General features: G+C 33.5%; 13 protein-coding genes, 3 long non-coding RNA genes, 2 other non-coding genes and 1 pseudogene across 30 annotated transcripts; 11 read left to right on the top strand and 8 right to left on the bottom strand.

Annotated features, from left to right (window-relative positions):
- Nucleotides 1-17,590: 17,590 nt before the first annotated feature.
- Nucleotides 17,591-31,183, bottom strand: LOC147079342 (ubiquitin-conjugating enzyme E2 J2). The gene is made up of 5 exons (XM_085940223.1): nucleotides 31,020-31,183; nucleotides 29,791-29,955; nucleotides 25,787-25,950; nucleotides 25,628-25,698; nucleotides 17,591-19,402 (listed from the first exon to the last, which is right to left on the bottom strand). Exons 2-5 carry the CDS (start codon nucleotides 29,907-29,909, stop codon nucleotides 19,046-19,048), a joined length of 711 nt encoding a protein of 236 aa, XP_085796349.1. The 5' UTR covers nucleotides 29,910-29,955; nucleotides 31,020-31,183; the 3' UTR covers nucleotides 17,591-19,045.
- An 8,621-nt stretch (nucleotides 31,184-39,804) lies between these two features.
- AsnS (asparagine synthetase) lies at nucleotides 39,805-68,168 on the top strand. The gene is made up of 12 exons (XM_085940219.1): nucleotides 39,805-39,934; nucleotides 42,976-43,118; nucleotides 43,857-43,982; nucleotides 46,597-46,837; nucleotides 50,394-50,567; nucleotides 50,801-50,973; nucleotides 52,624-52,801; nucleotides 53,630-53,774; nucleotides 60,814-60,876; nucleotides 61,882-62,055; nucleotides 62,947-63,090; nucleotides 67,898-68,168. Exons 2-12 carry the CDS (start codon nucleotides 42,999-43,001, stop codon nucleotides 68,022-68,024), a joined length of 1,665 nt encoding a protein of 554 aa, XP_085796345.1. The 5' UTR covers nucleotides 39,805-39,934; nucleotides 42,976-42,998; the 3' UTR covers nucleotides 68,025-68,168.
- On the bottom strand, nucleotides 66,347-93,964 carry LOC147079340 (uncharacterized). Its single transcript, XM_085940207.1, has 14 exons — nucleotides 93,748-93,964; nucleotides 91,663-91,797; nucleotides 90,522-90,627; nucleotides 89,792-89,911; nucleotides 88,223-88,423; nucleotides 86,917-87,053; nucleotides 82,048-82,279; nucleotides 80,194-80,320; nucleotides 79,125-79,270; nucleotides 74,899-74,976; nucleotides 73,377-73,535; nucleotides 69,696-69,805; nucleotides 68,251-68,437; nucleotides 66,347-66,912 (listed from the first exon to the last, which is right to left on the bottom strand). Exons 1-14 carry the CDS (start codon nucleotides 93,883-93,885, stop codon nucleotides 66,908-66,910), a joined length of 1,881 nt encoding a protein of 626 aa, XP_085796333.1. The 5' UTR covers nucleotides 93,886-93,964; the 3' UTR covers nucleotides 66,347-66,907.
- Nucleotides 93,965-94,966: 1,002 nt separating this feature from the next.
- Nucleotides 94,967-97,610, top strand: LOC147079339 (uncharacterized). The gene is made up of 3 exons (XM_085941739.1): nucleotides 94,967-95,432; nucleotides 96,318-96,412; nucleotides 97,297-97,610. The coding sequence occupies exons 1-3, from the start codon at nucleotides 95,048-95,050 to the stop codon at nucleotides 97,372-97,374; spliced, it is 558 nt and encodes a 185-aa protein (XP_085797865.1). The 5' UTR covers nucleotides 94,967-95,047; the 3' UTR covers nucleotides 97,375-97,610.
- Nucleotides 97,611-104,270: 6,660 nt separating this feature from the next.
- LOC147079338 (uncharacterized) lies at nucleotides 104,271-122,389 on the top strand. 2 transcript variants are annotated; one of them, XR_015069250.1, is made up of 4 exons: nucleotides 104,271-104,566; nucleotides 105,408-105,592; nucleotides 118,257-118,478; nucleotides 120,766-122,389. It is a non-coding gene; the product is annotated as an uncharacterized LOC147079338 (long non-coding RNA). The 2 variants fall into 2 exon arrangements; XR_015069251.1 differs by lacking the exons at nucleotides 118,257-118,478; nucleotides 120,766-122,389 and adding an exon at nucleotides 113,484-113,761.
- A 57,752-nt stretch (nucleotides 122,390-180,141) lies between these two features.
- On the bottom strand, nucleotides 180,142-189,826 carry LOC147079337 (uncharacterized). Its single transcript, XR_015069247.1, has 3 exons — nucleotides 189,558-189,826; nucleotides 186,357-186,481; nucleotides 180,142-180,746 (listed from the first exon to the last, which is right to left on the bottom strand). It is a non-coding gene; the product is annotated as an uncharacterized LOC147079337 (long non-coding RNA).
- Nucleotides 189,827-191,527: 1,701 nt separating this feature from the next.
- On the bottom strand, nucleotides 191,528-192,139 carry LOC147079336 (uncharacterized). Its single transcript, XM_085956760.1, has one exon. It carries the CDS (start codon nucleotides 192,137-192,139, stop codon nucleotides 191,528-191,530), a length of 612 nt encoding a protein of 203 aa, XP_085812886.1.
- A 4,677-nt stretch (nucleotides 192,140-196,816) lies between these two features.
- On the top strand, nucleotides 196,817-209,334 carry LOC147079335 (uncharacterized). Of its 5 annotated transcripts, none has more exons than XM_085940090.1 (8): nucleotides 196,817-197,022; nucleotides 199,030-199,175; nucleotides 201,112-201,229; nucleotides 204,474-204,635; nucleotides 205,370-205,603; nucleotides 206,044-206,175; nucleotides 207,715-207,887; nucleotides 209,135-209,334. In XM_085940090.1, exons 2-8 carry the CDS (start codon nucleotides 199,033-199,035, stop codon nucleotides 209,223-209,225), a joined length of 1,053 nt encoding a protein of 350 aa, XP_085796216.1. In that variant the 5' UTR covers nucleotides 196,817-197,022; nucleotides 199,030-199,032; the 3' UTR covers nucleotides 209,226-209,334. The 5 variants fall into 5 exon arrangements, with proteins under 5 accessions (XP_085796216.1, XP_085796221.1, XP_085796227.1 ...); XM_085940095.1 differs by having other exon boundaries at nucleotides 196,848-197,026; XM_085940101.1 differs by lacking the exon at nucleotides 196,817-197,022 and adding an exon at nucleotides 197,854-197,993.
- A 10,822-nt stretch (nucleotides 209,335-220,156) lies between these two features.
- On the bottom strand, nucleotides 220,157-234,910 carry LOC147079334 (uncharacterized protein CG1161-like). The gene is made up of 5 exons (XM_085940083.1): nucleotides 234,673-234,910; nucleotides 232,930-233,057; nucleotides 230,624-230,738; nucleotides 222,692-222,817; nucleotides 220,157-221,241 (listed from the first exon to the last, which is right to left on the bottom strand). Exons 1-5 carry the CDS (start codon nucleotides 234,736-234,738, stop codon nucleotides 221,089-221,091), a joined length of 588 nt encoding a protein of 195 aa, XP_085796209.1. The 5' UTR covers nucleotides 234,739-234,910; the 3' UTR covers nucleotides 220,157-221,088.
- Nucleotides 234,911-237,549: 2,639 nt separating this feature from the next.
- Nucleotides 237,550-293,664, top strand: LOC147079333 (eukaryotic initiation factor 4A-III-like; annotated as a pseudogene). Its single transcript, XR_015069236.1, has 5 exons — nucleotides 237,550-237,709; nucleotides 237,883-238,218; nucleotides 241,074-241,296; nucleotides 242,729-242,929; nucleotides 293,162-293,664. The product of XR_015069236.1 is annotated as a eukaryotic initiation factor 4A-III-like (transcript).
- A 1,590-nt stretch (nucleotides 293,665-295,254) lies between these two features.
- Nucleotides 295,255-297,016, top strand: LOC147079332 (uncharacterized). The gene is made up of 2 exons (XR_015069235.1): nucleotides 295,255-295,490; nucleotides 296,327-297,016. It is a non-coding gene; the product is annotated as an uncharacterized LOC147079332 (long non-coding RNA).
- An 89,688-nt stretch (nucleotides 297,017-386,704) lies between these two features.
- LOC147079331 (DENN domain-containing protein 1B-like) lies at nucleotides 386,705-401,830 on the top strand. 3 transcript variants are annotated; one of them, XM_085940929.1, is made up of 10 exons: nucleotides 386,705-390,071; nucleotides 391,075-391,531; nucleotides 392,042-392,299; nucleotides 392,593-392,692; nucleotides 393,049-393,161; nucleotides 393,402-393,509; nucleotides 393,622-393,774; nucleotides 393,997-394,109; nucleotides 397,642-397,835; nucleotides 398,759-401,830. In XM_085940929.1, exons 6-9 carry the CDS (start codon nucleotides 393,489-393,491, stop codon nucleotides 397,721-397,723), a joined length of 369 nt encoding a protein of 122 aa, XP_085797055.1. In that variant the 5' UTR covers nucleotides 386,705-390,071; nucleotides 391,075-391,531; nucleotides 392,042-392,299; nucleotides 392,593-392,692; nucleotides 393,049-393,161; nucleotides 393,402-393,488; the 3' UTR covers nucleotides 397,724-397,835; nucleotides 398,759-401,830. The 3 variants fall into 3 exon arrangements, with proteins under 3 accessions (XP_085797055.1, XP_085817042.1, XP_085796428.1); XM_085960916.1 differs by lacking the exons at nucleotides 393,622-393,774; nucleotides 393,997-394,109; nucleotides 397,642-397,835; nucleotides 398,759-401,830 and having other exon boundaries at nucleotides 393,402-393,428; XM_085940302.1 differs by lacking the exons at nucleotides 386,705-390,071; nucleotides 393,622-393,774; nucleotides 393,997-394,109; nucleotides 397,642-397,835; nucleotides 398,759-401,830 and having other exon boundaries at nucleotides 390,896-391,531; nucleotides 393,402-393,428.
- Nucleotides 401,831-409,445: 7,615 nt separating this feature from the next.
- On the top strand, nucleotides 409,446-1,018,369 carry LOC147079327 (coiled-coil domain-containing protein AGAP005037). 5 transcript variants are annotated; one of them, XM_085940028.1, is made up of 24 exons: nucleotides 409,446-409,850; nucleotides 424,737-428,813; nucleotides 567,197-567,235; nucleotides 654,715-654,842; nucleotides 703,936-704,107; nucleotides 708,993-709,191; nucleotides 723,138-723,288; nucleotides 725,891-725,959; nucleotides 965,927-966,068; nucleotides 967,836-967,967; nucleotides 972,591-972,726; nucleotides 976,744-976,842; nucleotides 979,355-979,524; nucleotides 981,424-981,471; nucleotides 986,312-986,371; nucleotides 989,247-989,336; nucleotides 993,873-993,935; nucleotides 996,042-996,205; nucleotides 997,292-997,417; nucleotides 999,626-999,738; nucleotides 999,815-999,974; nucleotides 1,001,643-1,001,743; nucleotides 1,001,871-1,001,988; nucleotides 1,016,744-1,018,369. In XM_085940028.1, exons 2-24 carry the CDS (start codon nucleotides 425,294-425,296, stop codon nucleotides 1,017,539-1,017,541), a joined length of 6,798 nt encoding a protein of 2,265 aa, XP_085796154.1. In that variant the 5' UTR covers nucleotides 409,446-409,850; nucleotides 424,737-425,293; the 3' UTR covers nucleotides 1,017,542-1,018,369. The 5 variants fall into 5 exon arrangements, with proteins under 5 accessions (XP_085796154.1, XP_085796169.1, XP_085796162.1 ...); XM_085940043.1 differs by lacking the exon at nucleotides 1,016,744-1,018,369 and adding an exon at nucleotides 1,014,062-1,014,464 and having other exon boundaries at nucleotides 708,993-709,203; nucleotides 999,833-999,974; XM_085940036.1 differs by lacking the exon at nucleotides 1,016,744-1,018,369 and adding an exon at nucleotides 1,014,062-1,014,462 and having other exon boundaries at nucleotides 708,993-709,203.
- On the bottom strand, nucleotides 692,722-692,819 carry TRNAY-GUA (transfer RNA tyrosine (anticodon GUA)). Its single transcript has 2 exons — nucleotides 692,783-692,819; nucleotides 692,722-692,757 (listed from the first exon to the last, which is right to left on the bottom strand). It is a non-coding gene; the product is annotated as a tRNA-Tyr (tRNA).
- On the bottom strand, nucleotides 732,728-837,690 carry LOC147079329 (uncharacterized). Its single transcript, XM_085940061.1, has 9 exons — nucleotides 837,520-837,690; nucleotides 799,715-800,002; nucleotides 795,339-795,598; nucleotides 792,087-792,207; nucleotides 788,826-788,919; nucleotides 783,632-783,731; nucleotides 742,972-743,679; nucleotides 742,516-742,685; nucleotides 732,728-734,347 (listed from the first exon to the last, which is right to left on the bottom strand). Exons 2-9 carry the CDS (start codon nucleotides 799,888-799,890, stop codon nucleotides 734,174-734,176), a joined length of 1,803 nt encoding a protein of 600 aa, XP_085796187.1. The 5' UTR covers nucleotides 799,891-800,002; nucleotides 837,520-837,690; the 3' UTR covers nucleotides 732,728-734,173.
- LOC147079328 (uncharacterized) lies at nucleotides 948,630-962,133 on the bottom strand. The gene is made up of 7 exons (XM_085948402.1): nucleotides 962,110-962,133; nucleotides 959,152-959,257; nucleotides 957,491-957,699; nucleotides 955,356-955,425; nucleotides 950,150-950,968; nucleotides 949,783-949,990; nucleotides 948,630-949,194 (listed from the first exon to the last, which is right to left on the bottom strand). The coding sequence occupies exons 1-7, from the start codon at nucleotides 962,131-962,133 to the stop codon at nucleotides 948,630-948,632; spliced, it is 2,001 nt and encodes a 666-aa protein (XP_085804528.1).
- A 16,915-nt stretch (nucleotides 1,018,370-1,035,284) lies between the features above and the next one.
- Nucleotides 1,035,285-1,036,610, top strand: LOC147079326 (uncharacterized). Its single transcript, XM_085955749.1, has one exon. It carries the CDS (start codon nucleotides 1,035,285-1,035,287, stop codon nucleotides 1,036,608-1,036,610), a length of 1,326 nt encoding a protein of 441 aa, XP_085811875.1.
- A 43,574-nt stretch (nucleotides 1,036,611-1,080,184) lies between these two features.
- On the top strand, nucleotides 1,080,185-1,080,709 carry LOC147079325 (uncharacterized). Its single transcript, XM_085955560.1, has one exon. It carries the CDS (start codon nucleotides 1,080,185-1,080,187, stop codon nucleotides 1,080,707-1,080,709), a length of 525 nt encoding a protein of 174 aa, XP_085811686.1.
- A 14,521-nt stretch (nucleotides 1,080,710-1,095,230) lies between these two features.
- TRNAG-GCC (transfer RNA glycine (anticodon GCC)) lies at nucleotides 1,095,231-1,095,307 on the top strand. The gene has a single exon. It is a non-coding gene; the product is annotated as a tRNA-Gly (tRNA).
- The last annotated feature ends 58,126 nt before the right edge of the window (nucleotides 1,095,308-1,153,433 follow it).

Raw genomic sequence — 1,153,433 nt, 5'->3', positions numbered from 1 at the left:
AATTAATGTTAACATTATATAGTGACATATTTACGACAAAAAATATATATTTTATAATCTTTATGATCCCAAATTTGACAAGAATTGGGCATGTTGTTATTCAAAAAAATGGGCACGATTAACACATTTGAAGATAATTCTAATTCATTCATTCCGACCATGTCCGATCCTAATAGGATCATATGGGCCTCCACAGAGTGGAGGTTTGTATTAACAGATTTTGTTTTTACGAGAAATGGATGTCAGCCACTTGCTCAACCTATTAGGTTCTTGATAAAATGGCCGTTAGTCGAAGAACGATGACACTATTATAAACTGATGAAATTATATTACCAGGAACACATAAATAACTGAAAGTGCTTATCCTTCAGGGTGTGGTAGTAACAAGGTTTACTTATTTTCGAGTGTGCATAAATATGGGATAAATTAATTGAAACATGCGTTAACGGCCCACATGCTCGTCGTAGGTCAAAATTGAGTTTCTATTGTATTTTCAAACCATGATCCTGGACACTCCTTAAACGTTGAAGATAATCTATTTATATAATTTTGAAGCCATATTATCCTTTATAGTTATTTTAAACATTTGATGACTGCATAAAGTATTTTTGTTACATAAAATAGTATTATTTTAAACCTCTCGCTCTAATGTTTTAGAATATAGTCATATTTCGGTACATAACTGTGCAGTGGTGTTAAGATTTTTTACATTTATTAATTTTTAAACGCATTTATAAAACCATTAGTATTATTTATGACGAGATAATTTTTGTAAAATATTCACGATAAAAAATTATATTGATAATCTCTGTGATCCCAAATTTGACAAGAATTAGGCATTTTATTATTCAAAAAATCGGCAAGATTAACACATTTGAAGATGATTCTAAAGATACTTATTATAAGCTATGTCTTTGACCATTCAAGTGTGATAAACATCTTATGAATAATGATTGCTTTATAATAATTGAGTACCTTGGTATCAAAGTGGGACAAACGCCACCTCCCACTAAATTCATGTTTTAATTGATTATGGTAGTGCAAGTGATGCTCTTTTCAAAAAATCCACCAAAAGTATCAAAAACGGTAGTTTTCATAGCGATTTTTGAGTTTCAAGTTGGTATGTTATATGAAAAACAGACACTTTTCACACATGTTTATGAGTCTCCTGTAAAATTTTGTAAATGGCTTATGTCCTACTTTGATACCAAGGTACTCAATTATTGACCTAAGAATAAGGTAGTATTTTTTTGAAATACGCCATTTCTATTGGAATTTCCCAGTTGTTAAGCTACAACATACGGCCGTAGCCATAAATTGAAATACTGCATGAATTGAATACTGCAATTGTTTTATGAGTGCCTAATACATTTTCCATTGTATGTATTATTATTATAAGAATGACGTGAATATTCGAAAAGTGGATTGATTGCATCATGATACTTTTGTATTTCACAAACCATCTACCTTACGTCCTTCTATAATACCCATAATACCAGGTACCCTAAATAAATGATGTATTTTGTGATTTTGTCTGCACGCAAAAAAAACATTGTTATAATAATATACTGTTATCTCATATTATCTTATTAAGAAAACAGAAGAGAACAATAAATCTAAAGGTGCTTTCTTTAATAAAAACTTTTATTTTTTATTATTAGACACATGGGTTGTCAAGAAATGCATTGTTGGAAAAAAATATACCTAGCTCGATGCATTTCTAAGAACAAAATTTTAACTTGACTAATTGTGGCACCCATTTGTATCGACATATTATGTAGGAACAATAATCAGGGATTTTCAACCAGTAAAATCATTTTGAATAGAAAGATAATTATTTTATTACGTTTTCAAAATATTTTGAACCGGAACGCCATGTGAAATATTCTGATGAGGCTCGAGAATTTTACGAGATATCTTACTACCTTCTAGGATTCCACAAGATGGAACGGTATTCTCAAGGAATTCACGAACCGGAACGACGCTCCAGGACGTTCTGTTCCATTCCGAGCGCTGGTCATCAGCACTGGTTAAAGCAGGGGGGGGGCAAACTTTTTGAATGGAGGGCCAAATTCAAGAATTCAAATTGAGCGGCGGGCCGCAAGTAAAATACCATTTTTAGATATACACTATTTATTATCACGAAAAATAAACATTACACAAAAATTAATGAGAAGAATGAAACTGTTGTACATTTTTTAACATTTTCTTAAATTCAGGTGTTGATTATGTAGTTGTTATTCTCACAACTGCTTGTAAATGGGTATCGGAGATATTTGATTGTAAAGAATTTTTTTTGAAGTTCGTGATCGAAAATGTTTGTTCACATATAGGTTGATCCAAAAATAACGAACATTTTTCTTGCATAATCTTTAAGTTGGTCGAATTTGTCTGAATTGAGGGCATTGTAAAATTTGGAGATTTCTTCACGACGATGTAAGTCTCGTAAATCAATGTCACACTGCAGATCAATAATCTCAAGTTGTAGCTCTGTCGGTGCACTATCAATATCTATTGAAAATGGGTCGCGTACTATTGCTAAACTTGTCTCAATTTTTCGGAAGTCATCAAATCGTCATTCAGAGCTTTAATAATTTTACCATATTCTTCAAATTTATATTCTGGTATATTCAGCAACTTCAAAGTTGGAAAGTGGCGACGTCACTCGAAAAGGCGCCAAGCCGGTCAGACAGACTTCTCCGGAATGGCCAATTGTGCCACCAACAACCGCCGCAAGGCCCGGCGTGTTCTTTTTTCCTACACAAGAAGGAATGGAATGGAGTCTCCGGCCACTAAAGAAGTCGTCAAGAAAGCCATCGTGCCCGCGGAACTAAAAGTCCAAATAACGGCCTTGAGAATGGTACGTGGAGGTGGGGTAATCATTCACCCCAGAACCGAGGAAGAGGCCAAACGACTGGCTGCCGCTCCCGGTCTAAAGGGGGCCGGTCTCCGGGCTGAAATCGCAGAAAAAAGGCTCCCGCGGATTATTGTATTCAACGTGCCGGTCAAGACGACGGAGGACGACCTTAAGGAAGCCATTAAGGCCAACACTCAATAGGTCACGGGTCTCCCCTCGGAGGCATACCGCCATGTTAAACTGAGCCACAGGGCAGGCCCCAGAATCGGGAAATGTCACATGTTGATATCGGTCCCGGCAAAGGTGAGGGAAGCGCTCATCAATGACGGGCGCATATATATGGGATGGGAATCCTTCCCAACCAAAGACTTTTATGGCGTCGTCAAGTGCACAAGGTGTCACTTATACGGCCACATGGCAAAGAATTGTTCGGCGAGAAGCGCCACATGCGGCCATTGTACCGAGGAAGGACACGATAGGGCTGAATGCCCTAATATTAAGGCCCCCGGAAAGTGCCCGGCCTGCGCCAGGCACAAGAAGCCGCACCAACATGCAGCGATCGACCCTGATTGCCCAGCGTGCAAGTACGCAATGGCACAGGAGCGGAACCGAACGGATTATTCGATTCAATGATTCGGTTTGGTCACTTAAATGCGGACAAAGGGAAGGCTATAACGGCGGAGTTGATCACGACGGTTGGGGAAATGGACATCGATTTGGTCCTGGTGCAGGAGCCTTACTCCTACGGCCCCAACCTGGGTTTCAGTGGGGGTCGGGTAATGCACCACGGCCTGGGGTCCATGGCCTGCATCTTCGTTGCGAATCCTACCCTAGTGGTGCTACACCTTGCCCACTTGTCGAGCGAACTCTTTGCCGTAGTGGAGGTCTCCGGCCGATCGGGGAACTCCATTGTGGTGGTCTCTTCCTATTTTAAATTCAGCGTAAACATCCTGAAATGCGTCGAGCAACTCGGTAAAATTCTGGTTGCATGCCGCGGCAAACAGATTATAGTGGGAGCGGACCTCAACGTTCAATCATGGCTGTGGGCCCCCCGGGGGCCGCGGTCTGGCCGGGACAATCCGGCGCCCCTCGAGGAACTCGTGGCAACTCACGACCTGACTGTGCTGAATAACTCTAATGGTCCAGCCACATTCTCTACCAACAATGGGGAATCTCACATTGATGTCACTTTGATATCCACTGGTTCTGCCGGACGCGTCGTGAACTGGACTGTCCTCTTTTAAGAGGACAGCGCAGCGCGCTCCTGTCCATTACCAAGGCCTACCGTACGACATCAACCGACGCGCTCCCGGTCCTGGCCGGTATTCTCCCACTTGACCTGCACATTCAGGTCAGCGGCGCTTCAGTGTTGCTCCTCAAAGGTGAGGAGGCCGACGTTGGTGATTTTCATCTCGTCCCCCCCCCTCGACGAGCCGGCGAGGGATTAGCACTACTGAAGCGCAAAATTAGACTCATGTCGCTAGATGCGGCCATTAAGACCTGGCAGCGAAAGTGGGACGAATCCACCAAGGGCCGGCACACATACAGCTTTTTTCCAGACATTCAGTGGCGAATGGAGATAACCAAGTATTTGACTCCAGACCATTACACCAGTCAATTTGTGACTGGTCATGGTGGTTTCGCTGGCAGGCTCTTTGAGCTTGGACTTGTAAGCCATCCGACATGTCCATGCGGATGGGAGGTACAGGATGCCAATCACATCCTATGGGAGTGTCTGAGTATGTGCTCCGAACGGGAGGAAATGCTCAGGTCGGTCCAACCAGCTGTTGGACCCATCGGCCCGTCCGACCTGGTTGCTACTAAGGCCAACTATCTTGCATTCAAAAAATTTGCGGCGTCTTACTACGGGCGTGAAGATCTCTTCACATAAATTTTGCTGCCTGTATGATTAGCTTCGTTCTTTGTTATATTAAAATAGTAGCTTCTTTTTCTTTAAAGTAAATTCCATGTGCTTTTTCTCTCCCTGGCACTTTGCATTAGAGTAAACTCAGTAAACTCAGTCAGAGCTCACTTTGAGCGTAGCAACCTAAGTCTTGGGCATCTTCTCCCAGGACACTCCCAGGCCAATTTTTAGATGCTTCACATCACCAATTGATGGGTCCCGTGATACTCTCGATTAAGACCGAGGGTGGTACGGGGCGGGTTTTGGTGGAGGGAATTTAACTTCAATGTCCATTTGGAAGCGTCAGCAAGCGACCACCGTCTGATCACGTTCGCCTACAGGACCGAGAAGGGCCACGCGTCTCTCGCTCCACTTGTGAGCGAGTCACTGCCGAGGCGTTTCAGGACCAAGGGAACCGACTGGGTACGTTTTGACCGCGAGTTTGCTGAGGGTCTGGACAGGATGGCCTCGCGCCCTCCGCCAAAGGACATGCACGCTGCGGCTGAGGACCTCACGAATCCCATGATTGAAAAAGCGGAGGGCACTATCGGAAGGACGACCCCGAGACCGCCGTACCTCGCACCCTGGTGGAAATCGTGACTGACAAGACTGAGAGACGCGATGAGGAGGGCCAGAAGGGCCTTACAAGCAGCGCGAAGATCGCTGGAGAAGCCGCACGCGGACCATCCGCTTGCGGTCACCTACAGGACCACTAGACTCAAGTTCAAAAAGGCAATCAGTAAGGCTAAGAAGGTGCACTGGAGAGAGTTCGTCACTGATATGGGTGGCAATGATCCGTGGGGCCCCCCCTTCCGCGTGATGAAGCTGGGCTCACGGCCCGGAAAAGTCATGTCGGCGGTACGGCGCCCCGACGGATCATTCACCAATAGCTCTGAAGAGTCCGCCACAGTCCTGTTGGATGCTCTTATCCCGCAGGACAACGAGTCGCTCGACATTGACAACGACCGATTTCAGCAGCTTCGCGTCTATGCGCTGCCCCCTTAAACACTCCGCGATCCGCAGCCACTACCATGTCCGAACTAGGGATCCTGTTTGCCAGCCTCCCGATTGGCAAAGCCCCGGGGCTTGACTGCATAGATAACGCGTTAGCGAGAAGGGCGTGGTCTCTTGCCTCACACGAGATCACGCAACTCTACAAAGAATGCATGAGTAGTGGCATATTCCCCGACTGCTGGATAAAGGGTCATCTCACGGTGATCCCCAAAGCCGGCAGTCGCTCTCCTTGTGACCCGAAAGCGTATAGACCGATTACGCTCCTTCCCGTCTTCGGGAAGATATTGGAAAGATTGATAAACAGCAGGATTGAGTCCCACCTGTCGGAAAACTGTCCAATCTCGCAAAGACAATTTGGGTTTAGACCCGGAAAGTCCACCGAGGATGCGATCGCTTTGTGATCGATTCTGTGGAGAGCTCTGGCAAGGACCTCGTTGCCGGGATTTTTCTCGACATCGCGGGCGCGTTTGATACTGCGTGGTGGCCCTTGGTTCTGGCAAAGCTTAGGCTGAAACAGATCCCCGACGACCTCTTTGCATTAGTTCAAAGCTACATCAGCAATAGGGAGATAACCTACGACTCCGGCCCTAGCCTGATTCATAGGAGGACCACCATGGGGTGTCCCCAGGGCTCCGTCCTGGGACCCCTTCTGTGGAACATACTGTTTGACGACGTTCTGTCCCTGCCACTGCCTCCGGGCTGCACGCTCGTTGCGTACGCCGACGACTTGCTCCTGCTTGTTGGGGCGACGAGCCGTCCAGCACTTGAGGGTGCAGCCACGGACGCCTTGGGCAGAATCCTTAATTGGGGGTTGCTGAACAAGCTGACCTTTGCCCCGAGCAAGACGGAAGCTGTCCTCCTCCGGGGTAGTTCTCGGGTCAACATAACTCGACGGCCGCCCACGGTTCGTTTTGGCCAGACCTCAGTGCGTTTCTCCGAAAGGGTTACGTATCTGGGAGTAATTCTTGATGACAAGCTGTCTTTCGTTCACCACGCCAAGACGGCCGTCTCTAAGGCCAATTCGGCCTATCAGAGAATGGCCCGAATGGCGGGAAGCAATTGGGGACTTAAGCCTAGAGCCCTTAAGGTTGCATACGGCGCAATTTTCATGGGAATTGCCGGTTACGCCTCCAGCATTTGGCATTTCCGAGTAAACTCCTTAACTCTCGTGAGACGCGCACTACTAAGCGGGCAGCGACTTGCGCTGATCTCGCTTACCAAAGCCTACCGCACAACTTCTACTGACGCGCTTGCCGTACTCGCGGGGGTGCTACCCCTCGATCTGCACGTCCAAATCAGAGGATCGATCACCCTCCTCTTGAGGGGGATCAGCACAATACTCGCCGGTGTCCATCTGACACCACCGCAGAGATCCGAGGACGTTCCTTACAGGAAGACTGTAAGTGACATTGTGTACAAGACCGCATTTGCGGCATGGCAGGCGAGGTGGACCGCCTCCCCCAAGGGGCAGGCACCAAACTAGAAGACTCCAACCTTCGCACTGGATTAGCCAGTTCCTCACCGGCCATGGCAACTTCGCCGCCAGACTCCACGAGTTTGGCTTGATAGTAGATGGGCCGGGTTGTACCTGCGGGCATGACCACCAAGATGTTGAACACATCATCTGGGATTGCCCGCTTATAGAATTCGAACGAGCGGAGCTGTTTGCCAGGGTCCGTCCTCACACGGGCCCAATTGGTCATGGAGATCTGGTAGCAACCGAGGCCAACTTTGCGGCATTTGAGAAATTAGATAGAAATTAGATAGTCCCGACTCATTTCAATTCGTGACACTCAGTATGCGGGTACACAAAGCACTTAACGTCAGCGGACAGCAGAGCCAGTCCAAAAACAAACATTTTCTTTCTTAACTTTCTTCTTTAAGCACTACGGTGCATGGTTGCAGCATCAGTCCCGTGCGGCTCCATCTCGGGACGGAATGAGCACTTAAAATCACTTCTTTCAGACACGTTTAAAGCGTCATAGAAAGCGGCTGTGCATATCCACGGTTGTGCATATATGACGGGTGGTGGCGGGCACTTTAACGTATGTTCTTACAAAAACTCCAACCTATTGGATTGTCGGATCGATTTTTGAAGTTATTCGGGAGTTATTTTAGGAACATTCAACAATGCGTATCGTACGGCCTATATCAGTAACGAATATTTAAAACATTTTCTGATGTTCCTCAGGGCTCAAATTTGGGGCCGTTGCTGTTCACGATTTTTATAAATGACATAGCATTGGTAATAAAAAATGCTATATTTTTGTTGTTCGCTGATGACTTGAAACTCTTTTTAAAAGTTGTCACCTTGGACGATTGTCGTCCGCTCCAGCTAAATATAGGTATTATGTTAGATTGGGGCAGGCGTAACAAACTAGAATTCAATATTGATAAATGCAATCTTTTGTCGTTTACCAGAGCCTCAAAAGTGTTGTTTTAACAATACTCGATGCATGCCAGACTTCTGTCACGAATATCATCTGTAAGGGACCTAGGCATTACGTTTGAGAGTAAACTGACATTTATTAGCCATATAGTTACCATTTGTAACAAGGCATTCAAGATGTTGAGCTTCGTCATGCGTACTTCCAGGGTCTTTTCGAATGTTACGGTATTAAAACTTATATTTAATTCTTTAGTTCGAAGCAGGCTGCTTGAGAGTGGGTCTATTGTCACCGCATCAGTTGAAGTATGGCCTTATGGTCGAGAGGGTTCAGAAGAAATTCTTGAGACACCTTTACTTGAGGTTGTATGGATACTATCCATGGCTTTATCCAACTGACTTTCTCTTAGGTATGCTTACATAATTACTGCAGTCTGCAATTTAGAAGAGATTTTTATTTAGCTACGTATTTTTTTCGACTTATGCGAGGTATAAATGAGAACTCTGCCATTCTGGGCAGTGTTGACCTGTGTGTTCCTGATAACTATCTTAGAAATAGAGAGTATCAGTTGTTTATTCTCCCATGGTGCAGAACCAACCTGCCACTGGTAATGCCAATTGGGATGGCGATAACTATGTTCAACCAAATTGCTTCGGGTGTTGGTATATTCCACTTGCGTGAGGGTGAGTTTAGGTGGACGCTATTTTATAAATTCTTAAAATAGGGTCCACTTAGCTCATTTGGTGTGCTCCCATGCTTTATAATTTATATTTTTATATATATATACATATTTTTTATAATATTGTACCTTTTACTTTACTTTTCATACTGTTTTTGTGATACTACATATATTTATTTCTTCTTTACACTGTTTCTTTGTTTTTAAATGTCATGTTGTGAACATCTTAAACTTATAATTTGTAATGTCCACAATATGTAAAAAAAAAAATGAAATATGGTTACCATTGGAGAGGTCAAAAGATTTTTAAGACCCCTTTACTTGTGACTTTATGAATACTATCCGTGGCGCAATCCGACTTCCTATTACATTGTTATGCTTACATACTATAGTTTAAACTTTAAATCATAAAATAAACATAAATTTTAATATTTTTCAAGATCCCTTTTCATGTAACCCGTACGCTGTTCCCGTAAATATGGAGTTTGAATTGATAGATTTGCAAGAGAACGTGGAAGCAAAAGCATTTTATCGTGATAAGAATTTAATTGAATTCTACAAAGAACTTTCACTTGAGATATTTCCAAATATAGTTAAACATGCTCATCAAATGGCTTCTTTATTTGGAAGTACCTACCTATATTAGTGAAAACACATTTTCTACAATGAACATTTTAATAAATCAAATTTAAGATCAAGATTAACAGACAACCATATCGCAGTTTTGTGTATTCACACCACAAAATTTGAGCCTAGATTGCAGGATTTAGTATCAAACCAACAATTATTGCATAAATCACATGGTGAAAAAATAAAAATATTATTTTTGATGTTATACTTTTGGCGCGTTTGGGAAAACAGATCAGAGTGTACTTTTCGCGTGTGACCGGCTGCGATGTACCTCATAATTTTTATAATTTATATTGCAGTCATTTTCGCAGTGATAATTCATTGAAATCCACAGACAACAGAACACTTTAAAACAGCTTTTCTGCAGCAACATCTCCATAATTTTGTATTTATTTAGATAGGTCTGCAGAGCTTTAACAGGTCTCATCTCATTATTGTTACGTTTCCTGCCCCACCCCTATAGAATTTTTTCACACCATACCATACTGTCACTTGATGATATGTCCTGAACGTATGCCATCATGCAGCCTCTCTTGTTGGGGCAGAGTTGCAAGATTATTTTTTTTATTTATGTGAACACCATACAGTGTCAAGAAATCTTTTTGTTCGGCAATGTTCTCTATATCGGCATACCTGACTTTAAATAATTTATAAACCTGTACTTACCTCGATTTCAACAAAATTGGACTTGAAACACTGGCTTTGAGATACAGATTTCATTCTTATACCTATGAATGTTATTTTGATGGTATTGATATTTTAGTAATATGTTTATTTAGTACATCTATAATATAATATTAAAAATATAATTAGTATTAGTAATAGTATATAAAGTTTATTTAAGTTTAAATACTAGATGATAATACGAAATTTGGTATCTATCTGTTTCACAAATTTACATGAGAAAAATTAGTGAAAAATAATTATCCACAAAATGTAGATATGTCCTGCCCTATCAACATGGTATTATACCAAAATAAAACAACAGAGTAAATTTTGTATCAAATACCTAATTTATTTTTTTAACAACAATAATATATTTATTATTAATTACAGAAACTAAATAGAATCTAATTACATTCAATTTGTAGAAAAATAACATCAAAAGGCAATAAATTGTACAGTTCCTTGAATGTAGGAACATTGGTGATGTGAGCACAAACAGAAATGCTCTGTGTATAATCAATATAGTTAACGTTATACCGTTTTGACAAACTCTTTCATATCAATGGGAGCTTTGAGGGTAACTCTACTGCAGATAGATATCAGCAACAAAGGGTATGCTCCATGTATAATAAATGAATCATTTATTTGTATAAAAGAAACAATAAGTATAATATACATATTATGAATTAAGTTATTTATATATTAGAAATATATATATATATATAACTTAATACTATTGAAAAATTATATAATACTTCCACTGTATTAATCCAACACAAGAAAAAACTTTATCAGAATCTACAAAACAAGCACACTTTTTCAAAATGGATCAACAATTATTTATTTCATGGATCTGTTTTATCAATGTTGTAATAGATAGCTACCAAGTGAAATAAAATAATCACAATTCACGTGTACATAAATCACAGTGAACAATTTAAATCAAATTGAAAAATAAACAAAAAATCAAATCAAACTATTAGACTTAAAGGAAAGAACCATACAATCAATTATTCACTTTAGATAATATTTTATGAATCAAGATAATATTATACAATAAGACAGCGCTCGGCAAACTATAGCCCACAGGCATAACGATTTTGGATAGTTTTTAATTGACTGAAAGAAAATGACCAAAAGAAATGAATTATCTTTTCATGACATTGTGGTAAAATATATTAAAATTTCAGTCTTCATGAATTTCTATATTAGATTCAACATGTCCAACAAGAAAATTGGATAACAGTTCATTTTAAATATTGCATTAAAATGGTCAACACCGGAGTATTTAGGCAATGAATCAATAGTGTTTATTATGAAACACCAATTTCCAGAAGAAATATTTTAGCAACATTTTTTTATCTCGTCAAGAAATTGGCATTCATTTTTAAATCTTTTAATTTTAATTTTGAAGACACCTTTGAGGAAAACATTCTCATAGTTTACACATGAAAATATTTAGTATCCGGTCCTTCACAAAAAAAATTGCCGAGCCCTGAGACAAGACATGCTTTGCTTTTCCTAAGTTAGAATGAATATAAAAATGTACATTACAATAAAATTTAACTAGCAGTAACGAAACATTTTTCACAAATTCAAAATTTTTAATTAATTATCGGGTAATCAAAATTTTAAACTTGGTAACATTACGTCACTATAGGATTGGTTTGTCGAAATCGAACTTTTAATGCAGAATGATTTTTTGTATCTAAATGGACCAGAACCATCCATTTCTTTAAATTACATTGTAATGAATACAGCATTCATATGCTGTAAAAACAACAATTTAAATACCTCCATGTATTTAAGTATAGGCTAATGAAATTTGTATTTCGTCTCCTGAACATTTGTCATTTGGTCTATTCGACAAACCAATCCTACAGCGACGATTAGTCACGCCATGACGCGTATTACGTCAGTGACGTGATGTCACTATTCAATGGACTCTATTTAGGTTTATGCCTGCAAATTTGCATTAATTAGCTTGAATGTAGTTTGCTGTTCTATGCATATGCAGGTTATTATTATTATTTAATACATATGTAGTAATCTCTACAAAAATAATATACAATCTTGCATTAAAATGTATATAATACTTTTATTGTAAACAATCCATTACTTTTTCGGTAATATGTACATACTATATTGCTTTACCAGGTTAATAAACTAAATAAATTAAATGTACAATAAAATTTGGTACTAACAATATCTTATAGGTACTTAGATTGGTTTTTAATAAAATACCTACCTAAGTGAAATGAGATTTATGGGACAAAGAAAGTTGAAACAATAAATTATATACATACAGACATTTTTTGTAACCTAAGTTAAGTACCATGGTTTCGAAAACCATCCATATAAAATTATACACAAGGGATTTAGACTAAAGCTTCAAATACACTCTATGACGATCGGTTGGCGTCCTGTGTTACAGAGTGTAAATACAATGTCATAGACTGTCATATATATGTCAAACGATCTATGACAGCCTTCAATGTCACAATTTTTCGGCTAAGTGTGAACACCTCGATAATTTTGTGTGACACTCGTTCCTTATCTGTGATGTCTATGCCAAACGTGTTGTCATATATTATTGGTTATAGGTCATAGATCGCGCGGGAAGTGTTTTTTCTGTCTTCTATTTCGAACGTCATCCTAACAGTAGACACAGGTACACGGTAATAATTGTTATATAAACAGTAATGAAATGGATAAAACTGATAAATGAGTTCGCAAAATCGTGGTAGAATGGACAGATGACGCTTTTATTAATTTAATTAGAATCTTGGAAACTAGTCCACTATTGTGGGATTGCACACAATCCGACTATGAAAACAGAGTTAAAATAAATGCTGCTTGGGTTGAAATAGTTCAGGATTTGGAACGCAATGTTATTGCCAATAGCTCACCGGCCGTTATTTTTCGCATATGGGTTTTTATAAGGGGCTCAACCTTTAATAATCACCCATCGAAATCTTCACACGACAAGTGTAGGTACGAAATTTATATACCTACATGATAACTTGATTCTTGTTTTTTTATTAAATTATGGTACCTAGCATCCATGGGTTTCTTACATTCGCCGGCATTATAATACGATGTGGACAAGAACAAAATAGTTAATAAGTATAGGTAGGTAGTTTCAAATCTCACTACCTACAATTTAGCAAGCCAACGTATTTCGATTTTCATTTGACAGATTGACGTTCGCGAATACTCATATACTAATATATTTTTCGAAGACGTACCCTACCAACCATAATGTCTGTCAAACGTCATATTGGTAGTACTTATCAGTGGCAAATATGTGACACAATAGATTTTACGGCATCGTGTGTAAACGGACTGGTATATACGGGTGTCATAGATTCTATGCCCACGCCTCTGTCATAGATTTTTTTTGACATATTTTCGCTTATATGTAAACGGAATGGCATAGATATGATCATAGACACTAAAATGCTCTTGGCACATATGTGCCCAATCGTCATACAGTCTATTTTCACCATAAGTCTGCTATTAGTAAATAATTATGAAAGAGACACTATGGAGTTTTGCTGACCAAAAATTCCCTCTGTTTATTTCAGTGAATATTATCAACATGTAGTATAAAAAAATATTCTTTTGGTATAAAGCTATTATATATTATATTATCTAATTATCTAGTAGGCAGTTAATGGTTGATGCAAGTAATTATACTGTAAATATAAAGTAAATGCCAAATTCATGAAGTATAAAGGTATAAATATCCTTATCACCACATTATTTACAGGTGCAGAAGCACAGGCACACGAAACTTTTAAAATTACCACATAATATATCAAAAGTTAAGTTTTCAGTGATAGCTAAATTCATGAAAACTGTTAATTGCTAGAAATTATATGTATTCAAAATAAAAATTGGGCTTGAGCATATTTTTTTATACATCAGTTCAACTGGAAAAAGGGATTAACAACTGCTTGAAATATTTAATCCGTAGACATACATATAGATAACCTGAGAGTTCAAAAAATGATCGACATAACCCCGATTTATTTGTATACATAATGAGGATTAAAACCAAATCTCAGAAAAGAGATTGGTTATTGTTTTAATTAACTAGACATAATTATTGAAAGAAATAACAAATACTATTTAAATAACTGTGTAATTTTTTATTTATATAGTAACTTCATCTAAGGCAAAAGTGGTCTTGTGATTGAATGAATAATGTTACTATGTATATATCGCTATATCAATGCTACAGTAGGACATTCTGCAAAAATCGTGTTTTGAGTTAAGAATGCCATTTCAAGCAAAAAAACAAATTTTGTATCTTTAAATCATCGGATTCGTCGTAATTTTTTGCTTGAAAAGGCATTCATTACTCAAAACACGATTTTTGCAGAATGTCCTACTGTAGCATTGATGTAGCGATATAGGTTTCTTTAATTGTGTTTAATTGTGAAAATGCATTGTATTAATAATTTAAATAAAACATAATTTTTTGTACTTCTTTTCTTCTATTTTCAACGAAACTGGTACAATTTTTAATATAAAAAAGTGGATTCAGTACAAAAAAATGTGTTTCATTAAAATTATTAATATAGGTATATAATATAGGTATCGAAATAAATAAATACTGACATAATTAAATAGTGTTTGTCATTTCTATCAACAAAGAAGCAGTTGACAAACTCTAAAGCTTAAACCATAAGAAATTATAACACAAAACAAAAAATAATACTATTTTACAAAACAATAATTGAATAATGTATGTAACGGAATGCAACAAGAAATATAATATTATATATATATATAAATTATTATATCTTAATTTTATTCAATTATATATGTTACACTGAATGTGTGAAATTGCATATTACATGAAATGCAAGCCCATTGCCTTATTCAGGAATTAGGCAAATTATCTGCCGAGTGCGTGAATTCAGCAGGGTATGGAATTCTTAAACTGTGATGACAGTAGAAAAAGTAAATTTAATACGGATGGTTTTATTAGTTATAATTGGACATAATATAATATTATTATTATTAGGTTAGGTTTTGTAATTCTGAATTTAACTGAATGTCCATTTTGAGGTTAACTAACAACTGCCAACAAACTATCAAATCATACTATCACAAACGAACAATCGACCATTGCCTGATACCCAAGCACGAATCAAATCGCGAAAATACCTTTTAATGAAATTCTTCCGTTATCATTATTGTAGTTCTAGATTTTTTTTGGGCATAGTAAATGGATATGAACGTCACTGTAGTTATTGATTGGTATATTTTTATATAATCAATGACATTTAACACATTTGGTTAGTTTGATTAGTTGCAAAAAACACCAGCGGAGCACCACTATTTTGCCCTATGCATGAACTAGGCAGAAAAATTACTGCCGAATTAACGCACTCGGCAGATATTTTGCCTAATTCATGAATAAGGCAACGGGTTTGAATTTTTCATGAAATAGGCAAAATTTTGCCGATATGTTATACGCAATTTCGCACATTCGGCGTAACATATACATATATAGTTACAGAATCCACAATATAAACTAATAAATAAATTCATTTTCAATTTTATAACAGGTATTAAAATAAGCCAGTTGAATTGTAATAAATTGGTAGGGAGAGAAATATTTTTACAATATAAGATTTAGGCCTTAGGGCGAATGTCATCAAAAGATTTTCGAATATAACATACAATTAAATATTGCATTATTTTATAACATGAAGTGTGATAATAATATTTATCATTGGTGTTAGATATTTTAATAAAAATTATTTCAGAACACGAGAAAGGCACCTTTCAATAGTCATATGATTTTCTTTGTACAATGGTATGCATGAGTATACATTATAAAAAACATGGATGTGTAAATAATCCGTTATTTTATTACATATTAGAAAATTGAGTTCATGAAGTGAAAATTTTCACCTGCATTTATTCTATGGCAAAAATTTTATCTATGATATTCAATTTATAACTATTATATTAATTAATAGTATTCAAAAATATTTCTCACCCTATTACATATCTGTATATTAAATTATCCACTGTCTAGAAGTCTAATTCAGACAACATACGGTACAGTCAATATAGGTAACTTAGCCCATCGGTCTAAGATTAGCCCACTACAATAAAAAAGTTTTTGAATTATGCTATTTTAATATTACGGTCATACCATTGCCATATGTAGGTATATTTTTTAGCCCTCTGAATGTAAAAATATGAAATATAAGTTATCATATTTGTTTTATTGTGGAATTTATCACCTATCAGTTTGGATGTCTGTATTTCTTCCGTGTTCAATTTAGAATATCATCAATTTTTAATTGGAATAAAAGGTAAGTGACATAATAATTATATTGTTTGTGATGTTTCCTATGTAATAAACAATTGTCGGTACATGTCGGTTATGTGGAATACAGTGGCAAACACATTTTGAAAATAGCCGATATACTGGATTATTTGTTAACCTAACCAAACCTAACCTAAACTAACCCAAACTAACAAATAATCCAGTATATAGGGTATTTTCAAAATATATTTGCCGCTGTATTCCACATAACCGACTAGAACCCAATTGTCTTTAAAGATTATCAAGTTTGTGGATTATTTAAGTCATTTTTAGTCAGCTCATTCAAATAAGTACAAATACTGGGTAACTATAGCCCAGGCCAAACGTACCCAGAATATACTGAAATTCTGTCATAAAACTCTTTATTGCTTGAGAACCTACGTCTATGATTTATTATCGTTATTTACAGTATAATAATAAGACATATTGATATATGGACTTGATAAGATTTTAATAATACTTGCTCAAACATTTTATTCTTTGTTACAGATAAATCGATAAGATGTGGCGTAAGTCGCTGAAACCTAATCCAGGAACTAGCTAGTATGGATGTGAATCCCGATATACGGAAGAAACACTCAAGGAACCTCTTCATAAAATATCTTCAGGTGCAATGAGTTAACGAGAAGCAGAAAAAGAATATAATGTGCCCAGGAAGTACATTAAAAAATAAGCTAAAAGGTGTTCAAAAGAAAACCATTGAGAAGCCAACAGTATTTACTACGGAAGAAGAAGCCACGTTTGTTGAACATATCGCACCGTGAAAACCATGACATGTGCAAAAGACAAATTTTGGAGATATTAGGGTTCGAAGTCTTCGATTTGTTAGGACAAATAGAGTTTCTAAAAAGAAAACCATAATATTCAGTTTATATCTACATTATACGGCATGTTCTTTCAGTTACTTCACTTTTACATTATCAAGATCACGACTTTTGCCATTGTTTTGCATTTAATCTCAAAATTGAAAAATTTGCAGATGCCTTGGTTTTACACTCAGGGTGTGATATTATAGATTTGAGTGATTTGGGACTACCTCTATAAAAATGGGCCGATTTAAAAAAAAAAAATTGTATTTTTCCCTATTTCCTTTATATGTATGATGTAAAATATTGAGTATTTTTTTCAGTCGTTTTTTTTTTCATTATTTGTATCAAGCATGTAAGTATTTAATTTTTTAATAAAAAATCAAAATTTCAACCTGTATATTATTATAAAACACATTATAAAAGCATATTATGAAAAACTTTGGTCAGCTGTATTTTCAATTTGTATTGTTAAATCACAAAACAAATACTTTGTAAATTTTTTTCCTCCCAGTTATGTAAAAAATACAAAGTTGCAACGATCTTAAAATCTCTGCAAAAATAGTAATTATTGTGAATATTTGTAAAATGGGATACAAACTTTGGCCCACATTATTTTATCCAAATTTATATATTAAGCATAACAATAATTCCACAAACTTTTTCTGAAATGCATCTTAGGATACTGATACACCTTTATATAAAATAATACCACGCATAATTGTAACAATGATTTATAAAAATACAAAAATCTGAACTGGGCCAAAGATACCATGTTGACTGTACTCAATGACATTAATATGGACGAAGCATCTGGAAAAAAAATGACATTCACTTTTTTGTCGGGTCTGCCGAATGGCATAATCTGTTCTAACGCCATTACAATAAAGGTGATATTGCCATAAATTCCCGATGCTTTTTGTCGGGTCTGCCGAATGGCATAATTCATATCTTAATATCAATATCGTTCGCTCAAATTAACATTGACACTAGAAACACTGTTCTAACGCCATTACAATAAAGGTGATATTGCTATAAATTCCCGATGCGTGATATCGCATAATGGAAATTGCAAAATTTTGTCACATGACGTCTACCTATACATGCGCGAATTTACTTGCTAGCTACTGTACTGAGTGTGTTGTCCATTAATAATGTCATTGACTGTACTCCATAGAGAGATAATTCATTTACAGTGAAGAAAACAATCTAAAATAAGTTACAAACTTCAGCTCAGATATTTAAATGTTTTAGCATTCCATAATCATAAATTGAAAAAGATAATAAAGTGAATTCACTTCATTGATAATTGAACCACTGTCTGGAAAAATACACAATTCAAAATTCTAAATTATCAAACAATATTAGTTGGAACATAGGATTGCTTATAGAAATATTGTATTTAAAAACTGACATTATCAACCCTATCGCAATCAAAGCAGAAAGCAATAATTACAATTTTTTCATTTTACTGTATATAACTTACATACCTATCATAAAAAACATTACAAAATATTGATTCGGATTGATAACATTTTTCAACATACAAAAGATTATTATAATTATAGATAAGTCCAAGGTGGTTTAAATCTACGATGAAGTATTTATTGCTGTTGGTATTGGTGTTATTTAGTTAGGGCTACACTGGGTTTACTTTAATTCTGGGTTTTAAACAATCCTTCATGCCAAAAAACATAGCTGTTGAATTGTGCATATTTTCTAGACAAACCATCTTATATTGAATTTCACTATTCTATTGAAATTGATTTAATGACATATTTCACTATATATGCAAAAATAATGAAACCTATAATAACAAAAAGGTTGGTTAAAGCGCTGTGGAAAGTAGATTGTTCTTGGTTTTGTAACAGAGGATTCATTAATGGATTGTTCTCCAGAGCTGAATTATTACCGGATTGATTGGAATGTTCTGCTTTCAATGCTTCCATTCTATGTCTCCGCTCATCCTCAGCTTCCTTGACTAGATCAGGAAATAATTCACAGAACATTTTGTGTTTCAAATTTGTCTCCAGAGACTGTGAAGCGAGCTGCCTCTTTGTGCAATCTGATGACTCGATAGACCCCATCGTCGGTGTTTTTTCAAGCTGGAATTCATTATTGAAATCAATCATGATTAACGTATAACAACAAAATCACAAATAATTATTTTTAAGTCTACATTTCCTTCCTACATCTAGTTGTACTCTTGAAAATTTATAATATAATGTTATAAAATAATAACAAAATGTATATTGTCCATATAATTCAATTATATCCACGATAGTTGAGCGGCTAATGCATCGTCCTATAATATATTATAATTATAGGTTTGAATCCTAGGTCTGGCAAATACGCATGTTCTAGACTCTGTTCAAGACTTCTTTTATCACATACATAATTAATATTATTTATAATGTTGTAATAGATCAAGTTCATAATTAATAATTCAGCGCTTTGCAGCAAATTAAAGCAAAATCCACTAAATGATATTGAATTCAAATTGAACATAATTCATTTAATTATTCTACAACAGACATGTCATGACTGTGATTTTATAGCAGTGTATCTAGTGTAAAGGACAGACGTGGGTGGTCAGGGCGTATGTCAGTAGCGAAGGGTGGAGGTAGGCTATTAAGATCCGCTATAAATAGTGCACATTAAACTTTGTTAATAATACGTATTTGTTTAGTAAGAATACAATTTGCTGATGGTGCTGGTTAGTTTTTAAAAATCAATTAAACACTGCCTAAACCAAACCATAGTAGTTTTGGTATGTTGTGGGCGATATGACAAAATTGTGCACACTTTTTCATTCATACTTGTTTGTTTTCGTTGGATTAAGAATACATATTACACATATTGTTGGTTCATTTTTTTAATTCATTAAACCCTGCTTAATCCAAACTATAATAGATAAAAAATATTATTCTATCTATAAAATATCCGATGTAATGTATGATTTAAATGCATAAGTTTAGATATTTTATAAATAGATGAGTATTTTTTGACCATTATCTATTATGGTTTGGGTTAGGCAGTGTTTAATTGATTTTAAAAAACTAACCAACACCGTGTGTAAATTATAGTATTATTTCAATGAAAACAAATATGTATGAATGACAAAGTTTAATGTGCACTATTTACGGTGGATCTTAACAACCTACCTCCACCCTTCCACCACTGGCGTATATCTATATGTATGAAAAAGGGAGATGTGCAGTTCTGCAGATCGCCACTAAGATGTCTGCAGCCATGATATAATGGTATGTCTATAGCAACTAAATTATCTTATTAGAAATGTTTGTCACATATTAAAAGAAAGTACCTACAATATTCATAATATTTCTTACTTTTAATTTGTTTACAAAGTTAGTGTAAAGTTTTGGTTATATGAATTTGCATGCGCAATTGCATTTTGTAATCGACTTTTGTCAATTCGTTATATTTGAAATATTGACTGTGTTCATTTATTTGATTACAAAAATCACATGCACATTAAAATTAAAAATTACAATTAATTAATTTTGACTTTATTGACTTTATTATATATTAAAAAATATATTATAAATATAAATTTGTTGTAAAAAAGGATATACATAGTAAATAAATCAAATACATAAACAAGACAGGTCAAATAAAATTGCTGGTGAATAAAATAATATGGTAAAATAAAATAGATATTACAATTAAACAAAATAATGTATAATAATTATCAGCTAATTCAACAATAGACAAATTATTGAGTACTCAATAGCTGCCCATACACGGCGAATTTGAACTGCAGGTTGAGCGTGAAGGTCAACACGTAATGGCGTACATACAGATGTATATTGTAGATAAATCTGATGTGCCCATAGACAAACAGTATCAGCCCGCGATTCGACTGCCATGCTCACTCCCGTGGTTTTGTAAAACTGATTTTCGACATACTAAAAGTTATATTAATACTTTCGACCGAAGGTACTTGATGGAATTTGAATTTAAATTCTAATGGATTCAAGCTCTGTACTATTCCATTTAAGTCGTTTCTCGCGACCCGGGTTTCGCCTTTCGGCATCTTCAGGCGTCATGTACACTCACCAAAGGCAAACACACACTGACAAAGAACACTCTTAACTCTACCTTATATAGTAAATCAATACAATAGAGTACGTAAAAACTCCATAACCTACCTATCTAGTCAGAGGTTATAAAAAAAAAAAAAAAAAAAATACAACAAAAAAATTATCAATAGTTGAAGTGTCAGTAAAAAACCTAATTAGTAAAAACACTATCTTATTAATAACAATACACTGGATAGCATATTATTATAATAAATCGTCAAACCAAATAATAGGTCATTATTCTTTTTAAACAATAAAAATACTACACTCAAGAGGTGTAAATCATCAATTCTAAGAAAAATAATTTATGGAGTTAACTAATGAGATATTAGTCTTTAATAATACTTTTATAACATTTTTTTTTTTTTTAAATATACATATATAAACTCCCTTAATTATAAATATATTTATTCATTATTGTTTCAGGGATTTTTATGATGGTTTGCCGATTTTTTATTTTCGACTTTTTGTGTTATGTGACTGCTCATTTAAAAATACCTATTCAATGATATAACGAGTAACGCTTATAACGAACAAATTCAGTCGATCCCATCTTCCTCGTAATAACCAAGTTCGACTGTATGTATATATTCATTTACTGTCAACAGTCACAAGATTTAAGAACATAGTATTCATTATTAAATATACATAATTTGAACACCTCAGAAACATACTTATTAAAAAAATATGTATGTTCTGGGTGTCCTAAATTATAATAAAAATATTCCTGATAAAAATATACAATTTTACTGCACACTCCGAAGTCATTGAAGAAAGCGTTCTGTGGAAAATGGAGTCCAAATATTTATGAAAGTGAATCTGAAAAAAGACTAATAATTAAGTATATTAATTTCGCATTGCAGATTCACTTGCAGCAAACTTCACACTATTATCGCACAAATCTATCGACAATCGCAAGCATTTCAACACACAATTATAAATTCACTCAAACGATAAATTCCATAAATAATTCAATGTGCATATATTGTAAAGAAAAACAATGAAATGTCAATTTGCTATGAATGGATAGTATTGTTTTATTAATTCCTACATTGACCCATTTCAAAATCGAAACTTAGTTTTTCTTGGACCGAATGATGCAAATGTAACTATCATCATCATCATCCTGAATCTATCCACTGCTGGATGAAGACCTCTTCAAGCTGCTTCCACTTCTCTCGGTCCTGTGCGTTGCATTGCCACGTACTTCCACAGAACTTTATCATTTCCTCGATCCAGCGTCCTCTAGGTCTACCTTGCGGACGTTTTGTACCTCTTGAATACCACTGGATGACTAAATTCATCCAACGATTGTCTCTTCTTCTAGCAATGTGTCCAGCCCATCTCCATTTGAGGCTTTTAATGAACTCTATCACATCACAAACCGTTGTCTGCTTCTTTATCCACTAATTCCTCTTTTTTTAAAGAGGTTTTAAAAGGGGGGCATTTCGTTGATTTTATAGTTTGCTCACAATGCATATAACAAAATGCAATGTTTTATAGATAATTAACACATAATTATATATAAAGCAAATATGTAATGGATTTTAAATTTTTTCGAACCGTGCCTACAAGTGTAAAAGAAGGAGAAAGATCACTTAAAGTTGGCTCTGAAAAGGATTAAAAACTTTCTAAGATCAACAGTGTGTTGTCAATAGTGACTAAATAAACTACGAGTCGTGAGTATATAAACTTTATCTAAATAAACGATATTAATTACGTTCCATGAACAAAAACTAGCATTTAACATTTTCTTCGACATAATTTTGTATTTTTAAGGGGTGTTCAAAATACAGGTTGCCTTTAGAATATAGCCCTGGCCATATGTACATAATACCGATATTTCAACAGCTGTCAATGTGTCAATGTGTCAATGCACAGAATATTATTTTTTCAATCCTACTTTGCACTCAAATATTGTAATAATAGAAATTCTTGAGTCCCTCTTTACAAATTCTTGTACGCATACGCTATAATTTTGAATAAAATTCAGTGGTAAATAGTATTCTATCGATCGATAATACGAGGGTGGGTCAATAAGTCCTTAGAAAAGCCGACAGGTGGCGCGACTAGTACTGTAAGCGGTTTGTTTTCATGCAGCGGCACTACCGATTCAGTATGCTGCGAAGTTTCAATCAGATTGGTCGGGTTGTTGTGTGTTTCTCGTACATTTAAAAAAAAATTTGCTTGTTTACAAAAATGGAGAAAATTGAGTTTAGAGCTGTTATTAAACATTTTAATATAAAAGGGTTAACAGCAAAGGAAATAAAAAATGAGTTGGATTTAGTTCACGGCACATCTGCTCCTTCACTTGCAACTATTTATAACTGGTTAAATGAATTTAAACGTGGTCGTACATCAACAAAGGATGAACCACACTCAGGACGTCCTGTAGAGGTGACTATACCAGAAATGATCAATAAAATCCACGATATGGTGTTAAGTGACCGAAGATTAAGGTTGAGTGAGATAATTGAGGTTACAGGGATCTCAAAAGGTAGCGTCATTTCTATTTTACATGACAAATTGGGCATGAAAAAAATTTCTGCAAGATGGGTGCCGCCTTTGCTCACAGTCGACAATAAACGCAATAGGGTGGTGGCCTCTAAAGCCCTGTTGTCGCTCATGCAACGCAATCCGGATGAATTTTTTTGTCGCTTTGTGACTGTAGATGAAACATGGATACACCACTATACTCCCGAGACGAAAGAACAGTCAAAGCAGTGGATTGCGAAAGGCGAACCATGTCCAAAGAAGGCGAAAACCGTAAAAACAGCTGGTAAGGTTATGGCTACTGTATTTTGGGATGCACGTGGAATTATTTTCGTTGACTATTTGGAAAAAGGAAAAACAATAACAGGGGATTATTATGCATCTTTATTCGACCAGCTAAAAAACAAAATTGAAGAAAAACGGCCTCATTTAAACAGGAAAAAAATCCTCTTTCATCAGGACAATGCCCGTGTTCACACATGTTTACGATCAATGGCTAAAATTGAAGAATTGAAGTTCGAATTGGTCGACCACCCACCGTATTTGCCAGATTTAGCCCCCAGTGACTTTTTCCTTTTCACAAACTTAAAAAAATGGCTAAGTGGACAACGTTTTTTTTCAAATGAAGAAGTCATCGATCGGACAAATGCTTATTTTGAGGACCTTCCGAAAACTTATTTTTCTGACGGTTTAAAAAAAATTGAGAAACGTCTAACCAAGTGTATTGAGCTCCAAGGAGATTATGTTGAGAAATAAAAAAAAATACAAAAATAAAAACTGTTTTAATGCTTTTTTCTAAGGAATTATTGACCCACCCTCGTATCTCATTCATTAGTGTTGTGTTTTACGTCATTCAAATCAGTAAAATGCAAATACCATTCGCTTTGATCAGTTTTAGTAGCACAACAATGTATCACATTCATATCGACACCTCAATTTCACTGTTTTTTAGATAGTTATACGTTTCTATGTTTCCTTCTCTACAAAATGATAAAACTAGGTAAGTCAAAAGCTAATGGGAAATGTATTAAGTTTGTCTTTGAAAATACTAGATAAATTTAAAACCATAAATGCATTAAATAAATAAAATAATATTTCTACAATTTTTTTTCATACAATTGAACATTGTTTAATTATTCCCAATTAGACAATCACAATTTTCCATTTTTATTTTAAATAATAATTTTAGCCTAGGGTTTATTTTAATCAAGTATAGTTTAAATTTAATTTTCCCAACAATGACCAAATCAGAGTTGTAGTATTAAGGTGGCAATATGGAATCACAGTCGTTTAAAACTATAAAGTCAATTGAAAGCAATATGAAGACACAGTGGAACCTCAATTTCATGTGCCTGAAATTCACGTTTACCCGCTATTGGCAGTTCCGTTTTATTTAATACATTTAATTCCCGGATTTACATTTGTATTTCTCGGAATTTACATCTGAAATGCATAATCAAATTATTGTAACACATTTAATTACGTACATATTATGTAAACAAGGCAAACATTGAAATTTTAAGTTGCAGACGCATAAGCGAATTTCTTTTTATAAATGCGCCTGCCGTGTTCAAGGCCATGATTATAACGCGGTTGATCTAGGTGCTGACGCATACGCATATTCCTTTTTCATAAACACGGCAGAGACACGGCAAGACGAAAAATCGAGGTTTCACTTTATTTGCAGCAGTCGAATAAGAAATAATATATTATTAAAAGCTTATAATATCATACCATAAAACTCAACAGTCCTGTAAGAATAGTAGAAACCGACCAAGCAGGATTCCATGTGTCTGGGTGAAAATCTATAAATAACAGAAAATCGTTTCAATTTCAATTTGTATGCGAGATAAAAATAGATGATCAGATTTAAATAGAAAAAAGTGTACATACCTGATATACTGAGACAAAGGCGGGTATTAGTTCTAAATCGACCATTGGGCGTTATCATGTAAATAGCAGGCGGTCTAAAGGGAAAATCTCGTGGAAACACTAGCTTTCCATGATAATAACCTGCTTCATATACACTATTTTCTGGCCCACGGACAACATAATGCCTAAAAACGAAGACAGAGCTTGATAAGAAAAGGTACACACAAAATTTTTAAAATCTTCAATCGTTAGCCGGTTCTATCCCTTCAACGATTTTTCTCGCTCTATGAGACCGTGATTGACAGGCTGCACATTAGTGTTGCACTCTTTTTCTATGCTGATTATAGTATAAAGCCGTAAAATTATAGTATTTCCAAAAAATATATTGTACAGGAACATTTTTCGTCTTGAATCCTTTGAAATTATAGTATTTTTGTATATTTGGCGTAAAATTATAGTATTTTACATTTCTCGCGGAATTAAAATTATAGTATTGTACTATTATAGTACGGTTGGCATTACTGCTGCACATACAAATTTCGCGAGTTATCTCATCCGACTTTAAACTCAAATTACTAGCCACTGCGATTGATTTTCATAATCTAAAAAATTAAACACACAGTGACATCTGTTTGAATAAATTATGAAATACCAAGCCACGAATTATCGATATTACGGCGATTTTAGTAAGAGCTTCGCTCTACATTCAACGTATCATTAAAATTCAGCAACCTGTCAGACACCGCCATAGTAATACCGTGAGGCATTAAATTGATTTAGCCCTAAAACTCAAAATAATATTTTATTTGTCAACGCAACGAAAGCCAACAAACCCAACATCAAAAATAAAAATTGAAAACATGCGTATCTAACCGAATAATTCGATGGGTGATTAACACAAAAAGTCGATTTTTCAGGAGAGGAAAACAAACTTTTTTTGTTGTTTCAAGAGGTTTTTTTAACAAAACTAAGAATGATAGATAGATGAAATTTTCAACATCTTAAAGAATAATCATTTCTTTTCTAAATCAATTGAAAAAGAAATGTAATTTTGATGATGTATATTATAAAAAATACTGTTTTAAAAAACGTCGATCGACTTACGTTTTTGTGTTACCAATAAATTTTCAAATTATCTTTGCAGTTTGTTATTTACCTAAAACAAAAACGTATCTACAAATTGGTAAGTTTGACTGGAAAAAATAAGTTTTTTTCAAGATTAGACTTTTTAGCAAAACTAGTATGGATAATAGTTTTTTTTATGCATCGGAATGATTTCTTTCTTTTTCAAAACAGTGAAAAGTTTTTAGAGATTCATCATACCTGATGTTCATTATTTATAAAAAAAATGGGATATCATCATATGTTTTTGAGTTATCAAATATTGTCTTTTTATTGTTATGTAGTATTTCTTGAGAAAAAACAATGTAAAATGACAAAATGAAAAAGAAACAGTTTGACAGTTGAAAAACTGTGTGTTTGCAAACTGTCAGAAAAAAATCCATAAACACAAAAATGTATGAGCTGATACGTTTTTGTGTTAATTATTTTCGATTAAATTATGAGACACGTTTTAGATTATTTCCTTAGTCATAGTATATACAGAGATACGTTATTGTGTTACAGATAGAACCGATTATAGTGACCAATTCTGCATAACCAACTAAAAAATGCATTTCTTGTATATAGGTTTTTGTGTTAATCACACATCGACTTAGAATCAGTTGCATGTCAACATACATCATAATATAATCAGCTTAATTAAAAAACACAAAGTGACCCTTTGAGTGATGGAAAGGTGGACGCTAAATATATGAATAAAACATTGCATACAAAATTCCACAAAGTAATGCGCTATGCTTTATGACAATAGACTGGCCATATCATCACAATATATGATCGCTGGGAAGAGAAGCCGTGGACTAGAAATAAAATGGGGCTGAACACTCAGCAGCTTGGTAAATTGGTAAACAAGGAAAACAGAGCAAAGTGAGGGGAAATATTGAAGGTTTATATGCAACAAAAGATGAAAATGTACAATAAAAAATAAATGAATACGTGTTTTAATTTAAGGCTCTAAGTACCAAAAAGTAGTATTGCTTGTGGTTACAAAATACTGAGTCATTGCAGTAAAATTGCATGAAGCAGGCCTTTTGAAAAATGTGTTTTCACAGTGTGAAGCAATCTCGGCAGCTTCCATAATTATTATAGGAATTAAGAACTCGCAAGTGTCAACACACCGTCGTCAGCCATTTTATATTGAATGCCGTTGACCACTGCAGTGGTACTTACACCATTATAAATAAAACATGCCAACGGACTTACAACGTCGCCAGATTTAAATATTTTGCTGAATTTTTTTGACTTGCTTGAGGCACTTAGACCATAGTTGACGTTATTGGCGTTGGTATGTAAAACATTTTTCTATAAAAATGTCAGTTTTTATTATTTTTGTCTTAGCGCCTTAATTAATACACGTATTCAAATATGGGTACACACGTAACTGCATGCTTGACAATGATGCATGATCAATCTTTTTTTACAAGCATGCTATTGTACTATTATTTTGCGCAGGCATTTTCATTATACAAGCGGCTTAAATGTTGATTGAATTTTAATCTGCATGCTTGTACAAGCTATGATTGATGACTGCTCATGTGTACCCAAGTATATGCAACCAAACATCATTCTAGTTCTGCGGTGCCACATGCGTGAGTTTTAGACCGTCCCCGTGGACGTTTAGTGCCCCTTGGATAATTGTAAAACCAATCATGATTATCCTTAGTCATTCAGTGGGTAAATGCTAAATTTTCAGGGTTCGAGGGGTATAAGTTAGAAAGTCTTGATAAAATTTTAATTTGCAATATTCGATCAATTACAATTAAAATATTTGCAAAGTATATTATTTAATAATAAATTGATAATTAAAAACTAAAACACATTCTATTTAGCATACATGCATATTTTGTTGTTGGTCTAATGATATTGCAACTGATTTTGATCGAAATGCATGCGTGAAAAGAGTTGGATTTAATATTTGATGATCTACAGCAGTGATCGCCAAACGGTAGCTCGCGTTGGATATTTTATCATATTTATAAATTTGCGTTTTATTATTGGACCCCGAAATGAAATATTTCTCGAACCGACTCATAGATGATAGAAATAGACCCACAGATGTCCATCTTGATAATTGTATTTGGAAGGGAGTGACAAGGAGCTCACCGAGAATTGAAAAAATTTGTGGCGGAAAGTGAATGTCATTCTTTTCACTAATTATTTTTACTTTTACTCACATTTCAAGATATTTTTCAATTATTGTTTTGTTTATAGGTATATATACCTAATTAAAGTACGCATTTTATGTTTTATTGGAAGTCCGATGTCCTAATTAAATTACTTAATATAAAAATATTATGTATGGTTCGAAAAAGGACGATGATAAAAAATTATAAAGAAGGAATTTGTATAAGTAGCACATTAAACAATTTCAATTTCTGAAAGTAGCTCACATCATTATTGAGTTTAGAGGCCACTGATCTACAGCAAGGTATAAAAGAAGCAAACAAACTTTTTACGTGAATCGCTTGTTAGGCATTCGCTCAAGCCAATCCATATTATGCCATAATCCTCAATAAATTATAATACATCTATAAATTGTCACAACTTTTTAATTAAAGGTGTGATAAGTGACATATGAAATAAGTTTTTTAGTTTGTTAGTGTATTCTAAATTCACTCAGTAAGTTAGTATGAGAAAAGATTTTTCTTTTCATTAACTAGTCCTAACATCATTATGCCATATTTTTTTCTTTCAAAAGCAGCCAAAGCGAGCACATTGTCGTCATCCGAGCTCGACATAGTCCAAGCATAAACTGGCGCTGTTCATTGTGCACAATACTTGTGTTGTGTGTTGGTACTCGGAACTCTGTGTGTTTGTACAAAAAGATGGATCATGCATACTTATCAAGCATGGAGTTACATGTCAAAGTGTAGCCACCTTAAGATTAATATAATAATCAATACCATTCTAAAATATTCGAAGGAACCGGTTCTGCAATTACGTAGGGCACTGGATCTCCTTTAAGTCTTAGATAATCCAGTTTTAGCCTGCTTGTCGCACTCGATAATCTGTTGTTTAGCATTTTGATTTTCCTAATATGTCCTTCTAAGCCGAATATAAATTCCAATCTACAACAAACAATAATAATCGGATACATGGAATTGTGCAGACAATCAATCTGGAAACAAAACGGCAGTTTCTATTTTAGAAATATGTTGGCAACTCGTTAAAAATGTCATATTTGACTTATCATCATTTATTTTTATGAAACTGAAAACTGTCGTTTTTGTTTTCAGGACCATCAATTTAAATACCAATAAAATGCCACACAAATGTTATAATAAGCAATACTCTTACTAGATGCTACCTGCACTAAGTACTTAAGAGACGGATAAAATTGAATATTTTCTTATGTCGCAATTTCATTAAGGTAAAATTCAAATTAATACACTAAACGTTTTAAGATAGGTAAGTATATTGAGACATTTCCTTTCTTATTGATACACCTTTATATTGCCAGTTAATTTGCATTATATTTATATTATTATTTCATAAAAGTATTGCCTATAACGCCAATGCCGATTTTATTGTGAATCATAAAATATCAATGGTTATACTTTATTGAACAAACATTCTGAGTTTAAATGACAAATCGAATTAAGTGTATATTTTATTATTCAAATTAAAAAAATTCAGAGTTTCTATGTTACGCTAGATACACATATATATAGAGAAATTATAATAGCAATGCAATTATACTTGAGGTGTAGTTACAGATGACACTCATTAGCAACTATAATATAAATTTTAATCAAATCCGACGAATTTCAGCCAGATAGAAAACATGACATAGATACAAGACGTATTGCCATAGAAGAAGCTATACTCAAAACAGTAGCTCAGGTCATGAAAGACCTTCATCCTCATATAAATTGAAATTGATGATGACATGATTGTTAAATAATAACATCGGCTTTAACGTTGTAAATATGTCTGGTATAAACGCAAATATCCTAATATATGAAGACATTTCTATTGTCAGATAAACCTTTATAAATTACCTTCAAAAAAATAAACCGCTGTAATACCCACTGACAGTTCATATAATAATTAATTTCACAAACAGGAAAACCATGAGTCAAGTGTAAAAACGATATGAAGGCTTTATAAAAAATTATAATGTGATACATACCATTTAAAACTATACGGCAGCGTATAAAACTTTTATTATAATATGCAAACTAGTCTTCGACCGCAATGTCCGTGGGCAACAATGTCCACAATATAAAATAAAGACATCAAAATCCAAATCATACATCAAATGACACGACCTCGGCCATAGACAATAATATATGTAAATCTAGACATAGATAATAATGTAGCCGTTATCATCAACTCATAGAGAAAGACAATACGAGGAATGACTATAAACTAAATTAATTAAAATTGTGTCATATTATTAAAAAAAGATATCAACTTGGGTATTTTTAAAATACCTAATCAATTTTATTGTAAAAAATATCAACTTAAATCAATTCCATTATTTTCATAAAAATGTAGTTGAAATGCATTCTGGAGTTCCAGTTTTGGGCAGTTTATCGAGCACTGCCGGCGCTCCATTGGCACGCAAGCCAGTCGATTTAGTCTTCGGACTTTTTTTTCAGGTGGAGCATCTCAGATATGCGGACTTTTTAATCCGCAGACCAGGCTCGTCGGATTTCATTTTTACACAATGAGTTGCCAGATTTCGTCCGTCGATCACTATGCGTATTCAATTTGACATTAATCTGTAATTGTTTTAAACATTTTCATTAATTATTTTTGTTAATTCACACATTATATTATGCATTATTGCATTTATGAAATTCATAAAAGAAAACCTAAAACTTGTGTTGTTTTCACTGCTATATTATTTAATGCACGTCTACATATAAATAACACAAGATTATAGGATTATCGGAAGACATTACGATAATCGGTACTGTTCGGTTAAAGCGGATACAGCGGAAAACGAATTTTCAAAATAGCCGATAAACTGGATTATTTGTTAGGTTAACCTAACCAAACCTAACCTAACCTAACCTAACCCAACCTAACCTAACCTAAACTAACCCAAACTAACAAATAATCCAGTTTATCGGCTATTTTCAAAATGCGTTTTCCGCTGTATCCGCTTTAACCAAACAGTACCCGATAATCGCAACTTTTGACAGCTCGACTTATTTATTCGTTCGTTGATCAGTAGCAGAGCATAGACAAATCGGACGGTCTTCGGACTTTTGGCTCGCCAATGGAGCGCTGGCAAAAAATAGAAACCAATGGGGACTGGAGGTTCTAATCAGGGCTGGCGCGTCCATATAAGCGAAATAGGCAACTAACTAGGGCGCAAAACATAAGGAGGCGCATAATGGAGAATTAAAATTAATTTCCACATTTTAATAATTTTAAATAACTAATACGTTTTATTTTATTTTGATGTTTTATCTGTTCGTTGTAATTATGTATCATAAGTAGTGATCGGATTTGGAATCTAGTGGCATTCCATGGCCAGTTTCAGGTATACAAACGATACAGTCAGGGCTCGAAATGGACCGGAACGCACCGGAGCGCCGTTCCTCGTCGTAAAATCGGCAACATTGTCGTTCCATCTTGTGGAAAAAATAATTTTACCGTTTGCGCTAGAATGGCCCATATTACAAGAAATAAACACATTTATTGTTATAAAACACACATACAATTATATAACTTTGTTAATATTTTAAGAAAATTAACGAGCGCTCCCGTTCGTAAAAATTTCCATTTCAAGTGGTGGATACAGCCAGATACAAACGAGACAAATCCCGGGGTTTTGTCACACAGCTGTGTATTGTTTAGCCTAATTACCTAAAAACGTTTATAAGGCGGTTCTGGACCTGGAATCCAGTTTCTCGCCACGACATTCGGAAAACATTCCGAACACTAATCAAAATTTATATTTTTTATCGACTGTTTTTGTTAAAACAACTTACGACATTTCCAGTCTAAGCTAATCCAAGATACAAAGAGGCCGTATACGTTTTATCTCAGCAATTTATCATGCTTAAATCAATACATTGTACAACGACCATAAAATATACAAAAACGATTTTGCAATATTACCTATGTCGCTCGATGTCTTGGTATACCTAATTTATACCTAATAATAAATTAAATGTATAGAATTTTCCTAAATCACTTAAAATTTCCCCCTCAGACAAAATAATACGGTAGATTACAAAGACATTGGACGGTGCCGTAGATTCAGTGACGTCCCTAGACAAAATGCCGCCCCTAGGCAGCGCCAAAATTCCGCCCCATTTTTATGCAGTGTTTTTTACCATACTTTCATGACTCCAATATCTAAAAAAATCTGTTGTATGTATACCTACAATACTAAAAAATAATACCACTAAACCATACAAAATTAAATGTAGGTATAAAAAGCGCATAAATATAATATAACTAAGTTAGATACTTACACAAATCACCAGAGTCTGAGCTCCTTAAAAGATACACCTGACAACTCTTAAACCTTTTATGTTAATTAATACATTTTGTTGCCAACCACTGAGCTGTTTTTTTTAGTGGAAAGATATTTTCGTTTAGGTGCCTATTTCTATATATTATACCAAATGATTCTCCACGATTTGCCGCCCTTCGAGTGACTGCCGCCACCAAGCGACGCTCAATCTGCCTACCCCCAGGGGACGTCACTGCGTAGATTACAATTTATTATTGTAGGTCAGTAGGTGGGTCGGTAGGTACCTACTACATATTATATTATTCTTTTTTTTTAAACATAAAAGATAAATCCAATAAAACGTGGTTAACTATTGGGGGGAAAAAATTACCATACCTAGGTACTATGAAAAATACATAGTTACGTACGTACATATTCTTCAATCAAAAATTGTTTAGCAAGTACCAACGTCATTGTTGTTTGATTTAATAAAGCGAGATTTTTTTTCTTGTAGTGGGTACTTATTCCACTCGGTTTCGTCCGCCTCAGAGGGACATTTCCAACTACAGAAGAGAACTTCAACCTGGCTTGCCTGTTCTTCAAGCCGACCTGATTCCGGCGTCCTGGAAGGCCACTAAATACAATCTACAGAGTGTATACGGCGGAGCTACGGGATGCTGGTTTGACCTGGAATGAAGCATGAAGACTGGCGAGCGACAGGGATTCTTGGAGGCGCCGCGTGGTGTCCATATGCTCCAGTTAAGGGGCGGATATGGTAAAAGAAGAAAGAAGAAGAAGACGTTTTTAAAAACAGTATTTATCAAACAAAATCAAAAGCGACAGAAATAATATAACACTTGGTATATAAATTATCCGTCCAATAATACCTTCCCAATAACAAATTAATTTAATAATTTAAACAGTCGCTACTTTTTATTACATTGAATTTATGGGTTATTTTATCATTAAAATATAGTTCAAAAGTTCTTTTGAAAAATGTAAAGAGATTATATTTTAATAATTCGCAGTGTTAATGATGTTATTTAGGTAGGTACTTATAAATATTTTTGAAAGATCGAATTTTGTGACAAACATGTTTGAAACTTGAATTATTTTATAATATTTTACTAAGAACTCTATCTTTCATGATATCTCAATAAAATTGAATGCATCATTTTGTGACCCTGTTTGTAGATTCTCAAGTTTGTAAATGTTATAATTTTATTATAACGTTGTAAGCTTTCGTTCCCACAATTTGTTCAGCAATAAAAAAAATATTACCTCAGGTCCTCATATTTCGTTAAATAAAGTTACGACTTTAATCGAAAGTAGTTTGATTGTTTTTTCAGCAATAAAATTATATCGATAAAGATACGAATGGATAACTAGTTGACTGTGAAACATTTGAAACGTTGGGTGCTACGTCAACTGGGATGGTCTCCGCATGGTCCTCACATGCTGAAGCGGGCCCCCAGGCCAGGTTTAGCGCCTCCCCCGTCTAATCCTAGATTTAAAGGCAGTGTGACATTTAACAGTAGCGTTTTCCAAGTGGTGTTCGAGAAAAATTAAGGGTATTTGGTGTATTTTTTTTAATACATCCACTTGAATTAAGTATGGAGTTGTCGAGTATTATACTCTGTAGGTCTATAATAGACCTACAGACTTATCTGGAGAATGAGATGGTGGAGTCGAAAACTACCCAATCACGACTCGTAACTGGCAAAATCTGATATTCGAATGACGTTTTTCAATATGGTGTCCTATGGTAGTTTGTAGTTCCATTTTTAGCCATTCTCCAGATAAGTTTGTAGGTCTGTACCTATCGACACACAATAGTCAAAAATTGCGTCACACCACTCAAGCACAACCACATATTTTAAAATGTTCATACTCTTCAAGTAAAACAGCACCACGGGCGACTTTTTCAACTTTTAAAGTAAATTTATGACGTGTCACTTATCTGGTCGACCCGCCACAGCCCCCTGGCTATAATGAGAATGAGAAAACTTAATCGATGTACCTACGGGTTGTCTGGAAATTTGGGGGGCCTGGGCTATAGCCATTTAGCCATATAGTATCTAATGTGATGGCCCTGCATGCCAGTTAATTTTCAATTTGAATTAATGTATTAATAAAAAAAAAACTAAGTCCTAAAACTAAGAGTCCTAAGAGTCCTACTGCATGTTACCTCTTTGGATGTCTATTTAGCAAAATTGACATTAAAATCATCGGTATTTTATCAAGATCCAAAATTCCACCTAATAATTTGTAATGTAACGCGGTGGAACGGCGTTCCGGCACCTTTTTTCATTGTATGTTTAACGTTTCAAAATAAATTAGACGAAACATTATGAAAAGACATAGGTATCTGAAAAACTAATCGCAATTGATAATATATGCATTGTATTCTATTACCATTTCTTCAAGTGAATGTGAACGCGAATTTTCGCAAATGAATCTAATTATTACCCCAATAAGAGCTTCGTTGAAGACGAAAACAGTTTCGGGACTTTTGTTCATCAAACGTTGAAACATGTCGTTGGACCACCTTTGACACTTTTTGATCCTTCAAAATACGTTGATCGGTGGTTATTCAGTGGAAGACATTCGGCCATAAACTTTACCACTAAGAGAAGGAATCAAGACGATTTCCCAGACGAAAATTGGACTGAGCTTTGGAAATCACCATGGCCTCCACAAAGGGGGGACTGATAGGGCTCTAGCCTGGAGAATTGACCAGATAATTGAGATATACGCACATCACAAATTTGCTGTAATCGTACAAAAATCGCCTGCGGCGATAATTTCCTTCAGGCGTATTAACATTTAAAAATATGTTGTGTAATTGCATTTTTTGGTTTGTGTTCGTTGATACACACCATTAATTTTACCTCGACCACCATTTGAAAAACGCTACTATAGAGTGTCACACTGCGTTTAACCTTAGTGATAGGTAGGGGCCCCGCCAAAGATCCTGAACTGGGGGCCCGCTTCAGGATGTGGGGGCCATGGAAATCACTACCTATATAGTTTTATTCAAATATATGATGTTCTTAGAATTTTATTTTTAACAATTGTTAGAAATTCTATAACTTTTGATTGGTTGGAAATAAAGTAGCAAACGTGTATACCTACCAGTGTATTGAAGGAAATTTAATTTTTTACAACTTCGTCTCAGTCAATTTTTCTGAGAAACGATTGTGAGAGGCACTAGAAGCAATGTTCGACAAAAAGAGTGAGGTAAAAATGATTTTTTTTTTCGAAAAATATCGATTTTTAATAACGTATATCTCGGAAACCGTTAGGAATTCAACAAATATGTATAGAAACAATTTTATAGGAAATTTAATAAGCTTTCATTTTTAACTAAAATATTTTTTTCTACATGCACCGTTTAGATATAAGATAGATATAAGCGAAAATGGGACCTTTCGACCCCCCGCCCGCCTTTAGCTCACCTCCCAGGGGCGGACTACTCCTAATAAAGTCCTGAAGTCAAAAATTGTGACGTAATCCATGCACTCTACACCCATCTTTTGAGCACTCATTGACTGGACTAATAATTATATTAATTGTAGAATCGGTGATAATGAGAAGTAACACAATAGATAAGTACCTACCTAGGTAGTTTTATTAGTACCTACATATTACTTAAACACATAATATTATTGTGTTTTATTTCAATTACTTACTTAAGGGCCCGCTGAAGAGCCCGCCGTTCAAATATAATTCAGTATAAAAAGGACCTCGGCGTCGTAACTACGTCAATTTAAATCGATCTTTTCGCAAAAATCACTAATCATCGGAGATTTTATTTCAAGAAATATTATTATTATTACTGATAATTTCTGCCGCGCGGAGAATTATTATTATTGTATGAACACCTGCGAGATGAAGCCGATCAGAAAACAGGGCTGTCAAAATAATATTAAGCATTCATATTTTTAAATGTTAATTCCATCATGGTTTTTAATCAAACCTGTGCAAGTACGTACTGATAACTTGGGTGGATTTTGTAGCAAACATACTATTGATATATATACGGGTATATTATTATTATAACCCAATTCAAATTGAACATAGGTTGATACTCAAATACTATTGTAGTATGTTTATGATTTCGAGAAAATAATACGATGGTATAATTAATCCATATCAATTATTTGAAAACATTACATTCGCACTTTGCACAAAATTACAAACACATTCGAAGTTTGCCGCACACGTACAGACCACGTGATATTTGTTTACGCAAAATCGTCGCTTTTCAAAATGGCGAATTTGATTACCAGATTTTACTGCGATGAATCAGTATGTTCCTTTTTGTCTTTTTTTATTCGTAGGTTTGTTTACTATGTACACCGAGAAATTTCCATTTATAAACTCGGAAACGATTTTTACAGAAGAGTTTTGGAATATAATGCAACCAAAACTGGAAAAAATTCTATCATGGGTGTTGACTTCCTGAATTAGCTAACCCCAGGATGCCACTACGTGAACCACAGTGGATATTAAGCCATTTCCACACTGGCAACAAGTTGCTGGCAACCTCATTAAATTTTACGATACTTACCATAATTGCTTAAGAAATTTTACAATAATTATCGTAAAATCTAACGAGGTTGCCAGCAAATTAACTTGTTGCCAGTGTGGACCCGGCATTAGATGCACAAAACTTAAATAATATATATTATAAATAAAAATTTAAAATTATAAATATATATTATGATTTATGTCTTCGACAGCCCTGATGAAATAAATGTGAAATATGAGTCGGATCAGTCACAGAGCAAATTTATTAACACAAACAACTTTGACACGACCTTTTTATATTAACTAGTAGACCAGATATTATGGACCACATGTTAAAAAATCATATTTTCAATTCTCAAGGCCAATTCTGTAGAACGTCCTCTTAATCAAAAAAGCTCTCTTGTGTTTTTCAATAAAGTGTTGAAGTAAAGAAAGAAAGTGAAATTTAAAAAAAATAACTGACTTTTTACTCTCTATTCTTTCATCATTTTCGGTCATCCAAACAATCTATACGTACGATTTATAAATAATTTTAGCAACCCAATACGATAAAATGAATAAAAATTTTGCATGCGCAAACAGAACTGGATAGGTCGGTTACGATCTATAGTTACGATAGTTTTGCTGTTTCATGACGAATATTTTTTGTACTATTACATCAGCAAAATCGGATGCACTGTAACGCAGGGTTGCCACCTATACGATATATTCCGATGCGCACAAATAGATTGGTAATATTGGTACTGACTATATACGATACTTTTATAAAGAGGTTTTGTTAGCCATTCGCTCATCCCATTGCGTACAAATACGCATGAAAGCGTGCGAATTTGTTCCAACCGAGAGATTTGAATTCAAGACTGTCCACTTGTTCACTGCGGATGTTTTGATTTATAATGAAAATAAGATTATTTATTATGATTAATACCTAATAAATGTCAGTTCGTGTTAATTAAATACACTCGGAAACATGTTTACTTTTAGAAAGAGATCAAAACTCTGATTAATAATAATTATGTGGTGTTAGTATTTTTCAATGTGCCGTTATATTTGAATTAAGTAGGTATACGTAATTAATTTATCTTTGGAGCAAAAATATTTGTTTTGTACGTATCATTCTATAATATGCATTGTTTAATTAAAATACTTGTAAATATCTGCACACGTGGCTTTGAGAAGTGGCATTTTACTAAGCTTCAAATATCTCGGCTTTTGGGGTTCCGCCGAATCTTAGGGGTACATTGATACCACCACGTTGCAAACACTCGAGTTCGTGAGCAAGCACAGCAGCCCGTGATCGGTGATTGAGGCAATCACGAAGAGACGCTTCATGTGGCGAGGACATGAACGCCGTTGGTTTATTTCTATACACTTTACCATATAATATTACAAAAGTATATAATTATTTATCGTTGTTTTTATTTTTAAATTAACAACTGCCACTATGACGTTTAATAGTTTGTTTACGTAATGAATTGCAAATGGCCGACAATAATAAATTCAATTCTAAACTATAATATTATACTGTATAATCGTCACGATTGCAGTATCATTCTGTGGCGTAATGGTTGTGCGTTCGGCTGATAACCGAACAATCGTTGGTTCGAATCCAATCGAGTGTGTTTTTTTGTGTGAAAAAATAAATTATGTGTTACATGTCACACGCTAAAAATACACTCTGATCTGATTTTCCAAACGCGCCTAAAGAAGTATAACTTCAAAAATGACACTGTTCTAAAATTTATATAGAGCTGCAGGCTACAATAAAATCTAAGATTTGGAATAGATTAATAACATGTAATACTATTTTGACAGAAGCTGTAAAACTTTTGGTGGAAAAAAACCTTTTTTTGAAATGAAATGAACGATACCGAAGTACGATGTTTTATTGATTTTAAGGTGTGCGATTGTGTTATTTAGTTTCACAGCCCTGGCCAATGAGCTTTTCATTATATCCATTATGTTTCATTCGAAATTCTGTGTTCCGCGGTGGTGGTTGTGTGTGGGAATTTTATCCTGAGTCGCGTTTGACGTTTCGTAACTATCATCTTTCTGAAACACATCAGCGGTTATCAAACATTCACCTGCAGAAACCGGTAAATATACCTACTTGCTATTGATAAGTAAGAAATGATTCCTAGCCTAACCATTACTTTGTATTAGATTGTTTCATGGCACACGTGGTGTTTTACTAGAGATTTTCCAGGGTTTAATAAAATTATTTCATATCATATTATTATACGTCATAATATGGTTGTAAATCTTAATACATATACCTAGGTATATTATAATATCTAATGTGTAATGAATCACTACTTATAGAAAATACGTCAACTAATTTTATTGAAGGATATGTTTTATTTCTGCTGAATTAATAATCAGGGATAATACTAATATGATCCTGTTTTTATGAAAGAATGGATATTTTACAAAATGATAATAAAACATTGTAGGTAGGTAACTATTTATCAAAAAACAACCTGCGAAATTTAATATACCTAGGTACTTAAAATTATCATTTTCTAAATCATAATTCTAATAAGTAAACAGTGACGTCCCGTGGGGGTAGGCAGATTGAGCGTCGCTTGGGGGCGGCAGTTACCCAAAGGGCGGCAAATCGAGGAGAATCATTAAGTATACATAGAAAGCTACCTAAACTTAGTAATAGCGGAAATATCTTTCCATTAAAAAATTCAGCTCACTGGTTGGAAAAAAAATATTAATTAGGTAGATACTACAAAAGTTTTAACAGGGGTTTATTTTTTGTCGGGTTTACGATGTCTAGTTTACTTCCGTTGTTCTTGGTGAACAGCAATGACACGTGCATATCTAATTTTAAATTTATCCAAATATGTTTGCCAGTCACTCGCGAGGTTTAGAAGTTGTCAGGTGCATTTTTAAATGTACCTTTCTGAAACCGTAGACTCGCAGTATTGTCTATTGAAGCAGAGATGGCATTTAAATTAGATTTAGTGGTATACATATATCTTGTCAGTAATGTATCCATACAACACATTTCTTAGATATTGGAGTCACGAAAGGATAATAAAAAGTACTGTATAAAAAAATGTGGCGGCATTTTGGCACTGCCTAGGGGCGACATTTTGTCTAGGGACGTCACTGTAAGTAAATACTTAATAAATGAATATTATTTTATTTATGATATGACGAATACACACGGCGCTGCAAATTAACGCAGACGGCGGTGCGGCAACGCAAGTATTACTCGATTCCAAATGTATCCAATTGCAATCAAGCAAGAACCACCACAACTCGCGCCAATTTGCTGAAAATCGAAACCGTGCGTCTTAGCCCTAAATAATTCATTATTTGTAGATTTGAAATCCGTAAATTCTATATTGTCGGTAACAACGGAAAATGGTCCCGCGAATTTTACTAAGTATCTGCATCATTTAGGTAGGTACCTATTCCTTCAAGTTTCAAATTTTCTACTAAAATAGTAAGTATAATATTATCTCTTTAATAAAAAAAAAAAAAAAATAATATTATCTCTATATTATTATTTATTCTTATTAAATTATTGGTATTTTAGTTTTACTCTTTTACTAATAAATGGCATCAACACTTTAATGTCTTTAATGATCGTAATGTTATCTCTAATATCGACACAGGTAGATAGGTAGGTATTTGCTATTTCTTTACCTTACTTAAATACCTATATTATTTTAAAATCACCATAATTATCAGCAGTGTAAAAGTGAATGCACTATTTAAAAATACAAATGTGGTTTCGCAAGCGATTTTTCGATTGAAACTCACCAGTAATAATTATATAGATATTATTTAGATAGGTATGTGTACCAAGGTGTGTAGGTAGGTAGGTACCCATTCTTTATTAATAATGACACAAAAAATCTGTACCTGAGAGCAGTGGCGCACTCAGGATTTAATATTGGGGGGGGGGGCCCAAGGAGAATATAAATTAGTCCCATAGGCTCTTTTTCTTCTTCATATAATTATTTTTACATATATTCACAATTAATACACGGCGGTATATTTTTACAGTTTCTCCTAGTTTTTTTTTTTAAAATTGGAGGCATAGTGGCGGTAACCGTTGAGCGTGCGAGATATTTGGCGGGCCCCCTACCTACAACATATTGCACAATTATATAATTTAAAATGTTTGTGGCCATGAAGTATAATAACGGCTTTTTTTACTATTAAAGATAATTTATGATGTGTATTTATCTCACTTATCTTGTCAACCCGACACGCTGGGCCCCCCACAGCTCGGGCCCCCAGGCTAGAGCACTGTCAGCCCTCCCCAGCCATGACCTAAACCACTCCGGAATACGGGTGAACACTGAGAATTTTTTGACAGTTCCATTAGGGATTGGGTTTCTAAGAAAACCCGACATTAGTGTTTCGAAATTTTTGTGTTAGAAATTAAAATCTAAGAAATTTTTCTAAAAAAGGTGCTGGAGAATAATTACAAATCATTTTTTTGCCGTGTTTTCATGTTTGGGGGGTGCCAGGGCCCCTTGGCCCGGTACAGATTTTTTCTTCTGTATCCAGTACATTTTTTTTCTTGTTTGTCCAAGATTTGTATTGGACGATTGAAGATTTTTAACTAACTTCCCGACTAGCTAGACATTTGAAACTTTTAGAATATATCAAAACACGACGACAATGCATTCTTTTAATACTTTTGGCCATCTTTAAGTAGAATTGAATTCATTTTTAGTTAATTCTGTTTTGTATGAAAAGTTATTTCGATACCATTATTGGTTGCTAGGGGGTCCTAGCAACTAAATTATTATAAATAATATATACATGCGTTACTATGGAAATCAATATGAAATGACATTTCATTATTCAATATTTCTATCAAATACAATTTTTTTTGATCATTTAAGCTAGTCAAGTCAAGTTTATATGATTCAACAGAAAATTTAAAAACATTGTATGTATATAAAAAGTTTTTTTTATCTTGTAATTATTAATTAATTAATTAATTAATTTAAATTTATCTTTCATTTTTAATTCTTTTATTTTTAAAGTTAATAAATACCTTGACAGTCATATTTATTCTCCTTCCCAATAATTCCAAACTACACACCAGGGCCAACAGTCACTTGTCTTGCCAATGAATTTATTCAACAATATTTTGTTTCAGATTCCTACTGCCATCTATTGACAATGTGTGGAATTTGGGCGTTATTTGGTGCAAGTTCTGGTGATGAGTACACGCTGAGCTTTAAAAAGATTAAGCACAGAGGACCCGATGCCTGGCGGATTGAATATGATAACCGATTAACGGTAAATAATAATAATAATATCTTCATTTTCTCTTTTTTTTATATAGGTACATATTATGTATTTTGAAAAATCTATTCATTGACTGTAATTTTATCCTCTACTCTACTTTATCCTTTGATAATGATGACTTCAGTATAAGTTATCATCATATGATTTACGACATTATCTAAACAACTTCTTTCAGAACATTCATTGACTGGCCTCTTTCCTTCTTAGTTCTCTACAAGGACTACGGTATGTGTTGAACCTGGCCTGACTCGTTTGGGTTCAGCAGCTGTATAGATGTGGAGAGTTTTGATTCTTAATATAAGCTGCATAACTACTTTTCATCATGAGTCCATATTATATCCTTCGCAGTTCAACTGTTTTCACAATTAGTGTTCATGATTTGTTCTCATGAGTCATTATTTTCGTTGCTAGACTTAATTATCCACAGAAGTGAATGCTATCTACTTCTTTTACTCAGCATTTTCTTTTATGATATTTGAACCCAGATAGGTGAATCAGTTGTCAACCTGTAAATTTTAATTTCTTAGATTGGTACTTTGATCATACTTACCATTATACATCAAGGAAGAAAGTAGGAAGAACACACCGTGAAAACTTAAAAATATATTACGATGAAAGTCTCAAACATTATATTGTTAAACTCTCTTGTCATTTATTTCTAAATCATTAGGTTCTATTAAATTAATATTTCAATGGGTACTTTATAATATATATTTTTTAATATTATAGAACAGTCTAGTGGGATTCCATAGATTGGCGATTATCGATTGTTTATATGGGATGCAGCCTATGAAAATCCATAGATTTCCGAAGATGATGGTCATTTGCAATGGTGAAATTTATAACCACAAAAGAGTGAGTATTTTTCTAACATTTTTTTACTAGATACTTTTCTTGGAGCATTTTTATTTATACATAATCACTGGTTTTTTAGACTGGTGTCAGAATATTGATATGTCTAATGGGTAAAACAATGTAACTTGAAATCATTTGGAGTATAAAACCAAGAAATAAACAGTCATTAAAAAAGCATTTACAATAATTATAATCTATCTAACCAGTTTAATATAAAAAAATATTAAAATCACATCAATGAACTAAAATGATTAAAATAAATCAACAGGAAATGATATAGTTATCACCTAGCTAACTTTATAAGCCGGTGATAGGTTGAGATTATAAAATTTCCAAGTTGTTGCATGACATAATATTGTTGCATGTGAATAACATTTTTGTAGTAAAATTATTACTCTATCAAGAATATCTACGTAACAGATATCTGTAATGAGATTTTCTAATAATAAAAATAAATGGTTATCAGCATACTTCTTCCGGTATCATAAAATATGGTCACAGCTTAAATTTGATAGTTGCATTTATTCTACTCTGCTACCTACATCATTATTGTTGTATAATCTTGGAGATTGTTGCTTCAGGGCTACTTATTTGTTATTTGTAATACAGAAAAACCAATTAAAATTAATGAACAAAACATAATAATATGTACATAGTTTATTTCCACAACTCGTTCAAATAGCTATTAATACTGTGGTTTCATTTTATTTTATTTGTTGTGTATTCAATAATTTAACGCAACCAATTCAAAATAGTACTATTATTGTGCAATTTTATATTCTTTGCTATCAGAACAGTGATGGCAAACCTATGGCATGCAAATGTTTTATGTTGAAAAGAAAAAAAATAGATATAGTAATTTAAAAATATTTTCTACAAAAAAAAATTTAGAAATAAGTAAATATATTATATTATTATATAATATTAAAATTAATGATGACATTGCCATGCATATTTTCTTCGGTTTTTAATAATATTTACCGATCGATGCGCAAACGGAAACGACGAAATTCGTACATAAATGACATAAAAAATAGTAGGCAGATACTCTTCAAGAATAAGCATTGCATTTAATTTAAATTGTGTAGGTCGGTTCTTAGGTTTTATGTATCACACATAATATTATCGCACTGACCTCAACAGGCGGCGGGGGAAGCCGCGCCGCAAACCTCTGATTTTGACCGATTTACAATCATTTTATAATGCTTGAGACCGCTGTGGCGAGAGAATGTCACATCTGATCAGAACAATTCTGTATTCAATTTGTGTACAAAGAACCCAACTAAGCAATACAGTAATTCTCAAGAAATCAATTATATTTTTTGAACTTTTTAAAATAGAATTCTAACAATTTTTTTTCATTCTTTCCCTGAGTCTCAAAACTGCTCGGCATATCAGACGGTCAAAAAATATTTTTTAGGAAATTTGGCACGCGTACGTAAAAAGGTCAGCCAACCCTGTATTAGAACATCATTTTTCTTGCAACTATGCAACTTGATTCACGTGATAACCTGCAGGTCATGGAAGTAAGTGACCAGTGTATTTTCATATTTTGTCAAGATTTGTTTTTATGTAATGCAAGAAATATTCAATAGGCTCGTAGCAACATGTTTCAATCATCATCTTATTGATAGTTCGTTGTTTTGCGAAGGTCATAGCTGATAAAACTTTTATGATTGTTCCAATGGTTGCCTGATTATTACTTTTCATACCATGATGTTGCCGAGTGAAATTACGAATCTATAAATAATCCCATATCTGCTCCTATACGATGCATATCGCGATTATGGAAACCTTACCTAATAGTAATTTTATCTTCTTCTTTTGGCGCCTTCTTGCAGTACACCTGCCTATAGTAGGCCAGTCGTATCAGATCCTTAATGCCTTGGACATTAGGCCACTTACGGGGGGTTACATAGCCTAGAGAATCTCCTTCTGCTGCTCTCTATCTTCCCCTGCTAGAGTTGTAGTAAATCATTCTTTTCTTTACAGAAAATATAACTGAAATATGCAACTTTTCTATGCTTGATAGAAGTTATACATTCTCTCGTCTTCGGGTTGTCTTGATTGGTAATGTGATCATCCCTGGATATCTTCATACTACACCAATACATCCATATCTCGAAAGCCTCCGGTCTTCTTACCGTCCATGTTTTGACAACGTAGACCAATACACGGTTATGATGTAGCACCCGATCGCCCATCAAAATGCTTCTTACCATCTCAATTGTGATCCTTAATCTCATGGTCTGCGCTCTAGTCTTCATATTTATATTATGTATTTTTATGATTTCTATTATGATGTTAACTGTCAATATATGCTGGAAATGTTTTGTATCATTAATTTAAATAAAACGCAATTTACTAATTCCAAATTAATAATAGAATAAGATATAAAACTGTACCGGTTTCGCCCGTCTCCGAGAGACATTATCAACCATTGTAATGTGAGGTTCTCTGCAAATGAACCTGCAATATGAAGTCATTTGTAGCTAACTTAATCAGTCAACCACCAGAGGTTCTTTTTTGCTTCAAATTCATACATTTAGGCTCTATCTCTATAGAAGGATTTTTGTCAACATCTTTGGTTTAATCGATGACATGTTTTTTTTAGCTACAACGTCAATATGATTTTGAATATGAGACCAAATGTGATGTTGAATGCATTCTTCATCTATACAACAAGTTTGGTATTGACGGTGCTGTCAAATCATTAGATGGAGTGTTCGCGTTCTGTTTGATTGACATGGAAAAGGGTCGCGTCTTTTTGGCGAGGGATCCATACGGAGTACGTCCACTTTTCAGATTTTACAGCGATGCAAATGAAGTCTTGGCTCTGTGTTCAGAAGCAAAAGGTAACTACAAAAAAAATTGTTTATGTATTTAAATGATTTTAATAGATAGTATTTACTTTAATTAACAGCATCCAGGACTGCGTGTCGACGTGCGTGTCGGACGAGTGATTTTTGCAGACATTACATTCCCTCATTCCAATATTTTTGTTCTCGATGATACCAATATATTTTTTTAATCGTGTTAACTCGTCGCTGTAGGATTGGTTTGTCGAATAGACCAAATGTTCAGGAGACGAAAAACAAATTTCATTATCCTATATTTAAATACATGGAGGTATTTAAATTGTTGTTTTTACAGCATATGAATGCTGTATTCATTACAAAGAAATTTAAAGAAAAGGATGGTTCTGATCCATTTAGATACAAAAAATCATTCTGTATTAAAAGGTCGATTTCGACAAAAACGGATATTCGACAAACCAATCCTATAGCGATGAACAATCGGTGGAAATGCATTGTATTAATAATTTTAATAAAAATGCATTTATTTGTACTGAATCCACTTATTAAATAATTGTACCGGCTTCATCCGCCTCACAGGGACATTTTCAACTGATATAAAATAAAACAGACATTAATTTATAATAACCGAATTCAAAAAAGAGACAAAAACATTCACAAATACATTAGGTAACCTATCCAACAATATTAGGCACCACGCTAGTCATCAATGACAGTAATATGGACCAAGCATCTGGAAAAAAAAATGACACTCACTTTTTTGTCGGGTCTGCCGAATGGTTCGGTTCGAACGGGTTCGCTCAAATGAACATTGACGACACTAGAAACACTTTTCTAACGCCATTACAATAAAGGTCATATTGCTATAAATTCCCGATGCGTGATATCGCATAATGGAAATTGCGTGACGTCTACCTATAAATGTGCAAATGTCGCTATGCGCAAATTTACTTGCTAGCTACTGTATTGAGTGCGTTATTCATTAATAATGTCATTGCATGACCCCCACATCCTGAAGCGGCCCCCAAGGCTTGGTTTTTTTTTGGACCCCCTACCTTTAGCCAAGGTTATAGGCAGTGTGACGCCCTATAGTATCGTTTTCCAAATGGCGTTCACTGTAAAATTAACGGTATTTAGTGTATTTTTAATATTTACATCCACTTGAATTATGTAGTTAATCAAGTAATGACACAATTAAAAATTACATCGCACATCATTTATTTAAGAATATTATAACATAACCATTGGAAAATAGCACGCAGGCGACTTTTTTTACTATTAGAGCAAATTTGTGATGTGTGTTTATCTCACTTATTTAGTCGACTCGCCACGCTGGGCCCCCCATGAGCCAGGATCCCCAGGCTAAAGCCCTGACAGCCCCCCCCCCCCCTTGTGTGGGCCATGATGGTAGTAGATTATGGATCATGAAAAAATCTTTGATTAATAAAGGACATACATTGTTTTAAAGCTAATCCTGAAAACCTGGGATTAGGGCTCGTCCGTGATTAATAACTAGGGAGCGGATTTGTATGCAACAAAAAACATGATTATATGCATGCACGTATGCACTTAAAATCAATAAAATATGCACTAAAACCGAAGAAATATGCAGTTCAAAATTGTCATTTTTTATGGGAAAAAATTGTAAATACCCACTTTACCCAATATTACTGACGAAAAATTGAATAACTAGTTAATAATTGTTCAATATAATACGATATCAGAACAAAAAAACACGAACAATCAATTACAATTTCCAAAATAGTTTTTTCACAAGTACAAATAATTGAATAATAAATGCAATGTATACTAAACATAACTTAAAAAATAAAAACGACACACTCAACTATTCCTAAACACTCTTATTTTTTTGCCCGAAAAAAAAAATTACAATATTTTTTATTATTATGCTCTGGCGTCAAATTTTTCGGCATAGATCTGTCTGTATTTTGTTTATATGCGGAAAACGACCTCTCAAAACGTCCACACAGGTGATTGGGCAAACTTTAAATAATAGTCCCCGAGTTGACTTCACCTTTTCTGATAAATTCACAGCTCGGAGATGGCATTAAAAATGCATCTAAACTATCTACCTTCCTAACTTAGTTATATTTCGATAAAATAATTAAAAAAAACTAAAATTATAAATTAAAAATCTATAAAATATGCATTTATTTATGAAATATGCACTAATGCCTCAAATATGCTCTAACGTCTCAAATATGCATTTATATGCACAATAAAATTTTATTTTTGGATTCTGTATCTTTCAAAACAGATTTCTGTGCAACTCTCATAGCTGTGCATACACCCTAACAAAACATGCACTAGCGTATAAATCCGGGCCCTATTAATGACGTCACACAATTTTCAGTATTTTTCGGATTCCCTTCTACCATTGTCACACTTCATCGCAAAATCTTTTACCTCCCTGTCGAAACTACATCACATTTTTAAACGCTCCATCTCCATTCATTAAAAACACATTCATCACATTTTATCATACAATTAGGGCGTATTATCGTACAGTCGAACTCAGTTATTACGATCTCGGACCTAGCGAGATCTCGGATGTAATGAGGAAACATTCGTTGACATTTGGTTTATGATTTTCTCCATACATTTATTCACTGTTATAACGAGAAACTTATCGGATATACGGAGCTAAAATATTGTTAATGTGTCGATCGTTTAAAAAACATTTCGATCCCAAGCAATAATATCCGATCGGACAAGATGCCGCCGGGGACGGATTACGTTTATGATACTAGTTAAGTGTCTAATTGTTGTTTTCGCCGATAATAATGAAAAAGTCTCCACGCACATGGTTGAAGAATCCAAGGTTTGGGAAGTCCGTAGGTACCTACAAGCGTTCATTACAATAAACAACTTTTTTTGTAGTTTATGAAGGCCATGCTTGTTTCGGGGATTTTTACGATGGTTTTCAGATTTTTATTTTCGACTTTTTTTGTTATGTGATCGCTCATTTGAAAATACTTATTCTCTGATATAATGAGTACCGCTTATAACGAGCAAATTCAGTCGTCGCATCTTCCTCGTAATAACCAATTTCGACTGTATATGGATAGCCACTTATAGCATATTGAACTGAAGGGGTTATTGCAAGACAATGATATACCACAGAAACATAGTTTGGAGATATGAGCAATTTAATGTTCTTGTTCGTTGTGCATATATTCTTGATCACTATCCTCATTTAAAATGTTCGATATATCGCACAAATAATTATTTTGTTTGGAGCAAGAAGGCATGGATGACTGACCGGTGTCCATTTTGACTGGTATATCATAATATCATGTTATAACAAGCATTTTAGAGCAAATCTGAATTTGCAAGAACTACACATATCATAATGATATATTATATCATATAATATGATATATTATATCATATTGAGACATCTGTGAAATTTTTTTCATCATTTTTTTAATCAACAAATTCATAATTATATGTCATATCATCGTCTTGCGATAACGGCTTCAACTGTGTATTTTGGGATCAATATTCTAGGATTGCAAACCCTACTACAGAATTACTTTATTTGATAAATCGAATATTCGCACTTCTTTTATAGGTATAACGAGTTTTTGTTCAACTATGAATGAACATTCAAAACTGACACCATTTACCCCAGGGACTTGGGAAGAGTATTCTCTTAAAAATGGTGGACATGCCAAATTTTGTGAAATGAAACAATATTTCCAACCAGGATGTCCTTATTCATTTTTACCTGCCGTGCCACCAAGCCGTGAGTATTAATTATTTCCTGAATGATTAATTTAATATCTTTACAAAATATTTATTTCGAGACATTGTTATATTATCGATAGTGATCTGACAATAGTATCTATCTGACATATAGTCAATTTTTCCGAGGGTTCAAAAAACTGTTTTTGTCAGTACCAGTATTATTTACAACATAATTCTATACTTCAATAAATAGAATATGAAAACAATAATTATTGTAAATATTTTTTGTAGAACTTGTTGACACCCGACAGAGCATAGCAACTCTATTTACGGAGGCATGCAGGAAGCGTCTCATGGCTGATCGTAGGATTGGATGTTTATTATCAGGAGGATTGGATTCTTCTCTTGTTGCTGCACTCGTAACAAAACTGGCAAAAGAAATAAACTTGCCTTATCAAATTGAGGTAATAATTGTATTCATAGATTTTTTTTCATACTATTTTATGGTAATTTTATTTACAACAACAATAGTTTACAACATGACTTATTTTATAGATTATACTTATTCAATTGCAATGTGTTCGATAATCGAAATCCTTACGAATGGTCTCCTATCCTTCACATAGTCCAATTGAAGGTAACAGTAACAAGACTGGGTGTTCAGAAAATCTCAGAGTCACAAAACGGAAAGAACTCAGGAGAGTACAGTTTAGTTTAGTTAAATTGAATCTGAAATTGTTAGTGACGTTTATCCATGTGTGTAGTAGGTACATAACACTGTTAGATGGAGTGGATATGTTAGGGCTGATTATGATGATATAGACATAGTGGCAAGATCAGAACCAGCCTTAAAAGAGGCATTTATCGCACTGGAAAGAGCCGCCATAGAAATGGGACTCCAGGTCAATCAAGAAAAAACAAAATACATGCCTGCAAGTGAGGCTCCTTCAAGCTCACCACTCACGATTGACACGTATCAGTTCGAAAGGTTCAACGAGTTCATACATCTGGGATAACGCATTACCCCTCAAAACGACATCAGCCAAGAAGTTAGCAGAAGGATTACTCTAATACTCTGGCAAACAAATCTTACTACGGTTTACAGAGACACTTCAGATCAAATAAAACTAAGATAAAATTATACAAAACCCTCATCAGACCCATATTAACCTATGGGTCGGAATGCTGGGCGTTATCAAAAAAAGATGAGAGGAAGCTAGATATCTTTGAAAGAGAGATATTAAGAAGAGTCTTCGGAGCTGTATGTGAGGAGGACGGCACGTGGCGAGGAAGGTACAACCATGAACTATATGCGTTGTATGAAGATCCCCCTGTAGTCTCACACGTGAAAATGGGGCGACTTCGTTGAGCAGGCCATGTCTCAAGGATGGAAGACACCCAACCACCAAAGAGGCTTCTCTTCAACAGACGAGAAGGGAAAAGGAGGGTCGGGAGACCTAGACTGCGGTGGCTGGACTGTATAGAAAGAGACATAGCATCCCTGAGACTGAGGCGGTGGAGGGAGCTTGCGGCTGACAGAGGGGAGTGGAGACGTTTCCTGGAGGCGGCCAAGACCCACATTGGGTTGTAGTGCCGATGATGATTGAGTACATGTATTCCTTATGATAGTCAAAACCACATGTATCTAACACTTTTAATAATACATAATATTAGTGCCTGGGGGATGATGAAGTGAATCGATTTTTATAAATGAAATTAAACAAAAGACATTTTATTGCCAGTGAATAGCCAATGCCATAGAAGAAGAGTTAGTCAAACAACACAACCAGAGTCTGTCTTCTATAGGCTGGCGTGCCGGTTCCCCCCCCCCCTGCTTCAGCATCCATCTCGTTCCCTCCAATTGAAAACTTGCAACAGTTGAACACATGGCACAATGCTTTCCGTGTGACGTGTACAACAGTTTATATAATACAAACCTATCATGTGTCTTCCGTATTTTATTCAACAATCTTATAAATTCTAATAAATTATTTTTATTCAATTCAATTAGATCAAATTAATTGCCAATATCATCATTGTTATTTGAATTTTCTTATATATATTTTATTATTATCTAAGTGATGTACATGATGCTTTTTATGAATTATTTTTAGACATTTGCCATTGGTATGGAAGGCTCGCCAGACTTGTTGGCGGCACGCAAAGTAGCTGACTTCATAAAATCGAAGCATCATGAGATTGTCTTTGGTGATAATGATGTCGCACAGCACCTTGATAATGTCATTTATCATTTGGAGAGTTTTGATATCACAACTGTGCGAGCAAGTGTTGGTGAGGCATATTCTGATAATTATTTCAATCATTACCAATTATACTCTCTCCAATGATGTCTTAGAAATTTCTATTGGATTGCAGCTTGTTGGCACCATTCCAATATACTTTTAAATTGTGTTTACTTCTACAACGCAATAAAGACTAGGATATTTATTGTAAAGCTCAATTTTATCAAGGACAATGAGCATAAATGACAATAAAATAGAACAGTGATTCCCAACCTATTCCGCAGAACCTTGGGATGCTGCGAGGATTTACAAAAGTTTTGTAAAAAAAGTATAACTAGAGACGTGCCCAGGGCTCGAAATGGAACATACAATTAGATAACTATGATAATATTTTCATAAAATAATTGAGCACTCCGGTTCGTAAAATTCTTCATTTCGAGCGCTGGATGTGCCCACAATTTACAGCAAACTAATATCACTTGCGGGTAGGTAGGCATGTTGTTTAAAGGCGTTATATTAGAGTGGGTATGCGAACAAAACAATTTTTTAATAAATTTCATGGAAATGACAAAATTTTCTCCTGTGCTGCTAGTAGTCTGTTTCGAGAACTACAATACTGGCATAGATCGGAGCGCCACGACGGCGGCCATGACACTTCAACATATCATTTTCGCACTGTATTTATATCAGCATTTCAATAATTTTATGTGAATGTTTCGCAGATAACAATAGAGAAAAATTCAAATATGGTAAACAAGTTATGTATTTACATCAAACTTTACAACAAAACTAGTATTTTGGTTATATTTTAAAACGTTAGTTACATCACTATTAAATTTGTTATGATTATCAATTATTAATATTTCTGTTTTTTCAGGTATGTATTTATTAGCGAAATACATTCAAGAGAATACTGAGACCACAGTAATATTTAGTGGAGAAGGGGCTGATGAACTTGCTCAAGGATATATTTATTTCCGTGACGCTCCTGATAGTGACAGTGCGCATGATGAGAGTGTGAGGTAAGATTTATAATATACCATTGTTACACCCCCGTATGGTCCCCATTTGGGGACGTCTTTGTGTATCTGGAGAGGCCCGAATCGGTATCGAATCCAACAAATAGTAACGGCTGATTGCGAAAATAGTTAAATAATGTTTAATATCTGTCTAATAAATATCTGACCGGCAACATTGTCAAAAAAAAATACGAATGGCAACGCCGCATTTTTGCACGGCTCGCAAGTGTGACCGTTTGTTTTGGCGGCAGAAGCTTCTTTGACAGCACGCAGAAAACACTGTTCGCTCGCGCTACGCATCTACGTCATCCGAAAAATAAATTATATAAAATGTAGTAATCTAGTATATATTAACACCAAATAAACTCGTCGTTTCCGAAACAATTCCGGTGTGTTAATTGTCCACCTCCAAATCCTAAAATGCAGACGAAAAACCAGATACTAAAAATAAAAGTGACAGTTTGAAATTCACATTCAAAATGGAGGGAAGTGATACCATAGAACAGATTACTAATTAATAGAATTTAGATAGGCTATACCCCAATACACTATATTTTGTAGCAGAGTTTTGAATGTGTGAGTGTCCTACAAAAATGAACCACACATAGACGCCAATATTGATTAATGACTCATATTTCCATGGATGTAAAATGATTTTCACAGGTGATAAGTGAATATATTGTTGTTGGGATAATGGATCGTTTAGAGGATGTTAAATTATGAACATGGTTTTCTTCATATGATTAACTTTATTATTATCATCATGAATAATAATATACAGAGTAAAAGATTACATTGATTTTGCGACCGTTACAATAGACCTTCGATTATACACTGATGTCACGCCGGACACTCAAGTGAACATTTAACTGTAATTAGTATTAATTAGTATTTAGCATTGACTGACAGCCAGTGCCGTAGTTAAACATATTTATAATATTCTTATATTATTACTTATAATATTTAGTTATGTTATTATATTAGACGGCTATATATATCAACACGCCTCTTAGCCGTTTAATTACTTTTGTACTTGTACATTAGATTAACTTCAGTCTTTGACGATTTTCCAGGAAGCTCGTTTTATCCAATGCTTTGGTAAAGATGTCCGCTATATTATTTTTTGAATCAACTTTTACTATGTCAATCGTCTTGTTTTGGTAATGTTCGTTTACATAATGAAATTGAATTTCAATGTGTTTGGAGTTTTTTGTAAAATTTCCAAACTTTGCAATAGCGACCGCTCCGCTATTGTCCTCGTGAATTTTGATTGGTGTATTTATTTTTAAATCAAAACTTTCGTTACATATATTTCTCACAAATAAAATTTCTGTGACTGCTTCTGACAGTGCTATATATTCCGCGAAAGTGGAGCATTTTGTAACCACATTTTGTTTTTTTGACTTCCAAAAAATTAAATTTCCGTTTAGTCGAATTGCGTAACCGCTCGTCGATTTTCTGTCTATATTGTCGCCCGCATAGTCCGAGTCGACGTAACAATCTATTTTATCGTTCTTTTCGTTTTTGCCATATCTTAATTTTAGATCTTTGGTCTTTAATAAGTATTTTAGAATTCGCATCGCATACTTGTAATGGGTTTTGTCGTAGCAGTTTTGAAAACGGCTTAAGTAATTAACGCTGTACGCGATATCAGGTCTAGTGCCTGAGCTTATGTATAAAAGTTCGCCGATCAAGTTTCTGTATTTTATTGATTCATCTGTTTCGCTCGCTTGATCGATTTTTAGGTTTGTCTCCATTGGAGTTTCGTATAGTTTAGAATTTTCTAACTGATATTTAGAGGCTAATGATTCGATATATTTTGTCTGGCTTAGCTTCATGTTGTTTTGATCTTTATTGTAATCTATATCGATGCCTATATAACTTTTAACCTCATTAAGGTCTTTCATCGTAAATCTTTTCATTAAACTTTTCTTAATTAAGTCAATTTTTAATTTGTCTTTCCCACAGATCAACAGATCGTCTACGAATACCAGGAGATATATTGATTCCTTATTTTCGGTTTTTACATAAAGACAATTATCGTATTCGCTTCTCTTGAAATCTAATTTTTTTACATATTCATCGAATGTTTCGTACCACGCAAGTGGACTTTCTCGCAAACCATATAACGCTTTCTCTAGTTTGCAGACTTTATTTTTTTCTTTTTGATAGCCTTTTGGCTGGTAAATATAAACTTCGCTTTTAACTGGTCCATTGAGAAATGCGGTCTCAACGTCCATCTGGTCAATGAAGAGATTATTCGTTGTGCAATAACTCACAAGAATTTTAAAAGTTAACATTTTTCCCACCGGGGAATAAACGTTTTCCAAGTGTTCACTTTGTTGAAAGCCGCGTACTACTAGACGCGCTTTATATGTATCATCGCTCTTTCTTTTAAATATCCATTTAACATCGATTATTTTCTTATCAGTCGGCTTATCGACTAGACACCATGTTTTGTTTTTATTTAGACAGTTAATTTCTGAATCCATCGCCGCTCGCCAATGGTCAGAGTCTTTTGAGGTTAAAGCTTCCTCATATGTACTTGGCGCATTTGCGTTTATGTAATTAACGTATATACAGTGAGCTATAGGATTTCCGTAACGCTCAACTGTCTTTTTTTCGCGTGCGGATACTCGTCTAGTTTTAACTTTGACCGATTCGCTCGCCTGTTCATTTTCAACAAATACTTCATTATCATTATCATTTTCACGCTCATTTTCACTTTCGCTTAATTCGATCTCCGAGCCCTGCTCATTTAGATCAATGTTTACACGGTTTTGTGATTCGTTACTTCCGTCGAAAGTGTTTTCATTAGTCTGATTTTCTAGGCATATTAGTCTTGTACCTTTTTCGATAACCTGCACATGTCTTGCCTCGATCACCTTATTTTTAACCAAAACTCGGTACCCGAAATGTGTATATCCTACGAGTACTCCGATTTGTGACTTATCGTCCCATTTTTTTCTGTTTATTTCCGGAATTCGGACAAAAACTCTTGAGCCATAAATTTTTAAATGTTTGGCTTTCGGCTTAACCCCGAAAAATATTTCATAAGGCGTTTTATTCTCGCACGTATTTGCGATAGTTCGATTTTTTAAATAGGCAACTGTATTTATTGCCTCGGGCCAATAAATTTTACTTATGCGCGCCTCTTTAATTAAACATCTTGCTATGTCCATTGCTGATCTGTTATAACGTTCAGCGACTCCATTGAGTTCGTGTACGTTTGTCGGACATGGTAAAATTTCGATTCCCTTTTTGTTTGCAAATTCGTATATTTCTCGATTTAAATATTCGGTCCCCTTATCGCATTGCAATCTTTTTATTGATTTCCCGAATTGATTCTCTACAAAGTTAATGTGATTTTTGAGACACTCGGCCGTTTCTGATTTATTTTTTATACAATAAATTTTTGCACATTTGCTGTAATCGTCTATGACAGTCAAAAAGTATTTTTCACCTTTATAGCCCACAATATTGTGCGGACCGTTTAGATCGGTGTGTATTATTTCGTTTATTGCTGTTGTTTTCGCGCGATGATTTTCAAAAGGTAAATTTGCCATTTTACTTTCAATACATGTCGCGCATTTCATTTCTTGTTTTTCAAGATGGTCTGGTAGTCCATCAAGTAACTTATCTTTTACTATTTTTTCTAGATATCTAAAGTTTACATGGCCTAACGCTCGATGCCACTTTTCCTTTTTTGTTAATCTCGTTGCATTTGTGAAGGCTTCATTTGGATAATCATTGTATGTACTGATCTTGCTTGAATCTTCAGGAATTTTTACAAAGCTATTCATGTAGTATAAATCATTTATTTTATTAGCCACTGCTATAAGGTTTCTGGTTTTATTATTAAAGATTTTGGCGTTTGAATCGCGCGCTACTATCGTGCAATTTTGTGTTATTTTTGAAAAACTTAACAGATTTTGCTTTAAACCTTCTACAAAATAGACGTTTTTTAGTTCTACTAGCTCAACATTATTATGGTTTTTAAAGTAACTTACAATATTTCCCACTTTTGTTGCTCGCAACTTTTTGCCGTCGGGTAGGTTTACGTCGATTGGCTCTTTAAGCTCAACGCAACTTGAATAGAACTTATCGCTTTTCACTAGGTGATCTGTGCACCCGCTATCGAGTAGCCACTTTATTTCACTCTCACTTGTTTCTTCACTGTTTACATTGAGTTTATGATGATTAACTTGAAGAGCCCACGTGTTCAAGTTTAGTTGTTGTTGCTGCTGCTGGATGCCTCTGCCTCGGCTGCCGCCTCGCTGGTATCTTGTGCCTCTGCCTCTCTGATATCCAAATTTCTCGTTATTGTTTTTGTTCGTCGGCTGTTGTGGTGTATTGCCGCTGTTTCTGGTGCTGGGCCCATATCCCTGCTGTAGATTGTCGGTTTGATTTGCGAACCAACACTGTTGCTGCTTGTGTCCTTGCTTATTGCATATATAGCACAGGGCTTTTGTTTTTGTTTTTGTATTGAATGTGCTTACATTCGTCTTTTGTGGATTTTCCGTGTTTGTTAGGCTTTTTTCCTTGATTTTCGATTTGACATATTCCATTGTTTGTTTTTCCGCCGGAACTATGTCAATGAAATCACCTATCGCACTATAGCTTAACGGTAGTGCCTTTATTAAATTTCTTATCTGCTCTTCTTGTTGAAGAGTACCACCTGCATTTACATATTCATTGCAGGTTTTCTGGAAGTCTAAGAAGAAATCATCGACAGTTGCATAGTTTTTCATTTTAATTTCCTCGATTTTTGACCTGCAGATTATCTGCATCGGCGTTGATTTCGTTGAGTGTATTTCATCTAGTTTTTTCAGCATTGTCAATGTCGTGTCGCAGTTCTTGATAAATTCTAATTGGCTATCTGAAACTGCACTAATTAGAATGGTTTTGGCTTTTAAATCTAGTTTTTTCCATTCCGCATATTTTTCTGTTGTTTCCATTGTTCGGATTGCTGGCGCTTGACACTCGTTGTATTCTAGAATGTTCAGCAATCTGTATTTCCAGCTATTGTAATTCCTTCCTTCGAAGATTGGTATATTTACCTCTGTGATCTTCGTTAGATTTGCCATTTTCGTAATAATAATTTTATTTATTATTTATTTATTTTTCTTTTTTATTGAATTATTTTGCAGCCTTACGCCGCCACTGCGTTTCACTTAACCAAGCGGTCTGTTTTCTGATCCGCTGTGATCGCACTTTTATTATTGTCACCGGGAACCCGCGGTACAATTTACGGAGCACTGGTTTTACGTTTTTAAACCACGTTGCACTAGTTTTATATTTAAACCGCGTTCTGCTACCATGTTGGGATAATGGATCGTTTAGAGGATGTTAAATTATGAACATGGTTTTCTTCATATGATTAACTTTATTATTATCATCATGAATAATAATATACAGAGTAAAAGATTACATTGATTTTGCGACCGTTACAATAGACCTTCGATTATACACTGATGTCACGCCGGACACTCAAGTGAACATTTAACTGTAATTAGTATTAATTAGTATTTAGCATTGACTGACAGCCAGTGCCGTAGTTAAACATATTTATAATATTCTTATATTATTACTTATAATATTTAGTTATGTTATTATATTAGACGGCTATATATATCAACAATTGTGTTTAGAATACGTCCCCTGTTAGCAGTGTAATTTTTTTTGATGTATCATTTTATCTTTAATTGGCTTTACAATCTAATGTGGATCTGGACCTCCTCACGAAATTGTCTTTCAAGATGTTTGTTTTATGAGAAATGTATGTTAGCCACTTGTCTTGTCAACCTATTTGGTCCATGCTTTGCAACCAAACACACATTGAAAAACAATATTTAAACCCGAATAGATGACCCGGGATTTAAACTCGAGACCCACCACTTTGTAAGCAGACATGTTACTGCTCGGCTATCACAGATACTTGTATCGTGTTCATGTATTACATAATTTTTATAATTTCTCATTTATTTGGAATATGATTAGATTTACAGCATTTTTTTAAGATATAAAAATTCACCATATTTTACATCTAATTCTTTTTGTAATAATCAAAATGTATACCATTTGTGTCATAAAGTAAATGATTAATTGTTTTCAATTATTAGCAACTCATACAAAATTTATCATAACCAAATTTTTATACTGATTATTCAATTAGAACAGTGTAATATGTATATTATTATGTAATATGAGTCGCTTAGTCGCCAAACCTGCTCTGGGCGATTTTTCAATAAAATTATATTTGAATGTACACCCGATCCTCTTTTTGCACGGGAGAAATATATTCATTCAGTGTCGCTACTTGACAATAAACATGGCCGTTTACTGCTGTTTTTTGCTGGTGAAACATCACTCTCATCGCTGGAAATATTTAATGACGCTGACGCCGAAGCACACGGCGCATCTCTCGTATTGAACCCGAAGGGACTGACTAGTGACGCCACGCCTTGGCGGCATACGGTGACAACATATGAATGCACCAGTGGCGTGCGGTCCATTGCAATGCAATTTTTTATTAATATGTACATACCTACATACATATTTTTATTCTTTTTAGTTTTTTTAAACTGTGTTAAAGCAAAAAAATCAGTGAAAATAAAAAACTTTTTTTAAACCGTGTTATTTCGAAACTGTGCAAAAAAAAGCCGTTCAAAAATACGATCGGGTGTACGTATGTGCTATATCGATAGGTCTACCAACCTATCAAGGTGCGAGTTTTAAATTCCGCCCTGTTTCGTCAAAAAATTTAAATGAATATTGACTTGAGTCGCCAAACCAGCTCTAAGATATATAACATGGTTAATAACTCCGCTCTACATAGCTGACCAATCAGATGTCGCAATTCAAACCATGATTTTTAGCACACGTTTAAATCGCTATACAAACATCACCACTAATAGCATCTACATTATCGTAAAAGCACAAAACACATTTTTCGTGATTTACTGATATCTCAAAAAAACCTCTGGAGCGGGTTTAGTGACTCAGTGACTCATATGGATCATTTTTTTATTATTGCTTTCAGATTGCTGTCTGACATTTATTTATATGATGGTCTCCGAGCTGACAGAACAACAAGCGCATTTAGGTAATACAGGAACAAAATAAACTTTAATGAATAGTTCACATTCGTTATTATTTCAATGTTTTTTTTTATATTCAATACTGAGTATCCATAAGGTTTTAAGTAGGTATGTTATGTCCTTTATTATGGAAAAATATAATTTTTAAAAATCTGAGAAACATACATATTAGAAAAAATTCTAGTAAAAACAGTTGGACCCACGTCTTTCAGTTTCTAGGTGAGTGCTTTCACCTGTAAAACCTTTCAAATTATCTCTTATAACCATGTTTAAACTGAGATGCTTCAAATTCCACCAATTAGTAGGCAATCTGTTTTGTGCCCAATCATGGTAATGACATTACTAACTTAATTGTAAGACATCCTAATTTATTATTGACGTAAAAATTATATATTTTTATTCCCACTCGGTCGCACTTTTTTTCTAGATTTTTTCAAAATTATGTTTTGTCTCAATGTATGATAATACTATAATAGCTAACACAATTACTTATATTAACGACACATTGATTGCATAGTTACTAACAGGCTATAATCTGTATGTAGACATCATTGTATGTGAATATTCAATCAACATTTGGGTATCTATCAGTTTAATTGACTTTATTAAAATGCTCCAAATCAAGAGATGAAAGAGGAAAGAGAAAACAGTTATACCTGGTGACTGGTTTTCCTTTCATTTCATGAAAGTTAGAGCATAAGTGCAGTTCAGTCATTTGAATATTATACCAGACAACTAATCCTTTTATCGACTATTAACCTTTTTACTGCCGGTAGGTGAATGTATGGCGGTACCTTGCACGCCGCGAATTTTATTGCAAAAATAAATTTACGTTTCAAGTGGTAAAAAAGAATTCTGTTTCAATTCTGAGTATGTGAAGATATTCCCAATATATGTTGTGTGTTCAACATATCTGTATGTTAAAATAATTGATTTACGTTGGTAAAATCCCATTTAAAGCGGGACGTCATTGGCAGCCATCCGGTTAAAATACAATATTATTTTTTCAGTTTGGAATTGAGATGTCCTTTCCTCGATATACAGTTTACCAACTATTACCTGAACTTACCCAAAGACATCCGGCAGCCCCACAACGGCTTGGAGAAATATTTGTTGAGAAGTGCATTTGAAGGACAAGATTTACTCCCTGACTGCATTTTGTGGAGGCACAAGGAAGCTTTCAGGTTTGAAATCAATTTTTATGTTAATAAAAAAAAAACACCTATTTAATGATTCGCACAATGTGGGGGGTGGTGACCTATCATATTCTTTTTGAGGAATGGTTGCTTAGTCCCTTATTTGAGAAATGGAAATAGAATACATTGTAAACATCCATTTCCTGAATATGGGTACAAACTTTAATTAAAAAACATGACGTATGTAGTTCACAGGATTCACTCCGGTTTCGTACTATGTGCAGCAGTCGTCTTTTTTAATGCTTATGTTTACATAGCAATATCTCGGATGTAATGAGGAAACATTCGTTGACATTTTGGTTTATGATTTTCTCCATACATTTATTCACTGTTATAACGAGCAACTTATCGGATATACTGAGCTAAAATACTGTTAATGTGTCGATCGTTTAAAAACATTTCGACCCTAAGCAATAAAATCCGATCGGACAGGATGCCGTCGGTGTCGGATTAAGTTTATGACACTAGTAAAGTGTCTAAGTACCTACCTAATGGGTGTTTCGCTGACAATAATAAAAAAGTATCCACGCATATGGTTGAAAAATCCAAGGTTTGTAAAGTGCGTAGGTACCTACCAGCGTTCATTGCAATAAACAACTTCTTTTGCAGTTTATGAATGCCATGATTGTTTCAGGGATTTTTAGGATGGTTTTGAGATTTATTATTTTTGACTTTTTGTGTAATGTGACCGCTCATTTAAAAATATTTATTCTCTGATATAACGAGTAACGCTTATAATGAGAAAATTCAGTCGGTCCCATCTTCCTCATAATAACCAAGTTCGATTGTAATTGTATTTTTTAATAGTTACATTAACAGCGTAGCAGAAAAAAATTTAAATTTGTAAATAAATTTTTCTTTAATTTATTTTATTTTTAGTGATGGAGTCGCATCCAGGAAAAGATCTCTATTCACTGTCATTCAGGATATTATTGATGCAAGAGTAACAGATGATGAATTCACTCAAGAAAGTAAAAGCTATAAACAATGTGTTCCAAAAACCAAGGAGGCTTATTACTACAGGTTTGTTGAAAATATATTTAGTTCACTGTTCTACATCATATCAATCTTTCTCCAAATATAGCGGTATCCATCTAATTCTTCGGTGATCATTTTGATATCAGGACAATTCTCTCAGTTTAACTGCCGTCCGTCGTGCTCTTCACGTAACTGACATCTTTCATACACATTGTTGTATATTATTTAACTTATGTAACCGTACACTGAGAGAATTGTATATAACTTTCACTGAGTAAATTGTCCCACTTCCAATGATGCTACATCCCAAAACGACCTTTGGCCTCCTCCATTCCCTTAGGTTGCCAGTTGTCCTCGGCTTGACCTACATTCTGAGTAGCTCCAACGTGTCTCAACTCACTCCATTGAGACATTGGAACCACCACGGTTCCAATGTGCAGTGAGGATTATTTTTGGAGTCTATGTGCTTGGCATTTGGTGGAAACGTCCTGCCTAGAGAGCCTATTTGCATTGTACGTGTACAGATTTTCATCATGTCTTATTCTTCAGACTTCCTCTCCTTCCGTGGGTTCAAAAATGTTCCTCAGGAATCAAATATTTCAAAGGAATCTAATTTTCCAGCTGTTATCACAAAAACTATCCATGCATCACTCATGATTACTGTTTGATATATGATATTGTGATTTATATTTTATTGAGCTCTACATTATCTTTAATGATGTTGGATCCCAAATAGGTAAAGCTATCCACTGTTTCGAAATTGTATGAGTTGAAGAAAACTGATTGGATCAGTGTCCTCATACCGCTATCAATATTTTGGTTGTTGACTACATAAACGCTCACAGATTTGGTAGCCCTTTCCATTTAATCAAAAATCTCACTAAGGGAATTGTCCTCCATTAGATAATATCCATAACATAAACTTAGCAGTATGTACTGCTTTCACATTAAACTCTGTCTGAATTTGATCAAAATGTTCTTATCAAAATAAAAATACGCAATTCGGGTAAGAATAAATTTTATTCTAAATGCATTAAAACACATTTTTTATAGTACATAAGAATATATCAAACCTCCCCTAGAATGTCTAAATCCTTTTTAGCATGATTTTATAGCAACAACAAATTTTTGTACACATACCTTAAAATTGTTTACAGAACAACCGAAACTTTATACATACAACAATATTAATTATAATGTTATTATGGGAGGTTTAATTTACAATCATTCAAAACAAAAACACATTTATTGAGTAATATTCAAAATACAGTACACTCTCAGTAATCCGCCACCCCGAAAACCAGACAAGTGTCCGATTAGTGAAAACGGCGGATTATAGTGCATACATACAAAATAATATGGTAAAAATTAAGACAGGTACATATTTCGTAAAAATAGTTTTTATTGAGAAATTAGTTCTAACAACTATGTAATGGTTTTCTTTATAATCAAAATCAAGTAAGTATTTATTAAATTATACATATTATTGCTTTAGTTAAGTTTATTCCTACATGTATTAAACCATAGGCGGCCAACCAATATTGTACATTTTAGCAATGTCAGTAAATGAAGCACCGCCATCTATCTTTCATAAAATTGTCATGTCATGTTTATGTTTTCAAGAAGACTACATTTTGTTAACTTATTTATACAAAGAACGTGGCAGAAGAAAAGAATAGAAACACATGTGTCAGTTGCTAGGATACACAGCGAACTAACTGAAAGAAAACGATAATATTATTGACTTAAATTATTAAATTTAGTGGTCAACAGAACTGGGCTAGACGGCGGACAGCTCATAAGAGTCGTGGCGGACTACTGAATTTGACATACGCATACCGGCGGATTATAGAGCTTGATTTTGTGCTTTCAACCAGTAAAAATAACGGCGGATTGTAGTAGTTGTCGGATAAGCGAGCGACAGATTACTGAGAGTGTAATGTATACAAAAAATTATCGATAACCATTTTTGACAGTTCTTTTTATTATTCTACATATTATTATATAGTACAAACAATATACAAATATATAAATCCATTTCATTAATAACCTGTTCATAGATACTTTAAAATTTGACAAGTAAAATAGCGAAATTATTGCACTGATGGAAAATAATAATGTTTAAAATAAGTAAATAAATCGTAAACCTCGCTTATAAAATATATGAATCCCATTTTGGTCAAAAATTTGAATTTTATTGAATAATTTTAGAATATCTATCTACCTCTGTGTACGATTCTTGCATCAATAACACATCTACTCATTTCTAAAATCAATTCAAAAAAATATTCTAAATTACGTTTATACAACAAGTAAATTGCATCATTGTCGTTTTGTACAGTTAGTAATTGTATGTTTAAATTTTGAAATAATTGAAATGAAAATTAGACAGTTTATATTGTCACCTAAAAAAATTTTGGATTCATAAGTTTTACAAGCTGATAGAACGATAACAATGTAATGTTTATATGGAGCACGGTAGCTTTCCATTTCATAAGTCAATTTTTTAACTACACAGTCATCAGGTAGTTACCAGACTCCGTGTGCATCAAAAGATAACCTATTCAATTCATTTAGCCAACTTATAAACGAGTACATAAAATATATTATATTATGTGTAGCTTTTTATTAGATTTTCTTACAAAACAAATGAACAATTCCATGAAACAAAATTATGTACACTTAACTCTTACTTAACGGACACTCATCACAAACACGGAATTTGACTATAGTGGAATTGAAGAATTATTCTCTTGGGCAGCGAGATATACATTTCGATATAATTATTATATTTCGATCTACTGTCAACTTTTCAGGAACATTAGGTGCATAAATAGTATATAAGTACATGGCAGGTAAGGATTGCAATACTGGTATTTCAAAACCGGTATCTCAGTATTTTTCAATACCGAAATACCGGTTTTAAAAATCAGACAATACCGATATATTCGGTATTGAACGTGGAAAAAAAATGTATTTAAAAAGGACTGTGCATTTTTTGTCGAATTACGCAATGTCTAGTTTACTTCCGTTGCCATTAGACGTGTAAGTATAAAAAGTACAATAAACTAATAAATTATCAGTGAGGCACATACACATCTAAGATCACTTCATAATATAAATTTATTGAAAGATCATTCCAAGAAGAAAGTGCCAATCATTCAACTACAAAGTATTTGTAAACATCAAGATCTCTAGCATATCTTACCTTTACCTATTTTTAAAGGTTTAGATATTATAATATGTTCGTATTTAGATATTTTTTCTATGAAATATTAATATTTTAATATCTATATTTATTGGTAGATACTTTTTTTTTATATATCTCACGAACTGGTATTTTCATTTGGTATTGCAATCCCTAATGGCAGGTAACGAAAATTCATGTAAAATATGCAAGCAAAACAATTATCACTGTAGAAGAAAGGTTTCATTAAACATAAACAATTAATAAAATATACATAACTTATTAAGATTTCACTATGTACATGCACAATTCAACAAAAAAAAAGAAATTACACATCTGAAATACATTTCCAGAATACTTCAAATAATACATTCAAACCAATACACCATAGTTGAATGAATATTTTGTCTTCTTCTTTATCCATGTTCTTGGATGAAGCATATTATGGATATCACGCGGCGCCTCCTAGAATCCTTATCACACGAATCTGGAATCTGATCGGCTTGACGAAAAAGCGGGTCAGGTTGATTCTTGAGACATCTAGAGCATGTGGGCAAGCCAGGTTCGACGTCACATTAGATGTAACGAAAGGCTGCATAGTCTGTTCTTTTATTCTTTAGTTTATGACAGTTATACCACTGCGCACTCAGTATCCATCGCAAGTATCACAGTCTATTAAACTGAGAAAAAAATCATTATTAAACCCACATATTTTCACCAATCAGGCTGTTGGATTCAAAGTTGGTAACCTCCGTATTCTACCTCTTTGAAATAATCACAACAAAACTGTCTGAACACATTTAGGACTGCAAATAGACTATTTTCTTTTTGCATATTAGTACACAAAGAAATAAAATGTCCTTAACGTCATTCAAATTTAAAAAAAAATCATGTTAAGTCAAAATGTAAAACATAGCAGCTGATGAACATAAACAACTTTGCAATCATCTGTTCAATTCTATTTAACTGACAAACATAGCCGGATTTGATATTTTATGGAAACATACAAAGGAAAAGAACTTACAGAATCAGAATCAAAAAAAAAATGCAGGCTACCGACTTTGAAATTAGTAGCCTCTTACTAATTTTATTAAACCTAAAGGGTGTTACTGGCAATTTGTAATTTTACGGGAGAACAATTATTTGTAGACGGGTTTTATATTTTTCGGTTTTGGGTATAATTTTAATTTGAAATTACAATACAATGTATAATACACACTAACATTAAATATGACCAGTTTACACTTGTCAAATAATACCGTCATTTACTACATATGTGTCGCTGAGTTTCAAAACCCGCTATAACACTTTTTCATTATGTTGAGAAAATCAATAAAAACTTTTTGAACTAAAAAGGTTTTTGAATGTTTCAGTAGTGTTATAGCGGGATTTGATAGACACATTGATTTTCTTTCATAAATGACAGTTAATCGTAGCGGCTTTTGAAAGAGGCGATAAAATTTTCATGTCGAGATTTTAATAACGAATCCAACGATATATAAATATCTTAATTATTTCAAAAAAGTGTTATAGCGGGTTTTGAAATTTAGTGACACATATATTGAATCGAGTATTCACCAGTTTTTGAAAATAGCCAGCTCATATTATTACGTATTCGATAAAAATTATTTGATTTTATGTTTCTGTCCGTTTTCTTTTTTTTAGGAAAGTCTTCAATAAATCATTTTCTGGACTCGATCACTTCATACCATACTTTTGGATGCCAAAATGGATAGAAGTTTCTGACCCTTCGGCTAGGTACATCAAGCACTACGCCGCTACAGAGGAATAGGAAGTAATAAGCAGCAACTCTTAAATAATAATTATTTTTAGAAAAAAAAATTAACTGAAGTATAGTGCTTCTAATGAATTTGTTAACTTATTACATTCCTTTATATAAATAAGTAAAATATAATTAGGGATTATATTATATTATGCAGGATTATTAAAAAAATATTATTAAGGGTAATTTATTAAATAAATTGATCATAATCAAATGAAGCGTCATAATTTTTTACCCCAGTCAATGGTGGAGGTTCGAGCGGCCACTTCTTCATTCTCAGCCCTAATGACCATCGTCCTAGTGGTCTGATTCTTGCCACTGTGCACCGAGTGATGTATAGCAAGAGCTGATTTTTGGGTGAAGGCCTTTCCACATGTGTCACAAATGTATGGCTTCTCTCCTGTATGGGACCTCATATGCACCTAGAGAATAAAATAAACATTTTTAAAAAGAATGGTTGCTTACTATTGCTATACCCATTGGAGACAATTGGCGTCAATTTTATGCCATTTGTTCTTGGTCAAAATGTTTTATTTTCTTACCTTTAGATATTTCTTAAAACCCTAGGTACATATTTAAAAAGATATGTTTAAATTGAAATATTTCAATACCTACAACATAAGTATTAAAAAAATTATAAAATTAAACATAATAATATAAAAGTTGTAACAGTTTTAATAAGCTCTTGTTAAATTTACTACAAAATTGAATTTAGCTGTCGTTGACAAAAACATGCCAGACGGGGTACGAAAACAAGCTATTTGGCAGGAAACATACTAGATTTAGTGAAAATAAAATTTCAATAGGTACCTTTTTTGTCTATCGAAAAAAAGTGCTCATTATACAAGTGAAAATCACACCAGAATCTCTGATAATCGTCAATCCGATGCCACATGCCTAAGCACACATTAAATTATAATATCTGATACCATTATATCACTATAACGCCAAGAATGCTCCTATTGTTTCATTGTAATGTTTTATTTCTCAAGTACCGACCTACCTTCATTAAATATCTGATAAAATAAATAAACTAAATATGTATCTAGCTAATAAACTATATAAAATAGCTATATATATTCTATATAAAATATTCAGCACATTTAAAGCTGTTGAATCGCCATAAGCTAGATGCATTTTTTACAAGCTAGACACCTATCTAAAAATGCTAGATCTGGCAAGAAAAACCCTAAGTTGGCAACGCTGGTTGGTGCACATTTTTTTCTCCTTTTCTGTATGTGTCCGATGGGTTAATAAGATGGAAATGTGAAAGCTAGCCACCATGGACCAACACTATGAAACCGGATTCACTTTATTACGTAACTATTGAAAATAACATATTCTTTAACACATGTTAAAGTTTATCCCATATTTCTCCACTGATATACTTAAATCTTGTTATTGTGTTTCCTTGTATTTACTCTGGGTCCATTGGGATGAGACAATGTTTCCAACATCCATGTTATGGATACAAATACATTAAGAAGTTAATTGAAAAGAACATCCTAAAATCTCGACCAAAGACAACCATTTTTAAATTGATCACTCTACCAACCAGTCACTTCAGCCGGCGAACGCAGATCAGCTTACAAAACGGCTGGGATTCATTGATCCAAATATTTTCCATGCAACAAATTAGTTAAGACAAGACTTAAAAATAAGAAAGGGAAAGTTAATTACCTTTAAACTACTACTCCCGGCAAACCTCTTATTACAGAATGAACAGGCATGCGGTTTCACACCAGTATGAGATCGCATATGTCCTGATAGTTGGCCGGAGCTGGCAAACCCTGTTATACATACAATACACATTATTTAAAACAAAAGTAGAAATTACTATATTCGCTCCCAAGCAAAATATATGGGACTCCAGTGTTGGTTGTTAACTATTCACATATTGAAAAACAACACAAATTTTCCAGCCACTGGATCAAAGCTGCAATCCATGGCTTCAGAGACTGCCAGTTATAGTGTGAAATCTTTACAGTGATAGGCGGGGCGGCTTGGAGAACTAGATCCCCTCCTCTCGCGTTTCAGTACTTACAATACTTCGAAATCTAAAACCATAGACAAGATACAACACGAGCGCCGCCGCCACGTTAAAGATTTCGCAGTCTAGGCCACGATATGCGACGACAAATTATAATGATAAGAAGATTAATATCATCATACTTGATAATTTAATTCTGGAGCAGAATGTATTTCAAAACTTCACAAAGATCAATAATTTGATTGAGTGGATATTAAAATCGTACAGGGTATTTTGGTTTATAACATTTTTTGAAATACATTATGTCTACTGGATAGCCGTTGACAGATTTTCAAAACAAATAAATGTAGTGTCACTGTCATTTTGCGTGTGGAGTGGGCAAGCTAAATTTTATTAACCACATTTTTCTCTATTTTCAAACAGCAACTCCCACACCACATTTGCTCCAATAGGAACCAGTAATGGGTGGTTATTATATTAACCAATAAAACATGTCGAACTAGAGACTAGTTGGTCTAATTTGACATTTGAAAATGAACTTGTAATTATAATATATATATTAATTAATTCGTGGGTCGGGATGTGTAGTCAGGTAAGTCACAAAACAGCAAAAATGAGATATGAATGCCACTATACCAAAAAAAAAAAAATCTTTCGTTCTGTGTAGTCAGATAAGTCGTACGTCTCACCATTAGCGAGATGCATTTTCAGTCTAAACATATTTTTTATTTTACGGGGTGTGTACACAGTTAAGTCACATGAGTAGTCAGATAAGTCAACGTTTTGTGTGACTTACCTTACTACTCATGGTTGGCTTATCTTCAAACGTCATACCTACTCAATGTTGATCTTGGTGAATCTAACGAATTTTTTAAGATATTTTGAAAAAAAAAATAACAACAGAACGTTAGTAAAATAGTCATATTTTAATAAATTATGACTTATATAAATAAGTATGTGTATTATTAGTAAATTATAAAAAATATACCAAATTTATCGAATTTGATTTATTTAAATCTAAAAACACGTAAAAAATATCCAAATAAATAATCTTGCTTCTAGGTTCAACCACATACTCCAATAACTTGTATGTTGACGATTCATATGGTAGCATAAAAGATCCTGATTTTAATATTCAAGAATTATTAGTCTAATTTACCGACATTGAAGAACCACACCCTTCATGCTTAAATAATGCTTCCACGATTACACATCACAACGTTGTTTTAAGCTATGACCCTCGTTCTCGATTCAGAAGAAATAATAATTACCAAAAACGTAACTTAAAGGATGATACAAAAGCCTCCAGAAATGATAAAGAAGTTGCACGAATTACTGGCGAAAGTTACAATGTACCTATAATGAAAGTTATGAATATGGAAAAAAGTCGTATCAGACAAAGCGAACCAGGAAAACAACATTTTCGCCAAGTAACAGTTCAATATTACTTGACTGTTGTACTGTTACGGAAACCAATATGTAAAGGTTGTACATTAAAAACATTAAGTGAAAGTCACAATTTTTTTGAACATGTTTTGAAAAAAAAAGTGCGACTGCTTCTGGTATACTCATTCAAGAAGATGCAAGAGGAAAAATATCCCTAAAAACAAAGATAGCGAACAAGATAGGCAAATAGCAAAGACACATATGTGACTGTCAGAAAATACTTACCGCCACATTTGACAATAACTGTGATGTATTCTCAATATTTGAAGAGTATTAGCTGTAATCCCATCAATATTCGTTTATACGCAGAAATATTCCATGGCATGAACTTAACATTCAAACGGCCAAATGAGGATACTTGCCAAAAATGCGATAAACTTATATACATATATACAAATTAAGAATTCCCCGGATGATGAAGAAAGAAATAAAAATCGTGAGGAATTGAAAGATCATCATATCATGACGAAGCTGACTTTGCATATTCAGCTAAGAGTTGTGATAAAGAGTACTTGCAAGATTCCTCTTGCCAAATTGTAACATTTGACATGCAGCAATGTATGCCCACACCAGTTGTTGAAAGTTCCCTGGCTTTTTACAAACGACATTTTGACAGTGCATGATTGTGATAATAACCAGGGATATTGCTTTGTATGCCATGAGGCTCTTGCTAATAGAGAAGTTAACGATATCGCTGCATGTCTGTTCAAATACTTAACCAAGGGGATACATGATAATATTAAGCATGTGATCATGTATTCTGATAGATGTGCAGGTCAAAACAAAAATAGCCACGTAGCTGTAATGTGCATGATAGCAGTGAAACATTCTGAGACTCGAAACAAAATTGATTAAAAAATTTTAGTCCCTGGCCACACACATATGGAGTGCGATAGTGACCATCGCATAATTGAGAAGAAAAAAGGACATTTGGTGGACCGATCGAACATCCTCATGATTGGGCCAAATCAATATGCGAGACTGCAAAGAAAAATCCTTTTCAAGTCACTGAAATAACTCGTGCAGATTGTTTTAACTACTCGTATCGTATAGACACATATGGGAATAAGTTTGTTTGGAGAGATGTTAAGTGGCTTTAATTCAACAAACATGAACCGGGAATAGTGAAATTTAAAAGAACTCTCGACGAGACGACTGCATTTTAACAAATTTCATATATAAGACGAGACACGACGAAAGATTTGATAGACTTACTTCCATACATTTCACCTTATTATAGAGAATTTTATGAGTCACTTGAGACAGTCAGGGATATTTAACCTGATACAATTGAAGAAATCCGTACTGAAGTTTAATGATAACGATGAACCTTTATAATATTCAGGTTTGTGTGCCTTTTCACTACTTAAATAACATTAAAGTAAAAATAAGTTATAAAAATTCTAATTTTAAATTTATATAATATTTTGTTCAATAAACAAATAAGATTTATGTATAAAATGTGTGTTTTATTGCTAATATTAGTCGGATTTACATGAAAAAATAATAATAATACTTTGTGCGTAGTAAGGTAAGTCAATCATTTTTTGTGCAAATCCAGATAAGTGAATTCCCTTTTTTCTAAACCAATTAAATTTTAATGAAACAAAATAGTTTGAATACTTCTAGGACATATAATTGAAGGCCAATTACATGTACTTTGATTTGTTACTCATAAAAAAACATAACTATAATTAGGGGAATGTGGGGAATTTTTTGAACTTTGTTTTTGCTATATCTCAAAATGACAATTTGTGACTTATCTGACTTCACATCCCGACCCACGAATTAGAACATGCAGAAAATATTGGTGTATACTTGAATTGTTTTCAATTGAACATTGAATTTGTTGAGACGATGTTTAAGGAAAGATGTAATATGTAGATATGTCTGTAAAAAATGTCACTTGATGAAAAATATTTAACCTTTTTCACACACATTGCATATGTGTGGTTTTTCTCCGGTGTGCGTTCTCTGGTGCACAACCAATGTTTCCTGTCGACTGAAGAGTTTTCCACATGTGTTACAATGGAATGGTTTTTCACCCGTATGTGTGCGGTGGTGGATGGTCAATGTGTTCGCACCTTAAATGTAGACAGAAATTATTAATAATTTTTATATCAAACAGTTGTATTAATGTGCAATCAACATAAAATAAATGTGTCTCAATCATTATCAATGTCTCAAACACAACTATATGGGATAAATGTTGTCAGTAACCCATACAATCCAAAAAAAATTGACTTAGATCAGTGGCGAGAGGTGGAGGTAGGCTGTTAAGATTCGACATAATATGTAGTCCACACTAAACATTGTTAGTCATACTTATTTGTTTTCATTAAACTAAGAAAACAATTTGCAAATGGTGCTTGTTAGTTTTTAAAATTCAATTAAACCCTGCCTTGACTAAACCATAATAGTTAAGACATGCTACGGGCAAACTGACAAAAATAGTGCACACTGTTTCAGTCATACTTATTTGATTTCGTTGAATAAAGAATACGTATTACAGTGTTGGTTATTTTTTTTTTTAATTCATTAAGTCCTGCTTATACCAATCCATAATCGATGTTTGGCTAATGGCATCATTTTAGATATTTTAGAGATAAATGAATATTTTTTGACTATTATCTACTATGGCTTGAATTAGGCAGTGTGCACTATTTATGTCGGATCTTCACAGCCTACGTCCACCATTCGCCACTGCTCTAGATAGAAGTCTTATATGTACTCTGTACATATTAAGAATTTTGAAGGCAGATCAATTTTCGTATAGAACTTGTATTTGTAACAACTTCATTATTTTCTTCTTTTGGCAGCCCAAAAACAGAATAGCGACTCGCGTTTTGGTTTGAAGTCGGTTGCGGCTACAAATGGGTTTGTTAGGGTCAAAGAAACGTATCTGATTTTTCTCTACTTTACAGAGGAGACCCAAACAAAACTAAATTTACATTCCACTGATATTAACAAGTTTTCAGAGGATATGTATTGAATTATCTTTTATCTATTGAATTTTTTTTGTCACTTAACGTTATTAAAAATTCCCAAAAATTGAGATACCTACGTTTCTTTGACCCTAATATCCCGTTTACACATGCATGGATTAACTGCTGACAGTAAACATGTAAACACGTATTATCGTGCAAATTGTAAGATTGCATGCATGGATTAAAAAAGTTTAGAAGGGTGAGGTTAACCGATCTTCACGCGAATTATCGCGATAGTTTAAAATACAAACTATTGGTTCAAGTTAATCCATGCACGTGTACAAGCGCTATAATGCTAGAAACACATTACTATCATGTCACATGTATAAATAGTATTTTACATGATTATTCATAACTGCTTTCAACTGCCAACATAAAATTACTGAAGGAGTACATATTATCTTTCCACGGGTATTCATAGCTAAATTATTTACAGTAAACTGAAAAACAAAGAACCAACCTGCAAAACCTTTTCCACATATATTACAGGAGTAAGGCTTTTCACCCGTGTGTGTTCTCATATGAATTGTAACATAACCTGAAAAATTAAGAAGAATTATATTTAATAAAAATTATGTTTACTTTACAAGAATAATCGTGCGGAGTCCGATATTTCCCTTGTGGTCTATTAAACCTCATCTACATAATATGAATCAAACTTAGTATTGTAATAAAGCTGCAAATGGAAGAATAATTCAATTTTACCTACAAATAAATTCATGTCTTGTTATGTAACTAAATTTGGTAGAGGTATAAATCAGATCTTAGCTATCCACCAAGATGCGGCAGGATTTCTGCCATGGATCAGAACACATAATTTAATATGATCCATTTCACCAACAGAATTAAGAAGAACAATAAAACATTATCATCAGCGATTCTCATTGTATTATTATATTAAGTAAAATAGACTACAGTGAAACCTCGATTCTACGGTTTTCAAGGCACCCTAAGAAAAAACGATAAATGCGGGATATATAAAAAATAAAAAACTCGTTTTTCTCCTGGATTTTTTAGACGTTTTGAATTATTTTCAGTTTCTCAGCTAGAGTTCTAGTTTTCTTCATGGGGGGCATTTTAGTTGTGACTTATAAAAATTCGTGATACGAGATGCGAGGCAAGCCTGAGCGGCAACCGACCTGTCTGAACCTGACTGAAAGGTCTGTAGTATGTATCATAAACAATTCTACGAAAGCGAAATGAAAAATATTCAACAAAAACGGTCAATCGGGATAAAATTTGTGACAGGACCATAATTTATAGACGATAGATCGGGGAAAACGATAAATAAATCGGGGAACGGTTAATGGGGGATTATTTAACATTGTTCTTATGAGTGTTTGGCGGGACTTTCAAAAATGAACGATCCGTGTGGGAAAACGATTTATGCGAGAACGGTAGATCGGGGTTCCACTGTACATAATTTATTTTGCTGACCTGTGTTTTTCATAAAATTATTTAATTTCAATATCTTTATCACACAATAAACATTCAACATCAAAACAAATAATTTTTATTTTAACTATTGATAACTATATTATTAGCAAAGTTGTAAAAGTAATAAATAATCGCTTTTATGATAAAATATAATGTAAACAAGTTGGTGGTTGGTTACAGATTCATTTTTTCGTTATCGAGAATTGTACTGCTGCCAATAAAATATTCTTTGATAATAATATTTTTAAATACTGCAACATGAGATAAAAATAATCAGTACTTAATTATGTCGCTACTTACAAAACTGCATAACATGCAGTTTATCAGATAGACATTAAATGTTATTGACCCATTCAATTCATTTAATTCAATTCATTTATTTTTTTAACATATTGTGGACATTACAAATTATAAGTTTAAGACGTTCACAACATGACATTTAGAAACAAAGATATATAAATATAACAGTATTACATAAAAAAAAGAGATATATCAGTAGATGAATTAGATAGGTACAAGGAAGTACACCGGATGAGTTAAGCAGACCCTATTTTAAGAATTTAAACAACATCCACCTAAACTCATTCTCACGTAGGTGGAATATATCAACACCCGAAGCAATTTCGTTGAACATAGTTATCACTCTCCCAATTGGCATTACCAGTGGCAGGTTGGTTCTGCACCTTGGGAGAATAAACAACTGGTGGTCTCTATTTCTAAGATAGTTATCAGGGACACACAGGTCAACACTGCCCAGAATGGCAGAGTTCTCATTTATACCTTGTATAAGTCGAAAAAAATATGTAGCTAAATAAAGATTTCTTCTAAATTGCAGACTGCAGTATGTAAGCATGCCTAAGAGAAAGTCAGTTGGATAAAGCCACGGATAGTATCCATACAACCTCAAGTAAAGGAGTCTCAAGAATTTCTTCTGTACCCTCTCCACCATAAGGCCATACTTCAACTGGTGCGGTGCCCAAACAATAGACCCACTCTCAAGTCTGCTTCGAACTAAAGAATTAAATAAAAGTTTTAACACCGTAACATCTGAAAAGACCCGGGAAGTACGCATGACGAAGCCCAACATTTTAAGCGCTTTGTTACAAATGGTAACTATATGGCTAATAAATGTCAGTTTACTCTAAAACGTAATGCCAAGATCCCTTACAGATGATATTCGTGACAGAACTCTGCCATGCATCGAGTATTGGAAAAACAACACTTTTGAGGCTCTGGTAAACGATAAAAGATTGAATTTATCAATATTGAATTCTAGTTTGTTACGCCTGCCCCAATTTAATACATTATCTATATCAAGTTGGAGCTGACGACAATCGTCCAAGGTGACAACTTCCAAAAAGAGTTTTAAGTCATCAGCGAACAACAAAAACATAGCATTTTTTATTACCAATGCTATGTCATTTATAAAAATCGTGAACAGCAACGGCCCTAAGTTTGAGCCCTGGGGGACACCAGAAAATGTGTAAAAGGTCTGTGACTGATAAAGGCCGTATGATACGTATTGTTGACGGTTCCTAAAATAACTCCCGAATAGTTTCAAAAATCGATCCGACAATCCAATAAGTTGGAGTTTTTCCATCAGGATGTCATGATCGACCTTGTCAAATGCTTTCGAGAAGTCATTGTAAGAACAGTCAACCTGGTGGCCTCTATCCAGTGCCGATGACACATAATCAGTAAATACCATCAGGTTAGTTTCCGTTGATCGGCCTGCTCTAAATCCATGCTGTTCATTTATTATAAATGACTCAATTTTTGGAGAAATCATGTTGTGCATGATCATCTCAAGAACTTTTGCTGGTGCAGAGAGAACAGCTACCGGCCTGTAATTCTCCACTGAGCCACATAGCCGACCAAGCACGAGGATTTCACGTGCGGCATTTTTTTGTCTTTTGTACCAAGCACGAGAAATTCACGCGCCTGAGAAGGCACGTTTTCGTTAATTTTTTGGGACGTCCATAGGCATCTATCGAAAAAATAATGAATTAAGGCGAAGCCTTTACTGAGCCGTTTTTAAAGAGGCACCTAGCGGAAAAATACGAAGCTTGCAATTTGAGATTTTTTTTTAATAATTTACAATTTCAACTGTATTAATTACTAAATATGTATCTGAAAACATTAAAAAGAAAAATATTTTTTATTTTAAGTCAAAGATAAACGTACAATTGTAAAAAATGTAATAAAATGTGAATTTGTTGAATCGGACCGTACCCTATTATTATATATATTTTATGGTCATATTTATTATTAAAATTTAGTTTATTAAGTTTTCTAAGCATCACCTAAGAGATTTTTGTCTAATTCATAGTTTTAATATTTTTTATATCTATTTAAAAAAACATAGATTTTTATAAAAAATATAAATGTGTATAACTTGAAATCCTTTTTAGTTATTAGTCGCCAATGGGTTAAGAAATTAATATATTATGATCTCTTATATTATTATTCTTGTATGTATATCGTATATATCGAGGGTATACCGACAGAAAGCATTAACTCATTAAAACAAGTTCTGAGATAATCGCAAAAAGGACTTTAATTTTTTTTTCAAAGCGTTCTCCCACGTAGATTTTTTTATGATTTAAAAACATTTTTTCTACATTATAAAGACTAACCTTTATGGCAAACACAATATACGACATGTTACAAGTCCTGTATTTTGTATACGCAGAACGCATTAGGTCATTATCATGCTTTCTATCAGAATAAAAAAATAGCAATATGATTTAATAATGTTTCTATTTTCTCACCATTATATCCTATGCCTTTGTGCGTTTTACCAGGACGTAGAGTGTAAAATTGTATACATTTTGGCAATTAAAACAGAAAAACAGCAAAAACTGAGTTAATGCGTTCTGTCAGTATACCCTCAATATATTGTATATATATCTTGGATAACACACCAATTTCTTATCTTAATGCCATTTTGTTGATTTTTAATCGTTTTCACTTTGATTTGTGCGCTCCCGAATTGTCTAATAATTGATCTGGACACCTTACAACTATTCGATGATTTCACGGATACGTGACATTTAAATTTGACATTTCCTTACATCCCTCGCTTTATGCTGTTTATCCATTAATTACGTGTTAATTCCAGGAACATAATTTTTATAAAGGTAAACTTTATAAATATTTGGCTATTTTTCTAAAATTTCTATGCTTTGTTTCAGCCGTTTTCAAGAACAACAATACATAAACAAATAATTGAAAAATAATATTACTTACCTCTTTGTGAGAATCCTTTACCACAAACTGAACAAATATGTGGTTTTTCTCCCGTATGAACGCGAATGTGTTTTTCCAAATTGCATTTCTGAGTAAAACCTTTACTACAAATATTACAGATGTACGGTTTCTCTCCTGTGTGGGATCTGCAACAGACAATATAATCAAATCAGCAAAAAAAATACACGCAACGCTGTAAACCAGTGATTCCCTACATTTTTTATTTGGTTGAACCTGTGAAACATTTTGCAAAACTTAAGGAAGCCCTATCTAGCCGACACGTATTATTAAGGTCTAGAAAGGTATTACAAATTAGATATCTACAGCAGTAGACAGTGTCATTCTGAGGTATTAAGTGCCGCCCTTAAGCAGACTCAAAATGCCTTAAAATCTCTTAATATCATTAGTCTTAAATCATAGTGTATCAACACACGCAGGTGAAAATTTTTATATACCTACAAGTTTTCTTAACATACCAATTTGTCCAAAATTATTAGACAGGCCAATAAATACACAATGAGCACTATATTTACTGAACCAAAAGTGATCCTCATCAATGGCATTAAAATCGAGCGGGACAACAATAACGTCTATCTCAGACAACGAATGTCAATTGACGGTACTATGTATAACGAGATTGCTCGCAGAACCAAACTGGCATGGAAAATTATTTCATCAGGGATTTTTCCCCACAGTGATAACACTGATAATATTTTTTACATGACATACAGCGACATCTTGCAGCGTAATACAGTGCCTGGCATGTAAGTGGTGACGTTCATTACTGACAACTGGAATCCTCAAATTGTAGTTGTGTTCCTCGCTGCTAAGTATAACTCTCGGTACTTTAATGATATCTACAATGTGATATCTAACCAAACTGAGGTTTTAAATTGTTTCATTGTTTCAGAATAGATCATGTTAAATCTACTCTGTTGCCATATTGGTTTCAAGTTGTACTTTTTTCGCTAGGTTTTGTGAATCCTTACATAACTTCTAACACAGCTCTGAACCTCAAGGTTCCGCTGAATTACAATTGGGATCACTGCTGTAAGAAAATTATAATTACCTCATATGGATGCGAAGAGATCTAGCTTCTACATACTGCTTGGCACAATATTTACAGCACAGGAGCTTTCTCCCAGTATGATATTTAAAATGCTTGGCCAAAGATGTCGCCCATTTGAATCCTCTTCCTGAAAATAAAACTATTATTTCACTTGTTCCATATTGCAGTACACAGTCTCCGCCATTAAGAGTAAAAAAAACCATGATCATCATGACAATGCGTCGATCGCAGGATGAATATTGGTTAATCGCACAATAGGTCCATAGAAATTGAATCGTGAAACTGTAAAAAGTGTGTAGGTACACTCAGTTGTAATATAAGATGATTTCATTGATATTTTGAAGGGGAACCTTTAACTATTCCTATCTTTATTTCCTTACGGGGCGTTTTACGTGGGCGAAGTCGTGCGAAGCGTTGAGCAGCACGCTGAACTCAGACGTATAACCATGTGTGAAAATGTTCGTAAACAGTCTTTTTTTGGTTGTACGTTTATACGTTTGAGTTGCGCGCGCTGCTCATCGCTTCGCCGACGTCGCTCACGAAGATGAGCTGTTAACTAGATTATATGAAATCATATCTCATTATATGAGTTCCGACACATTGAATTTAGGCGTAGTTTCCTCTTTCCGTCGCACAGTTGGTCATTGGACGGTAGAAGAATAGATCAACCAACTTGAAAAGATGCAGTGAAATTCAATTTTCAGTTCAACTTATTTGTGTGAATTAAAATTTTTCTAAAATTGACAAAGAGTAAGCAACGTTCAATGTGACAAATGAACACCTTCAGGGTTTTCTAGAACTCAACCTATCCTATCACTGGCCCAATATTGAATGGATGGTAAATGAAATGCAGACCCTAATGCCCAACGCCACATTAACGACAGAGGTAAGCATGTATTTTCAAATATATATTTATTTGTAACGAACTTTTCAGGTTATGCGGAAGCAACTATTAGTTGTTCAATACATTTATTTTAGTTGGAGGATAAAAATGGGAGAGTAATGGAACACTGCCAGTTTTGTTACAACATAATAGATCATAGCCTACTTAAAGTTGGATATGCGTGTTATAAATCAATCAATATTGTGTGAAATTACACATAGACTTAGGGATTGCAATACCGGTATTTCAAAACCCAAAATACCGGAATTTTCGGTATTAAGAAAGCACACTCGTTTACGTTTTTGAAAATGAATTATAAGTTATATGCTGCAAAAATGCAAATATATTGAGTGAATCCAACAAGGTGAAAAAATAATAAAACAAATTTCATCAAATATATTTTACAAATTTAAAATAATATTATTTCAAAATAGAAAACATCCGTGACAAAAATGTTCAATTATTCTATAATTATTAATGACTATACAAGCTTTGAATTTAAGAAGCTTTTCCTGCAGCTGGACTTATTTGCACTTGATGAACTTTTAATGGCTTTAGTTAAAATTATCAATATATTAAAATTATTTGTAAAAAATCGCTAGTTCTACAATTATGATCAATAAATATTTTTAAATGTCAACATAATAAATGTAGGTACGTAGGTTTTTGCTATAAAATAATATTTTAAAAAGATTTTAATAGCTATATTTATTGATAAGCACCTACTTCTGTTTTTTTTTTTAATGTTTGAGAAATACCGGTATTCAATAAGAAATACCGAAAAACCGTTATTGACATTTTCATTCGGTATTGCAATCCCTACATAGATTGTGCACTATTTTTTTTAGTAATATATGGTATTTTAAAAATAGGCACCTCATATTACATTTACTTTGTTGTGAAGCTTTTGTTTCATATTTTATTAGAATGATACCAAAAAAAAATAATTACTGATTAAAATGTAAACTTACCACACACACTGCAGAGGTGTGGTTTCCCCTGAACATTGCGAAGTTCCCCTGTGTGGCGCTTCTTGTGTTTGTTAAGATTAGAACTCTCGGCAAACGATTTGTTACAGATGTCACACGTGTGTGGCTTATTCTCCAAGTGAGTTTTCAAATGTCTCTTTAAAGCCCGTGCTTCCGGGAATGATTTGCCGCAAGTCCCGCAAATATTCTCAAAAGGATGCACCGTCATATGCAACTGAAAAAGATCAAAATGAAAACAAACACACATCCTATAGAAATTGTTATTATTTTGAAGATATACCTACATTGATAAAACTATTACCAAAACACTGACTCATCATCAGACATGGCAACTTAAAGCTTTACACTAGTGCAGGAGTCGGCAAACTCTTGGAACAAAGGAGCCAAATATGAATGGCACAATGGTTAAAATAAATTTGAGAGCCATACGTATATTTTTATAAATATGATTTATTTAAATCAATTAATTACATTTTATAATTGTTTATTTATTAAGTGAAGAAGATTTCCCGAATAAAACTAGCGAACGTTTGTTTTTATTGTTGAAATTATAATTATATTTTTTACAGAATATGAATTACACACAATTTTCACGCATTCCTTAAAACAAATTTAATTTGTCAACTTTTGCAATGGGCAAATTTAAAACAACAATCATACCTTTTTGCATCAACCATCACGGAGGAAAAAATAGACTCACGATAATGTCATTATATAATATAATAAGTGTACAAATCAATGACAAAAAATAAAAATAGTGAACTTTCCAAAGTTTTTGTAAAAATTGGGAATTGGGAATTTGGCAAAGAGCCACATGCCCATACCCAAAGAGCCGCATACGGCTCGCGAGCCGCAGTTTGCCGACCCCTGCACTAGTGAAATGATCTGTAATTCACTGTGACCAAAATATACGGCCATAAAATGCTGAGACAAATATTCATAGGAATACATACTTTCTTTTTTGATTGCAAGCGTATAGTTTTATATGTCGTGTTTTTGTAATTTTACTATTGTAGTCAAAATCAAATATGACAAAATTTTGATGCCAATTGACGCCTAGCATTTTTGCTTCGCAACAAGTCACCGTCAAATATGGTAGGTGTCTTCTGAATGGTAATTTTTACTCCAGAAGACTTACATAGCCATAAAATATATTGCAATAGTTTAGGTATTATTTTGAAGTGAATCAAAAAATGAAATGCCATAGATGAATGAAACAACATAGTAGGTAAAAAACAAACAATTCTCGATTTTAAAGGGTTATCCAAGTTCAGGCACGAATTTGTGTTTTAAATAAAACATATCAATTGATAATTTGGTCTTTACAATTACACATGGAACACAATATCATTCAAATCACCCCTCCAGGCCATTTTCTTCAATTCACAATCCACTTATGCCAATTTTCGATTACTTTTTCACACATTTCATGCTCTATTTTGACCATAACACAATGAATGTTGTCCTTAACTGCATTAAGAGTTTGCGGATTGTTAGCATAGATACTTATGACCAGACCCAAAAGACGCCAGTGTTTTGGGACCTTTATGAAATGTGGCCCCATCCTATTGGAACCAGATATTTTCAAAATCGAAATCTTCCAATTATGGTTGCAAAATCATTGCAAAGTCATTGACCGCAATGGTCGCTATTTCGTTATTTTCGAAGAAGTGACGCCTCCAGCCCAAGAACTGCACCAAACAGTAACATTCGCATTATGTAATGGCCACTTTTTGAATCACTTTTGAGGTTTTCCTCGCCCCAAATATGGCAGTTCTACTTATTAACGAATCTATTGAGGTGGAAATGTGACTCATCACCGAAAATGATTATCCTTGAAAAATCATCATCGGTTGCCTGCTCTTCCATGATCCAATAGTTGTATCTGCGACACTGACTGTGGCTTGTCATTGTTGTGGTATTGGCTTTAGTTATTGCTTGAGCTAGATCTTATATAGATGTAGGTAAAAGTCTTCATGCAAAATTCACCATAAAAAGCCGTATGAGTTGCTGCGATCTTCTTAGAATCAACATTCCTGACTCTTCAGCCAAACTTTCGTGTACAGCAGAAATGTTTTCGCGGTAACGGGCTAGGTGAACATGTATGGGTGTCAGGCGATTCGAATCAGCTTGCGAATACAGCCTTTGGTCGGGCAATGATTTCTACCAAATTCTGACCTTAATTTTCGCAGTACAACTGTGGAAGATTTGCCATTTTCGTAGTATAATTGTATGATTTTTATACGTTGTGCAGTGGAGAAATGATACATTGTGTTAAATGGTAGACATACAACTGACGAAATATCAAAAAATACACGCGCAATATTTGACAGATAACAAACGACAGGACTAAAATTCGTACCATGAGTTGGATAACCCTATATTTATTTGATATTCACACAAAATTAAGAAAAACAAAAAATAAATACGTATTATTTTATAACGCTTGCAAACTATAATACTAGTCAATATTAAAATAGATATGCGAGCTAGTAACATAGTACTAAAATTTACATATACATAATAAGATCATGATAAAACCACAAAACATCTATAAACAAAGTAACCAAAAAAAGTTTCAAAAAATATTAGTTATGTAATCGCACAATATTAAGATCATAAACGCAATGTGGTTAATCAGCGCGCAAATATTTTCTATGAGACCAAATAACTACATGACTTTCGATAACTTACAACTTCAGAATTCTTAACCTATGGGTTGTGACCCAAAACTGGGTCTATTAACATATTGAGTGGGTCAATCAACTTAAAATAATAAATAGCAAGCCATCGACTTTGATTCTGGACAGACAATTTTTAATGTTGCTAGAACAGATACAAAACTTTTGGCAGAAAGAGCTACAAAAAAGCTCATTAGGTACTTGGGTTGTGTTAGTAAAACCTGTCTTATAATAGTAAAAGTATTATTTGGCTACATGGAATTTTGGGGATTGCAAGGATTATAATAAATTCTACTAATATCAGTAGTTATATGTACGCATAAAAAGCAAGATTGTTAAAAAAAGATACTGAATGTAATATTTAAAACAATGACGCACAACCTTCATGATCAGATGGCCGATTTATTTGTTTTTTTTTTGTTCGCAGGCCACGCAGGACACAAGTACCACAAACAATAGACAATTTATTTTATTCTGAGCATACTCCACTTATAACATTACATACAAATTTACAAGATGGAACTCAGTGTCAGTGCTAAGAAGCAAGAAATAATGTTAATTTTTAAAGCACATTCATCAGTATGTGCGCCGTGCACTACAGCGTATAATATCAATGATATCTATGTTATATTAAGGTGACGCATCAGTGAAATGGCAAATAATTTTCAACTGTAGGCGCGACGAAATTTTGGACTCGCTCGCATTCAGTGAGATAACGTCGAGCTAGAGACATGTCACTTTGCTTCGTGATGGCGACGGGCCAATTAATTCAAAAAACGTTACCCATTTACTTTAAAAAGAAAACATGTCAATGAATATATTATTATTGTTACTAATAGAACAATAAACAGAACATAAAATGGACGTATGTTGGATTTATATGACAAATAATATTTCGTTTGACAGGCGTCATTTGCACCCGCGACCCGCAATCCGCGCATCGCCTAGCAACAATTTTTTTAGACCGTGCCTCAACTGATGTACGGCCTTAAGTACAAGTTCGTTGTGCTAATTTCAAAATTTTAAATTATTGGATGAAATCATTTCAGCATGTTTCATTGATAACCTGTTCTAGGTAGAATATTATGTTAAGCCGATACCTCTTCCTACCAGTCACCTAGCGGAAAAATATGAAGCTTGCAATTGAAGACATTTTTTTGATAATTTACAATTACTTTTTTAAGTCAAAGATAAACTCACAATTTTAAAAAAATGTTATAAAATGTGATGGATCCCATTTTATTATTACAATTAGTCAAAAATCTCTTAGATAAAACATAGACAACTTAATAAACTAAGTTTTAATAATAAATATGACCATAAAATGATATGTAATAATAATATGGAATCCTTTCACAAATTCACATTTTATACAATTTTTTTACAATAATATACAATAATTATTGTACATTTATCATTGACTTAAAATAAAAAATATTTGTTACTGTTCGGTTATCAGGAATACAGCGGAAAACACATTTTTAAAATACCCGATATACAGGATTATTTGTTAGTTTGGGTTAGTTTAAGTTAGGTTAGGTTGGGTTAGGTTAGGTTAGGTTAGGTTAGTTTTGGTTAGGTTAACCTAACACACAATCCAGTTTATCGGCTATTTTCAAAATGTGTTTTCCGCTGTATTCCTGATAACCGAACAGTACCAAATATTTTTCTTTTAAATGTTTTCAGATACCTAAACATTTATTAATTAATACAGTTTAAATTGTAAATTATCAAAAAAATGTCTCAAATTGCAAGCTTCGTATTTTTCCGCTATGTGCCTCTGGTAGGTAAAGTCTTTGCCTTAAGAGTTTTTTGCACATATTTCATATGGTTGGTGAGCTGCAATAAATGACATAACGGACCACGATTGTGTACCACTGATTTAAAGTAATGAAAATATTTATAATAACATTAATTAGATTAGAACAGAAAATATCCTAAGAAAGAAAAACAACATGCAGATTCATAAATAATAATGACAAATTTAATTATTCTTCTGTAATAGGATTTTGGTGTAGCAATTGAGAAGAGTAAAAAATTACGCCTAGGATTTAAATATTTTTTTTATGCTGTGATTTACAAACACATGTTGAGATAATAAAATGAAAATATAACAGGATTTTTTTGTAAAAAATATTTCAGAAAACAGACAAAAAAGGATTGTTCTTACCTTAAGGTCAACCTTCATGTTAAATGATTCGTTACATTTTGTACATTTGTATTTTCCACCCATATCGGTTGTATATATAGGAAGTGTTATTTCTTTTAGGTGGTCATTTGCAATAAGATCGGAATCATCCTTCAAATCTGCAAAATAAATAATTGCCAATCATAATTGTAACTGTCAATACCTAAAAAATAAGAATAACTCATATAATATTTACTACTTATTACTTTTAAAACCATTAAAATAGAGTTCTACCAAGTTTTATTAATAGAGACAAACGTAAAAAAAATCGGCGTGTGTACTTATGTACGCGCGTTAGAAGTTACACTTCTTTGGCGTAATAAAACAAAATAAGCCGTTACCTGAGTCTATTAATAATACAGTGGATTAGGTTGATGAAAACGTACGTGATTCATCTGTGTCTCATATATAGCACATGATAATTGTAATTTAATTATTGTATTGGACCAAAACTCATCTTTGCCATACAGTGGTTATAATCGATTCAGAAGTGCCCAATATGAATTAATAAAAATAAACTTTTAATATATTTTTTGAATTATTTACCAACTCAACATTTACATAATTTATTTATTTATTGATATATAATTTTACTCATAAATAATACTTACATAAATATAGCCTCAAATCTTGATACACAATCTTTACAATGAAAAATAAATATACCTACAATCCAGTATAAATAAAGTTTTATGAATATAAATTAACAGTGTAGAATGTTAGTCTCCAGAAATTTGTTTATAAACATATATTATATTTATCATGACACAATAATGGTTATGTTCAAACACGTGCTGTTTACTTGGTTGTATTGAACGACTAACTAAATAACACTATGCGCATGCGCATGAACCCTTGAGACCGAAATGAATATAATCATAATAAATTATGTGTTGCATTGGCGCACGCAACTTCCTTCACACGCCAAATGTGTTACATCAGTGCGCGCAACTTCGTCACACACCAAAAATACACTTTGATCTGTTTTCCCAAACGCACCAAAAGAAGTATAACTTCAAAACCGTTTTATTAACAGCAACAGGTTTGTGGCTCAACGTGGTAAACAGAAACTGTGTCAACAACAGTTAATTATGATGTTATTTTAACCCATTCAACATCAGGAAAATTTTATTTTTCATTGGTTTTATTCAATAGAATAGTAATCATACGTTATAATGAGAAAAATAGGATTCTCCATGAAATATTTGACTTTCTATGTATTCGATTTGGTACCAGTGTTTTTCTTTCCTAATTATGTAGAAGAGTTAGTTATTTGTAAATTAATTACCGTGTCTGGGAACAAGGTGTGCTGTACCATCTGGGCATATTTCAATCATGTGTGATGGGGCGCTGGACTTGAGAGCGAGGACTGTGTGATTGCCATAATGTAAAACCTCATCAGGCTTGACTGTCACCACAACACTCTCTCTTTTAATATCTTCTCTGAGTTCACCATCAAAGGAGTGTTCATCACAATCAGAGTATGTGACTAAAAAATATCGAAACAATATTATTATGATAAAAACAGGGCACATCAGCTGTATGAATATGAAATATTGTACACATTTAACCTTTTTACTGCAGGTAGGTGTATATATGGCGGTACCTTCTACGCCGCGAATTTTATTGCAAAAATTAAAAATTAAAATCAATTTACGTTTCAAGTTTGTATCAATTCTGAGTATGTGACGATATTCCCAATATATGTCGTTGTATGTTCAACATATTTGTATGTTTAAAATAATTGATTTACATTAGTAAAATCCCGTTTAAAGCGGGACGTCCAAATACGTCATTTTTTATAAGCGGCGTTCCATTCATGGAAAAGTTCGCGTCTTAAGACGTCATTGGCAGCCATCCCGTTAAAAATAAAATCTATTCCGTAATCAGAAGCATTACTTAGTCATAATTAACAATACTATAATATATGGTACAAGGTTTACATAGCAATAACACCCACAATAGCCGCGCGGCTTAAGCATTGGACTATTGCGTCGTGGGTCCCAGGTTCGCATCATGGGTCTGACAACTACACATATTGTTTTTCAATTTGTGTATGAGTCAAGAGTATGGACCTAATAGGTTGAGCAAGTAGCTGACATCCATTTCTCGTAAAAACAAAATCTGTCAATACAAACCTCCAATCTGTGGAGGCCCATATGATCCTATTAGGATCGGACATGGTCGGAATGAATGAATAACTGAATGATGAAAGTAATTTCACTTTGCCATGACAACAACATCAAACATTAAGTGGTGTTTTATTTGGTCTTAAAGTCTTCGTAAGGTCCTATGACACGATACTGTACGCCGTCAGAGTGCGAGTGTCAACAGGTGGCATTTGGTTTTAACCGAGTATAGTCCCAGACAATTCACATCAAGTTGACCGTGATCTCCTGTGGTGTGCACGCTTAGGTATTTAAAGCTGTCGACGCTCTCGATGTTTTTCCCGTCACGAATCATGGAGAAATGTGGATCGGGACATGTGTACTTTCACAAAAAGGTTTTCTTTGTGTTCTTCTGTTAATTGTCTCTTGAATGTTCATGGGGGAGTTATTGAATAGAACAGTGTCATTGTCGTATCCAGGTCACACAGTTACATTGCAGAGGTGATAGCTATGCCTCCATCAGATGGTATTGACTATCCTTTCATAGAACGGTTGTGATCCTGAACCAGTCTGTGACAGTATCCTCAATTCTGACATAGCATTTCCTATTCCTATGCAGAGATTTAATTATGGTAGACAATCTTGGGGTATAAGGGTAGCTATGCATAAACATTACCATCAATCACAGCTGAAATAATTTTTAGTAAATTATCATTTTTATTTTAATGTAAAGTTACAAAAATTATTACCAAAGTGAGTGCTTTCCAGAACATCTAATTCACTCTCTTCTTTTATCTCGCCACCAGTAACATCTAACGTCAGCTCGGCTGATATATCCATTTCTTCAAAATTGTCGATATCTATTATATCTGTAACATGTTAATGAGTAAGAAGATTATGCATGCAAAAGGAAAACACGTTTACATGGAACACAACTGGCACTTACTTTAATACATAATTGATTTCTCAGCTATAAATGGTAAAAATGATATTGCTATAACATGAAACCGACAAGAAGTCTTCAACTTAGTATTCATATTTTAATTTTGTTGGTACATGGAAGAACAAATACATTATGTATAAACCTCTTATCGGCTTTTTGAATAAATTCATGTTATAAATCCATATATACATATATTTGCAACAGTGGTTTGGTAGAGCTCCTGTCTCTAAAGCTGTAAGTTGCGGTTCGTTTCCACAACTGGCAATTGTTTCAATTGTGGCAATCAACATGTAATTTTTTTCAATGGGTGTTTGCTCCAGTGCTAGGACTCAATCGGTTGGGGTAATAGCTAATACCCATTTCCTTCAAACCTGTCAGGACCCATTCAAGCATATATTTGGACCGGTCGTCAAGAATATTGTAAATATAGTTATAATTATTTATAACATCTGTAATAATTGTAAATTTATTTCCAAATATCGAGTCCAACGAGACATAGGGAGTTTTAACGGTTAAATGAACAAATAGACAGTAACCTTGGCTGTGGACATCTGCAACTGTGGTTATCAGAGAGCACTCAGCAAGTTCGCTCTCTTTAAGCTCCATTGATTTAGTTGCCTTTTGGTGATCTGCTAACAGGCTCTGAAATGAAGAAACGTTTGTATTACTTAAATATGAACATCATGCTATTTCTGGCTATTATGAACTGTTTTTTGAATTTTTTTTACAGATTCAAGTATTTTTTTATCACTTGTAAGTGGCTAATAATCCAAATATTTCCCATCAGAATCAAATTCAAGATGTTTCATGGATATTACTATGTACTCTGATTTTAAATATTATAGTATGTCCGATAAACTTATTATACTACAGGGTCTCAATATTATAATCTCAATTTAGACAATAAGTCTAAAGCTAGCCTGTCTATGACAGGGGTTTAAAAACTTTTTCTGTAAAGGACCAAAAAAAACTTTTTAAAAATTAATAATATCGACCAAGACAGACTCATATTATATTCATTGTCAGTAGCAATTTGTATAATCGTTAAAAGTTCATTTTGAAAATTCGTTTCACTTAAAGGCAATTAAAATTCTATGTATATACGAACAGAACGCAGCTAGTTTATATGCAGTTGGATGTGTTGAAAAACTACAAATACATTCTTTTACACACTGAGCATCAGTTGAAAATGTCTTTTCACGAAAGTAGGTGCTATCAAATATAGATCTTTTTCTCCCAGCATAAGATCTTAGTTGACCACAGTCATCGCTCGGAAGACATTTATAGAATTTAGTTTGATTCATCTCTTGAAATTCACCTTTTGACATGCTATTATACTGTAGATAAATCACTTCTAATTGAAGAATGAGTGGAAGCTTCTCAATTATACAGAAAAATGGATGTTGAAATATTGAAATGTCTTCTGCACTTGCATCAAAATCAGACAATAGTCTCAGCTTAGAAAATATGACCGCTGCCAATTTGCATGGGAATGGAAATTCAATTTCTTCTTTTACTTTACGCATTTTGAAATTTAGCAAAATTCTAAAATGTGAAATCGAATTCTTAGCTTCCGGTATGAAAAGAGGTAGAGAGCCGTAGTTTGCTGACCCCAATGTCTGGGTCATAATCCTGCTTTGTGCATTGCACAGTATAGTCAGTCAAATCAAATCATACCTGAAACTCGTGACTAACAAATGCTTTCAAAGTAGATGCGCTCTTTTCACACAGTTGTTTGAATGTGTACGCCCTGCTGACCTGCAGGACACATTGAACGCACATTAAGTGCGGAAATCCATCACCTTCCTTCACCTGCAATGCAAAAGAAACAAACAATAAGACATTGGTTAATTATTGGAATAAGACAAATATATGGTTGACTTAAAAGTATCGAGCTTCTAGCATCCAAACCAGATTAACCGAAACCGGTCAATTGCGCATTTCTAAAATAACTAAAAACCAGGTAATTTCACACAGTTAACCGTCCAAATTCTTAGTAGGAATATGGTACACAAAACAAAAATGTCTAAAAAGAATATCTTCAATTTACTTTGCAACGTGATAATTGACAAAAATTTAAATATTACCTACTTAAATTATTTTTAACTAATCTAAATAACTGATCTGTCTTTTCTATGATTATTATGCTTACGACTGGCCTGGCCTGATGGGTAATTTTTCAAGAATCAAATAATAAAAGTCCTTTTTGTTATGCAGATGTAGAATGTCGGCAAATCCCAACTACACCATAGCCGGCTCGCACATCACAACTCGCCTCGTGTGCCTGACAGCCATAAATCAAAACTTCCGAGACCGGCCGGGCAGTGTTGCATGACACAACCTCGCACATCTATCTAACGACAGTCATGCGTAGCCTTCGAAACGTATTGATATTTCAATGCGGTGATCGGCAAGCTGGTATAGGAATGACCAATTCGTAGGTGTTTCTTTGTAACTTCGACCCTCCGACTAGGAACCCGAGAAAAATGCAACATGTCGATTGCAACAGCCAAATGTTTTTTTCAGACGAAACAGTTGCATTCGATCAATCTGCGGAGCTCCATTTGGCAACATGTGATTTGTTGTTTCGTTAAATAACGATGACGTCACATCGACGTATTCGACACGTTTTTAGGCAAGATGAGTTCTGATAGGCAAGCCGGCTAATAGCCACGTGTATTTACTTATTACAATGAGCTTATATTTTGCCTTTGGAAAGATAGGTAAGTTATTCTTAACTGAATTTGAATGAAATAAAATTGAAAGTTGGTTAAGAGTAGTTAATACTAGTAAAATAGTAAGCAGTTATTTTGTTTTATGACCAGTAAAAATAATTTTAATCAATTTAATATTATATACATGTTATATTCTTTTTAGGGACTAGGGATTCGAACACGGAACTCACAACATTATGAACCGTCGTGGGCGTTATTTAATACACATATTATATAACATAATATTTGTATTTCCTTTACGTGTTTTATAGTTTTACTATTTTATTTATGATCAATGGAATGAAATAATGCTATTTGACTAAAAAATTCACATTTCCGGAAAATTCAAAGCATCCACAGAAACGGTTAATACTCTCCCTCCGAATTTCAATGAATTAATATTATAATATGACAACTGAATGAATTTTTTACATTTTCATGATTCAATTCCAAATGATTCATGCAACTCGATGCAATCGATGCGTTAGGCATCCCTGCTACAAGTAAACAGGTGAATACCATTTGAAAAAGTGTAGATATTTCCAACTATAGTTTTCCCATATCCAACAACCTTTTTAGGGTAATTTTAAAATACCCCATATTGTCATTTTGGTTTTTGGTCTCAAAAGACCAAGATCACAAAAACGATATGGAGTACCTAAGTACTGTAAAATTACCTTTTTTAACATACAAACTTAATAAAAAGAATTGTTCAAAGTAGTAAACAAAAAAAACAATTTCTTCAACATCTTTGAGGTGAGATAATGTGTGAAAAGTGAGGAATCTATGAAAGTTAGTTGCGATTCCGTATTCATACATTTCGCTATCGACAAACATGGAATTATTTAGCGGTGCATACTCTCAAATAAATATATAATTTACGGAGTGAATCGACACTAGCAGGTAAACATAGGTTTGTCTCATTTGCTTAACTAAGTATCTATTCATCAAGTCGTTAAAATTATTCTCAACACTATCTCCCATAGATATATTAAGTACTTAATATATTTCTGAATATTGGAGAACTTATAATTTTTAAAAACTTTACATGTATAGATGTAAACGACATCAACATCTCATCCAAGCAGGCCCCAAAGAGTTCACGCATATCTCCCTTACGTCCTAAACAAGCCCGACATACTTTGTCAATTTCCAATGGACACGACAAGTACTTTGACATATCCATTTCGATTAAGCTGGAAATGATTTTCTTATTTATACAAACAATAAAATTAAACCACAAACGTCATAAAAAGATTGAACGATAAATCTGACTGCTCAGTGCAGTGTTGCCAAGTCGAAATTCGAAATTTCAGTAGAATGTGGAAAAAAATGTCCATGTAAATTCCACAAAATATCAGTAGATTTCTGTTTCTCAATTTAGAAGAGAAATATTTTGCCACGGGCCGCAGGTTACCAATTTTTCATAGTCATTTCATTTTTTTTGGGAGAAAAATTTCGCCATATGCCGCAAGTTACCAATTTTCCAAAGACGGCTCGTTTTTTTCCCGAATTGTGGGAATTTTGGAAGGAAGAAATATCAGTATATTTCATAAAATATCAGTAGATTCAGTATATTGCCAAAAATATCAAAAAATATCAGTGGGTCTACTAAAATTTCAGTAGACATGGTAACACTGGATCAGTAATCGATTAAAACTACAATAGACCTACAAACTTATCTAGAGAATGAGATGGGGGAGCCACTGTCGAAAACTACCCAATCAGGACTCCTAACTAGAAAAATCTGACATTTGAATGATGTTTTTCAATATGGCATCCTATGGTAGTTCGTAGTTCTATTTTTCACCATTCTCCAAATAAGTTTGTAGGTCTGTAAAAGCTGTTTTTTTTTAATTCGTGTAAGTAGGTTTTACATAGACGAATACCTTTATTTGTGAAATATGTCGGTAAATATCGGAAAAGTCATATTTTGCAGTCAATTTTTTTAAAAACTAAATTACCTACGTACTTAATTTATTCGGTTACTTAATTCATGTTATGTAAAATAAAACAGTAAGTAGAAGTTCGTATCATTGAACCTGAACTGAACGAATCAAATGGCACCGTTGGATTTATTTGATTTGGAACCGTTTGGTAAAATGTCCACGGAAACGCTTTTCTGACAACTAATTAGTGTTGCCAGTACTTAAAATTAATTCATAATATTATATTAGTCTCTAAAACAGAAAAATATTTGAAACGTCAACTTGTTATGAAATTCTAATGCCGGCGCTCCATTGGCACGCAAGTCAGACGATTTACAGTCTTCGGACTTTTTTTTCGCGTGGAGCACCCCAGGTCTGCGGACTTTTTAATCCGCAGACCAGGCTCGTTGGATTTCAAACATGTTTGATATTTTACTCGCCGAGCCGCTGAAATTCGTACGTTCACCACGCTTTACCGTCACATTATTATCTATGCCGACGGACGACAGCGCCATCATTATTTTACTGTCATTCAAAGTGTTCGGACATCTCACATCGATAACGACAATGGTAGATCTACGAGTGCATTCGAAAAGTTTCTTGGAAGATTTTATTAGTTGTTTTAAAGACAACCCATCATTGTGGAAGACGACCAGCCCACTATACAAGAATCGTGATGCCAAGTCCTTGGCGTATGCGGAACTTTTGGAGATTTTAATCAAGGTGGAGCCGCAGGCAAGGGTCGACGATGTTAAAAAGAAAATACAGACATTGAGGTCGGGTTACAGAAACGACCAAATGGAAGGTACGTAGGAATGCTTTAAAGCTATTTATTATACACGTGCAGATTATGAAATTGTCGTACCTAGCTCTGAAAGTGACATCGCATTAGATTAGCTACTATTAAGCAATTAAAACATACAGCTATGAATCATTTCTAGTCACAATAAAATTTCTTATTCTTTGCCGAGGTAGGTAATAAATAATAATAATATATAGGTACGAGGGAATGCTTTAAAGCTATTTATTATACACGTGCAGACTATGACATTGTCGTATCTCTGAAAGTGACATCGCATTAGATTAGCTACTATTAAGCAATTAAAACATACAGCTATGAATCATTTCTAGTCGCAATAAAATTATTTATTCTTTGCTGAGGTAGGTAAGAAATAATAATATATAGGTACGATCATGGCGGTGGAAGCGCGGCTTATTGAGTCGTGGTCGGGTCCCAGGTTCAAATCCTGGGTCTGACAAGTACACATTGAATTTCAATTTGTGTATGAGTCAGAGTATGGACCTAATATGTTGAGCAAGTGGCTGACATCCATTTCTCGTAAAAACAAAATCTGTCAATACAAACCTCCACTCCGTGGAGGTCCATATTATGATCGGACATGGTCGAAAGAAGAAGAAAAGGAATGATCATAAAATCAAAAATCGCTCGAGTTAGGTTCCTTCAGAGACAATCAATAAATCGTCAATCATCAATCAAAATTAATGGTACAGTTTGGTTATGAGGAATACAGCGGAAAACACATTTTGAAAATACCCGATATACTGGATTACACCAATTATACCAATATCAATATTAACCGTATGAAGGAATGGGTACTTAGGGGAGAGATAATAAAAAACAAGTTTGAGTATTATGTTGTATTTTAACAATTTACATTTTGTTTTACAGAATCGAGCTCAATATCCAGCATGGTGGACGATTTGGAAAACATGTCTCCTGATGAGAGTTACTCCAACTCGTTAAACAACGAAGATTGTATTGAGGTAAAACATTTTAACTAAATTGTTACATTGGTTTAATTTATCTATTGCTTATCATACTTTCTTGCCATGTGACAGCCCCGGTAGTATTAAAATATTTTTCGAAATCTCCTCGCGCTTTCTTAGCATTGGCAGTCGAGTTCCGATTAGTCGTTGCTTCCAAAGGCGCTAAGGTGTCCTGTGACCTCAGTCCGAGCTCTATTAAACCTGTCTCAGGATTTTTCCTATCAAGGTCATGAGAAGGAGTATAAGTATGTGTTGATTTGCGTTAAAGAAAGTTGTGCAGCACACAGCAAGTTAATACAACTGTATTGATATTTTCAATTTTCATGTTTATTGGAGCTTGAAAAATGCGGAATCTAGCAGCTAAAATGCCAAAAACATTTTCTATAATTCGCCTGGCTCTGCATGTCCGATAATTATATATTCTTTTACTGTGATTTAATTGCCTTTGTGAATACGGCTTTATGAAATCGTTACGTAATGCAAAGGCTTCATCGCCAATATAAACAAATGGCAGTGCATCAGAATTAGCAGTAGGTTTTTTTGGTGCAGGTATTTTTAATCTGCCTTCGTCTAAACGTTTGAAAAAATCAGATTTTCTCAGTACGCCTCCATCAGAAATACGTCCATTTGTTCCAACATCAACGTAAATAAATTCATAATTAGCATTTGCAATCGCCATCAAAACAATGCTGTGGAAATGTTTGTAATTATAAAAGTGGGAGCCGGCGCCTGCAGGTGGCACGATTGCAATGTGTTTCCCATCAACTGCGCCCAGGCAATTTGGAAATTGCCATTTACTATTAAATTCTTCTGCAATCGTCTCCATTTCTTCGTGCGTATCAGGGAACTGCAACAAAAAATAATCAACATTTTATTTACAGATAGAATATTCGCCTTCAACATCCACGTTGTCGACTACTCCAAGGTCGAATCTCAATAGACAAACTAAGCAAGACTGAAGATGAATTTGATGTTTTTGGCAAAATGATGGCCATGAAACTACGATCGATGTCACAGGGACAAAGATTGCTGGCCGAGAAGCTGATGCATGAAGTTGCCTTTATGGGACAAAGTGACAAAATAATGCCAGCAACTACTGTTCATACTCAACCAGTTTATCGTATATTAAGCAAAAATGTACAAAAGCCGGTGTAATAAATTAATGTTTTTTGTATGAATAAATATCTTGTAAAAATATTTGTTTTTTTGTTTGTTTTTATGCCTATAAACCTTAGCTTAAGCGATACAACAAATGGTAAGTATTTGAGCTATGTTAGCAAACCTATATTATTATGTGGCCTCATTTAGAAATCAAATTCCATGCTTGCTTTTCGAAGAATATGACTAGTATTACAATACATTCAACAGGAATAATTAAGCAGCTTGCTTACAGCCTATATGGAGAGTCCTGGCTAGGTACAGCATTCTAATGGTCTATTGAATATTTAGCATGTCAACGATGGCCTTATTTGTGACTATATATATACCTATCTCAAATGCATCTTGTCTGGCATTCTTATGATGTTGCCGTCTATGATTTATATAGGTAAAACAATCCACTAAACGTTCACTTTATAAGACCAACCAATGTCTACTTGTTAATGATATATTTGTAAATTTGCCCAACTTTATTAGATGACGTATAATATAATACACACCTTGAAATATTCTCCTTTCAAAACGTCAATGATGACTTGGCAAGTTTCGGGAATTATCTTGCCCAGAGTTTGTCTTCCAATCGCAGTTCTATAATGCAAGTCAGTGAATGTTCCGCCGGCAGCCAAAAATCGCAGGGTTGCACATAATCTATCATGAGGAGAAATAGCTTCCCTCATCATAGTATTTTTTTTTTTAATAAATGGGGAGACCAAATTATACAGTTCTGTGTATACATCCTCCGACATTCGCAAATAATTGCGGAAATCGCTCGGTTGCAAACGCAATTCTCGTATTAAATTTGTGTGGGATAATGTCGTTCGTTTCCTTATCCAATGTTTCACCCAGTATTTGTGTACCCTTTGCTTCGTTATTACATTATCTGCCACCCAATAACCCAAAAAACATAAAACGTCGGTATCATTTAACGCCATCACGATTTAACTGTCAGATATACGTATATTATCTATGCTGTCAAAGTCGACTGTTTTACTCGTCAAATTAATTATATACTCGTTTCGTTGAACGTCTGTTGGCCAGTAGCAGAACGTAGAAAAATCTGAAGACTTATTGTCGTCGGACTTTTGGCTCGCCAATGGAGCGCTGGCATAACCTCCTATCGTGGTCTACAATAATACAAATTTAACAAACTGTCGTATTCAATCATTTTAAATATACAAAATATAAAGAATGCTTCATAAATAGGTAGCCATTTAGTTAATTTATAAGATTTATAGGTATGACGAGTTTTTAAAAATTACTTTTGATTAGAGCTTTTCATAATTGACCACTATTGTTCATGTCGACAGTATGATATTGTGACTTAGACGACAATCGAACTCGTTAGGTAATATAAAGATCATTCCGGGTTGATTTAACACAGTTTGTAGCTTAGAATCTCCGTTACAAAATATAAATAAAATGAAAATAAATTCTTTGTCTGACATAATAATTATAGTAATGATATTAAATCGAACTTGCATAGAAAATAGTGCTGGATTTTGAGATAACAAGACCAAAAGCGGCGTCTTGTTCGCGTATGGTTACTTATGAATAATAGGTATTGATTATTAATCTATAATACATAATATAATTCAAGTGCACTCCTATGGTGTAAATATCTAATATATTAATATGAACACCTCACTATATATAAATGCCGAATAATGCTTATCAACACTTTGACAGATTGCCATTAGTCTATGGATCGTCCGAATTGGTTTGACGTTTCATGTCAAACCATTTCTGATGGTCCGAGAACGGTTTGATTTTCAATGATACACTGAACCAAACGTCAAATTTCAAACCATTTCCGGTCAACTACAATTTGTATGTATATTGTCTATGGTTTAATTTGATTTGTTTCGTTCATGTTGAAAGAAACGAACCTTAGATAAGTACCCACCTACTTATTACATGAAACTATAAATATTGTCAGTGCAAATAATTTATTTATAACATAAGTACATATTATATTTTTATTATTGTATATCGGTAGGCAAAGGAGTCCAATCTCTTTGGTACCTAGGTAATGTATTATTAAATTTGTAAAAAAAATGATAAATTGTAAAGAGATTGGACTCCTCCCTTCAATCTCTTTGATAAATAAACTTTGCAACCCACTAGTTTTTAACGAAAAACTGGAATTTCATTCTGATATTACGTATTGATTTCCATCAGTGACGTTCTGTGGGAGTAGGCAGGTCATACGTTACATACGGGTGACAAGAAGGGGCGGCGAATGAAAATATTACCTACATCTTTTGAGAGTGATGCCGATGTTCTATAAACCAGACGACGCAGTCATTTTCAATAGATATGTACCTACTAGTCTTCAATCTCTTTGGTACCTACTTAGTATTTATCGATATATTAGTTTAAAAAAATAATCGAAGCATAATAAATTCTGATAATATTATTATCATTGTTAGCTAATGTACCTACCTACCTAGTATGTTTAAGGTTACAAACAATTTTTCACAGCGTTTGTTAGTTCCACATACTCCATGTAGGTACCTACCTAAAATGACCGCTGTTTGTAGGTTCCATGGAAATGCTTTTTCTTCTTAATAGATGGATAAATAAATTAAATTCAGAATTTCAGTCCTATGCCACATTTCTTTTACCACGGGAAAAAACTCGGCTACAAATCGCAGTCCTCAGTTCCCAATGAATACGACAAAATATTCATCAGAATCACCACCGCCTTGCGCTAAAAAGAATTTTCCAGAGTTTTTGCAAGGCGGTTTCATTGGCTCAGGCCGAATTCAAATTAGCAATACCCGACGCGGGTAGAAGAATAGTTTTCAATAAGGCATATTCTCTCAGCCGGCACAATTTTCATTTGACTAGCATCAAGTAGAGTAGGTAGTTTGCATGCCAAAGTCCTTAAAATTGAAAATATGATTTATTAACATGTGGTCCGGAATTGTTGCTCTACTGGTAATATTCAAAGGTCGCCGACAATGATTTGGTCTAAAGTAAATAATGATCTCTTAATTAAATTTAAATCATAACACTGTCAAAGTGTATAAAATATGGGGTGACCAAAAAATGATATCTTCTAATATACGTAAATTTTACTAAATTCAATTTGTTAATCAGCTATTTGGTGGGAAATATTGCAACCAATATGATGGATAGCCACGATATAAACTTAATAATTATATATTAAACCTGAAATCGTCCGAGAGCTAAACATACGAAGGATGTTGAAATACATATCCACCTACATTTTTATTTCATGTGCTATCCAAAAAATATTATTAATGAATAGTATTTATTTTGAATGTGTAAGACCTATTACATAATTATTTAAAAAAAAAATAGGTACATATTGTTAATTCTGATGCATATTTTTAAAAAAAGTGGAATATAGTGATGTCTGTTTATTATAAAAAGAAAGTGACTTTTTATTAAAAGAAGTGAAAATATATTTAATTATATTTTCATTTCTTTTAAAATGGAATTCTACCAAGTAAATGCTAACTCAATTAATGACTTTTTATTACTTACCCGATTAGTTTAATTAATTTAGTCTGACACTTTTACAAACAAGTAATGCAATTTTACTTTTAGTTGGTAGGTACAATAATTATTGTATTTTGTTGGTAAGTAAAGCCAATGCAAGAAATAATTTATACTTATAAAAAATGATTAATAACGTGGAGTCACCCACAGATTATTTTTTTATTCAAAGCTAGCGGATCGCTGAGAACAAGACAAAGGTACCGACAGTATTGAAGCACCCAGGGCTGTCGAAGACGTCTTACTTGCTTTTATGATAAACTAGCTGACCCGGCGAACTTCGTACCGCCTCTGAATCAAGAAATCTTGTGTTAACTTATTAGCTGAATTTAATTAAGTTTTTATGAATACTCAAAATTAATTAAGTTCAATAAATGTGCAAAAATCAAATAAAAATGAAAAGTATTTTAATTACATTGAAATGAATGTAATTCATGTGGCAGCAAGGTATTTGCTTTATTGAAGCGAATATATATGATTCGCGTAGCATTGTTGCACTACTTTCTGTTAAACTATTTGGTGGATGGGTTGCACTCGGGTCGATTCCCTTCATTGAAGTAACTTGTGCTATACGACATTTTTCGTTTTGTTGTCAAGTGCGAGAACGAACAAAGTGGATGGTGATCATGCTACGTACAATTGACCGTGAGAGAAACATTCATTTTCTAGATTCAGGCCACAAACACTCAAGGATTGGCCTTGTGATTTGTTGATCGTGGTTAGCAATGATGTTCGGGAACACTTTGTTGATGAGGTCGTCTTTCGTTGAGACGAAATTGCAAAAATTCAACGGAAACGAAATCAATCCGCTCGATTCATCGACAGGAACACGGCCGTTACCGATAGTCAGCAATTGCTTGGAGAAATCTTCAGCAGATGGATCGTTTAGCAATGCAACTCGCATGTTTGTCGTCAGCTGAAGTGTCTTCACATAGCACCACAGAGTGGATGATTTGAGGCAAGCATTTATTTCATCAGCAGCGGTCGATCTTGGAATGACTGGTAGTGTTTGGCGAAAATCACCAGATAGTAGAATCATTGCGCCTCCAAAACTTCTTGAGTCATTGCGCAGATCTTTCATAGTTCGATTGAGTGCTTTCAATGCGCGTTTGTGCGCCATTGTGCATTCATCCCAGGTGATGATTTTACTTGCTAACAAAACTTTGGCTATTGCTGAGTATTTCGCAATGTTGCATGTCGGTTTTTCAGTCGGCAATTTCAACGTTGAATGAGGCGTTCGGCATCCTTCTAACAACGTGGCCGCTATCCCAAAAGAAGCAACTGCTACAGCATTTTCGGATCTCGCACGAACAGTAGCCAAAATTAATGACATGAGGAATGTCTTCCCAGTTCCATCGGGCGCGTCGAGGAAAAATAAGCCACCATTTCCATCATCAATTGCCTTCATTAACGTATCGTACATTTCCTTCTGTTGAGGGTTCAACAGTGGTACATTCGTTAGAACTGATTGGTTCAATACATCTCGATCATATTCACGATCACGTTCCAATTCTCGATTGAAAGCGTCGTTCATTCCACGATGTGGCGTTGGCATTCCTAACTTGACTAAAAAACTGCCGCACATGAGGTAACACATGTATTCGATCAACAGCAAAGCCTGGTCATGTATCTCCTCATTCACCTCGAGATCGGGATTCCCTGAACTGACACAAATTCGATGTAAAATGTCTTTTGACATGTCATCCTTTTACTTGTTCCACAGTTCAGGTGTATTCGATGGGAAGCATGTCGAAATAATGATATCAAATAATGTGCGTATCTGACTTGGAGATGCAGAAACAATTGCTTCAGCGATTGTCATATCCCAATGAGTATCGTTTTCAAGCAAATTGAGCTGTTGACATGAAGCACGAAATGTCGGGCACACTACACTATTGACAGCATATTGACAGTTAGACATTTCGACTATCATTCTTTCTCTTGTTTGTTTGTTTCTTCTTTATTGTTTCTGTCATGTATCAGAGATGGCGTTGTATACGGATTAAATTTTTTTGTGATTTTCTTTTATTTTCGAATGCGCGAGGTTTTCATTGTTCAAATTCATCGATGTCAGTCAAAAGCCTTTCTATACAAAATGTATGAGAAAATAAATTTTCTTCATAATTTATTTTTTCCGTGATTTATCCAATGTTTTAATAGTTATTCTGCTATTCGGGGCGGAGACAAATCGAACAAATCAAAGATTATAAAAATCGGTCCAGTCGTTCTTGAGTTATAAATGGTGTAACTAACCCGACTTTGTTTTATATATATATATATATATATATTATATAGATTGTTTTTAATTGTGTGCAATTTGGCGGAAAAATATAATATATTATACAGTTGCTTACCATTCGGTTATCCAATGAGCTGGGATCTGTTTACTCTTCTGCCGACATCCTACAGTTGCATCCCACTGGATAGAGACAGGTGGAGGGAGCTGTTGGAGGAGGCCAGGACCCACACCGGGTTGTCACGCCCCTGATGATGATGACCTATGTTATGCCGGCGCTCCATTGGTACGCAAGTCAGACGATTAGTCTTCGGACCAAACCTTTTTTTCGCGTGGAGCACCCTAGATCTGCGGACTTTTTAGGCCTACCACGCATGGACGATTAGACCTACCGCGCATGAACGATTTACTATCGTACGGTCAACAATCGAAGAGTTGTAACCATCGTATTGCAATGCAACCCCGCGCATGGACGGTCGAGTGAACGGCCGAGTTTAAAATCTGTGTTCAGACACAACATTTTACACCGATTCGAACAGGCTGGGGCCCCATTGGCAATGTTTTTAAATGAGAGCCCGCGCATGACACGTCTAGCCGGCCGAGAGTGCACTCACACAAGCATGCACAAGTGACGCGGTCGTATGGAGCGCACGCATACATCGAACCGTTACGAGATCCACATTTGACAATTCATCGATGCGTACCATTTGGTTTTGCATGCGCGTACCAGTCCCATTTTTACAGTTTCTTTCTCTGAAAGTATTTCAGTATTCAAGTTCTTCATTGATAAATTAATATTCAAACCAAAATATAGGGCTCAATTTTTCTGGGTCTTTTGACAATGAATACAATTTTTGCGTTTATTATTGTCTATTGTTTGTTCATTATCTCTGAATCCTGTTTCCTGTTTTGGACGCTACCATAACGACCATAACCATAGACAAAGACAAATGCACTGACGCCAATCGCTATTGCCTAGTGCCGGCAAGGGCAAACCATAATAATGTCTCTCTTGGAAGTAGATGAAAGCCGGCACAGGCATTTATAGTTAATTCGCCTTGTTTAAAATAAAGTGCATCCATTTTTCTTCTATTTAATCTGCATTCATTGGTGGATTGTAGTGCGGTGGTCGGAATAAGACAGATGTCTCATTGTTCCTGCCCCTACATCGACTGTGTCGACTTTACATCTTCCCTACGTCGACTGTGTTTTCTGCTGAAAGCTGCTGGAGGGTAAGCTATATTTATATTCACACTTTCGCGTGTTTTATGGGAAAATAGTATATTTTTACTAAGAATACATTCGATGCATTGATGATGCAACAATGTCGTAGAAGAGCTGGTAATAGTCGTAGAGGAATGGGTAGCCATTTTTCGACTGTTGACCGCTCGCATCGGCCACGTTGTATCAAATAGAATAATCATGTCGATCCAGTTCGTTCAGTCGCCGTTTCAGATTTGGTCAGTTCAGTTTTGAAATTACAGACAACCCATCCTCCACGTCTCCATTCTAGTTTCAGTTGCCTGCGCATCTGTTCTATACACAAAACTGCTTTCGGCTCGCTACGGCAGCTATCTAGGGTAGGAAAGTATCACAGTATTATTAGCACTTATTGTAACAATTACACTAAGTTAGTCATCTAAATAGACAGAGGTGCTGTTTAGACATAGCACTTATTGTAATTGTTACAATAAGTGCTAATACTTTGATACTTTCTTACCCTAGATAGTTGTAGCGGTCGAAAGCAGTCTTGTGTATAGAATAGATGCGGTGCTTCAGTTTTTGCATTTACCCAAAAACGGAGACTGAAGGGACAACTAAACTGATCATTATAAAGGACATTAATAAAACTTCAGTTCGCTTTCTTTATGCTAAGGAGGTACATGAGTCCGACATTAATTTTATTTTACATTCATTTATTTTCATCTAGATTGATTTGGGCGAAAGGTTATCAGCTTTTGAAACGCGCGTGTGTAGCACGATTTACTACGACGAGTACCGTATGTCACGGGCCCAAGAGGTTAATGAAATTTTATCATGAATGTCTGTTTTACAGTTATTATTTTTTCGCAGAAAGCCGCAGCGCAGGTCTCAATGGAGGTGCACAAGTTAGAAAAAAACCCAAGGACTCATGCCCATCTTCATCAGCCCCAGTACGGGCAAGTTTCTCTTTTACTCCACCAACACGTTCGGCGCTCGCGGTGATAGCTACTATGAATGTCTTCTCAAAGGTTGCAGACCGGAAAGACACTTGACTAGTATGTATTATGTTTTCTCATTGTTTTTTTCTCTGTATATAAATATGTGTAACATGTTTGCTTGTGTATGTATATTAGCTGCTGTCATTGCGAAATTACAAAATATGTGTCATTCATGGATTGATATTTGATAATTTTCATGTTCTTCAAGAAAGTATAACCTCCAATCCAGTACATTAAGGTGACCCATTAGTGAAACGGCAAATAATTTTCAACTGTAGGCACGACGAAATTTTGAACTCGCTCGCATTCAGTGAGAGAACGTCGAGCTAGAAACACGTCACTTTGCTTCGTAATGGCGACCGGCCAATTAATTCTTAAATCGTGTAAAGATGACTAAAAACGTTACCCATTTACTTTAAAAAGAAAACATGTCAATGAATATATTATTATTGTTACTAATAGAACAATAAACAGAACATAAAATGGACGTATGTTGGATTTATATGACAAATAATATTTCGTTTGACAGGCGTCATTTGCACCCGCGACCTGCAATCCGCGCATTGCCTAGCAACGATCTTTTTAGACCGTGCCTCAACTGATGTACGGCCTTAACATAAATATTTACATATTGTTTATGTTACATGAGATAAACTTAGCAGAGCTGTGCGTGACTTATTGTTGATTGTAGAAAGGATTTAAACCTTATGTTTGTTTACTCTCATTGGCATGATTCAAATAATTATCTAACAAAAGTTGAAAACTGACGCCCATAATGTTGTGGGCCCCTTCGCAGATGGACCCTCTCCCTGATATGTGGTAGCTACATAAATATATTTTTGCAGTTTTATTATCTTAGTTTAACAATGCAGTTTATTGCATCTAATTAAACATCTTGTATGCCTAATATCCATTTTCTGATAAAGACATCCCCAAGCTGATTCTTTTCCTTAGTCCATGTATTGGTTTATTTTTTGTTTATATTGGTAATTTTCCTCTCGGGCCCCGTGAAGCGATAGCGTTGCTATATTCAATAATCGGCGTATGCTGACTAAATTCTTTTATATGTACAGTAGATCCTTGGTAATTCGAAATCCAAGGGACCATGAAAATTTGATTTCGAATTAGCAAAATTCTCTATAAATCGAAATTTTCGAAAAAAGGTGCGAAAACCCCAAATATCTCGAATGCAATTTTGGTAGTTGAAATAATAGTGGTGTTTAGTATTTTTAGTATTGAAATTCATTGTGTTTATTTATGCAAATGATATATATTTAAATGAATTATAAAACATTTCTAATAAAATGATAACTTGTTTGTGTATTTTACATTGATAGTCATATTGTGGTTAAGTTACACATCAAATATAATAAAAAGACTAACCCCATATAAGCTTCTGTTTGCACAGAAGAAATTCTGATTAAAAAACACAGTAAAAAATAATCACGAGAGAAAAATATATACTTACATTACATTACCACAAGAAATTTTACTTTCAGTACTTTTGACATTGCAAATCAAAACAAAGTCGCCATCAATTTACCGTTTTAACATTACATATTGTGTATGTATTGTCAGTCGTGTTAATAATTTTAATGGAACAAACAATATAAACTATAAAAAAAAGATAAAAACATAATTAGTTGATACAGTTTGTTATCCAAAAGATTCATTGAAAGTAGGTAATTGAAAAACCCACAATAATTTTGTATGAGCACATTGTTCAACATGACAATATAATTACATAGGTACATTATAAAACACTAATTAAAATCTCTTTTTATGATTTATTTCACTTTCGCTTATCAAATGTCTTAACAAATTGGTCGTAACTATTTAATATATGTTGCGGCATACCTGACATGTGCCTCCGTATAATGTCAAGAGTGTTAAATAATTCAACTTTCAACGGCAAAGGAGGCGGTTCATCGTTATCACCTTCCGTAATTGCGTCATCGACTACGTCTTCACGCTCTATCGCAACTGCCGCGGTCCCCGCGTCATGCACAGCAGATGTCACCAATCTGTCGTCGCACTAAACGAAATCACAGAAATTAGCAGGGTTTAACAACACATTTTCTGGTATCGATTCCTCTACTTCCGGCATTGGATCGAGCGGGTGGCACGATATTCCGGATTTCTTGAAACAAATTGAAATTGTCTCTCTGGTGACTGAATGCCAGGCGATCGATATTGCCTGACATGCGTCCAAAACTGTCCACTTAAGAAAGAGCCTTATATGTTTTTTTTTTTTAACTACATCGGCCATTGTCACTACTATAAAATAATAAAGTCTGAGTTAATAACACTAAATTAATATCGTAAATAAGCAAAATACGAGAAAAACACAGCCACAAAAATGCCAGTCCGAAACACTATCGATAAACAAAAGTCGTAAATAACCAAAATACAAGAAAAACAGTCACAAAATGCCAGTCCGAGAAAAAAATGTCTGTACACATAAAAACAACGAGACTAACTACCGATTCGTCCACAGCTGGCGGGAATATAATATATGAATTTCAAAATATTTTAAGTAAACAAAAATAAATTTTGATTTAAATGAATAATAATTGCTCGTGCGGACCAAAATTCATTTCGTATTACGAAATAACGAATATTTTAATTTATAACGGACTTTTTGTATGATAAAACAATTAAGTGGGTAAAAAATGGGAAAATATTCATTTTAGAATGAATTTTGATTTAACGACCTTCAAATTACCGAGGTTCTACTGTATTACAACACAATCAAATTATCATTAAAAATATGAAATAATATGTCTCTAGAATTATGAATTATTTATTATTAATTGCTACTATTTGACAGAATATATTTTTCCATTGAATATCTTCCATTTTTGGCATGTTTTTTTATTTATTTTCATTACCTTTTTGTTTAACGCGTGTTATATGAAGGCAGTATGATGGATGTTTGTGAATATTGTTTAAGTATAGGAACTATTCTACGATAGTTCGTAGTGACAGGAAAGTTCACATAAACATGTCATGTGTGAATAAAGAGACAATATAGCAGTTTTGTGTTTAACTATTTGATTGCGCGCACAATATACTTTAGTTGCTAGTACATATTTGGCCATATGCGATTAGCTGTGCGGGTCATTTTTTGAAATTTTGCGTTTGCCTGTAATATTGCTTCTTACCATTTCAGCGCCATGATTATTTGGTTGCTGTCGAAGGGATTCAAGAATTGCTTGTCAGGCATACCTTACCGAATATATTTGCTATTTGTAGGAGAACTAGTCTCAAGTGGAAAATCACAAAAAGTAAATGGAATTCTACTCTCTACTCTGTTTTAGTCTTTTATAATGAAAAATATCAGTACCTCGCTGGCAAACGGATACAATTGCCACATTCCCAATTGTTCATGAGAGCCTAAAAACAATTTATATTTTAGATGAATGTATAACTTCTAAGAGAATGTCAGAAATCACTAATTTAATACCGAACCTATGCCTTTTTTTAAGGTATAAACTGTTTAAATATTAGTTGTCATTTAAATAATGCTTTCGTCTATTATGCAGAGATTTTCATTAGGCAACATCGAGTCTGAACAAATTTTTGCAGTGGTCAAGAAGTGTTCTAATTCTATCAAGTCTATCTCTGTATGGGGTCACTAACAATGAATTAAGCATCTGCAAAATCAGCTCATAACAATCTCTGACCACCGTTGGACAAATTTTTTTTTATTCAGTAATGGGTCATTGCTCCAATGTTCTTCAAAGACAGCGATTTCTAGTCATGAATTTTTTTGATCGTGTGATCCTAGGAAGATCATTTTTGTTTTTACAAGAAATGGGTGTTGGCCACTTGCTCAACCTTTTAAATCCATACTCTGACTCCAAACACACACTGAAAAACAGTACATAATATATGTGTATTTGCCAGACTCACGACATTGTACGCTGACGCGTTAGCCGCTCACCCACCACGCAATAGTGTAGTAGTACAGCAAAAAAAAACATGTTCATTACATTTCTATTCATTTTAAAAGTGTGAAGAACCTCATTTCTATTTAATTCTCATTCAAATTTACTCTAGGTTTCTTCTTCCGTCATGTTCACGTGACAGATTTAATTTTCATATTGTTCTTGATCCTAGTTCTTCAGTTTGTATATACAGTACTCTCTCAGTAATCCGCCACCCTAAAAACCAGACAGGTGTCCAATTAGCGAAAACGGCGGATTATAGTGCATAGATACAAAATATGGTAAGAATTAAAACAGGTAATTTGTAAAAAATAGTTTTTTTGAGAAATTTATACAAGCAAATTACGGTTTTATTTATAATCAAAATCAAGTATTTATTTAATTTTATATATTTATAAACTAAAATAAACTAATACCTATATTTATAAAGTTTATTAACACTATACGGTCCGCGAATTTTCGCGACGTACCTACACCAATATCCGGTATTTTTAAATGAAAATCAACAAATTTCGATCGCGAAGTTAAAAATGATATAACTTTTGAACCTATTGATATATTTCAATAAAATTTTCAGAAAATACTTAAAATATATCAATGCATCAAATTGTGTCATTTATTCAACACTTGTCAACCTCTGGCCCGCGTTCCATAAAGGTAAAGTATATAATTTGTAAATTTTCGTAAATTGTTTATTATATGTTATTAGATTAGTTCAATTTGTTAAATATAATGTAAAGGAAACAGCCTATTGATATAAAGCAATCACAATATATTAGTTTTTAATTAAAAAATGTAATAAAATATTCAAATACAAAATGTTTTACACCGCTATAGAATACGTATCAATTCATTTTTAGCGCTAGCTACTCATATCTCTGATTATCAAATATAATAAAATAACAAAGACTTCACACAAACTGTGAAGTGTTTAAAAATAAATGCACATTCATTCCCAAAAGAACACTAATCTGATTTATTGGTTTTATGGGTTTTATGGCTGAGGTAGTGCAGTGGCGTGCATATTTTCGAGTAAATTCAATTAAATAAAATGCACGCATATACATTCCCACCGCTTATTACAATTTGGTATTTTTGTAAGAATCGAGACAATCCAATAACAGTGGAGAGGCGTGCGTAAAAAAATCATATAACAAAATCTATGAGCAATAAATTGTAAAACAAACATCTACTTATATTCCACAAAAATATTTGAATGAACACTCAATCGTATGGATAATACCTTTAGATAAACTGGCTAGGCACGAAATAATTATTGGCACATAATAATATAGTGTACGAGTAGATTTAAAACAAATCAAACACTAAAGCTGAAATTATTTGAAATAGTTTATAAAACTATGAATGTAAAATGAACTAACAACTAATACACTTTTTTAAATGATAAGAAAAGCAATTACCAATATGTAGATGTAGAGGTACTTTGCACTCTTTGGACATGTAAATAGGTTCTTTTCGAAGTTTATGTGAGGAACACACTTCACACTTTCTTCTTAAACGTTTATCAGTTGCGGAAATATTTGATTGTGACTGAAAATTGCGGAGATATTTGATGTAATTTTATACTGCCTATACTTTGTAATGAAGTAGGTGAACTGATTTTATGGGTTGAATCTGTATCAGAAGATATAGAAGGTGCATGCGTTTCCGCAACATCAATTGATTCAGATGTCTGTATATCCTCGATCCAAACTTTATGTTCAACAAAAAATCGTGAAATTTCATTTTTCATTATTAGTGAATTGTAAATATCGCAATATTTGAAAAACCGCTTACGTGGCATAGTTTTCGAAAATATGGGAGTCTCTATAAGTGGATTTGTCGACCAATAAGATGGAGTCGCTTTTCTGACAATTCCCATTATTATCACCAACCCGAACCACTTTTTTAACTCCGACATGGTTATGTCCACTCATTTTTTAGATTTAGCTTCCAAATGTTACTCCTGGTAATCCTTCAAATAGCTTGTTCTCTCTCGGCGGAGATCCTCAGAATCACTCGCGAAATATTTTGTACGTGGGCGTGTTCTCAGAGGAGCAGATGAGTCTGTTTCAATATCACTAAAATCTCCGATATCTTCACAGTCACTGGGAATATCTGACATACAATCCGCATAGTTTTCGTCTAAAAACGATTGGTCCTCCATTTTAAAAAGTGTTTTTGGAGATAAAACTAATAAAAAATATATATCCTAGCTAAAATATACTTAGATTAATTATTTTTTCAATGAAATTAGTGCAACAAATATAAATAATAATAGCTATTATTTATGCAGTTACACAAGCAATAATCTCCCGAAAAAAGCGAACGAAAATAACAACGCGATACAAGTTCACATTTATAACTGTTCTCATTTTCAAGACAAAATTTCTATCATGGATGATGAAGCATGGTGGACGTTTCATGGGTAGTAAACCATTAAAGACAAAATATCAAATAGCACGCAATTTCATAGATAAAAATCGCGTTCATTTTAAAAAAAAGAATGCAGGTTCATAAATGGTTGACTACCACTGAAAAGGGTCGACAATAAAATTTCGAAGTTGAAGTGACGACACTGGAATATAACATTGAGTGTTTATTACCTTTTTTGTTTATGTCTGGTGATTCACTCGCCTAGAAACGGGCTTGTAACTAATTAAAAAAATGGTATAGGTACAAAAAAATACTGAATGGTATTACGTCCGCCATCTCTGTAAAAACCGCGCAATATTTTTTTTTCATCGTGCTTTTACTTCTTGCACATGTCATTCAACCATCTGACGATAGATCTTGCAACCAAATATTAAATTTCATATTTATTTTTCACAGTAAAGATATGCCTATGTGAGGACGCCACGTAGGCGTCACCGGATCGTAACGTTCGGCTTGCAAAGGACGCCAATGTGGCGTTACCGGACCGTAAAGTGTTAATTAATTGAACAGTACATCACTTGAAACAACCAGTTGTTCAGTGAGGCAGATATTCTTGAATGGCAGGATTCCTGGCTTTCCCTATAACCAAAAGCTTCAGTTTGTGTGTCCCGGTTGCATTGGAGCACGGCATAATTGTGATGCGGTCCTTGGATACTTTTCTCCCTGGTGCATTACTTTTTTCGCGATGAACGTACTTTTTACGAAGGAGAAATTTCCAAAATAAATTCGTTTCATCTGCGTTGGTATACTTTTACGCGGCGAACTACTGAATTTGACAATCGAATACCGGCGAATTATAAAGCTTGATTTTGTGCTTTCAACTAGTAAAAATAGCGGCGGATTATAGTAGTTTTCGGATAATCGAGTGGCGGATTACTGAGAGTGTACTGTATGTGGTAGTGTAAAGTGGTAGATTAATATACCACCAGCATTAACGTCTATATTTCCTATAATATTGTTTTAATAATGGAGTTTATATCATAAGTGCATTCGCGATAACGTACACTGGTATATCAGTCTACCATTCAGTGTGAAGTTGGCCCTTGTTTTGAAATAACCGACAAATACGCCGGTGGTAAGTGTATGTACCACCGATCGATAACACACTGACTTTGGAAGTTTGGGTACATGTGTCAATTTGAATCGGTTGCCAATTTGTGTTGCGATTGTTTAAACAATGGAAAGTAAGTATATATCAAATTTGTAATATTCTTTTATCATTTACACAAAAATAATTGAACATTTTTCAAAATATAAGTGGTAAAACAAGACTGTTAGTGATCGACAGCTAAAAAAAAATCCTTAACCTCAAATTGCGCACACATGTTTGAAGCTGTAAATCTAAGCTTATATTTCACTTAATTACTTTGGGAATTGTTGCTAAATTACATGTATATAGTATCTAAGTATCTTTAGGTTTTCATCAGAACATTTGCATCGGCGTGTTATTAGCTATTTTAGAAAAAATAATACATGATTTTTTTGATTATTTCATTTTGCTAAGAACATTTTTTGTGCTGCAATAGTTCCTTACATGATTTTTATTTATTATTTTACCCTAGAAACGTCTTACTCCGTAAAGGATTTAAAAGAAATAGATGAAGAGGGGTGGCTGAAGCTACTGGAAATGGCGGAAGACCAGGCTGGACGTTCTTATTGGTGATGACTACTAGCCGCCGATATGGATATTGCAGCACAAAAAAGAAGCTCATATTAATGCCAATTATGTCAAGTTATGTCAAAAATGTTAGGGCCCATTCCACGCATCTGGTGGGAGAAAAAAAGATAATTGAATGATTAATTTAATTGTCTTTAATTTAATGTAATAAAACATGTATGTAAAAACAAAATAAATAATATAAGAATCACAAATAGGATGTTTATTATTTATAAAATTTAGAAACTATATTCATAAATAATAAATAAACTTTTGTAAACATAAATAAACTTTTTGTAAACAAGTTTGTAAAATAAATTATATTTTATAAATTTAATATGTGAATACGAAATAATTGTAACTTTTTATAAAATATTTTATGAAATAAAAATATTTACCGAACATTTACGTGTATATTCCTCGAATTAAGTGTGAACATTTCGAAACTTTTTGAAAGTTTCATTGAGATTATATAATAATCAAATAAATAGTTACGGACATCTTTATAAGTTTTATTTGTCGGAACAATGATAAATTATACGATTAAAATAACTGTGAACATTGAACCTGAATAAGTTTGGTGTCGCACTACCGAGAGTTTTATTTATGGATAATTAAAAGTTGTGGTGCCACAATAGAGAACCAACTCCCAGTTCGTTCCTGGTATCCTTATTGACAGCCCGGTTCATATTCTGAGCTAGTCGCGAGCCGGGTTACGTATAACAACATAATTATTTAAATAAAAAAAAAGCATATGGTAGATATATATACCACTGAATATGCATTTTCCTGATATGGCCTCTGACAGTATACATACCATGAAATTATTTTTTTTTTTTTTTTTTTTTTTTTTCAGAAAAAGTATACCTACATTCGAAAATTTACAAATGCAATATGTTTATAATCTTAACTACAAAAAAAGTGTCCTATAAAGGGTTAAACTGCGAAGTCCTGCGTGTCCCTAGGTGGCAGCTTTTTGTCGGGCACCACTGAGAAGGCTGTGTAGGCTCATCTCTCGCCCACCTCACTATTTTTTCCAAACACTCACTCACACAGCTCCAAAATCTCCTCGGATGACCAAAGGATGCTCTTTCTAGATTTTATCCGTGATTGTACCAGCGTATGTCCATTCGTGGTTTAACATAATAACACCGAGTTTCAAAATCGTGCACAATTGATACAAAGGATCCCACGGTACATAGTTTAGATGTAGCCACTGGCGTCACACGAGTAGAGGTGGAAGCCTCACCCACGTCATTGTCGACATCTATATCTCAATATCTTCCTGTTCTGTCCGCGCTGTTTCTCTTTTGATCAGTTTACATGCGGTATACAAGATTACTACGGTTTCTTGGACTCGCTTATCGGATTCCACAGCATGTTGATGGCAAAGTTTGTACAAAAAATAAACACTAAATATTTCCTACCTACACAATGATTCACACGAACGATATTAGTTCTCAAAAAATAGATCATAAATATCTTCGGTGGAGGAGGAGATTTTTGTTTTTACGAAAAATTTATGTTAGCCACTTACTCAGTCATTATTGTTATTATATCACAATTTTATTTAGTTAAATTAACCATGGACTACGTACACGAAATATAAAGCTGGATTCACATTATTACATGCGTAAGCGACTCTAATTTAACAGTCTATACAGGACTCCAAGCATTCGAGTAGTAAATCGCATCTCGAGTGGTGTGTCTAGATTCTGTCAGATTTTTATAGATAGAATTTGTCTGCCATCGCCCCTCTAGATTTCCTAGACTCCCTAATTTTCTTTGAGCTTTCTACTGCCCCCCTGAAAGCCTCCAGCGCTCACATGGGGTCGTTATCGCCCACGTTGAGAAAGACTGATCTAAATCAACACCTTCGATGCCTCCGGATATGGCTTTTAGACTAATCTCTTTGATGATATTTTGAATATCATTTTCATAATTGCAGTGAACTTCAACAATTTCACTGAACAAACTTTTCTAAACACCCTTCATTCACGACTGGGTGACTTCATTCCACGCGTCGTCGATGTTTCCGATAGCTTTCATAATATTAAATTGTTTCCACCAAACCCGCATGGCATCTCTATCACCTCCCATCAGTTTCTTCAATGAAAAAAGAGAAGAAGAATTATACGATCCCTGGATGCTTTAAATCCAGAAGCAGTCTTCTCTATGGAAATAAACGTACATGTTGGCATTCGTTTCCAATAGAGTCCCGTCTCATCAATATTAAAAAAAATAGATTTGGTGGATAATTCCCCTTTCCACAATTTCCAGTTTGAAAAAAAGATCTCGATATAACAAATCTGCGCTAGCCGGGGTCGCGATGAACGGGGGTACCTGTACTGTATCATGGTTCCAAAGTCAGCCATCAAGTACTTGGAAATCAATTGGATGATCCACTAAGAATGACTTGTGCTTATTTCCACATCTTCAAAATTAAAGTCTTTAACAACGGCTGATATCCTGTAATCTGAAGACTCAGGGGTTGTATAATGGTATTTTCGTTTCTCCGATAAGAGATATTCCCGCTTGTTGATATGCACATTCCCAATTTTTTAACGTCAATGTCAACACTCAATTTTTAAGTTGGGTAATGGTAGTATGCACGGTATCAATACAATATTATGCTGATAGCATTCTAGGAAGAAGCTCCCATGATTGATTGTTTATGATGTGCTCAAATACTAATTTGGGTGATTTTATTACTACATACTTTAGTTGAGTCCAAATGAGAAGCCTTATTCCTCTCATGGTAACTAGTTCATAGTATCTGATCAACCCAACTAAAAATCAGACATAATTGTGTGTGTAGCTTATCCTTTTCAACCGACACATGACATGATTCCTAGATGTGTAATACCTAACATAACTTATAGCATCTATTTAGTAGATGTGTGTCTTGCTGTGGTTGATTTAAAAACTTATTCATAGACTGCAATATGGTAATATCTGGTTGAATTTATTATATATTTTATGGAGTTGCGTCCTGCTTCGAAGGGGTCATGACACTTGCATCCTTTGTAATGAGACTATTTTCTTTATTATAGGAATTTGAACATTAAAATTTTTATCAATAATAAAAAATGGTTTCACCATAACTATTCTATCAATAAGTATTCATTTTTATATGAAAATTGAGTTTCATCCTTCTGCTTCCGAGGTACAGATATATATTTGCATAGTGTTAATGTAGCTTTTCACTCATTGAATTAAAATTTGGCTGATTTACAAACAACTATCAAATAGCACTTGAGTAGAAATGGTTTTCACTGGTAGATTATTACCGATCTAGTCTTTACCTACCAGAGGCACCTAGCTCGATTTGATATAAATAAAAAGGATTTCAAGTTATACACATTTATATTTTTGTAAAAATCAATGTTTTTTAAAATAAATAAACAATATTAAAACTATGAATTTGAATATAGAAAACTTAAACTAAATTTTAATAATTTAATTAAGTTGGGACCCTTTACAAACTCACATTCTATAAAAAAATAAATATTGTTCAAATATTATCTAATTGTTCAATGTATTATCTGGTTCAAAGCATTTTTCTGTCATATGTGTATATTCATAAACTATCAAATCAAGCTTCATTTTGTTGGTTACATAAAGTAAAACCTCGTTAATAAGTCGACAGGATCAAAAATAAATTTTTATTTTCATTGTTTTGTTTCTGATCATTCATGTGCCTACCAATTTTTTTGATGAAATTCTTTCAAATTACAATCATTGCTAAGTACCATGTGTCATTAATTCATTATGTGTAACTACACCAAAAGAAGAATGTACAAATTATGTATTGTAAGTAGGTTATTTTCAAATCAATGCGAGACAAATTGTCATATACTCTGTCCTGTCAAGTGAAGAATTCGCCGTAATTCGAAATTTTCACAAAAATAATGTCCCTTAAACATTATTTTCATATAAAACCATACCTTTAATTCGAATTTCGTAATTTGAAATGATTACAAGAGTCCTGGCATATAAAAATATTCAGTAAATTGTAATAAAGTACACTATTTCATGAGCCAGTCATTGAAAATTGTGACAGACTTTTCAAAAAACATCGTAAATTTCTTATTTTACGAAGGTAATAAAAATAATCCTGACATTTTATGACCCATTAACACACACGGAACCTAAAATTTGGTAGGCACATAAACAATATCGATGAAAATAAAAAAAAAAATTAATTTTAATATTTTTCCCCCATTATTCGTAATTCGATTTTTTTTTCAATTTTCGGTCCCGTGGAATTCGTATTAACGAGGTTTTACTGTTGAATTTATTGAATTTGAAAATAAACGTGTAGTATGTATTCTTAATTCAACAAAAACAAATATCAGTATGAATGAAAAAGTATGCACTATTTTGTTGAATCGCTCATAACAGTCAGGGTTTTATTGATTTTTAAAAACTAACTAAGACCCTTTGTAAATTGTAGTCTTAGTACAATAAAAATAATTACGAATGACTGACAAAGTTTAATGTGCACTATTCATGTCGGATCATACCTCCACCCTTCGCCACTGCCGCACATGCTTGTTCGGGTACACGTAAAATTATTAGTAATGATACTTTGGGGCACTTGTAGAATTTCAAATGAATTTTGGCATGATATGATTCATATAAATCATGATGTAATAATTTATGAATATTGTTACAGGCCTTTGAAAAATATACGCGAGTCCAGAATGGCTACACATCTATCGGCAGTGTGAAGAATGTTGACAACACTCGTCCAACAGATATGATGAAATCTTTCTTCTTGGGCGAGACATTGAAGTATTTTCACCTACTGTTTAGTGACAACCGCTACACTCTCGACCTTACCAAATATGTTGTGAACTCAGAGGCTCATCCTTTTCCTATTCGGGAAGTATAACCGGTAAGTTAACCAACTATTATGATCCTTTTAATACCTTTTGTAGTATTATTTTGGTTACAGATTACACATTTGAGGCGCCCAGTATCAAAGTGGGCCAAAGGTACCTTGATGTTTTTACAGGAAGGGCGAAAAATTGTGGTTATACTTTTGACGATGTATAATATTGAAGTATTATATTTTTCTTAATACAGTATTCTCTCAGTAATCCGCCACCTCAAAAACCTGACAAGTGTCCAATTAGTGAAAACGGTGGAGTATAGTGCATAAATACAAAATATTGTGTTATCTCATAATTTATGCAACATGGTGAATGTTTTGACGGTTGAATTATTTTCCTCTGCCCATTTAATGGTTACGCGTCAGTTCTAGCTAGTGCATCTTCTGATTTGACTGTATGAGCTGCGTTGACAATTATTGCATTCATCCTCAGAATCTAAGCCTTTTACTTCAAACTCCTGCGGATATGCCATTGCCACCTGATGACTTGTGGGTTTTTAGTCTCTTTATCCCCTTTTATGTCACTTCACTAAAAAGTATTTCAGGTTCTTGCTCATAGATACGTACGTCAACCATCTCATCATCCTCTTCTGTATCTCTGTATAGGGCTTCACAATATGTTTTCCACCTTGCAGTAACCCTATCCAACTCCATAAGCAGTGTGCCGTCCTCGTCCTCGATGGCCCAGTTCATTTCTTGAAATCTCCTGTGATTTCTTTCACTTTTTGGAAAAGATCGCGAGTTTCTACTCTTGACAGCATGGGTTTCGATGTCTTCACATTTATTTCTGAGGAAAAGATTCTTGTCCCGCCGACAGTCGCTGAACAACTCCGTTTTGTTCAGAGTACCTTGCATGTTTTATAGTTGAATTAAGTCCCTTATTCCTAAGATCGGCTCTTGTTTGTATGTTCTTGTCCCATGTTTCATCAGATATTCAGATCTTGCGACGTTTCGGATGTTCCTTACTATTATTGAATTTCTGGACTTCTTCCATCGCACATAAGGCGGCTTCCTTCAACTTGTTCCGTGTTGTTTCCTTTCATTAAATTTATTACTTTGCAAGAAAATAAGTATTTTACTATTATTTATTTCGATTTATATGGATAAAAATGGCCTTTGGGACCAAATTCCATTTTGAATTACGAAATAACGAATATTTCGATTTATAACAAACTTTTTGTATGAAAAATGATACTTGGGGGTTAAAATTGACGAAAAATTCGAAAAACGGCGAAATTCGATTTATCGTTTTTCAAATTATCGAGGTTCTACTGTATTACCAACTTTGGCGTTCATATCGCCTTGGACAATGGTGATCTCTCTTATGGGTATTTCTTGGATTGTGCTTCTTAGCTCCTTGAAAAATTCTTCTCTTTATTCGTCTGTTGATGCGGCTGTAGGCGCATATACTTGTATAATGATCAGCAAACATGGCTGGGCGTTGAGCTTTATTGTTATTATCCTGTCACTGATCGAATTGTATCCAATGACACTATCTCGGAGAGTTTGTGGTACAATAAAAGCAACTCCGTTTCAACTTTCGTTTTGTAATGAACAATATACCATGTTGCCAGGTTCGGTTTCAAAGTGTCTGGATCCTTTCCAATGTGTTTAGTTTAAACCCATTATATTTACGCTGTATCTCTTTTTCGATGATTGCGGGCTTTCCGGGGTGTTAATGTGTACCTATTTTTTTGGGATTTTCGTGACCGATTTACCAGTATCCGATTTCCCACACGTTGCCTGATAAATCACACGCGTGTGCCCAGTAACCAATTTCACACCACGCGGCCCGGACCTTGTGTAGCACCGGGTGTCAGCCGGATCATCTGACGTACTGTTACGATTTTGATGTTGCATTTCATGTGGTTTTCGTGATATTTTAATGTGGTGGTTTCCCGTTGCCTTCCACATCGCAATATTGAAGCTCTTCATAATGTATTCATTATCGCCTTCAAGTGTCAGATCTAAGGCTGTTCCAATCCCCTTGATCACCACCCTTGGTCAGTACTGAAGAAATTGCTGCCTTCCTCCAGTGGACCCCTCTTAGTCTGGCTCCTCATCATAGACCTGTTTGGCTTAGGAGACCCTTCCGATAGTTAGACTACCGCCAGCATAGCCCTACAAATCCTCGGAATGCCCAAGCTTCCTCACCACGACAAGGTGGAGATCCATTCGAGGAGGCTTTGTATCTAGTATTAGGCTGTGTATCTAAAAATCTGTTTTTGCACAGCAGTCTTGAGTCCAGACATGATAAAATTCAATAAAATGTAATTTCTTCTTGTTTCAGACTGTACCGCCATAAGGATGACTGACTTTTGCGGTGCTGATATGCTGAAAGACCAAAGTTTGTAGAAATTAACAGGTTTTATCATTATACTGATTCTTCTTAAATCTCAAATGGCCATTGTAAAGTGTTTTTCTAATATAGTAAAACTCCGTTAATATGAACATGATTAATTCAAAATACGTCGTAAATCATAAGTTTTCTTTGTATGTATGTGTTGCAACACAAGAACTCAGTAGTAAGATTTTTCTGTATGACTTATTATTGTAATATCTGTGATTAATCTGAAATCAAAACGAATATGGTCAAGCTTACGAAAACAACCTCACTAGGTTTGCTAGAGTGAAACAGGTGACGTGACCGGCCCTGCGCAATTTAATAAAACTTTCCACAAGCGCTGCGTCGGATACCTGTGGCTTGCACATGGCACATCAAAAAAAACAATAATCGTGTAAAAAATGCTATTAGAAATTAAAAAGGATACTGATATGGTAATGATCTAATTTCAAAATAAAAAATAATATAGGTATTATAAGTTATGTAAAACTTTTCAACAGTCAACAGTTTAAGATAGTTTAACTTGTCACAGTAATTAAAACTTGGGTAAGGGCACACACCAACTTGCCTATGTTTATATTTCACTGTCAATTGAAAATTGAATGTGATGGGGTGACTCACTAAAAACGACAATGGCCCAATGACTATAATATATTTTATCAAAGAAAAATTGTCAAATTTCTTTTGCAATATAATGTACATTTTGTAATTTGATTTTTTTCATATTTCGGTTGGATCGATTTCGAATTAACAGGGTTTTACTGTATTTAATAATTGTTCATATGTAAATAAAGTAAGTTTAAGTTGATGAAAAGGATCAGAATATTTTTGTATTGATCATCCATTAAGTATTATACTTATAATAGTCCTCAAATATTCATCGCCATTTTTATTGTATATACCACTAAACATGTATTAAATCTGTAGTGGGCTTCTATGCGCCATCAATATGAATCAATTACCCATCTTCCTTTTTGTGCTCGCTTTGTTTTCTTGTATAAATTGATGACATCCGATACAGAATCCGTTTCCATTCATAAAAAAAATACAGCAAAACATTGTGGGGCCCAAGTTAGGACCCCCGACATCGTGAATGTGTTTAGGCGTCGATAGAAACGACCTGTTCTGTCCATTTACGGGACTAGAACGATGGTTTTATGACATTGTTTGGAAATATTTGCTAAACTTCAATTTTATTAACCCGGCCGCCGCGTAAGTTTCAATACAAAAGAAGTCCTGTCTGCGGTACGTTTTTTCAAAATCTTTTTATTCGCTGTATTATATCTGACATTTATTGCCTTCAAACACATAAAGATTGCTGTGACACATATAAAATAGGAATTAATTGCCGAATGCACACAAAAATACACTAACAAATTTCTTACCCGAATCATTCGTCAGCCATGATTGCGTTAATTTCGGTACAAATCAATAAACCACACACTTGAATTTTTAAACATATGCCCCTTTTGGGTGAGGAATTCACATTAATTATTTTTACATATTATAATTGACACATTTAATATTTAAATCTCAAGTTTTAACACGATTTTTTACAAAACTGAACATTAAAAAAACACAAAAACAGTTTTAAAAATATTTTGCCGAGTATAGCATATAGCATGGGTTGAAACATAATCCTACATCACAAGCTACGCAAACATAACGGGAAAGTGTTTGTTTTTCTTCGAATTGCCACATACATGACATCGGCGTCTAGGCTTATCTGTATTTCTAGTCGACGGAAGTAGCTCGAGCAAGTGTTGTGTCGCGGTTTTCGGCAATAGTCTAATTGAACTATCGCTTGTTGACGGTCTAGGTTGGGGTGTATTTGAATTGAAGGGTTCACTTTAAATAATTGTTTAATCACGGTAAGCTGAAACTCACCCAATGTTTGTTTACGTCCTGTTATAAATTTATATAAATAAAATGAATTTAATAAATATAAATCTATCAAATGGAACGCCACTTCCTTGTACCATTTGATAGACTTACGCATGCATGACAAACTACTAAGCATCATGTCGGCTTTGTGAACTATGCCCATATTTTTATTATAATCAATGACACACTTGGGTTTTTGAATGAGCTCACCAGTCCTAAAGTTCATTTTTCCTGTTGGCCCAAAAGATTTGTCATGAAGAGTGGTCAGCATGTCAACGTCTCTCCTGTCATGCCATTTGAGAGCCAAAGGGGACTGTTGCACTTAGCCTCAATCTCTCCCTTTTTCAATTTTTTTACAATCCAGCATCTCTTTTCGGTTTTTCCTTACCATTCCACATGCATTGGTCATATTGGCATGGTGATATTTAAAAATAAGCGGCCTACAGGTATCTATAGGTGAAACAAGTTTCGTAATTATCGCAAAAGTCCTTCTGGTACTTTTGACATAGATTGAATAAATATCTTCTGATTCATTTATCAGGATTACAATAATGAAAAATGAAAAATTGCCCGTTTAAAACGGTGCGTATTACTAATACGCATGACAGAATCAACTGTTGGGGCGTATCATAGTAAAAGGAATGAGTCAAAATCCAATCTCGTCTTTTCTTTTATACCCGTATCTTCCGCACCGGTTCTACTCCGCCAGGGGGCAGGCACGATTCAAATTTATACAATTACATTTATGAGGCACTATAAACTCGAGATAAAGTTTTAGATCTAAGTAAGATTCCTACGACAAGTATTGGTTTATAAGGTTTGAAATTTACATGTTTAGAGTAACTTTTTACAATTTGAAAATGATCTGTAGGGCGTAATTGATAGATCTGAGAATTATTTTTTCTTTGTAAATTAACAAAATAATAATGTCCTCGGACTTACATTATTAGAATTTCGATTCTTGAAATTCCTTTATCTACTTTTTACAAAAGTAGGTACTAAACTCGTACATACTTTGTTATAATTAATAACATTAATTTACTATTTAAATTTAGTGCTAGCGCAGCTAGTACTTACAATGTTCAATCATTAGATTTTAATTACGACGTTATCCGATATCATATTTTATTTATTTAAAATATTTTACAATGTTCAGCGGCAAATACATCGCAACGAAATTTCAAATTCTTTCACGTAAACAAAACTCTATTTTATGTAATTCAAAAATAGAATAGTTATGAATTGACATTTGTTTACAACATTTAGTCGTCATCACATAAGTCGTTTACATATTATTGTTTATTTTTAACCTTATTTCTAGACATTTTAATTACTCACATTTTTCTTACAAGACCGTTTGGTCTGCCTGAAAGAAATCATCCATAGTTCACTCTGAGTGGCTGTAAGTCGCTCAGACTGTACTACGGGACTTATTACATGTTCACTATAGCTTCGTTTAGAGGTAGGCCGCGCAGTTTCATACAAAATCGACATTTATGATCGGACTAAAATAGTTGTGACGTCACAAAATCGTCGCAAGAAATGCCGGCTGAAGGCGTGCATTTCGTGGCCATGTCACTGTCTCAGGCAAGAATGAAGGTTCGAATGACATGGCCTATTCTATTGTTATAAATATCAGGTAGGTGAAGACTTTGAAGCTATTTGTAATATTGTCAACACAAAAAATAAAATAAAAAACGTAGTGTGGATTTGCATCCTTCTGCTTCTAAAGATATTTTGTTAAATGTGGATTTGTATCTTATTTACCTAGCCAAAATAAAACAAATTATAAGTTAAAAAAAATTTATAGGTATAAATATAACAAAGCAAAACACATTTTTTTTTAAAATTTTATTATGTATTCATCATCATCACCAGCCCTGAATCTATTCACTGCTGGATGAAGGCCTCGCTAATCTCCAAGTTGATTCCACTTCCGTTGGGTTTGGGTGGCTGTCCATCGACGCAAATAATTCCGTAGCCAGTTTTTTAATATGCTCTTCTAGAGTATCTACTTCGAGGTCTCTGTGCAGGGTTGTGCCTCGGACAAAGCTCGGGGCGCCTGTGATTGTTCTTAAGATTATGTTTTGTACTATTTGAAGTCTCTGAGTGAGCTTCGGGCTATACATCATTATCGGTCTAATTATTGCTGAATATAAGAGGAGTTTGCCTCTCATTGAGACTTTGCTGCGGCTTCTCAGCATTGGGCCTAATCTGGCTTTGACTATTCTAGCTTCTCTATTTTTTGCGTTGATGTGTTTGTAGAAGGAGAGAGTTTTGTCTAAATGTAGTCCTAGGTATTTAACTGATTTTGATCGTGGGATTATCTTCCTATGCATGACGAGGTTGTCTCTGCCTTTGCAGAGTCTATCGTGTATATGGCAGAATATGATTGCTGCGCTTTTATCGGTATTTATTTTGATGCGCTACATGTCACACCATTTAGCTATTTCGTTGGCGACTAGCTGAACTAGTTTCGTGGCTTGGTCGTGTTTGATCGATCTAGCTAATATCGCGGTATCGTCTGCGTACTGTGCGACTATGCAGGATATTGCGGAATTGATTGTTGGGATGGGTATGTCTCTGGTATATAGATTGTAAAGTATGGGCGCTAATACAGATCCTTGAGGGACTCCTGCTTTGGTGAACCTAATGGAGGATTTGGTTCCATGGTATTTTACCGAAAACTGTCTTCTGGTTAGGAAAGAGTTAAGGATCTTGATCATCGGTAGATCTAATTCTGCTCTGGAGAGTTTGACGATTAATCCCTCGATCCACACCTTGTCGAAGGCCTTCGCTATGTCTAGGAACAGGTTGAATTTGTGATGATTAAGTGCATCTTTAATGTACTCTGGTACGTAACAGCTGGTGGATCGTGGAGTAGCCTTTTCTAAAACCATGCTGTTCGTCTGGTATGAGTTTTTTCTCATCTGTGATGATTTGCAATCTTGATTTTATAGCTCTCTCTAGTATTTTACTCATCGTTGGGAGTAAGCTAATTGGCCTGTGGTTCTGTGGGAGTTTTAAGTTCTTGCCAGGTTTTGGCATGAGAATAATGTCAGCAGTTTTCCATGAGTCAGGGAAGTACTGCTGTTCTAAGCAGGCGTTGAGTATATTTGTTGGATATTCGACGCCAGTGTCTGGGAGCTTTTTTAGGGTAAGGTTACTTATTTCGTCGTTGCCAGGAGCTTTGCGGTTTTTAAGTCGCTTAATTAGGAGTTTGGTTTCGTCTGTAGAGACGGCTACCATTGGTGGTGGCGGTGGAGGATTAGGTGTGGCATTTACTATGGCTCTGGCTTCTCTAGTGATTGAGTTTATGTGTTTTTTAGCGTGTCGAGTGTCTGGATCTGTTACTGGGTTTGGAGTGAATTGATGTTCGATGCTGTCCTCAAATAGTTTGCATTTGTCTTGGGTAGTAAAGACTGGGCCCCTTGGACCAGTTAATGGCGTTATAGAACATTTTTTGCTCCTCAGGATTTTAGTTAGGGACCAGTAAGGGTGGCTGCCCTTCACTAGGTCTTGAAGTTTGTTAACCCAAGTTTCCTCGGAAAAGTTTCTGATCTCTTTTCTGACTCTTCCTCAGCTCTTTGGCCTTAGCGATGATAGCAGGATCGCCCGTATCCTGACCGAGTTTTCCAGTTCTATTCCTCTCCGTTATGAGAAGCCTAATCGGTTTTGGAAAGTGGAGTCTGTGCTTTTTGAGGGTAAGGTTACTTATCTCGTCGTTGCCAGGAGCTTTGCGGTTTTTAAGTCGCTTAATTAGGAGTTCGGTTTCGTCTGTAGAGACGGCTACCATTGGTGGTGGCGGTGGAGGATTAGGTGTGGCATTTACTATGGCTCTGGCTTCTCTAGTGATTGAGTTTATGTGTTTTTTAGCGTGACGAGTGTCTGGATCTGTTACTGGGTTTGGAGTGAATTGATGTTCGATGCTGTCCTCAAATAGTTTGCATTTATCTTGGGTAGTAAAGACTGGGCCCCTTGGACCAGTTAATGGCGTTATAGGACATTTTTTGCTCCTCAGGATTTTAGTTAGGGACCAGTAAGGGTGGCTGCCCTTCACTAGGTCTTGAAGTTTGTTAACCCAAGTTTCCTCGGAAAAGTTTCTGATCTCTTTTCTGACTCTTCCTCAGCTCTTTGGCCTTAGCGATGATAGCAGGATCGCCCGTATCCTGACCGAGTTTTCCAGTTCTATTCCTCTCCGTTATGAGGAGCCTAATCGGTTTTGGAAAGTGGAGTCTGTGTTTGAGGTCGGGGCTGATGGGAGTTGATGCTGCTTTAAGTGCCTCCTGTATAGTAGTCGTTATCGTATAGTATCTGGATCTCCCAAGTACAGTAGTATGGGTTTTTGGTTTGAGTTAAGCTCGTCTACTGCTCGGATTATCAGTATGCAACTAGTGTTCCTGAGGATAACGAAGTCCAGGACATGTAACGAGCGCCATAATGTGCGCAGTGTGGTCTCTGAAGGAGCCACTATGACGGATTGAGTGTCTTGGGTGAACTCGAAGATTTTATTGCCTCTGAAGTCGGTGCTTGGACAGTTCCATAGCCGGTGCTTGGCATTAAAGTCTCCTGCTATTATTGAAATGGGAAAAAGTGGATCTAAGAGGTCGTGGAAGTCTTGGAGAGTGGGAGTTTTGTTAGGAGGGCTGTAAATGTATGTGAATTGAATGAGACCATAGTTTTTGGTGTTCACCAGAACCGTGGTTTCTTCAATGTTTGGAGTGAAGGTCGGAGTAGATACTGATGGTCGGTGTGAGGGGCGGTCGTCAATCGTTGACTTGATTATGACAGCCGTGCCATCTCCCTTATCTGTTAATCTATCTGTCCTGTAAATGAGGTAGTTCGGGAAGTTGATGGTGTGGTGTGGTTTAAGCCACGTCTCGTTGACTAAAAGGATGTAGCAGAATCTTCGGAAACAATATTCTTTTCAACCGGTATCAGTGAATCTACACTTTTCTCACTTGACACTGCTGAAGAAATTGCATTGTCGATTTCTGTACGGTTATGTACTTTACAAAATATTAGACTTAACTGCTAGGTACATTTCTGTGGCGTTATGGCAGAAGTTGATATGTCCGTTTTACCTTAGTTTACAGAAGAGGAAATATAAAATTTGATAGGCTATTAAAAATCAGAATTAAAAGATATTCTTTTAATTCTTTCACTAATTGGTGCCTCACACATCTGGCAAGTAACTAAACAATTGCACTTTAGTATAGTTTACATGGTTAAGCTGTTGTTATGTGGTTATCTTAGCAACAGGAGTGGTAGGTGTATCAATCAAAGGCTTTTGAAGATTATTAAGAACTTATATTTTATTCGTCACTAAAGTGCACAATTATAAAGTATGAAATACAGGAATACAGACTCAGAGATCAGATGGTGTTTCAATTAAATATCAAGAATGAATGTCACTAATAAGAGGGGTTACTCTCTTTATATAATAATTACACTTGTGAGTATCAGTGATGCGGTTGAACACGTATTTGTTAGATATCACAAGTGTTAGGTTAAGGGATTACATTAGGGTTGATCAATACAATACAATATCGAAATCGATTTATTGATTTCGATGGGGTGGAAATAATACAATAAAATGCCCTAAAAGTAATATGTTGGTTTTCACATGAATTCAATTAGTGTAATGAAACATGCAATAAAATTAGAAATAAAATTAGATTCGCTTACTATTAAATGGTTAATAGTACTATAGAATGTTAGACATACAATACATCGAATAAAGTAGCTTTGATTATAAATAAAAATGGGGTGGCAAACTTGGCAATAAATGTTCAATACAATAGGGTGTTTACCCTCATTAGCCCACATGATAGTCACTACATGACATCTCACCCCTAAGATTTAAGAATAATTATTATAGATAATTTTCTCAATTATTAGCAAGTGTTGACAATCTCGCGCTCCTTCTCAGTGGGGCAGCGCTTTCGGCTTCTTGAGTTAAAGACATTTCAACATTTTCAGTTTGATTATTTCGGTTAACATTTCCCGAACACATATTAAATACATTTGCTAAATCTGCATCGGATCTATTAGCTCTTGACATTCTTAACCTAAGGAAAAAATACATTCTTATACATTTATAAAGTATGTAAATTACAACCGAGGTACTTATAATATAAATAAGATATTGATAAAATGTTATATGCCTTTTCATTTGTGGCTTTTCAAGCAATTCATCAATATTTTTGGTAAAAGAAGTAATCTTATGAGATATTATATTTATATCTTCTAAACCAGTATTTGAAAAATGAATGTTTTCCAACAATGGAATATGAATGCTGTCATTGAGTTTTTCTTCGTTGCAACAATTATCATTAATAATATCAATTTTTGGAATAATTGCGGTAAAATTACTTTTTTGTTCGATGCTTGACGTAAATATTGCATTCGAAGAATAACCCTTACAATTTGACAATAACTTCAAAATACCTGTTCCAATTAAATTTTCATCATAAATCTTACCATTACAATTTAAAGTTGACATATCCTTATTATGAAGAACATATATCCATTCTGACGGTGATTGTAATTTATGCCATATGTTTAGTGCCTTGAGTGTTTTTTGGGTGTTACATATTGAAGGTATTACATTGGTATTTGACAATAATTCTGTTTCACACGTCGGTTTAGAATGTGTCGAATAAATAATATGTTTTTGTTCACACAATCTCGATTTATCGCTTAATATTTTACAATTGCCTAAGTCCGGAAGACTGCAATACTCAAGTTTTGATTCAGAGATAGCTAAATATTTTATATTTGGGTGAATCGATAAATATGCATCATTATTTTTTATTGGTAATGGAATAACGTGAAACAATCTGAATATAGTATTACTAATTAAAGGAATAGAAATAATATAAATTAGTCTAGAGTTACTATATAGAGTCTTAATGTCTACAATAGAAAACAACTCGTGAGCGTTTTTTATATCTACGGTGACAGGATAAGAGGTCGATGTCGGAAGTTTAGAAATTGTTTCTTTCAATGCTTCTATAAACTGAGTAGGCGTAATAACTGAAGGGTGCAATATATTTTGTTTCGCAAATAAAATACAATCAATAACTGTGTTTAATTCCATCTCTAATTGAGAAACATAATAAAACAAAGAAGAAATGTGTTCTAAAACGGCTTCAACTAGAGTGATAGTGTTTACTCGATCTCCTAATTTTGAAGAATACGAATTAAACGATGCAATATTTTTATTAAATGCATCTTCAATTATCTTAATGTGTGTAATGGAATGATTAAAATTGCCTATCGTAGTTTTCAGGATTTGAGTTTGATCTCTAACTACATTAAGAATATTTTTATCGTCAGATACTACTTTATCTATTAATTTTTCATAATACTCTCCATCGCTTTGATCCAGAGTTCCAAATAATGTTTTTGAAATTGCTCCAATAGCATTTATCAATCCTCTTTTCTGTCTAGACTTAACTTGATTTTGGTCACTATGACCCACTAAATTATACAAAGATTTTTCTAACGCCTTTAGGTTGGGTAATTTTGCTTCAATATTTTTTATATTTTGATTACATATATGAGTTTCCATTTTCTTAGTTGTTAAGTAGCAAACGTAAGAAGTCTTTTTGTAAATATTGTCTACCATTTTAATTTCTGCACTAAGTGTTGATATGTCATAATATGTCACAAGTTTCCATGAAGAATCATAAAATTTGAGAAATCCTAAATTATCGAAATATATACCTGGTGACGTAGAAATCGTTTCAATTTCGTAGTCGGCATGCTGACTGCACGCAGACGCTATCAATCTGAAATAGCATGTTTTAACCTATTAGTATGCACTCTTATTAACTTATTTTTTATCTTAATACTAACATTCACAGGAGAATGTACTTGCATAACTTCATAAGGTCCTTGGTAATTAGGGCTTAATTTTTTAGACTTAGTAATACTGTTATTGTACAAATATACTGAGTCTCCTTTATTAAATTTAATAACTTTTGCCTTCTTATCATAATATTTTTTAGATATATGCTTTTGATTAATCAAATTATTCCTAGCAATTTCGTGTGATCTAGTTAATCGAAGCTTGAGATTATCGAGAAAAGAATCATAAGTGTATTTAAATTCTGTATGCTTTAATGCTGTTGGTAATTCAGGTTTTTGTCCAAATACTAATTCATGCGGTGAAAATTTTGTAGATGTGTGTGGGGTTGAATTATATGAAAAAATAGCAAATGGGACCCATTCATCCCAATTATTTAGCTTATCTGAAATAAAATGTTTTAAATAATCAGCTAAGCAAGCGTGAAATTTTTCAATTCCGCCATTAGACTGTGGTCGATATGCTGTTGTTTGGATCTGCTTAATTTTAAATAGTTTTGCTACATTCTTTAGTAAATTTGATGTGAAATCTTTTCCTTGATCGGTAAGTATACTAGTTGGAATACCAAAGTTACATATAAATTTTTCTGTCAATTGTTTTGCAATAGTTTCTGCTTCATGATTAGGTATAGGGTATGCTTGTGAAAATTTAGTAAGATCGTCTTGTAAGGTAAGTATATACCTGTTTCCATTTTCTGACATATTAAGTGGACCTACTATATCCAAAGCTATACGTTGGAAAGCTGTGGTACTTGTCGTAGTTATTTCTAACGGTTGACGTGTTAATTGACGGTTAACTTTATTTTTCTGACATGATTCACATTGACGTACATACTGTTTAATATCTCTATGCATATTAGACCATCTATATTTAAGTTTGATACGATTAATTGTCCTATGGAGCCCTGAATGTCCGCCTGTTGGCAGATCATGATTTTCTCTTAAAATCTGAGGTATTTGATCAATACTCGGATTAATAATAATATTATGACAAATAAATACCTTTATGTTGGTATTATAAAATACGTATTCGATTATTTCTTTAACCTTATTCCAATTCAAATTATCATAACCACTCCCTATTCGTGGTAATGATACCTCAGTATGTGAGTTTTTTAATAACTCATTTCGTAAATTTCTTAAACCTAGAAATATCTCGTGATAACTGGTTTTTTCCCAATAGTTTTGCTTAACTATAACATGATATATAGTTATATTATCTTTATGTGGGGATGTTAAAACATCTCCTACTTTAGAATCAGACGCTATAATTTCGTCATAATTATCAATTAATTCCTTTACTTCAAACGCTATTTTCTGTGACATTTCTTTGTCATTTGAAATACAATGTGCCAAATGATTATTTTGACTAAATATAGATTTATCAATCTCATTAATATTAGAATTATCTAACTTATTTTTCATATAATAATTTTCCATAAAATCTTTATATGTGTCTTTTGACGAGTGAACTTGTAAAATATTGTTTTCTAATTGTATACGTGACTGTGCATCTGCATTCGAGTTTATCTTACCTGGTTTATAAACAATTTCATAATCAAATTCTTCTAATTTTAAACGCCATCTAACAAGACGCGATCCTGGATCTTTAACATTAAATAGCCATGTTAACGGTTTATGATCTGTAACGATTTTAAATTTCTTACCAAACAACAAAGTGTCGAACGCTCCAGACGATTCCTAAAAGTTCCTTTTCGATTGTAGAATAGTTCATTTCTGCTTTATTTAATGTACGACTACTATAAGAAATTGGAAGATCAGATGGACCTTGCGATAAAATTGCTCCAATTGCATAATTACTAGCATCTGTTAGAGTAAATTGTTTTGTAAAGTCTGGAAATTGTAATATGGGATCTGATGTGAGCTTTTCTTTAAGAGTTTTAAATGCATAGTCTTGTTTGTCCGTCCAGACAAACTTAACATCTTTTTTTAAAAGCGAAGTTAACGGTCTTGCAATGTCACTGAAATTTTCAATAAATTTACGATAATAACCGGTGAGACCTAAAAATGATTTTATTTCCCTTTAATTTTTCGGTTGTGGATACTCTTTAACCGCTCTAACTGTATCGGGATTGGTTTTCAATCCTTCACTGGAAATAATATGTCCTAGATAAACTACCTCACGTCTCATAAATTCGCACTTATCTGGTTGAAGTTTCAAATTAAACTTATCTAACCTTTTAAAAATCTCATTTAATTTTTCAGTGTGCGTTTCAATATTATCTGCATATACAACGATGTCGTCCATATATACAAAAGCACTTAGTCCTTGTAAACCTGACAAGACATTATTCATATAACGCTGGAATTTCACAGGTCCTGTATGCAAACCAAATGGAAGTCTATTATATTGAAAATGACCAAAAGGCGTAGAAAATGCCGTCTTATGTGCATCTTCTTTTTTCATTGGGATTTGGTGAAATCCGGATGCGAGATCTAGAGTAGTAAAATACTTTGAGTGACCTAATTGGTCTAAAATATCGGCGATAAGGGGCAGTGGATACGAGTCACCTGCCGTAATACTATTAAGTTTTCTATAGTCTATAACTATACGCCATTTTTTATTACCGGATGAATCCGATTTTTTCGCTACTATCCATAATGGAGAGCTCCAACTCGAAGTAGATGGACTTATTATTTTGTCCTCTAACATTTTATCAATTTGTTTAGAAACCTCAGCCTTATGTATTTCAGGATACCTATACGATTTGGTAAAGATTGGAGGATGGTCACCAGTATTTATTTCATGTTGTACTGACCTCGCGAAAGTCAGTGCATCATTTTCTAATAAGAATATATGATTAAATTTATAACACAATTCTAATACAGATTTGGCCTCCTCCTTATTAAGATGATCCGTCCTAAGGATCTCTTTTAATTTATCATTTCTGGAAATATCTACTGACGTACGAATATTCCTATGACAATTTTCTATTCTAAATATAGAACGTTTATTTATTGGCTCGAGATTAAGAGATAAATGTTTTACTTTTACTACTTTTTCTGTAGTATTTAAAATGCTTGCAAAAGCTTTCGAACTAGAGTTGACTGACGTCATACATCTAGATATATAAACACCGTCTAATATTTTTACGTCCGGAACGAATCCTTCCTTAATTTCAGGATTTAAAACAGTAAATTCGACGAATGTTTCTGACCTAGGTTGAAGCATAAAAATATATCCATTATTTGTATTAGAAGATCCGTCTCCTCTAACATAAAATGGGATGCTTAATTCTTGAAATGATAAACATTTAGTTTTATAACTAATTTCGGCTTCAACCTCGTTAAGGAAATCTTCACCTAAGATTCCATCTAAAGGGACATTATGTTCTTTTGGTAGAACATGCATTTTATGAATGTAATTGAAATTGTTAAATTTAAGATTTATAAAACAATAACCTAATGTTGTTAATGATGTATCGCAAGTATTAATTCCTTTTAAATTAATTTGCTCTTCGTTATATATTGGTACATTAGAACATAAACAATCACAATTAATTAATGACACGTCTGCTCCGGAATCAATTAATAATTTTAACGAATTGTTTTTCGATTCTATTGCAGATATATTTATATAAGCACTGGTTAACTGAGTATCTAATATTCTGCCATTGCTAGATTTATTTTCCGGGACACGGCAGTTGTTCCGGAATTCACTCCGTTTAAAGAATCTTTAGAAACATGATTATTCCTGTTAACCTGAGGCCTATTATCCCACTGTCGATAACGATAATCATTAACTACATGACCTGCTCGCTTACAATATTCACAAAATTTATTATTGTAATTCTATTTCCAAAAGTTCGCGTTGTGCTTGAACTTTGCATAGTTTTAGTTTTAAGGAAAAACTGTCGCGTATCAAGCTTAGGTTGTTTGAATTTGTATTCAGTTTCCTTGTAAACTATTTTGGACAAATCATAGGATCCACATTTAATATTGATATCTTGATCTTTCAATTTTTCGTCTTTGAATAATTCATACATTTTTTTCATATTTAAATGACTGGCTAAATATGTTTTAGCTGTGTGTTGACGTGAATAGTGACTCACATATTTCAGAAACTTCTGAATAAACTCTTTCATACATTGTCTTTCCGGTAACATTTTATTGAAAGGTTCGTGTTTTCCAAGGTTGTCACCATCAGGTATAATATTACCTGAACCTTTAACCTTCTTGAGTGCTATATCTATTTTGCCACGAGAGATTCCATAAATGCATTGATACATTTTTTTACACACAACAATTCGACTACAACGCCTGAACAAAATATGTAGTCATAATATTATGGGAATGCTCTCCGCCATTTACAGATCTTCCTTTTCTTTCTTCTTTCTTGTTGGCAATTGTTATTCCCACTGCTGATGATCTGATTTTGTTCATTACTTGTTTTCCTATAAAAACTGTCAAATATCTGATTTTGATCACGAGAAGAACACAACATGTGACATTTTTTTCTGCAACATTCATCTATTGGTTTGAATGTTTTAACAGTGACCATATTCCCTTTCCGGTTTACATACTGCTTCTCTCGGCACTTTAATTCTTGTTGCTCCTTACTTTTAATCGTTATGTTTTAACTTCTTTACAGTGTTTTCACACAAAAGAAAGCAATATTAAAGTATTGACAGTGACAACAGTTCCGTTGACAACTGTGCAATGTTCACACTGATTCAAACTTTTCACAAAAAGTGCGAGTTGTCAGAAGTTGATAAGTATACATATTGAGTGTTGCTACCACATAGTATGAATAATGATGCTGTACTTGTGTGATGCCAAACAACGATATGTAATATAAGTACACATAGCGTAAATAACATGAATCAATGAAATAGCTCGGTCCAATCCGATCGTTAACTATTGAAATTCCTGCTCTCGCAACGTATCAGCATCCATGATCAAGATTTCTTCAAAACGACTGGCCAGTGGTTTCAACTGTTTTCTGAGGTGACACGATCGACACGCAAGCAATTTTGGCAAATGGACATTTTCTGTATAAGGAAATTACATGTTTAAATTTAACAAATAAAAATGCACGTTTGTTAAAAAGTATGTATCTTTACGATTAAACAATAAATTGCCGGAATATTCTTGTTTTATGGTATAAATAATGCAAACCCCGTTTGGAGGTAGCGGAGTTTGATTGTTATCACAGGATTTGGCGGAGTTAGTAAGTAATCACTGTTGGATTTGGTATCGTTCGATGGTAACAAATTAATATTTCTTTCAGCATGATACAGGGTTACCAGCAATAGTTATGCAAATGCAAGTTTTAGTTTTAAATATGTTTATTGAATAAAATTGATTACATAATAAATAATGACATAAAATAATAAAAACTATAGAGTAGAGCTATAGTTACAGGGGTTCTCAACTGGAAAACAAGGAAATTGTTAGGTACCGCCTTTCTGAAAATGTATAGAAAATAACAGTTTATTTGAAAAAAACGGGTTTTCACAAAAGTAAAAAACAATATTAGGTATACTAATTAGATTCCTTATCATCATTTTTCATTGCGCACACGAATGTGTCCGCTGCCGCACTTGCGCGCGCGATCAATCGCGAGAAATCTCTATAGACAATACTAGCATATAGGTAGAATATTTTGTAGGTATCTAATATTAATTTTTAGGTGCATATTATTTCAAAATCGTACATTAAAAAAAATGCAATATTAAGTAGGTACTTAGTAGGTAATTTTCAAACAGATAGTTAGGTACATTAATTATACGCCATTCTACTTTAAACGTTAAGTCACTTGATGTTTACAAATATTTACAGGTATATTGTTTAAAATTTTTATCTGCATAGGTTCCACAAATAGGTATTTGTCTAAAGTAAAAATTTGCATATATATATATTCATTCATTACGTAATTAATTCGATATGCCATCACCAATAATAATAAATACCTAGGTACCTGCATATTACGTTTTGTAGGTATTGGTTTAAATTTTAAATGCATAGCAAAAACAATTTGAAAAAAGATACCTACCATTAAAAATACTGTTTGACTGTGTCACAACTGTTACACATTGAAATGATCAACAAAACATAATAAAAATGTCAAGAAAGCAGGCAGTTGCAATAAACAATTGGTTTCTTTATCACCAACCAATTATTAACAATCAATATTGCTGTCAACTTGACCCTACAGAAGCAGCAGAATATTCCCACCTAAACTTGTATTGTTTACAAAAAAAGCTTACAAAAAAACGTAATACAATCACATAAAATAAAAAAAACCACAGCATTTTAACAATATAACATAAGTAAAAAAAATCACACAAAATAATTGTGGCATGTGCTAAAATTAGGACCTCTTAAAATTAACAACATCGTTACTTAAATATTTGATGGGACAAACATTTATTTAGAATCAGCGATAAATTCTTATAGGAATTATTATTTGTTATAAGTTATAAAAGTATTCAAATTTGAAATACTTTTTTTATGGCAAATGAGCGTCACGAGCATTAGATACTTCCACAGAAGTGTTTGCATGTTATTTTATTATGTCCTTTGTAATTTACAATTTATTTTTGTAAAATTAAAAGCTATGTACATAAATATAATTTACATGATAAAACCAAAAACACCAGGTACCTACATAATAATTGACTGGAAAATAATCATATGCTAGGAACAAAATACATTATAAGAGGTTACTAATAAACAAAAATTACACAAAATCATAACATTCTTCCAAACCTTCACATACATCACTATCCACTATAGAGTTGCTCAAAATTGCATCGGTCTATAATTCAATGTCTTTGAAAAACCGAAGCAACTTAAGATTTCTCCATTCTACTCCATAGTGTTTTGAAAGGAGATTATAAACATCCTTTATTTTCTCCGGTTTGACTTTCAAACCGACAGGTTTATTCTTAGGTCGGATGTCTAAGACACTTCTTCCTTTTTTCGTAACTATTTTTTTGTCGTCTAATTCTCACCTTAAAGTTTCTTCTCCTTGAATGGTGATTGCAGTTTTGCCACGAAATAGAAAAAATCTTTTAGTCGGATTGAACTTGAAGTGCCAGGAAGAAGGTAATTTCATATTTTCAGCTGCTGAAAATCTCCAATCGTAAACTGGTACATCTTTGGATAAACTATGTACAGTTCCGTGTCTTTTTAAAATTATCACATACTCATCTGGTGTATTAACAACTTCTATCTTTCGAAGCTCTTTCTCGATTTTTGCGAAAACACGATCCGGAGGAAGAAACGAATGACCCACCACTGGAAAGATTATTTCTACTTTTTTAACATATTATGCCGGTGCATGTGAAAATAACCACTTACTACACATGGTCATTACACAGCCATCAGCAAATAATTTTATGGTGTCAACTTTGGTGGGTATTTTTTCATGCACCAGCCTGTGAAACAGCACTAGCAATCTCATTAGAACCTTTTGGTCTTTCTGACTCATTCCAATAATAAAAATGCACGTTTTCCAATTTTGATTTGGAGTTTCCTACAACAATTCCGAAATTATAAAAATTTATTTGTCTACTAAAGTAGGCTGATTAGTCAGGAAATTTAGGTAGCATCATATTTTTTTGACAGTCAAAGGATAGTAATAATACATTTTGTTTGTCATCTCTCAATGATTCATAAAATGCATCTGATTTTAAACGGTGTATTCTTTGCTGCGTTATTAAACTTGTTTTTCTGTTATATTTTCTACTGTCTTTATCTTTTCTTTAAACTCCGTGCACCTTGAACAAACGTCCGTTCTGGAGCTGCCAAATCCAATTTTGTATTTGGAATTGAGTTCTTTTCGGAAAAAAAGCTTCTTTTGCTCTGCTCCCAGTGGTGCATTGTAAATTATATAACCGCTACTTTTTTTTAATATTTAGCTCTGCCGACAAGTAAAGCCTACGTGAAGATTTAGCTCTGCAGTAATGCGGTTCTGCACCTTTGAAGGATTCAATAAATTTTTGAATCGACTTGCGCTTTTCCGCATTCGCACGAGATCGATGATCACCTCCACGATTTTCGACAGCATGGGCACCATTTTTTCAAAAAAAGATCTCTCCAAAACACCACTGACACGGGTCTTTTTTGATACTAAGGATTGATAAGAACTCCTGCTTGCAGACTTGCACTCGCTCACCTGTCTCTTCTCTTGTTGCAAAATATTTCACAGACATTTTTTTTGCTTCACGGCTGGCATCTGTCTGACGATGACAGATACATTTTATTGATGTACAACGTTTTAGAATAAAATTGTCCTGATTTATTTTATTCTTCATCTCGTAAAAAACTGTATGCATGCGCATTAAGTCTTCCATGAAGAGGGTGCCACACTTAAATGTTTTTGTATTATGTCTGCAAGACGGCATCGTTGGTGGTCCAGGAGGTGCATATCTAAAAAATAAACGGTAATCGTGAATTATTATTATGTAGGGTATTTGAAGATGAATAGTGGGTAAATAACATTTTTCACTGGCTTGTGGATTTGCTAAAAGTAATATTTATATTTAAAAAAAAAAATGAAAAGTTGACCTAATAATTATAAGTAGGTACACACTCAAGAAACTCAAGATATGTGTAAATATCTTTTGGGGAAACGCATTGGAGAAAAAGATATATTATTATGTAATATATTAATATTGTTTTCTGCCAGTGAGATGAATGATGATTGATGGAACAAAATTATTAATTTGTTTGTTTATGTCACTTCTTCTGACACACTTCTGTTGCATTTGCATAGAATTTTTCTCGGGGGCCAAAAATGACCAATACAATGTTAACCCATCACTAATCTTTCGATAATTACTTATAATTCATTTTACAAAGAGATGCTGCATTCTTGAAAACTGCCAGTATATATTGGCACACTGTGTATAGATCTGTATTTGAATAATCACGATAGTATAAATTAATAATTTAACACTAAACAATATTTCAACACAATTTGTTAAACACCCAGTAGTTCTGAAAATTAAAGGGAAATATTAAGAACTTCATTTACCTTTCTTTGCGCTGGTTGCTGAATATGCTTCCTTCCTTTGTTTGGAGAACTTTTATGCACATTTTTCAATAATTCCGACATTATAACTTGGTAAAAACACGGACGAAATGGACACGATATTCACTGCTTGAGAGCTAGACCGCCATCTTCCATTACCGCGCAATGCAGAGCGCTCATTGGCTGATGAAGGATTTGGCGGATATGGGAACGATTTGCCATCTGGAGATGGCGGATATAGGAAATAACTGAAACTTTCGAGTCGTTTTTCCTAGGGATATAACGTATTTAGGAACAAAATAAATACACAGGCCGCACTTATTCTTATTCATAGACACGAAACAACTAAAACATGACTTTTTCGTGATTTTGGATTTAGCGGGTATTGGAAATAGATGCCTCATTTCACCTACATTATTCAAAACTGTTAGTTACCGGTTTTGATCCATTTGGCAAATCAGTATTAATTGTCATATCAGTAATTTCGGGAACATTGCATCAATTATTTGTGCCGAAGAATTAATTATCTTTGGCATTTGCGTCTTCAGAGCATTCATGAAGAGATAATTTCCGATTTGGTGATTTCTTTAATCAGAGCAACAATCTCCGCAGACTCTTCGGAAACAATATTCTTTTCAACCGGAATCGGTGAATCCATAATTACTTGATTAATCTTATACACTAAACCTTTTGGTACTTAACTTTTACTTAATAACACCATTTGATCAACTTGTAAAACCATCCACAGTTCACTCTGAGTAGCTGTAAACTAATCAGATCGAACTATGGGACTCATTACATATTTCTTTTAGCTACGTCCTGAGGTAGACGTTCACATTTCAGTGTAGGAATTGACGTCAAAGATCAGACCAAAATAGTTGTGACGTCAAAATATCATTACTAAAATTCTGACTTTCGGACGTCTTGGCGTGTTCGATAAAAGACAACTTATCGTCAAGAATTACGGCAAGATACTTAATTCTCTCCGAGTAACGTACCGTGGTTAGGACCCATACGAATTGTGGGTGGTGCCCTTCTGCGAATATTAGCCCTCGAGCTTCCTTTCAGGGAGCTTCAGTTTTACTAGGAGCGAATGCCAGCTTATTGAGTTATTCTACCCAACGCTTCCATAGCTATCCGCTCGAGCCCTCCCCTGTTCGATGCACCCACAAGAAGGAGGGCATCATCAGCGTAGGCCACAATCGTGCATCCAGGCGGCAGTGGCAGTGGCAGTAACAGAATGTCGTCAAACAGGATGTTCTACAATCGGCTCTCTCTTACCATCCATGGTATACTTGTTTATAATGTACCCTGAGGTGTAGATGGTATTGTAGAATATATCTGAGAATCGGAGAAATCTACTTCGGAAACATTGCATCAATTGTTGAGATAATTTCCGATTTGGTTATTATTTCTTTAATCGGAGCAACATTCTCTGCAGAGTCTTCGAAAACAATATTCTTTTCAACCGGAATCGGTGAATCTACACTTTTCTCACTTGACACTTGCATGATTTTTGGGTGCTGTTTTCTGGGATGGGAATGTCCCTAGTGTACAGATTATATAGTGTGGGAGCTAGGACGGAGCCTTGCGGGACTCCAGCTTTGGTAGTCCATATGGTGGAGCTAGTGCCGTGGTATTTTACAGAGAACTGCCTTTTTGTGAGGAAGGAGAAGGAGTTGAGAATTTTAATCATCGGGAGTTCGATTTCTGCTCTGGAGAGTTTGACTATGAGTCCTTTGATCCAGACTTTGTCAAAGGCTTTGGCTATATCTAGGAACAGTCCTATGGCCAAAGAGATTGGACTCCTCCCACAGAGGTAGCACACAAATGTCAGTGTGTACTCATTTTGTGAGATAATGTTTTATTTCTCTGAAATTAGGTACACTTTGCTACAAATGGGCCATCTCGGACATAAAATCACCCCACTGAGTATTTTTTTTTATCAACACAAGCTTACAACCAATTTATGATAAACGTATTTTCATTATAAAAAGTTCCCGCAATAAAAACTTTATTAGGATTCAGGGTAAGAAAGAATAATGCAAATGGAAGTAAGTATTTTATTTTTAATAACACAAAAAACACAATATTTTGAAAAGTTAAACATAAAATTTACTGATTTAATCAGTTAATAGCAAATGGTTAAATATTGGAATAAGAAATATGGTCTTGTTTTTACATATTGTTCTATATGAAATAACATAGCATTATTGTTTAGATAAAACGGTTAAATAAAAAACACAAATAATTACAGACAAAAAAAAAAGTTTATTATATTACCTACATATTTACACATGTGTATATTGAAAATATTTTATGAAATAAAAATATAACATGGGTTCGTTTTTAACATATTGTGTATAAAATTACTTGTTTATATAAACCTATTAGACACAAAACACAGGTAGTGAGATATCCCGGGTTCCGGTCTAGCTCAGATTGATTCGAACTCAGGATTCACAAAAATTAATTAAACAGATTAGGGTTAAATGAAAAGTCATTGTCTTTATTTTTTTTGGTTATAAGCACGTGGCTTTATATTTTCAGTAATTTTTCTTTGCTACACACTTATATGCTAATAATTAAAACAATAGTTTATTTTTTTTTGCGCGGAGTACACAAATTTAACTTCCCGACAGTCTGTCTTTGTCAGTTGCCCCTTGGACGCTCACTGACGGCTACAGATTGCGACGGGGTTCACAACACTAGTTAAGCTCAAAATCTCTATCGGAAGCGCGATGGGGCTCTCTTTATTTTATCACGCGACACACAATGCTTTTACAATGGATGGTGTTGCCATTTTAATATTATTGCGTGTTTAGAATTTAGATTTTACTATTAAAAACGATTCTACTGAATTTAAATTACATTCACCCATCGCGCTGTACAATGTATGTTACATTATTTAAACATTAATTTAAAACTTCTAGAATATATTGACGGGTTATCAAGGAGCTTGGTTGTATGTTTTGTTAAGCCGACGATTTTTGAGATTAGGTAACATGTTTCAGCCTTTTCTGAAGTTACAGTGTAGGCACTAGCAATAGGCTAATGTGAGAGTGTATCAGTAGGTATGTTGAAAATTTGATTATATAGTTAATTACAATATTTTATCTATTTAACATAATATTATTATCAGAGAAGCCAAGCCCTCCATATATAATATGAATTCATACAAAAAATCGATTATTTAAAACGAAAATGTTTTTATTTGAAATATAATGTATGAAAGTCAGCGTTGAGAAAATAATATTTTGAAAAACTATTGATTCCTAAGTATAATTAATCTATTAAAATATTGTCTAATACGGTTGATTGGTTGCTCTGCATTTTTCTCTACATGATGATATCTTATTTCTAAATATTTTTTTGAAACTAGTTTCATTAAATTTGTGACGTGGTTTGTTAATGGCGAAGTATCATACATGTGATTATCTAATTCTCTAAAAATACAGTTGCTATTAACAAAAAAGTTTATTATTTAAACATTCTAAATTAAATTTTGGATGCATACGAATGCCTCCGCTTTGATGCAGGGCTTTATCATTTCCCTCCATTTTGAATGAGTGTAAACAAACTGTCACTTTTATTTTGTTGTATGGTTTTTCGTCTGGATTCGGAAACGGAAAGGTATATTTACGTTAATATATTCTAAACGGTTACATTTTTATACAAAATCTTTTCGATTTAATTTTGACGGATAGCGAGGTTAACACTGCTTACAGCGTTGCTGTCAAAAACCCTTCTTTCGCTAAAACCAACAGTCACTTGAGAGCCGTACAAAATGCGGCGTTGCCATTCGTATTTTTTTTAACCCTATTCAGACAATGTTGCCGGCAGATATTTAACATTATTTAATTATTTTCGCAATCAGCCGTTACTATTTGTTGGATTTGATACCGATTCGGGCCTCTCCAGATACACAGAGACATCCCCAAATGGGGTCCATACGGGGGTGCCACAGCTTCTCTAAAGATTTTTTCACTGCATGTACAAATGGAAATTACATCCATTGAGGGGTACACTAAGCCACCTCTATCTTTCGCAACGATCAACGACTCCATGAGATCCTCCCTGATACCTGTGATCGCTGACAAGACACTTTTCACACTTTACCATTTTCCGCAAATGCCTGACAACGAATCCGGCAATATATGTTACGACTTCGTCGACATAGTTGCTTATATAAATTGAATCAAGAATATCGTCAAAATCAATATCTCCGGAACTGGAATTTATGTCCCCATCATCGCATATTCTAGCCCTAGATGATGAAGAGTTGATTATGGTGATGGGGTTGCTAGAGCAATTTAGAATTGTTATGTGATATAAAGGAATGCAATTACCGGTGAAAGAAGCCTTGAGTTCGGCATTAATCAATATTTTTTTATATGCTGATCTAAATTGACGAACTGTTGGGTTGTTGTTATACCCACCTTGCGCACGTATTTGTCCAAAAAATATTTTGTGATCCTGCGAATACTTATACATAGTTAAATAAGTTAAATTAGAAAGTTGTGAAGTTATTGTATTACGATATAAAAATTCTAAACTTTTTATACAATCCTATCCTATATATATATATATATCCTAAGAAATTTTTCCACTTCCCGGAACAATTATTATTACTTCTGGAATTAAATATATCAAAAAGTTTATTCATATGTCTAATGAATTTTACTGTCAGTTCACAATTAGCAAACTCTGGCAGCTCTAGTTGATAAGCACAGAATTCTATAGCATCAGCTACAGAATCGCTGAACAACTGAACAGCCAATCGAACTTTCATTTTTTGTTTAGTGTATTCTATGTGCGTTTTTTTTTAAATTTATTTGCTAGATGAAGCCCCTCACTGCTTTGTAAAATTTGTAAATTAACAATTAAATCCCATTTAAGGGGGGACATGCTCGTCGAAGGTCAAAATTGAGTTTTTATTGTATTTTCAAACCATGATCCTGGACACTCCTTAAACGTTGTAGATGATCTATTTATATAATTTTGAAGCCTTATTATCCTTTATAGTTATTTTAAACATTTGATGACTGCATGAAGTATTTTTGTTACATAAAATAGTATTCTTTTAAACCTCTCGCTCTAATGTTTTAGAATATAGTCATATTTCGGTACATAACTGTGCAGTGGTGTTAAGATTTTTTACGTTTATTAATTTTTAAATGCATTTATAAAACCATAAGCATAATTTATTACGAGATAATTTTTGTAAAATTTTCACGATAAAAAATTATATTGATAATCTCTGTGATCCCAAATTTGACAAGAATTAGGCATTTTATTATTCAAAAAATCGGCAAGATTAACACATTTGAAGATGATTCTAAAGATATTTATTATAAACTATGTCTTTGATCATTTAAGTGTGATAAACATCTTATGAATAATGATTGCTTTATAATAATTATTGACCTAAGAATAAGGTAGTGTTTTTTTGAAATACGCCATTTCTTTTGTCATTCCCCAGTGGTTAAGCTACAACATACGGCCGTAGCCATAAATTGACAAACTATAATTGAAATAGGGAGTAAAATGATTTTGACGCGCGTGTTTGAACATGTACCGTTTAAAAAAAAATTAAAAAAAAATCGGTTAGGTACATGTTCAAACACGCGCGTTAACATAATTTTACTCCCTACTTTAATTATAGTTTGTCATTTTATGGCTACGGCCGTATGTTGTAGCTTAACTACTAGGGAATGACAAAAGAAATGGCGTATTTCAAAAAAACACTACCTTATTCTTAGGTCAATAACTATTATAAAACAATCATTATTCATAAGATTTTTATCACACTTGAATGGTCAAAGACACAGCTTATAATAAATATCTTTAGAATCATCTTCAAATGTGTTGATCTTGCCGATTTTTTGACTAATAAAATGCCTAATTCTTGTCAAATTTGGGATCACAGAGATTATCAATATAATTTTTTATCGTGAATATTTTACAAAAAATATCTCGTAATAAATTATGCTAATGGTTTTATAAATGCATTTAAAAATTAATAAATGTAAAAAATCTTAACACCACTGCACAGTTATGTACCGAAATATGACTATATTCTAAAACATTAGAGCGAGAGGTTTAAAAGAATACTATTTTATGTAACAAAAATACGTCATGCAGTCATCAAATGCTTAAAATAACTATAAAGGATAATAACGCTTCAAAATTATATAAATAGATTATCTACAACGTTTAAGGAGTGTCCAGGATCATGGTTTGAAAATACAATAAAAACTCAATTTTGACCTTCGACGAGCATGTCCCCCCTTAATAAGTCCCCCATTTGAATTTATTATAAGTTTTCTATCCCCCAAAGCATTTCGAATAAGTTCAATCATGTGACAAGGATCTAAAATAACAACTATTTTTTGATTATCAAAAACAAAATATGGTACAAAATTTTCTTCATCGAAACAACAACCCAACTGTTTCGCCATTGTAATATTAGCAGGTGCACCATCAAACGTTAAAGATATTACATGTACATTGCATTCCTTTAAAATTTGAAGGCATTATCTTACTAAAACTCCCTTCTGTTCCCCGGAAATCCCATCGATTGGAAGTTTTCATGACTCGTTGACACAAACAACCATAAAAGTTAGTATCTCACGTGCAAGGGGTAAACTGAAATTTGTATTTGGAATTGTTTTTATTGTAAAAAGGATGATGCCATGAAAAAAAATACAATAGTTATAACTTCTAAACCTACCCAGTCACAAAACATATATGAATCGGGTTATATTACACAACAATGAAACTAAATAGATAAAACAATGTTTCGTGCCACTGGTGCAGTAGTATGTTCCCAAATTAACTTAAAATTTCAGGCATCAAAAGAAAAACGCGTTGTTAGCATTTCTGGCCATTATCAAAAACAACGATATATCGTTGAGTAGCATTCTAAGGGTTAAATACTACCAATCCATTATTAATAAACCCATTTTCACTCCCAGCATGTATTATGCATAATCGAGGACCAGTGGATTCCGGTTTCAAAACTCATCTGATATCATCACTATGCCAACATTTATTCATAACATAGGATGCGTGCACGTATGTTTTATCTACATAGAACACAGGACGATTATCACTAAGTCGATTATTTCGCATAGTGTTGAGATATCCACCTCTCCACGCAACTGTGTCGTGTCTCTCTATGATAATATTTCTTCTAGAAAGGCTTTTTTAAATTTAAACCCTAGCTTATGTAACCATCGCCATAAAAATTCTTTGTTTCCTTGAAAGTCCATGCACTCTCTTAAAGAGACCAGTAAGTTTTGCAGCGTCGGAACTTGTTTTCGGACAGTATAAAACTCCTGCACTTTTTGACGTATGGTACATAAGTCCATACTGTCCAAAGCAATCTTATTTTTTCCGCGGCGTTTTCCAGGCGTTACAATTTTGAAGAGGAGGCACTCGCTGTAGTCATTTCTTTCTTGATTCTAGAAACTGTCCTTGGGGATATTCCTGTAAATTAATGATACACTCCATATAAGTATCTACATAATTTTAAGCATTTTTGTAAATTTTACATCTCCGTAATAATTGATTTCATGACAATAATGTTTATTCTTGAAAATATTCTTGCCAATTTATTATTACACTGCCAGTGTACTTAAATGATCAATTATACGTCTAAAAATATTATTAAAATAGATTACGATACACACAACTACGTTAAAGTTCCCACCACCACCCGTCATATTATATGCACAGCCGGCCGCTTTCTATGACGCTTTAACTATATATATATATAAACATATTTCCCAGTATTTCTAGTAGTCTGAAATATTTCTAGTATTACAACACTGAATTTTGACATACCTGACAATGACCGCAACCCGTGATATGGTATTGTATAGGCTCGCCTTTTAAATGCGACTCTTTTTCTTCACAATAAATCAAAAGTTGACTAATAATAATTCGAACATAACTTCGTATTGTTTTAGACATCTTTTGATTATAAAAAGCTTCAAATTACGTAAATTGATAGATGCGTCCAATATGATTGTCAAAAATGTAATGAATAATTTGGGGGCGTTCCTTATTTGAAACCGGAAGTTCGATTGTAGTTCACAGTTTTGCCACGTAGCCAAGATGAATTTGCCGGATAATAGCACTAACAGTTTTTACTTTGAAAAACACATTGTATATTTTGGGTTCAAAATAATATTATGCATAGGGCCCTGGATTTTTCGCAATAAACAACCATTTGACGTTTGATGTAAAAAATGTGAATTGTTATTGTAAAAGATCTTTTAGGAAAAACTATCAATGTATAAATAATTAATAATATGCATATTGTTCCGAAATGCTGTTACTCATTTGTATTCTTCCATTAATAAACACTTTTTTACCGAATAATAACGTATAATAATACAACACTTATTTGTCAATAAACGTAAAGAAAAATGTAATATTATTATTATAAATACCTGTGAAAAGATACGCCGGCATTTCTCCTCGGTTTGCATCCTATTGCACTGCAAGAGACCATGGTTTTTTTACTTTAAACGTCGACGAAAATATCTTATTTTCGAGATAGAGAGAATAACAATATTATATCCACCATGTTGTTTTACGACACGAACTTGAAGTAGCAGCTCCAGAATACCAACTGTCTTTCTCCGATTCGTATTTTTTAGTACATAAATGATGGCGTGTTCCCTCTCCAGTCTTCAATCTCTTTGCCTATGGCGAATTTGTGTTGGTTGTAAGTTTCTGCTGTGTATTCAGTGGTGCAGAGTAATTGATGGTTCGTGGAGTGTCCTAGTCTAAATCCGTGTTGCTCATCTGGTATGAGTTTTTTTTTCGTGGATCATGATGTTGAGTCTGGAGCTTATGGCTCTTTCAAGTATTTTGCTCATTGTGGGGAGCAAGCTAATTGGTCTATGGTTTTGTGGAATTTTTAGGTTTTTTCCTGGTTTTAGCAGGAGTATTATATCTGCAATTTTCCAGGAATCTGGAAAGTAGTGTTGCTCGAGACAGGCATTGATAATGTGTGTTAGTGCTTCTACGCTTTTGTCTGGGAGCTTTTTAAGGGTGAGATTGCTAATCCCATCACTGAGAGTTCATTGAAATGCTGCCTGATCTATTATTACAACTTTAAGGGGCTGTGAAAGGGTCTAGTAGGCGAGCTAATTCTTAGAATTTGTAAGTAAGCTGTCTCAGGCAAGAATGAAGGGTCAAATGACATGGCCTATTTTATTGTTATAAATATCAGGTAGGCGAAGACTTTGAAGCTATTTGTAATATTGTCTTGTTTTGAAAATTTATTTGGTATGTGGGTAATATTATAATATTATCTATGTTGTTCCCAAAGCCCAAGTTTCATTGGAATGCGGAAATAAGATCATACATGTTATTAATTAGTTGATCTTTCCCTTGTAGACGGGTATTAATAACATTTAGATGGCTAACGTCGATCGCAAAATCTCTCGAGTCACAATATGGCGATACGCACACAATGGAAGCGACCATACGTCCGACGGTGTTGCGTGCTTGCCAGTGCCACAGGCTGGCGGTCGCACGACGCATCCCGCATTCACGCTCACGGCTATTCACGCAAGATCGGCGTGCGCGCTAAAATCAAATCTTCAGAATCGACTCTCAGGAGCTTTTGAGAAAAGCTTAGAATTTCACCATTTTTCATCAGTAATTCAAGAACATGTTGATAAAATTTGTCTATATTATACAAAATATCATCCATTTTTAGGTTATAATATCGATCAAATATCGATTATTTCAGAGTTCCACCTGAAAAAAGTAAAATTTCACTATTAAACTTCATTTCAGGCAAGAATCATTTCGGTACTAGTCGAAGAATGAAAACCAAACCTAACCGCGTTAAGTTAGGCCGCGCGTTGGCCACCCATGGTTTACACGTAATGTCGGTCCCTTCAATCCAGGCTTGGCTTGGGTCAGCCACTGAACTCCTAGTGAACTCGAGAGGAAGCCCGACAGGTTTCGCGGTGTATGAAGTAAGTCTGGATTATATTGACGCGACGTGAATTTTATTATATTGCGCGATGAAGATTATTTGGCTATTCACGCAAGATCGGCGTGCGCGCTAAAATCAAATCTTCAGAATCGACTCTCAGGAGCTTTTGAGAAAAGCTTAGAATTTCACCATTTTTCATCAGTAATTCAAGAACATGTTGATAAAATTTGTCTTCTTCTTCTTCTTTCACCCTGTCACGTCCCAACATTGGGGCATAGGGCAAGCACAAGTTGGCGCCACTTCCCTCGGTCCATCGCCAACTCCTGTGCCTCCCGCCATGTCAGACCTGCAGCACGTAGGTCGCTTTTGTAGCATCGCTGCAGGGTGAGGGAGGGCCGGCCACGGCGACGGAACCCTTGAGGCTGTGCCACAAGGGTACGAAGTGCCGCACTCTTTGGCGGCATCCGGAATACATGTCCCAGCCACGTGAATCGTCTCTTCGTGATAACTTCAATCACCGAAGGCTGTTGTGTCTGCTCACGAACTCGGATATTTGTAACGCGGTCGTACCAATGTACCCCTAAGATTCTGCGGAGACATCGATTCTCAAAGCTCAAAAGCCGTGACTCTTGAAGCTTGGTAAGATGCCATGTCTCACAGCCATACAGGAGCACAGGTAGCACGCACGCGTTAAACAAACGACATTTGGTCCTCACAGAATTCTGTGAAAATTTGTCTATATTATGGAAAATATCATCCATTTTTAGGTTATAATATCGATCAAATATCGATTATTTCAGAGTTCCACCTGAAAAAAGTAAAATTTCACTATTAAACTTCATTTCAGGCAAGAATCATTTCGGTACTAGTCGAAGAATGAAAACCAAACCTAACCGCGTTAAGTTAGGCCGCGCGTTGGCCACCCATGGTTTACACGTAATGTCGGTCCCTTCAATCCAGGCTTGGCTTGGGTCAGCCACTGAACTCCTAGTGAACTCGAGAGGAAGCCCGACAGGTTTCGCGGTGTATGAAGTAAGTCTGGATTATATTGACGCGACGTGAATTTTATTATATTGCGCGATGAAGATTATTTGGCTATTCACGCAAGATCGGCGTGCGCGCTAAAATCAAATCTTCAGAATCGACTCTCAGGAGCTTTTGAGAAAAGCTTAGAATTTCACCATTTTTCATCAGTAATTCAAGAACATGTTCATAAAATTTGTCTATATTATAGAAAATATCATCCATTTTTAGGTTATAATATCGATCAAATATCGATTATTTCCGAGTTCCACCTGAAAAAAGTAAAATTTCACTATTAAACTTCATTTCAGGCAAGAATCATTTCGGTACTAGTCGAAGAATGAAAACCAAACCTAACCGCGTTAAGTTAGGCCGCGCGTTGGCCACCCATGGTTTACACGTAATGTCGGTCCCTTCAATCCAGGCTTGGCTTGGGTCAGCCACTGAACTCCTAGTGAACTCGAGAGGAAGCCCGACAGGTTTCGCGGTGTATGAAGTAAGTCTGGATTATATTGACGCGACGTGAATTTTATTATATTGCGCGATGAAGATTATTTGGCTATTCACGCAAGATCGGCGTGCGCGCTAAAATCAAATCTTCAGAATCGACTCTCAGGAGCTTTTGAGAAAAGCTTAGAATTTCACCATTTTTCATCAGTAATTCAAGAACATGTTGATAAAATTTGTCTTCTTCTTCTTCTTTCACCCTGTCACGTCCCAACATTGGGGCATAGGGCAAGCACAAGTTGGCGCCACTTCCCTCGGTCCATCGCCAACTCCTGTGCCTCCCGCCATGTCAGACCTGCAGCACGTAGGTCGCTTTTGTAGCATCGCTGCAGGGTGAGGGAGGGCCGGCCACGGCGACGGAACCCTTGAGGCTGTGCCACAAGGGTACGAAGTGCCGCACTCTTTGGCGGCATCCGGAATACATGTCCCAGCCACGTGAATCGTCTCTTCGTGATAACTTCAATCACCGAAGGCTGTTGTGTCTGCTCACGAACTCGGATATTTGTAACGCGGTCGTACCAATGTACCCCTAAGATTCTGCGGAGACATCGATTCTCAAAGCTCAAAAGCCGTGACTCTTGAAGCTTGGTAAGATGCCATGTCTCACAGCCATACAGGAGCACAGGTAGCACGCACGCGTTAAACAAACGACATTTGGTCCTCACAGAATTCTGTGAAAATTTGTCTATATTATGGAAAATATCATCCATTTTTAGGTTATAATATCGATCAAATATCGATTATTTCAGAGTTCCACCTGAAAAAAGTAAAATTTCACTATTAAACTTCATTTCAGGCAAGAATCATTTCGGTACTAGTCGAAGAATGAAAACCAAACCTAACCGCGTTAAGTTAGGCCGCGCGTTGGCCACCCATGGTTTACACGTAATGTCGGTCCCTTCAATCCAGGCTTGGCTTGGGTCAGCCACTGAACTCCTAGTGAACTCGAGAGGAAGCCCGACAGGTTTCGCGGTGTATGAAGTAAGTCTGGATTATATTGACGCGACGTGAATTTTATTATATTGCGCGATGAAGATTATTTGGCTATTCACGCAAGATCGGCGTGCGCGCTAAAATCAAATCTTCAGAATCGACTCTCAGGAGCTTTTGAGAAAAGCTTAGAATTTCACCATTTTTCATCAGTAATTCAAGAACATGTTCATAAAATTTGTCTATATTATAGAAAATATCATCCATTTTTAGGTTATAATATCGATCAAATATCGATTATTTCCGAGTTCCACCTGAAAAAAGTAAAATTTCACTATTAAACTTCATTTCAGGCAAGAATCATTTCGGTACTAGTCGAAGAATGAAAACCAAACCTAACCGCGTTAAGTTAGGCCGCGCGTTGGCCACCCATGGTTTACACGTAATGTCGGTCCCTTCAATCCAGGCTTGGCTTGGGTCAGCCACTGAACTCCTAGTGAACTCGAGAGGAAGCCCGACAGGTTTCGCGGTTTGCGAGGTGTATGAAGTAAGTCTGGATTATATTGACGCGACGTGAATTTTATTATATTGCGCGATGAAGATTATTTGGCTATTCACGAAAGATCGGCGTGCGCGCTAAAATCAAATCTTCAGAATCGACTCTCAGGAGCTTTTGAGAAAAGCTTAGAATTTCACCATTTTTCATCAGTAATTCAAGAACATGTTGATAAAATTTGTCTATATTATACAAAATATCATCCATTTTTAGGTTATAATATCGATCAAATATCGATTATTTCAGAGTTCCACCTGAAAAAAGTAAAATTTCACTATTAAACTTCATTTCAGGCAAGAATCATTTCGGTACTAGTCGAAGAATGAAAACCAAACCTAACCGCGTTAAGTTAGGCCGCGCGTTGGCCACCCATGGTTTACACGTAATGTCGGTCCCTTCAATCCAGGCTTGGCTTGGGTCAGCCACTGAACTCCTAGTGAACTCGAGAGGAAGCCCGACAGGTTTCGCGGTGTATGAAGTAAGTCTGGATTATATTGACGCGACGTGAATTTTATTATATTGCGCGATGAAGATTATTTGGCTATTCACGCAAGATCGGCGTGCGCGCTAAAATCAAATCTTCAGAATCGACTCTCAGGAGCTTTTGAGAAAAGCTTAGAATTTCACCATTTTTCATCAGTAATTCAAGAACATGTTCATAAAATTTGTCTATATTATAGAAAATATCATCCATTTTTAGGTTATAATATCGATCAAATATCGATTATTTCCGAGTTCCACCTGAAAAAAGTAAAATTTCACTATTAAACTTCATTTCAGGCAAGAATCATTTCGGTACTAGTCGAAGAATGAAAACCAAACCTAACCGCGTTAAGTTAGGCCGCGCGTTGGCCACCCATGGTTTACACGTAATGTCGGTCCCTTCAATCCAGGCTTGGCTTGGGTCAGCCACTGAACTCCTAGTGAACTCGAGAGGAAGCCCGACAGGTTTCGCGGTGTATGAAGTAAGTCTGGATTATATTGACGCGACGTGAATTTTATTATATTGCGCGATGAAGATTATTTGGCTATTCACGCAAGATCGGCGTGCGCGCTAAAATCAAATCTTCAGAATCGACTCTCAGGAGCTTTTGAGAAAAGCTTAGAATTTCACCATTTTTCATCAGTAATTCAAGAACATGTTGATAAAATTTGTCTTCTTCTTCTTCTTTCACCCTGTCACGTCCCAACATTGGGGCATAGGGCAAGCACAAGTTGGCGCCACTTCCCTCGGTCCATCGCCAACTCCTGTGCCTCCCGCCATGTCAGACCTGCAGCACGTAGGTCGCTTTTGTAGCATCGCTGCAGGGTGAGGGAGGGCCGGCCACGGCGACGGAACCCTTGAGGCTGTGCCACAAGGGTACGAAGTGCCGCACTCTTTGGCGGCATCCGGAATACATGTCCCAGCCACGTGAATCGTCTCTTCGTGATAACTTCAATCACCGAAGGCTGTTGTGTCTGCTCACGAACTCGGATATTTGTAACGCGGTCGTACCAATGTACCCCTAAGATTCTGCGGAGACATCGATTCTCAAAGCTCAAAAGCCGTGACTCTTGAAGCTTGGTAAGATGCCATGTCTCACAGCCATACAGGAGCACAGGTAGCACGCACGCGTTAAACAAACGACATTTGGTCCTCACAGAATTCTGTGAAAATTTGTCTATATTATGGAAAATATCATCCATTTTTAGGTTATAATATCGATCAAATATCGATTATTTCAGAGTTCCACCTGAAAAAAGTAAAATTTCACTATTAAACTTCATTTCAGGCAAGAATCATTTCGGTACTAGTCGAAGAATGAAAACTAAACCTAACCGCGTTACGTTAGGCTTGGCTTGGGTCAGCCACTGAACTCCTAGTGAACTCGAGAGGAAGCCCGACAGGTTTCGCGGTTTGCGCGGTGTATGAATTTAATCTGGATTATATTGACGCAACGTGAATTTTATTATATTGCGCGATGATTATTTATTATTTGAGCGCGGCTGATTTTATTTTAAATTAACGATTTGATTTAAATTTTGACGAAACGATACCTTACGAATACGATCCTAGGCCGTAGACTTTCAGTTGGATATTTTGAAAAAATCTTTCCAGCCTACGGTTTTTGGGGTCTGAGCGTGAGCAAGATCTGAGGTAGGTATGAAAGAAAGCGATCGGGAGTATTGCGAAAGGCGTGCGAGCGGGTCGAGTGCCAGAGAGCAAGTATTTTGTTTGAGGTTCTCCCTTGGAGTACCTTTAGCTTAATACATTTCGCTTCCAACTTCAAAGGGTAAAGTTAATTTTATTTTATTATAGGCTTTGACTATTCTAACTTCTTTATTTTTTGCATTGATATGTTTGTAGAAGGAGAAAGTTTTATCTAAATGTAGTCGTAGGTATTTAATTGATTTTGACCATGGGATTATCTTCCTATGCATGACGAGGTTGTCTGCGTTTGCAGAGTCTATCGTGTCTATGGCAGAATATGATTGCTGCGCTTTTATCGGTATTTATTTTGATGCGCCGCTTGTCGCACCATTTAGCTATTTCGTTGGCGGCTAGCTGAACTAGTTTCGCGGCTTGCTTGTGTTTGATCGATCTAGCTAATATCGCGGTATTGTGCGACTATGCAGGATATTGCGGAATTGTTTGATGTGATGGGTATGTCTCTGGTATATAGATTGTAAAGTATGGGCGCTAATACAGATCCTTGAGGGACTCCTGCTTTGGTGAACCTAATGGAGGATTTGGTTCCATGGTATTTTACCGAAAACTGTATTCTGGTTAGGAAAGAGTTAAGGATCCCTCGATCCACACCTTGTCGAAGGCCTTCGCTATGTTCAGGAACAGTCCTATAGTGAATTTGAGATGATTGAGTGCATCTTTAATGTACTCTGTGGTATGTAACAGCTGGTGGATCGTGAAGTGGCCTTTTCTAAAACTGTGCTGTTCTTCTGGTATGAGTTTTTTCTCATCTATGATGATTTGGAATCTTGATTTTATAGCTCTCTCTAGTATTTTACTCATTGTGGGGAGTAAGCTAATTGGCCTGTGGTTCTGTGGGAGTTTTAAGTTCTTGCCAGGTTTTGTCAAGAGAATAATGTCAGCAGTTTTCCATGAATCAGGGAAGTACTGCTGTTGTAAGCAGGCGTTAAGTATTTGTTAGATATTCGACGCCAGTGTCTGGGAGCTTTTTGAGGGTAAGGTTACTTATCTCGTCGTTGCCAGGAGCTTTGCGGTTTTTAAGTCGCTTAATTAGGAGTTCGGTTTCGTCTGTAGAGACGGCTACCATTGGTGGTGGCGGTGGAGGATTAGGTGTGGCATTTACTATGGCTCTGGCTTCTCTAGTGATTGAGTTTATGTGTCTTTTAGCGTGTCGAGTGTCTGGGTCTGTTACTGGGTTTGGAGTGAATTGATGTTCGATGCTGTCCTCAAATAGTTTGCATTTGTCTTGGGTAGTAAAGACTGGGCCCCTTGGACCAGTTAATGGCGTTATAGGACATTTTTTGCTCCTCAGGATTTTAGTTAGGACCAGTAAGGGTGGCTGCCCTTCACTAGGTCTTGAAGTTTGTTAACCCAAGTTTCCTCGGAAAAGTTTCTGATCTCTTTTCTGACTCTCTTCTACAGCTCTTTGGCCTTAGCGATGACAGCAGGATCGCCCGTATCCTGACCGAGTTTTCTAGTTCTATTCCTCTCCGTTATGAGGAGGCTAATCGGTTTTGGAAGGTCGAGTCTGTGTTTGAGGTCGGGGCTGATGGGAGTTGAGGCCGCTTTAAGTGCCTCCTGTATAGTAGTCGTTAGATCTGCTATTGCGGAGTCTATTTCTAATTCGTCGGTGAGAAGTGTGCGAGGTGTGAGATGTTCCTCCATATTTGTGCCGAAGTCTTCCCATGATACTTTGTATCTGGTAGAGTCTGGCAGTGTAACGAAAGGGTCTACTGGATCTCCCAAATACAGTAGTATGGGTTTGTGGTTTGAGTTAAACTCGTCTACTGCTCGGATTATCGGTATGTAACTAGTGTTCCTGAGGGTAACGAAGTCCAGGACTCAAGTTATTGTTTATTCAGAACACAAGTACACATTAACAATGTTTTCTCAATTATTTTGATAGTCACAAACCACAAAAAGTTAGGACCGCTTTCAGTGAACCCCTGGTTTAATTATGGTTCATTTCTAACTATATGTCGTTGGATAAAATTTATTACCAATCTCGATAATAGTTCACAATTAAATTTGGGTTCTCCCTTGGAGTACCTCTAGCTTAATATACTTCGCTTCCAACTTCAAAAGTTAAAGTTAATTTTATTTAAAATAAACTTCGTTAATATTGTCAATTAAACTTAGGGTCCCACTTGGAGTGCCTCTGGTTTAGTATATTTCGCTTCCAACTTCAAAGGGTAAAGTTAATTTTATTTAAAATAAACTTCGTTAATTTTGGCGATTAAATTTAGGGCTCCACGTTGGGTGCCAATTTGAGATATCCCGGGTCCTGTGGCTAGCTCGGGATGTTGGTAAAACTAAATTGGTATCTGTTTCATGGTAGGGTTAAATGAAACTCGTTTTATTATGTTCGGTTTATATTTTTAGATTCCACGTGTTAGTTACATTTCCAATGTTTTATGCACTAATTTTAGTTTCGTTATTAATAATTATTATCGTTCACAATTATGACCTTTCACTCCGTATCCCATTTTTCACTTCCATGCTCGATTTTTATTTGTTTTACTCTCCAAGTCGTGAGGGCCAGTGTTCACCGTTTTAAAATGGCGACCCTCTACTCTCTTCTTTCTCTCGACAGTGTTGCCATCCTTCCCTCACATACTCCTTATTATTAAATTCCTTTGGCTTTCGTCTCTTTTATTCGGCAAATCACACTCTTCTCTGACATACTATTATTATAATTAGATACATACAATTCTCACGAGCTAAGTACATGTTAAACATTTTGACAGTTAATCAAGGACCCATTGTTTACTAGGAGGTCAGGTGACATGGTTATACCTAATAATTAATTTAATCTATCGTGAGAGGCCCAGTAATCATGGCTATGACAGTACCTATACACATTGCTTAAGGTAACGATTAATATTAAATTCAAGGTAATATCTAACTAATTTGGCAAGTAGAATGTTTGGATTTTCATTATAATATATTAATAAATACCCGTCTTGTAAGCCTAGCATTTATTACGACACAGAAGTGATAGCAGTGTGACAGCTAGTTGTCATGGACCAAGGTTGGGGAGCGGGGCAATATTTATTATTTTATTACCCAACTCAAGAACACGAACCCAGTGTGCCAAGAATTCAGTGGTCCATCATTATTTTTTTTAGTAAATTCCCACTGCATATTTATACTCAGGTGTTTCCAAAATTGATGTATGTTCAATATAAAGAATGTTACAATTAAATAAATCTGTTGATCAAACGCTTTGTCAACCCCTGAGAATTTAACTTATTCATTAAATATGTGATTGTAAATTAGGTCTCGCTTCCAAATATTTCATTATTTACTATTCGATGAAAAAATATTGTTTGAAAGTGTAAGTGTACGGACTAAGTGGACAGTGTTCGGCTGGGCGTGAGCGGTGTGCGCAACACAAACGTATAACCGTGTGTGAAAATGTTCTTGGCCAATATCTTTTTTTGGTTATACGTTTGAGTTGCTCATGAGTTTGAGTTGCTGAACGCTGTCCACTCAGGCCGTATTCTAAGAGTGAAATTATATATGGTTTTTGCTATGACAATAATAACATTTTATACACCATGATACAAAACAATTAGTGTTATCGACTGACAATTCCTATGTAAAAGGTCAGAACTGCGTTTTTGGCTATTTTGACTAGTTGCCTTTTATTAAATAAAGACAAAAAACAGATATATCACAAAAAAAATCAATCAATATTTTATAGGCTTAAATAAAAAAATTATGATTCCAGCATTTAAATTTACATTATGGTGTCATTAAAATTTATTGAAATCGTATTACTGAAAAGTTATCATTTTGCAGTTCCGACCTTATATGTAGGGGGTGTCAATATAATATGTATTCGAATCCTGTTTCAAGCAATGAAAACTGCTCCAAACTAATTTATTAATTACGAGTGTATTATGACCACTCTGCATCTCAATTGATAATTTGGAACATCTCACAATAAAATTGAATACTATCCTTGATCGGGACTTCATAGGACTTCATCCTGTGTTTAAGTGTAGTGTCCTGTGTAGTGTTTGAGCATACGGCAAGTGCACTTACCTCCGTCCGTTTCCACATCACGCGTCTCCCGCTATGTGAGACCTGCAGCGTGTGCGTATATTGATTTTGTAGCACCGCTGCAGGTTGAGGGAGGGGTCGGCGACGGAACCCTTGAGGGACTGACCGAAAATGGAGTATCTACACTCTACAGTCATTGTAATTAAGGCTCTGTGCTTTACCGTTTTAAGGTATCGGTGTATTCATTACATTAATCATGCTGAAACTTACTAATAATACACAACTAGAATGTTGTGAGATGTTCCAAATAATTGTACATGTTCTATAAAGAATACAATAATCTGTCTTGTATAAATATGTTTAGTTTTATTAAATAATGATTCATTGAAAGTGTCGAAATTATCTCTTGTTATAATTTTGTTTGTCTAATAAAAATACATTAAAAGCTGTTTGAAATATTAATTCTTGTTTTATTTTTGATGTGTTAATAATTGATTATAAGATAAATCTGATGTATTATTTCACCACCGTAACGAGAAAATGGCCCTTTTCACATTACACGGCGACGGTTAAAAACCGAAACGGCGGCGAATGGCAGCCGTACATTGCCACTGTAAGCACTGTGGCCGTACGGTCACCGATGACTCAGTGGTGTACGTGACCTAATGCACGCTTTCATATTCGACGGCTTTAAATCGAACGGTCAGTCCATTCATTATAACTAAACAACACCACAAACGGAGCTTGTGACGGAAAAAACCGTGCATAAACCGTATAGTGAGAAAAGACCGTTCGATTTTTTGCCGTACTTGTTCATATAATGTGAAAGGAGGGTGAGATGTACCTTTTCGTTGCTATGTTTTTTAAAATCCCAATAAGAAATGCTACGATTTATAGTAGATATATAAGTGTTATATGATTAAAAAAAATATGGTATTATTGTTAAACACCTTAGATCAGCGATTTCCAAACTGTAGGCGCGAAAAGTTTAACACAATTAATGTAGCCACAAGTTTGCAGTTTGCAAATACATAGTTTATAAAACGGCCGCTAGTTATAAACTACACAAAAAAATACTCTTATAAAAGGTTGTTTGCAAACCTATCTGAAAATATGTAGACTAATTTTATAATACCTCACTTCTATACTATTGTGAAGCGCGCTGGCTATCTCGTGAAAAAATGAAATAAAAGGGTCAAATCATAATCTTGATATTTAAGGCAAATTTGTTTAGGAATGATAATTTTGTTGTTAAACTTATTGTTAACCACTAATGCATTCACTGATTTAAAAAGACAGTGAAGGCATTCATAAAAAATTGCACCTTTGGAAATTAAATTTACAAAAAAAATATGTTCGCCATGTCTCCACTTTTAAATAATTTCTACGCCAGATACCTAAATAAAGCAAACAAAAATTTATTTCCTGAGTTCTTGGTTAGTTTTCTAATGCACTTTTCAGATTATTTTATTAATAGTAAAAAAAGGTGCTGCTTTGTTTCAGGGCTATTAAACATTTTTTTGTATTTAAGTACATTGTTGACTATTTAAAAAGGTGTGTATTATTTAATGAAATAAAGGGGGAGGAGGCGCCAAGATTAGATTAAGTAATGTTATTCCCCGTACCGTAATAAATAATAATAGTTTACCCCCAAATCCATTAAGTTTGCGTCGAGACACTTAAAAATAACAATAAAAACCTTGTGCAATCATGTAAACTCGAATAAATATCTCTATACAAAATACTCACCGCTACGCAAATCCACTATTTTGTCTAAAGCTAATCGGCCGGGACTACTGCGCAGATACTCGTAAATCAGTCACTTATTTTAACCTTTGCCATTAGAAAACACATTAATTATTCAATACCGTGACACTTTAAAATAAATCTTAAAACTTAACTGCATTTAAAAAATAAAGGATAAAAGGAATTTAAAAATGTTTTGAATTATGGTAAATTTTATGACATGGATGTAAACATAACGCGACTTGGCACGTTGAACACATAAACGGGATAATTTGTATAGCTTTTTTGCCTTTTTTGAATTGCCACGGACATGGCATTTTTGGGTCTGGCTCTGGCAAATGGTCTGTAGCGGATTTTGCGGAGACAGCAAAAAATGTGTATAGTTCCGGCACTGATGTATCGGTCCAGTTATGTGACCGTGATTTCGGTCCCAGGGCAGTGTAGTGTAATTATGTGTAAAAAATTGTTTGTGTCACTATCTCCAACATTATATTATTATTAAGAAAATGTTCAAAAAAAATGGCATTCAGAAGAAGTTTCACTGAGGCCGTTTGATGTTACGCTGGATTGAAAGTTATCAAATTCATGAACTATTGGAATATGTGACCTGGTTCTCCAAGAACGTAAAAATGCAATTGGCTCGTCTGAGTCCGTATCCGAGTCATGATCACTTTTGATTTTGTTCAATTCCTCTTCAGACATATCATAGTCATGAGTCCAATTCTTCATTCATGATTTCCCCCGGACCTATATTCACTTCCGCCATTGTAAAGTTTTTCCACAAATATTATTTATAAATTATAACCAAAAAACGCATAAACAGTTTTAAAAAGTTTTTATACGAACAATAAACGCAAGTCAAACACAAACAATTAAACGCACACACTATAGTCAGTTTTTAATTTCACAATTTACAATCGTACATAATGATCGTAATACATGTAAAATCGAACAAAAGAAAATTTTTCCCACAGAACCTACCGATAAACGCTAGACTCAGGCGCGAATAATTAAACGCACACACAATAGTAATTTTTTATTTCATAGTTCAAAATCGTAATAGTTATTATAAGTTTCACTCGAAAAACAGTGTATCAAAACTTGAATCATAGAGATCGAAAAATAAACACTATCGACCAAGGCCTGAACAAAAACGATGCATAAGTGCGAGTAAGAAAGTATTCCGCACCCTATAATATCTGTGACACGCGCTAGAGTAAGATAAAAGGTTTACAGATGTGTGAGATGGTTTGCTGTGGTGTCGCCGCCAAATATTAGTTTGTTGCATAGCTAAGCGTCGATAACCTGCGAGTGCGTGTTGCTAAAATTGATATTTTTTGTGTTGAACATTAAGTCAGTGGTAAATATTTTTAGTTAATTAAGTGGAAAAGATGGTTCTGTGTGTTGTATTGTGGTAACCACTGATAAGCAAGAAGATGGTGTTACGTTTCATAGGTAAGTATACATGTTCGTGATAATTTATTTGTATATTATTATATATATTAATATCAATGACCTAGTGTTTCTTTAAAATAACTTAAATTATGGATATCTTTACCTAATGGTTGCATTTTGACCGCTTAAAAATACTATATAACGTAAAAAAAATAGAAAATTATATTTTAATTCTGAGCGTCTAGTGCGAGCACTAGCGAAATGGTCTATGGTCTCAAACATTTGTGTACGAATGCGTTCGCTCGCCCACAAACCAAACGCACGGCACGCAGCTTCATCTAGCAATGCAATGGGTGGCGTCTAGATGTATCTATAGTCTAAGCTTTTTAGAACTTTAAACAAATTATTTTTGACAAACCTATCGAGATGGCGGTACCAACACGATTCAGAGCATTTTTCAATATAAAAATCAATACTATGCGCGAAGTATTTCTTACTTTACTGACATTTCAATTTTCGATATCAGGTGGTGCGACATCCGCCCAGTATCAAAGCTTATGTTTAAAACAACATCCGCGGCGATCGGGTTGTAAGAAACGACGCCTCGTAAGTGACTTGTTAAAAATACGTTTTTTGCATTATTGAATATATTGATAGTATCGGCATCTAGCGACGAAAGCTGAAAATTCTTAAAAATATATTTAGCTACTAAAAACGTTCGAAACTTTATCGTTACGTTATCTGCTATAAAACTAATAATAACTTGTAAATGGATCATTTTGCTTGCCGCCAGCCACCTGTCAGATGCATGTAAGTGATCCTCATACTACATACATATATTCACTATAGATTAGTGGCTCTCATGTGCGGCCACTAGTGCTTTACAAAATATTTATTAAATTGTCGATTTTTCCTGCATTTCATTAAAAAAAAATATCAAAGCCAGTTGACAGATTGATGTAAACTTCTAAGCAGCCATGCGGCTCGCATTGGAAAAAAGGGGTATTGAGGAATTTCCATTTGCATTATTTTTAAATAGATATATACTGAAATGTTCAAATGTCTTTTATTAAATGGACTTGTCTATAAATAAATTGATCCATTTTTTTAGTAAATAAAATCTAGCATTAATTTTTTCAATCATAACAAAAGTGAAAGTTGGTGCGGCCACCAGACATTTCCATAGAACTGTCAATGTCAATTGTGCGGCCACAGTTAAATTTCACGTGAGAACCACTACTATAGAACTGTGTTCCGCAACCGGTGTACCATGAGACAATGCTAGGTGTGCCGCGGTACATTGGTTCCAAAAAAACACAAATAATTTTGTATATTATACAATACTTAGGTACTTAATAGCCAAATTTGAGTACATGGCTGATAATAATATATTTGACCACCTGCATGAACTTACTAAAACAATGCAAGGTCAGAATGAAAATATATTGACGTCCTCAATTAGAAGGAGTTAAGACAAGGATCTCTACAAATGTACCTAAGGACCTACCAGAGTACCAGACCACCATTGAAAACAAACAATTAATTTTGGATCTGTCTCAAAAACATTTAACTTTGCTTCAAAAGAAATTTCTTCATTACTTTCATACAGTCAATACGACTGGATTCGAAACCCTTTTGCAACCAATGCCGAAAATTCTATAGAAGCACTTTCCCTATAAATTCCAAAGGAATTTGTTGAATTGAGAAACAACGGGATGTTAAAACTGAACTTCGCTGATGTTCCATTAGCTAGTTTCCGGATGTTGGTTAATAAAGAATATCCTCGTATTTTCGACAAGATTATCGCAGTTCAGATCCCATTTTCTATGACATATCTAGGTGAGCAAAGTTTTTCAACTCAAGTTATAATTAAAAATAATAAACTTTCTTGCTTGAATGGTCTTTATCAAATAAAACAACATAAAATAATGTAATTCTGGTGCATGGTCCCCACAAGGTTCTGCAGGGCTCAGGGGGGGGCGGCGTGGCAGGTCAACCAGATAAGTGAGATAAACACAGATTACAAATAAGTTTAGTAAAAAAAGTAGCCAGTGGCGCTATTTTACTTCACTGTGACATTCGATTGTGGGATACAATTATTTATTATTATTGTGCAATACTCGACAAATAATTATTCTTAACCTGACAACTAAGCATAATTCAAGTGGATGTATTAACAAATACAAAAAATCGCTAAACATACAATCAATATCATTAATTTTACTTCGAACACCATAAGAAAAACGCTATTTTAAAGTATCACACTGTCTTTAACCTTAGCGATAGGTAGGGGGAGCGCCGACGATTCTGGCCTGGGGTCCCCCTTCAGAATGTGGGGTTAATGTTTGGGTGTATAAATTGTTTCACGTCTGGTGTGCCGTGGAATTCTGGGAAGACCTTTAGTGTGCCGTGGGTGAGAAAAAGTTGCGGAGCACTGCTATAGATGACAAAAACACTGATTTGTAATATCAAACACTAAAGGCCGGTTCAGATTAGTCGAGTAGTTTAGTCAAGTGGCGAGTGGCGAGTGATTTAGTTACCACTAAATGATTTAGTAACGAACTAATGTTCGAACACAGCACATAAGTGAGTGACGTGTCAAAATGAAAAGAGCACAACGTAACGAATCAAAAATAAATAATTAACGATTTTTTTTATTCAACGAATAATTTAATTAAACATGGTTGATAATATAACATATTATTCAATTTTAAGACATATTATTTATTGGCAGATAAAACCAGACAAAGAGAATTTATTTTAAGATGCATGCAACCAATTACGTCTAGAACATAAACATGAAGGTACATCAGGAAGGAAGGCTAATCACACGTATTTCTTCGATGTTTGTGGTGAAAATATTCGAGTTTGCTTTTTTATTTGCAACTTTTGTTTGCAACAGTTTTTCTTGGCCAATTTAGATATCAGCAGTAACACTATAAGTACATACTGCACTAAAGAAGGCAAAATATGGTTTTCTCGAAACTGATATGAGAGGTACGGCTCCGAGCTACAAAAAGACAAGTAACAATCTCAATAATGATGTTGAAGACCATAAAAGAAGTTTTTAAAGAATTGAGTTTCACTATTGCCGTGCAGGAACCGAACGGGAATACACGGACGGAACTATTAAATATCACTATGATGTATAATAATTTATATAAAGAAAAATGTTTGAAATGGATGAAGTATGTTAATCAACATCTGTAGTATATTTAATATGAAATTTAATATTTCGTTCTTTAAACCGAAAAAGGATCTCTGTTCATTCTGTGTAACCTATGAAAAGAACAGTTCTGATGATGATAAATTAAAAAGGAAGGAAGAGTACGAAACACATGTAAGAAGAATGTCCAACTTGCTCAGAAAAAGAAAAAGCTAAAAAGATAGCTCTTGAAAGGAGCGATATTGATAAGTTAAAAAAAATAATAAAAAGCTACCGAAATGACAGGTAATTTTTTTTCTTTAAACAACTAAAGACAAATGTAAATGGCAGCAGGCAAAAGCAAACCAGGTTAATAAGGAAGAACCTTGTATGATTAAGTACAAAACATCATACTCAGCTGCGTGTCAATTCCAGATAACAAAGTGAAGGACCTTCTCTCCTTATGTAAAAGTAGGGCTATTCCTGAGAAACATCACAATTTTTTTCAAACCTTAAAAAGTTGTAGCCAGATAGTCATAGATGAAAATAATGACGGTGTTTTAATTTAGTTTTCACTAAATGTATTCCTAAATATTACTTTCAATAAAGATTTTTTGTAAAAAAACAATTTGTTTTATCATACAGTGTAGGTATACCTCGTAAAAAACTGTAATATTGTGGATTTCCATATTATGCTCCGCCTTGGAGTGGAAATGGTGATTTACTTTACACCTACTATCTTGTTCTACTAGTAATTGGTCATTTGGATAGTATTATTTAACTACTGTTGTTGTAATGTACTGAGATAATTTGACCTATATGCAATGACATTAATATGGACAAAGCATCTGGAAAAAAATGACACTCACTTTTTTGTCGGGTCTGCCGAATGGTTCGGTTCGAACGGGTTCGCTCAAATGAACATTGACACTAGAAAGACTGTTCTAACGCCATTACAATAAAGGTGATATTGCTATTAATTCTCGATGGATGATCTCGACGTCTACCTATACATGTGCGAATGTAGCTATGCATGAATTTGCTTGCTTGCTACTGTATTGAGTGCGTTGTCCATTAATAATGTCATTGCCTATATATAACTGAGAAATAATCTTGAGATTTAATGTAACAGTGAGATATCTTGATTTTTCTGTAAAAAAACAGGGGAAGTTGTTTTTACATGCAAAACTCTTTTATCTTTTCTCTCTTTTATACTCTATCATAATCTGCGAAAAAACCTAAATAAAACTATAGTCAACTACATACCATTTTAAAAGTATGAAATAAAGTTCACTTATCTCGAAACTAGTATTTTTTATTTATCTCATTGTTGCATTATGGTAGCGACATGTGTATTTTTAGAATTTTTTATTAATATTTGCAGTATTTTCTCTTTCATTGACGTTATAATGTTTAAACTTCTCATCTCATTAGATATACGTAAAATTCATTGAGGCGTCTTATCATCAAACACAGCAATGTCATATTTCCAGGAAACAGAAATGATGGGAAGTGCATCACTTTCTGGGTATGTGATTAGGCCGCCAAAATGCGATATAGAGGTCGCCAGCATAGGGCCGACGACCGGGGTCGTGTCAGTACCTATTTTGTTAAACAAAAACAATAATAAATAATGTAGTTTTGTGTTTAGTATATAGCATTATGCATGCAAAAAATGTTGGCAATTTAATAAAAATATCTTATTTCTTCATTTATAGGTATAATTACTGAAAAGTATTTTAAAATGATGTATTAGTATGTATACAACATTTTAAAATTATTTTTTTAAGAAATTATATGTTTAAGAAAGATATAAAACATTCCCCTCATACATAAAAATTTAAAGATCTAAAACTCTGAATTCACTGCTTGTTTCACTGTAACAATTTTGCATTTATTTTGTTTAGTTGCATAGTTTAATTTTGTTTATGACATATTATTATATAGATTAGTAATTATTTTCGCAATTATAAAGTTTGATAATGTCTATTTTTCATGGCACCAACAATTTTCCTATAGTTTATAAAATATTAATAAATTTGTAAATTTAATATAGTATAACTAACAGCCAAAGTCTTGTAAGTAATACTGTAACATTTCAAAAATCAATTAATACAATGTACTGGTGTAGGAGGGTGGATTGTTGAACATCGAATGGCTTGTATTGTATCCGAAATCCTTAATTTTCGACCTAATTAGAGGACAGCCCTTACTGACCTGTTAAGGGGGCTGCTTTCATTTGTTCATTGTTTTTGAGATAGCTTGTATGTTCCAGTTATAATAACAATAAACTATTATTATTAGCACTTTATAGAACTCATAGATGATACTTTGATGTTTATTTTTAATTTATATCTCATGTAACTTTTCCAATAAATTTTTTGGATTTTGTCGAAAATGCTCTCTATAATACGTATAATTATTTAGTCTTTCGCCATCACAAAAATAATCGGAAAAATATATAAATATAATCATAATAAAAAATAATCAAGAACATAAATAAAACCACGTTTTGTTGTAATTAGTGAAATTATAGTGTCAAGTACCTATCTACTCATTATGTCACAATTTTTTTAAATGTAAAGAATAGAGCACTGTTTAATTGATTCATCCTGACAGGTTTCAAAATTTAAAAAAAATACTGTTTTACAAATTGCGAGGATCAAACTGAGAGAATTTTAGGCTAAAATCCGAAAACCCCTTTGACTGTATTTGGAAAAGATAATAAAAATGATCATTGAATGGCTCCATCTATAAGGTACCGAGGTACTTATTTAGGAAACAAGTAATTAATATTGTTTGTTTGTTTTCATCATGCTTGGAAGATTACATAAGACTATGAAAAAAAACAAGTGAATCGCTTTAACCTAATCAATTACACTGTTATAAAAATTAACTCTGTGAAATAAAATATTGTTTAATTTTTTAGCTCAAGATAAAGCCAACATTGTTTTTCAATAGTAATATTGAAAACATCTAGTATATAGATAATAAATGTTAACAAAAATGTCTATATCAAAGTTTCAACTTTATTTAAAACTTTGTCAATTTAATTGTTTTTTTTTCTGTAAATATTTTTCATAATTTCATGTAGACAATGGTGGGCTAGCGAGCTCTTCCGGCTATAGTGAGGCTAGAGTTATGCTGATGTAAATTAATTTTAATTTAACCATTAAAATAAGAGACATCTCAGCTTACGACACAAATATATTTCATGATTCTGATATATGCTATTAATTGCTTTCGATTGAAAACTAGAACTTTCACAAAAAAAAAAAAATGTCTATACATTATTATAACTCATTTCCAGTTGAAACATGTTTTTTAAAGCTTGTCTTTTTCATTTATAATTATCGCTTTTGTTTTAAACGCATATCAGCATTATTTCTCTGCTGAGTGAAGCGTTCTGATTTTTCAATACATATTACTAATTAATACGTATATCTCATGGAAAGTATGGCAACATTTCAGCATTTGTTTTTCTAAGAGAGTCTTTTTATTATTGAAATTGTATTGTCTTCCTATAACTAAGCACTAAGCCTCTAATTCCATACTAACTAAATTAAGAAACAGATAATTTTTTTTCTCCAATTCAAATAGATGTCTAACTGTAACATGATAATTTCATATGTTTCTCGAAGACTTCTTGGATAAATACTGCAGAACATTACATGTCTTATGCTAAACTTAAAAGAATTTTGATTTTACATTTATATCTTTCACCTCATTGTCATACATAATTGACACAAAATATACCTTTTCAATATAATTATACTTACGCATTTTTTTTTATCCTCGTCCAATCCAAAACTGTAGTTCTAATTAAATCATTTTTGAATAAAGAATAAATTTAGGATCTGGCTGCTTCCCATTACCTTTTCCTCTCCCCTCTCTGAACGCAAGGTTCGTCCACTACCTGAGCCTCAAGGATGCTGTATCTATTTCTACATAGTCCAACCACTACAGCTTAGGTCAACCGATACACTATTTTTCTTTTTGATTCGTAAGCATAAGCAGAAGAGCTCGCACTCACTACAACAGCCAGCTACTGCAACACGTCGCAAATGCTGGTGGATGGATATAATCACACGGAGTCCTTATGGTGTGTATATTATCTGGGTATGAAGAGAAAGGAAGCAGGTTAAAGCTGTGGAACTAATAAGGTGAGGTATGTTATGTGTGTGGCCGCATGGCAGTCAGGGGCATGAAGCAAAAAATATTCTTCTTGAAGTCATAAAACTAGTATAATTTGGTTTTTGATCACTAAAATACTCCTTTGGATTTCATGCTATGAAAGTCAATCCACCTGAGACATAGCTGTAACCTCCATGGTGAAGCTATGCAACCTGGAATACACCAACAACACTGTGCTTTTCGACAACACAATCGAGGGCATTCAAGGGACGATCAACAGGCTGCATAACAATTCGTTTCACGTCAATTTGAAAATTAATCAAAGAAAACCAACATTTTGTATAACAGCACCTGTTCTGATCCAGACGGGCAAACCATTGAGTATCAGCAGATTTAAATTCTTGGGAGTGTACATCGCGGGAGATAACACTTCGGAATGTCTGGGACTCATGACTATACATACTAAGTTAAAACTAAATATCGAGTTCTAATGGATTCAAGTTCTGTACTATTCCATTTAAGTCGTTTTTTGCGACCCGGGATTCGCCTTTCGGCATCTTCAGGCGTCGTGTACACTCACCAAAGGCAAACACACACTGACAACGAACACCCTTAACTCTACCTTATAAAATAAATCAATACAATAAAGTAGGTAAAAACTCCATTACCTACCTATTTAGTCAGAAATTACAACAAAAAAATACAATAAACATAAATGTTTTTTGTTTATAGTTTATTGTATTTTTTGTTGTAATTTCTGACTAAATAGGTAAATTACCTACTTTATTGTATTGATTTATTATATAAGTTAGAGTTAAGAGAATTTTAATTCTGCCTGCCTGTTCTTTAACCCAACCGGATACAAGCGTTTTGAACATGGTGGAGATACAGAATAATGGAAATAGCTGAAAAGATGCAAGAAGACTGGAGATCGAAAGAGATTCCAGAAGGCATCGAAATTATGGTCAAAAAAGAAGGAAAATGTATGTTCTATGTACTATTACAAAATAAATACAGCATTATATCATTACTTTATATGGACTCTTAAAGTAAATTAAATGAACTGGCTTCAAGCATTTAAAATGTGGATTGTAGAAAAATGCTTTGAGAATTCTGGACTAATTACTACCAACTTAGAATTATTAAGTATAACGAAAGTATATAAAGAATGGCTCACCAACATCGAGTGGCATAAAAATGCATGTATCGGGTACATATTGCATGATAACAAACACAAACGAAGAATTGCTAAATGTAATATTACCCGGGGTGAAGGAAGAAAGAAATCTTTGTGGCTACAAAATTTCTAAATTAGACTGGTGTCGAGGACATGTTTCAAAAACCCCAAGGCTGAGATAGGATTTCAAAGGTGATCACCAACATCAGCAAGATCAGACAAGGCACTTAAAGAAGAAGTACAATTACATAATATAATCTAGAGCAGTGATCGCCAAATGTCGCTCGTGGCAGAATTTTCAGTAGCTCGCATAGAATATTTTATCATATTAATAAATTTGACTTTCAAATTTTATTATTGGACTCTGAAATGAAATATTTCTCGAACCAAGTGTCAATGAAATGCTTAACAAGTTGCCATTGTAATATGAATTTCTTGGCATTACGATTTGTGCGTACAGACAAAGTAAATTAGAGAGCAGTCAGCGATGTATTACGATGGGAACTGCACCATACACTTTGGCTCAAGAGTGTTATCTCAATTGTAGAATCTGTATGGCCTTTCGTCCCAACAGAAAAGTATCCAATTTTAGTTCGAATTGCGCTCAAAATGAAGGCATTGTTTTGTTCTACCTACTTATGTGAATCAACGTTTTCCACTATGAAGGTGGTTAAAAGTAAATATAGAAACATAGTCACAGATGTCCATCTTGATAATTGTATTTAGGAGTGACAAGGAGCTCACCGAGAATTGAAAAATATTGTGGAGGAAAGTGAATTCCATTCTTTTCACTAATTATTTTTACTTTTACTCACACGTATTTCAAGATATTTTTCAATTATTATTTTGTTTATAACTAAATAATTAAAGTATGTATTTTATATTTTATTGGAAGTCCGATGTCCTAATTTATTTTAAGTAATATCATAGTATTATGACTATTATGTATGGTAAGATAAAGGACGATGATAAAAAATTATAAAGGAATATGTATTAGTAGCTCACCAGATAATTTCAATTTCTGAAAGTAGCTCATATCCTTATTGAGTTTGGAGACCACTGATCTAGAGTCACCACCTTTTGTTAATAAATTGAATTTTTACAAAACGTTTTTTAATTTATTAAATTATTTTCTTTCAGGTTTGTCTCTTAGTCGTCTTAGGCCCTCCTCCCACGGCGCAACTGAAATCTGGTGGAACTGGTTGGTGATGGTACTCATAAACTGACCAATGTGATGATTCGCACACGGCGCTACTGAAACCACTTGAAATAATAATCACATAACCTCAAACTCTCAAACTGGACCATTAGCTGTTTTGTACAAAAACCAACAACACGCACGCTGCCGCGTTTACTTGAATAAAATTAGGTTATTTCAATTTTGCTTGTCTTGTACTTTTGACGTCTTGGGTTGTAAATGGTTTTTATAGCATGACACTTGTTCGCAGTGCTACCAATTTTGGTAAGAAAATATGATTTTTCACCGAATCTAATGATGTTGGTACCACTGTTTTACGGTGACTGGAAACTTGAGAGACCGCGCGACTAGCATGTCGCATCTCTTCGCGACCGTTTTGAAGCCGAGAGATTCCAGTCTCGCCGTCAGCAAGCCGCCATTGAAATACATTAGCTAGATACTGGCTGGAATTTTAGTTTCAGTTCCGACGGACATAAGTTGGGCCGTGGGAGGATGGCCTTACGCTGACCATCTCAATCAATAAATCTGATGCAGGTTATCACATCAAAGTATTCAACGGATCCATTGCTGATTTAGATACGATATAGATTAGTGATGAACCCAAAAATAGTATTGCATAGGCAGAAAATAATTTACTTCCCATCACTTCAGTTTTTTCCTCTCGTCCACTCGAATTGTCAAATTTAGTTAGTTATAAAAGGAACTCATCTATAGACATAGATACAGGAGGACCTCGACTTTCGCACATAATTGGTTCCTGAAAAGGTGTGCGAATGTTGAATGTTCGAAAGTAGAGGGAAGTAAAAAAAAATGAAATTGTGTGTATTTTGAAATATGTATGTATCAAGTAAATATAAGATGTTTAAGAGACATGTTTAAGTGAGGTTTGCGGGTGTTTCCCTTAAAAAGTTATTAAGAGTTAACTGTTTGCCACTCTTCTTTTTCTTATTTTAAATAAAATATTTTAAATGGTAAATTATTACCTTTACAATATTGCTTAACTGCTGGCACGAAATGTAAAGTGAACCAATCTTTTAATATTAACGCAGTAAACCCAGGCTTTTTTATTTGATTACTGGAAGCAAATTTTTATCCTTCCCTTTCAATGCTCTGAGATTTTCTGGTTGGTAAATTAACATTGGCATCAATTTTAAATCACCAGCCAAGTTTCCACCAAGAAGCAATGTCAATCGGTTTTTAGAAGGTTTATGCCCAGGGGCAACCGATTCTTTCTTAGATAAGAACGTACGACTAGGCATTTTTTCCAAAATAAACCTGTGTCATCTACATTAAATATTTGGCTAGAGGAATATTCTCCATCTTCAATAATTTTGGATAATGAGGAAATAAATTCTTTTGCAGCATCTTTATCCGCATCAGCCGATTCTCCAATGAATTTAATATAAACCAACCGTTACTTGCTTGAAAAATCGTGTTAGAATCTTTTTTTAATCTAGCCTTCCAATCTCTGTGCAAACTAAGAGCCTTTGTTTGAATAATTGAAATATTCAGAGGGACATCTTTTTGATGTTGGTCGTCGATCCATGATGACAAATATTTTTCCATTTCATCCATAACTATACCGTGTCTTTTGGAAACAACCTTTAAAGATATATTTCCACAATTTTGAACGTATTCCTTAATTTTATTTTTAGTTTTCAAAATTGAACATATCGTAATAGACCTGTTTGTATCATACAAACGTCAGATTGAAACAAAAGATTCACCGCAATCAGAACGTCGTGTGAAGTTTATAAGTCCTTGATTTCTCTTTGTTCGTATCAACACTACAGTTTTTCTGTTTCTCACTCTTGTTTATAAATCTTTAGGGTGAAATATTTCAAATGAATCAAATTAGCAGAACGCACAACACGACAAGCCTGCACGTGCTCCTGCGCAAGACAAAACCTATTCTAGCTAGCTCACAAGCAAAGTGACGGGTGCGAGCAGGATGCAAGTGATGCAAGAAATGCACTTGATTGTGAGTGAGCGAGAGGGGGATATCTTTACCCCACAGAGCGATGTTTTAAAAAAAACGATTTTTTTAAATGTGCGAAATAGCGAATTGTGCGAAAGTCGAACGTTCGAAAGTCGAGGTCCGCCTGTACTCTTCTCCCATAGAATAAATAATTATGTAACGTTGAATTTTTGTTAAATTAATAGATGTAAGTAATGACTATATCTTTGAAAAACTACATCACAGCTAACTTTTATGATAATGGCAACATTTTTTTGACTGATAATGACGACATTTCTCAAAGCTTCGTGAACTGATGTTCAAACCAGAATTTTCCTTCTATAAATTTAAGCGCATTTTATAAAAATTAAAAACGTTTTATTTAAATGTTTTTTTATTGAAAGTATCTGACTTATTATAAGTTTTTATTACAATTATTAATTTTACAAGATATCTATATCAAATTAATCAATGTGATCTGAGAACCAGAAAAACCTTAAAAACTTATATTAGTTATATATGTACTACAATATAATATTATAGATTGTATGAAGTTAAAATTGTACTTCTTCTCCAGTTTAGTGTCGTGGTTTTGTAAAGTTTTTACAAGAAATAAGAGATTTTTACAATATTTTCCATGAATCTAATGACTGGTTGGGAAAACCATATAGATACATTAATAAATGTTCATACTATGGACTGTTGAAATAAAATTGAAATTTCAAATTGATGTATTATACAGTACACTCTCAGTAATCCGCCGCTCGATTATCCGACAACTACTATAATCCGCCGTTATTTTTATTGGTTAAAAGCACAAAGTCAAGTTCCATAATTCGCCGATATTCGATTGTCAAATTCAGTAGTCCGCTGCGTACAAGTATACAACGCAGATGAGACGGATTTGTTTTGGAAACTTCTCCTTGGTAAAACATACGTTCATCGCGAAGAAAGTAATGTACCAAGGAGGAAAGTGCCCGAGGACCGCATCACAATTTTATGCCGTGCTCCAATGCAACCGGGACATACAAACTGAAGCTTTTGGTCATAGGGAAAGCCAGGAATCGTAAGCCATTCAAGAATATCTGCCTCACTGAACAACTGGTTGTGTCAGGTGATTTACTGCTTAATATTTAGTTATGTACTAAACTTAGTTTAAAGTATAATTTAGTAAATACTTGATTTTTAATTTGCTAGTACAAATTTCTCAAAAAAACTATTTTTACGAAATATGTACCTGTTTTAATTTTACCATATTTTGTATGTATGCATTATAATCCGCCGCTTTCACTAATTGGACACTTGTCTGGTTTTTGGGGTGGCGGATTACTGAGTGAGTACTGTATAATTCTTTACTTTACTGACTCTACATCAATTTTTAACCTCTTAAATGCCGGGAGGTATTAACATGGCAGTACCCGGAGGGCCCCGAATTTATATGAAAAAATAAAACTCAGGGTACTCAGGGGCCATTTCCTTGTTTTAAACCATGTAGTTTTTCGATAATATTATCTTTATAATAATATCCAACTTAGAATAATATGTTGGATGGTCAACGGCTGGTCGGCCCCAAGTGGACACATTGACGCCGGTAGATGTGTTCATAGCAAAAGTTGTGCAGCGTAAGCTGTAGCTAACAGCAGGGGGCGAAGGGCGAGTGACCGGCGCCATATAACTGGCCTTCTGGTTAAGGGAAGGAAATCCCGGACAGAAAAAACCGGTCGAGCCGACCCTTAGGGCCCTCATGGCTCAGGCCTCGGGAACGCTGGGCTAATCACCTTGCCTCCTTAAACGAAACAGATTAACACAACACCTTCACAGCAGCCTCATTGCATGGAAATGGACAATGAAACAGGTAGAGTAACCCTCTCTAACAACTCGAGTATGCGCACTGGGACATATAATGTTTGCACCCTACGTACCCCCGGAAAGGACCTGCACGCCACACGCATCATGCACACCTACGGTGTGGACATCCTGGGGCTGAGCGAAGTGCGCTGGAAAGGAGCCGGGAGAAAGTTGATTGAGGGTTACTCTATTGTCTACTCAGGTCAGGAACAATATCAACGCCAGGGACTGGCAGTATTGATGTCAAAGAGAGCGGCCCGTTGCCTCGTGAAATGGGAACCAATCTCGGAGAAAGTGATACGCATGGTAGCTCCTAGACCGTCTTTCAGTGCTACATCCCCACTGAGGATGCTGACGCGCAGATAAAGGATGCCTTTTACGATTCTCTCCATGTGGCAGTCTCCGCCATCCCCCGAAGAGACTGCGTGATTGTAATGGGGGATTATAATGCGAGAGTAGGAGCAGACCCGGTGCTCGGCCCCACGGTCATGGGACGACACGGCCTCGGTGACCCCAACAATAATGGTGAGCGGCTCGTAGAATTCGCCACTCTGAACGAGCTCGCCATCGGAGGCACTGTTTTTCCTCACAAAGACATTCACAAATATATGTGGACATCTCCTGATGGACGCATTAGGACGCAAATTGACCACTTCTTGTACAGCTTGAAGCACCGAAAGGAACTTCTTGACGTGCGTACTTACAGAGGTACTGATATCCATAGCGATCATGAGTTACTCATTGGAAACATCCGAGTAAAACTCAGTCGCCAGGTGAGGCCTCCAAAGCGCGAACGAATTGACGTTGAGGAGCTCCGACGCCGCAGAATTTGTATTGACTTCGAAACTGCTATACGAAATAGTGTAGATTGCATCTACAAGCGGCACAAATCTGAATTCAACCTCATTGAGGCGGACTGGAGCCTCATAAAGAGTGCGATTGTGTCGTCGGCCCGTACCGTTCTTGGTACCAGAAGGAGTGAGCAGCCAAAGTGGATGTCTGACGAAACGTGGGTTGAAATTGGAAAACGAGCTAGGCTGAAAGCCCTGAAAGACGAGGAGACAGACCCCGACCAAACCGAGGACCGCCGGACTGACTACCAGACCCAAGACAGGGTAGTCATACGATCCGTGCGGTTGGACAAGCGCAATTTTATGATCCGGCAGAGGAGGCAGCAAGCAGAAATGATACCAGGAAACTCTTCCGAATCACCCGTGAAGTCTGTGGCAGGCGACCACTGACCCCCGAAGCCGAATGCGTCAAAAAGATTTGGAAGAATCATTTCTGCGGAGTGCTGAACCGCCCACCCCATTTAGATCCCTTTGACATATCTGCGGAAGCTTTACTTTTGGACATTCCCCGAGTGACCGACATTTCCGATTGCCCACCCACGCACACCGAGATAAAATCGGCTGTGAAAAGGCTCAAGAACAGAAAGGAATCGGGGGGAGACGGGATTCATCCTGAATTCCTCAAGTACAGCCTGAGCGCAATCCTGCACCCTATGTTTCATCTGATGACAAAGGTGTGAGAAGAAGAGCGCTGTCCAAGGAACGGGGTGAACAGTGAAATCATCACACTTCATAAAAAAGGTGACCCTCTAAGCTGCAACAATTACCAAGGCATTACGCTACTCAGTGTTCCAGGAAAGATTTTGGCAAACATCCTCTTGATGAGAATAAGGGACCCAATAATGCACGTCCTCTGGAAAAACCAAGCCGGGTTTCTACCTGGTCGAGCGTGTGCAGACCAAATCCACAACCTTCGATGTCTTCTCCAGCAGAGCCATGAGCTGAACAGTCTGATGGCTTACTGCTTTGTGGATTATGAGAAAGCTTTCGACAGTCAGCACCGCCCCTCCCTCTGGATGATACTGGGAGCATACGGGATCCCTCCCAAGAACATTGCCATAATCAAAAGCCTGCACGAGAATAGCAAATGCTGTGTCAGAATTGGAGACACTGTCACGGAATGGTTCGGGGTCACGACCGGAGTCAGACAGGGTTGTGTCCTTGCACCGTTTCTCTTCATTATTCTCTTTGACTTCATACTATGGAAGTCAATATCACCCGACCTCGAGGCATACCTGTTACCCCCACGGTGAAGCTATGCGACCTGGAATACGGTGACGCTGTCCTATTCGACAACTCAATCGAGGGCACTCAAGAGACAATAGACAGGTTGCATAACAACTCCTCTTGCGTTGATTTTCAAATCAACTCGAAGAAAACCAACGTCTTATGTAATAGCACCTGTCCTGATCCAGATTTCCCTCTGATTGGCGACGGACAAAACATCGAGTGCGTCGACAGCTTCAAGTATCTGGGGGTACACATCACGAGAGATGGCATTTTGCAGAAAGAGCTCGCTATCCGAATGGGAATGGCTGGAGGAGCAACATTCAACTCGATGCGGAATGTCTGGGACTCACGATTGTACTCGGTCAAAACCAAATGCCGCCTATTTGACGCTTGCACTCTGACGGTGCTGCTTTACGGTAGCGAATCATGGCACCTTACGAAGGCTCAGAGCAACCGTATACTGAGCTTCGAAAAGAGATGTTTGCGACGAATACTGGGTGTGTGGTATGACTTTAGGAGCAACGAGGAGATAAGAGAACGCACCAAGCAGCCTCTCATCACGCTGAAAGTGAAGAGGCGACGTTGGACCTGGCTCGGCCATGTGCTACGGATGCCAGAAGAGAACTTCAACCTGGCTTGCCTGTTCTTCAAGCCGACCGGATTCCGGCGTCCTGGAAGGCTGCTAAAACAATCTACAGAGTGTATACGGCGGCAGTACGGGATGGCGATTTAACCTGGAACAAAGCAAGAAGACTGGCGAAGGACAGGGATTCTTGGAGGCGCCGCGTGGTGTCCATATGCTCCAGTTAAGGGGCGGATATGGCCAAAGAAAAAGAAGAAGAATAATATTACATTTATATAATATGAATAATTCTTTAACAATATTGTTCTATTATAATCGCCATTTAAGCGCCCTCTTTTTTGACAATGTTTGGACAGCTTCAAGTACCTGGGGGTACACATCACGGGAGATGGCATTTTGCAGAAAGAGCTCGCTATCCGAATGGGAATGGCTGGAGCAACATTCAACTCGACGCGGAATGTCTGGGACTCACGATTGTACTCGGTCAAAACCAAATGCCGCCTATTCGACGCTTGCATTCTGACGGTGCCGCTTTACGGTAGCGAATCATGGTACCTTACGAAGGCTCAGAGCAACCGTATACTGAGCTTCAAAAAGAGATGTTTGCGACGAATACTGGGTGTGTGGTATGACTTTAGGAGCAACGAGGAGATAAGAGAACGCACCAAGCAGCCTCTCATCACGCTGAAAGTGAAGAGGCGACGTTGGACCTGACTCGGCCATGTGCTACGGATGCCAGAAGAGAACTTCAACCTGGCTTGCCTGTTCTTCAAGCCGACCGGATTCCGGCGTCCTGGAAGGCTGCTAAAATAATCTACAGAGTGTATACGGCGGCAGTACGGGATGGCGATTTAACCTGGAACAAAGCAAGAAGACTGGCGAAGGACAGGGATTCTTGGAGGCGCCGCGTGGTGTCCATATGCTCCAGTTAAGGGGCGGATATGGCCAAAGAAGAAGAAGAAGAATAATATTACATTTATATAATATGAATAATTCTTTAACAATATTGTTCTATTATAATAGCCATGTAAGCGCCCTCTTTTTTGACAATGTTTGGACAGCTTCAAGTACCTGGGGGTACACATCACGGGAGATGGCATTTTGCAGAAAGAGCTCGCTATCCGAATGGGAATGGCTGGAGCAACATTCAACTCGACGCGGAATGTCTGGGACTCACGATTGTACTCGGTCAAAACCAAATGCCGCCTATTCGACGCTTGCATTCTGACGGTGCCGCTTTACGGTAGCGAATCATGGTACCTTACGAAGGCTCAGAGCAACCGTATACTGAGCTTCGAAAAGAGATGTTTGCGACGAATACTGGGTGTGTGGTATGACTTTAGGAGCAACGAGGAGATAAGAGAACGCACCAAGCAGCCTCTCATCACGCTGAAAGTGAAGAGGCGACGTTGGACCTGGCTCGGCCATGTGCTACGGATGCCAGAAGAGAACTTCAACCTGGCTTGCCTGTTCTTCAAGCCGACCGGATTCCGGCGTCCTGGAAGGCTGCTAAAATAATCTACAGAGTGTATACGGCGGCAGTACGGGATGGCGATTTAACCTGGAACAAAGCAAGAAGACTGGCGAAGGACAGGGATTCTTGGAGGCGCCGCGTGGTGTCCATATGCTCCAGTTAAGGGGCGGATATGGCCAAAGAAGAAGAAGAAGAATAATATTACATTTATATAATATGAATAATTCTTTAACAATATTGTTCTATTATAATAGCCATGTAAGCGCCCTCTTTTTTGACAATGTTTGGACAGCTTCAAGTACCCGGTTGTTCGGTTACCGTAACAATCAGGGCTTGAAATGGACCGGAGCGCCGTTCCTGTTCAAGAAATCGGTAAAATTATCGCTCAGACTAGTTAGATAATTTGACCGTCTGAGCCTAGATAGGCCATATAATAAAAAAATCTAACACAATTATCTTTATAAAATACACATAACGTTTGATAACTATGTAAATATCACCAGAAAACTGTCGAGCGCTCCGGTTCGTAAACTTATCCATTTGGAGCGCTGGTACAATGTATACTATTCGCAACAGACAAAGACATAATATGACATATTTTTAAATCAGGTTTACAGAGACACAATAGTATTAGTAATTACAGATAATTTTATATTAACAGTTTTTATGAATCAAATCATCTCACAGTAACAAAAAAAGACAGCGCAAAATGTATATAAACAGAAATAGCAAAAAAAAATACCATAATTAATACGTGATAAGACTTCTTTTCTTATAAATTTTTTGACAGAATTCCACATTAACCATTACAATGATCACTCACGCAAATGCAACTTTTACCAACACGACAATATGAAATTGAATGTTTTATTATCTTTAAAGGCTTTGTATTATTTTATTATACAGACAGTTAAAACACAATAATCAATCAAATTACTGAAATGCGATAACAAATCGTAATATTGCATAAACCAAACCATAATAATTGACTAATCCACATTCATCTTAAACGATGATCATAACATAATAAATCAACAAAGATATTATTAGGAATAAACTTTTGATCATTCCCACCTGAGCTATAATTATTCATCATCTTCATCTTCATCTTGAAAAGAGAGCACCGGCTTTGCTTTTGGTACTTTTACTGCTTTTTTACTTGTTTTTTGTTCTACTGCCTCATCAGCATCAGGCACAATCTTCGTATGAGGCTTGAAAATAACGCGTTGACTCAGATCAGCATGCTTCTTTTTCTTCTATAATAAAAAAAAGTTTTATCAATCCACTAATTAAATCAACTTAAATAATGACTCCTGACTGATGATGAGACTTGATGATGATTTTTTTTTATGGTTAAGTAATGTATTTTTGTGTGTTCTCTGATGAAAAGATTTTTAATATAAACTTTTTTTTTATTTTTATTTTAAGCTTTTAAATATCAAAGCACCATATTACTATGTAAGTTGGCTATAAGCAGTGGCGGCTCGTGGATATTATATTTGGGGGTGCTACGGTTAATTAAAAATAAATGTTTATTTGAATTATATTTTACTATTAACCCAATGCTTACGGGCCGCACAAAATTATATTTTTGCTAATTGCTTTTCAAATGCAAATTAACACGTTAATTAAAAGAGCCCATAAACATTGGGTTAACATCAAAATTATTTAAATTAAACAGTATATGTGTTTTTATTTCATTATTAAATTGATTCGTCTTTTTTCCTTGAAAGAAGGTCTATCACCTTTCAGTTGCTTTCGACATCTGTCGCTACTCGCGCTGCGCATCGCGACTAGCTCAGCGCCGCTGTACCCGACAACGTTCGCAACATGAAAATACTGCCAAAGCGACAATACCAGACTAAGCCCTGAGCGGCGAGCCCCGCTCCCTGCCTTCGCCTATTCGAACATATTCTATCGAAAATGGTACTGCATAAAATCATGATGCATCACTTCCATCACGGTGTATGAAAATTATTATTGGATGTATCGGTGCGCGGGTGAGTTTAACACGCTGAAATAATATTGATATTTTCATATTATAATATACATAAATTTATGTATATTATAATATTACATTTTTCTCAATTTGCTTGGGGTGCTACAGTTTCGAAGTGCATATGGACGAGCCACCACTAGCAATAAATAAAAATAAATTCAATTACTATACATTATGTTATATTCTTAAATCTTATGAATTGATCATTGAATAAAAAAAATTGTTTGGTTATAAATTACCATGGTTAAATTAATGGTACAGGTTGTGATCGAGAAATCTCATCTCGAGAATTTTTATGTAGAATATATGGTACTGTAGAAAAATGGCATATTTGGAATAACCTGGAGCTCTACAACCTCTTCCAACTAGAATGTATCTCCAAATTCGTTAAGCTTAGCAGATTCCAATGGGCGGGCCATGTAACAAGAATGGATAGTACTCAACTGCTCTGTGGAATTCTGGATACCAGACCGGATGGTCGGTTGTCGATTGGCAGGTCCAGACTACGGTGGGTGGAGGATGGAGATGCTAGAGTGGCCGTTACAGACACCTGGAGGAGACTGGCCCAGGATAGGGGGAGATGGAAGAAGTTCTCAAGGGAGGTTAGGACCAATGTTCCCTCTAATTTTCTATGTGCGCAAAAGACATTGGCTGTGCAACTTTAAAAGGAAATTAAAATTTTTGTGCACCACATAACAGTATTTAGACCTACTAAATGAAACGGCTAATTTTTAATAATGACAATAATTAACAACACTATAATATCAATTAATTTATTCATTGAAATAGTAAATTCTATTTAATGTAATACAATATAATATATAGAATACCAGTTCTCATTCTCAGTTTTCTCTGCGATCTTCAAACGTTTCCGTTCATTAACCTGATAGCTGCCCATAACGTAACGTTTACGTCATGCACGGCGGCGATTCAGGCGCCATACCGTGCGATATACGTCGAGCCGTTCTACGCGCTTGTATGAGTCAAATATTTATTTATTTAATTTTAAAACGTGTAACTACATTTCTGATCAGACCTTGCAAGCAAAAAACATTTGTACGGCGCATACATCGCGAGAATAAGGGAATTTCCCGAGAGGCCAAATCAGGGTTAGCTCAAAATTCCCCTGTACACTGGGATATCTTGTACAATAGGCAGTGATTCGATAGTGATGCGTCAGTTGTCGCCGGAATATCATTTAGTCGGGATGCTAATTCGGAATGCTTTCTTATTCAGATTTGCATTATAATTGGAATGTTTTCAATGTTTTTACATTGAAATTTAATTTCTATTGAGTGACCAAGTGTTTTTATTTATATTTCATATACAATTTGCGTATAAAAAAGTGTTATATTTACGAGTTTTATTTTAGATTTTACCTATTAAACTTGAATGAAAAGAAAGATTTTCGATGTTTTTAGATAGAAATTGACAAAGGACTAAGTGTTGTGACTATTTTTTATTTGTATTTCGGATTCGATTTGCGTATACAAAGTGTTTTATTTACGAGTTTAGTTTTACAAATTTTATTATTCAAAATGGATGAGATCGACGAAGTTGGTGAAATCGATAACCTTATTGAAACAGTTGAATCTGAAGACGATGGAAGTTATGATTCGGATGTCGAACTTGAGGAAACTTTGGAAGTCGATGAAAGTGAAATTATCACACCGGAATCCACTGAAAGACCGACATTTGAGTGGAAATCGGATATGTTTGAGCCACGCGCATTTTCCTTCGATGCTAACGTTTCGGGATGCAAAGCTGATAATTTGACTTCGGATGCACTCGAAATGGACTATTTCAAATGTTTCATCGATATTTCTTTTGTTGAAATGTTAGTCCGAGAGACCAACAGACAATTTGTTTTGCCACAAAAAATATCACAGTTTTGAGTGATCGTCTACGGCGATGGGTAGACTGCACAATTGATGATATGTAGACATTTTTGGGGCTGTGTATGCTAATGTCAAGGAATTCACGGAATAAAATATCTGAACACCGGTCTATCCACAGATTGTTATTTTCACCATGTTATTCCGAAACCATGTCCAGGAATCGTTTCGAACTGATGCATCGAATGTTGCATTTTTGTGAGGTTGCAGGTTCCCAGAGATCGACTATATAAAATTAGACAGGTCCTGAAGGAACTGAAAATTTCTTTCAAGCAGTACATGTGTCCATATCAGAACATATGTATTGATGAGAGTCTTCTCCTTTTCAAAGGCAGACTTTTATTCCGCCAATTCATCAGGACGAAGGCTAGTGGTTTCGAAATAAAATTTTTTGTAATGGCTGATTGCAAAACTGGTTTTGTCTTAGATGTAATCATTTATACCGGAAAACAAACTGAAATTGAGAAAAATAATTACATCGGTATATCGGGCAACGTGGTGGTAACGATGCTTGGACCATACTTGGAACTAGGGCATACATTGTACATTGACAACTGGTACAGCAGCCCAACGTTATTCAAGTATCTTTATGATCACCGGACGAATGCCTGTGGAACCGTAAGGAGAAACAGAATTGGGATGCCCAAATTTACTAAGAAATTGAAAAAAGGGGAAACCGATACATTCCATACTGACGAAATTATGGCTTTGGCGTGGAAGGATAAAAAGGATGTTACAATGTTGTCCACAATTCACAACAATACTTTCAAACCTACTGGAAAAGTAGACTATAAGACTAAAATTCCGATTTCCAAGCCGGAATGCATTGTTGATTACAATAAAAACATGGGTGCTGTGGATCGTAGTGATATGATAATTTCTTCTGTAAATTCGACAAGAAAAACTGTCAAATGGTACAAAAAACTTTTTTTCCATTTGATAGATTTATCTCTGCTGAATCCAACAAAAAACTGGAAAAAAACAACCGCTGGGTGAATTTCAATTGAAAGTCATCGGACAACTGATCGAAAAACATAAGTTAGAACCAAAAACTCTTTTGAAGCGAAAAGCACCCTTACCCTCTAGGCTAACAGAAAGACATTTTTTGGGTAAAATACCACCTACTAACAATAAAATTAATGCGGCAAGAAGATGTTATGTATGTGCCAATACAAAAAATCAGAAAAGACGGAAAGAAACTAGGTATTTGTGCAAGCAGTGCGACATTGCTCTGTGTTTTGAACCGTGCTTCGAAATTTTCCATACACAAGAAAGTTTTTAGTGATTTTAATGTGTTTAGTATACTTCTTAGTGCTATAAGTATTTATGGTGACATTTTACAAAACTACTATAAAATTTATTTTTCAAAATACTTATATTAAAAAAAAAAAAAAAATCAACTAATTCTTGTAAGTGCAGTGTTGTGACAACCCTACCATACCTGAAAATTTTCAGACATTTTCACGAAATTGTGTATGAAAAACTTTTTCGCCGAACTTCAATTGAGGTCTCATATATGTAAATGCATTATATTAAACTTTTCACTATTCTTTTAATTTTTTTATAATATAATTAATTCCTGGCCCCTGGGGAGTATACCTAGTACTTTCAGCTGGGCTGTTAAAAGGTTAATAGTTTTCTTTTTCTATTTTTCAGTGGGGCTCTCAAGAAACATGTTCTCCAATTCTCCCCTAAAATTTGGATTTTTACTCCTAAATTTTATAATACTTTCAGTATGAGACCTAAGCGGAAATAAAAAGGCGCACACAAATTGCAAAAAGTGCGATGACACGCCTTACCACTATATGGAAGGATCGGGGAATTTCGATTGCCACAAAAATGATGCTTGTGCAAACATTAGTGTTCTCGATATTCGTATCGAGTCGAGTCGTGGACCCTGAAGGCAAGAGAACGGAAGGCAATTGATGCTTTTGAGATGTGGTGTTGGCGCCGAATGCTTCGCATTTCTTGGACGGAGCACATGACGAACCAGTCAATCATCCAGGGACTGAAGATAAAGGAACGGCTCTCGACGATATGTCTGAGAAGAATTCTGCAGTTTTTTGGACATATTGTCAGGCGCGGACCGGACAACCTGGAGAGACTGGTAGTTTTGGGTAGCCTCCAGGGAAGGCGAAGCAGAGGAAGAGCGTCTGCGCGATGGAGCGACCAAGTGAAAGAGCTGACTGGGGGCACCATCCATTCTGCCCTGAGAGAAGCGGAAGATCGAGAAGGATGGAAAGTCTTGGTCGCTCAAAGGATGGCGAAATTTAAATGTGGTCACGATCCTCAGCCATGAGTGCACGACCAAGAAGAGAGAAGAGATGAGACCTACTAGACAGATGGCGTTTCAAGAAATCAAGTTCATCCCAAAACTTGTCAGTTGAATACTCTCCGGTGGTGTTTGCATCTCGGCAGTACTAACAAACCAGTCCGTTATCTTCATAATTTGCTCAAAGGATGATATTAAAAGTATTTATTTTTATGAATCGTCAAACATATGACATTGCATAAGAAAATAACAATCTTTAGATACATTATTGTTGATGCAAACTCGTTTCTTTCAAATCTGCCATTGAATTCATCAATTGAAACGTCAGTAGGCGTAATTTCACTACTTAGCCGGTGTTGCCATTCATTTACGGGTAGCCAGTGTTGCCAGTATAACTCAGTGTTACGGTGGTGTAACTTTTGTGCGCTCTGTTGTAATGTATGTGCGCGCGCTCGGCAAGTCGTGTGCACGCGCACAGCTTAGAGGGAACACTGGTTAGGACCTGTCCTGGGTTGTTGGGCTACTTACAATGATTATGAGAGGTTACTGTTATCCAATTTCGCCACAAATACATGTGAGCCCTCATCTCAATCTCATTAATGTAAGTGTAGAAAACACTTTGTTTCTATGTTACCTTCCACATAATATATCCTGCCTCCATGAGTTAATGAATAAATTGAAAAAAACCTTGAAAACAAACCTTTGAGAATCCTTTTCTTTTCTGCTTCGACCTCCGTTTCCGTCAAATCTCCTGGAGATAAAACAACAACTTGAGGGATTTCGCTCCGCAAGAAGACCCTCAGGACCAGCGATTAACTCTTGACGCTGTAACCAAAAAAGAAACCACTGTAGTTGTAGTATATTGTAGTATGTCAATGTTTATGGAAGCCAAAATATCTGAACAGTGACTAAACCCATGCATCAAGAGCATACATAAGTGAAAGGAAAATAATTTTCAACAATAGATAGGATGAGATTTTGCATTCTTCGCCAATCCCCGAGCGTCATTCGAGAAGAGAGCACGTTGATTTTTTTGTGATGGTGTCGTAAAAATATATTCTCATATCGTGGAAAGATGACTAAAAAACCTTATGCCTGTACTCGAAAAAGAAAAAATGTCAATGAATATTATTATTATTATTACTAATACAACAATAAACATTACACTAAATGGATGCATGTTTTTATGTCAAATTATGTTCCGTTCGGCACGCGTCATTAGCACAATCTACGCGTCGCATAGTTACGATCTTTTTAGACCATGCCTCAGCCTTAACACAATATGCCCAACAGTGACATGTCATCATATATTGCAAATAAGAGTTTAAATTTCAGATACCTCCATGAAACAAAAAATGTACATCACAATCCACAAGTCGGCATTGTCATGGCAAATGGATTTCGATACAGTGTTAATGTATTATATTTTTTAATTTCTTCCAAGAAATGTCTTTGATAAAAACACAATTTGATTAATATGGTAAATAAATTGAAAACACAAATGTCAAATAATAAAAACCTCTATATAATTATTATAATTAGTAGATGTGCACATTGAAAATGGATGCCAATTATTATTATTTTTATATAAAATGCTGTAAATTTTGATTTGTAGCAACGTATCTCCCGGTCAAGTCGCCTCGATAGATTTCTCAGAGTAACGAATAGTGAATAATTTGGGAAAGATTGTGTCGCCTTGTTCGACACCCATACAGTAAATCTGCAAAACAGCTTATGAAGCTTTATACTGGCTGTTGCATCACTGTAAAATATGTTATTCAGGATGTTTATACAGCGCCTAAAAATTACTTGGTTGTACAAGGCGTCTATAATTGAGGATTTTTTGAAAAAACATTTGATTCTTCAAATGTTGTGCTACTTCAACAGTTTAATCACCATTAACAGCAATTACCTTAGTTACCAGCGTTTTGCAGACAACATTATTGTCTTTATGAACCACCAAGAAATCTTCAGAAAAGGATGCAGGAGCTTGCAAATGAAAGCCGCAAAGCAGGTTTAAAGATAAATGTCTCGAAGACAAAAGTAATGATAAACTACTTTGCTGAACATCAATGGCTCTCTAATCGAGCAGGTTACCTACGTAAAAGGTCGGACTGCATTTTTGGCTATTTTGACTTGATTGCCTTTTATTAAATATTATTTTAAAGACAATAAAACAATGATATAAAAAAAAAAACAAAAATTCAATCAATATTTTATAGACATAACTAAAAAATACGATTTTAACGTCTTAATTAACATTGTGGTGTCATTCAAATTTATTAAAATCGTACTACTGTAAAGTTGCCATTTTGCAGTTCCAAATTTAAACATAGGAGATGTCGATTTGTCAATTGATGATGGTATGTATGACAAGATTGCTCGCACGGTGTGCATTTGGGCGCCAGAGTAATATCTTCAAAAGTGACCTCCCATTGTGTCTTAAGCATTAAGTGTTCAACCAATGTGTGCTACCAGTGGTCAAGTATGCGTGTGAAATATGGACTCCTAATGTAAGAGAAATCCAAAATTACGAGTAACAGTGTGGCATGAAAATGAGCATATTAGGCATAAAGCGGAAAAAAGATCGCAAAAGAAACAGATAATGAAAAAGACAAGAGTACATGATGCGATAGAAGTCAATGAATAGATGAAATGGTAATGGACTGGACATCTGCCGTCATACAATGGCACCCAAGAGCCAATAAACACCCTGAAATCCGCTGGATAGACGAACTCATGAAGTTCAGTGGATGTATGTGACAGCGAAGAACTAGGGACCGAGAAGAATGTTTGGGGAAGCCTCCATCCAACAGTGGATCGACCCCGGCTGTTGATGAATAAAGTATACAACTATTTTCAAATTTTGTTCTTTTGCCTTTTTTCATTTGCCCTCACAATATAGTTATTTTGAACCGAATTTAACCTAAAAATGGATTCTTGGGTGTTATAACCAATGTTCCCTGTAAGGTGTGCGCGTGTGCGTGCACACACCTAGCAAAATGTGTCCGCACACGTCATGTTTTCATCCCCCGCAGTCTTCACACCAAAATATTGTAAAAGAAAGTTTCCTTTGCCAGCTCGAATACACGAAACCATCACATGCACAATTCTTCGACTCATTTCTCGGAAGGCGAAGGTCGTTGAGCGGGATCAGTATATCCGTCCCGTTCTATCACATGCCAAAGTATACGAAAAGATACGTATTTTAGTGTTTATAAATGACCACCCAATTATGTTGTATACACCTCGAGAGGAGAGATGTGAAAAACATATTATCATTAAATAGCAGCGATATAAATTTAACCGCGATTTAACTGTTTAGTATTTTATCAAAGAATACTTTTCTTCTTTATTTCCTATTTTTTTTTTACTTCAAAAATTATCATTGTTAGTGTTAGAACAAAAATAATAAATACCGTTAAAATATACGTTTTAATGAAAAATTGTACCTGTGTTTGTGGGGGGGGGGGGGTAAATTTACCGCACCGGATCACTACGCCACTGCTCAGATTCGTTGATGATCCGCACACACAATAGAAAAATTAGAGGGAACATTGGTTATAACTGACGGACATGTGCCCTTTGTAGATTGGGGTAAGAAATAAATAAATAACAATTAATAATCCTCAATAATGTCAACGTATGCTGTTGAACTTGACTCGAAATGGTGCACTGGATAGATCAAGAGAGATAAAACTTTCTGTCTCATTTTCGGAATGGCCAGCATTCAGCATTTTTAAAAATCGCAAAAAATGCATTTGAAGCGGCTATTCGAAAGCTTATGTCTAGAACAGTGGCATAATCCTTGGAAATGCCTCGTGGCTGCCATTTAATCATGTCAGTGTAAATATGGGATAAAAAGTATGTCATACTAAACTTATATCAAGCTATTCCATACCTTAGTTTCAAGAGAATCTCCTTCCTTGTATCCAATCTCTGCTTTAGTCGCTTCAAAAAGTTTGGCTCTTCAGGTTTAATGTAATCGATATTTCTTTTCGGCGGCATTGTGGTTTAGAGTTCTGTATACAATCATATAAACAACTACTTGACAACAGAGAATGTCTTAGCTATATTTATTTTGAATACAAAAATTCTAAATTCCTTACAATACATAATGCAAGCGGATATTATTATTATCACGTTCTCTGTTTACAGAAGTCAGATGTCAGAAAGTGTACAAATCATAGATAAGTCCAAATCTCGGCGGATTCTCGGCCAGAGTTGCCAACCTCTTGAAATAAAATATAGTAAATGATTGAGTATTACCAATAAATTATGTAAAATTCAGTTTCAAGAAAAGCGCAGCATAACTACCCTTCCACCATATTGTATGTGAAAAATTACAAATTTCATCTATTGTAGGTTATTCATGTTTTCAATTAATTTTTGGCAATTCCACTTAAATTGCCAATGTGTTCATTTTAATAAAATTAAGCTCGTATTTCAACACCAGAGTAGGTACTAACTTTACCACAGAGTTTTACGGAAATTTACTACTTTATTTATTATTACTGTCAGTACCTATGGAATACATGTTTATTCTTTTCAGATAAACCGACGATGTACATCATGTCATCAATATTTATTAAAATATTCGCGTGCCTACCTCCCTCATGATTCTATTGGTCAAGTAGAACAAGTATGCAAGCGATGGAAAGAAGTCGTTCTAAGTCGCAGAACTTCTGATCAGATGCTGATCAAGTACCTATGGCGGTAAATGTATGGCCGACATGCCGAGAGTTAATAACGACCACTTTAAATTCATCACATTCGTTCAATTCACATGTACGAATGCCAAATATGTCAAACACATTTTACTCAAATGCCCTCAAATTAATAATGTCTCTCTGATGGATTGTGGAGAATTCTGCAGTATTGAAACATATTGAGTCTCTTCGCGGTATGAAACAGTGTTGTCTATTACATAGACCTATTTTGAGAAAGTGGGATTTTGCTATTTTGCATTGAAAATCGGTCAACATCAACTATTACATAGTACCTACGTACTTTAAAGTGCAATGTCGGTTTGAGTGACCGGAAATTTGATAAGCTCCTTTTGTGTCAAAACCTCACCCACATAAGTCAATCAGTATCCCAAGAAAATATGATATTAATTATAATATACCTAATCTATACTTTAATAATAAATTGTTGTATATTAGGTTCGTAGAAATCATACCACTTAGCATTACATGGGTGACACACTTAAATATGTATATCTTGTTGTCGAAACAAAACAATATAACAAAAACGTTACATTACTTACACGTAAGAAACTATTGACATATTTTATATATATATAAAGTAAGTATAGCAATATTAGCAATCAGACCACTCAGCATTAAATGTGTGAGACACTTTAATTAAACAAAAAAATAAACAAACAGACATGGCTGAAAAAAAATTATCACTTGAATAGGCAATCGACATGAATTTATTATTCTACCGATCGAAATATTATTTGTTATTACAGTCGTAAGAAAATATAATACTATGAAAAATGATTATTCGGCTAATACACCGTAATGGTATAATGTGCTGTGATATGATATAATAATACACCGTCTCTAATTTCGCCAATCGACTTGCTGGTCTAGCTAAGTTGTTTACTGGAAATGGATTCGCTGGGAATATATTACCGCAGAGTAAGTTATTTGATCACTTATTATTCTACAGCTACATACGACCTTTCCAGAAATTACGAAATTTCGATACTATATAATATAATTGAGTGGTTTTTTTTTGTTGCAAAAAATGGATATAAAAACGGAATTTAATTACGTGTTAACCTAAACGATTTACTAATGTATAAACGATATTATATCTATGTTCCGTAGCACTGTGGAATATGCACTTTTGGTATGCTTTTCAGTAGCCTAGACGGTCAGGAAAGTGTACACGTCTGCCTATACGTGTGACGTGATCATGCTGTCTGATGTCTTCTGGTGCTAGATCGTTCAATGTTGGTTTCTCCTTTGATGAGTTGTCGTCCTCTTCTGCCATTATGTATGCGGGTTTAAGGCGGTCTACAGTGACTGTGATGTCCTTGCCTCGAACGCGAATGGCGTAGGTTCGAGTATTCCTGCTGATTACTTCGTGTGGGCCAGTGTATGGCGACTGCAAAGGTTTTTTGACAGTGTCATCTCGGAGTAGCACATGCGTGGTCTTATCCAAATCTTTGAACATAAATGAGTGTTTCCTGCCGTGGTGCGTTGTTTTGGCGGGTTGCAACTCATAAAAATGTTGTCGGAGATATTTGACAAAGTTGGCTGGTTCACAGTCGTTGGGTTGCTTTGAACCTAAGAATTCGCCTGGTAACCATAGAGGTTTGCCATAGACCAGCTCGGCTGAGGTAGTTTTGAGATCTTCTCGCCAAGCTGCCCTGCTTCCCATCAAAACTGTGGGCAGTGTCTCTATCCAACGCGTGTTTTGATGGCATTTGGTGGCTGCTTTCATTTGACGATGTAATCTCTCGACCATGCCATTTGCTGCGGGATGGTACGCGGTGGTGTGAATGTGAGTTGTACCTCCCAGACGATTTAGTTGTCTGAACAGCTGTGACTCAAACTGTCTTCCTTGGTCCGTGGCGATTCGTACTGTAGTTCCAAACCGCGTGATCTATCCGGAGTAAAATGCTCGTGCCACTGTCTCTGCTTTTTGGTCTTTCAACGGGAAGGCTTCTGGCCATCTAGTAAAGCGGTCTACACATGTTAAACAGTATCGATGTCCCTCCGACGGTGGTAGGATGACAATTTCGATGTGGACGTGCTCAAATCTAGTTGACGGTGGCACAAACGTGCCTAATGGTGCTTTGACCTGGAGTGTAACTTTATTTTTCTGTCATTGAATGCAACTGCGAGCCCATCGCTTGCAGTCCTTTTCGATATAAGGCCACACAAAACGCTGTGTTGCGAGTTTCGTGGTTGTGGTAATGCCAGGATGTGAAAGTCGGTGTATTGCATTGAATGCAGCTTCACGAAACGGCTTGGTGCTGAAAGGTCTTGCATATGCAGTAGACACGTCGCAAAAAATAGCTACGTTAGTTTCCGGAATCTGCACCTGTTTCAGTTGTAAGGCGGATCCGTAGGAATATCTTTAGCTCTTCATTTTTTTGTTGATCAGCTGCCAAGCTTGCGTAATCGAGTAGATTTTCGGCTATCGCTTCTACTCTGGAAAGAGCGTCGTAACGACGTTGTCCTTGCCAGGGATGTGGCGGATGTCGGTTGAAAATTGTCCGATGAAGTCTAAATGCCGAAACTGTCGTAGAGTACATTTCTCGGCTTTCTGCCTGAAAGCAAAAGCGATGGGCTTGTGGTCCGTGTATATGACGAATGATCGGGCTTCTACCATGTGTTGGAAATACTTGACTGCCATGTAGATCGCTAGAAGTTCACGGTCGTAAGCTCTATATTTCTGCTCGGCTGGGCTGAGTTTCTTGGAGAAAAACGCGAGTGGTTCCCACTGATCGTTGACCAATTAGTGGAGTGCTGCGCCAACAGCGGTGTCTGAGGCGTCACTGATGATAGCTAGAGGTGCGTCATTTTTCGGATAAGCTAGCAGTGTTGCATCAGCCAAACTTTTCTTGCATGCTTCAAATGCTCTGTTAGTCACGAGAGTCCATGGAATAGGCTGCCTGCCTTTTACCTTATCCTGGAGAAGTGTGTGCAGAGGTGCTTGAGTACCTGCAGCATTGGGTATGAACCTTCTATAGAAGTTCAAAATACCCAAAAACCGGCGTAGGCCCTTGACATTCTCTGGGCGGCTGTACTCCCGAATGGCTTCCACCTTCTCGGGTAGTGGACAGATTCCATCCGCAGATACTATATATCCGAGGAACTTGACCGTTGAGGTACCAAAGTCACATTTCCTTGAGTTTACCACAACTCCGTACTCCTGCAAACGTGTAAAGAGCGTTTGCAGGTCTTGGAGGTGTTCCTCTTCTGAGCTTGAAGCGATCAAGATGTCGTCAATGTAGGCATAGCAGAAGTCCATGCCTTATAGTACTTCGTTGATGAATCTTTGAAAAGTTTGCGCCGCGTTACGGAGACCAAATGACATATATGGGAACTCGAAGAGGCCAAAGGGTGTCGTAATGGCATTCTTCGGTATGTCTTCTTCGGCAACTGGGATTTGATTGTATGCTCGGACCAGGTCGATGGTGGAAAATACCTTCCTCCCGTGGAGAGCTTGGGCAAAATCTTGGATGTGACGTACCGGATACCGATCTGGTATGGTTTTGGCGTTCAGACTTCGGTAGTCACCACATGGACGCCATTGTTCATTCGATTTGGCTACCAGGTGTAACGGTGATGCCCAACTGCTACCTGATGGTCGAGCGATTCCAAGTCTCATCATATTCTGAAACTCCCTCTTCGCAATCTGTAATTTATCTGGGGCGAGTCGCCTTGGGCGAGCAGCCACTAGTGGTCCCGGTGTTGTGTCGATATGGTGTTTCGATGTGTGATGCGGCGTTTTGACTGTGCCATCAGGACGTGTGAGGTCTGGAAACTGTTGCAACAGGTCGTGATACGCAGACCTGCTTGAAACAGTTTTGATCGACAGAACCTCTCCCGTACTGCGGTTTCCGGAAGTGGTGAGATGAGTGGTTTGGTCCAACAGACGTCTATTCTTGGCGTCGACTAACAATCCAAAATGGATTAAGAAGTCAATTCCAATGATGGGCTTACTAACATCGGCAATGACGAACCTCCATGTTAAGTCTCGTCGTAGGCCCAAGTTTAATGTCAGCGGAAGGTTTCCATATGTAGCAATTACTGTTCCGTTCGCCGCTGACAGTTCGTATGTCGTTTTCTTTAGACGTCCTGGAATCTTAGAACGTGGGTACACACAGAGATCGGCCCCTGTGTCGACTAGAAACTGTGTTTTCATGTTGTGGTCGGTGACAAATAAGCGGCTTGACATCGGGCTGTATTCGCTGGCCGCTATCAGTGATTGCCCGGAGCGTTTCCCTCTTGATGGCTGCAGGGTTGTCTGCACTTCTGTGCAGCTGCTCCGAACCTATGATGGTACCAGCATTTGCCTTGGGTATCTTCTCTGTTGCGACTGGATGAACTTGTACGGCTTTGTGAGCGGTTATTGAATCGCCGGCCGTGGTTTTTTACCCGTGGGCGTGAGTCACGGCTATGGATGCAGGCGATTTCATCTCGGATCCTTGTCATTTGCTCCTGAAATGACAATGTGAGTTTCCGCATCCTGGTCTCAATCAGTGCTTCCATGGCTGTTGTACCTATTGATGAAGTCAAGTCTATCAACTAATAATCACTATCGCTACAACTGCCGTCAGAAACAAAGCCATTAAAATAAGAAGTTAGGTTCCTAAATAACCTCAGGATCATTTACAACATATACAGAAACTTCTTTTGAAAACAATTCTCTTATCATGGCTTCATTGCTTAGTAACGGACCGGATGCGAATATCAACTTCTTAATATGAGGACACTAATTGTCTTTTGTGCAATAACATACACAACTTCCATGTCAACATTCTTAATTTCTACTAATTGAATATTCACTAATTAGTTGTCCATGTTTGAAAATAATTCCATTAAGTTTTCTAAGGTAAATAATATGTTATTTCGACTGGTTATATATTCGACTGGTTGTCTTATATCCAGACCAGAATTGTCTCTAGAAACAACACAAAATATTAGGTATATATTATTTTATTTTAGGTGTGTCATTAGATACTATTATCATGATAATTAAATGTAGTAATTAACTGCTCAGCAGTGAATGTGTTCTTCATATCACTATGGAGGGAAAACAGTATAATGTCTAAGTCTCAGTTTAATTGAGATTGTTTAGTATGCATGTATGTTTATGTAGGAGTGGCTGTCAGTTACCGTCAATTATTGGTCAGGCGCTATTGTCACTCAACCACTACCGATCATGATTGATCACATATTGACACATGTGATCAATCAGTGGTGAAGGGTGGAGGTAGGCTTTTAAGATTCGACATAAATAGTGCACACTAAACTTTGTCAGTCATACTCATTTGTTGTCATTGAACCAAGAATACAAATAATTGCAGGTGTTGTATAGATTTTAAGATACAATTAAACCCTGCTTAAACCAAACTGTTCTATCGTGTTGATTATCTGCGAGTCTGACGTGTAGCTAACTTAGGCATGTATTCTAATTGTCCTTTTTTTGGCCTCACGTTCATAAGTTCAGAACCAATCTATATATAAGAAGGATTGTTTTAAATATCTTTGAACTGAACCGAGTAGAGAAGGTCGGGGGTGTTTTTGCATGCAGGTATTTGACATAAAATAAAAACGGAAGGAACCGAAAATGTTTTTGGCCGCATTTTGCAACACACATTACGCATGAATGGATCTGAGTTTATGCGTCACCATTCTTACCAGATAGAAGATAAAAAGTTTTTTTTTAATAATATACTTACAATATCTAAAGCCCTTATTTTCACTAGGGGCACATTTATAATCACATTTTTTATCGAGCATGTTGACTTGGAAGTATGCTCGTCGTTGCGTCCACACAGTCAAGCAACTCGACACAAGACGCTGTGAGGCCACCGTCGCACCGCCACGACTTCGACCACGAGTGAGAGTGAAGCCACACTAGCCTTGCCAGTGCGTCCTCACTCCCACACTCAAATTACATCGCGCAAGAATTACGGACTTCTTCGGATAGCGCAATTTGTTTGATATCGAAAAAAAACCATCGAACCAGATGGCACACACGTTGAGACATGTTTGAATCAGCGTAAAACCATCGAGCAAGAACGTGCGTGTGTACTTACTATTAGGACTTCACTGATAATGTGTGAATTTCGCTGGAAAAGCTCAAGTTTGCACTCGTCTAACAAAAATGTTTCAGTTTGTGCCGAGCTGGACGAGAGATACAACAAACTATCGATTCTTATTGAAAGCAATAACAAACATAGCTAGGTACCTAAATCATTATAATATATTTGCATCTACCTGTTTCATTAAGTAAAATAGCGAAAATAGGAAGACGTAGATTTGAACAGACAAGGCGTACTATATTTTTTCCCCAAATACTATAATTTTGGAGGCTCTGTTATCCCACTTTGAAAAGATGGCAGCACTGCTATGATATTAGTCCATAGACTAATTCATAGACTAATATACTTTTATAGATCCGCCCATAGACTATGGATCTGAGTGGTTCATTGGTTGTCTTTTATTTTATAACACGTCACATCTGACAGATGACGGACTTATTAGTTTTTAGTTTGCAATATTATCTACATTATAATAAATGTAATATAATATTATTATATTGCACGTTAACTTCAATGTGATGATAATTCAAAGTTTCTAAACTTGGGAAAAATACACATAAAATTTTAAGTAGGTAGAGTACCTAGAGAATATATTTTGTACTTCTTGTCGCCCGTCCTTATAATATAATGATCGTCTTCTTTCCTTTCACTATCATTGCATTTATAAGATTTGATATTTGCAACTACATTACATTGGTGTTTTTGGGTCTTTTTACTGGTTCTCCGCCGTCGCGAGCTGCCATCAGCTGTCAGTGAGCGCAGTGCTGCCAACCGAACTATAATTATAGTACATTTTGGTTCGCGTACTATTAAAAAAGTATAGTACGTCAAAAATACAACAATTTTGAATAATGGTATTAATTGAATTCGCCGGTTTGGTTAGGGGTCATAATGTAATAACGTGAAGCGAGGGACGTAGTAAGTATAATCGGTACAGTTCGGTTATGAGGAATACAGCGGCAAACACATTTTGAAAATAGCTGATATACTAGATTATTTGTTAGTTTAACCTAACCAAACCTAACCTAACCTAAACTAACCCAAACTAACAAATAATCCAGTATATCGGGTATTTTCAAAATGTGTTTTCCGCTGTATTCCTCATAACCGAACTGTACCGTATAATCTATATAATATAAGTATAAGATATCAGTGTGCGATATTAGTCTATGGTCGTAGTCTTACGTTGTATACTCTAAAAAACTAACGGGACAGTTAATGACAGTGGCCGGCGTTAGCATTTTTCGGTCGTAAGAGGTGTTTAAATAAAGCAGGGCATTGGATTTTCTCGAATTCTCCATTATGTTTATGTGACAAACAAAAAAACTTACATTTTCAACACGTCCTATAATTTTTGCCGAAATATTATAATGTCATAGACCGCGTACTATAATTCGATGACAAAAAGATAGCTGAATTCCAAAATGGCGACTGACAGATAAAGACGGCGGAGGACCAGTCACAACCACCAAAACTGCTTGGCACGTCAGACAGTTAAAAAATAATATTTGGGAAATTTTGACACGCGTACGTAAAAAGGTTCTCCATCCCTGTTCTAAATGATCGAAACCCATAAATATTCATTAATTATCGCCATAACGGCGTTTTAGCTTAGTACCTTCGATATTGTGTATACCTAGGTACTTACTTACTTTTAGTCTTAGTTATATACAGTCGAACTTGGTTACTACGAGGAAGATGGGACCATTCCGCAGGTATAATTCCGAAATTTTGCACTTCATCATTCACTTTGGCTTGGGTGTGACGTCACTATTCTCGCACAGCCGTGCCTATACACATATATGAAAGTTGCATGTTGCACTCAGTTTTGATTTATGACTATATTCCAGTCGAGACGATTTTCAATGTGCGACTGGGCTTACTACAATCGCTGTAATACTGATAAATTGTGGCTTAGTATTTCATAATTATTCAAACAGATGTCGCTGTGTGTTTAATTTTTGAAAATAGCTAGTAATTTGAGTCAGACGAGATAACTCGCGAAATTTGTATATGAGTCCTGTCGATCACGGCCTCATGGAGTGAAAAAACTCGCTGAAGACAGGTGTTAACTGGCACAATGTCTGTTTTGTCGCATTCCTGATCTACTTACAATACTCAATACTTAATTTTTTGTTTCTTTGTTTTCAGTTAATTTATTATGTTTCTTTTAATATAATGAGAATTACGATTTTCTTTTATGATATCGAATAATGAAATATAAAAAGGGAATTATTTCTAAAAGTTTAACGACAATGCTGAAGTATTTTATTGCATTTATATTTAGAAATCTAGGAATCTATCAGTGAAGGATTGATAGCATAAATAATAAAAATACTTTTTCTGACAAAACATTATATGAGGAAGTTTTAACTGTTAATATACTAATAGATTCAGAAGAATATCATAAAATACCGTACATGTTATCAATGAGAACAAAAATATGACAAAAACTGCATTTTTTATACACTTTACAAGATTATAATATTATCTCAAAACTATGTTTTTACCATCAGTGACTTGCCTGAATGATCATATTATGTAATTAATGTACACCTATCTATATTTTCCGTAGAAAATGTTGCATTTACCGGCCACCTTTGTGGAAGGATTCCACCAAAAAGAAGACATTATTCGGATGAAGTATAACCCATTGGGCAATACGGGGTTAGAAGTGTCTGCCCTGTCCCTTGGTGGAGGTGCTTTTAGTCCGTTGTACGAGTAAGTTGCCATATATGATCATTGATTATCAGCCTGAATCAATCCACTGCTAAATGATGTCCTCTCTAAGTTGATCCCAATCCTCTCAATCCTATGCGTCACGTTGCCACCAGTGATTCACCACAATTCTAGTATGGTTGTTTACCCAAAATGAATACATAATAATTTTCCAAAGTATCACTGTCATTATAAAAATAATGATCATATAATTAAATTATATTAAATTGTACAGGTCTGTTTATTATTTGATAACTAGTTTAGTTGTTACATCATCATCATGACTATAAAGACGTTCCACTACCACTTTGATTCGATTATTTCCAAAGCCAATTTGATGTTGGGTTTTATTTTAAGGCTATGGAAGGATTTCAAAAAACCTTCTACCAAAATTCTTCTTTATAACCCTATGGTACAATCGCAACTCGAATACTGCAGTTCAGTATGGAACCCTCACTACATTATTCATGCCAACAGATTAAAACGAGTGCAAAAATGTTTTTTAAATCATCTAACTTTCAGCAATTACCTTCATATTAACTTATTCAATTATTCTTCCCAAATGGAACATTTCAAAATCCAATTTTTAGAAACGCGCCGTACTATGTCTGACCTTATTTTTATCTTCAAATTAATTAATAACCATTCAGATTCCTCACAATTAGTCTAACATTAAATTTAATGTACCCAGTCAATGTCCATCCTCACATTTTCTCACTATTCATTCATACATATATAACCAATCTAGGTTACAATTGTCAGGTGGCTCGACTCTGCAGAACCTTGAATCTTCACAGTGATCGAGTGGATCTGTTTTGTTCTTTGACCCTTTCAAAATAAGTTGGTCCAAAAACTACGACTAATTGTATCTGGATGACTACTTTTTTATTGTATTTATTTTATACTACTAACGTATTTTCTTTTTTTAACTATATTCAATAACTCTCCAATTATATTCCTTTAATCTTTTTCTTTTGACCATGTCCGATCCCAAAGAGATCATATTATGGGCCTCCACAGGGTAGAGGTTTGTATTAACAGATTTATGATTTTACGAGATATAGATGTTAGTCACTTGCTGAACCTATTAGGTCCATACTCTGACTCAAACACAAATTGAACAACAATATGTGTACTTGCCAGACCCAGGATTTGAACTTTGGACCCACGACATTATAGGCCGACGTGGGCTGTACCTAATATTTGATCTAATTTAATTTGATTTTTTATGCTTTTTGTATCTGCCTGTTATTGAACCATTATATATTAATCTATTCTATATTAAAAATAGCCACCCATAGACCAACCTGTCGAATTTAATATAATTTATATTATCATTTTGTAAAATGGAATTCAACCAACTAAATGCTAATTGATAATACTATCTTGTAAAATTTTCTATTAAATAGTCAGTTCCATGATTTACGTTCAAATTTTTTGTCAATTAAAGTTATTCTCTACTTTTATCCTGTAACATTACGGTGTTCTATCGGAGGGATGAACGTATGTGTTGTTCTTACCCCCGATGTTATTATTATCTGTTCTGAAGGTTGCGGATGTGTGCGTGATATGAAGTGTTTCGCGACGTGACGAATAACATACAGAGATTGTATTATCATGGTTTTATATTGTAGAATAAAATTAGTATAAACACGGCACAGAGTAAATGACTGTCACATTTACATTGGTCAATTTAAGTAGATTGAATTTTGAATTTAGAAGGATACGCGGACGAACGGGACGTATGGACTACATTGTAGCTAGGCCGGAAGACAACTGTTTGATTTCCGTTGCGTTGTTATCTATGGTATATGATCATAGACAACAATTTGACTGCTGTAGAGTTATACGAAACCTCTACAGTTCACCATATTTTTTGAATAAATGATTATAAATGGTTAAATTTTATTTAAATTATTATAAATTAAATTTATTTTAGTGGCTTAAAAGAAGCGGAGGCAATTGAAACTATCATTGAAGCAATAAGACTGGGAATCAATTACATAGACACTGCTCCATGGTATGGTCAAGGGATGTCAGAAACCATTCTCGGAAAGGTAAAAAAATGATAAATGAATTTAACTATAAGGTTACAATATATCATAAAGCTGCCAGCTAAATACACATTAAAATTTACAAGGCTGTTTTAAACATTTATATTGGAACCAGCTATTTACCCAGAATATACAGCATACATGGGACTGTCTCTAACTGATGCGCAGCTCTTATAGTATCGAGGCATCGGTCGTGTGTTCTGTCCAAGACATCCTCAGTAGTCATCACGAACACCGCATCCCTAAAACGTCATATATTTAATTTTTCTTGGCTCGTAATGTTCAGGACTGAACCCCATACAAAATAAAAACACCAAGGACTACACAAACTAGGTATATCTCTTTGTTTCTTAAGATATTGCATCCGTGTCCGAAAGGTCGAAGCGGATTGGATTATTGTCGCACAACGCTTTATTTCTTTCTCACACCCATCCGAATAACCTATAATCGAGCCCAGGACCGTCTCATGCATTATATTAAGTTTTGTAACACATTGTTCTGTTGAAACAGACCTACTCTATCTACAATCATAAGCTTTGTTTTAGTAGTATTTATAGATAGCAAATATTGCTCTCTACCTCTAATTTTCTAATAGCTTTGCCATTTCATCCACAGCTGCCGCTCTCTAGTGTTTTTCTCATAATATAAAAAATATAAATATAAAATATCTTCCTCAGTCCTCTGGATACAAAAGAGTACCCAAAGCAGCGACCGCATTACCTCTTTCGCTTTCTATGCTTATCAGTGGCGAAGGCTACATACTAAGCGATTATTTAAAGCCTACCTCCAAGAAAACTATATCTTCAAGTATTTATTTCAAATTTAAATACATTAATATAATGTGGAATATTTTAAAATATTGAGTCATCTATGGTCAGAATTTGAATTTAGCGACTGTTTCTTAGTCAAGTTTAGAATCAAACAAAAAATTACACGCGAGTAGCGACATCTGTTTTTGTTCTTTGAATGACGATTATTAACATCATAATCGAAAATTGTTTTCTATGCTTATGATGACTCATCTCTTCAGGCAAGTCTACAAATTATGTCTCATTTGGTAAGCGCTCGAGACACCGCATATAACTCGTTATGCAAATTTTATTGTCTATGCCTGCCGCTTTAAGCAAATAATAAATAGATAAGATGATTTAAAAAAATAATGTCTATTGGGTTCAATCAGATATAATTATTAATTGTTTTTAAAAATAACAAATAATTGTATCTCGTGATTATTATTTAGATTAGTTCAGTCATAGACAAACATAATTTATATCATTTTAATTCAGTCAGATTGTTGTTCCGAACACGGTGGTAGAGTTTTATTTTGTTAGACAAAATTCAGTGATTTATTGTGTTCTGAATGTGAATAGATTATCTTATTTTGTACTCTAAGTCATTTGTCAGTGCTTTAAATATATAAGTATTTATTAAATGTCTAGTTTTCCGATTGATTTTGAAGTAAGACAGACCAAATTTTAAGAATATCATTCTCGAGTTTGACGTTTGTTAAAAAATCATATATTATCAAAGCTGGAAGGTCAAGGGTTCATTTAGATTTGCACACAGCAAAAAAACTTGTATTAGATATTATCACAACAATTTATATGACAAATATTCGTTTTTAACTGGCAGTTGTAAAATGATTCAATGTGTTGTTGTCATTTTAGTGTGCACCTATTCATCAGTAGTAATATCGTAAGTATTATCTTCTTATCTCCCGTAAGTATGCTCTTCTTCTCTGATCTCCACAGCCTACCTCTTTCCAAAAGTCACCCTTCGCCACTGATGCTTATTCACAAGTACTCAGCTGATTGGTACTCACCATTTTTGAAGTTTTACTTCTTTTGGTGCGTTTGGGAAATCAGATCAGAGTGTATTTTTGACGTGTGACATGTAACACATAATTTATTTTTTCACACGAAAAAAAACGCACTTAATTGGATTCGAGCCACCGATTGTTCGGTTATCAGCCGAACGCACTACCTTTACGTCATGGTATGGTACTGAAGTCGTGACGATTATACAGTATAATATTATAGTTTAGAATTGTTCCGTTGCCTAGGCAGCGAATTTATAATTGTCGGCCATTTGCAATTCCTTACGTAAACAAACGATTAAACGTCAGAGTGACAGTTGGTACTTGAAAAATAAAAACAACGAGAAACCATTAAGTATATAATTTAGTAATATAAGTTAACCTGTATAGAAATAAACCAACGGCGTTCCAATAAGCGGTCCTTTTTCTTGAGTGTGTAATTTAACAAGATAATTAAGAGCTAGTCGAAGAATCTAGTTTATCACAAGTTTTGTTTTTGTTTTGTTACGCCAAAAAAGTATAACTTCTAATGCGCGTATATAAGTACTCACACCGATTTTTTAATTTAGTTGGCCAACTCTTATCATTTTGTGTACCAGGATATTTTTTTCAAATTGATTTTCACAATTTTTTGGTCAGTTTTGACACAGAAACTGTCTATTTTACGTGATGAGGATTCAGCTGCCATTGTAGTTTTGTGTCCAGTTGTCTCATTATGATGCTTGACATCGCCCATTCCTCCGTGACGCACCGAAATGTATAATTTGCAAACTGTGCAAAATACTTCTTCATTTTAACTTTCCTCTTTAATAAACAATCACTCCTTAGTATAGTCATAATTCTAATTATTAATTTCAAACATTCGATAATTCGAAAATCTTACCTTGATCTAACTGACTGGTGAACAAGCAACGCACGCATTATACTCACATTTCTCATCCTTACTCTCTTCTCCCACACGCTCTATTACCCTCACTATGCGATTTGCCGTGTTTTGACTAAATATCCGAACATTTTCTGGGTCGTCGGGACACCACTGTCAATAACAATGGTGTGTCCCTGAATGACAACCCTAGTTTAAGATGTCTTTTGTAAACTGCTAATAAACTCCTATAGCACCTACCTAAATACTTTTTATTTTTATAACATTTTTTTACTTGCCTACTGTATTAAAATAAAACACAATGTAAAGTACTTATTCTAGATATTGCTGACAACGCGACTGGCGTGTTCACATTAGATGGCCATTATATACTATTAGCATGATAATTAAAAGTGGTAATTAATTACTAATTAACTGGTCAGCAGTGAATGAGTTTTAAAGATAAGCATCACACACTGTAGAGAATAAGGAGTCTTTATTTAAAGTTATGTTATTTCAATGTCTTGTATTTCTTTCCATTCTTATCTCCGAACTACATTTTATTTTAGGCACTCAAAAACGTCCCAAGACAAGCGTATTATATCGCAACAAAAGTTGGCCGCTATGAATTAGAATATGACAAGATGTTTAACTTTTCATCGAACAAGATCATATCTGGTCTGGATAACAGTTTGAAAGCCTTGGGTCTTGATTATGTGGATATAATTCAGGTAAAAATAATATAACTATATATGTCATCATTTTAACAAATAATTGTATAATTTGCTTAAGGAAAGATGTACTATGTAGGCCTGTACTTACACTTCAGAATTATAATTAATTGATAATTCACATCCCCTTGCCACCTTCAGCGGCCCAGCCCCTCAAGAGATTCGTCACATACACAAGGGGTAATCTCCACTCTGCTTAGCAGCGAACATGGTAATTTATTTTAAGTCTTTTCTTTAACCATGGCCGCCCCTTAGTTGAAGCTTATGGACACCACATGGCGCCTTCAAGAATCCTTGTCGCTCGCCAGCCTTCTTGCATCATTCCAGCTCATGCCAGCAACACTCCGTGGATAGTATTTAGCGCCAATCAAGGACGCAGAATCCTGTTGACTTGAAGATCAGTCAAGCCAGGTTGAAATTCTCTTCAGGCATCTGCAGCACGTGGCCGACTCAAAATATCTAACTTCTGTATAATCATTTTGGTAGAAATCTATTGTAACCGTTTTTAAATCGTGAACTTTATTTTTAATACATAGATGACTGTTAGTTTATCATTATAAAAAATGTGGCTACTCAAAATTAGATGGCAATGGCAGCACAAAAATAATAGCGGGTGGTTTCTCAGTGAAACCACTAAGCAACACAGGGTTAAGTAAATTGGTGGAGAAAAGTGTCAACGTGTCACAATGTGGTCAAATTATAAATCTTTTATATTAACATTTTTTTTATTTAAGGTACACGATGTAGAATTTTCACCAAGTCAAACATTGATTTTGAATGAAACTCTACCAACTCTACTCGATATGAAAAACAAAGGAAAAGCAAAGTTTATTGGGATTACAGGATACCCTTTACATACTTTACAACATATTATACAAAACTCAACTGTTAAAATAGATACAATTCTTACATATTGCCGAAACACACTGATAGACTCTGAACTTGATAACTATATGGAATTTTTTCAGGTAAGCCAGTGTAATGTGTAAATCATTTGTATTGAATAGAAAACTATGTGACAAATATTATAAATCCAATACATAGTTGATAGGTTGGCAAAACAAAAAGTTTAGTAACTTCAACTTAACGACAATTTTTTGATTTTCTCTCTCTCACTTACGTGTAACGGATTTTGTACTTCTGATGTTTACGGATACCAAAATATACACCACTCACCTTCAATGGCCAAGTGATAACGTACCCACTTGATAAATTGTGAGTTTGAATCCCGGGTCTGGCAAATTCACGTGTTGTTATTTCCAATGTGTGTTTGAACTCAGGGTATTGAACTAATAGGTTGAGTAAATGGCTAACATCCATTTCTCGTTTAAAAAACTTCTTGAGGTGTTCCAGATCCTGACATCGACACAACAATCTGTCAAACATATAAAATAATCGTATGTTTCAGGCTGAAGGTGTAGGAATCATTTCTGCTGCAAGTCATTCAATGGGACTCTTAACTAATAATAGACCACAGTCATGGCATCCGGCGTCTAATGAAATAAAGCAAACATGTTCAAAAGCAGTTCAGTATTGTCAGGTTAGTTCATACTCGTAAAAATAATCGCTTATTATATTTGCAGGTTGCTTTCTGTTACTTGCTTATTTGTAGATGCCTTAACATGTAAGTTCTTTACGTTTATTATATTATAATGGATATGATGATTTATCCTAGCCTTTTACAGGTTCTTGACTCCTTCAAATAACTCAAGTCACTTGTTCCTATCCATAATAGCTACTTTCTAATTTGTACCCCAAATATGTATGTGGCAAATTCCTCCATCCTGTCAGTGAATTTTTGGCCTATTGGATGGCTTGACATTACTCTCTTTGCCAGTTCGTACTGTGCACATATGCTAGTCTCCTAATTTTAATTGATTGATTGAGCTGCTATTTCCATACTGTCCATAGATCTCAGCACAACAGTGTGACTGCACCATCCCTTCAATCACGCCACAGATTAATGTACGCGGAACACACGCAAACTCCCCGCTAAATATCACCTTGTCCAAACTGCCCTAGAAATTTTCACCTAAGTGGATACTTCCTGTGAACTATGGTTGCGACTAGTCTTCATAATGGGCGATAAACCGTATGGAAACGTGTCATTTTCTCAGCTTTGTGAATGTATTTCAAAAGATAACAATATCTTAAAAGAGATTGTTTGGACAAATTATTTTTTTTACTAAATGTCTTTTTTGAGTTTTTCTAGGATGGTCCCATTCCCGTCTGAGATTTTTATATAAAAATGAGATTCCTAAGTCCATGTGAGCCTAAAGTCATGCGATTTTTTACGATTGATACTAGAATTGAGTGTCAAAGAAGGAGTGCTATTGTGAAGATTGCATAGATATTTAAGGAAAGATATAAGGTTAAACTGGCACCATAGATCATTCAAATCTATGGTTGACTGTTCAACGGTCACTCCAGGAATCTATTCCAAGCTCTCTCTCTCCGCAACCCTCTGACATTGTCCGCCATTCTCCTCCAGGGGTAGTCTAAGGGCCGAGTGCCTATTGGAGCTCTTTTGTATAACCATCATATAGATATGCCATCCTTGATCCCATTTAACCGGTCTAAGTATTATTAAGAGAACACTTGAATAGCCTTTTCTAGTTTCTCCGTTTCATTCCAAGCTTCATAACCATACAGAACTATTAGTTTCACAGTCACATTGCATAAATATCCAGAATTTCATCTTCGTGAAGATTCTTCAGTGCAAAGGATGCTGCGTTTCCACTCTTCAATCTATTGACGAGTTTGAATTTCATCTTATTCTTTTCGAAGAAATTGGTTCCCAAATATTAAACAACAGTACTTTCGAATTGCCCACCAAAATGTTTTGGGGGTGTCTATTTTTTCGCGACAGTCATAAATACTTGGTCATCTTAATTTTTACGTTTAGGTTTATTCATTTCACTGCATCTTCAAGTTATAGATAATTACCTATGTGAAATTAGACATAAAATATATTACGTTCAAGTATTTTTAGTTAGATTTTGACTGTATGTGGAAGTAGACACCTCACTTAATCTCTCTAAAAATAATGGAAATATGATAACTGAATTTAAATTTACAGGATAAAGAAATTGATATAGCAAGGCTCGCTTTATGGTATTCACTGGGAAAGACTAATATAGCGACACACTTGGTGGGTGTGAATTGTCGGACATTACTTCGATCAAATATGTCCGTTGTTCTGGATGGGTTAACTGTTAATGAAGAAAATTGTTTAAAGCAGATAGTTGATAAGTATGCATGAATTTTATATATTTTTAACTTTTACTAAGTGTATTATTTATTTATGGGAGCTTCAAATGACATAGATAACAAACAATTCTATTGACCTTTGACTATTGATAAAGTTGCGCTATCTCTCCTAACGTGACATTGAATTTCTATGAGATCCCGTGAATTCAAAATATTCATAATAAATTACGAAATCGAAAATAAGTAAGAGACCTCGAAAGAAGAGAAATGGATCCTGAACAAAAAAGTGTTTCGGATGTATGAGGTCTACAAGTTAGAGCAACGATGTACTAGGCTAAATCAGGTGGAAGTGAAGGGGTAAATGTCCAATGTCGATTTATCACACAGACAAAATGGTCCCATGGGTCATCCAAACCTGTCAGTGCCTCATGCCTCTATAAAATATTACTGGATATCCAATATTTCTGTGATGTGTCAATAGAAACATTGATGTACAAAAAATGCCAGATCTAATTTCTTTTATATGGATTTCAACTATGTATTCGACACCTACATTTATAGTCCGAACTGCAAAGTTGTAATGTTTCAGTGGTACGATTTTAATAAATTTTGTTTTAATGACTCCATAACGTTAATTTAAATGCTGGAATTGTGTTTTACAACGTTTTTATTAGCTCGTATTCTTATTTGTCCGGTGGTTGTTTATACAGTACAAATCTTGCAATCGATTTTTAACTAACTTCCCGACTAGCTAGACATTTGAAACTTTTAGAATATATCAGAATACGATGCCAATGCATTCTTTTAATACTTTTAGCCATCTTTAAGTAGAATTGAATTCATTTTCAGTTAATTCTGTTTTGTATGAAAAGTTATTTCGGAAAAAAATCCATAATCCAATCCACTATTATTGGTGGTTAAGTGGGTGGTCCTAGCAACTAAATTATTAATATATACGTGCGTTACTATGGAAATCAAAATGACATTTCAGTATTCTATGTTTGTTTGTTTTTTATTTACTTCATATCAAGTACAAGTTTGAGCATATTGAGCATAATAATTCAACAAACAAAATTTAAAAACGTTGTATATAAAAAGTTCTTTTTATCTTATAATTATTTAGTTATGCCTATAAAATATTGATTGAATTTTTGTTTTTTCCCCCAATATAATTGTTTTATTATCTTTAAAATTATTTAATAAAAGGCAATTAAGTCGATTATAATCGAGTTGATACTTTTAAAATAAAATTACAATAACTTTACTTTTAATGAGTGTTTTTTTTTCAGATTCTTCTCATCTTTAACAATACGAAATTGGGAAGGGATTGAAGTAAAAAGATACTGGGATTATTTTGAACAGACAGATAAAAAAATGTGAACTCAAAAATATAAAATATGTACATAAGCTAAATGTTCCTATATAACTAAATTTATTTGTGCCATATTTTTATAATATATTCGTAAATAAAAATGAAAATAACAAGTGACATGATTGATGTTTTATTTTCATTTCATGCTCATGCTTAAGGGGCGCTCTACAGAATTGGCCTTGAGAATTGATAATATGATTTTTTTATATGTGGTCCGTAATAGCTGGTCTAATAGTAATAAAAAATGTCAATAAACTCGCTCGAAGTGAAGCGAGTACGGGGTGATCCAAAAATTGTACCTTCTAATATACTTAAATGTTACTAAATTCAATATGTTATTCAGCTGTTTGGTGGGAAGTATTGCAACCAATATGATGGATATGGTTTTCAATGATGTGGTAGCCACGATATAAACTTAATAATATGTTAATAACTTTTTAACCTGAAATTGTCTGAGAACTAATACTACATTTTTATTTCATGTTCTATCCAAAAAAACATTATTAATGAATAGTATTTATTTTTAATGTGTAGGACCTACATATTAAAAGTTATAGGTATTGTTTAATTCTAATGCATATATTTAAAAACGTAGAATATAGTGATGTCTGTTTATTATAAAAAGAAAGTGACTTTTGATTACTTACCCGATTGGTTTAAGTTTAGTCTGACACTTTTAGGAACTAGTAACGCAACTTTACTTTTATACTAGTGAAACAATAGGTAGGTAGTACCATTATTGTATGTAAAGCCAATGAATGAAATAATTTATATCATGAGTGCCTAAAAATAATTATGCAGCACCCACACACATTATTTTTTATTCACCAGTTACTCCATCACATCATATTCATTCACGTCAGGTCTGTCGAAGACGTAATTTATTATTATTTATACTTATGATAAATTATTTTTAAGTGTGTCATTTGGCGGACAACAAATGTAATATAGACAATTGCTTACCATTCGGTTATCCAATGAGCTGTATAATATTTGTTATTTATCTTCATTCATGTGATTTTTCCTTAAATATAATTTATATTAAATTTATCTACTTTACATTATCACTAAACTAATTTGATTTGTTTCATCGTTTTCACTTTTAACTGCACTAATCGCAATCAGCTGCTAATGACACTGATAGAACACTTTATATGAGAATATATTCCCATGCTCACACTGCACGTTACTGTTCAAACAGTTATCTTGATGTTTTGGCTTGGCTGGAGTTTTTTTTACGCTTATTTAAGTTTTGTGCGTCTAATATCCACTGTGGTTCATATAGTGGTATGGACAGTGGCGGCTCGTTCATATGCACTGCGGTACTGAAGCACCACCAAGCAAATTGAGCAAATGTAATATTATAATATCCATAAATTTATGTATATTATATGAAAATATCATCAATATTATTAAGCGGATCTACGGAATACTGGTATAACCTGGAACTACGCAAGAGGACTGGCTAGCGACTGGGATTATTGGAGGCGCCGTATGGTGTCCATATGCTCCAGCTAAAGCAGACATGGCCGAAGAAGCAGTCTTTGATGTCAAATGTTATAGTACAAAAAGTATGAACTTGAATGAAGCTCTCTTTCTATAGTCAAAATGTTGCTACGGTTGCTATTCTTGACTGTATTTATTTCAAGCTAATTGACTATCTCTTGTTTCGTTGCAAAATTATTGGACCTCACACTAATGTGATATGCTTATAGTGAGTACATGCAATGTAAATTCAATTCTCTTGAATGTTACACTACGCTCTTCGACCCATCTAAACCTATATTTTATTTATTTGCCTTAACTCATCGTCGCTATAGGATTGGTTTGTCGAATATCCGTTTTTGTCGGAATCGACCTTGTTATGCAGAATATTTTTTTGTCTCCAAATGGACCAGAAACATCCTTTTCTTGAAATTGCTTTGTAATGAAAACAGCATTCATATGCTGTAAAAACAACAATTTAAATACCTCCATGTATTTAAATATAGGATAATGTAATTTGTTTTTCATCTGAACATTTTACATTTGGTCTATTCGACAAACCAATCCTACAGCGACGTCATGTCATTATAAGAGTTCAGGAAGTGGGAGATTAAAATTTGTGGACTTCAAGGATCCGATGTGCAGCCTAAAACACTGGCAAACCGCATTCATGAAACACACAAAAGAAAAAACAGGAGTGTTGAAAGCAGAAAGATTGCGAGATACCATTCTGGAGCTAGGCTACCAAGTTAGCATTGATGTCCTATCCACGTTAATATTAAGATACATGAGGAAAAATGGAACATTATGCTTTGGTGATTTTGTATCTCTCCATGTTGCTTTTGATGAGTAAATATAAATTGTTATACAGTACACTTTCAGTAATACGCCGCTCGATTATCCGACAACTACTATAATCCACCGTTATTTTTACTAGTTGAATCAGGCTCTGTAATTCGCGGGTATTCAATTGTCAAATTCAGTAGCCGCCGTGTACAAGTATACAACGCAGACAGACGGGTTTATTTTGCAAACTTCTCCTTTGAACAACTGGTTGTATCAAGTGATTTACTGTTTAATATTTAGTTCATAAATATGTATAATTTAGTAAATACTTGATTTTGATTATAAATCAAACTAATTTGCTAGTACAAATTTCTCAAAAAAACTATTTTTACGAAATACCTGTTTTAATTTTTACCATATTTTGTATGTATGTCCGCCGTTTTCACTAATTGGACACTTGTCTGGTTTTTGGGGTTGCGGATTACTGAGAGAGTTAAAAACAAACAAATCACCTGGAATAGATAACCTACAGAGTGAATTAATAAAATGTGGGGGGGAAAGCCTGCTCAAACATTTGCATAGCCTAATCCACCAAGTACGGACTTCAGAAAAGATGCCAGAGGAGTGGAAGGATGGGCTGATTTTTCCCCTGCACAAGAAAGGAGACCAACTACAATGTAGCAACTACAGAGAGGTGACACTCGTTAACTCTGCATATAAACTGTTGTCGATTCTGATATTCCAGCGGCTGGAACCCATTGTAGAAGGAATACTCGGGCACCACCAAGGAGGCTTTCAACGAGGGAGATCATTTGTTACTCAAATATTCACTCTAAGGCAGATTTAACACATATCACCTGTTCATCGATTTTAAGGCAGCTTATGATAGCATTAATCGAAACCGGTTATACGAAGCAATGCGAGAATTTGAAATTCTGATGAAAATAATTAAATTTGTAGAGATGACAATGACACCAGTACAATGCTGGATGAAGCTTCAAGTAGAAATATCCGAGCCATTTAATTAACTGAATGGCCTCAGGCAAGGTGACGCTCTGGCATGCCTTATTTTTAATATCGTGCTAGAAAAGGCGATACGGGATCCAAGGATTGATGCCCGTGGCAGCGGCACGATATTTACTAACCCTGTGCAGCTGCTGGCGTATGCCGATGATATCGACATCATTGCCATATCAGAATTGGCGCTAAAAAAGACATTCACAGCACTAGAAGCCTCTGCCTAAATAATGGTCTTACAAATAAACGAGGCAAAAACTAAATACATACCTGTCTATGTCACACCACGAGAAGGCGCACCAAAGTTAGATATTGGTGCATACAAGTGTGATACGGTTGACAGTTTCATATACCTTGGATCACTTGTAACTCGACATAATGATATTACAAAAGAAATCAACAAGAGAATCATGTCTGAGAATAAATGCTACTTTGGCCTGTTGAGACATTTTAAGTCCCACATACTATCTCGCCGAACTAAAAGCACTCTATACAAGACACTTGTAAAGCCAGTGCTCACCTACGCATCGAAAACCTGGATATTAACTCTGAGAAATAAACGAGCCCTGAACATTTTTGAAAGAAAAATTCTCCGCCGTATATAAGGACCGATCAGGGACGGCACCAATTGGAGGAGAAGATATAATGCTGAGCTCTACGGGCTGTACGAAGATTACACCGCAGTTCAATCAATCAAGATGTGGAGACTGTGATGGCTAGGTCATGTGCACTGTATGAATGACAATGAACCGGCAAAGAGAGTGATGGCTAGCAACCCAATAGGGCGTAGAAGAAGAGGCAGGTCAAAGATTCGCTGGTTAGATGGAGCTGCCAGTGACTGCCGTATTCTGGGGGTACCGAATTGGAAAGCGGCCACGCAGGATAGGGACAGGTGGAGGGAGCTGTTGGAGGAGATCAAGACCCACACCGGGTTGTCACGCCCCTGACGATGATTATTGAGAGAGTACTGTTTATTGCGAATATGTATTGAAAAAAAATTATGTATGGTGAGCACACATGACAGAAGTAAAACTTTTTCTTTTGCTTTTCATTGTTGGACATGCCGTTGTCCACGTTGTCATCCAGTCTGTGTCATCTGTTATCGGTCACATTATCATTTACTTTTTCATTTTATTAATGTTTTTATTTCAGCCCTTTTTGAATCAAGAGATCCACAGCAAAACGGAATCATTAGGCTTAGTCTATCAGATGTAAGTATTTTTTTATATTACGGAAATGTTACTTAACCTCAAAATTACAGTACATAATATAATAGAATAAATACTTGTCTTCTAAAAGTGCAGAATCTCTGCAAACAGTCAGATGAATCACTTAATCTGCAGAGAAGACGAAGACGAGTTGAAAAGAACACACGGTATCTAGTAGGCCTACAAACAAAATGAATTAAGACTACTTTTCTCTTACATGTCATGCATTTTACTGATTACCAGGCGTGGTGCTTCGTTGTATAAAAGGCAAGCCGTAACCCTAATCATAGGACTTGAGTTCCTCAGTATGAAGAAGTATAAATATAAACTCAAATTATTTTAAAACAAACCTGTTCAAGAAAAATTTTCTTTGCAGATGGATAAATTTTATAATATATACTCGCAGAGCCAGCTGCCTCGCTAGACCTTGCAGGTCCCTTGGTCAAAAATTAAAATACCACGCATTAAAGTAGTACAAGCCATTTTTTTGTTGCAATTAAAACATGACATCATTATAGTAGGTTACCATTTTTTTATTATTTACTAACAATGTATCGATGCAAGGAATTTAATTTTTTCTGCAGTTACCAATTTAAGCCATGTGCTGGAATCGCTATCAAATGTTGCAATACATAGATTTCATATTATTCCTTATTAATCACTTTGTTGAAAAATTATATAATTTATGTTTTTTTTTTATAGTGGTTGAAGTCTGCTCTGATGTGCTGATGTTATGTGAAAAATGAAGACAAATCTTTACGCTAGAAAAAAAGAAAGTCAAAAGGTATACATTATGTCCACATGATTAATGTAGGTACTATTGATTGGCCAAAACTACTTTTTTACGCAAACAGTTACTATATACTATGCAGAATGCATTAAAAAACAATGCTTGAAATATATTTCACAAGAAAGTATTGTATATCATTAGGTAATAGCTTGTTTCATTTTGGATATTAAATTCATACTATTTTAGCAGCATTGAAATATAAATATTACTGTCATTTTATAATAAGTATTGTTAGCTGTAGATAGATATCGGCCAAATTTAAAGAAAATTCAGTGTCAAAAAATTACAATTGAAGCTGCCGGATAGTTCTATGATCTGATATATTAATATTTTGTAGTTGTGATCCTTATCGTCACAACTACAAAATAAAAGAGAAAAAGAAAGTCTCTAGCTAGGTAGGAGTAGAGTATAAAAGAACAGAGCATGAGACAAAGGCATGGGTTGCGTGCATCCTTTTCAAGCTGAACAATAATTACTTCCGTAACCTCGCAACTGACAACTGTAAAAATTAAATTAGAAATACAAAAAGGAATTGCACGGCTGAAGGCACGTGCAATCTATGATTAAAGATGTACTTACTAAAGTCCTGGGCGCCACACGGTCTTGATACCGTGAAAGATTATAATTATATAGCAGAGTGGAATAAAGGGGAAATAATAAATGAAAGAGCCAATTATGTACTTGACCGAACTATATTATAGCGAAAACAAGAATATTACATTAAAAGGTTATTAAGGAAATACTATAATAACGGCAAGCAGCTAAGTTTTAAAAGAAACATTGGAAGATAAGTGAATCAAATAATAATAGTTTTACAATACCAAACTTGGAACGACACAAAGGCCTCAAGCACTGCGGCTGCAATCGTGCTGCTTTAAGTGACGTCCATTATAAATGTTGGTAAAACCAAAGCAGAGCACGACTATCCTGGGTGACAGACAGAATCAAAAAGCAGCGTTGCTTCTTTCGCACCTCGCGACGTCCGTTGCGGCCGGAAATTCCAACAGCGACATCTCTGGAATCGCGAACGCTCCATGACTTGACCATAAATATTCGACGGGGTTGCCAGGTTAGTTATGTTCATTTTGAACATAACAGATCATATTGAGATTGCTAAGCTTAAACGGTATACGTGACAATTATTTGCACCTTTATAGGAGTGCAATTTGAAATCAGAATTTTATTGTATCTTTATTTATATTACCAAAAAATAGTTTTCACTTCGTCACGGCATAACTCTTTGACACACTTTTGGGACACCGAAGATGACATTCTAAATAATTTTCTTCCTAGTTCACATCCGGTCTTTGATTAGAGCATAGTATGGCGAAAATGTGGCGCCTCCAAGAATCGCAGTTGTTTCTATCTCCCTGGGTAATGCCAGCATTCTGTAGCTCTGCCGTATATGTGCTATGGATGGTATTTGGCCTTCCTTCAAGGACACCAGAACTTTAACCTTCCAGGACACCGGAATCTGATTGGCTTGAATTAAAGGCAAATAGCAAATCACTTCTTCACGTACAATGTGATGAGAGGCTGTATGGTCCACCCTCTTGAAGTACCGTTGCTGTGAACCTTCATAAGGTGCTATAACTTGCAACCGTAAAGCACCACTGTCAAAATGCAAACATAAAACTGATGGCATTTCCAAGTACAGCCATGTCTAACTCCATAAATAACTCATTTTTGCCAACAGGTCCTTGCCACTTGGGTTACCAACGGCAAGTATATTACGATTGAAAGTACTTATTGGAAACACTTGAGACCCTCAAGCATAAACTAACTTCTGTTGGTATATCTATTATAGCAGGCATGCAAGCATCAAGTAGGCTGTGACGCACTATCCAATATTAAAACTGGCAGTAATTTACCACTCCTATTGTCATTTGTCAACTTGAACAAACGTATTATATTTGGTTCTTCTTCTCAGTCATTTTCTCATGGCTGAGGATCGTGACCACTTTGAAATTCTGTCATTTTTAACGACCAAGATTTTCATAAACAGTTGAATTTCCCGGTCATCGAAAAATTGACAAGTTATGGTATTCTTTTGGGCAGTTGTTGCTCTCATTGTCAAACTATTCTAATACCCTGCAAAAGGCCTACCGCGCAACAGTAAGAGGAACTACGCCTCAGTTTAAATGGTGGAGATTCACATCTTCTCTTTCTCCCACTCCTGCGGCAGAATCGAGTGATACGAGGCAGCTACCTTGTGATTAATTTTAAAACAACTGCTGGTTAAGGAAGTAAAAATATGAATGATTAATGCCTCCCCTTCAAAAACTCAATGAAATCATATTATATTACATTTACATTATATTTACATTTTCGTGATTCAATTTCTATATACATAAGGTAAATGTACTGGTAGTTGACCTTTTTTCAATAAAATGCTCAAAATAAGAAACGTAGACGCGGGATTGCTCTAAATTGTAAAGTTCAGATAAGTGAAGCCATCTGTGGTCAGATTGAGGAACTAACACATCACCATATGTCATAGGAGCGTCATAGCAGCTATTTGAAAACAACACATCACGCCATAAGCTTTTTAATTTCTTACGTAAATTGTTAAGGATATCAGTGGATGTAAGCATATGGCAATTTAATGTTTTTGACTTCAAAATATCAAGTTAATGCATTACGGGCAGTCATAATATTGAAGTATCGAGATCATTTGTAATTTTTAAGTTATACTTACAAGGAAGCAAGTTTGTGGGGGGGTCAACTACTCAAACTTTTTTTAATACTTTTTCAGTAGTTGACCAGGGTGGTCAACTACTAGATAAATTAAATAAAATTATATCACTTAGTTTTGAACAATTTTTACATTCATAAGTATGGAACGATGATTATTTATTAATTAGAAGTGTCTAGGGTGGTTCTATCCAGTAGATGACCTAGGCATCAACTTTTTTTTTGTATTTTTTCACCGACGGGTTTGTGTATTTTTCCTTCGAAAAACAAAAATTTCTTGAATTATAGCCCTGAATATATAGCAACTGAATGAAGCAGGCCAACAATAGTCGACAACTTGTGAGAAATAGCATCGCGATTAAAAAAATGCAGGGCATCACAGAGGATTTACTTTGGTCATTATAACGTACCCATATAATTAATAATGTTAACGTTAGTTTTGGCGCAAATTGTTTATCAGCCTACCTCACCATACTTTTTTATATAACCTGCCTGCTTCACCATACTTTCATATAACCTGCCGCCCTTAGAGGAGCAGGGTCTTAGCCAAAAAAGGAATCAAGACAGTGTACCAGCAGGTAAATGCCGACGATAAAGAATGCATAACCACACCAACGACAGTCCTCTACAAGTACAAAAGAATTCCTCAAGAAATTTCCGAAAATGTGGACTTTGTCCATGGAGCCCTCAAGCTGTAACAGTACCAGGAGAATCTGAAAGTGTGTCTTCAATGGTTACATCAGAGGAACGCAAGCGGTATTTAGAGAGAGGACTGCAATTCCTGAGTAAAAACATAGATGAGGAAAATCTTGAATCATTCCGCAAAAACAACGAACCTGATCAAGATGACAAGTCACTGTTCGCACTGTGGCAAAAGTAAAAAATGAATTGGAAAATATCACTCCACCTGAGCCGGTCAGACTCATCGATGAGGCATTGCAAGAAGAGGAAACTGATGATATGATGTCTTTGGCCGCCTGGAATACTATGAATTATTATGATGTTTCATCTCCAATCGCTAGGGCACCTGTGGCTGGTCTAACGACTTGTGATGGTAATTCGTCTCCAATCGCCAGTGCACCTAAGGCTGGTATAAGGATTTGTAATGATACTTCGTCTCCAATCGCCAGTGAACCCGTGGCTGGTCCATCAAATGTTCGTAGTCCATTCAAGAGACATTTTTCTTCCCCGGTGAAGAGGAAGAAAAATTCAAGAAGAAAGCAAAAAGAGAAAAAAACCCCACCAGTGTTTCCGGTAAACCTTTCCAGAAGTATTTCCTAAACAAAAAGAGGAAGAAAGAAGAAATGGAATGGTTGAAAAAAGAACGAGCTGCAGAGAAGCAAAGAAAGAAAGAACTGAATGAGCAAGCAAAGGAAGAAAAAAAATGGGGAAATTGAAAGCAGTCAAGAAGAAAATGCGTTTTTCTTCTGAGTCTTCTAACCCAAGTGTTGACATTTCAGACTCAGCGGAGAGTGAATGGCATGAGTCTAGTGATGAAAGCTTTAAGCCTAAAACTCGATGGCTGCCCGTTATGAAAGTCATTAATGAACATTATATTATAATACTTCCCGGGGAAAATCGTCCATATTTCTAAAGTAAAAGCTACTATTTCATCGATGCAAAAGTGCGGGAGACTATGGAAATGGCCAGAGCCACCCGATGTACTTAGCTATGAATGGAAGGCGGTAGTATCCCACATAAATGACCTGACACAAGTAAGCAAAACTCGTAATGTTTATTTAGTTCCGGAATTGGACTTTATTTGGAATATCTAAGGATTTTTATGTTAAGTTTTATTTTGGTAAGTACTGAGCCTATGCGTTACTATGTAGTATGTATGTACTTAGTTGCTAAAATAAATATATTTTTGTATTTTTACTTTGAAGTAACTAATTTTGCACCTTTTGTTACCCGAACAAAGCTGATGATATTTTGCTGTCAAACAAAATCCTCTCCTATGTAACTTGTTACTGAACCGCCCATTGCTACCAAGTTGATTCAAGTAGCTATGGGCTAGAGTGGTCTGACAGGAAGCCCTGAAACAGCAACATGGTTTTGAAAAACCAAGTTTTTTTTTTGTAACAGACCCTTTCTTAATTTTTGTCTTGTCATATTAATTAAGACATTTGATCCATTATGAGTAGACTTGCTTTGCCAACATTCGGTCTAATGCTAAACGTTAATCGTCATTTTTGTTGATTTTTTTTCTTAAGTGGTCAACTACTGGCACGTTTACGTTACCTAGAGTGCGGTCAACCAAAATTCATCCCATAATTGATCAGTCAGTCGTGATCAACGTATTGGACATGCCTGATTTATAGTGACATTGGCTCTATGGAGAAGATATGTATAATCTCCTAACACAATAACATAATTTATATTGAACTTCACAGAATGGTCTTAGATCACGTGAATTTAACCCAGCCACATTTGGATAATTTGATATCACATGATATGATGTTCCAGCTGATCGCAACTTGTAAGGAGGATGCTCCACTATCTGAAGTTGATGTCACGATAGCCATTACTTTGAAGTCAATAAATAAACAAATACTAATTTTATGTAAAGTGTTCTGTTTATTGAGTTATTCCCATCGCAATGGTGATATCACAGCGTTGAAACGTATAGATAGAAGTTATCTCAATGTGATATCTGACTTCCATTGTTTGTCATGGGAGTGATATGTAATTTTAATGTAAATATAAATTGTGTTTCTAATTTTTGTATTTGAGAAAATAAGTAATCTCTATATATTTATATATTAATTTAGACATCTAAGATTATTAGATAATATATCATTATTTCTGCTCAAAATGTACAAAGAATATTTTAATTCAATTGATGTTAAAACTACATGTCTGTTTTTCTTTCTTGAAAATATATTTTTAAAATAAAAAAATATTATAAGTGGAACAGTATTTCGTGGTTTTATAAGGCGGTGGGTAAATGAAACAAATTTGAGAAAAATAAGAGATTATTTTTTTTTTTAAATTCTTACATGGCAACAGTAGCTCCTACATATTATTATTGTGTTGATTGATCAATTAAAAATCTTATTTTAACAGATTTAATCACTTTTAGGATTTTAAATAAATACATTTTTAAGTATGATACAAATAAGTTTAAACTTTTAGTTGTCCATTGAAATACAACAATTAATAATTTATTTAATACACAGCATTTAGAAGATAGAAACAAATAAATGTAAATTCTACAATTTCATATTTGAAACATTACCAAAACCAAAATTATATCAATATGCTATATTATATTATGTGGTTGGCAACACAGTGTTCAGTAATTTGGAATGTATAAATTTGCAATTGTAAAACAGCAACTCAGCCCAACTCGCCATGCTAATCCATGCCGTTGACAAAAATGATAATTCTGATTTCGAACAAAATCTATATGGGTTGAGTCTTTAATAATATTTTAGATTATTTCAAAAGTGTCGATGACAAAAATTGACAGATGTCAGTAGAAAAATAATGAAGCAAGTTGGTAAAACAATTTTTGTATTTTTGCTTAACAAATAACTTACTGTCACAGTTTACGCGCAAACGTATCACTGTCATCTCTAGATGACGCTCGCGTAGAAGAGGTTAAAAAATAAAATGATATGTGTGCACAATATTAATGTGTAAGTCCCTATCTAAAATTAAATACTGTTACTGTGATATTTTTCGGCAAGTAATATTACAGATTCAGCCAAGTACATTTCTTGGTGAGTTCCTAAACTGAACATTTGAGATATCCAACATGAAATTGAGAAAATATCATTAATTTGTTTCTTACCATTATATATATATAATATATATATATGCATAAATGTATGCATATGCTTAGGCCTAAGCAAATACGTACTTTTAATTAAATACATCAATTAAGATTTAATTCAGTATGGTGTGTCGGTCATAAATGTTACGCCTCTGTTCCCGGACTTGTCGTTTCCATTTATCCTGTTGGTGGCCAACTCTGTTGAGGACATTTCCTCTCACTCCCATCGGGTGTGCAGAGCCTCCTGGGCTGATGGAGCCGTCATCCTGAATGTGACAATTCACATATATTGATACAGGTTTGTAATTGATTAGTAGCCCATAATATTATCATCATTTCAGTCGCAAAATTAAATATCTGACAAAATAACTGTTTTAGCCTATCTCAGATCTTTACTTTATAATATTGATCAAAATGAAACTGTTAGCTCTAATTAAAAAGAATTGAATTAAAAGGTGTCTTCATCCACCTGCAACACAGGAATCGTAAGATTTTTTTATAATGGTAATAACAATATGCCAACTATACTTATTATACTTACTACTACTTAATTAGAATGGTGGTACCCAGTGGGCCACGAATTTCTATAAAACCTAAGAAACATCATTATTCAGAATATGATAAATAAAAAAGAATAAGTATCATAAAGCCTCGAGATCGGGTAAGAATGTCACCATGGTTACAAGAGTTGGCAGTATATTGTGTACAATATATTAAAATATTTAAAACAACTGACACGGGCTAGTGTAGTGAGTGTAAAGCACAGCGTGTATACACACTCATTTTCTATGGCCGGCCTTGCATGGACGGATTTGTAGAGCGCGTAAACGCGCTTGTGGCATGCATCCGATTAATGAGCAGTAGTGGCCATTTTTATGTCACGTTTGGGAAAACAGATCAGTGTATTTTTCGCGTGTGACGAAGTTGCGCGCGCCAATGCAACACATAATTTATTTTAGTGAAAGACTTTGATCTGCCATTTTTTATTGGACAAGTTCGCACCTACTACGACCTCTAACTGCCGCAGTACATCATAACGGCCAGTGGGTGGACATAACCACACGCAGTTAGCATAGTGTACAATGTCTGGGTATGAAGGAGGCGGGGTAAATCGGAAAAAATAAAGTGTGGTCACACTGTTTTAAAATGGGAATAGCGTGTGTCAGAACGTCAGGGGGTTAAGCCATTGCGACGTGTTGCAGAGGTTGGTCGTCGTAGTAGAGCCAGTACATGTATGACAGATGTAATAATTTTTCATTAACAGTTATAAATGATATTCCATAGTGATGGCGAACGAAACGGATCTTAAACTTCTAAAACTGTAATTCCTTCTTGTATGAAAAGGCCTGTATTTTGAAATCTATGATGTTTTTGTTTTATTATATTGCTGTAATAACTATATTTGTTAGATTAAAGACAATAGATATTTAAAATTCGATTAAAATCTATCGGGTTCACTGGTTATATAATTTTCAATTATGCGATCAATATTATTTGCTGATTTTTATCAAACATCGGCCGTATTTGGCATTGTGTAATTTTCACATTGGGTTACATAATATGCTGCCATGTCATATCAGTCAGGTCAGTTGGACACGTCAAGAGTCTGGAGATCTATATACACTCTGTCCAGCCACCGAACGTCATAGTCTTTTAACTCAATATCATGTCTCCAGATTTTTAGACATGAGATTATCTGTAATGTGAAATACTTACTTCTTCGTTGGTATGTTCCTGATAAGAAGCCTTAGGTCTTTTGTTTAGTAGAGGATCTAAGCATATTAGGAATCCCATATATACCACCAGCAACATTATCACCCAAATGACAATGATAACCACCACCTGAAAAAAAAAAGAGTATTTTAAATACATGTGCATATATTATAATTTGTATTCTTTTTCACCACTATAATTATTTATTAAACTAAATTAGAGGTTGTGATCGAGAAATCTTGCCTCGAGAATTCTCGAGAAATATTCAGAAAAAGCCAATCTCGAGAAAGTAATTTTCCAAAATTTCAAAAATTATTTCTTTAGAAATCATCAATGAGATTCTTTAGGCTTCACTAGGCAGCTACCCAAACGCCCAACCGGAATTAAAAAAAAAAACAATTGGATTTCTCATAAAAAAAGGCATCAAACGGAATTTCTTATAATTTGTTTTGGCCGGAAGAGCTAAAATAAAAAAGTCCTTGACTTCCATTTCTTTAACTTGTTGTTAAAAAATCTACATATCTCGAATTCCCAAGAAAACAAATATTATTGATTACGAGAATTGCAAAACTCGAGAAACCAGAAGCTCTAGGCGCAATCGCATTAGGTGTCCATGCACAGTGAGGTTGAGTAACAGGTTGAACCTGACAGTTAACACGTAATGGCGGCCATACAGTTATCTTTGTTAGATATATCTGCTGCGCCCATAGACAAACAACTTTCGACCGCCAGATGTCTGCCAGGCCCAAACTGCCGGCGACCCCCCACTCTCGTGTTTTTGTAAAATTGTTGGAATTTCGACTCGCCGAAAGTTTTCGGGTGACGTTATCTGGCTGTGTCGTAAAATAGTAGACACTGCGCGGTATGGCTGCGGCTGGTGTTGCTTGTTATAAAATACAAATTCATTTATTATTAATAATATAATACCTAATATGTCGCAAATATATTTTATTTATTTTTACGAGGGTAAAACAAAGTTATAATTATTTATGTAAACATAATATATTATACAATATAATATAAATGTTTACAATTTTAGAGAGCATTATAAATATTAAGCTATTGTGAAAATATCGACTAATAACTCGAGTATTCAAATTTTATTTATATTATGTAGTGAATATTAAAAAATAATTAATTTAAGACGTTCACAACATAAATTAATATACCTAATCGTGAATGACAATGTCAGTAAATCTAAATAAAATTTACGTATATTTTTAATAATATCATAGTAATTAATTATTAAATATAATTTTGTGGCATGTTTAAAAATTGTGTAGAAAAACAATAAATAAATAATACCGTATTCTAAAAATATGACCAAATAGTTAAATGCTGACTCATATGCCCATTTTATAAAGGGAATAATTTATTCAAAAGAAAAGAGTCTAGAATTCTAGATCATAATATATTCACACATAATTATTGTTTCGGTGATTCGATAAAATACGCAACATTAGTGGAATCATGGTTTATTTTACCAACATCACTAGTGTGTAGGTATTTTATGTCAATTTGTTTCTAATAAAAATTACTATAGTTATATTAGCTAAGTAAAATTATTTGTGTATCAATATCGTTCAAGTATAACTACTTAAAACCAATTTAAACACTACCCCTGTGTATTATCTCCACGAAACCTAACCTCCGCAGTTTCTGACACTTGACCTGCCATAGACAATAACTGTACGTATATCGACACGTCTGTTGACAGTTTGAAAGATTTAAATGGGGTAGTTTGAACTGATCTGTGGTGTGCCCACTAACGTACAGTTATTGTCTGTGCCAGGTCCAACCTGCTACTCAAACTCGCCGTGTATGGGCAGCTATTAGTGCAGTAATAGAAGTGAAATAATCACAAACACCCAGGTTTTGAGAAAGTCACATAAATATATTGTGACCTCACCGCGAAACGAACCTGGAGCACCCGGATGAAAGGCAAGCGGATTACGCCCCGGATTACTTACTGGTATACTGAGCTTCAAGAACAAATGCTTGCAGTAGATAGTAGGTGTGCAGTGCTATAATTTTAGGAGTAATAAGGAGATAAGAGAACCGACCATGCAGTCTCTTATCACGCTGATAGTGAAGGAGCAGCGTTGGACCTGACTCGTCTCAAACCATAAAGTAACTTCTACAGGTTTTTTTAAAAGGTTTGTCGATAGCTATTTCGGTTGTAACACCATTATCAAGACTATTCAGATAGGCCGTTTGCCTTTGCTTAAATACTATACGTGTATAGATAGAGACAGAATACATTTTCTTATTCGTTCCAGCAATATTATGAATTTTTACATTATTATTAATTGTAATATTATTAATACTTTGAAAACCCTAAGTGGGTGCCACAATGTTTGCATATATGTAATAAAGGTCTAAAATTAAATTTACTTGAACAGTTGGAAATTAATCGCGAATTATCCAAAAGTAATCACATAATTAATGAAAATTTGGTAATGCATTCGTCGCCACTATTAAATATAATCTAAACACACGATTAAGACAATTATACTAATAATATTTTAATTGATTAATAATGTCAATAAATAACCATCGAACACTGTAATTTTGATAAATTTTGAAAATTTCGATATCCATTTTAAAAAACCCACTTAGGGTTTTCAAAGTATTAATAATATTACAATTAATAATAATGTAAAAATTCATAATATTGCTGGAACGAATAAGAAAATGTATTCTGTCTCTATCTATACACATATAGTATTTAAGCAAAGGCAAACGGCCTATCTGAATAGTCTTGATAATGGTGTTACAACCGAAATAGCTATCGACAAACCTTTTAAAAAAACCTGTAGAATTTAATATTAATTATATTTTCATTTCTTGTAAAATGGAATTCTACCAAGTAAATGCTAACTCAATCAATAAAGTAACTTCTTTAACAATTCCATTTTATCTTTCAAAATATTTCTGACATTTCATGACAATGTCATATTTCCTATTGTTGCTCAATTTCTCTTTCGAAATTGTCTTTGTTACAGATTGAATGTTTATTGTTCTAATTTTACATGTTTAATGATTTTTTCTTTCTTGTCATAGGCGTGTGAAAAAAAATGTTGGTTGAATAAATGTTCAATTATGCAATTACAACTATTTTGTATTGATGTATTAAAAGTCAAAATTGGCCGTGTTTATTGGAGATCCATATCTATACCAATTAATTTTATAGATTCACGGTGAATGTAGGGATTGCAATACAGGTATTTCAAAACCGGTATTCCAGTATTTATCAATACCGAAATACCGGTTTTAAAAATCCAAAATACCGAAATTTTCTGTATTAAAAACCACACTCCTTTACGGTTTTGAAAATGAATTGAATGTTATTTCTACATTACTTTATACTGTATTGCCTATTAAATTTAGTGTATAAGTTATGTGCTGCTAAAATGCAAATATATTTACTGAACCCAACAAAGTTGAAATAGTAATAAAACAAAATCCATCAAATATACTCATTTACAAAATTGTCGTGATAAATTAACATAACATTATTTCGAAATAGAAAACATCCGTGACAAATGTCCAATTTTATTATTCTATAATAAAATTATTCATGACTCTACAAGCGTTCAATTGAAGAAGCTTTTCCTGCAAACGCACTTATTTGCACGTCTTACTGAACTAGTCTTTTTGAGGGTGTTAGTTAAAATTATCAATTTATTCAAATTATTTGTAAAAATCACCAATTCTACAATATCATCATCAATACAAATTTTAAATGTCAACATAAAAAAATAAAAATGTAGGTATGTTTTGCTATAAAATAATGTTTTTAAGATATTTTTATAGCTATATTTACTGATAAGTACTTTTTTATGTTTCAACGAATACCGGTATTCATTAAGAAATACCGAAAAACCGGTAATGATATTTTCATTCGGCATTGCAATCCCTAGGTGAATGTAATATCACTTTAGAAAGAAATCAATCACTATTCAATCAACTGATAACACACGATTAAAAACAACAATCTTTGTTCAAAATATCCTTGCTAAAAATTACTGAAGCAACAAATTACCAGTATGATAAAAGATAAAGAGATAATAGACCAAATAAGTACCACAAAATCACAGAGCACAAACGATCCACTAAAATCTTATTATATGCGAATACACAGAAAAAATAAAGTAAAGCTTTAAGGTAAGAAGGACTAATGATTATTTTCGCATGAACTTACTGATCATAGCGGATGCTATATTCTTTTCTTTCGACCATGTCCGATCCTAATAGGATCATATGGGTCTCCACAGAGTGGGGATTTGTATTAACAGATTTTATTTTTACGAGAAATGGATGTCAGCCACTTGCTCAACCTATTAGGTCCACACTCTGACTCATACACAAATTGAAATACAATATATGTACTTGCCAGACCCAGGATTCGAACCTGGGACCCTTGACACTATAGACCGGCACTTAAGCCACGCCTAATTCCACGCAATCAATTTATGTGTATACAACATACAAATATTATTTCCCTCAAGGGCATTGTTTATTTATATGACAACTAATTATGTCAGTGGCGAAGGGTGGATATAGGCCGTTAAGATCCGACATAAATAATGCACACTAAACTTTGTCAGTCAAACGTATTTGTTTTAACTAAGACTACAATGTGTAGATAGTGTTTGTTAGTTTTTAAAATCCAATTAAACCCTGCCTAATCCAAGATAAGAGTAAAAAAATATTTGTTTGTATGATGTATGAGGCATAATTTTAGATATTTTATAGACAGAAGAATATTTTTTACCCATTATGGTTTGATTAAGCAGGGCTTAATGAATTTTGAAAAACTAACCATCATCTGTAATATGAGGCGTGTCCATTTCCAAAACCCGCCAAATCCACAATCACGAAAAAGTCATGTTTTGATTGTTTCGTGTCGATGAATAAGAATCAGTGCGGCCTGTGTATTTATTTTGTTCCTAACTACGTTATATCCCTAGGAAAAACGACTCGAAAGTATCAAGTTATTTTTTATATCCGCCATCACCAAACGGGATTTCGTTCCTATAGCCGCCAAATCCTTCATCAGCCAATGAGCGCTCTGCGTTGCGCGGTAATGCAAGATGGCGATCTAGCTCTCAAACAGTGAATATCGTGTCCATTTCGTCGCGTGTATTTACCAAGTTATAATGTCAGAATTATTGAAAAATGTGCCAAAAAGTTCAGCAACAATACTTATGGAAAAAAGAAATACAATGCAATGAAAGGTAAATGAAGTTCTTAACAAATTGTGTTGAAATATTGTTTGGTGTTAAATTATTAATTTAAACTACCTATCATGATTATTCAAATACAGCTCTATATTATTATACAGTGTGCCAATATATAGATTTTTTATAGTATTTTTAATGTGTATTTTTGCTATGCATTTACAATACCAAAAATGGCCAGATTCTCGAACCAATACCTACAAAACGTAATATACAGTAACATAGGTATTTTTTTATTATTGGTAACGGCTTATCGAATTAATTACGCAATGTAAAGAATACACCTAAGTACGCAAATTTTTACTTTACACGCATACCTGTTCGTGGAACCTATGCAGAAAAAAAGTTTTAAACTACAAACCTATAAATATGTAAACATCAAGTGGCTTAAAGTTTAAAGTAGAATGATGTATAATTATTAATGTACCTATCTGTTTAAAAATTACCTACTAAGTACTTAATATTGTATTTTTTTTTAAATAATGTACGATGTTGAAATAATATGTACCTATAAATTAATATTACTAAATATTCTACCTGCATGCTAGTATTGTCTATACCAAAGATTTCGAATCCTGTGCCCGCTGGCGCAATGAAACATGATGATAAAGAATCTAATTAGGTATATTGTTTTATTAAAAACTAAATTTTTGTGAAAACCTTTTTTTCGAATTAACTGTTATTTTGTATACATTTTCAAAAAGGCAGTAACAATTTCCTTGTTTACGGTTGAGAACCCCTGGTCTATAGCTATTATTATTTTATGTCATTATAATTAAGTAATCAATTTTATTCAATAAAAATATTTAAAACTAAAACTTTGCACTAATTATTGCTGATAACTCTGCTGGTAACTGTAATTATGCTGAAAAAAATGTTGAGTTGTAACCATCGAATGACGCCAAATCCAACAGTGATTACTTACTAACTCCGCCAAATCATGTGATTACAATCAAACTTCGCCACCTCCAAACGGGTTTTTGCATTTTTTATACCGTAAAACAAAAATATTTCGGCAATTTATTGTTAAATCATAAAGATTCATACTTTTTAACATATGTGCATTTTTATTTTTTTAATTTAAGCATTTAATTTCCTTAACTAGAAAATGTCGATTTGCCAAAATTGCTTGCGTGTGGATTTGGCAGGTATTGGAAATATACGGCTCATATGTATTCTTAATTCAACGAAAACAAATAAGTATGACTAAAAAAGTGTGCACTATTTTTATCGGATCGACTATAAATAGTATACATAAACTATTATGGTTTGGTGGGTAAGGTTTAATTGAATTTAAAAAAACTAACTAGCACCATCTGCAAATTGTATTATTATATGTATATATTAATGAAAACAAATAAATCTGACTGGCAAAGTTTAGTATGCACTATTTATGTTGAATATTAACAGCCTACCTCTACCCCTCATCATTGCATTATGTGTGTACTGAAAGTGAAAGTGGAAACTGCTCCCTGGATTGCTTGCACCTGACCGATAATTTTTTATCAATCCCGATAGTAAATCAGTTTTCAAAAAAATCTTTAATAGTTGTCGTTGGGAATTCAGCAGTAGCAATCTTTTTAGGCACCTACCAAATAACCTTTAAAATAAATGCAATTTATCAAGCAATCGGATATTAAATTCGTACCGTTATTTCTCTATTTTTACATACTATTTTATTGAGTATTTCTGGGTATGCTTCGCATCCACAGTGTCTATGGACAGCACGCCACTGATAAGTAGGTAATATTAATAATAATTATTTTATTAGTGAGAATGATGGATTTTGAGGAAGAATTTTGCTAAAATGCACTTCAAAATTAGATAAACAAACATGTAACTCCACATCTACCATATGTAATCCTTCTCGTTTTTTTAAATTCGTTTTCTGAGCGCTGAGAAATGCTCATTCGCAGAGATATGATGAACCAAACGGCAACAGAGATTAAATAACTGTAGTAATCCAGGATATTGACTCCAAAAGAAATCCAAAATGCTCATAACTCTAGCACAGCAAATGTAGCTTTATGCACAGAATCATTTTTCATGACTATTAAATTTTCTTCCACTATTAATGTAATGGTGTGTACCTTGCGAAAGAATCTATGACCCACTTGTACATTTGATAATCAAGTGATGGAAAATACTAGAATGGTAAATAGGTTTTCCATCATCTTGTGCACTTCTGACAAAAACGACAGATTCATAGACTTCCTCTTTCGCGACACTTCTTTAGCACACAGTTGGCCAACACTGCAGTCTAGAATGAAAGGAAATTGTTTTAATTTTAATGATTACTATCCTCAGTAATGAGGCAAATGATATGAAGGGATTTCCAAAAACCGATAAGTCCATATTATTCTATGTGTAATTTCACACAATGTTGTAATCTATAACTTCTAAAACCAGCCAACAGCACACAAAGGAAATCTTTAAATACATAACGATTTATAAAAACTGATTATTTCAAATGGTACAAATTAACATAAATTGCTTACATTTATTTACTACGATATAGGTTTATCAACTAATAAAATGAGGATATTGTTCTAATTTGAATAAACAAAAAAATGTTCTTTTAAATAATATAATAATCATATAAAATCTAATCCGGGATTGCAAACCGTTATATGTACTTTTTTACTCATGCATGCATAAAGCCCAAAAAGAATAATAAATATTATGTAATTACCTTTATGATAGCAGTGTTTCTGTTTTCATATTTGCATTCACAGCGCGGACAAAACTCTTGCTCTTTTCCTTTGATTTCTTCACCAACTCTTGGCAGGATGACTCCATCGCAGTTGCTTTAATGCAAAATACAATATAAATTTTAAAACAAAATAGGATAAGTGATTCATAGGATCTGAGAGCACTATATTACCACTGACATATTATTAAGACTTATTGATAGAGAGAGCATAAATTTAGCCAGATTAAATTAATACAGTTCATATCAATATATATTCTGGAATAGAATATACATTTAGTGACAAATACTTACAATTTACACTACCCCACGTCTTTTCGTATCTTCTAGCGTTCTTATGTCGGTGATGACATTAAGGAGAGCAATTATAGAGTTGCAAATACAGTTATCTCCATATTTTGTATTACGGGGTATATATAAAACCAGCTGTCATATTAAAGATAGCCAATATATAAAACATTCGTTTCGATAAACATACTATTAGATAATAAGAAATTCAAATTACGAAATGACTTGAAACCGAAGATGCTGAAAAAACCTTTTTCTATACAGATCTAAAGAAGCCTAAATGTATAAAATAATGTGAAAAAAGGACCACCGGTCCACTGATTAAGTTAGTGTCATACCCATGATCATTGGGCCTCTCCCGATAGATAAAATTAATTATTAGGTATAACCATGTCACCTGACCTCCTAGTCAACAATGGGCGTACGTACGTCCATTATTCCTTGATTAACTGTCAAAATATTCAACTTGTACTTAGCACGTAAGAATTATTGTATTTAATTAATAATAAGGAGTATGTGAGGGGAGGATGGCAACACTGCTGGTCAGTCTATGGCCGCGAGCCAAAGGAGTGTACATCCGGCCCTCACGACTCGGAGAGTGACACAAATAAAATTGGAGAAAAATACCAATTTAGTTTTTAATTATTGTGAATCCCGGGTCCCACCAACATCCCGAGCTAGCCACGAGGTCCCGGGATATAACATTAGCTACAAGTGACTTCGCATTTCAGGTTAATTTGTAGAGAACTCCACATTACTGCTATATTTATTTGCCAATTTTCAGGGCATATGAAAAGATGATCCGTCACGATGAGTAGATAAGCAGCCAATAATACTACATGTCAGTATTATTTAGTTGAAAAACATTATAACAACTGCACTAGAGTAAGTAATCATCCAGCAGTTTTGGCTTCAATTCCCAGTGAGGTCACAATGTTATATTTATTTGAATTCTTAATCGGTCCGAGTGTTTGTGATTGTTTCACTTCTATTACTACTGTCCGTCAAGAAGATCTAGGCAATAACTGTGCGCTTAAAGTGCGGTTAAAAGTGGGAGGAGCTTGTTAGTTCACAGTTTTAACACGTGGACAACTCGTCGCTAACCGGAAGGTGCTTCAATCGGAGTACAGTTAAAAATGGGAGGAGCTAGTAAGTTCACAGTTTTAACACGTGGACAACTCGTCGCTAACCGGAAGGCGCTTCAATCGAAGTCCGGTTAAAAATGGGAGGAGCTTGTAAGCTAAAGTTTTAACACGTAGCCAAGAAGATCCTGTTGGACAGTACACTACTGTTTCACTAAACTACTTTCATTGTGCCTCATGGCCTGTTGAAGTGTTAAGAAGAATATACGGTACAAATCGGTTATCCTGTATACAGCGGCAAACACATTTTGAAAATAGCCGATATACTGCATTATTTGTTAGGTTAACCTAACCTAACCTAACTTAACCTAACCTAAACTAACTCAAACTAACAAATAATCCAGTATATCGGCTATTTTCAAAATGTGTTTGCCGCTGTATCCGAATATACCTATGTATTATAATATATGAGTTGCTTAGTCGCTAAATCCGCTCTAGCGGTTTTTTTGAGTTTCGAGTAAATTATGAAAAACTGTTATGTGCATTTATGAAGATTTTTAATGTAATTTAAATTATTATATTCCTACATACATAAGAAAAGTAATAGTAAAGTAGTACATAAGAAAAGGTAAAATAAAACCTTACATTCCATTTACGTGCCGTATTATTCCAAATAAAGGCATTTGAATTATCCCAAGAGTGGGTTTAGTCACTTGCTTCCCAACAGAACGGATTTGGCCACATACATTATTATTAACAAAGCAGGATTGAACGAACACGCAGTCAGACACTGACGATAACTCAGTAGCGGCCTATATTTGTGCAAATTATAAAGGAGGTCGCTTTCCCCCTCTCATCACATCTCTGTAACTTAATTTTAGCACTATATCTACAAATGATAGTAATTTTGCTATTTACCATTTGTTAGGCGGAACATTGGCAATGTAAAGTTTTCGGTCGGAGTGCGATCCTTGCGTATTGTTGAGAACCGCTGATGGACTGGGGCAAACACACTTGCAGCGCTCATCGTCATATGACTGCACTTTCTAATGGAAAAATAAACACAGTGAAAGTACACAGTGTTTCAAAAAAAATTACATTGCAAGATTACACAGTTATACTTATGTAAGTGTTTAAAATATGGTGCAAGTATCAAGTATCTCCACTTCCTCTTATTGTATCAAAACAAACCTCTCCAAAGTATTATCTACCAGTAAATCCAGTGTAGTCTGTATACATATTGTTTTTCAATTTGTGTATGAGTCAGAGTATGGACCTAATAGGTTGAGCAAGTACATTACATCACGCTGAGAGTGAGAGGCGATGTTGGACCTGGCTCGGCCATGTGCTGCGGATGTCAGAAGAGAATTTCAACCTGGCTTGCCTGTTTTTCAAGCTAACCGGATTCCAGCGTCCTGGAAGGCCGCTAAATACTATATATAGTGTATACGGCGGAGATACAGGATGCTGGTTTGACATGGAACAATGTAAGAACACTGGCGAGCAACAGGGATTCTTGGAGGCGCCTTGTGGTGTCCATATGCTCCAACTAAGGGGCGGATATGGCCGAAGGAGAAGATGAAGGTTGAGCAAGTGGCTGACATCCATTTCTCGCAAAAACAAAATCTGTTTGTCAAACCTTCACTCTGTGGAGGCCCATATGATCACATTAGGATTGGAGATGGTTGAAAAAAAAATTATTAATAAACACAATATTATGTAGTACTGGTTCCACTTGTTTTAATATTAGTCAGGATCAGTTTGGTCCACTTCAAAGAGACATTGTCGAGTCAAAAATTTTCCAAATTGCACACATGCTTTATAATTTTCACGTTGACATGATGTGACGACGACAATCAAATATAAATTGAAAAAATTGGTAGGTAGTATTAAAAATTAGTTAGATATAAAACCTGATCATTTTTGGTTGATGTATAAATGGCGAAGAATGTTGTGTTTAGCATCTCAATTTTTCTTAATCCTACAAATACTTATTTGTACCTACGAAAATGATAAATGAATATTGTTTCTACATTAGATGCTGTTTTGACGACTGTCACTTTGATAGATTGTGTTTAGTCAGAAGTGTCAGAAAAATGTAGTTGGACGTTTCGTATAAAACGATTTCTGATCGTCAGAAATGGTCAGAAGTCGTCAGATTCTTACTGGAACAGATAACGAAACGTCAAAACTCAAACTATTTCCGGTTTACTTACAGCACATGCGTAACTCGTCAGAAATCAGTTGTCAACCAGTCAGAAACATCTGTTCGAACATACTACCTATAGTGTGAATGATAAATGACTTATCCATGCTGGAGAAATCACAATGTAATTGATATTTATAAAAAAATTACATACATTTTATTTCACAAGAAATCATTAAAAAAAAGATTACATTTCAAAGGTTATACTTGCTATGTTCGGTTATTTATGTGGCTTGTATAGTAGATGAAGAGTATAAAGATATATTGAATAGGTAATATATTGAATAGGTAATATAACCTACTTGTTTTTGGGTTACAGTAGGTTGTTTGGTTTTTCGTCTGAAAAGACCTTGTATCACAAAAACGATATGTAGTAGGTACTAATAATTACCGTTGAATGTATATTATTGAGTTATAAACAACATCGGTATTCAAATAAACATGAAAAAACTTACGTCTGCATGGCTGACTCCCAGTACCGCAAAGGCAACCAAAACACAAAGTCCAAGCTTTAAAATCATCTCGATTGATTGATCTCGTAATTAATATATTCGTATGACGTATCGTTGTCTGTCAACTAGCGAGAAAAGGAAAAATTGAAAATATTACTAAATGACAAGACAAAATAAATAAATAAATCTATCAAAACAAAACGGGCTGTCAAAATGTAGGATATGCATAAATAACGAAAGTGTTGCCCAATCTATGGTGTTGCCATATTTTGGAACTGGAAGTACAAAGCCTCCAATAAATTTCGTCAAAAAATATAGGTAGTACGCAAGGCCTGAACAAAAACGATGCATGAGTGCGAGTGAGAAAGTATTCGGCACCCTTACAATATCTGCGACACGCGCTAGAGTAAGATAAAAGGTCTACTAGCTACAAGCCAGTTTCCAAAAGTATCGCCATCAAATCGGGGCGAAACGCTTAACATAGCGTCGATAACTTGCGAGCTCGTGTTGCTAAAATTGATATTTTTTGTGTTAAACATAAAGTCAGTGGTAAATATTTTTGGTTAATTAAGTAAAAAAGATGGTTCTGTGTGTTGTCTTAAAATGTGGTAGCCGTACTGATAAGCAAGAAGATAGTATTACGTTTCATAAGTAAGTTGATACATGTTTGTGATAATTTATTTGTATTTTATTATATATTTTAATATCAGTGACCTAGTGTTTCTTTAAAATAACTGGAATTATGGATATCTTTATCTAATGGTTGCATTTTGACCGCTTAAAAATACTATATAACGTAAAAAAATAGAAAATTATATTTTAATTTATTCTGAGCGTCTAGTGCGAGCACTTTGGGCGAGCACTAGCGAAATGGTCTATGTTCTCGAACATTTGTAGACGAATGCGTTCGCTCGCTCACAAATCAAACGCAAGGCACGCGGCTTCATTTAGCAATGCAACGGGTGGCGTCTAGAAGTATCTATAGTCTAAGGTAGTACGCGTTGAATGACCAATACTTTTCTGCATTTTCAAAAAATTACCTACTCGTAAAGTGATTAACGAGACCCTTTTTTAGACAAAATACAGATGTACAGACCTACCTACAAACAGACTTCTCTGAAGAATGGGATGGAGGAGCCACTGTCTAAAACTGCATAATCAAGACCCGTAACTGGACAAAATCTGACATTCGAATGAAATTTTCTAAATGGCGCCCTCGCCTAATGGTAGTTCGTAAAAGTACATAGGTACCTATTACCTACAAGTTTTTTAGTTCCATCTTTGGCTTTGGCCATTCTACAGATTATATTAAGGCTGAACGTACAGAATATTGAACTTTTACGACAAAAGTTAGAAAGCTCCCAACTTATTATACTATACACATTAAAATTGTTGAATCATCAGTATTTACATAATTAATGCATTTATATTTTTTTTATATGGGTGGGAATTAATAGCACAATGCAATAATCAAAATTCACAAAAATAAAATAACTTTAACATTTGGAAAGTAGTTTTCACATATATTAAATGATTTCACAAATAAATAGATGAAATCACATAAAATAGTTTGTTTCACAAAACAAAAATCATAAATCACTCATTGTAAATATAAATTCACTCAATTTTGACAACTGCACACATTTGTAAAATTGTTCATCACAAAGAAAAGGTAGAAATTCACAAATGTCAAACTAATAATTGTAGCAGCAATACAATTTATTAGAAGGCAATCGCAAAAATGATGCTTAGGTGTCAATATAATTAATGTTTAACGCAGTAATATAAATATGTGTAGGTATATTCGTGCTGCTATCGTTCATATATTATTTGATGTAAATCTACAACCAAATAACACCACCTAGGTAAATCTTTTTCGGTTCATCGATATAAATTATGGTAAATGTGGCGCAGATGCCGTCATGAGATTGTATAAGTATCATTTTTGAACTAAACCTAGCCTAACCTATTATAACGTAATCTAACCTAATATAACTTAACCTAACCTAACCCAACTTAACCTAACCTAACCCAACCTAACCTGACCTGACCTATCCTAACCTAACCTAACCTAACCTACCTACCCCAACCTAATATTAGGTACCTAATAATATAATCTTAGATTGTGATAATGAAGTATCAAAATCTATGAGCATTTCAAAATTTAAATTAACAATTATTGGATCGAAAAACCTATATGCAGACAGAAAAAGGTATTTATTATAATTGTCTACTGGAATAAACTGTTTTCGTAAAAAAAATCATAAAAGCTCATGACGGCATCTGCGGCACAATTACCTAAGTTTTAATTAACGTCACTTTCTAAATAGGTATTTATCAAAGAGATTTGGTATTTATAGTATTATTTGAATCTGAAAGTAGGTACCTAATACATATTTATGTTTTGCCAAAATATTGTTTAAAATCGTTAAACCTAATTTTCATAGTGTTTGTATTCTTTTACGATTAATTGGTTACAATAGTATATTGATACGTGAAGACTACTTTTTCCCTAGTGCAAATCGATCATTTGAGTGTTGTAGTTGATTTGTGAATATCATCCATTTCCGATGTGACGAACATCTTTTTAAATGTTGTCAGCGCTTTGTGAAAACAGTCTATTCAATTGTGCGAATATATATTCCCCTTTTTATATTATCATGAGATGGGGAAGCCACTGTCGAAAACTACCCAATCACGACTCGTAACTGGCAAAATCTGACATTCGAATGACGTTTTTCAATATGGCGTCCAATGGCATTTAGTAGTTCCATTTTTGGCCATTCTTCAGATAAGTTTGTAAGGCTGTATGTTTATGTTATCTATGGAGTATGGATTCAAGTGTTTAGAATAATTTGACATTCGCTCTGCAAATTTCAATTTAAAAATCATAACATGTCGGAGGTTTCGTTTAAGAGAACCTTGGTGACGGAGGATCTTTCAAATGTTGAATTCGACACCAGTGAAGATGTCGAAGTTATTCCAACTTTCGATTCCATGGGACTTCGCGAAGAATTATTACGCGGGATTTACGCTTACGGTGAATACAATTGGTTATTCCTTCATTAATTACTACTATTTATACTCAAAAAAATCATAATTCTGCAAAAATACACCCTGTCGATCGATTTTATTCGCTTAACTGTCATTTTGGCAGTGTTTACTTTTTAGGTTATAACATTCCTTGTGACATTTTATATGTTTATATTCCAGGATTTGAAAAGCCTTCCGCAATCCAGCAGCGTAGTATCCAGCCCATAGTGAAAGGCAGAGATGTAATTGCTCAAGCCCAATCAGGAACAGGCAGAACTGCAACATTTTCTATTTCTATTCTTCAGTCATTGGACACGACAGTTCGTGAAACCCAAGTCCTGTGCTTATCACCGACCAGGGAGTTGGCGACGCAGATTCAGAAGGTGATCCTGGCTCTTGGAGACTTTATGAATGTACAGTGCCATGCTTGCATCGGAGGCACAAACCTCGGAGAAGATATCAGATAACTTGATTACGGTCAGCATGTCGTCTCTGGTACTCCAGGGAGAGTATTTGGTTAGCAATCTGTTATTTTTAATTTCTTAACTTATCTATTAATGCAGTTACTTCTAGCCATGGGCCTTACAAAACCTTACAAAATTGTTTCCATACATATTAATATCATTTTTCACCCACGGCACACTAAAGGTCTTCCCAGAATTCCGCGGCAGACCACACGTAAAACAATTTATACACCAAAACATGGACCCCACATAATCATGGTAAAATTAATGGTATTGATTGTATGTTTGCAGCTAATACAGTCACTTGAATTATGGTTAGTTGTCGGGTTAGGATTAATATTCTTTGTCGAGTATTGACATAATAATCATAAATTGTAGCCTACATTCGCATGTTTTAAAATATTAATACCAGCGTAGTAAAATAGCTCCGTAGGTGACTTTTTTCCTGTTGGAGCAAATTTATAATTTGTGTTTATCTCACTTATCTGGTTGACCTGCCACGCCGCCCCCCCTGTACCAAAATTATGGCCATGCACCAAAATTACATTAATTCACTATTTTTATTTGATGAATAATTAAATATACAAACAACATAACACACGATGAAGAACTAAGTAAATGTACATATTTCCGTGTACTTATTTGTATTATCAATTTAATAACTAATCAATGTGATAACTGAGCTTGTTTCTATGAACGTTAAAGTTTTATATATTTTGACTTGATATTTATTTTGAAAGAGCAACACGAAGTTCTCGATCAAGACAGCTTATTATTTTTAATTATAACTTGAGTTGAAAAACTTTTCTCACCTAGGAATGTCGTAGAAAATGGGATCCGAACTGCGATAGCCTTGTCGGAAATCCGAGGATATTCTTTATTAACCGAAATCCAGAATATAGCCAATGGAACATCGGCGAAGTTCAGTTTTAGTGTCCCATCGTTTCTCAATTCAACCAATTCCTCACAAATTTATAGGGAAAGCGTTTCTATAATTTTTTTTGGCATTGGTTGCAAAAGGGTTTCGAATCCAGTCATATTGAATGTATGAAAGTAATGATTAAATTTCTTTTACAGCTAAGTCAAATGTTTTTGAGACGGATCCAAAATTAATAATTGTTTGTTTTAAATGGTGGTCTGATAGGTCCTTTGGTACATTTGTAGAGATCCTTGTCATAACTTCTTCTAATTTATCAGAGCATGTCAATATATTTTCATTCTGACCATGCTTTGTTTTATTAAGTTCATGCAGGTGCTTGTAAATGTGTTATTTCAAATCTTTGACTACAGAGTCATATCCAGATATGTCGTCAAAGGCCCCAATGAACGCATTGTTATAACAATAGGTTACTGTTCCAGGGGACCTCTTTTGGGTGAGGCGATGGTTTCAGTTAGATTATGAAAGAATTCAGTCAGCGTCCTCCTCTAAGATGGTAAGGACCTACTCCGCTCCGCGACAGTGGTCCGTATAAAAAGTTTCCGCACCAAATAATAAGTTAATTAGTAATAAGTTAAACTAAGTAAATTTTATGTAAAGTTAGTTTATAAAGGAATATTGTCTTCGCTAATAAATACTACGAACATAAGATTTAACTAAACATCTTCTTGAATTGTACAACTAACAGTGAAGCTAATTAAAAATTAATACCAGTCTTGTGTTTAATTTGATATTATACCTATCACCCGCACATATCACAAAATAAAAACAAGGGAATAGACATTTTAATCCTAAAATTAATACCAAGGAAAATTACTATCATCTACAACATTTACAAAATTTCAAAAATAAAATGCAAACAAATAAACAATTAATTTTAAATTTTGATATTACACCCATTAAACCACTGAGCTAATCTAATACTTTATTGGGGTGGTATTAATGTCGATTACGCCCACGGTGGCCGCGCGGCATAAGCGTTGGACTACAAAGCCGTGGGTCCCAGGTTCGAATCCTGGGTCTGGCAAGAACAAAAATTGTTTTTCAATTTGTGTGTGTCAGGGTATGGACCTAATAGGTTGAGCAAGTGGCTGACATCCATTTCTCGTAAAAAAAAAACAAAACTCTGTGGAGGCCCATATGATCCTATCAGGATCGGACATGGTCGAAAAAAGAAAAAAAAAATTAATGGCGATATAAAAATGTATGTTTTTTTGTCTGTACCGTATGCGTTCCTATACCATTCATCCGATTGCGATGAAACTTTGGTGAGTTGTTGTACGCACACCCGCGAAGGTTTTTGAATTAGTACAAACATCTTTTTCTTCTATTATATCTTCTTCTTTTCGTATGCGTTCCTATGAATACCATTCTTCCGATTGCAATGAAACTTTAGTGAGTTGTTGTGTGCACGCCCGCGAAGGTTTCTCAATTAGTACAACCATCTTCTCCTTCTTCTATTCTATCTTCTTCTATTCGTGTGCGTTCCTATATCATTCATCCGAAATGAAACTTTGGTGAGTTGTTGTGCGCACACCCGCGAAGGTTTCTGAATTAGTACAAACAAACTTCTTCTTCTATTCATATGCGTTCCTATACCATTCATCCGATTGCGATGAAACTTTTGTCAGTTGTTGTGCGCACACCCACGAAGTTTTTTAAATTAGTTCAACCATCTTCTTCTTATTCTATTCGTATGCGTTCCGATACCATTCATCCGATTGCGGATGAAACTTTGGTGAGTAGTTATGCGCACACCTGTAAAGGTTTCTGAATTAGTCCGACCATCTTCTTCTATTCGTATGCGTTCCTATACCATTCATCTGATTGCAATGAAACTTTTGTCAGTTGTCGTGCGCACACCTGCGAAGGTTTCTGAATTAGTGCAACTGAGTTCTTCAGGAATATTTATAGCCAGAATTCTGTAGCCATTACCGTTTGAGTAGTAAATAAATATCTTCCAATTTCAGATATGATTCGGCGGCGCGTGTTGCGTACGAGATCAATTAAAATGCTGGTCCTCGATGAGGCTGACGAGATGCTGAACAAAGGCTTCAAAGAACAGATCTACGATATTTACCGTTACCTTCCTCCCGCCACTCAGGTGGTGCTGATCTCTGCCACCCTTCCTCACGAAATACTCGAGATGACTTCCAAATTCATGACGGATCCCATCAGAATATTGGTCAAACGGTGAGAGACAGCGCTTTATTATGTAGACAGTTACCATATCACTTAAAACAGTAAATTTATTAATTATATCTTTGGTAATGTGGTGATATTGTAATATCAAAATCACATAAGAGAAATAATTATTTTTCAAATACATTAAATTTAATTGCATTCTCCAAACTCCTCCAATAAATTGTCCTGACTTGTCATGTTCAGTGTGTGAAAGAAGAGGAAATAATTGAATATCAAGACAAGAGTAGAAGACAGCCAAACCTAAATGTATGTTGCGAAGCTTAGAAACAGGACTTCGAACCGGAACTGATCCAAAAACCGTTCTTTTTGTCGGAATGAAAACCGGAACCGAACCGGAAAAAAATATGTTCTATATACATGTTCAAACACAAGCGTTAACATGATCTTATTCCCCACTTTACTTGTCATAGTATTTTAAAAATTATTTATTATTTATTAGTATTTTAAGCGACCGTGCGGTGCAGCACAACCATTGGTTTCGAAGTGTATTGTATGTAAATTATGGTAGAAAAGAAATTTTTAATACAATTAAAAACATTTAAAAATAATTACAAGATAATACGAACTTTTTATATACCACGTTTATAAATATTCTGTTGAATAATATAAACTTGACAATTCTATGTGTCAATAAAACTTTTTATTGTACTTGATAGAAATACTGAATAAATATAAAATACTGAAATGTCATTTTGACATTTCATATTGATTTCCATAGTAACGCACGTATATATTAATAATTTTGTTGCTAGGACCTTCTTAGCAACCAACAATAATAACTTTCCATACAAAACAGAATTAACTGAAAATGAATTCAATTCTGCTTAAAAATGGCTAAAAGTATTAAAAGAATGCGTTGTCGTCGTGTTCTGATATATTCTAAAAGTTTCAAATGTTAAAAATCTTCAATCGTCCAATACAAATCTTGGATAAACAAGAAAAATTTGTACTGGACAAACAAGAATACGAGCTAATTAAAATGTGGTAATTAATCACTAAGAGTTAAACCGAAAACGTTATTTTTTTAGGAACGAAAACCGGTTTAATAAAAAAATAACAGTTCGAAGCCCTGCTTAGAAATGAGGACACTCGGATGCATCTCAGGCAGAATCTTCAGAGATTGTATTAAAAGTGAATAGATCAGAGAAAATTTTGATGTTCAGAATGGGGAATAAAACAAAAGAAAACTGAAATGCACTCATCGATACGATAGGCAAAATCAGTCTCCTACATTGTGTTTCGTGGAAGACTCGGTAGCCATTGTCCTCTGATGGAATGATAACTGGGACTCAACTTTGTAAAAATCTGACACCAAAAAATTATAAAAAGTATATTATATAAGAGATCTTACTCATACAAGAGCTAGAATATAATAGTCGACTATGGTACGGAATGTAATTAAGTATCATTTTTATTTTAGTGATGAGTTGACACTGGAAGGCATCAAACAGTTTTTTGTGACTGTGGAACGCGAGGAATGGAAATTCGACACGCTGTGTGACCTGTACGATAAGCTCACCATCACGCAGGCTGTCATATTCTGCAACACCAAGCGCAAAGTGGACTGGCTTACGGAGAAGATGCGCGATAACATCATGAAGGAGTTCCGTTCAGCACAGAGGTTTGCTTGTTGTATTATTTATGTAGACGGTTATATGTTTAAACCTTCTTATCAAGTGACCTTTGGTAGGATGAAAATTAGCATACCAGTCTTTGATTGATTCCGACACAAAACCCATTTGGATTATATTCTTTTGTGACTAACGATTCAAAAGTGCAATAGAACACAAGCTATAAATAATTGCTAGTACAGTCTTATAATTTAACAGGTGAAATTGTCCCATGTTCTGTCCCATGCATTTTGAATAAACTGCCGTGGTTAAATAGCATTGCATCTGAAATTTTTCAAATTCTGTAATTAATGGCCACCATCACGTTACATACCTACTATAACTAGACAACATTGACAGTAGACTGACATTTAGTGGGCATATAGATACCATTTGTAAAAAGGCGCTAAAGATGTTGGGCTTTGTCTTGCGTACTTCCCGGGTCTTTTCGGATGTTACGGTACTAAAAATTCTATATAACTCCTTAGTTAGAAGCAGGCTTGAGAGTGGGTCTATCATTTGGGCCCCGCATCAGTTGAAGTACGACCTTATGGTGGAGAGAGTACAAAAGAAATTTTTGAGACTCCTTTACTTTCGGCTGTATAGATATTATCCGTGGCTCTATCCGACTGACTTTCTCTTAGGGATGCTACATAATGTAGCTTAAAATTTAAAAGGGATCTTTATTTAGCTACATATTTTTTCAGACTTATACGCGGCGTAAATGTGAACTCTGCCATTCTTGGTGGTGTTGGCTTGTGTGTCTCTGATAATTACCTTAGGAATCGAGGGCATCCGTTGTTTGTTCTCCTAGGGTGCAGAACTAACCTGCCAGTAGTAATGCCAATTGGGAGGGCAATAACCATGTTTAATGAAATCGCTTCGGATATTGATATATTCCACTTAAGTGAGGGTGAATTTAGGTGGACATTGTTTTATAAGTTTTTAAGATAGGGTCTATCAAAGTCCACTCTGTGTGCTTCCATCTACTTTTATTTTTGTTATTTTATCTTATTTCTTATTTTATTAATTGTAACACTTATTTTATGTCATGTCGTGAACGCTTTGAATTTATAATTTGTTATGTTCATTATATGTAAAATAAATAAATTTGATTTGATTTGAACATAAAATAATAATCATCGCTTTCATCTGACTCCGCACCAATGTGTGTTATCAAGTTTTCCATGTGTCCTAAATCACTTGCCCTACAAGAATCTTCGATTTTTATATCATGCTCACAGCATTTCTTTCCATTTATTTGGAGTGTAATTAAGGAATAACTGATCAAAAATTTTATGTTACATCATATCTATCAATTTTTTGACTTGGAGGTGTAGAAGTGTTTTATTGAGAGTATGCTATCTAATATCAACTTAATTGGAGATAGAAAGATTATTGCAATGGGAGATTTTAATCTAAACTCAGCGCGTAGTGGTAAAAGAGCCAGCGATGACCTTGAATTTATATGTTGTTTTTGGATTTTCTCAGCACAATGATGTCTCTAACTCTAGCAATGGACTTTTGGATAGGGTATTTAGCAATATCAACTTGTTGCTTTCACTATGCATGTCTCCTCTTGTACGCGAAGATGTGTATCATCCAACTTTAGTTTTTCTGCTCAGGTTTCGGTCGACTCGTCCGCTTCAGACTCCAATTCCCTCTTACAAAACCAACCAATTCGGCGGGTGGAGGTTTGAAGGCGGAAACTTCAAGCTGCTTTACTCATTGATGAGTGAAGTGGACTGGAGTGAGTTGCTCGAGATTTGTGATGTGAATGAGGCGGTACAATGTTTTTACAATATTGTGTATAATATTTTTGACCAATGTTTTTCGAGGAAGTCGCCATGTCGTGGTGGAAGGCGATACCCGAGGTGGTTTTCTCGGGAGATTATTTGGGACATTAAGGTCAAGCATAACTATCATACAGCATGGAAGGCTGGGCATGATCAGACTGACTATATCATGTTTAGCATCTATCGTTCGAAAGTGAGACAAGCTGTTCGACGGGCCTATCGAACATATTATATGGAAACAGTAGGAGATTCCATTCGCGAAAATCCTAAATTGTTTTGGAATTACGTAAAATCGTTAAGAAGAGATGGTGGGTTTACCGATAGGATGAGTTGGAAGGGCGAAGAGGTGACCGGACATGGAGTGGCAGAAGCATTTGCTGGTCATTTCAAGTCTGTCTACGCAAGTAGTATTCCAAATCTGGTTATTGCCTCAACGTCATGAAAACCGTCATGTGGTGCCCAATCCGTCGATATTTTTTCAATTAATGAGGGCGATGTACTTAAGTTTATTAAAAAACTAAAGAATACTCGCTCTTTGGGACCTGATTGTTCCTACATTTTTTTTAAAGGGTTGTATTGACTTCGTCAAAGGCCCGCTTTCGTATATATTTAATCTCGCAATGGAGACAGGTATCTTCCAGGAAACGTGGAAGATGTCGAAGGTTACTCCAATCCATAAGAGTGGTACAGAGTCATCAGTGGAGAATTACAGGCCGGTAGCTGTTCTCTCTGCACCAGCAAAATTTCTTGAGATGACCATGCACAACATGATTTCTCCAAAAATTGAGTCATTTATAATAAACGAACAGCATGGATTTAGAGCAGGCCGATCAACGGAAACTAATCTGATGGTATTTACCGATTATGTGTCATCGGCACTGGATAGAGGCCACCAGGTTGAGTGTTCTTACAATGACTTCTCGAAAGCATTTGACAAGGTCGATCATGACATCCTGATGGAAAAACTCCAACTTATTGGATTGTCGGATCGATTTTTGAAGCTATTCGGGAGTTATTTTAGGAACAGTCAACAATACGTATCTTACGGCCTTTATCAGTCACAGACTTTGTACACATTTTCTGGTGTGTCCCAGGGCTCAAACTTAGGGCCGTTGCTGTTCACAATTTTTATAAATGACATAGCATTGGTAATAAAAAATGCTATGTTTTTCTTGTTCGCTGATGACTTGAAACTCTTTTTGGAAGTTGTCACCTTGGACGATTGTCGTCAGCTCCAACTTGATATAGATAATATATTAAATTGGGGCAGGCTTAACAAACTAGAATTCAATATTGATAAATGCAATCTTTTATCATTTACCAGAGCCTCAAAAGTGTTGTTTTTCCAATACTCAATGCATGGCAGAGTTCTGTCACGAATATCATCTGTAAGGGATCTTGGCATTACGTTTGAGAGTAAACTGACATTTATTAGCCATATAGTTACCATTTGTAACAAAGCGCTTAAAATGTTGGGCTTCGTCATGCGTACTTAATAAACTAAATTATAATAATAAATATGACCATAAAATAAAATGTAATAATAAGATGTGACCCTGCAACGAATTCACATTTTATTACATTTTTATATAATTGTAAGATTATTTTTAAATAAAAAAAAAAATTTTAAATCTATTTACATAATGTTTTCAGATACATATTTATTAATTCTGAAATTGTAAATTATCAAAAAATAATCTCAAATTGCAAGCTTCATATTTTTCCGCTAGGTTCTCTGCTGGCATGCCTCTCCCCCTTAAAGGTGGACCAGCTTGTAACTCTTGCATCGGTTGAGAATTGATGCAACAGTAGTGCAGTCGAGTCAGGTCCAATTTTAGTGATGACTGATGAGGCTGCATGAGCTGCTTGGATGCGATGAAAGGGTGCACAGATCGCTTCTGAACTCCTGTTACTAAAAAAATGTAAACAAATAATAACTAACTCACTCTGAAATAAAATTAATTACATGTTACGACATACGAAATGCAAGTACTAAACAGTTGTATAGTAAAAACTATTTGTCAGTTTACATATTCTATTAGATTTTAAAAATGCATAAATTAATGATATTATAGCTGAATAATTAATATTATAATAATTATAATAAATGGCCACGATGGTCGAGCGCGGCTTACAGGTCGGCTTATAATGTCGTGGATCCCAGGTTCGAAACCTGTGTCTGGCAAATACATAATATATTGTTTTTCAATTTGTGTTTGGAGTCAGAGTATGGACCTAATAGGTGGTATTGAGGAAGTGGCTAACATCCATTTCTTATAAAAACAAAAATCTGTTGATGCAAACCTCTACTCTGCGGAGGCCCATATGATCTTCTTAGGATCGGACATGGTCTAATAATGGATAATAATAGCCCATCTTTACTTATCTTTATGTTTTTGAGATTCCCGCAGCATGCGGCTGAGCCAAGGTCAAGGTGTCCCTTCTCCGCATTCGATATGATGAAAGGCTGCACATTCCTCTTTCTTGACCCCCTTACTAAAAAAAATGTAAACAAATAATAACTTAGTCCGAAATAAAGATAATCGTCGTAAATACTAAGGAAGAAAAAAGTGACGCGTAGAAGTGATAAAATGTTTCGGAAGAACCTTGAAAATGTCTGAAAGTTTTCGTAATCTGCGAAATGCAAGTACCTACTAACAATAATGATTGTAGAATAAAAACTATTTGTCAGTATATAGGTACATATTATGCACCTCCAATCATATTATTTAGGTAGGTACAAATAAGGGTAACGTCCACAGGGTGGATTGCAGTCTCTAATGTGGGATTCATTTATTTAGCTATCAGAATCGGGTATATATTTAAATGTTTGAGTTAGTCAACTTTGGTAAAAGAATGCATTTGTAATGGACTACAAGGAATCGTCACGTCAGTAATTAAAGATGGTTTAGAATGGCTCTAAGTACAATCATCGGATGCACTACGCGGAATAAAATTTAATACAATTATTGTTTAAGTGTCAGCATCATCTTCTTGTCTATATATAGAAGTACTATCTGATAATAGGGAATAAAGTTTTGAGAATGACATACCACACATTTCTGCTTACTTCCGGATTAGTCTATTGGGAGAAAATGATTTCTGCATACTCCCGCCGTTGAAGGTACGTAGTTTGGTTAGCAGTTTAATTTTTCTATTCACGATTAAATGAATCGATTGCCACCATTCGTGATCTGCCTTTGGTGGGATTTGACAAGGCACCTTAACCTGTCACCCAACAGCAGCGAGACATCTTAAAATTGAAAAGAATGACAATAGGATTATCATAATATAGATAACATATAATTGGTAATTGGTTTGAAGTAAACGTTTCTATTTTGGTATGACATAACGAACAAAAAGAGAATGATTACATTATATATTGGCACGCATTAAATGACAGTTACGTATGACAACTTAGTGAAAGTTTTCGATTTAGTGTCATACATTTTATTTCAGTCAATTACAAAAATAACCTTCAATTGCACACATAAACCACGTAATTCTTGATTGATTCCTTAATATTAAAATAACTAGCGTATCATTATCATTGTTATATCATGGTCAAATTAATAAATATAAGATGTTTCGTATTATTTTGTAAGGATAGCATATCAGTCTAGAAGTTGATCGGTGTAATATTATTTTATTACAATAGTCAATATGCCAAACGTTTTGTCACATATAATAAATATTAACAAGCATAATAACAAAATACATACCAATATAATATTAATTCTGGACAGTCGAATACTTTAATAACACAGTTTAATTGTACTGATAATAATATGTCGATAAGAATGGCATTTGCTAAGACTTCATACAGATCAAAAAAATGTTTGTTTGAATGTTTCAAATTGAAATTCAGTTGAAAATGTCCCTTTGAGGCGGACGAAACCGGTCCAAATTTAATTATTAAAGTGGAATAAGTACTACAAAAAAATTTGCGTTTTATTAATTCAAACAACAATACAATGCAGTTCCACCATGAATTGACAGTTAACAAAATAAAAGAAATTAATATCATATCAACTCCCAGTTTAAGTGATTAACAACTATTTTCGAAATGTGAATAAGTAATGTGAATCATCTCAAATTGCAAGCTTCGTATTTTTCCGCTAGGTGTCTCTGGTCTCAACGTAAATAACACAACTTTATAATAATAAGGGTATTGTAAATTAGCGATTATAAATATATCGACAAGTGAAAAAAACTAGGTACTTATGAATGGTACCCAGTGACGTCTCTAGACAACATGCCGCCCCTAAGCAGCATCAAAATCCCGCCCCATTTTTTATGCAGTATTTTTTACCATACTGTCATGACTCCAATATCTAAAAAATGTGTTGTATGTATACACTACTAACAAAATAATACCACTAAAACATACAAAATTAAATTTAGATATAAAAAGCGCATAAATATAATATAAATAAGTTAAACACTTAAAAGATACACCAGCTGACAACTGTTAAACCCTTTATGTTAATAATTAATACATTTTGTTGCCAACCACTGAGCTGATTTTTTTAGTGGAAAGATATTTTTGTTATTGTTAAGTTTAGGTGCCTATGTTTATATATTATAACAAATCCAAATGATTCTCCACGATTTGCCGCCCCCAAGCGACGCTCAATCAGCCTACACCCACGGGTCGTCACTGATGGTACCTATAGTGAATGCTTCCGTGATAGAAAATAATAAAAAAATACTTACTAGATTCATTTCTTCACACATATTGTTTGGATCGAGATAACAATTAATATCTGAAAGAAAATTTAAAAAAAAACATGAGTTAAAATATCAAATATGTACCTAGTGCATAAATCATAAAATGCATGTTCAGTGTGGTTTTTACGATTTCGGGTCACAAGGAGGGCGACTGCCGGCTTTGGGGATCACCGTGAGATGACCCTTTTTCCAGCAGTCGGGGAATATGCCACTACTCATGCATTCTTTGTAGAGTTGCGTGATCTCGTGTGAGGCAAGAGACCACGCCCTTCTCGCTAGCGCGTTATCTATGCAGTCAAGCCCCGGGGCTTTGCCAATCGGGAGGCTGGCAAACAGGATCCCTAGTTCGGACATGGTAGTGGCTGCGGATCGCGGAGTGTTTAAGGGGAGCAGCGCATAGACGCGAAGCTGCTGAAAGCGGTCGTTGTCAATGTCGAGCGACTCGTTGTCCTGCGGGATAAGAGCATCCAACAGGACTGTGGCGGACTCTTCAGAGCTATTGGTGAACGATCCGTCGGGGCGCCGTACCGCCGACATGAGTTTTACGGGCCGTAAGCCCAGCTTCATCACGCGGAAGGGGGGGCCCCACGGATCATTGCCACCCATTTCAGTGACGAACTCTCTCCAGTGCACCTTCTTAGCCTTACTGATTGCCTTTTTGAACTTGAGTCTAGTGGTCCTGTAGGTGACCGCAAGCGGATGGTCCGCGTGCAGCGGCCCCTCCAGCGATCTTCGCGCTGCTTGTAAGGCCCTTCTGGCCCTCCTCATCGTGTCTCTCAGTCTTGTCAGTCTCGGCTTCCACCAGGGTGCGAGATTCGGCGGTCTCGGGGTCGTCCTTCCGATAGTGCCCTCCGCTTTTTCAATCATGAGATTCGTGAGGTCCTCAGCCGCAGCGTGCATGTCCTTTGGCGGAGGGCGCGAGGCCATCCTGTCCAGACCCTCAGCAAACTCGCGGTCAAAACGTACCCAGTCGGTTCCCTTGGTCCTGAAACGCCTCGGCAGTGACTCGCTCACAAGTGGAGCGAGAGACGCGTGGCCCCTCTCGGTCCTGTAGGCGAACGTGATCAGACGGTGGTCGCTTGCTGACGCTTCCAAATGGACAGTCCAGTTCACGACGCGTCCGGCAGAACCAGTGGATATCAAAGAGTTGCCACGAGTTCCTCGAGGGGCGCCGGATTGTCCCGGCCAGACCGCGGCCCCCGGGGGGCCCACAGCCATGATTGAACGTTGACGTCCTCTCCCACTATAATCTGTTTGCCGCGGCATGCAAACAGAATTTTACCGAGCTGCTCGACGCATTTCAGGATGTTTACGCTGAATTTAAAGTAAGAAGAGACCACCACAATGGAGTTCCCCGATCGGTCGGAGACCTCCGCTACGGCAAAGAGTTCGCTCGACAAGTGGGCAAGGTGTAGCACCACTAGGGTAGGATTCGCAACGAAGATGCAGGCCATGGACCCCAGGCCGTGGTGCATTACCCGACCCCCACTGAAACCCAGGTTGGGGCCGTAGGAGTAAGGCTCCTGCACCAGGACCAAATCGATGTCCATTTCCCGAACCGCCTTGATCAGCTCCGCCGTTATAGCCTTCCCTTTGCCCGCATTTAACTGACCGAACCGAATCATTGAATCGAATAATCCGTTCGGTTCCGCTCCTGTGCCATTGCGTACTTGCGCGCTGGGCAATCAGGGTCGATCGCTGCATGTTGGTGCGGCTTCTTGTGCCTGGCGCAGGCAGGGCACTTTCCGGGGGCCTTAATATTAGGGCATTCAGCCCTATCGTGTCCTTCCTCGGTGCAATGGCCGCATGTGGCGCTTCTCGCCGAACAATTCTTTGCCATGTGGCCGTATAAGTGACACCTTGTGCACTTGACGACGCCACAAAAGTCTTTGGTTGGGAAGGATTCCCATCCCATATATATGCGCCCGTCATTGATGAGCGCTTCCCTCACCTTTGCCGGGACCGATATCACCATATGACATTTCCCGATTCTGGGGCCTGCCCTGTGGCTCAGTTTAACATGGCGGTATGCCTCCGAGGGGAGACCCGTGACCTCTTGAGTGTTGGCCTTAATGGCTTCCTTAAGGTCGTCCTCCGTCGTCTTGACCGGCACGTTGAATACAATTATCCGCGGGAGCCTTTTTCCTGCGATTTCAGCCCGGAGACCGGCCTCCTTTAGACCGGGAGCGGCGGCCAGTCGTTTGGCCTCTTCCTCGGTTCTGGGGTGAATGATTACCCCACCTCCACGTACCATTCTCAAGCCCGTTATTTGGACTTTTAGTTCCGCGGGCACGATGGCTTTCTTGACGACTTCTTTAGTGGCCGGAGACTCCATTCCTTCTTGTGTAGGAAAAAAGAACACGCCGGGCCTTGCGGCGGTTGTTGGTGGCACAATTGGCCATTCCGGAGAAGTCTGTCTGACCGGCTTGGCGCCTTTTCGAGTGACGTCGCTCCAAGAATACTTGGTTCCTTCACTGACTGCGTCACCAGTGGCAGCGGCAACCGCGTTTATGTAGGAGGCACGATCTTCCAGTATGGCTTTGCTGGATTCAAGCTTGATTGCGAGAGACCAAGTCTCCGCGACGACTGCCTCCAGTTCCATTGTTATCACCTTAATTGTCGATGCGGGGATATTTCCGTCGCCGGAGAGTAATTCTTTCACTCTTTGGATTGCTTGAGCAACCTTAGTAGCCCCGTTTTGGGAGTCCGTCACATCCAAGCCGGCTATCCTATCCCCGGGGGGGGCAACGCTCTTTGGATTCTTGGCGTTTGGCCTCGGGGTTTCCTCGGAGTCCTGTGGTATTTCCTCAGCCAGGAAACATCTTTCCTTCCTGACCTTTTTGACCTTCTTGTTGGCCTTGGTGGCTGCCGCCTCTTCCCTCTCTTTTCTTTCTGTGGCCGCTTGGCGTTCGGATGCTTTGGATGTTCGGAGCTTCCGCTAGGATTTTTTCCGCTTTCAGATCCGCAGCCTTTCGAGCAAGGATTTTCGCCTTTGTGGCAGCCTCCGCCCTAGTTCTCACCGTTTCCTTTTCGGATTTGGTGGTGTCAAGCACTGCATCTGTGTCAGAGTCCTCGGAGGAGGGGTCGGATTGCGTATTGTACCAGTCCTCGGGAACTATTGGCTTATCCCCTCCCGGGGGCGGATCGACTGCAGGTTTTCCCATGCCGTTGCTTTTCTTGTGGAGTTGCTGTGGAGAAGCTTATTATATAATATATATATATATATATACGATTAGTGGCATAAGTAAATGAATAAAGTAAAAGAAAAAGTAAAAAAAAAAAAAAAATATTTTTTTTTCAAATTATTGAAAAAAATATTTAAAGAAAAAAAATGTTATTTAAAAAAAATATTATTAAAAATATTAAAAAACTATTTAAAAAATCCTTTTTTAGAATTATAAAAAATATTTCTAAAAAATATATATAAAATACATATTCTTTATTAAAGAAAACTATAAATGATAATATTCAATTCAATAAAATAATCTAAATTAAATTTAAACTTAAAATATATATGCAAGTAATATTATTAATAAAAAAGTCCCTCGAAGTTTTCGATTTCCTCCAGTAGTTTCGAGAAACTTCTAGAAGGATTTGCAGTTAAGTGTAATTGCTATGCGGACTTCGAAATTCGATTCTTCCAGATCATTCGAGAAAGTTCTGGAAATCGTTCAAATCAAAACATGAATAATTTGCACGTGTTCGGGGAATGGTACAATACAAATTATGGTTTATTGGAGGTAGAATCGGTTAGTCTGAACCGAATTTCTTCGGACAAACACCAAAACGTTGAGGGCGCATACGCCGGTATCCCACAAACAATTTATCACTATAGCCCAAAGGGGGCCTTCACAATGTCACAAATAGCACAAAAAAGACAAAAAAAAATGGTTTTCACTCGATTCACGAAGAACCTTGAGATTTTCCAAAAACTTTCCGACGACTTCGAATGCAAGGGGGCTCCCGTCGACGCCTGGGAGCAAAAACCGACTTTTCTGAAACACTTTCTCGCGACACTTTATCAAAAAACTAACATTCAAAAAGATTTTCCGATTTTACGGCTTTCCGGAGGAATCTCTCGGAAAATTTTGGTAACACCAGGTTGACATTCATGAGCCAAAACAGAGAAATCTTTTTTTTTTCAAAATCGGATGACTTTTCGATTTTTAAAGCACAAAAGACCCGGGAGCTACACGATGTACGTCTTACTCGAGAGTTTGTGGCAAAGCCAGTCTCTTACTAATAGAACAATAAACAGAACATAAAATGGACGTATGTTGGATTTATATGACAAATTATATTTCATTTGGTATGCGTCATTTGCACCCGCGACCCGCATTCCGCGCATCGCCTAGCCACGATCTTTTTAGACCGTGCCTCAACTGATGTACAGCCTTAATAACGAATGTATCTTTCCTTTCAAAAAAATCAGCTCACTGATTGTAAACAAAATGTATTAATTAAAATAAAAGGTTTAACAGGACTCTATTTTTTTGTCGGGTTCGCGATGTATAGTTTACTCCCGTTGCCCTTCGACGTATTTGGTGACCAGAAACGACACGAGCACGGATGATAAAAAATATTGTATAAAAAAATGAGGTGGCATTGTGACTTTGCTCAGCGGCGGCATTTTGTCTAGGATTCGTCACTGCCGGCAAACCCATTTTGTAGGTAGGTACATTTATATTATGGCATTGTTACAATCGCTTTCCGGAGTTTGATATTTTGTCAATCAATCTGGCTGTCTCAATCTATGGAGAGTCCCTCATTCAGTCCTTGTTAGTCCTTAAATAAAGGGTTAATAAACATCCCTGTAAAAATGTAGTTGTAATACGAACATTTTTATTAGTATCGAACGAATTGATTAATTGTAAAACAGAAATGGTAATCCACGTTTTTTCCCTTGAATATTTACCAGTATTATATTGGCTTTGTGGAATGGGAATTCAGCTAACACCTTGCCTAAGTACCCACATAGTATGTTTTCGCTTTTACATTGAATAAAAACAGGGTGCGTATTTAACTGGTAGGTATGATTTGAACCCAAGGCCCACCATTAATTGGCACTATCCACACTTTTGCAAGTTCAAAGATTTTTTTTTCTTTCTTAACTTTCTTCTTTAAGCACTACGGTGCATGGTTGCAGCATCAGTCCCGTGCGGCACCGTCTCGGGACGGAATGAGTACCTAAAATCACTTCTTTCAGACACGTTTAAAGCGTCATAGAAAGCGGCCGTGCATATCCACGGCTGTGCATATATGACGGGTGGTGGTGGGAACTTTAACAGTGCCGAATATATTTTAATATTAGTGACCAGTAACGAAATATTAGATAAGTAGGTGATCTTTTAAGCCTGTCAGTAAATTCATAAGTATGTATTATACTGCTTGTAATTAATGTGAAATCAGGACACAGAATAGAAAACAATATACGTAATACAGATATAAATAACAAATATCTTTAATGTGTATATAATATAATAATATCGAATAATACGACATATTAAATTGATTGTGAAGTCTGTCTGAAGTAATGTCATTGGTCTGAAGACATCGCATGGTCACCCTTCAAGAAAATTGCATCACGCCATGATAATGGAATTTTTGGCGTCTTGCCGTGGGTCAAAGTTGAGTCGAGACGCATGACACAAGCAGGTAGTTACAATTTTTTTTTTGAAAATCGCAAAGGACAAAAACATAATAATAATAATAATAATTCAAAAATCGAACACTGAAGACATCATTTTCAATATTTTTGCATGTTTGATGACGTCACAATTTTGCTATTTTGAATTCATTACATAGGTATTTAAGTACCTACATTAAAATATGGAATGAAAATTTGAATTTCGTGTTTTTAATAATAATTAATGATCTGTTTTTTAAATTAATTTTCATGTCGAATTTGTATTAGGCAGTTAGGTCAGTGTTGCCATCTTTTTCTATGCTGATTATAGTACCGACAATGGCAAAAAAAATATAGTATTTCTGAAAAAGATATAGGTACAGGAACATTTTTCGTCTAGAATCCTTTAAAATTATAGTATTTTGGTATATTTGCCGTAAAATTATAGTATTTTCCATTTTTTGCGGAATTAAAATTATAGTATTGTACTATAATTATAGTACGGTTGGCATCACTGAGTTAGGTACTTAATTTTACAACGTTTTGCTTAGCTCGTATTCTTACTTGTCCGGTGGTTCTTTGTCCGGTACAAATCTTGCAATCGATTTTAACTAACTTCCCGACTAGCTAGACATTTGAAACTTTTAGAATACCTAAATCAGAACACGATTCCAATGCATTTTTTAAATACTTTTAGCCATCTTTAAGTAAAATTGAATTCATTTTCAGTTAATTCTGTTTTGTATGAAAAGTTATTTCGACACCATTATTACCATTAGCAACTAAATTATTAATAGGTATATATATACCTACGTGCGTTACTATGGAAATCAATATGACATGTCAAAATGACATTTCAGTATTATTTCTATCAAGTATCGTTTGATCGTTTAAGCTAGTCAAGTCAAGATTATAATATGATTCAACAGAAAATTTGTAACGTTGTACGTATACCTATAAAAAGTTCTTTTTATCTTGTAATATTATGTAAGTACCTACCTCTATGTAGGTACACGTAGGAACGATCATTATTACCATGTTTTTATTACCTCGTATTCTTGTTTGTCCCGTACAGATTTTTTCTTGTTTGTCCAAGATTTTTAACTAACTTCCCAACTAGCTAGAGTCTAGAGCAGTGGTTCTTAACCTTGTTGGAGGTACTGACCCCCACCAGTTTACCATTTTTTACCAGTTACCATTTGTTGACACCAAAACGTTGAGAGCGTTGTTGTTCTGAAGAGTTGCTGTTGAACCTGACTCTGCTGAATTTCAATGATTTCATCGAGGTTTTCATCATTGACATTTCTGTTGTCTCAAAACTAAATGTGAACGGCTGTCACACCCATGCTGGATATGACTCTCTTGTAGGGAAGACTTTGCTAGCTCATCTAAGTGCGTGGCAATTGCTTGCTTCAACCCGAACCGCCGAACCCTGAGACTGACTCACCGAACGAATATATCAGAACACGACGACAATGCATTCTTTTAATACTTTTGGCCATCTTTAAGCAGAATTGAATTCATTTTCAGTTAGGTAGGTAATTCTGTTTTGTATGTTTCGGAAAAAAATCGTCAATAGTAATATTTACTACTCACTATTATAAACACAGATCACAAATTTGCTTTAATAGTAAAAAAAGTCGCGCTGTTTTGCTTCAATAATATTAATAATTTAAAAAATTTGGATGCGATTTACGATGCAATTTTTAACCGTGTGCCAATACTTGACAACTCCATAATTCTGATGGATATACCTAGGTACATATTAAAACTACAAAAAATCGTTAAAAATACACTTTAATTTTACCGCGTACGCCATTTGGAAAACGCTACTGCAGTGCATCACACTGCCTTTACCCTTAGCGATAGGTAGGGGGCCCGCCAAACATCCTAGCCTGGGGGCCCGCTTCAGGATATGGGGTCCATGCGTGCCTTACTATGGAAATCAATATGTTCGGAATGGTAATATATGTAAAATTATATTATATGAATAGTAATATAAGAATCGAGAGCATCAGCTGTTGTTTGTTCTCCCAGTGTGCAGAACTAACCTGCCATTAGTAATTGAAAATTCAATTTTTTTTTTTTTTACATAAAGTGAACAATATTACATATTATTAATTTAAGACGTTCACAACATGACATTTAGAAACAAAGAAATATTATTAAAACAGTATTACATAATAAAGAGATAGATCAGTACCTATTAAGTTATTAAACAGTTCAAAGGTGTAAATACAAAAAAGTACAAGGAAGTAGGTAGGTAAAAAAACAACGTCCACCTATAATCCTATACTCATATATAAGTTCATATTTACGCCGCGTATAAGTCGGAAAAAATATGTAGCTAAATAAAGATCCCTTCTAAATTTTAAGCTACAGTATGTAAGCATAGGTACCTAAGAGAAAGTAATGCCAATTGGGAGGGCAATAACTTTGTTTAATCAAATCGCTTTGGATATTGATATCCTATCCAGTGGCCCACCCAGTGGGGGGGCCAAGGGCCCCTGGCACCCCCCAAAATTATCAGAATGATTTTAAACATTGAAATTGAAAGCCGATAAACTTTACTTTTGGGCTTAGACAAATAAAAACACGGCAAAAAAAAGATTTGTAATTCTCCAGCACCCTTTTTAGAAAAATTTCTTAGATTTTAATTTCTAACACAAAAATTTCGAAACACTAATGTCAGGTTTTTTTTAGAAACCCAATCCCTAATGGAACTGTCAAAAAATTCTCGGTGTCCACCCGAATTCCGGAGTGGTATAGGTAATGGCTGGGGAGTGCTGACAGGGCTCTAGCCTGGGGTCCCGGGCTGTGGGGGGCCCGGCGTGTCGGGTTGACCAGATAAGTGAGATAAACACACATCATACATTAGCTTTAATAGTAAAAAAAGTCGCCTGCGGCGCTATTATCCTTTATGACCATGAATATTTTCAATTATATAATTGTGCAATATATTTTTTGATTATTATGTGTCGATACTCGGCAGCTCCATTATTAAAGTAAATATATTAAAAATCGCCAATAATTCACTGTATGAGTACCCTTAATTTGAACTAAAACACAATTTGAAAAACGTTAATGTAGTGTTTCACACTGCCTTTAATTTTCGCGGTAGGTAGGGGGCCCGCCAAATATCATATCCTGAGGGCCCGTTTCAGGATGTGGGGACCATGGTGTAGGTACACCGAGTGCAATAGACAAAAGGCCGATAAACGAGAAATTAGGCTGTGAAGAAGAAAAAGATCCTATGGGACTAATTTACATAATCCTCCTTGCCCCCCCCCCCAATATTAAATCCTGGGTGCGCCACTGATCCTATCTACCTACTTACTCCACTTACGTGAGGTGAATTTAGGTGGACGTTATTTAATGAGTTTGTAAGATAGGGTCTATCAACTTAGTTCACTCTGTGTGCTCCATATACTTTTATTTTATTATTGTATTATTTAGATACCTACTCACATTACCCTGTATTTTAATTTGAAGAATTGTTAACACTGAATGCCGTGTCTTGAACGCTTTGAATTTATAATTTGTTCATTAAGTATAGGTAGGTAGGTACCTACTTATCTAAAATAAATTTGATTTTGAATTCAGTGAAAACCAATAGGTATGACTGACAAAGTTTTTTCTTTCTTTCTTTCACCCTGTCACGACCCAGCATTGGGGCATAGGACAAGCACAAGTTCGCGCCACTTCCCTCAATCCATCGCCAACTCCTGCGCCTCCCGCCATTCTAGACCTGCAGCACGTAAATCGCTTTTGTAGCACCGCTACAGGGTGAGGGAGGGCTGGCCACGACGACGGAACCCTTGAGGCTGTGCCACAAGGGTACGAAGTGTCGCACTTTTTGGCGGCATCCAGAACACAATATGTCCAAGCCACGTATGTTTAGCTTGCAGCCCACCTCAACCCCTTTTAATTATTTGTATAGTTACTTACCTACCTATATTAGTATAAGTAGGTAAGTACTTAGTATATATTGTATAAAAACATCATTTTGTTTATACCTAGGTACCTACTTACTTATTAAAAAATAGCATACGAATTAGGTATAATACCTACTTAAGTATTCATTTTATAACATAGGTACCTAAGTACAAAACAATGCCCTACAATTATTTATTACCTACTGCATTAGCTACTAGTAGCTAACTTGCATTGTATTAAAATGTTCATTATTTTGAAAATTGAACAACGAACAGTGGGCGATGTCACGCCATGTTACTCATGGCTTAGCCGTCGCCGTCGACCACCCCGAGACGTGCTAAAAATAGATTTTCTCTAACAGTGTTAGTGTGCAGGCATCAAATTAGTAATAAATCACACCCGATAAGCAAACATCAAAACTTTCCTCGGCATGGATTTTCTGTTGTTTGCTCGCTGCAGTCGGCAGCAGTGTTGCCATGTCCACTGAAATTTCAGTAGATCTACTTTATTATAATATATACTACTTTTTAATTTTGGTCAGGAAAAGAAGAAATTATGATATTTGTTATGAATAAAAGTCACTTTTTACATGATTTTTTAAATGACACTTGTAAGATTATGTCAATATACACGCTTTCACCAAACAAAATAGTTAAATTTCATACATTTTTGTCATTCTACCGATATTTTTAAGAAAAAATCAAAAAATCTACTGAATTTTGTCGGCAGTCATGAAGCTAGCCAGGGGCGCAGTCTGAATGCTCTGCTGTCTTACCGATTATTATATTTACATACGCCATCAAAATAGTGAGCTAGAAAAAAATGCAGTAGGTACCTAGATTCCATAAAATATCAGTATATTTTGGAAAATGCAATATATTAGGTTTGATTTAAAAATATGGAGAGAACTCAGATTGTGCAGATAACGACTTTCATGCACTTCAGAATATGGTCGTACAATTCTTATGAAAAATAATAATAATACAACAATTCAGTAGACAGGAGCCCTTTGTAAACCTGATTGAAATTTTTAAATAATCCCTCTTATAATAATTGTTCAACTTCATTCAATTTTATTTGTTGGTTACACAGTGAACACACATCACCGCATAGATATTGTTATAATTATGTACTTATATAATAATAATTTATTATAAAAATGATGATGTCAGTGGGTAAAATGATACAATGTTTTCTTTGTCCATTTAGAAGTGTTACACATACAAAGGCGTTCGTTAATCATTTCAAATTTGTTATTAAAATAATCAGTTAACTTATACATAGGGAAAAATACAAATATCAGCATATTTTTTGAATATCGAAAAAAAAATTAAAATTCAGTACCTATATTGGCATAAAAATCAGTAGATCTACTGAAATTTCAGTAGACATGACAACACTGGCAATAGGTGCAACGTAATTTCGCACGCGTTGCCAGTCGGCGAGCTCAATTATTCAAAGATGACTAAAAAACGTTACGTATTTACTCGAAAAACTAAACATGTCAATGAATATATCACCCTCACCCTGCAGCGGTGCTACAAGAGCGACATTCGTGCTGCAGGTCTGACATGGCGGGAGGCGCAAGAGTTGGCGATGGACCGAGGGAAGTGGCGCCAACTTGTGCTTGCCCTATGCCCCAATGTTGGGACGTGACAGGGTGGAAGAAGAAGGAGATTACTTGAATAACAATAAACATTCTTAACATTAAATGGACGCATGTTGAATTTTTATGACAAATTATGTTATGTTCGTCACGCGTCGTTTGCACAAGCGTAGCGTAGTCACGATCGTTTTAGTTAGACCAGGGTTTCCCAAGCTATGTTCCGCCGAACCTGAATAGGTGTTCCGCGACCATTTGGAAAGGTTTTATACACCGCAACACATTTAAAGATCTTCTACTAAGTAGAAGTAAAATAAGTAAAACTAAAATAAGAATCTTCTTCATATTGAAAGGCGAGTGATGATCATCTCCACTGATGTTTACGACCTGAAATATCTAGGTCATGGCTCCCACAAGGGGGTGGGAGCAAACACAGGCCTCTAGCCTGGAGGCCTGGGCTTACGGTGTGCCCGGCGTGAGACTTCAACCAGCCAAGTGAGATAAACACACATCACAAACATGCACTAATAGTAAAAAAAATGTCGCCTGCGGCGCTGTTTCACTTCAAGCGTACAAACATTTAATAATATGTGATTTTGCCATACGATTTTTGATTATTGTCGATATTTGACATGTCCATAATTGTGCATATCAACATAAAAGTGGGTGTAAGTACTAAAAATACAAAAAATCGCTACAAATGCCCTTAATTTTACGTTGAACACCATTTGAAATATACAACTGTAGATCGTCACATTGCCTTTAATCTTTAACCTGAGCGATAAGTAGAGGGCCCGCCAAAGATCCTAGCATGGGGCCCGCTTCGGGATGTGGGGGCAATGATCTAGGTACAGGCGGAGGACCATCTTTTCTCACACCGTGCGCATGAAAAAGATGGGTTCTATTGTTTTTACCTGACCGGCTGACAAGTTTTGTCAGTTTAACGACAGCCAAAATTGGCAGATCGGTTAGCTGCGCTAATAAATAACATAAAAAAATAAACTAAGTGTTCCGTTCAAATTTCCGGGTTTGCAAAGTGTTCCATTGCAGAAAAAGATTGGGAAACCCTGAGTTAGACCATACCTCAGCTGAAGTATATCCTTAATACAAGTGCACCAATATACAAGCCGAGTAAATAGACTTCAATGATTAATAATATGCGATTGTAAATTCAACATAAACGAGTATAACATGCCCACGATGGCCGAGCGGCTTACGCGTTGGTTTATAATGTCGTAGGTCCCAGCTTTGAATCATGGGTCTGGCAAATACACATATTTACGTATTTGGAGTCAGAATATAGACCAGTGGTTTCCAAACTTCATGTTACTACGCCTCCCTTTAAAAAAATATAATCTTGGCGCTTCCCCCCATTTATTTCATTAAATAATACAGACACCTTTTTAAATAGCCAAAAATGTACTACTTAATAAAACAAAGAAAAAAACTTAATTTAGTATAAAAATAAACAAGATTTTACTTAGTAAGTAGGTACTTTTATTATATTCATTTTTAAATTAATTTGTTTTTCATGCGATGGATGTGCTTGTTTCTTAGTACAAAGTGCTCTGTTTCTACTAAACGGGGTCGATATTTGGATTTCATTGCAGCTAATCCCGTTTCGCATGAAAATATGATGTTACGAATCGTATAGCTATAGCAGTAGGTACTTACTTTACTTACCACTTGCATTGCTTTTCTTGACAAAGTATTATATTATTATTTCTTCACTTCGATTCAATCAAAATTGAACTAGTGTTTTTGTTTCAATGAATTTGCGCATGATAATTCTATCAACTTTTTCTTTTTCAATAGTAGTCAATCCAAATTCATCATCGTTCATTGACAAATGGATTCTATCATGGGCCCCACATTCTGAAGCGGGCCCCCAGGCCAAAATAATTGGTGGGACCACCTACCTATCGCTGAGGTTAAGGGCAGTGTGGTGCTCTAAAGTAGTGTTTCCTAAATTATACACAGGAGTTATCATTTAAGTACCTATAGCAATCATCATATAGGTATCACATCAAATTGCAATGCACTACTACATATTTAAAATATTTAATAGTCTTGAAACAAAGTAGCGCCGCAGAAAACATTTTTTAATGTTAAGTACTAACTATTTAACTAAGATTAAATTTGTGATGTCTGTTATGCCCGGGCCCCATGCTCTTTATAATCAGCTATGCATTTGCAAACTGCAAACCTGTGGCTGCATTTGTGTTAAACTTTTCGCGCCTCTCAGTTTGGAAATCGCTGGTAGAGACCATGGTCCCCCGACAGGGCTCTAGCCTGGGGGCCCGGCGTGGCGGGTCGACCAGTTAAGTTTCAACAGTACAAAAAACCTTTTATCAATTACTTTTACAGTTTATCAAATATTCATCCCAGACATAATTAAATTAGATAATGATAACCCATACAGGGTTATTCGATTTTATAACCTTATTACCTATTTTTGTATTGAATAGTAAAGAAATGACCTTTCTTCATCTTCAAAACCTTAAAATTTTGAGTTGTTTCCCGGTAGAACTAGGGTATCAAAATTTGCTCTAATAGTAACAAAAGTCACATGCGGCGCTAAAATATGCGGCTGTGCGATGCAATATGACGATTGATATAATTAAATGCTTATTCACGTAAGTATAGAATTTTATTTTATAAGTTTTTGTTTTAAGTGTGTTTCCTGACATACAAAATGACTATTTGTCTAATATGGCGAAGGGTTGCATGATACTTGGCAGTCATGGCCAGTAACGTCCCTAGACAAAATGCCGCCCCTAGGCAGCGCCAAAATGCCGCTCCATTTTTTATAAAGTATTTTTTATCATCCTTTCATGACTCCAATATCTAAGAAATATGTTGTATACAAACATTATTCACAAAATATAATACCACTAAATCTAATTTAAATGCCATCTATACTTCAATAGACACTAGACAGTATTGCGAGTCCACGGTTTCAGATACATTTAAAAATACGCCTGAAAACTTTCAAAACTCGTGAGTGACCGGCAAAAATATTTGGATAAATTAATTAATAAGTATGTGTGTGCCTACTATTACCAAATACTCAGTCTCGAATACCGCATCAGGCATTTAGCATCGATATTAAATGCTCCTGTAAAAGGTTGCACAGCCCTACCTTACAAACATTATCTTTCAAAACGACGATGTGAATCTCGGGTATCCACGGTCACAAAGGGAAGTACCTGCCTACTAACAGCCAAGGGCATCGACGGTCGCTCACTCCGCAGTGGAAAATACCGTAATTCGCTCGAGTTTTTTGTTAAGCAACTTCATCCCTTACCCCGCGAGGGGGAAGCGTCCCTTGGAAAAAATAGTTTTGCGGACAGTCCGGACCTACCTACCAAAGCGATAACATGAAATAAGTTTCACGGGCGGGCGCGAGGCGCGCCCCCCGCGCAATTAACGACGTCCCCGGCCCATTTTTAAATCAATCGTCAATAACCCGTAATCGTTGTAATACCAATCGGTGACTCGCGCAAAAACCCAACGAAAGTTAATCAATTCCCTAGTGAGTGAAAAAGTGAATCAGTGCTTAGTGCGCGGGATAATAATGATAAACCGACCCCTAATATAAAGACAGTGCGGTAACTAATTTAAGACCTCTTTAGATGTAAAATGATGTAATATTATCAATGTTTGCCTATGCCCTAGCGTAAATAAATGTAGTTCCACGTGGGACTGTCAAATCAAAGACGTGTTTTATCTTGAATTATGCTTCCTGATGTCCACACATGACCTGCAACCCGAAGTGATACCGGATCAGGACATCTACCCAGAAGACATGTGAGTTCTTCTTCTTTTCCCCCCGGTATCACTACTTATAAATCAAATACAATTCGCAAATCTGCACATATCATCATATCATATCAAGGACGTGACGTACAAGAACAACGGAAGTAAACTAGACATCTCGAACCCGACAAAAAAATACAATCCTGTTAAACCTTCTATGTCAATTAATACATTTTATTTCCAAGCAGTGAGCTGAATTTTTTAATGGAAAGATATTTCCGTTATTACTAAGTTTTGGTACCTATTTCTATATATACCGAATGATTCTCCTCGATTTGCCGCCCTTCAAGTAACTGCCGCCCCCAAGCAACACTCAATCTGCCTACCCCCACGGGACGTCACAGGTCATGGCCCCCACAAAGGGGGGCTGACAGGGCTCTAGCCTGGGGGCCCGGGCTCAGGAAGGGCCCGGTGTGGCGAGTCGACCAGATAAGTGATATAAACACACATCACAAATTCTCTCTAATAGTAAAAAAAAACTATTGTTCTTCAATATTGTTATTATTTTAAAGTATGCGGTTGTACGATTTAATTTTTAATTGTATATCGATACTCGACAACTCCATAATTCAAATAGATGTAAGTTGTACTAAAATATAAAAAAAAACAAACACTAAATATACACCGTAATTTTATCGCGTACATCATTTGGTACACCTACTGTATAATGTCACCTCCCTTTTCTTTAGCGATAGGTAGGGAGGCCGCCAAATATCCTAGCCTGGGGGGCCGTTTAGGATGTGGGGGCCATGATTTGGCTACCACATAAGAGGTCGCGATCAGTGCTTCATAATATGACTATTGAGTGCCGACAACAAATGTGTCTATTAGCGATAGCGCTCATAGAACGCGTCGAGCGGGCGAAGTCGGCGAATGCAGTGTTTATTCATAACCATAATCACACGTCTCTTCCCGCGCATTACCCTTCACCTATGTAATAAGCGGCCCAAGCAGCACAAAATAATTATTTTTACAGTGTCTCTCATAACAAAGCAATAAAAATATTATATTATTTCGGGGCTTGTCATTAATATTTACGACGACATTATTCAACCAGCGATAAACTGAACACGCAATAAAATTAAACAATGACTTCTCTGTAATTAAATAATTGCTTTTCGCCCGTCGATCGACGAGGCCTCAAGCAGCGTAATTTTGGTAGCCGTGTTCAATGAATGGACTAAGTAGGTAAGTCTTCAAAATCGACCAGTTTTCCCACCTCTAAGGCATAAAGCCCATTGACGCAGCGAGTGCGGCGCTCGCGCAAAATTTCTACAAGTGGCGCGTAAATCATCAAAAATACAACGTAATCAAATACACCAGCGCCCACTGGACTTAACGATGCCTTGCGCGCCGCCTGCCGCATGAGTCACCGTTTTTCGCTTCTCGGCGATACGATTTAATGAAAATACAAAGAAGTCCATTCATTGAACACGGCTACCAAAATTACGCTGCTTGAGGCGTCATCGATCGACGGGCCAAAAGCAATTATTTAATAACAGAGAACCCATTGTTTTATTTTATTCCGTGTCATTATATTTCGCTGGTTGAATAATGTCGTCGTAAATATTTATTACAAGCCCCGAAATAATATAATATTTTTATTGCTTTGTTATGAGAGACGCTGTAAAAATAATTGTTTTGTGCTGCTTGGGCCGCTTATTACATAGGTGAAGGGTAATGCGCGGCGAGAGACGTGTGATTATGCTTATGAATACGCTGACTTCGCCCGCTCGACGCGTTCTGTGGGCACCATCGCTTAGAGGTGAGTTGGAAATACTGTTACCAGTTTGTGTACTCAAGCTCGGATGAAACTACCCATACTCAATATGTATGGCCCAATAAACTTGTGATGACATCATCGCCAGTCGCTCGCCAGTAATTGATACAAACTTTAAACACTATAGACATTAAATGCGCGCGAACGATATGATATGATATAGATATAAAATTAACACTTGAATACAATAATAGTACCTATATTTTAATTAATTAGTCTATGCATTCGAATGTATGAACAATAAGGTCATAAATTTTGTGTCGCAGTAGGTACAGTGGTGAGATGACGCATAGGCTTGGCTCAAAACACGTTAAAAAATCACTGTTCATTTTTGTTAACAAGAATAATATATTATATCCCAACAGAAAAACAACTCGTAAATTTAAAATGTGTTTAAAATTTTATAATAAATAGGACATTTTCAAAAAGCCAAGCACAGTGTATTTTTAGCGATTCTATTGAGCCGATATTTCAAATACCTACTAATACGGAGTTTGTTTTAGTTCCAGTTGAGTACCCATGAGATTTGCATTGCTTGTCGCATACGCACGCCAAACGCTCTATAGCAGTGGTTTCCAAACTTTATGATACTACACCACCCCTTTAAAAAAATCTAATCTTGGCGCCTCCCCCCCTTTATTTCATTAAATAATACAGACACCTTTTTATAACCTAATACAAAAATGAAAAAAAAAAAAAATAAAGAAGGTTTTACTACTTATATTAAATTAATTTGTTTTTCATGCGATGTATGTGCTTGTTTATTAGCACAATCAATTTCAATCCAAATTCATCATCTTCATTGACAGATGGATTCTATCATGGACCCCACATCCTGAAGCGGCCCCCCAGTCCAGGATCTTTGGCGGACCCACCTACCTATCGCTGAGGTTAATGCTCTAATGTAGAGTTTCCTAAATTATACACGGGAGCTATCATTTAAGCAGGTACATCAACCATCACATAGGTATCACATCAAATTGCAACACACAACTACACATTTAAAATATTTAATAGCCTTGAAACGGCGACTTTTTTACTATTAATAAATAATGTGAAAAGTGCATTAGCTAAATAACCAAGAACTCAGTAAATAGATTTTTGTTTGCTTCAATATATTATTATCTGGCGCAGAAATCATTTAAAAGTAGAAACATGGCGAACTTATTTTTTATAATTTTGATTTCCAAAGCTCAAATTTTTATGAATGCCTTCACTTTGTCTTTTTAAATCAGTGAATGCATTAGTGGTCCTTGCATTGATTTATTCACTCATTTTTTTTTAATTTCAACCAAATAGGTTTAACAACAAAATTATCGTTCCTAAACAAATTTGCCTCAAATTTCAACATTATGATTTAACCCTTTTATTTCATTTTTTCACGAGATAGCCAGCGCGCTTCACAATTGTTTAGAAGTGAGGTTTTATAAAATTAGTCTCCATATTTTCAGACAGATTTGCAAACAACCTTTTATAGGACTGTTTTTGTATGTAGTCAATAACTAGCGGCCGTTTTTATGCAATTGCAAACTGCAAACATGTGGATACATTAATTGTGTTCAACTTTTCGCGCCTCCCTTTGCAACACTCTGCGCCTCCCAATTTGGAAATTGCTGCTCTATAGTATTCCAAATACTAGTAAATATTTTGGAAGAAGTTTCGAAACTAAGTATTTTTTTTATAAGTACTGGTAGTAAGTAGGTATACTTCTTAGTAAGTCTTCAAAATCGACCAGTTTTCCCACCTCTAAGTGTCTATCATAGTCAAATGCGCAAGGCTGTACCTTGTCATAGAGCCAAGAAACACGGCAATGGAGATAGCGTTGAGTCAACGTAGGTCTTACTTCACTCTTACTTGATTTTAAATGTATCCAATTAGAATCAAGCAAGACCATTCCAATGGAATAGTAGATACATTTAGAATCAAGTATCTACGTTGAAGTAGCGCACCGCCATCTTTAGATTAATAAAGCCTGAGCATAACTTTATGCACAAGCAACGAATGGTCCACCGCCATACTATTTATTGATAAAGTAGGTACTTGCAACCAGAGTTTGGTATTATATAATGACAATGACTGTATAGTATAAATAAGTTATTAGCTATTGTCGTTTAAAATCGACTGTCACATTGACAAACGTTCTCGTGTATTATGATAATATTATACACAGAAGAAGTTTACTTACGTTGATCATCACTTCCACTTATTAATAACACATAGGTAACCACACAATCAGATGAACTCTAAGGCGTAAAACCCACTTAACGCAGCGAGTGGGGCACTCGCGCAAAATTTCACAAGTGGCGCGTAAATCATTGAAAATACAACGTAATCAAATACGCCAGCGCACACTGGATTTGACGACGCATTGTGCCCGCCCGCCCCATGATTCACCGTTGTGTAGCTTCTCAGCGGCACGAATTAACGAAAATACAACGTAGTCCATTCATTGAACACAGCAAGCAAAATCACGCTTCTGGAAGCGTCGTCGATAGACGGGCGAGAAGGCATTATTTAATAACAGTGAACTCATTGTTTAGTAATTGCGTCTCCGATATTTCGCTGGTAGAATGATGTAATCGTAAATATTAATTACAAGCCCCGAGAAATTTAATAATATCTTTATTGCTTTGTTATGAGAGACGCCGATAATAATAATTATTTTGTGCTTCTTGTGCCCCTTATTACATAGGTGAAGGGTAATGCGCGGGTGGTACTTCGTAGAGAGCGCACCGAGCGCCGCTTTGGTGGGCTTTATGCCTAAGTCTCCAAGATAAGTTAAAATAATCTGAAAGAAATCTGAAACTAAGAATACTCTGATAAGTGAACACGACAGACTCGTCAGTATGAGCACTCTATAGACAATGAAAGTCAATGACAGGTCATCCATAGACAACGGGAGGGGCGAAAAGTAGGGCCAGTCGTGTAATGTATCGGCTTCCTTCTTCAGTGGGCAATGAGTAGCGCCGTCTGGGTTGGCATGTGTCTTGTCCCATACGAGGGGTTCCGAGTTTATCGACGTAATGTCTCCTACCCCGGGTATTTCTATGATATGTTTCGCTACTGTTATTGGCGTCCCGTGGCCTGTTGTAGAGCTATTTTTTGTATATGATAATAAGAAAAAGTGTGCAGATTTTTTGTTTAATAAATTTAAGTAATTTCATGTTACAAAGTAGACACACAGAATGAACGATTTGAATTCCTTAATATCAATTCGATGGACAACGGTTGAATGTAGTCGCACACATACCTTTATCCACACCTCACCTCAACAGTCTACCCTTAATTTCTATCTGACTACTTTAACTGCCTGTAATGAATTGTTACAAAGCATTTTTTTATCAACAAAAACACGTTTTCCGAACATTTACGTACCTACGTAAACATTGTTCATAATAATATAATATCTTAAAGGCTCATGCGCGCATCTGCGGCACAATTACCGTCATTTTTTCCTCATTACCACGTTTTTATTAGCTCGTATTCTTGTTTGTCCGGTACAGATTTTTTCTTGTGTATCCAGTATAATTTTTTTCTTGTTTATCCAAGATTTGTATTGGACTAACTTCCCGACTAGCTAGACATTTGAAACTTTTAGAATATATCAGAACACGACGACAATGGATTCTTTTAATACTTTTAGCCATTTTTAAGCAGAATTGAATTCATTTTCAGTTAATTCTATTTTGTATGTAAGTTATTATTGTCGGTTGCTAAGGGGATCCTAGCAACTTAATTATTTATATATACTTGCGTTACTATGGAATGGAAATCAATATGAAATGTCAAAATGACATTTCAGTATTCTATATTTATTCAGTATTTCTATCAAGTACAATAAAACGTTTTTATTAACACATATAATTGTCAAGTTTATATGATTCAACAGAAATTAAAAAACGTGGTAGGTACTTATATAAAAGTCATTTTTATCTTGTAATTATTTCCATATAATTTTAAGCTCAGTGTATACCTACTAGGTAAGTCTGTCTCTCACGTCATTGAATTTAACGATTTTTTACACGCTCTATCATAATTATTTACACATCATAGTTGTTTTTAATTTTAGATGAGATCGTGGAAAGATAAAACTAACACAATTCTAAATATTGTAGTTTTTAGTAAGTACTTACTTATTATTAATCAAATAAGTGACTTAAACAGTGATTGAATTATTTCATTGCAAGAACTCCTCCATATGAAAATCGTGACAATCACTGACATAGCGAAGTACCTATACAATAATATAACAATTAGACCAGTGGTCTCCAAAGATACATAAGGGTGTGAGCCAGTGGCGCACCCAGGGGGTGGGCCAAGGGGCCATGGCACCCCCCAAACATGAAAATTATCAGAATGATTTTAAAAATGGAAATTGAAAGCCAATAAACTATACCTTGGGATTAGAAAATAAAAACACGGCAAAAAATGATTTGTAATTCTTCAGCATCCTTTTTCGAAAAAAATCTTAAATTTTAATTTCTAACACAAAAATTTAGAAACACTAATGTCGGGTTTTTTTAGAAACCCAATCCCTAATGGAACTGTCAAAAAATTCTCGGTGTCCACCCGAATTCCGGAGTGGCGTAGGTCATAGCTAAGGAGGGCTGACAGGGCTCTAGTCTGGTGGCCTGGGCTGTGAAGAGCCCGGCGTGTCGGGTTGACCAGATAAGTGAGATAAACACACATAATAAATTAGCTTTAATTGTAAAAAAAGTTGCCTGCGGCGCTATTATACTTCATGCCCATGAATATTAAAAATTATATAATTGTGCAATATATTTTCTGATTATTATGTGTCGATACTTGACAGCTCCATTATTAAAGTAGATGTATTAAAAATCGCCAATAATTCACTATATAAGTACCCTTAATTTGAACTAAAACACAATTTGAAAAACGTTAATTAGTATTTCACACTGCCTTTAATCTTAGCTGTAGGTAGGGGGCTCGCCAAATATCCTGAGGCCCCGTTTTAGGATGTGGGGGCCATGGTGCAGGTATACCTAGTGCAATAGACAAAAGACCGATAAACGAGAAATTAGGCTGTGTTGAGTAGGTTTGTGTATAAGTTAAATGCACTAATACTTTTTTTTGTCCATTTTCAATTAATATTTTGGAACCTCAATATTAAAAAATCAAAAATCGATGATAAGAATTCGGCGAAAAGAACTACTACCCTCCTCTAGTCGGTGGTAGTGTAAGTCAAAAGAACATTTGTTCAGTGTAATTCGGCATAAATATTGTAGCTCTCTAGACCAAGCGGGTAGCACAGCCGATATTATTTGAGTAATGTTTTAGCATACTAGACGGAATGTCCAGCATCGTCGCTGAAGTCACTTCCAATCCGCCAGTCGCTGATGACACGTTCAATGGTTACCGCCACTATGTTTCGAATTTTATAAAAAACTAGGAGAAACTGTACAAATATACCGCCGTGTATTGTGAAAATATGTAAAAATAATTATATGATGAAGAAAAAGAGCCTATGGGACTAATTTACATTCTCATCCTTGGGCCCCCCCCAATATTAAATGCTGGGTGCGCCACTGCTCAGAACATGTTATAAAATTGCGTATCTTACATTCGTCTTTGTATAGCCTGTAAACAAATGATGTATTCTTCAATTCTGCATTTAAATATTTTCGTGTTGTGCTTGCTCTACAGTAGTGCGTACGAACTGCTGGCAATTTTTGTATAAACATTTCAATGTCTTGCAAAACCTCTAAAGATGTTTTGTTTTTTTGGAGTGTGTTTTTCACGACTATATCGTTTGGCTGTATGAAGTTCTGTTTTGTTTTGAATTGTGTAGAAAACCTTATTTTGGGATATATTAAGGCTATACTTGAGTTTGAGGCTGGGGCACTTTCTAAAACGATTGTGACGACGCGACGCGAAGATTGTGGAAACGACACGTGCAGTTCAAAACATAATTTATCATAAAAATTCAACACGCGTCCATTTAATGTTATGTGTATTGTTCTATTAGTAATAATAATATATTCATTGACATGTTTTCTTTTTCAAGTAAATGGGTAACGATTTTTAGTCATCTTAACACGATTTAAAAATTAATTCCCCCGACGCCATCACATTGACGTGTTCACAGCTCGACTATCGCTCTCTGATTGGCAACGAGTCCAAAATTTCGTCGCACCTATAGTCGAAAATTATTTTCCTTTTCACTGAAGTATGATACTCTTAAGAGTATTTAATAAAAATTCCTGGCAAACTTTTCGGGTAGCGTTATTAACAGGAACAAAATATTCTCTTTTTATACACCTTATACGTTTAATACACCTCCCCGATCACTTGACAAACCGCACGTGGCGAACAAACTTTCTGAATGAGCGAACAGGGGCCCGATTTCCTAACTATCGTCTCGTGTGGCACCAGACGACATGACGTAATTGTGACGTCAGCCAATACATGCCGCCCGCTCGAGCGTGTATTGGCTGACGTCACAATTACGTCATGTCGTCTTGTGCCACACGAGACGATAGTTAGGAAATCGGGCTGCAGGGCAAATGGTGTAACCAACATAGAATAGTGGCTTACATCAATTGTCTTATGAGAAAAAGTCTTTGCAGTGGGTTACACTATTCAGTTACATCAAGTGGCCGGGTCATAATTTTTATACCTAAAACCAATGTAAAATGATGTTTCCCTTCCAAAAAGTGGTAAATATTTTTTTTTAATTTACAACATTTGGCCGGGACCTGCTCTGTCGTCTTTAAAATGAGATCCAATCATTAACTCATTTTCGTATAATTTGAGGGTTACATCAATTGGGCAAAACACCGTCGATATATTTATTACATAATTCGATTGAATTTTAATTTACGGTAAGTATAATCTTAAACATGTGCGTTCGTTGAATTCTGTTTTATTTAAGTACATAGGTACTTATCTGAATCTGACAATAAAATTTTATTTTCTACGTTAGTCATTCAACACTTTTACTCGTATAACTACTAGAAACTTCTTCTGGTTAGAAGTCCAACTGAACCTGTTAAGTGTTTTTTATTTTTCTGTATAGGAATATTGAGATACAAGAAACTAAAATTAAACAGGATTGAACATGAGAAAATAAAGTAGGTAAAAAACAATAATTAATGATTGTTTCCAGTCAGCGTCGACGCAAACCGTTGACTCACTTGCTTGGAATGGCGTAAATTATATACCTACATAACAACGGAATGGAAATTTTATATTATTGCGTATGTATGTAAAAATGCCTAATCGTGGACTTCACACACAACAGCCAACTGCAGGCGCCATAATATGATCCTATTATGAATAGGATTGGACACTGTCACAGAATAAAATTTACTCTAAAATTTAAAATTTAATGTGGTTGGTGTAGTGTATTTTTCTGGTTATGATAGGTAGGTACCAAGGTACCAACTACGAAGAAATACTCGGTTCTTTGCTATTCACCTCAAATACTACAACTAGATAACTTGATTTTCACTGTTTTTTGAGATAGCTAATGAATAATATGATTCTACATTTCCTTCTCTACAAAATGATAAAACTAGGTAAGTACTTAAGTCGAAAGTTAATGGGAACTATATTAATTTTGTGTTTGAAAATATTAGATAACTTTAAAACCATAAACGCATTAAATAAATAAATTAATATTCTTATCTACAATATTTATTCATACAATTGAGCATTATTTAATTGTTTCCAATTAGCACACTTTTCTTTTTTTATTTTAAATAATAATTATAGCATAGATTTATTAATAAAGTTTAAATATCATTTTCCCAGCGACCAAAATCAGAGTTATCTAGTAGTAGTATTGCGTGTCCGGAAACTTGTACACATGCAGTTCGTCGTATCACACTTCACCGTTAGATGTTGTATCGGAAATATTACATGGCCATATATTAAAGACCGTCCAACCTCTGGGTCGTATAGAATTGAGATAAAATCATGTCTAAATAAAACACGGTTCATGTCGGTTTACACTTTACAGTTTACAGGAAGCCGGCAGCAAACAAATTTGGAAAGAGCCGATTTACTATACAGGATTATTTGTTAGGTTAAGTTCTGATAGATTTTCATTCTTGAATTCATTAATTTTGCCAATCAGCTATGAAAATGAACTAATAATGTTCATGAATTGAATCTAATAAAATAGGAGACTGTGTTATATACGGTCATCTCTTTCCGATAAGAAAGCACACGGCGAACTGTGCCACGGTGAAATGTTTTACGTACAATTTACATGTAACCGTATTATTGAGGTGACGATAGGTTTATTCATTTACCTATCTGTATGAAGGGTTTCTTCAATATATCTGGTAGGTACCTATTATTATTATTTATAAAAGTCATTAATAGCTAAAATATAAAATATTCAAATATTCATAGCTTTCATTTTATCTAATAGTATATCTCCACCCCTGGTGAACAACTAGGTAACCTGGTAACAGAACAGAGTTTATTATTTTATTTTTTGTGATGTGTGCAACATTCGTTATCGAATGCATAAACTTTTATTATGCTTCCGATTAAAAATCATTCATGGGTTTGCAGTTACAATAACTACTAACTCAATTCAACAACTACATGAGGGAACAAAAGATCATAATTATCTCGTAAATCAAAATAATGTAAACTAAGTAAGTATAATACATAAAATCATTTGAAATTTCAACTTTATATATTATAATTTATAATATATGATTTTTAAGTAACTTTATCACGTTGTTTTTATAATTTGTGTATGTTACATACTGGAACATTCTCTTGGCAATGAAATAAAATAACAGATACATAGGAGTGATTGCAAGTTATTTTTCTCTTTATGCATTAATTTTTCGCTGCACACGGACTCTACATACATACGCACACGTACGCGTATAATTGATATTATTGAAAACTATGGTGACCAATACTTATAGTTATTTGGGAATATATTAATTTCGATGGAGATTTTCTACTAAGTTTGTCAACTACTGTCTCGGATTGGCCAGGAACGTTCCGGATATGATGATCTTGTCCAGGATTCCGACACATACTAACACGGATTTTTAGAAAAAAACACCAATAAACGAAATAAAAATAAATTAAAGAAACTCTTTAATTTCCATTGAAAAAATCAATTCTCATCGTAGATGTAAACATTTAAACATCCCATAAAATATATTTTGGCCGGAATAGCTAAAAAAAAGCTCTTGACTCTCATCTTGACCGGAATTTTTTGAAAATGATATTATTTATAATTCTTTTTAATACTACAACAGGCTGTGCGGCCCAACGACAGTGTATTTGACTTCACCGAGTCGAACCTGGAACCCCCGGATGAAAGCCCATCGCCTTACTGGACTACGAAAGCAAGTCTATTTGCTAGTCCATACCAAGCCTACATCTGTGCATGAACAATAATTAATGAAGAGAGTTTAAGAACGTTTTATGTTGTTTTGAATTTCGTTGACAGATGGAAAATATGTGAAAAAAAGACTGCAAGCGTAGTCATGTTTAATGTTTTTTTTTTGTATTTCATCGGAAGTAGCGACCTTATGAAAACCTTATATCACGTAGTTTAATTTGAAAACAATGCCTGGAGGTATGAAGTGTGTTGATTGTCAAAATTGAAAGGGTTGTTGCAAGAGAATGATTATATTATGCTACATAATTATGAATTTGTTGATTTTGAATAAAACCAATTCCCAGGATACAAACTCAAGTTTTATTAGATGCTAAAAATTACACAAATGTCTCAACATGATCTATATTATAGTTCTTGCAGATTCAACCTTTTCTCTAAAAATGATTATAACATGATATGCAACACCAGTCAAAATGGACACCGGTCAGCCATCCACACCTTCTTGCTCCAAACAAAATAATTATCAATGCGATATATCAAATATTTTAAATGGGGATAGTGATTTTATTATTACCACGTCTTTATTTTACCACGTTTTTATTAGCTCGTATTCTTGTCTGTCCAGTACATTTTTTTTCTTGTTTGTCCAAGATTTGTATTGGACGATTGAAGATTTTTAACTAACTTCCCGACTAGCTAGACATTATTGAAACTTTTAGAATATACCAGAACACGACGACAATGCATTCTTTTAATACTTTTGGCCATCTTTAAGCAGAATTGAATTCATTTTCATTTTAATTCTGTTTTGTGTGGAAAGTTATTATTGTCAGTTGCTAAGGGGGTCCTAGCAACTAAATTATTAATATATACGTGCGTTACTATGGAAATCAAAATGAAATGTCAAAATGACATTTCAGTATTCTATATTTATTCAGTATTTCTATCAAGTACAAAAAAAAGTTTTTATTAATACATATAATTGTCAAATTTATATGATTCAACAGAAATTTTAAAAACGTGGTAGTATATAAAAAGTTATTTTTATCTTGTACTTAATTATTTCGTGTCACAAAAGTGATGTTGATAAAGAATATGTGAACAACAAATAAGAACATTGAATTTCTTATATCCCTAAACTACCTATGTTTCTGTTACATATCATTGTCTTGCAATATCATCTTTTATCATCAATTATCAAACAGAATACTGACTGTGCACGGACATTTTATGTTCGCAGGGGTGTTTAGAGAACATTTTTATGTAATTTGTTGATACGCATTTAATATATGTTGGCATAAAGATCATGAATATTCAGAAGAATCAAAACTTATCTTACAGACTTAAAATAAAACATGAAGAATAGGCAATCGAAAGCTAATATGTTGTTTGTAGTCCCAATAAGTATTAGCCTAAAACCCCTTTAAGTGTTAATCCCGCTCTGCATTTTCCATCTCTATATTTTCATATTATATAAAAGAATGGACGAAGAACGTCCCGTGGGGGTAGGTAGATAGTTAAGAGATAGATAATGAAGAAACGAATACAAATATTATAAATTTTAAGAGCAGTGGAGGATTTCTATGAAATGTTGTCGTTTCATACATATTAGTTTAAAAATATTCGAAGCATAAAATATCCTGACAATGTTGTCACCAGGGAACTCAGAAATAATGTGAACTGAAATACCTAACTGGTGTGGAGAAGCAGGCAACCGATTTCGAGTGTGGAAGAATATGTGACAAACTTAAAAAAAACACGACACGTGCGAAAAATACGCTTATATTTCGTTCTGATAACTGCTCTCGTTTTATACACTGATATTGGTTGAAACACACACTATTCACGTCTATATTGCGTGGTTCATTTTAGAAGAATACTCACACATTCAAAACCCTGCGTCAAAATGTAGTGTATTGGGATATAGCGTATCAGAATTCTATTTTTTAATCTGTTCTGTGATCGTCACTGCTGTTGTATTGTAATTTCCATTATAATACAAATAGTTATCCTGGTTTATCGCACAGGCGTAATTTTCACAAGGGTGCCTCTAAACCAGTCAGCGTCACAGATCTTTACGTACCTAAAACCACCAATAATTGAGAGCAGGTTATCTTTGGTTACCATTTGTAGCAAGGCGCTTAAGATGTTGGATTTCCTCATGCGTACTTCCCGGTCTTTTCGGATATTACGGTATTAAAACTTGTTTAATTGTTGTTTTTATTTAATAAAACGCAATTTTTTTGTAGTACTTATTCCACTTTTAATCAATAGATTAGGACCGGTTTCGTCCGCCTCAGTGGGACATTTTCAACTGAAGTGTCCCACTGAGGCGGACGAAACCGGTCCTAATCTATTGATTAAAAGTGGAATAAGTACTACAAAAAAAATCTTTTAATTAAATAAAAACACAGTACAATGCAGTTCCACCATGAATTGACAGTTAACTAAAAGAAACTTGTTTAATTCTTTAGTTCGAAGCATGCTTGAGAGTAGGTCTATTGTTTGGGCACCGCATCAGTTGAAGTATGGCCTTCTGGTTGAGAGGGTTCAGAAGAAATTCTTGAGACTAATTTACTTGAGGTGGTATGGATACTACCCGTGGCTTTATCCAACTGACTTTCTCTTAGGTATGCTTACATACTGAAGTCTGCAATTTAGAAGAAATCTTTATTTAGGTACGTATTTTTTTCGACTTATGATACGAAGTATAAATAAGAACTCTGCCATTCTGGGCAGTGTTGACCTGTGTTTCCCTCTTGTGATCATCAGTTGTTTATTCTCCCAAGGTGCAGAACCAAACTGCCACTTGTAATGCCAGTTGGGAGGGCGATAACTATGTTCAACCAAATTACTTTGGGTGTTGATATATTCCACTTGCGTGATGGTGAGTTTAGTTGGGCGCTGATTTATAAATACTTAAAATAGGGTATCCTTAGAAAACTCGGTGTACTTCTTTGAACTACTATAGATGTATAATTGTATTTTCACTGCGTTTGAATGTTTATATTATGTTCCCTTTTTATATTTCGCGTCTGTCGTGTTCACTTGTCGGAGTATTCTTAGTTTCAGAATATTTTAACGTATCTTTGAGACCTTGGAGTTCATCTGATTTAGTTGTTCTGTGTTATTAATAATTGGAAGTGACGATCAACGTAAGTAAACTTCTTCTGTGTATAATAATATCATAATACACTAGGACGTTAGTTTGTCAATGTGACAGTCGATTCTAAGCGACAATAACTACCTAATAACCTATATATATTCTTCAGTCATTATAGAATACGAAACTATGCGTGCAAGTTTTTTTTTATCATTTATTTATCAATAAATAGTATGGCAGTGGACCACTCGTGGCTTGTGCAAAAAGTTATGCTCAGGCTTTATTAATCGAAAGATGGCGATTGAACACCTCATGAAAAAAAATCAAAGTCCCTTCGCTGAAGACTGAAATTGAAAAAATCACAAAAAACCCTCTGTATTAAAACACAAAGGTCAATTTTCGCTTCTGATAAATATATACAATTTTAAAGGAGTTTTGTATTAAACTTTAATAAAAAAATATGTAAACTAAAAAAAAGAACTGGAACGCAATTTTCAAATTTTCCGCTGCGGTCCATTTCGAATTCTGGAGAAAAGTCTAATTATTTCAAGGGTTGTTTATTTGTCCATTTTCATTTCGCTTTGGTATGACTTAAGGAACTTAGATCATAACTCATACCGGAGTATTATTTCGAACTCATTAAATCCATATAATGTTTGAGACTTTCATCGTTGTTTTTTATCGTACTAGATTCTTGGGTTTCTACCGCGCGTACTTCTTCCTTCTTCCCTCGACGCTTCGGGTTCGTTGCAGAGGCCATTATCGAGAGAGATCAAGAAAGATCTTCAAGACAGATCATCTCTTGATAATGACCTCTCAAACGAGCCGGAGACGTCGAGAAAAGAAAGAATAAGTACACGCGGTGGAAACCATCATCATCATCAACCAGGATCATTAAAGCCATTGTGTTACAACAACTTTATTTTTTTTGATTACATGTAAATTGTTCCTACGTAAAACTTTGACCGTGGCACAGTTTGTTGCGTGCTTCCTTATCGGAAAGAGATGGCCGTATACTATACGGTCTCCAATTTTATTAGATTCAATATGAATATTAATTCAATTTTCATAGTTGATTTTGGCAAAATTCATGAATTCAAGAATGAAAACCTAACCTAACAAATAATCCAATATATCGGCTATTTTCAAAATTTGTTCGCTGCCGGCTTCCTGTAAACTGAAGTGTAAACCGACAAAAACCGTGTTTTATTTAGACATGAATTTTATGTCAGTACTATACGACCCAAAGGGCTTGGATGGTCATATATTTCCGATACAACATTTCACGGTGAAGTGTGTGTGATACGGCGAACTGCATACGTACAAGTTTCCGGATACGATATTTTGTATACCATAATATTCAATCAATATTAAGGAAATCAAGTACTTACTAACGCTAAAAGAAGTCCTAGTACACAAAATCATTTTATAATGGTCACCCTATTCAGCTGCGGCAACCTCCGGCAACTTATTTATTCCCTCTCCATAGACCGCCATGTTTGCAGTGGAAATAGGAAAAGGAAGCGTTCCCGAAAATATAGTTCTTCTCCGTGCTCTGAACGAGTCGGTCGTTTTGTAAACAAAAATTGTCTTTTCTTCCATAAAACATACCAGAAGCCTGCGTGCCTACATTTTTTTATATTGTGTACCGAACCACGAAAATCCTTCCTTCGGGATCGGATTTCGATAAATGTGCTGTGCCATCATTTGTATTTTGTGTGTTTTTAAATTAATGTACCTATTGATAATAATATGTAGGTATTGTTACATTGATTCCTGAATTGCCTCAGGAATACACAATTGTAGTTTAAACGTACGTAGGTACTAAGGCGAATAACTAATTCTGTTTGTGGTGAAGTCTATAAACTACGGTTGACGGTGGATTTTTCCGGATCCTGGGCCGAACCGGAGTAATCTGATTCGAATGTAGGTAAGTAGATTTTGTGATTTATATTAGGTACCTACCTACCTACTTTACTTTCATAGTGTTTCGATGTCTTGACTGCCTAGTAACTATTGATGCGATTGCAGTCTACCTATAATTATGTGTATTTTAACTGGGAATTTCTATGAACCATAAACGAATTTAAAATGTGACGGGCCTAATAATACGTAGGTAGGTACTAAAGCTTATTACTAATTCGCATTTTTACATATGACGGAATTGGTGCAGAATAGTACCTAATGGTTAGCACTAAGCTTGTACAAACTAGCTTCAAATTTTTGCCATGTTCTGGAAAACCTTGGTACCTATTTACTTTTAAATATATCAATTATTTATAATCGTGCGGACATATTCAATTTTATTGTCTTGGTTTGGTACTGCTTGTGTGAATTTTTCAAAGGCGGGAATTATACATAACATTCGAACAATCGAAATTCAACGATTGTGTTTGGTAGAAGCGTGCATATTGACATAATCTCACAAGTGTCTTTTAGAAAACCATGTAAAAAGTGACCTTTATCTATTTTATGCTCGGATATTATATACTTTATGTATTTGGATGCTAATTCCGCTTATTTTAATATAAAATACTTCAAAATATCTCATGAACTGAACTCTTGTCGGACTGTTTTTAAAATTCTTGTTTGTCTCATATTCCCGCTTTTTTATTTCATATACCTACCTGCCTATTTACTGTCTGGTTTTGTACAATTTTGACATTAAGTAGAAGGGGCCTTAATACATTATTTGAAATTATCTCATGAAGCATGGTGAAGTTTGTAAAATCAGCAATCAATATTGACATCGGTTCAGTCGCCATTTTGAGATGTTTTTATACAAAATGGATGCCATTTTGTAAAGTGTTGCCAACCATACTATAATTATAGTATTTGTACAATAATTTTGGTCCGCGTACTACGTACGATATAAAAAAAGGTACCTATAGTACGCCCAAAATACTATGATTTTGAATATCGGAAAAAATATGTAAAAAGTACTTACTAAAATTTCGATGTTTTCATTCGATAAATTGATGCAAAGTATGTACTATAATTTCGCAATATGAGAAGATTTGGAGAACTTGGAAAAAAAATGCTTGAAAAACGTAAAAAAATCTCTTGACTTGGGTTTAAATTTTCGGAGTTTCTCAAATTCTCCGTTATTTTTTTTTCTGGGAAACAAAAAACCTATACATTTTCAACAGATGACAACGCGTACTATATTTTTTCCCCAAATACTATAATTTTGGAGGCTCTGCTCAACTGTTTTGTTTGATCAAACATTTGTTGACTTGGAAGCATGCTCACATGATCGAGCGTCAGTGACATCCCGTGGGGGTAGGCAGATTCATCATCGCTAGGGGGCAGCAAATCGAGGAGAATCAATTGGAATATATAAAAATAGCTACCTTAACTCATTTAGTGCTGACAACACGACTGGCGCTTTTGAATTAGTTGACCATTAGATATAATTAACATGATATATAAATGTCGTAATTAATTAGTAATTATTTGGTCAGCAGTAAATGTGTTAAGGCCATGCATTAGTTGAGGCACGGTCTAAAAAGATCGTTGCTAGGCGATGCGCGGATTGCGGATCGCGGGTGCAAATGACGCCTGTCAAACGAAATATTATTTGTCATATAAATCCAACATACGTCCATTTTATGTTCTGTTTATCGTTCTATTAGTAACAATAATAATATATTCATTGACATGTTTTCTTTTTAAAGTAAATGGGTAACGTTTTTAGTCATCTTTACACGATTTTAGAATTAATTGACCCGTCGCCATCACGCAGCAAAGTGACGTCAGTCACGATGGCAGCGAGTCCAAAATTTCGTCGCGCCTACAGTTGAAAATTATTTGGCGTTTCACTGATGCGTCACCTTAACTTGGTAATAACAAAAATATCTTTTCATTGACAAATTCAGCTTACTGGTTTTTTTGGGTTCGCAATATCTAGTTTACTGTTGCCCTTCGACATCCTTGATGACCAGAAACGATACAGGCAGATTTGCGAATTATTAGTCTAATATTTTGTTAGCAAAGTATACATACAGCAAATATACTGTATAAAGAATGGGGCGGCAATTTGCAAAGCGTCTCGAGCCATGGAATTTCTGTTGAACATCGAGCATGAATTACGGCCCTTGAATCTTTTTCTCACCGCGCCGTTTGCTCAATATCGAACAAAAAAGCATCGATTGAGATGGTACACACGTTGTGACATGTTCGAATGAGCGTAAAGCCACCGAGCAAGGACTTACACTTAATCCAAATAGCCTTTTTATTCAGTTTAACTCAACCTTAAAAAAGGAAGCATCGACTGCATTCAATCACTGTATCAAATCAGACTATTAACACGTTATTAAACACAGGTTCTCAAACTTATTTCAACCACCGCCCACTAAAAATCTAGTGTATCTAGTATCCTTGATACCGGCCTTTCTCCGTCGAGGAGAATGGTGAAGGCCGTTTTACTAGCAGGCTAGAAGCGGGGTGGAATTGAGAGAAACGCACATTGAGGTTGTTACTGGCAGTTTATTATATCGCTATGGAGGGTAGTCATTGGCGGTGGGTTGGTCATGGCGATGGTAATGTCGGTTTGGCGGGCTGCAGACGCTGCGTCGCTGGCTGTTAGCTTGAGATCTTGTGGCTTGGGATGCTTGATGCTTGCTTGGCGCTGACGCGGTCTTGTTGGCTGGAGAATTGCAGATGTTGGCTGGGCTGCAGATGCTTGTTGCTCCGCGTCCGAGGCGAGAGAACAGATGCTGGCTGATCGACGTCTAATGCGATAGAGGATCGGGGCTTGCGGCTTGGCTGGAGAATCTGGAGATGCTTCTCGTTCGGCGTCCGATGTAAGAGAGAGCTTTTCGCGCCCATCCAACTGACAGATTCACGGCCTCCTGTTTTCGTGTCGGTCGCGAACCTCCCTGTTTTACCGACGGCGCTGTTTCGAGCGGCCGTTTTTGGTAGACCGCGTCTGTGTTTTGGCGGGAGCGTAGACGAATTCGAATTTCGGATTTTTGAGGCGGGCTCTAATCGGCCGAGGGTTGCAAGAACCGCGAAGAGTGGACGTACGCTGTGGTGTAATGGGAAAGTTGATGGTTCGGTCCGCCCTTTGAGGTGGTCTCCTGTGGGAGACTTCCATCTGGTATCACCTTGTTTCATATCTTAAAAACAGATATTGCAAATATAATTTTTAAACATCCATTATTATATGGATAGGATAGATCCGGGGTGTGACCACCGCCATCTTTAGATTAATAAAGCTTGAGCATAACTTTTTGCACAAGCAACGAGTGGTCCACTTTTCAGCTGTCAAAATCAGATCCCAGATTGCTTGACATATTTATTCGCCCTTTCTCGTTTCAAATTGAATTAAAGTATAAAAATTCTCAAATCAAATATATTAACTATCAGTGTTATTCATAAATAATATACATTCCTGTTATTCATCAGCTATCAAAGTGAGACTAGTCCTTTGCACATAAACTGGTGGTAATATCGATTTCCAAAAAATATGTAGCATTGATCTATGCATTACATTATTGTAGAAGGTGTGTTAATGCTAGTGTATTATTAATCATGTAACTTATCTATTCAAATCAAACCATTCCGTGTGAACATGACAGACACGTCAGTATGAGCACTCTATACAACAATGACAGGCAATGACAGTTCATACATAGACAACAATGGGAGGGGCTGAAAAAGTTGGACCAGTCATTGTGAATGTATCAGCTTTCTACTTGGGTCGGCAATGGTGTGACCCATATCCTATTTCTGAGATAAATGAATGTTTCAATGAGAGTAAATATAACTCATACTTTATCATATTTAAAAGTATTTTTATTAACATGAAAAGAAGGCTTTGAATTTAAAACTTATCTAATGTGAAGATTGAATCTGATACGTTTCGACAAGTTTGTTAATATCAGGCTCGAATTAACATTAAAACAGCCATAAGTCGCCACATTCAGTAACTTGCAGCCGATTTCTCTTTTTAGTTAGCAACATTGCTACAGCACTAAATCCATGTTCACACAAATACGACGATGGGAATGCTATCAGAAATCGTTGAACAACCGACCATAACCCAGGGTACAGAGAGATTCGCTTCTGCAGCCAAAATTCGTGGTAGCCATTCTTGAATTTAATATTTAATTCTTCGTTTGTTGTCAGTTCTATAAGTTCTTCTAACTGGGATGATCCTGCTGTGTTGACATTTGAAAAAGGATCCAACATCCAGTCTGGTATGTATCTCAAGTGGTGTCCTGTCTAGATTCCGTCGGATTTTTATAAATAGAATTTGTTTGGCGTCGCCCCTCTAGATTTCCTTAACGCCCCCTAATTTTCTTTGAGACTTCTACTGCTCCCCTAAGGCATCCAGCGTCCACATTGAGAAAGACTGATCTAAAACGTAAATTATTATATATATCATATAATATATATAGGTATATTATCTTCTAATAAAGCCAGTTTAAATGTAAATATGAGAATGATCCCGCCGTTCCATAACACTGTAAACAGTTATTAGTGCCAATAAATCCATGCACGTGTACAGGTGCTATTGAAACCAGCACATCTATTCTATACACAAGACTGCTATCGGCAGCTATCTAGGGTAGTTTTTTATGTTTGTATTAGGTATATCGAAGTATTGTAATTGTTAGAATAAGTTAGCCGTCTAAACCAGGGGTACCCAACCCAAATCGTTTTTTGGCAATTTTTTAATCGGCAGAACAACGTAAGCGACACTTTTTGGTAAATTACGTTTTAAATTTAATGGAGAACTGTTCAATATCACCTAGCGCATAAGTGACAAAAATATTAGAGCCCGATCTCAATCGCGTGACATTTTTTTAGGGCCTGTGCCTTTTAGCGTTTTAACTTGTATCGCATTATAAAGTAGAGCAAAACAACGTAACCGACGTTATTTGATAGTGTAAGCTACGGTACGGTTTATTCGGTGGTCCGTCTGGTAGTGAGTTGTGCGAAAACCGATTTGGGAGCAAAGCTCGCGCCGTCCAGTAAAACTGGCTGAGATAAAATAAACCTGGTAATAGAGTTTATTAAACAATAATTACCCGCCGTTCCATCTCACTACTGTCGGAATAATCTACGAAGAATAGTATCTTCCTGTAGATTTTTGAAATGTTAAAAATGTATAAGTATAAAATTTATACTGAAAATTTGGATTCTTTGAATGAATCCACTAATGTCGTGATTCGGAATGTTTTCAGAAACGTATTTAATAGACAGTAAGTTCAACTTGGGTTTTCATCTACCAAAAAAGATAATAGTGTTCTTTTTGCGAGAAAGTAACAAATATGTCTGGTGACGTGAGACTTCGGCTAATTGAAACGGATACTTACAAATGTCCCCTTACCGTAAAGGATAAATGCAAGGAGATGTTCTTTAATGATCTGGCCAAAAGTAAAAATCACAATGACATTTTGTGCGCAAGTTTTGACCTCGAGAAGGTGCTAAACACTCCCTAGTCGAAATACGCATACTATAATGAAAGTATCTACGAAAGTGGAACAAATAATGGATACTGCTTTTTATGGGGTGAAACTGATGGTAAACGTGGCAGTAATGAGATCTCAGCAATCATGCACAAATCTTTGGACAGGACTGACAAAGCGGGAAAAAACAAGGAATTATTATACTGTGATTGGTCAGAATAAGAACCGGGCAACACTGGGTATGCTATCTTATTTTATGAAAAATTCAACTTTCATTGAATTGATAGAAATAAATTTTCTATTACCAGTGGGTCTATTCTGTATTTATCGACCGCTAAAGTGATAAAGTGATAAATATTATCAAACTTAGGGTAGGTTTGTATTATAGAATTAGCACTTATTGTAACAATTACAATACGTTGATTATAATTGTTGCAATAAGTACTAACACTTTTATATAAACCTACCCTAAGTTTGATAATATCTATCACTTTAGCGGTCGCTAAGTATAGAATAGACCCACTGGTCGTACTACGATGCCGGTCGATTCCCTTCATGCGACAATTGAGTCATTTATATTCAGAGTAGTTTAGGCACTATCAGAATGACCCACCATCATTTCCAACGCTAGGTCATCATGTCATATGCAGAATTCCGTGACTGGAAATCTTTCGCTGCTACTTGCATTCCTTCAAAGTTCAAAATTAAATTTGGTGAATTACGAAAGGCATAATTTAAAAAACTTACCAAATATTGTACCTACTCTGGTGACAGTAGGACTAAACTGTTAGACCTAGAAAACGTCATCAGATCCCGATCAAGTGCTGTGATGCTTTAAGCGCAGCCACCCTTGCTGTATAGTGCTAAATCACCAATATCGGAGATCCAGTATAATGATCTTAAAAGTCTCTGTGTTAAATGTAATATCCCTCAGAGATGACGGATGAGTTTATGGAACTGCCACATGGATTATCAGTGGAAGATACTTTACCGGAATCCGATCAGGAAGATGTGAATGAGGATAATACAGCGATTACTGCTTAAAAAATGTGGGACAATAATTTTTTTGTAAAACTGAATAGTTGATTACAATTTTATTTTATCATAATTAGTAGGTCCCCATATTTAATTATGTATGAGTAGATACGTACCTATTTCATTTTGAAAAATAGCAATACCTGATAATATTAATAATATAAGCGAAACCTTAAAAATACCAATCATTTATTTTTATTTTACCTATAGGTATGTGATTAAGTATCTACAAGCAAAAATATTAATTTAAAAAGTCAAAGTATTTTTAATTTATTTAACAACGTCCCCTTTCGTAAAATAAATGGGTGCGTATGTTATTTATTTTAACTAGCTGAGCCAGCTGGCTCTCGCCAGTCTGTCTCGCTAGGTCTTGCAGACAGCTTTTCGTCATAGTGACTTGGTGTTGGATTTTAATATAATAATTGTAAAGTGTGTATAGACGGCGCCATAGTTTTCTCTTCGGGATGGATTTTCATTCACGCCAGACAGTTGAAAATTTAGCTGATTTGTCAGTTTTACGATCTGCATGTCGTCACAGCCAATACAAATTTGGAGTCATGTGCGTGTTCTATTCTGGAGTCTGGCCTTCTCAATATCGTCTGACACCATTTCAGGCTGCTAGGTTAAGCAGATCAGCTGGCAATCGCCGATTGCTACCGCTGTTATTTTAATTTTAATACAATATATGTGTAGGTATGTGCATTTAAATATGATAAATAATTATACATCTCAATCGTGATTATCATAAATAGCGATCCAGCGAATATTAATCTCTTACGGGTCCCATTTACATAATAGGAAAAGTTATCAGCATAAAAAATAAATTTAAACATTATTTTGTTTCATTGTCTATAAAAAATAAATGCTTGGAGTCATAGAATAATATTTTAAAAATTAACCTTAAACAATATAGTTTCCCGGTGCGGGACAATCATATCGACACAAATGTTGATAAATAATGAAGCAATACATATTATATCTGATAAGAATAGGAATTTATAAGACCTAAAGGTGTGGAATCAGCTTAAAGAGGCCTTCATCCAGCAGTGGATTGATACAGGTTGATGACGATAATGACGATATAAATAGGTAGGTATATAAAATCACAAATTTAAAAACATATTGCAGTTTATATGACCAAGAAGAGTAGAATTAGGTTGGGATAACCTTCATCCAGCAGTGGATTAATCTCGGTTGATGATGATAATGACGATATTATGAATGGGTAAATATAATATCAGCAATTATTTTGATAAATATAGCAATTCATATGACCGACAGAAATTCAAACAATTTAAGAGAGGCCTTCATCCACCGGTGGATTGATTCAGGCTCATAATGATAATGGAAATATAAATAGATATAATATAATATCACCGATTTTGATAAATACAGCAATTCAAATGACAGAAAGGAGTAGAATCAGGCATGGGAGGCCTTTATCCAGCAGTAGATGGGTTCAGGTCAATGATGATAAGGAAGATAGAAATAGGTATAATATAGTAGTAGAATCAGGTTGCGGAACCCTCCAGCAGTGGATTGATTCTGGTTGATGATGATGACGATATGAATATGCTGATAAATATAATATCACCGATTTTTATAGATACAGGGATTCATATGACAGAAAGGAGTAGAATCAAGCTAGGGAGGTCTTTATTAAGCAGTGGATTGGTTCAGGTCGATGATGATGATGATGACGATATGAATATGTAAATAAATATAATATCACCGAATTTGATAAATACAGAAATTCATATGACAAAAAGGAGTAGAATCAGGCTAGGGAGGTCTTTATTAAGCAGTGGATTAATCCTGGTTGATGATGATGATGATATGCTGATAAATATAATATCACCGATTTTTATAGATACAGGGATTCATATGACAGAACGGAGTAAAATCAGGCTATGGAGGTCTTTATTAAGCAGTGTATTGGTTCAGGTCGGTGTGATGATGATGATGACGATATGAATATGTAGATAAATATAATATAACCGATTTTGATACATACAGAAATTCATATGACAAAAAGGAGTAGAATCAGTCTATGGAGGTCTTTATTAAGCAGAGAATTGATCCTGGTTGATGATGATGATAACAATATGAATTTGTAGATAAATATAGTATCACTGATTTTGATAAATACAGCAATTCATATGACAGAAAGGAGTAGATTCGGGCTAGGGAGGCCATTATCCAGCAGTGGATTGGTTCAAATCGATGATGCTAAGATGGATAGAAATATGTATATCACAAATTCGTTAAAGCAATAGTAGTAGAATTAGGTTGCGGAACTCTTCATCCAGCAGTGGATTGATCCTGATTGATTATGATGATGATTATGATGACGATATGAATATGTAGATAAATAGCATTAGAAATTCAATACTGTCAAGAATACAATCAACGTAGAGAGGCCTTCATCTAGCAGTGGATTTATTGAGGCTCGTGATAATAATGGCATTATATATAGATAGGTAGATAATAATATAATATCACTGATTTTGATAAATATAACAATTCATGTGTAAGTAAGGAGTAGAATAAGGCTGAGGAGGCCTTCATCCAGCAATAGATAGGTCAAGATTGATGATGATAGGGACGATAAAAATAGGTAGATTTTATACAATATCACACATTTTGATGACTATAACAATTCGTATTAATTTCTTTTATTGTTTGCAATGGCAACTTTGTTAGTTTAATATGACTATCTGATCTATGGAAATTAGTAGCCTAGGTAATTATTCAATAAAAAAAGATTGAGTGAACAGCCACAAAGTATTTAAAAACAATCAAATTTGGAATATCACGTTATCTATGAAATGGCAGTCAGTGGCGTACCCCGCTGTCAAAAGATATTATACGTAGTAAATTGTACCAAAATTATGGTTTTTTCACCGGAAAAAAGTGCGCCAATGCCTACATTACGATATTTGAATAAAAATAATCAAATCTGTTTGTCAAATAAAGGATTAGAAGGTCTTAAGCGACGAAGACGTCATTCTGTGAAGCGTAAACAGTAAATATGGCGATTGCATACGGTGTGTAAGAAAATATCGGATATAAACCTCACGTACATGTAAAATCATGGAAAATTTCTGAAATGTGTTCAATTCAATCGGTAGATGAATCGGTAGCGCACATTTCGAAGTGAAGATGTAAAAATAACAATAAAATGTCGCTTAAATGAGCCGTTAGTGCATTTTCCAAAATCTCTTAGGATAATAATATATAGGAGATACTTAATTAGTAATGCCCTGTGATGATAATTAGCATGAAATTTATAAATAAAAACGACTACGCCAAATAGCGTAAGCGACATGCCTGGAAAAAATATTGTGTCATAGACATAAGCAAAACAGCGTTACCGCCACTATCTCGAAAACTAAAAGCACTAATGCAATTGTTTTATAATTTCCGTATAGGCAGTAACCAATTATTATTAACCACATTAACAGAATTCATTTTTGGAACTAATTACGGAAATAATTTTAAAAAAAACCTTCTCTAAAATTTATGAATTGTCGCTTACGTTGTTCTGCCGATTTTAGGTTCGATATGTGTATTCATAATTTTTATTTATTAATGAAAAGAACAGGAATGAACACATGAAAATAAATAATTTGTGTGATCTTTTATTTTTCTGAGGAACAAAAGTATGCTATCTGTATCTGGTTTTGATTTCAAATAAGAATGAAATTCTTTCCAGAACTTCTTAAAATCTACCTACTTTGGTAATTAACATTGCTTTAAGAACCGCGACTTGCAATTGTGTTTTTTGAATCATCCACAAGTTATTCATAAGAGAAATACCCTTTCTACCAGTGCACTAGTGCTGGGCAGACATACAATGTAGGATTAATAATTATACAAAAGTTCTTATGATTCAAATTATTGGTGGGAAAGTGTTTGAGCAATTCCACCCAACGACTTTCGGTTGAAACGTTCCCAGTGTTCCATTCTGTCACTTTTTGCGGTGTAATGCACCTAGTTAAAAATAAGTGAATTGTATCTTGGTTACAATAATTTTATTAATAAATCCTTTTTCAATGAAGACATCCATTGGTTAAATTCGCCCATTCAAATAATATGTCTAATTGTTTCCGTGGGTTGCTCTCTTTCTACTAACGGGACATTTCGGATTCCCGAAGCTGTGCTTGGGGACAACGGGATGGGCTACCTAAAAACGCGACGTATGGTCACTATGGTAGGTATATCATGAAATTTCAAGCAAGCAAAGACTGGTTTGACAAATTTAAACTGAGGCATTCTTTATAGGTATAGGTAATATAAAATTCCGAGTAAACTGCCAGTGCATATAAAGATGATGCAATTGAATTTATTTTTTCATAGTGTCTTTTCTCTACTTTTGTACATTCAACATTCTTTTCATATTTTCTGGAAACAAATTATGTACTATGTAGGACTGCTTGTATATTTTTTATTCAAAAATCATACAAATTGGTTTGAAGTATATTAATATGTTTGGTATGTAGGTACATGTTCTTTCACTCTTTTTCGAGAATGTTCTTATTTTATTTTGGACAAACAATGCTTTTGCTAAGACCATTCCAATGGGTATAAGTAAAAAAAACAGCAAACTTTAGTCTGAGACCTGCATCACATCTATAAATAGAGCATATTGTTTGGAATTCATTTCAATGATGTCATGCTATTGTATAAATGGAATTTGTTTCAATATACCTAAGTACCTATTGGGTTTTTAAAATAATTCTTGTACCTAAACTGTATTATATAAACTGGCATCACACAGATAGCATTGTGCCATCACCTTAAACTGTTGCTAGTTTTCAATGGGAGGGAACGAGATGGATGCTGAAGCAGGGGGGGGGGGGGGAGAACCGCACACCAGCTTATAGAAGACTGACTCTAAGAATTTCTTATCCAAATACCACAATCAAAATTATTCCACTGTTTTCAAATTCTAGAGTTTAGGATTAGGTACATGTAAATTGTATGCATTACATTTCGCCAGAGCACAGTTCACTGTGAGCTGTCTTACCAGAAAGTGATGGAATTGAGACATAAAAAAATTATGCATTCTTATGAGTATTGCACAGTTCCGATTTTATTAGATTCAATAAGAACATTAATTTATTATTGATTTGTAGGTAGGTAGCAAATATATTCTGATACACTGTCATTATTAGATATTTGATACTCAAGTACAACGATACTTATGAGCACCTACCAGAATTTTATATAAATTTATGATATTTATTGTACAGTACTCTCTCAGTAACCCGCCACCTCAAAAACCAGACAAGTGTCCAATTAGTGAAAGCAGCGGATTATAGTGCATACATACAAAATATGGTAAAAATTAAAACAGGTAGGTATTTCGTAAAAATAGTTTTTTTGAGAAATTTCTACTAGCAAATAACAGTTTTATTTATAATCAAAATCAAGTATTTACTAAGTTATACATATTTTTAAACTAAGTTTATTAACTAAATATTAAACAGTAAATCACTTGACACAACCAGTTGTTCAGTGACGCAGATATTCTTGAATGGCTTTGGATTCCTGGCTTTCCCTATGACCAAAAGCTTCATTTTGTTTGTCCAGTTTGCAATGGAGCACGGCATGAGCGTACATTTTACGAAGGAGAAGGTTCCAAAATAAACCCGTCTCATCTGCGTTGTATACTTGTACGTGGCGGACTACTGAATTTGACAATCGAATACCGGCGAATTATAGAGCTTGATTTTTGCTTTCAACTAGTAAAAATAACGGCGGATTATAGTAGTTGTCAGATAATCGAGCAGCGGATTACTGAGAGTTACTTATCTACGTATTTTCTTCTGTTTTTCCATTTTATTACAGTTTTGATCTTTACTATAGTCAGTCAGTTAGTCATCTATTTCCGATATAATATCTCACAGTGAATTGTCATACGGCCAACTGCATGCATGCAAATTTCCCAATGGTGTGTAAGTGTGTAGAAGCTAATTTAAAAGATGAAATCTTGTCAAATTTTTTATAAAACTTATCAAGTAATTTGGATTTGTTTCATTTTTTTTCAGTATCTGATGACGATGTCCTTCTGTTCTATTCAACATTCGCAAGCATATTTGAACGCGCGTGCGAGATCATCGATAGACCCAACGCAATCACTGTTTATTCACTAGAAGACGGCCTGCGTATCGCTGCCAAAATCAAGGGACACTCAGACCAAATCTACCGACTTGTTCCGAAGATAAACAACTGTCCGTGTCCCGCGTTTCAATACAAAGTGTTGACGTCTGTGCTCGCCTCGAGTATTTCGCGGGTAATTGGAAAGTGCGTGGAGCAGAGCGTTACGCAGATCCAGTACAGTACCATAACGAATTCTATATATGCAATTGATGATTTGCTTCAGAATTAAATAAAACACTGATAATAATAATAGACAATTAATTTATAAAACATCAAGATGGTATTTGATACGCAAGATGAATTTCTGGGAGGTCCTGAATACATTTTTACTGCGCTTCTCAACAATGTGAAGATGCTCTGCTCTGTTCTGAAGGCCATCAATTTTCAAGAGGTCAGTAAGTATTCAATATTATATTACAGTCGAACTTGGTTATTACGAGGAAGATGGGACTGACTGAATTTGCTCATTGTAAGCTTTACTCCTTATATCAGAGAATAGTTATTTTTAAATGAGGAGAAACACATATCACAAAAAGTAAAAAAAAGTCGAAAATAAAAAATCTGAAAACCATCGTAAAAATCCCCGAAACAAGCATAGCATTCATAAACTACAAAAGAAGTTTATTGTAACTACTGACTTCACAAACCTTGGATTTTTTTATATATTTCAACAATTTTGTCAGCAAAAACACCAATTAGGTAGGTAATTAGAGACTAATGTCATAAACGTAATGCGATCCCGGTGGCATCCTGTCAGGTCATATTTTATTGCTTAGGGTCAAAATGTTTTTAAACGATTGACACATTAACAGTTTGAAGAAAATTTTTCACGATATTTTAGCTCGGTATAAGCTGCGATAAGTTGCTCATTATAACAGTGAACCAAAATGTCAACATAGTTTCCTCATTACATCCGAGATCTCGCTATGTCCGAGATCGTAATAACCGAGTTCGACTGTATATTAAATGGGCAGTTTTCATGTGTGTATTTATCAGGATTCAAACATTAAACTGCTTTGTATGCAAGGATATAGGTTACTCAGGCATTTGAGCTACCTTGGAGTATATCCTATGGACCATGTATTAAATGTCATTATTATTTTCATAAAAACAAAGGTTGGACTAATTAATGGGTATAAATTATTGTTCCTTGTAGAAAAAGTTTTAATACAATTTCCAACCTGTGGAGGACCATTTGCTCCGCTTAGGATCTATCATGGCAATTTATTTTTACTGTCCTTTGAACAAAACTTATCAATAATTTTTTCGGGGGCCTCACATCCTGAAGCAGGCCGCCAGGCCAGGATCTTTGGCGGGCCCACCTACCTATCGCTGAGGTTAATGGCAGTGTGGTGCACTAATGTAGTGTTTCCTAAATTGTACACGGGAGTTATCATTTAAGTATATCATTTTTACTATTAATGAAATAGTGTGAAAAGTGCATTAGAAAACTAACCAAGAACTCGGTAAATAGATTTTTGTTTGCTTTAATATATCTGGCGCAGAAATCATTTGAAAGTGGTAACATGGTGAACTAATTTTTTCCAAAGCTCCCATTTTTTTTATGAATACCTTCACTTTGTCTTTTTAAATCAGTGAAAGCATTAGTGGTCCTTGCATTGATTTATATTTATAACAAATTTGCCTCAAATTTCAACAATACGATTTGACCCTTTTATTTCATTTTATCACGAGATAGCCAGCACGCTTCACAATAGTATTGAAGTGAGCTATTATAAAATTAGTCTCTATATTTTCAGACAGGTTTGCAAACAACTTTTTATAGGACTTTTTTATGTAGTTTATAACTAGCGACCATTTTATAAACTATGTATTTGCAAACTGCAAGCCTGTGGCTACATTAATTGTGTTAAACTTTTCGCGCCTCCCGTTGCTACCCTCCGTGCCACCCAGTTTGGAAATCGCTGGTTTATGCCATTAACACAACAATAATTATTTTTTTAATCCTCTACAGTGGGCCACGTTCTGTGTTTCGCAACAAGGCCTCAAGTTCACGGTCAAGCAGAGCAAGTGCGTGCAGGCCTCCGCGTACATTTCTGTGGCCAACTTCAGCCAGTACCGAGTGCCCGAGAAGTACAATGTGGACTTCAAAGTCAACCTGACAGTGATAACGGAATGTCTCAACATCTTCGGATCGTCCGAGGACTGCATTCGCAAGATGTACTACAAGGGCAACGGGGGAACTCTCTTCCTTTTGTAAGTCTTCTTCACCGATTCTTTGGCATATGATTTAACCAAGAAAGATTTCAATTTATATACATGTGTGAACATATCAAGATAGAAGTTTCAAACATTCGACATTATATGAAACAATATACTTAACTGAAAATAAGTTATCTTACATTGGTGCAATTAGTGAGGTTATACGGAAAGTATACAGTCCAAAATTTGGGCAAAAATGAATCATCATGTTTGGCGATATTTTTGATTGGACTCTATTATTTGAGGAAGCTGTAGTTTTGTGGAGAATAGAGAACACAGGGATGTATTCTAGGCACTAATATTTTCATGATTGACTGCTGGGTTACTGGAGTGCTCCCGTTGGATACCGGATCACGCACTCGTACACTTGATCGCTCTCGCGACGAGTCACCCTGCACTTCTTTCTGCTAATTGTTAATGAGTTTATCTTCTTCGTCGTGTCGGGTCTTCACTAGCTACAATGTGTCGTTCCAGAAGTTACCAAAGGCAACACCATTTTCCTCGGCTTGTAGGATCTCGTCGAAGTTGTAACTTACCGGACAAGCCTTGCATGAAAATAGGTGCATGGAGCACCTATTTCAAAAATTACTTATTTTATGATGGTAACAAAAATAATCCTGACATTTTATGACCCAATTCGGTAGGCACATCTATGGTCAGAAACAAAATTAATGAAAATCTTCAAATTTTAATATTTTTCCCCCATACATTTCGTAATTCGAATTTTTTTTTGATTTTCGGTCCAATGGAATTCGTATTAACGAGGTTTTACTGTATATATCTTAGTAAGTATCCTAGGTATAGTCTTTAAGCTTTTTGTTTACTTTCAGGTGGCTATGAAGTGTGACTCTCGAGGAGTGTTGCTGGTGCAGGAGATGATTGAAAAGGAAGGGCAGCATCAGATGTTCATCGAGTACCACATAATCCCATTCGTGCTGGACGACGATGGCGACAAAGAGGAAGCAGAAGCGGACTAATGCTTCTATTCATACAAGTTTGTGAAATAAATGTGGATTTAATGTCTGACTGACGATATTGTGTCACTGCTTCGGAATTACAAGGTTGTATGGTACCTACCCACATCATGTTGGTTCAAAAGGTTATGTTAGGTTCTTTAGGCGAAAGATTAGTAATATTGCTGATTAGAATACAATGCAATATTGCTGATTACAATGATACAAACTGATTGCATTCCTTACGGTTGTGTGCGTTGGACTGGCGCTTATTTAAGCAAACTATCTTGTTGATCGTTACGTCCAGCTTTCGAAGAAGTAGATTTGTCTAATGTTTCTTCTTCCTGTCTCCTGCTTTTATGATTATTAGTAAATTTACATCACACATTCTTGTTTGTCGCCTTGTCCACTTATTTCGTTTTTTTGTCCTCTACGGGCTATGCCCACCATCCATGCACCTCTCCATACCATGGTGTTTTATCCCAAGTGTCTGGACTTATTGTTGACTGAGAATCCATATTATTTTTAATGACTAGATCCTTTCATTTATGTTCATATGATAACGCCAAGAAAAATGGGAGGTCACTAATGAGAATTGGTTCATACAATCTTGTGATATATTCCTTGCAGTGAAACTAGTCTGAAGTTAATGAACACCTTGTGTGCCTAACATGTTTATAATATATGTTTTTGTCATATTTTCTTATGTTATCTATATATATATATATATTTATGTAAACCAGGGGTTGACAAATGTTTTAATAATTGTGTGTTAAGCTCTAATGAATAATCTGCGTTGTCGTATTTACAGGTTGTTTTACATTCAGAAAGACATACTTTTTTTAAGTAAGTCAAGCCAAGCCTACCGATTATGTACTATCAATCTCTGTTTTCATTATTATCCGAAAAATGAAGGCATCGCATTATCAACAAAAATCGATTCCTTGACATTATTTGTCGAATGAATATTGGAATACTGAACAATCGATAAGTTTTCCAGTAATCCTGTAATCTGGTGAGTTGAATTGTGCCAGTATGTAAAAGATATCATTATCAGTATGTAAAAGAAACCGTAATGTATAGAATTTAGTTTGTATGGCTGGCTGTCTAGGCCGAGCTAAATGCATTCTCGCAATGTAATCGGAAGGTGAGAAAATCGGCGGACTTAAAATAATGTTCTAAAGTTTTTTATTTTTTATTATTGGGGAAATTACAAGTTAAGGAAGTTGCCTCATTTACAACGGCAACATTAGTTAGAACAATAAGTCTCCTTAAACAATATATTCATTATTTGGTCAAGTCCAAGTCAAGTTGAATGCACAGCGTCTGCCTCTATCATTGTGTGCCATTTTTCTAGATACAACTGTTTTATCACTTTATTGTAGGATTTTGCGAAATCGCTCAATGCACTCCCAAGAACCTTGTTCCTATTTTGATAGTTACAACCATCCCATATCATTACAATTTCTTTGTATTCGTGGGACAATTTTCTTAAATAGTCAATAATTGTAAGATGTGAATTCATTGGCCGTTATATTACCATCTGCTTCATGCCAAGCATAAATAATTACATCTGCATCATTTAACTGATAGATGGTAAAGTTGTGAAGTTGAAGTTTTTGTTTGTAAAATGCGGATAACGCTAATATCTTTGGACATAGCAAAACACTTTGAAAATCCATGGTGATAACCATTCTTTTGCTGTTGGCACTTTCTTTGGCTTCACCCTTGGCAATACGAACTTCTTGCTTTTTATTTATGTGTAATTCATAATCTTCTTCGTTTACATTGCCGAGCTTGAATCCGAAATATAAATTACACTGGTCTTTTCTAGGCTTGTGGATTGAAATTTTTTCTCCATGTAGTATTTTACTAAAAACATTATGATTAACGGCATCAAGATTATTCTCCAAACACCACACTTTCTATTGGAAGAAGCTATACAATAGTGGCAGTACTAAAGGTATTAGATTGAGCCATTTCCTGACGTCCTTGATTTTATCTTGTCGATGTCCCTTGGTAAATGATACGTCATGTACACTGCTTGGAGTACTGTTTTCTATATAGTTATTTGGAAGACGTATTATATCATTATGTTTTGTCCATCGTTTATAAATATCTTCTTTTATGCCAAGTGTGTTAAGGAAAAAAATCCGACACTCTTTGTATTTTTCTCCTTTTTCGTTTGGAAGGTAATTGTCGTGCCCATCCTGTTTTTTTTTGCACAAAGATGACGTAACCCTTCGTTTTCTTATATTTCGAGTGCATACAAAACCTTGGACATACGACTTCTTCTCGGGCCATGATTTAATAGCCCAAAAGAATTTAAATATTTTTTTACGCTGTTCGTCAGAACGCAGTCTTCAATAGACTCAGTCTTGATGTCAATAATTAGCTGAGTATCTGTCGTCAATGTTATTTTTTGTCGGATTTTTATATTATAGATTTACTGAAATGTAAACTTTATATATTTATGATTGTGTTTGTAGATTTTGCAAATGTTAAAATTACAAAACGTACTTGCTTCTCCAATAAGCTCAGCGATATTATATATTGTTATTGCCTTCCTTGGGGCGTGTCCCTCGCGATAAAGGCGAATAAATAAAATATGTACGAATGTTGAATGTACTGATACCGGCCTTTTTCTGTCGAGGAGAATGGTGAAGGCCGTATCACTAGCCAGAAACGGGGTGGAATTGAGAGAAACGCACATTGTCGATGCTGGCAGGACGCGACCCGAGAACTACAAGGTTCTAAGTGTCGATTTTTGGCCAAACTAAAGTAATAATGAGGCAGTCTTCCAAGTCACATTATCTACATACTATATCAATATGAGGTCGATATTTCTTATATTTTTTCATTAAACCCCAATACTACCGAGTTCTATGTGCACTTTACAGAATATCTGTGGTACTACAGAGTTCTACTATAATCTAAAAAGATCCGTCGTTCTACAAAGTTCTATGTGCTTTGACATTTCGTGGTTGTGAATACATTTAAAGTTGTTAAAATGGTTTTAATTGCAATATCAAGAGTAAAATGTTGTTGTTTTAATTTTAAATTTATTATTAGGACTCCATGCCGTGTATTTAACTAGAAACCACGAGTATTTAAATAAACTACTATAACTTCGAGATACATAACCTCAAAAAAAACGTTTCGTGATATTTGATATCAACAGTAAATTGTGAACTCACTAATAGATGAATTATAATATTATGAAACGTAAGTAAGGTTAAATTATCGTTATTTTTTTTTAAATATTGAGAGTATTTTAAGGCTATTTCATTCATTGAGTTAATGTTTCAGGCTTAAAAGTCTTCCTGAAAGTGATATAAATATTTGAGATGTTTCAAATCTCAGTAGATGAGGTGAAAAAATGGTTATGTTGTATTCTAAAATCCCTATTCCTGAGAAATCCCACACTATAGAGATTTAGTATATTAATTATACAATATTATTATGATGTTATGATGGATCTGAAAGATATGCCTCTTGGTGGCTTGAAGTTTATTCTAAAACTGAGGCGAATAATTTAATAAAAGAATTTTTACACAACATTCACTCAGCCATTAGTAACAACAATCTTGTATACACAATTACAATAAATGTATCTGATGTGAAGACAACAAGCCAGTTGAAATTGAACAATAAACATTGGGCTTGTTGCATCAACAATAGTTTTGTATTTTTAAATTATATTTTCAACATAATTTTCATTTTAAAATGGTATTAAACAAAAATTACAAAAAAATATTTAAGTTTTTCCGAATTTCCCATTTTCCCAACAATTTCCATACATTTTCTCCGGAAAAAAATATTATATTAGATAACTTTCAAGAATTTTATTTATTTTAACATGAAAAGTGAAACTATGCGTCCTGAATTACCAGGATTTCCATACAAATTTCAGTTAGAACCTTGTAGTAAAGGCGATTTGTTTGAGTTTCAGGTGGACAATGTTCTAACTGAATTTATGATATATAAAATTAACCATTAAAAACTAGTTTTAACGTAGTTTTATTGATAGGTACAACATAGCAGTACCATAATTGATATATTCAATCAAAAAAAAAATTGAAAACATTCACAATTAACAAAATACAAGCGTTCAAAACTTCAACAGCCCATAACTTTTTTGCTGCAGTTGTTCACTTAGAACTCTGTAGTTCTCGGGTCGCGAGGAGTTTATTATATAACGTCATGCAGGGTATTGTCGTTGGCGGTGGGTTGTAGACGCAGTCTTTTTTTTTGTTGCTTGAGATACTTGTGGCTTGGCGTATGATGTCATGTTTGTTCGGCGAGGTGAATGGCTGGAATTTTATGTTTTTGACTTTTGACAATATGAGTTGATTTGAATAATACTTAGCCTTTCTTCCATGTGGTATCATTCTTATTCGCATATTCATATTTTTTTTCCATATTGGATGAAAAATGACAAATGCCGATCCTACGTTTTGAGTGAGCCTTTACACCTTACCGTAGCACGAGTATAGGCGCGTTTGTGGTCTATGCGATTTGGCTATCGTTTGTGCGCTACAGTCGGCCTGTAAGCATTTTTTTTGTAGATGGATTAGATGTTTCTTGGCATTTATGCTGCGATGTACGATGGAGATTATACGATGTAGATTATACGATGTATTACGATGATAATCCTTGTGCTAATCTAGTATATGTTTGTTATACTATTTTTCTGCCTCGATTTGCTATCTGGATATGCCTAGTTGATATTTTTGCCTGAGATTGATGGTTGGGTCGCATTCAGGCCTGGAGGAGGAGACAGGAGGTTTTACTGGAAGCAATTAAATACTTTATTAATCTACTCTACTTAATTACTATCAGTTTGACATTCAAAGCTGGATGACAATGGATTTTCTTTTATTTATTTATTTATTTAAGAATACAAAACATTGTGGACATAACAAATCTAAATTCAAGACGTACACAACATGAGATTTACATTATAAGTCAAACATTACCCTCACAAGAGAGAAGAGAATATAGAAAAAGAAATATATATATAATAACAATAATAATAACAAAAAAAAATATATAATCAAAACATACTTAAGTATAATTTAATACAGAAAAATATAATTTTTGAGAACGAAAAATATACAATTTTATACAGAAAAATACAGTTTCAAAAATAAAATGCAAAGTACATCATTGAAAATGTCTATGTCTTTAGGGAGCGCATTTACTAGTCTTGCACCCCTCGCTAATGGTGCCTGATAGGCTTGACGCGAGGAAACGGTTCCAATCCAGAATAAATCATGACTGCGACCACGTAGGTAATTGACAGGCGCATGGAAATTCAAATTCATTAGGACACCGGGATTGGAAACCATCCCTCGCGATAACAGGCAAAAGTGTTTCAACAGCAGAAGAGACCGACGAGATTCAAGAGAGTGAAAAGTAAGCATGCCTTGTAGAAAGGCAGTCGGAAAATAATCATCTGACGAATTATCGAAAGGAAAATAGTTAAATGTTTTAAAATAAAGACATCGAAGAAATTTCTTCTGGACGCGTTCTAAAATAAGCTTATAGGAAACCTCATAAGGACACCAGATAATCTTAATAATTTTGAATTTTCCATTTGGTTTCAATGTTGGGGTTGTTTGGGGTCAACTGTTTAAATCTCTAAAGTCACTCCTTTAGATGTTCCGTGAGGCCTAGCTACCACAGATGCTCCAACGGGTGCGTTAAATTTTCCTGACTTACACATGTCAATTTCCAACTGCTTGGATAGCTGTTCCATTTTTTTGCGAGAGATTAGACCTTCTCTTTACAATCAATTGAATCTCCCTGTCCTCCACGAAGACGTGGTAGAAGGCTGTAAGTGGTACATGATTTCAGTGATGCTTTGAATCATCATGAAAACTGGTGATGTCTATTACTATTGTCCACTTATTTCGTTTTTTTGTCCTCTACGGGCTATGCCCACCATCCATGCACCTCTCCATACCATGGTGTGTTATCCCAAGTGTCTGGACTTATTGTTGACTGAGAATCCATATTATTTTTAATGACTAGATCCTTTCATTTATGTTCATATGATAACGCCAAGAAAAATGGGAGGTCACTAATGAGAATTGGTTCATACAATCTTGTGATATATTCCTTGCAGTGAAACTAGTCTGAAGTTAATGAACACCTTGTGTGCCTAACATGTTTATAATATATGTTTTTGTCATATTTTCTTATGTTATCTATATATATAAAATAATGTTCTAAAGTTTTTTATTTTTTATTATTGGGGAAATTACAAGTTAAGGAAGTTGCCTCATTTACAACGGCAACATTAGTTAGAACAATAAGTCTCCTTAAACAATATATTCATTATTTGGTCAAGTCCAAGTCAAGTTGAATGCACAGCGTCTGCCTCTATCATTGTGTGCCATTTTTCTAGATACAACTGTTTTATCACTTTATTGTAGGATTTTGCGAAATCGCTCAATGCACTCCCAAGAACCTTGTTCCTATTTTGATAGTTACAACCATCCCATATCATTACAATTTCTTTGTATTCGTGGGACAATTTTCTTAAATAGTCAATAATTGTAAGATGTGAATTCATTGGCCGTTATATTACCATCTGCTTCATGCCAAGCATAAATAATTACATCTGCATCATTTAACTGATAGATGGTAAAGTTGTGAAGTTGAAGTTTTTGTTTGTAAAATGCGGATAACGCTAATATCTTTGGACATAGCAAAACACTTTGAAAATCCATGGTGATAACCATTCTTTTGCTGTTGGCACTTTGGCTTCACCCTTGGCAATACGAACTTCTTGCTTTTTATTTATGTGTAATTCATAATCTTCTTCGTTTACATTGCCGAGCTTGAATCCGAAATATAAATTACACTGGTCTTTTCTAGGCTTGTGGATTGAAATTTTTTCTCCATGTAGTATTTTACTAAAAACATTATGATTAACGGCATCAAGATTATTCTCCAAACACCACACTTTCTATTGGAAGAAGCTATACAATAGTGGCAGTACTAAAGGTATTAGATTGAGCCATTTCCTGACGTCCTTGATTTTATCTTGTCGATGTCCCTTGGTAAATGATACGTCATGTACACTGCTTGGAGTACTGTTTTCTATATAGTTATTTGGAAGACAGATATTATATATTGTTATTGCCTTCCTTGGGGCGTGTCCCTCGCGATAAAGGCGAATAAATAAAATATGTACGAATGTTGAATGTACTGATACCGGCCTTTTTCTGTCGAGGAGAATGGTGAAGGCCGTATCACTAGCCAGAAACGGGGTGGAATTGAGAGAAACGCACATTGTCGATGCTGGCAGGAGTTTATTATATAACGTCATGCAGGGTATTGTCGTTGGCGGTGGGTTGTAGACGCAGTCTTTTTTTTTGTTGCTGGAGATACTTGTGGCTTGGCGTATGATGTCATGTTTGTTCGGCGAGGTGAATGGCTGGAATTTTATGTTTTTGACTTTTGACAATATGAGTTGATTTGAATAATACTTAGCCTTTCTTCCATGTGGTATCATTCTTATTCGCATATTCATATTTTTTTTCCATATTGGATGAAAAATGACAAATGCCGATCCTACGTTTTGAGTGAGCCTTTACACCTTACCGTAGCACGAGTATAGGCGCGTTTGTGGTCTATGCGATTTGGCTATCGTTTGTGCGCTACAGTCGGCCTGTAAGCATTTTTTTTGTAGATGGATTAGATGTTTCTTGGCATTTATGCTGCGATGTACGATGGAGATTATACGATGTAGATTATACGATGTATTACGATGATAATCCTTGTGCTAATCTAGTATATGTTTGTTATACTATTTTTCTGCCTCGATTTGCTATCTGGATATGCCTAGTTGATATTTTTGCCTGAGATTGATGGTTGGGTCGCATTCAGGCCTGGAGGAGGAGACAGGAGGTTTTACTGGAAGCAATTAAATACTTTATTAATCTACTCTACTTAATTACTATCAGTTTGACATTCAAAGCTGGATGACAATGGATTTTCTTTTATTTATTTATTTATTTAAGAATACAAAACATTGTGGACATAACAAATCTAAATTCAAGACGTACACAACATGAGATTTACATTATAAGTCAAACATTACCCTCACAAGAGAGAAGAGAATATAGAAAAAGAAATATATATATAATAACAATAATAATAACAAAAAAAAATATATAATCAAAACATACTTAAGTATAATTTAATACAGAAAAATATAATTTTTGAGAACGAAAAATATACAATTTTATACAGAAAAATACAGTTTCAAAAATAAAATGCAAAGTACATCATTGAAAATGTCTATGTCTTTAGGGAGCGCATTTACTAGTCTTGCACCCCTCGCTAATGGTGCCTGATAGGCTTGACGCGAGGAAACGGTTCCAATCCAGAATAAATCATGACTGCGACCACGTAGGTAATTGACAGGCGCATGGAAATTCAAATTCATTAGGACACCGGGATTGGAAACCATCCCTCGCGATAACAGGCAAAAGTGTTTCAACAGCAGAAGAGACCGACGAGATTCAAGAGAGTGAAAAGTAAGCATGCCTTGTAGAAAGGCAGTCGGAAAATAATCATCTGACGAATTATCGAAAGGAAAATAGTTAAATGTTTTAAAATAAAGACATCGAAGAAATTTCTTCTGGACGCGTTCTAAAATAAGCTTATAGGAAACCTCATAAGGACACCAGATAATCTTAATAATTTTGAATTTTCCATTTGGTTTCAATGTTGGGGTTGTTTGGGGTCAACTGTTTAAATCTCTAAAGTCACTCCTTTAGATGTTCTGTGAGGCCTAGCTACCACAGATGCTCCAACGGGTGCGTTAAATTTTCCTGACTTACACATGTCAATTTCCAACTGCTTGGATAGCTGTTCCATTTTTTTGCGAGAGATTAGACCTTCTCTTTACAATCAATTGAATCTCCCTGTCCGTCCAATCTGGGTGGAATTGAGAGAAACGCACATTGTCGATGCTGGCAGGAGTTTATTATATAACGTCATGCAGGGTATTGTCGTTGGCGGTGGGTTGTAGACGCAGTCTTTTTTTTTGTTGCTGGAGATACTTGTGGCTTGGCGTATGATGTCATGTTTGTTCGGCGAGGTGAATGGCTGGAATTTTATGTTTTTGACTTTTGACAATATGAGTTGATTTGAATAATACTTAGCCTTTCTTCCATGTGGTATCATTCTTATTCGCATATTCATATTTTTTTTCCATATTGGATGAAAAATGACAAATGCCGATCCTACGTTTTGAGTGAGCCTTTACACCTTACCGTAGCACGAGTATAGGCGCGTTTGTGGTCTATGCGATTTGGCTATCGTTTGTGCGCTACAGTCGGCCTGTAAGCATTTTTTTTGTAGATGGATTAGATGTTTCTTGGCATTTATGCTGCGATGTACGATGGAGATTATACGATGTAGATTATACGATGTATTACGATGATAATCCTTGTGCTAATCTAGTATATGTTTGTTATACTATTTTTCTGCCTCGATTTGCTATCTGGATATGCCTAGTTGATATTTTTGCCTGAGATTGATGGTTGGGTCGCATTCAGGCCTGGAGGAGGAGACAGGAGGTTTTACTGGAAGCAATTAAATACTTTATTAATCTACTCTACTTAATTACTATCAGTTTGACATTCAAAGCTGGATGACAATGGATTTTCTTTTATTTATTTATTTATTTAAGAATACAAAACATTGTGGACATAACAAATCTAAATTCAAGACGTACACAACATGAGATTTACATTATAAGTCAAACATTACCCTCACAAGAGAGAAGAGAATATAGAAAAAGAAATATATATATAATAACAATAATAATAACAAAAAAAAATATATAATCAAAACATACTTAAGTATAATTTAATACAGAAAAATATAATTTTTGAGAACGAAAAATATACAATTTTATACAGAAAAATACAGTTTCAAAAATAAAATGCAAAGTACATCATTGAAAATGTCTATGTCTTTAGGGAGCGCATTTACTAGTCTTGCACCCCTCGCTAATGGTGCCTGATAGGCTTGACGCGAGGAAACGGTTCCAATCCAGAATAAATCATGACTGCGACCACGTAGGTAATTGACAGGCGCATGGAAATTCAAATTCATTAGGACACCGGGATTGGAAACCATCCCTCGCGATAACAGGCAAAAGTGTTTCAACAGCAGAAGAGACCGACGAGATTCAAGAGAGTGAAAAGTAAGCATGCCTTGTAGAAAGGCAGTCGGAAAATAATCATCTGACGAATTATCGAAAGGAAAATAGTTAAATGTTTTAAAATAAAGACATCGAAGAAATTTCTTCTGGACGCGTTCTAAAATAAGCTTATAGGAAACCTCATAAGGACACCAGATAATCTTAATAATTTTGAATTTTCCATTTGGTTTCAATGTTGGGGTTGTTTGGGGTCAACTGTTTAAATCTCTAAAGTCACTCCTTTAGATGTTCTGTGAGGCCTAGCTACCACAGATGCTCCAACGGGTGCGTTAAATTTTCCTGACTTACACATGTCAATTTCCAACTGCTTGGATAGCTGTTCCATTTTTTTGCGAGAGATTAGACCTTCTCTTTACAATCAATTGAATCTCCCTGTCCGTCCAATCTGGGTGGAATTGAGAGAAACGCACATTGTCGATGCTGGCAGGAGTTTATTATATAACGTCATGCAGGGTATTGTCGTTGGCGGTGGGTTGTAGACGCAGTCTTTTTTTTTGTTGCTGGAGATACTTGTGGCTTGGCGTATGATGTCATGTTTGTTCGGCGAGGTGAATGGCTGGAATTTTATGTTTTTGACTTTTGACAATATGAGTTGATTTGAATAATACTTAGCCTTTCTTCCATGTGGTATCATTCTTATTCGCATATTCATATTTTTTTTCCATATTGGATGAAAAATGACAAATGCCGATCCTACGTTTTGAGTGAGCCTTTACACCTTACCGTAGCACGAGTATAGGCGCGTTTGTGGTCTATGCGATTTGGCTATCGTTTGTGCGCTACAGTCGGCCTGTAAGCATTTTTTTTGTAGATGGATTAGATGTTTCTTGGCATTTATGCTGCGATGTACGATGGAGATTATACGATGTAGATTATACGATGTATTACGATGATAATCCTTGTGCTAATCTAGTATATGTTTGTTATACTATTTTTCTGCCTCGATTTGCTATCTGGATATGCCTAGTTGATATTTTTGCCTGAGATTGATGGTTGGGTCGCATTCAGGCCTGGAGGAGGAGACAGGAGGTTTTACTGGAAGCAATTAAATACTTTATTAATCTACTCTACTTAATTACTATCAGTTTGACATTCAAAGCTGGATGACAATGGATTTTCTTTTATTTATTTATTTATTTAAGAATACAAAACATTGTGGACATAACAAATCTAAATTCAAGACGTACACAACATGAGATTTACATTATAAGTCAAACATTACCCTCACAAGAGAGAAGAGAATATAGAAAAAGAAATATATATATAATAACAATAATAATAACAAAAAAAAATATATAATCAAAACATACTTAAGTATAATTTAATACAGAAAAATATAATTTTTGAGAACGAAAAATATACAATTTTATACAGAAAAATACAGTTTCAAAAATAAAATGCAAAGTACATCATTGAAAATGTCTATGTCTTTAGGGAGCGCATTTACTAGTCTTGCACCCCTCGCTAATGGTGCCTGATAGGCTTGACGCGAGGAAACGGTTCCAATCCAGAATAAATCATGACTGCGACCACGTAGGTAATTGACAGGCGCATGGAAATTCAAATTCATTAGGACACCGGGATTGGAAACCATCCCTCGCGATAACAGGCAAAAGTGTTTCAACAGCAGAAGAGACCGACGAGATTCAAGAGAGTGAAAAGTAAGCATGCCTTGTAGAAAGGCAGTCGGAAAATAATCATCTGACGAATTATCGAAAGGAAAATAGTTAAATGTTTTAAAATAAAGACATCGAAGAAATTTCTTCTGGACGCGTTCTAAAATAAGCTTATAGGAAACCTCATAAGGACACCAGATAATCTTAATAATTTTGAATTTTCCATTTGGTTTCAATGTTGGGGTTGTTTGGGGTCAACTGTTTAAATCTCTAAAGTCACTCCTTTAGATGTTCTGTGAGGCCTAGCTACCACAGATGCTCCAACGGGTGCGTTAAATTTTCCTGACTTACACATGTCAATTTCCAACTGCTTGGATAGCTGTTCCATTTTTTTGCGAGAGATTAGACCTTCTCTTTACAATCAATTGAATCTCCCTGTCCTCCACGAAGACGTGGTAGAAGGCTGTAAGTGGTACATGATTTCAGTGATGCTTTGAATCATCATGAAAACTGGTGATGTCTATTACTATTGTCCACTTATTTCGTTTTTTTGTCCTCTACGGGCTATGCCCACCATCCATGCACCTCTCCATACCATGGTGTGTTATCCCAAGTGTCTGGACTTATTGTTGACTGAGAATCCATATTATTTTTAATGACTAGATCCTTTCATTTATGTTCATATGATAACGCCAAGAAAAATGGGAGGTCACTAATGAGAATTGGTTCATACAATCTTGTGATATATTCCTTGCAGTGAAACTAGTCTGAAGTTAATGAACACCTTGTGTGCCTAACATGTTTATAATATATGTTTTTGTCATATTTTCTTATGTTATCTATATATATAAAATAATGTTCTAAAGTTTTTTATTTTTTATTATTGGGGAAATTACAAGTTAAGGAAGTTGCCTCATTTACAACGGCAACATTAGTTAGAACAATAAGTCTCCTTAAACAATATATTCATTATTTGGTCAAGTCCAAGTCAAGTTGAATGCACAGCGTCTGCCTCTATCATTGTGTGCCATTTTTCTAGATACAACTGTTTTATCACTTTATTGTAGGATTTTGCGAAATCGCTCAATGCACTCCCAAGAACCTTGTTCCTATTTTGATAGTTACAACCATCCCATATCATTACAATTTCTTTGTATTCGTGGGACAATTTTCTTAAATAGTCAATAATTGTAAGATGTGAATTCATTGGCCGTTATATTACCATCTGCTTCATGCCAAGCATAAATAATTACATCTGCATCATTTAACTGATAGATGGTAAAGTTGTGAAGTTGAAGTTTTTGTTTGTAAAATGCGGATAACGCTAATATCTTTGGACATAGCAAAACACTTTGAAAATCCATGGTGATAACCATTCTTTTGCTGTTGGCACTTTGGCTTCACCCTTGGCAATACGAACTTCTTGCTTTTTATTTATGTGTAATTCATAATCTTCTTCGTTTACATTGCCGAGCTTGAATCCGAAATATAAATTACACTGGTCTTTTCTAGGCTTGTGGATTGAAATTTTTTCTCCATGTAGTATTTTACTAAAAACATTATGATTAACGGCATCAAGATTATTCTCCAAACACCACACTTTCTATTGGAAGAAGCTATACAATAGTGGCAGTACTAAAGGTATTAGATTGAGCCATTTCCTGACGTCCTTGATTTTATCTTGTCGATGTCCCTTGGTAAATGATACGTCATGTACACTGCTTGGAGTACTGTTTTCTATATAGTTATTTGGAAGACAGATATTATATATTGTTATTGCCTTCCTTGGGGCGTGTCCCTCGCGATAAAGGCGAATAAATAAAATATGTACGAATGTTGAATGTACTGATACCGGCCTTTTTCTGTCGAGGAGAATGGTGAAGGCCGTATCACTAGCCAGAAACGGGGTGGAATTGAGAGAAACGCACATTGTCGATGCTGGCAGGAGTTTATTATATAACGTCATGCAGGGTATTGTCGTTGGCGGTGGGTTGTAGACGCAGTCTTTTTTTTTGTTGCTGGAGATACTTGTGGCTTGGCGTATGATGTCATGTTTGTTCGGCGAGGTGAATGGCTGGAATTTTATGTTTTTGACTTTTGACAATATGAGTTGATTTGAATAATACTTAGCCTTTCTTCCATGTGGTATCATTCTTATTCGCATATTCATATTTTTTTTCCATATTGGATGAAAAATGACAAATGCCGATCCTACGTTTTGAGTGAGCCTTTACACCTTACCGTAGCACGAGTATAGGCGCGTTTGTGGTCTATGCGATTTGGCTATCGTTTGTGCGCTACAGTCGGCCTGTAAGCATTTTTTTTGTAGATGGATTAGATGTTTCTTGGCATTTATGCTGCGATGTACGATGGAGATTATACGATGTAGATTATACGATGTATTACGATGATAATCCTTGTGCTAATCTAGTATATGTTTGTTATACTATTTTTCTGCCTCGATTTGCTATCTGGATATGCCTAGTTGATATTTTTGCCTGAGATTGATGGTTGGGTCGCATTCAGGCCTGGAGGAGGAGACAGGAGGTTTTACTGGAAGCAATTAAATACTTTATTAATCTACTCTACTTAATTACTATCAGTTTGACATTCAAAGCTGGATGACAATGGATTTTCTTTTATTTATTTATTTATTTAAGAATACAAAACATTGTGGACATAACAAATCTAAATTCAAGACGTACACAACATGAGATTTACATTATAAGTCAAACATTACCCTCACAAGAGAGAAGAGAATATAGAAAAAGAAATATATATATAATAACAATAATAATAACAAAAAAAAATATATAATCAAAACATACTTAAGTATAATTTAATACAGAAAAATATAATTTTTGAGAACGAAAAATATACAATTTTATACAGAAAAATACAGTTTCAAAAATAAAATGCAAAGTACATCATTGAAAATGTCTATGTCTTTAGGGAGCGCATTTACTAGTCTTGCACCCCTCGCTAATGGTGCCTGATAGGCTTGACGCGAGGAAACGGTTCCAATCCAGAATAAATCATGACTGCGACCACGTAGGTAATTGACAGGCGCATGGAAATTCAAATTCATTAGGACACCGGGATTGGAAACCATCCCTCGCGATAACAGGCAAAAGTGTTTCAACAGCAGAAGAGACCGACGAGATTCAAGAGAGTGAAAAGTAAGCATGCCTTGTAGAAAGGCAGTCGGAAAATAATCATCTGACGAATTATCGAAAGGAAAATAGTTAAATGTTTTAAAATAAAGACATCGAAGAAATTTCTTCTGGACGCGTTCTAAAATAAGCTTATAGGAAACCTCATAAGGACACCAGATAATCTTAATAATTTTGAATTTTCCATTTGGTTTCAATGTTGGGGTTGTTTGGGGTCAACTGTTTAAATCTCTAAAGTCACTCCTTTAGATGTTCTGTGAGGCCTAGCTACCACAGATGCTCCAACGGGTGCGTTAAATTTTCCTGACTTACACATGTCAATTTCCAACTGCTTGGATAGCTGTTCCATTTTTTTGCGAGAGATTAGACCTTCTCTTTACAATCAATTGAATCTCCCTGTCCGTCCAATCTGGGTGGAATTGAGAGAAACGCACATTGTCGATGCTGGCAGGAGTTTATTATATAACGTCATGCAGGGTATTGTCGTTGGCGGTGGGTTGTAGACGCAGTCTTTTTTTTTGTTGCTGGAGATACTTGTGGCTTGGCGTATGATGTCATGTTTGTTCGGCGAGGTGAATGGCTGGAATTTTATGTTTTTGACTTTTGACAATATGAGTTGATTTGAATAATACTTAGCCTTTCTTCCATGTGGTATCATTCTTATTCGCATATTCATATTTTTTTTCCATATTGGATGAAAAATGACAAATGCCGATCCTACGTTTTGAGTGAGCCTTTACACCTTACCGTAGCACGAGTATAGGCGCGTTTGTGGTCTATGCGATTTGGCTATCGTTTGTGCGCTACAGTCGGCCTGTAAGCATTTTTTTTGTAGATGGATTAGATGTTTCTTGGCATTTATGCTGCGATGTACGATGGAGATTATACGATGTAGATTATACGATGTATTACGATGATAATCCTTGTGCTAATCTAGTATATGTTTGTTATACTATTTTTCTGCCTCGATTTGCTATCTGGATATGCCTAGTTGATATTTTTGCCTGAGATTGATGGTTGGGTCGCATTCAGGCCTGGAGGAGGAGACAGGAGGTTTTACTGGAAGCAATTAAATACTTTATTAATCTACTCTACTTAATTACTATCAGTTTGACATTCAAAGCTGGATGACAATGGATTTTCTTTTATTTATTTATTTATTTAAGAATACAAAACATTGTGGACATAACAAATCTAAATTCAAGACGTACACAACATGAGATTTACATTATAAGTCAAACATTACCCTCACAAGAGAGAAGAGAATATAGAAAAAGAAATATATATATAATAACAATAATAATAACAAAAAAAAATATATAATCAAAACATACTTAAGTATAATTTAATACAGAAAAATATAATTTTTGAGAACGAAAAATATACAATTTTATACAGAAAAATACAGTTTCAAAAATAAAATGCAAAGTACATCATTGAAAATGTCTATGTCTTTAGGGAGCGCATTTACTAGTCTTGCACCCCTCGCTAATGGTGCCTGATAGGCTTGACGCGAGGAAACGGTTCCAATCCAGAATAAATCATGACTGCGACCACGTAGGTAATTGACAGGCGCATGGAAATTCAAATTCATTAGGACACCGGGATTGGAAACCATCCCTCGCGATAACAGGCAAAAGTGTTTCAACAGCAGAAGAGACCGACGAGATTCAAGAGAGTGAAAAGTAAGCATGCCTTGTAGAAAGGCAGTCGGAAAATAATCATCTGACGAATTATCGAAAGGAAAATAGTTAAATGTTTTAAAATAAAGACATCGAAGAAATTTCTTCTGGACGCGTTCTAAAATAAGCTTATAGGAAACCTCATAAGGACACCAGATAATCTTAATAATTTTGAATTTTCCATTTGGTTTCAATGTTGGGGTTGTTTGGGGTCAACTGTTTAAATCTCTAAAGTCACTCCTTTAGATGTTCTGTGAGGCCTAGCTACCACAGATGCTCCAACGGGTGCGTTAAATTTTCCTGACTTACACATGTCAATTTCCAACTGCTTGGATAGCTGTTCCATTTTTTTGCGAGAGATTAGACCTTCTCTTTACAATCAATTGAATCTCCCTGTCCGTCCAATCTGGGTGGAATTGAGAGAAACGCACATTGTCGATGCTGGCAGGAGTTTATTATATAACGTCATGCAGGGTATTGTCGTTGGCGGTGGGTTGTAGACGCAGTCTTTTTTTTTGTTGCTGGAGATACTTGTGGCTTGGCGTATGATGTCATGTTTGTTCGGCGAGGTGAATGGCTGGAATTTTATGTTTTTGACTTTTGACAATACGAGTTGATTTGAATAATACTTAGCCTTTCTTCCATGTGGTATCATTCTTATTCGCATATTCATATTTTTTTTCCATATTGGATGAAAAATGACAAATGCCGATCCTACGTTTTGAGTGAGCCTTTACACCTTACCGTAGCACGAGTATAGGCGCGTTTGTGGTCTATGCGATTTGGCTATCGTTTGTGCGCTACAGTCGGCCTGTAAGCATTTTTTTTGTAGATGGATTAGATGTTTCTTGGCATTTATGCTGCGATGTACGATGGAGATTATACGATGTAGATTATACGATGTATTACGATGATAATCCTTGTGCTAATCTAGTATATGTTTGTTATACTATTTTTCTGCCTCGATTTGCTATCTGGATATGCCTAGTTGATATTTTTGCCTGAGATTGATGGTTGGGTCGCATTCAGGCCTGGAGGAGGAGACAGGAGGTTTTACTGGAAGCAATTAAATACTTTATTAATCTACTCTACTTAATTACTATCAGTTTGACATTCAAAGCTGGATGACAATGGATTTTCTTTTATTTATTTATTTATTTAAGAATACAAAACATTGTGGACATAACAAATCTAAATTCAAGACGTACACAACATGAGATTTACATTATAAGTCAAACATTACCCTCACAAGAGAGAAGAGAATATAGAAAAAGAAATATATATATAATAACAATAATAATAACAAAAAAAAATATATAATCAAAACATACTTAAGTATAATTTAATACAGAAAAATATAATTTTTGAGAACGAAAAATATACAATTTTATACAGAAAAATACAGTTTCAAAAATAAAATGCAAAGTACATCATTGAAAATGTCTATGTCTTTAGGGAGCGCATTTACTAGTCTTGCACCCCTCGCTAATGGTGCCTGATAGGCTTGACGCGAGGAAACGGTTCCAATCCAGAATAATTCATGACTGCGACCACGTAGGTAATTGACAGGCGCATGGAAATTCAAATTCATTAGGACACCGGGATTGGAAACCATCCCTCGCGATAACAGGCAAAAGTGTTTCAACAGCAGAAGAGACCGACGAGATTCAAGAGAGTGAAAAGTAAGCATGCCTTGTAGAAAGGCAGTCGGAAAATAATCATCTGACGAATTATCGAAAGGAAAATAGTTAAATGTTTTAAAATAAAGACATCGAAGAAATTTCTTCTGGACGCGTTCTAAAATAAGCTTATAGGAAACCTCATAAGGACACCAGATAATCTTAATAATTTTGAATTTTCCATTTGGTTTCAATGTTGGGGTTGTTTGGGGTCAACTGTTTAAATCTCTAAAGTCACTCCTTTAGATGTTCTGTGAGGCCTAGCTACCACAGATGCTCCAACGGGTGCGTTAAATTTTCCTGACTTACACATGTCAATTTCCAACTGCTTGGATAGCTGTTCCATTTTTTTGCGAGAGATTAGACCTTCTCTTTACAATCAATTGAATCTCCCTGTCCGTCCAATCTGGGTGGAATTGAGAGAAACGCACATTGTCGATGCTGGCAGGAGTTTATTATATAACGTCATGCAGGGTATTGTCGTTGGCGGTGGGTTGTAGACGCAGTCTTTTTTTTTGTTGCTGGAGATACTTGTGGCTTGGCGTATGATGTCATGTTTGTTCGGCGAGGTGAATGGCTGGAATTTTATGTTTTTGACTTTTGACAATACGAGTTGATTTGAATAATACTTAGCCTTTCTTCCATGTGGTATCATTCTTATTCGCATATTCATATTTTTTTTCCATATTGGATGAAAAATGACAAATGCCGATCCTACGTTTTGAGTGAGCCTTTACACCTTACCGTAGCACGAGTATAGGCGCGTTTGTGGTCTATGCGATTTGGCTATCGTTTGTGCGCTACAGTCGGCCTGTAAGCATTTTTTTTGTAGATGGATTAGATGTTTCTTGGAATTTATGCTGCGATGTACGATGGAGATTATACGATGTAGATTATACGATGTATTACGATGATAATCCTTGTGCTAATCTAGTATATGTTTGTTATACTATTTTTCTGCCTCGATTTGCTATCTGGATATGCCTAGTTGATATTTTTGCCTGAGATTGATGGTTGGGTCGCATTCAGGCCTGGAGGAGGAGACAGGAGGTTTTACTGGAAGCAATTAAATACTTTATTAATCTACTCTACTTAATTACTATCAGTTTGACATTCAAAGCTGGATGACAATGGATTTTCTTTTATTTATTTATTTATTTAAGAATACAAAACATTGTGGACATAACAAATCTAAATTCAAGACGTACACAACATGAGATTTACATTATAAGTCAAACATTACCCTCACAAGAGAGAAGAGAATATAGAAAAAGAAATATATATATAATAACAATAATAATAACAAAAAAAAATATATAATCAAAACATACTTAAGTATAATTTAATACAGAAAAATATAATTTTTGAGAACGAAAAATATACAATTTTATACAGAAAAATACAGTTTCAAAAATAAAATGCAAAGTACATCATTGAAAATGTCTATGTCTTTAGGGAGCGCATTTACTAGTCTTGCACCCCTCGCTAATGGTGCCTGATAGGCTTGACGCGAGGAAACGGTTCCAATCCAGAATAATTCATGACTGCGACCACGTAGGTAATTGACAGGCGCATGGAAATTCAAATTCATTAGGACACCGGGATTGGAAACCATCCCTCGCGATAACAGGCAAAAGTGTTTCAACAGCAGAAGAGACCGACGAGATTCAAGAGAGTGAAAAGTAAGCATGCCTTGTAGAAAGGCAGTCGGAAAATAATCATCTGACGAATTATCGAAAGGAAAATAGTTAAATGTTTTAAAATAAAGACATCGAAGAAATTTCTTCTGGACGCGTTCTAAAATAAGCTTATAGGAAACCTCATAAGGACACCAGATAATCTTAATAATTTTGAATTTTCCATTTGGTTTCAATGTTGGGGTTGTTTGGGGTCAACTGTTTAAATCTCTAAAGTCACTCCTTTAGATGTTCTGTGAGGCCTAGCTACCACAGATGCTCCAACGGGTGCGTTAAATTTTCCTGACTTACACATGTCAATTTCCAACTGCTTGGATAGCTGTTCCATTTTTTTGCGAGAGATTAGACCTTCTCTTTACAATCAATTGAATCTCCCTGTCCTCCACGAAGACGTGGTAGAAGGCTGTAAGTGGTACATGATTTCAGTGATGCTTTGAATCATCATGAAAACTGGTGATGTCTATTACTATTGTCCACTTATTTCGTTTTTTTGTCCTCTACGGGCTATGCCCACCATCCATGCACCTCTCCATACCATGGTGTGTTATCCCAAGTGTCTGGACTTATTGTTGACTGAGAATCCATATTATTTTTAATGACTAGATCCTTTCATTTATGTTCATATGATAACGCCAAGAAAAATGGGAGGTCATTAATGAGAATTGGTTCATGCAATCTTGTGATATATTCCTTGCAGTGAAACTAGTCTGAAGTTAATGAACACCTTGTGTGCCTAACATGTTTATAATATATGTTTTTGTCATATTTTCTTATGTTATCTATATATATAAAATAATGTTCTAAAGTTTTTTATTTTTTATTATTGGGGAAATTACAAGTTAAGGAAGTTGCCTCATTTACAACGGCAACATTAGTTAGAACAATAAGTCTCCTTAAACAATATATTCATTATTTGGTCAAGTCCAAGTCAAGTTGAATGCACAGCGTCTGCCTCTATCATTGTGTGCCATTTTTCTAGATACAACTGTTTTATCACTTTATTGTAGGATTTTGCGAAATCGCTCAATGCACTCCCAAGAACCTTGTTCCTATTTTGATAGTTACAACCATCCCATATCATTACAATTTCTTTGTATTCGTGGGACAATTTTCTTAAATAGTCAATAATTGTAAGATGTGAATTCATTGGCCGTTATATTACCATCTGCTTCATGCCAAGCATAAATAATTACATCTGCATCATTTAACTGATAGATGGTAAAGTTGTGAAGTTGAAGTTTTTGTTTGTAAAATGCGGATAACGCTAATATCTTTGGACATAGCAAAACACTTTGAAAATCCATGGTGATAACCATTCTTTTGCTGTTGGCACTTTGGCTTCACCCTTGGCAATACGAACTTCTTGCTTTTTATTTATGTGTAATTCATAATCTTCTTCGTTTACATTGCCGAGCTTGAATCCGAAATATAAATTACACTGGTCTTTTCTAGGCTTGTGGATTGAAATTTTTTCTCCATGTAGTATTTTACTAAAAACATTATGATTAACGGCATCAAGATTATTCTCCAAACACCACACTTTCTATTGGAAGAAGCTATACAATAGTGGCAGTACTAAAGGTATTAGATTGAGCCATTTCCTGACGTCCTTGATTTTATCTTGTCGATGTCCCTTGGTAAATGATACGTCATGTACACTGCTTGGAGTACTGTTTTCTATATAGTTATTTGGAAGACAGATATTATATATTGTTATTGCCTTCCTTGGGGCGTGTCCCTCGCGATAAAGGCGAATAAATAAAATATGTACGAATGTTGAATGTACTGATACCGGCCTTTTTCTGTCGAGGAGAATGGTGAAGGCCGTATCACTAGCCAGAAACGGGGTGGAATTGAGAGAAACGCACATTGTCGATGCTGGCAGGAGTTTATTATATAACGTCATGCAGGGTATTGTCGTTGGCGGTGGGTTGTAGACGCAGTCTTTTTTTTTGTTGCTGGAGATACTTGTGGCTTGGCGTATGATGTCATGTTTGTTCGGCGAGGTGAATGGCTGGAATTTTATGTTTTTGACTTTTGACAATATGAGTTGATTTGAATAATACTTAGCCTTTCTTCCATGTGGTATCATTCTTATTCGCATATTCATATTTTTTTTCCATATTGGATGAAAAATGACAAATGCCGATCCTACGTTTTGAGTGAGCCTTTACACCTTACCGTAGCACGAGTATAGGCGCGTTTGTGGTCTATGCGATTTGGCTATCGTTTGTGCGCTACAGTCGGCCTGTAAGCATTTTTTTTGTAGATGGATTAGATGTTTCTTGGCATTTATGCTGCGATGTACGATGGAGATTATACGATGTAGATTATACGATGTATTACGATGATAATCCTTGTGCTAATCTAGTATATGTTTGTTATACTATTTTTCTGCCTCGATTTGCTATCTGGATATGCCTAGTTGATATTTTTGCCTGAGATTGATGGTTGGGTCGCATTCAGGCCTGGAGGAGGAGACAGGAGGTTTTACTGGAAGCAATTAAATACTTTATTAATCTACTCTACTTAATTACTATCAGTTTGACATTCAAAGCTGGATGACAATGGATTTTCTTTTATTTATTTATTTATTTAAGAATACAAAACATTGTGGACATAACAAATCTAAATTCAAGACGTACACAACATGAGATTTACATTATAAGTCAAACATTACCCTCACAAGAGAGAAGAGAATATAGAAAAAGAAATATATATATAATAACAATAATAATAACAAAAAAAAATATATAATCAAAACATACTTAAGTATAATTTAATACAGAAAAATATAATTTTTGAGAACGAAAAATATACAATTTTATACAGAAAAATACAGTTTCAAAAATAAAATGCAAAGTACATCATTGAAAATGTCTATGTCTTTAGGGAGCGCATTTACTAGTCTTGCACCCCTCGCTAATGGTGCCTGATAGGCTTGACGCGAGGAAACGGTTCCAATCCAGAATAATTCATGACTGCGACCACGTAGGTAATTGACAGGCGCATGGAAATTCAAATTCATTAGGACACCGGGATTGGAAACCATCCCTCGCGATAACAGGCAAAAGTGTTTCAACAGCAGAAGAGACCGACGAGATTCAAGAGAGTGAAAAGTAAGCATGCCTTGTAGAAAGGCAGTCGGAAAATAATCATCCGACGAATTATCGAAAGGAAAATAGTTAAATGTTTTAAAATAAAGACATCGAAGAAATTTCTTCTGGACGCGTTCTAAAATAAGCTTATAGGAAACCTCATAAGGACACCAGATAATCTTAATAATTTTGAATTTTCCATTTGGTTTCAATGTTGGGGTTGTTTGGGGTCAACTGTTTAAATCTCTAAAGTCACTCCTTTAGATGTTCTGTGAGGCCTAGCTACCACAGATGCTCCAACGGGTGCGTTAAATTTTCCTGACTTACACATGTCAATTTCCAACTGCTTGGATAGCTGTTCCATTTTTTTGCGAGAGATTAGACCTTCTCTTTACAATCAATTGAATCTCCCTGTCCGTCCAATCTGGGTGGAATTGAGAGAAACGCACATTGTCGATGCTGGCAGGAGTTTATTATATAACGTCATGCAGGGTATTGTCGTTGGCGGTGGGTTGTAGACGCAGTCTTTTTTTTTGTTGCTGGAGATACTTGTGGCTTGGCGTATGATGTCATGTTTGTTCGGCGAGGTGAATGGCTGGAATTTTATGTTTTTGACTTTTGACAATACGAGTTGATTTGAATAATACTTAGCCTTTCTTCCATGTGGTATCATTCTTATTCGCATATTCATATTTTTTTTCCATATTGGATGAAAAATGACAAATGCCGATCCTACGTTTTGAGTGAGCCTTTACACCTTACCGTAGCACGAGTATAGGCGCGTTTGTGGTCTATGCGATTTGGCTATCGTTTGTGCGCTACAGTCGGCCTGTAAGCATTTTTTTTGTAGATGGATTAGATGTTTCTTGGCATTTATGCTGCGATGTACGATGGAGATTATACGATGTAGATTATACGATGTATTACGATGATAATCCTTGTGCTAATCTAGTATATGTTTGTTATACTATTTTTCTGCCTCGATTTGCTATCTGGATATGCCTAGTTGATATTTTTGCCTGAGATTGATGGTTGGGTCGCATTCAGGCCTGGAGGAGGAGACAGGAGGTTTTACTGGAAGCAATTAAATACTTTATTAATCTACTCTACTTAATTACTATCAGTTTGACATTCAAAGCTGGATGACAATGGATTTTCTTTTATTTATTTATTTATTTAAGAATACAAAACATTGTGGACATAACAAATCTAAATTCAAGACGTACACAACATGAGATTTACATTATAAGTCAAACATTACCCTCACAAGAGAGAAGAGAATATAGAAAAAGAAATATATATATAATAACAATAATAATAACAAAAAAAAATATATAATCAAAACATACTTAAGTATAATTTAATACAGAAAAATATAATTTTTGAGAACGAAAAATATACAATTTTATACAGAAAAATACAGTTTCAAAAATAAAATGCAAAGTACATCATTGAAAATGTCTATGTCTTTAGGGAGCGCATTTACTAGTCTTGCACCCCTCGCTAATGGTGCCTGATAGGCTTGACGCGAGGAAACGGTTCCAATCCAGAATAATTCATGACTGCGACCACGTAGGTAATTGACAGGCGCATGGAAATTCAAATTCATTAGGACACCGGGATTGGAAACCATCCCTCGCGATAACAGGCAAAAGTGTTTCAACAGCAGAAGAGACCGACGAGATTCAAGAGAGTGAAAAGTAAGCATGCCTTGTAGAAAGGCAGTCGGAAAATAATCATCTGACGAATTATCGAAAGGAAAATAGTTAAATGTTTTAAAATAAAGACATCGAAGAAATTTCTTCTGGACGCGTTCTAAAATAAGCTTATAGGAAACCTCATAAGGACACCAGATAATCTTAATAATTTTGAATTTTCCATTTGGTTTCAATGTTGGGGTTGTTTGGGGTCAACTGTTTAAATCTCTAAAGTCACTCCTTTAGATGTTCTGTGAGGCCTAGCTACCACAGATGCTCCAACGGGTGCGTTAAATTTTCCTGACTTACACATGTCAATTTCCAACTGCTTGGATAGCTGTTCCATTTTTTTGCGAGAGATTAGACCTTCTCTTTACAATCAATTGAATCTCCCTGTCCTCCACGAAGACGTGGTAGAAGGCTGTAAGTGGTACATGATTTCAGTGATGCTTTGAATCATCATGAAAACTGGTGATGTCTATTACTATTGTCCACTTATTTCGTTTTTTTGTCCTCTACGGGCTATGCCCACCATCCATGCACCTCTCCATACCATGGTGTGTTATCCCAAGTGTCTGGACTTATTGTTGACTGAGAATCCATATTATTTTTAATGACTAGATCCTTTCATTTATGTTCATATGATAACGCCAAGAAAAATGGGAGGTCATTAATGAGAATTGGTTCATGCAATCTTGTGATATATTCCTTGCAGTGAAACTAGTCTGAAGTTAATGAACACCTTGTGTGCCTAACATGTTTATAATATATGTTTTTGTCATATTTTCTTATGTTATCTATATATATAAAATAATGTTCTAAAGTTTTTTATTTTTTATTATTGGGGAAATTACAAGTTAAGGAAGTTGCCTCATTTACAACGGCAACATTAGTTAGAACAATAAGTCTCCTTAAACAATATATTCATTATTTGGTCAAGTCCAAGTCAAGTTGAATGCACAGCGTCTGCCTCTATCATTGTGTGCCATTTTTCTAGATACAACTGTTTTATCACTTTATTGTAGGATTTTGCGAAATCGTTCAATGCACTCCCAAGAACCTTGTTCCTATTTTGATAGTTACAACCATCCCATATCATTACAATTTCTTTGTATTCGTGGGACAATTTTCTTAAATAGTCAATAATTGTAAGATGTGAATTCATTGGCCGTTATATTACCATCTGCTTCATGCCAAGCATAAATAATTACATCTGCATCATTTAACTGATAGATGGTAAAGTTGTGAAGTTGAAGTTTTTGTTTGTAAAATGCGGATAACGCTAATATCTTTGGACATAGCAAAACACTTTGAAAATCCATGGTGATAACCATTCTTTTGCTGTTGGCACTTTGGCTTCACCCTTGGCAATACGAACTTCTTGCTTTTTATTTATGTGTAATTCATAATCTTCTTCGTTTACATTGCCGAGCTTGAATCCGAAATATAAATTACACTGGTCTTTTCTAGGCTTGTGGATTGAAATTTTTTCTCCATGTAGTATTTTACTAAAAACATTATGATTAACGGCATCAAGATTATTCTCCAAACACCACACTTTCTATTGGAAGAAGCTATACAATAGTGGCAGTACTAAAGGTATTAGATTGAGCCATTTCCTGACGTCCTTGATTTTATCTTGTCGATGTCCCTTGGTAAATGATACGTCATGTACACTGCTTGGAGTACTGTTTTCTATATAGTTATTTGGAAGACAGATATTATATATTGTTATTGCCTTCCTTGGGGCGTGTCCCTCGCGATAAAGGCGAATAAATAAAATATGTACGAATGTTGAATGTACTGATACCGGCCTTTTTCTGTCGAGGAGAATGGTGAAGGCCGTATCACTAGCCAGAAACGGGGTGGAATTGAGAGAAACGCACATTGTCGATGCTGGCAGGAGTTTATTATATAACGTCATGCAGGGTATTGTCGTTGGCGGTGGGTTGTAGACGCAGTCTTTTTTTTTGTTGCTGGAGATACTTGTGGCTTGGCGTATGATGTCATGTTTGTTCGGCGAGGTGAATGGCTGGAATTTTATGTTTTTGACTTTTGACAATATGAGTTGATTTGAATAATACTTAGCCTTTCTTCCATGTGGTATCATTCTTATTCGCATATTCATATTTTTTTTCCATATTGGATGAAAAATGACAAATGCCGATCCTACGTTTTGAGTGAGCCTTTACACCTTACCGTAGCACGAGTATAGGCGCGTTTGTGGTCTATGCGATTTGGCTATCGTTTGTGCGCTACAGTCGGCCTGTAAGCATTTTTTTTGTAGATGGATTAGATGTTTCTTGGCATTTATGCTGCGATGTACGATGGAGATTATACGATGTAGATTATACGATGTATTACGATGATAATCCTTGTGCTAATCTAGTATATGTTTGTTATACTATTTTTCTGCCTCGATTTGCTATCTGGATATGCCTAGTTGATATTTTTGCCTGAGATTGATGGTTGGGTCGCATTCAGGCCTGGAGGAGGAGACAGGAGGTTTTACTGGAAGCAATTAAATACTTTATTAATCTACTCTACTTAATTACTATCAGTTTGACATTCAAAGCTGGATGACAATGGATTTTCTTTTATTTATTTATTTATTTAAGAATACAAAACATTGTGGACATAACAAATCTAAATTCAAGACGTACACAACATGAGATTTACATTATAAGTCAAACATTACCCTCACAAGAGAGAAGAGAATATAGAAAAAGAAATATATATATAATAACAATAATAATAACAAAAAAAAATATATAATCAAAACATACTTAAGTATAATTTAATACAGAAAAATATAATTTTTGAGAACGAAAAATATACAATTTTATACAGAAAAATACAGTTTCAAAAATAAAATGCAAAGTACATCATTGAAAATGTCTATGTCTTTAGGGAGCGCATTTACTAGTCTTGCACCCCTCGCTAATGGTGCCTGATAGGCTTGACGCGAGGAAACGGTTCCAATCCAGAATAATTCATGACTGCGACCACGTAGGTAATTGACAGGCGCATGGAAATTCAAATTCATTAGGACACCGGGATTGGAAACCATCCCTCGCGATAACAGGCAAAAGTGTTTCAACAGCAGAAGAGACCGACGAGATTCAAGAGAGTGAAAAGTAAGCATTGCCTTGTAGAAAGGCAGTCGGAAAATAATCATCCGACGAATTATCGAAAGGAAAATAGTTAAATGTTTTAAAATAAAGACATCGAAGAAATTTCTTCTGGACGCGTTCTAAAATAAGCTTATAGGAAACCTCATAAGGACACCAGATAATCTTAATAATTTTGAATTTTCCATTTGGTTTCAATGTTGGGGTTGTTTGGGGTCAACTGTTTAAATCTCTAAAGTCACTCCTTTAGATGTTCTGTGAGGCCTAGCTACCACAGATGCTCCAACGGGTGCGTTAAATTTTCCTGACTTACACATGTCAATTTCCAACTGCTTGGATAGCTGTTCCATTTTTTTGCGAGAGATTAGACCTTCTCTTTACAATCAATTGAATCTCCCTGTCCGTCCAATCTGGGTGGAATTGAGAGAAACGCACATTGTCGATGCTGGCAGGAGTTTATTATATAACGTCATGCAGGGTATTGTCGTTGGCGGTGGGTTGTAGACGCAGTCTTTTTTTTTGTTGCTGGAGATACTTGTGGCTTGGCGTATGATGTCATGTTTGTTCGGCGAGGTGAATGGCTGGAATTTTATGTTTTTGACTTTTGACAATACGAGTTGATTTGAATAATACTTAGCCTTTCTTCCATGTGGTATCATTCTTATTCGCATATTCATATTTTTTTTCCATATTGGATGAAAAATGACAAATGCCGATCCTACGTTTTGAGTGAGCCTTTACACCTTACCGTAGCACGAGTATAGGCGCGTTTGTGGTCTATGCGATTTGGCTATCGTTTGTGCGCTACAGTCGGCCTGTAAGCATTTTTTTTGTAGATGGATTAGATGTTTCTTGGCATTTATGCTGCGATGTACGATGGAGATTATACGATGTAGATTATACGATGTATTACGATGATAATCCTTGTGCTAATCTAGTATATGTTTGTTATACTATTTTTCTGCCTCGATTTGCTATCTGGATATGCCTAGTTGATATTTTTGCCTGAGATTGATGGTTGGGTCGCATTCAGGCCTGGAGGAGGAGACAGGAGGTTTTACTGGAAGCAATTAAATACTTTATTAATCTACTCTACTTAATTACTATCAGTTTGACATTCAAAGCTGGATGACAATGGATTTTCTTTTATTTATTTATTTATTTAAGAATACAAAACATTGTGGACATAACAAATCTAAATTCAAGACGTACACAACATGAGATTTACATTATAAGTCAAACATTACCCTCACAAGAGAGAAGAGAATATAGAAAAAGAAATATATATATAATAACAATAATAATAACAAAAAAAAATATATAATCAAAACATACTTAAGTATAATTTAATACAGAAAAATATAATTTTTGAGAACGAAAAATATACAATTTTATACAGAAAAATACAGTTTCAAAAATAAAATGCAAAGTACATCATTGAAAATGTCTATGTCTTTAGGGAGCGCATTTACTAGTCTTGCACCCCTCGCTAATGGTGCCTGATAGGCTTGACGCGAGGAAACGGTTCCAATCCAGAATAATTCATGACTGCGACCACGTAGGTAATTGACAGGCGCATGGAAATTCAAATTCATTAGGACACCGGGATTGGAAACCATCCCTCGCGATAACAGGCAAAAGTGTTTCAACAGCAGAAGAGACCGACGAGATTCAAGAGAGTGAAAAGTAAGCATTGCCTTGTAGAAAGGCAGTCGGAAAATAATCATCCGACGAATTATCGAAAGGAAAATAGTTAAATGTTTTAAAATAAAGACATCGAAGAAATTTCTTCTGGACGCGTTCTAAAATAAGCTTATAGGAAACCTCATAAGGACACCAGATAATCTTAATAATTTTGAATTTTCCATTTGGTTTCAATGTTGGGGTTGTTTGGGGTCAACTGTTTAAATCTCTAAAGTCACTCCTTTAGATGTTCTGTGAGGCCTAGCTACCACAGATGCTCCAACGGGTGCGTTAAATTTTCCTGACTTACACATGTCAATTTCCAACTGCTTGGATAGCTGTTCCATTTTTTTGCGAGAGATTAGACCTTCTCTTTACAATCAATTGAATCTCCCTGTCCGTCCAATCTGGGTGGAATTGAGAGAAACGCACATTGTCGATGCTGGCAGGAGTTTATTATATAACGTCATGCAGGGTATTGTCGTTGGCGGTGGGTTGTAGACGCAGTCTTTTTTTTTGTTGCTGGAGATACTTGTGGCTTGGCGTATGATGTCATGTTTGTTCGGCGAGGTGAATGGCTGGAATTTTATGTTTTTGACTTTTGACAATACGAGTTGATTTGAATAATACTTAGCCTTTCTTCCATGTGGTATCATTCTTATTCGCATATTCATATTTTTTTTCCATATTGGATGAAAAATGACAAATGCCGATCCTACGTTTTGAGTGAGCCTTTACACCTTACCGTAGCACGAGTATAGGCGCGTTTGTGGTCTATGCGATTTGGCTATCGTTTGTGCGCTACAGTCGGCCTGTAAGCATTTTTTTTGTAGATGGATTAGATGTTTCTTGGCATTTATGCTGCGATGTACGATGGAGATTATACGATGTAGATTATACGATGTATTACGATGATAATCCTTGTGCTAATCTAGTATATGTTTGTTATACTATTTTTCTGCCTCGATTTGCTATCTGGATATGCCTAGTTGATATTTTTGCCTGAGATTGATGGTTGGGTCGCATTCAGGCCTGGAGGAGGAGACAGGAGGTTTTACTGGAAGCAATTAAATACTTTATTAATCTACTCTACTTAATTACTATCAGTTTGACATTCAAAGCTGGATGACAATGGATTTTCTTTTATTTATTTATTTATTTAAGAATACAAAACATTGTGGACATAACAAATCTAAATTCAAGACGTACACAACATGAGATTTACATTATAAGTCAAACATTACCCTCACAAGAGAGAAGAGAATATAGAAAAAGAAATATATATATAATAACAATAATAATAACAAAAAAAAATATATAATCAAAACATACTTAAGTATAATTTAATACAGAAAAATATAATTTTTGAGAACGAAAAATATACAATTTTATACAGAAAAATACAGTTTCAAAAATAAAATGCAAAGTACATCATTGAAAATGTCTATGTCTTTAGGGAGCGCATTTACTAGTCTTGCACCCCTCGCTAATGGTGCCTGATAGGCTTGACGCGAGGAAACGGTTCCAATCCAGAATAATTCATGACTGCGACCACGTAGGTAATTGACAGGCGCATGGAAATTCAAATTCATTAGGACACCGGGATTGGAAACCATCCCTCGCGATAACAGGCAAAAGTGTTTCAACAGCAGAAGAGACCGACGAGATTCAAGAGAGTGAAAAGTAAGCATGCCTTGTAGAAAGGCAGTCGGAAAATAATCATCTGACGAATTATCGAAAGGAAAATAGTTAAATGTTTTAAAATAAAGACATCGAAGAAATTTCTTCTGGACGCGTTCTAAAATAAGCTTATAGGAAACCTCATAAGGACACCAGATAATCTTAATAATTTTGAATTTTCCATTTGGTTTCAATGTTGGGGTTGTTTGGGGTCAACTGTTTAAATCTCTAAAGTCACTCCTTTAGATGTTCTGTGAGGCCTAGCTACCACAGATGCTCCAACGGGTGCGTTAAATTTTCCTGACTTACACATGTCAATTTCCAACTGCTTGGATAGCTGTTCCATTTTTTTGCGAGAGATTAGACCTTCTCTTTACAATCAATTGAATCTCCCTGTCCTCCACGAAGACGTGGTAGAAGGCTGTAAGTGGTACATGATTTCAGTGATGCTTTGAATCATCATGAAAACTGGTGATGTCTATTACTATTGTCCACTTATTTCGTTTTTTTGTCCTCTACGGGCTATGCCCACCATCCATGCACCTCTCCATACCATGGTGTGTTATCCCAAGTGTCTGGACTTATTGTTGACTGAGAATCCATATTATTTTTAATGACTAGATCCTTTCATTTATGTTCATATGATAACGCCAAGAAAAATGGGAGGTCATTAATGAGAATTGGTTCATGCAATCTTGTGATATATTCCTTGCAGTGAAACTAGTCTGAAGTTAATGAACACCTTGTGTGCCTAACATGTTTATAATATATGTTTTTGTCATATTTTCTTATGTTATCTATATATATAAAATAATGTTCTAAAGTTTTTTATTTTTTATTATTGGGGAAATTACAAGTTAAGGAAGTTGCCTCATTTACAACGGCAACATTAGTTAGAACAATAAGTCTCCTTAAACAATATATTCATTATTTGGTCAAGTCCAAGTCAAGTTGAATGCACAGCGTCTGCCTCTATCATTGTGTGCCATTTTTCTAGATACAACTGTTTTATCACTTTATTGTAGGATTTTGCGAAATCGTTCAATGCACTCCCAAGAACCTTGTTCCTATTTTGATAGTTACAACCATCCCATATCATTACAATTTCTTTGTATTCGTGGGACAATTTTCTTAAATAGTCAATAATTGTAAGATGTGAATTCATTGGCCGTTATATTACCATCTGCTTCATGCCAAGCATAAATAATTACATCTGCATCATTTAACTGATAGATGGTAAAGTTGTGAAGTTGAAGTTTTTGTTTGTAAAATGCGGATAACGCTAATATCTTTGGACATAGCAAAACACTTTGAAAATCCATGGTGATAACCATTCTTTTGCTGTTGGCACTTTGGCTTCACCCTTGGCAATACGAACTTCTTGCTTTTTATTTATGTGTAATTCATAATCTTCTTCGTTTACATTGCCGAGCTTGAATCCGAAATATAAATTACACTGGTCTTTTCTAGGCTTGTGGATTGAAATTTTTTCTCCATGTAGTATTTTACTAAAAACATTATGATTAACGGCATCAAGATTATTCTCCAAACACCACACTTTCTATTGGAAGAAGCTATACAATAGTGGCAGTACTAAAGGTATTAGATTGAGCCATTTCCTGACGTCCTTGATTTTATCTTGTCGATGTCCCTTGGTAAATGATACGTCATGTACACTGCTTGGAGTACTGTTTTCTATATAGTTATTTGGAAGACAGATATTATATATTGTTATTGCCTTCCTTGGGGCGTGTCCCTCGCGATAAAGGCGAATAAATAAAATATGTACGAATGTTGAATGTACTGATACCGGCCTTTTTCTGTCGAGGAGAATGGTGAAGGCCGTATCACTAGCCAGAAACGGGGTGGAATTGAGAGAAACGCACATTGTCGATGCTGGCAGGAGTTTATTATATAACGTCATGCAGGGTATTGTCGTTGGCGGTGGGTTGTAGACGCAGTCTTTTTTTTTGTTGCTGGAGATACTTGTGGCTTGGCGTATGATGTCATGTTTGTTCGGCGAGGTGAATGGCTGGAATTTTATGTTTTTGACTTTTGACAATATGAGTTGATTTGAATAATACTTAGCCTTTCTTCCATGTGGTATCATTCTTATTCGCATATTCATATTTTTTTTCCATATTGGATGAAAAATGACAAATGCCGATCCTACGTTTTGAGTGAGCCTTTACACCTTACCGTAGCACGAGTATAGGCGCGTTTGTGGTCTATGCGATTTGGCTATCGTTTGTGCGCTACAGTCGGCCTGTAAGCATTTTTTTTGTAGATGGATTAGATGTTTCTTGGCATTTATGCTGCGATGTACGATGGAGATTATACGATGTAGATTATACGATGTATTACGATGATAATCCTTGTGCTAATCTAGTATATGTTTGTTATACTATTTTTCTGCCTCGATTTGCTATCTGGATATGCCTAGTTGATATTTTTGCCTGAGATTGATGGTTGGGTCGCATTCAGGCCTGGAGGAGGAGACAGGAGGTTTTACTGGAAGCAATTAAATACTTTATTAATCTACTCTACTTAATTACTATCAGTTTGACATTCAAAGCTGGATGACAATGGATTTTCTTTTATTTATTTATTTATTTAAGAATACAAAACATTGTGGACATAACAAATCTAAATTCAAGACGTACACAACATGAGATTTACATTATAAGTCAAACATTACCCTCACAAGAGAGAAGAGAATATAGAAAAAGAAATATATATATAATAACAATAATAATAACAAAAAAAAATATATAATCAAAACATACTTAAGTATAATTTAATACAGAAAAATATAATTTTTGAGAACGAAAAATATACAATTTTATACAGAAAAATACAGTTTCAAAAATAAAATGCAAAGTACATCATTGAAAATGTCTATGTCTTTAGGGAGCGCATTTACTAGTCTTGCACCCCTCGCTAATGGTGCCTGATAGGCTTGACGCGAGGAAACGGTTCCAATCCAGAATAATTCATGACTGCGACCACGTAGGTAATTGACAGGCGCATGGAAATTCAAATTCATTAGGACACCGGGATTGGAAACCATCCCTCGCGATAACAGGCAAAAGTGTTTCAACAGCAGAAGAGACCGACGAGATTCAAGAGAGTGAAAAGTAAGCATGCCTTGTAGAAAGGCAGTCGGAAAATAATCATCCGACGAATTATCGAAAGGAAAATAGTTAAATGTTTTAAAATAAAGACATCGAAGAAATTTCTTCTGGACGCGTTCTAAAATAAGCTTATAGGAAACCTCATAAGGACACCAGATAATCTTAATAATTTTGAATTTTCCATTTGGTTTCAATGTTGGGGTTGTTTGGGGTCAACTGTTTAAATCTCTAAAGTCACTCCTTTAGATGTTCTGTGAGGCCTAGCTACCACAGATGCTCCAACGGGTGCGTTAAATTTTCCTGACTTACACATGTCAATTTCCAACTGCTTGGATAGCTGTTCCATTTTTTTGCGAGAGATTAGACCTTCTCTTTACAATCAATTGAATCTCCCTGTCCGTCCAATCTGGGTGGAATTGAGAGAAACGCACATTGTCGATGCTGGCAGGAGTTTATTATATAACGTCATGCAGGGTATTGTCGTTGGCGGTGGGTTGTAGACGCAGTCTTTTTTTTTGTTGCTGGAGATACTTGTGGCTTGGCGTATGATGTCATGTTTGTTCGGCGAGGTGAATGGCTGGAATTTTATGTTTTTGACTTTTGACAATATGAGTTGATTTGAATAATACTTAGCCTTTCTTCCATGTGGTATCATTCTTATTCGCATATTCATATTTTTTTTCCATATTGGATGAAAAATGACAAATGCCGATCCTACGTTTTGAGTGAGCCTTTACACCTTACCGTAGCACGAGTATAGGCGCGTTTGTGGTCTATGCGATTTGGCTATCGTTTGTGCGCTACAGTCGGCCTGTAAGCATTTTTTTTGTAGATGGATTAGATGTTTCTTGGCATTTATGCTGCGATGTACGATGGAGATTATACGATGTAGATTATACGATGTATTACGATGATAATCCTTGTGCTAATCTAGTATATGTTTGTTATACTATTTTTCTGCCTCGATTTGCTATCTGGATATGCCTAGTTGATATTTTTGCCTGAGATTGATGGTTGGGTCGCATTCAGGCCTGGAGGAGGAGACAGGAGGTTTTACTGGAAGCAATTAAATACTTTATTAATCTACTCTACTTAATTACTATCAGTTTGACATTCAAAGCTGGATGACAATGGATTTTCTTTTATTTATTTATTTATTTAAGAATACAAAACATTGTGGACATAACAAATCTAAATTCAAGACGTACACAACATGAGATTTACATTATAAGTCAAACATTACCCTCACAAGAGAGAAGAGAATATAGAAAAAGAAATATATATATAATAACAATAATAATAACAAAAAAAAATATATAATCAAAACATACTTAAGTATAATTTAATACAGAAAAATATAATTTTTGAGAACGAAAAATATACAATTTTATACAGAAAAATACAGTTTCAAAAATAAAATGCAAAGTACATCATTGAAAATGTCTATGTCTTTAGGGAGCGCATTTACTAGTCTTGCACCCCTCGCTAATGGTGCCTGATAGGCTTGACGCGAGGAAACGGTTCCAATCCAGAATAAATCATGACTGCGACCACGTAGGTAATTGACAGGCGCATGGAAATTCAAATTCATTAGGACACCGGGATTGGAAACCATCCCTCGCGATAACAGGCAAAAGTGTTTCAACAGCAGAAGAGACCGACGAGATTCAAGAGAGTGAAAAGTAAGCATGCCTTGTAGAAAGGCAGTCGGAAAATAATCATCTGACGAATTATCGAAAGGAAAATAGTTAAATGTTTTAAAATAAAGACATCGAAGAAATTTCTTCTGGACGCGTTCTAAAATAAGCTTATAGGAAACCTCATAAGGACACCAGATAATCTTAATAATTTTGAATTTTCCATTTGGTTTCAATGTTGGGGTTGTTTGGGGTCAACTGTTTAAATCTCTAAAGTCACTCCTTTAGATGTTCTGTGAGGCCTAGCTACCACAGATGCTCCAACGGGTGCGTTAAATTTTCCTGACTTACACATGTCAATTTCCAACTGCTTGGATAGCTGTTCCATTTTTTTGCGAGAGATTAGACCTTCTCTTTACAATCAATTGAATCTCCCTGTCCGTCCAATCTGGGTGGAATTGAGAGAAACGCACATTGTCGATGCTGGCAGGAGTTTATTATATAACGTCATGCAGGGTATTGTCGTTGGCGGTGGGTTGTAGACGCAGTCTTTTTTTTTGTTGCTGGAGATACTTGTGGCTTGGCGTATGATGTCATGTTTGTTCGGCGAGGTGAATGGCTGGAATTTTATGTTTTTGACTTTTGACAATACGAGTTGATTTGAATAATACTTAGCCTTTCTTCCATGTGGTATCATTCTTATTCGCATATTCATATTTTTTTTCCATATTGGATGAAAAATGACAAATGCCGATCCTACGTTTTGAGTGAGCCTTTACACCTTACCGTAGCACGAGTATAGGCGCGTTTGTGGTCTATGCGATTTGGCTATCGTTTGTGCGCTACAGTCGGCCTGTAAGCATTTTTTTTGTAGATGGATTAGATGTTTCTTGGCATTTATGCTGCGATGTACGATGGAGATTATACGATGTAGATTATACGATGTATTACGATGATAATCCTTGTGCTAATCTAGTATATGTTTGTTATACTATTTTTCTGCCTCGATTTGCTATCTGGATATGCCTAGTTGATATTTTTGCCTGAGATTGATGGTTGGGTCGCATTCAGGCCTGGAGGAGGAGACAGGAGGTTTTACTGGAAGCAATTAAATACTTTATTAATCTACTCTACTTAATTACTATCAGTTTGACATTCAAAGCTGGATGACAATGGATTTTCTTTTATTTATTTATTTATTTAAGAATACAAAACATTGTGGACATAACAAATCTAAATTCAAGACGTACACAACATGAGATTTACATTATAAGTCAAACATTACCCTCACAAGAGAGAAGAGAATATAGAAAAAGAAATATATATATAATAACAATAATAATAACAAAAAAAAATATATAATCAAAACATACTTAAGTATAATTTAATACAGAAAAATATAATTTTTGAGAACGAAAAATATACAATTTTATACAGAAAAATACAGTTTCAAAAATAAAATGCAAAGTACATCATTGAAAATGTCTATGTCTTTAGGGAGCGCATTTACTAGTCTTGCACCCCTCGCTAATGGTGCCTGATAGGCTTGACGCGAGGAAACGGTTCCAATCCAGAATAATTCATGACTGCGACCACGTAGGTAATTGACAGGCGCATGGAAATTCAAATTCATTAGGACACCGGGATTGGAAACCATCCCTCGCGATAACAGGCAAAAGTGTTTCAACAGCAGAAGAGACCGACGAGATTCAAGAGAGTGAAAAGTAAGCATGCCTTGTAGAAAGGCAGTCGGAAAATAATCATCTGACGAATTATCGAAAGGAAAATAGTTAAATGTTTTAAAATAAAGACATCGAAGAAATTTCTTCTGGACGCGTTCTAAAATAAGCTTATAGGAAACCTCATAAGGACACCAGATAATCTTAATAATTTTGAATTTTCCATTTGGTTTCAATGTTGGGGTTGTTTGGGGTCAACTGTTTAAATCTCTAAAGTCACTCCTTTAGATGTTCTGTGAGGCCTAGCTACCACAGATGCTCCAACGGGTGCGTTAAATTTTCCTGACTTACACATGTCAATTTCCAACTGCTTGGATAGCTGTTCCATTTTTTTGCGAGAGATTAGACCTTCTCTTTACAATCAATTGAATCTCCCTGTCCTCCACGAAGACGTGGTAGAAGGCTGTAAGTGGTACATGATTTCAGTGATGCTTTGAATCATCATGAAAACTGGTGATGTCTATTACTATTGTCCACTTATTTCGTTTTTTTGTCCTCTACGGGCTATGCCCACCATCCATGCACCTCTCCATACCATGGTGTGTTATCCCAAGTGTCTGGACTTATTGTTGACTGAGAATCCATATTATTTTTAATGACTAGATCCTTTCATTTATGTTCATATGATAACGCCAAGAAAAATGGGAGGTCACTAATGAGAATTGGTTCATACAATCTTGTGATATATTCCTTGCAGTGAAACTAGTCTGAAGTTAATGAACACCTTGTGTGCCTAACATGTTTATAATATATGTTTTTGTCATATTTTCTTATGTTATCTATATATATAAAATAATGTTCTAAAGTTTTTTATTTTTTATTATTGGGGAAATTACAAGTTAAGGAAGTTGCCTCATTTACAACGGCAACATTAGTTAGAACAATAAGTCTCCTTAAACAATATATTCATTATTTGGTCAAGTCCAAGTCAAGTTGAATGCACAGCGTCTGCCTCTATCATTGTGTGCCATTTTTCTAGATACAACTGTTTTATCACTTTATTGTAGGATTTTGCGAAATCGTTCAATGCACTCCCAAGAACCTTGTTCCTATTTTGATAGTTACAACCATCCCATATCATTACAATTTCTTTGTATTCGTGGGACAATTTTCTTAAATAGTCAATAATTGTAAGATGTGAATTCATTGGCCGTTATATTACCATCTGCTTCATGCCAAGCATAAATAATTACATCTGCATCATTTAACTGATAGATGGTAAAGTTGTGAAGTTGAAGTTTTTGTTTGTAAAATGCGGATAACGCTAATATCTTTGGACATAGCAAAACACTTTGAAAATCCATGGTGATAACCATTCTTTTGCTGTTGGCACTTTGGCTTCACCCTTGGCAATACGAACTTCTTGCTTTTTATTTATGTGTAATTCATAATCTTCTTCGTTTACATTGCCGAGCTTGAATCCGAAATATAAATTACACTGGTCTTTTCTAGGCTTGTGGATTGAAATTTTTTCTCCATGTAGTATTTTACTAAAAACATTATGATTAACGGCATCAAGATTATTCTCCAAACACCACACTTTCTATTGGAAGAAGCTATACAATAGTGGCAGTACTAAAGGTATTAGATTGAGCCATTTCCTGACGTCCTTGATTTTATCTTGTCGATGTCCCTTGGTAAATGATACGTCATGTACACTGCTTGGAGTACTGTTTTCTATATAGTTATTTGGAAGACAGATATTATATATTGTTATTGCCTTCCTTGGGGCGTGTCCCTCGCGATAAAGGCGAATAAATAAAATATGTACGAATGTTGAATGTACTGATACCGGCCTTTTTCTGTCGAGGAGAATGGTGAAGGCCGTATCACTAGCCAGAAACGGGGTGGAATTGAGAGAAACGCACATTGTCGATGCTGGCAGGAGTTTATTATATAACGTCATGCAGGGTATTGTCGTTGGCGGTGGGTTGTAGACGCAGTCTTTTTTTTTGTTGCTGGAGATACTTGTGGCTTGGCGTATGATGTCATGTTTGTTCGGCGAGGTGAATGGCTGGAATTTTATGTTTTTGACTTTTGACAATATGAGTTGATTTGAATAATACTTAGCCTTTCTTCCATGTGGTATCATTCTTATTCGCATATTCATATTTTTTTTCCATATTGGATGAAAAATGACAAATGCCGATCCTACGTTTTGAGTGAGCCTTTACACCTTACCGTAGCACGAGTATAGGCGCGTTTGTGGTCTATGCGATTTGGCTATCGTTTGTGCGCTACAGTCGGCCTGTAAGCATTTTTTTTGTAGATGGATTAGATGTTTCTTGGCATTTATGCTGCGATGTACGATGGAGATTATACGATGTAGATTATACGATGTATTACGATGATAATCCTTGTGCTAATCTAGTATATGTTTGTTATACTATTTTTCTGCCTCGATTTGCTATCTGGATATGCCTAGTTGATATTTTTGCCTGAGATTGATGGTTGGGTCGCATTCAGGCCTGGAGGAGGAGACAGGAGGTTTTACTGGAAGCAATTAAATACTTTATTAATCTACTCTACTTAATTACTATCAGTTTGACATTCAAAGCTGGATGACAATGGATTTTCTTTTATTTATTTATTTATTTAAGAATACAAAACATTGTGGACATAACAAATCTAAATTCAAGACGTACACAACATGAGATTTACATTATAAGTCAAACATTACCCTCACAAGAGAGAAGAGAATATAGAAAAAGAAATATATATATAATAACAATAATAATAACAAAAAAAAATATATAATCAAAACATACTTAAGTATAATTTAATACAGAAAAATATAATTTTTGAGAACGAAAAATATACAATTTTATACAGAAAAATACAGTTTCAAAAATAAAATGCAAAGTACATCATTGAAAATGTCTATGTCTTTAGGGAGCGCATTTACTAGTCTTGCACCCCTCGCTAATGGTGCCTGATAGGCTTGACGCGAGGAAACGGTTCCAATCCAGAATAATTCATGACTGCGACCACGTAGGTAATTGACAGGCGCATGGAAATTCAAATTCATTAGGACACCGGGATTGGAAACCATCCCTCGCGATAACAGGCAAAAGTGTTTCAACAGCAGAAGAGACCGACGAGATTCAAGAGAGTGAAAAGTAAGCATGCCTTGTAGAAAGGCAGTCGGAAAATAATCATCTGACGAATTATCGAAAGGAAAATAGTTAAATGTTTTAAAATAAAGACATCGAAGAAATTTCTTCTGGACGCGTTCTAAAATAAGCTTATAGGAAACCTCATAAGGACACCAGATAATCTTAATAATTTTGAATTTTCCATTTGGTTTCAATGTTGGGGTTGTTTGGGGTCAACTGTTTAAATCTCTAAAGTCACTCCTTTAGATGTTCTGTGAGGCCTAGCTACCACAGATGCTCCAACGGGTGCGTTAAATTTTCCTGACTTACACATGTCAATTTCCAACTGCTTGGATAGCTGTTCCATTTTTTTGCGAGAGATTAGACCTTCTCTTTACAATCAATTGAATCTCCCTGTCCGTCCAATCTGGGTGGAATTGAGAGAAACGCACATTGTCGATGCTGGCAGGAGTTTATTATATAACGTCATGCAGGGTATTGTCGTTGGCGGTGGGTTGTAGACGCAGTCTTTTTTTTTGTTGCTGGAGATACTTGTGGCTTGGCGTATGATGTCATGTTTGTTCGGCGAGGTGAATGGCTGGAATTTTATGTTTTTGACTTTTGACAATATGAGTTGATTTGAATAATACTTAGCCTTTCTTCCATGTGGTATCATTCTTATTCGCATATTCATATTTTTTTTCCATATTGGATGAAAAATGACAAATGCCGATCCTACGTTTTGAGTGAGCCTTTACACCTTACCGTAGCACGAGTATAGGCGCGTTTGTGGTCTATGCGATTTGGCTATCGTTTGTGCGCTACAGTCGGCCTGTAAGCATTTTTTTTGTAGATGGATTAGATGTTTCTTGGCATTTATGCTGCGATGTACGATGGAGATTATACGATGTAGATTATACGATGTATTACGATGATAATCCTTGTGCTAATCTAGTATATGTTTGTTATACTATTTTTCTGCCTCGATTTGCTATCTGGATATGCCTAGTTGATATTTTTGCCTGAGATTGATGGTTGGGTCGCATTCAGGCCTGGAGGAGGAGACAGGAGGTTTTACTGGAAGCAATTAAATACTTTATTAATCTACTCTACTTAATTACTATCAGTTTGACATTCAAAGCTGGATGACAATGGATTTTCTTTTATTTATTTATTTATTTAAGAATACAAAACATTGTGGACATAACAAATCTAAATTCAAGACGTACACAACATGAGATTTACATTATAAGTCAAACATTACCCTCACAAGAGAGAAGAGAATATAGAAAAAGAAATATATATATAATAACAATAATAATAACAAAAAAAAATATATAATCAAAACATACTTAAGTATAATTTAATACAGAAAAATATAATTTTTGAGAACGAAAAATATACAATTTTATACAGAAAAATACAGTTTCAAAAATAAAATGCAAAGTACATCATTGAAAATGTCTATGTCTTTAGGGAGCGCATTTACTAGTCTTGCACCCCTCGCTAATGGTGCCTGATAGGCTTGACGCGAGGAAACGGTTCCAATCCAGAATAATTCATGACTGCGACCACGTAGGTAATTGACAGGCGCATGGAAATTCAAATTCATTAGGACACCGGGATTGGAAACCATCCCTCGCGATAACAGGCAAAAGTGTTTCAACAGCAGAAGAGACCGACGAGATTCAAGAGAGTGAAAAGTAAGCATGCCTTGTAGAAAGGCAGTCGGAAAATAATCATCTGACGAATTATCGAAAGGAAAATAGTTAAATGTTTTAAAATAAAGACATCGAAGAAATTTCTTCTGGACGCGTTCTAAAATAAGCTTATAGGAAACCTCATAAGGACACCAGATAATCTTAATAATTTTGAATTTTCCATTTGGTTTCAATGTTGGGGTTGTTTGGGGTCAACTGTTTAAATCTCTAAAGTCACTCCTTTAGATGTTCTGTGAGGCCTAGCTACCACAGATGCTCCAACGGGTGCGTTAAATTTTCCTGACTTACACATGTCAATTTCCAACTGCTTGGATAGCTGTTCCATTTTTTTGCGAGAGATTAGACCTTCTCTTTACAATCAATTGAATCTCCCTGTCCGTCCAATCTGGGTGGAATTGAGAGAAACGCACATTGTCGATGCTGGCAGGAGTTTATTATATAACGTCATGCAGGGTATTGTCGTTGGCGGTGGGTTGTAGACGCAGTCTTTTTTTTTGTTGCTGGAGATACTTGTGGCTTGGCGTATGATGTCATGTTTGTTCGGCGAGGTGAATGGCTGGAATTTTATGTTTTTGACTTTTGACAATACGAGTTGATTTGAATAATACTTAGCCTTTCTTCCATGTGGTATCATTCTTATTCGCATATTCATATTTTTTTTCCATATTGGATGAAAAATGACAAATGCCGATCCTACGTTTTGAGTGAGCCTTTACACCTTACCGTAGCACGAGTATAGGCGCGTTTGTGGTCTATGCGATTTGGCTATCGTTTGTGCGCTACAGTCGGCCTGTAAGCATTTTTTTTGTAGATGGATTAGATGTTTCTTGGAATTTATGCTGCGATGTACGATGGAGATTATACGATGTAGATTATACGATGTATTACGATGATAATCCTTGTGCTAATCTAGTATATGTTTGTTATACTATTTTTCTGCCTCGATTTGCTATCTGGATATGCCTAGTTGATATTTTTGCCTGAGATTGATGGTTGGGTCGCATTCAGGCCTGGAGGAGGAGACAGGAGGTTTTACTGGAAGCAATTAAATACTTTATTAATCTACTCTACTTAATTACTATCAGTTTGACATTCAAAGCTGGATGACAATGGATTTTCTTTTATTTATTTATTTATTTAAGAATACAAAACATTGTGGACATAACAAATCTAAATTCAAGACGTACACAACATGAGATTTACATTATAAGTCAAACATTACCCTCACAAGAGAGAAGAGAATATAGAAAAAGAAATATATATATAATAACAATAATAATAACAAAAAAAAATATATAATCAAAACATACTTAAGTATAATTTAATACAGAAAAATATAATTTTTGAGAACGAAAAATATACAATTTTATACAGAAAAATACAGTTTCAAAAATAAAATGCAAAGTACATCATTGAAAATGTCTATGTCTTTAGGGAGCGCATTTACTAGTCTTGCACCCCTCGCTAATGGTGCCTGATAGGCTTGACGCGAGGAAACGGTTCCAATCCAGAATAATTCATGACTGCGACCACGTAGGTAATTGACAGGCGCATGGAAATTCAAATTCATTAGGACACCGGGATTGGAAACCATCCCTCGCGATAACAGGCAAAAGTGTTTCAACAGCAGAAGAGACCGACGAGATTCAAGAGAGTGAAAAGTAAGCATGCCTTGTAGAAAGGCAGTCGGAAAATAATCATCTGACGAATTATCGAAAGGAAAATAGTTAAATGTTTTAAAATAAAGACATCGAAGAAATTTCTTCTGGACGCGTTCTAAAATAAGCTTATAGGAAACCTCATAAGGACACCAGATAATCTTAATAATTTTGAATTTTCCATTTGGTTTCAATGTTGGGGTTGTTTGGGGTCAACTGTTTAAATCTCTAAAGTCACTCCTTTAGATGTTCTGTGAGGCCTAGCTACCACAGATGCTCCAACGGGTGCGTTAAATTTTCCTGACTTACACATGTCAATTTCCAACTGCTTGGATAGCTGTTCCATTTTTTTGCGAGAGATTAGACCTTCTCTTTACAATCAATTGAATCTCCCTGTCCTCCACGAAGACGTGGTAGAAGGCTGTAAGTGGTACATGATTTCAGTGATGCTTTGAATCATCATGAAAACTGGTGATGTCTATTACTATTGTCCACTTATTTCGTTTTTTTGTCCTCTACGGGCTATGCCCACCATCCATGCACCTCTCCATACCATGGTGTGTTATCCCAAGTGTCTGGACTTATTGTTGACTGAGAATCCATATTATTTTTAATGACTAGATCCTTTCATTTATGTTCATATGATAACGCCAAGAAAAATGGGAGGTCATTAATGAGAATTGGTTCATGCAATCTTGTGATATATTCCTTGCAGTGAAACTAGTCTGAAGTTAATGAACACCTTGTGTGCCTAACATGTTTATAATATATGTTTTTGTCATATTTTCTTATGTTATCTATATATATAAAATAATGTTCTAAAGTTTTTTATTTTTTATTATTGGGGAAATTACAAGTTAAGGAAGTTGCCTCATTTACAACGGCAACATTAGTTAGAACAATAAGTCTCCTTAAACAATATATTCATTATTTGGTCAAGTCCAAGTCAAGTTGAATGCACAGCGTCTGCCTCTATCATTGTGTGCCATTTTTCTAGATACAACTGTTTTATCACTTTATTGTAGGATTTTGCGAAATCGCTCAATGCACTCCCAAGAACCTTGTTCCTATTTTGATAGTTACAACCATCCCATATCATTACAATTTCTTTGTATTCGTGGGACAATTTTCTTAAATAGTCAATAATTGTAAGATGTGAATTCATTGGCCGTTATATTACCATCTGCTTCATGCCAAGCATAAATAATTACATCTGCATCATTTAACTGATAGATGGTAAAGTTGTGAAGTTGAAGTTTTTGTTTGTAAAATGCGGATAACGCTAATATCTTTGGACATAGCAAAACACTTTGAAAATCCATGGTGATAACCATTCTTTTGCTGTTGGCACTTTGGCTTCACCCTTGGCAATACGAACTTCTTGCTTTTTATTTATGTGTAATTCATAATCTTCTTCGTTTACATTGCCGAGCTTGAATCCGAAATATAAATTACACTGGTCTTTTCTAGGCTTGTGGATTGAAATTTTTTCTCCATGTAGTATTTTACTAAAAACATTATGATTAACGGCATCAAGATTATTCTCCAAACACCACACTTTCTATTGGAAGAAGCTATACAATAGTGGCAGTACTAAAGGTATTAGATTGAGCCATTTCCTGACGTCCTTGATTTTATCTTGTCGATGTCCCTTGGTAAATGATACGTCATGTACACTGCTTGGAGTACTGTTTTCTATATAGTTATTTGGAAGACAGATATTATATATTGTTATTGCCTTCCTTGGGGCGTGTCCCTCGCGATAAAGGCGAATAAATAAAATATGTACGAATGTTGAATGTACTGATACCGGCCTTTTTCTGTCGAGGAGAATGGTGAAGGCCGTATCACTAGCCAGAAACGGGGTGGAATTGAGAGAAACGCACATTGTCGATGCTGGCAGGAGTTTATTATATAACGTCATGCAGGGTATTGTCGTTGGCGGTGGGTTGTAGACGCAGTCTTTTTTTTTGTTGCTGGAGATACTTGTGGCTTGGCGTATGATGTCATGTTTGTTCGGCGAGGTGAATGGCTGGAATTTTATGTTTTTGACTTTTGACAATATGAGTTGATTTGAATAATACTTAGCCTTTCTTCCATGTGGTATCATTCTTATTCGCATATTCATATTTTTTTTCCATATTGGATGAAAAATGACAAATGCCGATCCTACGTTTTGAGTGAGCCTTTACACCTTACCGTAGCACGAGTATAGGCGCGTTTGTGGTCTATGCGATTTGGCTATCGTTTGTGCGCTACAGTCGGCCTGTAAGCATTTTTTTTGTAGATGGATTAGATGTTTCTTGGCATTTATGCTGCGATGTACGATGGAGATTATACGATGTAGATTATACGATGTATTACGATGATAATCCTTGTGCTAATCTAGTATATGTTTGTTATACTATTTTTCTGCCTCGATTTGCTATCTGGATATGCCTAGTTGATATTTTTGCCTGAGATTGATGGTTGGGTCGCATTCAGGCCTGGAGGAGGAGACAGGAGGTTTTACTGGAAGCAATTAAATACTTTATTAATCTACTCTACTTAATTACTATCAGTTTGACATTCAAAGCTGGATGACAATGGATTTTCTTTTATTTATTTATTTATTTAAGAATACAAAACATTGTGGACATAACAAATCTAAATTCAAGACGTACACAACATGAGATTTACATTATAAGTCAAACATTACCCTCACAAGAGAGAAGAGAATATAGAAAAAGAAATATATATATAATAACAATAATAATAACAAAAAAAAATATATAATCAAAACATACTTAAGTATAATTTAATACAGAAAAATATAATTTTTGAGAACGAAAAATATACAATTTTATACAGAAAAATACAGTTTCAAAAATAAAATGCAAAGTACATCATTGAAAATGTCTATGTCTTTAGGGAGCGCATTTACTAGTCTTGCACCCCTCGCTAATGGTGCCTGATAGGCTTGACGCGAGGAAACGGTTCCAATCCAGAATAATTCATGACTGCGACCACGTAGGTAATTGACAGGCGCATGGAAATTCAAATTCATTAGGACACCGGGATTGGAAACCATCCCTCGCGATAACAGGCAAAAGTGTTTCAACAGCAGAAGAGACCGACGAGATTCAAGAGAGTGAAAAGTAAGCATGCCTTGTAGAAAGGCAGTCGGAAAATAATCATCCGACGAATTATCGAAAGGAAAATAGTTAAATGTTTTAAAATAAAGACATCGAAGAAATTTCTTCTGGACGCGTTCTAAAATAAGCTTATAGGAAACCTCATAAGGACACCAGATAATCTTAATAATTTTGAATTTTCCATTTGGTTTCAATGTTGGGGTTGTTTGGGGTCAACTGTTTAAATCTCTAAAGTCACTCCTTTAGATGTTCTGTGAGGCCTAGCTACCACAGATGCTCCAACGGGTGCGTTAAATTTTCCTGACTTACACATGTCAATTTCCAACTGCTTGGATAGCTGTTCCATTTTTTTGCGAGAGATTAGACCTTCTCTTTACAATCAATTGAATCTCCCTGTCCGTCCAATCTGGGTGGAATTGAGAGAAACGCACATTGTCGATGCTGGCAGGAGTTTATTATATAACGTCATGCAGGGTATTGTCGTTGGCGGTGGGTTGTAGACGCAGTCTTTTTTTTTGTTGCTGGAGATACTTGTGGCTTGGCGTATGATGTCATGTTTGTTCGGCGAGGTGAATGGCTGGAATTTTATGTTTTTGACTTTTGACAATACGAGTTGATTTGAATAATACTTAGCCTTTCTTCCATGTGGTATCATTCTTATTCGCATATTCATATTTTTTTTCCATATTGGATGAAAAATGACAAATGCCGATCCTACGTTTTGAGTGAGCCTTTACACCTTACCGTAGCACGAGTATAGGCGCGTTTGTGGTCTATGCGATTTGGCTATCGTTTGTGCGCTACAGTCGGCCTGTAAGCATTTTTTTTGTAGATGGATTAGATGTTTCTTGGCATTTATGCTGCGATGTACGATGGAGATTATACGATGTAGATTATACGATGTATTACGATGATAATCCTTGTGCTAATCTAGTATATGTTTGTTATACTATTTTTCTGCCTCGATTTGCTATCTGGATATGCCTAGTTGATATTTTTGCCTGAGATTGATGGTTGGGTCGCATTCAGGCCTGGAGGAGGAGACAGGAGGTTTTACTGGAAGCAATTAAATACTTTATTAATCTACTCTACTTAATTACTATCAGTTTGACATTCAAAGCTGGATGACAATGGATTTTCTTTTATTTATTTATTTATTTAAGAATACAAAACATTGTGGACATAACAAATCTAAATTCAAGACGTACACAACATGAGATTTACATTATAAGTCAAACATTACCCTCACAAGAGAGAAGAGAATATAGAAAAAGAAATATATATATAATAACAATAATAATAACAAAAAAAAATATATAATCAAAACATACTTAAGTATAATTTAATACAGAAAAATATAATTTTTGAGAACGAAAAATATACAATTTTATACAGAAAAATACAGTTTCAAAAATAAAATGCAAAGTACATCATTGAAAATGTCTATGTCTTTAGGGAGCGCATTTACTAGTCTTGCACCCCTCGCTAATGGTGCCTGATAGGCTTGACGCGAGGAAACGGTTCCAATCCAGAATAATTCATGACTGCGACCACGTAGGTAATTGACAGGCGCATGGAAATTCAAATTCATTAGGACACCGGGATTGGAAACCATCCCTCGCGATAACAGGCAAAAGTGTTTCAACAGCAGAAGAGACCGACGAGATTCAAGAGAGTGAAAAGTAAGCATGCCTTGTAGAAAGGCAGTCGGAAAATAATCATCTGACGAATTATCGAAAGGAAAATAGTTAAATGTTTTAAAATAAAGACATCGAAGAAATTTCTTCTGGACGCGTTCTAAAATAAGCTTATAGGAAACCTCATAAGGACACCAGATAATCTTAATAATTTTGAATTTTCCATTTGGTTTCAATGTTGGGGTTGTTTGGGGTCAACTGTTTAAATCTCTAAAGTCACTCCTTTAGATGTTCTGTGAGGCCTAGCTACCACAGATGCTCCAACGGGTGCGTTAAATTTTCCTGACTTACACATGTCAATTTCCAACTGCTTGGATAGCTGTTCCATTTTTTTGCGAGAGATTAGACCTTCTCTTTACAATCAATTGAATCTCCCTGTCCTCCACGAAGACGTGGTAGAAGGCTGTAAGTGGTACATGATTTCAGTGATGCTTTGAATCATCATGAAAACTGGTGATGTCTATTACTATTGTCCACTTATTTCGTTTTTTTGTCCTCTACGGGCTATGCCCACCATCCATGCACCTCTCCATACCATGGTGTGTTATCCCAAGTGTCTGGACTTATTGTTGACTGAGAATCCATATTATTTTTAATGACTAGATCCTTTCATTTATGTTCATATGATAACGCCAAGAAAAATGGGAGGTCATTAATGAGAATTGGTTCATGCAATCTTGTGATATATTCCTTGCAGTGAAACTAGTCTGAAGTTAATGAACACCTTGTGTGCCTAACATGTTTATAATATATGTTTTTGTCATATTTTCTTATGTTATCTATATATATAAAATAATGTTCTAAAGTTTTTTATTTTTTATTATTGGGGAAATTACAAGTTAAGGAAGTTGCCTCATTTACAACGGCAACATTAGTTAGAACAATAAGTCTCCTTAAACAATATATTCATTATTTGGTCAAGTCCAAGTCAAGTTGAATGCACAGCGTCTGCCTCTATCATTGTGTGCCATTTTTCTAGATACAACTGTTTTATCACTTTATTGTAGGATTTTGCGAAATCGTTCAATGCACTCCCAAGAACCTTGTTCCTATTTTGATAGTTACAACCATCCCATATCATTACAATTTCTTTGTATTCGTGGGACAATTTTCTTAAATAGTCAATAATTGTAAGATGTGAATTCATTGGCCGTTATATTACCATCTGCTTCATGCCAAGCATAAATAATTACATCTGCATCATTTAACTGATAGATGGTAAAGTTGTGAAGTTGAAGTTTTTGTTTGTAAAATGCGGATAACGCTAATATCTTTGGACATAGCAAAACACTTTGAAAATCCATGGTGATAACCATTCTTTTGCTGTTGGCACTTTGGCTTCACCCTTGGCAATACGAACTTCTTGCTTTTTATTTATGTGTAATTCATAATCTTCTTCGTTTACATTGCCGAGCTTGAATCCGAAATATAAATTACACTGGTCTTTTCTAGGCTTGTGGATTGAAATTTTTTCTCCATGTAGTATTTTACTAAAAACATTATGATTAACGGCATCAAGATTATTCTCCAAACACCACACTTTCTATTGGAAGAAGCTATACAATAGTGGCAGTACTAAAGGTATTAGATTGAGCCATTTCCTGACGTCCTTGATTTTATCTTGTCGATGTCCCTTGGTAAATGATACGTCATGTACACTGCTTGGAGTACTGTTTTCTATATAGTTATTTGGAAGACAGATATTATATATTGTTATTGCCTTCCTTGGGGCGTGTCCCTCGCGATAAAGGCGAATAAATAAAATATGTACGAATGTTGAATGTACTGATACCGGCCTTTTTCTGTCGAGGAGAATGGTGAAGGCCGTATCACTAGCCAGAAACGGGGTGGAATTGAGAGAAACGCACATTGTCGATGCTGGCAGGAGTTTATTATATAACGTCATGCAGGGTATTGTCGTTGGCGGTGGGTTGTAGACGCAGTCTTTTTTTTTGTTGCTGGAGATACTTGTGGCTTGGCGTATGATGTCATGTTTGTTCGGCGAGGTGAATGGCTGGAATTTTATGTTTTTGACTTTTGACAATATGAGTTGATTTGAATAATACTTAGCCTTTCTTCCATGTGGTATCATTCTTATTCGCATATTCATATTTTTTTTCCATATTGGATGAAAAATGACAAATGCCGATCCTACGTTTTGAGTGAGCCTTTACACCTTACCGTAGCACGAGTATAGGCGCGTTTGTGGTCTATGCGATTTGGCTATCGTTTGTGCGCTACAGTCGGCCTGTAAGCATTTTTTTTGTAGATGGATTAGATGTTTCTTGGCATTTATGCTGCGATGTACGATGGAGATTATACGATGTAGATTATACGATGTATTACGATGATAATCCTTGTGCTAATCTAGTATATGTTTGTTATACTATTTTTCTGCCTCGATTTGCTATCTGGATATGCCTAGTTGATATTTTTGCCTGAGATTGATGGTTGGGTCGCATTCAGGCCTGGAGGAGGAGACAGGAGGTTTTACTGGAAGCAATTAAATACTTTATTAATCTACTCTACTTAATTACTATCAGTTTGACATTCAAAGCTGGATGACAATGGATTTTCTTTTATTTATTTATTTATTTAAGAATACAAAACATTGTGGACATAACAAATCTAAATTCAAGACGTACACAACATGAGATTTACATTATAAGTCAAACATTACCCTCACAAGAGAGAAGAGAATATAGAAAAAGAAATATATATATAATAACAATAATAATAACAAAAAAAAATATATAATCAAAACATACTTAAGTATAATTTAATACAGAAAAATATAATTTTTGAGAACGAAAAATATACAATTTTATACAGAAAAATACAGTTTCAAAAATAAAATGCAAAGTACATCATTGAAAATGTCTATGTCTTTAGGGAGCGCATTTACTAGTCTTGCACCCCTCGCTAATGGTGCCTGATAGGCTTGACGCGAGGAAACGGTTCCAATCCAGAATAATTCATGACTGCGACCACGTAGGTAATTGACAGGCGCATGGAAATTCAAATTCATTAGGACACCGGGATTGGAAACCATCCCTCGCGATAACAGGCAAAAGTGTTTCAACAGCAGAAGAGACCGACGAGATTCAAGAGAGTGAAAAGTAAGCATTGCCTTGTAGAAAGGCAGTCGGAAAATAATCATCCGACGAATTATCGAAAGGAAAATAGTTAAATGTTTTAAAATAAAGACATCGAAGAAATTTCTTCTGGACGCGTTCTAAAATAAGCTTATAGGAAACCTCATAAGGACACCAGATAATCTTAATAATTTTGAATTTTCCATTTGGTTTCAATGTTGGGGTTGTTTGGGGTCAACTGTTTAAATCTCTAAAGTCACTCCTTTAGATGTTCTGTGAGGCCTAGCTACCACAGATGCTCCAACGGGTGCGTTAAATTTTCCTGACTTACACATGTCAATTTCCAACTGCTTGGATAGCTGTTCCATTTTTTTGCGAGAGATTAGACCTTCTCTTTACAATCAATTGAATCTCCCTGTCCGTCCAATCTGGGTGGAATTGAGAGAAACGCACATTGTCGATGCTGGCAGGAGTTTATTATATAACGTCATGCAGGGTATTGTCGTTGGCGGTGGGTTGTAGACGCAGTCTTTTTTTTTGTTGCTGGAGATACTTGTGGCTTGGCGTATGATGTCATGTTTGTTCGGCGAGGTGAATGGCTGGAATTTTATGTTTTTGACTTTTGACAATACGAGTTGATTTGAATAATACTTAGCCTTTCTTCCATGTGGTATCATTCTTATTCGCATATTCATATTTTTTTTCCATATTGGATGAAAAATGACAAATGCCGATCCTACGTTTTGAGTGAGCCTTTACACCTTACCGTAGCACGAGTATAGGCGCGTTTGTGGTCTATGCGATTTGGCTATCGTTTGTGCGCTACAGTCGGCCTGTAAGCATTTTTTTTGTAGATGGATTAGATGTTTCTTGGCATTTATGCTGCGATGTACGATGGAGATTATACGATGTAGATTATACGATGTATTACGATGATAATCCTTGTGCTAATCTAGTATATGTTTGTTATACTATTTTTCTGCCTCGATTTGCTATCTGGATATGCCTAGTTGATATTTTTGCCTGAGATTGATGGTTGGGTCGCATTCAGGCCTGGAGGAGGAGACAGGAGGTTTTACTGGAAGCAATTAAATACTTTATTAATCTACTCTACTTAATTACTATCAGTTTGACATTCAAAGCTGGATGACAATGGATTTTCTTTTATTTATTTATTTATTTAAGAATACAAAACATTGTGGACATAACAAATCTAAATTCAAGACGTACACAACATGAGATTTACATTATAAGTCAAACATTACCCTCACAAGAGAGAAGAGAATATAGAAAAAGAAATATATATATAATAACAATAATAATAACAAAAAAAAATATATAATCAAAACATACTTAAGTATAATTTAATACAGAAAAATATAATTTTTGAGAACGAAAAATATACAATTTTATACAGAAAAATACAGTTTCAAAAATAAAATGCAAAGTACATCATTGAAAATGTCTATGTCTTTAGGGAGCGCATTTACTAGTCTTGCACCCCTCGCTAATGGTGCCTGATAGGCTTGACGCGAGGAAACGGTTCCAATCCAGAATAATTCATGACTGCGACCACGTAGGTAATTGACAGGCGCATGGAAATTCAAATTCATTAGGACACCGGGATTGGAAACCATCCCTCGCGATAACAGGCAAAAGTGTTTCAACAGCAGAAGAGACCGACGAGATTCAAGAGAGTGAAAAGTAAGCATTGCCTTGTAGAAAGGCAGTCGGAAAATAATCATCCGACGAATTATCGAAAGGAAAATAGTTAAATGTTTTAAAATAAAGACATCGAAGAAATTTCTTCTGGACGCGTTCTAAAATAAGCTTATAGGAAACCTCATAAGGACACCAGATAATCTTAATAATTTTGAATTTTCCATTTGGTTTCAATGTTGGGGTTGTTTGGGGTCAACTGTTTAAATCTCTAAAGTCACTCCTTTAGATGTTCTGTGAGGCCTAGCTACCACAGATGCTCCAACGGGTGCGTTAAATTTTCCTGACTTACACATGTCAATTTCCAACTGCTTGGATAGCTGTTCCATTTTTTTGCGAGAGATTAGACCTTCTCTTTACAATCAATTGAATCTCCCTGTCCGTCCAATCTGGGTGGAATTGAGAGAAACGCACATTGTCGATGCTGGCAGGAGTTTATTATATAACGTCATGCAGGGTATTGTCGTTGGCGGTGGGTTGTAGACGCAGTCTTTTTTTTTGTTGCTGGAGATACTTGTGGCTTGGCGTATGATGTCATGTTTGTTCGGCGAGGTGAATGGCTGGAATTTTATGTTTTTGACTTTTGACAATACGAGTTGATTTGAATAATACTTAGCCTTTCTTCCATGTGGTATCATTCTTATTCGCATATTCATATTTTTTTTCCATATTGGATGAAAAATGACAAATGCCGATCCTACGTTTTGAGTGAGCCTTTACACCTTACCGTAGCACGAGTATAGGCGCGTTTGTGGTCTATGCGATTTGGCTATCGTTTGTGCGCTACAGTCGGCCTGTAAGCATTTTTTTTGTAGATGGATTAGATGTTTCTTGGCATTTATGCTGCGATGTACGATGGAGATTATACGATGTAGATTATACGATGTATTACGATGATAATCCTTGTGCTAATCTAGTATATGTTTGTTATACTATTTTTCTGCCTCGATTTGCTATCTGGATATGCCTAGTTGATATTTTTGCCTGAGATTGATGGTTGGGTCGCATTCAGGCCTGGAGGAGGAGACAGGAGGTTTTACTGGAAGCAATTAAATACTTTATTAATCTACTCTACTTAATTACTATCAGTTTGACATTCAAAGCTGGATGACAATGGATTTTCTTTTATTTATTTATTTATTTAAGAATACAAAACATTGTGGACATAACAAATCTAAATTCAAGACGTACACAACATGAGATTTACATTATAAGTCAAACATTACCCTCACAAGAGAGAAGAGAATATAGAAAAAGAAATATATATATAATAACAATAATAATAACAAAAAAAAATATATAATCAAAACATACTTAAGTATAATTTAATACAGAAAAATATAATTTTTGAGAACGAAAAATATACAATTTTATACAGAAAAATACAGTTTCAAAAATAAAATGCAAAGTACATCATTGAAAATGTCTATGTCTTTAGGGAGCGCATTTACTAGTCTTGCACCCCTCGCTAATGGTGCCTGATAGGCTTGACGCGAGGAAACGGTTCCAATCCAGAATAATTCATGACTGCGACCACGTAGGTAATTGACAGGCGCATGGAAATTCAAATTCATTAGGACACCGGGATTGGAAACCATCCCTCGCGATAACAGGCAAAAGTGTTTCAACAGCAGAAGAGACCGACGAGATTCAAGAGAGTGAAAAGTAAGCATGCCTTGTAGAAAGGCAGTCGGAAAATAATCATCTGACGAATTATCGAAAGGAAAATAGTTAAATGTTTTAAAATAAAGACATCGAAGAAATTTCTTCTGGACGCGTTCTAAAATAAGCTTATAGGAAACCTCATAAGGACACCAGATAATCTTAATAATTTTGAATTTTCCATTTGGTTTCAATGTTGGGGTTGTTTGGGGTCAACTGTTTAAATCTCTAAAGTCACTCCTTTAGATGTTCTGTGAGGCCTAGCTACCACAGATGCTCCAACGGGTGCGTTAAATTTTCCTGACTTACACATGTCAATTTCCAACTGCTTGGATAGCTGTTCCATTTTTTTGCGAGAGATTAGACCTTCTCTTTACAATCAATTGAATCTCCCTGTCCTCCACGAAGACGTGGTAGAAGGCTGTAAGTGGTACATGATTTCAGTGATGCTTTGAATCATCATGAAAACTGGTGATGTCTATTACTATTGTCCACTTATTTCGTTTTTTTGTCCTCTACGGGCTATGCCCACCATCCATGCACCTCTCCATACCATGGTGTGTTATCCCAAGTGTCTGGACTTATTGTTGACTGAGAATCCATATTATTTTTAATGACTAGATCCTTTCATTTATGTTCATATGATAACGCCAAGAAAAATGGGAGGTCATTAATGAGAATTGGTTCATGCAATCTTGTGATATATTCCTTGCAGTGAAACTAGTCTGAAGTTAATGAACACCTTGTGTGCCTAACATGTTTATAATATATGTTTTTGTCATATTTTCTTATGTTATCTATATATATAAAATAATGTTCTAAAGTTTTTTATTTTTTATTATTGGGGAAATTACAAGTTAAGGAAGTTGCCTCATTTACAACGGCAACATTAGTTAGAACAATAAGTCTCCTTAAACAATATATTCATTATTTGGTCAAGTCCAAGTCAAGTTGAATGCACAGCGTCTGCCTCTATCATTGTGTGCCATTTTTCTAGATACAACTGTTTTATCACTTTATTGTAGGATTTTGCGAAATCGTTCAATGCACTCCCAAGAACCTTGTTCCTATTTTGATAGTTACAACCATCCCATATCATTACAATTTCTTTGTATTCGTGGGACAATTTTCTTAAATAGTCAATAATTGTAAGATGTGAATTCATTGGCCGTTATATTACCATCTGCTTCATGCCAAGCATAAATAATTACATCTGCATCATTTAACTGATAGATGGTAAAGTTGTGAAGTTGAAGTTTTTGTTTGTAAAATGCGGATAACGCTAATATCTTTGGACATAGCAAAACACTTTGAAAATCCATGGTGATAACCATTCTTTTGCTGTTGGCACTTTGGCTTCACCCTTGGCAATACGAACTTCTTGCTTTTTATTTATGTGTAATTCATAATCTTCTTCGTTTACATTGCCGAGCTTGAATCCGAAATATAAATTACACTGGTCTTTTCTAGGCTTGTGGATTGAAATTTTTTCTCCATGTAGTATTTTACTAAAAACATTATGATTAACGGCATCAAGATTATTCTCCAAACACCACACTTTCTATTGGAAGAAGCTATACAATAGTGGCAGTACTAAAGGTATTAGATTGAGCCATTTCCTGACGTCCTTGATTTTATCTTGTCGATGTCCCTTGGTAAATGATACGTCATGTACACTGCTTGGAGTACTGTTTTCTATATAGTTATTTGGAAGACAGATATTATATATTGTTATTGCCTTCCTTGGGGCGTGTCCCTCGCGATAAAGGCGAATAAATAAAATATGTACGAATGTTGAATGTACTGATACCGGCCTTTTTCTGTCGAGGAGAATGGTGAAGGCCGTATCACTAGCCAGAAACGGGGTGGAATTGAGAGAAACGCACATTGTCGATGCTGGCAGGAGTTTATTATATAACGTCATGCAGGGTATTGTCGTTGGCGGTGGGTTGTAGACGCAGTCTTTTTTTTTGTTGCTGGAGATACTTGTGGCTTGGCGTATGATGTCATGTTTGTTCGGCGAGGTGAATGGCTGGAATTTTATGTTTTTGACTTTTGACAATATGAGTTGATTTGAATAATACTTAGCCTTTCTTCCATGTGGTATCATTCTTATTCGCATATTCATATTTTTTTTCCATATTGGATGAAAAATGACAAATGCCGATCCTACGTTTTGAGTGAGCCTTTACACCTTACCGTAGCACGAGTATAGGCGCGTTTGTGGTCTATGCGATTTGGCTATCGTTTGTGCGCTACAGTCGGCCTGTAAGCATTTTTTTTGTAGATGGATTAGATGTTTCTTGGCATTTATGCTGCGATGTACGATGGAGATTATACGATGTAGATTATACGATGTATTACGATGATAATCCTTGTGCTAATCTAGTATATGTTTGTTATACTATTTTTCTGCCTCGATTTGCTATCTGGATATGCCTAGTTGATATTTTTGCCTGAGATTGATGGTTGGGTCGCATTCAGGCCTGGAGGAGGAGACAGGAGGTTTTACTGGAAGCAATTAAATACTTTATTAATCTACTCTACTTAATTACTATCAGTTTGACATTCAAAGCTGGATGACAATGGATTTTCTTTTATTTATTTATTTATTTAAGAATACAAAACATTGTGGACATAACAAATCTAAATTCAAGACGTACACAACATGAGATTTACATTATAAGTCAAACATTACCCTCACAAGAGAGAAGAGAATATAGAAAAAGAAATATATATATAATAACAATAATAATAACAAAAAAAAATATATAATCAAAACATACTTAAGTATAATTTAATACAGAAAAATATAATTTTTGAGAACGAAAAATATACAATTTTATACAGAAAAATACAGTTTCAAAAATAAAATGCAAAGTACATCATTGAAAATGTCTATGTCTTTAGGGAGCGCATTTACTAGTCTTGCACCCCTCGCTAATGGTGCCTGATAGGCTTGACGCGAGGAAACGGTTCCAATCCAGAATAATTCATGACTGCGACCACGTAGGTAATTGACAGGCGCATGGAAATTCAAATTCATTAGGACACCGGGATTGGAAACCATCCCTCGCGATAACAGGCAAAAGTGTTTCAACAGCAGAAGAGACCGACGAGATTCAAGAGAGTGAAAAGTAAGCATGCCTTGTAGAAAGGCAGTCGGAAAATAATCATCCGACGAATTATCGAAAGGAAAATAGTTAAATGTTTTAAAATAAAGACATCGAAGAAATTTCTTCTGGACGCGTTCTAAAATAAGCTTATAGGAAACCTCATAAGGACACCAGATAATCTTAATAATTTTGAATTTTCCATTTGGTTTCAATGTTGGGGTTGTTTGGGGTCAACTGTTTAAATCTCTAAAGTCACTCCTTTAGATGTTCTGTGAGGCCTAGCTACCACAGATGCTCCAACGGGTGCGTTAAATTTTCCTGACTTACACATGTCAATTTCCAACTGCTTGGATAGCTGTTCCATTTTTTTGCGAGAGATTAGACCTTCTCTTTACAATCAATTGAATCTCCCTGTCCGTCCAATCTGGGTGGAATTGAGAGAAACGCACATTGTCGATGCTGGCAGGAGTTTATTATATAACGTCATGCAGGGTATTGTCGTTGGCGGTGGGTTGTAGACGCAGTCTTTTTTTTTGTTGCTGGAGATACTTGTGGCTTGGCGTATGATGTCATGTTTGTTCGGCGAGGTGAATGGCTGGAATTTTATGTTTTTGACTTTTGACAATATGAGTTGATTTGAATAATACTTAGCCTTTCTTCCATGTGGTATCATTCTTATTCGCATATTCATATTTTTTTTCCATATTGGATGAAAAATGACAAATGCCGATCCTACGTTTTGAGTGAGCCTTTACACCTTACCGTAGCACGAGTATAGGCGCGTTTGTGGTCTATGCGATTTGGCTATCGTTTGTGCGCTACAGTCGGCCTGTAAGCATTTTTTTTGTAGATGGATTAGATGTTTCTTGGCATTTATGCTGCGATGTACGATGGAGATTATACGATGTAGATTATACGATGTATTACGATGATAATCCTTGTGCTAATCTAGTATATGTTTGTTATACTATTTTTCTGCCTCGATTTGCTATCTGGATATGCCTAGTTGATATTTTTGCCTGAGATTGATGGTTGGGTCGCATTCAGGCCTGGAGGAGGAGACAGGAGGTTTTACTGGAAGCAATTAAATACTTTATTAATCTACTCTACTTAATTACTATCAGTTTGACATTCAAAGCTGGATGACAATGGATTTTCTTTTATTTATTTATTTATTTAAGAATACAAAACATTGTGGACATAACAAATCTAAATTCAAGACGTACACAACATGAGATTTACATTATAAGTCAAACATTACCCTCACAAGAGAGAAGAGAATATAGAAAAAGAAATATATATATAATAACAATAATAATAACAAAAAAAAATATATAATCAAAACATACTTAAGTATAATTTAATACAGAAAAATATAATTTTTGAGAACGAAAAATATACAATTTTATACAGAAAAATACAGTTTCAAAAATAAAATGCAAAGTACATCATTGAAAATGTCTATGTCTTTAGGGAGCGCATTTACTAGTCTTGCACCCCTCGCTAATGGTGCCTGATAGGCTTGACGCGAGGAAACGGTTCCAATCCAGAATAAATCATGACTGCGACCACGTAGGTAATTGACAGGCGCATGGAAATTCAAATTCATTAGGACACCGGGATTGGAAACCATCCCTCGCGATAACAGGCAAAAGTGTTTCAACAGCAGAAGAGACCGACGAGATTCAAGAGAGTGAAAAGTAAGCATGCCTTGTAGAAAGGCAGTCGGAAAATAATCATCTGACGAATTATCGAAAGGAAAATAGTTAAATGTTTTAAAATAAAGACATCGAAGAAATTTCTTCTGGACGCGTTCTAAAATAAGCTTATAGGAAACCTCATAAGGACACCAGATAATCTTAATAATTTTGAATTTTCCATTTGGTTTCAATGTTGGGGTTGTTTGGGGTCAACTGTTTAAATCTCTAAAGTCACTCCTTTAGATGTTCTGTGAGGCCTAGCTACCACAGATGCTCCAACGGGTGCGTTAAATTTTCCTGACTTACACATGTCAATTTCCAACTGCTTGGATAGCTGTTCCATTTTTTTGCGAGAGATTAGACCTTCTCTTTACAATCAATTGAATCTCCCTGTCCGTCCAATCTGGGTGGAATTGAGAGAAACGCACATTGTCGATGCTGGCAGGAGTTTATTATATAACGTCATGCAGGGTATTGTCGTTGGCGGTGGGTTGTAGACGCAGTCTTTTTTTTTGTTGCTGGAGATACTTGTGGCTTGGCGTATGATGTCATGTTTGTTCGGCGAGGTGAATGGCTGGAATTTTATGTTTTTGACTTTTGACAATACGAGTTGATTTGAATAATACTTAGCCTTTCTTCCATGTGGTATCATTCTTATTCGCATATTCATATTTTTTTTCCATATTGGATGAAAAATGACAAATGCCGATCCTACGTTTTGAGTGAGCCTTTACACCTTACCGTAGCACGAGTATAGGCGCGTTTGTGGTCTATGCGATTTGGCTATCGTTTGTGCGCTACAGTCGGCCTGTAAGCATTTTTTTTGTAGATGGATTAGATGTTTCTTGGCATTTATGCTGCGATGTACGATGGAGATTATACGATGTAGATTATACGATGTATTACGATGATAATCCTTGTGCTAATCTAGTATATGTTTGTTATACTATTTTTCTGCCTCGATTTGCTATCTGGATATGCCTAGTTGATATTTTTGCCTGAGATTGATGGTTGGGTCGCATTCAGGCCTGGAGGAGGAGACAGGAGGTTTTACTGGAAGCAATTAAATACTTTATTAATCTACTCTACTTAATTACTATCAGTTTGACATTCAAAGCTGGATGACAATGGATTTTCTTTTATTTATTTATTTATTTAAGAATACAAAACATTGTGGACATAACAAATCTAAATTCAAGACGTACACAACATGAGATTTACATTATAAGTCAAACATTACCCTCACAAGAGAGAAGAGAATATAGAAAAAGAAATATATATATAATAACAATAATAATAACAAAAAAAAATATATAATCAAAACATACTTAAGTATAATTTAATACAGAAAAATATAATTTTTGAGAACGAAAAATATACAATTTTATACAGAAAAATACAGTTTCAAAAATAAAATGCAAAGTACATCATTGAAAATGTCTATGTCTTTAGGGAGCGCATTTACTAGTCTTGCACCCCTCGCTAATGGTGCCTGATAGGCTTGACGCGAGGAAACGGTTCCAATCCAGAATAATTCATGACTGCGACCACGTAGGTAATTGACAGGCGCATGGAAATTCAAATTCATTAGGACACCGGGATTGGAAACCATCCCTCGCGATAACAGGCAAAAGTGTTTCAACAGCAGAAGAGACCGACGAGATTCAAGAGAGTGAAAAGTAAGCATGCCTTGTAGAAAGGCAGTCGGAAAATAATCATCTGACGAATTATCGAAAGGAAAATAGTTAAATGTTTTAAAATAAAGACATCGAAGAAATTTCTTCTGGACGCGTTCTAAAATAAGCTTATAGGAAACCTCATAAGGACACCAGATAATCTTAATAATTTTGAATTTTCCATTTGGTTTCAATGTTGGGGTTGTTTGGGGTCAACTGTTTAAATCTCTAAAGTCACTCCTTTAGATGTTCTGTGAGGCCTAGCTACCACAGATGCTCCAACGGGTGCGTTAAATTTTCCTGACTTACACATGTCAATTTCCAACTGCTTGGATAGCTGTTCCATTTTTTTGCGAGAGATTAGACCTTCTCTTTACAATCAATTGAATCTCCCTGTCCTCCACGAAGACGTGGTAGAAGGCTGTAAGTGGTACATGATTTCAGTGATGCTTTGAATCATCATGAAAACTGGTGATGTCTATTACTATTGTCCACTTATTTCGTTTTTTTGTCCTCTACGGGCTATGCCCACCATCCATGCACCTCTCCATACCATGGTGTGTTATCCCAAGTGTCTGGACTTATTGTTGACTGAGAATCCATATTATTTTTAATGACTAGATCCTTTCATTTATGTTCATATGATAACGCCAAGAAAAATGGGAGGTCACTAATGAGAATTGGTTCATACAATCTTGTGATATATTCCTTGCAGTGAAACTAGTCTGAAGTTAATGAACACCTTGTGTGCCTAACATGTTTATAATATATGTTTTTGTCATATTTTCTTATGTTATCTATATATATAAAATAATGTTCTAAAGTTTTTTATTTTTTATTATTGGGGAAATTACAAGTTAAGGAAGTTGCCTCATTTACAACGGCAACATTAGTTAGAACAATAAGTCTCCTTAAACAATATATTCATTATTTGGTCAAGTCCAAGTCAAGTTGAATGCACAGCGTCTGCCTCTATCATTGTGTGCCATTTTTCTAGATACAACTGTTTTATCACTTTATTGTAGGATTTTGCGAAATCGTTCAATGCACTCCCAAGAACCTTGTTCCTATTTTGATAGTTACAACCATCCCATATCATTACAATTTCTTTGTATTCGTGGGACAATTTTCTTAAATAGTCAATAATTGTAAGATGTGAATTCATTGGCCGTTATATTACCATCTGCTTCATGCCAAGCATAAATAATTACATCTGCATCATTTAACTGATAGATGGTAAAGTTGTGAAGTTGAAGTTTTTGTTTGTAAAATGCGGATAACGCTAATATCTTTGGACATAGCAAAACACTTTGAAAATCCATGGTGATAACCATTCTTTTGCTGTTGGCACTTTGGCTTCACCCTTGGCAATACGAACTTCTTGCTTTTTATTTATGTGTAATTCATAATCTTCTTCGTTTACATTGCCGAGCTTGAATCCGAAATATAAATTACACTGGTCTTTTCTAGGCTTGTGGATTGAAATTTTTTCTCCATGTAGTATTTTACTAAAAACATTATGATTAACGGCATCAAGATTATTCTCCAAACACCACACTTTCTATTGGAAGAAGCTATACAATAGTGGCAGTACTAAAGGTATTAGATTGAGCCATTTCCTGACGTCCTTGATTTTATCTTGTCGATGTCCCTTGGTAAATGATACGTCATGTACACTGCTTGGAGTACTGTTTTCTATATAGTTATTTGGAAGACAGATATTATATATTGTTATTGCCTTCCTTGGGGCGTGTCCCTCGCGATAAAGGCGAATAAATAAAATATGTACGAATGTTGAATGTACTGATACCGGCCTTTTTCTGTCGAGGAGAATGGTGAAGGCCGTATCACTAGCCAGAAACGGGGTGGAATTGAGAGAAACGCACATTGTCGATGCTGGCAGGAGTTTATTATATAACGTCATGCAGGGTATTGTCGTTGGCGGTGGGTTGTAGACGCAGTCTTTTTTTTTGTTGCTGGAGATACTTGTGGCTTGGCGTATGATGTCATGTTTGTTCGGCGAGGTGAATGGCTGGAATTTTATGTTTTTGACTTTTGACAATATGAGTTGATTTGAATAATACTTAGCCTTTCTTCCATGTGGTATCATTCTTATTCGCATATTCATATTTTTTTTCCATATTGGATGAAAAATGACAAATGCCGATCCTACGTTTTGAGTGAGCCTTTACACCTTACCGTAGCACGAGTATAGGCGCGTTTGTGGTCTATGCGATTTGGCTATCGTTTGTGCGCTACAGTCGGCCTGTAAGCATTTTTTTTGTAGATGGATTAGATGTTTCTTGGCATTTATGCTGCGATGTACGATGGAGATTATACGATGTAGATTATACGATGTATTACGATGATAATCCTTGTGCTAATCTAGTATATGTTTGTTATACTATTTTTCTGCCTCGATTTGCTATCTGGATATGCCTAGTTGATATTTTTGCCTGAGATTGATGGTTGGGTCGCATTCAGGCCTGGAGGAGGAGACAGGAGGTTTTACTGGAAGCAATTAAATACTTTATTAATCTACTCTACTTAATTACTATCAGTTTGACATTCAAAGCTGGATGACAATGGATTTTCTTTTATTTATTTATTTATTTAAGAATACAAAACATTGTGGACATAACAAATCTAAATTCAAGACGTACACAACATGAGATTTACATTATAAGTCAAACATTACCCTCACAAGAGAGAAGAGAATATAGAAAAAGAAATATATATATAATAACAATAATAATAACAAAAAAAAATATATAATCAAAACATACTTAAGTATAATTTAATACAGAAAAATATAATTTTTGAGAACGAAAAATATACAATTTTATACAGAAAAATACAGTTTCAAAAATAAAATGCAAAGTACATCATTGAAAATGTCTATGTCTTTAGGGAGCGCATTTACTAGTCTTGCACCCCTCGCTAATGGTGCCTGATAGGCTTGACGCGAGGAAACGGTTCCAATCCAGAATAATTCATGACTGCGACCACGTAGGTAATTGACAGGCGCATGGAAATTCAAATTCATTAGGACACCGGGATTGGAAACCATCCCTCGCGATAACAGGCAAAAGTGTTTCAACAGCAGAAGAGACCGACGAGATTCAAGAGAGTGAAAAGTAAGCATGCCTTGTAGAAAGGCAGTCGGAAAATAATCATCTGACGAATTATCGAAAGGAAAATAGTTAAATGTTTTAAAATAAAGACATCGAAGAAATTTCTTCTGGACGCGTTCTAAAATAAGCTTATAGGAAACCTCATAAGGACACCAGATAATCTTAATAATTTTGAATTTTCCATTTGGTTTCAATGTTGGGGTTGTTTGGGGTCAACTGTTTAAATCTCTAAAGTCACTCCTTTAGATGTTCTGTGAGGCCTAGCTACCACAGATGCTCCAACGGGTGCGTTAAATTTTCCTGACTTACACATGTCAATTTCCAACTGCTTGGATAGCTGTTCCATTTTTTTGCGAGAGATTAGACCTTCTCTTTACAATCAATTGAATCTCCCTGTCCGTCCAATCTGGGTGGAATTGAGAGAAACGCACATTGTCGATGCTGGCAGGAGTTTATTATATAACGTCATGCAGGGTATTGTCGTTGGCGGTGGGTTGTAGACGCAGTCTTTTTTTTTGTTGCTGGAGATACTTGTGGCTTGGCGTATGATGTCATGTTTGTTCGGCGAGGTGAATGGCTGGAATTTTATGTTTTTGACTTTTGACAATATGAGTTGATTTGAATAATACTTAGCCTTTCTTCCATGTGGTATCATTCTTATTCGCATATTCATATTTTTTTTCCATATTGGATGAAAAATGACAAATGCCGATCCTACGTTTTGAGTGAGCCTTTACACCTTACCGTAGCACGAGTATAGGCGCGTTTGTGGTCTATGCGATTTGGCTATCGTTTGTGCGCTACAGTCGGCCTGTAAGCATTTTTTTTGTAGATGGATTAGATGTTTCTTGGCATTTATGCTGCGATGTACGATGGAGATTATACGATGTAGATTATACGATGTATTACGATGATAATCCTTGTGCTAATCTAGTATATGTTTGTTATACTATTTTTCTGCCTCGATTTGCTATCTGGATATGCCTAGTTGATATTTTTGCCTGAGATTGATGGTTGGGTCGCATTCAGGCCTGGAGGAGGAGACAGGAGGTTTTACTGGAAGCAATTAAATACTTTATTAATCTACTCTACTTAATTACTATCAGTTTGACATTCAAAGCTGGATGACAATGGATTTTCTTTTATTTATTTATTTATTTAAGAATACAAAACATTGTGGACATAACAAATCTAAATTCAAGACGTACACAACATGAGATTTACATTATAAGTCAAACATTACCCTCACAAGAGAGAAGAGAATATAGAAAAAGAAATATATATATAATAACAATAATAATAACAAAAAAAAATATATAATCAAAACATACTTAAGTATAATTTAATACAGAAAAATATAATTTTTGAGAACGAAAAATATACAATTTTATACAGAAAAATACAGTTTCAAAAATAAAATGCAAAGTACATCATTGAAAATGTCTATGTCTTTAGGGAGCGCATTTACTAGTCTTGCACCCCTCGCTAATGGTGCCTGATAGGCTTGACGCGAGGAAACGGTTCCAATCCAGAATAATTCATGACTGCGACCACGTAGGTAATTGACAGGCGCATGGAAATTCAAATTCATTAGGACACCGGGATTGGAAACCATCCCTCGCGATAACAGGCAAAAGTGTTTCAACAGCAGAAGAGACCGACGAGATTCAAGAGAGTGAAAAGTAAGCATGCCTTGTAGAAAGGCAGTCGGAAAATAATCATCTGACGAATTATCGAAAGGAAAATAGTTAAATGTTTTAAAATAAAGACATCGAAGAAATTTCTTCTGGACGCGTTCTAAAATAAGCTTATAGGAAACCTCATAAGGACACCAGATAATCTTAATAATTTTGAATTTTCCATTTGGTTTCAATGTTGGGGTTGTTTGGGGTCAACTGTTTAAATCTCTAAAGTCACTCCTTTAGATGTTCTGTGAGGCCTAGCTACCACAGATGCTCCAACGGGTGCGTTAAATTTTCCTGACTTACACATGTCAATTTCCAACTGCTTGGATAGCTGTTCCATTTTTTTGCGAGAGATTAGACCTTCTCTTTACAATCAATTGAATCTCCCTGTCCTCCACGAAGACGTGGTAGAAGGCTGTAAGTGGTACATGATTTCAGTGATGCTTTGAATCATCATGAAAACTGGTGATGTCTATTACTATTGTCCACTTATTTCGTTTTTTTGTCCTCTACGGGCTATGCCCACCATCCATGCACCTCTCCATACCATGGTGTGTTATCCCAAGTGTCTGGACTTATTGTTGACTGAGAATCCATATTATTTTTAATGACTAGATCCTTTCATTTATGTTCATATGATAACGCCAAGAAAAATGGGAGGTCATTAATGAGAATTGGTTCATGCAATCTTGTGATATATTCCTTGCAGTGAAACTAGTCTGAAGTTAATGAACACCTTGTGTGCCTAACATGTTTATAATATATGTTTTTGTCATATTTTCTTATGTTATCTATATATATAAAATAATGTTCTAAAGTTTTTTATTTTTTATTATTGGGGAAATTACAAGTTAAGGAAGTTGCCTCATTTACAACGGCAACATTAGTTAGAACAATAAGTCTCCTTAAACAATATATTCATTATTTGGTCAAGTCCAAGTCAAGTTGAATGCACAGCGTCTGCCTCTATCATTGTGTGCCATTTTTCTAGATACAACTGTTTTATCACTTTATTGTAGGATTTTGCGAAATCGTTCAATGCACTCCCAAGAACCTTGTTCCTATTTTGATAGTTACAACCATCCCATATCATTACAATTTCTTTGTATTCGTGGGACAATTTTCTTAAATAGTCAATAATTGTAAGATGTGAATTCATTGGCCGTTATATTACCATCTGCTTCATGCCAAGCATAAATAATTACATCTGCATCATTTAACTGATAGATGGTAAAGTTGTGAAGTTGAAGTTTTTGTTTGTAAAATGCGGATAACGCTAATATCTTTGGACATAGCAAAACACTTTGAAAATCCATGGTGATAACCATTCTTTTGCTGTTGGCACTTTGGCTTCACCCTTGGCAATACGAACTTCTTGCTTTTTATTTATGTGTAATTCATAATCTTCTTCGTTTACATTGCCGAGCTTGAATCCGAAATATAAATTACACTGGTCTTTTCTAGGCTTGTGGATTGAAATTTTTTCTCCATGTAGTATTTTACTAAAAACATTATGATTAACGGCATCAAGATTATTCTCCAAACACCACACTTTCTATTGGAAGAAGCTATACAATAGTGGCAGTACTAAAGGTATTAGATTGAGCCATTTCCTGACGTCCTTGATTTTATCTTGTCGATGTCCCTTGGTAAATGATACGTCATGTACACTGCTTGGAGTACTGTTTTCTATATAGTTATTTGGAAGACAGATATTATATATTGTTATTGCCTTCCTTGGGGCGTGTCCCTCGCGATAAAGGCGAATAAATAAAATATGTACGAATGTTGAATGTACTGATACCGGCCTTTTTCTGTCGAGGAGAATGGTGAAGGCCGTATCACTAGCCAGAAACGGGGTGGAATTGAGAGAAACGCACATTGTCGATGCTGGCAGGAGTTTATTATATAACGTCATGCAGGGTATTGTCGTTGGCGGTGGGTTGTAGACGCAGTCTTTTTTTTTGTTGCTGGAGATACTTGTGGCTTGGCGTATGATGTCATGTTTGTTCGGCGAGGTGAATGGCTGGAATTTTATGTTTTTGACTTTTGACAATATGAGTTGATTTGAATAATACTTAGCCTTTCTTCCATGTGGTATCATTCTTATTCGCATATTCATATTTTTTTTCCATATTGGATGAAAAATGACAAATGCCGATCCTACGTTTTGAGTGAGCCTTTACACCTTACCGTAGCACGAGTATAGGCGCGTTTGTGGTCTATGCGATTTGGCTATCGTTTGTGCGCTACAGTCGGCCTGTAAGCATTTTTTTTGTAGATGGATTAGATGTTTCTTGGCATTTATGCTGCGATGTACGATGGAGATTATACGATGTAGATTATACGATGTATTACGATGATAATCCTTGTGCTAATCTAGTATATGTTTGTTATACTATTTTTCTGCCTCGATTTGCTATCTGGATATGCCTAGTTGATATTTTTGCCTGAGATTGATGGTTGGGTCGCATTCAGGCCTGGAGGAGGAGACAGGAGGTTTTACTGGAAGCAATTAAATACTTTATTAATCTACTCTACTTAATTACTATCAGTTTGACATTCAAAGCTGGATGACAATGGATTTTCTTTTATTTATTTATTTATTTAAGAATACAAAACATTGTGGACATAACAAATCTAAATTCAAGACGTACACAACATGAGATTTACATTATAAGTCAAACATTACCCTCACAAGAGAGAAGAGAATATAGAAAAAGAAATATATATATAATAACAATAATAATAACAAAAAAAAATATATAATCAAAACATACTTAACCTGGCACTCGCGGGCTATTGTAGTATGACGAATTCACTCTCCGCGGTGACGGTTTTTGTTTAATTTAACTTCTGTGTTTCATAATAAAAATGGTAATAAAAAATGAGTTTTATGGCTCTTTAGGCGCCTAGACATGTTCAGATTATTTTACAACATTAAAAAACCGTAATAAATCAGTCATAATGTCAAAAATATCCGAAGAAATTAATTCTATACAAAGACTCACCATTTAGAAGATTTCCGCCATTTTGTTTTATGTATATGGAGCACTGCAAGGCTTGTATTTTGTTATTCGTCACGCTCGTGCTTGACGCGAGTATAGAAACACTTCACAAATGGTAATAAAATCACACATAATGTTTTTTCCCTGAGTAGGGTCGTAAATATAGCACAATAATTTTAGACTAAACAAACTTTTAGGCAGACACTTAAACAGCTATTAAATATTATTACTGAGTTACATATTTATTTTTACTTTTCACATTTAAAATTGTTTTGAAGAGTGGTAGATTTTATAACACGGACTGAGACATAAAGCCACATTGCAAATACAACACATATATCTAGATAGAGATGTTTTTTTTTTATTAATTTTTGAATTTCCGCACACATGACAGCGTCTTCTGGGCTTTTTATTATTTGCCGTGGGCGGAATGTGTTCCGGCAAATGATCTGTTAAAGTTCTAGGTAACAACCTCAATGGATTTTCACTAGTCGATGGTCTGGGTTGTGGAGTTTTCGTGATTTTCACAGCGTACTTAGCAACTAATTGTTTTATCACGACTAACTGAAATTCTCCTAAAGTTTTTTTACTACCAGTAACAGATTTATACATATAGAATGAATTTAATAAATAGAGGTCAATCATGTGAAATGCTACTTTTTTGTACCATTTCACAGATTTCCTCATGCACGACAAGCTGCTGAGCATCATGTCGGCCTTGTCGACAGTCCCCATATTTTTATTATACTCTAAGATGCACTTTGGCTTCATAATGGGTTCTCCGGTTCTAAAATTAGTTTTACCGGTTGGACCGAAGGAGTCATCGTGCATGGTTGTAAGCATGTGGACATCTCTTCTGTCACACCATTTGAGAGCCAACAGTGGGCTTTTTGACTTTGCCTCTGTCTCCCCCTTTTTCAGCTTTTTGAAGCATGGCATTTCTTTGCGATTCTTACGTACAGTCCCACAAGCATTGGTTTTATTTTCATGGAGGTGTTTGAATAACTGTGGACCGGTGTACCAGTTATCGCACCACAACGAATGCCCTTTGCCCAGATACTCGGTCAGCAGCGTTGTCACAACAGCTCCGGAAATTCCAAAGTTTTGGCTATCCACTATGTCTGTCCCGTCACCACAATAAATAATAAAATCTAAAATATAACCCGTCATAACGTCACACAGCACGAACATTTTGATACCGAAACGATGACGCTTCGATGGAATAAATTGTTTAAAAATAAGTCTCCCTTTAAAAACAATAATGCTCTCATCGATACAGAGATTTTGATGCGGAATCATCGTGTCTTTGAAAATTTTGCGTGTATGCTCTAAAAGTAACCTAATTTTATTTAGTCTATCTGAGGTAACACTTGTTGGATCGGAAAAATGGAGCATTTGGAGCAATAACTCATATCGGTCTCTAGGCATTGTCTGACCGAAAATGGGTGCACTTAAAAAACAATCCGTACTCCAGTGTTCTTCTAGTGACAAATGTTTGTTTCGTGTCATGAGCATTGACACCGCAAAAAATGCATATAATTCTGATACAGTTGTATCGATCCAATTATGAGAACGTGATTTTGGTCCAAGTTCTTGAGTATTATATTGATAGTGAAAAAAAATGTTTGTTTGTTGGACTACCTTCAACATTATATCACGGTTTAAAAAATGTTCAAAAAAAAGACACTCAGGCGAAGTCTCAGTCAAATCGCTGTTTGCTATGCCGGATTGAAAATCATCAAACTCATACACGATCGGGACATGGGGTCCGGATGTCCATGTTCTCAAGTGTTCAATTGGCTCTTCTGATATATCTACATCACTGAGGTCAGATGGTTCCAATTCTTCTTCAGACATTTCGTAATCGGAGTCCAATTCCTCACTTAAACCAGCCATATTGAAGTTTGAAAAAAGTTTTCAACCAAACACTCACACGATAACAAAGGTAAAATTGTCCAAAAAAATATAGTCAAAACACCTTATAACAGTTTAATACACATGAATGGAATAGTTAAAAACACATAAACAATAACACAGACAAAATATTTATAAATATTATAATAGTATTCACACAATACAATAGATCGCGTAAAATACGTAATATTTTGTACGGAAAAACGACAAGAGCGATTCCTTGCACAGTCCTCTCACAACAGTGATATTACGCATACTGCGCAAACGCAGTAAAGTGGCGCGATGTTTCAAGCCAAAATTAAATGAGCGTAGATTGACGGCCTGTCGAAGGCATGTCAAACATCGAAGTTTTAGTATTGTAACATAATTTATTTGACAATATTATATATATGTCACCGTTGGTAATGAAATAAGGCAAATTATGGTAGAGATTTCAAAATCATGCGTCATGTATATTCTACATAATCGACCGGCGCATTTTTGCGTACAACATTGGCGACAGAAGCGCTGTAGCCCCGTAGTTTTGCGCAATTTCGCGTACTACTTTCGTGACAGAAGCGGGCGCCGGGTTAAGTATAATTTAATACAGAAAAATATAATTTTTGAGAACGAAAAATATACAATTTTATACAGAAAAATACAGTTTCAAAAATAAAATGCAAAGTACATCATTGAAAATGTCTATGTCTTTAGGGAGCGCATTTACTAGTCTTGCACCCCTCGCTAATGGTGCCTGATAGGCTTGACGCGAGGAAACGGTTCCAATCCAGAATAATTCATGACTGCGACCACGTAGGTAATTGACAGGCGCATGGAAATTCAAATTCATTAGGACACCGGGATTGGAAACCATCCCTCGCGATAACAGGCAAAAGTGTTTCAACAGCAGAAGAGACCGACGAGATTCAAGAGAGTGAAAAGTAAGCATGCCTTGTAGAAAGGCAGTCGGAAAATAATCATCTGACGAATTATCGAAAGGAAAATAGTTAAATGTTTTAAAATAAAGACATCGAAGAAATTTCTTCTGGACGCGTTCTAAAATAAGCTTATAGGAAACCTCATAAGGACACCAGATAATCTTAATAATTTTGAATTTTCCATTTGGTTTCAATGTTGGGGTTGTTTGGGGTCAACTGTTTAAATCTCTAAAGTCACTCCTTTAGATGTTCTGTGAGGCCTAGCTACCACAGATGCTCCAACGGGTGCGTTAAATTTTCCTGACTTACACATGTCAATTTCCAACTGCTTGGATAGCTGTTCCATTTTTTTGCGAGAGATTAGACCTTCTCTTTACAATCAATTGAATCTCCCTGTCCGTCCAATCTGGGTGGAATTGAGAGAAACGCACATTGTCGATGCTGGCAGGAGTTTATTATATAACGTCATGCAGGGTATTGTCGTTGGCGGTGGGTTGTAGACGCAGTCTTTTTTTTTGTTGCTGGAGATACTTGTGGCTTGGCGTATGATGTCATGTTTGTTCGGCGAGGTGAATGGCTGGAATTTTATGTTTTTGACTTTTGACAATATGAGTTGATTTGAATAATACTTAGCCTTTCTTCCATGTGGTATCATTCTTATTCGCATATTCATATTTTTTTTCCATATTGGATGAAAAATGACAAATGCCGATCCTACGTTTTGAGTGAGCCTTTACACCTTACCGTAGCACGAGTATAGGCGCGTTTGTGGTCTATGCGATTTGGCTATCGTTTGTGCGCTACAGTCGGCCTGTAAGCATTTTTTTTGTAGATGGATTAGATGTTTCTTGGCATTTATGCTGCGATGTACGATGGAGATTATACGATGTAGATTATACGATGTATTACGATGATAATCCTTGTGCTAATCTAGTATATGTTTGTTATACTATTTTTCTGCCTCGATTTGCTATCTGGATATGCCTAGTTGATATTTTTGCCTGAGATTGATGGTTGGGTCGCATTCAGGCCTGGAGGAGGAGACAGGAGGTTTTACTGGAAGCAATTAAATACTTTATTAATCTACTCTACTTAATTACTATCAGTTTGACATTCAAAGCTGGATGACAATGGATTTTCTTTTATTTATTTATTTATTTAAGAATACAAAACATTGTGGACATAACAAATCTAAATTCAAGACGTACACAACATGAGATTTACATTATAAGTCAAACATTACCCTCACAAGAGAGAAGAGAATATAGAAAAAGAAATATATATATAATAACAATAATAATAACAAAAAAAAATATATAATCAAAACATACTTAAGTATAATTTAATACAGAAAAATATAATTTTTGAGAACGAAAAATATACAATTTTATACAGAAAAATACAGTTTCAAAAATAAAATGCAAAGTACATCATTGAAAATGTCTATGTCTTTAGGGAGCGCATTTACTAGTCTTGCACCCCTCGCTAATGGTGCCTGATAGGCTTGACGCGAGGAAACGGTTCCAATCCAGAATAATTCATGACTGCGACCACGTAGGTAATTGACAGGCGCATGGAAATTCAAATTCATTAGGACACCGGGATTGGAAACCATCCCTCGCGATAACAGGCAAAAGTGTTTCAACAGCAGAAGAGACCGACGAGATTCAAGAGAGTGAAAAGTAAGCATGCCTTGTAGAAAGGCAGTCGGAAAATAATCATCTGACGAATTATCGAAAGGAAAATAGTTAAATGTTTTAAAATAAAGACATCGAAGAAATTTCTTCTGGACGCGTTCTAAAATAAGCTTATAGGAAACCTCATAAGGACACCAGATAATCTTAATAATTTTGAATTTTCCATTTGGTTTCAATGTTGGGGTTGTTTGGGGTCAACTGTTTAAATCTCTAAAGTCACTCCTTTAGATGTTCTGTGAGGCCTAGCTACCACAGATGCTCCAACGGGTGCGTTAAATTTTCCTGACTTACACATGTCAATTTCCAACTGCTTGGATAGCTGTTCCATTTTTTTGCGAGAGATTAGACCTTCTCTTTACAATCAATTGAATCTCCCTGTCCGTCCAATCTGGGTGGAATTGAGAGAAACGCACATTGTCGATGCTGGCAGGAGTTTATTATATAACGTCATGCAGGGTATTGTCGTTGGCGGTGGGTTGTAGACGCAGTCTTTTTTTTTGTTGCTGGAGATACTTGTGGCTTGGCGTATGATGTCATGTTTGTTCGGCGAGGTGAATGGCTGGAATTTTATGTTTTTGACTTTTGACAATATGAGTTGATTTGAATAATACTTAGCCTTTCTTCCATGTGGTATCATTCTTATTCGCATATTCATATTTTTTTTCCATATTGGATGAAAAATGACAAATGCCGATCCTACGTTTTGAGTGAGCCTTTACACCTTACCGTAGCACGAGTATAGGCGCGTTTGTGGTCTATGCGATTTGGCTATCGTTTGTGCGCTACAGTCGGCCTGTAAGCATTTTTTTTGTAGATGGATTAGATGTTTCTTGGCATTTATGCTGCGATGTACGATGGAGATTATACGATGTAGATTATACGATGTATTACGATGATAATCCTTGTGCTAATCTAGTATATGTTTGTTATACTATTTTTCTGCCTCGATTTGCTATCTGGATATGCCTAGTTGATATTTTTGCCTGAGATTGATGGTTGGGTCGCATTCAGGCCTGGAGGAGGAGACAGGAGGTTTTACTGGAAGCAATTAAATACTTTATTAATCTACTCTACTTAATTACTATCAGTTTGACATTCAAAGCTGGATGACAATGGATTTTCTTTTATTTATTTATTTATTTAAGAATACAAAACATTGTGGACATAACAAATCTAAATTCAAGACGTACACAACATGAGATTTACATTATAAGTCAAACATTACCCTCACAAGAGAGAAGAGAATATAGAAAAAGAAATATATATATAATAACAATAATAATAACAAAAAAAAATATATAATCAAAACATACTTAAGTATAATTTAATACAGAAAAATATAATTTTTGAGAACGAAAAATATACAATTTTATACAGAAAAATACAGTTTCAAAAATAAAATGCAAAGTACATCATTGAAAATGTCTATGTCTTTAGGGAGCGCATTTACTAGTCTTGCACCCCTCGCTAATGGTGCCTGATAGGCTTGACGCGAGGAAACGGTTCCAATCCAGAATAATTCATGACTGCGACCACGTAGGTAATTGACAGGCGCATGGAAATTCAAATTCATTAGGACACCGGGATTGGAAACCATCCCTCGCGATAACAGGCAAAAGTGTTTCAACAGCAGAAGAGACCGACGAGATTCAAGAGAGTGAAAAGTAAGCATGCCTTGTAGAAAGGCAGTCGGAAAATAATCATCTGACGAATTATCGAAAGGAAAATAGTTAAATGTTTTAAAATAAAGACATCGAAGAAATTTCTTCTGGACGCGTTCTAAAATAAGCTTATAGGAAACCTCATAAGGACACCAGATAATCTTAATAATTTTGAATTTTCCATTTGGTTTCAATGTTGGGGTTGTTTGGGGTCAACTGTTTAAATCTCTAAAGTCACTCCTTTAGATGTTCTGTGAGGCCTAGCTACCACAGATGCTCCAACGGGTGCGTTAAATTTTCCTGACTTACACATGTCAATTTCCAACTGCTTGGATAGCTGTTCCATTTTTTTGCGAGAGATTAGACCTTCTCTTTACAATCAATTGAATCTCCCTGTCCGTCCAATCTGGGTGGAATTGAGAGAAACGCACATTGTCGATGCTGGCAGGAGTTTATTATATAACGTCATGCAGGGTATTGTCGTTGGCGGTGGGTTGTAGACGCAGTCTTTTTTTTTGTTGCTGGAGATACTTGTGGCTTGGCGTATGATGTCATGTTTGTTCGGCGAGGTGAATGGCTGGAATTTTATGTTTTTGACTTTTGACAATATGAGTTGATTTGAATAATACTTAGCCTTTCTTCCATGTGGTATCATTCTTATTCGCATATTCATATTTTTTTTCCATATTGGATGAAAAATGACAAATGCCGATCCTACGTTTTGAGTGAGCCTTTACACCTTACCGTAGCACGAGTATAGGCGCGTTTGTGGTCTATGCGATTTGGCTATCGTTTGTGCGCTACAGTCGGCCTGTAAGCATTTTTTTTGTAGATGGATTAGATGTTTCTTGGCATTTATGCTGCGATGTACGATGGAGATTATACGATGTAGATTATACGATGTATTACGATGATAATCCTTGTGCTAATCTAGTATATGTTTGTTATACTATTTTTCTGCCTCGATTTGCTATCTGGATATGCCTAGTTGATATTTTTGCCTGAGATTGATGGTTGGGTCGCATTCAGGCCTGGAGGAGGAGACAGGAGGTTTTACTGGAAGCAATTAAATACTTTATTAATCTACTCTACTTAATTACTATCAGTTTGACATTCAAAGCTGGATGACAATGGATTTTCTTTTATTTATTTATTTATTTAAGAATACAAAACATTGTGGACATAACAAATCTAAATTCAAGACGTACACAACATGAGATTTACATTATAAGTCAAACATTACCCTCACAAGAGAGAAGAGAATATAGAAAAAGAAATATATATATAATAACAATAATAATAACAAAAAAAAATATATAATCAAAACATACTTAAGTATAATTTAATACAGAAAAATATAATTTTTGAGAACGAAAAATATACAATTTTATACAGAAAAATACAGTTTCAAAAATAAAATGCAAAGTACATCATTGAAAATGTCTATGTCTTTAGGGAGCGCATTTACTAGTCTTGCACCCCTCGCTAATGGTGCCTGATAGGCTTGACGCGAGGAAACGGTTCCAATCCAGAATAAATCATGACTGCGACCACGTAGGTAATTGACAGGCGCATGGAAATTCAAATTCATTAGGACACCGGGATTGGAAACCATCCCTCGCAATAACAGGCAAAAGTGTTTCAACAGCAGAAGAGACCGACGAGATTCAAGAGAGTGAAAAGTAAGCATGCCTTGTAGAAAGGCAGTCGGAAAATAATCATCTGACGAATTATCGAAAGGAAAATAGTTAAATGTTTTAAAATAAAGACATCGAAGAAATTTCTTCTGGACGCGTTCTAAAATAAGCTTATAGGAAACCTCATAAGGACACCAGATAATCTTAATAATTTTGAATTTTCCATTTGGTTTCAATGTTGGGGTTGTTTGGGGTCAACTGTTTAAATCTCTAAAGTCACTCCTTTAGATGTTCTGTGAGGCCTAGCTACCACAGATGCTCCAACGGGTGCGTTAAATTTTCCTGACTTACACATGTCAATTTCCAACTGCTTGGATAGCTGTTCCATTTTTTTGCGAGAGATTAGACCTTCTCTTTACAATCAATTGAATCTCCCTGTCCTCCACGAAGACGTGGTAGAAGGCTGTAAGTGGTACATGATTTCAGTGATGCTTTGAATCATCATGAAAACTGGTGATGTCTATTACTATTGTCCACTTATTTCGTTTTTTTGTCCTCTACGGGCTATGCCCACCATCCATGCACCTCTCCATACCATGGTGTGTTATCCCAAGTGTCTGGACTTATTGTTGACTGAGAATCCATATTATTTTTAATGACTAGATCCTTTCATTTATGTTCATATGATAACGCCAAGAAAAATGGGAGGTCACTAATGAGAATTGGTTCATACAATCTTGTGATATATTCCTTGCAGTGAAACTAGTCTGAAGTTAATGAACACCTTGTGTGCCTAACATGTTTATAATATATGTTTTTGTCATATTTTCTTATGTTATCTATATATATAAAATAATGTTCTAAAGTTTTTTATTTTTTATTATTGGGGAAATTACAAGTTAAGGAAGTTGCCTCATTTACAACGGCAACATTAGTTAGAACAATAAGTCTCCTTAAACAATATATTCATTATTTGGTCAAGTCCAAGTCAAGTTGAATGCACAGCGTCTGCCTCTATCATTGTGTGCCATTTTTCTAGATACAACTGTTTTATCACTTTATTGTAGGATTTTGCGAAATCGTTCAATGCACTCCCAAGAACCTTGTTCCTATTTTGATAGTTACAACCATCCCATATCATTACAATTTCTTTGTATTCGTGGGACAATTTTCTTAAATAGTCAATAATTGTAAGATGTGAATTCATTGGCCGTTATATTACCATCTGCTTCATGCCAAGCATAAATAATTACATCTGCATCATTTAACTGATAGATGGTAAAGTTGTGAAGTTGAAGTTTTTGTTTGTAAAATGCGGATAACGCTAATATCTTTGGACATAGCAAAACACTTTGAAAATCCATGGTGATAACCATTCTTTTGCTGTTGGCACTTTGGCTTCACCCTTGGCAATACGAACTTCTTGCTTTTTATTTATGTGTAATTCATAATCTTCTTCGTTTACATTGCCGAGCTTGAATCCGAAATATAAATTACACTGGTCTTTTCTAGGCTTGTGGATTGAAATTTTTTCTCCATGTAGTATTTTACTAAAAACATTATGATTAACGGCATCAAGATTATTCTCCAAACACCACACTTTCTATTGGAAGAAGCTATACAATAGTGGCAGTACTAAAGGTATTAGATTGAGCCATTTCCTGACGTCCTTGATTTTATCTTGTCGATGTCCCTTGGTAAATGATACGTCATGTACACTGCTTGGAGTACTGTTTTCTATATAGTTATTTGGAAGACAGATATTATATATTGTTATTGCCTTCCTTGGGGCGTGTCCCTCGCGATAAAGGCGAATAAATAAAATATGTACGAATGTTGAATGTACTGATACCGGCCTTTTTCTGTCGAGGAGAATGGTGAAGGCCGTATCACTAGCCAGAAACGGGGTGGAATTGAGAGAAACGCACATTGTCGATGCTGGCAGGAGTTTATTATATAACGTCATGCAGGGTATTGTCGTTGGCGGTGGGTTGTAGACGCAGTCTTTTTTTTTGTTGCTGGAGATACTTGTGGCTTGGCGTATGATGTCATGTTTGTTCGGCGAGGTGAATGGCTGGAATTTTATGTTTTTGACTTTTGACAATATGAGTTGATTTGAATAATACTTAGCCTTTCTTCCATGTGGTATCATTCTTATTCGCATATTCATATTTTTTTTCCATATTGGATGAAAAATGACAAATGCCGATCCTACGTTTTGAGTGAGCCTTTACACCTTACCGTAGCACGAGTATAGGCGCGTTTGTGGTCTATGCGATTTGGCTATCGTTTGTGCGCTACAGTCGGCCTGTAAGCATTTTTTTTGTAGATGGATTGGTTGTTTCTTGGCATTTATGCTGCGATGTACGATGGAGATTATACGATGTATTACGATGATAATCCTTGTGCTAATCTAGTATATGTTTGTTATACTATTTTTCTGCCTCGATTTGCTGTCTGGATGGCTAGTTGATATTTTTGCCTGAGATTGATGGTTGGGTCGCATTCAGGCCTGGAGGACGTGACACTTTGCGTGGTATCAGCACCTAATATTATTTTAGAAAATATTTACTCCACCTCCATCCATCGAATATAAATAATTCTTGGATACACATGGATGTTTTGGTAGACTAAACCACATATTTTCAAAAGCATCCCCATCTCAGAAACCACTGTACCATCTCATTGTTGTCATTGATAATTCCTACCTTATTGAAGTTATACTTCTAAAAACAGATCAGAGTGTATTTTTGGCGCGTGACAAAGTGGCGCGCGCAAATGTAACGCATTAATTTGGCATGGGATGGAAGTTTTGCCCGTCGATGCGACATAATTTATTTTACGCGACGACGTTCGGGTGTTCTATATGCTGGAGGTTTGTAATTTTCAGCTGTGGCTTGGGCCGGTTGGGTAAAGACTGAATGTTGCAACTGTTATTATGATAATTCAATTTTCATTTCCGTCTCAAGCATACATGCGCATGCGCATAGTCGTTCAATACAACCAAGTAAACACCACGTTTTGTAAACATACCCAATATTGTGTTATAATAAAAATATATATTTATAAACAAATTTCTGGAGACTAACATTCTACACTGTTAATTTATATCCATAAGACTTTATTTATATTGGAGTGTATATTTATTTTTCATTGTAAAGGTTGTGTATCAAGATTTGAGGCTATATTTATGTATGTATTATTTATGAGTAAAATTATATATCAATAAATATATAAATTTTGTGAATGTTGAGTTGGTAAATAATTCAAATAATGGTACGTTGTAAATTTACAATATTTTGACACTTCATACACAAAAATACATATTTTTACAGTTTAGGATATTTGTCATAATATATCCCATGTCAATTTATTTATTAGCGGTTTATAATAATTGAAAAAAATAATAATTATTATGTTTCATCACAAAAGCCAAATCATGTTTCAGTTAAACCATTAAATAGGCTATGTTTTACTTTTGATTTGTAATAAAACAGTCATCTGTTTAAGCAAAGATACTGAAAATAGCGGTTTGAGATCTTTTTTCTTCCAAAGTAGGTACATTCTGCAATAATATTTTGTTTTGTTATTTTTTTTGTTGTGGTTTTTGTTTCTATATACATAGTATGTATCATATATAGCGCGTACATAATTATAATTATATTTAAGGATGTCCCAAAATTCACGCAAGAAGTTATTTTGATAGAAAACACAGGTTTTTCATTATGGTTATGTAAATTGGGTAAATGGCCTCCACGGCTTTGCTGGCACATACGCACTCTTTTGTTAAAATTTTCCATAACCGTTTTGCATAAATGTGGCTGAATTTCGTTGATAGAGCAGGTTAGGGTGGTCGTGGGCTTGTTGGCATAAAAATTAGACTTCAAAAGAAAAAAGTCCAACGGCGTTAAATCGCATGGCGGCCAATTATTCTGGTCACTTAAACGGGAAATTGCACGACCAGGAAATAACTCATGCAGTAATTGAATTGTTTCTCGGGCTGTATGGCATGTGGCACCGCCTTGTTAAAACCACATGTCGTCCACATCCATATCTTCCAATTTAGGTACAAAAAACTGGATTATCATTTCGCGATAGCGAGCACCATTAACTGTTATTGCCTGACGAGCCGCATTTTCGAAGAAGAATGGTCCGATGATGCCTCCAGCCCAAAATCCGCACCAAACAGTGACACGTTGTGGATGCATTTGTTTCTCAACAATGACTTGTGGATTATCTGAACCCGTAATGCGACAATCCATCGAGATGAAAATGAACCTCATAGCTGAAGATGATTTTGTTCGAAAAATCGATTCGAATAAAGATGCAAATCTTTCGTCCTATTCTTGACCATGGTGCCGAATTGATGTTCCTGGACTCTCGGCAACACTCTCACAAACTGCTTTGATGTTTTGTGTTGAAGGGCTGGTTGAAGGACGGCCAGAGTGTATACGATCACCAATTGATTCAGTCTCCCTGAATTTTTTAATTAATCTCTTCACAGTTGAAGTTTAATCACTATTCTGACAATATTTTGTACGAAAATTGCGACTGTAGCTGCCAAACCTTCATTATTTAAAAAATATTGCTCAACAATGAAAATGCGTTGTTCTTTCGTGTAGCGCTCCATTTTTAATAACCCTTAACTGTCAGCTATCACGCTGTCTTTTTTTTTCGTTGACAATACTTCACCGCACAAATGGCCCAAAATTCAAATCTTGCGTGAATTGATGGCCACCCTTTATATTTTGTCTATTTTTTTACATATATGATATAATAATATGTTGTATAACATGTACATTTCTATTTTTGCCGACATAATATACTAATTTTCTACAAACACGTATCTCAATTTTTGTCAGTTTTGAGTTGTTTTGATGTAATGAATTCAGAATTTGAATATGCTCATATTCCATTAACACATATCTCAAAACATACTTTACAACATCATAGATTTAAACAACAACAATAACTCGTATCACAATAAAAGACTTTTATAAATATTATAAACTCGTATCTTGAGTTATGTGTTTGTAAGGATACAGAATACTGAACAGATAATTGTGCTGAAGCTCTTTCTCGTAAGTCAAGATACGTAATTGCTGCAGTAATATTCACAGTAAAGTTGCAACGCATTCTCGTATGTCCGACAATATGACTGATCGGTCGAAAGTATAGTGCGATAAATTGAAGAAACATAACATTTTTTTCATGAAAATATGTGTAACTATTCTAAATGGATATTTTATAGAAGAAAATTTATTTCTAAATTAAAAACCGAGAGAATAAAGTTGTTATTTGCCTCTCCTGAAAAGTTGTGTTTTTTGAGATACGTGTTGGTAGAAAATTACAGATGATATATGGCTCCATGATTGTCATTACTACACTGCCTGAAATATCTATATATTATTATGTTATACTGTGTTATATATTCTGTCGTTTGTCCAGTATAATTTTATTATTAACCTGCAGTTGCCATGAGCGAGTTAAATTGCAAAGTTTGTATAGCGAGGTAACTCACATTTTCTTTTCAATGTTATGTCTATTTTCTCTCTACCACTCTCTACATGTAATTCTCAGATCAATATTTTATCATTTTAGTGTGAAAATATCAATTTATTTTATTCAAAGCATAGCTGACCTACATTCACCTAATAGAATGGACAGGGCAGTGAAAATGTTGTGAGTTGTGTAACCTATTACAATATTCATTCATTCATTGCCATGTCTTAAAATAATATTATGTATGTATATTGTTAATTGAAGAATTGTTGTACCACCTTCAAATAAATAAAATGCCATGTTATTGTTACAAAATGTCTTCTCATTTATATATTATTATTTTCTTTTTACTTGTGTATTCTTGAAGATATCATTAAAACTCCTCTGACTAATTCCGTACCCTAAGGGTTTGTTTGCACAGACTCAGTGCTAATCATGAGTACTCAAGACTTACGGAAGCTTGGTATGACTTAACTGGTGTAGTCACTGGCACCCTTCTGCTCTTTCGCGCGGACTCTAGCGCGCCGATGTTAGCGTGCTGGCATTAGCGCGATTAGCATGCAATACAACCCCAACTTCAGCGCGTGGGACCTTAACGCGCCGACAGTAGCGCGCAAAATAATATTATTTTGTATTGTTGAGTGCCTAACCCAACCTAACCTAATCGCTAATAATATTGAAATTTAAATTTGTATATCTATGTATGTGTGTTTTAAACAGTTTATACTTATGTATGTTTTATTTTAATTTCAATTTTTCGTATGTTTTATTATTTTGTATTTTTAAATTTTAATTTATTTTGCGCGGTGACGTTAGGGTGTTCTAAATGCTGGAGGTTTGTAATTTTCAGCTGTGTTATTGAGGGCTGTGGCTTGGGCCAGTTGGGTGAAGACTGAATGTTGCAACTTTTATTATGATTATTCATTTTTCATTTCTGTCTTTAGTGTACATGCGCATAGTCGTTCAATACAACCAAGTAAACAGCACGTTTTGTAAACATAACCAATATTGTGTCATAATAAAAATATATATTTATAAACAAATGCGTTTACATGTATGTTTTCTTTCACCTTACACCTTTTAATGTTTTCTCCCTATCTCACTCTCAACTACACATTTACATATTATCTTTTCTCTCATGCCATACAGATAGATTCAAGACAAATTTATACTCACGATAATATTCAATTACTTAAATCAAAGATGTTGAAAAAACTTTCTATAGAGATGAAGCCTAAGTAAATGAAATTTAAGCAAAAAAAAAAACCACTGGACGGCTGATTAAGTTACGCTACAAGTGACTTTGCATTGCAGGTTAATTTGTGGAGAACTTCACACTATGACACTTATTTGGCAATTTGCAGGCTGTGTAAAAAGACAATCCATTACAATAATTAGATAAGCATCTAATAATACTACACTTTGGCATTACGATGTAATTGAAAAATCCAGTAAAGTTACTATAAAACCGTTTATTACTGTAGTTAAGTAATCACACTGAACATCAAAAAAATGGCAGCCTTTGCGTGTGTCCGAAAATCGGAATGTCAATTGAGCGATTTTAATATTTGTGGAGTTTACCTACTTAACTATACTTCATGCGTTTGCCAAATAATTCCAAATGTCAAAACAGATATATTATCCTATAAGACGCCTGTTAAATTTATAGTCCAAATTATTAGGATCGGACTAAGAATTCCAAACATAATTTTTGCTTAGATGAACATTGACATGTTAATTTGTTATTAACCCATTGGTACAATTGGAGTCAATTTGGCGCCGCTTGTCCATAATAAAAATAATATTTTTAGATATTTCTTAAAACTCGACATAAAAAGAATCATAAAATGAAATGTGTCAATACCTGTATAAGTTTTAAAAATATATTGAAATATAACATAATAAAACAGTTTTAGTAAACTTTTTTCAAATTTACTAATAAAAATTATCCGACTGCTGGTCCACTATTTTCTCTCTTTTCGTCTGTATTCAATGGGTTTAAAGAAACGAATAGCAAACCGCATTTAAATTCTTAGGAACCTGTATCTTGCTTAGGGTCAAATAATTTTACAATACAAATTTTACAACTTGTAGTCGGAATTTTTTAACTACAGTGCGAAATCTTTACAGTGATAGGCGGCGGTTTGGAGTACTACATCCCCTCCTCTCGTTTTTCAGTACTCTCAATACTTCGAAATCGAAAACCATAGACAAGATACAACACGAGCACCGCCGCCAGGTCTCACGTTAAAGATTTTGCAGTCTAGGTATTAGCGTGGCGGAACCCGACGGGCCACAAATTTCTATGAAAAAATAAAATGTTGTAAACATCTTTTTTGGAAATATATTAAAAGTATATTGTAAAGACTTATGGTATTTCGGTTAAGTATTTCATCATGATTCCAAGAGATGGCAGTATGTGTATAATATATTAAATTATTTAAAACGATCGACCCGGGCTAGTAATTAATAATGAGTGTAAAGTACAGCATGTATACATGTTTTATTTTCTATGGCCGGCCCTGCGCGCACAGAATTGTAAACGTGCTTGTGGCATACATCTGGTTAAAAAAGGATATCACATGAGCATGAGATTAGTGATTTTAGCTAGAAATATGATGCGCGGGAGGGGCGGAGGGAGAGTCATGAGAAAGTTCTGCAATTAGTATGGTATATGGCTGTAAGCTTAATTTTTTTTTTATTTATACTTTCATGTACCGTAAATAATATTATTGAAAAATAACATTAAACTAAAGATGCCAAGTATTGTTGGAAAATCGATTTAAATATATGACGTTTAAAACCAAAATATATTGTTTAGGCAAATTTCTTCTTTAAATCTTCCAGCAATGAATTAGTTTTGTATTTAATCATGGTAAATTGAATCGATTAAGGATAATTGATTAAATTGAATAAATTTCCGGTCTGCATATTGAGTTGGTAACCAAGTTTAAATACTTGGATACCACGCTTGCCGATGATGGCAGTCTTTCCATCAACTTGAAATCCGCATGGGCATGGCAGGTTACATTCAAAGTTACAGCCGCGTGGAGAAACTATTGAGGACCAATATTTGTTTGTTCAAGGCATACATGCTAGTAGTGTGCTCCTGTATGACTGTGAGATGTAGCACTTGCCAAGACTCGAAGGTCTCAGCTTTTGAGCTTTGAAAATCATTGTCTCCGCCGAATCTTATGCGTACATTGGTACGACTGCATAGTCACGTAGAGGTGCTTTACGTGGCTTGGACATATGTCCGGAGAGTTCCAACATTCCGTATACTTGTGGCACAGCCTCAAGGATTTCGTTGCTGACTCTCCCTTACCCTACAGTGCTGTTACTAAAGCAATGTGCTGCAGGTCTCACATGGTGGGAGGCGCAAAACGTTGCGATGGACTGAGGTGAGTGACGCAACCTTGTGCTTCTTCTATGCTCTGATGCTGGAGCGGAACCGGGTACAGAGACATAGTGGTAGTAGTTTCCATAATGATGAATTGCTCTGCAGCATTGTTAGTTTAACAATAAAATAATTATTTATTAAAACATAATGTTTCACTATAGAAATAAGAATCATAGCAGCAAATGGTTGCTCTGTAGGGAATGGCCCCCACATCCTGAAGTGGGCCCCAGGGCCAGTCCACTTGCGTTAGGGTGAGTTTAGGTAAAGACTCCGCCCTAGCAGTACATACAAACTTTGGCGAGATAACTTGTTCAGGTTAAGGTTAAGGTCATATTTATTATTAAAATTTAGTTTATTATGTTTTTGCACCGACACATAACAAAACATTGCCGGTCGAAAAACAATATTAAATTAATTTTATTTATACGCTGTCATTTGAAACGATAAAATGAATAATAAGTACTCATAATTTTGTTAATTGGTTTATCTTGATATTGAACGTAGTTAAATTGAGATTTTCAAAGTTTAACTAGCATTGAATATCAGCTTGCTCGTCATAAATTATTAATGTACAAACGAAACATTTATGCACGGAGGAGATCTAAGGATACAGCGAAAGACTTTAATTTTTTAAATAAATAATATAAATGTTATACTATATTGTGACATTGGAGTGGTGAGAATTGTTTTTTGAGACAGCTTTGACTGTTGTGAAGAGCTCTGCAAAGGATATTTTGACGACACATCTATATAAATATATACAGATGCTTGTCAAATTGAAGCACGAATATGTTGGATTGGTACACATATGGAAAAGAGGTAGGAAAGAAGCATGACAGCCGGGTTGGCTATCTTACGAGACTCTTTTGACAGGACCATCCATACGGATGCGGTTGTTTTTTTTTTCGCCATATTTTGACAGGGTACTTAGTATAAATACAAAATTGCAAATTTTTCGCATAATTTTAATGGAAAAACAATAAAAAATCCATGAAAAAACATGCAATAAAATTACTCAAAGGTATGCATTTAAAAAATGTGGAAAAAAATATTTGGTGCTAAAACCTGACGGCCACTCAAAATCAACTATAATAGATAAAAATAAAAAGATTCATGTTAAAAGTTTAAATAAATATAAATAATAGATGAATTGATGACCTTATAAAAAGTTAAAAAAAGTTTGTTGGGTGGTTCTAGTTAGCGTTCATCAAATATTTCATATCTCGCGCACTATAAATAAGAAAAAAAGTATGCAGAATCGCTAATGAATAGAAAGCTATGCGACATGAGATTTCACTAAAAAAAAATTAAACCCACGCAGTCGGGTTTTGCATACAAACTTAAAAATCAAATAGCGCGCTCAATATAGGTGAAAAGGCAAAAAGAATCGTGCACTAACGTTTACTACCAACGCACAAGTGTTTACAATTTAAATTTTTAAAAGAATCCATGTTTAGTGACTATAGTATCCAGCATTTAGCTGGGTCACCCAAATTGAAATTCGAATAACCCCCTTAATGTGAGTGCACAAACGAGCGCACTCAAAAAACGTTGAAATTTCTACATTGGGTGCCTCAACGTTTAGCTCAATGATACTCAAACTATTTTTCTTCAGACCAAATATATATATTTGTAAAGTAACGCGGGACGCATCACTACTGGTGTGACGAAAAAAATCATTTAATCATTTATAAAACATTTTTGAGATTTTAAAAATTATGGGTGTTTTTTAAATTAATCGTGTGCAATAGCAACACTTTTATACCAGATCTGATGTGGACCATAATGACAATCTTCTTCGCGTCAAAGTCGAAACGAATCCCAAGATATACGAAATTCCCCAGGTTGAGTATCGCTGGTTTAGCTGGAACTCTCAATTTGAAATTGGAATTTTTCGGTTATTATGTTTTTGGTTATTTGTTATATAAATAATCACGTGGAGCACCGAGAAACGCGAACGTAGGAAATGTAATCAAAGCAACAGATTTGAAGCCAGAACGCGATCCGCCATTTTGTTTTTAATGTTGCCAATAAAAGAAAAAAATAATGAACTTATGTTACCTATACAACCAGTACGATCGTTCGATTCGAAAACCTAACTGCTTTAAAACGGGAATGGGACAACTGGAATGGGGGTCAGGACATTTGGGCGCCGCACTGTCGATTGAAATAAAAAGACGTTCGTTACGATTTCCTACAAAAATAGACTCAGTTTCTATTAACCGTTTTAATTAAATTTTGTCTTAATGGGGGACATGCTCGTCGAAGGTCAAAATTGAGTTTTTATTGTATTTTCAAAACATGATCCTGGACACTCCTTAAACGTTGTAGATAATCTATTTATATAATTTTGAAGCCTTATTATCCTTTATAGTTATTTTAAACATTTGATGACTGCATAAAGTATTTTTGTTACATAAAATAGTATTCTTTTAAACCTCTCGCTCTAATGTTTTAGAATATAGTCATATTTCGGTACATAACTGTGCAGTGGTGTTTTTGTGATTTTTTACGTTTATTAATTTTTAAACGCATTTATGAAACCATTAGTATAATTTATTACGAGATAATTTTTGTAAAATATTCACGATAAAAAATTATATTGATAATCTCTGTGATCCCAAATTTGACAAGAATTAGGCATGTTATTATTCAAAAAATCGGCAAGATTAACACATTTGAAGATGATTCTAAAGATACTTATTATAAGCTATGTCTTTGACCATTCAAGTGTGATAAAGATCTTACGAATAATGATTGCTTTATAATAACTATTGACCTAAGAATAAGGTAGTGTTTTTTTGAAATACGCCATTTCTTTTGTCATTCCCTAGTGGTTAAGCTACAACATACGGCCGTAGCCATAAATTGACAAACTATAATTAAAGAAAACAAACAACAATCATTAGTCTATTAGTTTGACAGACAAAAAGCAGTGATGTGGTTTTAGATTATATTTTAGTAGTAATTAGTGAGGAAATATACATTTAATTCTAGTTAAAACCCACAGTACGCCAATGTGCATCTTACAGATTTGAATAGTTTTATGGAATATTAATTTAGATTTGTGAAATTTCGATTATATAGAAAGTATTAAGGCCATTGGACCCGTTTTTTCCTGTCTTCTCGGAATCGCGGAAATGATAAGCATGTTTAAAACGAATTGATACACAATAAACTCATTATTTATTTAAAATCTAATAAATAGTATTCAACTAAAACGTTCTGTGTCATTAAAATTTTTCGAATCGCTTTACTTTTTAAAATAAATGACAATTAGTCAGTCCTGTTTTCGAAATTGGTCAAAACGACTGTCACGCCACAATGAATGTTGAGCTTAATAATAGTTTTGCAGGTATATATTGTATCAAAGAAATGGGTAAAACAATACATTTCATTGATTAACTCACGTACTTTTTTTAATTTCGGAAAAATAAAGATTTTAAAGCCATTTTAGTTTGAGTATACATCAGCCAATTTTGAATGATTTTTTCTCACTAAATAATATATACTGCACAATAAAAATATTTTTTTTATTATAATATAACATTCACGTAATACTATAAATAATAATTAACAATGAAAAAATAAATAAAACCCCATACATTTGGTATAATTAGTGACGCTGTATTACTAAAACACGTCGTACATTTTCATGTATTTATCCTGTTTTCAGACGTTTTAGAAATATAATTATATTGCAGAATTATTAAAAAAAGGCAATTTGATTGATTGATCCATACAGTTTTTTCATTCTTTCGATATTAATATAGTTAGTCGGCGACCAACTGGGACGCAGTGAGGACGTGTTTTTTTTCTTCCAGAATTTAGTTCATCGCGGAATATTATTTTGACAGACGTAATATTTACATAACAACAGTGTTAAACAAAACTTAAGCCAGTCACAGGGTTGCCACATATTTTATAACGTAGCTTGCGTGAATTTCTTGAAATCAAAAATATGTTTATTAGATTTTTGTGCAAGTTTATTCAAAAAATAATTTACTAAACATTCTTTGAAGGTAGCTTCGTATTATACATGGGAAAATCATGAGCGGTACATTAGCCAAACCATGCGCTGGTCGCCGTCGAAGTGGAAAAACATCTCAAATGATTGCCCAACGGTACAATATTATTTTGTATCTTCAGATAATCATGCCTTTCCGTTAGCAATTTATTTTATGATAATTATTATTTTTATAATTATTTTTATAACACACCCATGATAGCCACGCGGCGTAAGCGTAAGTCGTGGGTCCCAGGTTCGAATCCTGGGTCTAACAAGTACACATATTGTTTTTCAATTTGTGTATGAGTCACAAGTATGGATCTAATAGGTTGAGCAAGTGGCTGACATACATTTATCGTAAAAACAAAAATCTGTCAATACAAACCTCCACTCTGTGGAGGCCCATATGATCCTATTAGGATCGGATACGGTCGAAAAGAATATTATTTTTTACTATCCTACAGTGGAGTAGTTGGCATAGCGCAGTGGGTGTGGGTTCGAATCCCACGTCTGGCAAAATTACATGTTTTTGCAATGTGTGTTTTATCCAGATTAACTACCATTCCTCATAAAAAGTCTGATAGTATAAGCCTCCATATGCTCCGCTGAGGAGATAATGGTATTTAATGTAACATAGTTCGTTGCCACCGGGGCATTTTAAATAATGTAATAATTAACGTGATATTTGCCATTTAAAAATTAATTGCGCATAATGCGCATTCCACTTCCCCGGTGCCAATGAGTTAGTTATCTAGCCGCAAACGCATTATTATTTTATATTAATTAAATGTTAGAAATCAAACATTTAAAAAAAAATCAGTGGACAACCCTCGTCCAATGTTGACATAATTAATTCTATTATTATCGGCCCATATTCATTATTATAGGCCGGCCAGGTGTTATCAATAATTATAATCATACACATTAAATAGTTTCTTAATTTGGATACCTATAAACAATTTTTGGATTGATTTAATTTTTAATACGTGTATTGTTTCAATGATATAAATAACACATATTTCACTTCCCGTTTTTATTTATTATCTATACTTACTATAATTTCGAAAATATATTTGGATGTTTGTACCGTTGTGTCGGTTTTTGTTTATAAAAATCCACAGGCGCAGTCGGATTTCGACAACATTTGGAGGGTAGACGGCGGCTGACGAGCCGGAGTGCGTGGTGGAGGTCTCGAATTTCAGATTGAACCCGCCTCTTCTTCTTCGTTACATACATATTAATTACATATTAATACTATTTATAACGTTTGTATATTGTGGATTCGATTTTAATTTAGTGTTTTTTGTTTGACCTTTACTCCTATTAGAATTATTTTCATATTGGCATATTGTATTGCAGATATTTTAGATAAATATATCCACGAAGCGACCCTGTGCGAAGCCGGGTACTTCAGCTAGTGTTATAATATATTGTTTTATTAATTTTATACTTTCATTTATTTCCGAAATGTGCGTCTATTGGGAAACCGCTTCAAGATTTGGATGGACGCCGCATTGTAAATTTTAATTTATTTTTTAATCGCCTCATTGAAATATCAAGTCATTCAATTTTTTTTTCATGACTATGGCAAATTTATTTATATTTTCCGAAGTTAGAAGAGGATCTGTATCTGAATTTGTTATTAAGTGTAATATGTGTGACTTATCTTTTACTCTCAGTACGGATGAACCTAAAGCGAAGCAAAAAGGGTTAAACGTATAATTTGTAATGAGCTTATGAAAATTATTAAAATTATATTTGTTCACACTTTCGTTTTTTTTTGTATTCATACACACCGAATTTGCCGTGGGAAAATTATATAATACATAAGTATATATATTTCAAATACCTCAGAAACCTACATAAGTATTAGATTTTTTTTTGAAAAATATTTGCACTGAATTTGATCGTACAATATGATAGGTTCAAGAAAATGTATCACTTTACAAATTCAGCATATCAATAATATGACGTTCTTATTTGGAGGTCTACTATTTTTATTCTTATAATTTATTCTACCTACTACCTACAAAAATTTATATAATTTGTTAGGAAAAAAATATTATTTATTAAATAATACTTTCGAAACCCCTGATTTCGCTCAAACTTCGCTTAGGCGGCAGACAGCAGCATATTGCACGTGTACATTAAAATGTTATAATATAATACTTCTATATACCTATACAATAACATGTTTATTTTGTTCCAATGCTTGTCGCTTACGTCAAATTTGATTCTTGCAAATGAACCCATAAGCCTTAAGCGACATTATAACCATTTTGCCGTAGATGGCCAGCAAGATGCGAAAATGTATGGTGACGGATATAAAACGCTATTTAAAAACGATATTATCTATGATTGTGTCGAGTTTTATCAGATTGTGCCGGATTCAAATGGAAGTAGATTCGGGACTCCAATAATTGAAGTGAATTCCTTTAATAATCAACAAAATGGTATTTCAATAAAAAAAATGGTGCGTTTTCCAAAATCTCTTAGGATAATAATATATAGGAGGTAGGAGATAATAATATATTATAGGAGATTATTATTATTAGGAATAGGATAGGAAAATATCACAATATTGTGAAATAACATTGTAATCAACCGTTTTATTACATTATTTTACATTGGTTTGATGTTAATTGCTGAGAAAATTGTGAACATAGTATTGTGAGCCACATATCTTCAGTATGGGTTCGTGTAAAAGGTGATTATTTATCCAATAACAGTGCGTTACATGAAAGACAATATGTGCCGCTAGACCGCATACTTCATAATCAAATATTTCCTTTAATTTTCAGAGAAGTCGTCCAAAATTACTTTGAATATTATGGTGAAATTGCTCCGCCGCCATCTCAGACTTCGGAGCCCACAATGACGCTATAAATAGGTAGGTAGGTATGCGAAAATAAGGAACATTTTTCAAAATAACGTTATAGATAACAATATTTTATATATAAAATTGAGCCGTGTTAACTAAACGACATTGTTATAATTTCAGATAATTCCGACTCAAATTTGATCAATAAAATAAGAAATACGAGTGAAAATGGCTTGGATGGCTTTTATTTACTCTTTGATTAGTGATTGTTCTTATAAGATTGTAATATATATCCATAGTCAGTATTCCGTATCCGTATTCATTTAATTAAACGTATAATAAATATAACAGGCTCCAGTTTATGAGTCCCACGAAAACATTTCGCTTCCACAAACAAATGGCCCGGCCAATAAAACCTCGATAAAACGGCTCACACTTATTGAAATTAAATGTCACTGATTTTCATTAAAATGCCACTTTTCCTACTTAAGATTTACGTTCACTAATCACTAATCAAAGAGTAAATAAAAACCATTCAAGCCATTTTCACTCGTATTTCTTATTTTATTGATTAAATTTGAGTCGGAATTATCTGAAATAATAACAATATCGTTTAGTTAAAACGGCTAAATTTTATACAAAAAATATTGTTATCTATAACGTTATTTTGAAAAATGTTCCTTATTTTCGCATACTTACCTACCTATTTAGAGCGTTTTTATACAAAGGTTTAAGCACGAGTGTCTTTGTGTCAAAGGTTACTTTATAATTATTTAAATTTTATGAAATGCATTGGCGAACTCTAATATACTATACTGATTTTGAAAACGGCGAAATTTTAGTAGGTTTTTGAAAATTTTTGAATTTTATTCATTGTAAAAGATTTTTATATTTGTACTTATTGTCTACGCTTATAATAGAGATTTAGCCATATAATAGCAATTTTTCCATGATTGTCTATGCTCAAAAAGTGTCGCTTAGATGCTTTCAAGTATTGAATAAAAAAATCTGACGTTTCTCTGCAGTGTACTCTCGGTAAATTGAGCCCAATATTTTAATAACAAATTTTCAGGAATCTCATACAGCATTTCTCCTTCATTCTAACGAACGTGGATGCCAAATTTACATATGGATATTGCAGGCACGATCCGCACATCGACAATGCCACCGTTTTCCTCTCGTATATCGAAAATCATGATGAGTTTTACAAGTAAGTTCACTTCACACTATGATTATTTCAGAAGCCGTTATAAATCTCAATTTCTGTGACCTACTTTGATGAATGAATGTTTTGTTACTGTTGAATTTATTAATGATTTACCTATTGAAGTATTTGCATCATTTGTATTATTCTTTTCAGGTATTTGGATGTGATTGCTTCGATGAATGGTTCGGACCCCGCCGATTCGGCTGCACCTAGCAGGGAATACGAAGGAGAAACATTTCAGCTCAATCACTACCTAAAGAACATCCGGGCCACAGCCGTTGATAATTATATACCACATGAACTCCCTCGCATTCCTGAAAAAGTAAGAACGTTAATTATTGCCATATTATTATTTGCCTTACTCCTATGTTTTAGTATGTTAGTTTTATATTTAATATTTACATTTCAGTCATTTCAATTTTCTACATTCCTATGATGTCACTGACTGTGATTACTGATTAATTAATATTTATCTTAGCGAAATTGCATCTGCGATATTTCATCATTAATGTTCTTGTCTCTAAATATAGCATTAACGATTATATTGACATTGGACTCGTGAATTAAATTATTATTGTATTAGCTCCTGTATGGTTTATGATTGTTGATTATCATATTATAAATTTTCGCAAAAAAATATGAGAAATTCTTGTCTTGGCTATAAATATATTTATTTTCATAACTGTGCTTGTTCATGTTTATCATGACCGTTTCAATGAATATTTTATTGCATTACGATTAACGATGCCAGTTGTATTTATGTTATTATACGATTCCCTTGGATGTTATTAACATTCACTGTACCGTCAGAAATTCCTTTAATTCTTAACAGCGAAACCTGACAGACTACTTTGATGCGGTGGATTCGCGAGCCATGGTCGGGATGCTGGGAGCTCTTCTTCACGAGCGACGTATCATCGTGAAGTCGAAGAATCCGACTCGCCTGTCGGCTTGCGTTCAGGCAGTGAATGATCTTCTATATCTCCTTGTTTGGCAGCACATTTTTATTCCTATCCTGCCCGAGTCTTTGGTCGGCTATCTTTCGGCCCCCGTGCCGTTCCACATTGGCGTTTCGGAAGCCATGTACTCGGTACGTATATAATTTAATTACTCGTGTATACATCTGCTCAAAACTTTTATTAATTCATTATATTATATTAGGTTTATCTTATTTGAATAACCTATAATCTCACTCTGTACGTAGCTAAATAATTAATTTATTAATCGGTAGTATATTCGGAAAACATCTTATAATATTTTTTACTGTCTTTATATCGTTAGAATTCATTCAGAAAGGCATTTATTTTTCTGCGGTTAGTATTCGTAATATATAAAATTACTTAAAAAATGTTTTCTATACCATTTTTACTGCATACTTTCCAGAGGTTGTCGCCGCTTGAAATTGGCGAAGTGGTCTTGCTGGATGCTGATAGAGGTATCTTCATAACACCGTGATGATCTGTCTTTGCTGTCAGTTGATATGGTAAGTTCTCCTCAATGTGGCGTACAAACGCAATCCGATGGAAAACGCGTGGTATTCTCATTTAATCTGTCGCATCAGGAGGAAACTCGCCCTCTCCGACCTGATCAAATACCAATAGTTATTCTACTTTTCATCATCTTTGGAATTAAATTTTGTGGCATTTCGATTTATTGTAGTACCTATAAACACTTTATTGTACAGCCCTACTTGCCCATATGGATGAATTGAGATGCTGCCCATTCTTGAATCTTGAGACCAATTTCATCAGATTGCTTCAGGAGCTCGTCTTGTACTTCATGATAGCATTATATGATTTCCTATTTTTATGTTTAAATATATTATGGTTTGGTTTCTAGCAATTTTCATTGCACCGCAGCATCAAGCTTCCGGAGCCGGGAGAAGATACAGTCTCGAGAGCTTTTCTGAAGACTATTGTGCAAATCATCGGAGGATACAAAGCTGCCATTAAGTAAATATGATTTTTTTTAAATGTCATTATCAGTTCTTTACATAGTTAAATCTCTAGCTGAATAGGAAATTTTATGCATAAATCTGTCGATTCAGTGTGCTGTTATGATATTTTCCCGAGATTTTGAGCGAACGACCGATTGTCATCAAAGATACTCTTGCGATGCCTCCAAATATTGCATAACACATCTTCCGTTTCTTATTCAGTCTGAAGTTGTATACCTTTTCCATTGTTTTTCAGGTATAATGAAGGAAATTTAATCTTCGACAGAGATCTATTGTCAGCGGTTGCAAGAATTTTACCCGCAATTTCAGAACACAACTGTTAATGACGCAAACATTCCAACAGGTATTATTATCATAAATATACATTTTACTTCCATCTGGAATTGGTCTATTGTTTTTTTGAAAAATTAGGGCTATTCCACTTGTGTTCACACATTCTGTATTTTGATTTTTAGTTTATCGATGAGCGTCTGGCCCGTATCGTCGATGGCAACACTCACTCTGATGAATTCAAATACGCCATTTGGGAGTCCTCACAGAACTCGTCGACTGCACGTCGAACACAGAACAAACGACTATCAGCGGTCGTAGACACAGAGGTAGAATGGGTAAGTCTGCAAATGCCAATGCTTTTTATAAGTTAACTCGCATGTGTTCAGTACATGAATGCATCACTTTCCACAGAGACTTTCAATACTCAATGATTAACTATGCATGGCTAATGTGATTCTAATCTGATAGATTCAGTCTGCGAGCCCGGTGCACGCTGAAACTATTAATTCTACTGCGATTGTTTGTTATTTAATGCTTAAATGAATTTCTTTTTATAGGTTTGCCAAGGCGGTCGTGAGGTCATGCAAGCCATCCAAGATATCAAGTCTCGCATAGAGACGGCATCGCAAAATGCCAGATCCAAATTAAGAATGAAGAAGAATATATCCAGGTAATTGATATCACACTTTACAATCAAATATGCGATCATATCAATGTAAAATCGATGTCAATATCGCAAAATGCCAGATCCACATTGATAATGAAGAGGTCGTCATCCAGGTAGTTGAGTGTGATCAATGCACTTTACAGCAGACACGGGCAATATCCTGAGATAACCCCCAGCCCACTGAGAGAACGGAACAGGAATGTTTTTCAATAAAACTATTTCGAGTCATATATATCGTCCCCTTATTGCAGAACTAGCCTAACTGATTTTTTGTGATTTTTTTTTTATTTGATAGAAAAATTCCTTTTTTGATTCTCTATTTGGAGTCCGAACAGGCGTATCTGAATTATCAATATAAAAAAAGTTATCAGCTTAGATCATTCCAAGCCTAAATTCAATCTTAAAAATATTTTGGAACTAAATTAGCCTAACTGACGTTAAGCTAGTTCTGCACGCAAAAGTACACTTACACGTTGGCAATATCGCCTCTTTCTATTGCAGTTAGGATTTATTTGTACTAGTTCGCTGTCAATGTCAACTGCCAACGTAATTACGCTGATGCTGTAATTACCGACAAGTATTGCAATTATTCTATGGACCATCTAGTAGCTCCTTCCACATCTAATTCGGTTGATGATGATGAGATAGTTAACACATTTTCTACCGAAATCAGTGGCATGACTGGAGTTCAATCAACACCAAATCGATTGATCCCGCTGACTCCAAATAACGAAGGAGAAATCAGTGCCACAGTGGCCCACTTTACATTAGAACAACGAGGTAATTATGAGTTTTATTGATCACTTTTACAACAAAAATAAACACTTTCTTGACTGAAATAAGAACTGCAATTTGCTTCTATCCCGCACATTAGCTTAATGATGTATATATTTTCAGACTCTGTAATCATCGACAAGGTTTGCAATAATTTTATGGATGATCAAGAGGTTCTTTCGACATCTGATTCCTTTGATAATGATGGGAAAGTGGACCCATTTTCTACCGACAGTGGACCAGACTATGAACCACCACAGCATTCACTATCATCACACAGTGATGAAAACTCATCAAATGGTATTGGTAATATTGTAAATCGACTTTCAGCACCTGTCCTAGAGGTGTATAACTCAAGTCAAGCAGGGAAAAAAAGACTAGGAAAAGACATCGTAATGAAGCTCTGTAGCGCAGAAATGTAATAAAAAAGTAGCGAAATTCTGGAAACGAATTTATAAACTGGAAAAACAATGTAATATGTGAGCGTCAAATGAAGGAACCCTCTCCTCAAACATGCAAATTTGGTTGTTCTATAAAAATTACCCAAGAACAGAGGGCTGCAATATTTCATCAGTTTTGGAATTTAGGTGATATAAATAATCAACGTGAACCGTTTCGTTGAATTTAATAAAAAAAAGAACTACAATTGATATAAGTGAAGGTCGAGAAAGAAGTCATCGTAAAATGACTGACAACTCAAATTTTCTTTCAGAAGATCTTAACAAGATTAAAATATGCCAATTGTTTTTAAACTCATTGAGCATACGTTATCAAATGGTTAAGACTGCTGCAAAGAATTCATAACACCTTAATTCAAGCATGGTTGCTGATGACAGCAGAGGGTCGCAGAGGATATTTGCGGTAAGCGACCACATGAAGCAAAACGTGAGGGATCACATTAACAGCTTTTCTACAGTAAGCAGCCATTATTGCCGAAAAAAGACCACGAAGCAGTACTTGGATGCAGCATTAAATATAACAAAGATGTTTGACCTATATAAAAAGGACTACGAAGAAAAAAGCTTGACAGTAGCCATTGCTTCAATGTACCTACATAGTGTGACTTTTTCTTGAAATATGAGCAGAGCAGTAATGAAGAAAAAGATATTATGAAAGCAGAATATTATGATACTCATTTAAAAAATAAAGAAATTACCCGAAAGTTAAAATAAATGTCAAGGAGCAGGCAAACTTAAATAAAACGATCTAGGATCACAACAAGGTCATTGTTTTATGTGGCATGGATCAATTGGAATGAGAGGAGTATGTGAAATTTGGAAGCTGTGTCTTTGATTTCATCAAACAACAGGTATCGGAAGGGATAAAAGAATTCATATTTTTTCAGATAATCGTGCTGGAAAAAATTGTATCCATTTCATGTACTGCATGTACATGTTCTGTGCCGCCAATTTCTCTTGTAAAATAACACATATCTTTTCAGAAAAAGGTCACACGCAGAATGAAGTTGATTCGATTTATAGTGTTATTGAAAGGGCTGCCAAGAAAATACCAGTATATACACCGAGCTAGTGGTATTCAATAGCACGATCAGCATGTAGGAAGAGACCCTACGCCTACATTGCTTGAAATCAACAACCAAAAATTGGGATTAGGATGAACGTGGAATCAAATTTTCTTGGCAAAAGATAAAACGAATCTCAGTAATGCCAGAAAATCCACACACACTCCAAATCGAGTACAACTTTGAAGATTCGCCTGCACCAGTTAATACAGCTGAGCGTAGCCGTGGACCACTAATTCAAAAGATAACTGACTTCAAATTGATGCCAGTAAGAAGTTCGGTCATACCAATAGCTAAGCTAAAACATTGTGACCTAATGTATCTTTGCCCGGAGAAAATAATCCCTGTTGACTACCATTCTTTCTATACAGGACTGATCACCTCACCACAAGAAGTGAATAGGGATGAAACCGACAGTGATTAAATTAAAAATAGTGCTTATGAGTAATAGGTTTTATTGCCTTTTCATTTATATAACTTTTTGAACCTTAACTTTCATTAATAACTACAGTATATTATAAGTACCCATGTTCATTGAAGTGTTTGGTAGATTTTGTGAATAAAAAAACTATGTCGTGAGATTTAATTTTTATTTTGTAGTGCTATACAAATTTAGCCTAACTTCCTAATGCGCTTAAGGTTTTTTAACTTAACCATTTTTTATTGCCTTATGTTCGCGTTCAAATACCTTAACTCAATTAAGATAGTTCTGATCTGAATTATTGTAGTACAACTATATCGTAATAGTTATGCAGAACAAGCTTAACTCAAATAAGATAGTGCTGATTTCAAATACTGTAGTGCAAAAGTAGCCTATCTGCATAAAATATGTGACGGAATATACTTTTTGGTATTTTTTTTTCACATAAACAAAGCATTTAACCAATGCATTATCATATATTTAAATCAATTTTTTTATATTTACAGTTTTCAAATTAATGACAAAATAAAGTTTAAAAGTGCTCTCCTGTAAAATGTCTAAAAATCAGTTAGGCTAGTTCTGCAATAAGGGGACGATATATACATCTAATTACACCTACTAACCTCTTCACTTTAATGTCCGACAAGCGGGAACCTAATGAAAAATGGGTGATAGCAATAATTACGGATGTTGCGGGGTAATTTATAAAAATACAACAGATTAGCATAAATTCACAGTGATAAATTTATATCTTTCTTTGCAAACCATCTTCTCGCCTCTCTGGCGATGTCGATTTCGATGCCTTGAATACCTTCCAGACGCTTGACCTTACTGGAACGTCATCCAATCCAGATGTCACCCAATTGCTGGATGTTCAGGGAGCATCTTCGGACGTCTTGACACAGTCACTGGATTTCTCCACAATTTCCACACAGAGTTCTCCTAACCCAAGTCTTGGATTGTCATGTGGGTCTTCGCCTCTGTGGCTTTCTCCTCAACGCGCGTGCCAATGGTAAATATTATAATTAATTTTAATTTTTTAAATTTTAGTCATAATCAAAGATGTTGAAAACAAACATTCTTCTATAGAGATGGAGCCTAAATGTATGAAATTGAAGTACGATCTCTGGTCTACTGATGCAGTTAGCCACAGGTAGAGTTGGGTTTCGGGAATTTCCCGATGGGAATTCTGGAGAATTGAATTTTTTAATATTTCGGGAAATGGGATTCGGGATTTTTTTATTATCAAATATTAATTGAAAAAACGATTTTCTATATGAAAAAAGTGTACAGAAACACAAAATATTCAAAGACCGATCGGGGCATTTAACACAATTAAACCAACGTCGACTCAAAATGAGCGCAATTTGTGCAAAAAGGAATTTTGTGTCTCAAAACTGTACGCGATTATCAGACGCAGCGATTGACAGTCTGTGTTTTTTTTTAATTCTATTTTAATAAGTAATGTTTTGAATTATTTTTGTTTTCCTACCTCTATTTTGTTTGTCTTCCTACATAATAAAAAAAACATATTTTTTTGGAATTTGTCTGTTTTTACACTGATTTTAGCATTTTTACATGTTTTTTTAAAATTACCCTATATCTCGAGAATTCTCGAGAACTATTTTCTGGGAAATCCCGAATCTCGAGAATTCTAAATTTCCTCATTTCGGGAAATCCCGAATCTCGAGATTGAGATTTTCTCGGGAAATACCCAACCCTAGCCACAGGTGACTTCGCATACTGAAAAGTCCATCCACCGATTTATGTTTTAATTTGCATATAGAAAAGCATGTTTTCTGAGACTTGCAATTGCCCTAATGTCAATTAAAAGATATTCCGCTTCAAAATTTTGCACTGCAACACTTCATCTAAAATATTATTTTTGCCAGATCTATAGAAATGTCTTAACACTTCATTCTCTTCAATTTGCAGCCCAACAGAGTCGAATCTCACCCGAGATGATGATCAGTCCACACCTGCGAGGCAGCGAGATACAGACCTTTTGAGGAAGTACAGAAGAGATTTTGAAAAATGGAAAATATCCCACGACGACCAGTCCGCCTTCGAATAGACCCATCGCACACTTCAGAATGAAATCGGCTCACATGATCTTTAACAATTCCAGTGATTTATGATTAATTTCCTATTACTGATTTTAAGATGTTTGTTTTTATTATTCCAGTGTGTTGCCAATGTGTTGTTATATTTAATATTCCCAGAGCGTTTGTTCCTTACTGAAACTGCAGTCACTATGTTTTCTGCCGGAAGATTTTTTGTCTTTGAACGGTATTTCTAATTTGTTTCAGAATATTAAAAAAATGGGAATTTGTTCTATTTATTATGTAGTTATTGTAGGTCTCGTAAGAAAATGACTGATATGTAAATTCAGCTTTTTGTCTTATACAAGCTATACCAGCTAACAAAGTGATGTTCTACATAAAAAGATTCAAATTCATATTATATTTACATTTTTCGAGATTATTTATTTACAGTTATTTAATAATTATTATAACCAAAGTTTATATTATATAGGAATGCACAAATAAGACTGTAAGGCTGTGATTTGGGAACATAGTAAAATATAAAATATTTAAAGGTTTCAGGCAATAAAATTCAAACTAAATTCTGGAATAGAATGAATATTTAAATAATATTACCCCCACGATTTTTATAAATACTACTTAATATTAGGCCACAACACGGGTTCCCTATATTCTATTGATTTATGAAGAATTCCATACTAATTTATAATTTATTTTATTATGTTATTGTATACAAGAATCTTTGCTCAATATTAGGGATAATGAAATTGTTATTGTTATTATTGGTTTTCCAAACATAGTGTTTAAATTATCAATATTTGTAGAAACTAGTCACTATGTTTTCTGTTCGGAGATTTTTTGTTTCTGAACAGTTTACTAGTTTTGAAGTAAAAAATAGGAATTTAATCAATATACATAATTATATCTACGTGGTGAGTTTAAGAATGTTGATCTAGTTCCATTAATTAATGCATATTGCATACTATACTATACAACTCTTTTTCCAATGAAGTGCATGATGTAATAATAGTATATCTTGATAGAGGATGAAGGACTGATACCGTAATAATGAAAAAATTAATATACATTGTATTAGGTAGCCAGTAAATATACGTACTTCCATTTCCGAGATGTATTATTAAATTTATTTATATTCAGTTATTCTTATTTAATCTATACCAAAGTAATGTTTATATAGAAGAGTAACATTTGACGTTCTTTTCTCTTGTTGTGTTATTTAAAAAATGTATATTGTTAACACATTGATCGCCAACTAGTTTTACATAAAATAGTTAAAAAATGATTATTTGTTTCTTATGAAAGAATATAATGTTTTTTTTTCATATTGATAATTTTTTACGTAAATATTGGTTTTTATGATGTGCCGGCTGACATACTCCTGGAATTCCCGTCTTCAATGGGGAGCCGGAATAAAGTTTTGTAGGCCTAAGCGTGCAGCTTGGTCACATAGTCAATTAACAAAATATGAAAGGCTTATGACGTATCACTTGGCTATCTGGATAAAAAGAAATAGTTTGTAATAATATGTAAGATTTTGTTTTTTTTAAGTTTGAAAGAGATGGGCGTAAAAGATATATGAGTGGAAGAGAGTTAGTATGAAAGTTCCTTTTGTAGCGACTGTACCACTCACTCAATTGTCAAGTGAGATTTTTTTTCTTTTATTTAAAAGCAGTCGAAAAAAATACGAGTGGCGAGCGGACGCAAATTAAGTTCGCGAACTCGCACCCCAAAAACAATAAAACTAGTGTCGGCCATTAAAAAAAACTAGAATATAAGTGATACTATGATATAGTTAATTAAAGAACGAAGTTTAAGGAACTATAGAAACGATAATAATAAATATCTATGTCACGGTTTAACATAAGTTTCTTTCTTGTAAAAAACAAAATAATCATAGAAAAATACAAAGCCACGTGCTTACAAAAAAAAAAACAAGGACTTTCATTTAATTAATTTTTGTGAATCCTGAGTTCGATACAGTTCTTGAGCTAGCCCCAGAACTCGGGATATCTCACGGCCACATGTGTCCGTCGCGGCGCCAACAAGTTATTTTATTCTATTGCGCCGGGCCGGCCATTTCGCCGGTCACCTGTCCATATGTGTTGACGAGAGCATGGTGCCATTTCGCGGTCGAATTATATTTAGATTTAGATAGTATAATAAATAGAAAAGGCACAAATACGGAATAAAAGTTTTCAAATTGGGTAGTATAATACCTGGATACACATAAACTGGAAATATACGTATACATACCTTATAATGGCCCCCTTAACGTAATCCAATGCCGGTCACCGGTGACCCCCAAGGCGATGAACGTGTTAAGAAAGGTGTGTACACTGTACAGGTTCAATGAAAGACCAAAGATATCAAAATAATAATACTCACATTTGATGACTGTGATTTAGTAACTTAGTAAAAAAATATAATTATGAACAAAACAATAAATTGAACTGATAGATTTAGAGAAATAGCAGTATTCTGCTATTTCTTGACGTGTCAATGCGACTGTTTTTGAGCTTCGTAAAATCAAATCACTAGAAATATTGATGCATATTAGTATTCAATCATTAGTATGTACATATAACCAATTAGTAAGACTTATGGGCTGCTATCCAAGGCCTAATAATTATAAAACATATCTAGTTTGTGTCGCTAGTCTGAGTTACGATAAATAATAAAGAAATGGCTTCACATTGAAGCAATTATTTTGTCATATATTTAAGACTGTCGTTGAGTCAATTAAAGACAAAGAAATTTGCACTTATACTGCATTACATGAATACCTCTATGGGTTTACCGAGTGTTTATTTGAAAAGTACTGTTATTTGTCGATTTATAATAATTTTTTGTTGAAACTTACCACAATTTGAAACAGGAAAGATGAAAGAAGAACCCATTGCGAAATGAATATTTGTATGTGCCAAAACTATTAAAAACCATGATCAGCAAATACGTTGTTTTATTCAAGTATCCATATTGTTCACAAAGACATCTTCCCATTAAGAAATTTTCATGTAGACTTTCTCCTTATGTTGTTAAGGGCCCACATGCTCAGCATAGGTCAAAATAAAGCTTTTATGGTATTTTCAGAGCATAACCCTGGACATTCCTTAACGTTGTAGATAATCTATTTATATAATTTTGAAGCCGTATTATCCTTTATATTTATTTTAAACATTTGATGACTGCATAAAGTGTTTTTATTACATAAAATAGTATTCGTTTAAACCTCTCGCTCTAATGTATTAGAATATAGTCATATTTCAGTACATCCATGTGCAGTGGGGTTAAGGTTTATAAATTATTAAACGCATTTACGAAACCATTAGTAAAATTAACTAATTAATGTCAACATTATATTATAGTGACATATTTACGATAAAAAATTATATTTTATAATCTTTGTGATCCCGGAGAATACTTGGACCCGTCAATGAGAACCACCGGTGGCGCATCCGCACAAACGCTGAGCTCTTCGACCGATACCAACCTAGAATCACTAATATTCTGAGGTCAAGAAGGCTCAGATGGGCGGGCCACGTTGTACGATCTGAAAGATCTAGAACTCTCTATAGGATTTACAAAGGCACACCAGCTGGCACTCGACCTCTTGGCCGCCCTCGACGGAGATGGGCGGACAACATTCAAAGGGATGCGGAAAGGCTGGGGATAGTCAATTGGGAAGAGAGAGCGCTGGACAGAGATGCCTGGAGAAACGTTGTGCAGTCGGCCATGGACCTGAACGGCCCCTAGCGCCAGTTTAATATAATATATTTGTGATCCCAAATTTGACAACAATTAGGCATTTTATTATTCAAAAAATGGGCACGATTAACACATTTGAAGATAATTCTAAAGATACTGATTATAAGCTATGTCTTTGACCATTCAAATGTGTTAAACATCTTGAAATGATTGCTTTATAATAATTATTGACCTAAGAATATGATAGTATTTTTTTCAAATACGCCATTTCTATTAGCATTTCCCAGTAGTTAAGCTACAACATACGGCCGTAGCCATAATTGACAAACGATAAATGAAGTAGGGAGTATTCTATATATAATTTTACACAATATGTATTGACCTATAAATTCCAAAACGCGACAGAACCCGACGAAAAAAATTATTTTAAGTCTCAATTTATTACAAAAAGCGCCAAGTCCGTGTTTCATATTATTTAAAGCTTGGTTGATTTCGCGCATGTTTAAGTCAACCAATAAGGGAACGTTCAATATTAAAAAGAGCATCTCCCATGCTGTAGCATCGGGTAAACTCATGACAGTGCCACGGAAATATGTGCCTTATGCGGAGCAAATTAAAAAGTGAGGTACAAATAGCGCTATGTCCATTTTTATTTTGCCTATATTTATTACATTTAAGAGTTTATCGGCTGAAACAAATTGCCATTTGGTTCTAATTTCGACATAGAATACAACGGAAAAATAATAATAATATAAAAATAATTGATGTTTGAAACATAAAAACGTTGTTTCCCGAAAATATTGAATTGTGGACTTGTCGCTTTTTGTAATTAGACGCCTCATATTATCTTCATTATTTATTAAAAATACTACAACATACATTATTGACTACACTTATTTTAAAAAGAAATGTCACTTGTTCGCAATGTCACGATGGTAATCCAAAGATCGATTGTCCTGATCATTTACATCCTTCATTATTCTATGTTCTCGATCGATTGTCGCCTTAATCCGTTTTAGGGAGGGTTCACCCCAAAGTACATAGGTTGCCATTTATATTTCGGGAATTTGCAACACTGGTGTTGCTAGGTGCAATTTGACTTCTGTATTTTAAAGTTTGACATTTTTAACGGCAAAAGTACTCAGAACGTTTTAACAAACGGACGCTTTTTGTTTTTTTTAAATTCATTTGAAAAATTTATCTCGGCCAAAAAATGGAATTAACTTTGAATTTTCTTGCGATTATTTTTAACAATTTTCGACGTGGATTAACACGGGGACAGTGCATCGCTGAACTTAATGTTTTATATGGAGATAAAGAACCATCAAAAACTACGATTTAGCGAATTTTATCATGGATGTCGTTCACTCACAGACGAGCCGCGTGAAGGTTGTCCAAAATCAGTTGTTTCTCTAGAAAACATTGATGCTGTGCGTGAACTGATAGTGCAAAATCGTCATGTGACATACCGTGAGAATGAGGCATCTTTGGGCATTAGTAATACTAGCGTGTATATGATCTTGCATGAATTTTTGATGTAAGGAAGCTATGTTCGCGTTGGATCCCGCATAATTTGACAATCGCACAAAAAGAGGCGCGTGTCGATTGGTGCAATGAAATGCTCAAAAAATACGATCGAGGTGCTTCAAAAATCGTTAATAAGATTGTTACAGGTGACGAATGTTAGATCTATGCGTATGAGCCCGAAAGTAAACAGCAGTCGACCGTATGGGTCTTCCAAAATGAGTTTAAACCAACAAAAGTTGCTCGCGCTCGAAGCACTTCATAAATTTAAGACGTTCATACCCTAACATTTCAAAACAAAGAAATAGTATTAAAACAGTACCTATATAAAACAAGGAAATAGATGCAGTATTAGAAAACAGTATAAAATGTAAATACAAAAATTATAAAGTAGATACATAGAAGTACACCGAATGACCTAAGTAGACCCTAGTTGGTATGACCAATGGCAAGTTAGTTCTGCACCTTGGGAGAACAAACAACAGATGCTCCTGATTTTTAAGATAGTTACACAGGTCACAGGTATAGGGACACAGGTCAATACAAGCAAAAATGGCAAAGTTCTTATTTACACCATGTATAAGTCGGAAAAATACGTAGTCAAATATTAAGTCTTCAAGTGTTTAAACAACAGTACGTAAGCATACCTACGAGAAAGCTAGTCGGATAAATCCACGGATAGTATCCATACAACCTCAAATAACGGAGTCCCAAAATTTCTTTTGAAATCGCTCCATCATAAGGTCGTACTTCAATTGATGCGGGGCCCAACCACTCGACCCACTCTTTTCCACCGACAAAGGATTTTTAATACCGTAACATCCGAAAAGTCCTGGGAAGTACGTAAGATGAAGCACAATATTTGTAGGTAGCGCCTTTTTACAAATGATAGCCATATGGCTATTAAATGACAATTTACCAATGACATTAATATGGACGAATCATCTGGAAAAGAAAATGACACTCACTTTATTGTCGGGTCTGCCGAATGGCATAATCTGTTCTAACGCCATTACAATAAAGGTGATATTGCTATAAATTCCTGATGCTTTTTGTTGGTCTGCCGAATGGTTCGGTCCGAACGGGTTCGCTCAAATCAACATTGACATTATAAACACTGCTCTAACGCCATTACAATAAAGGTCATATTGCTATAAATTCCCGATGCGTGATATCGCATAATGGAAATTGCGTAACGTCTACCTATACATGCGAATGCGCGAAATTACTTGCTAGCTACTGTATTGAGTGCGTCGTCCATTAATAATGTCATTACAATTTACTATCAAACATAATACCAAGATCCCTTACAGATAGTATTCTTGAAAGAACTCTGCCATGCATTGAATATTACTACCTAGATTAAAAAAGGACATTAGGAATTTCTCAAATTTTTCGCTACCTATTTTTTTGTGAGAAACAAAAAACCTATACATTTTTAATAGTTGATGATAACGCGTACTATTATTTTTGCCGAAATAGGTACTACAGTTCCTTAGAGCGCGTACTGCAGTGGTGGCCAAACCGTGGCGCATTGCATCTTTGCGCCTATTCTTTTGAAGTAGGCGCCATAACTGAATCCATCTTCATATTTTCAACATCTGAGTGCTCTCAGTTCGTCATACAGCCTTCTTACTCATCAGTTCGTCCCATTTTTTGACAGTTTAGGATTAATTGTACGATGTGAACAGTATGTGTGTGTGTGTATGAGAGTATTGGCATTTTTAGTTGATAGTACTAGCCATCTCGCATTTGAGGCGTAGAGTTACAAAACCCGCTCTGGGCGATTTTTCAAAAGAAATAGTTTTGAATGTACGCAGGAGCTCTTTCCTAAGATCTATCTTCTGTTCTAGGTGAGAGTTTTAAATTCCGCTGTTTCTTCAAAAAATCAAAATAAATATCGAGGTGACAGACTAAACCCACTCTGAAAATAAATTTGTTCTGGTAAAACCCTCTCTGTGTAACTGGCCAATCAGACGCCGCCATTTTAATTATTACTCTTCACGAATGCTTTAATCTTCGTACTAACCGTCAAAACATTAAGTGAGGAAGGTCGTAATTTTGCTCCGACTATTTTAGGTAATTTGGGTAATTAGTTGGGTGAAGACCAGTACTTAATTCCACTGGGTTTTTTCATGTATGCTATTGATATTATAAAGTGTGTTATTGTTACTCTAAATAAATGTTAATGCTTTGTACCAACAAAAAGCATTTAATTTCAAGACAAGTACATACCACTATTTAAAAAAAAAATATACATACCAACATAACAGCTAAATATGTAGGTGCAATGCGAAAATTATACAGCTGCCAGTAGGTAAGAATGGCTACAAAATATTTTCTAGACAAAGTAAATTCGAAAACATAATATTACATAATTAAAATAAATACGGACCACTACTGAACTATCATCTCCTGTTGACAATGTACCACTGTGCACCAAACACCGCTCTTTTTAAAAAATTCCACGTCAAACGCCGCTCTGTCAGGTAGCGACTGACAAAGACCGCTCTTTGGTCAATTAAAATGTATTCATTTGAATAAATATGGTTTATACATTAGATTTCACATCTCATTATACTTTTCCGTACGTAAAGGAAGAAATATAGCATCTAAAATTACACTTAAATCATCATAATATGCCCAAAACAGTTTTTTGTGATATACTCAAAACTCAAAAAAGTCTCTAGAGCGGGTTTAGTAACTCTATGCCTCATTTATAAACCCATTTTCACTTAATGAACAAAATGTAATGCAGATGCCTAGTAACATACAAATGGAACTGATTGATTTAAAAACAAATTCATTACCTAGGTATTAAATAAATTTGATGAGCTTTTTCCAGATCAAAATGCTTCAGGCATAATTAATTTCTGGCGTTCATTACCCTCTACTTACCCCTTACTCTCAGTAACAAATTTAACACCAAGCATTGACAGACTAGCGAAATTTCTCAGAGCTCTCTCTCTCATCAGATCCAACAACTGTGGTCCAGAGTTATCTTCACCAAAGGAGACTCTCCGGCAGCTGTAGCACCATCAGCGGGGTCCACGACAGCGATCACCCTCTCGTCCAAGAGATCATTTCTGAGTATTGTAGATTGGTGCTCCAATAAACGTGTAATTTTTGAACTGGCATAAATTAGGTAAGTAATTAATTTAATTGCGTGATTGAGTTATTCCTTTCCTCCCATAAGCGAAGCAGATCCTACCCCTATCCCTATTTGCCAACCCAACCGTGAACGTAAGAAGGTAGAAAAGGTTCTCGAGTTGTATGGCGCATCTGAACTCGTCTGTGAAAAAAATTGGCGCATGGTATTCAAAAGGTTGGCAACCCCTGGCGTACTGTATTTCGATAGCAAAAAGATGGCAACACTGTATGACAGAGATGAAAGATTCATAGAGGTTCATTAGCATTTAGTAATGCATTCTAACGTTTGAAAGTATGTATAAAAGTTGATAATTTGAAGTTGGGTCATCCAACGTTTAGCTGCATCGACCAAATTAAAACTGGAATTTACATGCACAAACGAATGAAATCAAAAAAGTTGAAAATAATTCTAAGTTGGTGTTCCATAATACAGACCTCGATACAATTTTGTGTTTTTCGAAAATGGCAACATATTATTTAACGATTGTTAACCTTCAAATAATTATAGTGATGGGCAACTACAAATATTTTGTATCTAATCAACACTTACAAATACTTACAATATATAATATGGATGTAATAACAATATGACATAACCAAAATAAAACTATTGAATTTGATTTGCTAATAAGCGGGATTAAAGTAAAGCCTCTATAAAAATGTTGCAACAGAAAATAATGTTTGTTAGAAATGACTAGGTACACAATTAATCGAATAAGTAGGTACCTACCTAACATATTTATAAATAAGTATAGATGGCCGAATAGTATTGAGAACAAGCCCGGGCCCGAACAACCCCCCCCCCCCGCCTTCTGTGCGCACCTGAGTCGATAAATATTTGTCGTGTTTGTAACACATAAACGTACGATCCGTAAGATAATCAAATTTCTGCGATTACTACGGTTATCCGGACAATAGAATATTTTATAATTCTTCAGAGCTATCATAACTTGTTTTAAAGTTTTGTATTATCTATAAATAAAACAAATTAATGTACAGTATTTAGCAAACAAGATTTTTACTAAAAATTACTTTTCAACAAAATAAATCTGAGTTCTTATTGATTGTGGTACACACTCACATCGAGAACGGGGTCATATTGAGTAATTAGCATGCCCAATGGCGCATTTTGATAAGTCATATATTATATTGTACAATAAAAAATACACATATATTGTACTGTAACGTTGTAAAAAATCCAATCGACGAACATAATACAAATAAATAATGCTTGATTATTTTCTGTTTCTTGATATTTTCAAAAAGTTTCAAATAAGCAGGAAATCAATCAATTACATATACTCATATGCCTAGGAGAAAATATATTTTAAAGTTCTATAATTTTACACAATTTGCCGTTATAATTTCTTGATATTAGACATGTTAGGTATATTATTGGGCGATAAGAAAAACCCGAACCTATTTTGGAAGACAACAATTTCAAAACCTGTGTTTGAAAAATTTAGCAAACCGCTATTTCGACTATCTTTGCTTAAACAGATGACTGTACAACTATTATCGTTAACAATAATAATTTATTACAAATCAAAAGCAAAACATAGCCTGTTTAATGGTTTAACTGAAACGAGATATTGGCTTTTGTGATGAAACATAATAATTATTATTGTCTTCAATTATTATAAACCGCTAGTAAATAAATTGACATGGGATATGCGACAAATAATATCCTAAACTCAAAAAATTTGTATTTTTGTGTATAAAGTGTCTAAATATTGTAAATTTACAACATACCATAGTTTGAATTGTTTACCAACTCAACATTCATACAATTTATTTATTTATAGATATTTAATTTTACTCATAAATAATACTTACATAAATATAGCCTCAAATATTAATGAATAATCATAATAATAAATTTTGTTGCTCAGAGCGCGCAACTTGCGTCAAACGCAAAATTGGTGACATCGGCGTCACACACCAGAAATACATTCTGATTTGATTTCCCAAACGCGCCAAAAGAAGTATACCTTCAATAAAAAAAAATAAGAGAAAGTTTTCCGAATTAATTATATACGAAACATATTATTATGTAGGTACATAGTAATTAAAAACCCAGACATTACTTACGGGTACGGGTATTGAATGAGTTATTTTTTTGAGTGAGCACATCCCTTACAATATGGTGTCAAAAACTTCAAAACAAGTTACATTTTGTTATATTCTGTGTCTGTGATGGCGGCGTATGCCTGACAGTTATGTTATGACATTTTAATGATTTGTCTAGTTTATATCTTGAATAATAATAATTCAAACTTTAAGTGATATCTAAACTTTACTTCTAATGTCAAAATTACGAAGTTTATTTAACTAGTTTAAACATTGTCAGTGGTAACATATTATTATTTTCTCAAAAATTATTACTAGCAGGAGTCTGTCAGCAATATTATTGCACTTTTTAACTCTGTAATATTATTATTGTAGCTACCTGGTGTGATTCTATTTATATTGCAGCCTTTATTTATTACATATGTGGCGTTATTTTCGATAAACAATCTTGAAAAAGACCGAATAAAAAATAGTTTAAACTTATTGTGTATCTACCTACCTAATCGAAATCGGTAAGTTTCTCTACATTCTACAATTTTTTTCCTCTGAAAATAATGCACTGTAATTATTTATTGATATAATATAAAGTGTTATAACAACTATAATATAACATAATTGTTGGAATAATAAAGTATCCACTTGTTAATTAGTTTATTTATGTCGACATCTTATCGTGATTCGGAATTATAGAAACATTTTGTTATAAGTATCAACAAAAAATAGTATTTGTAATCTAAGTAGGTATAGGTAGGTACGTTTTGTACTTGGTTTCATTATTTATTTGAAGTAGAACCATATATAATAAAATATTACCGTTCATTACGCGCAGTGACGTCCATAGGTAAAGTGCAGTCCAATATCCAGTCAAGACATCGATTATTTTTTATAAAATTTGTACAACTTGAAATCATGGTTATTTATAATATTAAATTAAATTACGATATGATCACACTATTGAAGTTAGATTTGATATACTTAAATAGAAAGGATTTCTTATTATAGTTACACATTTTTATTTATTATAAAATAAATAAAAATACCTTATTTAACTACTATGAATTTATCAAAAATCTTTCCTGTACATTGGAGAAAGCGTAATAAACTAAATTTTATTAATAAACATTACCACACATTCAAATTTTGTAACGTTTTTTTTAATATGTGGCTCTCGTAGTGCAGTGCGTAAGGGGCTTGCCTTCCACCCGAGAGTTCTGGGTTCGATTCCCGGTGACAACCACCTTGTACTGAAAAGCAGGGACATGGTTATTAATAATTTAAAAAAAGCGTGAGTTTACCTTTGACTTAAAATTTGTCTTTTTAATGTTCTTAGATAGCAAGGTAAAATCGCCCAATACCGCCCCCCGTTTGTTTTGGTCATTTCACAAGCTTATTTGCAGTGATATTTTAATTGATTTTATTTATATTCTTTATATTGTTGGTTGTGACAATATACAAGAGAAAATAGCATAGAAACAAAAACAAAAAAATATTTTATCGATATAATAAAAAATGGCATTTTTGTTACTTTTGTAAAAGTTATCCAAATATCACCCCGATATTTGGACAAAAATGGAAAATTAATATAATTTTTTAACAAAAACTTGGAATGCTAAATGGAAGTTGAATTATTAAATAAATAATTTAATGATGTTTATTTAAATCATGCATAATGTATTACAATTAAATAAGTGTGGGGAATTTTGAATGACTTGTGAACATTGGTTCTAAATACCGTCCCCGGAACGTTATATAGATATAGGGGGGCAATATTTGGCATCACCACACGTCGCAATTGGGAAGCTGGTATCTTTTACATGGCTTAAATAATCTAATATATAAAAATTAATATTTGTGTGTTTGTTTGTTCGTATTTAATGCGCAGCCATACCGTTCATCCGATTGCGATAAAACTTTGTAAACTTATTGCTTGCACTTGCGGGAAGAGTATAGGCTATACTAATATATAAAAATGAATGTCTGTCTGTCTGTATGTCTGTCTGTCTGTGTGTCTGTCCCGTATGCGTTCCTATACCATTCATCCGATTGCGATGAAATTTGGTAAGTGGTTGTATGCACACCCATGAAGGTTTCTGAATTAGAAAAATCATCATTTTCTTCTTCTTCTTCATTCTATTTTCTTTTATTCGTATGGTTCCTACACCATTCATCCGATTGCAATGAAATTTTGGTAAGTGGTTGTATGCAGACCCATGAAGGTTTCTGAATTAGAAAAATCATCATCTTCTTCTTCTTCTTCATTCTATCTTCTTTTATTCGTATGGTTCCTATACCATTCATCCGATTGCGATGAAACCTTCGTCAGTTGTTGTGTTAACACCCGCAAAGGTTTCTGAAATAGTACAACCATCTTCTTCTTCTTCTTCTTCATTCTATCTTCTTTTATTCGTATGGTCCCTAAACCATTCATCCGATTACGATGAAACCTTCGTCAGTTGTTGTGGTAACACCCGCAATGGTTTTTGAATTAGTACAACTATCTTCTTCTTCTATTCGTATGCGTTTCTATTCCATTCATCCGATTGCAATAAAATTTTCGTCAGTAATTGTGCCAACACCCGGGAAGGTTTCTGAATTAGTACAACCATATTCTTCTTCTATTCTATCTTCTTCCAATCCAGTCTGTCTGTGTGTCTGTCCCGTATGCGTTCCTATACCATTCATCCGATTGCGATGAAATTTTGGTAAGTGGTTGTATGCACACCCATGAAGGTTTCTGAATTAGAAAAATCATCATTTTCTTCTTCTTCTTCATTCTATTTTCTTTTATTCGTATGGTTCCTACACCATTCATCCGATTGCAATGAAACTTTGGTGAGTTGTCGTGCGCACGCCTGCGAAGGTTTCTGAATTAGTACAACCATCATCTTCTTCTTCTATTCGAATGCGTACCTACACCATTCATCCGATTGCAATGAAACTTTGGTGAGTTGTCGTGCGCATGCCCACGAAGGTTTCTGAATTATAAAATCATCTTCTTATACTATTCGTATGCGTTCCTATACCATTCATCCGATTGCAATGACATTTTGATCAAGTGTTGTGCCCTTGCCCGCAAAGGTTTCTGAATTAGTACAATCATCTTTTTCTTCTTCTATTTGTATGCGTTATTATGCCATTCATCCGATTGTGATGAAATTTTGACCAGTTGTTGTGAGCACGCCCGCGAAGGGTTCTGAATAAGTACAACCATCTTCTTCTTCTTCTTCTATTCGTATGCGTTCCTATACCATTCATCCGATTGCAATGAAAATTTGATCAAGTGTTGTGTTCATGCCCGCAAAGGTTTCTGAATTGATACAACCATTTTCTTTTTCTTCTATTCTATCTCTTTCTATTCGTATGCGATCTTATACCATTCATCCAATTGCGATGAAATTTTGACCAGTTGTTGTGCGCATGCCCGCAAAGGTTTTTGAATTAGTACAACCATCTTCTTCTTCTTCTATTATATATAAAATACAAAGTTTGTTGTTTGTTTGTTCCATCCAATTTTGATTTTTTTTTTTACTACATATTAATAATATTAATAACGCTTTCATATTTTGGATTCGATTTTAATTTAGTGTTCTTATGTTTGACCTTTACTCCTATTAGAATTATTTTCATATTGCCATATTGTATTACACAGATATTTTAATATTAAAAAAATAATTACCTCTTATTATTTTTCAAATATCTAAGATAAATATAACCACGAAGCGACCCTGTGCGAAGCCGGGTACTTCAGCTAGTACATAATAAAACTTAATCCTCTGAATCCATGTCGTATCGATCATATTATTGCATAAAATATTTGTAAAACGTTGCACGGAAACCAAACTGCATACATTTACTTATGTGTATTCGTCACTGTTTTAGCAAAACCATCTATGTGCACTTTCTCAAATTGTGCAGGAGAAGGATAAAACTGAATAAAAAAATAATATTACATTTAAACATTAAAATTATGAAGATTGCTTTATTATAATCAGAAGATGGTCTAAGATTATTATTTTTTTTACAAAAATCTTTTATTTTTAATACCAAAATAATAAAAATACGGTTTGTGATGTCACATAAGTTGTTTTGATCGTTTTGTAAATACACATAGTTTAATTTATTCATCAAAATGTGAATAATAATAAATTTTCAGTCATGAAAAACTGTTACATAAATAATAGTTAAAATATACCTACATAGAGCGTTAGTGATAAATTGCAATATCATTTTATTAAATATTAATGCAATATTGAGATGATATTATATTTATAAGTTCGTTTACTTTCTATTAGCAGGTTTAAATGTTAGGTTATCGTAGAAATAATGGTGATCTTTCTCTATTACACTTTTTAATTCCTGAAGATGTATGTATTTCGACTGCGATATTGGCAATGATTCATTATATACATTACAAAAGCCATCGAACGGTTGCACAGATAAAGTTGAGTTTGTAAAAGATTGTTCCATCTGGTAGATACTTTAACATTTTAATACCATATACAACAGGATCTCCGATTTGTTTTCTGATTGAACTTAATCCAGATTTAATATTATCCATAATTCTTAAAAATTAAAAATCAATGCCATAATTTTATAAGGTTGTTTTGGTTTTGCCAGCCGCATACGTGCTATATAATCAGAGGGTGGATATATTGGAGGCTTAAAATACTTTTCCAAGGTGGCATGTGCACTATCGGCCTCCATCATGGTGTGGCCTTTTTCTAGAAAAAACTGTTGAATCTCGATGTTTTTTCTCTCTAAAAATATTACTTAGAGCAGTAGCGAATAATTTATTTCGGTTTTGATATCCACACCCATCCGATATTAGAATTATTTCATTGTATTATCCTGCTTTCGATGAGATGAGACAAATTCATTAGAAGATACATTATTAAGAATGTATATGGTGAAATTGTGTAGTTGCAGCTTTTGTTTATACTTAATACATTTTTGATGCCTGTATTTTTGGACATAGCAGCACACTTTGGAGATCCATCGTGATTACTAACCGTCCAGTAATACTTCTGGTACTCTCCGTCATTTCATTTTTGGTTTTCTAGCATCTTTTTTTTTAATAATGTGGCTATTGTATTCCATTTCTTCATTTTATAACCACAGCAGATGGCAGTGATGGTACACTGATCTTTACGTGGTTGGTGGATACTGATTTTTTAGTGCTTCGGATACTTCTGCTGCTTTATGACCATTTTCCAGAGACCATTTTTTTATATTCATCATGCATTTATATTTTGGATCGTAAACACGATTCCACATACACCCTGGAGGTATTTTCTCTGCAATAATGGCTGGGAACTTTGGAATTAGATCCAACCATAATGTAACATTGTTCCACAAATCTCTCCCGTTTTGATTTTTGGTTGCACTACCAATTATTTACCAGATTCTTATTACCTGTCATTGTGGCTTTCAATTAGCCACTGTCATCGAGACGTTTGTAGTTGTTTACCCAACTTTTAAATTAATTTTCGCCTATACCCTATTGGCCATGTAGGCATCTTCCAGAAATTATTGAGTATTTCCTGACTCTTTTATTGAGAAAATTCCCTCAAAGAAATGACGTGACGGTTTTTTCAATCACCTTATGTGAGCATGCATCTTTCATTTTTCTTGCATTTTTCAAACTGTCGTACAAGACCATAATGCATAATCTAATATATAAAAATTAATATTTGTGTGTTTGTGTGTTTGTTTGTTTGTTTGTTCGTATTTATTCGATTGCGATAAAACTTTGTAAACTTATTGCTTGCACTTGCGGGAAGAGTATAGGCTATACTAATATATAAAAATGAATGTCTGTCTGTCTGTATGTCTGTCTGTCTGTGTGTCTGTCCCGTATGCGTTCCTATACCATTCATCCGATTGCAATGAAATTTTGGTAAGTGGTTATATGCATACCCATAAAGGTTTCTGAATTAGAAAAATCATCATCTTCTTCTTCTTCTCCTTCATTATATTTTCTTTTATTCGTATGGTTCCTATACCATTCATCCGATTGCAATGAAATTTTGGTAAGTGGTTGTATGCACACCCATAAAGGTTTCTGAATTAGAAAAATCATCATCTTCTTCTTCTTCTTCATTCTATCTTCTTTTATTCGTATGGTTCCTATACCATTCATCCGATTGCAATGAAATTTTGGCAAGTGGTTGTATGCACACCCATGAAGGTTTCTAAATTAGAAAAATCATCATCTTCTTCTTCTTCTTCATTCTATCTTCTTTTATTCGTATGGTCCCTATACCATTTATCCGATTGCGATGAAACCTTCATCAGTTGTTGTGGTAACACCCGCAATGGTTTTTGAATTAGTACAACCATCTTCTTCTTCTTCTTCTTCTATTCTATATTCTTCTATTCGTATGCGTTCCTATTCCATTCATCCGATTGCAATAAAATTTTCGTCAGTAATTGTGCCAACACCCGCAAAGGTTTCTGAATTAGTACAACTATCTTCTTCTTCTTCTTCATTCTATCTTCTTTTATTCGTATGGTCCCTATACCATTCATCCGATTGCAATGAAACCTTCATCAGTTATTGTGGTAACACCCGCAATGGTTTTTTAATTAGTACAACCATCTTCTTCTTCTTCTTCTTCTATTCTATATTCTTCTATTCGTATGCGTTCCTATTCTATTCATCCGATTGCAATAAAATTTTCGTTAGTAATTGTGCCTACACCCGCGAAGGTTTCTGAATTAGTACAACCATCTTCTTCTTCTTCATTCTATCTTCTTTTATTCGTATGGTCCCTATACCATTTATCCGATTGCGATGAAACCTTCGTCAGTTGTTGTGGTAACACCCGCAATGGTTTTTGAATTAGTACAACTATCTTCTTCTTCTTCTATTCTATATTCTTCTATTCGTATGCGTTTCTATTCCATTCATCCGATTGCAACAAATTTTTCGTCAGTAATTGTGCCAACACCCACGAAGGTTTCTGAATTGGTACAACCATCTTCTTCTTCTATTCTATCTTCTATTCGTATGCGTTCCTATACCATTCATCCGATTGCAATGAAATTTTGATCAACTGTTGTGCTCACGCCGCAAAGGTCTCTGAATTGTTACAACTATTTTCTTTTTCTTCTATTCTATCTTCTTCTATTTGTATGCGTTCTTATACCATTCATCCGATTGCGATGAAATTTTGACCAGTTGTTGTGAGCACGCCCGCGAAGAGTTCTGAATTAGTACAACCATCTTCTTCTTCTTCTATTCGTATGCGTTCCTATACCATTCATCCGATTGCAATGAAACTTTGGTGAGTTGTTGTGCCCTTGCCCGCAAAGGTTTCTGAATTACTACAATCATCTTTTTCTTCTTCTATTTGTATGCGTTCTTATGCCATTCATCCGATTGTGGTGAAATTTTGACCAGTTGTTGTGCGCAAGCCCGCGAAGGTTTTTGAATTAGTACAACCATCTTCTTCTTCTTCTATTCGTATGCGTTCCTATACCATTAATCCGATTGCAATGAAACTTTGGTGAGTTGTCATGCGCATGCCCACGAAGGTTTCTGAATTATAAAATCATCTTCTTATACTATTCGTATGCGTTCCTATACCATTCATCCGATTGCGATGAAACTTTTGTCAGTTCTGTGCGGTTTCTAAATTATTATTATATAACATACAAAGTTTGTTGTTTGTTTGTTCCATCCAATTTTGATTTTTTTTTTACTACATATTTATAACATTAATAACGTTTTCATATTTTGGATTCGATATTAATTTAGTGTTCTTATGTTTGACCTTTACTCCTATTATAATTATTTTCATATTGCCATATTGTATTACACAGATATTTTAATATTAAAGAAATAATTACCTCTTATTATTTTTCAAATATCTAAGATAAATATAACCACGAAGCGACCCCGTGCGAAGCCGGGTACTTCAGCTAGTTAAATATAAAAATAAATTATTTGTAGCCAACTGTAATCAAATCAAATCAAATTTATTTATTTTACATATAATGAACATAACAAATTATAAATTCAAAGCGTTCACGACATGACATAAAATAAGTGTTAATAATAAAAAAAAAAAAAAAAATACAGAGAAAAAGTAATAAAATAAGAAAATAAATTAAATAAGTAACAAAATAAAAGTAGATGGAAGCACACAGAGTGAACTTTGATAAACCCTATCTTAAAAACTTATAAAACAACGTCCACCTAAATTCACCCTCACGTAAGTGGAATATATCAATATCCGAAGCGATTTCATTAAGCATGGTTACTGCCCTCCCAATTGGCATTACTAATGGCAGGTTAGTTCTGCACCGTGGGAGAACAAACAACGCATGCCCTCGATTCCTAAGGTAATTATCAGAGACACACAAGCCAATACCACCAAGAATGGCAGAGTTCACATTTACGCCGCGTATAAGTCTGAAAAAATATGTAGCTAAATAAAGATCCCTTCTAAATTTTAAGCTACAGTATGTAAGCATCCCTAAGAGAAAATCAGTCGGATAGAGCCACGGATAATATCCATACAACCGAAAGTAAAGGAGTCGTAAAAATTTCTTTTGGACTCTCTCCACCATAAGGCCGTACTTCAACTGATGCGGGGCCCAAACGATAGACCCACTCTCAAGTCTGCTTCTAACTAAGGAGTTATAGAGAATTTTTAATACCGTAACATCCGAAAAGACCCGGGAAGTACGCAAGACAAAGCCCAACATCTTTAGCGCCTTTTTACAAATGGTATCTATATGACCACTAAACGTCAGTTTACCGTCAAATGTAATTCCAAGATCTCTTACAGATGCTATTCGCGAGAGAACTCTGCCATGCATCGAGTACTGGAAAAACAATACTCGTGAGGCTTTAGTAAACGATAAAACATTGCATTTATCAATATTGAAGTCCAGTTTGTTACGCCTGCCCCAATCTAATATATTATCTATATCAAGTTGAAGTTGACGACAATCGTCCAAGGTGACAACTTCCATGAAGAGTTTCAAGTCGTCAGCAAACAACAAAAACATAGCACTTTTAATTACCAATGCTATGTCATTTATAAAAATCGTGAACAGCAATGGCCCTAAGTTTGAGCCCTGGGGGACACCAGAAAATGTGTAAAAGGTCTGTGACTGATAAAGGCCGTACGAAACGTATTGCTGACGGTTCCTAAAATAACTCCCGAATAGCTTTAGAAATCGATCCGACAATCCAATAAGTTGGAGTTTTTCCATTAGAATATCGTGATCGACTCTGTCAAATGCCTTCGAGAAATCATTGTAAGAACAGTCAACCTGGCTGCCTCTATCTAGTACTGACGACACATAATCAGTGAATACCATCAGGTTGGTTTCCGTTGATCGGCCTGCTCTAAATCCATGCTGTTCATTCATTATAAATGACTCAATTTTTGGAGAAATCATGCTGTGCATGATCATCTCCAGAACTTTTGCTGGTGTAGAGAGAACAGCTACCGGCCTGTAGTTTTCTACTGACGACTCTGTACCACTCTTATGAATTGGAGTCACCTTCGACATCTTCCATAATTCCGGAAAGATACCTGTCTCCATTGTAAGATTATATATATATGCAAGTGGGCCTTTGACAAAATCAACACACCCTTTTAAAAAAAATGTAGGGACGTTATCCGGTCCCAAAGAGCGCGTATTCTTAAGTTTTTTAATAAATCGAAACACGTCACCTTCATCAATTGGGAAGATGTCAACGGATTGGGCACCGCACGATCGTTTTCTTGACGTTGAGGCGACATCCAGATTCGGAATACTACTTGCGTAGACGGACCTGAAATGACCAGCAAATGCTTCTGCCATTCCATGTCCAGTCACCTCTTCGCCCTTCCAAGTCATCGAATTGGCAAATCCACCATCCTTTCTTAATGATTTTATATAATCCCAAAACGATTTAGGATTTTCGCGAATGCAATCCCTTACCGATTCCATATATGTTCGATAGGCCAGCCGAACAGCTTGTCTCACTCTCATACGATAAAGGCCAAACATTTCATAGTCATGCTGACCATGCTTAGCCTTCCAAGCTGTATGATAGTAGTGTTTGACTCTAATGTCTTTAATAATTTCCCGTGAAAACCACTTCGGATATCGTCTTCCACCTCGACATAGTGACTTCCTTGAAAAACATTTATTAAACACATTATATACAACATTATAAAAGTATTGTACCGCCTCATTCACATCAAAAATCTCACGCAACTCACTCCAATCTACTTCACTCATTAAAGAGTAAAGCAGCTTGAAATTTCCACCATCAAACTTCCATCCCCCACACCAGTTAGCTCCGTGTGAAGGAATTTCCGTTCGCAGCGGGCGAATCGTATGAAATACGTGTAAAAAAACCAATGTAGGGTGGTACACATCCTCTCGTATCAAAGGTAATGTACATCTCGAAATTGATAAAATAGCGTTACTGAAAATCCTATCCAGAAGTCCACCTTTAGAGTTAAGAATATCATTGTACTGGGAAAATCCAAAAACAGCACACAGAAATTCCAGTTCACTCTCCAAACATTACACTCTCGATATCAAAATACCATATATATATGTTACTATAATATACACATAGTTGTTTTTGTGAACCGTGGTTTTTGAACCTTACACATAGCTGTTTTTTATTTTTTGAAATAACTTCGGAGCGAGTTTACCAAACACATAGAACATTTTACTGGCCTATAGAGAAAAAAATAAGGAATGACTCGGTATTTAAAAGTCATTTTTGATAAAAGTGACACAAAGATGGTTTTGCTAAAACGGTGACGTAAGAAAAAAACTCATCATTGCCAAATTGTTTAGTATTTTAATTGTCGATTAGTGCGCTCGCTGTTGCTCGATATGTTGTTAAATGTTCGCTGCAGGTTGGTGATTCATACTTTCTGAGATAGTTGGGGGGGGGGGGGGGCGGTATTAGAATGGTAATTGGTGACTTTATTTTACGTATTTATTAATTAAAACACTTTAAAATGTAAATTCTCAAAAAAATGTCTCAAATTATCCGTATTTATCATCTAGTTTGGTATTTTAAATTTGTAGAGAAAAAAACATTTTTCCATAGAGATGGAACCTAAATATTTATAGGAACCTACTTATAATATATATATATATATAAACATACCTATATGAATTTGAAACAAAAAAAGGATCCATGGTCTCATGGTTAAGTTACCTAGGTAGGTACAAGTCGATCTTGCAAATAAGTCCGAATGAAGCTTGAAAAGTCTCCTTCCTATCCGCAATGAATTATTTTTTCTCTATAATGTTGTGTGTTAAAATGAAAATTATTCATTGAAAACATTGGAAAATGTACACGTTTATGATATGAAAAATTATTTGTACACTAAAGAAACATTAACAAGGAATTAATGTACTTATTAAAAAAGACATCAATGAAATTCTTTGGTACAAGTCGGTTATGAGGAATACAGCGGCAAACACATTTTGAAAATAGCCAATGTACTGGATTATTTGTTAGGTTAACCTAACCTAACCAAACCTAACTTAAAAAACTAACAAATAATCCAGTTCTTCTCAATCAATTCTTTATAAAGATTATAAACAGTAGGTACCTATTTAAGACAAGTATAATATTATGTACTTATTTTAACAAATGCAAATGAATTATAATCTGTTTTAATCTGAATAGGTACCCACAACGTAGCCATATTGTTTATGATGCTTACAGATTACAGTAAATATATATGTATTCTAAATTCTAAAGGTTTGATAAAAATAGGTACCTACCTACATATTCGATGTAGATTCAATTCGTTTCATTGAACGATCTTTTGTCTTACAGTAAAAATAAAGTGTATTTTTTTATATAAGAAAGTGCCGATAGTTTTGCCTATTTAAATAATATGAGCGCTCGCCCCTGCGACCAACTATTATAGACCATTTTAAATATCAAAATAACATAGTTTGTTTGTTGTATTCCAAATGCGAAATATGACAAACTCATATTAAATTTTGTTTCATATAACTTGTTAAGAACCAAAAATACTCTATCTTATAAGCAACATCTTTAGCTCCAAAATTGGACTCTTTGGAATTTTCTATTAGAATTCAATAATTCCAATGCGCCAGAAAAAAATAGTAAATACTACGTATGTCCACTATTTGTGTTATTATTGTACATTGAGGGGTGTATTTTCAAAGTGAACTTATTCCACTACGTGACGAAAATGAGTTAGTTATGAATGGCAGAATTTAAAGGATGTAAATATTTTGAAGAAGTATTTTGTTGTATAGACGAACCTAATAGCATTCAATCCAGTAGTAATAACAACTTCAAAATCGGTTCTAGCTACAAAAGTAACTTATTCAAATACCAAAAACATAATATTATGCAACATCAACACCGTAAACAGTTTTTTTGCGTTTGCCAAAAATTTGTTGAAGAATAAGTTCACTATGTAAATACACCCCTCTAAAAAATTAAGTACTTATTATTGCACACGGTTTAACTTTTAACTGATGATCAATTGAGAATGTTTATTCAATTTTATTTATTTATTTTACATAATTTAGTGAACATGACAAATTATAAATTCAAAGCGTTCACGATATGACATAAAGTAAGTGTTAAACAATCAAATAAAATGTGGAATAAGTTATATTATTATGTAGTGTGTTATTTTGATAAATTTTCCACAAATAAATTGTAAATTTATACAATTTTAATGATTAGTTGTAATGTAGTAGCCTCAGTAATGAGGCAAAGTATATGAAGATAGGTGCTATGAAATGGAGTATTTCGGCGTTATACTAACTGTGATTAAGTAGAGGGACATGTGTATTATATTGATTGTGTAAATATATAATCTGGTTAGTGAATGGTTCAGTAGGCTAGTATCAATTTAAGTAAATCAGTCAATATGTAAGTATTAGAAATCGATACCATGCTTACCTTCTAATAAATCTAATAGACCGAGTCCGGGTGCTGTGATTGATCAGTATACATAATTAAAGAGATGCAATTTCTTTTGTGTTATTTGTTTACTTGGGACGATAGTACAAACAAAAAGTCATGGTGTTAAACCGGGAAGTGGTCGTGGCTCCTACTAATCACCACCTAACCTGACGCTACGCATATGGTTCAATTATTGCTTAAGTCAGCGCCCGGCAACCTCTGCCACGCGTGCCACTAGGTGGCATGCGAAAGGATTTTTGGTGGCACGCCTCGAAAATGACGGTTTATTAAAATTGTACCGTAATATTATGTGATGATACACTTTTGAACATTGAATATGTTGATTGAATGTTAATCGAATTAAACTTCAAAACTGCCAGAGATGAAACTATGAAAAACGAAGGCCATTATCTTGACATGATAACCAAAACGTGGAATGAACTCCCAGACAGATTTCGTTGTATGAAAAAAGTCGCATTCGCTACATAGTTTAAGTGTTTTCGGTACAACGTACTACGGTGAGCAAACATTCTCAGTTATGAAATATAAATATACTATAAACCCGTATCGAAATCGTTTAACTGGAGAAAATTCGGAAATTTGCATAAAATTAAAAACTTCAAACTATGAACCAAATATTGAGGTGTTAGCGTCCAAAATTGAACCTCAAGGGATGCATTGTAATTGTTGTGTTGTTTTTATGTAGCGTGTATTATTAGAGTCAAATAAAATTGTCTTACAATAGATTTACTAGTTCAGTGGTACGCTGAGTGTTCAGTACTTTGAATTACCCGTTTGTGGCACGGCAATGCATTTGGGTTGCCAACCGCTGGCTTAAGCCACTTAGACCGGTGCGGAAACGTAGCTTTTCTAGTTTACTATTGTCTCGCGTAGATAAATCACAAATGAAAGTACGTCTTTCATGTTGGAAACGTCACGTTTTGTTAGTAGAAGCAAAATATTGAATTGATAGTATATATTCGAACGTAAAGTGGGACACTTGGGGGTACACATAGCCCATTTCAGTAATGACGATGAAGACTGTGTACTTGACTGACTTGTATGACTTATGTGCCCTAATTTTCACAGAAATACTATGTATCGTAGAATTAACAAAAAAACTTTACTTCAAAATCAATAAACTGCCCGGTACCATGAATATTTTTGAAGCCAATGGCCAGCTTTAAATAATATTCAGTCAAATTACGTCTCTCATATACCTATATACGAAACTAAGACGCTCGCACACTACCATTATAATTCCGTAGGCTGATGAGGAGTTAGGTCCACGACTACTTCATGGGCTGTCATCACGATTTTTCGTGTATTATGATCTCTGGTAGACGAATTACAAAATATACCGTGTATATCATAATTATGCAAATGAATCCAAGGCATCAATTACCAAGATACGGAGGTGAGGATTGGGAGCCATGACCACAGCCCGGCCTGCCACCATGACTTTTAGTTTATAGTGTACATCATGGCTCCCACAAGGGAGGGGCTGACAGGGCTCTAGCCTGGGGGCCCGGCATGGCAGGTCGACCAAATAAGTGAGATAAACACACACACTATAGATTTGCTCTAATAGTAAAAAAAGTCATTTTCTTTTCATAATGGTTATATTTTAGAATATGTAATTTTTATTGTGTCATTACTTGATAACTCCATAATTCAAGTGGATGTAAGTATTAAAAATACACTAAACACCCTTAATTTTACCGTCAACGACATTTGGAAAACGCTACTATAGAGCGTCACATTGCTTTTAACCTTTGCGATAGGTAGGAGGGCCCGACAAAGATCCTAGCCTTGGGGCCCGCTTCAGGATATGGGGGCCATGGTGTACATATACTATCGTCTCAAGTAAACGAATCACAGAAGAAAGCGCGTCTTCATAATTATGTATACGGATTCGATCACAGCACTTACTTACTCGATGTACCTACACTTCTTAGGTGCATGCCTACATAGAAAAGAACCAATCAATCATTTTAATGGTGTTAATTCTCAATTTATTGGTGGAAAGATATTGCATTCATAAAAATAACACACTATATAATATAATATTTAATCCACATTATTGAATAAACATTCTCAACTGATCTTCAGTTAAACCGTGTAGACACAATAATATAGTAGGTATGTATTATGTATAAATAATATACCAGTATCCATAAGATGTCTTTTTAATATGAAACTATAGATATATTGAAAATATTAGCATTTTACCGACTTTTTTAGTGGTTTTTGTGATACTGCGATTTTTCCATAAATCTTGGTGAGACGGCTCATAGCATTCTTGGACATCGCAATTTATCGAGTACTTACCTACTTATTTCCATAGTTTATCGTTCTATACTTATTAGAAATTAGAAACAATGTTTTTAATCAAATTTTGTTTGTATGTATAATATTATATGTACCTAGCTTACATAATATATCATTGATATTTTTATTGTTTCAGATTGTCTGCAGCTCAAGGGAAACATACATACAAAATTATTAGTATCTATGAATATATCAAATTACAGTACATACAAAGTAACAGTGCCTGTGTAGGTTTATGTAATTACCGGTAGGTACTTAATTTAATGTCAATACTGGCAGGTTTTAGATTGTAGTAATTGTGTACAGCTAGTGAAGTGCTATGTTATAATTACGTATATATATTTGTGTAAATTGCAACTGCCTTTTAAATATATATAGTTTTACAAAGTGTTAGTTCCTATGATTCCACCGGTACTAGGTACCTATCTACTGTTCCTTCAAGTGACTAGTTACACGTTGACTTATGCTTACCATTTAAAACGACGCTAATGAAACTTTTTCACAGTAATCGTAGCTGACTGCTAATAGATAAGAGTTATAATATGTACTGATATGAGTGATACTACTGATAACGCTTTTTGAGTTAAGATAACGATTTTGTCGCAGAATATAGGGATGAGTACAGTATTCTCACGGTCTTCGAGATCGTAGTAGTGTTATTTGATTACATTACATAAATTACAATATTATTGTATGGGGTCTGTAGGAAAAGAGTCCATTAGCGGAGGAGGGGAATCGCAATCAGAAGACCCCGAAGCACCAGTCGATGGACCAGATAAAATATGTGAAACCAAATACTCCGATAACACAACAAATGCAGATCATGTGCCGAGCGCAGTTTCAAAGTTTTTAGCTGGTGCAATAATTATCGATCGAGTGAATCCTTTTCAAGATCGATCTGAAGAATATTCGGAAGAATTGCAGCTGGAACATAACAAATCGGAAGAAGGTGATACGTCAAAGCCTAATGTAATCAGCGGAAAAACAATACATTATAAAATCACTAGGAGAACGTCTGATAGGAACGTTTCACGCCATGTTCCCTCTTCAGTACTGAAAAATAAAAAACCGACTCCTAAACCACATGATCTTCTCGCGTCTTCTTCAAGCTCTAACAATAACAATAATGCCAACGTGACCACCCGAGATAACGTTGATGAAAATAATACTAAAGTGAGGGAGCAGTCCAACGCAATTCAACATACAAGCATTTGTGACACCAGCTTTGATGGCATAGATTCATGTAACAATACTGTGCTAATAGATCAAACGAATTTTTGTAATTCAGAATTGTCACCTAATGAAGGTGTAGATAACGATACAAATTCACGTTCGGTAGACGGCTACGCTTCCCTTATTCAACATCTCACGATGGACGATAAACGCAAGAAACGTACGAACCTAAAGAATATATTTCCATCACTTTTATCAAAGCAGAAGAAGAAGCCCGAAGTTAGTGGGAGTATTACATCCGAAGAGAGCAGCGGTCGTGAAGAGAGTGGCAGAAAAATATACCCGCATGAAAGTGACACGAGCCAGGTCTCAGATCAGTCTCTAAGTAGTCCCGAGTACAACCTTTCTTATGTATATAGTCCAACTGGCCCGAAAGACACCTTTAAAACTATGAAAACTAACGTCTTTGATCAACATGATATACAGAATGAAAGGAGTACTAGTTCTTCCAGTAGTACTCTAGTCTCGGATGGGTCACACGAAAAAGAAAACTTACGAAAAAGGACACAAATAAAACTATTGCAAAGGAAAGGATCGCTGAAAAATGATTTTATATTAGGGGGTAATAAATTCTTTTCGAAGCGAGAAAAGAGTGGTCGATTATCTGCACCTCTAACAACTGATTTTCCTGTAGATATAAATGATCCTATTGATACTTCGTCGGCTTACCCATCGACCATGGAAGGAAGAATTGAATCCACAAAACATTTGATTACACCTAAACCACTGCGACTCAAACCTTCTATAGTGCTATCAAACGTAGGGTATTCTTTAGAAAACCCTTCATTTGTCAATCGAAATGAAAATATTACACCAAAGAAACAGAAAGAACTTGCAGATATTACAACATCGCAAAATTCACCAGTGTCGAGTGGAAACATCAAGGTGACGAATACATTTTATCATGATAATAGGGTTAAACCAAATGAAGAAATAACGCGTTTTGAAAATAACGGAACCAAAAATAATAACCAAGGCAACACGAAATCATTAATTATTCAAAGACCTGGTGAACTATCTGGCTTCCAAGCCAATCAGTACGAAGATCTTATCTCTGTTGGAGCACAGATGAAAATATCAACTACGAAAGTGATGATAAGCCCAAAAAAGGAAACGGATGTGAAAAATAATAAAGAAATGCACACTCAAACGCTTCTTCCACAGTCAAAAATACCAATGGAAATTCAGAACCCTAAATGTATCTTGAAAAATCAAAGCGCAATGGAAACTACTGTAAAACCGTTATATTTGATTGAAAGTGACAATGTGCCAGTCGGTTTAAAAACTGAAAAGCATCCTATTTATGCGAAACAGTCTTATCATTCGAGTATAGATCTTGAACAGTCGTCTAGCTATCTAAAGCCCATAAGTCCTGTAACGGTTTTACCATCAAAAAAACTAAAAGTTTCCAACACAATGAAAATTTGTCGTCCAATATTTTTGGAATCAATTCCTGATAATTCACCAGGAAACTATACAAACATAGATATATCCATGCCCGTCGGCAGTAATAGTAGCCACGATAAAATTGATTCCTTATCAGAGTTACACTCATTGCATCAAACATCAGCACAAAAACAGATGTATTCCAGTCCAGTGAAAATTCCCAACACTTCGTCGCCTCTGCCGCCTAATCCGAAACTGAGAACCATTTCTCCAAGTGTGACCAATAATAGTGAAGCAATATATGTAACTAGAGATGAAACCGCTGCACAAATCGTACATAATACATTGACGCCGCAGAAGATAAGGAATCTAAAAAATGTGGAAGCTTTCTATTGGCAACAACTTAAGAAAATTAAATATGCCCAAGAACACGAGCTTACCCAGAAGGCAATGTCAGGGACTGATATAATATCTGATACAGCGTCGTTAAATGCACTTGCAGATTATAGTAATCATCATAATTACAATAGACCAGAAGTAGGATCTTCGCAGTGGAGATGTCGTAGTGTTAGTCCCGGGTTTTCCAGGACCTCAGACAGACGAAGTCTTAGCTTACCTCGAAACAGTGACCCGATTGCATACACTAACATCTCCCTAAATAATTCCATGCAGAAAGAAAACTATGCATTTGAGAATCCTGTATCGCCACAGAGCAATCCGAATTTTGTTCGTAACTCGCCCAAGAGATATACCATAGGTACTACTAATAATATAACTATTCGTCGTAACTTCAATATTCAGCCAATGAATAATGAAAGGTATGAACAGCAAAGAAGCGGAGACACGCAACAAACAAATAATTCGAATGCGGCTGCAATTGAAGTTGATAATGCGATTTATGGAGTCGTAAGGCGCCCAGGATTACAAGTAAATGCTACAAAAGTGACACCAATTTTCAGACGAGGAAGCCTCTCCGATTCAGGACACGATATACAATACAGAGAAAAGAGAGTCAGCTTCTCCAGTATACCCAATCAGGATGAAATAAAATTAAACTTGGATATCGAAAGAAAGTATAATACTTCTGCACAGAGAAATTTGATGATCAATGAAAATAATTCGGACATTGTTTTTAGACATGCTCGCCAAGAGACGGGATTGAGCAGACAGCCAAATAATAATTATGCCTCATATCATCATGACGAACGCCATAATATTTATGGTAAAATAAACAGAACAGATCTTAACGAAGGCGTTTATGCGATGGTAAGAAATAGTCAAGAACGAGAACAAATATATGCTTCGAAGATTCCGTATAAGAGTAATAATATAATTCCCGTATGTCAGGATAATTACGGTAATGTGTTTCGTTTCCCTGATGAAGTGCGTAGACCAGAGGAAGTGAAGAGAAGTAGCGCTGCAGACGCGGCCAAGTATTTGATAAGTAAGCGAGTCAGTGGAGCCAACTCCTCGGCAGGGGGTTCAGGCGGAAGACCAGGAGCTCTGTCGGAGTCTGAGAGCGGCTCGGAGGCTGGCGAGGTACAGAGGATTATGCGCGGCGCGAGGAAACTCACACTGCCCACTAATGTTAAAGGTGAGTGAATTTAAAAGTTTTTCCTCTTTGAATTTTCCTTGTGTGTTTCCTGTTGGAAATAATGAACATATTATCGTTTGTGTTTGCTATTGATTCCGGTATATTTTTCAATTGATTATATTTATTATTAATTACAAATTAGGTACTTATCTAAGGTGAAGGCACTTCACATACATCGATATACGTAAACTCTTGTTGTATATATGTATTTGGTAACTACATATATGTACTTGTGGTCACAGTGACGTCCCTAGGCAAAGTGCCGCCATTAGGCAGACTAAGAATGCCGCCCCTTTTCATTTTTAGTCTCGAATTGTATGCAATTTTTTTGGGTGCAAACCTATGTGGGTACCTATTTTACAATTTTGAACCGAAAATTAATTAAAACAAAGGAGTCTTGAAAACAATTATGTGCGCACATAATATCATCTACCCACTGAGGATAAGAGCATTTCTACGAAACCTCCTCTCAAACATAGGGATTCCAATACCGAATGAAAATATCACTACCGGTTTTTCGGTATTTATTATTGAATACCAGTATTCGTTAAAACATAAGTACCTACTTATCAATAAATATAGTTATTGCAATCTCTTTAAAACATTATTGTGTAGAAAAAACCTACTTATCTACATTTATTATGGTGACATTTAAAAATATGTAATACTCACAATATTGTAGAATTGGTAATTTTTACAAATAATTTGAAGAGGTATATTGATGATTTTAACGAAAGCCCTCAAAAAGGCTAGTTTATTAAGTTTAGTGTAAATAAGAACGGCTGCAGGAAAAGCTTCTTCAATTCAACACTTGTACAATCATCAATATTGTTATTATAGAACTATCGAACATTTGTCACGGATGTTTTTTATTTCGAAATAATAATTGTCTCATCATCCGCTTGATGGAAAACTGTCATTACTTGCAAAAATTGTAACGATAGGTATTCATTCCTCGATTTGCCGCCCCCAAGCCCTGCATGGGACGTCATTGACTGTGGAAAATATCATTATACCAATAACGCATCGTCGGACATTTTAAAAAGCTAAAGTTAGATAAGATAATTAAAAAAAGTGTGTCCAGCCGGCTTCTGGTCGTCTGTATTTTGGCGCTTTGGCGTATTTTAAAATTTAAATGTAGGTAAGTACATCTATCTATGGTTTATATCATGGTTGGCGAACCTTTTTATGTACTAAATTATGTCTTATTATGAGCTAAACCCACGTGTACTTATCCCCACGCAGGTGGAATATGTCAATATTCGAAGTGATTTGGTTGAACATAATATGTAGTTATTTATATTTTGTTTAATAACTCTTTATTTTAACGTATCTACATTGTAGAACATAGAGATAGGTAGAAAATATACGAAAGATAAACCTGGGGGTCGCTGAATTTATGAAATACTTAAATACTGTGGATGTACGTGATTGATAACTATCTTTGATGATTGATCACTAAGTCGATTATTCATAATATGGCCTTTCTCTAATTTGTATTGCGGAGATTATACGGGTGCCGAATGCTATCTCACTCTCACTTATTGTTAGTTTTGATTCAGGTCTTCTGGTTAGTTTTGTCAATACACAATTATTCGTCCAAAATAATATCTTGTGACTTGTTGATGCGTATTTTATTTCATTTGGCCACGCATACACGGAACCACAGTTTGAAAGATTGTCGAGAACAATACGTACGAGGGTACCTAAGTCATGTCGTAAAATATTCTGCAAATTTGGGATGTGTAACACCCTTAAGATGTGTTATTTATTTTCGAGCCTATCCGAGGATTCAACGTCGGAATCAATTCGGGGCAAGCAGGTACGTTGGCACTGCAGACTTGGCTTAAGGGTGCCGCTCTCGTCAGCATTCGAATGTGCGCGCACTTTGTAGGTATGCCTCCTGCGCCCTACGTCGATCGATCGACACGACATCCCACCCCCTCTGGCATAAAATATACGACGAGGAACCTAACTAGCGCTAACTAACGGTGCGCCGATTCTCCAATTTTTCCGCGGCTTGCCACTTCATAGCTGTTGAGAATCCCTACACATCGCACGCTTAATAATAAAGTGACCTAATCAAAAAAATGCGATTTTTCAGGACAGCCAAAAATCAGATTTACACATGGGGCGGGGCGGCTTCTATCAATTAAATATTGATTTTAGGATGATTTTAAATGTTACCACAGTTTTTTGCTTATAATGATAATTTGTTAAATTGAGATATATACTGAAATAATGTTAATAATGGTAATTTTTGGTTAAATTATTTTTAGGGATTTAAAAAAAGTTATTATTCTAGGTCAATTTATTACAAAATATTCCAAATTGTTTTAAACGTTGTAAATTGTAAAACGACCCATATAAAAATTAAACATAAATGTATATCTCATAGTTTATATTATATCGACTTATGTCTTAATTAGTCATTATACATTTAAACATTTTTTTTTGTAAAAAGGGGACAAAAGTACGAATAAGTCACTTTAGCATGAAATATTCATGTTAAATTTACCATATTTTTTTTTAGAAAAACGCCATAAACAGTAGTGAGTCATTATATCATGCAGGCAGGTGTTGAAAACGGTCAATGTGAAAGAGACCGATGTATTGGTATCTCACTCTTTCGTTGGAAGAATCCATATTTTTACATTTTAGCCCAATATATGGTGTTGCATTATAACCCAAAAACTCGAAATCTTGAGTTAGGTCACTTTATTATTGAGCGTGCGACATGTCTCACTGTTCCAAAAACATATCCAGGCCTAGCGATAAATGGCACCGTTGCATTTTGATGCGACACATAGTTGATTAGTAGAAGGTGCAGGAAACAAGAAAATGATTTTATTGATGTGCTGAGAATTAAACTGGTAACTACAAGTGACAAATAATGTTGAAAATATATGTGTAGCTGACGAAACCCATCATGCTATTTTGTAATTCGTTGTGTACTTAGGTATAGATAAATATCATCATAAATCGTCAGGTGTTCGAATGTAGAACTAAGCCCATCACAGTATAAAAAAGTATTGAATTATATGTCAAATGTTGCATGTGGCGCCCTCACTCAGCGGACAACTTATACTGGTGGATATTATAGTTAGTCACTTGTTGCAATGATGATATATTTCGAGAATCGCAACGTGTCGCTGGTATAATAAAAATAAATGGAAGAATATAACAATATTTTTTATCTTATACCATGTCCGATCCTAATAAGATCATATGGGCCTCCACAAAGTCGAGGTTTGTTTTAAACGAATTTGTTTTTACGAGAAATGGATGTCAGCCACTGACTCATATACAAATTGAAAAACAAAATGTCTACTTGCCAGACCCAGGATTCGAAACTGGGACCCTCGACACTATAGGCCAACGCTTAAGCCACGCGGCCATCGAGGGCATTGGTCATATTAATAAATGTCTTGAAGAATAATTGAAAAATAAATTATATTACAAAGTATCCACTTGCTAACAATTAAAAAGTAAAAATTTTCAATTTATTTTAATTAAAAATATGTTACGCTAGTAATTGAGTATTTGTATTTCAATATGTAAATACATAGCAAATACTGTGTCACCGTAGTCCACTTCATTTGGACCGTAGCAAGCGATTAGTATGCCATTGGTCTGCATTGCGCGATGCACGCGTTAGACGCTTTCTTGACAGACTCCATGTCGATCGAACGTGCTTCCTAACACATACACCCTTGGCTATTGCTTATTTACCTACACGAAACAGTGTTGTAAACAATGTAATAAAGTAAAATTGCTTTGTTTGAAAAAGTAAACTTAACCTAATATTGATGTGGACATGGTGTATGTATAAGTTATTATTTATATAGTAACTGTATATAATCTGAATTTTTGGCGTGGATTTCCATTTTTTTTGATATTAAAAAAAATCAATATTTTTTTGTGTAGGATAATTTGAGAATACTACCTATTTAATTTTTACGGAATGTTTAAAAATGATATGTGGAATTTATAATGGCATATTGTTTAAGTTTCAAGTTTATTTAATCATATTAATTAATTATTATATTTGCTAAACACTTCAAGGCAAAAATTATTCCAATAAAATTTTCTTTTTCATTTGAATTAAGTTACCCTGTATCTGTTGTGCAACTTAGTAGTTACACAATTTACCCATCAATGTGTTCCATTTGAGATGTTAGATTGACATCATTTTTGAGATGTTGTAATTTCGATGGATTAATTATTATTATATAATTATTTATTTCGCCGCCAATGCTTGCGTTACTTGTTGTGGAATCTATCCCCTACTTAATTCCGCAAACTCTCGAACTTACAAAAGAATGCTTCAAATATTGCTGACAGGTTCGCATCTTCGATTAGGCGTAACGTCAAGTATGTGCACTATATAAAAGTAAAGGGATATATCGTGAAAAAGTTTTAAACACTCGAAATTTTGCCGACCGTGGTTCGATCAGAGTGCGTGTGGGTATATATTATATTTATATACATATATAATATATAATATAAGATACCTACTATTATATAGTCTTAACTATGTACCTATACATATTATAAATACTTGCTTACTATTTATTATATTATTTGATATATATTTTCAGCCGAGGTCGATCCACTGCTGGATGAAGGCCTGCCCCAGCTCCCTCCACTATTCTCGGTTCCTTGTTTTCCCTGCCACGTACTTCCACCAAACCTGACAAGTTCGTTAATCCAGCGGGTTTAGGGCGCCCCTGTGGCCGCTTAGTGCCCCTCGGGTACCACTGAATGACTGCATTCGTCCAGCGGCCGTCCATTCGCCGTGCAATGTGTCCGGCCCACCGCCATTTCATCATTTTGGTGGCCTCTATCACATCTCTCACTCTTGTTTGCTTTCTTATCCATTGGTTCCTTCTGCGGTCCTTACGCGTTATGCCCAACATGCACTTTTCCATGCCACGTTGCGCAACTCTCAATTGTTGGATCTCTCGTGTGTTGAGAGTCCTTGTTTCGCAAGCATACGTTAGAACTGGTAGCACACATTGGTTGAACACTTTACGCTTCAGACATATTGGAAGGTCGCTCTTGAATATATTACTTGATATGGGTTCTTAATAGTGACGTAGACTTATGCACTGCGGAACTGCAGCAACCCCAAGCAAATTGAGAAAAATGTAATATTATAATACCTATACATAAATTTATGTATATTATATGAAAATATCAATATTATTAAGCTTGTATTAAGCTCGCCCGCACACCGATACATCCAATAATTATCATAAACCGCGATATTAATGTCAGAAAATGACGCATCTCGTGATTTTGTGCAGTACCATTTTCGATGGAATAATCTCGAGTGGGCGAAGGAGGAGAGCGGGAATCGGGGTTCGCAGTTAGGAGCTTGATCTGGTACTGCCACTCTGGCAGTATTTCGTGTTGCGTGCGGCTACAGCGGCTCTGGGCGCGACAGCTGTCGAGAGCAACTAAAATGTGATAGATCTTTTTTCAAGGAAGAATACAGAAGAATCAATTTTATAATGAAATAAATATAAATAGTAAAATATAATCCAAATAAACATATATTTTTATTTTTAATCAACCGCAGCACCCCCAAATATAACATCCACAATACGCCATTGCATATGCTATAATTAAATGTATGATTATATTTTATCGGTGTCTTGTATTGAAAAAACTATTACAACAGCTTTTTTTTTAAATTTAGATAAGTGCATTGATTCATTTAAAATCTTCTTCCTCGTTGGGATCGTACCTACCCCGGATGATTTAGCCATGTGGCAAGCTCTATCTGGCTCTATCCTTCTCGGCCAGGGCTTCGAATCGTTATTTTTTTCGTTCCGGTAAAAAAAATATATCGGTTCGGTTCCGATTTTCCTTCCGGTAAAAATAACGGTTTTCCAGTTTACTGTTTTCGGTTCAGCTGCGAGTGATTTTTTTAAAAATTGTATTTAAAATTAATTTTCTACCACAATTTAGAACATTTTGTGGTACTTCTTTGATAGCCCGACGCCACGCTCCTAATCCCATTGTTATGCTGCACCACATGGCCGTAGCCATAATTTGTTAAAAAAATAATATAATACTTATATATTATACTTAATTATTATGAGATGCGTCACACGATCGTGAATGATTTCTTCAGTTCAGTTCCGATTCGAAGCCCTGTTCTTGGCATTCAGCAGCACGCAGTGCGTATGCCAGTGGAAAACCCGTGGAATTATTAATTTTGTCCTACCATCTGAAGGGAGATCTTCTTCCACCTTCGACCCGATTAAATATTTTTTACGAGTTTTTCCAGATTGTTATTCTTTTTGCGGATTATAAGACCAAATAATTGCAGAGTCCGGTGAAGGGAAACCGGGATTTTACTTATTATTGGTTTGTTTGGCCATCCACGAGGCACTCAGTATTTGGTTTCAACCACACATATCAAAAGCGTCTACGCTCTGTCTTTGCCGTCCATCCAATTTGGGTATGGTCATAATACTGAAGCTTTATTTGATATAAATAAAAACGATTTGAAGTTAAAAACTTTTTCGTTTTATATAAAAATCGATGCCTTTTTTTAAAAATTGTAGATATAAAAAACATTAAAACTATTAATAAGTAAAAAATCTTTAGGTACTGTTTGTTAGAGAAAATTTGATAAAATAAATTTGAATAGTAAACATGATCATAAAATAATATGTGATCCTTTAAGACGGTACTTCAGTGAAATGGCAAATAATTTTCAATATAGGTGTGACTTAAAATTGTGAAAATTTTGGACTGGCTGGCAATCGGAGAGCGAAAGTCGAGCTGTGAACACGTCAATTTGTTTTGTGATGGCGATGGGGGAATTAATTCTTAAATCGTGTAAAGATGACTAAAAAACATTACCCATTTACTTGAAAAAGAAAACATGTCAATGAATATATTATTATTATTATTAGTAATAGAACAATAAACATAATATAAAATGGACGCATGTTGACTTTTTATGACAAATTATGTTTGCACGCATCATTTGCACAATCTTCGCGTCGCGTAGTCACGATCGTTTTAGACCGTGCCCCAGCTGAAGTATAACCCAGTGAAGTATTCTTAACAGAATTAAAATTTTGTAAGCAACGCCTTTTTAATTGTAAGCTTATCATTGACGTTAAAATATTCTTTTTAATATTTTTAGGTGCGTATTCGTTAATTAAAACACTTTAAAATGTAAGTTATCATAAAAATGTCTCACAATATAAGCTTCGCATTATTCCGCTAGGTGCCTCTGGTAGGTGGAGTATCCACATTAAAAAGTGCAAAGGGTTAATCATATTTTTATTTGATTTCTTTTTATATACTTTTGAGTAATTACCTCACAGCCCGCTAGCCCGATGTAACGACCTCGGCAAGGTCACAACTAAGTAATAATCACAACTAAGATGTAAATAACGTAATAATTACGTTAAATGTAATTATTTACTATATCAAATGTAATAACAAGGGATATTGTACATACTGTCGGTACACTATGATCGGGTAACATCGCCAAAGAGTCTTTAAAGCAGCTATATACTCAGTAACGTCCCGTGGGGGTAGGCAGATTGAGCGTCGCTTGGGGGCGGCAGTTACTCGAAGGGCGGCAAATCGAAGATAACGATTTGGTATAATATATAGACATAGCTAAACTTATTATTTTGTTTACTTTACATGTTGTACATACAATAGAAGCATATTAATAATGGTGTGGAAATAATAAATCTGTGCATTGCTAAATGGTACAAACCAAATGTGTCAGAAATATCATAGAAACCACATAGAACCTCAGACTGATTGTATGTGTATGATGATTTGGCTACATTTATTCGCTTTTTATATCTAAATTTAATTTTGTATGTTTTAGTGATACATACTATTTTGTTAGTAATGTATCCATAAACACATTTATTAGATATTGAAGTCATGAAAGAATGATAGAAAAATACTGTATAAAAAGTGGGGCGGCATTTTGGCGCTGCCTAGGGGCGGCATTTAGTTTAGGGACGTCACTGTATATAGGTATGTACTGTCCAGTGTACTTATTCATTTTTGTATGCTACCATATATATATTATAATATCACAGAATTGATTAAAAATACAGAAATGCAAAAACGAGTCGTTTACAGACCAAGACTTTGAAGCAAGTTTTGGTTAATGATTTAATGACGGTTAGACCCAAGGCCTTAACAAAAACGAACCATAAGTGCGAATGAGAGAGTATTCGGCACGCTTATATCTCCGCAATATGCGTTCGAGTACTTAAGATAGAATTTCTACGGCTGAATTAAATGTTTTGCACACGTTGCTGCTAAAAATTGATTTAGATGACTAAAGTAATATAAATTGCGAGCTGTGTTACCGAAATTTATTGTTTCTGTGCTAAATATGAAGTTAGTGGTAATTATGTTTAATTAATTTAGAAAATATATTTAACTATGTATCTTTATATTATTACTCTGATGTTAGATCATAAAACGTAAGGGCTTGCGCAGATAGAGAGCGGTCGGAGTTCTGCGTTAAACCGACCGTTGACCGCTAGCGTTCAGGGACAGCAGACAGGTGGCGGTCAACAATAAGCGTTCCATTTGTGTACAAACGTTGTAGTGACACAGGCGCTGCATAATGCGAGACCGCTATATTCCGACTGCGAGTGGAAGTGAGAAAGCACCGCTGTTGCGTACTCACTCCCCCGTGTGGTTTCGCTCTATGTTGTTTGACTGCTCAAATTCCTATGACGGGACTGGACGAGAGGTAGGTACGGCGTTCTTTGTAATTCCGGGAATAGAACTCTAGAACGCCAGCGTTCCAATTGACCGGCGCGGTCTGACCGCCGGCTGTGTACCCATACAGTATGAAGTCCATACAGTACAAAGAACGCCGAACTTCGAACGCGGAACGCAGACCGCCTGACCGCTCTCTGTCTGCGCAAGCCCTAAGAAGTAGAGTGTCCTGAAATATTATCAATATTGAATATGCGTTTCGTTTACGTGACAAACTTAAATGCAATTAAAATAACATATATAGTATTATTATGTAGCTACTTTAACACGTGTTTAAGTTCATCCCATATTTCTCCACACTGGATAATTTATCCTTCTTACATCCACACCCAGAAGGTAACCCTCCATCCTTATTTTTGTCTTCTCAGGTAATTAGATTATTATGCGTGGGATTGAATTGTCCTTTGAATATATTTTCTTGCATACCTCATTTTAAATGTGAAATGAATGTATTTGTGTGCAACAATTTTAATTTCCGTACAATATCTATATAGTACACTCTCAGTAATCCGCCGCTGGATTATCCGACAACTACTATAATACGCTGCTTTCACTAATTGGACACTTGTCTGGTTTTTGGGGTGGCGGATTACTGAGAGAGTATTTACTGTATATTAGGGATTGCAATACCGGTATTTCAAAACCGGTATTCCAGTATTTATCAATACCGAAATACCGGTTTTAAAGATCCGAAATACCGGAATTTTCGGTATTAAAAACCACACTCGTTTACCTTTTTGAAAATGAACTGAATTTTATTTCTACATTACTTTGTACTGTATTGGCTATTAAATTTAGTTTATAAGTTATGTGCTGCTAAAATGCAAACATATTGACTGCATCCAACAAAATTGAAATAGTAATAAAACAAAATCCATCAAATATACCTATTTATAAAATTGTCATGATAAATTAACATACTTACTATTATTTCGAAATAGAAAACATCCGTGACAAATGTCCAATTTTATTATTCTATAATAAAATTATTGATGACTGCACAAGCGTTGAATTGAAGAAGCATTTCCGGCAAACGCACTTATTTGCACGTCTTACTGAACTAGCCTTTTTGAGGGTTTTAGTTAACAATCGTCAATTTATTTAAATTATTTGTAAAAATCACTAATTTTATTCTAAAATATTATCATCAATACATATTTTAAAGGTCAACAAATTAAATGTAGGTAGGTAGGTTTTTGCTATAAAATAATGTTTTAAAGAGATTTTAATAGCTATATTTACTGATAAGTATTTTTTTATGTTTCAACGAATTAATACCGGTATTCAATAAGAAATACCGAAAAACCTGTATTGATATTTTCATTCGGTATCGCAATCCTTACTGTATATATATTTATCATATGTGAAAACGATTTTTATCTATTTAATATGTACCTATTTGTTTTTGGACAAATTTTATATACACTTAATTGCAACCCATTTATCAAGACTTGTCTCAAGTAATCGTCAGTAGTGATGCTTGGGCAATTATTAGAGCAACGTCGCAGCTGAACAAACAGTCATGCTGATGAATATGAACCAATAACCAATGTCAAATGAAGGATACTTAGATAAAATTGTAGTGAATTAAAATCAATCAGTTGTTTCGGTTCCGATACGATGAAAGCGTACATAAAAAAAATCAAAATCATAAGCGAAGCATTTTAGTTTCAAAAGGCCTTAAAAATCATTTTAGCTTTAATTAAGGCTGTACTTACTTCAGTGGCGAAAGGTGGAGGTAGGCAGTTAAGATTTGACATAAATAGTGCACACTACACTTTGTCAGTTAAACGTATTTGTTTTGCAATTGAACTAAGACTAAAATGTGTAAGTGTTTGTTAGTTTTCAAAATTCAATTAAACCCCGCCTAATTCAAGCCATAGTAGATAATAGTAAAAAATATTGTTTATCTATGACATCTATAAAATTATGCCATTTAACCGTACATAATTTTAGATATTTTATAGATAAAAGAATATTTTTTATTTATTCTGGTTTGGTTGATCTTTAGGGCTTAATCAATTAAAAAAAAAAACTAACTAAATCCATTTGTAATAATATATATTCTTAATTTATCGAAACAAATAAGTATTACTGAAAAAGTTTGCACTATTTTTGTCAGATCGCCCATAGTATAAGTACCTAAACGAGTGAGTCTCATGTGCGGCCATCAGAGGATTTTGCTGCGGCTACCAGCATTATTTTCAGTATTTAATTTAATTGATTGGGCTAACATTAAATATGCGTTACAAGTACTTAAAGACCATTTTAATAATACCAAGTTTGAAAAACTTTGGTCGAAGTTATACGTTGATCAAGAATCAAGTCAATTCAAAGAATTGGCAACAATTGCTTTAGGAATATTGTCGATTTTTCCCACTACTGTATACTGTAAAAGATCATCCAGTGTAATGCATTTCAGAAAAAAACAAATATCGAAACCAGTTGAGAGATGTAAACTTAGAAGTAGTCATGCGGCTCGCATTGGAAAAAGAAGTATTGAGGAATTTCCATTTGCATTATTTTTAAATAAATAGATAATATGTAGGTACTAAAATATTCAAAAGTAATTTATTAAATGGACTTGTCTATAAATAACTTGATCCATTTCTTTAGTAAATAAAATTTTGTTTTCATTTTTTCAATCACAACAAAAGTGAAATATGGTGCGGTCACTAGACATTTTCATATTATTAATTGTTCGGCCACAGTTAAATTTCACGTGAGAACCACTGACCCAGCGCTCGGAATGGACAGGAACGCACCGGAGCGCCGTTGTGGTTCGTGGAATTCCAAAATATACCGTTCCGGCTCGTGGATTCATTTAAAATTGCGTTGCGGTTCGTTAGATTGAGATAATTATATATGAATGTATCTTTTAAAGTTTTTCTCAAAATTAAAAATTAACGAAGTTATGTTATGCCGGGCGTGCAAGGGTTAAAAATAAAAATTATGACATCCCTAAATTTCTTTCAACCTTCTTATTTTGTGTCGATATGTCCATGCCTAAATGCATTGTCTAAATAACAAGAATCAACCAGCTGCAAGCGTAAATTACTTTATTACCCAAAAAAATGTGCCTTGCTGACACTATTTGAAAACTCTTAAAAAATAAAGTATACATTGTTTAATAATTTCTAAAGGATGAAACATTTCAAATCTCAATACAATCTTGCCTTTGACTTACGCATTGTTAATTTACTTACCTACTAATTTATTATATTATTTTATTCGGAGTGACAAAAATTATTACTTCGCCATTTATTTTCGGGTGAATGAATTGTGTTTTCGATGGTTAAATTAGTACAAAAAAGTTTGATAATTTGACTCGTGCAATCCGCTATAATATTCCTATTAGTTGCCTTTTAAAATATTTTGTATTATTTAAGATATAAATACGTTTCTAAACGAAATTGTTTATATTATTAGTTTGGTGTTTTTTTGCTACATTCTAGTAAGTTTTGTGTTTTAATTTTAACTGTGTGTTTAACTTGATTTTTTAATAAAAAATTGTTCTAAAAGTTGGTCAAAAATGTCATCAGGCGAAACGTGTTAACCGAAACTATTGAAAAATATTTTGTCGCAGGTAACGTAACGCTGGCCACATACCTACACAATTTGATCATTTAAAAAATGATATTGAGTGGTAATTTATAAAAATAATGAAGGTATAATAAAGTAGTAGGTAATTCGTGTAAATCTGCTAAAACCACATTACATTACATTAGGAATTCACTCCAATAACCATTGAAGTGGCAACAGATGGTATTCATCTCAACAATTAACTTTTGTTAAAAAAAGCTTATGACGTGTCGTAAACCCCTCTTTTTACGATGTTTACATTTGTTTTGTAATTTACATTATTGTTGAATTGCGACTATAGTACAATAAATCTTGTGATATAACTACTACATTCATTCATTTATTTGCCATAGGTCATGATGAGTATACTTTTTTGTAAGTGAATTTTGTTGCTTCTGGTAAGTTTTGTGTTTTAATTTTAACTTTGTGTTGAACATATTTTTTAATAACAATTTTTTCTCTTAAAAGTTAGTTAAAATTCTCAGCAGGCGATACGAATACCTTTATATCGTCGGTGTATTGTAAAAATGGCGAATTAACCAAAATACTATTACAGGAGGAGAATTTTTAACCTTTGACATTTATTTATTAATTACCTGTGGATGAATACTTTCCTTATAATAGGCTTTATAATATAATATTTTAAAAAGTCTATTATGTTAAATTCGCTTTTTCTTCGTAACACTAAGTGGATAATCACCCTTACAATTATCGTTTTTAATAAGTACTTTCCTGTGGGATACAAATTCGCCATTTTTACATAATTATATTATTACATATATTATACCTATATACTATTGTCGCTGGTATCCAAACTGATTTAAGATAATTCTGGCCACACGCACAATTTGATAATTTTGTGGATATTTATAAAAATAATGAAGGCTTAATTACGTAGTAGGTACTTCGTGTAAATCTGCTAAAACATTAGGAATTCTTTCCGGTGGACAATACAGTGGCAACATCTGTTCTGTGATTCAATAATTATTATCATCTCAACAACTTGACTTGTGTTAAAAAAATATTTATGATAAGTCGTAAACCCCAATTTTCACAATGAATAATGAATGATTTTTTCTACAAAAATGTGTTTGGGCCATTGATGGTTTGGGCAGAAAATATTGAATAGCCTTCTGCAGAGTTTATTTATTTGGGACGTTCCTATTGTATTACAATTATTATTACATGCATTGTAGCTTGTGACTTTAAAAATAATAGAAATAATACATAGGTAGTGTGGAGAGAACTTTTACTTAATTTTTGTTTGTAAATTTGTTTAAAAAAAAATATAGGAATATCCTTTAATAAAAATGTATGACTATCATAATATCTGTATTGTATGTAGGTACCTATTATCATTTCCATGGCAATAATAATGTGAGTAGGGAAGGACAAACAACATAGATTGAATCGTTTAGAATAAGTAGGTACTAACAAATTAGGTACCTATGTGTCCAGTGCGGACATCTAATTATCTTAGGTGGTGTTAGTCATAGATTATTAAATAAATACGGTGGTAGATGTATATTACAATAATGGTAACCAAAGCATCACCATTGTAACATAACATGCATACAATACAATATTAGTCCTTATAATGTTGAATATAGTAGGTACTAATTAATGACAATTTTATATTATTCTATAAGAATCGCGCTTAGCAACCTGAGTTTCACCTTCAGTCATGTTTTATCTTATATAAATGAAAATGACACACCATTGGTAATTTAATTACAAATAATGCTATGTTTACGTTGTTTGGATGACTTGAAACTTTTATTAGATGTAGGTACGGCCTTATGCCCCTTATAGTGGAGAAGGTTCAAAATAAATCTTTGAGAATCCTTTAAAGCTGTGTGGATAGTGGATACTATCCATGGTTTTATCCGATTGATTTCTCAAGACGTATGCTTACATACTGTATTCTGAAAGTTAAAAAGAGAGCTAGGTATTTAGGCTACGTACTTTTTCCAACTTATATCTACCCAGTACAAATGAGAACTCTGCCATTATTGGTACTTAGTATTGATTTTATTATATATTATTTTATAACTTTCTTGATAATCTAAGTTGTTTGTTCTGCCAAGGTGCAATAATTACTAATGATAATTGGGCAGGAAATAACTATGTTCAACCAAATCGCTTCGGATAATCGTATATTCCACCTGCGTGAGAACGAGTTTATGTGAACGCTATTTTATAAATTCTTGGTATAGGTAGGCACTTACTGTTTTTTCTAATACTATTTCTTTATTTTTTAAACACTATTTTAATACTATTTCTTGATGTTTGATATTCTGTGCTCATATTTAAATGGAATTTGTAAAATTTTCTATAAGTACGTAAATATTTTTTTAATTTGAATCTATAAGGTACTTATGTGGATATGTTGTTTGTTATGACTAATTAATTACAAACTTATCTATCCCAAATGAGACAGTAAGTTATAATCAATGACGAGTGGTGGTAGAGGTATCATGCACTGGTTATAGTGGTAGATAAAGTAAAAATAAAGAATAATACAATTTTTGACGGTATACTTTGTTAAAACAAGATTATTTCGCCTGCGGCGCTGACAATCCTTACCAGCCTGCCCAATATAGATCCACGTAAGAAGTTTAAAGTTTATTGTTGCATTTTTATATCAAAAGTACGTACGTACGTAAAGAACGGATTAGCATAAGTACTTAGTTTCGGAAAATTATACAGCGTTCCTGTTCGTGAAATTTTCCATTTCGAGCACTGCACTGACCTAAACTATTATGGTTTAGTTTAGCCAGGGGTTAATTGAATTTAAAAGACTAACCAACACCATCTGCGAATTGTATTCCTACTTTAATGAAAACAACGACAAAGTTTAGTACCTATGTAATATTTAAGTCGAATCTCAACAGCCTACCTCCACGATTCGTCACTGACTTACATTAATCACGGCGTAATCCGGTGATGCAAACGCATGCCGAGTCAAAATACACTATATTTGTGAATTTTATTCATGATCGACGATTAAATGGATTCAAATTGTGGTTTACAGTTACTATTTTAGTGCTGGGATAAATGGTCATTAGATTGATTTATTTTCCAAGAGCAACAATAATACGTCAATATTTAGTAATTTGGTGTTTAAGATATTCATTCTATTTTATATTTTTCTCAAAGACGTTGTACACCATAAATTGTCCCAAATATATGAAATTAATGAAAAACAAATCTCTGGTCTAGATTAAGTTAGCTACTTAATCTAAAAACTAACTCTAAAAGTGGCTGGAATGCAGGTTTATTTGAAAAGAACTTTACATTTTTCTATGATATTCCACTATAATTTCAGATTCACCGAATTAGTTGATTACGTAAGTACCTATATGAATTTGTGTGCAAATATTGCCAAAATAATCCTTACATACCAAAATTGGATAGTGTATAAGTAATGAAATTCGACTTCAATTTGACATAAGTATTGTGACGAGTTTCACAATATGTTGCCGTATCAAAGTAGACATTTGAATACAATTTACCTAAAAATACACGTGGAAAGATAATCCCTCCTCAATTTTATGTACGAGTCAAAAGCATTACATTTAATTTTATTTGTTATATAAATAATCACGTGGAACACCGAGAAACGCGAATGTAGGAAATGTAATCAAAGCAACAGATTTGAAGCCAGAACGCGAGCCGCCATTTTGTTTTTAATGTTGCCAATAAAAGAAAAAAATAATGAACTTATGTTACCTATACAACCAGTACGATCGTTCGATTCGAAAATCTAACTGCTTTAAAACGGGAATGGGACAACTGGAATGGGGGTCAGGACATTTGGGCGCCGCACTGTCGATTGAAATAAAAAGACGTTCGTTACGATTTCCTACAAAAATAGACTCAGTTTCTATTAACCGTTTTAATTAAATTTTGTCTTAATGTCTTTTTTATTGCGAATCGAGAATTATAACAACTGGAACTGTCCTAGTTGGAACTTACATAATATGCGCAATTAAATCATTATTTTCGTGTGAATTAAGTGCAGCATTAAATAATAATTTAAATATAAATAATAATATTAAATATTTTAAAAGTACCTATAATTCACGAACGTATATTTATTTTCGAACTCCATTCGATGGCGTGGCGCCCATTTGTCTCGACGCCGAATTGTCCTAGACCCCTTAAAACTTCTTAATTCTAAAAACGTATACAACTCATTCTGTGTGGAGCAATGACATTAATATGGACGAAGCATTTGGAAAAAAAAATGACACTTACTTTTTTGTCGGGTCTGCCGAATGGCATAATCTGTTTTAACGCCATTACAATAAAGGTGATATTGCTATAAATTCCCGATGCGTGATATCGCATAATGGAAATTGCGAAATGTTGTCACGTGACGTCTACCTATACATATTCGAATGTCGCTATGCGCGAATTTACTTGCTAGCTACTGTACTGAGTGCGTTGTCCATTAATAATGTCATTGATGTAGAGTCAAAATCCTTTGGGCATTATAGATTTCTTATCTACTTTATAATATATTATATACATACCGACCGTTTGACAAAAAAGACAAAAGTGATGAGTAACTGTTTTTCGGACCCTGCGATTATCTGTATTTATGGTACCCAACTCGAGCAAGTCAGCAGCTACGTCTATCTCGAACTGCAGGTGTCCATAGACGGAACCATGCACGATGAAATTGTTCGAAGAACAAAGCTGGGATGGAGTGCTTTCGGACGTCTGAATAGTATCTTCAAGAGTGACCTACCATTATGTCTTAAGCGTAGGGTGTTCAACCAATGTGTGCTACCCGTGCTCACGCATGGCTGCGAGACGTGGACCCTCAACACGAGAGATTTCCAAAGACTAAGAGTTACACAGCGAGGCATGGAGAGGTGTATGTTGGGCATCACGCGAAAGGACCGTAAGTGAAACGAATGGGTTAGGAAGCAGACAGGAGTACGCGATGTAATAGACGTTACCAAACAGCTGAAATGGAGATGGACGGGGCACATTGCTCGCCGAAAGGACGGCCGCTGGACAAATGCCGGCATCCAGTGGTACCCAAGGGGCATGAAACGGCCACAGGGCCGCCCTAAAAGCCGCTATGATTGACGAACTGGTAAAGTTTGGCGGAAATACGTGGCAGCGAACGACACAGGACCGAGAGAGTTGGAGAAAGCTTGGGGAGGCCTTCATCCAGCAGTGGATTGACCCCGGCTGATGATGATGATATACATACAGTGGTAATGTTATAGGGTACGCTAGAAAATAATGATACGCTAATGACCTGTCGTTACGTTAAATTGCTTAGCTTATGTTATGTGCTAGTAGCTACGAGTTACATTCTTGACTTTCTGCTAACAGGTAAGTTTTCTTAATTGAAATTTCATGCTGCCTAAATTATTCCTACACTGCTAATGCACAGAGCGTCCCTCACGAGCTATTTATGCCAACATTGTGGGACGTGTATACGCAGGGTTGTCAATTTTAAGTACAACTTTTGTATAAGTAAGGCCGGATTTACCGTGTCCGGAAACTTGTACGTACGCAGATCACCGTATCACACTTCACCGTATCACACTTCACCGTATCACACTTCACCGTGAATGTTGTAATCGGAAATATAGCCGTATGTTAAAGACTGTCCAACATTTTTTGGTCGCATAGTACAGACATAAAATTCATGTCTAAATAAAACACGGTTCTTGTCGGTTTACGCTTTGCAGGAAGCCAGCAGCAAACAAATTTTGAAAATAGCCGATATATTGGATTATTTGTTAGGTTAGGTTAGGTTAGGTTTTCATTCTTGAATTATTCATGAATTTTGCCAAAATCTGCTGACAATTGAATTAATGTTCATATTGAATCTAATAAAATTGGAGACCGTATAGTATAGTAACTGTGCCAACACCCGCGAATGTTTCTCAATTAGTACAACCATATTCTTCTTCTTCTTCTATTTTATCTTCTATTCGCAATGAAACTTTGGTGAGTTGTCGTGTGCATGCCCACGAAGATTTCTGAATTAGAAAATCATCTTCTTCTTTTATTCGTATGCGTTCCTATACCATTCATCCGATTGTGATGAAACTTTGGTGAGTTGTCGTGCGCATGCCCATAAAGATTTCTGAATTGGAAAATCATCTTCTTCTTCTATTTGTATGCGTTCCTATGCCATTCATCCGATTGCGATGAAACTTTTGTCAGTTGTTGTGCGCACACCTGCGAAGGTTTCTAAATTAGTATTATATAAAATACAACGTTTATTGTTTGTTTGTTCCATCCAATTTAGATTTTTTTTTACTACATAGTAATAACATTAATAACGTTTTCATATTTTGGATTCGATTTTAATTTAGTGGTCTTTTGTTTAACCTTTATGCCTATTAGAATTATTTTCATATTGCCATATTGTATTACACAGATATTTTAATATTAATAAAATAATTACCTCTTATTATTTTTTTAAATATTAAAGATAAATATAACCACGAAGCGACCCTGTGCGAAGCCGGGTACTTCAGCTAGTATTATATAATAAATACATCATATTATATATATATATGAAAAAAACCATGGGCTTATATAGATCATCGCCACGATGTCAGCAGCTATATTATAATGGTAAGGCTGTGTATGAACTTACTCTAAACTATGTAAATAAACATTTAATACAACTTTTCGTTACATCAATTTCGAGCATGGGATTTTTTTCCTATGGTGATAAGCGGATAATAAATCATTTTTGAAATATTAGCATAAATTTTCTATTAGTGGTCGCATCCCTGGCGTTATTTAGCTCTTGTCAAACAAAATTATCACCCCTGAAACAACAATTTAGTAATAATTCACTTAGTTGATACTCATATCAGAGTTGTACAATAGAAGATATATTTATCAATAGACCATTGGGAAATAATCCGTATTACATATTATCAAAATTGTTGGTGAGGTCGCCACTGTTGAGGTCACTCCAGTGTGGTGTCGATGCGTAGGTAGAGGATGATAGTAATGACGAAGTCTTCGATGTCGTATGGTGAGATTTATTTAGCCGCGTATTTATACAATGATAGTTACTTGCTAATTACTCTGAGTCGAGTGACTTGATTTGAGTGACATTGTGTTGAATTGTTTTCCCTTATTTATACAATACCAAAGTAACACGTCAACACAAAATTTACACAATATAAAATATAATAGGTATACAATTACATTAGACTAAGTATAAGCATCAGCGTTTTAAATCGAATAGTGAAATGAAATATTATTTGTTATAAAATATGACACTACGAGAAAACTGATTATTCAACTAATATAGTAATGTTATAATGCGCTATGATATTATGTTATTATAGTTGTAAGCAAATACTATGGGAAACGTTTACTTAGCTCAATACGCCGTAATACTAATTAAGTATTGTTATATGTAATACTACACCGTCTCTAATTTCGCTGACGATCTGTATGTTGTTTACTAGAAACTACATTCAGTGGGAATGTATCGCTGCAAAGTAACTTGATATTTTTATAAACAATAGATGAATTTGATAGTTATTATTCGGCCACTACAAAATAATTGATTACTGCAGTATAAGGCAGAGGTCGTCCACCTTTTCCCTTTGGACGGTGCGGTGCAATTTTTTAAAAATCGGCAAGCACTCATAGATATACTTTTTGAACGAAGCTTACAAGCTTAAACATAATATGTATAGGGATTGCAATACCGTTTGAATATATCAATACCGGTCTATCGGTATTTTTTTTATTGAATACCGGTATTCGTCAAAACGTATTCTTGATTTTTTTTGCAATTTACGTACATATGTTGACTTTTATAAATATGTATAGATCATAATATTTTAGAACTGATAATTTTTACAAATCCTAGTCCGGGTACAGGAAAATCTATGTCAAATTCAACGTTTGTTTGATGTACTATCAACGTTGGATCAATAGTTATAGAATATATTTGGCACGAATGATTTCTTTTTCGAAATATGTTAATTCATCGCGACAAGACAGTATATTTGAGGGATTTTGTTTTAATATTATGTAACTTTTGTTGGTTTCAGTCAATATATTTGCGTTTTGGCAGCATAAAACTTCTACACGATATTTAATAATATACAATATAATGGTAAATAATGAAAAAATAACATTTCATTCATTTCCGAAAACATAAACGTGTATACTTTCTTAATAACGAAAATACCGGTATTTCGGAATTTTGAAACCGGTATTTCGGTATGGATAAATAATTGAATACCCGTTTTGAAATACCGGTATTGCAATCCCTAAATATATGTGAACTCGTAGTATCACGCACTCATGATTTTTAAATGTATCTTGCTAGTAAACAAAACTGAGCCGCTGCCTTAAAAACTACCTACCTACTCGTAAGATAGTATGAATAAAATCTTGTATATTTAAGTATATAGAATATAAAATATTTTTATTGAACACACTATTTGCGAAACCTTATCTTTAGAAAGTTATTAATAAATATGATATTACATATTTAAAAAAAAAACATTACTTGTAGTTGATAGTAGGTATGTATAAGATTTAGAACAGTGGTGCAGATGACGCGACAATCCATGTTATTTATTGTGGCCCATCAATAAAAGCATAATGCAAAAAAAATCCTTGTATATTAAACTTATCCTAATAATTATAGGTTACTATGTTTTCAATTAATTATAATTAACTGATTTCGCTCATTAATTATTATGAGCGAGATCCAGAACCATAGCCGAGTCGCTAATGTAACTAGGGATTGCAATACCGAATAAAAATATCATTACCGGTTTTTCGGTATTTATTATTGAATACCGGTATTCGTTAAAACAAAAAAAAACAGTAAATATAGCTATTAAAATCAACCTACCTACATATATGTTGACATTTAAAAATATGTATTGAACATCATATTGTAGAACTGGTGATTTTCACAAATAATTTCAATATATTGATAATTTTAACTAAAGCCCTCTAAAAGGCTTGTTCATTAAATGCAAATAAGTGCGGGTGCAGGAAAAGCTCCTTTAACGCTTATACAGTTATATCAATAATTGTATTAATTGTAATTGAAAATTTGCCACGGATGTTTTCTATTTCGAAATAATATTATGTTAATTTATCCGGACAATTTTATAAATAGGTGTATGTATTTGATCTATTTTGTTTTGTTGTTATTTCACCTCTGTTGGATTCAGTCAATATATTTTCATTTTAGCAGAACATAACTTATTCACTCAATTCAATAGGCAATACAGTACAAAGTAATGAAAAATAACATTACATTTATTTTAAAAACGTAAACGAGTGTGGTTTCTGGATACCAAAAATTCCGGTATTTTGGATTTTTAAAACCGGTATTTCGGTATTGATAAACACTGGAATACCGGTTTTGTAATACCCGTATTGCAATCTCTAAATGTAACCCGACTTAGTTAGGTATGTATAGTCTATGGTTGACCGTATCTTAAGGCCATACCTCAGTTGAGACACGATCTAAAAAGATCGTCGCTAGGCGATGCGCGGATTGCGGGTCGCGGGTGCAAATGAGGCATGTCAAACCAAATATAACTTGTCTTATAAATCCAACATGTGTCCATTTAATGTTCTGTTTATTGTTTTATCAGTAACAATAATAATATATTCATTGACATGTTTTCTTTTTAAAGGAAATGGGTAACGTTTTAAGTCATCTTTACACGATTTAAGAATTACTACGGCCGTCGCCATCACGAAGCAAAATGACGTGTTTCCAGCTCAACATTCTCTCTCTGAATGGGAGCTAGTGCAAAATTTCGTCGCGCCTATGGTTGAAAATTATTTGCCGTTTCACTGATGAATCACCTTAACTAGCTTCGTTCGTTTTTTATTCTATTGAAAATATTACCATATTTTAAATCTTTTCCCTAGTTTAGGTAAATTATTTTTCAATTGTCAAACGATGACAAAATTACGGAAACTGTTCAATATAAATTCAATAACTGTGAATCCACGATTAATATTATATGTTTGCGCTATCAGTGAATATAAGTGATTTCGCACGCCCTGATTTTTTTGACCAGTAACTCCAGACCCGCTGTTTCTCACTAAACGTCATGATTGCTTACAATCTATAGGTCATGCCATAGTCGAATGATTGTTCGTTTAAAAGTTTTAAAGATGCGTTAGAAAGGTATACCTATATATTATATCATCATAAGCTTGAATCTATCCACTGCTGGACGAAGGCCTCTTCAAGCTGCTTCCACTTCTCTCGGTCCTGTGCATTGCGTTGCCACGTAATTTCGCAGAACTTTATCATTTCATCGATCCAGCGGCCTCTAGGTCTTCCTTGCGGACTTTTTGCACCTCTTGGATACCACTGGATGACTAAATTTGTCCAATGATTGTCTCTTTTTCGAGCGATGTGTCCAGCCCATCTCCATTTGAAGCTTTTATTAAACTCTATTACATCGCAAACCCTTGTCTGCTTCCTTATCCACTCATTCCTCATTTTGTCCTTTCGCGTTCTATAAATTTGAAATGTGTTGTCTGAATTTGAGTAATAAAAGTTATTTCACAATTATTTACATAACTATTATCACATTGGGTTTTACAAAATAAGGTAGGTACATGTACAGAATCAACGAAGGTAAAAGAAAATACTGAATTTCACGGACATTGAATGGTAATTCAGGGTTTCCCAAATTATGTGCCACGGAACACCGTGGAGCGTGAATTGGTGTTCCGCTAATATATCAGAAGGGTACCCCCTAAGTAAGGTAAGAAGGGTAGGAAGCAGAATTTTCTTATTGTACTGCAACGAAGTCAAACGCCCAGGAACAGGCTCGACGTCACACCATACATACGAATTCATCTTTCTAATATCGTGTCTGATATCAAGAAGATTTGCAATGAAATGACCCAAAAACATTGAGTCATTAAGAACTTCGTTCACTTATATTTTTATGTTATAAAAATAATTACGAAATAAATAATTTATTGTTTTTTCTCCCTACAAAGCAAACATCGCAGGAAAAGTTCAGGAAACCGTGGGTTATTGAACAATGCAATGATTAAACGTATCGTATACTTACGTATTAGTATTCAATGACTTTCTTGTTGACACGTGACATTGTACTCGTATAATCATTATATTATGTACCTACGTAATAACTATCTGTTGTCAATTATTTAGGGCTCGAAATGGACCGGATCGCAGCTTCGGTTCATGAAATTCCTCAGATTATCACTCCGTCTCGTGGAAAACTTCAATTGATGGACTGCGAAAAAACACTTATTTTTATAAAGACAGAAAATTATGTTAATATTTTCGGAAAATTATCGAGCGCTTTGGTTCGTAAAATTTTCTATTTCGATGCTGCAATTATTATTCACATTCTGTTATTGTAAATATTGTGTTTCAATAAAAAACAGAATATGTATTTATGAGGTTTTCCGACGTATGTAAAATTGTTTCTCTTTTTTATAATATATTTTCTTAGAAGTGTTTTTCAAAATTATGTACGTTCAATAATTAGAATGATACATTCTTAAATCTTGTGAATTATTCGTTGAATAAAAGAAATGGTTAATTAAAAATTATTAGCAGTGATACGTAGGTACCTACTTTGATATAATAAACAAAAACCGATTGCCAAAGTAGCTTGATTTCGAAGAGCGCTGATGAGCATGTATTAAAAAGACCAATAGTTAAAATGTGTCGCAATTAGTACGTCGCCTTGTAGCATAGAGGATAATGCGCGGACGGGGCGTAAACCCAAGAGATGCTGGTTCGATTCCAGCCGGGTGGCTTACTTTTTTCAAAAAGATTTTTTCTATTGGTTATAATATATTTTCGCAGAAGTGGTTTTCACAATTATGTATGTTCAATGACTTACAATAGATTGACACATAATATAAATTTTATATACTATCATAATAAGTATTCCCGATTGCAATATGGCAGCAACTCTTTGTAGGTAGGTACACATCATAATTTGCAAAATATTTATATCTATATTTCTCGCATGGAATATTTTAAAATTACCTTGTTTGTATCGATATTTTGACAGTAATTGTCAGTGGACCACTGCTTCTTTACGTTTTACACTCCTACAGGGCGTAGGTTTTATGTATGGATACTGCATACGATTCAATCTTAGTTGCCGAGATTAGCGACTGTGGATCTCTATGATTTTTTTTTAATTTACTCTAGCTGAACAGATGTCATTGATGTACGACGTACGTTATAGTGTAGACCAGGGGTAGTCAACCTTTTTATACCTACCACCCACAGTAATGGTGATTTATAAAGGAGGGAAGTAACTTTACTTAGACTTACAGAAAGTTAAAGCATATAATGATAATTACTTACCAAATACTTTAATGTCAGACTTTCGCTAAGTTTAGCAGAATAAATCTTTATAAAACTTACTTACTGTAGTAGTTATATCTATCTTTTTTATTTATACTTTACATACATACAAGTATGAAGTCTGATGAAATTACAGTTAATTAAATTAATTATTAATGAGATCCCTGAGGCTGATGCTGCGAAACTTAATACTATAGATAAAAATAGTATATTTTCTGAAATTTAAATTGTCACGGGAAATTTTATGAAAATGTTTTAAAACCCCTACGGGCGATGGGAGTTGGAACGCCCACTAGTGGGTTATAGGGACCAGGTTGACTCCTGGTGTAGACTGTATAATTATGTTATCCTTGCTAAAGCATCGTTCACGGCGCAAATAACAGTTAATGTAGGTACTTACGTCAAATCATGAGTTTCGTAAACAGTATTTTTCGCTCTTTCCGTTTTGAAGATGCCGCAAGTACATGTTCGAAGACACTGGACTGAAAATAACATCTTCGACACTTTTAGCAGGTACCACACCGTAAAAATGGTTGTGTATCACCGATTTGAGGAATGAAAGGTTTATTTTTTAGATATATTTTAAATCGGAGAAGCTGGTAAGTAGCCCAAATAAACCGTGGGATTTCAATATTTTATTTTCTTATCTATCGTCAAATTGACTTGTAATAATAATATCTTGATAAATTTTATCAAATAAAGGTTTCCCATAACAACGAATAAATAAGTATAAATATATAATAGTAAATAAATTATGTTAATACAAGTTTTTCATGGTAAGTATGTCATATATTATACAATATAAAAGTTAGGGAGTTAGTTAGTTAGGTCTTACACAACCGACAGATAAAATAGGAAAATAGTGGTTCAATTTAAAACTTTTATAATTAAGGTTGAATAAATGTCTTTTATACATAGATAGATCAACTAAATGCATTGTATATATTTTGTTTTTAACGTGCGTATCTATAGTTAAGTATATTATATATTATGTACTTGGTAGAATATTAAATCATCGGTTTTTTTCGCATTGTCTTTCGGCCCCAGTTTTTGCGATTGTAAACAACTTGGCAGAAAAGTTCTTAGGTGCGCATGCTCCCTAACTAAGGTGTGTCAAATATTCATCGAAGATTTTCACCCATAAATACATAAGAATCGGCATGTTAAGAAGCTGAAAACTTATTTATTTAGAAAGCATAGTATTGGTCGTTTTGAAAAAAAATATACATGCGACAGTATTCATAAGTGAATATGTTATGTAATATTTTTTAATCTACTTAAGACATTGTTAATGATTTGGCTAAGCTAAATGTACACAGTTTTAGTATGTTTTATTGATTACATTAAAATTAAGTTATATACTTTAATGAATATTGTTCCATAAACAAACGTAATATCTGGAAATTGTGGCAGAAAGAGCGTAAAATTCTTTACATAAAAGTATCTCAGAGTGTAAATACAAGTTGGGATTCCAGATCAGTATACAAGCCAAGTACTACGATTAAACCTTAGAATACAATATATTGTAACCCAAATTATGTTATATATTATGTTTTTTTCCTGTTGTTTGGAGATAGGTATTCTGCGTGGCTGTATGTTTTAACAATTTACTGTACAAGCGTCGCGCCATTTTGTGACAGATGTAGTTCGTTCTCAAGTGAGCCAGAGGGTTGAAAGAGGGAGGCGCCGCCCAAAAATCTTTCCCTTCAGCCTACGCGAAAATCGCGTGCTTCAGGGCTACTCCGTTTATTTTAGAACATAATGTATTATTCTTAAACGTCTTGGATGGCTTGCGCACCTACGAAGTGCGCTCATATTCTACCTACATGTTTTTGTACAATTTGTGCGTTCAACAGCTAACATCACCTTCTTAAGAGTATTATTTTTAGCACGTTTTTATTAGCTCGTATTCTTGTTTGTCCAGTACAATTTTTTTCTTGTTTGTCCAAGATTTGTATTGGACGATTGAAGATTTTTAACTAACTTCCCGACTAGCTAGAAATTTTAAACTTTTAGAATATACCAGAACACGACGACAATGCATTCTTTTAATACTTTTAGCCATCTTTATGCAGAATTGAATTCATTTTCAGTTAATTCTATTTTTTATGGAAAGTTATTTCGGAAAAAAATCGTAAAAAGTAAAACATTATTATTGGTTTCTTAGAGGGTCCTAGCAACTAAATTATTAATATATACGTGCGTTACTATGGAAATCAATATGAAATGTTTCAGTATTCTATATTTATTCAGTAGGTATTTCTATCAAGTACAAAAAAAGTATTTATTAATACATAGAATTGTCAAGTTTATATGATTCAACAGAAAATTTAAAAACGTGATAGGTAAGTATATAAAAAGTTCTTTTTATCTTGTAATTATTTTTATAAACATGTTATTATGCATAAGTAAAGTAATAATGTTCTTTAAAGAACATAGATTTATCAATGAAAATATCGAATAACCATTCTTAATTAAATGTTTGACGCGCGTAACTTTTTATAGGAATAATTTTTAAATTAAAAAATATATGAGATTTTAATATTGAATCGTAACAGTTACTTATTTGTCGTTATTGAATTTACAATAGTTTGCTTGCGACCCATTTTTTGCAGTGATTTCGCGAATCTCCGATAATTTTATTTCTGACATGCCTGAAAAAGTAATACATACTTCATAGTCATACACCTTGCACCTAGTTGTCCACCATAGAATTTCACAGATCGCCTTGAAGTAATCGTACTGAAATGTGGACATAGACAAACTGTGATGTGATTGATGGCCACGGAAGAAACGAAATATTTATTAAGTATGTCGAAACTTTATATGCGTACCTTCTACTCATCTTTCCATAACCAAACGTTTAAAAAATAAATGCATTTTATATTCCAGTTAAGTAATATGGTTTCGTGTTTATTTGGAGTGTTTATGATGTTGTTTCCCTATTCTGGAATGTCTCACAGTCAACCCTCGTAAACCATTATGTATTTATATACCTTCACATGACTTCGCCATAATGGTGGAAACATACTGAATTTAGGTTCTCCATTTCTACAGTGTAGATAGATGAGTAATATAGTGTCTACACAGCATGCCCCCCACATTCTGAAGCGGGGCCTCAGGCTAGGATCTTTGGAGGCCCCCGACCTATCGCTAAGGTTAAAATCAATGTTATGCACTACATTAATGTTTGGTATTGATTATTTTTTAATACCTAGGGTAAAATAATCAATACCAAATTCACTGAGATCAAGGGCCTAGCAAAAAAGATAAATTGCTAACTCGAGGGAACTGTATCGAACATCCAAGCGCCGAGACCCTGACGAGAAGATGGACGGAAGGAAGGATGACTTCTGCAACACCGGAAGCCGAGAGGAAGGACTACTGCACGGAGGAAATGCGCGGTGGCCTGTGTCGGCGGCGGTCCTCGTTTTGTTTGTTCGACGTAGCACTTTTTTAAACTTACTAGAGATCCAATCACCCAGACCTCCAACCTGGCCTCGGTCGGTCGCGAAGCCGCCGAAGCCAGGTTCTCCCTATTCAATCATCATGCTTCACTCCCGATAGTAACTCGATATAAAGGGGATAGACTATAAATATCGTCTAGGCGGCCCAAATGAGTAAGCACAATATCCTAAGTAAGAACATTAATGTTTTTCAAATTGTGCTTCAGGTCAAATTAAGGGTAGTTACGTATTCAGTGTAATTATTGGCATTATTATATTATTATAATTTTAATACATACTTCTACTTTAATCATAGAGTTGTCGAGTATCGACACACGATAATGAAAAATTACATCGCACAATCATGTAATTTAAAATGTTAATGGCCAAGAAGTATCATAGCGCAGGCGACTTTTTTACTTTTAAAGCAAATTTGTGATGTGTGTTTATCTCACTTATCTGGTAAATCCAACACACCGGGCCCCTCCAGAGCCCTGTCAGCCCCTTTTGTGGGGGTCATGTTACACGGTACATCCCGGGACGGCAAACGCGTCGGTCGAAGTTGTCTTATAGGCTTTCCTTGGCGCGATCAGGGCAAGTCGCTAAGTACTTCGCGTTTCACGAGGGTTATTGAGTTTACACATCATCAGGGGCGCGACAACCCGGTGTGGGTCCTGGCCTCCTCCAACAGCTCCCTCCACCTGTCCCTATCCAGTGTGGCCGCTTTCCAATTCGGTACTCCCAGAATACGGCAGTCACTGGCAGTTCCATCCAACCAGCGAATCTTTGGCCTGCCTCTTCTTCTACGCCCTATTGGATTGCTGGACATCACTCTCTTTGCCGGTTCATTGTCATTCATCACTGAGTTTACACGGGAATACTAAATATGCTGGAAGCGTAACCGGTGAAAATTGCGCCGTATGCGACTTTAAGGGCTGTAGGCTAAGTCCCCAATCGCTGCCCGCCATTCGGGCCATTCTGCGGAAGGCTGACTTGGCAAAATGGTTTTTTTTTTTTGACATACCTATGTACTTAAGTGCGCATAACACAGGCGAGTGGAGCCCTGTCACCGCCGCCCCCGCTTAATGCTGATTTTCTGAGGGCGACTACGCTATAGGGTTTTGTGGATGTTGTACGGTCTTTTCGTGTCCAGTCACTCATGGTCGTCGGGCCTGATAAGGCGAACAGCCTACTTACCCTGCCCCACGTGCCGGAAGGGGAACAAATTATAAAAAAGCATATACTCTAAAATCAGTTGTAGCTGCTTGGCACTCCTGAAGTACGGACACAACCAGTGACAGCTAAAGTTGTGACATTTTTTTTCGTGACGTATTACTTATAAGTAGTTCAAATGCGATGGTATTAGTCGCATCGCTTGTTATTTTGTTTCAAAAGTTTTGCAATGTAACTACTTGCATTTAAACGCATAAATTTTGATATACATATATATATTCCATAAATAACCAATAGACTCACAGAAGAAATAACAAAAATGTTTGTTGTTTTCGAGAAAACAACGCAAATAACTTTTTAACTCGTAGCACTGAAAAGTGCATTGAATACACGCTTAGTGGGCGGGTCCTCTGTCGTAGAAATCATTACTAGCCGGAAGCAACCGTATATATAGTTTTTGAACAAATGGTTTCACGTTATCACTTAGGTATCTATTATACGCCCTATTAAACTTATTAAAATATTGATTGGAAATATTATTGTATAACACCTAATTAACAAGTACACGTTAACAGATATACCAACCTAATGTCCTCACAGATATAAAATGTATTTTGCTTTCAACTTAATTCTTATTCTGCCTTATGTAATATATTTTTTGTTAATAATTGCTTGTAACATTGTCTAGATTTCAGCTTGGAACATTTACTAACATAAAATGTAAACAAAACTAACCTTTGTAAATATTATTGTGCTCTTGTGGTATACATACTTATATGAATCTATAAAAATGTAACTATTGCTATAGATAAATGGGTTGGTAGTACTGCTCTACTATATAATTTGTATATAGTAAATAATAATACGCAGTCTATATACATAATATAATGTTCTTTAAGTGTAGGTATATGCATTTTATTCATTTCAATAATATTGTTGGGTTCTATTAGGTATGTATTTACTTTTATAATGATAAATTACATAAATGCACATTTTTATCTGAGAATTATGAACAATATTATATGTATACTATTTTTGCGGTTTGGCTTAATTTAGGGAAAATGTAATGGCGAATGATTCATATTTAAAGAAATGAAAATATAAATAATATTAAATTCTACAAGTTAAAAAAAAGGTTTTATCGATAGATTTTTCTTTTGTAACACCATTATCAAGACTATTCAGATAGGCCGTTTGCCTTTGGTTAAACACTATACGTATAGATAGAGACAGAATACATTTTCTTATATAGTCTTGATAATGGTGTTACAACCGAAATAGCTATCGACAAAACCTTTTTAAAAAAAACCTTGAGAATTTAATATTTATATTTTCATTTCTTGTAAAATGGAATTCTACCAAGTAAATGCTAACTCAATTAATATATTCATATTTATTTAAATCTGTTACAATGAATTTGGCAATTAATCAGTTGAAATCAGAAATTAGTTCAAAAAAATCACGTCGTACCTACATACAAAAAAACAAAAATGTGTAATTTACTTATGTAGGTATTAGGTAAATTCATTTTCTTTATTCATTATATCTAAATAATCCTACTATGTTTTTTTTATACTATTCCAATAAATTAATGCTTACTTAGTTATTTCCATGATATTTATGAATAAAGAGCTTTCAGTAGGTACATAGTTACACGAGAGTTGATTGCACCAAATAAAATAAGTAACACCTACTTAAATTTAGCCAAATAGAATTATACCGCGAAAAATAAACCTATTCACAATGAATGGATTACGTTGCCATTTATGTGGATCATTAATGTCATAATTCTATTCTATTTTGCGAACGATCATGCTGGCTACGTAAACACTGTCAACCCAAAGGAACACGAGGGTTGGTAAACGCTACCCAATACTCGGTTATACTTTCCAATGAGATTTTACATAACAACTGTGGAGAATTGTTGCGATTATATTGTGTTTTCTTCGCAAAATAGCATGTTGGCGATAATGTAATACGTGCGGATCAGACACAAGGCGCATGCGCGGTTTCGTATGTTAATTAATTCCAGGGATAGCTGTATTGTTGTCTCATGTAACATCGTTTTAAAAACATCGACCTACACAGTTCTTTCAAAATATTTATATGTTTTAAAGATTATATATGTACAGTTTAGAGGCTCTGGCATGCTTGGAGGCATCTTGCGAAAATGTTAATTATACGATCAACGGATCAACCGAATGTTTAAAATGCAGCAATACTTAAGTTGACAGGTTTTTTACAGTTTGATTCCTACCTTTATAAAAAATACCACCTGTAGCGATTTCATGCTTTAGTAGGGTTTATTTAATAATCTTCTTTTTGTACAATATCCATTATTTGATGTCGGCGATGATTTTGTCAATGTTTTCCTTGTCTGCCGCTGCTCTGTTATTCTTCAACTTCAAACAAAATAATCAAAGTTTTCGTCAAAATGACAAAGAAATAAAAGCGACAATCGTGACTATTTACTATTGCGGAGAAATTCTCAAGACTCACCGCATTTTCTTCAATAACAATTATTGATAATTCACATACGCTGTATATCAATCAACATGAAACTTTCTTCACGTTTTTATGGCAATTATACTTAATAATAAAATTAAGCATTCCATTGTATATGTTTTGTCCCTGTACAAAATAATAAAAAATAATAGTCTTGACATTTTTCAGAACATAAAACTGGCTGCGGTAATAAAAACAAGTGTATTGGCGGCATGGCCCCCATATTCTGAACCGGTCCCTCAGGCTAGGATTTTTAGGATTTTAGGCGGCTTGAGAATGTAGCTGCCGACGGAAAAGTGTACCGGACACGCGTTGACTCATTAGCTCTGGGGCGCTCATAAACATAATACAAAGGCCCCTCTATTCGAATACAAAGGCCTCCTATATTATATCGAGCGTGATACCGGTGTCCCGCCTGAAACGGGCCTTACATCGTGCATTTGATGCTCCTAGTCTTTAATCGTCACTGCATTAAATATGAGTTCTCGACTAGTGTAAATACCACAGAACAGATAATAAATAGAATTCCGATATTCTATATACCAATACAGTACATTTTGACGCAGGGTTTTAAATGTGTGAGTATCCTATGAAAATGAACAACGTATTATGGACGTGCAATTGTATGTGTAATACACCAATATTAAATGGGCGTCAATGCATAAACCGAGAGCAGTTGTCAGTATTCGACGTATAACGTATTCTTGATACATGTTTAAATTTATCCCGTATTCTTCCTTATGGGTGGATGAAATTGAGCTGCTTTACAAGCTGCTTGTTGGCGAATTTACAATCTGCTTTTAAACTCGCCCAGTGTCATCATCGAACAAGCTAACAAGCAGATTGTAAACAATCTACCGAGAAAAGTTGAAAGCTGGTCAACTTTACACGCTAAACGCTGGCGTGTTGGTTGATATGCGTCTGCGCAGTATGACGATGGTGGAGACCTCCCGGTAAAAAAACGAACTCCTTCCTGTCAAAATAGTCGCTAGCTTGTGGTTTCTGAGCGAGTGGAAAGTTTTGTGTGTCATCATCACAATCGCACTAGCTGACTCGCCCGCTTTTAAATTCGCCAACAAGTAGATTGTAAAGTAGCTCAATGTCATCGAGGCTTTACTCGAGATCGGTTACCTGCTTCTGCTTCCCCGTTGTGTATTTCACTTCCCATTATTTCCCATTAGTTCCCTGGTAAATTCAGTAGAAAATATGCGACCGAGACACCGTAGGTACAGTAAAAACGAAACAATGATGCGGTTCGTTGATTGTATGGAACGCATTCGTCTACAATAATGTTCGAGACCATAGACTATTTCACTAGTGCTCGCCCAAAGTGCTCGCACTAGACGCTCAGAATTAAAATATAATTTTCTATTTTTTTTACGTTATATAGTATTTTTAAGCGGTCAAAATGCATCCATTAGGTAAAGATATCCATAATTTAAGTTATTTTAAAGAAACACTAGGTCACTGATATTAAAATATATAATAATATACAAATAAATTATCACGAACATGTATCAACTTAACTATGAAACGTAATACCATCTTCTTGCTTATCAGTAAGGCTACCATATTTTAATACAACAAACAAAACCATCTTTTCTACTTAATTAACTAAAAATATTTACCACTGACTTTATGTTTAACACAAAAAATAGCAATTTTAGCAACACGAGCTCGCAGGTTATCGACGCTAAGTGAAGCGATTCGCCACGATTTTCCGGCGACACTTTTGGAAACTAACTTACACATATGTAGACCTTTTATCTTACTCTAGCGCGTGTCGCAGAGATTATAAGGGTGCCGAATACTTTCTCACTCGCACTCATGCATCGTTTTTGTTCAGGCCTTGGCTGCCAGGCATTTGTCACGGCTCCCCATACGCACGCACACTATCTACCGACCGCATTATTGTTTCGTTTTTACTGTACCTACTACCTATCTACGTGATGGAATACATATTACAATATATGTAAGTAGTAAATAGAAAATATATTATCCAAAGTCTTTTTAGCGTTTTGTGATCTTTACAACATTTTGAATGGTTATGTGGGGCTACCCACGCTGATCCCTGTGTGACCTCTTCCATTTAGCTATCAACCCTTCAGATAGCATGTGAATTATTCAAACACTGTCTCGGACTGCATGAACGAAACACCCGAGCCGGTAAACACGTCTACCTGCGCATTTAGGCACCTATTATGTTTGCAAATACCTGCAGTAGAACTTGATGAAGGTCCGTCTGTTTAAACATAATAATATTAGTACCTTCACCGTTCCCTATTCAAATTCTTCATACATTTTATTCACCTCACTTTTATCTTATCTTAACGTGCGATTAATTAGTTTTGAGTAAATCTAGTTTCAAGATTTATTCGAAATATATGCGATATTAATAAAAAAAAAATTCCCGACCATGTCCGATCCTACTAGGATCATAATATGGGCCTCCACAGAGTAGAGGTTTGTATTAACAGATTTTGTTTTTTACGAGAAATGGATGTCAGCCACTTATTAGGTACATACCCTGACTCGCACAAATTGAAAAACAATATGTGTACTTGCCAGACCCAGGATTCGAACCTGGGACCCACGGAGTGATAGTCCAACGCTTAAGCCGCGCGGCCACCGTGGGCGCTTGGGCTAATAATTAGGCATATAATATTGTACCTATACGGCCGAGTATAATTTCAGGCAGCAAAGACTTAACCAATGCATAGATCAAAATTAGAAAACACAGAATTAATGGGAACTGAAATACCTAACGGGTGTGGAGTAGTAGACAACCGATCTCGAGTGTGGAAGAATGTGGAATAAACTTAAACACGTGTCAAGAATACGTCATTCTAAGCTTGTCCTTAGTTCTGACATCTGCTCTCGGTTTATGCACTGACGCTCATTCAATTTTGGCGTATTTGAAGGGTGCAACATACGCTATTGCACGTCTATATTGTGCGTTTCATTTTCGTAGGACACTCACACATTTAAAACCATGCTTCAAAATGTACTGTATTAGGGTACAGCCTATCTGAATTATATTTATTAATTATTCTGTGATCAAAGGTGTCCATATTAGAGAGAGAGAGAAAAACTACTAATTTAATTACAGTAAAACAAATGGATCTATTATATCTTCTTATTGTGCCATCCCCTAGTGGAGGTCGGTCACCATCAAGGCGATTTTAACTTTGTCACCTGCTACCCGAAACAGTTTAGTGGAACTGCACTCGTACCAATAACGGAAGTTCTTGAGCCACAAAATGCGGCGTCGACGTTTGCTACGCTTACCATTGATCTTTCCTTGAATGAAATGCTGTCCTTAATGTGGCCGAGGTACTGTAGTTTCCTGGTTTTGATACTACGCAGCACTTCTCGGTCCTTCCCCATTCGATTGAGAACTTCAACATTTGTCACCCAGTCAGTCCGAGGAATTTTGAGGATGCGTCTATACCAGGGGTGGCCACACTTTTTTTTCTTGGATCGACTAGTTGAAGAAAATATTTATGGCGATCGACTGATATCACTTGTAATTATATAATGCGAGAACAATAAAAACCCATTTTTTATAATTCAAATATATATTTTGAAAACAAATATTTTATACATATAAAAAATAACGATACAGAAACATCGAATTAACGACAATAATATATTTAAGTAATATTATTATGTATTTTACTTCACTTCAAAAAATGAAGTAGGTACACATTAACTGTAATTTTAACATAGTTACACAATTTACATGTATATCGAATAAATTAGAAATTTTGTAGTAGCCAAGTAACATGCAACCCTTCGCCGGGAAACATACTTAAAATAAATTCTATACAATATGAATTATCATTTAATTACATCAATAATCATATCACATCAAATTGCATCGCACAGCCATGCATTTTAAAATTTCAAAATCCCTTGAGGAAGACTTTTTTACTATTCGAGCAAATTTGTGGTTTGTGTTTTCTTATTTAACTGGTCGACCCGCTACGCCGGGCTCCCCTCAGGCTAGAGCCCTGTCAGACCCCCCCCTCATGATTCAACAGAAAATTTAAAAATTTGGTAGGTATATAAAAAATTCTTTTTATCTTGTAATTATTTTTTAATTTAACATTTTGTCAATTTCCAAAAAACCCATCAAAATATATTTTCATGATGCAAATTTTCATAAAATAGGTACTGATAAACATCTGATAATGATTAATTGTAAGTTTATTTTTTAACAATTTTGGATACGTATTGATTATTTAAAACGAAAATGACCAATAAAATGTTTGAAGTTTAAATTGAACCATTCAAATTCACTCGCAGTGGAAAAAAACGTATTGAATTAAAATTTTAAGTACCTACGAGCTTTTTGTTAGGATTATTGGGTCGGCAAACTTTTTTTATATTACTATAATTCTCAACTACTCGATCAGATTAAAAAATCGCTAATTATTTATTGTGAACGTTTTGTAGAGATTTTTATAGCTTTTCAATGATTTCAATAATCCTGGTACCTATCCCGAGAATATTAATTCGAAAATGTAGGGATTGACGAATTACTCCAAAAACAAGTTTGAACATAGTTTACAGTATTGAAATCGCCATTATTATGTTAATTTATTGCATTATTTAATGTCAAGAATCTACCATTACACATGGGCAAAATCAGCCGTCGCTTCGGCGTACTCTTGCGGACTGCGAGTGAATCAACCGACCGAGCGCTCGCTATCACTGGATAGCGCCTATTCAACATAACGTGTGCAGTTGAACTGTGATAACTGATAATATATGGCTTTGAAATAATTACAATCCGATAAGTTTTCGTTACATCTAGGTACCCTAATGGTCACTAAATATGAGTTAGACGTGGTTCTACGGCAAAAGTCGCCATAGATAATACTTGTTTTTCTTCATATATATACATGGCCCCCACATCCTGAAGCGGGCCCCCAGGCCACGTTATTTGACGCCCTCCCCAACATATCGCTAAGGTTAAGGGCAGTGTAATGTTCTATAGTAGTGTTTCCCAAATGATATTCCGCAGAATTCCGTGTATTTTTTAATGTGGAAATGAAAATAAAGAGTATTCCGTGTATTTTTTAGTGATTGTTGGTATTTTAAATAAATCAGTTTGAATAATTGTTGGCACTCAGCATCATATTATGAAGCAGTGATCGCGACCCTTTTTTGTGATAGCCAACTTACATAATATGACCTTTCGCCATGTTGGATTAATAATCATTTTTATTAGTTAAGAAACGCACTAAAAGTAACTATAAAATAAAATTCCATCCGTCTTATAGCGACGCAGGCGACTTTTTTACTATTAGAGCTTATACATTTACGGTGTGTTTATCTCACTTAACTGGTTGACCTTCTACGCCAGGCCCTTCCTAAGCCCGGCCCCCCAGGCTAGAGCCCTGTCAGCCCCCCCTTTGTGGGGGCCATGTATATTTTTGTTAAATATTTTGATTATCAATAAAAAAAACTTTTTTACCTACTAGTAATCTGAAGGTTTATTGTGTCGAGCTATTATTTACTGTCGTGTCGTGGAATGCCGACGAAAATTAGTTCGGAGATCGTTTCAGTTCGGGAATTCGTTTCTCGTCGGTCCCACTTAACACGGAATGTGAAATGGTTTTAAAACTACACTCGACTCAATTAGTATCAATGCATATAACTTCTAAATATACAAGTCAAATAAGAAATTTATGAAATCGTTAAAAAGATATACGATTTTTCACTAGTGTTAAATCATTTATCCATCATACACCTACCTATGTTGTTTTAGAAACACATTTCTCAACGATACACAGATTGGTGTAAATAGTGTAAACGGTAAAATTCGTACTCCTAAAACGGATACAATGTTACTAAACTCGTTAGCGTATTGTTTTTCATACTATTATAAATTCAATATACGCCCACGGTGGCCGCGCGGCTTAAGCGTTGGACTATAACGCCGTGGGTCCCAGGTTCGAATCCTGGGTCTGGCAAGTACACATATTGTTTTTCAATTTGTGTGTGAGTCAGAGTATGGACCTAACAGGTTGAGCAAGTGGCTGACATCCATTTCTCGAAAAAAAAATTGTTAATACAAACCTCTACTCTGTGGAGGCCCATATGAACCTATTAGGATCGGACATGGTCGAAAGAAGAAGAAGATAAATTCAATATCTACTTTTTCGTTCTTTTACTTTTATGTTTGTTGATTTCAATTCGTTGATATAGTTATGTTTATTTCTCTCTTATTTATTTAGTTTGGTAACTATTTTGTAATATAGGTATTTTATTAATATTGTTATGTAAATAATTATGCAACCATGTGGCTTAACTATTTCGAGTATACTATTTAACGTAGCTTATGTTGTTGACGTCAATTTGTCATTTACGTAAATAAAGTTATAAAATGTATAAGGAATATAGCAGGCATATCCAACTCGTCGATCGCGGGATGGATTTTGACCATATTATTATTATACAGTCTGGTCTCCAGAGGGGCGGTCTGGTAATTTAAAGGTATTTTGATTGCTTCAAATTCAGTTTTTTTTGGTGATTACGAATCTGCCCGGTGCCACTCTGGCTGACTTGGGCAAACGACGCCATATTTGTAAAATGGCGACCAAAAATGGTTTGTGGGTACTATATCATTAACGGCTATCCTTACAGAAATTGTATTATGTGATGAAATAAACATATTAATGAAATTCTACACAAACAAGGTTTCCTATATATTTTTGGTAAGTTAAACGGTTTTACCACACATTGCCTGAGCTTGACGTATCACTAGAATCGTATTGCACCACTCACGGTCTTGCCTTAGGAGTGAGAGAAAGAGAAAATATAAACCCCGCTCTTTCAAATGTAGAATAGTCTCGTAGTTACTCTCTTTGAACAGTAGGATGACAGTTTAACGATAAGTGAAAACGTGCCTAAAAAAAACATTTACGGCGAATGGGAAATTGAGTATTGTAGCAGCCATAACTTCGAAAAGAGACCCACAAATGGCGCTGCCCACTTGCCTAGAAGTCGCAAGCGTTATGCAGACAGAAAAGGATTGAACCCTATGTTCATTTCGTAATCTTCACTCACAATCTGTCAGATTCAGCTTAGTCCGATTAGCTCTGACCCTTTTTATCATACATGTCTTCTTTTTTTTGAGACTAAGTACCTTACACTATTGATATCCGTTTCTAGTGCTAAATGTGGCTATCTAGTCACCTGAAGTGAACTAATCGTTTCGCAAGACCATCTGCTCATTAGGTCGAGCGAGTCATCTTATCTTTTTATTTTTCATCAATCTCTGTGAACTCTGAATACATCACCGGTGGTGTTTTTATTTTATAATAAACAATCGTATAGTATTTCTCTATGATGTAGAAAGATAAGTAGTGTTGTTTAATTTATAACATATTAAGGTTCTTTGCCAAATATAATACGTTTGTTAAATTTGAAAAATGGGAGAGTGCAGTAGATAACAGCATACTGAAAGTTGGACATGCCTGGAATATAGAAATGTTAAAATTATACGTACTTACCTAACTAAGTATATGCACATAATTTATCCAAGAATAAACAAGATTAACCCTTATCTTTGTTTTGACTCGATACTTGTATTAGCATTGAAAGATATAAAGTTGATAATATGACATTATTAGATAATTACATCCAAGATATTATCGATTTGTTCATTTAAATTCTCGTGTTTTGTGTTTATTGAGCAATGTGATATGATATGTATCAGTATTTTACAATTACAACGTTTTTATTAGGTCGTATTCTTATTTGTACAAATCTTGCAATCGATTTTTAACAATATTTTTAATTAACTTCCCGACTAGCTAGACATTTGAAACTTTTAGAATATATCAGAACACGATGCCAATGCATTCTTTTAATACTTTTAGCCATCTTTAAGTAGAATTGAATTAATTTTCAGTTAAATCTGTTTTGTATGAAAAGTTATTTCGGAAGAAATCCGTTAAAAGTAAAAACTATTAATGGTTGCTAGGGGTCTGGGGTCCTAGCAACTGAATTATTAATATATACGTCCGTTACTATGGAAATCAATATGAAATGTCAAAATGACATTTCAGTATTCTATATTTATTCAGTATTTCTATCAACTACAATTTTTTTTTGATCGTTTAAGCTAGTCAAATAAAGTCGATATGATTCAACAGAAAATTTAAAAACGTATATAAAAAGTTCTTTTTATCTTGTAATTTTATTTAAGTATATTAGTATTCTTATTTCAATACCATTGTAATAAAACTTCCTTTTATCAGGTTCAAAATCATTAAAAATAAACTTATTGAAAAGAAAATAGGCGGGAAAATTTATGAATTCAAGAATGATAACCTAACCTAACAAATGATTTAGTAGGTATATCGGCTATTTTCAAAAATAATTGTTTGCCGCTGGCTTCCAATAAATAGACAACAACCTTTAGAAAATTGAGAAGAATTGTTTCAAATATTATTTAAAGGTGGAGCGTAGTGCCTAGGGTAATCTAGCGACAAAATACGAAGCATGCGATTAAATATGTTTCTTTTTTATAAAATTTTAAGTATTTTATTCTGGAGATTTTTGAATAATCCGTATTTTGAATTGTCTTTGCGACCCGGGCTTCACCTTTCGGCATCTTCAGGCACTATGCGCAATAACGAATGGCAAATACAAATTGGCAACCGAATACCATATATACGAAGATCCGACATAAATAATGTACACTAAACTGCAGTCAAACGTATTTTCACCGAGAATTGAAAAATTGTTGAGGAAGGTGAATGCCATCATTTTTGTTCACTAAATATTTTTACTTTTACTCGCACTTATTTCAAGATATTTTCAATTATTATTTTAATAAAAAAATAAAGTACTTTTATGTTTTATTGGAAGTCCGATGTCCTAATTTATTTCAAGTAATATAATGATATTATGTATGGTACGATACAGAACAATGATAAAAAACTATAAAGAAGGATTATGTAGGTATAAGTAGCTCACCAGACAATTTCAATTTCTGAAAGTAGCTCACATACTTATTGAGCTTGGAGACCACTGCCCTAAACTAAACGCTGGATAGGGTTGTAGTATAACAATAAGCGTAGGCTGGTATTTTGGGCGCAGTCGGGGTGACCCTATTAGAGGGTGCGGTGTCAAGAAACGGCGTGTAGGCATGCATTATTTGGAGTGCATCACGAAAGCATCCGAGTCGTAATGGAGCGACTCCCACCCGCAAACCCCATGCAACGAACCACTGAAAGAATTCAATGGGGTACGATTTTCTTCCGACACAAAGCAATGTTGTTTTTTATTTTTAAATTCTAACCATAGACAGAGTAAAATTTGGTGCCATAATATTGAAACAACTGTATATCTCTTCCTTGTATTAATTAAAATAAACACAAAATTATGTAGTGCTAATTTCACTTAGTTAATACCAGTGGAGGTAGGCTGTTAAGATTTGACATAAATAGTGTATAAAACTAAACTTTGTCGGTCAAACGTATTTATTTTCATTGCAGTAAGACTAAAATGTATAGATTGTGTTATGTTAGTTTTCATATTTCAATTAAACTATGCCTAATCCATGTCAAATTAGACAATAGTCAAAAAAATATTCTTTTGTGTATAAAATATCTAAAATTATGCCATTAAACCATACATAATTTTATATATTTTATAGATGGAAAAATATTTTTCATCGATGTCGTTTGGTTAAGGCAGGGCTTAATTAAAATAAAAAAAATAACCAGCACCATCTGAAAATTGTATTCTTAGTTCAATGAAAACAAATAAGTATGACTGACAAAGTTTATTGTGCACTATTTATGTCGAATCTTAACAGCCTACCTCCACCCTTCGCCACTGGCTATTGAAAGACTCTTTAATTAAAAAGAAACGATTATTATTTTTTTTATTTATAAGTGCCCTTATAGTTAAATGTACTTTGTCAAGTAGGTACGTAAGACGTTAACAATAAAAAAAACAATTGCTCTAAAAACTAGGCTCCTTCCACCTCCTGATTTTCTTATCACTTGAAAATCGTTTTCCTTGAGGATTTTTTTCAGCTCGGAACAAGAAATAATTAAAAAAATCAGGGTAACCCGTAATGTAGGTTAGTTAGTTGCTGAATATAATATTATAATATACCTATATCCTCGGATGACGGCTTGTGTCTTTGTCGACATATTACGTATGCGCGTGTCGTTGCTAAAGTGCAGCACACCTACCAATATACCTACCCTATTAGAAATCTAATAATATATATTTATAATACGTGTTTCGTTCACATAGTAAACTTTATCAAGTACCTACGTGTATGGAATATTAACGTTTGAGTTTATATAATAACATACAGGAATTTACATGGTGTGTCAGGGTAGAAAAATAGTTATCTAGTCTGAGAGAGAGACAGCTGATAGACTTTCTTAAAGATATAATTAAGTAGAGGGGTAGGAATTTTTAATTGGAAAATTGTGAGGTATAGTTAGCAATTAGCGCTTCAACTATTGTTAATTATATATTGTCTAATTGTTGTTCTATTCTAAAATTCCCACCCCTTTACTATATTGTAACTTGAATTCTAGCAGCTGCATCTTTCCCACAGTAGGTATATAGACAGTTTCCTACAAGTTAGACATATAGTTTGAAGTTATTCTACATTGCAGTTGATACGTAGTGACTTATTTTCCAGCGCCAGAGATTACTAAGCGAAAAAAAAGAAAGGGCCACAACTAAAAACAATAAAATTAATGCCTCTTCATCTATATTCGTTAATTTATAGTAATACTAGCAGTATCACCCGGCGCTGCCCGGGAGTGGAATGGTTTAATATTTGAAAATAAAAATTCTAAATAGAGTGCAAAGGATTGAATTTAAAAAAAATATAATATTAGAGATTTTTATTTTTAACATAAGTATATTTTTGTACATTTATTGCATTTAAATATCTTAAAAAGTAGTACATAGGTATTTAGTTTATTATTTTAAGGCTTTTCTATATAATACAAATATCCATCCATAATATAAATATCCAATCCATCATACTAGTGCTTTTCGATATACCTACAATATTTGTGGTTTTTCTATTCGGTGCCAAAATATATACATTTTTACTACCCCCCCTCTTGATGCCGCTACATACAATAATTGTCCGTGAGTGAAGCATTCCGATCCAATGTGGCAGCACTGCATCGCCCGCGCCAACCTGCCGATTAGCGATTCTAATAGCACAATTATTTGCATCTAACTTTGCTATTTGACCTCTGATCGAGCTGAAATAAACGCCAATATTTTTAAATGTTCATATTCTAGCGACATTTTCACTAAAAAATGGTGGTTGCAGCATTAACTTCCGCGTTTCAAGGCCCTGTACGCTTTTTCCGCAAAAACCGTAAAACTGTCCTCGGGGTGCATCGGGTTAAATCTGAAATTCGAGACCCCACGCACTCCGGGTCGTCGGCCTCCGTCTACTGTCCAAATTTTGTGGAAATCCGACTGCGCGTGTGGTTTTGTATAAAGAAAACCCGAAGGACGGTACAAACATACATTCAAATATATTCTTTAAATTATAGTATAGATATTGATAACATGAATAATAATAAACACTGTGAAATTCAATGAAAATGCCTACATATTTTCTTGTATTTCCCCAATCTGTACCAATATAGTATTAAGTGACTGCCGGATTCGACATAGAGACATTCGGTAAAAGACACGAAGATGATTGATTACATAAAAAAACATTATTTATACTATGTCTTCTGTGGTGGACACCTCACAACTGTCATCCGTGACCCATATAATTCAGCTGTCGGCTAGCCTTCTAATAGTTGGAAAATTGTGAGATTTTTGATTTGGACTGTCCATGTGAAATGGGCGGATTTCCTCGTTCTCTGCGATCTTACACTTAGTTATCGTCCTAATGTCCTATGAGCGATGTCGCTAACAGATTGGAGCGTGCCGCGCAGACAAAACAGGTGAAGTCTGTGTAACTTGTGGACAATTTAGTTTCGTATCCATAATTACATTTAAATTCATCTAGTTGTAATATGGAAGGATCGGGGAATATCGAGTGCCACAAAAATGATCCTTGTACAAATATTAGTGTTCTCGATATTATTATACGAGTCGTGGACCCTGAAGGCAAGGGAATGGAAGGCAATTGATGCCTTTGAGATGTGGTGTTGGCGCCGAATGCTTCGCATTTCTTGGACGGAGCACAGGGCGAACCAGTCAATCATTCAGAGACTGCAGATAAAGGAACGGCTCTCGACACTATGTCTGAGACGAATTCTGCAGTTTTTTGGACAGGCGCTGACCGGACAACCTGGAGAGACTGGTGGTTTTGGGTGGCCTCCAGGGAAGGCGAAGCAGAGGAAGAGGGTTTGTGCGCTGGAACGACCAAAGAGCTGACTGGGGGCCCCATCCATTCTGCCCTGAGAGAAGCGGAAGATCGAGAAGGATGGAAAGTCTTGGTCGCTCAAAGGATGACGAAATTCAAACGTGGTCATGATCCTCAGCCATGAGTGTACGACCGAGAAGAAGAGAGAGTTTTGTTTGCGTTCACCTACAATTGTAAACCTGCGATGTAATAATTATGTTGAAACACTTTGTCTACAATAATTTCGTTGCATGCATGTTGATAATGTCCTATATATTATTATCCTAAGAGATTTTGGAAAATTCACTAACAGCTCATTTGAGCGACATTTTATTGTTATTTTTACATCTTCACTTCAAAATGTGCGCTACCGATTCATCTACCGTTTGAATTGACCACATTTCAGAAATTTTCAATGATTTTACATGTACGTGACGTTTATATCTGATATTTTCTTACACACCGTATACAATCGACATATTTACTGTTTACGCCTCACAGAGTGACGTCTTCGTCGCTTAAGACCTTCTAATCCTTTAATTGACAAACGGAATCGATTATTTTTATTCAAAATCGTAATGTAGGCATTGGCGCACTTTTTTCCGGTGAAAAAACCATAATCTTGGTACAATTCAGTACGTATAATATCTTCTGACAGCGGCGTGCGCTACTGCTATTCCAAATTTGATTCTTTTTAAATACTTTTTTATGGCTGTCACGTTTACATGTTTGCAACAATTTGTACTAATATACTTTTGAGTGCGATATTTATATTAAAATGCATTTTGACAGACAATTCCTAATCGGATCGAGTGATACACATACTTTATTTAATTAAATCATGTTCCCGAGAGATATTAAATACGAATTAATTCATAATATCGACTCAAAAATAAAATAGGTACCCATAACCTCAAAATAAATGTAACGTCATCATAAAATGTATACACACATAGTGTTCTTTTTTTGTTTTTTAGAGTATGGCTATAAATACTATTTTTTTGAACCAATGAAAATTATTTAAAGCCTGGATATAAATATAATTTAAAATTAAAATTCATTTTTCACAAACATCGGATCGGCTGATACACATACTTTATTTGATTTAATCATGTTCCCGAAAGATATTAAATGCGAATTAATTCATAACATCGTTTCAAAAATTAAATATGTACCCATAACCTCAAAATAAATGTAACGTCATCATAAATTAATGTATACACACATAGTGTTCTTTTTTTTAAGTATGGCTATAAATACTATTTTTTTGAACCAATATATTATATTTATCAAAATTTATGATAATTATCTACTATTCATATCGTCATTATCATCATCATCTGGATTAATCCACTGTTGGATGAAGGTTATCCCAACTTGATTCTACTTTTCTTAGTGATAGGAATTGCTATATTATATATTTAAAAATCGTATTTTTATATACCTACCCATTTATATCATCATTATCGTCATTAACCAGTATCAATCAACTGCTGGATAAAGGCTTCTCTAAGCTGATTGTATCCCTGTCGGTCATATGAATTGCTGTATTTATCAAAATCGGTGATATAATATTTATCATATCTACATATTCATATCATCATCATCAACCAGGATCAATCCACTGCTGGATGAAGGGTTCCGCAACCTGATTCTACTACTATCGGTTTAACGAATTTGTGATATTATAACTATTTCTATCATCCTTATCATCTTCGACCTGCACCAATCCACCGCTGGATAAAGGGCTCCCTAGCCTAATTCTACTCCTTTCTGTCATTTATGAATTGCTGTATTTATCCAAATCGGTGATATTATATTTATATACATATTCATATCGTCATCATCATCATCATCATCAACCAGGATCAATCCACTGCTGGATGAAGGGTTCCGCAACCTCTATTCTACTACTATCGGTTTAACGAATTTGTGATATTATACCTATTTCTATCGTCTTTATCATCATCGACCTGAACCAATCCACTGCTGGATAAAGCCTAATTCTACTCCTTCCCGTCATATGAATTGCTGTATGTATCAAAATCGGTGATATTATATTTATCTACATATTCATATCGTCATCATCATCATTAGCCAGGATCAATCCATTGCTGGATGAAGGTTTCCGCAACCTCTATTCTACTACTATCGGTTTAACGAAATTGTGATATTATATCGTCTTTATCATCATCGACCTGAACCAATCCACTGCTGGATAAAGGGCTCTGAATTGCTGTATTTATCAAAATCGGTGATATTATATTTATCTACATATTCATATCGTCATCATCATCATCATCATCATCAGCCAGGATCAATCCACTGCTGGATGAAGGGTTCCGCAACCTCTATTCTACTACTATCGGTTTAACGAAATTGTGATATTATATCGTCTTTATCATCATCGACCTGAACCAATCCACTGCTGGATAAAGGGCTCTGAATTGCTGTATTTATCAAAATCGGTGATATTATATTTATCTACATATTCATATCGTCATCATCATCATCATCAACCAGGATCAATCCACTGTTGGATGAAAGGTTCCGCAACCTGATTCTACTACTATCGGTTTAACGAATTTGTGATATTATACCTATTTCTATCGTCCTTATCATCATCGACCTGAACCCATCCACTGCTGGATAAAGGCATCTTTAGCCTGATTCTACTCCTTTCTGTCATTTGAATTGCTGTATTTATCAAAATCGGTGATTTTATATTATATCTATTTATAATTCCATTATCATCATGAGCCTGAATCAGTCCACTGGTGGATAAAGGCCTCTCTAAGTTATTTGTATTTCTGTTGGTCATATGAATTACTATGTTTATTATATATATATTATTGGATGAAGGCCTCTCTAAGCTGATTCCACACCTTTGGGTCTTATAAATTCCTATTCTAATCAGAATTGATCTATTCCTCTCAGATGTATACATTGCTTCATTATTTATCAACATTTCTTTCGATATGAATGTCCCGCACCGACATTGAAACAAAATAATGTTAAAAATTATTTTTTACATTGCTTATGTACCTTCTTCTACTCTAAATGGGCCCCGCGGGAGATTAATATTCACGTTATATTGGATCGCTATTTTCATGATAATCACATATTGCTTTGTATTCGAACGGTTGAGATGTATAATTTATCATATTTAAATGCACGTGATTTAACGAAACATTCATATTACCTATACACATATTATATCAAAATGTCAGTGGTAGCAATCGGTGATTGCCAGCTGTTTTGCTAGACCTAGCAGCCTGAGGTGGTATCAGGCAACATTCTGAAGGCCAGACTCCAGACTAAACTACGCGGATGACCTCAAATTTGTATTGGCAGTGACAAGGGAAAACTATGGCGTCGTCTATGCATTCTTCACAATAATTGTATTCAAATCCAACACCATGTCATTAGGATGCCAAGCTGTCTGCAAGACCTAGCGAGACAGACTGGCGAGAGCCAGCTGGCTCAGCGAGTTTCTATAAATAACAAACATAGTAAACTTATTATATTTACATGTTACTAACTAAATTGTATTTTGCTTACCGTTCTTGAACAATTTCTAACTGTATCTGCATTCGGACGAAATGGGAGACCGCGTTACTTGGGAAATAGAATCTGTCGTTGCTATTACAAGTTTCCTACAAACAGGCTGTCAGGCTTGCAACTTTTGCAGCGGCTGAAAACCAATATAGTAGCGGACATTGGACGGACGTCGTCACTCAGGCGCCGCGACGCTGCCGGAAAAGTCAACGACATTCAGCTCTTTGCTTTGCTTTTGCTACAGTTAAATAAATAATGAGATTTAAAGAATGATTACGCGTTTACTTATATGCTCGCATTTATTAATTATACATAACAATATCTATTAAACCTACTACGAAATTAATTTGTCTTCGTAATACAACTATTATGAATTCATTTTAATTCTACATGATTTAGATAATATATATTATACGAACTTATACGATACCATAGATATATCTCATTATTTAACGATATTAAATTCCGAATACGTTACCATTGATCCAAGAATGGATGATTTTACGCCTCTTGATTGTAGTATGTTTATTGTTTATAATTACTAATGATCTATTATTATATTTTGACGATTTATATATATATATATATTAGTGATAAGGTAGGGGTTTTTTTACAATCACTACAACTATTCATGATTAGTTTGTTATATTTTACCACGTTTTTATTAGCTCGTCTTCTTGTGTGTCCGGTACAGATTTTTTCTTGTGTGTTCAGATCAAATTTTTTCTTGTTTGTCCAAGATTTTTCACTAACTTCCCGACTAGCTAGACATTTGAAACTTTTAGAATGTATCAGAACACGACGACAATGCATTCTTTTAATACTTTTGGCCATCTTTAAGCAGAATTGAATTCATTTTCAGTTAATTCTGTTTTGTGTGTTTCGGAAAAATTCGTTAAAATTAATATTTACTACTCACTATTATCATGTTGCTTAGGGGTCCTAGCAACTAAATTATTAATATATACGTGCGTTACTATGGAAATCAATATGAAATGTCAAAATGCCATTTCAGTATTCTATAATATTTATTCAGGATTTCTATCAAGTACAAAAAAAGTATTTATTAATACATACAATTGTCAAGTTTATATGATTCAACAGAAAATTTGAAAACGTGGTATATAAAAAGTTCTTTTTATCTTGTATTAATTTTTTGTTGTCCTTAACTTAATAGTAGGTGATAAAGTTTTTATCTACTTTGTTTATTGTATCAATTTGTTTCTTATATAAGTGAGAGCTGTATTCGTTGTCAGTGTGTATTTGCCTTTTGTTAAGTGCACATAGTGCATGAAGATGCCGAAAGGCGAAACCCGGGTCGCAAAAAACGACTCAAATGGAATAGTAAAAACTTAAATCCTTTAAAATTTAAATTCGGATTCCATTAAGTACCTTCGGTCGATAGTATTAATATTATTATAGGAAATATCTTTAGTAATATATTTCAAAATAGCTGATATATCTATAGATTGTTTTAGAAAAGGTTTTAAGTATTTGATTTTTCAAGAGATGAAAATATAAATAATATTAAATTCTACAGGTTTTACCTCCTAATTTAATATTATTTATATTTTCATTTCTTGTAAAATGGAATTCTACAAATTAAATGCTAACTCAATTAATATTTGATTTTTGTTAGAAAAATCAAACGAATAATAACACAGGCACCTTTTCATTACAAAACCACATTATATACGTATATGTATGTTTTGCACTTTTTGCTAACATTGCCGTGTTGGGAAAATTGGATATTAGTGATAGCACGTTTAGGCCAAAGCCCAACATTGAATCAGTCAAAGTGGCGAACGCGTGCATTCACACTAAATACGGCCTTCCGCTGCATTGAGCGTGGAGCGAACAGCCCAACGAAACAAAGAATGCTCGTTGAAATGCAACGATGTTAACGGTAAACGAACGCAAATAAAACGTAGAACATATTTTTTTTATTCAAAATCCAGTTTGGTTATATTAAAAATGTTCAAAACGCTGGGAAAAAATCGTCTATTCAATTCTAAACTATCCTAAACGCCAAATCATAAAATGTGCAGGAAAGCGAAATTTAGAAATTATGAACCTATACTTAATTCGATTTAGTTCTGTAATATCGAAATATTAAAAAATCATTTTTTGTGTTTCAAATTACAATAAATTTTGGGGAATATTTTCCAATTTCAAATTTATGAAACATTCAATACATTGGCAAATACTGTCACTTAGGATACTTCAGAAGTGGCATGAAAATAATTGTTTCTTAAATTCAATATACAGAAATGTTGGAAATTTCATAGAGAATCGATTGATGTAAAAAAACATATTTCGATAAATTGGCGTTTAGGATAGTTAAGAATTGAATAGACGAAATGTTACTTGTAGCCATTGCTCATTGGATGAAAGATTTTAACGGAAACCAGTAATTATCGCGTTGCCGATCATCCTCGTAGATGAGAGTTGTTTATATGGAAATTGTATAATAATTGGCGACTTCATATAATATATTCATTATACTGATTTTATATTGGGAAAGGATTTATTTATTTATTCACATCGCCGGATATGTCACTAATATATGTGGGAATCCAAGACGTTAATGGAACCTTTCTTATAATCCAACATCTTTGACAGGAATATATTTTGTATTAAGTTTCATTTAAGAAAGTATTATTGATATTTAGAATGAATACTAATAAGTGCAATAAATGGTTTAATTGTTTATACTTATTGTTTATACGAATTTGATTAATTTAAAAATGCATCTAACTAGAAAAAGCTTGTATGCATAATTATGTAATTATTTGAAACTGATAAACATAATTTTTGGTGTACAATTACAAAATAAATAAAACATGTGGGAATACGTAGTATATTAGTATAGACGTTTTCATAAAAAAATAATTACAAGATAAAAAGAACTTTTTATATACCACGTTTTTAATTTTCTATATAATATAATATAAACTTGACAATTATATGTAAGTATTAATAATTTAGGACAAATACTGCAATTGTCAACAAATCAGTTTTTTGCTATTTTGAAACAAACAAATATATAGAATAGTGTAATGTCATTTTGATTTCCATAGTAACGCACGTATATATTAATAATTTAGTTGCTAGGACCACCCCTTAGCAACCAATAATAGTGGATTGGATTACGGATTTCTTCCGAAATAACTTTTCATACAAAACAGAATTAACTGAAAATGAATTCAATTCTATTTAAAGATGGCTAAAAGTATTAAAAGAATGCGTTGGCACCGATATATTCTAAAAGTTTCAAATGTCTAGCTAGTCGGGTTAGTTAAAAATCGATTGCAAGATTTGTACTGGATAAACAACCACCGGACAAACAAGAATACGAGCTAAGAAAAACGTGGTAAAATAACTCATGATAATAAAATAAGTATATATTTATAATTCGGTGTTAACATGGTGTTCACTATCATCCCTCTTAAACACCAGTGCAATTTGTCTAATAGCATTGTGATTTGGTATGTGTGTATGCTCGTTATAGGATATGGCGTCAAGTATGTGTGTTTGATCACTACGTAATCGAATTATTAATCAAAGCACCCTAACTGCGCGTCGTGTATGTACAATTTATTAATTTATCAGTATCCTTCAAACTTACCTTGCAATATTGACAAAACAGAACAGCCAGGGGAAAAATGAAGCATTAATTTTTGTGGAATCTATTTAGGTTAGGTTTGGTTGGGTTAGGTCATTATTTCGTTGTACCTAGTCACCCAATCATTTTGAACATATTATATTGATTAAGATGAGATATCCTAAGCTTGCCGGCAAAGTCCCGTTTATTTGAGGCTTTCTAGCGATTAGGAATGCAGAAATTAGGTATATAATTTGATTTATTATGGCGTATTGAAAATCTGTGCTATTAAAAATCTATCAACATAATGGAGATATGACAATTTCAATATTAAATTTATATTTTTCCTGAAAGTTCATAGTTATATTTATAGTTGTTCTGTTTTGTCACTGTTCTGTTTTGTCATGGAACCCCTAAACGATATGAACCGCCTCATAAAACGCCCCGGGTCACTCGTATCGCTGAGGACTTCGGTTTTGGGTTAGAATTTCGGGTCTGGAAAATTCACATGTTTTGAATTTTTCAATGTGTGTTTGGTCCCGGAGTATCTAATCCTAATCATTGTATTTTTTGACTTTACGCGTTATCAACAGCATGCACCTCTCCATACCACGCTCTGAAGCAAATGAGGCAGTCCCTCTTTCAGTATCAGTGATGGCCACCTTAAAAAGTAGCGTATTTTCACAATCTGTATGTAAAAAAGAGTAAAAAATCCGGTCAATGTAATTACTGTTATGTTTGTTACAGTTGACGGCGGTTGCCGCATAATCAAAAATGTAAGAGGTCTCCATAAATGTCAGGGCATCTGGCCTCCACGTACTTATAATTGTTCCCAGTTACTAGTATGCATACTATCACTACGTGACAAGAGTAATGATAATTGTTGATTCTACAGCATGTTTACCTACATATAATATTGTAAAAGATACTTATATTTTTTATATGTCATTGATGCGTATATTAAGTTAAAATATCATTCAATAAAACATTAAATAATCGTTTATACTTTTCGTATTAATATTTACCTCCATAAGATTATGACGCAGGTATTATGGTTTATTCAGCGTTTCCAGATAATTATTTTACTAAATCGGGATTTTTTAATATGTGAAATAAAAAAAAATCGGAATTTAGGAGCAAAAAGTGGGACAACCTAAACATCGCCTAGTTCAATATTTTTAATGTTTATTTTTATATTGTCAATCATAAATAAAACACAACACAAACTACACAACTGTAACTAAGTATCAAAATAATATTTAACAATATTTTTTTCCGACACTCACTTATTTACACTTCTTCTGTTTACTGCTGCTTAATATATTGGTAACATTCAGCACATGAGTATATCATGTTTAATTGAATAATTAAGTCAGATTTTATCAAATCACTAGAACATCTGTTTCTTGCATCTAATCTTTTTTAAATTCATTTGAGAAAATACCCATTCGGTATGACAATTTAATGTTGGTATGCTTAAAATAAATGAAATTAGTGTGTAAACAGTGTGCATCACGCATTATCTGTATTTTTTGAATAATCGTGACTTTAGCTGTCCCACCTGGGACAATCTATTTTTGTTTTAAAAGTGGGACGTCCCGCAAAAATCGGGACGTCTGACAACGCTGGATTTTTTGGTCATCGCGGTGGCAATATCCGCAAAAAAAGTACACAGAATATAGTTGACATCGGTTAATTCGTTGAATAGACAGGGTTATCAATTTTGATGTGTAGATTTATATTATGGGTAAAACTGAATACTTTTTTGTCGAAAATGAGCTTGGGAAACCAGTATAAAATACCATGTTACTAAAATATAACTAATTTCGCCGCGATCATAACAAATTTACTGTTATGTAATCCAATACAATAATTAAAATGGGAATTCCGTTTTTAATAATTAGTTTTATTTATATGCAATTATTGCATCGTATATGTATAGTCGTTTGACCCCGGGTGAAAGAGAAACACTACATAATATATGTTCGATTGCGACACTACAACTCGTTCTATTAGTGTCATCTGCCAACATCGTCCGTTTCTATCTAACTTCGAATTAATATGTTGTTCTATCTGAAAAAAATAATCTTTGAATTTGATACCCTAAAGCGCGACCCAGCTTGTCGCCTACTGTCACGGGCTGCCACTACGGGAAAAAAATGTGTAATGTCGTTGTTCATGGTGTTTAAAATGTTATCAGACTGATGCTCACATCCCGTAGCGCATTTTGAACTTTTAAACGCACATTGTCAGTTTGGAAAATCTGCCGTAATGTAACAATAATGAGGTCACCTCACGTTGAACTGCACTGCATCGTCACCTGCATGACGTTTTGAACGTTTTTATCATATTCCACATGCCTAGACTTTTCGATTGTCATGTCAAAATCACGACTTTTTGTTTTTAGCGGTTGGCACTATGTATTTTCGATAAAAACGTTGTCTGTTATCTAAGGTCTGCAGGTTGGGTTTTGTTCACAATATTATCTATGTATGTCATGCCGCAAGTATTTTAACGTACGCACACGTAGAAATTGAAAATTAATTAAAATTGGCATGAATAATTAATAATAATTCAAATTACTAATACATTATAGTAGGTACTCTTCATCAGTGAATTTACGGAGATGGTGCACGTTCAAAATATTCTGGAAAATGACGAAACCATAGGCTAAATTTTCGCAGCGACAGCGTGACAGTAGGCGACATGCACCTGAATTTGGTTCCCGCTTTAATGTCAGCGAACATATTATACCGTTTACCCCTTTCGTGTATCTATTATGTTTTACTGGTTAAAATTTGTAGTGAAATCCAGATTAAAAAATAACAACTCGCCGGCACATTTTTACCACGTTTTTATAAGCTCGTATTCTTGTTTGTCCAGTACAAATTTTTTCTTGTTTGCCCAAGATTTGTATTGGACGATTGAAGATTTTTAACAAACTTCCCGACTAGCTAGACATTTGAAACTTGTAGAATATATCAGAACACGACTACAATGCATTCTTTTAATACTTTTGGCCATCTTTAAGCAGAATTGAATTCATTTTCAGTTAATTCTGTTTTGTATGTTTCGGAAAAAAATCGTTAAATATAAAACATTATTATTGGTTGCTAAGGGGGTCCTAGCAACTAAATTATTTATGTATACGTGCGTTAATATGAAAATCAATATTTAATTAATGTCAACATGACATTTCAGTATTCTATATTTATTCAATACCTGTTTATATCAAGTGCAAAAAAAGTATTTATTAATTCATAGAATTGTCAAGTTTATATGATTCAACAGAAAATTTAAAAACGTGGTATATAAAAAGTTATATTTATCTTGTAATTATTATTAAGCTAAAATGCTTTCGTGATCGTTCGGTTTGTATTTATCCTGTAGTGGATGTCTCTTGCGGCAAAACCATTTTTGAGGACAATAATTATTATTATGGAAATTTTGGAAAACATAAAAGTCCTCCGCAAACTTTGGCGACAAGCTGTGGCGCGAACGATGGGGGTTCAGTGTCGGGAAAACGCCGGGGGCGCGGGGGTCGCGGCGGGCACACCGCCAGAACGGGAATCGATGCGCGCGGCCGGTCCGCTCCGCCTCCCCGCAGACCGCACACCCTGCCGGCTTTCAACCACGCTTGCCTTCCAAGTTTTCCGCGTGCAGTAGAGCCTCTTTATTGCCAAACATGTAGGAGTATTTTTTTTTATCTTGTCATACTTAAGTGTACGCGTTTTATCCATGATATGATGCCGTTTCAATATATACAGCACCGACTTAAGTTCTTCACTTTTCATAAATACTTAAATTTTGTTGTATGTCCATTTTACTATTTCTACGATTACCGTTATCATTGAATAAGCAATTCAAATATACTCAATAAACAATCGTCACGGTCTGTATCAGTGGCGAAGGGTGGATGTAGGCTGTTAAGATCTGACATAAATAGTGCACACTAAATTTTATTAGTCATTTTTTTTTCAATTCAATTAAACTCTGCCTATCCAAACCATAGTAGATAATAGTAAAAAATATTCGTTTGCCTATAAAATATCTAAAATTATGTATGGTTTAATGGCATAATTTTCCAGGGTTTTCGCAAGGCGGTTTCATATGCCTTGGTTGAATTCAAATTAGCAATACCCGATGCGGGTAGAAGAATAGTTTTCAATAAGGCATATTCTCTCAGCCGGCACAATTTTCATTTGACTAGCATCAAGTAGAGTAGTTTGCGTGCCGAAGTCCTGAAAGAAACCTCGATAGTAAATGCGAGGTATCCGTAAAGGCATCTAGAAAAAAATATAAAAAAAGTATAATAATATAGTTGTAGATATTTTAAAGATATAAGAGTATTTTTAACGATTATAGTTTGGTTTAGGCAGGGCTTAATGAATTAAAAAAAAACTAACCAATATCATCTGTAATATGTATTCTTAATTCAATGAAAACAAATAAGTATGACTGAATTAGTGTACACTATTTTTGTTGGATCGCCCATAGCATACATAAACTATTATGGTTTAGCTTAGGTAGGGTTTAATTGAAATTTAAAAACTAATCGGCACCATCTACAAATTATGTTCTTAGTTCTATGAAAACACATAAGTGTACTGACATAGTTTAGTGTGTACGTACTATTTATGTCGAATTTTAACAGCCTACCTCCACTCCTCGCCACTGGTCTGTATAATTTAGCAGTGTGGAACGGCAATCCTGTCCATTTACACAGATATTGGTAATTCACAAATACAAAGACATCGTGTACACTTCCAGTAATACATACTCTTTCATCGCTCTTCTTTTTTGACCATATCCACTTCTCAGTTAGAGCATAGTGTGGACTACGCACGGCGCCTCCAAGAATCCCTGTCCAAGTATTCTATATTTCGGGGCCATGCCAGCATACTGTAGCTCAATGTTTAGGTACTGTATGGTATTTATCCCGGTGACCTTATAAATTCAGAATTATGATAAATGGATATTAACCAGTTGCTTGTCTTGATAATAGTAGGTCTATACTTTGGGTAAACACACATTTATAAACAATTTGGTAATTAGCCAGATCTGGGATTCGAACCAGGGACCCACGACATTATAAGCCCACGCGGTAGCCGCTAAAAACCGTATTAGTATTCGTAGAATTTTAAAACTAGTGAATGCAGAAAAATGCATTCTTTGTCACGCAAATTATAAAATTTATTAGTGAACACATTTGCTGCAGTGTTGTGCATTTGTGGTCACCATTACAATAATCTAAATTTAATTAAAAGCTTTTAATTTAATTTTTAATAATTATTGACGTTTGACCTATAAAAATAGTTAAAATACAATAATTAACGTAACGTAACATATATTTATAAAAATAATAGCCAGTTACAATAATTAATGTTAATATTATATATGTATTTAAGTGTTGATAACACTAAGAACATCCAACAATCTCATGCACCCCAGTTTATTTTTATCTACGCCACTGTGAAGAGATAAGATGAGATTCACGTGAATGACACAAAGTTTGGCCTCTATATGAACTCAAAAATAGCCTGGCGTGTATAGGAATAGTTGTGGGATCGATTCATCGAATTCACTCGACGATAGTACATTCAATGCACGTGGTATTTTCAAACAAACTTCCGTTGCAGGCCTCATTTTATAATATGCCCGATGTTATATTCTAATATTTTATATGATGCTTCATTTTTATATTGGCGTTTATTTGTTACATATATTATGTATACGGGTGTAATAATATATAAATATGTATATTATTATTGTGAGTGCTCACATTTCGACAAACGTATGATTTTGTTGATAATGGAAGATATTATTTTGTGTATTATGTCATGCCGGTTTTTATTAAGTTTGCCCACCTATAATTATCTTTATTTTGTATTTGCAATAATATTTATATCAGTGGTTTCCAAACTTTATGTTACTACGCATCCCTTTAAAAAAAAACTTGGCGCCTCCCCCCTTTATTTCATTAAATAATACAGACACCTTTTTAAATAGCCAAAAATATACTACTTTATACTTACAACAAAAAAAAACTTAATTAAGTAGAAACAAAAAAAAAGATTTTACTGAGTAGGGCAGAGCGGGGTCATTTGAGCCACGGGGTCACCTGAGCCACCCTTAGTATCACTCTTATTCTGCATTATAAATACAAGCGGTGGATTCCAAACAAAGCGGGAGGGGTAGACAGCCAATCCGCAATTGCATCAGTCACCGTCCGGTGTTCGATGTGACTGTGAACGTGCGATGTTACTATTTTCACGCCAAAAGTAAAGAAAGCAGTTCCTCATACTTTTTGGTCTCAAGACTCTCAAGCACATGTCTGTGGTGTTACGGCAATCAAGTAAATGTATTTTGATTTAAAAATAATGTGTTTATGCGATGATAGTATCAAAAATAATCTATTTTCAATAGTCTTTGGGTGGCTCAATCCAATTAGTAATAATTTGGGGAAGGGGTCATTTGAGCCATAACAAACGTACACCTGAAAGTAACAGATACACCTGAGAAGGACCAGCTTGCTGCAGAAAAAAGTAAACGGAAAAGTGAGGGTAGCAAGAAGATAGTAAAGTCGAAGAAACTGACAGTGAAGAAAGCTATTTTGAAGAGTTTCTCTGAATCTGATGAAGAGACACGACCTGTTAAGAAAACTAAAAATCTCCAAAAGAAGAAAAAAATACAGACAAGTATAACTATATGTTCCTATTGTTTTCTAATAACTTGGATTAAGGATTTAAGAAAGATTTTGTTTGTATTTTATATTGCTCTGATGAAAAAAACCTTTCTACGCCCACTGGCTCAACTGACCCCATTGGGTGGCTCAGTTGACCCCACCTAGTGGGGTCAACTGAGCCATCTGACATTTGTGACATTAATGTAAATTTAGTATTGTAAACATCGTCTTTGTTACAGTTTTTTGATGAAGTTACATGACCAAATAAACAACTTAACTGGTTTAAAAGATATCATTTCTTATTTCTTCATTAATTAGAAGCTATACTGCTTTGAGCAAAATCATGATCAAGTGACCCCGCTCTGCCCTACTTTTATTATATTCATTTTTAAATTAATTACATCCTGAAGCGGCCCCCCAGGCCAAAATATTTGGCGGGCCCACCTGCCTATCACTGAGGTTAAGGGCAGTGTGGTGCTCTAAAGTAGTGTTTCCTAAATTGTACACGGGAGTTATCATTTAAGTAAGTATATCATTTTTATTATTTTTTATTATTTTTTATTATATAGATATCACATCAAATTGCAATGCATAACTACATATTTCAAATATTTAATAGTTTTGAAACAAAGTAGCGCCGCAGGCGAATTTTTTAAAACTATTAGATTACATTTCTGATGTCTGTTATGCCCGGGCCCCAGGCTGTTTATAAACTATGCATTTGCAAACTGCAAACCTGTGGCTACATTTGTGTTAAACTTTTCGCGCCTCCCTTTGCAACCCTCCGCGCGTCCCCAGGGAGGTGCGCCTCTCAGTTTGGAAATCGCTGATTTATATAGTAATTAAAAATTCGTCTAAACGCCATAAACCCTACCGTTACCAATTAAAAAAATATTTTACGTGAAAGATTTTTTTTGTTGTGATAAATAATTATATTTATTAATGAGTAATGACTAATGACATACCCGTTATAGGTACATACGTTCAATAAAATTTATTGAAATAGATCTCAGTTTTTAATCAATTATTTAATGTAAAAAAGAATGTCTACCTCGATACAACTTGACTGTAAAAATTATTGTATTTCATAAATCGATGAATACGTCAACAATACAACTAGTAGGTGTCGTGTTACTATGGGAGATTCTGTGAGAGGGAGGTGTACATTGCACTATATATATGTATATTATTATGTATATAATATAGACATTGTATGATGGTAATTCGACTATTTCGACCGTGTAGTAACAATTTGTCTGAACCTCTGGGCTCAAAGGTAAAGCGTTGTATTTGTGGAAACCAACATTTGCAGTAAATGGGTAAAACCAAATCCTGTATTTTTTTTTCCTTCGTCATTAGCTTATTTTGTAAATATGTAAATATATGTAATTTTTCTGTCCAGTTAACATACTCAGTTCCAATAGGAGACCTTTTAATAATGTGACGACCTTTATTTTCCATTTTTTTCACTCTACATCCAAGCGGTATTCAAATACTGTAATCTCAGAGGACAATTATTGTTATTTAGAAAGAGTTGTGTAGGTACAATGTACATATAGAGACTATACACATTTATCATAATTATATGGCTAATATCGTATGCAATGTTAATTTTTGTTCAGTTTATTTATATTCTATAGCTATAGGTACCATCTTTACCTCCATTGTGAAATGAATTCATTTTTAAAGCAAAAATATAATTTTGCTGAATTTAAAAATAACTGTCACTTTATGTATTATCTTGTCAATTTGAATGCGGTACCAGCAGTTAGAATACGGGGTTACATGTAAATTGTACGTTTTACATTTAATCTTACCACAGATCACCGATAGCTGTCGTATCGGAAAGAGATGGCGGTATAGCATTACGATAAAAAATGTAGAAGTCATCCAACCAGTCGTTGAAAGATAATTTGTACCCACGTAAAAGGCAGTCACTAATTATTGAAGATACGTCATTCACAATCACTGCTGACCTGTTAATTAATTTTTAATTACCAAATTTAAATATCATGTTAATTATATCTAATGGCCAAGTAATGTGCAAGTGTGCAAGTATTAAGTCTTCTACGTCACGTGGTTTTTGCGTGTTGACATGTCATAGCAGATACTCTATCTCTGGCACTATTGAGATGAATTAAAAGGTTTCATTTCTGTTTCTCCTTCTCACAATACTTCTACATTAAAAATAATGATTTTCGTCTGCTTCCGAAAAGGTTTAGGCATTTTAATTGTAGTAAAACTCCATGCGATATCGAACACACACTGAATTACAGGCGCGGTGAATGTATTAGCGGTGAAAGTAAATGCGAGGGAAGGTTTTAGTTAAAAAAATACCGTGATGGCGTAGAAGTCTCGATATAAAAGTCGCATTGTATGTCATGTCACGCCCCAGCATTAGGGCAAACATAAGTTCGTGTCACTTCCCTCGGTCCATCGCCAACTCTCGCGCCTCCCGCCACGACTGACCTGCAGCGCATAGATTACTTTTGTAGCACCGCCGTAGGGCGAGAGAGGGCCGGCTACGGCGACTGAACCCTTGATTTTCTCTTCGTGATTATCAATCACCGAGGGCTGATAATATGTTCTCTATTATTATTATTAAATATTCCGAATGTATTATACTATTCAATATAATTAGAAAACCTAGTATCAAAGTACATAAATTTTCGTAAACCAAAATTTATCAGAAGCAACATCTTACTCCTGTGCTCCAGATGCGATTTGTAGACTTATTAGTAAAGTTTGGTTCATTCCGATATAAGTAGCGTGGGAATGCACAATGGAACATCGGAACTTCTACGCATAATGAACGTTTAATTTTCAATGGGTTTCCTTTGATAATAATTGAGAACAACTAAGGGAGTGTAATATTTAGGAATATTAAATATATTGTCTCAGTATACGCAGGGAAATATATAATATGTATTCTATCCTGATTTAATTAAGTATCTATTGGTATAAGAAAACTTTGCACGTGGTAGGTTATTTTAAATTCAAACTTAACGAACATTTTTATACTTACATATTATAAATACATAAATTCAATTTAAAATCATTTTATTTTTAACGATCAACTAACTTTTATTATTCATCGCTGTATTGCATATTAAAATTATTGAATTAATAATATCTTAATTCAAACATTAAAAATAATAATATTCTGTCAATATCACCATGATTTGTGCACGGCCGCCTTCCATGGCGCTATAAACGTGTCAGAATGAAAAGATTTTAGTGTCACGCTTAATTGTCCCGAACGAAGCTGCACGTGACTGATGTAGCAACAATGCACCTTGGTGCTTAAAGAAATAATTTAGAAAATAAAAAAGAATCTTGACTTGCTCTGCCGTCATTTATCTTTAGTGACATGAAGTGGCCTCTGTACCCGTGTACTGCTCAAAAAGTTGGCCTTGGTTGATATCAAGTCGGCGTGGCCAATTGGGCACACTGATTTGAGTTACTCCATCTCCTCCCGTCATGTATATGCAGCCATGGAGAAAAAGTTCCAATTCGTTGTTTGGCTGTCGAACATTAGTAATATGAATTAGGTAGGTATATATTAAAAATAATTACGAGATAAAAAGAACTTTTTATATACCCTTTTTTAAATTTTCTGTTGAATCATATAAACTTGACAATTTTATGTATTAATAATTTAGGACAAATAAGGCAATTGTCAACAAATCATTTTTTTGCTATTTTGCAACAAACAAACAAATATAGAATACTGAAATGTCATTTTGATTTCCATAGTAACGCACGTATATATTAATAATTTAGTTGCTAGGACCACCCCTTAGCAACCAATAATAGTGGATTGGATTACGGATTTCTTCCGAAATAACTTTTCATACAAAACAGAATTAACTGAAAATGAATTCAATTCTACTTAAAGATGGCTAAAAGTATTAAAAGAATGCATTGGCATCGTGTTCTGATATATTGAAAAATTTTCAAATGTCTAGCTAGTCGGGAAGTTAGTTAAAAATCAATTGCAAGATTTGTACTGGATAAACAATCACCGGACAAACAAGAATACGAGCTAAGAAAAACGTGGTAAAATAGTCATCACCTATTCTTTTATCTAATTCTTTACTCCTTGTTGCAAATGCCATTCCCATTATCTATTGAGGATGGCTTCTGTGATGGGGTGAGGAACGAATACTTAAGAATATGCCCAAAAGTTATAAGTCTGCAAACCAACCAACCATTAAATTTAAAGTCTCAAGCGATATTTAAATAAAATGCTTGATAGGAAACTAATGGTGTGTTTTATTGAATTACAACAAGTTTGCCATTTGACATAGTCGTTTTATTTTTATGTCAAAATATGCCCTGCTATTTATCATTACACCAGCGATTTCCAAACTGGGAGGCGCGGAGCGTTGCAAAGAGAGGCGCGAAAAGTTTAACACAATTAATGTAGCCACAGGTTTACAGTTTGCAAATGCATAGTTTATAAAACGACCGCTTGTTATAAACTACAAAACAGTCCTATAAAAAGTTATTTGAAAACCTGTCTGAAAATATGGAGATTATTTTTATAATACCTCACTTCTATACGCGTATTGTAAAGCGCGCTGGCTATCTCGTAAAAAAATGAAATAAAAGGGTCAAATCATAATGTTGATATTTGATGCAAATTTGTTTAGGAACGATAATTTTGTTGTTAAACTTGTCTATTTGGTTGAAATTAAAAAAAAGAGTGAATAAATCAATGCAATGACCAGTAATGCATTCACAGATTTAAAAAGACAAAGTGAAGGCATTCATAAAAAAATTGGAGCTTTGGAAATCAAAATTACAAAAAAATAAGTTCGCCATGTCTCCACTTTTAAATGATTTCTACGCCAAATAATATATCGAAGCAAAACAAAAATCTATTTACCGAGTTCTTGGTTAGTTTGCTAATGCACTTTTCACATTATTTTATTAATAGTAAAAAATAATGTGATTGAAAGATCCTAGCCTGCAGGCCCGCTTGAGGATGTGGGGCCCATGATAGAATTCATTAATTTGTCAATGAACGATGATGAATTTGGATTGACTACTATTGAAATTGATTGTGCTAATAAACAAGCACATTCGTCGCATAAAAATAATATAAGTAGGTAGTGAAACCATATTTATTTTTATATATTTTTTTTCATTTTTCTATTTGTAAATTGTTGACTATTCAAACAGGTGTTTGTATTATTTAATGAAATAAAGGGGGGGCGCCAAGATAAGATTTTTTTAAAGGGAGGCGTAGTAACATGAAGTTTGGAAATCACTGCATTACACCATGCACTTTTGCTACGCAAGCTTTACCAACTTATTACGACAATAAAACGATACGATTAATTACTTTCATAATTATTCAACGTTGCCGTTTCTAGTGACACTAATTGATTTGAAAAAGAGTAAAAACCATTAACGTATTTTCAGATAATTGATTGAAATATATTTCGTTCATAGGGAGAAGCACGGGATATTGCAAATATACTTTATTGCATGACAAAAGCGGGTTGTAGGCACTAATTACATATTAAACCATGCGGCAATGTTTGAATAACGCAATACGTTAAATATTTAATTTTAATATAAACGACACAAATTAATTAGGGTAGCGTTTACTAAACTACGTAACAGCAGATCGATAAGTCTCAATAATATAATAAATTGATTTGCAAAATTTTGTTTTGTCGTCAGTGTTACGAGTATAATATAGAATTCACTGAAAAATCATACAAACCTTATTTTCATTGGGCGCATATTAAATACTTGCTTTCATAGGGTTATAAAATATTTTTACTTTATGTGTATTATATTGTCCTCGCATTTTAATACATATAAATATACTATATACGGTAGGAGCAAGTGTGCAATCAGGAATTTGTCTTAAATGTTTTGTACGCGAGGACTAGAAATTGATACTACATTCACTGACTTATATTACTAATGGAATAAGCATCTCAAGAATAAAATGACTCATGTAAAAAGGACGCACTCATATATTATCTGGGTCTACCCATACATGCCTATGTAATTCTTTCGTAAACAAATTAATACATGAATGTGGTTCAAAATTACCTTTGTCGACATTGCAACAAGGGTACAAATTGCGTTAGTGTCGTGTAGTTAGAATTATTTCCATTCTACTAATGTGTCTGCTTAAACAATGTCACATACAATTTACATGCTATAACTATAACACATTCATATGATAATCACATGGAAAATTTATTTCGTCTGTAAAATACAAACGTACAGTTACAGTACACAGTTCTACAATGTTGAATAAAATGAGTTAAAAATGGCGTAGAATCCCGCATTAAGATAAATAAGTGTACTTTTCGCCATCGTCTTTCGAAGCCGAGATCTAAACAAGTACAGTCGAACTTGGTTATTGCGATCACGGAAATAGCGAGATCTCGGATGTAATGATGAAACATTCGTTGACATTTTAGTTTATGATTTTCTTCATACATTTATTCAATTTTATAACGAGCTACTTCTCGGGTATACCGAGCAAAACTGTTTTCGACCCCAAAGCAATAAAATCCAGTTAACTAGATCGATGCCGCCGGGATCGGATTAAGTTTATGACACTAGTTAAGTGTCTAAGTACCTAATTTGTGTTTTCGCCGACAACATTAAAAAAGTATCCACGCATATGGTTGAAATTGCATGTAAAAAATTCAAGCTTCATGCTTGTTTCGAGGATTTACGTAACGCTTTTTATCATTTTCTTCATGCTTACACATTTTCGACACATGTCAAAATCGCGTGTTTGTTGTTTTTAGTTGTTGGCACTATGTATTTTCCATAATAATGTTGCCTATTATCTATGGTCAGAAGGTTGGGTTCTCTATCAATGAATGCAATATCAACTATAAGTAATTTTAACATACGCACACGTAGAATCTGTTAAAATTAATTGAAATTAGCGTGAATAATAATTTAAAATACTAATACATTACAGTTGGCACTCTCCATCATTGAATTTATAGAGATAGTGTTCGATCAAAATATTCTGCGGAATGACGAAACCATAGACTAAATTTGTCGCCGTAACAGCATGACAGTACGCGACGTGCATCATAACGTACTTGATCCTTAAGGTGAGTTATTGTATGCCGTTAAGGATAGTTTTATAGACCGAAACACTGTCAACATTTTTGTAAATAGATCAAATATTGTAAAATATAAAAAAAACATTAATTTCAATGTTGGCAGGGAGGATGTAGGTATAAGTATCGAAGTAATTATCAGTCCTTGTCATATGTAACGTATTTACATATGCTATAAATTACCCCATAGGAAAAAATATTGTGAATATAATTTTAATTCATTTTACCGAAAATCAATTCATCCCTGTTTTTCGGTGTTATTTTAAACTGATTTTTTATTTGATTTCTGCATACGATCTTTTTTGAATCTTATAATGTTTCTATGTAGGTATATCGAGGTTTCTAAATAAAAACTAAATAAGAAAAATATTTCAGAAAAATAATTATTTATATATTGCTCAGCAATTAATTTATAGTAGGTATCTATCACAGTACGAATTATTCATTGACAAAGAACTTTTTTTGAAAGGGGTGAAAAATAATTTATATCGACGGTATCGATGACATTAGTATTTCAGTTCGCTATACTATTAAGTTGCAAACTGTTCTAGGATATGTCCTCTTGGTGAAGTGACATGAATGTAGCTTTTATATTTCGTAAAGCGGTGGCCGGTAACCTATGGCACGAGCTATCTACAATCCATAAAATTACAAAAGCACTTACCCATGACATCAACGCTAGTTACAAAACGGATTTTTTTTTGAAAAATGAGGATTTGTGCTCATTTAGAATTTATGAGATTTATTAATTCTGAAATTAAAAAATTCTGAAAATACCGTAAATAAAATTGTAAGAAAGGAAGACAACTTTAACTTAAGAGCATACATTCATCAGTGAAACGGCAAATAATTTTCAACAGTAGGTGCGACGAAATTTCGCACTCGTCGCCAATCGGAGACCGACAGTCGATCTGTGAGCATGTCAATTTGTTTTCTCATGGCATCGGAGGAATATATTCTTAAATCGTGTAAAGATGAATAAAAAAATTTACTTACGTACTTGAAAAAGAAAACATGTCAATGAATATACTATTATTATTACTAATATAACAATAAACATAACATTAAATGGACGCATGCTGAATTTTTATGACAAATTATATTTCGTTCGGCACGCGTAATTTGCACAATCCGCGCATCGCCTAGTCACGATCTTTTTAGATTTAGACCATGCCTCAACTGAAGTATAGCCTTAACATAAGGTTGACTAAAACGTGGAATAAACTCCCAGACAGATTTTCATATATGAAAAATGTTACATTTGTAGGAGTGGTCGATATGAGAGTTGATGGTGTATGAAGATGAAGATGAAAGACGATCGTGGTTATTCGTGATGATGGAGAAGTGAGAGTTTATTTATGGTTACATAAGTACAAGGGTACAATCGGTACAATAATATAAATAAACTGACTAAATATAACTAAGAATAAATAAACTAACTGACTATATATAACTATAAATAAGAATAACTAAACATTATAATTTAGAAAATAACAATTATTAATCGAGTGAGCTACTTAGTGCGAATAGCTCACTATTGTATAAAATTTAGATATCACGGAAATAACAATAAAATAATATTTACTGATTTTACTATAATTCGACACTATAAAGAATTTAATTGAGATACAGTACTTAATTTCGCCGATCAATAATCTGCTGACAGCTATAATAGGTACCTACATTCACTTACAGTATTGATTGCTACTGTTTTGGTACAAACTACGATTGTGAGCAAATATTCTCAATAATGAAATATATTACCACGTTTTTATTAGCGCGCGGCGTAAGCGCTGGCGTGGGTCCCAGGCTCGAATCCTGGTTCTGACAAATACACAAATTGTTTTTCAATTTGTGTTTGAGTCGGAGTATTGACTTAATAGGTTGAGCAAGTGGCTGACATGTATTTCTCGTAAAAACAATCTTCAAAGAATTCTTGTTTGTCCAGTACATTTTTTTTCTTGTTTGTCCAGCCCTAGCAACTAAATTATTACTATATAGTGCATTACTATGGAAATCAATATGAAATGTCAAATTGACATTTCATTTTCTTGTGTGTCCAGTCCTTCAACTAAATTATTAATATATACGTGCGTTACTATGGAAATCAATATGAAATGTCAAAGTGATATTTCAGTATTCTACAGTACAAAAAAAGTATTTATTAATATAAAGAATTGTCAAGTTTATATGATTCAACAGCCAATTAAAAACGTGGTAGGTATATAAAAAGTTCTTTTTATCTGGTTATTATTAAACTTAAACTTGTATAGAAATCATTTAATTCTTAACTAAACAAAATTCTTCAAACTATGAACCAAATATTTAAGTGCTTCAAAAGTTGAACCCAATGTAGCCATAAATGTTGAAATTATATTGTATTTTTTTTATTATATTCTAATAGTTTTAGCCTCGTATAGGTTTGCTAGTTTGATTTCAGTGACATGCGGACGTACCAATACATTTTGTTCAACCATTTCCGATCCTAATAAGATCATATGGGTCTCCACATAGTGGAGGTTTGTATTAACAGATATTGTTTTTATGAGAAATGGATGTCAGACACTTGCTCAACGTATTAGGTCCATACTCCGACTCAAACACAAATTCAAAAACAATATGTGTATTTGTCAGTACCAGGATTCGAGCATGGGACCCACGACACTATAGGCCAGCGCTTAAGCCGCGCGGCCAGCGTGGGTGGGTGCCACCAATACCTACATAAAAATAAATATTGGTACAAAGTTGCCGGCTTCTGACGTAAGGTAACTAACTAATGTATATGCATTTTAGATTTTATAATACGACTGCTCCTGGCGTCAGTCACTACATGCTCATTTCTTATTCGGCCGTTCTTTGTTTGCATTCTTATGAATTATTAAAATGATAAAGTCAAGAATATTGATACCTACGGCTACGGTGATACTATGTATCAATAATATGTATCTTACATGTCATTACGCCAAGCTCAGTATTGTTGTGTAGTTACTAGTTTGCATAAAACGGACTTTGTACATACATGTTTATTTAAATACATATTATACCAATTATAATAATAAAATAATAAAATAATACAATATGTAATATTTTATGGAACCATTGTGTATTTAATATTTTCTCTACAATGCCGGTAATATTTTAAGAGCGTACTGAAACGGCAAATAATTTTCAACAGTAGGTGCGACGAAATTTATCACTAGTCGCCAATCGGAGACCGATAGTAGAGGTGTCCGCACGTCGATTTGTTTTGTCATGGCGTCGGATGAAAATATTCTTAAATCGTGTAAAGATGACTAAAAAACTTTACGTATGTACTTAAAAAAGAAAACATGTCAATGAATATACTATTAATATTAGTAATATAACAATAAACATAGCATTAAATGGACGCATGTTGGATTTTTATGACAAATTATATTTCGTTCGGCTTGCGTCATTTGCACAATCCGCGCATCGCCTAGCCTCGATTTTTTAGACCATGCCTCAACTATCTGAAGTATAGCCTTAACAAATCGTTTTAAAACCTTTTTCGGAGGCATAATACGTTGATTAACAACCTAGGTATATATTTTCATCACTATTCTTAAGATAAATACCTATTTCGATTTGTTCCTTAATCTATGATGGAGAACGGGGTAAAAATAGTCAATAGACCGGTTTTTTGTAGACTTCTAAAATGTTTTTTTTTTATTATTTAACGAAGCTTCTTGATATACGCATAGCCTTTGAATTCGGCAAACACATGCTAATGTGGTGTCAATACTTTCTATAACAATGTTAATGAATGATAGAAATGTGAAAAACATGGGTGTCGTCGACCTATTTTTCTAAATAATGGAACTTGAGCATTGCATCAATACACGTCGTAGTTTTGCGCGTTTACCGGATGGACATTGCGTGGGGTTAGTAGCGGAGCCCCACTAATTTGTACCTTGATAATTTTGTAACCACTCATAACAATATCTGCTGAAATATCTTATAATATAATGTAATAAAAGAGGTAGTTGTAAATAAATTAAAGCATAACCCTTTTCTATGCAGATAGAGCCTTTTTATAAAATGAAAGTGAAGCTGAGAATATGTTACAAAGGCTTTTCTGCAAGTCACTCAATTTAACACTTGTGCTCTTGAGATTTTTTCTGTACCGCATTGTGAAAAGAATATTAGTGTCTAAAATTACGTAATGGCCCTAGTAATATAATGCGTAATGTATTAACTTCCCATCCGAAGACTATGGATTCGTTCACTGGTAAGGTCACAATATATGTATGTGATTTTGTCAAACTCTGCGTCAAATACTACTAGTAGTGCAGTAGTGCTTCACTGCTACAATACTACTGTAATTGTGCCTCGTGGTATGTAAAAGTGTTAAAAATATTCTATACACAAGTCTGGTTTCGGTCCGCTACGGCAGCTAAATTGGGTAGGAAAGTATCGAATTATTAACACTTATTGTAACAATGACAATAAGTTAACCGTCTGAACTGTCAAAACTCGGTCTAAAATTTATCACAGCTAAGAGAGGTGCTGCTAAAACGTAGTACTTATTGTAACAATTATAACTAAATTATTGTAATTGTTACAATAAATGTTAATAATTCCTATCCTATTGAGCTGCCGTAGCGGACTGAAAGCAGCCTTGTGTATATAATAGACCCCAGTGGCGAAGGGTGACTTTTGGAAAGACGTAGGCTGTGGAGATCTGATAAAAAGAACACACTTGTCAGGTATACTTACGAGAAAAAAGAAGATAATACGATATTACTACTAATAAATAGGTACACACTAATGACAACGACACACTGATTTAATGAAACTTCAAAAACTCACTGACGACATAAAATTAAGCGATCAGTTTAAATTAAGTTGATATATTAATATTTTGTAGTTGTGGTCCTTATCGTCACAACTACAAAATAAAAGAGAATAAGAATCTCTAGATTGGATGGAATAAAGTATAAAGTAAAGAGAGCTGAGCATGAGACATAAGCAAAGGCCATGGGTTACGTGCATCCTTTTCAAGCTGAACAATAATTACTTCCGTAACCTCGCAACTGACAACTGTAAAAATTAAATTAGAATACAAAAAGGAATTGCACGGCTGAAGGCACGTGCAATCTATGATTAAATATGTACTTATTAAAGTCCTGGACGCCACACGGTCTTCATACCGTGAAAGATTATAATTATATAGCAGTGTGGAATAAAGGGGAAATAATAAATGAAAGAGCAATTTATGTACTTGACCGAAACTATATTATAGCAAAAAACAAGAATATTACATTAAAAGGTTATTAAGGAAATACTATAATAACGGCAAGCAGCTAAGTTTTAAAAGAAACATTGGAAGATAAGTGAATCAAATAGTAATAGTTTTAAAATACCAAACTTGGAACGAACAGAGGCTTGTAGCACTGCGGCTGCAATCGTGCTCTTTTAATGTTGGGTAAAACCAAAGCAGAGCACGACTATACTGTATGACAGACAGAATCAAAAAGCCTGGTTGCTGCGTTCGCACCTTGCGACCTCCGTTGCGGCCGGAAATTCCAACAGCGACATCTGTTATTAATCGCGTTGCTCCATCGACGTTACCATAGATCATCGTCGGGGTTGCCAGCGGTATAAATTTTGGTTATGTCCATTTTGAACATAACAAAGTACCTACGTATTTTTCAAAATTTTTTATACACATCAAAAATCATTAGATAAAAGTTCTTTTTATTTTTAAAAACAGTCTATATTTATTAATATTCGATTAAACACTAGAAATTATGTTTTTAAATTATCTAATTATTAATTATTTAGTTTTAGGCTCTGCGATCGGAGCTTACCTTAGTTCATACAATTCGATAGACTGGGCGGAGCTACGTGACGTCCATATAAAAAAAAATGGAGAATTATTTGAAACATAATCCGACCTTTATTTACGTCAAGACAGATGGCGCGCTTTGGTATATTTTTTAAAACCTTTGTAGATTGTTTTGTTATTATCTGTGTAATACATTCCTACGCATACGGCATCTCTCGTTGGCAAAATAAATTATTTTATAGAATATAATATAATCAAGTGATTAGATGCAATTATAAAATATTTTTCTTAAGAATGTCAAATAATCGTCTAGTATGGAGTCTTTGCCACTGATTCCATCAAATACCCTCGGTCGATAGCATTAATATTCGTAGTATATTCTTGGGTTTTCACCGTGTCTCCTTCTTCCTTCTTTACTCGACGTTTCGGGCTCGTTGCAGAGGCCATTATCAAGAGATATGTTTTATGATGAAATGTAGTGTATGTATGTGAATGTAAACGTTGCTCTAAGAAAGTCAAAAGGAATCCGATTATCTAAGAGCAAACGTTGTTCAGAGTAATCTGTCAATCATTACGACCGGAGATACTGGCTCGAATATTAGATTTTGCTGATAGTGCCGGAAGCCATGACGTTTTTAATCGTAATCCATCATCCCTATTAATGTTTTCAGGGTTTCTGTGGATTTCAATGGCCTCCTTTACCAATCGTGCGAAATATCCTTTATTCCGACCCAATATCTTGGTCTCGAAGTCAAATTTGTGCCCTGTATCCATCGAGTGCTCGGCAATTGCCGACATCGTGTAATGTTTAAGACGGTATGCTCTCTCGTGTTCACTCACACGCTTCTGTACCGTTCTAGAAGTCTGGCCTATATACTTTTTTGGGCATCCACGACAGCTTATCTGGTATACACCTGCCGAGTACAAAGGCTGTGAGTCCTTTACTGGTCTTAGCATATTTCGGACCTTTGTCGATGTTGAGAATATTGTTTCAATATTATGTTTCCGAAGTATCCTGGAAATAGTATCTGTGGTGTTTTTGATGTAAGGTAGATAGGCCCGGCCTTTGAACTGTATCTTTTCCTCCTGACTGATCGGGTTAAGGTTGATTTTGCTTCTGGTGGCTTTTTGGATCATATTGTGAGAATATCCGTTTGCTTGAAGAGCCTTTGATACTTGAGATATCTCGGATTTTAAATACGAAGATTCGCAGATACGCCGAGCTCTTGTCATCAAAGTCGAAATCAGACCCATTTTTTGAGCAGGGTGGTGGTGAGAAGAAGCATGTAAATAACGATTGGTATGAGTTGGTTTCCGATAGACTCTGTGTCCTAGAGAACCATCCAATTTTCTGATAACTTCCACGTCAAGAAATGGTAGAGCTCCGTTCTGTTCAATCTCCATCGTGAATTTAATCATCTCTATCTCCCGTGGTTGCGAATTTTTTCATGGAAAATTTTGAACAGACAGCTCTTGACACGTGTAGATTAAAACCTTCGTGCTGGTTACGGTATGTCGATGATACCTTCTTAATATGGCCTCATGGTATAGAAGCTCTAAACGTCGAGTAAAGAAGGAAGAAGGAGACACGGTGAAAACCCAAGAATATACTACGATAAAAAACAACCGTGAAAGCCTCAAACATTATATAAGCATTAATATTCGTTTATTTGTTTGTAGTAGGTACTAATTGGAAATTATTAAAAATCTACAGAGATCGCCATAAAGCGCCGTATTTTTATTTTAGTATTTAAATCTCTTTGGGAAATATCTATTTTAAATGTTGTACCTACAAGCTATATTATATATTATATATATGAAATATTGGAGCAAAACTGATTGTGTTCCTCTTTAAATAAGTATTGCTCGAATATGAAAGATTATATTCTTATGATTGGAAATCTACGACTGACTACGACATTTCAAAATATATTTGAAAGGAAAAATATTCTCAATAATATTATGTATCGTCGATAGCGAATGTACGAATACGCAATATAAATCTGTGATACTCGTAGATAGACTGATAAGTGATAGCGTTCAAATTTATAGCAATCGCATATATATACTAGCGTTCGTAATCCCGTTCCATATATTGAAACATTTTTCAGTATTTTCAACCCCGGGATTATTATTCGCACGATTTTTGTCTTTAATAATTAATTGTTATTAATTATATAACACTACTAAATAGATGACGATTAGTTTCAATATACTTATATATCAAACTACATTACAATTACGATTCCGTATCTTATCATTTATCACTTACCGACTCTATACCTCCTCATACTACTTATAATGATAGTATTACATAGGTAATTCTTAAGTGACGTTATACATTAGTTTTATGGTATATCATTTATATAGGGAGTAATAGTAGTTTCTCAATCGAAAAAATTAAATAATATTAAAAAAATATATTAAATCCAACTGAAATTTCGACGTAAGTCCGCATACTTGAATATTTACAGCAGAATAATAATATTTTAAGAAACTGCATTGTATTGTTGTTTTTATTTAATAAAACGCAATTTTTTATAGTACTTATTCCACTTTTAATTAATATATTAGGACCGGTTTCGTCCGCCTCAGTGGGACATTTTCAACTGAAAATGTTGAAAATGTCCCACTGAGGCGGACGAAACCGGTCCTAATATATTAATTAAAAGTGGAATAAGTACTATAAAAAATTGCGTTTTATTAAATAAAAACATCAATTTTAAGAAACAGTTGTATTTTAATGCTGTTGTTTTATAATGAAATGACATCAAGACAGATGGCGCGCTGTGGTATATTTTTTAAAACCTTTACAGATTGTTTTGTTATTATCTGTGTAATACATTCCTACACATACGGCATCTCTCGTTGGCAAAATAAATTATTTTATAGAATACATAATCAAGTGATAATATAAATAAGTCAATATGCAATTAAAAAATATTTTTATTAAGAAGGTAGGCTTCAAATAATCGCCTAGTATGGAGTCTTCGCCACTGATTTATATGTGTTATAGATACGTACAAATGCCTACACTATTTTTCTTTTTACGGGAAGTTAGTATCCACGATTATTTCAGTACAACCTTTTATCTTATATTCATGCAGTGTTGTAAGTACGTATGAATGGTGTTGTGGTGTTATTGCTGCCATAATAAATAAGAATGTACCTATAGGTTGATATTTTTCGCGAAGGTGCCCAGCGAAAATTTCGAAAAGACCGATTTTTGTTGTTGGCCAACTGCGTAGAAAAAGTTGAGTGTATTATTTCCAGCACTGTATTCGGTTCAAGTTTGCCGTGCGATTTCTTTTTCTTCCATCGACTTGATTTATTTTTTGACGTGTGAGCTTAGGGACGATACTTTTTCATATGAAATTTGCGAATTTATAAGCTCGGGAAAGTTATGGAGGTAAGACGCACTGCAGTTGTATTCCTTTATATCGGCGTATGAAAATGCGATGCTTTTCGTGTATATACGCCTCTAAGCACACACGTCCTTAGGCCCGTTTCAGACGGGACACCGGTGTCGCGCTCGATATAATATAGGAGACCTTTGTATTCGAACAAAAGGGCCTTTGTATTATAATTATGAAAGCCCCAGACTAATGAGCCAACGCATAATTTCGCGTTATAAATTAGAACATAAAACTGCCTGCGGTAATAAAAACAAGTGTATCGGCGGCCTGAGAAAGTAGCGGTCGACGGAAAAGTGTACCGGACACGCGTTGATCCTATTAGCTCTGGGACGTTCATAAACATAATACAAAGGCCCCTTTATTCGAATACAAAGGCCTCCTATATTATATCGAGCGCGACATCGGTGTCCCGTCTGAAACGGCCCTTATTGTAAGTTTGCGCGAATTTACATATTTATTATCTCTATAATATTATATTGCATATGCGTATTTTCGTCATAACATAATAACTATTATAAATTAAGTCTTGTTTACACGGGTTTAGTCTTGGTTTAGTACTAATTTAGTACCCACTTCTTCTTCTCCATGTCATCCCCTTAGCTATAGCATATGGACACTACACGGCGCGTCCTTGCGTCGTTCCAGGTCATACCAGCATCCCGTAGCTCTGCAGTATACGCTGTATACTGCCCCCATAAGCAAAAATGCAGCTATTTGGCAGTCACATTTTGATATAATGAGACCTTAACGATTTTTCAACTTTTCTTAATAATTTTTTAAATAATGTGGATGAATGATTTGTTATATGGTATAACCAAAAACCAGTATATTTTCAATCGATGTTGTGTTTTTGCTTATGAAACTCGTTAAATATCTTTTTGTTTAGAATAACTACCGTTTTTGTGGAAAAAAAAAATGAAAAACAATATGTCAATTATTATACTGAAATAAATTTTATACCGCTTTTGACTTTATGTCAAATGGTTCAGAATTTCACGTAGATTTTCGTCGAAAAGCTGCCCTTTTCCCTATAAGGGCAGTAAAGATAGTATTTAGCGGCCTTCCAGGACGCCGGAATCCGATTGATGTAAAGAACAAGCAAGCCAGTCCAGCCAGGTCTAACGTCGCCTCTTCACTCAGTGTGATGGGAGGCTGATTAGTTTGTTGTTTTAACTATTCGTTACTCGTAAAGTCATATAGCACCCCACGCCCAGTATCCGTTGCAAACATTTTTTCTCGGAGCTCAGTATAGATTGCCCTAAGCCTTCGTAGGGTGCACTGATTCGCTACCGTAAAGCAGCACCGTCAGAATGCATGCATCGAGTAGCCGGCTCACTACTCGTACTAATACCGCTACGCAAAAAAGGCCGAATTTGTAATGAGTATTAGTATTAAGCATAACACTTGTCGGTGTCAGTGCGGGTATGGTTAGTACTATTCACGTGTAAACAAGCCCAGAATATAATCACCTGTGTACAATATTTTTGATTCATCTAGTATAATATATTATGGACAATTTGGTTGAACACTAAAGTTACAATGGGAGGTCATAAATGCTCTTCATATCAATTTGGTCCTGCAGCAATGTCGTCATACTTATCACCGTCAATTGACATTTTTGTTGTCCGATATAGACGCTATCGGCCTGTTCAATTAAAAAAAATATGTCAAATGGGGTACGAAATTAAGCTAGATGGCAGTAAAATGCTACTAATAAAAATATATTTAAAAAGAAATTTCAAAATTAAGCCATCAGTTGCTACATATCATAATTGTTTTCACGAGACGAAATATTTAAAAAAAAGATATTGTCTTAAACTTATAATTTGTAATGTCCACAATATGTTAAAAAAATAAATGAAATGAAATCAAAAAGTAATGCAGGGACGAAATTTTGCCATTATCTAAATATTGTAACGTTACTTTTATTTATTTTTATTGCTGAGGAATTTTAAGCTGTTTGCTGTGTCAAAAACGCTAGATTTAACCAGAGCTCGAAATATATATGTTTTTACGAACCGGAGCGCTCGATAAATTTTCTAAAATATTAACATAGTTATCTAATATGGCCTATCACCTCAGATGGTCAAATTAAATTTTCCACGAGACAGTGATAATTTTGCCGGTTGCATGAACTGAAACGGCGCTCTGATCCATTTCGAGCCCTGGATTTAACCTCATACACCATGTGTGTATTTTGCAAGCCGGATAAAAATGCTAAGTAATATTTCTTTTACCGTTATTTATCGATAAAAAGTCACAATTTTTGATTTGTATGTATTTATATTTATATTGCTTATACTATAATTATATAAAATACAAAATTATACGTTTATTTGTTCCTTCCAATTTCTAACTTTTACCACATATCAAAATAAAGTTTGTATATCATTAATCAATTCGATAAAACAATTCCAAATTTCAAAATTAACAAATTTTGTGTTACCTTGTTGACTTTTATTACTGTCAGAATTATTTTGACATATTGTGCGTCTAAATACGATTATTCTCATATTGTAATATGTAATTATTATTGTTTTGTTAAATAAGATAAATGTATATTGATCAAATGCCGGGTACTTCAGCTAGTTGACTATGATTTTCAATCCAAATGGCTGGATTTTTGAATGATGTTAAATCCTTTTAAATAATTTAATCCAAGTACCTATATTATCTTATTTTTCTTCTTGGTCAGCTATACGATACTAGTTGGTGCCAGCATAATTTATTATTTATCTCGAGTGGGTAGATGATTTTATTCGTAGTATTTTAAACCATTGACTTAAACATGTGATCAGTTAAAAATGTCTACTTAACAGACGAAACTGTCCATGATGATTATTGAATCATAGGGACCGTTTTCTCCTTATTATAATTATAGGACACGTATTCATGGCACCTACGATGGCCGCGCGGCTTAAGCGTCGGGACTATAGCGTCGTGGGTCCCAGGTTCGAATTCTGGGTCTGGCAAGTACACATATTGTTTTTCAATTTGTGTATGAGTCAGAGTATGGACCTAATAGGTTGAGCAAGTGGCTGACATCCATTTATCGTAAAAACAAAATCTGTTAATACAAAACCTCCACTCCGTGGAGGCCCATATTATGATCCTATTAGGATCGGACATGGTCGAAAGAAGAAGAAGAAATTCATGAAAACATAATAATTAATTGATGAATGACGAATCGTATTATATAGTTTATGTAAATAGTCGTATTTCATAAATACAACCTTTATTCCACAAATGATTGACAAAAATTTAGCGTAAGTAGATTTTCCATTCACATATTATACATTTCTGAATAGCCCATTGAGTGACGCAAATTATGCGCGATTTAATCAATTATATCCGCAATATTCACACATTTAACGTGCTCGGAATTCACCCCCCAACAACGGGGCACAATAACGTATTAAGCACCCAAGCGTTTGCGGGCTTCATCCCCCTCTCGTTTTCGGGAAATTCCGGGAAATTCCCGAAATATCGCGAACTACGCGCCTCCACCGGCACACCGCTAGGGTCGAATCGCTTTCAAAGAATTCTCACCAATTGTCTACACAATTCCACAAAGCCTGGATACTGTCACAAAACCTAGCATTTTCTTACAAATAAAATCGTGGGTTTACCGCTAGTATGTAACACGTATCGCGACTTACAAACTAAGTGAACTACCCCCTCAAAACTGCGGCAAAATTGCCGGTATGTACATAGTTTTAACAGTGACTGTGTAGTGGTATGTAGCTGTATATGTATTTTTGAAAATTTGCTGTACTATGTACGTCTAACTGCATATGCATATATCTGTCTGCGTCATAATAGTAACTTAAATGTCGAACCACGCCTTCCAATGTTGTTTTTTCGTATACACACCGCAAACTTCTTGATGCGTTGCCGCAAATAGTTGCAAAGTTAGTGCATCTGTGATAACAATATAATACTAGTGTATGTATAGTAAATTTGTGTGAAAAAATAAAACTTTTGAAAGAGTAACACCCGTTTATATATTTTAGTGTTTCAACTTTTGAAATAAAACACCAACGAAAATAAACATTGAATGTCAAATAACGCTGTGTTAAAAATATATGTTTTTAAAATTAATTGATATTAGTGTTTTCTGTCGCTTCATTTTTCAACATTATTGCATTGATAATGTGTAAAATGATTGTAAGAAATAATACATTTGTAGACTTACTTAATTACATAATGTTAATTTATGTATAACAAATATTCTTATATTATCTAGAATTAATTTGAAATAAAATGATAAATAATAATGTATGTAATCAAATAAGACTTAAGTTTGGCACCTTTTTTATGTTTTAGGTACAGTGATAATTATTTTATTATATTCCCTGTTTAAATTATAAAATACAGTTACAATAATTATTGACCTGCTTGCATATAAGTGGAGATAAATAACTTTTTAACATATCATATTAAAAAAAAACACCAAAGTATTTTTTAGTTGTTTCAATTAAAACAAAAGTGTTCAATTTAAAAGAAAATATTAATATATATATGCTCATTTAAATAAAACATGCCAACGTGCCGTACTTAAAATATTGACACATTAACTATGTTTGAGAATGGGAGTTAAAATAATAGTTCTTAATTATAAAATAAGTTATTAACTAATTGTTCTGTTTTATGTAGATGGATACATGTGAATTTTAAGTTACTCGGTATTTATTATAAAGAAGAATGTTGTAAATTTTCGTATTGGAAGCCGACTACGGACAAGTTTTCGATTGTATTTATTACCCATATAGCCGGCGTATGGATGAGAATCGCTGTCTGTTGGAAATAACAAGATGTGAATTATTGAGTGACAGAGGTGAATTTTCGGTTCGTTTTATTACTTGAAGGGGTTGATGATTTCGCTCGAGTTAGCACGCCAACCCAACTTTGTACTTATCCGCGAATTAATAGTCTCTCGGCGTAGAACTGTGAACTAAGTTATATAATATAGGTAGTGTATATCGTGATATACGACGGTGCTACGTCGTGGCATCGACCTCCGCAGCTTCGGGCTGAGTATTAGTTCTGCGAGCGAGGGAGAGAACTCTCTCAAATATGCTGATAAGGTGGAAAAGTAAAGATAAAACCGAGAAGGGGGGGAAGGCGGGCAGCGCTGCCCCCTCGGGGGGCTCCAAGAAAAAGAGGAAAGGACGAGAAGGAGGTAAGAATACATTATTTTTGATTAATTATTATTCCGTCTTGTGATATTTAATTGTGATTGGATGATTAATTTATTTTTGACTTGGCATAATTTTTCTTTATGAAATCATTCATTATTGGACCTTATCTGTGAACTTTCCACCGATGTATAATTAAGATTTTTTTATGTTCAACTAGAGGTTAATTTTTATTATTATTCTAAATTGAAATACAAAAACAACTTTAGATAGGTCCCTAATTAAATAAAGACTGTTTCAGGAAGAATTAATTAATAGTACCTAAGTGTTTTGGGTTGTAGTATAGATCGTTCAAGTCAAGCATGTCGAATCCGTCGATCGCGGGATTGATTTTTGGATGATCGCACCGCACACCCCCATGGGGTAGTACCCACATTCAGTTGTAATATAATATTTGTAATTTTAGAGAATAGGCATTAACTATTCCTATTCTTATTTCCTTAATCATCCCACCTAATAATTATGTTAAACTTTACCACGAGAAAGTACACATGACCGTCTCGTATCACTTAATTTATATCATTCAGGTCTGCCACATGAATGAAAGAAAGAGATGAAATCGCTGCGCGTTTGACTGAGGCGTAGTTCCTCATACTGTTGCGCAGTAGACTGTAGGATAATAATTTGACAGCAATCTCTATGTTACGAATGTGTCAATAATTATCATATTTTGTTATTATTGTTATTAGAAGCTCGTTCAAATATAATACGTTTTTGGTCTAGCTCATCTTAACAGCTTACCTCCACCCTTCGCTACTGGATTACAGTATATCACTGCCAAATTTGAAACTGGATAGCATATCACAGCCTTCTTCAAGTTATGCATACCTGTTCTTAGTCGAATATTTTAGTTAAGCTGGAGTTACAGATAGCCATGTAATAAAAATATCGATACCTGGTATCGGTATTGAAAAGAAAGTATTGAAGTACCTATTCGTTTTTATTGACGGTCCTAGCTAATTACCAATTAGGTCAATGGCCGACTGCCTAATAGTTCCCTCCAAACCAACACGCCCCTCACAACACTCGATATTAATCGAGTGTATCACTAGGCCCTACAGTTGCTTACGCCTGGAAATATCTCAAGAGTAGATGTCTAAGACTGAGGTCGTCACGCACTCAAGTGTGCTTTGACAGAGTCAACAGAGACTTTCTAATAAAAGTGCTCATGGGAGGGAGGAGCACGGAGAATTAACAAAAGTAAATGATTCTCATTAATTTACGTATATGAAAAAACAATACGAACATACTAAACTATGTGAAGATATCTTCCCGTTCGCAATAAGACTTCGCATGGCCGATTGCACAACCATTCTCCATGAGTTTTTATCCCTCTCTCTCTCACTCTAATCGCTCACACTCAGCCTCTCTGCGTCCCTTTTGACGTTATCCGCACTATATAAACATATATCAAATAATTGTCAAATTTTGAGGTTATAACTGTTTAAAATTGGCGCAAAAACTTATGAACTTATTAAATTAAAACTTAAAAACTTATTAAATAGCGATGTATGACTTATTGTTCGTATTTGTCGACTGTTGGATGTCGCAAAAACACAAATAATTTTACAGTTTATAGTACCTACCTAATCAGTTTACGGTCAGTCAGGTGGCAATTCGGGTCCAGTCTGTGCAAGTTACAACTTACTGTACTTATATTACAATAAACCGTAGAACTTAGGCGAATGTCTATTATGTCAGCATGTATGAGAAGGAATGATCCGTCGAATTCAAAATTACGTCGTGTTATATATTACAGAAAATTACACAGTGTTGGTTAGTTTTATATGCGTGCGCATCATAAATATACGCGCCAATTTCAAACAGCTGTATCTCCGCAACTACCTTTACTAACCGTCACGTTACCACGCTCGTTATACGGACTTATACAATGCCGTAACGAACGTAATTAACTATTTAAAATTGTGCTGAACGTGTTCCAGGAGTAATCTCTCAAAACCTTAATTATTGGCGTGCAGTGTGGTGTGCGGGGTTAATAATATTCTGCTTATCGTAATATGTCTTAATTTTTTTTGAAGCTGAGAAATTATGCCTCGTATAAATGCATTCTGCAGTCTTTTGGACATATTATTCGGTGCGAACCGGATAACCTAGTAGTTTTGTGTAGCCTTCAGGGAGGTTTCTAGAGCAAAACCGCTGAAGCGACAAAGGACTGACTGGGAGGAGGGGGGGGGGGGTAGTCTTTACTTTGGTCTAGGGCAGGGGTCGGCAAACCGCGACTCGCGAGCCGCATGTGGCTCTTTGGGTATTGGCATGCGGCTCTTTGCCAAATTCCCAATTTATTGTAGTTGTTTTAAATATGCCCATTGCAAAAGTCGAGAAATCAAATTTTTCACCATTTGGTGGATTTAACAAGCAAATAGTTATGGAGCTCAAAATTTGTAGGTCTTGCCACCAAAATTGAGGATTTAGAGAGAGAAAAATGTAATTTAATTTCACAACACAAGTGAGGCGCTCTCAAAGATCTACATAAAGTAGATATTACGATTTTTAATACATATTATGGAACCGATGAGAATTTTTTGGAGTCGCGCCTGAAATTAAAAACTACAAGTTACATACACTCTCCAAAGAAATGCAAGGAAGGTCATTGTTCATATTAGTTTTAAAAAATGCGTAAAAATTGTATGTACTTAACTCATATTCTGTAAAAATTATATTTATAATGTCAACAATAAAAACATATAATATTAAGTATTTACGTTAGTTTTATTCGGGAAATCTTCTTCACTTATTAAAAAAACAATTACAAAATGTAATTAATTCATTTAAATAAATCATATTTATAATAATTGCAAGATATAAAGAACTTTTATATACAACGTTTTTAAATTTTCTGTTGAATTATTTATTATGCTCAATATGCTCAAACTTGTACTTGATATGAAGTAAATAAAAAACAAACAAATATAGAATACTGAAATGTCATTTTGACATTTCATTTTGATTTCCATAGTAACGCACGTATATATTAATAATTTAGTTGCTAAGACCACCCTTTAGCAACCAATAATAGTCTTTTACTTTTACGGATTTTTCTGAAATAACTTTCCATACAAAACAGAATTAACTGAAAATGAATTCAATTCTGCTTAAAGATGGCTAAAATTATTAAAAGAATGCATTGGCATCGTGTTCTGATATATTCTAAAAGTTTCAAATGACTAGCTAGTCGGAAAGTTAGTTAAAAATCGATTGCAAGATTTGTACTGGACAAACAACCACCGGACAAATAAGAATATAAGCTAATAAAAACGTTGTAAAAATATACTTATGGCTCTCGAAAAAAAATTAACCGTTGTGCCACTCATATTTGGTTCTTTTGGTTCAAGAGTTTGCCGACCCCTGGTCTTGGGCAGTGGTCGGCAAACCGCGGCTCTTTGGTCCCTTGAGTGGGGCTCTGCCACAAATGCCCTCTGCTCTATTTGACATGGCTACAAAGAAGAAGCAAAGAAAAACGAAAGACGAAAACCGTGAATTTAAAGTTGAATGGATCGAGACTTTCGCGTTTATTCAAAACTTAAATGGCCTACCGGCCTGTATTATTTGTCGGGAAAAATTGGCACATTCAAATTTAGAGGGACACTTTACAACTAAACACGCGTCATTTCGCACTAAATATCCTATCGGTGATGCAAGGAAGATAGCAGTTGAGGAACTTTAAAAGAGTCAAGAAAAATCGAGTTCTGTATTTAATTACTGAATAAAATCTTCTAATAATGTTAATGTAGCAAGTTTTGTGGTTAGTAAAGAGATTTCTACAGAGTAAATTGAGAAGTCTTCTTATTGATGAGAACCTGGAATCGCGCTTAAAATTAAAAACAACAACACACAAACCTGACCTACCCAAACTTTCCAAGGAGATGCAAGACCCTTATTCACATTGAGTGTTTGTCAGTCACTGTTATGATTTAATTTTATGGACACCTTACATACAATTTAATTTTTATCAATACACAAGATCATTATTACTTATGCTATCTTTAGTTTAATTAAGACTTACAAGTTTAACTAAAGTTTATTAAGTTAATAAACAGTGTACTTACCTACATATATTATTTAAGTTTAAGAAATTTGGCTCCCAAAAGACATCTCAATCGTTGTACTATTGATATTTGGCTCTTTTGACTAATGAGTTTGCCGACCTCTGGTCTAGGGGAAGCAGAGTACCGACAGGGTTGGAGAATTTTGGTCGATCAGAAGATCAGTAAATTTCAGGGTGGTCACCATCCTCAGCCACGAGGGAATGACCAAAAAGAAGAAACCACGATTATGCCTAAAAGACTATGCTCAACTTGTAAATCCAGAAAATGGTCAAGGTTACGCATTTCATTTATCTAGCTTTTCAGAAAACATTTGTGTAATCGTATTTAGGTACTTTAACTGGTTACGTTTCACCGTAGCACAGTTCGCCGTGAGGTTTCTTTTTGGAGAGAGATGACCGTATACTATACCGTCATCATAGCACCGAGATGAAAAAATACGCGTTGTTCGTATTTTGTAATTCTAATTAAATTACATACCCATTTTCTACTGTCGTTCCCTTGTATTTCGGTAGTTTTTATTACGTATTTTGTAAGTGTTTTAGGTACAAGTCGGTTTACAGGAAGTCAGGTAGGAGCCGCGCCAATTTTCATTGCCGATTGTGGCAAAATTCATGAATTCAAAAATGAAAACCTAACATAACCTAACAAATAATTCAGTATATCGGCTATTTTCAAAATTTGATTGCCGCTGGCTTCATATAAATATACAAGAACCGTGTTTTATCTAAACATGAATTTTATCTCAATATTATACGACCCAAAGAGGTTGGACGGTCTTTAATATATGAGCATATATTTCCGATACAACATTTCATAGTGAAGGGTGATACGGCGAATGCATACGTACAAATTTCAGGACACGAATTAAACTGCATCGAATGAATATTCATATTTTAGTCATCATCATCATTATCAGCTCCACTGCTTGGTGAAAGCATACCCTAGCAGCTAGCTCCTTCCACTATTATCGGTCACTAGTTCTTAGCCCCCACTTACATCCACCGAAGTTTATGAGTTAGTCTTAGAGGTGGGAAAACTTGTCGATTTTGAAGACTAAGTATACTTACTACCAGTGTAAAAAATACTTAGTACCAAAACTTGTTCCAAAATACTTACTAGTATTTGGAATTCTATATAGAGCGTTTGGCGTGCGTTTGCGACATAAGTCTCATACTCAACTGGAACTAAAACTTAACTTCATATTAGTATTTGAAATATCGGCTTCAATAGAATCGCTAAAAATACACTGAGCTGGGCTTTTCGAAATGGCCCATTTATTATAAAATTTTAAACACATTTAAAATTTATGAGTTGTTTTAATGTTATGTTATAATATTCTTGTTAACATAAAATGAATAACAATGATTTTTTTTTATTTTAAACTGCCGTCACCTCAGTCATCTCACCACAATCCCGAGGGAATATGCTTCTACAGAAAATTTATGACCTATTGTTCATACACAAAATGATGTCATTCGCATGCATAGACTAATAAATTAAAATATAATTGTATTCAAATGCTATCTCGCTGGCGCGCATTTAATGTCAATATCATTGAGCCCAACTAGCGAGTGAGACTCGCAATGATATCATCACAAGTTTTTTGGAACAAGTTTATTGGGCCACACATTCTGAGTATGGGTAGTTTCATCCGATACTTGAGTACACAAACTGGTAACAGTATTTCCATCTCACCTCTAGTTAGTCTATCCAAGTAGTTTTAGATTTAGGCCGTCCTCGTGGTTATCTAGTGGCCGTTTGGTACTACTGTATGATGGCATTAAATTTGTACAGCGGTTGTCTCATCTTTTTCATCTGCTTAGTGACCTCTCCCACATCTCCCACTCTCCCACTCTCCCACTCTTCCACATCACGGCCCCTTGTCTGCATCCTGTAATATGTAATTAATAAACTGCATTATTAAAATATTAATATTCATTTTATCGTCACCGTTTTAGCAAAAGCATCTATGTGCACTTTCTCAAATTGTGCAGGAGAAGGATAAAACTGAATAAAAAAATAATGTTACATTTAAACATTAAAACTATGAAGAATGCTTTATTATAATCAGAAAATGGTCTAACTCTTTTGTTTACAAAAATCTTTTATTTTTAATACAAAAATAATAAAAATACAGTTTGTGATGTCACATAAGTTGTTTTGGCCGTTTTGTAAATACACATAGTTTAATTTATTCATCAAAATGTGAATAATATTAAATTCATGAAAAACTGTTACATAAATAATAGTTGAAATATACATAGTGCGTTAGTGATAAATTGCAATATCATTTTATTAATTATTAATGCAATAGTGAGATGATATTATATTTATAAGTTCGTTTACTTTCTATTAGCAGGTTTAAATGTTAGGTTATCGTAGAAATAGTGGTGATCTTTCTCTATTACACTTTTTAATTCCTGAAGATGTATGTATTTCGACTGCGATATTGGCAATGATTCATTATATATATTACAAAGGCAGTCAAACGGTTGCACTGATAAAGTTGAGTTTGTAAAAGATTGTTCCATCTGGTAAATACTGTAACATTTTAATATCATATACAACAGGATCTCCGATTCGTTTTCCTGGTCTGATTGAACTTAATCCAGATTTAATCTTATCTATAATTCTTAAAAATTAAAAATCAATGACATTAATTTTATAAGGTTGTTTTGGTCTTGCTAGCCGCATACGTGCTATATAATCAGATGGTGAATATATTGGAGGCTTAAAATACTTTTCTTAGGTGGCATGTGCACTATCAGCCTCTATCATGGTGTGACCTTTTTTCCAGAAAAAGCTGTTGAATCTCGATGTTTTTTCTCTCTAAATAACTTAGAGCAGTAGCGAATAATTTATTTCGGTTTTGATATCCACACCCATCCGATATTAGAATTATTTCATTGTATTGTCCTGCTTTCGATGAGATGAGACAAATTCATTAGAAGATACATTATGAAGAATGTATGTGGTGAAATTGTGTAGTTGCAGCTTTTGTTTATAATACATTTGTGCCTGTGTTTTGGACATAGCAGCACACTTTGGAGATCCATTGTGATTACTAACCGTCCAGTAATACTTCTGGTACTCTCCTTCATTTCATTTTTGGTCTTCTAGCATCTTTTTTTTTTTAATAATGTGGCTATTGTATTCCATTTCTGAAACATTCTTCATTTTATAACTACAGCAGATGGCAGTGATGGCACACTGATCTTTACGTGGTTGGTGGATACTGATTTTTTGGTGGTAAATATACTGGAGTATATTCTGCTGCTTTATGACCATTTTCCAGAGACCATTTTTTATATGCATCAGGCATTTGTATTTTGGATCGGAAACACGATTCCACATACACCCTGGAGGTATTTTCTCTGCAATAATGGCTGGGAACTTTGGAATTAGATCCAACCATAATGTAACATTTTTCCACAAATCTCTCCGTTTTGATTTTTGGTTGCACTACCAATTATTTATCTTCAGTCAGATTCTTATTACCTGTCATTGTTGCTTTCAATTGGCCACTGTCATCGAGACGTTTGTAGTTGTTTATCCAACTTTTAAATTAATTCTCGCCTATACCCTATTGACCATGTAGGCATCTTCCAGAAATTATTGAATATTTCCTGTCTCTCTTTTTGAGAAAGCATCTTTCAAACCGTCGTGCAATAGCATATGCGTATGCATAGGATATAACATAGAAACAAACTATGTGTAGCCAAACTGTAAAAAAACATTACACTCTCGATATCAAAATACCATCTTACTTAATGTTACTATAATATACTTGTATAGTTGTTTTTGTGAACCGTGGTTTTTGAACCTTACACATAGCTGTTTTTTATTTTTTGAAATAACTTCGGAGCGAGTTTACCCAACACATAGATCATTTTACTGGCCTATAGAGAAAAAAAAGGAATGACTTGGTATTTAAAAGTCATTTTTGATAAAAGTGACACATAGATGATTTTGCTAAAACGGTGACGTTATACAATATAAGCACCTAAATACGACTACACAAATGTTTTCTGAAAGGCTATGTAAATTAATTGATGTATTATTAAATTTATTACATGGAAAATGTATTTAGGTTATAGTAGGTAATAGTCCATGTTTTTTAAATTTGTTATAAACAGCAGTTATATTATATATTTTGTATCACTTGACAATGTCATAATAAAGCGAACGAAACCGGTTCTGGTCGTTATTAAACTTTGTGAAATAATTATTATACATTGTGTTTGATGATAATTAAAATCGACATCAAATTTATAAGAGTCAATATTAGACACAGAATCAAAACTTAATAAGTGGTTATTGGTACCTTGTTCCCCGCCATTACACTGCACTATACAAAATGATTCCAGTCGTGGTTCACTTGGCATTTTAAATGTTCAGAGAAGTATAATAATTCACTAATTCAGTTTATTTATACAGATATATCACTGATGTATTTGAATTTATTATTGTAGTTAAGGATTGCAATACCGGTATGTCAGTATTTGTCAATACCGAAATACCGGTTTTAAAATCCACAATACCGGAATTTTCGGTATTAAAAAACCACACTCGTGTACGTTTTTCAAATTGTATTAAATGTAATTTCTTAAGGGGGGACATGCTCAGCGTAGGTCAAATGGAGCTTTTGTTCTATTTTCAAAGCATGATCCTGGACATACCTTAAACGTTGTAGATAATCTCTATATATATAAAAATCTCGTGTCACGATGTTTGTGGTCGAACTCCTCCGAAATGGTTCGACCGATTTTTATGAATTTTTTTATGTATATTTGTTAGGTATGAGAATAGGTCAACAAGTACATTTAATACCGCTAGGTAATTAGGGTATCTCTATCCAGAAAAATTTTCTTTTATTTTTTTGACAATATTTTTTTGTATTTTTTTTATTACTTGGCATAAAAAAATACCTATAACTCCAAATTTTCACCCTCCTACCTCCACCCCTACATTTTTTAATCGCGATTTTATTATTTTTGTATGAACAAATTTAACCGTCGTTCGTATTTCAAACAGAACGAAATTATTTATGTTGTTGAATGACAGAAGGCGCTACATCCGAGAAGAATTTAAGAGAAGCGTCGCGTCATTTTGACATTTCATTCGGCATACCACAACGCAATTTTGTACGATTTATTTTATTTATCTTTTTTTATGTGCGTGTATTACAGTGCACAATGCCAGCAAGACGCAAGGGGGGCCATTTGGGCCGTAGAACGAATAAAGCAACAAACATGCGAAATAGTAGAGCAGAAAGAACAGACGAACAAATCCAACAAGATAACAAAAACGTGCGTGTAAGCATGTCACAATTGCAACAAAATCAACAACGACAATTGGAACGGAGCCAAGCGCGCCGGTTCGTAGTTAACACACGCAGAGCAAATGACCGACAACGCCAACAAGTACATCGAACATTTACATCCGCTTCGTTCCTTCGTCTCGCATTCGAGTACGAGCCAGATATTGAATATTCCGCTCATCCGAAAGTGCTGATTGGTGCTATGGACAAAGAATGTCCCCATTGTCATGCGCTCAAATTCAAACATGAGTCAGCCGGGATGTGTTGCGCATTAGGAAAAGTGCAACTACCAGAAATTGAGATACCACCAGAACCATTGAACGGCTTGCTCATCAGCACGGTTCCAGATTCAAACCTGTTCCTGAAGTCCATTCGCACATTCAATTCATGCTTCCAAATAACTTCGTCCGGCGCAACAGAAATAGTTCACAATACTGCGGCAAATGGTCAGCAATTCCATTCTACGTTCAAAATCAAAGGCCAAGTATACCACAAAGTAGGCTCATTGCTGCCAATGCCAAATGAACCACATACATTTTTACAAATCTACTTCATGGGCGCGGCGGTGAGGACATCAATCATGTGGATTCACGTTGCGGCTACAATAGCCTCAATTCGCCTAATGCCAGGCGCATCGTCGGCGAACTGGACGCCCTGTTGAATGAGCACAATGAATTATTGAAATTCTTCAAAGCACACATACACGAATTGCAAAGTGACAATCACGCTATTGTCATCAATCCTGATAAAACACCAGCTGGAGAGCACGCACATCGATTCAATGCGACTATTGTTGACGACATTACTGGAATCATGGTTAGCGACCGCACATCGACGCGAGAAATCGTGATTCGAAGAAGAAACAATAATCTGGAGTTCATTGCTAACACACGCCGTTCATAGGACGCTCTCCAATATCCGCTAATTTTCTGGAAGGGACAAGACGGATATTGCATAAACATTAAACAACGAGATCCTGTCGCAGGTAATTCATTCATTATGAACATCATTACTCATTTTGAATTGAGAAAATGAATGGTTGATGTTTTTTTGTTTTTATCAGCGGTCATCGTCTACAGCGCTCTATTCCTCTTTCTGTCATAGATCCCATCCCCACACACTTACGATACATTCGTTATTTTTTATTTAACAACCAAAATATTCACTAGAAATAATTTATATGGCAGAACAACGTTTGCCAGGTCAGCTAGTCTATTTATATAATTTTGAAGCCTTATTATCCTTTATAATTATTTTAGACATTTGATGACTGCATAAAGTATTTTTATTACATAAAACAGTATTCTTTTAAACCTCTCGCTCTAATGTTTTAGAATATAGTCATATTTCAGAACATAAATGTGCAGTGGTGTTAAGATTTTTTACGTTTATTAATTTTTAAACGCATTTATAAAACCATCAGTATAATTTATATCGTCATTATTATAGTGAAATATTTACGATAAAAAATTATATTAATAATCTCTGTGATCCCAAATTTGACAAGAATTAGGCATTTTATTATTCAAAAAATGGGCAAGATTAACACATTTGAAGATAATTCTAAAGATATTTATAATAAGCTATGTCTTACCATTCAAGTGTGATAAACATCCTACGGATAATGATTGCTTTATAATAATTATTGAGCTAAGAATAAGGTAGTGTTTTTTTGAAATACGCCATTTCTTTTGGCATTCCCCAGTGGTTAAGCTACAACATACGGCCGTAGCCATAAATTGACAAACTATAATTTAAGTAGGGAGTAAAATGATGTTGACGCGCGTGTTTGAACATGTACCGTTAAAAAACGGTTAGGTAAACCAATTCTACAATATTATGATCAATACTAGTTTTTAAATGTCAACATAATATATGTAGGTAGGTAGGTTTTTGCTATAACATAATATTTTTACTGTATACTTATTACTTTTATTTTTTTTATGTTTTAACGAATACCGCTATTCAATAGGATATACCGAAAAACCGGTATTGATATTTTCGTTCGGTATTGCAATCCCTAATTGTAGCTACTATGTATATATTTATGGGTATCAGTAAAAGATTTTTAAAAAGTCTCTTTGATACTACATTGAAATAAGCATTTATACGATTTCTGATCAAAAAACTATAAGAGTTTCAATAAGCCTTTCTCAACTATCAATGCACATAAGGTTCAATGAAGGTTCAATAAAGGTTCATGTCTGGTTCATTCAGACGTGTGTATATTGAAACGGATAACTGGGAGTGGTGCGGTACATTCACTACACCGGCGGATGTGAACCGTTTACCATTGCATATAAAATAAATTAACATACTATCAGCATATCACCTTCAAATACTCACCTACGTCTATTCTTTCTGATGACCATAACCTCAACATAACCTGGCGTCGAAGGGTGCCTATTCAAAATAGGTGGGTTGAGATATAACACTGAAAACAAATCCTAGGACAGCCATATTTACAGTAAGTTTTTGTTATTAATCTTGTGAATTTTGTTAATCTTCAATATTTTACTGAACGAAAAATATTATATTTTACCCTTTTTACCCGAAAAAAAGGCGAGAGGCACTAAAATAGATATTTAAAAAAATCGGTGTGTGTACTTATGTACGTGCGTTAGAAGTTATACTTCTTTGGCGTAACAAAACAAAATATTATTGCGGAATGTACCTACTTTGGAAGAAAAAAATCTAAAAGCCTATATGAAAAATTTAACAAACTGCTATTTTGTCCATCTTTGTTTAAACAGATGACTGTACCTACAACTATTTTTGTTAACGATAATAATTTATTACAAATCAAAAGTAAAACATAGCCTATGCCCTATTTAATTGTTTAACTGAAACGTGATATTGGCTTTTGTGATGAAACATAATAATTATTATTGTCTTCAATTATTAGAAACCGCTAATAAATAAATTAACATGGGATATACGACAAATATTATCCTAAACTGTAAAAATACGTATTTTTGTGTATGAAGTGTCTAAATATTGTAAATTTATAACATACCATTGTTTGATTTATTTATTTATTGATATATAATTTTACTCATAAATAAAAGTTCCAACATTCAGTCTTTAACCAACCAAGCTAGCAACCAATAATGGTGTCGAAATAACTTTTCATACAAAACAGAATTAACTGAAAATGAATTCAATTCTACTTAAAGATGGCTAAAAGTATTAAAAAATGCATTGGCATCGTGTTCTGATATATTCTAAAAGTTTCAAATGTCTAGCTAGTCGGGAAGTTAGTTAAAAATCGATTGCAAGATTTGTACCGGACAAAGAACCACCGGATAAATAAGAATACGAGCTAAGAAAAACGTTGTAAAATACTAATAAAGTTCTTAATGAAAAATTATAGCACAGATTACAAAAAAACTAGTATTATCTGTATCATATAAAATTAATTTTGAGTTAAACTGCTTACAAATTACGGGCATTTTGGCGACATATCCTAACATTCTAACTAACATTTCTGCCAACGTTGATATTTTACATGGTAAGTATGCAATCAATGTCATACTCGTACATCCATTGCAACTGGACGTGGGTGCTAAATAATGCACGTCCTATTAAGGCTATACTTCAGCAGAGGCATGGTCTAAAAAGATCGTGCCTATGCGACGCGCAGATTGTGCAAATGACGCGTGCCAAACAAAACATAATTTGTCATAAAAATTCAACATGCGTCCATATAATGTTAAATTAGTAATAATAATACATTCATTGACATGTTTTCTTTTGCGAGTATATGCATAACGTTTTTTAGTCATCTTTACATGATATAATAATATATTCCTCCGACGCCATCACATAACAAATTGACGTGCTCACACCTCGACTACCGCACTCCGATTGGCGAAGAGTGTGAAATTTCGTCCCACCTATTGTTGAAATTTATTTGCCGTTTCACTTATGTAATATACTCTTAAGGAAACAAAAAAATGTTTTATCAGGGTAATAAATTTTAACAGCAAATTTAAATCTATCTGCATATTTTTTCCTATCTGCATTGTTAATAGTGAAGATGAATATTGATTGAAAAATAATATTTAAACTACAATAATTATATACATTTAATAAGTGGTTCGTTTTTTTGGGCACTTCAGTCATAATGCCATCGTAAATATAAATTATTATAATTCAATTGGCAACATAATCTAAATGTGTCCCAGCAGAAAGCATAATATATATAGGAAATTTCACATTTAATTGTACTTTCTTCATCTATGAAACTCATTAAAAACAACATTTTATAATTATGTTTCCGATCTTGTAGTACCGCGCAAGTTAGCAGATTCCCGGCTTCGGGATCTCATGATTGTAAACCCTAGCAGACATGCTAATTGGTATAATAATAAAAATGGAAGCCCACCCTCCGCCTAGGTTATGCAGCCGTAATGGATCACACACGAACACTTGAAGAGGCTACTTTAATTTGCATCCTTAGGGCCGTTTCAGACGGGACACCGGTGTCGCGCTCGTACGTAATAAGAAGGCCTTTGTATTCGAATAAAAGGCTTTTGTATTATGTTCATGAACGCCCCGGAGCTAATGAGTCAACGCATAATTTAGCGTCATAAATTAGAACATAAAACTGGCTGCGGCAATAAAAACAAGTGTATCGGCGGCTTGAGAATGTAGCGGCCGACGGAAAAGTGTACCGGATACGCGTTGACTCATTAGCTCTACGGTGTTCATAAACATTATACAAAGGCCCCTTTATTTGAATACAAATGCATCCTTATTATATACGAGTGCGACACCGGTATCCCGTCTGTAACGGCCCTTATACTCTTACTTACTTACTTTACCATACACTTAATGTCTGTAAAAAGAATCAAACTAATGAAACAGGGAATATTTAGAATGAGAAAATAAAAATATTTTCTTTTAAAATAATCGTAACCTGTGGTTACCGTGAAAAACTAACTAGATTATTGTATTAATAATATTTCACGATCCCCTTATGACAGTCGAATGTATTCAAAAACTTATTCCCAATTATTTTTTGAAGTTTCTCTTTAGTTGAAATGAAATCCTGTACCTGTATCTAAGGTGGGACTGACACCAGATTATTAGACTGAGAAGTCAGTTGACTAAATCGGACATGCTCTCCCTGTCTTTTGACGTACTTAATATCCATAAAACATGTTTTTTTTAAATTAGTGACAGCAGAACATAGCACAATACTATAGATAAAAAGTAAAATCTTAAAAAAGTTGAAATTAAAATACCACCTATGCTAATAAAATATTACATCGTACCGACCAATGTTGATATTAGATACCACGTCCATGTTATTGTACTAAATACTTATTGGTCACTGCATGAGGGAAATGTCAATGCGGGACAGCATGTTTTTTTCAGCTAACTGCTCTCCTAAATCAGATCGGGTATAGTAAGAAAAGTATCAATATTGAATTAAACAATCCCTGACAGGGAACTGTAAATTGAAACTCCTGATGTTATACTATGTCCGTGTTGATTGGTAGACGCTGTAAGAAGTCGAACTTCAATGTAACTATTGATGCGGATTTACTGGAATAATGACGTTACCAATTTGGAAGCTTTAAGATAAAACAATTAGCTAAAAGAACTGTCACTATCAAACTCAGAAAAGCCGCATATTTTCTGTAATGAATTTAATGAACACCTACTCGTATAATGCAGCTGGTAGAAGAGGCATATACTCAGATTATCTTGATTACGTATTAAGGTAAGGAAATTTACTGCAATTTTATCACCAACCTTACAACGATTTAAAATTGCACCAAGAAAGCACAATATAATACAACATGACGGGGATACAATTAAGTATGTTTATCGTGTAGTTTCGTGTTATATAATTGTTTTAAAATATAGAATTTTGGGATTGTTACAAAATGTTGAAAACGTGCAATATAGAATTTTTCACATTTTCTCCGGCTAAGCTCTCAAATGGACAACCACCATTCACAACCCCTCCACTACACAATTACTACGCGGAGATCAATACCGCTTGTTGTCGCACAATAAGCCGAGATAACGCGAATTGATAACATCAACAGTTCACCTCACGTAACACCCAATGCACCGACCGATACAACGTTGCATTATAATTAGGCGTGTTATATAATATCTACTTCTGGGGAATATTTAACACGAAGGAGTTACCGGTTAACGGCTCACATGCCCAACGTAAGTCAAAATGGAGATTTTATGGTATTTTCTAAGCGTTACCCTGAATATTCCTTAAACGTTGTAGATAATGTAGACTGCATAAAGTATTTTTATTACAACTTTTTATATACAACGTTTTTAAATTTTCTGTTGAATTATTATGCTCAATATGCTGAAAATTGTACTTGACATGAAGTAAATAAAAACAAGAAAAACAAACAAATGAGGTGCCTAAAAGCAAAGGCAGCTTTCTACCACGTAAGTAGTTTTGAGAAAAACGTCAAAAACTGATAACAAGTCTTACAATTTAATTTAATCTATGTGAGCTATACATTATAGTAGAATATTGTGTTTCAAAGTCAATTTAACTTTTAGAACTCATTAATTTTATTCCATGACTAAGATATATGCATAATAAATTTCAAGAAGGCTGCATTTGCTTCTCACCCATAAAGAAGTCTGACTTTGCTTTTGACAACTTGAAAGAAAGACATGTTTGCTTCTAAGTTTTTAACTTGTCAGCCATGTTTTTTATTATAAAAATACTCAAAGACAAATATTGTAACTTGAATAAATGAAAAAAAACTTTACCTGCACATAAAAGAAACAAATTTAATAAAGTCATTTATTTCTAATTATAAGATATACCTAATAATATTACTTACAATGGAAAGGATTTTTTGTTTGTCAAATTGTAAGAATTACATTGTTCAAAACAAGTTTTGATGCTTGTCTTATTAGTCTTATACCTCGAAATTTTACTCATATTTCTCCTCCAGTTTTTTGGACATCTTGAACGTTTCCTAGATTTATTTGAAGCTATTTCCAAAGGGTGACTTTCTATCTTTCAAAATTTTGTAATTTAACACTTAGATTCACAATTTTAGCACAATAATCACGATTATAAGCCGCAGAAAAAACTCACACGGCAACCGCCAAAATGTACTGAGCGACCATTTTGTCACGTGACTTTTTGTATGGGACGAAACATTAAGAGTGAAGAATTCTGGGTTTGCTTCTGAAGCTAATTTTTAACAACGATTTTCTATTGAAAAAAGCCGAGTTTGCTGGTAAAACATCAGCTTACAACGTGCAGAATTTTTAGCTCTATGATTCTGCATTCATATGTTAAAAAGTCATTTTTTACAGAAAGCTGCCTATGCTTCTGACCCCCTCAAATATAGAATAAGTACTGAAATGTCATTTTGACGTTTCATTTTGATTTCCATAGTAACGCACGTATATATTAATAATTTAGTTTCTAGGACCACCCCCTTAGCAACCAATAATAGTCATTTACTTTTTACGGATTTTTCTGAAATAACTTTCCATACAAAACAGAATTAACTGAAAATTAGTAAAATTGTTGTTAACATTATATTAAAGTGAAATATATACGTTAAACAAATATATTTATAATCTCTGTGATCCCAAATTTGACAAAGGCATTTTATTATTCAAAAAATGGGCACGATTAACAACGTTTGAAGATAATTCTAAAGATACTGATTATAAGCTAAGTATTTGACCATTTAAATGTGATAAAAATCCTACGAGTAATGATTGTTTTATAATAATTATTGACCTAAGAATAAGGTAGTATTTTTTTGAAATACGCCATTTCCATTGGCATTTCACAGTGCCAGTGGTCAATAATATATAGGTAAGTACAAGGTAATAAAGAGAAATGTCAGTTTTGTTAAAAGTTCAGGAGACAAATTTAAGATTGCAATATTCGTATTGACCTCGTTTTTGACACTTTTTTTAATGTAGTAGGTTCATTTATTTATAATCATCATCAGCCTGAATATATCCACTTCTGGATGAAGACCTCTTCAAGCTGCTTCCAATTCTCTCGGTCCTGTGCGTTGCGCTGCCACGTACTTCCGCAGAACTTTATCATTTCATCGTTCCAGCGGCCTCTAGGTCTACCTTGCGGACGTTTTGTACCTCTTGGATACCACTGGATGACTAGATTTGTCCAACGATTGGTGTAATTTGAAGGGTTACATGTAAATTGTACGTATTACATTTCGCCGTGGCACAGTGACCGTGAGCTGTCTTACCGGAAAAAGATTCCCGTATAGCACTGAGATTTAAAAAAAATACGTGTTGTTCGTGGGGCATTGCAGGCTGTACCTACTGCTACAATTTTATTAGATTCAATAAGAATAATAATTTGATAATGATTGGTATCAAGTTTATGATAATAACGCTGTCATTATGATCAGTTATTTGATAGGTATGAACTTGAAACGAGAACCTACCAAAATTTTATATAAATACTAGCTGACCCGGCAAACGTTGTTCCGCCATATAAATTATTTCTAGTAAATATTTTGGTTGTTAAATAAAAAATAACGAATGTATCGTAAGAGTGTGGGGATAAGATCTATGACAGAAAGAGGAATGGAGCGCTGTCGACGATGACCGCCGATAAAAACAAAAAAACACCAACTATTCATTTTATCAATTCAAAGTAATGATGTTCATAATGAATGAATTACCTGTGATAAAATCTCGTTGTTTAATGTTTATTCAATAACCGTCTTGTCCCTTCCAGAAAATTAGCGGATATTGGAGAGCGTTGTATGAACGGTGTGTGTCAGCGATGAACTCCAGATTATTGTTTCTTCTTCGAATCACGATTTCTCGCGTCGATGTGCGGTCGCCAACCATGATTCCAGCTATGTCGTCAACAACAGGCGCAATGAATCGACGCACGTGCTCTCCAGCTGGTGTTTTATCAGGATTGATGACAATAGCGTGATTATCACTTGCAATTCGTGCATGTGTGCTTTGAAGAATTTCAATAATTCATTGTGCTCATTGAATAGGGCGTCCAGTTTGCCGACGATGCGCCTGGCATTAGGCGAATTGAGGTTATTGTAGCCGCAACGTGCATCCACACGATTGATGTCCTCACCGTCCATGAAGTAGATTTGTAAAAAAATATGTGGTTCGTTTGGCATTGGCAGCAATGAGCCTACTTTGTGGTTTACTTGGCCTTTGATTTTGAGCGTAGAATGGAATTGTTGACCATTTGCCGCAGTATTGTGAACTATTTCTGTTGCTCCGAACGAAGTCATTTGGAAGCATGAATTGAATGTGCGAATGGACTTCAGGAACAGGTTTGAATATGAAGCCGTGCCGATGAGCGAGCCGTTCAATGGTTCTGGTGGTATCTCAATTTCTGGTAGTTGCACTTTTCCTGACCTGACTGAGTTGAACACATCCCGGCTGACTCATGTTTGAATTTGAGAGCATGACAATGGGGACATTCTTTGTCCATATGCGGCGTTATTTTTTTTTTTAATAATTATTAACATAATCAGCACTTTCGGATGAGCGGAATATTCAATATCTGGCTCGTACTCGAATGCGAGACGAAGGAACGAAGCGGATGTAAATGCTCGATGTACTTGTTGGCGTTGTCGGTCATTTGCTCTGCGTGTGTTAACTACCAACCGGCGCGCTTGGCTCCGTTACAATTGTCGTTGTTGATTTCGTTCAGCTCGTGCCTCTTGTGATTGAGATGCACGCAATTGCGACATGCTCACACGCACGTTTTTGTTATCTTGTTGGATTTGTTCGTCTGTTATTTCTGCTCTTCTATTTTGCATGTTTGTTGCTTTATTCGTTCGATGGCCCAAATGGCCCCCCTTGCGTCTTGCTGGCATTGTGCACTGTAATACACGCACACAAAAATAGTTAAATTAAAATAAATCATACAAATTTTGCACGCACTGCGTTATGATATGCCGAATGAAATGTCAAAATGACGTGACGCTTCTCTTGAATTCTTCTCGGACGTAGCGCCATCTGTCATTCAACAACGTAAATAATTTCGTTCTGTTGTGTGAAATACGAACGACGGTTAAATTTGTTCATACAAAAATAATAAAATCGCCATTAAAAAATGGGAGGGTGGGGGTAGGATGGTGAACATTTGGAGTTATAGGTATTTTTTGATGCAAAATAATAAAAAAAAATACAAAAAGAAATTTTCAAAAAAATAAAAGAAATTTTTTTCTGGATAGAGATCCCTAATCACCTAGCGGTATGAAATATACTTGTTGACCTATTCTCATACCTAACAAATATACATAAAAAAATCATAAAAATCGGTCTAGCCATTTCGGAGGAGTGCGACCACAAACATCGTGACACGAGATTTTTATATAATATATATAGAGATATATCTACGATATGATTGTACTTTACAACGTTTTTATTAGGTCGTATTCTTGTTTGTCCTGTGGTTGTTTATCCAGTACAAATCTTGCAATCGATTTTTAACTAACTTCTCGACTAGCTAGACATTTGAATCTTAATATATCAGAACACGATGCCAATGCATTCTTTTAATACTTTTAGCCATCTTTAAGTAGAATTGAATTCATTTTCACTTAATTCTGTTTTGTATGAAAAGTTATTTCGGAAGAAATCCGTAAAAAGTAAAACTATTATTGGTTGCTAGGGGTCTGGGGTCCTAGCAACTAAATTATTAATATATACGTGCGTTAGTATAGAAATCAATATGAAATGTCAAAATGACATTTCAGTATTCTATATTTATTCAGTATTTCTATCAAGTACAAATTTTTTTGATCGTTTAAGCTAGTCAAGTCAAGTTTTTATGATTCAACAGAAAATTTAAAAACGTTGTAGGTATATGAGAAGTTCTTTTTATCTTGTAATTATCTAATTATTTACTTGCCTACCTATTTTCTTATGTCTTTCTCTTGTATTCTGGTTAGAAAGAAATAATTCCTACACATCATAGACGGATTGATAGCTTAGAGGCGAAAGCACTTACTCGTAAAGTGAAAAGTGCAAGTTCGAGTCCCACTCGGTCTAACCTTTTTTCTAATATGTATGTTGTTGAGGATTTTCAAAATTATGTTTTTTTATATTATTATCTTGGTGCGATCGCTGGGCTTTGAAGCTTTGGTCCTAGAAAATTGATCGCGACCATCTCGTTTTACTTTTTGGCATGTTTGGACTTTCTATCCGAAATAAAACTCGGCGCCTCGCCGGGAGGGGGGGGGGGGGGGGCTCCTCTGTTTACAATCTGCTTGTTAGCTAGTTCGATGATGACACTTGGCGAGTTTACAAGCAGATTGTAAATTCGCTGGTTTGTAACTTGTAAAGTAGCTCAATGTCATCGACGCTTTACTTGTGTTTTCACAAAAATCACATTTGATTTATTAAGACTTTACCAACTCGTAACTGTCATAGAATGCACAATAGCAGATGTTCTTTTGACATAATAAAATAACTATATATTCGAGTTATTTTAACTTCTACTTCCTTTGAATGAAGTTTGTCTCCCTTTTACAATGGAGCAGCGAAATCTCGCGGAGATCTTTTGTTACAGTTTTATTTCATATAATATAATGTTTCATTTCTATTCCGAGTTGTAGTCCTTTTGCAATAAATTGTGAGTCGAGTTAGTTATTTATTTAGTGGGGCGTTGGTTGGGCTGAAACGACTGCGCAAACAGTCAAGTTAAAATTTCATATTGCGTATGTATGTGGCAGTCTGAAACAATTCTGTATTATACGCGAGGTGGGTACGTGCGAAAATCACTTTATTTAGTGTGGCTTTGACATATTACGGCGCAGGTTTTGTGTTACATTCTGAAAATGTCGTGCGGAGAGTTGAACATTTATGAATAATTATAAAATTTTAAAATACGGTCGAACTCGGTTATTACGATCTCGGACATAGCGAGATCTCGGATGTAATGAGGAAATATTCGTAGACATTTGTTTTATGATTATACATTCACTGTTATAACGAGCAACTTATCGGATATACCGAGCTAAAATACTGTTAATGTGTCAATCGTTTAAAAACATTTCGACCATAAGCAATAAAATCCGATCGGACAGGAAGCCGCCGGGGAAGGATTACGTTTATTACACTAGTTAAGTGTCTAATTGTTGTTTTTGCCGACAATAATAAAAATATCCATGCACATGGTTGAAAAATCCAAAGTTTTTGTGAAGTCCGTAGGTACCTACCGGCGTTCATTACAATAAACAACTTCTTTTGTAGTTTATGAAGGCCATGCTTGTTTCGGGGATTTTTACTATGGTTTTCAGATTTTTTATTTTAGAATTTCTTTGTTATGTGACCGCTCATGTAAATATACCTATTCTCTGATATAACGAGTACCGCTTACAACGAGCAAATTCAGTTGGCCCCATGTTCCTCGTAATAACCAAGTTCGACTGAATTCCTAACACGGACTCCGCTTGAATATTATAGCGATTTGATTTGGGTTTCCCCATCTCCACCCGCCATGTATATGCAGTCACGGTTTGTGCACGGCCACCTTCCATGACGCTATAAACGTGTCAAAATGAAAAGACTTTAGTGCCATAATTCCTTGTCCCGAAGCGATGCTGAACGGGACTGATGTAGCAACCATGCACCTTAGTGCTTAAAGAAAGAGTTTTAGAAAATATAAAGAATCTTGACTTGCTCTGACGTAATTTATCTTTAATCACATGAAGTGTCCTCTGTACCCGTGTACTGAAACTCTGCCTAAACAGAGGAGTCAGGAGTTCAAAGTGATGAATCTAAGGAGGGATTGGAATTATTCCGTCCTCCATATGGCGCAGCAAATTTTTCAAATGCCTCAAAGTTGGTCTTCGTTGATATCTAGTCGGCGTGGCCAATCGGGCCCGTGTGTGGACGGACCCTGACAAACAGCTCCGCTCGGTCGGATCCCATCAACGGGTAGTCCCAGAGGACGTGTTCAGCGTATTGATGGTCGTGCCCGCATGTCCATTCCGTCCATGTCCTATCAAACGAAAACCATGCAGCTTGGCTGCGAAGTCATCATGACTGGACGAAACAGATTATAGCGGTTTGTACTTCTGACACTTTTTTACTCTTCATGAAATTTAAAAGCAATATTATCATCATCTGCTGGGTGAAGGCCTCCGGGGGTCTTCGCCGCTGCCTAGGCTGTTAAATCCCTTTGGGCGCCACACTGTCATAACATAATATACATACATAATTTTGAAAACACTTCTGAGAAAATATATTATAACCAATGGAAAAAATCTTTTTTTTTTTTTTTTAATTCGACACCTATCAGGTATCGAACCTGCGTCTCTCGGGATTCGCACCGATGCATATCGACCACAATGCTATAAGTATTCTATATATTTGCGACAAACTTAAACAAATGGCTCTTACAATCCTTTCTGAAGCGCTTTAAAAAAAGATTTTTTGTACTAGTTATATATTTTCTCAGAAATGTTTTCAAAATTATGTATGTTCAAAATAAAGAATGTTAAATTCTTAAATCTTGTGAATTATTTAGCCACAATTATTTTTTTAATTTATTTCTCGATATTTGAGATTCAGCTATCCTCATTATTTCTCAAGAATACGGGTTCTCTCGATCACAACCTCTAGAGCAGTGGTTCTCATGTGCGGCCACCAGAGGATTTTGCTGCGGCCGGCCACCAGCGCTTTACATAATAATATTTCAAAAATTTATTTATAAAATTATGAAATTGGTTGAATACACATGACTTGCCTTAAATTTCTTTCCACGCTCAAATGATCCATAATGTGATCTTGTGATGAGATCATGTGTGAAATAGTCCATTTCTGACTTAATGAAATTTCTGCCTGTATACAATTTCACGCATTTGTTATATGTGGGACCAAATATTATGGAAAGAGATGGACTAGGCTGTAAATAAATTGATCCATTCTTTTAGCAAATAAAATAAAGCTTTAATTTTTTCAATCAAAAGTGAAATTTGGTGCAGCCACCAGACGTTTCCATAGAACTGTCAGTGTCAATTGTACGGCCACAGTTAAATTTCAAGCGAGAGAGGTTCTAGACTCTAGAGGTATCCGATTTAAAAAAGTCATTCTTTTTTTTTGTTTCTTCTGCGTTGTCGAAACTTGGCGTAATCAATCCAAATGGTAACTAATTTAATAAATCTTTATGATATTAACTTAAATGTAGGTAATATTAAAAAAGAATTAAGTACTCAGGTCTACATTCCACTTTTCATATCATGAATAGGGCTGAGTAAATGCCTAGCAATATATTCATATTGCTATATCGTGAACATGTTGGCCTTGATCTTCTTATTGGGGCGGATAACTACTTACTTACTTACAGCGAAATCTCCTAAGACGCCATGTAATCAGTGGCGCACCCAGGTGGTGGGCCAAAGGGCTCCTGGCACCCCCCAAAATAAAAATTTTTCAGAATGTAATTCACCAGCACATTTATAGAAAAATTTCTTAGATTTTAATTTCTAACACAAAAATTTCGAAAATGTCGGGGTTGTTTAGAAACCCAATTCCTAATGGAACTGTCAAAAAATTCTCGGTGTCCACTCGAATTCCGGACTGGCGTACACCGAGTACAATAGACAAAAGACCGATAAACGAGAAATTAGGCTGTATTGTGTTGAAGAGGTTTGTGTATAAGTTAAATACAATAATACTTTTTTTTGTCCATTGTCAATTAATATTTTGGAACCTCAATATTAAAATATCGACAATAAAAATTCGGCGAAAAGAACGACTAAAACCACCACAGTCGGCGGTGGTGTAAATCAAAAGAACATTTTTTTCGGTGGAATTTGGCATATATATTGTAGCTCTTGAGTCTAGACCAGTGCTTCTCAAACTTTTTCATACCACGGGCCCCCGAAATTAGAAAATAAAAATTCAAGGCTCACCTCCCCAAAATTTTTAGTCTTTAGTGACCAACAGTCAGTGGCGCACCCGGGGGGGGGGGGGGGGGGGGGGGCAAGGGGCCCTGGCACCCCCATTTTAAAACATTTTAAACTTTTACCAAACTTTAACAAACCTCCGTTTTAAACATTGTAATTGAAAGCCAATAAACTATACCTTTGGGCTTAGACAAATAGATTTTAATTTCTAACACAAAATTTCGAAATACAAATGTCGGGTTTTTTTAGAAACCCAACCCCTAATGGAACTGTCAAAAAACCACCCGGATTCCACCCGAATTCCGTAGTGGTGTAGGTCATAGCTTGGGAGGACTGACAGGGCTCTAGCCTGGACACCATAAATTAACTTTAATAGTAAAAAAGTCGCCTGCGGCGCTATTATTCTTCATGGCCATGACCATTTTCAATTACTTATATAATTGTGCAATATATTTTCTGATTATTATGTGTCGATACTCGACAGCTCCATTATTAAAGTAGATGTATTAAAAACCGCCAATAATTCACCGTATAAGTACCCTTAATTTGAACTAAAACACAATTGGGAAAACGTTAATTTAGTGTTTCACACTGACTTTAATCTTAGCGGTAGGTAGGGGGGCCGCCAATTATCCTAGCCTGAGGACCCGTTTCAGGATGTTAGGACCATGGTGTAGGTACACCGAGTGCAATAGACAAAAGACCGATAAACGAGAAATTAGGCTGTGAGAAGAAAAAGAGCCTATGGGACTAATTTACATTCTCCTCCTTGGGCCCCCCCCCAATATTATATCCTGGGTGCGCCTCTGCATGTAATAATATATAGGTTTAGTTTAGGCATGTTTTTGTTGCCAGTATCAATAACTTCTTATGACAGATTGTCATCTATGGTTGCTTCCATATTTGTGAAGCGTTTGTGAAATCGGGAAAATGGTCGGTTGGCATGGCAACCATCATAGATGAGCCGTAAATCGTACTAAGTGACAGTTTGTGTGTGCCTATGGTTTAAACATTGGCATTCCACCTCTGCTATTCATAAATTTTCTTTCACTCACTGTTTCTGGTCTTTTTTTTAAAGATGGCATCATAAATCTCTCTTATTTATTACATAAATTATATTTGAAAAAATTATGTCCTATTATTTTATAAAAAATATTTATAATCTATGTATATATTATAATATGTGCGGGCGCGAAATAGGTTACCTGTGTAGTTTTTTTTATTGGATAAAAAAAATTGTTACCTACCCACGTTGTTCTATTGGCGTTACAATACATTCTAAGTATCTATCAAGCGGTGCCAAGTGTATATTATAGTTATTCTACTATCCGATTGTGTATTATATCGCCTCATGACAGCTCGATTAAGACAGAGTGTGGTACTGGGCGGGTTGGTTTGGTCTTTGTTTCTATTATATTTATATTTTCAGTTCTCCGTGCGTTTCTCTCCCTTGGCACTTTTTATTAACTTAAGTCAACTTAGGAAACTCAGTCAAAGTTTACTTGAGAGTGTGGTGACCTCAGTGTCAGGTATTTGCTTTTGAGATATTACCAAACATTACTTCACATCTAAATGTAGGGCGTCGTGATACGCTTATAAGACCGCGTGTGGTGAGGGGCGGTTTGGTTTGGAAGGATATTTCCTTGTGTTGTCGTAAGTCGAAAAAAATACGTAAAAACATAATAATATTAATATATATTGGATTGATCAACCTACTAAGTCCTTAGGTTCTTTCATAATACTGTGGGTAGGGATTGCAATACCGAATGAAAATATCAATACCGGTTTTTTGGTATTTCTTATTGAATACCAGTATTTCTTAAACATTAAAAAAACAGAAGTAGGTGCTTATCAATAAATATAGCTATTCAAATCTTTTAAAAATATTATTTTAAAGCAAAAACCTATATACCTACATTTATTATGTTGAAATTTAAAATTATGTATTGATCATAATTGTAGAATTAGTGATTTTTTACATATAATTTGAATATATTGATAATTTTAACTAAATCCCTCAAAAGTTTATCAAGTGCAAATATGTCCTGGCTGCAGGAAAAGCCTCTTAAATTCAATGCTTATAGACTAATTGAACATTTTTGTCACGGATGTTATCTATTTCGAAATAATATTATGATAATTCATCGCGATAATTACTTATATAAATATATTTGGTGAAAATTGTTATATTATTTTATCATCTCTGTTGGATTCACTCAATATATTTGCATTTTAGCAGCACATAACTTATAATTCATTTTCAAAAACGTAAACAAGTGTGCTTTCTTAATACCGAAAATTCCGGTATTTTGGATTTTTAAAATCGGTATTTCGGTATTGATAAATACTGAAATACTGGTATTGCAATCCCTAGCTGTGGAGAATACAAATTCATTGTATCTATACCGCAATCTGCCAATTTCAGTTTTCTTACCGTAATTAACTATCTAGGATTAGTAGTACTTATTCAAAGTATGTGCCACGCGCCCTAGTGATCATTGAAATGTGTGCATAGCTCGTTTTGATGCCAACTAAGTCTGTATCCCATCCACATCGCCAATCCGGCGTAGTCTTTGTATTTTCATATGCGCCGTGATCTTTTCACCCCCTATAAAGTATGCACTGATCCACTCTTATTTGATATAAAAAGGGTAGGTGCAAAAATGCTTACCTACCCATATCCGTTTAATATCCGATGGCGAACTAATAAAATTGATGAAGCCTAATGAAATCAAATATAGTTTGAGAATAAAAATGATGATGGGCGTCATTTTGAGCCTGGTCAAGGCTGCAGTTTGCCTATCCCATTATTCCACTTTGAAGACCACTGATTTAGCTTTGAAAAGAGTAAATATTTTCATCACGCCCACTTTTTAAATTCTACACCAAGAAGTTATTTACAGTTATCTATATACTGCCAAAATACTGTTTTTAGATATTATTTAGTTTTTGACAATTTCAAGACAACTGAATGTTGTCACGACGAATCGTTAATTCAATCCAGTGATAAGTGCTGTACTAAGTACAAAATTCGATTTCCCAAAAATATTGAAATTAAGTTATCTAATTTCTATTACTAAATAATATTTTAAGTTAGGATAATATACATATTTAGGTAGCCAGCATACCAACAACAAATAACGTAATGTAACTTAACATAACTTAACCTAACCTACCCTATCATAACCTAACGCAGTGGTTTCCAAACTTTACGTTACTACGCTTCCCTTTTAAAACAATCTAATCTTGGCGCCTCCCCCCCTTTATTTCATTAAATACATTTTTACACAAAGTGCTTTTTTCTACTAAACGGGCTGGATATATGGATTTCATTGCATCTAATGCAGAAAATTCCGTTTCGCATAAATATGATGTTACGAATGGTAGCACTACCTACATGCATTGCTTTTCTTGACAAAGTATTAATTTATTCTTCAGTTCGATTCAACCAACATCGAACAAAGGTTTTTGTTTCCATAAAGGCATTTTTATTTGTCAGGAAATACACTACAAATAATTATAAAATAAAATTCTACATGTGAATTATTATTAATCACACACACCACACAATCACATCAAACTGTATCACACAGACACATTATAAAATATTAATACTCTGTAACCGAAACAGCGCACTTTTTTTTTTACTAATAGAACAAATTTGTGGTGTGTGTTAATCTCACTTAACTGGTCGATCCGCAGCGTCGCCCCCCCCTCCAGCCTGGAGCCCTGTCAGCCCCCCTCTTCTGGGGGCCATGCACAATAGTATAGAAATGATGTATAATAAAATTAGTCTCCATATCTTCATATAGGTTTGCAAACAACCTAACTTATATAGGACTGTTTTTTATATAGTTTGTAACTAGTTGCCGTTTTATAAACTATGTATGCACTTGTAAACTGCAAACCTGTGGCTACATTATTGTGTTAAAATTTTCGCTCCTCCCTTTGCAACAGTCCCTGCCCTCCCCAGGGAGGCGCGCCCCCCAGTTTGGAAATCGCTGACCTAACGTAATCAATGCAATGCTACAATTAGACTAATAACATATATACGTAAACGATGTTTTCTACCCGTTTCGGAATACAATCTGTGAACAGTTTTTATACAATGTTCACGTACATACACTTGTATTTTGGTTTGGTTTGGACTTATTATAAATCATTTGACCTATTATTATTAACGGCATGATGTCATTTAGGTGGACGAATAATCCACTGTAAGAGTGTGAAATGATCAAGCGATTTTAAAAGAAAGAAAGACAGGTTTTAAAAACCAGACAATACCGATATATTCTGTAATAAAAGTGTAAAGGAAATGTATGAATTAACATGGAAGGTTTAAAAAGACTGTATTATTTTTGTCTGGTTACGTCGTTAGTTTGTATTATCAGCCCTAGTGGCGAATATTTCATGATTGAATAATAATTATACTCTATAATGGACTTGTCTGTGCCTAATGTTTTTACGTTTCTCTACCAAAGAGTAGCTTATAAAATAATAAAAAAATATAATTTTGTGGAAACAGTGAGCAATATTGTATTTAGTTTTACTTATTACGGGATAAAAGTAAAGAAATTGCAAGTTATCAGTGGGACACAATATACAAGTCGAAGAACAACTTTATAATAGTAAAAGAAGACGAAGTAGAAAGTACCAAAAGTTCAACTACTATTTATTACTAAGTATTTGTAAACATCGGTATCTCTACCGTATCTTAAGTTCAAATTACATTGGCAGATTGGGTCTGGCCCGATCGTCTGCCACGACTGTCAAACTCTATTCTCTATGGTTTTCAAGGATCGTGAGCGATCGGGACGATGGAAATTTTTCTATTATTCCATCATGCGATCCATTCATTAGCAAGCGAAGATTGCCGAAAGCGTACGAAAATAGCTGAATACGAGCCACGCAAATGGTCATTCATTCTACTGCTCGATTCCAACAACTACAAAATGGCGAAATTTCAAAAAAATGTATGGACTAGCGCTTAGGTCCTCGTCGAATTAATACACGCCAGTTGAAATATAGCCATACTCGCTACAATTAGTCTTAATCGATTGACTTGGAAATTCAAGCTCGCCCAGTTATTCATGATGTAAATTAACAATAAGTACCTATACAAAACTTTCTATAAATGTCAAACGGCCGCGCAAATTTCAACAGACGCTCGCTAGGTTTGACAGCTCAGTTTTTTTGACGTAAAATTGCGCGGGATAGCCATCAATCTAAGAAATATCAGTTTTCGGTCAACCTATATTTTTAATAATAGCAACACTATGTTTATTTTAAACCAATCAAAAGCAAGTACCGATGCGATTGAATCGTTGCGTGTAATTGCAAATGGTGTTAAGGGGGGACATGCTCGTCGAAGGTCAAAATTGAGTTTTTATTGTATATTCAAACCATGATCCTGGACACTCCTTAAACGTTGTAGATGATCTATTTATATAATTTTGAAGCCTTATTATTCTTTATAGTTATTTTAAACATTTGATGACTGCATGAAGTATTTTTGTTACATAAAATAGTATTCTTTTAAACCTCTCGCTCTAATGTTTTAGAATATAGTCATATTTCGGTACATAACTGTGCAGTGGTGTTAAGATTTTTTACATTTATTAATTTTTAAACGCATTTATAAAACCATTAGCATAATTTATTACGAGATAATTTTTGTAAAATATTCACGATAAAAAATTATTTTGATAATCTCTGTGATCCCAAATTTGACAAGAATTAGGCATTTTATTATTCAAAAAATCGGCAAGATTAACACATTTCAAGATGATTCTAAAGATATTTATTATAAGCTATGTCTTTGACCATTCAAGTGTGATAAACATCTTATGAATAATGATTGCTTTATAATAATTATTGACCTAAGAATAAGGTAGTGTTTTTTTGAAATACGCCATTTCTTTTGTCATTCCCTAGTAGTTAAGCTACAACATACGGCCGTAGCCATAAATTGACAAACTATAATTAAAGTAGGGAGTAAAATGATATTGACGCGCGTGTTTGAACATGTACCGTTTAAAAAAAAATTAAAAAAAATTCGGTTAGGTACATGTTCAAACACGCGCGTTAACATAATTTTACTCCCTACTTTAATTATAGTTTGTAATTTTATGGCTACGGCCGTATGTTGTAGCTTAACCACTAGGGAATGACAAAAGAAATGGCGTATTTCAAAAAAACACTACCTTATTCTTAGGTCAATAATTCTTATAAAGCAATCATTATTCATAAGATTTTTATCACACTTGAATGGTCAAAGACATAGCTTATAATAAATATCTTTAGAATCATCTTCAAATGTGTTAATCTTGCCGATTTTTTGAATAATAAAATGCCTAATTCTTGTCAAATTTGGGATCACAGAGATTATCAAAATAATTTTTTATCGTGAATATTTTACAAAAATTATCTCGTAATAAATTATACTAATGGTTTTATAAATGCGTTAAAAAATTAATAAATGTAAAAAATCTTAACACCACTGCACAGTTCTGTACCGAAATATGACTATATTCTAAAACATTAGAGCGAGAGGTTTAAAAGAATACTATTTTATGTAACAAAAATACTTCATGCAGTCATCAAATGTTTAAAATAAATATAAAGGATAATAAGGCTTCAAAATTATATAAATAGATTATCTACAACGTTTAAGGAGTGTCCAGGATCATGGTTTGAAAATACAATAAAAACTCAATTTTGACCTTCGACGAGCATGTCCCCCCTTAAATCGGGTTGTGTCTGCGCGTCTGCCAATGTAATTAAGCCTTTACCTTTACATAAATTTAAAGGTTTAAATAACTATATGTAGGTACCTATTTAGATAATTTTGCTATAAAATATTAATATTTTAAAGAAATTTTAATATTTTTATTTTTTTCATATATTTCACGAATATCGGTATTCAATAGGAAATACCGGTACCTATTGTTATTTTCATTCGGTATTGCAATCCCTAGTTGTAATACCGGCTGGCCTAGTCTCAATTCACCAATCCGCCCATTGTATCTCTCAGCGAATTACGAATAACAAGGATAATGATGATTGAGTGAAATTACAAAGTTAAATGAAGAAACCCAATGAATGCTACCAACATTTATTTCACTTTCTTTTTATTATTTTTTATTCTTAGGTATATATGCATGTTAAAAATAATTAGCGGTTATTTATTTGTTGTATAATCGTGATAGATTGAACGGTTAACCATTTTTTTTTTGTAAGGAGGTCCAAATCATGCGATCATTCCATACTTCTCGTGCAATACTCATTCCACTTACAGTTTTTTTTAAATCAATTCATAAAATACCAAATTAACAGAAGGAAGAAAATATCATAAACGAAATAAATCAAAATAATTAATTTGTTTAGGCATTTAATATGTGTAGGTATAAGGTAGTGGTGAGGTGTGACTTTTGGAAAGAGAAAGGCTGTGGAGATCTAAGAAAAAGAGCATACTTGTCAGGTGTACTAGATAATACGATATTACACCTATTGAATATATGTACACACTAATGACAACGACACACTAATTAAATAAAACTTCAAAAACTCACGCCGACGACATAAAATTGAGCGATGATTTTAAATTACGTATTTTTCAAAACATACTCATCAAAAATCATTACATAACATTTATTTTTATTTTTAAAAACAATCTATGTACTTACATAACGGTATTAATATACGATTAAACGCCATAGAACTATTTTTTTTTTTAAATTAACAGATTATTAATTAGTTTCGACAAAGTGCTGTCATGACAACAATATTATGCGCAACGGTTTTGGGCTCTGCGATAGGAGCCTACCATAGTTCATACAATTCTATAGACTGACTTGAGGTTACGTGACGTAAAGTCCTACCAAAAAACATATCACCATTCCTTGACCGATGATTTTTTTTTCATTCCTTGAATCCGTCATTTATTTACGTCAAGACAGATGGAGCGCTGTGATATATTTCTTAACCCATTGCAGATCGTTTTGTAATCTGTATAGTACATAACCTACATTTATTATTCGCCATTGGTACAATGTAGGTATAGGACAAGATTGTCTCTGCTACGAAATGTTATAATGAAAAAAAGGTTATCACAAATTACTTTCAGCCATGCATGGCAAAAAATTAAATCGACTTTAGTAAAATGCATATTATTTTGTTGATGTTTAAATTAAAGATTACATGATGTCATCGTAAAAATCAAAATTACGAGTAAGTAGGTATATCAGCTTTATAGTTTCTGGTGTCATTACATGCCATGACAAGAAAGATGCTGATTATGTGCATTACATAATTATTAATAAACCATCTCTTTAATTCAACGAATAATTCAGTTGATTTGAGAATGTAACATTCTATATATTGAACATACATAACTTGAAAACACCTCAGATATATATACCTACTATCACATTTGAAAAAAAATACGACGTCCGACCGGATTTGAACCCGTATATCCACTGGTATTGCGCTAATGTGCTTTAACCAATTAAGCTACGTGCCTCCTACTTAATTACGGTAATTTAAAGTAGTATGTTCTATGTACATGAAGTGCTTATCAACTTGCGTTATTTTTGACTGTCGGTTTTTGTGTTTTAAATCGAGGAATCATTAATTGCCTTAATTACTAACCGACGCCCGGCTCTCGCCAAATATTTAGTTATAACATCTACTTGACTTGCTAATAATTTTTATAAACCGTTTCTTTTAAACCACAAAAACCGCACTGGATTAGCCAGTTCCTCACCGGCCATGGCAACTTTGCCGCCAAACTCCACGAGTTTGACTTGATAGTAGAAGGGCCGGGTTGTACCTGCAGGCATGACCACCATGACGTTGAACTGGAATTGCCCTCTTGTGGAACCTGAACGAGCGGAGCTGTTTGCCAGGGTCCGTCCTCACACGGGCCCAATTGGCCACGCAGATTTGATAGCAACCGAGGCCAACTTTGGGGCATTCGAGAAATTTGCAGCGTCGTATGGGGAGCGGGATAGTCCCGACTCCTCTGTAGACTCATCCATTTCAACTCTTGACACTCAGTATGCGGATACATAGGGTGCTTAACGTCAGTAGACAGCAAAACCAGCCCAAAAAGATTGTTTTCCCCTTTCTTAACTTTTTTCTTCAAGCACTACGGTGCATGGTTGTAGCATCAGTCCCATGCGGCTCCTTTTTGGGACGGAGTGAGCACATAAAATCACTACTTTCAGACACGTTTATAGCGTCATAGAAGGCCGCCGTGCATATCTACATCCTGTACATACAAGACGGGTGGTGGTAGTAAAACAATGTAGTCAAAAATAACTTTTAGAACACGAAGTGTTTTCAAGTTATGTATTAAGTACATTATTATTTCATGTTGACAAATTGGTTCATAATATTTGTGATGCATGCGTTAAATTTTGATAATTGCATATTCTTTAGAATAATTTTGATTCATGTTCAAATTTTGCAAAATTGCGTCTTAAAATTTCTAGACATAGATTAAATAAAAATACAGTATGCCCGTAATATTTGCTTCTAATGAGATTTGAAATGTTTCGCTGCCTCTGGAGATTCCCTTGCTGCAGGCTGCAAACCGCTCCATATCTATCAGTCAGCCGACACCTGTCTGTATAGTAAGCGAGGCGGTATTAAACGATTAGTGATTATAGACAATACTGATGAACGCCCACGGCTGTCTTATGGAATCTTCAAAACTACGTACGTCTCAAAAATAAGTGAAATTTGCTAAAATATTATCCTATATTGTGGTAAACCAGTATTCATTCAATATAATTTATGACTGAACATACATAATTTTGAAAAACACTTCTGAGAAAATATATTATAACCAAGAGAAAGAATCTCTTTGAAAAAAGTAAGACACCCGGCAGGAATCGAATCTCTTAGGCCCCGTCCACTGTGCTACTAGGTGACATACTAATTACGATAAATTTTACGATACTTTTATTATAAAAGGCAAATAGCTCTGAACAGTTCTTGAGATGGGTGACCGGGGTGATGTTTTTTTACATCCAGTTTCTCAAATCTTGAAATCAAATTAGATTCAGCTACACATTTTTACATATCTATAAAAAGTGCTGTCTTTTACTATTTTTGTCTCAATTTAATTATCTACTTCTACTAAAGTTTATTTTTTCGTTATTTTAAACATTCATTTACAATTAAAAAAAAGTATATTATCCATATTCACAAACATAAGTATATAGTCCTTCAGGATCAAATACGAAAATTTTATTGACTTCTCGGAATCTTCTCCTTTTTATTCCCATTCCATAATTAATTTCCCATGTGATGCCCTCAAGCAGCGAATGGTCTGCCTACCCACACACACGAGTCATCACTTGTAGTTACCTATATTTTTCTCAGATATTGAATCCTTCTCCAAACTAGGTATATTCTTTGAAAGAGAACAAACAACTGATGTCCCTGATTTCTTAGATAGTTATATAGACACACAAGTCAACACTGCCAATAATGGGAGAGTTCACGTATGTATCCCATATAAGTCGAAACAAGTACATAGTTAAATATAGGTCTCTTTTGACTTTTAAACTACAGTATGTAAGCATACAATCAATACGGATTAATATGTAATATACTTACTATACATAGTTTACTTTTGAATATATTTTTGTTATTCTCCTCTCTATTACAGATAAAACAGAACACGAGAACTTCCTAAGTAGCTATATGTTTATTCACGTGTATACAGATTTATGTTAATCATTTTAAGTCAGTTAACCGATCCTTTTCTGGGTCGTTTCGGCTTACTCGAACCATTATCACTTACTAAATACCACATAACGATCAAGCCTATTAAATAAATTATGAAAATAAAAGCTTCCTTTCCATGTGAATTGTATAGTGTGAAAGCTTGTTAACTCCAATTTTCTTAATCAAGGTAGATACATACAACTTTAAAGCTCTACACACGAGCAATAACATACGTATTTATTAAACTATTTGAAAAATAACAGTCATACAAACCTGGTAACCTAGAGAGACTGGTGGTTTTGGATAGCCACCAGGCTCGCCTGAGAACATATATGGGGATCGTGAGAAGATTACTGCGTTTCTGCAAGAAGATTGATTTAAACATTGTTAATTCAGCTTTCGAGTTTAAATCAGGTGTTACGCACACTCTAACCAATAAATTAATACAAAAACAAAAAATACGTCATCCCATACGTCATGCCAGCTTCAGCAGTCAAATCTCTAGCGCTTTTCGACAACGTAGACAGCTTATAACTTAAAATAAAGTTAAAAAACTACTGCAGATTTGCTTGTAAATCTACATGCTGGTATTTTGTCTGTTATAATCTTATAAATAAAATAAATGTTACATATATTTCTTTCCATAATAGTAAAAAGTCCTAGTAAAAACAATGTTAATAGTTATGACATATTTTTTTGAAATGCTAGTTTCTAAGCTATTTGAATTTTGTAAAAATCTAATATTTTTTTGGTATCTAGCTTATTTTCTTACTCTATCTATTTTTGTTGGCAACACTGGAACTGGAAGTTTCGTCAATACAATCATTGGTGCCAATATTCCAACGCTGTCCGTTGATTATGTCAATTCCCAATTTTAAAGATTTATAATAATTTTAAATGACATTTTTTATATATTAAAGCGTTTGTTAGTAAACTTTTTTTTTCAAATACAATATTCATACATTCGTTTAGTTGTTGTTTAGTTACATAGTAGTTGCATACATGTTGTTTAGTTACATAGTAGCCACAGCGGCATTCTCACTTTTTTATAGAAACTATGTTATTACTCTTATTCCTTCCTTCCTTTGAACTACTCGACTTACATGGAAATTGTAAATAGCGAAGTTTATATTCTGCTACAAAGCTGCATGTATATAATTATTCGAAAAATATTTATAATTTATATCAGCCTTACATAGATAAGCCATTGTAAGTCGACAGTAAAATTTCGAACGATGCACTCAATTGTTAGTTATTGTGCCATAAAATATCTTTGTATACAGTTTCTTACGATATTTTTACAGAAAAGCGATATTTGCACGACAACGTATATTGACAATATTATGAACTAACCACAATAATAAATATTATTTACCTCAACTTGGAATGCATGGGCATATGGAAAGTAGCAGAGTCGTAAGCAGACCAAACGTGTTGAGTCATTGTTATAGGTCAGACACACATTGAATTTTCACTTATGCCTTTTGTTAAACGGAGGAATCAAACCCTCACCTACGGGATCGGAGACAGGCACTCTGGGAATTATCCGCCATGGGGAAAAATAACAAATACTTTTACCTACAGATAATAATAATAATAATATTCCCATCGTATAAATTGAGAACGGCGTCTGCAACGGATTTGTAACGTTTTATTTTTATTTTCCGAACACTGAAAATTCACTGTTATATATGCAGATGGCATTTGGTTTCGCGAAAAGCCGAATAACCGTGTTCATTGATTTCCGGTTCAATTAACACAGAATTTAGTATTAATGGAAGCAGAGTTGAAGTCACAATAATGGTTGCCGTGTGCACATTCCTTGTTTGTACATTCTATTTACGAACGAAAAATGATTTCAACTTATATATATATTTTTTTTTAAATAATTCATTAGTCAAAAATATTTCGATACATTTGAGAAAACTAAACAAGATCATAAAATGTCCTTTAAACGAATTACAATTATTTACGATTTTTGAAAATTCTTTTTAATGTTTTTAGATACCTACCTATGTAGTTGTTAATAAAACCATTTTATTATGTATATTATCAATATATGTCTGAAATTGCATGTTTAAGGTGAAGTCTCTACCTACCAGAAGCACCTAGCAGAAAAAATACGAAGATTGAAATATAAGACATGTTTTTGATAATTTACAACCTAAACAGTAAACTGTATTAATTTATAAATAATATCTGAAAATATTAAAAACAAAAATATCTTTTATTTTAAGTTAAAGATGAACTTACAATTATATAAATAAAAAGAATATCAATTTATACACATTTAAAAATCGATGTTTTTTTAAATAAATATAAAAAATATTAAAACTATTAATTAGTCAAAAATCTCTTCATGACATTATAGAAACTTAATAAATTACATTTGATAATGAATATGACGATTATATAATATATAATAATAAGATGGGATCCTTTAACTTTAATACGTTCACATTTCATAACATTTTTTTTAAATTGCAAGTTTATCTTTGACTTAAAATAAAAAATATTTTTCTTCTCAATGTTTTCATATAAGTACATATTAATTAAATAATACAGTTTAAATTGTAAATTGTGAAAAAATGTCTCAAATTGCAAGCTTCGTATTTTTCCACTAGGTGCCTCTGGTAGGTAGAGACTTCGCCTTAACGGGCCATACGCAGTCTCAGAACTGGGTTTATTGTTAAGCATGCTCTCTTTTCAAACAGAACTATGGTATAATATTGATCTATGTTATAAATTTTGTGAAACATTCAACTAATGTATTGAAATTGCTGTGCTAATTTTTTGTACCGTACCTACTTTATTATATGAATTAAATATAAAAAAAGTTAATAATAGTAAAGTATACATATTGAAAAAAACGCGTTTTTAAAATAAGCTTGTTGTTAGATCTACTTAAAAACAAAAAGAGGTTGTTAAATAAATATATATGTATCAGAATAGAATTGCTTTTTCATTAAATAATTTCTTACTTCATTAAGTTTTGATCATAAAGTAAGAATTATTGAAGTCAAATATTATTTTTGTCTTGTATAAGATTTTAACGTACAAGGATTTTTGGAGAAAAGAAGCCCAAATGCTGCCTTCAGTTTATTATGTTATACGCGAGGCAAAATCCTTTATTTATTGTTTGCGGCATTTAATACTATTATGTCAGTCAACGTGATTCACAAATATTCTCCCCCTATACCCATCTCCATCATAATTCAGAATCATTACGTTTCCTCAAGTCTCAAACACTGAACAAAGTTTGACATTATATCCGTCTATATATACACACCCCACACGTAGCTATACAATACATAGGTGAGTTCATTGGAAAATTTACCTGTCTTTATATTATCTAAACGTCATATTTATAGTAAACACAATTAATATAATTCAATTTATCTAATTTTATTTTATTTTAATTTTTTTTAACATATTATGGACATTCCAAATTACCAGTTAAGAGCATACATAAGTGAAACGGCAACTAATTTTCAACAGTAGGTGGAAGAGAATTTCGCAGTCGTTGCCAATCGGAGACTGATAGTCGAGCTGTCAGCACGTCAATTTGTTTTGTGATGGCGTCGGAGGAATATATTCTTAAATCGTGTAAAGATGACTAAAAAACGTTACGCATGTACTTGAAAAAGAAAACATGTCAATGAATATACTATTATTATTACGGATATAATAATAAACATTTTTATGACAAATTATATTTCGTTCGGCTCACGTCATTTGCACAATCCGCGCATCGCCTAATGCCTTTTTAGACCATGCCTCAGCTGAAGTATAGCCTTAAGACGTTAATAACATAACATGTAACATTATTATAAAGAAAAAAAACCAGAAAAGTAATAAAAGGGATAAAAATGGAAATATAAAAGAACATAATATAAACATACAAAAACAGTGAAAATACAATTACACATCTATAGAAGTTCAAAGAAGTACACCGAGTTTGCTAAGGAGACTCTATTTTAAGAATTTATAAAATAGCATCCACCTAAACTCACCCTCACGCAAGTGGAATATATCAACACCCGAAGCAATTTGATTGAACATAGTTATCGTCCTCCCAATCGGCATTACCAGTGGCAGGTTGGTTCTGCACCTTGCTAGAATAAACAACTGATGCTCCCTATTTCTAAGATAGTTATCAGGGATACACAGGTCAACACTGCCTAGAATGGCAGAGTTCTCATTTATACCTCGTATAAGTCGAAAAAAATATGTAGCTAAATAAAGATCTCTTCTAAATTGCGGACTGCAGTATGTAAGCATACCTAAGCGAAAGTCAGTTGGATAAAGCCGCGGATAGTATCCATACAATCTCAAGTAAAGGAGTCTCAAGAATGTGACATTATAAATTTTATTTACAATATTTTACAACGCCCCTAGAGACTACCCACACATTGTATGAATACATTAAAAATGTATAATCTATGTATTTTTTGCCAACACAATTTTACACAAACTTAGCTTAGCTAGTACAGGGGTCGGCAAACCGCGGCTCGCGAGCTACACGGCTCTTTGGCTCCTTGAGTGCGGCTCTGCCATAAATGACCATGTACGTTCTAAAACAGTGAAAGATAGATTGTCTTCGAATATAACCAACCAGTAAGTCAAAGATCTTAAATTAATTTCAGCTTTATCAATAGCAGTTGACGAGTCTTGTGACATAAATGATACAGCACAAGTATCACTTTCTGTACGATTTATTTCATCTACATGTCCCAAAGAAGAACTTTTAGGATTATTGCCGCTCAAAGGTCAAACACGAGGAGAGGATATTGTAAATGCTGTAATTAAGTGCATGGAAAAACATCATATTCCACTCGATAAAATTGTGAATGTGAAAAATCTTTTTCAAGCATGAACTTTTCAAGAGTAAATTGAGAAGTTGTCTTATTGATGAGAACCTTTAATCGTGCCTAAAATTAAAAACGACACACAAACATGACGTATCCAAACTTTACAAGGATATGTGTTTGTCAGTCATTGCCATGATTTAATTTTATGGATATCTTACTTACAATTTAATTTGTATCAATAAATAAGATCATTATTAAGTATGATATCAAGTTTTATTCAATGTAGGTACTTATAGTTTAATTAAGACTCTAAACTTTAATTAAAGTTCATAAAGTTAATAAACAGTGTACCTACCCATATATTTTAAGTTTAAGAAATTTGGCTCTCAAAAGAAATCTCAATCGTTGTGCTGTTGATACGAGGGTGGGTCAATAAGTCCTTAGAAAAAAGCATTAAAACAGTTTTTATTTTTGTATTTTTTTTTTATTTCTCAAAATAATCTCCTTGGAGCTCAATACACTTGGTTAGACGTTTCTCAATTTTTTTTAAACCGTCAGAAAAATAAGTTTTCGGAAGGTCCTCAAAATAAGCATTTGTCCGATCGATGACTTCTTCATTTGAAAAAAAACGTTGTCCACTTAGCCATTTTTTTAAGTTTGGGAAAAGGAAAAAGTCACTGGGGGCTAAATCTGGCGAATACGGTGGGTGGTCGACCAATTCGAACTTCAATTCTTCAATTTTAGCCATTGATCGTAAACATGTGTGAACACGGGCATTGTCCTGATGAAAGAGGATTTTTTTCCTGTTTAAATGAGGCCGTTTTTCTTCAATTTTGTTTTTTAGCTGGTCCAATAAAGATGCATAATAATCCCCTGTTATTGTTTTTCCTTTTTCCAAATAGTCAACGAAAATAATTCCACGTGCATCCCAAAATACAGTAGCCATAACCTTACCAGCTGATTTTACGGTTTTCGCCTTCTTTGGACATGGTTTGCCTTTCGCAATCCACTGCTTTGACTGTTCTTTCGTCTCGGGAGTATAGTGGTGTATCCATGTTTCATCTACAGTCACAAAGCGACGAAAAAAATCATCCGGATTGCGTTGCATGAGCGACAACAGGGCTTTAGAGGCCACCACCCTATTGCGTTTATTGTCGACTGTGAGCAAACGCGGCACCCATCTTGCAGAAATTTTTTTCATGCCCAATTTGTCATGTAAAATAGAAATGACGCTACCTTTTGAGATCCCTGTAACCTCAATTATCTCACTCAACTTTAATCTTCGGTCACTTAACACCATATCGTGGATTTTATTGATCATTTCTGGTGTAGTCACCTCTACAGGACGTCCTGAGCGTGGTTCATCCTTTGTTGATGTACGACCACGTTTAAATTCATTTAACCAGTTATAAATAGTTGCAAGTGAAGGAGCAGATATGCCGTGAACTAAATCCAACTCATTTTTTATTTCCTTTGCTGTTAACCCTTTTATATTAAAATGTTTAATAACAGCTCTAAACTCAATTTTCTCCATTTTCCATTTTTCCATTTTCCACAAGCAAATTTTTTTTTTAAATGTACGAGAAACACACAACAACCCGACCAATCTGATTGAAACTTCGCAGCATACTGAATCGGTAGTGCCGCTGCATGAAAACAAACCGCTTACAGTACTAGTCGCGCCACCTGTCGGCTTTTCTAAGGACTTATTGACCCACCCTCGTATTTGGCTCTGTTGACTAATGAGTATGCCGACCACTGGCATAGTAGAACCCTGTAACGCCATTTGTGACTAATATTTTCAGGTTTTTTTTACCTTATAAACTTTTGACCTTTGAAAACTTAGCGATGTAATTAATGTCCTGAATTCCGTCAACACTCTAATTACCTACAGTACCTATTCTATGAACATAATACTATAGCAAAAAAGCTCGTGATTAGCGCCATATACAGAGTTAATTGTTATACCTAACAATAGGGTTGTTCTCGTTTTACAAAAAGAGAGATGTGCCAGTATGCTTCATACAAGGTAATGGCAAAACGTTAATATTGAGTTCATATTTACTTGATAGAGCTTGCAGTGAAATAGTGAATTTAAGTAACGTTTCTAAATATATGAACTGCGGGTTTGAATCCCGCAACTGGATCAAGCTGGTATGTCTCCCCCGTGTGGGTTTGACAAATGCCCATCAACCAAATCTCATAAAAACATTTTGTATATTCCACATTAAGGGGGAACATGCTCAGCGTACGTCAAAATGGAGTTTTTATGCTATTTTCAAAGCATGATCCTGGACATTCCTTAAACGTTGTAGATAATCTGTTTGCATAATTTTGAAGCCTTATCATCCTTATTATTTTTTTTAAAACGGTACATGTTCAAACACGCGCGTTAACATGGTCTTACTCCCTACTTCATTTATCGTTTATCAATTTATGGCTATGACCGTATGTTGTAGCTTAACCACTGGGAAATGCCAATAGAAATGGCGTATTTCAAAAAAATACTACCTTATTCTTAGGTCAATAATTATTACAAAGCAAACATTATAAGAGGAATGTTTATCACATTTGAATGGTCAAAGACATAGCTTATAATTAGTATCTTTAAAATTATCTTTAAATGTGTAAATCGTGCCCATTTTTTGAATAATAAAATGCCTAATTCTTGTCAAATTTGGGATCACAGAGATTATCAATATAATTTTTTATTGTAAATATTTCACTATAATAATGTCGACATAAATTTTATTAATGGTTTTATAAATGCTTTTAAAAATTAATAAATATAAAAAATCTTCACACCACTTCACATGGACGTACTGAAATATGACTATATTCTAAAACATTATAGCGAGAGGTTTAAAAGAATACTATTTTATGTAATAAAAATACTTTATGCAGTCATTAAATGCTTAAAATAAATATAAAGGATAATAAGGCTTCAAAATTATGTAAATAGATTATCTACAACGTTTAAGGAATGTCCAGGATCATGCTTTGAAAATAGCATAAACGTTCCATTTTGACGTACGCTGAGCATGTGGGCCGTCAAGCAGAAAATGGTACTTAATTCACTTTCTTTTAATGACGTGGTACGATTCCGATTTAAACTAGTAAAACAATACAATTACTTAATTATGAAAAATAAAAATAAATTAGTTTAAAAACTTTTAGTTTAAAAACTATTTATGAAAACACTCCCTTCCCACTCTGGCACGATGTTTGAAGTGAGAATTAACGTTGCTGTTTAGATACTTATAAAGATACGGTTTAAACATCACTCTGAAACTGAAACATCCCTCGAAAAATATGGAATAAATGAAGAATTTGTTAATCCTTAACCCATGACCATGTATGTCTACAAAGTAAACTGGCCTCTGATACATAAAATTTAGAAGAAAAATCCTACAAAAATTCTTTACCCGACTCGGATTAGAATAACGTATTATATATTGCTTGCAAGACAAGTGGTGTAACCGTTCAGCTATTGACCCAAGATCTTCTTCATAAACTTATATACAAAACGATTCGTTTGAGGCAAGAAATACATGTCTTAATTCGTTAGCTTTAATTATTGTTATTAAATACTTCGCACGGTTAGCAATTAATATGTTGGAATTTATAGAATATTCTTAAGTTTTTCTAAGTTATGTATATTGTATAAATAATGCAGTGTTAAATGTTGTGTGTACCTATATGCAGTCTCAAGGAAAAATTAAATATGACGTTTATTTCCCTTTTACTGTAAAGCTGTCTGACTATTATTGCTTATTAAATACATACTGAGTTTCTCAGGAATAGGACGTTAGCGTTTTGATTGTAGGCCTAAACAAATCTAGTAACTTTCGTGAGTGCTTAATTTATTGTGTAATAGAATAATTTATTGGTATTTTGAGAGAAATTCGACTCTGGCTAAGCGTATTTATACGAGAAGTTACCCTTGCGGAATTGTAATCGTTTGCACTGTGCCGTGGGGTCATTGTTTACTCGTGAACCGCGCGACGTGTGCCTGTTTGTGTGCGGGCGCATGTATATATGTGTATATTGATTTTGTAGCTTTCCCAGAAGCTATCGGTGTACGCCGCGAGCGGAGCTTTTGCTTTACATGTAAGTATAATATATCAGACCCATTTTTGGGCAAAACATGATAAGTAAGTGAATATTTATCTTTTTTATCGTTTGTTTTTCTGGACATTTTAATATGAATTTTGCGGCATGTAGGTATATAAATATATATTGTCATATAAAAAGAAGATTACATATCTATATGAGAATGGAAAGAGAAAATATTATATTATATATCTAAAATTACTACTTTTCATTTAAATCAAAAGAACAACGCGTCTGAGTTTTTTTCGTATTTGTGTGTTAACTAATTAATCTTTTTTACTACTTAATTTATTTTTGACACATACATGCATTGATATATCGATAAACCACCCTTGACACCGAAATAAATATAATCATAATAACAAACTTGATTTTTTATTAATTCATCGTGGGCACTTCTAAATCGACTATAAACGCTGTATGGCAAAGATGAGTTTTTTGTTTTGTTACGCCAAAAAAGTATAACTTCTAACGTGCGTACATAAGTACACACACTTTTTTTTTTTTTAATATAACTTCGTTATTATGTAGAAAAAACGTGTAAATTTTCAGTAACATTAATAAAAAAATGTTGGTCTGTGTCCCAAAAAACATAAATATATTTCCAATGAATTAGTAGCTACTCTTAGCAATAATTATTGCATGTACGCTATGCAGGTAAATATGCTGAGGTCTTGTAGTTCACGGGTCTTCACGCTAGTCGTAGTTTGAACGTCATTTACATGATACGTCTGAGCGCGATATTATGTTAAAACAAAATGTACCTACCTTTTTTTGGACGTAGATTTAAAAACATATATAATTAATATACAGTGATTTATAGTATGGCTGTTCTAGTAACCTATATAATGATTTAAGTTTATTTCATAAAACATACAATTTTGCAGAAATCATGTTTTCTAGAAACGACGCCATCCATATATATCGCTATATATTTGAATATATAGTAATATACACGTGTACTGAAAGCCGGAGACAAAAATGAAATTGTTTCCAATTGACATTCGGAGCTTTTTTCCGCACAAAGTTCGATGATAAACGTCACTAAAAAGTTCACGTCCTTTTTTGCAAAAAAGCACCACATGTGAATAAAAGTTGCCTCCCCATTATACTCATATCATGTACTTTTATATAATCCGTATCATTGAATACAGAAATATCAAATCTATCGTGCTCGCATTATATTGAGATGGATATATTTTGCTTTATTTATATTTTATAACGTAGCCGTATAATTTATTGACGGCAGCGGACAGATTCACACGCTTATTTAAAAACTATTACAGACCCACCGAGATGTTGAATAAAATCAATAATTGATATGGCAAACCAAAATGATAATAGGTATGAAAACAATAAATAATTGTCTGATTACTTTATTGATGTTTAATTTAATAAAACGCAAATTTTTTTTAGTATGTTTGTATTTTTATATATGTATGTATATTATGTATTATATATTATATTATTTTATATGTATGTATGATGTATGTATAGTTGTGTAGTGATTACTTTATTTCACCACAAATAATGTTTAATAATACGAATTGTAATATCTCCTTTAGAATATTGATAATTCGAATACATGACGATATTTTTCATTCTGTTTTCTTGTTATAAATCACGTTTTTTTATTATCTTACGCTAAATATCTCTGTAAGTTTAGAGATTTAAATAATAGTACACAATAGATAATATTTATTTTACATTTACTACCATTTACTTACACACTTATTAAAACAATAAGTTGAATGTGACCCATAAGTGTGAAATGGTTGACGAAACCTGCGAATAAATAACCCTAGTCTATGACGATGCCGCAGTAACTGTAGTTTTATGTTTCGTTCACGATATTGACGATGAGACGATAATCTTTTATGACTATGATGGATTACAGGCGATCTAATTTATATTGGTTGATACTCGAACAAACATCTTTCACCTTCCGGATGAGGGCTCTTAATTGAGCGTACTAAAACATCGTAATAAGAAATGATTCGTATGAATCATATACGGATCGATAGTTTAGGGGCGAAAGCACTCGTGTACCTATGTATCCGAATTGTTTTCTTAGCGCAAGGCGTCAGTGGCAGCGTTGTGTAGTGCGGAGCGTGCAGCGTGAATATTGTCGGCACTAGTTTAACATGCACGCCGCACACCCCGCTCCGTAGAACGCTGCCACTGAGGCACTTACGTGTGATAAAAAGGGTTCCATGTCAAAACAGAACAACGATAAATATAACTGACCTTTCAGGAAAAATATAAATTTAATATTGAAATTGTCCTATCTCTATTATGTTGATAGATTTTTAATAGCACAGATTTTCAATTCGCCATAATAAATCAAATTATATACCTAATTTCAGCATTCCTAATCCTAATTCCCCATTAACAAAGGTGTCCGGCAAGGTGATACCATTTCACCTAAACTATTCACCGCTACTCTTGAGGACTTATTTAGGAAACTTGATTGGGAGGAAAAAGGTGTTCCAATTAATGGAGAGCACCTCAGTCACCTGCGCTTTGCAGATGATATTGTTATACTCTCACAAGACCCGAAAGACCTCCAAGGTAGAATGCAAGAATTCGCGGATGTCAGTCAAACGGTCGGTCTAAAGATAAATGTCTCAAAGACAAAAGTGATGAGGAACTGTTTTTTGGACCCTGCGATTATCTGTATTTCTGGCACCCAACTCGAGCAAGTCAGCAGCTACATCTATCTCGGACAGCAGGTGTCCATAGACGGAAGCATGCACGATGAAATTGCTCGAAGAACAAAGCTGGGATGGAGTGCTTTCGGACGTCTAAATAGTATCTTCAAGAGTGACCTACCATTATGTCTTAAGCGTAGGGTGTTCAACCAATGTGTGCTACCCGTGCTCACGTATGGCTGCGAGACGTGGACCCTCAACACGAGAGATGTCCAAAGGCTAAGAGTCACACAGCGAGGCATGGAGAGGTGCATGTTGGGCATCACGCGAAAGGACCGTAAGAGAAACGAATGGGTTAGGAAGCAGACGCGATGTAATAGACGTTGCCAAACAGCTGAAATGGAGATTGGCGGGGCACATTGCTCGCCGAAGGGATGGCCGCTGGACAAATGCCGTTATCCAATGGTACCCAAGGGGTACGAAACGGCCACAGGGTCGCCCTTAAAGCCGCTGGATTGATGAACTGGTAAAGTTCGGCGGAAATACGTGGCAGCGAACGACACAGGACCGAGAGAGTTGGAGAAAGCTTGGGGAGGCCTTCATCCAGCAGTGGATTGACCCCGACTGATAATGATGATGATGAATCGCTAGAAAGTCTCAAATAAACGGGACTTAACTCGGTGTTGCCGGAAAGCTTAGGATATCTCATCTTCATCAATATAATATGTTCAAAATGATTGGACGACTAGTTACAACGAAATAATGACCTAACTTAACATAACCTAAAGAGATTCCACAAAAATTAATGTTTCATTTTTCTCCTGGCTGCTGTGTTTTGTCACTGTTCTGTTTTCTCCGGTTACCGATAAAAAGATACATGGCCGTGAAGTTTTTGACATACAATATTTATATTTCTGCAAAACTAAGTAATAAGATATCATTATTTTTATTAAATTATTACAATACACATCACAATGTCATACTTATATTACACAATTCAATAATACTTATGATCGGTTTCATCCTCTTAGAAAAAAACAATAGATTTCGTTTTAATCATGATAACGAGTAGATACATTATTACTACTTTTATTAAGCAATATTGTAAAACCATAATATAAAATAAACAACCCCTTAACCCTAACGCCATTGTGACAGAAGTCTTTTCATTTTGAGAAAGCAGTATGTATTGATTAAGTACGAAACAATGTCTCTTGTCTGGTTTTGTTGTTTAATCGATTTGAATAAATAGAACAGTTTAATGTTTTCGTTATGTGGTATGTCTGTGTGTAGAGTAAAAATGTATTTCTAACTTGTCTATTATAGTAGCGAATTCACAAAAAAAATGCTCTACTGATAACCATTTATTTTATTCCCCATGTGGAGATGGCCGTGTGGGAGTAGGAGTTAACCCCAACTGCCTTTTGGGGAAGATTGACCAAAGTGTGCGGTTGCGTGCTGTACTGACGTAATGTAGCACGAAGTATTTCAATGCAAAATTGTTATGGCTGGTAAAATTGTATTTTGTGACTAGAGTATAATATAAATTGTGGCTATCATTACGTAATTTTATATGTAATTTAATTTATATTTTGATCTGTGATCACGAAATCGTAAATGGATAATACTACGATGGTGAAAATAAATAAATCTAAATACTCACTTTTCATACTAATTCAATTATTATGTTTTACTAAGAATTTCATTGTCTTTTGATAGTTATATAGACCAGTGGTTCTCACGTAAATTTTAACTGTGGCCGCACAATTGACATTGACAGTTCTATGAAAACGTCTGGTGGCCGCACCAAATTTCACTTTTGTTATGATTGAAAAATCTAATCTAAAAAATGGATCAATTTATTTATAGACAAGTCCATTTAATAAAAGACATTTGAAAATTTCAGTATATATCTATTTATTTAAAAATAATGCAAATAGAAATTCCTCAAAACTCCTTTTTTCCAATGCGAGCCGCACAGCTGCTTCTAAGTTTGCATCTGTCAACTGGATTCTATATTTGTTTTTTTATGAAGTGCATCACACTGAATGATCTTTCACAGTATACAGTAGTAGTAAAAATCTACAATATTAATAAAGCAATTGTTGGCAATTCTTTGAATTTACTTGATTCTTGGTCAACGTATAACTTCGACCGAAAATTTTTCAACCGTGGTTTTATTAAAGTGGTTTTTAAATAGGTACTTGGTCAAGATTCCTTTCCAATAACGCATATTTAACGTTAGCCCAATTAAAATAAAATACTGAAAATGATGTTGGTGGCCGCACATGAGAACCACTGAATAGACAGATCTCTACATTATTTTCATCTTGGTGTAAAACATATTTATGTTCACATTTAAATATAAATAATTCAACTAAAATTTACATATATAGGGCCACATCTGCAACATAATATTATAGTCTAGTCGAAATTTACCCAAATGGGGCGTGGCCAACGTCTGTGCTAGTAAGTTTAACATTTTAAGGAGTAATGACAAAAATCCCAAACTATCTATCTGACATGAACTTTACTGAACTCAACGTGCGCTTGTATGTTACACTCTCCTTGTATTTGTCGAAAGTTTCCACTACTGCTAAGTGAGGATACTGTGTATCTTTTTATTAAGTAAACTACCTAAACTTGACCAAACATTTCCTGTTCAGCTATATCTAAGAAAAGCCTCTTAACTGGTTGAATGTCTTCCCCCTCAAACATGAAAATTATCAGAATGATTTTAAACATTCAAATTGAAAGCCAATAAACTATACCTTTGGGCTTAGACAAATAAAAACACGGCAAAAAAATGATTTGTAATAATTCTCCAGCACCCTTTTTAGAAAAATTTCTTAGATTTTAATTTCTAATACAAACATTTCGAAACACTAATGTCAGGTTTTTTTAGAAACCCAATCCCTAATGGAACTGTCAAAAAATTCTCGGTGTCCACCCGACTTCCGGAGTGGTGTAGGTCATGGCTGAGGAGGGCTGACAGGGCTCTAGCCTGGGGGCCCGGGCTGTGAGGGGCCCGGCGTGTCAGGTTGACCAGATAAGTTAGATAAACACATCATAAATTAGCTTTAATAGTAAAAAAAAATCGCCTGCGGCGCTATTATACTTCATGGCCATGAACATTTTCAAATTGTGCAATATATTGTTTGATTATTATGTGTCGATACTCGACAGCTCCATTATTAAAGTAGATGTATTAAAAATCGCCAATAATTCACTGTATAAGTACCCTTCATTTGAACTAAAACATAATTTGAAAAACGTTAATGTAGTGTTTCACACTGCCTTTAATCTTAGCGGTAGGTCGCCAAATATCCTAGCCTGAGGGCCCGTTTCAGGATGTGGGGACTATGGTGAAGGTACACCGAGTGTAAAAAAACTGTCCACAGAATTGGCCCGTTTCCAGAGCACCATGATTATGATTTACCAATCACTCGAGCGGACACGCTGACTTGAGTGATAATTAAATAGATAAATTTCTCTCAGATAGTCTGCATTATTCATGTATTTTAGTTTACTATTGTGAAACAAACTTTAGTGCTAAGAAAACAAGTCGTTACGGTATTGAAACTTTTTACATGTGATTATTACCTTCGTATTCATATAGTATATTTCGTAACTTTTTTTATTAAGATACGCTCAACGTAGTAATGTAATGGAAACTTTTGCAAATAAATATAATAAAAGTAGGAAAAACAATGTTCGACTGGAAGTTTTTCTTTCTTGTTTTCCCTTATTCATATCATCTATCCACTTCTTGCGTAATGTGGAAATCCATTTTCGCTATATCCGATTGGACAAATCTATCCGGTACTGAACCCGCGCGTCACTGGATAAGGCGTTTCAACGCTCGGTAAATTGAATTTTTCTGGATTTAACAGAAAAAAAGCAACGTATCTACGCGGCACTGAATATGCGTTACATTTAAATTATTTTATTGTAATGAATAGTTTTTTTTCCGCAGAAAGGCATGTTATACTAATACTAATCAATATTTCTTTCGTTATAAATCAATATAGTACAATCTAAATTATACCTTTATATATACCTTTCATTTTCCTTTATTTTTTATATGATATACATACAATTATGTATCTTATTTGAAATCATAGTTTATTTTTTGTTATTTAACATAAAATGATTTCTAAAAATAATTACAAGATAAAAATAACTTTTTATATACCACGTTTTTTAATTTTCTGTTGAATCATATAAACTTGACAATTCTATGTATAAATAATTTAGGACAAATAAGGCAATTGTCAACAAATCTTTTTTTTTGTTATTTTGCAACAAACAAGCAAATATATAATACTGAAATGTCATTTTGATTTCAATAGTAACGCATGTGTATATTAATAATTTAGTTGCTAGGACCACCCCCTTAGCAACCAATAATAGTGGATTGGATTATGGATTTCTTCCGAAATATCTTTTCATACAAAACAGAATTAACTGAAAATGAATTCAATTCTACTTAAAGATGGCTAAAAGTATTAAAAGAATGCATTGGCATCGTGTTCTGATATATTCTAAAAATTTAAAATATCTAGCTAGTCGGGAAGTTAGTTAAAAATCTATTGCAAGATTTGTACTGGATAAACAACCACCGGACAAACAAGAATTTTTTTCGACCATGTCCGATCCTGATAGGATCATATGGGCCTCCACAGAGTGGAAGTTTGTTTTTGACAGATTTTGTTTTTTATGAGAAATGGATGTCAGCCACTTGCTCAACCTATTAGGTCCATACTCTGACACACACAAATTGAAAAACAATATGTTTACTTGCCAGACCCAGGACTCGAACCTGGGACCCACGGCTTTATAGTCCAACGCTTATGCCGCGCGGCCACCGTGGGCGTCAAACAAACAAGAATACGAGCTAAGAAACACGTGGTAATTATTTCACGATTTCCCCAAACCATTCTATGAATTTTTAATAAAATATTGTATCCTGTGTAATATTATATTTTATCACAGTTTTTTATGCAAACACTTATTTATTAAACATACATAGTTTTGAAAACACTTCTGAGAAAATGTGTTAAGTAGGTATAACCAATAGAAAAATTCTTTTTAAAAAAGCAAGACACCCGCAGGAATCGAGCCTGCATCTCTCGGGTATCGCGCCCGCTGCGCATAGACCACTATGCTAAAGCTGTCATACTAATTACGATAAATTTTAACTATTGGCTCTCAGAAGCGCTTCTCAAATTGAGCTACGATTGGCTATCGACTTTTTTATATTACTTAAAATAAATTCGGACATCGGACTTAAATCGGACATCAAAACATAATATCCGTACTTAAATTATCTATTTATAAACAAAATAATAATTAAAATATATCTTTAAATAAGTGTGATTAAAAGTAAAAATAATTAGTGAAAATGGCATTCACTTTCCACCAGAATTCTCGGTGAGTACCTTGTCACTCCCATTCGAATGCAATTATTATCAAGATGTACATCTGTGAGTCTGTTTCTATATTTAGGCTTTTAACCATCATCTTAGTGAAAAACGTTGATTCACATAAGTAGGCAGTACAAAACAATGCCTTTATTTTAACCGCAATAATTCGAAATTAGTAAAAGAAGCTGAAACAAATTGTCCAAGCAGCTCAACTTTTTTAAAGTCACTAAACCGCAAATTTATAAAAATATGTATGATAAAATATCCTACGCGAGCTACCGAAAATGCCGCCACGAGCTACCGGTAGTTTGCGAGCGACCGTTTGGCGATCACTGATCTAAACCGTTGAAAACGTCCTCGTAAGTGTGTATAATAATTGACTTTCTTAAAACTAAATAATATTACAAAAAAAGAATCATCGTATTTAGAGTCAAGATTTAATTATGAGTGAGTAAGATTACGAGGCCGAGTGGTAACGTTTCCGTCTATAATATCGTGGGTCCTGGGTTCGAATCTCGGGTCCGGCAAAAAATACATATTGTTTTTTTCAACGTGAGCAAGTGACTAATCATCCATCTCTTGTATAAAAAAATCTGTAAATACAACCTCTGTGGAGGCTTGATCTTAGAATCGATCATGGTTAAAATAAAGGATTAAAGACTTTTTTCGAAAAATATTATTCAAAACTTCTCATGAAAGTCGATATTATTTATTTATTAGAAAAAGAGTATTACGGCATTACAGCGATTGGCCAATGCGCCATAATACATAATAGATACGAAATTAAAAAAATATCTTAATTACAAATAACAAGAAAGTAGAAAAAACAGCATGTTTGTTATGTAAATATTAAAGAAACATGATAATATATAAAACAATTATTACTTTAACATATTTAACACGTCCACAAACATTATATAGTTAATAAAAAATAAATCAACCTTTAAGGTGACATCGAATAAGTTAATCCTTTAATAACCTAATTAACATCTGTCCTGCGACGAGGTATCTTGAAGACCGTAGAGTTACGAGTGATATTGGTGGGAACATGAAAATTAATATTTGCCAGTATATACGGATTGTTGAAAATTAAATGATAACGTGTTTTAAATTTACCGGATTTTTCATCATTATTTAAGTAAGTATATATTTCTTTAGTTCACGAAATCCCGGGATTCTAACATTTTGAAAAAATCCGGGATTGAAAGCCCTAATATCGACGCTTATTAGACGGACGTCTTATGTAGATTTACAACATATTATGGATTTTTTGTAGCCTATGTTACATTTTGCGAAGCGTTACTCCGCACGTCTCCCCACCCTTCCCCTACCAATCTGTCAATAAATCGACGGGAAATTAAGTGTGATTGTTTCCCAACACGAATACGCTGCGAGTAGTTTTTCGCGAAATGTGCGCTGCGCATGGCCTGCCCTCTACAACATCGTTTAGTGTTTTATTTATGCCTGGGCAAAAAAAGAAAACATAACATTGAAAACGAAGCAAAATCGTGTCGATACAAATAATATTTCTTATGGGAATTTATTTGCTCCAAACACGATATTTTCCCAAATAAAACCGTAGTAATATTACAAGACATAATATTATGTACCTACATATTATTTTATATCTACTTTTTTATAATGTAATTAATAATATTGTTAAGCCAAAAGGGTATAAATAACAATTTCCATTTTTACTCGAGACCAAATAGAAATAAGTTTTTTTTAGTATCTTCATACATATTTTACTATATGTGGATCACAAAAAAAAGTTGTTTCTTCATCATGGAATAACTGTTGTTGTTGCACTTTTGTGATGCTAAATATTACATTTTTTAACATCAGACCCTATACATTACTATACACCTTTCTTATGCATTTTTGGGTTAGCAACAATGAACAGAAATACCTATGTTATTTCAAAAAATATATTTATTTAAGCCTCGATGACATTGAGCTACTTTACAAGCCGCTTGTCGACGATTTTAAAAGCGGGCCATTCAGCTAGTGCGATTGTGATGATTGCGAAACAAAATATAAATCAACAGTATTATGTGTCGGCTAGTTGACAAATTTCGTAACGAAATAATGAACCATAAATTCGTTTACAAGACAAAAATCTGCAAATACTTATAATATTTATAGTTTCTACCTACATTTATGTCAACGTAGGCGGACATCAGTTGAATTTGATCTTTGTTTACGTTTGTGATACTCGATATTATAAGTTAGCTTAATAGAGCCTGTATACGTGCATGGATTTACTGTAAGCGAGACACTATGTTGTCATCGTATGGTGCTATTTAATTCAGACAGGTTCGTCGATAATCGGTAGACACCAAAATATTCTGTGCGGTGTAATTCGTTTTTCTTCCGGCAGGTTCGCCACTATAGTTCTACCGCGCATGCGCACTGCCAGCAAGTACCAATTATGCATGCATGTAATCTTGCAACTCGCACGATAATACGCGTTTATACGCGCATTTTCTTGTTATGGCCGCGATAATACGCAGTAAATCCATGCACGTGTAAACGGGGTATAATATAGTAATTCGATTTTTGTCATGTCAGCTCCGGCGATTGCATAAGTAGGTACCTATACCTTGTTAAATTCTCGAAATTTTAATTGTTGCCTGGATTATTCAACTAATAAATTTTACGCTGATTCGTCATGTTGCTTGAACGAGTCATTTATAATGATTTGAAAACATCGTTTTTGTGAATTTTACAATATTTGAGTTATTTATGTTGTCACTCAGAACGATTCAAATATAATTATACCTAAAATTCTTGAATTATTCTTAAATAATATATTGGGGATACAATAATAATTGTAGTTATTGCCAATGTTGTTGTTAAAACCAATTCACATTATAATAAGGCCCGTTTCAGACGGGACACCGGTGTCGCGCTCGATATAGTATAGGAGGCCTGTGTATTCGAATAAAGGGGCCTTTGTATTATGTTTATAAACGCCCAGAGCTAATGAGTCAACGCATAATTTAGCGTTATAAATTACAACATAAAACAGGCTGCGGTAATAAAAACAAGTGTATCGGCGGCTTGAGAATGTACCGGCCGACGGAAAAGTGTACCGGACACGCGTTGACTAATTATCTCTGGGGCGTTCATAAACATAATACATATGCCCCTTTATTCGAATACAGAGGCCTCTTTATTATATAGTACGAGCGCGACACCGGTGTCCCGTCTGAAATGGGCCTAAGGTGTACATCTGAGTCACCCTTGTATGTTTAACGATAAGAAAATAATGTTGTTAGTTATTGACGAAATGCCAGTGATAGATAACATAACTTCGTGTACAATGTTTTTCATTATAGTCTCGCATTTTTATTCCACCCAATATATATATTGCATATTATAATGTATAATGTAAACATTGTAAACATTTAAAAAAAATATCAATGCTTCCAAGATACAGCTATTTACGTTATGAATATTATCATTGTTATGTATATAATTTGTTTATTTATACAAAAACTTCACCACGTTACATCTAAATGTTGTAAAAATAAATTTTAATAGAATTGCATGTTTCCACATTTTTTATGGTAACATATTTTTATACAAACCTTTTACACTGTTTAGCTTAGGTTTAATAATTTTTCAAACCTTCTTTAAAAAAAGTGCATTTTCTTCAAATTATATTAAACGCTGTCTTCAATTAGATAATTATAGCATTGTTCTAAATCTAAAATGTGATGGTAATTATCTTACTAGTTGTACGGCAATGATAAAATACTGTGGTATATTTCAATATTGTTGTTGACCTTCATACTTAGAGCGGAATGCAGAATCCAATATTTCGATCTTAAGGATAAGTTGCCGAAAAGGATGACTTAACTATAGACTATACTGACTATAGAGTTAAAGAATCGAGTTAAAGAATCTGACCATATACTACTTTGGTTATGAACACGCCCCCTTCTGTATTACCATTTACTACTCACAGCTGCTGTCAAAATAAATTCGCATGTCTATAAAACAGTCTATACACTCAAATTCATTTAACAATTTATCTCAATATGGATATTGATCGTATTAATTCGTTTGGCATGTACATTCAGAATATTATTTTACTTTTTATACGCCAGTCCGCAGAAATACAAGATGCCAGACGGAATGACACCTTGACGCTAATGTTACCATGTTAAGAAAAATATCTTGCGGTGCCTGTGAAATCACGTATAATGGACTGATAACGGAAACATGAGAGTATTATAAGTAATATTAATTATGTATTTATAGTTATTGCATTTATAAAGTGCAGTTGTCATATTTTTATCATCGTTTAACAATTACAAAATAATTTACCTGAAGTATAGGAAAGAGAAATTTTAAATATGGTATTTTCAATAGAAAAAAAACAATCGGAGCTATTAAGACGAGGTGAACCATAGACAACATGATATTAACTAAGGGCAATGTTTCTGCATAGTGTTTTGTGCTGAAGAAATTTTAGTTATGATAAATGTTTCTGCAATCCGCTCTTACTCATTGATAATATTAATACAATTAAAAAATAATACATTGCTGTTCATAATACACACGTAGAAACTTTTGTTAATGATTTTACCGAGGCTTTGACTTCGACTAACTGTCTATTACGTAGACATGGCCCCCACATCCTGAAGCGGGCCCCCAGGCTAGGATGGTTGGTGCCCCCCCTACCTATCGCTAAGGGTGAAGGCGTACGTAAGGTAAACGCGCTGCAGTAGCGTTTTCCAAAATGGTGTACGCGGTAAAATTAAGGCATATTTTTAGCGATTTTTTTGTATTTTTAATATGTATCTACTTACATCCATTTTAATTAAATAAAAATTGCATCGTGCAATCAAATATTTTAAATTATTAAGATCTTTGAAGTAAAATAGCGCCACAAGCGATTTTTTTTTATTATTAGAGCAAATTTGTGATTTGTATTTATCTCATTTATCGGGACGACTCGCAACACCGGGCCCTTCCTGAACCCGGGCCTCCAGGCTAGAGCCCTGTCAGCCCCCCCCCCCCCTTGTCGGGGCCATGTACGTAGATGCTTATATTATAAATACTATAAAAGATCTTAAACAAATATCTTTTATAAAAAATATTTTATAAAATCTTTTACACTGTAATACAAAGTTCACATTTTATAAAACATATATTTTCTTAAAAGTAATGCCACGAAATTACCGTTTATCTAAGTATATCTTAGACTATCTATCGTTAATCTCAGCACTAGCGAAGCACCTGCCTATGTGGCCGAAGTCTTAGACAATCACGCATTACGAAGCAAATAATAGTATTATGTATTTATACGATTTTTTCAATATCATCCCTTCAAACATAAGTCACCGCACGCCAGTGGTATGGTTGTATTCATGGAACTCTATTGGACTGAAATACCTAACGGGTATATGGGATATGGATATGGGAAGAATATGGGATAAACTCATGCGATCGGTTCCTCCGACTGAAGACTCCAAACATGAAATGATCCTAACAACGTAATTTTTTGCGAATACATAATATAGCAATCTATGAATATACATTAAGTATATTATACCCAGGGAACACAGAATTAATGTGAACTGAAATACCTAACGGGTGTGGAGTAACAGTCAACCGATCACGAGTGTCGAATATTATGGGATAAACTCAAGAATACATCATCTTAAGTTTATCCTTCATTCCGATAACTGCTCTCTATTTATGCACTGACGCTCATTCAATATTCGTGTATTTGAAGGTTGCAACACATTATTGCACATCTATAGCATCGGGTATAGCCTATCGGAATTCTATTTATTAATCTGTTCTATGGTTGTATTCTTTCTACAATTGTACTTACCTACATAACGTTTTTATTTTTGTTTACGGTGTACATTGTTAATAAATTCACCTACATCGCAATTCTGTTCTAAAGATTTTTGTGCTTAACACAAAACCAGGTAAAATACAATTATGTTTTTGTTATTATGACTATAGTTAAATATAAATAAAATTCTTCTTCATTCAGCTAATAGGTCAAAGGTTTTCTTCCACAATATTTACATTATATTGTGTTCTTGTATCGAGAAATTTACCTGCGGCATTCATTGATTAAGAGCAAAAGAAGATCTTAAACATTAAGCTTACCTTAAAATACATTATTTGAGTTATCCAAAGATGTACAAAAAAATTTTTTTTTTGTTTATTATGAATGTGCTTCATATTAAATAATATATAAAAAAAAATTTAACTCCTGCTATAAATTTTGTACTTACCTAATCCATCATTTTTTTACGCTGGCAAGAAAAAATGTCTTACATATACATGGCCTTCTTTTCCATGGATTACAAAATATTTCCTAAGAAACCACCACAATAATATCTACATAACATGCACTTTTTAATAATTTACTTAATAACTACTTTTTCAATGCGTAATGCGAATGACGGTAACGCTTTATTCATTTATTTTATATTTATCTGTCATCGAACACGACGAACTGACACAACGAACTGCGCAGAAGACTCTTGCATTTCAGGCTTATTTTTTTTGGAGAATTTAAAATTATATTTATATGATGTCTATAAATTTATGGTGAAGGAGTCGATTACCACAAAAAAATAAAATTATAAGAAAAAGATAAAAACCCGTGTAGTGATTAACTAGGTATGGTATTGATAAATACAATTTTCTATAAAAAAAACCTCCAATAAGAAAATGGCTAATTTTGGCTGTTGTTTTATTTTCAGAGGAAGAGTGGAATCCTGATGGAAAGAATAGAGGAGATGGTAAGTCGATTAAATTTTAATCTCTCCATATTATTACAATTAATTGCATACAGCTTAGTTAAAACACTACCTTAATTTGGCACTAGGAATGATTGAAAACCCTGTAAACAAAAACGACAGTTTCCATTTTCATTTCAAGTGTTGGCAAGTCAATAAAAATGTCGAAAGTATAATTTCTACAAAAATATTCTTAATTGTGTTTGTGTACGAATAGCAAATTAACATTTTAGAATACTTCTGTAGTAATTAAACAATTTAATTATTGACATTTTAATTATTGAAACAAATACGACATTGTGTCAAATTGACTTTTGTTTCCAGAGCCCTCAGTTGAAAGTTTTGTTAAAGTACTTATTAAATATTTTAAAACACAATTTTTTAGGTACTATTGTCATAATAATTCTGGAATTAATGGCGATGAATGTTATCCATTATGTTTTTTAACTAATATTAATTGGTCCTTATTTAAAATAAAATATCGAATAATGCTTGAACCAACATTGCACCAATAATAAATCAACCATTAAAATTAACCGTCCTTGACGAAAAAATTCAAATAATAATCTTTTAAAAATGACGTTATATCAATCTAGTACGGTGATTTTCAACTTTCTTTGGTTAACGGAACACTTGGAGCATTTCGTAAAATCTCGGAAAACCCCAAATGGCAAATAGATCCAGAGGGGGCTAATTTAACCCGTTACTTGTATGAGATTTGATGTATTTCATGTAATTCGTACTTCTGCATTTTGTTTTTTATTTAATAGATAAATACAAAAAAAAAACCATTAAATTTCTGATACACATAATAACATATACAAATATCGAAAGATTGTTTGTTTTGTATGCCGCAGGCAAAAATTAGATAATTTTCACGGAATCTACTTTCTGATACTATTATACGCACCCTTTTCTTAATTTATTGCCCCTTTATAATGTATTGCCTCTAAATAACGCATGATCTACCCACCTGCACGGGACCTCACTGGAACTAGTCAGTAAATGATATTTAATTAAATAATGCTTTTGTAAAAAATATTTAAAAAAAAATCGGTGTCTGTACTTACGTACGCGTGTTAGAAGTGATACTTCTTTGGCGTAACTAAACAAAAAACTCATCATGAACTCAACTGCCCATGATGAATTAATAAAAAATCAAATTTTATTGGCGTGTTATTATGATTATATTCATTTCGGTCTCAAGGGTATTTTATCGATATAGGTACCGACAGAAATAATATTATGTATGCGAATAAATAATATTATTGCAGAATGTACCTACCTACTTTGGAAGAAAAAATCTCAAAACCTGCCTTTGAAAGTAAAACAGCCTATTTAATGGTTTAACTGAAACGTGCGCGCGTCACACGCCAAAAATACACTCTGATCTGTTTTCCCAAACGCGCCAGAAGAATTATAACTTCAAAATTAGTAAATTAATTCATTTCGTATATACTACATGGAATGTTTTGCCTTAATTAACATTAGCGTACACTTTTTACACGTTTTTACAAAACGAAACGACCAGTGCAGTGCAGTGCAGTGCATAGGTGGCGTCGTTCTTTTCTGACCTCTTAATTCGTCAATTATTATACCTTCACCCGTTATTACTACAAAATTTCCTCTACCAAATAAAACTATAGCTTGGTAAGTACTACTTTGGCTACTTTGAAAAAACTTTATTACTTCATTATCAAAAAGTTTATTCGTATTTCAGCAAAACCCGGTTGGGAGTCACTGATCTAGTACATTATCTATTATGTTTTTTCTTCTTTAGTGATTGAAATAAAAACTGTGTTACCATGTGAAATTCTCAATAAAAGTACGTACGCTTTTTCATATCTTAAACTCCAAAATAATAATGTAATAAATAAATAACTCACTGTTGACAATATGTGCGTCGTTAATATATTTATGCCCCATTACGAACGAATATTTCTTATCTTGTTAATTTTAACATTTTTTTTGGAGAATTTAGGTAGGGCTTATCGATTTACACACAGTGCAGAATCAACTCGCTGTACATTATATACATACCTATTTCATATAAAATTTTGCGATTAAATAATCATATAAATTCTGTACTTAACGTTTGAGGCTTTCACTGTTGTTTTTTTTTATCGTAGTAGATTTTTGGGTTTCCACCGTGTGTCCTTCTTCCTTCTTTACTCGACGAAATCTCTGATCGTAACGATTGACACATTACTCTTAGCAACGTTTGCTCTTAGCTAATCGGATTTCTTTTAACATTCTTAGAGCATCGTTTACATTCATTTACTTACACTACATTTTCATCATAAAACATATCATCTCTTTATAATGGCCTCTACAACGAGCCTGAAACGTCGATGAAAGAATGACACACGGTGTAAACCCAAAAATCTACTACGATCTGTACTTAACGTTAATTTCTTACTGTTTTAATAAGATTATATTTTTGAAACTTGTTTCAACCTGACTTTAGAAAAAAAACTGCTGAAAAGGCGCATGAAAAAATAAAACAAATACCAATTTTCTGAATAGAAATCGAATATCCTTCTGTGACGTCAATCGAATTAAAAAATGTGACGCTTTCACGCTGGAATCCTACAGTGTAATAAAAATAACAACAACCACCGCCATCTTTTAAAGCCTGAGCATAACTTTTCGCACAAGCAACGAGTGGTCCACTTTTCAGCTGTCAAAATCAGATTCCAGATTGCTTGACATATTGATTCGCACTTTCTCGTTTCAAATTGAATTATGAAAAATTATCAAATAAAATATATTAACTATCAGTGTTATTTAGAAATAATATACATTCCTGTTATTCATCAGCTGTCAAATTCAGACTAGTCCTTCACACAAAAACCGGTGGTAATATCTGTTTCCAAAAAATATGTTGCACTGATCTATGCATTACATTATTGTAGAAGGTGTGTTAATGCTATTGTATTATTTATCATGTAACTCAAAGATCCAAACCAAACCATTCCCTGAGCACTCTATAGAACACGTGTTAACATATTACAATCGCACCGATAGAACATGTGTCATCCGTAAAATTATACTTATAATATTGGATCACTTAGCACTGTGTGGTACAAAAAAAAAACAAAATTCAATTCAAAACCACAGCAGATACTTTTTATACCAAATACTACGAATTTAGCCATTCAAAGTGCGTTTGTTTGCCAGTAGGTACAATATTGTTATGAGTGTTATGACTAAAGAGTTTTTTTCCTTGTTTAACGCGACCTCGGCAACCGAAAGTCAATTATATTTTGTAATTCGTCAAAAATTCTATAAATTGCTGTCAAATTATTAATCCACTAAATTGTATTCAATCGTTTCACGACAGTTTGTGTCACATATTTATTTTTGTTTCCATATTTAGGCTGTACGATTAAAAGCAATACCAGATCATTGAAAGGTCCACTGCGATAACTAAAATAGTTTCCCTCTAAATAAAAAAATAAATATTGGCGTGTTATTATGATTATATTCATTTCGGTCTCAAGAGTATTTTATCGATATAGGTACCGTCAGCAATAATATTATGTATGCGAATAAATAATATTGCAGAATGTACCTACTTTGGAAGAAAAAATCTCAAAACTATTTATTTATATAAATACATACTATCTATTTAATATTGAAACGTGATATTGGCTTTTGTGATGAAACATAACAATCATTATTGTCTTCAATTATTATAAACCGCTAATAAATAAATTGACATGGGATATACGACAAATATTATCCTAAACTGTAAAAATATGTATTTTTTTGTATGAAGTGTCTAAATATTGTAAATTTACAACATACCATTGTTTGAATTATTTACCAACTCAAAATTCACAAAATTTATTTATTTATTGATAAGTATATAATTTTACTCATAAATAATACTTGCATATATGCCTCAAATCTTAATAAATAATCATAATAATAAATTGTGTTGCATCGGCGCGCGCAACTTCCGTCAAAAATACACTCTGATCTGTTTTCCCAAACGCGTCAAAAGAAGTAAAACTTAAATTTTTCTTAGTGTTGATTAATAAAAAAAGGATGTCTATACATGTTTCATATTTAAAATTGAAGGATTTGTGTGTAGTTTTTCTATCGATTTCTCTGCAGTGGCCATAGTATTTGTGTTATATAAAAATCTGTACCTAATGAAAAGTTTTCGTTTGGTAATTTTTGAAAATCATATCAGACGGTACTGTCAGTGAATGTAATACTGTTGTAGGTAGAAAAATACATTTTACAATGCATTCTAGTGACGTGGAGTAGGAATACTGTTTTCTGTTTGTCGCAAAAATTGAAACGATGTTATCTGTAGTAGTAGGTACATTCTATACCTGACGGGTTGCCGCTAGGGTTGCCAACTTTTTTTGTGACGATTCCGGGATAAATAGTTCAAAACTGAACATCGTCATCATTATCAGTCAGCCATTACCTAGTTTGCTAAGAAAACTTTTTATGTACGAGAAAATTAAAATACAGTTTTTTAAACATATTTTTATTTTAACTATTAATAATTGAGTTTGACTTGTAGTGTCTACCTTCTCTTTATTCTTTTTGCTATTCATATGTATCTTTATAGCTTCTAAGCCATCGTACTTCACCGAAAATATAGATAGACACAAATTGCATAGACCATTGTTTTGATCTTCTTTTAGTAAGCCACTCTTTGAATTTCTCATCCTGCGTCCATTCGTCCTTGTAAACAGACCATCTTTTAATTTTCTTCGGCGGTGTACACTGTTCACTGTCACTATTTTAAATACTGCTTTCCATCTTCACTGAACGAGAGGATAACAAAATGTTGTGGAAAACAAAGTCAGGCTCAAAAACAACTAAACACGTCTGAACACGCGAAACGCTTTGAACAGAATGACGTATCTAAACAGTAGTGGGGAAGGGAACGTACGTTGGAAGAATTTTCAACGGATTTACACGATATCAATTTTGGAATGGTTTTCTCTCAATTTCCGGGACAATTTAGCATTCATCCGGGATTCGGGACAGCGATTCCAATCCCGGGACAATCCCCGGCCAATCCGGGATGGTTGGCAACCCTAGTTGCCGCCAATGGTAATAATTTATTATCGATCGGTGAGCATCTGGCTTGCAATTACGGCACAAAGTTGTCACTGACATAAACGATAAACGAAATATATTATTCATAATATTAATACATTTGTAAGAAAACAAGTATTAATATAAATGGAAATATGCAAACAAACATATGGATACATTGTAATGCCTGACATATCATAAAAAATTATCTTTAATCTAACCTAAACAATTGTAATTTTCTTGGTTTTTTAATATATGGCATGCTCTTCAAAAGCATGTGTCTATAATCTAATTTTGAATTATTATACTATTTTTAGTATGGCACACGCTTCAAAACCATATACATAACGTGGTTTCAGTCTATGGATGACATCTTAAGCTTCGGCCACATAGGTAGGTGCTTCGCTAGTGCTAAGCTATGTGCTATGCTTGTATACTGAAAACACTACTGTCACTTCAACCTCAAAATATACGGTGTTTGACATTTGTCATACTGAAAAAATATTCTAAAGATCCTCCATCTTGCAAAATCACTAGGTGACACAATAAAATTAACCAACACGTTTGTTCGCCGGGAGACTCACGAGGTGACTAATAATCACGTAGCGAGGCGCGAAGCATGCGGTGTGGCCATTGCGATAGTATAGTGTGCGTCCATTCGCTAGGTTATGACGTCACTTAGCACGTAGCCACCAAGCAAGGCACCTGCCTATATGGCTTTAGCCTTAGTGATTGGGTGCTACTAAAGAGGTAGGAAACGGCCAAAAGGTACGTATGAGAACGATCGATTGACGAAATAGTTCAGGTTTAGAATAGCTTTCATTCAATGTTGGATTAATCCAGGCCGATGCCTACTGTCAAGAATCTAATAACTAAACGCAGCAACCTAACCTCCTTATTGACAAATCCGTATCTGATACATCATTTACTTTAGGCACTTAAGGGCTTAGGCAGTAGGTACCTACTTAAAAGTATTGTTGTACAGCGCGGCGGTGTCTCAAAAAAATTTAATGCAGTGGTTTCCAAACTTTATGTTACTACGCTTCTCTTTAAAAAAATCAAATCATGGCGCCTCCGCTTTATTTCATAAAATATTTTTTAAAATGGTAAAAAATGCGCAGAGAAAATGAAAAAACTTAATTGACAGATTAATAAAAAGGTAACAATATTCATTTATTTATTCATTGGATAGATGTTTATCAAATTGAGGTGTCATTGAGGAGAGTGCTACTCATATTGCTACTCTCGCATAAATATGTATGATGTTCCAAATGGCAGCAGTCATTTCATTTTTTTATTTGACAAAATATGATATTCTTTAATTCGATTCACCCAAAATTTAACTAAGGTGTGATATTTCATAATAGTTCTATCAATTTTTCCGTTTCAATAGTAGACAATCCAAATAATTCATCTTCTTGTTCGCGCCTCCCTTAGCACTAGTCTGTGGCTCCCCAGGGAGGCGCACCTCCCAGTTTGGGAATCGCTGATTTAATGAGTGAAATTAATATAATTATCCAGTGATACTTGATTTACCAAAATTAAACTAAATACAATAATATTTCTTGGTTTCGGCAGAGTGTATCCAGTGATCCAGCAAAATGGGTTGGCAAATGAAAGTTTTTATTATTATTAAAGTTTTTATTACCCAAGCTAAACCCCATTTTTATACTCTCTATTGATTTTTTACTTATATTCCTTAGAAATTAGGTTTAACTTAGATTGCTTGATCTCTGAAAAACACCTTCTCCCCCTGTTATTACTAAATTCTTTTAAGTATTCTATTTTAAATAAAACTTCTTTCCACTATTCCATAGAAACTTCAGTTTTCAAAACTCGTTAGCCGTTCAAACTTTGCATCGTTGTACTTATAGATAAGTTGAGTTGATTACACCCTATGGTTTTACTGTGCGCCGTTAACTTGTTTCAAGCCGTTTGTCTTATTGATTTACTAAAACTTAGGCCCTTTTCAGACGGGACACCGGTGTCGCGCTCGATATAATATAGGAGGCCTTTGTATTCGAATAAAGGGGGCTTTGTATTATGTTTATGAACGCCCAGAGCTAATGAGTCAAGGCATAATTTCGCGTTATAAATTAGAACATAAAACTGGCTGCGGTAATAAAAATAAGTGTATCGGCGGCTTGAGAATGTAGCGGCCGACGGAAAAGTGTACTGCCACGCGTTGACTCATTAGCTCTGGGGCGTTCATAAACAATACAAAGGTCCATTTATTCGAATACAAGGCCTCCTATAGTATATCGAGCGCGACACCGGTGTCCCGTCTGAAACGGGCCTTACTGATAAGGTATTCGTAGTACTTAAATCTTGCGACGAGAATTTAATGAATTATGAAGATATTTTTTTTTGTAGGATACCTATGTCAGAATTATCAAAATTTACTTGTCATTTCGACATGCATTTTTTGTGGTTAAGTTATGTTATGATGACATTTGATATAATAAGATGTAATATGATATCGGTTAATAATACACTGGGAGTCTAAATAAAACTACTTACTTCAATTTTATTACATTTTTTGTTATTCATAAATCAATCATTAATTATTAGTTATTACGCTTGTTTTAAAAATAAATTTAATATACGTATTTAAAATGTTTGACAAAAGTAGAATATAATCGATATCATTATCATTAGCCACGGTCGAGCCACTGCTGGATGAAAGTCTCCCCTAGCTTATCGGTACCTAGCTATTCGCTGTCACGTACATCTAGCGAACTTTATGGGTTCGTCTATCCAGCGGTTGTCTACCCGCTGAGCGACATGTCCAGCACATTGCCATTTCATCTGCTTATGTACCTCTATCACATCGCGTACTCCTTGTCAGTAATCTAAATAATGATGGTTCGTTGTATAAAATACTTTGAAAGCCGTTTTTAGCTCAGTACCTGCTCTAGAGAATTAATCTTAGTTTACATAAGTGTGATGTTTGCTACGAATGAGTCATTCAGTTTAATAAGCCTTTTTAAAACTTCACGTTTATACCTATATTTCAACTGCCGTCTGAATAGAATAAGTTTCTTCAATATTTTTGATGGTTAGTTACTAACTATATTTATTCAGTTAAGCCTGTATAATACATATTACTTTTTTTATAAATACATTTTTCAAACTATTTACTTACTACAGCAGGGATGGCAAACCTTTTTACGTACGCGTGCCAAAATTTCCCAAATAATATTTTTCGACTGTCTGGCGTGCAATATTATAATATTTAAGTGACCACTTTTATATTTACTTCTATTTTTTTTTTATAAAAAAACATTTTTTAAATAAATATACAAAATAGTAGGTAAGTAATTTCTTTTCTCTTCAATATGAAGCATTCGCGTGACATGCAAAATTATCTCGCGTGCCATAGGTTTGCCATCCCTGTACAACAGTTTGTAAAATTAATTGAGATAGCGTTCAGACGGCAGAATCTCAATGTACTTATGTGAGATTTTTTCAACTAGCTACATTAGTTTGTAATTTTCTCTGCTAGAATTCAATTTATTCATTCTTGTTAAATAATTAAAATTCGCATACTGTTTCTATCTTCGGAAAACAGTGCCACCCCGTCGTAATATTGTGACGTCACGCGTGCTGTGTTATTTCGGCAAAAGTTTCCTTTGTTCAATCCAACTTTCTCAACGAAATTAAAACAAAAGACTTGAGGGCGCGAAAGTTTATGCGAATATTAAATAATGTAACGATTGTCGTTGAACAACTTTCAATCAAATTCCGTGTCAATTCTTTTTCAAAATTTCATTATTATTTTGATATAAGTACGTTATACTTATGCATAATCAGTCAAAAGCATCGCCGTGTCTAGGGATTGCAAAACCGGTATTTCAAAACCGGTATTCAATTCTTTATCGATACCGAAAGACCGGTTTCAAAATACTAAATAACGGTATTTTCGGTAGAAAGCGTACTCGTTAATGTTATTTTTTCATTACTTACTACTTTATTGTATATTAAATTAAGTTTTATGCTGCCAAAACGCAAATATACTGACTGGAAACCAACAAAAGTTAAATAAAACTTAAACAAAATCCCTCAAATATACCTACTTATAATAGAATTGTCGCGATGAATTAACATATTTCGAAAAATAAAACATTCGTGGCAAATATTTCCAATTATTCTATAATTAGTATAGAACGTTTATAGAACATCCAACAAACGTTGAATTTCACAGAGATTTTTCTGGACCCTGGACTTATAGTATTTGTAAAATTAAGCAGTTTTAAAATATTATGATCTATACCTATTTACAATGGTCAATATAATAAATGTAGATAAGTAGGTACTTTAAAAGGTAGGTTGCTATCCAATAATATTTTTAATATTATAAATATAATAAATATTAAATAATATATACCTAATTATTTTAAATATATTTTAATAGTCATGTTTATTGATAGGTACTTTTTTACTCTACAAGTCTACAATATGATTTGAAGAATACCGGTCTCGTACTAGATTAATGTGTATTTGATCTAGTGCAAGGGCCCAACGTCTTGACCGAATGACTGACAACTATTTCTCGTAAAAAGTCTGTTAATTCAACTTTAGTCTTGTGGTGCGCGAACATGCTGATTTACTTATTAACAGTATGGATAAAACGTATCATGCTGGGATGAGTTTCTACTAGCTGGAATTATTGTTTTTGATTACGTACTTATATTACTAGGCCAAATAACTTGATGAATGTTGACACGCCCTTTCGTATAGCTGTCAGAGGTTAAATCCGCTAGCTAGATGATAAGGCCGCAAACTGTACTTCGTCGTTTTGCGCATTCCGGTATTAACGAAGGCACAATTTGCCAACATTTCTAATCTATGACTATATTATATTTTGCTCCTCTAAATTCTATAGGAATTATTTAAAAATTGAAAAAACTTAGCGATTGAAGGCCAAAAATACTGAACTGTTATTATAATGTACGGAATTAAATTATTATGACGTTTGTATGTTACTAGTTACTACGATAGCAATTCCTCAAAGTTTTTATGTATGGATGTATTTTATAAGTACATATAATATGAACTTATATAAAAATAACATTTACTGTGTTCGCAGTGCAGTGTTGGATGCTTGTTTTAAAGTATAATAAAAATGGCGACTGCTGTTTGCAATCGCTTTGCACGTGAGCTGTTATACATTGTTATGTTACGCGGGTTTTCATTTAAATATCGTGAATTGTACAACAAACTTCCTTTAGGCCCGTTTCAGACGGGACACCGGTGTCGCGCTCGATATAATATAGGAGGCCTTTGTATTCGAATAAAGGGTCCTTTGTATTATGTTTATTAACGCCCCAGAGCTAATGAGTCAACGCGTGTCCGGTGCACTTTTCCGTCGGCCGCTACATTATCAAGCCGCCGATACACTTGTTTTTATTACCGCAGCCAGTTTTATGTTCTAATTTATAACACGAAATTATGCCTTGACTCATTAGCTCTGGGCGTTCATAAACATAATACAAAGCCCCCTTTATTCGAATACAAAGGCCTCCTATATTATATCGAGCGCGACACCGGTGTCCCGTCTGAAAAGGGCCTAAGTTTTAGTAAATCAATAAGACAAACGGCTTGAAACAAGTTAACTCTATAGATAGAATTTAGTGGCCTTCCAGGACGCCGGAATCCGGTCAGCTTGTAAAACAGGCAAGCCAGGTTGAGGTTCTCTTCTGGTATCCGCAGCACGTGGCCGAGCCAGCTCCAACGTCGCCTCTTCACTTTCAGCGTGATAAGAGGCTGCTTGGTGCGTTCTCTTATCTCCTCGTTGCTCCTAAAGTCATACCACCGCACACCCAGTATTCGTCGCAAACATCTGTTTTCGAAGCTCAGTATACGGTTGCTCTGAGCCTTCGTAAGGTGCCATGATTTGCTACCGTAAAGCAGCACCGTCAGAATGCAAGCGTCGAATAGGTGGCATTTGGTTTTGACCGAGTACAATCGTGAGTCCCAAACATTTCGCATCGAGTTGAATGTTGCTCCAGCCATTCCCATTCGGATAGCATGCTCTTTCTGCAAAATGCCATCTCCCGTGATGTGTACCCCCAGGTACTTGAGGCTGTCGACGCTCTCGATGTTTTGTCCATCGCTAATCAGAGGGAAATCTGGATCAGGACAGGTGCTATTGCACAAGACGTTGGTTTTCTTTGCGTTGATTTTCAAACCAACGCGAGAGGAGTTGTTATGCAACATGTCGATTGTCTCTTGAATGCCCTCGATTGAGTTGTCGAATAAGACAGCGTCATCAGCGTATTCCAGGTCGCATAGCTTTACCGTGGGGGTAACAGGTATGCCTCGGTCGGGTGGTATTGACTTCCGTAGTATGAAGTCAAAGAGAATGATAAAGAGAAACGGTTCAAGGACACAGCCCTGTCTGACTCCGGTCGTGACCCCGAACCATTCCGTGACAGTGTCTCGAATTCTGACACAGCATTCGCTATTCTCGTGCAGGCTTTTGATTATGGCAATGCTCTGGGAGGGATCCCGTATGCTCCCACTATCATCCAGAGGGAGGGGCGGTGCGGACTGTCGAAAGCCTTCTCATTATCCACAAAGCAGCAAGCCATCGGACTGTTCAGCTCATGGCTCTGCTGGAGAAGACATCGAAGGTTGTGGATTTGATCTGCACACGCTCGACCAGGTAGAAACCCGGCTTGGTTTTTCCTGAGGACGTGCATTATTGGGTCCCTTATTCTCATCAAAATGATGTTTGCCAAAATCTTTCCCGTAACACTGAGTAGCGTAATGCCTCGGTAATTGTCGCAGCTTAGGGGGTCACCTTTTTTATCACACTTCTTAAAAAAGGTGACCCTCTAAGCTCTATACATCCAAACATAATACAAAGGCCCCTTTATTCGAATACAAACGCCACCTATATTATATCGAGCGCGACACCGGTGTCCCGTCTGAAACGGGCCTTAGGCTTATGGTACACTAAGCCAAGTAACACATCGTCACACAAAATCGTCTCGACTGGGATAATAGTCATAAATCAAAACTGAGCGCAACATGCAACTTTCTTATGTGCGTACAGACAAGGCCGTGTGAGGACAGTAACGTCACATGGGAAGCCAACATTAATGACGAAATGCGACATTTCCGGTGAAAATAGTTGCACGTGACTCCAGCTGTTTTTTTCACACTAAAAGGTTGCTATGATGCCGTATGCGTCGGTAGATTTAGTTACGTGTGTTTTGAGAATAACGATTACGTCACATTGATACGATACGTTGCAGACGAGACGAGTTTAGATATGCGAGGCGACGAAGCATCTGCACCGACATAAACCACCGAACGCAGCGTCCTACTACATCCACTCGCTTGGTGACCCTGAAGGCCGGTACGGACTGGGCGAGTGATAAAGTAGAGTGGCGAGTGAATTAGTGAATTAGTAACTGAAAAGTGTCCGAACACAGTTCATTAGTGAGTGACGCGTCAAAATGAACAGAGCGTCGAGAGCGACGGATATTTCAAACGGACACCATTCGCGCGACACGAGAGTGCTGCCGTCTGTCGTAACTTCAAAAATAATTCAAATTACACTATGCAAAAACGGCGTTGTTGAATTAAATCGATTTATGCTCCAAATTCCTATTGATACTAATGATGAATACTAATTTACATAGGATACCTACCTATTATATTTTTGTGGTTGCATAAATTTTTGTATGCTTACCTATGTATTTTTGTAGTTTGTTTAGGTAATAAATAGGTACTTTATGCACAATATTAAAACCACACCAGACATCTATCGAACCGCCAAAGAAATGTCTTACACATTCCCAAATGTAGAAATATTTTTTTAACAATCCCCTTATCTAACGCATCAGGTGAAAGAACGTTTCTGTTTTAAAGCGTGCAAAAAATTATCTGAGAAGTACTATGGGAGAAAAAGATTTAATTTTGTATATATTTTTTTTTTTTTTTTTGACCATGTCCGATCCTAATAGGATCATATGGGCCTCTACAGAGTAGAGGTTTGTATTAACAGGTTTTGTTTTTACGAGAAATGGATGTCAGCCACTTACTCAACCTATTAGGTCCATACCCTAACTCACACATTGACGAATTTGCAAGACGAAAATTTATTTAAAACATGTTTTTTTTATTTTATTTCTATTACCTTTGTTATATTTTATGTTAATAAATTAATGAGTGTTTCTACGCATAAAACTTTTTTTCTAACTTGAATTTGGGGGCCCCGAAATTTTTACCGCTCAGGGCGTCCGCTTGACTTGATCCGCCCCTGATTTTATGCTCCATTGTCCTTACTGACTATAAAAAATATAAACAGATATAAATGAATATAACTTATAATTATTATTCTTATGAACACTACGATAATGTGTACCTACCTACCTACGTCTTTACCTACTTTCAATAACAACAAGTTTTCTGTGAAATATTTCCATTATTTATCAAAGTTTTAATCAACAAATTATCCACACTACCTACTGACATGCCATAATATCCTTCATACTGAGTGTACAATGTACCTAAACGGAATAATAAATGAATATAATAATTATATATAATAATATAATATATATAATAATCATAAGATAATGTGTACCTCTTTACCTATCCTCAATAACAACAAGCTTTCTGTGAAATATCGCCATTTATCTACGGATCTATCAACACACGTTCGCGACTTTTTGTCGCATTGAAGTATAATAATATAAGTTATGTTTTTTCGAGTAGTAATCTTTGTTTCAACGCTGTGCCCATAGATGTTATAAATATAGCTGTGTCATTCCTACGGCAGCCGACAACTAATGCACTCGCCTGTTCAGACTTGGTTTGTGGCTTGTTTAGTATATAGTGAGAGGTGGTGGGGATCGCTACTCGCCAGAAATAATAGAATAAAATGGATCGGATTGACTGACCATTTTACTAAACTACTGGACTAAATTTGTCTGTTCAGACACGGTTTTTTACCAAATCACTCGCTACTTCACTAAATCACTGGCTCAGTCCGAACAAGGCATGACCGCCGTATGAAATGCAGAAATCAGTCGCGGTACTATACCTGTGCGGGGGTAGAGGGGTAAAACGTAACCATCAGGCGGCGTAATTGTCGAGCAGTCTTATATAGCCCAGCATGTATTTGCATTTACTAGAAAAATACTAGGTTTCACATATTGTTTATGGGCGGTAGTGTTGGAAACTAAAACAAAAACACAGGGCTCAAAATGGACCGAAGCGCCGATCCGGTTCCTAAAATTCCCAAAATTATCGCTTGACCGTCTGAGGTAGATAAGCCATATTATAACAAAATAATCTACTTAACACTTATTTTTGTAAAATATACATAAAATTGGATAACTGTGTATTTACATATATGAATATGTTCGTAAAATTATTATCGAGCGCTCCGGTTCATAAAATTTGAGCGCTGCAAAACCAACTAACTCGTCAATATTGGTTATGTAAACGAACATTGACCAACGTGACTGGAAAGAAGTCTACATTAAACTATCAAACTCGGCTGATGATGATGGTTATATTGTGTGAAAATCATGACATAATATTATTAAAATGAGATTGTTTGTAGGTGTAACCATGATATACTGCCACATATCTTTGTTATTAGAAATTTCAATATAGCCAACAAGTTACGGCCTTGTAGCTCGTAGAATATTACATTGGATTTGGATACGCCTGCTCTTTTATTACTTTTAATACGGCTATACTTTTTCAGATAAGCAACGTACGCAATAATACTATCGTCGTCTTAACTTTCAATATATCTAAGTTTTAGAAAATTAATTAAGTAATTAATTATTGTGATAAAAACTAGTAGGTACAAATCGCACTCCAAATAAAACAAAATATCATTTTTGATATGCGACCATGGGCCAAACTACCTACTTACAATGATTGAATAATAGTATGTGATTTATAGAATGTGTTAATCACTTGATATGCACCATTTTTTTTTAAAACGACTTACGATATGCTGATTTTATCAAGTATGGGTACCTACCGACATTTTCGTTTCAGTTTATGTAATGTTATACGTATTATAAGTACTCTGCAGATAGAGATTGCAATACCGAATGAAAATATCAATACCGGTTTTTCGGTATTTCTTAATGAATACCGGTATTCGTTGAAACATAAAAAAATACTTCAGTAAATCAAAACTATCAGTAAATATAGCTATTAAAATTTCTTTAAAACATTATTTTATAGCAAAAACCTACCTAGCTACATTTTTATTTTATTATGTTGACATTTAAAATATGTATTGATGATAATATTGTAGAAATGGTGATTTTTACAATTAATTTGATTAAATTGATGAATTTAATTAACACCCTCAAAAAGACTAGTTCAGTATGACGTGCAAATAAGTGCGTTTGCAGGAAATGCTTCTTCAATTGAACGCTTGTATAGTCATCAATAATTATTTTATTACTTATAGAATAATAAAATTGGATATTTGTCACGGATGTTTTTTTTATTTCGAAATAATGTTATCTTAATTTATCGCGACAATTTTATAAATAGGTATATTTGATGGATTTTGTTTGATAACTATTTCAACTTTGTTGGATTCAGTAAATATATTTGCATTTTAGCAGCACATAACTTATACACTAAATTTAATAGGCAATACAGTATAAAGTAATGTACAAATAACATTCAATTCATTTTCATAAACGTAAACGAGTGTGGTTTTTAATACCGAAAATTCCGGTATTTTGGATTTTTAAAACCGGTATTTCGGTATTGATAAATACTTGAATACCGGTTTTGAAATACCTGTATTGCAATCGCTATCTGTAGTAGGTGTAGAAAGGGAGATAATATAATATGGTGTGGGAAATGGATAGTTATAATTGAGTGGACTGTGTAGTGTACTAATTGAATGAGAGTGGGGAGCAATTGATGTTTAAAATGTTTCTTAATATACTCTTACTGGTAATATTTTTCATTTATTTCTTTATTATGTTCTTAATTATGAGGCGTGTTTTGTTAGCGCAACAAAGAAGCTATAAATATATTATAAATAATCCACAAACAATCTTCCTACACAGTCCTGCGCAATACCTGTTGGCATTTTACTTATCGATTTTTTATTACTACCATTGCATAATCTTCTAAAACACTCACGCAAGCGTCCATCTTAGTATAAATGTGGAATACGATTCATGAACAAAAACTGCCCCGAGTGCAAATTACTATAAAAAATATTTTTGGCATGTTAACTACCTACTGGTTCAATATTCTAGTAATGCTAAGCCGGCTCTCACATCTAAACTCGTCCGTCTGCAACGTGTCGAAAAATTCGATGTGACGTCATCGTTATTCAAAAAACACACGTTATCTTATGGACCTTCGCACACTGCTGGAGGCACATGCAACTATTTTCACCCGACATGCAGCGCAGGTATAATCCCGAAATGTCGCACTTCGTCATTCATTTTGGCTTGCCGAGTGACGTCACTGTCCTCGCATGGCCTTGCTGCACGCACATAATAAAGTTGCATGTTGCGCTCAGTTTTGATTTCTGACTATTATCCCAGGACCCAGGATACTGGACCCATCGGCCCGTCCGACCCGGTTGCTACTAAGGCCAATTATCTTGCTTTCAAAAAATTTGCGGCGTCTTACTACGGGCGTGAAGATCTCTTCACATACATATTAATTGTTGCCTGTATGATTAGCTTCGTTCTTTGATTTAATAAACAAGTAGCTTCACTTTCTTTTTAGTAATTTCCATGTGCTTTTTCTCTCCCTGGCACTTTGCATTAGAGTAAACTCAGTCAGAGCTCACTTTGAGCGTAGCAACCTAAGTCGTGGCCACTTTCTCCCAGAATACTCCCAGGCCAATTCTTGGATGCTTCACTTCACCAATTGACGGGTCCCGTGATACTCTCGATTAAGACCGAGGTTGGTACGGGGCGGGTTTGGTGGAGGGAATTTAACTTCAATATTATCCCAGTCGAGACGATTTTCAATGTGCCACTGGGCTAACTGAAAGCAAAGTCGAATAAAAGGGATGGACACTACTGACTTGTTTGAAGCAAGTTTGTCGCTGTGGCTTTATTTTGACAATCGATTAAAATGATTTTTGCATAAAATACGTAGATACGTATTTTCAAAGTTTAGACGTCGATATTTTATACGCTGTGCTACTGCGCTTAGAGCAAGGTTGCATTCGATTTGTTTTTTTTTTGTTGTCCAAAATAGTGAAAAGCAACTGAAGTTTTAACCATATGAAGATTAGTGGAACGATACGATACCTACTTTAACTTTTTTCTACAAAGTAACGTCTCTAGGCGGAAGTATTTTTCAGAAAAAAATGATGTCACATTGCTACTTTGGCTTAGTTACTATCTATATAAAGAAACCGATACTTTATAAAAATATGATTAATTAAATTGATTGCGAAACCATCCGTAATACGAGGCTTGCGCAAATGTAGACATGTAAGGATTTCGGCAATCGCAAATAAATATTATGTCATATTTTAATATTTAATTTTCAGAAATTAAATTTATATTTATTGAAAAATAATAATAATACCAGTGGCGAAGAGTGGAGGCAGGCTGTGGAAATCCGACATAAACACTACACACTAAACTTTTATTTGTTTACATCGAAATTAGAATGGAAAATGCAGATGGTGTTATTTTTTAAAAATCGATTGAACCATACATAAAGCACACCATAATAATTAGGTAAAAAATATTCTTGTAAGCATATAAAATGATATCAAAAATTATGTCATTAAATCATACATAATTTTGTAGATATTTTTGTTGTTTATTTTGTATGGTTTGTTGCAGGGCTTTATCAGATTTTAAAAACCATTGCAATTTGTTTACTTTATTTTTTCCGTACGTCACATCTACTAGTATGGTTTAGCCTAGGCAGGGTTTAATTGAATTTTAAAAACCAACCAATACAATCTCCAATTTTATTATTACAACGTTTTCTTAGCTCGTATTCTTATTTGTCCGGTAGTTCTTTGTCCGGTGGTTCTTTGTCCGGTACAAATCTTGCAATCGATTTTAACTAACTTCCCGACTAGTTAGACGCTTGAAACTTTTAGAATATATCAGAACACGATGCCAATGCATTTTTTAAATACTTTTAGCCATATATATATATATAAGTATGTCTAAGGGCAGTTAGTGAATCAAACCGTCCACAAATTACCGGAGTTACCTGATCATTTCGACTTATTGGCTCATTTGTCACTTACTTGATCATTGTCAGGTATAGATTTATATGCAGTTGTGACCAGCTCGACGAGCTGGTACCGTAGGTACCTATAACTCAATTTGATAAGGTAAGTGATAATTTCGAAGGCAGTAAATAGGCTCCTATATACTTTTTTATCCCTGAATATAGAACGTGACTTCGTTGATTATTTCCGTTCATTATTAATCGCCTTTAGCTGATCGGAGAGTGCGACGTTGCCACTGCAAGGAAGAGGTGATGATATGCGAAAATATCCTTTGCGTAAACTGCATAAGAAATATTTTTTACTGTAGGTACAGGTGCTGGAGACGGGTCCATTGTTTACACCTGAATGAAGTGACACCATTATCAAGACTATTCAGATAGGCCGTTTGCCTTTGCTTAAATATTATACGTATAGATGAAGACAGAATACATTTTCTTATTCGTTGAAACAATATTATGACTTTGTATACTTATTATTAATTGTAATATTATAAATACTTTGAAAACCCTAAGTGGGTTTTTAATGGATATCAAAATACTTTTAGTATTTTGATACTTTTTTGTTTAGTATTTGGACTAGAAGTCATTTCAAGCAACGTTTCGATTCTGAATTGTTGTCTTTCACGATATTGAGAGTATCCACCGCTCCGGAACTTGCCGCAAGTATACTATACTATATTATTTTATAGTAATTAAACGTAAAATAACACATATGAACTTAGCACGCCGCGTTCGAACACGCGATCTCCGGATTCGTAGACGAGAATCTTAACCGTTCGTCCACGGAGGTCGTCAAATGATTTGAATAGCAAAAAAAGTGCGTAATAATTGTATAGACTACATTTTAGTAGATATGTGCTTAACTATAAGCATACTATTAAAGTTGAAATAAATGGCACGACCTACCAGATGTTTTATTTTTTGCTTGCTTGTATTGATCCAATATGAATACATAAATACACTCAATAAATAAACATCTTTAAACTAACCATTTCTTTTATTCAATGAATAATTCACAAGATTTTGAGAATGTAACATTCCATATATTGAACATACATAACTTGAAAACACCTCAGATATATACCCACTAGAAAAAATCATATTTGAAAACAAATACGAAACTCGACGAGATTTGAACCCATTGGTTAATGCATTTAATGCAACTTGGCGCGACATGGAAATTTCGAAAATTATTTCCGACGAAAATAATTACATATATGTAATCAAAATAATACCAATCACTTTACTTACACACACGCATCACTAAAAATGTATTTTGTTTTTCACTTGAAAAAACAAAATTTTTGCAGTTCGTGCACTATTGAAAAATGATGTGAAAAATGTTTTGTTTTGGTACCTGTAAATTTGACTGTATTTAGGGTTTTTAAGAAATTTTGGCTCTCATGTTTTTTCAAATGTTGCATATTGGTTAAAATAACAAAAATATAACTATTGATAAATAATATTATAATCTCTTGTTTTTTAATGATTTGGGTTCTGTAGGTAGATACATAAGCTAGATAACATTAAGATCTTCGTTGTTTTTTAGGTTTGCATTTATCAACAAAATAATAGTACAAAACAGGCATAATCTTCACTGTCTGGAAAGCCCACGAAAATACTCTTGGTATTCCTCTGGTATGTATTTAGCGTTGTCACTAAATCACGATATTTTAATTTAGAAATATGATTTCTTTGGATTCTTAATTATTATAGGTATATCTGGAACAATAACAGGAATTCTTTCTATATTTCGTCGTTAACCAACTACCATAAAATCATTTTCTTCAAATGATGTTTATATAAAAAGAGTCTCTCAAAGTCATCTCTTCAAACGTGAAACCACGCCATATTGTATATGGGAACTATTTTACCACACAATGTTTTTTTGTAATATAAATTAAATGGTGCGTTGGGTTATCATATTTAGATGCGAATGATTTAAAAACCTGAAACGTCATTGATACAATGAATTTCCGCATTCTTTGACAAAATTACACCAGTCATTGAATGTGAAAATTCTCATCGTAGACAGTTTTTTTTTTGCTTTATTATGCTTTGGCCATGGTCCCCACATCCCGTACCGGGCCCCATGGCGTGCCCCTTTACCTATCACTGAGATTAAGGGCAGTATGATGTTCTACAGTAGTATTTCCCATATTATCCCCAAATGATATTCCGTAGAATCCCTGGGTTTGGCGATGTAAAATGAATGGTATTCTGTGTATTTTTTGTAATTTTCAAATAAATCCACTTGAATTATTGAATTGTTGGCTTATTATGAACCATTGATCGCGACCCCCTTTCATGGTAACATATTAACATGCGACCCTTCTACATATTGGATAAATAGCCATTTATATTAGTCAGGAAACACACTACAGATAATTATAAAATAAAATTCCAAATGTGAATTATCATCAAATTTAGATAATTTATTATATCACATAAAATTGCATCACATACATACAAATATTATAAAATCTTGGGTCAAGTTGACGCTAAGATACAGATTTGGATTTCGCGTTATACACATTTTTATGTATCTAAAAAATCAAAAAATGAATTATTCAAAATCATTTGAATTTGTGCTGCACAAGAGAAAAACCAATAATCATAGGGTGAAAAACATAACCATAAAATAAAAATTAATAATAAGATGGTATCATTTCACAAATTCAAATTGTATGGTTATTTTATTAATATGTACCTTTTAGATGGAGAATTTATATTAATAAGTTATAAAATAGTTGGAGTGCATCGAAAAGATTAACAGTAGGCATAATAACAGAATGATTTAAAAAACGCCAAATATAAAATTTAATACAGTTCTAAAATCTAAAAAGTTTTTATGAATAAACACGGCATAAAATGAGAATCTCGTAAAATGAGTAATTTTTCAATTATTAGTAAACAAAAAAAGGTAGCCATTGTTTAGTGGAAAAAAAAATAAGCCCAAGCAGTACAGTGGTCATAATGATATGTATTGTTTTTACATGCACTTCACAAGATAATTTTATTCATACAAAATATTATTTGGTAGTATGGGTGCCACTGGCACTGGAGACATATTTATAATTGCCGAAAAACTAATTAGAATTATTACAGTTCACACCTTCATCTGTCTTCTCCAATAGTATGTACATATCCCTGGTGTGGACGAATTATTTTTTTGCATGTACCTACTTACCTTAATAATTAAGGTACACCACACCGTACACCACTCATGTAAATCATTCATTTAGGTACAATACCTATCGTCTTAATCATTTCTAAATACTTTTATTCATGATTTTATCAAGATACCGACTAAAGAGATATTTTTCTTATCGATAGTCAAATTTCATTTTTCAAAGCAACAAACTCATTCCAAAATAATATATCAACTTGATTTTTTTTGTAATTGTCAAAATACTTATAATGTTAGTACACAAATTTTAATTTTATTTATTTTTCTAATATTATTATCTTGTAATTTATATTCAAATATAAAATGGTCTTAAAAACTCTCATCATAACAATACAACAGCTGTAAACATTAGTTGAACTAAGCTAGCTCTCAGTTCTGTGTATTCTGAATTCAAGATAATTTGGCAACGTTGCATGAACGAACAAGTGTGTTGATCAAAATGATCAATGTAGAGACATTAAAAATAGATGATATTTTTTTGGGTATAAACATAATATTTATAGTTAAGTGATAGCTGACCATGTTTTAAATATAACGAAAAAGACAGCAAGTTGCTACCTCATCCATGTCATTATATATGACATGTGAAATAGTGATCGACGAAGGTCGTCTATTCACACATGAGCCGCTAAATGTGGTCGGATATAAATATATATATATATATATATATATAAATGGCTAAAAAATATAAAAAAATGTTACTAAGTAGGTACTTATCGTGATTGTACTTCACAACGTATTTTAATAATATTGACATAAATATATATTGATTTCGAATGTAGCTGTCAATCGAATCCAGATCTATCTACACTGTAGTCTAGTAAGCTGTCAATTACACTAACCACATTGTGCAATTGCTTTTGGTGCGGGGTATATCTTATTCATGATATATATCTTCATAAGTCATAAGCCTGTACTAATAATATCCGTTTGTGTTTACAATAATTCCCAGTGGTGTTCTGTCAAAACTGAATGGGGGATGGGGCGAAGCCTTGCGGCTGATTCTGACGACTGTGCGGTTATTATTGAACGTTAGTATGCTCTCAATCACACATCATTAGAGCCTATTTGAAAATAAGTGATATCTATCGTACGATTAGTGGAAAATTGACCGCCAAGGACAATTTAGCACATGCGATATATAACTAGTTACATTTTGATTCATCTCTTTTAGCATTTATTTGTTTACTCTATAATTGGTGTATTACTGAGATATGTAAAAAAAATACAATACACGGATGTAACACGTTCAATTGTCTGTAAACCAGCGGTTTCCAACCTGGGAGGCGCGATCTATTGCCAGGGGAGGCGCCAAAATTTTTTAATAAATTAATTTTTATACCATAATATCTACAAATAAAATATTTGTAGCGGAGAAATTTAAAAATGGCGCTTTTGCAAACGCTCTGTTTCGGTAATGCACAAAACGACCGCTGGTTGCATGAAAACAATAACCTCAAATTTAAATGTCACTCGTAGCTAAAGTGTCAACTGAAGCGTGTAGGCAGGGTGTGATATTGTTTTTTTAATTTTTTTTTGACGTGATTTCTTTAATATAATATAACAATAATACATGTCTCCACTTTTAAATGATTTCTACGCCAGATATATTGAAGCAAACAAAAATCTATTTCCTTAGTAATATAATAACTAAATAGTAATACAGTAACTAATCTTAGTTAGTTTGCTAATGCATTTTTCATATTATTTTATTAATAGTAAAAAAAGTCGCCTGCGGCGCTGCTTTGTTTCAGGACTATTAAATATTTTAAATATATGGGTGAAAGATCCAGGCCTGTGGGCCCTATTCAGTATGTGGAGCCCATGATAGAATCCATTAATTTTTGTCAATGAACGATGATGAATTTGGTTGACTTCTATTAAAATTGATTGTGGTAATAAACAAGCTCATTCGTCGCATGAAAAAAAAATGAATTTAATATAAGTAAGTAGTAAAAACTTGTGTGTTAAAAAAGTGTCTGTATTATTTAATGAAATAAAGGGGGGGAGGCGCCAAGATTAGATTTTTTTTAAAGGGAGGCGTAGTAACATAAAGGTTGGAGACCACTGCTGTAAACTGAAGCCGTAAAATTGAAAGTTATTTCTTGTAAAAGCAAATGTTAAAAAAATAAGTAAGTAGTTTTAAAATAATCGTCATTTTCATTATTAATTATATTAAACAAAATTACTGACAGCAAATAGTCTCTCGTTATTGGCCTCTTCAGTTAAAAAAGTGAGATTATTTATCACTCGGCAGTGTTGCCATATTTCAAATAATTCCAGTGTTGCAAAGTGTCAGAATATATCGACTATTTCCATTAGATTTTAGGATGAAAATTTCATAATAAGAAAACAACTGGAGCAGTGGAGCACGACAAATTTTCTGAAGATATTTACATAGTCATCAAATCGTATGTGTATTTTATGAAAATAAGTGTGTCAAATTTTCTATTCTATGGCCTATCTAGCTCAGACGGTCAACATATTTTTTCCACGAAACGGAGCGATAATTTTACAAATTTCACGAGCCGGAACGGCGCTCCGGTGCGTTCCGTTCCATTTCGAGCCCTGATTATAAATGTATCCCACAAGCGTGAAGTTCGATAATTTTGACATCTGATAATAACTTAGATGGAGCGACGCCGTGCGAGAGAAAACGATACAATAGTCTTCATGTAAAAGCAGTCAGAACTAATAACGGTGATAATAATAAAATTTACCATATGTAATTCGTGCGCAGTAGAAGAAATCGTTATCTGCGCAATTGGAAGGTTAAGTTGTTCCACTATAATTTACATACAATTATTTTTTCCAACGCTGTAAATAGTAGTTAAATTAATTGTATTCAATATCGCAGTTAGCTAGCAGGTAATATTTATTTGAAAACAAATTGTGGATAATGATTTAATTGTGGATAATGTATATGTTTAAGTTTCAACGAGAAGAGAGTTCTTTTATTTCTATATGAAGCGTCAGGCATAATAATTTTCAATCCGCAATAAAAACACTGTTAAGAGCAAAATCAATCAAAAAACTAAATAGTAGATAGAAACTGATTAAACTTCCTCGTCTACTTTCTGTATCAAATCGTAACAACCACTATTTATTTCATTCGACAGTGCGGCGTCCACTTGTCCTCGCGTCCAGTTGTCCCAGTTCCAATATAACTACCGCGATCGCTAAGCCATACTTCTGCGACGGTTTTATTTATTTACTTTACCAATCTTCGTCCATCTTATAGGGATGCATTATCGGCTTTATCGGCCAAAAAATATAAACAGTCAATAAATACATTGAAGCTATAAATATATTGGAATTTTCAATAAAAGTTCAAGAGATTGAGCAATTTTCCACTCTGCCAAGAGATCTTCCATGAGGCTGTAGAATCTCCCCACCCCCCGGGGGTTATGCTTTAAGAAGGCAATGCCATCTCAAGAATGTCACTGTTCATAAAAGAGTGCTTTTATGATAGAATTCTACTTGTTGTAAAGTATCCTATTCACATCGTTCTTTGCAGGTCAATGGTTAATTCAGTGATATTTAAAGCGTGTTGCGGGGCATTCTGAGGCATCGAAAACTGTTCGGAAAAATAATAATCCGAGAAAACTTCAATTCATTACGCGTGATGCATAGTAACGACGTAAATTTAGTTTGCTTCGTTAGCTATTTTATTCAGGGGATTGCATAGTTTTCACTCGCCATACTGATCTTCCCTTATTGCCCATATTACGCACGCAGACGAAGTCAGATACGCTACGTCAATTTTGGAAACAATAACTTTTTATCAGATTTTCTTTCCTCACGTGTACTGTAACTATAATACACCTAGTATTGATTCAATAATTTTAGTACCTACGCAATAATATACCTTATATAGGCTTACCATAATTATGAAACCCTAAACCGGGACAAGAATGGGAGATAGGCCAAAGAAACAAATTTAACCACTAAAAATTGTTTTATTATTGAAAGAAGAATTGTGCTGCAGCAGAAATTTAAATTATTTTATGATTTATTGTGTTGGTTAGTCGTACTTCTCGCTGGAATGACCTTTTTTCACATTTTTTTTAAATTATCTCATAAAAAAAGTTGCACGTACCTAATGCCGAAATGGCCAATTGAGTTACTCGAACTGTGTAGATATGAACATATTTATATATTATCAGAACAAGAGCTTCAATTTCAATTGGCAGACCATCCACAGCAGATTGAAGTGTTTTATGCACAATATGTGCTTCATATCCAATGCCGACGATATTAACTAACACCAAGTACCTACCTACTTGTTTAAGTCGTCTGTAGACGTTATTTTGCCCTATTCTATGTACGTCTCCAAAATTCGTGTTACAATTTTATTGTCACTACAAAATGCAATCTTTTTATCAATCTCATGACGACGCACTGTTCAAATTATGTTTTCAGTCAACATTTCCGATGCCTCGACGTGAACAGACTCAAAATCCATCAGTTTTACGTGCATACCTTCCAATGGTAAAGAAGTAGGTATATAACAGGCGCTAGTTTTACTTATTTTCTATTTAGTAAGTACCTAACATTTCTCTTCACTCTTCTGTCTACGGCCAATCATAATAATGTATTATTGCAAATCATTCATACGCGGAATAACAGCCGGGACAAAATTCCAAACCGGCCGGGACGCCGGGACCAATGTGTGAAACCGGGACGTATGGTAAACCTAACCTTATATGTAAAATAATTACAAGATAAAATGAACTGTTTAAATACCACGTTTTTAAATTTTGTGTTGAATCCTTAAACTTGACAATTATATGTATTAATGAATACTTTTTTTTTGTACTGAATACTGAATAAATATAGAATACTGAAATGTCATTTTGACATTTCATATTGATTTCCATAGTAACGCACGTATATATTAATCATTTAGTTGCTAGGACCTCCTTAGCAACCAATAATAGTGTTTACTTTTAACGCTTTTTTCCGAAACATACAAAACAGAATTAACTGAAAATGAATTCAATTCTGCTTAAAGATGACCAAAAGTATTAAAAGAATGCATTGTCGTCGTTCTGATATATTCTAAAAGTTTCAAATGTCTAGCTAGTCGGGAAGTTAGTTAAAATTTTTCAATCGTCCAATACAAATCTTGGACAAACAAAAAAAAAATGTACTGGACACACAAAAAAATCTTTACTGAACAAACAAGAATACGAGCTAATAAAAACGTGGTAAAATATTGCCAGTTTGTACTATAATTTTGTAATTCGTAAAATTAAAATACAACAATTAGATGGCCCACCGGTTGACGCAACAAATAATTATGTACAACTATTTGAATCAGTCATCAAGTCTCACGACCTTTAAAAAAATGACGGGGTCACAAGACAAAAAAAAACACTCGTCGTTCTAGAAAACAAAATAATAAAATGGATACAGGCAACGCGTAATATATATTATTGACTATTTATTGTGCGGTGAATCGAAATAGTTTCAAAACCACTGATTTGGTTATAAAGAAATGGTTAGAATTCACTGTGACACTCTCATATTATATTCTTATTGCACCATCCAAAATGCAATAGATTATCAATAAAATAACACTATAATAATATTATGTATATTAAATTATTATTACTAATTCTTATCTATGTAATTTTGATTATTATTGTAAGTTTTTTCTTGGCCAAAATGTTTTTGTTGTTGTTACGGCTTGCTCGCCAGAAGCCATCTCTTGAATAATAAGAGGAAATAGATATTTCTCTAGATGTCACATCATGTGACTAAACTATGCTGGTTTCATAGTTAAGTTAATGCTGCATTGTAATTATTTATTTATAAATACATCACTTTGAATAAACGGCTATGTTTGATTATGGCTATATATATACATATATCTGTATAAACCAATCGGAGCCTTATCTGCAAATTGAAGTATTCGAACCCTACCTTAATATAGCCTAGGCCCTAGGGCGACATGGCACATCGAGATAAGGTAGATAGAGTAAATACGTGTACATGACTTTCCGAACATCTATTCTATATACTTACGCGAATAACGATTATATGCAGCGAGCATTTGAAAATATGCCACATAGTCGTGATTTAAACTGCTACTATGTGCTAGGTAATTGTATTTTTGTTTGACGAATACAAACTGTTATAATGTTATACACAATAACAAGAGTAAAATATTGCGATTAATGAAGTTTCTACAGAGGGTATCTATATAATTTTGACACCCCGGAAGTCCGGGTAGGGAGGGGAGTCGGGGCCGCACAGCTCGATCCGACCTCCGCGCTCAACTCTCCGGTCGACCGGGCGTCAATGTCGCCCTGGTTAACGTGCTGTCGGTCGATTCGTGTGAGTCACACGACCAGCTTCCACCCTTCGACTAGCTCAGTGATTTAAATTGTTTAGGGCGGTCAATTGAAGCTGGGTTTTGTGTTTGGGTAGAGCACGTTCAGTGTAAGGTTAGGCCTTGACAGTTGATTATGGTGGATCTTCACAATGAAACACACATTGTTCGTAGCACAAAGTTTTATTTTTAACTTATAGTTCACAAAAAAGGTACGTACACAACACACAGATACACAATATTAAGTTTTACACGGTTTATAATTTTTCAACAGCCCTAAATTTATTAATGATGGGCGCCGTAGGCTGTGACAATTAAAATTTAAGAATCAACGTGACACGAAGTCCGTCGCGTATCGGAGGCTTCCGCTTACCGTTCGCCAGATTGGTAATGTCCCCGTTCCAGCCTTATCGCTGTCCCTCTCGGTCTACCCCTGGACGCTCATTCCTCTCTGTCGTTCTCGCCTGCGGCAGAACGCTTGGGCCTTTACTTGGGTTTTACCTAAAGGGTCGTCCAAGTCACTTTTTTGCCAGGTAGATGAAAGTTACAGCGATTTCGGAGGGATTGAGCCCAAAAAAACAACACTAGGTATCTTAATACAAATACGATTTAAAACCAAAGCTATTTCCTTTGAGTCTCGATCATACCAATTCCGCAGGTCCAACCTTTATCTCCCTATCTAGCAATTTTTATATTTATAGATAATTAATAAAAAGCATCTTATGCACAGAACGGCGATAGAAGGACTTTGGCTTGGCGGACTATAAGAAACATGAATGTGGCATCCATAGCTTCGCTCGTACTTTGCCCTTAAGGGGTCCTCCATACACGTATAAACGTGGCGGTATCAATTTAATATAGCATAAATAGCGACGTTTCAAACCAACTCCAATCCCTCCCCCCTTTGCAACATCTGCAAAGTCAACGGATTTTACATTATCCCGAAAAGTAAATCGATGACACCTACGCTTTTACTGACATTTCTATTTAAAAACCGTTCATGAGGAAGGTTTCATATCAATATCATCATCAATAAAAAGTTATTGTTTTGAAAAACATTGTTTGAAAACTCAATGTTTGGAGTACCGCACCGCTCCCATATGTTGATAAATGTATTTTCACCACATTGGCAACTATACGGTATACGGTATTCGGGAAACCGGTGAAAATGACCGTAGGTATACTTGACCGCTACCGAAAAAAATATTTTAGCTTATCTTTTATATTACGTAGTAGATACCTTGGTATACAGCTAACATTATTAAAATTTATCATTAATAGTCTAAGAAAATAAATTTAAATTAATTAACTTTGATAAACTAAAAAAATAACGATTGTAGTTTTAATGTTAACACTAATTAGACCAGTGTTGGTCAGCCAGCAGAGTCTGCATTTTGATATATAATAAGTTTTTCGATAATTATCCAAACTGATTATTTTGCAATAATACATACTCGTACAATCTTATTCATTCTTCTACATTTCCGTGTGCGGTCCGAGGTTTTTGGTTTCGTCGTCATATATTTAGTACTTAACTTATCCAAACTTTGTCACTAAATAAGTTAATGCAAATTTGGGGAGTTCAAGATGTCACTCTAAATAATTTAACACCATAAATAGGAAGCATACGCGACAGGTAAACTGTGGTAGGTTTGTAAGTAATTTTGGGAAAATTAGGTTATTAGGAATTATAATAAAAAAATGTTTTCGTGTTCTTTATTATGATAAATAGCAGTAACACAAAATGTCTTCAACAATAAAAAAACACTAGAAAGAATACAAAACGAAAATATATCTTAAAAAAGGTCTGTAAATCTTTTTACTAACAAATCCAAACTCCCGAAACGTGAAAAATCACTAATCTAATTTAAAGGTTATTTTTTTATCATAAAAGATTTTTGCGTTTCTACAGCGTGTACTTCTCCTTCTTTCCTCGACGTTTCGGCCACTCTTTCGAAATATCTTTTATTCTGACCCAGTATCTTAGTTTTGTCAAATTTGTGCCCTGTATCTTGATAATGATCTCTGCAACGAGCCTGAAACGTCGGGAAAAGAAGGAAGTATACGCAGTGGAAACCCAAAAACCTGTTTCTCCTATAACTTTAACCATATGTATTGAATTACTATAATAATTTATCTCTCGCATACATCTTACTTTCGGCAATACATCCCTTACTTCCTTTTAGCTTAACAACCTCCATTTGTCTGTTGGTATAAATACATGTCGCTTGTTTAACGCGTGCGTGCTACCTGTGCTCCCGTATGGATGTGAGACATGGCATCTTACTAAGCTTCAAGAGTCTCGGCTTTTGAGCTTTGAGAATCGATGTCTCCGCCGAATTTTAGGGGTACATTGGTACGACCGCGTTACAAACACCTGAGTTCGTGAGCAGCCCTCCCTCACCCTGCAGCGATGCTACAAAAGCGACTTACGTGCTGCAGGTCTGACATGGCGGGAGGCGCAGGAGTTGGCGATGGACCGAGGGAAGTGACGCCAACTTGTGCTTGCCCTATGCCCCATTGTTGGGACGTGACAGGGTGAAAGAAGAAGAAGAAGAGTAAATACATACAGCGCATTTATCATGTCTTATCTTTATTATGTCATATCATTTATCATCATATTTTAGCCGTAATAATAATATATTGATTGTCATAGCGAATCTACATATAGATTTTTGTATGTTGTAAAAAAAGTAAATCACAATATTCTTTCCAAAGCACAGCATGTGGGCCTCCGCGGTGTAGTGTTTATATTAACAGACTTTTTACGTGGAATAGTTATTCGCCATTCACCTAATCTATTGTATCCTTCGACTGGATCAAAAATTGAAAAAACAACGTGCATCTGTTTTGACCAGCCGCGGAAACCCCCACCTACGCCTTCTTAGTTAATACAAAGACAGCTGGTCTACCAACTAAGTCAGCGTAGGTGTATGTTGACGGGTGTTAGAATGAAATCTCTATTGATATGCCTAAATTATCATGACAATAATGTCATATTAAAATGGTGATGGACAATTTTGTGAAACTGTTAATGCCCATGAAATCATTTTCATACAAATATGGTAAATAAGGTAAAATTACATATCTAAATTCTCACGTGGTTATATTGTAATGTAATCATATGTGAGTCAATAGTCATGTCCGGTTCTAGACGTCACATAGGCATTTTATTATTATTTATTTTACTATACCATACAATTTACTTTTATTGTCGGCAGCCCTGTATTTTAGTTTGTTGGCACATAAATGAAGTGTGCACTTAATTTGTGAATGTTTGCTAATATGACAGTTTTTATACCGTGGACGCATCATTTCAAAAACATCAACAATCATACTATTCTATTATGCTCCTTCTCCTATCCACGTGATACTCGTAGACCGATGCGTAAGGCATTGGATTCTCATATTGGGGTCGGGTTTGATTTCAGGTGACGTCCAGTTCTGCCAACTGTCGTTCAGAAAAATATGCCAGATAAATCGTAATAGATTTTTGGGTTTCCAACGTGTGTACTTCTTCACGTTGCTCAGAAAAAACAACCGTGAAAGTCTAAAACATTATAATATGCCAGATATCAGTGGTGAAGACTCCAATTCCATACTAGGCGATTATTTGAAGCATACCTTCTTAAGAAAATTATTTTTTAATTGCATTTTGATTATTTATACTTGATTATATATTCTATAAAATAATTTATTTTGCCAACTAGAGATGCCGTATGTGTAGGAATGTATTACACAGATCATTACAAAACAATCTGCAAAGGTTTTAAAAAATATACCACAGCGCGCCATCTGTCTTGACGTAAATAAAGGTCGGATTATGTTATGTTATGATAAAAGTTTTGAAATAATACGTCATTTGAACTGATCGCTTAATTTTATGCCGTCAGTGAGTTTTTGAAGTTTCATTAAATTAGTGTGTCGTTGACATTAGTGTGTACCTATTCATTAGCAGTAATATCGTATTATCTTCTTATTTCTCGTAAGTACCTATACCTGACAAGTGGGTTCTTTTCATCAGATCTTCACAGCCTACCTCTTTCCAAAAGTCACCCTTCGCCACTGCCAGATATAGTAAGAAAATAAGCTAGATGGCAGAAAAAATGGCAAATTTTCACAAAATAAACAATGCCTAGAGAACTAACATTAAAAAAATAAAATAATTATTGTTAACATGGTTTTTACGAAAACAACCATTGTTGATCATAATCGATAAATACGTCATACGGTAAAAAACCATTTAATGTACAAAGTGTATCTATAAAAATATTGTACCTAATATTAATTTTACCGGTATGATATAAAGTACATAAGGCAATAGTGTTAATTATCAAGCAAATCTGGTGTAAATATTCTAGGTTTTTATGAGAAGTTATAAGCTATATGCTATGTTGAAAAAGTTGGATTTAACGCCATGTGCCAGTTAAAAAGTTTGCAAGCCTATTAAAAAATGATCTATCAGGCAAGAAAAACGTTGGCAACGCTGGTGAGGTCACAATACATCTTTGTGACCTTTTCAGACCTGTGTATTTCTGTGATTGTTTTATCGCTAATATGTAGGTACGTCCACTACTACTAAACTACTGTAATTGGGTTTCATGGCCACCTGTTCAGGCCACCTGTTCAGGCAAACCATTCACAAGATTTTAGAATGTAACAGTTTTTATTGAGCATGCATACTTTGAAAACACATTAGATATGTATATTAAATTAAACCATGTCCGATCATAAGAAGAACTATTTTTTTAACGAAAAATGGGTGCTAGCAACTTGCTCAATCTATTAGGTCCATACTCTGGGTCCAAACACTTGCACAAAAAAATGCAAACCTAGAATTCGAAACCGGGACCAACGATAGGTATAGGTACATACTAGAAAACTCTGAAAAAAATGCCGAAGTTGTTAATTTCGTCCTAATTAGGTAGGAATCACGTCGCTCAAGTGGTATAACACATTGTCGCGATTTTTTTCTAGTAAGTAGGTATATAATATGGTATATCTGAGGTGTTTTCAAAGTATCTATGTTCGTATAATATAATGATTACTCAGCTGCAGAAATTGAAGTATGCAGCGCAGCGCTCACAAAGAGTAGACATTTCAATTTTAATCAATTTAATTGGTCGATGCGTAGGCCTCGCATTGCGCGACATCTCCCTCATTGGCCGCAAATGCCAAGCAATTTGTCATTTCCATATGGAGAGAAATATTATATTATACCAGCAGTGGACAACTTTACTGATCCCGGTAAGTCTACCTACGTTAAGAGTTAGGAACTTAGTTACCCGTATCAGATATGATTTATTTATACTCCTAATATGACATATACATTATTATCTATACGTTTGTAGCATAAAAGATTAAGTGCTACACGTATTTACATTAAAATTTACACTGCTGATGCCAGTGGCGAAGGGTGGAGGTAGGCTGTGAAGATCCGTCATAAATAGTACACACTAAACTTTGTCAGACAAACGTATTTTTTCATTGAAATAAGACTACAATTTACAGACGGTGTTGGTTTGTTTTTAAAATTCAATAAAATCCTGTGAAAAACAAGCCATAATAGATAATAGTAAAAAAATACTCGTCTGTCTATAAAATATCTAAAATTATGCAATTAAATCACACATAACTTTGTATATTTTAAAGATTTTTTTATCTATTATATTTTGTTTCTTTTATTTTGTTAACTGTCAATTCATGGTGGAACTGCATTGTATTGTTGTTTAATTTAATAAAACGCATTTTTTTGTAGTACTTATTCCACTTTTAATTAAAAGTATTATAATTGGAATAAGTACTACAAAAAAATGCGTTTTATTAAATTAAACAACAATATTATATTTTGGTTTAGGCAAGGCTAAATGGATTTTTAAAAGAATGAACCAAACAATATGTGAAATATGTATTCTTAATCCAACGAAAACAAATATAGGAATTCTATTTATTAATCTGTTTTGTGGTATTTATACTAGTCAAGAATAATCAAATGCAGTTATGATCAACAAGTACGAGCATTGAATGCACGGTGTAATTAATACTTTCTTATGTATACGCCCAAGATGGCCGTTTAATACAATATTACATACATAATATTATACAATATATTCTGTCAATTATTTTTCTTTTTTGTATGTCACAGACCTGTGTATATCTGATGTAGTGTAAGGGCCTTAGTTTCCTTTATAATTAGGTACAATCGGTTACGAACAAACTGTACTTAATGACTTCCCGTTGTCGGTTTCCTAAAAGCGGTGAAGTACGGTTTACGACTGGATTTTACTGTTTATTTACATTTAACCTGCGATCTGGATTATCTCAGCCCTCAATGAAAACATTACCAAAATGGTCCAACACACGATCATAGTAATCTGGACAAGAACAAAACTTGGGAAGCGTCAAGATAGGTTTTTTTAAATTTTTATTTCTTCTTCTTACGGCACCATATCAAGTCGTGTGTACTGTGTTATCCATACCAACCTGTCGCTCGTCACTGGAATATATAAAATCTGAATTCATAAGAACTAAATTCAGTACGAATTCAAATTCAAATTGAATTATTTTATATTTTTCATAAATTATAAATTTATCAAGTTCATAACTTGATATGGAAAAAAATAGCATTCTTAAGATTTAATTTATCTAAGTACTTCTAAGTAACTGTCAGTTCTTAGTGGAAAGACATTGTATTAAGTAAAATAAAACATAACATGTACCATTAAGAGCATACTTCAGCGAAACGGAAAATAATTTTTAGCAATTTCAGTGATTTTTTATGCGTTGCCAGTCGGAGAGCGATTGTAGACCTGTTCGCACGTCAATTTGTTTTGTGATGGCATCGGCGGAATTAATTCTTAAATCGTGTAAAGATTACTTAAAAATGTTACGTATTTACTCGAAAAACAAAACATGTCAATGAATATATTATTATTATTATTAAGTACTTAAATAACAATAAACATAACATTAAATGGAAGCAAGTTGAATTTTTATGACAAATTATGTTTTGTTTGTCACGCGTCGTTTACACAATCTGTGCGTTGCGTAGTCACGATCGTTTTAGACCGTTCCTCAGCTGAAGTATAGCCTTAAGTATTCCACATATTTTAACTATTATCAGCAAAACGGGAAGACCTTGCGGGGGATTAAATAAACTCCTTTGGTCTACCCCGGCCGTCCGCTCTTTATTCGATCGTAGTCGTACCCAGCGTTTACAAGCTGGTAGTTTGATGAAAATCCTGGTTTCCTCAAACTCCTGTTTTCCTTATAGAACATATACCTGAGATGATTTGTTGTTTCTTGTTGCCAGATCTGATGCTATCCTCGTAGATTCGGCCAAGCATCTTTCGCATGACTTTATGCTCAAACACATGCCGTGACAATTACTTACAGTAGGTAGTTAATGTTCTCTGATCTGTCGCACAATACCGGTCTCAGCAGATATTTGTGTTTCTTGATAGTCTATAGCAGTGGTCCTCAACCCCCGGTCCTCGGACCGGCACCGGTCCGTGGATCAAATGGTACTGGGCCGCCCAAGAAACATTAAATTATTTCCATAGTTTTGGATATCAGTGGAAGATGAATATCTATCTTTAAGCTGTAAAGCTATAAATTTATTAATGTAATTTTCAACATTATAGTTATGTCCATCTGTAACAATATAAGATTAAAAAAATATTACGTTAAAAACCATTTTTATTTCAGTATTAGTGGTCCGCGAAAGTTTTTTCCTTTTTTTACCGGTCCGCAGGTATAAAAAGGTTGGGGAACACTGGTCTATAGGATTTTAGGTAGAAACCATTATTACACATTTTTTTATCAAAATATTTACTTCCTCTATTGATGTCGTTCATTTTTTTTTATAATGAAATACCCTTTTATATTGGAAAAACTTTAGGTTTATTCTGTTTATACCTATTTTGCATTGTGGCATTCAGATAATATCTAATACTCTCAGCAGTGATTTTAAACCTTTTTTGCTTGGCGGAAGCCTTGAAGCATTTTATAAAATTACGGAGAACCCGTACCTAGATGACCCTTATTAACATCAAATTACAAAAGATAGTGTTAATCAGCAAAGTGCCTTTCATAAGCAGACTAACATTACAGTCCCTTACTATCTGTAACGTGCGATTTTGTGTTATTTAACTACCTTCCGCACTTAATTATTTCTGCATATACCTATATCTTAAACGGGTATATGCAAACAAATTTACATAAATAATAATCGGAATCCACCCTCAAACTTGTATTATTCGCATTTTTATCTTAATTTATAGCCTTTAAAAAGCACACTATCTACCTACCTCTACTAAAAATATATCGCAAGTAGTAGGTAACTAAAATCAAGTAACTAATACTTTTGCAAAAAATAATTATCTTCTGCATTTCTAATACACGTGTTTATCTGTAGCTAAAACTGTAGCTACAAAACTTAAATCCATTAGAATTAAAAATGTTAGTGCTCAGTGTTGACGTTTACGCCCACGATGGCCTAGCAAATTATGCGTCAGGTTTATAATTTCGAGGGTCCCTGGTTCAAATCCCGGGTCAGGCAAATTCACATTGGACCCAGAGTATGGACTCTCGTAATCTTCATTTATTGTAAAAACAAAAATCTATTAATTATAAACCATTTCTTTTATTCAATGATAATGTAACATTCCATAATATATTGAACATACATAACTTGAAAACACCTCAGATATATTATACCCACTAGGAAAAATCATATTTGAAAAAAAATACGATGCTCGCGGGATTTGAACCCGTATAAAAACTGCTATCGCGCCACTGTGCATTAACCAATTATGCTACGAGCCTCCTATCTAATTGCGACACTTTAAACTAGTAGGTCTTACATGAAATCGAACATCGTTTTTTTTTTTTTAATATGTATGATTTTTTCTTGTGGATATAATATATCTGAAGTGTTTTCAAGTTATGTATGTTAATAAATCTATTAATATACACCTCCACTCTATAGAGACATAATAAAAAATGGTGTCTTATATATTATTTCAAACGTTTCCATGGAAACAAAACATTGCATGGTAACTAGTAGCGACGCTCATTACCTAATACTCAAATCCTCAAAAATATAATTTTGTTATCCAATGTCGCCTCAAAATTTACTCGTCTGGGTATAATAATAATTTTCACTAGGTGGTTTAATAGTACTTTTGACGCGATTTCTCTAATCATTTTTTTTTTCAAAACACTTCATTGTTTAAAAATGGGTCACGGTATACTTTCCTTTACTCTATTACCAAGAAGATTAAGTGAATTTTTCCGGAACCCCTAGCACTGCTCTCGGAACCCCGGTTGGGAATAACTGACACAGGTTTGTGTGAATCGGCACTAATTTTATACTGACTAGCGTTAGCAAAAACTTTTGGTGCGTGACAGATCTAGTACTCGCTACCGCAAGGCCAATTCCGTAACATGAAACAATTTGCTAACAATCGTAGGTTAACTAATAATCGTATGTATGGAGGAATTCATTTGACCATAAAGTAGTTTATTTAAAATCGCTCTTTGTTATTGAAATAAACGGCCAAGTGTACGAAAAGAAGACCACATAACTATGTAACCGTAAAAATAATTAGTTTTTTATACAAATTATGTGCTCGCATTTTGTTAGTATGATGTTAATAATCGTGTCTAGAAATTTGTACGCATGAATTTCGTCGTATCACAGTCCACCATGAGCTGTTGTATCGGAAACAAATGGTCTTATAGCACTGTACGTTATTTCAATAGAGAACCATATTTTATTGTTAAATTATAAAGCAAAGCATGGCCAGCATTCTAATAATTTCTATGAGAAATCGTGAGCTGTTACGATGTCAAAAAACGGTTGATTTAGCTCTTACGTCACAAAACGTCTAAACAAGTTAACTTTCTAATTGTATTTACGTTGGCGATATAAACGGTAGGTTTTTTCTAATCCCAGAGTAGAAACTTATGAATTTGGCCTATCTTTGGCAGATAAGTCTGAACAGTTTGTAGAATTTGTTGGACACAAGATAAGTATATGTTATTATAATTTCATGTGTTTTATCATCTTAGAAATCTGATGTGTCAGGATAATATAAAATATAGTAGGTACATAATACCATAAAAGGGTCGGTACACCTATATAATATATTATAATATTCGTCTTGTCAAATTGGGAATAAAGAAATGGACGATGTTTATATAATATACTTACTTTAAAGATACATATTAATTTATTTTATATGATCGTGAAATATTGATTTTTCGAATGAGAAAAGGTTATGGTATGGCATAGTAATGATTAGGCTGTATTGCTAGGTATTTAAATATATTTTTTGAGCGGCCCCACAACGAAATATCAAAAATTTCTATCTGTTTCAGACAATTTTGAAACAGGTAAGCCCTATTTGTTAGCACCTATTTTTAAATATTTTTGGATAATTACATATTTTAACATATTTTAGGTTTAAGCACATATTTTCACATAAACACGAAATTAATTACCTAACACAATAACACTAGTAAACACAATGGAAATTTTAGAATCATCTACAAAGTCACTAAGTAGTGGAGCAAATTAATATTTAAAAAAATACTGCTGCTAAAATAAGAAAATGTTCCTGGACCAATTGGAATAAAAATAAGTACAAAATTAAATAGTGTTTTAAATAAAAATACTGGACTTCAAACGCTGCAGAATATTAAAGCTGTTTTGGAAAATCTATCAGATGCCTCAGATGTGTCAATTTTTTTTTTACTAAATAGTTTCATTTACATACTCAATAATAATATGCAGAAGTGGAAATGAGTTTTTCCATGTATAAAAATTTGCTAGGATCAAATCGTCAAAGATTCATTTTCGAAAATGTGAAGCATCATTTTATTATTTATTGTCATAAAGCATTCTGTTTGTAAATAAATAATAAATTAAACTTTTGAAATATTTTAGCACATAATTATGAAATTTTAATAACATATTTTATCTACATATTTTCGGTACCTATTTTTCATTTTTTAGCACCTAAGAATCCTAAGCCTAGTCATAACAATTTAGAAGTCTAAAAAATAGATGTTATGATTTTGCAAAGCTTACGCAAGTCGATGGTATGTCATTCCAAGATGAATGGATATTTTGCATATTATTACGTTTGGCTATGCCGTTGTAAGATGGCGTAGTTTATGTTTATGTGAACTGTTATTGAGATTGATCTATCACTTTCCTTTTCATCATTTTCTGTCAGAGAAGAAAGGACATAACACGGTCTATTATTCCTTGTCTCCGTAAGCTACATATTATTTGCTGTCTCAGAGGCCGAAATACTTGAGTCATTAATCCTGCTCGAAATCCAGAACATCTTTATTTCATATAGTTCTCATTTTCCTGCTGCATCAAGCCAGCGAACCGCGTGGATGCGTGAAATCTCTTCAGAATTTCATACTATAAAACTATAAGGGTCTGTCGTAAAGTTTCCACTGCCGTCACACGTATATTATGTAATCATTTTAATGATGTGAACTGTCAATTATTGAAGAGATACCATTGTATTGATTGATTACAATAAAACAAAATCCATATTATTATACAGTACTCTCGCGTTGCAGTGCGTATGGCAACTTTGGCATCCTTCCATCCGGGTTCGATCCTGATGAGGTCAAAAAATATTCACATAATCTAATAGAGTCGAACTTGGCTATTACGAGGAAGATGGGACCGACTTAATTTGCTCGTTATAAGCATTACTCGTTATATCAGAGAATAGGTATGTATTTTTAAAAGAGCGGTCACATACCACAAAAAGTCGAAAAAAGTCGAAAATAAAAAATCTGAAAACCATCGTAAAAATCCCCGAAACAAGCATGGCATTCATAACTACAAAAGATGGTGTTTATTGTACCTACTGACTTCACAATCCTTGGATTTTTTACTTATTTAAACCATATGCGTGGATAATTTTTCAATATTTTCAGCGAAAACACCAATTAGGTAGGTACTTAGACACTTAACTAGTGTCATAAACGTAATCCGATTCCGGCAGCATCCTGTCCGGTAGGATTTTATTGCTTAGGGCAAAATGTTTTTAAACGACCGAGATTTTAGCTCGGTATAACCGATTAGTAGCTCGTTATAAAAGTAAATAAATACATGGAGAAAATCATAAACTAAAATGTGAACGAATGTTTCCTAGTTACATCCGAGATCTCGCTGTATCCGTGATCGTAATAACCGAGTGCGACTGTATGTAAATTTCTCAAGCCTGGGAGTTTTGCCACTGTAACAAAAAAAAAACAAAATATATAAATATAAAATAAAAATATAGTACTTCACCTTGTCACGCCTCGGTGATGGGGTATAGGGCAAGCACAAGGTACCGCCACTTTCGTCGCTCCACTGACACGTCTCGCGCCTCGCGCCATGTGAGGCCAGCAGCCCGTATATCGCTATTATAGCACAGTTGCAGAGTGAGGGAGTGTCGGCCACAGCAATGGAGCCCTTGAGGTTGTGTCACAAGGGTACGGAGTGTCACATTCTCTGGATGCATTTGGTACACATGTCCCATCCAGGTGAAGATAATGTGCCGGACCACCAAGACGTTAGAGACGTTATCTGGGATTGTCGAATTCTGAGCGAGCGGAGGTGTTTGTTAGGGTCCGTCCACACACGGACCCAATTGGCCATCAACCGAGGCCTAATTTGAGGCATCTGAGAAATTTTCAGCGTCGTATGGAGAACAGGTTAATCGAATTGATTTCGATTATTCCGTATAGTCATTATCGAATTAAAATCTTGATATTTAGTAGGTATGTGGTAACAGAGGACACTTAATGTCACCAAGACTAACTGAGCCAACCGAAATCTTTTCTCTTCTCTCTAATTTCTTTCTTTAAGCACCACGTTATCCATATCCATATCGGGATAGCAGAGTGAGGGCCTTGCATAGTCCACGGCTGTATACATGACGGGTGGAGATGGGGAACCTAAAATCAGTACTTATTCGACATACATTTCTAATAAGGACCGTTTTCGTTTGCTTAGCTTGGAGATTAGAGATCGGAATTCTTAGCATGATTAATAATATGTATTCTATTATGAAAATGATCATAACAATCACTTTCTTACATTTTGATGCCAAGCTGCTTTCATGATATACTATCTAATACGTAATACATTTTTGTAACTTAACTTTTTATTTTCATATATTTACTTATATGTCCAATGAACGGTATTAAAGGGTGAATATTGTTTAACATGACAATTTTAACAGAATAATCCCGTCTATATTGGAAAGTAAATGGTTTGCGATTGTCACTTATAAAAGTCTTCCTTGAAAACGTTCGTAGAATATACGTTGACGTCAAGTTTTTGCTTTATCTAGCAATATCTTCTCAATGAACTGCGTTCGAACAATAAACACGGCTATCACCGTGGAGAAAATATGCACAACATTTTATTCAAATCAATGTTACAATTTAGTAAGGTGATAAGATGGTTTACGATTGTCGCAGATTATGCGTAGAATAAACATCGTTTGACTAGGACCAGACGACTAGAGTAATAAATTGTCACTGAGTTTTCATTTTATCGGCAAAATAGCATGTAAAAAATTAACTTCACACGGTAGAGTTGGGTATTTATCGAGAAAATCTCAATCTCAAGATTCGGGATTTCCCGAAATGATGAAATTTTTAATTCTCGAGATTCGGGATTTCCAGAAAAGAATTCTCGAGATTTAGGGAAATTTAAAAAAAACCTCTAAAAAATCCTAAAATCAGTGTAAAAATGACAAATTTAAAAAAAAACATGATTTTTTTATTTATGTAAGAACACAAACAAATATAAGTAGGAAAACAAAAATAATTCAAAATATTACTTATTAAAATAGAATTTCGAAAAATACGTCTGGCAAACGAATTTCCCTGATTTTGAAAAATTGCGCTCATTTTGAGTCGAAGTTGGCTTAATTGTGTTAAATGTCCCGATCAGTCTTTAACCGTTTTATGTTTTCTGTGTACTTTGTTCATATATAAAAATTGTTTTTTCAATTAATATTTGATAATAAAGAAATCCCGAATCTCGAGAAAAGATTCTCGAGATCCGGGATTTCCCGAAATGTTAAAAATTTCAATTCTCGAGATTCGGGATTGAAAATCTTGAAAATTTCTCGAGAATTCCCGTCGAGAAATTCCCGAAACCCAACTCTACACACGAGTAAGAACCATCGTGGAAAAAATATAAACAACATTTTTGTTCATGGCTTTGCTACCTGAAATAGTGTGGAAATGTTTGTGCTGAAAGGTATGTGGAATATATGATTGATGTAAAGGTTTCACTTTCCCGTCATATTAAGTCAATGAACCGCATTAAAGCGGGAAAACGGGTCGACATTGCTGAGAGAATAGAAATAAAATAATCGCAATTTCTTGCGGACGCTTTGGCCGCAGTATGAAAACGTACGTCGAAATGTGATTGATACGGAGTTTTCACTTTCCCGCCAAAACGAGTCGATGGACCGCGCAAAAAGCGTGAAGACGTTTGACGTTTGTGAGGAGGCGGCCGGGCAAAGAAGATCGTTGGGCAGGGAAGCGATTGACTCGCCCCCACTCGCTCGGCCTAAGTTCAAAAATACCCGTGCATCACAGAGCAACTATTTCGGGCAAGTGTAGTGTCAGACGGCAATGTTGTGTGTGTTGGTTGCGTACGTGTGCGCTAACCTTATTAACTACTGGCGCTCAGTGTAACATGTCCTTTCTTTTCCTTGTGTAACAATCGCGCGTGCTTCTTCGCCGAACGTGTTTTCTGTTTTTCACACCCGTTTTTATGACGGGACACTTTGTGTCGATAATATTCTGTGCTAGTTTCCTATGTCAATAAAGGAAACTAAAAGTTCCCTGCGTGCAGTTTTTGTCAATAAACAACAAAACTCAGATGTTTGCAGTTGCTGACAGCTTCTCAAAAACTGTCGAAATGGCTAGTAAACTATAAGTTTTATTCTATCCCAAATTAAAATTTAAAAAAAAATAACGTTTCACCGTATTTTGTTTGCTACTGGCGGGATACTAAGTGATACAATACAAATAGAACGTTCTTAATTTTGTTGTTTATTTTTACAGTTTTATCATCAATTTTACGTACAACAAAGTGATAACTAACGTAATTAATTTCAATGTATTACTAGTAGATTTAAAGCACTTGTCTAATAAGGATATCAGTGACAATCGAATAGATAAGATACGTCGATATCTATATCTAAAATTATTAGTGATTACGATTTCTGTTACGAATCAATACAAAGTTGTGTGATGTGTTTGTTGTGTGAGGTGACAGTGAGTTTCGTTGATTATTATTGACATCGGCTTAAAAGCCGTTAACAGTTTTATATTTTGTAACATTTCAACCAACAATCATTTCAATACGCCGTTATAGAAATTGCCAGGTAATTTTACAAATATTATTTCGTTGTTTTTTTAAGTCAAATATGCCCGAAAAATACGTCTTCATGTCTTACGTCTTACACCATAATTATAATATAACAACTTAAATAATGTATTATTTTTAACAGCAGAAAAGAGCTTGATTGTTTTTCTGATATGTATGTTACACCGAATGTGCAAAATTGCGTATTACCTACACGAAATCGTCAATATATTGCCTAATTCATTAATTAGACAACGGGCTTGCATTATTCATGAATTAGGCAATTTATCTGCCGAGTGCGTGAATTTGGCAGGGTATGGAATTCTTAAACTGTCAACTTGACAGTAGAAAATGTAAATTTAATACGGATGGTTTTATTAGTTATAATTGGACATAATATAATATTATTATTATTAGGTTAGGTTAGGTTAGGTTTTTAATTCTGATTTCAACTGAATGTCCATTTTGAGGTTAGCTAACAAGTGTCAACAAACTATCAAATCATACTATCACAAACAAACAATCGACTATTGCCTGAGACCCAAGCACGAATCAAATCGTGAAAATACCTTTTAATAAAATTCTTCCGTTATCATATTATAGTTCTAGATTTTTTTTTGGGCATAGTAAATGGATATGAACGTCATTGTAGTTATTGATTGGTATATTTTTATGTAATCGATGACGTTTGACACATTTGGTTAGTTTGATTAGTTGACCAATGCATGAGCATTTGACACATTTGGTTTAGTTGCAAAAAATACCACTGTTGCGCTACTATCTAATTTGCCAAATGCATGAACTAGGCAGACAAATTACTGCCGAATTCACGCACTCGGCAGATATTTAGCCTAATTCAAGATTAAAGCAACGGGCTTGTATTTTTCATGAAATAGGCAAAATTTTGCCGATTTTATGTAATACGCAATTTCACACATTCGGCATATTATTAATAAGTGTAAGAATAATTATTAATAGCTGTATTTTGTGTGACGTAAATATTGAAGAGCAATATCCGAAATTATATTTAATTGTCACATAATATTATTTTTAATGCGATTGTTTTTATGAAGGACGATGTTAGGCATACAATTTATGGAGGTATGTATTTATGTTTATCTTTCGCAACTGTTTCTCTAATAAAAATCTTATAATAGCTCAATGACACAAGACTATTTTGTATGATTCAACATTTCGCTACAATATTATTAATACAACGTTGGAGAAAGAATGATAATAATAACGGCTGAGATAGATTTTGTTCGATGTTCGATCCATGTCGATGTTCTAACATTGACAACTCGTATCCGACATTCAATATGTTCGATAGGGGGAATAAAATGTTATACAAAATCAGGTAACCTTACCTTAAAAAATAAACTAAATTATTTTTTGCACTAAGCGTATTTTATTACAACGTTTTTCTTAGGCCGTATTCTTATTTGCCCTGTACAAATCTTGCAATCGATTTTAACTAACTTCCCGACTAGCTAGACATTTGGAACTTTTAGAATATATCAGAACACGATGCCAATGCATTTTTTAAATACTTTTAGCTATCTTCAAGTAGAATTGAATTCATTTTCAGTTAATTCTGTTTTGTATGAAAAGTTATTTCTTCGATACCATTATTGGTTGCTAGGGGTCCTAGCAACTAAATTATTAAATACTATATACGCGCGTTACTATGGAAATCAATATGAAATGACATTTCATTATTCAGTATTTCTATCAAGTACAAATTTTTTTGATCGTTTAAGGTAGTCAAGTCAAGTTTATATGATTCAACAGAAAATTTAAAAACGTATATAAAAAGTTCTTTTTATCTTGTAATTATTTTTATTTAATTTCATTTAATAACATTTTAACTCCCTCTTGTCAAAAATTTTGAATGTCAGGTACGAGAATGGTCAATGTGAGACCATCGATATTTAATGGTAGGTACCTGGTTATATTATATTATAATTATTATGTATATAAATCGATAAGATTCACTTACTCACTCAAAAATGCCCAAAGTACCTACATAGTTATAATATAAACGAATACATAATATTATACAAGTCGGTACCTATATAATATGATGTATTCCTGTATGTATACCTACACGTATCGTTAAGTATAACAAATATACAGAAAATTAATTAAATGAAATATTTGTATTTTATTATTGTGGGTATCTGTGCCAGCGTTTTCGAAATAGAAATTTTTACGAACCGGAGCGTTTGATAATATTCCAAAAAATATTCAAATATTCTCGATTTTTTCTAACTCAACGAAATGTGTACATTGTATGATTTACAATGGATTAATTATTGGCTATTTTATAATAACTTGCAATATATTTACTATATACCAGGGGAAGTCAACCTTTTTATACCTACCGCTCACTTTTGTATCTCTGTTAATAGTAAATTTTTCTAATCGCCCACTGGTTCCACAGTAGTAGGTACGTTCGTATATAATGATTATTATGTTTCCACAATCATTAATTATTTATTATTAATAGGGTAGATAACGACGTTGGTAGCACATGTCGTTATAATTATGAGAAACATTGACAAGAAATAAAATTGAATAGAAATCGTCTAAAACACAAAATAAAACAAAAGCTCATTATTTCTTGTAGAGAGATAAAGGTTTTGACATGTCATGAATTTTGCATCCAACAAATTTGGTATAAACTTATAAAAATATTTAAAGTAAGTGAATTTAATTCATTACTTTTTTAATAATTAATTAATAATAAGTAAGTAATTCACGTAAAAAAACATTAATTCGTTACCAAACTACTGCCCATTTTGCTGTATTTTATATGAATATTTCTGAATGAAGTATGAAGTACCTGGCGTTATTCATTCAAAAATTATTATCAGAAGAGAAAGGCTTTTCTAGTACTTACTTTTATTGAGAAAAGAACATGTCATTTGCATTGGGTACCCTCTGAATAAATTTGAATTGATACGCCTTTGTGATGAACTGCTGAAGAATGCATGAGTTGAAGAGACTCGGCTTTCGATTATCTCACCCTCCCTGTCCTGCAATGGATGGAGCGCACCAATGAACGTTTTGTTACCTAACCTACCTTCAATATATTATTCACAGCGAAAGCCCCTTTAGTTTATAATAAGCTGCCAATATTGAATTTATTAGCTGCGCTCAAAATCACCTTTGCATTAAGAGCATACTTACCTACAAATAATTTTCAGCAATAGGTGGGACGTAATTTTGCATGCGTTGCCAGTCGGAGAGCGATAGTCGACCTGTCTGTACGTCAATTTGTTGTGATGGCGTCGGAGGAATTAATTCTTAAATCGTGTAAAGATGACTAAAACAGGTCAATGAATAATATTATTATTATTACTTGCATATGATATGATACAATACAATATCAATAAAAACTAACATCACATTTTTTTCCGTCGAAGATAGATTCTAAATTTCCATATTATAAGTAGATATACAGTCGAGTTGGGTTATTACGATCACGGATATAGCGAGATCTCGGATGTAACGAAGAAACATTCGTTCACATTTTAGTGATAGTCACATAATTTTCTCCATACATTTATTCACTTTTATGGCGAGCTCCTTATCGGATATACCGAGCTAAAATATCGTCAAACATTTCGACCCTAAGCAATAAAATTCGTCTGGACAGGATGCTGCCGGGGTCGGATTACGTTTATGACACTAATTAAGTGTCCAAGTATCTACCTTGTGGGTTGTTTCGCTGAAAATATTGAAAAAGTATCCACGCAAATGGTTGAAATTCCATGTAAAAAATCCAAGGTTTGTGAAGTCGGTAGGTACCTACCAGCGTTCATTAGAATAAACAACTTCTTTTGTAGTTTATGAATGCTATGCATGTTTCGGAGAGAAATTCTAATTGTTTATTTTTGTTTGAATTGCGACTTTTTTTGTTATGTGACCTCTCATTTAAAAATATCTATTCTCTGATATAACGAGTAACGATTATAACGATTAAATTCAGTTGGTCCATCTTCCTCGTATTAACCAAGTTCGACGTTATGAAAATTATATTATAAGTTTGAAAGTTGGAATAGAAATAGGAAAATTAATATTAGTTTCCATTAAGTAAATGAAAAATTTGAATTTGAAAAATTATGAATGCCATGGTACGTTTTTTTTTTTACGAAGAAAAGCTTTTAAAAAAGCTCTCTACCTACATGTATTCTGAATCTGATTTTATTTTTTGAGTGAAAATCTGCACCTACAGAGTTTTTTTAAATAATACATTAGAAATATTCAGAAAAAATCAGTGTGAGTACTTATGTACGCGCTTTAGAAGATATACTTCTTTGGCGTAACAAAACAAAATAAGCCGTTACCGTTACCTGAGTCTATTAATATTACAGTGGATACAGTGGATGACATCTCGTTATTGTTTTTTTGCATGGATTGCGAGCATTCATTAAAGATGATTGCTTGGGGTGCGACGCATATAAAATGTTGGGAACCGTTGGTTACTTATTGATTTTTTTTCATGCATATTTTAGATATTTTTGTTTAATCATAAACACAATACGACACTGTCTGTTTTACATAATAAGGTCAGTTGCACTCATGAAACAAAATTCCGCTGCGAATTGGACTACATTCAAGAATAAATTTGAAACACATTTCGCTGACCTTCGTGCCATTTTAATTGTTCGCCTTTAACAATAATGGAAACCGTATCGAAATTACCGACAATTTCAGCGAATGCTCATTAGTCAATAGTCAATACCATCCCGAAATATTAGAATGAGATTAACATATAATTATTAAATTTCACTGGTGCGCGATTTCATAAATCATTCTAGTCGGGCGATAGCTTTAGCAATGGCGGCATTATTATGCATTGACACGTAGCTTTCGAATTCAAGCTATCCTTTTCGGTGAAGGCATAGCTTATGAACAGAATCAAACAAACATCGAATAGAGTGCTTTAGCCAATTTTACAGCTGTTAAAATATTTTCGTGTAAGTACATATATTAAGAACTCCGATTTACAATAGTATAATATTAATAATATGTATTTTTAAATTCCGCAAGTTTAGTTTTTTAACAATAGCCTTTTCGGTCATAGCTCGTAACTAAGGACATCAAAAAGGATCAATAATTTCTTTTGTTAAATCATCTATCTCGCGTCAGTCAAGAAACTAGGGTCCGACAAAGATTCCTATCTAAAAAATATATCTGGGATATCATATTATTAGTCTAAAACAGGTCTAGGCAAACTTTTTGGATGAAGGGCCATATTAAGAATATAAAATAGTAAAAAAAACGCAAGTACAACACTATTTTTGGACACACTATATTTATTATCATGGAAACTCAACATAAATAATCACAATATAAAAAGAACTTTTTATATACAACGTTTTTAAATTTTCTGTTGAATCATAATATATAAACTTAACTTGACTAGCTAAACGATCAAAAAAAATACTTAAATAATACTGAAATGTCATTATGACATTCATATTGATTTCCATAGTAACGCATGTGTATATTAATAATTTAGTTGCTAGGACCATTCGCTTAGCAACCAATAATGGTTATCGAAATAACTTTTCATACAAAACAGAATTACCTGAAAATGAATTCAATTCCACTTAAAGATGGCTAAAAGTATTAAAAGAATGCATTGGCATCGTGTTATGATATATTCTAAAAGTTTTAAATGTCTAGCTAGTCGGGAAGTTAGTTAAAAATCGATTGCAAGATTTCTACTGGATAAACAACCACCGGACAAACAAGAATACGAGCTAAGAAAAACGTGGTAAAAAATGAATTGTTCTATGATGGCCAACATTTTTTTAAATTTCAGGTCTTAATTTTGTAGCGAAGATTCTTAAAACTGCTTGTAAATGTTCATCGGTAATGTTTGATCGTAAAGAGTTTCTATTGATATTTATACTTGAAAATGTTTGTTCGCATATTGATCACACAAGTTGTTCAAAAAATAATGTAGATACATCAGAATCTTTAAGTTTGAATTTGCCCCGATTAAGAGTGCTGTACAATTTGCAGATTTCTTCTCGACGGTTCAATTCGCGTGTATGTATATTTACATTTTATTAAAAAAAAAAGTTTTAATAAGATTAAAGCTTGCGGGCCCCATAGAAATACTTGACGGGCCGCATGCGGCCCGCGAACCATAGTTTGCTCACTCAAAAACAGTCAAAAAATAATATTTGGGAAATTTTGGAACGCGTACGTAAAAAAGTTCGCCAACCCTGGATAACGTATATTATGATGTAATACAAAATCGCTTTGGTCAAATTTATCATTTCCTCTGGTTATCGGAGAGAATTCATGCAAATATGAACAACCAAAAGATGACGCCACGTCCGCAAAATCTTTCCGATATGCATCCAATTAATTAGTATGCATTGTGCAACATGGGCAATTTAATAAATTTGGTACGATATATTATACGTGACAGATTACACCGCAAGATGGCTTCATTTCCCTGTTTCTATCTAATTGTAATATAACGTTAGTTTGTCTGGGATTATGGCGCGGGACGTTCATTTGGGAATTTATTTGTCAATTGATTTATTGTCACTGACTTTCATTGTGTGTTTACCTTTGGTGAGTGTACACGGCGCCTGAAGATGCCGAAAGGCGAAACCCGGGTCGCAAAAAACGACTTAAATGGAATAGTACAGAGCTTGAATCCATTAGAATTTAAATTCAAATTCAAGTACCTTCAGTCGATAGTATTATTATTAAAATGTATCGTATTGAATCTACATAATTCAATAAAGATCAGGATTAGTTTCTTCCGTATTGTCATATTATGTAATATATATTATATCGAGGTTTAAGAAACGACACCTTTGACACAGTGACAAAATGACAACTTTACAAGAGAGGGAAAAGACTCGCCTGCACAATATAATATACTCGTACCTAGGTTTGATATTACGAATCAATGTTTTTGTCATCTATAATGAATGTATGTATGTGTGTACTATGATGATTACTTTCATGCATCTGACGAGTGTTTGGCGGCAAATAAAATGATGCATTTACGAGTTATCATTAGTTGAATGTATCACATAGTAGATACGAGATATCGTATTTAGGAGCTAATTATATTTTTAAGAATTTTCAGCTTTCGTTTGTAGATGCCGAAACTACCAATATATTCAATAATGCAAAAACCGTGTTTTGAACAAATTGTCACTTACGAAGTGTCGTTTCTTAATCGTCGATCTATTCTTTTTAATACGACAACATGCCATGTGGCCCAATGACAGTAGTGTAATAAAACGTGAAACTATCAAACACCCAGGCTTTGAGAAAATCACATAAATATATTGTGACTTCACTGTAAATCGAATGAAATGCATAGTGCCGTAAGCACCTAACTAGGAGGCTAATTGTTATATTACGTTTTTCGCCATGGATCGACACTTAAAACCTTGATTAGGCATACTTTCAAAACAATAAGGTACAGACTTCTGGACCAAAATTGTTGTATGTGTATTTATAAATAAATAATTTGCCACCGTAAATTTTTATTATTTTTGTCAATTTAATGACAGTTAAAATTACAATATTATTTATAATTTATCCAAAGCGACACGCTTTATACTAAGTGCCAAAAAGCACTTTTTACACATATAAATAAGGGATGTACATTTTTACCATTCTATATTTTTATAGTTTATCTATACGCTGTAAGAAGTCTGATACCTAAATCGGGCGTGCTATCCTTGTCTTTTGCTCTAGCTATATTTGTCGTAAACAGTATCCATTAATCAGTAACTATGAATTCAAGACACTGTTCTTAAATGACTTGTTTTATCTTAATTTGTGTCGTTGACAGAACACAACTCAGTAACACCACAAATCAAAAATATAAACATGTCACCGACGTTTATAAAATGTTACACCGTGCTGACAAATATCGATTAATTGAATTGCTGTTTACGTGATAGAACTCCATTATAATAATTTTGAAGTTATTTTTGGTAATTTTACTTTCGGTTGTCAGCTGTTCGCGCTTGATTTCGATTCCTCCGTAGAATCATCATCGGAATCAAATCTTGATATTCCGTATGCGATACAGAGGGCACTTAATGTCACCAAGACTAGCTGAGCCAATCGAACCCATTTATTTTCTTTCATTCATTATTTTTTTAAGTACCGCGGTGCATGGTTGTTACATCAGTCCCGTGCGGCTCCGCATCGCAAAGCAAAGCGTGCACGTAAAATCTTTTCTTTCAGACACGTTTTAAGCATCATGGAAGGCGGCCCTGCATATCTACTGCTGTACATATATGGCGGGTTGCGATGGGGAACCTAAAATCAGCTGTTCCGCGCTACGGTTTCAAAACCACAAATGTTGATTTATTAGATACCACGTCGTACCTACTGCGGTAAATACTATTCTCCACTGGACGACAGAAAATTTTAAGCGGGACAGCATGTATATTCGGGCTATATGCCACCGCCACCCTTTTTTGAATCGGGTGTAGTGGATTCGCGTTTTTTTAAAAGCTCGAAGATGTCAAAAGTCAGTCGAACTTTCCAAATACAATTATAACAACCGAATTTATATGTAAACACTACGCGGAGGGCATTATAATAGTGTAGTTCATATTCGGTACTGTAGCCATATGATTTTTATCACTATGGCCTGTAACGCATATCGACAGCTTTATAGTATATCACAGGGATACCAAAATATTACGTACAAGGATCAAAGGTAAAATAGGCATCACAATATTTCATTTTAGATCAAACCTTACATCCCGGCTTTAGTTAGTGAAATTCCGTGCTCTTTTGAGAGAGGAGCTCATTTTGTTTGCCTATGGTTTCAGAATAGATCGATATGCAAGCCTAGAACATGAGAATTTCGCATAAAATTCGCCCACACATAATTTTACGCAAACATCCTTGGCTCGAGCACCCTTTCAAATTGGAAAGTATCTTTCCCCCTCGGGTTTACATGCAATCTCCTTTATTATGTATCCACCTACTCAGTACAAATAATATCGTTATTTATTTATTTCACTATCATCTCAGCCTATCTCGATCCACCGCTGGATGAAGGCCTTCTCCTTGATGTCTCCATTACTATTGGCATTTAGTATTTCATTACCACGTACTTCAGTTGATTTTGATTAACTCATCGATCCAGTGTTTGTACATATTTATTTCAAGGGCAGACAAATGCATTGGAGATTGACTCCAGACCATTGGACTTCTCAGTTCTTAACCGGACACGGCGTTTTTGTCTCGAAGCTCTGTCAGCTTGGCCTAATAGAGTCTCCGACTTGCTTTTGTGGTGAATTGCAGGGCGCCGATCACGTCCTCTGGGAGTGTCCACATAAATATGTCGGTTGAAGGGGAAGAGCTACTCATGTCGGTCCGACCCTCGGACACGTCGGCCATTGCGACTTGGTATCTACGAAAGAAAATTTATCAGCATTTAAAAAGTTTGCGGCATTTTACGGCGAGTGAGAAGGTCTTTTCTCATCGGGAATTGACCGTAATACATTAGCTATATTATCGAAGTAGAAATCACGTACAATCTAGTTCACGCCAACCAAGGTTCTGTGACACTTTCGGCACAACTTTGAAGAGCGCCTAACGTTAACGTAACGTAACGCCATGGTATACGCCTGCATAAGGGGTGTGGAGACGTGGCGGGTTCTGAAAAAAACAAGTGGTTGTATTTCCTTGGCGAAGTTTGAAATACCTCCGTTGGCATTATGAAAACTAATGTGAAGTAGAATAAATGTAAATGAGGTTATGGAAAGTCTTTATTTACTATTATAATTAACTCTATTAACAGGGGTATTTAAAATGATTATCTCCGTCCCCAAGGTGGCTGAAAAAAAGAGCATTACCCCGGAAGGGAGATATATACCTAGTGCAAATTTTTACATGCTAGGTATGTGTAAATCAACCAATTATTATTTATGTGCCTATTTAATATTTATAGTACGAGTATATAATATTTATGTTTAGTTTATTCAGAAAAAAATATTACTTATATGATTTTCCGTGAGTGTGCCTAATTACTATTAGACGTTCAAACACTGTTATAGGCTTAACAGATAAATAAGTTTACATATTTTTGACGGATTTCGGAAGAGAATGAATTCCATTGAAGTGGAAACGTATTAAAATGAATACTTTCGTTCAATGAATGATTGTTCATAAAATTTAATATTTATTATGCCCTGTTTATTTATTGTCCATACTTGTCTGTTCAATCGTAGATAAAAATAGCAAACTATTGGTTTTTAGATACAATATTTGTAAATATATGTGAAATATTGTTATATTGATAGATATAGAGTCAAAAAATAAATTATTTTATATACATAATTTGAAATACTTCTGAGATGTATTTCAGCCAATTCGAACCTGCGCCCTTCGCTAATCGCGTCCACTATGCCAAAGTTATTTTTATCTAGTTACGACAAATTTAATTTAAATAATGTGTAAATATGTAATGTATATTCAATAAAATAATGTTACATACTTAAATCTTGTAAATTATTCATTGATAAAAAAATAGTTAATAGGTAATTACGTGACATGTTTTATAAATTAATCATGCAAACTTCTTAAACTTGTTAAACTTCTTAAAGAATACATAAAAATACGATTTTCCGTTTGATTACATTTGATGGAAATGCGTCATTCTGATGTAACGTAATATTATTTCTTATAACTTTTATGTTATAAGCCTTATAGCAAATACTTTGGAAAAGGTTAAATTGTGAGCTAATAATGAATTGAAAAGTTTTTCAGAAACTGAAGTGAAGTTTTGTCGGTCAGTGTTTATCCGCAAATGAAACCGTATATTCGGTTCTCGGTATTAAAATTGTAGGTAATAAAGTTTTTCATTTATACAAGTAAAATCTAATTTCTTGAGTTTTAAAATCTTCAAAAATTAATTTTCCTTAATGCTCTTGGCGTTAATTCTCGTGGGAAGGCGTTGTAATAATTAAAATAACACACAATATTTAATACTTATTCCGCATAATTTTATAATCACCAGGACCGGTTTCGTCTGCTACAATGAGAAGCTTCCGGTGCATAATTATTATCATTAGCAATGTGGTTAATTTTCGCCCGCTTTATCAGTTGGCAACGTCGTGTAGCAGATGACACCGGTACTGATGATTATTATGTGGAATAAGTGCAACATGTCATAATATGCTTTTTAATATTCAAAAATTCGAGCCATAATTACTGCTTATACAGGTAAAGAATGTAAATTATGATTGAATTAAGTACATACCAAAAAATACCTGTCAAAAATATATTATTATAGGATACGACGTAATATATATATATATTTTTAAATTGGCTCTAGAATCCTGTGTAAATCTTGAAATCTCGGCCGTCTCAAGATGAGGTTTTGGCACATTTTTTTTACGACCAATGGATGTTAGTTAGCCACTTGCTTAACCTGCCATGTCCATGCTTTGGATTCAAACACACGTTGAAAAACAATATGTGAATTTACCAAGACCCGGGATTTGAACCCGAGATCATCGACTTACCAAGTGGATACGCACTCGGCTATCGGGTGTAGAAATATGTATACTGACAGCAAAAACGACATGTAAGTTAATAAAGGCGATGGTGATTTTTTTACATTGAGATACGTTTAATCCGACGATCAAAATCTTAAAACGCTTTCCGAAGAGAGACCAAAATCAACTACATAATAATATGTAATAATCGATGGCACTTAAACAGTGACGTCCTTAGACAAAATGCCGCCCCATTTTTTATACAGTATTTTCTATCGTCCGTGCACATGTCGTTCTGGTCACCATGGACGTAGAAGGGAAACGGTAGTGAAGTAGACATCGCGTACCCGACAAAAAAAATACAGTCTTGTTAAACTTTTTATGTTAATTAATACATTTTGTTTCCAACCAGTGAGCTGATTTTTTTTATGGAAAGATATTTTCGTTATTAGGTCGGTACTAAGCTAAGGTAGCTATATATTTCTATATAACTATGTCAAATGATTCTCCTCGATTTGCCGCCCTTCGAGTAACTGCCGCCCCAAGCGACGCTCAATCTGCCTACCCCTACGGGACGGCACTGCACTTGAAAGTAATTTTTCCATTACGGCAACTTACATACGGGTGGCGATATGTTTCACAGTGAATGACCTATTCATATTCATATTCATATTCATATTCATATTCATATTCATATTCATATTCATATTCATATTCATATTCATATTCATATTCATATTCATATTCATTTATATTTAGAGTTAAAACTGTGACAAACTATAGTTATCGTAAGTAGACAAAGTGATCTCCGTTTTAAGACAGGCTTATTATTTGTACCTACCTCAAAGCCAGTGTATCATAATATATGTATGATTTGGCGATTCCTAAAATCATTTCTGTATACATCAAGCGGCTGAAATATCTTAAGTTGCATTTTCTTGAAAAAAATCTTCATGTAAGGCAGTGATGGCGAACCTATGGGACGCGAGATGATTTTGCATGGCACTCGAATGTTTTCTGTTGAAGAGTATATAAAATACTTACTTACTTAAAAAATATTTACAAAAAAATTGTACAAATACTTAAATATAAGTAAGTATATGATAATATGCGTATTTTCTTCGGTTTTTAATAATATTTACCAATCGATGCGCAAACGGTGACGGCGAAATTCATTTATTAATGACACATCGCATTGTATAAAAAATAGCAGGCAGATACTCTTCACGAATGCTTATTCTATACGTTTAATTTAAATTGCATAAATCGGTTCTTACGTTGTATGCGTCACACATAATATTATCGCACTGACCTCAATAGGCGGCGGGGGAAGCTCCGATCGATTGATCTATTTACAATCATTTACAATGCTTGAGACCATTGTAGCTGGAGAATGCCTCATCTAGGGATTGCAATACCGAATGAATATTTCAATACCGGTATTTCGGTATTTTTTATTGAATACCGGTATTAATACCGGTATTCGTCAAAACATAGAAAACAACTATCAATAAATATAGCTATAAAAATCTATTTATTATATTCACCTTTATAAGTATATACCTACCTAGATCATAATATTTTAGAACTGCTAGAATTTTTACAAATAAATCCAGGTACAGGAAAACCTCTCTCAAATTCAACGTTTGTTGGATGTGTTATCAACGTTGGATCAATAGCTATAGAATAATTGGAAACATTTTGCACGACTTTTTTCTTTTTCGAAATTTATTAAGTAATTCATCTCGACAATTCTATATTATATAATATATATATATTTGAGGGATTTTGTTTTATTATTATTTAACTTTTGTTGGTTCCAACCAATATATTTAGGTTTAGGCATTAATCTTATACACAAAATTTAATATTAAACAATATAGTAGTAGATACGTAATGAAAAATAAGATTAAATTCATTTTCGATATTCGAAAGCAGATGCTATCTTAATACCGAAAATACCGGTATTTTGAAACCGGTATTGCAATCCCTAGCCTCATCTGATCGGAGAATTACTCAATAACACAATAATTATAATTTTATATAACTTTTTAAATACAATTCTTATAACAATTTTTTCATTTTTTTCCTATAAAAAACTGCTTTACTTATATGTAGTATTACTTCCTTGATTCACAGCCAATTTCCTGGGTTCATGTTTCTCGTTGTTTGTAATGCGATAGTCGCTTGACTTCGAAGTTTTTTTTCAAATTATTGAGATTTTTCGCGAACATTAACCTATTCCTATATGAAAAACTTTACAATCATGTCGTATTGCACGTTAGCGTTTGATGTGGAAAACTTTCTCAAATGTTATATATTTTCTATTACAGGGCAGCCTTTGCTTCCTCTCTAGAAATTTATTATTTGTTCCAAGTAAAATTACCTTCCGGCATACATTACGCCCGGGAGGTTGTCAGTACGGTGTGTGTGAACACATTTTTTTTATAAAGGTAAAAACCCTTCTCAGAGATATTCCGCTCAATTTATTTGAAAGTTTATTCATCTTGGTATGGCTTTTCGAAAACGTAGGAGAAATAAAAGTTGCGTAGACACTTTTATAATGAAAATTGACTAAACAAACAATTCCCGAACGTCAAAACTATCAATATAGGAAAAGTTCTCACTTTTATTTTGTAGAATAAACACATAGCATTTAAATTCAGAAACCCGAAAAGTTGTTTTTTCAAATCAAAAATAACGTCTGAGAAATAGACCTATATTTTTTTCCTAGATACCTTTATGTATACCTCGCATTTACTATCGAGTTTTCTTTCAGGACTTTGGCACGCAAACTACTCTACTGGATGCTAGTCAAATGAAAATTGTGCCAGATGAGAAATATGCCTTATTGTAAACTATTCTTCTACTCGCATCGGGTATTGCTCATTTGAATTCGGCCAGGGCCTATGAAACCGCCATGGAAAAACCCTGGAAAATTCTTTGTAGCGCAAGGCGGTGGTGATTCTGATGAATATGTATAATAACATATGCAGTGACTGCCTAAATAGTTCAATTTTTTTTAGAGAATTATTTTCATAGCTCTTACGATGAGTGAAGATTTTCAATTATACGATGACCGAGCGGTAACGTGTTGGCTTTTAATGTCGTGGGTACCAAATATTGACACACAGTTTTTTTATTCAACGAATAATGTACAAGATTTAAAAATAAATAATTTGGAAACAGCTCCGGTTTGTGCTTATCCTGATGACGCGTGTCTCGCCGAGATACGTCGCGAGTACACGTGAACAGCTCAATGAAGTCACCTGTAGCTCGGCCTCGCGCGAGAAGTGACATGCGGCGATTACATGTGGACGGCTCAATGAGTCATATATGTACCTGTAATACGCACGAGTCAAATCTCGCCATCTGCACGAGGCCTTTGGGTCACCGGCTTCATATTATTTTCAAGATTGTTACTGTCTGAGGTGTTTCTAAATTATGTATGTCAAATATCGATACGTTTCTTTCATCCTTTCGACTAATAAAGAGGATACTTTCTTTCGGTAATCAGATAGATACACGTTTCTACTTTAAATGAGTGTTTAAAGTAATATTATGTTCCTATTATTTCTATCGTGTTAACTGCACATAGTACGTAAAATGATACCTAACAGTTTTTTCAAACTAATCCCATTTCCGATATAATTTTGGTAAATAACTGAATATTTGGCGTCAATACGAAAAATGAAATATGGTGTGATTATAATGTCGTGGATCCCAAGTTCGAATTCACATGTTGTTTTTTCAATGTGTGCTTGGAGTCAAAGTATTGATTTAATAAGTTGAGCTAGTGGCTAACATGCATTTTTCGTAAAAACTAAAATCTTTTAATACAACCTCCAACTCTATGGAGGTCCACATGATCGAACATGTTGATGTAATGTGATTAATTAACTATATAATAACAACAACGCTTAATATATTTCACGGTTACTGTATGGTAGAGTATACGCTTCATAACTTTGCACTCCGGTTATATGATGAAAATGATGTATTATATACTAAAAATATTTTTTTACATATAGTAATATGTATATTATCTGATTATTTCTACATATTATTATATTAATACAAGTGAATATCATTTGTTCTAATTATATGCGAGATAATCAGGCAATGAGGCATATCAGTGTAGTAAAAATTGCAAAAAAGTGCAAAGTTATACTCAGGTATATTATTTGATATACAAGTTATAGGTCGCCTACGTGTGCATTATTGGTATTTTATTTCAAGTACCCTATAGTATGTAATCTACAAGTAAAACTGCATTATAGATTATCGTACATAATTTCAAAAGGTCTGGAATAGAATGTTGTAATAGTTTTTAGGCCATTTGTAAAAGCAAGTGAATGTGATAACTTTGTGCAATAGTCGTTCTATTCTATGGTGTGTATGACAAATTATTTGTCACACATTTTTTATATGCCACACATTAATAACCGGGATTATATTAGCTACATTGTAATACTCTGTGGAAGGTCATCGTAGGTAATGAAATAAAATAACACGTTTTGTCTGCATATTTTATTTTACAACGTTTTATTAGCTCGTATTCTTGTTTGTCCGGTGGTTGTTTATCCAGTAAAAATCTTGCAATCGATTTTTAACGAACTTCCCGACTAGACATTTGAAACATTTAGAATATATCAGAACACGATGCCAATGCATTCTTTTAACGCTTTTAGCCATCTTTAAGTAGAATTGAATTCATTTTCAGTTAATTCTGTTTTGTATGAAAAGTTATTTCGGAAGAAATCCGTAATCCAATCCACTATTATTGGTTGCTAAGTGGGTGGTCCTAGCAACTAAATTATTAATATATACGTGCGTTACTATGGAAATCAAAATGACATTTCAGTATTCTATATTTGTTTGTTTGTTTGTTTGTTTGTTTTTTTATTTATTTCATATCAAGTACAAGTTTGAGCATAATAATTGAACAGAAATTTTAAAAACGTTGTATATAAGAAGTTATTTTTATCTTGTAATTATTTAAAATCAAGACGTTTTATCAGTTAGATATTTTCAACAGACATTTATAATGTATATTCAATCGAATTTATTGTTTCGATTTATTGCCTGATAACGTCATGCCAATGCCAAAAACAATCAACATCTTCCGTTGTTACGTCAACATAAATTGTATAGTTAGTTACATTTCATGTAATTTCCCAGCTCATCAAGACATTCCGTCACACAATTCACGAGTATCTCGTCTCCAAAATTATAAGCGTCCTTAGTGCTCGATTTTTTCACTTTATTTACCTATCCGAAATAAAAAAAACCTAAACAAAATAAATTGTCCAAATAATCTAAGGAAATAAAATAATTATTGTTTTCTATTCGCTCAAATTTAAAGTTATCTACTAAACGCAAGAGAAATTCTTATCATTGATATGACAAAATATACTTTACGGTATCTAATTGTATAAAAATATCATAGTATACGATTGATAATTTGATCATATTTGTTGATACATATGATATTATTTGTGAATATTATATTGGTATTTTTACGTAAGTAATATATTTACGTGTATAATATATAAATACGATGTAATATATTATTTGATCATATATAATCTAAAATTAAGAATATAGAATATTGTTTGTTGTTATGTTTTGTAAACTCTTTTTTATGGTATGGACGCTAAACCAGGAAATGTCATGGAGAGTTGAGGCTTTCGAGATGTGGCTGTATAGATGCATCCTTAAAATTCCTTGGACTCACTGGGTGAGAGATGTTGACGTTTTCAGTTGTATGGGAAATGACCGAGAAATTCTACGTAATATCAAAAGCAGAAAACTACAGTACTTCAGCCCATGACCGTCATAAAGGGGGGGGGGGAGCGTGGCTGGTCGACCAGATAAGTGAGATAAATGCACATTACAATTTTTCTCTAATAGTAAAAGAAGTTGCCTGCTACGCTATTTTACTCGGAGGTCTTTAAATCTGTGATTGTGGGATGCAATTTTTGATTATTGTGTGTCCAATTCCATAATTCAAGTGAATGTATTCAAAAATACATAAAAAATCGCTAAATGACACTGAATACCCTTCATTTTGCCTCGAACACCATTTGTAAAACGCTACTGTAGATTATCACACTGCATTTAACCTTAGTGATAGTAGGGGGGCGCCAAAGATCCTGACCTGGGGCCCGATTCAGGATGTGGGGGTCATGCCTCAGCCACATTATGACAAGACAAAACTACAGAATTCCCAACGCTGTATTTCGTGGCTTAAGATTAAAAACCTGCGGGATTGGTGCAGCTCCACCGAACTGGTCCGGTAAGCAGATAATAAAGAAAACAACTCCCAGCGTTAGGGGATGGCATGACAAGATGGACAACGACTATTTGCATTCATATACTAACCGGTTATATTGTTTGGCAGCACACTTAAAAATATATATAAAACAATGTTAACTACGTAGACATCGCTCTTTATTTATTAAAAATATTTTGTCGTAAAATACACCAAATTTTCATTGATACTACAATATAACTAATCATCTACGTGAGTATATACATACAGTCTACCTGTTCAAGCTAGCAGCTAGATGAATAGTATTTTAATACCCTGATGTGAGTGTGCTCTGCCGAACCTGATTTTAATCCGCACAATCCCACTTTACACTGAATGTGTTATTTATTTAATGGTACCTACACAGTGTTCCTGTGATGTTTGAAGTCGGCTTAGTTGTCCAAAGTGGTGTTTTGTGTAAGCGAGCTAATGTGAACTCACGTGCCTACTTCATTGTGTTTTGTTTGCACTGACCTGACAAAAGGGTGATGTATTTATAATATTATACTATAATGTATTTGTGGAGTAATGAATTAATATTTGCTTTTAGGATGTCATTTAATATTGAATAATAAATATTCTCCTTGTATAGCCCTACGGCCTGATTAGAGTTGACATACTTAGTTCTCTGGAGCCCTTATCCGGTACAAGAAAATAAGGTCTTTTATCACGTCGCATTTGTGATTTATTCTGTAGGCACTTTTCACATCGGTTCCCACCAGCAAATAAAATAATTGTTGATCGCTCTTTTCGTTTATCACATTATATTAGAATAGTGAATAGACGTTTTTGTTTTGTAAAATTTTAGTTATCCTATATATAATATGTACTTACGTAAATATTAAATAAGGCATATTAAAAAAATATATGCTTTTCTACCTTTTTTTTGTGATTTTACCGAGGCTTTGACTGCGACTCGCTGTCATATCGCCTCTTCTCTTCTAGAAGGGGATCCGTCGATCAGGTCCTCACTCCTATTCTGTTAAATAACTTTACAATTTTGCCTAGCTCTTCCGTCTTACCCACCGCCAGGACACCCTTCAATTCGTCGACATTCTCATAGATATCTGCAATTCGCAGCTGTACTCTGTGAATTTCATATTTGGGGCATTGCAGTGCTATATGTACAATGTCCTCTAAAACATGACATTCATCGCAGAGCTGCAATTCGCTTCTTGCCATGAGGACATCAAATCTTTTGCCCATGGTGTGCCCTGTTCTTAGCCTCAGTATTAACTTAAGCTCATTCCTCGTCAAAGAAGACTCTATAAACCAGGGCACCTCTCGTGGTGATGGTAGAATCGACTTACTCCATTTCCCCTTTTCTAATGATGCCCTATGGTGAAAATCTATCCACATACTATGGCACATTTTCTTTATAGCCTCATTCCAGTCCAGGTTTTCTGGTATCCACTGATATGGTACCCCTGAATGGCTGGCTTCCTTTGCCAGATCATCTGCCCTTTCATTGCCCATTTTCGATGGGATCCATTGAAGGCATAGATCTCCTCCTCTATTTTTCTTGGCGTCGATCTGGTCAAGGTTGTGGTATGCTATGGTTTTACTGTTATGTGAGCGAGTTGCTGCGGCAAGATGTTGTAAAGCGCTTTTGGAGTCTGTTAAAATGGCAGCGGATTGCGCCGAGAAATCATCGCTTAAAGTGTATTTAATTGCTTCGTTTATCGCGATGAGTTCCGCCGTCATTATTGGTATTGCTGGGTTTAGCTTCCAGCTCTTGTTTATACCTACTTCTGGTATCGCAAGAGCTGCTCCTGCTCTATTCTGATCTTTGGATCCATCTGTATAAAGGTGGCTCCATCCTGCGTACCTGTCTGTCAGCATTTTTTCGACACGCTCTCTTGCTTTATCGGATACTATGCTCCGTTTTGGTTTGTCTATTCCTTTGACTTCTAGTTGGATAACAGAGCTGAGGTCGTAGGTACCAACCGGCCTCCTCAGCGAATACATACCTAGGCATTTTGTATTTAATACCTCCCAACTTTCTGTGGCTTTAAGGATTCCTACCAGTAGTGGGAGCTTTCTTTTCTCATAGTATGTATTGCTTTCAACGAGCTCGTATAGGAGTTTCACATTTGCCAATATGGGGTTATCTATTATAGATTTCCACTTCATCCATGTCTTGGTAGCCAGTGCCCATCTCCTGACATTCAGTGGAGGTACGCTGAGTTCCGCTTGTAGCACGTGAATGGGCGTTGTCCTGATAAATCCTCCACATATTCTTAATGCTTTGGACTGGATGCGGTTTAGCCTCACCGAATTAGTTTCGGCAGCGGAGTGGTAAAAAATGCTCCCGTAATCTAATCGGCTTCTAATGAGTGCCGTGTATAACCTTCTCATATGAATGGGGTGTACGCCCCACCCACCTCCCGCCAGTACTTTGAGTATGTTCAGAGGTTGTGTCAGGCTATTCGCGCAATGACTAATATGATGCTTCCACGTTAGTCTATAGTCCAGGTTCATACCTAAAAAATTATAAGTGTACTCTTTCTATTATAGTGCCGTCGATTTTTAAATTAAGCTGGTTTTGTCTCTTGCCTCTGGCAAAAAGTACCACCTTAGTTTTGTTGGGAGCTACTTTGAGGCCTCGAGTTTCCAATAATAATTTCATTTCGTCAAGACTCTTCTGCATTAACCTTTGACATTCATCTCCTCTTTTTCCCGAACAAAAAAGTGCGAAATCATCTGCATATTGTACAATGTTGATCCTTGTTATTAACTTTAATATCGTCACCGTTCAGGCAAAATTCACTAACCCTAAAAACATAGTTTTGAGATATCGCAATTTGAAAGTTTGAAAATGCAGGAAAAATCAGATTTTGATGTTTTTAAGGTTTTATCTACATTAAATTATTTTCTCATGTCTTCTTAATAATTTCTTTAAGGTAATTTTACTTTTTGATGCTAATTAAAACATCTGGAAGGTTTTGAAGGAGGCAAGGTAGCTCAATTATGGTTTGGTGACTTTTGCTTGTTAATAATCTGAACAATGTTAGCCAAAAGAAGGATCAGTAAAACTCACCATCCATAGTATAGTGACTTTTGCTTGTATATTTATAACGAAGGATTTTTTTTTTGTATAGTCAATAATGTCTATTCACCCATAATGACTTTTGCTTGTTAAGATTTTATCGAAAGTCATTTAGTGAAAAACAAATAATTCAGATTTAAGCAAAATTTTACTAACTAATGTACTGTGGTGAGTTTTGCATCTTAAAGAACATAATTTTACGCTTCGGGTGACATACTCAACTCAAAACTGCCATTTTCAGGGTTGGTGACTTTTGCCTGAACGGTGACGATATGTCAGTTGTAAGAATGTTGAATAGTAATGGGGATAGGGGGTCTCCTTGCGGAAGGCCTCTTGAGCATACCGTACTCTTCTTTTCATTATTAATGCACATGGTGATTTTTCTTTCATTTAAATACTGCTTAAGATATTTAGTGATCTTCCCACCGATTCCCCATTCATTCAACACCCTTGATACTTCTTTCACATGCACATTATTATACGCATCCTGGATGTCCAGGAATGTTGTCAGAGTTACTTCGTTTTTGACCTGTGCTGCATTGATGTCTAGTACTAGGTTGCCTATGTTCTCCAGAGTAGAGTAGAATAATTACGTACCTACATCAATGTATAATATTTAATATATTTTTAGACGGTTTTTTGTGTTATAATACTGGTAATGTTAAATTATCTTTATTCAACGAGTAATTCACAATATAAAAGAATGTAACAGTCTTTATTGAAGTACTAGAAAAATATCTTTATAAGAAATACCAGGCCAGGCGGGACACGAACCCGCGACCATCGGACTCTGGTCAATGTGCTTTACCAATTTAGGTAGGTATTTAATTAAGTAAAGCGCAGGTGGCTAAACTGGTAAAGTACAGTGACCGGAATCCGATGGATGTAGGTTATAGAATTATTCGGCGCCATATTTTTATTCAATTTTTTTTTTCGTGTGTATGTTTCTAGTGGTGTTTCCAAATTAAATATAATACATATTTAAGGTACTACACAGGTACTACCCACTACACGTAACATAATATCGCATGTAAAGCGAAGTTATGAATGTTTTAATTTAAAAAAGGGCTCGAGGGTCATCAAATTACTGGTCGGTTACATGTTGTGTGTTTGGACCCAGAACATGAACCTAATAGTTTGAGCAAGTGGCTAATATGCATTTCTCGTAAAAAAAGATTTGTTACGAAACCTCTCCGCGAGGCGGCCTTGATCCACACGGACTGTACAGCCAAATGAAATAGTCAAGTCACCATAGACCAATACTTTGAAGTTGATATTTGTTTATGATTTAATGGCGGTCATACACTACAATAAATACAAAGCCTACGGAATGACTTTAAATGTCCATATTGAATGCGCGATTCGTTTACGTGACAAACTTGAACTAACTAACTAGGCCTCCACATAATGGAGGTTTGTATTAACAGATTTTGTTTTTACGAGAAATGGATGTCAGCCACTTGCTCAACCTATCAGGGGCTCTATGTTAGAACTTGCGAGTGCAAGCTTCCCGGTCGAGATGACGTCATATGACATCATTATGACGTACTACCGGAGTGATAATAGCACTCGAGAATATTACGCTACTCCGACAGCGGCGCTATTCATTGTCACCATACACATATAGGTGTATCATAATAATATTTTCTATGGTTATTCTGTGCGCGGTCGGCATGCCTCGAGCGTGACGACACAATTACGTCATCTCGTCTGGTGCCACACGAGACGAGAGTTAGGAAATCGCGGTGCAGGTCCATACTCTGTCTCATACACAAATTGAAAAACAATATGTGTACTTGCCAGACTTGGCCTATAGCGCCGTGGGTCCCAGGATCGATGTTCACATTCGAGAATTATACCCTATATATCAGTGGCGAAGGCTCCATACTAAGCGATTATTTAAAGCCTACCTTCTAAGAAAACTATATCTTCAAGTATTTATTTCAAATTGCAATAAAAAAATATATAGAAAATTTTAAAATATTAAGAGTCATCTATTGTGTGAATTTGAATGTAGACTATGTAAATTAGCCGAGTTTAGAATCAAACAAAAAATTACAAGCGAGTGACGACATCTGTTGTTTTTCTTTGAATGACGATTGTCGATTATTGACTTCATAATCGAAAATGGTTTTCTATACCTTATATGACTCATGTCTTCGAGCAAGTCTACAAATTTTATCACGTCTTGGAAGCGTTCGAGTGACCGCCTTCCAACTCTTTTTGCAAAGTTTATTGTCTATGCCTGCCGCTTTAAATAATAATAAATAAATAAGATGATTTAAAAAAATAATGTCTATTGGGTTCAATCAGATATAATTATTAATTGATTTTAAAAATAACAAATAATTGTATCTCGTGATAATTATTTAGATTAGTTCAGTCATAGACAAACATAATTTATATCGTTTTAATTCAGTCAGATTGTTGTTCAAAACATGGTGGTATAGTTTTATTTTGTGAGACAATTCTGTGATTTATTGTATTCTGAATGTGGATAGATTATCTTTTTTTGTACCCTAAGTCATTCGTCAGTGCTTCAAATACAAATTATTTGTAAAAATGTCTAGTTTTCCAACTGAAATTGGTCATTGCTGTAGTACAGATCAAATTTTAAAAATATCATTTTCAAGTTTGACGTTTAACCAAAAATCAGAAATTATCAAAGCTGGAAGATCAACCGTTCATTTAAATTTGCATACGGAAAAAAAAACTTATGTTAGACATTTCCACAACAATTTATATGACAAATATTCGTTTTTGACTGGCAGTTGTCAATTAAATAAACTATATTGTTGGCCATGTATGCTATTTGCCACAGATAAGTCTGCGTGGAATTATTCTGGTATAAGTGATTTAAATAATTTGACAAATTCAGTGGTAAAACATGTGACTACAGAAAAACATTTACATTCAATCGTAAATCTGGAATCTTTTGGTAAAACTAGAATCGAATTTGCCGTTGATAAACAACAAAAGGCAATTGCTAGAGTACACAATGAGAAAGTCGACAGAAATCTTAATATAATGCGTAGATTGATAGATACAACAATTTTTTTGGGTAAACAAGAATTATCTTTTCGAGCACACGATGAAAGTGAATCATCAAATAATCGTGGAAATTTCATAGAATCTCTTCAATTTTTATCATCTTACGATTCTGTAATTGAAGGACATTTTAATTCATTAAAATCTTCGTGCGCCTTTTCTGGATTATCAGGTGAGATTCAGAATGATTTAATTTCGTCAATATCATCCGTAATTATTTCAGAAATTAAGGCTGAAATTGCAGAAGCTAGTTTTGTTTCTATAATGATAGATGAAACACCAGATATTAGTCGCCGTGAACAGTTAACAACCATTTTGCGATACGTTTCAAATAATTCTGTAGAAGAACGATTTTTAGGTTATGTAGACGTAAGTTCAGAGAGAACTGCCATTGTTTTGAGTTCACATGTATTCTCCATATTAGAAAAGTTTAATTGTAGTGAAAAATTGGTAGCGCAAAGTTATGATGGGGCTGCAGTAATGTCTTCAGAATTAAACGGAGTTCAATCAAAAGTTCGAGAAAAATGTTCTATGGCCATATTTGTACCGTGCCATGCTCATATTTTAAATTTAGTTTTATCTAGATCCGTTGAAAATGTTGCGGAATGTAAAAATTTTTTTGGACACATTAATAAATTAGTGAGTTTTTTTAATACATCTACAAAGAGAAGTGCATTGCTCAATGAAATAATGGATCGCCGTCTTCCAAGTGTTGCATCGACCAGGTGGCACTACCACTCTCGTATACTTAACGTAATACATGACAATAGATCTGATTTCATAACGACATTCGAGACAATACAGAATAATTCTTCTAAATGGGATGAAGATTCTTTAACCTTTGCAGATGCTTATGATAGTAAATTTAAAGAATTTGAATTTAACTTTTACTTAGGAATATTCTCCGAAATCTATGCCCGAACGGATATTTTATTTAAAATTATTCAAAGTAGAACTGTAAACATTTCTTATTCCATTAAAAAAATTAACGAATTTAAAAAATGGTTAGAGACCGACTTCCAAAATAGTTTTAGTAATTTATATAATAAATATAAAAACCTCTGTGAACCACCAAAAAAACGTCGCAGAAATGAATTAAATGATGAGCAATATTTTAAAATCATTTTTAAGGAGGTTTGCGATAACATTTTAATGCAAATGAACGATAGATTTGTTTCATTTGAAAAATTAATTTTTTTAGAATTACTTGAACCGACGCTATTTAAATCGTTTAAACGAAAATTTCCAGATAAACTATTTGAATCCCTGAAAAACAGTTATTCTGGTATTTTTGATTCAAGTCAATTGAAAAACGAACTTAAAGTCATTTATTCTTTACCAGAATTTCAAGATTCAAATTTAAGAGAGTTGTTCGAATATTTTAAAAACAAAAAATGTCTAGTGGAAGCTTTCTCACAGACTTATAAACTAGTCAAATTATTTTTAACGCTACCGACCACGACAGCGACGGCAGAAAGGAGTTTTTCTACTCTAAAACGTGTCCACACATATTGTCGAAATACTCAAAATCAAACTAGATTATCGAATCTTTCAATTATAGCTATTGAAAAAGAATTATTAATTAAATTAAAACGTGGGCAAACATTTTATGATGATGTTTTAAAAAAAATTCTGCAGAAAAACAGACGAATTGACTTAGAGTACAAATGATCATATAGTAAGCCTTTATATTAATTACCTACTGAAATATCTTGAAGTGTTTTGAATGGCAAAATGACAACAACGGCTTTTTTCAAAGCCACCAATGATATATTTTTGGGCGTATGTTACGTGTATGAATGTTTATGAAAATACATAATTTAAACTCATCGCTCAATTTTATACCGTCGGTGAGCTATTGAAATTTCAACGATTCAGTGTGGCGTTGTCATTAGTGTGCACATATTATTATTCATCAGTACTAATATCGTAAGTATTATCTTCTTATTTCCTGTAAGTATACCTTACAAGTGTGCTATTTTTCTCTGATCTCTACAGCTTACCTCTTCCCAAAAGTCACCCTTCGCCACTGCTATATATATATGTTTAAGCCAACATAACTCGTCATTAAGGTATGTGAAATAAGTAGCTATCTAATACTTATTTTATTTTTAGTGATTTCTACTCGCCAAGAATTGACACTAAGTAGAAATAATGCAGTGATTTTATACACACCAAATTAAAAAAATATATCTATTCATCAAAATAATAAAATTATGACGTATTCGTGTAGGTAACGTAAATACGAAAACGCCTTCGGCTAAGCTTTCTGCACGTTGCTTTTGTGAAGGGATTTCAATCTATCGCTTATGACTAAGTAGCTTACTAAGTTGAGCTGTGCTTAATTTTCCGACGGAGAGAAACTGTAATTAGTATTTCCTCTTCCAGTGCCCTCAGTGATCACACATATTTTGAAACCCCGGTATTTATTACAGGTAAAACATAAAAGCGTCGCACGTTCAATGAATTTAATTTCATTCCAAATGTAAAATATAATATTATGTCGACGTGTCTTTTAATGGAAATTTATATTATCAGATATTTAGATCATAGTGCTTTTGTATTCGCATCGAGTGGGTAGTGAAATAATTTATTTAATCATTGATATTAATATATGAACATTATAATAATGTGCATTATGTGTGTGTGCAATATGTGTGCATTTAGTATGTTTTCAGTAAATGATTCCCTAGAGTCATAACTCACATTTTGCAATTTTGTCATTTTTATGTTCAATATGCCAAGCGATTCTAAAGGCATTTCTATGCATTAAAAAAGTAAAATAGCTAGCTGTCAAAAGTCACTTTAAACCATGTGAAAATCGTTGACAAAGTTGACTGTTTGGTGTCATTCATAACTCACATTTTTCAATGAATAATAACCTAACCTAACCTAACCAAACGGGAGCTCTATTTCTCATAGTGTGCCGTGTGTATGCTGTCTTAGGAGTATTATAATATAATATGTATATTTAAAAAAATGTAAATCGACTCACTCACACATTAATATTCAAGGGAGTTCAATACTTTTCATGTAATTACAAAAACACACTGCACTGGTGTTTTTTTCTGTAATTATTTCAAAACTCGATATTTGGAATATGTGAGTTATGACTCAAGGCAACTCAAATTATGCTTCTAAATTTGTATAAGTACCTAATTCGGCGCTTTTTATTCAATGAATTTTTGTTAGTTTTATTAGTTTCCATTTTGAGATAATGCAGAAAACGCACTGCGTTTATGTTTTTAACAGTCAATTAATAGATTGGGATATGGTGCGATCGACGCATTGTACATGCCTGATTTAAGTATTCATCATGCTTTAAATTTACACTTAAAGTAGCCTCACAGTACATGTTTTTATCAAAATACTGCCCCCCATATACAAAATTCATGAAAGCCTCTTTAGTTTATCTAAAAAAACCGTCTAAAATCAAGGTCTAGAGTTTTTTTAGCTCTCCCAAAATTTTGATCAAATCGGCTTTTCCGGCGATTTTTTCCTGTCTAAAGTGAATGTCGAGAACTTTTAAAGCGTAACAATTCGTCAGTCACCTCTGATGAGATGTGTTTTTAACATTAAAAAAAATTAAAAACTCGTAAATCGTTTGTTTCTATTTATTTTTTGTTGAAAATGTAATCATGCCCTACCGAGTTTATGCTCGGCTTTGTTTAATTAAATGAGACACCGTCAAAAGGGAAAAAAACCCGGAATAACACCGAGTCGGGTCTTTATAGAATTTAGCCTTAGGCCTTTTCATCAACAGCGTGTAATATTAGTGCAGTTATTTAGTTATGTTTTGCATTATAATGTACATTTTTTTGTTCTATTGCATTTTAAAGTTAGGTATTATAATTAATCATGGTAAAACGTAATACGACTTATCCGGGGCTTAAGACTATCCAGGTCCTTGGCCGACTACACATTTGCTCTACCGACGTCCATATCTTGAGTCCACTCTCTTCAGCATGACGCATCGAGCCTTTCTTCTGCATGCCGCCAGTCCACCACTTTCTCGCCCTCGGGTTGGATCGGGTCGTAAGTCGAGTCCCAGCTTTCAAATCTCTCGCATATGTAAAAATATAAGAAGCTTATGATACAGATGAGATTTCTTTTCACCTCGCCAAGTATTCCTAGAAGATCTTATATACTTATTCAGATCTCAGTAAACGATATTTTTATCTATCAATATATTTATCAAAATATAATGTAAATTATTAAGGCCATTATGGACCCCCGAGACTGTAACTGTCGTCACGAGAATAGTGTAACTTTTTAAGTAGTGGCAATAACATAATTCCTATCTTTGTTTTTATTCTGTATTCGTTTATTCTACGGTGTATCGTTACTAGGGATTGCAAAACCGATATTCAATTATTAATCGATACTGAAATACCGGTTTCAAAAATAATAAAATACCGGTATTTTCGGTATTAAGAAAGCAGACACATTTAAGTTTTTTCGAAAATGAATTTAATGTTATTTTTTATTACTTACACTAACTCCATTGTATATTCAATGTAGTGGAAAAGTTTTATTCCGCCAAAACACAGTTAATATAATATTGGCTGAAACCAACAAAAGTTAAATAATATTAAGGGGGGACATGCTCGTCGAAGGTCAAAATTGAGTTTTTATTGTATTTTCAAACCATGATCCTGGACACTCCTTAAACGTTGTAGATAATCTATTTATATAATTTTGAAGCCTTATTATCCTTTATAGTTATTTCAAACATTTGATGACTGCATAAAGTATTTTTGTTACATAAAATAGTATTCTTTTAAACCTCTCGCTCTAATGTTTTAGAATATAGTCATATTTCGGTACATAACTGTGCAGTGGTGTTAAGATTTTTTACATTTATTAATTTTTAAACGCATTTATAAAACCATTAGCATAATTTATTACGAGATAATTTTTGTAAAATATTCACGATAAAAAATTATATTGATAATCTCTGTGATCCCAAATTTGACAAGAATTAGGCATTTTATTATTCAAAAAATCGGCAAGATTAACACATTTGAAGATGATTCTAAAGATATTTATTATAAGCTATGTCTTTGACCATTCAAGTGTGATAAACATCTTATAAATAATGATTGCTTTATAATTATTATTGACCTAAGAATAAGGTAGTGTTTTTTTGAAATACGCCATTTCTTTTGTCATTCCCCAGTGGTTAAGCTACAACATACGGCCGTAGCCATAAATTGATAAACTATAATTGAAGTAGGGAGTAAAATGATATTGACGCGCGTGTTTGAACATGTACCGTTTAAAAAAAAATAAAAAAAAATTCGGTTGGGTACATGTTCAAACACGCGCGTTAACATAATTTTACTCCCTACTTTAATTATAGTTTGTCAATTTATGGCTACGGCCATATGTTGTAGCTTAACCACTAGGGAATGACAAAAGAAATGGCGTATTTCAAAAAAACACTACCTTATTCTTAGGTCAATAATTATTATAAAGCAATCATTATTCATAAAATGTTTATCACACTTGAATGTTCAAAGACATAGCTTATAATAAGTATCTTTAGAATCATCTTCAAATGTGTTAATCTTGCCGATTTTTTGAATAATAAAATGCCTAATTCTTGTCAAATTTGGGATCACAGAGATTATCAATATAATTTTTTATCGTGAATATTTTACAAAAATTATCTCGTAATAAATTATGCTAATGGTTTTATAAATGCGTTTAAAAATTAATAAATGTAAAAAATCTTAACACCACTTCACAGTTATGTACCAAAATATGACTATATTCTAAAACATTAGAGCGAGAGGTTTAAAAGAATACTATTTTATGTAACAAAAATACTTTATGCAGTCATCAAATGTTTAAAATAACTATAAAGGATAATAAGGCTTCAAAATTATATAAATATATAATCTACAACGTTTAAGGAGTGTCCAGGATCATGGTTTGAAAATACAATAAAAACTCAATTTTGACCTTCGACGAGCATGTCCCCCCTTAAAACAAAATCTCTCATATTATAGACTTATAGAATTGTCGCGATGAATTAACATAACGAAGAAGAAAACATTCGTGGTAAATTTTCTATTACAATAATAAATAAATTTTTTATAGCTTTACTATTGATCCAACTTGATAATAATATGATCCAACAGACGTTGAATTTGAGAGAGATTTTCCTGTACCCGGACTTATACGAGTAGTATTTTGTAAAAATTGGCAATTTAAAAATATTATGATGTATATAATATATTATATACCTACATATTGATGAAAGTCAAGATAGTAAGTGTAGGTAGGTAATTTAGGTTGCCATAAATAGTGTTTTAAATAAATTTCAATAGTTATATTTATTAATAGGTACTTCTTTTTGTATGACATGCTTTGACGAATACCGGTATTCAATAAAAAATACCGAAATACCGGTATTGATATATTCATTCGGTATTGCAATCCCAAATATTTACACCTACATGAGTTGTTGCGATATAATAAAATATTGGTATCAAGAAATAGTGGTTATGAATTAGTTATAACGCGTTATAAATATAATGTTTCCATAATTTTACGGGTTACATGTAAGTTGTACGTATGCAGTTTATCGTGGGACACTTATTCATGCACCGCAGTACGTGAAACATGATTTCGTATAACATTTTATCAAAAAATGACGAGTTCTTCGTTGAACATTTCACCGTGGATTACATTTGTACGTATCTTACAAAATGCGGCGATAGTTTGCAAATAGTATTGTTCCAATTAGATTAACCATAACCTAACCTAACCTAGTAAAGACATCTCCACATGTTGTGGCATACGTACAAATATACTCCACGGTGAAATGTTCAACGAAGAACTCTTCATTTGATTAAATGTTACACGAACTCATGTTTCACGTACTGCGGCGCACGAATAAGTGTTATGCGGTGAACTGTTTACGTACAAATTTCCGGATACGAATTTTACGTTACTGACAAACTTAAAATTTTCATATACGACATTGAAGTTAAACTCCCTCCACCAAACCCGCCCCGTACCACCCTCGGTCTTAATCGAGAGTATCACGGGACCCATCAATTGGTGATGTGAAGCATCTAAGAATTGGCCTGGGAGTGTCCTGGGAGAAGATGCCCAAGACTTAGATTGCTACGCTCAAAGTGAGCTCTGACTGAGTTTACTGAGTTTACTCTAATGCAAAGTGCCAGGGAGAGAAAAAGCACATGGAAATTACTAAAAAGAAAATGAACCTACTTGTTTATTAAATTAAAGAACGAAGCTAATCATACAGGCAGCAAAATTTATGTGAAGAGATCTTCACGCCCGTAGTAAGACGCCGCAAATTTTTTGAAAGCAAGATAATTGGCCTTAGTAGCAACCAGGTCGGACGGGCCGATGGGTCCAACAGCTGGTTGGACCGACCTGAGCATTTCCTCCCGTTCGGAGCACATACTCAGACACTCCCATAGGATGTGGTTGGCATCCTGTATTTCCCCTCCGCATGGACATGTCGAAGTCCAAGCTCGAAGAGCTTGCCAGCGAATCCACCATGACCAGTCACAAATTGACTGGTGTAATGGTCTGGAGTCAGATATTTGGTTATCTCCATTCGCCACTGTATGTTTGGAAAAAACGTATATGTGTGCCGGCCCTTGGTCGATTCGTCCCACTTTCGCTGCCAGGTCGTAATGGCCGCGTTAAGCGACATGAGTCTAATTCTGCGCCTCAATAATGCTACTCCTTCGCCAGCTAGCCGAGGGGGAGGGACGAGGTGAAAATCACCAACGTCGGCCTCCTCGCCCTTGAGGAGCAATATTGAAGTGCCGCTGACCTGAATATGCAGGTCAAGTGGGAGAATGCCGGCCAGGACCGGGAGCGCGTCAGTTGAGGTAGTACGGTAGGCCTTGGTAATGGACAGAAGCGCGATGCGCTGTCCTCTTAAAAGAGAGATTCTAAGTTTGACACTTTTGGGAATGCGCGGGCACCAAGCACTGGCGGCATAAGCCGCGATTCCCATAAAAATGGCGCCGTAGGCGATCTTGAGCGCCCTTACTTTTAAGCCCCATCCTTCACCAGCCATGCGGCCGATCCTCTGGAAGGCCACCCCAGCCTTGTGGACTTGGGTTTCGGCATGGTGTAGGAAATTTAACATTGTGTCCATTTTGACGCCTAGATAGGTGACGATCTTCGACACTTTCACTCTCGTGTCACCGAATCGGACTGTGGGTAGTCTCGAACAGCTAAGTCGTCTCGGTCCTTTAAGGACAATGGCTTCTGTCTTGGAAGGTGTGAATGACAGTCTAGTTAATCTACCCCAAGCCTCAATTGATGCTAAAGCTTCGCCAACGGTGCTCTCAATCTTCGCCCTGCTGTCGGCCTCGACCAGCAGCAGCGCATCGTCTGCGTAGGCAATGACAGTACAGTCGGTTGGAAGCGGAATTCTAAGGAGATCGTCGAAGAGTACGTTCCAGAGAAGGGGCCCGAGGACTGAGCCCTGGGGACATCCCATGCTGGTGTTCCTCTTTATTGTGGTTGAACCAACTCGAAACTCGATCGATCTATTGGTGAAATAACTTTGAATTGACGCGAACAAATTTCCTGGTAGTCTCTTCAGCCGGAGCTTTCGAAGTATAAGAGGCCAAGACGCACTATCAAACGCACCTGCAATGTCCAGGAAAACTCCTAGGACGTATTTACGGCGAGAATTTTCAGCAATGGCAATCACGTTCCTTATGGCGTCGACTGTTGATTTGCCTCTTCTGAATCCAAATTGCTTATCGGAAAGCGGCGAGTGTGTCTCCAGGTGGGCTTCAATCCTGTGGCACAGTAGCTTCTCCAGCACTTTGCCCAGAGCGGGCAGAAGTGTTAGAGGGCGGTAGGCTTTGGGGCTAGACGGTTCTCGGCTGCCAGTTTTGGGGATTACCTTAAGTAAGCCCCTCTTCCAGCAGTCGGGGAACGTGCCGCTTCTGATGCAGTCACTGAGGAGGGCTGTAATCTCTGGCGCGGCGATGGCCCATGTGCGTTTGACAAGTAAATTGTCAATGCAGTCCGGGCCCGGGGCCTTGCCAGCAATCAACGTGCGTATGATGTGGTTGATCTCCTGTTCGGAAGGCAACGATGAGTGATCCGTGTCGATGGGAAGAGAAGCCTCAAAGCGATTTAGAACGCGCGACGGGAATTGGGAAAAGTTTGAAGAGGTGCTTTCCAAAAAGCTTGACAGGACATCTAGAACCCGATTTCCGGACCTACACTCGGCCGCCTCACGACTGACTGAAGACATCACCGGATCAGCCGAAGCTTCACTCGGACGCTGCAAGCCCAAGCCACCAAGCCAGTCGCCGTGGTGGACGCAGCATGTTTCGCGCCTGCGTGACCTTTTCAGAAAAGCACGCAAGGCCCATCAACGTGCACGCCTGCGCAAGCAACCACCTGCCTCCATCGATCCCCTTGCAACCATGGCCAAATCCACCCGAATGGAATACAAGAAAGCGATTACTCAAGCCAAAAAAGACTACTGGCGTAACTTCGTCACCATTGAGGGAGGTTCGGACCCCTGGGGTCCTCCATACCGTGCACTGAGGCTGGGACTCAGACCGATGAGCCTCTTGTGCGGCATCGAGAAACCGGGTGGCGGATTCACCAGCACCGAGTCTGAAACGGCTGCGGTCCTACTCGAGGCCCTCATCCCCCTGGATGACGAATCCAGGGATGATGACGTCATATACGACACTTACACATTCGTGTTCTATATTATTTTACAGTTTTACACAAATGTTAAATATTAAGTTAGTTATTGCGAATAATTAATTTCAGGGCGGTGTACGTGCTATGTTTTAGGTGTATATTGTAGTATATGTACTTAAGTGCGCTGACTGACCAATTAGTATTTATATCATTCGCGTGACATAGAATTTAAAATTATACCGCAGACAGAAAAATATTTGACGATCCGACCAGTGATTGCCAACATTTCCAAGTGTCACGTTTCGTCGACGCACCGCATTATTGTGTGCATACAGTATTTTTACAACGTTTTTATTAGCTCGTATCGTTGGTTGGTTATCGGTGGTTGTTTGTCCAGTACAAATCTTGCAATCGATTTTTAACTAACTTCCCGACTAACTAGACATTTGAAATACTTTTAGTCATCTGTAATCAGAATTGAATTCACTTTTATTAAGTGCATGTATAAGATATGTCCTGCTAAAACACGAGTATATTATTACCTGAATCCAACAGGTGAAATAATAATAAAACAAAATCCATCACACATTGTCGCTATGAATTAACAATAATTATTTCGACATAGAAAACATCCGTGACAAATGTTTTCAATCATTCCATTAATTGTTGTTGTCTGCAAAAGGGTTGAATTTAAAAAAAAACTTTTCCTGGAGCCAGATTTATTTACACTTGATGAACTCGCCTCAATGAGGGTTTAATTAATTCTATCAATATATTCAAATTATTTGTAAAACACACAAGTTCTATACTATTATGATCAATAGATATTTTTAAAGGTCTACATACTAAATGTAGCTAGGTTTTTATCTATAAAATAATGTTCAAAAGAGATTTAAATATATATATACTGATATGATAATACCTACTTCTGTATGTTTATGGTTTAACGAATACCGGTATTAGATAAGAAATACCGGTATTGATATTTTCATTCGGTATTGCAATCTCTAGTCGTAGGTATAAGATGCACAATCAATATTGTGTATTGTAACGTACAATTTTAATGTTGAATAAATATCTATTTTTTATTGATTCTATAATTCAGTGTGAATCTTGGCCAGCTCACGTAGAGATATCTATTTTTTACGAGGAATATTTCTAATCTAGGAGTAACTCACTGGATTCATGCTCTGAATCCAAACACACGCTGTAAAAGTAAGATCAGAATTGAATACAGTCCCGCGATTCTAACTCGCAATACGCATTTTTAGATGCAGGCGTTTTGTCTATTACTCCACCGAGGGCGACCTACATAATATTTTATTTACTTCTGTTACACACACGCGTTTTTAGAGCGCTTCAAACGCGCGTTTTTCTATTCTGTTACGTTTTACGTGCAGGGCGAGTAGCGTTTCTCAGCATTTTAAGGATTCTAAAAGGTTATACATACTTACATATGAACAAATATCTTGACCTCACCGCAGTGAGGAATATTATATGCTATGGATCAGAAGAGATTATTATATATTAACTGTCTCAATAAGCATAAATACAACGAATTTACAATTAGTAATAAATTATGGCCTACTAAAACGCTAGGACAACGAAAACATTATTTGCAGCTGGAAACAGAGAACTTGGGTCGGCAACTAAAATAAGAGCTGTCCAAGAACGAGGACTGTTTAAGTGCATTGGACGATTATTACGAGTGATATAACTAAGCAGTGGTAATGGGTGCCTGTTGAGGTCCGACAGAGTCCGACCCTCAAACCACGAGACCACGGGATAAATTCAGCGCTCCGAAATAAATGTCTACATATCATACAAAGTGCCTTAGGTAACGTGATAGTATGACAGCGGTTTTGACATTGTGTGCGTGTGTTTTTTGATGTTATACTTCTTTTGGCGCGTTAGGGAAATCAGATCAGAGTGTATTTTTGGCGTGTGACATGTAACACATAATTTATTTTTTCACACGAAAAAAAACGCACTCGATTGGATTCGAATCACCGATTGTTCGGTTATCAGCCGAACGCACTACCTTTACGCCACAGTACGATACTGCAATCGTGACGAGTATACAGTATAATATTATCGGTTAGAATTGTTCCGTTGCCTAGGCAGCGAATTTATTATTGTCGGCCATTTGCAATTCCTTAAGTAAACAAACGATTAAACGTCAGTGACAGTTGGTATTTTAAAAATTAAAACAACGAGAAACCATTATATAATTTAGTAATATAAGTTAAAGTGTGTAGAAAGAAACCAACGGCGTTCCAATAAGCGGTCCTTTTTCTTGAGTGTGTAATTTAACAAGATAATTAAGAGCTAGCCAAAGAATCTAGTTTATCACAAGTTTTGTTTTTGTTTTCTTACGCCAAAGAAGTATAACTTCTAACGCGCGTACATAAGTACACACACCGATTTTTTGACATTTAATTGTTTGTATGTATTCTATGCGTGAAATTTACCAAATTACTTGAAGCCTTTGCATGATTGTTTTGGTTTCTGCTACGTATTGGTACCAATAGTATTATACCAGTAGGAGTAGATACCCCACGATGGCCGCGTGGCTTAAGCGTTGGCCTATTGCGTCGTGGGTCTCGGGTTCGAATTATGGGTCTGACAAATACACATATTGTTTTTCAATTTGTGTATGAGTCAGAGTATGGACCTAATAGGTTGGGCAAGTGGCTGACATCCATTTATCGTAAAAACAAAACATCTGTCAATACAAACCTCCACTCCGTGGAGGCCCATCTATTAGGATCTGACATGGTCGAAGAAGAAGAAGAGGAGTAGGTCATGTCCGTCTAGCTGGCAGTCAATTTTTAATATATTCCTACATATAGGTACCTACGTACCTATCAAAAATACAGAATATTATTTTTGTAGATGTTATTATTTAAATATATTTCGTAAGGAGTGGGCTTCGCCACTCTAGCCAAGTAAATAGATCAGAAAATGAATATAAACATAAGAATACTGTCTTTAGGGCTATGCGTGCATACTATTATTGTCCTGTGTGCTTCGCTTACATAAGTAACGACATTAAATGCTTTTATGCATGGCGTTGTGTGTCCAAGCAACACGCGGTGATGCAATTATTGTGAATAGTCAGTCTATTAATAGGTCTTACTGTGACACTTTCTTATTTTGGGTTTCCTCCGTCCTTGATACACTCTACTCCTGTCGTCAGGTTCACACCAGTTCACCAGCCGCAGTCTCCACATTGCCGACTAATCAGTATTTAGCCATATTTTGAAAGTGGAATTATAGTACAGAGCCTCCAAAATTATAGTATTTGGGGATAAAATATAGTACGCGTTGTCATCTGTTGAAAATGAAAATTTTCCCAATTTTTCATAGTCGGCTCGTTTTTATTAGGAGAAATATTTCGCCGCGGGCCGCATGTTCCCTATTTTTCATAGTCGGCTTGTTTTTTTTAGGAAAAATATATTTTTCATGGTCGGCTCGTTTTTTTAGGAAAAATATTTCGCCGCGGGCCGCAGATTTCCAAAATTTCGAAGACCACTCGATTGCGAAATGGCAAAATTATAGTACTTTTATATTAAATTATAGTACGATTTTCAAAATTATAGTATTTTGGGGCTACTATACCTATTTTATATCGTACATAGTACGCGGACCAAAATTATAGTACAAATACTATAATTATAGTACGGTTGGCAACACTGCGACTAATATAATAAAGCTCATCGTAGTTATTTATAATAAGTAGACTACATTCGTCAAAGGGATTCCGATCACTCCAGAACTCGTTAGTAGTTGATTACTTAAAAAGTAGAACACAAATAACAATTATTGTCGCTCTTGAGATAAGCATATCGGCCACGACAAAGTGACGGTTAGCCGGCTCTCACATCTAAACTCGCCTCGCCATAAATCAAATCTTCTAAGAACGTCGATCCGGTGTTGCATATGAAGACCGCGCACATATACCTAGCGACAGTCACACTTAACCTTCGAAACGAATAGATATTTGGATACGGCGATTAGCGAGCGGGTATAGACCTGACGTCTTCGACTCAGAGCCCGAGAAGCATGTAACTTTCGATTGCAACAGCAAATGCTTTTTTCAAACTAAACAGTCGCATTCGACCAATCTGCAGAGCTCCATTTGCCAACGTGTGTTTAGTGTGCCAAGTTTAAAAGAATACTATTTTATGTAATAAAAATACTTTATGCAGTCATCAAATGTTTAAAATAAATATAAAGGTTAATAAGTTTCAAAATTATATAAATAGATTATCTACAACGTTTAAGGAATGTCCAGGCTTATGCCCTGAAAATACCATAAAATCTCCACTTTGACCTTCGTTGGGCATATGGGCCCTTAAGAAATATCTACATTTGGAGGAAGGTTGGAAACATTTCTGCGGATACATTTTTACAAGTGTACTACATATCTGTAAACTAGTTTCCAAAAGTATCGCCATCAAATCGGGGCGAAACGCTTCACATAGCGTCGATAACTTGCGAGCTCGAGTTGCTAAAATTGATATTTTTTGTGTTAAACATAAAGTCAATGGTAAATATTTTTAGTTAATTAAGTAGAAAAGATGGTTCTGTGTGTTGTCTTAAAATGTGGTAGCCGTACTGATAAGCAAGAAGATGGTATTACGTTTCATAGGTAAGTTGATAGGTACATGTTCGTGATAATTTATTTGTATTTTATTATATATTTTAATATCAGTGACCTAGTGTTTATTTAAAATAACTTAAATTATGGATATCTTCACCTAATGGTTGCATTTTGACCGCTTAAAAATACTATATAACGTAAAAAATAGAAAATTATATTTTAATTCTGAACGTCTAGTGCGAGCACTTTGGGCGAGCACTAGCGAAATGGTCTATGGTCTCGAACATTTGTAGACGAATGCCTTCGCTCGCCCACAAGCCAAACGCAAGGCACGCGGCTTCATTTAGCAATGCAACGGGTGGCGTCTAGATGTATCTATAGTCTAAGGCGGGCACGGTTATGTGCTCATAATTTGTACCGATAAAAATACGTACAGCGGATTGATTAAAATGTAGAAAAAATATGCTGACGAGAAAGTGTTAATGACTGGAATCTTTAGTTGTGCCATTCTGTACACAGATAAGTGTAATGCTAATCTCGAACAAGTTGCTTCTTGCGTAACTTGTTGCGACTTTGCGGTCACATCTCGTGACACGGATTAAATTTATTGTGTTTCTATTATTATACTTTTCATTCCAGTTGTAATAATTTTTGTAACTTCACGTTAATGTCGTCCAATTTTATAAAATATGTGTAATTTTTTTTTTTTACATTGAATTGCAATTTTCCATTTAATTGAGTCTTGTCTTTTCCTGCACGTCACACGAGTTTACAATAAAATAGCATCAGGGCAAAAAGTGTGTTTAAAAAATTCTCATATTAAAATGCGAAAAAGAAAATGTCCGATAACCAGTGACGTCCCGTGGGGGTAGACAGATTGAGCGTCGCTTGGGGGCGGCAGTTACTCGAAGGGCGGCAAATCGAGGAAAGTCATTTGGAATATATAAGAATAGTTACATAAACTTAGTAATAACAAAAATATCTTTCCATTTAAAAAATCAGCTCACTGGTTTTATCGGGTTCGCGATATCTAGTTTACTTCCGTTGCCCTTCGACGTCCTTGATTACCGAAAACGACATGTGCAGATTTGCGAATAATTAGTCTGATATTTTGTTACTAATGTCATACAACACCTTTCTTAGAGGCGGCTCTCGTGGTGCAGTGGGTAAGGCGCTGGCCTTCCACCCGAGAGTTCTGGGTTCGATTCCCGGTCATGACAAAAACATTTATGTGTTTTTCTCAAAGCCTGGGTGTTTATGATTGTTCAAAATTACTAACAACCACCTTGTACAAAAAAGCAAGGACATGGTTATTAATAAATAATTAAAAAAAAAAAACACATTTCGTAGATATTGAACTAATGAATTATGATAAAAATACTGTACTTATAAAAAATGAGGCGGCATTTTATCTAGGGACGCCCTGCCGATAAGAGGGTTAAAACCCTAAATTAATACTCGAGTGAATAATGCTATATTTCGGTCAAACAACTGGAAGTATACAGTTGATGAGTTACGAATTAACTCTTCAAAATATAACAATATTTTTACGTGAAACAAAAACTAACTCTTTTTTAATTATATCTATATTATTTGTACCTACTTGTTTAATCTTCAGCATCTCGGTTGATGCCTCGTGGCATTGTGTTGACTTGGTAACTATGGAGTCAAAACAGAGTATAAAATATTCAAAGTAAAGTCAAGTTGTTTAACAAAATTAATTCATTAATTTTTAACATCACGATGAAACGCCCCCGCTCCCTCCTACTTGTTCCAAGTAATTAATAACTCCTACATAAGCTTTATAAGTCCTTTTTTATACCTGCCAAGGATATTCAAGATGCTAGTATTTGTTTTAGATGACGGCACGAGCCATTCATTTGTGTGCGTACATTTCGCATTTATTTATCGTGGATTATTATTTATTTTCTTTATAATTTAATATGCCTTCTGTTTTTTTACTATTGTCAAAAATTATGTTTGCGTCATGATTAATACGCTGCAAGGGGGGGGGGGTTTGTTTCGTTTTGTTCAATGTTAATAAATTATTACTGTTTGATAAAATGAGGCCTCAATAGTTGTTGCTAAAAATTCATGGGTCCCAGGTTCGATTCCTGGATCTGGCAAGTACACATATTGTTTTTCAATTTGTGTGTGAGTCAGGGCAGGGTATGGACCTAACAGGTTGAGCAAGTGGCCGACATCCATTTCTCGTAACAAACAAAATCTGTTGATTTCTTTTATTTTGTTAACTATCCATTCATGGTGGAACTGCATTGTATTGTTGTTTAATTTAATAAAACGCATTTTTTTTGTAGTACTTATTCCACTTTTAATCAATAAATTAGGACCGGTTTCGTCCGCCTCAGAGGGACATTTCCAACTGAAAAATGAAAAGTTAAAAATGTCCCTCTGAGGCGGACGAAATCGGTCCTAATTTATTGATTAAAAGTGGAATAAGTGCTACAAAAAAATTGCGTTTTATTATATTAAACAACAAAATCTGGTAATACAAAACATCTACTCTGTGGAGGCCATATGATCCTATTAGGATCGGCCATGGCCGAAAAATAATCCAGTATATCGGGTATTTTCAAAATGTGTTTGCCGCTGTATTCCACGTAACCGACTTGTACCAAAAATTCATAGTTCCTTTTAAAGAATACTTGGTGAACATATATAATAATCGTGAAAGTAGACGGTATCTCATATAATCTTATTTAACATATACAGTACTCTCCAATAGCGAGGTACTGATTATAAAGTTTGTGGATTATCCTTGCTGAAGGCTGTAAAGCCAGCAAAACTACTTATGCAGAAATTACAGATTTGAAAGTAAATAATAGGTGTTTAACATATAGAATAATAATGTGCATTAGAAATATAATATGGGAGTATTTTAAAATGAAATAAACATTAATAGTTTGGATTATCCGTTCCTCCCGTCCCCATCATTGGGTCCGGATATTCAGATGTTTACAGAATACTATAGGGAAAAGTACATACGTTACTAAAAATATCAATGGTTTATTCATAGGGTCGAATAAATTTTGAGTAACGACATGTGTAAACTACCTTGCAGGCACTATGCAAGCGTTACCAATCAGGGGTACACCCTAGGGGCGGCAGGTTATATGAAAGTATGGTGAAGCAGGCGAAAAAGTATAGTGGGGCGGGCTGGTAATCATTTTGTGGCAAAATTTGAATGTTAACATTATATTATATGGATACGTTATAATGACCAAAGTAAATCCTCTGTGATGCCCTGATTTTTTTTTATCGCGTCGCTATTTCTCGTAAGTTATCGGCTATTGTCGGCCTGCTTCATTCGGCTGTATGAGAAAGCCGATTCCTTGCCCCTCTTTTAATTTAATACCTCTATGGGTACACCCGACCCCGGGTGGTATTATTCTATATTTCCGTACGTGAATATTGAGTGCGCTCGACTTGGATTTTAGGATTTTTTAACAAGAAGAGCTAAAGAGAAGCTTTAGACTATTTGGGTGAGAAAGTTTAAAAAAATGCCCCGATTTTGATTTGTAGGGGTACGAGCAGTGATCAAGCATACATTAGGGGCTGGGCATAGTAAAGGTACCCCTGAACTAAAGCTAAAACTTATCAATTTACAGATTTATTTTTCAAGTTATTTTAAGATAATTTTTGTGAAGAAAGTTCTATATATAAGACATTTTATATAATGATACCCTTATTGCAATGTAGGTAGACTTTATTTTTCAACTTCAATAAATATTGTCTTTGGAAATATTTAATTAGCTTTGTTCGGACACATGAGGTCTTTACGAGAATTTTACAACAATGCGATTTTCAATTTGCACACTTATTGCAATGTAGTTATGATTTTACAACCACATTTTTCTGCATACATCTTTTTACGAAACGACGAAATTTGTATAAAATACCCATATATCAATAAAAAAAAAGTTTACTAGGGCCCTTTTATTCTTGGGATGCTGCGTCCTTTAGTAAGCGAATGCTCACTATATAGCCTATCATTATGTCCGCACGCGATAGGTAAGTGTGCCTTCATAAATTGTTTGCAAGTTTTCATTAGCCCGCGGCAGATTGGCATAACAGACTATTCACTTTCATCGTACATGTAAATTAGCCACCCTTGGCCTACTGAACTTTAGTTCCCCGTAAATAATGAAAATCAATAGTCGTTGAACAGCTCACCTATTTCGCAATAACTAACTTCAAGGTAACACATATACGCGTCGAAGTGGGATTAGCTCATAATTATAACACGATATCTGTTTGTACTATTTGTTTTCTCAAGTTCATAACTTTCATAATGCATGTGGTGGGTAGACACTCCAAAGCTACGTAGAATTTCACTCGGTACCTAACATGATTTGTTATCGAAAGTTTTAGAAAGCTTATTGATCGAACTGGGGCTTACGGAGTAGAATTCCATCGAAATGGCTTGGAAACAAAGCTTTTGTTAATATTATAAATGTTTCACTAATTTATATTGACTACTTATTCAAAATTACATTTCGATCAGGCTGGGTGTAGGTACAGTTCGAAATAACTCATATTATAAACGATATTGTGGGTAGTAGATAAAAAACACAAACATTGGTTCCAAACTGTCTTTTCCATTAGAATGCTACATTTCTTATAGAGGCACAAATATATTTTTATAGTGTAGGCATGACCTCCACAAGGGGAGGAGGGCCTGACTGGGCTCTAGCCTGGTGGCTCGGGCATAGGAGGGGCCCGGTGTGGAGGGTCGACTAGCTAAGTGTGATTAATATACATCACAAATTTACTCTAATAGTAAAAAATATGTTTTACTTCAGGGCTATTGAGTATTTTAATTATGTGGTTATGCTTTGCAATTTGGTGTGATTTGATGATTGATATACATATAAATGATAATTTCCGTGTAGATTTTAGGAAACACTACTGTAAACCATTACATTGCCTTTAACCCTAGCGATAGGTAGGTGGGCCCGCTTCAAGATGTGGGGGACATGAGTATAAATAGGTATCGTGTGGGTGGGTTAATTTTGTTGTCTAATTAAAATTACATGGTTCGTTTCAATATACAGTATTTACAAAAAAGTTTAATATCATTTATTAGTTCGAATTTATTCACTTGTCGATGAAGGCCTCTACAAGCTGATTCCCCTCTTGAGTTGCATTGCTACAAACGTCTGTAGAACTTAACTATGTTGTCTATCTTCCGGACGTAATCTACCTCTTTGTGCTACTGGATAAATACATTTCTCCAGCGATTGTCCATTTCCATTTAAGATTTTTAGCGAATTCTATTATATCTCGTACCCTTGTTTGTTCTGTTATTATATATTATAGAGTGGTGCTCTACGGCCTTATTAGTTGGTCTTCTTCTCCAATAGGCTACTGAGACTGAGTCCACTGCGCGTAACATAACATACTCATACACTATGTGTGCAAATGTATGTATTCTCTAAAAGCATGACTTGTTGCACTAGTAATATTTCTTTAATCCTCAGCATCTTAGCTACACAACAATAGTTGTGAAAAAGCGTAATAATAACGAATGCTCATACTGCAGCTTATTTTTTGATATCTGAATTCTTCTATTGTTTTAAATATACATTAATTGAACATACATAAACTTGAAAACACCTCAGATATATAATATACCTACTGGAAAAAATCATATTTGAAAATTTACGACGCCCGACGGGATTTTAGCCCGTATACCCACTACGCCCGTGATGGCCGAGCGTCATAAACGTCGGCTTATAATCTCGTGGGTCCCAGGTTCGAATCATGGGTCTGGCAAATTCACATACTGTTTTTCAATTTGTGTTTGGAGTCAGAGTATGGACCTAATAGGTTGAGCAAGTGGCTAAAATACATTTCGCGTAAAAACAAAAACCTGTTAATACCTCCACTCTGTGGAGGCCTATATGATCCCATTAGCATCGGACATGGTCAAAAGAATATCCACTGGTATCGGGCCAATATGCTTTAACCAATTAACTCAGTTATGTAATGATTTCCTGATTTTCTTCTCTACAGGAGCTCCCTCTGAGGGTGGCAGAGGCCGCGTGGCTCGAAGAGACGACCCACGACGTCACACGCTTGGCGGCGATCTGCTGCGATCTGCACCACCTCACAGTGCCCTCGTCCGCGGCATGGACATTGAGGTAAGTCTTCAACACCCTTAAATAATAAAATTGGTGTTATACAGTGTTATAAAGTCTTACAAATACTTCGTGCTTACCAAATATCAGTAAAGAATTTTAACAGTAGATGAAGTTAAAACACGTTCACAAATAAAAAAAAAAACACTTTTACAATAACTTATACAATGTACGTTTATTTGGAAGTGTGATTTTTATTAATACAACGTATTTTATATTTTTACCGTTAAAATGTAGTTAAATAAGTTTTTTGAAAGGAGACAAAACGAGTATTGAAGATTCAATAGTTTGAATGCATTTCCTTTTTAATTTAAAATACATCGGTTTTTCAAAAAAATAGTAATTACAGTTACAATTAGATGAAAAGAACTTTTTATATAAAACATTTTTAAATTTTCTGTTGAATCATATAAGCTTGACTTCACTAGCTTAAACGATGAAAAAATAATATAGAATACTGAAATGTCATATTTCATATTGATTTCCATAGTAACGCACGTATATATTAGTAATTTAGTTGCTAGGACCCCAGACCCCTAGCAACCAATAATAGTGTTTTACTTTTTACGGATTTCTTCCGAAATAACTTTTCATACAAAACAGAATTAACTGACAATGAATTCAATTTTACTTAAAGATGGCTAAAAGTATTAAAATAATGCATTGGCATCGTGTTCTGATATATTCTAAAAGTTTCAAATGTCTAGCTAGTCGGTAAGTTATTTAAAAATCGATTGCAAGATTTGTACTGGATAAACAACCACCGGACAAACAAAAATACGACATAATAAAAATGTTGTAAAAATGTGTAGGTATAACATGATTTTTTAATTTACATCAAATCGAGCTTTGGTACGGTTACAATGCCAAAGCTCAAATCGATAGAAATAATAGGGATGTCAAGTTACATTAATTTATATTTTCGAAAAAAAAAAAACGATTTTTATAATATTAGCAGGATACATTAAAACTAGTTATGTCACCTTCTAAATAACTTGTGAAGCTACATTTTATTGATAAAAATGTTTGAAAATACGATATACCGACTAATGAAAATCTGCCTGAAAAATGCACGTTTTATATACTCGTAGTTTTTACTATATTGTAAGTTTTATGCATTTGTTTTTTAAATGTTATGTATTAATTCCATATTTAAAATGAAAATTATCAATGAAATAATATATTAAATTGATGTTTTCAAATTTACTCTTTACAAGGAGGAATTACTAAAAGAAAGCTAAAACGTTGTAATCTGTACAATAATTATGGTCTCAAAATAAGTGAAGTTAAGATTATTGATTATAATGGTTTTCAAACTAAGTTGTTGTTAATTATATAATAGTTCAGTTTTTTGTGTTGGAAGTTGTTTGGTGCAAATTAGGCAAACAGACTCGCAGACTCGACGACTGACTGCCACGAACATGACATGTCAATTAATTTGAATCGTTTCTACGGGACATGGGCAGAATAAAATAATTTCTATTTTAACCCGATACTAATCGACGATCGTGGTAACAGATTGACTTGAAGCTATGAGCTTCCGACCACGGATACGTGTGGGGGTTCTGTGGATGCTGTCAATTAGAGGCCGACAAGTTTAACGTGAGGCTCACCGGCAACGCGGCAGCTATGCAGCGGAGTCTCACGTTAAACTTGTCGGTCTCTAGACGTTTGTAACTAAAGTAGCCTGGCTTTAACTGGAGGATTTAATTTTTAATTTCAAATAAACTATTTTTAACCAATAGAAAAAATCTTTTTTGAAAAAAGTAAGACACCCGGGAGGAATCGAACCTGCATCTCTTGGGTTTACGCCCCGTCCGCGCATTATCCACTATGCTACGAGGTGATATACTAATTACGACAAATTTTAACTATTGGCCGTGTAATAAATACCTGCTCATCAGCGCTCCTTATATCCGAGTGATGCAGGTCCGATTCCTGCCGGGTGGCTTACTTTTTTCAAAAAGATTTTTCTATTGGTTATAATATATTTTCTCAGAAGTGTTTTTTAAAATTATGTAAGTATGTTCAATAATTAAAATGGTACATTCTTAAATCTTGTGAATTATTAATTGAATAAAAGAAATTGTTAAAAAAAATATTAGCAAGTTCAAGTAAGTTACATTATAAAAATATTGGAGAAATCCGTGACGTCGGTTAGTAATTGAAGTAGTAGGTACCTACTTTGATTTAATAAACAAAAACCGATTGCCAAAGTAGCCTGATTTAGAAGAGCGCTGATGAGCAGGTATTAAAAAGGCCAATAATTAAAATTTGTCGCAATTAGTATGTCGCCTCGTAGCATAGAGGATAATGCGCGGACGGGGTGTAAACCCAAGAAATGCTGGTCCGATTCCAGCCGGGTGGCTTACTTTTTTCAAAAAGATTTTTTCTATTTGTTATAATATAGTGTTTTTTAAAATTATGTATGTTCAATAATTAGAATAGTACATTCTTAAATCTTGTGAATTATTCGTTGAATAGAAGAAATAGTTAATTGTAAAATTATTTTTTAATTAATATTTTTACGCATATATTTATATTTAAAATATAAATTATGAATAAAAAGTATCACATTGTAGTTTCCTCTTTCTAGATGTTGCTTGAAGGATTACGCTCACCCTTTTATAACCACGTCTGTTTAGCGTTAACGAAATATGCATTGCAGTATAATATGCTTATAAATGGATACCATACTATGAAAAATAAACTGTAGGGTCACGTAATATTCAATTGTACGGTAAATAGATGATATGTTTGATACATTCACGTAGTGGTACGTTCAGTATGTCTGATTAGTAAGACTGAGGTTTAGAGACATGTCGAGGTACATCGTGCATCTTGTTCGTTGTCAATCCTCTATCAAAGGGCTTAATTATCACGTGGCCACAATGATATTGTCAATTGTCAAAGGCTGCTCTCGGTATAATTAGTATCCAGTGATATGTATCTCTTTCCTGATATTTCTGAAATACGGTTTTAGATTAATTACACTCTGCATTTTTATTGAGTAAGTTTGTGTGAGGACCTCATGTTTTGAGCGCCAAAAAGGAAAACAATTTTATTAAGTAGTATAGAATAATATACTATAATTATGTAAATAGATAAGTAGTATATTTAAATAAGTAAGTCGACATAATATTTAAATTGTTCACACTATTTGTATAGAATCGAATCGAAACATTCGTAGATGCGCTATTTTTAAATTCTGCCTCTAAAATATTAATATACATAATATAATGCATTCATTATACGCTTTCAAGGAAAATGTGAAGTTAACTTTGGGGAAATTATCAAAATAACTAATGTAGAAGGTTCCCTGGTGAAATAGGCATTTTAATTAATTAATGGCATTCAAATTAATCGCGCGTTCTTTAAATAATTAACACCACCTAATCCCCCGGAAAATTAAAGAATTTAATAAAATTTAACGAGTTATGTATGGAATTAATTAATTAATTAATTACTTGGCGATCTAAACAAAACGTGAACTAATTCTGGAATATCTGCTTCGAAATCGCAAGTTCTAAAGTTCTAATTATTATTAGTCTAATAATATAATTACAATATAAAAAGAACTTTTTGTATACCACGTTTTTAAATTTTCTGTTGAATCTTGACAATAATTATATTATGTATTAATAAATACTTTTTTTTGTACTCGATGGAAATACTGAATAAATATAGAATTCTGAAATGTTATTTTGACATTTCATATTGATTTCCATAGTAACGCACGTATATAATAATAATTTAGTTGATAGTACCCCAAACCCCTAGCAACCAATAATAGTTTTTACTTTTAACGGATTTCTTCCGAAATAACTTTTCATACAAAACAGAATTAAGTGAAAATGAATTCAATTCTACTTAAAGATGGCTAAAAGTGTTTAAAGAATGCATTGGCATCGTGTTCTGATATATTCTAAAAGTTTCAAATGTCTAGTCGGTAAGTTAGTTAAAAATCGATTGCAAGATTTGTACTGGATAAACAACCACCGGACAAATAAGAATACGACTTAATAAAAACGTTGTAAAAATAAGTTTGATAAACAAAATAGACAGTTACTAGAATATAATATTACGGCATTCATTTCATAAAATGCATATTAGGTGATTACCTTTGATCGTTTAAGCTAGTCAACTCAAGTTTATTTGATTCAAGAGACAATTTAAAAACGTTGTATATGAAAAGTTCTTTTTTTTTATCTTGTAGTTATTTTACGTATTCTTTCATCGGCACTAAAACCCAATTTGTAAACCAAATGTACGTACCTACGCGCTTTTTACATTTCCCCGACTCAATTCCTATGGGCCAAGGTGCGATCTATCCCGACTGGCGTAGAGTACCATTATATGACCGCTCTTTTCAATGTAATAACAATTGTCTCTTTTATAATTGGTACCGATCATCCCACTGTACCAACATCCACTTAAAAATATAATAATATGTATTTTTGAACTTGAAGTTTATGTTGGTATTGAAATTTGGTAGCTATGCTTTGTAGTATGTGTATCTCTCGTTTTGTATAGATTTGTTTAAGGCCTTACTTCAGCTGGGGCACGGTCTAAAACGATCGTGACTACGCGACGCGAAGATTGTGCAAATGACGCGTGCAGAACAAAACATAATTTGTCATACAAAGTCATCATGCGTCCATTTAATGTTATGTTTATTGTTCTATTAGTAATAATAATAATAATATATTCGTGACATGTTTTCTTTTTTAAGTAAATGGGTAACGTTTTTTAGTCATGTTTACGCGATTAAAAAATTAATTCCCCCGTCGCCATCACAAAACAAATTGACGTGTTCACAGCTCGACTTTCGCTCTCCGATTGCCAGTCAGTCTGAGATTTCGTCGCACCTATAGTTGAAAATTATTTGCCGTTTCACTGAAGTACCGTCTTAAGTGTATGTCGTGTTGGTACTAGTACTAAATTAATGACGCAGTATTGTGGTATTTATGTAAATATATAAATTTAGTGCTTATACAGCGTCATTGAAACGATGCAATGTTGTTTGGGACAAACTTAAAGCGTAACCAGCATCGAACCTTTGTAGTCAGTCTTTTTGTCAAAAGTAGCAAATACGTTAGTAATGATCATTATCGAAAACCTCCATTTGAATTTTTCCGATATCAGCGTTTTCTATCAAGTTTTTTTAGTGTGGCGAGAAAATGTTTCAGACGCATTTAACAAGCACGATGCTCTGAACCTTAGAAATATTGTTATTTGGTATTATGTTCATGATAATAACGATTTCAATAGTATATCGACACCGCAATACTATAACTAGATAACTCTGATTTGGTCATTGTTGGGAAAATTAAATTTAAACTTTACTTGATTAACATAAATCTAGGCTATAATTATTATTTAAAATAAAAATTGAAAATTGTGCTTGTCTAATTGGGAACAATTAAGAGCGTACTTCAGTGAAACGGCAAATAATTTTCAACAGTAGGTGCGACGAAATTTGGCACTCGTCACCAATCGGAGACCGATAGTCGAGGTGTGCGCACGTCGGATGAATATATTCTTAAATCGTGTATAGATGACTAAAAAACTTTACGTATGTACTTGAAAAAGAAAACATGTCAATGAATATACTATTATTATTAGTAATATAACAATAAACATAACATTAAATGGACGCATGTTGAATTTTTATGACAAATTATATTTCGTTCGGCACGCGTCATTTGCACAATCCACGCATCGCCTAGCCACGATCTTTTTAGACCATGCCCCAACTGAAGTATAGCCTTATTAAACAATGTTCAATTATTGTATGAGAAAATATTGTAGATATATTATTTGATTTATTTAATCCATGTATGGTTTTTAAATAATATGTTCAAAAACAAAATTAATACAGTACCCATTAACTTGTAGAGAAGGAAATGTAGAACCATATTCTCAAAAACAGCTGACAGTAAACAAATCTAGATGTAGTATTGGGCTGACGATATATGGTACACAACATAATTCCGCGTAAAAATATATTTTTTGGATAAGCTTCAACTTTATTCAAAGACAAATGTTTGCATATTGAATAATATATTGATACGATTACGATTTGAGAAAGTTTTTCATCCAACTTATGATTTATTTATTTAGAAAAGAGTATTATGGCATTACAGCGATTCGCCAATTCGCCATAATAAATACAAATTATAAAATGACCCAAATACAAATAACAATCAATATAACAAGAAAGTATGTGCTTATATAGATATTAAAGTAAAATGATTAATACAATTATAAATTTAATCTATTTAACACGTCCGCAAACATGATATAGTTAATAAAAAATAAATCAACCTTTATGGTGCTATCAAATAGGTTAATCGCACGATACACAGCATCATGAAACATCACATCCGTCCTGCAACGGAGTCTCATGAAGGCCGCAGAGTAACGAGTGATATTGTTGGGAACATGAAAATTAATATTTTCAGGTATATACGGATTGCAAATGAAACCACGAAGTAAAAAGAAATGCTTTAAAAGAGCAATCACTCAACATGGATTGCATACCCAAAAGAAAACGAGTCGGAAAATTCATTTTATTATCATTATCATAAGGAAAGAATCCGTATGTCATTAAATACAGAAATCTGCTGTGGACTCAATCCAAATTAATTGTCTGGTCGGACCAGTGAGGACTCCAATTAATAATGCTATCATATTCAAGAATAATCATCACAAATGATACATAGTGTACGCAGCACTCAGATAATTTAACTAAGATATATTTAAAATCTTAAAACCCAAATGACAACATTTCTTTGCTTATTTCATCAGTTTCGACTAACTATTACATACGATTTTTTTTAAATATATATTCAATTACGAGGATATCACAAATGCCACAGTCATATTATATCATATTATATTGTCGACAATGATGAAAATAGCAAATAAAACTCGTCGTTTATAATGCGCCGTCAAAATCGACAGCAATACATTGATTGGCAAAGGTTTCAAATGGATATCACCACTGACAAAAAGTTAGTTTCTGTATTCTGACACACACGTCATATCGCTATATTCACTGTGAACGGGGTGGAATTTTATACAGGTCGCACATTGAAGTGAGAATTCAGTGAATAGTTCAATATTAGTGTATGTTGAAAGGAAAATTTTTAGTATTGCATCAGTCCATTATAATGTGTGAATAGATTGTGAAATATTCAAATCGTTATCAGTTATCATATACTTACCATAATTATGAAACTCTAAGCAGAAGAAACTTAAATTTATTTATTTGTTGTAGTAGTCGTACTTCTCGCTGGAATGAACTTTTTAAATTCTCTATTAAAAAAAGTTGCACGTAATGCCGAAGTGGCCAATGAACATATTTATTTCACAACAAGAGCTTCAAATTCGATTGGCAGACCATCCACAGTAGATTGGAGAGGTATATTGTGCACAATATGTGCTCCACATCCAATGCCGATGATATTGTACCAAGTTATTGCTTGAGTCGGCTGTAAAACTTATTTTGTCTTCTTCTACGTACGCCTCCAAAATTCGTGTTACAATAATATTGTTAATACAAAATGCAGCTATCTTTTTATCAATCTCATGACGAAGCAATGTTGAAATTATGTTTTCAGTCAATATTTCTGATGTCTCACCGCAAATAGACTCAACATCCAGTATTTTTACGTGCACACCTTCCAATGATAAAAAAATATCTAACAACATGACGCTAGTTTTACTTATTTTCTATTTGAAGAGTCTTTAGTAACACTTACAAAATACGTATTCTGTCTATGGTCAATAATTACAATATTTATTATTGCCAATCATTCATACGCGGAATAACAGCCGGGACAGAATGCTAAACCGGCCGGGACCAATGTGTGAAACCGGGAGTATGGTAAGCCTAGTTATCAGCAGCTTTGTGCCAATTTAGTGTTTTTCTTGCTAGATCTAGCATTTTTCAATAGGCATCTAGCTTGCGAAAAACGCATCTGACTTGTGGCTTTTTACTAGCATTTTTTGATGCCTCCAACAGCTTTAAGTGTGTTTTAAAACCGCTAGATATTTATTTTCATGCACATCTAATGTTTGACTATCGTATACTTAATGCAGGTAGTTCTGTACTTATTTTAGTGAGAAATAAAACACGTTGAAATAACTTCATGCATTATTTAATGTTTTTGTACTTATATTATTTCAAATCTCCGCGTATATAAAATAATAATTTAACAAATATTCATCTAAAAGGTATTTTCTTGAATTCTCTCTGTCTGTCCTACTAAAAAAAGCTCTCGCCTTCAAACATGAAACGAAACTTGAACGCCGTTGACACAATATAAGTATTTTGTTGTCAATTATGAAACATATTTTTGTTATAATGTGTGGTTTCTACACGTATCGACATTTACGATACGCGAAAGCAAAGGTATTGACTTCTTTCTTGGTAGAGTAAGTGAATATATTTGCAATTCTATTTTCACAAAATCTAGCGTTTTTCTTGCCAAATAACTTGTTTTTGTACCCCGTCTGGCATGTTTTTGACAACGACAGTTCGTAACACTGCTTATCAGCATATTGAATATTATTGTGCATTATTTATTTAAATTTTATTAAATGCGATTATCGTCCCTTTTAAGGCATAATAGTCTGATTAATAAAAAGAACTTTTTATATACCACGTTTTTAAATTTTCTGTTGAATCATATAAACTTGACAATTCTATGCATTAATAAATACTTTTTTTTTGTAATTGATAGAAATACTGAATAAATATTATAGAATACTGAAATGTCATTTTGACATTTCATATTGATTTCCATAGTAACACACGTATATATTAATAATTTAGTTGCAAAGACCGCCTTAGCAACCAATAATGGTGAGTAGTAAATATTACTTTTAACGATTTTTTTCCGAAACATACAAAACAGAATTAACTGAAAATGAATTCAATTCTGCTTAAAAATGGCCAAAAGTATTAAAATAATGCATTGTCGTCGTATTCTGATATATTCTAAAAGTTTCAAATGTCTAGCTAGTCGAGAAGTTAGTTAAAAATCTTCAATCGTCCAATACAAATCTTGGACAAACAAGAAAAAATTTGTACCGGACAAACAAGAATACGAGCCAATAATAAACCGAGGGGCAAGAAACACCACTAAATAGTTACTGACCATTCCTTTGGGTTATCCGGTTCTTTAAGCAATAATTCGACAGCGTATACATATATCGTTTGTCAGCTGTTCGTGAATGAACTATGGCGTGACTATTTTTATTCTATTTGTACCAACACTGGTTCAGATCGTTTGGAATTTTTTACACGTGTTACGAATTATTTAGCTTTAAGCTCGTCGGTTGTTTGTTTGGAGAGAGGTCGACGGAAAACATAACTTTACTATACGTATCGGACGATTCCAACACGGGGCGGGGCGGTATCAAGAAGTACCGAATTTAACACTGAGATGGGCGGATTTAACCACTCGGGCACCCTACACCAACACCAACACAATTGGTGACCGCTGTAGAAAAAAAAATATTTTAACAAATTTTAACTACCTACTAAAAAAGAGTAATTATTTTAACCAATGAATTTAAGAGGTTCCGTTTCTTGCCCAAAAAATCTTATTTTCCTTTTCATACTTTTTTCTTACCAATTTTTTACTTACTTTTTCCCAATTACAATTTCTCGATTTTTTGAGAAATTTATTGACGACTTCTTGAGAAATGGGAATTCTCGATATTTCTGAAAAAATATTTCTAAAGATTCGAGAATCATCTTTTCTCATTATTTCTCGAGAATTCTCGAGACGATAAACCTCAATAACAACCATTACTTCCGATTACTCAATAATTTGTAATGCTGTCAGTATCACACATCAATGCCTTATGTAAAGGCCATGTCACTGAGTATGTTAATTGGTTCCACGATTAATTTGTGTTTCCTTTTAAAAATTGTTGCGAAGTCTTCAATATTATAGAATACCCCTTTACGTGTTGTTGCATTTTGTCTTTAGAATCGAGGTTATCTATAAACTCTGACAAAATAGTGTAAGCATCTTTCTAAAAATTCAACAATAAATGTTTCGACAGAAGACACTAATTTTGCAGCATTTAATGGATACCCATTTTTTGGGTGGAGAATTTTACTTACTGCAATAAACAGTTCCTTAATAATTTGGAAAAAGTGTTGTAAATACATTAGTTATTTTCGCATAATACTATTTGTCATTTAAAAGAAATTTAGAACGCTTACCGATGCCGGCACCTATTTTTGCATGCGCAGAGTGCCTGAAAATGCGAAACTGACTATAATAGACGTTATATTTGATTTGAGTTTTAATTAGCAAACTTAAAAGATTATTACTGTTCACTTCCTATACTTTAATTTTCTCATAATGAAGTCTCAGGATGTATGACACCTATAAATACAAATCGACTGGAAACCAGAAGTTGCCGTGCAATCTGAAACCCGGCACGCGGTTGATATTAAATTCCGTTTCAAAATTAATTCCTGTATTTCAGCAAAACTTTCAGTAATAGTTCTGTCGATCATGAGAAGTGTTCGAAGTAACTTTTTGTTTATATCTCAACCTTCCTATACGATATGCTTTGTGGTTTTGAATGAACGTACCAACATGAATTTCAAATAGATTTATGCCATATATAGATAGATTTATTGAGGGTATAATACATTTATTTAAGTCGCCAATACAGCATAACTTTTAAAAAACTTAAAAATATCTAGTATTTATTATAAGCGTAATTATATTAAATTAAGACAACCAATTTTAAAAGAAATATATTGTAGTGGAATGTGGGTACAGCGTGATCGGAAATATGTTTACTAAAAAAATCGAAACCAGGATCGCGGTGATTTAAGAATACTGCTGACAAAAATATAGCCGATATCAAGAAATTGGTAGCAGCGCATTAGGTACATCTTTGCCATTAGAATTCTTTTTAATGATATTCGTAAGTTTTATTCTATGTATGGTTACGTATCTTAATTCTCTGTATTTAATGTGTTGATTTTGCAAAATAATTTAAGCAGCAGGGCATCGTATTTACAACACTCTTTTCTATATTGTGATTGTTGTGACAAGTCCGTTTAATAAAAGACATTTGAACATTTTAGTATACATCAATTTATTTAAACATAATGCAAATGGAAATTCCTCAATACTCCTTTTTTTCCAATACGAGAAGCATGGCTGCTTCTAAGTTTACATCTGTTCTCGCTTAAGCAATTGGCTTCGATATTCGTTTTTTATGAAGTGCATTACACTGAATGATCTTTCAAAGTATACAGTAGTAAGAGAAAAATGACAGTATTAATAAAGGAATTGTTGCCAATTCTTTGAATTGACTTGATTCTTGGTCAACGTATAGCTTCGACCAAAAATTTTCAACCATGGTATTATCAAAATGGTTTTTAAGTACTTGGTCATGACTCGTTTCTTCGACCAAAAATTTTCAACCATGGTATTATCAAAATGGTTTATAAGTACTTGGTCATGACTCGTTTAAAAAAATGCGTATTTAACGATAGTCCAGTTAATTTAAATTAAAAATTTATATAAACTCTTATGAGATAATCACACGATTACAACATGAATATGCGTAGGTTATCATGCAACCGGTGCAACTGGCCGACATATTGTATTGAAGCCCGAAGAGCCTAACAAAAACAAATTTGAAAATTAATAGTATAACCTCATCTCTCTCTCTCTCTCTCTCTCTCTCTCTCTCTCTCTCGATTACGATTAGTGATAAATAAAATTGTGACGGCTCTTTCCATATTGTGTGGTCCGACATTCAAAAAAATGCGTGAAATTATATACCTGCAGAAATTTCATTTATACTTCAGCTGAGGCATGGTTTAAAACGATCGTGACTCCGCGGCCCGCAGATTGTGCAAACGACGCGTGACAAACAAAACATAATTTGTCATAAAATTCAACATGCGTCCTTTTAATGTTATGTTTATTATTATATTCGTAATAATATTAGTAGATAAATATTCATTGACATGTTTTCTTTTTCAAGTAAATGGGTAACGATTTTTAGTCATCTTTACACGATTTAAGAATTAATTCCTCCGTCGCCATCACAAAACAAATTGACGTGTTCGTAGCTCGACTTTCGCTCTCCGATTGCCAATCAGCCCGAAATTTCGTCGCAATTATAGTTAAAAATTATTTGCCGTTTCACTGAAGTACCGTCTTAAGTCAGAAACGGGATTTATATAAATACATTTTTGAAATATTCTGTAAAGCGCTGGTGGCCGCAGCAAAATGCTCTGGTGGCCGCACATGAGAATCACTGCTCTAGACTAGACTATAGACTTATAGAGTGTCTAGACTTGGGCTAAGACAGAAAGAGCTACACAGAAATGTCAGGTCGCCACTACAATGATAGTAATGTTTTTTTTTTTTTTTTTTAATTGTATTCTGGTAATTAGTATTGGTATATGTCCTCATTTATTACGTACCCAATCAAACTAAACAAAATCCACTGTCATGTCATGTCCAAATAAGATATGTATTACGCAAACTATTTATAGTGTAACATATTTTGTTCACGGTAATATTTTGTTAGACGCCGCAGGAAAGGCAAAAAAATTGACCAGCTATTGTGTGACAGTACGTAAGCCGTATATATCAAAGAAAATCCCCTCAAAGAGAAAATTTCTGCTTTATCACTGAATTACTGAAGACTTGAACTTTACGTATTATTGTAATATGAACATACCTACCTAAGTTATATTATTTTTTGTCTAACTTTTTTCTTCGAAGGCCTACCAAATGATTCAAGTCTTAGGCCCCGTGTTTGGGCGTGGGCAAAGTTGTTTGAGCTACCTGATGCGGAAGAATGTAAATAGGACGAAGACAATATACCGGTATTTCTTAAACATCAAAAAAATAGAAGTAGGTGCTTATCAATAAATATAGCTATTACAATAGTTTTAAAATATTATTTTATAGCAAAAACCTACACATCTACATTTATTATGTAGACATTTAAAAATATGTATTGATCATAATTGTAGAACTAGTGAATTTTTACAAATAATTTTAATATATTGCTAATTTTAACTAAAGCCCTCAAAAGTTCAAGTGCAATTAAGTCCGGCTACAGGAAAAGCTTCTTAAATTGAACGCTTGTACAATCATCAATAATATATTGCTAATTTTAACTAAAGCCCTCAAAAGTTCAAGTGCAATTAAGTCCGGCTACAGGAAAAGCTTCTTAAATTGAACGCTTGTACAATCATCAATAATTTATAGAATAATTGAACATTTTTGTCACGGATATTTTCTATTTTGAAATGATAATTTGTATAATATAGTTGATGAAATTTCTTTTATTATTTTGTCACCTCTGTTGGATTCACTCATTATATTTGCATTATAGCAGCTCATAACTTATAATTCATTCTCAAAAACGTAAACGAGTGTGCTTTCTTAATACCGAAAATTCCGGTATTTTGGATTTTTAAAACCGGTATTTCGGTATTGATAAATACTGGAATACCGGATTTGAAATACCGGTATTTCAATCCCTATATGTGACATATTATTTTTGTTCTTACAACGATACATCTTAAAGGTCAATAAAAAATAACCGCATACATAGGTTTTGTTTATTATTAAGGTGACGCATCAGTGAAACGGCAAATAATTTTCAACTGTAGGCGCGACGAAATTTTGGATTCGCTCGCATTCAGTGAGAGAACGTCGAGCTAGAAACACGTCACTTTGCTTCGTGATGGCGTCGGGCCAATTAATTCTTAAATCGTGTAAAGATGACTAAAAACGTTACCCATTTACTTTAAAAAGAAAACATGTCAATGAATATATTATTATTGTTTCTAATAGAACAATAAACAGAACATAAAATGGACGTATGTTGGATTTATATGACAAATAATATTTCGTTTGACAGGCGTCATTTGCACCCGCAATCCGCGCATCGCCTAGCAACAATCTTTTTAGACCGTGCCTCAACTGATGTACAGCCTTAATAACTAATACTTATAATAATCTCAAAAGTCTCTAAAGTCATCTCCCCAACCCTTTTGGCATATATCGTTTCAAGTATTTTTTTATACAGTCATCGAGATTTATATCGCAATACGCTAATCTCTACCCGACGGCTTGCAAAAGTCTAATCAAAGGTAAAATAAAAATATTTTTTTTCTTAAACACAGCATACGGGCTACCTTAATTTGGTTATTTAAAAGAGGAATAGTAGTTACTCATCTGGTCAATATAAAAAAAAAAATTTAAAATTGCCAAACCCGTGACACACGGGTTTTTTCGCGATATACTGGTCGTTTATTTCTTTCTGTCCTTGTATGATAAACTGAAATAGTTCATATTACAATTTAATATGAACATTAATTTGTTAATACGTATTTACAAATGAGCTTAAGCTGATACTGAGCCTAAGAACAAGACACAATGTGTACAAGATTTGATGTCCACTATGAAGAAGCGATTCGCAGCTCTGCTCTGCGATGAATGTAATGTTTTGGAGGACATCTTTACTTATGTATAGCCCTAAATATGAACGACACAGTACAGCTACGAATTGCGGATATATTTGAGAATGTCGACGAATTGAAAGGTGCCCTGGCGGTGGGTATGACGGAAGAGCTTGGCAACATTGTAATGTTCTTCAACATAACAATTGGAGTGAGGACCTGATCGGCGGATCCTTTTCTAGATGAGAAGAGGCGATATGACAGCGAGTCGCAAAATCATAAACAAAACAAGAGAATTTTTCGAGAAAGTCCAATAACCGCGAAATTCTTATGAAACTCAGTCCTAATTATAATTTTAATAACATTTTTTAAAATCATTTCGAAAGAAAATGTCTTGCGTATGTGAAAGTATTATTTACAGAATTATAATAATTAATAAAGTCATCGAACAAATGATCGAAATAACTTCCAATAAATCATGTTCATGCCTTGCAAACTGTTTCCACATATTTTAAGGAACCACCACATTACTCAATATGCACGTAAAATTTAATTAATCTAAACTATTTCGCTTAGTTGACTTATTTGACTGAAATTTAGTAAATAAAAGTAAAATTTTTAATAATTATAATATGTATTTCGTTTCCCATGCCTCATCTAAACAAATTTATTACTTGTGCGTATACATTGCACCGGAATTCAAAGCACCGGACACTGATGAAGCATGAATTTATTAAATGGTTAGCCACAACAAAATAAATATAAACTAACAAATATTTCCGTAGAACCTACACCAATTGGCGCTTTGAGTAAAACATAGGCAATATTATCATAGAACCCGTCCAATTGAGTCGCATTAATTATTATTAAATATTCTCTGACATTTTTGTTTGTTCGTTTTATGATGCTAATATTAAACATTATATATTATGAGAATACGGGAAAATATAACGTAATATCTCTGCTCTTGTTAGACTAGGTCAGTGTCTGTGAAACTGTGTGCTGCAACAGATTCCAGGTGTGCCGCGTGGTATACTGCATCTAATTATTTTCTATCACTTGATTATTAAATATATTAATGGTTCATCGATGCTTTCTTAAAATACGACGGTACACACCTGACATTAACTACTTTGTTTTCCCACCACTACCCGTCATGTATGTACAGACGTGCATATGCACGGCCACTCTTCCATGACGCTATAAACGTGTCTAAAAGAAGTGATTTTAAGTGCTCTTTCCGTCCCGGAACGGAGCCGCACGGGACTGATGCTACAACCACGAAACGAAGTGCTTAAAAAAGAAAGTTAAGGGGGGACATGCTCGTCGAAGGTCAAAATTGAGTTTTTATTGTATTTTCAAACCATGATCCTGGACACTCCTTAAACGTTGTAGATAATCTATTTATATAATTTTGAAGCCTTATTATCCTTTATAGTTATTTTAAACATTTGATGACTGCATAAAGTATTTTTGTTACATAAAATAGTATTCTTTTAAACCTCTCGCTCTAATGTTTTAGAATATAGTCATATTTCGGTACATAACTGTGCAGTGGTGTTAGGATTTTTTACATTTATTAATTTTTAAACGCATTTATAAAACCATTAGTATAATTTATTTCGAGATAATTTTTGTAAAATATTCACGATAAAAAATTATATTGATAATCTCTGTGATCCCAAATTTGACAAGAATTAGGCATTTTATTATTCAAAAAATCGGCAAGATTAACACATTTGAAGATGATTCTAAAGATACTTATTATAAGCTATGTCTTTGACCATTCAAGTGTGATAAAAATCTTATGAATAATGATTGTTTTATAATAATTATTGACCTAAGAATAAGGTAGTGTTTTTTTTAAATACGCCATTTCTTTTGTCATTCCCTAGTGGTTAAGCTACAACATACGGCCGTAGCCATAAATTGACAAACTATAATTAAAGTAGGGAGTAAAATTATGTTAACGCGCGTGTTTGAACATGTACCTGACCGATTTTTTTTTTATTTTTTTTTAAACGGTACATGTTCAAATACGCGCGTCAATATCATTTTACTCCCTACTTCAATTATAGTTTGTCAATTTATGGCTACGGCCGTATGTCGTAGCTTAACCACTGGGGAATGACAAAAGAAATAGCGTATTTCAAAAAAACACTACCTTATTCTTAGGTCAATAATTATTATAAAGCAATCATTATTCATAAGATGTTTATCACACTTAAATGGTCAAAGACATAGCTTATAATAAATATCTTTAGAATCATCTTCAAATGTGTTAATCTTGCCGATTTTTTGAATAATAAAATGCCCAATTCTTGCCAAATTTGGGATCACAGAGATTATCAATATAATTTTTTATCGTGAATATTTTACAAAAATTATTTCGTAATAAATTATGCTAATGGTTTTATAAATGCGTTAAAAAATTAATAAATGTAAAAAATCTTAACACCACTGCACAGTTATGTACCAAAATATGACTATATTCTAAAACATTAGAGCGAGAGGTTTAAAAGAATACTATTTTATGTAACAAAAATACTTTATGCAGTCATCAAATGTTTAAAATAACTATAAAGGATAATAAGGCTTCAAAATTATATAAATAGATTATCTACAATGTTTAAGGAGTGTCCAGGAGCATGGTTTGAAAATACAATAAAAACTCAATTTTGACCATCGACGAGCATGTCCCCCCTTAAGAAACATTAACTGTGCATAAAGTCCCATTTTCTGAGCTTGCGTTGTGAGAATTTTGGATTTCGACTTGGGGTCAATATCTTTGATGAGCTACTACAGCCATTAAATCTCTATTACCGTTTGGATCGTCGTATCTGTGTAAATTAGGTTTCCAGCGGTCATGGAAAAAAACAGGAATGGTTATAGATGGATGATGAGGAGTTACATGTTTATTTGTCTAATTTATAGTCCCGTTTTGACATTATTCTTTGATAAAAGACATTTTACTAATAAAAGTATTATCCACATAACCTACCCATGTTTATATTATAATATGTTGAGTTGATAAAACAAATAAATTTTATTATTACCTATAGGTACCTACATTTTAAGAATTTTTAAAAAAATAAAGTATATTTAATTTTTGGGGGCATATTTATTTGGTGTGTCACGGAAACAAATTCCCTTTCTCCAGTATGTCGTCAAGTAAAAAAGTTTGTTGAACACTGGAACATAGTTACATATCTACTGATTTAATGACAACATAAATATGTTAAATATAGTCAATACGATTGAACACCCTTTTGTATGAAAATATTATTATATGAGTATCAAAGTGGGACAAACGTCACCTCGCACTAAATTCATATTTTAATTGATTATAGTAGTGCAAGTGATGCTCTTTTCAAAAAATCCACTAAAAGTATCAAAAATGGTAGTTTTCATAGAGATTTTTGAGTTTAAAATTGGTATATTATATGAAAAACGGACACTATTCACACATGTTTGTGAGTCTCCTGTAAAATTTTGTAAATGGCTTATGTCCCACTTTGATACTAAGCTACTCATATACCTACTTATACAAAATAACTCCGTTTTTGTAAGACTTTTCTGAGCCTTTTTCTTGGAAAAACAATATTATCTCGTATTGTTAACCATTTTTGTTGGACTAAAAACACACATGTTTTCACAATTTTGTACTAAATTTTAGGTTAATATCGCAAATTCAATATGTATGCGGTTAAAAACTAGATTAAATTGACAATCAGCGATTTTTATTGTAATGTTTTTTATGACTATTTCTCTGCAACGTACGGATATGGAACATATTATATGGTATACTATGAGATGATAAATACTACATTGTGGATGGATCTAAATATACTTACTTTTGACGAGGCTTGTTTGTAAAAGTTACAAGTTCCACCCATATTCGAGGGTTAGAGTTAGAAATCGAGTTAAGTAGGAGATAACAAAAAAAAAATAATCTCCGTGTACGAATACATGTCATTTTTAATATCTAGTTATATGGAAAATATTTTCATCAATAAAAATGTATCGGGTACCCTTTTTCATTTATCAACTACGTCGTTATTCGAAATAACTCCATCCTAATTTTAGTTCTTAATATAATCATTTTCTAAACAGCAAATTTAATAGAAAAGGGGTTTCCTCAGGTGCGCCCCCGACTAAATTTCGGTGTACCATGTATTGAAAAAAGAAAAGAATATTTTTTGTAAACATAAATTTTAATTGCATATTAAATATTTAAAAAATGCATTAAAATATAGCAATTATACATACTTATGATAATTTGGGTATTGATAATAATAAGTATCTAGTACCGAAGTAAATTGTATCATCAGTGTGGGGGTACAAGTAACAGAATTAATGCTAAAAATCAACCCTTGAACGTCATCCTTGTACCTGTGACCATCTTATTAACCTTCAAAAACCTGCGTTCGTTCGATCAACGAAACGATTCACGAAACTTGAGAGTTTTTTGCTTGGTGGCAACACAACGTACAGCACATAGTGGAATGGAATCAGCTTGGAGAGACCTTCTGTGAGTTGATCCTGGCTGATGAAGCACTTTCCTAATACTGCTTTCTGAATAGATAAATATGTAGATGAATATACATAATTTGAAAATATCTCATTCATTTACCGACTAAAAAAAATCTTTTTTAGAAATAAAAATAATTGAAAGAAATAATAATAACAAGATAAAAAGAACTTTTGGTATACCACGTTTTAAAATTTTCTGTTGAATCTTATAAACTTGACAGTGCTATGTAAATACTTTTTATTGTACTTGATAGAAATACTGAATAAATATAGAATACTGAAATGTCATTTTGACACTTCATATTGATTTCCATAGTAACGCACGTATATATTAATCATTTAGTTGCTAGGACCCACTTAGCAACCGATAATAGTGAGTAGTAAATATTACTTTTAACGATTTTTTTCCGAAACATCCAAAACAGAATTACTTAACTGAAAATGAATTCAATTCTGCTTAAAGGTATCCAAAAGTATTAAAAAATGCATTTCCGTCATGTTCTGATATATTCTAAAACTTTCAAATGTCGAGCTAGTCGGGAAGTTAGTTAAAAATCTTGGGCAAACAATAATACGAGCTAATAAAAACATGGTAATAACACGCCCGACGGGACACGAACCTGTAATCGCTGAATTCGCGCCATTATGCTTTTCAAATTAAGCTACGGGCATACTGATTAATTATTAACTAGAAGTTATTACGCCATGAAATGCGTGATGAATGTATTCGTATGAAAGGAATGCGTATGAAATTACCTAACAATGCTTGCTATCGGTTTTTGTATATTAAATCAAGGTAGGTTTCAATTAAATGGTTTAATTACTGACCGACGTCACGGATCACTCCAATATTTTAGTTTTTATAACGTACTTAGACTTGCTAATAATTTAATAAACTATTTATTGTATTCAATGAATAAATCACAAGATTTGAGAATGTAACATTTTATATATTGAACATACATAATTTCAACTCATTTTATTCATATCCACTAGAAAAAATCTTTTTTAGAATCTTCTATTCTCATATCTTGTGAATTATTCGTTGGATAAACGAAATAGTTTATTAAATATGGAGATGAAGGAGAATGAAGGATGGCTCTGAGAATAGGCACGCTGATTCAATATGTTTATTATTATTCCAGGTACTTTGGACTCAATGCAATATCAACTGCTAGACTATATTATCGAGTGACTTTAATATTCTTTGAATTTCTCGAATTTACAAATAAATAAAAATACAATCATCGAAAGGACAAATCATTTATTGGAATTTTATTTATTGGAAATTTATTTAGTGGAAATTTAATATTGTTCACTAGAAATAAAAGCATTACTAAAAGTGCCATTCGAGGACATAGCATAATACTGACCTACATACATCTTGCAGCAAATAAAAAACAATAGCATAAAAAACTGTTAATCAATAAAAATCTTTTTGTTTGCTAATGTTTCTTTTTGTATTCGACCTTGGATAGCTTGCAAGACTTTTTTTATTCTTTAACGAAAGTAGCTACGTGTGTTATTGTGGAGTGTTGTTTTGACTAAAGACCGCAAGTTTTTACGATATGGACTGTCCAAACGACATTAATTATAGTGTGATGTTTACAGGTGTGGACATGCATAATTAACGCAGTTAGGTGATATGTTGTATAAATTTTAATCTTTGATAACAAAGTTTTTTTGTGTTTACACCATTGAATTATTACAGGATACAAATTTCCCTACATTAAAGACTTAGTTAAAATCTGATCACTGCCAAATCCGAGTTCACTCGTCAAAGTGTGTGTGTCGCGTCAGGCCATGGACTTTCTTCTAATCGTTGTAGGCGTTCTTGTAGACGTCATAACTTCTGAATAAACTGTTGTGTATACTTTCTAAACAATATTTATCATTTTAGTGTGAAAATATTCACGATAAACTCGAAAAATATGTTGATTTGGTAAGTTTTCACAAATATTTATCATTCTGTTCCCATTTCATATTTTTAAGGGATTCATTTTATTCCTAAATTAGCTGGCCTACAAGTCGTCGCTATAGGATTGGTTTCCCGAATATCCGTTTTTGTCGAAATCGACCTCTTAATGCAGAATGTTTTTTTGTATCTAATTGGACGAGAACCATACCTTTCTTTAAATTACTTTTTAATGGTAATGAATACATCTATCATATGCTGTAAAAATAACAATTTAAATATCTCCATATATTTAAATATAGGATTATGAAATTTGTTTTTCGTCTCCTGAACATTTGGTCTATTCGGAAAACCAATCCTACAGCGACGAAGTGTCCACCTAATAAAAATTGGCTGGCAGTTAACGTAAATTTGTAATAATCACACTTTTTGAAATGTATTTTTGTAGAGAGTCAGTTCAAACCAAACAGTTCATAGCCATATAGGTAATGTAATTGAAGCCTCCAAGAATTGAATGAGTAAATAATTTTGCGAGTAAGTAGGTGTATAAATAAAATACACCACATACTAAAATAATAACATCATTTTATTATGTTTGATTGATGTAAAGTATTTATATATTTATTGTATTACCTGAAGTGTCATATTACCACGTTTCTATTAGCTCGTATTCTTGTTTGTCCGGTACAGATTTGTTCTCGTGTGTCCAGTACAATTTTTTTGTTTGTCCAAGATTTGTATTGGACGATTGAAGATTTTTAACTAACTTCCCGACTAGCTAGACATTTGAAACTTTTAGAATATACCAGAACACGAAGACAATGCATTCTTTTAATAATTTTGGCCATTTTTAAGCAGAATTGAATTCATTTTCAGTTAATTCTGTTTTGCATGTTTCGGAAAAAAAATGGTTAAAAGTAATATTTACTACTCACTATTATTGGTTGCTAAGTGGGTCCTAGCAACAAAATTATTAATATATACGTGCGTTAAGCGTGCGTTACTTTTCATCAAGTACAAAAAAAAGTATTTATTAATACATAGAATTGTCAAGTTTATATGATTCAACAGAAAATTTAAAAACGTGGTAAGTATATAAAAAAATCTTTTTATCTTGTTATTATTTTTAGAATCATTTCATTTTAAAGAAAATCAATTTGTTTTTAACTTATACCAATAATACAATTGGGTATTATTGGGTTTATTACTCAAAAAATACTCAATAATAATAATATTAATAAAACTTGGTACCTACAGTATTTAGAATTTAGATGATCCTATTGGATCATTTTAGTTGACCTTTTATCTACTTTCAAATAGATTCTCGATATTTCAGTAACGCTTTTCAATAATATGAGATGAAGCGCGGATATATAAATAATAAAACGCTGTTTTTTGCAATAATAAAAATCTGTTTGTTCTTTGTGTGTATTTTTTTTCTTTTTCTTTCATTATTTCACGCAGATATTTTTCGCAGCTTCGTAACTAAAATATACTTATTATAATTATATATAAATTATTGGGTAGGTATGAATTGTTCAAGTATGAGATAATAAAATGAATCCAATAATATATGTCTACCATATTTCTATTTTATCGACTTTAAAACTAAAATTCTTTCAAATCGGATAATTATAGAACTTTTACATTTTGGCTGTCATTTTGATATAAAATTGCAAAACATTTATTAAGCTATCCTATTTTTAGTAATATAACAAATATATCTATATTTAAAATCAGTCAATCAAATTTTCAGTGCCATTGGTATTTAATAAATGTCAAGTTTAATTTTGAATAAGGTTTTACAAAATGCACGACTATGATAAAATATGAATGTTAATATCATTAAGAATGTTTTTCATTTGAGAGTTAGTATGAAAATTACAATATGTCTTATATTTCCTGAGGATTCCTGGCTTTCCCTATGACCAAAAGCTTAATTTTTTTTTATAATTTTGTATCTTTTACTTTACTTTTCATACTGTTTTTGTGATACTGCATATATTTATTTCTTCTTTACACTGTTTCTTTGTTTTTAAATGTCATGTTGTGAACGTATTGAACGTCGTATTTGTAATTTGTAATGTTCACGGTATGTAAAAAAAAAATGAATCTGAATTTTGTGTGTCCTGGTTCCATTGGAGCACGGCATATTGTGATGCGGTCCTTGGGCACTTTCCTCCCTGGTACATTACTTTCTTCGCGATGAACGTACGTTTTAAGAAAGAGAAGTTTCCAAAATAACCCGTCTCATCTACGTTGTAGACTTGTACGCGGTGGACTACTTAATTTGACAATCAAATACCGGCGAATTATAGAGCTTGATTCTGTGCTTTCAACTAGTAAAAATAACGGCGGATTATAGTAGTTGTCGGATAATCGAGCGGCGGATTACTGAGAGTGTATTGTAATTCGACCCCTACTTACTAAAAGGTTGGTGCAAGCTGTTATTTCTTCTTCGTGATATAGGAAAAATTAAATTTCGATAATGTAGGTATTGTTCTTTCCGCTACAACGAAAAATATATCTTGAGAAATAAATTATTTGTTGATTTTTTTTTCTTTTTGCAATGCTTTTGACGCATACGTAACATAAATTGAGCCGCCGATATCAAAAGGGACAATGAAAGGATAGCGGAATATCTTGTTCCGTGCGTGATGGTTGTTGGATTTCGCAACGAAATAAATTTCGTCACAAAATAATATATTGTTAACGAAATAAAAGGATTTCACAGAAATTTCATTCGTTTGTCATTTTGTATGTAAATAACTAAGCTTATTTAGTGAGCATTTCGTTGTGTATTTTTATTGTTACATCGACCTTGATAAGCCCAAAGGATGTGGGGTACATATTTGTGAAAATTAGTTATTTATGAGATAGGATTGTGGTGGTGCTTTTAGCAAGTGGACTGTAATTTCTCAAGGTGGATTATGATGTATACACGAATACCAGGTACTGACCTTAGAGCCTGCTCACATGGCGCGTTACAAATCGCGCGTTCTCCAGGTACATGTGACCAAATTCAGCTGTCCACAAGTGCTCGCGCAACGATCGCCTGAAAACGCCAGGCTTTGCTTGCCTTGACTTGCTACTCCCAAATAAATTACGTCACCTTGGTTGTAAATTGCCGGGAATAGGTATTGGAAGTAATCGCGAAATAGAAAATCTCATAGAAACCGACTAACACAATTGAGTTGTTGTGCTTTTTTCTATACTCACGTTTGTTTTTTTTATGCCGATTCAAAAAAGAATTACGTCTCCTAATTGTTTCAAACGCGCAAACTACGCCGTTTCTGGGCGGAAGCCATTTCTGGTTCTCGAGCGTAAATCTCTCTTAGATGTGGTGATGACTGGTGCGCGCTGTATATAGCTAGTGCAGTGTTCACGCACTCAAACTGTTAAACTGACGGTGCACTTTTGATAGATGATATATGAATGTTGATGATATGTCTTATGAATGATGAAGACGCGACGTTCACTCAAACCGTATCAGATTTAGTGCCACAACGATCGAACAGATGAGGTCCAGCTGGATCACTTTACAGTTCACGCGGCGTCGCTACTATCATATCAGATAGAGCACTAGACCTGTCGGCTGTCTGGTAGTAACTGGTTGTTGTTCGCAATTACATGCGTATTTGACCCGTAATTGCCAATAGTCTGATCTTGTGACAATATTTAATAAAGGGATTTGATTAGGGGGGACTAAGGATGAATGCGACCACAATTTGGCTCAACCAGATGGTTTAGAATTATTTTTTTGTAGTTACTATTTATTAACTATTTTAAGGTAGTGGTGAAAATACATAACGAAACCAATATAATTAATATTTCAAACTGTTGTACCGAGTTTTTTTCTACTTTTGTTTTCGTCCCTTTGTCTCCCTATTTTGTGTTCAGTTGGTCAGGTCACCAACTACCAGGACATGAAGACACTGACGGAAACTACGTAGACAATCCTCTGCTGATTTCTACTTTTCACAGTATTATCAGTTGTGATAAATTATAAGTAAACGGTTTTTCTGTTGATTTAAAATTCGTTGAATGAAGAAACTGTACATAATTAAAATAAATATAACGTTTTTAAACGAATACTTATTAAATACTTACTACTAGAGACTGCTGGCGAGAGCATCGCTATACCTTGCAGGTCGCTTTGCGTCTTAATCAAATAGTGGTAGATATAGCAAAAGCCCATTAGATTGGCCAAATGACTAAAAACTATCACTCTTTAAAGCTCTTTTAAAATAATAACCACTCGGTAAGGGCTCATATTGAATTGACTTTATTAATTAATATCGATGTCACCTCAAATAGTCCGGCTTCAAATACTCCGGAATGTAACATGGAATATTCTGGTATTGTCTTGCAAATAGTTGGCAAACCAAAAATCACAGTGACACATAAATGTTACTATGTGACTAATTTGCTGGCTAGTATACATCTGTGCGATAATAAATGAACAAAAGTTGTAGTTTCAAAGATGTATAAAAACTATACACGAAGATTATATTATAAGAATATTGAAATTTTTCTGTTATAAATATCCACACTTTTTTGTATTCTGGCGTAGATTGAAACTTGCTTTTTCCTCCACCACCCGCCACGTCTCCACACCCGTTATGCAGGCGTATACCGTGGCGTAACGAACGATAGGCGCTGTTCAAATTTGTGCCGAAAGTGTCCCAGGAGCAACTTACCAAGACCTTGGTTGGCGTGCAGTAGAGTGTGCGTGATCCCTACTTCCATATAATGTATTACGGTCAATTCTCGATGAGAAAAAACCTTCTCGCTCGCCGTATAATGCCGCAAACTTTTTAAAAGCTGAGAAATTTTCCCTCGTAGATACCAAGTCGCAATGGACGACCGGTCCAACTGAGGATCGGACCGACTTGAGAAACTCTTCCCTTTCAACCGTTTCAAACGTAGATTGAAACTGTTGTTCAAGTCAAGATGCTCTTGGCTTGAACTATGCATCAGCTAATTTCCTAGTTACTGAGGCTTTCTTGATTGAACCATACCGACTACGTGAATACCGATTGTACCTTTTCAAATTACTATCGTTATATAAAAGCTATCAATAAGCCTAAATTAAATTTTTGGTATATCTGAAATTTTACAGGGAGGTGTATTTTTTTAATTAAACAATGTAAATTAAGTAGGTGCATAATTAATTGTTTTATTAATATTTAATATATACAATTTAATTCCTTAATTGCTATAGTTATATGAAATTATATGTCAGACTAGATTACGCAAACAAAGAATGGATCGCCCGATAAAAGGTTCCGCAACATTCGGTGAGATAGATACCTCAGACTAATGATATATAGAGACCGCCTATTTTTCGGTAAAATGAAGCCGTGTTTCTTGCGTATAACGCACAGTAGAACCTTGATTTTATTATGATAAACTTAACTATGAAACGTTATACCTACCAGCGTTTTGCTTCTCAGTACAGCTACCAAATTTAAACACAACATTGTTAACCATATGTTCTACTAAAATAAGTAAAAATAATTAGGTAGGCACCACTAACTATATATTTAACACAAAAACAATAAATTTCAGCAACACGTGCTCGCAGTTTTTAAATGAATGTAATCAGTCAAATCCATATTTTCCGGCGACGTTTTCAAAAAAATATTTAATAATTCAGCCGTGTAAATTCTATCTTACGCATAGAGCGGAGATATAAGCGTGCCGAATGCTTACTTAGTCGCACTTATGGTTCGTTTTTGTTCAGGCCTTGGTCGGGACCTTTTTTGTCAATAAGGAGAATGAGACCACGCATCCAATCTCGAGTGGGTACTCTATAAGAGTAATCAGTTAGCCATTGGTTGTTACTCAAAACTATTGCGAGAGAGACGTTTGCTAGACGTACTTTAGTATTCTAACTTCTAACACGTGTATTCTAAGATGAATGGTGCCTTAGTTATTCTTTTGATTGAAAGAATTATTCTTTTATTCGAGATACTGCGATGCATCTAGAGGAGGTGCATATTTTAAAACAAATTCGCTATTGGTTTGTCGAATGTATCTGGCGCTTTTGAATTTTTGCAGGGTCGCATTTAATTCTGCATGAAATAAATATTTTTTTTTTAGAATTATTAATAACCATGTCCTTGTTTTTTCGTACAAGGTGGTTTTAGTAATTTTGACCCAGGCTTTGAGGAGAACACATAAATATTGTGAATCCTGACCGGGAATCGAACCCAGGAACTCTCGGGTGGAAGGCAAGCGCCATGCACCACGAGAGCCGCCTACCCTGACATAATATTAATAGTAGATGGAAAATCAAATCAATCAAATCAAATTTATTTATTTTACATATAATGAACATAACAAATTATAAATTCAAAGCGTTCACGACATGAAATAAAATAAGTGTTAATAATTAAAAAAAAAATTAAAATACAGAGAAGTGTGAGTTAATAATACAATAAGTAATAAAATAAGAAATAAAATAAAATAACAAAAACAACGAAATAATAAAATAAAAGTAGATGGAAGCACACAGAGTGAACTTTGATAGACCCTATCTTAAAAACTTATAAAACAACGTCCACCTAAATTCACCCTCACGTAAGTGGAATATATCAATATCCGAAGCGATTTCATTAAACATGGTTATTGCCCTCCCAATTGGCATTACTAATGGCAGGTTAGTTCTGCACCGTGGGAGAAAAAACAACGGATGCCCACGATTCCTAAGGTAATTATCAACTTGGTTAATGGCCGACACTAAGGTTTACCAGTTTATTAGCAATAATTGAGTTATGTGGTGTAAATTTTAAAATTTATTTGTACATTAAATAAAATAATTGATTTCATCACAAATAATAATTAGATGCACAATAAATGTATTATACACATCTACAAAGGATTGAAGCAATTGCGAATATATCCTAATTATATTTCGAAAATTACATTATTAATGAATAGTTTGACATGCTAATTAGTTTGGTGGTGTGGATCGTGACTCTGGTGATTTGATCGTCTGAAAGCCTTCTCCGAGACATAGTTCAATTTATCTGACCGTGACTGTTTGTTACCTTCCCAATAGCCATATACAAATAGACAATAGTCCGGCGAACACAAACTGGGGAGATTCCTAGAGATATTATGGCACCTGCATAATATAATTGTGTAATCTGATGTTATTCACAGTTTATACTGTCATAAAATAAATACAACTTGATGAGCCAATTAAAATGTGTTATTTATTATTGAATTAAGTAGTTGACAAATTAATTTTATAGGCACGCTTGTTTATTGTTAATTATATCGTCTACGGAAATCGATGTGTCTGCGAAAATCAAAAGCTCTTTGAGTAAGAGAGAAACTAAGCTCAATGCGCTAGTAGTAGATGCAACAGTAATTGTTCATCAAATTATATTAATTAAACAAATGTATGTTCTTGTGACTATGATAAGCGTCTTTGATCTGGTAATTTAAATATGCCAGGGAATTATCTCTCATTTCCTCTGCCTAATGGAAATGTCAATTTGTTTTAAAAGTAAATTTAAACTATAAAGACCGCTGGCATGGAGTGTTTTTATGCTTTTAGTGATCCGTTTGAAAGAATAAAATTAATCTATCACTACATTTCGTGCCATGCCCATGGCTTCTACAAAGTTTTTCAATTATTTTATATTCTTCTTATCGTATGGCTGCATGATGCAGAATATAACACAGGCTCACGAACATAAACAAAACCACATAAGTACCTACATGCTTCAATATACGTATATCAGATTATAAAAAATGCACAATTTATTATTGCTAGTTCATTGGGAGATATCCAAAACTATGTTTCATATAAATTACTCGTAAGTTAATCGATTACATAGACAAAAATTATATTTGTTAACCACTATTAAAATTAGAAGATGTTTGTATTCTAAGTTGAGTGTAATTAACTGACCAAATCGTTAAGTCTTATTAATAATATTTTAAATATTATATTTACATAATAATTTTAATATTGTATTAATTAATATGAATTCTAATAAATTTAAGTTTTTTACTATTCCATTTGAGTGGTTTTTTGCGACCCAGATTTCAGCATCATCAGGTGCCGTGTACACTCACCAAAGGCAAACACACACTGACTGAAGAACACTCTTAACTCTTGATTATATAATAAATCAATACAATAAAGTAGATAAAAACTCCATTGCCTACCTATTAAGTCAAAGGTCACAAAAAATACAACAAACAAATTATGAATTGTTGAAGTGTCAGTAAAAAATCTAATTAGCAAAAACCCTATCTTAATAATAATACACTCGATAGCTTATTATAATAAATCGTCAAAGCCTAGCCTGACACTTGAACTATTCATAATTTGTTTGTTGTATTTTTGTGACCTTTGACTCGATAGGTGGAGTTTTTATTTTATATATATTTGAATAAATTTATCTTAATCATGTGAAAAAATATGATGTAGTAAATTACGTTAAAGTACGGAGTTGTAAAATATATTAGTTTTCATCGATAACATCACCGAGTTGATTATTTAAACAGTTCACCTGTAACGTTGCGCAAGCCGAAACATCGCGTTTGTAATTTAATAGTATCGCTTAAACTGGTTACGCGTTTCCCCTACCAGAACCAGTAGTATTTACGACGCATGTGCCTCGCCTGGGACGCCTCAAATTAAGTATCAGCCCTCACTAGGATATAGCACGAAACTTTCTTTGCCCTATCAGTTGTTTGACCGTATGCACTCACCTCTATCAGCGCGCCAAAATCGAGTGCAGCTTGCAGTTTTCGAACAAACGTCCGACAGGCAATACATCGGTGCGAGACGCGCTCCTGTTTTCCATCAAAACAAACTTTACAGTTTTCCGATTAATGTAATAATAAAAAATATTAGATCTAACTAATATAAACATTTAAGATATCATTATAATAAAATAATTATTATTTAGTGCTGAAAGTTGATGCATTAAAAATATGTTTTATATAAAAATATTTTATAAAATAAAAAGTTGTGTAGAGATAGAGTAGTCCATATTATTGTCATTTTGATTAAGAGTTTTTGAGACAAAAAACCTAACCTAACTTACATATTTTTGGAATACAGTAGGTTGTGTTAGTACGCTGCGAGACGCGCTCTTGTTTCATCAAAACAAACTTTACAGTTTTCCGATTAAAATATAATAATTAAAAATATTAGATCTAACTAATATATAACTATATCATTATAATAAAATAATTATTATTTAGTGCTGAAAGTTGATGCATTAAAAATATGCTTTAAAATAAAATAAAAAGTTGTGGGAGAGATATAGTAGTCCATATTATTGTCATTTTGATTAAGATTTTTTGATACTAAAATCTAACCTAACCTACATATTTTTGGAATACAGTAGGTTTTGTTTGGTTTTTGGTATCAAAAGTCCTCGATCACAAAAACGATATAGAGTTACTATAACTTTCTATATTTTTTCGAAGATATTAATCGAGGTGTTGCGCTGAATAACTCTGATGTTCAGTAACTTCATACGCTCAATCGTGAGCAATGATAGTGGAGTTGTGCGATATTGTCGACGTACAGTCGAATTACCAACCCTTCGTCTCGCGAGGATAGCTGAGGAAATCTTTCTGCCATCCACGGAGGAGGCCGAATGCAGATGTCAATTCCCACTCGGGTGTGGACCCTTGATGTCATGTAGTAGTTCTCCAGATGATCCGATACCCACAATGCCTGAACCACCTGAACTATTCCTGCCTTCCATGGAGGAGGCCGAATGCAGCTGTCATCTCCCATTCGGGTGTGGACCCTTGATATCATGTAGTGATCCTCCAGATGATCATATAATTGAACCATTTGAGCTACTTGACATACCTGAACCTCCCGCACCACCTCGGGCGAAGAGTCCTCGACCTCTCTGCCCAATACACGGTGCCCAGCCGCCATTTTACGAAATTGAGGTAAATAAAATTTATTAACACCTATAAAATGTATTGTATCCGTGTAAGAGAATCGTCAAAAGAATGCATTTTCATCTTGGTAACTTTATTAAGCAAATTACGGTAGACATTACATTTGATTATCATCGATGATTATGCTTATAATCGGCACGTAAGAATTATATAGAATATAAATAATATTGTGTTTTTTAATCGATATTTAGAACGATTGCATTACCGATGCGGTCGCTGTGTATAGCGGTAAAAAGATTTCCACTTGTTGCATAAATATATCAAGGACAGGAGAAAATATATTGTTGGAAAGTGAATATTTTTTACTATTTTTTTACTCAGGATCATAAGTTGTGTGTTGCATTCAAGTATTATTACAAAATAAATCGCTTATTTTGTATTATAATATTTACTAAGCTATTTATTATTTTAAATGCTAATATTTGAAAGATAACTGCCCACCGTTGTACAAAGGACTGAGGGTCAGGGTTTGAATCATCTTGACTAGGCAACATATGTTTTTCAATTACTTGTTTCTAATGTTCCATATTTTTTTCAACTCCTTCAAATAAATGTTAAGTGAATTATTATATTATTAACAAATAACGGTCGTAGAGAATTCTGTTAAAAAACCTTCCACACACATATATATATATATATATTAAGGTAATAATAATAATAAAGAACCCTATTGTGTTATTTTTAACTTATTATTATTATAAATATAATATATTGTTACATAAATTATTTTAAAATTACCTTTGCAAAACGCCTAAAATTTGTTCTTTAGGAAGAGAGCAACGTAATGTAATTTAATACGCCTTACTTTCGTTTTAAATTATCAATACGCATCTAAATAGGTACATTATGTAAAAAAAAAATTTGAAAAATAAACCAACAATTAAAAAAAAAAACTGTAGTGGATATGGGTTTTGAGGGATTTATTGTATATTTTTGTATTATTTTTAGAAATTTAAATGAATTTTTACGAGTACGTGTTATTTAATATTTTTGATAATACATTATTGCAAGTATTTACACCTGTCATTTATAGCTAGGCTAGTATATAAATTAAGAATGTCATGACCGTCCAGCGATGAAACGATCATAGTTAAAAAATGGTGGTATTATAATTACCGTAAAAAATCATAGACATCGTCTAGATTTTAGAACACAGTAAAACTTAACTGTCAGAACTCCGGTAATTTAATAAGGGATGACGAATGGGGTAGATATGTTCTATAAATACGGCTTCAACGGGAATTCGAAGTATGTATTGTAACCTCTAGATGAGCAAACGGACGCAGCTGACTAGGTTGGATACGGAAGTCACATGACCGGAAACAGTGGAAAGAAATGTTACAAAGAATGCCTAAAGGCTGGAGACAATATATTTTCCCAAACCAATCTTAAAATAAATTCATTTGTTGGTTAATTATTTTTGTCTAGAATTTTCATGCCAATACGTTATATGCAGTATTGTCATTTTCAGACAAAGAAAACTTAAATGCATATATAATATTAGCATTTTTGGTATCTCAGAAATTCATAATCATTTTTCACCAAACGTATTTTTTTCAGATTCATTTTGCAAATCAAATAAGTACTAATATGCTATTAATATTTTTTACGTATATATTATAATTATGATCATTGATAAGCAAGGAAATGCTATAATAGATTATCTACAATTTAACTTAGTTATTTAATATATTTTATTTACCGATTCGAGATTCACTTTTATTATTCCCATTACTTAATGATTTAGAACATAATAAATGAAATCAACTTTAAAATATGTTTATATTCTCATTGTCAATCAGAATTCATGGGTTCCATACTCTCGTATATTTTCCGACATTGGTAAATATTCAAATAAAAACCACATTAGAAGTTGTATGTATTTTACGTTGTATTTAATATACATACTATTTAAGATTTTCGCGTAAGTTCAATGTATTTATTGGAATAGTTCTTTGTTAATTTCGAGCTGTTATAAAATGTATTTCTGACGAGTTAATGAATTAATATAATATATATTGTTAATCGACATAATTAAATTTATAAAACCTTATAGTTATGTATTATGATCTACGTCCTATAATAATACAAATTCATGGGTAATTTAATTTTATTGTGATATGCCAAACATACAAAACATTTATTAATCCATATTTAATTTTAATGTTAGTGAGATATTTTTACTAAGTTGAAATATTTAGAAACAATAATTAATGGAAAATAATATATTAATGTAAATTTGTTCCGTAGTGAACCATGTAATAATTCATGTTTCCGCAGAAATACTATTTCAACCAATTTTCAAATGTTACAATATTGGAAGCAAATAATACACTATTTTGTTATTTGAAAACGATACCTTGAATCTGATGTAATATAGAATATAATACATCTCGTTTATATATTTGGAAAATTATGAAAAGCTAATTACAAATTATCGGTTTTTGGTCAATATGCGTTAACTAAAAATTGTAATTTTAGTCGTGAATAATTTTATTCCAATTTTACTCGATTAGCTGTGGTGTAATATAGTTTATAAATTAATATATTCCCACGTATTTACAATGTGCCATTTTTATATAATTAGCTTATACAATATAAACACAAATATAAAGTCGATTAATAGGATCAGATAGAATATAATAGTTTACCAGCTATCACGTCATACCCAAATACCACTATGTAGTATGTACGCTTTATACATGACAAGTAATATACTCTTAATAATAAGATATACCTTCATCTATCTATGTCTATAATATATACTGCGATTTTGCGTAAATCTGTTATAATTCAAACGTTTAACCTCTCTTCAAAGAGGAGATTTGAGGACTTGAGCGGCGATTAATTCATTTACTTACCGGTCTATACATAATATCGCCTGGATACTAGGTACTTGATTGCTTATTACATACTGTCCTAGCAGTGCGCACATTGGCCGGAATCAGATTGATACATGTTCGTCTCCTGTCCGGCACCACATTTTTTTCTTGATTTATATGTATCTATGTTTTTGATGAATTTCCGAATTATGTATAGTATTAACTAATAGATACTCATTAACACGCTGGACACGTCCTCTGGGACTGTTAACTCATGGGATCCGACGGGCCCAATCGGCCACGCCAACTTGATATCAATCATGGCCAACTTTGAAGAATTTAAATAGTTTGCTGCGTCATATGGAGGACGGAATAATTCCGATCCCTTCTTAGATTCATCCATCACTTTTAACTCGCAAATGACGGCGGAGCGAGTGGAGATTCTTTTTTTGAATATTCTAAACTCTTTCTTTAAGCACCTCGATGCATGGTTGTGGCATATACATGACATGTGGAGATGGAGTAACTCAAATCATTGTAATATCTATATTACATTTACAAAAGTACATTACCTACGGGAAAATTCTTTGAAAAAGTATTTTTTTTTGCATTATACAGTGGTATGCATATAATTTCAGTATAAAAAAAAATGATTCATTCGTTTGCCTTTAAATAATATATTATAATTCAACAAATAATTTAGAACGAATTCTCCTGTTTAAATAAAAACTGGGAATATTTCTGCATTTGAATGATGGCAAGGAGAAAAATAAATAAAACGGAAAACCAAATGCTTTAGCCGTATCATCATCATTAGCCTGAATCTATCCACTGCTGGATGAAGGCCTCTTCAAGCTGCTCCACTTCTCTCGGTCCTGTGCATTGCGTTGCCACGTACTTCCGCAGAACTTAATCATTTCATCGATCCAGCGGCCTCTAGGTCTACCTTGCGGACGTTTTGTACTTCTTGGATACCTGGATGACTAGATTTGTCCAACAATTGTCTCTTCTTCGACCTATGTGTCCAGCCCATCTCCATTTAAGGCTTTTAATAAACTCTATTACATCGCAAACCCTTGTCTGGCCGTATAGCATCTATAGCCGTATAGCATCTACAATAATATTATGTATTCGTAACACAATATTTGTTTGCTATTTAATTCATTTTTAATAATTTATCTCACCGACGCTGTCTGATGTTATTATTTGAATTTCAAAGCGATGCTAATACATTTTATACATCCCGACTTTTCCGGTATGTAATAACTACATTTACCAAGAAAATGCTTCTGCTTCATATTTCTTGTTATGTAAAATTGGTTGTTAAATAATACTTGTGTAATTGTGTTGACGGCTACAACATAAATGCGTACTGTGCATACTTGATTATTTGCATAAGTATATTGATATCTATAATGAACTATTACTTTTATTCAACTAATAATTAGAATGATACATTCTTAAATCTTGTGAATATATTGAATATGTTCAACCAATAGAAAAAATCTTTTTTGAAAAAAAGTAAGCCACCCCAGCAAGGAATCGAACCCTGCATCTCCCGGGTTTACGCCTATAGTTAATTATAGATATCAATATACTTATGCAAAGAATCAACTATGCACAGTATGCATTTATGATGTAGCCGTCAACACAATAGTAAAGTATTATTATCAGGCAATTTTAGATTCGATTCCCTGCCTGCCTGCCTGGGGTGGCTTACTTTTTTCAAAAAAGATTTTTTCTATTGGTTGTATATTCTCTCAGAAAGTGTTTTTCAAAATTATGTATATATCATTTTCATATCATTTTGTAGTCGGTATTTCCATGAAAATGCTTATTATTATGTGTATAAATACGACGGTCTTTAGATTAGATGTATACACTAATCAGATTACTCTATACCAGCTATTACATTATAATAAACCGAATATTCCGACCTTCCCATACCGCTTCTATGCACAGTCTATCATGATTCATGCATGTAGAATGTAGCAGTAAAATGCATGTGGATATAGGTACAGTGTTAACGAAAATAATTTTATCATATTAATTACATTTACTCTGTAAAATCATTGTTCGGGAAAATGCTTTTTAATTTTCGTAACGGCTTAGCGGTGTGTCTGACTGAAATATTAGGCCCATTTCAGACGGAACACTGGTGTCGCGCTCGTATTAAGGTGATACAGCAGTGAAACAGCAAATAATTTTCAACTATAGGCGCGACGAAATTTTGGACTCGCTGCCATTCGGAGAGAGAACGTCGAGCTGGAAACACGTCATTTTGTTTCGTAATGGCGACGGGCGTATTATTTCTTAAATCGTGTAAAGATGACTAAACACGTTACCCATTTACTTTAAAAAGAAAACATGTCAATGAATATATTATTATTGTTACTGATAGAATAATAAACAGAACATTAAATGGACACATGTTGGATTTATATGACAAATTATATTTCGTTTGACATGCGTCATTTGCACCCGCGACCCGCAATCCGCGCATCGCCTAGTCACGATCTTTTTAAACCGTGCCTCAACTGAGGTATAGCCTTAATAAAGGAGGCATTTGTATTCGAATAAAGGGAACTTTGTTTATGTTTATAAACGCCCCAGAGCTAATGACTCAACGCATGCCCGGTACACTTTTCCGTCGGCCGCTACATTCTCAAGCCGCTGCTACACTTGTTTTTTTATTATCGCAGCCAGTTTTATGTTCTAATTTAAAACGCAAAATTATACGTTGGCTCATTAGCTCTGGGGCGTTAATAAACATAATACAAAGGCCCCTTTATTCGAATACAAAGGCCTCCTATATCATATCGAGGGCGGCACCGGTGTCCCGTCTGAAACGGGCCTTAATTTTAGAAGGATCGTTATTGGTAGTTGTTATTTTGATAATATTGTCGGCTTATAGTTAATAATGTCCGTTTAAAAAAACGTCAGCTACCGCGTCGGCTTGTAATGTCGTGAATCTGGGGTTCGAATCTCGGTTCTGGCAAATACTCAAACCGTTTTGCAATTTGTGTTTAGACCTAGAGCATGGGCCTAATAAACTGAGCCAGTGGCCAATATCCATTTCTGTGTCATTCGTTTTTTGAAAAATTACCCTTTTCTTTTAATAATTAATTAATAAGATATAAAAGAAATCCGCGTAGTCAAAGTACGGATAACCGAGGTTCTACTGTATATCTAATTGAATATCTACCTTAGTAACCACATAACACATAGTTACTAACTTACCTATATGTTATTCAATGAATAATTCACAAAATTTATGAATAAATACTCTTTTTTTGAACATATCTATATTATTTTTTCTAATGGTTATATATATTTAAAATATTGATTCTATCGACCGAAGGTATTTGGTAGTTATATATTTTTCACAAGTGCTTTCAAATTACGTATGTTCAATAAAAGAATGTTACATTCTTAAATATTATGATTTATTTGTTGAATAAAAAAAATAGTTAATTAAATTATCACCAAGATCAAGTATGTTCTAAAAAAAATCTTGGAGCAATCACGACATCGGTTAGTAATGAAGGTGAATTAATACTTTGATTTAAAATACAAAAGCCGACTGCCAATTAATAGCGCAATTTAGAAAGCGCTTCAGACAGTATTGTAAGAATCATGAGTTAAAATTCGTCGCAATTAGCAATGATACCTATGGTAGATGGTGCACATGGACGCGATTCCCGAGACACGCAGGCTCGAATCCTGCTGGGTGTCGTATTTTTTTCAAAAAGATTTTTTCTATTGGTTACATATATTTCTCATAAGTATGATCAATTTCATTATATCAACGGCGCGGGCATAACATATTATGCTTTATTTATATAATAGATAACAATAATATCGTGCTATCACTTTGATAAGCACATCTGTAATCATTAAAGAATATCACACCAAATTAATACTATTTTTAATCGGCCAGACTCGTATCTCATTTGTTTAATCTAACATTAAAATGATTTGTTGCATTGGAATAGAAGATAGTTATGTAATACAATATTGTAATTCAATAAAATTGACATAAGTCTCCATTAAAAATAATAGAGGATCTAACTAGTATAAAACACTGTTTTTTCCCCCTTTTATTATTAACTTATAACCAAAAGACCGAACATAGGTATCTTTTTCGATTGTTATTGTAAATAAAATTAGTCAAAAAATTCCGTCGAGCCGGATTTGAACCAGCGACCTATGGATGACAGCGAATGTGTTATTTTTAACTCTACAGTCCACCGCTCTACCAACTGAGCTATCGACGGTGTTCATTATTTGAGAAAGTTTATCTATAAATTAAATTATTTAATCTCAGTACAGGTGACCTGCGTCGTAACGAGTACGGGTTATCAATGCGATTAGTTGTAGTGTTTCAATAAATAAAACCTATTGATCTATCAACATGAAATAAATTTTAATCGTGACAAAAACATATTTTGAATAATTTAGTGGTTTTTAAAATTTATCAATTTGTCAAAGAGGTACGCTAAAAGTAATTATTATTAAAATGGGTGACCTTGTTGTCTACCACACAGTTTCTGTAAACTTGGAATCAAACTATACACAGATACACTCATTTCCGGCAGACAGATGAGAGGAAGTGAAGTCATATCCTATTTCGACTCCGCGCGTCGATATGTCGTCGATAAGTCAATGAGTAGTCTGCTGCGTTGAACCTTTGTTTTCGCCTGAAGAAGCCAGCTCCTGAAGCATACGAACTAGGGATTGCAATACCGAGTGGAAATATCAATACCGCTATTTCGGTATTTCCTATTTACTACCGGTATTCGTGAAATAAATGAAAAAAATAGAAGTATCTACCAATAAATTTAATATAGATATAAAAATCTCTTTAAAATATTAATATTTTATAGCAAAAAGATCGAAATAGGTATATACTTAAATAATGATACAAATACCTAGTAGTTCAACTTATTAGTACGTTCTTCTTCGAATGATCTTTCAATAAAATGTATATCATGATTAATTTATTGCACTTTTTGCATTCTATTTACTTTTATCCCGTAAGAAGTTAAACCAAATACAATGTTGCTCACTGTTTCAACAAAATTATATTTCTTCATTATTGTATAAGCTATTCTTTAGTAGATAAACATAAAAATTAAGCACATAACAGTGTACATATACATATACTAATTATTATTCAATCATGAAATATTATTCGCCACTAGGGCTGATAATACAAATGAACGACGTAACCCGACAAAAAAACCGTCATTTTAAACCTTCCATGATAATTGATACATTTTCTTTCCACTTTTAATACCGAATATATTGGTATTGTCTGATTTTTAAAACCGGTATTTCGGTATCAAACAATACTGGAATACCGGTATTGCAATCCCTAATACGAAACTATCATTGTAACCGTGCATCTCCGCGATGAGATAAGATTGTCGGTAATTATTAAGATTTCGTATAACCTGCGGCGCCGCTGTTTATCAATCCACACACTTTATAAACCTCTGGTATAAGTGTGTTCATTGGTTACGCAGAAAAGATGGTTGACAATAATTTTTACTTTCAATAATTCTAATCAACATGTTCAAATCGGATTTGATAATTTAAAACATAGAAACTATGTCACGATTTGATGCACCAGTACATCACCCAGTACCGTTTACATAACGCAGATTGAATTTTATCATTTAATTAATTATTATTTTTCAACTCGAATATACTTTTCTATTTACAACAATTTTTATCTATTTTAGAAAACTTTACATAATTATTTTATTATATTTTAACGTAGCGATATGCGTAACTACTGTATGTCATATTTCTTTACGAGGAAATTAAAATAAACAGAAACATCACTATAATACCTATCGTTATTATAGTGAAAATAAAAAAAATGAATTATCTTGATTTTGTTTTTTTTAATAAGTAAGTATACTTATATAATTTTATTATTCATCTCATTTTTCGTGGATGGATTGTTTTATAAAAGAAAACCGCGAAAGAACACTTCATGGTAAACGCTTTTGAAGTTGTGGGTTTTAAAAGCATTATTGACGTGAACATATAGTTTTATCGACTACTACTACAATACACCTGTTCATGTAATAATATATAACTGTAAAATATTATCTTTTGTCTATGGTCAAATTACGATCAGTAAAAAGTGGGTAATTTAGGATAAATAAACAGTTTTACTTTTCTGAGCTCTTCCATATTATTGAATTCCGGATTATTGAAATAATGACAGCATTTGATCGTTAGTTGTATATAATTTACTAAGTTGATTTCTTTTCTTATATAATAAGTCAGTTTTGCACTTATATCATACATTATTGACCAAAGACAATATAATGTTTCTAAAATGCAAACAAAAACAAATCAATATTTCGTCATTAAACTGTTATAACATCTGATGTATAGTTTTGTCACAATGTTTTTTTTAAATATAAAATACATAATTTTGAAAAACTTTAGAAATATTCAAATTAGAAAAAAAACAAAGATAAAAAGTTGAATCGAGTAGGGCTTATACTCACAGATATCAGTATTTGTAGTAATCATATCGGAGCATATGGACAAATGCCATCATCCAGTGGTACCCTAGAGGCACGAAACGGCCACAGGATCGCCCTAAAAGCCGCTGGATTGACGAACTGGTAAAGTTCGGCGGAAATACGTGGCAGCGAATGACACAGGACCGAGAGAGTTGGAAGAAGCTTGGGGATGCCTTCATCCGGCAGTGGATTGATCTCGGCTGGTGATGATGATATCGGAGCTATTACAAATAATACTAAAAAATGATGAGTTTATAAAATTTTATTTTAATAAATCAAGTTATTTACAGATTATATCTAATATTCATGTTGGTAAATACAATATAATAACAGTTTTTTGTCTCTCCCATAAAATTGTATTTTTGTCACATCCGAGGTTTCAACAGCAGTTTGGTTTTTCGGCGCAATCATGAAATTACTTTAAAATTAATTGAAAACTTGTAAATATCTTCATTATATTTGTGACATTCATCACGAATTTCTCCCTGAAACTTAATAAGTTGAAACTGGTCGGGCTTGGGAAACTCCAATTATATCATTCTGAACCTATCTATGGCTTGTATTAAGTATCAAAATACATAACTAATAATGATTACTAATTTGTAAGAGAAAGAACATAGATTAGCGGACGAAGCTCTCTGAGCTACGTCTCGTAGCATAGACGTAGCAGAGCGTAGACGGAGATAAGTAATATTTTATTTAGCGCGATGGCAAACGTCGCGAATTCACACTGTTTGTGTTCTATTTTCAAAACAGTACGCTTTTATCATTAGGATATTTTAAAATAAAAATGTTGGAACTATTATATAATATTTTTTCCTGTTCTTTTTGGTGGTACGAGTATTTTCCTTCGTAGGTAGGTGAATACATTCCAGTACATTTCCTATCTTGGCTCGGTCAGATCACTAACCCCTTGATTACTGAGCCACTCTATTATTCTTCTCTCTACATTTTCCTCTATAAGATTCTAAAAAACGTATTTTTGAAATGTTTTATAATAAGAATAACATTATTCTAAAATACCGTAGCATTAGAACTAATATGTAAGTAATTCAGTATGTATAATATGTATATTATAAAGTATTCAGCATTTCATTAATCGTAATATACTTTTATACAAATTATTTTTTTTAAAAATTCGCACTTTATAAAAAAAATAAAATGAATTATTTTTTTGTGTAGTTCATTGCTAAAATTACGTCAGAAAATTCTATTTTTATTTTGCAAATTAAGTCGTTTAATTCATTATTATTTTTATATGATGTCCGATTCATTATTTTTTTTAGATTAAATTTGACATATGCTGGGTAGAGCAAAATTTCGTAAACACCTAGATAAGGAGTAGGACAGGACTGCCCGTTAAATCGCCTCATAAAATAATAAATACTAAATTCCTGCCAAATTTTAGCGTCCTCGCGGAGATCCACCACGCCCATCGTTTTTCGTTAAACTTGAATAGCCTGCATGAGGAAAAAAAACATTTCGTCTGTAAAAATAGTCATTGCATTTGAGTTCTATGATTTTTTCATGGAACAAAATACGTACCTAATAATTATACATACCAGCCTCGCGAGAATTGCCGTTATTGTCATTGCCTTGGTACTCTACTAGCTAGTTTAATAAATGGGTTAGTTACTATTTATATTTTTTAGCGCCTCGGATGCCATTGTTTTGTTACGCATGTGAATACTGTACAAGTGTTGCCAGCTGCCGTTGACAAAAATATGCCAGATGGAATAGAAAAATAATCTAGATTTTCCTATAATTAACAAAAATGTAGTACTTTAAAAATAGTTCTTAATTCTGAGCATTGTTTTCCGAGAACAGATTGTATTGAACTAGAATTAATTGTCACATCATCATCATCATATTACCCACGGTGGCCACGCGGCTTAAGCGTTAGACTATAACGCCGTGGGTCCCAGGTTCGAATCCTGGGTCTGGCAAGTACACATATTGTTTTTCAAATTGTGTGTGAGTCAGGGTATGGACCTAGTAGGTTGAGCAAGTGGCTTACATCCATTTCTCGTAAAAAAACAAAATCTGTCAATACAAACCTCTACTCTGTGGAGGCGCATATGATCCTATTAGGATCGGACATGGTCGAGAAGAATTAATTATTGTTCTTTTGGTCATCACTTAAATATTGTATGCTACGTTTTATTTATTGGTAAGAAAATAATATAAGGTACAAGAAGCTAGTACTTATATCGATTTTACAAACATGAATTATAGATATTATGACAAAATTTAAAACTGTTGAAAAGTACTAGAATTAACGTCATCTGCCAGAAATGTATTTTGCTAGCTGGATTTTTATAAAAAAAAATGATAATTCTGACAAGAAAAACGCTAAGTCGGCAACGCTGTCAGTATGACTATGATGAAATGCGGTCAAGCACCTTATTAAATCGGCCATGCTGTTTGCGTTATAAAAAGCTTACACCACGTCAATCAGTTTGGTAAACTAATGCCTAGTCTAGCTCGAACATCTGCACGTGAACAATGTTTTCCATCCGCGGCGAATTCGAAAACAAAAAAATATTGACATTGCATCGACCATTCGAAATGTTCTTATAAAAAGTTCGATAATAATTTTATATGTTCGCGCTCACTGATATACCTATCTTGGTTTGGAGTTGGCATTGCATACTCAGATGCAGACTATGATAGGTAATCAATCACTCTCATTGTCAGCATTGTTTTCACACACATACATAATAATATACTGGGGTTTGCATTCCCAGGTCGCACGGTTTCTTGGTCTCGAAGTTTAGGGATTCAAATTTGGGAAATCACGGAAATCGCAATTACTTTTAATATTATTTTAGACTAAACTTAAGAAGTGTAATTTTGAATTGGAATTTGGAATTAATAACGGTTGGTTTTATAAAGAAAATTGTTCATCTTCTAACTTTCACACGAATGCCGAATCAGAAATACTAAAAATAATATTTATAAAACTAATTCATCAATCAAAAGAAGTCCTTCTGTCTGATACATTTACATGGCTTTTTTATTTTAATGCCAGTATCAAGTTTAAAATAATGGTCGAAATTTCTCTGGTTTTTTTCTTATGTCGGTAAGTTGAAAAATATGTCATAGTCCAAGAATTTGGTATAAAAATTTTCTTGTAGATTTCTATTGAATTGTATAACACACGCATCAATTAGAATTTAAAATTAATTTCTATTATCCACCCTCATAAGATGATATTAATTTTATTATGTACTTACTAATTGAAGCACCCGGTTATAATACTTAGACTTAGATTATTATCATACTTCACAAAACAAAAATATGTAATTAAATTGAAACAAAAGAACGTCACGTTTAAATGCAATCCAAAATAATATGTAGATTCTAAAACTGGATACATTCGTATTAATTTCATTTTCAACTTCCTAAATGTCCAGTCAGAAAATGTTGTCAGAAAAAGTTTCAACTTGTTTACAGTAAAAAAAATATGTCGACAAATCTAATTAAAGTTCATTTAATGGCGCTTTCCTGTAAAGTGGTACATTCTTCCGTAACTATTTAATTTGACTTAACAATTTCGATAAAACAATATAATATAGTAAAATTGTTAATACAATACTTTTCCATATTATATCTTGTTATGACAACAGAATCAGAAGATCCAATTATAGCGTTGTATATTTTATATACTCAGGTTTTATATGTTGTCAATATGCATAGAAAAAAGGTAAATTGATTATAGAAATTGATGTCGGGAATTATAATCTGACTTTGATTTACGAGATTCTTGTAAAAAAAAACAGGCAAAGGCCGAAATTTATACGAAAAATTATAGAGATAACAAATAATATAGCGAAAATCAATGAAACAGTTTCTCACATTGTAATTGTATTATTAATGATTGGGTTGGGATAATACGATTCGCCCAATTCGTTCCAATTATTGGTTTATGTTTACAAAATTATCGTATTCTTATTATTTTACGAGTTAAAGTAAATGTTAAATAATTGCACAAGATCGAGTTTCAGTCAGTTTTAGGGGTGAGTAAATATTTAAAATTCCTAATAAAATAATCATTTTATTTTATGCCTCGTTATATATTAAATTTCTAACTCAATTGACGTCATAACAGCAATAATGTAATGAAGGCACTTTGCCAGCGACGATGTTATAACATTGCACTTTAAAATGAATTTTCTATGACGTAACACTTTAAAAAAAGTCGTATGATAAACTTTGTGTACAGCGTATACTTCAATGAACCATCCTTGGTTGAAACTGACATACTCACCTCCTATCGGAAATATTATACATATCTCATGTTCACCTTTTACGTATTGTTATATAATATAATATATATATTTTAAAGATTTTTTCTGAATATTTTCATAAAAAAACATGTCCATGTTCCAGAACGTGGTCATTAGCATTCTCGATGTTTTAACTCTCCTGTATAGTTTTACTAGTTAATTATACCAAATCGAGCGTATATTCATCACTAACATTTTTGGTATCGGTATCCGGAGGACTGTAGTGGATATTTTATATAGGTACTAGGAACACCTAGGAGTTTTATAAACATCATTATTTTACCACGTTTTTATTAGCTCGTATTCTTGTTTGTCCAGTACACATTTTTTCTTGTTTGTCGAAGATTTGTATTGGACGATTGAAGATTTTTAACTAACTTCCCGACTAGCTAGACATTTGAAACTTTTAGAATATATCAGAACAAGACGACAATGCATTCTTTGAATACTTTTGGCCATTTTTAAGCAGAATTGAATTCATTTTCAGTTAATTCTATTTTGTATGGAAAGTTATTATTGTTGCTAAGGGGGTCCTAGCAACAAAATTATTAATATATACGTGCGTTACTATGGAAATCAATATAAAATGTCAAAATGACATTTCAGTATTCTATATTTATTCAGTATTTCTATCAAGTACAATAAAAAGTTTTTATTAATACATATAATTGTCAAGTTTATATGATTCAACAGAAAATTTAAAAACGTGGTATATAAAAAGTTTTTTTATCCTGTAATTTTTGAGGTTTACCATTAATAATTGTTATGCAGATAGGTCTTTGACAATTTATTATAATATTAAAAAAAAAAAAAAGAACTTTAATACTTTTAATTTGAACTTTTAATTTTAATTAAGACGAGATGGGAAACCCATCCTAGCTATCATAATCTGAATACAATCTGAATACAAGTTTCCTTCTTAGTACATCAATTAAATTATTATTAATCACTATTTTACCTTCTGATATGGTTGCGTTACTAATTTTTCAGTGTGTAATGCATTTCCAATGCGAATCACAGCAAAACTCTTTCAATTTATTTTGCACATCTGTACGACGCAGTAGACCTACCTATGTGTATTTTAAGGTACTTTGTATTTAAAAAATATATTATATAATATCCGGTGATTCGACTCGACGGAGCCAAGAATCTTCACAGTGATAGATTGAATCTTCTTTGTTCTGTTGCCTCTTTAAAATAAATTGCTCCAAAATTTATCACTAATTGTATCTGGACGGTTGCTTTTTGAAGTAATACTTATTTTGGGGCGTTTGGTAGTAAGGGAAATTGAGAGCTGCGCGCGCAAACAGTTACGAAAGTGCGCGACAGTATGAAGTTAGCTGCGAATCAGTCAGCTGTATAAAAAACGAGTTTGCTAGTAGAATTGTTCCGTTGCCTAGGCAATGAATTTTTTCAATGTCGGCCATTTGCAATTCGTTATGTAAACAAACGATTATTAAACACCAGAGTGACAGTTGTTACTTTAAAAATAAAAACAACGAGAAATAATTATATAATTTAGTAATATAATTATAAGTGTATAGAAATAAACCAACAGCGCTCTAAAAGGCGGCCATTTTTCTTGAGTGTGTAGTTAAACAAGATTATTATTAAGAGCTAGACGAAGAATCTAGGTTATCACAAGTTTAGTTTTTGTTTCGTTACGTCCAATACGTATAACTTCTAACGCGCGTACATAAGTAGGTACACACACCGATTTTTATATTTTTAAAACCTTTGGGCAGTTGTGCGCTGATGATAAAACAATACCTCGTATACAACACAATACGAATTATACACGAAATTAAAAAAGCTCTTTGTAGTCACTAGATAATGTTTAAAAATAGGTGATAAATTTGATGGAATCATAGAGATTATAGAGATTTTTTTCACCTGCTTTATAATTATTAGTATCATATAGCATACGAGGTGTTATTAAATATTTGTTTCAATAATTAAATCGATTAAATAGTCTACTTTTCAGACTTAAGACCCGTTTTCCCGGATTTAATTTAATATTAATTAAATTGATTGTTTAAGACAATAGCATTTTTCTTAATTTCTATCAAACGAATACATGTAGGGTAAAAACTCTTCAAATTGTTTTGTAATGTAACCTTATAAATATTATTAATGTGACAGTAATGTACTTTGAAAATAATCATTATTTTTCACAACATTTTTATTTTATTCAAAGGTAGACTGAAAAAATATAATCAAATTATTCTTAATGCTCACTATCAGTAAAAGTACTGTTAGCTGTACATCATATTATTAATTTATTGTACTTCATTTCTATGCCCAAGTATCCCTTTGTACAATTTTTCTAGCATTTCTCTATTTCCCCGTTTCCAGAACATGTCCGATACAACGGTATTTAAAATTATATTCTGTCTCTACGACAGGTATTATATTTTCCGTTAACCTTTGAATGTAAGCTCATACAAATTTCCACGAAAGGTAATATTTCGTATATTAGCAGAGTTACGCATATTTCGAGTTTTCAACACAGTGCACAGGCAAATTAAAATCACGGTACAATTTTACTTTGTGCACTTGAAACAATGTTAAGTTTGAAAGAACCCGTCATGTTAAATAGTTTACACGAAAATGAATGTGTCGTATTATTATTCTGCAAAGTTGCTTCCGTAATTAAAACAGGATAAGCGCTTTTATTAATCTGTGTTTTACGCGATTTTTAATGTTTAATTTAGTAATCATGTTAGATCTGTATATTTTATTTAATATTCTTTGTTAATATTAAATAAATCAGAACGATCTTGCTACTACCATTAAACACCACTAAATCTATTATCCACTAACTAACTGGATTGAATCCAGGTTGGCATATTAACCACAGTGTCGTGGATTTTTATATAAATTATCGCACAAATGTACTTAATAACAATAATTACAAGATAAAAAAAACTTTTTATATACCACGATTATAAATTATCAGTTGAATCATATAAACTTGACAATTCTATGTATTAATAATTTTTTTTTTGTACTTGATAGAAATACTGAATAAATATTATAGAATACTGAAATGTCATTTTGACATTTCATATTGATTTCCATAGTAACGTACGTGTATATTAATAATTTAGTTGCTAGGACCCCCTTAGCAACCAAGAATAGTGAGTAGTAAATATTACTTTTATTGATTTTTTTCCGAAACATACAACACAGAATTAACTGAAAATGAATTCAATTCTGCTTAAAGATGGACAAAAGTATTAAAAGAATGCATTGTCGTCGTGTTCTGATATATTCTAAAAGTTTCAAATGTCTAGCTGGTCGGGAAGTTAGTTAGAATTAATCTTCAATAGTCCAATACAAATCTTGGACAAACAAGAAAAAAATTGTACTGGACACACAAGAAAAAATCTGTACCGGACAAACAAGAATCCGAGCTAATAAAAACGTGTTATTATTAAGCATTGATTCGCAGTGCCTGTTTACTTTCTGTAGTAAATAATATTGTGAATGGCAGCTTTATTTGTGCTTTGTTCACGGACTTTCGCTCACACGATTTTCTCGCTTATTTAACTAGTGCGTGGATACTTTTAACCTACGAACATTTATATTGTTTAATTTTTTTTAATGAGCAATAGCTTAAATTCAAATTCAACGTAATCGGTCCCGATATTTAATGTTTCAGGATCTAGGGTGAGATAAGGTAATTGAATAATTAATTAAAACTAGATTGATTTTAATTAAATTATGTAATTAATTATTAACATCGCTTATTTCGCAAGCAAATGATGCACTCTAATAATTTTGATAATTTTACCAAAGTAAAATCCAAGTTAAGTTACATAATATTATTGTAATGAGATTAAAGGTAGAATTAAAAAATGGCGCACCTACGGAAGTTTCAATTCGATTCCGAGACGGAATCGGATGTGATTAAATATTATGTTATAAGTACACGGCATTTACTGAAACCTGTGATACCAGGTCCAGTAGGTACATAGTTATATACTACCTACTTAATTAAACAGTACTATCCGTTTCCGTTGATTCCGTTTCAACTCCTACTATTATAACATTGTTAGTTCAAGATAGTGGATTTTCTTCTTCCGGTACTCCAAACATGGTTTAAACCAATTTAGTAAACTTTCCTACTTGATTCGATTTGAACTCGATTCCGTTTCCGAAATTATATTTTTTTTAAAATACAGCGCAATCAAATAGCAGCGTCGAAGCGATGAAGTGAAGTGAGTCTATCTCATTGTTTAAAAAAAAATCAAATTAGTTTATTTCTACGTTCGGGTTATCTGCCCGTCTTCCAAACATGAAATCGCCTGCTATTTCTAGAGATTAATATATTTTATCATTATCATATCCGCTCGAAAAAAAATGATTTGTTCTAGCAAAGTAATTGAGTACCTAATAGTAATATGTCATATGCTTTGAATGTCATATGCTTTGAATGTCATATGCTTTGAATGTCATATGCTTTGAATCCAAATATACAACTGTCGCGAATGACAAACTCATGTGAATTTTATGAGTTCCCAATATAATATGAATTCTTTTTTTTCCAACAGCCACCATTGCCCCGCGGTTACCCTCCCCCATCTTCGGCGATGCTTTTCGATGACGATCCTGGCATCATGTCAGAAGTGGAGACGGCTTCCACTGGCTTCCGTCGCGGAGGAAAGCAGAGATCCTCGCTGCCCGTGGTTAGGACACCCAGCAAGACCCTCGAGAGGCCGCTTGGTAAGTTTGCAATCCGTATTGATATATCATAAAATTATATTGTGTAAGTATAACATTATAAAATAAAAGATTATTTTCTTTGCAAAAAAACAAAACATAAAATCAACTTTTTCGAAAAAATAACATAAATCTGTGCCATGAATTGGGAAGTGTATAATCACATATGCTAATATCAATACAATGGTAAGTCCTCGTAGAGGTGAGAAGCATACTCGAGATAATGAATCTAAAACTAATCTCATGATAATAGATCTAAGCTGTCTTGAAGATGAAATACGGCGCTTGGTACAAGTATGCACTTAGAAACCCAGTTCAAGAAATAATGAATTACAATACTGAATAAATGTTGGCAATTACGTTTAAAATACTGCATCATATTATCAATAACAAACGGTCGCAATCAAATTTAATAATCATTTCCGAATATATTTTTGATTCATCTGTTGAATTGTTTTCGATCTATCATTCCGAAAGTAGATTTTTAGTAGATGTAATTGGGTACTACTTAATACTTTGAAAGCCACAGAAAAAAAATAAAAAAAAAAAATAGCGGAGATGTGGGCACCAAAATTGGTCAAATATAATAGTGATTACTGACAGAACATATCAATATGTATTCCAAATTAAATATAGCTCATTTTTAAATAATATATAATAAACAAATTCTGCTGCTGAAAGATACATAATATAAAGCTGGTCAGAAAATTTGTTTATCTCGGGGTGAGCATATAATATGGCTAGACTGATAATTAAAGGATAGTGGCATTGGAAAAATAAAATGCAATATTGAAGTTGCAACCAATTTAAGAAAAAATTAAATAATTCCAAAATTACTCCGTACGTACGTCCAGTAAGATATATTGTTTTCCCGATTTGCCTCTGAGATTGCCTCTGAGATTTGGATGGTGAAGATAAGAAAAAGGTAGACGCTAGATGCTTTCGAAATGTGAATGGCCAAATATACTAACGACTAATTAATCAGGGAACCTCAGATTCTCATACACTGGACTCTTCAGTTTTTTGGTCATGTAGTCCGTAAAGAAGATAATATCCTGGAGAAACTCGTGATGTTGGGTTGGGTCGAAGGTCGAAGAGTGTGACATAGAGATCCTCCAAAATAAAACAGACCAAATCGAGGGTGTCAAAGGTTTCACACATGCCCGCTTCCGACGAAGTAGTGATACATATTTATCTAAAAAATGTAAATCGTTGAAATATTTCACTGTTATTTAGCTTTCAAGTGTGGAATGTGAAAGAATTCCTAAGAATGTCTCAGAATGTTAGTGTGAAACTGCACCGATATTAGTTTACAGGAAATGGAAGGAAACTATATTAAAATTTATATATAACTATATATTTAAATGGTAATTAGTTTACACACGATTATGAAATTGATTTTTAACTTATTGGTTAGGGATTGATTACAACACATTCTATCGGCCCGTAATAAACTAGCCTGGCCAGCCATTAATAATTGTCAACAGCAATACGGTGAAAGGGCAACCGATTCTTTTTCATGTAACGGAAATCGAAGCGCTTAATATGTTATTTATTTTGTCGGGATACAGATGCAGCGCATCAAACAAAAATCAAACTGACTGCTTTGGTCAGTTCACACGTTTTATCTAATATTATTACATTACGATAGTTAGTAAAGTATCTTCGTTCATTGATAAAAAATATATTAGGTTTATCAAATTTGGGGACACACGTATAATTAAAAATTCTCTAAATAACGGAATACACTATAGTATATTATGCGAATATACTGAAACTTTCAGTTTCATAATATAAAATTTTGTAATGATTTTAGAAATTTCTCGACACATTTTGAAATGTAGAATTTAATTTCAGCATTGGTTGCAAGGAAAATATTTACTCACTACAGGGTCAGTTTACTGAAAACCGTTCGGCCTTTGTGATTGCAATGATATAATGTAGTGCACTGTGGGTTGACGGGCGTATAAAGCAACAGGTTGCTATATGTTTTGTTGAACGCAGTACCGCACCACGAGCTTTACTTGACCGTATTTTCCAATATTGTTGGAAACATGGACTTTGCTGGGAATTAGGAGGGATTTACTCAAGGGATTAATGCGTGCATTTAGTATGGGGATTTCCGTGCGTATAGTGATTGGCAGAGAATAATACATATAAACAGTTTTCACTACCATTTACAGAGTTTTGCGTAATATACGAGTAGGTATTTCAAAAAGTGGAGGCTCAGTGGAAGCATTACTGAAAGCCAGCAGTACTGTACAGATTACAGCGTGACCGGAAACTTGTACGTATGCAGTTCGCCGTATGACACTTCACCGTGAAATGTTGTATTGGAAATATATGGCTGTATATTAAAGACCTTTCAACCTTTTTGGGTCGTATAGTACTGACATAAAATTCATGTCTAAATAAAATACCATTCTTGTCGGTTTATACTTTACAGGAAGCGAGCAGCAAACAAATTTTGAAAATAGCTGATATAATATACCTTAGGTTTTATTATTGAATTCCTGAATTTTACCAAAATCAGCTCTATGAAAATTAAATTAATGTTCATATTGAATCTAATAAAATTGGAGACCGTATAGTATATATGGTCATCTCGTCCTGATAAGAAAGCTCACGGTGTATTGTGCCACGGTGAAATGTTTTACGTACAATTTATATATAACCAGATTACAGACACTCTACAGCAATGTTTCCCAAACTTTCGACATCTCTGTACTCCTTCTATAATTTTCGTACCACTGAGTACAACTCGTAAAAAATGCATATACTTTAATAGCAATCAAAATATATTTATTTTTTCCTTTTTTAGTACCTACATAAACAAAATAATAATAAACGAAAAATAAAATTCATTCATAATAAAATAAATAAAAGTTATATTATAAATAACATTCATTATAATCAATGAGAATGATAAAATTGTTTATGTTGAGACAGATCATCATAATTTGGTTCCCTGGTTGTTAATTTTAATCCGAGATGTGGTTACACATCCAAAAGCCTGTTCCTTTTTTTGACCTAATGTCTACAAATGCTTAAAAAGCAACTTCACATATTATGAAATTGGAAAAGCCAATATGTATTTCAGGACTTTCTCTGTTAAAACTGGATACACATCATGTTGCATTTGCAATCATAATGATGTTAAAGTACACTCCTTGTCTTTATTTTTCAAGAATCCGTCTGAAGCTAATTCCAACAATAATTGCTCTTCTTCCGCAAGCGATAAACCTTCTGGCATGGATGTTGTATTCAGTCGTATTAATCCTTGTTGCACAGGCGCAGCCAAAACCCGGTGCAGCACGTACCCCCACCAAACTCTTCCCGTACCCCACTTTGGGAAACACTACTCTACAGGCATGCATTGTCGAAGGATTTTACTTATAAAATGAACATGAAGTTATGATAATAAACAAAGTTTACTGCTGAGTCGAATTTAATCAAAACAAAGGTTGTTATTTATGCATTTTTATTGCAAAAACTATTCTTGTACAAAAGAATATTAGGAGTTTTTCTTTTACAGTGCTTAAAAAAAAAAAAATCTGAAACGTGTCCGGTGAGCCAAATAAATTTCAAAAACTATATATGGAGAAGTTTATATGAATGCTTTGTATTGCAAAACATGAATCTATACATTTTTAATGTGTACATATAATTGAAGCTTTCAAACATGACTCTACAAACAATATGGCGGTTAGGTTTGTATTTTTTTCGTACGTACTAGCGGCGAAGGGTGGGGTAGGCTGCGGAGATTTAACATAAATAAAGCACAATACACTAAACTTTGTCAGTTTTTTGTTATCATTTAACTAAGAATACAATTTGGAGATTGTATTGGTTCTTTATTAAAATTCAATTGAACCCTGCGTAGTCTAAATCATACTAGTAGATGTAGGCTGTGGAGAACGGAAAAAATAAAGCACACTTTGTCAGTCATACTTGTTTGTTTTCATTGAACTAAAAATACAAATACATTGCAGATAGTTTTTAAAATTCGACTAAACCTTGCCTAACCTAAACCTTAATAGATACGAGTTATGTATGGTTTAATAGTATAATTTTTGATATTTTATAGATAGAAGAATATTTTCTATTTAATACATATTATATTTTATAGTTTGCTGTATACAGGGCTTAATTGAATTTTAAAAACTAGTCAATACCATTTGCAACGTGTATTTTTAGTTCAATGAAAATAAATAACTATGACTGTTAAAAGTTTATTATGCACTATTTAGGTTGGATCTGCACAGTCTACCTCCGCTCTTCGCCACTGTAGTGTACGTGTGGTGTATGGCACTTTGTTTAAGGCTATACTTCATCTGAGGCATGGTCTAAAAAGATCGTGACTAGGCGATGCGCGGATTGTGCGAACATGCGTCCATTTAATGTTATGTTTATTGTTATATTAGTAATAATAATAGTATATTCATTACATGTTTTCTTTTTCAAGTACATCTGTAACGTTTTTTAGTCATCTTTACACGATTTACGAATATATTCCACCGACGCCATCACAAAAAAAATTGATGTGCTTACACTTCGACTGTCGGTCTCCGATTGGCGACGAGTGAAAATTTTCGTCCCACCTACTGTTGAAAATTATTTGCCGTTTCACTTATGTGTGCTCTTAAAGCTTGCAACACTACTGCAATGCATTTTATCGAATACATATCACAGCAATATAATATCTGATATGCCAAATTACTAATTGCTAATTTAATCTTTGGTTTATATTAGTGTTTCCCACTTTATGGCATTGGTTTACTTCTGAAATAGCTGTGTCGTGTAGGTTGGATAGTGATATATTATGTTATTGTAGAATATTGGTTTATTTCATGGATTAACACAACAATGTATTATTTTTTCCCTCCAGGCTTGGTATTCTTGCAATACCGGAGCGAAACAAAGCGTGCTCTCCTGCCAAACGAGATCACGTCGATCGACACGGTGAAGGCCCTCTTCGTGCGCAGCTTCCCCAAGCAGCTGACAATGGAGTACCTGGACAGCCCCCTCGTCAAGATCTACATCCATGACTCATCCAAAGACATGTTTTACGAGCTGGAGGACCTCAGGTTATTGTCACAGTAATAACAATTCTTTATACAGCGGAATCGTATACGTAACCACACATAGATGCTTGATTTTTAAAGGACGCTTGTATTTGAGAGTCAATTAACGTGATTTTTTTTTTATGAATTTGTAAAAACCGAATGAATTCTAAATTTTATTCACACACTCGGTGGATACATATTATTTACAAACCGAAATTGAGAACCACTGATTGAAAGATATTCCAGCTAACTCAATACATTTCATAATATACACGAACAGACTATATTTTTTAATTTATTGTTCCCTAAAATGTGGGATTTAAAATATTTAGAATCCCGGGATTTCTGGGTGTATTTGTTACTTTTGACAATAAAATATTGTTTTGTGAAATAAGTTTAAAACAGTTATTTTCTATTGGAAAATTTGCAATATATATTTTTCAAAAACCCAACCAAAAGTAGTCATGAAATAACACTGATGAGATGACATTCTAAATGATAATTATTTTTTGTCTAAACGTCCCTTACACTAGTTTGTCTTAGCAACTTGATATATTATAAAAAGGAATATAATATAAACAACTCCATCAATCTCTTATGATTGATAAGATTGCGGGATCTGAAAAAAGTGAGTATGTATGTATAATAATATGTACTCTGTTCTGTATACACTAAATTATCAACAAAAAGTGTTAGTATAATATGTAAAATTTCGGTATATGTACCCACATTTTGTGCAAATCTAACTAATCCCGTAATCCCGATATTGAACATTTTTCACATGATTACAGTCTATGTCATTGTCACTGTATCACTCTATTACCTAATACATACAATTAAAAAACTGGATAAACTGAATTATTTATTTCTCTATTAAATCCATACATAAATTATATACACATGCAGAAATTTAAATATTCCTCCAGAATCTATTTATTCCAAAGAAACTAAACACAGTGCATACTTGCATTATTTAAAGATTTCCAAATTTAATCCACACATTCAACTGCATATAAATATTTTATTTAGGTAGTATACACACTTTATTAAACAAATTAGACTTGTTTTAATAAAATTATCGTGGTTATTTTTTTATGATCTTTTACATATATTATAATAAATATTGCCAACCAGTTGGTCTCAACAGCATCATTCCAATTTATCTCATCAAGAGTCCGTATTATAAGCCTGTAGAATCGATCATAATGATTTGTTTTGTTTGAACAGATACACATATCTACAGCCTGCGTAGATTTGACCCCAGTTTTGTTCACTTTATACGCTGTTTTGTGGTAGAATATTTTCAAATACATAATGGAATCGAATAGTAATTTGTTGAATTTGACCTTCAATAAAATTATATTTACAAATATAGTATACTGTACATCATTTTATTAACACTAATTTAACTAAAACATAAACAATATAATTTTTCTTAAATCATTATTCGGTTCCTTTAAATATTTGATAAAGTAATATCAATACACATTTTCTTTATCTATATAGTATCTACCTAATTATGTAGTTGTAAGGCTCCGTTCCATTTTTTATGTATACGTAAACTATAGTAAATATGTAGATTAAATAACATTGAATTATGAATTGAAACATATTATAAAACACTAAAATGCATTTGTGAAACAATCCATTCATTTTTATTTTATAATTTATTGACATTGAATTTTTTATGCATGTTTCTAAATTCCTACGTAGATTTTCTAAATACGACTTTCGTAGACATCCTTGTTATCGGATTTTGTTTTTGTCAGATGTTTTGTAGTGAAACTTCTGTTTAAAATTTGCATAAAATGTATATAATTATATATTCACACTGTTCTAATTCGTAAAAAAATAAATTCTAAAAGTTATCTATCACTTTGTATTCACAAAATATTTAATATACGTTTTTCACTCACATAGTAAGTTTTATCTAGATTTTAGTACCTACTACATGTTATAGACGATGAGAAAACATAATTTTCGAGAATCAAATATTTTTAATTCTTGTATTCTCGAATCTCGACAATCGATAAAAGTCAAGAATTTAATCAAAACCACACTATAACGTACCGCGCTTAATAAAAGAGGAATAATTCTCGTGTGTAAAGTATTTAATAAGTTTTATACGTGGTGAATACCAAGTGGTGGACACATTTTTATAAAATTATTATCACATTATACCTATGTGATTCAAAAAAATATTAATTTCATTATGTTTTTAATTGAAGTTGCGGTTATGTGGTTGAACTACATTATAATTGTTTTAAAACAATTATAATGGAGCTCTACTACGATATACATAATTTAAAAATATGTCAGAGAAATATAATTATAACCACTAGAAAAAATCTTTTTGAAAAAAAAATACGATGCCCAGCGGGATTCGAACCCACAACCTCTGGGATTCGTGTCTATGTGCCTTAACTACTAAGCTATGCTGATTTTTACAGTTCTCATCGAAGCGGTTTCTAAATTTCGTCATTGTTAGCAGTCGGCTTTTGTATTTTTAAATCAAAGTATTAATAGTTACGTTAATTACTAACCGGTGTCAGGATCTCTCCAAAGTTATGTTATAACGTACTTGCACTTGCTAATAATTAAATAAACTATTTTTTTTCAACGAATAATTCACAACATTTAAGAATGTAACATTCTTTATTGCACATGTCATGTATTTTTAAAGATATGTTGCATTACTACTTACCGACACCAGAAGCGCTTGAGTCGCAATGTTAATATTACTTTCCAAAATCACGGCCATGGCCGTGTTCAAAAACATTATTCGTGACAGTTCACATCCAAAGATAATTAACTTTTTCTGAATATGATACAGCATATTTATCACTTTTTTAAAATTGATTTTGGAGTTAAGTGAAATGTTAGAATAACCCTGCAGAAGGACCAAACTTTAAAAGTATCACACATTTAATGGATCAAAGCACATATTAGAAATTCTTCAAGCAAACTAATAGCGATACCATCAAAATAGCATTGTTCAATAAAGAATGTTACATTCTTGAATTATTCGTTCAATAAAAAAAGTGTATTAATTCTGCGATATTTGAGTTATTTACATTGCCAGTTATTCGTCTTCAGATTAGTCATTACTATTACTATTCTGAAGATGGATTTATTTATAGCCCGAAACAGCTGATAACACAAATAACAAGAAAATCGTAGAATCATGTCCCTTCGCCTTCATATTAATTTCTTGTACATAATGTCAATATAATTTAGCCATGTTGTATATTTTAATATAAATATATTAACTCACGGTCACCATACATTAACGTCAAACACACGTGTCATTAGTCAATTATATTTTGAAATAGATCTTGTATTTATTTAGTTTTATATGAAAATATTGACTAATCTTTATCATAGTCAACTGGGTTTGGGTTTTTTCTTTTTATATAATCTCGGTTACGCTGTGAAAATATAAGACACATTTTGAAAAGTAAAGTCTTTGTTTATTAGTAAGATACATCGGTGTGCATAGTTTTAATTATACACTTCATGTACACCTGTTTGTTTCAATTTTCCAGGCATACTTTTTGCCTTTGGTAGGAGATAAGAAAATTCCTCGTTATTGTGCACGTGAAGTTTCTTATATTAAATTCTTCGCGTTCACAATACTCAAAGTAGTGCATTACGCCTCTGAGAATATTTATTCTGACACAAAGCAACGTGTTACTTTTCGACAAGGCAATTTCCTAAACATCAAAATATTTACAAACGCGTACTTAACCTTTAAGGCAGTGATTCACAAAGGAGGCGCATGTATATGCCAAGAGAAACCGCCACATATTAACGTATATTCAGATACATTAGAAAAGTTCCATTAACTTTTGACATTATTGACTCCTGTGTTTGTACGAATAAACTTCGGTGTTTGCAGTGAGCCTTAACATTGGCAACATAACAAACATTAGTTTTTTTTTTAATAATATTCGCACAATCTACTAAGATATGTCTGTAAATTTTAATGTGGTTGCAGCAAAATACGACTGCTTTGTCTAAAAAGTTTGGCAGCTACTTTACACGACATGAAAGAAAATTATATTACCTGCCTACATTAATTGATTTAAAGTGTTTTCGTGGCTGTCTTGCATATGCATTTATTATTAATACAGTTTTTGGAAAATATTTTGAAAAAACTTTTTATATAGGTACCTACTCGTAGAGATACAGCCGAAACATAGGAACGTGAGAAGAACTACTAATTATTTTGATACACTTCTAAAGTGTGCGTATAAATAATTTGTCATACACAAGTGATACTTAGGTCAAATTCAAATTGCCCCGAGTGTTTTTTATAATATCACACAAGGCTCTGCCTGGAAAAAAGATTCAAAATCTTCTCATCATTCCAAAAATGACGTTTTGTGTTGACAGTTTAGAGTAGAACATCCATGCCTCGCTTAAAACTTTTCGAGATTAAATTCCTTCTTGTGGGCGATGAAACAATATAAATTTAAATGTAATACATGACATTGTTTTTCTTAATTTATGTTAAGGGGGGACATGCTCGTCGAAGGTCAAAATTGAGTTTTTATTGTATTTTCAAACCATGATTCTGGACACTCCTTAAACGTTGTAGATAATCTATTTACATAATTTTGAAGCCTTATTATCCTTTATAGTTATTTTGAACATTTGATGACTGCATAAAGTATTTTTGTTACATAAAATAGTATTCTTTTAAACCTCTCGCTCTAATGTTTTAGAATATAGTCATATTTCGGTACATATCTGTGCAGCGGTGTTAAGATTTTTTACATTTATTAATTTTTAAACGCATTTATGAAACCATTAGTATAATTTATTACCAGATAATTTTTGTAAAATATTCACGATAAAAAATTATATTAATAATCTCTGTGATCCCAAATTTGACAAGAATTAGGCATTTTATTATTCAAAAAATCGGCAAGATTAACACATTTGAAGATGATTTTAAAGATATTTATTATAAGCTATGTTTTTGATCATTCAAGTGTGATAAACATCTTATGAATAATGATTGCTTTATAATAATTATTGACCTAAGAATAAGGTAGTGTTTTTTTGAAATATGCCATTTCTTTTGTCATTCCCTAGTGGTTAAGCTACAACATACGGCCGTAGCCATAAATTGACAAACTATAATTAAAGTAAAGAGTAAAATTATGTTAACGCGCGTGTTTGCACATGTACCTAACTGAATTTTTTTTAATTTTTTTTTAAACGGTACATGTTCAAACACGCGCGTCAATATCATTTTACTCCCTACTTCAATTATAGTTTGACCTTCGACGAGCATGTCCCCCCTTAATATCGTATAAGGCATTATTAATTCCAAGCGGTAGTATTTATTTAAGTGTAAGCATAGTAAATTTTATTTTTATAAGTAACCGATTTAAAGTAATACTTAGTTGTGTCATTGAATCATATTTTGTTGACGTAACTACCCGTAAATTTCGTTCAATAAGACTATATCTATTTTTTATAAGGATTACTTGAAACTTAATAAAAAATAATCAAATCCTAAATGTATGAGAAAAACGTTTCGGCTGGTTTCGATAAATAAACAAAATTTAGTTTTTAACAGGTACTGCGAATCGGGTAATTGATTCATAGTTGCACTACACAACAACATAATTTAGAGATGTTTTTATTATTATTGTGATATCTAAATAATTTTATCGTATATTTGAATGCCACTGCATTACGAAATTCGATATGAAGAGAAAGTGTAGTGCTACTACGTGTATTTAGCGACATAATTATGAAACATACAATAAAATATAGTGTATATAAATGTATCTTAAAATGGTTTTAATTAATTAAACTAGAGAGATGTTATTCACAATTAATAAAAATATGTTGAAAAAGTTAAACGAATGAAATGATATCGAAGTTTGTTTAAAGTTGTGATGTGGGCCAATTATTTTATCATTTATTAATTAACTGAAAAAAGATCTTAATTAAATTAAATGCATGTGTAAATGTCCATCGCAAGTCGCAACACAGATTCGACTCTTTTGGGAATCTTTAAATGCGGGTTTATATGTAGCTACTGGTTAAATTTTTTTTAAATGTACATTTTCATAATTCCTACCCACGCGATGAAGGTAAAGTAAATGTGCTTGAACTTATAACATTCAACACCGTTATATCTGGTTTCAAATTTCTCAACTTGATAATAAAAAAAGTTTTAAAGTGATAAATTTTTCGTTCGCAATATTTGGAAAATATATTGACACAAAATAATCTTCGAGTATGAAAATTCGTTTCAGTTTGATGCACTGTCGTGCAAAGTTAGATGGCAAAAACTATTTCTAAAAGCGATTCCTTATTCAAGATATTGCCACAATGCATATTGCCACAATGCATATTGCCACAATGCATATTGCCACAATGCATATTGCCACAATGCATATTGCCACAATGCATATTGCCACAATGCATATTGCCACAATGCATATTGCCACAATGCATATTGCCACAATGCATATTGCCACAATGCATATTGCCACAATGCATATTGCCACAATGCATATTGCCACAATGCATATTGCCACAATGCATATTGCCACAATGCATATTGCCACAATGCATATTGCCACAATGCATATTGCCACAATGCATATTGCCACAATGCATATTGCCACAATGCATATTGCCACAATGCATATTGCCACAATGCATACTATTCAAAATGTATGTTATTATTATGAGTGGGAAGGTTTGAAGGGACTTTTGACGTCGCGAAGGTTATTGATGAATCAGAAAGTTATTCGGAGGTTTTGCCATGTTGACAACTAACTTCCTGTCTCCGCGGGTTATATAAAGCACGCGAATAAACTTCGAAATATCGGAAATCTAACTCGTTGATAATACACTCTGTGATACATTTGCCTTAATACATACCATCATGGTTTATTAAGTTCGACATAAAACTTAATATTACATTATGTTTCTACGGCGCAGCCCAATCTCTTTACGTGTAGTAACATGGATTTTGTCAAATTATTATAATTAAAAATAGTTACTCTGAAAGTTATTAAGCGAATATAAATATTGCAATAGTATCGAATTGCGATCTCTTTTGGATCATAATAATTGTTCATTGTTTTGATTAAATACGCAAAACGTCTAATATAATAAATACTACAGGGACGATTAGAAATAAATGTCAAAATTACATAATTCGAAAACACCTCAGAATCATAATTACAAGTTAAAAAAATCGGTGTCTGTACTTATGTACGCGCGTTAGAAGTTATACTTCTTTGGCGTAATAAAACAAAATAAGCCGTTACCCAAGTCTATTAATATTACAGTATAATAATGCGCCTAATGAAGTATAACTTCAAAAAATGATTCTGAGCGGTAATCGAACCCGCATCTATTCAATTCCGGCAAATGTGCAAGTCCGTGAAGATGAGAAATTTGCGAGATCATGAAGCTGGCTAGGAATCGAGACCTATTTATTGTTGTTACCCTGTTTCAAACCATAACAGCCTCTCACTAATATTAGCAAAACTTGAGATGCGCTTCAGTTGCAAGACCATTATTTGATTTCGTCGTAATGAGGTATGGTGCAGGTTATCAGATCGACGCAGGTTCGAGTCCCGCTAGGCATCATATTATATTTTGTTAAAGAATTTATCTAATATGTATATTTCTGGGGTACTTCTGAATTATGTATATTCAGTAAAGAATGATACTATTGTTCGTTGAATATAAAAATATATTATCAAATTATTGTTAGCTTACGAATCGAAAACTATATTCGACACATATTTTTTTATGTAAGAACTGATATATTTGTTTACTGTATAAGGTAGGTAGATCTAATAACATTAAAAATGAAATGAATATGCTAAATTAGTATGCGTAAAAGAGAAGAGTTACAATACCACAGTACTAGTCAATTTTAGATATAAAAATAATAAAAAATATAGAAACTCACAAACAGAGTTATCTGTAGCCTCAATTACATTGAGCTTCTTTACGAGCTGTTTGTTGGCGAATTTATAATCTGCCTGTAAAGTCGCCCAGTGTAATCATCGAACATGTTAGCTTGTTCGATGATTACACTGGGCGACTTTATAGGCAGATTATAAATTCGCCAACAAACAGCTCGTAAAGAAGCTCAATGTAATTGAGGCTTGAGACATAATTTTCATTTGATTTTCCAGTATTCCATTTCGCAGAGAGATATATTTTTTTGATTGAGCGTGATGTCATAGTTTGAAAATTACTTTTCCTTCTCGCTGATTGCAACTTGTAGAAGCGTAGTAGGTAGTAAATATTTAGTGGTAAAGGAATAAATCGAATTACACCAAGTTTTAATTGCATCTTGATTGGGAAAGTAGAACGACTTTCCAGAAACTTCTTACTTTGTTTGATCTGCGGCGGCATAACATACTTCAAATATTCCTGATAATCACAAGAATCTTCGTTGCGAGTCGTCTCTACTCAACTTTGAAAGTTTTCAAAGTAATTATCAGACTAAAAAGTAATGGTGATTCCTTAATTAATTGAGTTAGCATTTACTTGGTAGAATTCCATTTTACAAGAAATGAAAATATAATTAATATTAAATTCTACAGGTTTCTACAGTCTTGATAATGGTGTTACAACCGAAATAGCTATCGACAAACCTTTAAAAAAAAAAAAAACCTGTAGAATTTAATATTAATTATATTTTCATTTCTTGTAGAATGGTGATTCCCTTTAAATCAGTAAGGTCGCAGCAATTTAAGGTCATTTGCCGTGAAAAAGAGGCGGACCGAATAAATAACATATTGTGATGATTGACACATTTTCAATACAGTCACAAGTATTTCAGAAAAAATTTTCTATCACATCATGGCGATCAGTTAATAGTAAGTATAGAATTACTATTCTCCCAATAGTGCCAACTATACTCACTAAGTATTAAATACACACATATTTAGTTTTTTTTTTAATTTGAATGATGGTAATTCCATAAAATATATATTATTATTATTATTTATGTACCTATGCCAGATGCCATATAGCCATAGAGTAGTGGCATTTCAGTTATATCTTTTTATGGTTATCTGCGATCAGTGGCGAAGAGTGGAGGTAGACTATTAACATCTGACATAAGCACAAAGTGCACATAAAACTTTGTCAGTCAAACGTATTTATTTGCTTTTATTGAACCAAGACTACCATGTGTATGTTGTTTGTTAGTTTTTAAAATTCAATTCAATTATTTCAAGCTTATTTCAAGCCATAGTAGATAATAGTCAAAAAATATCTGTTTAACTCTAAAATATCAAAAATTATTCATAATTTTTGATATTTTATAAATAGAAGAATATTTTTTATCGATTATGGTTTGGTTAGGCAGGGCTTAATGAATTTGAAAAAAAAACTAATAAACACCATCTGTAAAATGTATTCGTAATTCAAAGAAAACAAATAAGTATGACTGACATAGTATAGCGTGCACTGTGCTTATGTCGAATCATAGCAGCCTACCCCCACCCTTTGCCACTACATAATACATAGTACGAACGGGTTTCTCTCAAATAGGTTCACATAAGTTTAGATTTAATACTATTTTTGGGATACAGATTCTGCTTCTTTTAAGTAAGTATATGATTGAATATAACAGTGGTGCCCGACTGGCCATTTGTGGCACTTTGTACTATTTTGTGGAGCCCTTAACGGCCCACATGCCCAGCGTAGGTAAAAATGGACCTTTTATGGTATTCTCAGACCATAACTCTGGACATTCCTTAAACGTTATAAATAATCTATTTTTATAATTTTGAAGCCTTATTATCCTTTATGTTTATTTTAAACATTTGATTACTTTAATATAAAGTATTTTTATTACATAAAATAGTATTCTTTTAAACCTCTATATCTAATGTTATACAGTCATATTTCAGAACGTCCATGTGCAGTGGTGTTAAGATTTTTTAAATTTATTAATTTTTAAACGCATTTACAAAACCATTAGTAAAATTAATGTTAACATTATATAGTGACATATTGATGACAAAATTTTGACAAGAATTAGGCATTTTATTGTTCAAAAAATGGGCAAGATTTACACATTTGAAGGTAATTCTAAAGATACTGATTAGGTATAAGCTAGTCTTTGACCATTCAAATGTGATAAATATCCCACAAATAATGATTGCTATATAATAATTATTGACCTAAAAATAAGGTACGAGGGTGGGTCAATAATTCCTTAGAAAAAAGCATTAAAACAGTTTTTATTTTTGTATTTTTTTTTCATTTCTCAACATAATCTTCTTGGAGCTCAATATACTTGGTAAGACGTTTCTCAATTTTTTTTAAACCGTCAGAAAAATAAGTTTTCGGAAGGTCCTCAAAATAAGCATTTGTCCGATCGATGACTTCTTCATTTGAAAAAAAACGTTGTCCACTTAGCCATTTTTTTAAGTTTGGGAAAAGGAAAAAGTCACTGGGGGCTAAATCTGGCGAATACGGTGGGTGGTCGACCAATTCGAACTTCAATTCTTCAATTTTAGCCATTGATCGTAAACATTTGTGAACACGGGCATTGTCCTGATGAAAGAGGATTTTTTTCCTGTTTAAATGAGGCCGTTTTTCTTCAATTTTGTTTTTTAGCTGGTCCAATAAAGATGCATAATAATCCCCTGTTATTGTTTTTCCTTTTTCCAAATAGTCAACGAAAATAATTTCACGTGCATCCCAAAATACAGTAGCCATAACCTTACCAGCTGATTTTACGGTTTTCGCCTTCTTTGGACATGGTTTGCCTTCGCAATCCACTGCTTTGACTGTTCTTTCGTCTCGGGAGTATAGTGGTGTATCCATGTTTCATCTACAGTCACAAAGCGACGAAAAAATTCATCCGGATTGCGTTGCATGAGCGACAACAGGGCTTTAGAGGCCACCAACCTATTGCGTTTATTGTCGACTGTGAGCAAACGCGGCACCCATCTTGCAGAAATATTTTTCATGCCCAATTTGTCATGTAAAATAGAAATGACGCTACCTTTTGAGATCCCTGTAACCTCAATTATCTCACTCAACTTTAATCTTCGGTCACTTAACACCATATCGTGGATTTTATTGATCATTTCTGGTGTAGTCACCTCTACAGGACGTCCTGAGCGTGGTTCATCCTTTGTTGATGTACGACCACGTTTAAATTCATTTAACCAGTTATAAATAGTTGCAAGTGAAGGAGCAGATATGCCGTGAACTAAATCCAACTCATTTTTTATTTCCTTTGCTGTTAACCTTTTTATATTAAAATGTTTAATAACAGCTCTAAACTCAATTTTCTCCATTTTCCATTTTTCCATTTTCCACAAGCAATTTTTTTTTTAAATGTACGAGAAACACACAACAACCCGACCAATCTGATTGAAACTTCGCAGCATACTGAATCGGTAGTGCCGCTGCATGAAAACAAACCGCTTACAGTACTAGTCGCGCCACCTGTCGGCTTTTCTAAGGACTTATTGACCCACCCTCGTAGTATTTTTTTGAAATACGCCATTTCTATTGGCATTTCCCAGTGGTTAAGCTACAACATACGGCTGTAGCCATAAATCGATAGACTATTATAACTGAAGTAGGGAGTAAGATCATATTAACGCGCGTGTTTGAACATGCACCGTTTTTAGAAAAATATTTTATTTTTCGGTTAGGTCCATTTTAACCTACGCTGAGCATGTGGGTCCTTAACCTTGATTTAAAAGTATGCAATCATATTTTCTTAAATTCCTAAAAGACGAAAATAAGGTTATTTTTTTAAAAAATTATAATTGAAAATTCATGAATATCGATTTACAAAACATGAAAATCTACATTCTCACTGCTTTTGAAGTGAATTTATTAAATGCTGGAAAATCTTCCCCGATACGAGTAAATTGGCACAATGATATATTTGCCGCCTATAACTACATAAATCCCGATTCGATATATATGTACAAATTAAAAACATTATTTAAACCTGATATTGGTAACCACGTCTTGGAGAAATATATTAATACGATGTACTATTTTTATTGTATAAATTGATAAATACATTTTTCTTTTTCAGTTGAATAATATATTTTTATTTTATCAATATATTCTGTTTTTATAAAAATCTCCCCGATCATAGGAAAATCTTCTATTGAGTTGCACTTTAAATATTTAATATTGGTTTAGGCAGTGGCGAAGGGTGGAGTTAGGCTATTAAGATCCGACATAAATAGTACACACTAAACTTTGTCAGTCAAACGTATTTTGTTTTCATTGCAATAAGACTACAATGTGTAGATAGTGTTTGTTAGTTTTTAAAATTCAATTACACCCTACCTAATCCAAGCCATAGTATATAATAGTAAAAAATTATTTGTTGATCTATAAAATATCTAAAATTATACCATTAAACCATACATCATTTTATATATTATATTTAATCGAATGTGGTTTGGCACAGGTAGAGCGTAATGAATTTAAAAAAACTAATCATCACCATATTACAATGTATTCTTAATTCAACAAAAACAAATAATAATTAATGAAAAAGTTTGCACTATTTTTGTCAGATTGCCCATAGCATACCTAAACTACCATGGTTTGGATTAGGCAGGGTTTAAAAAGAATTTTAAAAACTAACCAGTACCATTTTCAAATTGTATTCTTATTTCACTGGATTTAGGGGTCCTTTGTTTAAAATGGTAATTACCACTGCATTAGACCGATGATACGTTACTTTTATACAGTGTCAGATATTTGTCCATATTACCAGTATAATGCAGTGAACCGTTTCGCACTAGGAGGTTCAAATTATTAAATTAAATTCGATATTTTTAACTGTAATTGCCTATTCTAGATTATAGTTAAATATTCTGTGAATATTTTTTTTCTGTGATTTTTATTAATACCTAATTGAGTCACATTTCAGAAACGTATTTTTGGACAAAAATATTGCAATTAACAGTAAGTATTTTGGTTTATAAAATAACGGTAACATGTTTGCTGATATTACCAACTAATTGGTTTAGCGAATGTAAAAAAAAATATTATGCACAAGACGGTAATGCGCCAGAAATAATTTCGCCTGATCTCATTCAAATATTATGAATTGCTGTCGTGCAACCATTATACACATGTTTCTAAATGGATGTGATTGGAAATGCAGAGGCAGATTTACTATTATTTTTTATTTTTATTTATTACTTATTATTTAGGAGTGAACATTCTGTTTTTTTTTATATTTTCATAATTTTATAATTTTCATGTTTTAATGGTTGTAGGTTGATTTAATAAATTTATTTAACTATTTATTTTATTCAACGAATAATTCATAAGATTTATGAATGTACCATTCTAATTATTGAACATACATAATTAGAATGGTACATTCTTAAATCTTGTAAATTATTCATTGAATAAAAGAAATAGTCAATTAAAAATTATATGCAAGTTCAAATAAGTTATCAAAATATTCCGTGACGTCGGTTAGTAATTGAAGTAGTAGGTACCTACTTTGATTTAATAAACAAAAACCGATTGCCAATAGTTGCTTGATTTAGAGGAGCGCTGATGAGCAGGTATTAAAAGGCCAATCGGTCATGTTTGTCGTAATTAATATGTCACCTCGTAGCATAGTGGATAATGCGCGGACTGGGGCATAAACCCAAGTGATGCAGGTTCTATTCCTGCCGGGTGTCGTACTTTTTTCAAAAAGATTTTTTCTTTTGGTTATAATATATTTTCTCTGAAGTGTTTTTCAAAATTATCTATGTTTAAGACATTTATGTTTATGACAGATCAAGTTTTCGTGCCATTTTTACGTAACTAGTAAAATATAAATATATACAGGAGCCGGTCTAGTTGGTAGATGTCATCAAACCATTGTCTTTATTGAATGAATGATTTTTACAGTAATAAAGGTGTTTCACTAATTTGCATTTTCTCACGTGTACTGTTTGTTGTTACAGGTCTCACCTGCGTGACATCCGTGATCGCTCAGTGCTACGACTGTTCGAGTCGGCCGACGTCAGTGGTGGCGCTTTTCCCGGCGCTCTAGGAGGTGCAGTCGGTATGCCGCCCTCCGGACAATCAGGATCAGGTCCACCAAGCTGGGATCAGGTAAATATATATTTTTTCAATTATTTTATAATTCACAGTAAGCATTTCTCAGGAATACAAATGAAGACCACAAGCAAATATCATTCCAAGTCAATTTCGTGAATAAAATGAACTGTTAATGCCACCTTGTGGAGAATTTATTATCGTATTTTTCTGTGTATAAACATTTTCTGAAAAACAATTTTTTTCTTTGTCCTATAAAACATGTTTCTAATGAAGGTGGTCAGGGAAAGATCATTCAATTTGCATGAATACTGGGTAATGTGTATTTTTATTTTTGTCAATTATTGAGTAAAATTTTCAAATAGGTATATGGTAGAGTTTATTAATCATATTTTTATGTTACTCGTACCTAATAATTGATGAAGATTAATCTATCATAATAATAATATTGTGTCTCAATAAAATATAATAATTGAATAATAAACAATTGAAATATAGCATTTTTTGACGAATGTGAACTTTTTTACTTTACATAATAAATAGATTTTTATGTATAAATACACTTTTTAAATAATGTAGGTACATCTAGACATGATTGTCTATTATTTTGATCTGCAAATTTACAAGTTTAGAATTTATGATAATACTCTTAGTGATCTGACCACAATAACAGCACGTGGAATGTTTTTCCCCACAAAAAATGACTTGACTGGAAATTTTTTTTTTTTTAGAAACAGGAAATATAATATAATATTTTTAAGTGATGTCCTATTATGAAATATAATAACAAATAAAAATCATTTAAAAATTAGGTATAGTAAAAGATTAATTGTAACGATTATTCAGAGTTTGAAATTTTAAAAATTGATTTACTCAAAATGATACAGAATGTGACATAAAATGATATTTGCTTGTGGTCTTCAAATACTTTGCGTGAATTGAAAATATTCAATCCACTGCTGGATGAAAGTCTTCTTCCACTCATATTGAGCGACGTCCGGCCCATTGCCATTGCATCAGTTTGGCGACCTCTATCACATCGCGTACTCTAGTCAGCCTCCTAACACATTGGTTTATTTTGTGGTCTTATCGCGTTCTGTCCAACAAGTACATGTTCATGCCACGTTGGGCTACTTGTGGTTTTTGGATTTCTCTTATATTCCATGCATGGGCACTTTCATTCTCACTAAATGCACTCAAATCGAATGGATCAACAACTACTCTCATTAGCATCTCATTGGAAATATAAAAAATACTATTTTTTTTAATAAAGCGGATTAATTCATCAATTTGATTGATGTATTTTTATAATCTATGTTTAAGGACGAAAACACACCTTGAATGTGAAATCTCTTCTTTGCGTTTGTGACAATGAATAGAAAACTTCATTTCAAAATCTGCCCGATTTGACAAAATCTTGAATGATTCAAAAACTTTTTTAATTCCAGCCAGCTTTATGGCTTAGAAAATTACTGATTTCGTATGAAAATGCCTTCATTAAGAAAACTTATTTTGGAAAAAAAATAATTTTCGAAAGCACAGGGCCGAGAAGCTTTTGTCCCCGCTTGAAAGGATTTGGCGATTATCTCAGTTTAAATGGAATGACGCGATGGGCTTGTCTTATGATATTGGCACTTACTGATTAAACCAAGGAGATTATATATATAGTATATAGGCACGGAAATCGACTCCTCAAGAAAATATTATGGTAATAAAAAAAAAATTCGAAGATAATTATCTATCTTCAGTAAAACAATATAATATACGAATCGATATTTTTTATACGTATACTGCTTATTCGTTTGTCACCGGATTGATTTTACTTAAAGTTGTCCGTTTTTTCTTCCTTTATGTATAGGTGTGCTAAGCTACCACTCGTAAACTGTATGAAATCTGGTTACATGTAAATTGTACGTAAAACATATCACCGTGGCACAGTTCGCCGTGAGCTCACTTATCAGAAAGAGATGATTCAATATGAACATTAATTCAATTTACATAGCTGTTTTTGGAAAAATTCACGAATTTTAGAATGAAAACCTAACCTAACATAACCTAATCTAACCTAACAAATAATCCAGTATATCGGCTATTTTCAAAAATTGTTTGCTGCTGGCTTCCTGTAAAGTGTAAACTGACAAGAACCGTGTTTTATTTATACATGAAATGTATGTCAGTACTATACAACCCAGAGAGGTTGGACGGTTTTTAATATATGACCATATATTTCCGATACAAAATTTCACAGTGAAGTGTGATACGGCGAACTGCATACGTAGGTACAAGTTTCCAGAGATGCTGAAATATATTGTAAAGATATACATATCCAAGATATACAATCTCCACAAATAAAAAATCCTTCGTAAACGATCGTTTGTATATAAACCTGAGTTTGCTTAACATATTATAGAAATGTATCTAATTTATAATATATATATATGGAACATTTTCCTACTGCAAAACCATTAAGTCGTACAATAATAAAATTTGTTGTCTGTCATCAATCTAAGTAAATTACATATTATAAGGCACTGATTAAATTTACTATATTTTAGACTTGTTGAGCAATTGATTTGCTTAGCATATTTTAATATAAGTAGCCATTATGTATCTATTAAATCGACACTATTTAGTTTGAACATGAATTCTTCTTTTTCAGGATCAAAACTACTTCAGCGAACCGGAATTCGACTCAGAATACCACCATCAGCACATTCACAAAAGCAAGGTAGGATTATGTCTCAATATTATCTTTACTTTGTCAAAATACAAACCACATCCTCTGGGAATGTCCAAAAATGTGCTCCGAGAGGGAAGAGATGCTTAAGTCAGTCCAACCAGCTGTTTGGCACATCGGCCCGTCCGACCTGGTCGCCACAAAGGCATTATATTGCATTTCAAAAATTTGCGGCGACCTATTGCGAACGTGAAGATCTCTTCACATAATTTTATTTGTCTCTATTGTTTTAGATTCGTTTTGTTGTATCTTATATATCATAGAATTCTTTTATTTCTGGCACTTTTTATTACATTACGTATTTCAGTAAACTCAGTCAAAGCTCACCTGAGTGTGGCGATCTCAGTCTTGGCAATCTGCTTCTGAGACATTCCCAGGCATAAACAACTGCTGATGTCTCACATCCAAGGGTAGGGCCTCGTGATACGTTCGATTGAGACCGAGTGTGGTGCAGGGCTGGTTGGTCTGGGGGGTCTATGTTTGTGTTGTCATTGTTTTCGGCAGCGTCGAAAACCTGGCATCGTAAGTGGGGTGTCTTTACCAAAAGAAGGCACACATATTATTTGTTTTTCTCAAATGTACAATGGCGATTTTAGATAACCAAATTGACTCCTGACCACTACACCAGTCAGTTTTTGACTGGCCATGGTGGATTCGCTGTCAATATATTCAAGCATGGTCACCCGACCAACATATATATATGTGGTGGAGAACAACATGGTGCGAACCACATCATCTGGGAATGTCTGAGAATGTGCTCCAAGAGAGAAGAGATGCTTAAGTCGGTCCAACTAGCTGTTGGGCCGGGCCCATCGTCGCCACAGACACCAATTATTTACCAACTATCCATCATGAAACCTGGTATCAATGGGATCTACCACATTCTCCCATTGTTAATATTCACTTAAATACACATATTATATTTGGCTGAGGACTCTGAGACGTTTCAAAATAAACAACACTTCTTCCACCATCACAACGAAATAAGTTGTTACTCTATTTTCCATTTGTCGTTTCGACTTGATATCAACTAAGGCCAACTTTGAAGCATTTGAAAAGTTTGCTGCGTCATATGGAGGACGGAATAATTTCGATTCATCACTTTGAACTTCTGGCTCCTCTGTTTCGGCAGAGTTTCAGTAAAGGGTAAAGAGGACACTTGATGTCACTTAAGACAGATGACGGCAGGTCAAGTCTAAGATTCTAATTTTATTTTCTAAACTCTTACATTAAGTACCAAGATGCATGGTTGTTACATCAGTCCCGTGCAGCTTCGTTTCGGGACAAAGAAGTGTTGTAATACAATATTTGACACGTTTATAACGTCATGAAATGCGGCCGTGCACAAATCGCGCTGCATATTTATGACGTTAACTGAAATAAATTTGTTGTGAAAGTGATAATTGCACCTATCGTAAAATTTCCTACTGTGTAAAGAGCCTATTCCGCGACGGTAAACGGAGATAACACATGCATTTAAAGCGCGGGTTTCACATAATATTTTTCTCTCACTTCTCCGACAGGTAAGTGATGCAATACGAATCAAGTGATATAACATAATCACGCGGACTTACTCGTGGTTAATTTGAAAACGGCTTTCTAGTTAGCTGATTAAGGAAATAAACATACTAATGGTTAATACTTCCCCTTCAAAATCTCATTGAAATTATATTGTATTATATCTGAATGTAGGTACACTCTCTTTACGTTTGTAAGACTCGATTCTTAATTGTGCGATCGACGCGTTGGAAATGCTTGCTACAAGTATATATTATTCAATTAATAATAACAGTTATGACAATGTATAAGCATTGACATATTCTAAGAATTTTCATTAGATTTCGTAGAAAATTGATTCATCTTTTTATTTGAAAACATCTGCATACTATTTAAAAAACCCAGCTATAAAGGAGGGGTCCTTTCCTCTTGACCCTTTGAATTACTTACTGTCTCTCGACCGGTAGACTCTTTGAACCCTCCAGATTTCATGATTTTTATACTCGAATGAAAGGAAACTTGTAAACAGTTAGAAATATCGCTTTTCATGTATACATGTAAATACTACATACTTCATATTGTATGGAAAATATTTTTATCTCTAGACTTTCTATGGAGTCAGTCGACAGTGCTTTACTCTACGTACAATATAAAATATTTTATATACATATTTGAATATAAATGTATACCAATAAAACCGCCGGATTTTATTTTGCTAAACAGCAAATAATATATTTATTTGAATATGAAGAAAGTATGCTACGATTAATATATCGTAATATGTGGAGCACAGTGTCCGATAAATGTTCCCCACGAATCTGTTGGTACACTGCTTCTTTTCACAAAAATTTCGATAACAATTTTTTATGCCCGTAATTTATTGTGACTGAATTTCGCTAATAACGCGTTGATTTTCCGGCTTGAAACTGTATTTCACTCTTATCTTTGCATTTTGTTGGCATATATACGAAACTTCACAACCCTTAAAGAAAGGCGTCACGGCCTCAAATCGCACGACCTTGGCGGCCAATCCTGGACACTGCTAGGATTTTTTCTCACGGAAACTCTGTCTTCCAGATCTATACCCCCCTGTTGAGGTCACTTGAGGCTTATCCAGGCTCTTTGAGCTTGGACTTGTTACCCGACCGACATGTCCATGTGGCGGAGAAAAACAGGATGCAAATCACATCTTCTGGGAATGTCCGAGAATGTGCTCCGAGAGGAAGGAGTTACTCGAGTTGGTCCAACCAGCTGTTGGACCCATCGGGCCGCCCGAGCTGGTCGCCACAAAGGCCAATTATCTTGCATTTTAAAAAATTGCGGCGTCTTACTGCGGGCTTAAAGATCTCTTCACAAAATTTTTGCTGTCCGTATGATTAGCTTCGTTTTTTTGTTATATTTATTAAATTCGTTTCTGTTTTGTTAATTTCCTTGTGCCTTTTGTCTCCCCGGCACTTGTATTAAAGTAAACTCAGTAAACTCAGTCAAAGCTCAATTGAGAGCGTGGCGAACTCAGTCGGCTAACTGCTCCTGGGACATTACCAGGCGTAAACAACTGTACAGATGCTTCACATCAAACGTGATACGCTCGATTAAGACCGAGTGTGGTGCGGGCGGGTTTGGTTTGGAGGGCGTGTTTGTGTTGCTGAGGTTACTAGAGCTTTGTTATCGTGTTTTTGAAAAAGTATGGCTCAATGACTCCGCCAGCACAAAACCCGCACCAAATAATGGCTTCTTATGAATCACTCGAGGTTTCTCTGTGCTCCAAATCCTATCATTTAATTTATTCCCGTAAATATTCAGCTTAAAGTGCTTTTTCTTGATTTTCTTCGTAAAATTTTCATCTAATTCCATTCTTCCACCGATTATATCGTGGGATTCATTTTTCGGAAATTTTGTTCCACAATTATTAATCTGGGGAATATGGGTCTTATTGAAATATAAATATATATTTCTATAAATGATACTATTGATAATGAGCCTTATTACAAAATTAAATTCGGCGCTTCTTTTTTTTGGGACACCGTAGAATCCGTAATCGGGGATACCCGAAGAATATATTATTTAAAAAGGCAAATGGACTTGACATGATTTCCTGTTGCCATTTTATCTTAATCCACGATTATATAAATTACGTACATAGTTAAAATATTTTATTAAATGTAACATTATACATACATACTAAGTAATCACATAGACCGTAGAGCGTAATGCGAATTAGTTTGAGTGAGAAAAACATACTATTGTGTTCTCATTATACACATCACCTTAGTAATATGTGACATTTTCTTTGACCATGTCCTATCCTAATACGATCATTAAATGGGCCTCCACAGAGTGTTGTTACGAAGTATTTAGTTTGTATACTTACGCTTCTAAGGTCGTTTGCAGACATAACCAGAGTACGTTACATTTTAACCCCTGTATGTACCGTGCATGCATCCCCGTCGGCTCTCTTCCAAATTTCCTAAGTGTGTGCGGAATATAGAGGGTATATACAACCGTGTCCGGAGACTTGTACGTATGCAGTTCGCCGTATCACAATTTACCGTGAAATGTTGTATCAGAAATATATGGCCATTTAAAGACCGTCCAACCTCTTAGGGTCGTATAGTACTGATATAAAATTCATGTCTGAATAAAACACGGTTCTTGTCGGTTTACACTTTACAGAAAGCCAGTAGCAATTTTTTTTTTGAAAATAGCCGATATACTGGATCATTTGTTAGGTTAGGTTAGGTTTTCATTCTTGAATTCATGAATTTTGCCAAAATCAGATATGAAAATTGAATTAATGTTCATATTGAATTTAATAAAATTGGAGACCGTATAGTATACGTTCATCTCTTTCTGATATGAAAGCTCATGGCAAACTGTGCCACGGTGAAATGTTTTACGTACAATTTACATGTAACCATACACAACGGCCAAACGCTGTAGTGGGCGGACAGTACTATTTTGGATTACTCTATTGGTTTGAATATAGGTAAGGTGGTGGAGGAAGACAAAAACAAATATTTATTTTATATCTTCTTTACTTCAACACATAATATTATTATGACAATATTTATTATGTAAGTACTTTTTTTTATTAAATAAAACTAATTTAAATATTAATGTTAATGAATCCATGTGTTGACTTTTGGGCACGAATTATTGTGGTGCTAAACATTTTAATTGCTCACGGTTAGAGTTGGGTTTCGGGAATTTCCCGACGGGATTTCTTTAGAAATTTTCGAGATTTTCCCTCCCGAATCTCGAGAATTGAAATTTTTATCACTTCTGGATTTCTTTATTATCAAATATTAATTGAAAAACCGATTTTATATTGAAAAAAGTCGATAGGAAACACAAAACGTTCAAAGACTGATCGGGGCATTTACACAATTAAGCCAACATCGACTCAAAATGAGCGCAATTTTTGCAACATCAAGGAATTTTATATCTCAAAAGCGTACGCGATTGTCAGATGCGGCGAATGACAGTCTGTGTTTTTTGAAATCCCATTTTAATAAGTAATGTTTTGAATTATTTTTGTTTTCCTACTTCTATTTTATTGTCTTCTTACATAAATATGTATGTTTTTACACTGATTTTAGGATTTTTACATGTTATTTCTATATTTCCCGATATCTCGAGAATTCTTTTCTGGAAATCCCGAATCTCGAGATTGAGATTTTCTCGGGAAATATCCAACTCTACTCGCGGTCAATGGTTGAGGTATGCGTATTTTGATAATGCGGGGAAATTTTAGCCAGAGCATTATAATAAACTAATAATATGTTCATAACAATCGAAATATTAACACAATGGGCACCCAACGATAATGTAAAGCATTGTTCACTTTGAACCACCGGTAACGGCGTTTTTAAAGAAAATTTTGGTAATTAATAATGAAGAATAGAACAGGATAATAATTTTCATCCTGAAATGATATTTTTCGCTTAAAAATATAGACTCACTTCTTTGAGCTGTTTCATAAATATTACGTAGTTTACGACATTATTTACCGAGTCATCTTTAAAAAAATCGCAACCCCGCAACATAACTTGCGATTTTAGGTAATTCAAAGAATTAGTCTATCATTCATAGCATAATTATGTAGATAAATTGAGACAATTATTGAATGTCATTAAACACCATACAAAAATTCAATGTATGTCTTTTTAGATTCGAGATGTACTGCTGATTATTTTTTCATAAATGCCACAATAATAAATAATATTATCTCAAAAGCGAGTTTTTCAATGTGGATATAGACTTTTACAACGTTTAGAAAGAAACTTCAATACCTTAGTTGAATGTTTCACAAAGTTATCTACACAGATCAAAAGATACCGTACCACTAGATCTCATGCGGGCATGCAGCGATTTGTGTATTTACATAATATAAGTCTATGAATGGATAACTGGGGATCGAACCGACAATATTGAAAAAAAAATCAGTAAAAATTATTATGCTACTCCGTTTGTCAATTTTTTACTTGTGGTAGTTTAGTTGGAAGAGTGCGATTTATTATGTATGAATTTTACATATAATATATATTGTATTTGTAGGGTATATATTTATATATAAGTGTGATGGCACTTTATAATCAGTAATTTCATAAGTATATTTCCAAATATTTTTTTCTGTCAAATCAAAATGGTGTGTCTTTTGATCGTTTCGTAGAATTGATGAATTAATATAAGGACCATTTTTTTATTACAACAACTCTAAATTATCTAATCTCAGTTTGTATGAAAATTAATAAACTCACTCACTAAAGCGGAAAATTACCATTCTTGGGTAGGTACTATTTATTTTTAATTGAATAGTCGTTGATATCTTCTGTTGATTTTAATTATAGTGGTGAGATACATTGTATGTTTGATAATTAGACAGAATTTATAGAATTCCATTTAAAGTTTGTCTCTTACCATAATATTTTTTCCTATTTTAAATGCATAATAAATGGATGTTTTGTTTCAGTAAATATCTTTAATTTATTTGCAGTATTATGCAAATACAAAGTAAAGGTATTATAGATAATGAAGGGTTTTAGTAATCATTCTTCTTAACAAGTAGGGATACTGAAACTGAAGAACTTAGGTACATACTATTTTATTCCCTAGTTTTAATATTGGGGGTTGGTCCCATATATGACGTCATGTCCTAAGCGTGGACAGAGTTTGAACCTACGCGACGACGCGTGTCGAAAAACAAGGAGCGGGCTGTAGAAAATATGACGTCACAAAACCAATTAAAATTGTATTTTTTTTGTGTATTTACAGTATACAGTAAAGTTTATCTTGAGAATACGATATTTTGTGAAAACATTGTACTGAATGGTAGATGTTGAACAATGTAATAATGTAATTTAAATAGGTGTTTAAAAACACATCGAAGAACAAAACACCGTTATTTATTGATGACACCTTATAATGTGTGCCAGCTGATGCGTTGGTGTGATTACATTTTATCTAGGTTGGCATTGTACGATATTTCTAGATATAACGACGTGTTTAACAATCGCGGAATAAACTGAAATGACGTATTTCTATAAAAATATAAAAATGAAGGCGGCGATGAGGTGCGGAAATGAACACGAATGTGACAATGAAGAGAAAACCGTTTTATTTTCCGTGTTAGCAACTAAGATTAATTATTGAAAATGAAAACAGACGCATTTCCAGACATTTGTTATGAAAATAGTGTGTAGGTCTTATTTTAGGCGCTCATTGCATTCGTTGTTTTACTCTATAAAGAGCCTACAGCTCGACGGTAAAAGAAACTACTCGCGCGGATTCATATTTTCTATTTATCTCACTTCTTCTGCAGGCCATGAGTGATGCAATACAAATCAAGCGATAGGAAGAGGCCACGTAGGCTTCCTCGTAATTATTTTGAAAACGAAATAAATATATGAATGGTTAATCTTCTCTTTTAAAATATCAATGAAATCATATTATATTACGACTGAATTTACACAATTTTATCATTTTCACGACTCAATTCGTATGGGCATGGGCTTATGGTGCGATCGAAGAAAATTAATATTGTTCATTCTGTGACGCCTGTTCTATATAATAAATTATTCGACTGCAATTTAACATGAACCTGTTTTTCATGAACGTTTGTTAATTGACAATTTTTGGTGGAAACACAATGTATTAAATAAAATAAAATAAAATAAAATAAGTATGGAATAAATATGATACCTTGTAATTAATTGTGCACACAAAATCTTGCATACAAAATGGGATTCGAATTAACTAAATCGTAAGAAACGTGCTTTACCAATCTGTCGGGCTTATTTTATAATGAATGAAAATGATTATTTTATGAATTCATAAAAACGTCGCCTACATAGGGAACACCATATGATTACTGGAAAGTTAGCCCTGTTTGACAGAAATTTCTGGAATATGTCACCAAACTTATGTAATTAAAAAATATGTAATTCAATATTATTATTTGCATTCTTTACTTGTATTAGCAGTAATTATGGCTCTTGAATGCACTTATTAGTTAGTTTAATTCAGGTGGCTAAAAATCCGTCTAGCAATAAAACCATTTTGCTGTTTAGCCAGCCCAAAACACATCGATTTAAACTGTCACTTGCGCTTAGTCCGTAATGAGTTGTTATTGGTATATCAACTTGACGAACATAGTGACGTATATAGGTAACACTTTGTTAGTAGTTAGTTCTTAAGTGGTACTGAGATTTAAAAAGCCTTGCACGCTGGCACGGCGGGGTAGTACAGAGCACCGCTGAAGAGTTTCTTAGGCGTGTGTCTCCAGCTGATGATGAGGGCTTTCTGGAAGGGCTCCTCGCCGCAGCCGTTACACAAATCCATGACAGCACGAACCTCGGCTTCTGCAGGCTCTCGTTCGTCAACCTGAAAAAATATAATAACGTATCAATTAAAATGTGTTACACGGAACAATGAATCATATTGAACGCCTAGCGCCAAACGACAGTCAGTATTCTTAACTTGTTTACAAAAAACTTTAATATTATATTCTTTTAAAAATTGTTTTTGCAACGTGTCCGAGCTTGTTACTAAAGAAGAAACGGTGGCTGCCAAATTCAAGACAAAGATTACTTTTAATTTCGTGAATTTTACCTGTTGAATTATACAAGGTTTCATTTTGTTCGGCAATAAGATTTGTTTCTCGAAAATCTTATTATTTAATGACATTATACAGCATACCTATAAAAATAAGCGAAAAACCCACACCTTTTTTGATCGTTGAATTTATATAACATGAACAGTTTCAGAGAAAACATTTTTACCATTTGTGTGGTGAATACATTGTTTTCAAATTATTATCCAGCTCCAGTTTTGTAGAACATAATACACTGCTGATGATTTTATCACGTTTTTGATAAGAAGAATTTGATTTATTTAAATTATATAAAATAGCCCTTGCCGATTGTTGCTGCGAATAAGATCATAGGTGATCTTCGTTAAAATATTTCTTGACAAGAGTTAGTTAAATTCGCTTATATGTGATTAAATAGTACATTGGTATATTCAAGGTTATAAAAATGTCTTTCCCTCTGTAAATTGAGTGAAAGTTTAACATATACGTAAAACATTATTAATAATTTATAGTATTCCACTTCTCAACATAGAACAATACCTAATAACTAATAACTAACGGGATCAATCATGATCGATGTTGATTAATGATGATATAAAAGTAGTTAATTGATAGATAGTCAATTTTCATCAATTTGCAGCACGACAGTAAAGCAGCTAAATGGTTGTATTCAGGGATAAACTTTTGTTATGTTTTAGATAGCAATCGACAAATTGTACTATAAATGAGTATTCGCTGTAACGAAGTTGACAAGTAAATCGATGCTTGTATTGAAAACGAGATACGCACACTTCTTGTGGCGTATATCATTACAATTCCACAAATTTATTTATTTCGATTGACGTCACATTTATTTTTTTCACTTCGTGTTGTCTATATAATATATATATTGATATATTTAAAATAATTCACACAACTGTTTCGGTATAAAAAAATCATCGTCATGATATTTATTTTGACAGTATTTTTTGTTTGTAAGCGATAGCATCGCATTAGGCTGGGCGCATATAACAACCACACGACTAGGGAGCTCAGAAATAAAGGGAAATGAAATACCTAACGGATGTGGAGTAACAGGCAACCGATCTCGAGTGTGAAAGAATATGGGATAAACTTAAACACGTGTCAAGAATACGCTTGTCCTTCGTTCTGACAACTGCCCTTGATTTATGTTCTGACGCCCATTCAATATTGGTGTATTTAAAGGTTGCAACACACACTATTGCACGTCTATAACGTGTGTTTTATTTTCATAGGATACTCACACATTCAAAACCCTGCGTCAATGGTGAAGAGTTTTTTTGTAGTGTTGCCAGTTGAAAATTTAAAAAATTCAATAGATCGGCGCTATTCCGGTTCGAAGATATTAATATTTTTAGATACTTATATGGTTGTGCGATGCAATTTTTGATTATTTTGTGTTGATAATTGACAATCCCATAATTCATGTTGTATTAAAAACCCGCTAAGATACACTGAATACCCTTAATTTGATCTCTACTTTGACACTATTTGGAAAACGCTACTGTTGATTGTCAGTGCATTTAACCGTAGCGGTAGGTAGGGGGGCCGCCAAAGATCCTGGCCTGGGTGCCGTTTCAGGATTTGGGGGCCATGGTTACTGTGTTGGTTTTCAAACTAAGTTATTTTTATTAAGTATACTTTAATCAAACCCATTGTAACTGAGTTCTACTACGTAAAGTTATGTACATGTATTTTAATAAAGCTGATGAAATATTCTGATTAAGCTGATTTTTCCAAAAAGATTTTTTCATTGGTTATAAGTGTTTTTGAAAATTATGTATGTTCAATAATTAGAATGGTACATTCTTAAAATCTTGTGAATTATTCGTTGAATAAAAAATAGTTAATTAAAAAAATATTAGCAAGTTCGAGTAAGTTACAACATAAAATATTGGAGAGATCCGTGACGTCGGTTAGTAATTAAAGTAGTAGGTACCACTTTGATTTAATAAACAAAAACCGATTGCCAATATTAGCTTAATTTGGAAGAGCGCTGATGAGCAGGTATTACAGGCCAATGGTTAAAATTGGTCGTAATTAGTATGTCACCTAGTAGCATAGTGGACAATGCGCACGGGGAGTAAACCCAAGAGATGCGGGTTCGATTCCTGCCGGGTGTCTTACTTTTTTCAAAAAGATTTTTTCTATTGGTTCTTCAAAATTATGTATGTTAAATAAAATACAGTTGATTGCTATTCGACCTGACACATCGTTATACCAAGAAAACGCAACGAAAAGTTTATTGCAGGAAGCATTTCATATCTTATAATATAATCTTGAAATGTTAGGTACTCTTAGAAATATTCTACATTTATAATGGACACATTTAATCGCTCGGTTAAACTGTGGAGTTACTTCTAAAATCCGATTTAACGGATGGTTTCCCAATAAAAGAAACCTTTCAAAAGCACTGTCGTTTAAAAGTGGGTACGTACATGGTTTCTATCCACATACTTGATGCACGCTTTGTACAAGAATAGCTAATCTTAAAACAATTAACGCATGTTTTACGGGTTAAAGCCGGGTGAAGCTTTGTACGGACAAATATTTCGATTATTATTTACTTCTGCACGCTTATAAAAGTTAGTGTGGTAGAGTTGGTTGACCAGCAGGTATAAAATATGTACATGGTGAATATTATTAAGTATTAGTGCGTATAGTCTAACTACTACCAGATTTAGAGGAAACGGAAGACCCACGTACCAACTAAACTGAAATAATTACGAGATAAAAAGAACTTTTTATATACAACGTTTTTAAATTTTCTGTTGAATCATATAAACTTGACTTGACTAGCTTAAACGATCAAAAAAATTGTATTTGATAGAAATAATACTGAAATGTCATTTTGACACTCATATTGATTCCCATAGTAACGCACGTATATATTAATAATTTAGTTTCAAAGACCGCCTTAGCAACCAATAATAGTTAGTAGTAAATATTACTTTTAACGATTTTTTTCCGAAACATACAAAACAGAATTAACTGAAAATGAATTCAATTCTGCTTAAAATGGCCAAAAGCATTAAAATACTGCATTGTCGTCGTGTTCTAATATATTCTAAAAGTTTCAAATGTCTAGCTAGTCGGGAAGTTAGTTAAAATTCTTCAATCGTCCAATATAAATCTTGGCCTATCACCTAGCAACCTAGCAACCAGTAATAGTGGATTGGATTACGGATTTCTTCCGAAATAACTTTTCATACATAACAGTATTAACTGAAAATGAATTCAATTCTGCTTAAAATGGCCAAAAAGCATTAAAATACTGCATTGGCATCGTGTTTTGATATATTCTAAAAGTTTCAAATGTCTAGCTAGTCGGGAAGTTAGTTAAAAATCGATTGCAAGATTTGTACCGGACAAACAACCACCTGACAAATAAGAATATGACCTAATAAAAACGTTGTAATAAATACCACTTATTTTTCAAAACATTTGGTTTTATTGCATTTCTTTACCATTAACGTATATTTATTGTGTTTAACAAAATCACTGCTAACCTTTTAATTACCTTTTCCACATCCACATTTCAATAACACGTTAATTATGTCCAATGGCCAACGACTCCAAACGCGCCAGTCGCAGTGTTAGCACTAAATGAGTTATTAAACTACTTACACCACCTACACTAAAATTGGTATACGTTTATTTTTTAAATTACCAATATATAGAAATTTTTGAATATACATACGTTAAAAATAATATTAATGAGTTATTTTTGCAGTTGTTTTGTCATATAATATGTTGGGCAAATTTATCACTTAATTTATGATAAATTCAAATTTTTTATTTTTTAAGATTTCGGTATTGTTTTATAATATTATTTAAAACCTTTTTTCGAATCATCGTCGTTTAGTGTAACCCAGTTTTAGATTTATCCTCATGGCCATAATTAAGCCTGCCGATTAGAGTTAGTGGGGTATAGTGCATATTAATAATTAATTTCATTTAATGGTAACTTATTTTTCATATTTTTTTCTCCTAATGCACTTTTGCCTGCTTTCAAGTGGCTTATAATCCCGACGTCATTAGTAATATGAATTGACTTTTACCAGGAAATAACTTGAATGTTCGCTTTGCGATTATGTCATTTTCTTAAGCTTCTCTCCTCATCTAGCTTATGAGGCATAACGAAAGCTTTGAAAATTGAAAATATTCCATGGACACACTCTTATTTGTGCTATTTATATTTGGCATTTATTTTCTATTTTTCTTATTCTGAGAAGTAACATTGTTGTAATTTTATTGAACGTGTACTAGTCTCGTGATATAAAAGCGTTCGATATCTTCTAACTTTTCTTGGAATGAACTAGTGGTAGTGAACCTGTGGCACCCAAAAGAAATCTGTTGGGACGCGACAGATTTGCAAATAAAACCATCCTCTCTGAGAGCTTTTTGATTAAATGATTTTCACCTTTTACTAGTGCCCGTTTCTTTTCATGCATTTTAAGTGACCGTATTTTCTATTTGTATATGCATAACCATCCCATTTTATTTTTTTAATGTTTTTTCCATCTGAGAAACGTAGCATTTTTCTGACATAACTAATGTATATTTTTTATGTATTTAATGCAAGTTTTCAAGCCATTTTGATTGTGTATCATGATTTTTCTCCAGTACTTATCATTTTTATGTGTTTTGAGATAATAATTTGCATGAATTTAAATGAACACAAATCGCATTGATATGGGGTTTCCTCAGTAAACATCTATCTTATTATGTATAATGTGTATCGTTACGCATGTATATAATTTTTATTTAAAAATAACAGTTGCCACACCAACTAATATTACAAATATTTGTCAGGCAAGCACAACAAAATTCGATCCGCTTTTATAGACAATCATTTTCTTTGAGATGAGCTTGAACGTTTAAAGCAATCTTATGGGTATTTCTATGTTATGTTGATTTTATCACATTCTTATTTAAACGGCACAAGGAAGTCGGGTAGGGCAGGTAGGTAACTACTTGTAAAATGTTTGTCCAATTTGAAATTCTCCCATCCCTCTATCCGCTATCGGGTGTTGTCGTTCAACGGCGACCTAAAATGTCAATAACACTTCTCTTGTACTGACATAATTCATTGTTTGTTAGGAAAATCGTTTTCAATTATTCCGAGCTTTAAATTCTGAAGAATAAAATCCTTTTCGACTATTTTCCGCGCTAAAAATTGTGCCCCGGGCATGTTTTTATCTCGAACAACAAACAAACGCCTCTTATGAATTATTTATTCGTAAACATTCGTAAATTGTCTTACTATCGTGATTAGAGTGTGATTCCAACGACACAAACATTTATCATTTATTTTACGAAAATACACCACCTTATTAATTCTAGTTAATGTAATGTCATTCTGTCAATAATTAATATAATTTAGAGATTTTTCAACTTATAAAATTTAGTTACTGCTATTAAGTTTATTATAATATATTATCTTAAAATAATCATGCAGGTAACCTTATTTCGACTACAATAGGTACTTTATAGTACAATGTTGTGATCGACCATCGCTTAAGGGCATATAATTGGATCGTATCATTCTATTATATTAGATTGTTTACCAGACAACAAATCGTTTTATGAAAGAGTCAATAATAAAGAAAATCACGTTTGTAAACTCTGTAAAGAGTTCGACCGTCCTCCTACGTATATATTAGTATATCAATATTATTCTTGGGCTTACGACTGATCTTTGCTAAAAATATTACTTTGAAAGTGAGTTAAGTTCAGTTTGGTTCTTTGTAAGAATTCTTGATTATTTTCCAGTTGAATTCTTTAGAAAATGTTGTATATTTTAGTACCGACAATGTGACTTAATCGGAATATTATTTTTCATCTCCCCAGCTGAGAGGTGTTTGAGAGGTCTGAACCTTTGTTTAATTAAGTTCACATTGCAGCCGTGACTACTCGAGTTGCTAAAATATTATTTTCTACCTACAAAGATTTTTTATTTCTATTTAATTGTGTTTTACAGCGATGCAATTTCTTTATTATATAAAGCTTTTCTCTCCTTACAAAGCCGTGTCGAATGAAATTCAATTCGAAGAGAAAAAGACTTTGCTGGTTAACTCCAGTGATTGCTACCGGACTCTTATTGAATGCTTTGATCACCTTTCAAGTAAAGTACACCAGTTTCTAACAAATACCTATCATTCGATTTTGGTTTGTTAACGTTTTTATGAGTACTTTTACTTTCACATATAAATATAATGAATTCGATATAACATAATTATTCTGATTCATTCATGTTCTAATATTGGCTAATATTGATTCTATGGTATTTTGGTTTTTACACTGCTATCAAAACTATTGATTAGTGGTTGACTAAGTATCTAGATTCTAGTTAATCAACATTTTAAAAAGTGATACAAGACAACAATAGTTAAATACTTACGTTGAATTCGGTTGTACAACATTTGTTTACATGTAGATATATATTTCGTTCTTAAATATCATTATGAAATAAAATTCTACCTAGTAAGTAGTTTGTGATGCGGATTATTAGTGAGCGGTAGTGAGTCAGTTTATAAAATCGTCGGTCTCTGGTTCAAATCCAGGGTCCGGAAAATTGACATGTTACCCAAAACAGGGATGTAATAGTTTGAGCAAGTGATCAGCATTAGTTTGTAATAAAACTGTTATCTGTTATTGGAAACCGTGACGTATGAGGATTGCAGAGTCAATTATAAACAAATAATTAATTGTACTTGTAGCGCAGTATGCATTTAAAGATAAAAAGATATAATTATAAAAAGTCATATGAAATATATAAAAATAATACAAATTTAGCAACCTAGCTAAACTTATAGATAGTTAATAACATCTGTTTTCAATTAAGTGGATTTGGGTCGATAGCGTACATACTTTAAAAAGCAAATTTGAAATAAATAGGGGTTTTCTATTACTAGTATAAAAATGATATTGTCATTTGTCAAGATTAATAATATATATAAATGGTATTATTTTAATTCTTGTTGACGGCTTATTTCACAATATGTAATATATAATAAATATATTATTTTATTAAATATCCGCAAAGTGTGGAAGTATGCGTACATAGTTTAGTAGATTTGTAAAACACGATATTCTACTTAACGGTAGGGTTGGGTTACTTGTTACTTGAACTGACAAAGGCAATGAAATAATCATTCTGATTTTTATTTATATGTATATATATGGATTCGTTTGGAAGTTGTCCTTTTTCAAGTATTCGAAGAACGTTTGACTTGGATAGGCACTTTTTTACCACGTTTTTATTAGCTCGTATTCTTGTTTTCCGGCACAAATTTTTTCTTGTTTGTCCAAGATTTGTATTGGACGATTGAAGATTTTTAACTAACTTCCCGACTAGCTAGATATTTGAAGCTTTTAGAATATATCAGAACACGACGACATGCATTCTTTTAATACTTTTAGCCATTTTTAAGCAGAATTGAATTAATTTTCAGTTAATTCTGTTTTGTATGGAAAGTAATTATTGTCGGTTGCTAAGGAGGTCCTAGCAACTAAATTATTAATATATACGTGCGTTACTATGGAAATCAATATGAAATGTCAAAATGACATTTCAGTATTCTCTATTTATTCAGTATTTCTATGAAGAACAATAAAAAGTTTTTATTAATATATAGAATTGTCATGTTTATAATATGATTCAACAGAAAATTTAAAAACGTGGTATATAAAAAGTTCTTTTTATCTTGTTATTATTAAACTTATATTAGAATTCTCGATAGCTCAGAATTTACTGATGGATGGTATCTTAAAAGTGACTTTGGGTTCACATTTCAAAACAGTATATAGCCAATATCCTTATGTGAATTAGATACTCGGTTAACTTATAAGTTATCACTAAACAGACTAAATTAAATTTTAATTAAATATGTATATATTTTATTTAAAACCTTAAAATTAAATAAACTTTGCTTACCTTCTCCTTTTGTATATTCTGAACGGGAACATTCTCCCCAAATCCTGCCAGTCCACTGATGAGTGACTGCTCGAATGTCTCCGAGCTCAGGAGGGAGTCGTCCACGATTGAACCGTCTGAAAGGGCCACCAGACCTCTCTTCGCCTGCTTCTTTGAATCGCCAGTTTCAGCTGGAACATTATTTTTTCAATATATTAAATATTGATTGACTTACATTACCTGTTCTTATTTTCACACACATACATTTTTAAATCTTTGATATTAACATCACGGCTCGTTTGTACCGTATGATTTTTTACATGGTACGTTTTTCTAAAAGTTTATATAATATGTATATTAATTACATGGTATTATTCTAAGCATTTATACATAGATAATTCGACTAGCAGTGGTTGATAGAAATCAAAGTGCAAATATACCTAAGGGACTGACCTTAACATATAAGTCAGTACTTACCTAGCATTTCCTCTTGCATCAATTCCTTTTCGGGATTGTCTCGTTTATTCCTCTTGTTTTCAGTCAAAGTGGATGTTTGCCTTTTAACGTCCATAGCGTTGCCGTTTCTCTTGAACAGGTTGTGACCTGAATATCCTGACTCTATGAATTGAACATTGGCTGGATGTGCCAGCTGTCCTGTCAGCAACAATCGATTACCTCCAACACCTCCCAGTGGAGAGGGGGGATACTGCTGAGGGAATTGAATTTGCTGCGATGGTAAACCTAGCTGGTTTCCACTAATCTGAGATGCGTATTGTAGTGGGATGCCATTCCCTGCACTTGGAGGGAATTGAATTTGATTTTGCGGTATTACTCCTGCTTGATTAAACAGTTGTTCTGATATAGATCGTCCAGGTCCAAATTGTCCGTTTACGTATTGCTGGTTTAATTGTAAGCCATTAGTGAGTTGTGAGGGTACGAGTTGAGGCGAATTTCCAAGGTTTAACTGCAGCATTGGGTTGATTTGACCTCCGATAAGGATGGAGCCGGGTGGTGCTGGTGGTGCGGGTGGAGGCGGTGGTGGCGTCGCTGCGTTAGGAAGAGGAGAGCCGTCGTGGCCAAAGTGGTGGACGTGGTGATGCTTGTGATCCTTATGAGCTTTTCCGGCGGTCAAAGCGACGCGGTACAGCTGAAGCATAGTCAGTTCACCTAGCATACCTCCGGCTCCTGAAAAAAAAATATACATACTTAATAACAATATTACTAACAAGGTATTCTATCAAATATTTACTGGATGTTAAGTATTTCTAGGGTGATTACTATAGTTATTGGACTTTAAGGCTATATCTCAGTTGAGGCATGGTCTAAAAAGATCGTGGCTAGGTGATGCGCGGATTGCGGGTCGCGGGTGCAAATGACGCATGCCGAATGAAATATAATTTGTCATATAAATCCAACATGCGTCCATTTAATGTTCTGTTTATTATAGAAAGCGGCCGTGCATATCCACGGCTGTACATATATGACGGGTGGTGGTGGGCACTTTAACGTATGTTCTATTAGTAACAATAATAATATATTCATTGACATGTTTTCTTTTTAAAGTAAATGGGTGACGTTTTTAGTCATCTTTAGACGATTTAAGAATTGATACCCCTGTCGCCATCACGAAACAACTTGACGTATTTATACCTCGTCGTTCGCCCTCAGACTGCCAGCGAGTCCAAAATTTCGACGCGCCTATAGTTGAAAATTATTTGCCGTTTCACTGAAATATCGCCTTAAAAGAGATACTTTCTTAAGGTGATGTCTTTACCTACCAGAGCACGTAGCGGAAAATACGTAGCTTGCAATTTGAGACATTTTTTTTATAATTTACAATATCAATTGTATTAATTATTATTAAATCTATAAATAATAAAATCTGAAAACATGAAAAAAAGTATTTTTTATTTTAAATCAAAGATAAACTTATAATTGTAAAAAAATGTGAATTTTTTGAATCGGACCGCATCTTATTATTACATATTTTATGTTCAAATTTATTATTAAAATTTAGTTTATTATGTTTTCTAAGCATCGTATTCATATTTTAATTTTTCTATTTAAAAAAACATCGATTTTTATAAAAATATAAATGTGTAGATATAACTTGAAATCATTTGTATTTATATCAAATTTTATTTATGTATGGTGCCAATATCGAAGCTCGATTTGATATACTCGTAAATAAAAATTACATTAAAAATACTAGGATATTGGAATGTAAATTTAATTCGGTCTTATCTAGTTTTAACTCGTACCTACTGGATTCAATATGAAGATTCACGACAGTTTGTTATGGATACCTAATATTATTGATTGCTATTGAAAAAAGGTTATGTAATTAATTGAGTTAGCATTTACTTGGTAGAATTCCATTTTACAAGAAATAAAAATATAAATAATATTAAATTCTACAGGTTTTTAAAAAGGGTTCGTCGATAGCTATTTCGGTTGTAACAACATTATTAAGACAATTCAGATAGGTCGGCCTATCCGAATAGTCTTGATAATGGTGTTACAACCGAAATAGCTATCGACAAAACCTTTATAAAAAAACCTGTCGATTTTAATATTATTTATATTTTCATTTCTTGTAAATTATGTTACTGAGAACGCCGTGCAACATATTATAAGCACTGTACAACGAACTATGCTTAGAAAAAAGTTTAATGGAATCAATGAATTAATAATAAATCAACAGGCTTATAATGATGTGATATATAATTGAAATAAAAATATATTGATAATACATTATTACTCCAGACCCTAGTTGTTGTCATTGATATAAAGGAGAATAGAACATTATAATAGTTCAAGTACACCTAAAAAAATTTTTTTTTTGTTTGGGTGATCAATTATTGTAAAAAAATATGCTTTCCTTTAAGTCTTCTCACATTTGTTTCTATATTTGAAAGTGGTCATAGTAAGAGGGTCGAAGGGATGGTGATTTTGTTGACACATTCTAATGAAGGCAATACACATACACTTCGTTTCAATCAGTGTCTGGGAGTATGAAAACAAGCTAATTGGCAGGAAAACACGCTGGATTTTGTGAAAATATAATTACGTATCAATTTACTTATTCTACCAAGAACGAAGTCAATAAATACCCTTTTTTGCGTTTCAAAAAAAAGTGGAAAAATCGTCGATACGTGTAAAAATCATACATTTTAACAGAAATATCTTTCAAAATTGACAGTAAAATACTTATATTGTGTCAACGACGCTTAAGTTTAGTTTCATGTTTAAGATGATCTTTCTTGTAGGACAGACATAGAGAATTAAATAACATACCATTTAGATGAATAGTTGTTAAATTAATATTTTATATGCGTGGAGATTCGGAATACTATACAAATACATTAAATAATGAATGAAATTGTTTCATCGTGTTTTATTTATCACTAAAATAGGTACTGACCTACCTGCATTAAACTCCACAAGCCTGATGCTTTTTTGCAAGCTAGATGCCGATCGAAAAAAGCTAGATCTGGCAAGAAACCGCTAAATTGGGAACGCTGGTTCCAATGGACAAAGTAATTATTGTTGCTGTCTAACTTAAAACTTCTGAGAAAATTGCAAATAACTAAGTTATCATAGATTTATATTGGATATCATGTAGTTAGATTATCCATACACTGTAAACAAAATTCCTCTCACAATTGAAAAAGGGAAGCAGCCTTTGATTTTTAATATAAATATAATGTACAACCCAATTTCGTGGAATAATGCATTTTCTCTAATATTTTCGCTTTTAGTCATGCCGTCAAAGCCTTTGCTGCTTTGCATGTACTGAGAATTAAAATCAAAACTCAATTTTTCTCGCAAGAGTCAAAGCGAACTTTTTGTCCCATGTTCGTTAAATAAAATTCATGTCGGGGCCGATGTTAATATTATCACATGGACCGAGCTGGTTAACTTCATAATAATTTTGTTCGTAGTTTACAGATTCTGTAACAACGGCTATCGAACTGACAGCCTAGTCTCATTCAGTGAACTCAAAATAATGGGACCAACTATTATTAAAAATATCCTGTTATCTCAGTTGAAAATGTAGCATATAATGTAACTAACTAAACAAAGTGACAATATGAAACTGTCACACCTATCCTAATGTTGTTTTGAGTAGGGATTGCAATACCGAATGAAAATGTCAACACCGGTTTTTGGTATTTCTTATTGAATACCGGTATTAATATCGGTATTTCTTAAACATTAAAAAAACATAAGTAGGTGCTTATCAATAAATATAGCTATTAAAATATTTAAAAAAAATTTATTTTATAGCAAAAACCTACACACCTACATTTATTATGTTGACATTTAAAAATATTATATTGATCATAATTATTGTAGAACTAGTGATGTTTTACAAATAATTTGAATATATTAATAATTTTAACTAAAGCCCTCAAAAGTTCAAATGCAAGTGCAAGTCCGGCTGCAGGAAAAGCTTCTTAAATTGAAAGCTTGCATAGTCATTAATAATTATAGAATACTTGAACATTTTTGTCACAGATGTTTTATATTTCGAAATAATAGTAGGTAATTCATCGCGACAATTACTTAAATATAGTTGATGAAATTTGTTTTATTATTTTTTCACCTTTGTTGGATTCACTCAATATATTTGCATTTTAGCAGCACATAACTTATAATTCATTTTCACTAATTTCATTTAGTGTGCTTTCTTAATAATCCATAGCTTTGAGCGTGCTCTGTCACATAATAATATTATAACTGTTTTATTCTTATGTTGTTGAAAAATTGCTGCCTATTATTACAATTTATAATATACATTTTGTATACGTACAAGTCTTATTATAAACACTGTTTGTTACTTTGTTGTAAGTTAGCAAATGAGATTTAATTTATCTCATTAGCTGTTCCATCGAACCAGTACATATATGAAAATAATATTTACACATTGGGGTAAATTAAATTCAAATAACTGGATTCGCGCATTAAATTTGTATTCCAATTGAAATACCTCCTGTTTATTATAATTATTTTATTGCTAATTAAAGTATGCGTTGCTGTTAAAGAGTTATTGTTATTAATTTATAAATTATTGTGTATAATTATAATATATGTCAAGTATCTTGATCAAATGTGTTTAAATTCTATGTTTGAATTATTATTATAATTTACTGACTGTGTTAAATTGGCTTATACACACCTTTGTTACGTAATAATATGAAGTGGCCACTTTAACAGAGTAAGCAGAAATCATGAACGCCAATTTCCAATATACGTGTGCCCTTGTTGAAATGTAGGTAGGTGAGTGAAGACGTTAACGAAATAGGATAACAATACTGGAAATTTAAAGCGAATTTGCAATATGTTCCATTATTGTAGTGTAAATAATGTTAATTTTCAATCACTTACATTTGTGTTTACCTGTTTACGAAATAATGACATTTGTATGCTTAGGTCTGCATCAAACAGTAGTATTTTATTGTCAATTATTATTAATGAAACGGAGTTTATTTTAAAATAATAAATCGTATCATAATGTAACCTTTTCAGTGGTTTCAGCATTCAGTTGTGATGACTAATAATTCATGATGGGTTTAATATTGTTTAAGAATCACTTTATATACACGATAGCCACGATAGCCGAGCGGTTTAAGCGTCGGCTTATAATGTTGCGGGTCCCAGGTTCGAATCCTGTTTCTGGCAAATACACATTGTTTTTCACTTTGTGTTGGACTCAGAGTATGGACCTAGTTGGTTGAGCAAGTGGCAAACATCAATTTCTCGTAAAAACAAATCTGTTAATACAACCTCCACTCTATATATTCATATGATTATTTAAGGATCGAACATGGTGAAGTAGTAGTAGTAATTGTATACCTACACATAAAATAAACATAAGTTTTAAAAGTATAATAATATTTTATTTAAGAAATTGAATAAATAAGTAAACCGTAACATATTTATTAATTGGCGTTTGCGTGACATCTAAATGATTAAGATCACTAATTGATTTGATATTTCATTCGCGAGTTTTGATCAATTGAGTTCAGTTGGAAATTGCGATTCTTTTTTACTCGAGTTATTAAATTGTATTAAAAGCTAACGCTTCAAATGAAGTTGAATTTATAGTACAGACAAGTCAAACAGAGTTGAAAAATAAATAATATTACTTTATATTCAGTTAACTTCACCACGCCATTCAGGGGCGTAGCAGAGAGTTAAAAAATAGTTGATACCTAAGTTTATTTTTAAAATAAATATCACAAAAATAGAATATCCGGTGGTAGATAAGTGGCCCAATCGAGACTAGGGAATCCAATCCCGAGCCAAAATTCTGATCCCGGGATATCGGGATTACAATTTAACAATCCCGGAATCCCGGGACTGGTCCCGAAATTTTATATTTACAAATAACATTGATAAAATCGGTCAAAAATAAGTCTAGTATAATTTATACTATTTAAGACATTTATTGTTAATATTGTATACGTTCAATATTAGAAATACATAAGTTTAATGGAGTAAATAATATTGTAATATAAATAATACTGTGAATTTAATATGAGATTGCTGTTTCTGATAGTAGAGACTTAATGAATGAGTTAGCGAGATTTAAAATAGTAAAGCAAATCATGGTGTACTTATGGCATTTCCGCTTCATAAATCTAATTAGTAAGCCAAATATGAAACTGCCGTAAAACGTATGAGATCATTGTGGAATTACTTTGTTAATAGTGCGAAGCATTGTTTTTTCCAATCTTTCTCATTCTTATTAATTTATGTGAAAAAATAAAATGAATCGGCAACTTACACATGGGTATAAATCAAACTTCATTTAAACTCAGTTTATTTCTAATGTAGTTATTTGTTATTAAAAGTATTTTTTCTGTTATATTTTCGTTTTTATTTTATTTTCCATAAAAATTCATAAAATAATCAATCCCGTTGTTTCAAGAGTTTTTCTAAACTATGTGTTTTAACATAAATGAACAGAAATACATAAAAAAGTATTTTTTTTTTATAATTAACACATTATAGTGTCCCACAGGATAGACGGTTTATAAAGACGATTGATTTTTTTGTTCACTGGCTTTATAAAAAAAAAACTTATATTTTCCAAGCATATATGTATGCAAAATATGTATTTAATTTATTTTGTTCATTTTATAAATTAATTATTCACTCGTATAGTGGTAGTATGTAGAAGCTAGCATATACATAACTGCAAATTACAAAACAACCCTCACTAATCTAACATCGAATTGTTAGAAATAGTTTCCACTAGAAAGATACGGGATATCGGTAGAACCTCAATCCATGTCACCGCGTTCTAAACAATTTCGTGGATGGCAGAAAGTCTCCTAGGGAAGACGTGTAGTATGGACGTAAGTTTTACCAACACGATCAGTGGGGTTTACTTTTCACTTCTGTATGTCACACGCATAACGGTTGAAATAAATTGTTGCAAGTTATATTAAAAGTAATACTATTTGTATTTCTAAAAGCGGATTGCTAACAACTATTTCGTATAAAATAAATCAACATACTCATCGGATCGTAGTATACATTATATGGCCAATTTAAAAAATAGAAACAAAACTCTTATTTCAATTATTAGGAGGGAGGAAATAAAACAGGACACAAAATATAAGAAAAATATACAATTATTGTGTGGGATTTTGGTTTGGAAATATGGAAACACAATAATATTATTAGAATAACTTTCCCAATTTAACCAATTTCCTGTTTTAATTATTGTATATTATTTTATTTTCTCGATTTTCTCAACATAAGATGATAATAATCACAAGATAAAAAGAACTTTTTATTTACGACGTTTTTAAATTTTCTGTTGAATCATATAAACTTGACAATTCTATGTATTAATAAATATAAAATACTGAAATGTCATTTTGACATTTCATATTGATTTCCATAGTAACGCACGTATATATTAATAATTTAGTTGCTAGGACCTCCTTAGCAACCGACAATAATTACTTTCCATACAAAACAGAATTAACTGGAAATTAATTCAATTCTGCTTAAAAATGGCTAAAAGTATTAAAAGAATGCATGTCGTCGTGTTCTAATATATTCTAAAAGTTTCAAATGTCTAGCTAGTTGGGAAGTTAGTTAAAAATCTTCAATCGTCCAATACAAATCTTGGACAAACAAGAAAAAAAATGTACTGGACACACAAGAAAAAATCTGTACCGGACAAACAAGAATACGAGCTAATAAAAACGTGGTAAAGTAAAATAAATTATTGTAGTATCGTCAACGAAGTTGACTATTACTTCAATTTTATTACCCATTTAACTGTTTGATACGTAATGGAAATTTCTCAAGTTTTCATACAAATTGGAAATGTCGTGGTAAACGCTTTATCGGAACGTAATGTCAGTCGATTTGATGAGCGAACTGGTTCTTAGCTATTCTGTTAGCAACTGTAAAGTGTAATAAATGAAATGTATTCATATTTGACTTAACATATTGTAACATTCTATGTGCACTGTGCAAATAATCGTTCAGTCTTCAGATTTAAATATATTTTTATAGTTTGCTTAAGATGAATAATCGAACGTCTTAGAAACACACCTATTAGAAGTTTTAAACTATCATTAATATTTTAGCCCAGTAAAAGTCTTCAGCGACTGACTTAGCCTCACACTACCTCAAACCGTATTAAGCTCAGTTTTCACAATATTTATGCGTCCTACTTTTTATGTTTTTTTTTGTTTGTATTACATTCTTGAGACATGGCCTGCACAACAAATTCGGCTCACTCTCACATGTGATATACTACAATGCATACAATTCATGCCTGTATCTTCCTCCAATTATGTCATTTTAACAGATAGATCTGAATACACTTTTTATTAGCTCTTTTTAATAAATATTAAGCCTTTTCTCTACCGTTCAGCACTCCAATCCGTATATAAGTAATTCCTTATCGGATTAAAAAAAAGTATATCAATTTTAAAAATTACGCAACACTTTGTAATATTACAATTTTTACTAGTGAAACCAAACTGTGTTCGAGAGAAACGGAGTCGTATAAATATAAAACGTTCAATGTGCCAAATTGTCCATAATGTATCTCGGTGTATAAAGTAGAAAAGGGACGAGTTGAATGAACATCACTAAATTAGTAGATGTCGCATCCCACATAAATTGACATACTCGTACACAGTTGTTTTCACCTCAATTTCCTCTTGGCTCTCCTGAAAAGGAGCAACTATAGATATATGCTCTTTTTCCTTTATCAAACAGATTTCTCAATGCATATTATTATTATAACAAGTAAAATATAATTCACAAAACGATATTATAGATTACATTCTACATATTGGTTGATAATTTATATTATTTAGATAATATATGATAATTTATATTAATTACTTAGTTGATTATTTATATTATCATTTTGTTAAATGGAATTCTACCAATCAAATACTCAAAAAATATAGTTAGTTTTAAGGCTTCCATGATTATCTAATTAGTTATTATAAATTAGGTGAAAAATGTACTGATGTGTGAATGAAAAGGTAATGTCAATTTTTTATATTGATTATAACACCGTATCGTTCAACTGGGCTTAAAAGCACGTTTATATATCGTTGTCGAAATCTGTAAAAAGGTGCTGTTGCTAATTTTTTAGCTCTATATATCACAAAAAAACTAAATCATAACATAACATTTGTGGGAAAAATGCTATTCGGGAGTAAAAACAAGAGTTCAAAATTTGTTTACCCACTGTACGCAAAGGTTACGAACTCTCGGATACTTGTGTACAAACTTCGGAGAGCTGATCCACATCTCATTAATAAGTAATATTTGCTAGTAATCTATTGCCAAACAGTTTCGTTGCTTCCGTTTCCGATAATACATCTTTGCACACGTACAATGTACGTAATGCTCAATAGGGAAAATGGGTAGATATTAAAAATAATAAAAAATAGTATTTCATATTTTAAAATTATTCACACTGATTTATATTAATTATTACTATCGATATGCAACCTTAAAATTAAAACAATGCATATTTAGTGTGAGTACAATGATGTACAGTAAATACAATTAATCTAACTATCTGTTATTATATTAGCAACTTGATTTTTCGTCATACGACCAATTCGATTTAGCTAGTGTTGGACAACTATTATTGGTAAGCAGATTCGGAATTATTGATATCGTATCTGAGGATTTCAATGGGTATTATTTATTTGGAGCTACGATGATCGAAAACAACTTTGTTACGAAATAATGATGTTTTATTTTCATATGCTTACATAATCTTACATTTCCAAAAAAATGCGCGCGGGATTTTTGCACAGTTACAAATTTAAAAACATTAATATTATAAAAGTCCATGGCAAATGAACAGAACAAATGGAAATTACATTGGTGTTATTCGGATGACGCACTGAAGACATGGCTCTTAATTAAAGGAAATCATCAAAAATGTTTATTGTAAGGTTTTCAAAGTCAATCTGGCCATTTGGATGATTTTATTATTTAATACTTTTGGATTTAATAGTTTTGCATACTTTCGAAAAACATTTTCCTCGATAGTGGTAAAAATATGGTGGTTACTTTATAAAATCTTTACTTTATGTAATCTTTTTCTGTTAATTCACCCATGTCACCTTTCACGAAGGTCCTAATAATTACCTGAATTTAGATATATAATTTCATCCATCCTTGGATGGGCTTTCCATCAAGTTATAAATATACCACACGAGCGTGAAATTCGATAGTTTTGACAACAAATATAACGAACGTAGTTGGAGCGATGGTGAGCGATAGAAAACGATGCAACATACTTCGTGTTAGAGCAATCGGAAATAGCATCGGTAACAATAATGAAATTCGCCTTGTGTAATTTGTGCGCACTCTGTTCAAGCAAGTTCAATGTTAAATTGTTATTCTAATCTAACTATTGTCTTCTAAGTTCTGCACACCATAGTATTAATGCACATTGTATAAGCATTAAATCTTGTGCGACAAATAAAACTTTGTAAAGTATTTCATTGGTTCAAGTTCAAGTTACATGAATCGTATGTGGCGCAGCGTTATCCTAATGCGACCCTTCGCTGTTTACGGCAGGGCCGCGCCGGAGAATTGGGCTGGTAGGGCCCAATCGCCGGGTCCCCGCCACCCACGGTTTTGTAGGGAATAACCCGCCCTTCGCAGCCTCCCCGGCTCTCCCGCCGCCCCACCGCTTGATCCCGCGCGCGCATCCCGCCTTATTAAGATCAATATGGACCGCCTAGGAAGGCCGCCTTTAGCCGCCCAACACGTTGTCTGCGAATTGTCTTGATGACATATCTACATGACGTTTCTTCTCAAGCATAGCCGTTTTAATTAAGTGCAACTTAGGCACCACGGATACAATGTTGATTTTTACAATATACTCGCATCGCGATGCAAAATTACCAACATTGCATGATAGCTAAATTAAAATTTAGCTAAAACGTGTTTTTCTCAATTCAATTTATGTAATTGTCATTGTACCTATACATTATAAAGTCCACATAAGGATATAAGTACGCAAAAATATCAAAATTCTTTGTAATTATTACGCAAATTCTCCTACAGGGTTGGTACCTAATACTATCATATTTTCTTCAATCACTGCCAAGAAAAATGTTTTGCGTATCTAAAAGTATTATTTCAACAATTAATTAATAATAATTACAAGATAAAAAAAACTTTTTAAATTCAACGTTTTTAAATTTTCTGTTGAATTATTATGCTCAATATGCTCAAACGTGTATTTGATATGAAGTAAATAAATAAAAAAAAAACAAACAAACAAACATATGTATATAGAATACTGAAATGTCATTTTGACATTTCATTTTGATCTCCACAGTAACGCACGTATATATTAATAATTTAGTTGCTAGGATCACCCCCTTAGCAACCAATAATAGTCTTTTACTTATTACAGATTTTTCTGAAATAACTTTCTATACAAAACAGAATTAACTGAAAAGTATTAAAAGAATGCATTGGCATCTTGTTCTGATATATTCTAAAAGTATCAGATGTCTAGCTAGTCGGGAAATTAGTTAAAAATCGATTGCAAGATTTGTACTGGACAAACAACCACCGGACAAACAAGAATACGAGCTAATAAAAACGTTATAAAATCACCCGTGTGGTCTTCTAAAATATTTCAATAAATCTTTTCCATTCTTTACATTACAAAATGGTCTTGATAATTTAAAAAAATGGAACCAAAACCAAATATAATTATATTAATCACGTAAAATTATTTTTTTCAGTATATAATGCGAATGGAAATTTTTTATATTAAATTCTAATTGATTTCAGTTTTGTACTATTCCGTTTGAGTCATTTACGACCCTGGTTTCGTCTTTCGGCATCTTCATGTACTATGCGCACTCACCAATGGCAAATACACACGAACAACGAATACAGTTAATGTGCTTACCTACTGAATGTATTAATAGTACAAAAGTTATGTACTACGGATTTCTTACAAATAGTTATAATATAATATAATATTAAAAAAAAAATTAACAGCACAGGAGTCCCATGTGAATCTCAGGCATAACTTTTTTTTTGGCAAATGTAAAATAATTATACTTAAGAATATATTTTTTACCCAAATTCATCATAACTGTTTTAGTGTAGATACGGAAAAAAATCAGGTTGGAATGTTTTCCATTCGTATTTGTGAGTATTTTCATAAGACGACTGTGTGTTTCCTTACAGGGAATTTTCATAAAGTTTTTTTGAGTACGTACTACCAAAATTAAAACATAATATTATGTATGTTATTGTTTGACAATTTATCTATGAACAATATGAATTTAAATGTGACATGTTTTAAACAGTCCGTGAAGTGCAGGAAATAAGTAGGTACATCGAACAAACATATCATATCACTTTCGAAATATATAAATAAACGAAGGTTTCATATTATTATCTAGTATCTAGTCTAGGTGTCATTTTGACGTTTAATGCTTTAGTTTAGTGACACTGGTATATTATATAATGTTTGCGCACCTAATAACTCTCCATATTAAATTGCATTACAGTAAATATTGCGGATCTCTTGATACTAATAATAATTGTAGGTATACTTAAATTCTTACTATGATGTTATTGTGGAATTTTCATTACATTTTTCTGTAAGTATTATATTCATAACTCAAGCAATTGCATCACGACACTGTGTTTAAATGTACTTATGTTATTTATTTATGTTGTACTACGTAACTACGCGAATCTAAGATATTAAAAAGTAAATATTTCATTTTTTAAAACGTATGTTTTTACGCAGAAACTATTAGTAGAACAATCAAAATAAAAACAAAACATAAAAGAATAGGAAAGTTGAATGTATTTGATAATTTTTATTACACTATTCCAGTTACTTTCGCCCGGAGGTTAATTTGCATAAATCGGATTCCGGTAATGTGGTTTACAACACTTAACCAGCCGTCGCATAACTAATCACGTGGAAAATTCTTAACAACAATGCATCCGCGGTGTTTCCTGAATTCCGTTAATATTAGCGACCATGTTTTGTAAATAACCGAGAAAGCACTTTGGTTTATTTTGCGGACCTTTAATTTAATTTGATGTATAAAACGGTTTTCCAGTTTCCATTTAAAAATTGTTGGTTAGCAATGATAAATTATTTTTAATTTCCCCGAATTACGAGTCAAAGGGTTTTCCAGAACTTTTTATCACGTTTTGCGTTCGTCAAAATTGTGCAATGTTTACAATGTCGATTTCACGGATTTTAAATAATGTTTTAGCGTTTGATGACCCGATTTTCTATTGTTATTTGGGATATGAATTTCAGAGCGAATGTTACATTGTACGAAGAAATCATGATAAAATAGTAGAGAGTTAAATAAATAACGCCGTAAAATACCTGGAAATATTAACAGATTTCCCGTTCATGTATTCACATATTCAAAATGAATGTTCAATTAATATATTTTGATGTATGACTTGACTTTTGCCTGTTTGAAAAATTCCATTTGAAATAGTTTATAGTAATATCATATTTGTCAGGACATTCAAAGGGATAAATTGTCATCTGCTTTTAATGCAATTCTATTTTAAAGTTAACATCATAAAACTAAATGAAACTTTCCGTGCGAGTTTGCAATTGACTCGTGATTTTTCAGCAATTGCAACATTCTGCGGTCTGTATTTTCCATGATGTTTTAAAATAAATGTACATTGTTATGTTGTAATTATTATGACATCCATTATTTATCATTCAATAAATAGATACCAAATATGAAATTTAAACTAAAATGATATGAATCTGACATATTGTCAAAGCAAACATTGTTAGCGCGCTAGTAATATAATGGACATTTGAAATGTATTATTACTAAGAACTAATAATTGGAAATATTTAATATATTGATACGACACGTTTGAAAGTTTTTATTTCCCTTTGTATAATAAATAATTGATGATGTATCTAATAATTATAAAATCGTATCCAATGTGGATGTCAGAAGTTATTTCTATAATCTAGCAATAGCATAATAATTTTATGACATTTTCGTATAAAATTAGGTTTTGAAAAATGTATTGGAATTTATTAACGAAATCAAATATGTTCCTAGTTCTAAAATTAACCATCACGTCAATTTTCTATTATGAATAAAATGTATTAAATATGAATATTATAATTATTATTTGTTGTGACCTCATTCTTGAGAATCGTGGACCAGGTGATTTACCTGTCAGGCAACACAGCATCGTGATTTGGTGCGGAGGGAAATCTTACCCGTCCTTTCTTCTTTCGACCTGGCCAAAAAGGAAGAGTTATTACGGGTTATCCTCTCTGCAGACTATGTGGCCAATGTAATGGAGTATCCTGTATTAAGAAACCGAAGATAACGAAAGCTTATCAACAATGGATTAGAGTTTTTTTTAATTTACCTCATTTTTCTCATTTTAATATGTTTGTTCGTTTGTTCGTAACATATTAGCCCAAGGCGGCCTTTGTGATGCAGTGCGTAAGGTGCTGGTCGTCCACCCCAGACCTCTGGATACGATTCCCGGCGAGGACAATATATTTGTGTGATTTTCTCAAAGCCTGAGTGTTTATGATTGTTCAAAATTACTATCAACCGCCTTGTACGAAAAAGCAATGACAAAACAAAAGAAAACATTAGCCGAACGGTTTCGGTGGTAGATCATTGTAATTGTTCAGATAACATATTTTAAAATATAGATCAATTAACATAACATGTCTGGTACTGAAGTATTTGTACAATAAAAAAAAATTTTAAACCTAAAATAATAAGAGCCCCTAGTTAAAAATTTGTCGTAATTAAGTATGGTACCTTTAGCATAGTGGTCTATGTGCGTGGGCGCGAAACCCGAGAAATGCAGGTGCGTTTCCTCCGGGGGTGTCTTACTTTTTTCACAAAGATTTTTTCTATTGATTTTAATATATTCTCTCTCTTGTGTTCTTCAAGTGTTTTCAAAAATGTTCAATAATTAGAATGTCACATTCTTAAGTCTTGTGAATTATTCATTGAATAGTTGTTAAAAAGTTCAAAAAGTTGTTAAAAGTTGTTAAAAATTATTAAAAACGTAATGACTTACAGATAACGATTTCTAAGTTAAACAGATGTAATTATATAGATTAATGCCGATATTAAATTCTGTTTATATCTAGAGTGTAAATCGACTAATGGCCATTTAACTTAACCAATTTACATTTATAACACAAAAACGTAATTTAATACCGATATTGAATTCTGGACTCAGTATTTCTAAATGAACCCTTAATTTTAAAACATTATCAAAGTCACTCATTTTTTAGTGCACGTGCTGAGTAAAGGTACATATATTTAAAAAACACAACGCTTACAAAGTTTATTCTTAATATCAATGGTGAACTGACGGTTATCGCCGTTTATCTTTTGGAGTCACAACATATGTTTGGTCCGACTTAATGATCCGGACAGTAATGTCAGCGACAGTACTAAAATATTGGATCTACTCACATTTTTGTCACAAATTTATTAGAAATGTATATTAGAGAAAGTAACTGTGGATTTTCTAAATAATTTAATTATGAAATTATAACAATTTGTTTACACGCTTTAAAAGCTACTCATTCCATTTTCATCGTATGACACAGTTGATTTTCATGTATTACTTTATTTGAATCAATTAATTGTTGAAAAAATCACAACGTTTAATAAATTAAAAATAATTACACGATAAACAAAATTTTGTTGTTGTTGTTTTTTGAATCATATAAACTTGACTTGACTAGCTTAAACGATCAAAAAAATTTGTACTTGACATGTTATATTGATTTCCATAGTAACGCACGTATATATTATTTAATAATTTAGTTGCTAGGACCCCCTAGCAACCAATAATTGTACAGAAATAACTTTTCATACAAAACAAAATTAACTAAAAATGAATTCAATTCTACTTAAAGATGGCTAAAAGCTTAAAAAGGCTTAAAAATGCATTGGCATCGTGTTCCGATATATTCTAAAAGTTTCAAATGTCCAGCTCGTCGGAAAGTTAGTTAAAAATCGATTGCAAGATTTGTACCGGCCAAATAAGAATACGACCTAAGAAAAACGTTGTAAAATACCACGTGCAAACACTGGTAGGCGGCTCAAGTATAATATTATTATTGTATGTTCGAGTTGTCTCTGTATTGCTCTATTATGACGTGCTGACTGACTGTGGTAGTGGCTGTATTCGCCACACGGAATGGTCTCAAACTATTTCTGCTTAGCGAGTTTGCCGGACATAATTGAAACGTTTAACAGTCCCTTTAGCATTCTAGTAATTTTGAATAAAAAATGACTAGGAATTTTAGTATTGATATAATAATAATAGTTACCTACTGGAATCTCTCTTCCCGGTTTCCTTCCTCTACGCATAGAGTGATATTACATTTATTTACGGACGTGGCAGTATTTAAACATAATTAATTTATGTATATAGTAGTGGTCGAATATCTGGGTCCCGTATCAGTTGAAGTACGGGTTTATGGTAGACAGGATTTAGCATGACTTTCTCAGACTTCTTTACTTGTGGCTGTCTTCTTAAGTGAAGCGTGGTTTTACCCGAATGATTTTCATTTAGGTATCCTTACAAACTGTATTTTAAAAGATAGACGGTATAATATGTTCATTTGACTACCTACGTATTTTTCTGGTGTTAATGATAACTCTTTTAGACCAGATCGCTTCGGATCCTGATATTATATTAAACTTACATGAGTGCGTGTTTAGGTGAAGGGAATGGGACGATTTGGCACCGCGAACTGGCCTCCGCCGATTGGCCTCCGGTAATTGGCCGCCGGTACAATCGGACGCCGGCCCAATTGGACGCCGACCCAATTGGCCTCCGGGAGGATTGGACGCCGCACAGTTGAATTAAATGCGCAAAGGAATAGACGTACGTTACGATTTGTTGGAGTAAATAAGCAAGTCAGTTTAATATGCTTCTATCTTCTCAGTAGTTGTACCTTATACATTTCGCGCTTGACACATTTTTAATACAGATTGCGAATAATTATTATGCCTTATGATGTTTATTAAAAGAAAATAATTCTTCCCTCGTTAAAACTTAAAAATGTGTATAATCAATTAATTTATTGTCTATCCATGGGTACTTATTTATATTTACAACAAATATTAAAAATAATGTTAGATGTTAGAATGAAAATTACATTATATTTCAGCGTTTTATCGACTTAATATTATAATAAAGCTTAAACATGTATATTATTATGCATAAATGCGTATTTTAAGATAGTATGAAATTACAAACAAAATATTAAGTAAGTTATCTGCTAAGTATAAATGTTTCAGTATTTTGATTGATAAACTACTTAGATACTAGGTGCCGGACGAAATCCCGAATGCTGAAATCCCGAATGGCCGAAATCCCGAAAAATTAAAAAAATACAAACATCAATAATTGCGCAATTTTTGCATGAGAGACAAAAACCCATTTTTTGTGGAAATATAGAAAAAATGTAAAATACAAACACCAATAATTGCGCAATCGTGGATTGCGCAATTTTTGCAAGAGACACAAAATCCATTCGTTCTACAAAATGGTCTCTCCTGGAAAAAAAATTGCGCAATCGGAAAAACCCATTTTCCGCAAAAATGGGATTTGTCTCTCTTGCAAAAATTGCGCTCACAATTGCGCAACTATTGATGTTTGTATTTTACATTTTTTTATATTTCCACAAAAAATGGGTTTTTGTCTCATGCAAAAATTGCGCAATTATTGATGTTTGTATTTTTTTATTTTTCGGGATTTCAGCCATTCTGGATTTCAGCATTCAGGATTTTGGCCTTCGGGATTTCGTCCGGCACCCAGTACCTAAGTAGTTTATCAATCAAAATACTGAAACATTTATACTTAGCAGATAACTTACTTAATATTTTGTTTGTAATTTCATACTATCTTAAAATACGCATTTATGCATATTAATATACATGTTTAAGCTTTATTATAATATTAAGTCGATAAAACGCTGAAATATAATGTTATTTTCATTCTAACATCTAACATTATTTTTAATATTTGTTGTAAATATAAATAAGTACCCATGTATAGACAATAAATTAATTGTTTATGCACATCTTTAAGTTTTAACGAGGGAAGAATTATTTTCTTTTAATAAACATCATAAGGCATAATAATTATTCTCAATCTGTATTAAAAATGTGTCAAGCGCGAAATGTATAAGGTACAACTACTGAGAAGATAGAAGCATATTAAACTGACTTGCTTATTTACTCCAACAAATCGTAACGTACGTCTATTCCTTTGCGCATTTAATTCAACTGTGCGGCGTCCAATCCTCCCGGAGGCCAATTGGGTCGGCGTCCAATTGGGCCGGCGTCCGATTGTACCGGCGGCCAATTACCGGAGGCCAATCGGCGGAGGCCAGTTCGCGGTGCCAAATCGTCCTAGACCCTTAGGTGAACGTGTATTAGTAAAATGCTAAAATAGGTTCTGTTAAGCAAATTCGGTGTATTTCATTTACCCATATATCAATTTATATTACACTATTGTTTTACTTCTTTATTTAAATATTTTACATCATGTTGTGAACGTCTTAAATTTTCAATGTGTATTGTCTCGACTCGACTATTATATCGACGCATACGACGCCTATAACGCCGTGGTTCCCAGGTTCGAATCCTGGGTATGGCAAGTACACATATTGTTTTTCAATTTGTGTAGAGTCTGAGTATGGACCTAATAAGTTGAGCAAGTGGATAACATCCATTTCTCGTAAAAACAAAAATCTCTTATTACAAAAACCTCCACTCTGTGGATGCCCATATGATCTTATTAGGATCGGAAATGGTCGATATATATATATTGTTTAAGTGTGTAAATAAATTATGAATTGAATAGATCTTGCTGTACAAAATACTAACATGTAGTTTCCTCAATTTACCGGTCGCTTTATTTATACAGAAGCTTTTAAAAAAGACCTTTAGTATCCAAATATTTTTTTTTAAACTACCCTACAAAAAATAAATTTGGGATATTTTTGTGTGCTTCACGTGTACCTTACGCCTTTTTGTATTGTTGACTAATGCTATATTATTAATGGTTGTTACGGATGCTCAATTCCAACTAAGTATAACAAACAGATGATATCTAGCGAAACTTTCTATATTGAGTCGATTACCATACTGTGTTTATATTTGATCAAAAAGTTACCAAATATTTTTGGAATCATAACAATTATTCTGCAGGTAAAATGTATAATAAGAGAGTATCAAGAACGAGTCAAGGGTCTTGCGACCAGAATTTCCGGGAGGGTTGGAGGTGGAGAAAAGTCAACCCCGATCACCCCACCTCCCACCGCCCCCTACCTCTCAAACTTTTACACGTTCACCGCAAACAGACCGCGAAGTCTAAAGTAATTTCGCCATAGCCTTTTTGCATTTCGTTCTGTCTATAGTTACTAATACCAACCCACATCGCATCCTTACAAATCTCTTCTTCTGCAGTCTCGTTAACACCCTTTTCTTAAAAAAAACTTTATATCCCTTCTTTAGAATTTCGTGTTTAGGTTTTTTAATAAAGGCAATCCACAAATTAAACGCGTTTTTAAAACCGACTTTGCGTGTCAGAGAGGAAAAAATTCGCGGATCAAATTTCTTCAATATACTTTATTACGCTAATAATTTTGTAAATTTTGTACATTTTATAAATCATCTTGGATTATTATTCTTTTTTCTGGAAATTATTGTTACATTTATATTTATTTTGGTATGTATTAAAACTTAATTAAAATTAAAATTACACTTTGACGAGATGTTTTTTACGTTTTTAAATGCTACACTTACGTAATTTAAAGAGATAATTAAAAATAATTTAAAGAGATAATAAGAAATAACGAATATTGTTAAAATTCAATTATCATTCGGATTGAATCACATTGATACAATACATGTTATAATCGTTTCTACAAGTTTATTACAGGAATTATTTATTATTCATGATTTCGTCTGAAAATCCTTTGATTTGATTTGTAATCCTTTAATGGAATTTGTAATTCGATTTAGGATGTATTCTATGAGAATATTATTCTCGTTCAGTTATTGTATTTGTCAGTTATGGTATACAGTTATTATGCTTATGGTGTATAAGTAATTTCATACTTAATATAAACTAATTGTACCAATAATTTATTGTTTTTTATAATCCATTTTATTGGTAAATTTTAAATGAGGTACGCGCCTATTTAATGTACATGATTGTAGAGTTACCAATTCATAACTTTGCAGTCCAGCTCTAGGATGAAAATGATGTTGTATATTATTCTAAAAATATTTTTTTCAATATTAATTAATTTATTACTACATATTATATGAATACAAGTGAATATCATTTGACCTAATTTTATACGAGATAATCAGGCAAATAGGCATTTCATATAAGTATAGTAAAAAGTGCGTAAAAATATTTATTTCTACTGTCTATTATAAATGAAGTTTGTTTGTTTATAGCCGTTGATTATGCATACATGACAGGAATATATGGATGGCAGTTTTATTCTGCCTCTTTGGTGACCGTTGTGGGGTTTAAGCCCTTAGAGAATTCATTTATACAAATCACGTTTATAATATAAAACTATCAACAAAAAAAAAACTGAGACTGAACGGCATGGTAGAGTAAATTGTGTGATCGGGTAAAAACCCACTCATTTGAAACTCATTAACCTCCATAACATTAACATAATCGGTAGTCACAATAATATATACATGCTTTACTTTTCAAGATAATTGACATTGAACATTTCATTCTCAATATGTCAAAAGAAATCAAACAATTATGAACAGAAACATTTATTATTTCAGCTCATAGTATAATAAAGTGTTTTAGAAAAAATACAGTCAGCTTAATTACATAGTATTATAATAATTTTACTGAAACGAAGAAAAATGATACAATTACGTATTATTACCAAGTTTTTGTTAGCTCGTATTCTTGTTTGTCCAGTGCAAATTTTTTCTTGTTTGTCCAAGATTTGTATTGGACGATTGAAGATTTTTAACTAACTTCCCGACTAGCTAGACATTTGAAACTTTTAGAATATATCAGGACACAATGATAATGCATTCTTTTAATACTTTTAACCATCTTTAAGCAGAATTGAATTCATTTTCAGTTAATTCTGTTTTGTATGAAAAGTTATTACGGAAGAAATCCGTAATCCAATCCACTATTATTGGTTGCTAAGGGGGTGGCCCTAGCAACTAAATTATTAATATATACGTGTGTTACTATGGAAATCAAAATGACATTTCAGTATTCTATATTTGTTTGTTTGTTACAAAATAGCAAAAAATTATTTGTTGACAATTGCCTTCTTTATGCTAAATTATTAATACATAGAATTGTCAAGTTTATATGTTTCAACAGAAAATTTAATAACGTGGTAAGTATATAAAAAATTCTTTTTATCTTGTAATTATTTTATATGTATTGCATATTATTAGCGTTTGTATTTTGCCACAAAAGTAGTTTTTGTTAAAAGAAACGTGTACAATTTCGTCTGTGATTAACATTACACAACAATAAAAATATGTTTTCACGCACGAATTTCACCTCAAATATTGTAAATGTTATGTAGATGCAAATGGAAAAATAATAACAGATTTCTGCCTCGACGTCGTACACATAATATGACCGATCGTTCCTCACAGCTATTTGATATTTGGTTTTCAAAGCAAATATCAGAAAAAAATCATCGTGTAGCGGATTACACGTAAAAAATGTAATATACGTTTTAGCAGTATTGGCGATTAAAACGCAAACGGTGCTAACGCTGTGATCGTCCTTTGACGACTTTCAGTGTATTATATCGATGGGAAAATTTATGATTAAGCGGGTTGTTTTCCTCAGGATTAAGTTGTTTTGAATGTGAATGATTACAAGATAAAAAGAACTTTTTATGTACCACGTTTTTAAATTTTCTATTGAATCATATAAACTTGACAATTACATGTATTAATAAATACTTTTTTTTGTACTTGATAGAAATAGGTACTGAATAAAGTATTATAGAATACTGAAATATCATTTTGACATTTCATATTGATTTCCATAGTAACGCACGTATATAATAATAATTTAGTTGCTAGGACCACCTCCTTAGCAACCAATAATATTATTTTACTTTTTACGGTTTTTCTTCCGAAATAACTTTTCATACAAAACAGAATTAACTGAAAATGAATTCAATTCTACTTAAAGAGATGGCTAAAAGTATTAAAAGAATGCATTGGCATCGTGTTCTGATATATTCTAAAAGTTTCAAATGTCTAGCTAGTCGGGAAGTTAGTTAAAAATCGATTGCAAGATTTGTACTGGATAAACAACCACTGGACAAACAAGAATACGAGCTAATAAAAACGTTGTAAATAAATAAAAGTGTATAACTAATATAACTAATAAACTATAACTAAGAAAGACGTGGTAAAAAAATACTATCAACCGAGGGTATTTGAAGGAATTTCAATTTAAATTGATTTAAGTTTTGTACTATTACATTTGAGTCATTATTTGCGACGAGGGTTTCGTCTTTCGCCATCTTCAGGCATAATGGGCACTCAGTAAATACACACTCACAACGAACACAGTTAATTATTATTTATATAGCAATTTACTATAATAATAAGTAAAAAGTAATTGTAAAAATCATAAAAGTATTAATATTATATATATTTTTATTATAATTATTTGTCACAGTAAACCCAGCAGCAAAATAAGAACTTATGAGAAGTTCTTATTGACCGTTTTTCTTTATATCCGGTTTCATACTTAACATTTATATGGCCACACTCAGTGTATCTATCTACCTTATACCGCAAAAAATCGATGTGTGTACTTATGTACGCGCGTTAGAAGTTATACTTCTTTGGCGTAACAAAACAAAAACAAAACTTGTGATAAACTAGATTCTTTGACTAGTTCTTAATTATCTTGTTAAATTACACACTCAAGAAAAAGGACCGCTTATTGGAACGCCGTTGGCTTATTTCTATACACTTTAACTTATATTACCAAATTATATACTTAATGGTTTTTCGTTGTTTTTATTTTTAAAGTACCAACTGTCACTCTGACGTTTAATGGTTTGTTTACGTAAGGAATTGCAAATGGCCGACAACAATAAATTCGCTGCATAGGCAACGGAACAATTCTAAACTATAATAATATTATACTGTATAATCGTCACGATTGCAGTATCATACTGTGGCGTATAGGTAGTGCGTTCGGTTGATAACTGAACAATCGGTGGTTCGAATCCAATCGAGTGCGTTTTTTTTCGTGTGAAAAAATAAATTATGTGTTACATGTCACACGCCAAAAATACACTCTTACAAGATTTCCCAAACGCGCCAAAAGAAGTATAACTTCAAAAATTACAATGACATAACATAAATCCCTGTTATTATCGGAGGTTTGTGTTTAACATGAGAAACAATAGTTAATTTATCCCGTTCGGTGGGACTTCATCCTGGATCTACGTATATCTACTATAATGCGGAACAATGTAACATTGCGATCATTCTGACAATATGTCATCCCGAGAGTTCTGTCGAAATTGATAATATATATTGCGAATCGATTTCACGCATATATTGCAATTATTGGTTGTAGGTGATGCATATTCTATTATTGAAAACAGGAGAAATATCAGAACACCTATTTAATAGGAATTTCACATAGCTAACTAAAATTAACATTGATACAAATATAATATTTAAATTACAATAAACTGAATGCTCTTGATACAATAATTTACCATTCAGCTTAATATGAAATAAATGTTTCGTTTAGGTTTTTGAAACTCTTGTAAAGCTACATATTTTTAGATATCCAATGGGAGAGGTAAACTGTTGTATGTCGATATTGGATGAAATTGTATTTGTCTTCCTCTAATACACAATAATATGACAATTAGCAGTAACAGAATGTCTTTAATAACAAAGAAACACACTAAAATAACTTTGGAGGTAAACTTAAAAAAAATAACCATTTTAAGCATTAAGGTAGTAAAAATATTTTTAGAATAGGAAGAATACAAATAATCAAGAAACTTTAAATGTTAACGACAAAAATATATATATTTAATGTGCGAAAAATCACCAATTCGCCTCTTCAATAAAGTTGTCAAAATGAACTTACAGTAGTTACCTTTTGCATATTATATGTACATATTGCTAGAATGCCCGCGATATGCTAATGTGTCTACGACAATGTAAATATTGATTTGACTCCAGTTAATGGATTTTTACTCATTCTACTTGGTTGTGTAACATCATGTTTTATAAAATTGAAACGTTAGACAAGAGGATAGCAATAGTCGCCTGTCACTTGTGCAATAATTATTATTTATATTTAGTATTACGGTATATTTTTTTCTCATGTAACTTTCGTTGTTATTAGTATGTCTTGAAGGTGAAATTAAATACTTCTATTGAAATTGTAATCACTGCGTTATATAAAGCCGTTTAATTAATAAGCGTTTTTGAAACAAATGAAATGGTGCTGCTGACAATTATTTATTAAAGAATAAAATTACATCATTCACTTTCTTTTCGATCTGGTTTGCGTTGGACCGCATAGCGATTTGTTTGCCGGCACCTCACCGTGTAAGGTCGCAAAAAACTCTACGTATTTGAACGATTAAATGGGCATTATGAGCAAAGTTATCGCGCGTCCTCTCGGCTCTCTGCTGGCAACTTTAAACGTAGACCACAACACGTCGCGAAAGGGTGCTTGCTACGAACTCAAAAAAAAACACCCACCGCTCGCTGAATGGTTCCCTTAAATCTCTGAAATATATTATGTTTCGAGATAGCCCAGGACATTTTGGTAAAAATGAGTAACTTATGGGGTTAAGTTAAGAATTTCGTTTGTAGCATCGAAAAATAGAGTTTTCATGGTAGGGCGATAGTGAAAAATTGAAAAATATATAAACTTGCGAAACCAATAAAATTATTAAGTATGTATTTAATTTTTGCAAAGCGATATATTATTACATACGGCGTACTGCACAAGAAATACATTAAAACTAATTTGGGTGGTAACTTAGGTGGATTTCTAAAAGTAATCTATAATTTTACTAGATTTATCATTGGTTGTATATATGTCACATTATATAATTCTATCGCTAAAACTTACCACTGAAGCTTTAGGAGGTAAGAAAAACAAACCGAAATCATATCACCATGGTGAGAGTAAGATAGGGAATTAATACAGTTAGGTACATTGATTATAAATATGTTGTTATCATATGAATATAGCAATATATATTTTGGTATTCCTGATTTACTATCAGTTATTACAGTTAACTCTGTGTTATATACATAAAAGACAAATATATAATGTAATAATGGCCATTATTTTCTTTAGAACATTATGAGAAATCAATGATTGATAATGGTCAAGTGCCATATTGCTTGGAGAATATTAAATTAAAAATGAACTGTTTTTAATGCAGTTGAAACATACATCTTAAAAATATGTCTTAATATGACATTGATAGGTGAAAGTGGCCATTATCTCACATCACAAGGGCCTATATATATAAAATCATAGTTTGAGACAAACGCAAATAAATATGATGTTGCTATGAAACTATAGTTTTTTTTTTATTAAAATAATATTTTATCACAATTTTTTAACATAACAGCTCAGTGTAGCCTTAATATTATGGTTATTGTTAAGTGCCACAAAGTAATAAGAGGTAATATGCCTTTGTGTTTCTAACATTATACTTTAAAGTATCATCTAAACGGTTATATCTGTAAGATAGAGCTTTGTGTTACCAATAAATATGATTATGGAATTACCGAAACCGCAGTCAATAGGGGTAAATGAAAAAAGTGCAGAAAAAATACTAATAAAAAGCAATTTAGTCATTGAGTGAGCAATTTTTAATTACTAGTAGTTATATACCAGAGGTGGGAAGACTGGTCGATTTTGAAGACTAAGTGTACATACTACCAGTATACAAAATACTTAGTATCTAAACTTGTTCCAAAATACTTACTAGTATTTGGGATATTATATAGAGCGTTTGGCGTGCAAGGCTGTGTCAGTGCTTTTTAGAAGCCATTTTTACACAAATTGTATATATAATTATTATCCATTTACACAATCACGCATAAAATTTGAATCCGGTTTATAAGTTCCAATTATAACACTAAAAAATCGAGAAACTCGACGTGACGAAACCAGATAGTCGCGTAAATACTTATCAGTCTCATACTCAACTGCAACTAAAACTAACTCCATATTATTACTATAAATCGAACTTGTCACCATTTCTGTCCTTCACTATACCAACTTTACAACTGGGAAGAAACGGAGAGTAATGACGCCAATGACAGTTGAGTATATCACGGCTCGACACACGTGTATTATGCTATCTCGCACGCGCGCATTTAATATCCATATTATTGAAAGTCTACCAACAGTACCAACTAGCGAGTCGCGGCGATGATCTCATCGCATGCGTTCGAACAAGTTTATTGGGCCACACGTACTGAGAATGAGTAGTAGCATGCCGAGACTTGAGTACACAAACTGGTGACAGTATTTATAACTCAACTCTATTATATACTATAAACGTCTCGTGGTTTCTTGTGAATTAGTTGTGTAGGAATTATAATTATAGAAACGATGTGGACAATATTAATAAAGAACATAATTTTATATTCGCTTATGCGTTAAGGTACACGGTTCAGCTCATCTGAAAACGTGGCCTATAGGGGACGATGTGTGTAATGCGAGGTAGGTATTTTTTCCGCGCGTCCCACTCGAAATTGATGTGGGGAGGAAATCACGAACGCAGTCGGCACAGATAAAAAAAAATATTGAATTGGTCGGAAGGGCGTTCAGCAAGACGAAATAAATTCTCCGCCATTTTAGAATTTCGCCGTCCAAATACCGATAAAGGGCGTGTAAATGAGGTGATTTGAAAATTTCGGTGAAGTTTCGCTACCTACCTATATTTGATGGCAGAATTATTCTACCTATCTAATTTGATTATCTCCTTTATATGATTCAGTAGCTGAAGTTACACTGCTGAACTTACAAATAAAGTCTAAAGTATTTTCTATTATTAAGTTATAAAATTTGTTGTGCATTAAGATTTAATATCTGTCATTATTTTAGTATTACTTCAGTTCTAGTAATCCTTAATAATAGAGTTAGTTGTGAGTCAACAATATCTACATTCACTTATATTCACCTAATAACAGTCATAACAAATTGCGATATGAGTGGTTAGCAGGGGATTTTTTTTTAAATCAACCTACTAAAGAAAATTATATTCAAATATCATTTAAAGCAACTTTTCCTATGCGACGAAGCGCATAAAAAAATAAACAAACAAACAACTATGGTTGTAAAAAATAAAATTGTAAAAATATAATATATTTGAATAAAAGTATATATTGATTTCCATGGCCCCCACATCCTGAAGCGGGCTCCCAGTCCAGGATCTTTGGCAGGCCTCCTACCTATCACTAAGTCAGTGTGACGCCCTATAATAGCGTTTTTCAAATGGTGTTCGAGGTAAAATTAAGGGTATTCAGTGTATCTACAAACATTAACCAAAAAAATGCAATTAAACAGCCACATATTTTAAAATGTTAATACGCTGGAAGAAAAATAAGCGCTATAAATAAAAATAATAATATTTTTTTACGATTAGAGAAAATTTGTGATGTGCGTTTATCTCACTTATCTGGTCAATTCCCCAGGCTAGAGCCTTGTCAGATCCCCCTTAGTGGGGGCCATGGTGATTTCCAAAGTTCAGTGCAATTTTCATCTGGCAAATCGTCTTAATTCCTTTTCTTAGTGTTATAGTTTATGGCCAATTGTCTTCCACTGAGTAACCATCGATCAACGTATTTTGAAGGACCAAAAAGTGTAAACGGTGGTCCGACGAGTTTGATGAACAAAAGTCCCGAAACAGTTTTGGTCTTCAACGAAGCTCTTATTGGGGTAATAATTAGATTTGCGAAAATTCGCGTTCACATTCACTTGAAGAAATGGTCATAGAATTCAATGCATATGTATATCAAACACGATATTTTTTCAGATACCTTTATCTTTTCATATGAGCTGATACAGGAAAATTAACTTGTACTATGTAAGCGCGAACATTGTTTCGTCTAATTGCTTTTGAAACGTTAAAAATACCATAAAAAAGGTGCCGGAACGCCGTTCCACCGCGTTACATTACAAAAAAGCCCTGAAGGTTAGGATAATTGAATTATTTAAGTATATATTATATGCTTGTCATTCTACTATTATAGTTAGTTAATAATATGAATATCTTGGTAAAACGTTTTTTTAACAGTGATAACTGATAATGTATTATTTCTTATCAGTTGACAATATTCATACTGTTGATTCACAATTTAATTTGAATTTTATAGAAAGATTTCCACAATAATAGACAGTTGATAATATTAAAGTGATCTTATTAATTACAATAGGAGTGAGGTGATACTATTATATATACATATAAAAAAAAATATTTTTAGCACGTTTTTCTTAGCTCGTATTCTTGTGTGTCCGGTGGTTGTTTATCCAGTACAAATCTTGCAATCGATTTTTAACTAACTTCCCGACTAGATAGACATTTGAAACTTTTAGAATATATCAGAACACGTTGCCAATGCATTCTTTTAATACTTTTAGCCATCTTTAAGTAGAATTGAATTCATTTTCAGTTATTCTGTTTTGTAAGAAAAGTTATTTCGGAAGAAATCCGTAATCCAATCCACTGTTATTGGTTGTTATTAAGGGGTGGTCCTAGCAACTAAATTATTAATATATACGTGCGTTACTATGGAAATCAAAAAGACATTTCAGTATTCTATATTTTTTGTTGCAAAATAGCAAAAAAATGATTTGTTGATAATTGCTTTATTTGTCCTAAATTATTAATACATAGAATTGTCAAGTTTATATGATTCAACAGAAAATTTAAAAACGCGGTATATAAAAAGTTCTTTTTATCTTGTAATTATTTTTAATTCAGCTCCTGTAAAGTTTTAAATCGTCACTTACATACGTTCGTTTGCTCTCTTCAATCTGCAGGATCTGTAAATTTTTTTTATTCATATACTAATACTTTATTTTATATGATCCTTACAGAGTTAACATCTACATTTAAAGTTTTTATAAAGTATGTATCACTGTGGATGCCCCAATCGTTTACACTTTACGGGCTCCCAGGCACAAAATATCTCACGGAGTTTTTATTTATGTATGATTTTGTCCCTTTCAAAAGAAAACAACTCGGTTTTAAGAACACTTCCATACATATTTAATGCAAGATATTTCTTTTCGCGCTAACAAATAGAATAACCGTTTTTCCACATGACAAATCGTAATAATTCTCTGCGATATCATATTTTGACAAAACACACTCCATAAAAAATGTACAAGCGTTACGAGCTATACCTATCTTATGAAATGTTTTACGCTATTTCTTTTTTGAAATATCAGTAAACAACTATCACATGAAACCAAATGTAAAAGTAATATGAAATATTATCATATACTATAATGTTATTATATTACATTGTAACGTGCTGTTAGAAATGTCAAAGCAATGTCAATGGGCTTAATATAGAGTATAGAAGACTCATCATTGTATGCGTGTAATTATAGGATAAAAAGCGTTTCTTTACGTATTGAAAACATAAATATAATATATTTTTTGTATATAGTAAATACTAAGGCTTAAGTACTAAGCGCTAGTTTGTGTACTTATATTATGATACCTAGAGACGGTGGCATTATGTATTATGGTGTGAAACATAAAATGATAATCTGTCAATAAAGTATGAGATTAGAGAAAATATTTTGGAGACGGTTAACATTTCATATTAACTAATGCTCATATATTATTCTTTGTATATAATATATTATTCAAATGTGATTGCTTATATTGTAATTATTAATACATAAATGGTGGATAATTTCGTTCTAGTTATTAATCATTAACATTTCGATGTTTAATTTATTATACTTTTCCCACAGTATAGTTATAATTTTAACATAAGACCATTTTTATCCGGACGGATATTTTCAATTGGTAACTTATAACACAATATATATTATAACTTTAACTATTAACTTAACTCACTCACCAAAGATGAACTAATCAAATCAAAAGAATCCATACTTAGAAAGGATAATAAATAACATAGCAACGAGTAGATTTGTTATAGTTTTATAATAATAGTATTATCATTGTTTTATTCTTTATATAATATAAATTTTATAGTTTGAAAAAAAGGCAAATACAGTGCAAATAATAGTTTCATTTAATTTTAAACGTATTGAATAAAATTTAAATTCAAACAATATACCAATTTAAATCGTCCATAAGACACTATGAACGTGGTATGAAATATATAGGTATATTTTGATTGAAGACTGATACACATGTTGAAAATACAAAGCATTAGAGCACAGGTTCCCAACCTTTTTCTGGTGGCGACGTCTTTTCCTAAAAGCCATGTGACCCACGACCCCGATGCAATTGAAAAATGCATTTTTAATAAAGTAATTAAAAAAACATAGAAAATAGTTTTTTTAGTCAAATTTTATTTTAAATTATGTTTAATAATTAATTTAATGCGATGGTTGAAATTGCGTGTTATTAACCAGCCTCAAAATTCGCGGGTGAGTTTTTTTTACGCTACCTCATGTCATTCTCAACATTTAATTTATTTCTTTCTTTCGTTTTTAAGCGAAGAAGAGTTGAAAATCCACTCTCGCAGAGATATTTAGACACAAATGGAACTAAAACTCGAAAGGCAAGCATCGTCACATTTGGATATGAATGATACATACCACACCGGAATTGTTTGAGCAATTTTTCATTAAACAAGTTACGTGCCGAGGAATCACTCCACAAATCCAAGAATTCATCGGGAATGCTGGCTACATCAAGGGAAGCAGAGAATGGATTTCGTGTAAATTTCAGTTCAGTTCAGTTTCTTCTTCTTTCAGCCCAGGGAAGTAATGCTGCAGTTCGTTTTCAAAGGATTCGAGATGCCCAGTAATCTCCTCCTTCAAATTTCCATTTATTTCACCTTCAGATTCATCTACCACATTGCAGAGTTTCTCAAAAATGGCAATGTTTCCAAGATTTATTTTTCTTCGTCATTTTTTCAGCTTGGATAAAAATTCCTCGAGATTGTTGTGAAATGCGATAATATTCGTTTCCTTTCCCTGAAGTTTCAGGTTAAGCCTATTTTGCTATTCTAATATATCTTTTAGATATGCTACTCTTTTCAACCAAGCTTTGTCGTTAAAGTATACAAAAAGGTCATGTTTCCCTTGCACTTCCAGAAACAATTTGATTTCATCTTCAAATTCAAAGACACGATTCACAACATTTCTTAAAAACTATTCAAGTTCATTATAGTGAATATTTTTTTTAGTTGACTGTATAAGTTGGCGACCCCACAGAAAACCCGTCGCGACCGCCTTCGGGGTCGCGACCCATAGGTTGGGAACCCGTGCATTAGAGGAACCATAATATCTGTTAGACAAAATCCTCGGACAAATGGGATTCAAACACACGTTTTTCCCTCGACTGGTGAGTGTACTGACCGTTAAGCTACCCACTATTTCTACTATCGCTACTTCTATTTTTTCGGATTTTATTTTTCTCACAGCCATGTGTCTGAGGGTTTCTAAGTTATTTGTTCTTATAGTGGTTTCAATTGCGACATGAATATTGTGCGAAGTGAAATAATATTTTATTATTCTGACTTACTATTCAATGGTCGCGTATAAAAGTTATCCAGAGCAAGGATTCATAAAACACTTGCTACCCAAAATAATGATTCGGTAAGATGATTTAAAAAATGTATGAGTTATCCACGGTTCACTTCACAGGTTCCATGGTAGTCTTGATAGGCATTGCAATCCCAGGATTTCAGAATTCGTATGTCTCCCGATTGGTGAAAACATTACATTTCGCTTACATATTTTTCCAGTAGTTTTAATGACTTTTTGAGATTTTAATTACTTTCACCTAGTTTAATGTGAATTCTTGGTCGAACGTCACTGTATTAGTTATATTGTTAGTAATGATTAAATGAAATGGCATGGGTACTAGATATTACGTTTTATTTTAATTAAACACTATAACTTTTTTGCTAGTCGAAAAAATCAAGATACTTAAATATTTCACGTTTAGTGATATGTTTTCCATTGTTTAATATATTTTTCCCATTCTGCAATATAATACGCATGTGTCAAGACTCAACAAAGAATATTTTCAAACACAATTTTAAGCTACGATTATCGTAATAATATATTATATCGTAAAATAATCATTTATCCTATATTTTACACAATGAAAACAAATGTTATTTATTAAAACATAATTGAATGTAATTTTCTCATAAAACCCAACAATGAATGGATTTTTAGAAAATGTATACAGATTTATTTAGAGATTAACCTTAGCTTGACTTATTTTCTTCACAAAAACATGTTATATAATATATCGGATGAAAATCATAGTAAAGCTAATTTTGGAATTCCAGCTTTTCAATTCCTCGATTTTGAGGTTAACAAATTTTACTTGATTACTGACTCTATTCTATAAGTTGGTGAGTAGCTTTAACTGAATATTTATGGTCTTATTATCTGCGTTTACCGACTTAAAACTGCACAAACGAGAAATTTTACAGCCATCGTCTCGTTATCAACAGTAGGTGAATTTTAGAACAATAAAAACTTTAACTCGATTCTGACAACACTCAATGCATAGTAGGTACCTAAGTAAATTTTATTATTGTTTACCTACTTACTGGAATTTTTTTTTGTGCTTTGGGTATTTTTATCTTTTATCTTACGGTGATTGTTGATTTTTCAGTTTATTCGAGTTTTAAGACAGATCGCTTCACTGCGTCTATTATAATGTAGGACGTAGTTACTACTTTGTCGAAGCAATACATTTGCGACTGGAATGATTTAAGCCGCCAATAAAAAAATCAAATACGTTGACTTAATATGTCTGTAACTCAGTCTTACGTACGCAATCTCAATAGTAATGTCAAATGTAAAAACAGTAGACACGTAATTATTTATTTAATTAATTAGCGTAATAGGATTAGTTAATGAATCAATTTTTCAATAATTTTGAATATGTATGTGGTAATATTTAATCTGGTGCGTTATCCGAATAAAACAATATAGTTATAAAAACTCGAATTTGCAATATGCATCTTTCTCGTAATGTTGGTAGAGTTAAGTCAATTTTTAACAACATTAAGATGTTTTTCGAAAGAATGAAACTTGTATGGACAGAGGCAGATATATATATATATATATATGCGAGGTCATTTACAACAGCCCGATTGTTCTTGAGGTGCTTTGTCTACTAGTAAATCAATAACAATTCACTAATTAGATTAGATCAGCGATTGATTGAAACATGAAAATATCATCAGGATCTTTTCATAGTAAATAGTGATGTTTCATGATGCTGTGTATCGTGCGATTAACTTATTTGATGTCACCATTAAGGTTGATTTGTTTTTTTTTAACTATGTCATGTCTGTGACGTGTTAAATAGGTTAGATTTATAATTGTATTTATCATTTTACTCTAACATCTACATAAGCATATTCTGTCTTTTCTACTTTCTTGTTATACTGGTTATTATTTTGTAATTAAGTCATTTTTATAATTTTGTATTAATTATGTATTATGGCGCATTGGCCAATCGCTTTAATGCCGTAATAGTCTTTCTAAATAAATAAATATTTTTTAACTTCCATTTGAAAGTAAATTTCATGGAGGTGTCGTTTTTCGTTTATGGATGTGCATGCCTGACGTGTAAAAATGTATTGTCTTTACATGTATTCGTCTAATATTGCCATATAATATGATTTGTCTGTGTAAGTTAAGGGTTCTGCGAGATTTAACAAAATGCATTAAGGATTCTGCCAAATAAAAAATGGGATCAATCGAGTTGAGGATTGAGCGCGTCACATCTGTGCGCTAATAAATACTTTGACTAATTGACAACTTTCATTTTATAATCAATGTCATTAGTTTTATAGGTACATATATCATTCAAATACAAATTTTCACTTTGAAGTGTAATTTAAAAAGTGTCTCGTAAAATGGGGGTTTCGCTGTATAGAAACAAACCTACCACTCAAATAGATACCGCCAATGTAGTAATACGATGTACACAGCTAATTGGAGGGAAACATATCTCCACTGCGTCCTCCAGAATTTCATAATTTATTATAAGGATTGGGTGAGCTGGGTCTGGGGGCTGAGGCCGTGGTGAGTTGTGAGGATGCTTACCGGGTCAAGTAGCATGCTAAAGAGCACATCGCTTGACGTTTGTGAAGTAACGGACGCAACGGTCTTGAAAATATGACGCCACAAGTAGCAATTTCACTCTGCAGGAAAATTTAAATTTCGTTACAAAACGAAATACGAAATAGATTTTTGTGCCCAATCATATTAATGACGAATCTCCTGTATGTACGAGTAGGTATGCACATCATGAAGGCGAATCGGGTCCACATTATATTTATGTACCTATTTAAAGACTGAACTGTTCCGGGTAGCAGACGACACAGATAAGATCGCCTTGATGGTGGCCGACCTTCGCTAGGGGATGGCACAATAAGAAGATTTAAAGACACGGATTCTGTTTTTATGATACTTAATTATAATCATAAGAAATTTCCAAAATGTTTTCTTCCAAGCATAGTATCAATGCAATTCATATTCGCCCAAAAAGCAATTCATCTTTTAAAGCATTTACATAAGTATATTTTTTCGTAGTTTCATTTTCAATCCTTCTATGCTGACAAATATTATAATTTTCATTGTCTCACCAATATAAACTCACTGAACAAAATTAATCAATAAAAATATAAAAGCCATCACCATGGACAAAGGTTTTTAAACAAGGTACTTTATGACGGTCAGGTCATAAACCGACGTATAAACAAGGTATATAAGTATAGGCACGTGATAAACTTTAATGAATATTCTTATCACATAGACGTAACGATTGAAAATAACATATTATTTAACACGACGTGTTGAAGTTCATCTCATATTTTTCCACACTCGATATTCGTAGCCTGTTATTCCACACCCAGAGGGGAAAGCCAGTTCCGGTTATTTTTGTGTCCCATTACCCTACCTACCATATCGTAGGACGGATGTGATGTTTCATGATAACGTGTATCGTGCGGTTGGTGTCCGATCTATTATTATTATAAGGTTGATATTTATTTTTCTGAATGCGTTAAATGGGTTAATTTTATAATTATATTTATTAATTTAAGTTCCTATTTCATAATAACTTACTTTCTCTGTGCTATTATAATATTGTCTTATATATTTTATTGTTAATTTTAGTTTTTATAATTGGTGCAATGGCCAATAACCAATATGTATAGTTTTCATCTAACTAAAACAGTATTATCGATTTTGCTAAGACAAATGATGGAAAGGAAACATTGTTATTTATGGGATTGCGATCTTTAAGAATATTATCTTTGATCCTCCAAGAAGTACATCAGCAAGAATTATACTATGACGAAATTACAACTATTTTATTTGTAAAACTGATAAAATTCTTACGGTAAAACGGGGTGGATAGGAACGTTTTCAGATTTTATATTCTATTTAAACCCTGTACTGGATGACTGAAAAGCCAAGTTTACTTGCCAATAGTTATATTTGCAATTCAGCAGTGTGGTTTAATGAATGGGAAGCTCATTACTCATTCGCCATCAATATTTTCTCTAGTTGAGGTCTGTTCCTATTTAACAGCGAAACGGGGTCAATAGGAACGAGAATGGAACACTGCAAATTTTAACGAAAAAACATGATTAAATCAAGAAACATTTATTCATAAAATAGAAATTGTATTAATTCTCTAATCAGTGGATTAGTTGAAACAAAAGGAGGTACATATTTAATTGCGTTGATTTCACAAATGGCCAAGACACATTAGACAAACTTTCATTACACAATTTGCGAATCTCAACAATCTTTTTCACATCTGGTTAATAACAAACGGTCAAGTTTCCTGTTCTATCGGAGTTTCAATTAGGCAGAAAAAATAAATTAGCTATCAAATAACATACATATTGTAAAACAGTTGCATTTTCGCAATCGTTTCCCCGGAAACTGTTCCTATTCACCACGATATTCCTGTTCACCCCATTTTATGGTTTTTAAAGTTGCTGTATTACAAACTAGACAATAAATAATTGTCATACGCAATTTGTTTTATCTTACCGGACAGAAAATAATATGTTTTAAATTTAAATATTGAAAATTATTAATGACATTCGTTCTGCATTTAAACAAAGAAGATTGTCAGCAGAGTCTTCAACAAATTTAATTATAAAATATTTGATAATTTTTCCTATTTTCACTTTTCAATTTGTTGGATCTTGGGATTGCAATACCGAATAAAAATACCAATACCGGTATTCCAGTATTTACTATTGAATACCGGTATTCGTGAAATATATGGAAAAAAAATATAAAAAATTCTTTAAAATTATGTAAAGGTAAGGTACGGTAGAGATACCGATGTTTACAAATACCTAGTAGTTGATCTATTGGTACTTTCTTCTTCGAATGATCTTTCAACAACTTTATATTATAAAGTTGTTCTTCGACGTGTATATTGTGCCCCACTGATAACTTGCAATTTATTTACTTTTATCCCATAATAAGTAAAACTAAATACAATGTTGCTCACTGTTTCCACAAAATTATACTTTTTCATTATTTTATAAGCTACTCTTTAGTAAATAAACGTAAAAAATTAAGCACAGACAAGTCCATTATAGAGTATAATTATTATTCAATCATGAAATAGGTATTCGCCACTAAGGCTGATAATACAAACTAACGACGTAACCAGACAAAAATAATACAGTCTTCTTAAACCTTCCATGTTAATTAAAACATTTTTCTCTCCACTTTTAATACCGAATATGTCAGTATTGTCTGGTTTTGAAATAGCGGTATTGTAATCCTTAGTTGGATCAATATAAGTCGTAATTACGGTCCATTGTTTTAGGTATCACGTGTACACACACTGGTTATTTCTACTGTGTGTACAAAAAAACGATGGTCCCCTTTCTTTCTTTTTACAATACATTGTGCGTCTGACAGTGTGTTCGGGGTATTCTGTTGAATGGGAACATTCATAAAAATGGGTCACTGGTTTACGAAAGGCGAATAATGTCTGCGATATTATATCATATAACAAAATATAGGTATGTCGTTCCGCGAGAAATATTTTCATTGTCGTGCCCACTCGAGTATTTTGAAGACTTCGATAAAGATGAATGGAAAGAAATCAATGGAGCGTAATATTTGAAGCGCGATTCTAATAGTATTGTCGTCAATTCTATATCTTATTCATTATATAAGTTGTATTTAACTTATGCACATTGTCCAGACGAGGTACGATTCCGTTTTTACCAGTAGGAAAACGGCAAGAGTTTAAATTTCTAATAAATAATCATAAAACACTAGAATTATGTAAAACTGTTTAATTGAATATTTTTATTGTTTCGTATAAGTATATAATTAGAGGTCGTCATCATTGGCTCACCGGTCGAGGGGTTTCTTAGTACATTTTCAACGAGGCATAAATGTGCGCAATTCGCTCTACCATTTCTTTGATGCAGATGACGCAATCGATTCGTTTGAAGATTCAAAAGGGGGCCTAGAAACGGTTCATACACGATACAAGGCTGTGGCGAAGGGTGGATGTAGGCTGTTTAGATCCGACATGAATAGTGCACACTAAACTTTGTCAGTCATGCGTATTTGTTTTCATCGAACTAAGACTGCGATGTGTAAATGTTTTTTAAAAATCTATTAAACTCCAAGCCATTGTAAATAATAGTCAAAAAATATTCGATTATTTATGAAATATCTAAAATTATGCCATTAAACTATAAACACAGAATTTTAAATAATTAATATATAGAAGAATATTTTTTATCGATTATCGTTTGATTTAGGTTGGGAAACTTATCAACACCATCTGTAATATGTTATTTAAATTCAACTTAAACAAAATAAGAATGATTGAAAAAGTGTGCACTATTTTTGTGGGATCGCCCATAGTGGTTTGGAAGGGCGGGGCTTAATTGAATTTTCGGCACCATCTGCAAATGTTTTCCAAGTGCAATGAAAACAAATAAGTTTGACTGACAAAGTTTAGTGCGCACTATTTATGCCGAATCTTAACAGCCTACCTCCACCCATCACTAATCACTATTGATTCAATTTTACCGAGAGCATTACAAAATCCCTGCAACTTTTTTAGATTTTTTCATAGGGTGTCGATTTTTCTTGCAAGTTACTTGCTAGTCCAGTATTTAGTATATAATAATATATTTACTATATCACCTAATTAATATGTGTACGTCCTGAGAAAAAAATACTAACCTAATATAATATAATCATACATTACGCGACAACATGTAAATTTGTATTGCCTTTTCCGAGCCAATCGAGTCGTGTTGCCGATTTCATGCTGTTGCCAACTCTCGTCGGGCTATAACTCGTAAAATATTTAGCCCAAAATAAAAGATTAATTACTTGAAATATCAGTTGCTGAAAACGTTCAAGATTTAAATATTCATATTGTATGAAATACTAATTTCTAACAATCGTATGATCAGTAGAGAACCTTTATGCTTTGGATGGGATGTTTTCAACTGATTTGAATGTATCCATTTCGTGGCATAGTAATTTTCTCTGTGGGTTTCTATAAATAATTCCGAAGCACACACAAATGGTAATTCTCCGTGGACCCTAAACGATATGTTAACTTAGGTACAATTTATATTATTATAAATTTTATTGAAGGTATGATTTATTATTATTACTACAAATAGATTAATTTTCTAAATTTAACTCTTTACCATATTTACATCTTACATCCCTGTCAACATTCTATTAACATATAGATTTATACACATACGTAAATTAGATAATTGTATTACATATTAAACGATAACAATTATTGTATACAGTGAAACGCAAGATTATTTAATATTATTTGATAATGGCTTGTATCGATTTTTGCAATCACCTTTGATTGAAAGGCAACAGCTTTTCTTTAGTAACGCATAGACATTACATCAATATTTATATTTGCGTATAGTTTCTGCAGTCCCGTTTTATTTTAGCACATTTAATTCCCAGTTTTTACGTTTTTATTGAAACATTCAAAATACAATTAAAATTAAAAATAAATCTTGACATATTCATGCATTCCAGACGCGTGTATGCGTTTCTATTTATGTATGCGATCGTATAATTTTATTGTAGTTTACATAATGTCTCACCAAAGAAACACATTGTTAGTAGAAGAGAAAAGGAACATTCTCGAAAAAAGAAGGATATGTTGATATAATATGCTCCAAAACAATTTGTATATTTTTTTAATAAAAATATTAATATATTTTCATAAAAAAAATTAATATCCCCACTTTACGTTTGCCCTGTATAAACCCCTCTATTTACATTTTAAAAACTAGCCAATTCCATCTGCAATTTCTATTCTTAATTCAATAAAAAACAATAAATATGACTGACAAAGTGTAGTGTGCTCTATTTATGTCAAACCTCCAGACTCAATCCTTCGCAATTGTAGGTAGTAGAAATTGTGATAATATTATATGGGTTAGAGGAGAGCATACCCAATAATAATATACAGTATTCACACACTGATAAATGCTTTAAAGTAATCGTCACGTTGAATTTTACTATTTTGAAATGATTTTACAATCACTTTAACTCAATGGTGACTTCTTTCTTGAACATACTTATACATTAGCATTAGATGATAATGGAGCATAATTATTTTATGTATCTTATAGATTATAGAGGTTTATTAACAGTCCTTTAAAATAGGATTTTCTATTAACCGTACCCGTAAGGCCCGTTTCAGACGTGGTACCGGTGTCGCGCTCGTATATAATAAGGACGCTTTTGTATTCGAAAGAATAGGCCTTTGTATTATGTTTATGAACGCCCCAGAGATAATGAGTCAACGCGTGTCCGGTACACGCTTTCGTCGGCCGCTACATTCTCAAGCCGCCGATACACTTGTTTTTATTACCGCAGCCAGTTAAATGTTCTAATTTATAACGCGAAATTATGCGTTGACTCATTAGCTCTAGGGCGTTCATAAACATAATACAAAGGCCCGTTTATTCGAATACAAAGGCCTCCTATATTATATCGAGCGCGACACCGGTGTCCTATCTGAAACGGGCCTAACATAATATTATGTTCGTTAGTGATCCATGTAAATACTGTCGAACGAATAACGCAAACGACAACACTCCTGATAAATGTACTGATCTATCGGAAGAAAATCAGAAATTTAATAAACATACTTAAAGTTTTTCGCATGCTAGATTTTTATTTATAGATATCGTATACACAAATATAAAAGTATATAAAAACTGCTATTGTAGTATATATATATATTTATATAATATTAAAATTTTTATATCTGTCTTACCTTTCGGAGCCTCCTTTCCTTCCTGGAAGCCTCCCCCGACCTGACCCTGCTCCTGTCCAGCGATGGCTACTCCACCTCCTTTGATCACGTGACCCACCAGCTGTTGAAAAATAAACTCGCATGGATAAGCTGCATTTGACAGGCCAAATAGGTTTTTTTCATTTTCGGCAGAGATATTATTATGTAAAAAATCGACTTTAAAATATAATAATTCAGAAGTGGTCACTTCGAGTATACGTCCTATAGTAGTTATACATTTTTACCACGTTTTTATTAGCTAGTATTCTTGTTTGTCCAAAATTTTTAACTAACTTCCCGACTAGCTAGACATTTGAAACTTTTAGAATATATTAGAACACGACGACAATGCATTGTTTTAATACTTTTGGCCATCTTTAAGCAGAATTGAATTCATTTTCAGTTAATTCTGTTTTGTATGTTTCGGAAAAAATTCGTTAAAAGTAATATTTACTACTCACTATTATTGGTTGCTAAGTGGGTCCTAGCAACTAAATTATTAATATATACGTGCGTTACTATGGAAATCAATATAAAATGTCAAAATGACATTTCAGTATTCTATAATATTTATTCTGTATTTCTATCGTAAGTACAATAAAAAGTTTTTATTAATACATATAATTAAGTATCAAGTTTATATGATTCAACAGAAAATTTAAAAACTTGGTATATAAAAAGTTCTTTTTATCTTGTAATTATTGGATGGATGGATGTAATTTTTTAGACCATGTTCATTTTATATTATTACTGTAAATATCATATCTAGCGGATGCTAACCAAGGTATTTGGAAGTTGATCCTTAGACTACTCTCAGCAAAACTTTGAAGGGAGCCTAGTATTTGTTACGCCACGATATACGCCTGTATATTAGGTGTGAAGACGTGGTGGGTGGTGGAAGGATAAGCAGGTGTAAATAAAGGAACATATTATTATTATTGCAACATAACATTGTTGTGAGGTGAAATGTTCAGGAATATTGCAATTTACAAGTAAAATCTGATCTACGTGGTTGCGGTTTAAATAATAAATGTACAATAATGGGCCACTGCGAAGTTTCTGTAAATTCTACATAAAATAATGATATTATTGCCTAGTTTTGTACGGATTTGCACTACACCGTTTACGAAAATATTTATTGTTGACCCAGGGTTTCAATATTTCATTTCAATGTATTCTCTTAATTTCAGTTATTGATAATTTTGTTAAACAGTACCTAACAGAAAATATTACAATTTAAATGTTACCATTTTATTTTAAAAATACCTACGCACTCTTATAATTAACATTCGACACAATTTATACATAATATATTGTCACCTCAATACTAAAACTGGATAACTTCGACTTTAATATGGTCGGTATGTCGATTTAAAATCTTATGCCATTATACATATAACTGGATTTAATGTCATTGGGATTAAATAAATTATATCACTTGAGTATAGTTATATTATACATTTTAAAATACAATAGATTTCTAGTTATAGATTTTTTTTTAAATTAACGGTTCCCACTGAATTATCTATATGCGTAATCTATCAATACTATAAATTTATTTCTGCGAAATTTTTTAATTAGTATGTTCGTTTACTATAATTGTATGCAATATACGCTAATTACACGCCTACGATGGCCGCGTGGCTTAAGCGTCGGTCTATGGCGTAGTGGGGCCCAGGTTCGAATCCTGGGTCTGGCAAATATACATATTGCTTTTCAATTTGTGTTTGAGTCAAGAGTATGGACTTAATAGATTGAGCAAGTGGCTGACATCCATTTCTCGTAAAAACAAAATCTGTACCATACGATTTGATTATATATGATTTTATTAGGATCAGACATAATTTTAAAGGATTCAATACGGTGTACCTACTGTAATTTTTTTCTTAAAAAATTCATAATTTTTACACCTTTGTACCATCATTAGTATAGATTCTATACTATAGAAAAAGTTGACAGGTCAGGTGATCGCATTATGCAAAGAAGGAAATAGCGTATTAGATCGGGCAATATTGTCAAACACAGAATCCTACTACAAGTTGTATTGGGATGACGATATGTATTTATAATATTATTATATAGGTACATGATTATCATTGTACGGAAATTGCTCGTAGGTATAATATATGAAGATGACATGATTTATTTGTTGCTTTTATGCATTTACTAACTAATAAACACGTATTTTAATAATATTTCTTTAAAAAATTAAACCTTTAAAGTTTTAACGATATAAGTACTTACTCACCTAATAATGAAAGTAGCGTTGTTTACATTCATTGAATGTGTATCAAGCATCCGATTTACTTCGCAGTCCCCACTTCTATCTTGTCGATAATACATTAAATATTCGATGCGAAACCCGCAAATAATTAATACATACAAATAACATGTCATGTCGAAATAAAAGACATGCTACTATGGTATTCATATTTTGATCGTATTTTTACAGAACCTTCGAAGCATAGGGCCTAATAACATGATAACAATTTTACCCTTACTATCGCTTTATCATATTTTAATATAAAGTCTGCGGATTGTCAACTACCTTACTGCAGTTTCAGAATAAATTTCATATAAAGTTACACGAGCAGTTTAAATTGTTCGCCTTTGATACACACCCGCACATATTGTTTGCGTGAGATTACGTCTGAGTGCTTTGCGCCGTTGTTTTAAAACTCACGTAAAGGAGGATAGTGGAATTTCAAACCGTATAACACTTATCCGATAACTTCAATCACGCACAGTGTGCCTTTACATCGAGTTGCTGTGTTGATTTAACGTAAGTACCGCGTAATTTATCATTTGAAATAAATATGGTGGCGCTTTTGCAGTGGACTGTAATTTTAAGATGCTTGTAGATTACGGATCTAGGAGAGGGGTTTACACATGATGCCAGATATTGTCCTTTTATGTTGTTATGTTGTTATGAATGTTATTCAGTCACGGTCGAATGATGAACCGTAATTGCTGGTTGCCTGTTCTTGTGACAATAATAAATAAAGATGTGAGGGTGGAGAAATAAAGAATAACGGCCAATATAATTGGCCCAACCAAAATATATGTATCAAATATTAGAAAAAAATAAAATATATAAACTTTGGCATTCAAAATATTAAGTACCTATAAGTGTAAGTAACTTACACCTAATGATATTTATTTATTAATAATAATGGAAGATTATTCATGGAATGTACACAACTTGGAACAGTTTCATATAAAAAAAATCATTGAATAATATTCTGACGAGTGGCATTCGAACTCACTTATCACAATTATCGCAATCCGGACTAGTGCTTTTCCATCTATTTTAAAATTGTATCGCGGGTAGATATACCTACTTTAAATTAAACTAATTAAAACGTACCGTGTTAAATTACGATTAAATTACAATAAAAACAAATACGAATGACTGACAAAATTCCTCCAACTCCGCCACTGGGTATTAAAGATACTAGCAGTTGGCGGCCGGATTTCTCCAAATTTTCATTTTAACTTATTTGCACTTGCTAATAATATATATATATATATAATAATATGATAATTTATTTATTTTATTCAAATAATAATTCACAAGATGTATATCTTTCTTTAGGTATGTACTATTATTAGTACCTAGTTTCAAAAACCAAATAGCCAGTAACCAGCATTCAGTAGAATGCCTATTAGTAAATTTTGACGTAATTATATACGATACAGATGGCTAAATTGGTAAAGCACACTGACCGGAGTCCGATGGACGACAGTTCGAGTCTCGCCCGGCTACATATTATTTTCAAGATTTGTTCTAAAAGGTTTGTTTCTGAGGTGTTTTCGAATAATGAATGACAATATCGTTGGTCTTCTTGCAAATCTTATAAATGAATATAAATTAAAGTGATATATTATAATATTGTTTCCTGTATATAATAAGTTTTTTTAATTTTCTGTTAGATATTGCTAGTTTCACATGTTTGTTGTTACTTACAGATATATGGATGAATCGAACTGCACTATTCTGAGCAATTATTTCATTGTATTCTTGAATTAAATTATTTTTTTACAAATCAATGTAATCATTAAATAATAGTCGTAGAGTCTTCGTCACTGCTTAATACCATTATGTAATCGTATAGCAGTGGCGAGGGGTGAAGGTAGGCTATTAAGATTCGATATCAATATTGCACAGTCAACTTTGTCAGTCATACTTATTTGGTTTCATTGAACTAAGAATACAATTTGCAGATGGTGCTGGTTAATTTATTAAATTCAATTAAACCCTGCCTTAACCAATCCATAATAGTTTAGGTATGCCAAGGGTGATTCGAAAATAAATACTGCTCATACTTATTTGTTTTCATTGAATTAAAAAAAACTATATTACAGATGTTGTTGGTTTGTTTTTAACATTTACTAAGCCCTGCCTAAACCAAGCTATATATTCCATTAAAATTTTTCTTTTATCTATAAAATATCTAAAATGATGTATGGTTTAATGGGAAAATTTTAGATATATTATAGATAAACGAGTATTTTTTTTACTATTATCTACTATGGCTTAGATAAGCAAGGATTAATTGGATTTAAAAAAATAACAAGCACTATCTACACATTGTAGTATCAGTTCAATGAAAACAGATACGTTTTAGTGACAAAGTTTAGTGTGCACTGTTTATGTTGGATCTTAAAGCCTACATCCACCATCCACCCTTCGCCACTGTCGTATAGTAATAACGTAACGACAAACTTGCAGCATATTTTATAACTATGGTAAGTAAGCTCACAGAGTAACAATATTGTAGCATTTTTTATACAGAGTTTATGTACAAAACCTCAATACTGTATGTAGGAAACAGAAAATACTAAATATGTATATTATAATTATTTTTTGTAAGTTTATCCAAAAGAATAGTACAGCTACAATAAAGTATACTAAATACGTGTGACTAGTGTTGAGTATTGATATGAGTAAATTGAAAGAAAGTTTCGTGTGAAAGAAATAAATAAAATAAGAATGTTTACAGAGATTTTCGATACACAAAAAGTAATACGCTATCCGGGATCACGGACATTAACATATGACCAGGATTTTCTGGGACACTGTATACATTATAGAATAAACCTGGCATCAAAACTGGATGATGGGTTAGGGATATGGGTATTTCATATATTATTGTACGTCGCTTTTTATACTGACCCTATTATGGAAGCCTCTGCCTACGCGCTCGCCGTTCACCCAAATCTGCCATTCGCCGGTGCGCCCGTTCCACGACTGACAAGAGTGGTACCATCTGTTGGACAAAACCAAGAATACCCCCGTAAATAAAAGCCTCTTATAATACGCGCGGGAAGGTTTTTAGGTTTTTTTTTTACTTGTGAAAGCTCTCCCTTTTATATCATCGGAAAAGCACTACTTTCATTCAATAGATTGAGATATCTACTGTGTAATGCTTAGCTGAATTTTAAACATCCCTATCACTATCCGCTTTTTTACATTTAAGTCACATATATGAGCTGAACTTGGTAATAAATATTATTTTCTATAGCGAGATTTTTTAAGTATTACGGATTACCGCTACTTTTTAGACACTTCAAAAAAGTTATATACTCACAAAAAAGTGTCACCACTTAAAAACAAATACAATGACACTTGAAAACATACCACATTATTCACATTATAATCGCAGAATGTTTGGCTACTTAATATTAGTAAGTATGTAAAATTATACACACCATAAAATAAAAAAAAATAATTAAATGAGATGTGTGTTATTTTCATGAACAAACATATTTTGTCTTTAAAACACATTTGGGTATTTCCCGAGAAAATCTCAATCTCGAGATTCGGGATTTCCCGAAATGGTGAAATTTTGAATTCTCAAGATTCGGGATTTCCAGAAAATAATTCTCGAGATATCGGGAAATTTAAAAAAAACCTGTAAAAATTCCTAAATCATTGTAAAAACAGACAATTTACAAAAAATATGATTTGAAAAACAAATTGAAGTAGGAAAACCAAAATAATTCATGACATTACTTATTAAAATATAATTTAAAAAAAACACAGACTGTCAATCGCTGCGCCTGACCATCGCGTACGTTTTTGAGACACAAAATTCGCTGATGTTGAAAAATTGCGCTCATTGTGAGTCGAAGTTGGCTTAAAATTATGGTCAAATGCCCCGATCAATCTTTGAAAGTTTTATGTTTTCTGTCTACTTTTTTCATATTTCAATTAATCTTTGATAATAAAGAAATCCAGAATCTCGAGATCCGGGATTTCCTGAAATATTAAAAATGTCAATTCTCGAGATTCAGGAATGACAGTCTCGAAAATTTCTCGAGAATTCCCGTCGGGAAATTCACTAAACCCACCTAGACATGAGGAGTATCGATGTGTATGATTTGCCCACTTTACGCATATTTAGCTCTCCCTACCGTCTTTCAACGTCCTTTACTTGAAAACACCCACTCTAGAAAATGTTGATCTATCTAAACCTAAAGGGTGATATTTGATATAGGTGTTTGCTAATTATTAACCCATTGAATACTTCAAGAAGGGTGCCACTATTATAGTGAATAATGATTAAGAAAAGTGATTTCATTGTTATTGTGTGAACAATGTACTCCAAGTATTTATATAGAAAAAAATATTACACTCCGTTTAGTCCAAGTCAATGGTGAACTTAATACCTGTCTAGTATCAAGGCTTACAATGGATTATTATTTATCTCTTTGACTAAAAATATCACCGATCTCTCGCCGGACATAATAACCATTATACTGAATACACTTCATGCTAAAAATACTCTATTATTCACATTGACTGTCTAAATATTATAATAGTTTTGTATGGAATAAGTAATAAGTACGTTGTCATTTTGAATGCTTACTAGAGATAATCCTAATAATATATAAGAATGTCTCCCACTCATGAATAATTCAATGATTTTTCTGTATTTAACAACGTATTATCAGTTTTATTACTATATTGGCACGTCGTGTTACCTAATGTACTTAAAAGTTTCAATTTCTAATGTAATTTAACGTTTCAATATACGGACATTCCGATTACGTAATATATTTTAATATACATACAACAAGATTTTCCAATGCCTGCGTAAATTCTTTACTTAGGAATGATACATTTTCATGAGCTTTTACTATGTCAATACCTAAGTACATACACGTCATTATGTAGTTAGTTAGCTATATTCTGTGTCAGTAGTACGTTTATCATTGGCGACTGTTCCACAAGATAACGAAAAGCGAAATTTGGGTCGCAAAAAAAGAATCGAATAAATGGAAAAAAAGTACGACCCTTCAATCGATTAGAATTGTTTATTTATTATGTTGAACGATTTATTCATAACAATTATTCATCAGGAAATTTAGTGAATGTTTTAAAAATGTATATTTTTAAGTGTTTGTTGAAAATATAAACATGTATATACACAGGTATACCTATCACATATATATATATATTTTACTGTAAAATGATTTTATCAATACATTTCACGTTTATTGGGGAAAAGGCTTTAATTCATATGACCCAAATGCGTGACCACATACTTGTTTTAGCGTTTTAAACTATTCTCCCGTTCCCTTTCATCCATTGTGATGAACTTAAAATGTGAAAGCTTTTTAATGGAACAAGCTATTTTCGTACCCATTGGTTGATTTTCCAACATCAAACTCCTGTGGCTTTCTGGGTAAATTTAAGCGGAATTATAATACTTCCATAGTGAATACATGTATAATAATAAGGTTAGTATAAATTGCTTGTTACAAGTAAACGATTCGCGCAAAATATTGATTATCAATATGCAATCATATTGTAGTATTTATTGTATACATCCGAACAGCAATTTGACGGAGGAATGCTTAGAAAGTTGAAACAGTGTGGATATAAAACAGAGTATATATTGTTATTTTAATCAAATAAATATCAATATTTGTTTATATGCATAAGTATCAAATTACTAATATATAAAAAGTAAAGCAACTCATCAATAAGATTGTTCTAATGAGGGTATACAGCATATACGTCTTGAGTATGTAAGCAAAAATAAAAAAATCATAAATCACTTATTTCAGTTTGCGAAAAAATACATCATATTGCTGACTCATACAAAAATTTTAATGATGTACACACATATATAATTCACAATGCTTTATATTATTTATTATAATAATAAGTCATTATAATATGTCAAAAGCACTGTTTTGAAAAGTGGCTTATCAATTATTATTCGCATCGGTTTGTGATTTTAAAACGCAGCAATTAGAACGTATTTGCAACTTTACAATCGCACGCAACAAAAGCAATATTTATTTTGTCACTCTTTTCATAATCTATATATTTGTTAGTATAGTTATAGTACGTCTATTTATTAATTTTTTGTCAATAAATAAAGCATGTTCAAATAATGTTCGATCGCGCTTTTTTGTACGTTACCTATTTAATCTGAGGGGGTAGTTTAGACGATAAAATGTATGTCCCGCTACCGCGAGGCTGTAGTAGCTCGCCCTGTCCGTGTTGGAAACCCACGATGTGATTGCTTTGGGGTGGTTGCCAACTGAAAGAGAACAGGGTATGCAGGAAAATGTGAATAGCACGACACAATGTGATAGGCGACAGTATACTACCTATGACATGTATGTTTATGTTCTTACTATAGTAGACCCAATCAATGATCAGGTACCTATTTTGTAGGGAGTAAATCATTAGTCGGATTATTCTGATGATGAACATTTATAACATCAAAAAATACTATCAGATTTTCTAACATGATTTTGTAAAATTTAAAGAAGTATATCATGGTGGTATTATAATTAAATATGGTTAAAATGAGGCATTTAGTTTATTTTTTTTCATTAATATAATACTTAATTTAAAATGATACTGTTTTGTCATAATATTATATTGAACGTGGGGCATATTACTTTATTTATCTGATTTGTGTGATTACTGATTAGTGATTACGTATCTGATTGTATTCAATAGAAATTATGAGGTTTTTATGGAGCCGCTAAGTCAATATAGCTTATAATAATTATTATAACTACCACCAACATTAAAAAAATATGGGTACATAATCTGTGAGGAGAAATACAATTAACTCAAAATTCAGGGGAAAGTATAGAGCAGCCCGTCGTAAGATAGAAATATATTTTTGTTAGTTATTAAATTGGCGTGTACAATACTTCTTACATAAAGCAAATATAATAGTATTAAAAAAATAACACATGTTTTAAGAATAAAGCCTTTAGTTAATTCTACGATATTTAAGATATTCATGTTGACAGCGATTTCGGATTACCAATCCATCTTCAAAATGAATTTTAAAAAATCAGTATGAAGTCGTGATAGATAGATAGTGAGTTTTGTTTCATCCACACACTGCGTAAATTTTAATTTTATTATTATTTATTTCGCTAGATAAATTTACATATACGCATTTGAAATATCTTTACTTAGGTACTAATACAGTTTTTGGATAGGATATTAAATACGTTTATATCTACATTAATTAGGTCGTCTTTGCAGTTTTTCAATGTATTTATTTATCTCACTTGTATTGCGTCGACGATCCTTGCCATATAGGTAAGGTATATGACGAAGAGTTCGATACATAATGTAATTGCCTCTGTAAGGAGTTTAGCTATTTGTTAATGTATCGTATCTGTTTTCCAGGAATGCATTAGCTCCTTATACGAAGTTATAAAACTACTGCCTGCTTCTCCCAGATAATCTGTTGACCACGTTCCACGCTGCAGCAAATACACAACTTCTCTTAAATGGATTGAAAAACAGTGTTTCAGAAGATTTCCATGTTTCAGTTTTCCGAATTCATTTAAATCAGTGATGAATGTAATCTGTTTTGATGTAGTATAACTTCTTATTGAATAATAGAGAGACGTGCGTTGAATGTTTTGTATTCACAGATAATATTGTGTTGAATCGTGGATTTTGCAATTATTAACGGACGTAGATAAGTATGTAGTAAGTGTGCATTGTTTGTCACCATCTGTTCGTTTTCCTCGCTGTTGAAATTATTCTGGATATTGAGCAAAAATTTTCAACGGCTTGTGTTATTCATTTAATAACAATTTAGAAACGACATCAGATAGGCTGAAATCTGTTGATAGTCTTGCAAGTATTGCGAATATTAATATTATTATTTATGTGCATTTTTATTATTCATTCTGCAACACTTGTAATGTTTATTCTTCCACTTCATTGCGTCATCGTTTTGCTGCAAAAATACTTCTCAGAAAATGTTGCATTGTTGCAATTATTAGTATCCGTTATTGTCATCGAAAATTGTAATATTATGTAGACGTAGACGGTAAATAGAATATCTTCAATCAACACGGAACGATTGTAGCAAATAATACCCGGTGTTTTATTCACATTGTATACTATAATATCGTAACTTTACATAATTAGATTCGTGTACTGAATTCAAAGCGTCGTGGCTTATTATTCCTTTACTCTGTAAGGCGATAGATTAAAAATATTATAATGTGTAACTAAAACTTTCATATTATAGTACCTAAGTATACAAGATAGTATTTTCGACTTGTTTTATTGGCGATACCTTACGTAGATTATACACGGTTTACTATGCTTAGGCAAGATCGAAGTCTTCACTACATGAATGGAGAGAAAACCTTTTATTCTTTAGCGTTTGATCGAAAAATTTCGACACAATGTTTCATCATTACTGCAGCTGAGTTCTAACAGCATTCAATGTTATTTTCAACCATCTAACTCTTCATTTGTATTAAATTGGTAGTTGGAGAGTCCGAACGTACTTTTCCAGTTCGTCCACTCCTCGGAGTAGTGGTCTCACAAGCTCTTGGTCGTTCCACGCTTCAACGAAACGATGTGTTATTTTTTTTTACGTATTCCATCTTTATCAAGTCTGAATCTTTATAAAATTTAGAACAGTTAACCAGTAAATTCAGTAAATCCATTATAATATAAACCATTTTCTTTTTTTTCAAAAATCTTTCTCGAGTATCTACACTCACACTCACACTTCCAAAAATCTATACTACTAATACTAATTTGACAAACTTCACAATAATGCCAATTTTATTTAGTAAAGTAAATTAATGATATTATACTTAATATAAATTATTGAAGTTATACTTCTTTAGGCGCGTTTGGAAAATCAGATCAGAGTGTATTTTTGGCGTGTGACATGTAACACATAATTTATTTTTTCACACAAAAATAAACGCACTCGATTGGATTCGAACCACCGATTGTTCGGTTATCAGCCGAACGCACTACATTTACGCTACAGTATGCTACTGCAATCGTGACGATTATACAGTATAATATTATAGTTTAGAATTGTTCCGTTGACTAGGCAGCGAATTTATTATTGTCGGCCATTTGCTATTCCTTACGTAAACAAATTATTAAACGTCATAGTGGCAGTTGTTACGTTAAAAATAAAAACATCGATAAATAATTATATAATTTAGTAAGATAAGTTAAAGTGTATAAAAATAAACCAACGGCGTTCCAATAAGCGGTCCTTTTTCTTGAGTGTGTAATTTAACAAGATAATTAAGAGCTAGTCAAAGAATCTAGTTTATTACAAGTTTCGTTTTTGTTTTGTTACGCCAAAGAAGTATAACTTATAACGCGCGTACATAAGTGCACACACCGATTTTTTGTATTTATTCTTACCTGCATACGAGAAAAGTGGATGGTCGTTCGAGTGATTGTGAAACTTGGTCCATGTGCAAAGAGTAAACTCTTTAAGATCGGGAATATTTTCCTTGAACTGCACGTATTGAAAGTACAACTCTTGATTGAAGCCGACTTTGTAAAGTGCGCATCCGTCCTCCGAGTTTTGGCCGCCCAGCAGCGGACCGACATCATGAGGCGACGAAAGGTGGCCACTCAGTGAGGGGTCGAACTGGCCGAAGTGACTTGAACCACTGAATCTGTAGTATACAATACATTTATAGATTATTGATAATATATTTGGCCGTGGAGATAAATGTAGTAATTGGTTTCTTAAGAGATTATTTGGCGGTCGTTTTATACAGAAACAGCACACCTACATCTTGTCGCAATATTAATACACCTCTTCATATTTCTAATTAATCCCACACATCCTGACTGACATCCTGATATGAGGGTTCCGAGAATGTTCTTACTATTATTAAATAATTAATTTTATTAATACTATTTGATATGATGGTATAATTTATTACTTACAACAATAATATATTTCAAATAGCTTAAAGATAATCTATTTTAACCAAATACATTTTAATGTGTTTTAATTAGGTAAGCAATTCGAGTCTAAAACAATAAAAACCATAATAAATCAAAGTTAGACTAACAATAAATATACACCTATTATATAACAATAATACTATCGACCGATTGTACTTGATGGAATTTGAATTTCACTTCTAATAGAAATCGGAGCTAATGATTCGACGCATAATATATTAATAAATTAGAACATTAAACTGGCTGCGGTAATAAAAACACGTGTATTGGCGGCTTGAGAATGTAGCGGCCGACGGAAAAGTGTACCGGACACGCGTTGACTCATTAGCTCTGAGGCGTTCATAAACATAATACAAAGGCCCCTTTATTCGAATACAAAGGCCTCCTTGTATATATGAGCGCTACACCGGTGTCCCGTCTCAAACGGCCCTAAGATTCGTAACTAATTTATATATATATTTTTTTTTTAAATAAATTTAAAATAAATAAATAAATTTTAACGGTTTCGTTCGAATGTATATATATATATATATATATAACATTTAAATAATAATTCGTGGTTTTACTCTTTCACCGTTTTTCAAATAGAAGAAATGTATTTTGTTTGTTATAAAAAAATACTTTACATGAAATTGAATTTATTTTTGTGAAATAAAATACGATTATTCAGTACTCTGTATTTAATTCCACGCGTCGTAATCCCGTCTCTAAAGTCGCTTACTAGTACTTATCATTACACTCCTCCGTAAATAAATTTGCCAGCGTCTGTTGGATGAGATTGAAAACGGCTGAACGCTGATAATTGCTTCAAATGGAACGTTCCCTAATGTAATGTGTACATTGTTTGGCCGGATTTCATGTTATCCGGATTACTTATATTATTGTTTAGTCCGGATAACAGAATTTGTACGCAATTATAATATAAATTGGGCAATCACTCATCCTGACATCAATCATTATTGACATTCCACAATAAACGCTCCATTGCAGATAATCAAAATTATTCCTAGAGTAAAAAGAACCATGCGATATTATTTTTTTTTCCATTATCACCAATTTACCACGTTTTTCTTAGCTTATATTTTTGTTTGTCCGGTGGTTGTTTATCCAGTACAAATCTTGCAATCGATTTTTTACTAATTTCCCGACTAGCTAGACATTTGAAACTTTTAGAATATATCAGAACACGATGCCAATGCATTCTTTTAATACTTTTAGCTATCTTTAAGTAGAATTGAATTCATTTTCAGTTAATTCTGTTTTGTATGAAAAGTTATTTCGGAAGAAATCCGTAATCCAATCCACTATTATTGGTTGCTAAGGTTGTGGTCCTAGCAACTAAATTATTAATATATACGTGTGTTACTATGGAAATCAAAATGACATTTCAGTATTCTATATGTGTTTGTTTGTTGCAAAATAGCAAAAAAATGATTTGTTGACAATTCCCTTATTTGTCCTAAATTATTAATACATAGAATTGTCAAGTTTATATGATTCAACAGAAAATTTAAAAAACGTGGTATACAAAAAGTTCTTTTTATCTTGTAATTATTTTCATTATTGATAAAATAATGGACAGATTAAGGCCCGTTTCAAACGGGACACCGTTGCCTTACTACGAGGGCCACCATATAACACGGTTATTTCCCGCTGTCAAATAGCATATTATGCATTACATTACAACACAATATGTCATAATGATATAAGTAGTATCAATTCAATGCTCCAACGTACAGAATATTAGATGTGTTATAACTACCAATTTTACCTTGAAAACGTTGAAAAATCCCCATCAAGTGTTTTAATTCAAAAGTTAACAGTTTACTTTTTACTGAACATCAATATTATAATGAAAATAGGTGATATTATTAATTTTATCCTGAGACCTAGCTTGCTTAAAATCATTAATGTTATAATTATTTTTTTAATGAGCATCTTCTTTGCTATATTAAATCTACATACACCTTGCAATGGTTAAATTAATGGCTTAAGAGGAGGAATTACAAAATTATCTTATACATTGTTTACTCGACTGTATGAAATGTTCTGATGAGCATGATGGATTGCATTAACCGCTAAATCAATTTTGAATGCTTCTACAGATAAATTAATTCTATCGTAAATATTAATACATTTATGAAATACAACATTTTGTATTTAATGTGAATATACTGACGATGAGAAATAAATTAAACACATTATTTATTTTATAATATTAATATCGTTTATATTTTGTGATGCCAATCGTTGTTAGTGGAAATAAAATATTACAACGAAGTAATAGTATTTTACAAGAGTATTCCAATTGATTTAAGTCTGTACTATTCTATTTAAATATTTGTTTTGCTACCCTTTCTGCATCTCGTATCAATAGTATTAATAGTGGGCATGTATGAAATGTATGAAATTAACTGTTTTTGTAATACTGTTGATACAACATGTCGGAATGAGAAACCTGGGTCACAAAAAATACTCAAATAGAATAGTACAAAACTCATTTCAATTAGAATAAATTCGGAAAGAAAAATCGAAAATTGAGTGAATGATGCCATCTTGTGAAGAATTTTGTAAACTATTAGACGGCATACATAGAAAAAATATATAAAAATCATTGTTCAAACACTGACCTCTGAAAGAAAACATTGATAATTAAAAGAAATGTCAATATCACAAACATTTGAGAAAGAATATTATTTATATTTTTTTTCTTTCTTTCCAAAAGTATATATTTAACCAGAGTGATTTATGGTTGTGATTAATATTTAACTGATATGTAAGAACTTTTAATTTCGAGTTTAATAAATAATATAACAAATAAATAGCTGTTTTTTTTCAGTTTATCTCAGAATTGAATTAATGTGACAATGATCTTTCTTTTCTCCTACCCTTATTTAAATTCAAACTTCATCAATTTCAATTTCCCTCAGTCGATAGTATTACTTTTGATGAATAAATAGTACATAATCTTTATTTATAGTACCTACTTTTACATAGTTCATGATCATCTCAACCATTCTCGATCCACTACACTACCGTATACTGAAGTGGATTTAGATATAAATGAACTGGATCTCTTTTTGTTTTCCACTCTTATCATTAAGTAATATTTCGTGGACAATGTATTTCCGTGAAATTTGATTATCTCATTAATTCGACAATTTCGACAGAGAACTTGAGAACTTACCCATAACAATAACATCAACAACAATAATATGTAATAATACACTATGGTAAAATTATTAATTATAATTGTTTGTTATTTCTTTTAACCAACGATTTTTTTCATTAAATACTATTTTATCTATTGTCAATCATCATTATCATCATAATTGGCTCTACTATCTATTATAGATTTAGTATACCTTCTGAAGAGGCTTCTTAACAGATTTTTAACCGGAAACGGTTTTAACTAATAGGTCCATTGTCTGTATCCAAATATACATTAAATAAGCAACACGTTCATTTTCCAGAATTTTTTATATGTATAATTACGAAATCCTTTTACCAAATCGAGCTTTTTATATAAAAATATGATTAGAAATCATTATTTTTTTTTCAAAAATATATTTTCTGTCTTGGTCATATACAATATATAATAATGTAATAATAAGATGGGGTCTTTAAGTGAATTCACTTTTATAACATATTTTAAATTGTAAGTTTACTATAAAAATGTTTTTGTTTTTATTGTTTTAGATACGTATTGATTAATAACATGCCTTAAAATGTCAATTATCAAGAAATTATCTCAAATTGCATGCCTCATTTTTCACATTATTGATTCAAATTTATTTTCTAAAAGTTTGTTTACGAACCTATCCTCCAAGTCTTGCTGTCCGGAAAATGCATTGCCGTGGTACGTCGAAACACCCAATGACTGTGGCCTTCGCACTGGTTTCCAGTCTCCTGCAATTTGCGCCGAAGAGGCTTCGGCCAGTATCAAGAGTACTGCAGCGGACAGATGAGAGCATAATAACTGCGATGCCGCCATCTCGGCGCGAAACTTTGCGGAAACTTCCAAGTCAAATAAGCCCTTAATTGCCTCGTGTTCCGATATTCAAGTTACGCACAGAATTTCACTTCGATATTATCCACCTAGGTACCTATAACATAAACGGTAAACACACATTATTAGTTATTTTATGGATATACAGTCTAATGCATGCCACGTGGAAGTTTTGTATTAAGACTTCACCGTCAGTTCATGTAATATTCTTACATTGGTGGGTACGTAATTTTCCGCGCGAATTTATAAGAAATTGATTTAAGTTAGTGTATTTAAAGGTTTCACAGCAATTCGAGTCTGTCATGACATTTAAGAAAACGTTTATCACAATTATCGATTTACTATATAGGGCGCAGCCCTAAAAATAAACTACACGTGCATAGTTTTACTGTGCACAGTATGAAAATGTATGGATTAACATGCATTATGCTGCAGTTCGCAAGATTGCGTGCATGAATCAAACACTTTTGGAAGTTTCTGAATTGTGCTGATTGTAAGATCTGAAGGCGATAATTTAAATAATTATATGGAGGTTATCGAAATAGCAATGAATTCATTTTTCATTAAATTCATTTTATATCAATCGTAATTCTAAGATAATTACTGGTCAGTGAAGAGATAGTACGTGTACCTACTGTAATTCGAGAAATTATATATGTAAGTTGGTAAGTAAGCGTAGTTGTGTTTGCTAAATATGTATATATTACATAAGGCAAGTTTTATTTCAATATTATCTACATGCGTGAGGGAGAATATGCACCCCGATAATAAGAAGACATTCTTGTAACTCAATTATTATGTGTAAGCTATATACTCGATCAATCGAGTATTATATTAATCAATTAGTATCCATTAATAATATCGACTGTGGACGCGTTGTTGACATGAATTGCCACAAATATGTAGGTACTTACTCTAGTCCAGAGTTCGGCAAACCGCGGAACGGAACGCGAACGCGAACTACGTATTATGGCTATTTAGTACTCGCGCGCTGTTATTCATTTATTAGTATGTATTTAAAAAAAACACCACCAATTACTATGCGTCCAATTTATCACAGGTACCTATTATTTAAGCCTGAGGGAAATATGAATTGGGTTTTTTTTATTAATTACATTTCTTCTATTTGCTATTGACATGGGTACTATTGAAATGCAATTACCGGACATAAGAAAGAAAGAGTTATGGATTTTCAAAATTGCTGGAGAAAGAATAAATGTGTTGCTATAAACGATCTGTAGAATGAAGATACGAAGATTTCCAAAATACGAGTGTTCTTTCTCTTCTTCTTTCCAGTTATCGCTGTTGGCTATGTTGACTGTTAACATCCATTAAAATAATATGTATCTATCAGCGGCGGCTCCTCTAACACCATGCATGTGCGCTGCACTGCTTTTTCCTAAACATCACTCAATGTGCAACAATGCTATTCATAAGTCATCACTCGTTTATCGCAATTTAATCCATGTAAATTTATACCAAAAGCATATACTCAGTAAACAGTCACCGAATTCGTGCGCTCGTCGGAACGCACAAATATGGATCTTAGTTTGCCGTTCATATTACATTGAGTAATAACAGTTCAAGCCGACACGTGAAAACGATAAATAACTCATGAATACATAAAATTTTATGACCATTAGGGACGCAGCTCAAAAGTTACGCGGAAAAATGTAGTAACTGAGATTTAGCAGGATTGATAAAGAAATAGATTTTTTTTATTTAAATCTCATATAAATTCATTGAAAATAGGCTGATATTGAATAAAAATTGATTATCAACATAAATATTTTGGATCGATCCTTTATTCCTTCTATATTTGCAAATATTTGAATATAATTTATAAAAAATTAAAATCTCAGTTACCATGTTCTTTCTCATAGTGAGTGAATATGTATAACATGATGTCATATTTTTAACAATGCAAGCATTTTGCTGGAGTTTTATTGCTTTTTGTAGACGAAGAAACTGACGATTTGTCGAGAGTCGAAAAATACGTACCTACCTATTCAAAACAATCGATAGTTTTGTTTTTTTAATATTTTCTTCAAATATTATTTCTTACATACAATTCAGTATGATTTCTGCGGTCGTCGTTATAGTCGGCTTTTTTCGGTGTTTTGTCACGTTATTTCGATAGTTTTGTTCATAAAAATAAATTCATAACAATATTATATATACTTATTGTTTAATCAGGGAAGTGTATGTGTTTTAAAATGATAAATTTTGAATAAAAGATTTATAATACTTAATACTTATAATTATAGTTCAATCAGTGAAGTGTATGTGTTTTAAAATGATGTCGGTAAACGTAGACTTTATCAATAATAATAATAAGAGTCAGAATAAATAAAGGATGGTCTTATGACATCTGTGGAAATTGAAAAGTGTTTTTCAACCATTAAAAGAATTAAATCGTCTTTCAGAAATACTTACCATGAATCAGGACTGACATGTCTACCTGTGTTAAGCATTGAGAAAAAACTTTTACAAACAGTTCAAGACTTTAATGAGAAGTGATTGAGATGTTCGCTAAACAGAAACAACGCTGAATTGATATGCTTTTTAAATAAGGTAAGAAAATTTTGAGTGCACCCCCAATGAAAGCAATTTTGGAAACCACCGGCCGCCACTGGTATCTATATATAGCAGGGAACTCAGAAATAATGGGAACTGAAATACATAACGGGTAAGGAGAAGCAGGCAACCGATCTCGACTAATTACGAATACGTGATAAATCTAAACACTTGTCAAGAATACGTCATTCGTCGAATACTGACTAGAGTCTGTAGTCTATAAACTGGCGTACACGTCACACGGAATACATTGTGCCATCGCGTTCAACTGTTGCAAGTTTTCAATGCTGGGAACGAGATGGATGCTGAAGCGGGGGGGGGGGGGGTACCGGCACGCCAGCTTATAGAAGACAGACTCTACTGCTCTTTTTTATGCATTGACGCTAATTTAATATTGGTGTATTACACACACTTTTGCACGTCTATAATGCGTGGTTCATTTTCGTAGGACACTCGCACATTCAAAACCCTGCGTCAAAATTTACCATGTTGGTATATTATAGCAGTGGCGAAGACTCCATACTTGGCGATTATTTAAAGCCTACCTTCTTAAGAAAAATAATTTTTATTTTCATGTTGACGTATTTATATAACCACAAATAATAATATATTCAATATGCCCAAAGACATCTATCGTATAATTGTCATAATTTTACGATCTTTTCCCATATTTAAATAAGCACCATCTATGGCATCTCTCGAAAGTTTAAAAAAATAGAACACACCGCGTTTCGCTTCACATATTGTATAGGATTATTTTCGCGTGAATCGACGGGTTTTTCAATATGAAGTTTTTTTCTCATTATTTCAAAATATCTGGCGTCCCGCATACAAATGTACAAGCTATTTCGTTAGCGCTTACGTCGCGAGAGCACATTTATTCAAAATAATTAATAAGAAGATAATTTAAAAAAATAATTTCTATGGGATTCAATCACATAAATATGTATCGATTGTTGTTAAAAATATAAAATAATTTATTTCGTAATTTTTATTTATTTATTAGTTCACTCATTAGATAATTTAGATATCTGATATTGTACCTACCTTAGTCTGTGTTTTAAATATAGAAGTATTTTAAAATGTCTAGTTTTACGGGTTAAATTATAAATTGTTATGGAACATAATATATATACAACGTACAATAAATGTTTAGGAACATACATAAGTAATTCAAACTAATTGCTTATGTTTAATAACTAATTATAACAAACCAATTAAGCTTTTGAAATTTCTTCGTTTTAGCGTACCTATTCATCAGTAGTAATATTGGGTTATCTTCTTATTTCCCGCAAATATATCTGACAAGCATGGTAAGTCCCACAGCCTACCTCTTTCAAAAAGTCACCCTTCACCACTGGTATATATCCTATCGAAATTCTATTTATTATCAGCTGTTCTGTGGTATATAACTATCGTTTGGCGTCTTCTACGTTAAACATTATTTACCAACCCCAGTCTTATAGTAATAATAATTACAAGATAAAAAGAACTTTTTATATACAACATTTTTAAATTTTCTGTTGAATTAATATGCTCAATATGCTCAAACTTGTACTTGATTTGAAGTAAATAAATAAAAAAACAAACAAACAAATATACAGAATACTTAAATGTCATTTTGACATTTCATATTGATTTCCATAGTAACGCACGTATATATTAATAATTTAGTTGCTAGGACCACCTCCTTTACGGATTTTTCTGAAATAACTTTCCATACAAAACAGAATTAACTGAAAATGAATTCAACCCTGCTTAAAGATGGTTAAAAGAATGCATTAGCATCGTGTTCTGATATATTCTGAAAGTTTCAAATGTCTAGCTAGTCGGGAAGTTAGTTAAAAATCGATTGCAGGATTTGTACTGGACAAACAACTACCGGACAAACAAGAATACGACCTAATAAAAACGTTGTAAAATACAACGTGAGTAGGGGTTTTTGCTTTTAAATGCAACGCGTTTTTGTTAATAACGATTAACCATTCAAAGTTGTTGCGTAATTATTTTTTTTCATTTTTATCTCAAATAGTTAAAAGGGTGTAATTTGACTCTCGGGCTCCACCCAAACAAAGCTCAAACATTATTACCATTTGTACAGTAATTAATGTTTTCAAACAAAATTTCGCGTTGAAATATTCTGCACTTTAATATAATTAGTGGTAATAACTTCAATTAAACGGACGGACAAAGCTTCAGTAGTTCAGGGCTACCAGTGAAAAAAACTACAATGTTTAACGTACAAATCATAATTTATAATATACATTATGGAAAGTTCAACTGTACTTATTATGAAAGCACAACTGTAAACTTTTACTGTTAGTAAATAGTTTTAATGAAAACTATTGAAACGTTATTATTATTAAGCTTTTCAATTATCATATTATATGTACTAAGTATGTATCTTGAAGAACTATTTGCATATAAATTTGGATATAAACTATTATTATTCCACATAACTTAATAATTACAATCGGTATTACTCGGATATTATGAAGTGGTAAAAAACATATTATAACATATAAACATATGGTCTCATATGTTTATATGTTATCTCATATACAAAAAATTAATAATTAAGATAATGTTAATGTTCATACCCACGATGGCCGCGCGGCTTAAGCGTTGGCTTTTGGCGTCGTGGGTCCCAGGTTCGAATCCTGGGTCTGGCAAGTACACATATTGTTTTTCAATTTGTGTATGAGCCAGAGTATGGACCTACTAGGTTGAGCAAATGGCTGACATCCATTTCTCATAAAAAACAAAATCTGTTAATACAAACCTTCACTGTGTGGAGGCCCATATGATCCTATTAGGATCGGACATGGTCGGGGAAAAAAAACTAGATTCAATACATACCTATTTAATCTTGTTAAATATTTACATTACTATGTATATACATTATATATTGGCCAAGCGAACAAAACCGGTTATGATATGTATTAAATTAAGTGAATATTATGTACTATTTTTATATAATTTGTGTTTTTATAAAATTGATTTTCTCTAAATATAGTAAGTATTTGTCTTATACTATGGAGCTACTTTAAAAATCACTATACTTCATATAATATTCCAAATGACATAATGAAGTAGGTACCTTATCAATGACGCCATTTTACTTTTTGTCAAGAAACAATTAATTGGAGTTTGCGTTTACGTGATTGAAGTATATACTATGTTTTTATTAATTTAACATTTTTTTTTACTTATTGGTGTTTACGGCTATTTCGGAATATAAACCCATCGTCAGTAAAGTCAATGATAGGTATAGCCTAGCATCACCGTCTTATTGGTGTCATGTATTTTGTTTGTACGTCAACATTAATCGTACAATACATTTCAAATATCTGGTAACCCTATAGCTTGCCGGAAAAAATAATAAAAAACTTATACTCTCTCTCTTTCTCTCTCTATCTACCGGAAGTTACAAGTTTGATGATGTTAACACTGTTATTACAATGATAAATATACTACATAGCATAGTTACTAAACCAATAAGCCTATCGTTACCGCTTTCAAAACCTATAATCAGGGCTCGAGATGAAGTGAAGGCTTGAACATCGGTAGTTACATTGTCTTGTTCAACGTAATATTAAGTTATCATCTATTAAGGGGGGACATGCTCGTCGAAGGTCAAAATTGAGTTTTTATTGTATTTTCAAACCATGATCCTGGACACTCCTTAAACGTTGTAGATAATCTATTTATATAATTTTGAAGCCTTATTATCCTTTATAGTTATTTTAAACATTTTATGACTGCATGAAGTATTTTTGTTACATAAAATAGTATTCTTTTAAACCTCTCGCTCTAATGTTTTAGAATATAGTCATATTTCGGTACATAACTATGCAGTGGTGTTAAAAAATTTTACATTTATTAATTTTTAAACGCATTTATAAAACCATTAGCATAATTTATTACGAGATAATTTTTGTAAAATATTCACGATAAAAAATTATATTGATAATCTCTGTGATCCCAAATTTGACAAGAATTAGGCATTTTATTATTCAAAAAATCGGCAAGATTAACACATTTCAAGATGATTCTAAAGATATTTATTATAAGCTATGTCTTTGACCATTCAAGTGTGATAAACATCTTATGAATAATGATTGCTTTATAATAATTATTGACCTAAGAATAAGGTAGTGTTTTTTTGAAATACGCCATTTCTTTTGTCATTCCCCAGTGGTTAAGCTACATCATACGGCCGTAGCAATAAATTGACAAACTATAATTAAAGTAGGGAGTAAAATTATGTTAACGCGCGTGTTTGAACATGTACCTAACCGAATTTTTTTTTTTATTTTTTTTTTATCGGTACATGTTCAAACACGCGCGTTAATATCATTTTACTCCCTACTTTAATTATAGTTTGTCAATTTATTGCTACGGCCGTATGATGTAGCTTAACCACTGGGGAATGACAAAAGAAATGGCGTATTTCAAAAAAACACTACCTTATTCTTAGGTCAATAATTATTATAAAGCAATCATTATTCATAAGATGTTTATCACACTTGAATGGTCAAAGACATAGCTTATAATAAATATCTTTAGAATCATCTTGAAATGTGTTAATCTTGCCGATTTTTTGAATAATAAAATGCCTAATTCTTGTCAAATTTGGGATCACAGAGATTATCAATATAATTTTTTATCGTGAATATTTTACAAAAATTATCTCGTAATAAATTATGCTAATGGTTTTATAAATGCGTTTAAAAATTAATAAATGTAAAAATTTTTAACACCACTGCATAGTTATGTACCGAAATATGACTATATTCTAAAACATTAGAGCGAGAGGTTTAAAAGAATACTATTTTATGTAACAAAAATACTTCATGCAGTCATCAAATGTTTAAAATAACTATAAAGGATAATAAGGCTTCAAAATTATATAAATACATCATCTACAACGTTTAAGGAGTGTCCAGGATCATGGTTTGAATATACAATAAAAACTCAATTTTGACCTTCGACGAGCATGTCCCCCCTTAAATTAGATCATTTCTAGTTTCACATACCAGGCATGGGGCTTCATTAGAAGAAAGGTCCAGAAAGTTTAGTATGGAAATGTGCATTCTAGGCATAATGCAATAGCACATAAAAGCGAATCCTTAAGGAATGAACAAACCTATGCTAAACCTCCTAAATGGGTTTATATGATCATATTAATCCAAATGTGTTTATTATATAGATACATTATATATACTTATATATGTATCTATCTGTGATAATAGATGTCTATAAATGAACGAATGTTCGATGAAATTGTCACTCATCAAAACTGAGGTGTATTTAATTCCTATCGGACCGTCTGAATGATGTTTTAAAATTTGATCTCCCATTGTACTTAAAACACAGTGTTGATATTGATGTTCTGTGGAAATACATGGCAAATCAAAGAACATGACCGAGTATAATGTAGGTACTAAGCTTGGAGAAGTTTTCATCCAGCAGTGGTTTTATCCAAGATGATGATGCGGTAATTTATTTAGCACGGTATTAAATTTGTACAATGTGATGTCTTAAGAATGTATAAAGAAATGAAAAAAATATTAAAAATAAAAAAAGCTACATAGCACACTTAATTAAATACTGTTTTATTTCAACAAGTATGTATTTTGAACAAGTAAAATAGCATTGAATAAAATTAATAATAACATAGTATATTTTTATTGTCACACAAACAGCGAAACTTACTCAATTTCGTTGTTAAGTAACTTCGTCGTATAAAATAGTGTCGTGCTCTCATGTGAAAAGAAATACTTCACATCGGTATTCATTTGAGTCGGTAAATTATATCTCAACAATGGATTTGGCCCCTACCTTAACAAAACTTAACAATCCTGTACTTACACTTTTACGGCTTCCCCCCTTATTCTAGATGTCTATCTCCGCTCAAATTCACCCCAACCGTATTCATGTTTAAAACACGATACGACTATTATTGTGTGAAATTACTATTTCTATTTCTATGAATATGTTATATTTTTGTATTTCGTGTTGAGACGAGTTATACCTTAATATTTATTACATTTCACTGTGGTTATAGATACGAGTACCTACGCGGGACTTGTATAGGTAGGTGCATACTTACAAAAAATATACGTCGGAAGTATTATATGAATTTGTATAAACTCTAATAATATTGATATCTTAGAAAACTGTGCGTGATAACTACAAATTACACCTAATACCACACATTTTCATCAGAAAATTATTGCGGTAAATTTATTCAATTGCATATTAGCAACAATTGTTGCATTGTCACTGGAGTGTCCGGATCAGAAACCGTTGGTCGCGCGTTCGATCAGCGGCCGGCAAAAACAAAATGTTGTTTATTTCTATTTGGTTAGCAGATAATCAATGCTCTTAAAAAAATGTCTATCGAGGTACCTCTATTTTACTCTATACCTCGAGCATTCTGACAGTATGGTCAACCTACAAAACAACCAACTTGAAAACCGAATGAACAATTAACTTTATATTAAGCAAAAGCTTATATTTTTATCAATTGTATAGAATTTATGAATTTATGGGCTTAACACTTATTTTGATTAATCTCTATTGAAGTTATACTTCTTTTGGCGCGTTTGTAAAATCAGATCAGAGTGTATTTTTGGCGTGTGACATGTAAAACATAATTTATTTTTTCACACGAAAAATACGCACTCGATTGAATTAGAACCGCCGATTGTTCGGTTAACAGCCGAACGCACTACCATTACGCCACAGTATGATACTCCAATCGTGACGATTATACAAAAAAAATATATATTATCGTTTAGAATTGTTCCGTTGCCTAGGCAGCGAATTTATTATTGTTGACCAAAATAAAATAAAAACAATGAGAAATAATTAAATAATTTATTTAGTGATATAACTTAAAGTGTCTAGAAATAAACCAGCGGCACTCCATTAAGCGGTATTCCTTTATTCTAGTTTTTAGTATTACATATTTAGTTTATGTGAAAATTATTTCTTTCGCGTTGTGAATTGTACCTACTCCTTTTTATATGTGATTAGCTGTCAAAACTAAGCTTAATATTTTTAAGTGTGATAGGTACGTTACTTTTGTTTGGTATTACATATTTAGTTTATGTGAAAACTATTTTCTAACTGTTTGAACATTTTTGGTTGATGTAAATTTTGACTAATGCGGTGTGCGATTATTTTATTTTGTTACGCCAAAGAAGTGACTAACTAACGCCTAACATGAAACGTTTTAGAAATACAGCACTAAATTGCAATATATGCCTAACATAGCTAGAATATCTCGCATATATTATAATAAACATATATTTGGATGTACTTATGCAGTTTACCACAAAATCACTATGTACAATTCTACATCAATAAACACATCGATGAATTCGTATAATCGGCTCGTTATAAACCCATTAGAGGGTCTTACCTGATGTGGTAGATTAGCCTATTACAGTTATATTATAATACTTTAATAAATGTATAACCATCATATTATTATGTGCATAACACAGCATTATAAGCTCCTACGGTAGGAGCTTATCTAATAGTATAGTATATTATTATGTTGCATTTATGTTGTATAATACCCTAATAGGCCTAATACAAGCAGGTATAACTATAGAATGATAAAATATAAGTAGTACGCCGGTCGTATTTAAAACTGATACATCTAAATGTCTACAAAAGCAACTGTTAAACCTTTTCGTGATACTAAATAATTGTAAGTAAAAAAAAATAAAGAATTTTGGATATATTTGCGATCTAGTCGCGAAAAATTTTTACAGCTGAAAGAGAAGTATTTATCATTATGATTTATTATACTCTGTATTTTCTCATCCTAGAGATCAACGATCACATAAAATATATGACTATAGTTTTGCATTAAGACGACAGTGTATAATTTAGTAGGTACATCAGATTATTCTTTTGTCACCGCGTGTATTAAACCTTTTAATTTGATTGCTAAATAATAATAAATGAAAAATATATTCAGTACACTTTCCACTGTGGATTGTAATTCATTCATCATTTTGAAGAAATTGCAGGTACATAATTCGTTCTGTACAGGAAACATAAAACAATGGGAAGTGAGTTATCTTCTGGGTGAGGCTGTGCGAAGATGTAAATTTCGAGTTTCATAACATTCGTTAAAGTTTGTCATGTAATCATAACGCGCATTCATTATTTGAGGACTGTCAGCTTACTTTGTGTCCCATGGTTTTGTGACCTAAAAGAATAAAACGTACCCTGTTTAGAAACTGCTACCACACCCGCTAGTGATGGCGAGGGGTGGAGGTAGGCTGATAAGATTCGACATAAATAGTGCACACTAAACTTAGTCGATCATACTCATTTGTTTTCATTGCATTAAGAATACATATTGCAGATGGTGTTGGTTAGTTATTTGAAATTCAATAAGCCCTGCCTAAACCAAACCATAATCGATAAAAATATTTTTCTACCTGCAAATTATCTAAAATTGTGTATGGGTTAATAGCATATTTTATAGATAAACGAATATATTTTTCTATTATCTACTATGGCTTGGATTAGGGAGGGTGTAATTGGATTTTAAAAACTACCAAACACTATCTACACATCGTAGTCGTGGTTCAATGAAAATAGATAACTTTTACGACCAAAGTTTAGTGTGCACTATTAATGTCGGATCTTAACAGCCTACCCCTATCCTTCGCCACTGCCCAATAGGGTATGAGAGTCCCCATTAATTTTGTATTCCCCGATTCTTCCCCATTCTATAAATGCTAATGATGTGACAGAAAAATAGCTTTCGACTAAAAATCTACTTTGCGAAATTTATTGTTAATTAATGTTATTTGTCCTCATATTCTATTTACATCTAGACCACTCTAGCTACTAGATTTTGTTTATGTTCGTACGAATATTATGTATTTGTTTTAAATAAATCTCTCATGATACTGGACCATTTCAGATTCGAAAAGAAATTTTCTAAAATGCCAAACCGCAGTGAAAAATTAAGTGGATTCATATCTTGTAATTTTTAAGAAATACATTTTAACATTTTGTCGATAAGAAACTTTCACATATTGCCACCATTTCGTCACATTCAGAGTCGCCTGTCTTTATATGTATTTGATAGTGTGGTAAAATTTTTATACTAGGCAATTATTTACAGCCTACCCTTTTAAGATTTTTTTAAATTAACGTAAGCATTTTTTAAAATATAACTTTATTTTATTATATTCTTTGAAGTACTACCATAGCTCGAGCGAGGGATGCTGTAATAATTCAGAGTCGTTTACGCATAAAAAAACATACATACATACGTTTTGTAAAAATAAAATATACGCCGATGATGTCAGAACTATGATCACTTGAAACTGCTATTAATTTTTAGAATAATGTTAAACCTTTTCACAGTATAATTATTTAGCACCACGAGTAGAAATTTAGGGTAGACATCGTAGAATTAACAAAAAAAACTTTCTTTCAAAATCATTGGAAATGTTATAGTTCTCGTTTGTTTAAAGACAAATAAATTCCTACATCTATTTTATACTTATATTGAGGTAATTCGCTCAAAGTTATCTTCCCTCAGTGCTTATGAAAATTAGTAAATTCGGTTAAATTATAAGAAACGTGTATCTAATTTTACGAGTCTTGCGATATTTTTTACATAAATTACAATATTTTAAGACCTACGTAATAGTTAAAATAAAACACAATATTTAATACTAATTCCACTTCATTTTATCATGATCAGCACCGGCTTCGTCCGCTTCAAAAAGACAATTTTAAAGGACATTATCACCTGTCCCTCTGAAGCGGGCGAAACCAGTGTACAACATATTATTTTTACTTTAATTAATACAACGTATTTCCATCAATAATTGACAGTTAACACAATTAAATAAGACAGTGTATTAAGTAGCGTGGTGAAGTGTCTCGATTGTTTTTGTTTTGTTTGGTTAAGAAATTGAATCTCGTATACATAATTATATCTCCAAGAAACTATAAGATATTATCGCTTAGAAATATTACTATTAGACGTAGCAAATAGTTTGCGATCCATAAATTCAATCTATGTTATTTTTAATACACCGAAAGCAATTTTTATTTATCTAGAAAAGAGAATCTCTGGGACGCCATTTGATTCTTTATATTATACTTGAAAGTAATTGTAATATAAAACACATTACAGCTTTACATTATAAATATTATTCAGGAAATTATAATCAATACAATATTGATCTGTATGGGATGGGTTCAATATTTTCATTGTATATTCTATAAGATATTATATATACCTGACAACCCTGACACTATTATGAATTTCTTTGAATGATATTTTGATACATTAGTTACAATACATACATACAAGTACATAATAATATGTATAATTTCTGTCCCTTGTATGTTTACTATATATTATGAACGTGTATAGTGCCTGAAGGTGGCGCAGGCCAAACACCCTTCGCTAAGAATAATTGAAATATAATTATTGTGCAACACAAATCGGTTCAATAAAATTTGACGTTGACTCTGCTTTAAACGGGAATGAAGTGCTGGGTCAAACCAGTCCCTGATTATTGAACCAGACGTTATTTTTCTACTAGCGTTTAACTAAACTAAACTATACTTAAAATTCTACCTTCAAGTCTTCTAGTCAACAGTAGGTATTAATTTTGTAAATTATTGTTTTATAAAAATTAGCAGCAAATATTTACTGTGCGTAAGTGGGTATATTTCGAAAAGTCAGATAAACATTAGTATTTCCATGTTGATGTTTTAATGCCAAATTTTTAGACTTCCAGAATACAAATGCAGCAATATACTAGAAATCAATTAAATACTAACTCAATATAAACTTTTATCGATGCTAATATCAATGGCGTTCAGTCCATTGATGATATGGAAAAATATTCGGTTAAAGGTTAAATAGTATATCGATAGCCTAGTTCTATAGGAAAACAACTCAAAATTTAAAGGTTTTGAGCGAATAATGCCATTCGACGTAGAAAGGCCTTTGCTTTATATAATTCAACAAAAAAACTTAAATTTCTCCAACGGGTCATAACATCGAATAACTCGTTCTGGCATAAATCATTAATTAATTTATAAACGGGAATGTTTGGGTTGATTATTTGTTAAACTGTAAAATTTCATATTTTGTATTGCTAAGTTCATTTTAACTAAATAAAAAATAAACACATTTATTTAAAAAACCAAAGCTTTAGCATTGAAATGAGAATTTGTGTAAAATTTTAAAACGCCATTATCTTAGAACAAAGTATTTTGAGTTGTTTTCTTATATAACTGAGGTAATTGGTAATATTATGTATTTAGTATGCAATTCTGTAGTAAGAAAGTAAAACATATTTAAAGCGTAAAACTTATACCTTATTTCAAGATTCAATCTGTTACAAAACCCTTACTGACACAAGTAGATAATAATATAGTAAGTAGGTGATGCGTATCTATTTTTTTGACAGTATGTCTACTGAAAAAGTCACCGCACGCCACTGATATATAATATAAAGGAAATATAAGAATGCTGAGAGATAGTTGTTATTAAACGAGGATTTACACTGGTTCGGTTTTTACTCTATGATACAATTTAGAATCGTTTTTCTACGGATAATAGCAACACAAATAAGCGTTCGACACAATAATTTGTCTGCACAGAAGTGAAAGCGATAAAGGAAAATAAGTGGCTGAACCCAAAGGTTAAAAGATGAAACCTTACAAAGGTTCAAAGTTTTTTTTCGATTAATCGTCGACAATCTGTAGTCGAGAATCACCACGTTTAGGGCTGCGTATTTCGTACGTTCCTCTAATTAATAATTGCATTATTTTTTCATCACTATCTTCAATTTTAATCAAGAATACGTATTAATAATTATTTATTATATTCGAGTTTTTATATTAATTATTAAAGATCTTTTTTTACATATTATTATCATCAGTTTATTTTTACATACTTACTAAAGTTTGTTAAATTTACAATGCATTTCAATCTGTTACCTGTTAAGAATAGTTATTAATGTTTACAGCATCTGACAAAGAAAAGTCCCGTTTCTAACGCACATTTGTCCATTCATAAAAATGTAATTGTTTCGTAAGATACAACTACATTAAGCATTGAAGCTAAGTTCGCGTTTGCATATTTACAACTGCTGTCCACCTAATTAACTTTCAAAACTATGCAACAGTATTATCATAGAATTGTGATTGCGAACATATTAAACGTCTTGTAATGATGGATACGATACCCACTCAAACGTATATATTATTTTGTTCATCACTAAAGAAAAACTTTGGATGTTATTGTTACGTGAAAAGTTTGTATCGAAAAACTTTTATTGTAGGTACCGACTTCTAATAAGTTTTTGCAAGCCTGTTCGATATCGACCTACGTTGTTCGCGTATGGATATAAGGATTTTGAAATTCGACGTATCTTATTTATTTGAACTTCTTCATTAGGTGTTTTATTCACAGTCTATTGAGATTTCTAAGCCAAACCTTGTATATTTTTCTTCATTAGGTACTAATCGTATTATTACTTTGTTTCTTATTGTAGGTAACATTCAAAATATTACTTACTACGTAATAATATACTATGCATTACGAATGTGCTGTGTTATTATACTATTGTACGCATATCAACCATCTATTTAATGCAATATCATGATTTGTAATAATTTTAAAACAATCTAAATAGGTACCTTAATTCAGATAATGCATTTTTATTTATTTGTATTTATCAAGAAAGCTAATTTGTGAGTGATTATTCTTTACAATAGATAGATAAAACTTAAGCAACTTAAGCAACGAAAAGAATGTTTATTTTTATAGTAATATTGAGTGGCAAAAAAAACCGAAATAACTTTGCAATCAAATTTAAATTCGGTTGAAATTGTAATTCGAAATTTTAAATTATAACTGAATCAATAAAATAAAACGGATAAAATAAATTAGGTTAGGTTATGTTTTCTAGCCGTGATGCGGATCAGCGATGCTTATATTATAGTATTATATCATGTATATAGATAAGCATGCGTTTGTTGATCTTGTTTACTTTGTTACGTATGAAAACGGCACGTTTCAAAATTATTTATTGTATTTACGGGTAATATTATAATTGACTATCGATTGAATTTGTAGTGCAAATTTGGTACTTTTGTGGTCACGTGTCCTACACGTTTCCAATATTTAAGGACTGAAAAATTGGAACGGTACCTATAATCACAATGGTTTGCAATTGCAACAAATAATGTGAAGAGTGTTTATCGATAAGCTGTACGGTATAGACGTGTATTAAATTTTCCTCTAATAATAACATATTTTGAAAAGTGAACAATTGAAAATATTTCACTGTTCCCGGTTTGAATTCGTAGAATTAATATTTTCTCTCGCAATACTACACTAATTTAATTAAAAACCTGAAAGTTTGAAGGTTTACCTGCGTCAACTTATCAAAGTACTTCTAGATTTATAATATGTACAAGAGAATTCTTGTCAATTTACAGGAAATCTCAGTGTAGCTAGGTACACGGCGATATCCTCGTCTCAAAGTTTTGTTGTAGTTAGACGAACTGGCAAGGTTATTTGTTTTGAAGTTCGCGAATTAGTCTTGGTTGAAAGATTGTTTTATAAAATGAAATACAAGAAAAGTCTCGCGTAAACACCTGCCAAGTATTCATTTCGAGTTCCTGTATTTTATTATTAAAGTATTTTTAATTACTATTTTGCGATAATAAAGACTTCAGTTTTAATAGTGCAGCGCAGTGTAATGTAAAACGAATGGAACGATCTAAGAGAAAAAGCATTATGGTAAAAAATGAGTTTTCTTTGAAAACTATTTTTTGTCAATATTAAGAGCGTCCATAAGTGAAACGGCAAATAATTTTCAACAGTATGTGGAACGAAATTTCGCAGTCGTCGTCAATTTGTTTTGTGATGGCGTCGGAGGAATATATTCTTAAATCGTGTAAAGATGACTAAAAAACGTTCCGCATGTACTTGAAAAAGAAAACATGTCAATGAATATACTAATATTATTACAAATATAATAATAAACATAATATTAAAAGGACGCATGTTGAATTTTTATGACAAATTATAATTCGTTCGGCTCGCGTCATTTGCACAATCCGCGCATCGCCTAGTCACGATCTTTTTAGACCATGTCTCAGCTGAAGTATAGCCTTAAGAAATCTCTTGTTCCACTGACCAACGTATTAGTTATCTCAAAACATTACTGATGTTTCCGTAGGGTAAATATAGTTTCATTAATTTTTTCATTCATTTCATTCAAATGAACGAATGAAATATAGTTATCCAGTTGTATAATTTAAAGTAATGGTTTATGAAGATATTTCCACAAGTATATGAACGTTCGTTTCACTTTGAGTTTTAGGTTGGATCAATTAGTTATACAGAGAGAGAAAGAAGTAATTACAGAGAGAGAAAGAAGTAATTATAGTAAATGTATCAGATTCAGTACAGTTATTAAAACATCATACACTACGTTGTGATATTAAAGCGACGATATTTTCTAAAATTACATATCTGTGCATCGAAGAGCAGTGACGTCCCTAGACAAAATGTCGCCCCTAGGCAGTGCCAAAATGCCGCCACATTTATTTATACTTACAGTACTTTTTATTATCCATTCATGACTTCAATATCTAAGAAATGTGTTGTATGGATACATTTCTAACAAGATATAGGTATACCATTTTTAAATCTAATTTAAATGCCATATATGATTCAATAGACAATATTGCGGGTCTACGATTTCAGATAGGTACATTTTAAAATACACCTTCCATACAACTTCCAAAACTCGCGAGTCACTAGCAAACATATTTGGATAAATTTTAAATTAGGTACCTACTTAAGTATGTACCTAATTTAAATGCCACGTGTCATTGCTGTTCACCAAGGATGTGACGTCTAAGAACAACGGAAGTAAACTAGGCATCGCGAACCCGACAAAAAGTCCTGTTAAAACTTTTATAGTAATTAATACATACGGTTCCCAACCAATGAGCTGAATTTTTTAATGGAAAGATATTTCCGTTATTACTAAGTTTAGGTAGCTATTTATATATATATAAAAAATGATTCTCCTCGTTTTGCCGCCCTTCGGGTAACTGCCGCCCCTAAGCGACGCTCAATCTGCCTACCCCCACGGGACGTCACTGTCGAAGAGTGTTTAATTCTGTTATTAATCACACGCCAATAACTAAAGTACAAACTGGATTTAAAAATGCGGAATTGGTTCCGAATTATTAATCTCACTGAACGACGAATCTTCTCTGGGTATGGTGTAACACGATCGTAAGCAGTAACAAGGTGTAACCATTGACTGTTGAGTGTAACGTGCAACGCCTCGCTCTTTGCAGCGGAGAAAATATTAGTTTTGTTTTTTTTTTCTGGGTACACATACATCCGAGTTTATTTAATCACCGCTGCAATCAAATAAGTTATTTCCTTCACTCTTGTTTACAGTTCACACAGGGTTGGCAAAAAAAGTTTTAACGATAATACTACCAGTACGAATATTTTTTATAACATAATAAATAATAATATTCTGTATATGTCGTCAACTCGTCAACATCCAGCCAAGCTATTTGAATCATAATCAACCGGGATTCACTTACTGGATGAAGATCTTCTTTAGTCCGTTCCACTCATCGCGGTCTCTATTTCATCGCTAGGTTGGTACTGCGAAATTTTGATGCTTGTTTTGAAAATATATTTGTGTTTAATTATCTTATTTGTGTGATAGAAATGTGCTAAATTTTTCGCAGAATTATAAGAAAAACACGACTTTGTTCATGAATTCATGATACATATACACACGGAAGTCTTGAAATATTACATAAAAAACATTTAAATAATATGTACGTACCTGCCTATCTATAAAGAAATGGTTTTTGATTTTTTTAATACTTAATTTATATTAGATTTCGGATTGTTAGGTTATTATTATTGAATACGCATAATTTTAGAAAGTCTCTCGAATTTACCCATTAAAAAGGATTCGAACCTCGGAGTAATGATAATTCGAACGGTATTTTTCACTTTATTAATCTAACATGATAAATCATAAAGTTTTTTGCCGTTTATTGGCAAAATTTTAAATGTATTAGATAACGTACCTAGTTAATATAAATTTGGTAACTGAGTGGATAAGAGGGCTCACCCGTAAAAGTGAAATACGTGAGATCAAATCTCACTCGGTCCAAACCTTTTTATAGGCTTTTTTCAATGCGGAGGTTTTTTGAAATCACGTAGGTATATTGAGTATTTTTTTATTAGCATTATGTTTTTATTTTTCCATTTAATACTGCAAGACTCCTTACCTTCTGCCATCTTGCGAATGATTGACTATAAAAGATCATAAAATCAACTTTATATTGAGTCAGTTTTGGTTCTCCCTTACATCTCCTTACATCGCGATTAGATTGCATCGTCAAGCCATGCCCATTTATATAATACTGGCTAGTAGGTATACTTTAGTATTTTATTGGCCCAACACACTTACTAGAATTTTCATGTCACAACCGGTTTTTTCTATACATAATTTTACTGTCAATAAATTGTTTTCATTTTTTAGTTACGTACCTAAATGATCAATAACTGACCATGACAACATATATATATATTTAAATTGAGATTTATAATAATTTGTATAAATTTTAAACAAATTAGTTGCCTAGAGTCATAACTCACATTTTTCAATTTTGTCATTTTTGAGTGATTCTAAAAGCATTAATATAAAGAAAATTAGTTAGCTATCAAAAGTCACTTTCAACCATGTGAAAATCCATTTTTTCAGTGAATGTGAGTCCTGTCATCTAGCTCTATTTCACATAGCGTGATGTGTGTATGTAGCCTTAAGAGTAGGTACCTATTATATATCTCTATATATATAAAAATCTCGTGTCACGATGTTTGTGGTCGCACTCCTCCGAAATGGCTCGACCGATTTTTATGATTTTTTTTATGTATATTTTTTAGGTATGAGAATAGGTCAACAAGTATATTTCATACCGCTAGGTGATTAGGGTATCTCTATCCAGAAAAAAATTTCTTTTATTTTTTTGACATTTTTTTTAAATATTTTTTTTATTATTTGGCATCAGAAAATACCTATAACCCCAAATTTTCACCTTCCTACCCCCACCCTCCCATTTTTTAAATTGCGTTTTTATTATTATTGTATGAACAAATTTAACCGTCGTTCGTATTTCAAACAGAACGAAATTATTTATGTTGTTGAATGACAGATGGCGCTACGTCCGAGAAGAATTCAAGAAAAGCGTCGCGTCATTTTGACATTTCATTCGGCATATCACAACGCAGTGCGTGCAAAATTTTGTACGATTTATTTTAATTTATCTATTTTTGTGTGCGTGTATTACAGTGCACAATGCCAGCAAGACGCAAGGGGGCCATTTGGGCCGTCGAACGAATAAAGCCACAAACATGCGAAATAGTAGAGCAGAAAGAACAGACGAACAAATCCAACAAGATAACAAAAACGTGCGTGTGAGCATGTCGCAATTGCGTGCATCTCAATCACAAGAGGCACGAGCTGAACGAAATCAACAACGACAATTGGAACGGAGCCAAGCGCGCCGGTTCGTAGTTAACACACGCATAGCAAATGATTGACAACGCCAACAAGTACATCGAGCATTTACATCCGCTTCATTTCTTCGTCTCGCATTCGAGTACGAGCCAGATATTGAATATTCCGCTCATCCGAAAGTGCTGATTGGTGCTATGGATGGACAAAGAATGTCTCCATTGTCATGCGCTCAAATTCAAACATGAGTCAGCCGGGATGTGTTGCACATCAGGAAAAGTGCAACTGAGATACCACCAGAACCATTGAACGGCTTGCTCATCGGCACGGTTCCAGATTCAAACCTGTTCCTGAAGTCCATTCGCACATTCAATTCATGTTTCCAAATGACTTCGTTCGGAGCAACAGAAATAGTTCACAATACTCCGGCAAATGGTCAACAATTCCATTCTACGTTCAAAATCGAAGGCCAGGTATACCACAAAGTAGGCTCATTGCTGCCAATGACAAACGAACCACATATTTTTTTACAAATCTACTTCATGGGCGGTGAGGACATCAATCGTGTGGATGCACGTTGCGGCTACAATAACCTCAATTTGCCTAATGCCAGGCGTATAGTCGACGAACTGGACGCCCTATTGAATGAGCACAATGAATTATTGAAATTCTTCAAAGCACACATGCACGAATTGCAAAGTGACAATCACGCTATTGTCATCAATCCTGATAAAACATCAGCTGGAGAGCACGTGCGTCGATTCAATGCACCTGTTTTTTACGACATTGCTGGAATCATGGTTGGCGACCGCACATCGACGCGAGAATTCGTGATTCTAAGAAGAAACAATAATCTGGAGTTTATCGCTGACACACACCGTTCATACGACGTTCTCTAATATCCGCTAATTTTCTGGTAGGGACAAGACGGATATTGCATAAACATTAAACAACGAGATCCTGTCACAGGTAATTCATTCATTATGAACATCATTACTCATTTTGAATTGAGAAAATGAATGGTTGGTGTTTTTTTGTTTTTATCGGCGGTCATCGTCTACAGCGCTCCATTCCTCTTTCTGTCATAGATCCCATCCCCACACACTTACGATACATTCGTTATTTTTTATTTAACAAACAAAATATTCACTAGAAATAATTTATATGGCAGAACAACGTTTGCCGGGTCAGCTAGTATATATATATATATATATTTAAATAATGTAAATCGACTCACTCACTAATTAATATTTAAGGGAGTTCAATATTTTGCAACGTTTTTATTAGCTCGTATTCTTATTTGTCCGGTGGTTGTTTATCCAGTACAAATCTTGCAATCGATTTTTAACTAACTTCCCGTCTAGCTAGATATTTGAAACGTTTAGAATATATCAGAACACAATGCCAATTCATTCTTTTAATACTTTTAGCCATCATGGAGTAGAATTGAATTCATTTTCAGTTAATTCTGTTTTGTATGAAAAGTTCTTTCGGAAGAAATCCGTAATTCAATCCACTATTATTGGTTGCTAAGTGGGTGGTCCTAGCAACTAAATTATTAATATATACGTGCGTTACCATGGAATTCAAAATTACATTTCAGTATTCTATATTTGTTTGTTTGTTTTTTATTTACTTCATATCAAGTACAAGTTTGAGCATATTGAGCATAATAATTGAACAGAAAATTTAAAAATGCTGTATATAAAAAGTTCTTTTTATCTTGTAATTATTTCTTATAATTAGAAAAAATGTGTTCTGGTGGTTTTTTGTGATTATCTCAAAACTTGATTTATGTTATATATGAGTACAAATTTAGTATTACATTATATTATAGCAGTAGCGAAGACTGCATATTGGACAGCATGCCAACATATTAATATATTTACTTGAACAGAAAGTAATACGCTAAAATTTCTTCTGGGTTTATTTGGTTTCATCCAATAAATTCAAGAGAAGCGAAATATTTATTTTTTGTGTCTCCATAGAGCGAGATACTTCCAAAGAAATTTAGTTTAGGTTATTGGATCAATTACTTTATACTATTTATAGATATCGAAAGTTTCTTTTGTTGTAAATTCAATTGATATACCTAGCTTGTTTTTATAACTAAAGAAAACGATAAATATTCTTTTTATAGATAGTAGTCTACGTCACTCATATACACATGTAGAAAATATTATTCAAAATCGTTACATCAACTAATTTAAATATTAGAAAATTAATACATATTACTTGATGGCATTAGAATTTCATTTAAATATGGTGACAACGATTAGCGAGAACGTTTAAAAATGATTAACAATATTATTTTATAGATACTAACAAACCGCCCGTAAGCTGCGGGCAACTACGAGGAGGAATCGCAAGAGAGAGTGTTGGAATTTTTATGGGGAATCAGAAGAACACTATTTCGGTGAACTGATTTATCTATGAGTATGATATGTTATGTTGGATAACACAGCGCGTTTGTTGGGAAAAATATTTAGTGAAATACGCATCTTTTTGGTTCTACGGAAATGAATTCAAAACAATACTCAAAATTAAATCGGGGGTGAATGGACTTTGAATGCGACGTAACCGTAAACCGAAATGTATGACGATTCGGTGTTACAGTGTATAATAAAAAAAATGTTTACCATCAGAATCGATATTATATTACTGAAGAAGGCATTGTGAAAATTCATTCGCTTGTTATATCTAAAAGCTTATAGTAACATCTGTCAACATAAAATTGAACTAACGATCTCAGACGATAATCAAGTATGTACCTACTCGTCACTCGAACTTATCATATTACATTGTATTATATATAATGATTAGTCGATATTAAACCTTACAATCAAGCAGTTCATAAATAATCTCTCAATTAAATAATCGCTTGCCTCGCATACTTTGTTTGTCCGAGAATGATGTAAAACTATTAAATACTAAATTCACAAAGATAACTAAATTAATATTATCTAAATATACACAATATCTCAAAATGTAATATAGTATAAAAGTGCATACAATAAAAAAGTTCTGTGTTTGTTCATCAAATATGTATCCATATAAAATTAAACTTATTAGTTGGACGTCATACCAAATTAAAATACAGATCTACAAATGGTAATCCCGAAGGAAAGTGATGAACAACTGCAAACTCTTGCTTCGTGTGAATAAAATAACAAATTTAAAGTGAAAACCTGTTCTTGAACTTGAGTACGCAACAAGTTGTGTTGCGCAACAGATTTGCAAATTTGTTGCACTCCGTTTCACCGACCAGTTAGCAGACTCGGCCGTGTCAGTTTCTATTCTAAAAAAATTACATTGCGATGAGACTTTTTGCGCTAAAAACAGCTACGTTTCAAAATACTATAATCATTCTAGTTAGTTGTGTATTTTAGTACTGTACAACTTCATATAAACGAGATTCGTCAGGTAATGTGCTATGGGTACTAATGAATATATTCAACCATTTAGACCAGGGGTAGTCAACCTTTTTATACCCACCGCTCACTTTTTTATCTCTGTTAGTAGTAAAAATTTCTAACCGCCCACCGGTTCCACAGTAATGGTGATTTATAAAGTAGGGAAGTAACTTTACTTTATAATATTTATAAAGCAGAGTTACAGCAGGTTAATAATAATAATAATTACTTACCAAATACTCTTAAATCAGCGCTTAATACTTTAGTTAAGCTAAATACGCTTAAATCAGCGTTTCGCTAAGTTTGGCAAAATAGATCTTTATAAAACAACTTACTGTAGTTAAATCTATCTTTTTATTTATACTTTGCATACATAGAAGCATGAAGTCTGATGACTAATGAAACTTATGCGAGAGCGATACAAATAGTATATTTTCTGAAATTTAGATTGTTACGGGAAATTTTATGAAAACATAATGAAAATGTTTTTAAAACCCCTACCGCCCATCATGAAAGCTGGAACGCCTACTATTGGGCGGCAGGGATCAGGTTGACTACCCCTGATTTAAACCATTAACTTACAATTACTAATGAAGGTCCGTTGTAGGCCAGCTCGTAGATATCTGGGTGTGCTCACACTAAATTTATTCATTATAAGTAAATATAATATGAATATGGCAGTATTGAAAATTCGCGTTCATGTTTTTACATCATTTTTTATTCTGCTAATATTTACGCTTTAATATTAAAAAATATGTTCTACTTAAATTGCAATAAGTTTGCACATTATAAATTTGTGAGTTTTTTATATATTCTGCTAGACTCTCCCCTTTAATAATTTTGTGTGTTTTTTTCTTTTATTTTGTTAACTGTCAATTCATGGTGGAACTTCATTGTATTGTTGTTTAATTTAATAAAACGCAATTTTTGTATATGTATACAATATGACAAAATTGTGCACACTTTTTTATTCATAATTATTTGTTTTCGTTGGATTAATAATACATATTACACATATTGTTGGTTCATTTTTTTTAAATTTATTTAGCCCTGCCTAAACTAAAGTATAATAGATTAAAATATTATTCTATTTATAAAATATCAAAATTTATGTATGATTTAATTACATAATTTTAGATATTTTATAGATATGCGAGTATTTTTTACTGTTATATGGTTTGGTTTTCGCAGAGTTTAATTGAATTTTGAAATCTAACCGGCACCATCTGTAAATCGTAGTCTTATTTCAATGAAAACAAATGCATATGACTGACACAGTTTAATGTGCTCTATTTATGGCCGATCTTAACAGCCTACCTCCACCCTTCGCCACTGTAATCCTGAAAATGTTGTCAAGTGAATTGACATGTCATAAACTCGCGTGGTTATTATCAGATTTATCTATCACAACGTGCCGTAAAATATTTTCTGGAGCGTGTGCGCAAACCGTTTTGTTACGCAAAATTCATATTAACAAACCCTTGCGAAAGCGGCCATATTACTTTATAATGCCGTGCCGAAATTGAGTTGACGGTTTTTTTGCGTCGGCGGAAAAAGTAATTTTCATATTAAAATATAACATATTGCCACATTATAATGTATCGACATCGTGGCTTGTGAGTCGTGACGCATGTAACAAACCGCTCATGTCGTACCATACATAACAACATACATAACAGTATAAATAAAAACACATGGCATCTCAGCAATACGATCCGCGAGCATGCGTATGATACCGCTTGTTCCGCCATACGACTTAGATGCGATATACATTATACCAATAATTCTGAATACACTCACGAGAAAATAATATATAGCCAATAGAAAAAATCTTTTTCGAAAAAAGTAAGACACCCGGCAGGAATCGAACCTACGTCTCTTGGGTTTCGCACCCTGTGCATTACCACTATGCTACGGCTGCCGTGCTCAATTGCGATAAACTTTAACTATTGGCCTTATTATAATACCTGCTCATAAGCGCTCTCGATTTTTGTATTCTAAATCAAAGCATTTTTTATTACTTTAATTACTAACCGACGTCACGGATCTCTCCAATATTTTTTGTTATAACTTACTTGAACTTGCTAATAATTTTTAATTAAACATTTCTTTTATTCAACATATAATTCATAAGATTTAAGAATGTACCATTCGAATTATTGAACATATATAATATTGATTTGGAAGAGCGCTAATGAGCAGGTATAAAAGCCAATACCTCGTTAAAATTTGTGGTTTGATTTAATAAAAAAAAATTGTAGTACTTATTCCACTTTTAATCAATAAATTAGGACGGTTTCGTCCGCCTCAGAGGGACATTTTCAACTGAATACATTTTTAAAAACAATATTACAGGAAGCCAGCAGCAAACAAATTTGGAAAATATCCGATTTACTGGATTATTTGTTAGGTTAGTTTAGGATTTCATTTTTGAAATCACGAATTTTGCCAAAATCAGCTATGAAAATTGAATTAATGTTCATATTGAATCTACTAAAATTCGAGAAAGCATAGTATACGGTTATCTTTTTCCGATAAGAGAGCTCACGGAGAACTGTGCCACGGTGAAATGTTTTACGTAAAATCTACATATACCTAACTGTTTATGTAATGCCATCTTTACGTATTCAAATAAAAAAAAAACAACTACCTACTGTGTGGCATTTTATATTTGAGTCGTATAGAATCATAAATGTAGAACCATCCGTTATTCGTCGTTCTGAGAAAATGACTAAAAAAAGTTTTGTTGTGTTTTTGAGTTTTATAATACGTACTATAAAATATTTTTCTTCTTGTAGAAATTCAACACTTTTGTTTCCAAAGACGTGAACAGTTCTAACTTTGGAATCAAGCCCCGTTTTCTTTCACGTTTTTATTCCACAAATATAATATAATTTTGGTACGAAATTTTTATTGATGTCGTGCAGTATGATCAGAAGAATTATGTGACATCACTAGTTCAATTATACTTTTGATACTATACTAATAATGCATTTTCATTGTTTATGATAAATTGATAAACAATTAGTTTTTAAATTAATTAATTACCTACTATAGATAATATGTACATTTTTTTTGAAATGCCAAAACTAATCCCGAAATCCATATATTTTTAACCCTGGGATTGCAAACTATATACCGGACACAATTTTGTTTAAAACTGAGATCGATATAAAAATGGATAGATCATGTCTCAAAAATGTGATATTTAATTTTTATCGAGAATATTCGAAAAAAATGTTTTTTATACGTATTCGGCGAATATAGTTTTATCGTTCGTTGCGGAACGAATTTCGCAGTATTCGCATGTCACAATATTCAAGCTTTTTGATTACCGATTGGAATTCATATTCATACTAGTAACGGATACCAGTATGTACCTGACTACCATATTACAGAGTTTCCACTATAAATCACCAATATAAACGCGTATATCTAATTGCGCCTGTTCACTGCATGAGTTTACTGTCAGCAAAAGCGTGTAAATTAAACTATCGCGGCAATAACTGTTACACGCAAAAGTCTTGATTGTGTCGTCAATCGCATTGTTCAATCGTAAGCGAGACGCGTTGTTATCGTTGTATTGTGGTATTTGATTAATTGCGAAAATTGGTAAACTTCAAAATTCTATGCGCGTAGTTCGTATTTTTTTCCTGCAAGTTCGCCACTGTCGTTCTACTACCCATGTAGTCTTGCAAATTGCACGATAATACGTGTTTAATTTTGCATTTTATTGTTATGGTCGCGACAATACGTAGATACTGTCAGCAGTAAATCCATGCACGTGTAAATGGTCTATAATGTAATCAATTTTTTATCTTATGATTATTCAATGCATTTCGAGTCAATAGATATTGTCGTTAACAAGTTACCTGTTAATCGTGTTGGTAGTAATAATTATCAATGTTAAATAATTATTGATGCATGCATTATTATAGGCTGATTACCATAAAGGCTCATTAATAGGCCTATCCGATCTCTACAGAAAATTATATACCTACATATATATATTATATTATATTATATCACCAACTGTAATATATAATAGTCATGGTATGATTATTTTGTTAACTTATTGATACACTTAGGTACTAAAACATTTGTATGCTGAGGTTCTGTTACAATTTATCATTGTTGTATCAACAAACGTACTGCAATTATGTCAAAATATACTCTTCAATAAAAACGGATTCCCATGAAGATTAAAAAAAAAATCGGTGTGTGTACTTATGTACGCGTGTTAGAAGTTATACTTCTTTGGCGTAACAAAACAAAAAACTCATCTTTGCCGTACAGCGGTTATAATCGATTCATAAGTGCCCATGATGAATTAATAAAAAATCAAATTTTATTGGCGTGTTATTATGATTATATTCATTTCGGTCTCAAGGGTATTTTATCGATATAGGTACCGTCAGCAATAATACCTATTATATATGCGAATAAATAATATTATTGCAGAATGTACCTTCTTTGAAGAAAAAAAATCTCAAAACCTGTGTTTAAAAAATTTAGCAAACCTCTATTTGGACCATCTTTGCTTAAACAGATGACTGTACAGCTATTTTCATTAACAATAATAATTTATTACAAATCAAAAGTAAAACATAGCCTTTAATTTAATGGTTTAACTGAAACGTGATATTGGCTTTTGTGATGATGATGATGAAACATAATAATTATTATTGTCCTCAATTATTATAAACCGCTAATAAATACATTGACATGGGATATACGACAAATATTATCCTAAACTGTAAAAATATGTATTTTTGTGTATGAAGTGTCTAAATATTGTAAATTTACATATTTACAACATACCACTGTTTGAAATATTTGCCAACTCAACATTCACAAAATTTATTTATTTATTGATATATAGTTTTACTCATAAATAATACTTACATAAATATAGCCTCAAGTCATGGTGAATAATCATAATAATAAATTGTGTTGCATCGGCGCGCGCAACTTCCGTCACATGCCAAAAGTGTTACATCGGCGTCACACGCCAAAAATACACTCTGATCTGTTTTCCCAAACGCGCCAAAAGAAGTATAACTTTAAAAAAAAATGCCATTATCGCGATGTAATAATTACGTATCTCAAATAACCGAAAACCCCTAGTTATTGATAGATTGGCGTTTTCTTTTGCATGATATACTCGTACATACATATTATGACAAAATAAATGCACCCGCAAGTGCTTTATATGGGTCGATCAACAAAACATAATCAGCTTTATTCAATGTATAGTACAGTAAAGATTGTCTGCGAGATAAATCAACCGTATATGTGTAGAAGCGTTGCAAAAGGTATTCGCAGGAATGGAGTTGCCTTTGCTTGGTGCAAAACATGTTATGTCCGCGTCATGTCATTCATTTCGTATCGACGCCTCCAGCCAATAGCGTGGTCATTTTGGTGTGGGAATACCTACCGCGGTATTTCTAGTCATAATATAATATGAATATTAAATAATTACTATTTATTACGATGGCACACGTAATCCGAAAGTCTTTCGCTGAGCATGTACAGCTCGGATTGGATTATATATATATATTAGATAATCTAGAGTGGATAATCGCCTCCAGGTATGTATACTTAGATTTAAATAGAATGTTTCTACGATTGTAAGAGGGCCTAGTGTAGTTTTTCCGTGATGATTCAATTAACTATATAATTGTTATTAGTTTCTTAATTTTAATAGTCATCAATTATTGATGGTCAGGAACTATAGTCTCTAAGCTCTACACAGTAGAAGATTATATTCAACAGACATACAATATTGGATATTTAACCTAGAATATTGATGAAAATCTATCAAATCGTAAAGTAGGGCTGCATTATTTGTACTGTTCACTTTATTTGGACTGTATTACTTCGTGTCTAGGGTCGTGAGTTGGATAGGCCTGGTCTAATTATAAAAAAAAAATGTTGCCTATATGACTAATCGGTTGTACGTTTGAGCTTAAAATATGTAGGATTGCAATGCTGGCCGACATATAATGAATGTATATCTAAGTAGAACCATAATAAATGAAAAAACTCAATCAATATAACCGAGATCACGATAACATGATCGCAAATAATTTCACAACTAACCTGTAGATTACAATAAAGTGAAAATGTATCTGTTATATTTTTGGAAATATTGTCTAAAATATTTTCCTAATTATAAGACACTATAAAAAATAGTTTAGTTTTCATCTATCCGATGCGGATATTGCCCGCATCTTAATGAGGTTTCTTAACAGTTTTTTTTTACGACAAAAACTAGTTGTGGGATTCGAACCCGCAATCCACGACTACTGATCATCTGCGGGCGATATATGTATATGTTTTAATATGTAATACACCATATTTAAAAAAAAAAAATGTTCCAACATCTCATCCAATTAGTATCTACTAGATACATTACATAGATAATGGCTTAGATATTATATCAATATGATACCTATCTGTGGTATGCAAATATTTATATAATCTGGTTAATAATTTGATAATCCCAGTGCATTCATCATGTTAATTAACTACAATTACAATTACATCACGTTAATCTAGATTAATTTAATTTAGGATTCGAAGGGAGTCAAAATATTTCAGTGTGATGAATTGTATAGTTTACGAAATATAATCAAGGATAATTGAAAACAAACTCGACTGATTTGTCTAAATAGACAGACGGTAATTCACACACCAAAATGATATTTTAAAGTTAATTTGATTTAAATGTTTATTTTTACATTTAAAACAGGATAAGAGGCCTAATGGCAGTAGTATAATGAAAGCGGTAGTATATATACTTACTAATATAAATGAAACAATAACAAATACCCAGGCACTGAGAAAATTACATATATATATAGTTAACCTAGGTCTGAGACTTCGTATGGTATGTTATGTTCTTCGTTATGTACTCTCAATTCTTTTCTATGGTATGGAAGTATGGACGCTAAACCAAGAGATGTCACGGAGACTTGAAGTTTTCGAGATGTGGCTGTATAGAAGCATCCTCAAAATTCCTTGGACTGACCGGGTGATAAATGTTGAAGTTCTCAATCGAATGGTGAAGGACCGAGAAGTTCTACGTAGTATAAAAACCAGGAAACTACAGTACCTCGGCCACATTATGAGAGGACAAAAATACAGCATTCCCCAACTTGTCATTCAAGGAAAGATCAATGGGAAGTGTAGTAGAGGACGGCACCGCATTTCGTGGCTTAAGAACCTTCGTGATTGGTACGAGTGCAGCTCCACTAAACTGTTCCGGGTAGCAGACGACAAAGATAAGATCGCCTTGACGGTGGCCAACCTCCCGCTAGGGGATGGCACAATAAGAAGAAGACCGGGTATCAAAAGTAAAGATTGGTTTTCGACTTGAGACATTATGTCAAATTTTGGCGAAAATGAACTCAGTAGGAATGTTGTACCTAAATTATCATAAATTATGTCAGGGCAATTCACATTTGAGTCTGTTCATTATATAAACACGATAGGTATTATTAAAAACAAAAATCCCTAAGAATAATCCACAAGAATTTTAAATTACGCATTACCTAAAGGTCCTAAAGCGTTCTTTATAAACATAATATAGTCTGGCTCTCATCTACGGATATTATAATAGATGGTCGAGTAAATTATTAATATTAAATGTTTGTATGACGAATTCCTTTGTCCGGGCATCCAGGGAATGTTCCTGCGACTTTGACCTATTTCTATTCGATGAATATTATTTTGTATTTTCCCATACACCTGACCGTTAGTGGGTCAAGGTGAAAATCCCATATCCGGGAAATGGTTTACCGGGTTTTTGAATAATAATATTAACACGAGCTTTTAGCTGAATTTTATTTTCATATGAATCCATTATAGAGATTATAATTTGGAAAAGAGCTGATGCTACGGCTGTATGGGTGAGTATCTGGGCTTTTTTTTAAAAAATGCATGTATGTATTGTCGATGACACGTAAATATATATAAGTATCGCACTTTTAGGTGCGTTTCCACATTTTTAATTAGCATTTTCTGATTTTCATAAAATTTTAGTTTCACGTATTAACGTATTATAAAGAACCAACTGATTTTCCGTTTAATGTGGTTTTGAATGTTTGTATAAAATATAACGCAGGTACTAAGTGTTTTAATTTCATTTTCCGAAATAATATTTAATGGAATGGTATATTACCATTTGGAGCATGTGGATTTTCCACAGTTTGGGGGTTATATTAACTGGGTTGGCAGCCATTTGTACAACCCGCTGGGTCATTTGTATGCAACCAACATACATTGAAAAAACAACGTTTATTTTTTGATAGCTTCAGGATCGAACGCACAGCGCGGGCAGATGCTCTATCAACTACGCTATACTAAGAATATTGATAGATATTCCAGATGTTTCCAATGTTAATGTCAAAATGGCTGACTTACTACGTAAACATTGAAAATCGGTGCAATTTGTAGGTCAATATCATCATATTGAACAAACATAATTTGAAAACAAATTTAATATTATTACTTATTAGAAAAGTTCTTTTAAAAAATACTTCACCGGCGGTTAGTTTTTGTCAAAGATTTTTTTTAGTTTTTAATATTTATGTATTTGAGGTGTTACCTATGACATTACAAACGTGACGTCATGTTAAATCTTCGTTATCTTGTGAATAAAAAACACATTTTATTAAATTATTAGCAAGTACAAGTACACAATAACTAAAATTTTGAGAGATCCCGACATCGGCTAGTAATTAGATTGATTTAAAATTAACGCGTTTGCTAAGCGCTTCATGATGTATCTGAATACTACCAGTTAATTTCGTCTTAATTAGATAGGACGCACGTGGATCAATTGGTAAATTAATTATATATCTGAGGTTTTATCGAATTGTGTGTCATCATAATGCTCTACTTTTTTATTTAACAGCAAGCAAAGCAAACAAACGGTTTGTAAATATATACTTTTTAAATCAATACTGTCGACTGAGGGTGTCAAAAGGCGAATCATTGGAAGCAGAAAATACTGAAATGTGATAAGTAGTACAAAGCTTTGATCAATTTTTATTATAATTATTATTACCACGTTTCTCTTAGCTCGTATTCATGTTTGTCCGGTGGTTTTTTATCCAGTACAAATCTTGCAATCGATTTTAACTAACTTCCCGACTAGCTAGACATTTGAAACTTGTAGAATATATCAGAACACGGTGCCAATGCATTCTTTTAATACTTTAAGCCATCTTTAAGTAGAATTGAATTCATTTTCAGTTAACTCTGTTTTGTATGAAAAGTTATTTCGGAAGAGATCCATAATCCAATCCACTATTATTGGTTGCTAACTGGGTCGTCCTAGCAACTTAATTATTAATATATACGTGCGTTATTATGGAAATCAAAATGACATTTCAGTATTCTATATTTGTTTGTTTGTTTGTTTGTTGCAAAATAGCAAAAAAATGATTTGTTGACAATTGCCTTATTTGTCCTAAATTATTTATACATAGAATTGTCAAGTTTAAATGATTCAACAGAAAATTTAAAAATGTGGTACTTATATAAAAAGTTCATTTTATCTTGTAATTATTTTTTAATAATTTTAAATTGAGAAAGGGAAGAAATAAGCTTTACTTGTTGCGACGTAAATTCGAACAGAGTGCCTAAGTTTAGCTACATTTTCAAAAAAAGTGAGCGTGAAATTGGCTGAAAGACAAACCTAATTCATAATGATAGAAACGTTGTTAACAGTGTGAAATGTGTTAGGGGAGTAGAAAAGGCGCGGGAAATTCATCCGTCAAACAGCGGGACGCCTTTCTCGGGAAGCGGATTTTGTTATCACAATCAGCCGAGGTGCGAGTGGGGGAGGGGAGGGTATGGGCGCCACTTTCAAATAAAGCGAAAATTTAATCCCACCGCAAAAAAAGCTAACGATGTTTTGATTGAAATTAACTACGCAACAACCTTTCACGTAAAACAACAGTTTGTACCTTCGAAAACATTTAACAAGTGTATCTACCCGTTTCGTTTCGTCTTACCACTTTCCAAGAATACTTATTTAAACATACATATTAATAATAAAATTATTAATACATATTTATCCATTTGAACCAAAGAATTGGGACTATAAATAATAAAAGGAATCTTAACTTTTAATATTATAGTTATTTTCCAAGGGTATGAAGTATACTTAATTTGGTAAACTAAGTTCGCTCAGTAACCTTTTCGTTTTCTTCCCTATCGCCCTTTTCACTAATGGGTGATTCCAGATATAAAACTCGGCTATCGTTTGTAATCTCAACTAGAAAATATAAAGTGTATATAATATTATCAGTTTAATACACATTACACCCCGAAGATATAGAAAAACTGTATTTTTTAACATTATTTTATTAATAAAACGATTTTCTGATGATGGATCGAGTCATGTACATTTCTTGACCGTTAAAATGGAGTAGTGTCATATTTTACCACGTTTTCTTAGCTCGCATTCTTGTTTATCTGGTGGTTGTTTATCCTGTACAAATCTTGCAATCGATTTTTAACTAACTTCCCGACTAACTAGATATTTGAAACTTTAAAAATATATCAGAACACGATGCCAATGCATTCTTTTAATACTTTTAGCCATCTTTAAGTAGACTTGAATTCATTTTCAGTTAATTCTGTTTTGTATGAAAAGTTATTTCGGAAGAAATCCGTAATCCAATCCACTATTATTGGTTGCTAACTGGGTCGTCCTAACAACTAAATTATTAATATATACGTGCGTTACTATGGAAATCAAAATGACATTTCATTATTCTATATTTGTTTGATTGTTTGATGCAAAATAGCAAAAAAATGATTTGTTGACAATTGCCTTATTTTTCATAAATTATTAATACATAGAATTGTCAAGTTTATATGATTCAACCGAAAATTTAAAAACATGGTAAGTATATAAAAAGTTCTTTTTTTCTTGTATTTTTTTAATACATTGCTGTAAATTTAGTTTCAAATTTATAACTGTTTTAAAAATATATAATGAAGTGAACATTACTAATTGATATTCAGTATAACGCGTTACACATCACGAGAAGAAAAAAATACAAAGAATTTTTCTACGAAAGCAACTTGCTTTTGTTTATCCAAATTATTGATGTTGTTTTTAGTAGTGTGGGGTTTTTAATGGATTATTATGTAATTAATTGTTATAGCTTTGCCAGAGGTTGCCCTTGATTAACCGGATTTAAATTTGCAGACTGGTGGGATGAATAATTTTTATATACGCTGATACATATAACGTTTAACAAGCGTTAAACGAGTAAATTATCGATTTCGCGGTATTTGGATGACATGACTAAAGACGTTTAATATATTATATATTTTTAACGTTACATTCAATATTTTTTCATGTGCGTCAACAACATTCTATTTCAAAATATCATTTAGTAACAAGTTGACCGAGAAAATGTTTCTCTGTGTTATTAATTTATATTGGGTAGTAGGTACATTGTATAAACACATACGATTTTGAAACAATCCGTAGATATTTTAGGTGAAACTCTTACTGGTTCGACTTTTACTGCAGTCTTTTTTTAGCGATTTCACTGGCGATTATAGTAATAAATAATGATTCTGATAGATATTCGAAAGCACCCAATTATATTTATTCCTTTTGAATTTTAAACGGAGACTTTACTTTTACTGTAAATGGCGTTATAGACTTTTATTGTAGGTACACCGTCGTAAGTTTATCGGGTATTTTAATTCCGAATGATGGCACCTTGACGTGGCATCTTCTTCTGCACAAGCGGAAGTTGAATATTTCGCATTGCATATATGAAAATGATTACAGTAAAGATCACACCTTAGGTGTGAAATACGTTGGACGATGGACCATACATATTTAGAATAATTAAAATATAATAATATTTGTACCATACTTATAATATACTTAAATAAAACATTAAACGAATAGATATATTATTATTTTTTTCCTTTTATAGAAAAAAATCATTAATTTATAGCAAAATACGTTGTTTATACGATGAACCATACATATTTAGAGTATTTTTGTGAACAATAACAAAAAAGGGAAATAATAATATTTATTCCATAAAATACACAACAATACAGTATGTATGTCACTACTTCTTCTTCGAGTGTCAATTCAACGACACTATAAACTTTTTGGAATCGTCGTTAAGTATTTGAATACAATAAATACGTGTAAATAAATAGGACATATTATGTACCTAGGCATAGCACTTCTTTTGATGGGAAATTTACTAAATTGTCAGCTTTCATTTTGCAATTTTCTAAAGGTCATCTCATTAAAATAGCCGTGGCAATATAATATGTTTTGGTATTATTTTTACCAATGTTCAACTACGCGGAAGAAACCGATCCTGATCGTTATTAAATTATGTGCATTAATTAGTTTATATTTTAGCTTTTATAATAGCTTTTCACCGATAGTTAACAATGGTAATTAGTTTGTTGATTATATTCCAACCTAATATGATTACAAGAGTGACACGCTTTTTCGTACATAATAATTATAATCTGTGTCTATATTATTTGCTTTGATTTAAAATAATGGATAGTAATTAATTTATCGATTCGTATGATCATAGTGATCTGTTTTTTATTTATTAGTATATTACTAATAATTGCAATTAATAGATTTGGCTAGATCTTTATCATATTATTAATATGGTTTGGGATATTAGATTTTTGTCACTTTAATCACATACTAGTAAAAATTAATAAGTATTTTTCTGTTAATGCTTGAATGAATGTTATTTGATGAAAATAACCTCACGTACATAACCGATATTAATTTTATTTACATATATCATTTAAAAAGTACGCAATAAAATACATTTTGTTTATATTATGCATATTTGGTAGCTACTCTATTAATATGCAAAAATATATAATGTATTTCTTAGATTATTAATTAAACATAATTTTATTACATTATATACTAGGTACTGTCTATAAATACTTTTTATTTGTGCCCATGTTAGATGTCAGATACTTCTGCGAGAAACTCACGTATTTTTTCGTATTTGATGTTATATATTCAGTGCGCCAATGAGAACTCGCATAGCGGTATATAATATTGCTTTTGCAAACTTTCGTTTTCACCCCAAGTAAAATTATACCATAATGTCATACAAATATACAGGTTAAATACAGTATGGAAACATATATGCATATATCTATATAATATCTTAAATAGTTATTGAAAATGTATTGTTAATTATTCATTGCTATAATTATTGTTATATTTTAATAATAGTATCATGTCTATTTTGGTATATCGCATTGGAAACAACGAATGAAATTCATATTTGTCTATAAATAAAAAATAAATATAAATGTGTCGGCCTGTAACGTCGTGGGTCCCAGATTCGAATCCTGGGTCTGGCAAGTACACATATTGTTTTTCAATTTGTGTGGAGTCGGAGTATGGACCTAATAGGTTGAGCAAGTGGCTAACATCCATTTCTCGTAAAAACAAATATCTGTTTATACAAAAATCTCCACTCTGTGGAAGCCCATGTGATCTTATTAGTTTTAGATAATATGGTCGATATATTGTGTATTTAGTTTCAAACGGCAAAAAATATATAAATAAAATTATTAGTAGGGCGTAGATACATTATTCTATGTTAGAAAAAAATAGGGGTCTATTTTCAAATACCGGTAAGCTCACAATTAAATTTATGGTAATTGACATTTTTGTGTTTGAAAGCGTAAGTAGTTGGTTTTAACGTTAGTTTTTTTTTTAAATTTGTATCGTATTTTTTACCAGAGAACTTTATACCTGATAGATAAAATCTTTATTGCAATTAAGCAATAAAAAATAGATATACAGACATTTATTTGTATATTAATTATGTAAGAGTTAAAGATCATTACATATTGCGTGAAATTACGCATGTAATAATATGTAAGTATTATTTTTAGTAGGTTTGATCATATGTGGACTTATCGATTTTTGGAAATAGGCGCTTTTAACTATTAATTAAACTTGTAACAATAAAACACACCCAATCACGTAGAAGCTGGACGTTTTCCCGAACAAAGTGATGCACAGTTGAACCCGTGTTTTTATTTATTTAATGTGTATTAAGTCACAAGTCTATTCTGTCGCACATGCACTTAACTTTCGCTTAGCTCCGGAGTGGTGGACCGAAGATTTTGGCTGACGGATGCGTTCTGGCGGGCTTCGTCGGATCAGTTAGCCTCCTCGCCTCTGCAGGCTGCTTCCATGAAGAAGGGGACCTTTTGATCGTGGAGGGGTACCATCGGTGTACTTTCCGGGGACCGAGTCGATAGCCACACGATGAACTGTCATAACTGTAGAATGCTTTTATTTCCGATGAATGCCGAAAACAAAATAATACATACTCATAATATCATTTTATAATGGGGCTAAATCTTTTAGTTAACTATTTTTTGTAGGTACTGTAGCGTTTTCAATATACCTTGAATATAAGTAATCGATGTCCCGGTTATATTTTTTCCAAATACTTAACTAAAAAATATTATACGTGTTGGCAATGAATATTGCACAGTCCATGAAGCACGTAAATTTTTGAAATAATTTTGTCATTGAAATATAAACAAACTACATATTACATTTTTACTTTCCGGCTTCTAACTAAATCTTATATTGAAGAAGAATAATATTTCGATGTAATTGAATTTTATTCGGGTAACCCCAAACGCGTACCTAATCACTGAGTAAGATTTATAAATGATCGAAATTAGCCTGTAAGGTGGATTCCGGATAATATTAATTCTTGTTTGCTGTGATATATTGAAATTATTAACCGTTTCTTACCACTCTGGGAAACTGTAATACTCGATAAAAATACATTGGCAACGTGTTCTGATACCTATATTCTAAAAGTTTAAAATGTCTAGCTAGTCGGGAAGTTAGTTAAAAATTGATTGCAAGATTTGTACCGGACAAATAAGAATACGAGCTAAGAAAAACGTTGTAACAAAAATACACATAGTGAAAGTAACTGTATTTTGTTTTAATCTAATTGGAATAGCTGATTTTTTATGACATTTCAATAAAATTGTTAGACCATTGATATGGCAAACTGTTTATAGGAAATGAAAGTGACACTGTCCAGAATCAAATAGAGCGTTTTTTATTTTATTAATATTAGGATTTCTTAATTCTCATGTATTATATTCTCACTCATGGGTTGGGTTGGGTTGGGTTGGGTTGGCAAACAATGATTATTTAATAAGTACGTCACTAAAATGCTATTTTAAATTGTGTCCCAGATTCTAATCGGAATACTTACCTAATAATTATTGAAAAGGGTCACTAATTATTTGTTATACAACGCTTTATTGCTATTCAAATTGTTTACCGTGATTGTTTTACTTTTAAATTTAATACAACAGCTTCTAATCAATCTAATGAAAATATTATTGCTACCAAGTTCTGTTGATTGTTTAGGGTGTAGGTGAATGGTATTATAGTGCTCGACAAGTCCTGTGAGCACAAGCATTGTCAGGAAAATCCGTTATACACGAATCGGTCGTGAAAATATTATTTAATTATTTTTATATACATTTTTCACAGGCCGTCAGCGATATTGGTTAGTGCTTACCCAGTGAGAAACGCTGACGGCGAAAAATAAGATTGTGTAGTCCATACATTTTTAGCATACACAATGCACATGAATCTACTTACCAGTTGCAAATAAGAGCGTTCACATCAGTAATATTTATTATATTAAAATTCATTTTTCACCGAAGGTATGGAAAACTGTGTGTCAGCAGGAGGGGTTTAATTAGGTTATCACGATTTAATGAATATCTCACTCTGCATTTTGTCTTGGTAGAGAACTCTCACTATGTATCATTGTGCCTCAAGCTAAAATCTACCTCGCTGTTATCTTTTATCATTGTATCACTGTAATTGTGTTAATCCGTCAAATAAACACGCAACTGCTCTCAACAATCATACTTTAGTTCTTCACCCATCTTCTCACACGCTTACTTTCAAACGAAATTCCGTTGATTTTAATGAACAAGGTTTAAACATATCTTCACTTTTGCGTTATAGCAGTGTACTTATTTTAATGAGTAGTGAATTTAGTGGGATACAGGAAATTGAGTTGACTGCTTGCTTGCTCTCGATATCGTGTGGTAATAATGTTTCCTTTGTAAGAAGTAAGAAGCCCAACGCTGTTTATAAGATTGATAGGTGGTCTGTAGGATTTTTTCTCATTATAAGTAAGCTATGGGCATTTTTTGCGAGTGTGGGAATATCCGGCGAAGAGTTCCGATTCGATTGATATTGTGGATTGATTAAGTATATACCAACCAAAGTATGAACATAAAATTTGTCGACGTTGATAAATTACATTATAATTGACTATTTATAATAATTTATTATTAATAAACGGTTGTTTTTGCGGAAATATTTAGAATCAGTTACAAAAAAAATATAATATGTAAATTATTAGAATTTTAATTTTTTTTTTAAATTAAAACAATTTAAATATTTAAGAATGTAGCATTCGTTATTGAATATAAGTACATACTTTGAAAAGCCCCAGAAACATGCATATTATCATAAAATATATTTATAGTATGTGTCTGCGATATTCTAAGTTATATTATATATTTTGATATTTAAAAATGACATAACGAAATTTGTTGTTTACACTACCTAACTTAAATAATTCTCAATATTTATCTATTTATTAATAATTACTATTCGGTTTGTCCAATCGATCTTTTTTATCATAAATATACACCTACCTTTTTTTGTATTCGATCATGTAATTGCCAGAGCAATCAATTAATGTGATGAACATTTACAATTTACATACCTTCTATCTTGGCTGGCCGCGAATAATTGCACGTACCGATTCACTAGTTTATTAAAAAAAAGTATTGCCCACTAAACTTGAATAATCATCAAGAATAAGATTACTTGTCTGTAGTCTTCATAATGTTGTTACAGCCGAAATAGCTATCCTGTAGAATTTAATATAATTTATATTATCATTTGTAAAATGGAATGACCCAATTTACTTTATTTCCTAATTTTGGATGATTCGAATTTACATTCAAATGAATGAGTTACACTCGTGGATGTTCCTTTTTACCCATTCTTGAATAATAATTTAGTAGCCACGGAGAAATGGTAAAAAACCTGGAATTAAAATATAAGATATTGAACAACTTATTAATTTTAAATTTTCCTTGGTAATATTATGTTACCTTTGGATACCAATTGTTGATGATGGCGGTTAAATTTAAGTTTTTTCAGCGTTTGAATATTTAGCATGTTTTAGAAATGTTAATAATTTAAGAAAATCCCAGACTCTTAGGACCTTGATATCCGAAGATCTTAAGTTATGCTTGTAACTGGAAACAAACATGTTTAAATAAATACCTAACTCAAATTCTATAGAATCATCGAAAAAACTGTAATGTAACCATTACAATAGGTACCTACGCCAATTCCTTGAATAAATTAAAAATATGTTTTCCAATCTGAGCATTAGGTATTTGACTTAATTTAAGGTTTTGACTAGAGATATTTTCATTTTTTTTTGCTATACCTTTAACGTCAAACGTATAATCAAAATGTATATACTTCCGTATTTTTACACCGTTTTTCTTAGGTCGTAGGTATTCTTATTTGTCCAGTGGTTGTTAGTCCGGTACAAATCTTGCAATCGATTTTTAACTAACTTCCCGACTAGCTAGACATTTGAAACTTTTAGAATATATCAGAACACGATGCCAATGCATTTTTTAAATACTTTTAGCCATCTTTAAGTAGAATTGAAAGTTAATTCTGTTTTGTATGAAAAGTTATTTCGATACCATTATTGGTTGCTAGGGGGTCCTAGCAACTAAATTATTAAATAATATAATATACGTGCGTTACTGTGGAAATCGATATGAAGTGTCAAAATGACATTTCAGTATATTTATTCAGTATTTCTATCGACTACAAAATTTTTGAACGTTTAAGCTAGTCAAGTCAAGTTTATATGATTCAACAGAAAATTAAAAAAACGTTGTATACAAAAAGTTCTTTTTATCTTGTAATTGTTTTAATATTTGATTGAATCTAAATAATATATAGGTACATTCGTTATTATTAACGGCAATCTCGGTCGTCATCAAAAAGAAAAAAAATGAATGATGTGTATTTAGAACGATATATTGTAATATTTTAACGAAGTTTGTGTTCTGAAACGCGCAGAGAAATTATTATTGAATGCGGTATAATTTTGTACCTGTCAGCAAGACGCCATATTAACATATTACAATGCAGACAGCGTTTCAAAAAAAATGATAAACAACATTATTTTTTACGAAATATTTCGGTCAATTTGCTTGCATTTATGTTTTTAGGTAGATAAATGAAAAATTGAGATTCCAGAGAGTATCACATTAGTCGCGAATGTTACTAATTTTTTCTTTTTTAGACGTTGTCATACTAAATACACAGCAGTAAATAATATAATGTATTGTATGATTTTATACGAATTTTGATTACACGAGATTGCTCGAAGAACCAAACTGGCATGGAGTGTATTTGGACGCCTGAATAGTATCGTCAAAAGTGATCTTATATGGTTTCGTAAGCGTAAAGTGTTCAACAAATGTGTGCTACCGACATGCATGTGGAACATGGATTCTTAAAGTAACAGGAATCCTAACATTACGAGTTGTGCAAAGTGGAATGGTAAGGTACATGTTAGCCATAACCCGTAAAGATTACAAAAGAAACTAATGAGTAAGGAAGCAGACACGAGTACGCGATGTGATAGAGGTCGCTAAACTTAATGCCGTCATACAGTGGTATCTTAGGGCCATTGAGCGCCCACAGAGACGCCCTAAAGTCCGCTGGATAGACGAGCTCATAAAGTTCGGTGGCAGCAAACGACTAGGGACCAAGGGGAGTGGAGAAAGCTGGGAGAGGCCTTTATTAATTAGTGGATCGACCCCGTGTAATGATGATAATATGAATTTTGTCAACACGAGATTTAATACAACTATACTGAGTTATTTTATTTATTACTACATATATTTTATCAATTCATGGCAGATTTATAAATATATGTATGCATATTTAAATCTTGTTATTATTATTGATTCCCAAGTTTAAATACTTACCAAGATTTAAACTTGGGAATTAGAACGGGAGTGGGAATATGTTTTCTTCTCAAATAACTAGACATTTTTGAAATGTGTTACTTACGTGGTTGCCAAGGATGAAAATACCTACCTTAGAAATACTCCAAGGTTTTGAAACTGGAAAACTGGCATATTTTGAGCCACATGATGTAATATTCCGAACAGCATCAACTTCTGCTTCTCATTATTCAAGGGGAAATTTCCGGTAAATAAAGTCCTGTCAGTGGTTCAAAAATCTCAAAAACTGGTTTCAGCTCACCACTCCACCTTTTCTATTTTACTTTACAACGTAAAGTATTTTTCAGGTAACACGAAAATCAGTTATGTGGTATTTCCACATAGGTTTTTCGGTAGATAGTAACAAACCATCCTTATGGGTCCGGAGGGAGTGAACTATTTTATGGGGGCGAGTATGGTCATGTCAGAATGACCACTGCTTAATATATTGACACCAATGAAATAGTACACAACGCGTGTGCGGGGAGAAGTATTCTGTAAGTTAATATTGCGTTTTATTGTATCGATATTAAGACCTGGACTGAATTAAAAAAATGTTCAAATGGGGAGAATTAACTCTGCATCCCTAAATAAAATCTGTGACTTATCGGCATTACGATCAACAGAAGGGATCGGATTGCGGATTGCGTATGAGTGCCATCATAAAATGAAGGTGTCAGGAGGTATGGCTAGAAAACTTAATTTAATAGTTTCATCATCATCATCGGCATTACAACCCAATGTGATGCTGTGTCTCTTTTTATACAGTCCAGCCACCGCAGTCTAGGTCTCCCGACTTTCATTTTCCCTCCTGGTCTGTTGAAGAGAAGCCTCTTTGGTGGTTGGGTGTCTTCCATCCTTGACACATGGCCTGCCCAACGAAGTCGCCCCACTTTCAAGTGTGAGACCACAGGGGGATCTTCATACAACGCATTTTCCTCTCATCTTTTTTTGATAAAGCCCAGCATTCCGACCCATAGGTTAATATGGGTCTGATCGGGTTTTGTACAACTTTATTTTAGTTTTCTTTGAGAGGAGATCTGAAGTGTATATGTAAAGATTAAATTAAAAACTTAATTTAATCATTTACGTTTAAAAATTGTAACTGTAATAAGTAGCCTTGTATCGAGGGTATATTTATAACTGTTTTTTTTAATGTTTTAAATTAAATATCTGTACCTATTTGCATTGCGAAAGTTTCATTCATTGTTCACTGCAACTAATTGAACAATATACCTCATTAAATGAACATCAGTATAATATATGGCCATTGTAATATTCTGTAATACATATGTAAAACAAATTTTAAATTGGCTCGCTTCAATCTGTCCACATTGCATAAGATTGTTAAGTTGGTTGCTTTAGAAACTTCTAAATTTGCACTTGGTATTGAGCTGAAATATTTATTTACACAAGTTGAGAATGTGAGCAAATAAAAATTAAATCATTTGCAAAACTATTTGGAGCGTGTTAGATTTTATGGCTCGAATCTGATGAAAAACCTTTCGTATTATTGTCCACCTCTCACTCGGGCCGATGATGGTTTTTTTTATTCATTTGTCACTCAATACTCTTGACCGTGAATACAGAACGTAGCAACATCGGTTTTTCGCCCAGTGTCGCATCAACTGCTATGATGATTGATGACTACGTTATTTTAACTTCATCTTATAAATGCATCATATTTACATGCGAAATACCAATTATTTATTTTTTATTGGCATAGTAGCCGTGACTATGGTCTTCATATCGAAAGAAAAGTACTTAAGTCTTCTTAAGTATTTAATAGCGCTTGTACACGTGCATGGATTTACTTGCACCAATAGTGTGTATTTTAAACTATCGCGATAGTAACACTGTTTACATGTAAAAATGCTGACTGTCTCTCCAATCAGTTTTTTTTAGTTTATCTCATTTTTCCAGCGTAAGCGAGACTCTATGTTGTCATCGTATGATGCTATTTGACAGATTCAGACAGGTTCGGGCAAGTTCGTAGATAATCGGTAAACCTCAAAATATTCTGTGAGGTATAGTTCGTATGTCTTCTGGCAGGTTCGCCACTATCGTTATACTGCGCATGCGCACCGCCATGCAAGTACCAATAATTATTGCGTACAAAATTAGAAGCTACTGATCTTTTTTGATACATACAGTGAAACCCTGATTCGACGATTTTCGTGGGACCCGATAAAAAACGATACATGCGGGATATATAAAAAAAAATCGACGTCTTGAATTATTTATTTTACGTTTCTCAGCTAGAGTTCTAGTTTTATTCATGGGGGTGGGAATTTTAGTTGCGAAATTCGTGATACGAGATGCGAGGCAAGCCTGAGCGGCCTGTGCAAACAAAGCAGCGCGACTGAACGGTCAGGCGAGATTGAGCGCTGACTGATCTGAGCAAACAAAGTATAATTAAAAGTAACATAAACAATATTTTATTCTATGAAAGAGAAATGAAAAATATTAAAAAAAAAAAAACGGTCAATCGGGATAATATTTGTGACGGGACCATAATATTTATACGATACATGGAGGAAAACGATAAATCGGGGAACGGTTAATGCGGGATTATTTAACATTGTTCTTATGGGTGTTTGGCGGGACTTTCAAAAATGAACGATCCACGTGGGATAACGATTTATGCGAGAACGGTAGATCGGGGTTCCACTGTACATGCAATCTTGCAACTTGTACGATAACGCGTGTATTTTTTTGTTATTGCCGCGATAATACGTACCTACAGATGCTTTTAAACGAAAAGTCTTGTTGTCCAATTAGTCTCCGTTTCAGTCGAGTTGTCAGTTAAACTGAAGCGGCCGACTGAAACCGAAGCTGAGACGAGACAGGATGGATTTCCATTAGTTATCGTATCCGTCGTAAGAATTGTCAGTTTCGAGCTAATGGTGCCGTATTTTTACTACTACTAATTATATTACTAATACTAATTTTCTAATTTCGATTGTAATATTATTATTTCTTCAAATATAGGTACTACCTAGGTTCCCTCCGGCCTCCGTCACCCGTCATATTGTATGTACAAGAGGTACCGTATTATACCAACCAATATGTTTAGGGAGTTATTATAAAAATAATTACAAGATAAAAAGAACTTTTTATATATAACGTTTTTAAATTTTCTGTTGAATCATATAAACTTGACAACTATATGTATTCATAAATATAGAATATTAAAATGTCATTTTGACGTTTCATATTGATTTTCATAGTAACGCACGTATTTATATTAATAATTTAGTTGTTAGGAGCCACTCAGCAACCAATAATAGTGAGTAGTAAATTTTACTTTTAACCATTTTTTCCGAAACATACAAAACAGAATTAACTGAAAATGAATTCAATTCTGCTTAAAGATGGCCAAGAGTATTAAAACAATGCATTCCCGTCGTGTTCTGATATATTCTAAAAGTTTCAAATGTCTAGCTAGTCGGGAAGTTAGTTAAAAATCTTGGACGAACAAAAAAAAAATCTGTACGGGACAAACAAGAATACGAGCTAATAAAAACATGGTAATAATGTTATTTTTAGTGGATACAAACTTTGTAAATATAATTATAATATATTTATGTTTCCCAACTGAACTGTCAAGTGAAAATGAACGGATAACTAAACTGATCAAAATCACATTGCGTGTCGTCCCCATTAGTGTTTTTTTTACATGACAGCATTGTCATTTAACCAATCTAAAATCAGTTTGTTGATTAATAACCATAGTTACCGTGACGAAGTGACATCATTTGAGTACTAAATAAATCTTGCTGATCTTAACGGTTGCTTAGACTTCAGAGAAATCATATTTATTCACTATTATATATTTGAGAACTGGGTCAATATGACACTAATACTGATCTGGACTGTGGAAAAACTACGGTTACATTTATTTAATTGTATTATGAATACCATCAACTGGCATTAGAAAATAGCGGCTCTCGTGGTGCAGTGCGTAAGGCGCTGGCCTTCCATCCCGGAGTTCTGGGTTCTATTCCCGGTAAGGTTAAAATATATTTACATGATCTAATCTAATATGTAAATTCGTCAAGCCTGAGAGTGGGCCTCACAGCCTGTCGTGGTCTTTAATAAAGAAACAAATAATAATAATAATAAATTGCTTAAAATATTTGTATATTCCTTCTTCTACTGCCATCTTTTACCTTTGGGGCTTAGCAATCATATTCGCAGGGGTCTCAGAATGAATGGTGACTGAAATACTTCACGGATGTGGAGTAACAGGCAACTGATCTCGAGTGTGGAATAATATGAAATAAACTTAAACACGTGTCAAAATACGGTTGTGCTTCGTTCTGACAACTGCTCTCGGTTTATGTACTGACACTCATTCAATATTGATGTATTTCAGTTTCGTAGGACACTCACACATTCAAAACCCTGCGTCAAAATATAGTATTTTGGGTATAGCCCTTGTATAGCCTATAGGAATTCTATTTATTAATCTGTTCTGTGCATATTCGATTTGTCTTTCCGGCGGGCGGGTGACTTGTCTGAGTAGTTCTTGAGACGTCATATAACAAAACATATATAATATGTAGTTGTATTTTTAAGTAAGTTACCACTTTTTTTCATTACCATTTCTCGGCGGATGATATTTGCCTCCACATATTTGAGGTTATATATATATTTTTTTTAATCGGATTGGATGTTGACCCGTCACCTAAGCTATAAGTAGGGTATATTTACATCCATATAATTTCAATCAACCAGTGCCGAAGGGTGGAGGTAGGCTGTTTAGATTCGACATAGATAGTGCACACTTTTTCAGACATATTTATTTGTTTTCGTTGAATTAAAAATATATATTACAGATGGTGTTGGGTAGTTTTTTTGAAATTCATTAAGCCCTGCCTTAACTGAGCCATGATCGATAAAAATATTCTTCTATCTATAAAATATCTAAAATTTTGTGTGGTTTAATAGTATAGTTTTAGATATTTTTTAATATTATGTAAGTACTATGGTTTAGATTGGGCTGGTTTTAATTGAATTTTAAAAACGAACCAACATTATCTACCTACACATTGTAGTCTTAGTTCAATAAAAACGAATTCGTTCGACTGACAATGATTAATATGCACTAGTTATGTGGGATCTTAACAGACTACCTCCACCCTTCGATCAACATATTATTATTTATGGATATATTTAAATTATCTGAATACTCATCTTCGAATTAGAGGTATCGACGGATGTCTCTAAAAATGCTAACCTAACCTTACTTTACTCATTCAGTATATTTGCGTCTATCTAAATTTTCACTTGCGACCATGTTTCGTTTTGACAAATTCATTTATCTATTTATCAAATAATCTGAATGGGTACTCTTTGTGCAGGCGCCGACGTATCTCTCTGAAAATGCTAACATTTGAAATAATTTTATTCACAATTCTATAGATTAATCATTAATAAATTCAATTTTGGAAAGTAAACACCGCCAAGTTACTGGCAGGCTTATTTGATTTGTTTGACTACACCAGAGTGAAGTAAAAATAATATAATATATAATATGTATGCGTCTATTCGTATATTACGTATGTATTTGTATGAGTGAAACACTTTATTATAGCATTTAACCAATTAACTATTGTAGGTATGTAATTAATTTATTCTTACATGCAAATTTAAAAATTGGTTTTATTGAGTTAATTAAAAAGAGATTTTTGAATTACCATATAATACAAATAATATCGTATAATTAGGGTGGCCACTCATCCAGATTTTTTTACATTTTGCCCCACTATCATACTAGCTTTGTTGGAACACTCAAATGTGTCTATTTATTTGTGATTATTTGTAACATTAATAGGGAACTCAGAAATAATTGGCTCTGAAATACCTAACGGATAAAGAGAAGCAGGCGACCGATCTCGAGTAAGGAGGAATACGGGATACATTTAAACACGTGTCAAGAATACGTTATACGTCGAATAATGACGCTCAATAAATATGGGTGTATTACACATACTATTGCACGTCTATAATGCGTGATTCATTTTCGTGGGACACTCATACATTCAAAACCCTTCGTCAAAATTTACTGTATTTGTATACAGCCTATCGGAATTCTATTTATTACCTGTTCTGTAATTAATAGTATATAAATGACAATATTATTTTAAAATATGAATTGCATGTTATAGATCTACATTCTACACAGTACTTTATTTAACCAAAAATGTCAATGTCTCTTAGTGGAAGTTGAAAATCTATTGATAATAACAAAAGTATTTTTTTTTTTTTTTGAATTCATAGTTGCATAATATATTATAATCATAATAATAAGCATTTCGTTCAAATAGAAATTCATGATTTGACGATCTACTCTGAATCTCACCACACTTCCTAAATTTCCTTTCTCTCTCCTTCAACTCTTCCAAGCCCCACATACATCAAACAAGCACATCTAGAATGCCCACACTGGTTGCGGTCACCAATTATTTGAGTATGCAGGGTATAACATAAAATTATCAAAAACAATATATTATATTTCCACGTTTCCCAATTGAAAACAAAAATCATCCGTAAAACGTCAACCCTATTGAAATATTGAAAATGTAAAAATGTTTGTAACAAAATTTTAAGATAAAAACGAGTATTTTCGTTATGAAACAAAATTATTTGTTATACATAATTATTTTGAAAACCCTTCTGAGAAATTAATATATTATAACCAATAGAAAAAAATCTTTTTGAAAAAAGTAAAACACCCGCAGGAATCGAACCTGCATCTCTCGGGTATCGCGCCCACGCACATAGACCACTATGCTGAAGGAGCCATACTTAATTGCGACAAATTTTAACTAATGGCTTTTAATATTCACCGAAGTGCTTTCCAAATATGCGCACGCGTACGCCAAAAATATGTGGGCTTAGTAAGTTAATAAAAATAATAACAAATAAGTTGATTAAAAAATATTTGTTTTATTATATGTTGAAAAAATGGTTTCCAATGAAAGTGTCCCGTTTTGACGTACACCAACTTTGTTCACACTATAATACTTATTAAAAATAGTTGAGTAATAATTTTACATTAAGAATATGTAAGTAACTTTTATCGAAACGTTATGGAAATAATATCACTATCAGGGTACAGTACCTATAAGGAATTGTGTGATGAAAATCGCTATCGTTAGTTGAATATGATATTCTATATCTTTAATGTATGTTCAATAAAGGATGTTACATTCTCGAATCTTGTCAATTATTCTTAGAATAAAACAAATGACATTATTTTGAAGTGACAGATAAACAATACAAATTAATCTAAAACGTCATTCACATTGCGTTTTAAAAAGAAAACAGTTATCTATATTAAAATATTACGTGCATATTATTGCAATAATATTATTGTAAAGCAAATTATTGGAAGAAAAAGTCATTTTTGATATTATATTCTCAAAGGATTTTCCTTTATTTATTATTTCTTTATTATACTTAACATGTTCCTAAATTATTGTGTATGCTAGTATAAAGTTCCTAATAATATTGACAATAATTGAGATATGTTTTCGTACATATTTTGATGGGCTCTGCATCCAGTTATATGATATTATTTATATAATTATGTAAGTTTAATTACAGTACTCTTATTTAGATATTTTAGTTATTTAAAATATGCCTAAATACTAATAATGTTTTTTTTTCAATTTGTTTCAGGTAATTGAAAAGAATCTACAATACATTTATTATGCTGAGGGTAAGCCTTTATTGTATCGACAATAATTTGTGGTTATGCTTATAACTAGGGATTGCAATACCGGTATTCCAATATTTATCAATACCGAAATACCGGTTTTAAAAATCTAAAATACCGGAATTTTCGGTATTAAGAAAGCACACTTGTTTACGTTTTTGAAAATGAATTATAAGTTATGTGCTGCTAAAATGCAAATATATTGAGTGAATCCAACAGAGATGATAAAATAATATAACAATTTTCACCAAATATATTTATATAAGTAATTGTCGCGATGAATTATCATAATATTATTTCGAAATAGAAAACATCCGTGACAAAAATGTTCAATTATTCTATAATTATTGATGACTGTACAAGCGTTGAATTTAATAAGCTTTTCCTGCAGCCGGACTTATTTGCACTTGATGAACTTTTGAGGGCTTTTGTTAAAATTATCAATAGGTATATTCAAATTATTTGTGAAAAATTAATAGTTCTACAATTATGTTCAATACATATTTTTAAATGTCAACATAATAAATGTAGGTTTTTGGTATAAAATAATATTTTTAAAAGATTTTAATAGCTATATTTTCATTGATAAGCAACTTCTTTTTTATGTTTATTATTATTTATGTTTATTGTATACCGGTATACAATAAGAAATACCGAAAAATCGATATTGACATTTTCATTCGGTATTGCAATCCCTACTTATATCATCTTCCTGCAATATGCAAAAGATTCGTTGTACCACCAGTATGTTTTTCCTTTCGTGGTTTATTGTTGCAGCGCGTAGTCCATTTTTTTGGCATCACTGTAGGTGTACAGCAAATTTCCCTTGGTCACCATCACACGCAACGCAATCACATTCATCTATATACCTATATAAAACAAACATCTTAATAAAATTATATACCTAGGTACCGGAGAGAGATTCACACGATGACAATTTTTGTCAGAAAAACTTCAAAGATTTTAGTATTCTCCATTAAAACTCTTACTTTTTAGTGCATGGTTAACAAAGTAGCAAATATGTTATCATTAGTCATGGTAACCCTTTTAAAAGTTAATTTTTAATACAAATTAAAAGAAATTTGGGAGGCGCTATATATATGTAGTTGTTTTGACCAGTTAACAGTTATCAATTTATTTTATCTTATTTTTTTAATCTGATCAAACTTTCATTTGTGAGACGTCAAGCCATCTCGAACGGTAAATGCCATTTATATTAAAAGAGTAAAATGTCACAGTCATCTACGTCAACGGTGAACGTCAGTTGTCTCTCTGTGAATGTGTTAAGTAAGTAAATTAACACATTTCTATTTCATCATTGCTGTAATAATAACTTTTAAATAGGTACAAGCCGTTGTGCATCCCAGAAACTTAATTATGTCTTTAACACACTGTCTTGATCCTATGTTCTCGGAAGATTGTTGAGACTGGAAAAAATTTGTCCTCCGCTGTAGAACGTTCTGAATATTACCATTTGTGCTTTTAAGATAAACAAGCTCCAAGTAATTATCTTGCCAGACATAGTTTCTACGTGTAGTTATATTATATGCTCACTAAGTTAAACGAAAATTTATTCAAACGTAAAATTTCAAATTAAAACTAACTTATGAATTATTTTATTTTTAATTCTCGTCTAACAAAATAATTCATTTTTACTCTTTTTTTCCGTTTTGGATTTTATCTCACACAGTTGAACATTTTGATGTTACCGTACAAATAAAAATATTTTTATGTAAATAAATAAAATTTTACAATATTTGTGTCGCTTTAATAAATAATAAGTAAAGTAAATGATCATTTTCGCTTCAAAGCTTGTCTTCTTTTATGAAAAATGGTCCAGATCAAACACACATTTCAAAAACAATACGTGGTTTTTACCAAATGCGGAATCGAACCTGCCCTCTTGCGTCTCTGTTCCCACATTCTATTTTCTTATCATCTGTGGGTACCACGTCCCTAAGAATCGTTTGAAGAAGAAGCTTGTTGGTCGAAGGTGTCAGCGCCTTTCCGTGGTCGTGGTACGTGGTTCCCATTCTACGTTTAGTCCATCGTCTGGCAATATCTCATACCAAATATTGATATGTACATTTTTTTATTCGACAAATAATTTACAAGATTTTAAAATCGAACATTTGTTATTGAAACATCTCAATCACACCAGGTTTGAGTCACCGACGTCGTCTTGTTTTCAACATTTTTTTCTATCTAAGGCCACTAGTGGTCTCTTAACTCAATAAGGATGTGAGCTACTTTCAGAAATTTAAATTGTGTGGTGAGCTACTTTGAATCTACATACCTATTCCTTCTTTATAATTTTTTTACCATCGTCCTTTATCGTGCCATACATGATAATATTATATTACTTAAAATAAATTAGGACATCGGACTTCCAATAAAATATTTATTTATAAACAAAATAATAATATTTCTAATGTCGGTTAGTACCTTGTCACTCCCATCCGAATGCAATTATCATGACGTACACCTGTGAGTCTGTTTCTATCATCCGTGAGTCAGTTCGACAAATATTTGATTTTCAGAGTCCAATAATAAAATTTGAGAGGACAATTTTTAAGCTCGCCAGCGACCGTTTGGCGACCACTGATCTAAAGTGTTTCCAAATTATGTATGTCAAAATATCGATACGTTTCTTTCTCTCTTTCGACTAAAAAATAGGATACATTCTTTCGGTAGTTTCAGATACGATGTTGTTACCGTACATCAATATTTTTCCGACGTCCCAATCCAAAATTATATTTTTTATATTATTAATAACCATGTCCTTGCTTTTGTGGTTGTTAGTAATTTTCAAGCATCACAACACCCAGACTTTGAGAAAATCACATATATATATATATATATTGTGTCCTCACCGGGATCGAACCCAGAGCTCTCGGATGGAAGGTCAGCAACTTACGCACTGCAGCACGAGAGCCGCCCCCTATTTAGAATTATTGTTTAAAGTACCTAATATCGCATTTTTTTCAAACTAAACCTGTTTTAAATATTTTTTTATAAATAACTGAATATATTGTTTTTAAATGTGTATTTGGAGTCAATAGTATGGACTTAATATGTTGAGCAAGTGGCTACAATTCATTTCTTGTAAAAACAAAGATCTGTCAATCGAAACCACCACTCTGTGGATGGCCATATGGTCTTCTTTGGGTCGGAATTAGTAAAAAAAATACAATATTAAATAGGAGACCATTAATTATTACCCGTTGTCATATTTATCAACTATTGAGTATCAAGTTTTGTGCTTTCTTTTGAAAATCAGATCTCGTTGTTTTTCCGTTGGAGTTTTCCGGTGGAGTGACATTTCCGTTGTTTATGTATACATATTTAATGATATTATAAGAGGGTTGGAGCGGACCCTTTTTTGAGTTGCTCCGCTCCGGGATCTAATACTTGCTCCAGCTCCGCTCCGGGTAAAAAGTTTCATAGGTATTACCTATATATATAAAAATGTTAAAAAAATAAGCTTGTTTTAAAATAACATTTATTATTCGTCATTTTCATTATTAATTCTTTTAAACAAGCCGACAGCAAATCGTCTTTCGTTATCTGCCTCTTCTCCTAATAATAATTAATTCAAATAATTCGAGTTTTGCAAAGTGTCAAATAATATAATATTTTAATTCGATTTTAAGACGAAAATTTAATAATAACAAAAAAAGCATCCTGAGCAGCGGAGCACTACAAATTTTCGGTGCTTCGGCTCCGCTCCCGCTCCAGGTATAACCCCATTGCTCCACTGCTCCATGCTTCTGCTCCGACCTCCGCTCCAACGCTCTGATTTAAATTGTATATGTACGTCGTGTACCATTCTCTCCTTCTCCCTCTCTTAACATTAACAAACTATACTCGACAATAACTGGATTTTATTACTCTTAAGTACTTAATCAAGTTTATTATTCAAATGAAGCTCATAGCGGATAGAGATTAAATAATTTCTATCCGATATGATGTAATAATTAATTAACATTGATCCACTGGTTCGTGCTGCTGCTCCAACGCTCTGGATATTATGATGTATTTCAAGGAATGCATATATCTATTTTATTAGATTGTTGATAGACAATTTTATTCATAAAATAAGTATATACGCTTGTTATGGTGTCATAATATGCTAATGCTGTTATTTATTAATTAGTGTTCAAAATTCAATTTGCCTTATAGAACTCGTTTGGCTTGCACATTTTTTTATTCACCGTCAAAGTCTTACACCACTTTCTCCTCATCTGGAGAGTTTGATAATTGTTTTTAAATTTATATTATGTGATTCAATTGAGTACTATTCGAATCGAAACCGTTTAAATAATTACTGTTAACACCGTCCAAGTTTATTTAATAATGTATTGTATCACATTATGTTATCCAAAATTTAATTGCAACACTTGTTTTACAAGTATGAGGACTTGAGAATTTAAATTACATTAGAGGTTCAATTATTTTACAATCTCATTAGGTATTTTTTATTTTTTATTCGTTCTTGTAAAGTTTGTGCTATTAAATTTGATATAACTCATACATGTGTTTAAAACACAACAATATGAGAAAATAATTATACCTATTTCTCTTTAAAATTAGGGTTCTTCATTTCACCTAATTGCTATGACATATTCATTTATATAATTTATCTGTTCGTTATCGTATTTGCATTTTTTTTACTTCACGTGTATATTGTTTGACTATAAAAATTACCAGATGGCAGTGCCACCTGTCAATAGTCTTGGATGTGGCTGATTTCTGGATTATGAAAGTATCCTATCATTTGTTTTCTTTCGCAATCCGATTTAAATAAATGATTTCTTTATTTGCGTGTCAGCCTGTTTTTCAAATTTAGAATTTGGTTTTACGTGTATGTTTTGTCTCACTTTACCCATTATGTTACGTTTTCTCCCAATATCGCTCTCTCATACACATTTACCATGTAAACGTCTCATGCATTACATACCTACAGATAAATAAATCAAGAAACATACATAAAGTAATTGTTTGTGATATTTAGCACTAAAAAGCATTTAATAAAAAAATCGGTGTGTGTGCTTATGTTCGTGCGTTAGAAGTTATACTTCTTTGGCGTAACAAAACAAAAACAAAACTTGTGATAAACTAGATTCTTCGACCAGCTCTTAATTATCTTGTTAAATTACACACTCAAGAAAAATGACCGCTTATTGGAACGCCGTTGGTTTATTTCTATACACTTTAACTTATATTAGTAAATTATATAATTATTTTATGACGTTTAATAGTTTGTTTACGTAAAGAATTGCAAATGGCCAACAGTAATAAATTCGCTGCCTAGCAACGGAACAATTCTAAACTATAATATTATACTGTATAATCGTCACTATTGCAGTATCATTCTGTGGGGTAATGGTTGTGCGTTCGGCTGATAACCGTACAGTCGTTGGCTCGAATCAAATCGAGTGTGTTTTTTTGTTTGAAAAAAATAAATTTTGTGTTACATATCACACGCCAAAAATACACTCTGATCTGATTTTCCAAACGCGCCTAAAGAAGTATAACTTCAATAATAATTTTAACGCAGAAAACTAATAAAGTTTTATACGTATACATTGACTTTTGAAATCCAATAATATTTCAATCTGATAAAAGAATCCTGCTGTCGTATATATTTTTTTATCGAAACGTTCTCAAGCTATTTTTCATATACTTATATTACAAAATTATTCTCTGAGTATAAATTATTAACATATATTTTGTTTCATGGGATTCTAATACGTGACCAACTCACTTTTTTTCAATCATTGTTTTTGTTTGATTGAGGGCAAGAAAGAAGCCAGTGGATTGGATGAGTGGAGTGGCCAATCATAATAATATCTAGTTTGTCAATCAGTACTCGAGATGTACTATTCTGAGCTGCGTAGTGTGTTTATGGTGGTTTAATAATGGACAATTAAACCTAAATCAAAGTCTGTATTAATTCAAAATCTTTCATGACGTATCTCACCCACGTGTGTGTACTTGTACGGGGTGTGGGCATCAATAATTATTACACGATCAGATAAATTCCAAGCCTTGTTCCCGAGATTGCAAATAATTAAGTAGCAGAGGGAATCTCAGGTGCGCCTGGTATCCAGGTATAATAATCTTTGCATGTCAAAGTTGTGACAGGGAATGTAATAAGGTCAAATAAAGGGCTAGAGACAGTGCCGGCATCTTGGTAGAACATTGTTTCCCGATTCAACAGATTCGTTTATGTACGCTAAATACTTGTTGCATACTATTATGTATTGATTTTGTGGACAATTATAATTGTTTGGTGAAAGTTTCCCAACTCCTCGAGCCGATAAGAGCAATCCAATAAATATTGATCTTTAATGTATGACATGTATAGTGCATTATTCTCATAAATTAGTTTTATAATATGCATTCCATTTTAAAGGACAAAATCACTGCCTTCTTAATACAAAGCCTGAACCTTTATTTTTGCACAAGCATATTTCTCAAACGAGTAGTCCCGTCCCGTTCACCTGTCAAAATCAGATCCCAGATTGCTTGACATATGGATTTGCAAAACCACTTAATTATAAGCCTTTTCTCCCAAAAATCCGCAAAACAAAAAACCTAATTTATTATCAGTGTTATTTATAAATTGATACCATAGTTCAATAGGGGAACAACTCAAAAAACCTTGTTCCAAGATAATGGCTTTTGAATTTTTTGGAGAAATTCTCATTTTAATTTTAAAGCCTTGATTTCAATGAAGGTGTATGTTTTTTATATTTAATTTAGTGAAAATCATCAATGCACAATGAAATTGTACAGTTTGCTAAGAAATTAACGAATAAATTTGATTATTTAACGGAATTGCTGATTAATCTCTGAAAGGGTTATTTGATTTTATGGCACATTGAAGATATTTTTGACTTTTTTTTGCTGAATTATAAAGAGAAGACCTTTCTACATCAAATGGCATTTTTAACTCAAAACATTTAAAATTTGAGTTGTTCCCCTATTGAACTATGGTATCGAAATATACATTCCTATTATTCATCAGCTGTCAAATTTAATCTTATCCTTTACACAAAAACCGGTCGTAATATCGATATCCAAAAATTGCCTTATGCAGCACTGAGCAATACATTAACGTTTGTGAAATATGTGTTAATATTAGTGTAGTATTTGTCATGTAACTCACATAATTCAGAATCAAACTATTCCCCATATCAAGGCAGATGGAAATATCGATTTGCAATAGCATTTTAAAGCTTATTTTTTGCATTTATTTCGTACGCTGATCAGATGAACTCTGAAGTATCCAATCGACGTTAAAATAATCCGTTTTTAACGAAAACGCTCCTACAGGTGACACGTCACTAAAGGCACTCTATAAATGACAATGATAGCACATACATATACATACAGCATCGGGACGGGCAGCACATGTAGGACCAATCGTTGTCGGAAAGTTTTCATATGTATCGGCTTGTATCTATAGGCAATGACAACATACATATAACATTTATTAGTCCCAAGATAATATTTCGTTTAAAACAAGTGCACTTTTCCTGATAATCCGTATAGTAACATCCACTAAAATGACTACCGTTTGAGGATTAAGCCGGAACTGACTTCTGATAATCTTATAACTAGGAAGCAGTTTACATTTAATATATAACACTATTAAGATTTGTATTTTATATATCTGTACAAATTTGGTTAGTTGTAAGATGGTAACGTACCTTTACCGGAATTTATGGGAATGAGCCATTTTCGATAGGGTTACACCGGGAGAAGTTGACGATTAGATAGGCGGCCCCCGTAGTCCAGTGCGTAATTCTCTGGTCTTTCTTCCGGGGACCCCGAGCTCGACTCGGTGAGGTCACAATATATTTATGCGATTTTCTCAAAACCTGCCTGAAAGAAAAAGTATTGGTACCTGGTGTTATCAATAATGTCATCGAAAGAAATTATTGATGGATCGGTCATAAAGTACCGACACTTTATGACCGAATCGTTAATTTTCTGACGTTTTTACACATACCATACTATACTTCATTTACAGTTTATCAAACTATAATAATTATTATATGTAGCGAACATTGGGTAACTATACCTATATGATTTTTTATCAGCATATCTACAAGAAAAAGTCACCGCTTGCAAATGCTACGCTGAACTGATTCGTCCATTCCGATTATTTTGAGAATAATTAAATTATATAACAAAACACGTCTGCCCTGTCTTCTAATGTATTCTTATTTATAATAATTAATATTTGGTTTCTATTTCCAATATGCATGATTTGCTTACAACATATTCTATATATAATAGACTGTCTGGTTGCTAAATGTCCGCATTGTTATTTTATTATTTAGCTTCGGCGAATGGTGGGTACCTGTTTGTAGTACATACACATTACAACCTATATCCGTTTACCAATTATTATTAAATAGGCAGGTAGACGTGCCATACATTCACTTGGACTAGTGAGTCATGACATGACATGCGTTGTTACACCGATATCGAGCGATATCAAATCAATTGTAAGAAAATCTGATATCAATAAATTATGTATTGTTATTTTTACTTTCTACACAATGATATAGATAAACAACGTAATCGTGACAAGTTTGCATTAAAATATCTGGGTTATTTTAAAATAAGTACGTGCGTTGTTTTTTTTTGTAATTAATAAAATAATAAAGCAAACAAAAAGTATATACGTAATTAACTATTTCTTTCATTTAACGAATAATTCACAAGATTTAAAAATGTACCATTCTAATTATTGATCATACATAATTTTGATATTTGATGATACTGAGAAAACATATTATAACCAATAGAAAAAATCTTTTTAAAATTGTGAATTATTAAATATCCGTGACGTCGGTTAGTAATTAAAGTAGTAGGTACCTACTTTGATTTAATAAACAAAAACCGATTACCAATAGTGGCTTGATTTGGAAGAGCGCTGATGAGCAGGTATTAAAAAGGCCAATAGTTAAAGTTTGTCGTAATTAATATGTCAACTAGTAGCATAGTGGACAATGCGCACGGGGCGTAAACCCAAGAGATGCAAGTTCGATTCCTACCGGGTGTCATGCTTTTTCAATTTTTTTTTTCTATTGGTTATAATATGTTTTCTTAGAAGTGTTTTTCAAAATTATGTAATTAGGTATGTTGAAAAAGTATATAATATACGAGTAATAGTTTTTCACTTTTGTATCGAAATTTTTCATTATTGTAAAAAAAATCAAAAATTTTGGTAATATCAAAAATGATTTTTACTTAGGTTGAAAGTATTTTATAATGTGTGTGAAATTATACGTTAATAATAAATAGTGTGAGGAGAATCGACGATGATTGAAGAATTTATCATGTCAATTTTTCAGATAAGTCTGATAACTTATTTCGGTCATTTCTCATTTCGCATAGAAAACACTTTGAAAGAAAATTTAAAATATTATTAGGTTTACGCGATGATCGTAATCTATTAAATTTGTTATAGGTAATACGAGTCGGTCGATATTCATCAATTGTATATTACGAGTAGTATTTTATAAAAACGTATCAACTACTTAATTCAAGAATCAAAAGTGCATTTAAATCACTTTAGAAATGCATTCATCAGATTAAAAGAAACCGTTTTTCACCTTCCATCAAATAATCTAAATAATTACTTGTAATCATTACAGAGGTAATAAATACACACCACCAATCATGCAAGTCCCATGTCGAACAAGTTATGAACATTTTACATAGTAAATCTATAATTTTGATTAGACGCGCCTGACGTCAAATAGGCTGTTATCTACCCCACTCTCCCATTGTCATCATTGTATAATATATTAATTGTCTTTTACTTTTACAGAGAAAAAGCAAATTTCCAATTCGAGTATTGGTCTTCTTTTGGGCACTCGTTGCACTCGTTGTCAAACTTTTTTCCTACTGTGCAAAGAGCTTAATGCGCGACGGCAAGAAAAAGATCAGTTTAAAGCGCGGATATTCAAATATTCTCTTTCTCTCACTATTTCGATAGACTGTGTGTGATGCAATATTAATCATGTAATACTACGAAGGTACGCAGGATTTCTCGTTGTGAATTTGAAAACGATTAACGTTAGCTTGATAAGAAATTAAAATTGGTAATTGTTTATGCTTCCCTTTGAAAGTTCAATGAAATTATTATGTTATATTACAAATTAATGTAGGTATACTTTTTTGTATCTGATGTGACTATGTTGCAGTTTAGAAGGGTGGAGGTAGGGTGTTAAGATCCGACATAAATAGTCCACACCAAATGTTGTCAGTCAAACGTATTTGTTTTCATTGAACTAAGACTACAATGTGTAGATAGTGTCTGTTTAATTTTTAAATTCAATTAAACCCTGTCGAATCCAAGCCATAGTAGATAATAGTAAAATATGTTCGTTTATCTATAAAATATCTAAAATTATGCCATTAAACCATAGTCAATTTTTGATATTTTATAGATAGAAGAATATATTTATCAATTGTGGTTTGGTTAGGCAGGGCTTAATGAATTTAAAAATCTAACCAACACCATGACATGTGTAATATGTATTCTGAATTCAACGAAAACGATGACTGAAGTTTGCATTATTTTTTACTTTTTTATTATTCATAGCATTCATAAACTATTATGGTTTGGTTGGGCAGGGTTTAATTGATTTTTAAAAACTAACCAGCACAATCTGCAAATTGTATTCTTAGTTTAATGAAAACAAATAAGTATGATTGACAAAGTTTAGTGTGCACTATTTATGTCACTCTACCCCTCGCCATTGCTATGTTATAGGTAGAGTTGGGTATTTCCCGAAAAAATCTCAATCTTAAGATTCGGGATTTCCAGAAAAGAATGCTCGAGATATCGGGAAATTAAAAAAAAACGTGTAAAACTCCGAAAATCAGTGTAAAAACAGACAAATTCCAAAACATATGATTTTTTTTATTTATGTAAGAAGACAAACGAAATAGAAGTAGGAAAACAAAAATTATTCAAAACATTACTTATTAATATGGAATTTTAAAAAACACAGACTGTCAATCGCTGCGTCTGACAATCGCGTACGCTTTTGAGACACAAAATTCCCTGATGTAGCAAAAATTGCGCTCATTTTGAGTCGACGTTGGCTTAATTGTGCTTAATGCCTCGAACGTCTCTAATGTCTTTGAACGTTTTGTGTTTCTGTCCACTTTTTTCATATAGAAAATCGTTTTTTGAATTAATATTTGATAATAAAGAAATGACGAATCCCGAAAAAGATTCTCGAGATCCGGGATTTCCCGAAATGTTAAAAATTTCAATTCTCGAGATTCGGGATGGAAAATCTCGAAAATCTCTCGAGAATTCCCGTCGGGAAATTCCCGAAACCCAAATCTACTTATAGGTATTATATATCATGCATATACCTTATTATACCTACACTAATAGCAATATTTACAAAATAATGTTTGGCGTTAGGATGCTCCACCGAGCTATAGGTGTTGAAAAACAATTGGGCGCACTATCGTGTTGCAAGTTACGAACTAATTAATTGATATATTCGACATTCTGCAAGTCCTACACGACTCATTAAAAAAGTAATTAAAAGAGGGTATGATATAAAAGTAAATTACTTTTTGACCGTTTATATACAATTATAAATGAAATAACCGTGTTTTTATTATTTTATTATAATTCCACCACATAACTATAAGAACATAAAACATACCCATTCAAAAAATTTAATGAATACCTACACCATAACCACTCTATGAGAATTATCTATCGACCAATATTAAAATTGAAATGTATGTCTTTAATTTCGAAATATTTCCTTTTTAATCACCGTAATTATCAGACTATTTCCATAATAAGTACATAAGTACAGTTAAATTATTGTAAAAGAATGCACGAAACCATCACATATTATGCACAATTCATCGACTCATTTCTTGAAAGGCGGAAGGCTGAAATTAATAAATACCTTAAAATATAAGTTTTAATGATAAATTATATGTGTATGTTTATGGGGGGGGGGGTAAATTTACCGCCCCGGGTGACGGCCCGTCACTGACGGGTGACACCTACCCTAGTTACACCACTGCTCAGATGCGTTGATGATCCGCACACACAAATAAAAAATTAGATGGAAAGTTGCTACCCATATATTTAAGTCTAAATTTGTTGCCTGTCTGTTTTTTTGTTATAACTCAAAAAGTGCTGGACCAATATTTACGAAACTCGCAAAGCTTGTAAACTACAACGTTGCTAACAATTAAATAGTTTCATCACGATATGTCAAATGGATAGAACAACACACAAAAATAACGCAATTTGTAAAAAATCATCACGAGTAGGTAAAGTAATCAAATAGCCACGTGGTGCGGTGACATGATGTGCGCGGCTACATACACCCGTTGTCGATCGCGCGGGGTAAGAATAATACAGTTGAGTCACGGGTCGGCAAAATGGTCATTGTTGCAATGGAAAAATCAAATCGAATCAGTCTATTATCTTCTTTCAGTGTACCTGTTTAGTATTTGTTGACGTATTTCAGGCCGATGAAGTTGCGGGCTTCGCATAGTATATTGTAAAATAAAATAAGTAAGTCTTGTTTCTTATACAATTGTATTTTGTATCTTCGCTGTTGTAAGTTTAATACTGATTTCTCTTTGAAGATAATGATAAAACTTCTTATAAGCCAGTAGCCATACGTACTCCAAGACTTTGACGACAGTTTTGGTTTATGACTTAATGGGGCGCGAGCGATTAAACGCAAAAAATACAAAGCCCCTGAATGTCTTTAAATATTAGTAATATTCAATACGAGTTGCATTTACGCGACAAATTTTTATGCGTACTTGTTCTTATGCATTCTTTAACTGTGCTTTTTTTTAAGTGTGCTTTGTCCTACATTTATCCACACTTGAAAATATCTTATAATTACATCGCACTTTCCATTATTTTTGTGTTCTCTGGTATACTACACACATGTTTTAATTACTATAATATAAGGGCATTGGTAGCGTAATGTTGCCAGTTATTCTGAGAGATTATCTAATACAGGGTTTGCGAACCTTTTTACGTACGCGTGCCAAAATTTCCCAAATATTATTTTTTGACTGTCTGGCCATGTTCTCATGGGGGAAAATACGGTTTTTAGGAAATCTATTAAAAAAGTTTAAAAAATAGAATTGAGTTCTTGAGATTCTATCTTTCATCGTGTTTCTAGCCGAAGGGATAGATCTCATTCTTTGAATAAATTTTTCTTTGTTTTCGAAATTTTCGAAGAGATCGTGATACCATTTTAACCATGCTTCTTTCATAATAAAAGTCTCTTTACTGAACGGTTTTCCATTTTGAGAGATTACGTTTGAGGAAAAATAATAAGTAGCTATATTTGAATGAGTACCGATAACTTTCATTAGGTTTGTTGAATGAATATTTTTATATTTTAATTGTTCGATGAATAAAATCCTCAAGCCTAAGGACCGTCCTTTGCAATCATATCTTTACATTAAACGCAAGTCTTATTCTAGAAGACTTTTCGCCTTCTATTTTTTATACAATGCCATCTGTCTGTAGTAATTATGCATTTATCTCGTGGTTACCGTTGACACATCGATTTGATAAATATTATTGGTAAAAATTGTATTAAAAACCGAAGAAAATACGCATGGCCATGTCGTCATAATTTTTTAAATATTATATACTAGGTATATTATATATAGATAGCTTAGTTCAATAGGGCAACAACTCAAAATTTAAAGGCTTAGAGTTAAGAATGCCATTTGATGTAGAAAGGTCTTCTCTTTATAATTCAACAAAAAAAAATAGTCAAAAATTTCTTCAATGTGTCATAAATCGAATAACCCTTTCTGAGATTTATCAGTAATTCTGTTATATAATCAAATTTATTGGTTAATTCCTTATTAAACTGTACAATTTCATTGTGCATTGGTGAATTCCACTAAATTAAATATAAAAAACATACCTACACTTTCATCGAAATCAAGGCTTTGAAATTAAAATGAGAATTTCTGCAAAAAATTCAAACGCCATTATCTTGGATCAAGGTTTTTTGAGTTGTTCCCCTATTGAATTACGGTATCGATATGTTTGTAAAACTTTTTTGTATTTTTTTTTTAATTACCTAGGTATTTAAGTTTTTTTCTTTTCAAATTAAAACACTCGCGTTCCATAGGTTCGCTATCACTGATCTAATATGTTATAAATACGGCGCGTTTGCATAAACTACTGCAATTCGATATTGATTATTAAAAGTTATTAGTTATTGTTATTACATATACCTAATAATTACGTCTTTTCTGGTATCTTTTTACAACTCTTTGTAAATAATACTTGCTAACGTCATTTCATAATAATGTGATACTTGTTCTTAGTTTGCTAATTGTCCATGCATGAGATTGCGGATTTCAACTGGGTAAATTCTGCGTTGAAAAATGAGTCGATATATTTTGCATCGTAAGGCAATATTGAAAAATTCGCTCCCAAAATATAATAAGCACTTATTCCGGCTTTCTCCGAATATTGCAATCGATCGCCGTTTTGTAATGTTGCGCACAATCCATTTAAATGCTCATATAAAAGAGTCGTTCTTATTGCAATAGATTTCATATCTTTTTATGTAATATTTTTTCTTTTAATCGGTTACAATATACCTACTATATATTCATAACTATATTATCATTTGTCAGCATTATGGGTTTTTATGGTAATGTTTTTCAACTCGACTACTTTAAAATATTTTTTTATTACTTATATTGTTAATTAATCTTCTACCTGGGCTATATAATCCAACCAACGGTCCCTGTCCTTTCAGCTTTGACAAATATACCTCCTGCCAGTCGTTCATCCTTTTTTCTGTCCGTTTTGTGTCCTGAATGTGTAATTTCTACATGACCTGCTTAGATTATTCATTGTGATCTATAAAATCAAGATATTTTAGAGTACGTATAACAGCTCTTCGTTATTTATTATCTTGTAGGATAGAAATTACATCATTTGCGATGGGCCCAAACATTTTTCTCAGTATTTTCCATTTGAATGATTCAATGTGGGTATATTAATTTTGGGCCAGGCTCCTATCATTATACGATAAATCAGAAATTTTATATGAGAATAAAAATAAATAATATTTTTACTATTGTTAAACCTTTTCATTGGTATTACAACCTTTTGTGTTGACGAATCTAACCCTATCCATATTCATATCAAATTCTATACCGTTCAATTATGATGAGCCGAACATACCTATATAGATATTTACAATATTATTGTCGTGAAAGTATTCGATCATCTTCGACATACTTGAATATACATACATACACATTATGAAAATAAACCTAAGTTTCTATTTGACTCTACCCGGGATAATAGTGGTTGTTAATTTACTTTTTTTGTTTCCTGTTTCCCTCGCCTATTAGTGGTCGGCTAAGATAATTGTTACTTTGCTATTTGACGTGGCTATTGTGTATAGTATATAGAATTAGAGCATGCAATCTTTGGATATCGGGATTAGCTTTCACATGATTTTCTTCTGGTAGGGTAGTATTAATTTGCGAATAACTCAACTACTTATAACCAACTGTCGGTTTCTTAATAAATCAGCGTAACACATTAAGACAATTATTGAATTGATATTATTATTCTCTGTTTATTGGAAATTAAATTACTTTTCCACTTTTTTCAATAAAACAAACATTTCTTTAATAAACGAATGATTCACAAGATTTGAGAATGTAACATTCCATATGTTGAACATACATAACTTGAAAACACCTCAGATCAATACCCCCACATCCTGAACCGGGCCCCAAGCTATGATCTTTGACGCCCCCCCCCACCTATCGCTAAGGATAAATTCAGTGTGATGCTCTCTACAGTAGCGTTTTCCAAATGGTGTACCCGGTAAAATTAATGTGCAGATATATGTAGTGTTTTTTTTGTATATTTTAATACATCCATTTGAATTATGGAGTTGTGGAGTATCGATACACAATTAAAAATTGTATCCTACAACCACATAATTTTACATAATAACATTATTCAAGGAAAACAGCGGTTTTTTCAACTATTAAAGCGAATTTGTGATGCGTGTATCTCACTTATCTGGTCGACTCGCCTCGCCGTGCCCCCGGACTAGAGACCTGTCAGCCCCATGTAGCTCCCTCTGTAGGGGCCATGCCTCAGATATTTACACACTAGAAAAAAATACGTTTGAAAAAAATACGATGCTCGACTGGATTTGAGCTCGTATATCCACTGGTATCGCGCCAATATGCTTCAACCAATTAAGCTACCAGCCCCAAGAATGCTCATTGAAAGTAAAGCGTTACATAAATGTAAACGTGATATTTTTAGGGATTGCAGAACTAATTATATTAACAGCAGTTAAAATAGGCAGGATTTCACGTTTTTTCCAATCCTAGGATACTAAAATACCTTGACTCCAAATTTGCAATAACCGCTCGATATATTATTAGGCAAAGTGGAGTTTGCCGGTATTGTATCAAACTTGAATGAAAATCGACGGTATTGTATAGATTTGATAATATTTTGATGACCAAAATGTGCAGCCTTTCGAAGTATTTGTAAGTTAATATTACAGTATGGTGTTGTCTTAATAACGTGACATATTGACTTAATTTATTTATATACTCGTATTTGGAAATTCCCGCTATTGTCATTGCATCCCTAAATTATTGATTTCTTGTAAAATATTGTTAATAATAAAACACGAGAAGAGTTTGTTAGTTTTTCATTTGGATGGCCAATTATTATTTTGTATAAAGTGGCTTATATTTTGTATATTGAATGTGTTCGAGTGTGAAACAATTACGGGCTCGTTAATTTATATTAATATCTGAGCGCGGCGAAATTTCTATTTGAAAACCATCTTTTCTCTCATTACTTCACGTTCGCTTGGGTAAATTGCGACAGGTGTATTAACACCTTGTTATTTATGGGACATACGAAAATTCAATGCTCCAACTAAAACATGTTAACACCTGCAAAATGAATATATTTTTTTTACATTTTGTTATCATATTTACGTAATGGGTAAAGAATGTTTTCTTTATAATATATTGCTTGATACATTCACGGTTTTTCTTTATTTTGTTATTTGTGCTGACATCATCCGTTATTTGTTATTATATACAAATTTAAGGGTTGTCAAAGTATGCCTTTGGGCGCCACGATTAATTTACAGGCATTTATTCTGAAACTTCGGGGAATCCTAATTCAATACGCTGAAATAAGGTCACAATGTGGGATTCGTATGTAATACAAAATAACAACAAAAAACCGCAACATGATCGAATTTGACTTACCATCGACACCTTTCGCCAAGCTAACTCAGAAAATAACAGTTTTTGGTTTCGTTACATGTGTATTTGTCATTATGGTTGTATTTTTGAATATCAATAAAATCTCTTGATGGGCAAAGCTCAGCGAAACTTGGTTCGATTCGCGATGGGTTACCTGTGTAATAAAAACCAAATAACGCTCAAAGCTCGTGAGATGAGAAATCAGGTTAGCTATGTTTGATGATACGATTGAGAAATACTGCGTCGTGAATAACAGGCAAATACATCGTACTAATGGGTATTTTTAGAGCGCCAAGGGTTTTTGACAGTTTCTTGAGAATGGTCTTTGCAACGAGCCCGTGTGACAACAAAGGAAAACGAACGAAGTATAGATATATCGTGACTGTCTAGTTTCTAGATCATAGCCCCCATATCCTAAGGCGGGCCCCCAGGCCAATATGTTTGGCGGTCCCCCAAGGTTAAGGGTAGTATGATGTTCTACAGTAGTGTTCACCAAATGGTATTCCTCGGAACCCCAGAGTTTCGCGCGTTAGAATTAAGGATACTGTATTTATAATTAAATCCACTTGAATTATTGCGTTGTTGGCACTCGTCATCGTATTATGGAGTATTGATTGCGACCCCATTTTGTGGTAACTAAATAACATGCGACCCTTCGCCATATTGGATAATTAGTCATTTTATATTAGTCAGGAAACACATTAAAAACAGTTATTAAAAAAATTCCATACATGTATTACCATTTAATTATATTAATCATCACATCTTATTCATATCACATCACCGCGAGTTGAATGTGTCGCGTTGTGCTTATCGAGTAGATGTCAATTTGACTCTACGCAACTCGAATCCATGCCGCGGGAAAGTCCACCTATCGCGCTGCAGGGTAAATAATTAGTTGTTCATTTTCTCTTGCGTATGCGCATTTCAACAAATTATTTATGAAATATTTGTGCAACTATAATGATACACCCACGGTAGCCGCACGGCTTAAGCATTGGACTATAACGCCGTGGGTCCCAGGTTCGAATCCAGGGTCTGGCAAGTACACGTATTGTTTTTCAATTTGTGTCTGTCAGGGTATGTACCTAATAGGTTGAGCAAGTGGCTGACATCCATTTCTCGTAAAAAACAAAAATCCCTCAATACAAACCTCTACTCTGTGGAGACTCATAATAATATGATCCTATTAGGATCAGACATGGTCGGAAAATAATGATACTTAGGTACTGTTATTTTATGAAAATTAAAGAACTTGCTTTGACATTGATATATAGGCCCTATTTGACGATAATACTTATACAACTTCAATGATCCTGCGGCCTACAAATGCTGCGGAAAAGAAAACCGACTAGAGCATACAAACCGGTTTAAACCGAAACCGGTTAACCGCGCATTTCTAAACTAAGCCATTTACTCGGTTAACCGGGAAATTAAACCATGGAAAAATTAAAATATGACCTACTTACTAAATTTGCTTACTACTCTACAGTTAATTGACAATCCTAATTGCTGAGAGCCAGTCTAGTCTAGTAGCACCGATAAAACTTTTTTTGGAATACAAATGGAATATCCCAAAATCTCACTTATATCCAAAATATTTTAAAAATTATAACGGTTTAAACCGGATAACCGCGTAGCAAGTATTTTTCCTCGATTAATTATATGTCTTTTCGGACAGAATACTGAATAGTCTGATTAATATTATGTTATCAATCCTTCCTCTCTTGCCAGTGGTTGGATGGACTATAGAAATAAATACAATTTTGTCTAAAATTATTTCAACCGAAAGATATATTGTATAAATAAATGTACGTACATTTTCTGTCAATTTTCTCTCGTTATAATGTATTTCCATACATGATGTAGTTCATGCATAGTGTACATCTTAAGATTTTTTTAAATTTATCGTTTCTACGGTGTTGGCTATCGTATCGTATCCAATGACATTTGTTACTTTAGCGATTACTTTGAATATTAATTATATTGTTGTTACCCACATATGTGTGTATACCTACTAAGTGCCATACAATAGTTTAGATTAATTTATTTACGGTTTTAAATCACCGCGAGTAATTTTCGACAACTGATAATATTATAGGTGTCGCTTATTAGCACAATATTATAAAATTATTTGGCAATAATATCGTCTGAATTTTGCATGAAATTCATAACACCACCTACAGAACAATAAAATTATTATCTAAGGCGATGGACGTGTAATAGATTTAGACCCGAGGCTTACGGAGCTACTATGCTGTTATAATAGATAGTCGCTTGATTAAACTGACGTGCTGTTAATTATTATTGAGCTCACATAGGACACATTGTCCACATTACGTAGGTAGCGTTATAGCTGAAATTTGGTTGTCAAAAGCTAGTATGTGACAGCTGTTGTGTATTCAGAATTAAACACAATTTAATCAGGATCTCACAAAAAATGGTTTTCTCGTATTTTGTGTAGATCCGTTGAACATATTAACGAAAATTCTTCTTTAATATGTTGACGAAAGTAAGGATATTACTGAATTAATTGAAATTAAGCTCTGTTTGTCAAGTACCTCATCATTGGGGATTCCAATACCGAATGAATATAGCAATACTGGTATTTCTTTTTGAATATCGGCATTAATACAGGTATTCATCAAAACATATTATAGAAAAAAGAAGTTTACCTTTAAAGATTATAGCTTTTAAAATCAATTTAAAACACTGTTTATTGTATAGCAACCTAAAGTGCCTAGCTATATTTATGTTGATCTTACGTATGATCATAACATTTTAGAATTACTTATTTTTACGAATACTATTCGGGTACAGAAAAATCTATCTCAAATTCAAAATTTGCTGGATGTACCTACTGTTGGATCAATAGTTGTAGAATGATAGGACATATTTGCCATGAATGTTTTCCTTCTCGAAATATTTTAATTCATCTCGACAATTCTATAAGTATATTTGGGGTATTTTGTTTTAGTGTTATTTACATTTTATTGGTTTCAGTCAATATATGTTGCGTTTTCGCACCTTCACCTCACCTTCACATCTTATACAATATAGTAGTAGTAATGAAAAAATAACATTAAATTAATTTTCGATAAACATAAAGTGTATGATTTCTTACTATCGAAAATACCGGTAATTTGGTATCTATAAATAATTGAATACCGATTTTGACATACCGGTATGGCAATCCCTACTCATCGTTATGTATGGACAAAACATAATTCCTTACCGAAAAGTTTTCTGTTACAGAGGTTGTCATATTTTGTATGTATCCATCAATAGAAATATCGTATCAATACCAACTTTTCTTCTAAAGATAACTATCCAATTGTACACTATCCTTTTCGGTTATCCATCATTTCCTATCTTGCAATGGTTCGTCTTAATATATACCAGTGCCGAAGGATGAAGGTAGGCTGTTAAGATTCGACATAAATAGTGCACACTTAAGTTTGTCAGATTTATATACTTATTTGTTTTCATTAAACTAATAGGTACAATTTGCAGATGATGCTGGTTAATTTTTAGAATTTAATTAAACCCCGCCTATTCCAAGCGATAGTAGATAATAGTCAAAAGATATTATTTAAAAACTAACAAACACTATCTACACATTGTAGTCGTTCATTTGTTTATTTGATTATTTAGAAAAAAGGAGTATTATGGCATTACAGAGATTGGTCAATGCGCCATAATATATTATATCTACAAAATATAAAAAATGATTTAATTATAAATAACAATAAAGTAGAAGAGAAAGTATGTTTTTGTGTAAATATTCTACATTTATATTTATTATTAATAAATAAAATGATTAAATCAATTATAAATTTACCTATTTAACACATCCAATGAAAACAATTAGATACGTTTGACTGACAAGGTTTAGTGTGCACTATTTATGTACGCTCTTAACAGCCTACCTCCACCCTTCGCCACTGGTATATACTTCCTAATTATCATGTTGAATTTGTTGTTTTTGTATTATTAATTTATTGAAATACTTGTTACATGATATAGTGAATCAGTATTAAACACTGTGTCAAATTATTTAACACGTATAGATATTGTACGGAAATATTATGTTTGTGAAGCATTCCGAGCAATATTTTTTCTTCTGTACGTGACGATGCTTCACGCTAGTTTTGAGCAAGTAGCGATAATTTCCCATCGGAAATAATTAATTCAATCGGCGAAAGAAAGACATTTCCGGCCACATAATGTTATGTTATCTCATATAGATAGGTAAATGAAACTGAGAGTAAACCGTTTTAGGAAGTATAGTGCTAATAATTTATAATCGCTATAATCTCATTCGTTTTTTACCTGCCGATTGTCTTATTATATTAGAAGTTTTTAATTTGATCCTTAGTGTTGGATGTGTGTAGCGATTCCAATCTCGTACAGATTATTTTAAAAGATAATAATATTATACAATATATAAAAAAACATTTTATATAATAATATAGTCATGTAATTATCTGAGATTGCTGAGGATAAGACTGGTTTTAAATAAAAATGATATATATTTACCACTTAGACACACCGATAACTATTATACCTATACGATCTAGGTTGTAGGACATCGGGTGGACGATTTGCTGTTTGTAACGCGCGCGCGTTTCGTCAGAAATATTAAACATGAACATAAACTACACAATATCCATTAACGTAATTATTTCAGGACAGCTATTTATAAGCCTGAAGATTTTTGAAGTTATACTTCTTTTGGGGCGTTGTGAAAACTATTTTCTAAATGTTTGAATATTTTTGGTTGATGTGAATTTTGACTAACGTGGTGTCCGATTATTTTGTTTTTTTACGCCAAAGAAGTATAACATCTAACGCGCGTACATAATTACACGCACGGATTTTTTTTCTGTAAAGGTCTCTGAGATAAATTCAATTCAAAGTATTTATTTACATAAATATCGAACTTTACAAATTACAGATTTAAGACATTCACAACATAACATGAAAAAACAAAAAAAAAATGTATTAAAAGAGTAAATACAAAAACTATGAAATCTCTACATCAATGTACGTTGAATGACCTAAGCAGACCCTATTTTAAGAATTTTCAAAACAACGTTTACCCAAATTCATCGTTCGTAGGTGGAGGATATCAATACCCAATTACCCAATTGGCATCACCATTGGCAGGTTTGTTCTGCACATTGGGAAAATAAACAACTGATGTTACCGATTTCTAATATAATTAACAGGGACACAGGCCAACACTAAGAAGAATAGCAAAATTCGCGCATTTAGAGGGCGTATACCTAAGTCGGAAAAAGTACGTAGCCAAATTTTATATAGATGTAATGTGTTTTATTAGTGCTCGTTAAAACGATAAGTCTCCGTAACATCTCTTGGTTTAGCGTCCATACTTCCATACCATAGAAAAGAATTGAGAGAACATAACAACGTACCATACGCAGTCTCAGACCTAGGTTAAGGTCTCGATTGCTAAGGAGACGTCTCATTTTGAGAAAGGCGCTCCTTGCGATCTCAATTCTAGTTTTTATTTCCTGAGACTGATCCCATTTCTCATTGACTCATGTACCTAAATATTTATAATGAGTCACACGTTCGATTGGTTCGCTGTTAATGACAAAATTTGTGTTGATGTCTGGTGTCACAAATGTTGAAGTTCTCAATCGAATGGGGAAGGACCGAGAAGTTCTACGTAGTATTAAAACCAGGAAACTACAGTACCTCGGCCACATTATGAGAGGACAAAAGTGCAGCATTCCCCAACCTGTCATTCAAGGAAAGATCAATGGTAAGCGTAGCAGAGGACGGCACCGCATTTTGTGGCTTAAGAACCTCCGTGATTGGTACGAGTGCAGCTCGACTGAATTGCTCCGGGTAGCAGACGACAAAGCTAAGATCGCCTTGATGGTGGGCGACCTCCACTAGGGGATGGCACAATAAGAAGAAGAAAACTTTAACTGGAAATGTGCAGTAGATAAGATTTAAAGAAGAGAGAGTTGTTGGGTAAATCGGAGGGGAAATTCAGGATGCCAACCACATCCTCTGGGAATGTCTTAGAATGTGCTCCGAACAGTAGGAGATGCTCAGGTAGGTCCAACCAGCTGTTGGGCCCATCGGGCCGTCCGACTTGGTTGCTACTAAGGCCAATTATCTTGCATTTAAAAAAGTTTGCGGCGTCTTACTGCGGGCGTGAATATCTCTTCATATATTTTTTGCTGTCCGTATGATTAGCTTTATTATTTTTGTTATATATACACTAGAATCATTTTTATTTTTATAATTTCCCTGTGCTCTTCTCTCCCCGGCACTTTGCATTAGAAAGTAACTTTAAACTCAGTCAGAGCTCACTTTGAGCGTAGCAACCTTAGTCCCGGGTATCTTCTCCTAGGGCATTCCCGGCCTAAAACTGAACTAGATGCTTCACATCGCCAATGTAGGGCCACGTGATATACTCGATTAAGACCGGGTGTGGTGTGTGGCGGGTTTTGGTTTGGAGTGATTAACTTCAATGTTGGGTATATCTAATCAACCAAGAAGTAGAAAACGGACGAATGTTATGAACGCGAAGTATGGAATCAGTTTGGACTATCAGTAGATTGATCGCCGCTGTTGGTGCTGATTTCTTTGGAACCTTAGTGTTGTAGTCAATTTTAATTCGATCGATTGTATAATTTATAATCTGCGTCTATATACGAATTCCGTATGATGTTGTATCATAATTCATAATATAATATTTCATTTATTGTGTGGGTGAATGGCCGAAATTAATAATAGTCTAATCTTTTGCGAGCGGCTTTCCAATAATAATATGCTTTTACTTTTGCTACGTATTAAGAAACAATTATTTGATAATATCTTTATTCCTTGCATACGATTATTGAATTTTTATTCATATCGCGTTTAATAATCTAAATATGTTAAATATAGGCTTTTAATGAAATCGAAAATAGATTTTGGGTGTATTATAAATTGAAAGTATATCAAAGTAGTCTTTGGTAAAATTATAATAAGTGCGCAATTGGTCATTTTGAAATGGGTACACTTGTATTACTAAGTTTTGTAAGTTTTTTCATTTGGTCATTTCAAACTATTCCCCTACACATTATCCAAGAAAAGGTCATTGGTATAAAAATAGCAGTCGATGATGTCGCATTTCGTAGCCTAAGAACCTCAATGATTAGTGCGGTTGCAACTCCATTTAACTGTTCCAGCGCATCCATTCTATACACAAGGCTCCTATCGGCGGCTATCGAGAGTAGTTTATCATATTAATGTATTGGGGTGTATAATTATTGTTACAATAAGTTAGTTGTAATTGTTAGAATAAGTGCTATATTTACAGCACCTCTCTTAGCTGTTCGCTGGAGAAGATTCGCTGGTTGGATGGAGCTGCCAGTGACTGTCGTATTCTGGGGGTACCGAATTATAAAACGGCCACACTGGATAGGGACAGATGGAGGGAGCTGTTGGAGGAGGCCAGGACCCACACCGGGTTGTCGCGCCCCTGATGATGATGATCTCTTGGCTGTATTAACTTTTATAGCAAGATAGACAGTTTTGTCAGTTTAGATGTCTAATAATACCTCAATACATAAGTATGATAAACTATCCTCTATAGCTGCCGATAGCGGCCGCTAGCAGTCTTATGTATAGAATAGATGCGCAAGTAGCATACGATAAAGCAATATTCGTACATGGTGGCTAAAAAAATATTAGGGTTTTATAAAATTTAGTCTTCCAGTTTCTTTCCACTGTTCACAGAGATAAAGTCTTCTGATGCAAAATAGCAGTTATACTTTGACATTTTCTACAAATACCATGCTTGTTTTACTCAGTGGTTTTGAAGGGGTGGTACAAACAGGTAATAGGTACACACAATCTTAATTCCAATGCATGGACTGATGCATGATCGTTATGATACACTCTTATGATTTTGTGACTGTTTTCTTCACTGTTCTTCTCTTATCGCTATTATGTAACCTTTCGTCCTTTATTTTAAATGATTATCTAGTTCTAGTTAGTTATTCTTTAGATTTCTGTTGTGTTTGAAAACCCCACGTTTGTTCTCATCTTCTCTCGTTTGAAAAAACGGAATTGCAATACCCAAACCATACGGTGCAAAGATTGACACGGAGAAAAAACCTTGTACCTACGTCTGATTCTGATCAGCTGGAAGCTCAAAAAAGCTTAAAAAGCTTCCCGAATGTGATTCCGAGTAGAAATTTTTCAATTTAGTGCTCAGGACATATATTTTTAGGGCACAGCCCGTGAATTAATGTTTGTTTACTAAGGGCGCCATGAATTGATAAAAGTTTCACTGTATTAGATTATGTTATATATAATAAATATATTATACACTCGTAGTTTTGCAAACTGTTGCAATTTTGTTGGTGTCTGTTTTAATTTAGCTGTCTTTTTATTTTTGTTTTTGTCTACTCACTAATTGCTGACTGTTCAAGTATGAAAATGTTTTTTATTTGAAGAAGAAATATGACACTTGTTTAACGATGTGATTTAAATTTCAATGTTACCCGTTTAAAAAAATGCTTCCTTATAATATAGATTGTATTTTGTTACATAGTAAATTAACTTGAATTTGGTAAACTTATGTCTATTAATAAAGTGTCGTATATCAATATGACATAGATATGTATATATAAATACAGTATTTTACTGAATATCCACTTAATCGTTTTTCGTTCATACATACACAAAATCTTACTGTATCACTACTGTAAAATAAAATAATTATTATTGCACTCTAGTTTAATTATTAACATACTTGACTCATTTAAATTTATAAATGAAAATGTTAAAAAAAAATGATTCGATATCTCTTAGTTATGTGACTACAGTCCGTTCTGTTCTGACATATTATTGTATCCATATAATATACGTAGCAGTAAATGAACTATATTATATCAACTGTTATCGAAACGTATTGGTATTTCCAGACCTCAAGTAAAAGGGAAAGGCCAGCAAGATTATACGCCATGATAATAATGTATTTCATACTTTTTTCATACATTGTGATACCTAGATTGACATGGCGGTATGAAATATCTCTATACTTATATTATATTCCAGCGAAAATATACTATATAAGTTTATACGCTATTATTCTGTGATATTCGCAATCAAAGAATTTGATAAATAACAATGCATATGGTGAAATTTAACTGGGAGGAGGGGAAAATATTTGTGACGAAGCTTTAGTACTAAATAATTATTTAACGTTTACTTTGAACAAAAACGTAAATTAATTCATAACATGATAATAATCATAAAGTGCTTATACTAAAAATTGCTTGTTGATTTAATAGTCGATAGCTATTTATAATGGTGTGACTAAAAAATAAATGTTAATTCAATGATTAATTCAAATCTACAAGAATATGCTGAACATTTAAAATTGTAATGGCCACAAATCATATTCGTAGTGCAAATTTATTTATTCCTAACTACGAAATGTATGAAAACATCTTTCGAAATTCAAATTTGTAAAATTAAAATTCAAATTCAAATTAATTATTTAATTAATTTACATATAGCTAACAGGGGTCATATACAATGAATCTGTGCAAATTCTTGGCTATGCCGATGATGTAGACGTAGTGGCAAGATTAGAACCAGCCTTAAAAGAGGCATCTATCGGACTGGAAAGAGCTGCCACAGAAATGGGACTCCAGGTCAATCAAGAAAAAACAAAATACATATCTGCAAGTGAGGCTCCTTCAAGCTCACTACGATTGACACGTATCAGTTCGAAAGGGTCGACGAGTTCATATATCTGGGATCACGCATCACCCCTCAAAACGACATCAGCCAACAAGTTAGCAGAAGGATTACTCCGGCAAACAAATCTTACTACGGTTTACAGAGACACTTCAGATCGCGACTCCTCTCAAAGAAAACTAAGATAAAGTTATACAAAACCCTCATCAGACCCATATTAACATATGGGTCGGAATGCTGGGCTTTATCAATAAAAGATGAGAGGAAGCTGGACATCTTTGAAAGAATGATATTAAGAAGAGTCTTCGGAACTGTATGTGAGGAGGATGGCACGTGGCGAGGAAGGTACAACATTGATCTACTATGCGTTGTTCGAAGATCCCCCTGTAGTCCCCCACACGTGAAAGTGGGGCGACTTCGTTGGGCAGGCCATGTCTCAAGGATGGAAGACACCCACAAAAAACAAAGAAATAGAGCAGTTATCCGCTACCGATTATCTGTATTTGCAATAAATATAAGCAAAATAAAATTGGACTTACCGATTTTTATTTGTATTACATTATTTAATCGTTTTCTGAAAGTCATAATGTGTTCAAGTATTATTTTCCCGTGCTTTTGGCGAATTTTGGAAGTTATAGATGATTACGTTTTGTGTGAAATTAAGGACAAAATAAAAAATATAAAGTACGAAATATATAATACTACCTACGTATTTCTGGTTTTATTTTGTTCATACATGGGTTTATTGGTTTTCGGAAAAAAGACATGTTATGTATAACCATATTACTTACGATAGGTATTTTCAGTGCTATGTATGTACCTACACGAATTACGTAAATAAGGAGTTGTTGTAAATTGAAGAAAAATATCAGAAATATTCTTACTTCAGTCATGAAAAATAATGATGATAATTTTATCGGAGAATTATTAATGTCACCTGCCACAAGCTCTAATTGACAATATCCGTCTTTTAAAGTGCAGTCTTCTAAGTAATTTTTCAATAAGTTCATAATTTCCGATAGGCGTAATGTCATTATAATACAATTTGATTATTCATAGCGAACAGAAAGTTTCTGAGAATCGTAAATGTAATATTTATTCCCGAATGAGAGAATTGATTTTGTAAAATATAACGGAACAGAGATTTTTGTCTTAATTTCAAAGAAAAGTCCCGATAATAATGTATAAAAGTAAACTATAATGTTTCATTCTCAAATATTTTGTCTTATTCGTTGAATAAAAGATACTTATATCGTGATATCCCCTAACGGAAGTCGGCGAACATCATGACGATTTTTGCTCTATCATCTGCTTCCCGAAACACTTCGATGGAGCTGCACTTGTAACTACCGATCAAGGAGATTATTGGGCTACGAAATGCGGTATCGTCGTCTACTATCTTTACCATTGAGGAATTCTGTACTTTAGTACTCTCAGCATGTGGCCGATGATAGATTTCTGATATTGATACTATGCAGAAATTTTCAATACTTTCGTTTGTGAGTGTGAACACATTTGTCTATGCACAGATGTCTGAGCCTGTCAGTCCAAAGCATTTTGACGATACATCTATACAGCCTCGACTCTCCCGTGATATATCGTGGTCTAGTGTCCACACCATTGAAAAGGATTGAAAAAACAGGCCAACAAATGCGCAGTCTCAAGGTAGACTGAAGACGAAGCTGGACCAATTTGTCATTGACGTTCTAAAATATTTGTGGCGGTTGCCACGATCAATCGGTGATCAATCGGTTCGCTATTAATAACAAAATTTGTGCTTCGCATCAATATTTTTGATACTATTAATTTCTTATAGCGATTAACATTTACAGAGTGGCGGCTCTCGTGGTGCAGTGCGTAAGGTCCTGGGTTCGATTCCCGGTCAGGACACACAATATTTATGTGTTTTTATCAAAGCCTGGGTGTTTGTGATTGTTCAAAATTACTAACAACCACCTTGTACGAAAAAGCAAGGATATGGTTATTAATAATTCTAAAAAAAAAAAACATTTACAGAGTTGATACTATCAACACGTACCTATATTAATTATTTTTGTAGTCACATACTTAATAAGCTATTGTAAAAATGATATAGATAACAGTGGCGAAGACTCCATACTAGGCGATAATTTGAAGCCTACCTTCGAAAAATATTTTTTATTTGCATATTGACTTATTTATATAATCACTTGATTATATATTCCATACAATAATTTATTTTGCCAACGAGAGATGTCGTATGTGTAGGAATGTATTATACAGATAATAACGCCTACCTCTTTCCAAAAGTCATCCTTCGCCACTGATAGGTACCTACATTGGTTTTTATGTGGGACTCAATCAGCCGTATTTTTAGCAAACAAGCTGTTTACTAATTTGATAATGTAATATTAACAAGTATTATTAGTTATTATGAGGATATTTAGAGGATCTGCTGTATCGTATTATCGGTAATTATCTGTCACGTCAGCGGGAACAATCGGTGTCGGTAATTGCAGTTAACTGCTGTCAGTTTACGCGCAACGGACACACCGGCGAATGCCATTAGCTGCGAGGGATAACAGAAATTATTTCACCATATACTTCTAATCTATCACACATTCCCCTGCATTTGTGACCAATTTACACATTAACGTAAGATTATATTTTTGTTCATGATCAGATGTACTTACACTAAAATAACAACGTAAAAAATCATTGAAATTTAAAAATCTCACTAAATTTATTGTAGATTTTTTTATTATATCTTGATAAATAATAGATTTACATAAAAAAAATGATTCAAATTATTGATTAATTTCCCCCTGATAAGTAGTATAATATATATCAATAATGTCGTGGGTCCCCGGTTCGAATCCTGGGTTTGGCAAATACACATGTATTATTAATTTGTCAATTTGTGTTTGAAGTCGTATGGGCATATTAGGATGAGAGAGTGGCTAAAATCCATTTCACGCAATGGACATGCACCAGCTTGAAAAAAAAATAAAGATCTGATAATTACTCAACCATCGTGATTCGAAACGACAACTCACCCCCGACTATTCTACCTTATATCTTAGATCTAGTTTAAACTTATAATCCTGGATAAAAACGTTAATTCTGGCATTTTCCCATATCATATTACCTTTCCCGTGCCGATATGATTGGCAACACGTATGAAATTATGTAAAACGCTAGTCTTTGTAATATGGAAAACCATATGCACAAATATTTTCACGTATAGTGAGCTGCTTAAGTTTTTATATGATATTTTTTCCAGTATACGGCTAATAGTCTAGAATCTATTTTCGATTCAAAAATGATTCTTGTGCTAAAAATATTTTAGAACTTAACCGTAGTTTTTGATATTATATTTGTGATAGAAAATTTCTATAATATATGTGTCTAATCTCATCGCACTTTGTAAAGTAACATTACGTAATTATATTGTTAGGTATTCTGAAAGAATGAAATAAGCAAGAACAGGGGTTCTGATTTTAATTATGCAAGTTTCCTCGATGAAATTGCTCCCGCACCCGCGCCTTCAAAAGGTTGGCCCAGAATTTCCCTGCTGATTATGAGTCGTGTAAACTTTCCCCCCTGTATCGATTATATCTGCAGGCTGGGATTCTATCTGTGAAGTTATTCGCGGAAATTACATTTCACGGCCTTGAACATTTCATGATAAATGAAAATGTTAAACTACGTAACGCCCACGTTTCTGTTGATAAGAACATATTTTTGTGTTTGATTAGAATGCATTTTTATATTCATAGTACTTATATTTTTTCTGCCATTTTCCTGTACGCTTATCAATATGTTATTATGTATATCCAGATACACTATTTTTTTCAATAATTATATTTTATGTAAAACTTAAATTAAACTTCCTCGACTATACCTATAATATAATATTAATGATAATTTGATTCGGTAGATATCTGCTTTATAGTATTGTATCTAAGTGTGATGGAAGCTAAGACCGGGATGCATATAATGTTGAGTTACGTATAACATGACCAAAATACACCGGCAATTCATTCGTTTTTTGCCAGATCTAGTAATTTTGGATAAACAACTAATTTGCGAACGACGCATTAAGCATATTATGGCGTCTATTCAGTGTTTCTTATCACCGCAAACAGCTTCAAAATTCTCACAAAAAGCTAAAATATTCACAATATTTGCATAAAAATCAACATGCTGGCCTAACTTAGTAATACAATAAATGTAACATAATATGATATATTATATATGTGTGTGTGATATGAGAATTTTTTACCTACATTAATATTGTTTTTCGACGTGTTTTCGGATCAACCTCCATTTCTCATATAAACAAAAATCTGCTATTAAAAACCTCTACACTGCGGAGTAAGTCTCACGAAAAAAGCGTCTTACTTACTAAGAGTTACATACTATATTACATTTAGAATTGTATAGACAACGAATTAATTATATAGAGAACTAATATTAATTATAATAAAAGAGTAAAACAAAATAAATGACATAGTGTAAAATTAAATGATATAAGTATTACTTACTTAATTAAATATGACTAAGTTTTTGAAATGGTGGTTTCTAGATATTATTTTTGAAGTGCTACTACTTTTGGGGCGTTTCGTAGAGTGAAATAATTGAGAGTTGCGCGCGCACACCGTTACGAAAGTGCCCGACAGTATGAAGGTGGCTGCGAATCAGTCAGCTGTATACAAACGCAAGTTTGATTGTAGAATTATTCCGTTGCCTCGGCAACGAATTTATTACTGTCGGCCATTTGCAATTCCTTACGTAAACAAACGATTACACGTCATAGTGAGAGTTGTTACTTTAAAAATAAAAACAACGAGAAATAATTATCTAATTTTAAGTTAAAGTGTATAGAAATAAACCAAGCCCTTTTTCTTGAGTGTATAATTGAATAAGATAATTAAGAGCTAGTCGAATAATCTTGGTTATCACAAGATTTGTTACGCCAACTTCTAACGCGCGTACATAAGTGTTTAATTTTGTAACATTTTAGATTCCACGTATATAATAGTGGTATCCGGTAGATATACTTAGGGTCATCGATACTGACTAATGCCTACTAACGAAGTAACAATACTAATATATCATACCTACACTATAAAAACAGTATTAGAGAACTTAGTTTCTATATCCCACACTGTCACTTTTAATTATGCTGTCAAAAATTACGACGCATGTAAATATTTTCGAGTTTACATAATGTTTTAATAGCAATCCTACGCGACATTTCTCCGCGCGGCGTCTTGTTATGTCACAGGTGACTTTTACTCTACTTGACCGCTCTTATTAAACCGGTTGCCTATCTATTTTGACCGTAAGAGCCTTCGATAATATGAAATCACATAAAACCAGAGTGTGGTTATGTTAATTTAATCTGTCGAGATTAAATTAGTCGTCTTGTAAACTGCAATAACAATGTCAAATAACTGATATAAATGCAGGTCGTGTTATGTAATAATTAATTTTGCCTATATTGCAGGCTTGAGAAATTACAATTAGTATGAAAGTATCTACCAGGGCTTGCAATCCCGGGATCATGTCAGATTTTTCGATTCGGAAATTTCTGATCTGAAATGACTTTTAACAAAAAGGCACAGCAGTTTAATTTAAAGAAAGAGGTTGATAAAAACCAATGTCAATAAAAATAATTACAAGATAAAAAGAACTTGCAACGTTTTTAAATTTTCTGTTGAATTATTATGCTCAATATGCTTAAACTTGTACTTGATATGAAGTAAATAATATAATAATATTTTGACATTTCATTTTGATTTCCATAGTAACGTAATACGTACATAGCACGTATATATTAATAATTAAGTTGCTAGGACCACCCCCTTAGCAACCAATAGTAGTCTTTTACTTTTTACGGATTTTTCTGAAATAACTTTCCATACAAAACAGAATTAACTTTAAGAGAATTAAAATAAAATTAACTTAATTAATAAAATAAAATTAAATTGGCTAAAAGTATTAAAAGAATGCATTGGCATCGTGTTCTGATATATTCTAAAAGTTTAAAATGTCTAGCTAGTCGGGAAGCTAGTTAAAAATCGATCGCAATATTTGTACTGGACAAACAACCACCGGACAAACAAGAATACGAGCTAATAAAAACGTTGTAAAAAATGTCAAAATCTCAGATAAATAGTATCTATCTCATCAATTTCAATGGGATTACGAGATCTAAAATAACCTATTAAATAACTCGTGATTTCTCGATTTTTTTTGAGAATTTGAAATTTGATTATTGAAATATTGAATTATCGAAATCTCGTGAAATATCTGTATACAGACAAATTTTTGTCCGTAATTATTTTTTTTCTATCCGCGAATGTGTTTTTAGACATTTCACATTCATGCCATGCCGGTCCTGTATCAGGCACAAAAATATCATTTTGGGCAACATTACAATGATTGTTTTTTTTTCTAATTCCGTGTTTGAAAATTCCGTCTAGGATTGTAATTATTTCTAGTATCCATAATCTGCATATTACATTAGAGCTATAGAGAAAATCTTATGAGATTTCTTGGTAAACGATGTTGAGAAAATAATTTCATATTTTTATCAACTCTAATGATGTTATTAGTAAAATATAAGCCGCTTTGTATTGAACGATTCCTTCTTATTTATCTCTATATATAATTAATTTGTTTGTAACACCTTATCGTGAAATTATAATAATTTGATATTCTGGAATTCATTTTTAAAATCTATTCCTCTCATTAAAATTCCCGACGTTTTTTGCCTCTCATATTCAGTTTTGCAAGAAAATGTAAGTACCTACACATTGCTGGCTATGAAGGTGCAACTGCATACTATAATAATATATTCTGATTTACTTGTTCATTGACTTTCTCAACGATATGGCTTAAATTATTTTCGATAGAAAAAATATGTATCCGTACAAACATATTTCTTTGCGTTATAAGTAGGTATACTTACATTGGTAAGTACTTTATACATTTTTTTACATACATGAATACAAATTTAAAGTTCTCATGCTTCAAACCGACACTGATATTCTAAATTTGAATTATTTCGAGCGTTCCCTTATTTTGTTTTTCTTTCTTGTAGACACTATGTCCAAACAATTTATAATACAATATTGTATTAGAGGTTTTTGATAACATTCATCATACGTTATTTTATAATACTTAAGTCATGTCATGTCGGGACATATTTTAGTTTCATTTATGTATAACCAGACAAGACTAAAATAATGGATATAAGGTTGCCTTCTGGGTGAGCTAAAACAATGTTTAATTTTCGAGTGTGGATAAATATGGGATAAACTTAACCACTTGTTAAAGACTGTTATTTTAAATAGTTACGTCTGTTTAATAATATGAATTAAATAATCTTTTTTTCTTATTCATCGAATAATTCACAAGATTTACGAATGTAACATTCTTTATTGAGCATACTTAATTTTAAACACGTCAGAGAAGTATATAAGAAACTATTAAAAAAATATTTAAAAAAAAAATGTCATCAAATTATTTATCGTTAATAAGAATATTGTACTTGTGCTTGCTTGTGAATTATTCGTTGAATAAATAAATAGTTTTTTTAAATTGTTAGCAAGTGAAAATTTTTGCAGAGATCCTGACACCAGTTAGTAATTAAGATATATAATTAACAGTATAATCAACTTTGTCGCAATTGTATGTGACACCTATAGCTTAGTGGTCAAGAACACATGGGCACCAATCCCGCTGGTTGCAGGTTCGAATTCTGCTGGGTGTCGTATTTTTTCAAAAAGATTTTTTCTAATGACCTAATACATCTCTCTGACGTGATTTTAAATTCTGTATACTATATTAGACTTTGTAACGTAAAGAGAACATGCATTCAATATTGGTGATATTTGAGGACACATGGATTTAATGGCTTGACCGTCATAAACTAATATCTTGACTCCGGTTTCAAAATCTTGGTCTATTGCGATTGGCTTTTACATTTATATTTTATTAATCTGAAATATTGTGTGTGTGACGAGATATTGTCTATCTATAATTCTATATGTATAAAAATTGAATTTTTATTTTAAATGTAAAATAGCGTTGAATTTTCTTGAGAAAATTAGCTTATCCTGGGCTAACAATAACAACATACCAACAGAACGCAATTTGTCAACTTGAGCATAGCAATCACTCACTCCAGTCATCAAGCAAGATTCATGGTGTGGTAAAACTACCTGCTATTTGGGTTCATACAAAATCATACACCTAATATTGCGCAGTTAATAGTTTCTGGAACTTAAATTGATCTAAGTCAGGGATGGCGAACCTTTTTACGTACGCGTGCCAAAATTTCTCAAATAATATTTTTCAACTGTCCGACGTGCCAAGCAGTTTTTTTATGGCGAAATTTTTGTTTTAAGTTTTCTAAAAAAATAGGTAAGAATTCTATTAAAAATGTTTAAAAACTACAATTGAGTCATGTATTGATATTCTATCTTTCACAGTATTTCTAGCCGAAGGCATATCTTTTTTTCTTTGAATATTTTTTCCTTATTTTCAAATTACTCAAAGAGATCGTGGAAGCATTTAAACCACTCTTCTTTCATATTCTATTCCCCATCACTAAGCGGTTTTCCATTTTTAGAGATTATGTTTGAGGTAAAATAACAAGCAGTAATTATATTTGAATGACTGACGATAATTAATTGCATAAGGTTTGTTGATTGATTGTATATTTTTATGTTTAATTCCCCAAACCTACGGACCTACCTAAGCAATGGTATATTTACATTAAACGTAATGATTATTCTTTAAAATGATTTGCCTGCAATTTTGTATAGAATGCGATTAGTAATTATTTATGCACGAATTTCGTCGTTTCCGTTTGCGCATCGATTGGTACTTAAACATAATATGAAAAACCGAAGAAAATACGCATGGGTATGTCGTCATTATTTTTATATATAAAATAGTGATATTTCTTTTCTCTTCAAAATTAAACATTTGCGTGCCATGCAAAATCATCTCGCGTGCCATAGGTTCGCCACCCCTGATCTAAGTGTATAATTAATTAGTGAAACATATACCCAGTTTGTATCCGATGATTACTTACATGCGATGGCCCAGATACAAGTATCGTCAACATGTGGTCCGCGGTATCCACTTTAAATGTGCCCGTGTTATATAATTATTTAATGCGTAATCGGATGTTAAGTATTATCTCTTAATAAAATATCTACGTGTACACAAGTATCGAAACAGCAGTTATTAATAAATTCTGTATATTTTCTGTTATATACTTTCATATTATGTCTTAATATACTAGACATCTTCTTTTTGACGTGTATATTATTTAAATCAAGTTGTGGTGTCTTTATCAACTATGTTCGTACATCAACTCTAAATACTTCACATCAGCGGTAGGTACTGATCGGAAACCAAACGATTAATTATTTGAAATTTTCCATGGAATAATAGCTACCACCAAACGCGGGATAGCTGCATACTTTGGCTATATTTTCAGCTGTAAAAATATAATTTACTTTAACTCATATAGGGAATGGTAAATACGAGTGGATATATAAACATAAATTGATTCTTTTGGATATTAAGCGACATTCATAATTGACGTAGGTGATCACATGCAACACTCCCAGAGTTCAACACACTCACTTCGTCAACCTTCGATATGCGGTTGGATTTATTGGTAAGAATAAAAAAATAACGACATCTTTAAACAGTATGCAATTATTGTTCTGTAATTGTAACTTATGTTTGTATGAAGATAACTAGTGCCGTTCTTTTAGAAATATGAAAGCTAGAAACTTTTTATAAAAAAATAATATTAAAAATCAACTGAATACATTTAGATTATTCTGATTATTCCTCTATAAATTTTTTCACGAAAGTTTCATATTATTGATTATGGTTTAGTGTTTGTTGTAATCGTAAAAGTATATTTCTATAATTATTATGAAAACAAATAAATGAATTGAAATATCAATCCATACATTTTTAATTTTCTTTAATGATGGTTGGTGTCTGTTAATTTAGTAAATTTAGTCTACATTTGTTATAGGCATGGCCCCCACAAGGGGGGGCTGACAGGGCTCTAGCCTGGGGGCCCGGGCTCAGGAGGGGCCCGGCGAGGCCAGTCGACCAGATTTGCTTAAATAGTAAAAAAGTCGCCTGCGGCGCTATTTTCCTTCAATAATGTTATTACTTAAAATTATATGGTTGTATGATAAAAAATTTAATTGGGTATCGACACTCGTCTCGTCAACTCCTATATTCAAATAGATGTATTAAAATATACAACACAAAACACTAAATATACACATTAATTTTACCGCGTACACCATTTGGAAAACGCTACTGTAGAGCATCACACTGCCTTTATCCTTAGAGATAGATAAGGGAGCCTACCAAAGATCCCAGCATGAGGGCCCGGTTCAGGATGTGGGGGCCATGGTTATAGGTTATAGGCATAGTGACAGAAATGTAGACACCCGTTGTAAACCATTGACTTACAGATTACGTAGGTAGCATATTCATGCGGGGCCTTCTAAACGAATCAGCTCATATAAGTTTATTTTATAAACAAATAAATGCAGAAAAATTAATAAATAAACCATACCGTATATTGCAATTTGGGTCATTATTGCAAATCTGTATTCATTACATTATTGATTTCCCTCTTTGATAATGTGTCAGGAGTTGCTCTCATGGTATAGTATTTAAATACATACTATTATGTTGTGTGGCTAGTTACTTATAAAATGATCTCTAACTAAACAAGTAGTGTGATTATTGGAAACAAATACTCACGTTTTTTCACATATTCTGCTATCTGGTATATTTTTAAAATCGTGTCTCTGACATTTGCTGATACCTTATAGGTACTAATGCTTTTTTTCGAGATAGTGATACCTGATAACTGAAAACTATCACTTTACCATCGTTACAGTAACGAAAGGATATTCTTCCAGCACAAATTATTAAAATATGTCGCAGTAGGTACCCTAAATTTTATAAAACTACTTCGTTGTGTAGATAATATAACATATAACTCATTTTGGTAAACAAAGCTTTCGACGTTATGTTAATTTCATATGCCCTTTCTTCGCTGTTGTTCGCCCGAACGAAAAGTTTGAAATTTGTTAACTCAACTTAACTCTCTTTGGACATAAGGTTTTAACGAGTTTCTTGGTAGGTACTTACATTGCACAAGAATCTTGCATAACTTTAACTACAGATTTAGTACAGGATGTTTACAACAATTTATTTTTAATTCAGGAAAACCTAAAAAATATATTAATTCAATTACAAAATTACAAGTAGGTATGTGGATATTAAATTGAAAATTAACTGGATATAACTTTTCAATTATACGTATATTATGTACTTACTTAATTGATATCACGTACCGTTGAAATATTTATATTATAATGTATTGTGTTTTATTTGGCCTGATTAATTAACATAAGTTAGTATTTTTCAATTCCGGAATTAAAATTCAAAATGCGAATTGTTGACAGTCAGTACTTAAAATAGGTAATGTGGTTAAGGTGGGTTATTTGAAAACCGTAACCATTTCAGTCGAGGTAAAAAAAACCGAAATTATATAATTTAAAACACATGGAATTTTAACTAAAACTGAAACTATTAATTAATGAATACCGTAACAATACTACCTTATAGTAATAATATGTACAGATAAATAAATGAATGGTGGTCGAAAAAAATAATAGAATTTCGACAATAAAATCGTTTTTAGAATAATTAGCCAGTTAAATATATTTAAGACAGTTATTTTTCAATTACCCTATACGTTACGAATATTTTAGGAGTTGGTTTATGGAGCAAGGTGAGTTTTCGGCCGGCATTTCTGCCAGTGAGGCCCTTCTCGAAGATTAAGTGCCCGATTGATGTGGAACCGAGAAGCTGTCCGTTCAACAAGCTAAGTGCCACTTTAACTGCTGCAGTCTACAATATGATAACTTTGAATGGCAAACAATTAGAGTTTACGGGCAACAATAACTGATATTCCTGCTACTATAACCAGAACATACAACTAGTACTAGCAAACTTTATTGACGATTCGTTGCATACTTTTGCCAGTTTATTTCTTCTTAGAATTTTTAATTTTAATTTTCATTTCTCTAGAAATAGAAAATGAGATTTTTGTGCGACCTGCAAAATATAAAACTTTATAAAAAAATAAATAGGGAAGGAAACCTATTTTTTGATTCTGGAAGAAAAACGATGTCGCTTAGTAGAAATAATTAGTACTTACTTTTATTATTTTCATAACAAAATAATTGAACGTTTTACGGGGAATTCTACTTCAGTGAATATTTAAAAGGTATAATTGTTTACGTTGAAATTCATCGGATTCAAAAAATTTCTTTCAGTATTAAAAAACTCGACTGAGAAAACAAAAGGTCCTAGATAGTTGAAGCCTTCTGTGGTTTTATATGAAAATTTGTGAAGAAAATTACAGTTTGACGTAAGACGCGCAGTTCTCCTATGCAAAAAGATATCAGTAGTTTTTAATATCAGACTTTGTCTGAAAATTAGTGGTATCATAATATGTCGTTTTTTGCATCACAGTTATCTTTAGACTTTATCTATATAGAAACAGTGTTCAACAGTACCTTATTATTAAATGGTATAATTTTTCCATTCTTAAAATTATAAACCAAAAGAGCCCAAGGGATATTCAGGCGAAATCGAGTTTCTTATTGGCCAAATTAATTGTTAGCAACACATTTTCCAATAGTCTTATTCTGTGACAAATTGTCATATTTTTTTGTTAATGCGTTTGTGAAATATATATATTATGCGAAATTGCTATCCTGCAAAGTTATTGTCTCGTAAGTCAGTGGTTTTAAAACTTTTTCATATCACGGCATCCTTCGCGGTTAATTTTTTTCATAGTGAAATAAAAAATAATAGCAATTAATGGAATAGGTGACCCTGATCAGCATACATAAAATGCAGCTCTATATCATTTTTGGTCTTTTTGGTGGGGATTTTTTAAATCTGATGTATATACAAAAAATAGCCGACTCTATTGCATATATTCTGTGGTGTTTGCATGTATTATTTAATTTGCCACACTAGCTCCTAATGATACGTCAGCTACCCTCATTTATCTCATATCTTGAATATGTATATGTGCCAATATTATCTTCCTGAAACTAATTGTAACACCAATTGCTGAAACGAGAAAATTTGCTTTTCAATAACAATTTTATATAATAATAAACTATTTTTTTTATTCAACGAATAAGACGCAAGATTTGAGAATGTAACATTTGAAATCATCTTATATATTATGATTATAACACAATTCGGTAAGTATTTCTTGTAACAACTACTAGTTTAAGCCGTCGTCATTTAGTAAGACGCCCGTAGCTTAATTGGAAAAGCATACTGGCGCGAATCCAGCATATATAGGTTTAAGTCCCGTCGGATGTCGTATTTTTTCTTCTACAAAATGATTTTTTTCTAGTGTGTATATACATGCGATGTTTTCAAATTATGTATATACAATTTTATATCGTGAGAGGAAGCATCGCAGGTCACAAACTGGTGCAACAATGGAATCTTTAATTGTGATCGTGCATCAGCGTACTGTGATAATACTGCCTCGAATCATTTTCTTAAAACAGCTTGCGGCACCCATTTTAAGTACCACCACGTACCTTAAGCTTTTTTTTTTACTAAACACACTCGATATATATTTTTATATGTAATACTATGATAAAGGTAAATAGAGGTATATGTTGTGTAATTTTTAAAATAATTTGAAATTATGTATTAAATATGTGTAACATAATGTACTAAGTATACTTACAACATTAAAAATAAATTTGACCAACCTTGACGGTTATCGTGAAAAGTGCAGTTTGTCTTATGTATTACACAACATTTTAATCTTACATCTTTATCTATATAGTACCTATATCATAATATTATTTAGTTAAACAATGTAGTGGCCACAGTGTAACATAAAAGCTTCGTTATAATGTAATACAATGTTGAATGGCGTAAAATTAATGATAATGGCAAGGCATTTGGTTTTGTAAGACTTTTATTTTATTTATCGCTTTTTATGAACGACACCATTGGGAATGGTAATATCGTGGCACCTTGTTGAAGCGATATATGAAAACTAATATTGTAGTAAAATATGTGTTTCATCATAAGGTCCGTTTTCACTGGGAATATATTCTGGATTACCTTTCTTGAGTGAAATCATCCACTTAATGTAATCCATCAAGTGTAAACGAAATATGCATATAATAACATATATTTTTTCCGTGCGACAGCTGATATCTACTACGTTTTCTGAATACTGTTCTCGTACACAGATTCCAGAATTTATTCTCAGTAGAAACATATTACATAGATTTATGAACGACTGCGATCATACTTAATTCCAATATGAAAATTCTTCTGTAGGTACGAGTACAAATTATGGCAATAATGTGAGATGAAAATTCGAAGCCATATTTAATATAATATTCGTTTAAATATAATATAACTTTAGTATTTCTCTCCCAAATTCAATATATGACATAATAACACAAGAAAATCTTCCTGTCACCTGATAAGTATTTAATGTAAATAGCATATTTTAAACGTAATGTAAAACAACCCCCATAATAATATAATATGAACATGACGCATTCACCATATTAAAGCGAATCATTTTCTTGTGATTTTACCATAACTTATACCATAATAAAACTTATACCATAATCGCTCCTCAGTTTGAAGAAATAGACAGCACACGGCGCCTCAAAAAACCTTATCGCTCGCAAGTGTTCATGCATCTTTTCAGGTCATGTCAGCATCCCGTAGCTCCGACATACGCTCAGTGGTGATTTTCCAGGATGCGGGAATCGGATTGACTTATTAAAAGAATAGGCAAGCCAGGTTAATGGTGTCCGTAGCACGTGCCGAGCTAGTTCTAACATCGCTTTTTATTACACCGTTTTTATTAGCTCGTATTCTTATTTGTCCGGTGGTTGTTTATCCAGTACAAATCTTGCAATCGATTTTTAACTGATTTCCCGACTAGCTAGACATTTGAAACTTTTAGAATATATCAGAACACGATGCCAATGCATTCTTTTAATACTTTTAGCCATCTATAAGTAGAATTGAATTCATTTTCAGTTAATTCTATTTTGTATGAAAAGTTATTTCGGAAGAAATCCGTAATCCAATCCACTATTATTGGTTGCTAAGAGGGTGGTCCTAGCAACTAAATTATTAATATACACGAGCGTTACTATGGAAATCAAAATGACATTTCAGTATTCTATATTTGTTTGTTTGTTGCAAAATAGCAAAAAAATGATTTCTTGACAATTGCCTTATTTGTCCAAAATTATTAATACATAGAATTGTCAAGTTTATATGATTCAACCGAAAATTTAAGTATATAAAAAGTTCCTAAAATTATTTACTATTATAAACAAACTACATAACCGTAAAGATCGATAGTTTTGGCCGAAAATATGACGTAGTTAAAGCGACGCCGAGCAAGAGAAAACGGTGCAATAGACTTCATGTAAGAGCAGTCGGAAATAATAAAATTAACCCTGTAATTCGTGCGCAGTAGAAGAAATAGCAATCTGCGCAATTTAGAGATTAATTTGTTCCACCCAATGACATTAATATAGACGAAGCATCTGGAAAAAAAATTACACTCACTTTTTTGTCGGGTCTGCCGAATTGCATTATCTGTTCTAACGCCATTACAATAAAGGTGATATTACTATAAATTCCCGATGCTTTTTGTCGGGTCTGCCAAATGGTTCGACTTGAACGGGTTCGCTCAAATGAATATTGACACTAGAAACACTGTTCTAACGCCATTACAATAAAGGTGATATTGCTATAAATTCCCGATGCGTGATATCGCTTAATGAAAATTGCGCGACGTCTACCTATACATGTGCGAATATCGCTATGCGCGAATTTACTTGCTAGCTACTGTATTGAGTACATTGTCCATTAATAATGTCATTGATTCCACCATAAAGCGTATTGAGTGGTTGCATAGATTGTTTTTGTATCTCCTGAGGTGACACGCCGCAAGAATCTGTTGTAGAAGCTCAGTATATGGTTACTTTGAGACTTAGTAAGATTTATTTATTGTGTTCTTAATGTATTATTAATTAAAAATGAACTAAAATAAATTGTTGGGAACAGAATGTCCGGTGAAAATGATGCCAGATAGATTATCGGTGTCCGTAATAATATTGTATAACCCTTATTACGTCTTACGTTCTTTAAAAGTATTTCAAGGATGGATTGAATTCTGTTTTTCTTCTTCTTATTTATATACTTCTTAATGCTATTTTCGACGTAGGAACGTGAACGTAGATGAATATGTCTCTAATTGCTTTGTAGGTACGTTTCTGTTGAAGTATTCGATTTCGCAATGGGTCTATGTTATTAAGTAGATATACTTGGAAATTAAATACAAGACATCTACGCACTGGCGGCGGACATCAAATATCTACTGTGTGTGCTTTAACTAAATAAAAAAAAGATTTCTATCTTCGTCCCCCAAAGATGGGATCCGGTACACTAAAATTCTCATAAATATTTGCGAAAACCTTTTTTAGCCGTAGATAGTCATTTTACTGTGTTTTTTTATAAATCGTTTACAGGATAGATGTTGACTTTTCCCGTACAAACACAATTATAGTGTATCTACCTACCATACCATACCATAATATACAACGACGACGAAGGACACCTTCTATATTATGTAGACAGAGCTTAAATTTATTAATAATGGCTAATAAGTCATTTCGCATTGCAGATTCAATTGTGGTATGTATTTTTTGTGCTATTATGCACTTAGATTTATTTTCCGGGGCTGCACTGAGATAAAATTGCCTATCATTATTATTACAGGCTTTTTTATATACTCTCGTTTCCATAATAAAAATATTTAAGTGAATATGAATAATATTACATCATACGTACGTTATTACGAAACGTCAAAATAAGTCACTCATATTTATGATATATTATATTTTTGTATTATTAATACTATCGATCGAAGGTAGTTGATGGAATTTGAATTTAAATGCATTATCATAATCTTGTATGTTTACCAATGCACTTCTGGATTAGTCATAATATGCTATGTGCAATTATAGATAATTTCGTCGTTGATCTGTTAAAACCTCCGATGTTACAAAATTGATATTTTACATGTATGATAAAAACTGCTCTATAATTATATTATCAAGGTAGACTTTCAATATTTTAATCTGAATAAATTGTTTATTTAAATGGCTAAGGATAAACGGCTCGTTATCATAGAGTGTTTGTAATTATTATTCCGATGTGATTGCTCCAAAAATTGGAGGAGGTATTTAAAAACAAATTAAAATTAGATGTTTATTTATAATTAGTAAGGTTTTTATTTTTATTTTGGTGGTAAATAGAATATTAAGAGTTTTACAGAAAATATAAATATATAAAAAAAAAATATTTTTTGACAAATTGTCACATAGGGGGTTTCAGCAAGTTGATTGTGATACACTTTTGATAAAGTTTTATAAAAGTGTGTCTACTTGAGATGGATAAAAAAACACATTTGGTTGAATTGTTACATCGCAGGTTTTAACAGTTCCGTGACAATATTATGCTCTTTAGATAAAGTTTCATAAAGATGTTCTTCAAGAGTCTTATTTGTATGTAGATAAATCTAATGTTTTTCAATGTTTATAAAGAATAATACGTCCGTGTAACGTATGTGATATTTAGTTACCTTCCTAGTCAAGATACCTCACTGACATGTTAAATAATACTTTGTACCAAGTTGTAAAGACCTTCGGTTTGTGCTGGGAGCGGTTCTCCACCACGCAATCAATTTCAAATTGCTCACGTGGACGTAATTATAAATTTTCAATAAGCGTCAAACTGAGGACTGGCTACCTACGTTAGTTGGAGAATGTTAATCTGTATAAGGAAATGCGACTGCCAAGTTTGCCAATAATTTATACCGACGAATTTCAATAAAGTTTACATTTATCATTGGGAATCGTTTTATGGTTAAAATTAAGAAAAACATGGCATGTTAATCTAATCTAAATTCGATGTTACAACTCCACACGTAGGTACAGAATTTATGGAATATGTGGGTGTAAAACTCAATCCATATGAATTATGAACCCAAGAAGTGCGGTGGATTTTCTGTCGAGGAAAAAATAAATTAATGTTTTCGTTCGCCAATCGTTTATTTGGTGAGGAATATTCTTACGCAATTGAGTTTTATTTTATTAGTGTAAATAAAACGAAAATTTTATCATACTGATTCAACTTTTATTAAATATAACTAAGTGGAGCGGTGTCGTCCGTCTCATGGGCTCATTTTCAACTGTCATAAAAGTAGAATCAGTACAACACAATTTGCGTTCTATATAAACTAATAAATAAATAATACATCGCATTTCCACCATAGATAGTTAACACAATTAAGTGTAAAAAGTAAGGTATTATAAAATAATGTTAAAACATTTAATGGCGGTTCTGCACTGTTTTCAGTTTGTGTATATTAGAATAACTAATAATAGTAATTGTTCATATTATAAATATTCTTATAATAATGGTTCGGTGTATTTAGCTGCCTATCTATGCACTGTATTGGCGAAATTTGTTTTATCACAGGCAGTTATTGTAGCGAAATTTGTATTATAATCTGAATGTTTTGTTCTTGGTACATGCCGTCCACGTTTCGTATTAAAAAATATCAAGGTATATAGTGATAACAATATGTTTTGTGTTGGGAATATCTGGACATTTAATCATTGGATGTGACTGTTTGAATTAATTTATAAATTGTGTTAAAATGCTTTCGGTTTTAGACACATGTGGTTGATAAAACTGCGAAGTTCGCTACAAATTAATTGACAAAGCGAAGTCACTTGTTTCTGATTCGATCATTAGCTGTTTTAGTGGATTTTTTTTCAACGTTTGTTTCATATATTAAAGTTCCGTTTTCTGGATAACGTATTCTTGTTATGTGATATATTGGTATGAAACATGAATTTCAAATAATAGGGCAATCTTTGTGTATTAAGTAATTTCGTTATTTGCTTTTACCAAGAAAGTCGTTTCATTCACTTAATTTTCTTTCACATCATAAGACACAATATTTCTCGGTTCAGCGTACAGTGTTTCTTATCTACACGTGTTTTAAAAAATAAAATATTACTTAAGCCGCATTTCTGTTATAACATATTATGTTTTCTTATTTGATGTCACAAAAAAATATTTATCAGGTGACTTTTATGTGATTGATTTTCCATTAGTTCGCCGGTTTTAACATGGCGCTTTAAGTATTAAGGCAAAATCAAAATATTTCGCAAATGAATGATTACCATTTCTCAGCTTTATGATGACGCCTTTGTGTATTTGAAACAATAATTAGTAAATAATCCATATAATTAATAACTTTGATAATATACCTACGATACTTTCAAAATATTAAAAATATTTTCTTTTCATTTTAAACCCATTTTCTACATAAACAAAACATTTCCTAAAACTCATTGTAACCCTATCCTCTTTTTAACGAATGATGTAAAGCAAAAATATGATAATATAATACTGTAATAATTATAATCTCATGAAATAAACTGCAGATTGCAGTGCAGAAAAGTGGGTTTTGGAATTATATATAATTGTATATAGTCAATAGTGCATAGGTAGGTGGTACCTACTTGTCAGTCATACTTAATAACATAATAAACCAACACTAATACTATCATAATAAATAGTTCGATACTAACAATCGTGAATGTCGATGAGGACAGTTATATATTATTTTATTATTCAATAACGAATAAAAAAACTTTAAGATAAGAATATAATTTCAATTTATTTTTAAAATCATCTTAAAATAAATGTGTCAAATGTTTTTTTTTTTTGAAGGCTGATAACAAAGAGCCGTCAATTTTATTGCAATTTGCCCATCTGTTATGATACCGATAAATGTCTCGATATTTTAAACAAATACATTATTCATTTACTACGTTCTAGTGTTTATTACAGCCTTTGAACGCATACGTATTGGTGGTGAATATGCGACATAACGCATCTCTGTAGGTATACTCGATTAACATCTTCATGGCTACGTGTTAAAACTGTTAGAGCTACTGTTAAAGCTACTCCCATTTAGTCGACAACAGCGCCTTCCGGTTTTTGCCTAAATCTTCTTGTTGGAGAGTAGTTATATTACGATAAGTATTGGCTTATATTATTACATATCGATGCCTCCGTTACTAATATAATGTTATATAAAATTCATTTTTATTAAGTTAGGCTTTAAATAATTTACGTTTAAGACGGGATACCGGTGTCGCGCTCGTATATAATATAGGCGGCATTTGTATTCGAATAAAGGGGCCTTTGTATTATGTTTATGAACGCCCCAGAGCTAATTTTGCGATATAAATTAGAACATAAAACTGGCTGCGGTAATAAAAACAAGTGTATCGGCGGCTTGAGAATGTAGCGGCCGACGGAAAAATGTACCGGACTCGCGTTGACTCATTAGCTCTGGAGCGTTCATAAACATAATACAAAGGCCCCTTTATTCGAATACAAAGGCCTCCTTACTATATACGAGCGCGACACCGGTATCCCGTCTGAAACGGGCCTTAGTCTTCGTATTGTAAAATTCTCACAGTTATATCTATGCTATGGTAATTTTACAAAACAAACAAGCAGGTAAATTATTTTATGGGGTATAAACGTCAATTATTACGATCGGTTTGATGTGTTTTTGACGATTTTTACATGTCGGTGTGTGACAGTGAAATACTGCCCAATATTTCCGGATCCAAGTCACGCGATTGTCACAGATCGAAACCTGTTTTGTTTTTACCTGTTCGAAAATACGCACGCGCCGTCTACGTAGTATGATAATATCGATGTTATGTTGCCTACGTGAAAGATCGGCCGAAGTCGAAAGTTTTTCTCTCGCGAATGAAAAAAAATCAAACAAAATCAGAGTCAGTCAGTCACTCTCTTAAACAATGTATGCATGATATTATTACACATTGGTACGGTTATTGACTTGTTATCCGGTGTACAGAGCGGCTGGAGGACATTTATAATATCGGTGGTAACCATGCAGTGATAGTACTTTAATAATGACACATTTTGAAAGTCATTTTAGTATTAGCTTTGACTGATTTCTAATGCTCGTACATTGAAATAATTTTAATAATGAATAAGACAAAGGGGAATTTTATTTTTGAGAACTTATATATTATATTATAATATATACATAAGTGGAATCCCAAATTGTAAAAAAATGACGACATGATTTATTTCTAAGTAAAGTTTCTCTGTTATAATGATAATTATAATATGTATATAAATTACTGACATTTCTTCTAAATATTTCTAACTGAAATTGAAATCGAACTTACTCTTGCATATTTCGAAACGTTCCTTTCAACATAATTATATATAATTAACTATTTCTTTTATTCAATGAATAATTCACAAGATTTAAAAATGTACCATTCTAATTATTGAACATACATAATTTTGAAAAACACTTCTGAGAAAATATATTATAACCAATAGAAAAAATCTTGTTAAATTACACACTCAAGGAAAAGGACCGCTTATTAGAATGCCGTTGGTTTATTTCTATACTCTTTAACTTATATTAGTAAATTATATAATTATTTATCCTTGTTTTTATTTTTAAAGTAACAACTGCCACTATGATGTTTAATAGTTTGTTTACGTAAGGAATTGCAAATGGCCGACAATAATCAATTAGCTGCCTGGGCAACGGAACAATTCTAAACTATAATATTATACTGTTTAATCGTCACGATTGGAGTATCATACTGTGGCGTAAAGGTAGTGCGTTCGGCTGATAACCGAACAATCCGTGGTTTTTTTCGTGTGAAAAAATAAATTATGTGTTACATGTCACACGCCAAAAATACACTCTGATCTGATTTTCCAAACGCGCCTAAAGAAGTGTAACTTCAAAAAAATATTGTTTAATATCAAGAGTCTGTGTTTCGATTGCATTATGTGAATTGAACAGTCACCCTATTTTGGTAACACTGACAACTTTCGGTCACTTTCCATGCGTTGTTTCGAGAGCATGTTGCGTAACTTAAATTCGTTACAATATCTGCCGGCCGTAAAAATCTACCTAACCGTTCGGACCTTAAAATTATTGCCCTGTCATTCATTGTCTTACATTTGGAGCAGTGAGATAACCGACCAGTTCGTTCGAGTGTCCTGTTCCAGTTGTGCTGCTCGCATTTCGTCAAGATTAAGTAGGGCTCAGTGATTTATTCTACGATGCTATAGTTAAAGACAAAAGATTATTCCCATTTGCCATCCAATACAAACGGCCAATACTTGATGTTTGTTTAGTCTGTTATTGAAAGTCTCTACTATATATTATACATTCATGACGTATCAGTAGATTAAAGAATTTAGTGTAGGACACACATTGGGCATTATTATTTTTCAATAATAATTAATGACCGTCCATAATTCTGAATAAATAAATAAATAAATATGGGCGAGACCCGAACCATCCCTAATCAGTATAAAAATAATGCTTGTGCGCGAGGGATTTATTTATGGAAAAAAACGCAAAATCAGTATCGTACTTATTGAAAGAAAGTGTCAGTTAAAATTAACGATACTTTTTTTACAGCTCTACATACGCCTTACTTTATTACGAAATAGGGTCTCAGGTTCGAATCCTGGGTCTGGCAAGTACACATATTGTTTTTCAATTTGTGTGTGAGTCAGGATATGGACCTAATGGTTGAGCAAGTGGCTGACATCCATTTCTCGTAAAAACAAAATCTGTTAATACAAACCTCCACTTTGTGGAGGCCCATATGACCTTATAAGAATCGGTTATGGTCAAAAAAAAAACCTTGCCAGTGTCAGGATCAATAAAATGTTAGTACTAACGTATTTGCATTTGCTGATAATTCAATAATTTATTTTTATTGAACGAATATTTCAAAAGATTTGAGAATGTAGTACCTATGTATTATTTCTTGAACATACATAATTATCATAATATTTTGCTAGGTACCTACCTATTTTGGTAGGTGGAATTTATGGTTTTATTTTATTATTATGGTCGGTGACCTCAAAATCAGTTGGTGCCTAGGGCATCCACGTATCTAAACCCACCACTGGAAGTGGTCTCACACAGATGGATGGGGGTGTTTAAGATTGCCACAGATTGTTACTGCCAGACGCTATGCGTCTATCGGACAGCCAGAATATGTAACATTGGAGGTCTTGTCGTGACTAATTATGTGGTTTGCGATGTCGTAAGGTCCGGCACAAAAAAAAACCTTTTACCAGGGAACTCAGAAATTATTGTTCATTCAAATTAATTGTTCTGTGCCTTATATTATAATATAATATTATGTTTCCAGCTCTAACGTGTACCGTTATATCGAGATCACTAAAGCTAAGGCCACATAGGTAGTTGCCTTGCTTGGTGGCTACGTGCTAGGTGACATTCCCTAGCGAACGGACGCACACTACACTATCGCAATGGCCACACTGCACACTTCGCGCCTCGCTACGTGATTATTAGTCACCTCGTGAGTCTCCTGACGAACAAACGTGTTGGTTATTTTTATTGTGTCACCTGGTGATTTTGCCATTGTTTATGGATTTTGCAAGATGGCGGATGTTTCTTCAGTATGACAAACGTCAAACACCGTATATTTTGTGGTTATGGAGAATGACGCATGAGGTGAATTGACATTATGCACCCAACAAGTTCGAATTTGAGACTTTCGAATTTTAAACTTAAATTCTTTGTGATAAGTAGCTTTCTGGTTATTTTTGAGAGTGACATATCGTTGTTGACTTGAGCGCTCCCAAATGTCAAACGAATTTGTACCTAAGCACGTAGTGTGCAATGTGGCAGTAGTATTTTTAATAGACAAGCATAGCAACTAGCTCAGCACTAGCGAAGCACCTGCCTATGTGACCGAAGCCTAAAGGATTATTAGATGTATGTTTAACTGATGGATTATATACAATCGAGTTGAGTGGATTGACTAAATTGGCAGAGATTGCATAAACTAATTTATAACATCATCTCACGAGAAATGTTTTTTTTACTTTTTAAACCAAATTTTCTATACAGACTGGATTTTTTTACTAGGATAATCGCTTATAAGAACGGTTTCTACTTATGCATGAGTTTATGTATGTCTAAGTAATAGTTTCCAAACATCTCTAAACATAATAAAATTCTTTGTGTTGTATTGATAGCTATACATTAAATATTAAACTCAACAAAATACGTCAAAAACCACCGCAGTGGTATTTATTTTTGCTTCCTTTTATTCCCTAATTCTGGCAATACTTTAAAATTATTGATTTGGCATGGTTATCACTCACATCCCATTGAGAATCGACTCATTTCAAAGAATTAACCGTTTACTTGGTGAAATCTATCATCATCATTACCGTCGTTAGCCTGGATGTGCTTATCAATTTCCAAGCTGTTCTTGTGTGTTTAGGTTTGGCGTACTTAGTAGTTTTCTACTTCTTGTGTTCCCACAGCTGGATGATAAATTTTAAAGTTTTAAGTAAAATACTTTACATCCCACGCACTTTCACGTGTCTCTCTTCTTATCCAAGCATTCTATTTTTTTCTTACATGTTATGCCCAACATTCACTTCTCTCTACAATGCTGATCGCATCTGATTTACATGATTTTTCATAATTTGTATAATTGGTATTCACCATAATATTATAATAACGTATTAAATCAGAGAGTTAGAGCGGATCCTTTTTTGAGTTGCTTTGCTCCAGCTCCGCTCCAGGGTCTGCTCCGCTGCGGGTAATTGTATGTAAGTACACAAATTTAAAAAAATAAGTAGTTTTGAAATAAGGTTTATTATCTGTCCTTTTCATTATCAATTTTTTTAAACAAAATACCTGACAGCAATTCGTCTTTCATTATCTGCCTCTTCTGTCAAAAAAGTGAGATTATTTATCACTCGGCTAATAGGATTTTTTTCAAATAATGCCAGTGTTGCAAAATGTCAAATATAATACTGGATTTCAGAACGAAAATTTAATAACAAAAAAAATATCCGGAACAGTGGATCACTACAAATTTTCGGTGCTCCGGGTAAAATCCCATTGCTCCACTGCTCCATGCTCCTTCTTCGATCTCCGCTCCAACGCTCTAATTTAAATTGTATACATACGACACGTGTAACATTCTCTCCTTCTCCCTCTCTTAACCTTAACAATCTATACCTACACGACTTTAACTGGATTTTATTACTCTTACTTAATAATGCAAATTAAACTTTTATCGGAGAGATTACAAATTTTTATACGTGGTGATTACAAACAGATAACTACAATATGCACTTTTATTTTAAAAAAAAAAAATATTCTTCGTAAATGGTGTTGATAGTGTTAAAATTATATGCTTACGTTTTCGATGAAAGTGCATGTACCTTTAGTAACATTTTTTGGAACATGGTTACATACGTAAAATGTTGAAAGAATTTCGTAATAAATAGTAATAAAATGCTACCAAAGTGATTAATAATTACTGATTATTCACTGCATCGAATTGTCTTTATTATATATAATATGCTTTTTATCTACCTACCTATAATTTATTACCTACGTCTTAATAAAATATTTACATTATACTTTGGTGCACATTTTAGTTATATTATCATATCGATTAGAAATTATTTACTCTTTATTATGTTATGTTATGACACCACAAAGAACCAAAAATATAAGTATATGGAAATAGTGTATCGCAATGTAATTCATAAGAATATAATAGGTAAGTACTCCAATAATTTATAGTTTATCTACGTTTTAATAATAATACGATTAAGTATAAAAAACGTAATTTTGTTAGAAAAAAACTCTCATCCATTCGTATTAAGCCATCGTTCCTTTTTTGATTCATGTTAAGTATTTCTTATCTTATAACTACGTTATAACTGAGGTACCTACTTCAAATTCCGTCAATCCGGAAGCAATCTTCTTTAATATCAATTAAGGTAAATCACACATTACTAACTTAATCGTAACAGACGTCGGCCGGAGCAAAATTTTTATTATGACCTACCTGCTTGTATTTTACAACGTTTTTCTTAGCTCGTATTCTTATTATCCGGTGGTTCTTTGTCCGGTACAAATCTTGCAATCGATTTTTAACTAACTTCTCGACTAGCTAGACATTTGAAACTTTTAGATATCAGAACACGATGCTAATGCGTTGTTTTAATACTTTTAGCCATCTTTAAGTAGAATTGAATCCATTTTCAGTTAATTCTGTTTTGTATGAAAAGTTATTTCGACACCATTATTGGTTGCTAAGCGGATGGCCCTAGCAACTAAATTATTAATATATACGTGCGTTACTATCGAAATAAAAATGAAATGTCCATATGACATTTCAGTATTCTATGATCGTTTAGTCAAGTCGAGATTATATGATTCATCAGAAAATTTAAAAACGTATATAAAAAGTTCTTTTTATCTTTTAATTATTTTGTATTCAATACGAAATATACACAAGGTTTAGTAATGTTGGATTCTTTATTTATTTTAAAGGTTTGGTTGTGTTGTGTATTTGGCGAAAATATTTTGAGATGAATAATTATTTGTATTGCGAGAAAGCCACGTTTTTTGTTTAGCACGTATATGACACATCTAAATGTATGTAAATATGAAACCCGATGTTTGTGGCACTTCTAATAAAAGCCAGTGTGTAAGGAGTCTTATACACGATCTAATTTTGAAGAAACATCTCCATTTGGACAAGAAGGTGCATCGTGCATTACCAACATTTTAATCAATATTTAAAATTATTAAAAACGTTAAAGACGATGTGTTCAATTTTGATTCCATAATTAATTCAAAAGCTATATAGGTACGTATGTTTATGAAATAATATTATGAACGTGTCGTATAGTAACGATACTTTGGAGGTAATTTTTATCGAATCATACCATATGCAGGTTTTGAACCAATTAAAATCTAAAATAAACATTCCATGGATTGACGTTCCCATTAATTGCACTTTTGTCCAGCGATAATGCTGAGTACAACAATCGCTATTACACTACAATCGACATTCGATTACTAAATAATTGGCTACGGACGTTTTATAGTCACAAGTGTAATTACACCCCAGGCTCTTAGTATCAAAGCTACAATTTATTTACCTACTTCTAATTACGTATTGATAGTTTTGATTCTGACCAAAACATGTGTAAATGAAAGTACCTAACATGACTTCAAACTTTCAATAAAAATTCGTGTTATTTTTTTAGCTCATTTTTTTTCGATATGCATATATCATGCTTCATTGACAAAATGTCACTTTGATTATTATAAAAATATTTTTGATTTCAATCCTTTTTGCTTTCGTGAGATACGTATCAATCTACTTTATATCATAATACACTCATGTTCTGTTTTGTCGTGTCTTGTTCTGCTTTGTCCGGTCACCTAATAATTGTATGATACCTATCTTCGTCAACTGTGATAGTTTGAATAAAGGCTTACCCATAGCATCTTCCACTAACATAGGTGATTACTCCTTCACTTGTTATGTATTTCTGCCGTTAATATATGTACTTGTTATGTATTTCAGCGGGCATAGGATGACCTTGTATTCGTTTATTGCCCCTTGGGTACCATCGACCATGACTAAATGCGACTTTCTATCAAGTGTTCTACGTCACAGCGTTACATGCGCTGACACTGTTACTTATTGACTTATAGCAGAAACCCTCTCTGGCACTAATTAAAGGAATTAAAAGCTTTCTTTTTTGTTTCTCATCTTGAAAATACTTTCATTCGAAATAATACTCTTCGTCTGCTTTCTTTCTTTCTTTTGAACCTCACCTACATTAAGGTTACATGTTTTGCATGTATGTATACGTAAGCACTAATGGCACACATTGGTTGAACACGCTTTAAACGAGTTTCTTTAAAATCTTTTTTAATAAAGCGGGACACCAAGTGTCGACATAATAAGTATTATGTAGAGTCTGTATTCTATAAGCTGGCGTTCACGTCACGTCGTTTACGGATGGAAAGCATTGTGCCATCGCGTTTTGTTCGTGTCACTGTTGCAAGATTGCAATGGGAGGAACGAGAAGGAATGCAGTGCTGAATGCTGAAGCGGGGGAGGGTGAAACCGCACCCTAGCTTATAGAAGACAGAATCTATTACACATGACACGCCCTAGCATGAATGATCTGCATAATTTTCCTTGAAAATCTTATTAAAGAGCTACGCGTTTACTTGTATACAATATTCGGTATAGGTAGGTACTCCCACTTCCGTACTTTACACTAGATACAACTGCATAACAATAATTGCAATTCTGGACAACATTTTAATCCTGGGATTAGCGCTTAATGCCCATTTGCCATTGGTGAGTACGCATAGTACCCGAAGATGCCGAAAAGCGAAACCCGAATCACAAAGCAATACTCAAATGGAATAGTGTACAACTTAAATGAATTAGATAATTAATTTTACATCTACAGGGTAGGTATTCAATGCATCATTTTTCAATTCCGTAATCCCGTAAAACTTAGGCATATAAAAGTATTTGGTTCTAGTCGGTTATGTGGAATACAGCAGCAAACACATTTTGAAAATACCCAATATACTGGATTATTTGTTAGTTTGGGTTAGTTTAGGTTAGGTTAGGTAAGGTTAACTTAACAAATAATCCAGTATATCGGCTATTTTCAAAATGTGTTTGCTGCTGTAGATGTGCTTAGATCAATAGAGTTATGTAACAATAATATGTCTCACTTGTATCAATGCAGATAAAAGTTGTGTAATTTTTATGGATTCGGGTCGTAAAAAATCTAGGAAATCATTTTCCATTATATGTACCGTGCGAAATCTATTGGAGCTTGATTATGTATTATTTTATACCTATCTCGGAAATAACAGTGGTACACGTCGTAATCCATTATTCACGAAACGTATCCGAATATGTCAAATGTAATTTTAAATGCGTCTATTTTCGCTGAGGAAGATTGATATAATATAAAAAAATATATTATACAATCATATTAGATATGACGTTATCATTGGATTCGGCATTGACTCATTTTAAACACATAGTATTCACCGCAATAACGTGAGGTTTTATAATTTATACAAACATTAGGTAGATATATAATGTTTGAGACTTTCACGGTTGTTTTTTTATCGTAATAGATTTTTGGGTTTCCACCGTGTGTACTTCTTCCTTCCTTTTTTTCTTTCGGGCTCGTTGCAGAGGCCATTATCGAGATGAGACGAGACGATGACGTCTTTTGATAATGGCCTTTGGAACGGGCTCGAAACGTTGAGAAAAAAGGAAGGAACAAGTACACGTGGTAGAAACCCAAAAATCTATTGTGATATTAGGTATGTACCTTAGACTATGTAGGTACATATTTAGTAGAAGAATTCCATCATTTATAGTTTTAAAAAATTTGAAACCCGGAAACCCAAACTCCCGAATAGTGTTCGAACACGAGATGCCAGTCAAAATAAGTTTCGCTATGCTAAATAATATTTTGAGTTGACTGTTCGCCGTTTCAATTATGCCGAAATCGGCCGCTCAATGATTGAAAAGTGTCATGTAAAATGTGTGAATGCATTTTCCCAAGAATAAGAAAATTGTCAAGAAAATAGCGTCCATTGCTGCTCGCTGGTAGAGTTTATATATTTTTATTTACATTGATTAGAACGTTTCACTTCTACCTCATGTATTTACCACACAAATATTTTTTGGCTGGATGTTAGCCAATTGCTCTACCTATTGGTTACATTATCTGGATCCAAACATACAATTGGTGATATACTGTTGAAGTACGTAACTTAATATGGTGCATATAATATTACCTATTTTTTCTTTATAATACCATATGTATAATATTATACTATATAGGTACTCGCACGACGTTCCATAAAATTTAGTACCTATCTGCTCCGTATACGTTTTAGATACCATTTATTAAAGTTCATTAATATGATAACGTCCCCGTGGCGGAGTAGTGTCAGAATACCCGACATTAAAGCCGTGTTTATGTAAAGTAAAAAGGCCATTAGGTATATAAATACCATTCAGAATAATTAATAAAACCAAGACGAAACGCGTGTCGTATTATATCGTATTTTATAATAAAAAAATGAATAAAACAATATTTATCCTAAAAAAATATTTTATTAAGAGGCACATACATACTCGAAAAAATTAATATTTTATGATAAGATAAAAAACGAAACACATATTATAATGTAATATTATTGGTGTTAATAATGAGTTTCAATATTGAACTCTCATGTCAATGTTATAGACGCCTAGTGTCCTTCAAAGTGTGCTATTTCCATAATCACAAGTAGGTATATTCTGAAAAATGAGATAAATGTGACCTATAATCAAATATTAAATATTCAGTAGATTTACCTACTGAAATTTCTGTAAAATGGAGGGCCGCAAGAAACTAATCAACAAAATTATCGTTCGTAGACACGAAAAATATGAAATTGTTTATAATAATAGAGAGGTGTATTTTCAAAGTGAACTTATTCCACTACTTGACGAAAATGAATTATGAATGCCAGAATTTAAAGGAGAAAATTTTGTATTTTTTGTATAGAAGAACGTAATACATACCATTCAATCCAGTAGAAAAATCAACTTTAAAATCGTTGGTAGTTACAAAAGTAACTTATTCCAATAACAATAACATATTATCTAACATCAACACCGTAAACAGTTTTTTGGTGAAATAAGTTCACTTTGACACTCCTCAATTATCGCCATAAAACAAATACTTACTAGACACATTAACGTTTAAGCCTGCATACATTCGTTGTCTTTTTATAAAATATTTTACGCGGTTTTTTTTCATCATTTATAAAAGAAATGTTATAAAACATTTGTTGCCAAAGATCTTTGATCGTCTAATAACGGCTTAAGAAAATCGATCTTTTATATTTTAAAAAGCATTTAAAATGTCGGTGATACCTCCCCAGTATATTATCGCTGTGCCAAGTAACTTGTACCGTTATATCGAGATCACTAAGGCTACGGCCACATAGGTAGGTGCCTTGCGTGGTGGCTACGTGCTAGGTGACATATCCTAGCGAACGGACGCACACTATACTATCGCAATGGCCACACCCAAGACTATAGATAGCCTTGCATACGTAATTATTAGTCACCTCGTGAGTCTCCCGGCGAACACACGTGTAGGTTAATTTTATCGTGTCACCTAATGATTTTGCCATTGTTTATGGATTTCGGAAGATGGCGGATGTTTCTTCAGTATGATACATGTCAAACACCGTATATTTTGAGGTTATGAAGAATGACGCATGGGATGAATGCATCCAACAAGTTCGAATTTGAGACTTTTTTTAAAACTTAAATTCTTTGTGAGAAGTGACATATCGTTGTTGACTTGAGCGCTCCCAACTGTCAAACGAATTTGTACCTAAGCACGTAGTGTGCAATGTGGCAGTAGTATTTTTATTAGACAAGGATAGCACCTAGCCTCCTTAGTATCTTATCGTTGTGCCAAGTAAGTAGAAGTACCTACATACTCTTTGTAAAGTACAGCGAAATGATTGGTGAGAAAACACTATTTTATCGCAACCCAAACAACCTACTTACATTTATTATGTTGACCTTTATAAATATGTAGGTATAGATCACAATATTTTAGAAGTGCTCATTTTTACAAATACTATTAAGTCCAGGTAAAGGAAAATTTCAACGTCTGTTGGATGTAGGTAAGTACTATCAATGTTGGATCAATAGTAAAGTTACAGAATAATTGGAAATATTTGTCACGAATGTTTTCGTTTTCGAAATATATTACTCCATCGCGACAATTTTATAAGTATATTTGAGGGATTTTGTTTTATTATTATTTAATTTTTGTTGGTTTCAGTCAATATATTTTCGTTTTGGCAGCATTAATCTTATACGTTAAATTTCATATACAATATAGTAGTAAATAATGAAAAATAATTATTAAAATTAATAATTAAATTCATTTTCAAAAACATAAACGCGTATGCTTTGTTAATACCGAAAATACCGGTATTTTGGATTTTTGAAACCGGTATTTCGGTATAGATTTAATAATTGAATACTGGTTTTAAAATCCGGTATTGCAATCCCTAGATGTGACGATTTATGATGAAGGAGATAGGGACGTTATAGAAAATGTGATGTCGAAAAACCAACAAAATATATTCATTTTACTTATATTGTAATCGATCATTTTCGAAAAATTTGTTTTTTGTCGAACGGTTAAAACGAGGAGGTTAAAATTTGTTGTAAGTTAGACGACGGTAAAATCAATTGTTACGATGGGGGAGAGGAAATAAAAAAAAATGTATCGAAATCGTGTTGTGCCATTTATTGACAACCCCTTAAGTCCCGTTTACATGGTTCACGTTTTACGATCATCGCGGAGGAATCATCCGCAGTGACCCGTGTAAACGCACATTCATCAACGAATCATTGAAAGTGATCATCCAGAATCAAAAATGAATGAAGTTGAACTTTTTCTACTTTGGATCATTTTTGATCACTGCGGATGATTTCGCATATGCGCACACGCCACGCATGCGCCCCATCATATTTACATAGGTACGTAAACTGTTATGTTGAATAATTGAAAACAAACCGGTTAAATAGATATTTCTGCGGTCCGCATCATATTATTTGATTGTACATACTGATTGTAATGAACAAAGTGTTGTTTTGTGGTTCTTGCTGTTTCTGCGATTTCTGTGTTCGCTATTTCACTTGACGCCATTTGGGAATGAATCGAGTATTTCACTTTCGGTGACATGTGTGAACAAAACGTGAATTCCTGAATCCAATTCCCTGCAGAGGATCATCCGCAATGATCATCCGCAGTGACTCGTGTAAATGAGCCTTTAGCTCTGCGACAATTATTAATCATCTTCCTTTATCTGGGTTTATGGTTGGCGGTAGTATAGGTAAAGTTGCAGCTTGGTTGTAATCCATGACTACAGGAAGGAAGTGTGACAGATGGGAGGAAAACTGGAATCTCATTGGCAGGCATGGGAACTGTAGGCAACGTGGTCAGTGGTAAATAGTCATGTAAAATGCCATAGTGCATGTAGTGCCATATTGGAAAAAGTAACACAGTGTGGGTATACATTAATTATTGTTTCAGATCTATTTGAATAAGCTCGCCAGATATTCATCACAAATAATTGATTTTAACCACTATAATAATGCTCTAAGTCTTCTAAGGCATTGTAACCCAATAATAGAGTTACCCATACCTTGACAGGTTGCCTTGAATACTGTTGTCAGTTTTTGGATAATCGATTAACATACTTATTCAGCCGGTGAATTCTACTACCAATGAAAATAAAAAATAACATATTTATCGTACAGAATTATTATCGCCGATATATACCTACTCGATTTGAGATAACTACATATTTTACAGCAAAACGATGTTATGATAAAATGAGCAACAAATATTATTGGAATTTTTCATAGGAGGTAGTTTTAAATTTGGTCAATTCACTTTTTGACAAAGTGAGAAAATGCGATATGTTTATTCCTCCTTTCTGAAGAGTTCGGCTTTACTATCATGGCACCTTACGAAGGCTCAGAGCAACCGTATTCAGAGCTTCGATAACAGATATTTGCGACGGATACTGGGTGGTAAGACTTTAGGAGTAACGAGGAGATAAGAGAACGCACCAAGCAGCGTCTCATCACGCTGAGAGCGAAAAGGCGACGTTGAACATGACTCGGCCACGTGTAGCGGATGTTAGAAGATAACTTCAACCTGGCTTGCCTGCTCTTCAAGCCAACCGGATTCCGGCGTCCTGGATACTAAATACTATCTATAGAGTGTATACGGCGGAGCTACGGGATACTGGTTTGACCTGAAACGATGCAAGAAAACTGGTGAGCGACATGGATTCTTAGGGTCGCCGCGTGGTGTCTATAGGCTCCAACTGGGCGGATTTGGCCGAAGAAGACGATGCAACAAAATAAGCGCCTAGTCTCTCTCTTCAAGATCATGCTATTTGAAAATAAATCTAATGGATTTGTCCACTATTGAAAATCACTCGCATAATTAGTGGTTTTTTGAAATGGTCTGATGTTGAATTTGGCAAGTTTTGAAAATCACAAATGTCGAGCACAAGAGAGTGATCGAGCATTGTAAGTATTTTTTTTTTGATTTCACCGCTTTTGAAAAATAACACATGAAACTTTTGCAAATAAATTAAAATATTTTTATGGGAAATAATATGTTGATTTTAAAATAATTTTTAAAATTTATAAAAATAAATATACTGATCAGTAAAATATTTTATATTTAATAAATATAGCAAGTGTACTTTAAAATCATCTTAATAAATGTATAATCAAAAACTTTAACCGAATTTTACCCGACTAATCGATTAACGAACCGTTATAAAAATAATCAAATATGCGTTTTAAAACTAGTCGAATAAATTGATAAGGCCGAACTGAAGTCAAGCCGAGCCTTCGACGTCTCATGTAATTGTTTACGTTATAAATACCTACCAGTTTATAGTTTCTATTTTACTCACAGGTCTGCCAATATTGACACATCTAAGAGTTCCTAGATCCCTTCCAACTCCACCTAGTCATTCTTGGTATTTTAGCACTCAATAATTTTTTTGGTTCACTTAATTCACTAAGTCTACTTCGAAATTAAATTGTCGGTATATAAATAAAGGGTGAAAATAAGCATAATAAAAACACTTAGATACTTACTTAAAGGTACCTACTCTGAAATTCAATTTGATTCTCACTCGGAAAAAATTGAGTTACCTGCATCGGTAATATTTAATAACGACTGAATAAAATAACATTCATTTTTTTTAATTTAACGTGAGATGAATATCATTGTTATCCAATAGTCTTGCTAAATTGAATAGTTTCTGAAATGGCTATCAAAATATCTGCATTGTTAATAAAATTGTGAGGGAGCCCACGATCGGTTTCTGCTCACAATTAATTCAATATTAACATTCGCCCACTTCATAGTATTCATTTCAAATGTTTTGTTAAAACTGTTTGAATCATGTTTATCGATATTATTAATATAGTTAGAAAATACAGTACTTATTCTTAAAAGTATATTTTCATATTCTAATTAAAATTTACTGAGTAGAATTTAGTTTAAAAATATAAATAAAATAAAATTTTATGTGTTTTATGGTCGAGAGCTATTTCAGTTATCACTCCATATACGATATTTGGAGATAGTAGTATGAATGTTAACGCGAAGTCTTTACCTATCACAGGCACCTAGCGGAAAAATACGAAGCTTGCAATTTGAGATTTTTTTTTGATAATTTACAATTTCAAGTGTATTCACGGGCCTGATTGGCCACGCCGACTTGATATCAACCAAGGCCAATTTTGAGGCATTTGAAAAATTTGCTGCGCCATATGGAGGACGGAATAATTCCGATCCCTCCTTAGATTCATCACTTTCAACTCCTTACTCCTCTGTTTCGGCAGAGTTTCAGTACACGGGTACATAACAGAGGACACTTCATGTCATTAAAGATAAATGACGGCAGAGCAAGACAAGATTCTTTTTACTTTCTAAAACTCTTTCTTTAAGCACTAAGGTGGATGGTTGCTACATCAGTCCCGTGCAGCATCGCTTATCGCTTCGGAACAAGGAAGTGTGGCACTAAAATCTTTTCATTCTGACACGTTTATAGCGTCATGGATGGCGGCCGTGCACAAACCGCGGCTGCATATACATGGCGGGTAGAGATGGGGAAACTCAAATCATTGTATTAATTAATAAATATGTATCTGAAAACATTAAAAATAAAACTTTTTTTATTTTAATTCAAATGTAAATTTACAATTGTAAAATAATGTTATAAAATGTGAATTCGTCAAAGGTCCCCATCGTATTACTACAATAAATTGTATTTTATGGTCATATTTATTATTAAAATTTAATTTATTAAAAATTAAAATTAAAAGTTTTATATGCTGTAGGTACCTAGCAGATTTTTGACTATTTCATAGTTTTAGTATTTTTTTATATTCATTTTAAAAAACATCGATTTTTATAAAAATATAATTGTGTATTATTACTACATGAAATCCTTTTTATTTATATGAAATCTTATTTAGGTATGGTCCCTATATTGCAGCTCGAATAAATAAAAAGTTCAAAATAATTCATACTTTTATCTTAATTATATTGTTAGTAAGCAATTCTCTAATGTGCAATACTGGGGGTCTAGCTTATAATACTAGAGTGATTATATTTTATAAGGATTGGTTGTTATCGCCGTTCAGTGGTGACATCTGGGAATTGAACTTAGGACTTTGCACTCGCATGATAGTCTGACGATTTAGAAAACTTTCCAAGGCGGCGGCGCGGGTTTATTAAAAACGGATATAATATTTTTGTGCGCGAGTATTATAATTACATCAAAATACGCTTGGAATTTAACTGCGTATTACCGACATTACAATAATTGGTCATCCCAATTCTTACTAAAATTGAGTTTTAAGACTTACTCAAAATATATTATGTAACGTTGGTATAATATATATATTATACAGCGGAGTAAAATAACCGATGGCAAAGGATTAATCTACTTAATAAAATATGGCAATGTACGCAAACTAAAAGAAACAAAAAAAAATCGGTGTGTGTACTTATACGCGCGTTAGAAGTTATACTTCTTTGGCGTAACAAAACAAAAACAAAACTTGTGATAGGTAACCTAGATTCTTCAACTAGGTCTTAAATATCGTAAGAAAACGGGCCGCTTATTGAAGCGCCGTTGGTTTATGTCTATAAATTTTAACTTATATTACTAAATTAATTATATAAGTATTTATCGTTGTTTTTATTTTTAAAGTGACAACTGCCACTATGACGTTTAATCGTTTGTTTACGTAAGGAATTGTAAATGGCCGACAATAATAAATTCGCTGCCTAGGCAACGGAACAATTCTTAACTATAATATTATACTGTATATCAGGGGGGGGCAAACTTTTTGGCTGGAGGGCCAAATTCAAGTATTCAAATTGAGCGGCGGACCGCAAGTAAAATACCATTTTTAGATATACACTATTTATTATCACGAAAAATAAACATTACAAAAAAATTAATGAGAAGAATGAAAAAGTTGTACATTTTTTAACATTTTTTTAAATTCAGGTGTTAATTTTGTAATTGATATTCTCAAAACTGCTTGTAAATGGGCATCGGAGATATTTGATCATAAAGAATTTTTATTGAGGTTCATGATCGAAAATGTTTGTTCACATATATAGGTTGATCCAAAAATAACGAACATTTTTCTTGCATAATCTTTACGTTGGTCGAATTTGTCCGAATTAAGGGCATTGTAAAATTTGGAGATTTCTTCACGACGATGAAATTCTCTTAACCCAATGCTTACGGGCCGCGCAAAATTGTGTTTTTGCTAATTACTTTTCAAATGCAAATTAACACGTTAATTACAAAATTAGTTAAAAGGGCCCGTAAGCATTGTGTTAAATGAGTGTCACACTGCAGATCAATAATCTCAAGTTGTAGCTCTGTCGGTACACTATCAATATCTATTGAAAATGGATCGCGTACTATTGCTAAACAAATTTTAATCTATTGTCAATATTTTTTAAAAATATATAAAAAAGTTTTTCGTTATCAGAAGTACAATTAATGATATCGGGCCGCAAAAAATACCCGGTGGGCCACATGCGGCCCGCGGGCCGCAGTTTGCCCTCCCCTGCTGTATATGAACGATTGCTGTATCATACTGTGGCGTAAAGGTAGTGCGTTTGGCTGATAACCGAACAAACGGTGGTTCGTATCCAATTGAGTGCGTTTTTTTCGTGTGAAAAATAAATTATGTGTTACATGTCACACCCCAAAAATACACTCTGATCTGATTTCCCAAACGCGCCAAAAGAAGTATAACTTCAAAAATATTATATAATATTTGGCAAGAAGCATCTTCAACGCGTTGATCGCACCATTGGGTCTTTAGTAGGTACTATAAAAATTGAGTCGTGAAAATGTTAAAAGCGTGTACCTACATTCAGTAGTAATACAATATGATTTTGTTTTCATTTCGAAAGGGTAGCGTTATCCATTCCTCTTTTTATTTGTTTATTTTTCCACGTAATAACCATTGGCAAGCTCGTTTTGATTGGTTCGTATTGCTCATGGTCTGCCGCACGACTGAGAGAAGGAGAGGATGCGAATCCCTACGCTTTAAACGGAGGTATAGTGTTCTCTTACCGTCGCGCAGTAGGATCTTTGCACAGTTGCTTGTTAGTATTGTAGATCACTACCAATTTGATTCTGGATGGTAGATTACAACTTACTTGAAGTTGGACATGCCTGATATATGGCATTTCAAAAAAGTATTTTATCCGATAAAACAATATTATAAGTTGATAGTTGTACCTTGTCAGTCATACTTATTTGTTTTCATTGAACTAAGAATACAATTTGCATATTGTAGTCGTTAGTTTTTAACATACAATTAAACCATTCCTAAGCCAAACCATAATAGTTTAGGTAAGCTATATGAGCAATCCGACAAAAAGAGTGCACACTTTTCAGTCATACTTATTTGTTTACGTTGAAATAAGAATACAGAATACAGATAGTATTGGGTGGATTTTGTAAATTTATTCAGCCCTGCCTGGACAAATCGATTTAAAATATTCTTCCATCTATAAAATATCTAAAATTATGTATATTTTATTAGCATTATTTTAGATATTTTATAGATAAATGAAAATTATATATTATATTCACTATTATCTACTATGGTTCGGATTAGGCAGGGTTTAATTGAATTTAAAAAAACTAACAAACACTATCTATACTATACATAGCAGATAGTAGGTACAAAATTACAATGTAAACAAATACATTTGACTGACAAAGTTTAATGTGTACTATTTAATATGTCGGATGTTAACAGCCTACATCCACCCTTCACCACAGAGTTGTACATAATACTGGTTAATAATATAATACTGTGTCTTTATGTCTAATTATTTACGTTTTTTTATGTTTAATTTTGTGAACACATCTGTTTAATTTAGGTCTAAAAACCTAAAATAGTTTAATTAAATATCACTTGCCAAAATACAGTAGCCGTACATATTCTATTTATATGTAATATATTTGTCTAGAGTCTGTGTCTATGACTTACTGATTAATTTCCGAAAGGAATTTCAGCGCGTGATATTTTTTTATACTGCGTAGAATTTAATTATTTCAAAATATAATGTAATCCACGACGAAAGGTCAAAAAACTATTTAGAATATATAAAAACAAAGTAACTATGTCAATAATAGGAAATTATGGCCACAGTATTGCTAAATGTGCAGCCGAAAAGTATATTTTTTGACCACCTTAAAGTGTCGAAAAGTTTTTTTGTCGTTTCCAATTATACCGACTACTTTAAGTGAGACCCTGGGGCTTCAATTTAATCGTATCTTTCTCTTTATAGTTTGCAAAAAAAAAAAACTTTTTTGTTTACTATTATGACGTGTTGGCGCGATTGGTAATAATAACGCTACCATTAAACAACTCGCAGACTGAATCGTGCCAACCGTTATCTATGACAAGAAGTTTTGGTTAACCGAGCACCAGGTAAGCTGGCAGCCACTCATAATCAAATTAATTTTCAATTGTGAATGCTGCCACATAATGATAATTGTGGTAACTCATTCATTAGTAATTAAAAGATTAAATTGATTATATTTTTTACATCACATTTTAATGAGGATATATTATTATTACTAGACACCGGACATCTGGAGTCCTTTTTTTTTTGGGACGGACTCGAATATTACAACATTTTTTAATTAAAAAATGCGTTAATAATTTATGGAACCTATGTTTTTCAGAAAAATAAGTTGTACGATGTAGTAGGTACAATGAAATATGAAATAAATGATATTGATAATATGTGCAAGAGACTTTATCGATACTTAATTATATAGAAACGCTGCTATTAGTAGATATACTATACTATTTAGAAAAATTAATGAAGCGCTTACGTAAAGAGTGGAAGAATTAGTTGTTAATAGTAATATCTATAATATTTAATAATATTCCACTTTTTATATACCTATTATTGAAATCAAAGTTTAAAATTTCTACTAAACTACTTTTATTTTCACTATCAAATAACAAATCACACTTGCTCCCATAATGAGAAGGACCTGACAGCTAGTGTATTATTAAAATCGTACCAAATCTGAATGATTTCGTATATTATGTTCATACTACGAAAATATATAATATGAAAACATATTATTATATTATATGGATTTATGGATAGGTAAAATGGGGAATATCGGACCTACGTGGTTAATGAAACCCTTTAGAAAAAGTTTCGTACGAAAGATACTTCAAATCGTACTTTTGTGTTTCAAGCAAGTGGTTGGACATATTGAGATATTCAATTTTAATATATAGGTACTGATGTTGTAATGTTTTTTTTGACATTTTTACAGGCCATTTTCAAACACTTTATATTCATCATGCAAAATATGTAAGGACATGCGTTTTCTGTTAATTGCTACTCCCTAATACTATAAATTATATATCATAGTATTATTTCAATGAAATATATAAACCCGATATAATTATTTATTTCGGAAGTTATCAAAATGATACAATCATAATTAGTCGACATTGATACATTGTGTATATATATTACCTAATACCATTGATAATAAATTATTTTATCAAGAAAATATTAGATATAAATAGGTATAACACAGTTGCAGTGCATACCATTTGCCTTAACAAGTTGACCTTGGTTCTAATAGTTCATTGCTTTATCCAATCTGGGAGTTCACACATGAAACTATAATTTGATGTTATAGTAATATGGTAGAAAAAACAAAAAAAACTTAACCTGCGCGTTTGTTAACTGATCTACGTATTTTCTTAAAATCCGAGATCACTTCAGTTTTGACGATTATGGATTATAGCTTAAAATTGTTTATTTGTTTTTAATTAGTGAGTAGGTATATTTCGTGATATTTCACATTAGCTGGTTCCATTGTTTACGGGAAATGACGTTTTAACGGGCTTACCTATTGAATGTATTAATAGTATGTAATATATTCATTACGAGTTTTCACAAACACTTCAGATAATCAAAATTTGTTTTTTACTTGATCCTTTACTAATAGGTAAGAAGGTTTTAACAATCTTTTATTATGTCAATGTGCATTTACGATCGGTGAGTGCGCATAGTGCACGAAGAAGCCAGAAGGCATAACCCGGTCGTAAATAATGACTAATAGAATACCTAGTACAAAACATAAATCAATTGGAATTTATTGATTAATATTTTTGCCACTCGTACCCGTTAGATATAGGGACCATTATACCACTTTCCTCTAGAAGGTATATAAGGTACTTTTAAACACTTTGTACATTTTGCATTTTTGTTTATTGTTATTAAATCTTAGTTGATATTATTCTTTTGACTTATTAACTTAAAAATAACAACAATGGATGAAATATAATATTCCTAAATATTATAATATGTCACATATATAATATTGTGTAAGTATATAATATATAATTATCAAGCCTCGATAGCGAAGGCTGCGTGACTAGCAAATGCACTTACGACCTATGTAAACCTGCCGTTCATATTGTTTTAAAAGCACTATAGATGGTTGCACTATTATATCTAAAATGTAAACATAAATTTATATACAATATTGGTATGTACTACAGCTGATGATGATACATACTATCGTATGGAAAATAATTCATTTTTAAGTTGTGGACTTCTTGTACGTATCATGCGACAAAAGCAATAAAATCGTCTTCAAGTTTTTGTCATTGGTCGGGAACCTTTTTTGATACATACACCTACGGTAGGTGAATTTTAAACACAGCAAATTTTTCACAGTTTTGAAGTTACGCTATTTCTTAATGTATATAAATCAGTCATTTAATAAATAAGGACAAATATCACCAACAAGTTAGTTCAAGTAAACAATCGACTCCCACGTCCTCTATACTTAATTGACTTTTAATGCAATAATATGTACCTACCTATATTTTGTACTGTTATTCAATTGAAAATGTCCATTAGGATAAAATCGGTTGAATATCAACATTATGGAATAAATGTGGAAAAAGTACGAAAGTACATATTATAAAGTGTTTTAATGAAATATGTATCTAGGTACCAGTCGTTTTATGTGATGAATAGTTCTTTACACTTTATAATATGTAAGTATTTAAATCAAATACATAATATAATCATATATCAGATAATTACTTTTTAATAACAACATTTAAATATAATGCTAATTATGTCGAATGGCCACCTAATCGGCGCGCCTTTAGCGTACAATGTATTAAATGGGACGGCGGGACTTTTTTTAACGTTACACACCTACAATCTTACCTGTAGAATGGCCAAAAATGGAACTACGAATTACCATAGGACGCCATTTTGAAAATTTCATTCGAATGTCAAATTTTGTCCAGTTACTAGTCTTGATTGGGTAGTTTTCGACAATGGCTCCATTTTTTTTGTAGTACTTATTCCACTTTTAATCAATAAATTAGGACCGGTTTCGTCCGCCTCAGAGGGACATTTTCAACTGAATCTTCCCTTGTTCGGTTGAAAATGTCCCTCTGATGCGAACGAAACCGGTCCTAATTTATTGATTAAAAGTGGAATAAGTACTACAAAAAAATGCGTTTTTTAAATTAAACAACAATAAATATTAACGTAATACAATCACTAAGTGAAAATCTGAAGTATTAAATGGGACGGCGGGACTTTTTTTTAACGTTACACACCTACAAACTTACCTGTAGAATGGCCAAAAATGGAACTACGAACTACCATAGGACGCCATTTTGAAAATTTCATTCGAATGTCAGATTTTGTCCAGTTACGAGTCTTGATTGGGTAGTTTTCGACAATGGCTCCATTTTTTTTGTAGTACTTATTCCACTTTTAATCAATAAATTAGGACCGGTTTCGTCCGCCTCAGAGGGACATTTTCAACTGAATCTTCCCTTGTTCAGTTGAAAATGTCCCTCTGATGCGAACGAAACCGGTCCTAATTTATTGATTAAAAGTGGAATAAGTACTACAAAAAAATGCGTTTTATTAAATTAAACAACAATAAATATTAACGTAATACAATGACTAAGTGAAAATCTGAAGCAATATTATATTGCAAAACCTTTAGAAGAATGCAATTACGGCTTACGCAATACATAATATTATAATAGTAGGTTCAAACGAATATTTTCAAGGATGTCTCGCATCTACAGATGTACGCCACTGGTATTTTGAAGATGAAATTTCTTACGATCGATTTGATGAAATTCTTCAATGTCAATAGTTTATAATCAAATAGACCAGTTTGGGCAGAGCATCCTCAAAATACTTAAATATCTAAAGAAATAAACAAGTAGGTATGTGACTTTTTTATCGATATGTAGGTACGGTATTGTTGCTTGATAATACTAATAGGTATCAATATGATACATTTAGAACATAAAACGGGTCAGCGGACAAAATCTTCCAATATTTGTATTTATATTAGTGGTAGGGTACGCAAAAGCTATTCGATATTTAATTATGAAAAAACATATTCTACACGCATTTTATAAAAATGGTTTACCATTACTTACCTGCAATAAAACAAACCATCAATTTTGTAATGCGACCTTTTTAATTGCATTTTGCGAATTTGAATTCGTTTGTCGTTGCCGCAAGTCGCGTTATAATATTGGCAAGACGATTATCTTAATTACATTAATTGCCATCGCACCTGAGCTGCCAGAAAAAACAACTGACAAACTGTAGAAATCCATACTAAGAATCATTTGGGCAAAAGTCTCCTTAGGATATTGGATTCGTCCACCAATTTAATGTGTTTTTTTATGGGTTGACGGTTAAAAACTTCAACAGGCCGGCCTTTAATTATTACTATAATTTAATTCTACTCTATTTGTGTCTTTGAAACATCAAGTCAAAGAATATATGAAAGATAATATTCCTTTAAAATTATTGTGTTCACTATATACCTATATAGATATACCATTATACGTCCGGTGTTCGAATTTAGAACTAAGCTTATCAGTCATCAGGTTATCACACTATAAAAAGTATTGAATGATACTATGTCAAATGCTAGCATGTGGCGCTCCCACTCAGTAGACAATTTATACTTGTTAATACACACGATATTAATACATATTAAGATACATGATCAAGCGTAAAAAAAACAATCGATCACCCAAGACATTGAAGTTAATTGCCCCACCCAACCACACCCGGTCTTAATCGGGCGTATCACGGGACCCTACGTTTGATGTGAAGCGTCATTTTTTATGACTGGGAATGTCTCAGGAGCATTTACTAAAATAAGGTCGCCATGCACTCGAATGTGCTTTGACTGAATTGACAGGACTAAGTGTTAAAATACCCATCGGAGGGATGAGTACGTAGAGGCAATATTAAAAATTGTGGGAAGTATCAAACATCGAACATTCTGAGTGAAGAGATTTTCACGTTGGCAGTATGACGCCGCAAATTTTATAAGTACAATAAAATTGGCCTTTGTGGCGACCAGGTCGAACGGTCCGATGGGCCCAACAGCTGGTTGAACTGACTTGAGCAGCTCTTCCCTTTCCGTACATATTTTAGGACATTCACAGAGGATGTGGTTTGCATCCTGTATTTCTCCGTCACATGGACATGTTCAACGGTTAACAAGACCAAGCTCAAAGAGCCTTCCAGCGAAGCACCATGTCTTATTATTTAATACTTGATGAGAATTTAAATATGCACAGGTAAATAATGATTTAATTGTGCATACCATGTCTAAGTTCCAACGAGAAGAGAGTTATTTTATTACAACGTTCTTGTTTGTCCGGTACAGATTTTTTCTTGTGCGTCCAGTATACATTTTTTCTTATTTGTCCAAGATTTGTATTGGACGATTGAAGATTTTTAACTAACTTCCCGACTTGCTAGACATTTGAAACTTTTAGAATAAATCAGCACACGACGACAATGCATTCTTTTAATGCGTTTGGCCATCTTTAAGCAGAATTGAATTCATTTTCAGTTAATTCTGTTTTGTATGGAAAGCTACTATTGTTGGTTGCTAAGAGGGTCAGTATTTCTATCAAGTACGATAAAAAGTTTTTATTAATACATAGAATTGTCAAGTTTATATAATTCAACAGAACAATTAAAAACGTGGAATATAAAAAGTTATTTTTATCCTGTAATTATTTTTATATAAAGCCTTAGGCATGATAATTCTCAATCTTCAATAAAAAACATTATGTTAAGAGCAAAATGAATTAAAACTACCAAGTAGTAGATGGAAACTGATTAAAATTCCTCGTCTACCTTATGTATAAATTCGTAACGAGCGTCTATTTATTTCATTTGACAGTGTGGCGCCCAATTTGTCCTGGCGCCCAGTTGTCTCATTCCCTTCACTGAAATTAACCATTCTTCATATGGGTATACAGTATTTAATTGGATAGTTTTAACAATCTATCCAACTTCGTCTTGTTTTTGTTTCTCGTTCTATAATAATTGTGTACCATAACGTAGTTATGAATAATTATTATAATTCACTAAATATATCAATACAGTGGAACCCCGATCTACCGTTCTCGCAAAATCGTTTTCCCGCACGGATCGTTCATTTTTCCGCCAAACACCCATAAGAACAATGTTGAATAATCCCTCATTAACCGTTCCCCGATTTATCGTTTTCCTCGATCTATCGTCTAAATATTATGGTCCCGTCACAAATATTATTCCGATTGACAGTTTTTGTTGAATATTTTTCATTTCGCTTTCGTAGAATTGTTTATGGTACTTTTAATTATACTTTGTTTGCACAGATCAGTCGGCGCTCAATCTCGCCTGACCGTTCAGTCACGTTGCTTTGTTTGCGTAAGCCGCCCAGGCTTCCCTCGCATCTCGTATCACGAATTTCGCAACTAAAATGCCCCCCCCCCATGAATAAAACTATAACTCTAGCTGAGAAACGTTTTTTTATGAATATTTAACGAAATTGTTTATGATACATACATACAGACCTTTCAGTCGCGTCGTTTTGTTTGCACAGGTCGGTCGGGGCTTAGGCTTGCCTCGCATCACTTATCACGAATTTTTATAAGTCGCAACTAAAATGCCCCTCATGAACAAAACTAGAATTCTAGCTGAGAAACTGAAAATAATTCAAGACGTCGGAAAAAATCCCGTTGAAAAACGAGTATTTTTAATTTTTTTTTAATATTTCCCGCATTTATTGTTTTTTTCAGGGCCCCTTGAAAACAGTAGAATCGGGGTTTCACTATATCTTATTATTATTCAATTATTGAAGCACGCATGCCATTGGCTCCGTCTCTACATTTCACATAGTAATAGAATAGTGAATGGTTTGAAATGATCTGATAATATTTTATACACTATCGCTCCGCCCAAAATGTCGAATGATGTATGTACTTTCAATCTATAAATTCACTGTCTGATATAAAATATATATGGTGACCGCGAAATCGTGCCACCTGCCACTGGTTGGTTAATTCATTACATTATGCCATAGTTTATTAAGGAGTCATTAATCATAACAATGTTTTCACGCGATATACGTTTACATACAAATGTTTTGAATTATTCAATGTAGGTAGGTATCACTTCACCGAATTATATTAGTCTAGACTTGAAATAAGCATTTTTTGTTCGTATACTTACAACGAATTATCACAGTTTTTCAATCGCTATTACCGTAAGAAATCTGTCTTCAATTAGTAAACATATGATATTCCGGGATTCAAGAATTTTATCAGGCGCGCATACAAGGGTGGTGACCCCCCAGGAACCAAAAAATACAAATTATTAAGTCGAATGGAATATTACTTTTTCTCCTTCTTCTTCAAAGCATTGCCTTCTTTGCTTGACTTAGCCTTCTCAACGGGTTTGACTCTGGTCCCTCAGGGTCATACAATGTTTGCTTTTATCTATAAATAACTATCCTTATAATCATGACCATTAGGCCACGTGTATTCGATAACCACTTTTGTATGCGATATGTCGCGTTTAACTCATAGGTTAGTCGTAGCTAGACTCAAAGCGCAGAGTGTCTGGGTATGGGCAATGTACCCGGAAAATTGCGGGGGACCGTGGTGTAAATTACTGCAAGTAGTAGCCGGGTTAAATGCGGACGTCAGTCACGTCTTATGGATTGTGTTAACCCGCCCCTCCTAAGTAATCGAAAATAATCATTTTCCCCACCCTATATCATTTTCGTGCGTGCGCGCTTGGGTTAATCGTAGCATATATTTCAATTCGTCAATTACCCACATACAATGATGAATTTGATGGATAAGATGTTTATGGTGTCTTATAAGACGTAGGCGTGCTAGTATGTTGGTGTATGTTAGAGAAGTAGAGCAACTTACAATTTGTGAGATAATGAACTGCGAAGTTTGTTCCCAATTGGGATCTGGGAAAATGTAAACTTTCTTTGATAAATACGTGCCAACCCCAGCAACACTCCCTCATATAATATATATATATATAGGACAGTGTAAGTACCAACTATGGCATATAAACTACGTAGCTATACTACCCATTCAAACATTAACTATTTTTTTATTCAACGAATGATTTAAAAGATTTGAGAATGTAATATTTATATTAGGTAAGAGGACGCTGGTGGATCAAGCTAAACCACATTGGCTTATTTATGCTATACTCTGAGCCATGTTTATGATGTGTTTTCAAATTCATTATTTATATAAAGTCCATTTAATGTTTATTCTTATATTACTAATAATAATAGCATATTCATTGACATGTTTTCTTTTTTAAGTACATACTTAAAGTTTTTTAGTAATCTTTATATGATTTAAGAATATTTTCATCCGCCGCCATGACAAAACAAATCGATTTTTGTCTCCGATTGGCGACCAGTGCGAAATTTCGTCACACCTACTGTTGAAAATTGTTTGCCGTTTCACTGAAATACGCTCTTAATCACTGATAAGTTATTCATTGAGTTATTTAAACTTAATATTAACTCTACATTTAGAGTTATCGAAAGATTTAAATGGTAAACATTTTGATTTCGTATGCGACGTTGCATGAATACATTTCGTCTTTCGCAGCAGCTATGATTATATTTGTATGTAGGTATGCATGTCACGTTGACGTTAATTCTATTTAATAAACAAAAAAATAATAAACTAGGCGATATGGTAATGGAATCGTACTATCGGTTAGTCTGTATAGTTGATATTACGTTTGACATAATATGTATTACTGTAAATCGGCTGAAAAGCATCGATGCTTACATAAAAGAAAGTGGTCCAAGCTATAATTTAATCTCTCTATACACAATTAATAGAATGCCATTGAAGTAAATGATATCGAGTATGCTTATTCTAATGGCTAGTTACGAGGGTGGGTCAATAAGTCCTTAGAAAAGCCGACAGGTGGCGCGACTAGTACTGTAAGCGGTTTGTTTTCATGCAGCGGCACTACCGATTCAGTATGCTGCGAAGTTTCAATCAGATTGGTCGGGTTGTTGTTTTTTATTTTCGTACATTTAAAAAAAAAAATTGCTTGTTTACAAAAATGGAGAAAATTGAGTTTAGAGCTGTTATTAAACATTTTAATATAAAAGGGTTAACAGCAAAGGAAATAAAAAATGAGTTGGATTTAGTTCACGGCATATCTGCTCCTTCACTTGCAACTATTTATAACTGGTTAAATGAATTTAAACGTGGTCGTACATCAACAAAGGATGAACCACGCTCAGGACGTCCTGTAGAGGTGACTACACCAGAAATGATCAATAAAATCCATGATATGGTGTTAAGTGACCGAAGATTAAAGTTGAGTGAGATAATTGAGGTTACAGGGATCTCAAAAGGTAGCGTCATTTCTATTTTACATGACAAATTGGGCATGAAAAATATTTCTGCAAGATGGGTGCCGCGTTTGCTCACAGTCGACAATAAACGCAATAGGGTGGTGGCCTCTAAAGCCCTGTTGTCGCTCATGCAACGCAATCCGGATGAATTTTTTCGTCGCTTTGTGACTGTAGATGAAACATGGATACACCACTATACTCCCGAGACGAAAGAACAGTCAAAGCAGTGGATTGCGAAGGCAAACCATGTCCAAAGAAGGCGAAAACCGTAAAACCAGCTGGTAAGGTTATGGCTACTGTATTTTGGGATGCACGTGAAATTATTTTCGTTGACTATTTGGAAAAAGGAAAAACAATAACAGGGGATTATTATGCATCTTTATTGGACCAGCTAAAAAACAAAATTGAAGAAAAACGGCCTCATTTAAACAGGAAAAAAATCCTCTTTCATCAGGACAATGCCCGTGTTCACACATGTTTACGATCAATGGCTAAAATTGAAGAATTGAAGTTAGAATTGGTCGACCACCCACCGTATTCGCCAGATTTAGCCCCCAGTGACTTTTTCCTTTTCCCAAACTTAAAAAAATGGCTAAGTGGACAACGTTTTTTTTCAAATGAAGAAGTCATCGATCGGACAAATGCTTATTTTGAGGACCTTCCGAAAACTTATTTTTCTGACGGTTTAAAAAAAATTGAGAAACGTCTAACCAAGTGTATTGAGCTCCAAGGAGATTATGTTGAGAAATAAAAAAAAAATACAAAAATAAAAACTGTTTTAATGCTTTTTTCTAAGGAATTATTGACCCACCCTCGTAGTTAATTTATGTTGCGGTGTGTGCAAGAATTTACAAAACAAAAAAAACTGTGACATTACATTTGATTTTTTTTTGTTATTAATCATATGATAGTATTATCTCACATCGGATTGGAATGTAATTAGAACATAGAAATTAATGTATATTATATGTCGTAAATTCATTTATCTTGCTTTAGTATATTATGAAATGTACTTTATATATCAATCATTTTATTGCTAACATTTTTTTAAAAATTATAATATTAGAATGTCTTTTTGTGAATTCTAATATGTCAATGATCGATTTGCCTTGGTTCCACGAAATTTTAAACATATCCATATGTCTAAATTGAACTTTTGGGTTCAAAATCTGGAAAGACTCAACCTTTTGTAAAACTAACATTAATTAAACATGTAATTGCTCTCCCGCCACGTCTCCACAAACTTTTGCCTATATACCGTGGCGTTATGAAAATGAAATTTTGTTGTGAGCGTCACAGGAAGGACTTCCCATAACCCTGCTCAGCCTGCTCTAAATGGCGTGCACTAGTAAATTATGCAACATCTCTCTATTCGACGAAAACTAAGTAAAAAGTTAACATATTTTAGTTCCGAGTATATCTGCCAATAAATTATATTAAATTACGCCTTTCAGTAAACTCAGTCAAAGCTCACTTGAGAGCTAATCCAAGACTTGGGTATCTGCTCCTGAGACATTCCCAGGCTTAAACAGCTGTAGACATGCTTCACTTCAGACGTAGTGCCTCGTGATACGTTTGATTAAGACCGAGTGTGGTGCGGGGCGTGTTTGTGTTGGCGAATAAATAGTAACACGTCAGGAGATCTGGGCTAAATTCTCCATAAGATCACAGTATATTTTTGTGATTTTCTCAAAGCCTATGTTTATGTTTTTTTCACATCTACTGCTAGACTACTCTTATTGAGACCCATGGCATGCTGTAGTATTAAAGAAAAATGTCACAATCTAATACTTACGTAACTTTGATATTATATTCTATTCTATCACCCTATGACGCCTTCTCACATATAACATCTGATTAGTAAAGTTGACAGAATATGTAAAAAGCATGAACGTAGATTTGCAATAATTGCATTGCAAAGTAGTTGAAGTTCATTTTCCAACTACACTCATGTGAACTTATTTGTTTGCAAAAAGACTACAATTTATATGAACTGGCATGTTGTATGTTTACGGGAAAGTTCGTTTTCTCCATTCCCTTTTATTTGGCGCGTCATGCTGCTTCCATTCTTCCTTGAACCCCTACAATAGATATTATTTACCTACAGATACAATGATGAAGGTCGTTTGTTATGAACCGTTGATATAAGCAAATATTTATAATGCTTTTTGTGTTAATAAAATAATAAAAAAATATATTTTCCTGTATTTTTCCAGGTGACGGTATGTTCACTAGATTTATTATTATTATTTAACTGACTTGAAGTGAGTCTTTCCTTTTTGGCTTTGACTTTTGTATGAGTACCTTTAGCTTTGATAGAAGCCAAGAAATCGGTAAGCACGGAAATGTGCCAAACTTTGTAATAAAAGAAAATAATATTTAACACGTATTGTTTACTGATAAAAGTGTGAATTTTATTCTAAGAATCGTGAGAATTGTATAAAAATGCTTTATATTGTGGATTTTCCTTTTCTTAATAATGGAAATAAAATTGTATTACGTCTTTTGTGCTGGCAGTCACAGCCTTATTGGAGTAGTACTATATTAATTAAGTATATAGTCTGTCTATTCCCATTTACTGTTCCGGACAGCGAAGCGTCGCATCTGATCTTTTCATTAGTTACAAGTGTTTAATTAATGTACTTTTATACAGGCGCTGTCTATGCACTCCGGTTAGTAAATGCTTTCACAAAGTTAACTTAGTTATTTCAATGACGTACGGCATATATTATTTAGTATTGAATTGCTACATACATTTAATTTACACATAAATAAATAATGTGCACTGTTGTAACAGATTAATGTGAGTATATTATGTAGGTAGGTATATCGAAGATAGAGCAGACGCAAACAAACTAATTTGTACGTTACGAATCGTAGAAATAGCGATTGTCAGGTGCATCACAGAAAAATTCCAGATTTGAAACAATGAAAATTATGGTATTTGTATGTAGGTACTGGGTCTAGGACGATTTGGCACCGCGAACTGGCCTCCGCCGATTGGCCTCCGGTTATTGGCCGCCGGTACAATCGGACACCGACCCAATTGGCCTCCGGGACGATCGGACGCCGGTACAATCGGGCGCCGGCCCAATTTGACACCGGCCCAACTGGCCGCCGGGAGATTGGACGCCGCACCGCTGAATAAAATGCGCAAAGGAAAAGACCTACGTAACGACTTCGTAGAGAAAGTAGACACGACACTTTAATAAATTCTTCTATCTACTTAGTGGTTGTACCTAATACATTTTGCGCTTAATATATTTTTATTATGATAGATAATAATTATTATTCATGCTTTATGCTGTTTATAAAAGAAAAGAATTCTTTTCTCGCCAGAACTTGAAGATGTGCATAATTAAGTAATTTTTGTGTATACCTACCTATTCATATTAAAAACATCAAATATTAATAATGAATTAATTAGTTAAAATATTGTCTTTCGGCGTTTTCTCGATTTCATGTTATTATTATTGAACTTTATATGTGTACCTATATCACCCGTAAATAATTATTTTGAAGATTATGAAATTACAAACAATATAAGTAGGTAAACTACTTGAAAGGTATAACCATATTACATTAGATATTAGCTCGAACAGGTGAAAAGCTACATCTATCTGGGACAACAAGTATCTATAGATGGATGTATATTTGATGAAATTGTTCGCAGAGTAAAGCTAGGCTGGAGTGCTTTTGGCCGCCTGAATAATGTCTTCAAAAGTGACCTTCCACTGTGCCTAAAGCACAAAGTGTTCAACCAGTGTGTGCTTCCCGTGATGACATATGCGTGTGAAACATGGACCCTAAGTAAAAGAGAGATCCAGAAACTTAGAGTAGCACAACGTGGTATGGAGAGGTGCATGCTGGGCATAACGCAAAAGGACAAAAAGAGGAATGAGTGGATAAGGAAGCAGACAAGGGTTTGCGATGTAATAGAGTTTATTAAAAGCCTTAAATGGAGATGGGCTGGACACATAGCTCGAAGAAGAGACAATCGTTGGACAAATCTAGTCATCCAGTGGTATCCAAGAAGTACAAAACGTCCACAAGGTAGACCTAAAGGCCGCTGGATCGATGAAATGATAAAGTTCTGCGGAAGTACGTGGCAACGCAATGCACAGGACCGAGAGAAGTGGAAGCAACTTGAAGAGGCCTTCATCCAGCAGTGGATAGATTCAGGCTGATGATGATGATGATTATGTTGACAAAGCGAATTTGTAACTTTATTGGAAGTTTTAGTCATTTTTATTTAAGTATAGTATATATATGATGTTTATAAAAATAATGGAATTCTTTCCTCGTCTTTTAAAGATGTGCACAATTAAATTTACGTATTTTTATTTATATTTACAAATCTGTAGGTGTCCCTATAAAGGGGATAATTAAGTATATGTTATGCGAAACTCAAAGCGAGGAAAAACACCAAATAAAAACAGTAACCAAAATATATGTATTCGTATATGGTATTTTTTTTAGTCTATTAAATGTATATGATTTAAAATACAACCATAAAACACTAAAGCTATTGTTATTTATTTCGTCGTGTGTTTTTTTATTTTTTTGCCTGTTTCTAGTTTATTAGTTAAATTGAGCCAGTTTGAATGAAAATAATATTCTTTCAGACTTTTCTTAAATTAAAACAATACATTTTAAAGTGTGTTTGAGGGTAAATAAAAATATCTTTAAATATTTAAGAAAATGATCTGCTTTAAATATTTCAGTAGGTTGATGGATAAATAGTAACCTTATAGTAATTAATAATATTCACTATTTGCTAAGTCATATTTTTATAATAATACTTACATATGAATTTCTTTAACGGTATTAACTCACAGTAAAGCCTTGATGAAAAGACAGTACCTATATTAAATAATAAAATAAAATATAACACAATATTATGCAGTGCTAAGCAAAATGGATAAATAAAACGACAATTATATTAATACATTTATTTTCAATGACAACCTATTTTAGACAATACATTTTATTAATATAAAAACAAAATGCAGTTCATAAATACACATCGTATGGGTATTTTATAATCCTACTTATGATATTTAAATAACATAATATACGTACATATTCATCTCAAAAAACCTCATAACAAAATAACATACGAAAACTACACAAAATATTTATTACTTTCCATAAAAATAAAGGAATAAATGGAGGAACCTAATAATACAATATTAGGTACCTTCCTACCTATCTACCTAAAACTTGTAATGTAAATACACTTTTAATATATTCTACCTAACCGAATATTTTACTACTTTTCTTAATAACCTCTCAAAAATTCAACATACCTATATATTTGAATGTAAGTAAACTAAACGAATAAATTTTAATGGATTGAAGTTTTGTACTTTTCCATTTGAGTCGTTTTTGCGACCCGAGTTTCGCCTTTCGGCACCTTCGGGCACTATGTGCATTTACCAAAAGGTAAATACACACTGTCGATGAATACAGTTAATAATTCTAACTTATATAATAAAGTAATACAATAAATTAGGTGAAACTTTATCACCTACCATTAAGTTCACAATAAAAATATAACAAACAAATTATGAATAGTTTAGGTGTTTGTAAAAAAAACCCTACCTTATCACTAATAATACATTCGATATGAGTATTAATCGTCAAAACATAATAATAGATCATTAGTAAATGTAATCAATAAAAATACTTACTACACTCAAGAGGTGTAAAATTATCAATTCTGGGAACATAGCAACGTATTGGGAATTTAACGGAGGTTACTAATGAGATAACTATATCAATGATATCAATCTTGTGAAACAAATATTCGATATTATTCTTACATGCTACTTTTTTCCACTTCACTTCAAATACTTCAACTAATCATAATTTATTTGTTAATTTTTTATTATTATTTATTGTTATATTTTTTATTGTGATCATTGACTTAATAGGTAGGTGATAAAGTTTTTACCTACTTTATTGTATGAATTTGTTATATAAGTTAAAATTGACTGCATTCGTTGTCAGTGTGTGTGTCACACTCTAACTTTCCATGCCCGCGTTCGCTCATAATCTGCCCTTCCATTGCGAATATGGTATTTGTCACTAATTATTGTCACTTGAGTTTATTTTGAAATTTTGGCCCACGTACGTAAAAAGGTTTGCCAACCCTGATCGAAATAATACTATTAAACCTATTTTTTCTTAAAAAAGGGGGTTTTCAAACTGTGTTCACTCGTATAATTCTGTTTAATATAATATTTCTTTTATTAATTATGTTAACTGTAAATTCATGGTGGAAATGAATTCTATTATTGATTTAATTTAATAAAACGCAATTTTTATCGTACTGACTAGACTAGCCTCTGAGTGGACGAAACCGGTTGCAGTTAAAAAACGTTCATGTGATTGGGTCATCGATATATTTAATAATATGTTTACTGTTCAATTCTACTTATTAAGTCATAATTTGTGTTATACTAATTATTTAATTTATAAATACGTACTGCAATATAATCAGTCAATGTCGATTTAATGATTTATTTTCTTCCAAACTCAATAATTACCCAGTATTATTAAATTTAACCTAACTAAAAAAATACGACATCCAACAGGATTCGCGCCCAGATGCGTGCTCTGGCCACTAAGCTATACGAGTCCTATCTACTTGTATCGAAGTGAGCTGATGCTTTTATAATTCTCTCTGAAGCACTTTCTAAATTGCGTTACTTATTGGCAATCGGCTTTTGTATTTTAAATCAAAGTAGGTATTGAATTATCGATTTCAGGATCACTCCAATGTTTTATATTATATTTTGCTGATATTTTTGGACGAATTCACTGGACAGCCGGCTCTTAGACTGCTAGCCGATGAGTTAGACATTTTTCTAAATTCTTGTCCTATTAAAAATATTTTTAACGCTATTATAATATGTTGTATAATTCTCATGACAAGGGCCAATCATTTTTTAACCCCTGATCGAGCTAATGAGGTAGTTAGATCAGATTATTTTTAAATATCTGGGGCTTTCCCACGTACCCAGGTATTTCCACAGATAAATTAAAAATAATTCCCTATTACAAACATCGGCTTCCTAGTGATTAATATAATAGGTATTATATATTTCGACGTAGTTACACAAAACAATACAACTCATAAAATATAAATCCATGCTTGGTGAAATGTTTCACCAGTCAATATATTTTTTTTTCCTAGATTAATTATTTTCTTATTATCTTCCCAAGTCATGTCACCATTCTGTATCCACCATATATATAATGTGTGGATGGTTTTTAGTAGCCTTGGTCAGGTGACAGGTGGTGGTATTGACTTTTGTTGTCAAAGAGGATATATAATTATTAAGTTTACACTGCTACTTATTACTATTTTGTTTTACTGTTTTTGTTATATTATACGTATTCATATTCCAACAGTGAATTTTCCATTTGTGAGATTTTCTTCAGAAATAAATATTTATCTTCTTCTTCTTATTGTGCCATCCCCTAGTGGAGGTCGGACACCATCAAGGCAATATTAGCTTTGTCGTCTGCTACCTGGAATAGTTCAGTGGAGATGCACTCGTACTAATCACGGAGGTTTTTAAGCCACGATATGCGGCGCCGTCCTCTGCTACGCTTACCTTTGATCTTTCCTTGAATGATAAGTTGGGGAATACTGTACTTTTGTCCTCTCATAATGTAGCCGAGGTACTGTAGTTTCCTGGTTTTAATACTACGTAGAACTTCTTGGTCCTTTCCTATTCGATTGAGAATTTCAACATTTGTCACTCTGTCAGTTCAAGAAATTTTGAGGATGCATCTATACAGCCACATCTCGAAAGCTTCAAGTCTCCGTAACATCTCTTGGTTTAGCGTCCATAATAATGTTTATAATAATGTATTAATGTTAGCCATACTATTTATCTTTCAACAAAAATATGTGTACACATTTTAAATTAAAGGTGAAATTTTTAACATATGAACATTTCGACTTTTAAATTAATATCTAGTACACTCTACTCCAGTTATTTTAAAAATAATGTAAAAAAATATACCACACTATGAAAAAATATTCATTTACCTATGCACCGTGCTGAATTTTTTGAGTCAACTTTTCTTGAAATTTATCTAATGTGAGTTAGCGCGTTTTTTATAAAATACGTTTAGTAATAAAAATAGAATAAGCAATTTTAAGCCGAAGATACCTAACACCTATTTCAAACGATAGTCTATTGACAATAATATGCACCTACATACAAATTCGCTTTGTCAACATAATATATAATAATGTAGGTACAGAATACATGTAGGTACTGAATACGGTATAGTTTGTTAATTATTATAGACTTATTTTATTTATTACGTAAACGCCTTGATTAATATAAATTGTACCTAATTATTAAAGATCGATTGACCAACACATTTCAAACAATAATATAATATATAATGTAATATGTAGGTACCTTTCAAGTATTTTACCTACTTATATTGTTTGTTATTTCATAAACTTCAAAATACTTATTTACGGATGATGAATAAATATAAAGTTCAATTATAATAACATGAAATCGAGAAAACACCGAAAAATATTATTTTCACTAACCAATTCATTATTAATATATATATTTTTTTAATATGAATAGGTAGGTATACACAATAAATTACTTACTTAATTATGCACATCTTCAAGTTCTGACGAGGAAAGAATTCTTCTCTTTTTATAAACAGCATAAAGCATAAGTAATAATTATTATCAATCATAAGCGAAAAATGTATAAGGTACAATCACTAAGTAGATAGAAGCATATTAAAGTGTCGTGTCTACTTTCTCTACCAAGTCGTTACGTAGGTCTTTTCCTTTGCGCGTTTAATTCAGCCGTGCGGCGTCCAATCTCCCGGCGGCCAGTTGGGCCGGTGTCCAATTGGGTCGGCGCCCGATTGTACCGGCGTCCGATCGTCCCGGAGGCCAATTGGGTCGGTGTCCGATTGTACCGGCGGCCAATAACCGGAGGCCAATCGGCGGAGGCCAGTTCGCGGTGTCAAATCGTCCCATTCCCGTAGGTACTATAGTACCATACATCGCCCGCTATCTGTCGTCGTGAAGACATAGCTGACATAGACAGACATCCAGAATTCAATTCCAATATAAACACACGCAATGTTCAGTTTTGTCATGTTCTGTTTTGTCATTTTTTGTTTTGTGATGTTCTGTTTTGTCATGAGGATATCATGTGTACCTACAGTATATAGGTACTCGTATAATAGAGCTTTAGTTACGTAATGTCATGACATAACTACTATTTAAATAATTTTGAACAATAACCGAATGTTGGAACAATTTTCACCCATTAGTACTGGAAATGCGTCTTGTCTATGAAACGGATTAAAATATTTTTACTCAACGAACGTGTGCTTTGTGGAAATTGGGTCGTAACGTTCATTTTTGCTGACTTTGCGTAATAACAGTACAGCGGTGATTTCCATTAAGGGTTTTGCGAGATTGTGCGGGGATTCGTAAAAGCCTGCGCAAAAAGCTATACCATGCCACCTTTTTTGTAATTGAGTAACCAAATTTGAATACCTATTCAATTTTTTTACACCATCTATTAATAAAACAATGAAGCATTATGAAATTTTAGGTTAGTTAGATATTCATAACAATTTTATAGAATGAGTCTTATTCGCATTCTGTATTAGGAATTTTCAATGTACCTACTTCGACTTTCTAATCGTCGTCCTATTGGTAACACATTCATTATTTTATTCTTCTATTGGCAGATACAAAATCAAAAAGGTTTCGCGTTCTGGTTTGACGTATGTTGATTTGGTTATTCTTAACATATTATGTACTTACGAATCTCTCGGTGTTTTACGTGATTATTCATCTTAAAAATATTTGTCAATATATTGTCATAGCTAATTATTGCTTAACATTATATTCAAATTTCTTATTTGATAATGGAATATATGAGATGCGTCAATTATGAACACAATTGACAGCACTTAACAATTATACGATATCCAATACTATGAATTCAAATATGCAAGTCTTATGTTGTCAATATATGTCACAATGTCATACAATCACGTGAGCAATTAACTCATTTGGTGAATCTGAAATTATAGTGGAATGTCTTCGATAATAATATAAAATAATAATATCTTAAATAAGCTGCAATGCGAAGTCACTTGCAGCAAACTAAATCAGTATACCACCTTTATTTTGATATATATATATTTATTGCTTATGTTTTAGTTAGTGTATACCTGAGATGGCGAACCTTTTTACGTACGCGTGCCAATATTTCCCAAATAATATTTTCAACTGTCCGACATGCCAAGCAGTTCTTTTCAGGTGAATGTTTTTAAAAAAAGTTTTTAAAAAAAATAGTTAATAATTCTATGAAAAAGGTTTCAAAATTGCAATTGAGTTATTGATATTCTATCTTTCACCGTATTTCTAGCCGAAGGCATATTTTTATTGATTGAATATTTTTATCCTAGTTTTTAAATTACTCAAAGTGATCGTGGAAGCATTTACACCACTCTTCTTTTATATTATATTCTCCATCACTGAGCGGTTTTCCATTTTTAGAGATTATGTTTGCGGTAAAATAACAAGCAGTTATTATATTTGAATGTCTGCCGATAATTTATTTCATAAGGATTGTTGATTGAATATTTTTATTTTTAATTGCCCGATCCTAAAGACCGACCTATGCAGTTGTATGTTTATATTAAATATAATGATTATTATTGAAAAAGATTTGCTTGCTATTTTTATACAATAATTTGTCATTGTTATGCTTTAATTTCGTCGATTCCATTTACGCTACGATTGGTTAACATAATATGAAAAACCGAAGAAAATACGCATGGCTATGTCATTATTTTTTAATATTATTGTATACGTACGTACCTACTTACTCATATATTTATTTGTAAAACTTTTTTTATAAAGTTTATATTATTTAAAATAAATATAAAATAGTAATTTCTTTTCTCTTCAAAATGAAACATTTGCGTGCCATAGGTCCGCCATCCCTGGTGTATACCATCTAAAAGTGCAAGCTTTGTATTTTCCGCTAGTAGATTGAGTACTTACTACTTACTGCCGGCCAACTGCTTAAATCTTTCGACCCTAACTTACATTTAGTACATTAAGCATCAGAAACAAGCCATAATACATATTACCTACTTTGGATATTTTGTATATTACATAATATACAAATATAACTTTCTAAGTATGCGGAAAACTTTAGTGGAAGTGAAGTGAAGTGTGTGGTGGATTACATCGATGAAAAGAATTTCATACACAGCTGCCATACATTAACGACGAAGACGATGTTGAAAAAGCTTATGGACGCGGAGAGAGAAACAAAAAGATATTTTAAGGATCCCTTTAACCAAAAAAAGGTTTGAAATTACAGTACTAAAGGATAGTCATAAATATTAAACAATAATAAGATATATATGAAGGTATATTTGTTTAGGTAAGTCTTCGTGAAAAATCACATCGTTGTAGAGCGGATTAAATATTTATTGGTCTTTATTATTTTTTCATCACTGAATAAATATAAATACTCTGCAATCAAAATATGCTGCGCTGTTACGAATAATTTACCTGAGCAAATAATGCGAAAAAGTTTCTCTTTTTGGGCTGAATTTGAATTCAAAAGTGCTTCAGAAAAGGCGCTGGAAAAACGTATTTTTCATGTTTTCTTCTGCAAGAGTCTCCTGCATAATTGAGTGAGGAAAATATCTCGAAGAGACCCGCATACATTAGACCTTCGGCAAAGGTAATGGATTTGTTTAAACGCAGAATGGTAAATGCCGATAAACACGCATTTATTTACTTCGTTTGGTGGTTGACATACGGATTCGATTCGCAAAAAAAATAATAAATAATCCAAAGCATATCCACGCGACCGTAATGAGAAATAAATTAACTTTGCGGATTATTTTTTCTCTACTAAAAATATATTAGAGTGTAATTTTTAAAACCAATTGAAGAGTTTTTTCATTGTTGAAAATAATCGCATTAATGTAGGAGAAATCCAAGAATGAAGAGTGGCGCAACGTGGCATGGGAAGGTGTATGTTGGGCATAATGCGGAAAGATCATAAATATATCAATGGGTAAGGAAGCAGACAAGAATGTACAATGTAAAGGTTGTCAAGTTAATAAAATGGGCCGGGTATATCGCTTGACGAGTTTATACTCGTACGCTTGACAAAATAATGCAGTTATATAGGTACCCAAGGGGTATTAAACAATCTCATCAAGTTCGGGGGACCGCGTGGCAGTGAACTGTAGTAGAAGTTAGGGGAGGCTTTCATCGAGCAGTGAATCGACCCTAGCTACTATATTATAATCACGTTATCTACATAAATAATTAAAATCAAATATCATTATTTTTAAATAATAAATAACAAAATAATATGTAATAACAATGACATGGCTAGAATTTTCCAAATGTTATGGAACAGATTTTTCACGAAATATTTTTTTAAATACGTGACATCCCGTATATTTTTTTTTCATATATATACGAGGGTGGGTCAATAAGTCCTTAGAAAAGCCGACAGGTGGCGCGACTAGTACTGTAAGCGGTTTGTTTTCATGTAGCGGCACTACCCGATTCAGTATGCTGCGAAGTTTCAATCAGATTGGTCGGGTTGTTGTGTGTTTCTCGTACATTAAAAAAAAAATTTGCTTGTTTACAAAAAATGGAGAAAATTGAGTTTAGAGCTGTTATTAAACATTTTAATATAAAAGAGTTAACAGCAAAGGAAATAAAAAATGAGTTGGATTTAGTTCACGGCATATCTGCTCCTTCACTTGCAACTATTTATAACTGGTTAAATGAATTTAAACGTGGTCGTACATCAACAAAGGATGAACCACGCTCAGGACGTCCTGTAGAGGTGACTACACCAGAAATGATCAATAAAATCCACGATATGGTGTTAAGTGATCGAAGATTAAAGTTGAGTGAGATAATTGAGGTTACAGGGATCTCAAAAGGTAGCGTCATTTCTATTTTACATGACAAATTGGGCATGAAAAAAATTTCTGCAAGATGGGTGCCGCGTTTGCTCACAGTCGACAATAAACGCAATAGGGTGGTGGCCTCTAAAGCCCTGTTGTCGCTCATGCAACGCAATCGGGATGAATTTTTTCGTCGCTTTGTGACTGTAGATGAAACATGGATACACCACTATACTCCCGAGACGAAAGAACAGTCAAAGCAGTGGATTGCGAAAGGCGAACCATGTCCAAAGAAGGCGAAAACCGTAAAATCAGCTGGTAAGGTTATGGCTACAGTATTTTGGGATGCACGTGGAATTATTTTCGTTGACTATTTGGAAAAAGGAAAAACAATAACAGGGGATTATTATGCATCTTTATTGGACCAGCTAAAAAACAAAATTGAAGAAAAACGGCCTCATTTAAACAGGAAAAAAATCCTCTTTCATCAGGACAATGCCCGTGTTCACACATGTTTACGATCAATGGCTAAAATTGAAGAATTGAAGTTCGAATTGGTCGACCACCCACCGTATTCGCCAGATTTAGCCCCCAGTGACTTTTTCCTTTTCCCAAACTTAAAAAATGGCTAAGTGGACAACGTTTTTTTTCAAATGAAGAAGTCATCGATCGGACAAATGCTTATTTTGAGGACCTTCCGAAAACTTATTTTTCTGACGGTTTAAAAAAAATTGAGAAACGTCTAACCAAGTGTATTGAGCTCCAAGGAGATTATGTTGAGAAATAAAAAAAAAATACAAAAATAAAAACTGTTTTAATGCTTTTTTCTAAGGAATTATTGACCCACCCTCTTATCTATGTATGTACTTACATAATATACATATATTTCTACATAATATGTCTGAAAACGTCTGAATATAACAAAATGCTTATATATATATATTATGCACGTACCTATACAGGTGTTGGTAATATACGTTGTAGCAGATCTTATAATATAAATTTCGATCGTTAATCGATTACTATCTTTATAAGATAGTATTGTTTCACAACCATATTACGCTATTTGATCTGACAAATCGAAACATAGCTTAATTTAAACATATAAGATAGCTACAGTTTGCTACAAATCTTGTTTATCTATCATTTATCAAGTGAATACGTGTATTAATTAAGGCTCTAAGTACCAAAAAAATAAAAACTGACATTTTTATAGAAAAATGTTCTACATACCAACACCAATAACTTCAACTATAGTCTAAGTGCCTCAAGCAAGTAAAAAAAATACAGCAAAATAATTAAACCTGTCGACGTTGTAAGTCCGTTGACGTGTTTTATTTATAATGGTGTAAGTAGCACTGTGATGGTCAACGGCATTCAATATAAAATGGCTGACAATGGTGTGTTGACACTTACGAGTTCTTAATACCTAAAATTATAGAAGCTGCCGTGATTGCTTCACAATGTAAAACCACATTTTTCAAAAGGTCTGCTTCATGAAATTTTACTGCAATGACTCGGTATTTTGTACCTACAGGCAATTCTACTTTTTGGTACTTAGAGCCTTAATTAATACACGTATTCAAGTGTCAATTGAGTTTTATAATGTATATTGTCAATCCAATTTTAACCAGTTCTCAAACACTACAATGTATGTAGTTACAATTAAATTACTACAATTTTATTATATGAAACTTAGGAATATATTGTAATTAAATTATTTTTTTGTATTCGCGATCCTTGAAGTACATTCGAACATAACGAAGCAAGAACGTTATAAGCCTTCTCACCAAGATTTATGGAAAAATCACAGCATTAAAAGAACTGCTAAATGACTAAAACAATAAAAAACACAAATATTTTTATCTTTCTGTACGGTGTTGAAACTTGAACTATCAGAGAATCCGATTAGAAGAGAATTGACGTGTTTGAGATGCGGTGCTGGCAAAAGATGCTCCGCACTCCATGGACGGACATGCGTATAAATGTGTCTGTCATAGAAAAACTTGTGTTCTTCGGCCACGTAGTAAGAAAAGATCCGAGCAGCCTCAAGAGAAGAGTGATCTCTGGTAGCGTCGAAGCAAAGAGGTTGCTGGGTTCAGATATACGACACCATCAACAAAACGACAATATCAATCAATAACTCAAGTGGAAAGAAATTTAAGACAAGTCATGTGTAATCAACCAATTTTATGAATACATTTTTGAAATATTATTTTGTAAAGCGCTGGTAGTCGCACATGACAACCATTGACCTAGATTAGGGGTGGAGAACCTATGGCACGCTAGATGATTTTGCATGGCACGCATTTGAAGAGAAAAAAAATACCTATAATCGCCTATATATTATTATCCTACAGCTTTTCCAGGTTTTGGCGAGCGATTGTATGCCTTATTTGTCATGTCCGATGGGTTCAAAAAAATAATCCGTTCTCGAATCGTTTAAAATCATAATTTCACAGTTGACACCCGCAGGATTAATTTCCAGTCGATTTCGGTGATTTTTGTTTACTTCCCAATACATTTTCGAGCGACATTTCACTTACTTGCAACACTGGTTTAATATCATCCCCAATTTTACTATTACAGGAGCTCTTACAGGAGAAAGGCATGGATGCAAGAGACATTCAACTGATAGCTAACTTATATTGGAATCAAACAGCGAATATAGAGATTGAAAATGAAATCAGTGGAGAGGTAAAAATTCGTCGCGGTGTAAGACAGGGTTGTATATTGTCACCTTTGCTATTTAATATGTACTCGGAAGCTATTTTTAAGGACGCCTTACAAGGTGAATCGGTGGGTATTATGGTTAATGGCAAACATATTAACAATATACGATATGCCGGTGATACTGTGCTGATTGCTGATAGTTTAAAGAGTTTACATCAACTGGTAGAAAAGGTTAATGAGGTCAGTAATTCTTATGGTTTAAAAATGAACCTCAAGAAAACAAAACTATTACTAGTATCAAAAACAGCGACACCAGACACCAACACAAATTTTGTCATTAACAGCGAACCAATCGAACGTTTGACCCATTATAAATATTTAGGTACATGGGTCAATGAGAAATGGGACCAGTCTCAGGAAATAAAAACTAGAATTGAGATCGCAACGAGCGCCTTTCTCAAAATGAGACGCCTCCTTAGCAATCGAGATCTTAACCTAGGTCTGAGACTGCGTATGGTACGTTGTTATGTGCTCTCAATTCTTTTCTATGGTATGGAAGTATGGACGCTAAACCAAGAGATGTCACGGAGACTTGAAGCTTTCGAGATATGGCTGTATAGACGCATCCTCAAAATTCCTTGGACTGACCGGGTGACAAACGTTGAAGTTCTCAATCGAATGGGGAAAGACCGAGAAGTTCTACGTAGTATCAAAACCAGGAAACTACAATACCTCGGCCACATTATGAGAGGACAAAAATACAGCATTCCCCAACTTGTCATTCAAGGAAAGATCAATGGGAAGCGTAGCAGAGGACGGCGCCGCATTTCGTGGCTTAAGAACCTCCGTGATTGGTACGAGTGCAGCTCCACCGAACTGTTCCGGGTAGCAGACGACAAATATAAGATCGCCTTGATGGTGGCCGACCTCCGCTAGGGGATGGCACAATAAGAAGAAGATAATCATTATTTACATTAATTACTTAATAATCATTATATTTTTAATGTCTCTATAAACGAGTATGACAAACAATCGTCATTTTGTAACACTGTTCTTTAAATCAAAAGGAAATGATATTTCATATTATTAGGTAGGATATAGGTAGATGTCATAATAATAATAATCTATATACACTTTTATCATTCTTGACTTCTCACGATTCCACTGACACTTTGTTAACTTTCGTCACTTAAAAATGTATCCTGTTATAATAACTGAACACATTAAAATCGAATAAACAATAACATTTATACAAATTTCCATTAAAACTGCTCATTTTATTATCCGGTTATCCGCGCGCATTTTCAGCGATTTCACGATCAACCATAGACTAATATTTCGTTCCCATTTTTTGCATGGCTATTATATTATTTTTTTTGAACCAATGAAACTTATATAAATTTATTTAGCCCATATAACCCAAAAATATTTAAAAGGTATTCAACAATAATTGGTGTTATAATATACATATTTCAATCAATATTATCATCAGCTATTCTTCCCGCACTGGATAACGATTTAAATATCGTCTAAATATATAAACAGATTTTAAAATAAAAAATGCATTTTTGACTATTCTTAATGGATCGGATCGATTTTTTCCATTTTTTATGGCTATTATATGTATATTTTTATGACGACCCATAGACAAATTTTTTTAAATTTGATAAAGCTCCATTTTGTTTTTTTTTGTCCACCAATCCACTGCTGGATAAAGGCCTCCCTAACCTGATTCTACTCCGTTCTGTCATTTAAATTGCTGTATTTATCAAAATCGGTGATATTATATTTACCTACATATTCATATCGTCATCATCATCATCAACCAGGATCAATCCACTGCTGGATGAAAGGTTCCGCAACCTGATTCTACTACTAGCGGTTAAACGATTGCTATATTTATCAAAATTGTTCATATTATATTTACCCATTCATAATATCGTCATTATCATCATCAACCAAGATCAATCCACTGCTGGATGAAGGTTATCCCAACCTAATTCTACTCTACTTGGTCATATAAATTGCTATATTTTTTAAATTTGTGATTTTATATACCTACCCATTTATATCGTCATTACTTATCGTCGTCAACCTGTATCAATCCACTGCTGGATGAAGGCCTCTTTAAGCTGATTCCACATTTTTAGGTCTTATAAATTCCTATTCTTGTCAGAATTGTTCTATTCCTCTCAGATAATACAAAATAATGTTTAAATTTATTTTTTACACTGCTAACCTTCTTCTATTATCTCAATGGGACCCGAAGGAGGTTAATACCACGTTATATTGGATCGCTATTTATGATAATCACATAATATATTGCTTTATATTCGAATGATTGAGATGTATAAATATTTATCATATTTAACTGCACATATATTGTATTAAAATTAAAATGTCAGTGGTAGCAATCGGCGATTGCCAGCTGTTCTGCTAGGCATAGCAGCCTAAGGCGGTGTTAAACGATATTGTGAAGGCCAGACTCCTGAATAGACTACGCATACGAGTCCAAATTTATATTGGCAGTGACGATTTTCAAATCGTAAAAATGACAAATCAGCGAAATGTCAAACTGTCTGAGGTGAATAACAAACCCATCCCGAAGGGAAAACTATGGCGCCATCTATGCATACTTCACAATTATATTAAAAATCCAACACCGCCAAGCCGTCTGCAAGACCTAGCGAGACAGACTGGCGACCGCCAGCTGGCTCAGCTAGTAATAATAAATGACAGATCGCATTGTATAAAAATAGCAGGCAAATACGCTTCAAGGATAAGCATTACGCTTAATTTAAATATATAATTGCATAGGTTGGTCCTTAGACTGTACGCGTCACTTATAATATTATCACACCAACTTCATCAGGCGGCGGGGGGTACCGCGCCACGAACCTCTAATTTTGATCGATTTACAATACTTGAGACCACTGTAGCGAGAGAATGCCTCATCTGATTGGAGCAATTTTCACGTTAATTTGTGCGATTAGAACCAAATTAATTAATACCTACATTAACAAAAAGTTTCATTTATACCCACAAAAAATGACTGCACCAGATAAGAAACAAAAATTTGGTAAAGCTAATAGTAGTAATTCTGGCAGACAGTTTCAAAGTGGACAGTGGACCGAAATGTATGGCGTAATTGTAAAAAGTGATTAAGCTATATGTCTGCTATATTCTGTGAGTGGTATCTAGAACATCATAATTTTTTTATAGAATTTTTAAAAACTGTTTTTTCCTCATGAAAAAATGCTTGGCACCCCAGAGAGTTGAAAAATAATATTTGGGAAATTTTGGCACGCGTACATAAAAAGGTTCGCCAACCCTGACCTAGATTCTATAACTAGGTCCAAACAACGCGTACCAATACATTAGAGAAGCTGTACTCATAAATGAATGAAATAAACTTTGTAGGTATGAATTTTGATCAGGATGTAAATAATAATGAATCAACACGGCGTCGTCTGCGGATCGGTTCCGGTAGTTTACTTTTTGACCGAAGGCTGTCGACACGATGACAATTGCGACGGTGATTGCCTTCGAATTGAAATTGTTTTCCAAAAATTACTTTCGTCCTTGTGAGCCAGTCGAGATTTAATCAAAACTGTGTTGTATTTCCTGGACGCAGAATGTCTAATTTGGAATGCTCATAATAGTCTGAATATTAAGTGACGAATTTCCACAATGGTTGTCTGCCTTCGTTTAGGTCTATTATGTAAGAAATATGCTTTGATATCTACCGTATTTAAACATGAAGTGTTATTGTTATTAGCACTTGACTAGGCTTTCAGAGAATATAATAATGACGATATTCCCTCTACGTTTATTCTTTATTCGTTTTTCATGAAAACAACCTAATCTTATGCAGTTGACATTAAATGAAGTACAGTATAATTAATAAAAAAAATCAAGTAAACGATGGTAACTACAAGGAGATGCCATTAAAAGTTCTTAATATCAGTATTAATCACAGCATTTGTATAACATGTTAAGTGAAGTCACTTACCATAGTTTACTTTAAATATGCCAAAATCTTACCATACTAATAATTTCACTATTTGACGAGCTTACATCACTATTTTTGGTATAATAGTCCGGGTCCATCAGACTATCATCGCTGTCAAAAGGATCCGTCTGATTCATAAGGTTTTCACATTACTAGTGAGACTGGCACTCATGTTAACTGCCTTCGCTCCGCCATCTTGCTTCACTTACAGTGTACATGAAACGATTGTCAGATACCATGGATTGCACTTTCTAAAAAGCATCTTAACGCAGTGCTACCACAACAAAAAATTTACCGGTTAAAGAGGACGTCAGAAAACATAGTATACACCAAAAAAGTGAGTTTTGGAAAAAGTGTCACTCACCATGGTCTACACCCGAGCATGTCAATTAATGATTTTCATATGTGAATACTGTCATAAAAATAGATAGATACCTACTTAAAACCGCATATCCGAAATTATTTTAATAATATCATAATATCAAAATGCTTTTCTTTCTAAAAATCGGTTAGTAACAAGCAGTAGCAACTGTTTACAAGCAAGTCATCAATGAAAAACAACTTTACGGTTTGGATTATTCGCACGTTTGTTCAGTCGTTTGCCCTTTTCTCAGAATACTTAGCGAATTAATCATTAAGCCTATTGTACCTGTGTTACCATCAATAACTTCAAGTATTTAATATTCTTCCTCAGGTCGGTGACTGGATGTTTTATAGGGTTATGTATTTTATTTTGATTTGGATGTTAAGTACTTTTTTCTATACTAATTATAAACAAATGTACCTGAAATATATTTGAATAATCAAAATGAATACGCAGACGAATATCATTTTAGACATTTTAACAAGTATTGTTTTTCCGATAGTAACATTTTATTGTTTTAACAAAAAATGGAGAAAAATCAATTAAGTACTTACTTTATACATGACATATATAATTTTATAACCCATATGTCCAGCGGCGAAGGGTGGAGGTAGGCTGTTAAGATCCGCCATAAATAATGCACACACAACTTTTTCAGTCATGCGTATTTGTTTTCTTTGAAATAAGCTATAATTTACAGATGGCGTTGGTTTGTTTTTAATACTCAATTAAACCCTGCAAAAACCTATCCATAATGGATAATAGTCAAAAAAATACTCGTCTGTCTATAAAATATCTAAAATTATGCAATTAATTCATTTATAACTTTGGATATTTTATACATAAAATAATATTATGTATCTATGATAGTTTGGTTTAGGCAAGGCTTAAAGATTTTAAAAATATGAACCAACTATATGTGCAATATGTACTTAGTCAAATAAGTACGTATGAATGTAAAAGTGTGCACTGTGTATTTTGTCTAATCGCCCATAATATACCAAAGTTATTATGGCTTGGTTTAGGCAGGGTTTAATGAATTTTTAAAAACTAACCAACACCATCTGTAAATAATCGTAGTCTTAGTTCAATAAAAACAAATACGTATGATTAACAAATTTTAATGTGCACTATGTATACCGGATCTTATCAGCCTACCTCCACCCTTCGTTACTGATATCCGCAGAGTTAGTTTTCGCTCTGAAGAGGCGAGATTTTTTCAATAAAGCAAATATTACATTTTATATAAAAAAAAAAATATTACGCCTATCATTTATTATTGTTATACAATATATTGTCACGAAATCGACTTGACATGAAGAAAACATGAGCCAACTCTAATAAGCTATTAAATAATGTAAGAGCACATTTTTCTTATCACTATAACATATTTATATTATATCTTAGTATTATTTCGTCACCTTAATACTAAAACTAGATATCTCTGATTTGGTCATTGTTGGGAAAATGGAATTTAAACTTTACTTGATCAACATAAATCAAGGCTATACTAATTATTATTTAAAATAAAAATGGAAATTGTGCTTATTTAATTAGGAACAATTAAAGAATGTTCAATTATGTGAAAAAATATTGTAGTTATATTGTTTTATTTATTGAATGCATTTATGGTTTTAATTAAAGTTATCTAATATTTTCAAACACAAAATTAATAGAGTTACCATTAACTTCTGACTACCTAGTCTTATAATTTTGTAGAGAAGGAAATGTAGAATCATATTCAAAAGCTATCTCAAAAAGCAGTGAAAATCAAGTTATCTAGTTTGTAGTATTGAGGTGACGATTTTTAAACAGTTATGTAGTATTGTGGAATTGTTTAGTAGTACCTACATATAGTTTATTACAAATTATTCATAATTGCATTACGATGAAGGGTGCGGTGCGTACGTTACGTGTGATGCTGTTATCGACTAGGTACCTACTGATCGTTTAAAATTTGCAAATAATTCTTCTCTCTCCACAGTGTTATATACCTAACTATATAATTATTATGTACACAATATATAAATAAGAGTTGATTAACAATTGTATATTTACTTAAAACGACCCACAAAAAGGTTGGGCGTGTTTCAATATAGCTCCTCCGAAAACTCTCACGGGGGTTAATGTCCAGCTAATTAAACTTGAAGGATCTGAAGCCAGTGGAGAACCTCTTCCTAATAGGCATTTTCTGTAGCTCAATTCCACCAGTTTTCTCCCAGCTGACAGCGGTGGAGGTGGTGTCAGATTCTTCACAGACTTCCTCTGCAGCCTTCCAAACACTTGGTGATTGTTGACGTTAATGTCGCTGAACACGTAGATTCCGTCACTGCTATTGATATTCGAAGGCCGTTTGTCGTAATCTTTTTCGTCAATGTCTGACCTGTACTTGTGTATGTCCGGAACTCTGTCGCTGCTGTTGACGAAACTTGTAACGCGGTCATTTCCATGCTGCCGGAAAATTTGAATCTCGTTAAGCGCGTTTCCCAGCTTGACAGCTTTTCCGAATTGCGCATGTTCGTTTTCCTTCGTCGTCTTATAATCAGAAGGGTCGTTTATCTTGTCGCGGATACTTTCAGGATATCTCTTGATGAGCGCCGGTTCTATACGCTTGTTTTGATGGCTAGTGTACAAACTGTACGGATTTATAATACCTGTGTTACTTTTAATACGCAAAGATTCGAAATTTTGCACTTTATTTTTCGGTATATTGGTTTCTTTATTATTTTTTGCCATTTGAAATGCGTTAGAAATGTGAGAATATATCGGATTGTCGTACAAAACCTGCTTGTTGAGAATGAAGTGATTATATCCAACAGTGTTATCATTTGGAATATTTTTATCGAGTGATGCGAATCTGATATCATTAAATGTTTGATCTGCCCAGCGTTCAGTATCATTTGTCGCGTTAAAATTATTCCCCCTTCCCATATTATGGTTAAATACATTTTTATTTCCAGTGTAATACTTTTGAGAGTACAGCACCTCGTAATTGGGTGTTAATAAATCTTTTTTGTATCCATCCTCTTTTATTTTATGTTGATTATGTAAATTTCTATTTATTAATAATTGTTGATGAGTGTTTGAAGTTTGGGGGTCAAAATATGTAGTTCGATTGACAGGCGGAGTTATTCTATGATTTTTCAATCTGTTTTGATTTTCAAGAGTCAAAACAACTGTCATATAATTATTGTTGTCTTCACGACTTGACGTGTCATAATCGATTGAAGGGAATTCTCCTGCCCTTGGCATCACTTCAACATTGATCACTTGATTATTTTTAGGATAAACTATTATAGATTCTGGATTCAAAATTTGTATATTTTTCTGTCCGTTACTTGTATCTCTCTTGAACACACTGTGGTTGTTTAAATTTTCGTTAAATTGTCTCTTCTCCATAGCGACATCTAAATCTTTTGCTATGTAAACTTGATCGTTTTCGCTTGGGTATGGAAATAATTCAGACGTTTCAATGTGCGATTGTTTATGTGGGTGATGGGCGTGTTGATTGTGATGCTTACTTTTCGACTTAGATTTTCCATGATGGTGATGACGATGATAAAACTTAGGGTGGCGACCTGGACGTCTTCGTTTCGAGTGTCGCAAGAGTTCTTTAGGGAAATAGTCATTTTGATCATACCATTCATTTCCTTTAAAGTTCTCTTGCGCATACTTCACTTCATAACTTGGTACTTCCGGTTCTGTGTTGAATGTAGGAAGCGCTGGTGGTGTTTCGTATATCGGCAAGTTTGTCAATGGTAATGGATGATTTTCGATAATACCTTCATGAACAAAATTAGCTTCTTCTAAAAGTTTAAATTTACCCTCTTGACCTGCTTTATTCACGTGGTTCCAAAACGGTATTTCTGAAGGTGAATCGGGAGGGCGTAGTACTTCGTGAGGTGAGTCTGAATACTGATCATCCGAGTCCAGATACGATTGTTTGAAAGGCGAATGCCGGATTTTCGAGGACGTTCTCGGCGCTTCCGGTAAATATTCTATCTCAAGGGCGTGGTCGTTGGGGTTTCCGCCCTCTCTCGCTCTGTCCGGTTTCCGAGCGAAGTAATCGACGTTGACTTTGTAAAAATCGTCGGTTACTATTCGTAATTTTTTCACATCGACATTTTTTCGCTCGTCATCATTCGTATTGGGTGTATGCGTACGTTCTGGTATGGCCTTTTTCGAAACGGTTTCTTTAATCTGGTCGAATTCATCAGGCAGGTCTGCAAAGCGAATGTACTCTGACTGGTAATTTGTGTCGTCATCGTTCGATGGCGCTGTGTGGTAATAGTTTCTGGATTCCTGGTTTTGATAGTAGTTGTGATTGGCCGCTTCAGTGGTGGATGATAGTACCATGTTGAATCCGAAAATTTCACCCTCAATTCCGTCATCCAGCCCTGAAACAAAGAACATATTTTAATGTCTACCTGAATATTTATAGACGTACGAGAGTGTATACATAATTTAATGAAAATATTTCCATGAACAGGAATCATACGTTTAGAATGGCACACGGTATCAACCCACATACGGTTTCCATCTATGGATGGTCTTTGCTTAGTCAGTATAACGCCGTACTGAGAACTCGAATGATCCTGCGCGATTGACAATGGTTGGATACAAGCGCAAGTCCTCCATCTGCACCTCATCATGAATTATTGCAAGTGCATTATTTTCGAAAAAATTTATCCCAACTTTGGAATTGAAGACGAAACTCCACTAAATTAGTAAACGCAATGCATAAGCTGTGTGACTTTCATCAATATTTGGTTAGTAGTATTCGAATCAAAAAGACAATACTTAATTGAAGGGGTTATTGCAAGACAATGATATGCCACAGAAACATAGTTTGGAGATATGAGCAATTTAATGTTCTTGTTCGTTCACTATTGTAACAGGAAAAATTACTATCCTCATTAAAATGTTCGATATATCTCACATCTAATTATTCTGTTTGGAGCAGAAGGCGTGGATGACTGACCGATATCAATTTTGACTGGCATGACATTTATCATATTATTATTTACAAAATTTGAATTTGTAAGAACTACACATTGATCATAATTATTGACACATCAGTGTATTTTTTAAAAAAGTGTCTTATTAAGTAAAACGTGAGTTATGCCCTGGGAATTGGTTTTATTCAAAATCAACAAATTCATAATTATGCGTCTTGACATCATTGTCTTGCGATAACCCCTTCAATTCGATAAAATTAGTTATCGTATTTTCGTTCTATAAAATTTTGTTTCTATTTAGTGAGTACCTATGTACGAATGTATGTCAAGAATATTTGTTATACTTAATATAACAAGACACGAATAGCTTATCTGCGGTCTTGTGAAATGTTTTATAAAAGCACAATATTTCATATTATGTTTTGGCGGACATTTTTATGTGTTTGTGTAATATTATATTATGCTTTTCGTATCATCGTAACGCAGCGAAAAAATAAATTCGGAAAATATCTCTTGGGGTCCAATGCAATCTCAAAGTAAAATGTTCGTTTAGCAAGTAATTGGGCAGGTTAATCGTAGGTATATAATTAATAGATTTCGCTGGTCATTATCGATATTATCATCGATTATTCTATATTACATTAATACATTAGAATGTAATCATTTGCACATTTCATTAATTAGTTAGTTTACTGTTTTACGATGATTAAATACGTAACAAGAATCACTCTTATTCTGTCACCTTAATAATCTAACAACTCTACTAAATGATTTTTACTTTTATTTATAGTTAATATTCCTGTCAGTGGCAAATGTATAGGCGTGCTGGATCCGACGTATATAGTGCACACTGCACACTAACCTTTGTCTGGCATACGTATTTGTTTTCATTGAACTAAGACTACAAATTGCAGATAGTGTTGATTAGTTTTTAAAATTCAACTAAACTCACCATAAATCAAACCATAATAGATAATAGGTAAACACATATTCGTCTATCTATAAAATATCTAAATTATGCCATGAAATCATGCATCATGTAGGTATGTGTGCACTGTTTTTGTCCGATCGCCCATAGCAACCTAAACTAGTGTATGGTTTGGTTCGGCAAGGTTTAATTGAATTTTAATAACTAACCAGCTACATCTGCAATTTGTATTCTTAGTTCAATGAAGACAAATAAGTATGACTGACAAAGTTTAGTGTGCACTATTTATGTCAGATCTTAACAACCTACCTCCGCCACTCACCACTGATTCCCGTTGTACTGATTAAACGTTTAGTTTACTACTGCTACCTGCCTATATGCAGGTATTATTTATTACCTTTATAATATAAAATACATTGGAATACATTTTTTAAATAGGTACTCCAAGCTTCTATTTTTGATAGTTTGTTTTTTATGTTTTCTTTTAATTGGAAAAGAAACAATGTTAAAACTACATTTAAAAAAAAGTTTTGTCATATTCTTAAGATTTAATAAAATTACATTTTAATGGAAAAAAATATTCCTGATATACGATGTAGTAACAACTAACAACCACCCGGTTAAAATAACACATCTTAAATAGTTTTTCTAAATTGTAAGCTTATTTTTTAATAAAAAAATAAAAAAATCTTTTTAATGTTTTTAGATGCGCGTTGAGTATTTAATATGAAAATGATCAGTTACTAGTGTACTAAATTGCAGTTTAAATATTCATTCGCAGAGGCATTACGATTACGGTCAACCTAAAATGTGTCAAATTTATAACATGAATTACACATTTGACAAGAAGTTATGTATTTATTTTTTAATGTTAACAATTTTTAAATATATTTTCATCGTCCTACTACGAATTTTAGACGTGCTTAGCATATAGATCAAGAAAATAACTGCAATGATTCTTGTCAATTTATTATTTGAACATACTTAACTTGAAAACACCTCAGATATTATATACCTACCCACTAGAAAAAATCACATTTGAAAAAAATACGACGCCCGACGAGATTTGAACCCGTATGTCTACTGGTATCGCGCCGATATGCTTTAACCAATTAAGCTACGGACCTCCAACTTAATTACGATAATTTTAACTAGTAGGTCTTACCTACATAAAATGTTTATCGTTTTCGTTTCGGCTATCGGTTTTTGTGTTTTAAATCAAGGAATCATTAATTGCCTTAATTACTAACAGACGCCCGGCTCGCGCAAAATATTTTAGTTATTTTTTTATTAAGTTAGTATGTTCAATTATACGTTCAATTAATGTTACATTCTCAAATCTTGTGAATTATTCGAAGAATAAAAGAAATGGTTTATTAAAAACATAGTAGGTTGTTTATGTACAATAGATTTTAGATTTTCTTGAAGAACTATTGTTACATTGAATATATTATAATATACTTATATATATATATGCGGTACAAGTCGGTTATGTGGAATACAGCGGCAAACACATTTTGAAAATAACCAATATACTGGATTATTTGTTAGTTTGGGTTAGTTTAGGTTAGATTAGGTTTGGTTAGGTAAACCCGTTAACCTAACAAATAATCCAGTATATCGGGTATTTTCAAAATGTGTTTGTCGCTGTATTCCACATAACCGACTTGTACCATATATTATGCTTATCAATCATCACTGTTATATTGATCGTTAGAATGGCTTTAAAAATATAAATGAAAAATATCTCAACAACATTCCTAACCAAATAATTATTGACGTCTCTAGATCTGAAAGTTTTATTTTTTAAGTCACTCATCTTATTGGACAAATACTTATTTTGTTGACTAATAGTTAAATATAACTTGCGATTCGTATTAACATATTATTTATTGGAACTTATAATATGTATCTTATATTATATCTTAATATACTTAGAGAGTGAGAGATTAAAAAAAAACTCTGTGAAAGTTTTAATGTATAATAAAATAATAGATGTCTCGCTATAAAGTCATAATATAATACTTAACTTTTGACATTCATTAATCATGTAACCATCAAAGGAGGCCGTTTTATTATAATATCATCATTCATCATTCAAATCAAGAGGGTGTTGTTGTATTTTTTCGTGTTGAGAAAATGTTATAAATAATACCATCTATTATATTGGTTACCTATAAAGATACACCAGATTTACGATTGTGTACCTATACTTGTCTTGTAAGTATGTATGTATATGAAAAAAAATCATTTAAGTAAGTACACTTTTATTATTCATTCAATCGACTTTCGCTGAAGATGTAGGTATATTCTAATAGAAACAAAGGTTAAGACTTGTTTCGAAAACTTGTTGCCAATGTGGACATCGCTGTGATGGCCCATTACAAAACATGTTATTTTCCCATCTGGATATGTGGTCAAAAAACAGCATACTTATTTAGAGACATATTTTAGAGATTGTCTTTTACATTTATTTCTTTCAGAACGGAATGCCCGTCCTCTTTGTCAAAACATAATGATATATTATTTAACTAAGGTGGATATAGGACAATTTTATAACTATATACTAATCTATGATAATATGTAGTAGTTAGTATAGTATGACGCCGACGGTGGCCGTGCGGTTTAAGCGTTGGACTATCACGCCGTGGGTCCCAGGTTCGAATCCTGGGTCTGGCAAGTACACATGTTGTTTTTCAATTTGTGTGTGAGTCAGGGTATGGACCTAATAGGTTGAGCAAGTGGCTGACATCCATTTCTCGTAAAAAACAAAATCTGTTAATACAAACCTCTACTCTGTGGAGGCCCATATGATCCTATTAGGATCGGACATGGTCGAAAAAAGTATACTTATAAAGTTATTGTTTAAATACATAATATGTTATAATAAATCATTACCTTTATCGAAATCTGTATATTCTTGCCCGACTACCAAATCTCCTCCGCCAGGTATAATAATATCTCGCAACTGAAAAAAAATCAAAATTTTGTGGTTACGCGAATATAAGACTTTATTTGTTTTAAAACTTAATAAAATATTATCAAATCAATATTGAATATCTGTGTTCTCCTTTACTTCATCCATATTACTATTTTGTAAATAGGGGTTGGCGAATGGTTGACAGTCAATCCATGTGCATAACATACGTTTGGACAATATGTATCAATGTGTAAGTACCTCTGTTCATCTGTTCAGTCTAGAGTGGAAATTGTGATTTGTCTAATATAAGGTCGGAGAACGTTTTTGATGAATATGTACCTCAAAGATGTTTGAATTCTATCATATTAGCTCCCTTTCTTCTAATTTCAAAATACACAAATATTAAGTTAATTAGCATTGCATTTAGTAATGAATAAATTTCTCATGGAGCAAAGAATTAATGAAAGACAATATAATGACTAAGTATTAAGGCAATAACAAAGTTTGAAAAACCGGCATATATTTCTTTAAACCCACTCCAGTTTTGGAAAAAACGATGCCGTTTTATTGTTGATAAATCACATTGATATCAAGATTTTGTATGTGTAGGCAACTTGATGTCTTCTTCTTGGAAGTTCATGCGAGTTCTGTACTTTGTTAACAAATTTATGTGGGTAACAGCATATCTGTCCCTCCAACATAAACAATTTTAAAAACCTTGCGATTATTGTGTATTTTTAATATTGTATTTTTCTGTAACTTCATTGCCCTCAAAATGTTCACGTTTACCCCATTTGGTGTAATTAATTAGCCCTGTTCCCCGAGCCCATGTCTGATATAATGACAATTATTTGGCAATTCGAACTGAAGTTAATTTTATTATAGTTCAGTTCAGTTGAATTAATTGGCAATTTAGATACGTTGGCAAAGTTTAACTCTTTATTTCGCAATCTAATGTGTCCGAGTCGTGCTAAAGTATTTAATTTGAACAATAATTATTAGTTGAGACTTTTTAGCACGCAACCGTATGCCACTGGTAATGTTTGATCTCTTTGTTGTGGCTAGCTTTGATTCGGTTACTTCGACCATTCACGTTATGTCAGTGTCAAATTCATATGCCACCATTGGTATCCCTGCGATAAGTTTGCATCCGGGAAATGATTACATTTGCTAATAGTAATAATAGTTAACACGGATGCTACTGTGAAACCTAATTTAGTTGAACGTCACACCGTTAAGGCATAAAGCCCACCAAGAAAGCGCTCGGTGCGCTCACTACTGAGTAGGCCCCCTCCCACCCGCGCATTACCCTTCACCTATCTAATAAGGGGCTCAAGCAGCACAAAATAATTATTATTATCAGCGTCTCTCATAACAAAGCAATAAAAATATTATAAAATTTCTCGGGGCTTGTAATTAAAATCGGACACGCAATAACTAAACAAAGAGTTCGCTGTTCTTAAATAATGGCTTCTCGCCCGTCGCATTGACGACGCTTCGAGGAGCGTGATTTTGCTCGCCGTTTTCAATGAATGGACTACGTTGTATTTTCGTTAAATCGTATCGCAGAGAAGCTAAAAAACGATGACTCATGGGGCAGGCGGGCATAATGCGTCGTCAAATCCAGTGTGCGCTGGCGTATTTGATTACGTTGTATTTTCGTTGATTTAAGCGCCACTTGTGAAATTTTGCGCGAGAGTCCCACTTGCTGCGTTAAGTGGGTTTTACGCCTAAGGGTGGCATAACAGGCTTGTAATTAATAGTAATTTTATATATGCATTCGCATAGTTTCGAATTATTACAATGCGGAATAGCTAACTATATTGCAGGGCAATTGTCATTGTCACTGTTCATTATAGAAATCAAGAACGTGTCGGTACAGATTAAAAATAACATTTTCTGTCTTTTGATATCCAGGTTGTTTAGCTTTCAGTGTTGATTAAATCACTCAAATTAGTGTACCAGCATAACATTTGGTATACAAATGCATTATCTCATAGTAAACAAAACTAGATACGCATATTAATTAGTGGGAAGTTTTGACTGCCATTTTGAAAAAATGGAAGCGAAAAATAGTTTTTTGCTTTTTAATAATGTACGTTGTTGTAAGTACCTTTTCATGTGTTCCTTGTCCTTGAAGTCTGCCGTCGATGTAGGCTTGCCACGTGGCGTCTGCAGCGTGCCACGATAGGCAGACATGCGTCCATCTGAGCTCCTGAAAATCCACTTTCACGCCAGGAATTTCTTGCTCTAGGATGCGCAGTCTCAACCATCGTCCACCGGGGCTGATCCATGCGCGGAGCAATCTGTCCCGTTCATGTACTTAAAACAATTTGAACACAGAAAATTATACCTAGCAGTATATGACCGTACTATAATTTGTTTTTGGTTAAGTTGTACGCAAAATTTTCCAGATACTATAGTTTTGAAGAAATAAATTAATATGAAAAATATTTGTGTATTTATAATTATTTACACTTTACGTAAAATATACTATAATTGCGTGAAAAAAATGCAACACTGACTGTAGGTTAACCATAAGTTTTTTCTCACTCCCACGGGGGATTTTACGGTTTTCAGTGGCGATGAATCCGGTGCCTACTACATTCGCCTCAGACGCACGGGATTGGATTGTCCAGGCACTGACTTACACTAGGTGACCAAATGAATGTAGAATATCAAGATTTCGACTGAGGGATTTTAATTAAAAATAATTGATCGCATCTCAATATGAAAGTGGACACGTTAGCAGAATATGTCACAGAGTTATGCATCCTTATTGTAATGTAGGCCTAATTATATTATTGTTTAATCACATTTTCAATTTTTAAATGGACACGTTTGCAGAATAAGCATACCTACTGTGCTGTAAAAATATACACGCAAATTTGCAAAATGTATCCTTATTGCAATATTCCACGTGCGTGAGGGTGAGTTTAGGTGGACGCTATTTTATAAATTCTTAAAATAGGGTCTCCTTAGCAAACTTGGTCTAGGTACTTCTTTGAACTTCTATAGATGTATAATTATTATTGTATTTTCACTACTTTTGTATGTTTATGTTATGTTCTCTTTTTATATTTTAATTTTTATCACTTTTATTACTTTTTTCTTTATACTTAATAATGTTTCATGCCATGTTGTGAACATCTTAAACCTACAATATGTTAAAAAAATAATTGAAATTGAATTGAAAATATAGGTAGAGTTCATTTTCCAATGAAATGCATCTGTACTACGAAAGAATAATTAAATGATTGTGAGCATATCCAGATGTATATGAGCAGAGTCGTTTAATTTAAAAACCAATGTATCCGGGGCCCATATTTAAGCCTTAAATAGATTGTTGTGGCTCGTTCCATTGATTGTGTTAAGGCTATTCTTCAGCTGAGGCATGATCTAAAAAGATCGTGACTACGCGACGCGCAGGTTGCGCAAACGACGCGTGACGAACAAAACATAATTTCTCATAAAAATTCAACATGCGTCCATTTAATGTTATGTTTATTGTTATTTAAATAATAATAATATATTCATTGACATGTTTTGTTTTTCGAGTAAATACGTAACGTTTTTTAGTCATCTTTACACGATTTAAGAATTAATTCCTCCGGCGCCATCACAAAACAAATTGACGTGCTCACAGTCACTCTACGACTGGCAACGCGTGCGAAATTACGTCCCACCTACTGTTGAAAATTATTTGCCGTTTCACTTAATTATGCTCTTAATAATTATCTTAACCCTATAGAATAAATTATTTAGCTAACTTACGTGAGTAGCTTACGATCGGATGAGAGTGTGTGAAGTTGGCGCTCTTGAGCCAAACACAGAAAGTGAATCTACTCAAAGGAGGCACGTCCACTTTGTATCTCAGAAACTACAATCAGAAAATAAACTTATTAGTTATAAACCTAGGGCAGGGATGGCTTACCTTTGGAACGCATGCCACTAGCTACTATAAAGTATAAAGTATTTTTGTTACATAAAATAGTATTCTTTTAAACCTCTCGCTCTAATGTTTTAGAATATAGTCATATTTCGGTACATAACTGTGCAGTGGTGTTAAGATTTTTTACGTTTATTAATTTTTAAACGCATTTATGAAACCATTAGTATAATTTATTACGAGATAATTTTTGTAAAATATTCACGATAAAAAATTATATTGATAATCTCTGTGATCCCAAATTTGACAAGAATTAGGCATTTTATTATTCAAAAAATCGGCAAGATTAACACATTTGAAGATGATTCTAAAGATATTTATTGTAAGCTATGTCTTTGACCATTCAAGTGTGATAAACATCTTATGAATAATGATTGCTTTATAATAATTATTGACCTAATAATAAGGTAGTGTTTTTTTGAAATACGCCATTTCTTTTGTTATTCCCCAGTGGTAAATTGACAAACGATAAATGAAGTAGGGAGTAAGAACATGTTAACGCACGTGTTTGAACATGCACCGTTTAAAAAAAATTGACAAACTACTTGACTTTATGCAGTCATCAAATGTTCAAAATAACTATAAAGGATAATAAGGCTTCAAAATTATATAAATAGATTATCTACAACGTTTAAGGAGTGTCCAGGATCATGGTTTGAAAATACAATAAAAACTCAATTTTGACCTTCGACGAGCATGTCCCCCCTTAAACAATCGCAGTATATGTTATAGAATATAGATATAAATTAATTGAACAAAATGTGATTATGTCATATGTATTTTAATAATATATATACCTACATAATTTGAAAACACTATAAGAAATAGGTAAGTATATAAATAACTAAAAGAAAAAATATTTTTGAAAAAAAAATACGAAACCCTGCAGGATTCGAATGCACCCCCTGGATTAGCGCCCATGTGCATGACAATTAAGCTATACGTGTCATACGTAATTGTTAGGAAGTTAACTCGTATTTTTACAATATTATCTGAAGCGCTTTCTAAATTCTGTTACTCTCTGTTGCAATCGGCTTTTGTATTTTAAATTAAAGTATTATTATTACATATTATTACTAATCTTTGAATAAAATAAATAGTTTATTAGATTTTGTATATATTATATGAACGGTGTTAATTGTCAATTCTTGGTGGAAAAAACATAGTAAGTATCTATTAAAAATAAATAAGCAATTATAATAATATGTAGTATTTACAAATAATTAATTAATATTTTTTCCTTTGGAGTAGTTTTTAATCTAAATATGACTTTTATTGATTCGGTTGTTATTACCAAATATAACAAACATATCATTTACTTGCGAATTAGCAATATTTCAAGATAATAATCATTCTCAAACCATGCGATATTATTGATATTTTTAGATTGTAGTTACGCAATACATTTTGAAGAATACAAAAAAGTTTGTTTTTTTTATAACGCTAGTTGGCGAATAAATTTATTTAAATAAAAATAGTAGGTGTATAAGTTGAAAATAACAGATTTATACCTGTATACAATGACAAATAAAGCTTAAATGTATATACACTTTTACAAACAAATCGTACGTACACCATATCAACGCCTTTATATTTTGCACATACTTTTTATTTCATAATAATATATTAATTGGTACTTACTTATCCAGGAAATATTTTCTTATAATAATTAATAATAGTACAATGAGATTGTTATTTCTTTATTAAATACCGAACATATAGAAAGTTAGATTATTTGTTATAGAAAGAACATAATTTTGAGACCCTCAGAAACATTCGTATTAGACGTTAGTTGGACCAAGGTGGACACGTCTTTCATGATTACACATTCTGACTAGAAGTACCTCAGTTAAAATGTAGTTGTAAGAGATAATTCGCGTGGATCATAAAGCGACGATAGTTTAAAGGTGAGACCATGCATCATGAAAGTAAAAGATTGAGTTTGAGTCCCACTGAATCCGAGTTATTACAAAGTTTTTATTAGCTCGCATTCTTGTTTGTCCAGTGGTTGTTTGTCCAGTACAAATCTTGCAATCGATTTTTAATTAACTTCCCGACTAGCTAGACATTTGAAACTTTTAGAATACACCAGAACACGATGCCAATGCATTCTTTTAATAGTTTTAGCCATCTTTAAGCAGAATTGAATTAATTTTCAGTTAATTCTGTTTTGTATATAAAGTTATTTCAGAAAAATCCGTAAAAAGTAAAAGACTATTATTGGTTGCTAGGTGGTTCTAGCAACAAAATTATTAATATATACGTGCGTTACTATGGAAATCAAAATGAAATGTCAAATTGACATTTCAGTATTCTATATTTGTTTCTTTGTTTGTTTGTTTTTTATTTACTTCATATCAAGTACAAGTTTGAGCAAATTGAGCATACTAATTCAACAGATAATATAAAAACGTTGTATATAAAAAGTTCTTTTTATCTTCTAATTATTTTCTAACACGTAGGTATGTTTCTGAAGTTTTTTTTCTCAATACTATGAGAGCTGATTGATCACTCATTTCAAAATTTCTCCTTTCAAAACATGTCGCCAATATACCTATGCTGATATATTTCTGTATTGTAGTTAGATATTTACAATTGAATAATACACAAATTGTAATTAATAATCCTACGCCTAAGCGAGTTGTATGTACAGTAATAGCAAAAAAGCATTCTAGAATGTATCTATTACAATTCATTGTATACAAATAAATAGTAGGCTTCATTTTGCCCAGATATTTACGCACATTTGGCAAATGTAACAATACTTAGTAACTACTGCTTACCTGTATGTAACCCTTCTGTGTCATGACAACTTTATGGATATTGTTGTGAGTTTTTGGCACCTTGACTATTGGTTCACTCCCCACCTGCGGCAAATAATGTACAACACTCGAGAATGTAACTAATACTATGTAAAAATAATAGCCATTTCTAATGGGCGACAACATTTTAACCCAAAGTCCGCGGAAATGAAAGATATGTTCGTTTTATAACAGCTTACACAGAATTAATATCCCTGACTTCGCATCCATCTAGTAATAATGTATTGATATTAAATTTAATATGTCGCCTAAAACGTTAGCTACAATATTATTATACAATTTAATGCAGTAATCAATACACGTCAATTAATTATTATCCACTTTCTATAGATTATAATATTATCGTAACAACACTGTATACTTTTATGATTGACTGTAAGTCCAATGTAATTCTCACACTGTATTTGATACTAAATGAAGATTGGGGTTTTCATGTAGTTGAATTTTATTGTACGTCACTTCAATTTTTTTTGTTATATATTAATGAACGTTGAAATTCTTCAAGACGTTTTTACACTAAGTATCGTTTAGTACTGACTACAATATCATTGTGTATAATAAATAATATGAAGAGACATCTTTCAAGCGTGTAAGTCTGCAAGCAACTAAACTTAAGAGTATTTGAAATAAATTATTCTCAACGTTATTCTATGCTACTGTACCGTACCTATGGATCTATGGATAAGTATTATTGTTAATTTGGCTTAAAAAGCTATGGTGAAAACTAATTTCCGACCAAACAATTGGATACGCACGCTTGCGCAATGAAAGAACTAAGTACTTACAACCAACGACAATATTTTGACTTTTTTTTATTTCACGATTTGCCGCCATCGCAAGCCACACAATTTATATTAACATCAGTTAGTTATTTACATAATGCTGGTACACACCGTTGAAGACTATTATTGTAGAAATATTAGGGTTGTAGAGTTGTAAAAAAAGTGTCGACTATAGATTATATACGACCACGATTCCAATTAAATAAAATCTCAGACGTTTTTTAATTAAAAAGTATACTTAAAAAAATTATAATAAAGACACAATTAATTTATATGTAAATAAAGTACAATACGTTTTGGAAAAAGGTGTCACTATAATTCACCACTCCAACCTTCAATGTTACAGACTTCGAAAGTATAAGTTTTTCACTAATATTACACATCTGCTCACATACATTCTAATTGTATATAGAGTCTGTCATCTATAAGCTGGCGTGCCGGTTTCCCCCCGCTTCAGCATCAATCTCGTCCCCTCCCATTGAAAACTTGCAACAGTTGAACGCGATGGCAAAATACTTTCCGTCTGATGTGTACGCCAGTTTATAGAATACAAACTATAAGTACATTATAAGCCTACTGGGTGACGTAGTTGCTACATCGCCCGTATCTTTGCGCCAAACTTTATTTATTTTCATTGAACTAAGAATACAGGTTATAACATAGATGGTGTTGGTTAGTTTTTAAAAATCAATTAAATCCTGCCTAAATCAAACCGGGTCCGAGGATTGAATCCTGATTCTGGCAAATACACATTGTTTTTCAATTTGTGTTTGAGTCAGAGAATGGATCTAATAGGTTGAGCAAGTGGCTATTATCCATTTATCGTAAAAACAAAAATCTGCCACGCTGTGGAGGCCCATATGATCTTATTAGGATCGGACGTGGTATAAATATATATATCTGCTTACTATGCATTCTAATTATATTATATAAGTACATTGTAAGCGTGCTGCGTGTATTTCCCCCATTATGATGTAGTTGGTAGATCGGTCGTATCTGAAGGCATGAATATGGGTTAGATTAGAGATTTGCTAATTGCCTTGTAGGTATACCTTAATATCATTTGTAGACGCGAAAAGCAGTACGTATGAATAAATCTAGTGTATATAAATAAATTATTAAACACAACATAGCATTAATAATTAAAAACTGTACTTTTTAATATTTACAAAAATGCTACGTAGTTCATAAAGTCACATGTATAGGTTTTACCGGTGGTATTGTATATTTTAACCGTGCGCTAGACAGCATTGTGTAGACGAATATTTTATGATTTTATTGTTACTTAAAACCAATTTTGTTGAAATAACAATTGTCTTATTGAAGAACATGGATACAATTATTTAAAATTAAAATCTTAAAATATAATGTATATTATAAAATTAAATAGAGATGATTTAAGAATGTTCAATATTAGTTCAGTATACGGCGTGTTATTTTTTATTGGTCGAGTAAAAGTTTATTGTTAGAATATAGTTCGATCCGTGCAAGGCGTAATGATTTACTGTGAACGAACGACAGTGCAGCTTTCTCTCTAATAAAATCGTGAACAATTTTTGATTGTTTGAAGTTGAATGTGCAAAGTTTTGCATTTATCTTTACAATAAGTACCTAAATAATATTATATTTAGATAAAACCACGAAACCACTTATACAGGCGTATATTAAATTTATCTTTAGACGATTCTTTTGTATACATACCTGTAAATTATTGTAATTGCATCGTTTTCTCGTGAACACTTTCGATTCTTGGTGCTGAATTTAATGTCTTCGTTTATTTATATATATTTTTTTTACATTTGGATTTAACTAAACACTAATCAGTTAACTCAGTTTATTATCTACCTACATAGTATATTGTGTAAGCCACTAACGGATCCTGGAAATAGTCATGGGAGGGGGCAACTATTTCACATACATTAAAATATATGATTTTAAATGACTTATAAACAGTATGATATTATTTGATATTATGAGTATTATATATATTAGTCCAATCCAACCTTTTTGTCGCTAAGTTCAACTTTGATATTCTAAAACAACCCCGTTAAACTGTCCAAATAAAATTATTCTAGTACTTTTTTGTATAACATGTTTAACGTTGGTATCGTATCTCGTAACCGGCATTCTGTTTATTTCTCAGGAAAATGATAATAATCATTTATTTTAGTACTAAGCGTATTTTTGTACAACGTTTTCTCTCTTAGAAGTACTAATGTTAAATCATTGTTAGGTTAACCAGAAGATAATAAAATTGCGCCGCAGGTGACATTTTTGTTATAGAAAATAAGGTTAATATTTATAAGAAAACCGAATGAAAATATGGCATTTACATTCAACGCATAGCCTTCGTCATAAAATTCAAAATAATTTGAGGAAACATTAACATAATTATCGATTCGAAATATTGACAAACTTTTAAGGATGTTTAAGTTTAAAGTTGATTTTCGATAAATCGCCTCTACAACATAACACAACACAGCACAACACAACATGTAAGAATTAAGATGACAAAATAATATATTATATTGTCATAGATTTATAAAATATATTTTCACAATGACTGTTTTTAGACGATTTTTTAAATTGATTATTTAATAAAGCTCCGCCAATTGAATTCATGATATGACAAATAGGTATAGCAATAGTCACTAAGATTATGTGATGGTAACAATAACAGGTTGACAAATAAATCGTCGATTATTCGTATGTTAATTTTCTTCACTGTTATTTTTTGGTGACAAGACAAGATTGGTAGATTATTAAATTTGTTAAATGTTTTATCAACTTTTCAATATTTGTAAAATACTAATACTGGTTTAATATTTCAACATTTATAAATATGTGACAAATAATTGAACAAAAGAAATTTATTTACTATACAGCTATGTTGATGACTTTTCTAGCTTTTGTGTTGACTTCTTCACCTGTACAACAACATGATAGTAAATATTATGCACTGTATACTCAAATATGTTTTTTTCTAATTTCTTCAGGTAAACGCCAAGCCTCCAGCATATTACATGGGATCCGGTGCACCCAGCACTCTTCCTCGTGGGGGATCCTTAATGAGAGCTTACTCTCCTGCCAGCGGACCACCGATACCGGCTGACAGGATCAAGTCACTTCCTGGGAGCGGTACATAAGATGTTTATTAATTATAAATGTATATTTCGAATAAAGTTAATACTACAAGCCATTCTCCGAACAAAAAAACCATTAAAGGTAAAGCAATATTGCTTTTAGATATTTATTAGATCATTTTAAATATTCAAACGTGATATTTTATAAAATACAATTCACTTTTAATAACTTATATATTAAGTAATCTTTGATAGTAATAAATCAGTAAATTAATTCCTCCGAATATCTATTTTTGTATATAAAAAGTCAATAAGTAAAGTTGAACAAGTTTTTCACAAAGTGAAAACGCAGAATCCGTAGAAAAGTATTTTTTTAATGCGAACATCGTATTCAACATATTATCTTTAGTTTTAACAGCTATTATTTTTATCTTCAAATAATAAAATGGTATAAAAAAATATTTCCATAAATGTGTTTGTTAATTTACCCGGTATGAGCTTTATTAGGATCCTTACGCCGGCTGATTTTAAACCACGATTAAATACATTTATTTAAAAAAATATATAACTACCATATAAATTACTTATAATAATTCATTAAATTGATCATATTTTTATTAACTTAACTTACTGATATATTAATTAACTTATTATTGTATTTAATGTATATTGGGAATTGGTTATTTACTATGCAGCCAGTTGTGAAATATTAATCAATCAAATTGTGTTAGATTGATTAATTACTTGGAAAATTATTAAGAAATATTTGATTAACTATTTCAAGTTTTGTTTCTTCTGCATTAATTTCGCAGGCTTACAATTTTCTCTGTTCGCTATATCGATACAGTGTTTTGAGTATTACATTATCATTGATTTCAGTGGCGTTCTTATTTTGTCTGTCACGTTAAAATAATTGTTTAATTCAGTGTATAAAATATCATGTATTTTAGAAATCCTTTCACTAGCTTTCCCTTTGATATTTTATGTATCATTTGATTATGCTTTTGTAGTTGTGAAACAGGTCCTGATCATATTTATAAATATTGTGACGTAAACTGTTCATCATTACCGAAGTAAGATTACAATAATTATTATTAGATCACATATCCCTCTTTTATACATAACTATTGGCACTATCATTGCATTTTAAAACACCTAGAAAATAGTATTTTTGTGAAAGTACTTAGCACCACTGCTCTTCTACCCACCAAAGGAAAAATTAGCCGAATCTCTACATACATAATATTAAAAAAGCATGCTTTTTAAAATCAATAACTTGGTTAGGATGAATGCAATATTCATTATAAAAAATATGAAAACACTTAATACGAATATGATAGAAAAATCTCTTCCTATGGAGAAAAAATATTATTTTATGTTTGAACTTTGGATATACGAGTAGGTACCATGCACTTGTTTAATTAAGAAAAATACATTTCGGTTTAAGTTTCGTAGGAGTGACGTATTGGTTGACGTAGGAGTGACGTATTGGTTGACGTAGGAGTGACGTATTGGTTGACGTAGGAGTGACGTATTGGTTAAGGCAATTATATGTACTCGCAATAAAAACATATTTGGTTTTTTTAGATAGGTACGTATCTTATCGTAACTACACTTCTTTGGTCATCAATTAATATATCATTAATAACAAGTTAATACGGACATCGGTTTAATTAACACATTCACATCATCAAGAATTACAGTTACGTATAATATGGAAAAATTCATTGAAATTAGTTGGATGGTATATTTTTTTAAATAAAATCGTGTTTATTAACAATGACTATCAATTAGGTGCCTAAATTAGCTGATATTGTCATAGGTGCCCCACCAAAACCGTTAAGGGCGTACGGGAGCGCCACGTCAATCATTCGTGGCGGGTCAGATCGGTGTTTCCCATTTAACCCTTCAGTGGATTCCATGAGGGGAGCTGATCAGCTCTACAGTCTGCCAGGTATAACACTCCAAAAATACAATGTCATTGGTATAACATTGTAGGTTCAAAGGGATATCGATCAAAGAGTAATAAGGATTCCACGCTATCAAAATTCATAACGCTGTTACATTTTTAATTAATTTAAAAAAAATGGTTTCATTTTGTATTCACCGTAAATGATACCACGTCATGGCGTGAATACGAAGTGTAATTTTAATTTAATAAAAATAATATATCGTTGATTACTACAAAGTACGAGTAAACGCCGAATCTATCGAAATGACGACATAATAATCTATGCATGTGACATTTTCAAATCTTATATTTACCACTTCTGGTATATAAGAAAGCGACAGGATACCATTAGGGATTGCAATACCGGTTTTAAAAATCCAAAATACCCGAATTTTCGGTATTAGCACACTCGTTTACGTTTTTGAAAATTAATTATAAGTTATGTGCTGCTAAAATGCAAACATATTGAGTGAACCCAACAGAGGTGAAAAAATAATAATACATATTTCATCAAATATATTTTTTATATAAGTAATTGTCGCGATGAATTATCATAATATTATTTCGAAATAGAAAACATCAGTGACAAAAATGTTCAATTATTCTATAATTATTTATGACTGTACAAGCGTTGAATTTAAGAAGCTTTTCCTGCAGCCGGACTTATTTGCACTTGATGAACTTTATAGGGCTTTAGTTAAAATTATCAATATATTCAAATTATTTGTAAAAAATCATTAGTTCTACAATTATGATCAATACATATTTTTAAATGTCAATATAATAAATGTAGGTATGTAGACTTTTGCCATAAAATAATATTTTAAAAAGATTTTAATAGCTATATTTATTGATAAGCATCTACTTATGTTTTTTTTAATGTTTAAGAAATAACGGTATTCAATAATAAATACCGAAAAACAGGTATTGACATTTTCATTCGGTATTGCAATCCCTACATACCATGAAGAGAACTTGCATAATTGGCACAAAACATAATAGCTACCCTTAACTCTATGCCCTGAAACTTTAAGTTATGCCATTGTCCAGTGTGGATCGAAAAATGTATAAATGTATATGTTTAAAACCAACAGTTTTATTATGGTACATACATATATTGATTTTAAAATAATAGGAATCTTTCAAGAATAGTCCAATTAGGTAATGCTCCCCATTTTACTCTCTATGCTCTAACATTATTTATGTATATTAGTTCTTTATGTACAGTGTCGATGAACTAGACGTTTTAATTGCTAATGCAAATGTCAATTGCTTATATTAAAAGGCCGCCCACATATGACGTCACGCTCTAGGGGGGGTCTGATATAATGTAGTGATTTATGACGAATGGGGAGGGGTTAGAGGACATGTGACGTCACAAAGGAAACCAAAAATTTAAGGGGATTTTAGGATAAATATTAAAAAAACAAAAAAAAACATTACTTTCTTTGGGTGTCAAAAATGTCACGTAATCTTGAGTTACCCCATCTCCACCCGCCATGTACCTATATTCAGCCGTGATTTGTGCACGGCTGCCTTCCATGACGCTATAAACGTGCTAGAGTGAAAAGATTTTAATACCACACTTCCTTGTCCCGAAACGAAGGTGCACGGGACTGATGTAGCAACCATGCACATTGGTGCTTAAAGAGTTTTAGAAAATAAAAAAGAATCTTGACTTTGACATTTATCTTTAATGACATGAAGGTGTCCTGTCCTCTGTTATGTACCGTACCCGTGTACTGAAACTCTGCCGAAACAGAGGAGCTACGAGTTGAAAGTAATGAATCTAAGGAGGGATCGGAATTATTCCGTCCTCTATATGACGCAGCAAATTTTTCAAATGCCTCAAAGTTGGCCTTGGTTGATATCAGGTCGGCGTGGCCAATATAGCCCGTGTGTGAACGGACCCTGGCAAAAAGCTCCAACAGACCCGCTCGGTCGGATCCCATCAGCAGGCAGTCTCAGACGACGTGTTCAGTGCCTTAATACTCTTAATGGTCGTGCCCGCGTGTGCATTTTGACCCATGTCCTATCAAACGAAAACCGTGCAGCTTGGCTGCGATATCATCATGGCCGGTCAGGAACTGGCTTACCCAGTTGTCTCATCTGAAGCCTGTAGCACACATCTGGAGGGTACAAGGTTATGTGACGATAGGGGTGGAGGGGGTTAAAGAATAGCCAAAATCGTGTGACGTCATATATGTGGACGGCCCCTAAGTAACAACTATAGTATCACCAGCCAAAGTTTAATGGCACCCCGCAACTGAAATTCCATAAATACGAAAAATTGGTATACCGTACGCCTATTAGGTACCTATATCGCCACCCTTTCTCATGCCTGTACAATTTTCTTATTAAAATTCTCGCAACGTTGTATTAAGAAGGTAATATAATTATATAACTAAGTATTATTTACCAAGTTTTAAGTTGCTAGGTGTCATTAAACATAATTATGAAAGGTAATTAACTTAGTACTGACATATATATAAATATATACTTCAAAATAAAATTAATCTATCAGGTATTAACTCCATAAAATAAACAATGTCCGTTGAATGTTTAAGCTAGTTTGCATTAATGTGTATTTAACAGATTCATAATAATTATTATACTTAGTTTGGATGAGTAGATAGATATATGTGTTTGGAATTCTACTAATATTTTTCTAATCTATCCTATAGCTTATTTTAACCTGGTTTATTTTAATTATCGGGGTTTTAATTATCATTTTTAATCAATGTATTTTTTTGTATCTGAAGTCATATTTTTATTATTACTCGCATACGAATACTTTATTAATACATATTTAAAGCCCTGAATTGTCAATATTATATTATTATTTTAAGTAACATTATACCTCGTTTACACGTGCATGGATTTACTGCTGACAGTACGTATTATCGCGGCCATAACAAAAAAAATACACGTGTAAACACGTAGTATTGTGCGAATTGCAAGCTTGCATTCATGAATCAAAAAAGTTCAGAAGCCTCTGATTTTTTACGCGACAATTGGTCCCTGCAATATCTGCGACTGCGCAGTGGAAAGATAGTAGCGAACCTGCCGGTAAAAAAATGAGACTCATTCTGAGGTTAACCGATTTTCACGACCTGTCAAATAGTATCATAAAATGACAACATCGCGTCTCGCTTAAGAATGAGATTGGCAAGATAGTCAGCACTTTTACGTGTAAACAGTTATTATCGCGATAATTTAAAATACACTCTATTAGTGCAAGTAATTCCATGCACTTGGACAGGCGCCGTTATGTTGGTAAGTATAATGCACGAACATTTATTTTGTCAATATAATTATATGATTAGAAATAAGTTGTAACTATGCATATGAGTCTTTCATGCTACTAACCATTTTCATAATCCTCTTTCTTAAAAATTACCGAATACTCGTTTATATATTTTAAAAAAAAACATGTTTTATGGCATGCATGATGTTAACGTAGTAAGTTATGATCCCTAAATAAAGATGTTAATTTTTCAATGTGATTTTGGTCAAGTGTGGATGAATAAATATCCTGCAATCCTTGGTTAACGTTGTCATGTCACTCGCTCATTTTCAACGATTACAATGATGACCATCTGGTAGTTGTAAGGTTTCTTAAATTGAGGCAATTATTGTCTAAGATGAAGACAATAATTGAGCAACATATATTATGCAGTTACCAACCATGGAATAGAGGTTTGAACGCCCGTCTCTTCCACGTGGCATGGGCCTGAATCTATTACGACTTGAATCAAATTGAGACATCCTGTTTGTCAATCAGTTATGTGTTTTAGTTATCAGTTATGCGATTGGTAATCATTATTGGTAAAAATATTAAAAACCGATGAAAATACGCATAGCTATGTCGTCATTAATTTTTCATAATTTTATAAGTACTTAATATAGGTACCTACCTATTTATATTTATTTGTAAATCTTTTTTGTAAAAAAAAATATTTTCTAAATTATTATAAGTGTCTAATTTTCTTTCTCTTCAACATAAAACATTTGCGTGCCTTGCCATTACTGGTCTAGAATCTAATCTGTATGAAATATAAATTGTGAAATATAAATGAAAAACAGGAAATACAAAAGTGGTAAAAAATAAAGTAAAATATAATTAATAATTTAATGTCAGTGGCATAATATATTGATATAAGAGTTATGCATGTGAGTCTATTTTGACAACAATTTGAACATAGGTACTTACCTCCAGCCTATATTTACAATAATGATTCATGACTTTTATTATTTTTTTAATTTAAAATTTTATAATAATTTTGTTTTTATTTAATATGATAATATAAGGTACCTAATGGTCAAATTTATTCTAGTAATTAATTAATATATAGAGTGGTAGAAAGTATTATTGTTAATTTTCTTCTATATTTCTAGCATAAAGTATTCAATGAAGAATGGTAACAGTTCAAATAATATTTTATCCAGTACATTAAAATAACATTTTTTGAGCCTGATTTACCTAATTCCGTATTAAACATAATTAATGCATTTTTTTATTCATGATTTTTGTGATGCTTCACTTACCTACTAAAATTTTTGTGTGTTTTTATCAAATTGGTATAGTTAATTCGTGGTAGTCATCTATGAATTTTGTGATTCCAGCTGATCGTATACACAACGATGGGTACATGTCGTCTCCGGAGCGCGGATCCCGAGGAGCCTACGAGGAGCCATACTACACCCAATATGTCGGACCTCCGAGGGGAAGCATGACGCCTGTCATTGATGAAGAGTCTGGGTAATATATTCTTTAATCTGGTTTGGACTAATAAAGTGGAACCACAGAACTTTTATTATCACAACACTTAATGGTAAAACTTGATTCTGTTCGTTCCCAGAACTGAATAAGTACATTACTTGTAAATACAATTTACGTACTTCTTTTTGGTGATTTTATGCGATGATAGTTCATTGTATAAAAAAAATCGTGGTTGTTTAATACATAGATAGCTTATGGTCCAAGGTGGTTCGGATGGTCCAGGTGCAATTAAACAACTCGTAGTGTGTTGAGAACAGCGTGTTTATTGATGGTACAGGTTATGTGGTACAATGCAGCGGTGCTTATTAATTTGATATAACGTCGGACAGCATGTCCGCTGTGTACAAGAGACGATTGCCAAACCTATAATTATTATCTCAGATTTTTTGCGATCAGGTAAATGCTGCTACAAATTTGGTGTCTAGCCCAATTGCTATTATAATATTTATATTGAATTTAACCTTTTCACTGTGGAGCATTTAATTACTTTTTAATTACCACATTTGAATAACATGCTAATTATATCGCATGGGCCCCTAATGATGAGGACACAACACATGTGCCGTCCGCGGCGAAAGGATAAAACTTATTCTCACAAATTATTCTACAGAAATCTTAGATTTAAAAATCTTACTCTAGTTTCCAATAAACTCTAAAAAATTACAATTTTGACTTCCGAAATGATATAATACTTATGCTATTTATACAAATTTTTCATCCAACTCTGATTATATTTGCTATAAGGTAGCTCGATACAGGTTCAGGACTCATTCAGATTTATGAGAATTAAATCTCTAGGGGGTGGGTGTGGCAGCTTTTTTGGTATCAGTAGGTACTTATCTAAAAACATTGAATAAAAATATTCAAACAAACTTTAATATTTAAAAAATATTCCTATATAATACGAGTGTTTGGTTGAACGATTTGAGTTTATTACTACTTTTTTTATTTAAAATTAAATGTCCCTTATTTGATGAATTGTCTGGAAGGCGTAGATGATATTTTTGAATAATTTTTCATTTATTATTATGTTCGCTTTTTAAATATTACTTTACCTGAAAAATTTTAAAATTTCAAGTAAAACACATTTTTAATATCTAGAAAATCCTTGGTTTTTTTTAAATATTAATATTGTCGAATAATTATTAGATTCTACTACTTTCAGAAAATTGTACTTATTGCATGATTTGCAATTCCATCACTAGATGCCCTTAGTAACAGTACTCAGTGCAAGGTGGATTGAGGACGTTTCTCTTTCTTTGCCACTCTGCAAAATAAATTTTACAGTATAAATATGTAACTTGGTAAAAATGGACATTTAATACTAAATGATGACCAAATTACCACTTATTTTAATCAATTGCCATATTACGTGCATCCCGTTCATCTCCTATATATTATTATCCTAATACGTCAACTTTTTTATTTAAATACCACTTTGTTGATTATTAAAGGAATTCACTTCAATTTTTGGAGTCCCGAATCTACTTCCATTTGAATCGGGCACAATCTGATAAAACTCGACACAATCACAGATACTATCGTTTTTAAATCGCGTTTTATATCCGTCACCATACATTTTCGCATCTTGCCTTTCGTCTACCGCAAATCGATTATAATGTCGCTTAATTCTTATATTTCCTCACTAATTATTACGAAAATATAATCTAAAACTACTTCACTGCCACTTATCTGTCAAACTGAAATATATGATTGATTTTCAATTGTTTTCGCCTATAACAAGTTCATTTGACGTTTCGGAATTCAAATTTAGAATTTGCAGAAACAATCGAAAAATGTGACATTTCGATTAGCATGTTAAATAATCAATTTCAATCAAGACATTTTTATTGTAAGATGTGTTTTCTATTAATTAATAACAAATTTAATTTTTTTAAATACTTCTTTGTGGCTGTTGACGAACTCTTTTTTATTGAATAATTAGGGCCTAATTATTAGGCTACTAATTTCGATAGATTACAATATAGTCATATTAAGTTGCCATTGCAAACAATGAAATAAATTAATACGAATTGTTATAGATAACAAAATTTGTGATATTATATAATATCTACCTATTTTTACCATCCTTATCATCATCAATCTGGACCTATCCACTGCTGGATGAAGGCCTCCTCAGCCTTATTATACTCCTTACTTACACATGAATTATTATATTTATCAAAATCAGTGATATTATACTATCTATTGTCCGGCAACTTCATCTTGGCTACGTGGCAAATCTGTGAACTACGTACAGCTAATCGAATTTCCGGTTTCAAATTAGGAACGCCCCCAAATTTTTCATTACATTTTTGACACTTCGTATTGGACGCATCTATCAATTTACGTAATTTGAAGCTTTTTATATTCAAAAGATGTCTAAAACAATACGAAATGATATTCGAATTATTATCAGTAAACTTTTGATTTATTGCGAAGAAGAAAAAGAGTCGTATTTAAAAGGCGAGCTTATACAATACTTTCAACAAGCCCATTTTACGGGTTCCTGTCATGTCAGGTATGTCAAAATTCAGTGTTGTAATACTAGAAATATTTCCCCAAATACTGGAAATTATGTTTGTATATTATAAAGTTATGTGTATCGTAATCTATTTTATTAATATTTTTAGACGTATAATAATTAAGTATAAATGATCATTAGTTAGTTAATGAATTATCCTATTTTTCCTAATTATTTTCCTAATTTTTAAACCGATAAGTAGGTACATATTGTTTTAAAATTTATGTAAGGTTCACCCATTCATAATATTGTCATTATCATCATCAACCAAGATCAATCCACTGCTGTATGAAGGTTATCCCAACCTAATTCTACTCTTCTTAGTCATATAAACTGCTATATTTTTTTAAATTTGTGATTTTATATACCTACCCATTTATATCGTCATTGTCGTCATTGTCGTCATCAACCTGTATCAATCCACTGCTGGATGAAGGCCTCTTTAAGCTGATTCCACATTTTTAGGTTTTATAAATTCCTGTTTTTATCAGAATTGGTCTATTCCTCTCAGATATAATATGTATTGTTTTATTATTTATTAACATTTGTCTCAATATGAATGTCCCGCACTGGAAAACTATATTGGTTAAGGTTAATTTTGAATTCAAAATTTGATTTTGTAAATATTATTCTATGGCTGCAGGCATTTATTTTTTATAGACAATGAAATAAAACAATGTTTAAATTTGTTTTTTATGCTGCTAACCTTTTTTTAATATGTAAATGGGACCCGAAAGAGATTAATATTTTGATATAATGGATCGCTTTTTAAGATAATCACATATTATTGCTGTATATTCTAACGAATGAGATGTATAATTATTTATCATATTTAAATGCACATACCTACACATATATTGTATTAAAATTAAAATGTCATTGGTAGCAATCGGCGATTCTGCTAGGCCTAGCAGCCTGAAGTGGTGTCAGACGATATTGTGAAGGCCAGACTCCAGAATAGACTACGCATACGACTCCAAATTTGTATGGCAGTGACGACATGCAAATCGTAAAACTGACAAATCAGCGAAATGTCAAACTGTCTAACGTGAATGAAAATCCATCGCGAAGAGAAAACTATGGCGCCGTCTATACATACTTTACAATTATATTAAAATCCAACACCATGTCATTATAACGAAAAGCTGTCTGCAAGACCTAGCGAGACAGACTGGCGAGAGCCAGCTGGCTCAGCTAGTATTAAATAATTATTGATAATGGAAATCACTCAGAATGTTGCCATTTCATAGTGACATCTATTGACTGAATTCAAAGACAAACATCTAGTCAAAAAAAAATAAGTTTACCTTGAATTTACCTTTGAGTCACCTTGACTAGATGTCACTGTAATTGTGTATTTTATTTTAAATGGCATATCAAATTATAAAATATATACTTAGTAGTAATTATTACATTGTATTTGTAATCAGTATTTATTACAAGTATTTATTTATTGTTGGTAAATTTTTCAGAGATCCTTCCATGATGGAAGATCAGTACTCGCTGTACAGCGTGAAGATTCCTTCTGGACCTCGACCAGCGGTTCGGGGAGCTCCTTATGAAGGAAATAGGTTAGTACCACTTCTAAAAATAATGCATTAATATTTTATACAAAAATTAAAGTGAAACTATAATTATTGGCGCGTTTGTATAAAACTGTTTTTTTATGTTTTATCAAGTTTTGTTACATATGTATTGATTTCATTTATTGCTGTTTACAAATTATAAATTAGCAAATATTATTGGTTATGCATTATGAAATGAACAATGGCGTAAATTGCTGCGTTTTATGAACATGTTTTTTTATTTAAAATAAATTTGCCACTGATTTAAAAATTGATAACTGAGCAGGCGATATTTTTGAAATGAAAATATTTTCATTTTGATGATCAAGTAAAATTATTTATTGTTATTATAAAAACTTTTTTTTTTTTGCAATCTAATCATTTGCGTTTGTTGCGATTCATTCAAGCGTAAAGAGATTTTTTTTTTAATGTTGTACATTTTGGACATATTTTAATTTTAATTTTATAGACGTTATTTAAATTACTTGCATTGCAGTAAGGTAAAAAAAATACAATAAATTTTTTATATTGTATGGGGAATGATTCTATACTCGACCCAAGCGAGCAATCATTGAATTGCTTTTGTTGAATTAAAATTCACTACACACATTTTTGGTGCAATGTTAGTATTAAATTCCTGCTTTAAAAATATATATTTAACAATGTAGAAATCTAATACCTATATGTATTAATAATATTATCAAATTTATTCAGTAAAGTTGCTGTCCCACTATATAATTCTTATACAGTAATACCCCGATTTTATGAAGTCATTGACATAACTTTTTTGCGTAACACATTTATTTTTTTAATATTTTGTACAAACTGCAATTTTATTAAATATTTTTCTCCTAAACTAGTGTTTTTGTTAGTCCTTGGTTCCAATTAAACAAAATGTATATGTATTTATATGCAAAGTTGTACCCTGACTTACGCGAATTCGACTCGAGTTGTTTTTGTCGGACCCACCTATCGCATAACTTCGGGGTATTACTGTATACATGTGATATATTTATCTATTGTATTTTTATTGGCGAGATATTTGGATATGTTGGATGGCGGTTAATTGATTATAACAAGTGGAATGAATAACAGTACCTACCTCTAGTACAATTATTGTTTTGGCATATTCAGCTTTACTTTAAAATTTTAGAATAAACTAATAATTATATTCAGTTTATTTCAAATATCATTGATATAAACTTCTTATTCTTTCTTATTTCTCCAAAGTGTGGCGCTAGTTGAAATATTAGTTACTGTTGTGTGTCAATAATTACATAGATGTCACTAGTTTCTCACATTGTAATTTAAAAACCTACTTATAGATTGAATAATAAATTGGTTTGAATTATTCATGGCAATTACATTGTGTAATTAATTATGTTTAGCAAATTCTCAAACTCATTTATAATTTTAATCAATTTTTTTTTTTAAAATGGTATGTGAATGTTAAATGATATGAATGACTGGTATATTCGCCATTGATACTTGTTTTATTAATTCCTTTGTATATTTGTAGGACGGTTAGGACTTTGCAGTTAATTTTTTCATGCATGATAATATTTAAATGAAACTCATTTCCTTCTTGTTTCCTTATATAGAAAATAGAAACGAAACTTTCTGTCTAATTTTCTATTTCTATATTCAGGTGAAATACAAGTATTTTGGTTTTTAATCAAACGATTTCATTGACAATTTCATTTTCTCCCATTTTCAATCAATAATCTCCTTTGTCCATAATATTAATACTCCCGTTGTTCATTATTATGAAATAAACAGTAAGTATGTATTGTATATTAGTGTCATGATCTAGTAAAATGTTATCTACTTATTTGAAACTCATCTTTAACCAAATGTTTGTTTTTCCATAGGACAGTAAGATATTTTTTTATTGTACTTACATGTTTTATAAATTTGATCTGCAGTTTTCGGTAATACACCAATATTTTAAATAAAATTAGTTCTAACGAATTCTATAACAGTGGGTCTCGATTATTATTAATAAAGAAGGGTCGCAGAATAAATATTGAAATATGAAGAATTATGATCAATAACATCATGGACTTTCAATGCTTTTAAACTGGTTCATATTTACATTATTAATGGAAAAATCATATGGTTTCAAAGTAATTTATTTTCATTATAAATGCAGTTTCATCTTTGGTAATAAAAATATTGAAAATGAAACTGTTTTTGTAATAAATTATAATATTTGAAATGGGTGTTGTTCTTCCAGAAATGTATACTAATATTATGAGCTAGTGCAAGAACGGAAAATGTATAGTATCCTATCATTATTGCTTCAAAGTTTTATACAATTTTTTCTGCTAGGCCTAAATCAATACTCTCAAAAACTAATGAAATTATTTTACTGTCATATTTTACGAGAAAAAAAATTATCAATGAAACGTGATCTCAATGACAAGACGTGTCGAATACTAATATTAGTTTGAATCGGCCATTTTGGATTTCACCCTTTAATGCACAATTTGAATTGGTGTAATGTTGACAATTGCAGATTAAATGCGCACAGCGAAGACTTGCAACAGCGCATGCGTGTGGAGCATATGGAGCGGCAGCTGGCAAACCTGACTGGGCTGGTGCAGAAGGCATTGCAGGCGCCTGGCGCAGCCCAGTCTCCGCGCGACTTCTCTCCAGGGGCACCCCATTTCAGAAACTCTACTCAAGGTTATAACATATTAGAATACTTTAAACCAAAAAATATATTTTTAAGCACTCACCCAAGTTAGATAGTTTACCAAACTAATAGCGGAAAAAATTAATAAAATAAGTATTCACTTAGTATTTTTTTTAATAAAAGTAGCATTTGCTTTAAAAAATACAATAAACGCATACATATTAAATTTATTTATTTGTAATTCGTCCATGTTTCCACTGCAATTTCTGTTTAAATCTTGTTTTTATGATGTTTTGGAATCATCGCAGGTTCCGTTATTACTGCTATGGACCCTGAAATATAATTAGAATAAAAACAAAAATTTATTTTGATGACATGGTGGATCTCATGAACTATTCAGAAATAACATTAACCAGTGGCAGTCTAAATTAACAATTCAAAATATTTTATTCAATTGAAATAGAGTGAAATTGATAAATAAATTTCCGTGATATTTCTCAGTATCAATCTATACTGCGACCAGAAATTTCAGGTTGATAAACAAACACAAATGGACTATGATTTTTTTTAAATAAGTAAGAAATTCTTAAGGAAATGGTGAGTTTAAATGTGTTTATATTCAAAGGCCTGAAAATGGTGAAAATTGGTTGTATTGAGAAATATCATTGAACCAACAAAATTGAATCTGAATTTAAATTTCATCAATCACCACCTTCATTCGATAGTATAAATATGAAATTCGTTATTATGGGATACTACAAGATAGTATAATTTAATCCTTTTTCTTGACCGTTATATTTTATTTTAATAAACCAATTTACACATTTAAAAAACATGTTTGGTTTCCCTGAAAATTAATTAGTGGTGAAATAAGAAGTTCACACAAAATATATAAATATAGGTACATTTATGAGGCGTATAGCGTAGATCGCGGGGGATACGTATTGGACACATTCACGATAAGCGAAATTTCGTAATCAACGGGGGATTTGAAAAATAAAACAATATAAAATATGAAAACGTCTTTTTACGTAGATAAAATAAAAGTAATTTAACCTTACTAAACTGAAAAATTTGCAATCATTTTGTTCCACGTTCCAAAAAAAAATCTACATAGTTTACCCTGCTTGGCCTGTTTGCACTCATTGTGTAAAAATTCGCAATGATTCCTGGCACGTGGCCATGTCAAAATAAATTTGGTACAATTTTTTTTTCTGCAATATGATGTCGCGGGAATACGGGGTCGCGATGGATGAGGGTTACCTGTAGTGATATGTCAGTAACACCGTAGTGCATAAAAGTGGTGGAGGTTTTAAAACTATATTTGTGTTAATCGAGATTTTAACTATTATAACATCATATATATTGGAATTTTTATGGTAACTATACGTGGGTTATAATATTACATAATACGATACATCTATCCTTTTACAATTCATTCTTCATTTAAGATAATCAACATATATATATATTTATACCTTGGAGAGAGGCTAGGTTTCATTTCTTGCTTTTATTATGTTTAAAGGCACGCAATAGAAAACTGTTTTTTTTTTTTTTTAATTCTAGTAAAACAGTTAATTGCCATTGAAGTAAACAAGGCAAAAACATGTGTCCTTGAGTGTTAACTACTATTCGATCAACATATTGGGTACATGCGATAGATATTGTTTGAAAAAGAAAACATATAAGATTCCAAACAGTGACCCATGAAATAAGAGGCAAGCATTCTATCCTCCAGAGTTTTTATTATATATACACGATACGATAGGTATTATTGCAGAAGAAATATATCATTGAAAATGTCATATATGCCATAGACATTATCTATGAAATGTTTACCGAATTGTTTTTTTTCTTATGTATAATATAATATGGTATTCAGAATTTTTTCTCCGAGCTTTTGATTATTTTACCCTCACTATTGCGTTAATAGCATTCTCTATATTCAGGGCCAGTGAGCGTGCTTAAAACATCATCCAGCACTACTTCTCTTGTAGGTTTGTAGACATCATAAAAAAGGATTATCTATTATCATCTGTTCACCTTATAATCTATTCATATGTTTCTTTATTCATTATTAAAAAAAATAATGGTCATTTAAAAATAAATGATGGTTTTGCATATAAATTAATTTCTATATTAATCAAAATACTATTGTGAATTTAAAAAAATTAACTAATAAAATGTATTGTATTAATAGTAAAAAATTATACATTCTTACTATTCTCATATTAGTAATTATAAATATACAAAGTTTTCTATTCGCAAAACATTTATAAACTTAGTAAAATTACACTCATTATTTGTATCTTTAATTTGATACAATATTGAAGAGGACAAAACCATTTTCTTTCCTGCCACAAATAATGAATGAAGAAATTAAATGCTTGTCGCCGCATTAACTCTCTTACTCTATCTCCTAAATATATGATACTATTAAAAATTACACTTCTAAAATATAGTACCCTAATAATCCATTATTCATTTTTGAATTAAAAACAAAATACATAAACCCATCCCTCTAAATTTCATTTAATTTTTTACATATCTTTTATTGTGTGTTATGTGTTTGAAAATAAATAATATTATTATGTATTTAGTATTATTGATTGGCCCAATTTAATTTTGATAATTAAAGGAAAATTTATATGACTGCCAAGATAAGTTAAGTAGAATTGTTATCTGAGGATTATTACTTACAATCTTTACAGAATATTAACTATTACAGTACAATAATTAATGTAGTATGTTTATTTAAAAAAAATACAGTCGAACTTTGTTATTAAGAGGAAGATGGGATTGACTGAATTTGCTCATTATAAGCATTACTCGTTACATAACATTTTTCGAGACTCATTCTATTTAAGCATAGAATATACAAAATCTGAAAATCATCATAAAAATTCCCGAAACAAGCATGGCATTCATAAACTACAAAATAAATTATTTATTGTAATGAAGTGCTGAGCCGCCGGCGCTTGTAGGTACCTACTGAATTTACAAAGCTTGGATTTTTACATGCAATTTCAACGATATACGTGATATACGATCCCGGCGGCATCGGTCTAGTTAACTGGCCGGTCGGATTTTATTGCTTAGGGTCGAAAATGTTGTTTTTAAACGATCGACACATTATCAGTTTTGCTCGGTATACCCGAGAAGTAGCTCGTTATAAAAGTGATTAAATGTATGGAGAAAATCATTAACTAAAATGTCAACGAATGTTTTCTCATTACATCCGAGATCTCGCTATTTTCGTGATCATAATAACCAAGTTCGACTGTAGTTATAATATACATATTAAGGTTAGTACTTGCATCAATCAATATCAACATAATAAATACTAACTTAAAACACCATGCTTTTACCCCCTTTTCTTTATATTGAGTTCTTAACGGATGTATGTATCATTTTTCTTTTACTCAGTATCTCGGGGTCACAGTTTATTAATGTTAACAAATACTTTATTTTTAAGGGGGGACATGCTCGTCGAAGGTCAAAATTGAGTTTTTATTGTATTTTCAAACCATGATCCTGGATACTCCTTAAACGTTGTAGATAATCTATTTATATAATTTTGAAGCCTTATTATCCTTTATAGTTATTTTAAACATTTGATGACTGCATAAAGTATTTTTGTTACATAAAATAGTATTCTTTTAAACCTCTTGCTCTAATGTTTTAGAATATAGTCATATTTCGGTACATAAATGTGCAGTGGTGTTAAGATTTTTTACATTTATTAATTTTTAAACGCATTTATAAAACCATTAGTATAATTTATTATGAGATAATTTTTGTAAAATATTCACGATAAAAAATTATATTAATAATCTCTGTGATCCCGAATTTGACAAGAATTAGGCATTTTATTATTAAAAAAATCGGCAAGATTAACACATTTGAAGATGATTCTAAAGATATTTATTATAAGCTATGTCTTTGACCATTCAAGTGTGATAAACATCGTATGAATAATGATTGCTTTATAATAATTATTGACCTAAGAATAAGGTAGTGTTTTTTTGAAATACGCCATTTATTTTGGCATTCCCCTGTGATTAAGCTACAACATACGGCCGTAGCTATAAATTAACAAACTATAATTAAAGTAGGGAGTAAAATTATGTTAACGCGCGTGTTTGAACATGTACCTTACCGAATTTTTTTTTATTTTTTTTTAAACGGCACATGTTCAAACACGTGCGTCAATATCATTTTACTCCCTACTTTAATTATAGTTTGTCGATTTATGGCTACGGCCTTATGTTGTAACTTAATCACTGGGGAATGCCAAAAGAAATGGCGTATTTCAAAAAAACACTACCTTATTCTTAGGTCAATAATTATTATAAAGCAATCATTATTCATAAGATGTTTATCACACTTGAATGGTCAAAGACATAGGTTATAATAAATATCTTTAGAATCATCTTCAAATGTGTTAATCTTGCCGATTTTTTTTATAATAAAATGCCTAATTCTTGTCAAATTTGGGATCACAGAGATTATCAATATAATTTTTTATCGTGAATATTTTAAAAAAATTATCTCATAATAAATTATACTAATGGTTTTATAAATGCGTTTAAAAATTAATGAACGTAAAAAATCTTAACACCACTGCACAGTTATGTACCGAAATATGACTATATTCTAAAACATTAGAGCGAGAGGTTTAAAAGAATACTATTTTTTGTAACAAAAATACTTTATGCAGTCATCAAATGTTTAAAATAACTATAAAGGATAATAAGGCTTCAAAATTATATAAATAGATTATCTACAACGTTTAAGGAGTGTCCAGGATCATGGTTTGAAAATACGATAAAAACTCAATTTTGACCTACGACGAGCACGTGGGCCGTTAAAGAATTATCTTTCAGTTAAACAACTTATACATAATATATCAAACTTATTATACGGGGTTATTTGGTATGTTTTTTGTCTCAGGTTTATAGTTTCAATGTGAGATCTTCATTAACTGTGTCGCTACTTTTTAGTTAAAGTTTTTTATCATTTTTATATATATTCCATACAAATTAATGTAATTATTTTATTTCTGGGAGCAGGAACATTAATAATTGTTTATCAAACTACTGTCATGAACATATTATTATCATTGCCATGATATCCTAATGACAATTTTGAAATCTGGTAGTATATTATTGGGTATATAGAGTTGATTTCTTGAATCATTATTATAATTTTATATTTTTCTGTCAATTTTTATTTGAACAGATTTTATTTTTATTTAATTCTTTCTGTAAACATTTTTGAGATTATGTCCCCATTATTAATTATTAATTATTATTAATGAATGAAGATAATATTATTATTACGATTGTGATAAAAAAAAGTATAATATTTATGTAGGAATATTAAGAAATATTTTCGGTTATTGTAGCGTAATTATTGTGCTCGATGTTTGAATAAATCTTATGTGAATCCTTGGATGACACCCTACAGCTTATGCTTATATATATCTCTATATATATAAATATGATAGCTTTTCCTCAAGCATATATATAATACCTAATATAATATTATAAAATTTTTATCTTTATATTTATTCCTGCAGCAATATACTCATAAAACTATATACAAATTAAAATACTTGAGTAACGTTTTCACATTAGTACAAATTTTCACTTTTATAATGTGAAAAATGGTTCAAATAAAAGTTAGGCGATATTTAAAAAGATTGAAAGAAAATCATATACTTATAGAAAATGAAGAGTTTGAAAAGATTCTATATTTATATTTTAATTTTACTAATATAATATTTTAATATTTATAATTAAGGCATACATTTCTATAACCCCAAGGATTATAATATACAATAAATTAATATAACTATAGAACATCAATTTTCAATTTCCCTGCTTATAAGCTTAATAATTACTAAGTATTGGTTTACTCTAGTTTATTTATTATAAATATTTATTTCATCTCTTTTACTCTACTACATAATATTATCTTAAAGGCCTTTTGTAATATTCTTATTCAATAATATGACATGTTTGTCGATAGCGTAGATGTGTGCTAATACCAAAATATAATAGATAAAATATAGTCATTTCTTCTATCTTCTTATTTTTCTCAATAATAATGTCAAGAATGGTCCTTACACATACATCAGAATGAAAAAAAGAAGAATATTAGATATCTATCGATAAGTATTTATATCTATTACATTTTAGTATTAGTGTAAATCTAAACTACCGGCGGTCATGGTGTGTATATCTTCATAACAAATAAAATAAAAGAAAACTGTAGAAATACATTTTATATTATGTATGAATTATCCCATTATATTTTTACTGAATTGGCATTTATTATTTTGAAAGATGAATAATTGATACAGAATTATACGACACCAGAAAAGTCAATCAATCACATGAACACTTTGTGTTAGAAATAATAATTTTATTCAATCATTTTCAATCGAGTCATTATTTTGTTTGATACATATTATGTTATAATTAATACTCATAGATGGATTGATTTGGTTTGAAAGTAGAAAAAAATGCTTCTTTAGAAGTTGATGCTTGTTTATTGACATAATTTAAGAGGTACAAATTTATAATTGTGTGATACAAACTTTTTTGTTAATACTACAGTTTCGAGTTTGGTATGCTGACATCTGTTAAGTCACAAACCTTTTAGTTAAATTCTGACGAAAGGTTTGTAGCTCAAATGAGCTGTCAATATAACTAGACCGAAACTATGGAATTATCAAAGACATTTGTTTCTCACTCTACTATAATGGAGTTCTACCACGTAAACGCCAGTTCAATCAATAAAAATTTATAATATTTGTTGACTCGTGCGCAGAGTCTTCGGATCCATTTCTGCGCACAGAGAGACCCCCCAAATTAGGCAAAGGTAGATACCGTAAGTGCCCCCTTTATATTACTACTAATTGGTATTGTGTTTCTTATAAAGTACAACGCTATGCAGTAACTAGTCTTCCTTAAGTAATAATTGAATGCTTTCAATAATAATTTTCAAACAGTACTAAATGGCATGATTCATAGCTTTCATTCGAAATCTCTACTCTTTTTATTTCAGTGACAAATACTGTTTCAACATCGATTGCGTTTTTTTCTACTTAGTGAGCTTAATTCAGAGTAGGTACATAATATCTTCATATTATTTATTACCTACTCAAGCTCAACAAAAAAAATAATGTTAAAACACATCTATAACTCAAAAAATTTTTTATTCATATTTATTTTATTTCTAAATTTTGGATTTCATTCTATTAATTTGAAATTCAATTCATAAATAATTTCTGAAATCAATGTGACAAGAGAAATAATTTTACATCTTCTATTTAAAAAGTTTTCACATGTTAATATTTTATCCTGAATACACGTAAAAATGATTTACGCTGCATAAGTCTTCATAATTTCACTGAATGTCTTTAGTGGATAGTATTTATTATATTACATGTTATTTATTTATCTATATAAATATATGCAGATATTGAATCCAGACTTGTTGACACATGGTGCTAAATATTTATGGTGTTGGCATTTATGAAGGATCACCATGATAATATTATTATGATGGTTTTGAAACAAAATTATTTTTGCTAATTCTACTTTAATTAAAAATTATATTTACCATATTATCATTGATTTTGGAATCTTTTCTTTCCTATATGATATGCACATTTCTAAATTTATTCTAGAATGCCTGTCACGACTAATTAATTTTAATTCATAGGAAATAATTATAATAATTTTCATATTTAAGTAAGTATTAAGGACCCACATGCGCCACACGTAGATCAAAATGCAGTTTTATGGTAATTTCAGAGCATAAGCCTGGATATTCCTTAAACGTTGTAGATAATCTATTTATATAATTTTGAAGCCTTTTTATCCTTTATATTTATTTTACACATTTGATGACTGCATAAATTATTTTTATTACATAAAATAGTATTATTTTAAACCTCTCGATCTAATGTTTTAGAATATAGTCATATTTCAGTACATCCATGTGCAGTGGTATTAAGTTTTTTTAGATTTATTAATTTTTAAACGCATTTACAAAACAATTAGTAAAATTATTAATTTTAACAATATATTATAGTGACATATTTACGATAAAAAATTATATTTTATAATCTTTGTGGTCCCAAATTTGACAAGAATTAGGCATTTTACTATTCAAAAAATGGGCACGATTTACACATTTGAAGATATTTCTAAAGATACTGATTATAAGATATATCTTTGACCATTCAAGTGTGATAAAAATCCTACGAATAATGATTGCTTTATAATAATTATCGACCTAAGAATAAGGTAGTATTTTTTTGAAATGCGCCATTTCTATTGGCATTTCATTCCAGCAAAAGAAACATTAGATCGAGAGGCTTAAAAGAATACTATTTTATGTAATAAAAAATTCTTTATGCAGTCATCAAATGTTTAAAATAAATATAAAGGATAATAAGGCTTCAAAATTATATAAATAGATTATCTACAGCTTTTAAGGAATGTCCACGCTTATGCTCTGAAAATACCATAAATCTCCATTTTGATCTACGTGGTGCGTGTGGGCTGTTATGGAATTTGACTATTCTCTTCACTGATCTCGAAATTATCTGAACAATAGCCTATTTTATTTACTTTATTACCTACTTTCTTCATGAATGAAAAATTATCCCATCTTTTTTATGTATTAATTTATTTCTGATTAAGTATATTAAATAGTTTGAACATAGATTAGTATTTTCGATTATCATTCGGCATGCTCAAAATTTGTTAACAGTGAATATAAAATATACTTCAAATTGGTTATGTATGTATTGCATAATTTTATTACTATGATTGCTGACTAGACATTAAGATTGCTGTCTGCTAAAAAAATATTGTTCCTTGTAAAGTAGGTATAGCTTAAAATAATTTTTTTTATTTTGTTTCAATATGTCCATAGCATTTAACGCATATTATATGAACTTAATTTGTGATTATTTTTAATACAGTGATTCATACCTTTTATGAATAATTGAGTCATAAAGCTTATTACATTTAAAATCATTTATATTAAAATTTTGTTTTCGATTTTTTTATCACATTTTTTAATTACACAAAGGTCATCCTTTCACCATGATTTTTTACATGGCTTATTTTAAACACACCTAATTAAAAATTAGAAATATTTTAAAAATAAAAAATCAAGTAAGCTTAACATTTTTTATGTAGATTAAAATTTTGCGGGATAATGCTGTTTATGTTAATTTGTACCTTTTCTATAGGTTATTTATTAAAAATGCTATATTGTGATTGTAATACGTTGAAATTGGACTATGACTACAATAATCTTTTTTATGAATCTTATTACAATGACATTGCTAATTATTATCAATTTGTTTAACTTTACTTATCCTGCGTAATTTTTCTCCTCAACGTCAATTGTACACAAAATGAACCGATATTTTATAATTTTTTTTTTGACAAAGAGAAGCAATATTATAATGTTTTTTTATATTATACATCGATCTACAAAAAAAATTTTTCTCCGTAATTTAATTCACTTATGCTATTAAATTTTCTACATTATATACAATTATTTTATTGGTAACTTCTCTATAAAAATCTTATTATTTAGTTTCATAAAAGTTATCAAAAGACATGGTCCATTGTTGTGCTTAAATTATTGTAAATAGTATTAGTGCCGTAGATAGTGCGATAAACTCTTTCTCGGGAATAGTGAAGAATCCTTATTGAAAAGAGATTTGTGTAAATTTCAGACAAGTCGGTGTCTTTCGAAAAATCGGTGTCGTTCAGTGATGAGCCGCCAGACATGAACTCACCGAAACAGCATTCGCCCCAACACGCAGGTTAATTAATACACATATCTTAATTATTTATCATACATTATCATGATTTTCAATTGATTTTAACAGCAACCATATCAAATTAATTGAGGGATGAGAACGTAACGTTAGACAATTCAGTTCAGTTTTCAAATTATCGCATACTTAAGCATAATACATAAGTTTGCGGTAAATTTACTAATAATAGTCATCATTGTGATTGTTGCTGTTGTGCTCTCATCCTCTGAATTATATTGTAATTCTATATAAACATGCTTATATATGTATTCTTATCAAATATATAATGAATATTAATGGTATAAATTGAGTTAAGTACGATTTTTAATTGGTAGTATTCATTTTATAATAGTTCAATATTATATTTCTCAGGAGTAATTTATATTGTTCAAAATCAATCCATAAAATATTTCACGAATTATTTTTCTCCATATGCTTCATGATAAAGATTTTTTTTTCTTATCTTAATTATTACAAATCATGTTGGGTCAATAGATTAAATTTAACAATAGCTGTTATGTTTTTGATAAACATTAACACATTTTATGTTGGTAACTTAGACATCAAAATATTCTTTTAAAAATGCTTGTGTAGGAGCATTATATTTTGACTTTTATTTTAATCGTTTATTCGTTTGAATTTTTCGCCAAAATTCAAAACACATTGTGAAGAATGCATTTCTTACCATCAGAAACGATAGTCTGTGGAGCCCATCTGAAACAGTTTTTTTTATTTTCAAATTATCATTGGATTATTTTATTGGTTTCATCTAAAGTATTAAAAAAAAAATAAGCTTTTTTCGATACATTATTAATTTGCATGCATGTAAAATCATAATTGGTTGATATCTTGAAATGGTGGCTTGCTCTCAGGAATGAATTGGCTTTACTATTGTTATGAGGTGCTGGTCATATATTTTTTAATAATTAGTGAAGATTCAATAAATGACAGAAGGACATTTTAGTTATTTTTACCTTTAAAAATTAGTAGCATAAAGCTTGTTATCATTTGGATGAAAGATGCTAGTGATGTGGATAATTATATGCTAGGATATTAAAATTTCTAAGTAATATCTAAGTTCGTGTTTAGTATTTTAAGTACACCCATCTGTCAATTAAAATAGATGTCATAATTATTTGTTCTATCAGATGTAAAGCTCAATAACTGCAAATATATTGAAATCCCTGTAAATTGAGGTCCTGAACTCATTGGAATATTGATGGTAAAAAAAGGCTATAATACCTACGAATAGAATATTAAAAATACAAACTAAATGTAAGGAAAAAACACTTTTCGGTGTATATTCGCCGTCTTTTGATGTTTTGGTGTAATTTGATAGACGAAATTCAGATTTTATGGTGATCAAATGTCTTTAAAAAAACATTTTTCTCCACCATTTTTAAATTGAAACTTCGTAAAAAAATTACACGTCATACCGAAGGATGAGTATTATAACCTTATAACCAATTTACCTACTTTAGTTTGGTTTACTTATGACTCTTATGATCATAGGTCAATTATTTTTGCCGTATTATTGCTTGCTTTTAATAAATTATGTAAAAGTATTGCATTATGAAAGTATAATTATTACAATAATTAATTGTTGCGGGAAGGTACTGACGTTTCAACAATTTATTGTAAAAACAATCAATATAATAATATATATGGAATATAAGACTGATTTTAGAGAATTTTTTTACACCATAATTTTTTCAAAGGTATGCAGTGAAACAGTAGCGAAGGGTGGAGGCATGGCCCCGACAAAGGGGGGGCTGACAGGCCCGGCGTGGTGGGATGACCTGATATTTCAGATAAACACCCAACCCCAACCCCAATCCAAACATCCCAAATTTGCCCTTATGCGGAAAAAAGTCGCCTGTAGCGCTATTTTATTTGTAAAGTTTTAACATTTTAAAATGTCTAGTTGTGTGATGCAATTTTTGATTATTGTGTGTCGATATTCGACAACTCCATGATTCAAATGGATTTATTCAACAATACAAAAAAATCGCTAAAAATACATGGAATACCTTTAATTTCACCTGAAACAACATTTAGAAAACGATTCTGTAAAAAGTCCCACTGCCTTTAAACCCTAGCGATAGGTAGGGGGGCCCGCCAAAGATCCCGGTCTGGGGGCCCGCTTCAAAATGTGGGGGTCATGGGTGGAGGTAAGCTATTACGATCATATATAAATAGTGCACACTAAACTTTGTCAGTCAAACGTATTTGTTTTCATTGCACTAAGCCGGTTCGCACACCTGAACTCGTCTCGTCTGCAACGCGTCGAATACATTGATGTGACGTCACATACACGTTACCAAATGGAACTCCGCACATTGGTGGAATGCGTCATTTTAGTTTGAAAAAAAAACAGCTGGAGTCACATGCAATTATTTTCACCTGTCATGCAGCCCAGGTCAGAGGTCACTGCCCTAGCACGGCCTTGCCTTTATGCATATAAGAAAGTTGCATGGGCTTAGACTAGAATGTGTAGATAGTATTTGCTAGTTTTTAAAATTCAATTTAACTCCGCCTAATCCAAGCCATAGTAGAAAGTATTTTATAGATAGAAAAATATTTTTTATCAACTATGGATTCTTTACGCGGCGGCGTCTTACGTGAGCGAAGTCGTTGCGATGCGGCACGGCACGAAATATCAAACACACGGAGTGCCAAATGAGTGGCCTACGTGCGGATTACGCCCAGCGAGCGATGCGAAGCAGCGCTTGGCTTCAGCGACGCGATCAGTTGGTTTGATATTTTTGCACAAACTGAACGCGGCGCGCGGCAGATACTCATTGAATATCTTCATATAAATGAGGAAATTCTCCATGAATGTATCTTTCTAAATATATAATATTAGTTCCACTTCTATTTAAAATGAATTTTCAAATAAAAAAAACCCTTGCCCATGATTAGGGAATCCAATCCCGAGCCAAAATTCTGATCCCAGGATTTCGGGATTACAATTTGACGGTCCCGGGATTGGGATTTTTTTCCATTGTTAATATAAAATTTTTATATTTACAAATAACATTGATAAAATCGGTCAAAAATAAATCTAGTATAATTTATACTATTTAAGACATTTATTGTTAATATTGTATACGTTAAATCTTGGAAATACACAAGTTTAATGGAGTAAATAATATCATAATATAAATAATAATGTGAATTTAATATGAGATTGCTATTTCTGATAGTAGAGACATAATGAATAGATCAGAGAGATTTAAAATAGTAAAGCAAATAATCATGGCGTACTTATGGCCTTTCCGCTTCATAAATCTAATTAGTCAGCCAAATATGAAACTGCCGTAAAACGTATGATATCATGGTGGAATTACTTTGTTAAAAGTGCGAAGCATTGTTTTTTTACCAATCTTTCTCATTTTTAATAATCTATGTGAAAAAATAAAATGAATCGGCAACCTACACATCAAACTTCATTCAAACTCAGTTTATTTCTAATGTAGTTATTTTGTATTAAAAGTATTTTTTCTGTTATATTTTCCATAAAAATTGATAAAAAAATCAATCCCGAAATCCCGGGATTATGTTTATCAATCCCGGGATTCATAGGTATCGAAAATAGCTCGGGATCCCGGGATTCGGGATCCCGGGATTGGATTCCCTACCCATGATGAATAATATGCGATGACAACTGGTGACAAGCCACATTGGATAATGTTGCCGCTTCGCATCGTTTTGCTTTATATCACTTCAATCCATGTCGCGATCGCGTTCGCATAGACTTCGGCTACGTAAGACGAGCCGTTAGGCAGGGCTTAATGAATTTAAAGAAACTAACCAACACCATCTGTAACATGTATTCATAATTCAACTAAAACAAATAAATATGACTGAAAAAGTATGCACTATTTTTGTCGGATAGCCCATAGCATACACAACCAATTATGGTTTGGTTAGGTAGGGTATAGTTAAATTTTAAAAACTAACCAGCACCATCTGCAAATTGTATTCGTAGTTCAATGAAAACAAATAGGCATGATTGACAAAGTTTAGTGTGCACTATTTATGTTGAATCTTAACAGTCTATCTCCACCCTTCGGCACTGCAGTGAAGGGAATCAGTGTAGAGGAGATTTTCTTGCCACTTTGAATCAAAAATAAAATGGTTTGTTATAAGAAATATTCCAACGGGACACTTGCAAGTATTGATACTTTTTTACAATACCTACTGATCATTGTTTTACAAATTTAATGTATCGATACTTTTCTATGGGCCTTTTGATTCCATAATTTGGTAACACTGTTATTTTTTTGTCAATCAATCATACTCATTTTTATTTTGATGATCAAATATTGACAGCTGAGAGAACAGAAAACCTCATTAAACATTTCATGAAATAATTTTTATATTGATTGTACCTATTCATAAAATTTTAGTACGTATTACTGTTTGGTGGACTGTTTGGGTGTGTAATGAATTATTCTTCTATATGTAAATAGTAATCCTAGATGTAATAATTAATTATTAATACTAACACATTTTTTATTCTGCTATTCATCACGTCAGCCGATACAAAGCCACCGAAACCAGCTATCAAGTCTTCGACTCTGCCTCGAATGTCTTCTCAAGGTAATTTGATCACACGGTGATCCAGAATTATTAAACATGCACCATTTAGGCATCGGGGTACTCGAGGAAAATAAGTGTTTATGTTTAATTATATTTTTCAAATGAATGCAAATATTTTCCTTACATTCGAATTACATGAACCGATGCAGTTCCTGCCAACCGTCTAGTATGAGAGTTAATGTCATAAAAATGTAACTTTAAAATTTGCATAGTCTGGAGTGGAATAGATAAGTTTCTATTCTTGATAGGCTAGACTCTATAAATTGCCTGCAAAAATTACCGACAGTGGCTGAATATCCGTAAGCATTACCGTTGCATGGCGCCACAGCCATTCGCTCGTGTTGATATATGTTTTCATAACTGTCACTCAGATGTTATTTTTTATCACTGTACAGGCCAAGTAGTTTTTCACAGATTGCTTAAAAATAGTTTTGAATTATTTTGATATGAAATAATTTTTTGGGATTTATGATAGTTGGCCATTTCATGTAAGAGTATGCAATAAGTCCATAACATCAAAATGTCACTTTGGTGAAAAGTGAGGGTTACTTCAATTGGCCTATACAGTAACGATAATGTAGCAAAAATTAACTATTACAGTGACAAGTAGATGGTGGTAATATTTGATGTAAGAAAACTGCCTGGTGTAACCACCAACTTTGTCAAAATTTAGATTTTTTGGTGTGCTTGAATTTGAGTTAATCATAACAAGCATCAAGGTAATCAAATTGGAAACTGAATAATTTTTGTGTGTAATAGTTATCTATGATTGGCGATTGGTCATGAAGGTCGATTTGAGTGTAACTGTTTGTGTAATTGCTCACTATTAATTTTGAGTGCTTTCTCAAAAAAAAAACCAATTAAAAGCAGATCGAAGAGCAATTAATACTTATTTTTATTCATTGGACCTGTTTGTCTTTAAATGAAGTGATAGAATTGTAGTTATGCACTGAATCTTATGTAGTACATACCTAGTAATAATTGCATTCAAAATCTATTGCAATAATATATATTATATTAATTTCTTAATAATTATTGATATACCTCTTACAATCAACTAGAGTCTGTCTTCTATAAGCTGGCGTGCCGGTTTCCCCCCCACTTCAGCACCCATCTCGTTCTCTCCCATTGAAAACTTGCAACTGCAACAGTTGAACACAATGGCACAATGCTTTCCGTGTGCCGTGTACGCCAGTTTATAGAATACTGACTAATGCCTATTATTATTATTTAGTGAAACATTATTTTAATAATGTTTGGGTTTATGGGTCAAGACAATCATTGCTTCTTGATTTTTGGTGTGTTGGGCAAGCAGCTGAATAAAAACTGAGTCAGAATATAGAAATGATGATACCTTTATGTAACCGTAATTAATAAACATAAGACGTCTAATAACAAAAACTGATAAGTCACAAATATGGTAAAAATCTAACAAAATTTTTGTACATAATAAATATATTTTTTTACAGTACAACAGGCCTAGAGGCACAATGACAGTAGTGTAGTTTTACAGTAGTGTATTTAGTAATATAAGTGAAACAATCACAAACATATGATCACATGATTAATATTTATTGTGTCCTCACCGGGTCGAACCGGAGTTCCCGGATGAAAGGCCAGCGCCTTACACACTGCACCACAAGAGCTGTCTATCTTATCCTTATCTAATGTTCTCTATTATAACTTCTAAAATGCGCCAAAATCAACGCCAAACCTAATGTTTTATAGAAAGAGATCTAAATACATGTTCATAATTAATTATGTCCAGATTGTTCTAATTTGAAAATAAAGTACAATAGAAGAATGAAACTACTGTCAAACACACACCACTTAAGTTTGACACATACATCAAGAAAATATAATTTACCACTGATATTGGTATTTTTAATTACGGCCTCATATAGTTTATTATTGTCTACTGCTTTGACATGATTTTTCATTATCTTAGGCAAAATAAATAATGAATGTCAAATTAAATGATATAGTAATGCACTAAATAATTCATACAGTTTAGACAGTTGAGAATTAATTCAGATAACATGTAGATATGACGTTGTTTAATTATTATGACACAATATTAAAATGAGTGAATATTTATTGATTCAGAGCGAGATCGGCTGAAGCCTGTGCCGCCTCCGAAACCAAAGGCTCTAGTGGGAGCTCCTGGAAACATGGTTGCATCTGGTGGCCAACAGATGGTTATGATGCAAATGGACTATTACAGCCAGCTCAAATGTCTCCAGAAGAGGTGCAAAGATCTTCGCATGGAGGTAATGAAAACATTTACTATTACTACTAGTACTTGCAAAGTCGGTTACTTCCATAAACCATTATTATCAGTTATATAATAAACAGATTATTAAACATCACATTAAATGGACGCATGTTGGATTTTTATGACAAATTATATTTCGTTCGGCACGCGTCATTTGCACAATACGCGCATCGCCTAGCCATGATCTTTTTAGACCATGCCTCAACTGATGTATAGCCTTAATCAATATTTCCATTTATTCTATTAATATCCCTCTTTTCTTGGTAATAATTATCGTGTCGATTGCATTACTACTATTTTTTTTACATGATCCAGATAACATAATATTCTATGTAAACACAAGCGCAGAGAAATAAACTGCAGCAAAAAAGCATATTATTTAAAAAAATCGCGTAACTACGAATTCACGTAAGTCGAGGACTTCCTGTACTTGAAGAATAAGACCATGCCATTATATTATCATGGCTGCCAACATCTTATCGGGGGTTTGTAGAATTATAAATTCCCATGCTATTTCAGGCACATATTTATACCCATCTGACCCGCCTTTCCGACCATTACATTACAGTCATTACTGCTATAGCAGATAAGAGAAGAGCATGTTGCTTGTGGAAAAATAACAAATATTTTGAAAAAAAAGTAGAGATGACACATTGCAACTAAACTTGTAATGCTGGACAGAATTTTCAATTATACTATTCCATACAGGGTTCCAGGATTATAAGATTAAACAAGAACATCGAACATTTAGTGTTTGGCATCTACGTTATAGGCATGAATAATTTATAGGCACTAACAAAAACAAAGAAATTTCGCATCATGGTTGATAATTTAATTTATATGGACTGCATCTTATTCTCTCCGTTGGTTTAATGATATTTTTCTAAGTTTTTATTTACACTTCCTGATATTTCAACATTTTTAATTCTCAGATTTCGCAATCAAGAAATTGAAAAGAATCCCGGGTATTAAAAACCCTATTCCCACACCTTCGAATATAAGTTAAACTAAGCAGCAGGTCTGCGATTCGTCGCGTCTATTGATTTTTTTAAATATCATGTAAATTGTCTGCTATTTCCAGATGCGAAACTTGAGGCGAATGACTCTCACCCAAGCTCATACAATGCGTGAAATGATCTGTGACACTTTCATGAAGTTCCGCACGGCGACTTCTGGAGGCGGTGATTTCAACTTCCATGAAGATTCTGTAAGAATACCATATAGAAGATTATATTGAAATTAAAAGCAGTTAAATATTATTATTATTATTGTTACGCCGAATGTGCGAAATTGACTATTACATGAAATGTGCAAAATTTTGGCTAATTCATGTAATAGTCAAGCATGTTGCCTTATTCATGAATTAGGTAAATTTTCTGCCGAGTACATGAATTCGCCAGGGTATGGAATTCTTAATCTGTCAACATGACAGAAGAAAAAGTAAATTTAATACGGATGGTTTTATTAGTTATAATTAGACATAATATAATATTATTATTATTAGGTTAGGTTAGGTTCGGTTTTGTAATTCTGAATTAAACTATTCAACTGAATGTCCATTTTGAGGTTAGCTAACAAGTGTCAACAAACTATCACAAACATAAAATCGACCATTGCACGATTGATACCCAAGCACGAATCAAATCGCGAAAATACCTTTCAATAAAATTCTTCCGTTATCATATTATAGTTCTAGATTTTTTTTGCGCATAGTAAATGGATATGAACGTCATTGTAGTTATTGATTGGTATATTTTTATATTATAATCAATGACATTTGGTTAGTTTGATTAGTTGTAAAAAACACCACCGGAGCGCGATCATCTATTTTGACCATAGATAATATACGTACATTTTGACCAATGCATGAGCATTTGACACATTTAGTTTAGTTGCAAAAAATACCACCGTAGCGCTACTATCTAATTTGTCCAATGCATGAACTAGGCAGAAAAATTACTGCCGAATTCACGCACTCGCCAGATATTTTGTGTAATTCATGAATAAGGCAACGGGCTTGCATTTTTCATGATTTAGGCAAAATTTTGCCCATTTCATGTAATAGTCAATTTTGCACATTCGGCGTAACATATACACTGACAACAGTCTGACAATAAATTGGCAATCGAGCATATTATCCAATAGACTCTATAGCAAGGGCAGTCAACCTGGTCCCTACCGCCCACTAGTGGGCGTTCCAGCTTTCATGGTGGGCGGTAGGGGTTTTAAAAACAGTTTCATTATGTTTTCATAAAATTCCCTGTGACGATTTAAATTTCAGAAATTATACTATTTGTATCGCCCTCACATAAGTTTAGTAAAATAAAAAGATAGATTTAACTACAGTGAGTTGTTTTATAAATAATATTCTGCCAAACTTAGCAAAAGTCTGACATAAAGTATTTGGTAATGAATTATTGTTATATTCATTGGTTGGAGTGAATGGCTTACAACTATTCCTTGTTTTAAAAAATTGTCAAAATATTACTAGATAAATAGTTCTATTGTAAATTTGTACTACCACTACGAAAGAATATTAGCTACAAATGAAAATGCCTTTTTTGTAAGTGAAAATATTATTTCTAAAGAGAAATTGAAAAGATGTGCTTAAAACATTCACTAAATTAAAATCCTTTCTGTGGGTCTATTCTATACTTATCGAACACTAAATTGATAAATAGTATCAAACTTAGGGTAGGTTTGTATCAAAATATTAGCACTTATTGTAACAATTACACGAAGCCGGTTTTTATTGTTGCAATAAGTGCGATATTTTAACAGCAGCAAGATAGGTGCTGTTAAAATATAGCACTTATTGCAACAATAAAAACCGGCTTCGTGTAATTGTTACAATAAGTGCTAATATTTTGATACAAACCTACCCTAAGTGTGATAATATTTTTCACTTTATCACTTTAGCGGTCGATAAGCATAGAATAGACCCACTGGTGGTTTTATATTTGGGAGTTAGCTTAAATTTTATTAGGATTGTATGAAGATTCGTATTTTATGTTTTTATACAAGGTTGATGGTTTAAGAATTGGAAATTATAAGCAAAAACCTGCTCAAAGGAATGTTATCATAACAAAATTCTGAGGTCATATTGTAGAATTTTAGTTAGTAATGGCTTCAGGTAAAAGAGAAAACAGAGGTGCGATGATTAGACAGTGTTGTCGGGGACAATCTGCTCCTATACTTTTAGCAGGAGGGCCTCCTGTTCCAGCCGCATTTTCAAATTTACATTCATAATTATTGGACTATGCTGTAAACGTGTTTTTTACATAAATATCTCTCTGCCTCAACTTGTTGATTATTAGATTCGCGTCTTGATAGTTTGTTGTAAGTTTATCGTAAATTTATAGTTATTATATTTTGAATTTTATTGACTGATCATGTTCATTCAACTGCATTGCAGATGCGTCTAGCTCGAGAAGAGGAGATCTATAAACAGGAAATGCTAAAGCTGGAAGCAGATTTGAGTGACCTTGAATCAACCGTTGAGCAGCTGCGTGGAAATGTAATCAATAGGTATTATCTCATCCTTGTCGTAAATTTGTTAATTTAATGTCCTTGCTGAAAAACATGAAATAATTTATATTTAAAGGGATTGTGTGAATTCCAGGAAAACCCGTGTGAATATGGTGGACGTCGAGAAAATGGCTCTAGTGCTATCTAAGAGCAGCAAAACTGTAGCCGACTTGAAAGTACGTTTCCCATCTCTGCATGAGGGAATGAAAGGAATGCTCAGCAACGAAATGGAGAAGGTAATACATCATGCACCCATTTTAAAATCATATATTCCTTCAGCAAATTTTTAAAATACACCAAAGTACAACAATAATATTAAACACAGTTATATCAATTATGAAAACATGAAAATAACAGACATCAGGTTGATGTTATATCATCATCATCATCATCATCATTATCAGCCTGTAACTATTGATAGCAAATACAACCCCTCGCGAAGAGACGTCGCCAATCCCATATCAGGAACCTTACATAAAAGAACGACTACCCTCCGTAAAATCACTATATGCCCCGCAAGTTTGCAAGCCCTGATGAAAGTTTACCAACTTTGCCTCACAAACAATATTGCGAAAGCAATCTTTACGAAGGTCGAGCCCCAGGTACAGAGCGTGCCTACCGGTTAGTCGCCGGTCGAGCAAACAAAAGAAGCAGAAGTCCCGTTAGCTCGCCCCGCTTGCAGTTTGTTAATTCCACCTTCGCCCTTCATCCGCATCTTCCTCCAAGGGTCGTGATGCGTTTTGAGAACAGTTAGTTACCAAATCATCCCAAAAGTAAAAGGAGGACGCGAAGGAATTGTTTTCTAAGCGACGCATCGCTTCGCGGGGAGTGACGCGATCATTAGATAAATCTACCGAAATAAAAACGTAACGAAATCTTGATACAATGTAACCCCAATTAAAGTGAACCAACCCGTCAGCGATAGAGTGTAACCTAATTAAAGTCAATCAACCATTCATAACAAGTGCCGAGTGAAATCTCAAGCCCCCTTAAATCAATGTTTACCTCCCCCCATGTGTAACTGTATAATGTTTGTTTCAATGAATAAACCCGTCCGCGCGGACCGCCATACAATTAAATAACTGTGTTCATATTATACCTTCTGCCTAATATAATGCAATCAATTCCTGATGCCTCTCTCTCATCACCAAAGTACCACGAACGGAGCTAACCTTCACGCGTGAGTTCTTCGTCCTTTGCGGTATTACTATCCACTGCTGGATGAAGGCCTCTCCAAGCTGATTTCACTTATCTCGGTCCTGTGCGTTACGTTGCCACGTACTTCCGCACCTCTTTATCATTTCATCGATCCAGCAGCCTCTAGGTCTACCTTGCGGACGTTTTGTACCTCTTGGGTACCACTGGATGACTAGATTTGTCCAACGATTGTCCCTGCTTCGAATATGATTTCAATTAAATTGTCAGACTGTGTAAATATAATATTATAATAATCATTTTGGCTACTGGCGTCAGCAAGGCCTGAACAATAATGAACCATAAGTGCGAATGAGAAAGCATTCAACACGCTAATATCTCCGCAATATGCGTTAGAGTTAGATAAAATTTCTACGGCTGAATTAAATATTTATTGGAAACGTCGCCGGTATATATATATGCATTTGAATGACTACATTGATTTAAAAACTGCGAGCACGTGTTGCTGAAATTTGTTGTTTTTGTGTTAAATATAAAGTTAGTGGGGATTATTGTTAGTTAATTTAATAGAAAATATGTATAAACTTGGTAGCCGTACTTGTATTTTCATTCGATAATACAATCTCCAGTAAGTAGGTAGTTCAAAATTGCAGAAAACTGCAGGTGCTGGATAAGATAAACATCATTACGCTTCTATTCCAACGAATTGGATTTAGGCACTGAATATAAAAAATTAACAAATGTTACAGGTTGTACGTGAAGAGAAATTTCTGAAAGAGGAGCCGGAGCGGTTGGAGTTGGCTTTGCGTCGTTGTAAGAAACTCACCGGTACTTTGGTGACTCTTAAAAGGTGATTAAAGGGTTTTTTTTCATATTAATGAGTTACGTATGACAGCTTGCGACACATTGATGTGGTATTGAATTTACATATTGCAAGTATAGAGAGATAATATACAAGCTACCTCACCTGACTTCAGATTGGCGAGTGTGCAAGAACAACGTTTGCCATGTGATGGTGGTCGCATTTCTCCGGGAGGATCAGGAATGTCTATGGATGATCAGAATCTCCATGAGAACAACTCCGCTCACAGCAAGGTAATTTAAAATACATTTGTATTTATTGGTAAAACTGAAGGCTTTTTTGTGTAGTTATAACAGTGTTGCTTATCGAACAATCCACTCTCAAATATAGATGCAGTATAAATATTATTATTAACCAGTATTTTATGATTGAAAGGTAATATTTTTTTTGTAGATATCACTTACATTGAAGAATTGTTTGCCATTGTTTGATTAATCGAGATTATAACTCATTCGTTTTAAAATTATGTTGCGTGAACTTTCGATAATGCCTCTTTATTTAAGAATATTAAATGCATCATTTTGATATAATCCGTTGAAAAGATGATAAAGTATTAATAAGGAAATGTCTAAAAATTTCTCCCATTCATTTTAAAATACTATCATTCATTCTCTAATAATTATTATACTTGAGGATAGAGCATTAAAGTTATATTCTCATTTATTATTTTAATGGATAAAAAATATTTTTTGTCACCCTTTTCAACTAAGGCCTTCCGCTCATGAGAATACTCAAAAAAGGACTGAAACTGACATTCCACCCAGTATCTAGTTAATGTATTTCAATTTGCGGCTCGCTCACGGCAAGACTGTAATCTCTCAGTTTGAAAACAATTGCTGAGTGAACAACTGAAGAGACGCGACATGCTAGTCTCTCAGTTTCCAGTCTCCCATAAAACAGTGGTGCCAATATCAGTAGATTCGATGAAAAATCATATTTTCTTACCAAAATTGGTAGCACTAAACTGAACTGAACATGCAATAACAAGTCAAGACGACAAAAGTTAAAGATAAGCGAACCGATTTTTAATGCAAAATTTGTGGCAGAAGTCGAAAAATACTCCTGCCTGTTTAATTGCAGGCTGCCAGATTATTCCCGTAAAGATATTACGGAAAGAGCTTAGAATGAAGTAGGAAAGACAATATGTTTGACAGTTTGAGGTTATGAGATTATTATTGCAAGTGGGTTTCAGTAGCGCCAGTCATTGTTTATGAGTTCCATCGGCAACCAGTTTGTCGGAATTTAATTTCTCCATGAGCGAAAGGCCTACGAATATGAATATTATTAACAAAAGATAATAATTGTATTAATTCCATGTTCCACATTTTCTATAATGAAGTATTTATTAATCTGAGCAATCTAAGAGCATTTTCAATAAATTCAGATGTCATTAAATTTAGTGTAGTATTCATTATCTTCTATTAATAATTTAAAATAAATTGCTCTAATATAAATAACCTTGAATAACCCATGTAATAATCCAAAAAGCTGTATTAAAATTTATTGTAACATATTATATAAATATGTGATAGAACCGAAGTACCTATACACATATCGCTGGATACTGAAAATATATTGACTTTTAGATATTATGGAAGACAAAATCATATTAACAACTTTAGGTTCTTTCATATTACTCTCAAAATCAATTGATACCTATCTTAAAAGTAGTAAGTAGTAAAATTTTATTGATTATTGCGTAAATGAATTATAATTAATAGATTAATTCTATCATGGAAATATCTTTTGTTTTAAAGCATCTATTTGATACCGTTAAATCTGCCACTAATCAATTCACTGAACCATGAAGAGTTTAGTTTTATGTTTATGCGATGGTAGCTCGAAAATTCGCATTTTTTCATTACAAATAAATAAGACATATACCTACATAAAATTGATTTTTTAAACTTTGAAACTCCCTTTTCACCAATCTTTATATTTGGTTTTTATTATTTCACTAGATGCATGGCAAAATTTTGTTAATCCAAACTAAAATGGAGAATGATAAGTGCTAAAAATTTAAGTCACCCTTTTCCCATGTGTGTTTTGTAGATTGGAAATTATTTTGAATACAATTTCTGCGCAAAGTTATAACAGAACTTTGAAATTCTAATAATTTACCATTGCTTAGGTGACACTCAGCTCCTTTTAAAAATCTTGATTTCAATTAAATAAAAATGATTGGCCTAGTTGTCAATCGAGTATAATTGTACTTGTCAGTATTTTCGCACTTTGCCATATGTAAAATATATTGTAATTGTTTCGTATATTTTAAATAAGGCATTCAATTCTGTATGTTTTTGAATCAAGTGCACTTTTTGTAGATTTTCAGTATTTGCATGTTGAGTAATGGTAAAAGGTTTGAGGCTATTTTCTAATGTTTCATTTGAAAATATGCTCTAATACCAATACATAAATAATAATTATTACTTACCTTAGTATTTTTTTGTTGAAATCTCGGTATTATTCCTAAAAATATTATCTAGAAAGTATTTAATGGAAATTGGCATTATAATATCTACAGCATGCACATTAATAATTATTAAACACTTCTGGTGTAATTGGCATATAAATTATTTCACTTGCATCTAGCTTAAGTTCTTTTTTTATTTTTATGCACCTGATATGAAGAAACACCTAAATTATTTTAGTTTCTTATTTTTATGAATACTTACATTTTTTTATATAACTCTTTAAAACCTCACATACCTAATGCTTAAAATTATAAAACAAATCCTATGTTACAGGCACATGAAATTTTTGGCAGTCAGTAATTGATTATTATTAACATCATTTTTATCTCTACTTACATAACAATTATGTTGTACAAAGTATCACATATCATATTTTGTACCTAATACTATTCTTACAACAATTTCTGTACATGGAAAAATAGATAGAGTTGAATGCATTGCACTTCAAAAACAGTCTACAGCACCCCTGGCACTTTATTTACCTTGTCGGAAAATATGTGTTGAAGAATAAATGAAAAAAATGCAAATTTTCGCGTCTTTCCTTTGTCGATTTTAGGAAAGTGTTTCTTCAATATCACAAATATAATATACGAAAGTTACACATAGTAGGTAGGTTAATAAAATTCATTACAATAATAGACAATAACAATTTATTGTTTTATTTAGCTATATCGTATTTTTTTTCAATTATATAGATTATCTAATAATATTTTTGGTTATAAGTATTTATTGTGTTTATTGTACATAATATAGTTATATAGTTTAAAATAATCTTGCCTTTGTAAAGTCCAATGTCTTAGACTCACTCGGAAATATTTATAAGGTAGGTACGGGATTAATCGATTGACAGGAAGCTGAATTTACAAATTAATCATGGATTACCACTATCCCCCAAAGTTACCGTAACTAAGGAAATGTTTTCAAGAAACTCTCTTATCGTACAGTCAATTATTTCAAGCGCGGGTGAACTGGAAAATTATTAAAATGCAAAGCTGAAAATGATTTGATATATCTTGTCAGTTTTTAAAGCTTTTTACAACATTCAATAGGTAGGTACCTATGTACCTAATATTATCTACAATTGCTTATAAAAAACACTAATAATTTATACATTTTAAATAAAAATTATCGTCTGATTAATTTATGCATATTCAAGCATTAATTTAGCTATCTCTAACTTGGAAACGTTACATATTTAACTGATTCCTTTTGGTTATTCTTGTCTCAGATTAGTCGTTTATTTGACGACATAATGTATGAAGGGCAACAGTATTTTATACCAAGTACATGATAATGATTATACGCAATTCAAGATATATACACTCGGGTCTCTTTTTATGCGGTAGATGTGTTCCACAGTATACCGCATTTTAATCTCACGATAATTAAAAGACAAACAATTAAAAATTTAACTTCATGGACGCACGTCCATACATCCAGTGTGTCCCGATTCAAATGCTTAAACTGGCAGTACCGGATTTCGCACGAAACCTATTGTCACCTCCGAAAGGGGGGGGGGGGGTAGGTAAATGCGCTGGACCCCCCGTGATGATGTAATGTCACGGTGATATCGTCTGCTGGCTTCTTTCGGGGACATGCTTATGTTGATTGACAATGCAGAAATATTGGCGAAAACGGCGTTTTATTGTCCGGAATACAGTTAGGTACAAAGTACTACAGCGTAGGAAATATTCAAAAAAATATTTTTTAAAAAAATAAATAAATTTAAAATGGCGGTGACGCCGGCGAGCGCGACGCCACGGCCGACGTCACGCTCCTCGAGAGTTCGAAAACCGACTGACCCTATTATGGGCTGGTAGGGCAGAGTAGGTACGAGGGTGGGTCAATAATTCCTTAGAAAAAAGCATTAAAACAGTTTTTATTTTTGTATTTTTTTTTTATTTCTCAACATAATCTCCTTGGAGCTCAATACACTTGGTTAGACGTTTCTCAATTTTTTTTAAACCGTCAGAAAAATAAGTTTTCGGAAGGTCCTCAAAATAAGCATTTATCCGATCGATGACTTCTTCATTTGAAAAAAAACGTTGTCCACTTAGCCATTTTTTTAAGTTTGGGAAAAGGAAAAAGTCACTGGGGGCTAAATCTGGCGAATACGGTGGGTGGTCGACCAATTCGAACTTCAATTCTTCAATTTTAGCCATTGATCGTAAACATGTGTGAACACGGGCATTGTCCTGATGAAAGAGGATTTTTTTCCTGTTTAAATGAGGCCGTTTTTCTTCAATTTTGTTTTTTAGCTGGTCCAATAAAGATGCATAATAATCCCCTGTTATTGTTTTTCCTTTTTCCAAATAGTCAACGAAAATAATTCCACGTGCATCCCAAAATACAGTAGCCATAACCTTACCAGCTGATTTTACGGTTTTCGCCTTCTTTGGACATGGTTCGCCTTTCGCAATTCACTGCTTTGACTGTTCTTTCGTCTCGGGAGTATAGTGGTGTATCCATGTTTCATCTACAGTCACAAAGCGACGAAAAAATTCATCCGGATTGCGTTGCATGAGCGACAACAGGGCTTTAGAGACCACCACCCTATTGCGTTTATTGTCGACTGTGAGCAAACGCGGCACCCATCTTGCAGAAATTTTTTTCATGCCCAATTTGTCATGTAAAATAGAAATGACGCTACCTTTTGAGATCCCTGTAACCTCAATTATCTCACTCAACTTTAATCTTCGGTCACTTAACACCATATCGTCGATTTTATTGATCATTTCTGGTGAAGTCACCTCTACAGGACGTCCTGAGCGTGGTTCATCCTTTGTTGATGTACGACCACGTTTAAATTCATTTAACCAGTTATAAATAGTTGCAAGTGAAGGAGCAGATATGCCATGAACTAAATCCAACTCATTTTTTATTTCCTTTGCTGTTAACCCTTTTATATTAAAATGTTTAATAACAGCTCTAAACTCAATTTTCTCCATTTTCCATTTTTCCATTTTCCACAAGCAAATTTTTTTTTTAAATGTACGAGAAACACACAACAACCCGACCAATCTGATTGAAACTTCGCAGCATACTGAATCGGTAGTGCCGCTGCATGAAAATAAACCGCTTACAGTACTAGTCGCGCCACCTGTCGGCTTTTCTAAGGACTTATTGACCCACCCTCGTAGTAATAATACACAACAAACAATTCACAATTATTCTATCTCTGAAAAATGACAAAAACAGCCTCTGGCATATGTACCTGGCTTGTAAGTAGGTACCTCAGGTCTCATATTTCAGACCTTTTCTAGGTACATGCTTTGGAAAGGGGCTGTGAATTTCTTGGAATTATTATTACCTTCTGCATTTCTTTGCTTGTTAGCTACATATTTTGAAATATTTGAACTAGGTATACAAATACATTTTTTTTTTCAAAATATTCTCATATCAGATATTCTAGGTATTAGGTACATTGTATGGCTGGGAACTTTGTTTCCAATATTGGTCAAAATTGGATGAAATGTAGGTAATAATATTAAAAATGATAGGTTTTAATAATTACTATTTTCGGCATCTAAAATATTGTGCTGACAATTGTTTTAAGTTATATAGGTAATTACAAAATCGTTTGCTATTGATTGGCTTTAAAATTACAGCTTGCTTCTAAGTATTTTTTAAATTGACTAAGTATAGAATTTATAATGACGCTAGGTTTTACTTGGCTTGCTTATAGAATTAATGTAGGTATAAAAAAATGCAGGATTTTATTTATATTAAGGGCTAGACTGATTCTATTAAATTTTGTAGAACTTGCAAAAGGGTGACTATAAATTTCCATACATCTAAGCTTACGGGCTAGAAATTTGCCTCGCAGTCGATCTGTTCATGTTTGCATGAATCAGCCCAATGATGATTCAGGCCTCATGGCCTTGGATCCTCTGAGGATGCCATGGTTTAGGCGGTATCAGTATGTAAACAATGTGCTCTTCATTTTGTTAATACAGTTTTTTGAGCATGTGCATTAAATATTCACATAACTTAAAAACTGCGTAAAAAGAAACCCGAGTCTAGTCGTTTTTATTTAATTGCTAAAAATATACTTAGTTCAATGTTGAATATTAAAATTCTAGTCATAATAATGAAATTTTGTATAGGTGTCTAGCCAGTTATTTTAAAAATTATTTTTCAATCAATATGTCTTTGAGTGCCGGTTCCTGGATTGAAAACCAAACTTATAAAGTTTTATATGGAATTGTTTAATCTATAGAAGGATATGACCAAACACATAGGTGTTTCATCTGCCATCTACATAAAAAAATGCACCCTGCCTCCAATTATTGCCAAGCAGAGAGAGCTTATATTTATATAACTCAATAATAATTTAATGTGTGTTGATTGTATCAATCAAAGAAAGGCAATAAAAAATAATTTATTCTATAAGCTTCCAAAATATTTATATATATCAGACGTGGGCAAACGTGGCTCCGAGAGCCGCATGCGGCTCTTCATTGGATTTAGTGCGGGCCCCAATATCTCTTGATAAAAATATAGGTATTTTCTTTCCCCATTATACTTGTATTTTCGCGAGTTTGTTTTTAAATTAATTAATTAATAACTGACAATTGTCCTTTAATTAAATTTGATTTTTTGTATTTAATACTATATGAGAACGTGACTATGGTGTAGCTCTTTATATATATATGAAAATCCAGAATGTGGCTCTCGTTGACCTCATCTATGCCCATCCCTGATCTGAATCTGAATCTGGAATCAATGGTAATTAATTACCTATGACATGTTCAAGAGTTCCAAATATAATGAGAAGGCACTGATCATTACTTGAATGTCTCAAAATAAGACTTTTTTTTACATATTTTGCCAGTTACCTCCTCAACAATCTAATTTTGATAAAAATTACTGAAATCAACCGGAACGTGAACCAATAAACATATTTCATCACTTCTAAAAAAATATTTAGTAAATTTGTAATAGACACAAATGATAAATGATGAATTCTCGCATGGTGTGTTGGCAAAAACGATCAATTTAAACAAGATTAGCTAAAATATACATTCATTCACTTTTATATAAATATCGTTCTCAAATTGAAGTATCGCCATCCAAATTCACGCTAATTAACTTTGTTAAAGTCTTCATAATAAATCATCAATGTAAAAATAAATATAATAGATGGAATGGGTGTATATATATAATATATTTCTTAATCTCATAGGAAAAAGACGATTGAAAAATACCCCAATATCCCCATCATTATCGGAACTGATAATTTTACATGTCTTTAGGGAGAGTAAAAATAATGTTTGTTTCTCTCTCGGTTACTCTTATCATTTCTGTTTTTGACTAAAAATGCTTGTCGTCTTAAACATACCATGAATCAATTTACTTTGATAAATTTAAAAATCCGTTTTTGCTTTTTGTTTCCTGTTTCCATTTGTCACCAGTATGGCTGGAAGTGGAGCTCAAATTTCAAGGACGCGATTACTGTTAATGAGTATATAAACCAATATATAATAATAATATTAATTTTTTTTGATACATTTTTATTCATATATATATACTTTTCTATATATATATATGTTTATTATATCACTTGTTTTATTCATATTTTAAACACTTTTACAAGCATCATCTTACCATATTATGTCATGCAGATTACCCATCAAAATTGAATACTCTAGTTAACAGTGATATAAGCCCAGAGATTGCTTTCGTAGGTTTTATTATTTCATTCCAAAATATTGATTTTTGTGATTTTCCTTATTTCAGTAAAATATATTGAAATACACCATTGCTTACCAATATATCTTCACAGCGTATAACTTTTCGTCACTGTCATAGCCAATTGTCGTAACCCTCAAATATCAAATTGTTCAGAAACTGAAAGAACTGTAGGTTCTCATTGGATTTATTATTTTAATAATCAAAATTATCAATCATATTTGATTGAAAACAGACTTCAAAGCTCTGTTACAATTTTCGCAATGATAGGATAAGTATATATTTAGCTATGTTTTTCATAAAAAAATGAGGGTTATGCTACTTGGCTCGGAGCACTTTGGAGGAGTAATTGACAATTTTCTTTTATTGACACACCAGTGGCTTACGTTTAGAGAGTTACAGCATTTGGCTGGAATTCTTTTTGTCAAGTTACAAATGGCTTAAAAATTAGTTTTGAATTATTTTGATATTATGAAATAATTTTTAGGAATTAGGCCAGTTTCTTAGCCAGTTCGTATAAGAGTATGCAATAAGTCCATTGCCATCAAAATGTCAATTCGGTGAAAAGTGAGGGTTACGACAATTGGCCTGTACAGTGACGTTTTATTATCAATCTATATTATACAAAATTTATGTTAACAATGTTGATGTATGTACATACAAGGTTCAAAAGATTATCATTATTTTGATGAGGCGACTTTTATGTGGTCAATCTCTAATAGTAAGATTAACATTGATTTGATGTTTATTATTAAGTAGTATGTGAACGGAATATATACGTAATAACATATTACTTTGTGCATTTTAATATATTAATTTAGGCACCTATACAATTGATTAGTTGTAAATGAGCTTCAGACGATTACACGGATAGAGGTATGGAACAAATTCTTTTAAAAAAAAGGCATTCTCTTGGTCAAATCCTGTATATTCAATTTTACTATTATGTGCATTTAATTTGTATTACATCTTTCTTTAAAAAAATTGATGAAAAATTTTGTATTTGTTTTAATTGGCCTCTTGATTCTGCACAAAATTAGTAATGTTTTCCATATGGCAAAAATTTATGATACTATCAATATGGCAAATTTATCGAAATGTGAAAAGGTTTTAACCCTATTTTACATACTGCAATTATTTTAAGTCTGTAACATGACCCATTGTATTTTTTACATTATGGTGTAGGTGCGTCCTACATTTTATTTTATCCATAAATGATTTTTTTAAATTTATCTGCTTGTAATTAATGGTGTGTAATTACTAGTATATCATTGTGATGGTTTTGTAATAAACGAAATGCTTCATTATAATGTTCAAGCACTTTTATATTCACAGCTTTTCTTAAGGGGAGGGACTAAATTTAATAGGTTAGTGACATCTATGAAATAAATTTATAGAAATTAAACTAGCTATAGGAGATAAATTACTTACCTAGGTAGACATTGTTTTGGGAAGTATTGATTATTTTTTTTTGGTAGCTTTTCATATGGGCTTTTTAATAAAAAAAATCATCACCAAATATTACAAATTTCAATTGTCTTAAGTCTTGAAAGCAAAAAGGGTGCATGTGTCTCATCTCATCTCATCACATCAACTATTTCTTCAATATTTTCATTTACTAAAAAAACATAAGTAAATCATCACCTATGGAAAAAATACTCTGAATAATTTTATTCAATATTCATTGTCATTGTCACACATACTTATATTATTTGAGCTCTTCGAGGGCCGTCCACATATGACGTCACAACAAACGTTAAAAAACAAAAAAATGTTATTTTAATATTTATCCTTAAATCCCCGATCCCCAATATTGTGTTTTCAGATCCTTTTATATTTTTTGTTTACTTTGTGACGTCACATTTTCTCTGACCCTCCCTCCCCCCTTCATCGCAAATCATCACATTATGTCAGACTCCCCCCTCCCTCCCTAGAGTGTGACGTCATATATGGACGGCCCCTTATTGCAAAATATTTTTTAAGACCTTTTCAGCAATAGTAATCTATATTGTAAATGGGTTTTTTAAAATTTAAATTATAATGTTTTAATATAGTATATATATACATTAATGATAAACATAAACAAGATAACAGTTGTGGGAATATCAATTTTGTTTCATTTTAATTTATCAACAATGTTTTTTTAGCATTTACTTCTATTTTTGTAGGTATTTTAATCAACATAGAAAATTAACATGGTTGATATTGATTTTGTAATGAGCACTTGTCATTAAAATATTCACTTATTGTGCCAAGAAATAATTGTCTTTAGAACACCTTATTCATTTACTCCATTGGTTAGTTTAATTTGTGAAATTTAGGATAGGTAAATTAAAAATTATTTTATGGATGTCACTTATCTTTATACGTTCTCCCATAGGGAATTACGTACAGCTTTTAGTATATATAATTCATATGTATATTACCTTCTCGGTATTTATCATGCCCATATGAGTTATATACTTACCTAATTTTATTAAAAAAAGGGATCAGGAAGAAAACTGCATGACTTTTGAAATTTATTTTTCATTTAGTTGACTACCTACTTATGTTAATTGTAATAATAATAATTATTTAAAAATGTACTAAACATATTTATCAAAAAATTTGGTAAATTTTTTGTAAAATTTAATTTAATTGAAATTACCATTTTTTTGCTAAGATAAATAATTATTTAATTTAGAAACGGTTTTACAAGAAGCATCAAACATTAATTACTTACTATGTTATGGAAGTGAAAATGTGACTATAGCACCATAATGTAAAAATAACACTCATCTATCAATATTCTCAATTATATGATGGACATATTATACTTTCGTAATATAGTTGAAACAGTACTGCAAACTATTTCTAATATATAATATAATATATACATTTCAAATGACAAATAAATCGTAATTCATTAAAAAAAAACTACCCATTTTTGTATGAAATGAGTTGCATAGAGTTTCTTCTATATTTCTTGCACATTTATTTCAATTATCATTTTTTTTATTCTGTTATTTAGATAGAGGCTTGTTTTTTCAGTATTATGTAAATGTGAAAATTTTAAAAATATTTTCGAGGCATGTCTTTAATGCATCAAAATGCCTGTCAACTATTGGCTTTTAGCCTTTTTAAATAGGATGTATTCAAATAGATTTCCCTTTACTGTTAATAGTATGAAAAATTGCCTTCAGTTTTTTCTATTAGTTTTATATATTTTTTTTATTAAAAACAAATCTAAGCTTACTAAATATTATATACCTCTATTATTATCTATTTGTTGATCATGAAATAATATTTTGAATATTAAATTCATGATCATTTTAGATTTTTTATGCACTGTAGCAAACTATAAACTTTCGAAAATATTATAAATACAATGATCATTATCATATTCTTACGAATCAAGATACACCCTGTTATTTCAATAATGTAAGATTAAAATATATTATTGATTATCAGCTATTTTTAATTTAATAAGGTAAATATAATATTAGAGAAAACTGCAATATTTTTATTTAATATATTTCTGCTTTATATAAATATGCACATAATTTTTTAGTGCTTACACAAGGCCATAACTGCAGTAGTATTATGCAGACTCAAATATTTATTTTTTGTAAAAAATATGGTAATGATAAAAGTTTTCATCTGTTAATTTTGAGAAGTATTGTTTTTCAAGAAATAATATTCAACAATTATTTTTATTTAAATTGTGTAACACAAATAAATTACTCGTTATTATTTTTATTCAATTGAAGTTGCTAGAAAGTGCATACAGAAATTAGATGTAACAAACATCAGACATCACTTTTTAAAAGCTGGACAAATTGTCATTATATTATTAGAATAGTTGAAATCAAGATATAAATAGCCATATTATTTTAGTTTTGAGAGCAATACAGTTGTTCAAAAATTTATCCTTTTGAGGTTATATTTTTTCCAATCGTTACATATTTTGAATATCATTTTTTAAACAGCTGTCAATTTAGTTTTTGGAAGAATATTATTCAAAGTCGAAAGAAGATACTTCTAAATTGTTAATAGAGCCTGCGTATTGTATGTTGTGTATAAATAATTGGTTTGAGTATTAACCCTAGTTGTAGTTGTACAACCACATGCATGCTAGTTTTTTGGCATTATCTTGTTTCAGTACGTGCCTAACATCAGTGAGGACAATACTTTGTACAACGCGAGAGGGGGCGTTGCCACCCGAAAAACACCTCCCTCACGCTATCCTCACTCCCAATCCACTCAGACTTAAATCATCATTCAAAGCTTGCATGTCACCATACACCCCTGATTTTTTTTCAAAATTTTACTCTACCACATTAATATGAGTCTCACTTAACACTACATTACATTTTCATCATTATATTTTGTTGAATTAACTTTTCTTGAATTGCTTCTTTTGTAAATCAATAATATATTCCAGTAGAACAAGCTATTATAATTCAATTTTCATTGGGAGTTTATAATAATTATTACTTCTATAATACAGTATAACCTCCATTATTCAAACTCAATTATGATCATTAGTTTCACACAAGCGTCAGAAAAAGCCACAGAATATAATAAGAATGTTATAAAAAATGATTTTCATGGTAGTAAATAAGATTTTTATTATTCAATTCTCTTGATTAATCGAGGCTATATTGTATAACACTGCGATGAATATATTTTGTTTAGTCCGCTTTTTCATTTATTATTTTGAGAAGTAGGATAAAAATAATATGTTTCCCAAATTTCACTCACAGAATTTAGTATTTATTGTTTAAGTGAAAAGTATTATTCCTTGTTAGTTATATTAATTAAATATCACCTTTATTTACGTATTAGAAAACTTTCGCCGATTAACAAAACAATACTTAAACCGAATAATTTTGACAGTTTAATGCATAATTAGTAGGTAGCTATTTTTAACGGTACAATACTTAAAACACTTAGTTTAATTCAATCAATCAATCATCTCATTCATAAATCTACCACATCATTAATACCATTGCCATTATTTTATATTTTCTTACACCTTCAATTCCTTTAATTAGCTTTGAGTTCGATTGAAAATTTTATTCAGCTTTAAAATCAGCCTGGAATACTGTGAGGTAAATTTTCTTTATATTTTTTATATGATATTATTTGTTTCTGATGATTTTATATGACAATATATAAAAGAGGATTATAATGGATAGTGATTTCCTTGTGTATTTAAAGGAACACTATTTGGATCGGAAACCCTACACAATCTGGAAAAAGAGAAATTTATATTATTGGTCATAATAGATTTCCATTGAAAACATGTGTTAATTTACATCTGACATAGAAGATTGAATTTTTAAACTTTGTCTATCTTTGGAACATCAAGTCTTATCTTGTTATAAAGTAATACATATCATATAGATTGTAAAATTATTATTTTCAGAAATATGTTTTTGGGTTGTAACTGTATGTATTTCCGTCTTGGACGTTTCGGACTCGTTGCAGAAGCTAATCTCATTCTGCAATGAGTTCAAAACGTCGAGGAAAGAAGAAGGAAGAACACACAGTGATAACCCAGTAGTCTATTTCAATAACAAGCAGTCTAAAACATTATATTATATTCAGTATAGAAAATATATTTTTATTTTTTTGTTTATCATATAAGATATAGGGTTATTGTCAGATTATTTTTGTTTATAATTCGTTAATGCAGTTGGTGGGATGTCTATATCATTGTTTTGTATCGTCTGTTTTATCTAAACTCGCTATATTATTTAGTTGAATTTTAATATCTATATTCGTGAAAATAAATTATTTAAATGTTTACTCCAAATATAAAAGAAGACTGAATTATATTCAAATTTTCTTTAAAAATGCCGTTTAATAGTCATATTATATCACCATATTTTCTTCAAAAAGATTCACTCAAAGCTACCTGTTATTAAAATATAACACTGCCTTAATTATTTTTGTTGTGTACACTTTCTGTCAAATAAAAGGTAAAATAACGTAGATACTGCCGAATGTTGTTTTGATAATAGCTTCTAGATGTAAGCATGGTTTTAAAATAATTAATTAGATATTAGTATAAAACTGTTCTTATACGCTTTCAGATTTTAATTTAAATTATTATTTTTGGAATGCTTGCTTATATATTATGATTTATACTTAAATAGCTATCTAAAAACTCTTTTTCAGCGAACCCTTACGCACACAAAACCTCTTCATATGTTTGATTATTTTTCGAGAATCCGCAAAATTTTATGGTTCACTATTTTCACACTTTCTCACCTTTATGTTTTGGAATGGTCTTATCAGGGTGCGCGTTCAATGGAGTTGGCCTTATCCTTTTGTTAAAGTTTTGCTTCAATATACGACTTATGGGAGTTTATTGGGAAAGCAACATTATGCAGACGTTAATGCCATTTTCTGATATAATTACAATATTTATTTCACCTGATTTTTTTGTTAATGTGAATATGATTAATTCCATTTTAGTTACATATTTTTTGCAGGAATGTTTGTCATGTTATCCATGTTTCATTACCAACATATTTATTTTTGATCTTGAAATCGTATTTCATCTTTACTTTCCTAAGGTGGACTGAAAAATTTATGTATAAAATTTATAGATTTTACCAATAGTTTTTCATGAATAAATGTTTTGAATTGACGCTGTCATGAAATGCTTATTTTACTTCTGTATGCATATGATTTTATCATGTTGTAAATGTTCCCCTTTTCCAAAGGTATATGGTATGTGTCTGTGACCGGATGTTGAAAGTATAATATATATTTGTTGTGACTCTTGTCAGGAAATGTTCTTGAGAATATTTTAATGACTGTTATTTTGCAGGGGACCAGCCGCGGCATGGGGTGCGAGTCTGGGTCCGGAGGCCTGGCACCGCTCTCTCTCGGGGGAAGTATCTCCTCCGACTCCACCCAGCGTACGGAGAACGCACTCGACGCTCTGTTAGATGAGCTGCAAACATTCGCCCGCCCCCCTTCTCCAGGAGGTGACGAAGAAGGAGAAGAGAGCGGGCTTTTACGACGGCTGCGTGTCTGTCCTGTCAGTTCTGATGCTGAGCTATCTCCACCTGTTGCCCCTCGAGGCCAAGCTGCAGCAAAACCACCCGTACCGGAACGCAACCCTGATCTTTTACAAATGGCCGGCCGTCGTGCCCCACCCCCTCCACCTCCACGAACCTCCTCAAGGTCACCCTTAGCCTCTCCTGCTGCTCTTCATCCCATGTTATCGGCTTCCAATTCCAGTTCTTGCGACTCAGTGGATTCACAGGAAGGCGTTTCAAAAACACGCGCCCCTTCTGCTCGTCACGATTTACTAGAACAACGTCACCAAGAATTGCTAAAAAAACAAAAAGCGTTGCAAGAACAGTATGCTCGATTACAGCAAATTCAAAGAGGCGGAAATTCTCTAACAGTAGTGCCACCGCCAGATCTCAAGAAAACTGGTAGTGAATCAAATTTGATATCTAAAATGGGACTTAATATGAGCCCGGCTGCGCCTATATCTGGAAGTTTGACACATTTAGCGGGCACATTCCCCAGAACTCAAACAACAGAGGGGACAGCTGACGCGCAAGCCACGTTCCTTTCCACGACTAGTAAGATCTATGAGACTGACATACTGTGACCTGCAACCGCATGCGGCTTTCATTATCATACCGTTCCATCATCACCTCTTATCTTCTGAGATTTCTGAGATTGTTAAACCTTTGGATGAATAATAATTATTTTTCAGGAATGTATCTTTGAAATTACTCTTGTAGTTATGACGATTACTTTATATTTAATTACCTTTAATATTTTTTTTTAAACCTTTCTTAGTTACTTATACATGTTTGAAGTTAACATTATAATTTATTACTATGTATCAATCATTTTACATTAAGATAATTCATGGTTAAATACACGAATATAAGATAAAATATCATTAGTATGCTATGTTTTCAAGATTATTGAAATAATTCTAGTATTTCTGCAAATATTCCAGTAGAGAATTATTTTTGGTTATATTTTTTAAAATTCAAATTACAATTCCTCTTCAAACTTTATTAATTTTTGGGTTATTACATATTAACCTTTATACTCTATTGTGATGATTTATTTAATAATTATAATAATGCACTTAATTTTGTAGAACTATCACATAAGAAATCTTTCTAGAATATATTTTTATTAAAAAAAATGCTAATGAAGGTATTAAATATCTTTCAAAAATTTAATGTCATTTCAACAGTAGTTATTATGATTGCTTCATAAACCCAGTACCTATGCAAATATCATAATCCGGTGTTATTTTATTGTCATTAAATGTCAACAATATTGTTTAATTTTACTATAGTATTCAATATGTATTACGACTTTTGATGTTTTAACCATAGGGTAAGCTGATAAAGTCTTGTTAGCTAGAAAATTATTAGACATAGTTATTTCGTTTTATCTTGAACAAGTATTATCCAAAAAATGAATTTAATATACTATTTTGATCTAAGAATTCATAATGTAAAATTATTTTAATTCCATTGTCAATGGTAATAAATACTATTCAATTTTAAACTTTTCTTTATTATTTTGGTAGTGTATGAGATTGATTGTTTCTTGGAGAAAAGAAGTTAATATTATAGATTTGCCGTGAATATTCCAACAGTATATTGTTTATTATTTTAATTCTCTAAATCGTATCATGATGTTTCTCCACGTTACTTTAAATATATAGTATATGAAGCATTGAGTAAGCTATAAGTAATTCAAATATTTAATGAACAATTTAAGCTTGTTATATAATACAATACATACACATAACTTTAAATTTTATTGGCCTATAGTTGTTAAATTAATAGTTTTATGAATGTTTTATTAGGCATTTTATTAAATGTATTGCAACTGAATCACCCGAAAAGTATGTCGGGCTTCACTTTATCCATTTGTGAGTGTAAACGGATGTTCTAAGAATATAATATATTCATTACTAGAATAAATATTTTTTAGGTTCGCTGCTAAGCAGCCTATTATTGTTATAACTCTAGGTACAACTCAAATATGTTAATCTAAAAAATATATATATATATATATTATATTGAATCAAAATTCCACAAAACCTACTGCATAAACATATTACACACTGTAATAATCTCTAGTATAAATCTACCTATTTAAAAATGTGATTTATTTCTATTAATACTGTAGTTTGAGTTTTACCTAGATATAAAATAAAAAAATAGTATTTCTAAGTTTCACACTACATTATACATGTTGATGAAAAAATATTGTTTTGTAATAAAAACAACATTCTGATTGATTTTCTGAGGAATTTGTAATATCCTTCAGATTAATAATGTGAAATATTTAAATATTATTTGACCACCTCCATAGACTCATGAATATATTTTTGCAATCTATTTGAACAACATGTGTATATTTCATTACGCAATTGCCATTTCCATTTTCACAGCAATACACAACCAATCTTAAATTTACTGATTAATAATTTTTAAGTTACTTACTTTTGGAAAGGTGGTCAACATTATGCAATCAAGTTATTATAAAAAAATCAGTCATTCACACAACATATTAATTTACAATGTTTAAACACAAAAACACTACACACAATGAAACCTTGTTTTCTTAAATACTAGAAGGTAAATTATATACATTTGTAAATGTGTCTGTTTGAGAATTATATTTTTTAAGTGAAGCAGTTAACTTACTTCACAACATAATATTATCTCTGTGGTTTAGAATAGAAAACTGAATGTGAAGATTGTGTTCCCCATGCTTCATATATTATTTTCAGCATTGATGTAAAAATAGTTTATCTTAAAAGCTTTTCTTATCTCGGGAGAAATGCATCTTATAAGTACTTACGGGATATAATGCATAACCTGTTATAGGCCCTTGTAATTTCAAGCCATACATTAATGTGTATATCAGTATATTAATTACGGCATTTAATTTCAATTTATTTTGTTCTAAAACATGGCTATGGAAATTTAAATGGTAGTTTAAGTATGCACAGATTAATTAGATTGGTACTATGTTTATAATATTTTTTGTTGAACAGTTGTGGAGAAAAAAACTAGGAATACTGTTTCTTTCTCGAAAGAAATTTGTGGGAGGGGGGTGGAAGTGTTTAATAATATTCAATGGGGTGAATTTGAATACTGACTAATGTTGCCAAATTTTTAAAAATCTTGTTTGTTAGGTTTACCTATTTAGACATAATGTAAATAATTCATCACACAATTATTACACATTAAAAATTGCTACATGTACGGTAACACGATATAATTTTTCAATTAGCGATAGAAAGGCATTTTATAAAATGATAAAAAAAAAATATTCTGCAGGATTTTCATCATTTATCATCAGCTGACTGATTCTCACGGGGGTTACTTTCTTATTCTATAACAAACGTAAAACTTAGTTTCAACTTTATAAACCTGTTGATAATAACGATACAATTAGATGGAATGAAATTATTAGATCATTGTCTCACCTGTCCATCTCTCAAGTCTTTATTCTCAGAAATGACAAAAGCTGATTTGGAGTTGAAAAAATCATAGGAATGGTGCAAAGTAAATGAAAAGTTTTCTTTTATTTGACAATTTAATGCCGATATATTTAGGAAATAATATGATATGTGGTTTTTCTTCCTCCACACATTTTAAAATATAACAGTACCTTTACAATAATTGCAAATTTTAATTGTATTTTCATGTTAGCACAGAATTTATGTCAAATATATACCTAATGTATAACTGGATTGTAATTAAACTGTCTAAATAAAAATTACACTGGAATAAAATAAAAATGTGTTTATTTATCTCCCTTCAAATATATAACCATTGTTACATAATTTGAAACATCTCATGAATTAGAAAAAATAGTTTTGAGAAATATTGGTAAGACATTTGACATTTATTATTACTACATACCTTATCTAGAACAAACTTTTAATCCGGTGGATATTAACAGTAAAGTTATCCTCCAAGAGTGACATATTGCAGTAATCAAATTCTGTTACTGTAGTGTTCACATATATTTCTAGCTCTCCGAATAGGATCTGCGAGAATACTCAACAACTAATTCAGATTAAAAATCTATTAACATACATCCAAGGGTAGATTGTTCTACAAGGATACGGGAGAAATCCCACTAAATAGTTCAACACTCAATATTAATTGACAACAGAATTCATTCAATTTGGTTTATTTTTGTTTCATGTGTCACATGTTTTCAAAAAACTTTTCTTCCAATATTCATATATTATTATATGGATTATTAATGTCGACTGAGGATACTCGGTTTATTAAAATTTAATATATAAATACCAACATATATATATGTTACACCGAATGTGTGAAATTGCGTATTACATGAAATAGGCAAAATTTTTGCCTATTACATGAAAAATGCAAGTATTCATGAATTCGGCAGTAATTTTTCTGCCTAGTTCATGCATTGGTCAAAATAGATAGTGGCGCCGCGCCGGTGGTGTTTTTTGCAACTAATCAAACTAACCAAATGTGTCAAATGTCAGTGATTATATTAAAATATACCAATCAATAACTACAATGATAGTTTTTGATAACTGACTGACATATTGATTTCATGTACTGAGTGTTTTTAAAGTGATTCGATACAATAGAAAATGCTGCTGTCACTACTTGAATAGTTTGATAATCATGCTTTATTGTGTAACGCATGATTCCTTTCATAAAGTATAAACAATTGATTTCAATTTGAACAATTATGCACTTTTTAATAATTGGGCAAGATTGATTTTCATATAAACAACTTTTGTGCATATCATGGTAAACTTATGTAGCATTATTTATTAGTTTGCAATATTATTGATTAATTGAATTATTTTATAATTTTGCTACATTAGCTTTCTGTTGAAATTGATTGATTCACATAAATCGCTTGTTTTGCAATTTTAACAATATTATGTTGCAAGATACTTTGTATTTATAAATTAATGGTTTCCTGCGAAGTCATGCGGATGGTAGGGTAGTGACCCTACAGATTAAATCGAGACTTATAATGATTTCATATTCATATTTTTTGTAGACATGAAAACTTAATTATTATGAAACTTATCTTTTTTATCTTTAGATCACATTTACTTGGTGGTATATTATAGTTAATGACAGTTTATAAAATTTATCTATACCGTTGTCTTCACTATGTATAAAAATTATTTTATATTATGACACATTACTCTTTTCTACTTCCCACAATAGTAAAAAAAAATACATTTTGTAAACAAAATTGCACAAACTGAAAAGCACATTTTTTGTGTATCAACAGATGTCAGTAGGTAATAAAATGGTAATAACTGAAAATGTCCCGTATTTATGTGTTTTCTTTTTGTGTTAAATATAAAGTAAGTGGTAATTATTTTTAGTTATTTTAATAGAACATATGGTTAAGTATGTTGTGTTTAAATTAGGTGATCGTACTGAGAAGCAACACGATGGTATAACGTTTCATAGTTAAGTTGATAATAATAAAATCGTTGTTCTACTGTGCGTTTATACGTTATACGTTATACGTTCGAAACGCGGCTTCATTTTGCTTAAAAATAGGCCCTCTCTATATATATCATTACTCTGAGATGCGCACTGTATAACATAAGTTGTTTTTTTTGTATAAATAACCGGTTAAAATAATATAAAGCCACATGCAACAAAAAAAAAGACTAGATATATTATTTTATTTATTTAATGCACTTATGGTTTTAATTTTGGGTTTTTTCTCTAATATTTTCAAACATAAAATTAAGACAGTTCCCATTAACTTCTGACTCGTATGTCTAGTTGGACTAGAATAGTATTGCTTACGCCTTACGTGTACTACTACCTATGTCGAGTTTGACTAGACAAAATCAATTTACAAATTTATTATGAAATGGATGGGAATTAATAGCACATCGCAATAGTCAAAATTAACATTAACAAAAAATATTCGAACATTTAGAAAATAGTTTTCACATAAACCGAATCATACCAAAGAAAAGTAAACTACTTACTTTTTTACATTTTTTAAATAGGCAAAATAAATTTAGTTTTGACAACATTTACTAGTCACATAGAAAATGGAGGATATTCACAAATCGAAACAATATTTCATCAAGCCACCTCCATCTTTAGATTAATAAAGCCTGAGCATAACTTTTTGCACAAGCAGGTCCACTTTTCAGCTGTCAAAATCAGATCCCAGATTGCTTGAAATATTGATTCGCCCTTTCTCGTTTCAAATTGAATTATGAAAAATTCTCAAATCAAATATATTAACTATCAGTGTTAATATTTATAAATAATATACATTCCTGTTATTCATCAGCTGTCAAAGTCAGATTAGTCCTTCACACTAAAACCGGTGATAATATCGATTTCCAAAAAATATGTAGCATTGATCTATGCATTATATTTTTAGAAAGTGTATTAATGCTAGTGTATTATTTATCATTAAACTCATCTATCCAAATCAAACCATTCCTTGTGTCAAGGCAGGTAATGACAGGTCATCCATAGACAACGGGAGGGGCGAAAAGTAGGACCAGTCGTGTAATGTATTGGCATCCTTCTTCAGTGACACAGGATGATTGGCCTGACTAATGACCAAGCAAAATAATCCTTACTTGTGGCTAATATCACTATGGTTGGCTCATGACATATTTTTTTCAGATCTGTCAAAATAAAATAAATAAGGTATGACTTTAATTTATTTACTGTAGAAATTTTCATTTGAATATAAGAGGATATGAATTGATAATAATTATTGTATCCTATTTTAACATTTGACATTATTTAAATGTAAAAATAAGATATTAAATAATAAACAATGCAATCTATTATCATGTTTTATTGCTGAAATCTTTTCCAATAATGTATCTGACTAGTAGGTACATTGGATTGATTGTAATATTAAAGAAAATATTGCTTTTGCCTAGTTAACCTTAAAAATGACAATATAATACTTTTGAAGACAACAAAATACCATTTATATTTGCTCTATTTATATGATTACCTATTATAAGTTTTCATTAAATTAATAAATTCTTTTTTTTAATGAGTTTGTTTGTACACTATTATATCTGAATATAATATGTACAATAACTATTAGTATACTCATGTTAAAATATTCTTTAAATTAATTCATAATCAAAGAGCAAAATGTATTTTTGAGTAGGTATCTATTACAAAAATCTATTGAAAAGTGAGAACTAGGTATTTCTTTCCATAGTGAAAATCTACCGTTTGACAGTCAAGTTGTTGTTGATCATTTATGAAAACCATCCATTTCCAATGTGAATTTTATTTTTTTCAATGCTGTCGGCACTTAGTGAAAAAAGTTTATTGTTCAAATAAGTATTCCTCTTTTAAAATATTTTTTTTTCTATGTCCGATCCTAATAGGATCCTATAGTAGATGTTTGTATTAACAGATTTTGTTTTTTACGAGAAATGGATGTCAGCCACTTGCTCAACCTATTAGGTCCATACCCTGACTCACACAAATTGAAAAACAATAAATGTGTACTTGCCAGACCGAGAATTCAAACCTGGGACCCATGGCGGCCACTGTGGGTGTTAAAACGTTAATGCGTTAAAATATATTATAAATTATTAATTATAGGATGTATATCATCCATCTAATTCAAGTTATGATTATTCTGATTTGGTCAATATAATATGCTGCGATATAAAATAGGGTTTCATATAGGATGATTTTAGCTTTTATATTACTCGTATCATAATATGTAGACCATAATTTAAAAAGTAATTATAATAAATAAAATATAGTTCAAAGACAAATAGTTTAAGCTTTTCTATTATCAAATCTAGATTTTAAAAGTATTTTATTAATATCTAAAATAGAGTACCTACAGATATTTTCACATTTTTTAAATTTCCAAAATAGTTGTTGCTTTTCTTTTACAATATCGATATTTGGAAAGTATTATAAAATAGTGTACATACATTCTCAACCTTTTCATTTTTAAACTTTTTTTATATACCTATAGGTACTTATATCATAATTAAAACAGTATACTATTATGTAGTGGTCATTTTAGTTCATTTGGCAGTGCTTCTAGAATGTATTCCTAGAAATGCCAGACTTTATTATATAAGTTTTACTATTGATTATTATACCCATTTTCCTAAAGTAAATGTACCTCTGGCGCTTCAATTTTTCATGCATGCAGGCTTATGTTTGGGTCCAATAAAGTTAATTTTGTACAATTTAAAAAATTTTCAGGACATATTGAAAAACAAAATTTCTAATTCAAAATGAAAAAAAGTATTTACTTACTTACATACAAAAAAAAAAGAAATTAATTTCATACTGTTTTTTTAATTAGATAATATTATAAAAACATCTATACGATATAATAAAATATTGCACTTGAATGAATAAATATTTTGAATACAAACATATCAATAAATATCAGAATTGTGAGTATTAGGATAGGTACTATTTTTTACATAAGTAAGTATAATTATAGAATAATTTAAAAAAAATTCTCTGTCAAAACCATGACGAAGCCGAAGCTAAAATGAAATTTAAAATTTAGCATATAAAATATATCAGATGCCAAAAAGAAAGATATTTATTGTTGCTCTGCAGCACAAAATGTGATTCCCAGCATCCATCACATTTTTTATTATTCTCTATCTTCATCAACAGATGCTGAAAACAGTGATAACAAATTCAGATGAAGATTAAAAAAATAAAATGTGTCAAATTAACTTTTCATGTATGATAATAGTATGACATTATTTCTATTACCATACCAAAATTATTGTATGATATATTTTCATACAACACTGTTGGTGTAAAACTGTAGTATGTTGGCTTATTTTTTTATAAAACTGAGAATAAAAATAAAAAAGCGAAAATATGAGAAGCCTTAGTTGGACGGTGTTATGCAGTAACCAGTTATCCACCAAAATGGAGTTTTGAGTTATAAGCATTTGAAGTTTGAAATTTGAAGCATTTAGTCAAGATAATGTTTAGAGTTATAATTTTTTTTATAAATTATTACTTGAAAACGTACCTTGTGATTATATAAAGACTTTTTCAATAATATGATCCGTTGTTTATAATATATTAGGTAAATGGTTATTGAAAAATTGTAATCGTTGCAAAAAAAAAATATATTAGTTTTGCAGTATTGCACTATGCACCAAAAGTGTGACAACTGATTTTCCATTAACATATCAATTATTTACGAATTTGATTTTGCTTATTAGAAAAACAATATGAATATAGAATATTTATTACAAAATTATGTGTTTATTACAATAAAGTATGAATAATTGAATAAACTAAGTACTATTCTAAATAAAATATTACCACAGAGTAATAATAAAAACGGAAGCAGTAAAAATAAATGTAAATGTTATGTTTTAATCGATGAATAAAACTTATAAGTAGTGTCAAAATATGAATTCTATTCGATTTCAAAATCCAAAGATAATCCAAACCCTTCTACGTCGTCAGTATAATCAGCACCGTCATTATTGAGAAATCGGTAGAAGGGTTTGGCATCTTTGAGTACAAAGCTAAGTAATTTTTTCTGCTGATAGTTTTTCTATTTAATGTATTATTATAATTTGATGTGCCTCCAAAACTAAGAAAGGTATCTTCAATAACATTGACAATATTATCAATATTATCATCTACTGATAATACAACAATATCTTCTTCAATCATTGCCGAGCTGGTAATAATAATTTCTCTTCTATTTTTCAAAACCATTTCATTTCTTGCCATAGCAACCATGAGTTTGCCTCTATTCATCTTGGAAATAAGGGAAAAATATATTACCACCAATAATACCCATTTACATTTAAATAAAATTATTTTTATAGGAAAATTCCTTATAATACACTAATAAATTGTTAGACAATATTTTTATTGTTTAGGCAATATTTATGTATCAACCAAATATTTCAATAAATCATTTTGCAACTACCAGTTAAGCACCAAATAAAATGAAAAACGTGAATCACATTTCGCAATAATCAGTTAAGCAACTGATTATGCACCATAAAAGTGGAATCATAATTTTTGCAATAATCAGTTTAGTGAAGACTGCAAGTGACACATCCTAAAAAACCCTTTTTTATTATTCAATTCAGCTTATCTTAACCTTATATTTCCACTGTAACTTATAAAACAATAATTATAATGAATTTAAGTAAGTGGGGCGACGATAACTAGGCAGATATTGTAAGAAAATGCAAAAAAAACGACAACGTTTGACATCTCAGTTTCACAACAGCGGCCATGTTGTTTGGTGGATGACTGTATACTGCAAAATGGATTTGTTTATTATTGTATACACACATTTTTTAAAAGTCTCATAGATGGCAATACAGACCGGATTTGACCACAATCTTTTTTGCAAAACGTAGAAAACATATTCATATTGTCGTTAAAACGAAAAACGCAAAAACATAAAAGTGTCGCTTAACTGGTTACTGCATAACACCGTCCAGTTAGTGTCTTGTGGAAAAAATCATACAGGACAGTAATAGTTTCATTGTTTTATGGTATAAGTTAGTAAGGCTAAAATCTTTAAATTATAATTTTCACATTTTACAGTCTGGTTCCAGGGTGGCGATGTAAATGCATTTTTGTCATGCTGCTGATTTTTCACAATTTATCTGGGAACAATGATGCCCACTGATATTGTTTTTTCTATTTCTAATTAATATTGGAAATGTATTTATCTAGGGTTCTTATATTTGACGATGATAAAAATAGGACATATTATTTCATAATCAGCAGTTTTTACTGCCACCTGGTCAAGTAACAAAAAGTAACAGTTTTTAGTAAAAAAAATGGTGTATTTATGATAGATGCATTAAATATAAATAAATGACATTAAAAGTCTCATTAATAAAGAATTCACTAAGAATGGAGAGTGGTTAAAATACAGTCCACCTATGGACATTTGAACATCACTGTTATATCATTTAAGTTTAAGCCGAAACTGGTCAACATGACTGATATCTGTTTCTCTTGCGAGAGTGGTGAATTATTTGTCATACAAACACATTGGTGATTAAAACTGATAATAGTTGCTTTGTAGGCCAAACACCAAACGGGGGTGTTAGGGGTGCGAAATACCCGGGATTTATTTTCGTGATTTTATTAAAAAATAATGTATGATATTCAATTACATAAACTGAATATTATGATGAAATATATGAAGTTCCTACATATATGTTGTCTACTACTGAAAGGCGGCACTTACCGCAGGGCAGAAAATCTAAGATGAAGCTTATTATACAAATAGTATTTATATCCTTTGTTTGGATTTGAAAATTTCCAATCTATAACCTATTGCATCACAATAAAATTGTATACTTAAATAGTGAAAAGATTTTTTTCATAGTCTCAATGATCGTAGCATAATAGATGAAATGTTTATACAAAAATATAATTATATGTATGAGGGCGCCGAAAAATGAACCGAGCCATTAAGTACAATCAGGGAACTCAGAAATAATGTGAACTGAAATACCTAACGAGTAAGGAGAAGCAGGCAACCGATCTCAAGTAAGGAAGAATACGCGATAAATTTAAACACGTGTCAAGAATACGTCATACGTCAATTACTGATAACTGTTCTCGGTTTATGCATTGACGCTCATTTAATATTGGTGTATTACACACACTATTGCACGTCTATAATGCGTGGTTCATTTTCGTGGGACACTCACACATTAAAAACCCTCCGTAAAAATTTACTGTATTGGTATAATTGCCTTCGAAATTCTATTTATTATCTGTTCTGCGGGTACAATATTTCGAAAGAAAAGTATTTTTTTATTTGTGGGGCAGCAGCAATTTTGGACTGACACGCAGGTTCTCATGACGTGTCCTGTTTGTAGGATTTCAATCTGAATGATTATCTGCCAAAGTGTTCTGAAAAAAAATCAAAATTGTTATAATGGTAAGTAGGTATTGAACTTATATTATTAAATATTAAAATAGTAGCACATATAGAGTGAAATCATTACAAAATTCTGAAATTTTAAGATTTTTTTTTTTTTATCATTAAATCATCATAGAAAGCCGGAGGATATACCGGAGGATGTACGTAGCCCCCGATGGCAAGAGAAAACCTGGATGGCCGAAATGATGGCTGGACTGCGCCACTAGAGATTTAAAAATGCTCGGTTATTTTATACCTTTTTATACCTACCGCCCACTTTCGTATCTCTGTTAGTAGTAAAATTTTCTAACCGCCCACCGGTTCCACAGTAATAGTAATTTATATAGTAGGAAAGTAATTTTACTTTATAAAATGTATAAAGCAGAGTTACAGCGAGTTAAAGCATATAATAGTAATTACTTACCAAGTCAGACAGAATAAATCTTTATGAAACAACATACCGTGGATAAATCTATCTTTTAATTTATACTTTGCATACATAGAAGCATGAAGTCTGATGAAATTAACCCCCTAAATTAAAATCCCTACGCCCACCTTGAAAGCTGGAACGCCCACTGACCAGGTTGACTATCCCTGGCTAAAGGCATATCGCGCGTTCATAGCGTGTTCGTAGAAAAAGTTGGAGCGTACAACAATTCAACGGTTTTAGCAGGAGTGCATGATTTTATTGTCTCGTAAACTAGGCATCTGTACACGCTTGATTTGTAACAATGGATATACAAAGGATGCAGTAGCGGATCAAGTCAAGTGGAGGCCCTGAGCAGTAAAAATTTCAGGGCCCCTAAATTGCAACTAATTTAATGAATTATAAATTTATCATGTTACGTACATCCTTCGGAAAAAAATAATAAATTATTGTATCTAAAATAAACTACAATAACAATTACATCAGTCGCCCAGAGATAGTCGTCTAAATTTATATACTTATGTTAATTTTGTCACTCGTGGCACGCAGCAAAGAAGCATAGCGAAAGCGTGCCGGGCCCATAACCCAGAGGTTCGTGAATCGAAACCACGTTCTGCTAGTTATTTAAAAAAATTTTCTTCACCTTTTTTTCAATCCCGAATGGCCTAAATCCCGAAGGCCGAATCCCGAAGGCCGAAATACCGAATGCCAAAATCCCGAATGCTGAAATCCCGAATGGCCGAAATCCCGAATGACCGGAATCCCGAAGGCCAAAATCCCGAAAAATAAAAAAATACAAACAGTAATAATTCTCAACAAATACCAACTCGAAAGCAAAAAACTATGTTTATAAAAGAAAATGCGATTAAAAAAATATACTTATTTATATATCGTCCATTCGAGATTTCAGCATTCGGGATTTCGGCTTTCGGGATTTAGGATTTCGGAATTTCGGCATTCGGGATTTCGTCCGGCACCCATTGAAATTAGCATGCATAATTAATGATAATTCAAAATACTAATACATTAGAGTTGGCACTCTCTATAATTGAATTTAGAGAGGTGGTGCATCGTTAAAAATGTTCTGCAAAATGACGAAACCATAGACTAAATTTGTCGCCATGACAGTGACCTGACATGCATCTCAATTTGATCACAACTTTCAGCGCAACTTGCACGCGCAGTGCGCATTCGTGTTCTCCTTAAATACTAAACACTATAATATGCACAAATAATGGCGATTTAATGTTTAGTGATTAGTTACATTTGATGTATCTCTGATAGGAGGTAATTTAAGTGACGGTTACAGTGCTACTGTCATCATCGCTGAAGATCCGGAGTCGCTACTGTCATCATCGCTTTTCTTCTCATAAACCGGACTCAAGCTGCAAATGAAAAAAAAGATTCATCACAATCGATTATTTATATTCATCTAGATTCTATAGATAAAAATAATTATGTCTCCTGATAAGCGAAGATGTGTAAATAGCATCTATAATCATGACGAATCTCAATATAATTAAATTTTATTATAGGAGATCATAAAATTTAAATTTCATAATATCCATATGTAGTCAGTATGGTACGTCATTGATCAAAACGGGTAAAAGCAAAAAAGACTACGAATTTATTATTGTCGGCCATTTGGAATTCCAATACAAACGATTAAACGTCAGAGTGTCAGTTGTTACTTTAAAAATAAAAACAACGAGAAATAATTACCTATATAATTTAGTAATATAAGTTAAATTGTATAGAAATAAACCGACGGCGCTCCAATAAGCGGCCGTTTTTCTTGAGTGTGTAATTAACAAGATAATTAAGAACTAGTCGAAGAATCTAGGTTATCAGAAGTTTTCTTTTTGTTTTGTTACGCCTAAGAATTATGACTTCTAACGCGCGTACATAAGTACATACAGCGATTATTTTGTCTAAGGTCTTTTAATGTTTTATTTTAGACACAGATGCATATTTTTTTATCTTATTCTTAAGTTGAATGAAATTAATAACTCAATCTAAAGTAATAAGCTAAGTAAGCTTTGGAGTAATAATATTATTTAAAAATTACCGTTCATGATCTGCTGCGGATGTTGACGGTTGTGGATCATGTTGACTTCTCTCAGCTTAAATAAGAAAAAAAAAGTTTATCACAATGGCGAGTTGAAAATGTGCCTTTTTACTTTTTATTTTTTTTTTATCAAATCAAATCAAATCAAATTTATATATTTTACATATAATGAACATAACAAATTATAAATTCAAAGCGTTCACGACATGGCATAAAATAAGTGTTAATAAATTTAAAAATAAAAATACAGAGAATAAGTAATAAAATAAGAAATAAAATAAGTCACAAAATAAAAGTAGAGTGAAGCACACAGAGTGAACTTTGATAGACCCTATCTTAAAAACTTATAAAACAACGTCCACCTAAATTCATCCTATATATAATATATCAATATCCGAAGCGATTTCATTAAACATGGTTACTGCCCTCCCAATTGGCATTACTAATGGCAGGTTAGTTCTGCACCGTGGGAGAACAAACAACGGATGCCCTCGATTCCTAAGGTAATTATCAGAGACACACAAGCCAACACCACCAAGAATGGCAGAGTTCACATTTACGCCGCGTATAAGTCTGAAAAAATATATAGCTAAATAAAGATCCCTTCTAAATTTTAAGCTACAGTATGTAAGCATCCCTAAGAGAAAATCAGTCGGATAAAGCCACGGATCATATCCATACAGCCGAAAGTAAAGGAGTCTTAAAAATTTCTTTTGGACTCTCTCCACCATAAAGCCGTACTTCAACTGATGCGGGGCCCAAACGATAGACCCACTCTCAAGTCTGCTTCTAACTAAGGAGTTTTAGACTGAGAAGGATCAATAAGGTTTTACAAAATTACATATGTGATTAATACAAAATCTCAGTAAGTAACATGTACGCAACCAAAAACAGTAGCGTTGTTATCAACTGCGAAACCAGGAAAGATGCAGAAAAACTACTCAAAACAATCCCAGACGCTACCAACGGATTACTCAAGGCAAGCGAGGGTCAAAAATTGTCTCCGGTCATCGTACTCAAGGGAGTAAATAAAGACATTGAAGACAGCGAAATAATCAAGACAATGCTTTTACAAAACGAAGCACTGTCCGAGGTTATAGGTGACAAGGAACCAGAAGACCAAATCAAACTGATAAAAACGACACGAAATTACAAACATGACAATTTAAAGAATGTTTTTCTCATGGTGGACCACACCGTCAGACGAGAGGCTCTAAACCAAGGCCGAATAAACATAGGTTTTCAAAGAGTACACGTCGAAGACAATTGCACGCCATTGCAGTGCTACAAGTGCCAGGGATATGGCCACAAGGCAGAAAAGTGCTGCGAAAACAAATGCAGGTGCATGCACTGTGCCGGGGAACACAAGTCAAATGAATGCTCAAAGAAAGACGATCTGAACTCACAAAAATGTTGGAACTGCTTTACAAGCAACAAGAAGATCTTCAACCACAAAGCAACGAGCAAAAGCTGTCCACTCCACTATAAAATGACAGAACTTACAAAACAAAAAACCAACTATGGATGATAAGGATAGCCATAACAAGGATAGACATAACAGCAACACCCACCACACAATAGACATAACATTCTGTCAACAAAACCTCCAGAGATGTCGAAATGCCACAGACCATCTACTGAGCAACGCATCAGAATATGACATATTACTACTACAAGAACCATATGTTGGTGCAACAGGCGTTCTCACAGCTCCAAAAAATTTCAAAATATATCAAACTACAGGTAGCAGTGACAACCCATGCAAAGCCGTTATCGCCACTACCAATTCCAAGCTAAAAGTCATATTCCGAAACGACATCTCTGACACACATCATACCTTCGTCACATTGGCTACTGAAAAATCCACACTCATTATCGGATCCATCTACATTTCTCCATCAGCCATACTTTCCCAAACGACAGACAAAATAGTCCAACTTGCCAGCACTGGAACTGAGGTCATCATTGGAGGCGATGTGAATGCAAAAAGTCACTGGTGGGGCAGCCCAAAAAATGATAAAAGAGGAGAAGAGTTATCAACCTGTCTAGCCAGCTGCGGTTGGGATATAATAAATGAGGGACACACACCTACGTACAACACATGGCGGGGGCAAACCCACATCACTTCATTCATCGACATCACAGTTTCAACACCTAAAACAACCGATAAAATCATCAACTGGACAGTGCAACCACAACACAATCCCATATCTGACCACGAACCCATAATCTTCACTTACACGGAAACGTCCCAGCCATACACACACTCAGAATCAACATACAAATACATTATCAACGAAAACACAAACTGGACTGAAGTGGAAGAAGCATTTCGGTTCCACATGACAGAACTAAACATTAACTTACACTCAATTCACTCCGCCAATTACCCACACGAACTAGACATTATCACAGACAACATGACAGCTGCCATTAAAAACGCATGCAACCAATCACTCCCTCAAAGAACACAACACTCAACAAGGAAAAGACCAATCTGGTGGACCAACCAACTCACAGAGATCAAACGAGCAACACTAACAGCTAAGCGGAAACTACAAAATGCCAGCCACATCACACGTCCGGAAAAACTCAACACGTACATCACACAAAGAGACACATACAAAAGATCCATTGATGAAGCAAAGATCAAAAGCATAAAAACTTTCTACGGCAACCAAACTTCGCAAACAGCATGGTCATCACTACACAAAACCATCAAAATCACCAACCCAAGAGAACCACCTACTACTCTCAGCACAAACGGACACCAACACATCACAGCACGTGACTCGGCTGAAGCCCTCACAAAAAAGTTTTTCCCCGATGACGATCCCAATTCCGACACACAAACACAGAGCATGACTAGAAATTCTTCCGAGCACATCCTTCCCAACACTGAAGACGACCCCCAATTTACACTTCACGAAATCAAAACAATCGTTCACAACATGAGCTCGAAAAAGGCACCAGGACACGATCATTTGACAGCAGACATTTGCACACACTTCGTTAACACGTTTCCAGAAGAAATTCACGCACTATACAACCAATGCCTCAACATCTCTCACTTTCCAACCACTTGGAAACACGCTATCATAAAGCCAATACCAAAACCTGCAAAAGACACTAAAGACACAAACAGCTACAGACCAATAGGACTACTACCAGTATTTGGAAAAGTTTTAGAGAAACTACTCATACAACGAACTTTTTGGCACCTTACACAAAACAAAGAAATCAGCGAACATCAATACGGCTTCACACCACAGACATCAACAGAACACGCGCTACACACGGCCATCAACACAATCAAAGGTCACCTAAATTCAAAAAAACTAATTGTGGTCATCTCCTTGGACATCCAAGGAGCATTTGACAACGCTTGGTGGCCCCACATCAAACACTCTCTCGCACAAAAATCCACACCACTCAACATTTACAAACTCATACGAAGCTACTTACAGGACAGACAAGTCACGCTCAAATACGCAGGAGAGGAGGTCGTTAGGAAACAGACAGCAGGCTGCATACAAGGCTCAACCTGTGGACCAACCCTCTGGAACATTGCCATAAATGATCTTCTCACAATAAACATTCCAAACAACGCACACATACAAGCATTCGCAGACGACGTACTAATCACGATCGCTGCTGATGATATACAAACACTTGAAACAACAACCAACGACATACTAAAAAAGACACTCGAATGGGGAAATAACACTAAACTCACATTTTCTGACACAAAAACACACATTATGTTCATGTCCAAACGCACCATACAACCACCGAACATTACATGGAAAGGACAAAAGAAAGATCTTGTTGACTCATTCAAAATACTGGGAGTAGTTCTAGACAGACACCTTAACTGGTCAAAACACATGTAAAAAAGCTACACAAATTGGCAAGCGATTCATGAGGGCTGCACGAGCAACGTGGGGAGCCTCTCCAGAGGTCCTCAGAATCATATACTTGGGAGCAATCGAGCCTACAATCACTTACGCAGCATCCATCTGGAGCAACGCCACACACAAAAAATCCATACAAAAAAAACTAAACACAACTCAACGTCCCTTTGCAATTTCGATCTGCAAAGGGTACAGGACCATATCACTCACATCCGCCCAAGTACTGGCAAACACCACCCCTCTAGACCTAAAAATACAACAACTCGCCGAACTATACCGCATAAAAACGCAACATACTTTACCCAAACATCTTCCAACTGACAGAACATATGAAAACAAAATACACTACACAGAACTACCCCACCCAGGCACCAGACACCTTGAAAACATAGAACACACAGAAACCACCGACCACAGCGCACTCACTGAACACAACGCAACGGGTTTGGAGATCTACACAGACGGCAGCCGCATCAATGAAAAAGTAGGGGCAGCCTTTGTCGTTTACAAAGGTGGAGCATTTATTACAAAACGAAAGTTAAGGCTTGAAAGCTACTGCTCTGTTTTTCAGGCAGAAATGCTAGCCATCAGAGAATCCTTCGATTGGACACTGGTTAATTCCAGCAAACATCACCCCACCGAGGTGATCATATACTCTGACAGCCAATCCAGTCTTGTAGCTCTCCAAAACTCTTCATCGACACACCCACTCGTAAGAGCCAGCCTGACATTATGCTCACTCCTGAGAAACATAAACATCACCCCCAGGTTCATCTGGATAAGGAGTCACATTGGCATAGCCGGAAACGAAGAGGCAGACAAATACGCAAAACAAGCCACCACAGACAAAAGACCCACCACTTACACGAAATTCCCTCTCACGTTCGCAAAGAGGAAATTAGAAGATGACACCACATATCTATGGAACAAAAGATACACTGAATCCACAACTGAATCGACAACAAAAATATTCATACCAGACATAAACTCAGGAAAACACTTCACACACAACACCACACTCAATCATGAACTCACACAAATGCTGACGGGCCACGGGGCAATGAGAGCCTACCTGAAAAGGTTTAAACTGAGAGCCGACGATCACTGTCCATGCGATGGAGTCGTGTCTCAGACAGTCAAACACATATTGGCCGATTGTCCTATACTTGAGAAAGAAAGGTGGACCCTCGGGGTACAGTGCCACCAGCAAAACATCACAATAGACTTATCAAAACCAGACAAAATACTCAACAACAAAACAACACGAAAACTATTCACTGAATACCTAACAAAAGCGATCAAAAAAATAAAGACAGTAAACGGAGGGACATAAACACAAACACAACACAACACAGAAGGCACACACCCTCACAGTCTCATATCAATATAATGTATACTATTATTTTACTCTGTTATAATAACTAAAATTATTTCTGTGCTTTTTATATCATTAATTAACACATCTTTATTATTATTTATATTTTATATATCTCTGTATTTTTATCTCATTACTTTAACACAAATTTTAATATATGCTTTTCTTTTCTTTTATATTTTATACTTTAATATGTTATATATCTCTGTACTTTTTTTCTTTAACTTTTTACTTTAACACATATTTTAATATTCTTTATATTTTATATTTTCTTTATGTTTACAATACTGTGCTTAACTGTAAATTATGTGAATGAAATATGAATAATGTAATACTTAAGTAATAACCCTTGTACGAAAAAGCAAGGAATTCAATAAACGAATTTAAAAAAAAAAAAAAATATGTATTTGTTTGCTTTAATTATGGTCGAAAGATCCATGTTATCGCCGAGACAGCGATGCAATGAATCCCAATAAACATTGTAATTACCTTTTTTCTCCTTTTCTGCAAATGCGCATTGTGGTATAACCTGAAAAACAAAAGTTGAAAACAAATATCTTCGAAATGTTAATTATCGAGGAAAATCTTTGCTCCAGTATTTATTAATCTTTGGTACGCGTACCCATTGTGATACGTTAAAGATGTTTAGGGGTATTCGGTCGAACTTTATTTTCGTAAAAATTCTAATTGAAATTCTGTCGATAGTATTAATTCAAGATAAATAAATAAAAATAATCTTATTTTATTTTCTTCATTTTTCTGTGTGAAAAGACGACAATACCTTTAGTTAGCCAAGTTTTAATAATTACGAGATAAAAAGAACTTTTTATATACAACGTTTTTTAAATTTCTGTTCAATTATTATGCTCAATATGCTCAAACTTGTACTTGATATTATGAAGTAAATATAAAACAAACAAACAAATATAGAATACTGAAATGTCATTTTGACATTTCATTTTGATTTCCATAGTAACGCACGTATATATTAATAATTTAGTTGCTAGGACCACCCCCTTAGCAACCAATAATAGTCTTTTACTTTTTACGGATTTTCCTGAAATAACTTTCCATACAAAACAGAATTAACTGAAAATGAATTCAATTCTGCTTAAAGATGACTAAATATATTAAAAGAATAAAGAACGTATTCTGTTAAAAATAACATGACATGATTTGTGTATTGTCATATTAGAAGTGTATTGTCATATTTATTGAATATTATTACACATTGGCATATTGTCATATTATTAGTCATATTGTCATATTATATCATATCATTATATTGTCATATCATATTATTATTAGACATATCGATGGCTCAGTTCCATAGTGGGACAACTAGGAATTAGTAGTTTTGAGTAATGGCTGATCAAAGTTTTGACTCACCTAAACTGACTTGTAGAAAAGTGACAGTTTATTATTTGTATTATCTTTTTAGTGAAATAAATGTAATGAATAGTATGTAGTTTTAGGGTTCAAGTTGTTTATGCAAATTATCATAATGATTTTAATAGTTTTGAGCAATAATCGGACATAACCCTCTATGGAGCTGGCAACTCTGTATGAATACTGAAAATAATTAAGATATATCACTCTATGGAACTGAAAACTTTACAATATTGAGTTAGCATAATGTTCTTTATTGGCGTCATCTCAAAACATCAGTCACTGATAACAGTATATCCACATATTGGGTAACCACCAATGATGAAGGGTGGAGGTAAGCTGTTAAGATCGGACATAAATAGTTCACAATAAACTCCGTCAGTCACAGGTATTTGTTTTCATTGAACGTCTACAATTTACAGATGGTGTTGGTAAGTTTTTAAAAATCAATTAAAGCTTGCAGTCGATGAAATCCATCCATTCCATTCCAGTGTCCATTTCTTTACATATTGTATAATATAGTTTACCAGCTTTCTTGGCTAATCGTATTATTGGGGCTAATTGCACAGCTATGTATATGGGTCCGCCTCTTAGACATCTCTTTTTATCTCGCTCTGTTAACGCATGCATGGCATCACCTTCATTTTGGGTATGACCCACAACCAAAAATTTGTGGCAGATTTCTTCAATGGCATACATTGATAGGGAAGCAACAAAATATGTTTGTTGTTGACCCGCACAATTATCCGAATATAATACAATATTTTTGATGGGTTTACTTGTAAAAAAGCTAACAAGCAGCTACTTATTTCGCTTGAACCCCTTTTTCCTAAGCCCTCATGGGAGGCCCTCATCGAAGGCACCGCCAGAACAGCTTGCAGATCGAAGCAAGCAACTTTGACCAAACTCGAAGCAACGTCATTTTCTTTTATATGCTTGTGTATCTAATTGCTCCTCTTTCCTAATTTTTTTTAGTGTGCAGTAGTGATACATACATTGGTCTTTTTTCGGGACAAAAAATCCAATGTTAAAAGCGGTGTTAAAAATTGTCTCATACAAATGTTTTTTTTTGCAATCAGCATTTCTTTCTCCGTAAAAAAATCTTTGTATAGCGTGTACATTGTAGCAATGTTCAGGCTTCCATCGAGATACATTTTTTCACTATGATCTCTACAATAAAGGGAAGGCATTACTGGAAATGATTTGATGTGATTACGGTTTTTTTCCTTTATTTCGTCATCAATTCTTACTCCACCTTTCCCATGCCTTTCCCTTAAATCTGAATGCAACACCCCATGTTCGTTTTTTTAAGTGCAGTTTCAGTCACTGTCTTGCATATGCTCAAAGTATTCAAATAAAAAAAATGCACACTCTTATTTGACCCCATTTATATCAAAATTCTTGTTAACTGTACGTACAGGAGTTTGCATTCTGTACTTTGGAATAACTGGCGTGATGCACTTTAATAAATAAACTTACGTCGTCGATCAACGTCTCCGATCCACCAAAGACGTTTGTGGATTTGTTCCCTTTGATTGAATTCAATTTTATCATAACATTTTAATCTGCACTTCTCAGCACACGGTGATCCTGATAATGATAGAACGGCATTTTGAGTTGTCCTTCTATGAAATGCAATAAGTCACAAAACAATATTTTCACAAAACGATATCTCCACTTGTCCTCTTATGGAACTGAGAGAGTGTTTAAGTTTATTTATTTCCATATGCAGACATCTGTCCAACGAGAGAAAACCAGTATTTTTTATGAGTTGTCCTTTTGTGGAACTGAAAAGGAGCAATATTTGAATAGGTATACTGGGTAATAATATAACTCAAAACATCAAATTTTGGACTTGTCCTTCTATGGAACTGAGCCACCGATATTGTCATATTATTACAAGTGTATTGTCATATTGTCATATTAGAAGTTCTTTTTAGTAATTTTATAATATAATTTATTTCGCTTTTATACGGGGTACCTTATACAAGGTGTTAATTATTTTCAAAACATCCCCTTTAACAACTCATAATATTGTTGTTTTGGATTCAAACATAAATTGATAAAAGAGCGTTCACATTTTCCAATAGTGGGTTTCGAGCTTACACTTTTATGGATTATAAACAAAATTGATCCTTTTCTGCTTAGAATTTAATATTATTTTAATGAGCCCACGTAAATATTATTCTTTCTATATATCTTTCTTCGCGGTGAACGTACGTTTGCTGCGCGCGCGACTGCGCGCAGACGGCAAAGCGAAGTTTCGGATTCATCCGCCAAACGTCGTTTGCGTTTTGTTTCCGGGCCGATTGCGATTCAAATGCGTCAATATCTCGACGATGCTGTCCAAGAGAAAACACAGATTTCAAGGGGATTCATAAACGCCTTTTTTTTTGAAACTGCACCCTGCTGCGAGAGTATTTATCTTTCATTACAGTGGCGTACAAGGGTAAATAAATAAATATAAAAATATCAGTACCTACCTACATACATATTGTATTGTACCTACCAGTGGCGAAGGGTGGAGGTAGGCTGTTGAGATCCGCCATAAATATTGCACGCTAAACTTTGTCAGTTATACATACTTGTTTTCATTGAAATAAGACTACATTTTACAGATGGTGATGGTAAGTTTTTAAAATTCAATTAAACCCAGCGAAAACCAAGCCATAATAGGTAACAGTCAAAAAATACTCGTATATCTATAAAATATCTAAAATTATGCAATTAAATCATACATAAAATTGGATATTTTATAGATAGAATAATATTTTTTATCTATTATAGTTTGGTTTAGGCATAGCTTGATAAATTAAAAAAATGAACCAACAATATGTGTAATACGTACTTATTCTTAATCTAACGAAAACAAATAAGTAAGAATGAAAAAATGTGCATAATTTTGTCATATCGCCTAAAATATACCAATACTATTATGGTTTGGTAAGACAGGGTTTAATTGATTTTTAAAATCCAACCAATACCATTTGTAAATTATATTATTTCAATAAAAACATAAGTATACATTTCACTGAAAAAGGTTATTGTGCACTATTTATGGCGGATCTTAACAGCCTACTTCCACCCTTCGCCACTGGTACCTACATTTATTTTCCCACTATTGCTTCTTTTGGAACTGGACTGTTTTATATCGAAAGCGTTTTGAAAATTACCTATTATTGAGCCTTTTATGTATCATCATCAACTTTGTCTGATTAATAATAATTAATAATAATAAGTACTTGATGGAGTTTGAATTTAAATTCTAATTAATTTAAGTTTTGTACTATTCCATTTGGGTATTTTTTGCGACCAGGCCTTTGCCTTTCAGCATCTTGCGCACTCGCCAATGGCAAATACACATTGACATCAAATTCTTGCTTATTAATAGGTACAATAAAAAAAGATTATAACTTAATACACAAAGAAAGGGTAAAAACCTTATTACCTAGATACCTACTAAGTAAAGGATTACGTATAAAAACATAATATTTTGAATAATTTGATTATTTGCAGTGTTTCTAAAAAACCTATTGTAAATACTATTAATACATTCGGTAGGTAAGCGTATTAAAATGTCATTTCTCGTAAACAATTCTCTTCCAAATCAAGCAATAATGGAAAAATTAAATTTACGTAAAATGGTAAAAAAGAAATACTTAATAATATGTAGGTGTTGTTTACATGTTATATTTTTTTATATTTTATTTATCTTAGTTCGCCACTGGACTCTTGAGACAAAAAAAAGGTTTTTTTTATTCTTCGGATAGTGCAATAAATAAATTCTTTAGGGGTCACAAGGGGCCGAACACAATAAGGCACATATTGTACGACATAATTTATTACTTTAGTCCGAAAAATTTGAAAAAATCCTCCTTCTTTCTTAATTAGTGTCATCAAGAATTTCACAGTGGCGTTTATGCAATGGGGAAAAACAAATATAATTTATATTAAAATATTTTATAGATTTTTTTGTATATAATTTGTTAAAACAATGTAATATATTATTATACCTATTGTATCTTTTATCAAATAAACATTTAAAACATATTATAAATAAACATTTGAAATATCTCCCCTTAAAATCTGTTCATATTTCCAATAGAATACTATTGCTTAGAATTCAATAGCTACATTTTAATATTATTAAAAAGATAGCTATTTTAATGAGACTATATCAGGTAATTTTGTATTAGTGTAACTACTAAAATTTTAATCTATTTTTTATGAGGTGTTTGGAATTGATAACTGCCAACTTTTTTTAAATATGTAATTTAATATGGTACTGTAGCGGCTGAATAGATAAATTATCTAAATTTTATTGTCAGTAATCGCAACTAATATATTATAACAAAAAAACAATAATTAATATAAATATACATATACCTATACAAGTACACAGGCACATACCTATCAATAATAGTAGGTAGGTATTCATTATTCTCACTTCAATATATTATTATTAGTACCCGTTTCCATTTTATTGTATCTATAGAAGATAAAAGTGTCAACTAATAAAAAAATTAATTAAATAAGTACATACTACAAAATAAATAATAATGGTTATGGCGAGCCTTTCTTCTGGTGATATACTTCTTCTCATAGCTGTGCTGTGTCACAACTTTTTATTTTACTTTGTAAAACTGCCTACCTACCGAATGTATTAATAGTATTTACAACATGTTTTTAGAAACACTGCAAATATTCAAAATATTATGTTTTTATACCTACTTAATCCTTTACTTAGTAGGTATCTAGGTAATAAAGTTTTTACCCTTTCTTCATGTATTAACTTATAATTGTATTAATAAATAATATAGTACAAAACTTAAATCAATCAGAATTTAAATTCAAACTCCATCAAGTACTTATTATTATTAATTATTATTAATCAGACAAAGTTGATGATGATACATAAAAGGCTCAATAATAGGTAATTTTCAAAACGCTTTCGATATAAAACCGTCCAGTTCCAAAAGAAGCAATAGTGGGAAAATAAATGTAGGTACCAGTGGTGAAGGGTGGAAGTAGGCTGTTAAGATCCGCCATAAATAGTGCACAATAACCCTTTTCAGTGAAATGTATACTTATGTTTTTATTGAAATAATATAATTTACAAATGGTATTGGTTGGATTTTAAAAATCAATTAAACCCTGTCTTACCAAACCATAATAGTATTGGTATATTTTAGGCGATATGACAAAATTATGCACATTTTTTCATTCTTACTTATTTGTTTTCGTTAGATTAAGAATAAGTACGTATTACACATATTGTTGGTTCATTTTTTAATTCATCAAGCTATGCCTAAACCAAACTATAATAGATAAAAAATATTATTCTATCTATAAAATATCCAATTTTATGTATGATTTAATTGCATAATTTTAGATATTTTATAGATATACGAGTATTTTTTGACTGTTACCTATTATGGCTTGGTTTTCGCTGGGTTTAATTGAATTTTAAAAACTTACCATCACCATCTGTAAAATGTAGTCTTATTTCAATGAAAACAAGTATGTATAACTGACAAAGTTTAGTGTGCAATATTTATGGCGGATCTCAACAGCCTGCCTCCACCCTTCGCCACTGGTAGGTACAATACAATATGTATGTAGGTAGGTACTGATATTTTTATATTTATTTATTTACCCTTGTACGCCACTGTAATGAAAGATAAATACTCTTGCAGCAGGGTGCAGTTTCAAAAAAAAGGCGTTTATGAATCCCCTTGAAATTTGTGTTTTCTCTTGGACAGCATCGTCGAGATATTGACGCATTTGAATCGCAATCGGCCCGGAAACAAAACGCAAACGACGTTTGGCGGATGAATCCGAAACTTCGCTTTGCCGTCTGCGCGCAGTCGCTTTGCCGTGTGCGCGCAGCCATACTGAGAGCATACTGTACATGTGTCATCATACGAGTACTATCGTTGAGGTGCATATTATAATTACTTATTACATTTTTAACAGCTACTTACCCCAGAAAATGGGGGTCTGCTAAAATCAACGGAAGGCGCCGCTCGGAAGACAGCAAGCTCACCCCTGAGGCTCACATTCTCGTACTGACGATGTCCAATAGTCTGAAACAGAATATGTTATTTTTAAAACAAAATTTCAGTGATAAACATAACTATAAAATTAAAGCCTTAAATGGAGATGGGCTGGACACATAGCTCGAAGAAGAGACAATCGTTGAACAAATCTAGTCATCCAGTGGTATCCAAGAAGTACAAAACGTCCACAAGGTAGACCTAGAGGCCGCTGGATCGATGAAATGATAAAGTTCTGCGGAAGTACGTGGCAACGCAATGCACAGGACCGAGATAAGTGGAAGCAACTTGAAGAGGCCTTCATCCAGTAGTGGATAGATTCAGGCTGATGATGATGATGATGATGATAATAGTAAGGTGGGATTCTAACGAATCGACATTTTATTTCTTTTAATGTTTTTGGATGTGTATTGATTAATTAAAACATTTTAAAATGTGAATAATGTGAATAAAATGATAATATTTTGATAATTATTATCAAAAAAAGTCCTAAATTGCAAGCTTCGTATTTTTTCCGCCAGGTGCCTCAGGTAGTGCCTCACCTTAATAATATTATCTTAATTTCACCAGAGCTTGAAATTGAAAATTTTATGAACCGGAGCGCCTGTAAGTTTCCGAAAATATCAATATATTTATTTAATTTTATGTAAATTTCATAAATAATAAACGTGTTTGATTTTGTGTTATACGGCCAAGGTAGCGCAGACTGTTATTTTATCTCGGGGATTTAATAAACCAGAACTGCGCTCCGGCTCATTTCGAGCCCTGAGTTTCACTGAAATATCAATATAAAACATCTAAAAAAGTTTGAACTATATACATTTTGCTGTCGATTAAGGGTCAATTATTGCACTTTGATCAAAGTCATTTGAGATTTTACTTCAACAAATTTAATATTTGAAACGATACGTAAGTAAATACGGTATTTCTGTCTAATATATTAATATACCTAATAATAATATACAAAACGATAATTGATTCCTACTCAACTGATACATTATTACAATCATTCATATTATATTAAGTTTGAAAACATCTCATGCATATACACATTAGAAAAAATCATTTTGTGGAAAAAAATATGACACCAGGGAACTCAGACGACAGCCGACGGGACTGTATTTGCTGGATTCGCGCTAGTATGCTTTCCCAATTAAGCTACGGGCATGTTATTGAATAACGACGATATGTATTAGATATGTATATGCATTAGATGTTTTAAAATCATGTATATTCAGTATATAGAATATTACATTCTCAAATCTTGTGTCTTATTCGTTGAATAAAAGAAATACTTTATTATATTAAATAGTCTACTTTTAGCAAGAATTATACTTATAAATTTATTGGAATAAACATATTCTTTACCTTTCCATAATCCAATCTGGCAGTAATGGTTTCATAATAGCTTTCAACAGCCATGTAAATAAATTTATACTGGGCCTCGGTTTGCACAATGGCATATCTTTGAGAACGTAACCAAGTCACCGTACCCGCAATGTCGATCTCGCAGTTCAAACCTGAAAATTAAATGTTAAAAAAACATCCGTTAATATTATTGTATTATATTATGGCGTGTATTTTTGAAGGAAGTATTAATAGACAATTTAAAAAAGTTTTTAAATCCCAAGTGTCAGAATTTTTAATCATTGGTAAGTATTTATTTCGAAGTGTCAGAATAAGGACGCCAGTTTTAGTGTGAAGGGTAAAATAATGTTTGAGGAAGTAATAATATTAAAAAATCGGTTGTAAAACTAAATAATCATTATTTAAATTACGCGTGTCAGTAGATAAAACATAAATCCAATATTATTATGATAATTTGACAAGTGAACAATTTTATATGGGACGCATAGCAATTTAAGGTTACCACCTCGCACGTAAAGGATATTTGTCTATGCTCGCACGCCAAATTCATGCATATTCGGTACAAATAACAATTATTGTGATTATTAAAAGAACACCAACTAAGAAGTAATCGAAGGTGCAGCAAAAAGAGCTATAATTATATGAGCACATCACACAGATGACAGAAGATAACCTCAATTCCGATAACTTTAAACCCAAATTATAATAATTTAGTGATATTTGACGGTTTATAAATATTATGGAAATTAAAAATATACCTATTAAACTATTATTATCTAATTGAAATAACCTGTTTCATAAATTAATTCTTTTGAAACGATTATGAATAATTTGTCTTCAATTGAAATAACGTGCAAAATAACTAATTAGCTTAGGCATAAAGCCTATTGGAGGTGAGATGGAATAAGGAACCGGAGGGTAGGTTTGTTTGACTCCAATAATAAGAAGATTGATGCGTGAATGAAATGAACCCTGGTTTTATTATCTCCTTCCAAATAAATATCAATTTAATTATTACAGGTAAGTTTACAGATTATAATTTAGCAGAATTAAAGCACGTGTGTGTGTTATGAGAAATTGCGAAGTCGATCGGGCGAAGTGGAACGATAACCTTACGGTTAAATCTTTGATAACTGACTGACATATTGATGTCATGTAATTGAGTGTTTTATACAGATTCGATACAATAGAAAATGCTGCATACACTATTTGGATATTTTTGATAATCACGATTATTGGTAAATTATAAATAATTGAATTTAATTTTTAGTCAATTAAGCAGTTTTAATAAGCCCACCAAAGTGGCGCTCGGTGCGCTCTCTACGAAGTAGGCCCCCTCCCACCCGCGCATTACCCTTCACCTATGTAATAAGGGGCTCAATGATCACAAAATAATTATTATTATCAGCGTCTCTCATAACAAAGCAATAAAAATATTATTAAATTTCTCGGGGCTTGTAATTAATATTCACGATGACATCATTCTACCAGCGAAATATCGGCACACAATAACTAAACAAAGCGTTCACTGTTATTAAATAATGCCTTCTCGCCCGTCTTATCGACGACGCTGCCAGAAGCGTGATTTTGTTTGCCGTATTCAATGAATGGACTACGTTGTATTTTCATCCCGTTCACCGTTGACATGACAAGCCAAGCGACCCTTCAAGTTGCCATGTATTTTTTTTTGTAAACAACTGAAGTCTGCCTTATTCTTTATTTTTATGTCAAAAATAAACCTATAATAGACACATCTGGTGTACCTACTGTCACCAAATCAATACGTGCGACCCCCGTCGCGCTGAAGTTGTCTATCCCTGCACTGGACAGGGCAAAGGGATAACGGTTCTTTTAAGAAAGCGGCGGATCGCGGACGTCCCAAGGTCAGCAATGCGACCCTTACCGTACTACCTGCTATCTTACGCAGAGCAAGTGGATAATAAGGCATCCGATGCAAAAATCGACGTACGTAACGGCGCAAAGCCTGACGCTCTCAAAACCCGGGAAATAGACATTACCGCTCGAATATCCACTCCAGTTGACTTAATATTGTAAATGACTGATGTTCAAATAAGCCGGCAATAGTGGTTAGGTCGGTATCTTCAAAAGATCGAACGTTTCCCGCCGCAGCTAACGGATGTCAAAAACGGGCATCCTAGCGACATCTCGCCGCGGGTAGCGGCAAACTCGGTCACCTGCGTGAGGCATCGCCGTTCTACACCTATGCGAAGGAAGGCGAACGCCAAGAACCCCAGAACCAGGAGGGCGGGGTGGACGACATCCCATAAGGCCTTCGGCCAGTTTAAATATCCCACCGACATACCGTGCCGTAGAAAAAAAGGCCGGGATCTACCTCAGCGGCGAATAGCGGAACTAACGACGGCCGCCGGAGTGCCCCCTCCACGCGGGCGGCACAAAGAAGCTTTTAAAAGAAGCTTGCGCAACTTGAAGAGCTCTCTTTTCTTCTCCGACGCCTTGAAGACCCTACCTGGGTCTCCACAGGACCTTCATCCGAAGGTGCCATCCACCAGCACGCCGCCAAACCCTGAGTACCCTGTATCAATATTTTTTTTTTTTTGTTAATTTCTCCTTTGTATGACTTATATATTGTATAACTATAACTATATGATATTTCTATAACTATAAGTATAACTTTGTTTGTTAATAACTTTTGTCTTCCCTTTGTTATTCTTTTTATTTTATGTCTAATTTACGCTAATTTATTTCAAGCTTGCCTCCCTTCGGGATTATATAATATTAAAGCCGTGCCCTGTCAGTGAAAAATTAATTCTAGGTGTTATTGGTATTCTTTTTAATTGTCATAGTGTAATTGTTTCGTAGCGTATAGGATCCCTTTAATGTTTAAGGCCATTGGACCCGTTTTTTCCTGTCTTCTCAGAATCGTGGAAATGGCAAGGACGTTTAACACGAATTGACACATAATAAACACTTTATTTATTTAAAATCTAATAAATAATATTCAAATAACACTTTTTGTGTCATTAAAATTTTCTGATTCGCTTTACTTTTTAAAATAAATGACAAATAGTCGGTCCTGTTTTCGAAATTGGCCAAAACGACTGTCACGCCACAGTGAATTTTTGAACTTAATAATAGTTTTGCAGGTATATATTGTATGAAAGAAATGGGTAAAACAATACATTTCATTGATTAACTCACGTACTTTTTTTAATTTCAGAAAAATAAAGATTTTAAAGCCATTTTAGTTTGAGTATACATCAGCCAATTTTGAATGATTTTTTCTCACAAAATAATATATACTGCACAATAAAAATATTTTTTTATTATAATATAACATTTCCGTAATACTATAAATAATAATTATCAATGAAAAAATAAATAAAACCCTATAAATTCGGTACAATTAGTGACGCTATATTACCAAAACACGTCGTACGTTTTCATGTATTTATCCTATTTTCAGACAATTTAGATATATAATTATTTTGCAAAATTAACAAAAAGAGACCATTTGATCGATTAATCCATATAGTTTTTCTAATTTCTCATTTCTAACCTTAGTAGGCTTCTAAATTTCAACGGGTGAGGACGTCTTTTTTTTCCAAAATTTTATCCGTTGCGAACAGTATTTTAACTCATAGAAAAATGACCTTTACTCGCATTGCAGTAACAATCAAATTGGCAAGACCACATGACGTAGACCAGGTGTTGTAATTTGTGTTGACAAATCAAACATCATAAAATACCAGTGAATGTCAAACTGAGAAAAATGTAGTTATATTATATTATTTATTATCTTGTAATACAAATGGTTGCAGCATGTGAGATATTGTAAGATAATTGAATCTTATAACCACGATGGCTACAAAGAAGTCCTAAAGGTATTCGTTCGGTGCAACATTTATAAAAAAAAATATTTTGGACTTGAGCAGTTTAGATAAAATATAGGTGGACTTTAATTATTTTGATAAATACCTACTTGGTTGGGCTTTAAACGATTTGAAAAACTTTGCATGTACTTAATACAGTTTTTATGTACCTGGGTCGCCATGTTTTGTTATTTTCAAAGGGACATATCCAGGAGTATGTTTATTGGCATTATCAATAGAAACAAAATAATATTATTTTTCGAGGTCTATTTATTATCGATCGTAAGTGGTTTATGTCACAAATAGTAAATTTGTAGAAAATTTAAAGTAAAATACGTTTTCGAATGCTGTCATAGTAATGGCCACTGAAACATGTGTCATAATTTTCCTAATCGTCAAAATAATAATAAAATAAGTGTTTTTGGGCACAAAATCACGTATATGTTTTATGATGTATGTATTTTTCAGATGGTTTGTGGTAAAATCTTTTTTTTTCATACTGCCACAATTCAACTATTCATAATTAATTGTTTGTTAAATTTTTCATTGTGCACTTTGACTTAATAGGTAGGTGATAAAGTTTTTACCTTACTTTATTGTATTAATTTATTGTTAAGTGAGAATTAGCTGCTTTCGTTGTCAGTGTATATTTGAGGAGTGCGCATCCTGACGATGTCGAAAAGCGAAACCAGGATCGCATAAAACGACTCAAATGAAATAGTACAAAACTTTTAGAATTTAATATATTTAATGCCGAGTTGAATTCAATGGAATCACCTTAGGCATTTATTAGTAATTATTTAACTCAAGTAAAACATATATTGAGGTAAGAACCTATTTCATTGAATAATAAAAACAATATTACTCTTCACATCACAAGTGACAAGATTTATATGAATTGTGTATTGCCTGAACTCGTTGATCCTAGACTAACACGGTCGATGGATATAAGAAACCCTCAATATAATAATTATCAAGTTAACAATTAATATCTATCAATATAATAATATCAATTATCAATTAATAGCTATCAATAGAAAAGAAAATAAAATTATAAAAAAAACAATTTATAATAGTTATTCTAATACATTGCATACACTAATTAAGGAACCAATTATTAATTTTCTATACACTAATGTTCTGAAATCCTCCGCGGCGACCAAAACGTACTGCCGTCAAATACATGCTATTATAATAATTGTTTCTTAAATCATAATTGTTGTGTACTAAATTTCAAAAAAAACGTTCCTCGACAAATATTCATTGAATTGCTTTCTTTTATGAGTCATTTTTTTATAATTTAATAAAAACGCAATAATAACAGAAATCTTTCATGCCATCTTGTGAATGTTTTAAACTTATAATTTGTAATGTTAGCTTATGAAAATGAATAAAATTATATTTGTTTACACTTTCGTGTTTTTTAGTATTAGATTTTTTTTTGAAAAATATTTGCACTGAATTTGAACCTAAATATGATAGGTTCAAGAAAAGGTGTCACTTCACAAATTCAGCATATCAATAATATGAGGTTCTTATTTAGAGGTCTACTATTTTTATTCTTATAATTTATTCTACCGACTACAAAAATGTTTATAAAATTTGTTAGGAAAAAAATATTATTAATTCAACACTTTTAAAACCTCTGATTTCGTATCTACTACGCGAGAAGCCGAGCGAAGCGATTTTTGTTTTTTTACGCTTCGAGCATTGTTATTTTTCATGGCGCTTACGTCAAATTTGATTCTTGCGAATAAACCCATACGCCTTAAAGGTTTTTGTTTGTATTGCCGATTTACGTGTGCGTTAGATTATTCCGCGGTTGTGTTTAAATTTAATCCCCGCTCTATTAATTAATTTACATGTTAAGGAATTAAGTCTAATTGACCTGTGAGGTTTGTAGTGTGGTATGTGGTACCACAACGTACGCTAAGTGAGGTGTAAAGTAGTCAATTGTCGTCTTAAATTCTCATATTTCGTCCTTTTTCTTGGTTTAAAAAAGAACGGCGTTTATCGATTTCCTGAACCTGCACTGCCATCTGTAAAAATCAGATAGAGGCGCGTTACCGGACGCGCGAACCTTTTTGTGTCGATATATCGATTTCTGTGCTTGGCCTTTTTCAGTTCTTTTAAATTGTTTTGTTTACGCATTCCGTTATTCCACCCGGGCAAATTAATCCTACCAAATAAATTAATTACGCCGGGTTAGTTTCCGCGGGACAAAACCGTTCTTCCCGCGCGCAGAAAGGGCATTTCACCTGATCGGAGAGCTTTGTGGTGCTACATCTCACCAAATATACGTATATATAGGGCTTTCTTTGTCTTCGGTTGGTCTAATCACCAATACAACTGCACCCGTCTGACCAGCCAGCTTTCGACGGTCCACAATCCTCGAATATAAATTAAATAAGTATAATTTCTTCTTTATTTTTTTTACGCTATTGCCATCTGTGTTCAGTCCATGGAACACGAGGAAAAATGCACTCAATTAAATAAAATCATTGAGTTAGAAAACCCGCAGGCGTACCCCTCCCTGCAAAGGACTCAATTCGAGGATTGTGGAGTGGCTTTGGGTAGCTAAATCTGTATAGCTTCAACCAGCGGTTGTCACTCTGGGCGCCTCTGGCCCAGTACTCCCAAACAAAGCCCTATATTGTTCGTATTTTTTTTAGGAATAAATTAGTATGTAATTTTTCTTTGTAATAGTAAGATTTTCGATCTGATACTTATGATTTGACGTGTTCCTACGACCATGCAATGTGTGCTGTACCTGCGTGATGGATTAACCCCTTCAGGTCACTACGTTTGTAAATTCCTAATATAATAATTGATCGAATGTTCTTGTTTTTATGAAATTGTATGACCAAACCTGTATTTGTAATAAATAAGATTGTAACCCAATATTTCTGTCGTCTACCGCATTAAATGGATCTCTGTTGAGACGATCGCGCGTTTCATTTCGACCACCCGAGTCTCCTTCCCTTCTCACTACCTACCTGTCTTCCTATTTTTTTAAATGTTAAAAATATATTATAATACACACTAGGCATACAGCATAATTCTATAATGGAGCATGTATTTTCAATGGTCATTGTGGAGCCATTTTTTTTAGATACATTCATTATAATAGAAAGAAAAAATTCTATTCTCGATTTCTAGTGCTGAGGAAGTCAACTGTCATCTGTCAAGGTACTGCATAACCATAGACGATTATGGTATTAGTCTATAATACAACTAACTCGAATATTAGTCTGTAACCGTGTTATAACCCTGGTTTGGAAATTTTCTAGGATAGTTTTCTTCTCTGTCATTCCAAACCAGGGTATAACACGGTGAAGTCACTTAACAGCTAATTACGTTTGTACTCATGCATAGAAACGTGCAGTATATAGCCTATAAGGTTTTTGGGAATCTCATGCATACGACCCTAATATTCGAGTTAGTTGTATCATAGACTAATACCATAATCGTCTATGGTTATGCTGTACCTTGACAGATGACAGTTGACTTCCTCAGCACTAGAAATCTAGAATAGTATTTTTTCTTTCTATTATAATGAATGTATCTAAAAAAAATGGCTCCACAATTCAATGTGGATCTTCTGAGCAGGTTTCTTAAGAAATTCGTTCTAGCTATCAGCTGTAACTGTTGGTTCTATGCTCTGGGTACAACAGAATTAGTTTGTAATCAATTATTAATGTTTATTAGAAAGTGTTTTCAGTAGGTATCTACACTGGGCTAATGACCATTGAAAATACATGCTCCATTATAGAATTATGTTGTATGCCTAGTGTGTATTATAATATATTTTTAACATTTAAAAAAATAAGAAGACAGGTAGGTAGGTACACCAGATGTGTCTATTATAGGTTCATTTTTGACATAAAAATAAAGAATAAGGCAGACTTATGGCAATACATGGCAACTTGAAGGGTCGCTTGGCTTGTGTCAACGGTGAACGGTGTGACCAGGTTATTGTAAATTTTATAAAAATATATCAATATTTTCCCCACAGCAAAAAATGCCTAGCCATTGTCGATCAATGAACATTCCTTTTATTTTGTAAATAAAATTATTTAGTATAATTTATCGATATCCGTAATTTTGATATATGGAATAGGTAATAGGTACCTATATCTCAATTTTCTCGACTTTAAAATGTTCGTTATCTAAAAGATTTATACTAATATAAATTGTTTTATAATCGACATGCAAACCAGAAAGTAGGTATCTATTTTATTTAAATTAATACAAATATCACATAAAATCATTCGATTATCGATTTATTAGTTTGATCAATCATAATTATTAGGTATTTTAATCTCATTCAAAATATATGAAAAATTTGGTTGAATGAATAATATTTCACAATATAACATTTTTAATCAAATTAAACCTTAAAATGAGGTATTTTTTGTCATTATTACTTTCTTTAAAAATATTTAAGTAAGTATATTGGATATAGGTTGATATAGTCCATTAACTATCACTTAACTTTAAGCTAATTAGTTATTTTGCACGTAATTTCAATTGAAGACAAATTATTCATAATCGTTTCAATAGAATTAATTTATGAAACAGGTTATTTCAATTAGATAATAATAGTTTAATAGGTATATTTTTAATTTCCATAATATTTATAAACCGTCAAATATCACTAAATTATTATAATTTGGGTTTAAAGTTATCGGAATTGAGGTTATCTTCTGGCATCTGTGTGATGTGCTCATATAATTATAGCTCTTTTTCTGCACCTTCGATTACTTCTTAGTTGGAGTTCTTTTAATAATCACAATAATGGTTATTTGTACCGAATATTCATGAATTTGGCGTGCGAGCATAGACACATATCCTTTACGTGCGAGATGGTAACCCTAAATTGCTATGCGTCCCATATAAAATTGTTTACTTCTCAAATTATCATAATAATAATGGATATATGTTTTATCTACTGACACGCGTAATTTAAATAATGATTATTTAGTTGTACAACCGATTTTTTAATATTATTACTTCCTCAAACATTATTTTACCCTCCACACTAAAACTGGCGTCCTTATTCTGACACTTCGAAATAAATACTTACCAATGGTTAAAAATTCTGACACTTGGAATTTAAAAACTTTTCCAAATTGTCTATTAATACTTACTTCAAAAATACACGCCTATAAAATTGTTTACTTGTCAAATTATCATAATAATAATGGATATATGTTTTATCTACTGACACGCGTAATTTAAATAATGATTATTTAGTTTTACAACCGATTTTGTAATATTATTACTTCCTCAAACAATATTTTACCCTCCACACTAAAACTGGCGTCCTTATTCTGATACTTCTAAATAAATACTTACCAATGATTAAAAATTCTGACACTTGGAATTTAAAAACTTTTCAAAATTGTCTATTAATACTTACTTCAAATATACACGCCATATATTATTATCTGCAACGTTTAAGGAATGTCCAGGCCTATGCTCTGAACTCAGAGTTTTGTAGTTTGTGTTGTGTCATTTATGATTGATATTACAGAAATAAACATTGGAAATATTGAACTAATTTAGTACATATGCGTTTTTTAGGTTATCCTGCTTTTTGCTCCTAAATCCCGATTTTTAAAATTTCAGATGGTAAAAATCGCGATTCGGTCAATTTTTTGGCAACGCTGATCTTTAGGCAGTAATTTAAATTTTCAACAAGTTTCCACATGAAAAATTACAAATTCAAAGCGTTGAAAACATGACATAAAAATATCGGTAAGTATACAATATTTATCTAAATATAATAAATACATGGAAATATGGGTATAAAAGTAGACGAGTGAACTAAGTAGAACCTATCTTAAAAAAACTTATAAAACAACGTCTACCCAAACTCAAATATTCTAAGCAATTTGATTGAATACAGTTATTGCTATCCCAATTGGAAATTACTAATGAAAGATTAGTTTTGCTCCTGATTTCTAATATAGTTGTATGAATGGTACACCGCGTATAATTATTTTTTTCTAAACGTCAAACTACAGTATGTAAGCATAGCAAAGAAAAATATATATAACCATGGATAGTATCCATACAGTCTAAAATAAAGGAGTCTCAAATATTTCTTTTGAACTCACTGCACCATGGAGGGACAAGACAATAGGCCCACCTTTTCCACCCGAAATTTTTCCTTAGGTTTAAATACACATTAAAAAATAACATGTATTTTTTGGTAGACCTGGGACTCAGGAACTCAGGACCCACAACATTATAAGCGAACACGTTACCGCACGGCCATCGTAGGCGTAAGGAATGTTAAACGATAACTATTGCATTTATTAAACAAGAAAGGGCTAGTCCCACGCCACACTATACTTGCTCCCAGTGGCGCACCCAGGGTTTAATATTGGAGGGGGCCCAAAGAGGAAAATGTAAATTAGTCCCATAGGCTCTTTTTCTTCTTCACAGGCTAATTTCTCGTTTATCGGTCTTTTGTCTATTGCACTCGGTGTACCTATACCATGGTCCCCACATCCTGATACGGGCCCTCAGGCTAGGATATTTGGTGGGCCCCTTACCTACCGCTAAGATTAAAGGCAGTGTGAAGCACTACATTAAAATTTTTCAAATTGTGTTTCAGTTCAAATTAAGGGTACTTATACAGTGAATTATTGGCAATTTTTAATACATCTACTTTAATAAAGGAGCTGTCGAATATCGACACAAAATAATTTAAAAAAATATTGCACAATTATATAAGTAATTGAAAATATTCATGGCCATGAAGTATAATAGCGCCGCAGGCGACTTTTTTTTAGTATTAAAGCTAATTTATGATGTATGGTTATCTCATTTATCTGGTCAACCCGACACGCAGGGCCCTCCACATCCCGGGCCCCCAAGGCTAGAGCCCTGTCAGCCCTCCCCAGCCATGACCTACACCACTCCGGAATTCGGGTGGACACCGAGAATTTTTTGACAGTTCCATTAGGGATTAGGTTTCTAAAAAAACCTGACATTAATGTTTCGAAATTTTTGTGTTAGAAATTAAAATCTAAGAAATTTTTCTAAAAACGGTGCTGGAGAATTATTACAAATCATTTTTTATGCCGTGTTTTTATTTGTCTAAGCCCAAAGGTTATAGTTTATTGGCTTTCAATTTCATTTTTTAAAATCATTATGATAATTTTCATTTTTGGGGGGTGCCAGGGCCCCCTGGCCCACCCCCTGGGTGCGCCACTGCTTGCTCCTATAAGGAACAGCCAGGTAGTTGGTTGAAGACTATTTACCTTTCTTTATGATATGATCCAGCAAGGTGTCAATAGCAATGTATGTTCCGGTGCGTCCAATACCCGAAGCACAGTGCACGCAAATTACCACCTGTAATTAGAAAAACACCATTATAATAATATAATATTTATAGCCATTGGAAAGGTGCATGTTGGGCATAACGCGTAAAGATCACAAAGGAAACCAATGGATAAGAAAGCAGACAAGAGTAAGCGATGTGATAGAGATCGCTAAGTGTATGAAATGGCAATGGGCTGGACAAATGTCGTCATACAGTGCTACCTAAGGAGCACTAAACGCCCACGGGGACGCCATTAGACCCGCTGGATAGACGAGGTCATATAGTACGGTAGATATGCGTGGCAGCATAGAACTAGGGACCGAGAAGAGTGGAGAGAGATAGGGGAGGCCTTCATCCAGCAGTGGTCTGCTGACCACGGCTGATGATGGTGATGGCGTTTTGGAAAATGTAGGTACATCCATAATAATAATAATAATTATGATACTACCTGTTATAAGTACCTATGCATTTTTGTACATTCCCATTTGTAATACATCCATGTCTAGGTCCATGTGTAGGTACAGTAGCTCCCAATATTTCTTAGAACGTGACTCCCTTATGTAAAATAAAATGATTTCCTTTCTATAATGATTTATTATTAATTGTATCTTCAATCGAACCAATTTTATTTACTAACCGTAATAAACAAATTTGTTATCGGATCTGTGAATCTGTTATGATCGGAAAAAATCAGATGAAATTTTTAAATTCTGTTTTTGATATACTTATTTAATAATGTTCTGGAAAATAGAGTAAATTTGAAAATTAGTTACTTATTATTTAACTAATCTTTTAATTTGATTCAATCAATTCAATTGTGTATCGTCAGTGAACTTTATTTTTTTTATGTATTTCGCATGTCGTTGTCATTTTAATGTAAATTGTGAAATAGTAATATAATCAGGGCCGGCGCATCCATATAGGCGAACTAGGCAACCGCCTAGGGCACAAGACATAAGGGGGCACATAAATATAGAGCTCAAATAATTTCCATATTTTAATAATTTTAAATAGTACGTTTTATTTTATTTTGATGTTTTTATCTGTTTGTTGTAATTATGTATCATAAGTGGTGATCGGATTCGGAATCTGGTGGCGTCCCATTGTCAGCTTTAGGTATACAAACGTCATAGCCAGATACACACGGTAAAAACGATACAAACTCCAGGGTTTTGTCACACATCTGTGTATTGTTTAGTCTAATTACTTAAAAGCGTTTACAAGACGGCTCCGGTCCTGGAAACCAGCCTCTCGCCACGAAATTCGGAAAACATTCCGATCGCTAATCAATTTTTTTATTTTCTATCGCCTTTTTGTTAAAACTGTGACATTTCCAGATAGACGGTCTAAGCTAATCTAAGATAAAAAGAGACCGTATACATTTTTATGTCAGCAATTTATATGAATATAGTTCAACAAAATCATATAATTATTTTTCGACAGTCGACACGTCGTTGGAATGTTTTATCTAACCGTATCCCTGTGTTCATTCTCAAACCATTGAGCGAAACAAGGTGGGAGAGCCGAATTGAAGCTTTGAAGCCTTTAAGATATAATCTTGGTGATATATATGATGCATTAATGGAGATATTTGATGACCCAATATTGAATAATTCATCTGGAAATTCTTCCCCAATTGAAGCAAAGGCTCTTCCTTGCTGATGTAATTTGCAATTTTAAATTTATGGTGTCAATTGTCACATGTTACAATATTCTTTTGGATAAACAAAATATAAATAATATAAACAAAAAAGCCACCTGCAGATAATATATCAAGCGGTAGCTTGAAGACTTTCAAAATCTATGCCATCACCAGAAGTACTGCTCTTTACAGTGGAACAAAATATTGAAGATTGTGTACCAAATATTTTTGTAGTTCTAAAAATATTAATAACACTGCCTAACAGTGGCAAGTGGTGAACGTAGTTTCTCGAAATTGAAGCTTATTAAACGTACTTGCGCTCAACGATGTCACAAAACAGACTAGTAGATTTAGCAACAATTTCAATTGAGTATGACCAAAATACGACATTAGATTTGAAGGAGTTAGTTAAATTTTTTGCAAAAAAGGCGGCGATAAAAATTAAATTTTAATTCTGTAATCATGTCTATTTTTTTTTTGATAAATGTGCATTTTTGTTTATTATTTGGTTACAAAATCTTTTTTTATTTTTTAATTAAACTGTATATTTTGAAACTGTAAAATAAAGAGTTTATAATTTTCTTATGTTTAAAATTTTAGGAAGAGACTAAAATTATTTTATTAATAAGTATCTATTATAAATGTCTAATGATCCCTAAATGTTTTTTTATTATTTCGAAAAAAATGAGACAATTGTTTAAAATTAATGTAAATAACGTAAATAAACGTTGCCTAGGGCACCAAATAACCTCGCGCCGACGCTGAATATAGTATTATTATTGTCTAGTTTAGTATCGAAAATATTGCTATCCAAATTTAGGTATTATTTTCGGTACTTCACTCCAATAATTATTATATAATATTATATATTTTTTTTCGACCATGTCCGATCCTAATATGATCATATGGGCCTCCACAGGGTAGAGGTTTGTATTGTAGGTTTGTATATTAAATGTCTAATGATCCCTAAATGTTTTTTTATGATTTCGAAAAAAATGAGACAATTGTTTAAAATTAATGTAATTAACGTAAATAAACGTTGCCTAGGGCACCAAATAACCTCGCGCCGACGCTGAATATAGTATTATTATTGTCTAGTTTAGTATCGAAAATATTGCTATCCAAATTTAGGTATTATTTTCGGTACTTCACTCCAATAATTATTATATAATATTATATATTTTTTTTCGACCATGTCCGATCCTAATAGGATCATATGGGCCTCCACAGGGTAGAGGTTTGTATTAACAGATTTTGTTTTTTTTTTTACGAAAAATGGATGTCAGCCGCTTGCTCAACCTATTAGGTCCATACCCTGACTCACACACAAATTGAAAAACAATATGTGTACTTGCCAGACCCAAGATTCGAACCTGAGACCCACGGCGTAATAGTCCAACGCTTAAGCCGCGCGGCCACCTTGGGTGTCATAATATTATATACTATAACACAATATAATATATATTGTGTTTCTAGGTCGCGAGCATAGAAGTTTTCTTGGGAAATTTTCAACAATAAACGTTCATTAAAAATCAAAATGTGTCAGAAATTCTTTTGAGACAAATATGTACGGAACAGTTGTCTTTCGATACTTATAATAAGTTGAGGTCTTTGACTAACCGAATTCAAATAGTGACCAAAGTAAAGTTGAGCAAATGAATTTAAATATTAAACACATATGTGATGGTATATTATTCTACATCTTGGTTTTCAACATCCGGTAAATGAGAAAAAAATTGTTTTCTTATTATAATAAATAATAATATGAACTAATACTTTTACTTTTTTTGGTGACGATGCTCGTTGGAAGATATTCTCTAGACGGCTGTTCACTTCATAACGCAATGCGAGAATTTTTCCTGGTGTTTCTGGGATACCATACTCGGGCCAGGCCTGTAGAAAAAAATGTAAATTTTGAAAAATTATCTTTGTGGAAAAGAATGTAATCTAACCAAGTCAACGCATAATCATAACCTATAAAGTCTTGACACATGAGCATTACGAACACATTCGTTATTTTATTCTTCGTAATATGTAACTTTCGGGGTGACATGTGTTGAAGGAGAAAGAGACTGGTTGGAGGTTGCTCGGATGAATGAAGGAGCGAGAGTTTTTTACTGCGTAAACAGTATACAGGTGGTAAAAAAAGTTAGCGATCTGAGGCTCGGTGGAAATGATACTGAGACTAAATCTGAGATAACCCATAAACTATGACTCGTTATTTATTTAAATAAATATTCGGTAAATTGCGAGAATCATTGTTGATGTAGTTCACAATTGGGAAATCTGCACGCCGCCGTATCGTTGCAACTTCGAGGCGTTTCAATGACGAAGCCCGAGGTATTCGACTCTCATCGAAGTATGTCATACCTGTAGAATGTGCTGATCGTAGATGCGGTGATTGTGCGATAGTTGAATGACTCGCTGATTCTTGCGTTATCATAATTACTCTGACATGGCCTGAGGTTGTTGACCGTACAAAACATTACAAATATACCAAGGAAAGCCCCCAAGGTTGGATACAATAAAACATATAAAAATAAATAATCACCAATTAATTAAAGTTTATCCATGTGTACATGTCTATTAAGTATAATTTGATCGTTTTTTTCGCGATCGTGTGAAAACGTGTATCTTCCTAGTATGACCAAAATAAACTGATACGTACCTATTAGTCACTTTATTTTTCAAAGTTATACTTCAATACCTAACGTGCCAGTGAATTGTTTATAAATAATTAATTTTGTTTAAGCTTTAGATTTAATTATTTTCAATTTCATTAGTTATTAATCATTTTTAAAAACCCAATTTAACCATCTATTCAACTCACAGAAAACTGTTAGGACATATTTTCACGTATAAATACCGCTAGCCTCTCCTTATTTCAGAAAATATTTTTTTAATTGTTAAAAAAATGTTAAGTACCCACTCAATATTATTATTAAGGGGGTCCTTACGCCAACAGAGAAACTAGCGGAAAATACGAAGCTTGCAATTTGAGATTTTTTTTTGATAATTTACAATTTCAGCTATCTTTAATTAATACATAATATTATTCTTATGTATCTGAAAACATTAAAAAGATTTTTTTTTTAAGTCAAAGATTAACTACTTACAATTGTAAAAAAATGTGAATTTGTTACATATTTATGTCATAGGTTACGTTATTATTACATTATTTTTATGGTTAAGTATATTTAATATTTAAATTTAGTTTATTAAGTTTTCAATTTTTTAACGATTAGATATTTGACTAATTTATAGTTTTAATATTTTTTATATTTAAAAAAAAAAAACATCGATTTAACATTATTTAACATTAAAACATCATTTTAGTAAATTTTAGGAAAATATTCCAGTTAGAACCTTCTATGGTATTCCAATAAAAACCACTGAAATAAATTTCAGGTTGACGTTAGTCCAATTTTATTTTTGTAAGCAGAAAAATGTACCTAAGGTTATTCTTAATTTCAGAGCTTTTTTATGAAAATTAGTAATTGTAGGGGTCTCTTTCATCTATTTTTTATATCTTCCTATAGAAGAAAGTTTATTGAATATAGTTTCGAGAAAGTTATCAAACTATAAATTAATTAAAATTAAATAAAATACAAAAACATATGTATTAATAATAATATAAATAAGCTATGTCATTAATTTTTAATTGTTCTGTTTCTTTTATAAACATACACTCCACTCCTCTTTAGGACTTCTATGTGGGGCAAAGTTAGATCAAAATACAAAATTGCTCCGATTTATAGTTTGTATGACAAAAATACTTACAAGCAGTTGAAAATGATAAATGTCGCGAGACTTGCGGCCAGTAAACTGGCTTGAATGACGAGTTACCGTGAGGATTCGCACGATAAAGTAACTGTTGAGCTTTTCAATGCGAGTGGAAATTTCGAATCTTCCGAACCGCAAGACTTTCTTTAGTTCTGGCCAATACTTATTGGTCGTGAGCTGAAAAATAATGTATGTAAAAATAATAATTATATTGAAACGTCATAGTAAGTACGAAATATGAATGAGTGACGATACGCGAGAGAAGTGAATTTTTTTCACTTTCCGGATGATGGTTCATATACATTAAGCTGATGATCAATTGCCATTTCTGCTGTGTGCTTCTGACATATTTTAAATACCGCCAAGAAATTGACTAATTGTAATAAAATTTAAATCAATGTTCTTCACTTCGGTTACGTGTAAGTTGTACGTATGCAGTTCATCGTAGGACACTTATTCGTGCGCCGCAGTACGTGGAATATGAGTTCGTATAACATTTTATCAAATGACGAGTTCTTCGTTGAACATTTCACCGTGGAATACATTTGTACGTATCTTACAAAATGCGGCGATAGTTTGCAAATAGTACTGTTCCGATTAGATTAACCCTAATCTAACCTAACCTAACCTAGTAAAGACATCTCATAAAATTCGCCACATATTGTTGCATACGTACAAATATACTCCACGGTGAAATGTTCAACGAAGAACTCGTCATTTGATTAAATGTTATACGTACCGTGGCGCACGAATAGTTGCAAAAACCATAATGGCAATATGCTGGAAATATTTCTCAGTTATAGATAACCACCTAACAACGTCATATACCTAGGTATCTCTGTATGAGTACTAGCTGTGTATTGCCAGTCTAAACGTAGCTAGATTGACAAAGTTTGTCAACAATTTCGACAGCGCCTGTACACATGCACGGATTTACTTGCACAAATAGTGTGTATTTTAAACTATCGCGATAATAACTGATCTCTCCAATTTCATTTTTAAAGCGTAAGCGAGACGTGATGTTGTCTTTGTATGACAGGTTCAGACAGGTTCGGACAGGTTTGTAGATAATCTGTAATTGTCAAAATGTTCTGTGTGGTGTAGTTCGTATTTCTTCCGACAGGTCCACCACTATCGTTATATTACGCATGCGCACCACCGTGCAAGTACCAATTATTATTGCGTGAAAATTCAGAAGCTTTTGAAACTTTTTGATCCATGCATGCAATCTTGTAACTTACACGATGCATTATTTGCTTGTTATGGCACCGATAATACGTACTGTCAGCAGTAAATCCATGTTAGGGACGAAACGTTACAGTTTCTTAATATATATTATGTACGAGTATGTAGGTAATATGAAAAAGAATTTAACATAACACCAGCTGTGACCGATGAATTAATGAAATCAATTCAAAATCCTGATTTCTGAAATATGTAATACATCATTTGAGTTGTAGTTTTAAAAAAATGATGATGAAAACATGATTGTTACCTGATTTCTCTCGGTCAGCTTGGTCAGCATGATGATAACGGGGCATTTTTCTTGCCAAATCATCGACCAAAAGTCTTCAGTCGTACTCAAAAGGCACCCTTGCGTAGCGATGTAGGTTTTTTCAATCGCAAGTGGACCTAGTGATAAAAAATCATTCAGTTCATTTACCCTATTTTTTTACAATTGAGTTTTATTATTAAAACTTATTCAGCTAGAAAGCAGTGCCTTGGGTCTTCAGATAAATTAGTTCATAATAAAAACCACGACAGTAGATGATTGAAGCAGTCAAATACTGGAGATGGCCGAGGATTTGAGATTTTGTTTATTTTAACCTTTGCATTAAAAACACTGATTTATCGCAAAATTGGCATTATAAAGCTTAAAAAAAGAAAAAATGATACGGTTGAACAAAATATGGGAAAAATGGTCCAAAGTTAACCAGGTCGAAACTCCTTCTTTTTGACTTTGAGACTTGATCCATAAACGAATAAAAATACGTAAAACCTTTGACATAACTGTGGTATTGGAGGCCTACGTTAAGGACTCCACGGTCGGTAAATCGAGGAATATCTCTGTTTTGAAAGAAATCCACGTGGAAGACCTGCTCTCTACAATATGTCTCGGAAGAGTTTTGCAACTCTTTGACCATGTAGAAGAGGAAAAATGAAAGGCGCATCATCAGTGGTAACGTCGAGCGTACAACTGAAGAACGCTAAGGGTATCTCAATACTTTCATCTACGCGGATATAACTAGATCATTCAATGTATGTTTTGTTATGATACTCGTGGCAGATACGAAAATGAAATTGTAAAATACTGCGATGCAGTCAATTAGGGTAACTTCCATCATCTAGTAAAGCCCACATTTAAATAAATCTTTACAAAAAAACATTGATTCAGTTTTTCAAAATTATTTGTGCAGAAACAGATTCAAGGATTTTTTTAGTATCTTGTTTTGGTTTTATGAATAGCTAATAATTAGCCATTATTATTATTCTTTTTACGTAAATTTCTATAGTTTCAGATGTATCGGAAGTGAGATGGTATAAGGAACCGGAGGGTAGGTTTGTTTGACTCCAATAATAAGAAGATTGATGCGTGAATGAAATGAACCCTGGTTTTATTATCTCCTTCCAAATAAATGTCAATTTAATTATTACAGGTAAGTTTACAGATTTATAATTTAGCTGAGTAAAATCACGTGAGGAGTTCTGGTGAATTGCGAAGTCGACCGGGCGAAGTTGAACGATAACCTTATGGTTATGTCTTTGATAACTGACTGACAATATTGTTTTCATGTACTGGGTGTTTTTATAGTGATTCGATACAATAGAAAATGCTGTTATCGCTACTTGAATATTTGATAATCATGCTTTGTTGTGTAATGCATAGCTTGTTTGTAAATTATAAATAATTGATTTTAATTTTAGACAATTAAGCACTTTTTAATTATTAGGCACAATTGATTTTCATATAAACAATTTTGTGCATATTATGATGTTTTTTAAATTATAAATAATTATTTAATATAATTATTTTTCTAAATTAGCTTTTTGTTAAAAATTGATTTATTCACATAAATCGCTTGTTTTGCTGTTTCACAATATTATGTTACAATGTACTTGTAATTATAAATTAAGTCATGCAGATTGTAGGGTATTGACCCCTACAGATGTATGTAATTTTTTTCTCGAATTATATTATAAATTTCTTGAGATGCAAAAATCTTGAGTATATAATATTATTCAAAAAAGAATCTCGAGAAACGGCATTGCAAAATTTCACAATATTTCTCGAGATTTTCGATCATAACCTTTTATTTATAGGTACTTAAGGCGAAGTCTTCACTGAGCCTTTTTTAAAGAGGCACCTAGCGGAAAAATACGAAGCTTGCAATTTGAGAATTTTTTTTGATAATTTACAATTTCAACTGTATTAATGAATAAATATGTATCTGAAAACATTAAAAAGAAAAATATTTTTTATTTTAAGTCAAAGATAAACTTACAATTGTAAAAAATGTAATAAAATGTGAATTTGTTGAATCGGACTGCACCCTATTATTACATATATTTTATGGTCATATTTATTATTAAAATTTAGTTTATTAAGTTTTCTAAGCATCACTTAAGCGATTTTTGACAAATTCAGAGTTTTAATATTTTTTATATCTATTTTAAAAAACATCGATTTTTATAAAAAATATAAATGTGTATAACTTGAAATCCTTTTTATTTATATCATATTTTATTTATGTATCGTCCCAATATTGAAGCTTGATTTGATATAAATAAAAAGGATTTCAAGTTATACACATTTATATTTTTTATAAAAATCAATGTTTTTTAAAATAGATATAAAAATATTAAAACTATGAATTTGTCAAAAATCGCTTAGGTGATGCTTAGAAAACTTAATAAACTAAATTTTAATAATAAATATGACCATAAAAAAATATATGTAATAATAGGGTGCGGTCCGATTCAACAAATTCACATTTTATTACATTTTTTTCAATTGTAAGTTTATCTTTGACTTAAAATAAAAATTTTTTTTTCTTTTTAATGTTTTCAGATACATATTTATTCATTAATACAGTTGAAATTGTGAATTATCAAAAAAATGTCTCAAATCGCAAGCTTCGTATTTTTCCGCTAGGTGCCTCTTTAAAAAAAGCTTAGTGAAGACTTCGCCTTTATAAGGAGGCATTGCTATAACTAAATATACGTCAATATAGTGAGGTCATATTTTGTTCTTATGATTATTACTATTTTTTTTCTGGTGAGTAAAATTCATAATACGTGGCTTTTCAAAAAATATTAAGTATATGCATCTAGATCTATGACATGTGTATTTTTAACATTTTCTGTTCCTCCTTCTCTGGCAAATTATTGTTGACAAAAATATTATTAAACCATAAGCACAGGTGAGAAAATAAGATTGGATTTGGATTTTATTAAAATTAAGAAATGGTACGAATTTTTTTAACGAAATATGTATATTGTAAAACAAAGATTGAAGAAAAAATATAATTTCGAACTTCAAAATTGTGGTGAATAGCTCTATTTTGATACTTCATAATTACATAATATGTTTAAATCTATGTTGTTATGTATGTCTCAGGATAACATTTACCAATTTGGAATAAAATGCCCACCTGAACTCGGCACTATTATTTTGTTGCAGAATAAGTCGGGGGTGTTATCTGGCAAAGGCTCTATATAGCTTGCATTGATGTAGTCTGACTTCGACGTGTAACTGATTGTTTTCAGCATTACTCGGTTTTGGTCATCTAAAAAAAACATTAGAATATCAATAGTTATTGTAATCACTATGAAACATATCATTTATATAGACACGTATAATTTACTGTAAACAATCTTCATGTGGCAACTATGGATACTTGGTTGAGTATAAATATTTTTTAAATGAACAAAAAAATACGTTAAAATTTTTTTTTTTAAATAGTCCTGTCAACTTCTAAAGAATTTATCAAACTATATTTTCGTGATAAAAATATTTATAAAATACGACGTAGGTACTACGGAAAATTTAACTTCCAAAAAAATTTATACCGTAAATTTTATTTAATAACTAAAAAACTAAATAATATTTCAATGATAAATACATTAAATTGCAGTTGTTACTACAAAAATTACTCTCATTGTTAAGTTGTGGGAATCGTCAGTTTTTTTCATATCTGAGAATGTCTCGGGAGTAATCACCTAAGACTGAAATCACCATGTACTAAAATATGCTGAACATTTCGATGCTAGTATTTATGTGAGACTGGATTGCAGTGACACAATCAACACAAGAAAAAGTTAATACAAAAATGTCGAGCAGATAAAGTAAAGAGATCTTCACGCTTTAAAATTTTGAAATGCAATAAAATCGAGTTTAGTGGCCTCAATGTGCGATTAAGAGGGCCATAACTTATAAATATTATTAACAAATTAGTAATAAATACATTTGGATGGTGAACGGCTGGTGGGCCCCAAGTGGACACATTGACGCCAGTAGATGTGTTCATAGCAAAAGTTGGGAAATGTCAAACTGCCAGCAAGTCCCATCTGCTGGCCTTCCCACGCCGACCTCCAGGCAATGCAGCGTAAGCTGTAGCTAATAGCAGGGGGCAAAGGACGAGTGACCGGCGCCATCAAACTGGCCTTCTGGCTAAGGGAAGGAAATCCCCAACAGAAAAACCCGGTCGAGACGACCCTCAGGGCCCTCGTGGCTCAGGCCTCAGGAGCGCTGGGCTAATCACCCTACCTCCTTAAACGAAACAGATTAACACAACACCTTTACAGCAGCCTCAGACGACAACCGGCTCTGTAAAACGACGACCTTGCATGGAAATGGACAATAAAACAGGTAGATTAATCCTCTATAACAACTCGAGTATGCGCATTGGAACATATAATGTTCGCACCCTCCGAACCCCCGGAAAGGACCTACATGCCACACGCATCATGCACACCTATAGTGTGGACATCCTAGAGCTGAGCGAAGTGCGCTGGAAAGGTGCCGGGAGAAAGTTTATTGAGGGTTACTCTATTGTCTATTCAGGTAAGGAGCAATATCATCGCCAGAGAGTGGCAGTATTGATGTCAAAGAGAGCGGCCCGTTGCCTCGTGAAATGGGAACAAATCTCGGAGAGACTGATACGTGCCTCTTTCAAGACGCCTGGTAGCTCCTTGACCGTCTTTCAGTGCTACGTCCCCACTGAGGATGCCGACGCGCAGATAAAGGACACCTTCTACGATTCTCTCCACGCCGCAGTCTCCGCCATCCTCCGAAGAGACGGCGTGATTGTAATGGGGGATTATAATGCGAGAGTAGGACCAGACCCGGTGTTTGGCCCCACGGTGATCGGAAGACACGGCCTCGGTGACCCCAACGATAATGGTGAGCGGCTCGTAGAATTCGACACTCTGAATGAGCTCGCCATCGGAAGCACTGTTTTTCCCAACAAAGACATTCACAAATATATGTGGACTTCTCCTGATGGACGCACGAGGACGCAGATTGACCACTTCTTGTACAACTTGAAGCACCAAAAGAAACTTCTCGACGTGTGTACTTACAGAGGCGCCGATATTCATAGCAATCATGAGTTACTCATTGGAAACATCCGAATAAAACTCAGTCGCCAGGCAAGGCCTCCAAAGCGCGAACGAATTGACGTTGAGAAGCTCCGATGCCGCAGAATTTGAAGCCGACTTCGAAACTGCTGTACGAGATAGTGTAGATCGTATTTACGAGCTGCACAAATCTGAATACGTCCTCATTGAGGCGGACTGGATCCTCATAAAGAGTGCGATTGTGTCGTCGGCCCGTACCGTCCTTGGTACCAGAAGGAGTGAGCAGCCAAAGTGGATGTCTGACGAAACGTGGGTTGAAATTGGAAAATGAGCCAGGCTGAAAGCCCTGAGAGACGAGGAGACAGACCCCAACCGAACCGAGGACCACCGGACTGACTACCAGACCCAAGACAGGGTAGTCAAATGATCCGTGTGGTTGGACAAGCGAAACTTTATGAACCGGCAAATTGAAGCGGCAGAGGAGGCAGCAAGCAGAAATGACACCAAGAAACTCTTCCGAATCACCCGCGTAGTCTGCGGCAGCTGACCACCAACCCGGAGCCATTCGTGGTCCCAGTGGAGCAATAGAGTCTGACGCAGAATGCGTCAAGAAGATTTGGAAGAATCATTTCTGCGGAGTGCTGAACCGCTCACCCCATTTGGATCCCTTTGACATATCTGCGGAAGCTTTACCTTTGGACATTCCCCGAGCGACTGACATTTCCGATTCCGCAATCCTGCACCCTATGTTTCATCTGATGACAAAGGTGTGGGAAGAAGAGCGCTGTCCAAGAAACTGGATGAACGGTGAAATCATCACACTTCATAAAAAAAGGTGACCCTCTAAGCTGCGACAATTACCGGGGCATTACGCTACTCAGTGTTCCGGAAAAGATTTTGGCAAATATCCTCTTGATGAGAATAAAGGACCAAGTAATGCACGTCCTCAGGAAAAACCAAGCCGGGTTTCTACCTGGTCGAGCGTGTGCAGACCAAATCCACAACTTTCGATGTCTTCTCCAGCAGAGTTACGAGCTGAATAGTCCGATGGCTTGCTGCTTTGTGTGTCGCGTTTGCGACGAATACTGCGTGTGCGGTGGTATTACTTTAGGAGCAACGAGGAGATAAGAGAATGCACCAAGCAACCTCTCATCATGCTGAAAGCGAAGAGGCGACGTTGGACCTGGCTCGGCCACGTGTTGCGGATGCCAGAAGAGAACTTCAACCTGGCTTGCTTATTCTTCAAGCCGACCGGATTCCGGCGTCCTGGAAGGCTGCTAAATACAATCAACAGAGTGTATACGGTGGAGCTACAGGATGATGGTTTGACCTGGAATGAAGCAAGAAGACTGGCGAGTGACAGGGATTCTTGGAGGCGCCGCGTGGTGTCCATATGCTCCAGTTAAGGGGCGGATATGGCAAAAGAAGAAGAAATAGAACAGAAGCCGCAGTCAATATAATAATAATGAGATATGTGAATCTTTACAGTAAATAAAATTGGTAGATAGCGACAATGATATTTTTACAAATATGCATACCAGACAGCTCTATCAGTTTATGAATATATTAAATATGAATATATGAAATACCATTTGAGACCAGTTCTATTATATAATTATATACTAGAAAATATAACTAAGTGGAATTAATGCCTGTCAACATTCTCATACGTTTCTCCCTGTCTCCTCAATGTTCTGTCTTACTGTGTTTGTTCTGGTAATTCAGACTAAAACATTTATCTGTGAGCTACTATATCAGCTGAGCACGCCATCGCTGAGCTCATTCATTTGTCACCGAAAGCACATCCATAATGTTTTTATTTTTGATTGATTGTTTATGTCGCCTATGGTTACAGTAGGTTAGAGCAGCCTATCTACATTATAATTACCCTTAAATCTTTTGAATAACACACAATTTTTTCGATACTTTAATCGACACATTCCAAACCTTTTTCGAGTCGTGACCCCATTTTATAGAAGCCAAGTGACCCGCGACCCCGACAAACCGTAAAAATCCATTATAATAGGGTAAAGAAAACGGATCGAAATTATTTTTTTCAGGTCTCGGGCCAACTTTTCTTTTCTTTTGATTTCGGATATTTTATTTAAGTGTACATTTGCGACATGAAATATTATCAACAACGAGAGTCATTTATGAATAACTTTTATTTGAAAAATTAAAATTCAGTAAAATCTTAAAATAATATCAGTTAAAATAATGAATGCTCTTTGATAGTGTTAATTTGCGTTCTAACATGTGTCCAGTGGATGTGTACCACCAAACTTAAAACAAACTGATGCAGTTGGAACCTTGTATAGTTAGTATCTCCGTCAATAATTATCAGCAGATATGTCGTAATTTGTGGATAAAAGAAATACTTTCTCAAAAACTCTAAATGTCAATTTTGACATGTATTAGTCTTACCGCTGGCAGTGATATTAAAATTGTGTGCACAAAATTCCAGCATTACGCAGAATGTTACCAGCCGAGTGGTCGAACGCTCTCTTCCGATCACCGAGTTAAGCACCATCGGGCGCGGATAGTACTCGGATGGTGACCGGTTTTATTTTCACAGGAAAAAATAAATCGCACTCGGGTGGATTTGAACCACTGACGTATTTTTTTTTAAATAAAAACGCACAAACTTTTTTGGCTGTTATCTAATATGACTTGGATTTAGGATTTTATTTCATTTTAAAAAGTAACAAATACTATCTACATCAGTGGTCGGTAACCTTTTGAGAGACTGGGTAAAAGATCAAGTTTGGAAAAAAATATTCAGTTAGTGGGTAAATGCTGAGTACCTCCACTACATAGAAGTACATTGGAATGTGGACATGTGTCTTTAACCACTCTCAGACATATACATGTTCCAATGTACTTCTGTGTAGCGGAGGTACTCAGCATCAGGCTACTGATGCATTTAATTTTTTCATAAAATTTATACCAAATTTGTTAAACGCAATATTCAGGCATGTCAAAAACCCCTATCTCTACAAGAAATAATGAGCTTTTGTTTTTTTGTTTGGACATTATCACTAGGGGTGCGATTCAGTTCAAAATCATTATTTTGTTAAGTTTAATATTTCAGCCGGCGACCCACTTGAGGTCGCGACCCATAGGTAGGAACCTGTGCTCTAATCACTACATCTGTCAAACTATTATGAGAATATCATTAATTGTTTTCTTTCACGACCCGATAAACGATTCCAGCAATTTTTATAATTTAGAATTTGCATTTATACGTGAGGGTGGAAGGAGGTCCGCAGGCAAGTGCAATGTGTCAATAGTAGTTAAGTTACAGTTAAGAAAACCTAGAAATAAGTACATCTTAATAACTAATCTTAAAGTGCAGTGCAAACCTAAAATTTACAACAATATAAATATTTTACAATCAGTAAAACTCGTCCGTGCGAACCGACATATGAGCATTTCCCCGCAGGCCGAAGGAATGCTTACGTGTCGGGTTTCATTTGGCGTATCGCGGGAATTAACAGGTGAATGGGGCATTTCTGCTACTTTGTCGTGAGAAATCCATTATTTAAATTGTGTCATAGTCAAATTTCGCAGACAAAATTCTAAGAAACAATCCACGGTGTGGGAAACTGACAGCGGTCAATCAACCGACGCCGTGTTTGATATTCCTTTGTCTACCTTTGCTATTTAAACCAATGACACAATACGACAAGGAACTAGTACCTTAAATTCGTTCAACTTAATCACACGCCTCTCGCTTCGACGTAAAGATAATTTTTATTACAAACACAATCTTCGTAAATCTAATTTGTAAACTTCGCATTGTAACTAACTGTAATTTGAACTTGTATTTTGTTGTTAAGGGATAATAAATTCGGGGCTACTTTAATACACATCAAAACCTTCTGGTTCTATTCATTGCCTACCCCTCATCACGCCATCCCTTACTTCATACGTCTAGGTTTAATACGTCTTATCACTGTCTCGCTTTCTTTTACACAGTTTTATATTTCTGAATCCAATTTATAAAAATAAATACTAAATTTACGATAAAACTCATCAAATTAATAATGAGAGTATTTTGTTCGCTTCATTGTCGTTTTATTTCCTCAATTATTACGAGTGTTAGTATGAAAATTGTTTCTTACACGGTAGTATGAACTTGAATCGGTTTTTATGTTTGTTTACTGGAAGATTTCCAATAATCTGTGCACCAAAGACCCTTATGAAGTCTCTATCCTGCACAACTTCAAACTCTTCCCAAAACTTCTGTACTGGTCTCACTTCGCTGATGAATTTCTGTAAAAAATATTTAAGTAAACGATTAAAGAATTATTACAGAATTATTTAAGAAATACCTACGAATACCTATCAACTTGGTATAATGTAGGTAATAGATATTATTAAGAACCGTAAAAGAAATAATCCAGACATTGAAAAATTCCGCGAATTTTTTTTCATCATTAAAATTTGTCGTAAAACTGGAATCTCCCTATGAATATTCTTAATTTGAATGGCTCCAGAGGTGCCTAGTGGAAAACTACGAAACTTACAATTCGAGACAAGTTATTGATAATTGACATTAAAAAATATTTTAATCAATAAAATATAAGTATATTTATTTAAAAACATTAAAAGAAATAAGTTAATGATAAAAAAGGTAATGAAAATTAAAAACGTTATAAAATGTGAATTTGTTAAATGACCCCATCTTACTATAAGTTTTTTTTTAAATAACATACATTTTTATAAACGCATTTTTATTTTTTATTGCAATCCATGTTTTTTAAAATAAATATAAAAAAAAATATTAAATTAAATAGCTAAAGTGTATCTGCTAAGTTTTACAAATAGGTATACAACAAAGGAGACTATAAAATATCTATTGCTGCATGGGTAGTATTCGGTTGCATTCTTTATTGACATATGTCCGTAGTTTACTTATTGAATAGGAGACGCTGGATAAATTATTTATTATGGTCAGGGGCTACCCTAGAATAATGTATCGAATAGTTAGGTGCATCGGGTTAACAATGCAGTAGGATCGTAGATAATGCATACATTATAATACAATAACCCCAATCCCGTTAAAGATTCTATTAAGTTTTTATATAATACTAGCTGAAGTACCCGGCTTCGCACAGGGTCGCTTCGTGGTTATATTTATCTTAGATATTTGAAAAATAATAAGAGGTAATTATTTTTTTTATTATTAAAATATCTGTGTAATACAATATGGCAATATGAAAATAATTCTAATAGGAGTAAAGGTCAAACATAAGAACACTAAATTAAAATCGAATCCAAAATATGAAAACGTTATTAATGTTATTAATATGTAGTAAAAAAAAAAATCAAAATTGGATGGGACAAACAAACTACAAACTTTGTATGTTATATAATAATAATTTAGAAACCTTCGTAGGTGTGCGCACACAACTGACAAAAGTTTCATCGCAATCGGATGAATGGTATAGGAACGCATACGAATAGTAGAAGAAGATGATTTTCTAATTCAGAAATCTTCGTGGGCATCATGACAACTCACCAAAGTTTCATTGCAATCGGATTAATGGTATAGGAACGCATACGAATAGAAGTAGAAGATGATTTTCTAATTCAGAAATCTTCGTGGGCATGCGCACGACAACTCACCAAAGTTTCATTGCAATCGGATGAATGGTGTAGGTAGGCATTCGAATAGAAGAAGAAGATGATGGTTGTACTAATTCAGAAACCTTCGCAGGCGTGCGCACGACAACTCACCAAAGTTTCATTGCAATCGGATGAATGGTATAGGAACGCATACGAATAGAAGAAGAAGAAGACGGTTGTACTAATTCAGAAACCTTCGCGGGCTTGCGCACAACAACTGGTCAAAATTTCATCGCAATTGGATGAATGGTATAAGAACGCATACGAATAGAAGAAGATAGAATAGAAGAAAAGGAAGAAGAAAATGGTTCTATCAATTCAGAAACCTTCGCGGGCTTGCGCACAACAACTGGTCAAAATTTCATCGCAATTGGATGAATGGTATAAGAACGCATACGAATAGAAGAAGATAGAATAGAAGAAAAAGAAGATGAAAATGGTTGTATCAATTCAGAAACCTTTGCGGGCGTGAACACAACACATAATCAAATTTTCATTGCAATCGGATGAATGGTATAGGAACGCATACGAATAGACGAAGAAGATGGTTGTACTAATTCAGAACTCTTCGCGGGCGTGCTCACAACAACTGTTCAAAATTTCATCGCATCGGATGAATGGTATAAGAACGCATACAAACAGAAGAAAAAGAAAATAGTTGTAACAATTCAGAAACCTTTGCGGCGTGAGCACAACACTTGATCAAAATTTCATTGCAATCGGATGAATGGTATAGGAACGCATACGAATAGAAGATAGAATAGAAGAAGAAGATGGTTGTACTAATTCAGAAACCTTCGCGGGTGTTACCACAACAACTGACGAAGGTTTCATTGCAATCGGATGAATGGTATAGGGACCATACGAATAAAAGAAGATAGAATGAAGAAGAAGAAGAAGATGATGATTTTTCTAATTCAGAAACCTTCATGGGTGTGCATACAACCACTTACCAAAATTTCATTGCAATCGGATGAATGGTATAGGAACCATACGAATAAAAGAAAATATAATGAAGAAGAAGAAGAAGATGATGATTTTTCTAATTCAGAAACCTTCATGGGTGTGCATGCAACCACTTACCAAAATTTCATTGCAATCGGATGAATGGTATAGGAACGCATACGGGACAGATACACAGACAGACAGACAGACATTCATTTTTATATATTAATATAGCCTATACTCTTCCCGCAAGTGCAAGCAATAAGTTTACAAAGTTTTATCGCAATCGGATGAACAGTATGGCTGCGCATTAAATACGAACAAACAAACACACAAATATTAATTTTTATATATTAGATAATGGGACTAAATATATGGTAATGAAGCTGAAAAATTGTAAGATATTAAAATTAATAAATAAGTTGGCTGTAAGTCATTTAAAAAAAGCAAATAATTTTGTTGCAAACTTCGCACTGCTAACAAAGCCGCAAGCGTTAAGAGGGAGGGTTGTACCTGCAGAGTCACCTAGCGGAAAAATACGAAGCTTGCAATTTGAGAAATTTTTTTGATAATTTACAATTTCAACTGTATTAGTTAATAAATATGTATCTATTAATGTATAACTTGAAATCCTTTTTATTTATATGAAATTTTATTTAGGTATGGTCCCAATATTGAAGCTCGATTTGATAAAAAGGATTTCAAGTTATACACATTTATATTTTTATAAAAATGAATATAAAAAATAATAAAACTACGAATTAGTCAAAAATCTGTACCAGAAAACATAGAAAAATAAATATGACCATAAAACATATGTAATAATAACGTAACTGTGGACATAAATATGTAACAAATTCAAATTTTTTTACAATTATTGTAAGTTTATCATTGAGTTTTTCTTTTCTTTGTAATGTTTTCAGATACATATTAATTATTAATACAGTTGAAATTCTAAATTATCAAAAAAATATCTAAGCAAGCTTCGTATTTTTCCGCTAGGTGCATCTAGTGATATAAGCATCCCCCGTAAAGGTAAAGCATTAAAACATTTAATAATATCAAGTGATTGTTACAAATCAATATTTGAAACAATATTCAATTTTATGAGTAATGAACACTTTAGGTACCTACCTAACAATAATGAGGGATCGGAGAGTGGTAGGGAAACGAGAATGTAATCTACTCAACATAATAATTAATTGTATTTACCTCAAGTTGTACGATCCTGGTCGGTAAGGATTTGGCTCTTATGCGAGTTGTGTTTAAAGGTGATCTCAAAACAAGCACATTACCAATAGTGTCTACTAATGGAAACTTTAGGTAGTGCTCAACCAAATCTTCAAGACTGGTGAATTTTGGCCCATCATGTAAATTAAATGACACCCCCTAAAAATAAAATGTGGTATTAAATTAAATATTTAAAAAAATAAATATATTACGAATGAAGAGCTACAAAGTAGTGATAAATTATTATATTGTATAATATGTATTTGTAATTGCATAGTTTTTTTAAAGATAAGTTAGGAAGTACGCTTGTCTAGACAGTCATAAATTAGTACATATTCTAAGAATTATAATCAATGCTATTTATAGTACATGGCACTTACGCGACAAACTGATATCGTCGAGAATCACTCGAAACTGGCTATTGTGATAGTCGCGGGGTTTCGAACAACAAATTATTATACTAACATTATATTATTTCAGCTCCCGTAAACTTTTGCAAACAAAATATCGTCAAGTTGCAAAACCCGCTCTGGTGACTTTTTCTACTAGATAAAAAATTACAAATAACGATATTTTAATTCATATAATACTATTTAATTTACATATCTTCAATTTATCATCATAACTCACTATAAAATGTGTAATTTATAATAAGATGAGTTTAAGCATTTCCCGAGGGGACTTTGCGACTCGACGATTTAAATAACGAATTGTGGTTGAAATTGACAAAAAATGTATATATGTATTGGGGTCGGTGACAAATAAGCGGCTTGACATCGGGCTGAATTCGCTGGCCGCTATCAGTGATTGCCCGGAGCGTTTTCCTCTTGGTGGCTGCAGGGTTGTGTGCACTTGTGTGCAGCTGCTCCGAACCTATGATGGTACCAGCATTTGCCTTGGGTATCTTCTCTGTTGTGACTGGATAAACTTGTACGGCTTCGTGAGCGGTTATTGAATCTCTGGCCGTGGTTTTTTACCCGTGGGCGTGAGTCACGGCTGTGGATGCTGGCGATTTCATCACGGATCCTTGTCATTTGCTCCTGCAATGATACTGTCAATTTCTACATCCTGGTCTCAATCAGTTCTTCCATAAGTTCGCTGTTACTGGTTGCGGCGGGGCTGTAAGTGTCGTCATATCCTCTCGGCATTGTCTTGAAAATTTTGAATTTGCGGTTGCGTGGAACGTTGGGTTCACCACTGTTGGATTTAGTATTATGTCTCGCACTTCGGAAGCATACCGTGGGTCCAATGCTCCCAGGATGTACCTGAACCTCGTCACCTCCGTAACGACTCCTGCTGCTGTAAAGCTCCTTTCTGCCATGCAGAACCACATCTCTGGATCCTCTGGGCAGAAGGGTGGGATTCGTACAGCGACCCTATTGACTTCTCCGACGGCCTTTGAAGGTTCGCTGTACGTGTCACGTCGGAGTCACCACTGTTGCAACAGTTTCCTGACCTCACACGTCCTGATGGCACAGTCAAAACTCCGCATCACACAACGAAACATCATATAGACACAACACTGGGACCACCAGTGGCTGCTCGCCCAAGGCGACTCGACCCAGATAAATTACAGATTACGAAGAGGGAGTTACAGAATATGATGAGACTTGGAATCGCTCGACCATCAAGTAGCAGTTGGGCATCACCGTTACACCTGGTCGCCAAATCGAACGAACAATGGCGTCCATGTGGCGACTACCGAAGTCTGAACGCCAGAACCATACCATATCGGTATCCGGTACGTCACATCCAAGATTTTGCCCAAGCTCTCCGCGGGAGGAAGGTATTTTCCACCATCGACCTGGTCCGAGCATACAATCAAATTCCAGTCGCCGAAGAAGACATACCGAAGACTGCCATTACGACACCTTTTGGCCTCTTTGAGTTCCCATATATGTCGTTTGGTCTCCGTAACGCGGCGCAAACTTTTCAAAGATTCATTGACGAAGTACTACAAGGCATGGACTTCTGCTATGCCTTCATTGACGACATCTTGATCGCTTCAAGCTCAGAAGAGGAACACCTCCAACACCTGCAAACGCTCTTCACACGTTTGCGTACGGAGTTGTGGCAAACTCAAGGAAATGTGACTTTGGTACCTCAACGGTCAAGTTCCTCGGATATCTCGTATCTGCGGATGGCATTTGTCCACTACCCGACAAGGTGAAAGCCATTCGGGAGTACAGCCGCCCAGAGAATGTCAAGAACCTACGCCAGTTTTTGGGTATTTTGAACTTCTATAGAAGGTTCATACCCAATGCTGCAGGTACTCAAGCACCTCTGCACACACTTCTCCAGGGTAAGGTAAAAGGCAAGCAGCCTATTCCATGGACTCCCGAGACTAACAGAGCATTTGAAGCATGCAAGAAAAGTTTGGCTGATGCAACACTGCTAGCACATCCGAAAAATGACGCACCTCTAGCTATCATCAGTGACGCCTCAGACACCGCTGTTGGCGCAGCACTCCACCAATTGGTCAATGATCAATGGGAACCACTTGCGTTTTTCTCCAAGCAACTCAGCCCAGCCGAGCAGAAGTATGGAGCTTACGACCGTGAACTTCTAGCGATCTACATGGCAGTCAAGTATTTCCGACACATGGTAGAAGCCCGATCATTCGTCATATATACGGACCACAAGCCCATCACTTTTGCTTTCAGGCAGAAAGCCGAGAAATGTACTCCACGACAGTTTCGGCATTTAGACTTCATCGGACAATTTTCAACCGACATCCGCCACATCTCTGGCAAGGACAACGTTGTTGCCGACGCTCTTTCCAGAGTAGAAGCGATTGCCGAAAATCCACTCGATTACGCAAGCCTGGCAGCTGATCAACAAAAAGATAAAGAGCTAAAGATATTCCTACGCGACGGATCCGCCTTACAACTGAAACAGGTACAGATTCCGGAAGCTAACGTAGCTATCTTTTGCGACGTGTCTACTGCATATGCAAGACCTTTCATCACCAAGCCGTTCCGTGAAGCTGCATTCAATGCAATACACCGACTTTCACATCCTGGCATTACCACAACCACGAAACTTGCAAAACAGCGTTTTGTGTGGCCTTCTATCGAAAAGGACTGCAAGCGATGGGCTCGCAGTTGCATTCAATGTCAGAAAAATAAAGTTACACGCCATGTCTCAGCACCATTAGGCACGTTTGTGCCACCGTCAACTAGATTTGAGCACGTCCACATCGACATTGTCATCCTACCACCGTCAGAGGGATTTCGATACTGTTTAACATGTGTAGACCACTTTACTAGATGGCCAGAAGCCTTCCCGTTGAAAGACCAAGAAGCAGAGACAGTGGCACGAGCATTTTACTCCGGATGGATCACGCGGTTTGGAACTCCAGTACGAATCACCACGGACCAAGGAAGACAGTTTGAGTCACAGCTGTTCAGACAACTAAATCGTCTGGCAGGTACAACTCACATTCACACCACCGCGTACCATCCCGCAGCAAATGGCATGGTCGAGAGGCTACATAGTCAAATGAAAGCAGCCAAACACCAGCCTAACAATAACGGTGTTAGTTGTAAAAAGTACCCATCGAGATGCTGACCCATATAATATTATAGGTACTATGGGTACATACTCTCGTGCAGCATCTAGCGAGCTAAGCCAACCGGGTATTATTGTATACTAACATATATAATATATACGTCAAATGCCATCAAAACACGCGTTGGACAAAGACACTGCCCACAGTCTTGATGGGAATAAGGGCAGCTTGGCTAGAAGATCTCAAAACTACCTCAGCTGAGCTGGTCTATGGCAAACCTCTACGTTTACCAGGCGAATTCTTAGGTTCAAAGCAACCCAACGACTGTAAACCAGCCAATTTTGTCAAATATCTCCGACAAGATTTTTATGAGTTGCAACCCGCCAAAACAACGCACCACGGCAGGAAACACTCATTTATGTTCAAAGATTTGGATAAGACCACGCATGTGCTACTCCGAGATGACACTGTCAAAAGACCTTTGCAGTCACCATACATTGGCCCACACGAAGTAATCAGCAGGAATACTCGAACCTACGTCATTCGCGTTCGAGGCAAGGACACCACAGTCACTGTAGACCGCCTTAAACCTGCATACATAATGGCAGAAGACGACGACAACTCATCAAAAGAGAAACCGGCATTGAACGATCCAGCACCAGAAGACATCAGACAGCATGATCACGTCACACGTACTGGCAGACGTGTACACTTTCCTGATCGTCTAGGCTACTGAAAAGCATACCAAAAGTGCATATTCCATAGTGCTACGGAACATAGATAGAATATCGTTTATACATTAGCAAATCGTTTAGGTTAACACGTAATTAAATTCCATTGTTATATCCAGTTTTTCAACAAAAAAAAAACCACTCAATTATATTATATAGTATCGAAATTCGTAATTTCTGGAAAGGGGGTATGTAGCTGCAGAATAATAAGCGATCAGATATCTATTGTGTATAAAAATATCAAATTACTTTGCAGTAAAATATTCCCAATCCATTTCCAGTAAACAACTCAGCTAGGTTAGGCGAAATAAGAGACGGTGTATTATTACATCATATCACAGCACTACACCATTACGGTGTATGAGCTGAATAAACATTTCTCATAGTATTTTCTTACAACTTTATTAACAAATAATATTTCTTTTTGCTACTCAATTTAAAATGCTGATTCTATATTTAGTTTAATATGATTATGTAACAGAATTTAATGTTAATGTACTAACTTTTATTGTATAAATAACGAAGAACAATTTATCTCAATGTCACTCGAATCAAAGTACTTAGCTAGTAACTATCATGTATAATATACTATTGTATCGATACGCTGCTAATAAATCTCACCCCGCTACATCGTAGACTTCGTCATTATCATCATCCTCTACCTACACATCGAACACCACACTAGAGTGACCCCAACATATGCATGCATAAAACAGTGTAGAAGGGTGGAAGTAGGCTGTTAAGATCCGACATAAATAGTGCAGTTTGAACTTTGTCAGTTATTGATTTCGGTTTTTATTGAACTAAGACTACAATAATATATAGATGGTGTTAGTTAGTTACGAAGGCGTTAATAATGACATCACACAACAACAACAATTACGTTGGTAATATAATTTATTAGTTTTTAGGGCACAAGAAAAATAGAAATAAATTATTTGGACTTATGTGCATTCACTAACCTTACTACTATTAAAAATAAGGTCGTGTAAGAACTTCTGTAAAGAAATAATTTATTAACGGCCGACATGCGCAACGTTAGTCAAAATGGATCTTGTATGGTATTTTCAAAGCATTATCCTGAACATTCCTTAAATGTTGTAGATAATCTTTTTATATAATTTTGAAGTCTTGTTATCCTTCATAGTTATTTTAAACATTTGATGACTGCATAAAGTATTTTTATTGCATAAAATAGTATTCTTTTAAACCTCTCGATCTAATGTTTTAGAATATAGTCATATTTCAGTACATCAATGTGCAGTAGTGTTAAGATTTTTAGGCTTATTAATTTTAAACGAATTTAAAAAACGATTAGTAAAATTAATGTTAATATTATATAGTGAAATATTTACGATAAAAAAATATATTTTATAATCTCTGTGATCCTAAATTTGATAAGAATTAGGCATTGTATTATTCAAAAAATGGGCACGATTAACGTATTTGAAAATAATTCTAAAGATACTGATTATAAGCTATGTCTTTGCCCATTCAAATCTGATAAACATTCTACGAATAATGTTTGTTTTATAATAATTATTGACCTTAGAATAAGGTAGTATTTTTTTGAAATACGCTATTTCTATTGGCATTTCCCAGTGGTTAAGCTATAACATACAGCAGTAGCCATAAATTGACAAACGATAAATGAAGTAGGGAGTAAGAACATGTTAACGCACGTGTTTGAACATGCACCGTTTAAAAAAACGATATATTTCCGGCTAGGTACATGTTCAAACATGCGCGCTAACATGATCTTACTCCCTACTTCATTTATCATATCTCACTGAATTTATGCATGCACGAATTTTTGTGAATTTATTGCATCAATATGTACTGAAATATGACTATATTCTAAAACATTAGATCGAGAGGTTTGAAAGAACACTATGTTATGTAATTAAAATGCTGTATGCAGTCATCAAACGTTTCAATCTAAAGGATAATTAGGCTTAAAAATTATAAAAATAGGTTATTCACAACTTTTTAGGAATATCCATGGCTATGCTCTGAAAATACCATAAAAACTCCATTTTGACCTACGTTGGGCATGTGGGGCCATAAAGAAACCAAATACTTAGATAATATTATATAATAGACCACTGCAACTTTTATGGTACCATCTTTGGAAAGTCGACGTTCTCTATCTGATCAATATTTTCTTTTTAAAATTATCAATGCTTTTGTTGACTCGCCAAACCTACTCGAAAGGGTGGGTTTCCATTGTCCATCAAGATTTACGCGAAACCAAGCTTTTATTCGGCGCTCTTGTTTAAATTACAATTTATTATGTATTTCTCCACCGTTGATTATTTCAATAATTCACCTGTTTCGTTTAAACGCGCTATCTCCAAAATTTTGTATAAATAGATTAAATACTTATATACTTATTTAAAAATGTTTCTTTTTTGTCTATAATTATTAATTATTCTTCCTCATTTTTCTTATGCAATTTCTTTATATTTATGTTATTTTTACTTTCTATCTTGTTAGGCTTAACTATATTATAACTTATATATGGAAACTTTGGTGGTTGCAATAACTTTTCATTATTCTATTCCATTACATATTTTTGTAATTAAAGTGTAACTGTTTGTTTCCTTAATAAATAAAATTGAAAAAAAAACACCGCTTTCGCTTCTAAATTGAGTATATAGATTACTAAAGAGTGGATGTTTTAATAACATACTTTTTTACAACGAATAGTGGCTAGCCATTTTTTACCAAACTCATTAGTTTTCAATGACTTCCGATTTTCGTGAGCTACCAATCAAACCCGAGCGGTTCACGGTTTTAGATTCGGGTAGTCTACCAACACCCCCACTGATACATCTGCGCCAGAATAATTGGCTTAGATAAGGTATATTATATACAGCATGCAGTAGCATTATATAACTTACCATCACTACATAACTTACATCAAAGTGAATGCGGACGTGCATGGTGGTATTTTGGTATTGTATACTGATCGCGAAATCACCCGGAATACTTTGACACTCCCTAACCAGGAAGGATCCATGCTCGGCGCCTGTTAGCAGCAACTCGGAATTACTTGTCGATAGATGGCCGTGGTACCACCTAAAACAATTCTTATATTAATATTGTATTATTTAGTAAAAACATCTACACTTAGAGACAATTACTTTTATAAGATTTACCTGCAACTAAGCATTTATCGCAAACAAAAAATAATTATTACGGCGTATAAGTGGTGAATAAAGAATATTAAATAATTAGTATTAATTTTTTTGGATAACACACTAATTTATTATTCGAACGCAACTTTGTTGTTTTTTTAACACTTTCACTTTGATTTCTAAACATACGTGAAATCTACAAGTTGGATCGAGTATATTATCAAGAAATTTGGTAGGAAGGTACTTAAAAAGCTATTTAATATTAAACATTAACTTTTCTAGTAAGCTTGATAGATTCTGTGAATTTTTTCGCGTTTTTTTTTTAAAATTTTATTTATATGTCATAGATAGACCATTTCGATACACTGTAATGATAGCTGCTTCCTTCAAATTATTTAAATATATGAATACTAGGTTAGGGTCCAAATTAACATGTAAAAATGAGCATTTCCTCACTAATTACAACGAAAATATAATCTGATATCATTGTTATACTCGTATTGTCTGTCAGGTAATAAGAATATGATGACGTGTCATTGTTGTTTTGGTTTCGTTGTTTGTCTTATCATTTTAGTTTTTTAAATTTGCAACCTTGGATTTGATAGGCAACGTTGGTATATCAAATTGATTAGACATTTCTATAAGGATTATAATATGATTTATGCATATTTGTAGGATTTCAAATTATTTATATTTCCGTAACTACATTATGACAGTTAAGTAGGTAGTATCCCTTTTACCTTCATATAAAATGCATGCTTATCGACAAACAAAACCTTTAATTTAGCAATGATATAGTAATTACGAGAAGTATCTACATATTATATTTTTGCTAGGCTACTTTTTCTTGACGTTCACTATAAAGTAAAGTTATCGAAGATGAAAATAATATAGTATCGTAATCTTGCCAACTATCTGGAATGATAGTAGTTCATATTTATTGTCGAGCTATTTGAACGAGAGAGGTCTTTGAAGTAAAATCCCTAATTAATAATTATTAAGGTTAATTAAATTTCACAATTATATTGTCCCGATTTTGCATCGTAATTATCATTTTCACTTATATACCAAACAAATTCTGCCCCCCACAGGGTTATATTAAAATAAATTATACGACAAAGAGTTATAAGCTATTTGGCCAATCTATTGGGTTCTCGTTCCATTGAAAAAAAAACACAAAATATATTATAGTAAAAAAAAATTACGGCAAAAGCCATCCTCGCAAACGTGACAAATCAACGAAACGTCATCCGTCGCAACAATGCTCTCATCTTAAATGTAGTCAGGCACCTGAAGTCAACGATTATTATTATTATTTTAGATTTATTTCATTATTGGGTATATTACACCACTGTTTAATGTGTAGTTATGGCGACCATAATTGTATAGCGAAACAGCTGGCCGTCGCCAGGCTCCCATAGATAACAGACGTATATATATATATATATAGATTCGTAAGTTCCATACAAGAAGATGTCCCCTATAATTGGTACCATCTATTGGCGTGACTAGAAGTTTTGGCTATGACAGAACCATAGATCCGAACCCAAAAAAGTATTTATAACTATAAAAACGAAATTGTGACAAAAATGAATAAAAGTCGATATTTCAATTCAGATAGGTACACTTTATTGCAATGATAATCATATTGACAAATTATGAGTAACAATATAAATTTATGAGGACATAATTATGTAATAATAATAATAGTAATACACTCCCACCATGGAAATGATTTGTCAGCACTTCCTGTCAGATTGATGACTTCATTAATTATTTCATATATTGTGTAGCTTGAAGATTTCTTTATAAATTTTCATCGCTTGACGATCAACAACATATTGATGTAGATTCTGAAACAATAATTTTAAAATCTACTTAATCTCAAAATATAAAATGACAATGGTCGCCATTTACACTTTTGTAAGAATGCGCAAATATAATATAGACATTTTATATAGGTAGGTACGTAATTTACTCAAACATAATCTTCTTTATATGCCTACCTATTTTTTATATTTGCCTTGGTAGATTTGCAAACGTGAAAATTACAATAGGAAGGTACTATCATTATTTCGATACCACGACTGCAAAGAAATTTCAAGGGGCATACAATTGTATATACCTATAAACATAATACAATAAAAGTAGACTTACCCATTAACTTATTTTATCAGCTATCGGATTGCAAAACCTTTTATCAATATGGTTTAAAAACGCCGAACAGCAATATTATTCTGACACTTGACACTTGGACGACTGCTTTTGTTTTGAAAATATCATGTAGAATTGACATGAAATTTGAAAAGACTGATCGAAAGCTCGAATGTTGATTGGCTGGACCATGGGTGAGCTCTGATTGGTCATTGAAATGGCCTTGTATCATGCGACTTCGTGTGTGACCATGCTACCATCTATTCTGAAAACTGAGTATTAGGTGGTCACGTTCGCTGTATGGAACTTTCATCCCCCTGCAGGCTCCGCTAACACACCCAGATAAAAAAGAATAGTGATTATATCTACTCCAATATAGATCATACAGACACCCCTAGGACAGACTGGTAGTAAGTGCTATATAGCGGTAGTTTTGCGTATATTTATTTATATCGGAATAAAATAATAATTTATACGGTTTGATTATATACGGCCGAGTTTAATAGCGGGTAGTAATAAAATAATATATTATGGCAACATCTACGGAAAAGAGAATAAAACTACACACATTTGTGGTATCTGACGGTAATTAAAAATCTTCTTACTTCAACGGTATGACGATATGACTAGGGATTGCAATACCGGTATCTCAAAACCAGTATTCTAGTATTTTTCTATACCGAAATACCGGTTTTAAAAATCAGACAATACCGATATTCGATATTGAACTTGGAAACAAAATGTATTAATTAACATAAAATACTTAATAGGACTAATTATTTTGTCGGGTTACGCGATGTGTAGCTTATTTTTGTGGCCCGTAATCGTCCTTCGTGACCAGCAATGACACATGCTATAAAATATTAATATTTTAAGGTGTTTTTTTTACATATATTATATGTATTGTTAGGTATTGTCCAATTATTTTACGAATACCGGTATTCAATAAGAAATACCGAAATATCGGTATTGGTAATTTTTATTCGGTAGATATTGCAATCCCTAGAAATGACGTATATTAAACCTTGTTTCAATTGTTACACTGAAAATACACATACATACTTAATATTAATTGAAAAAATAAATAAACAAATACTAGTGAGAAAATTAAAGCCATGATTCACGAAGCTGAAGCCCTACCAACACACTAAGGTGTTCGATGTTAGGCAAAAATAATTTAACCTGGTTAAAACATGCAAAAATGACATATTTTCAACATTTAGTAATAATACAAAAATATGAATTAAAATTAAATTAATTAAATAATATGTAACCTTTCTGATGTAGGCTCGTCACAAACAATTGGAAAAAGAAGAGGTATAAAATGTCCATTCATCTCTTTAAGCAGAGTCCTATGCATAACATAATATTGAATTAGTCCGCTTAAAGTGATAAATTTTGCACCTGAAAATAAAAATATATGTTATACATTAATATAATTTATGTCTGTTTATATAGTTTCGTATTCTGTATATTGCGGAACCTACAAAAGAAAACGCCAAACGCAAGCAACTTATCACTAATTTAATTTATTGAATTATGTAGGTACTTTTTTAATTTACTAAATTGTGTAAAATATTAATAATATCATTAATAAATTTTTGTATTGTATATTTTATGAATATTCTTAAATAATAGATAGATACTACACATTTTAACATGTATATGTTTTACTGCTTGCCACGATATTAAAATTGTGTGCAGAAATTCAACTGTTAATGCCAAAAATTTTATGTTACTATAAGTATTTTATCGAAATTTTTCACGTCATTGTTACGCTTACCCTAACGGAGCGCTCACAAAGCTTGTCATCCAATCACCGATGCTCAGCAACATTGAGCCCGTCTATGGCCTGGATGGGTGACCGCTTGTTTTATCATATATTTTCACGGTCTAAGATTTAAATTCGCATGGGTTCAAATCCACCCATCTTCCGACAAATATTTTTTTGTATTTTTTAAATTTATTTTTATATTTTATTGCTATTACTATTTAATATAGGTACGTTAATAAGTGAATACTTTCATATTGTAATATGCAAAATGACATTTTATAAAATATAACAACAGCCGGTATGCAATTCGGTCGTTCAGTGGTAGAATGCACGCCTACCACGCGGGCGGCCCTGGTTCGATTCCCGGTCGATGCAACTTTTTGTATTTTATTTTATTTTATTAATATGTTATGGGTTGGTTTTATTAAAAGATATTATTAATTATATTTAACGATTTCTTTTATTCCGATTTAAAACACAAAATCACATAAAATTATTATTACTGAAGTTTTAATACAAAGTTGAATATTACAAGGTACACAATGCGTGTTTCTTGTGTGACGTCCGACTGAAGAGTGTTTTGTTATTCTGAAATACTTCTAGGAAGGAAACAATAAATATGATGCAAAAAAACTTAAGAAATGAACAAGATGCAACATGTTTCAGCCTGTCGAACCCACAGGCTGACTAACTAACGGTACAAATTTGAATGGCACATAACACCTCCCTTCAAAAGAATAAACTTATGGTACACAATTTTTACCATGAGTTTGGTTAAAAGAAATTATAATCATATTAATACATTGGTTTTCGAAAATAGATTTTGTTGTGAACAATAGATTGTGATGTGTGACAAATAGATTTAGAACAATTGAAGTCATATTACATACAGGTATATATATATTTTTTTTTTTACATTTAGAAAAACAATAAAATTCTTAATATTAGTACATATTATAATAAAGTAAATAATAACATAATCCTTTGAATGAGATTATTTATTGTGAGGGATCTAAATTAGCTTGCTTAATTCTATTTGTGTGAACCTTAACTAACTTATTCTGAACCTTAATTGTAACATTTAACGGACTGTTAACCTTGACAATTTCGTAAGGTCCTTGGAAATTAGGAGATAATTTTTTTGATTTATTTATTTTAGAGGCGTTATTGGTTAAGTATATTTTATCACCGATTTCAAATGTTCTTAATGTTTTGTCCTTGTTATACCTTATCTGAGTTTTTTCTTTTCCTTTTATCAAATTGTTTCTAGCTATTTCATGTGATTTCGTTAATTTAAGTTTAAGATTATCGATAAATGAATCGTATGTGTACTTGAATTCAGATGTTTTTAGAGCTGTCGGCAAACTTGGTAGATTTCCAAAAACTAATTCGAATGGTGTAAATTTTGTGGCGGTATGCGGAGTAGTGTTATAACTAAACATGGAGAATGGAAGCCATTCATCCCAATCGGTTTGATTCGGAGAGATATAATGTTTTAGATAATCAGCTAAAGTAGCGTGACTTCGTTCTAGGGATCCATTACTGGTAGGCGTATATGCGCTAGTTTGTATCTGTTCGATTTTAAAAAGTTTGGCTACTTCCTTGAGAATATTTGAAGTAAAATCCTTTCCTTGATCGGTAAGTATTTTATCTGGAATTCCATATTGACAAATAAATTTTGAAGTTAGTTCCTTTGCAATGGTTACTGCTTCATGATTCGGGATTGGGTAACATTGAGAGTATTTTGTTAAATCGTCTTGGAGGGTTAATATATATTTGTTTCCACTTTCGGTTAAAGGTAGAGGACCTACTATATCTAAAGCAATACGTTCAAATAGTTTTAGACTGGTGGTAGTAATTTCTATGGGTTGTTTTAAGTTTTTTCGGGATATTTTATTTTTTTGGCATGATTCACATTGGTAAATATACATTTTAATATCCTTTTGCATATTAGTCCATCGATATTTAAGTCGTATACGGTTCAAGGTCCTGTGATATCCTGAATGTCCGCTTAAAGGAGAATCATGGTATTCCTTAAGTATTTGTGGAATTTCATTGTGATTAGGGTTAATTATTGTATTATGACAAATAGTGATATTTATATTTGAGTTATTGAAAACATATTGAATAATCTTTTTAATTTTTTCCCAATTGAGGTTATCCAAACCACAACCGAGTCGTGGAAATGAAATATTTGGTTCTTTGTTATTTTTAAGAATATTTTTTAAATTTGATAATGCCAGAAAAACGAAATTATAGTTTGGTTTTTCCCAAAAATTTCGTTTTGTGATTAAGTGGTAAATATTATTTTTACGAAATTTTGATTCGAGTACATCTCCTATTCTCGAATGTGTACTAACTAATTCATCATGATTGGTAATGATTGTACTTATTTCTAAAGCTATCCCTTTGGACATTGATTTATCATTTGAAATACAGTGCGCAATTGATTGTTTTTGATTTAGAAGGGATTCGTCGATTTCATTTAAGTTGACATTGAAATGTTCATTTTGTTTCTCGAGAAAGTCATTGTATGAATATGAAGGATTATTGGTAGATGGGTTATTTACAAGAACAGTATTTTGATTTTCGATTCGGGACAAAGCGTCAGCATTAGAGTTTAATTTACCTGGTTTATAAATGATTTCGTAATCGTATTCCTCTAATTTTAATCGCCATCTAATGAGTCTAGAACCGGAATCCTTAACATTAAAAAGCCATGTGAGAGGACGATGATCCGTGATTATTTTAAATTTTCGGCCATAGAGATAGGGTCTGAAGTGTTTACAAGACCAAACGATCCCGAGTAACTCCCGTTCAGTCGTAGAGTAATTTGTTTCAGCCCTATTTAGTGTACGAGATGCATATGCTATAGGAAGATCTCTGGATATAGGTCCTTGTGATAATACGGCCCCTATAGCAAAGTTTGAAGCATCCGTTGTAAGGTTAAACGGTTGCGTGAAGTCTGGAAATTGTAAGACTGGTTCAGTAAGTAATTTATTTTTTAATGTTTCGAAAGCATCATCTTGAACCTTAGTCCATTTGAAAATTACATCCTTTTTTAATAAACAAGTAAGATTTTGAGAAATTTTTGAAAACTCTGGAATAAATTTTCTGTAATATCCTACGAGACCAAGAAATGATTTTATATCGTTGGTATTTTTAGGCTTGGGATAGTTTGTAATTGATAAGACTTTTGAGGGGTTTGGTTTAACTCCATCTTCGGAAATGATATGTCCTAAGTACGCAACTTCGTGACGCATAAATTCGCATTTATCCGGTTGCAGTTTAAGATTGTGCTGGTTAAGGCGTTGAAAGATTTCGCGTAGTTTCTGAGAATGGGATTCTATGGAGTCAGCGTATATTACAATATCATCGAAGTAAACAAAGCATTTAATTCCTTGTAAACCAGAGAGAACATTATTCATTAGTCTCTGAAAACACGATACCGCATTTTTAAGCCCAAAAGCCATTTTAGAAAACTGATAATGTCCTTGATCAGTGGAAAAAGCAGTTTTAGCTGAATCTTTAGGAGACATGGGGATTTGGTGGAAACCGGAGGCTAAATCTAGAATTGTGAAATATTTCGAGTGACCCAACTGATCTAATATTTCGGAAATATTAGGAATCGGATAACTATCATTAACAGTTACATCATTAAGCTTTCTATAATCGATAACGATTCTCCATTTCTTTTTACCTGATGCGTCATTTTTTTTAGGTACAATCCAAAGAGGCGAGGACCATGGTGAATTGGAGTGTTCTATTATATTTTGCGAAAGCATTTTCTCGATTTGATTTTTAACTTCTGTCTTATGTACTTCCGGATACCTGTACGATTTAGTATATATTGGTACTTGAGATGTCACAGGTATTTCATGATGCGTAGTGTTTGTATGGGTTAATAAATCACCATCTAAATGAAATATATTATTGAATTCTTGACATAATGTTAAAACTGAATTGGCTTCTTCCGTATTTAAATGGGATAATCGTAATTCATTTTGAATTCGTTGATTACGCGATGGATTATTATCTAAAGATTCTAAAGTATTTGCAAAGTAAAGAAAACTTTCGTGTTCATTAAAAGGTTCGAGGTATATGTGATTAGACAATATATTAACCGACTTTTCACTATTATTAAGAACGGTCGCATATACCTTGTTTCCAGGACGTACCTTAGTTAGAGCACGTGATAGGAATACATCTGGAAGAATTTGAACATCTGGTATTATACCTTGGTTAATTTCAGGATTTCGAACAACTAATTCTATAAGTGTTTCAGATCTGGGCTTTAAGGTATACATAGGATTATTGATTTTATTGAATATAGGAATAATTTCATCGTGTATATGTAATGTATTAGTTTCATAGTCAATTTTCGCATTATTATTGACGAAAAAGTCATGACCTAGTAATCCGTCTAAAGGAACATTAGTGACATGGTTTGGAATAATGTGAATAGTATGACGAATTTGCATATATTTTAAAGGAAATGTTAAATTAACTGTTCCGATAGTTTTTACTGGATTCGGAGAGTTATCGATACCTTTGAGCGTGACGAGTTCAGTTTCATTAACAAGTTCGTTTCCATCCAGGGAACTTATTTTTACTAATGAGATGTCGGCGCCAGTATCAATCAATAATTTTAGATTTTCTTTTTCTGTATATGGAAATTCGACATACGATGTACTTGGTTCTAATGAAAATATTCTGCCTGAATGCTTTGCACGTTCCGGGAGGAGGCAGGTCTCCTGGAGTGCTGGAAGTTTAAATTTGGATAATTTTGCGAATTTTGTGAATTTTGCGGAGATTGATCGAAAGAAACATTTGGATTTGTTTGATTAGTTTGAAGCTGAGAAGGATTTGAATTATTTTTAAAACGATTATTGTACTGTCGTTTTCTGCACTCTTCGATTAAGTGTCCTGATTTTTTGCAATACCTGCACACTTTATTTACTGAAGTTTTGAACTGATTTATATTTTGATTGTTGTAATTGAAATAATGTGACTGATTATGATTATTATTTTTATAGTTTATGTGCATACCTTTGAAATCATTTAAAATCTTATCCTCGTCTATAGCTACGTTTGCTGCTTCTGTTAATGTTGTTGGCTTAGACAATCGAACTACCATAGACGTTTGAGGATGGATTCCTAGCATGAAGGTATTTAGAGCGCTATCCTCGATTTGTTTAATCCGACCTTTTAACTCGTCGTCATCCTTATGTATAAGTCTGATTGCATTGATGAGGTTATTTCTGCAATTCTCTACACGCTGAATAAATTTGATAATAGGTTCTTTATAATCCTGTTTGCAATTTCTGAGTTCTAATTCTAATTGTGATGTATGTTTATTTTCACCGTAAGTAGTATTTAGAAAAGATTTGAAATTGTCATAAGATTCAAATTTATAATTCGAAATTGTATATTTGGCGTTACCTACTACGCAGTGAATCATGTATTTTAACAGGACGGGTTTTAATTCATTCGGACATATTTCAAAAGTCGTATCACAGTCATTAAGAAATGGGTATAGATTTTTCCTTTCTCCATCGAAGGTTGAAATAAATTTCATCAGGGTATCTAAGCTTAGTGACGACATAGTATTATTGTAGTTATTGATAATTTTCATATAAATGAATGAATAATTAATTTACCGTTCTGTTGTGGAGAATAAATACTTACACTTTACACTGTCACTGTTATATACACTAAGCACTTGACACTCGGAGATTATGTCTTGATGATATTGGAGATTTGAAGACTTGGAGACTTGAAGACTTGGAGACTTGAAGATCTGATAGACGCTTGAAGAATATGAAGCTGTAGCTTGAAGATTATGAAGCTGTAGCTTGAGAATATGAAGCTGGAGCTTGAAGATTTGAAGTTGGAGCTTGTAGAATTGCAGTTGGTGCTTGAAGAATTCGAGATTTGAGTTTGACGAATTCGAGATTGGAGTTTGAAGAATTGGAGTTGGAGCTTGAAGAATTCGAGATTTGAGTTTGACGAATTCGAGATTGGAGTTTGAAGAATTGGAGATTATTCGTCGAATTCAGGAATTTGAAGATATTTGAAGACTCTTGATTTAATGATTTTGAAGATTTAGGAGAATATACAACTTTATATTATTAATTAGATTTTTAATTTCCGTTCGTTTTTCACAACGATGTACTTTAAAAAAACAATTAGTTTATACGTAATATTATTATGTGTTTTATTTTTAGGATTCTTGCTATTTTTAAAGAATTTGAATTCACCGTTAATTTATTTCACGTTATTTAGCTTTATCCACACTTCCTGACACCAATTTTATGTTATGGGTTGGTTTTATTAAAAGATATTATTAATTATATTTAACGTTTTCTTTTATTCCGATTTATAACACAAAATCACATACAATTATTATTACTGAAGTTTTAATACAAAGTTGAATATTACAAGGTACACAATGCGTGTTTCTTGTGTGACGTCCGACTGAAGAGTGTTTTGTTATTCTGAAATACTTCTAGGAAGGAAACAATAAATATGATGCAAAAAAACTTAAGAAATGAACAAGATGCAACATGTTTCAGCCTGTCGAACCCACAGGCTGACTAACTAACGGTACAAATTTGAATGGCACATAACAAATATGTATTTCTTAAATTATTCATTTATATTTTTCATCTTAATATTAATATACGTGAATAAGTGAATACATATTGTAATATGCAAAATAACATTTTATAAAATACTAGCTGAAGTACCCGGCTTCGCACAGGGTCACTTCGTGGTTATATTTATCTTAGATATTTGAAAAATAATAAGAGGTAATTATTTTTTTTAATATTAAAATATCTGTGTAATACAATATGGCAATATGAAAATAATTCTAATAGGAGTAAAGGTCAAACATAAGAACACTGAATTAAAATCGAATCCAAAATATGAAAACGTTATTAATGTTATTAATATGTAGTAAAAAAAAAAATCAAAATTGGATGGAACAAACAAACAACAAACTTTGTATTTTATATAATAATAATTTAGAAACCTTCGCAAGTGTGCGCACAAGAACTGACAAAATTTTCATCGCAATCGGATGAATGGTATAGGAACCATACGAATAAAAGAAGATAGAATGAAGAAGAAGAAGAAGATGATAATTTTTCTAATTCAGAAACCTTCATGGGTGTGCATACAACCACTTACCAAAATTTCATTGCATTCGGATGAATGGTATAGGAACGCATACGGGACAGACACACAGACATACAGACAGATAGACATTCATTTTTATATATTAGTATAACCTATACTCTTCCCGCAAGTGCAAGCAATAAGTTTACAAAGTTTTATCGCAATCGGATGAACGGTATGGCTGCGCATTAAATACGAACGAAAAAACACACAAACACACAAATACACAAACACACAAATATTAATTTTTATATATTAGATAGATAACAACAGCCGGTATGCAATTCGGTTGTTCAGTGGTAGAATGCTCGCCTGCCACGCGAGCGGCCCGGGTTCGATTCCCGGCTGATACAACTTCGACATATTATGGGGTCTAGGACGATTTGGCACCGGACAACTGGACGCCACGAAATTCGAAAATAAATAGACGTTAGGTACCCATAGGTACTTTAAAAAAAATATTCAATACTATTATTTATATTTCAATGATTATATTATAATTTAATAGTTGGTGAGAATGTAAATATGCAGACGTAAACAATGATTTAATCGTGCATATGTTTAAGTTCCAACGAAAAAAGAGTTTTTTATTTTATATAAAGCCTTAGGCATGGTAATTCTCAATCCGCGATAAAGAATACATTATGTTAAGAGTAAAATGAATTCAAACTACTAAGTTGTAGATAGAAACTGATTAAAATACCTCATCTACACGTGTCTACGACAGTGCGGCGTCCAATTGTCCGGAGGCCAGTCGTCCCATTCCCCATATTATGTTCCAATGTACGTCCGTGTAGCGGAGGTACTGACACATTTTGTTTATTTTTTTATAGGACATACTGCTATCGCTTATTCTTTGGAATACATTGGAGGAAATACATTAAAATAGTTTTTTTCGTTTATATTATCAATGTTAAGGGTAATTATTGTTTATAAAAAAATAACAATTCAATTCAAATTATTTGTTTTTAATATACCATGGACATACGGAAATATTCAAGACAATTATCGTATCATATTTAGGTTCAAAAGAGAACAAGTTTTATGGGTGCAAATATTAAATAATAGATATTAAAAAAAATACGGAGAGTAGTTAGTACCTATGCGATTGAGTTAAGAAGTAATACAAGTATTTTAAGAATTTATAAAACAATGAAATCTAAATTCATAATAAAGCAATTTAATTTTAAATTTAATAATCGCTACTGCCTTCCTGATTGGCATCGCTTCGCCAGCAATGACACGTCAGTTGCACATTATGGGAGAAAAAACAACTGACAAGTACCCTTGCTTTAATATGTATTGCTAAGGGACACACATAATATAATATAATCAGTAACAAGAACGGATTTTCATAGTTGTTTAGCGCAACCGAAGAAAATTATCTGAAGCAATCAGGATTCTTAGTTTTATTAGCTGGATTACATAATATAAAACATCTGCGATATTTGATGATAAAGTAATATTTGTAAAAAATATTTTAGTTTAGATTTTAAAAAAAAATGCAATTAAAATATTTATTATTTATCTACTATTAATTATTATTCGCAACGCTATATTGTAAGTGGCGGTTTCGGGTGAATGGCTATCCAAGGCGCTGACAGTTTTGGAGGTCCCCTTGTAAAAACTTTATCTATACAATACACCGCTATTGAGCATAAAAATACAGCAGTAGTTATGTCAGCAAGGGTTTTGAATACGTCGATTACTAATTTTGCATTGATAGATTTTTTTACATTTAAATTGTTAAAAATACGTATATTTTAAAAAATGTTGATAGTTTTTGATAAACAGTCAGTATCATCTGCTTTACAAAAATACCACCAATATAACTATACAAGCAGTAGTCGTTGTTATTTTTTAGTAAGTTCATTACTAATTATTATTTTGGATTGTTTCATTATGAAAAGTATCTATACACTGTAAAATTATTAATGTTTGCTTTTATAACATGCATTAATTTATTACCGATTCCGTGGACGCACAGCACCCATACTCACTTACATTATTACCGATTCCGTGGACGCACAGCACCCATACTCACTTACAAATTGAGTTAGTTATAATTCTATTTGCAGTTTAAATATTCAACAAAGCAAGTGAATTACGCAAAATTGGAATTGTTTTATGATTTAAGCACGAATACAAAATTAACGGCCCACATGCTCAGCGTAGGTCAAAAATGGAGCTTTTATGGCATTTTCAGAGCATAACCTTGGATATTCCTTAATCGTTGTACATAATCTATTTATATAATTTTGAAGCCTTATTATCCTTTATATTTATTTTAAACATTTGATGACTACATAAAGTATTTTTATTACATAAATTAGTATTCTTTTAAACCTCTCGCTCTAATGTTTTAGAATATAGTCATATTTCGGTACGTCCATGTGCAGTAGTGTTAAGATTTTTTAGATTTATTAATTTTTAAACGCATTTATAAAACCATTAGCAAAATTAATTTTAACATTATATAGTGACATATTTACGATAAAAAATGATATATCATAATCTTTTTGATCCCAAATTTGACAAAAATTACGCATTTTATTATTCAAAAATGGGCGCGATGAACACATTTGAAGATATTTCTAAAGATATTAATTATAAGCTATGTCTTTGACCATTCAAGTGTGATAAACATCCTACGAATAATGATTGCTTTATAATAATTATTGACCTAAGAATAAGGTAGTAATTTTTTGAAATATTTATTCGTAGGATGTTTATCACACTTGAATGGTGAAAGACATAGCTTATAATTAGTATCTTTAGAATTATCTTCAAATGTGTTCATCGTGCCCATTTTTGAATAATAAACTGCCTAATTCTTGTAAAATTTGGGATCAAAAAGATTATGAAATATAATTTTTTATCGTAAATATGTCACTATATAATGTTAAAATTAATTTTACTAATGGTTTTGTAAATGCGTTTAAAAATTAATAAATCTAAAACTACTTAACACCACTGCACATGGACGTACCGAAATATGACTATATTCTAAAACATTAGAGCGAGAGGTTTAAAAGAATACTATTTTAGGTAATAAACATACTTTATGCAGTCATCAAACGTTTAAAATAAATATAAAGGATAATAAGGCTTCAAAATTATATAAATAGATTATCTACAACGATTAAGGAATGTCCAGGGTTATGCTCTGAAAATACCATAAAAGCTCCATTTTGACCTACGCTGAGCATGTGGGCCCTTAAAAGAAAACAGGACAATTGCTTCAAATAGCTACTAATATTATAACTGCGATGTGTATTTAGCGATAGTAACTAAACGAAAAGAATATTAACTGTGGACTGTGGTAGCAAGTTTTCAAACAATAAGTTAAAAATAAATTGATTAAAGTTTGAACGATGCCTCTTCATCTTCGAACGATCCGCAATAAAACCTTGTTATTTTTTTTACTTGACTAATAAAATACACAAAAAAATTGTTAAAATTTAGAACCGAACATTACTCTTTATACTCTATTCCCGACCGAAAAAAAACATAGACCAGTGCCGAAGGGTGGATGTAGGCTAGATAATAGGGTAGATCCGACATAAACAGGCCACACTAAACCTTGTCAGTCAAATGTATTTGTTTTCATACATAATTTTGAAAACACTCGTGAGAAAATATAGCCAATAGAAAAATCTTTTTTGAAAAAAGAAGAAATCTGATCTAGAATTCCACAGATTTCAGAATTGCTATAATCGTCAGCCATGAGGTTGACGATGAGAAAGAGAGAAGTATACCGCCTACCGCCTAATATTGAAACTAACATTTACTAAATAATATATTATTGTTTATTCTAAATGATAATAATGAGATCTATTTAAAAAAAAATGAGCATTCTAAAACAACCTTTGAAATAAATTGAATATATTTTGATATGACGATATATTGTAATAAGAACATTTCGATTGAGACGTTTCAGTTGCACACAGTAGGATAAAAAATATAGTTACACAATATGATAATTGTATTACGATTATTACGGATTTATTAATATTTTTAAATTGTAGGTATTATTGAAAACAGTAAACACACAGTAACATATTAGGTATATCACATTGTTTAAAACTTGGGTTCTCATTTCACCAAACCTAAAAACACTGTCTTTTTACTTAGCAGGGCAGTATATAGAGAATTTAAAAAAATATAATTATAGAAAAACAATAATAAATGATAAAGGAATAAAAAAATAATTAACCAAAGGTGTTATATTAAACGATAATGTACATATATATAAACCCATAAAATAATAATTATAAAACTTTTGATATACTGAGTACCTATATAAAATACCTTCCCCAACCTTTGGACACTCAAGAGTACCTAATACAGCTACTGCATTACCTATTTGAATTGCTATGCTTATTCGCTGTCTCATGTACTCATTTGAACGGCACTAACCTGTTTTATCAGTCAAGCAACGATTTATCTCAGCAACCGTCTTCAAAGCAGACAGTCCCCAGGGTCCAAATGTCTCGAAACCCAAGGGACAGACAATGGAATTAGGTGACCGACAGTCGTATTTTTTTACTTTGAATTTTTTTGTTAATTAATTATTTAAAAACCTTTCCCAATAATTTCAATACTAATTGTATTTATAAATATTAATAATTGTTTAAATCCTATACCTAAGTACTAATTTTATCAATGAAAAATTGTTAGCATCCGAAATAAACCTGAATGTAAAATATTAACAAAAAAAACACCCATTGAAATTTTGTTACAGAAGTAATAAAAATGTCTCAAAGGAAAGATTTATAAACATTATAATGCAATTATTATTACAAATAAATAATTTCATGTATTGTATTGAATGTAAAGTTAATTTATGTACATCAATTTATTGAAAGTTACAAAAATATTATTATTCTCACATTATTTTTTTATGTAGGTACTGCCACAGCAGGACTGCAAATAAAAGGAACTCAATTAAATTTTGAACTGATCTTCAATAAAAATATCGTTAAATTAAATTATTCCTAAATATTATGTTTTTGTTTGGTATATACTAAATAAATAATAAATATATTCATTCAAATACCTGTAAATGGAAATTATAGAAAAATCTATTGGCTTTGAAGTTCCCCAGAACATATAACAATTACAATGGATTGCACTCGGAGATATCAGACGCACGACTGATGTATTTTCACAAATTATTAAATTATTATAGCTACACTCACTTATAATGATCAAGATCAATGAACGGGTGTATAGCGTATTGATATTATTTACATGTATGCACAAACAATGGCAATAGTGCAACAATTAGTCCGGTGTGCTGTTTTTAAGTTCTCTGCAATTGGTTGAACGGATTTCCTACTATTGGCAATTATTATAACCGGATCCCGTAGTAATAAATATATTTTTCTTAAAATTAGGTATCTTCCCTGTAGAAGGACTACATATTATATAGATTGCTGTTTGTTATCAGAACGTAAAACTTAGTATATTAAGTATATCAATAAGGAACATGCCAGAAACATACTTGCTAGAAAATATTTTTTGGGAAATTTTTGATATGGAGCTAAACTAGGACCCGCATCAGCTATTGGATTACAACTAACGTGCTTTACCAATTACGCCATTCGTACTACGACGAAATTAACTAATATTGAAGCGCATAGTTTCAAAAGCCCCTAAAACGGTTTTTGAATTTTTTGAGTATGTATTTAGAAGGATATTTTTTGTTACCTATCTAGGTATATGATAACCAAAGATTGAACTTTAAAAAACGCCACAAACCGCAATACGTGTGATAAAAAATTAGGGTAAGTTTCAAAACCTGGTAGAATGGTTGGGTGTGCTTTTTAAATACCCCTAAAATAATGCCCAAATACCCTTTAGAATGCAACGAATTAAAAATGAATAGATAAAGTTCACAGATTTAATAGATATGAGTTTTTCCCATATTTCTCAAAACTACCTAAAATCGTTTTAGGAGCTTTTGAAACTAAGCGCTTTAATATTTGCGGCTGAAGTATTAGCAAATTTCATTAATATTGATGACCTCATTTGTGATTTGAATCAAGATACGTACCACCTTTTTAAATATTATGTATGTTTCTGGGGTTTATATTATTCGTAAAATATTAGCATGGCAAGTACGTAATTAATAGTAAAAGTATTGCAGAAAGAATCTGTCCCACCTAATTGGGGGTGCGAGTCATATTATGACCACACAACAAGAAGGGTGATATCCTGGAAGAATTCTTAGCACGTCGAATATGTCATTTGCATATATATAATTACGTTTACCGCTAGTTGCCATATTGTGAGGATGCTATTGGTCAGTACCAAAGTGGGTTTTGTCTGAGAAGATCGACAATGGATCAAAAATAATACCACGAAAAGATACCATTTATTGAAACACATAATCTGATCATAGACTACAAGGTTGACTACAATTATGTAATTCGGTTGAAGCTCTACGAAGCCATGGACGAATTTAACATAACGTTAAAACTTATATTGACGACTAAACTAACCAAGAAAAATACAGAGAGTCGAGTCAATATTCAATGTCGTTCTGCACGTTTGATGGACTACGTCAAAGAGACGTTTTTTATTCAATATTACCATTGACAAATCTATCAGGGATTCTATCGAAAGGTACCATTTCATTATATGTCAATTAATAATGCACAGACGAGCTGAGGCTGAGTGGAAGTGGAAAGTAAGAATTCATCTAAGAAGCTGGCATGAAGCAAAAAAGAATGACCGTAAAATTAACGCCTCAAAAACCTGAAAATATGACTATTTAGAATGACACATTCGAGAAAACTAACCACTTCACATATTTAATTTCTATTGTTACAATTGAAGCAGATATCAGAATACAAAAAGACAAGTGTTATTTTGGAAACATTAAACATCTTAAATCCAAAGTCCTATATTGGAGCACAACAATCCGGATAAGTATAAAAAAACACTGCTAAGGCCATTCCTCAGATATGGGTGATTGTTGGGTTAACAAGTGTTGGGTCTTCGACAACAAGTCTGAGAACTGTCTCCTCATTCTCGATAGAAAGATCCAGAGAGCGACAATTTGAGCACATAATGAAGAAAGAGTGTCGTGCATACTTACAACTGCGAAGTTTACGATGAATTTGGGGAACCCAACATAATTCAAACAGTCAAAATTTCTCGACTGAAATGGGCTGGTTATGAAAATTTTCAACGTTAGGTCTAGTGCGCAAAGTTTTTGATGCAAATGCATCTGGGCGAAATAGTGTTGGAAATAGATGTCGTGGGCCAGGATCCATGAGCGATTGGAATACCGGATTGGAGGAGATTGCGGAAGACAACTTGAGGAAACCAGGGCACACCCTGGGTAGTTGCGCCATGAATAATGATGAAGTATTTAAGAATATAATTTAAAGTGATCATGACATCGTCTAGGAGTCAAGGTAAGTTACTTACATTTATTATTGGTACCTCGATTCAGACCACAAAAGCCAGTTGTCAATAATAACGAAATTTGATAAAAATAGCAGTCGCATGGTTATTAATTAGTTTCGTCGTATTTTGGCATGATACAGGTGGGTAAATTGGTAAAGCACAGTAGCAGAAATCTGATCCCATCCGAAATCTATATATTTTCTAATGGATGTGATTCCGAGGTATTTCCGAATTATGTAAGTATAACATAATATTTTGGATTTTTTTTGTTCGTATTTATTTTAATGCCGAAGCCAAATATATATCGGTCATGTCGAATAATATACGAATATGTTTTATTTATAGGTAAAAAGCATACATTATATATGTACATTAATTTGTAATATGTATATATTATATTGTGTATTCGATGTTTCATTCAAATAAAAGGGTCAAAACAATGTTTTACTTAAAATATAAATCCATGCACACCCTATTTTAATACCATAAAATAACACCTACGCAAGTACGCATTAATTTTGCCGTACATTCAATTTTATGTTACTAAATTTAGGTACATATTATGCTACTAAATAATATTAAAATAGCATCATACAGAACCGGATATGTGTTCCCGGTTAGATAAAAGTTATCAAAATAAAACATTTATGCATTGTATATAGACTAGCTGAGCCAGCTGGCTCTCGCCAGTCTGTCTCGCTAGGTCTTGCAGACAGCTTTTCGTCATAGTGACTTGGTGTTGGATTTTAATATAAAATTTGTAAAGCGTGTATAGACGGCGCCATAGTTTTCCCTTCGGGATGGATTTTCATTCACGTCAGACAATTGAAAATTTAGCTGATTTGTCAGTTTTACGATCTGCCTGTCGTCACTGCCAATACAAATTTGGAGTCATGTGCGTAGTCTATTCTGGAATCTGGCCTTCTCAATATCGTCTGACACCATTTCAGGTTGCTAGGCCTAGCAGAACAGCTTGCTACCACTGTCATTTTAATTTTAATACAATATATGTGTAGGTATGTGCATTTAAATATGATAAATAATTATACATCTCAATCGTGATTATCATAAATAGCGATCCAATATAACGCGAATATTAATCTCTTTCGGGTCCCATTTACATAATAGAAAAAGGTTAGCAGCATAAAAAATAAATTCAAACATTATTTTGTTTCATTGTCTATAAAAAATAAATGCTCGGAGCCATAGAATAATATTTTAAAAATCATATTTTGATTTAAAAATTAACCTTAAACAATATAGTTTCCCGGTACGGGACATTCATATCGAGACAAATGTTGATAAATAATGAAGCAATACATATTATATCTGATAAAAATAGGAATTTATAAGACCTAAAGATGTGGAATCAGCTTAAAGAGGCCTTCATACAGCAGTGGATTGATACAGGTTGATGAGGATAATGACGATATAAATGGGTAGGTATATAAAATCACAAATTTAAAAAAAATATTGCAGTTTATATGACCAAGAAGAGTAGAATTAGGTTGGGATAACCTTCATCCAGCAGTGGATTAATCTTGGTTGATGATGATAATGACGATATTATGAATGGGTAAATATAATATCAGCAATTTTGATAAATATAGCAATTCATATGACCGACAGAAATTCAAACAACTTAGAGAGGCCTTCATCTACCGGTGGATTGATTCAGGCTCATAATGATAATGGAAATATAAATAGATATAATATAATATCAGCGATTTTGATAAATACAGCAATTCAAATGACAGAAAGGAGTAGAATCAGGCTTGGGAGGCCATTATCCAGCAGTAGATGGGTTCAGGTCAATGATGATAAGGACAATAGAAATAGGTATAATATAGTAGTAGAATAAGGTTGCGGAACCCTTCATCCAGCAGTGGATTGATCCTGGTTGATGATGATGACGATATGAATATGTAGATAAATGTAATATCACCGATTTTGATAAATACAGAAATTCATATCACAGAAAGGAGTAGAATCAGGCTAGCGAGGTCTTTATTAAGCAGTGGATTGGTTCAGGTCGATGATGATGATGATGATAATGATGATGATGGCAATATGAATATGAAGATAAATATAATATCACCGATTTTGATAAATACAGCAATTCATATGACATAAAGGAGTAGAATCAGGCTAGGGAGGTCTTTAATAAGCAGTGGATTGGTTTAGGTCGATGATGATGATGATGATAATGACGATATGAATATGTAGATAAATATAATATCACCGATTTTGATAAATACAGAAATTCATATGACAGAAAGGAGTAGAATCAGGCTAGGGAGGTCTTAATTAAGCAGTGGATTAATCCTGGTTGATGATGATGATATGAATATGCAGATAAAATATATAATATCACCGATTTTTATAAATACAGGGATTCATATGACAGAACGGAGTAAAATCAGGCTAGAGAGGTCTTTATTAAGCAGTGTATTGGTTCAGGTCGATGTGATGATGATGATGACGATATGAATATGTAGATAAATATAATATAACCGATTTTGATAAATACAGAAATTCATATGACAAAAAGGAGTAGAATCAGTCTACGGAGGTCTTTATTAAGCAGAGGATTGATCCTGGTTGATGATAATGATGATGACAATATGAATATGTAGATAAATATAGTATCACCGATTTTGATAAATACAGCAATTCATATGACAGAAAGGAGTAGATTCAGGCTAGGGAGGCCATTATCCAGCAGTGGATTGGTTCAATTCGATGATGATAAGATGGATAGAAATATGTATAATATCACAAATTCGTTAAACCAATAGTAGTAGAATCAGGTTGCGGAACTCTTCATCCAGCAGTGGATTGATCCTGGTTGATGATGATGATGATTATGATGACGATATGAATATGTAGATAAATAACATTATAAATTCAATACTGTCAATAATACAATCAACGTAGAGAGGCCTTCATCCAGCAGTGGATTTATTGAGGCTCGTGATAATAATGACATTATATATAGATAGGTAGAAAATAATATAATAACACTGATTTTGATAAATATAACAATTCATGTGTAAGTAAGGAGTCGAATACGGCTGAGGAGGCCTTCATCCAGCAGTGGATAGGTCAAGATTGATCATGATAGGGACGATAAAAATAGGTAGATATTATACAATATGACTCATTTTGATAACTATAACAATTCGTATTAATTTCTTTCATTGTTTGCAATGGCAACTTTGTTAGTTTAATATGACTATATTGTGATCTATGGAAATTAGTAGCCTAGGTAATTATTCAATAAAAAAAAAGTGCGTAACAGCCACAAAGACTAATAATTAAACAAATAACAATAAAATGTCGCTTAAATGAGCTGTTGGTGTATTTTCCAAAATCTCTTAGGATAATAATATATAGGAGATACTTAGTAGCACAAAAGTATTGTTGCAAATGAGTCACAGAAAATATACATAGGAAAATAATACATACTTTTGAATAAATTCTAGAAAAATGTTGGGCCAAGTGGGAGTCAAATCTCATATCATCTAACTCAGTGCTTCTCTAACTTTTTCATACCACGGCCCCCGAAATCAGAAAAAAATCCAAGGCTCAAAATTATTATAATAGGTAAAAAATAATAGAATATTTCATTTACTTGCATGTAAAGCAAAAATTTAAAAAAAAAACAACAAAAATTAACTTCAAATTTATTACACCTACAAAACAATTAAATGAGAGGGGTGTGATTGCATATTTTTACCACGTTTTTCTTAGCTCGTATTCTTGTTATCCAGTGGTTGTTTATCCGGTACAAATCTTGCAATCGATTTTTAACTAACTTCCCGACTAGCTAAACATTTGAAACTTTTAGAATATATCAGAACACGATGCCAATGCATTCTTTTAATACTTTTAGCCATCGTTAAGTAGAATTGAATTCATTTTCAGTTACTTCTGTTTTGTATGTAAAGTTATTTCGGAAGAAATCCGTAATCCAATCCACTACTATTGGTTGCTAAGGGGGTGGTCCTAGCAACTAAATTATTAATATATAAAATAAAAATGACATTTCAGTATTCTATATTTGTTTGTTTGTTGCAAGATAGCAAAAGTATGATTTGTTGACAATTGCCTTATTTGTCCTAAATTATTAATACATAGAATTGTCAAGTTTATATGATTCAACAGAAAAATTGAAAACGTGGTATATAAAAAGTTATTTTTTATCTTGTAATTCATCATCATCATCATCAGCCTGAATCTATCCACTGCTGGATGAAGGCCACTTCAAGTTGCTTCCACTTCTCTCGGTCCTGTGCATTGCGTTGCCACGTACTTCCGCAGAACTTTATCATTTCATCGATCCAGCGGCCTCTAGGTCTACCTTGTGGACGTTTTGTACTTCTTGGATACCACTGGATGACTATATTTGTCCAACGATTGTCTCTTCTTCGAGCTATGTGTCAAGCCCATCTCCATTTAAGGCTTTTAATAAACTCTATTACATCGCAAACCCTTGTCTGCTTCCTTATCCACTCATTGCTCTTTTTGTCCTTTCGCGTTATGCCCAGCATGCACCTCTCCATACCACGTTGTGCTACTCTAAGTTTCTGGACCTCTCTTTTACTTAGGGTCCATGTTTCACACGCATATCTCATCACGGGAAGAACACACTGGTTGAACACTTTGCGCTTTAGGCACAGTGGAAGGTCACTTTTGAAGATATTATTCATGCGGCCAAAAGCACTTCAGCCTAGCTTTACTCTGCGAACAATTTCATCAAATATACATCCATCTATAGACACTTGTTGTCCCAGATAGATGTAGCTTTTCACCTGTTCGAGCTGAGTGCCATTGATGGTGGGCAAAGGCTGACTATGGCCTCAATGATGTATACTGATGCCAATAGGTATACTTCTAAAAAATGTTGAGACGCCACTGTCCAAGAAAGTCAGCAAATCCTATCTCTAGCCTCCGCGTGGCGTCCCCCGGCCAATGCAGATAATGTGCTGTATAACGCAACATAATATCTGTAGCTAATAGAGAAGGGTGCAAGGCGAAACTCTGGCGCCTTAAAACGAGAGACCTTTGGCTACGGGAAGGATCACTCAGACAGAAAAACCACACACCAACCCGTCTGGACAGCGTGGTGTGTTATGTCCAAAACCTTCATCTTGTAATTATTACATAATAAATCAAATCCGGTATAATGTTTGAAATGTTGATTCGCAGGGTTTTTCCAAAGTCTGTGCTTATTTTTTATTAGCAGTACCTAATGATGAAAATGCTGTTTGGCATGGGTGGGTATGTTGTCGTAAAAGAAATTATGCTTAACAATGCTGCTTTTGCGATTGACGATTTGCGAATCTTGCTGTCGCCTTATCCAAAATTCTGCAAGACTTCTTTCATTAAATTCAATTTCAAGGAAATTATCTGATCTGAATCAATCAATTCTTGAGCTGCCCATGTAATATAATCTAGAAAATGATGTTATTATCCAATTTTGGTATTCATTTAAATTTGGAAATATTTGTTGAAAAATCGTTGTGATTCGGCAATGTGATCAAGTATAACACTTTTAAATGAAGTCAAGACTGATATTTTATTGGTGGTAAGACACTCATTCAAGCATGAAAGCATGTTTGTGCATCCTTGATAATACGTTTTGACCATTAAGACAGTTTTTTTTGTAGGCTTGAAGTTTGGTATTCAGAATTAAAATGTTGATATCTTTTCCCTGAAGAGAAATATTCAATTCATTTACTTTGTAAAAAAAATCCGCTAAATATGAAGCAAAAAATCCATTTTCATCACTAATGTGGGAAGAAATATATTATGATATTTTGTCATTTCTAAGTTCTACAATTCTTATCCAAATCGGATAAAGTATTGTGATCGTATGAAAATTTGATTTTTTAGATTTTGACTGATTTGTATCAGGTATCGTCCAGTGATCACGTTTTTATGATATTTTCCTCCTGGCTCCCCTGGCACAGGAGCATAATGGCCCCCTAGTTTCAGAAGTACTGATTTAACTGACCGGGTAACTGCTCTATCCCCTGAATTACTGACCTCACTCACTATTAGTCTTGCCAATTAAATATCATAATATATACGCACTCCAATATATTATAATATTATTTAATCTTCGCCAAGCTAGAGCGGCCGGCATTGTAATTAAATATAGATAATTAGTTACTAATACGATGTATAGTATTTATGACGTCACTACTTTTACCTACTTGTGAATAATTATTAAATTATATTTTTTTAATTTAATATTCATGTCAAATTTAATAGTGTGTTTATACAATATTGAATAAAAATTATATTTAGGCACCTATGTAGGCATAAAAATATATAGATAAAGAAAATGATTTTAATAAATTAAACTGACAAAGAACACAACTATTCTAATATATTGCATATTGGCTACATACCTACATATTATTAAAATTGAATTACAAATAATTAGGTACGTGAATAAATTATAAATTTCTATTTCATTTCATTATTATAGGTATTGTATTCTCGTGTGCTAAGTTTAGTCATATGAGAATAATGTATGGCAACTTCACATGTCCATATCTAACGAACTGTGACTAGGTGGTGCTAAGTGTTAAATACATCTAATTATTAAAAAACACACAAAAATCTTCAGAAAACGTTATAGTCCCCTAAATCTTATTATTTCAGAAGCTTATTTAAAATTACCTAAAGAGATGACTTGTAATTTAAAATTTAAATCAATAAATGATAGTACTAATTTAATTTATAGATGTCGTTAGGTGTAATTAAATTGTAGTTTGGTGTACATAATAATTTATTCAAGAATTATTGCCAAAACTTGATTTATAGGTGTCGTTACGAGTAATTCAAAACTTAATTTGACGAAAATACTTTATTTTCAAAATATTAGAAAATGTGCAAGTGTAGCGTAAATTTTTGGGCTTTCTTACGCCATCTATGAATCAATACTTAGTATACCTAGGTTCCCACCACCACCTGTCATGTATGTACAGCCGTGGATATGCACGGCCGCCTTCCATGACGCTATAGACGTGTCTGAAAGAAGTGATTTCAAGTGTTCATTCCGTCCCGAGACGGAGCCGCATGGGACTGATGCTGCAACCATGCACCGTAGTGCTTGAAGGAAGTTAAAAAAGAACAAAAAAAATGGACCGGCTCAGCTGTCCGCTGGCGTTAAGCGCCCTGTGTATCCGCATACTGAGTGTCACGAGTTGAAATGGATGAGTCTACAGAGGAGTCGGGATTATCCTGCTCCCCATACGATGCTGGAAATTTCTCGAATGCCGCAAAGTTTGCCGAGGTTGCTATCAGATCTACGTGTCCAACTGGGCCCGTGTGAGGACGAACCCAAAAATCTTCATTTAGACTGCAGTGTTTCCCAACGTGGGGCGTACGCCCCAATGGGGGGCAATGTGCAAATCATTAATATTTGGTACATTTTTTGTTGTTAAAAAACGTATGTTCGAAAATATTTTTTTGATATTGCAACCATGACTTTCCGAGAAAATAACTGTCGCCATTCCCATCATAATATTTAGTTGAACGCGGCGCTTTAGCGCTGTAAATGATTTGTTACTGAAAAAAAAAGAAATCGTTTTGATATCACAAACCGTGGAGATTTATGATTAAAGTTGATCAAATTAGTACCTCACATAAAAACTTTTTACAGCTCACATCAAACACAACGATCGCACTAATTTTCTTCCGAGTTTTACATCTAATATAATATACATACGTACTTACTTTACTTTACGAAAGTTTAAATTAATACTTATAAGATGAAAAAAACTTTTTATATACTTACAACGTTTTTAAATTTTCTGTTGAATCATATAAACTTGACTTGACTAGCTTAAGCGATCAAAAAAAAATTGTATTTGATAGAAATAATATCGAAATGTCATTTTGATACTCATATTGATTTGCATAGTAACGCACGTATAAATATTAATAATTTCCTAGCAACCAATAATAGTGGATTGGATTGCGGATTTCTTCCGAAATAACTTTTCATACAAAACAGAATTAACTGAAAATGAATTTAATTCTACCTAAAGATGGCTAAAAGTATTAAAAAATGCATTGGCATCGTGTTCTGATATATTCTAAAAGTTTCAAATGTCTAGCCAGTCGGGAAGTTAATTAAAAATCGTTTGCAAGATTTGTACCAGACAAACAACCACGACGAATACGACCTAATAAAAACGTTGTAAAAATAGTATTGCCTCTGTGCATTTTTTATTTGAAGCAATTAATTTTTTTCAAGAATTTGTTAGTTCTGTTAACTATGAAATTTTGATGGGGAGGGGGGGGGGGTGGAGGTTTTTGGAGCGTTGAAGTAGGCCATGGCACAAATAAGGTTAGGAAACACTTTTTAAAAATTTTCAAAGAATTTTAGAGCATTATATCATATTATTTTTATTTTTATCAGCTATATTTTCATAACGACGTGAAAATGCATAACGTCAGCGGCGGCAAACTTATGGCAACTCGCGGGTACCGAAAGAATGGTACCTACATGAAATCAATTTTATAATAATACTAGCTGACCAGTCAAACGTTGTTCAGCCATATAAATTATTTCTAGTGAATATTTTGGTTGTTAAATAAAAAGTAACGAATGTATCGTAAGTGTGTGGGGATGGGATCTATGACAGAAAGAGGAATAGAGCACTGTAGACGATGACCGCCGATAAAAACAAAAAAACATCAACCATTCATTTTCTCAATTCAAAATGAGTAATGATGTTCATAATGAATGAATTACCTGTGACAGGATCTCGTTGTTTAATGTTTATGCAATATCCGTCTTGTCCCTTCCAGAAAATTAGCGGATATTGGAGAGCGTCGTATGAACGGTGTGTGTCAGCGATGAACTCCAGATTATTGTTTCTTCTTCGAATCACGATTTCTCGCGTCGATGTGCGGTCGCCAACCATGATTCCAGCAATGTCGTCAACAACAGTCGCATTGAATCGACGTACGTGCTCTCCAGTTGGTGTTTTATCAGGATTGTTGACAATAGCGTGATTGTCACTTTGCAATTCGTGCATGTGTGCTTTGAAGAATTTCAACAATTCATTGTGCTCATTCAACAGGGCGTCCAGTTCACCGACGATGCGCCTGGCATTAGGCGAATTGAGGCTATTGAAGTCGCAACGTGCATCCACATGATTGATGTCCTCACCGCCGCGCCCATGAAGTAGATTTGTAAAAATGTATGTGGTTCGTTTGGCATTAGCAGCAATGAGCCTACTTTGTGGTATACTTGACCTTTGATTTTGAACGTAGAATGGAATTGTTGACCATTTGCCGCAGTATTGTGAACTATTTCTGTTGCTCCGGACGAAGTCATTTGGAAGAATGAATTGAATGTGCGAATGGACTTCAGGAACAGGTTTGAATCCGGAACCGTGCCAATGAGCAAGCTGTTCAATGGTTCTGGTGGTATCTCAATTTCTGGTAGTTGCATTTTTCCTGATGCGCAACACATCCCGGCTGACTCATGTTTGAATTTGAGCGCATGACAATGGGGACATTCTTTGTCCGTAGCACCAATCAGCACTTTCGGATGAGCGGAATATTCAATATCTGGCTCGTACTCGAATGCAAGACGAAGGAACGAAGCGGATGTAAATGTTCGATGTACTTGTTGGCGTTGTCGGTCATTTGCTCTGCGTGTGTTAACTACGAACCGGCGCGCTTGGCTCCGTTCCAATTCTCGTTGTTGATTTCGTTCAGCTCGTGCCTCTTGTGATTGAGATGCACGCAATTGCGACATGCTTACACGCACGTTTTTGTTATCTTGTTGGATTTGTTCGTCTGTTCTTTCTACTCTACTATTTCGCATGTTTGTTGCTTTATTTGTTCGACGGCCCAAATGGCCCCCCTTGCGTCTTGCTGGCATTGTGCACTGTAATACACGCACATAAAAATAGATAAATTAAAATAAATCGTACAAAATTTTGCATGCACTGCGTTGTGATTTGCCGAATGAAATGTCAAAATGACGCGACGCTTCTCTTGAATTCTTCTCGGACGTAGCGCCATCTGTCATTCAACAACATAAATAATTTCGTTCTGTTTGAAATACGAACGACGGTTAAATTTGTTCATACACAAATAATAAAATCGCGATTAAAAAATGGGAGGATGGGGGTAGGAAAATGAAAATTTGAGGTTATAGGTATTTTATTATGCCAAAAAATAAAAAAAATACAAAAAAAAAATTGTCAAAAAAATAAAAGAAAAATTTTCTGGATAGAGATACCCTAATCACCTAGCAGTATGAAATATACTTGTTGACCTATTCTAATACCTAACAAATATACATAAAAAAATTCATAAAAATCGGTCGAGCCATTTCGGAGGAGTTCGACCACACACATCGTGACACGAGATTTTTATTTATATAGAGATTATATTAGTGTACTTCAACCCTTTTGGATTCGGTGGTTCAATGCATATTATGAATACATATTGCATTTAAATTGATTTTTACTAATACATATATATGTTTTTATGTGGTCAATTCCTATGCGTTTATATGAATTTTCATTACCATCGCATTGGAATAGACTTGACCAGTTAACGTTTGGTTAAGTCTTCTGCTAATAATAATAATAATATTATGTAGGTAGGTATGCTAATCGTCTGCAGTAATTTTATTTGACACAGATGCCGCAATCGATTCATTAGATTATTTAAAAGGGGATCTCGAAAAAGTTCAAACCTGTCATACACTTACCAATATACCAAAATCTTATAAATATGTGTATTTTTCACAAACTGGTTATCAAATAAATATAACAAATCTCTATAACTAACATCAAAAGGTACTATAACATAACCACCCAAACAGATATGTACGTGTCACAAGGTACAAAAAATAAACGACTAATATTATTAAGTGTACTCAATAATAATGACGTTTAATGGCAGAATGTGGTTTTAGAAAAAAGACGCATTGATATTTTTTACTAGATACGTGGCAGTTCAAATTTATGGTTTTTGTTCTATTTGCCATAGTGGGGGACCTCAAAATCAGCTAATACCTCGGGTCTTCAGGTCTCTAAATCCGCCATTGATAATCGCATTTAAATGTTTCATCAGTAATTCATGTGTTCATACCTTATACTTATATTTGCAACTGCATACCTTATTAATTGAGTTAGCATTTACTTGGTAGAATTCCATTTTACAAGAAATGAAAATATAATTAATATTAAATTCTACAGGTTTTTCAAAGGTTTGTCGATAGCTATTTCGGTTGTGACACCATTATCTAGTCTTGATAATGGTGTCACAGCCGAAATAGCTGTCGACAAACCTTTTAAAAACCTGTAGAATTTAATATTAATTATATTTTCATTTCTTGCATACCTACCTTATACTTATATGGTCAACTCTTCCGGTTGCATATCAATAAACATCGCATTTTAAATATGTTGCACTTATAAAATATAATATGCACATTTATAATAACATATTTATATTACTATAGTACATAATCCAGTTCCTGATTTTTTTTTCAGTATTTATTTCCAACCATTTGTATGAATATTTTTTTAAGTTTTTTTGGCTAGTAAGTAAAAAAACTCGCCATTACTGCACGCGGTAGTAAAAATATTACATGTTCAGTATCTTTTAATATTCAAAATTTAATCGTTTTAATCGAAGATCATTCAGTTAATAGTAAAATTTTCACAGTTAAAGCTTACCTCCATGGAGATTAAAATATTTGTTCTTATATTGTACCCTTATGTGAACTACGCCTCCACTGTACCTATAATGACATAATACATAAAAATATTCATGCAATAAATTAATGATATTTCATAATCACAATAAATAGAACATTGTCATAGTCAATTCGACAGAATAAGTTATAATGCAAAATAAATGCAATATCGCTTCAAACATACATATTAGAAAACTGTATTTTTGAGATATCCTGACGCCTCTTATGGGTCATAGTTAGTATTGCTAACACCGCAGAAAAAAAAATATAAATGCGAAGGCCAGTCGCAATAGATCAATGCTTTGACAACAGTTTTCGTTTAAAATAAATACAGAGTCCTATAAATGTTTTCAAATGTTACCAATATTAAATGCGCTTGACGCCCACGTGACAAAATTTAGTTTATATTATGATACATAGATAAATACTGAAAAAACATATTCTTTAACACATGTTTAAGTTTATCCCATATTTCCTCACAGTCAAGAATCATATTATCTTACAATCATAACCAGAAAGTAACGCACTTTTCCTGGTTATCACTTTGATACTAAAAAAACGTTGCCAATATTAATGCAATTTGAAATACCTATTAAAAATCCACTGTTTAATCAGTAAACCAGCTCACTGCACTTTTGACCAAAAATTAGATTATGATGGCATTATGTTATAAAGCATATTTTCTATGCTCACACAAAATTTCAAACTCCTAAACCTATAAATAAATAAATACGTTATCATTCTTGACACAAAACAGCCAACTTCACGTTCGAAATTTCCAATATCCTAATTGGAACAACCCTGCTCTTTATATAAATTTTCTTTATAAATATAAAAGGGAAGCTAAAATAGTGTATTAATTCATAGTGCAGCTTATTTGTGTTTATGTGGTTAACTTATATTATGTATGTTACATAAATTTAACAATTTGATATTCTTAAATATTACACTAAAGAATAAACGCAAATAATATATTAATTAAAAAAATTTAACAAAAAATAAAATAGAAAATAGGGTGATGTTAAATACTTAATTGATTGATGTGCAATTAATTTTGAAAAAAAAAACAAATTCAATCCATGTAGACAGCTGATAGAGAATAACCAATTATTAATTAAGGGTCCGTTCATTGCAGTGAAATCAAATAATTATAATACCCAACTAGTAAATTTTTGGATGCAAAACTGTATACGCCTTTTATAAATAAATATATGAATAAATTATATAGCATATGGATTATGAAGTAATAATTAATAAAACATATATTTCTCAAATATATACATATAAAATGCAAGCGAAACAATTAATATAAAATTATACAATGAATGGAAAAGAAAATAACAAAATTTTCAAGCAACCGCTAACAATGGGAGTATTGTATTTTTTACCTGTTGAAAGCTTTGACAGGCTTATCATATCGCGTCTAGCGGCAGTAGAAAATATAAAATAGCAGCAGCATTTTCCACAATAAAAATAATATTATATGTAGTTGATTATTTTACCAATGTGTCAAAACAGAAAGTTTATCGTTTCAATAATGAAGAATCAAAGAAAAGTATAATGATTTGAAACAAAGTTATTTTTATCAAAAGAGAGAGGGGTATAATATAATATTATATAATTTTATATTTATACTTCTCAGAAGTGTTTTTCAAAATTACGTATGTTCAATAATTAGAATGGTACATTCTTAAATCATGTGAATCATTCGTTGAATAAAACAAATAGTTATTTTTTTTTATATATAACTAGGATGTAAATATCTTAATATCTGATTCCCAACTCTTCTCATTCATGACAGTGGCGTCACATCATATATCTTATTTGAGTGTCAATATTAGATAGAGCGATGAAATCGTTTAAAATGAAATATTACATTTTTGGAATATGTTTTTAAAAAAATCGTTATCCTATCTAAGGAAGCAATAAAAAAAAACTTGTATTTAGTTGTACAAGCAAGTAAAAGAAACAAATGTGACAATGACATTGATGTAAACTCAGCGCTCGAAATGGAAAAGTTTACGAACCGGAGCGCTCGACAATTTTCTGAAAATATTTACATATGTATCAAATTTTATGTGTATTTTATAAAAATAAGCGTGTTAGATTTTTTGTTGTGTAGCTCAAATGGTCAAATTATTTTTTCCACGAGACGGAGCGATAATTTTACCGAGTTCACGAACCGGAACGGCGCTCCGGTGCGCTCCAGTCCATTTCGAGCCCTGTGTAAACTTTCTCAATAAACTTGTGGATCGGAGATGAACATTTTAATTTTTCATATTTGGACTGTAAATTAACAAGGTCATTTTTTAAACAACTAACAATTAGATATGAAGAACCTACATTATATATACTTTTACGGTCATAATTCTATTTCATATGAGTTTTTTATACGATCTCAATTCTATTCCAATGATTATTACAATACAGTGAGTTTTCGCGACTTGTGACGGGAATCTGTTCTGCCACCTAGGTCGTAAGTCGAATTTCATTATAATAGGCAAGTGCTTGCTGAATGAGGCGGCATATCTTCAAATATCTATCGGTGTTTGAATCAGAATTTTCAAATATCTACGTCAGCAGCACACGCGAGGTAACAAAAACTTAAGAAACCGGATTTTTTTGTTCATTAAAGTCTGAATGGCCGTAAGTCGAGCTGGTCGTAAGTCGAGTACTCACTGTAGTTAAAACAAAGATATTAAATTATCATATGAATAAATCCTTTATTGAAATATTCCCCGTATAAGTTAAAAGCTACCTGTCCCCTAAGACGGGTATAATTTTATTTATATAAACAATTTATTTTTAATATATTATTATACTCTATTATAATGTTTTACTGAACTTTGACATAGTTCGTGTAATGAAAAAAAAATAAGGGCAGTTCTCAGGCTTGGAAACCTAACTTTTTTTTTTCTTTTTGTGCAAAATTTTGTTTTTAATATTATTCAAAAAGAAGTCTTGAATAGTACCTATGTACGTATTTATTTTATGTGCTGGTAATTTTATTAGATACTAGCTGAAGTACCCGGCTTCGCACAGGTTCGCTTCGTGGTTATATTTATCTTAGATATTTGAAAAATAATAAGAGGTAATTATTTTTTTTAATAATAAAATATCTGTGTAATACAATATGGCAATATGAAAATAATTCTAATAGGAGTAAAGGTCAAACATAAGAACACTAAATTAAAATCGAATCCAAAATATTAAAACGTTATTAATGTTATTAATATGTAGTAAAAAAAATCAAAATTGGATGGGACAAACAAACTACAAACTTTGTATGTTATATAATAATAATTTAGAAACCTTCGTAGGTGTGCGCACACAACTGACAAAATTTTCATCGCAATCGGATGAATGGTATAGGAACGCATACGAATAGTAGAAGAAGATGATTTTCTAATTCAGAAATCTTCGTGGGCATGCGCATGACAACTCACCAAAGTTTCATTGCAATCGGATTAATGGTATAGGAACGCATACGAATAGAAGAAGAAGAAGATGGTTGTACTAATTCAAAAACCTTCGCGAGCGTGCGCACAACAACTGGTCAAAATTTCATCACAATCGGATGAATGGCATAAGAACGCATACAAATAGAAGAAGAAAAAGATGGTTGTACTAATTCAGAAACCTTTGCGGGCGTGTGCACAACAACTGGTCAAAATTTCATCACAATCGGATGAATGGCATAAGAATGCATACAAATAGAAGAAGAAAAAGATGATTGTACTAATTCAGAAACCTTTGCAGGTAAGGGCACAACACTTGATCAAAATGTCATTGCAATCGGATGAATGGTATAGGAACGCATACGAATAGAAGTAGAAGATGATTTTCTAATTCAGAAATCTTCGTGGGCATGCGCACGACAACTCACCAAAGTTTCATTGCAATCGGATGAATGGTGTAGGTAGGCATTCGAATAGAAGAAGAAGATGATGGTTGTATTAATTCAGAAACCTTCGCAGGCGTGCGCACGACAACTCACCAAAGTTTCATTGCAATCGGATTAATGGTATAGGAACGCATACAAATAGAAGAAGAAGAAGACGGTTGTACTAATTCAGAAACCTTCGCGGGCTTGCGCACAACAACTGGTCAAAATTTCATCGCAATTGGATGAATGGTATAAGAACGCATACGAATAGAAGAAGATAGAATAGAAGAAAAAGAAGAAGAAAATGGTTGTATCAATTCAGAAACCTTTGCGGGCGTGAACACAACACTTAATCAAATTTTCATTGCAATCGGATGAATGGTATAGGAACGCATACGAATAGAAGAAGAAGAAGATGGTTGCACTAATTCAGAACTCTTTGCGGGCGTGCTCACAACAACTGTTCAAAATTTCATCGCAATCGGATGAATGGTATAAGAACGCATACAAACAGAAGAAGATAGAATAGAAGAAAAAGAAAATAGTTGTAACAATTCAGAAATCTTTGCGGCGTGAGCACAACACTTGATCAAAATTTCATTGCAATCGGATGAATTGTATAGGAACGCATACGAATAGAAGATAGAATAGAAGAAGAAGATGGTTGTACTAATTCAGAAACCTTCGCGGGTGTTGGCACAATTACTGACGAAAATTTTATTGCAATCGGATGAATGGAATAGAAACGCATACGAATAGAAGAAGAAGAAGAAGAAGATAGTTGTACTAATTCAAAAACCATTGCGGGTGTTACCACAACAACTGACGAAGGTTTCATCGCAATCAGATGAATGGTATAGGGACCATACGAATAAAAGAAGATAGAATGAAGAAGAAGAAGAAGATGGTTGTACTAATTCAGAAACCTTCGCGGGTGTTGGCACAATTACTGACGAAAATTTTATTGCAATCGGATGAATGGAATAGGAACGCATACGAATAGAAGAATATAGAATAGAAGAAGAAGAAGAAGAAGAAGATGGTTGTACTAATTCAAAAACCATTGCGGGTGTTACCACAACAACTGACGAAGGTTTCATTGCAATCGGATGAATGGTATAGAAACCATACGAATAAAAGAAAATATAATGAAGAAGAAGAAGAAGATGATGATTTTTCTAATTCATAAACCTTCATGGGTGTGCATGCAACCACTTACCAAAATTTCATTGCAATCGGATGAATGGTATAGGAACGCATACGGGACAGACACACAGACAGACAGACATACAGACAGACAGACATTCATTTTTATATATTAGTATAACCTATACTCTTTCCGCAAGTGCAAGCAATAAGTTTACAAAGTTTTATCGCAATCGGATGAACGGTATGGCTGCGCATTAAATACGAACAAACAAACACACAAATATTAATTTTTATATATTAGATTTGGGCCCTAAGTAAAAGAGAGATCCAGAAACTTAGAGTAGCACAACGTGGTATGGAGAGGTGCATGCTGGGCATAACGCGAAAGGACAAAAAGAGGAATGAGTGGATAAGGAAGCAGACAAGGGTTTGCGATGTAATAAAGTTTATTAAAAGCCTTAAATGGAGATGGGCTGGACACATAGCTCGAAGAAGAGACAATCGTTGGACAAATCTAGTCATCCAGTGGTATCCAAGAAGTACAAAACGTCCACAAGGTAGACCTAGAGGCCGCTGGATCGATGAAATGATAAAGTTCTGCGGAAGTACGTGGCAACGCAATGCACAGGACCGAGAGAAGTGGAAGCAACTTGAAGAGGCCTTCATCCAGCAGTGGATAGATTCAGGCTGATGATGATGATGATGATGAATACTCATTATCTAGTGTGAAAAATTCTGTAAACATTTTGATATTTATAATAATAATATGTCAAACACACCAAAAAATGAATTATTCTTAAATTTATGTGTTGTCACATTTATTACTTATCACAGAAACAGGACCAAGGGGATTAGTCGCAGCATTGTAATCCATAGTGCTAAATAGTACTGAGTTTATCTACAATCTTAAATATAAGTATGACAAAAATATAGCTTTATCCAAAGAGATCTGACCTGATTGATAGGGTGAGGCCACCAGCAATTGTGCCACTCCACCGAGCGAGGAAGGATCCTTCATGAGAAGCTTTCATCAAAATGTCCTCGGCTTCTGACCCCGATATGCGGTGATGGAACCATCTACAATAAACGTCAAAAGTTTTAGTGTAAAAGTAAACAATAAACATATTCTCTGTGTGTATGCATTATTTTTTATGTTCATCAGGATATTTTTTTTATATTATGTCCATTTGGAATGATCGGAGAAAATTAAATTTATTATCATACTTTGAATAAAGTCGCAAAATAAAGATCACGTAAAATTAATTATTTCGTTAAACTACATAGAGGTGTTTTTTAATACTGATTTGATAGGTTTAGGTTGGGATTTTTGAGTTAAATTTTAAATTGAATATGTACCCCATTTTATCGTATCGTTTACGAAAAGGCACGTAATATATTTAATTAGTGGTCAATCAAATCTTAAACGATTAACTGTCAACTGACAACTGATGAGTAGTATGTAGAAAATGTTTTAATATGATAACAGATAATATGCAGTTGCATAGGCCATAGAGGGATCGTCGGGCACAGCGGCCCAAGGCACAACGGAACTACCTGTTAAATTTTAATATAGATAATACCAAAAAACACAATTTCGAAAAACTTCAGAAACATAAATATTAGAAAAAAATCTAAAACCAAATGTTGGACCGAATGAGACTCGAACTCAAGTCTTTCACTTTCTGGGCGAGTGCTTTGGCTGCTAAGCTATCGATTTGAGGCATTTTCGAAATTATTTTTTTTTCTGTAATAAAGAATCTAACATTCTTAAAATGTCTATTCAATACTGAATAATTAGTATTTATATTATTTTGAAAATGTTGTTCGCGTATTGCGTGGATTAAAAAAATATAAATTTTCTTCTAAATAGAGTACCTAGTTACTGATATTTTATTATGGTTTCAATCAAGATACCAATAATGGGTAAGTACTTACTTTGATTCCTAGTCGACATCAGGATCTCTCCAAATTTTAGTCAAAATGATACTTATACTTTCTAATAATTTAATATGATTTCCAGTTGCCTTGGCAGTGTATTCTGAATTTCTCCGTATCGTATTCCAGTAATCTCAGTTTCGGTTGACTAGACTTTTTCTTGCAGTCCGGGAATTCATTGCTTCGCTGGTAACTCTTCCAGTACCTATTCTATATTTATCTCAATTTAGAGTCACTGCGACTGACATGGTACAAAGCTTGGTTTCGCGTAAATCTTGATGGACGATGGAAACCCACCCTTTCGAGTAGGTTTGGTAAGTCAATAAAACCATCGATAATTTGGAAAAGAAAATACTGATCAGATAGGGAACGTCGACTTTCCAAAGATGTTACGATGAAAGATGCAGTGGTCGAAATAGAATTAGCTGTGTCGTTTTTGTCATTATATAAATCATATATTATTGACGTAACCTTTTCGCTCCCATAAAGATTGTACAGCTAGCTTCTCATTATACCTCAACTTTCAAATGCAACTTTCTTAAACAGCCCAAACAATTGTTCCAAGAATTCTCCTTTCAAATATATACGTATTCCTCGTAAATCAATGATATGTTGGTAATTGAAAGTTTTACATCTCAATTTTATTCCTATAAGTGTGCTCTCATGTCTAGTGTCCCCTTACTAATCTATACAATTGACGCATTACTCAGTTGCAACTTGCAGGGATGTCTATATTATGAAACACCGATTATTTATTTTAAAATATTCAGAATCAAACCGGAATTCGCGAGAAATATCTCTTAATGGTACATTTACTTAGTATGTTTTCCATTCACATTTTTTTAACTCCTCAGCCCATTTTTTTGGCTTCGAATTTAACAAATGTCGCTTGAGTTCATAGTCGAAAGCTTTTTTTTAGCATTTTTAGTGTGGATACTTTTTTCCTTGTAAAAATCACGATGATCCAAACAATTGAAGGACTCTAAGAGTATCTCAATATTTTCAACTATAAGGAAGGTGAAACACAAGAATTGTTGGAGAGGATATATCTGGTCCATTTAAATGAGTTACGATCTTCAATAGTGAGGAATACGAAAATAAAAATAATAGTGCAAAATTGGATCAGCTCAATTTAAAAATGTAATTTGACATTGGAATATCGTGTTTTATTTTTTTGATTCTTCTTCCTTATGTGCCATCCCCTAGCGAAGGTCTGCCACCATTAAGGCGATCTTAGCTTTTTCATCTGATACCCGGAACAGTTCAGTGGAGCTTCACTCGAACTAATCACGGGGGTTATTAAGCCAGGAAATGCGGCGTCGTCTTCAGCTACCGTTTACTGCTTTCGTTGGATAAGTTGGAGAATGATGTACCTTTGTCCTCTCATAATGTGGCCGAGGTACTGAAGTTTTCTGGTTTTGATACTAAGCAGAACTCCTAAGTCCTTTCCCATTCGAGTGATAACTTTAACATTTGTCACCCAATCTGTCCAAGGAATTTTGAAGATCTCATTCCGAAAGTTTCAACTCTCCGTGATATCTTTTGGTTTAGCGTTCACAGGTCCACACCATAGAAAAGAATTGAAAGAACATAACGTACCATACGCAGTCTCAGACCTAGGTTAAGGTCTCGATTGCTAAGGAGGCGTCTCATTTTGAGAAAGGCACTCCTTGTGATCTCAATTCTAGTTTTTATTTCCTGATACTGGTCTCATTTCTCATTAACCCATATTTATAATGGGTCACACGTTCAATTTTTTTTAAATAACGAGATTTGATTCTAAACGTGCGACATACGACTATCTTAGATTGATGTTAAGTTGCTTAATAAAAATTAAAATTATTTTAATTGCAAGTTTGACACGTTTAGTGTTTGATCGATTGTTTATTGAAGCCAATTGCAAGTGTCGACTAGGTTATCGGGCGGCCTCGAAAGGATGTTTTAGTAAAATTTTGCATGTTTTCAAGAATTGATTTAATCAATAAGTAGTTATGGAAGTAGTATCCAGCATTAACTGGTATAACTATCAGATCAAAATCAATACACAGAGGCAAACTTAAAATGATATGGTATACATTGTTCATGGACTTATATGGTATGAGTACGCAATATAATTGTCTTTTTATGCTAGTACTAGCGGTTACGTCATGTCAGGCCTATAAATTTGTGGGTCCCAGATCTGAAACCCGGGCCTGGAAAATGTACATATGTATTGGTTAAGCCAGTGACTAACATTTATTTCTCGTAAAAAACACATCTTTTGATACAATCTCCACTCTGTGGAGGCTCATATATTATGATCTTTTTAGGATCAGAAAATTAAAAATTATTTAAAATATTCAAAATATAAAAATATATACGAAAGAAAAATTATACAATAAACTTAGCAAATAATTATAGGATAATAATAAACGGGATTACGTTGCAATTAGGTGATGTACGTTCAATTTAAAAGTAGTACAGGTAAATCGTTAATTGAAAATTTAATAAGTTCAATGATATTGAACGAAACCTTGTTCTGTAAAAATGATGCCTATATGTATGAAAGTGAAGCAAAAAAGAACGCCATGTCTACAGATTTCGTAATACGTCAGACAGTTTGCACCAACAGTGGACAATGTCTATATCATGATGAAACTGACGAATCTTGTAAATCTCCATCTGAATGCGGCGAAGACCAAATCCTCGTGAATTGACGCCAATTTTCTTCTGCGAATTTCCTGTCAGGTGATTGATGTACTGATGTACGAGTATGATTGGTGTCACTGGTACTGATGATTTTCCAGTAAATTTTCAGGGAATCCGCATGGACATGGCGGGTGATCATTCAGCCAACTCAGAGTTACGTGGAGGTTAACGCTGTGTTTTATGACGACCTAATTCTGCTTGTTCATGGCGTTATTCCTACCATTTCTTCTAACTGAAACCTTGTGAGGTCTAGGTGGTAGACCTCGATATTTTTTAACTAATTATATTATTAAGGTTGGCTTTTTAAATAAATTAATGTCATTTCCCACATGTAATATAGCTAAATATTGATCTGTGTAATTTACATTTACCTTCGCTTATCTAACAAGTCTTTCAAGGGAAAACTAGGAAAAATGCTTTTCCAAATATTGTACTTATGGATCCAACCAACAAAAACAAAGTTCAACCTTTAACGAAATGTTTTAGAAAATATTAAAATAATAATTTAAGCAAGTACCTATACTTAAAACTACACATGATTATCTTAATTATTAAAGTCTTTGATATGACACTATAATTTTATTCTGAGAACGAGTATTTCGTCTTGTAGAATAATTTGATAACACCAGTCCATAGACTCCGTTTCCTATTATCTACAAGTATTTCTCTTACTTAAGTCTCATTTTGATATACATTGTAAAGCTACTTAGTTTAATTCTTAGGGTTTCCAAACTTTCTTTTAAAAACCTTGGAAGGAGTTCCGCTGTACAACAGGTGCCTACAATTGAATGAGGGGGGCGGAGGAAATTATCAGGGTTTGGGGAGTCGAGGGGAATCATCTTGTGATGTAGGTTGTGTAGGTTTCTTGTGAGGTCCTTCTGTCAGTCTATTCAAAAAGGTTTCTCTGTATTTTATAATGGTTTCGGCAATGTTTATTCCATAGTAATTTGCCTTGATGTGTCTGATACTATTACTAGGCTTGACTTCGTAGACGATTTCAGCCATCTGTTCTGTATTCTTATCAGCATCTGTAATCCCCCATCAGCATGAAGGTTTTTTCTTTGGCTTCTATTATGTGTTGTGTTCAATTCAAAACATGTTAATATAATATGTATACTCTAACACAATTAACAGTATCTATTATTGAATGAACAACGGATATTAAAAATAGTAATTATTTTCTCTTTATAAGCTTTTTGGCTCTATGAGAAGAGGATTATTTTTTTTTCTTTTATTTTGTTAACTGTCAATTCATGGTGGAACTGCATTGTATTATTGTTTTTATTTAATAAAACGCAATTTTTTATAGTACTTATTCCACTTTAATTAATATATAAGGACCGGTTTCGTCCGCCTCAGTGGGACATTTTCAACTGAATACGAATTCAGTTGAAAATGTCCCACTGAGGCGGACGAAACCGGTCCTAATATATTAATTAAAGTGGAATAAGTACTATAAAAAAATTGCGTTTTATTAAATAAAAACAATAATAGGATTACTATTTCAGAGAAAATCTGAAAAACTGAAATGCCAAAATAGTATTTGCTGTTTATTTATTTATTAATTTTAAAACTGTGGTTTGTTTATGAAAAACTAAAATATGCTTCATCTTAGGCTAACCTATTTTTTTTTAATTTTACATACTATAAACATGATAGATTACAAATTTGAGGCGTTCACACCATGGTATAGAAACAAAAAAAATCGATGTTAACAATAATTAAACATTAGACATGGTAAGACATAAGAACAGTAAAACAGTACATAAAAGTACACTGAAGTAGCTATGGAGACCCTACTTAAATATTTATAAAACAAAATCCATCTTAATTAATACTTACGCAAGTGGAATATATCGACAATACCCCAAAGCAGCGCTCGAAATAGAAGATTCTACAAACCGAAGCGCTCGATAATAATTTTCCGAAAATATTTGCATATTAATGTAATAATAATTGTATGTCAGTATTATATAGAAATATACCTGCTTAGTTCAAACAGTCAAATGAAGGAATCGTCTTTAAACTTGTGGCATGCCAGATTAGAGCAAGTGTTGTCGGCGTCGCTGATGAACATTGAGGCTATGTCCCATCATAAATATTAATTTTTACTATGATTCCAACAAGTTTCATAATCTCTTTAAAATATATATAAAGTAAATTAATTTTATTATTTCTTAATAATTCACAAACCGGATCTTGGGGATTTCACGAACAAGAGCTGCGCTCCGGTGAATTCCAGTCCATTTCGAGCGCTGCCCCAAAGTTAATAATTTTTAAATACGTTTCATGGAAAATTGACGGCAAATGAAAAATTCATACATCGTCAAGTTTCAAATCTTATATTTATATTGAATATTTTATCATTATGTACTTTATGCATGAAAAGAAATATTCACTTTTGTAAATAATTTAATTAACCGAACAATTTGTAAATGAGTGTAATTATTTTGTTGTAAGACATGTAGTAGTAAATATACATATTATTGTTTTATGATATCAATGTTTCAATATCGCAATTTGTAAGGGCATTAAATAACAACATAGGAAAAGCTCGTGATTGCTGGACGTATTTGTCATGAATTGTGATTCAACTTTTCGTATGATAGGTGGGTGAATAAAAAAAACTATATAATACAAACTAATGATTAGAAAGACGTATCTGTAATATTTTAAAACACGCATGGAACAATTATAGATATAGAACAATATCATGCACGTTATCCAGAATGTTTATAATTATTATTAAAGTATTTACAATGTTATTGTTATCTGTATTTTGCATTTACAAGTGACCTACTAAAGTTGATGATAATTTGACGATGCACTATTAATTTATTATTATGACAATAAATACTTATTATTAATGACAAGTAGCTGCTCTACAGGATAATAAAACAATAATTATAGCACTAAATAAACGAACTTGAATAACCTGGATTTAATGGTTACATATAAATTGTACGTATTACATTTCACCGTAGCACAGTTCGCCGTGAGCTTTCTTATATTCGTTTACCATTTCGTATACTATACGGTCATCTCTATAGCACAGCGATGAAAAAAATAAGCATTATTCTTTATTTCTAATTTAATTACATACATATTTTCTACTGTATTTCGGTAGTTTTTATTACGTATTTTAGGTACATGTCGGTTTATAGGAAGCCACGCGGGAACCGTGTCAATTTGCATAGCCTATAATTCAAGTATAAAAACCTGACTTAACCTAACCTAACAAATAATCCAGTATATCGGCCATTTTCAGAATTTGTTTGCCGCTGGCTTCCTATAAACCGACAAGAACCGTGTTTTATTTACACAAAAATTTTATCTCAGTACTATACGACCCAAAGAGTTTCAACGGTCTTTAATAGAGAGTAAGATACATAATATCGACAGTTTTTTTTTTAATTTAAAAAAAATATCTAGAAAATAGCATTTCAAAAAAATAAGTCATGGGTATTATCAACACTATTTTCTCGAGAATAAAGATGGAAGAAAATAGTATCACAACTAATAAAAAGGTAATAGGTATAACTAAAAATTAAGGTCATCCTTTGAATATGTATTGCATGGAACGTTTTTTCATTAATTATAAAATCGTCACTGTTCTGGCAGAAGACACTAATTCGAAAAAATGACATATTGAGTTAGTACCAAAATGTTCCTTATTTCAAACTTTACCGTCTGGAAACCTTCTTAATAAATAAACAGTCTTTATTTTAAAGTCATCCTTTTTACGACTACTTAATAAACTCACATGATAGACCATTATTTCAAACATTTTAACAATTTCAAAGTCAAATTACTCAAAACTAGTATTCTCCAGTTAGTGTGTTCTGCCAGAACAGAGACGAAATATTATAAGATACAAAAGGCCATCAACATAATTATTAGTTTTTAAGAACATTTTCTCGCGGCACTCCCCCTTCGATGGCTCTGCGTTAAGAGCCTGTCCACATGGTGCGTTTTTACGCGCGAGTGACAAATCGCGCGTTCTCCAGGTACATGTGACCCAATTCAGCTGTCCACAAGCGCTCGCGCGTGACGACTCTCGCGAGGAATGCGCCGGGCAGACGCCAGACTCTCGACCTCGCGCGTGTTGTGCGTGAGTCGAGGTACTATGCCGCCAATTATTGCGCCCAGTAACAACGCGTTTGCCAACGTGCGCGGAAGTGATTTGTTTTAAAATATACATTATTCTTTTTCACAATGGAGCGTGAATACTTGGATACATAATTATTTATTGATGAAATGGAAATAAAGGAAGGCTATATGGGACATGTAATCTTCTGATTATTTTAATAGAAATATAAAACGCACAATCTGGGAAGAACTCGTAGAAAATTTTGTAAAAGTGGTGATTCGAAAAGAGAAATTATTATTAAGAAAAGTTTAGGTGCTCTAACAATGAATTATAGTTAGTTATATACTTATAGTAACTCTCAGTACCTAGAGCTGTATTTCAATTAAATTTATTTATATTATAATTCTTATTATTATTATTATTATTATTAAAATAACAGTTTGTACAATAAATTGGTGACAGTGTATTTTTTACTTGTTATTTAAGTAGGCTCGGTAGGTAGATACATAAATATTCTAGATTTTTGGACCGAATGGTCTAAAATATTTACATGTTGACCCTTTTCAAAAAAAAAAATGGTGACCGCTGCATTAGATCATCTTGTATAACCATTGACGGTACGCAAGCCACAGTTTCCTCGGTTTCCATGTTGAATTCTGAGCGTAAAGCATTTTTGCTACTCGCGCGTAAAACACGTCATGTGGGCGCAACGCATTTATGGTACTCGCGCAAAAACGCGTCATGTGGACAGGCTCTTAGTCGGTGCGCGTGGCCTCGGGCCCCCGACGCCCACGGGGAGCGGGGTCGCCATGCGGCGAAAGTGAACAGAGAAAGAAAAATAAACGGGGAAGAAATAGCCATAAAAATTAGTGTTTATTAGATAACGATTTTACACACTTTGCCACACTTGAAAGATAAATAATGACACTAAAATGCGATGTGGTCCTGAAAGTCAGAGCTTTAAGTCTTGATAATTTTTGAAGCCTTATTTGTGAAAACAAATATCCACATATTTGGAAAATTGCGGCATATTTAACTTGCTTTTTCTGTGCGAATCGGCGTTCTCTTCAATGAATGCAGTCAAAGCGAAGCATCGCTCACGATTGACTAATGATAATAAATTTGACGCGTGTTTGCCTCTAGCGGTAACTTCATATCACGTAAAATACGACAAAATTGATGAAAATATGCATGCAAAGTTTCGGATATAAAAAATAAATTTTAAGATTTCTAATATTCTATATACATACAGGTAAATTGTGTAACTATGACCAAATTACTGTTAATGTCTAATTCATTTTTTTAGAAATACATAATAATTATATTAATGTCGTTAATTCGATTTTTTCAATCATTACTTTTTATTATGTATAAAATGACTGCATTTAAAATACATAAATACATATTTGAATTATAAAAATTGGGTTTTTTTGTTATCGCATGATATAATCACAAGCGATATCAGTCGATCGTCATGCAAAATTTTATCAACTTGTCGATCCTAGATCCCTAGATATACCCCTGATCTATACGGTCCGATATTACACAAAAATTGCAAAAAACGTGAAAACCCCCTTAACACAAGCATCTATACGGTCCGTTCTTACACAATAATGGCAAAAAACATGAAAACCCCCTTAAGGCAAGCATCTAAACGGTCTGTTATTACACAAAAATGGCAAAAAATGTGAAAACCCCCTTAATGCAAGCATCTATATCAGCGATTTCCAAACTGGGAGGCGCGAAAAGTTTAACACAATTATTATTAATGTAACCACAAGTTTGCAGTTTGCAAGTGCATAGTAAGTATATAAAACGGCCGCAAGTTATAAACTACATAAAAAACAGTCCTATAAAAGGTTGTTTACAAACCTGTCAGAAAATATGGAGACTAATTTTATTTTATAATACCTTACGCTGGCTATCTCGTGAAAAATGAAATAAAAGGGTCAAATCATAATGTTGAAATTTGAGGCGAATTTGTTTAGGAACGATAATTTTGTTGTTAAACTTGTCTATTTTGTTGAAATTTTATTCACTGATTTAAAAAGACAAAGTAAAGGCATTCATAAAATTTAGAGCTTATTTATATATAGCGATTTTAAGATAATTTCATTTTGAATTCCCCATTCAACTCTTCGGTCTAGCTCAGTAAGTGTAGGTTTCAAGAGTGGGTCATTTGAAGGGGTTAAGTTGGTAGAGCACGTCAGTGTGCTGTCACTGTTGACAGTTGAGTCTATATAATATGTGTGATGGTGACAGTTGGTAAGTGCGTTGACACGGAAAAATCAGGATGTCAGTTGATGATAAAATGATGAACGTACCAATTAATAGACGCAATGGTCAAAAGATTTTTAATGGTTATTGTTCACATTAAAGTTTACAGACACAATCACAATTTACAATACAAAGGAACACAATTAAGTTTTTCACTTTATAACTACATACACATTAAAGATTAAAGATTGGTCACTAAACGACTATAAAATTATTTATTTATTAAATTAATAAACACTATGAACGCTCGGTAGGTATTTCACCAAAAGTTTGCGTAACAATAATTAAGTTCATACACAAATTTATTTATTTTTATTTGCAGGAATTCGCACGGCAAGCAGATACGGTCCATTATAACACAAAAATGGTTTAAAAAAACATGAAAAACCCCTTAATGCTAGCATCTATATGGTCCATTATAACACAAAAAATGCTAAATTACGTTAAAACTCCCTTAATGAGAGCATCTTTACTGTTCGTTTTTACACAAAAATGGTAAAAAAAACATGAAAAAACCTTTATTGCAACATTGCAAGCATCTATACGGTCCATCATAACACAAAAATGGTAAAACACGTGAAAACTCCCTTAACGCACGCATCTATGCGGTCCGATATTACACAAAAATGGCAAAAAACGTGAAAACCCCCTTAACGCAAGCATCTAAATGGTCCATTATAACACGAAAATGGTAAAACATGTGAAAACCTCCTTATCGCAATCATCTTTACGTTCCGTTATTACACAAAAATGGTAAAACACGTAAAAACCCTCTCAACGCAAGCTTAACGTTTGAAACTTTTAGAATATATCGGAACACGATGCCAATGCATTTTTTTAAATACTAAATTCAGAAATCCGTAATCCAATCCACTATTATTGGTTGCTAGGGGTCTGGGGTCCTAGCAACTAAATTATTAATAATATATACGTGCGTTACTATGGAAATCAATATAACATTTCAGTATTATTTCTATCAAGTACAAATTTTTTTGATCGTTTCAGCTAGCAAGTCAAGTTTGTATGATTCAACAGAAAATTTAAAAACGTTGTATATAAAAAGTTCTTTTTATCTTGTAATTATTTATAATTAGATTACACCGCTAAAAGTGTTTGAATGGAACACTGGGAATGTTTCAACCGAAAGTCGTTGGGTGGAGTTGTTCAAACACTTTCGCGCCAATAATTTGGATCACAAAAATTTTCGTATAATTATTGAATATATTTTATGTCTGCCTGGCACTAATGCACCAGTAAAAATGGCCTTCTCTCTTATGCATGTTGTAGACGAGTGAAAAGACACAGTTGAAATTCATTCGTTTTTGAAATCAACACCAGATACACTAAATTTGTTCTTCGGAAAAATATAGCATCAGATAAATTTTCATGTATTCACACCTGTATGTAATTTTCATTAATAAATAAAATAATAATAATATGTACTATTAAAAAATATGTTGGAACTCAAGCGTTGCATACGCCCTTAAACATACCTACCGATAATCTTCAAATAAATAAATAAAATAGGGAACCTAATATGACATGAGAAAACATTAAGCACTAGCTGAAGTACCCGGCTTTGCACAGGGTCGCTTTGTGGTTATATTTATCTTAGATATTTAAAAAATAATAAGAGGTAATTCTTTTTTTAATATTAAAATATCTGTGTAATACAATATGGCAATATGAAAATAATTCTAATAGGAGTAAAGGTCAAACAAAAGAACACTAAATTAAAATCGAATCTAAAATATGAAAACGTTATTAATGTTATTAATATGTAGTAAAAAAAAATCAAAATTGGATGGAACAAACAAACAACAAACTTTGTATTTTATAATATACTACTAATTTAGAAACCTCTGCAGGTGTGCGCACAACAACTGACAAAAGTTTCATCGCAATCGGATGAATGGTATAAGAACGCATACGAATAGAAGAAAAAAAAGATGGTTGTACTAATTCAGAAACCTTCGCGGGCGTGCGCACAACAACTGGTCAAAATTTCATCGTAATCGGATGAATGGTATAAGAACGCATACGAATATAAGAAGAAAAGGATGGTTGTACTAATTCAGAAACCTTCGCGGGGATGCGCACAACAACTGGTCAAAATTTCATTGTAATCGGATGAATGGTATAAGAACGCATACAAATAGAAGAAGATAGATTAGAAGAACAAGAAGAAGGAAATGGTTGTATCAATTCAGAAACCTTCGTGGGCGTGCGCACAATAACTGGTCAAAATTTCATCGCAATCGGATGAATGGTATAAGAATGCATACGAATAGAAGAAGATAGAATAGAAGAAAAAGAAGAAAAAAATGTTTGTATCAATTCAGAAACCTTCGTGGATGTGCATACAACCACATACCAAAATTTCATCGCAATCGGATGAATGGTATAGGAACGCGTACGGGACAGACAGACAAACATACATTCATTTTTATATATAATGTATAGCCTATACTCTTCGCGCAAGTGCAAGCAATAAGTTGACAAAGTTTTATTGTAATCGGATGAACGGTATGGCAGCGCATAAAACACGAACAAACAAACAAATATTATTTTTTATATTATAGGTAAGTATTGTATGAAAGTGTGAGGCGTCTAAAATGGAAAAGTACCTACCATTTTTTAAGTGTCCCGGTTTGGGGGAAAAATAAATGGTCGCGTTATGTATACCCCGTGATTAATTTTAAGGTATTTTTATTAAACCAGCACCTTCCTCGCCTTGTCTATGAATATATTAGAGTTTAAAAATTAATTCATGCGATAGAGTTTGAAAATAATATTTAATAACCAAATTCATATGTGATAAATTTTGACACCCGACATCATTTAAAAAATACTTAAACACTTTGTTGTTTTTTCTTAAATACATTTAGACAAATGTTCACAGATGGCTAATATTTATTATTTTAAAATAAAATTCAGAAAATTATTCATCAGCCGTCTTAGTATTACCACGTTTTTATTAGCTCGTATTCTTGTTTGTCCGGTACAAATTTTTTCTTGTTTGTCCAAGATTTGTTTTGGACGATTAAAGATTTTTAACTAACTTCCCGACTAGCTAGACATTTGAAACTTTTAGAATATATCAGAACACGACGACAATGCATTTTTTAAATACTTTTGGCCATGTTTAAGCAGAATTGAATTCATTTTCAGTGTTAATAAGGTTGCTAAGGGGGTCCTAGCAACTAAATTATTAATATTCGTGACCTTAGAACAACAAGGTATCATCTGGAATTTATACCAAACTGAAATATTGAGCTCCAAAGTTTTGAATATGAATAAAATCTTAAGTATATTATGCAATGAAAATTGGTATTTTTATTATTGCATTATGTTTGTATTTTATTAGCATTTCATACTAAATATATCTGATATTATCTAATCCAGACATTAAAATTGTGTGATGGAACTTAACTGAATCTGAAAATCGAAAAAAATCAGAGTACCGAAGTTCTATCTGATTATTGAACCTTTATTTTGTGAAAATGTTTTTCTACAGGGCTTAATTATTGTTTTTAAAATTGAATAAAAGTACCCTTTTCGATTAATTCTTTATTCTCGATAAATTTTTGACATAGTTTATGAAAAATGACAGGACGTGGTATAAAAAAATGTTGCATAATTCTGAGATTTAGAACAATATCAATCGTTTATAAAATGACAGGTAGGTATCTTCACTTTCAATGTTTTTGTTGTTAGAATCTATAAATGATCCATGATAAACTCTCCAGTGTAGTCACATAACTTCACAAATCTGAAAAAAAAAGTTTATATGATAATAGACTGGCATAAAAAAAATACTTTCACAAAACTATTATTATAAAACCTCTCAAATTACTCAATTTTTAAACGAAACTTCATAAAGATATCATTGTGTTGTCACTGCAGTGATTCATGAAGTAATAATTAAATAGTTTATGAAAAGGGCTATTGCAGCTTTTATTATTATTTAGGTACTCAATATCATCGCCAACATCTATGTTTTCTTCGCAAACAACATACTCTGCAACTTCTCCAAGTACTTCGACCTACCTGAATAATAAAAAGGAGAATATAATAATATGTAATATATAATTTCATATATAATATGAAATTATGACGTATTATAGAAACAAATTATTCAGATGTAATGTCAAATTTACAAAATATGAAAGAATAGCAAATAAATTAAGTACTTATTTGAAAATAAACATAAGTAGTAGGTACCCAAAATTCTCATCAATTGTAATGTCATCAGACAGTACCTATAACTTGAAGATCGTTTATATTATTCAATAAATTGAGATTGTTGCTGAAAATAAATAGATATACTAGAATTACTTACTTATATTAAATTCTAAACAAAATAGAATAATTAATTGCAATACATGAATAACAAAAATAAAACATAACCTCAAACTTACCTTTTATTTAAAGCAATGATATTGTACGTTGGTGATGTATATTTGTCACCAAAGCAAGTATTATCATCCTCTTAAATGTCCACAATACCCCTTTCACTCAAATTATCGCTCATCTTTATGTTATTTTAATTAAATTGTTAAAAACGAAGCGCGAATATTTGAGAGAAACGTACTAGTTTAACAGCTGAACCGAAATGAAACCATATTGTTCCAAAATTATTTTTTTACAGCAAATGGTCCATAGTTGCTTTCAAATTTTAAATGGAACCATGTTGTTCCAAAACAAATTACCAGTGCATCTGATATAGAACTTTGATGCCCTGCTATGTCAACAACCATAAAGATTTTTTTAAATCTTGTAACACAGTTTTAAAGAGAAAATTATTATACGAATTTTGGTACTTACCAAAAAGTCTAAATTGACAGGTCCATTTACCTGGATCACCCAATGTTAAAACTCCAACTTTTTTTGGGTGCGTTTGTTTGTGCATCGTTAGTGCACGTTTGTGCACGATTTTTTTTCGTTATTTACCACATCCCTGTTGAAACAACTAAAGTGGATAATTATTGCCCTCCCTAGAAATTTCCCAGCATCTAGGCACATAGGTAACCGTACAAAGAGATTTAAGACAACTGTATGATACTAATGTCACGATAACGTCATTTTTTTGTTCATATCCTCATACACCACATCATTTTCCACACACCCTATGTCGATGGATGTGCCATAATCCACCAGGACCTGTGCCACGTGCGCTCCACGAAGATAACTAGGATGGACGCCGTTTGAACTTGGAGTATCTTACGATATGATAACACCGACATAAGACTTGGGGCTCTGCATTCAGCTGATGAACTTAAAAACTGCAACATGTATTCTTTTTTTTTATTGTACTTAAGGGGGTACATGCTCGTCGAAGGTCAAAATTGAGTTTTTATTGTATATTCAAACCATGATCCTGGACACTCCTTAAACGTTGTAGATGATCTATTTATATAATTTTGAAGCCTTATTATCCTTTATAGTTATTTTAAACATTTGATGACTGCATGAAGTATTTTTGTTACATAAAATAGTATTCTTTTAAACCTCTCGCTCTAATGTTTTAGAATATAGTCATATTTCGGTACATAACTGTGCAGTGGTGTTAAGATTTTTTACATTTATTAATTTTTAAACGCATTTATTAAACCATTAGCATAATTTATTACGAGATAATTTTTGTAAATTATTCACGATAAAAAATTATATTGATAATCTCTGTGATCCCAAATTTGACAAGAATTAGGCATTTTATTATTCAAAAAATCGGCAAGATTAACACATTTCAAGACAATTCTAAAGATATTTATTATAAGCTATGTCTTTGACCATTCAAGTGTGATAAACATCTTATGAATAATGATTGCTTTATAATAATTATTGACCTAAGAATAAGGTAGTGTTTTTTTGAAATAAGCCATTTCTTTTGTCATTCCCTAGTGGTTAAGCTACAACATACGGCCGTAGTCATAAATTGACAAACTATAATTGAAGTAGGGAGTAAAATGATATTGACGCGCGTGTTTGAACATGTACCGTTTAAAAAAAAATAAAAAAAAATTCGGTTAGGTACATGTTCAAACACGCGCGTTAACATAATTTTACTCCCTACTTTAATTATAGTTTGTCATTTTATGGCTACGGCCGTATGTTGTAGCTTAACTACTAGGGAATGACAAAAGAAATGGCGTATTTCAAAAAAACACTACCTTATTCTTAGGTCAATAATTATTATAAAGCAATCATTATTCATAAGATTTTTATCACACTTGAATGGTCAAAGATATAGCTTATAATAAGTATCTTTAGATTCATCTTCAAATGTGTTAATCTTGCCGATTTTTTGAATAATAAAATGCCTAATTCTTGTCAAATTTGGGATCACAGAGATTATCAAAATATTTTTTTATCGTGAATAATTTACAAAAATTATCTCGTAATAAATTATACTAATGGTTTTATAAATGCGTTTAAAAATTAATAAATGTAAAAAATCTTAACACCACTGCACAGTTCTGTACCGAAATATGACTATATTCTAAAACATTAGAGCGAGAGGTTTAAAAGAATACTATTTTATGTAACAAAAATACTTCATGCAGTCATCAAATGTTTAAAATAACTATAAAGGATAATAAGGCTTCAAAATTATATAAATAGATCATCTACAACGTTTAAGGAGTGTCCAGGATCATGGTTTGAATATACAATAAAAACTCAATTTTGACCTTCGACGAGCATGTCCCCCCTTAAATAATATTAATAAAAGTATTGTAAGCTAGCCAGTGTAAAACAATATTTTATTTATACCTTTGCTAAGAGAATGCGTGACAGGACATGACAATAATACTCACCATAACATACCTCCTTAAATTATTTGAAAACACCTCGGAGACATTGGTGCTTGAAAAAATATGACGCCAGACAGGATTCGAACCTGTATACACCGGATTCCGGCTGATGTGCTTTACCAATTTAGTCACCTATCTAATTACGGCGTAATGAACTATCCAAAATTCACTTATATCCAGGGGCGGCTCTTCCTTAGGGTACCTAGGGGACAGACTCTGGTCCCCTCATCATTATATAGTCAATATTCAATTGAATATTCATGTTATACGTTCCTAGTCCTACCATAATACATTGATTTTGTATAAATTAATTAAGTATATATTTTATTTGTACTGTTTGCCCATCCTTGATTCTTGTTTCTTGGCCCATCCCTAATGCTCTATGTGAGTTTTGGCTCTACCTACATAGTACAATACAACGATACTTCTGGGGTCGAAATTCGGTGGCCCCTTTAAAATCAATCTCAATCAATCTTTAAAAAACATGGTTGACGGCGAGTGTATCCTTGAAAAGACTATTTTGTTTTTCTTGTAGCAATAAGATTCTTTCGAACGCAGGAGGCATATGAAGATGAAGTAATAGCTACAAAAGATATGTTTTTTACGCTTTGATTAATATTGATTAGGTAGGTACTTATTAGATATTTCACGCCATCTGACCCCACTTACTAAAAGATGCTAGAGCCGCCACTGCTTATATCGGTCATTGGCTTTCGCAGCTTGGCCGGAATTCAGCTTCAAGTCCTGTCCGGTGCCATATTAATCAAACAGACGTGTCTCGGAGGTGTTTTAAAATTATGTATGTTCAATAAAGAATGTCATCTTCACAAATGTTGTGAAATAGTATATTGTATAAGATCTCTTTAGAGCAGTGGTTCCCAAAGTTGACTGGGCTCCGACCCATCTAACAAAAATTTCCAATCTTGGGACCCACCTCTTAGCTGTCTTATAGAAAAGAGGGTATAAATATTGGTAATGCTCAGATTCCTTAGTGGCGAGTCGTGGAACTACTTAATGCTGTCTTATTTGTTCTAATTGAAATAAAAAAAAAATATTTTTTATAAGTGTTACCAATATGAATGAAAAACTGTTGAAATAAGAAACACAACTTAAATAAAAAAAAATATAACTTACATACCTACATCTGCAAGGTTTTTTTACAAAGTTATTTCAATGGGAAGGATGTATTTGTTTCTTATTTTTCTTCATTACAGTTTTAGCATCAACTTCAACTTTAGTTACTTTAAATCGCATGAGTTTGATATATCCAATTTATTTCGGTATTTAGTTTTAATGTTAACCATAGCCGAAAATCCGATCTCATATAGATATGAGGTAGTAAAGAGGAGGAAGATTTTCATAGCTTCATCGAACAGGCAAGGATAATTATCAGCAACTGAGAGCCAGAATTTCGTTAACTGTTTACGATTGAAACTATTTTTCAGTGACGTATCTTCTGATAAATCAATGAGTTCTTCACTTGCTTTTGTTGACATACTAGTTGGTAAGTCGTCTTGAAATGGGTTACAAATCCAACGCAACGAATCAAACTTTTTCATCTCTTCCCCAAAATTGTCGTCAAAGTAATTCTTCTATTTACTATTATTACTTCCTTTTTTTTAATTCGTGTATACAGGGGCGAGGGCTCACTAAATATTCGCTCGCGACCCACTGGTGGGTCGCGACCCATAGTTTGGGAAACCATGCTTTAGAGCATGGTAGATTCCTTGCACACTGATCTTTGCCAAAAAGTGTAAACAGTAATATTATGCTCTCTCGTAATATTATAAAATCATTTTATAACTTGACAACTGATGCAGGTAGAAAGGAAAAGAAGGGAAAAATGAAATTCAACATTCATCGTAAAAACATAAATTTATTGAAATACTTAAAACTAGGTACCTATATCTATTAACAATAATTATTAATCCCACTGGTACGTATGTAACTGGGTAGTCGTCTTAAAAAAAAATCATGAAATTCATGATATAAAATTAAATCAATTTTCTGTTGGCACATAGGTGAAGGGTAAGCAAAAAGAATAATCATTGTTACATTAATTCAGTTTTGAGATTAAGTGAAAAAACTTATACTGGTTATAAATTATTATGCATATTATCTGCTAAACTTAAATTAAAAGTTATCTCACATGTTAATTAAATATTAATTACATTCACAATTCACACTAGTTAAATATAGTTTTGGAAAAAAAATAATTACATATTATATAATTATTATAATATTTTCCTAGTCAAATGTTTGTGATAATGGTCTATTTTTTGAATTTCAATGTTTTCTTTCTGAGGTCAGTGTTTGGACAATGGTTTTTATTATTTTTTTCTAATTATGCCATCTAATGCCCGTGTCCACACTGGCACCCTCATTAAATTTCATGATAATTATCAAAATTTGTTTGACCAAAAATCATTTTAATCGAAATTTAATGAGGTTGCTAATGTAGACGGTCTCTAATAGCTTACAAAGTTCTTCACTAGATGGCATCATTAACTCTTTTTGCGGACAATGGTCTTTTTGTCTGCATACCCTTCAGGTAGTGTTGAAAAAGTAATAAATAAACTTTATGTAGTTACCAAAACAAGTCAATTTTAAAACTTATAACTCTCTAAGATATTTCTCTCCCATCTCCGATTAATGTGGTATCAAACAACTTATCGAAAGTGATCTTATAACATAATAATTCTGATCTTTTACATAACCAATGTCTTTTTCATCAGCACACTATAAGGGGACGCTCTATAGAATTGCCCTTGAGAATTGAAAATATGATTTTTTTATATGTGGTCCGGAATTGTTGGTCTAATGGTAATATTCAAAAGTCGCCGACAATGTTAGTGTCTAAAGTGTCAATTACATTGAGCTTCTTTACGAGCTGTTTGTTGGCGAATTTACATTCTGCCTGTAAAGTAACAGCGAATGGAAATTTTTGTGTGTAATCATCAAATCGCAGTAGCTGAATCACCCGCTTTTAAATTCGCCAACAAACAACTCGTAAAGAAGCTCAATGTAATTGACGCTTTAAGTAAATAATGATTTCTTAATTAAATTTAAATCATAAACACTGTCGAAGTGAAGAAAGTATGGGATGACCAAAATATGATATTTTCTGATATACGTAAATGTTACTAAATCCAATTTGTTAATCAGCTGTTTGGTGTGAAGTATTGCAACCAATATGATGGATTATACTTCATACCAGGGGCTGACTTTGGATTGGTTGAGTTTACAGCAGTATTAAACTCAATGAGGTTAACAGTGCAATCAAAAAAATCATTTCACCGCATATCGACTACCAATCAGTGGGAGCTCAAGGTGGACATATCTTATTTAAAGCAATTTTGATTTTTTCTACGGTTTGTAAATTTTCTGTCACATGAGTAGGGTTAACTTCGATCCAATTGTTTTTAAAAATTTTACATTTATTCCAAACGAATCCAGAGTCAGTCCTGTGATCAATGCTAGAAGCAAATTTTTTAAAATTTGTCCTTTTCTTGGATCTAAATGTTTTTATTGCTGTCGAACAAGCTTTTTTATAATTAATTAAATCCTGCAATTCCAGAGTGTGTTCCCATTTTTTATATGCAGCTTTTCTTAACCTTTTAATTTTATAACACTCAGCATCCCACCAGGATGCTGGACTGTATTTATTTGATTTAGATTTTTTTTTGAGGGAGTGCTAGTTTTTATAGATTCAGATATAATATTTATAAATGAATCATATTTTTGGCTTGCAGTCATCTGCTTATAGCTATCTGAAATAAATTCAGAGTACGAATTTTCTAAATTTATGCGTGACTTGAGCCCAGTCAGTTTTAAGGGACTTGAGATTGAATGTTTTTTTTTTGTAATAGTATTTTTCTATATTTATGTTAATTGATATAGGGAAGTGATCTGAGCCTAATGTCTCATTACTAACCTGAACATCTATTTTGTCAGCTACATTTAATGTGGAGAGAACAAGATCAATATTTGATTTTTTGTTTCTATGCAGATCTATCCGTGTATGTGAATTGATGTTATTATATGAATCATCAAATCATGTTGTGTAATACTGTCAAGAAATCTTACCCCGTTTGTGTTTGTTTCAGTGCAGTGCCATGTACTGTTATGGGCGTTAAAATCACCCATTAATAGACAGTAGTTATTTTTGTTCACATTTTCAACAATTGTGTTCCATTGCACCTGAGAGAGTGTAAGACACGGAGTTCTATAACATATTATGATATCCAAAGATGGATTAATATTATTGATTTTAATACCGCATATTTCTACCGAAATATCAGGCGATTTAATATTTTTAATTTCAGCAAAGGCAATATTTTTTCGAACCAAAATTACGATCCCTCCCCCTTTAGAGTGAGTTCTATCTCTTCTATATGTCACAAAACCTGGAATATTGAATGACGATGATGGGTCAACCCATGATTCAACAGACACAAATATATCGATGTTGTGCAGAATGTTTTGCATCTCGTACTTGCGCCTCATCAAGCTTCTCGTGTTCCAAAACAGGATTCTGAGAGTTGTTGTTATAGTTTGGTCCATGATAGTAATATAGAGTTTAAACAACTTGATCCTCTATGGAGCTTAGATCTTCGCTGGAAGTTTGAAGTTTTGGTTCAGTAAGCGATTTTTATTCTGGCTATCTGGCTTTTGAGGTTTCGTTCTTCTAGGTGTCCGTAAATTTCTGTAAGCATTCTTTCTAGGGTAGAGATATCTGATGTGAATTCGTTGGAAATTTTCTCAATATTTGTATTTCCGTGAGTCTTTTGCAGGAAATCCAGCAGCGTTTCATAATATGTTAATGGAAAACGCTGGAGATTTTTTAGGATATGTTCCTTTGCTGGTAACATTTGCCCGACTGATTCACTATTAGTCGTTACCTGTTGCTTAGATTTTTTTAGTTTTTGCCGAGGTGAACGTACTAACCTTGCCGTATCCATGGTTGAGCTTTCTTTTTCGTTTGACATACTGCCTCATGGGGTTGTACTCTCCAGAAGTCTTTTTACTGCATTCGGTGGAGCCATTTTACTGGTTTCAGTGTTCAATTTCTTTGCCAGGTTGTCTCCTTGCGGTAATAATTTTTCTTTTGTTAGTTCGGGTACAGTGACACTTAGAACTTGCTGAGTAGGAGCAGCCGCCTGGGACTCGGCATTTTTGCAATATTTCGACAAGTGACCTTCGTTTTTGCACAGGAAGCATGTTAATTTTTCCGCTGAAAAATAAATCCAGTAAACAGTACTATCATATGTGGTATGCTTTCAGGCATTTTAAGTATGTCATCAGGAGCTACATATACTTGCCTCCGAAAGCTTCAAATATGGGCGTATCCAGGCTCATTAATTCCTGCCTTTATATAAGTGATTTGGGAGGTCGGCTTATTGTCGAGTTCCTGTAATTTATTTTCAATTACGTGGTGTGGGATTATCGGACAAACGTTAGAAATGATGATACGTTTCGATTTGGTTATAAGTGGCCGAATTAGAAGTGCATTGGTTCCGATATGAATTTTCGTTTGATTATCTGTCAGTTTATCTACGAGCTCTTGCGTGCTTAAATATAAACAAACTCGACTATGTGATATTCGCGAAACATAGCGAATATTGGACGGTTCTACTATGTTGCCGACTGCAACATCGTGATGTCATCTATGGCATCTATTACGATAGCCTGTTCTTTTTTAGGAAGCTGTGTTTGTATATGAAGCAAGTTTTGCATATATGAAGACAATGTGTAAGTTCTTGAGTGGGCATCCCTGTAGTCAGAGACAATTGCCACACTGTGATAAACACAGTTAGAAATAATATAAATATATATTTTCAGTGCACAATTGTTACATTCACTACAACACGGATTTGCTACTTGCAACTCACTGACACGACTGCTTGCGCCCGCGTCCGCCGCGCAATCTTCGTTTGCTGCTTTTTAAAATTCAACCAAAGCCTATCCAAGCTTTAGTAAATAATAATCAAAAAATATTCGTTTATCTATAAAATATCTAAAATTATGTCATTAGACCATACATCGTTTTAGTTATAGGTAGAAGAATCTTTTTATCGATTATGGTTTGGTTGAGACAGGGTTTAATGATTTTTTACAAACTAACCAACACCATTAATTTGTAATATATATCTTTAATTCAACGAAAACAAATAAGTATGACTGAAAAAGTTTGCACTATTTTTGTCGGATCGTCATAACATAACTAAACTATTATGGTTTAGTCTAGGCGGTTTAATTGAAATTTAAAAACTAATCAGCACCATCTGTAAATTGCATTTTTAATTCAAAGAGAGAAAATAAGTATGACTGACAAAGTATAGTGTGTAGTTATTTATGTCGAATCTTAACAGCCTACCTCCACCCTTTGCCACTGCTTACTACTCATTAATAAATAGTCATCAATCGAAAAAAACTCACAACTGAACATAACCTAATATTATCTTGTTATGTTTTTGGCAACGGAAATCCTTACCAACGCGCCCAATCCTTCACGTGGTCCAGTGGAAGGTGTAATATGTCAGTAATAGGACTCGATGGATATTAGTCTTCAGAGATGTTTATTCGTCATATCTCAATATACAGTTAAATGTTGTAAATAAAAGAGAAATAACTCAGGAGAGTTCGATCTGCAGTGAAACAACTCGGAGGGTAGAGTTGGGTTAAGTTTGTCAAGTTGAATGGTGCGAGTTGAATGATGATGACTCATTTATCTCTATATATATAAAAATCTCGTGTCACGATGTTTGTGGTCGAACTCCTCCGAAATGGCTCGACCGATTTTTATGAATTTTTTTATGTATATTTGTTAGGTATGAGAATAGGTCAACAAGTATATTTCATACCGCCAGGTGATTAGGATATCTCTATCCTGAAAAATTTTCCTTTATTTTTTTGACAATTTTTTTTTTGTATTTTGTTTATTATTTGGCATAAAAAAATACATATAACCCCAAATTTTTACCTTCCTATTCCCACCCTCCCATTTTTTAATCGCGATTTTATTATTTTTGTATGAACAAATTTAACCGTCGTTCGTATTTCAAACAGAACGAAATTATTTATGTTGTTGAATGACAGATGGCGCTACGTCTGAGAAGAATTCAAGAGAAGCATCGCGTCATTTTGACATTTCATTCGGCATATCACAACGCAGTGCGTGCAAAATTTTGTACGATTTATTTTAATTTATCTATTTTTATGTGCGTGTATTATAGTGCACAATGCCAGCAAGACGCTAGGGGGGCCATTTGGGCCGTCGAACGAATAAAGCAACAAACATGCAAAATAGTAGAGCAAAAAGAACAGACGAACAAGTCCTACAAGATAACAAAAACGTGCGTGTAAGCATGTCGCAATTGCGTGCATCCCAATCACAAGAGGCACGAGCTGAACGAAATCAACAACGACAATTGGAACGGAGCCAAGCGCGCCGGTTCGTAGTTAACACACGCAGAGCAAATGACCGACAACGCCAACAAGTACATCGAACATTTACATCCACTTCGTTCCTTCGTCTCGCATTCGAGTACGAGCCAGATAATGAATATTCCGCTCATCCGAAAATGCTGATTGGTGCTATAGACAAAGAATGTCCCCATTGTCATGCGCTCAAATTCAAACATGACTCAGCCGGGATGTGTTGCGCATCAGGAAAAGTGCAACTACCAGAAATTGAGATACCACCAGAACCATTGAACGGCTTGCTCATCGGCACGGTTCCAGATTCAAACCTGTTCCTGAAGTCCATTCGCACATTCAATCCATGCTTCCAAACGACTTTGTTCGGAGCAACAGAAATAGTTCACAATACTGCGGCAAATGGTCAACAATTCCATTCTACTCGTACGTTCAAAATCAAAGGCCAAGTATACCACAAAGTAGGCTCATTGCTGTCAATGCCAAACAAACCACATAATTTTTTACAAATCTACTTCATGGGCGGTGAGGACTACAATAGCCTCAATTCGCCTAATGCCAGGCGCATCGTCGGCGAACTGGACGCCCTGTTGAATGAGCACAATGAATTATTGAAATTCTTCAAAGCACGCATGCACGAATTGCAAAGTGACAATCACGCTATTAATTGTCATCAATCCTGATAAAACACCAGCTGGAGAGCACGTACGTCGATTCAATGCGCCTGTTGTTGACGACATTGCTGGAATCATGGTAGGCGACCGCACATCGATGCGAGAAATCGTGATTCGAAGAAGAAACAATAATCTGGAGTTCATCGCTGACACACACCGTTCATACGACGCTCTCCAATATCCGCTAATTTTCTGGAAGGGACAAGACGGATATTGCATAAACATTAAACAACGAGATCCTGTCACAGGTAATTCATTCATTATGAACATCATTACTCATTTTGAATTGAGAAAATGAATGGTTGATGTTTTTTTGTTTTTATCGGCGGTCATCGTCTACAGCACTCTATTTCTCTTTCTGTCATAGATCCCATCCCCACACTTACGATACATTCGTTATTTTTTATTTAACAACCAAAATATTCACTAGAAATAATTTATATGGCAGAACAACGTTTGCCGGGTCAGCTAGTAATAGTATAACATATGAAAAAGTAAGTAATATTAGTGACGCTTAGTTCATATACTATTATTTATATGTGTGTAGGAACACACCTAGATAGGGTGGATAAATTAGGGTTGATCAATAATATAATATTGAGTAGGTATATTGCAATAGTCGAAATCACACCGATCGAATATTCGTAACAATGGCAAATAATTAGTAACATAGGGTGTCGATGAATTTAACAAAAGACAATTGATTGTCACTAGGAAGATAATATAGAGAGGGGACTTATCGATACATAACACCGCGCCACTTGAAGAAAGGTAGGGCATAATCTTATTAAGCAACGGCCTTGAACTCCACAAAATTGAATTCATATTTTATTTCAAAAAATATGAATTAATGATAATTATTCAAGTTATTTTCCCTTTAATTAAATAATAAAAGTTAGGTACTAGTAGCACTAATTAAGGCTATAACCTTGTACAAGTCTAACTATTCACTTGATATACAATAATTATTTTAATTTAGTTAGACGTACACATTGTAAAATTATTTAACAAAAAGTTGCATATATTTTATTATAGTTTAAGTAGTAATTAAACAATTACAAAAAGTGATTTATATTCAGATTAATTAATTGTTTTTCAATTTCATATTATTTCATATTTTTTTTTTGTTACAGATAAATACTTTTATTATTTTAATTCAATATTATAAGATTTTCTTTAGTTGATAAAATGGCAAACGTTTTAGATTTCTTCAGTATTTATAAAAATAATAGTTTGACAATTGAGTGAGAAAATATCTGTGAATCAAATGTTCCATTCGAGATAATGGAAAGTAATAGTATTTTAGATAAGTGATACTATATCTTTTTGTATCGTACATAGTTCGAGGACTAAAATTACAATATACTCCGGGTGTAAATAAAATTGGTTGCCGGTGTTTATCCCGTTGGAAAAAGCTTGTCAGCCGAGATTCTTGGGATGGCGCCAGACCTCAGAGAATTCCACCGACACGGCGTCGGTTTACCACAGAAACATTTCCCAGCGTATTTTAGACACACATGTTTTCAGCTTATCGGTTAATGACAAAATCGACACATCCCACGTATAAGGTCGGAACTGCGAAATGGTAACTTTTCCATAGTTTGATTTTAATCAATTTTAATAACACCACAAAGTTAATTTAAATGCTAGAATCATAATTTTCTAGTTATGCATATAAAATATTAATTGAAATTTTGTTTTATTTTCAATATCATCGTTTTATTATATTTTAAATTATTTGTTAAAGGCAATTAAGGCAAAATAGACAAAAAACGCAGTTCCGACCTTTTACGTAGGATGTGTCTAAATGTTTTATTTTATTAAAACAAGGGGGGGGGGGGTTTAGACCTTTGGTGCCGCAAGTTGCCACGACAATGCGGATATTAGGTTAATTTTGGTTATACACATCCAGTGACGGCCCTATACAAAATGCCGCCGCAATTTTTTAAAGCTACCTACCTATAGTTTATTTTATCATCACTTCATGACTCAAATATCTAAGAAATGTATTGTATGGATACATGACTAACAAAATGCATAGGTACGACTCTAAAACATACAAAATGAATTTAGATAGGTATAAAAAGCAATACAAATATAATAATATAAGTGAGACACTTACTCAAACCACCAGTACCTGAGGTTCTATTTGGTTGATATTTCTGACACATTTGGTTTGTACCATTTAGCAATACACATATTTATTATATCCACACCATTTTTACTACGCTAATATTGTATAACATGGTAACCAATGACATTATTAATGGACAACGCACTCAATACAGTAGCTAGCTAGTAAATTCGCGCATAGCGGCATTTGCACATGTATAGGTAGACGTCACGCAATTTCTACTATTCGATATCACGCATCGAAAATTTATAGCAATATCACCTTTATTGTAATGGCGTTAGGACAGATTATGCCATTCGACAGATCCGACAAAAAAGTGAGTGTCATTTTTTTTCCAGATGCTTCGTCCATATTAATGTCATTGATGGTAACACAATAACTTTCCTTAATATTTTTTAATATACTTGCCCCTAGGTACTTTTAATCATAAATATACTATTAATTAATTAATAGTCTTAACACTCAACCTTTTGTTGAAAAATCATTAACTATGGCATCCAAATCTAATAAATAAAATCGCAGTTCAATAGACAATACTGCGAGTCGATTTGGCCTTTCTACGGTCATCCTATATCGTAGATCATTTTTAATAATTTTTAGTTTTGAAAAGCTCTTCTCTGGGCTAGTCACCGTTATTTGCATTGTCAATATTATCCTTATTGAGGTGACCGTATTCGGATAGTCTTCTTTCAAATTGTTATCAGTTATCATAAATAAATTTGAATAGGTAGGTACTTACATCATATGGCGAAGACTTTTCAGTCACGAGTCTACATAGTAATTTATTTAACTCCTTATAAAGCTCCACTGTATCCATATCGAATGTGCCGTTTGCAGGTATTGTTATTCACAGCACGATTACTTACATACTAATTAAATAATAGTAAACAGTCATATTACTTTATAACATAAAACACATAAATAACACAATGGAACAGCAGGAGGCGGCTCTCGTGGTACAGTGGGTAAGGCGCTGGCCTTCCGCCCGAGAGTTCTGGGTTCGATTCCCGGTGAGGACACAATATTTGTGTGTTTTTCTCAAAACCTGGGTGTTTGTGATTTTCCAAAATTACTAACAATCACCTTGTACGAAAAAGTAAGGACGTGGTTATTATAAATTCTAAAAAAAAATGGAACAGCAGGGCAACCCACAGATCACATACCTACAATACAATTATGGTGCCTATTTTGATTTAGATTAATAAACATGTACTGTTTTATAATAATTGGTATGGTTTTATAAATACTGCGACGATCTGAACAACCTCTTAATCGCGGATTGCAGTTTAAACTAAACTTATGTAAATAATTAGTAAATTCAATAATATAGAGTGCCACACCGCATGACCTTGTAAGCCAATTATTGATAAGTCCATTTCTCGAAATCAACTGATCGCCAAATATTAATTTCAATAAGTCGATGGTTGTAGTCGCCGTATATCACTACGTCCCATACTGTAGAAACCACATCTCGTCCGGATCAATGTCACCTATATTCAAAAATATAATCATTGATCCGGTAATGATCGTCTTTAACCGTAACGTGAGCCCCGGTCTCATTTATTAAGAAATTAGGACCGATGATGCCACCAACGTGTAAACAGTGCCAAACGATGCATTTTAATGAATTTAATGAAGACTCTGGGGTTAGTTTTCTGGATTGAAGTTTTGCATTTTTTGTCGCACTCTATATGCGGCAATTTTGCGGTAAAACAATGTCTATAGATGTACCCAATAAGTTTTGTGAATTGACGACTAGTTTTCAAAGTAAATTTGAATAATTTTGTAGCGTTGTTCATTCGTGATAATTTGCCATACTATATTGTATAGTATAGTGCATGGCTTCCCAAACTATGGGTCGCGAGCGAATATTGAGTGGGCTCTCGCCACTGTATACATGAATTTAAAAAAATAGAAAGTGATAAATTTGATATTTCATTCAACTATTTATAATTCTTAAAAATTGAAATAAACTTAAGTTACGGAAAATATTGTGATAAAATAATAATAATTTGAATTGCCAATGCACTACAGATGGCTTGATTTGTTGTAACCCATTTCAAGACAACTTACCAACAAGTATGTCAACAAAAGCAAGTGAAGAACTCATTGATTTATCAGAAGATACGTCACTGAAAAATAGTTGCAATCGTAAACAGTTAAAGAAATTCTGGCTCTCAGTTGCTGATAATTATCCTTGCCTGTTCGATGAAGCTATGAAAATCTTCCTCCTCTTTACTACCTCATATCTATATGAGATCGGATTTTCGGCTATGGTTAACATTAAAACTAAATACCGAAATAAATTGGATATATCAAACTCATGCGATTTAAAGTAACTAAAGTTGAAGTTGATGCTAAAACTGTAATGAAGAAAAATAAGAAACAAATACATCCTTCCCATTGAAATACCTTTGTAAAAAAACCTTGCAGGTGTAGGTACTTAAGTAATATTTTTTTTATTTAAGTTGTGTCTATATGTCTTATTTCAACAGTCTTTCATTCATATTGGTAACACTTATAAAAAATATTTTTTTTTATTTCAATTAGAACAAATAAAACAGCATTAAGTAGTTCCACGACTCGCCACTAGGGAATCTGAGCATTACCAATATGTATACCCTCTTTTCTATAAGACAGCTAAGAGGTGGGTCCCAAGATTGGAAATTTTTGTTAGATGGGTCGGAGCCCAGTCAACTTTGGGAACCACTGGTATAGTGTATATAACAGTGGCGAAGGGTGACTTTTGGAAAGAGATTATTACAGAATAAGAAATACTCAAATATTATGTTTGAACCTAGCTTACTCAAAAATAACCAGAATGGACTTGGTTCACTCTGCTTGTGAAACACTCATATGTAGTTGAGAACATAATTTAAAAATATGGTGGCTATGTGTGTTGTAAGCCATGTAGGTACCTACAGAGTATACCTATTTTACTATTTCTAATCGACAGCTTCAACTGTTTCGGAAACTACGAAATATAAATATAGTGATAATTTTTTCAAGAAATGAAATTTTCCTAAACAAATATTCTTCAATAATAAATTCATAGTTGCTTATTTAAAAACCCACTAATTATTTCGGTAAACAGATTGAGATTGCAACAACAAAACAAGAATCTTGTAGTACCAGAGAACATAACAATAGTGGAAAGTGGGCTGCCTTCTGGGTGAGGTTGTAACATGGTTTAATTTTATAGTGTGGAGAGATATGGGATAAACTTAACCGCGCGTTAACGAAAATGAAATGAGTAATTTTTCAGAATAAATAATATGATTATCTGAGTCATTACTTAATCACATCTAAGAGTGCTTAAAAATAATAACTTAAATAATAATAATTGCTTTTGTAGACTTGACAGACTGTTTTGAACAACGACATACAGCGAGCGTTTTTACTCACCTAGGGGTGATTTGATTCGCTCACCGATATGAGTATACTAACGCTAATGCGTTCACATCCTTTGTAGAACGAGATTTGTACCGCGGCGATAGAATGGGACTGAGTGACCCCGGTCAACGAAAAAAAGACGCCACAGCTTTTTTAATTTGTACATAATCACCGTGAAATAGAGCGTATTTAATTAAATAAATTATTTTAATACCGCGTAATCATCATTATGTTATTACATAATTTACAATCATTGCTTTATTTATTTGTATAATAATAATAAATATCTCAATAAAATTGCGACGGGTTTAGATGGGTAAAATAAATTAAATAGTTCATTTAATCATGTAATTAAGTAAGTAGATTATGATAACAATGTCGGAAGTATATTTTTGACATGATAATGATGTGGGGATGGTCCCTATGAACCCTTAAGATAGAGCCGCCCCTGTTCACAAATAACCACATGCGAATAAGAAACCGTTTTTGATCTTATTATTCCACACTTCCAGCCATATTTTCTATTCAAAGAGTTCGATTTAATATCATCATATCATCATGTCAGACCAACAATTTATTTTCATTGTATTCATATTATCTTGTAACGGATTTTAAGCTACAAACTATCAAAAAATCAAATGGTTTAAACACATACTTTTTGAGTTATTAATATTTGATTGATGGCAGTCATTTTTGTATTCTATGTACAAAAATAAACTCGATCGCCAATGGGTTAAATAGTTAAATCAACCGGGAATGATCAGGTTTTATAATATTATTTAACTAATTTTTAATACTATTTATCGATTTTATCAATTGATATTCGATTATCGTCTAAACTCTAACTCACTAAAATCACGTAAAATAATCAAACAAGTGGGCGATTAAAAAAAGCTTCGGGCAAAAGTAATTTTTAAAAACCATTGTAATATAAATCTCATAAATAAACTAAATGCTACTTATTCATGAAGCGTTATTTATATTTCATATTTTTCTATTTCATATCTTCTAAAAGATGTTCCAGGTGACAAAAACAATAAGACGAATTATTGAGATCACTGCTTCTTTCCTACTAAATATTATACTCAGATCAGTGATTTAACGATATTCGGTGTTGACGAATTTGAAATATAAGACGCCAGAATAATTAATATCTCTCTCAATTATATTCACGTTTCATTAAACTCGGTCAGGGATGCGTAACCTTTTTATTCGGCGTAGTTAAATTACTATTTTCTTTCTGAGAATTATGAATGCTGTATCAAAATTGATGACACAGCTACATAATGGCTCGAGTTTAATGATTGAGTGAGACGAGATAGCGTCATTGGTCAGTTTTTCTTCATCATTCTCTTCGACTTCATAGTTCACTTCGGTGAACATCACGGAAAATGGTACTTTTCAAATAGAGCTCGCTATCCGACTGGAGTAACATTGAACTCAATGCGAAATGTTTGAGACTTACTAACTGTACTTGGTCTAGTTCTAGTCAATGCATGTATTTTGATGGTACTAACTAACCTAACCTAACCTAACCTAACCGAGGCACACAGCAACCGTACATATACTCTGTTTCGAGAACAGATTCTTAGAAACGGATGTGCTCAAAGAATAAAATGCGTTAATTCTGACTGTCCTGCTCTTTACACAACAATGTATTATTATTCTGAGAACAACTTATTAAAGGTAGGTTGTTCAATTCTATTTATTATTGACAGTTATTAAACTGAGGGATCACCTTCAAATATATATTATTAATTTAACATAATAAACATAATATGAAGTTATAAATAGCTGGTAATAAATGAACAAAGTTGAAAAAATTAAAGAATACCTAATTCTATATTATGTGCTTGTTAAGTGATAGGTACAATCATATTTCATAGGGATGAAAAAAAATGTTTGTCTATAAATTAATACCCCCGTGGTGTATTCCACACTTACCGGTTAAGTACCCCATTTCTTTGAATTGATTTTCGAATTGTCGAAAGCACAGCTTAGGGTTATACTCAGTGGCAGTTGTATCTAAAGCGGAAGCGGATACAGTGGTCGATTTATCACAAAGTACGAATCAATTAATAATATCATACTTATTTTTCGAATTCTGAATGTAAAACAATCAATCGAAGCACAAAACAATTCAACAGAGTGAATCCTAGTAACTTCGATATTGCAGTGTTTTTGACACTTTATTGGTGGTTTATAGCATATGTATAATTATTATTTAAGGGGCCCTCAAACCTGTTGTGCTTATGGCATTCGCATATTATCTGAGTTGATGTGTTAGGTATATTGTGTTACATGGAATGGGCATACTTATGAAATACTGGTTAGACGCATTACCATTTCAAGTTACATGTAACCAGTCACGCACAGTAGGGGGATATCCTTGAAATATCCCTAAAAACAAAAAAATATTCAAGTAAATGGTATATTACATCTTCTTCGTTGGGACCTCATGACTGAAGATCGTCACTCGTATGATTTGGCCATCGACCAGCCTTCGTCGGGGTTTGGCTCGTCGGCAGCATTCATTTTAATGATTCACAGGGCTTCTGTCAGCGGAAAACCCGTGGAGTTCTTGATAGGATTGGTCCATCTGAATGAAGTTTTTTCTCGTAATCTTCCATCGTTGACCTGGCATAATAGCACGGTATTTTTTCAAGTTAAAATCAATATAAAAAATTATTAAAAGGAAAATAAAAAATGTTTTAAAGCCGATTATAGTCAAGCCGGTACATTGAATAGTGAGTTACGGTGGTAGTGCTAGTTATTGATTACCTTCGAATGCAATGCGGTAACCTCTTTGCAGTAAATGAAGATTTTCGATTTC

This window comes from Rhyacophila brunnea, unplaced genomic scaffold (assembly GCF_057557595.1).
Source record: "Rhyacophila brunnea isolate RB1 unplaced genomic scaffold, BYU_Rbru_1.0 scaffold_1, whole genome shotgun sequence".
NCBI lineage: Eukaryota > Metazoa > Arthropoda > Insecta > Trichoptera > Rhyacophilidae > Rhyacophila > Rhyacophila brunnea.
This window is presented reverse-complemented; position numbering and strand designations above follow the sequence as displayed.

Bases quoted from the DNA above. Each gene is read 5' to 3' on its own strand.
- LOC147079342 (XM_085940223.1), bottom strand. From the start codon at position 29,909: ATGCTAAACAACAGATTATCGAGTGCGACAAGCAGGCTAAAACTGGAT. The intron at 25,951-29,790 runs GTATTGATTATT...CTTCGTTTTTAG, and splicing joins CCTTCGAATATTTTAGAATG to GCATTATGTTGTCCGTGGGC. The intron at 25,699-25,786 runs GTATGTACACTT...TGTTATTTATAG, and splicing joins CCTTTGTCTCAGTATATCAG to ATTTTCACCCAGACACATGG.
- AsnS (XM_085940219.1), top strand. From the start codon at position 42,999: ATGTGTGGAATTTGGGCGTTATTTGGTGCAAGTTCTGGTGATGAGTAC. The intron at 43,983-46,596 runs GTGAGTATTTTT...TGTTTTTTTTAG, and splicing joins AAATTTATAACCACAAAAGA to CTACAACGTCAATATGATTT. The intron at 53,775-60,813 runs GTAAGATTTATA...TATTGCTTTCAG, and splicing joins GCGCATGATGAGAGTGTGAG to ATTGCTGTCTGACATTTATT.
- LOC147079340 (XM_085940207.1), bottom strand. From the start codon at position 93,885: ATGGATATGTCAAAGTACTTGTCGTGTCCATTGGAAATTGACAAAGTA. The intron at 69,806-73,376 runs GTTAAATATTTT...TATGTATAACAG, and splicing joins ATGCAATGTGTGTGAAAAAG to GGTTTGCCAGCTCCGGCCAA. The intron at 68,438-69,695 runs GTAATTAACTTT...TTTATTCTCTAG, and splicing joins CCGGGAGTAGTAGTTTAAAG to GTGCATATGAGGTCCCATAC.
- LOC147079339 (XM_085941739.1), top strand. From the start codon at position 95,048: ATGTTTGATATTTTACTCGCCGAGCCGCTGAAATTCGTACGTTCACCA. The intron at 95,433-96,317 runs GTACGTAGGAAT...TTTGTTTTACAG, and splicing joins CAGAAACGACCAAATGGAAG to AATCGAGCTCAATATCCAGC. The intron at 96,413-97,296 runs GTAAAACATTTT...TTTTATTTACAG, and splicing joins ACAACGAAGATTGTATTGAG to ATAGAATATTCGCCTTCAAC.
- LOC147079336 (XM_085956760.1), bottom strand. From the start codon at position 192,139: ATGGTCGAGAGATTACATCGTCAAATGAAAGCAGCCACCAAATGCCAT.
- LOC147079335 (XM_085940090.1), top strand. From the start codon at position 199,033: ATGTTGCATTTACCGGCCACCTTTGTGGAAGGATTCCACCAAAAAGAA. The intron at 199,176-201,111 runs GTAAGTTGCCAT...AATTTATTTTAG, and splicing joins GCTTTTAGTCCGTTGTACGA to TGGCTTAAAAGAAGCGGAGG. The intron at 207,888-209,134 runs GTATGCATGAAT...TTTTTTTTTCAG, and splicing joins TTAAAGCAGATAGTTGATAA to ATTCTTCTCATCTTTAACAA.
- LOC147079334 (XM_085940083.1), bottom strand. From the start codon at position 234,738: ATGATTTTAAAGCTTGGACTTTGTGTTTTGGTTGCCTTTGCGGTACTG. The intron at 233,058-234,672 runs GTAAGTTTTTTC...TTTTTCCATTAG, and splicing joins TGGGAGTCAGCCATGCAGAC to AAAGTGCAGTCATATGACGA. The intron at 221,242-222,691 runs GTAAGTATTTCA...TGTCACATTCAG, and splicing joins AGGAACATACCAACGAAGAA to GATGACGGCTCCATCAGCCC.
- LOC147079331 (XM_085960916.1), top strand. From the start codon at position 391,385: ATGAATGGTTCGGACCCCGCCGATTCGGCTGCACCTAGCAGGGAATAC. The intron at 391,532-392,041 runs GTAAGAACGTTA...AATTCTTAACAG, and splicing joins TCCCTCGCATTCCTGAAAAA to CGAAACCTGACAGACTACTT. The intron at 392,300-392,592 runs GTACGTATATAA...CATACTTTCCAG, and splicing joins TTTCGGAAGCCATGTACTCG to AGGTTGTCGCCGCTTGAAAT.
- LOC147079327 (XM_085940028.1), top strand. From the start codon at position 425,294: ATGGGGTCTGTAGGAAAAGAGTCCATTAGCGGAGGAGGGGAATCGCAA. The intron at 725,960-965,926 runs GTAGGATTATGT...TAATTTCTTCAG, and splicing joins AGCACATTCACAAAAGCAAG to GTAAACGCCAAGCCTCCAGC. The intron at 986,372-989,246 runs GTAAGTGCCCCC...TGTAAATTTCAG, and splicing joins ATTAGGCAAAGGTAGATACC to ACAAGTCGGTGTCTTTCGAA.
- LOC147079329 (XM_085940061.1), bottom strand. From the start codon at position 799,890: ATGGCGGCATCGCAGTTATTATGCTCTCATCTGTCCGCTGCAGTACTC. The intron at 792,208-795,338 runs GTAAGAATAAAT...GTTCTCTTTCAG, and splicing joins TCCACTTTTCTCGTATGCAG to TTGGCAACCACCCCAAAGCA. The intron at 783,732-788,825 runs GTCAGTATAAAA...ATTTTTCAACAG, and splicing joins GCAGAGGCTTCCATAATAGG to CTGGTGGGTCACGTGATCAA.
- LOC147079328 (XM_085948402.1), bottom strand. From the start codon at position 962,133: ATGACACAGAAGGGTTACATACAG. The intron at 955,426-957,490 runs GTACTTACAACA...ATTTTTTTTCAG, and splicing joins GACAAGGAACACATGAAAAG to TTGCGAGATATTATTATACC. The intron at 949,991-950,149 runs GTCGCCACCCTA...AAGTTTACATAG, and splicing joins CTCGAAACGAAGACGTCCAG to CAAAAGATTTAGATGTCGCT.
- LOC147079326 (XM_085955749.1), top strand. From the start codon at position 1,035,285: ATGAGGGCTGCACGAGCAACGTGGGGAGCCTCTCCAGAGGTCCTCAGA.
- LOC147079325 (XM_085955560.1), top strand. From the start codon at position 1,080,185: ATGGGAATAAGGGCAGCTTGGCTAGAAGATCTCAAAACTACCTCAGCT.